Here is a 1,153,433-nt window from a genome sequence, read left to right on the forward strand (position 1 = left end):
TCCGAGCTTGTCATCCACATCTGGTGACCACGTCATCGATGGTACATTACACCGTAAATGCCCTTCTTTCCTTCCAATACTGAATATTCGCTTCCATGTTTTGTATTGTTTTGTTTCGTTTTGTTTTCTTGGGTACCTCTGTTTGCTCTTCGGTCACCGTCATTAGACGGAGAGGATTCAGTTCTGCACGTGTCACACAAGTCGCAACAAGGTGCGGGACTCGAAGACAATAAAGCATTAAACTCTGGGATGCTTGTGAAGCAAATAAAAATCTACCACAAAGCTGTTGCAGTACCATTAATTACACGAATAAAAAGAAGCGTCCTTCAGGCTTCTCGCTTTCAAAATAGGTGACGAATTTTCTGCGTCGTAGAACGGAAAGAGAGAGCTCTGCGCCACTGTCCCTTGGCCGACAGCAGAAGACAAAGGACTTTGCCGCGTGTCCGAGCGCAGCTAAGCCAATCTCCTCTCGGAAGCTCCGCAGCAGGAGTGACGATGGCCGGCGCTGGTGGTTGGTGGTGGTGTGTGTGAGCGGGCGGGCTGCAGTCGAGCCGCACGGCAAATTGTGGCTCATGCGACCGCCACCCTCCCGCTCACCACGCACCATCACACTTCCTTTTCACTCCGGGGCGCTGACGCGTTACACTCGCCGCCCCTATCGGCGCCCCTCCCCCTTTCAGGTTTCGCTCCAAAACACCGTCGGATACAGCGCGTGTCATTTTATTCTATGTCCTCCTCGAACTGCATCGATCAGCCTCGTCTTCTGTCACACCGCGTGTTGCAGAAAATCTTGACATCCTACGAGTCATCAACGAAAGTACTCCTGAAATCTATAATACGATCAGAGAACAACCAGTGTGACACAAAACTCCACCCCTTTATCGTAAGATATTTTTCATGTAGCCCCGTCAATTTTCTTCGTATTTAATATTGCCACTATGCCTGGTAGGTTATATAACGGACTTGATCTTCAGAGGCTGCAATCAATGTGAATGACACGGAGACGCCATGTGCCCTTGTGAGTTAGAGTTACGAGCACCTGGGAGTCTTTGAATGCGAAATCATCTGATCAGCTATTCAAATCAGCCTCGTCTTCTGTCACACCGCGTGTTGCAGAAAATCTTGACATTCTACGAGTCATCAACGAAAGTACTCCTGAAATCTATAATACGATCAGAGAACAACCAGTGTGAAACAAAACTCCACCTCTTTATCATAAGATATTTTTCATGTAGCCCTGTTTTAAAATTAGTGGAACTATCTGGGTAGAGGTCCACTACTTTCAGCTAATACCAGTAGTAGTTTTCATCAGATGCTTGATAATGATGTAGTTTTGTCTGTCAAAAATGTGTTTGGAATATGTAAGAAGACAGGCTACATTACGTACAGTTTGACGAAGTATAAAATTCTTAGACTTTTCATTTGCATGTGAGATGGACCTGAACAGTCATACGGCTACTTTAGGAGGCTCTCCAATTTCTTTCTATCCACTGTATTAGTAGTCTATTTTCAGTGGTTACTCATCCTAGCTGCATCCTCCCTGATGTTTTCCCCACACCCCTCTTGTTACAACTGTTGTCCTGTAGGTAGCTTGTACCCGGATATTCTTGACATACAAGGGCTATCCGGAAAGTAAGGAACGATAGGTCGCGAAACGGAAACAACAGTGAAAATCAAAGCTGTTTTATTTGCAGCGGTTAGCTACGCCTTGCAGCTACTTCTCTACACAGTCGAAACTCAGATTTAGACATCTGTCATAGCGTTGTACCAACTTTTGAACTCCCTCGTTATAGTAGACAGCCGCCAGTGAACTACATCTCGTCGTCTGGGTCAAAGTAATGTCTTCGTAGGCAGCGGTTCATTTGAGCAGAGATGAACCTGAGGGCTACTTAATTATGGGCTGTGTTGTAGGTGATAGAACACTTCCCATCGAAAACACTGCAGGAGCATCTTCTTTGCCGCTGCAGAGTGCGTCCGAGAATTGTCGTGTAGGACGAACCGCATGACAGTTATGTTATGTGGATTGCAGAGCTTCAGGCGAAATCTTTCGCCAGGCCCTCATACACTTTATGTTCTCATTGTGAGCTCAGAACTGGAAAAAGCAACATGATGCAATCGACAGGCGTACTAGACACAGTCCAAACGCATCTGTGCAAAACTTCATCATAATTTCACTGTATTTTCCATTTCGCGACCGATCGTTCCTTACATTCCGAATAACCCTCGTCAAATCGGTCCAGCTCATCTCCCATCTTTAGCACCTCGAGAATGTAACTACTCACTTACACCCTTTGTCGCGTTATTCCATCGATTACGGGCTCAAAATATTTTTTAATATTTTTCTTTCCAATATTAATAAGTCTTCATTTTCCTTTCTGTTCATTACAGCTACACATCTGTATAGTATTACTGGCTAGACAGATGTAGGGAAATTTGAGGTTAGTGATATTTATTCGTTTCCTTGAGATATTAATGCAGCTGTAAAGCGTTCTGTCTGCTGTTTCTTAATGGGTATCTACTTTTATATCTATTTTGCTGTCCCTCTTAAAATGTACAGACTGTTTACTTCAAGCGACCAAATGATTTGAAAGTAAATCCTACCGTACTAGATTTTCTTACCTATGCATTCAGTACTCTTCATTAAGGCACAACCAAGTTTTCTTAGCCGTACCGTAATGTTTTTGCATCATTCTGCTTCATTCTGTTTTGGAATTACATTGCCTGATAAAAAAAGTGAATCACTCAGAAGGGAAGGATGAAACGCAATGATTCTTAATGGGTAGGAAGCTAATATGTTTTTATTTTAGTGATTACAGAGTCGAGTCAGATTTATACAGAAATCGACAACATGAGCTCAGTAATCAGTATGGCTTTCCACCTCCTAATTCGGTTGGGAAAGGTGTCACAAAGACGTTCTACCTTCTCTTGGGTCAAAATGACCCACGACTGTATTGTGCTATAAGTCCTCGACACAGGCAGTGGAACGGAGTTGACGGTTGTGCTGATCGCACACATGTTCTTTGAGGACATATCTGCCAGTTGATAGGGGCCATGGGTGAACGAGAATGTCTTCTTGACACGAAACTGTCGTCTTGAGAGATAACACATGAGGGCGCGGAATGTCTGTGACGTACCGCTGTTCTGTAGAATTCCCAGCCGCGACCTGAAATAACGAATGATTCCACACATTACGCCGCAGAGCCTCTCCCATACAGTCGGTGTTGGGACCCCTCATCAAGCCGCTTCCGTACTCGATGGCCATCCTCGGTTGTGCAGAACCGCGATACATTGTTGAACACATTGTGACCCGGTCGTCAGGAGTACATGCTTCGCAGTTGTAGACCGCTCCAAATGCCACCGTTTCTGTTTCTGTGTTAACGGAACGCTGTGCGTAATTCTCTAGTCCAGCTGCTGCTAAGGTCAGATCTATGCTGTGCAGTTGCACAGAATACTGCATTGAGTCCATTAATTGTTCACAGACCTGGGCAAAGATAGAAAGGTGTTACTACGTGCTTGCTGTACAATATGGTAACTCTCCCTTGTGGTTTCCAGACGTGATCGAACCGATCTTTGATAACGAGTATGCCTGGCGTCATATTCCCATGCATTCCAGCATCGGGCAACTGACACCTCTGAATCAGGATACTGCGTGATTTGAATAGCTGATCAGATGATTTCGCTGTCAAAGACTCCCAGGTGCACGTAACTCTATCTCACAAGGGCACATGGCATCTCCGTGTCATTCACGTTGATCGCAGCCTCTGAAGATCAAGTCCGTTATATAACCTACCAGGCCTAGTGGCAATATTAAATACGAAGAAAATTGTGGCTGTTCTTCAAATTGGTTCAAATGGCTCTGAGCCCTATGGGACTTAACTTCTGAGGTCATCAGTTCCCTAGAACTTAGAACTACTTAAACCTAACTAACCTAAGGACGTCACACACATCTAGGCCCTAGGCAGAATTCGAACCTGCGACCTTAGCGGTCGCGCGGTTCCACACTCTAGCCCCTAGAACCGCTCGGCTCCCCGGCCGGCGGGCTGCTCTTCCTTTAAGTGAACTGCATGCTATGACCTCTGTGTTGTTCCTAATCTATAATGAAATACCTCCTCCGGTGGACACCTCTGCTGCCTCACAGTACCAGCATCCCAGTGGGAGGGATAGGACTCGTGTGTATCCTGTTTCACAAGGAGGAAGCGGCCCGGTTTCACGGGAAAATTTGCGAGAAACTTAGTTACCTGGCCGTAACAGCAACTACTAAGATGAGCATATATCATGGACGGTATGCGCCACAGTCGCACCAATCAATACGCTACTCACTTTACCGTTCGGGTGGGATACTTAACGAAAAAATGACGGATTACGAATGCTGTAGCGCTATGCGCTCATATTTTCCTGCTAATACTCAACGTGCAAATGTCGGAGCACTGTCAAGAGGACAGAGGTCTCTGGAGGACACGTAAACACGTGGAGAAGTAATCACAGAAGATAGGCCGTCACAAAAGTTTATGGGGCATAACGACAGACAGAGTTGGCACAATAACGGGCAATGGAGAGAAGAAGGTAACAGAGCGAGATACACACAGCGGTCCACGAGGGAGAACAAGGCAGACTGTGAGTGCCGGACCATGTTTTGGACGCCGCGTAAACTTCTTACACAATGAGAGGGGGAGAGAGTAATGGTGGTTGGTCACCAGTGGCCTCACTTCAGGTAGAGGTGCGGGATATCGCGCTGCTCAATCAGCAAATAAAAGCAGATATCGCAGTGATGCCAGAGTAGTGAAGGAAGAATCGCAGGGGTGTCTGAGTAGTGAAGGGATATTACATACACAATGTGCGGTACCGGCAATCACAAGCGCAAAGCAACACTGACCAGTACTGTGATGACCTAGAGTTGCCTGAAAATGTGAGTAGTCGGTGCCCCCTCAACGATATAACCATGGAAGGAATTAAGACCACTCGTGGTAGCCGCGCGGTCATAGGTGCCTTGCCACGGTCCGCATGGCTGTACCCGTCGGAGGTTCGAGTCCTCACTCAAGCGTGTGCGTGCGTGCGTGTGTGTGTGTGTGTGTGTGTGTGTGTGTGTGTGTGTGTGTGTGTGTGTGTGATTTTCTTAGCGTAAGCTAGTTTAAGTTACATCAAGTAGTATGTAAGCCTAGAGATCGATGAAAAATGGTTCAAATGGCTCTGAGCACTATGGGACAACTTCTGCGGTCATCAGTCCCCTAGAACTCAAACTACTTAAACCTAACTGACCTAAGGACATCACACACATCCATGCCCGAGGCAGGATTCGAACCTGCGACCGTAGCGCTCGCTCGGTTCCAGACTGTAGCGCATAGAACCGCACGGCCACTTCGGCCGGCTTCCTTTACCCAAAGGCAATGCGAAGTGGATAGTAAATTAGGTAGGAAATTAGGCGAGATACCCGTAAAAGCACTGAGTTTGAGACGAAAAGGAAGATGATAGAAAAGCCTGCTCCGGTGTCGCTAAGCGACAGAAGTCGCTTCCAGATGAACGTAATTGTCGTCATTGCGTTGCCAAAAGATCTATAGGCGATAATCAATTACTCTCGAGCAGAGCGGTGACCATGGACTGAATCACTAAAACTGTGGTCAATTTGTTCAAAGGGCACAATTAATTTAATAAAATGTAAGGAGCATAAGTAAATTTTCATTGATAGGCAACGGTACCTAAACGTGAGTTCCTAGAGGGAACGAAGGTACAATTTTATCGTACTCAGATTATCATTCGCAATTCGTATTCAGAGTTCCACGTACATAGCCGATACAAGAAAATCTGATGGCAATGATGCGACTGGTCGTAGGTTAGAGACCCTCGCACATGTACTTTTAGGATTTAGGGGACCAGAGGTCGTTACTGAATACGCACTCGTGACAAACCTCGCTATTCACGCGAGTATGGAAGACACGCTCCAAATATACTGTAACTTGCGGGGGACCACAGTCAAACGCCTTGACGACAAGCGCGTCGACATAATGACAAAGATTGAAGAGGACGCAATCATAGCAACAGAGAGGCTCATGTGCAGCGAAAAATTACGAAGTGGCTAACAAATACTGTAAGGTACAATACGAAAATGTAGTATGCGTCCACTCGCCAGCTGTAGAAGACCATGTTGTTCCGTCCTTGGCTGAAAAATGCAAAAGTATTTTTGTTGTGTGTTGTAACAAGTCTACATTACTCCAGGACGAGGCCGAGCAGATACTACAACAAACATACGAATTATTAGCAATTTATGAAAACCTTAGCTCGTTGTCCTCAAAGATGACATGCATTTGATTCTGTCGCTGGCAGTTATAGCATTTAGCACTACGTTCTTTGCTGAACGGTAATTTCACATCAGAGTATTATTTCAGATAACTCTACAAAGTTCTAAACAACCGTTCTCTGAGCATGAAGCCGGGTATCATATAAGATGATACTGTCGTCGTAAACGGTGTTTACAAGTGGACATTGATTAATTAGAGCCTGAGGTGAGCGGCACTGTGCTCAGACTTAACACTTCGGCTGTGGCCATGTAAACAAACACATGGCGGTGTGTCAACGCCGACGTCTCCGATTCATTGACACGTCTGCCAGGGACTGTATACACTTGTGGTGCCGTTGTAAGATACCACCTAACGCATGGGACCTCGTTCTGCGGACGAATCCAAATTTCTTCCCCCCACAACGGCACACTATTAGTGGACGTCAATGACAGAACACTCATCTCGTTCCGTCATTGCTTTTCATTGCATATTACACACTACGTTACTGAGATATCTGTATCGGTCATTACTTGCATCTTGTGAAATTTTTCATGCAAGCTGTACTTTGCATGATTCGAGTATTCATCCTAGAACAATGATGTCGTCGAACTGCCTAAACCAGTCGGACACGGGTCCCCACGATTAATTGAATTTGGTCTTAATATCTTATGTAAAACGCTTCTCAGTCGACACGCCAAGAATCGTTGGCTAAACTTGTTTTCTTTCTTTGCGCTGAGTCGTACGTATTGCGGACGACAATACGCCCGCCACCACCATCTAATCACTCCTCTTACTACAATTACCAACTACTTGTCAATTTGTATCAAATCTGACATGTTAGCTTTAAAATGTATCTACAGGATAGGCAAGATAATTTGTACTATACTGCTCTGTGCCTTGTTTTATGTTTCAAGTACCATATTCTGAGAGCGGAAAAATAGAAAAACTATTGTAATCACCAAGATCGGGATTGACGAAATAGATCTCGGGTGAGCAGCCTGGTATGAGTATGCACAGGACACAATATTTCGGCAATCGACCACGTTGCTATCATCAGGTGCGCTGATGTGCTGGCCGGCGGTGGGCCCGCGCCAGGTATATATAGGACAATCACCCTCTCGCTCCTCCCTCAGGCGCTCCCTATGAGTAGGTGTGGTCCGCGCCCCGCGCACTGTCCAGGTACAGCTTCCGTTCTCCGGCCGTCTGGGCGCTCCGTCCTAGGTCTTCTCGTTCAGGAGGATTTGCCAGCACCGCTCTCGTTATTCTTCCCTCCTCCCCCGAAGTCGGTACACTCTGGGAAATATCCTTTTTCTTAATACGGGTGATTGGGGGTTCCCACGCCTTGCTAAGGATGTAACCGCTGTCACGATGTAGTTGTGGTGCCTTACTCTGATCTCTACGGCTTCTTTGATGACACAGTCCGAGTGTTTGGAAATCTGTGTCAGGACTTTGGTTTGGTCATAATCCATGCTGTGGAGTTCCGACAGGCAATGCTCAGTGATTGCCGACTTAGTGGGATGTTGCGGTCTAGTGTGCCGTTGATGTTCTCGGCATCGGTCCTCAATGGTACGGAAAGTCTGACCTATGTATACACTATCGCATTGGCAAGATATCTGATAAAACCCTGATTTACGTAGACCAAGGTTGTCCTTGACACTACCAAGAAGGCTTTTGGTTTTGCTCGGAGGACGGATGATGGTTATCACTTGGTGTTTACGTAAAATGCGTCCAACTTTTCCGGATAAGGCCTACAAAACGGAATAACAGCCAAGGCTGCCTCCTCCTGAGGTTCATCCTCAGTTACCGCCGGTGCTGCAGGTGTGGGATGTAGAGCCTTCCGAATTTGCCCTACCCTGTAACCGTTCCTCCAAAACACGGTCTTCAGATGGTCCAATTCTTGTTGGTGACTGTCCCTGTCGGAGATGGTGTGAGCTCTGTGTACAAGAGTTTTGGGCACGCCGTTCTTCTGTGCCGTGTGGTGGCAGCTATCTGCATGTAGGTACAAATCGGTGTGCGTCTTCTTCCTATAAACGCTGTGGCCCAAAGTGCCGTCAGCTCGTTTTCTAATCAAAACATTTAGGAAAGGGAGCATCCCATCCGCTTCGATCTCCATGGTGAACATACTATTTCCCAGAGCGAACTGACTTCGGGGAAGGAGGGAAGAATATCGAGAGCGGTTCCGGCAAACCCTCCTGAATGAGATGACCTAGGACGCTGCGCCCAGCCGGCGGGAGAACGGACACTGTACCAGGACCGCGCGCGGGGCGTGGACCGCACCGACTCATAGAAAGCGCCTGAGGGAGGAGCGAGAAGGGGATTGACCTATATATACCTGGCGCGGGCCCACCGCCGGCTAGTACATCAGCGCACCTGGTGATGGCAACGTGGTCGATTGCCGAAATATTGTGTCCTGTGCACACTCATGCCAGCCTGTTCACCCGAGATTTATTTCGCCATAAAATATTCCTGAAGAGATTGAAGAATCACAAGATCGGGACTACTAAAGAGAAATAAGTTGGCTGACAAGAAAAATAAGTTTTAAAATTCTGGACGACATTGGGACAATCCCATTGGCCTGAAGGACGCTATTGGTATTCTTAAAGGAAAACTACTTGTCAACATACATGAAAAACTCATTCACGGTGCAGAAGATAACGTTAAGGGTCGTTTACCTGTCGTTGATGCGTTTGATCTATTCCAGGATGGTACGCGATACACTAACGATAATGGTGGCGCCCAGCACTGCATTCTACAACCACAACAACAGTGGAAGTAACACCGCTGCTAACAACGGAGCAGCCAAAACCCTTCAAGCTGTGCAGAGTGTAAATAGAAAGTGCATAACGACGCTGAATTCCAGCGCAGCAACCGGAACAGTAAATTCCACCCTGGTTATCGGCATGGTAGGCATACAGGGCAGTGGTGATCCTGACAGGGCGACGATAACCAGTGGCTACAGAATTTTCCACGCTCTAATAACCCTCTGGCGACTGAAATCGGTTGTTTTGGATCCTAGACCATTAAAGGATGGTCGCAGTCTCTGCGTAATGAGACAGTATAGGTAGGAAAGTGTGTGAAAGAGCGAGCTCCTAACAATACATCAAACTAAATGCGGTCACATCGTCCTCCCTGATTGTAGCCGCTAGAATTAATGGGGGAACGGACGAACATGCTTCGTTATTATGATAAAAGATATTCGTGAAAAATTTTACAGTGATCCGATATCATTCAAAGAAATTTGAGTAGATAAGGTACAAGTGGCAGAGCGTGGTGTAGTGTTCCGATCACTATAGGGACTGACACTGGTCGAGCATGAGTGTGATGAGCGAACACATCCTGAAAATTTATACGGCTATTGGTGCCCGTACAAAAATAGTAGAAAAGCAGGTTTAGGTTAATTGAATTTGAGAACTGAGCCGATAAGTGCAGGTTTCAGTAGTTAAGGGTGTAACTGTACCTTGCATGGTTGCGATGGAGTTCCTAAGACAAGGGATTGCGTGCTCAAACCTCCAACACGGAACATGCACCCTACTTGTTATTGAGAAGGAGGAATAAACAAAGTTGATTCGTAGAAAGGAAGCAGATGTTGCCAGGACCTGTCAATTAAATTATTTGCTGCAAATGTGCTGAGGGTAGACAGTCATTTTCCCAGCTTCGATTCAAAACCAGTGTCAGCTGATGTGAATGACCACCTACCTGATATAAATAAATATTCACGCAAAGGCTCAGGAGTCTGAGTACCTAGACGAAGAACAACCCAGTGATCTCATGAATTTACTGGTGACGTATGTACTAGGTTCCTCTAAGAAACGTGGCATCACATGAATTTTGCTTCCGATGACACTTACTGATCAGACTTAAGTCACCCCGTGGGCCAGAAGGGAAGTGGTGAAACAGGAATTACGCAGGATACTCTCTCGGAACATTATTGAGACCTCGTTCTCTCCCTGTTGTAGTCCGTTATTGGCTATAACAAGGGCAGGAGTTGGCATGCGTTCGAACCTGGACGCATGAAACATAAAAAAAACCGTCACCGTCCAAAACCGTCTTCAAGCTCTCGAAGGGTGGCTACGAAACATATTTGAGATGAAATTCCTAATGACACTCTCCTATGATCATACTGGCAGCTCCCGTTGTCAAAGGATTCTAAAATCTATACTTACTGCTTTTGTCTTCGCTGGACGGTCGTATCAGTTTAAGGTACTCTCGTTTGACCTGAATGTTAGTTCTGGCATGTTTATTATAGGCATTGACACAGCTCCAGGACCGGGTGTGTTGGGCAAAGTTACGGTCTGTGTTGACGATCTGTTAATAGCCACACTTTCATGGAATTAGCAAACACAACAGATGAGCAATTTTTGCAGTGGTTTCCAGATTCAGGAGTGTCCGATAGTTTCGAGAAGTCAAAATTTCGTGAACAAGATATCAAGCTTTCTGGACGCATCTTAATATCTCTGGCGGGTATTGAGACCAATCCGGACAAGTAAGCAACACCCAGAAAACAGTTGGAAGGCTTTCTGAGCATGACCTCATTCTCTAATACAGTTCATTTCAGATCAACAACCCAGATATACTGGTTTTGTTAAAGGAAAATGCTTCCTGGACCTGGTCTCGACTGTGCCAGGAAGTTTTTGACAGAATAAAAATGCAGTAATCCATGCTGAGGGTTTGTTGGGATGTTTGCGGGAAGAGACCAAACAGCGAGGTCATCGGTCTCATCGGATTAGGGACGGACGGGGAAGGAAGTCGGCCGTGCCCTTTGAAAGGACCCATCCCGGCATTTGCCTGGAGTGATTTACGGAAATCACCGAAAACCTAAATCAGGATGGCCGGATGCAGGATTGAACCGCCGTCCTCCGAATGCGAGTTCGGTGTGCTAACCACTGCGCAACCTTGCTCGGTCCATGCTGAGATTTTGCACCGATCTGTTATGAAGACAGATTTTTGTATCACCTCAGATGCGTCGTACACAGGACTTCATTGTATTTGTTTCAAACAGAAGACATTGATGGCAAAACGGAAGTTTGTGTCATCAGTTGCAGTCGTCATGTAACAGTTTTTTACTACCACAAAGCTTTAAGCTTTAAGATTAACACGATGGGTGTTGCTTCGCAAGGTAGCAACCTACAACATATGGGCTACGCTCTGGGATTGCAACGCCCACATCAGTAACCACTTTGAATTTTTAATAATTAAGGCAGTAATGACAAATAGCAACACTGGTCGAACAATTTTGCGGTTAATCTCGCTGTGCTAACAGAGATGGATAACGGATGAGCAATGAGAATGTGCTGCATTGCGTTAAGTACAAATAACTTTTGCGGATAGAATTCCGTGTGGTAATTTACTCGACTTACCGATGGCGTGAAGCCATCAGCGCGTTAACCCGAAGATCGAATTTTGCCTACTCCAGTACTCCAGGATGTGTTGGCATCGCCAGGGTGGTCTCCAACATCAGGGCTTTGAAGCCAACCTAAAGCAGGTGGTATTTCCGGCAGAACACTGCGAGGCAATCAGAATGTCACCCGAAAGTGAATAACGCAGGGAGACGCTGTTTCCCCTCAGCCCTGTCGTCCTGGGGTCACAAAAGTGCACTGCATATTTAGAGATTTTTTACCTAGTATTTTAAAAGAGATCGTACATTTTTTTTTAATTTTTCATGAAGTATATATGCAGACTGGAGCGATGAATGAGAATTTGTACGGAGGCCAATATTCAAACCTGGCTTTCCTGCTGACCAGGCAGGTAAGCTAACCAATAAGCCGCCCTACCCTAATACGCCTCCCGCCTCAATCCAGATTTCTATTCACGCCTCAGCACACTTGGTATTCCCCTCTAAACGCTAATTTTCTAGGGTAATCCGTACAGTTATGAGTAGTTACTCTGCGGGAATGGTGTAATGGTTAGCGTTTCTGTTTCGTAAGCACGAGGCCTGTGTTCGGAAGTTGGCACTGGTACAAATTTTTCATTCGTCACTTCACTCTGCATATAGTTATACATCATACGTGTTTGAGACTTGAAAAAGTCTGTGGAACCACAACGTTTCATTTAGTTCGTGAATTAATATGAACTGTTTTGTTTTACAGGCAAATATTGTTTTCAGCATTGAAAACTGAAAGCAATCATAAAGGATTACCAAGAAAATTAAATTGGTTACAGAGAATGGAAAATGTTAATAGCACTGGTAATTTACAAGAAAGTAACAGAAAAATAGCAAAGAATGTATCAGATAGTTTCTCCCCCACCATCAGTTATCGGAAGGGATAGGTTCTGATTTATGTCAACGGTACAAGTTTTATGTGTTAATGTACTAAACAAGGTGTGAAGGTATCAAGAAATAGTATGGCCAGCTTTAAGAAAACAAGTATAGAGGAATAAGACGTGTTACATTTCCATATCAGAGCTCTTTTTGTATTTATTTTCATAACCACGTTAATCATGCATCAAACATGGAAACAGAACGTACCACCAATTCCTGAAATGTTTTCTTATATGAAATGATCAAATAACCCTTTTCGTTACGTTTCCTTAGAATGGGTACAATCCTGACAAGTGACTCATTTCATTGATTGTGTTGATATGCCACTGACTTCATTGCTCTACCAACATCAAGATCGTACCATTAAGTGTTAAGTTTTCATCGCTTACTTGGTTTCCGGTACAGTGCAGTGATAGTGTACTGAAAAGATGGGTTAGCAGTTGCCCATTTGCAGTACATATTACCATATTGTAATGGCTGTGGCGCTAAACATTTGTATCGGGACAGATTTCGATAACGACAGTGCCCCAGCAGGACGATATTTGAAGCAACTGATCGTCGTCTCACGGAGCATGGGACGTTAAGTCTACTACTCACGAAGCGGTGACGACTACAAGAATGAGGACACCTCAAATGAAGAATGAACTTCTCGTTCAGCTAACGATAACCCTAGTGTCAGCGTATGAGAATTAGCTGTAACAAGTAATATTGACCACATGACTGGAGAGTGCTACATGAAAACCTGCAGTATCCGTACCATGTACAGCGTGAGCAGGCACTATCAGTAGTTGATTTTCCTGCATGGGTACGCTTCTGCGATTTGTTCATTCAACACTGTGTGAATCCTCACTTTAGTGGAACTGTGATCTTGACGGATGAGCCTTTCTTTCAAAGTAGATGATTAATGTGTTGAAGAGTTCTAGAAACTGAACTCTAACATGACATAAAGCTTTTCCTGATCCATGTCTATACAATACATTTCTTCCTCTTTGTGAGGAATGTTTCCCGAAAGTTTGGCATCACCTGTTTATTACATACAGTATATTAAGAGTTAGTGGTGTAAATTACCTGTTTCGTTACAGTTTTAGAATGACCGTTAGGAGACAACTTCTGGGCATTGTGTACAAACGATCAGGAAATACATTTTAAAAGCAATTATTATGTTAGTTACTGCTGTCGGCTCTTTACGAAGCCAGTGAATAACGCTGATTTCAGAATGGAGCCTTGGAGTCACGCATTTGCGAACAGCATCTTCGTCATTCGTAAGTTTCTATATAGCTATGTTCGTTTTATTGCTATCTCTAAAAAGTTTTAAGTTTTTATGTAGTTTTGGAGCTATGTTTCCGTTTAACGTATCCTACGGTATGTCTCTTTATCTTCGCTTTGTATATCACTACATGATGTTTCATATCCTCTTTCGTCATCTCCGTCATTACTGTAGTCATTTCGGTACATGATTACGTTAGCTTTGGAAGTGGATCTACACTTCCTCTCACTTGCGTATTTTTCATGTAACAGTCTTTAAGTAATACCCGGTGTTCTGCCTAGGCAATTATAAATGTTGTCGTTTGTCATCCTTTGTCGTCTACCCTATGTAACGATCCGCAGTGTAGTATTACACGTTCGGGGAGCCACCGAAGGCACATATTCGGGTCGAGTGGATGTTCATCCGATGTAAGTGTATGGGGTAACGAACTTGATCTACGTGTATTGTTTTTACTGTTAATCTCCCCATTATTGTCGAGAAAAAATCATAGACTTTCCTGTCGTTATAGCATGTGCCCCATCCTTTTGCCTTATAGCGAACGTCAATGTTTTAAGATGGCATTTATGAGTGAGGGCTTCTGTCATTGCTCTTAATAGAAGACGGTATGTTGTCCTCGACTGCAAGTGTTCATCTGGGACAAGGGTATCGTCGGGAGTGCCCCGGGGAAGTGTGATAGGACCGCTGTTACTTTGGCCGGCCGGAGTGGCCGAGCGGTTCTAGGCGCTTCAGTCTGGAACCGCGCGACCGCTACGGTGGCAGGTTCGAATCCTGCCTCGGGCATGGATGTGTGTGATGTCTTTAGGTTAGTTAGGTTTAAGTAGTTCTAAGTTCTAGGGCACTGATGACCTCAGATGTTAAGTCCCATAGTGCTCAGAGCCACTTGAACCATTTGAACCGCTATTATTTTCTGTATACACAAATGATCTGGCTGACGGGATGGGCAGAAACCTGTGGTCGTTTGCTAATGATACTGTGGTGTCTATGAGTGACTGTAAGATGATACAAGATGACTGAGCCAAAATTTCTAATTGGTGCGATTACTGGCAGATAACTCTAAACGTAGAACCACGTAAGCTAATGCGGATGAGTAGGAGAAACAAATGTTGGAACGCAGCACTAGTAGTGTGGTGCTTGATACAGTCACGTAGTTTAAATATCTGGAAATATCGTTGCAAAGAGATATGAAACGGAATGAGCAGGGTGAGGAATGTGGCAGGAAAGGTGAAATGTCGACGTCAGTTTGTTGGGAGAATTTTAGAGAAATGTGCTTCATTTGTAAAGGGGCCCGCATATACAGTAGGACACTAGAGCGATATATTATTGAGTACTGCTACAGTGCTTGGTATTCGCACCAGATCGGACTAAAGGATGACATCGAAGAACTGAGAGACTGGCTGCTCCATCTGTTTCACGGAAGTGCTGTGGAAACGCTCCGGGAAGTCGAATGGAAATCAGTGTAGGGAACACGACGTTCTTTTCGAGGAACACGTTCTTTTCTGTGGAACATTATTGGGAACGCGCAAAGAGGATAAGTGAAGAGCGATCCTACTTCCGTCAACTGATTTTTCGCCAAGGACCACGAAGATAAAATATGAGAATTTGCGGAGGCATACAGATAGTCGTGTTTCCCTAGCTCTGTGTACGGGTGGAATAGGAAAAGAAACGAGTAGTAATGGTACAGGCTACCTTACGCGACGCACCGTACGATGGCTTGCGGGGTATGTATGTGAATGTAGATGTAGATTTCATACCATTTTCGTTCAGCAAGTGCACAAGTTTCACGTGGTTTGAGACGCCTTACGTGCCTCCCCTGCCCTGTAGTTGTTCTTTGAGCAGAGGCAGCCGGTCGCCTGTGAGTGATTGGCGGGCGTGCGGCCGGCGACAGCGCCCACCTCTCCTCGGCTCGGCTCGGGACGTGCCGTATCTGCCGCCTCCATCTGCCGCCGCAGCACGGCCCACGCAGCGCGCCGCGCTCCGCACGCAAAGTGGTTCTCGCGCCGACACTGAGCGCCGCCTCACTGACTCCTCCCTCTCAGCTTATTCTCCTTTCGCGAGCTTAAATGAGAAGGCTCTCATTCCTCCAGTACCGTCGCGAAACGAGGCGACTGCTTTACTCGTCACGTAAGACCGCCTACATAGAGACGTGAGAATGAAGTTCGAAATATTGAAATACTTCCACTGTCAACGCCTCAAATGAAGTGTCTAAGCAAAGATTTTTGTAACGTATCTGCACCGATAATGTTTTGGTTGGCCGGAGAGCCAACACCGTGTTACTAGAGGAGGCCGAAAGGCACGCGTTTTAGCTCACGCAGGCTGGCGTGAGGTCTGGAACAGGACAAGGAAATTAGAATTTAGAAAAAAGGACGTAGCTGGTGGAATACTTAACTTTAATCCATTAATGGTGCACGACGGTCTGGACGGTGCATAATTCACAATATCAATAGTAACTGATAATGGCGCCTTGCTAGGTCGTAGCAAATGACGTAGCTGAAGGCTATTCTAAACTATCGTCTCGGCAAATGAGAGCGTATTTTGTCAGTGAACCATCGCTAGCAAAGTCAGTTGTACAACTGGGGCGAGTGCTAGGAAGTCTCTCTAGACCTGCCGTGTGGCGGCGCTCGGTCTGCAATCACTGATAGTGGCGACACGCGGGTCCGACGTATACTAACGGACCGCGGCCGATTTAAAGGCTACCACCTAGCAAGTGGGGTGTCTGGCGGTGACACCACAGATAGCAATACTTGAAAGAAGACAAACCTTTTTTGTGTTTTGTAATTATATCAGCCATCGTTATTTGGCCTCTTACTTCTTCAAGCCGACTGGCGATATATTTCGGTAGTTACCGATAAGACAAATCCAGTGAAAGAAGAGCACCACACTGTAACTTAATAACGCTCGCAAAAATTCTGGTATTTTCATGCAACACAGATTGTAAATGCTTCAGTACAGGAAGAGAATCTACACATTTCATTAAGGATATCCAGTTAAAGGCACTAATTGATGCTTAAAGGCAGAAAATGGTGCTCCTATCGGAGCACCAAAGAGTCGAATATGCTCCTGTTCAATTTAAAAATATCTGGCTGGAAAGGGGGACAGCAACTGCCTCAGCACCTTTAAACATTTTCCTGAAAGTTTTGGCATGCGGAAGTTGGTTCGAATGGCTCTGAGAACTATGGGACTTAACATCTATGGTCATCAGTCCCCTTGAACTTAGAACTACTTAAACCTAACAAACCTAAGGACATCACACAACGCCCAGTCATCACGAGGCAGAGCATGCGGAAGTAATGGAGCAATTTTTTGCATGCAACTCACCTCTCACTCCCACAAGGCCTCCTTACTGTAAGTCGCTCGCACCCTGTAGTCCATCGATGTAAGACGCTCTTAACCGTCCAGTCTCACTTTCCCATTCTCACAAACTCATACAGTCCAACTCATTGTCATCATCTCCTTGTGTCTCTCTAAATGTCACTGTCTCGCTCTTGCTCCCTCTCCTCCTCACTGCTGTTGTCTCTTCCACTGTCACTGTCACTCTCTTTCTCCTTGTCATTGTCATATACTGTTTCTCACTATCACTGGCTCTCACCTGCTTCCACCAGCTTCTCCCATGCCATCGTCTCCTTCACGCTTTTCCTAGCAATCTTCTCTCTCTGACAAGTATGGCCCATTACCACTGTGTTCCTGCCTTTCTCTCACACTGCCATTATCTCCTTCGCTCCTTAGCACAACCACTGTCTACTATCTCCCAGCTTATCTGTCTACTTTCCAGTGCCACTTTCTTTTCCTCCTCAGGATAAAAAACATTCGAGTGACATAATTTTTGGGAAAATTTTTGAAGATGGTGAGGCAGTTAGTTACCCACTTTTCAGTCACTCTTTTAAATAGTAGCATATTCTCCTTTTTTGTGTTCTAGTTGGAGCATATCTCCTTTGGTTCCCTTCATTTCCGTGCTACAGTATGGCATGCCACTCGTATGAAAGAAACTTTAGGAGTCACTAAAATTTTGATTGCTTACGTATGTGAAATAGGAATAATGTATAGCAATTTTACCCGTCATACTGGATTTTATATGCAGAAAAATTTGCATGTACATCAACGCTAGGACATGGGGTTCCCAGAACTCTTCTGATGATAGTAGAGACATTTTACAGTGCATTTTTCAGTGCTGTATCAATTTAGAAACTACGTTTTCGTCTCACACTGGGTTATACGTGTGCATTTTAGATGTTGAAGTGGGGTGATTTTGATCCTCCGTATCTCGGAAACGGGTAAAGATATCAACAAAATTTTCAACTTTGATAGAGATCGGGACATGTTGTAAAAATTCCAGCCATTTATTCTATATAGTCATCGTGTTATCCGCGGCTCGGTTTGGTAACCTAAATTAATGCTTTCCGTATATTTCTCCATAATGGGAAAGGATTTTGGAAAATGGGAAGATGGCACTTCTAGATATAAGCCAGGATATTATAACATTAAAACATGAGCAATTTGCTGCTGTTATTTAAATACCAGCGACGAACGGCGAAAAAATGGTGAAAAACACTTTTCATAGGTTTTCTCAGGAACTTCTCATGAACTCAGTGGTGTCTCCATAAATCTCTTAAGGCGCACCATAGACCACATCTAATGCAAAAGCGACCAACCGATTTGCTCCATTTGCCTGAACTGGAGGATGTGTGTAATATTTAATCTTTGACACCGTATTGTAGGATAGTTACAGGAAGGCGATCCTTCTGCTGAGTATAGAAATGGATCCTAGCCCAAGGACTATTCAGACCTCTTGCCCCTACATTTCTGTCCTCAACAGAACCTGAGGTATGAGCCCAGACAGAGTCCCATTTTTATGCGCGGCGTTTTGAAACATATTGGTAGTGCATGCAGTTGTATGCCCGCATCTCGTGGTCGTGCGGTAGCGTTCTCGCTTCCCACGCCCGAGTTCCCGGGTTCGATTCCCGGCGGGGTCAGGGATTTTCTCTGCCTCGTGATGGCTGGGTGTTGTGTGCTGTCCTTAGGTTAGTTAGGTTTAAGTAGTTCTAAGTTCTAGGGGACTGATGACCATAGATGTTAAGTCCCATAGTGCTCAGAGCCATTTGAACCATTTTTTTGCAGTTGTACGCAGAACAATAAAAACTTCGTTGAGCGACAAAACTGCAGGGATGTTGGTTGACGCGTTTCGTCCGCTCTTCCAAATACTCCCTGCGATTTTTTATGCTTTTCTTTATGGGTGGATGAGCTGCGACTGGGTAAATGAATGTTCAACAGAACAAAAACGTGCGAAAAACCTTGTTGTCATCGTTGAAGACAAGTGTCCACACCATACTTGTCATGCAGATGTAGAAGATGGTTTGAAACAACCATCCAGGAAACCTGAATGCGTAGCGCCAGATCAAGGTGCGAAAACCTTCACAAAACATCACCGAACTACCTCCCGGCTTTACACTCCCCTAATACAGCGTGCTAAACGCCTTAATGAACTGTCGGTACACTCGATGCACTGCTTCAGTCCGAAGGAAGCAAACTCGCGACTCGTCGAATCACACTAAAATTCAGATATTGACCATTTTGTGTATTTTTTTGGTCTGTGAAATTCCTGACACAATGAGAAATGACTTTTTGCAAGGTACCTGACTCCTAATGTCAGTTTCATCCTCTGTTAGCTTGAAAACTGGCAAGGATCTGCATTCATCGACAACAGAAGCGTGAAACAGATTGTCATTGCGACATCCGGGGGCTCGCCACCGGTTTCCGTCAGTTAGGATCTTTTTACGGCCACTGATCTAATATTGAGTAGTTCAACATTCCTTGTAGATATGCTGGAAATACACGATGATATAACAACAAAACGAGAAACGTCATATTCGTTGTGTTCATGGGCACGTACGGACTCACTGACTCTATTCTGGCACTCTGTCACTTCTCGACTTATCTTCCTGATCTGCTTCCGTAAATCCGACGGGCACGTATACATTACTTATCTTCAGCCCTGTCCTCTCATGTGGAATCACCAATACATCTCCTGTTCGGAAATACAAAAATACTGATGTAATAGAAATTCTGAATTTATTCTTCACAGTACGTGGAACAACGCACCAGTTGTGTAGGCGTATCGTCTTTGACCAGTGATCAATGTCATTATGCGTCCCACGTGGGAACCTCGCCACTGCTTAGACTCTAAAGAAAGATCTTCAGGTATGGCGACTGAAAACTTCTAGCTTAAGAAGACATTCTCCTTCTCCCAATGGCCTTGTCTAAGAGGGTGGAGGGGGGGTACACAATGCCATAGCATTCTCTTGCCCATGAGATAGGAAGCTGCTCCTGAAAGCGGAAGAATTAGCAATCCCTAGCTACATGACGCCGCAGAAGGCAATGGAAACTACAGCATGACAGACATATACACTGATGCTCATAAATTAAGGGTAATTGCAGAATGTGGTGCCACACAACGTGGCACTACACAAAACTAGCGCTAATAGCATAGGCACATAGGGAACACACACGGCATAGATCTGTTAGTCCACGGTATTGGTGATAAGTTGAGAAAACCGACCCGAAACACATGTGCTACAGAACGTTACTGTTTCCTGCGCATGTACCCCGACATCAATATGGGACTTGATCACCATGCACACATACACAGGCCGCACAACGGGTTGGCATATTCTGGACCAGGTGGTCGAGCAGCTGCTGGGGTATAGCCACCCATTCTTGCACCAGTGTCTTTCGGAGCTCCTGAAGTGTCGTAGGTGTTTGACGACTTGCAGCGATACGTCGACCGAGAACATCCCAGACGTGCTCGATGGTGTTTAGGTCTGGAGAATAGGCAGGCCACTCCATTCGCCTGATACCTTCTGTTTCTAGGTACTCCTCCACGATGGCAGCTCGGTTGGGCCGTGCGTTATCATCCATCAGGAGGAAGGTGGGACAGACTGCACCCCTTAAAAGGCGGACGTACTGGTGCAAAATGACGTTCCTATACACCTGGCCTGTTACAGTTCCCCTGCCAAAGACGTGCATGGGTGTACGTGCATCAGTCATGATCCCACTCCACAACATCAAACCACGACTTCCATACAGGTCCCTTTCAAGGACATTAAGGGTTTATATCTGGTTCCTGGTTCACGCCAGATGAAAACCCGCGGGAATCACTGTTCACACTATACCTGGACTCGTCCGTGAACGTAACCTGAGACCACTGTTTCAATGACCATGTACTGTGTTCTTGACACCAGGCTCTACGGGCTCTCCTGTGACCAGGGGTCAGTGGAATGCACCTTACAGGTCTCCGAGTGAATAAACCATGTCTGTTCAGTCGTCTGTAGACTGTGTGTCTGGAGACAACTGTTCCAGTGGCTGCGGTAAGGTCCCGAGCAAGGCTACCTGCAGTACTCCATGGCCGTCAGCGTGCACTGATGGTGAGATATCGGTCTTCTTGTGGTGCTGTACACTGTGGACGTCTCGTACTGTAGCACCTGGACACGTTTCATGTCTGCTGGAATCGCTGTTATAATGGTGAGATCACACTTTGTGACACACCGAGGGCCTGTGCTACGACCTGTTGTGTTTGACCAGCCTCCAGTCGCCCTAGTATTCTACCCCTCATAACGTCAGCAGTATGTGTTCTTTGAGCCACTTTTAACACAGTCACCATTAGCACGTCCGCACACTTACTCGCTGCATCATACTCTGACATCTACCAACACACCTCTGAGTATGTGGACTGCTGCCAGTGCCACCGTGAGACGACCACAGGTCAAACGCACCTCACACCCCGAGGTGATTTAAACCCGCAAAACACCGACCATAGCGTTGTTTCACTATGGATCAGCAATGTCAGCGTGAGTGTAGATTCCGGACTAGTCCCCCATTAGCATCTCCGGCAGTGGACTGCCAAGGGCCAGGTGAGCGTGAGAAAGAGACTGAACAACGAAAGAAAGAGTAACGTTCTACGAATCGGGGCGTGGAATATCAGGAGCTCGAACTTGGAACGGAAGCTAAAAACCCAAAGAGGGAAATGCAAAACCTCAATTTCGATATAGTGGGGCGGGGGGTTAAGTGAAATGGATATAAGATAAGGCTTTGTGTCCAGACGAGTATATGGTAACATCTACAAGAGCAGAATATTGTATAACCGGACTAGGACTCGTTATGAAGGAAGGGCAGCAACTGCGTTTGTATGAACAAACCGGATAAGACCTAAAGGTACGAGAAAATTCCAGTAAGATTACTTCATGGTCAGTGTCCAAAATGAGATATTGGATTTCAAGGCATGCCTACAATCAGATATGGACTCAGTTCACAGGTGCCCACGCCATTGGATCTTAGGGGGCCCAAGCCCCCTCAAATATTCGTTTGGGGAGGCAGAGCCCCACCTCCTAATAATTAATGAAAATAATTGGTTCCATTATGCTCTGTAAAATCACAAAATTGTGTTGGAGATTTTTATTTTCCTTGTTTAACGATAGCTACCTTTTAAAATACACTCAGTAATGAGTTAAAACCAATAATTATTACGGTAGTACGCAGGTTAACAGAAAACGAGTGGTGTGAAACATGTCAGTGTTACGGTGCAGTGGGCACACTTAGAATTTGTCCAGGTGTTCGAACCTTCGGGTAAAGTCTGGCGCCGGCAGGCCACTGCTGCGGCCGCGGGGACATCAAAAGGACTGGAGCAGAAGCGCCAGGAACCCTCCGCCTCGTGTTGCCTTGATGCTACGAGACAATACGACGCCGCGGCTATATAAAGCCCACCCTGCTGTCGCAGTCATTCAGTGTTCATAGTCTCGCTCAGTGCATACTGCAGACGTGTTTCGGGTTCCGACTTTAGTGTCTAGTGAATCATTTTATATGTCTATATTTTATTCGTTTACTTTAGTCTCATAGTGTATTGTGAATTAAGTTTACAGTGGATAAATTTGTTACCAAAAAGGCGCGCTTGGAAGATGATACCGCAAGTCAACATCCAACAACTATTGTGTCGTCAACTGCTTCGCCATCTTCATGCGAGAAGCGCCTTGATACACCAACGGGTCAGGCTGTTTCATGCTTTGTGTGATCACGGAAACATCCAAACACGGTAAGTCTTGGACACCATTCTGTCACTTACCAGCGTCGACACATGTAACTTCGCCGACGTCCCTCTATCATAATGGAAGCTATTCCTGACCCTTTAATAAACATCCTAAAAATCTGTACGTTCTTCTTTTCAGTGTTTCCCATCTATTCCTTTCCTCGCCGATTCTCGAGAGAACCTAATTTCCAGTCCACCTAATTTTCAACATTCTTCTGTAGCTCTACATCTCAAACACTTCGATTCTCCTCTGTTCCGATTTTCTCGCAGTCCATGTATTACTATCATACAATTCTGAGTTCCAAACGTATATTCTCAGAAATCTCTTCCTCAAATTGAGGTCTACGGTTGATAAAAATATACTTCCTTGGGCAAGGAATACCCTTTTTGCCAGTGCTAGTCTGCTTTTTGTGTTCTTGTTCCGTCCGTCAGGGCTTATTTCGCTGACTACGTAGCAGAATTCTTTAACTTCATCTGTTTCGTGGTCATCAGTTCTGATGTTAAGTTTCTCGTTCCTCTCGTTTTTGATACTATTGATTACTTTCATCTTTCTGCGGCTGACTCTCAGTCCATAATCTGCGTTCATTAGACTGCTCATTCCATTCAGATGATCCCGTAGTTCTTCTTCACTTCCACTGAGAATACCTATGTCATCTCCGAATATTATCACTGATATCCTTTCACCTTGAATTTTAAGTCCACCCTTGAATCTTATTTTTATTTCCATCATTGCCTCTTGGATGTATAGACTGAACAGTAGGGGCGATAGACTACGTCATTGTTTTACATCATTTTAAATCCGACCACTTCGTTCTTCAGTTTTTACTCTTATTGTTTCCTATTGGCTCTTGAACATATTGTATGTTCCCCGTCCTTCCCTATAGGTTGGTTACTCCTACATTTCTTAGAATCTGGAACACCTTGCACAGTTTTACACTGTTGAAGGCTCTTTCCAGAACAAGAAATGTTATGAACGTGTCTTGATCTTTCTTTAGTCTTGCATCCATTGTCAACAACAATGTCACAAATACCTCTCTGATGTCTTTACTTTCCCTAAAGCAAAACCGTTCCTCATCTAATACATCCCTAAATTCCTTTTCCATTCTTCTATATATTATTTTTATCGGCAATTTGGATGAACTAATAAGCTGATCGTGCGACAATTCTCTCACTTGTCGGCTCTTGAAATATTTGCAATTTTGTGGATGATGTTTCTCCGGAAGTCAGATGGTATTTCGACTGACTCATGTATTCTACACATCAACGTGAATAGTCGTTTTGTTCACTCTTCCCCGAATGATTTTAGAGATTCTGACATATTGTCTACGCCTCCTGCCTTATTCGATCTTAAGCCTCCCAAAGCTATGATTCTAGTACTGGATACCCTATCTCTTCCCTATCGCCTCACGTTTTTTTTTCTATCACATCATCAGACAAGTCCTCCCTTCATACACGCGTCAATGTATTCTTTCCAAATATCCGCTCCCTCCTATGCATTTAACATTCCACGCTTGCCTTTTATTTCATGGAATGTGGTTTTGTCTTTTCTAAATGGTGAGTCAGTCGTTCACAAGATTTATTCTTCCAGTTGCTCTGTAGTCGATGGAAAGAACACAACAGGGAAATTGGTATATATCAAAACGGTAGTATGACTCGCACAGATCTCCGTACTTTGTCAACGGTGTGATGCCTATTGTAGGGTAGAACCAAAGTGCAAAGCCAACTGTCATCTCCAAAGTCCAGCACCGTACCGATTTCTGAGTCCGCAAGACGAGAAGACGTTACTATACATCAAGACCCAGGATAAAGTTCAGGATTCATTTAAGGAAAACATGTGGAAGTGTGGCCCAACTTGATGCACCATTTACAATACTCAAAAGAAACTATTTTCATTTAATAGCAGTTCTATCACAAGCCAACTAACAGTTACAAAGTTTATTCCCAAATTCATATCAGTAGTCAAGGTTCTTAAACTAATATCACAATTCATAAAGACATTGCATTATACATAAAATTATAAAATGGTACTCTAAGAACACCTCAACTGGGCAGTATAATGGTGGCAGGAACACAAGCTGGTTCAAAAAATGGTTCAAATGGCTCTGAGCACTATGGGACTCAACTGCTGTGGTTATCAGTCCCCTAGAACTTAGAACTACTTAAACCTAACTAACCTAAGGACATCACACACATCCATGCCCGAGGCAGGATTCGAACCTGCGACCGTAGCAGTCCCACGGTTCCGGACTGCGCGCCTAGAACCGCGAGACCACCGCGGCCGGCAAGCTGGTAACTAATTAAATGAACCTACGTCGACCCTCTGCCCAGGCTACTAGAATCAGAGCTGTGGGCTAATTCCACGACAGGACTTGAATATAAGTTCAAAAATTCAACAAATATTAAATAAAAGACATTAAAACCGAAGGAAACAGTAATACTTTAGTGATTGGTCACGCGGCTGTTAATCATAAATCAAATGAAGTACTTAAATAGAATAACGGACTCCGGTACACTATTAATATGATTATGACAATTAAATCCGTATCTTTTTAATAAATCAAGAAACTCAGGTCTCAGTTTACCCAAAGGCTTGATGACACGCCCACAAGGGCCTTACATTAACAGAAACACTGAGTAAAATAAATATAAACATAGGCTTCTGTGGCCATTGTCACATTCACCCAAAATTTCTTTTGGTTTGTGACTGCATTGTCTGTATTACAAACTACCGACGTTTCGGTACCTGTGGCAAGGGACCATCTTCAGGGTGTTTTGGTTTACTGCTGAATGAGAAAACTGTGTTTCTTATATATCTGCAGACATGGCTATTATCAAATTCTGATAGGCTGCTTAGGATGAAGGGGAGGGTTGTTAGAAGTCTTTATTAGTGTTTTTATTATTTCTTTTCGTTGGTGGAACCCAGACGTTTCGATTGGTGTTTGCATTACAGCTTGTTATTGATGGAAATTGGCGAATAGAAAACCAGGTAAAGCTGTGACGTGGCGTTCTTTCCCTGCTTTCTAGCGCCGGCCGAGGCGCGCCAGTCCTGTGTTTACCTGCGGCCGCTGCGGCCTCCCGATCATCTGTATGTGTCGCTCCACGTGAGCTATCCTCCCGCAGCGCTGTTATTGCTGGAAGCCAAGACGTCGGAAGTCGGTAGCCGTCTTCTCTCTTCATCTTGGCCGCTCGCTTGGCTGTTTCTCTTGCCTCTCTAATCTTCCTTCTGAAAGTAAGAGACTGTTTCTCCAGTACGCGAGCTTCTCCAAAATCAATCTGTTACCCGCACTCATCCTGGTGTTCTGCCACCGCTGATTTGGTGTGCTGTCCTACACGGTTGTATCTTTTATGTTCAGATATTCGTCTGCTGATAGCTCGCCCCGTCTCGCCTACATACACTAATCCACATTCGCACCTGATTTTGCAAGCTCCAGCAGCTTGTAATTTGTCAGCTGTATCTTTCGTTCTGTGAAGAACATCTTTTATTCTGTTGCTGCTTCGGAATATTGGTTTGATGCCTGCTCAGCGAAGAATTTTGCCCACCCGTTCAGCGACGCCGTGCACATATGATAACATAGCGATTGATTTTTTTTGCTTCCTTTTGCTCTCCTCTGTTGCCTTCATTCGTTGTCGCCATAGTTTAATCTATTACTTTCATTCCATAACCTTTGACACAAAAAATGGACTGGAATTTTTGTAGTCCAATCGTTAGATGTTCCTCATCGCTGATCCTATAAGCCTTCTTGTTTAACGTGTGCAGGGTAGATTTCATGTGCGTAGGGTGATGTTTGTTGGGAGGTGGCATGCAGATACTTGTTAGTATTGGTTGGCTTCCTGTATATACTCAGGCTTTCTGTAAACTTCCACATCGAGAAAGGGGGCACCCTATTCTTTTCCATACTGGATTGGATTCTGCTCCTCTGCTGGTTTGAGGTGTTGTTGGAAATTTCGTAGCTCTCCCTCTCCATGTGGCCAGATAACGAAAGTGTCTTCAGCATATCGGAGCCAACATTCTGGACTTAATGGAGCGGACTGGAGCGCAGTTACTCCAAAAGCTTCCATGAAGATGTCTGTTGCAGTAGGTAAGAGATGGGTGCCCATAGCTGCACCATATATCTATTCATAAAATTTCCCTCTCCACCTGAAATAATAGGTCGTTAAGCAGTGGCGCACAACACCACAGATATCGGGTGCCATGCGTTCCTCTAAGATGTTCATGGTTTCATGTACGGGTACATTCGTGAATACAGACGTCACGTCGAAGCCAACCATCATGCATGTTTCCAAGTTACACCCACTACCACACAGTACCAGAGGGAATAAATAACCAAGAAAAGATGATTCGACAGCTGTGATAGAACACGCGCAGAAGTGGTGCCTGTAGGATTGCGCGCACGCCCACACAGATGTCACGGCCCATATCTAACATCGCGAGCAATGCACGCGGCGACCATCATGGGTTCTGCCAAATGTTAAAAATCTCCTGGAACTGTGTCTGTAAATAAATTTATGAACCGCTGAACTTTCTGAAATGGGGACTGGTGAAAGCCGACGGCCTTCATTATGCATATCCGTTGTACCTGCTTCTGCGACCGATCTCCTGCACATTGATGGAACTTACGTGCTTTACAAGGAGCAGGAGTAATGGTCTGACGGATCGGATCTCGAGAATGGAATGAATCCCTCTATATTCCGTCATTCCGAAATACGTTATGTGGCGACACCTTTGATCGATGATGAAGTGGCACATTAGTTATCAGACAACTACTGGGATACCAGCAGCAACACTTCTTATATACAGCTTACCCAGCTGATAGAGTTTATCCGACTGCCCTCTGTTTCCTAGCTGTTAGTCGAAGCGAGATAAATTCTTTAAAATGTTGAAATGTGTGTGAAATCTTATGGGACTTAACTGATAAGGTCATCAGTCCCTAAGCTTACACACTACTTAACCTAAATTATCCTATGGACAAACACACACACCCATGGCTTAGGGAGGACTCGAACCTCCGCCGGGATCAGCCGTACAGTCCATGACTGCAGCGCCTTAGACCGCTAGGCTAAATGGATTCTTCATACACTTATTTTTTTTTTTCTCGCCGTAAATCAGTCGAATAAGAGGGTTCTTCCAGCTAGCCCTCCTCAAAATGTGTTGTTCAATGATGAAAAACATAACACAATTGCTGAAAGTCTATAGAACAACTCGACCTATAGAGCAAGCATATAACTTCTCGTTCTCGGTGAAAAAGCTTTATTGAGTATTGTTTGCTGCACCTGACATATCCTTATATAACGATAGGCTCCATAACTGCTTTTTGTGGCGTCTCTGGATGTTAGGGTAATTACCCGAATCAGAGAGAAAGGCCATTTAATCCCCTAAAGAAACATGGGAGAAACTGCACGTGTACGAATAGTTACTACAGTGTTTTCCTCCGAGTGCGTGAGTAATACCTCGGCAAGAGTGGAAGCTCTCATCTTTTCTCGATTTATGCAGTCGCTTCCCTTGCAGATTTTTCGTGACGGGAAACGAGGGTTGTGACGATGGCAAAAAAAGTTACATCAACCACACACTACAAGGTAGCTTGATAGCACAGATACAAAATATAGAGAACTCCTTATTGGCTTTACTGTGAATGCACGCCAAATATCTTGTAGGGCACCCGTGAGCATGCAGAAGTCCAGCAACATGACGTGGAATTGACTCCACTAATGTCTAAAGTAATGCTGGGGTAAGTTGAGACCATGAGTCCTGTAGGGCTTTTCATAAACCCGTAAGAGTACGAGAGGGTGGAGGGTGAGGACCTCTTAACAACAGCACGTTGCAACGGATGCCAGATATGCTCAATATGTTCATGTCTGGGGAGTCTGGTGGTCGGGGGAAGTGATTAAACTCACAAGAGTGTTTCTGGAGATACTCTGTAGCAATTCTGAACTTGTGGGGTGAGGCATTGTCCTAGCTGAATCCCCAAGTCCGTCAGAATGCACAATGGACATGAATGGATGTAGGTGATCAGACAAAATGCTTAAGCACGTGTCACCTGTAACAGTTGTATCTAGACGTATGAGGAGTCCCATATCACTCCAATTGCACACGCCCCACACCATTACAGAGCCTCAACAGCTTGAGCAGTTTCCTGCTGACATGTAGGGTCCATGGATTCATGAGGCTGTCACCATATCCGTACTTACCCACCTGCTCGGTCCAATCTGAGACCAGACTCGTCCTACCAGAAAAGATGTTTCCAGTCATCAAGAGCCCAATTTCGGTGTTCATGGGCCCATTCGACGCGTAAATCTTTGTGTCGTGCAGTCGTCAAGCGTACACGCGGAAGCCCATATCGATGATGATTCATTGAATGGTTCGCACGCTGACATTTATTGATGGCTGAGCACTGAAAACTGCAGCAATTTGCGGAAGGGTTGCACTCCTGTTAGGTTGAACGATTATCTTCAGTCGTCGTTGGTCCTGTCGTGCAGGATCTTTTTATGGCCACAGCAAAGTAGGAGATTTGATGTTTTACAGAATCCCTGATATTCTCCGTACACTCGTGAAATGGTCATACGGAAAAATCCCCATTTCATCGCTACGTCGAGGATGCTGTGTACCATTGCCCGTAATCCGACTATAACACCCCGTTCAAACTCACTTAAATATCGATAAACTGCCATTTTAGCAGCAGTAACTGATCTAACAACTGCGCCAGGCACTTGCTGTCTTATACAGGGGGTTGCCGCCCGCTACGACATATTCTGCCTGTTTACATATCTCCGTATCTGAATACGCATTCCTGTACTAGTTTCTCTGGAGCTTCAGTGTAGTGCGGTGGCGGAGTGGGCGACCAAAAGAAACTTTAAATTTTCGAATGAGAAATCCTGAATCGTTCTTGCTATTTTAAATGCGCCTGAATTGAGGTTAAGGCACACGTAATGGAGCTTTAAATACATGGTGAGCTACCGGGGTACGATATGGACGAATAGCTTACTTGAATTGCCACAACTCAGATATTTGGATGCAAGGTGTCGGAATACACTAAATATTTATGAAAATTTTAGTTTCTATATTTGGGGATCAGATTGAATTTGTATGCTCCAGCTGTATTCAACCTTTGTAGCCCTCCAGCTCGTCTTTGGATACGCAAGGAACTTAAACCAAACCATCCTTGGTGAATGGTCCAACAAGAATAGATGTCGGAGAAAATGTATTAGAACTGAAAAGGCAGTCACGGATTATTGATCGTTTACTGGTTTTAATAGAGAATATACATAAAAATGTTGAAATTCAACGGCTATAAGATACCATGTCGTACAGTGATTAGATATTAAGTGTATGTGTAGTCAAAACAGAATATTTAACGTGAGAAAATCGGTCAATTTTAGTCTAAGAAACTTCTGTCTTAATTTCTAAAAACTTTCTGCGGTCACAGAATGAACACATATCCACATACTCATAAATATCAGCAGGATCCCTAAGAGCGCATAGCCTTAATACAGATATCGGGAATGAAATTTACGAAACTCGTGAATTTCCGTCAGAGTTTTAAAAAGAAGAATTACGCCTTCGAAGAAATAAAGAGCCAAAAGATAGAAAAATTACTACCAAATCGTCCTAACATCACATGAGTTTAAGGCAAAAGATTTTCATCAGAAAAGAAAGATATATGAAAGTGGAGAAGGACTAGTATGATATTAAGAGAAATAGGGGTATTCACTGACCATTTTAACCCTGTGGCTAAAAGTACAAGCTATTTTAAAGAAATGGTTAATAATTATAGGGATAAAAGAATGGCAAAATCTGTTCACATGAAGCAGAATGCACTATTTGACGTTGATGGATAGATGAAAACAGTCAAAATTAGGAAAGTAGTAATATGTCGTTTCTCACTGTCTTCATTATCATTTAATTTGTGTACCAGTCAGACAGTGGGGGAAGCAAGGGACTACGTTTACGTGAAAAGTATTTGTCATGGACATTAAATCCGCATGAGAGAAATCACATATGGCATGACTGAAAGTAACAGAAGTATTCTGTGCATTTACGCACAGTTAGTATGTAACGTGGAAGCGTCTGCCGAACGCGGTTTGGTATCGTAATACTTGATCCTTAATTTTCAAGCCCAACACACAGAGTTCGGTCTTCACTCAGCCGTTGACAACACTAATATGTCTACTAAATAAATTTTTCTCTCTATAAAAACATTTTGAACTTCATATCAACGATGGCTATGTCTATAATACATTCCTAGTGGCGCCGGCCGCTGTGGCCGAGCGGTTCTAGGCGCTTTAGTCCGGAACCGCGATGCTGCTACGGTTGCAGGTTCGAATCCTGCCTCGGGCATGGATGTGCGTGCTGTCCTTAGGTTAGTTAGGTTTAAGTAGTTCTAAGTCTAGTGGACTGATGACCTCAGATGTTAAGTCCCATAGCGCTTGGAGCCATTTGAACCATTCCTAGTGGCAGTCAGACTGATAACGATTCTGATGGCATGACTGACTGATAGTAAGGGAGGACATAACATAACTGAATACAATGAAACGTAAATATTACTCCCCACTAAAACATATACGAATTAACTCAGAAACACTCAGATAACACTTCGAAACAAAGTGAATCACAGTTTACACAAGTATTAAATCACTTAGCAGTCAAATTTTTATTACAGTGCACAGAAGCCACATTACCCAGAAGCAGCGATTGGAAAGATGATGTATAAATTCCTTCACAAAAACACTGTAGTACGCACATGCTACGTTCCGACGTTTACTCATAGATAGTTGCATAATTATATTGCCGAAACATCGTGACTCAGCCACAATTACGAACATTTCCTCCGCGTAGTGCTGCATAAACTAATGTACAGATACAGATGTATCTAAGGATAATAATCATCTGCAAACTCTCGTTTTTAATTTTCATGAGGTTTTGATTTCAATAGATGTTACAAAATTGCTCAGCACTGTTGTTGCACATCTGTCTATATCTGTCACGTAATTGTCACTTGTCATTTATTTCGTATAACATGTGCGTAGCATAATACGCACAGGTGTCATAGAATATTAGCGTCTACAAATCATTTGAAATACATTGTATCGAAAGCTGAATAAACTATTCCCATGGGCAGCTTCCAACACATGGAGACCTTAATAATTGCCGTTCATGCTGTCTATACAAAAGTACAAGTGAATATGATTTGGAAATCGATGTAAGTTTTGAGACTGGAGAAATACAAGACCCAATAAATGTATTAACTTACAGTTTGTTAAGTGTTTAAGTAAGTTTCTTATTTCTGTAGATGTTTGTCATTTGAACCGATTGTATTAGTTCTCATAGATTTTTAATTGATTCGTTCATACTAATAAACAAGGAGAGATATGCATCGAGTTGTTAGTGTATGATACTTTCGTTTAGGTAGATGATTTCCCTTTGTGATGAAATGTTATAAACAAAGCTAGCCTGAAACAGTACCAGAATCAGAATTTATAAAACGACATCACCCAAGTACTTTCAACAATATATCTAGTCTTGCAACATGTTGACATATTATTTTGTCGAACAGAATCCAAAAAATTCGGTGGGATGCCGAAACAGACTAGTAGTGAGCGCTCTAGGAGCCCTCAGTTTGCATTATTTGTGTCATTTATCAGTGATTCATTTAGTAAAAATACGATCACTTTTTATGTTAGTGCTAGATAGCTCACGTTCGTCACAAAATTAGGACTAGAAAATCTGGTAGGTTGGCTGATTTCGGGGAGGGAATCAAACAGCGATGTTCTCGGTCCCTTCGGATTAGGGAATGATAGGGAAGAAAGTCGGCCGAGCCCTTTCAGAGGAACCGGCCTGGCATCTGCCTGAAGCGATGCAGGGAAATCATGGGAAAGCTAAATCAGGTTGGCCGGTTGAAGGTTTGAACCGTCGTCCTCCCGAATGCCAGGCATATGTGCTAACCACTGCGCTACCTCGCTCGGTAGAAAATCTGAAAATGTGACGCAGTAGTGGAAAGAGCGTCTTCGTCTATGTGCTGTAAACAGAGGTGAACATTTCTAAGAGATCCATTAACTTGATTTAGTTGTTTATGTATAGTTTCAAACTTACTGCCGAAACTATAAGTAGTCATTTCAGCTCATTGTGAGTTCCATTGTTAGCGTTAACAGTATGATCGAATCTTCAGACCTCACTGAGACAATACCTGGGTGACAGGCACAATAGAGTCAGCGGCAGATGCAGCGGCTGGCATGCTTCAGCGGAAATACAACGAAGTAATTAAAGAACGATCCCAAGGGTCGTATCCATCGCGACCCATTCTGGTGTCTCGAATCACTGTCTACCTCGTCTCTCCCCTCTCCCCTCTCCCCCAACCCTCTCTCACATTTCATTCTCTTTCTTTCTCTCTCTATCTCCTGGAAAAGGAAACAATACGAAACGAAACGGCGACAGTCGCCTTGCCGCTTAATCCAATCTTGCCCGAGATTAACAACACCGCTATCCCAGGCACAAAACACAACACCTTGCACTAAGAGCTGTCCAGCCCCACGTCAAGTTTTCTCGGAAAATGGTGGCGTATCTCAGTTGCGGGGGACTGTTCTTGCCTTCCAACAGAGTTGAGGACTAATTTATACGTCGTGTGGTATTTCAGCTGTCATCTCTTGTCAGGAGCTACCCCTAAGTATTTTTGGAGAAATGTGCGTCCATATCTATTCTGATTATTTTAAATTGGTTTCTGTGGTGGTATAGTACACCAATTAATAGCTGAACGTAACTGTCTGCTCAAGGAGGCCGATAATCTATCTCCTGCTGCTGAAGTACTTCCAGCAACTTGAATAAGGTCTGTACAAGAAATTTCGAAAACATGATCATAAGAATTAAAAATTCCTCAGTTAGTAATATCCTTGGAAGTGGTTCGGTGATACCTCTGAGAGTGCTTTAACCACAGCCTTTACAGTACGTACTATGTCACGTGCATGCATACAGCTATGTATAAATTATAGATTAGGGCTACATAATTTGTTTAGGTAAAATATGAACTTTACTGCTCACCTATATCACTAACTACATAATTAATGTCAATTTGTTGCAAATTATGGAACAGGTGGCCCTGCATGATGGATATTTTGAAGGACAACTTTGTAACACTCAGCCCAGATTTTGCAGGCGTTGAAGATGAAAAGTAAAGCTCGCTCGTTTTGTTCAGTCAAGACTGCAAAAATGTAAAAAACACGCCCAATATTGATTAAGGTAAGCATTGGAAATGAAATTAGTTGTGCCACAGCCAAACTTAATGAAACTTTAATAAAGAACGTCGACTTACTGCCGGTATTTGAATGGAGTTCCAAATGCCATTATAAAACTATCGAATAGACTCAGATGTCAGTGGTACACGCTGGCTTGTTCAACTGCTAATAGAGTGCAAAGATGCTGCATTTATATTGTCAGACCAATGAGCGTACAACCGAACCCTCGAATGTCACAAGTCCTCATCCTATCACTTCTTCCTGCAACAAATCGATTATAATGGAATCTAATATTTCGGTAATATGTCTGTTTCACTATCACATAATGACCGAGTGTGAGTTAGTGTAAGCTCCTACCTTTCACGTAACGAAGTACCTTACTGCTACGTTTAACCAAATTCTTAGCGTACATTATTCACAGCTCTGCCTTGCAAGCCGTTACAATCAACAAACTGCCGCTTGTTCTACCGATCGTGTGACCTCGAAGCGTGACCTTGGGTCTGCAGCATAAGGTACTAGTCTGTTACCGCCACAAGCGATTTGCAAAATTGTCCAGTCTTATTTACCCAACTGGGTATAGCGATTTGTCGTACACTATACAAGCATATCATGATTTACAAATTTGAGTGTGTTTATCTGTATATAACTCATACTACATAAATAAATCATACTGTATCAATTTATTGTTTTTAAGGTGATCGACTATTTGTTTCCAAAGTGTAAAGTGGGTATGGGGTTCTATAGTAATCTACACCACGCGTGAATATTTTTAGTTCACTGCCCGCCTTCATTATTCTTCAGGTAATTTGTTTCTGTCCACGGTACTAATAAGTTGTTTCGGTAGAAGAACTGGTACCAACTTAACGTATAACTATCCCTCTGAAATAAATATTAAATAAGACAAAATGGTAGCCAACTCAGAAGAGAAAAATGTTCCTTAAACATTTGGAAATTTACTTATGGTTATGGAACCACAGATCTTCTACCGAAGTGAAGTTACCTGAAAAGAAGAAGTTTGCATACTCTATACTTCTAACGTAGCACTGTGGTCACCACGTTTTAGACCTTTGAGACTGAATAATCACTGATAGTAATTATTAAGGAGCTGTAAAAGCATTTCAAGCAAATTTACTATTCACAAGCAAAACTACTCGTACATATCAAATAGTAGCTTCTTGAGCTAGTGAACTCTGCGAAAATTTACAACCGTCCAATAACGTCATAACATACAGATAAGGTAGACGGAATCGTAAATATGACCCAAAACATTAGATATGTAGTGACATGGAAAGCAGGAACACGAAGTGTCTTACTAAATGAGCATTAGAAGCTCCTGGCAGTTTAAAAGACCATATTGTTGCAATTTCGAAAGTCAAACACAAGCTTGTATATCATTGAATTATAGGGTACACTTCTATGCGAACATTTGTTCCAGTAAAATTTTTGCTCTGAAAGTTGCTGATTTATCGAAAACTGTGGCGGAAAATTTATTTATATCTGTTCTTCAAGTTTCTGGCCATTTAATAACTTGGAATGGCTCGTACTGAAACTTTTATTCAAATACTTCAACAATGATTATGACCGTGAAATATTCCATTCTTCGACTCTTAAATATCAGAGACGATGTCGCATGTACACCCAATAGCCACAACACACTATATCCAAGTAGACACCTTTTAGGCACTTTTGTAAATTCACATCATGTGTGGACACCACGTCCACATTTGCACTCAATGATTCCATGTTCACAACATTGCCTGTAGATTAATATCGATACTTCGTTAATTATATTTTTATAATTTTTATGGTATTTAAGTGTCAAATAATGCTTTAATGTTACAAAGGGGAATATTGTGAATCATTTATTGTAGGGTGATTAGTCTACTGTTTGATTGCTGTCTCTTTTGACTTACATGTTTCCTCGCCAATTATAACTTCGAAAATTCAGTGGAGCTTCTGATGTTTCTACGAGTAAACACTTACATCCATCGATTTGTGAAGCTTGGTTTTGATTGAATCGTTTTCCTGGCAATTGCCAAATAGTGGAGGGGAGGGGATGGGGCATGGCGAGGGGTGTTGGGGAGGGGGGGAGGCCAGCAGCGTCATGGTGTTGTGGAATAGGTCAGTTGGTCTCTGAATTTCAAGGTGAACACACGAAATTTCATATTCCAGTCAGTAAATTTGGATTTCCTATCTTTTTTTTTAATTTCCCGCCAAAATTTCAGTTTCCAGTCATTTCCAGGGGTGGAGAGGGGGAGGTTATCGGAATGGGAAGAGACCCACGTGCCAGCTGGGGAAAACCCAGAACGCCGTCAGGTTGTGGGCGGGTTACCCCACAATGTCGGGTCACCCCTTCTGTGAGCAAACTACACTAGCTAACTATCCTCTTGTAAACTTTATCCCACTACACACATTGTCGACTTTATCCCACTATACACATTATCTTCTTCTGCCGAGAAAGACCATTAGAACGCTTGTTAAGGATTTAAAATCGTATCTGAAATCTGACAGTTTACCTTCTGTGAATCAGTGAAGTTTTAGGAAATGTGTAGGAAACCTCCAAAATCACTTTTTGTGCACTTTGAAATTATACAGGTATTCAGCAAATGGCATCACCTTACAGCTGCAGTTGTTGGAATGAAGAGTACTTATAAGAAAGTTTAAATCCAGATTCTGTTTGAAAATAATAAAACGCCGGCCGAGCGGTTCTAGGCGCTTCAGTCCGGAACCGCGCTGCTGCTACAGTTGCAGGTTCGAATTCTGCTTCGGGCATGGATGTGTGTGATATCCTTAGGTTAGTTAGGTTTAAGTAGTTCTAAGTCTAGGGGACTGATGACTTCAGATGTTAAGTTCCATAGTGCTTAGAGGCATTTGAACCAGAAGATTTTGGTGCGAGCCGCGCCCTAGAAGTGAGTTCTCATTGGTCATAAGTGCTGACAGCCAATGAGAAGCGAGACGGTTGGCCGCCTAGCGAGGAGATATAGTTATGAGTGTGGGAGAGTGAGAGGAGAGTCGCGGGCCAGCTTTGATTGGAGGCGGTTATGCTGGATGTGACTTTTCGCACTATGTGTAATATGAAGTCTTGGGATGACTTCCGCGTTATTGTCCAGTGTTAATGGTATCTGGTAGTGACCAGAAACTGTTTATGAAAACTTTAGAGTGTTGTGATAATTCGTTCCGACGAAAATCGCGAGTGAACTTTGAATTATATAGCGTGGCGGTACTGAGTATATTCTTACTGAGTATTTTATGGCAAGCATAAACTTTAACTAAAGACAATCACTGAATATCGTGTGCAGAAGTAATGGGCCGATCATTGACTGTGTTACAAGTAATTGCTTTCGGAATCTGGAAAGGTAAAAGTTCTGGCTCTTTTAGGTATGGTGATAAGCGTGAGCAGAAACTTTAATAATTTTCGTAAATGTGGGCTGATGATCTTGCTTAACGGCAATAAAGATCTATTGAAGGTTTACATTTGAGCTTCATGTTTAAAGTACGAGTGACATCCCCTTTCCGAATCTTTTCTTTAAAGTACATAGACAATTTTCAGCAAATTTTACTTATAGCCGCCTCCGGCGTGTAGCTATGAGGTTACAGTTTCCTCAACACTGCTTTTCTGTGATCTCGTAAGTAGCTGCAGTCAGGAGTTTACGTGTGGAGATCTACCGCTGTAAAGAGGTAGATGAACAAAAATTATAAAAAGAAATTGCATTGCAGCAGCAACGTACAATCCGTCGCAATTGGTGCATCGCACGCACGCACGTCGCAGTAAGTATGATATTGCAGCTTTGGTCACCATATCAACTGTTTCTCGATTCTGGAATATGACTGAATCAAATGAAATACGTAAGTACTAATATGGTGACCAAAGCTGCAATATCATACAATCTGATCTTAGTTTTACACAATGACATACGAACACTGTTTTTGGCTTGACTATTTCTGGTTTAATCCATAGGTAGTTCCTTCTCTAGATTGTCGCACAGATGACAAAGTGGTCGATATCGAAATAGACGACAGAGGGTTAGAGAAACCATTAAAATCGCTCAAAAGAGGAAAGGCTGCTGGACCTGATGGGTTACCAGTTCGTTTTTAGACAGAGTACGCGAAGGAAACGTGATGACTGGGTGTTGTGTGATGTTCTTAGATTAGTTAGGTTTAAGTAGTTCTAAGTTCTAGGGGACTGATGACCATAGCTGTTAAGTCCCATAGTGCTCAGAGCACACGCGAAGGAACTTGCCCACCTTCTTGCAGCGGTGTACCGTAGGGACGTCGAACAGATGTGCGGAACTATAGACATATATCTCTAACGTCGATCAGTTGTACAATTTTGGAACACATATTATGTTCGAGTATAATGACTTTTCTGGAAACTAGAAATCTACTCTGTAGGAATCAGCATGGGTTTCGAAAAAGACAATCGTGTGAAACCCAGCTCGCGCTATTCGTCCACGAGACTCAGAGGGCCATAGACCCGGGTTCCCAGGTAGGTGCCGTGTTTCTTGACTTCCGCAAGGCGTTCGATACAGTTCCCCCCAGTCGTTTAATGAACAAAGTAGAGCATATGGACTATCGGACCAATTGTGTGATTGGACTGAATAGTTCCTAGATAACAGAACGCACCACGTCATTCTCAACGGAGAGAAGTCTTCCGAAGTAAAAGTGATTTCAGGTGTTACGCAGGGGAGTGCCGTAGGACCGTTGCTATTCACAATATTCATAAATGACCTTGTGGATGACATCGGAAGTTCACTGAGCCGTTTTGCGGATGATGCTGTGGTATATCGAGACGTTGTGGCAATGGAAAATTGTACTGAAATGCAGGAGGATCCGCAGCAAATTGACGCACGGTGCAGGGAATGGCAATTGAATCTCAATGTAGACAAGTGTAAAGTGCTGCGAATACATAGAAAGAAAGATCCCTTATCATTTAGCTACAACATAGCAGGTCAGCAACTGGAAGCAGTTAACTCCATAAATTATCTTGGAGTAGGCATTAGGAGCGATTTAAAATGGAATGATCATATAAAGTGGATCGTCGGTAAAGCAGATGCCAGACAGATTCATTGGAAGAATCCTAAGGAAATTCAATCCGAAAACAAAGGAAATAGGTTATAGTACGCCTGCTCGCCCATTGCTTGAATAATGCTCAGCAGTGTGGGATCCGTACCAGATAGGGTTGATAGAAGAGATAGAGAAGATCCAACGGAGAGCAGCGCGCTTCGTTATAGGATCATTTAGTAATCGCGAAAGGGTTACGGAGATGATAGATAAACTCCAGTGGAAGACTCTGCTGGAGAGACGCTCAGTAGCTCGGTACGGGCTTTTGTTGAAGTTTCGCGAACATACCTTCACTGAGGAGTCAAGCAGTATATTTCTCCCTCCTACATATATCTCGCGAAGAGACCATGAGGATAAAATCAGAGAGATTAGAGCCCACACAGAGGCATACCGACAATCCTTTTTTCCACGAACAATACGAGACTGGAATAGATGGGAGAACCGATAGAGGTACACAAGGTACCCTCCGCCAGACACCGTCAGGTGGCTTGCGGAGTATGTATGTAGATGTAGATGTTGATGTAGATACACACAGTACACATTTCTTGTTGTTGGTAAATCAAGAAAACTGAATGGCAGTAGGTATACACTCCTGGAAATTGAAATAAGAACACCGTGAATTCATTGTCCCAGGAAGGGGAAACTTTATTGACACATTCCTGGGGTCAGATACATCACATGATCACACTGACAGAACCACAGGCACATAGACACAGGCAACAGAGCATGCACAATGTCGGCACTAGTACAGTGTATATCCACCTTTTGCAGCAATGCAGGCTGCTATTCTCCCATGGAGACGATCGTAGAGATGCTGGATGTAGTCCTGTGGAACGGCTTGCCATGCCATTTCCACCTGGCGCCTCAGTTGGACCAGCGTTCGTGCTGGACGTGCAGACCGCGTGAGACGACGCTTCATCCAGTCCCAAACATGCTCAATGGGGGACATATCCGGAGATCTTGCTGGCCAGGGTAGTTGATTTACACCTTCTAGAGCACGTTGGGTGGCACGGGATACATGCGGACGTGCATTGTCCTGTTGGAACAGCAAGTTCCCTTGCCGGTCTAGGAATGGTAGAACGATGGGTTCGATGACGGTTTGGATGTACCGTGCACTATTCAGTGTCCCCTCGACGATCACCAGTGGTGTACGGCCAGTGTAGGAGATCGCTCCCCACACCATGATGCCGGGTGTTGGCCCTGTGTGCCTCGGTCGTATGCAGTCCTGATTGTGGCGCTCACCTGCACGGTGCCAAACACGCATACGACCATCATTGGCACCAAGGCAGAAGCGACTCTCATCGCTGAAGACGACACGTCTCCATTCGTCCCTCCATTCACGCCTGTCGCGACACCACTGGAGGCGGGCTGCACGATGTTGGGGCGTGAGCGGAAGACGGCCTAACGGTGTGCGGGACCGTAGCCCAGCTTCATGGAGACGGTTGCGAATGGTCCTCGCCGATACCCCAGGAGCAACAGTGTCCCTAATTTGCTGGGAAGTGGCGGTGCGGTCCCCTACGGCACTGTGTAGGATCCTACGGTCTTGGCGTGCATCCGTGCGTCGCTGCGGTCCGGTCCCAGGTCGACGGGCACGTGCACCTTCCGCCGACCACTGGCGACAACATCGATGTACTGTGGAGACCTCACGCCCCACGTGTTGAGCAATTCGGCGGTACGTCCACCCGGCCTCCCGCATGCCCACTATACGCCCTCGCTCAAAGTCCGTCAACTGCACATACGGTTCACATCCACACTGTCGCGGCATGCTACCAGTGTTAAAGACTGCGATGGAGCTCCGTATGCCACGGCAAACTGGCTGACACTGACGGCGGCGGTGCACAAATGCTGCGCAGCTAGCGCCATTCGACGGCCAACACCGCGGGTCCTGGTGTGTCCGCTGTGCCGTGCGTGTGATCATTGCTTGTACAGCCCTCTCGCAGTGTCCGGAGCAAGTATGGTGGGTCTGACACACCGGTGTCAATGTGTTCTTTTTTCCATTTCCAGGAGTGTATATCCACCTTTCGCAGCAATGCAGGCTGCTATTCTCCCATGGAGACGATCGTAGAGATGCTGGATGTAGTCCTGTGGAACGGCTTCCATGCCATTTCCACCTGGCGCCTCAGTTGGACCAGCGTTCGTGCCGGACGTGCAGAGCGCGTGAGACGACGCTTCATCCAGTCCCAAACATGCTCAATGGGGGACAGATCCGGAGATCTTGCTGGCCAGGGTAGTTGACTTACACCTTCTAGAGCACGTTGGGTGGCACGGGATACATGCGGACGTGCATTGTCCTGTTGGAACAGCAAGTTCCCTTGCCGGTCTAGGAATGGTAGAACGATGGGTTCGATGACGGTTTGGATGTACCGTGCACTATTCAGTGTCCCCTCGACGATCACCAGTGGTGTACGGCCAGTGTAGGGGATCGTTCCCCACACCATGATGCCGGGTGTTGGCCCTGTGTGCCTCGGTCGTATGCAGTCCTGATTGTGGCGCTCACCTGCACGGCGCCAAACACGCTTACGACCATCATTGGCACCAAGGCAGAAGCGACTCTCATCGGTGAAGACGACACGTCTCCATTCGTCCCTCCATTCACGCCTGTCGCGACACCACTGGAGGCGGGCTGCACGATGTTTGGGCGTGAGCGGAAGACGGCCTAACGGTGTGCGGGACCGTAGCCCAGCTTCATGGAGACGGTTGCGAATGGTCCTCGCCGATACCCCAGGAGCAACAGTGTCCCTAATTTGCTGGGAAGTGGCGGTGCGGTCCCCTACGGCACTGCGTAGGATCCTACGGTCTTGGCGTGCATCCGTGCGTCGCTGCGGTCCGGTCCCAGGTCGACGGGCACGTGCACCTTCCGCCGACCACTGGCGACAACATCGATGTACTGTGGAGACCTCACGCCCCACGTGTTGAGCAATTCGGCGGTACGTCCACCCGGCCTCCCGCATGCCCACTATACGCCCTCGCTCAAAGTCCGTCAACTGCACATACGGTTTACGTCCACGCTGTCGCGGCATGCTACCAGTGTTAAAGACTGCGATGGACCTCCGTATGCCACGGCAAACTGGCTGACACTGACGGCGGCGGTGCACAAATGCTGCGCAGCTAGCGCCATTCGACGGATAACACCGCGGTTCCTGGTGTGTCCGCTGTGCCGTGCGTGTGATCATTGCTTGTACAGCCCTCTCGCAGTGTCCGGAGCAAGTATGGTGGGTCTGATACACCGGTGTCAATGTGTTCTTTTTTCCATTTCCAGGAGTGTAGATGGAACCTGCTGGAGTTTTTATATGTATAGCTAAGTGATGAGTATATTTGTGTACATCATACCATGGACAGGTTAGAACATATATCAGAATTTGACTGCATAGGCAAACAATGCGTCTCTACATAGATGGAAAATTTCATATCTCAAACATAAAGATGAGGAGTTAGAGATGTACTGCCACATTCTTTGGATGCTGATCTATGAGTTAGAAGCTAGGGTTAAGGAACTAGACACTCACACCTGCATCAACCTGAGCAAGAAAGTCGACGACTTGCTCTAAAGCTTGATGGAATTGAAAAGAAAATGTATGACGTAACTGTAAAGTTTGAGCAAAATGTATATAAGTTGCCTCCTGTGAAGCAGCCCACTTACCGTTAGTACATAGTAGGATATGAATTAAGCAGATCGAGAGCAGATTCTGTGAGAAACGTTTCAACCAGTACTGAATCTCCTAATGAACTCTCAGCGAAATTACAAAATTACGACATGATTCTATAACCAGTTTCATTAACTACCACAGCGACGCTAGGATAGACAAAACATCCGGTGTCAGTAATCAAAAACCATAAATGTTCACAAGCAGCCTATAACTTTAATTGAAAAAACTAAACAGATAGGGGGCAGCGAATTTCATCGAACACCAGGTCTACTGAACATTTTCCTAAAACCCTCAAATACAGTAAAATTTTCACCCAAAGATCTGGAGATGCAAGGTGAAATACTATAATTGACGAGTGTACATAAGAAAGCAGGAAATCACCGCAGTACGAAATACAGAGACATTGGTAAACCATTATAATTAGAAGGTCGGTACAGCAGTAATGTTTGTATTCACGTTCAGCATAAAAGAGTCAGCAATCAGCCACGTCAGTATATATACTACAACGATCCCAATGAGCTAATAAATCGACTACGACCGTTCATGGCATCAGCTGCTGTGGCCAACACTGCTAATTCAAATGAGATTGTCTCAGTAATTTCAGAGTTTAGAGGGAAAGGTATAATTCGTTGGGTGTGGAGATAGTAGTTAGAGAACGGAACAAACCAGCATAGAAAATATACCCCTGTAAGCATAATTAATTGTTTGGATGACTTATGACAGGCTGATCTTGTAGATATGAGGGAATATTTACATGAGAACAATGGATTCGAAAATATTTTATGGTTATTGACATCGCATTTGGCTGGGCATTAACTATTAAAACAAAAATAGTGAGGCCTATTGCGGATTTGTCTGAATGTCTGTTGCAGATATAGACGAATCGATGCCCTGACAACCTCCAAACCGATCACGGTGGAGAATTTTACAATAGGTATTTCAGCGGTTTGGAATGCGTCACTCTTCAACATTCACCCACCTGAGGGCGAGTGTTATGGAACATACGAAGAGAACAATAAAAGGCCAAGTATGGATGCGTTTTAGTCTTTGCTGCTCATACAAATGGAGAAATATCCTCCCCAAAATAACTGCAAAGTATAATCGAACCGTTCATAGCACAATAAAAATGGGACCAATCGATATTCATGATAATGAACTCGAAGATACGATGTACTGTCGTATTAAAAAACTGGATCCAAGGGAACAGAAATTTAATGTTTATGATTTGGTACATACCTCAAAACAAAAGACAGTATTTGAGAAGTCATACTTTCCAAACAGGTCGTGTGCGAAATTCACAGTTTCCAAAGTGCAGAGAACAAATCTCAGAACTTACATTTTTAAGGATGGAAGTGGTAGTGAAATTTCGGGATGCTTTTACACCGACTAAATGCAGAAGAACTCAGAACCAGACGTGATTGTCATAGAGCATGACGTAAGACGTCGAGGTAATAGAACACTAATGAAACGGCTTGGTTTTTCCGCGACACAAAACAGCTGAATTGACACTGACGATTTGATATATAATGGGAGGCACAGAACAGAACCAGCATAGTAGGATATGTGATAGGAAATGCATTTATAAGGTGGTGGTATTTTCTCTCTTATCTCTTACCTCTGAATTACCTCGGACCTGGTACAAAGCATCAAGAACGTTGGGATCGTGCTGAGGGCGCATACTTGGTACACTAAATTGCAAAAAAATGGTTGAAATGGCTCTGAGCACTATGGACTTAACTTCTGAGGTCATCAGTCGCGTAGAACTTAGAACTACTTAAACCTATCTAACCTAAGGATATCACACACATCCATGCCCAAGGTAGGATTCGAACCTGCGACCGTAGCGGTCGCGCGGTTCCAGACCTTAGCGCCTAGAACCGCTCGGCCACCCTGGCCGCCTACTAAATTGCATACGCAGAACATAACAGTCTCCCAGGACGTCACGCTGCACATCGAATTTTAGCTGATAATGCCAAGGCAATAAGTTCGAGAAACGATATTGGCACAGGCAAGCGCAATACAGCATTTGTGGTTGATAAATCTATGTGCAGTAAAATTAAATTGATCTTAGGGATGATGAATGCTGTACGTCGTACCCAGAAGAAGCAGAAGAAGATGAAGAAAACGATCAAGAAGAAGAAGTAGAAGTGCCTAAAAAACTGTATCTTAACAGCGATAGATGCAAGTAAGGGCATGCAGAAGAAACAAGGACGGGTTGAAGCAACCAGTGTTCTGCCGAGACCCAAGACATGATGTGGAACTATTCCATTCCTCATCCCTGCGCTCGCAGATCTCTCAGCAATCGGTTCACTGGCTGGTGGTAGTGTAGCTATTGCAGAACAATGAAGAACGCACAGAACTCCCAGGAGCAACTAGAGGAAGCAAGAAGAATGTAATGTTGTTGCATTAATTTGCTATGAAAGCGGTACTGATAGACAATAAAAGCGGGTTAAAAGCTGTCAGCTGTGTGGGGAAGTTAACCTTGCATTACTGCGCAACTGTTTCACCTGTGTATCCAGTCTAGCTTACCAAATTCCCAACCAGAGTAACATTAATTATAATCTTTTAATAGTCATACGACAACCGGATATATATATATATATATATATATATATATATATATATATAATTTAAATAAAAAGAAATAAATCAGTTTATATTCGGAAATTTATTTTAACATTGATCATTGAAATTTCAGCATATTAAACTCGATTAATAACTGAACTGGTGCCTTATTTAGGATTGCGAAAATGTGAATTTGTAATCTTACAGAACACATCAAATATGGAGCCAAGACTGGGAGACTGCATACAACACTGCATTCATAAAATAACACACAAAGAACGTTGAAACATATGCAATAGAAAATTAACCAAAACCAACCGATTCAATTTTCACCCAAAGAAGTTACGTTCGTAACGTAATCCTGTCCGTCATGAAATTACCACACACTGGTATATTAAATTCATACTAACTCTCTGTGAAATCTTCCCGAAAAGAATAGCTGAGGGCTACTTTGATGCTTTCACCACATGCTTCACGTGGTCAACTTGGTTTACACAAAGAGTGTAACTCCACAATAATTTTGATAATTAAAATAAATTACATCGAAACGCAATTTACTAAAGAAAAACCTCGAACTGGTTACTATCCTCTTACTATTAACCTGATGGGTCAAACAGTTGTATAAGCACGTGGTACTGGTCTCACAAAGTACACCCCTCGTGGGTTGAACATAAAGAAAAGTTGCTATATTGAAAAATATTGTCAAGACGAGACGTTATAATCACACGAGCATTCGCACTTAAGATTGATGATCTTAGAGTTACTGATCAACACGTGGTTCCACTTTACTCACAAAGTAGTGACAAAGCAACTACCGGAAGATATTCTGAACTTCACACGCGAATTACATTGCGTTGCAATTTAAGATAAGATTAGATATTTTAGAGCTAAACCTGAAATAAAGGTGATAAAATTTTCAGTTAGGCTCAAGAAATCCATTGTCCTGCGGACTTAGCAGACACGCGCTTAGCAGATCTTACCACTTCAGACGCCCGCCGCGGACCGACTGCCTGGGCTCCTACCTGAGGGGTGCCTCAAAAATACATACGGAAGTGACCAGAGAGGCAGCTTCCTATACCAACATGACAAGGGACGGACAGGACCATACTAAGAATAGAAACCTCTTTGCTTTTAGAAAGCGTAGCTACCTGTTCCGACGTTGGTCCTACTGTTCTCTAGCAGACAGGCTTGTCTGCTACCATCCAGCATGCAACTAGAAATACATTTGCTCATTCATTCTTTCACACAGAAGAGAAGGGGGATGACAGTATCTTATCATATACAGTATATAAAAGAAAGCGGATGTAGGTTCCGTATGAGACTGTGTGACATGAATTACATATAGAATGTGTTTTAAAGTGTAGTAGTGTGACAGATCGTTCTTGTTTATGTGTAAAAGTAACACGTTTCACTGCTCAGTCTTCTCCCAGATAGTCAGCAATACCACAGTAAATTTAGAAGAGGAATTTATGCCGTAAATGACAACAGATTTAAGAAATTAACATGAAAGGAATCCAACAGAGACCTTTCAAGATGTAACCGCTTGCAGGAGGCAGCAGCCATCGGAAAAGGTCTCTTCATAAATTAAAAAAAAATGCCTGTTAATTATTCTGCTAGACGGACAGCTTACATACAGAGATCTACTCAAGTTTGTCAGGAAAAAGTTCAGCATTCCAAGATTCGTGGTGTGTTTATGCAGGATACATTACCGAAGACTATGTGGAAAACTGGAGAAGATGGGATTGTGAATTTAGATGCGGCTGGAGGACTAGGAATTCACGGGGTCACCGGGTGGGGTATGTCAAGAAAAGTACAAATGTCTACTTTCTGTACTCCTTTGGAGACTTGCAGCTGCCAGAAGAGTTGCAACGATACTTCAAAGGCAAAAGACGTTTGCTCTACAATTTTTATCACCACTAAGACTTTAATACCAACTTAAGAGGACATCTGAGCATCATGTTCCTCCTAACGTTTACGATGAAGCATATATATATATGTATATATATATATATATATATATATATATATATATATATATATATATATATATATATATGAGGAGATGCATTAAACATCCAAGTGTCAGTCAAGGTTAAAATGGAATGTTGTATGCTCTGAAAAGAACGATCGTCAGTATTGCGCTCGAATTACTTCCCAGTGATAGATTTAAGAGGAGTATTAAGCTGATGGGACAGGAGACTTGCAATAGCACCCCAGATATCACAGAGGCTAACAATAAACTTCATCTGGAAGTAACTGGTGGAACAGAAATGGTGGAAACAAAACCTGATGCATATGAGGTTTTAAAACAGTCTGGAAAAGAGACTGAGCTACTTGCAAACATCGATATACTTAACTCTGAAATAAAGAAAAGACTGCAGCTATCGACTTTTACCAGAATGGTTCAATAGGACGGCTCCTGGGTTTCACTAGAGAACAGATTTTGAAGAAGAATCCTAATAAAATTACGGATACGACCAGTCAGTGGATGTACACTCTTTCAGTACAATCCTTGTCGAGTGTAACACTGTAACCAACTCTTATGTCAACAACAGACTGATTCATACAGTTTCCTTATTCTTCCCATCAGTGGGAACAGGGTATAAGATCGCCGAGACCCTTACCAACGCTATCTACCTCCCACTAACAGTTCAGGCCCTGGACTACCTGGAGCACGACGAGGATATCATTATATGGATACATCTAAAGCGGAACCCTCAGTGACTTTGCAGAGATCCGGAAGCGGTGACGGCCTTCAAACAGCTGGGACCTGTTGGAGGCAGAATCGAGAACTGGAAGAGTACGTGGCAAGCTTCAACCAGCCAGGGTTCGCAACAGCACTGTACCGTCTACAAGGAGAGGATGAGTTTAAGGTATAAAACCAAAGTGCACAACCTGCAGCCTAGCAGTTTACAACAGAACAGCAAGGTAGTAACACATGTAAACTACTTCTTAAATCATTGAGTCTGAAGCCACGTTCTTCGATATAGCTAGCCCAGAGAAATATGATGAAAGTGTTATACGCTAGGAATTCTTCTCGCATATACTTTATCCATCAACCATATTTAACAAGAGTAATAAAAGTAGAATCGCCATGCAACACCAGGACGCTTTAATCCTCCCATGCAAGAGCATTTTATATCTTGATGGATCAGTTACGAAAAGGGATGGTACTGCTACAGTGGCAGCGAACATTGCACGCAATTCTTTAGCGTTTCTGTTTCATGAGTTACAATATAAACTTGACGGGGTCCAAATTGACAATACATGCAGAGTAGACATAACGTCGATTCGTAAAAACTTATGTCTCTGTTCCTCCCTCCAATTTGAACGATTTGCAAAATGCTAGATGGTTTATTGACAAGCCAGCAGATAGAACAGTGGAAGAGAACGATACATTCATGGCGTGTATACTTTTAAAATTGCTTATGGGATATTTGGAAGACATGTAGCGAGTTGTTCTGAATCTTAAACAGGAACTTATTCTGGTACATAGTGCAACGGACAACAACTGGCCGGCCATTATGGCCGAGCAGTTCTAGGCGCTTCAGTCAGGAACCGCGCGACCGCTACGGTTGCAGGTTCGAATCCTGCCTCAAGCATGGATGTGTGTGATGTCCCTATGTTAGGTTTAAGTAGTTCTACGTTCTAGGGGACTGATGACCTCAGATGTTAAGTCCCATAGTGCTCAGAATCATTTGAACCATTTGATAACAACGCATACATTCAAGAGGAGGTCGAGATCACCATCAATATAAAAATATGGAAAATGCCGCACATCACAGTATCGGATGACCAGCGACTGAAGCTGATAAAGGTTCTGAATGTCAGTACATTTCTACTGTTATCTATCCGATCACGGGAGGCTTCCGAATACCCAATGCTACTAACTGCAAGCAGACAAACGTAATCTATTAAAACCCTGCCTCACCTGGAGACGCCCAGGTTCGTCATACTTGAGTTTCAGATCAACGTAAGAGGGAATATAGCCAGTGATACTACCAAATCTAATAACTGGAAGTCAATTAATGTCTGAATTCTACCCGTATGATAATTTTCACCTGCATTGGGATGAAAATGTTTGCAGTCTAGCATCTGACAAGTGTATGATGTTTCGTGCTTAGTACTATGAAATGGATCTGGCATCAATCGTTGTAATACATTGCTCAAAAGGGAATTGCTTAATTAAATCCAGACTTACAGATGTACCAATTGAATTTTAATCCTAAATGAAGAGGTGCTGCGCCATACCCGAAGCATTCCCCAATGGTTTTCCAAACTGTGAATATCATTGCTGACGCTAACTGTTTCTATGATGAGAGTAGACAGTTCACATTTGAACATGTTGCATTCGTAGAGTACACAAAAGGTATTGGAATAATAGGGACATTGCAGACATTCTCAGCAAACATTGCATCACCAAGGTCTTTCAGCGAAGGTGAAGTGCGCTGAAACAAGGAAGACTGCAAAGTGGTCAACACATTTCTACCATAAAATTCACTGAGATGATTCTGGCGTATCCTATAAAGATATGGTGACGTCGCTTCGTTTACTCGACCGCACGTATACCAACATCTATGTGAAGGGGAAGATTGCATGGATCTGTCGAATCTTCAAGGTTACTGCTAATTGAAGACCTGAAATTCTATGGTGCCTTGCTCTCCGTCGGCGCAAGAAGATGATGTATGAAAATATTCTTGCTGTGTCTCCTTATGAAAATGTAAATTTGTTTTTTAAGTTGGATGACCAGTAAATCGATTTCTACCTCACAACATGTGTATGAATTCTCTTCATTCTGTTCTCCCTTTGATAGAATCCAGTGTTGCTCAGATACTATGTCTGTGGTATTCTTCAAGCACAGGAGATGCAATTTTAGACATTTTTGCTATATATCTATGAAAGTGGACACGGTCACGTGCCTCCTGCTTCCATAAGCAAATTTGTTCTGCATGATAGGTGTAATTCCCTGTAACCATCATACATATTTTCTTATCTTCCATCTTAAACTTCACCTTCTTAATAGCACGAATCTTCAGTGAGACTAATGCCATTTGTGTCATGCACGTCCTGTATATACACATCAAATGGGAACAGGATTTTTGTAAATAACAATCACAAACATATATGGTAACGAATTTTTTCATTTATTCATTTAGCACAGATACAATTTGATTTTAGAAATACAGTTCGGATATCGAGATACAAGTCAGTTCTTCAGGTACAGTTCAGTTCCTGAGATACAATTTGTGTGATATTTAAATGCAGAGATACTTTTTACTTACACACTACAACAGTAACACTGGTAGTGAAAATTTTTACAATTATTTTCTAGTATCACCACATGTTTTGATGATGCCATTATGGCCTTATCACTTTAGGACATGGTGTAAAAAAGATCTGAGGATGGTCATTACGGACTGAAACCGGACATCGTCTGAAGAATTCATATTGTGCTCAAAGACTGGAGTAGAAAACATTCTATATGACAATATTTACAATTTTTTTTACAAATATGCGCCAAAAGCTATCGCAGAGATACTTTTTTTGCTAAAACTAAATTCCACAGCCCCAGTAGCTTAGGTTGAACAGTAATTCTGATGGCCTGTGAATACTTAGAAACAAATCACTCTTGGACAACTATTGTAAGGTGAAACTTAAAAACTAATTATGCCCATGGTGTTTACTTGTGTGAATAGATAAAAACATAGTTTTTTGTTTGTTTATGCTTTTGTTTACATTTTTATCTTTCTTTCTCAGATGGTGCGCACACACACACACACACACACACACACACACACACACACATATATATATATATATATATATATATATATATATATATATATATATATATATATATATATAAGCTTTTGCATCACGTCCTTTCCGAGGGTTCCGGAACCTGTAAAGAAAACCTCTAATACCCAGCAGCAAGTCCTTTTGCATTGATGCATGCCTATATACGTCGTGGCATACTATCCACAAGTTCATCAAGGCACTGTTGGTCCAGATTCTCCACTCCTCAGCGTAGATTCGGCATAGATCTCTGAGTCGTTGGTGGGTCACGTCGTTCATAAACAGCTCTTTTCATTCCATCCCAGGCACGTTCGACAGAGTTAATGTCCGGAGAACATGCTGGCCACTCTAGTCGAGCGGTGTCATTATCCTGAAGGAAGTAATTCACGAGATGTGCACGATGGGGGCGCGAATCGTCGTCCATGAAGACGAATGCCTCGCCAGTATGCTATCGATATGGTTGCGCTATCATTCGGAGGATGGCATTCACGATCGTACAACCGTTACGGCGCCTTCCATGACCACCAGCGGCGTACTTCGGCCCCACACAATGCGACCCCAGAACAGCAGGTAACATCCACCTTGCTCCACTCGCTGGACAGTGTGTCTAAGGTGTTCTGCCTGACCGGCATGTTGTTGGACCCATCTGAACCTCGCTGCATGATGTCGTGGTTGCAAAGATGGACCTCGCCACGGACGTTCGAAGTGAAGTTGCGCATCATGCAGTCTATTGCTCACAGTTTGAATCGTAACATGATGTCCTATGTCTGCACGAAAAGCATTATTCGACATGCTGGCATTGCTGTCAGGTTTCCTCCGAGCCATAATCCGTAGGTAGCGGTAATCCACTGCAGTAGTAGCCCTTGGGCGACCTGAGCGAGGCATATCATCGACAGTTCCTGTCTCTCTCTGTCTCCTCCATGTCAGAACAACATGGCTTTGCTTCCCTCCGAGACGCCTGGACATTTCCCTTGTTGAGGATCCTTCCTGGCACAAAGTAAGAATGCGGACGCGATCGAACCGCGGTATTGACAGTATAGGCATGGTTGAACAACAGACAACACAAACCGTGTACCTCCTTCCTGGTGGAATGACTGGAACTGATCGGCTGTCGGACCCCCTCCGTCAAATAGGCGCTGCTCATGTATGGTTGTTTAAATCTTAGGGTGGGTTTAGTGGCATCTCTAAACAGTGAAAAGGACTGTGTCTGTGATACAATATATATATATATATATATATATATATATATATATATATATATATATATATATATATTCGTCACCCGCCTAGCGAGCAACCAAGACTCGCACGGCCACCAACTTCTAACTGAATATTGTTTTTAATTAAAAAAAAAATCTCACGGGATGGATAAGGATGGTTCTCGGGTAGGACAAACTTTATTGTCTGTAATGTAACATACAGTCACCATTTATCTTTATTTTACAATTTCCATTACCAACTGTAGCCCATATAAATAGATACTCGTCGGCATTTAGTTTCTTCTTCCTTCTAGTGCTCAACACAAATGGCATACTGGGAACAAGTGTACCATATGGAACTTTTGCTAAGAGTCCTGTTGTCTCTGCTATACTCCATGTCTTCCATGTAAGAATATTTGCATCTGGGAAAGCTTCAAGGCCACCATAATCACAATGATTGCCCCATACTACAGCAAGTGTAAGCCATGTACTACCTCCAAACACGGCTTGTACATCACATGTAAAGTTCAAACGGAGTCCACGAAATACGTTTGGACCTCCAATTAATTTTTGTTTATTGAACTGTCCAGAAAGATCAATGTCTATCGCCTTCAAAGCACGATATACAGGAACGCTGCGCCGCCAGCGACGACGGTAACCACGTCGCCGAGGCATTGCTGTGGCACGTTAATACAGGTAAACGTACGGCCACCAACTTCTAAGTGAATATTGTTTTTAATTTAAAAAAAAATCTCACGGGATAGATATGGAAGGTTCTCGGGTAGGACAAACTTTAATGTCTGTAATATAACATACAGTCGTAGTCAGAAAATGTCTGAAACGCTTCTAAGGATGTTGCAGGGCAGGTTGTACTGAGGCACACATTTTTAGAAAAGAATTAGATATGTTGTGCTGTTTTCGAGTTATGTAGCAGTGAAAGTAGCCAATCGGGGATATGTGTGTGTGTGTGTGTGGGGGGGGGGGGACACTGTTTCTCTACTACACATAAATAAATATTTTCATCACACACACACACACACACACACAAACAAAAACACACAATTACTTACACTATAGCAGAGGTTGAAAATACCGCTTCAGTTGTAAATTACTTTGTTTTCACACGACCGGTTTCGGACTGTTATATGCCCATCCCCAGTGTCGTAGCTGTGCTGTGGTCACCGAGCGCCGCGTGTATCAGGCGCAGTGTGCTGCCTATGGGCGCAGGACAGGGACTCCCTGTTCTGTGCTCCTAGGGAGCCAATAAAGTTGTTAACTTATATGTTAATGACAGCATGAGTCTATTTTAACGCTCAGCTACAAAGTATGACAGTGGTCTCAAGTAGTAACTCTCTTCCTACAGAGGATGGTAGCTACAGCTCGTAAGACCTGTGGTATCATATGCTGTGGCGCACGCTCTTCAGCCTGTCTTTCTCGTCGTCCTCGGTTATCGGAAACCGACGTTGGGAAATTCGAGGCCGCGGCCGCAGTGGTCACAGCTGTGGCCCTTCACTAGGGGCTGCCCCGCCCTGCAGAGTGCAGACAGCGCATGCGCGTTTCTGTTGGGCCGCCTGACTCCTCTTCCGGAATAATGCGCTCTGTCCGGCGGTGCGAGCTCCTGCTGCGGATATTGTGCGGATTTCCTTCGTAAGGGCTAAGGCGAGGGAGGGCTGTCGCTGTAGGGCACACAGGCCTATCTCTCGGACGGCTGAACACATAATTCTAATTCTGCACCACACGAGCGTCTGTATCCTCCGACGTTCCTTACTACATCTGTGGCAAATGATTTCTCTAACTCTAGTTGAAGACAGTACGAGGCGATGTGTACGTTACAGTGATGTAAATCGAAAATAACAAATCAAATGAACCCAATATAAACGAGACAGTAGCCTTTTGGTACTGTATTAATACAAAAAAAACAGTGATAGTAGCAAAGAACAACTGTATCCGTTAGACATAGCCACGGACAAACAACGACTACGTTGTAATTACAAAGACGTGCTTTAGGATAACACTGGCAGACGAAAAATTCACGAGAAATTCCTCCATATGCAAGGCAAGGCTTTTTTTATTATTTTAGCTTTGCTCAAACATGTTTCATACATTTCTGTGACACGTTTTCTGATGCACCCGTAACACTACTAGTTACCTTGATTTGGCAGTTTTATATAATAATTTTCTATACAGCTTGCCATGTTTGTACAAGCTGTAGTCTCGGTTCCTGCTGTTTCTGGTGCTTGTGTGAAAGGGCCATTAACGTACAGTTCACACATTTGGAATGGTCTGTCTGCTTCAGGTAACCTTTGGAATGGGATATGCTAATGACTCATCTCGCTGCTTTGAGCATAAGGAACGCTTTCGCTGTTTTTGCCTTTAAAACAGGCTTTTTATTCATTTTAACATTAAACATAAGATTTATGCCATGAGTTCACATGTTACTGTGGTTCCAGTAATCCATGATGAGCTTTATAATGTACTGTAGACGTAAAACTACCAGAACAAAAAGCTGATACCTTTAAATGTGAACAACTAAAACCCACTGAAAATGAGGCAGAGTGAGCTGAAAGATGGTTGGGTGGGGCAAAATAGACTTGGTGTAAGGCTAAATTTCTCTGCAATAACCGACTGAAAGCAAAGAAAAGTAAGAAGAGCAACAACATTTAGAGGATGATTTCACTGCCAGTGAAATACACGAACCCACAAATTTTTCTTTGTACGACGTAATAAATTTATTTATGTGGGCACTGTTGAGAACATTGTACATCAGGAAAACCAAAACAAATTTCGGTGCGTGTAATGTGACAATGGAACAGAATTCCTGTAAGGCACTTGAAATAATTCTGGGTTTACAGCCATCATATTCATGTGCAAAAAGCTCTACTTAGAGCAGTTGCTAAGGCAGCAGTGGGAGGATGAGGTAATGTTCCGGTTACGAATGGTTTAACGGTTCGGGTATCGTGAGCAAGTCCACTTACAATTTGACTCTTCTCTGCACTTTGCTGCTGTGCTCGAAACTAGCGCGCCAAAATGATAAACTTCTGTTATTGATACTAGAAGAACTAAAAGGTGAAATTATTTGCTTTTCATATAAAAGCATCTCTCAACAGCCGGCTATCATTCCATTATTTTAAAAGTGTACTTACCAGCAGCATAACAAACAATTGCTAAACGGAAAGGTAGACTTCGGAGATCTTCGGATCGCGCCTAATATGGATGTCGGGTGAAGGGGCTTGGCTGTAAGGTTAGAGCTTGTTCGGCATGCTCGGAGGACAGATATGTTGTCTGCTTTGGTCAGTATCTGTTAAGAACTTAATTAGCAATCTCTGAATATTCGGACATGTACTACAGTACAGTCCGATTGTAATTACGCTAATACGCAGGTCATTATTTTGTATATTGTCTGTGAAAGTATGAAAAATGGAAATTATTTGTGATTCATGAAGTGGACTATAATAGTGCAATTTTTCTTATCCTACTAAAAAAACGAGTGGCATCCCGTTTAAATAAACCAGTAGCGGTGGTCTGTCCTGCATGCAATATAACATTTCGTTTCGGACAGCCCAGGATCCGTGATTTTTGCGAACAAAAAATCTTCATTTTGTAGGGCACATTTTTCTGAAGAGTTTGATATATAAAACATGTATGTTCAAGGAAATGTAAGACATGTTAATTGGTCTTAAGTGTGATAAAGTGCAATGCGATGCCTCTTCAGACAGCATTCGTCTATCACATGTCACTGTAGTTTGCTCTGTGGAATTGAAACGGGTATATTTTGTAACGGAAGACATCAAACCTATATTTAGGACAGTGGAATTTAAATGTTCCATTGTGCCTCCAGCTCCCAGTCGTCCTGTTTGACATCCAGCCCCCCTTAAAAAAAACTCACAATTAATACTGAGTGGGATTGTTGTAATTAGGAGAATAAGAACTCTCCACAGAGTTTGCACTCTTTGTTGCCTGTTAGCTAATAACTTTCTATTTGTTGATGTAAAATTAGATACAGGAAACATAAATCCAGTAAAGCTACAGCTTTTACACGGCTTGCTGTCCTTTCTGCGAAAGAATCTATTACCTCTTCAAAGTTCGTCGAACATTTTGCTACATAAAAAATAAAAATTTCGTTGTCTAATACTGAAAAAGATGTTAATCCGAACCGTACCCAGGACTGGTGTGATTTTGCCTACGTCAGTTTTGTCATTATCTGTTAGATAAAGAGAAATAGGTCTTTCTAATATACGGCAGTTGTAACACGCCCCAAATAAACGAGATTGGTCATTTTTGTGAACCTCATTTTCTTAAATAAATAACACAACAGAATATAATTCATGGAATACCCATATCAAATTCCTATGAGGCCCACAACAAGAAAAATGTTTTACCTCAGGAAATAGTTTCACATTTCATTTATACGCTCCGTCTCTCAAGCACGCGATTGAAAAGCAGTAGCACGAAATTTTTACATTAATTTGGAATCGTCATATTCTTTCACATAATTAGAGTGGTGTCCCCGTTTCTTCTCCTTCCTCGTTCTAACAAACAATCTTTTCATGACTGATTCAGGAACTATTGCTGCTATTGTAAAAACTTATTGTCCAGTTAAGTTCACTCACTAACTCTGCCAGAATCACTGGTTTCGTTACCCCACGTTTCTTGGCTACGTAGACTTTGTTACGTCTTCGTACAATTTGTTTACCATGCTATTCCAAGAACTGAACTTCTGCAGCTGCTAATCAGGGACAATACAATTGGCTTTTATTAATATAGCGATCTGGCAAAAATTTTCTAGCAAAATTTCATTTTCTCGGATACACTGGCAAGATACTTATCCATTATTTCTGTTAACAGTTTATCTTCATTCTATGGGTTTCACTAATAATTATAAAAACGCTGATCATTCGCACACCCAGTCATCCACACAAACAAGCGGTGAAAAACATTCACTCGTATCGGTTTCATACGGCTAAGCTTATATAGCCCCGTCCACTATTCTCTGCGGGAAATTTTTCCATTTATAAATGTTACGGGGATTAACATGGCAGAAACGTCACCTGCATTATACACGAATTTAAAAAACAACTTACTATTCTTTCAGAAAACGACTTAGAATGTGTTGAAAACCGCGCAAAGACCACAAGGATGCGTTTCAAAATCGTATGAATAATCGATAGGCCAGGTGCCCTGGATGCTAGGTGCTTTGTGAGACAAGGTTTTTTTTTCTTCAAGAATATGAATTTGGCGTCCCAGAAATATCGGTTTGCCCCCCCCCCCCCCCTCACCCACTAGATCGGAGCCTGGTTTTGGCTCCGCACCGTTGGAGTGACAACCGTCACATATGCTCATAAACCGTTTGCTGTATATACCAGGACTGCAGAGTGTGTCACTCTATTACGTGCCCCTTTGTCATTGCTTCCTCTTCTCCATTCCTCGTCCCACTTCAGTCACATCGTCCGTTTACGCCTTGTATAGGTACTAGCTTGGGCTTTTCATTGCCATGGATGACACCTTTGAAACAAATTGGTGTAACTCATTTTTCCTGCTTTTGTAACCTATTGACAATAACTTAAAATTTCTCCCATGGCTAAGTGTCGGTAGTCGTTATATGACACGATTGGGTGAGGATCTAGGAATTTAGTGCTGCCTTCATAACATAATCAGCGAGTATTTATATCTGTGCCACATTTTCATAGCTCTATTTTACCTGTATCTTTAACACAAACGCAAGATTAAAATCTAGTCTGTTTTGTTGCTTTCTGAAATCATCTGTCAATTGATACTCCATATGGTTTGATCGCTCCGGCTGTTTAATTATTATTAATGTTTAAAGTCCAGAAAAATGTTCATACTTTAAATCAGTTGTAACTTACTCTGTACTTACGTAGTGCATCAGGGCGTTGCTTCAGGAAGGTTTGGTGAGTGGTTCTCTGCTGAAGGTAGGTGGAGATGCAAACTATGTAGGCAGCCAGTCTTTTGACATAGCTCTTTTTTAGCAGTCATTAAAGTGTATCAGTGCATCTGCAGCAGGTAGACAGTAGTCAGTGGGCAGCGAGGAGGCAGGCGGTAGCCAGCCTTCGGTGATGAACACGGGTCTGTAGGCTGGAGGCCTGTGGGGTGCGGCGGCCGTTGATAGGCTGTCCGGAATTCAGCCTGGACCATAGATACGGCGGCAAGCAATGGTTTTCACAGACTCAGGCTAGGATGGCTGTTTCGTAAGTATGGCAACGACTGGCACTGGCTGTCACAGTATGGCTGAGCTGTCCTCGTAACGATGGGCTGGTTCTAGGGGTTTAAATACTGTGGCCCAGTACTCTGCGGAAGAGCTGTTTCTCTGTGTCTCCTGGAAACTTCTAGGCCAATGACCAGGGTCCAGCCGCTTTCCCAGTGGCGATCAGTCAAACTTTCGAAGCTTCCTGGAAGCTATTACACTCACAGATCATTGTCACGGAAGCGTGGCAGTATGAAAGTATTGGTGTCTGTTGAACTGCTATATCGGCAGGAGAGGCGGCTGGTGGGCTGACTATGGCGGCAACCTAGTTATGGTTCTGAGAGGTTTTTCCTCTTCTTTCGCAGCTTTACTCACTGAGATTGTAGCGCTATTTCGCTGGTGTCGTCGCAGTTAATACGGTCCCGCAGATCCGCAGATAGAGGGATGACAAGTGTGTAATATGTGCCATCCTACGCCTGAGATGACGGTGCATAACATACATTATTATAGGAATCATCTAGACATAAGACGTTTTAGTTCCTATAGTGATGGGTCAGTGACAGTGTTCTATCCGATATTTATTCACATATTTGGGCAAGTGTACAATCAACATTAGATTTTCTTTTTTTTTTACTGTTGTCATCCAGTCCAAGGTATAATGTGACATTCAAGTAAGTTAGGTTTTCCTTGAATAACGTCTCCAACATAAGATGATTAGTGGTGTTTAATGATGTGGTTCTGGTGTTGGTGCCAGGTAATCTGAAAGTGGGTCCTGTGACGTCACATCATATACCGTTTATGAGCATGTACGTAGGTCCAGACATACGTTGTATACCATTTTATCACCAGTCCTTGCCCCTCCAGTTCTATTTGTTTTGCACTGCCAAAATGATCTTGTTCGTAGCAGTTGTAAACGATAATTTCCGTTTTTTTACTCAGAATTCCAGTGGTCCACTCTCTTTTAAAGAAATTCTGTTTCATTTGTAATAACATACCTGGGACACTAGGTCCCAACCATCTTTGTGTGCTCGCAACACCCAGGGACTGTGTGTAGTTGCTTCGTGGGGCAGACGGTGATGTGCCTCGTTCTGTACTGCAGTAATTGCATCTTGTATTCAAGAAATGACTGCAGAAACTCTCTCCAACACTCAAATATCGATTTTATTTTGCTGAAAAACACATGCCATGGGCAACAGATGGGATAAAGTGATCTACGTCTCATATGTATCTACTTATTTCATAATAAATTCGATACATGTATGCTTCAAACATTGTACTCCTACTTTCCTTCAATCCCGCCTTTATACTGATTTAACTAAAGTGTCGAAACACAAAATTTTCCCCATAAGAGCCATACAATCATAGGCATAATCATAATAATTACAGACGAATGCGCCCACTGACTTATAGTAAAATACAAATTAGCTTACAAGGTCACCTTGTGGTGTTAAGGGGTATGGATGTGTTGGAAACAACAGTACGTAGTCTTGCTTCATTCGTCTAGTCCCAACTTCCTTTCTCCTACTTTCCACAACCTCTTCCTTTCTCCCTACTGAGAAAGAGCTGCTGGTAGTTTAGACAGTGCTTCCGCTTCACCCTCAAATGGATCAGTTCTTCCCACGTCGAAAGTTGTGCTTCGGGTCGGGAGTTGTAGTTTGACATTAAACTTCATTCATCTCGACTACCACGTGGAATGGGATATGTTAATGACTCATCTCGCTGCTTTGAGCATAAGGAACGCAGAATTTTAAGTTAAGCTCTACGTCTTGTTTCTAGTTTTGTCACTAGGTAGTATCTGCAACTAGGAATTTTGTAGTGAGTTTTCCACTACATATTGCTAATATTAAGTATTAGCCTGCCTCACTTCATTCACTATACTTCCACGGGTTTCCGGTTCGATTCCCGGCGGGGTCAGGGATTTTCTCTGCCTCGTGATGACTGGGTGCTGTGTGATGTCCTTAGGTTAGTTAGGTTTAAGTAGTTCAAAGTTCTAGGGGACTGATGACCATAGATTTTAAGTCCCATAGTGCTCAGAACCATTTGAACCATTTTTGAGCTAAACTTCCTGGCATGCCTATATATGAGCCACCACGTCAGAGCAGAATTCTGTTTATTTTGCAGACTAGTGGCAGACAGGGTTAAGGGCCTGGGCCCTATGCCATTCTTCTCCAGTTCGGACCTTTGGCCATTACCAAATACAACCATTGTATATAACCCTGACATAGTGAATAACAGGATGGAATCACAAGATACAAGGGCAGAAGGATACCACATGTGAAAATCCAGAATCTGAGCTACTACTTACATATGTTGCTGCCTCAGCTGAATCACAACTGAAATTTGCATCTCCTCCTTTCACCAAAAGGAAGCATATGTTTTCCTTTGTTTCCAAGCCATCCTATTTCTGAATCCAGACTATAGCAGGTTTGGGTAGGGTTACGTACAGAAGTTTGGTGCAGGAACGTCTAACTGTTGCTGGGGTTGCTGAGGCAGGCAGGTCGTTGACTGCAGCTGCTAGTGGTAGCTGGGCACTGGTTATGACTCTGGAGTGATGTATGTGTTCAATGCTGTACATACCAGAGGCACCACATCAACACAACAAGCAAGCATATTCTGCTACCAAAATGAGGCCCCGGAGCTCTTGACTAGCGGTTGTGTAAGAATGAATCCTTAACAATGTACTACCACAATAGTAATAAAATAACTGAAAATCAAAGGGATATCAAATAAAATAGAACAGAGTGCTTAAAGTAAGATTATGAATTCATGTTATTCTTAACAAAATTCGCTTTACTCTCCTGAGTTAACATTACAAAGGGAACATTGAAATAATTCTGCAACAGCGCTAGCTCACGATGTGGTATAATAAAACCAAGCTACATGCAACATCATAGCTATACATCTACAAGACAACATGAATGAAAAATGCTGTTTACACTGTCACAACAAGGATAAAATGAACTATGAACATTCATGGACAGGCAACAGACTCACTAGACCATATCACTAAGATATGAGGCGTGTCCAGTAAGTAAATCGACACTTGATTCACAGCCAATTTCAGTTGAAGAAATGCTGAAATTGTTGTCGGGTATCGTAGAATATGCCCGTTTCAGCTCCTGAAGTTCTGACATGTGGTGACGCTATACATAGCCTTCGGAATGGCGTTTGCAATAGAGGTGCGCTCCACGCAGAGAGCTGTCATTGAGTTTCGTTTGGAGGAAAACCAGATCACTGCAGATGTTCATGGGCGCTTGCAGAATGTCTTTGGACACTTAGTAGTGAACAAAATACCAGCGTCGGTGGACAATGAGACTATCATCACTGCATCAAGATCCTGCAAACATGTCCAATCTACGCAGCTCCATGCACCTGGAACTCCTGTAATGATGGAATTTGTGGACGCTCCCATTCGAGAATTCATGGTGATTGGACGTCTCTGTGGCTAGCTCTCACACACTCGTCCACCAGTTGGTGTACTCAAACGTGTGTGCCGGCTGTGCTCATTGCCACCTACGTAGGACCATAAGGAACAAAGAAGGAGCATCTGTTCGAACTGCTATCACGTTACGAGGCTTATCGCCACGACTTTTGTCAAACATCGTCAAAGGTGTTGATATATGAGTTCATCACTTCGAACCGGAGAAAAATGACAATCCATGAGGGGGCGCTACACCACTTCTCTTGTGAAGAAAAATTTCAAAGCTCACAATCAGACAGTAAAGTTATGGCGATGGTCATAGGGAACTCTCCTGTTGCAACGATCAGCTCTGAAGTGTATCATTCTACTCCCACTCTCAGGAAATTAAAGAAACTTCTTCAGCGTGTTCGTCGCCACAAAAATACAAACGACCTTCTCCTTCCCCACGACAATACAAGGCCTCACCCAAATCTGTGCTGAGACGAGCTCAATAAACTTCGTTGAACTGTTCTTCCTCACCCACCCTACAACTAGGATCGCACACCTGTCGACCTCCAGCTGTTAGGCGCAATGAAAGATACACTCCGCAGGTAGCAGTGTGTGGATGATAGGGAAATTATTGGTGCAGCAAGATGTTGGCTTTGACGTCGGGCAGTAGAGTGGTACTATGCGCTCAAATAGGCCCTCTTAGTAAGCTGGCGCAAGGCCGTCGTACTGGACGGAGATGTGATGAAAATTAGTGTTCTGTAGCCAAAAGGTTGGAAATAATATGGTTTTCTGGAATTCTGAGTAAAACCAACCATCTTGCTGAAAACAACCTGTTGCATTACTTTTTGATCGTCTCTCGTAAAATTAAATCACACCATGGCATTAGCGTCCTTTACCAAGTCAAGTACAATTATAACACAATCAATGAACACCACAACCTGAAAGTGCTTTTTCAATTACATTTATATAAGACTCTGTTCTACCAATGAATGCGCAACACAGGCCCCACTGTGTTCTGACAGTTCAACTCCTGTTGACACCCTGATGCGAGCAAAATTTCAATTCTGTTTACCATTAAATGGCACAAGTCACTGTTATGCCCCGCTTGTCAATAAAACCGTAATGTCTCTTCTACAGTTCCCTCCTGATATTCAGATGGTTTATTTAATTTTGTAACTGCGACCGGGACGGTCGCGGGGTTGAAATGGCAGAAAGCACGGCTGGACCCGCGGAGAGGTCCGCGAACAACAACACAACAGGAGAGGACGGACACGACCAACGACGGACAGAACGAACAACAAGGAAACCTAACAAACACGTCCACTCGTACACAGAACAAGAAAGCAAGTAAGCTGACTAACGCGAGGCGATGTGTCCACAGACGTACGCGAGATTAGACTGGCTGGCTGAGGGTTTTTTTTCCTTTATTGTGATTTAAACACCTTTACATAAGGTGGGCTGGCAGCAGCATACTACGCCGCTCTTCAGCCACAAGTTGAACAATTGAAAAAGCAATGGAGTTACAGAATAGACAGAACAAAATTATGGGGCAAAAAACAGTAGACACATAAACAAAGAACACGTAGCCATTCACACGCGAAGACACCCAAAGAAATTGTTGGCACTGCACACGGACACTGTTGAATTAGACAGTACAGATGAACGATGGAGCGTGACGGCGAAAAACACTAAAGCACAAAGACGATGGCACACACACGATAAACTGATAGCGATGATCTCCAGCGTGCAAATGTCCACTGAGCGTGTGCGAGTCCGGGGACCTGCAAAGAGGGGAGGAAGGTGGTGGGGGTGGGAGAGGGGAGAGGAGGGATGCCAATGGCAGGAGGTGACGGGGGGAGGAATGAAGGGAGGAGGGGGTAGGGAAAGCCCAGGGGAGAAGGGGGGAGGAAGGCAGGATGGAGGGAAGGAGAGAGATGGGAGGGAGGGTGCCCTAAGGATAAAACACAGGAGGGGAGGATCAAAGTTGACAGGAGGGGTAGATGGAGGGGAGGAGGGCATCATCATGGAGTGGGAGCTGGCGGAATCCGCCTTCGTAAGGAGGGTGGAGAGATGGGGAGCAGGTGGGACGTGGATATACAGGCGCGGCAGCAGATGGGAGTGGGAGAGGATGTGAGAGACAAGCGAGTGAGGGGGATCTAGTTTACGGGTGGCATATAGGATCTGCATCCATTCGAGGAAAAGGAGGAGGTGGGAGAACGGAATAAGATCGTACAGGATCCACGTGGCGGAGGGGAGACGGATACGATAGGTGAGGCAGAGAGCATGGCGTTCAAGGATTTGAAGAGATTTGTAAAAGGTAGGAGGGGCAGAGATCCAGGCAGTATGGATGTGGCAGAGGATAGGGCGGATGAGGGATTTATAGGTATGGAGGATGGTGAAGGAGTGCAGACCACAAGTACGGTCAGAAAGGAGCTTGAGGAGACGGAGCCGGGAGTGTGCCTTGGCTTGGATTGTCCGGAGATAGGGGGGTCCTGGAGAAGCGACGATCGAGGGTGACGCCAAGGTAATTAAGGGTGGGTGTGAGGGCGATAGGACGGCCATAGATGGTGATATAGAAATCGAGGAGGCGGAAGGAAGGGGTGGTTTTGCCTACAATGATCGCCTGGGTTTTGGAAGAATTGACCTTAAGCAACCACTGGTTGCACCAAGTGGTGAACCGTTCAAAATGGGATTGGAGAAGGTGTTGGGAGCGCTGCAGGGTGGTGGTATGGGCAAGGAAGGCGGTGTCATCAGCATACTGGAGAAGGTGGATGGGCGGTGAAGGCGGCGGCATGTCCGCCGTATACAGAAGGTACAGAAGAGGGGAGAGGACGGAACCTTGCGGCACACCAGCGGAGGGGGAAAAGTGTAGGAATCCGTGTTATGGATGGTGACGTATGAAGGACGTTGGGAAAGAAAGGAGCCGATCAGACGGACGTAGGTAATGAGAAGGCCGAAGGTTTGGAGCTTGAAGAGGAGACCGGAATGCCACACGCGGCCATAGGCTCGTTCAAGGTCAAGGGAGAGGAAGATAGCGGAGCGACGGGAATTAAGCTGTTCAGAGAGGAGATGAGTGAGGTGAAGAGGAAGGTCATCGGAAGAGAAGGACGGCTGAAAGCAACACTGGGTAACGGGAAGGGGGCGGTGCTGGCGGAGATGCTGGTGGATGCGTCGGGTTACGATGGATTCCTGGACCTTGCTGAAGACCAAGGTAAGGCTGATGGGACGGTAGGAGGAGACAGCGGACGGCGGTTTACCGGGTTTAAGGAACATCAGGATATGGGAGGTTTTCCACAGGTCGGGGTAGTAGCCGGTGGACAGGACTACATTATAGAGCCTTGCCATGGTGGAGAGGAAAGAGGCAGGAGCTTCACGAAGGTGGCAACAGGTGACACGATCGTGACCAGGAGCGGTATTGCATTCCGTGCGGAGTGTAGCGATGAGATCCTGTGTAGTGATAATGTTGTGCAAGTGCTGGAAACCCGATGCGAGTGGAGGGACAGAGGTGTCAGTTCGATCGCGGACATCCGGGAAGAGTGAGTAATCGAACTGTGGATCGTCAGGGATGGTAAAGACATCGAATTGGTAGGAGGAATAGTTATTGGCTTTACTAAGGTTGTCAGGGGAGGTTTGATTATCATGAAGGAGAGGATAGTTCAGATCCGGTATGCTGGCGGAAGGCTGACAAGAATTTGGACGAGTATATAGGAAGTGTAGCATTTAAACGGGTGCATATCTGTCGCACGTCCCGGCGTTTCTTAGCCGCGAGCAAGTTTCGGATGTGCTGGCTGAGCGACTGGCAGGCGCTTAAGTACTCTGTCGGGGTCGCCGCTATTGGCCGCAGGAACCACGTGTTCAACTGTGGCGCCATCACACTAAAAAGGCTAGGCGCAAATTGAGACGCGCATAGTGCGTGCGGCGCGACGCAGCGCAGCGCGCGTTTGTGTAACATCACAGGTTCAAATGGGACGGCGAAAATTGCGTCGCGACGCGACTGGGGCGCGATACACGCCTGCACCAGGTCGCGCGGCGTTGTGGTTCAGGCCAGGAGGCTCGCGCCGCCACAGCTTACCGCGCGATGATGCAGAGACCTCTAGGGGTCTTCGGCGTCCATGACGTAAGGCGCGGATTCAAATTCCACGGCGCGCGGTACCAGATTAATGACGTACAGAAGTAAACAACGTCTGTTCCTGCAGCTCGATGAAATCTTGTGCTATATCCAGCCACATCCCATGTTGACCCTTCAGAGTTCTATTCCTCTGCTGCTTTCACTCAGTTTCTCCCACTCCCCCATAATTTTCGGCTTGTCCAAGATTTGTATACCTTCTCCAGCGTATCCACACTTGTCAGCTTCCCGGCTGCTGTGATCGAGTGGTTCTAGGCGCTTCAGTCCAGAAGCGCACTGCTGCTAGGTCCCAGGTTCGAATCCTGCCTTGGGCATGGATGTCACTGATGTCCTTAGACTGTTTAAGTTTAAGTAGTTCTAATTTTAGGGGACTGATGACCTCAGATGTTAAGTCCCAAAGTGCTTAGAGCCATTTGAACCATCTGAACTGCCAGCTCACCTTACTTTACCTCTTGCCCGGCGGCAACAACCACACGCCCTCCGGTTTCTCTAGACCACACGCACACACCAGCACCTCAGCGGAACATTCATGCAAATGAAAAAAAAGCACCATGCCAGGAATCCAGCGCTGCATCAGACATATCCACTGCACATCACAGCTGCCATACGTTGGCTCCCCGATGCTGCAGGAAATGCCTTTTCTATTCTGATCTTCAAACTCTGGAGTCCGCGCCCACTGTTCCTCGACTGCATACAGTCTCTGGGCCAGCCACGCAGGAACATTGCAAGACTGACCTACGCGCAATCGTGGCCCTGTCGTCAAATCAAATCTTGCTCGCCACTGCCCACGGCGGACCGGTGCTGGCACCAGGTTGATATGATCGCTTCCGTCCTGTATCTCCCACAGACGTTTTCTCTGCCAGCGCGTCACCTTGCATTCCTTCTGACTCGTTGGAGCACATGAAAGGCGTTAGAGCCGATTGGCCGGAATAGGGAGGTGGGGGTTGGGGGGAGGGAGAGGGGAGAATCAAGTGTGCCATGATATGGCTGTTTATTGACTCGTGTTCGTTGCATGATCGTCAGCGAACCGTCTCATCCTAATCTTGTGTCTGTGTGCTGAATCGAGATATATCGTCCTTTCGCTCGCTGAAGCTTCATTCTAAAAATCTTCTATCAGTTCTGCAATGAAGAAATCACGTCTCACAAGTGCCCTATGCTTTTTTGCCAGTGATGCTTGCTTCACCCTTATTCACTTAACGAGGATGTCTCACTGTCCAACAAATAAAATTTTTATTTCACTCTGATTGTTTGAAGCCTTACTCATATCTAAAAGTGTACCATATGTTTCCTTACTGTGACGGCGTGTTTCCTTGTATTCCTCCTAAATCAGCCTCCTTTATTAATGACAGCGCTAAAATTGTTGTCGAACTCCCCTGTTTCTCCCTCTGGATGTTGCAGGTCCTGTACGGGCCTTTCTGGATACAGAAAGCGTTCGATTGCTGCCCTGGCCTGCACATTCTCATATCTCTCACCAATTGAAAACCTCTGGTCAATGGTGGCAGAGCAACTGGATCGTCGCAACGCTCTTGATGAACTGTGGTATCGTGTTGAAGGTTCATGGGCAGCTGTACCTGTACACGCCACCCAAGCTCTGTTTGACTCAAAGCCCAGGCGTATCAAGGCCGTTATTACGGCCATAGGTGGTTGTTATGGGTACTGATCTCTCCGGATCTATGCACCCAAATTGCGTGAAAATGTAATCACATGTCAGTTCTAGTATAATACATTTGTCAAATGAATACCCGTTTATCATCTGCATTTCTTGTTGATGTAGCAATTTTAGTGGCCAGTAGTGTATAAATAAGAAGGGTCTACATCATCAGCAAATTAACGTTTATATTCCTTATCGTAGCTTCTTGAGTCTATTATGTGAGGTCATTGGTCTTCTCCATTAGCACTTAAGATGAAATGTTTCATGTCGTTCCTTGTATTCTAGGTGAGAGGGGGTGACTGCTAAGAGGTCTTGTTTGATACTTTTGGACACAATTTTCTGTACTTTTTTCCAGCCGTAGACCTCGATGTTGTTCTCTGATATATAATATATTTAATTCTGAAAACGGTATTATGTGTAACGACACAAACGCAATGCCCCAATAACCAGATATGCTTGTTGCTTTTGGATTTGGAAAACAGTTTTCAACCTGATCGCAATATGTAATTTATATTAATCGTATGTCCCTCTGTTGTGTTTATTGTCGCCAGATTTTCTTCAGGTACAGTTCCATTTTTCTGTTTGATTTCTGCGTGTGAATAAGTGCTCCAAATTGTCCATCATTTGACAGTTTGTGCAGCCGGTATGGGTCTCACTTTAATTTTGTGTAGTTTTTCTCCAGTCGATATGTCGCCGTTTACATCGCACCAGCTGAAGCGAATTTTGTTGAGAGTATCAGGTTTAGACGTTTTGTCAGATACTTGGCCAGTTATTTGTGGGATTCTTTTGGTAACAGGATTCTGCAACCTCCACCCGTGATTGTGGTATATACATCTTTGTACTGTTGATGTTACGCAGGATCATTGGCTTGACTGAAAATGAGCTCAGTGTAATACCAAATGGTTCAAATGGCTCTGAGCACTATGGGACTTAACTTCTAAGGCCATCAGTCCCCTAGAACTTAGAACTGCTTAAACCTAACTAACCTAAGGACATCACACACATCCATGCCCGAGGCAGGATTCGAACCTGCGACCGTAGCGGTCTCGCGGTTCCAGACAGTAGCGCCTTTAACCGCTTGGCCACCACGGCCGGCAGTGTAATACCATCTCAAGCGCAATCGACGTTTGCATTTACTAGGACCACCTTTACTGAGACCTTTTTGTCTTTTGGTTCGCAGCAGGTGAATAATTCGCTCGAACTTCTGGAAAGCTATAATTCGGATTATAAATTGTTGTAATGAAAGTTGTTCGCCTTAAGGGGGATATCCAGTGACACCAAACTTTACTCTCCTGCCTCACCACCACGGGGCGCGAGAGGTGTATGTTTTCAATCTTAAATGTGTTTTTTTTTATTATTGCGGGATCTGATATTCTCCTGGAAAAGTACGTAATTGTTGTACTGAAAAAATTTTCAATGAGTGGTCTGTTGCGCAGTAATCGACAAACATCCAAATTGATTAAAAACCGTTGAGTAATGATCATATCTGAAAAAATACACCTCATATTAGAATCACATGTGGTTATAAGAGCAGTTATTCTAATATATTGAATCAGAAATCGCTTTTTATAGCAAATAAGTTTGTTCTCCAGAACATAATACATTATTTTGTTCATTATGTTTTTGTAGTTTCTTTCACATCCGAATCCTGACTTGCTTCAACCAATGGAGATTCTCCATTGACCATTAATGCATATTATTCCGATTCATTTGATTACTATTCCTAAAAGCTCATTCATCAGAGAAAAGTATGTACGAGACAAATCAATCATAGGCTACTAGTTGTTATTGTGTCTAATTGCGAAAGCTCAACCTGTTTTAAAAGCCATTCCAATGCAATTCTTTAAGCAATGATAATTGATGTGCATGAAATTTACGTTCATAAAATATACGCGGAAAACTACTTTCCGAAATTCCTGAACCTCATTCGATTTGAAGAGAACTGCTGTATCTTTTGCTACAAAACCGGTTGCTCATTAAACATCTCAGACTAACTGCCTTTCTAACTTCTGAGGGTCTAAGCTGATGAGTATATCTTAAGATATTATTTTTCAAATTTTTAACCCATTTTTAGCGATTACAGCACCATCTGTAACGCTATATAAAAATCTAAACACAAAAGTAACGTATTTTTCCATGAGACCTCAAACCCAATAAAAATGTGAGTTCCTGTCCCATTCCAGTGCACTGGATGTATGGCAGTGGGGTGGCGTTTATTATAATTGGATGATCCCCTCCGAGGCGTACAGGTTTTATTCAATGTGTTTTTAATCCATTCTGCCCTTTTCCAGATATTTCCAAAAACACAAATGCCTCAACCTGTATATTACCTGGCTCTTTCTGCCAATCTACGCACAGTCTCGTTGGTGATAGGTAGTGCTCTTACTACGTAGACTACGTAACTGTGTGTATTTAGAAGTGCAATTTGCTGCACTAAGTACATTTCTCTGTCATTGTGTAGCATAATTACTGTTTGTAGAGGCTGAGATTGCTCTGCTAGTTTCACAATACGTTGTTAATCGGATTAGTCATTATAAGTATGGTTGTTTCCTTCTCTGTGTTGTTTGTAATTATAGGTCCTACATGTAGTCCTAGTCCATATGTAATCCTGGTAGAGCAAGGTGAGTTTCATAATAACAGACGGTGCAGTGACTTTTTTTAAGTTATTGGCATTCAGTACGTTCTCATACAGTGATCTCAGTATGAAAATATGACTCTACTAATTGTTCTGGCAATACAGAGTACACGTTTGTTTAAGTCGTACCCCGGTGGTAAGTTATATAGGCATTCCCACATAAAACAAATTTTACATTCATAATATATTGAAACGAGCCGAAAATGTGGCACAGAATACAGACAGGTTGTAACTTGCGATGGTGTATCCTTGTATAGTTCGCCTTGTTGTATGCAGATCACCGTCGCTGCTGATGATAATACTGGTGTCATCAGCGTATGTGTGACACACGGGTTTGGTGTTGGTTGTTTGTAGGCCAATTGGACTTCGAAGTAACTGTTTCAGCAGTGGTTTCTACTTTGACTGCTCAAAGAGTTACAGGAAGTGGGATACTCAGTAGTACAGTTCTTTCGATCATTAATGGTCGAGTTATTAGGCCATTTACTTTGCGAACGACCTTATCCTGAAATCTCGTTCTGAGCATTACATTGAGCACAAAATATTGATGAGCTGTGTCGTAGCTCTGTCAAAAGATAAATGCTGTCCCTGCAGTGGCGGCCAGTGTTAGGTATGTTATATCCCGATATGCAGTAAAATATCCAAACTGGAGCTTCGTTTTGTCGCACTTGTTTAACATTGACCGAATATCTTGAGGAGACGTTCTTTTGTCCTTTTATTCATGAACCGTGACGTATTTTGAAATCATTATTGAGTAGCGTTGTAGATGGGTAATTACGGACGCAATCAGTCTTGTAAAGGATGAAGGTGGAAAGTCGCGAGACGTTATCTCGGTGTACATTCTTGATAATTGTGGGCCGATCAAATACGAGAAGTGTGAAAAAATGGTTCAAATGGCTCTGGGCACTATGGGACTCAACTGCTGAGGTCATTAGTCCCCTAGAACTTAGAACTAGTTAAACCTAACTAACCTAAGGACATCACAAACATCCATGCCCGAGGCAGGATTCGAACCTGCGACCGTAGCGGTCTTGCGGTTCCAGACTGCAGCGCCTTTAACCGCACGGCCACTTCGGCCGGCTACGAGAAGTGTGAGTAAAATTGGGCAGGTACTCCATGTAAACCTGCTTCCTTCTTTTCCTATGATTCCTTTTTCTTTTTTTGTAATTTTTAAGGTGCTCTCTCTTCTAATACAGTTTCATTGTCTTCCCGAGCGATGGTGGTTGTAATGTTTGTTACGGCTTTGGCGAACTTACCTATGAAATATTGTAAGACGCACTGTTTAATAGAAAATGTGTGTATGCATATTGGATCGATCGTCTCTTAACTTGCTATTTTTTGTTTGGCTCTTCTTACGTCCGTTATTATATGATGTATGCAAACATTTTCATTCTTTGCATCACTCTGGTTGCGTGACCAAGTTCTGCAGCTCTCTATAGATTCCCTGATGGGGTTGGTAAATTTTTATTTATTATGCTTAATTCTTGTTGTGTTATCTACTAAACCATCCATATTGTTATATAACTTCAGTAGATGCATGATGTAATATCTAATAGTTCTATTTCATCAATAAGCTCTTTCTTTCCCATTCTGAGTGAACATTTTTTGATTTGTGGTTTGGTGTTTTATTTCAACAGTTTTGTATAATTTGGTTGAAATGGTAGGCGCTTGCTGCAGATGTATTTACAGTTCGGATAGGAGGGCTGTGTTCATCTGCCCTGCTTCATGCACGAGGAATGTATTCTGCTGAATATGTCTGAGTACGATGTATTAAGCTGTGTGATCGGAGAAACTCAGTGTCCTTGTTCCACCGTCCATAGGTCTTTTATATACGTTGTTTGTCTAATCTGCTTTTAGCAGAGTTGGTAATGTGAGTGAAATAGGTGGTTGTCTACTAGGATGAATGAGTATCAAGGTAACAACTAAATTGAGACTGTCTTCTAAAATTACAGTCCATCACAAAAATTAAAACTGGGACTTTAATCAAAATTGTTTAATACAAAGTAGAAATCGCCGACGATGATAATAAAATTGTAACGTCGTATTATTAAATTTAGAATTTTTCTTCTGAAGACTTCGCTCCCATGCTTGCGACCGTCACTGCCCGTGTGGACATACGTTTATGACTAATAGGTCCTAAGATTTTGTTGCGATTCCTCCATCTGATTCGAGTACCATTTGTATATTTAATTCATTGTTTGCATAAAATAACTGTTGCGTTTCCACCATCTATTTCGGTACGTGCTCCCTATCAGATATTTTCAGTAATTCGTATGTGATTGCTTCAGCATGTAGCAGCATTTAGGTATTGCTTAAAAACTTGTATTTTCGTTTTCGATTGCATTCTGTTTATAATTACTGATGCTAATCTATAATCTTACGTCATATTATCTACACACTAGGGCACCCCTAAGTTCATCTGACCAGTAACAGGCTCCAACAATCTCGTTGTTCCCACTGGTTCTGGCTCTCCTATTTCATTTTCCACTACAATTCTGCGTCTCTCTGAAATGTCTCTCACTTTTTGCATCGCTGGTGAAGATATATATTTTGTTCCCCCTTTCCCATATCTTTGTTGATAACATTTAGTGGTTCTTCCAAGTCGTGTACCTGCTCTTCTGACTGCGCGTTTGGTTTCGCCGATTTTCTTTGCAAGTTTCTACGATTCTTTGTCAATCTGATTGCTTGATTCTAGGAAATTGGTGGTTTACTCGTAATGTTGATTCGTGAAGAAGTAGTTAACTGTGGCTGTTGTACGTTATGCAATCTCCGTTCTGTCGTTCCATGCGTTTTATTACGGTCTCGCTTTATCTGAACGCGTCCTTGTGATCTGTCGTGTTTGGTCGGTAGTTGATTTTCGTCGTTTGTCTCCATCTGATGGCCTCCAATAGCAGTCCGTTCTTGCTTAAGACTCTCTTCCTGGTTGGTGCCTCTGTCGTCTTCACCGGAAATTACCTGCTCTCGGCTGGTGTCACGGACTGGTGCTGCATCATCGTTCATTATTTCCGCGGTTCCTGCGTCTTTGTTGTCATCGACAATTTGACTGCCCATTATTTTTGCAACGTATGTTGTTGGATCCTTGTTTTCCTTGTTGTGTGCGTCTTTCGTTAGCAGTTCTGAACAGTAGACACTCAATTTCAACCTATTCTCAGGCGGCTACTTAGTCGCTGTCGCGACGGAATTGCCACATAAGACCTGGCCACACAGAAGCGGCGTGTTCGTGTGTCCTATGGCCAAACCGATGGCTAGGCCGTATTGATGAAATATTCGTTTTTATATTGTGTGAGTGAAAAATGCCTTGGTGCGGCGGTCGCCAGCTTGCCACCTCAGCACCGTATTCTCAGAATACATATTTGATGCAGCTGCTGGCGCCTGTGAACACCGGCTGGAACATTTTGACTACCGTGTTCTCATACTGACAGCTGACGCAGAGACAGCTGGCGCAGAACTAGCAGTCACTGCGGCGAGCCTCTCTTGCTCGTAAGGCATCCGTTTCCACTGGACGCTGCAGTCACCTGCCCTGACGTTGAGCCACACCGCCAGCCTGCATGTTCTCCTTAAAGCTAGAGTGCGGTACTCCCTCCGGTACGCTCTCCTTTCCATAGTATTGGATAAAACATATAGATTAGAGAGAGATTAGTTGTAATTTCTCTGTGGAACGTCAGATAATTTATTAGAAACGTCGTGAAAATATCAGTTGAATTTACCAGGATGAATCAGAATTACCTCAGGAAGTAAATCGGTAGTCATATTGTTGCCACACATATTCCAAAATTTAGCCAATTCTCAACTACACTAATGACAGGAATATCACTTTTGCTAATCCGATGTGTTTCCTGAGCTGCCTAGCATTTGGGAAGCTGGCACTTCGAAGACGTTGTCGCGGTAGCTGCCACCGTGTTGACAGGGAGTTGAAACACATAAACTGTAGGCCAATGAGCTTTATTCACAATTCTGTAACTACGGTTTGCGTCTAAAGCGTACTCACGAATAATATTCAAATGCACCAACTGCAACTCCAACATCACAAAAAGTTAAAGTCAATAAAAGCAGTCTTCATTGCGTTTTCAGGTTTTTTTATTTGTTGGTCCCGTCCTGGGCCATTATGTCTGCTGGTGGAGGCAAAAGGAGCCAGATCCGTAGATGTACGACTGTCACTGAAAACGCGATAGAGACTGTTTTTATTGGTTTTGAACATTTTATACCGATGGCTGTGTTCCAGACGGGAATACTTTCTAAAATTCCAACGTTATTAATGAAGAGGTGGGTGAATTATATGGCAGCACTCCTCTTCAGTAGCTGTCATAGCTATTTTTACTTTCCCGAACTGAATGTACAGGAAGGTAAGAAAGTGATTCACTTTCTAGCGTCACCAGAAGGTGTTAACATCATGAGTTTACACCATTCTATTGAACGGATTTTTTAAAATTGGGGCAACCACAGCTATAATACTTATACAAAATTATTGACAATTCATATAGTATACAGTTGTTTAAATAAAGCTGTTCAAACTATTAAATATAAAGCTGAAAGGTGAGTCCAATAATCAGCTGTAGCTGTATTTACTCAAGTCCATTACGGACCAACACCTTCAGAGTTCCCGATGACCGTCGCCGTAACTTTACTCTCTGATTGTGGGCTTTGAAATTTAATGTTCTTCCTCATGGTGCAACGATCAGCTGTGAAGTGTATTGTTGCACTTCTACTCTCAGGAAATTAAAGAAACATCTTCAGCGTGTTTGTCGCTACAAAAATACCAACGAACGTTTCCTTCTCCACGGCAATACAAGTAAACAGTTTACTATTCTTCACATCAAGCGCTGCACTTGCAAAGGTCACAGTGCCATTCACTAAGAAATTACATGAGATGACAGGGGTTTAACAGAACAAAGAGAAGAACGTGCTCGATGTACCGCCTATGCGTTTACAGTGCGTCAGATGTACCACGAGACCATGTAACCTCCCGCTTACTAATCACCCTATCCTCCTAGCGATATAAAATATGACCGAGGATCGCTTGTATGCCTAATGCATTTTTAATAAATTGATAAGTCTATCTTTCCCGAAGAAATAATACCGATAAGTAGGAGGAAGTGTACAAGAGAACCTTCTGATGGAAAACTCTACTAAAATTAAAAAATAATTAAAACGAACATGGTTATAATTTGGAAAGATGAAAGTCATTTTGTGCTTTCACTCACGAACAACACTGCACAGAAAAGGGGTACCACTGATTGTGAATCCTAAAGTTATACTGATGAACTGAAAGGAAACAATTAACGGTCGCCAGCCCACTAGGGCAATTTACATCCAAAATCCTATACAAGATAATGGAAAAGAAAATCATGAAGTTAAACACTGACGTTGCAACTGAAAGGTGTCACCCACTTTTTTTTTTTTTTTTTTTTTTTTTTGACACTAATCTTAAGTGCGTATGTAATGATAAAGAAAACTGAGAAGTCACTCTTACTTTATGTTTGTTATCAAATTTTGAAAAAAAAACAACCGAATAATGATTTGTAAATATGCAATTAAACTGTATGTTAGTATTGAACTACGCTACGTGAACAATGACTTTCAGTGACCTCAACGTAACGTCATCAAAGAAATTTAGAGAAAAGCAAGAATTTTTTTACTTTGCAGTTACTTATTTTGCAAATTGGATTTCAAATTATTGTCTGAACAACTGAGCCTTTTTTTTTTACTGACTTCAACAAAACTAAGTAATAGAATACGTACCAAATCAGACATGTACTCCAAGCTATATGTAAAATAAATAAAATTTCTGCACTCTTAATTTGTGCATTCCTTTAGATTTGGATTTTTTCCAGTGATTGATTCAAAACTTGAAAAATGAAATTGCTTTACTTTAGTCATATACTGAAACCTCTGTTGTACAATAGTTAATTGAAACTAAACTGAGGCTAAAATTCTTAAAAGTGAAATTGTTCATATATAAACTGGCTCTAACTATTCAGTTTGTTTCTTAGACACTCGGTTAGCATATAAGGAAAAAAAGGAACAAGAACCCTGCTTGGTAACAATGTCTGAGGACAATGACGACACAATCGCCCTGGGTTTAACTGATTGTTATTTAAATAAATTTTATTAATCATATCACATTGAGTTTTGCTGCTGGGTTAGCTGTTAATACTTTCTACCAATGAACAGTCTTACTTCAGTGCTGTGCATACGACGAAATTGTGTTGCTGGAACGGCTGCGGTTGTTGAAGACGGTAGCATCTTGCGGAGTACTGCTAACTACAGGAACAGGCAATCGTAATAAATACGGCCTCTTCCGCCCGTTCACTATCCTTACTCCTGCTACTCACATTTGGCGGGGAGCGTACATGATGCTGCTTAAATGGTACACTCTACTGCGAGAGCGTTAATACCACACTTCCGCACACTACATGCGCTGGAACCCGTCTCTCTCTCTCTCTCTCTGTGCGCTCTGCGCAACGACTCCCTAACGAAAGTTTTTACAACGCACAAGCACTGCTATTATTGTTGCTAGTCGTTGCAAATAAGAAATCCTTTGGCTTTTTCCCAGAACTAATAAGTTTCACAGTGAGACACAGATAAATATACAGAAATGCCAACAGACTTCTACCTAAATTTACGCATACAGTGAAGCATTTAAATTGCAAATATTTACCTACAATTCAGCAAAAATGTTTATATCGGTAGCAGGTGCCATGCATCCTGCATTTTCGGTGTTACAACCATACACTGATAAGTCTAAACATTTCGACTACCTGCTTAATAGCTTGTATGTCAGTCTTTGGAACGAAGTACATGACTGATTCTGCATATCAGGTATCCTTTACTTTGTTGATAGGTTTGCGGAGATGTGGTATTAGTTTTCGACGCACAGGTCATGTAATTCGCCCAAATAACTGGCCACCGATTTGCGTACGAGGTGATGGCGCCCTTTAGCGACCCAGATGGGTTCCATAGGTTTCGCAATGAGAGAATCTGATTGCCGAGACATCAACGAGAGTTCTCTAAAATGTTAGTAAGACAACTGCAGCATGGTTCTGGCTCCAAGACACTGACAATTATACTGCTGAAAGTGAAAGATGACATCGTCGTCGGGGAAGGCATCAAGTATGAAGGGACGCAAGTGGATCGCTGCTACCACCGTGTCTTCGATTACTATCACCTATCCCATGCAAGAGCAGGAAATATTTCCCCTCCCAACGCATAATACTACTCCCACCAGCCTGCTTCCATGACATTGCACGTTTCGAGCCGCCGTACACCCCGATGACAGCGTTTGTGGAGACGACAATCGACCTCGGGTAGCAAATATTGATCACCAGAAGAGCCTACACGTTTGCGTTGATCGACGGTCTAATACCGATGGTCCTGTTACCACTGGAATCGTAATTAACAATATGGTTGGGTTATCATGTGAACATGTAGAGGAGGTCTGTGCGGAGCTCCCTGTTCAAGAATGTGCGACGAACGGTGTGCTCCGAAACACTTGTGCGTGTTCCAGCATTTCGCTCTTTCGGCAGAGATGCCACAGATCACCATCTATATTACTTTACAGAGCAGACAAGCCTCCAAGTCACACGTTCTGTGAAGCGTCATGGACGTCCAACCATTTAGCGACTAGTATTAGTTTCACTGTCGCACCTCTTTCAGTGGTTACTCACGACGGTAGAACGTGATCTTAGATACTTGTTCACACGCTTTGCGTAGTAATCACCTTCATCAAAGTCGCTTACCTCAATGAATTTCTCCATTTAAGGCCCATAATTTCGGTAGGGTGACGCCCGTCCGTGTCTGCTGTGCTTACTAATGTTTTAGCTTATCATTGCATATACATACGACACCAGAGCAGCCGAAGTAGAAAGCAACACTTCCTGCAGAAATTTCGGCATACTACCTTGCAGAAGCCCAAGCAAACTGTTTTTGAGTGATATTATGTCAGTGATTACAAAATCAAGTCAGATGCACGCATTGGGGAGCCGAGGAAGGTGGTGTATGTCAGTACGGAAAACTAAGAAAGTAAATGGTTCTGTCAAGATGTAATCCATCTCCTAGGTTTCAGAATTCTCAAGCAGTATGGACCATCCACTGGTACGACAAAACCATTAACCATCCATACACGTATTATAGTGATATGTTGGAATGGTACTAGGTTCCTATCTCTGAGGTCTGGGCTCGATCCACATTACAGGCTACTAGTTTTAACAAACACAAACAGACCTTCTTTACCTCTGATAACGCCAAATAAGCAAACTGGTTTCACATCAACATTAAACATGATACCTGTTTGCTACCCACTGGAAAGGGTCGGCATATGTTGAGTCATGACACAGGCAAAAGACACGCTAAGTAGAAACTCTGTCACTGGTAAGCTTTCATATACCAAAATTTTATTTTAGTAATGAGCCAATCGTCATGTAAGTTCACAGGGCACTTGTTTCTGATGGTAATTGATACTGAGATGTTGAAAATATTGCTGCTGGACTGAGACTACAACTCATATTCTCCCTTTCACGGGATTTCACCTGTTCGCGACGATAAATTTCCACCATATCGTTGGCCCCCCAAGGTTCCACCTTCTTGAGATCTCCACGAAATACCGAGTGTAAGGGTTCTAATCACGGTGTGGCCCAAAAATTTTCAACATGTCATTAAAAGCTGTAGCATGTGCGCACCGTGACGATGGCGAAAGAAAAAGATATTTGACGCCTATAAGTAGCGAGGAAAGAACGATGATATCTGCCAGGAACCACACTTGGAGAGCCAAAAATATTTCGTTTCGTTCTTTCTCTTTCATTCATCTCACATGTAATTGTGTTTAGTCAACAAAAATGGCTCTGAGCACTATGGGACTTAACGTCTATGGTCATCAGTCCCCTAGAACTTGGAACTACTTAAACCTAACTAACCTAAGGGCATCACACAACACCTAGTCATCACGAGGCAGAGAAAATCCCTGACCACGCCGGGAATCGAACCCAGGAACCCGGGCGTGGTAAGCGAGAACGCTACCGCACGACCACGAGCTGCGGACTTTAGTTAACAACCATGTAAGGTGCTGGTCTGTACTCTCCTGGTAACCTCGTCCAAAACAGTATGAATGTCATACCATTTCACGTTTAAACATGTGCACACATTATTACCTCTCGATGGATCCATATATAAGGTATTTCGTGCTTAGTTAACCAGAAAAATTGTTTATGAACTGAAATCATGCGACCATGTCAGTTATCATCGTGTATGTTGAACTGAGACCTGGTTTTTTGAGATGTTATTTATTGTAATAAATTAAAGTGTGCAAGCTTTCAAAACTATGTCATCTCTAATTAATAGTTCCTGATGTTTGCTTTATCGGGGTATTAATTTATATTAGTCTATGGGTAGACAGATGTGAAAATTACCGAAAAATCAGTTTAATAAGCCACAGCTGCAAAATACTAACACGAATTCTTTACAGACGAATGGAAAAACTAGTAGAAGCCGACCTCATGGAAGATCAGTGTGGATTCCGTAGAAATACTGGAACACGTGAGGCAATACTGACCTTACGACTTATCTTGAAGAAAGATTAAGGAATGGCAAACCTACGTTTCTAGCATTTGTAGACTTAGAGAAAGCTTTTGACAATGTTGACTGGAATACTCTCTTTCAAATTCTAAAGGTGGCAGTGGTAAAATACAGGGAGCGAAAGGCTATTTACAATTTGTACAGAAACCAGATGGCAGTTATAAGAGTGGAGGGACACGAAAGGGAAGCAGTTGTTGGGAAGGGAGTAAGACAGGGTTGTAGCCTCTCCCCGGTGTTATTCAATCTGTATATTGAGCAAGCAGTAAAGGAAACAAAAGAAAAATTCGGAGTAGGTATTAAAATCCATGGAGAAGAAATAAAAACTTTGAGGTTCGCCGATGATATTGTAATTCTGTTAGAGACAGCAAATGACTTGGAAGAGCAGTTGAATAGAATGGATAGCGTCTTGAAAGGAGGATATAAGATGAACATCAACAAAAGCAAAACGAGGATAATGGAATGTAGTCGAATTAAGTCGGGTGATGCTGAGGGAATTAGATTAGGAAACGAGGCACTTAACGTAGTAAAGGAGTTTTGCTATTTGGGGAGCAAAGTAACTGATGATGGTCGAAGTAGAGAGGATATAAAATGTAGACTGACAATGGCAAGGAAAGCGTTTCTGAAGAAGAGAAATTTGTTAACATCGAGTATAGATTTAAGTGTCAGGAAGTCATTTCTGATAGTATTTGTATGGAGTGTAGCCATGTATGGAAGTGAAACATGGACAATAAATAGTTTGGACAAGAAGAGAATAGAAGCTTTCGAAATGTGTTGCTACAGAAGAATGCTGAAGATTAGATGGGTAGATCACATAACTAATGTGGAAGTATTGAATAGGATTGGGGAGAAGAGAAGTTTGTGGCACAACTTGACCAGAAGAAGGGATCGGTTGGTAGGACATGTTCTGAGGCATCAAGGGATCACCAATTTAGTATTGGAGGGCAGCGTGGAGGGTAAAATCGTAGAGGGAGACCAAGAGATGAATACACTAAGCAGATACAGAAGGATGTCGGTTGCAGTAGGTACTGGGAGATGAAGAAGCTTGCACATGATAGAGCAGCATGGAGAGCTGCATTAAACCAGTCTCAGGACTGAAGACCACAACAACAACAACAATGGGTAGCGTCTTAGATCAGTGATTAAAACGTCCTCGGTTCCTTATTATAAACCGGCCACGGCCTAAGTTTTGATTAATAATCAGCATTGGTATCCGAAGACTTTCGACATGAGAAGTCACCCTCATTCTGCCAAGAGCCTTGTCAAAGAAGAGAGAGGAGCGTACAGAGGTTCAGGGCACTCTCTTGTCCTTGGTGTGGGAAATTACCCCGAAGGGCGGAAGAATCAGCAATGGTCAACAGCATGAGTATGCAGAAGGCAACGGAAACCACTGCATTAAAGATACTTAACGTGTACCTATGGGACATGCGGGCTGTAATTGAAAAAGTGTCATGAGGAACCCTCCATTGGCAAAATATTCCGCAAAAATCTCCCATTCGGATCTCCGGGAGGGCACTGCCAAGAGGGAGGTGACCATGAGTAGAAGACTGAATAACCAATGAAAGGATAATGCTCTACGTGTCGGGGCGTGGAATGTCAGAAGCCTGAACATAGCAGAGGAGCTAGAAAGGTAAAAAGGGAAATGGAAAGGCTCAGTAGATTTATAGCACGAGTGTGTGAAGTGAAATGGAGGGAAGTAAAGTATTTTTGGTCAGATGAGAATAGGGTAATATCGACAGCAGCAGAAAATAGTATAACGGGAGTAGGTTTCGTTATGAATAGGAAGTTAGGGCAGAAAGTAGCTACTGTGAACAGCCCAGTGATAAGGTTCTTCGTACCAGAGTCGACAGCAAACCAAAACCGACAACGATGCTTCAGATATACATGCCGACGTCGCAAGCTGAAGATTAGGAGGTGCAAAAGGTATTTGAGGATGGTGAAAGGGTAATACGGTACGTAAAGGGAGATGACAATCTAATAGTCGTGGGTGACTGGAATGAAGTTGTAGAGGAAGGAGTAGAGGACAATGTTAGAGGAGAATATGGTTTGATACAAATAATCAGAGAGGAGAAAGACTGAGTGACTTCCGTAATAATTTTCAGAATGTATTAGCGAATACTCTGTTCATGAATCACAAGATGAGGAGGTATACTTGAAAAACGCCGGGCGATACTGGAAGATTTCAGTTATATTAAATCACGCTCAGGCAGAGATTCCGAAATCAAATGCTGGAATGTAAGGCGTACTCAGGAACAGATATAGACACAGATCTCAATGTGGTTGTGATGAAAAGTAGGCTGAAGTTTAAGAGATTAGTCAGGAAGAGTGAGTACGCATGGAAGAGGGATACGGAAGTACTAAGGAATGACGAGATACGAATGAAGTTCTCTAAGGCTATAGATATGGCAATAACGAATAGCTTCGTAGGCAGTATAGTTGAAGAGAAATAGACATCTCTAAAAAGGACAATCACGGCAGTTGGAAAGAAAAACATAGGTGCAAAGAAGGTAACTGCGAAGAAACCATGGGTAACAGACGAAATACTTAATTGATCTGTGAAAGAAGGAAGTACAGAAATGTTCAGGTAAATTCAGGAATACTGAAATACAAGAAGCAGAGGAATGAAATTAATAGGAAGTGCTGGGAAGTTAAGACGAAATGGCTGCAATAAAGATGTGAAGGAATCGAAAAAGAAATGAATATCGGAAGGACTGACACAGCATTTAGTAAAGTCAAAATAACGTTCGGGGAAATTAAAAGCAAGGGTGTTAACATTTAGAAAGCAACGCTAGTTCCACTGATGAATGCAAAAGGAGAGAGAATAGGTGGAAAGTGTACACTGAAGGCCTCTGTGAGGGGGGAAGTTTGCACGATGTGATAGAAGTAGAAACAGGAGTCGATATATAAGAGATATTGGGTGCAGTACTAGAATCAGAAGTTAAGATAGATTTGGAGGGCTTAAGATCAAATCAGGCACAAGGGATTGATAACATTCCAACAGAATTTCTGAAATAGTTGGGAGAAGTGGCAACGAGAGGACTATTTGCGTTGGTGTGTATTATGTATGAGTCTGCCGACATACCATCTGATTTTCTGAAAGATATCATGCATACAATTCTGAAAACGGCAGGAGCTGACAAGAGCGAGAATTATCGTAGAATCAGGTGAACAGCTCATGCATTAAAGTTGCTTTCAAACATAACATACAGAAGAATGGAAAATGAAATCGAGGAAGTGAGATGACGGTCAGTTTGTTTTTAGGAAAGGTAAAGGCATCATAGAGGAAATTCTGACGTTATAAATTATAGTGACAGTAAGACTAAAGATGAGTCAAGATACGTTAATAGGCTTTCGCAACCTGAAAAAATTGTTAGAACATTTAAAGTGGTGGAAGATGTTCCAAATTTTGAGAAAAATAGTTGCAAGCTATAGGGAGACACGGATAACATACATTATGTACAAGAGCCAAGCGGGAACAATATGAGTATACGACAAAAAAAGTGCTCGGTTTCAAAAGGGTATAAAATAGGGATGTAGCCTCTCGCCCGTACTGTTCAAGCTGTACGTATGAAGAAGCAGTCATGGAAATAAGAGAAAGGTTCAGGAGTAGGATTAAAATTCAAGTCGAAGTTATATCAGTGATACGATTCGCTGATGACATTGCTATTCTCAGTGAAAGTGAAGTGTGATTACAGGATGTCCTTAATGGAATGAACAGTGTACTGAGTACAGAGTATGGATTGAGAGTAAATCAGAGAAAGATGGACTTAATGAGGACTAGCAGAAGTGAGAACAGCGAGTAACTTAACATCAGGATTGATGGTCACGAAATAGATGAAGTTAATGAATTCTACTATCTAGGAAGCAAAATACCGAACGCCGCACGTAGCTAGGAGGACGTCAAGAGCAGACTAGCAGTCACAAAGAGGGTATCCCTGGCCAAAAGAAACCTACTAGATCAAACATATGCCTTATTTTATGAAAGCAATTTCTGAGAATTAATGAAGGATGATCCGTGGGAAAATCACAACAGCAGAGAATCGAAGCATTTGAGATGTAATGCTACAGACGAATGTTGAAAATTATGTGGACTGCTAAGGTAAGGAATGAGTTGGTTCTTCGCAGAATCGGGGAGGAAAAGTATATGTAAAAAACACTGACAAGAGGAAGGGACAGTATGACAGAGCTTCTGTTAAGACATCAGGGAATAACTTCCATGGTATCAGAGGGAGCTGTAGAGGGCAAAAACTATAGAGGAAGACAGATATTGGAATACATATATCAAATAATTCACGACGTAGATTGCAAGTGATAGGCTGAAATGAAGACGTTGGCACAGGAGAGGAATTCGTGGCAGGCTGCATCAAACCAGTCAGAAGGCGGATGACTCACAAAAGAAAAGAAAAAGGAAAAAAACGGTGTTTCCTAGTGGTCCCTTGTAGTAGCCATTTCATGTAGACAAACTACGGAAAGCGGAAGAGAGGGAAAGAGAGATTAGCGTGTATGATAAATCACTTGCCTCGAAAATTTCCTCTCTACATAACTCCTCCGTGTTACTGCAGATGGCCTACACTGAACTCATTTGTGCTAAGACTGCAAAGTTCACCAATCTGTAGTCTTCTATAACAATTGTCATATGTCATGAGTCCTTTATTTTGAGGCTGTAATCAACTGTTAGCAGGAAGTGGTACTGGAAAAAATAATTAAATTTTAAATTGGTTTATTTAAACTGCACGCCACTCGCTTTTTATTAGGAGAATACGAGAAACTGTACAATTATAGTCCACTTTACTAATCACAAGTGATTTCCACTGTTGTGGATTGGCAAGAGGGCCAACCCACTAATGTAAGAGGAAGCCGAATGGCACGCGTTTTAGCTCACGCAGGCTGGCGTGAGACTGGAACAAGACAAGGAATTTAGACTAGAAAAAAAGGGTGTAGCTGGTGGAATACTTAACTTTAATCCATTAATGTTGAACGTAGCTCTTGTCTGTACATTCTTTACAATATCAATAGCAACTGATAATGGCGCCTTGCTAGGTCGTAGCAAATGACGTAGCTGAAGGCTATGCTAACTATCGTCTCGGCAAATGAGAGCGTATTTTGTCAGTGAACCATCGCTAGCAAAGTCGGTTGTACAACTGGGGCGAGTGCTAGGAACTCTCTCTAGACCTTCCGTGTGGCGGCGCTCGGTCTGTAATTACTGATAGTGGCGACACGCGGGTCCGACGTATACTAACGGACCGCGGCCGATTTAAAGGCTACCACCTAGCAAGTGTGGTGTCTGGCGGTGACACCACATCCACTCTTCACATATCAAAGAGAATAAACAAAATAATGAACTGCGGATATGCGTAGTTACTATCAAACTGCTTCTCATGGCCAAAAACCTAGAGATAGCTGATTAAGATCTTACCAATACCGATCGCCGTAGATAACTTGTCTGTCCTCTGACACTGCCAATCGAGCTCTGATCTGACAGGCGAACCACTTCACATGCCATCTGAGCTGGGCGCGCCACGGATGTCTCCGATGTGCCTCGTCTGCTTCTTCGTTTAGCAATTGTTGAAAAATCTGCTGGTGATTAACGCTTCTGAATAATGGAACGATAGCCTGTTATTGAGAGACGCTTTTTTTCTGAAACGCAAATATATTAACTGTTTAGTATTTCTAATATTAAGAACAGAAGTTTATCGTTGTGGTGTGCTACTTTTTAACATAGTAGCCAATCGAGGAGAAGTGCCTCAATTTAGGCGGCCTATCTCACGATGTATACCGAATAAACCATCTATCACCGGTACCTCTAATCACATTGTTTCATCTCTGCAATGCTGCCTTCTGAACTGCTGTAAGGCGATCGTCTTATAGCTAAGTATGATGACTGTAAAGTCATAAATATTCACATCGACTTACCGAAAAGAGGGCCTGCAAGAAACTTACGTTATGTGAGTAACAAATCAGGTGGATACTTTTGTGCGTGATAGTGCTTTTATTTAATCAGGGACGCAATGCTTATTTGTGGCAGTAGTCAAAGATGGGCTACTGAATATCCTCTAGCTCAGAACTGAGGAACGTCAAATAAAATATACAGGGCTAGGGTAGAGTCAACGAATGCCTAATATACTCGTATCTTCTTTCTTCTAGCTGTTCAGATCTGACACGTAAAGGTCTCAGGGTGGGGCATAGAGGGCGTCAATGAAAGGACCCCTTCCACTGCGGCGTTTATTTCACAGTTGAGAACGAAGGTTTGCAGTATAATTAGCAACATAAAGACGTTCTTGACATCCTTAGTCACTGTTGACAAACTATTGACGATTCAAACCTCCTCTAAAGGCACTGTTGTGCTGCAAACTTACTGAACGTGGCGAGACTCTTTAAAGTGGGCCGCGACGTTTTTGTTCTGGTAAACACAGTGAACCACCAGGGACCGTTCGAAACCATACGACGAAATCTGAACGTGATCCGAAGGAAGCAAAGGATGTTTATGCTTTCTCAGACCTCTTGTTTTGCCCCATACTGTGGCATGATGTTGAGTGCGACTTTGACAAACACGTGAGTAGTAGAGCAAATAGTCCCGTTTTTGTTCTGGTAAACACAGTGAACCACCAGGGACCGTTCGAAACCATACGACGAAATCTGAACGTGATCCGAAGGAAGCAAAGGATGTTTATGCTTTCTCAGACCTCTTGTTTTGCCCCATACTGTGGCATGATGTTGAGTGCGACTTTGACAAACACGTGAGTAGTAGAGCAAATAGTCCCTCTACAGTCCTCCAGTTTGGCAACATACTCGGTCCACCCATACACCTTTCAAGAGCATTAGAAAAACGTTCCAGTTCAGAGATATGCTTCCACTAACGAATACGTGCCGGCGGCTTGGCAACACTATCGACACAATCTCGGTTAAATGTCACTATATAGCTGCATGAAAATGTGTCGAAACTGTTGCCTATCTTTCCGGAACGTAGTAATCACATTAAACACATATCTGTACAGGAAAACTTTTAAAGTTTCCAACAAAGGTTCACGGGTGAAACCGAAGTTTTTGGCAAAGGGTTGTGGAAAGGGTGGGAGGGGTTTGAAGGACATTTCCTCGCTTTGTGCATATCCGATTTTGATGTTTTGGACCACATTAATAATTAATCTAATGGGAATTAACTGTTCTTAGTGGTTCCATCCAATGTGTCAGATCAATAATTCTGGTCGCGATACAATTCGATACCTTTCAGCGGGATTGCAGCCCCACAGTAGCCTTAGAGAAGGGACGAATCTTGTGAAGAGGAGGTTTGGCAATGTCTGAGGCTGTTACGGACGTCGTTTTAACTGGTGCTCAACTGCGAGTTGATAAGCTCACTGTAAACTGTTCTTTTTCGTCCTTGAAATGAACGGCCCAGCGCTACGGGTGATTTCATTGGCTGCCTCTACGTCACCTCCCAAGTCCTTTTCGTGTCGATTGTGAGACGCGTTGTGTCTCAAATGTAGTCTTCGGCCAACCACGAGAAAACCGCATGGCTTCTACACTTGGGAGTCGCTATTTCGAGTTCAATCGAAGAAGCGTCAAGAGAATGGTCGAGGTTTGGTAGGGAGAGGTATGACGACCATTCCGTCGAGTGACACGTACACGGTGGCGTTAGGCTGAATTTTGGTGAAATTTAGTGCTAATGTGACATCATCAACCCACCTTTTACCTTGCGAGAACTTTTGAAGTCTGCCTTTTTTTCCGCATGTGTCGACCCATTGCTGCCTGAAGCGTCGCCGAATACGAGGGCACCACATTTTGTACCTTACAGAGAATTTTGGGAACCCACTTTGAGCCAAATTTCTGACTTCTACGTCGCCACTTCAGAAAATGACGGTTTCAAAAAATCGACCATTTTTGTTTGTTTTAGAGTGTATGTACAAGGGCATGCCGAAAAGTAGTGCCTCCACTTTCTTTCTGTGAAAAGTCCTAAAGATTTTTAAATGTGACAAACGTTATAAACGTCCTACATCTCCATTCTTCGTGACTACATATTTATTTTTCAACGTAATTACCCTGCCATCGAACACATATCTCCCAACGAGTGACCAGTTGGTTGATACAGGATGTTTCAAAAATGACCGGTATATATGAAACGGCAATAAAAACTAAACGAGCAGCGATAGAAATACACCGTTTGTTGCAATATGCTTGGGACAGCAGTACATTTTCAGGCAGACAAACTTTCGAAATTACAGTAGTTACAATTTTCAACAACAGATGGCGCTGCGGTCTGGGAAACTCTATAGTACGATATTTTCCACATATCCACCATGCGTAGCAATAATATGGCGTAGTCTCTGAATGAAATTACCCGAAACCTTTAACAACGTGTCTGGCGGAATGGCTTCACATGAAGATGAGATGTACTGCTTCAGCTGTTCAATTGTTTCTGGATTCTGGCGGTACACCTGTTCTTTCAAGTGTCCCCATAGAAAGAAGTCACAGGGGTTCATGTCTGGCGAATAGGGAGGCCAATCCACGCCGCCTCCTGTATGTTTCGGATAGCCCAAAGCAATCACACGATCATCGAAATATTCATTCAGGAAATTAAAGATGTCGGCCGTGCGATGTGGCCGGGCACCATCTTGCATAAACCACGAGGTGTTCGCAGTGTCGTCTAAGGCAGTTTGTACCGCCACAAATTCACAACGAATGTCCAGATAGCGTGATGCAGTAATCGTTTCGGATCTGAAAAATGGGCCAATGATTCCTTTGGACGAAATGGCGGCCCAGACCAGTACTTTTTGAGGATGCAGGGACGATGGGACTGCAACATGGGGCTTTTCGGTTCCCCATATGCGCCAGTTCTGTTTATTGACGAAGCCGTCCAGGTAAAAGTAAGCTTCGTCAGTAAACCAAAGGCTGCCCGCATGCATATCGCCGTCATCAATCCTGTGCACTATATCGTTAGCGAATGTCTCTCGTGCAGCAATGGTAGCGGCGCTGAGGGGTTGCCGCGTTTGAATTTTGTATGGATAGAGGTGTAAACTCTGGCGCATGAGACGATACGTGGACGTTGGCGTCATTTGGACCGCAGCTGCAACACGGCGAACGGAAACCCGAGGCCGCTGTTGGATCACCTGCTGCACTAGCTGTGCGTTGCCCTCTGTGGTTGCCATACGCGGTCGCCCTACCTTTCCAGCACGTTCATCCGTCACGTTCCCAGTCAGTTTAAATTTTTCAAACAGATCCTTTATTGTATCGCTTTTCGGTCCTTTGGTTACATTAAACCACCGTTGAAAACTTCGTCTTGTTGCAACAACACTGTGTTCTAGGCGGTGGAATTCCAACACCAGAAGAATCCTCTGTTCTAAGGAATAAACCATGTTGTCTACAGCACACTTGCACGTTGTGAACAGCACACGCTTACAGCAGAAAGACGACGTACAGAATGGCGCACCCACAGACTGCGTTGTCTTCTATATCTTTCACATCACTTGCAGCGCCATCTGTTGTTGAAAATTATTGCAACAAACGGTGTATTTGTATCGCTGCTCGTTTAGTTTTTATTGCCGTTTCAAATATACCGGTCATGTTTGAAACACCCTGTATCTTTACTGTAGAACGTTTGGCTCTGGTGACAAAGCACAACCTCACTTCTGCTTGCACAATTTTATCACATCAAATTGATATCCTCGAAGGTGTTCTTCAGGTTTAGGAAACAAATAAAAATCGGATGGCACCAAGTCGGACATATATGGAGGATGATCGATGGGAGTGAATTAAAAGCATCGGATTGCTTCAGATGTCACAGTGCTCGTGTGTGGACTGGCATTGTTATGCTGAAAGAGAGGGGGTGCTTCATGTGTGGACGAACTCCTCGAATTCAAAACTCGACTACAGCACGCTGTTTCTCACGTATGGACATAGTTTCGTTACACACCACCATGTTTCACGCTACAGTTTGGAACCCTCTACCGTCAGCTGCAAATACAGGAAGTATAAGGCTGTAGAGTGTAAATAACATTTGTTTTATTGGAAAAGGTTTAAGAGATTTTATATAAACAATTCGGAGACATTACTTTTTAGCACCTCCTCTTATGAAGCTTCCTTGTATGGTCAATTGATCAGCGGATGAGGATGGGCAGAAATGAAATTATAGAGCGAAAATCAATAACAGGTTATGAGCCGAACCCTTTTTTTTTGTTAATTTGACCCAAATAACAGAGCTACGTGTCGCTAGCAGCAGCTAGGAAAGCGAGATAAGCGCTACCATAATTTCTAGCACGGCGTATAAGGCCCGAAAGAAAGTGAAAGCTGCATATGTCGGCCCAGTAGTGAATCTAAAGTCATGTCCCAACAAGACTTTGTTATTTTTTGCGAGCATTGTCTGCGAAAATACAACGCACCCACCCTTTGTTTTTTGTATTGTGTTTTAACTTCAGGAAAGTAAATTCTGAAAACGATGGACTTACACAGTCACATGACCAGAAAAAGGAAGGAGGGAGAATCATTTCGCCATGATAGAGAGCGACTTCGTATTGATGCGAAACATTATGCGAAAGATGAAAACTTACTGGTAAAAGCAAAAACGGAGCCTACAGGTGTGGTGTGTACTAAACATTCATTAGTAGTAGCTAATGTTATTACGTGCTATTTGGAGGTTTTGTGGAATTTTTACAACGGAATGTCTTATCAGTTCAATTGTTAGTTTGTATTATGACTAAATAAATTTATATCTTGTCTTGTTTCAGTTCGGCAAAATAAAGTTCTGTTCCAATCCTTTTATGCCCTCGAAGATTATGTGAATCAAAACTCCTATTTGACCGGTTCTATGGTCATTAACGGTCTGAAGAGAAGCCGTCAGGGTCAGGATGATGATAACTTGTCAGCTGAAAAGAAAAAGGATCTTCAGTAGATGCTGCCGTATATTAAATTAGGCAACACAACACTTTTCGAACGGTTAATGAATTAAAATTGCTTTGTAGTTCATAAAATTAAAAGAATGGTTAAAAATAATTTAATTACAGGATAGAGTAAATGTAAAATGTATTGGTAAAATGTTTATTATTAAAAAGCTCATAAATGATCGACATTTCTTTCATTGGTACTTACCTCATTTTTGCGGTTCTAGGATGATCAGTCTGGAACCGCGTGACCGCTAGGTCGCAGGTTCGAATCCTGCCTCGGGCATGGATGTGTGTGACGTCCTTAGGTTAGTTAGGTTTAAGTAGTTCTAGGTTCTAGGGGACTGATGACCACAGAGCCATTTGAACCATTTTTTTACCTCATTTTTGCCGTTAACTATATGACATTTAGCATGTTCTGCTTTTTTCCGAATAAAATATTTATTTTCATTGCTAAAATGAAAGTAATTTAAAGAAATTGCAATAGTTGTATGAGTCTAATGGTAGACAGAAATTAAGAGTAGTGTTCAAGTTCATTCATTTGTCGAAACAAAAGGGAATTGAATAAGTCGGAATCAGCCTTTGGCACTTTGCCTGTTATTCATTTCTATTCTACAATTAGTGATATCCCTAACTCAATAGCTGAGACCACGTTGTAGGGGAAGTCAGAGAATCTGCTACTTTGGAAGCAAAATAATGGACGATGGAATAAGCAAGAATAACAAGTAAGAAGCAGCCTAACACAAGAAGAATTCCCCCTTCGCTAAGAGAAGCCTGGTAGAATCAACGTGCAATGAGGCTACAAAAGTCATAGGATACCTCGTAATACAATGTCACGTTTTCCTTTACCCCGGTATTGAGCAGTAACTCGGTATGTTACGGACTCATCAAAGCGCTGGAAGCCCCTGTAGAGATATTGAGCCATGCTGCATGTACTGCCATTCATAATTGCGAAAGTGTTACCGGTGCTAAATTTTATGCACGAACTGACATCTCGATTATGTCACATTCGTGTCCGGAAATCTATATGGTCACATCCTCCGTTCCAATTGTGCAGATTGTTCTTCAAACAAATCACGAGCAATTGTTGGCCGGTAAATTGGCGCATTTTCATACATAAAAGTTCCATCGTTGTTTGGGAACAAGAATTTCATGAATGACTGCAATTTCCCTACAAGTAGTAGAACATAACCATTTTTTGTCAATGATCGGTTCACTTGGTCCAGAGGATCTAGTCCATTCCATGTATATACAGCCTGAAACATTATGGAGCCACCACGAACTTGCACAGTGCTTTCTTGATAACCTGGGTCTAGGGTTCCACAGGGCCTGCGGCACACTTTGACACTACCATCGGGTCTCACGAGCTGAAATCGGGACTGATATGACCAGGTCACGGTTCTCCCGTCTTCTGCGGTCCAACAGATAGTGTCACAAGCCCAGGACAGGCGCTGCAGGCGATGTCGTGCTGTTAGCAAAGGCTATCGGGTCGGTCGTTTGCTGCCATAACCCGTTAACTCCCAATTTCGACGCACTGTCGTAAGGGATACTTTTGTCCTACGTCCCACATTGATTTCTGCTGTTGTTTCACGCTGTGTTGCTTGTCTGTTAGTATTCTGCTTGTCTGTTAGCACTGACAACTTTTCACAAACACTGTTGCTTTCTGTTGCAAAGTGGAAGGCGTGACACAGTGCTTTGTCCGTAGTGAGAGATAATGCATGAAATATGGTATTCTTGGCACACTCTTGATTCTGTCGATCTTGTTGTTGTGGTCTTCAGTCCTGAGACTGGTTTGATGCAGCTCTCCATGCTACTCTATCCTGTGCAAGCTTCTTCATCTCCCAGTACCTACTGCAACCTACATCCTTCTGAATCTGCTTAGTGTATTGATCTCTTGGTCTCCCTCTGTCGATCTTAGAATACTGAATTTCCTAACGATTTGCAATATGGAATGTCCCATACCTCTAGCTGAAAGTACCACTGCGAGTTAAAAAATTTTTAATACCTATCGTGCGGCCATAAGCATGTTGGAAACCTTTTTACTTGGTTCGCCTGAGTACAAACGGTACCTCCGCCAGTGCACTGCCGTTTATACCTTGTGCACGCGACACTGTATCAGCCAGAACATTTAGCAATCTACCTAGGAGCCGATTTGTCCGTCTCTGGTATGGGTAACAGCTGTGATGACTTGGTATATTTCTGGAGGATATTGGTACGATATAGGCACAAACAAAATTTCCGTAAATTCCGGGTAGGGGGTGATGAGCTGCGACATCAGATGTATTCGATGGGGTTGAGATCTATGGAGCTGGGGGGCCAGCACATTAGTTGGAACTCGCCACAGTGTTCCTGAAACCACTCCATCTCATTCCTGACCTTCTGACATGGTACATTATCTTGATGAAAAATGCAAGTGCCATCAGGTATCATGATCGTCATGAAGAGGTACACGTGGTGTTCAACAAGTGTACGATGCTCGTTGGTCGTAATGGTGTGTTGCAAGAGCTCTAGTGGACCCTTGGATGCCCTCGTGCATGTTTCCCAGAGCACAATAGAACCACCGCGAACTTCTGTTCGTCCTGCAGTACAGGTGTCATACAGCTGTTCCCCTGTAAAAGGACGGATTTTCTCCCTCCCATTGGCATGATAAAATATGTATCGTTAGCCATAAGACCATGCCGTCTGTGGACGCCCATTGTTAGGAACGTTCGGTGCACTTTGTGTTCAGACAACCTTGGATTGTTACAACGAAAAACCAGTCCAGAGTTGCCAATTTTACATTTTCATTCACTCGATGACTAGTTTCGGGCAGCAGCCCGTTTTCAAATCATCACAACATAGTCAAAAATAGTATTTCTGAACACGTGAGAAATAGATAGTTGTCTGGATGTCCTATAACTATTCACTGCACATTTTTGCACCATTTTCGCATTTCTGGAAAGACAATTTTTGACTGTCATGGTAATTTGACAATGGGTCTCAGCCCTAAACTGGTCCATATACTTGTGTTCCGCCACTGTACTCCAACTGTTGTGTCCTACCAGTCTGCCCAGTGTCCGACATCTGTAATGAGGGGTGGCTGCCCAACCACATGACATCTGGACATGGCTTCACCTTGGTTTCGCCACGGGTTGAAGACCCACATCATAGCACTCAACGAGCCCCCGCAAGTCATGAAGTTTCCGAAATGCTTGTGCCAATCCTACAAGTCATCACAATCAGTTAAACTGAGATAGATTATGCGCTCTCCCATTCTACATACTGACAGGACACTCACGGATACTACATGCACCATGTGTGTGCCTGACTAGCAGTAATTCCTTGCCAGGTTACACTGCTAACATCTGGATACGTTTATATCAATTATAGATTGGTGGTCATAATGTTTTGTGTTACCAGTGTATGTGCATATCGTTATCCCATGACTTCTGTTAAGTAAGTGTACACTTGAAACGGAGGAAGAAAACTGCACATGGATTTGTGTATTGAATGTAAGTGTATTATGAGCTGTGAGAAACGCCAAAAGAAGAGGTTTGTAACATTTGAGATATGATGATGCAAGTAGTATATTGATGACGGTTCTGGTACTTACAGTACATATTTTTTTAAATTTCTAGGGTTAAAAATAATATTTTAGTTGTGCTGTATCCCACAACCTAAAATTTATTTATTACAACAAATGATATTCCCATTTATGGAAATATAAAAAGCTAATAATTTTCTTTACTTATAAATTAACCAAAAAATGCATTATGTGTGGGATGAATTTAAATATGATGAAAACATTTTTAATATACCAAGAGAGGAAAATGTTCAATGTAAGGTGTGCAGAAAAATTTAAACCATCATTAACGATAGGACATATAAGAAATGAAGACCATACTGAAGCAACAGACTGTTTAAAAGCACTTTATTCTGAATCATGTCATTTTATGATTGTGAGGAAACTTACTATTTTGTACAAGTGAAAAAGAAATAGCTAACTATTGTTAGGATTAATATATATATTTTGAAAGAATTTAAAAATCAGACTCTCTTTTATTGATTACTGCATGAAATATACCAGAGTGTTACTATTATTATGAAACAGAAATAGAGGAGGGTTATGAACTTAAAAATTAACAAAATCATTATAAGATTGTATTTTCAGTTACGTATAATTTCTAAACATTTTCCAAGCAATAACGAAATTATAAATATTTTTGAAAAACTAAATTTTTCAGTTATCTTTCTGACAATATTTCAAAATCAGAAGTAAACATGAAGTTAACATTTGTATAACTTTCCCAATTATTTATTCATTTACATAATTAGAATTTTCAGTTAAAATTCTATTTTGGGGACTATAATTTAAATACATTTTCATCAAAATTCTGCATGGTTGCATTCTTGTTTCTTGTGTAGTTAAAAAAATCATTCCTTTTGACATATTTATTACATATTGAGGATCAGTTTCAATAAAATTGAATGGACTTACATTTACAAAATTATGTAATTGTGCTATACTTTTAAATCCCCTAAAAGTATTGTAACGTTTTGAAAAGCTATTCAGTAGATAGAGATCCCATAATTGTTCAGGAAGAAGTTAATTTTTTACAAAGATATTTAGTAATTTAAAGTGATATAAGAAAGAAGAATCATTCAGCTGTTTTCTTGTTTGGAAAACAACGAAAGTAAGGTAGGGCATAATAAATTCAACAGAATTATAATAATTAATAATACCTAGGCTTAAGTAACTTTTTCCATTTAAACAAGAGGTCTCAGTTGTCTGTATTTCGAAGAAAGCAAATTGAATTTTCGATTTTTCAGTATTTATTGTCCTACTTCAAGTGAATATTCTGGTTCATATCTGACAACAGTAAAACATATTTCCATGCATTTTTCAAAAAAGTACCTAGTTTTGGAAGTGTACTTTTATCAGTATTACGAGTTTATGGAAGAACATCAATCTACTTGATCTTTTCTTGAACTGTAATTGAAAATTACTTGGAATCACCTTCCCAAAGTATTTTTTAAAAGCCTTAAGTAATTAACCAGATAATTCTAATGGATAAAATACTTTGCTTGCTTGCTGCTTTTAATTTTGTTATTGTTATGAATATGTCGTTCCACAGTTAATTCATTTGATAGATATGAAGATAATCAAATAAAAGTTGATGAAGAATTAAATGGATGGCCTATTCCAGATAAAATATTACTTGTTTCTTAATTCTAATAAGATCAAACAATTTTAACATATAATTATTAATTAATTTAGATTAGATTTACCATAATATGTTGATAACCTGTTCCATATGTGTGAATAACATCAAGTATTATTCAAAATTGCGAAAATTAGAATTATTTCATCTATCACCATTACTAATATCAATATCTGTTTCTTTTCGTCTTGTTTTAAATTCTTTGTTTTCTCATTAACAGGAAATGAATAAAGGGTTGCTCTCGATTTTGTTAATGTATTATTAAGGCAAGAATTTATTAACACCTATATAAGATTACTGTTACAAAAGCACTATTGAAGTCAATTGAATTATCTTTTAATAAGTGATAGTAATTACTAAATTTTGTATAGTATCAATAATTGGAACATTCAGAGGATAATTTTGTTCATAAAAGTTTGATCCTCCAAATTCAGCATTTGATGTGAATGGAGAAATAATATTTGTATATCTATGAAAATGATAGTTGAGTTTAAGAAACATTCGATCAGCTAATTTAAATTTTATGGTTATTAAATCAAATGGAATAGTAACAGTAATATATTTATAAATTACTTTTGATAGAGCTTCAATAATTTGACTGTTAAATCCTAAAATTTGGACTACACAATCTTCCTTATCCATAATTAATTTAGCATCATTCTGAATAACATATCTATTTAAAAAAAATTTTTTGTGTTTGTATTAAGTGTTTGTGTGATCTGATTCAATAATCTTTTAGTGGGGCCTAGAAAGCTGTTTTTCCAAATAGCTAGACAACATACAAGCAAATCATTCTAATGTAGTTATTACAGTAACTGAATTGACAATACTTTGCTTTCATTTCTATATGATGAGTTGCAAGCAATTGGTGACATGTAAATAATCATTGTCATTTGATATGTAATCTAATCACACAATTTCATAAGTCACTGCCATCATGGCTGCCACTGTGGCTCTTCTAGTGCGATTTTTCTAGTGTGGGTCTACTAGTGTGGATGAGGCTAGGTGGAACAGCACTTTTATTCCATTCATGTAGATGCTGCTCCAGTCATTGTGACATTCTAGTCAGCATGCTATTAGATAATGTTGTCTCACAGCAGTCTCCACTGTATTATTTTTGATTTTCATGATGGTGCATGTCATTACACTGGAACAACATTGATGAAGAGAAATTTCTATCGTATCTTCATTAGTGTACAATTTATTACTTTCTAGTGCAATATTTGGATTTAAGACAATTGAATAAAAACCATTTGTCAAAACATTTTAAGTACCTTTTATTGGAACAGTAACCTATTCCTTTATATTAATAAAAATTATGTAAATAAATGACAGATTCGAAAGAAATAAACAAACATCAGATGTTAAAATTTGTGGTAAGTATACTGGTGCTAATATTTATGTTCAGTTCAACATCTAACAGCGTTTGTTTGGTTAATGTCTAACATTCATTTGATGTTTGATTGGTAGTTTTATTCTTTTATCATCGTTTCAAATTTAATTTATCTTTGTTCAACTGAGAAATGTTTGTTAATTTTAACTGCATTTCGAGTTAAATTAATTTATTTTCATTCCGAATTTAAATAATTTACCTGCATTTTTAAAACTGATAAATTTTGTCTCTAATCCAATAACAGAAATTTAGTGTTGATCACCTTTCTATGTTTTCAAAAGATTTGTGGCAGTAAATTTTCCTGACCACTGTAAAATAAATAACTTACTTATAAATTAGCAATAAACACAAATGAAGCAGGACATTTGCCTTTATAATACATCTAACTATCAGTTTTGCTTTCTTTGCTAGAATGTGAATCGGTTTCTTCCAAATAACGTTTATGAACTGCTATGTTTTTGATATTTGTTTTTACTATGTTTATTTAACTAAACAGTAGTACCTTTTTCTTAATCATAAACTGTATCTTTTATACAACATAATTAAGTCAAAGCATTTTGTCTAAGGAATTATTTAGCTTTCTTCTCATACATTGGTAATCATTTTATTCCTGTGGAATACATCTAAAATTTTGGCATCTGTATTCCTCCATATGTTACCAGAAAAATGAATATATATAATTAGAATTAAAATAAATGAATGAAGCTTTAACTCCTAAAGATATTGCAAATTCATGTATTTGTTTGTACAACTATGGAAATTACAGAAAAGGATTGGTTTCTGTTTCTATTTAATTATTTAGGATACAATATTTTGCAGAAGATGGAAATGTAAATGGTTATTGTTTAATTTTTGGAGATTATTATATTCTTAATAATGCAGAAAGTTTAGTGTGACTAAATTTTCAATGTCCTCATTTGATGTTAGATTTTTAAACTGAATACTATAGTTATTCTAAGGATATTCTGTACATTTAAAGTAGATAAAATTGAAAGCATATGTGTAAGCACTAATCTTTCTTTATTGTTACTTGGGGTTTTTTAATTTTGTGTAGTTTAACTTAAACTCCTAATTTAGACCTCCATTGTTACTTTTAATTCTCCCGTCCTCAGAAATGTTAAAAATATATTTATCTGTTCAATGATAATTTTCGACTGTAATATTGGAAATAAAAATTCTAATCAATCTTCTAGATAGTTTAGTCATTTGCAGTCATTTGCAGTTTATTATTAATATTTGACAAATTTTTATATTTTCTGTCATTTCTTTACTTTTTTTTGTACAGCAAACTCTTTTTCATACTAAAATAGTATGTTTACTGAGAAAGCTATTCTGATCAAATAATTTCCATTGTAAATTGAAACGCCATCTGTCCTCATTTCCAAAACTGATTCTTCCTTTGGATGGTAAAAATTTTCTGATTCTTGTGGTAGACTACTGTATGGAATTCAAATAAGTCATTATTTATTTGAAATACTTCTATTAATCTTCATTTCTATAAGTTTGCTTTTATTGGGGCATATAATAATTTATTTAGACATTTACCATTATTTTCACCCCATATGACAACATACATAAACTTTTTTATAGTTATCACAAAGCATAAATTTTACAAATTCCACTTGTAGGAAAACGTATCTATAATTGTTTAAAATAATTTTACATTTCTTCTTCTGTTTTTCATATTTGTTGTTCCTTCTCAAAAATATTTTTACATTCTTCTTTTAAAGATTGTGCATTATCCTAAAACCTTAGCTTCCCTTCATCTACATTTAATTTTTCTAGTTCTTTCTCTCTCTTTGCAGTTAGTAAATGCAGAAAGTTTATTGGTTATATTTAATATTCTTAAACACACTAATGAAATACTATTGTATGTTTTCACTAGGCCAATTATTAGATATTTACTTCTTCCACTACTGTAGAAAATGGAAACTTGGATCTAGAAAATTGTTTCTCCACAATTTATAAAACTTGTTTGTTCTACATAAATTATATTCTCTCTCTCTTTGAAGACTTCTATACATTTAATAGGCAATAAGATAAAACAAAAAGCAGATAAAATAAATTTAAATAATTTTCATTTTTTTCTATTACCTGTTTCATTATTTTTATTTGTATTCCAGTTAAGTTTTTTTGTAGTTTTATTTCCCAAATGTAAATGTTAATAGTTGAATAACTATTTTCTAGAGTCTCTATTAATTTTTTCCACATTTTATTTAGTTGAACAGAATAAAAAGTAGTCTTTTCGAAATATATGCCGTTATTACCTATTAATACAGAAGAATCTGTTAGTAAATCGAATTATTGTTCTCTTTGGAAATGTGGACTAATGTAAATATTAACTGTTACTTCTAATCTTGTAATTCCATCTTCGTCACATAATTGGTAGCAAACTTTCTTTTAATCTTTTATCTGGACAGTTTTTAAAAATATATAATTTGGTTATCTAACTTTTTACTTACTCCTGGTGTTGCTGTTTGACAATTTATTGTGTTATTTTTACTCTATAATTAAAATTAATCAAAGTTAAGCAATCTTTTGCAATAGAAGTGCTGTTGTTTACTGTTACATTGCGATCTTGTATACATTCTCCTTATTTCCAGAAATTACATTTACTTGTTAAATAGTCAAACACTTCTACTTTATTATACAATCCTGTAAGATCTTGTGCAACACCTAAATGAAGTAAATAACAGTATTCCTTCCTTAGTTCTTCTTAAATTTCTGCTAATCCTTTAAAAATTGTATTTAATTTAACATCATCTAATTGTTTTTTGTAAGGGATAGTGGTAGGATACTAATATTTCTGTTCAATGGTTTTTATATTTTTATTAATAATTTGTTTAGCACCTTTAAGTGTCTCTACATTAGAATCTAATAAACATGGAACACTTACATTATTTTTACATCTTGAAATTTTAAATTTACACTAAATCTTAAAATACCATTAAATGCATGATTCCTTTTTTACAAGAAATTTTCCATTTCTCATTTCTTGATCGCTATCTAGGAAATGTGTCAGTTTAAACAACCATAATATTATCCAAAAATGCTCCTGCAATAGCTTTAATTCGTGTAATTTTTGTTCTCTATTTGTGTAAATAACATTCCCAATTTTGTAATAAGACAATTATAATTTAAATTTTCAGTAAACAACCACAAACCAAAATATTCCTTTGCTTTTTTAGTTTGTTCCCCAAAAATTCACTTATTCAATATTTGTTTTATAGGCAGTGTATGTCTTATTTTCAAACTCAATTTATAGAGGAAAAAAACTTTGTGAAAGAGTAGGTGGAAATTAAAATTTAAAACTGGTCGAAAGTGTGTTCTCAAGAGTAAAGTGAAGTTATTGACTTACCTATACGTATATTTAGAATTTTTTTTAATTTAATTCATTGCACCTTCTATTTCCACTTCTTTGCAATTGTTTTCACAATTGTTTACTTTTTATTATGAATTAAAATAGCTTCAATATCTATTGCATTCATACTTTTTAATATATTAGTGTTTCTTAATGGATATACAACACGTAATGTTTGTCTTACACAAATTTACTGTGCAATATGTTGTTGAGCAATGGTGTGATTAATCACATTCATTGAAACCCAAGGAAACATTAAATAATTGAATCTGGAAAACCAGTCTGTAATGCCTAGAGTGACATCAGTCCCTCTGAAATATATCCAGTTCCGTGAGTACCGAGTTCTATGGCCCTGTGCTATAAACTGATAAAATTCCCTATTCAAATAAACAATGAAATACATTTTTTTGCCTCTTTAGTTTCAAAGGATGTAATCTTGGTATTCTACCATCCACACAGTAGTTATACAAAATATTCCCTCTTGACAAAGCGCTGTGCAATGCTGTCCACGCCAGTCAGAGTGGACGTGCGGTTCTAGGCGCTACATTCTGGAGCCGGGTGACCGCTACAGTCGCAGGTTCGAATCCGGCCTCGGGAATGGATGTGTGTGATGTCCTTAGGTTGGTTAGGTTTAATTAGTTCTAAGTTCAAGGCGGCTGATGACCTTAGAAGTTAAGTCACATAGTGCTCAGAGCCATTTGCACCATTTTTTGAATGCCGTTCACATTAAAGCTGTTACAAACGTTATTACTTTTCTGATTGTGGCAGATTAAGTTTTTCTGACTGTGATCATAATTTCTTTTTAAATATGCTCATTGGATTTAAATAAACATGATGTGGAAGAGGATGAGGTAGTGGTAAGTGATATGCTAAGACTGAATGGGTCAATTGGAATCTTGTATGCAAATTAAAGTTTCTGAACTGTTCTACAATTCTCATTTACTTATGTAAATGGATTGTTCCATGACAAATGTTCTGACATCGTTTGACAAAGTGGATCCTAAAATTTATCTTCATTGTAACAGGTTTTCAAAATACACAAAATATTACAAATTGGGTATACCTAATCAACCTATATAATAAATCTCATGGAAGATACTTGGTTCCTACACAAGGGTCAGTATCGTTAGAACTGGCAAAACCCACATAGTGTTATTGCATACTTAGAACTAAATATACAAAATTTCAATACCTTACAAATTGTATTATGCTGTGTCCATAGGCCAACAGCTAAATTCTCACAGCTAACCACAAGCTTTTAGTCCTACATCCTACCTTTAACAGAGCGAAATGGCCACTACTACTGCACTCTGTGTGCCCCACTTACAATCGATTCTGCCACTCAGGCAACATCTTTGGTTCAGTGGTGGCAGAGATATAATCTCTTCTACATATGAAACCATTTAATGTCATTTTGCATATAATATATTACAAAATCTGGCTCCACATTCTAGTAGACAGCTCACTTAACCCTCCAGTGAGGTTTGTTAAATTCGACTTCCGGTTTGGATCAACAATGGACACCAATTCCAGGGCAAAACTGTTAACACCAGTATTTACAATATGAATAATAGGTATTACATAATCGTTCAGAATACAATTCTAAAAACAGCAGAAATAAAACACTTTTTGATCAAGCTGGTGTTATTGTGCATGAATAATAAATCTAAAGCCTGTTCAACTCATATACAAAATCTTCTAACAAAGCAAGGCATATATAGCTACCTAAAATTGTAGTGTAAATTTGAAGGTCCTTACAAAAATGTAGTTGATAATTCATCAGAGAATAGCACAAATTTTAGGATAATATCATAAAAATACCATATTGCATGGTATCAGTAAAGGAAAAATTGCATCATAAGTAAATGAACATAAGATATATAGAGGCTGTATATAAGAAGAACCGAAATTCTTATTATATAAAACAAAAATTTGAGTAACAGTTTGCTGTGGTTAGACCACCTAAGGGATCTGCTAAGCTGCACACATGTCGAATAAATGGTGTCTCTTTCAGTTGTTTTCACGTACACCAGTATGAAAACAGAAAAATGTGTAAGGCATAAATTTACGGTAAGGGAACTGACCTTCAAGTTTCTCCCTGCCAGGCAAGTCGACACCTAATAAAATGCTGATTAATCAAGGAATCATGAAAACAACGTACCAATAGAATTTGTATCAGCATGGGAAATGCGTCAGGTAAATAGATCTGTGTTGTGCCATATTATTATGTATACTCATATGTAAATCAGAAAAAGCATATATAAAATCTGGCAATATAAATACAGAAATATGTAAAAATAATTGTAGTTAGCAGAGTTCCTGAAAAATAGGAAGAAAAATATTTATACAAATCTAAAAGCAGAAAGAATAAACATTTGTGGTATGTGATCATCAATATTTCATCTAGGTTCGTGAAATAAACAAAATCAAAACTTATTCTAAAAACATCTTCAACTTTTGTGGTGCTGTCCTCCTCAGTTGCGCGTAATACTACGGTATATTGATAATTTTCACTTATGGGCCGTCTGACAGCAACTGAATAAAACACAATTTTAGTGCCATACGCGTTTCGCCTTTATTTTCTGCAAGGCATCATCAGTGGCCTGGAATATGTACATATGTTAGCTATTTTATTTACATTTTTGTCACTGTGCCTATAGGTTATAAACAGTTCTAGTGGTTGGTATTTCCTATTAAGTAGTAATGTTTTGAACTGTACTTACAGGTTGCGTAGACAGTTTCTTACATATTACGCTCCTGTTGCATTTTTGGTGTTGTTCTTCTTCCTATGAGCGCCAATTTTCTGTTTTTTTCCGCATTCCACAGCACTAAGCACTGAGCGCTTGTTTTAATGCAATGTTTTGGTTTCTGTTGCCGACTGTCAAATGTTTTTGCCAAAGATCGAATATTACTGCCAAACTTATGAGTGTAACTATTGAAGTATCTGTGGTCTGTTCGTGTATGCATTTGTGTGTGTGTGTGTGTGTGTGTGTGTGTGTGTGAGTGAGTGTTTTTTGGTGTCGTATTAATTTAATTTTATTTTATTTTATTGTATTTATTTATTTATTTTTGTTTTTGTCCTGTGTATGTGTGTGTGTGTGTGTGCTTTGGTGTAATATATATTTTTTTGTGCTGTGTGTGTGTGTGTGTGTGTGTGTGTGTCTGTCTGTATTTTGGTGTTATGTAATTTTTTTTTTGGAGGGGGGCTTTGTGTGTGTTTGTGTGTGTGTGTGTGTGTGTGTTATATATATATATATATTATGTTATCATTTCCTTTATTAAGTGTAGTAGGGAGCCTGTGTTGATGTGTGTTTGTTCATTTATCACATGTTTGTTTTCTGCTATGGCTTTCTGGATGTGGAAGTTTTCTTGCATTTGTATAAGATGTTTGTCATGGTTGCTTATTCTCATTATTTTCATTTCTTGTTCCATGTTTGTAGGATGAAGGTTGTAGTGTTTTAAATGCTCTGCAAATGTGGAATGGTTTGTTTCATACTTCCAACATCTGATATGTTCTTTGTATCTTGTTTCAAAATTCCTGCATGTCATGCCTATGTATACTGCATCACAACTTTGACACTCAAGTTTATATATTCCTGATTGTTGGAATTTGTCCCTCTTGGTAGTTGGCTGGCTTAGGTGTGATTGAAGGGTTTGCCCAGGCTTATATGCTATTTTGAAGCCCTGTCTCTTCAGGATGTTTGCAACTCTGTGTGTTAGTTTATGTGTGTAGGTCATGCTGTACCATCTGGTTCTTTTCTGTGTGGTGTTGTCATTGTGTGTGTTTGTTGAGTGTGTTTGTAAGTTTTCAGCTTGTGAATTCTTTTGTATTGTGGAAATGTTGTGTTTGTTTTTTATTTGTGTTTTTATTTTTTGATTGAGCCTGTGTACCACATGTGTGTCATATCCGTTGTTCCTAGCTATTTGTATGATCGTGTTCATTTCTTGTTCATAGTTTCTCTTGCTGAGTGGGATTCTGTTTAATCTATGTAACATGTGTCTTAGTGCTGCAAGTTTCTGGCTTTGGGGGTGGTTGGATGTGGAGTGTATTATTGTGTCCGTGGCTGTTGGTTTTCTAAAGATGTTAAATGTATGTTTTCCATTTTCTTTTTTAATTGTAATGTCAAGAAAATTTATTTGATTTTCTTTTTCTTTTTCAAGTGTGAATTTTATGTTGTTATGAGCTTTGTTTATTTCTGAATGGAGTTTATCTATTTTTTTCACTTGGCTCGTCTACCAGACAAATAATGTCATCCACGTATCTGTACCAATATATGATTTTGAAACTTTCATTTGTGGTTATTTTATCAAATATCTGATTTTCAAGGTGACTGATGAAAATGTTTGCTAGTGTTCCTGATATTGGGGATCCCATGGGCAGTCCATCAGTTTCTAGATAATATTCTTCCTCAAACTGAAAGTAGTTTTGTTCAGTTGTCAGTCTGAGCATATCTGTTATTTCTTTTATTGCGTCTGTGGTGAGGTTGCTGTGGGATGAGAGATTTTGTTCTATGATTTCTATTGTTTCTGTGATAGGGATGGAGGTATACATATTTTCTATATCGAATGAAATCAGTGATGCTGTGTGTGGTACCTGTATGTTCTGTATGTTTTCTATTAGGTTTCCTGTGTTTATCACTGTTCTGTTGTTTTCTACTTTATAGTGTTTTGTAACTAACTTTTGGAGGTGTTTGGCTATGCGGTATGTTGGGGCTTTCTTGAAGTTGATAACAGGTCTCATTGGCATTCCGTCTTTATGTACTTTCGGTTGACTGCGGAGTGTTGGTGCTTGTGGGTTTTTCTGTGTTAAGTAGTATTTCTGTTTGTCTGTGAGTGTGTGTTCAGTGTTTTTCAGTGTTCGTTTCACATTTGCCTGGAATCGTGTAGTTGGATCTGACTTCAGTTTTTGTATTGTGTTGGTGTTTATGTATTCCTTGGTTTTTGTGATGTATTGCTCTTTATCCATGAGTACTGTTACATTTCCCTTGTCTGCTCTTGTTATTAATACGTTGTTGTTTGTTAACTTTTGTTTTAACCTTTTCATAGTAACTGCTTCTGTTTGGTTGTTCTTATTGTGTGTCTGCTGTGTTTGTTTTATTATGCCTTTTATTTCTTCTTTTACTAGTTCTCTTGTCAGTCCTATGTTTATTTCACAATTATTTTGTTGTTCTTCACGTGTAAGGATGTGTTCGGTTTCTACTATGAGATTTTCTATGTATTGATTGTTCACTTTGCTATTGGTGCAGTGTTTCAAACCTTTTTCCAAGACCATTTTTTCGTTTTCGTGTAGTTCTGTCTCTGTTAGGTTAACTAAGCGTAGATGGAATGTGTGTTGGTGTTCATGTGGTTTCACATTTAAAATGTAAATGTATTTTTGCGTCTTTTTCACTGTTAGTTTCATTATCTTGTGTTTATGTTTGTTTTGTAAATGTTTCATTGCTATGTATGTGTTGTGCTCAGTTTTTTCTACTAGTGCCACGAAAACTGCGGCGTTTCCTACGTTTTTTGCCAATTCTAGATGAGTCTCATAGAGCATCATGTTTAGGTGCCGTTTTTTCGAATAGAGCATCTTAATTTCATGTAGTAACCAATATCGTTCTGCAAATGATTTCGACTTTTGTGCCACTGTAGAACTGTTTTTAACCTTTACATTAATGTAACTTGGAATTAAATCGTTCTTTTTGCATGTTCTGTTGAATTTTATATGCTGTATCGTCTTATGGAGTCTCAGATGTATTTTCTTGAACCTGTTGTACACGTTGACAGGGAATGCTTGACATAGCTGTATTGACATCTTCAACTTTTGTGGTCCTGTCCTCCTCAGACCACAGATACTTCAATAGTTACACTCATAAGTTTGGCAGTAATATTCGATCTTTGGCAAAAACATTTGACAGTCGGCAACAGAAACCAAAACATTGCATTAAAACAAGCGCTCAGTGCTTAGTGCTGTGGAATGCGGAAAAAACAGAAAATTGGCGCTCATAGGAAGAAGAACAACACCAAAAATGCAACAGGAGCGTAATATGTAAGAAACTGTCTACGCAACCTGTAAGTACAGTTCAAAACATTACTACTTAATAGGAAATACCAACCACTAGAACTGTTTATAACCTATAGGCACAGTGACAAAAATGTAAATAAAATAGCTAACATATGTACATATTCCAGGCCACTGATGATGCCTTGCAGAAAATAAAGGCGAAACGCGTATGGCACTAAAATTGTGTTTTATTCAGTTGCTGTCAGACGGTCCATAAGTGAAAATTATCAATATACCGTAGTTATTCTATAAAGTGCTAGCCGTTGCTGATGTGACGATTGTCTCGCGATTTTCTCCTTCATAAAGTTTCAATGTGATCCACATTGGGATGGGGATGATTAGGTGTCGTAAAAGGTATAAAAGTTCAAATTTACTGCAACGACGCTTTCCTCTGTTCAGTAGGTAGTGCGCACCAATACTTTTTGTCCTATGCGAAATTACTGGAGGTTACTCTCCTGTTATTGGCGACGTTCGCGGCGCTGTGCTGCAAGCTTTATATTTTTAAGTGCGATGTCAATAATTTCATGATGACTTAATCTTCTTGTAGACGGAAAACAAACACTTTCATGAAATTTACTAGATCGATCTACACTTTTCAACACAAGATACTGCGAAAGCGTCCTGAAAATCTGAAATGAGCCTGTCCCAATCAGTATGTTTTGTGTGAAAGCAGATACGACAAAGTGTTCCAATCTCTTTCATGATGCGCTCTGGTGTGTTAGAAGAAACATGGTACCTGTGGATAATAAATTGGTATAATATTTCCAGCTTGCAGTACGGGTTATCATATTACTGATCGAAATTCCGGTCCATTGTCACAGGTTACCTTCTGAAGATGCCCATAGTAAGACAAAAAATGTTTCGTAAAAACGTTAGAAACAGTTGTAGTAGTAGCTTTTCGTAACCCAACAAAAGATAGAAATTTCGAAGTTAGTTCTACAGAAACGAATATTTAACGGAACATGTAGTAGTTCTTGGAATGGGTACAAATAGATCAGCAGCTGTCATGTGTATTAATTTCATGGGTACAATGGGGTACAGAGGGGCAATGTGAGACTGTAGAGGATTTAGCTCTTTGACAGATTTCGCAAGTCGCTTAGACTAATGGAATACGCTTTTCCACGTTTTTGAAATAATAGTTCCACGTTTTTGAAATAACAGTTCCACGTTTTTGAAATAATAATTCTGTCGTAATATCAAAAAACATTTTTGAGCATAATAATGGGCGTAACTGCCGGCCGCGGTGGTCTAGCGGTTCTAGGCGCTCAGTCAGGAACCGCGTGATCGCTACGGTCGCAGGTTCGAATCCGGCCTCGGGCATGGATGTGTGTGACGTCCTTAGGTTAGTTAGGTTTAAGTAGTTCTAAGTTCTAGGGGACTGATGACCTCAGATGTTAAGTCCCATAGTGCTCAGAGCCATTTTTTTTGGCGTAACTCAAATGTGTATACAAGATTAATTTATTGAGAACTTCTTCAGGTATGCAGAGAGCGGCGAAACAGAATATTACTGTGCGTGGTGTAGTAATTTCTGATTGTTGTCTGGCTCGTGTCACGCCACAGAAGTTTGATCTCTTTCATGACGTCGTCTTGGCTCTGCTCTCTGGCGACGTCTTTTAACGATGGTGAAATAAAATTTTCGGAAGCTAGTTGTTTAATGTAGAGAAGGCTGAAATTAGTTTGACAGAAATTAGCGGTGGTTTCTTATCGGTTACTGCATAGTGAACGAAAAAGCAGATCTGCTACAGTATTCTCGATTCCTGTGATATGAACAATGGTAAAATGAAATTCCTGCAAATAAAGTTTGAAGCGACCGAGTCTGTCGTGTGTGAATTCAGCTCATAAAAGAAACTGAATAGCTCTTTGATCTGTGTAAACTGTTGTGTGTCTGCCATACAGAAAGTGGCGAAATTTAGTGAAAGGCCAAACAACAAATACTGTTTCAAGTCCGGTGATCGAATAATTCCTTTCAGCCGATGTGAGGAGGCGTTTAGTAAGGGTGATGTTTTTTCTAACAGTTATACTACTTTTTTCTATTTCCTGAAATTCATGGACACCAAGAGCAGTCTTGGAACTGTCTATAGCAATCGAAAAATTCTTTGTCGGATCAGGATGTGACAGAAGTAGAGCGTTAAGTAAATTGAGACGCATAGCTGCATGAGCACAGATTGGCTATACGGGTCAGGCAGGTACTGGTTTGTTGAACCATATATTAAAAAAACTGGGTGATAGTGGGAAAACTGGAGTGTTCAGAATTGGATAAACCGATTAGTTGGTCTTTAATGCGTCGCTGAGTCGTTTCCGACCAATACGCAGATAGAAATGCATTTTGGAACTCTTCGACGGAGTGACATTGCCTTGCTATGGGTCTCATACTCATTCGAAGTTGTCCCCCTAAAAAGCTACATATAATTTTGAGCTTGTGTGTCACTGCCCAGTTTGGTAGCAGGGAAAATGAAAATTGCAGATCTGTGCAATTATTTCAAAATATCTTGAATTTGTTTACAGATAGGAAGTGTTTATAGTCGAATCCTTCGTGTTGTAGACTTTGAGAGTGTTCAGCGGGGTAAAAAAACTGATTGTGAGATGACTGGCTTGTATCAAAATCACGCACTCTTTGTAGTTCTCGCATATTATTGTGAGGTTGTTAAGTAGGTGACTGTTGTTGTTGCACGTTAGCTTGAAACCGATTACTTGCAGAAAATTTTCTGATATTGTCTACGTCCTGATGTAAACTGTTAACTTTCCTATGCAGCAAAATGTTATGTGCACAAAGCTGCTTTAATGTTTGTTGCAAGGACCGATGGTCTTGAGATTCAGTGAACAGAATGGGAGCTGTGTCGTCTGATTTAGTTTCTGATTGATTTTCAAGCGTTTCTAATCTTGCCGATACCTCATCACATCTTTCCGTGAGCATAAGAATGTGTGTGGAATCCTTCTGTAGTTTGCGTGCAGTTTTCACATGTTTTCAATTGTGCTATAATCGCGCCAGGGTCCTGCATCAGCTCTAATTGTTCAAGACAGGCGTTCAACGACTCAGTGTCATCTGTGGATTTTTCTTCAACTTTCTGTACTCGTGTGTCAACAGTGGTATTGAAATCAGTTACATCTGTCTGTATTTGGTTCTGTGATTGTTTTACTCTGTTAACCTCGCCTGTAACGGAATTTATGCTAGCGTCAAAATGGATGGTAAGACTAGTGAGAAACTGCTGTTATATTTCCTGTCTTTGTACTGCAACTGAGTGTTTTACTCTCTGTGTTTGCGGAGAAAGTCTATGTATTGCTTTCCTGAGGTCTCTGTGTGAACTTTAAGATGTGCATCTAATCGAGTGTGTTGTTGCTCTATTCCTTCATTAACTAATTGGATTTCATCTCTAAGCTTTTCGTAGGTTTCACTACATTGATATCGTAAAGCATTAATGTCATTCCTCAAAGGTTTGGTACTATCTCCGCATTGCCTGGCTATGGCTTAAATTTTAAAGCAAAGACGTTTTCCACTGACCTTAATGTCTGCATCTACCTGTTAGTAACGGTTATCAGTCGTTTCTGTGTACGATTGAGGCTCCTTACAAAGGGTGGAAAACTGTCTATTAAACTGAGTGGTGGTGTCAACTGGTTTTTCTCGCATTTCTCATGTACTGGAAAATTGTTCATTGAACTGAGCATTCAGATTAACCGTCATTTGCACGAGATTTTGAAGCGTCGCTTGTGTATTCTTCCCAACTGATGCGTCGGGCGTCTCTTTGTTGTGTGGAAACATAACTCAGCTTTGGAGAACATTTTCTTTCGCTTTTTTTTATAAAGAAAAATTTAGATTTTTAAAAAATAAAAACATTTATGGCTGAAATGTACCTTCTCAAGATTTCAGTTGCTCATATGGATAAAACTCGATTTTGGAGAATTTGTTTATAAAGGAAAACATTTATTAGGTTCTTTATTTTTGAAATAGAAAGAATTCATTTGTAGGAATAGAAAAATTTTTCAGTGTGGCAGAAAGCAAACCTAAAATCTTTCTTTTAAACCTAGAAATTTAAAAAAAAATACGCTTTTTTTACACCAGAATTGTCATAAATATTCTACTGATACAGAACAACACTGAGGTAAATCAACGAACAAAAGAGATGATGAATGGGGAAGTAATCCACAGCCCTGGAAAAGAAAGAAACACTTGGATAACAATGACCAAAGGAAAATGGGTAATGTATAAGATATCAGGAAATAACTTTCAAGGAATTAAATGCAGTTGTAATGTGGAAATATGTGTGGGAAAACATAGATTGGAAAATATTCGGCAGACATTGGGTGTAAGTGCCAATCCGATATGAAGAGATTGCCACAAGATAGAAACTCGTGGACGACCGCCTCAGACCAGTCTGAAGACAGATGAGCCTTTCCTTCCGAGAAAAAATAAAATTAAACTGAAAATAATTAATATCAGTGGACATTTAGAGAGGCAGAGCTGCTGAATGACGTATTTAACGTACGATGAACAGTTGCCAGGGATTTTTTTTATATCTCTGCACATATTATTTTAATTTGTTGTTCATTGAAGACTTCTCACATAGTTCTTAGCTGTACTTTTTGTATCGTACGAAACATTTGGTCTAATTTCATTTTCTTAAATTCTTGCTTAGCAATGGAGATCAGTTATGCAGTTATAGCAAAAAATGGTTCAAATGGCTCTGAGCACTATGGGACTCAACTGCTGAGGTCATTAGTCCCATAGAACTTAGAACTAGTTAAACCTAACTAACCTAAGGACATCACAAACATCCATGCCCGAGGCAGAATTCGAACCTGCGACCGTAGCGGTCTTGCGGTTCCAGAATGCAGCGCCTTTAACCGCACGGCCACTTCGGCCGGCGCAGTTATAGCCTTATGATTGCAGATTAATATGCACACGGTTACTGAACTTTGTTGCCAGCAGATTTAATATATTTTTCTCGCGAGGGGAATGTCTTATCAGCTGTTCAAGATATAATTCGAAAAGTATGTTTCTTGCAATTTCAGAAGAATACACTTCGTTGGCTCCCATTTTAAACTCATAGCTCCCTGAGTCTTCAGAAGGGAGACTGTGATCTGCTACCACTATAAAAAGATAGGAGAAAACATCTGCGACAATCCCTACGCTTTCTCTGAATCATTCCACCTCTTCGGTACTTAACATTGGTAGGACGTAGAAACCTTCGATTTATAACTTTTGCCCATATATGAGTGATAACTTCACCTATATTTTCTCACATTTCTGATTCCGTGTTTATGTTAGATCTCGCTTTTTCGCAGTAAAATATAAGCCATTGCCATTGGAGTAGGTCCTTTTGCACCATTGGATTTTTAGTCCGGAACTTAATTTTTTGCTGCTGCTAACTTAATAATTTCAATCAGATACGAGGGTCGGTCAAAAAGTAATGCCTCCCATTTTTTTTCTACTTAAAGAAATTAAGTTAAGTGAAAAATTTGAATTTGGCGCCATTCCTCAAACCTTCTTCTGCAATCCACTGCAGTAGTAACTTTCTGTGTCAACAGGTGGCAGCACAGCAGAAGTTTGTAAGATGGCCGACATCGATGTTCGTTTGAGACAGCGTTGTGTGATTGAATTCTTGAATGCAGAAGGTGAAACGCCCATACGCATTCATGAAAGACTGAAGAAGGTGTATGGTGTTGTGACAGTGGATGTCAGCACTGTTAGACGATGGGTTCGTCGTTGTAAGGAAGCTGAAGGGCAAACACCGTTGACTGACGAAAAGCGGAGTGGCAGGCCGGTGAGTGCAGTGACTCCACACAACATTCAGCAAGTTGATGACATCATTCATGGTGACCGTCGGGTGACTGCAGATGAAGTGTGTCGCATTATTTCTCTTAGTAAAGGCAGTGTGATCACGATTATTAAACAATTGGGGTACTCAAAAGTTTGTGCACGGTGGGTTCCAAGAATGTTAACCGATCAGAATAAAGAGGCAAGGAAAACAATAGCCTCCCAACACTTGCAGCGCTTCCGTTTGGAGGGAGATGAGTTTCTGAAAAAAATTGTGACCGGGGACGAAACATGGGTGCATTTTTTTGAACCCGAATCAAAGAGGCAGTCAATGGAGTGGCGTCACACAAGCTCGCCGAGGAAGAAAAAATTCAAAACTGTGCGATCGGCAGGGAAAGTTATGGCAACAGTTTTCTGGGATACAGAGGGTGTGATTCTGGTTGATTTTTTGGAGCAGGGATGCACAATAAATTCTGTTCAATACGTCACAACCCTCAAAAAACTTAAAGCACGTCTTCAGCGAGTTCGCCCAACAAAATCAATGGCAGATGTTCTTCTTTTGCATGACAATGCAAGACCACACACCAGTCGTCACACCTCTGACGAGATTGTCAAAATTGGATGGGAAGTTTTGCCTCATCCCCCATACAGCCCTGACCTGGCACCATCAGACTTCCATCTGTTCGGGCCACTAAAAGAAGCTCATCGTGGGATTCATTTTGAAGATGAGGAGGCCGTCAAAACATCCGTGCGTCAATGGCTTAGGAAGCAGAGCTGTGATTTTTACCGTGCTGGGATACATGCCCTTGTTCAAAGATGGACCAAAACTGTAGAGATGGGCGGAGATTACATTGAAAAATGACAAAATGATCCTCAATGTTGTGGTTTTCAACCTATGTAATTGCATTTAAATTTCCTGACAATTAAACGTAGAAAAAAAGATAGGAGGCATTACTTTTTGACTGACCCTCGTACATCTCCAAGCAGTATATGCATGTTTCTGCGGTTAATTAGTGACAATTGTCCGAGAATGTCATTTCTTTACGTAGTATGCTAATATTAGTTTATCCGTTTCCTTTTTGTCCACAGTTCCAAAATTGTAATTTCGTAAGGGCCTTATATTAGATTGCAATTTTTTTTCTTTTTTAACACGTCTAGGTATGCCGTGTCTCGGCCAACGACAGCAAAATCGTTTTATCTTCTCATTTTCTGCTACAGGTCTCCCACAGTTCCTTTCGATTGTTATTTTGTTCCTGTATAAACATCTTCTCAGCCAATCTAAGCGCCAATATGTAATTTAGTCTTCTAATCTCTCGTCCCAGGGGATTCAGATATAGCTTTGCGGCTTCCGAGATTGTCACAAATTCCATCACGGGTGGGATGGCTGCAGAGTGGACCGTTTGCGTACCCCAGCCGCCGTGCTGGAGCGATCCAGTCCAGCTCCAGCCCCGGCGCTGGCGGCCCGGCACGCCCGGCTGCCTAAGCTAATTACCCCATAGTTTCCCGTGTTAATTGTGTCTTGTCATAACGCTGTTACACGCTAGGGACCGCCTTGCGCAGGGCCCGTCTTGTTCGCCGCTCAGCACCTTATCCGGCGTGTCCTCTGCGGCCACCACGCCGCCGCCCGGCTGACTGGCTTTGTTAAGCAGCTTGAGCTGTGAACCGAGCCCTCCCGGCCGTCCAAGTTCGTCCGGGCGCGTGTCCTGAGGGGAAGGCTTGTTGGCCGCTGCGGGGCAGAGGGTAATTACTCGGGAGTCGTCTTCTGGGTTCTACCGTTACCCTCTCCACGGTGCTCAACTGCCTCATTACATCATAGCTTTATGCACGCACTGCTAATGTTAATTAATCGTAATCGCAACTCACAGTGCTATTCATCTGCCACTACTAGCGCTATATGTGGCAGGCCGTACTGAGTTCGCTCTACGCGACATGATTTTAGTTACTTCCTGTTAAAAAAGGAATCGTTATTTGCAATGTATGCAACAGCAGGAATACTGTGATGCACATATCACTTCGTAGCACGCATTTTCTCTCACAAACTACCAGCTTTTCAGCACTAGGTTCTTACGCTATGATTAAGTGTCGTTACGTCCAGTAGCACCAGTATTAGTTACCTCTTTTCTGCATCATGCACATGCATCAGAAGCAAATATGCATTTCGATTGTGAGGGGCTCGTTTCAAACCCCTACCACCATTTACAGTGAAATGATAACGCAAAGAAAAACATTTGTGGGATTTAGAGGAAACGTACATTCTGAGATCTGTGGACCATAAAGAAATTAGCATGTATCGTTTCTTTCTGTTCAAACGTTGAGTTTTCGAGTTAACAATTTCATATTAGCTGGAAACCAGTTGTCAAGCAGACCTTAGACTGTTGCTCGTGGCCTTTGCACAACTAAATGGATTATTTAATTAGGATGTACACACGCCATCATACCATCTGTAAATCACACCAGTAAAACATAACATGTATCTTACTAGGCTTGTTAACGTGTCAACACAAACTATTTTCAACAGGTAACATTAATACCTAGAAAGTCATGGCCTCATATAAGCATATTTTTGAAAAATGCTATATAAAGGTATTTTCAAAATCTGGAAGGACATTTTGTCCTCTCTCCCAAGTATATCATTATTCCTGTACTCTTTTTTTTTTCTTGCATGTGCGTAGCGGTACAACAAGGTGGACGGTCACTTGCGTATCACTGGTATCGAATGTGTCACACTGAGCCCAAAATATGGCGCTGCGATTTATGTCAAAACATAACTAGTTATGTTTGGACTTTGAATGCGGTAGTCAAGTCCTACCGACTTGTCAAACAAGCATATTTTATATCGACTAGTTACGTTATGCAACGATCCCCATTTTATATTTCATGATTGACTACTGTTTTGTCTACCAGGGTGTAGAACTATTTTCATTTTTTGTGCCCTTGCATAAACATTATATTGCTGAGCATACCATTCATGTGATTGCAAGTTAATGATTTATGTAATTTTTACTGAAATAACCAGTTTTTTCAAATTGCGTTTTGTACGAGTGTGGTGTGCCTCCTGTCATACTTTTGATGCTATTTTTATTGTTGTTATTCTTATTCATGTTGATTTCCACAAAAATGCAGATCACTGAAAGATGATTATAACTGGCATATCTAGCTTATGTTCAACATACATTTAATATCTGTATGATCTGAAAGTGGCTGTTACTTCTAACTGAAGCTATCTTGTAATCGTATTTTAAATGCCTTATGTAATGCGACCAAGGGATTGCAACATTCTTTGCAAATACGATGTTTTAAATTTTAATGTGGTGATTGAAAGAGAAATTAAAAGTTCTAAATTTGCTGTAGAATAGAATATTACTTTTTATTTTGCTGCACTAACACTGAGAGTTTACTAAGAATTGTGTCACGACGATAATAGAGCAATGACTACACTTGTCGAAGGACTGAATGATAAATACTTACAAATAATAATGATTTTGTTTGAATGAGACTGTGTTAGAGGTCACTTATAAACACGTTATAAAGAGCTGAGAAATCGGTATGCGAAAGCCAGTGTTAAATGGAAATCACTGACGAAATATAAGAACAAAGTTTCCTATATTCCAGTCTTATCAAGATGTACGTGAACTGAGGTTTTCCTTCAGTTGTCCGTAGTGTTTGACGAGAAAAGCCCTCACGTTGTCCTTGAAAACATACCGATTGTTGCATACTTTCTTTTTGCGGAATTCTTAGTGCAATGTTAAAGTGAACGAATCGCAAGGTCAGGAAATTGTTGCGAACTGTAGGAAGACATACAAACTTTCGACACTCAATGCAGAGCTGGCCGTTGTATGTCACTCAAGTAATATTTTGCTTTTAAATAAGAGGAAAAATCCCGTCACTGTTTCGTTATACGAGTGGTGATCAGTCAATGGAAATAGACATAACCGTTAAGTAGCTGCTGGATCTTATTAAAATGCAAAGAGAAACAAAAGTAAAAAAAGAAAACGCTTGTAAGAATGGAACATATCAGCTTTAAGTCAATTCGATATCTCTAACGAAATGTAATTTACCAACAGAGACGGCAGTCTGCGATACCTTTGTTCCATCGATTCCTCAGATTTCCTCTTCAGATCATCAGACCTTCAGATCTTCATCGTTTAAGACTACTGCTTTATGATTAACAGGTACATGACATGCAGACGTACAGGCATTCTATAAACATGGTAAATTATGCCTAAAATGGAAATTAAAAATGTGAAAAACAAAAATTGAAATTTATCATAAACACAGGTTACTGTTTTTCAGCCAGTGTCATAGAGACGAACAGGAAGTGTACAAACAAGGTAAAATATGGATAACAGAGACGTTAAAAATAAAAAATTGATAGCTCCGCTGAACGCTAATGAACAGCAACAACGATCTTCTAGACTAAGGAGCTCCCAGAGAACACAATGCGATGATAACCACGCGGTATTAACAGAAGAGATAGAAGTGACACAGAGAAGGGCATAGTGTTTCCTAAAGGAAGCTGATGGGGACGCTGCAAGGTAGGCCTCGCACGCCGCGAAAAGTTTGCTCCCAATATTCTGGGAGCCCACGTTCAAGGATTAACTAATATGTATCATGAAGTCACACTGACAGTAAAATCAGAGAAATTCAACTAAATCTACAGCCGTTCATCCACCGCAGCCTCAGTGGAATGCTAGAGACATGTATCAGTCTTAAGTCACAAAGAAAATGTTGTTATTGTTGTTGTGGACTTCAGTCGGAAGAGTGTTTTACCTCCCATAGTTCCCTCAAATACTGTTAGTGGTCTCTTCATGTCTCAGAATTTGTCCTATCAGCCGATCCCATCTTTTGTTCAAGTTGTTCCACAAATTTCTTGTCTCCCCAACTCTATTTAGTACTTCCTCATTAGTTATGTGATCGACACAAATAATCTTCAGCATTTTTCTGTAGCTCCACATTTCGAAAGCTTTTATTCTCTTTTTATCTAAACTGTTTACCATCTATGTTTTACTTCCATACATGGCTTCACTCCAGACAAATACCTTTAGATGTAAAGACACTTCTCCTCTTCACAAATGCTTTCGTTGCCGCTGCAAATCAACATTTTATGTCCTCCATACTTCCGACATTATCACCTATTTTGCTGCCCAAATAACAAAACTCATCCACTCCTTTAAGCGTATCGTTTCCTAATCTGATTCCCTTATCGTCACCTGATTTAATTCGTCTACATTCCATTATCCTTCTTTTGCTTTTGTTGATATTCTTCTTATATCATCCTTTAAAAAGCTGTGCTTTCCGTTCAACTGCTCTTCCATGTCGTTTGTGGTCTCTGACAGATTTATAATGTCGTTGGCAAACCGCAAAGTTATTATTTCTTCTGCAAATTTTTCTTTGGTTTCCTTTACTGCATTTTCAGTGTATAGATTAAATAATATCGGGATAGGCTACAACCCCGTCTCAACCACCGCTTCACTTTCACGTACTTCGACTATTATTTCTGCTGTCCGGTTTCTGTAGAACTTGTAAATAACCTATAGCCCCTATATTTTACCCCTGCTACCTGCTACCTTCAGAGTTTCTAAGAGAGTATTCCAATCAACATTGTCAAAGGCTTTCTTCAAGTCTATAAACGCTTTAAATTTAGGTTTACCTTTCCTTAACCTGGCTTCCCAGAAGATATAAAACGAGAAAGTGGGCGAGAAACAGTACCTGAAAGAGTGAAGAAAAGACTACTGGTTAGAAAATGAGTGATGGAATCAGGAACATATGAAGATCAGCGACAGAATACCTAAGAGAAACCCTTACCCTATATCTCGAGGAGGAAGAATTTTTGGCAGACCAAATAGTAACTGGGTCACATCCAAGAGACTTAATGCTTCAAAGAAGAAGACGAACATAGTGACACACACAGTAAGGCAGCTCGTCAAGACAATTCGAGGTCAAATCAGTAAGTACCAGTATTTTTGTCTGCTCCATAATATTGGGAATCCGCCAATGTTCATCGTACGTAGACAAGAAGAATAACATGAGGACAGTAATACGTTTCCTGCACTGTGAAGGGATCGAAGCTGCGTAGATTACTGTAAGAACCAAAGAATAGCGCGTGATTGTGTTTCAGTGTATGAAACTTAAGCAGTAGTAATAATACGGTATAACAGTTTACGTTCATCCGTCTGGGGCGAAGGAAGTTTGGACAGCCAAGTCACTTGGAAGAAGAACAAGAACGTTGAGACAGCTTAGCGAATTATCATCATGCCAGAACTGATTATGTTGCATGTGGGCAGAACAGTAGCTACTGATTAGAATCTGCATCATCCATTAATCCCTAAACTATCACACAATCGTGCATGTTGCGAGTCAGTCAGGTGGTAGACAGACACTAAATGGAATGTTTGTAAATGTGAACAAACGTTTAAGGTATTTAGAAGAGGAAGGAGAAGTAACTGTAGAAGACGTTAACACCAGGTTATCCTTTAAAAAATAAGCGGAAATTTCGATTTTTCTTTAATGTTTTGATAGATGTATGTGACTAGGATGTTGGGACAAAAGGGTTTCTTAATCTGTTCGTTAAAAAAGTTTCTAAAGCACATTGTTCGAAGTAGTGACATGGCACCAGTGGGACGCTGTCTGCCGGAGATCCCCGGCTCAAGTAGAAAACATGTCGTGCCATGACGCAAGTTCACAAAATGACTTATGCTGAAATATGCATGCAAACATATCAGCAGAAAAAGTTGACGAACATCGTGTGCAGGCCGCCGAGCGCAGCATATCAATCTAGGCCTCATCGAATTTTCTCGAAAAGATGAAAGAGGGACTTACCATCCAGGAACAATTCGAGTTAGAGGAAGGATTTATATACGGTTCTAGAATTGCAGACTGACCGTAAGTAATGAAAGCAGTTTATATTGGTCAAATTTCAGTCAAAATTGATCAAAACATAATTTCTTGCCCGCCATAATGGTTTTGTCCATTTTGAATTTCGAAAAGCTATCTTCAGAATTGTGTTCCGTGACATTGAAAATATATAATGATTTGTAACTTTTTATGCAAATTAAACTAATAATGTATATACACTGAAGAGCCAAAGAAACGTACACCTGCCTGATATAGTGTAGGATCCCAACACGACATGGCAATCACGAGACTAATGTGTATAGTAGTGCTGGAGGGAATCGACACCACGAATCCAGCAGGGGTTTCCGTAAATCTGTCAGAGTATTAGAGGGTGGATATATCTTCAGACAACGCGTCGCGAGGCATCCAAGATATGCTCAATAATGTTTATGTCTGGGGAGTGTGGCGGCCAGCGGAAGAGTGTTCCTGAGGCCAATCTGTAGCAACTCCGGACGTCTGGGGTGTCGCCTATCGTTCTGGAATTGTTCAAGACCGTCGGAATGCACAAGGGACACGAATGGATGCAGGTGATCAGACAGGTTGCTTACGTGTGTGTCACCGGTCAAGAGTCGTACCAAGACGTATCAAGGATCCCATATCACTCCAATAGCAAACGGCCCACACCACTACATATCCTCCACCAGCTTGAAAAGTCCCCTGCTGGCATACAGGATTCATGGATTCATGATGTTGTCTCCATATCTCTACACGTCCATCCGCACGATGCAATTTGAAACAAGACTCGTCCGACCAGGCAACACGTTTCCAATCACCAACAGTCCGATGTCGGTGTTGATGGGCGCAGGCCAGGCTTTGCGTCGTGCAGTCATCAAGCGAACACAAGTGGGCCTTCGGCTCCGAAAGTCCATATCGATGACGTTTCACTGAATGGTTTGCACGCTGACATGTTAATGGCCCATCACTGAAATCTGCAGCAATTTGTGGAAGGGCTGTATTGCTGTCACGTTGAACTATTCTTTTCAGTCATCTTTCATCCAGTTTTTGCAGGATCTTTTTCCAGCAGCAGTGATGTCGGAGACCTGATGTTTTGCAGGATTCTTAATAATCGCTATCTCGGAAATGCTGAGTCCCATCGCTCATGCGCCAACTATAACACCACGTTCAGACTTACTTAAATCTTTATGACCAGCCATTGTAGCAACAGTAACCGATTTAACAACTGCGCCAGGCACTTGTTGTCCTACATAGGCATAGCCGACCGCAGCGCCATATTCTGCCAGTTTGCATATCTCTATATTTGAATACGCATGCCTACACCAGTTCCTTTGGCGCTCCGGTGTAAACGTGTTCTCTAAAATTAAAACACGGTTTCCTCGAGAAACGATTTTTCAAAACTAAGTGCAGCATACAATAAAAACGGTTCAGCTCGTTAATTCTACCTCTGACTCCCGAAAAGTAGACACATTTCTTGGGCGCTTATACGTATAATATATGAAATTTATTAATATTAACAATTTTTAAAGCCTTTAATAGATGAAAAGCAGTACAAAAATCGAACTCAAACGTCTAGTTAACGCGATATCGTAAAATTTAAGATTAGGCCTATATCATTGTGATTTAGTATAAACTACCATAAATTTAATGTAGTATCGATTGATGTGAGACAGGCACTGCTTACGTTTATCCCATTTATTGTTGGTCATCTTCTATTACGGTACTGCCGCCTCGTTTTCTTATTCCATTTACTGGCGTCACTATCTTCCTGCCTTACTTGTCCGTGAGTAGCAGCAGCAGCGGGTATCGATAAGTGCGCTCTGGACCGACCAATAGTATCTCTGGACCGTCGTGTGTCTGGCAGACAGTTCGGGATGGTGTAGTCAGGACGCAGCAGTTGGGGGACGGAGCGCCAGTACTTGCTTAGGAAATCTCCGCAGCGCGTCGTTTGGCCAGACACGCTGGCGGCCTCTAGGCGGTGCCGGAGTGTGTGGTGCTGTTCCCATTGCTTCGATCCTGGACATGAATGTTGAGTATTGACGTAATCCACCAGCAAGTCACGACTGTTCACATTGTGTCGTTTGGAGCTCGTTGTCGGCTGTTGGGGTATTCCCGCGAGCAACAACGTGTGTTTTCAAGTTGGCAAATTTTAGACACCGTCCGGTGGAGTTTACTTGGTTATTTGAATTGAAGTGCACCAGCGGAATCTTCTGCGTTGTGGCCGTTAACGTTATGGTTACCTGCTCTGGTCGTTGAAGTAAATTCTGGCAATGTACACTCCTGGAAATGGAAAAAAGAACACATTGACACCGGTGTGTCAGACCCACCATACTTGCTCCGGCACAGCGGACACACCAGGAACCGCGGTGTTGGCCGTTGAATGGCTCTAGCTGCGCAGCATTTGTGCACCGCCGCCGTCAGTGTCAGCCAGTTTGCCGTGGCATACGGAGCTCCATCGCACTCTTTAACACTGGTAGCATGCCGCGACAGCGTGGACGTGAACCGTATGTGCAGTTGACGGACTTTGAGCGAGGGCGTATAGTGGGCATGCGGGAGGCCGAGTGGACGTACCGCCGAATTGCTCAACACGTGGGGCGTGAGGTCTCCACAGTACATCGATGTTGTCGCCAGTGGTCGGCGGAAGGTGCACGTGCCCGTCGACCTGGGACCGGACCGCAGCGACGCACGGATGCACGCCAAGACCGTAGGATCCTACGCAGTGCCGTAGGGGACCGCACCGCCACTTCCCAGCAAATTAGGGACACTGTTGCTCCTGGGGTATCGGCGAGGACCATTCGCAACCGTCTCCATGAAGCTGGGCTACGGTCCCGCACACCATTAGGCCGTCTTCCGCTCACGCACCAACATCGTGCAGCCCGCCTCCAGTGGTGTCGCGACAGGCGTGAATGGAGGGACGAATGGAGACGTGTCGTCTTCAGCGATGAGAGTCGCTTCTGCCTTGGTGCCAATGATGGTCGTATGCGTGTTTGGCGCCGTGCAGGTGAGCGCCACAATCAGGACTGCATACGACCGAGGCACACAGGGCCAACACCCGGCATCATGGTGTGGGGAGCGATCTCCTACACTGGCCGTACACCACTGGTGATCGTCGAGGGGACACTGAATAGTGCACGGTACATCCAAACCGTCATCGAACCCATCGTTCTACCATTCCTAGACCGGCAAGGGAACTTGCTGTTCCAACAGGACAATGCACGTCCGCATGTATCCCGTGCCACCCAACGTGCTCTAGAAGGTGTAAGTCAACTACCCTGGCCAGCAAGATCTCCGGATCTGTCCCCCACTGAGCATGTTTGGGACTGGATGAAGCGTCGTCTCACGCGGTCTGCACGTCCGGCACGAACGCTGGTCCAACTGAGGCGCCAGGTGGAAATGGCATGGCAAGCCGTTCCACAGGACTACATCCAGCATCTCTACGATCGTCTCCATGGGAGAATAGGAGCCTCCATTGCTGCGAAAGGTGGATATACACTGTACTAGTGCCGTCATTGTGCATGCTCTGTTGCCTGTGTCTATGTGCCTGTGGTTCTGTCAGTGTGATCATGTGATGTATCTGACCCCAGGAATGTGTCAATAAAGTTTCCCCTTCCTGGGACAATGAATTCACGGTGTTCTTATTTCAATTTCCAGGAGTGTATATCTCTCATCGTGTTTTCGCTGTCCAGAATGGTGTGTAGTTTGACAGCGCCAATACCATCTACGAAGATCCATTGAATTCCATGTTGCATGCTGGTCGGGTGAAGCGGAGTTCATCTTGTCGGTGGGTCCGTTGACTGTCTGTCGGTTGGGTCGTCGTCGGATCGAGAATGGTTGGGCCGGCTGCCTGTCTCACCTAAGCGAGCGTTAGTGTTTGAATTCCACGCAAACCCTTGGAACTTCTGAGCGCCCTTGCGTGTACTTCCTTTTCTTGTTGTTTATCCTTGTTTAGCTTCTAGCCGATTTTTTTATTGTTTCCTCTTCGGACCTTCAGTCTAATTAAGGAACTGTCTTATGATAAGGCTTTGCCTTTTAAATTTCTGATTTTGGTTGAGCTTTAAGTTATTGGCTTTCAGCCGTTGTTAAATTAAAGTGGTCTTTCCCTTAAGGCATGAGATTGTACGGCGCATTCAGCTGCTAATTAAGTTCCAAAACTAAAGCTGTGTTTTTGTTTTCTCATTTTTTTTAAATTTCTTGGCTTTTGTAATGTTTGATCAAATGAAAGGTTGAATGTTCAAGTGTAACTGACAACCGCTTATTTTGGCCCCTTTCCACAACCTAGACTACCTGTCCTGTCCTGCAGGTTTAGCAGGGCGTATCAGTATAACACAATTTTGATTTCAGATAACTCCTGAGAGGTTGCGCTGAACGCAGTCTACTTATTTCAAACTCAAAGGCGATTTATGAAACCGTAATTACGGGGTCTACTTGGTTTCTTGTGTCGAAAATCTAAAATAAAGTTCTAAGTATGATCAATCATAAACCCCACATAGATCCTTTGTATGTCTCTCCATTGTTAAAAAGAAATTACAAATTTGGCCTTTCTTCTGACCTGAGTGAGAACCTGGCACTAAACGGTACATAGTAACTGCTGCAGTGAGTTACTACGAGGCCTGTAACCCAAAATCAAAACAACGAGGAGAGAGAAGCTTGCAAGAAGTATGATTTTGCTTCAGTATAATGTCCGCCCTTACGTAGTCGGGTAAAAGTCCAAAGCATTCAGACACTCGGTTCTAAACTGTTGCAGCATCCACCATACAATACTGACCTGGCTCCACGCAATTTTCACCTATACGATAGGATGAAGGAGCACGTGTGCAATGTAGTAGTCGTCAAAGGCGAGGTCGTGGGGACAGCGCAAGACTGCACGTGGAAGATCCCTCAAAGCTCGCTCTTCTACGGAAATAGAAAGCTTGTCAAGCGGTTGAAAAATTTTATAGCGTTTGGAGGACATGTTACCTGCAGTGTTGTTTACCGAACATAAAAACATCTTGTCAAGAATTACCTTTACTTTTTGAGTCTTGCCTGGGAAATTGTAGATTGAAACTGTGGCGTGAATAAATGGTTTTTATTTTAAAAAAATAATTTTTCACTGCCAGTGACAAACGTTTATCAGAAATTGTTAAGAATTTGGTGGCCGTTTTTTGATTAACTGCCTTTTGGCTTCTGTCTCGGGTTCTTCGACCGACGTTTGTCCGATGATTCTTCTGACGGTTCGCCAGCATGAGTGGCTGGCATTTTCATAGCTTCTCCCTCCATTGCTGGTTGTGGAGTGTCCACCACCAACAATGGAGGGTGAATCTTTGGCAATGCCAGTCAGTCGTGCTGGAGAACCGTCAGATAAATCATGAGGCAAACGTCGTCCGAAGAACCCGAGACAGAAGCGAATAGGCAGTTCGTCAACAGACGTTTTTGTTGTTCTCTCTTTTATTTCTGTCGTAAGCTGCTGCAAGAGATTGAGGAAAGAAGTATAGAAATGCAATTCTGTTATCTGTTTAATGTTCACGGAATAAATCATACAGATTTATTTAAATAAATATGTATGGAGCAGTGTCACTATAATAAATGGAAAACTGTCGAGTTAACGTACAGGTATGCTTAACAGCAGTTATTTTTCAGTAGTTGGAGAGATTGCAACAATATCAGGCACTAAATGAACTGGAACGGGAGACCAACAGCCAGAAATGCTGATAACCGCGTAACAGTGCGAAAACGGCATGTGAATGAATTGCCAAGTAGTCGATCGATCGTTGTACATGGTACGCAAACTTCCGTTTTGTACGAGGAATGACGCTAACTAGTTGTTTGCATGTTCCAAGAACAGTAACTATTGTCTCTCATTATGAGAGCGACACACTTACCTGGTTTAATTAACGCAGGCACTGAGAGAAGGGAACAGAAATTACTTAATTATTTGTGAGCAATGTATAAGGTTCAAATGGCTCTGAGCACTATGGGACTTAACATCTATGGTCATCAGTCCCCTAGAACTTAGAACTACTTAAACCTAACTAACCTAAGGACATCACACTACATCCAGCCATCACGAGGCAGAGAAAATCCCTGACCCCGCCGGGAATCGAACCCGGGAACCCGGGCGTGGGAAGCGAGAACGCTACCGCACGACCACGAGATGCGGGCAATGTATAAGGCACAAGTCGAAAGGCTGCTAGGGGCCTGTGGGCTTTGAGTTTCAAAATATTCGTCGATATAAAGTCAGAAAGAGAACTATAACACAACTGTAGCGGCCAGCGCTTTCTAACGGCCAAGAGGCACGCGCCTGCGGGTGACATCAGCCACTCATACCACCCTTTGATAGAAATTCAGCTCCTGCCAGGAGCTCGAACGTTTGCGCGCCAACTTGTGCAAGAACCGCGATGCATCGTTATCAGAATTCAAACAACACCCTGAAACTGGCTTCGCTTTTGGTCAAAATCTCCCTCTTTGTACCACAACTAGACAACTGTAGCGATGATGCATAAATTGGGCAGTTCGTGATGAACCGAGCTGTGAGCTAGACGTGCTTCATTTGAGCTCCTGGTAGGATATGGGGTGGTATAAAGTGATTCAAGCAAGAATCGAAGCAAAGGAATTCTGCTCATAGTGCAGCATAGATTTAGGTAGGGAGTACGGTATGTTTTAAAAAAAGTCGAATATTTTTTTCTCGGTTGCAATTCATCATCTAAATGAGTTGGTGAAATAAAGTTAACTTCTGAAAATACTGAAGTGTTGTGAGCTATTTTTACAGACAACCGAATAGAGCAACGATACCCAATTGAAGTCTGGTGCCGATCCGGTACGGCTATCATGTGTTAGTGCTGTTGACTTTTCAGCCTGCTTTTGTGAGAACGGTTGGAGAAGACAGAGGCCAAAGGCAGATAAAGGCAATCTAACTGACGTGAAGTGAAGCGGCTTTCCTGGAGTCGCATTGAAGACAATTCACGGCGTCATCACACATACACATCTCATAATCCATCGCCAATGACGGCACCAGAGGTGCTGCACATGGCGACGACAGTCATGATGTTACTAATGTATCAGATAATAGGTACAGCAAATACGAAGAACTGAGGTAAATAGAAAGCCCAAAGCAGAACACACGGTAAAACACAACTAAGCCAGCAATATTTTTTAAATGCACTTCAATAATGTAGGGGGAAAATGCTTAATATAGTCACGAACATTCGCTGTACTGTGAATAAATATCATTAATCAGTAATTTAATGGTACAATTGTTTTCTAACGTGTTACAGATGTTGTACACAAGGGTACATGAAAAAAGTGTGGTTGTGTTAGTTTCGGGTGTAAGTGCAGGCAGTGAATTTTGAAAGGTAGTATGCTGTGTTGTGTATTATATGTAGTATTAATTTTGAAGGGGATGTGACTTTCCATTACTGTTTTGGGGGGATCAGAGTATTCTATTATTAGGTGGGTAGGTATTAGTGCTCGGTCGTGGCATAATGTAAGGAAAGCAAACATTGCCCGATAGGTCGTACGATGATGATGTTACTGATATTTTGTAATGGATAGAGTCGCTTGAAGCGGAAGGGTCTTGCCGACGGTAGTGTGGTTGGGGTGGGGGGGGGCATATGAGTTCAATTGAGGCAACAACCAACGATGGACCGAAGAGTGCCAGTAAAATCAGTATGGGACTTATTTCTATTAGTGAACTTTCACGGATGAAGCAGTTACATAAACTATTAGAAGCCAAAAATTTAGCATGCGGTCGTGCGATTGCGTAGCGTTTAGAAAACTTAGAAAGTTAAACACGTGCCTGTCAGAATGTGATGGAAGGCTGAATACACGAAGCAAACGAGCGTTTCGTACGACTTGAAGACAGTAAGAGACAGCAAGTACGCACGCTGTAGCCCGAGTGGGGAGTGTTGACAAAGGCGCGCCCGGCCATTTAGTTCAAAATGGTTCAAATGGCTCTGAGCACTATGGGACTCAACCGCTGTGGTTATCAGTCCCCTAGAACTTAGAACTACTTAAACCTAACTAACCTAAGGACATCACACACATCCATGCCCGAGGTAGGATTCGAACCTGCGACCGTAGCAGTCCCACGGTTCCGGACTGCGCGCCTAGAACCGCGAGACCCCCGCGGCCGGCGGCCATTTAGTGAAACAACTACGAGCTAATCGAGTACCACAGCACATTTGCGACTGGACTCAAGACCTACTTGCAGACAGAACCATCACTTCGCTCTTAACGGCACAAAACCATCATATATAAAGGTAATTCCCGGAGTACACCAAGGAAGAGTGATAGGACCGTTACTCTTTACTATATACATATATGATCTAGTAGAAAGCGTCGGATGCTTTCTAAGGCTGTTCGCATATGATGCAGTTGTCTGTAACAAAGTAGCCGCTAGAACATAGGAACGATTTGCAGAATGACCTCCAGAGAACTGATGAATGGTGGAGCCCCTGGTTGTTGACCCTGAACGTAAATAAATGTAACACATTGTGAATTCATATACTACACTATTGATGAGAAACCGCTGAAAACAGTATCTACCGTAAAATATCTAGTAGTAACTATCCAGAGCGACCTTAATTCGAACGACCACCCAAAACGAATACAGGGAAAAACAGATGCCAGACTGAGATTCACAGGAAGAATCTAAAGGAAATGTAAGTCATTCACGAATGAAGTAGCTTAAAAGGCGCTTGTTCGACCGATTCTTGAGTATTGTTTATCTACCTGGGATCACTGTCAGATAGGAGTGATAGAAGAGATGGAGAAAATCGGAACGAAGAGTGGGATGTTTCGTCACGGGATCGTTTATTCGACACAAAAGCCTAAAGGAGATGTTCACCAACCTCCATTGACAAAAGTTACTAGAGAGGCGTTGCGCAAACGGAGAGATTTACTATTGATATTTCGAGAGAGCACATTTCAGGAAGAGTCGCACAAAAATTACTTCCCGCCCTCCCCCCCCCCCCCCCCCACATACGTCTCGCGTAATAACCATGAAGAGTAAATTCGAGAAATTAGAGCCAATATAGACACTTACTGACACTCATTCTTCTCACGCGCTATTCACAACCGGAACAGGTTTGGAGGGTTCAGTTAATGATACAGAAAGCCTCATACCATTAGGTGGGTTGTGGGGGCATGATGTAAAAGTAATGAATATTGCGCAGGCCTTTTAGGACTTGGCACATGTAATGCAGAGCAAATTCTCGAAATTAGCTCTGGGTAATGAACTTACAAGGAATGGTTCAGCACTCTCCATAAGAGAGTAAATGCGCGTCGAAATATAAGTCAGCTTTTGAGCCTCTAGCTATTAAGTAAACCACGCTAGAAACCTTAGGAGAGCAACGATCACAGCGGCTCGGACGTCTAGTGGCTGAGGTTGAGGGAGTGCTAGAGGATAAAATGTAGTAGGGTTTAAACAGAGGTGCAGACGCTCTGTAAATCTCCCAGGAGATATGATGGCAGCGGAGAAACAAAAAATTCGAGTGCAGCGAGATACTGCGAAGTTACCACATAGTTCCCACCCAGAATGCTGAAGGATGCCTGACTCTGAGCACATTCCATGCATTTAAGCCCCGTGGACGCCATCACACGTTAGTATAAGTTCAACCGTTTCGTTTCATTATATTGAGAGGCAGAATCATGAATTGCAGAGTCATCTGCAGGACGAGGCATTAGAGTAGGGAAATCAAGCAGCCGATGTTTGCAGTTCGAATAACGAATTCATAGGAAGATTATTAGAAATTTATTGGTCCCCCTAGCACTGGGAATGGAACGAGACTTCAAACCCACTCGCCTGCTGGAGATCAGTCTAAAGAATTAAGCTGAGCGATTATGGAAAATGAGCCCATATTTGTTGAAGTCGATCCGCACAGTGACTGGAGACTAACTATTATTGTAAAATTTCCAGAAGAGGTCTGGCGGCATTTTTATAGCGATGTCGGGAGCAGATACTGAAGCTGTATTGCTGGGCTAGAGCAGATTCCTGGGGTGGATGAATGCTGCAAACCGCACAGCGAATGTCGAGTTCTGTGCGCTTTACAAGTAATCAGAATACACAGTCCAGCTTGAACAACGGCTCGAATAACAGTGGATATAGGTCACGGATGTGAAGTGGGAATGACAGGTCATAACCATACCCTGACGGTAATAACTTGGGCCCACAAAGAGCTGCAGAAGAGCCACTAAGAGGGTACATGCAGCATAAACCTATGGACAATAGGCAAATGCATGCAGTATAATTAGAGGGAGTTGTAGTAAACGAAATGGCTTCGCAAGCGGGAAACTAGAAGGCCCTTGTGTGGAGGCCTCACGGAATTTACGAACACTATTCGGCACTGGATGGTTAATAGCATTAAGCAGGTGAACGAAATTCGTGAGGCACACTTGCAAGTGCAAGCTATAAAGGAATGAGAGGTTTTCCAGCTTGTTATACCCTTCACCATACGGGGGAGAATACGTTCTGGAAGCGACATTTCCGCCGCTGGAGAAAACCGAAAAGAAGCAATTGAGCGTCAGAGGATATTACCAACATTGACGGTACAAGAAGTGCGTGTGATAGACGCGACAGGAAGGAAAAGCGACGTGGCTTAGAAGCAGGCATTGCTTGAGGTTAGCGTTGACAAGCGCCGCTGGAGAATCTTATGCTAGTAACCCAACTCATTACATATACACTCCTGGAAATGGAAAAAAGAACACATTGACACCGGTGTGTCAGACCCACCATACTTGCTCCAGACACTGCGAGAGGTCTGTACAAGCAATGATCACACGCACGGCACAGCGGACACACCAGGAACCGCGGTGTTGGCCGTCGAATGGTGCTAGCTGCGCAGCATTTGGGCACCGCCGCCGTCAGTGTCAGCCAGTTTGCCGTGGCATACGGAGTTCCATCGCAGTCTTTAACACTGGTAGCATGCCGCGACAGCGTGGACGTGAACCGTATGTGCAGTTGACGGACTTTGAGCGAGGGCGTATAGTGGGCATGCGGGAGGCCTGGTGGACGTACCGCCGAATTGCTCAACACGTGGGGCGTGAGGTCTCCACAGTACATCGATGTTGTCGCCAGTGGTCGGCGGAAGGTACACGTGCCCGTCGACCTGGGACCGGACCGCAGCGACGCACGGATGCACGCCAAGACCGTAGGATCCTACGCAGTGCCGTAGGGGACCGCACCGCCACTTCCCAGCAAATTAGGGACACTGTTGCTCCTGGGGTATCGGCGAGGACCATTCGCAACCGTCTCCATGAAGCTGGGCTACGGTCCCGCACACCGTTAGGCCGTCTTCCGCTCACGCCCCAACATCGTGCAGCCCGCCTCCAGTGGTGTCGCGACAGGCGTGAATGGAGGGACGAATGGTGACGTGTCGTCTTCAGCGATGAGAGTCGCTTCTGCCTTGGTGCCAATGATGGTCGTATGCGTGTTTGGCGCCGTGCAGGTGAGCGCCACAATCAGGACTGCATACGACCGAGGCACACAGGGCCAACACCCGGCATCAGGGTGTGGGGAGCGATCTCCTACACTGGCCGTACACCACTGGTGATCGTCGAGGGGAACTGAATAGTGCACGGTACATCCAAACCGTCATCGAACCCATCGTTCTACCATTCCTACACCGGCAAGGGAACTTGCTGTTCCAACAGGACAATGCACGTCCGCATGTATCCCGTGCCACCCAACGTGCTCTAGAAGGTGTAAGTCAACTACCCCGGCCAGCAAGATCTCCGGATCTGTCCCCCATTGAGCAAGTTTGGGACTGGATGAAGCGTCGTCTCACGCGGTCTGCACGTCCAGCACGAACGCTGGTCCAACTGAGGCGCCAGGTGGAAATGGCATGGCAAGCCGTTCCACAGGACTACATCCAGCATCCCTACGATCGTCTCCATGGGAGAATAGCTGCCTGCATTGCTGCGAAAGGTGGATATACACTGTACTAGTGCCGACATTGTGCATGCTCTGTTGCCTGTGTCTATGTGCCTGTGGTTCTGTCAGTGTGATCATGTGATGTATCTGACCCCAGGAATGTGTCAATAAAGTTTACCCTTCCTGGGACAATGAATTCACGGTGTTCTTATTTCAATTTCCAGGAGTGTATTTGCTGAGCTGATAGTTTATGCGTATAATGCACGACTCGATAAAACTCGGGGTTGACAAGGATCAAATAACTGCCACTTCTGAGAATGGGTTTTCTTGTGTGCCCTTGCAAACGCGGTCGCAGGAGCATAATGGTGAGGACCCAGGAATGCTGTACTGGAACGCATCGCCATGGCTTTGCGTAAATAGCATACAAAACGAAAGGGAAGCAAGGGGTCACAGAAACGATCTCACTAACACGGAACACGGTGGGCTCCTCGAATGGCAGATCGAGGATAAAATAGTGAAAGTAACACAAATAGCTTAACAGCCTTTCAGTTGCCATTTGAGGGCGTAGCTGCAGCGTAGTTGCAACATATCGCGATTCCGATGCGATACATCAGCACTGACATGTAGCAGGGGATTAGTGTGACATTCGTGTCTTTCCTCTCACAAAACACCCATCATCAAATCTATAGTTTCGAACCGAGTATACCTTTCTGGAAGCCTCAAAACCTAATTCCAGGAGAGTGGTAGTGAGACGGAACACATAACTGGTTTAATTAACATTGGTAGGGAGAAGGGATATTTTTCAGTCATCACTCTCTCGATTGTTTTGATACACCCCGCTACGTATTCCACTCCTACGACAACCTCTGCATCTCAGAGTAGCGTCCGTAGCCTACGTCCTCACTTACTTGTTGGGTGTAATCCAGTCTCTTTCTTCCTCTACAGGTTTTATTCTGCAACTCCCTGTACTACCACCGCAGTTATTCCCTGATGTTTCGCCTCATGTCTGTGACGGAACTAGCGTTTTTGCAGAGAAAAAGTTCCCACATTTCATCAGCATATTTATTTCATCAGCATATTTATTTCATCAGCTAGTCATAGCCGCCGTCACGAGCAATCTTAATGCCTCTTCCTAAAACGGCACTGACGCAAGAGACAAAATCAGTCGGCTCCCAGAACGCAGACGCCATGCGCGTCGTCGTAGCTCGTCACGGCCGTCCCCGCCCGAATGCCGTCTCAGAAGCAATATTATCAAGTCATTGACCACACACCGAGCAGGTAGCTCCCACCGATGCTGCCGCCGGTCGCGCCGCAGTTACGGCCGTCCAGGCGTTCGTTGCAATGGTATGCTCTTCAGACGTGGTGATCATGGGCGGGAATGTACGTGATAACGGGTTGTACCCTCACACTGTCCCTTCTTTCTGCAGTGATATTTACACGTTCCTTTAGTGGTTAATCCTACGGAAATCTTCCTCGTCCCTTGCCTCCTCAATTCACCAAAATTTTGAATATTGTTCAGACGTACCACTTTCCAAACTCTTCTGTTGTCTTCCGTTCCGGTTTCTCCGCCGTCTATGATTACCATGGCAGAATTTACCAATTTTGATGTTACGTTTTTCGCTGTTCTCATCTCTGCTACTTCACGATTTCTTTTGTCTTTACCAGTTTCTTCTCAATCTTTATTCTGTACTCATTAGACTGTAAATTCCAGTCAATAGATCCTGACGTTCTTTTTCCCTTTCACCAAGGACGATAATTTGATCAGCGAATATTATCATTGTTATACTTTCTCAGTCAGGAACCGCGCGACTGCTACGGTTGCAAGTTCTAATCCTGCCTCGGGCATGGATATGTGTTATGTCCTTAGGTTAGTTAGTTTTAATTATTTCTACCTTCTATGGGACTGATGATCTCAGATGATAAGTCCCATAGTGCTCAGAGCCACTGGAACCGTTTTGGACCATTGTTATTCTTTCACCCTGAAATTTAATCTCACTTATATTTCTGCCATTGTTTTTTCAATGTTTACTCGTAGATTGAACAGAAGGGGCAAGAGGCTGCGTCCCAGCTTTACCCCTTTTTTAATCCGATTACTTTATTTTTGGTCTTTCGAACATATAGTTCCCTCTTGGTTCTCATACATATAATTTCGTTCTTATTGTATCATTCTACTTTGTCGAATGCTTTTTCTATGCTGACGAATCCTAAGAGCACATTTTAATGTTCCTTCAGCCTTGCTTCCATTATCAAGTGTAATGTAAAAGCTGCCTCTTGCTGCCTTTAACTTTCCTAAAGCCAAAATGATCGTCATCTAACAGATCCTAATTTTTTCTTTTCAGTTCTTCTGCATATTATTCAGCTAGGTTGCACGAGCAGTTAAGCTAGTCAGCCAACAGTTCCGGCACTAATCTGCACTTGCTGTCTTCTGATTTGAATGATTTATATCTTTCTTAAAACCTGATGTTATGTCTCCAGTCTCATAGATTCTACACACCAAACTGAGTAATTTCTTGGTTGCCACTTCCTCCAGCGATGTTATAAATTCCGATGGGTTCTGGTTTATCCCATCTTGATCTTATACTTGATCTTATACCTTCCAAAGCTGTTTTTAAATTCTGACAGATTCTAGATCTCATACCTCTTCCACATCGACTTCTTTTTCTTCTTTTATCACGTCATTAAGCAATTCCCCAACCTCATAGAGGCCTACGATGTACTCGTTACATCGCTCTACTCGTTCATCCGTGTTTCACAGAGGAATTCCCTATATATTCATATTCTTGACTTCCGGAAGGCGTTCGATACAGTTCCGCACTGTCGCCTGATAAACAAAGTAAGAGCCTACGGAATATCAGACCAGCTGTGTGGCTGGATTGAAGAGTTTTTAGCAAACAGAACACAGCATGTTGTTATCAATGGAGAGACGTCTACAGACGTTAAGGTAACCTCTGGCGTGCCACAGGGGAGTGTTATGGGACCATTGCTTTTCACAATATATATAAATGACCTAGAAGATAGTGTCGGAAGTTGCATGCGGCTTTTCGCGGATGATGCTGTAGTATACAGAGAAGTTGCAGCATTAGAAAATTGTAGCGAAATGCAGGAAGATCTGCAGCGGATAGGCACTTGGTGCAGGGAGTGGCAACTGTCCCTTAACATAGACAAATGTAATGTATTGCGAATACATAGAAAGAAGGATCCTTTATTGTATGATTATATGACAGCGGAACAAACACTGGTAGCAGTTACTTCTGTAAAATATCTGGGAGTATGCGTGCGGAACGATTTGAAGTGGAATGATCATATAAAATTAATTGTTGGTAAGGCGGGTACCAGGTTGACATTCATAGGGAGAGTGCTTAGAAAATGTAGTCCATCAACAAAGGAGGTGGCTTACAAAACACTCGTTCGACCTATACTTGAGTATTGCTCATCAGTGTAGGATCCGTACCAGATCGGGTTGACGGAGGAGATAGAGAAGATCCAAAGAAGAGCGGCGCGTTTCGTCACAGGGTTATTTGGTAACCGTGATAGCGTTACGGAGATGTTTAATAAACTCAAGTGGCAGACTCTGCAAGAGAGGCGCTCTGCATCGCGGTGTAGCTTGCTCGTCGGGTTTCGAGAGGGTGCGTTTCTGGATGAGGTATCGAATATATTGCTTCCCCCTACTTATACCTCCCGAGGAGATCACGAATGTAAAATTAGAGAGATTAGAGCGCGCACGGAGGCTTTCAGACAGTCGTTCTTCCCGCGAACCATACGCGACTGGAACAGGAAAGCGAGGTAATGACAGTGGCATGTAAAGTTCCCTCCGCCAAACACCGTTGGGTGGCTTGCGGAGTATAAATGTAGATGTAGATGTAGATGAACAGTATCTCTTTTTGTATTAATTACACAGACAGTTGTTTTAATTTTCTGTGTGTTGAATCAGTCATACAGCAGATACTTTTTCTATTTCTTTACATTCTTTCTACAGCTATTCCGCCTGGACTTCACTTCACTTTCTGTTTATTGATGATTTATATTTTGGTATTTCTGTCTTTCCTTGAGTACTTTGTTCTCAATCAGTTGAATTATTCCTCCTGTTACCCAAGGTTTCTTCTCCATTACCTCCCTAGTTCTGTGTTTGTCTTTTCATCATCTGTGATTGCTCTTTTTAGAGATGGTAATCTCCTCTTCAACTGCATTGCTAACTGTTGTATTGCTTACCACAACATGGACACCTTTACCGGTCTGCAAACATGTCTGTTAGTTTCTCAGTACCTCAGTATTTCACTTCCTTCCACGCTGACTATTCTGTACCATTCTCTTGAACTACAGTCTACCATTTATTATTACTAAATTGTGAGCTGAGTCTATATCTGCTCCGAAGTATGCCGTAGAATTCAATATTTCATTTCAGAACCTCTGTCTGACTGTAATGAAGCAGAAACTTTCTCTGTTTCTGGGCCTTTTCCAATTGTGCATATTCCACCTGTGATTCTTGAATAGGGCCTTCGCTGTTAGTAGCCTAAATTTATTGCAGAACTCTATTAGTCTTTCGCCGCCATCATTCCTACTACCTAGCTTATAATATCCCGTAACTGTGTTTTTTACTGCTTCATCTACAACCGCATTTCAGTTCGACATTACAATTAGATTTTCACCTCCATTTACTTGTTGAATTACACGCTCAATATCGCCACAACCTTTCTATATCTCTTCGTCTTCTGCTAGCGACGTCAGCATATATACCTAATGTAATGCTGATAGCGTTGGTTTGCTGTAGATATTGAGAAGAACAACCACATCACTAGACTGTTCTAGTAACTCACTCTCTGCCCTACCATTCTATTCATAACCAATGCTACTCTAGTTATACCATTTGCAGTCGCTTTTATCCTTACCCTATATTCGTCACGACAGGAATCTAATCATCTTGACATTACCCTCCACTGGCCCTCCACTACATCTATATTGAGAACTACGTTGCCCTTTTCAGTTTTCCTAGCTTCTTTACCACTTTCGAAATTCTGTCTCTCCACGCTCCAATTCATAGAACGTTCCCCTATAGTTTGTTATTGCATCTTCGTCTACGATCAGGTTCCATTTGGCAGACCCATTCCGGAGACCTGAATGGGGAACTAATATGGAGTTATTTTCTAGTGGAGAGATCATCAAACTTTTTAATCGCAGGTGTCATGTCCCATGGATACACTTTGGAAAACGCCAACTGTGTGTCACACAATTAAATGCACGTGACCACTATGGGTAATTGTAAACAGTGGTTGTGATCTGTATCAAATGAAGCCTCCCGGTATACGCATGCTCCCCCCCCCCCCGGACACAGGTGTGAAGCGAAAATCTGTGCACAGCGAAAATCATTTAAGAGTTAGTGGCTCAAATATATGAGCCTAGGATGCCGTCATTTCCAAACTCAAAACAAATAAACAGAGCACTGAGGCACGTTTTTCTACTGGGGTCAAAGATGGGTATCCTTTGATCATAATTTATTTTTAAAAATGCCACAGGACAATACGAACATGACTGGGAAGACATATAGTAAATTCTCATAACAACACTAGGGACCATTGGAACACAGAATCCTTACAAAAAGTTCAATGAAATACAACCACTGGACTGGAAAGCCCGAGGGGCAAGATTAGCGATACAAATCTGGTACAGAATCAGCACTCCAAGGAAGTGGAGGCACGATGACCATATATATATATATATATATATATATATATACTCCTGGAAATGGAAAAAAGAACACATTGACACCGGTGTGTCAGACCCACCATACTTGCTCCGGACACTGCGAGAGGGCTGTACAAGCAATGATCACACGCACGGCACAGCGGACACACCAGGAACCGCGGTGTTGGCCGTCGAATGGCGCTAGCTGCGCAGCATTTGTGCACCGCCGCCGTCGGTGTCAGCCAGTTTGCCGTGGCATACGGAGCTCCATCGCAGTCTTTAACACTGGTAGCATGCCGCGACAGCGTGGACGTGAACCGTATGTGCAGTTGACGGACTTTGAGCGAGGGCGTATAGTGGGCATGCGGGAGGCCGGGTGGACGTACCGCCGAATTGCTCAACACGTGGGGCGTGAGGTCTCCACAGTACATCGATGTTGTCGCCAGTGGTCGGCGGAAGGTGCACGTGCCCGTCGACCTGGGACCGGACCGCAGCGACGCACGGATGCACGCCAAGACCGTAGGATCCTACGCAGTGCCGTAGGGGACCGCACCGCCACTTCCCAGCTAATTAGGGACACTGTTGCTCCTGGGGTATCGGCGAGGACCATTCGCAACCGTCTCCATGAAGCTGGGCTACGGTCCCGCAAACCGTTAGGCCGTCTTCCGCTCACGCCCCAACATCGTGCAGCCCGCCTCCAGTGGTGTCGCGACAGGCGTGAATGGAGGGACGAATGGAGACGTGTCGTCTTCAGCGATGAGAGTCGCTTCTGCCTTGGTGCCAATGATGGTCGTATGCGTGTTTGGCGCCGTGCAGGTGAGCGCCACAATCAGGACTGCATACGACCGAGGCACACAGGGCCAACACCCGGCATCATGGTGTGGGGAGCGATCTCCTACAGTGGCCGTACACCACTGGTGATCGTCGAGGGGACACTGAATAGTGCACGGTACATCCAAACCGTCATCGAACCCATCGTTCTACCATTCCTAGACCGGCAAGGGAACTTGCTGTTCCAACAGGACAATGCACGTCCGCATGTATCCCGTGCCACCCAACGTGCTCTAGAAGGTGTAAGTCAACTACCCTGGCCAGCAAGATCTCCGGATCTGTCCCCCATTGAGCATGTTTGGGACTGGATGAAGCGTCGTCTCACGCGGTCTGCACGTCCAGCACGAACGCTGGTCCAGCTGAGGCGCCAGGTGGAAATGGCATGGCAAGCCGTTCCACAAGACTACATCCAGCATCTCTACGATCGTCTCCATGGGAGAATAGCAGCCTGCATTGCTGCGAAAGGTGGATATACACTGTACTAGTGCCGACATTGTGCATGCTCTGTTGCCTGTGTCTATGTGCATGTGGTTCTGTCAGTGTGATCATGTGATGTATCTGACCCCAGGAATGTGTCAATAAAGTTTCCCCTTCCTGGGACAATGAATTCACGGTGTTCTTATTTCAATTTCCAGTAGTATATATATATATATATATATATATATATATATATATATATATATGCTGTGATGTAAGGGAAATTACAAGCAGGTATTCAAGGATAATGTATTAGGAATGATTCATCGAACAAAATTCCTAAGAACATCTCATGTTCAAGAAGAAACACACCTACCACTTTGTGATGTTTAAAGCTTTCCCGGCGTACTGATTGTTCCATAAAAACACGGGAGAACTGCCGGAAATCAGAACATGCCGCGATATTTCGGCGCAGTCTTCTGGCCATCTTCAGGTGAATGCCATTGTAGTAGTACTGGCGAGTACGCGCTGAGCTCCGCTATTTAAAGCCTTCTGAGGTGACATTGCGCATGCGCTGCAGAGCGTGCGCCTTCATAACGGCTCCGTGCGCTGCCTCTCGCGCCCTCCACTGTGAAAGCCTGGCGTATCGGTGTCAGGTCGATTTCCATCTTTATGCAGATAACTACGTCCACTACGAAGTTTCTCTATAACAGGATTCCAAGCAGAGTTTAGCTGATAACCGCTATCTCGATTGATGAGAGTCTCGTTGTCAGACAATCTTATTTCCACAGATTCATTGATAATCGAGCTCAAAAAGGTTGATGTATGGGCCAAAATTTTTGTATCGTTGTAATTCATGGAATGGTCTGTGGAAATACAATGTTCGGCGATTGCGGACTTGGTAGGTTGGAGAAGGCGAGTATGTCGTTGGTGTTCCACAATGCGTTCCTGCACAGTTCGTGTTGTTTGCCCTATATATGATTTGCCGCATTCACACGGAATTTTGTAAACACCTGGTTTACGCAGGCCCAGGTCGTCTTTAACGGAGCCCACCAGTGATGAAATTTTGGAAGGAGGGCGAAAGATTACTCTCACTTGATACTTTCCCAATATTCTGCCTATCGGTGAAGAAATATTCCCAATAAATGGTAGATAAACAGTCGACGTGAAGGCCTCTTCCTCTTCCTTGTTCCGTCGTTTGTAGGTCTTCATCACTCTGTTCACTTGCCTAGGTGAAAAGCCATTCTTCAAAAATACTTTTTGCAGGTGTTCCAGTTCCGCTTGAAGACTGTCGGCGTCAGTATGGGCACGGTGGACCAAGGTTTGGAGAACGACCATTGTTTGTGCTGGATGGTGGCAACTAGTAGCTTGTAGATACAGGTCTGTATGAGTGGGCTTTCTGTACACCGAGTGACCAAGTGTGCCATCACCAAGTTGTCTAAAAATGGCAGACAACCATCTTTCTCTATCTCCATGGTAAACTTTATGTTTTCGTGTATGGAGTTCATGTGAAGAAACCAAACAGTTCAGTTCCACCTAGGCTATATGGACTGCCTAAGATCCACAAGGAAAATTTGCCATTACGTCCAATTCTGAGTAACATTGGAGCAGCCACCTACGACCTAGCAAAATTCCTGGCATCTTTGCTCAAACCAATGATAGGCAAGTGTGCACTTCACATAAAGAATTCTGGTGATTTTATCAGTCGACTTCAGTCACTACAACTGCAAAGTAGTGACTTATTAGTCAGTCTTCATGTGGTTTCACTGTTCACAAAGGTGCCTCTGGTGGACCCACTACACCTAATTGGCAATATGTTTGGTGCAGACATTACAGCGTTGTTTGAGCACACTCTCCTCTACATATTTTATATTTAACAACGAATTTTACGAACAATCTGATATTGTCGCCATGGGGAGTCCTTTGTCTCCCCTGGTGGCCAATCTTTTATGGAGGATTTCGAGGAGAGAGCACTCGACTCTGCCACTTTTAAACCGACAGTATTTTGGCGGTACGTTGACGACACTTTTATAGTGTGGCCTCATGGTCTGGACCGTCTCCAAGAATTTTTACGTCACATGAACTCCATACATGAAAACATAAACTTTACCATGGAGATAGAGAAAGATGGTTGTCTGCCATTTTTAGATGTCTTGGTGCGACGGAAGAGTGATGGCACACTTGGTCACTCGGTGTACAGAAAGCCCACTCATACAGACCTGTATCTACAAGCTACTAGTTGCCACCATCCAGCACAAACAATGGTCGTTCTCCAAACCTTGGTCCACCGTGCCCATACTGACGCCGACAGTCTTCAAGCGGAACTGGAACACCTGCAAAAAGTATTTTTGAAGAATGGCTTTTCACCTAGGCAAGTGAACAGAGTGATGAAGACCTACAAACGACGGAACAAGGAAGAGGAAGAGGCCTTCACGTCGACTGTTTATCTACCATTTATTGGGAATATTTCTTCACCGATAGGCAGAATATTGGGAAAGTATCAAGTGAGAGTAATCTTTCGCCCTCCTTCCAAAATTTCATCACTGGTGGGCTCCGTTAAAGACGACCTGGGCCTGCGTAAACCAGGTGTTTACAAAATTCCGTGTGAATGCGGCAAATCATATATAGGGCAAACAACACGAACTGTGCAGGAACGCATTGTGGAACACCAACGACATACTCGCCTTCTCCAACCTACCAAGTCCGCAATCGCCGAACATTGTATTTCCACAGACCATTCCATGAATTACAACGACACAAAAATTTTGGCCCATACATCAAACTTTTGGAGCTCGATTATCAATGAATCTGTGGAAATAAGATTGTCTGACAACGAGACTCTCATCAATCGAGATAGCGGATATCAGCTAAACTCTGCTTGGAATCCTGTTATAGAGAAACTTCGTAGTGGACGTAGTTATCTGCATAAAGATGGAAATCGACCTGACACCGATACGCCAGGCTTTCACAGTGGAGGGCGCGAGGCGCAGCGCACGGAGCCGTTATGAAGGCGCACGCTCAGCAGCGCATGCGCAATGTCACCTCAGAAGGCTTTAAATAGCGGAGCTCAACGCGTACTCGCCATAGGCTGAAGAGCGGCGTAGTAAGCTGCTGCCAGCCCGCCCCCTTCGGGGGGAATTGAAATTCAATAAAGAAAAAAAAAAAAAAAAAAGCGTACTCGCCAGTACTACTACAGTGGCATTCACCTGAAGATGGCCAGAAGACTCTGCGCCGAAATATCGTGGCAGGAAGTTACTGATATCCGGCAGTTCTCCCGTGTTTTTATGGAACACACCTACCACTTTCTTTAATTCTACTTGGCCCATAGCGTGATATAGGGCTTGTAATGACATTATAAATATAGATCGAAGTCCGATGTTTAATTGAATTTCTTTATTGCGGAAGGCCTATTTCGGCTATAACTGGCATTTTCAAACTATACATATATTTGTATCACTATTTGCCAAATTAGTTTTAATTAACATGTTAAGGCTATGTGGCGTTACTTGAATTTCTGACAGCGCATTTAACAGTTGCACCATAGATACTATATGGTCGCAGGGCTGTTTTATATTGTCTACGATGTTAGTTGCTTAACAGTTTGATCTCTGCAGCTTATTCTGTCTTTGTCAATGAAGAATTTTGTTATATCACTATTTATCCGTTATCGTAATTTAAGAATTGTATAAAATTTCCTGTATATTTTTGATGTTGAAGGTCTGTTTGTTCGTTGTAAGACGTATGCTTTGCCGGTGATGGGCGAGGCATGACAGAATCTCTAACCAGAGAGTAGTATGTCGTTAGTTGTTGCTTGTCGCTAAGTCTGCGCTTGTCTGCGCGAGTCGACTGTAGTGAGTCAGCAGTAGTCTGGTGTAGTCTTATGTAAGACGTATGCTTTGCCGGCGATAGGCGGGGCATGACAGAATCTCTGACCAGAGAGTAGTATGTCGTTAGTTGTTGCTTGTCGCTAAGTCTGCGCTTGTCTGCGCGAGTGGACAGTAGTAGTCGAGTAGTAGTCTGGTGAGGCAGCGGGAGTCGGCATGCGTCGGCGGTGTGCTCTGCTCGCGACTCTGGTCAGGATTCTGGAGGATGAGCATTGTTGTAGAAGGCAAAGAAGCAGCCTTGTGCATATTTAATAATGTATGTTAATTGCAATTTAATTTGTTCTAAGAAATGCCCCAATAATAATCTTTATAATATAAAGCAACTCTTTCAAACAAAAGCATTCATTTCAATTTAAAGAATTTCCAAAGCATTATCATTGCTTCCAAGAATTATATATATATATATATATATATATATATATATATATATATATATATATATATATATATACGCCAGCAATGCACGAAGCTGTGTCGAAAAATGACTAATTAAGAGCAGATATAATTGCAGTTTTATTGAGGTAAGAATTTTTACTGTTTTTTATTCAGAATACAGGGCCGAAGGGCAGCGCTGCTGTCCTCATAAAATTCATCTGGTTACAAAACTTTTTTATTATTTTGGTGTTTAGGAATTTTTCTGTTTCGAACTTGACATTAAATGAGAATAGAATTTTTGTGGTAACATTAAATGTGAATGCATTTCTGCACACAGACTATAAATGGGAGCCAATTTTGTTCAGAGGTTACAATATTTAAATTTCATTTAATTATTATTCTGCTTTAGACACCCTCTAGATTATGTCAATTGACAGGTAAAAAACACTATTTGGTCCTGGGATAGGCAACCACACTCTGAATTTGTGAACCTGAAAGAAGCCTTGTTGAATGCACCACTTTTATCGCACCCAGATCTTACCAGAAATTTTTCCATTGCCACCGACAGTTCTAACACCGCTTTAGGCGTACACATTTTTCAGGAAATTGAAGAAGATGGTTGTACAGTAATTAAAAACATCGCTTTTGCAAGTCGCATTCTGTCACCTGCTGAACGAAATTATTCTGTTACAGAACTTGAAACATTATGTGTTGTATGGGCTTTTACCAGATTTAGGAATTTTCTTTATGGAAGACACACTACCGTTCACACAGATCATAGAGCGATACAATTTTTACTTTCGGCTAAATTTACACACGACAGTTTAAGCAGATGGAAACTTTATTTGCAGGAATTTAATTTTACAATTGTTCACATTCCCGGCACACAAAATATTGTAGCAGACGCACTATCCCGTTCTCTCAGCAACAATCAGCAAGACATCGCAACCAACTTCTGCAAAGCAAATTTCAGCGTCATGTACATTCAACAAGTTGCATTTGAAAATTTCACTTCGTCGTCATTACAAGACATAGCACAATAGCAGAGTAAAGACAACGTATGGAAAGAAATTAAACACCTTTGGCAAGAATGGAACAATGTTACCATTAGAAACCATTACAGTGTACGCAATGACATTCTGTTTCGCCGCTCTCATCCTGACAGCAACAGTTGGTTATTATGCATTCCTGAAGAACTTGTTAACAAATTAATCTGGTATACTCATTTAAGTTACGCACATTACGGAGCCAGAAAATGTTTTCTTATACTGACACAGAACTGTTGTTTTACCAACATGGAGAAACGTATTGGACGAGTTCTAGCGTCATGTAAAATCTGCCAGAAAGCTAAATCAGACATGACTTCACATATTCCTCCATTACATCCCATTGTACCTGTTAAATTGAGACATATGGCCGCTGTAGACATTTTTGGTCCGATTCCCAGAACTAATAGAGGTTTTTGCTACATCTTTGTCGCTGTTGAACTCACTTCAAAATTTGTTACCTTCACTCCGTTACGCAAAGCTACTGCTAAAACAGATTCGAAAGCATTTGTAAAAAATTTTCTATTTCATGTAGGGCATGTGTTGAAAGTAATTTCCGACAATGGATCACAGTTTTGATCTGCTATATGGACACGTATGTTACGAGCTAGGAACATTTCTCCGATCTATATATCCAGGTACCATTTTTCTTCGAACCCTTGTGAACGATTAATGAAAGAAATTGGTAAACTGTGTAGAATATACTGCCATAAAAAACATATTGATTGGGACACACACATACTCTCATTCCAAGATGTAATTAATTCCATACCAAATGAATCTACTATGCTATGTCCGTCTGTTATACTGAAAAATGTTGAACCACCTAACAAAATTAAAGAATTAGTAACCTTTCCTACATCTCGTCGACTACGACACCATGAAATAATTGACATTGCGCTGAATAACATCAAACATGCCGCAGAGCGCCGGTACACGCCGTGACTTTCACATTGGACAGAAGATATTAGTACGTACACACTATTTATCCAATAGAGGAAAAGGTAGGTGTAGTAAATTTGAGCTTCTATGTGCAGGTCCATATCGAATTCGCAGCATTCCTCACCCCAATGTAGTACACGTCGAAACTTTGAGAACCAGAAAAACCAAAGGGAACCACCACATGTCGAACATCAAACCTTTTATTGAATGAACATACTTTATGATTTATCACACTGTAATGCCATTTCCTAATTTTTTATGACCACTAATGCAATTATATCCACATGAACACATACTGATGATTATCGTATTTTTTTTCTTGACAAGTGCCCGGCAAGGTAAGGTTAGCAGGTCGCTTTTCTTGTCGTTACACATCAGACCGTGCATATTTTCCATTTTTTATGTATATATGATTGTTTCTCCTATTTTGTTTGTATGCACTATTAAATAGTTAAGATATAACAAACACCAGTTGACTTTAACATTTTTGCCATATGATATCTCAACATCGTGACTACTTTACTTTTTTTTTTTTTTGCTGCTACATTGTGATACACTGTGTACATTTTTCTTCTGAACACTGTCGATGTTTTTGACATATTAGGTTTTCTGTCATGCTATGCTGTATGCTCAATTATGTTACTATCAACCAGTTTTTATTTAATGGGTATATGATTTAAATGCAAGACATTAATCTTTGTTCATCACTTTCACAAAGAAATAACGTGTAAACGAAATAAGTTAAACAGAAATGGGAATTTCACCTTCGGAATGAACGAAAGAAGATGCAATACCTCGTGACGAAGAGTAAATGGATCAGAATTAACAAGCATTAACAAGAATATACTATACACATCGTAGAATAGCAGGCTTAACTAATTTTTTTTTCTTTCAGAATACGAGGCGATTGATGCAGGCTGTCTGACAGAACTACACATCTTAGTTTTAGTGATGAAATATGCTAGAAATAAGGAATAGTTGTATAATGAATAATGAAGTGACTTTTTTGAAGATGATAATGAATGGTGATGAATAATGATGAAGAATATGCTACTATGGATAATGAAGTTTTTCTTTACAGGTGATGATAATAATGGAGTTATGATAATATGGATAATGAAGTTTTTTCTTTGCAGATGAAAATATTGATGAAGTTTATATATTTACTGTTAGTTAAGAGATGCTATGTAGTTATTTAAGTATTTGTTGCATTTCGTTTTGACAGTATGCCTTATATCGCATGGTATGATGACTGAAGGTTTTGGAAAGGACAGCTAGAGAACACATATATTTTCTATACACATTTCACTACCTGTTAATTCGAAGTTCACTACTTTTCAGCATAATATGCGTTTCTTCTTTCAGTTAAATAATCCATTTTGTATATTTTGCAGGAGAAATTATTCATGAAATTAATGTGCTATAAGCAGTTGTTCATTAAACCTATGTCATTTATGAATGTGATCACATATACTCTACTTGAAACTTCCTGGCAGATTAAAACTGTGTGCCCGACCGAGACTCGAACTCGGGACCTTTGCCTTTCGCGGGCAAGTGCTCTACCATCTGAGCTACCGAAGCACGACTTACGCCCGGTCCTCACAGCTTTACTTCTACCAGTATCTCGTCTCCTACCTTCCAAACTTTACAGAAGCTCTCCTGCGAACCTTGCAGAACTAGCACTCCTGAAAGAAAGGATATTGCGGAGACACGGCTTAGCCACAGCCTGGGGGATGTTTCCAGAATGAGATTTTCACTCTGCAGCGGAGTGTGCGCTGATATGAAACTTCCTGGCAGATTAAAACTGCAAGGTTCGCAGGAGAGCTTCTGTAAAGTTTGGAAGGTAGGAGACGAGATACTGGCAGAAGTAAAGCTGTGAGGACCGGGCGTGAGTCGTGCTTCGGTAGCTCAGATGGTAGAGCACTTGCCCGCGAAAGGCAAAAGTCCCGAGTTCGAGTCTCGGTCGGGCACACAGTTTTAATCTGCCAGGAAGTTTCATATCAGCGCACACTCCGCTGCAGAGTGGAAATTCTCATTCTGGATATACTCTACTTGTTTCATAACCTTGCTACAGCTGACTCATGACGAATGACGTTACACATCTTTATTTGCAGCAATAACTCAAAAGCAAATATTGTTATCCCCCAGTAATTAATTATTGATCCCAATGCAATGCATTGCTAGCACAAAAAAATGCTTTGTAACTGGGCAATGAATGCCACTGATTACTGTAAAAAGATGACTTATGATGCCAATGATCACTATAATTAGATTAATTATGTATAAATGCTATGCCAATAATTAACTCATTTTGAATGATCACTTCTGAACAATGCATAAAAAAATGCATTGTAATTGGCCAATGAATGCCACTGATTACTGTAATAAGATAACCTATGATGCCAATGATTACTATAATTAGATTAATTATGTATAAATGCTATACCAATAATTAACGCTTGTTTTGAATGATCACTTCTGAATAATGCATAAAAAAATGCTTTGTAGCTGGCCAATGAATGCCACTGATTACTGTAATAAGATGACCTATGATGCCAATGATTACTATAATTAGATTAATTATCTATAAATGCTATGCCAATAACTAACTCTTGTTTTGAACGATCACTTCTGAATAATGCATAAAAAAATGCTTTGTAGCTGGCCAGTGAATGCCACTGATTACTGTAATAACATGACCTATGATGCCAATGATTACTATAATTAGATTAATTATCTATAAATGCTATGCCAATAACTAACTCTTGTTTTGAATGATCACTTCTGAATAATGTATAAAAAAATGCTTTGTAGCTGGCCAGTGAATGCCACTGATTACTGTAATAAGATGACATATGATGCCAATGATTACTATAATTAGATTAATTATGTATAAATGCTATGCCAATAATTAACTCTTGTTTTGAATGATCACTTCTGAATAATGCATAAAATAATGGTTTGTAAGTGGCCAATGAATGCCACTGATTACTGTAATAAGATGACCTATGATGCCAATGATTACTATAATTAGATTAATTATGTATAAATGCTATGCCAATAATTAACTCATTTTGAATGATCACTTATGAATAATGCATTAAAAAAATGCTTTGTAGCTGGCCAATGAATGCCACTGATTGCTGTAATAAGATGACCTATGATGCCAATGATTACTATAATTAGATTAATTATGTATAAATTCTATGCCAATAATTAACTCTTGTTTTGAATGATCACTTCTGAATAATGCATAAAATAATGGTTTGTAAGTGGCCAATGAATGCCACTGATTACTGTAATAAGATGACCTATGATGCCAATGATCACTATAATTAGATTAATTATGTATAAATGCTATGCCAATAATTAACTCATTTTGAATGATCACTTATGAATAATGCATTAAAAAAATGCTTTGTAGCTGGGCAATGAATGCCACTGATTACTGTAATAAGATGACCTATGATGCCAATGATTACTATAATTAGATTAATTATGTATAAATGCTATGCTAATAATTAACTCACTGTGAATGATCACTTCTGAATAATGCATAAAAAAATGCATTGTAGTTGGCCAATGAATGCCACTGATTACTGTAATAAGATGACCTATGATGCCAATGATTACTATAATAAGATTAATTATGTATAAATGCTATGCTAATAATTAACTCACTGTGAATGATCACTTCTGAATAATGCATAAAAAAATGCATTGTAGTTGGCCAATGAATGCCACTGATTACTGTAATAAGATGACCTATGATGCCAATGATTACTATAATTAGATGAATTATGTATAAATGCTATGCCAATAATTAACTCTCATTTTGAATTATGACTTCTGAATAATGCATAAAACAATGCTTTGTATCTGGCCAATGAGTGCCAATAATTACTATATTCAGATAATTTATGAACATTATTCTGTAATACTACATACATGGTACAGAAATGTTCAGTAACCGGGCGATGAGTGTCACCAATTACTCAAATCAGTGGTTAGACTAGTTCAAAATGGTTGAAATGGTTCTGAGCACTATGGGACTTAACTTCTGAGGTCATCAGTCCCCTAGAACTTAGAACTACTTAAACCTAACTAACCTAAGGACGTCACACACATCCATGCCCGAGGCAGAATTCGAACCTGCGACCGTAGCGGTCGCGCGGTTCCAGACTGTATGTTAGACTAGTGTAATTCTCAATGAAGACTACTATGTGACTTAATGTCCTTCACCTTCTGACCTAATTACCAGAAATTACTGCAATACCCGTTTCTCCTGTCTATCCTCATGATCGTGGAGCACTATATTTGGTTTTTGCACTAATTCTACGTTAGTGTACTTTACAAGAACGTGGTGTTGACACGACATGCTGTCCACCACCTTGAGCGGTGGAGAAGTTATTATGGTCCCACTGTTTGGTGTACGTAGTGTACTACCAAAATGATAGCATGGAATATTAGTACGACATTTCAGTGTCTTGGCTACACTGATTAATACTTCAAGGAAAAGAACTTCAGATTGTCTCACGTGGTGTTGTGCTTCTGTAGAAAGATATGGACTTTCAGTGCAGCTGCGTACAACCGAAAGTACTACAACCATGACGCAATCCTTTCCATTCCTTTCTTAATTCTTGTAAAATGATAAAGACTTCTACAGTGCGTGTGCACTTTATTTTACTCCATGATATGTAAAAATTCTAAAGACTTATACAGTGCGTGTGCACTTTATTTCACTCCATGATATGATATGTAAAATGCTAAAGACTTCTACAGTGCGTGTGCACTTTATTTCACTCCTTGATATGTTAATTTGTTGTTAAAATGCTAAAGCGTTTTACAGTGCGTGAGCCCTTTATGCAATTTGTACTCATTACATATACATTTTGTGATTCCCAGATATGTTCTGTACTACAGTGCGTGTGCACTTTCGTCATTTTGTTAACATGATTTGTATTCATTGCATATACATTTTTGTGATTGTTGATATGTTCTGAACTACAGTGCCTGTGCACTTTTCTCATTTGTCAATATGATTTGTACTCATTATGTTCATTTGTTGTAAAAATGCTAAAGAGTTTTACAGTGCGTGTGCACTTTTGCCATTTGTTAATATGTTTTGTACTCATTGTGTAGGCCGGCCGGATTGGCCGAGCGGTTAAAGGCGCTACAGTCTGGAACCGCACGACCGCTACGGTCGCAGGTTCGAATCCTGCCTCGGGCATGGATGTGCGTGATGTCCTTAGGTTAGTTAGGTTTAAGTAGTTCTAAGTTCTAGGGGACTTATGACCACAGCAGTTGAGTCCCATAGTGCTCAGAGCCATTTGAACTCATTGTGTATACATTTTGTCATTGCCTGATGTGTTCTGTACTCAGTGCATGTGCACTATATTTTATTTCATGTTCTGCACTTATATATACGTAAATATTCTGTGATTGTAAACTTAGTTAATTAAGAAAAACTTGTTGTTGATGCAAGTCCAATTGACTCACCATCGCTGCCAAATTTTTGCCCCCCCCCCCCCCCCCCCCCAATGGAGGGTTATGTAAGACGTTTGCTTTGCCGGCGATGGCGAGGCATGACAGAATCTCTGACCAGAGAGTAGTATGTCGTTAGTTGTTGCTTGTCGCTAAGTCTGCGCTTGTCTGCATGAGTGGACAGTAGCGAGTCTGCAGTAGTCTGGTGTAGTCTTATGTAAGACGTATGCTTTGCCGGCGATGGGCGGGGCATGACAGAATCTCTGACCAGAGAGTAGTATGTCGTTAGTTGTTGCTTGTCGCTAAGTCTGCGCTTGTCTGCGCGAGTCGACAGTAGCGAGTCTGCAGTAGTCTGGTGTAGTCTTATGTAAGACGTATGCTTTGCCGGCGATGGGCGGGGCATGACAGAATCTCTGACCAGAGAGTAGTATGTCGTTAGTTGTTGCTTGTCGCTAAGTCTGCGCTTGTCTGCGCGAGTGGACAGTAGTAGTCGAGTAGTAGTCTGGTGAGTCAGCGGGAGTCGGCATGCGTCGGCGGTGTGCTCTGCTCGCGACTCTGGTCAGGATTCTGGAGGATGAGCGTTGTTGTAGAAGGCAAAGAAGCAGCCTTGTGCATATTTAATAATGTATGTTAATTGCAATTTAATTTGTTCTAAGAAATGCCCCAATAATAATCTTTATAATAAAAAGCAACTCTTTTAAACAAAAGCATTCATTTCAATTTAAAGAATTTCCAATGTATTATCATTGCTTCCAAGAATATATATATATATATATATATATATATATATATATATATATATATATATATATATACGCCAGCAATACACGAAGCTGTGTCGAAAAATTACTAATTAAGAGCAGATATAATTGCAGTTTTATTGAGGTAAGAATTTTTGCTGTTTTTTATTCAGAATACAGGGCCGAAGGGCAGCGCAGCTGTCCTCATAAAATTCATCTGGTTACAAAACTTTTTTATTATTTTGGTGTTTAGGAATTTTTCTGTTTCGAACTTGACATTAAATGAGAATAGAATTTTTGTGGTAACATTAAATGTGAATGCATTTCTGCACACAGACTATAAATGGGAGACAATTTTGTTCAGAGGTTACAATATTTAAAATTCATTAAATATTATTCTTTGGGTAGGTTACACTCGGCACATTTTCATTGATATTTTGTGTGGGGAGTTTACACTTGGCTCACATTTTTCATTTAACATATTTTTGCTGGGGAGGTTACATCGTGTATTATGTTCTGTAGTTCCTCAACTTCCATTTCTTCTACAACATTCGTCTCTAGTCCGAAATATGTCATACATGCACCTTCAGATAGCACACACGTGAATGCAATGTGGTGAAGGGGTGATGGGAGAAGAGGAAATTTGCTAATATTCACCCGATCCCTGTTTAATTACTTGCCTAGACTTCTACATGCTCAGCATTTACGCCCTCAGACAGTGCTGCATAAGGCATTCGCACCCACATTCGCACCCACAATAGTTTCCTAGTGTCAGAAATAATGTAAAATACTCCGTTGTGTAAGTTTCAGAGGAGGCCAAATTTTCTCTCTGTTACCCGTTCTGAAATAATGCAAGTCCATGTGACGTAAATAAACAGAAAGTAATCGATAATTTTCGCTTAACTGACCTGTATACATCTCACTACAGCAATATTTACAAATGCTGTTTTCGTGGATACTAGACTTACAGTCTTAGCGTTGACTCAGTGACTGCATCTGTTTTCTTGAATGAGTCCGTTTTATTAATACACATTTCTCAACATGCGGAATATTCGTTTTGGCAGTTGCTTCATACTGTTAAAGGCATATTACAAGAAAATTATATGTAAGCCAACAGCTGGGAAGGATATTCTGTGTATTCTATTATATTGAGGTATCCGTCCGACACCCAAACACCAGCAAGATGAGGAAAATGAAAATCTTATGAATTCTAATTCTACTATGAAAATATATTACATAAGGAAGTATACACTCAGTCGGAAGAATCCTAAGAAACTTCAGCAAAAAATTATAGGCTAGGATGTTCGCTAAATGATACCGTGCTGTATACTGACATATTCGGATTAGAAAAAATGCCTTTGCTTTATGCAACAGGGAAGAGCAGCTAGATCGGTTAAACTGTTGTTCGGGATCGTTTACCCCTTGAACTATCGAATTCGGTTTTCGATGGGCATAATTTAAATTAAGGCTCACGTGATTCGTTCAACATATGTTTTAATTCTCAAAATATAACCAAAAACTACTCATGTAATGGTATTTTATAAGCAGGTAATGGCCCGCATCTCGTGGTCGTGCGGTAGCGTTCTCACTTCCCACGCCCGGGTTCCCGTGTTCGATTCCCGGCGGGGTCAGGGATTTTCTCTGCCTCGTGATGGCTGGGTGTTGTGTGCTGTCCTTAGGTTAGTTAGGTTTAAGTAGTTCTAAGTTCTAGGGGACTGATGACCATAGATGTTAAGTCCCATAGTGCTCAGAGCCATTTTTTTAAGCAGGTAATGAATATGACAAATAAAGAATAAGATAAAAATTTTAATGGGATGTGCTTTTTTTAGATAATGGTATGCCATATTGTAACCATCTTCGCAAGATCTTTACAACTGAATATGGGTTATTGACATTTTGGTGATGTTAAGTTGCCATGAATTAATGATACAGAGATAGGTGAGTACTATGGATTGTTCATTTGTGCAGCAACTGATGATGAAACGAGTTCTGTCTAGTTACATCCTTGCAGCTTTGCATTTGGCACCAGCAGCCGTTGCCCAAACTCAGGAAAAGCGGAACATTAATTTCCGCCGGAGCAGTGTCTCAAACATCGATACTTGCCTCTAGTTCTCTCTCAGTCCACCCCCTCCGATCCCTTCCCCCCCTCACTTTTACGCTTGCAAAGAGCTACTCTCGAACAGTTTCCAGAGTCCATCCCACTTCCTCACATTACCGGAGTTTTAAGGACGTCGTAAGACTCCATTCGCCAGAGTAATTTTTGGCAACGGTTGGTGACGTCTAGCCTATTAGCTTTAATCTTGGAGGGGCGGAAGTTGAGGTGATCGCATCCAGAGGAGGGAAATCGATGTGGCGGTGGTTAGCGAAATGAAGTTGCAAAAAGAGCACGGGCTCGTTTTCTGCCTCAGATACGCCGCCGTAACTAGAGCCGAAAGCCAGCCGCTGTCGCGCCGCCCGAATATCCGACGTCGCCGCTGCTCTCAGATTAGGCCAGGGCGGAAATTCTGATGACGGCCCAACTGCCGCAGGAAATTTACAGGATGGCGCTACTCTCTCAAGAACACTCCGCTGAACAAGAGCTTTTCCAGTCGTCTGAGTTATATTGATTTTCAGTGGAAGGTATGCAATTGCCATGATCTTTACCACTCAGAAATTAACACGGTCGATAAATTACCACGGTAATTAGAAACAAAAAAAAACCTAATGCAGTTACTGAAACTACTGATACATTTACCCTGTCAATTCCCTCTGCACTGGCAATGACACTATTAGCTGTCGTATCAGAAAAATTTTACATAATTTCTTTATTCTCAGATTTCCTTGGCAAAGTATGAGAGTTCTGTATATAGCCAATTCTTCATCACCGCTTGCCCTGAAATACTGAGAGTAAAAATTATCTTCCTCGAACGAAAGTCAAACTAGCTTCTTCCAAGTAGAGTGCCACCAATGACCTCGGCTACGGAGCAACGTGTTACTGGAAATGTTGTTGTTTTCCTCCAGAGTTCCACTATCTTTTAATATAAACAAACATGTTTAAGATTGTGTGTAATATGCTTCATCGTATCGGACAGTTTCAGGGTTGTTGAATGAGATACTGTTTAACCTGTATTAACACGGAAATCGAAAAAACAAAAAACATTTCGCATGATAATTGTATTAATTTTTGTTAGGTTATATAAATAATCGAATGTATAATTTAATTTTTGCAACACAGTACTACAAAAAAGTCCTGCAGGTTGCGTCTGCAAATCAAATAATAAATATGAAGGGTGATTCAAAAATGTACACGCTTCGAGGGTGGATGTATGCTTCAAAATAAGAGTAAAACGTTAAAAAAATTTGTCTAAAATTGCTTTTGCCCGAGGAATGATGCATACGGTCATTTGTGGTAGACATTACATTATGGATCAGTGGAGACTTTTCGCGTGTCGTATTCGCCAGCGTACCGACTGATGCTACTTTTTACAACCCTCGACCCTGCTTGTTTCATTCTGCCATGAAAAGCCTTTGGCTACTTGACTTCGGTGCCGTTGCAGAGTACCGCCATCCAATGTACTAACTGCATTCAGTCTGTCGGTAATTCATAGACGGCAGTCGTTCTGTACGTTACGGTGGTGCACTCAAACGTTGCATAGGCGGATGTGCGCCTCCTTTACGATGTAGCGGAAGACAATGCACGAGCAGTAAGACAAGGGTATTTCCTAACAGATGAGTACCAAACCACCAGGCTTTCAAAGCGGTAGACAGATGTTTAAGGAAATATGGCATTCGAGGTCCGCCACGTTTAGGTCGATGTCAGTTGGATGGAGCGAGTGTTGGAAACATCCTGGAGATGCGACATGAAGTTCAGACCGTAAGTAGCTGTCGTATAAGTGCGATTATTCAACTGTAGGACGCCTGCTTCGGTGACGGTAGTTCCACCCACTTCACCTGCAGAAGCTACAGGACCTGACACCTGTAGACTACCGTAGACGTCAGACTTTCTGACAGTGGTTACTCGAACGTCATGCTACTGATCCACAGTTCGGTCGTACTGTTTACGGATGGGACTATCTATACCTATGCGGTTACCGTGAACACTCATAACGCACTCGCTCGGGGGTGAGAATCCCCTCCTAACTACAATACGAGAATACCATATTCGTTTTCCAGTGAAACTTTTGTTTGCTATAGAGGAAAATCAGTTTCTCGTACCGCCTGTTATTCAACAGTGCTTGACGGGCGGCAGACTGGGTCGACAGTTTTTGGAACGTGACTTGGGTGATGTACCTTTTGATGTTCCATTCGCTATACGAAACAACTTATGGTTTATGCATGCGGTACCCCTGCAGATTTCAGTCGGGATGCAAGAGAGTATTTCAATTTTGCTTATCCCGACAAGTTGAGAGGTCGTGGCTTGGCTCGCCAAATCTCCGAATTTTAACCCCTTGACTTCTAACTCATGGATGGGGCTGCAATTGAGAATGTAGCACAACTACGGAAAAGAACTAAAATGGTTGCTCAACTGTGCAGAATGAGGTGAGCACAGCTTACGACATTCTTTTAGCCTCCAAGACGTCACTGTATTTGTCTACATGAACGCCATTTTGAACATGTCCTGGAGTACGTGTACAGTACGTAGCTGTGTTGAATTTCGGGTTCCTTCATAGCGTTGCTGCCTGAGAACTAATTCTATGTTGTTTGTGGAGTACTTGTCAGCCGGACGCTGTGACCGAGATTTTCTAGGCACTTCAGTCCGGAAACGCGCAGCTGCTACGGTCGCAGGTTCGAATCCTGCCTCGGGCGTGGATGTGAGTGATGTCCTTAGGTTAGTTACTTTTAAGTAGTTCTAAGTTATAGGGGACTGATGACCTCAGAAGTTTAGTCCATAGTGCTCAGGGCCATTTGAACCATTTTGAACTCTCTTTACTATACGTGTCATGCTGCAAAAGGTGGTTATTCTGACTCTTGATATGTGGTCACATAAATGTGACTGGACAGTGAAAATCGAAGATGATTAACCTTAAAAATACTTCAGATAGCTGATGTGTGGTAGTGGAGCGATATCTAAACTTTGGAAATGTTGCATGTGCCCGTAAGCTTGCGTACTATGCAAACTGATGCTGCAGTTTCCCTGAAAATAGCCGTGGCGAATCAACGTCTCTAAAGTAGGATAGCAAACACTCTGAAAGAGGTTCTGTGTCTGATGGCAATATTTGAGTACACTTACGAATTATTAAAGTATCAAAACAACGTAAGAGTCATCAAAGCACCCCAAGTACGTAAAAGACGTGACATGGAGTCTCTCAAGTAGTTTTTAAGAATCGGTTTACAAATACTGCCCATGACTGGCATCAGTGCCTGTCTTTAACTGTCATTTTTCTACCCATATTTCACCTACGACCGTTGCTCCATTAATGATTAATTAAATGAGTATTTTGGACGTAAGTGTTCATCAATTCAAACAAAAGAAACAACATATTAACCCAGTTCAAATAAACGGACATAACGTAATAACCTTTTTCATTTTCTTTAAAATATTCTTTCACAACTTAAAATGTTATATCACCTTTAAGTTTCACGCATTTTTATGAGTGGGCAAAGTGGAAATTTCTTAATTAACTACGGAAAACCTCTTAAGTCTAAACTTGTGATACATTGAAAGAAAGGATTAAGTTATGATTGTACAATTCTACATTCGTACTAGGTGTTTGTGTGGAGAATTCTCAGCTCTGGTACATTTGCATATAACTCACAATAAAAATGTGCAGTAAAATGGATCTTGTTTGTGATCGTCGTACATGTAACTGAGAGCTAACAACAGACATCTGTAGCTAACATTCAATACATTGTTTGCCATTGTGATTGTATCTAGGTACTATTGATGTGTGAAAGAATATTCACCAAGCAATGATGTATGGAAACTGCCGTTGCTTTTTTTTAAATGTTCATTGCACAGTTTATGATAAGCGACAATGAAATTGTTTCGTTGACGCGATCAGGCGTAATTGTATCGCGTGATGAATTTCAATTACGCATTGCCGAGAAAGGTTCCCGGTCACAGCTGGCTACAAGAACCACCATTACATTTCCGTGGCTTCATTAGTATGCTGCATAACCTCTTTGCCCATTCTATATGCACCAGGTGCCACGTGCCTTGCTGCCCGTAACTGCGCCGAGTTGGTCAATCCCCTCGCTACCCCTTACCTAGTCCTTTATGGCAGTCTGCAGTGGCCACGACCCGTGTCTTCAAAGCCATTGGGGGTACAGCCTCCTACTATTTGGTTCCAGGAGCTACCTTATTAGGCAGCTGTTACTTTAGACTCACAAGGTAAGGAATGAGGCGTTTCTCCGGAGACTCGGCGAGTGAAGGTATGCATGGGAAACACCGGCCTTATAAGGTAAAGAATAAGGAGGTTCTCCAGAGAATCAGCGAGGAAAGGAATGTGTGGAAAACACTGACAAGAGGAGGGGATAATATGGCAGGCCATCGCAGAATAACTTACATGCTACTAGAGGAGCAAACGGAGACTGGAATAATGCCAGCAAATAAGTGAGGACGTAGGCTGCAAGGGCTACTGTGAAAGGAATACTTTGGCATAGGGGTGGAATTTGTGGCGGGCCACTACAAAACAGTCAATAGACTGATGACTTCAAAAAGACTTAGATAATTGAACGCTTGAGACTGCAGAGCAGTGTGGGAACAAGAACAGGATGAGATATGCAGGTTCCCAAAATAGTAGCAACGGCGTGCGATCTGCCGAATTAATCATGCGTGTCAGTCAGCTCGTAGCGCAGTACAGTGGTGCCGAAGTCGCCATTGGGGATCGGGGGAGCAGTATGACGTCGATGTGTTCGTGAAAATTACCCGACAACAATAAAATTATAAGTTGCTATAAATAATCGATCTCATTCCGTTTTTCCTACTCCTGTATGTCAATAAGAATACGTGTTCTTGGCAATGTGGTAAACTAGAGTACAATTTAAAAGCGCCATAGTATAAGATCTGAACGTAGAACACATTCACTGTAGTACGCCAAACCCTTAAGAATATTCTTCACAAGCCTTAGTGCTAGATATGAGGGGCGTTAAATAAGTAATGCAACACATCTTTTCTCGACCAGTTCTGACTGAATAAATGCGAAATTTGTTGTGGGACATCGTGGAATATTCCTGCTTGAGCCCCTACTGTTTCATGAAGTTATGATAGGTGACGGCGCTAACGTAGCCTTCAAAATAACATGTGTAACGGAGGTGCGTTCCAAGCAAAGAGCTTCCATTGAGTTTCTATTCACAGCACCGCAGATATTTATACGTGCTTGCAGAATCTCTACGGAGATCTGGCAGTGAACAAAAATATCGTCAGTCGTTGTCCGTGGAGTCAGTCATTATCGCAACAAGGTATAGCAGACCTGTCCGATCTCCCGCGTGCCGGCAGGTCGCACACACCTGTGACTCCTACAATGTTGGACTCTGAAGGTGTTATTCTGTTTGGTGTCCTCCCTCACGAACAGCTCAGGAGTGTTCTGCGCTAGCATCAAGAAACTGAAGAAACGATTTCAGCCACAAAAATGCAAACGAAGTTGTCCATGTTCATGAGAGCAAACCAGTCTGTGCACCCGGAAGGAGCTCACTAAACTTTATTGGACTCTAATTCCGCATCGACTCTACAGCCCGGACCTCCCTCCTTCTGACTTCCATCTGTTTGGCCCAATGCAGAATGCACCCCGTAGGAAGGTTACAGATGCAGCCTTCGACGTTGGCAAGTGAGAAGGCGTAAGGTCATCACAATGAAACGAGTTATGTTGAACAATAGGGTTTTTGAGCGGAAAGTGTGTGAATAACGTGGTGTTTAGGAATCCAGAATAAAGCCAAACTGCTTTCACAGAAAAATGTGTTGCATTACTTATTGAACATCCATCGCACATTGAAAGACGCATGCTACACAGTACTTTTAATTTACACACATTTCTGTTTTCTTCAGAACGCAAAATAGTATATGCAAACTTTTCGCAAAAATATACTTTAATTCGTAATCGACAGGCTGCACAAGTGAGACACTGGTCCAATAACGTGTTTCAACCCTGGCAAGTTACGCCTGCTTCCAACCAATGAAGGTAACCCGCAGTGAAGTAGCTCATTTTTCCCACGTAGTTTGTACTCGAACTTCGTTCTAGACATGGAAATGAGAAAGCTGGAGGATTTCGGAGCTGGCAGCTACACTTCTTCAACTGTTGGTGAGAACATTTCAGTTAATTGTAATGGCTGTTAGCAGGCAAGGTTTGATACATATCTGTCGTGTGATATCTCTATGAATGCAAATTTATTTTTCTAGCATTTCAAGTGCTTCGGTTCTCATTTTTTCCGGTTTCCCCATGGTCTATGTGACACTACCATACGTTGATGTGCTCCAAACGAGAACTCTCAGAAATTTCTTCCTCTAATTAAGTCCTATGTTTGATACTAGTATTCTTCTCTTAGACAGTTACACACACTTGCTGGCCCTAGTCTGCTTTTGATGTACTCCTTACTCCATCCATCAGTGGTTGTTTTGCTGCCTACGTCGCGGAGTTCCTTAACTTTATCTATTACACGATCATCAGTCCTGATGTTAAGTTTCTTGCTGTTCTCATTTCTGCTATTTCTCTTATTTTCATCTTTCTTAGATTTACTCTGTACTCATTAGACACTTCATTTAATTCAGCAGGACACGTAATTCTTCCTCATTGTCACTCAGGATAGCATTGTCATCAGCGAATCGTATCATTGATATCCTTTCAACTGGCGTTTCAATTCCACTCCTGAACTTTGAGAGAGGACAAGTCACTCTCTCATCTATTTTTCGCATACGGAAAATTAGTAAAGATTTTATTACAACCTGATGCACTTAAAGCGAGACTCTAGAAAGTTAACAGCCTGAGCAGATATTGATGGATCCTGGTAGGGCCCAATAAGCGTGAGGTACTTATGCTATTCTCAGCTCATAGAAACGGCGTGTTGGGACTTGAAAGCAATCTGCGGCGAACCCATCCCTTAGTAAATCTTGCCAGAAGGTCCACAGCCGTACACAGCAGACAAGGCAGCCCCTTGTTGAGACAAGGTCTCCAGCAGAACTATGCCATGCTACCTGCCATAGTGCCAGCAGAAGCCTGGGCTGGGGCGACATTCAAAGGAACGTGTCTACACAGTGGAGTCATAAGCTGGGTATTGTGTGGGGAGCCACGTGTAATAAAAATTGACCTGTTTTCATGTTCGCCAATAGTGCAATTAGGCCAGTGAACCACTTCCCCTGGCCACCTCGGTTGTATAAAAAAAATCCAGTGTCTGAGAAACGTTTGGAGACAATATTTATTACACCTCACAGCTAGGACAAACAAGCACCAAGGCACAAGCGATTTAGATAAGATATTTGAGATAGTAACTGCTTCTTGTTGCAGTGGGAAGAAAGACAACTTCAGAAAATATCTTCCCTCTCTACGAAAACTTAAAAAAGCCAGTTATTGGCGGTTTCGTTTTTTTTTTTTTTTCAGAGATGCAGATGCCTTAGTTCGACATGAGTTAGTGCTGTTTTGTGGGAGGGGATATTTAGGCCCTCTAGAGCCTTGCGATTTGCTCAAGATTGGGTGACGGCTGTGTCGCTCGTGCACTTTGCGGGAAAACGGTTTTTCGTTTCTGGAGACATGCAAGGCACTCGGGTGTGGGACTTTGGTCTGGAAACACATCTGTTCGAAGCTCGGGCATGTGTGATTGGTGCTTGCGACCTGTCCTGAGACTGACTTCACTTGCGAGTAGTTTAGACTGGGGAGCCTGTGGTGATGTTCTTACTGTACCGACAGTATGACTTCAACCCTCCCGGACTACTCGTTTGCGAGGTGACACTCATTTTTGGTTTACCAGTCTTGATGTTTGGTATCCTTGTGCACTCTGTCGTATAAGTGAGCCTAATTGGTCCTTGGAACGACCAGCGGATGGGTGTGTCCCACCTGAAATCTACCGTAATTTCATGGCTGTGGTAGGGAGTAAGTGAAACTCCATTTGTCTGATGGCTAGACCGTGAGATTTATGCCTTTCTTTCGTGGCTGCGATCGATTCACATGTGCCGCCCCCACTTCTTACATCCGCCACACCCATCTTGCCAGATGCAAGTTAAATCGCTGCACGAAGCAAGCATTGTAACGTACTGCCACTCTGGTGTTGTCAGAGGGCACAGATCTCAATGGCCACTTGCTCTCAGCTGCACCTATGTAGAGAAACTGAAGTAGATTGGATCAGTTAAAGTCTTTTCAGTGTCAGATCAATCCAGATTGCGTTATCCACAATTTTTAGGGCCAGAATACTTGAGTCACTGATCACCTAGTTAAATTGTCTCTGCCACCCAGGATCCTCGTCCCGTGTAGTCTTAAATCACCTGTGAGTTGTTTACAGTATTCTAACAATAACTTGTTTAGCATAATTTATGTCCGCTTTGGGAAAATAATTGTTGTTAGTACACTAACTTTTGCCTACACTCTCAATCAGTGAAATAGTCCCATCTGTCATTACTCCCTCTTCTGTCTGGTACACATTATACATTACTCTTCCCTAACTAAAGCTTACCCCTATTTTTCTGTGAATTTCGAACATCTTCCACCATTTTACATTGTTGAACTTTTTTCCAGGTCGAAGATTCCTACGAACATGTCTTGATTTTTCTTTAGTCTTCCTTCTATTAACCACAGTGTCAGAATTGCCTCTCTGGTGCCTTTGTCTTTGATAGAGCCAAACTGATCGTCATTCATCACATCCAAATTTTTTTTTCGATTCTCCTGTGTGTTGTTCCTGTCAGCTGCTTGGATGCATGAGTTGTTAAGCTGACTGTGCGATAATTCTCGCACTTGTCGGCTCTTGCTAACGTCAAAATTATGTGGATGATACTTTTCCGAAAGTGAGATGGTATGTCTCAAGACTCATGCATTCTATGTAGCAAAGTCAATATCCATTTCTTTGCCACTTCCCGCAATGATTTTAGAAGTTCTGATGGAACATTATCCCTTCTGCATTCCTTAAGTCCTCCAAAACTCTCCTAAATTCTGATTCTAATACTGGATCCCCTATCTCTTCTAAATCGATTATTGTTTCTTCTCCTATCACATCAGCCAATCCCCCCCTCAGAGAGGCCTTCAGTGTACCCTTTCCGCCTATCCGCTTTCTCCTCTGCGTTTAGCAATGTAATTCCTGTTGCACTCTTAATGTTACCACCCTTGCTTTTCATTTCACCGAAGGTTGTTCTGACTTTCCTATATGCTGAGTCAGTCTTTCCCACAATCATTTCTTTATTTCTGTACCTATTTTTTCACATTTTTTACCTCGTTTTAGCTCCCCTGCACTTGCCGTTTTTTTCAGTCCTCAGTGACTTGTATTTCTGTATGCCTGCATTTCCCTGAATATGTTTGTACTTTCTTCTTTCTTCGGTCAACTTCAGTATTTACTCCCTTACTCACTGTTTCTTCACAGTTACCTTCTTTGTTCCTGTGTTTTTCTATCCAACTTCCTCGATAGCGCTTTTTAGGGGTAACTGCACTGCCTACTTAGATATTCCTTATTACTGAGTCTGTGGTCTTACAGAATTTCAGGCGTATCTCGTCATTCCTTAGCACTTCCGTATCCCACTTCTTTGCGTACTGATTCTACCTAATCTCGTAAACTTCAGTCCACTCTTCATCACTACTACATTGTGATCTGAGCGTATATCTGCTCCTGGGTACACCTACAATGCAGTATCTGATTTAGGAAACTCTGTCTGACCTTGATGTAATCTAACTGAAATATTTCCGTATCACCCGGAATTTTCCAAATATATCCTCCGCTTCTGATTCTTGAGCAGAGTATTCGCTATTTCTTGCCGAAATTTACTACAGACCTCACTTAGTCTTTCTCCTCTGTGATTATTTGTCTCAAGCCATATCCCCATGTAACGTTTTCTTCTACTTCTTTCCCTATAACTGCATTCTAGTCCTACATGAATATTAGAAGTTCATCTCCCTTTACGTAATGTACTACCAATTCAATATCTTCATACATTTTCTCCACCATTTCATTTTGAGCTTGCGAGTTTGGTATGCAAACGAAAACTACACCCCTAGGAACCAAAACGATCAGGCAGACGTAAGGCGATTTGGGTGGTCTAATGACGCCCTGGCGAAGCGTATGATTTATCTTGTCCCTAATATCAGCTATTTTGAGTGGGGAGAGGCGATAAGTCGCTTGTCGTACTGGTACATCATAAGTAAGATGGACCTTGTACCGGGTGAGATTAATAGCACAGAGTCTATTAGTCAAGACATCAGAAAATTCACACAATTCTCGACCCTCATTGCCTCCTAAATCCCTGACATCCTGCAGCTATAAAGAATTGATACCGCCTGCAGAACGACATGTTTCCTCTCGTCTTCCCAAATTGATGGTAGCGTTGAAGCCGTTGGCTCCTGCATATAATCTATACCCTCTGATTCACTGGGAATGGCTAGACCATTTCGGCAGTGTACATGTGTATAGCGCTGTGTCCCGCCTCCTGTACTGCGGTAGCCACTGGGGCAGCGCTGCCTCCTCCTTGCTAAGGCATCTCTCTATAAGTTCTTAATCTTTATGGTATTTGAATTAAGTTTCAATCAAGGTATCCACTACACTAAGCAATACAAGCCAAGCCTTGCTCCCCCACACTGGCTTTGTCATGATATTTTTGTCTTAAAATTTACCTGATTTGAAGATCCTTCAATCCTTTAATTGTGGATTACGTCAAAGAGGCTCTCCAGACTGGTGAAATGCTGAACATGTATATCTCAAAAATTCCGTTACCATTCCTGTTTGAGAAAGTGTTAATGTCAAAGCAGCTTCAGAGTGTCGAACTTCCTATGTCAGAGCTCCTCCAGTTTTGTGAAATTTTGAACCTGTACATTAAAAAAGGGTTAGGGTAGCGGTAACTTTGATATAAACTTAAACCCGAATATCGTAAAAGTATAAGAATCTGACTTATAGAGAAATTTCGTAGCAAGCGAGGATGTCGCGCTGTCGCAGTGGCTACCGCAGTACAGGCGGTGCAACTCCACGCTGCAAACACGTAGATTGCCGATATGGACTAGCCACGCCCGGTGAATCAGCGGGTGGTGGGTAACACGACGGGGACAACGGTTCCAACGCTACGAACGACTCGGGAAGCTGAGGTCCAATAAACAGGTGTATAATTCTTGTAGGAATGAGCATCTAAATAAGTAAATTCTCAAGGCCTGAAAAAGGAACACCAAATGCAAAGCCGGCCGCGGTGGTCTCGCGGTTCTAGGCGCGCAGTCCGGAACCGTGCGACTGCTACGGTCGCAGGTTCGAATCCTGCCTCGGGCATGGATGTGTGTGATGTCCTTAGGTTACTTAGGTTTAAGTAGTTCTAAGTTCTAGGGGACTAATGACCACAGCAGTTGAGTCCCATAGTGCTCAGAGCCATTTGAACCATTTGAACCAAATGCAAACACCACCCCAGATACCGACGAGATTCAAACTGATACAATGACTTCATAATTACAACAAAGGTGATTAACTGGTTAATCTTTTAGAAATGACGACCAAACATTAAAAATAATTTTATTAAGCAGTCAACTCTAAACAAGATCCCCCCAAAACGGTTAACTTAAGTAAACTTAAGAAGTAGCCAAAAATACTTGATCGGTAATACCTAAGCGTGAGATCACATTAGTAATTAAATATACAACAGTAAACAATAAATTAGTTCTTTTAAGAGAACTGTTGGTCTCACCAAGACTTTCAAACATGAGTGCCGAGAACAAGCCAACATTCATCTAGATGCTGGCGTTCGCTCACCAAGACCACGCCCATTGTTCGAAGCCATGTACAATACAGGCAAACGAACCATTGACAGCTTAAGTGTCAGGCTCGAGTTCCGACCTCAGTGATCACAAACAAATGTGATACCCCAGAACGTATGACAGCAAATTAATTTCACACCCTACTAAGAATGACAAAGATCACACAAACGCTGAACAAATTGCAATGAAAAGGAAAAGACACTTTAAATACACTGAAATATATCATCCATGAAGGGAGCTCAGATAGTGAAAAGGGGGGGGGGGGCAGAGCAGTTTTGAAACTTGAGTACGTAGTGATGGAGAACAGCTGGCAAACCAGCCTAAGGAGAGAAAGCTCAGCTTCTGAGCACATGTAACAATATCCATAAACAGAAATACCTTACCTAAAAACGTAGATTGGCAGGCGGTTACCAGAGTCAACGTCATCACGACACATAAATAGACAGTCATTCCCAAATGCAGGTGGTCAATCTGGTGCAACAGCATAGAGCCCAACTCTTCACACCGGCAGGGCCCTGTACGTATAGCCTCGCACTTAGACGAGCAACCGCCAATCAGGGCATGTATTCGCATGCTCACCGTTCGTCAAACTCTTCCCTCAGTCAGTACCCCAGCGTCCGTCAACAACCTGCCTCCAGGTCCCTCTGAACAAAGAGCCAGCTAAAGGAAGACCGAAGCTCCACCTGGTGGCGTAAAAGGAAAACGGATTACGGCAGGAAGCAAAGATATAGCAGCTCGGAAAACGAGCCGACACGGCTAACCAGGAAATATACGAGACCCTCCATATCAAGAAATTCTCACATTTCTGTTATCTCAACATATTAACGTACTTTCTATAGTAATCACAGGTGTGGTACTGAGTCATTATACTTCTCGGACGTCAAGGAACACTATACCCACCTGATTGTCTTCAACCATGCCTTTCAGTACATTATATGAGAAAAACACAAATTTTTCATTTTCTTGACCAATGTTTTCGAAATAAGTGTTGGTTGGTACGGAATTTGTCATCTGTTGGACACACCTCTTTACCTTTACATTCAAAATAACTTCTGAGACATCTGAAATTACTTGTATAAGAGGTGCTGGAGGGTAATCATATTGATCACTTCTGATTCCCATATCGTACAAGTGTACGCCCAGACCTTCTTCAATGAATGGGAAAAGTTTTGTATTCACACACTATCCGATCAAAATTTTTCTGACACCCTTATGTAATGCGAAATTTGCCGCTAGAATTTATGTTAGGGGGACCCGCCTGAGGCGATGGGGTATATTGTGTTGTCAGTAGAGAGGCGCAACTGGAGATTAGGGCGGATATCAGAACTGATTTGAGGCCACCTGAGAAAGAAATCTATCAGGGGCATTTCAATACTTCTCAAGGGGTCTTAGACGGCTGCTGGACGTGATTGTGAGCTGGAAGGTTAAGCAACATCACAGCATCCAAGATTAGGTAGATTTCATGTACTGATTACAGGAATTGTCGAGCAATGAGGTGAGTGGTTGTAAGCAATCGCATGAAAACAACGAAAGAAATAACTCGAGAGTTCCAAATACACTCCTGGAAATTGAAAAAAGAACACATTGACACCGGTGTGTCAGACCCACCATACTTGCTCCGGACACTGCGAGAGGGCTGTACAAGCAATGATCACACGCACGGCACAGCGGACACACCAGGAACCGCGGTGTTGGCCGTCGAATGGCGCTAGCTGCGCAGCATTTGTGCACCGCCGCCGTCAGTGTCAGCCAGTTTGCCGTGGCATACGGAGCTCCATCGCACTCTTTAACACTGGTAGCATGCCGCGACAGCGTGGACGGGAACCGTATGTGCAGTTGACGGACTTTGAGCGAGGGTGTATAGTGGGCATGCGGGAGGCCGGGTGGACGTACCGCCGAATTGCTCAACACGTGGGGCGTGAGGTCTCCACAGTACATCGATGTTGTCGCCAGTGGTCGGCGGAAGGTGCACGTGCCCGTCGACCTGGGACCGGACCGCAGCGACGCACGGATGCACGCCAAAACCGTAGGATCCTACGCAGTGCCGTAGGGGACCGCACCGCCACTTCCCAGCAAATTAGGGACACTGTTGCTCCTGGGGTATCGGCGAGGACCATTCGCAACCGTCTCCATGAAGCTGGGCTACGGTCCCGCACACCGTTAGGCCGTCTTCTGCTCACGCCCCAACATCGTGCAGCCCGCCTCCAGTGGTGTCGCGACAGGCGTGAATGGAGGGACGAATGGAGACGTGTCGTCTTCAGCGATGAGAGTCGCTTCTGCCTTGGTGCCAATGATGGTCGTATGCGTGTTTGGCGCCGTGCAGGTGAGCGCCACAATCAGCACTGCATACGACCGAGGCACACAGGGCCAACACCCGGCATCATGGTGTGGGGAGCGATCTCCTACACTGGCCGTACACCACTGGTGATCGTCGAGGGGACACTGAATAGTGCACGGTACATCGAAACCGTCATCGAACCCATCGTTCTACCATTCCTAGACCGGCAAGGGAACTTGCTGTTCCAACAGGACAACGCACGTCCGCATGTATCCCGTGCCACCCAACGTGCTCTAGAAGGTGTAAGTCAACTACCCTGGCCAGCAAGATCTCCGGATCTGTCCCCCATTGAGCATGTTTGGGACTGGATGAAGCGTCGTCTCACGCGGTCTGCACGTCCAGCACGAACGCTGGTCCAACTGAGGCGCCAGGTAGAAATGGCATGGCAAGCCGTTCCACAGGACTACATCCAGCATCTCTACGATCGTCTCCATGGGAGAATAGCAGCCTGCATTGCTGCGAAAGGTGGATATACACTGTACTAGTGCCGACATTGTGCATGCTCTGTTGCCTGTGTCTATGTGCCTGTGGTTCTGTCAGTGTGAACATGTGATGTACCTGACCCCAGGAATGTGTCAATAAAGTTTCCCCTTCCTGGGACAATGAATTCACGGTGTTCTTATTTCAATTTCCAGGAGTGTAGTTATTGTACTACAATGAATTTTTCGTAGAGAGTTAAAAAGAATGGGGTAGTACTACAGTCGAGGAGCTCCTGACAAGATACACTTTTCTGTGGGAAATCCTAAAGACATCTGAGGTTTTGTGAAGAGCGACACCACTGGATAATTGGTGACGAGATATGATTTGGTGTGATGAATCACGCTGTACTCTGGGGCAACCTGACTGAAGCGTTTGGGGTTGGCGAATGTCAGGAGAATATTACCTTACATCATGTGTAGCGCGAATAGTGAAATATAGGGGGGTGATATTAAGGAATCCTTTTTCATGCCTTGGGTGCGGTCCCCTTATTGCCCTTACGAAAATGCTAAATGCTGAAGGATTTGAATACATTTTGAGCGTTCTGTACTGCGTACAGTGGAGGAACGGTTAGGAGACGATGACTGTATCAGCGTGAAAGTCCACCCTGTCATAAAGCAGCATCTGTGAGCTGGTGGTTTGAGGACAATAACATTCCTGAAATGGACTGGCATGCTCATAATCTCGGCTAAAACCCAATGGAAAACCTCTTCCATTGACTGGAAAGTCGACTTCGTTTGTTACTACCTTTCCTGACAGGGTGATATATATACATTATATTTTATAAAATCACATATGATACAATTAGAAGTAATAAGATTTTATTAGTATTATAATTTTATCGTAGTCATAATTATATATGAATCAACGAAAATTTTCTGTTGTGTTTCATACAGAACATATCCATCATATCCCCAGTTTTCATCGATGACGTAATACTTTGATGGATGTGCACCAGTGACAGTCCATTTAAATGATCTTCTGGCATACGGCTGAGAAGTATATCTTCAGACAGTGTAAGGTTGAAAAAGATCTTTGCTTTTCCGAATTATCGTCCAATTTTTGGAAAATTCGTAGCTCCCTTCGAAGCTACAAAACAGATAGCAATTTTTCCAGATGTCCGGTCCTTAGCAGGTGAATTGTAAGGAGTCTTAAAATCTTTGGTAAAAGCTATGAATACTGACAGACGGTAATACTTTTGTACAGAAAGTGTCTGAAAATTGGGTCTGTCGATCTGTTGGTCTGTTGAGAGTATAGCTGTACGCTGCTAAGTAAACAGAATGCCACCTCTAAGCATTACTAGAGGTTTCACATTAATTAGTTATAGCTTACATTAATTTGAATCTTCAGTTAGATTTTACCTGCCCTTTCGTTCGCGTGTCAGTTGTATTGTCATAACGAGTAGGTACGGAGAAGTACACCTTAGGATGTGCACCGTCCATCATCTGCCCTGTCGCAGGCAGTCACGTGTAAAATGTCTTTGCATTTCTATGGCAGCACACCGTCGACACGAATACATCGACGTCAAAGCAGATTTTTTTTTTTAATTTATGTGAAGGCTAGTGTCATCAGAACTGTCGTGACGTATGCCTGATGAAAGTTTTTCAGATGTTTAAAGGCAATCTGCTATATAAAGTAAAGTTTATTGGTAGCAGCACGCTCTCTATTCTATACGTGGTACATAATATGATGGCATACTACAGTATAGATACAGAACCTTGAAGGTGGTAGGGAAACTAGAAAATCTGAAAAGGGAAATGCAAAGGCTCAATCTAGATATAGTAGAAGTCAGTGAAGTGAAGTGGAAGGAAGACAAGGATATCTGGTCAGATGAGTATCGGGTAATATCAACAGCAGCAGAAAATGGTATAACAGGTGTAGGATTCGTTATGAACAGGAAGGTAGGGCAGAGGGTGTGTTACTGTGAACAGTTCAGTGACCGAGTTGTTCTAATCAGAATCGACAGCAGACCAACACCGACAACGATAGTTCAGGTATACATGCCGACGTCGCAAGCTGAAGATGAACAGATAGAGAAAGTGTATGAGGATATTGAAAGGGTAATGCAGTATGTAAACGGGGACGAAAATCTAATAGTCATGGGCGACTGGAATGCAGTTGTAGGGGAAGGAGTAGAAGAAAAGGTTACAGGAGAATATGGGCTTGGGACAAGGAATGAAAGAGGAGAAAGACTTAATTGAGTTCTGTAACAAGTTTCAGCTAGTAATAGCGAATACCCTGTTCAAGAATCACAAGAGGAGGAGTTATACTTGGAAAAGGCCGGGAGATACGGGAAGATTTCAATTACATTACATCATGGTCAGACAGAGATTCCGAAATCAGATATTGGATTGTAAGGCGTACCCAGGAGCAGATATAGACTCAGATCACAATATAGTAGTGATGAAGAGTAGGCTGAAGTTCAAGACATTAGTCAGGAAGAATCAATACGCAAAGAAGTGGGATACGGAAGTACTAAGGAAGGAGGAATTACAAACATGTTCCGGGAAAATCAGGAATACAGAAATACAAGGCGCTGAGGAATGAAATAAAAAGGAAGTGCAGGGAAGCTAAGACGAAATGGCTGCAGGAAAAATGTGAAGACACCGAAAAAGATATGATTGTCGGAAGGACAGACTCAGCATACAGGAAAGTCAAAACAACCTTTGGTGACATTAAAAGCAACGGTGGTAACATTAAGAGTACAACGGGAATTTCACTGTTAAATGCAGAGGAGAGAGCAGATAGGTGGAAAGAATACATTGAAAGCCTCTATGAGGGTGAAGATTTGTCTGATGTGATAGAAGAAGAAACAGGAGTCGATTTAGAAGAGATAGGGGATCCAGTATTAGAGTCGGAATTTAAAAGAGCTTTGGAGGACTTACGGTCAAATAAGGCAGAAGGCATAGATAACATTCCATCAGAATTTCTAAAATCATTGGGGAAAGTGGCAACAAAACGACTATTCACGTTGGTGTGTAGAATATATGAGTCTGGCGATATACCATCTGACTTTCGGAAAAGCATCATCCACACAATTCCGAAGACGGCAAGAGCTCACAAGTGCGAGAATTATCGCACAATCAGCTTAACAGCTCATGCATCGAAGCTGCTTACAAGAATGATATTCAGAACAATGGAAAAGAAAACTGAGAATGCACTAGGTGACGATCAGTTGGGCTTTAGGAAAAGTAAAGGGACGAGAGAGGCAATTCTGACGTTACGGCTCATAATGGAGAAAAGGCTAAAGGAAAATCAAGACACGTTCATAGGATTTGTCGACCTGGAAATAGCGTTCGACAATATAAAATGGTGCAAGCTGTTCGAGATTCTGAAAAATGTAGGGGTAAGCTATAGGGAGAGACGGGTCATATACAATGTGTAAAACAACCAAGAGGGAATAATAAGAGTGGACGATCAAGAACGAAGTGCTCGTATTAAGAAGGGTGTAAGACAAGGCTGTAGCCTTTCGCCCCTACTCTTCAATCTGTACATCGAGCAAGCAATGATGGAAATAAAAGAAAGGTTCAGGAGTGGAATTAAAATACAAGGTGAAAGGATATCAATGATTCGATTCGCTGATGACATTGCTATCCTGAGTGAAAGTGAAGAATGAGTACACAGTATGGTTTGAGAGTAAATCGGAGAAAGACGAAGCTAATGAGAAATAGTAGAAATGAGAACAGCGAGAAACTTAACATCAGGATTGATGGTCACGAAGTCAATGAAGTTAAGGAATTCTGCTACCTAGGCAGTAAAATAACCAATGACGGACGGAGCAAGGAGGACATCAAAAGCAGACTCGCTATGGCCAAAAAGGCATTTATGGCCAAGAGAAGTCTACTAATATCAAATACCGGCCTTAATTTGAGGAAGAAATTTCTGAGGATGTACGTCTGGAGTACAGCATTGTATGGTAGTGAAACATGGACTGTGGGAAAACCGGAACATAAGAGTATCGAAGCATTTGAGATACGGTGCTATAGACGAATGTTGAAAATTAGGTGGACTGATAAGGTAAGGAATGAGGAGGTTCTATGCAGAATCGGAGAGGGAAGGAATATGTGTAAAACACTGATAAGGAGAAGGGACAGGATGATAGGATATCTGCTAAGACATGAGGGAATGACTTCCATGGTACTAGAGGGAGCTGTAGAGGATAAAAACTGTAGAGGAAGACAGAGATTGGAATACGTCAAGCAAATAATTGAGGACGTAGGTTGCAAGTGCTACTCTGAGATGAAGAGGTTAGCACAGGAAAGGAATTCGTGGCGGGCCGCATCAAACCAGTCAGTAGACTGATGACAAAAAAAAAAAAAAAAAAAAAAAAAAAAATGAAAAATCTCTACAAAAAATTTTCACGAGAAGATACGTTTATCTATTATGATTCAGCCACAATCACCATTTTTGAGCAAGGTGGAATCGAGAGGAAAAAATCCTTATGGGTGAACTGTAAATGCTAAGTACTCGTGTATGTCTTCGTTGACTTTTGTGTAGATCTTTTTGAGATCCACAGTTTCGTACTTCGTAATTTGACGTAGCTCGCGTCGCCTGCACAACGTCTTGTAAAGGAGTGCATTGCCAACCAAGATTTCTCTGCCTTGATTCACTATTATCTACTATTATCACCTCTGTCTGCTGATTCATTTATGTTATGTATTTTAAGTAGTCCACGTTCCTTCTAGTAGTTCAAGCTATCTCCATACCAAAGTTCATCAAATTCTATTCAGTTGCTGTGCCATGAAAGGTGACAGACAGACCGGTTACTCACACATTTATAATAATAGTACCGTACTGATTAATCACAGCATCTTTCTACAGACAGTGAATTGCTATATCATGACTGAAACATGCTGATTCCTGATAGAAACTGAAAAATGGACGAAAGGTATTATTCGCCAACAATAAGACGTCGGTGAAATATCAAGTTGCATAGAACAACAAATGTACTGACCGTAAGTCGACTGACAATGAGGAATCGAAACGTACTGCTTTAAACAAAGCTATTAACAGCAGTAGCTCGTGGCAATACTAGTTCTTACTACCTCGGAAAAGAGTGCAGGAACATCAAATATCTACCAAAAATTTATGAATGTGTCAGTCTGTAAGCAGCCCTAGAAATTTACAAATTTTCCGTAAAGTAGAGGATTTAACCTCAGTTGCATGGCGTATAGAGCTTACACGACAGCTCAATTATTTGCTACGCTATCACAAAATGATAAAAGACGTTATATTTCACTACAATTTTATCGTAAGTTCTGACAAAGAAAGAAACAATAAGGCATAACACAGCAAGTCACACCTTCCCGTAATTCCAGGTTTTCTGTATTTGCTTAAGTCACAATTTCATGCTGCACGTAAGTAAAAATTGCGATTATGCCTTGATTCCCTCTCTGTCTCTCTGTGTGTAGTTCTTGGAATGGGGGTCAGGCTGGGGGGTGGGGGGTTAGGGGTCGAGCAGGTGCTCCGGTGCCCCTCTCGTGAATCCCCCCTTGTATCCCTGGTTTTCACTCTTGAGGAAGAATGGGCTGCCACTCCCCAGTCGACAATGACACACCTCATAATAAGTGTCCCAGAAAAATTAAAGCTGTCATAAAGGCGATGGGGGCATGTACTAGTGTCCAATATTAGTTCCCCAGAAACTTTTGGTCAGTTTTTGTTTGTCAACTGCGTTCATCTACGATGATCATACGAACCGATTTGTACGCTATGTGTAAACAACTTTTCAAATATTTTTCTGATTTATTTCTCAAAGCCTAATTCTTTTCTTATGCTTCTGTGTGGTAATCCCTCGTATTGTTCTGAACAACAGACAGTCGGAATCCGTTATGCTGTCGTTCTGTTATGTCAGCTATTCAGAGCTACCTCTTGGTGCATTTAGTAGACATGACAGTACACTTATATCACTGGTTAACTTAAAGCAGTAAACATTTCTGTAAAACGTATAAAATATGTGATACTGACTAAAAGGAATTAAAGAGTTAAATAATCTTCGACCCCTTAATATTGGAACACATTTCTATTGAAGAAAACTTAAATAATATTTTGTAACCAACAACGATACGTTTTACCTTAAGGTGAAACACAAGATCTGTTACACTTGTTAGATATAATAGGGAATGCCGTACATTTGCGACAACAGGCATTTGAGTAATTGAACATTTACAGTGCTTGGCTTAGTAAAAGATCTTTATTTAACACTTTAACATGAAGAATATGTGGTGGAATACACTTTAAATAATTATATAAAATACAATACAGTCTAAATCATGGAATTATCGGACCAAATTTATGGTCTAGCTAGACACAGATGAAGGCCTGAGTCTCATTTTCTTTTCCTTGCTTGCAGAGTACCTCTGCTATTCTGGATTTCATTTCGAGAAGATCATTTTGTTTCTTACGGAATTTGAAAGTGTCACAACGTTCTGAAGTCTCCATTCTGATTTCGTTGAGCATAAAATCTCGGGGATGAACTGCCAAAAACATAAAAGGTCAAAGTACTAGCAGTTCAATAGAATTTCTACAGCGCAACAAAAGTGAAATGTAAGCAGTCAAAACAATGTTGAGGTCGGATGTTCATGTGACTTACTCGAAACTTTTACGTAAATAGTAAACACAATTCGTCAATGAAATATGCTGGTCCAACAAATCAAGGAAATATTTCCTCTCACAACACCTCATTCCATCTACTGCATGTCCAGATGCATGTTTAATACAAAGAGTACTTCCTAATTCACTTCCGCTTGAAACTAGTTCATTACATCAGAAGGTGATTTTCGTCACGTCATAGATACTAAGGAACAAACAAATAATTTTCAAAATTAAATTACAACTGGATCCAGCTGTGATGCCAGCCAGGGTGGCCGAGCGGTTCTAGGCGCTTCAGTCTGGAACCGCGCGACCGCTACGGTCGCAGGTACGAATCCTGCCTCGGGCATGGATGTGTGTGATGTCCTTAGGTTAGTTAGGTTTAAGTAGTTCTAAGTCCTAGGGGACTGATGACTTCATAATTTGAGTCCCATAGTGCTCAGAGCCATTTGAACCGTTTGAACCATTGACAACTTTTCGTGTATGTGTTGTGATCGAAGGCGTGAACTGCAAGTCGATGTAAAAGTGCCACAAACACTCAGGTGGCGGAATCACACGTCAGAGATATTGGTAGCTTCGCGTAGAATCCACACCTACAATCACTGTCACTCACAAACTCCCATTTACTAACGTCACTTTGGTGTTAAGCAAATTCGCAACACACGGCATTGAGGGATAACAAGAACGGAACTGCTACCAAGGTTAATGGTGAGATCGAACGTTTCCATAGAGACAGTGTCTCCAGATACAGTTCGGCAGGAATTACATTAATGAGGCATTAATGGTAGAACTGATTGGTCAAACTTACCATTAACAAGGCAAGAGCTAAGAAATGTACTATGAGCACGATCGAGACACATTGTAGTTCAACTCTCCATGAATGACGACTTCGATAAGGGTGGATTATTAGCTCGGAATGGATAAGACGGCAAAGCAATTAAACCCTGATCGTTGCAAAGTAACTATTCCGGATTTCGGCTTACAGGATATAGTAGGCCGTGAAAAAACAAAACATACATCGTCAGACAAGGACTGGAATATCACTACTCTTGGAAACGAGTCCAGTGCCCTGATTACTACTGCAACTCATTTGATCATAGGGCCCAAACTTCAAATAACTGCCGGTCTCTCTCTCGAGATATAACAATTTTATTTTATGCACTTTCCTGTGGAAAAGCCCAAGTAAGCGTGGAATGCAACTTACCAGCTTCGAATTGTGAATCGTCGTAATGCGTCTCAAGAATATTGTGTGGTCTTATGTTAGTTTGTAAGAATATCACATTGAACTCCAAGGTAGCACGAAAATACGAAAATAAGTCAAAGTTTATCGTACAAAAACTCATACGCTCAACAACATCGTTTAGTGTTGCAGACATTTTTCCCAGCAGAGCCGTCTAGCACGCATTCTTAAGAAGACGGACTAGTTCTGTTGCGATTAATATCGTGAGATATTAATCATTACTATTATGTACTTATCTTCGTACCACGCGGGTCACGTTATTTTGTAAATGAAGGTGGCCGTACATTGTACGCTCTAAGATGAAAAAAATAACCTAACACATCATGAAGAAATTATCCGAATCGAACGGATATCAGGTGTGATGACATGTATAGAAAACAAATGAAGACAATTTCAGAAACCTTGGTTGATTTGTTCAAGAGAAAGAGTTACACATACGGCCATTTTTTTAAAAAGTTTCCTGTATTCTTAGTGTTTTGAAGTGGCCCACTAGGAATTGCTCTCCTGTGCCAACATTTTCATCTGACAACACCAGTTGCACACTACATCCACAATCATTTCTATATGTATGCAGATCTGTGTATTCGTCTACAGATTTTATCCTCAACAATTCGCTCTAGCACCATGGAAGTAATTCCGTGATGTTTCAACACATGATCTGCCACTTTGTCCCTTCTTGTCTTCAGTGTTTTCCATACGTTCCTTTCCACGACGATTCTGGACGTCATTCCTTACCTTACCAGTCCACCGCCTCCAGTGCTTGGACTCTCTTCTGTTAAGCCGCACGGTAGTCGCTCGGTCTGGGGCGCTGTTGACATTTCTGTTACGTCTCATTACTTTCGTTTTTCTTCAGTTTATTCTCAGTTCATGCTCTGTACCCATTACATTGTTTATTCTAGTCAATACTTTCTGCATTTCTCTTTCTCTTTCACTGAGGATACAACTGTCATCAGCGAATCTTATAATTGATATTCTTTTACCTTGAATTTTAATTCCGCTCTTGAACCTCTCTTTTATTTCCGCCATTGTTTCATAGACGTATAGATTAAACAGCATGGGCCAAAGACTACGTCGGTGTCTTCCACCTTTTTTAATCCGAGCATTTCGTTCTTGGTCTTCCAGTCTTATTGTACCCTTTTGGTTCTCTTACGACTATATATAATCAGTCTGTCCCTATGCCTTACCGCTCTTTTTCTCAAAATTTTGAGCGTCTTGCACCATTTTACTTCGCGAATGTTTTTTCCAGGTCTACAAATTCAACGAACGTCTTGATTTTTCGTCAGTCTGACTTGTATTGTCAACCGTAACGTCGAAACTGCCTCTCTGGTGTTTTAACATTTCCTAAAGCCGAACTAGTCCTCATTCACCAGATCCTCAACATTCTTTTCCGTTCTTCGGTGTATTATTCTTATCGGCAACGTAATTAAATGAGCTGATAAGCTGACCGTACGATAATTCTCGCACTTTTCGGGTCTTTCTATCTTCGGAATTGTGGGGATAATGTTTTTCTGAAAGATTTACAATAAGTCAAGAGTCTCACACATTCTGCATACCAACGTGAGTAGTTATTCTGTTGCCACTTCCCCCACTGATTTTAGAGATTTAGAAAGTATGTCATCCAACCATGCTGCCTTACTTGATCTCGAATCGTTAAAAGCTCTTTTAAATTCTGGTATTGGTACTGGATCTCCAAACTCTCCCTGTCGTCTTCTTTCTCACCTTCTCTGACGTCATCAGCTAAGTCTTTCCCTTCATAGAGGCCTTCATTGTACACTTTCCACCTATCCGCTCTCTAATCTGTATACAACAGTGGAATTCCCATCGCACTCTTAATGTTACCGGCCTTGCCGTCAGTTTCACGGAAGGTTGTTTCGACTTTTCTATATGCTGAGTCCTACCTTTCTACAATCACTTCATTTCTGGTCTTCAAATTTTTCGTACAACAATTTCGCCTTGGCTTCGCTGCACTCCCTGTTTATAACGTTCCTAACTGACTTGTATTTCTCTATTCCTGAATTTCCCTGAACATCTTTTTATTTCCTTCTTTCGTCGACCATCTCAATTATTTTTTTCTGCGGTCATTGTTTCTTCGCAGTTACTACATTCGTACCTACGGTTTTCTTTACTACTTACGTGATTCCTCCTTTTAGAGATGTCTATTACTCTTCAGTTGAACTAGGTACTTAGCTGTTCGTTCATTATCGCAATTTCTATAGCCTCAGAGATCTCAAAATGTGTCTCTTCATTTCTCAGGACTTACGTATGAATTTCTTTGCGCATTGATTCCTCGTGACTAGTCTCTTAAATTGCTGCCTACTTTTCGTCATTACTAAACCGTGGACTGAACCTGTATATGCTTCTGTGTGCGAGTTACAGTTTTACATCTGATTTCGGAATCTCTGGCTGATTGTGACGTAATATACCTGAAACCTTTCCGTTCGTCCCAGCCTTTTCGAAGTATACCTCCTCCTCTTGTGCTTCTTGAAGAGTATTCGATATCATCAACTGATATTTATTGTGGAACTCACTTAACCTTTCTGCTCTCTCGTTCCTACAACCACACCCTTCTTCACCTTCAAGCCTTTGTTCTACTCCTTCCCCTACAAGCGCAGTCCAGTCCTTCATGATTGTGAGACTTTCATCTCCCTTTACCTTCGGAATTTCCCTTTTGATATTCTCATACATTTTCTCTGTCTCTTTATCATCTGTTTGCGACTTCGTCAAATCTTGAACTACTGTTATTGGTACTGGTTTTTGTCGATGGCCATTATACAAGCAGTTATTCAGCTTAGCACTGACTACCAGAGTTGTCGGTTGTCCTCCTAAGAATAACCTGCTCAACTGGTGTGTTAGATAGTCAATATCCCGAATTGTTTGGCGGACCTTGCCAGTAATACTCCGAATGTTCACATTTGGGGGAGAGATCGGGCGACCAAGGTGTCCAGGGTAAGGTACAGAAAACACGAAGACAGGTCACAGAAACTCTTGCTGTGTGCTGAGATGTAAGCCAAGGATGGCTTGCCTCTAAGGGCAACAAAACGAGGCTTACAATGTTGTCGATATACCGCTGTGCTGTGTCGCGAGTGACAACTAATGTTGGCCCGTATAGCGTGCGACAGCCATATTGGTATATCATCGCTGTCAGGGGCGTCTCCAAACGCCTCTGCGGCCTGGACTGTCACTCATTGTAATAGTCTTTGGTGATGAGTCCTAGTACGAACTGAGACTAGTGGAGACATGTCTAGAGACGCCCTGGACAGTGTCGGTATACCAACCTGACTGTCGCCAGCCATACTGTCCGATAACCAGGCAGCAGAAGACCTACAATTTGTTGCCTAATGCTTCTGCAACTTCAGGTTGCAGCCGTTGCTAAAACATAACACCAAGTTCCACCTTAATAACAAGCTCGCAAATAATGGAACAAAGATGAATTTTGAAGGGTAACAGCTGTGCCATAGCAAAACTACACGTTATCTAGAGGCTACTCTTGTCAGGACACTCAGCTTCAAACCGAACTTGCTGACAACTGCCACTAAACTGAAGTCAAGAAGTAACACCTTGTAGAAACTTTGTACCACGACATAGGGATCATAAGCTCCATCACTGAGGACATCTGCTCTTGAAGTGATGTATACTGTGGCAGAATATTGCTGAGCAGTCTGGATAAAGAGCCCACTCACCAAAACGATCAATAAGCATCTCTACCAGACTATGTGAATCATCACATAAGTTGGAGTATTTCCTATTGCCATTTCTCAGCCACATATATCCCCAATTCCCGCATCGTGAAGCTGCTGTCAAGCGTAGTTTACAAAAATAGATGGTGACCCTTACATCCTTAAACATGAGAACATTCCTGTACTCAGTAAAAAGGGACTTCGGGACCGATGGACCTAGCAATCTGGTCCCTTCTATCCCACAAACCAACCTACCAAAACGGACTTCTCTCGCGTCACCTACCTCTACAAGGTTCAATATCTATGGTGGACAACGGAGCAACAATAGCAAAGTAGATGGATAGAAGTACGGCAGAACAACATTACCCCATAAAAGCTGAAGATGCCCAGCATCTCGTCCACGCCAGCACGGTTTTTAAGAGCCTAGCAAGATGTGGTCTGCGCTCAATAACACAAGCACAAATAGTGGAAGATGACCTGATTCAGTGTACCAAGAGGAATGAACAACATAGCTGAGACTTGAACAGGATCGATAAGAACAAACTGTACAGCACATCACGCGTACGCCCCAAAAGCTATGCTTTCTTTACGGTCCGGAAAAGTTCATGTCAGCAACTAAGGCATCAATTGTGAAAGCTCAGCAGTCAGACATAAGCCTGTGACTTTCTGTGCTCTGTAAATATTGTAGATTAATTCAACCTTTAATCATGACTTTCTTTTCTATGTGTTAAATATCTGTAAACGTATTGTTAAAGGTAAGTGCTTCCTTGTGTTACCGATGCCACCCCTACACTAAGTAAAATACACCTCGTTTTGTGGCACTTCATGGAAAGCCAACCTGGGCTTACATTTCAACAAGATAATGCCCGCCCGTAAACGGCGAGAGTTTCTACGACTTGACTTCTTCTTTGCGAAACTCTAAGTTGGCCATGAAGATCACCGGATCTAACTGAGAGTGTTTGCAACATAATGGGCAGGGCCCTCCAACCAGCTCGGAATTCTGACGATGTTACGCGCCAACTGGACAGTAGGTTGCAATACGTTCCTCAGGAAGCTATTCAACAACTTTGTCAATGAAAACCAAGTCGAAAACTTCTTCTATAAGGGTCAGAGGTGGCCAACGCTTTATTAAATTGCTCAGTTTGTGAAGCTCTTTTTCTTGAATATGGCTTCCAATTGTTTTTGTAATCGCAGTCATTTGTTTGCCTGTACATGTACATCACATCTAGCTGATTTCCTTCCCATTCGGATAATTCCTTTGTGGTGTGTCGGTTTTATTCTTTTTTTCTTAGTGTGTGTACAGTGTACACTGATATTAATTTATCCATCACAGCGCGTACTGTTGAACGTAGGTCGTGAGACTTTCGATATTCTTTTCAGTAAGTATCAGATACTAATGGTCCTAGCAGTTCTGTTTGCTAGCTATTCGCCAGGGAACCGGAAAATGCATTTGAGATTTTACTGTACTGCAGCTGTGTTACTTGTTCATGCTGCATCCTATTTGCATTGTTCAGCATGCAACACCTTAGTGCGACCTACTATGGGCGACGCGAATGGGCATTATCATATGGCGAGAAAGCACGTGGCGCCTCCATCGTACGACGCCATTAATCTTGAGTGTCTCCGGAAAGTGCTAACGAGCATGTGTTGCTGAACCATAAAGTCGGGCGCGGCGGGTGCGGAGTAACTCCGCATAATTAATTACGAGCAGCTGGCGGACCGTCTCCCGGCGGCGTGATTCACCGCAGAGATACAGCGCCGCCGTAAAGGCCGGCCGCCATTTTTCCCCAGGTACAAGGCTTATCCAGGCTGCCACCGTGCGAGGCCGCTTGCCCCCAGGCCCTGATAATGTCGCCTCTGTGTCGCCCCAGGGACCGCCCTGACAGTGTCAACGTTGCCGTTGGACAGCACTGTTAACGAAGGTGTTCTATCCCAACTCTTATGTTACTTACACTGTACTGAAACATGAACATCTACTTTGGCTACAAGTACAATGGAACGTGTCGAATGATTCTTAAAATCGAAACTCAGTAAAATCCCAAATCAACGGCAGTATGTGATCCAGCAAGTACGCGATATCACATTCCATATCGCAGTATCGGGGCACGGGAATTACAACAGAAGAGAGTGGGTAATGGAGCTGGCTAGTGTGGAGTGGCAAATGTGTTTCGATGCACAACTTTCATTGAATTTTCTCTTGCTGACACAGTAGAATGAGCGATATATTTTTACTGGGTAAAAAATTTTCCTTAGCCAAATATCATAAATTCTTTTTTAATTCGTGCAAACCGGTTTCAACGGATATAACTGTCATCTTCCTGTCTTGAAAACGTAACAAAACGTGTTCACTGTGAGCTAGTACCTCATGCCATGTAGTCATAATGGTGAACATATGTAAGACATTATACAAAGGTATGCCCGAAATGAAACTTTTACAATTAAAGAACACCTTATGCCACATCAGTATATTTAGTGTTCAGAGACTTCCGAGACTTAATTGTTCTTGTCCTGCGGATATTATTATGAAATGACTGGTGGACCTTCCATCGATTGGCCTGTGGCACCAGCTGCAGCTAAGGTTTTTATGGAAGATTTTGAAGAACGAGCTTGAACAGTGCTCCTTTCCGGCCATCTTTCTCTCTCAGATACTTGAGCGACACATTTTGAATCTGCCCCCAAGGTAGTAGTTCGTCGATCATATGTAAAATGGTCATACGCACAATGAAGATCAAGAAGGACGGGAAGTTACGAGTCTTAGATGTGTTGGCCGAACGGAAATCAAACGGACGTCCAAGCCTTTCTGTGTAGAGAAAATCGACCCAAACACACCTGTATCTCAAATGTCGTAGCTTTCACCATTACCCTCAGAAGAGAGCTATGCTGAAGACCTCATTACACAGAACCAGAACTATTACGAACAAGGACCACGTCGGTTCCGAGATTAAGGAATTTTCCGCAAACATAACATTAAAAGCGTGTTCCATCCACCCAGCAAGATTAAGACTCTACTAGGGAGTGTGAAGGATGACCTGCGTCTAAAGGAATCTGGCGTTTACCACGTACCATGTGAATGTGGTATGGCATACTTCGGCCACACGACCAGTACCGTTGACATCAGCTGCAAAGAGCATCAAAGGCACTCCAGACTTAGACAGGCGACCAAGTCAGCGATTGCAGAGCATTGTTTGGAACTCAATTATTCTATGAAGTATAATATGCCAAGGTTTTAACACATAGAGATACTGGGACAGCGTCATCATAGAATCTAATCAGATTAAGGTTGCGGAGAATCTCATTAACCGGGGCAATGGTTTCAAGTTGAGCTCGCCTAGGAACCCAGCATTCGATCTTCTGAAGACGCAGCGTAGGCAACATCCAGACCTCAAGGAACACAAGTATAAGGATGGAATTAGAGATGACAGCCCAGTACATGTAACAAAGGACGTACGTAAAAGGGCACCACAGACACAGTATCTGAGGATGTTCTTCCGAGTCTCGAGAGACAATTTGAACCCAATCTGTCTGAAAATAACACCGCTCCTGGGGGCAAGATCTTCTGACGGAACGCCTAACACGAAACAGAACATACTAATTTATAGAAGGGCTCAAATGAGCACAGCTTCGACACCATTCAGAACTTAATTCAGCTATACTGTCAGCGCATAATAATAACCAGAAAGTACGCTCACTGCGTTCGGAACAGCCGCAGCTAGAAGGAAACGCTACAACCGTGACTATTGGTCGGTGCACACTACATACAGCGCGCCAGACGCGGCGCAGACCGCAGAGGAACCCCTAGCACAACTTAGACATAAATATCAGACTCGTTCCACACGGAATCAGTATCAGACAGCTTCTGAAGAAGACTGCGAGTCACGCAGTTGAAATATCATGCAGGAAAGCAGCAAATAACTGACAGAAACCCGATTTATCAACATGTCATTAAAAGATATTTATTGGTGGGTAGACAGCGGTTGTTATGGTACAAGATTTTGTAGTGGCGTCATATCAATGTAACAAAATCAACAGTGGTATGCGCGGGAGAAAACTAGGCAAGTTGGGTCCAGAGGAGGCGGACCTGGTTGAGGGAGTAGGGGGTTTGGGCGTTCAGAAGAAAGATGGAGAAAGCAACAAGTGGTATTTTTTTGAAGAATGTGTAGACATAGGAACATATAAATGTTTTGGAGAACTATTGTCTTGAAACGGATGACGTCTTCAGCAATTGGGTTTGGGCAGAGGACATAGTGGGGCTGAATTGGAGTATGAACGGGACGGATTCAGACGGTGAGTTCCGGTTTGCTGAGGCTTGGCTTTGCGTTTCATGGAATAGGTGGGGCGGGGGGTTCACTATAAGTGTTGCGGCTGGAGGGGAGGAAGCTAGGTTAGGTCACTGTTTAAGGAAATTGTAAGTGTTTCACTGTAGACAAGTACGTGGGTTTTACAATCTGTGATTATGTGATAAACAAAGACACTTTTGACAGCTGTAGAGCTGGGAATGGATTTGGAAGGTTTGACCATGTGGTAGTGGTGGTGGTGGTGGTGGTGGTGGTGGTGGTGATGGTGGTGATGGTGGTATATCAGGGCTCTCTCTTTAAGAAGATCTATCTTGGAGGTGGATTCAGTAAATACATGCATGAGGCGAGTGGGATCGTGATCTGCAGGACTTATTGAACTTCAAAATCTGGGTTGTATGGTGTGGATTCCAGTTCTTCATCTGTAATGTCAGGGTTGACTTTGGTGATCACTGCAGTGAGGGCGAGAGAACGGTTGGGAGGTTAGAGTTTTGTGCAGTTTGTTATTGCGGTAAACGCTGCTAAGGAGGCTTTAGGACCAAAGGTAACACAAGGTATTTTGGATGGATGGTGACTGTGGATTTTTGGGTTGAGGGCTCAAGTAACATAGAGTCTTTCGTAGGTATGAGGTTTTGGATGTGGAGCTACTTTCTGATTTAAGGGTGAGGGATGTCGGTTTGAAGAATTATTGATATGGTTTGGAGAGTACAAAAGTGTGGATGGTAGGGAAAGATGCTAGAGGGACAGGAGTTGTGTTCATATTATGGAAGTCATTGGGATCAGTTACAGGTTATTCTGGTGTGGGAGTAGGACTGGTGTCAGAATTTGGTTCTTTTGTAGGTTTTTTAATGGCTTTTGGAATGAAGAGTGGTTGGTGGCTGGGGAGGGGGAGGGGGAGGGGGGGGAGGATGTGACATTATTGAGGATCAACTTCGAGTCGCGCGTGTCTTACAGAGCGGTATGCATTGATTTGTGCGGTGAGTATTGAACAATTGGTGATAGTGATGTCATCTTGGAAAACTGTTGCTCAGTGGACAGTGATGCATGTGGCTGTGGTCGGTGAGGTGACTGATGATGGCTGAAAGTTGAAATGTAGACGGAGCTGGAGATGGAGAGAGATGCATTGGTTACTGCAGTGATGCGAGAGGATTGTGTAAGTAACTGCAGGCAGGTGTAGAGAATGGGTGAGAGTGCTCCATGTAGTGACAATGGGAGTAGGAGACATAGAGTTATAGATAATAATTGTTGTAGGATGATACATGACAGTGGACAGCGATGAGCAGCGTTGAGTGGATTGTGTGGATTCCGAAGTGGTGCTGAGATAACTGTGACGAACTGTGATGTAGTGCTTCCGATGTATGAGATAATTTTGCGTAGTATGTGGACAGTTGTAATATTTGTTTACTTATATCTCTCCCTTACCATTTGCTTCACTTCCAATGTATACCATAATATTTACATTATGTTACTGCAGTAACACTTTATAACAAACTTGCAGCTTCATTTGTTTAGGTGTTTCTTAGGACAGGGGTGGGAGCAGCGTCGGTGTTTGGGGGTCTTCCTGATGGGTGTATGTAAGGAGGGAGCGGTGGGCACAATTAGGTGTAATAGGTGACAGGATTGTTTGGAAATGGGTTTGGATGAAGAAAGTACAACAGTCAAGGAAACTGTTTCAGAGTTAGTAGCGGCAGTTTGGGTGTTGGTGCTGTACTTGATAATGCTGGTTCTTGACCTGGATCTGAAGACGATGCTTCTGAGGATGGCATGTCTGGAGAGGATAGGAGTGGGAGAGAGTGGCGTTATGGACGGTGGAAGTGCTCCAAGGCCGGCCGAAGTGGCCGTGCGGTTAAAGGCGCTGCAGTCTGGAACCGCAAGACCGCTACGGTCGCAGGTTCGAATCCTGCCTCGGGCATGGATGTTTGTGATGTCCTTAGGTTAGTTAGGTTTAACTAGTTCTAAGTTCTAGGGGACTAATGACCTCAGCAGTTGAGTCCCATAGTGCTCAGAGCCATTTGAACCATTTTTTTGAAGTGCTCCAAGGTATAATAGTTGGTGATTGGGAGGGGTAGGCGTAAACAGTGACAGTGGTAGGAAGGTATGGTGATAGTGAAGCTGACAGTTGATGGATCGGTGACGATGTCAATGTCGGCACCTTCGGCTATGGCGTTGGTGGCGGCGACTATGACACTGGTGGCGGCGAAAGCAGAAGCAACTATGGCGACAGCGATAGTGGAACAGTGACGAAAAGGCGGTGGGATGGTGGGATGGAATGGCGACAGTGATGAAGATGCATAAAACAGCTTGACGATGAACAGACACACACACACACACACACACACACAGAGAGAGAGAGAGAGAGAGAGAGAGAGAGAGAGAGAGAGAGAGGGAGACGTCTCCAAGGCAGAATAAACTGATGATGAGTAGGCACACATACAGAAGAAGTCTCAAATGCACAATGAAATATGCAGATGAACAGCCGCAAATCAGAGGGACGTAGCCCCTACCAGTCTGTCGTATAAGTAAAGTAGGAGCAAACCAACAAGTAGTAGTGTGAATGCTAGTGTAGTGGTTCTAGCCAAAGAATGTCAGTGATGGCAGAGTGCAGCCTGTTGAATAAGTGCAACATTTTGTTTGAGCAAACGAGAATCCTTGCTCATGCATCGACATATTGGGACTCTGTGATCCGGGAACGAATTGAAATAAGTGTTTGTGAAAACAACTTCAGTAGAGACACCGACTATGCTCTTATGAACGCATGGAAGCTTGCACATGACAAGGAAAAAACTTAGACGAATAGTTCTCGCAGTACAATAGATGATGCTGCAAGAAATGTTAGACAGAGAGTGTAAGCAGAATCTATGGATGTGAGGGGGTGTCTCCTCTGTACACACCATTACGATGTTATGCAGACAATTGGATGCCACCATGTGGGTATGAAAGAGGGAAGCTTTCCAGTTCTTGATCATTCAGCCAATGGTGGAACCCCACTTCCCCTCGGGAATAACAATCGCCAGGTCGGCTCTCAGGGTTGAAATTCCAAAGGGAAATGCTTCCAGCCAACGCTGTCCACGGTTTCACTGTTACTGGCAGCCCTCGTTGCCTGTCAGTGTCATCGAATCCACTGTCAGACGTCGCCATTACTGCCAGTCCTCCCCACCTGACATCACCTTCACTTCCAGATGTTACTGCCAGTCCTCATTGCTCATCATCACCTTTTCTACCAGTTCTCATTGTCAGTCATCACATTCACCTCCAGTTCTCTCCCTCTGTATTGAACTTTGCCATTGATCACTAGCCCACATCTTAGCTGCCAGTCTTACCCTTCATCAGTTAGTCACCACTGTTACTACTCGCACTCTACTACACTACTACACACTACTCTTCATCACTACTCGCACCTCCATTTACCCGACTTCGTACTCACTGTCCACTACTGCTTTTCCCTCGTTTCTCCCTCTTCTCCACTATTCGAATGACTCCAATTGGCGTGCCGCTCTCACACATTGCATCGTCAGACTAAATTAACTCCTCATTTGCAGACGTCAACACCCAAGCATGTACTGTAACTCCATTGTCACTGCCACCTAAGCCACCACTGCCACCTCATCACTAAGTGGTCAGAACTGCACCAGCCAGCTGTGACATCAGTCGCTACTGTTGTTCCATTGCCACTGCTATCATCATTACATCTGGATCCATAAGTAGATGTACCAGCAACACCTACTCCAGCAACGCAAAGAATGATACTTCATTGGTTTCCATCGAAAAAACAACGAACATCTGATTGACAATCATACTACGCTACACTATTTTCAATTCAGCTATTCAGAAACATTGCGAGAGGTAACGCTTTGCAATCAGTTACCAGCAATTTAAAGTGATTAAGGGTTACAACAATACACAGAGTACTACTAGCAGTTAATTTTAGTCGTAAGAATTTATATAGTCACATTGGAAATAGTTATGTAAGATAAGACCTAATTTGATTCTCAGCATTTATTAAAGCCGAAATTCTTCAAATGTTGTTGATAATATAACAATATTTGGAAACACAATCAATTGTTTTGTTGAATTTATTATGTAACCAATGATCTCATTTGTCGTAGAAAGCTAATTATTCGACAGTAGAGATTTAGTTCAGTTACTATTATTGAAGCAATAAATTATAAACAAGGCAAACATTCAAAGTTTCACACGCGAAATTTGCACTAACGAAATCAACAATCAGTGTTTTTGCTATTCATTATACTTAGTAAACTAGTAAATATCATTGTTATAATTTTAGCCGGCCGGAGTGGCCGTGCGGTTCTAGAACCGGGCGACCGCTACAGTCGCAGGTTCGAATCCTGCCTCGGGCATGGATGTTTGTGATGTCTTTAGGTTAGTTAGGTTTAATTAGTTCTAAGTTCTAGGCGACTGATAACCTCAGAAGTTAAGTCGCATAGTGCTCAGAACCTTTTCTTTTATAATTTTATGATTGTATCAGTATATGTCTGGGTAACAGTGTGAGTATGTTAACTCAGGTTTACTATTATATGCAAATGCACATGTGAGACATTGGCAGCTCATGGTAGGCTTTTGTTCAACAATGAATTCGTACAAAATAATAGTAGCGAGTATGCACATACTCTTGGTTAAAGAACTAGATGGAAAATTGCGATACCGTGGTTAAAAATAGTGAATAGTCCAACATTCGTACATATGTTGCGAAAGGCAGTCTCGATGGAAGATAGACACATTAACCGCTTCAGTGTAACGACAGCCTAAGCATGAGACGGTGGTTTCCTAGTTCGGCTACTACTCGACTCTGGCACGTAGTGCGGAATGACATAGAATGTTGCAGACCGTCCAGTACTTGTTCTCAAGTAGCAGGCACAGATGAGAAGGGGAGCGATGTCACTGGTGCTCCATACTGTGAACTTCTGTTGCGGTCAGACACGGCAGATACCAAACTCTGGGACGTTATGACTACCATCACGTTCCCACAAGCATTCCAACCTCGAGCCTGTGATCGGCAGATAAATCTGAATATTGCATGATTCGACCAGCCAGGCAAATGGAGACCCACAACGTGACGCCTTTCAGATGCTGATAAAGCTGCCTGACAGGAGTAAGCAGCAACTCCGTGTTCTTCACAGGGATCACTCAACGTATGACGCTGTTCGCGAAGCTTACATAACCCACCAAGCCTGGTAAGACCACTACCAACGAACAAAACTAATACACTGTTGTGACCGTTCAAACTGCCTCATAAAATTGCAGTTTTAATCATTTAAATATCCCAGATGATGTGTAACTATACGTAGTTAAACTGAAGAGCCAAGGAAACTTCTACACCTGCCTGATGCCATGTAGGCCACAGCGAGCATGCAGGAATGCCGCAGCACGACGTGGCATGGGCTCGACTAATGTCTGAAGGAGAGCTAGAGGTAGCTGATACCATGAATACTGATGGGCTGTGCACAAATCCGTAAGATTACGAGAGGGTGGAGAACAGCACGTTGCAATGCATCCCGGATATGCTCAATAATATTTACGTGTGGTGAGTTTGGTGGCCAGCGGAAGTATTTTAGAAAAGTGTTCCTGGAGCCACTCTGTAGCAATTCAGGATTTGTGGACTGTCGCATTGTCCTGCTGGAATTGGCCAAGGCCGTCGGAATGCACAGTGGACATGAATGGATGCAGGTGATCAGGCAGTATACTTACGTACGTGTCACCTGTTACAGTTGTATCTAGATGTACAAGGGGTCTCATGTTATTACTGCACACACCCTACACCATTACAGAGCCTCCACCAGCTTAAACAGTCCCTTGCTGACATACAGGGTCCGTGAATTCTTGGGTTTGTCTGCATACCCGTCCACCTCCATCCGCTCGATAAAATTTGAAACGAGACTCGTCGACGAGGCAACATGTTTCGAGTCATCAACAGTCCCATGTCAGTGTTGAAGGGCCCAGGCGAGGCGCAAAGCTTTGTGTCGTGCTGTCATGATGGGTACACGAGTGAGCTTTCGGCTCAAAAATCCCACATCGATGATGTTTCGTTGAATCATTCGGACGCTGGCACTTGTTGATGGCACAGAATTGAAATCTGCAGCAACTTGCGGATGGGTAGCACTTTTATCATGCTGAACGGTTCTCTTCAGTCGCCGTTGGTACAGTTCTTGTAGGAGCTTTTCCCTCCCGCAGCGATGTCGCAGATTTGATGTATACCGGATTCCTGATATTCACTGTATCTTATTTAAATGGTCGCACGGGAAAATCGCCACTTCATCGCTACCTCGGAGATGTGCCCCATCTCTCGTCCGCCAACGATAACACCACTTTCAGTCTCACTTAAATCTTGTTAACCAGCCATTGTAGCAGCAGTAAACTATCTAACAACTGCGCCAGATACTGTTTTCTTTAGCCACTGCCGACCGCAGCGACGTATTTTGCCTGTTTACATATCTCTGTAGTTGAATACGCATGCCTATACCAGTTTCTTTGGCGCTTTGGTGTATATTACCTTCCGACCACGTTTTCTGGGTGCTTTACTTTTTCTTAGGCATTGTACGCATATGGAACAATGACGGATAGAATAAACTCTACGATTAGAAGTAAGTATGCTGTGAGCAGGGTAGGAACTTAACTTTCAGCTGCCTGTAATAAGTCTATTCTAGTTTCTGAAAGAGTGGTTCACTGTTCCGTGTATCGCACTGCATTAGCAATAGGGATTGTGGCCAAAGCTTAAAGAACCGGTTTTCAGATATATCGATTTTTTTCGACGCCAGTTTAATCTGACTGTTAAAGCCGTTCAAAATTAGCTGTTTCTAAAGTACCGGTTTTATTTTTTTATTCCCGTTATTTCCTGTAATAAACGTCGAGATCGAACAAAGACTGAAAAGTTTAGACATTCTATGTTAAAGATACGTACGGTAAAAATATTAAATTAAACAGACCAGTCAAAGAAACTTAGTCCGTCTACCGTTCGCCGCTTTTGTCGAAAAGTGTTAAGTGGCTTCAATTTACATAAAATCGCCAGTACTCACCTGGTAATTCTAACATTTTGAACTCTCCTCAAAAAACAGTTTGTAATTGGGGCTCATACGACTATTTAAGGTTGAGAACAGATGTTGAACTCGATTTTTTCATGTTACATTGTCCGTTATCATGGGCTACAAGCAGATGAAAGCATATTATTTACACACAAGCAGCAGATCACCTACTTTCTGTTTTTATTGTAACTTATAGTCTGAGTGAATTATAACTGTTTTCGTAATTTCCTCCCTGTTCTATTATTTCGTAGAAATTGCAGACAAATCTTTAATCTCTTAAAGAAAATGAAGTGTTGTACATCATTCCTATCTCATTTCGTAAAAATATAGAATCATTCTGCAGTACAATCAATGTCCAGCGACGACAGCCAAACACTGCCGTTAGACCAGGTGGGGTGAAGTGTAGCACAATGCACGTATACGCGTGCCTTCAGTCAAGACACACGGCAACAGGAACATTATGCATTGTCTCAGCAAAGCTATACGAATTCTTATGTGTTTGTTGCTCATTTCTTCGACATTATTGTTAAAATACCACTGATCGCTTTTCCCATTTAGTATAATAACGCAATATTTTAAATTAATGCCAATTTTAAGAATAAAATCAATATTTTGTCTAAAAATATTAATTAAAAAACTAAACATTTTACGATGTTCGCTATGGATAATTGATATTTCGGTTGTTTAGTCGATTACTAGCAAAAAAATAAAAAAACCTGCTACGACCAAGACCAAATACCGAAAAATCAGTTATTCAGAATTAAGGTACCGTTATCGGTTTCTACCGGTCGGTATTTTCAGTCCCTAATTAGCGTAGTTTATAAAGGTATCAGTGCATTATCTACAGCCAAGTTAGATGAATTTCATAGAGATAGTGTTTGGGATCTGTGCGAAACTTAATCATTCCTCTCAAAATTGTTGTTAAAAAAATTGGACGTTCAATGTTAGCGAGGCATTATTGTCACTGTTGGTAGTCCAAGGACTGGGTACATCCTCATCTTTGTGGTTAACGACGCCAGCAGTATGCAGAATCGGTGTTGGACTGCGGCATAAGGCGCTTAGCTGTTCTGATTACACGCTGGCCTCCGTTTGAATCAAAATAAAGGTTATATTGACCGCCAGCAACAATTTAACGAGAACTGGGCTAATGGAGAATGCTCAGATTTTCATGCTTCCTCATACATGTTGTCACCGTACAGCTCGCCACTGGATGTATCGGTCTGATGAGATATGTTTGTCGATAAGAATGGATTCTGCCTTGATACCTGAGGGGGCGACAGATTAGGAGAGCACTTGGAATGATTGTTGTAGCGGTATACTCGGATCTTCTCGGGTCTTGGTGTAGGGTAAGACACCCCACAACGTTCCTACATCCTGGATGTTTTTCAACAGCTTTCTATACTGCGGGACAAATCTAAAACACAATATCGCTCAATGTGTTCAGATCCAATGTGGCTGAGAAGTGACATTCCATCGGGACTTTAGTGAACGAAATTTCCAAAGCTGTTCATTTATCTTGTTCAAAACGAGCACCAACCTGACCACCACACGGAATGAGTTCCGAATCACTGGGTTACACCTACTGTAGTCTCCGTTATCGGCAACATCCTTCGCCAGTAGCCAGAGTACGTGGGTACAGTTCGGTACGATGTCTTTGAAGATAGCATCCGACACATCTCACACCATTTCTAGACACGGCTGCTGCTCTATATCTTAGACGTATTTGTTTATAACGTCGTTCTGCAAAACAGCCTCCCCAATGGGCTGGACGTATGCGGTGTACCAGTAGGATAATAGGTCCATAAGTCTGTCGAAGCATTGTTTCAAGATGTTCACTTGCTGCTAACGTTATAAGAATCAGGATCAAAAAGCATATAACATCATATTTATTGCGAAAAGTAGGTTAATGGCTAAGTTTTTCCACAAATAATTCACTCTCGACAGATACACTTCGAAGCACTTATCTTACCTGAATCCTAGAACGTCGTATTAAATGCTTGTTAGTGTGCCACTGAGTTCAGCCATTTATACACAACACATGTAACACACTTGCGAAAAAAAGGGAACTGGTACACAGGGATCTTAGAGATGGAGAAACCTCGAACGACAGAGTGACAGCTCAGATGAGAATGCGTATAGACGGAATCGATCATGACGTTTTGACCGAATTCAAATCGTCCAAATGGCTCTAAGAACAATGGGACCTAACATCTGAGGTCATCAGTCCTATAGATTTAGAGCTACTTAAACGTAACTAAACTAAGGACATCACACACATCCACGCCCGAGGCAGGGCTCGAACCCAAGACCGTAGTAGCATCGTGGTTCCAGACTGAAGTGGCTAGAACTGCTCGGTCACAGCGGCCGGGGACGTTTTTACCGAACCACTGCCGATATTTAAGATTAAAAATGGAAAAGATACAATTTATCAAGTCAAATATTGATTTTAACCTCCATTTGTTTCGAGCAAGAATGGATTCTTTTAATCATGGTACTACCTCGTCATGGTATAGGGCTCAAAACGGTTGTGACAGGTGCGCTTCTAGTATAATGCAGAAGATGGTGGCGCTTCAATGTGTATCGCAAACATATTTCGTACCCTTAAATCCTGGACCACTTAGAGCAACTTGTTTTACAATAACGTTGCGAAGGTGGAGTACGTTAATATGAATAAAAAGCGAACGTAGTCTTATAAGTAAATGGAAGAGATCAGTACAAAACTGAGCTCGCTGGAAGACGAAACAGTAAAAAAAAATTACACCAACATCGTCAGTGCTTTTATGAACTGGTAGAATGAAGACGGAAGTAGCAGTAAGTGGTGTTTCTGCGAGTGTTGTTCAAGCTTAGTGCCTCAGTAAGCTCGTCGCACAGAATGAGAACGTTACGGGAGGTGTATAGAGGGCTGTGACTTCGCAGAGCGCACGTTCGCAGCCAACTACCTTGTAAGGGGTGGGGTTGCTGTTGCAGCCAGCCCCAGGGGAGCGGTGCGCACTCTCTGTCGCTCCCCAGAGGTCGAGCCGAAGGGGGTAGGAATTGGCTACCGCCTTATGATAATGCTCCCTGCTGGCATATATCAGATTATTTGGAATCTTGCTACACGTGAGAATGGGACGCTATGAGAAGCATAAAGTGGCAGTATTGAGGCCTGCCAGGACGGTTGAAAATATCTTTGGGATCGATCTTCACACAAACTTTTTTCTAATCGGACAATTTATCAACCCTGTAAGTTTCTTTTTCTGGTAATCATTTGAATGACACTAATCTCTGACGCTTTTTATATTTCTGCTAACGTTGCTATCGATGGGGCACTTAAACGAAAAGCTCTGCAAAATCGTCAAATTTGGCAGTTTTACAATGATGTTCATTTTAATTAAGGTATTAAGTTTCACTTTACACATATCTAAAGTAAGTGTTACAATTATAAAATATTAAGTAAAGTTTAGAAAAACCAAATTAAGTCCCATTAGCCGAATGAAGGAAACCGTTCGCCTTGATTGGGCCTGTTATTTTCTGTTACTGGTCAAATAGTTACTGTAGTGTGTAATACAGTAGGATATGAACACAAGTTCGTAAAACGTTCAAAACTATTTTCAGTGTGATTCGTAAATATAAATTGCTGATGCGAAATCAATGCAGGACACGGAAAATATAGTGAGGCATATATAATGACAGCTTCGCATTATTCACAAGCAATCATTAAATGCTATTTCAGAATTAGGAGTAGGATTCTTTTACCCCTTTGTACCCTTATAATAATGTGAGTAACTACGAAATAGTACTGAAATTAATGGATCAGAAAATGTGAGGGTAATGCATAATTAGGCTAGTATGAAAAGAACAATAACCAAGTCATTACACTTAAAATGGCACAAAGTAAAATGCGTACTATTATTAGTCTTACACAAATTAGCCTAATGCATCAATTACACGTTCTTGCTGAGCAAAGTTGCGTTTTTCGCAGTAAAACATTTTGATCCCCTTTCTAAGAGCAGAAAACTTCAGTACAATGTTTGCATGTCAGATACTGAATCTCGTCTTCGTTGACGTCATCACAAGAGATAGAACAGAACCATAAAACTTCGTTAGAACCGAGAAGTCTATTTACTGGAAGCAATGAAAGTTTAGCCATTGATGTCTGGTTTTCACAGCGGTTTCTCTTCTTTCATTTATTTATTTCGCAGCATACTCTAGGTTCTTGATTACTTGTTATTATAATTGTTTTTGAGCTTTTTTGTGTCTTTTCCAACTGACACATTACATCGAATCGAGAGATTTCTCCCAACGAAACCCGAACTTTACACACCAGTGTTGATGCATGAGTTTCAAGTGGTTCTGACTCTGTTCAACTGGTGGTTGCAAGAGATTTTCTCCCTGGAGCCTGCGTTTCATGTGACAGTTCACTATTAGAAGCTATTAGGCTAGTGTCGCAAACCTTAAAACAGGCAAGTCATCTGTTTCAAACTACACTGCTGCTACAAACTGACGGACCTGAAACACATCCCTTTTCGCTGGCCAAACTCCTGTTTTAGCAGAGCCGTTCATTGGTATCTCTACTATTACAACTTGTCCATATGCTTTCCTACACCATCTTCCTGCATAGAACTGGGTGACAACCTCGTGTTTCCCTTCGCTCCGTTTTTGTCTTAGGAACATTTCCATTTCATTCACGTAGTAACAATTCAGTGGCTTGAAGAACGAAAAATCAGTATTACTTATGTGATCCGAGACTGAGAGCATAATTACACTATTTCCTCAAGCAAGTTCTAACGCTTAATGACCAACTGGAACGAGCAAAACTATTTACCTTTTTCTTTCGAAGTGTAGCCTACTTCAATGACATGTTCAGCCACCGCAGAAATTTGTCTTTATTTATGAAACCACTTTCTCGATTATATGGAAAAGTTGTTCCAGTAGAATGCCATTTTGTAATCCGTCTGCAGATCAATTGCATTTCTGAATTATAAGTGGTGGGACGTAGTGTCCAGTGGCAGACACGCAGCAGTTGAAAATGGCATAATGAGAGGAGGATCCGCTACGAGTTAGAAAATAGGACGGGAGAGAGCTACTGAGTGGTTCTCATCAGATTACTGAGCAAATCAATGCTGAAAATGATAGTTGAGGTACACATGTCAACAACAGAAGCATAAGAGGAAGAAAGAGAGAAAGTACATGAGGATATCGAACTGGCAATTCAGCAAGGGAAGAAGGCTATGCTCCATCCGAACAGGCCACGAAGGCCCAACGGTACCGCTCGGTCGCCGCGTCATCCTCAGCCCACAGGCGTCACTGGATGAGGATATGGGGGGTGGCATGTAGTCAGCACACCGCGCTCCCGGCCATATGTCAGTTTACGAGACTGAATTCGATAAGAAAGGGTAGATAAAATTTTAATAATCATACGAGAATGCGGTTGTATGGGAAGGAACATAAGAAAGAGTTACAGGAGAACATGTACTTTGTAGTAAAAATGAGAGAGGAGAAAGACTACACCATTTCTGCAATTAATTAGTTAGTAATAGGAAATATATTGTTCAAAATTCGCAAGAAGAGCAGATCTGCTTGAAAAAGAAATGGAGATCCAGAAGGATTCTAGTCAGCTGCCATACTTCTCAGATTCCCAGGAACATATGTAGACCCATATTAAAATTTAGCAATTGTCATAAGTTAACTGAAGCTTAGAGAGAGTCGTACGGAAGAATTTTTAGCAGATGGCTGTCTTACTTACCTGTCGATTTTCAAGATGTTTTGACCATTATTGTCAATGATATTGGGAATTTGATAAATGTATTCAAGTAACCATATTCTTTGTCAGTCTGTTCCTGAGACCACAGATGTTGGTAAGAGAGGCTACTCCTTTTGAACAGAGTAGCAGGCAGTGTGTGTTAGATAGTCTGGCTATGTACTTCTTATGAAGAGGATCAAAGCAGGCCTGCAGTGTAATGGACACAACTTTATTTAAAAAGGACGTTGTAATAACATATTTGGAGGAAAAACTTTGAGGCAAAAAGAATATATGAATGCAAGAATGACGAAGCCAATTTTTGAAGGCAATCCAGTCTTTACGTATTTGTAGCTGTGTGGTTTCTTATTGCCAGAAAATTGTGTATGTTTAAAGTTCGATACAGAAATTTTGGAGTGAAGCACATGGACTTGTTTTAAATTTGAAACCAGTGTCAAAGAAGGCAACGCTACAAAAGACAGTTATTATGAAATATTTTTGCTAAATTGCTTACGTGTGAGAACTTTATAAAAATCTGTATTCTTGTGACGGCTTACTTAAGAGTCTTTGTGTTGATTTTTCAGTCGTTACCTTTAGTTGCTCATTTTTCATTCTTTACTTTCATGAGTTTGTTTGTATATTCGCACTGCACATAGCGATTTATGTGCTGAGAAGCGTTTTTGTGAAAACTGGTAAAAGTCCACCTTGCACTGTGCATAGATAAGTACGGCAAATGAAATCTGCCTCCACACAGTCATATCAACATTTCTAATAGTAACAGGATGCAGAGCAGACCAGCGTTCCGTGCGCACAGGTATGCCAACAAGTCTAATTGTCATCGAAACTCATCTCCATTGTAAGGCAGTTTTCGTGAAAATATCGGTATCAGTTCTAACCGCCATTACCAGTAAAAGATATCAGTAAAATGTTACCTAGCGAATTTTAGAGCAGTTTTATCAGAAAATCAAATGCGTTAATTTGTATGATCATTTGCTCTGTAATTAAAATAACAGTTTCAGTACAGCGATTGTTTGCAAGACTAAAGATAAAGATCAGCAATATTCAGGGCCAATATTTTTATATGAAACATTTGTTTTGAAGACAGATAATATAAGTAAATTTCATTGAAAATTGATTGCTTTCTTGCACACGAATTATTCAATGTACCGGCTAGGCTGGATTTCTCATGGTTTAGCGTGTACCTCACATATTTCAATTATAAAGTAAATTCTCACATAGTTCTGTTACTCTGCACCGAAGTTTACACACTTCGTTGACAAAATAACTTTTACACGTTTGCGATACCGCCCAGACACTTACAAACTGGAGTTTAGAATAATAACTTACAGTTTTCGTAATTTGGTAGGAACTAGGATGTAGAAGAACTGAGAAATAATGAGACGCATTTGAAGTTAGCTGAAGATACGGATTCTGCGATAAGAAGTACCATAGTGAGCATTTGAGTGGAAGAGTAGTGGACATATCTAAAAAGCAAAATTACAGATGTTCGAAAGACAACATAGGTAACTAGGAAGGTAATAGGGAAGAATCATTTCGTAACAGATTAGGTATTTCAAATGATCGACAGAACAAGGAAGGAAAAATATGTTCAGGGAAACCTGGGAGAAGTTCACTCAGGAACGATAAATAGTATGAGCAGGGCAGTCAAAGATAAATGGCTGCAGGAGAATCTGAAGAAACCTTAGAGAAATGGTAGTCAGAAGAATTGATTCATAAAAATCAAAAAAACCTTCGTTGAAATTAAAAGGAAGTGATGCAGCAGTAAGAATGAATTGGAATTCCCTATTAATCGCAGAGGAGAGAGTGGGTGGGTGGTGAGAGTACGTTAATGACCTCTATGAGAGGAGGAACGATCAGATGACGTGATAGAAGAAGAAACTGGAGTCGATATGTAAGAAACAGGGGTTTCTGTATTAGAGTTCGAATTTAAAAGAGCATTGGAAGGCTTGAGACAAAATAACGCAGAATGCATGGAAAATGTTGCACGAAATTTCTGAAATCGCTAGGGAAGCGGCAACCTAATGATCATTCAAGTTGAAATTTAGAAATGTGAAACCGAGATACCATCAGACTTTTGGAAAAATCCATTCAGTTCCGAAGATAGAAAATGCAAGAAAGAACGAATTCTATTGCTCATTGAGCTTAATAATTGATGCATACAAGTTGCTTACCAGAATTATGTACAGAAGTGTTGGAAACATAATTGAGACAGTTCTGACTTTGCTGCTGATAGTGGAAGCAAGGCTGAAGCAAGATTAAGACAGATTTAGTGGATCGGTAGATCTGGAAAAAGGCATTCGACATTGCAAATGGAGCAAGATGATCGAAATTCTAATAAAAATAGCAGTAGGCTTTAGGGATGGATGAGTAATATAGAATATGTACGAGATCAAAGAGGAAACATATGACTGGAAAACCGAAAAACAAGAGCTCGGATTAAAAAGTGGACAAGACTAGGGTACAGTCATTCGTCGCTGCTGTTCAATCTACACATCGAAGACGCAATGATGGCAATAAAAGTAGAGTTCAAGAGCATGTATAAAATTCAGGCTGAAATAATATCAGCGATAAGATTCGCTACTGACATTGCTACCCTCAGTAAATATGGAGAAGAATGGCAACATCGGTTTAATGGAACAAACTGTCAAGGGGTAGAGAATAAGGACTGATAGTAAACTGAAGAAGCAGTAATAAGACTATGGAGAAACTGAAATCAAATAGTTACAGCCCAAAGCATTAATTTGAGGAAGAAATTTCGAGAATATACTGCTGGGGCACAGCATAATATGACAGCGAATTATGTACAATTATAGGGAAACTGAAACAGGAGCTTGGAGCTTTAGAGGTGACGTGCTACAGAAGAATATTTGAAACTAGGTGGACTGATAAGGAAAGGAATGAGGAGGTTATCCTCAGATATGGTGAAGAAAATAACATATGGACGATACTGAGAAGAACAAAGAACAGGACACCTGTTACGACATCAGCGAATAACTCCCTTGGTAAAATACATTAAGCAAATAACCGAAGACGTAGATTACAGTTGCTACTTTGAGGTAAAATGGATGGCACTTGGCGGGGTGCATCAAACCAGTCAGAAGACTGATTAATAGAGAAAAGAAGACAAATTTTCGATATCGATGTGATTCTACGAAGTTAGTCAATACTCTACACTCAGTTTGCCTTAGCTACTGTTCAGCAGTGATACACTGTTGCCTTAACATCTCTAGTGGGGACTGGAATATATATGTTGTCAGGCACTGATCTTCGCTCTCATCATCAAAAATTGTCTTCTTCTTAGGAATATTACGATCTGCAGCCTGAGAACTCCGAAGATGATGATGACCAGGTGTAGATCAGAGTAGCAAAGTGGTGCAGAACTGAGCTGCCTCCCTGTCTGCACTCCGCCCCCGCGGGGTTTTGCAGCACAGACAGCCGGCCAGCCAGTGGCTTTGGGCTGACTCATCCCGCCACTGCCCACCACACTGGACGCGATGCGTCACCGCGTGAGGAACGCTAGGTGGACACACCGTAGAAATACTTCGCAAAAGTCGCTGTATAGGAGAAAGTTCGGTGTTTTATGTTCGCACACGCACTATACCACTCACTCAATATGACCACCATGCGTTGCTCGAGAAACGTCGAAACGGCGGTCCATTTCTTGCCACATGGGAATCAACAGGTCTCTGATTATTCAACTATCAGTTTCAACCCTTCGATTTTTCAGCTCTTGAAGAGTATCTCCAAGAGGTGGGTCAAAGACAGTGCCTTTTATGTATCCGCACCGAGAGAAATCACAAGGTGCAATGTCTGGTGAGCTGCGAGGCGAAAAACAAGGTATTGTTGGCCACCTCTTCCCATCCATGTCCGTGGGACGGTTTTGAAAGTGAGTAGGGGCGCCTTCATGGATGAAAATGAAATCATTGGAATCCTCGAGAAGTTGAGGAAACGACCAATTTTTTAGCATGTTCAGATATCACATTCCTGTCAAAGTTTCCTCTTAAAAAAAAAAAGAAAAAATCCATAAACCATGTGAAAAGAAACGGCACAACACACACTCAATTTCAGCGAGTCTCTTCAGGGTTCGACGACGACGCCAAGATTTTGTGATCCCAAAATTCTTACAATATGGTGGTTTACTTTACCAGATAGATGAAACGTCGATTCGTCTGAAATGATGAGCCGTTCGGTAAAAGTGTCCTCTGTCATATCCTGGGGAAATGAAATCCAAAATTCGAACCTTCACTTACGGTCGCCGGGACGGAATTGCTGCAGTAACTGCAACTTGTAAGGCTTCATACGCAGTCGCCCTTTCTGAATACGCTATACCATTGTTTGAGGAAGTTGACGTTCCTGGCTTGCACGTCTTGTGGACATGCGAAGCCTCTGTGTGAACGCATATCGGATGCGCTCGACATTTTCTTCAGATGTCGATGTCTGACCAGAGATCTTCCCTTTGCATATGCAATCAGCTTCCAAGAATTTTGTATGTCAGTCATAAATATGCTTGTGTAGAGGGGGCTTCTTGATGAATTGACGGTGGAATCCACGATGCACTTGAACAAAGAATTGACTCCGCGCAAATTCCAAAAATGATTTCTCTTGTGGTGCAGTCTCCTCGTTGCTACAAATAAAACTGTAGCTGTGCCAAACTTTGAACCTTCCTCATCCAGTGACGTGTACAATGCATTTCTATCACAGTTTGTCTCTATTACACAATGGAAATCTATTCTTTCTTTTTGAACCATCGGTAATATAGACAAACAGAGAGAGAGAGATGAGGGAGACGCTAGTCTTTTTCCGAACGCCTTTTGTAAATGAGATCTGTTGTAAATGTAGAAGTTACAAAATTATTGTCCTTATTGTTTTTCTCTACTTTTGACCCTTTTTTTGTTTACAAACTTTATTTAGCAAAGAACACGTTGGTCATTTGCTGGTATCGACTCAATTCGAAAGATTGTACTCACTTGTGAGGCAATACGCCACATTTTTGTTGTACTGTACTTAACAATAAAATATGAAATAACAAAAGGAGCCACAGTGACGTCAATACTTAGAGCGATGAGCAGCACTGCCCCCTACCGGCGAGAATAGATTCAAGAAGCACAACCACTGCACGTGCGGCGAGGTACGTCATCTTCTGACGTCACGTTTTCAACATTTGTCGTCAACTTTTCGGGGGTTTCCCGACATTTGCGACCGTTTATGTTTTATGTTAAAGTAATTGTCTCAAAGCCATCTATGTCGCTTCGGGGTTTTTTTAAACGTTAGTAAGACTCACCGACATACAGGGTGTAAGAAAAATGTACGGTACAAACTGCAGGACACATTCCTCACACGTAGACGAAGAAATAATGTTATCTAAACATTGGTCTGGAATCGCTTTCTTTCCGTGGTTAACTCATTTTCTTCAACTCATTTATCATGGAAAACACACCCGAACAGAACGCACCAGCATACCAGATGCAGCTCTTTCTCACAGGAGACGTTCAGTATGCCCTCCGTTTGTATTGACATATGCATCAAACCACCGTAGTAGTGAATGTAGGATACGCTGATCTTTCCTTGGAGTATTGCGTATGGCTTCGCAGCCTTCCATAATACGGGCACGGAGACGCTCAATATCTTGTACTGAGTTTCCATAAACAAGAGCTTTCAAATGCCTCCACAAATGAAATTCCAATGGGGTTTGGTTCAGAGAGCATGGAGGCCAGGCAATTGGTCCGTCTCTGCTTAGCCATCTGCCAGCGAGCAGACTGCTACCACCATGCTGTCAGCTAATCCATTCCTCAAATGGGCATCTCCCTTTCATTTATTTGTGTACACTGCGATTGCACGAGCCAAGTCTGTGATTAACTCTACGTAGTAACCTTTTGGCTTGCAACTGTCGTGCTGATAGTTGTAACAGTTGATTTTACCTGTAAAAAACCAATTATGTACGTCGCATGGCAACACGAGCATGTAAAACAAAGCACTGGCAGTGCGCAATGTAACAAGACTTACCAAGAGAGCATGTTTCCCACGATTCTAACGTTTTATTCTAGCGCATCTTCCATGATTACTGAGTTGGAGAAAATGACTCGTAACTTGGAAACGAAGCCTTTCCCGACCAATGTCCATAGAACATAATTACGTGTTAGAAATGTGTCTTGCAATTTGTGCCGTACAGTTTTGTTACACCCCGAAGATACTTGTGAATAAAATGATATATTTTTCTGAATACCAAATTTAAAAACTGATAAATTGAGGCTGAAACAGAGCTGCCAATATTGGCCCAGCTGCTCAGTCATAATTTGGAAGTAAAATGAGTTTCATTTCATTTAAAAATTTCAAAATTAATTAAGAAAACAGTGTACGTAAATCAAACGTATGCAACAAAATGTGCAATAAACGAAAACTTTTCCACCACTACATACAACGGTAATCGGAACTTAAGGTCCAAAAAGAGTTTCAGCATATTTGTTTACTTGTTTGTCTCGGACAGAGTTGCTGTGTATAAAAAGAGGAGCAGCAACATTGTCGGGATGTAAAATTGACTGTCTTGCCTAGATGCTTCTATACACAATATTTTCCTATTTCGTGATTAGGAAAATTTTGCCCGCTCGTTTTCTGGTAAGAAGCGACATTTTCTTCCATTTTGCAGATATAATTTAAATATCTTGAAACGTCCGCTTTGAACAATTATACATGACTGTGCTTAAGGGGCTCCGGAAAGGCTCAAAATCATGAAAAGTTCAATTTTTACTTTTTTGTGTTTTCTGAATCTGCAGACTATTACCTTTTAATAGATATATAATTTATTCAATTCCGAAGACTACAACTATTTTTAATTTTTTTTTGAAATGTGTTCAACATGGGCGTGACCCACTGTGGTGCTGTTAAACTGCTGTCAAATGGTGTTATTATTAACGTCCGTGTTCATCAGGTACATTTTAGTGATGTGAGATAAAGTATGTGTTGTGGCTAACCTGTGATGGTTCAATATATATCGCTGGTGTGATTGTCGATTGTTTCATGTTTATTTACACTGTCGTTATCTCGAAAATATTCGTAATTAATTCTGTTTCTTGAGTCTCTGTTTTGTTGAAGTATAATAATGAGTAAAAGTAAAGTTATTAGAAATCCTCTGAAGGCTTTTAAGAAAAGGAGAAATGTTGGAAAGCCAAAGGTATGTGTTATTACTGTAAACAATAACGACGATAACCAAGTGAGTGAACCTAACCTCTCAAATACACCTGCCCATAGCAGTCAAAGTGGGAAAGAAAATACTTCACATAAGAAGCTTGGTTCAATGAGTGAAAACTATGAATGTTTTATGGGCGAATCGGATGTGAATGAAATATTTGATATGTCGGTTCTCAAAGGAATTTTTTCAAACTGTGTAAGATGTATTCATTGTAGTGAAGTTGGTCTGGAACTCTCCATAATAAAGCACGTAGGACTTGCTAGTGATATACAACTGAAATGTGACAATGTGATAAGTGTTTATACATGACCACCTTTTGGAACAGTGTTGCAGTAACTGCAACTGAAGAAAATGGTAGCAAAATCTACGAACACAACATTAGATTTGTTTATTCCTTGCGTTCAGTTGGTAAGGGTGCTACTGCAGGTGCAATTTTCTGTGGCATCATGAATCTTCCAAATCCCCCAACCAAGTTTACGACTTATAATAAATTAATAGGGTCTAAAGTAGAAGATGTCTGTATAGAATCTATGAAGAACGCTGTGGAAGAGGCAGTAATGGAAAATAATGGTAACAGAGATTTGACTGCAGCGTTCGATGGTACCTGGCATAAACGGGGACACACATCTCTTCATGGTGTAGTATCTGCCACCAGTATGTATACAGGGAAAGTTTTAGATGTAGCAGTAATATCAAAGTATTGTAGATGTCCCCAAAAATATAAAGGTACACATGAAAATAATTGCAAAGCTAACTATAGTGGCAGTAGTGGAGGAATGGAAGTGGCTGGTGTTGCCAGTATATTCCAGCGTTCTGAGGCGTGTGATAAAGTGCGATATGTTAATTACCTTGGTGACGGTGATTCTAAAAGTTTCAAACATGTTCAAGGACTGAAGCCCTATGGTGATGATGTTGTAGTGCAGAAATTTGAGTGTATTGGACACGTACAGAAGCGAATGGGAACAAGACTTCGGCGACTGAAAGCTTCGTACAAAAAGCAAAAACTCAGTGATGGTAAAGGGTTGGATGGGAAGGGAAGGTTAACTGACAGTGTAATTGACAAAATACAGAACTACTATGGAATGGCTATTAGGCAAAATACACAAAGTGTGGACGAAATGAAGAAGGCTGTTTGGGCTCTTTTTTTTCATACTTCTTCACCCGATGAAAATCCCCAACATAGCTTGTGTCCCAAAGAAGAAGACAGTTGGTGTAAATATAACAAAGGATTGCTAACTGGTGAAGTGTACACCCACAAGCATAGTCTGCCTCATGCAATAATGGAGGTGATAAAACCTATTTTCAGAGACTTAGCAGCACCTGAACTGTTGAAAAAGTGTATTCACGGAAAAACTCAAAACCCCAATGAAAGTGTAAATAGTGTTATATGGTCGAGAATCCCCAAGACTGTATTTGTTGGAATAGAAACACTTCACTTTGGTGTGTATGATGCTGTTGCGACTTTCAATGATGGCAACATTGTAAGGTGCAAGGTATTTAGAAATATGGGAATGAAGATAGGTTCTAACATGGTACGAGCGATGCTTGCTTTAGACAAGGAACGCCTTCGGGCTGCAGACAGGGCTGTAAAGAGTCTAGAAATACAAGCAAGAGTAAACAGGAGGAGGAACAAGAGGAAGCTGGAGGAGGAGTTTGCAGAGGATGAAGATAATCCATCCTATGGACCTGGAATGCACCAAAAAGTTAATCCAATCTTTGTCGCTCGATTACCAAAACTTTTATTTTCTCATACTAATTATATGTTTTCTAAGGATCTTCCAAACATATTTGTTTCAAACTTTCAGTAAATGTTACACAGTACCTTCTGCATAATTTAACACAGCCTTTTTCCAAAAAACTGTATATTTTTGAATATATAAATAAAAAATTGCAAAAAAATGTTGTGAATTTTCATTACAATTGAAAAAAAATCATCTTTAATAACTGAACTAAAATTTTGTAAAATCCCTGTGTTAAGTTGTAGCCCATATTCCAATAAATAATCTGTAAAAAGTTCAACTTCCTACCTCAAATACTTTGTGAGGAAAGATGTAATTTATAAGCGTTATTTTAACATTGCAAGTATAGGGCGTTCCGGAGCCCCTTAAACTGACACACAATATTTTTAGCGCAACGCAATCTGACTTTCAAAAATTCCTACAAAAGAATGGCCCTGACTAACATTAACCTATACCTTTCACAAATCACTTACCTCACCAAAAATCTTCGTTACTCGAACTACTGCAATACAGCGAGCGCCACTACTGCCAGCTAAATAAAAGATTCAAACTACGGAAGGCACCAACTACTGATAGGCATAGTTATCAAATGAAAGATTTTAATAGAGAACAAACAATGTATTTACCTTAATATTCATAACTGACATCCAGTCTTACAAATTTCAAAACTCCGCCATCTCTCTCCCCACATCCACCACTACTGGCGGCTCACCTCCAACTGCGCAACGCTACGCGCTGTTCACATCCAGCTGCCGCTGCCCAACACTACAATGGCAGACAACAATGCAAACTATCCACAGACTGCACACAGCACAGCCAGTGATTTTTATACAGAGCGCTACGTAACGTTGCCAATAAGAAAACATAAACAGCCTACTTACAATCTGTCCAAATCGTGTATTGGAACCAGACTATCATCGATCTCGGCAAACGTTTTAACTTGGTCTGTTAGGGGAAATTTTGTGGAATTTGATGAAAGAATCCCTCTTCGTAGCGTGTACATGCCTCTTACACTATAATATTTTTACTTGACTGGGAAAGTACGAACGCTCTTTAATACATCATTTTGCAAATCTGCCCCAATATGACCCTTCTCCGAGTATGAAACCTTATCGAAAATAAAAATAAATATTCTCTTGCTAAACGTATTTGAACCATTTAATTCAATATCAGGGCTCCGTCAAGGTCGCCCATAAATTCGATGCGGCGATCTGATAAAGAATTCGCATATATTCGGCTATGCTGTAAGCAAAGGAACGTCGACTATAAACCTGTGAGGCTTATGCTCGATTCTGTGGGCGATCTCGTTTCCGATTGACAGTCGTTAGTTACCTTTGCAACTGGGCACTGGGGAGCTATTAACACAGCAATACAGGGATTCAATGTCCTACCAACCTTTCGTTAGTGGTTGACGTTGTCAGTTTACATAAGCTACAGGGATTTTCACATTACAGTTTTTACGTAACTAAAACGACTTAGTTAAAAAAATTACGGCAATTTGTTATGAATTACACACTAAACAACATTTTAGATTGATCTGTGGATGGTTTGGTAATGTTCCAAAACGGATAATCAGTATAGAAAATTTGCTAACTTGACGTAAGGTTTTAGTCAAAACAGGTTTTATGGCCCATTAACACATGGAGCTTTTTCATACAAATTTGTAACGTAACTGACTTATTATTTCAATAAAAGTACAGTGGGAGCAAGATACCCCTCCTATTCATAGTTATGTGTTGTAGATGAGCAGGTTGACGTAAATATTTTTGAGTAAGCCTTACGCCAAAATTATCTAGATGCAGTGGAGATATATAAATTGTACTAAACATGTGTGATACGTTAAATATATCCAACATTTGCAAGGCAAGCCGTTGGTAGAAGGCCATTCCGTTTATAAAGGTAAATCTCTTTAGTGAAGAGCCGGCCGAAGTGGCCGTGCGGTTAAAGGCGCTGCAGTCTGGAACCGCAAGACCACTACGGTCGCAGGTTCGAATCCTGCCTCGGGCATGGATGTTTGTGATGTCCTTAGGTTAGTTAGGTTTAACTTGTTCTAAGTTCTAGGGGACTAATGACCTCAGCAGTTGAGTCCCATAGTGCTCAGAGCCATTTGAACCAATCTTTAGTGAAGAAAACAATAGAAGCTGAATGATGGACGTGGAAACCCATAATTACCGATATCTTCAAAAATTGGGACGCGAAAAAATGATGTCGTTTACATCAAACAATGAAGGAGTCCGAAGAGTAATATGATGCGATCAAACGGCTGATAAGGTTTTAGCTTTTCTAAATGTGGAGCTCGGGGAGCATTCTCGTCCTTGGATCCCAGTGGTAATGAAATAAGGGACATGTTCAAAATGGTTCAAATGGCTCTGAGCACTATAGGACTTAACATCTAAGGTCATCAGTCCTCTAGAACTTAGGACTACTTAAATCTAACTAACCTAAGGACATCACACACATCCATGCCCGAGGCAGGATTCGAATCTGCGACAGTAGCGCTCGCGCTGTTCCTGACTGAAGCGCCTAGAACCGCTCGGCCACCCTAGCCAGCAAATAAGGGACATATGAAGAGAGGTAGAGCAAAAGTGTTAGTTACTGAGAAGCGGATCAGAAAACGTTGTAACTGCAGCCAATTCATCTTGCTATGAACTGAAAATCTAACGCAAGCCTACAAAAAACTATATTGTCACGAGTGAGTAGGGAAACGACCGGATGTTATTTTTACTTTAGCCATTATTTCGGTGGGAGGAAGGTAGTTTGGTTGGAGGCAACAGGCTGGAGCAAGACTCAGCAGACGTGAAGGCGAAGTTAGCGAGCGGGTAGTGGGTGGTGGGCTGAGCCGCGGGTTATCGGAGCCAGATATGCCACCGGAGCCCAGGGCCCGGCGTGTGTGCGGCAGAGGCAGACACGGCCGACGCGGCCCACCAGAGAGCAAACAGGGCCACAGCGCTGCAATCCCGGGCGTGCCTGAGTCAACAGGGCGCCGGCAGCTGGCAGTGGTGCTGGGCGGGGAGGGGAGGGCCGCGCCGCAAGACGCGGATCCACCGCAGCCTTGCGTTCCGCGCAGGAGGGCGCAGCCAGGCCCTCTGACGGATGCGGCGAGCGCAGCTCCCGTCGCCTCTATAAACATTCCGCAGCAGGTTCTACAATGAAGCAACCTCACAGCCATTTCTTCCATTCTACATTATTGGAGAGAAGCCCACGAGGTCTAGTCGGAAGAAAACAGGTTTTCTGCAAATAACACATCATAATTCCCTTTAAGCAACTCTGTCAGGAACAATGACAGTAAATCTACACTACTGAAAATAGCAATACCCACAAGTAGTGGCCTGAATAACTTAAAGATCGAAGGGAGTGTAGAACAGTGAAACCACGATAAACGTTTATGACTGTAGAGAGATGCACTACACGTATGCTTGGCAATGCCCTTCTTTATACGACGCTCAGTCGGTACAGTGCAGTCTAAAGAAGTGGAAAAACGCTAGGAAGAACCGATATGCCTCTTCGACGTCAAAGAGCGTTTATCTCCATGTCACTGGGTCTGAATGAGGCAGAATGATTGGTCTGCGGGAAAGTGGTTTGTCATACTATGATACGACACGTACGGTGCACGGGGCTATGACAGTGATGCGTATATGGAATCCGTGGATAGAAGAGGGCAGTATACGAACTACTCGTCTACACAACGTGACCGCAGCGAGCAATGACCGTTATCTTGTCCGCATAACCGTAAACGATATAATGGCTTCGTATACAGTGTTCGGTTAACAATGAAATACTGTAAATGGCGTGGATGTGTTTGCGTGGACGGTGTGACGTATGCTGCTGCGAGCTCGACTGGTGAGTCGATGTCCGTTAACAAGAAACCGCCAACTCCTTAGACTGCAATCGCACCTGAGCGCTGCCACTGGCTTGCTGAGTAGGTAGACGCATTCTTGCTAGACGCTATCGTGGTGAACACAGCCGTTAAAACTACACTGTTGTGTGGCGTAATGGACAAACGCACCAATGGTTAGGAGCGCCGTTGCCTGAAACATGTGATCTTGCCTCCTATATACTGAGAGCAACCTGAACAGATCCCACCATGTCAAGGAAGTTTTAGAGCGCGAGGCAATGCACCTCCTGCAGGCAGCTACACAAGGAGTACTGCAGCAGGACAACGCGCGGCCACTTCGGAAGGAGAGCGTTCAATTCTTCTTAGAATGATTAACATATTGCGACCATGCTCTGAACGTGCATTTGAAATGCCGCCTGTGTAACAAAAAAATGTTCAAATGTGTGTGAAATCTTGTGGAACTTAACTGCTAAGCTCATCAGTTCCTAAGCTTAGACACTAGTTAACCTAAATTTATCGTAAGGATAAACACACACACCCATGTCCGAGGGAGGACTCGAACCTGTGTGACATGTCTGGGATATGGTAGGTCGGCAACGTCTTTGTTCTGGTCCTCCTGCAACCACTGTCAGTGCTGTTTGGACCTGCCCACACACTGCGTGGCAGTGTGCTGTCCGGCAGCATATCCAAAACCTCTTTGATTCCACACACAACGTCTAGCGGATCTGCTTACTGCAGATCGCTGTTCCACATCGTACTGAATTCCCGCGACCGAGGTGCAAGTACTGTTATGTTATTCTAACTACTTGTGTTTTGTCATGCCTCTGTGAAATAAATTTCAATGCAGTCACGTTTCTACTCCTCGGTGTTGCAGTTTTCATGAATATTAGTGCACCTTAACGCAGCTTAGAAGATTAAACGCCTGGTAGAGACTTACCATAGCAAAGAATGTCTCACGTTTCGAAAACGGCGTAACTTGGACACACAGATACTTCACAATTAGGACTAAGTACCAAAACGATGTTGGCAGATGATGGCAAGGAGGGGGGAGGGGGGGGTTGATTTTGGGAAAAACTCATCCGTCTCATCGGTTTAGGGAAGGAAATGGGCCGCGCCCTGTCAAAGGAATCATGCCGACATGTGCCTGATGCGATTTAAGGAAATTACTGAAAACCTAATTCAGTATGGCCGGACGTCGGATTGAAGCGTCGTCCTCCCGGATGCGAGTCCATTGTACTAACCACTGCTCCACGTTCGATCGTTGATGGCAGGCAAAGGGCTACTAAACTGCTATATTGGTGTAGTGTATCTTTCTTATCTACTCAGATGTCAAAGCCACTATGATTAAAAAAAAATAGTATTCTATGTGTAAATAGGCGAAGAGGTACAGTCACGCTCAAAAGTATCCGAACGACCTGAATTGCATTTCGCCTGATTCGCATGCAACCCACATAACGCAGCTGATCTTACAGTGATCACACAAAGAGTTCTGTGTCTCACTGGGAGTCAAAAACGCCAGATATCGTTAGTGTTGACAACGTATGAAATACATTAAACATCGAAATTATTATCCACCAGCAGATAGGTGTTCCCATGATAGATCTTTAGTGCCGGGCCAGGATTCGAACCCATTCACGCGCAATATGTGGAGATGTTGTGGAATCTGCAGTTTTGAACAAACAACAATTTCCGCGTCAAGGGCGGTCTGAGTTGCATTCCCAGTTAAGAACCAATTTTTTCGACATAATGAAGCTCAGATAAAGGATGGAATATGTGTCTGTGATCCTACATAGCGTTTGTTTCGTCACTAGAAATAAATAACTAGTATAAGAAAGTTTACTTGTGATAGAGTTTCTACATGTCCGCCACCCCAGACTTTATTGTGGCTCAACCTAATGTCTACTTGATAGTGGAGGAATATCATTTTTAATGTGAATTTCAGACCGTAATGCCATTATATCTTCTTCACTTAGTGTAGCCAGAAGAGTACGGAATCTGTCTCTCCCTCTCTAAAATCACTGACCGAAGTTGGAATCGAACCCACACCATAATTATATGAACCTACAAGTGCCCGACACAATACCAAACCCTCTACCCAGTGGCTCATTTTTCTATCATAACGCCGTTGTGCCACACTGGCTGAGAATTCTGACACACAGGGTCGCTGTATCAATTTGCAGCATGTTCAGTAAATTCATTTACTTGGTTGAATTGTAACGCGGCGCGCTTGTGGGGCACACGATACTCCTTAAAGCCTGTACTATGGTAAGTTGAAGGGCTTCACCTTAAGAGAAAGGATTTTTGTATAGATATTGACCGCGTGTACCTGAATGGAGGCAAATCAGACTTACACTCTCTTTGTAATAACAATGGTAAGTCAAGCAAGTCCGAAATGCAACTACACGTCAGGACGGACAAGAAACAACACAGAAGATGCTACCAATTTGTTAATAATGCGGTCGCCAGCCTAATTAGGCGCTAACTGAGTTTCTTCCCTTTACAAGTTGATGTACGTGGATGCAAAACAAAAAGGAATAACACTGCATAATATGGTAAATTTTAGAACCAGAAAATCTACTGAACTCATGATTTCACTTTCTGTACTAATATGGATAAACCATAAATACATAAAAAGTAAAGCTGTGAGTACCGGTCGTGAGTCGTGCTTCGGTAGCTCAGTGGTAGAGCACTTGCCCGCGAAAGGCAAAGGTTCCGAGTTCGAGTCTCGGTCGGGCACACAGTTTTAATCTGCCAGGAAGTTTCATATCAGCGCACACTCCGCTGCAGAGTGAAAATCTCATTCTCATAAATACATAACATTACACTATAATGTTTACTACAAAACTTCGTACTGTTTATTGATCTGATTAAAATCGGGCATAGGTTACCCTAGAAATAGCACTTTCGAAACACACACACAATGTCAATTTTGATAAAGGTAAAACACTGATAAATTTAGGTTTTTATATTGACTTTAGCTTTGCTGGTCAAATCAGTTCAGTACACTTCCGAATTCAATGAATAAGAAAAAGGGGGGGGGGACCTTGAAACTGTTATGATCACTGTATTAAAACAATTAATTATTGAAATCATTATGCACTCAAGATTTCCAATATATGCGTTACTACTTTTTTTATCTTATTTCCTGCTCATTTAAATACCATTATATCTGCCTCAAAATAATTAAACTTCATTTCTAAATCGATATCAAAATTATCTTCCAACTTTGTCAGACCTTTGTTATTCGTCTATTAGTTCATTAACAAAAAAAGTTCTTTAAACATGATCCTAACATAGCTAGGTCTGCAGGTAATTATTATGAACACAAACTTTGATTTTTCATCTCGGGACATTCGGATTGCACAACATGTGGAAAGGACCCTGTCTAGGTTAGTTGTGAGGATAATTAAATGATAGGACAGTTCTGGTAATATTTAAGTTGTTATTGAACAGCATGGAACAAAAGTAACACTGGTCCACACGAATACAGTACTAAAAGATTCAACCTGTTCCTATCGATGCGGCGGTGGGCGGGCGGCGAGATGGCGAGCACAGAGCACACATACAACCACAGCAATGGCTCTTGATGTATCGGCACTTTACTTCTTCTTAGCGTCGCAATACTTTTCCATTTAGTGCCTATGGAATTTTGCCATGCTGTAAGGGCGTTGGGACGGCTTATCCGACGCTCAATGAAACTGCGTGTTCCAGGAGAGCCCCCTCGATCCAGAACGTGTTGCTCAGACCAATGGCCAACTCCGACTACTACTGCTGAGCCCGTTATGCCGTGCAGCGCCCGTGTGCATTTTCCCGCGCTCGCCTGCCATCCACCTTTTACCGCTCCCCTACAGACAGGGTATTCACCCGAGGTTTTGCATTCTACATATCCTAATACATTGCCTATGTGTGGACCAGACACACAATTACAATTTTAACATCTTACAATAGTTTCAACGTTTCTTACATTTCAATTCTGTTACAATATTGTTTGACATTTGACATTAACATTAATATTCACATCGAAATTTGTTTACACTTTTCTTAACACAATGACATAAAACCAAAAAGGAAATGAAATCAGAACATCGATTACACTAATTTATCGAAAATCAGAAGAAAAAAATTATTTATATGTACAATAGTATAACGTCGCTGTTGTTACACATGCCCCTGTTTCCAGTAAATTTCACTAAGTGCAAATTTGGTGGGAACACTGAACTTTATATTTATACAGGGGTTCTGAATCTTTGTATTAATGTGCCATTATAAAATTTTTGTATCACTAAACTTCCTTTCTCGCACATTATATAGGTCTATACTTTTTAATATATCGAGAACATTTACTTATCATTTACTTAATTGCTTTTAGCACAGTCCATCCTCCTATCACAACATTATTTAAGTAGCAAATTACTCATCATTATTATTAAATTTCTCAGATAAATAAAATCAAAATTTGGAACACAAACACTTATCTACAAAAGCAGATACAAATACCTATATACACTATAAGACAATTTGTCGCTGCTTGCATTGAATGGCAGTCCATTTCCTTATTTACTAATAAACACACAATAATATTTAGAAAATTACTACACATATTTGCTGCCTATTATTCACATTTAGGCAGTCCATTTCGCATCATTTTATCACATCTCCTGTACCACACTTACAATTCTCCTTTGACTATTTATCTGCCCTCTTTGATTTTTGGCAGTCCCATCTTTTATTTGTCTTGCAGCATTTGCTTTTTCTTTTCAGCCCTTTTCTCCATACATCTTTACATTTGTAGTACATTTGGTAATCTGAAACTCACATAAGTATATTAGCACACTGATATTGGTATACATATATTTACAAAGATTTGTTACATTTGGAATAAAATAGTTTCAGTATAAGATACATCACATTTACTGCAAATTGCTTTCTGATTGTACTTAGGTCACTCACTCCTAGGAAAATATAGTTTCAAGTCCACAACGTTTCTTACACCTAAAGGTCTCTTGGATATTGGGTATGTCAGGTAGTAAGCATTATCGTGTGGAATGTTCTGTATTATATACGGTCCATTATAAATATATTTAAATTTGGAAATTTCATGGTTCAGTTCACTAGATTTTTCGTGGGTTTTTAGAAGAACATAATCTCCAATTTTAAAATTTGACACTTTCAGATTTTTATCACGTCTTTTAGATCTAGATTTAGCTTTTTGCTTTGCCCTTTTTCTGACTAATTCTTTCTTTTGACTCAACCCCAAGCTTGTACAAGGTGGAAACTCTAGTTTTTCCTCAATTAAACTTTTACTTCTGCTGCTTAACAAAATTTCTTCCGGTGGGAACCCAGTAGTTTCATGATGTAATGTGTTCATGACATTCTCAAAATCCGATATAAATCTACCCCAGACTCTAAATCATGCCCCTTCCTGTTTTTATCCACAACGCACCTTGGTCGACTGTGACATCGTCCCAAGATACGTTCCTGACCTGTGAACCATTTATATCTGGCGGCTTTCTCGGTTTCTGGTGTTCAAAGTCTTTGCTTACTTGAACTCTTTGCAAAATAAACACTGAGTCGTCCGGTGGTTCCTTTTTTCTTTGTTCAGTCTCAACATCTGGGTTTTGTTTTGAAACTTCGTCATCAGTAGGTACAATATCGCAATTAGCTGTATTCCCTTAATTTCACTAGTACCGAAATACTCGTCATCTGAACTATCGTCCAAATCCGACCATTCTGGATCGCTTTCAGGTTCTAACATAAAAGCTTTTCTGAGACAGGCATTAAGTTCTTCCTCTGCATTTTCGTCAGGCTTTGATTTTAATTCAGTATCCTCTTTTGACAAAATGGCCTCATTATCAGCTTTACTCACATCCACTGTTACTTCATATTTAGTGTAATCCTCGTTGACTTAATTTACTTTTAGGTAATTACCTGCCCCTTCCTCACGGTGCCTTTCGGTAGCAGCTTGTACTGTTGGCGGATCGTTAACAGAAGTTACTTTCTCGTCAATGTTTAGGATTTCATCCTCCAATTCCTTCCTATCTTTAATCATTGTCCTATCGGCAGCACGCGTACTTTGCGCGGCGCTATTTACTCTCTCCTCTTTAAATTCGGGTCACGTCACCTTATCGACGTCCCTACTATCTCCTTTTTCACTTATTAACCTCCTTGCCTCATACTGCTTCTTAAACTCCTCCCACTCACATTGCTTGAGGCCCTTGTACAGGTCATCGATCTGCACAAGCCAATCAGTTACTTCTGCTAATTCATTCTCGCCATTTACTTCATTGCTAACACTGCTAACTGCACCTCTCTGTGTATCCACAGTTTCATCTATTATTTCCTTCGCCACGGAGTTACCACTCGTAATGTATTCACCAGCTCTTACAGCAATGTTCGTACCTAATGCTGTCGCATTGCTAGCGGCTTCACTTTCAACAGCTGTTCTGCTAGGCTGGGCCGTTGCCCTCTGATGCTCCACTCGCCTGTTAACATGTATTGCTCTGCGCGGCGAAGATGACTCACCAGCGCTCGCACCTGACGCTTGTTCCGCAACAACACGTTGCGTCGTTCCACGCCTGTCTCTAACCTGTCACATAACTTTACTGTCAGTCCGGTAAAATTTCTTAAATCGGGGCCGGTATGTTCTGTCCACTTACGTTTGGCCCGCAACGTTCGCGGAAATCAGTTTTCCGCGTCGTTATTATTTTGCGCGGTGTACCCTCTACAGCGACCTAGATAACTCCCTCTTCCTCTGCCTCTTCCTCTCTGTATCACGTTGACGCGAAACCATTCGCCGTCATTTCTCTCGTCATTATTGCGATTATTTCTGTTACTAAAATTCTGATAATTGGCACGACTTTCGCGCCAGTGGTCTTCGTCTTCAACCCTCTCGAGAAACGCTTGGAAGCTGCGATGATTGTTTCCTACGTATCTCTTCGAATCTTCTGGAAGCTTTTTATATAGCTCCCATATGATTTCAGAATCAGATCTTCTCCCTCTTAAATGTGTCAATTTTCGGTACCAATATTCGCAGAAATCTTTCAAAGAATTCCTGCCCCTGTTATCATGAAGCTTGGCCATGATAAACTCGCGCTACAAATGATCCTGTTTTTGTTCGGACCAATATTCTTCCGTAAACTTTTGTTTAAATTCTTCGAACGTCATTTGTTGGGTATTCAAGTTAATTCCCCAGCGCTTAGCGTCACCTGCTAAGGCGCTGATTACTACGTTTATCTTTTCCTGACCAGACAAGTGTTCAGGAAACATCCTCTCGCAATTTTTGATGAAATCTAACGGATGCCATCCGTTATGTTTCTTGGCGGGATCGAAGCGTTCCTCACCTTCCAACAGCTTCGTAAGTGGTGTGCCATTGCAGACAACACCAGGCCTATCTTTGATTTTACTCTCGAGATCGAAAATTTTGCCTTGAATTTTCGATGTATTTTGTTCACACTTTTGTACACATCCGGTAACTTTCTCGCATAAATCTCTTTCAGTGTCTGAAACTGCCTTTTTCAACTGTGAGATTCCGTGTTGACATTCGTTTACGATCTCAGTTTTAAGACCGAAAACTTTTTCATCTACTTTTGTCTCAACCAGAGGCTCTACTTTCTCTTGGATGTTGAGAATTTCAACATCAAACCTACTGTTAATGTTGTCAATTTCCCCCTGCATAGTGCCCACATTTTTGTTAATTGTGTCAATTTCAAATTTCATAGTATTTACTACAGAACTTCAACTACCCACTTTTTGTTCTACCTGTTCTATTTGTTTACTAATTTTAATTCCTTGTTCTTCTACCTGTGCTTTAAGCTGATCATTCTATGTTTTGAGCTGATTACTTTGTGTTTTGAGCTGCTGAACAATGTGTGTTTTAAGCTGATTAACCTGATCACTAACTTGTTTTTGAAGCTGATCATTCTGCGTTTTGATCTGCTCACTCTGTCCTGAAATTTGTTTGGTTAATTGTTCAAATAAATCGTTCATGCTTAAAATCTTCACACTGTTTTGTTCTACAGAATCGGTGTGTTCCGATCCTACCTAAAACTCTTTCCATTCTTTCTTTATCTGTGGTGAATCAAACATGTCAGTGGATTCGTTCACGTACCCACTATCATCTACAAAGTAATCCTCTGCTTCCTGTTTTATTCCTTGCTGTGTTCGAGGCAATCTAGACATTTCAATCTGTTCGTTAACATGTTCGTGATATTGTATGTACGCCAATTGTCTTCCGCTAACGCCATCTGTTATCTGGCCGCGTAAACTCCTGTTATTACCAGCCGCATTTTCCATTACGCTCGGCACATCAACTATTTCTACGTTCTTGACCATACTGAACACAAATTACACCACACAACCGTACTTGACGTTCACTGCTATTTACCTTACTAAATATTATTGCAATTCGTGCCACTGAACATCCACTGTTCGGTATTCACAATAATTTGTGACCGACAACAACTCCATGTCCTGTCACCGGAAGCCACTTGTAACGCGGCGCGCTTGGGGGGCACACGATACTCCTTAAAGCCTGTACTATGGTAAGTTGACGGGCTTCACCTTAAGAGAAAGGATTTTTGTATAGATATTGACCGTGTGTACCTGAATGGAGGCAAATCAGACTTACACTCTCTTTGTAATAACAGTGGTACGTCAAGCAAGTCCGAAATGCAACTACACGTCAGGACGGACAAGAAACAACACAGAAGATGCTACCAATTTGTTAATAATACGGTCGCCAGCCTAATTAGGCATTAACTGAGTTTCTTCCCTGTACAAGTTGATGTACGTGGATGCAAAACAAAAAGGAATAACACTGCAAAATATGGTAAATTTTAGAACCAGAAAATCTACTGAACTAATAATTTCACTTTCTGTACTAATATGGATAAATCATAAATACATAACATTACACTATAATGTTTACTACAAAACTTCGTACTGTCTATTGATCTGATTAAAATCAGGCATAGGTTACCCTAGAAATAGCACTTTCGAAACACACACACAATGTCAATTTTGATAAAGGTAAAACACTGATAAATTTAGGTTTTTATATTGACTTTAGCTTTGCTGGTCAAATCAGTTCAGTACACTTCAGAATTCAAATGAATAAGAAAAAGGGGGGGGGGGACCTTGAAACTGTTATGATCACTGTATTAAAACAATTAATTATTGAAATCATTATGCACTCAAGATTTCCAATATATGAGTTACTACTTTTTTTATCTTATTTCCTGCTCATTTAAATACCATTATATCTGCCTCAAAATAATTAAACTTCATTTCTAAATCGATATCAAAATTATCTTCCAACTTTGTCAGACCTTTGTTATTCGTCTATTAGTTCATTAAGAAAAAAGGTTCTTTAAACATGATCCTAACATAGCTAGGTCTGCAGGTAATTATTATGAACACAAACTTTGCTTTTTCATCTCGGGACATTCGGATTGCACAACATGTGGAAAGGACCCTGTCTAGGTTAGTTGTGAGGATAATTAAATGATAGGACAGTTCTGGTAATATTTAAGTTGTTATTGAACAGCATGGAACAAAAGTAACACTGGTCCACACGAATACAGTACTAAAAGATTCAACCTGTTCCTATCGATGCGGCGGTGGGCGGGCGGCAAGATGGCGAGCACAGAGCACACATACAACCACAGCAATGGCTCTTGATGTATCGGCACTTTACTTCTTCTTAGCGTCGCAATACTTTTCCATTTAGTGCCTATGGAATTTTGCCATGCTGTAAGGGCGTTGGGACGGCTTATCCGACGCTCAATGAAACTGCGTGTTCCAGGAGAGCCCCCTCGATCCAGAACGTGTTGCTCAGACCAATGGCCAACTCCGACTACTACTGCTGAGCCCGTTATACCGTGCAGCGCCCGTGTGCATTTTCCCGCGCTCGCCTGCCATCCACCTTTTACCGCTCCCCTACAGACAGGGTATTCACCCGAGGTTTTGCATTCTACATATCCTAATACATTGCCTATGTGTGGACCAGACACACAATTACAATTTTAACATCTTACAATAGTTTCAACGTTTCTTACATTTCAATTCTGTTACAATATTGTTTGACATTTGACATTAAAATCAGAACATCGATTTCACAAATTTATTGAAAATCAGAAGAAAAAAATTATTTATATGTACAATAGTATAACGTCGTTGTTGTTACAGACTGAATCACCATGAACTAGCTGCCTTGGCTACCCAGTGCATACATTCAACATTATTTCGTAATCACCAAAATAAAATCACGTAACTGCCACCTGCACAGTACTGCCAATAGTGTAGGATGCAGAAATGTAAATAGGAAGTGTTTCTTTCCACTTGAGCTACTCTATTGCGCTATCTGTTTGTTGAAAACGTCGTGCAGTGCAAAAGAAAAGGTCTAACTGTTTGCCTCTCATAAGTATTGACTTGGCCATAAGCATAATCCCACAGCGCTGTGGAATGCAGAAGTTCTGGAGGAATTGTTGTTGACTTCTGGATCTGTTATAGTTATGTGTCAGCTGCTAGCGTAATGCTCAGTGTCGTGACCTATAGATAAGATGTCAGGATTCGAGTGCATTCCCTGCTATATCTTTTAAAACACAATTCTGCTGTCTGCTAAAGTTATCCATCTATTGGAACTTTTAACATAATTCCCTTCACTTCTCAACCCAAAATAGTTGTATGTGGAAAAAGGGCTAACTTCTGCAACATTTTGTTCATTTCAGGTTTAACAGACAGCCAGACAGTAGATGCATCTCGAACCTTTTGTATTATGTGTGGGTAGAGCGCATCGTGCCAAAATACATCGGAAAAGTATTTTCTACATTATCTGTCGTCTGGTAGTGGCATTTTATTCTTCTTCAAACCTTGTTTGAGAGCTTTAACTCAGAACAAGTTTTCTACATGCATGTTATCAATAAACTGCATGTGCATTGTCAGACTGTTATAGATGACATCAGAGAATTCTTATATATTGTTGATGATTAATTTCTCTCTCATGTTTACTATTGTTTTAACAACATTAAAGGAACCCTTACGAAAATTGTGAACTGTATTATAAAAAATGAAATAAAACAACCCACGATAATCTTATGAGAAAAGTCTGTTTTAATAAAACTGAGTACCTGTACACAAGCGTGCCTCTATCGTTACGAATAGTTAAATACTACTCACTTAGATTATGATTGGGTCCGTGTTCAACTGGTATGCTGTGTCATATTCAAGAGGTGTGCAAATGTGGCATTTCATAAATAAAGTTATGTATTCCTAGGAACCCAAAATTAGCCTGTCAGCAGCGGAATGAGGCGTTACCTGCTGTGGAGCATTTTAAGTTTTTCACCATGAGCCGAAAGTATTTTCTTGAGATTTCCTTAGCGATGTTTGATCTATTTGTAGCTCTTTCACAGAAGGGATAAAAACGCTAAACTCAGTGAGACTGGAACTGCGAACCATAACAGACGCTTTTTCACAGGTCAGCACGTTACCACAGAGCTGGCGAAGAAGAATGTGTCTTAGCTCCCTCTTACGATATTAATAGTGGCTAGAACTCGTAAACCTCAATTTAAAAGACGAGATTAGTTGCGATTTCCACGTGCAACGACTTTCCTGGGCTGAAAACCATAAATTTACAAACTTTTGTTACATTTCAAGCGATAATAACTCAGATTATTACATGGAATTGACACGTAAAGTCAAGTGAACTTCGAGGCTTAACTGCGTGACCACCAGGAAGTAACTCGTCGATCACAGAGTTGCCAAACATTCATTGCCTTGTTACCAAATCTGAGTTACAATACCAGCAAGAAGAAGACGAACCGTAGAGATCTTACAGCGGGCTGGAAAGTGACCAAAGCTGGTGTCTCCAAGTCGCGGCTGCAACGGATTGGAATACGTAATGCGTCTGATTCGTATTTCTGTAACTAGGTTTAGGGACTGGAGCGTAGTTACTAATAATACTCAGAACTAACTGCAAACTAAGTGCCTCGCCGATAGTCGAGCAGAACAAACAAATAAAAATAAAAAAATTATGTGTGTCTGTGTGTGTGTGTGTGTGTGTGTGTGTGTGTGTGTGTGTGTGTGTGAGAGAGAGAGAGAGAGAGAGAGAGAGAGAGAGAGAGAGAGACAGAGAAAGAGAGAGATAAAAATCAAAACGGAAGAGAGAGAGAGACAGAGAGAGTAAAAAATTGTAAAGAAATTGAATCATGGTATGTAAAGAAATCTTTCATCTTTCATTAGTGATGTGAAGTTCTGTGACAGAGATAAGAATCATTTGATGCCTTTTGGTCACTATAGAAGTAGTTTTCCATGGACAGGTTCTTTCCCTGTCTACGGAATCCTATTCATGTTTATATAAAACATCAGTAATTACTCGTAAATTACATTAAAACTAAAGTAATTGATGAAGACGTTACTTGATAACAAAAAACGCGCTGCCTTTCTTCATTTCCTTGCGCCTAGAAATGGCTATCGAGTACTGCCAAACCAAAAGGCAAGAGATCTTACTGCCTTCCGATATACGTCGCTGTCAGTGCTTCCATATGATTTGGTCGACATGACCTGTTTCAACTTGTGTATGACGGACAATGTTTTAGAAGATCAATTGTTTTCCTTTGCATTAAACAGAAAGATTTTCATTCTAAGCTATCCAAGTACAAAATTTTCGCAATATTAGTTCAAATTTAGTATTCGCTTCTATAATGTAGGAAAGTATTTCACAGTTGCAAAAGTCGCATCCGACTCATTGACCTTACACTTAGTCGTTGACCATAAATTATAGGTCAGAGTGACACCAGTTTAAGTAACCTAATGTTACTAAAGACCGTTTGCCAGTGCTCTTTCTCACCGGAAAATACGCAATTCACTCATTGGGCTCCATAAGTACACTGTAACAGTAATTTCTGTGTGTATGCAATGCATACGGATTAGAATTTAGTGGTGCTCTCTCTTCCACTTCTGTATGCAATATGCCTGACCTAAACGGGCACTTTAGCAATACAGGCCCTGGGCAGTGCAACATCATACTGAAAACAGTAATGTGCTTATACTGACACCGTGACTGTTTGTTTTACCTGATTTTGTTATCATTTAAATAAAACAACATGATCTTCCAGTGGGAGACATTTCGTCCCTCTTTTCCTTCTGTGAAATTCGTCAGTAAGCTTTTTGCCTTCCAGCCAACGGCAGAGTACGGCCGGTAACCTCAGATGTTAAGTCCCATAATGCTTAGAACTATTTGAATCTTTATTCTTGACTGCGATCGTAGTGTAGTCGGCTCATAGCCGTGTTAGCGTGCGGAGCTGCTCCGCGCGATGTCCGACGCTCCGCTCTCGGTCCGCGTCGCGGTGTTTGTGTCTATATAGTCCAGTACTGACGTCCTCCATCGCGCACTCGTACCGCCGTGCAACGATCAAAGTAACGTTTCAGCCGAACATCCACGACCCAGTGCCTTCGAAGTCGAACAGTTCATACGAGAGGATCTACGTTTGAACCGCCAGGACGTAATCGGCGTATATTTTTCCATCACTGGAAGTGTTGTCTACATCAAGATGTCGACGGAGGAAATTTACACTGACATAATTCACCGTCATGCCACCGGACTAAAATTTAAACACTCTGATGGACATATGGGTGCTGTGACTGTCGCCCATTCTGGATTCGGTCTCCGTACAATTTGGGTGTTTGAGCTCTCGTTCGAGGTACCTCAGGATTTGGTCGTTGCCGCTTTCCAACCATATGGCACCGTCTTGGGTCACGTCGCGGATAAGTGGCCAACATTTCCGACCTACCCCGTATTAAATGGCGTCCGGCAAATAAAAATTGAGCCGACGAAACATGTCCCATCGTACCTGCTGATTGGCGGTGTGAAGGCCATCGTCATGTACGATGGACAGCCACGAACGTCCTCAGGATGTCGCCAGGAGGGACATGTACGTTCCGAATGCTTACACCGCCGTTTAATACAGACGCCGTTACGTTAAGGGAACCAGGCTTCGACGGGCGCCTCCTTACCCATCACCTACACCTACCCCGTCGTGCCACTCCCGATTGCGCCAACAGCATCGTCAACGCCACCCGCCCCAGCACAACGCGCCGATGACACAAGCACGGCGTCGCCTCCAGTGCTCGCTTCAGGACCGTCCGGGTTGCAGACCGAAACCGATGTTCCTGTTGGAACCATGGACGTCGACCTCGTGTCGTGCCGACGTCTGCCTTTCTTCAGACAGGTTCGGCGTCAGACGACGCGCGACCACATTCCGATTCAGAAGGCCATATCAGAAAACGGCGGTCGCCTCGCAAACACAGGAAACGATGACGAACGCCTTCCGATGACGCCCTTTCTCAGAGGGCCCCGCGAGATGGCGACCTGATGTCTGACGGTGATCTCCCACATTGCGTCCAGTAACGCGATGCGGCAGCAACAGGCGCCCCTCCTGTGACGCCTCCTCTCCCAGCCTGGACGTGTCCTCGACGTCGTCGACGAATGATGACGGCGGGCCCCCTGCCACTCATGTTGCGGAATCCACAACACCCGTTCCGGAAGTACGTGACCGTCACATGTCCACGTCGTCAGCTTCCTGGGCCGATGACGTTGAAGAAGAAGTGGAACAGACTGCCAGCGTGTCTGCACAGGAGTCCACCACGGCGACACTGGGGCTGGCGCCCCGCCAGTAATTATCACCACTGCGGCAGCACCGGCGGGTCTCCACCTGCCGGCTACTTCCACCGCACGTTCTGCAAATACTGAGGATGGCCGTACACAGCAATCGCCACGATGAATCTTGCCACCATTCGTGCCCCCCATAAACTGGCCATGTTCCGAGACACTATTTACTCTACGGATGTTGATATAGCACTCTTACAAGAGGTGTTTGTGGCTGACTTCCTAGTTCCCACCGGATACAAGGCCCATGTTTCCCCCGCATCCGACACCGATAGCGGCGTCGCCATCCTACTACGCGACGGACTCCCTGCAGAGGACGTCATCTACCTCCCCACTGCGCGAGGTATGGCCCTCACACTGTTCGGCGTGCGTATTATTAATATCTACGCTCCGTCCGGCACTGGCCGCCGTCATGCCCGACAAACTTTTTTTGCCGAAAGCGTCACACCCCTCTTCACAGGTCCGCAGAACGATTTGGTACTCGGTGGGGATTTTAACTCGACACAAGAGCCCGCGGACCAACTCCCGCGACATTCACCTTGTGCATCTCTCTCAGTGGTCATCGACCGTCTACGACTTGTTGACACTTGGAAGAAGCTTCACGGAATTCAACCGGACTATACATGCTACATCTCTCACTCGTCAAGCCGCATAGATCGCATCTACGTTACCCGCTCCCTTGCTGATGGCGCAAGTCATGCGGAAGTCTGGCCCTTGGCCTTTTCAGACCATGATGCATACCTCTGTGACGTCACTCTCGCCCGACAGTGAGTATGGCATAGTCGTGATCTGTGGAAACTCAATGTCGCTCACCTGACCTCCTCAGACTGTCGCCGTATGGTCGAAGAAGCGTGGGTACGCTGCCGCCATCGTCGAGAAGCCTATGACTCCACCTTATCATGGTGGCTCTCCTGTGCAAAGTCGACCCTCAGGAAGACACTGATGAGTTATGGGAAGGAATTTAAGGCGTGGCAAACTAATACCCTGCACTTCTACTACACCATACTACGTGACTGTGCGACGATGCCATTCTCGCCAGCCCGGCAGTCGATGGTCCATCGCACGAAGGCGCAGATCTCCTTGATCATGCGGTGTTACTTGGAAGGAACTGTAGTCCGTTCTCGAGGTTCTAATCGAATCCCTCAAGAACGTCCGTCAATGTACCACCTCCTTCAGGAACGACAACGACGACGACGAGCTCTGATCCAAGAACTCACTGACGTGGAAGGGCGCCGGCACGACACGCAACAAAGCATCGGTCGTGCTCTCCATGCTCATTTTGCAGGGCTATACGCAGCCGTACAGCATTCTGCAGCACTGATGACAGAAGTCGCTCAGCTTCCTACTAACTTCCGTAGGATGCAGTGCATGACCTGCAAGTTGACGTCACCACAGATGAAGTGGTAGACGCTATCAAGGCGGGTTCCGATAACAGATCTCCTGGACCTGAGTACCTGAGGAGGTATACCCATCGAATTTTATAAACGTTTTCACTATTTGTTGGCTTCCACGTGGACGGCAATCGCACAAGAGCTGACGTCACCGATGACAGTGGTCCCGAGCGCCTTTCTAGATAGCATTATTATCCCCGTACATAAACCGCACGGGTTATCGAGGGTCCAGCATTATCGACCAATCACTTTGCTCAATAGCGACATGAAAATATTCACACGGCTACTGGCATCGCGACTCAAGAAGGTCGCACGTTACGTCACATCGTGCGACCAGACTTCCCTAGGAGGCGACAACAACATCCGTACGGCCCTTTGCCGTTACAGAGACATGATAGCATTAGCGCATTATCAAAGTCTCCCTGGCGCCTTGACTTCACTGGACTATAGCCAGGCTTCCGACCGTGTTGACCACTTCTATTTACGGACAATTCTTCAGCATATGGGTTTTCCTGGCGGTATTGTCACAGTGGTTATGCGCCTGTTGAGTAGTGCAACCTCTAAAATCATGTACAATGGTCGCCTCGCACCGCCTCTGTTCATCGCACGATCTGTACGACAAGGCTGCCCTCTTTCCACGATTTTGTATGCTTTCGCCTTGGACCCCTGCTCCAGGGCATGCGCCAACGTTTGGTGGAAGGTATATCTGCGCACGGCCACCGTTTTTGTTGTACGGCCTACGCAGACGACATAGTACTATATCTGCGCAGTGAAGATGAAGTACGAGCAGCACTGACATGGGTGGTAACTTACGGCGAAGCGTCGGGGAGCTGCCTCAACGTGTCAAAAGCCAAGGCCCTGCTCATTGGTGAGGTCTTGCCCCCTTAGTGTCGCCGCCAACATACGATGTCTTGGACTTGATTTCGTAGCGGATCTGCGCCCGCTGCAGTCTGGAACCGCGCAACCGCTACGGTCGCAGGTTCGAATCCTGCTGTGGGCATGGATGTTTGTGACGTCCTTAGGTTAGTTAGGTTTAAGTAGTTCTAAGTTCTAGGGGACTGATGACCTCAGAAGTTAAGTCCCATAGTGCTCAGAATCATTTGAACCATTTGATCTGCGCCGCTCAGCGACTATCACCGGTAGAGGAGGAGGAGGAGGAGGTTAGTGTTTAACGTCCCGTCGACAACGAGGTCATTAGAGACGGAGCGCAAGCTCGGGTTAGGGAAGGATGGGGAAGGAAATCGGCCGTGCCCTTTCAAAGGAACCATCCCGGCATTTGCCTGAAACGATTTAGGGAAATCACGGAAAACCTAAATCGGGATGGCTGGAGACGGGATTGAACCGTCGTCCTTCCGAATGCGAGTCCAGTGTGCTAACCACTGCGCCACCTCGCTCGGTATCACCGGTAGACGATTGCTATAGACAATCAGAGTAAATCTCGCAGATCACCGGCTACGAGCTCTCGACGTTATCCAACGCGTGCAATACGTGAACATGAATGATGCTTCCCGTATACCACACGTGGATCAAGTACTACCAGTCCCAAATCTCCTGGCCCAACGACTGTTGGTGGCTTTCGGCTCCTTCGTCAGCTCGGGGATGTTATTCAAGGTGCAATATGAATCCCTTGTACTGCCACGAGATTGTGGCGGGGTGGGACTCATCCACGTGCCGACTAGTGTCAAGGTATTTTACACTAGCTCCCAACAAAAACTTTGGCATTGTTGCCCGCAAAGCCTTACTAGCCTCCTGCTTCACAACTTTGCGCCGGCCTCCTTGTCGGCCCCAGTATTGGTATCGACCATTCCAACCCCCTTTTATTACATCCAACGATTTTTCCTGGAGTTCAGTTACGTCTACCGGTCCTTACCACTTACACGTTTGTACCTCACGAAATCAGTCTCAGAATAGTTACAACGGTGCCGCCCGTCCAACCCTATCGAACGTAAGTATCCACAGTACGTGTGGCGACACATATGGAAGGCGATCCATGCGCGTTTTCTCGAATCAGACGTTCAATCAGCGTGTTACATCACCGTGAATGGCAAACAAGTTAACCGAGATCGTCTGTAACGCATCCATCTCGCCGATTCATCCCTCTGCCCCACTGTGGAGTGGATGACACGGATGTCCACCGGTTCCACTGTGGCACAGTGTTCGACGTCTGGACACTTGCGCGGCGAATTTTGGCGTTTATTACTCGACAGAGACCAGCTCACATCGACGTCCACATGCTTTTGTACCCCGATAAGACTTTTTACAACTCCGCCAAAACTCACTTTGTGAACTGGATCTGTGGCCACATGATCCGCCATCTTTTTACTTCTGGCGACAAGTCTACGCTAGGATATTGGACTTATCTCAACGAACGACACTGCGTCCTGATACGCAACCCACGTTATAAGCAATATTTTTCCAATTTCTTACGGAGCACCTTCGATGAACCACCAGCTGGCACGTCCAAGCCCTGAGAAGCTGAAAACTGTATTAACCGAACCGAACTGAATATATCTGCTACCCAGAACCCACGCCTACGCAATGAGAAGACACGTTTGGACGGGCTGGCCTGCTGTAGGCGGAGACACTTCAGGCGTCCTGTAAGAACTGGTCTTTAACTACAAGTCGCACGACGACTTTGTGTATACAGGGTGTTACAAAAAGGTACGGCCAAACTTTCAGGAAACATTCCTAGCACACAAAGAGAGAAAATATGTTATGTGGGCATGTGTCCGGAAACGCTTACTTTCCATGTTGGAGCTCATTTTATTACTTCTCTTCAAATCACATTAATCATTGAATGGAACACACAGCAACAGAACGTACCAGGTGACTTCAAACACTTTGTTACAGGAAATGTTCAAAATGTCCTCCGTTAGCGAGGATACAGGCATCCACCCTCTGTCGCATGGAATCCCTGATGCGCTGATGCAGCCCAGAAGAATGACGTATTGTATCACAGCCGTCCACAATACGAGCACGAAGAGTCTCTACATTTGGTACCGGGGCTGCGTAGACCAGAGCTTTCAAATGCCCCCATAAATGGCAGTCAAGAGGGTTGAGGTCAGGAGAGCGTGGAGGCCATGGAATTGGTCCGCATCTACCAATCCATCGGTCACCGAATCTGTTGTTGAGAAGCGTACGAACACTTCGACTGAAATGTGCAGGAGCTCCATCGTGCATGAACCACATGTTGTGTCGTACTTGTAAAGGCACATGTTCTAGCAGCACAGGTAGAGTATCCCGTATGAAATCATGATAACGTGCTCCATTGAGCGTAGGTGGAAGAACATGGGGCCCAATCAAGACATCACCAACAATGCCTGCCCAAACGTTCACAGAAAATCTGTGTTGATGACGTGATTGCATTATTGCGTGCGGATTCTCGTCAGCCCACACATGTTGATTGTGAAAATCTACAATTTGATCACGTTGGAATGAAGCTCATCCGTAAAGAGAACAATTGCACTGAAATGAGGATTGACAAATTGTTGGATGAACCATTCGCAGAAGTGTACCCGTGGAGACCAATCAGCTGCTGATAGTGCCTGCACACGCTGTACATGGTACGGAAACAACTGGTTCTCCCGTAGTACTCTCCATACAGTGACGTGGTCAACGTTACCTTGTACAGCAGGAACTTCTCTGACGCTGACATTAGGGTTATCGTCAACTGCACGAGGATTGCCTCGTTCATTGCAGGTGTCCTCGTCGTTCTAGGTCTTCCCCAGTCGCGAGTCATAGGCTGGAATATTCCGTGCTCCCTAAGACGCCGATCAATTGCTTCGAACGTCTTCCTGTCGGGAAACCTTCGTTCTGGAAATCTGTCTCGATACAAACGTACCGCGCCACGGCTATTGCCCCGTGCTAATCCATACATCAAATGGGCATCTGCCAACTCCGCATTTGTAAACATTGCACTGACTGCAAAACCACGTTCGTGATGAACACTAACCTGTTGATGCTACGTACTGATGTGCTTGATGCTAGTACTGTTGAGCAATGAGTCGCATGTCAACACAAGCACCGAAGTCAACATTACCTTCCTTCAATTGGGCCAACTGGCAGTGTATCGAGGAAGTGTAGTACATACTGACGAAACTAAAATGAGCTCTAACATGGAAATTAAGCGTTTCCAGACACATTTCTACATAACATCTTTTCTTTATTTGTGTGTGAGAAATGTTTCCTGAAACTTTGGCCGTACTTTTTTGTAAGACCCTGTATATAAAAAAAATAAAAAACTTTTCCTTATCTATTCCTCATAATTAGTTCTTTAAGGAAAAAGAAATTTGATTTTGGCTTTAAGAAACGTTTTTTTTTTGTTCCAAAAGATTGCTTCTTCGCCATCCAGACGAAGGAGACTTAAAAAAAATAAAAAAAGGTAGTAGTGTAACGGTAAGTGTAGTGCACCGTAGACCAAACGTCGCGAGTTTAAATACATTCTCTGCAACGTTTTTTAAAACGCAATTCTGCTGTCTACTGAAGTTATCAATCTAATGGAATTTTGAACATAATTCCCTACACTTCTCAACCCAAAATAGTCTCATGTGGGAAAAAGGGCCAACTACTGCGACATTTTGTTCTTTTCAGGTTTAATAGACGGCCAGGCAGAAAATGCATCTCGAAACGTTTGTATTATGTATGGGGAGAGCGCATCGTGCCAAAATACGTCAGAAAAGTATTTTCTGCATTAGCTGTCGTGTGGTAGTGTCATTTTATTCTTCTTCAAATCTTGTTTGACAGCTTTAACTCGGAACAACTTTTCTACATGCATGTAATCAGTAAACTGCATGTGCACTGTCAGACTGTTATAAAAAGACAAAAAAACGAAAAAAATAGTCTTGAGGTATAACGAGAGACTAGCTAATACGACGTCTGGTAACTAAAAGCACACGTCGACAAAGTATATCGCCCCTTTCCTCTCGGTGCTGAAGCTATGAGTGTAATTCAAGCGAATCTACAATAGATTTCGCTTTCTGTCACACTGGTAATAACAGTTTGGTCCAACAATGTTTTAGGGAAAGATTTCATTACCGACCATCTGCCTGCGTCTGAGTTCTCTGGGACCCGTTTACTGCCTACCGGCGGTGGCAGAGGCACTGCATTGTCTTGCCTTCTGCCGACAACGTCTCCTCCACTCCGCACTCTCGACCATTGTTGGTTGGTTGGTTTGGGGAAGGAGATAAGACAGCGAGGTCATCGGTCTCATCGGATTTGGGAAGGACGGGAAAGGAAGTCGGCCGTGCCCTTTTAAAGGAACCATCCCGGCATTTGCCTGGAGCGTTTTAGGGAAATCACGGAAAACCTAAATCAGGACGGCCGGACGCGGGATGCTCTCGACGATGTAAAATGCTTTAATGTTGTTGAGTGGTGACCCATAACATCTGCCTACGATTTGTGTTTCACTCTTGATAGCAAAGGAGACACAAAACCGTATTTATTTGATGATTATTTTATTACACTAGAATGCAATACGTCAATGGGCACAGAATTAATTTCATTGTTTCTGATCCAGTGCACTACAATTAAAGCGTCACATTCTGTTCTTTTTCCTTTCACGGGAGGTGCCTCAAATAATTTGTTATTGTCATGGATTCATATGTGTTAGTGAACAAACGGAGTGTAAATGCAATGTAATGCGTTTGATTTCTTTCTTTGATTCTCTAAGGTAAATGGATGCAAAAGATTATGTCAATACCTATCATAACCTGCTCTATAGCTACTCAGGCAAATAGCATGTTTTGAGGTCTATACCTTAATTAATAGAGAACGTAACGCTGTTCACAAGTGATATTTAAAATATTCAATTGGATTTAAGGCGACAGAATTGCCCATATTTGAAGCTACCAAGAGAAAAAGTAAGTTGCTAGAGCCGCTGTTAGCAAATGTCTGCAGGGAGTTCCTAATTGCTACTGTGGAAATTTAGCATAGAGGCCCTATAGTAATCAAGAGGTTAATTTTCTTCATACTTATCACCCTGGCATGTGAGTCTTAAGTGAAGAACAATATTGAAATTCGTATCGCTGATGGTCGATTCGAATTTCTTCAGAGACGCTGGTATGACCATTAACACAACTTACTGAGTCGAGCTACCAAGATGATTTGATGTGTAAAGGTTTTCTTCCGATTTCGATACAGAATTTTTTCTGGAAATTCGCAGCTCCATAAAGAATATCAGAAATAAAGCTCGCATACGCTGGCCCCTACCACGGTTAGAACTGACGACTGATTGAGCCGTTCTGAGACACGGGCGGTACCCCCGGGCTACGGACACACTGCTGCCCGTACGCGACTCTCATCATGGTATTTGTCGCTCAGCCTCAAAACGTATCGTGAAAGATAATAAAAGTTGTCACTTATGTGAGGAACAGCAATTCTTTAGGCAAAAAACTTCATTTTCTGTCTCAGTGTCTTAGTTTACATTACGATTATATAGCACGAGACATTCAAATGGAAAGGGAATGTAAAGTGAATTTAGCGAGTCAATTCAGTACCATATGCGAAAGTGATTGCTCTGTCACGGTGTTGCCAAATGTTTGTGACGATGTTGCCGATTCTCAGCTGTGCTAGGAACAGCTCTGTAGCGTTATGCAAGGAGAATCCTGTGCTCGTGTCATAGGAGGATACGGAGAGGAGGCGCGGGGTTTGGTTAATATGCAGCGTTTTCTCCTACCACTTGTGTCAAACATTCAGGTGTATAATCTTCCATCACGATTACAGTTTCCTACCAAATATATACGTATAAAACACTTACCTTGTTACTTTGTGACAAAAGATTATTTCAGTACAATAAAAAGTCTTTGGAAATCAGTTATGCCCACTTGTCACAAATGTAAGATAACAAACACTTTGCACCTCGAAAACGATTGCACCTAGCCGGCCGAAGTGGCCGTGCGGTTCTAGGCGCTGCAGTGTGGAACCTCGAGACCGCTACGGTCGCAGGTTCGAATCCTGCCTCGGGCATGGATGTGCGTGATGTCCTTAGGTTAGTTATGTTTAACTAGTTCTAAGTTCTAGGGGACTACTGACCTCAGAAGTTGAGTCCCATAGTGCTCAGAGCCATTTGAACCATTTTTTTTCGATTGCACCTATGTGCAGTCTTGTGACGTTTAAATACACTCCTGGAAATGGAAAAAAGAACACATTGACACCGGTGTGTCAGACCCACCATACTTGCTCCGGACACTGCGAGAGGGCTGTACAAGCAATGATCACACGCACGGCACAGCGGACACACCAGGAACCGCGGTGTTGGCCGTCGAATGGCGCTAGCTGCGCAGCATTTGTGCACCGCCGCCGTCAGTGTCAGCCAGTTTGCCGTGGCATACGGAGCTCCATCGCAGTCTTTAACACTGGTAGCATGCCGCGACAGCGTGGACGTGAACCGTATGTGCAGTTGACGGACTTTGAGCGAGGGCGTATAGTGGGCATGCGGGAGGCCGGGTGGACGTACCGCCGAATTGCTCAACACGTGGGGCGTGAGGTCTCCACAGTACATCGATGTTGTCGCCAGTGGTCGGCGGAAGGTGCACGTGCCCGTCGACCTGGGACCGGACCGCAGCGACGCACGGATGCACGCCAAGACCGTAGGATCCTACGCAGTGCCGTAGGGGACCGCACCGCCACTTCCCAGCTAATTAGGGACACTGTTGCTCCTGGGGTATCGGCGAGGACCATTCGCAACCGTCTCCATGAAGCTGGGCTACGGTCCCGCACACCGTTAGGCCGTCTTCCGCTCACGCCCCAACATCGTGCAGCCCGCCTCCAGTGGTGTCGCGACAGGCGTGAATGGAGGGACGAATGGAGACGTGTCGTCTTCAGCGATGAGAGTCGCTTCTGCCTTGGTGCCAATGATGGTCGTATGCGTGTTTGGCGCCGTGCAGGTGAGCGCCACAATCAGGACTGCATACGACCGAGGCACACAGGGCCAACACCCGGCATCATGGTGTGGGGAGCGATCTCCTACACTGGCCGTACACCACTGGTGATCGTCGAGGGGACACTCAATAGTGCACGGTACATCCAAACCGTCATCGAACCCATCGTTCTACCATTCCTAGACCGGCAAGGGAACTTGCTGTTCCAACAGGACAATGCACGTCCGCATGTATCCCGTGCCACCCAACGTGCTCTAGAAGGTGTAAGTCAACTACCCGGGCCAGCAAGATCTCCGGATCTGTCCCCCATTGAGCATGTTTGGGACTGGATGAAGCGTCGTCTCACGCGGTCTGCACGTCCAGCACGAACGCTGGTCCAACTGAGGCGCCAGGTGGAAATGGCATGGCAAGCCGTTCCACAGGACTACATCCAGCATCTCTACGATCGTCTCCATGGGAGAATAGCAGCCTGCATTGCTGCGAAAGGTGGATATACACTGTACTAGTGCCGACATTGTGCATGCTCTGTTGCCTGTGTCTATGTGCCTGTGGTTCTGTCAGTGTGATCATGTGATGTATCTGACCCCAGGAATGTGTCAATAAAGTTTCCCCTTCCTGGGACAATGAATTCACGGTGTTCTTATTTCAATTTCCAGGAGTGTAAATCGTCATAACGGCACTATATCGTGGTTTGTGAATCGTCTACCGGCCGTACTCCGCCGCATTTCGCTAGCTGGAAGGCAAAAAGCTTACTGACGAATTTCACAGAAGGAAAAGAGGGACGAAATGTCTCCCACTGGAAGATCATGTTGTTTTATTTAAATGATAACAAAATCAGGTAAAACAAACAGTCACGGTGTCAGTATAAGCACATTACTGTTTTCAGTATGATGTTGCACTGCCCAGGGCCTGTATTGCTAAAGTGCCCGTTTAGGTCAGGCATATTGCATACAGAAGTGGAAGAGAGAGCACCACTAAATTCTAATCCGTATGCATTGCATACACACAGAAATTACTGTTACAGTGTACTTATGGAGCCCAATGAGTGAATTGCGTATTTTCCGGTGAGAAAGAGCACTGGCAAACGGTCTTTAGTAACATTAGGTTACTTAAACTGGTGTCACTCTGACCTATAATTTATGGTCAACGACTAAGTGTAAGGTCAATGAGTCGGATGCGACTTTTGCAACTGTGAAATACTTTCCTACATTATAGAAGCGAATACTAAATTTGAACTAATATTGCGAAAATTTTGTACTTGGATAGCTTAGAATGAAAATCTTTCTGTTTATTGCAAAGGAAAACAATTGATTTTCTAAAACATTGTCTGTCATACACAAGTTGAAACAGGTCATGTCGACCAAATCATATGGAAGCACTGACAGCGACGTATATCGGAAGGCAGTAAGATCTCTTGCCTTTTGGTTTGGCAGTACTCGATAGCCATTTCTAGGCGCAAGGAAATGAAGAAAGGCAGCGCGTTTTTTGTTATCAAGTAACGTCTTCATCAATTACTTTAGTTTTAATTCAATTCACGAGTAATTACTGATGTTTGATATAAACATGAGTATGATTCCGTAGACAGGGAAAGAACCTGTCCATGGAAAACTACTTCTATAGTGACCAAAAGGCATCAAATGATTCTTATCTCTGTCACAGAACTTCACATCACTAATGAAAGATGAAAGATTTCTTTACATACCATGATTCAATTTCTTTACAATTTTTTACTCTCTCTGTCTCTCTCTCTCATCCGTTTTGATTATTATCTCTCTCTTTCTCTGTCTCTCTCTCTCTCTCTTTCTCTCTCTCACACACACACATAATTTTTTTACTTTTATTTGTTTGTTCTGCTCTACTATCGGCGAGGCACTTAGTTTGCAGTCAGTTCTGAGTATTATTAGTAACTACGCTCCAGTCGCTAAACCTAGTTACAGAAATACGAATCAGACGCATTACGTATTCCAATCCGTTGCAGCCGCGACTTGGAGACACCAGCTTTGGTCACTTTCCAGCCCGCTGTAAGATCTCTACGGTTGGTCTTCTTCTTGCTGGTATTGTAACTGAGATTTAGCAACAAGGCAATGTATGTTTGGCAACTCTGTGATCGACGAGTTACTTCCTGGTGGTCACGGAATTAAGCTTCGAAGTTCACTTGATTGTACGTGTCATTTCCATGTAATAATCTGAGTTATTATCGCTTGAGGTGTAACAAAAGATTGTAAATTTATGGTTTTCAGCCCAGGAAAGTCGTTGCGCGTGGAAATCGCAACTAAGCTCGTCTTTTAAATTGAGGTTTACGAGTTCTAGCCACTATTAATATCGTAAGAGGGAGCTAAGACACATTCTTCTTCGCCAGCTCTGTGGTAACGTGCTGACCTGTGGAAAAGCGTCTGTTATGGTTCGCAGTTCCAGTCTCACTGAGTTTAGCGTTTTTATCCCTTCTGTGAAAGAGCTACAAATAGATCAAACATCGCTAAGGAAATCTCAAGAAAATACTTTCGGCTCATGGTGAAAACTTACAATGCTGCACAGCAGGTAACGCCTCATTCTGCTGCTGACAAGCAAATTTTGGGTTTCTAGGAATACATATCTTTGTATGTGAAGACAGTAACTGTTCTCGAAAGAACAGAATACTGTTGATGACCGTGCAGCTTTTCCCTGGAGTAAATGATGACTAACTGAAACCCTCAGCTGCCGTCAGGTGTTGTTGATATACCTCGATGTGGACAGTTGAAAATGTGTGCCTCGACCGGGACTCGAACCCAGGATCCCCTATCCATCTGAGCCACCGAGGACACAGATGAATAGCGTGACTGCACACCTGTAGGCAGCTGAGGGTTACAGTTAGTCATCATTTATACATAACTTTATTTATGAAATCCTACAATTGCAGATCTCTTGAATATGACACAGCATACCAATTAAACACAGACCAAATCAAAATCTAAGTGAATAGTATTTTACCAATTCGTGACGATAGAGGCACACTTGTGTGCAGATACTCAGTTTTATTAAAACAGACTTTTGTTGTAAGATAATCGTTGGTAGTTTTCTTACATTTCTTATAATACAGTTTCATATTTAGTGTTGTTAAAACAATAGTAAACATGAGAGAGAAATTAAGCATCAACAATATATGCGAATTCTATGATGTTATCTATAACAGTCGCGACCGCTACGGTCGCAGGTTCGAATCCAGCTTCGGGCATGGATGTGTGTGATGTCCTTAGGTTAGTTAGGTTTAAGTAGTTCTAAGTTCTAGGGGACTGATGACCACGGATGTTGAGTCCCATATTGCTCAGAGCCATTTGGACCATTTGGACTATAACAGTCTGACAATGCTCATGCAGTTTATTGATTACATGCATGTAGAAAACTTGTTCTGAGTTAAAGCTCTCAAACAAGGTTTGAAGAAGAATAAAATGCCACTACCAGACGACAGCTAATGTAGAAAATACTTTTCCGATGTATTTTGGCACGATGCGCTCCACCCACACATAATACAAAAGGTTCGAGATGCATCTACTGTCTGTTAAACCTGAAGTGAACAAAATGTTGCAGAAGTTAGCCCTTTTTCCACATACAACTATTTTGGGTTGAGAAGTGAAGGGAATTATGTTAAAAGTTCCAATAGATGGATAACTTTAGCAGACGGCAGAATTGTGTTTTAAAAAATATAGCAGGGAATGCACTCGAATCCTGACATCTTATCTACAGGTCACGACACTGAGCATTACGCTAGCAGCTGACACATAACTACAACAGCTCCAGAAGTCAACAACAATTCCTCCAGAACGTCTGCATTCCACAGCGCTGTGGGAATATGCATATGGCCAAGTCAATACGTATGAGCGACAAACAGTTAGACCTTTTCTTTTGCACTGCACGACGTTTTCAAAAACAGATAGCGCAATAGAGTAGCTCAAGTGGAAAGGAACACTTCCTATTTAAATTTCTGCATCCTACACTATTGGCACTTCCGTGTAGGTGGCAGTTATGTGATTTTACTTTGGTGATTACAAAACAAAGTTGAATGTATGCACTGGGTAGCCAAGGCAGCTACTTCATGGTGATTCAGTCAACCAAGTAAATGAACTTACTGAACATGCTGCAAATTGATACAGCGACCCTGTGTGTCAGAATTCTCAGCCAGTGTGGCACAACGGCGTTATGATAGAAAAATGAGCCACTGAGAAGAGAGTTTGGTGGTCTGTTGGGCTGATGAGAGGTTTATGTATCTATGGTCTGGGTTCGATTCCAACTTTGGTCAGTGATTTTAGAGAGGAAGAGACAGATTCCATTCTCTTCTGGCTACACTAAGTGAAGAAGATATAATGGCATTACGGTCTGAAATTCACATTAACAATGATATCCCTTCCCTACCAAGTAGACGTTACGTTAAGCCACAATAAAATCTGGAGTGGCGACATGTAGAAACTCTATCACCAGTAACCTTTCTTATACTAATTATTTATTTCTAGTGACGAAACAAACGCTATGTAGGATCACAGGACACATATTCCATCTTTTATCTGAGCTTCTATATGTCGATAAAATTGGTTCTGAACTGGGAATGCAACTCAGACCGCCCTTAACGCCGAAATTGATCCCTTCGTGACAATAGAGCTCGGCTACAATTTGTTGTTTGTTTAAAACTGCAGATTCCTCAACATCTCCACATATTGCGCCTGAATGGGTTCGAATCCTGGCCCAGCACTAAAGATTTCATTATGTATTATCAAGATCTAGCATGAGAACACCTATCTGCTGGTGGATAATAATTTCGATGTTTAATGTATTTTCATTCATTGTCGACACTAACGATATTTGAAGTTTTTTACTCCCAGTGAGACACAGAACTATTTGCGTGATCATTGTGAGTTCAAGATGTTATTCCGAGCTGCTGGTGGAGAAAAATTCGGTAGCTTACGTCTCCTTGTGTTTAGTCAACAACGATATGTGTGGCGCTCTATTCCCAGTCAGCAATGAACTCTTCATCATATTATTTCTAGTTCAAACATGCTCACATGTCGCTGCTGGTCCAACAAACCCATATTTAACGTTCGTTTTCTCTAGAATAAAACTGCGATAGATGCCGGTTTCGAGTCTTGGGAAGGAAAAAATTAATGTTTCGTCTCGTCATTTCAGTTAAAACATCTAGCTACTGCCGGGAAAATGCGATATGTCACAGTTGATTGTGCTTCGATATCTATCTTATTAGGTTCTGGGTTCGAATCCATGTCCAATACAAAGCTTTACCTCACGGCATTTCAAGTTAGTTACTTGTTAAGAAGCAATATTTAACATCTCTCGTAGTTCGTTAACAGGGACAATAGGTGCTGGGTAGGAATTCGCGTCCGTTAAAAATGTTTGCGTTATGTAATTTAAAGTTGATATTTGCTAACAGATACTGTCTAAAATCGAGGTATACCACTCTCTGTATGAATAATCAGGAATGACTGTTAGTTTCCGTTAGTCACGAAATCTTTGCTTAGTCTGCATGACTTGGGTTTGAATCCATATGCAGAACGAGACGGTTCGTCGTGTCATTTGAAGTTCATACATATTCTCAAATAGCTGCTCGTGAATAAGTTCGACTTTTAATGTCATTTTGTGTTAAATAATAATTACGGTATGTTACTTTGAAGAGGAAATCATGAATACGACGAACTTACTACGTGCATTACCTATCTGACGTAATGATGAGAGTGGTAACATTTCATGTATGTCATTTATTGTAATAAATGTGAGCTTACAAGCCTTAAGGACAGTCTTATCGGTGATAATGTGTTTCCTGATTTGTGTAGTATCTTAGTATTACTTTACATCTTGAGTTATTGCGATACAGACTGGTGTTTTCTAGTGCTGACTTGTTGGAACCATTTTCAATAGTCAAACGACTGTACCAAGGAGTGATTAGAGGACCTGCTAGACAGTTGCGTTATGTGGGTTGGATGCGAATCAGGCGAAATGGAATTCAGATCGTTCGGATACTTTTGAGCACGACTGTACATGGTCCTGTCACATTAATGTGACAAATGCTTGTGCCCGACCTCCACGTGCAATAACCACTCACAGACGGCAGGTGCAGCACTAGCAGTGGTGTGTAAAGTGTGTCGGTCCGAGGCGGAAAACAGTGCAGTTGTTATCATACTGCGAAAACGCATTTATTTATCTGACGTCCAAAGCGACATTATCCTTGGCTTACGGACCAAGGTTGGAAGGATTTTCGGAACGGCTAAGTTCGCGGGCAGCCTGGTTTAAAGTATATCCTACTTGATAAAATGGCACTGTCCAAAACCGACGTCGAGGCAACTGCGGTGCACCTCAGGGGTGAACGACGGCTAAGGAAATGTTTACTGGTGAATAACGTGAAAATGTTGAGCAACTGATCGCCCAAATGAATCAAGGGGCCATTAACAGTGTTTCCTGGTAGAACATTCACTGACTGTTCTTACGTATGTGCCTCTGCACGAGGCACCCGATTCATGCAACCATGAAGATGCTGCGCATAGACAACGAATACAACTGGACGTTCAGTGAGTGCCAAGACATGGCCTCTTCAGGTTAATTACATTTTACACTCCATCATATGTCCAATGGCGTTTACGACGTGAAACGTCTAAAAGCGAACATCTGTAACACGGCATTAAAGTCGGCATGGCTCCACATCCATGTCGGTACCGCCCAGAACTTCACTGACTCCCTCCTTACACGACTCACAGGCGTCCACTGGGCAAAAGGTAGACAGTCAGGGTGTTGAAAAGTGATCACATTAATGTGGCAGGAGAGTGTACGAGTATGTTACGGTTCGATTACGTTGTATGAGAGAAATCACTGGATTCATTAACAGCTGCAAGAAACCAAGGAGTTACGATCCGGAGCGACCTAAAACGAAACGGCAACATGCAGCTGATGATAAGAAACATAGCTGGCAGATAGAGATTCTTTGGAAGAATTTTATGAAAATGAGATGCGTAAATGAAGCAATTGGCTCCAAAATAATCGTAAGGCTGGCTCCTGAGTATTTTTTGGCAGTCTGGGACACTTATTAGGTTGGATTAGAAAAAGAGATGACGAAGATTCAAGAGGAGGGAGGGGGGATGAAAGATTTCGTTACGGAATCATTCAGTAGGCACGTGAAGACAGTGGAGCTCATCAAGTTCCGGCGATAAGACACTGCAAGGCATGTAAACTACGAAAATTCTGAGAGCGTACCAGTTTCCCTCGGGTGGCTATGAAACATCTACGACCATAACAAACATTATAGTCCATACGAAGGTTCCTCGATAATCGATTCGTCCCACACAACATCCGCCAATGGAATAGAAAAGGCGTAATGAGGCTTGCGGACTATTGATGCAGACGTAGGCGGTATAATTTTTTTGTGAAAAGATAGGTCTGTAGCGAAATTATCGGAAAAATTGCTAGGCAATTATTACGAATTCGAGTTTGATGACGGGCGGTAAGACGCTATCTCTTCCTCACTTAAGGTGTAAACAGAGTTGATCACTACCCGTCTCTGTACTGGAAGCAGTGCACACCACTCATTACTGCTGTCTCTACATTTTCCTGTCTCTGCGTTTGTGATCGTGCTTGAAAGATGCGACTCAATAACAAAGGAAAGGTCGTTATTATTTTCGTTTATGGTGAACGTCGTCGAAATTTCGGAAACATATCCTAATCATAGGCTAGTAAAACGCAAAACAATAGAAAGAATTTGAGAAATTCTTAAGCTGAGTACTTTTATAAAGGCCCTCATGCCAGTTTACAAAATAGTGTGTCACTAGGTACAATAAGCCATACGACGAATCGTTACGTTACGGTGAGAGCTACAGAAGGATGATTTTCAGATACAGATCACATTTGGTAGATATGTGTTGATATACGTGTAAGAGCGACGGACCAGTTTTGAAGAAGAAATCTCTTACTCACGACGCTTAGTTTACCAGTAGTCGGCCCATAAATTTAAGCGTTATGCTTTAATGAATGTTACAAAAACTTCGCCAGCTACAAGTGGAATTCCAACGATGGTAAAGTGTTAATGTCTGGCGTGCAAACATAAGTGCCCTATGGTTTGTTGAGGAAACTCTAACCTTAGGGCCGGCCCGAGTGGCTGAGCGTTTCTAGGCCGTACAGTCGGGAACCGCGAGACCGCTACGGTCGCAGGTTCGAATCCTGCCTCGGGCATGGATGTGTGTGATGTCCTTAGGGTAGTTACGTTTAAGTAGTTCTATGTTCTAGGGGACTGATGACCACTGAGGTTAAGTCCCATAGTGCTCAGAGCCATTTGAAACAACTAACTTTATGCATTTTTCTCCACATTTTTTCGAACGCTCGTAAAAAATTAGCTTAATCACACGTCAGAATATGTGATTTCAGCATGTTAATAATCTTGCAAAATCTTTTTAAGTGGTCGAATTAAAAGATCTGAAAACAAGAGATAGCACGTTGTGCTGTTTTTGGTGGCTTTAATTCTGATCTCACAGTATTTGATAGTTCCCCGTGCGGAAATCTGAAGAAGAGAAAACAGTGTACCAGAGCAGCGTCATGGCCATGTGGCATGAAGAGAAAGTGGAAACCTGTAGATACAATTAGGCAAGAATGCGTCCTTCTATTCGTTTTCTTTGGCGCTCACTTTCACGTAAGTGCTTATCAGCTGGTTGAGATCATATTAACCAGTTTATTTACTTTAAAACATTAATTGTGTGCAAAATATTTGCAATTTTACTCACATTATTCTTTACTCTCAGTTTTTATTTTTATGCTGTTTGTGTCCTGCGCTACTTGATTCCTGATACCATTCATAAAATAATGCATTGTGTGAGGTTGTACCGTAATACAACCAACTTCCAGCGATTATATGTTCTGCCTTTGGGAAGAAACTAAAGAGCTTACTGCATTAATTAAAGTGATCTACAACAGTTTAATTGTTAAAACAGAACCTGTAATTAATTATAAAAGGAAAACTCGTCATTTATTTTATCAAATGTAATTAAAAATTCAGTTTAAGCGAATGCAAAGCGTATATCCGACTGTGATTATAAGTTTTCCACTTGTTTGCCAAGTGGTATTGCGTAGTATTAAAAACACTAATTTGACAACGATACATAACAGCGATCGGTGGCCATCACAAGAGTGATATCGTTTGATGCAAAACATATAAAAGTAAAAAAAAAGGACGTAACACAATAAATTCAGTTATACGATGTCACTTTCAGTTATGAAATTTACATCGATGAAGTTAGCTAATATTACTATCGTTTCTTGTAGTCTGTCGCTGAATGATAAAGGTGTGTTCCATCTGGAACGATACCTTAACTGACGGGTGAAGCCCTTAACGTAAATGCAGTATCGTATTTCAGTGTAATATTTGGTACCGCAAATGTAGTGTGCGTTTGTGCAGAGTGCCGTGGGATTCGCTCATCTGCAGGTCTCACAGCGATCAGAGTTTAGAATTTTGTATTAGCGCATTGTCGGGCAGGAAATGTGTGATGCCTCTACACCATCTCACTTCCCCATCTGAATCAAATTCGTGAAGACGAAGCACCTGACGAATTCAATACGCGCAGTGTGTTGCTGTACAGTTATTAACAAATTCGCCGATATTGCAAGGCATTTCAAATCAGAAACAAGGTGGACGAGGAGACGGCATTCTGAATGCTAACTACGTACCCTTTCAGTGTGTTCTCGCCACGATGCTACCTGGCTCCCCCCACCATCCACCACTAACGAGGTTCGAAACTAGGAATGCAGTACGCCGTAACCTGTATGTCACAAGCGCGTAACGTTTACAGTGTCTTCGCAACCGTTACTGGACATAAAATTTTTTAAGGAAAAAGCTAAGGCTACAAATATTTCTTACCAGCAACCCTTCGAGTCATTAGTAGAACTCCTACGTGCGACGAGGTGATATTTGTGATTCGTATTAGCATATATGATTTAAAATAATGCACGTTGTAAAGTAGGCCTTTCGATGTAGAATATTCGTTCTCGTGCACCAGTAAAGTTTCTTGTCATAGGAGAAATCTTTCCGTATCGTATATAACATGCTCACCATCGTGCATATTTTTACTATAACCACTCCAGCAGGGAACTAATAAAGTGGTGTAATATACATTATTACTTAGAGAGAGAACGTATTAGTGGATGCCAGAATGAATTCCCTCTGCTGTGGAGTGTGCATTGATTTGAAACTTCTTGGCGTATTAAAGCTGTGTGCTAAACACGAACCTATGACCTTTCTCTTTCACGGGCAAGTGCTCTTACGACGGACGTATCCAATCAAGAAATGGTAGGGCCGTCACATAGTTTTAAACTTCCAGTAAGTGGAGGCCTTTCTTGCGTACCAGCTGCCATACTCTTGAAAAGGCTCGCCAGTTTCGCGTAGTAAATATATGTACAATCTTGGTGTGGATATAAATACGCTACTCTTCTCTCGGAATAGAGACAGTCGTTCTCCTGACTCATTTAGTCACGTCGTGTTGCTACTGGCGCCTCAGATCATTGTGTTCCATGGGGAGAAGGGACGCCCAAGCCACTGAGGAGGAGTACGGGGCCGACTGCGATATCTCGCGTGGTTGGTCGTAATAGGGCGAGGTTCCTGGGTGGGGGGAAGAGGCCCGGGATGGGAGAAAGTGAGGCTGGTGCGCCTATCCATCACGGCAGCGAGCGATGGCATTATGAGTGCTGATGGATGAGAGAGAGCCGGCAAGAAAAGTTCCAGACACGAGCGCCTGAGTGATGCACCGTCTGGGCGCGCTCCTAAAAGGGCGACACGTCTTTGCACACAGACCTCCCTCCACTGAGTGTGCGCCTTTTACAAACTGGACCGTTCCTACTCGCAGAACATGTATTACCGATCAACAAAATTCCAGCATGAGAGAACTCTCCTACTGAAATAATAACTTCAGCCCATAGAGTCTACAGTCTGTGAAGAAGTAATTTAGTGTTATCAATATATTCCTCGGTATCTGAGACCATTAATTGTAAAAAGTGCTGTCACCTCAGCTTCACGGATAGTTTTCAATGTGACAAATATATGAAAAATATATGTATCGTAATTAAAATAATATTTTAATTCGTCCTACTGGTAACTATATGCCCATGTGGGCACTTTACCTTTTTTTATACATTATACAGTCACATTAATAAGTCAACTATCTATTTCGGCGTCAGCGCAATGGTTACCATACTGGACTCGCATTCTGGGGGACGATGGTTCGAACCCGCGACCGGCCATTCTGACTGAGGGTTTCCGTGATTTCCCTAAATCGCTTAAAGGAAATGCCGGAACGGTTCGTTCGAAACGTCACGACAACTTTCATTACCCCCTCATTCCCTAATCTGAGCCGGCCGGTGTGGCCGAGCGGTTCTAGGCGCTACAGTCTGAAAGCGCGCAACTGCTACGGCGCAGGTTCGAATCCGCTCTCGGCCATGGATGTGTGTGATGTCCTTAGGTTGGTTAGGTTTCAGTAGTTCTAAGTTCTAGGGAACTGATGACCTCAGACGTTAAGTCCCATAGTGCTCAGAGCCATTTGAACCTAATTTGAGTCTACGCTTTGTCTCTAATGATCTCTTTGTCGACGGGACGTTAAACACTAATCTCCTCTTCCTCCTACATTCGACTTCAACGTGCAATATCTAGTCACAGACAGATGGTGGCACCACTAGCAATGGACCGTATGTAAAGCTTGTCGAGGGGACGCGATAAACAGTGCAGAAGGGCATGATCATTGAATTTCGGGCCAAGGGGCAAGCATTTACGAAGCGACTAATTTTTTAAACTGTTCGCGACTCGCCGTGGTTAAAGGAAAAGTGGCGCAATGCAAAAAAGCTGCCGATGCAACTTTGGTGCGACACGAGCCGTAGATTACAGGGTAGAACGACGGAAGAGATCATTTCTGCGGGTGAACAGACGTACAACTATTCAGCGACCGACTGTCTAGGTGAACGAAGGGGAACCAACAGCGTTTCCTCAACGACAGGTCAGGGAACATTCCTGCGTATGGACCTCTGTAGACGCCTGACTCATGTACCCGTGCTGATTGCTGTTTGTCGGCGACGAAGGCTGGAATTTGCATGCAAACACCGAACCGAACGTTCACTGAGTGGCGACAGGTGGCATTCTCAGATGAATCATGTTTTGTGTTCTATGGGCTTGGACGTCTGAGAGCAAGCACTCTCCACTCGTTATGGTTTGCACCTATCCTTATAGACTATCTCCACCCTTAGATACAGTTTGTTTCTCCTCGGCAAAGATGACACCTAACAGCAGGACAATGCAATGAGTTGCCACAGCTCGCAGTGTACGTGCGTGTTTCGAAGAGCACCAGGGAGAATTTACCCTAATCTCCTGGCCAACGAACTTCACGCATTTAAACCGAATAGAGAATCCGCGTGACCACATCGATTGGCCTGCTTGTGCCTTGGAACCTCAGCCGAGAAACCTGGCACATCTGACCATTGTACTGTCGTGGGAATGGCTCCACATCCTTGTCAGTACCTCTCAGAACCTCACTGACTCTGATCCTGCGCGTCTTAGAGCGTCTACGCTGCAGCAGGTGGTTTTGTGGCTTTTGATTATTGGTCACATTAACGTGACTGGAGAATATATATAGGCATATTTTATTTGTGGTGATTCAATTTATGGTCGGTTTTTGTAATTAATCTTTTGCGGTAATTCATCAGGTGTAAATTAAAGAGTACCTTTACCTTTATACATTATTTCTATGTTCCTTTGTATAAACATTACGCATACGATAAAGTTTACTATTTACAAGTTTCAATTTGTGTAAATGGAAGCGCTATCACGTCACCCGTCGGGCTCCTTGACTTCTTCGATGGCCCCGCGTGGGCCCTTGCATTAGTAAGTTACTCTTCATTTTGACACGTCTTGCCATACTGGGTGTGTCAGTGGCATTTTACTTTTAATCTTCAAGCTGGGCACATAGTCGATGGCTATTTTGTACGTCATGACAGACAATTTCTTCTTTAACCATGGTATCGTATTTCTCTGTATGTCTACAACTGTCTCTCACATAGCTTCATTTATAAAGTTACTATGTACTGATTGGTTCATTATTTACAGGTATTTATTTTTCTCGTTGTAATACACTATTGGTCATTAAAATTGCTACATCACAAAGATGACGTGCTACAGTCGTGAAATTTAACCGACAGGAAGACGATGCTGTGATATGCTAATGATTAGCTTTTCAGAGCATTCACACAAGGTTGGCGCCGGTGGCGACACCTACAACGTGCTGACATGAGGAAAGTTTCCAACCGATTTCTCATACACAAACAGCAGTTGACCGGCGTTTACTGGTGAAACGTTGTTGTGATGACTCGTGTAAGGAGGAGAAATACGTACCATTACGTTTCCGACTTTGATAAAAGTCGGATTGTAGCCTATCGCGATTGCGGTTTATCTTATCGCGACATGGCTGCTCGCATTGGTCGATATTCAATGACTGTTAGCAGAATATGGTATCGGTGGGTCCAGGAGGGTAATATGGGACGCCGTGCTGGATCCAAACGGCCTCGTATCACTAGCAGTCGAGATGACAGGCATACCCGCATGGCTGTAACGGATCGTGCAGCCACGTCTCGATCCCTGAGTCAACAGATGGGGACGTTTGCAAAACAACAACCATCTGCACGAACAGTTCGACGACGTTTGCAGCCGCATGGACTATCAGCTCAGAGACCATGACTGCGGTTCCACTTGACGCTGCATCACAGACAGGAGCGCCTGCGATGATGTACTCAACGACGAACCTGGGTGCACGAATGGCAAAATGCCATTTTTTCGGATGAATCCAGGTTCTGTTTACAGCATCATGATGGTCGCATCCGTGTTTGGTGACATCGCGGTGAACTTACATTGGAAGCGTGTATTCGTCATCGCCATACTGGCGTATCACCCGGCGTGATGATATGGGGTGCCATTGGTTACACGTCTCAGTCAACTCTTATTCGCATTGATCACACTTTGAACAGTGGACGTTTCATTTCAGATGTGTTACGACCCGTGGCTCTACCCTTCATTCGATCCCTGCGAAACCCTACATTTCAGCACGATAATGCACGATCGCATGTGGCAGGTCCTGCACGGGGCTTTCTGGATACAGAAAATGTTCGACTGCTGCCCTGGCCAGCACATTCTCCAGATCCCTTACGAATTGAAAACGTCTGGTCAATTGTGTCCGAGCAACTGGCTCGTCACAATAAGCCAGTCACTACTCTTGATGAACTGTGGTATCGTGTTGAAGCTGCATGGGGAGCTGTACCTGTACACGCCATCCAAGCTCTGTTTGACTCAATGCCCAGGCGTATCAAGGCCGTTATTGCGGCCAGAGGTGGTTGTTTTGGGTACTGATTTCTCAGGATCTATGCACCCAAATTGCGTGAAAATGTAATCACATGTCAGTTCTAGTATAATATATTTGTCCGATGAATACCCGTTTATCATCTGAAATTCTTCTTGGTGTAGCAATTTTAATGGCCAGCAGTGTATCTGCTGTACTATCGCATGTAACGAGCTGTTGATGGAGTTTTTACTTTTGCAACTGGCCATTTTCCTTTTTTATTATTTGCATCTTGCGATATTACGGTACGTTGTTAATAATTTTAGCGTTGCACTGAAATTCGATGTATTTTATGCAACTTGATAGCTACCTATGAGCTGTGTTTAACATACTGTATGTTGCCATTTAACTACATAAGACAGCTTCCCTACATTAATTTTAACTTCATTCCCATGCTATTTGTATGGTTTTAAAATTACTTATGTATAGTCATTCTAAGATTTTTGAATTATCCCGGCAGGTTCAGAGCCCACTTTCCTCTCGATGATGTTTTTAACAGAAAACTGTTCAAGTCATGTTTACGATTGATATTTCCTAAACGCAACAATTTACTACCTGAGAAACACTAGTCATGATGTTTTAATTGTAAAATGTAAATTACGGTACAGACCGTAAAACATCTTTATATTAAAAAATTGTATTCACTAACTTCTGTTTCTGTTACAGCGCCGAATGCCCCATATTTCCATGAAATACAGCACCTGAGAGTTTAAGAATTAGGCTACTTATTTCAGCAGGAACCTAACCATTTCGTTAATCTTGTTCAGTACTTAGTGCGTGTAAACATGTATCCTTCGTCCAGTTTCACTGCTCGGACAGTTAGAAACAAGTTTTGAAGCAGCTTGGTCAAAACAAGAGAAAGTCACATTCTCCGTTTGCGTAGTTGTCAGTGCTAACAGAGATGGAGCAGTGCATGAAATAACCGCAGATATCGGTGTGGGTCGTACAACGAAAGTATCCTTTTGGACAATGCGGCGAAATTTGCCGTTAATGGGCTATGGCTGCAGGCTATCTATTCGATTGCAAGCTCACAGCATGACGTCACCTGCAGGTCCTCTTCAGGACTCGTAGCCTTATCGGTAGGACCCTAGACGACTAGAAAATCGTGGTCTGATCAGACGAGACCCGATTTCCGTTGGTAAGAGCTGGTGGTAGTGTTCGAGTGTGCTGCAGTCCTGACGAAGCCACGGACCCAATTTGTCAACAAGGCACTGTGCAAGCTGGTCTCGTGTTCTTAATGGTGTGGGCTGTGTTTACATGGAATGGACTGGATCCTCCGGTCCACGTGAACCGATCATTGAATGGAAATGTTAATGTCGGGCTACTTGGGGACAACTGCAGCCAAAAATAGACTTCAAGTTTCCAAACTAAGATGGAATTTTGATGGACGACAATGTGCCGCGTCATCGGGCCACTGCTGTTCGTATTTGGTTTGAAGAATGTTTTGGACAGTTCGAACGTAAGATTTGGAAACCCAGATCGCCCGACATAAATCCCATCCAATAGAAATGAGGTATAATGGACAGATAAGTCAGTGAATAAACTCCCCCACAGGCAACCCTTCCACAATTATGCGCGGTATGTAGGCAGCATGGCTCATTATTTCTGCAGATGAGTCCATGTAACGTAGAGTTGCTGCGCTACACCGGGCCAAATGAGGTCCGACACGGTATTAGCAGGTATTCCAAGACTTTTATCATCTCATTGTACAGCTATTAACTTCATTTTAGATCTCAGCAGAGAGTGTGTATGAATTTATGTTGTGATCTTGATTCGGCTCGTCTTTTTCCGTGTAGTTGCCAATGGTCTCTAATACTGTTGTCGAAAGTATCAGTCTCAGTGCTTAGGTTTATGTGGTATACTGGTATGAATGTGTGTTTATTTTACTTTGCTGTTCCAATGAGTCATTGTTATGCGCCATAGACACCCTAGAAAGTGGTGGTGTTCGAACCCCGACCTGTTACCACTGACAGTGAAGTTTTGTACCAGTCTTTACGACCCTGAGCACTCTGGGAACAAGGAGTGCTAGCTGTCTATGTAGAAGACACATTTCAACAGTGAGTTAATTTCCGATTTTTACAATTCAGACGTTGTTACCGAGTTCAGCTCAATTACATATCCAAACAGTTACCCTTGGTGAACTATTTTTTGCGACCACCAGAAGAATAAGAGAAATTACCAACATTTTAAGACAGAAAATTCATAATAGGAGTAGCTAATTCAGTTCATCACTCTTCCATAGTGCCACATCATTCGAGCGTAAGACAGCTAAATAACTACAAGCCATAGAAAATTTGTCAGCAGTTACCTTACTCACAACTGTATTCTTCTTTCCACTTTTGTCATTCCGTTTTAGAGCTATGAAACCATCCTTGAATAGCTGCTTATTGTGGTATGTGTTACGTCTCTACCCAAGAACGCATAAAGCTTGACATATGCATAACTATTCCTCAAAACTTCATTACCTCACTTCCTTCAACACTGATTCTTCTTAACGATCCTGTTAAGCTCCAGCGCTCACAGGTACACCTTAACAAGTTCGTAATATCTCTGTCAGCATATGTTGTCCAGCTTATGTAGACCGATTTTTCCAAGTGCCCCCTATCCTCTAGAGGTTTTTGAACAATGAACTGCTATTAGTTGCTGAAGTTTAGTATATAACTCTCAGGGGCCTCATCGTCCCTCATTCCTCACAGGGAGCTCGTACAGGAGAAGTAATTCTACATTTATTCTTTACCTTAGTATAGTATCTGAAACTCCCACCATTAGTATAATTTCATTTACCATTAGGTACATTTTTTATCCGTTCATTTACTATGTGTATTAGTTCAGCTTGTCCTAGTGAAGGTAGTATGTGTTTCTGAACTCTGTTGTGTCGTTATTCTAGAAAGTATCCGGATATAAGGAGAACTCCACGAAGCTTCACCACTGCAGCCCGATGACCTCGAGTTCTTCCAACGATATTTCGGCTTACACCCATTCAGCCAGCCTCAGTTGTCTGCTTTTTTTTTTTTTTTTTACATCTATACTCCGCGAGCCACCTTGCGGTGTGTGGCGGAGGGTACTTATTGTACCACTATCTGATCCCCCCCTTCCCTGTTCCATTCACGAATTGTGCGTGGGAAGAACGACTGCTTGTAAGTCTCCGTATTTGCTCTAATTTCTCGGATCTTTTCGTTGTGATCATTACGCGAGATATATGTGGGCGGTAGTAATATGTTGCCCATCTCTTCCCGGAATGTGCTCTCTCGTAATTTCGATAATAAACCTCTCCGTATTGCGTAACGCCTTTCTTGAAGTGTCCGCCATTGGAGCTTGTTCAGCATCTCCGTAACGCTCTCGCGCTGACTAAATGTCCCCATGACGAATCGCGCTGCTTTTCACTGGATCATGTCTATCTCTTCTATTAATCCAACCTGGTAAGGGTCCCATACTGATGAGCAATACTCAAGAATCGGACGAACAAGCGTTTTGTAAGCTACTTCTTTCGTCGATGAGTCACATTTTCTTAGAATTCTTCCTATGAATCTCAACCTGGCGCCTCGTACCAAAAATTGGCGTGGAAACGCATCCAGAAAGGCAGCCGCGACATGAGAATCATCTGTCGAGTTCAGCACCCTCTTCGATTATTGCTCAACCTGTACCGTACATGTAACACTGCGAATCTGATGGTGAAGTATAAGCAGCAAACCATAGGCAAGTGTTTAGTGCGGTCTTCTTAGGGACACTTTTTGTCACCCCTAGCACTTGCTTGATCCCTGTTTGAACTGAGGCTCTTATAGCTAAAATTCAGATGTCACGTTAACAAAATTAACCGTTGCTACACGTGTCATTAGGAGTAAAATGTTACATTTTTGAAGATGTTAAGGAAATCTCCGAGTCCCGTGCCCCATCCGTTGAAAGTTGCCATCACGATTAATAATATCTTCCACCAATCGTATTTCCACTGATTCCTTAATAAAACAATCTGGAAAGGGTATTGTCAAAGCTAAGAATTCTGTGGCAACTGCTGAAGGCAAGTGTGGTGATCAACGCATCTTTTCATGTTGTATGACCATTGTAGGCTTGGCCCCACGAGCAAGGTATTCCGTAGATTACTGCCAGCTGCAGACCCATTTAATTCATTACCAAACCGACAAAATAAAAAACCGCAATAGGTTGTCAGAAGATTACTTTGATATAATGTTTGGGAGAAAATCCTTGACTTGAACCACTCCTTCTCCTGTTGATCGTGTGGGTGGTCACGTTCCTTTCTCCTTACAGCCCCGCTGATCTGATGTGTAGGATATCCATTATCTTTGAGCACAGATTGTAGGTGTTCCCAGTCCTTGGCAAAGATGTCTTTAACGGACACAACATATACCAGGTGCCCTAATGTTCGAACGACGCACATACTTCGTGATGGCTGTTGGTAGCTTTTTTTTTTTTTGGTCATCAGTCTACTGACTGGTTTGATGCGGCCCGCCACGAATTCCTTTCCTGTGCTAACCTCTTCATCTCAGAGTAGCACTTGCAACCTACGTCCTCAATTATTTGCCTGACGTATTCCAATCTCTGTCTTTCTCTACAGGTTTTGCCCTCTACAGCTCCCTCTATTACCATGGAAGTCATTCCCTCATGTCTTAGCAGATGTCCTATCATCCTGACCCTTCTCCTTATCAGTGTTTTCCTCATATTCCTTTCCTCTCAGATTCTGCGTAGAACCTCCTCATTCCTTACCTTATCAGTCCACCTAATTTTCAACATTCGTCTATAGCACCACATCACAAATGCTTCGATTCTCTTCTGTTCCGGTTTTCCCACAGTCCATGTTTCACTACCATATAATGCTGTACTCCAGACGTACATCCTCAGAAATATCTTCCTCAAATTAAGGCCGGTATTTGATATTAGTAGACTTCTCTTGGCCAGAAATGCCTTTTTTGCCATAGCAAGTCTGCTTTTGAAGTCCTCCTTGCTCCGTCCGTCATTGGTTATTTTACTGCCTAGCTAGCAGAATTCCTTAATGTTGTGTCTAGCTCATAAAGCATAGACACAATGAGGTAGCTAGGTGCACGCTAAACTAACGCAGACGGGCTTGAAGTTCTTGAACATGAGACGTATTAACGAATAAGAAGAAAAGTACGTAGATGTTACTTAACTTTTATTCTCTTGTTGGAATACATCTCTTGAATAGTAGTAAGCTATAAGCACTGATACAATTGGCGCCTTGCTAGATAGTAACTATGGACTAAGCTGAAGGCTATTCAATCTGTCTCTCGGCAAATGAGAGGAAGACTTGGTAGGTCTAGTCGCAAGCAATGTCGTCCGTACAACTGGGGCGAGGTCTAGTCCGTGTCTTGTGACCTGCCATGTGGTGGCGCTAGGTTTGCGATCCCACAGTGGCGACACGCGGGTCCGACATGTACTACAGGACCGCGGCCGATTTAAGTTACCACCTAGCAAGTGTGGTGTCTAGCGGTGACACCACACTTAACTTCATTGACTTCGTGACCATCAATCCTGATGTTAAGTTTCTCGCTGTTCTCATTTCTACTACTTCTCATTACCTTCGTCTTCCTCCGATTTATTCTCAAACCATACTGTGTACTCATTAGACTGTTCATTCCGTTCAGCAGATCATTTAATTCTTCTTCCTCGATGTACAGATTGAAGAGTAGGGGCGAAAGGCTACAGCCTTATCTTACACCCTTCTTAATACGAGCACTTCGATCTTGATCGTCCACTCTTATTATTCCCTCTTGGTTGTTGTACGTATTGCATATGACCCGTCTCTCCCTATAACTTACCAGTACTTTTTTCAGAATCTCGAACAGCTTACACCATTTTCTATTGTCGAACGCTTTTTCCAGGTCGACAAATCCTATGAAAGTGTCCTGATTTTTCTTTAGTCTTGCTTCCATTATTAGCCGTAACGTCAGAATTGCCTCTCTCGTCCCTTTACTTTTCCTAAAGCCAAACTGATCGTCACCTAGCGCATTCTTAATTTTCTTTTCCATTCTTCTGTATATTATTCTTGTAAGCAGCTTCGATGCATGTCCTGTTAAGCTGATTGTGCGATAATTCTCGCACTTGTCAGCTCCTGCCGTCTTCGGAATTGTGTGGATGATGCTTTTCCGAAAGTCAGATGGTATGTCGCCAGACTCATATATTCTACACACCAACGTGAATAGTCGTTTTGTTGCCACTTCCCCCAATGCTTTTAGAAATTCTGATGGAATGTTATCTATCCCTTCTGACTTATTTGACCGTAAGTCCTCCAAAGCTCTTTTAAATTCCAATACTGGGTCCCCTATCTCTTCTAAATCGACTCCTGTTTCTTCTTCTATCACATCAGACAAATCTTCACCTTCATAGAGGCTTTCAATGTATTCTTTCCACCTATCTGCTCTCTCCTCTGCATTTAACAGTGGAATTCCCGCTGCACTCTTAATGTTACCACCGTTGCTTTCAATGTCACCAAAGGTTGTTTTGACTTTCCTGTATGCTGAGTCTGTCCTTCCGACAATCATATCTTTTTCGATGTCTTCAAATTTTTCCTGCAGCCATTTCTTCTTAGCTTCCCTGCACTTCCTATTTGTTTCATTCGTCAGCGACTTGTATTTCTGTATTCCTGATTTTCCCGGAACATGTTTGTACTTCCTTGTTTCATCAATCTACTGAAGTATTTCTTCTGTTACCCATGGTTTCTTCGCTGCTACCTTCTTCGTACCTACGTTTTCCTTCCCAACTTCTGTGATGGCCCGTTTTAGAGATGTCCATTCCTCTTCAACTGTACTGCCTACTGCGCTATTCCTTATTGCTGTATCTATAGCGTTAGAGAACTTCAAACGTATCTCGTCATTCCTTAGTACTTCCGTGTCCCACTTCATTGCGTATTGATTCTTCCTGACTAATGTCTTGAACTTCAGCCTACTGTTCATCACTACTATATTGTGATCTGAGTCTACATCTGCTCCTGGGTACGCCTTACAATCCCGTATCTGATTTCGGAATCTCTGTCTGACCATGATGTAATGTAATTGAAATCTTCCCGTATCGCCCGGCCTTTTCCCAGTCTACCTCCTCCTCTTGTGATTCTTGAACAGGGTATTCGCTATTACTAGCTGGAACTTGTTACAGAACTCAATTAGTCTTTCTCCTCTTTCATTCCTGGCCCCAAGCCCATATTCTCCTGTAACCTTTTCTTCTACTCCTTCCCCTACAACTGCATTCCAGTCGCCCATTACTATTAGAATTTCGTCCCCCTTTACATACTGCATTACCCTTTCAATATCCTCATACACATTCTCTATCTGTTCATCTTCAGCTTGCGACGTCGGCATGTATACCGAAACTATCGTTGTCGGTGTTGGTCTGCTGTCGATTCTGATTAGAACAACCCGGTCACTGAACTGTTAACAGTAACACACCCTCTGCCCTGACTTCCTATTCATAACGAATCCTACACCTGTTATACCATTTTCTGCTGCTGTTGATATTACCCGATACTCATCTGACCAGAAATCCTTGTCTTCCTTCCACTTCACTTCACTGACCCCTACTATATCTAGATTGAGCCTGTGCATTTCCCTTTTCAGATTTTCTAGTTTCCCTACCACGTTCAAGCTTCTGACATTCCACGCCCCGACTCGTAGAACGTTATCCTTTCGTTGATTATTCAATCTTTTTCTCATGGTAACCTCCCCCTTGCCAGTCCCCTCCCGGAGATCCGAATGGGAATCTTTTGCCAATGGAGAGATCATCATGATACTTCTTCAATTACGGGCCACATGTCCTGTGGATACACGTTACGTGTCTTTAATGCAGTGGTTTCAATTGCCTTCTGCATCCTCATGTCGTTGATCTTGCTGATTCTTCCGCCTCTAGGGGCAATTTCCCACCCCTAGGACAAGAGAGTGCCCTGAACCTCTATCCGCTCCTCCGCCCTCTTTGACAAGGCCGTTGGCAGAATGAGGCTGACTTCTTATGCCGGAAGTCTTCGGCCGCCAATGCTGATTATTTATCAAAATTTAGGCAGTGGCTGGGATCGAACCCGGAACCGAACACGTTTTGATGATGAATCAAAGACGCTACCCCCCTTTTTTTCTTTTTTTTTAGATCGTTGTGTATAGTCGTTGCGGACGTCACAATGACATCCGTTGAAGTTCGTTTGTTGATCGTTCCACTCAGTTTTTTTTATTACAGGGGCCAACCAGCTCTCTGACCGAACACGCTGAGCTACCGTGCCGGTTACCCCTAGACCACGGGTACCTGGCAGCTAGATGCCTCCAAATACAGATCTGTATATATGGACTTAAGATATGCGAAATGCCCCAGTGATTCATCCACTTTATGAATAACCAAATCGTCCACGTAGACAGCCACCCTTCTCCGTTTCCCTCTTTTTATCACGGACATGCTGTCCTTGTCAGTACGTTTCCTGTGATATGAATATGGGAATAATATGAAATATTTAGCCAATACGGATGCTATCATGAGAACTATTCTATAATGGGCCACATGTCTAACCGTTATCTATCTTGAATGCCTTGAGTGCTGATTAGTGCTGATTCTTCTGGCTTTGGGTGAAGCTTTCCGCCCAGAGCACCGAAGACCTTATATCCTAACATCTTCTTACTCGCTTTAGACGACACTGTTGCTAGAATGACATCTGACATTTTAAATAGCTTCAGCTGAAGTATCATATTTAGAGTGGCTGGTATCTCCGGCGGGAGGAGGCGTCTTTGGATGAGTATTAATAAACGCATGTCCTTTCTGCAATCAGCTCCTATCTGACAATATAATGCTAAATACATTTATCTCCAGAAGAATTATCTGTGCCTTCACTACTACGCCATTTCTCCTAATCCTCTAACAACAAACTCTTTTCGACAGTTCACTTGACAAGTATTATCATCCAATCTTCCACCCCCTACTCACTGTAATATTTCCCCCGACCTTTAAAACTAGAACTGGGCGTCGCCCTAGACGATCGCCTTCATTAGACACAAAATGCGCCAATGTCAATATCGGGCAAACCATCAACTCCGACAAGAAATCTTTAGTAGACCCATTTATCACAGATATCGATTCAGAGGTGCTTGCGCTGTTCGGTCGGCATGTTGCCGAGCGGCAGCTGTTTTCACTATATGCGACATCACCCACGAATCAAGATACATGGAGATGTGTTCCGGCTATGCAAATAATTTAAGGCAATTTGTTTATTGCCATATATGTTTTGCTTCTTTTATTTGTGTAACATATGCAGTAGTCTGTAATACATGTACACATAATAAATATACTATGTGGTAGTTACAATATGTTACTGTGTTACATTCTGGTCACGCGGAGTGGCCGCGCGGTTAGAGGCGCCATGTGAAGAATCGGGCGGCCACTCCAGCGAGAGGTTCGAGTCCTCCCTCGGGCATGGGTGTGTGTGTGTTGTCTTTAGCGTAAGTTAGTTTAAGTAGTGTGTAAGTGTAGGGACCGATGACCTCAGCAATTTGGTCCAATAGGAATTCACACATACATTTTTTATGTTACATTTTGTCATATTTTTTCTTGTTTTACAGGTTACAATCAGATTTGTAGCACAAATTTCCTGCTGTGAAATCAACGTTCCGTGTTACTTATGATTTCAAACGCTGTTAGCCCATGTGTGTGTTCCTGGAGATATGTTCATTAGTCTCCATATTCCAATTGTCAGATTTCCGGGGTTCTTTCACCCATATTTGTTTCGACACATCGCATACATCATTTGTACTTTACATTTTGTGTTGAACATGTTTATGTTTACGCTGTGTCGTGTTCTCAAGTGCAGCATGGTGACTAATGAACACATCTCAATGCCCACACACATGGGCTTACAGAGTTGAAAATCTGAAGTAACACCAAACGATAATTTCACTTCACGAAATTTGTATCACAAAAGTTGATTCTAACCTTAAAAACAAGAGAACAACATGACAAAATGTAACACTGTAACATACTGCAACCACCACATAGTACATTTTTTATGTGTGGATAGAAACATGTACAATATGACACTGAACATACTTCACAAATAAAAGAAGCGAAACACGTATGGTAGTAAATAAACTGCCTTCAATTATTTGCATTGACAGAACACACCTCCACAAATTTTGAAGCAACTAAGAAACGATGGAAAACAGAAAAAAATTACGAATCAAGATCATTACCTTATAAAACTATACTAGCCTTGTTCTTATACCTGAAATATTTTGAAACCTATATATTTTTCAGTAACCAAAATTCTGTGTGGATGTATTAAGTTTGTTGTTGTCATCCCACTACGAAACTCAAATTAAAAAATGATGAGGCCCATAATTATTAGTAAGGAGATTTAGATTTCAATCCGCTTCCTCAAATCTGAAGATCTACGTACTTCGACGCAAGCTTTCCACTGAAATCAGAGCATTGTCACGTTCACATTCTCTGAGCTTATTGGTTCACTGAGTTCAGTTACTTCCGAAAGAGGAACTGCAAACAGAATTCATAGTGGCTGTCGTGTTGCTGAGGACGTGAGGTACACAAAACGTTGGTCTATTAGTTGCTCAATACTGCTCTTTTTTCTAAGCTGGCGACTGCAAGACCGAGCTAATACTGGACAGTGATTATAATGTTTGACGTATTGATCAAAAGACAGTCCAGCATGTGTAAAGATGTTCGAGAAATGTGTGGAGTTAAAAAGAGTTCAATCTTAAAGTGATGTCAGTTTTAATTGAACAGTTCTCGATGCGGAGATAACTTCGAAGTCGTTTTAATAGCTCTTAAATGGATGGATGTCAAAAGTTCTATAGAAAACGATGGCAACTGAAAAATTCGATAACACCCAGTTATTAATGTAATGATACTCGAGTAACAACAGCCGTGTCAGTTTTACAAGCTTTTTTTACCTACATAAAATAATTTAACTTCTCTGACTACAGCCGGTCGTTGTGGCCGAGTGGTTCCAGGCGATCAGTCTGGAACAGCGCGACCGGTATGGTCGGAGGTTCGAATGCTGCCTCGGGGATGGATGTGTATGATGTCCTTAGGTTAGTTAGGTTTAAGTAGTTCTGAGTTCTAGGGGACTGATGATCTCAGATGTTAAGTCCCATAGTGCTCAGAGTCATTTGAACCATTTTTCTCTGACAACAGAAATGTCGCGTCTTCTTTCACTTTCTGAAGTTATTCGGTTCATGTGTCTTCAATTATTTCAGATATATATTTTTGTTCTGCGATAGGCATCAGTAACACAGACAAAATTCACAAATGGTACCTAGTCTTTGGAAAAAGCTAAACCAGCTGAAATGTACTGACTTTTTACTGACGAGAAATTAGCGTGCCTTACGTTGGTGCCCCCTCTCCCCGTTCCCTCTCCACACTCAAGCGTGGTGATATGACATATCAGTCTAGTTGTAATATACATTTATGTCATCCATACATTATTCACATAATGAGCGTAATTTCTGAAATAATGTTAAATTAATAGTTCGCAACATACACCCCGGAAAAACTTTCTGTAGTTCATTATTCAGTCGCTTAGGCGTTCCAGTGTTTGTAAATGCGTACTCGAATACTTTCGGGTGGTGCCAGCAGTGTGTCTGCGGAGGCCGAGCCTGCTGCCGGCGACACTTGGGATTCGCCCCACGGCCCACGGTCCGCTGCTCGGCGTCCAGGCACCATCAGTATTCGACGCGCGCCGGAATCTGTTCGTGATGGCGCTCGTCCACCACCCTGGAAACCACGCACCATCTGATATCCATCGGAGAATAACACCTCTGCCAGATACGTCTCCGCTGCCTCCCTATAATCCCTCCCCCATTTCTGCTCAAACATTCTGTGATTGTATTTTTCATTCCCTCGTGTTTCTTTCCGTCGGCTAACTGAATACTATTCTCCAACACCGTTTCTCTTAGGAGAGACAAGGTGAACTTCTGTAGTGCATGGTTATCACCCTTTCTATTCGGTTATTATTATATAACTTACAGCGAAACAGAAAAATGTGAATCATGTAAATACAACATAGCACACAAACGTATGAGAACACTCACAGTGTATGTGTAAAACTATGGCAAGAGATTATTTAAAGACGTTTTCCCACCACACCTCCACAGTATAGATCTTAACCGTGACATAGCTTCTGAAGTAGATACATCAAAAATATCATAGTATGGGGTAGGCTACTTTTATATCGATAGCAACACTTTTTCACACCACACTTTTCAATTAATAGTTTTATTCACATCAGTACTTTATAGAAGCTATCGGGTCGAATGAACCTACTGACGATTTATTATAAAAGGATTATTGGGAAAAGAATGAAATAAAAAAGGAAGCATATGTTCGTTTTATCGACTGGGAAAAGATATTAGATAGAGTCAATGATTGCGTGGTTTCCGTTGTTTGTTATACCAATTTCCTTTTGACTGTTTGCTTAAAGTCATTGCTTTATCTTTTTAAAGTTGCAGTATATTTTTGAGAATTTTAGGAGATCGAGTACATTTGAAGGACAGAAAGTTACACAACGCAAAAAGTGACGGTAACAGTGGGTAGAAAGAAGTGATGAGCATTGAAAGGTATATAAGGCATTGTTGATCACTGCTACAGAACCACATTGTAATTGGAAGAGAAGGTATGAAGACTATAACATATGCCGATGGTCAAGCAGTACTGGCGGAATCAGAAGAGAAGCTACAGCACATGTTGGAAAGTATTGTAATAAGGGGTGAGGACTATGGAATGAAGATAAATACAGGAATAACCCAAGCGATTAAAATAATCAAGAAGGAAGCGCCAGTTAACACATTCTTAAAGAAAAGGTAAAACAAGTAAAATCCTTTCTGTATATCTATATGACTACCGTCCAGTTAACACTTAAATCCGTGGGTGCACCCTTTCACTGTCGAGCAGCGCATGAGAAATAGGACACGTAAAGCTTGCCGAAAGAGCTCTGGTTGCTTTAAGTTTATTACGATAATAATTTCTCCGTATGTAAGTTGGTGTCAATAAAAACTTATCAGTTTCAGAGAAGAAATTTAGTGATTGTTTCGTGAAAAGGTCTCGCAGCAACGAAGAATTATTTTCCTTTAATGATTGCCACCACAACTAGCTTTTTATATCCGTGACGTTCTGTCCCCTGTTTTGCGATAGTAGAAAACGAATTGCACCATCCTGCGAATTTTTAAATTTCCGCGCCAATCCTATCTGGTAGGGGTCCCATATCTCACAGCAGTACTCTGGCGGTGGATGGACGAGCGTAGTATAGGCTGTCTCCTCAGTTGACTTGTAGCGTCTTCTATGTTTTCTGCCCATAAAACACATTCTTTGGTTTCACTTGAAGACAACATTATCTATGTGATCATTGCAGTTTAAGTAGTTCGTAACTTATAGGTATTTTGTTGAATTGACAACCTTTAGCTTTGTGTGATTTGTCGTGTAACCAAAATTTAATGCATCTTTTTTATTACTCTTTCGGATGATCTCACACTTGTCTTTAATTAGAGTCAACTTCCTCTTTTCGCACCATACAGATGATGTTTCAAAGTCATTTTGCATTATATTTTGATCTTCTGATGAATTTGCTAGGAGGTAAAGAAGACAGCATCATCTGCAAAATATTTAAGAGGGCTGCTCAGATTGTCTTCTAAATCGCTTATATAAATTAGTAATAGCTGGGGGCATACGACATTTCCTTGGTGAGTGTCAGGTATTATCATTTCTGCTTTACTCAATGACATTCCCTCGATTACTACAAAGTGTGGCGTCCCTGGTAGGATTCTACGAATCCAGTCTCACAAGTAAGATAATAAACTTTTTTTGTGTTCTTTTTTTGGGAGGGAGGGGGTCATCAGTCTTCTGACTGGTTAGATGTGGCCCACCAAAAATTCCTCTCCTGTGACAACCTCTTCTTCTTGCAGCCTACGTTTTCAATTATTTGCTGGATATATTCCCATCTCTGCCTTCCTCTACAGTTTTTGCCCTCTGAAGCTCCCTCTAGCACCGTGGAAGTCATATTGTGATGTCGTAACAGATGTCCTGTCATTCTGCCCATACTCCATGTCGGTGTTTTCCACATATTCCTTTCCTCTCCGGTTCTGCGCAGAATCTCCTCATTCCTTACCTTATCAGTCCATCTAATTTTCAGATTTCTTCTGTAGCAACCCAACTCAAATGCTTAGATTCGGTTCTGCTCCTGTTTAGCCACAGTCCACGTTTCACTGCCATACAATGCTGTGCTCCAAACGCATATTCTCAGAAATTTCTGCCTCAAATTAAGACCTATGTCTGATACTAGTAGACTTCTCTCTGTCAGGAATGCCTTTTTTACAAGTGCTTGTCTACTTTTGATGTCCTCCATGCTCCGTCCGTTATTGATTTTGCTTTCAAGGGAGCAGAATTCTTTAACTTCATCTACTTCTTGCCCATCAATCCTGGAGTTAAGTTTCTCGGTTTTTTCCTTTCTGGCCCTTCTCACAACTTTCGTCTTCCTTCCAGTTACTCTAAATTCATATTCTGTACTCATTAGATCGTTCATTCCATTCAGCAAGTTAAGTAATTCTTCTCCACTTTCACTTAGGATAGCAATCTCATCAGCGAATCGTATCATTGATATCCTTTCACCTTGAAATTTGCTTCCACTCCTGAAACTTTTTTTATTTCCATCACTACGTCTTCGATGTAGCGCCTGAACAGTAGGGGCCAAAGACCACATCCCTGCCTTATATCCGTTTTAATCCGAGCATTTCGTTCTTGTTCGTCCACTCTTACTCTTTTCTCTTGGCTCTTGTACATATTTTATAGAACTCGTCCTTCGCTACAAAAAAAAAAAAAAAAAAAAAAAAGGAATGGCTCTGAGCACAATGGGAATTAACTTCTGAGCCAAAGGTTGCGTTTTATTGGCAGGACACTTAGATGTAACAAGTCCACTAAAGAGATAGCTTACACTACACTCGTTCGTCCTCTGTTAGAATATTGCTGCGCGGTGTGGGATCCTTACCAGGTGGGATTGACGGAGGACATCGAAAGGGTGCAAAAAAGGGCAGCTCGTTTTGTATTATCAGGTAATAGGGGAGAGAGTGTGGCAGATACGATAATCGAATTGCGATGGAAGTCATTAAAGCAAAGGCGTTTTTCGTCGCGGCGAGATCTGTTTACGAAATTTCAGTCACCAACTTTTTCTTCCGAATGCGAAAATATTTTGTTGAGCCCAACCTACATAGGTAGTAATGATCATCAAAATAAAATAAGAGAAATCAGAGCTCGAACAGAAAGGTGTAGATGTTCGTTTTTCCCGCGCGCTGTTCGGGAGTGGAATGGTAGGGAGATAGTATGATTGTGGTTCGATGAACCCTCTGCCAAGCACTTAAATGTGAATTGCAGATAATCATGTAGATGTAGAGGTCATCAGTACCCTAGAACTTAGAACTACTTAAACCTAACTAACCTAAGGACATCACACACATCCATGCCCGAGGCAGTATTCGAACTTGCGACCACAGCGGTCGCGCGGTTCCAGACTGTAGCGCCTAGAACCGCTCGGTCACCAAGGCCGGCCCTTCGCTACAGCTTACCCATATTTTTCTCAAAACCTCGCACATTTTCCACCATTTAACGTTGTCGAATACTTTTTACAGTTCTACAGGTCCTTTGAAGGTGTCTTGATTTTTCTTTAGTCTTTATTCCACTATCAGCCGCGTCAGAATTACCTCCCTCGGGCCTTTACCTTTGCTAAAGCCAAACTGATCGTCATCTAGCACATCCTCCATTTTCTTTTCTATTCTTGTGTATATTATTCTTGTCAGTAACTTGGACGCGTGAGCTGTAAAGCTGACTGTGCGATAGTTCTCGCACTTGGCTTCTGTTGCAGTCTTCTGAGTTGTGTGGACGACATTTTTCCGAAAGTCAGATGGCATGTCGCCAGATTCAAACATTCTACACACCAAAGTGAATAGTCGTTTTGTTGCCACTTCCGCCATTGATATTAGAGATTCTGATGGAATTTTATTTATCCCTTCTGCCTTATTTGATCTTAAGTCCTCTAAAGTAGTTTTAAATTCTGTTTCTAATACTGGTACCCATACCTCTTCTAAATTGACTGCTGTTACTTCTTTTATCACATCAGGCAAATCTTCACCTTCAATGTATTCTTTCCACCTGTACCTCTCTCCTCCGCTTTTTACAGTGGAATTCCTGTTTCACTCTGAATGTTACCAACCCTGCTTTAAACTTCACCGAATGTTCGTTTGACTTTACAATATGCTGAGTCTGTCCTTCCGACAATAATTTCTTTTTCGATTTCTTCACATTTTTCATGCAGCCATTTCGTTTTAACTTCCCTGCACTTCCTATGTACTTCATTCCTCAGCTACTTGTATTTCTGTATTTCTCAGTTTCCTGGATCATTTTTGTACCTCCCCTTTCATCGATCAACTGTTACCCACGGTTTCTTCGCAGCTACCTTCTTTGTACCCATGTTTTCCTTTCCAAATTCTGTGATGGCCCTTTTTAGAGATGTCCATTCCTCTTCAACTGTACCACCTACTTAGCTTTTCTTTACTGCTGTATCTACAGCCTTAGAGAACTTCAAGCGTATGTCGTCATTCCTTAGTACTTCCGTGTCCCGCTTCTTTGTATTTTGATTCTTCCTGACTAACCAGCACAAGATGTGCACGATTTGGGGGAGGGGGGAGGGGGGGAGGGTGGGAGGCGGGCGAATTGCCGGCCATGAAGAGGAATGCGTCACCAAAATTCTGCTGATATGGTTGCACTATCTGTCGGCGAATGGCATTGACGTATCGCACAACCGTTACGGCGCCTTCCATGACCACCATAGTGGCCAACTTCAGCCTACGTTTCATCACTACTACATTGTGATATATGCTGCTGGGTAAGCCTTACTATCTAGTATCTGATTTCGGAATCTCTGTCTGACCATGCTGTAATCTAACTGAAATATTTCCATATCACTCGGCCTTTACCAAGTATACCTCCTCCTCTTGTGATTCTTGAACAGCGTATTCTCTATTACTAGCTGAGATTTACTACAGAAGTCAATTCGTCCTCTTGCTCTCTCATTCCTTGTGCCAAACTCATATTCTCCTCTAGCCTTTTCTTCTACTCCTTCCCCTACAACTGCATTCCAGTTCCCTATAACTATTAGATTTTCATTTCCCTTCACGTACTGTATTACCCTTTCAATATCCTCATATGATTTCTCTTTCTCTTCATCTTCATTTTGCGACGTCGGTATGTATACCTGAACTGTCTTTGTCGGTGTTGGTTTACTGTCGATTGTGATAAGGAAAAGCCTCTGATTTCACAGTGGCACACACTTTGCATACCTTCCTATTCATAACGGATCCTACTCGCGTTACAATATTTTTTGCTATAGTTGATATTATCCTATATTCATCTGACCAGAAATCCTTGTCTTTTTTTTTTCATTTCACTTCACCAGCCCCTACTATACCTATATTGAGCCCTTGCATTTCCCTACCACGTTAGACCAAGCAATTATTTTGATTAGAACTTTCTTATATGGTGTCAAAAGCCTTCTGAATATCTAGAAATACAGGACCATTTGAGATACCCCGTCCGTAACATTCATTATTTCGTGTAAATAAAGAGTTAGTAGTCTTTCGAAATGAAGGATGTTTTCCGAGACTATGTGCCAATACGCCGCTTTCTTCTGGGTAGTTCACAATGTTCGAACACAGTAAACGTTTCAGTATTTTACCGCAAATGGAAATGAGTGAGATAGGTCTGTAATTCATCGGATTACTCCTACTTCCTTTGCTGATTAGGCCAACTTGGAGATTTTACTTTCCTTTAGATGTGACATGCCTTTTTCATTCCATCTGAAATAGTGTTCTGACCTTTTTGTGTACCATAGTGGATCATTTCCACCTTTTGTTAGTGTACTCGGTGTTCTCTGTCACTTGCCACCGATAACATTTCTTTGAATTCAAGTCACATCTGGCCTTACTTCATTAGTTTGAGAGGAATGGAGATTGTCTATTAGGAAGGCTTCAAGCGAATTTTTATTTGCTTTTTCATTTCTATATTTTGCGTTGTAGCTCGGAAGTTAAAATACACGGACAGAAAGCTACACATATGAAATAAGGAGGATATCTACAGGAAGAGACCACTGAAAAAGTGAAGTACTTACTAGTAGCTACAAGATTTCCAATGGCGCTGAGGAAAAGATTTGGTAAGTGTTACATGTGGCTTTTAGTTTTGAAAGGCAGTGAATAATGGACAGTTAAGAAGAAAGGAGAAATATTTTCTGAGAAGCAGCAACAGAGAAGAACGCTTAAGGTGAGGTGGACTGCCAGACTCAAAAATGAAGACGTAATGATAAAAATGAGGAAAGAAGTAAGATTATTGGAAGTTGCTAGGAAGAGGGAGAAATCTGGACTGAGACATATACTTTGTATGAATTGTCCGCAACAGAGAGTTAAAGAGGAAAAGTTGGAAGGAATTAAAGAAAAACGGAGCAATGGATGCCATTGGAAGAGGACGAGCATACCGACAGATGAAGGAATGTGGCCAGAGCAGGACACTATGGAGAGCCTCAAGTTGGCATTCCTATACTAAGACAGACAAAGGAACATGCAACAGTTACAACAACTGAACGCTTCCTTACCAGCATACCAATGATGGGACGAGTGGTGTGCGTGCGATCGACAGAGAACGTGTAGGAAAACATCTGCGATACTTCTCGTTCATAGTTTTTCGAGAAGAAGCCGTTTATTTTCACAAATCCTCTTGCCTGTTCATTTTTGTACTGATGTTCAAAACGGCTTAAGTGCAAGAACTACTGAATCAGCAACATTAACCAAAATATTTGAAAATACACAAATAATTTTAGATATAAGGAATATTGTTAATATTCTACTTCATTATTCTTCATATGTGTACATATACTGTATTTCTCAACGCAGTCTTCCTAACGACGAACACATTTCTCACCCCTTCGTTGATACCATCACAGCAGAATGTTTCACCTTGTTGATGGAGCCTACAAATTATACACCCACAAAGCTTTTCCAACGCTCTAAAAGACAAGTGATGAGTAAAACTTTCCTTCCTATGTCATTCTATTTTCGCATGCATCCTTTCACAACGGCTAGTATAAAGTGGCTACATTCTACACACATCAAAAAATTTTCGCATCACCTCGCTTCGGAGAGTTCCGGAAACTGTACAGAAAATTGGAAGACAATCATTTCCTCCCCTTTTAATGCTCATGAAAACAACACATTGCATGTTGTACCACCATACAGTGAGACCTTCAGAGGTGGTGGTCCACATTTCTGTACCTAAAAGTACCTCTTACACCCAGTAGCAGCTCCTCTTCCAATGATGCATGCCTGTATTCGTCGTGGCATCCTATCCACAAGTTCATCAAGGCACTGTTGGTTCACATTGTCCCTTCTCCTCAACTGCGATTCGGCGTACATCCCTCAGAGTGGCTGGTGAGTCACGTAGTCCATAAACAACCCTTTTCAATCTATGCTAGGCATGTTTGATAGGTTTCTAGTCTGGAGAACATGCTACCCACTGTAGTCGAGCGATGTCGCTATCCTGAAGGAAGTCATTTATAAGATGTGCACGATGGGAGTGGGGGGAGGGGGGCAGGGAGAGCGAATTGCCGGCCATGAAGACGAATGCGTCACTAAAATGCTGCTGATATGGTTGCACTATCGGTCGGAGAATGGCATTCACGTATCGCACAGCCCTTACGGCGCCTTCCATAACCACCAACGGCGTACATCGGCCACACATAATGCCACCTCAAACCAACGGGGAACTCTCACCTTGCTGCACTCGTTGCACACTGTGTCCAATGCGTTCAGCCTGACAGGATTGTCTCCAAACACGTCTCCTACGATTGTCTGGTTGAAGGCATATGCGACACTCATCGGTGATGAGAACGTGATGCCAATTCTGAGCGGTCCGTTAGACATGTTGTTAGGCCCATCTGCACCGCGCTGCATGGTGTCATGGTTGCAAAGATAGACCTCGCCATAGACGTCGGGAGTGAGTATGCGCATCATGCAGCCTATTGCGCACAGTTACAGTCGTAACACAACGTCCTGTGGCTGCACGAAAAACATTACTCAATATGGCGGCGTTGCTGTGGGGGTTCCTCCGAGCCATAATCCGTAGGTAGCAGTCATCCGCTGCAGTAGTAGCCCTTGGACGGCCTGAGAGAGATATGTCATCGACAGTTCCTGTCGCTCTGTATCTTCTCCATGTCCGAACAACATCGTGTTGGTTCACTCCGAGACGCCTGTATATGTCCAGAATTGAGAGACGTTCCCCGCACAAAATAACAATGCGGACGCGATAGAACAGCGGTATACACCGTCTAGGCATGGTTGAACTAAAGACAACACGAGCCGTGTACCTCCTTGGTGGAATGACCGGAACTGATAGGCTGTCGGACCCCCTCTGTCTAACAGGTTCTGTTCATGCATGGTTATTTACATCTTTGGGCGGGTTTAGTGAAATCTCTGAACAGTCAATGAGACTGTGTCTGTGATACAATATCCACAGTCGACGTCTGTCTACAGGAGTTCTGGGGACCGGGGTGAGGCAAAACTTTTTTTGATGTGTGTAGTTTTTGTACTTCTTAGATTCATAAGACAATCTTGGGAGAGATGATGTCTTTATGTAATATTATCATGATTCCTTGCCCTAATATTGAAATACTTCTGCAGCATATTTTTGCCGGTGAGCAACGAGTTAAGCTGCGAGTTGCTAATAATGGTGATGCTATTAATCAGCCGCGATTGCAGCAGCATCAAATACGTGTCACATGGTCCAACTTAGAAGCTGCATTTATTCTAAAGGATCACACGAAATCCAATGCCTAATAGGGAATAATTAGATAAGCCCATACATGCATTAAAATAGTGATTCATGGTCAGGCGTCACCCTGTTATCAATGAATCAACGACCTTTCATGACAACGATAACTTTCTTATCCCCCGTCATTAAGATAATTCCGCTCTTTCTTCTTGCTATTAATCAAATAATTAACATTTAACCGTTTATTTGAAGTGAAAGAGGAAGTACAATGGCGACCATGACCGATATTTGACTCTTCCTGTTACATGTTTCACCTCCAACTCTTTCATGGAGACTAGACAGTATGGAGTAAATACTAAAGAATAAATGAAAGAGAGAATCAACAAAACATATTAATTTACAAAATTGTTACACCGAATCTGCATCGTGGTATTATTCAATGGAAGAACAACAATTTGTTTTCGTTTACCTCTCATGTGCTCACAGCGTTTAACATTAAGACGTTCGTCCATTACAAAGAAAAGTTTCTAACTTCGAATCGTATAATTATTTCTGCACAACAATATTTTAGCCACAATAGGGCTGTTCTTACAAATATACAGTGCGTAATGGCGAAGTTACGCGGCATTGTTGTAGCTACAACATTCATTTATGGATTCAGATACTTGGCAATTTTGAGCATTATTGGTGGATGAATGCTTTTGATATCGTAAGTTGTCATAAATACTTTCAAACATTTTACTTACATTTTGTGTCAGGGTGAAAATACGAAACCATACTAAATGGGTACAGAAGAAAATTGTAACACGGAACAAAGCGAATTCGCTAATACAGAAATTGAAAATTCACTCATTTCAAAATGTGATCTAAAATCGCGCCTAAAAGCGCAAAATGTTGTAACTGATGATCGTTTATGGGAAACTGATGTTTACACTGTCTTTCAAGCAATGACACTGTTCAGCCCCGTGATATTTCATGCGAAGCAAATGTTCCAATAGGCGATACTTTAAGTGAAGCGAACGTCCAAGCAATTAATCAGTCCATTGATCCAATAACACAGCTGTTATAAACTTTTCAAGTAGTGGAAGAAACTGTAAAAGGGGCTGAAGTATAACGCCCTTTGATGATCAGAGCAAACACTTTGTTGATTACTTTTGTAGTGGCTTTTGCACAAGGATGTATAAATTAGTTGTAGCCTAGAATCAGAATTAGAGCGTGTAGTAAATAAATCAGTCACAGCCACGATGTCCAAACGGGGCATTTCTGGTGAATCAATACAGTCGGGATTAGCCCAGATAAAATCTACATTGAGATAAAATTTACCGGTGTGGCGTGACCAAGTAACAATACAAATCACAACCATCCAAGGGGAATTTTCTGTTGTCAGAGGAATAGTATAGAGTACCCCACCAACTACTTACAGAATTTTTGGTAGTAACAATAGTCCTGTAGCGTATCATACGCGTACGATAACGAAATGAGTTACGATTATTTATCGTCAAACCGTATACAGTATGAACCGTCAGTTGGCTTGCGGAGTATGGATGTAGATGTAGATGTAGAGTTTCCACCTTCAAATATCCCCAATGTTACTGATGAAAGTTTGGTTAACCACAAATATTTCCATCTCTATACGCCGGAATGACGTGGGCAAATTACAGCGCAGAATCACAATCCAGACCAGCTGGTGGCTGTCGCGCCGCTCATATACTCAAGAGGCAAAGAAACAAGAAACTGGTCCACCTGCCATGAAGAGCCAAAGAAACTGGTACACCTGCCTTATATCGTATAAGGCCCCCACGAGCACGCGGAAGTCCCTCAACATGACGTTACATGGACTCACTACTGTCTGAAGTAGTGTTGGTGGGAATTGACACTTTGAATCCTGCAGGGCTGTCCATAAATCCGTGGGTGGGAATGTCTTCTAAACAGCACATTGCAAGGCATCTCAAATATGCTCAATAATGTTCATGTCAGTGGAGTTTGGAGACCAGTGGAAGTGTTTAAATTCAGGAGAGTGTTTCTGGAGACACTCTGCACCAATTCTAAACGTGTGGCGTATCGCATTGTCCTGCTGGAGTTGCTCAATATACATAGATATATGCAACTGATCAGACAGAATGCTTACGTATGTGTCACCCGTCAGAATCGTATACAGACGTATTATGGATCTTATATCATTCCAGCTTCACACGCCCCATTCTATTACAGTGTCTCCACCAGCTTGAACAGTCCCCTCGAGATATGCAGGTTCCGTGGGTTCATGGGGTTGTCTCCAAACCCGTATGCGAATATCCGCTCGATACAATCTGAAGAGAGAGTTTTCCGACCAGGCAACATGTTTCCAGTCATCAACAGTCCAATGTCAGTGTCGACGGGCCCAGGTGAGGCGTAAAGCTTTGTTTCGTGCAGTCATCAAGGGTACACGAGGGGACCTCCGGCTCCTAAAACTCATATCAATGATGTTTCGATGAATAGTTCACACGCTGACACTTTCAATCAGCAGAATTTTGCGAAATTGTTGCTCTTTTGTCACTTTGAACGATTCCTTTCAGTCGTCGTTGGTCCCGTTCTTGCAGGATCTTTTCCCGGTCACAGAGATGTTGGTGCTTCAATGTTTTACCGGTTTCCTGATATTTACTGTACACTCGTGAAATAGTCGTACCGAAAAATCCCCACTTCATCACAACCTAGGAGGTGCTGTATCCATCGCTCATGCGCAGACTATAACACCACTTTCAAACTCACTGAAATCTTGATAACCTGCAATTGTAGCCGCAGTAACCCATCTGACGATTGCGACAGACCCTTGTTGTCTTATGTAGGCGTAGCCGACTGCAGCGCCATATTCTGCCTGTTTACATATCTCTGTATTTTGGATACACCTCCCCATACTAGTTTCTTTGGTGCTTCAGTGTACAACGAGGTGACAAAAGTCATGCGATACCTTGTCGGACTTTGTTTTGCTCGGCGTAGTGCATAAAAATTCCCCGTGGCACTGTCTCAACAGGTCGTTAGAAGGCTCCTGCAATAAATATTGAACCATGCTCTCTCTATTACCGACCATAATTGCTTACCTTTGGCCTGCGTAGTAGTTTGTGCACGGGTAGACCTCCCGTTTACGTTCGATAAATGTTCGATGGTGTCCATGTCGAGCGATATGGGAGGGCAGATAATTCGCTCGAATTTCATAGTTTGTTTTTCAAACATAATGTGAATAATTTTGACCCAGTTACATGGCGCGTTGTCATCCAAATAAATTCCAACCATGAATGGCTGCGAATGGTCCCCAAGTATTCAGAAATAATCACTTCCACTCAATAGTCGGTTCAGTTCGACCAGAGGACCCAGTCCATGACATATATATATAGCGCATACCATTACATCTACATCTACATCTACATCCACACTCCGCAAGCCACCTGACGGTGTGTGGCGGAGGGTACCTTGAGTACCTCTATCGGTTCTCCCTTCTATTCCAGTCTCGTATTGTTCGTGGAAAGAAGGATTGTCGGTATGCCTCTGTGTGGGCTCTAATCTCTCTGATTTTATCCTCATGGTCTCTTCGCGAGATATACGTAGGAGGGAGCAATATACTGCTTGACTCTTTGGTGAAGGTATGTTCTCGAAACTTTAACAAATGCCCGTACTGAGCGTAGAGCGTCTCTCCTGCAGAGTCTTCCACTGGAGTTTATCTGTCATCTCCGTAACGCTTTCGCGATTACTAAATGATCCTGTAACGAAGCGCGCTGCTCTCCGTTGGATCTTCTCTATCAACCCTATCTGGTACGGATCCCACACTGCTGAGCAGTATTCAAGCAGCGGGCGAACAAGCGTACTGTACCCTACTTCCTTTGTTTTCGGATTGCATTTCCTTAGGATTCTTCCAATGAATCTCAGTCTGGCATCTGCTTTACCGACGATCAACTTTATATGATCATTCCATTTTAAATCACTCCTAATGCGTTCTCCCAGATAATTTATGGAATTAACGGCTTCCAGTTGCTGACCTGCTATTTTGTAGCTAAATGATAACGGATCTATCTTTCTATGTATTCGCAGAACTTTTCACTTTTCTACATTGAGATTCAATTGCCATTCCCTGCACCGTGCGTCAATTCGCATCGGATCCTCCTGCATTTCAGTACAATTTTCCATTGCTACAACCTCTCGATATACCACAGCATCATCCGCAAAAAGCCTCAGTGAACTTCCGATGTCATCCACAAGGTCATTTATGTATATTGTGAATAGCAACGGTCCTATGACACTCCCCTGCGGCACACCTGAAATCACTCTTACTTCGGAAGACTTCTCTCTGAGCCAAGACCAGCTTGTAAGTGCCTTGTTAACAACCTGGGTCCGTGGCTTCGTGGGATCTGCACTACACTCGTACCCTACCGACAGCTTTTGCACCTGAAATTAGGTTGCATGTGTCAGGCCACAGTTTCCCAACCGATGTGGTCACGAGCCCAAGAGATGCACTGCAGGCAACTTCGTGCTGTCAGCAAAGACACTCGCGTCTATCGTCTGCTGCCATAGCCCATTAACGCCAAATTTTGCCACATTGTCCTAACGCATACGTTCGTTCTAAGTCCCACATTGATTTCTGAGATTATTTCACATAGTGTTGCTTTTCTGTTATCACTGACAGTTCTAAGCAAACGCTGCTACTCTCGTTCTATAAACAAAGGCCGTTGGCCACTGAGTCGTCCGTGGTGAGAGGTATTGCCAGAAATGTGATATTCTCGACACACTCTGGACACTGTGGATTTCGGGATATCGAAGGGCCTAACGATATTAGAAATGGAGTGACCCATGCTTCTAGCTCCAACTACCATTCCTCGTTTTTCAGTGTTTGCTAATTCCCGTAGTGTGGCCATACTCACGTCGGAACCATTTCACATGAATCACCTAGTATAAAGGACAGCTCCGCCAATGCACTGCCCTTTTATGACATGTGTACGCCATACCACCGCCATCTGCATATATGCATATCGCTAATCAAAGACTTCTGTCGCCTTAGTGTAAGATGCTTACAATAAAATTGTTTACTTCTTAGATTAAAAACGTATTCTTGTGAGGCAAGATGTTTTTAACGCAATATTAGCATGATTATTTCTCCTAACATGGATTTTTATATGCTTTTGCTGCATTTTGTGATGGTAAGCCACGAGGTAAGCTAAACGTTGCTAACAATTGTGGTGCTATTGATCCACCATCATTACAGTAGCTACAAATACATATCGCATAGTCAGTCATAGAATCTGCATTTATACTGAATTTTTCACACGAAATCCGACACATTACAAGGAATCATCGGACTGCAATGGTCATACAGGCATTAAAATACCAATTCAAAGTGAAGCATCACTCTGTTAGCAACGAATCAGGGACCACAGATTACGCCGCTTTCTTCCTTATCTTCCGTCATTAAGACCCGCTTTCTCTGATTGCTAATAATCAAATAATTAATCTTTTATCTTTTATTAGAAGTGAAAGAGGAATGCTAATGCAGAAGCGTCCTTTTGCTTACACCTCTTCATCACTGACAAATTGAAATCTTCGAAAGTGTCCGCTAAGTTTAGGAAACAGATGGAACTCGGATGGAGCCACTGGGGCACTGTACGGGGGATGGTCGATGACGGTGAACTCAAGTTGTCGGATTGTTGGAGATGTCGCAACGTCTGTGATCTGGCATTGTCATGATGAAGGAAAGGGTACTCCATGTTAGGACGGCCTCTTCGAATTCGAAACTCTTTACATTGTTTCTCACACACAGATAAGATTATTTCCACACCGCCATGTTTCCACAGCATCGCTTTAACTAACTTGATTACTTTCTATTAATTTGTTTTGTCTTGGTAATGGTTCACCTGTGGTCTAAATGGCTCTGAGCACTATGGGACTTAACATCTATGGTCATCAGTCCCCTAGAACTTAGAACTACTTAAACCTAACTAACCTAAGGACAGCACACAACACCCAGTCATCACGAGGCAGAGAAAATCACTGACCCCGCCGGGAATCGAACCCGGGAACCCGGGCGTGGGAAGCGATAACGCTACCGCACGACCACGAGCTGCGGACACCTGTGGTCTAAGAGTAGCATCTGTGTCCAGTAACCAAACCATCTGGGTCCCGAACTTTGAATAAAAATCATCACCAATGGTGGCCGAAGAATTCCGCAATAAGAAATTACCCTTGTTCTCCCAAAGACATTGTTGAAGCGGGTGGAGGAGGGTATAGGGAAGAAGCTTCAGGCCACTTATTCTCCTTGCGAAGGAAACCTGTCCCTAAAGGGCCGAGGAATCAGCAATTATCGACGATATGAGAATGCACAAACCAATGGATACCACTGCATTAAAGACACATAATGTTTATCCGCAGGACATGTTGCCCGTAACTGAAAGCATATCATAATGGTCTCGCCATTCGCAAAGATTCCTGATTAGTCCAACATTCCGATCTCCGAAGGGGACGGACACTGGGAAGCGGAAGATGAGAAAAGGATAGAATATCCAGCTGCATGATAACAAACAGCTGCAGAGTGAAAATCTCATTCTGGAGCGGGATAACATTCTACGAGTCGGAACATGTAGTGCTAGAAGTTTGAGTCAAGCGGGAAGACAGAAGATCTGAAAACGGAAATGCAAAGGCAACATCTAGATAGGCCTATAGTGAGGGGGTGGATGATGTGAAATGCAAAGAAGACAACGATTTCTGGAGAGAAAAATATGGGATAATATTAACAGCAGCAGAAAATGGTATAGCGGGAATAGGATTCGTTATGAATAGGAAAATACTGCAGAAAGTGATCTATTGTAAACATCTCCGCGATAAATCTGTTCTTATCAGACTCAACAGCTAACCAAAGTCGACAACGATAGTTCAGGTATACACGCCAAAGTAGCAAGCAGACGATGATGAGTTTAAGTACATGAGGATACCGAGCGGATACGTCAGTATGTGAAGGGGATACTGAAGAACTGCGAAATGATGACACGCGTTCTAAAGTCCATTTCCGTAAGTCATAGTAGACAGCTTGGTTGAGAAGAAGACATATCTAAAATGGACAATCACAGAAGAAGGAAAAAAAACATAGGCACAAAAAAGGTAACTGCTAAGAATCCTTGGGTAACAGAACAAACACTTCATTTGATCGACGAAAGGAAAGTTCAGGGAAAGTCAGGAATGCAGCAGTATAAATCCCTTAGGAACGAAACAAATTTGAATGTCAGGGCAGCCAAGGAGAAATTACTGCAGCAATATCTATCAGAAGTAGTATGTTGGTGAAGATTGATGAAAATGGAAAGCTGTGTGTCGCTTTCAAGATCGTATGAGTCTGGCAACTTTCTGATAGAAGCGGACGGGTAAGCGTCAATTCAAATGGCGGCTGAAATCAATATCGCGTTAATCTTTGCTGGGAAAAGTATGGAAGGAGATGATTCATAAAATGAAAGATGAAGGCCCAAAAAATGTGTCATGTAGACTAAAGTCAAAAAAATCTGCCGAAACAAGAATGAATATTTGAGCAGGTTTGCTACGGATCACAATACAAGAATGGAAACTAGCACGAAACGATCTGATCGCTGACAGTGAAAGAGTGATAATACACAAAATAAGAGCTCGCATTATAAAAAATATTTAAAGTCCCAGAAGGTGTGCACGACCAGAGATACAGGAATGATATTCGGTTCACAGATACATACGTCTGTTATATTTCGTCTGCCACTAACGTTAAAGAGACCAACTAATCGTAGTTTTAGAATGGAGCAACCGGCTGCGAGGTTGTGTATAGATTACATCATATAAGTCGCCATATGTGTATTTTATCAGGTTGATGTATAGTTTCGTAGCGCTTTTGTTTTAAGTGATGGTACTCCGGTTGCTGTGGGTCTATTTATCGACTGTCATATTTATTTCTAATTCACTGTTGATATTTGAATTTACTTTGTTTTTATTATGTCATTTGAAGATAGTGAGTGGAGCTGTGGACGCTAGAAAATGGAGTGCCAAGCGAAAAAAGTGAGTCATTTCCGGTGTACTCTGCAGTTCGAGTTCAGTAGAGAGGTGACACCAACGGAGGGAGCCAGAAAAATGTATATGAGGATAATAAATTTTCACAGTACACGGTAAGAAAATTGTTTTCTCGTTTTATGAAGGCTCGTTTAGACATTAGTGACTCCCCACGCTCAGGAAGATCTTTTGGATTTGATGAAGATAATTTAAATGCATTTATCAACAATGATACACGTCAGTGCACTCGAGAGCTCACAGATGTGATGAACTGCGATCACTCTAAAATCTTGCAACATATGGTTCAATGAGGAAGGTTCAAAATCTGGCGTACGGGTACCCCATGCTCCAGGTCAAAATCACAAGAATCAGGCGGTGACCATTGTGCATAACCGACCATTCCTACGCTGTATCGTTACTAATGACGGTAAGTGGTGCCTTTATGCTAACAAGCCCAAACTAAGCAACATCTCTCCGTACAAAAACCTGTGCGCTTCTCTAAAAGATAATGTTATGCCTGTGGTAGAATATCAACGGCATGGTGTACTATCTACTGCTTCCCCTAGGTGCAACCATCAATGCTGATAATTATTATCAACAGACGCAGTCCAATAACAAGAACCATGAGTGCTGCGAGAGGTGACACTTCTACACGATAAAGCAACCCCGCATTCTGATTCATTGACAAAAAATAGTATACATGAGTTGGGTTGGGAAGTCATTCCGCACACGTCCTACTTACCTGTTTATGCGCCATCGGATTTTCTTCTTTTCCGCTCTCTATCTAACAACGCTCAAGGAACTTCCTTTCCGGATGAAAGTGCCCTCTGTACATAGCTTGACGTTTCTTTCTCCTCCAAACCACGCGGTTTCTATAGTCGCTGAATTGAAAAGTTACCCCAGCGTCGGAAGACTGTTGTAAACAATTTAACAGAATATATTATTGATGTCTCAGGTCTCTGCTATGTGTACCATCTGTTGTAACTTACGGCAAAACGCTACCAATTTATGCACCAACCCAGTATTAGTAGACCAAGGTTCGGAATGTAATCGTTAATTACAATAAGACAATACCCACCTTCACGGCCGGCCGAAGTGGCCGTGCGGTTAAAGGCGCTGCAGTCTGGAACCGCAAGACCGCTACGGTCGCAGGTTCGAATCCTGCCTCGGGAATGGATGTTTGTGATGTCCTTAGGTTAGTTAGGTTTAACTAGTTCTAAGTTCTAGGGGACTAATGACCTCTGCAGTTGAGTCCCATAGTGCTCAGAGCCATTTGAACCATTTGAACCCACCTTCACTTCCTCCACATAGGACTGTAAGACAAGATGTTTACCTATAAGTCTGGCATTAGCCGGATTCATTCAGTTTCTTGGAAGATATTTACACACCACTGAGGAAGAGGCAAAGAAATTCGCCAACCAAGTAAGTCAGGTTATAACGACTGAGTGAAGGACGTAGCCGAAAAAAGATATTTTAGAGAAAAGAGCCGTGCTGTAAAATATCGGCAAGGAATTGAGGAAGAAGTTATTCATTGTTTTCTCTAGAGAAAAATATTTAAAACTCCGCAATGAAATGACAGCACACACTTTTATTTCTTTTTGCGTAATTCCAACATTGCATTGGTGTAACCGACCAGCAACTATTATCATTAATTTAGTATATTCTCACAGCAGAGCATGTATTCCTTAGGGGTGACTAACTTCTGGAATTAGTTTCTATTTTTATGTATGCTGTTGTTAGGCTTGCCACATGGGTCGCGCTTACATGGTGTGTGGATGGGCAGAAATACTCTTATCACCACACCTACTGTATTAGGATGTAGGCTGCTGAGAACTATATTCCAGCATTTCACAAGCAAACCTCTTGTAGAGTTAGCCTGAATATTTCACAGTTCTCTACTGTTACAAAATGTTGAAACTGCAATTGCAATAAATATATTTAACAACCACACGCGGAGTTATTGCTTACAATAATTACATTACAGCTGTAGGCCCAGCTGTCACGAATACTCTGGAATATGGAACTGATGGGCTAAGCAGGCCACTACCCCTCATCATCAAAGGTCTCAACGGTCCCGCTAGGCGGTTTAACGACAGAGACTTATCGTCGGTTGTGAAGGACCGTACAGCTACTGACACTCAGAAAGGCGACTATCGTTGCTGCTTCACCTACTGCGAAAGTGGGATGAGGTGTGTCGACAGTACTGAGGCGAAAGATTGCACTGAATAAAAGAGTGGGACCAGATCCTCGTTTCAGACGAGCAACGATTCTATGCACATCATATCAATTAACGGTTTGTGGAGGAGATCAAATATAAACAAGAGCGAGCAGCGCCTATGGAGGGAGAAGTGGTCCTTCACAGAAGAATTATTAAACTGCTATACAGTACGACTAATAAGCAATGCCCGCCTACCAATCCAGTACTGCCTCCATTGTTGCTCATATATTCTGTGACTGCGCATGTCATACGTCAGTTATATGAGTTACTGATGTCTGTATTTAGTACAAAATGCATTTGATGAGAAGTAAACATTCTTAGGACGTTGTTTGGGCACTGCGTCGCCAGTGCCTCAAACAGCTGCTTCCGACGTAGTGGGTGACAGAGAGCGAGTTCTTCAGTTGACTGACGGAATAAGGTGAAAACTTGCATAGCAGGCGTTGTAGCTTTGATGTGTCGATTCCAGTATCTGTGCCATTTAATCGAGGTCTTTATGATATTACTTTTTGACAAGATAACACTAGGCCGCAAAAAGACCATGCTATGCTGAATTACCACGATACAGATGGTGTTCATTGGCCCCACCACAATTTTATCTAGATCTGTCTCCCACTGGAAACATTTGGCCATGGGTTGTGGAGATGCTGGTACGATTCCACTCACCACCTAGGACAAATCATGAAATTTGGCGTATAACTGAAGCCTCTTGGAATGACGAGCACGTAACTGTCATCCAGGCTCAGTTCGACTCCATGCCTAGCCTTGCACTGCAGCCAGCATTTGCACCCAGCATACTCCCAAATCACCTACAAATTTAATCGTGTGTTTATCCTTACGTACTGTATACACACAACAAAAAATCAGTACCTATTTTCTTTTCAGTTTACGTGGTTGTTCTCCTTCCCCGGCAATTTGGAACACGCATCATCGCGTCCTCTTCCGTAGTTCAGCCGTATTCCACGGAGCGTTTGACATCCTATGGGTGCGCCTTGCGGAGGGGTGGCGCTAGCGGCGAGTGCGGTGGCCTAAGATGTGGTACACGCTTGGGCGTTTACGAGCACAGCTATGAGTAAGGGCACTACGGCAACGAGGCAAAATTGGTGGTGGGCAGAGCTGTGGGTTTCGATAGCTCGATTATAGTCTGGTGATAAGGTCTGAGGTCTAGTGTTACTGAATACGTCGTTGTGTGTGGAGACCTAAAGTTGTTGCTCCTAATATTTGTTATTGCATAGGCCACAGTCAAGTTGTAGCCTCTATTGTATACAGCTTCACTTCTGTGAGCAAGGTGATTAATGGTGCCTTAAGGAGGCGAAAGACGACTTGAAAACTTTTGCTTCAAGTTGTAAGAAGGAAAAGCCGATATAGCAGCCCACCTTCAAGAACTTTTGTGGTGCTTCCGTTGTATATACTGTAAGGACTGTCTACGACGGCTGCGTGAGTTGTTTAAGTGTATTATTTGAAATGAGTGCGGGCCGCTGTGGCCGAGAGGTTCTAGGCTCTTCAGTCCGGAACAGCGCTGCTGCTACGGTCGCAGGTTCGAATCCTGCCTCGTACGTGGATGTGCGTGATGTCCTTAGGTTAGTTAGGTTTAAATAGTTCTAAGTTTAGGGGACTGAAGTCCCATAGTGCTTAGAGCCATTTGAACAATTTTTTTTTTTAATGAGTGTTATAAAGAGTAAATTGTTCAAATGTGTGTGAAATCTTATGGGACGTAACTGCTAAGGTCATCAGTCCCTAAGCTTACACACTACTTAACCTAAATAATCGTAAGGACAAATACACACACCCATGCCCGAGGGAGGACTCGAACTTCCGCCGGGACCAGCCGCACAGTCCATGACTGCAGCGCCTTAGATCGCTCGGTTAACCCCGCGCGGCTATAAAGAGTATCTGCCGTTGTAAAGTAACGGAAACGACCGTTAGTGACAAGGAAAAGTCCACATCTGACCTGCCATGGTTAGTGGTTATGTGGCTCAGTGGATAGCACGTCTAAAACTGAACTCAGATCAAGCATGAAATCAGGAAGATCGCGTACTGAACAGTCAAAAAAGAAGATAAATGAAAACAGAGAACAGTCAAAGCTAAAGATGCGCAACTTCATGCGAACTGAAACAGCCATGCAGTTAGGGTTGTGTTCACGGTATTGGACTACAAAACAAGAGGTCTGTAATCAAATTTCTCTCGTACGCCAGTTTTTTTTCACAAAATTAGAAACTATCCGTCCGGGTGTTGACGTGTCTCTTTCTAAAGCCTTGGCAATTGTCCTTCTATACATTGGTTATATAACATGAGTCATGTGGTATGAATATATTACCGTCGCAAGTAAATGTGAATTTAAGGATAAAACTTCCAAAATGGACTGCGGGAGTCATAACATGTAGTTCCTATGTAGAACAAACAAAAGGTACGTACTTCTGAAGACTCATCGGCTTGTAATCACGGGATCTCAGTGTCGACTACCGGTGAAAATACATGCGATCTTGGATATAAACGTGCTAGGACGCGGTGCGACGTAACCGCGCTGTGGTATTGAGGCGCCACAGTTATATAAACATCGAAACAAAACGAAACAAATACACGACGGTCGTCAGTTGACTACAGTGCACGGTGGAGAGTGGAGTCCTGTTGACGAAGCTGCCTGTCTGGCAGTGCATTGTTTGTGCCTTTGGACGTGGGCATGTTGAATACACGAGTGATATTCCGTAGCCAGTATGAAACCAACAAATAAACTCGCGCCTTGAGTAACAAGATCCGTGAACATTTTCCGAACTGTAAGGAAGCTACAAGTTTCTGAAGGTATCGGATAACTGTGAAATGTTTGTACCTGTTTTTCTTAGAGTTGTTGATAAATAGAAAGTCTGGTGATAAAGATACGTTGCTGAAGAATGCTCGGCTGTATGCACAAGATTATGAGACTCTTGACGAAGAAGAGATGCTGCACCGTCAAACTGAAGGCATTCCCTTGGGTTACTTGAAATAAATGTTCCAATATATAGTCCAAACCAATTAAAACGGGCAAACATAGATTTTAAGGTAAAGTTACAAATAAATTCAAGAATTTTAAAGGGCTTGAGGAAAAAAGCACAGTTAAATACTGTAAAGAAGTCGTGGAAAGACGTGGAACCCGAAGACCGACGTTCAGTGATTTAGAAAACCACGTATACCAACGATTTATTGAAGCCGGTTAAGACCTACAAATTTAGTAAATGCATTATAGTAAACGAATCAATCTGGATTTGATGGCTTCACATCGTTGACTATACAATTTCAAAAGGAAATACAAAATTACGAGCAGAAAGGTTACCAAATTCGTAAGCAAAAACTGTAGCAGTAAACTGCAACCAGCTGCATGTTGTTTCAAGAGGCTTGTTACAGCAAATAAACCTCGAATTCCAACAGTTTGAAGATGAATTTATCATTAACACAGATCAGTCCAGTTTTAACGGTATCGTTGGTTGGAGAAGACGACACCAAAGTAGTGCAGACCAGTTGCATGGCACTCCCCAAAGTTACACCATAAAGTATGTCGTTAAAAAAGGAGGATTTCCTTTACTTCCATTTTACTTACGTTTTCCGGAAAAAGTTACCTATTTGGACTGCAAGTTAACTAACGGGTGAGTAGGGTAGCTGCGCCAACCCCCAATGTCATTGCGATGTGTAGTGCGTCCGACAAAATGTAGAAAAGACTAGTGAAGACGTTAATGAATGTGTATTGGCTCCTTACGCGAATAAAGATTTTGCTTTATTCCTTGACATCTATGCACGACGGAAAGATGCACTACCCACGATGGCAGTAGACTTGATTATCATTCCTCCAAGTTATACACGTCTTGTGCAACCGTTAGATGTATTTGGCTTTAGAGAAGTCAAGTACTTTGTGAAAGGACTCTACGATTTTAAAAATATACACAGATGCACAGAATAGTATTGTTTACGTTATCATGTATCTGTTACCTAAATCGAAGTTCTCACATGTAATCATCTTCGCTCTCCAAAATTCCAGGGCGTTTGCTTGGACATATGCAGGATTTGACGGTGTACACGTGCGAAACTCCAAAAAACAATAATGGCGCATAATTTGATATAGCAGAGGGAAAATTCTGTGATTGCGAAACTGTTGCCTTCAGTTGTTGCAGCCTACGTGACAAACTATTATTGTTTTCATAATTTCATTGAGAGTGATCACATTCACATTCATACGAGCACCTAAATCCGGCAAGGACGCATGTCTCACTCACTAGGCATAGAAGCTACATGCATGATAAGAGATTCTTCTCATATGATACACATACTATCACCAATGTCGTATGTGACATACCTGACCTGTTTTGCGGCGGATGAATCGGTTGACTTTTCGCCTTGTCATCAAGCATTCTCGGTAGCTGTTCGAGAGATACTTCCTTTCGACTGCTAACGGAACAGTTGTGGGGAGTTAACTTTCATTATAAGTCCCGTTCTTCAACATAGCTATTGCAAACAAACGTTACACCACGATACAAATTTGAATACGACTATCAGACACGTCAGTGATCGGACGGACTGTTCATAATTTTATCAAAAGGAAATGGGGTACGAGGGACATTTGAACACGGATCTTTACCTTTGCAGTCCATAGCCGTTACCACATAACCCTGACACCGAGGCTGTAGGAGTTCGCCCGATGGTCCATATCTTGAGCTTGGACCGTTCGCCGTTTCTATTTTGTTTCGTTTCTTGCAGTTCAGTACGCCATCTACCATCTTTCTGCTTTCATGCTTCATATGTGTTCAGTTTTTGATGGGCTACCCTCTGAGCCATTTTAGCACTAAATCTGACGAAAATTCGATGGGGAGTTACTCCTGCGAGTAGTGGTCACCTCTCAAGACTGTGATACGGGTCGATTTTCTTTGTCTTGTTGATTTTATCGGGTTAATCAAAGGGGAAGGGCTGGTGAACTGCCGCCTTTGTATGGTTTCACCGAAAGATGAAACTTGAAGGGAGAAATACTGCCGCGTCCTTTTGATTTGTTGTCGCATGGTCGAATGTTCCCGACATTGCAGGGCGTTGTGAGATCATTTGTTTTGTTTGTCACTGGTATTGTTTTTTGTTGAGTTGGTTTTAAAGATATAAATGGTACTGTTTTGTCATCTTATGTGGAGGGTTTTATTTGCGGATAACGTCTCAATGAAGCAGGGCACTTCGCTTGCGGAGAGCAGTGAAGTGGTGCATCAGAGTAGTCAGTTAAATTAATTAAGGGTATCTGACCGTATGTACTGATCGGGATACGGTAGCGTTGTCGTACTTGACTTGTTCTGCGCGGCACCGTAGGGTCAGTTGCGCCAAAGTTTGTAAAGTGTCTGTCTTTGCTTGCGCGGCCAGGTCCACTTACGGTTAAGCATATCGGCATCTGTAGCTGATATTGTGATACTATGGGCAGCCTGAGTGCAGTAAATTGTTTGTAATTGGGCAGGGAAGTTACAAGCTTAGCCAGCCCTAAACGTTTTTGGAAGTGCAGTAATTTTTACAAGTTTTGTTGTTAAATATTTAGCTCTGCTTCTCCTGCAACTGAAGTTGTTCGATTGATAAAATTAAGCCCTGGCATTTAAGTTACCCGCCGCCCTTAAGGTCTGTGAGACGTATAGCTGTGTTCAATTGTCGGATTACTGGCGAAGGCGTCACAAACCAGAAGCCTTAAGGGTTTTTCTTTTTTTTTTTTTTCTTTTTTTTTTTTTTTTGAGTCATCAGTCTTCTGGCTTATTTGCTGCGTCTCGCCAGGAATTCCTCTCCGGTACCAACTGCCACTCTTACTCTCAGAGCAGCACTTGTAACCTAAGTCCTCAATGATTTGCTGGATGTATTCCAACCTCTGTCTTCCTCTACAGTTTTTTACCTTGTGCAGCTCCCTCTAGTACCATGGAAGTCATTCCCTAACGTCTTATCAGGTATCTTATCATCCTGCCCCTTCTTCTTGACAGTGTTTTCCATATATTCCTTTCCTCTCCGATTCTGCGCAGAACCTTCTCAAACCCTAAGTTACCAGTCCACCAAATTTTCTACATTTGTCTGTACCAATACGTCTCAAATGCTACGATCTTCTTCTGTTCCTGTTTCCAGGAGTGCATGTTTCAATACCGTACAACGCTGTGTTCCAAACGTACATTCTCAGAAATTTATTCTTCAAATTAATGCCTGTGAATGATACTAGTATACTTCTCTTGGCCAGGAATGCCCATTTTGCCAGTTTTAGGCTGCTTTTGATGTCCACCTTGCTCCGTCAATCATTGATTATTTTGCTTCTTAGGCAGAGTTCCTTGACTTCATGCAATTCGTGATCATCAATCCTGAAGTTATGTTTCTCGCTGTTCTCATTTCTGCTATTTCACATTACTTTCAGCATTCTTTGATATACTCTCAACCCATATTCTGTACTCATCAGACTGTTCTTCCAGATCAGCAGCTCTCGTAATTCTTTGTCACTTTCACTGGGGATGGTAATGTCCTCTGTGAATTGTATCATTTATATCCTTTCACATTGAAATTTTAATTCCACTCCTGAAGCTTCCTTTTACTTCCATCATTGCTTCTTCGATGTACGGATTCAAGAGTAGTGGCGAGGTGTCTTAAGCCCCATTCTAATCGAGCACTTCGTTCTTGGTCGTCCACTCTTATTATTTATTCCCACTAGGATCTTGTACATATCGTATATTACCCGTCTCTCCCTATACCTGACCCCTATTTTTCTCAGAATTTCTAACATCTTGTAGAACGATTTTTCCAGGTCGACAAACCCTATCAACGTGTCTTGATTTTTCTTTAGTCTTGCCTCCATTATCAACGGCACTGTCAGAATTGTCTCTCTCAACCCTTTACCTTCCCTAAAGCCAAACTGATCCTCATCTAATACATCCTCAAGATTCTTTCCCATTCTTCTGTGTATTATTCTTGTCAGCAGCTTGGATGCATGAGCTGTTAAGCTGACTGTGCCATAATTATCGCACTTAGCAGCTCTTCCAGTCTTCGGTATTATGTGGATGATATTTTTGCGAAAGTCAGATGGTATGTCGCCAGAGTCATACATCGTACCTTTCAACATAAATAGTCGTTTTGTTGCCACTTTCCCCAATGATATTAGAAATTCTGATGGAAAGTTACCCATCCCGTCTGCCTTTTTGAATCTTAAATCCTCCAAAGCACTCTTAAATTCTGACCGTGTTGCTATATCCCATATCTCTTCTAATTAGACCCCTTTAGACCCCTGTTTCTTGTTCTACCACATCAGACGAATCTTACCCTTCATAAAAGCCTTCAATGTATTCTTTCCACCTATGCGCTCTCTCCTCCGCTTTTAGCAATGGACTTTCTGTTTCATTCTTAATGTCACCACCCTTGCTGTTAATGCAACCAAATATTATTTTGCCTTTCCAATATGCTGAATCAGTCTTTCGGACAATTATTTTCTTCGGTTTGTCACATGTTTCATACAGCCGTTTTGTCTTAGCTCCCTTCTTTGTACCTACGTTTTTCTTTCCAAACTCTGTGATTGCCCTTTTTAGAGATGTCCTCTTCTCTTCATCTGTGCTGCCTACTGAGCTGTTCCTTATTGCTGTATCTATAACCTTAGACAACTTCAAGCGTATTTCCTCATTTCTTATTTCATCCAATTCTTTGTGTATTAATTCATCCTGGCTAATCTCTTAAGCATCTGCCTACTGCTTGTAACTACTAAAATGTGATCTGAGTCTATATCTGCGCCGCGGTACACCTTACGACCCAGAAACTGATTTCCGAATCTCTGTCTGACCATGTTGTAATCTAATGAAATATTCCCCTATCATTCGGCCTTTTCCAGGAATAGCTCCTCTACTTGTGATTCATGAACATGGTATTCGCTATTACTAGCTGAAATTCTTTACAGATATCAATTAGTCGTTCACCTTTCTCATTTCTTATCCCAAGCCCATATTCTCCTGTAACCTTTCCTTTTCCCCCTTTCCCTACAACTGCATTCCTGTCTCCCATGAGTATCAGATTTTCATCTCCATTTACGTACTGTATTACCTTTTGAATATCCTCATATGCTTACTCTATCCTCGCAATTTTCAACCTTCGACATCGGCATGTGTATCTGAATTATCGTTGTCGGTTTTGGTTCTGTCGATTCTGACACGATTTATCCTACCACTGAACTGTTCACAGTGACATACTCTATGTTCTTCCTTCGTATTCATAACGAATTCTCCTCCCATTATAAAATTTTCTGCTGCTGTTGGTATTACCATATATTCATTTGACCAGAAAACCTTGTCCTCTTTCCATTTCAGTTCAGTGACTCCTTTTATTTCTAGATTGAGCTTTTGTATTACTCTTTTCAGATATTCTAGCTTCCCTACCACGTACAAGCCCTTGACATTCCTCGTCTCGACTCGTAAGACGTTATTCTTTCGTTGGTTACTGAATGTTTCTCTCGTGATTAGCTCCCACTTGGCAGTCCCTTCCTGGAGAGCCGATCGGGGGACTGTTCCGCAAGCTTTTGCCAATGGATGGATCATCAAGTCAGTCTTTTAATCATAGGCCACACGGCCTTTGAATACACGTTATGTGTCTTTAATGCAGTGGTTTCCATTGCATTCTGCATCTTCATTCTGTTGATCATTGTTGATGTTCCGCCTTTATGAGCAGTTTCCCACCCCAAGGACAAGAGAGTGCCTCGAACCTCTGTTAGCTCCTCCGCTCTCTTTGACAAGGCGGTTGGCTGAATGAGGGTGGCTTCTTATATCGGAAGTCTTCGCCCGTCATTGATGATCTTCAATTAAAATTTGAGCGGTGGCGGGTTCGAAACTGACACCAAGGACGTTTTGATTATTAATGAAAGACGCTACGAGTTTTTTTCGTTATTTTTCGTTTTATGTGATCTTGGTGGACGTAGTGGACGTCACAGGACATCCGTTGAAGTTCGTTGGTGATCCTTTCACTCAATTTTTTTTATTACAGAGACCAGCCAGCTATCTGACCGGACACGGATACTCCTAGACCAGAGGCACACTCGTACTGTTTAGAGGAAGGCAGAGTGAATAACATATAACTGTTTATTGAATTTTAAGCCCTTAAGCTTACGTTAATGGAATTTTAAGTTTAGCCATTGTTGTAGTCGTGTTTGGAGCCAGACATTTAATCTCTGATAAGTGACTTGCTCGCCGAAAATAGTAATTGAGGTGATAGTTTCAGAGGTCCTGCCGTAGCATGTTGTAGTTTGGGCCCGGCTCATATCTTACCAGAAGGTCCTGAGGGATGCCTGAGATTCGACCGACATCCAAAATTGAGCCAATATGACCGGGAGGGAGCTTTCCATCTTCAAGCATCCGGCGGGTGCTGGCCATCTTGAAGACTCTAATCTTTTATTATTGGAACTTTGAAAGAAGTAAAGAGCTTTCATCTATTTCAAGTTCGAAAATTGATATCCAGTCCTCCACTTCCATCAAAATAGGGTTCAAGGTATTACAATTCTAATAGCCGCCAGTCTATGATACGGTGTATTATGTCGTTCTTATATCGCCAAATTCTGATAGCCTTCTTCTTTAGTAGAGTATAACGCTCTTATCATACAATTTGATAACATGTCTTTGTTTTAGAGGAAAACATTTACTTTTAATAATTGTTGGATTACCTTCCCACACAGTGGTCGATGGCCTGCACGTACTTTGTTACAAGAGATGTTTTAAAAATAAAGGTCCTTAGAAGATATCTCGACTTACAACATGAAAATAATACTGTATTTTACATAGATTTTATGTAGTAAGTTCAAAAATGGTTCAAATGTCTCTGAGCACTAAGGGACTTAACTTCTGAAGTTATCACTCACCTAGAACTTAGAACTACTTATACCTAACTAACCTAAGGACATCACACACATCCATGCCCGAGGCAGGATTCGAACCTGTGACCGTAGCGGTCACGCGGTTCCAAACTGTAGCGCCTAGAACCGCTCGGCCACCACGACAGGCATGTAGTACGTACTTTACTTTTGTTGCAACACATGTGTCAGGAAAAAGATGCGTACTGGTAAGAGAATTGATCACTGTAAGCTACAGTACGATTTGAGATGAGTTGTTTGGGTTGAGAATTTGTGTACTAAAGTTTCCGTAAAATCTCTTTAATATTTCAAGTATTGGATGGTTATAATTATTGCGCAATTACGGATGTCAAGTGTGGTCAGTAATTATCGTATGGCAGCGAAACATGGTAGGTAAGCCAAAGCTTTAGCGTGGAACCGATTTACGCTGGAAAAAATTAGTTCCGAATTTGGACTTCAGGTGAAAATCTGACGCTGTGCAGCTCCTCCTCGACGTCTCCGGTTCTCTTACTGAACAAACTGTGTAAGCGGTAGTTTATAACACCATAACCATTATGGCTTTCTAACTTGCTTGACTCTTTTTGCCTACGTCCATTTCTTAATCTGTTACATATAGAAACATGTCTATCTATATGTCTTCCTTGCATTCACAGTGCCAGATTGACATTTGGTGGCCAGAATTTGATCTAATGTCTTTTCTAGTGTAAATCAGTTCGTCATTAACGAATTAGAATATCTACCAACCTTCTATGCTAAGCGATGATTACAGAACGAACTGTATTTCTGTGACCAGCTGCCCTTTAATTATAACCCCCAGTACAGACATTGTGATTCTTTATTCAGATAAGCCATTGTTTTCAAATATTTCTGAAGTACGGATATATTTTTAAGTTCATAAATTGTATCCAATATATTACTCTTAAAAATAAATCGACGCGTACTTAACATTGTATGGTGCACTTAATATTGGCTAACATTGACGTATCACTCTTTGCTTGACGGGAAAGTTAACGATATACACTCTGGAAACTTCCACAAATACAAATTTAAATTGTCCAAGTTGTTTCAGTTTATGATACTAAAGTTGCATTACTAAATTTTGCAACAGTAAATTATAAGAACCTCAGAAATATAATCTACGATTCTTCAGAATGTAAAATTAATATTTACGTCATCTTACATCAACACGAACAGAACATTAAAAACGGCTTTTAACACCTCTGCCATCACACTGTTACGTAAATTCACCTAAGCTATGATAAGGGACACAACATCCTATATTTGCTTACATAATTATTCACAACTACTCGATTGGCTACAAATTTTGAAGTTCGTGTGCTTCCAGGATTATATTCAGGATACTTACCTGAACCGGCCGGAGTGGCCGAGCGGTTCTAGGCGCTACAGTCTGGAACCACGAGACCGCTACTGTCGCAGGTTCGAATCCTGCCTTGGGTTTGGATGTGTGTGATGCCCTTAGGTTGGTTAGGGTTAAGTAGTTCTAAGTTCTAGGGGCCTGATGACCTCAGAAGTTAAGTCCCATAGTGCTCAGAGCCATTTGAACCATTTGAACTTACCTGAATCATAGTTATTCACATCATTCTCAGCTTTGTACAAAGCATTTTCCTCCACACTTTGCTACAACCGGCAGCCAAGTCTTTGGCCCTTACTGTTGTTTACATGCTGACATCATGACATAGTTAACATAGTGACAATTGTAATTAGTGATAGAGCTGCCATTTAAGAGTAAAACGAAACTATTATGTTAATGTTTCTAAATATCTTTCAACTTCCTCTGTTGTCACTTTGAGCGTTCAAGTAAAGACATCGATAAAAGTGTTACGTTCGTAGAATATCTGCTCGCAAGCACTATACCAGCATTGGATCTGCTTCATTACTGATACTGGTGATCAAATTGAAAAGTGATAAAACTGCATTGAAGGTACTTCCAAACGAGACGTCATTTCTTCATGTGGCTAGTGCTGTAATTGGGGCTCTTTATTGTTGTGTGACTATATTTCGCTGCAAACTGCGAAGCAACTTAGGAATTTGTTGCTTTAATTTATCGTTTCCTTAGACTGCGTGACACGGTAAAGTCTTTCATGATGTTTAAAAAAATTAGCAGGTTGGCCACTTCAAATTGATTGATTGCTTCTAACGATAGCAAGACCGCAGAGCTCGCCTGCTTCATTTGTCATGCTTACTAACGCGCCGGCCGTAAATTTTAATACATCTGGCAGAGGCGGCCCGGAATACAAAGTTAATGACGAAGGGGCGTCGGCTGGCTCTTTAATAACTCTCACTCCATTTGTCACCAACGCCCCTGCACACCTACAAGTAAGGCCTGACATTAATTTCCTTGCTTGTTGTCTCTAGTTTGCCAGATATTTCTAACGCTCGACTTCTACATTAGGGCCATTATTGAGATGAAAGCAACCTTACCTCATCGTGGAGAGTAACAATTAATTAATTAAACGAGCAGTGCAAGTTACACACATGTCTTTAACAGACGGCAACTGAGGAGGTATAAATTTTTTTCCAGAAACGTAAGAAAAAAGTTACAACAATTTATTTCCCTAATCATAACACGAGTAAACTATTATTCAGTAAAAATTTGTCACCATAATTTGTAAATCATTTTACCACCCCTGAAGTTCTTTCAAAGAAAGTAGGATTCTAACCGTACGAAACGAAGTTGTTATTTTCTTTATGACTGGCATATTCTTCACGAAAGAACAGCAACTTTATTGCTGTTTACAATAATTCTCATTTATTCCTTAGTTTCAGTAGCATATTCTGAACCACTTTATATGTTTGACCTATCTCGATCATTATCAGAGATATATAGTTGTGTGAGAAACCTGTCGTGTAAGTGAGAGAACTTTACGTTAGAGTTCTGGTACAACCAAGATGCGTTGCAGGCCCATCTACATAGGTCTCAAGATGATTCAGAGACATTGGTGCATGTAACGTGTTTAAAATTGTCCAGCTGAGACAGACGAATAATTGTGAATTTTCCTGGCTGTTAGGCATTACTTAAATGAATATACAGAAAGAGAACCACTCTGTGTAGGTTTAGAAAAATTGATGATAACTGCATAAGCCAACTATGCTGAGGTACAGAATATATTTACGTATCAAACACTTATTTCTGATTTTCATTGCATACCTTAGCTTGTTACAAAACGAGTTTCGGCTCTTTACGTCACCATCAATTACGTGATTAGTCCTAAGTCAACTCAGACAACATACATAAATGGAAAGCTGTATCTTACAGTACTTAACGTACTGTTACACATTTTGAACTACAATAAAATTTTTAAAAAATCTTCTTGAACAGTTTTCTAACCATTTATCTCAGTTTCTAAAACGGGGTGTTTAAGAATGTCCCATATTATTACAAGATATACTATTAGTCAAATCAATAAACAGAATTTACCTAAATGAGTCGGGAACAATACTTTTTGAAATATTTGGCAATTTACTAATGTCGCTAACGGTCGGTACTAATTGGTACATGTTGCCTTGCCATCGTCGTTCACTGGTAATTTCTTATAGGTAGTGTACTACATCCTGTCATTGTGATTATGTTGTTAGGTATAGCGCTTACAACGGTCTCCTTATATCATCCAGTCCGTACGTATCACGTTGAGGTTGTGTTGGCGTCAAAACAGAGTCACTAATTCCTTCGAGTATGAGTTATGTGGGAGACTAGGTACTCTGCTTTAGTTTATTAAACGCTGTTAATCGATTGACAAGTGTGTATAACGTAAATCAAGAACATTCCTAGCGCTGCATTGTGTTAAAAATACCCAATAGGATGCTCCAGCGACAGACACAGTAACATTCGCACTACGTAGGCTATGGAGGGGTTACTTTTCTAACAAGTACAAATTGTTCCCAAAAAAACTGAATGTGCTGAAAGTGCAGGCGAATCTCTTGCATCGTCAATCATAAACGAGCAGTTACCTTAGCCATACCACTTATAACGCGTAAAGGCTCTCAGGGTAAAAGACAGCCACCTCAAATTACAGTATTTTGCCAGTGAACTCCAATACTACCTTCTGGCAAGACATAGTTCTTTGTTTACTGTTGTTTAGCAATGAGGCAGAATTATGCCTAAAATAATACATTAATTACTGTTATATTTATGTGTGGGCGGATTCAAATCCTTTGGAAACAAGGCATTATGTTCGCTGTAGTGTCTGTTTGTGGGCAGGAACTGTATGGGACTCGATGGGCCATACGTTTTATAACACAGGTGCCGTTTGTCACCAACTTTTGCGCCAACAATTACCTACGCTGTTCCAGAACGTTAACGTTGTTGGAAGACAACGTATATGGCTTATGTCGACAGGATAGAATCCCATTTTTAAGCATTCTCTGATGTCACACAAGTGTTTTGTAAGAAATCTTCTGAGTAGACAAGCAAGTTCCCTTTATTGTACCAATCGATCGAACTCTGCCACTTGCCGTATGTACAACAGAGTCGGCTGTGACCATTCCATTTCATATCGCCACATACTTACATACTTTTTTACTCGGGCATTTGTGTAGCTTGACTTATTACAGATACTGTAATAACTGAGTCGCAGTTTTCTGCATTTTGTGAATTACACAGTAAAACATTTCAGAAGATCTGAAGCAAGATGCCATTATTTTCTCCACTTTGAAACCTTATCAAGATGTGACGCGATATTTCTGCAGAGTGTTTCAGACAGTATATCGTCATAGATATCTGGTTCATTTCCAAACCTCAAGGGATTCTATTAAATTGGGCTGCCACGTCATTAAGGTACGAATATGTTAACCAGAATGGTCCCAACACAATTCCTTGGAGGAAACCTGAATTAACATCTATAACTATCGTTGAGTTTCCATTCAGTATAACATGCTGCAGCCTCCCAGTCAAGCTATCATGAGCCTGATATCGAATTTTGGTTTCTGTACACTATGATAGTACTGAGCCGTGCTGGGCTCGTGTTCATGCCTTTTATTTATTGTTTGTCATCTCTTATTACGGTACTGCCGCTTCGTTTTCTTATTCCATTTACTGGCGTCAATAACTTCCTCCCTTACTTGCCCGTGAGTGGCAGCAGCAGCGCGTATCGATAAGTGCACTGTCGTACAATATCTGGATCGACTGATAGTATTCCCGAGTCGTCGTGTGCCTGAAAGTCAGTTGGAGACGGACCAGCGGGGCAGTCGGGATGCAGCAGCAGAGAAGTCGGGGACGGAGCGCTGGTGAGGCGCGGACAGCCAATACTCGCCCAACCGCTGACGACACACATGCATTGTCCGACAGAAGGAGATTCGAGCGGGGACGACCGTTGGTTAGTCGTTCGGTCGGTTGTCTCATCGGGTGACGTGTAACTGGTTATCTGACCGCTTCTGGGCCCCTTCAGTTGGTCATCTCGCCGGACGTGTGTCGGTTCCTTGCCTGTGCAGAGATTTCGGAGAGATACCTTTGCATAGTTGAGTCCGAGCCAGTGTCTCCGCGTCATTATCTGTCCGAGTTGCGAATGGACCTGAAGGAACTCTGGCACGGAGCAGTCGGGGAAAGGACCAGCTGGGCATTCGGAGGCAGTCTGTCTGTCGGAGACGGACCGGCAGTCGGTCGGTTGGCACAGAGCAGCGAGGAGGTCTGCGTCGTGCAGAGTCGGGCCGGAGCCGCCGGCGGCGTGCACGCGCCGTTGGAGTTGGGAGGCGCTTCTTACGAGGTTTACGAAGTTCGTAGCCCACCGATCTTGAACTCTGAAGCTGAGTGCTCATTGAACCTACTATCAAGCCTCAACTGCTCTTGGTATGATCCCGGTTGTTTCTTTCTGCGATAATCCCGAGAGCAACAACGTGTGTGCATTGAAGTTAGCCAGAACTGCAGCCGTTTTCTTGGATGGGGTTTAAATTAATTTCATTCACTCCTTCGTTAATGAAGTGCTCTAGCGGTATCTTTTGCCTTGTGGCCGTTAACGTTCCGATTACCTGCCCTTGGCGTTGACGTAGTTTTGGGCAGTGTATTTTCCTTGTCGTGTTGTTGCTGTCTAGAACGGCGTGTAGTTCGACAGCTGAGGTGTATTGGTAGTTTTGGGTGTTTGTTAGGACTTGGTTGGATTGGGCACCAGTATCCAGAACGTTGTGCTATTGACGTGTTGTTGTCGTTTTTCTCGTCGGCTGGAGCAGAACTGATTTTGTTGGTTGGTTTGTCGGCTGGCCTTCTGTTGGGTTGCCTTCCGATTAAGAGGTTGTCGGTCTGGCTGCCTGTCTCACCTAAAAGTGCTTTAGTGTTACTTCCCAGGCCGATTCTTCAACCTTCTGAGCGCCGCTCCTTGTGGGTTACATAGTGATTTCCTTTTAGTCTTAAATACTCTGTGTGACCATCACCTGAGATTTAGCTTTTTAAAATTGTAAGCTTTTCTTTTCTCTTTAGTTCTTAAGCCGTTAAATTGTTTTCTCCATGGTGTGTGGCCTTCAGCCGAGTTTTAGCCTCTCTTAAACTGAAAATTCTAAATCTTCCTCTAGCCCTTAGGTCATTACATTGTTATTATTTTGTATATACGGCCTTCAGGCAAGTGTGCATGAACTGTTTTAAGCTAAGATCCTCAGCCTTATCACATTGAAAGCTCTTCTTCCTAGGCCTGAAACCGTAAAATTGTTTTGACATGGTGTGTGACTTTCAGCAGTGTTTTAATCTCTCTTAAATTAAAATCTGAAAATTTTTGTCTCTCCCTTAGGTCATAAGATTGGTGTTCCTTAGTATGTGCCTTCAGCCGAGTTTAATCTCTCTTAAGCCGTGCGGGATTAGCCGAGCAGTGAGGCGCTGCAGTCATGCACTGTGCGGCTGGTCCCTGCGAAGTTTCGAGTCCTCCCTCGGGCATGGGTGTGTGTGTTAGTCCTTAGGATAATTTAGGTTAATTAGTGTGTAAGCTTAGGGACTGATGACCTTAGCAGTTTCACACACATTTGAACATTCCAATCTCTCTTAAATAAAAAATTCAAAATTTTGCCTTGCCCGTAAATCATAATATTGTTAGTCTTTAGTATGTGGCCTTCAGCCGAATTTTCTGTCTTAAAGTAAATATTTTAAATCTTGGTCTTGCCTTAAGTCATAACACCGTTATTGTTTAGTATGAGGCCTTCAGCAGAGTTTGCATGAAATGTTTTGTGCTAAGGCCCTCATCCTGTTAAATTGAAAGCCCTTGTTCCTAGGCGTTTGATTGATACGCGGCTTTCAGATGGGTTTCAGCCTATTTAGAATTAACATTGAAAATATTTGTTTTGGCCAGAAGCCGTAACATTGTTCTTGCTTAATGTGTGGCCTTCAGCCTATTTTTATTGAAGTAAAAAAAATTTTTTTTGAAAGAAGTGAAACTTCCAGAAGAACTCCTGTACCTCAGTTACTTGCTTAGGCCTTGGGCCCTGTAGTTTCGTATGTGGGTTTCAGTCGATTTAAATCAAATGAAAGGAGCTCTTTTGTTAAAACCTTGAGAGTTTTGAATTCTTGCTTATGTTATTGTGTGTTTTAACGAATAAAATTTACATGTTAGCTGTAACTGACAGAAACTTATTTTGGCCCCTCTCCACAAACATAACCTCACTCTCTCTGTCCTGCTTGTCCAGGGATTCCCAGTACTTTAATTAGTAATTGTTGATGTGGTTCCCAGTCAGATTCCTTGCGGAAGACAAGACACTCTTCAGCAACCTAAGTGCCTTTATACTTAGCTCTCTGCGAAGAAAATGGATTTCAGGCGAAGAAAATGTGAGCTGAAGTTCTCATGAATGAAGTTTACAGAATATATGTTGGTTGGCACAGAGTAAGTCATTATCTTTGAGATACTTCATTACAGCTGAGTTTGAAATATGATATAATTTCGAAGGCATATCGTTTTAATGTTATTGGATGGTAGGTTTGTGAATCACTTCTGCTATCATTCTTGTAGAAGTGCATGATATGCTTTTTCTTCCAAATGCTAGCCATAACTTTTGTGTTGCAGAGGTATATTGTACTTGATGACTAAACACGGAGCTAACTTAGTAAGGAATATCATATGTAAACCAACATGGTCTCCACCAAGCTCTGGTGCTTTCTTCTAAATTAGCGATTACAGCTGTTCCTCGTGGACGCAGTCTCTATTACACATATTGCTCTTCTCTGGGATGATACGAGAGTGAAACTCAAGCAGTTTGTCGCGGGTTTCCTCTGCAAAAACAAAAACTGAACTGGAGATTAGTATTGGTTGTTTGACATTACTGCTCTCAAATTCATTTCCAAGGTAAACCGTGAGTGTCTGAATATTAAACATGATTGTGCTGATGTCTTTGACCTTTGTGAAAGGTCTTCCGCTAACATCGTGCTATGATATTCGTTGCAAACCATCAAGCATTGTAGTTCTGACATCCAAAAATGTTTCTGGTAGTATCTATGCATCTGTGGCCACAAAAGAAATTTTGCAGCTATTCAACAGCAGCAGCTTTTCTTTCAGAACTTTCGTTACTGAGACTCTGTAGCACTTATAGTCAATCCCAGAATGAACTCTTCCAATACGTATACACATTTGCTTCATGTTGTTATAAGATTTCACTAGTGGAGGAAATCCACATCACAACGGCCCATCGACAACTTTTCAAATGAATCAGGACAGTCTGACAGTTATTCGACGTACTTTACGTGCCTTATATACTACTGCACTTAACTTACTGGCGATGAAAACTTATCCCCTGCATGAAGAGCTGTGTGTGAGATTAGGCACGATGCTGCATGTTGTAAGTTTACCAGCAGGTATCGATATCTTCGTTTATTAAAAAACGTATGTATAAACTATGTTACATAAATTATTTCATGCTTAAATATGTATGTTTCACTTCCTTAGATCAATTTTGAATGTCCTACCATAATTTTTGCGTAATACCTACCGATGACAGTCTTTGACAGGGATTTAAACTCTTTGCTTTGTATAGTATTTTGTACTTATTCATTTAGTATAGTCTTGGCGGAAAGTTGTGGGGAATGGTTGTCAAGTCATTTGGTGAGGCTGCAGAAAGCAGACGAACTGTTTGAGTTATTCGATGAAGTTTTCGTTATAAGGTACGAGGGATTTCACAATAAATATGTTCAAAGGCTCATGAGAAACCAGTTAGACTCACAAAATGGTCCATGCGTTATATTTCTGTGGGAAATATGTGTGCAGGAGTAAATTCTGACACGAATTTTCCAGGCGGAGTGAAAAGTAATAAAGTGGAGAAGTATCACAGAAAGAAACATCGATGTTAGGTACATTAAATGGTCGCCACAGCATGTCTACAATCCATGAACTATTACAGAGGCTTGCACATTTTGAATAGGGACACAATAAATAAATGTTTATTTAAGTTCATTTTTACTTTGTTTCAGTTATTTCTTGAAAGGGAACGCATTATCTATGTGATTATAGCGCTGGATACTTGGCGAACACTGTTTAATTTTGTCTGCTCTAGATTTAAGATTTACAGGTCTTAAATTCTGACCGAGTTGTCTGTGATCTCATATTTTATCCTGACGAGTTAATTCTCAGACAACTAGATTAGATACAGAGCATGACATGACGATTGGAATGCGATTTCATAGTTTCTCTGAACGTAATAACTCACCATGAGGATCCTTGTCCGCAGGATTTACTACGTTACAAAGATATCTTTACACGTAACATCCTTGATGAAGATATTATAATATCCTCTTCCTAACAATTGAAATCTCTAACATCTGATTTTTATATTTTGATTCTCTGTAAGAGAATTTGTTACGAATGCACTATAGGTCCAACAAATAATCCGAAACCTCACTGTATCTATGCGGCTGGATATTATTCAAGAACATTCACGACAATACGACAGTGTTATAAAGGATGAGGCCATTGGCTGCTTCTTTGTAGAGAGAATCATCACTGACGGAAGTCTCCAAATGAGTATTTGCTTATTGAAATAAATATTATGCAGTTGGTTTATGCACACTAGACCTGGAGGTAGATTAACTGCCCGCAGATTGTAGATTCACCGCATTTAAATAGTTACCCAGTATTTGCAGCCATTCTACCTTCTGCTGATGCCGTCAACGCTTTCCGACTCAGGAACAGAGAACTGCGGCCATGAAACAAGGGGAAAGGGGTGAGTTTAATACATATCAGCTGCCAGCTTATAGGTGAAAACGCGATTCCCATACGACCTTGAATCTAACAAATATCAAGTAAAACCTCGCGTGTGAGATTCGTATCAGACGAACAATGGTGGGGCAACACTGCTATTTTGGGAAACACAATAAATGTGGATCATTTGGCAGTAGCAGATACCTGCCACTGGTGTAGAGGATTCATTCTTCAGGAGCGACTCACCTATTTCTAGGACGACTGAGGTCTTGATTATCTGACATGGATACTTCCCACAACAGAGAATTTAAACTCCAATATCGAACTAATACTGTTTCTCATTATTGGTTTGGGCTGAAAGAGGTTGGTGCCGTCGTTCTTTGTTCAAAACAGATAGCTGTTAATTCTGGACGAAACAATTAGTCCACTGTTTCCCGAAAAAAATATCGTGATTCGATGAGTTTAAAAGGATGGATGTAGGTTGAATCAGGGCATATACTAAGTGGCTGACGAATATGGCTGTCCATTGTCAATTGTTCCAAAGAAAGGGGGCACTATTCTATTTTGTGTATATGATACGGGGACTACATGACGGCAATGATTTCTGCGACGAATGTTCTTAAAAATGCGAACGACCTGCACCCTTTTGCAATGGCCTGGAACCTTTCATTGCTTCTGTGATCTACGATAATCTGTTATAAGACAGGAGGAGCGTTATTTTAGTTTCTACACTATCATATATACGAGAAATGAAGAAGAAAATTGACAATTAATTAGACAATGATTAATTTGGCTTAAGAGAAGGTAAAGGCACCTAAGTCGCAGTTCTCACGTTGCGCTTGACAATGAACGCACGGATGAAGAAAAATCAAGATTCGATCACAGCATTCGTCAACCAAGAGAAAGCATTCGACAATGTAAAATGGAACAATTTTCCCAGAAAAATAGAAGTAATCTATAGTAAGAGGCGGGTGATGTACAATACAAACAAGCCCGGCAATGTTTTGCAGTTGCTAAATATGTATCGGAAATAGACGAACACTCTAAACTCCTCCCCCTCCCCCCCCTCTCTGTCCGATTTCTCCTCCTCGCCTCCCTCACCCTCTATTCTTTGTTCATTACCTCCTCCTCCCCCTCTCTGTCGTTCTCCTCGACTCCGTTTAATCTGTTCATTTCCTCTCACATGTCTGTCCACCTCCTCTTCTCTCCCTCCCCCATCCCCCTCTCTGACGCCGAGCCTTGTTTATCGCTCTTGCAAAGCAAACATTTATTAAAAGTTGAAGTAAATCGGTTGATATCATTGGTATAGAGGGATAGAGGGTCGAAAGAGACTGCTCCAGCTGCTAGATCTCTGAGGATAGAAGCTACAACGACAATATTTAGCATATTTTAAATTAGCGAACGGGTAGGACTACAAATTTCCAGGCGATTCAGATTCCGTTGTAATACTGTGACCAAAAGCACATAAGCCATAAAGTTTGCTCTTGAAACTGGCTGCGAGGAATAAAATTAAACAACACATTGCTGTGTATGCAAATTTTGTTTAAATTTATATATAAGGATAAAGAATAAATAGAGTGGCCTATTTTAATCCATAATAGGGAATATCCAGTTTTCTGTTGAAATTGGCTGCGAGGAATAAAATGGCATAACACATTGCTGCGTATGCAAATTTTGTTTAAATTTGTATATAAGGAGAAAGAATAAATAGAGTGGACTCTTTTAATCCATATTAGGGAATATCTCGGGGTAGACATAAGGTACAGAAACATGTTTCAGATAAAAGTTATAGGTGGCAAAGAGGGTCACGCATTGCCACTAATGACTATGACCTTGAATTTGATTTTCAATGTGATTTGGAGGTTAAAATAATATTTTCATATGAAAACCCTAATATTCAGTTTAAGATTGGAAAAGAGCGGAAAATGTTAAGTATAAAGTGAGATGCCATTGAAGGTCATGGCAAGGTTCAATGAAGTTCAAATAAGCAAATATGTTTTTAGTTCTATTAGGAATTAACTCGTAATACAGGAGGGATACAGCAAAATACAACGTTAGAGACAAATTGGAAAGGGAACAAGGGGTCATGTATAATTACCAATAACCGTGATCTTAAAGTTAATTATAGCTCATTCGGAAGTTTAGTTTTCTTTCTTGGAATCCCCTATTCGTGACATCGGATTTGGGAAGAGCGAAGAGAGATTTCAACCATCAACAGAGAATAAACGTTAGTTAAACGTATATGATTGATTTAAAAGTTTGTGAGTGAGTCCCCTGCCTTTTTAAGTCTCACGGTACCTGATTTAAAGCGTTCCCGTGCACTTCAGTTTCTACCTGGAAATTAATCATAGAACATGTGCTGAAAGTGGTCATCATTTGCTTCAACGAACCAGTTCAAATAAATGGTTCAAATGGCTCTGAGTACTATGGGACTCAACATCTGTGGTCATAAGTCCCCTAGAACTTAAAACTACTTAAACGTAACTAACCTAAGGACATCACACACATCCATGCCCGAGGCAGGATTCGAACCTGCGACCGTAGCGGTCGCGCGGTTCCGGAACGAACCAGTTAATCCTCGCTAAGAAATGTCTGACAATAAAAAGATAGATATCTCTTGGAATGTCTGCGCAAATTCTCTGGATACGCTCCATTACGTTTTCTCTTGTCGATAGCTGCTTCTCATAACAAATATTTCAGAAATATCCCTAAAGGTGAAAATAAGAGGGAGTTAGATCTGGTGAACAAGTGGGCCATTCAATGGTATCACCACGTCCGATTCACTAGTACATACATTGTTCATTTAAAAATGTTGTTAGATGTGTAAGTAATGTACAGGTGCAGTATACTTTACGACTTCAGTTATATGAGTGTCAACAGTGCTATACCCACGTGAGTAGAGACATAAGGGGGATTCTGCGGCAGTTTCAGATTACTGAAGATGGCGGACCCTCCTCCAGTCCTACCACCTGAATCGAGGTGTAGAAGCAGCAATATCACCTGATGATATCACTGGGTGATATCATGTGTTCCCTCCCCCTCCCCCTACACCACCCTCCCTTACATCCCTTCTTTCTCCCATAATGTCCCCTCCCCACCCCTCCCCCATCTGGAAAAACGATTGGGAACGCTCAGTCTGTGCTGTTCTTTATATCATTTCATCATTTTTGGGTTTTTCGAGTGGTATCTTGCTGGAAAGTTTTCCTTGTGTGTACTCTCCTCGACATGCAGAGCGAGACTGATCTAGCATATAAAAATTATGAATAATGATTGCCTGTAAGACACGATACGAATACATCCCCCTCTCAAAGACCGCAAAAAAACACGTCGTCCTCTCAAGTTTGGCACACTCCTCTGCAATGGAGCCTTTATTCTGCATCCAGTATGGCAACCACTGTGAGGTTACTGGTGAATGCAGTAACATCAGGTAATCTGGTTTGGTTGAGGTTTCCCATACAATCCAGATGTGAGAAAAGCCCCTTCCTCATCACAACCTGAAACTTCGTGTAATTGGAATATGCACCCCAATTAATGCGCGTATCCTACTGAGGAAGAGCTTCAACAAGTTTCTGGAGCGATGACTACATAAAACGTAAGGAGTCCATTAATTCAATTATAATTCTTGGCATTGGGACAATGAAATAAGTCTCTCAACTCTCTCAGGAAGGACACTAACTGGATCACTTCCTATATCGATATCAGGCAAGTGCACGACGAGAAAGTGAGCATCATACAGGCTGAAAATGTGGAAAATGTCGGATACGTGTCATGGTAATCTGTATTGCAGTGTGCAGTTATGGGCCACATCACAGAAGTTCCCCGTTAGACAACAATGGCTCCTATGGAAATTTCCGGTTTCCAATCTCATGACTGCCCACAGATACGACAATCAACCACCTGCCTGTACAAATCATCTCCCCTTTGACTCGGTTATGGGAATGCTGGCACTATAAAGCTTATCAATCCCACGAATGTTTCTCGAACTCAGTGAGAAGCCAAATGGCAGTATTCTCCGTAACATATGATTTTTGATGCCTAAGACTGGTACAGTGGTGCATATGGTAGTGTTTTATTGTGAATATGGTATGGGTGGCTGCAAGGCTACCTCCACAGTGTGTCACATTTGTGAGGAGTCACACTCCTTATGGTAGGCATTCTTAAACGTTAAGATTTTGTTTTCCTCTGTGCGCATGACAACACATACCGGTTCCCTGGTAGAGCAATCCACAGTATACTTTGTTAGTAAGTCGCTTGTGGAAAACAAATTGAGGCACCCTAAACGAACGTACTCTGTATCCTTGTGTTTATTCATTTCGAATGAAAAGAATTGGGGTATATTTCTGATCCAAATGTAATGAGAACAGTCACGTTTGCAGAATGACACCAGAGTTACATGAGCTCACACTGACTGGCAAACTCAGAGAAATGAATGGGTTCGACAACTTTGTTTGTAACTTTAATATTTTTATCTCACTTCTTCACCTCCAAGTTACAAACATGAACTGAATTACCACTGTTCTGTGCCTCTAACTTGGAATACTATCACGTTTATAGCACCCACTAGGGTCAATATCTCTGTCACGTGCTGTAAATGTTCATTACAATTTCTTTCGCAAGCCAGGATTGATGATGCAAAACAACAGTGGTCCTTTTCATTTCATATGTTAATACATGCCTTCTTATCAGTAGGAAGCTTAATACAGCTGGACTCCCCATTAATGGGATCAAAGACATGGGTATGGGTGTTAAAGTGTAGTCATCAGCTGAGAGCTTTACCGGAGCGTCTAACTTTCATCTCAGTAAACTTAGACTGTACAGCACTCAAGGTGGAATCATGAAACCACTTAGCAATTCAGGTGCCCTGAGATACCACACCATTTCTCCCCAAAATATAAACGATATTCTTCACCTTAACAACCCAGTTTAGTTGCTGTGAGCTTACACCCCAACGTAGTAAATGGTGGGGTACCATGGATCATTAATTATTTTGAGGTGCTCTGTTTCTGGAACAGGAAGACAGGTTTTCAAAAAGCCGTTTGAGTCTCTGTGCCCTCCCGCAGGGTTTTCTATATGCGAAAACGAGATGGACTCCTCAAATCCATTCCCAATCACCTCACTGCTACGGTCGCAGGTTCGAATCCTGCCTCGGGTATGGATGTATGTGATGTCCTTAGGTTAGTTTGGTTTAAGTAGTTCTAAGTTCTATGGGACTGATGACCACAGCAGTTGAGTCCCATAGTGCTCAGAGCCATTTGAACCATTTGAACCCAATCACCTCATAGCTTAGCTATAATACAGGGCGAGTCAAAAGTCCTTGGATACCTTCATAAGTTTGAAGATGGAAAATTGAAATGTGATGATGAGAACATAGGTTTGACGTGGGGTCACAACTTGTGGAGTGAATGTCATTCATGGCCGCCATCTTGAATCCGCCATTTTGGATACAAGTAACTTTTTGTAAATGTGAAGGAGGGTGTGTGACACATCAAATAACACTCCCTCGAGCGCTGGAATTTAGTAGTGTCATTTGTTTTTGTCTATCTTGTACAGTTTAGAGGTTATTAATGTTCAAAGTTGGGAAATTACCTTCATACCGACTACTACAACACATGTTCTACATGTTGTCCATCCCGTGCTATGGGAAAATCTTGAGCAGGTAGTGTATGCTGAGAGCATCCGTGATTTGAGACACGTGGAGGAACGCATACAACACGCCTGTGACCAAATGGCAGGAGACACTGCCCACATCTCGTGGTCGTGCGGTAGCGTTCTCGCTTCCCACGCCCGGGTTCCCGGGTTCGATTCCCGGCGGGGTCAGTGATTTTCTCTGCCTCGTGATGGCTGGGTGTTGTGTGATGTCCTTAGGTTAGTTAGGTTTAAGTAGTTCTAAGTTCTAGGGGACTGATGACCATAGATGTTAAGTCCCATAGTGCTCAGAGCCATTTTTTTTGCAGGAGACACTCTCCTCTGTGTGCAGTCAGAGTGGTTGCGGCGACTACAGTTGTGCATTGTGGTAACAGTCTTGGTGCAGGCATGGCTCCCAGCAAGGAGTGCTGTCAGCACCCAGCCCTTATGAGGTAGTTGGAATACGGGAAGAGGGGGGGGGGGGTGGCATGGCCATCAGAGAATCAGAGACATCGAGCTGCTGCCATTGCAGAAACAGCAACCGAGGCACCAGGGGCGACCGTCTCGGTGATCGCTGAGGCAGCGGCCTGTCCAGCCATGAGTCTCGTTCTAGTGGGCGAGACATGTCTTATGTGACCGCGTGTTTAGAAAGCCTTCATTGCTCCAGGCACTCACGCTTCAGCGTAGTGCCGTAAAGAAGTAACAATAGACAGACAGAGAGAGAGAATAAGCACATACAGGTTTTAAACTCGATTTCCATTTCAAAGAAAGAGGGAACACAGGTTATATGCTACAAAAATAATAAAGATGGAGGTATAAGTTACCGAAATCTCCCCGCCTACATGAGGAAGTCATATCCAAAAGCTCTGTATCAGCTATCACTCCATCCATTGAGGCATGGCTGGTTTGGTATTATGTGACTGTAACTATCGCTCCCTCTCTTCCACCCATTGCGACATTGAAGTGACAGAGTTGGTATGGATCCAACTACAGTATGAAGGTCTTCACAGTTGTCTACCAATATAGAAACAACAGCCGGTAATTGTAAAAGATTACTAAGCAGTGGAGAGAAAGACATGCAAGTTTCTACGAAAAACCTTTCCTAAACAAGAATATGTATTTTCATGACTCTAGCGGAGATGGATAATTATTTATCACAGAAGGGTGTTCTGGGATGGCCTGCTGTTCCTGCTCCCTCTCGGCCTCCAACTACTGGTGAAGCAAGGCCGGCATCTGCGGTGTGTATGCTACAACAATAAGACGACGAATTGTCTTATACTACGAAATCTGACCACAGACTACGACAGTATACTACGAAATATGACCAAACACACACACACACACACACACACACACACACACATAAACTACCGCTAATTAGTAGAAAATGTCGCCTTCTATCAATTTACAAATAAATAGATCCTACAGAATTTGTACAGAAACATACGTTGAAACGTCCCCTTTTAATAATTTTACATGTCTGTGCTTATACTGACACACAATATTTTGTTAGCGCAACGCAATCTGACTTTCAAAATTCCCTACAAAAGAATGGCCCTGACTAACATTAAACTATACCTTTCACAAATCACTTACCTCACAAAAATCTTCGCTGCTCAAGCTACTGCAATACAGCGAGCGCCACTACTGCCAGCTAAATAAAAGATTCAAACTATGGAAGGCACTAACTACTGATAGGGATAGTTAGCAAATGAAAAAAATTAATAGAGAACAAAGAATGTATTTACCTTGATATCATCATATATATAGCAGTTCATGACAAATTACAAAACTCCGCCATCTCTCTCCCCACATCCACCACTGCTGGCGGCTCACCTCCAACTGCCCAACAATATGCGCTGTTCACAGCCAGCTGCCTAACACTACAATGGCGAGTATTACAACAATGCAAAGCAGCCACAGACTGCACACCGCACAGCCAGTGATTTTCTATACAGAGGTGGAGTTACCAATAAAAAAACCTAAACAGCCTACTTACATAGCCCCCATGCTCCCCACAAAAAATTTTACAAATTGGTTTGGGCAGTGCCCAATACAGATTTGAAAAATTTTTTCATAATTACAATAACAAAGAAATCAAATGCACACACTTATTGATACAATGTCGGTCAAAAGCTAAAATTTTCTCACAGTCCATAAAGACAGTCCTAATCGTTCATCACAGTAAAATATCAGTCTTTTTCTCAAAGTCTGAGCAGTAAAAGAAAATGCACACGGAAGTAGTGGATTTCCATGCAGTATTGAAGAAGTATTGTTGTCCTTCCAACGAAAAGACAGTGCTGACTCTACATGCAGACAGGTAATGGGCCACAACAGGGTAAACCCACAGCGGAGTCAGTCGAAATTTTGAAGAGTATTGGTGGGTAGGTCATAACAGAGCAGACCCACTGTAGTCCTGGTAGAGATTACGGTATTGGTGGGCCACCAGAGGTGCAGACCCATTGCAGTCCTTGTAGAAATAATGGTACTGGTGAGTCAGCAAAGACGCAGACCCACTGTAGTCCTTGTAGAGATTACGGTACTGGTGGGCCACCAGAGGTGCAGACCCACTGCAGTCCTTGTAGAGATGGCCAGCAGCCATCTGTTGTGACTGTGCAGGTGCACAATCACCATTGAAGAGTCTTGCGGATAATATAGCAAGTCCATAACCACCACTTGTGCACTCACAAAGTTTTTGGAATTGTCCTTAGAACCAGCAATGCTGTTATCCAGTCCCTTGCTGGATTATTAACACACGAGCAAACAGTATCAATCCCTACTTCTCACATATTGTCCATATACTATGACCAACAAAAACGTGTGCAGTGAAATGTAACTTACAAGTTGCTTAATTTGATGAACTGGTGTCAATTACAATTTTATAACATAAGAACACAATAACAAAGGTACAAAACACATCAGTAAAGAACATAACAATACAGATAACATTTGTGGTAATAGGGGCTTTACAAAAGAATAGAAATAGACATATGTCAGTGTTACAGGAATTATGACATGAGTACATACATAAAAGATCAGAATAACTTTCGAAACATCAACTTCACACATTAGCATTAAGATAAAACAAAATAAATAATGTCTAAGCATATTTACAAGGTAAATAACATATTATTAATGCCAATTATATTTGAGGATAACAGTATTCCTCATCATAGTGAATGTAGCTTAGTATTAGAAGAAGAAAAAATTCTATGAAACTACACAGAGACAGGAAGAAAACAAATACACAAGGGTACACAAACACATACTGGGATAACACAAAAGGAAAGGACAGGGTTTGTTTTACTGCAGTATTTTGCATGGAGATCTCCCTTCGTTCATCATTATTCCCAAAAGTCCTATCTAAGCCTGTTGTCTGCATTCTGTTCACATCCTCTGTCAAAAATAGTTTTTCTCCACTGTACAGTATCCTTTTTTTTTCCCAAACCATTTTCTGATAGCTTCTCAATGCATTTCTTATAAATTCATCATAGTTAGTTTCTTATATAGTCTACCCCCTCTTAAGCTAACTTAAATCTACTGAGCTCAGATATATATACCAAGGGATGAGGCAATGCAGCATCACATAAAACAATTAATATAAACAGCAATGAAAAAAAAACGCAGATTTGCGAAGCAAGCAGCATTAAGAAATTAGCAAAGCAATTGTAATATTACAACTAATCTAAGGCAATGTGCAGCAAACAATAAAAATAAATCATTAGTAAAACTGGCTTAACAGAATAATACAAAGTCAAATTCAATAACACTATGCCTGGCAAACAGCAGCAACTTATACCTAAACATGACATAGTTCAAGCAGAAAAAATATTACACTAAAAATGGCCATGTCTAATACCTATATCACATCTTAACACTAGAGTGATGCATCACGAGAACTTACACTAGCAGAAAAGTTACCAAATCGTAAAGAAATTGTTTATGCAATTCCAGTGAAGGGAAATGTCTTTTTATGCTCCCTCATTTTTTGGAAATATATCACAAAACTATTATTTACTGGATCTGGAGACAGAAAATATTTATATTAGTACATCTATAAAATTTTATTTTAACCAGTGCTGCAGTGCAGCTAGAAACTAGATATTAAACAAAATGAGTAAATAAATACGTAAAGCAAGCCATATGGCATTTCTCTCAATTCTCGTAGATAGACACTTGTCCTAATCAGGTGTGCAGATGTAAGAATGTATCCAAGCTATTATTAGCGTGTCGTATTTACGATGCTTTCTACAAACGAATGTCAATAGCGAGGATAATGGCCTCCCCCTTTTTTTTCTTTTTTTCTACCACCTGCGCCACACACTAATGGCTTTTTCTCAAGGCGGCTGACACACCTGGCCACTCACAACGCATTACGTGCAGGTGGTCACTTAACTTTCGTACGGAAATATTTACGACACCAGTTTCCGCTACAGTGACAGTCTCATATAAAAATATTTCACAGGTCAAGAATCTGGGTTACAAATCTGTAGAAACAAAATCCTATAAATATAACAGCATCCAAAAAATTTTCGCCAGCATTGTGATACATTCACGCATATACACACATTTCATAACTCTTAAAGTACGATTCTTAGTTTCCAACAACCTTTTTCACAAACCATAGTCCCTAACTTCTATTCATTATTCATATACATATAAACACGTAATCACATTCCTTATATAGCATCAGCTTATTGATCATAAACATACCGCACCAACATAATACACATTGTCGTCGTAAAAATAACATCATAACACCTCAGTCAACTCTCAAAATCGTCGTAGCTTCCTCCAATAATATCAAAACTTAAAAAAAATTCTCTGCTCGTGTCAAAAGTGTCATCTACCTCAAACGTACTTTAAAATCATGCTCCCTTACCAAATATATCATTCAAAGCTCTCATAGTATCACAATGGTTCTGAAAAAATATGAACAGTTCACAAAGTACAAACAACATACAATTTCGTAAGTGTGAAGTTATCCAACTGTGTAATTGCGTAAACATCTGTCACTGACGTAGTAAAAAGAATGTTTATTTCTCTGTCAAATAATCAGATAGCTGTGTAATTTATGTGTTGGAGAAATATGGTACCGATGTGTAAAGTTGTATAAGCAAATACCATATTAGCAAGGGTTCCTTGTGGTTGCCACACACATGGTACACAAAGTAAGCGTGTACCCCCCTAAGGATTAATGTAATTATACCCTCAGGTGTTACAGATTACAGCAATGGAATGAAATGTATCACAGAAAACTTTCTTTGCAATTTAAAAATCTTTAAAAATAAATGTTTTAAGTACAAAATTAATCACTCAAATACGTGTCCTGTAGCGCTAAACTGTGTGTCATGTCGCAACCTAATCTCTGTGGAAGTCTTGTAGTTATCGTCCTCCGAAAGCTAAGTTCTGCAGAAGTCAATGTACTTACCTCATGATAAACAAAAGTGAAATGCTTTGTGTATAGATATCGTAGTTATTACGCTTATTGTTGTGATGAAGAAAGTACTGTACTGTAATGTATTGTTGTGCCACGAAAAAGGCTGTCTCATTGTTGCTATACCACAAAAGTTAAATACTAAAACATGTTTCACTTTCCAGAAGAATTCAGAAAAATTGTGCAGATGTAAAACAGATACACTGCAAAAGCAACATTGTAAATTATCACTCATTAGTAGCGTCGTGATAAAATCGTGTAGTTGTCACATAAACTAACCACTATGTCATCTGGTATCTCACTGAAAGTACTTTAAATCCAGAACGTATTTTCAAATAAACCAAAATGTTGCACTAAAATCTCATTAACAGTACTGGTAAATGTTCTAAGTATGTGAGCCTTATAGTCGTTACGTAATCGTGCAACTAACAAGCAAGAATGTACAAATACAACACTGTGTCGTCTGTTCACTATAACAATACATTCGTAATTTCTGTTTAAAAATGTTCCTTAGGTTCTAGACTGGATGTTTAACTTCAAACATTGTTGCATGTTAACAGTTTCGTAAGTCTGACGAAGCATACTAGAAATGTAAAGTGAAAACTTATATGGCAAAGACAAAGTTAAAAAGCAGATCATCTCTCAATAAACGGTTTTACGTGTGAAATGTGGTGCAGAATGCGGTATAAGTCGGTAAAGAATACTGGAATTTTTCTCAAGGTTAACGTCTATGTTATTTTTCTCCCAGCCAGCTGGCGCACGCAGCTGCATGCGGAGCGCGTCATTGTCTGTCCCTTTGTTGGCGCGCGTCGTTATTGGGATTAGGAAACCGAACTTCTACAAATTCGCCTTGCCGAGAGGGCCCAGCTATGTTATAATCCCGCCAGTTCTGATGAAATTCAGGTCTGTCGTTACGATCATATCGTCTGTCGTCATGTCGGTAGATGCCATAGTTTCTTTCTTGTCGGTCATGTGGTGGAGAATTTCTCCCTGAATCGTAACTGCGCGCTGAACTGTTGCGTCTGAAGTTATTCTGTCTCCCCTGATAATAATTATTTTGGTTCCCATATTGTCTGTTTCTCTGGTAGTCTCTGTGATAGTCATTACTATGGAAATGCGATCTTTCTCTGTAATTATTTTTACTCTGCCAACGGTTGTCATACGGGTGGTGTCTGTTTCGGTCACGATTTACGTTAAAAGAATAGCCTTGTCGCGTCCAGTTATTATTTCTTTCATCGCGGAATTGCGACGGATATGATCTGTAATTGTTGTGTTCCTGTTTCCGCGTTCCGCGATTGTCAGTGTCAATTTCTAATTCTTGTAAGAGTCCCCGAAACGCTTCAATGTCGTCTTTGCAACGTCCTGCCAAAATAATGTGTCGTAAATGTTCAGGTAATTTGATTAAGCAAATGCGGATGAGTTCTGAGGGGCTGTATGGGTTTGACAGGTACTGATTCTTGTGCAACATGTCTTCAAAATATTTCACAAGACTGGAAAATTCAGATTGTTCGAAACGTTTCATCATTATGATGCTATGTTTTACTCGGTCTTGTGTGGCTTAAGACCAATATGCTGAGAGGAAGGCATGATAAAAATCTCCTTCACTGTGACAATCGTGAATGACCGATCGCATTCTTACAGCTGGTTCATTCTCCAAGTAGCCACACATAAATTCTAACCTGTGCTCCAATGACCAGTTGGGGGGAAAACAATGAGAGAATTGATGGAGCCACGCTTGTGGATGAATGTCGTTGGCAGAATTTTTAAACGTTTTGAATTTACGTGTAGTAATGAACAGCTTATAGTCAAAGTCATCATGTCGGCGAGTCGCATATCGGTCATTGTTACGTCGTTTCGTCGGTTCCACTTCAAAATTCGGTGCACCTTGCCAATTTCTTTCATAATTTCCGAAATGCGCTGTGTTATTATTTTGTGGCTGTCCCGTATTTCTATGTCCCACTTCCTGTACTGGAGCGCGAGTGTCCTCTGAAATATGTAATTCTTGTATTACCTGCGTCAACTGATCTTGTACTTCCCGGATTTCTCTTTTGTACTGTGTATTGATTTGATTTTGATTTTGTTTGAATTTTCTAATTTGTTCATACTCTCCAGTGGCAGTGAAGGCTACAGGTCTTGTGTCATTCAGATCATCATCTACCTTTGTAGATAAGTTAGTGACCTGATCCGAAAGTTCGGCTACTTTCTCCGATAGTGAACACATTTCCTCAGTGTGATTTTCTGAACCAAGTTTCAGAGTGTCCATTTGTGTTGAAATCGAATCTACTGTGTCCTTCAAGTTTTCCTGAGTTTTTGCAAGTTGCGTAACCGAATCGGTAGATGCAACTGAGTCAAATTTAGCTTGCAAGGTCTCATGATTTTCATGAACAGTAGTTTGCAGTTCTTTTATGGCTGCTTCGTGATTCTGTAGTGCATTTTCATGACGCGAAAAAATAGGTTGGAAATGCTCACAAATTTGTGTTTTTACGTCACTACAGACTTTTTGACATTTCGATTCAATGTGATGTAACTCAGTAGTTAAATCCTCGCGTGTTTGTTCAAGACTTTGCTCCAATGAGTCTAACTTTTGAAGATTTTGTTCCATTGCGTCTAACTTTTGAAGATTTTGTCGTATTTGTTTCTGATTTCGTTCAAGTGTTGTGTCTAACTTTTTAAGATTTTGTTCCACTGTGTCTAACTTTTGAAGATTTTGTTCCATTATGTCTAACTTTTGAAGCTTTTGTCCCATTTGTTGCATTAATTGTAATAACAGTGCACTGGTGTCTGAAACATGTTCCTCAGTGCTATTCGGCAGTGAAGTTGCACCGGCAACATTCACATTTTGACAAGCAGAAAATGTGTCTTGACTCATTTGAGAAAACGGTGAGGACCCAAAACCTGAGTCTACAATATTTGCGAGATTGTTTCCTGTCATTTCAGATTCCTGAGGCGAGCTGTTGCCGACCGATCGATCGATAATGCTTCCCTGTTCTCTAATTGTTTCACTGTCTACACCATTGTTTGCCGCCCGCTCCATTTCCATATGCGCAATCACGAAATTACTACTTTGAACATTAGTACATTAGTTAATTCATTACTCTGCGGCGCTAACACACTGCTTTCGTCTTCACTGTCATTTCTCAATTTAGTTTGGAGCCTAGTATTACGTTTTTCACACGCCATTATTGTCACAGTATTTCACACGACAACACAGAAAAGCACAATTTGAAGAGCAAAAATAAGAAAACACATTAACATAACACTGAAAATAATATCTAGTTAATTGCAGCTGCGAAATACTTGGTGCAAATCTACATGCGTGCCACACCTGTTTTACTGTACAACAATGAATGAAAGACTGCAACTACAAAGGAGATTCTCTCTACAGTTACGCGCTAGCAATAAACAAAATCTACACTAATTACACAAACTACAAGAAAAAATCAGAAGATTCCAATGAGGTATCCTAGGCTAAGGGTCGACATATGAAACGTCCCCTTTTAATAATTTTACATGTCTGTGCTTATACTGACACACAATATTTTGTTAGCGCAACGCAATCTGACTTTCAAAATTCCCTACAAAAGAATGGCCCTGACTAACATTAAACTATACCTTTCACAAATCACTTACCTCACAAAAATCTTCGCTGCTCAAGCTACTGCAATACAGCGAGCGCCACTACTGCCAGCTAAATAAAAGATTCAAACTATGGAAGGCACTAACTACTGATAGGGATAGTTAGCAAATGAAAGATATTAATAGAGAACAAAGAATGTATTTACCTTGATATCATCATATATATAGCAGTTCATGACAAATTACAAAACTCCGCCATCTCTCTCCCCACATCTACCACTGCTGGCGGCTCACCTCCAACTGCCCAACGCTATGCGCTGTTCACAGCCAGCTGCCTAACACTACAATGGCGAGTATTACAACAATGCAAAGCAGCCACAGACTGCACACCGCACAGCCAGTGATTTTCTATACAGAGGTGGCGTTACCAATAAAAAAACCTAAACAGCCTACTTACAACATATGTAGTGTGAAGTGATAGGACAGCAAAATAGGGGAAGATGCCTCCTGCGAATCTACAAGTGAAATAGCTGCTCACACACACACACACACACACACACACACACACACACACACACACACACACATAAACATACACTATTCAGGACATATGGTACGAAAATAATAATGGGCTTGGATGTTTGCCACTGGCGCCACTGCTGCTACTGCTCGCTGCTCATTTCAGTGCATGGATGAGGTCACTGACAGTGATAACATAACGTCAGCCTGGAGCTTATAAAGATGATTGCCGACGAGGTAGGGTTTCTATGTACTCAACCCCTGTCCACTAATTTGGTGGTGATCAACAACAATGCCTATGAAACTGAAAATTGAGGTCTGAATTTGTTGGGGGTTTGAGGTCGAGGAGGTGAGGGGTAGGTAAGAGCGAGGAGTGCTTCCATACCGAATGGAGTTTGGAAGACAGCAAATGACTTTTTCAGCATTCACAGAGAAAACTAGGTATCGGGTGCCCGACAGAGATCAGACGTTTCTGCCTTGTTGATAGCGTTTGAGAATAGCTAGGTTGTTCCAGTGATTCTGCACTGAATTTTTTATCTGGGTAGCGGCGGCCAATGGGCGCAGACAATAACAGCACTAGATAGCAGCTTTGACCAATACTAGGACAAAGGTGAAGTGTGTCCCATTAGCAGACACCAGCCGCTGTGACTCTGGGCAGCTCTCTAGTACCTTAAAGTATCACCAGGCGCATTGACATGTTTTTAGTGGCACCAGCTCAGTACGGTTGTGCACGTATTCATGCATCTTTACACCACATTCAAGGTATGTAGGAATGTTTTTATTGAGTCTTTATTGACATGCATAAAGTATATTTTCTCTACTTTACATGCTAAATGTGTGTGTTGCAGAGTACTTTTGTTTCGCAGTGACTTACGTGCTACATTTTTACGATCAGTAGTTCTACTGGGTGCAATTTTTGCAACGGTCTTGTGATGTGTTTGATAAGGTGACGTATGTTTTATCAGATCCATACATTACTTGTAGGCAATGATTTTTTATCATCCATGTGGAAGAGACTCAAAAAAAGACATTACAGTATAGAGTGTCATCTGATGATGGTGGTATTAACTAGGCGAGTCTGGCATTGCACTTCGAGGAGAGCACACACACAAGGAATTTTTCCAACTAAATACCACCCTGAAGATCCAAAAATGATGAAATAATAAAGAGAACTCCCTACATCCTTCCACACAATCTGCTCAGTACAGATTGAGCGTTACACACCGTTTCTCCTGATGAGGGAGGGGAGGGACAGGAAGGGGGGTGGGGAGGGAAATGGTTGCTGTGGTGGGGAGGGGAGGGCGGGGTAGGGGGGGTTGCCTACGGCAACATCCAGCGACATAATCATCTGATGCTGCAACATCTGCATCAGGGGCAGTAGGCAGGGATGAGGAAGGGTATGGCATTTTGAGTAAATTAAAACTGCGCAAAAATTTCCTTTATGCTAATGCTATCCGGCTACTAAAGAAAGTTGTGCCTGTTTTTGTAAATGTGACTTTACCCGTAAACATTATTTATGTGGACACCACTTAGTCCAGCGGAGAAAAGGCAATAGGTTCTTGGGGCTCCTGAAGCGTTAGTCCTTTGGCCAATGTGGTAAGGTAAACATGACTTCTGCGTGCTTTTAGGGCAATGAGAACCATCGATTTCGATAATCCTAGCTCCGTTTGGATTTACCGTGAACTAATATATGGATTTACCTGGATCACTGCAAGAACAAAAAGCGATAATCGTTTTACACATATTCACGATATAAATGTGCATACCGACTCTATCATTGGGGTCACGAATAGTGACTTTATTTGGGTGTCGTCTGTTGGAAAGACGTCTAGCATTAAGTGCTGGCGCGTGGATGTAAACATCTTGGCAGTCCCCTAAAATCGTACTCATATCTACAATTTCATTTGCAGTGCAGTCAGTCGTCGCAGCTTGTGATTCAACCAAATAAACGAAGCTTAGAGTCGCTGTTTTGCCCATTGATCGCCCCAAATTATCTCGGAAACATGAACACTGTTTCAGGAATCGGACGTGGGCGAAACCTCTCTATCATCGCACACTGAGCGAGAGTCGAGCGTTTTGGCACTACGCGATCCCCCTTTCGGTTACTCTGTCAGCGGCGCTGTACAAGAGCACGGGAATAGACAGTGCATCGATTCACAACAATATGACTATGTAGCAGTAATTAATAGTTACTTCATCTGACTCCTATATAGTAGGTATCTGAGCTTGACCTACAAGACCCTGTTTCCTTTCTTCAGTAAGAAACCTTATTTACGTAAAATATGCCCCTATTTTAATATTTTAAATCAAATATTAGGATTCCCACTTACAAGAATCACTTTAACCAGCACATCACCTTGAAAATCACGTTCAAGGGCACTACCACTGATAGCAATGTGTAGAACTTTTTACGTGAAACATTTTGCTGTATCTTATGCCTATTCCGAGTCATTACTCATTATGGCCTCAAATGATCTACCCAGTATACAGCAGAAACAATTTGTCTCAAGTTTGAATGCCCTAATATGGTAGTTAAAATTGACTATGAGAAAAAAACCTATACCACATGTTCACAGCACGGCATTCTTTTCCGCTGTCGGTTTTAAAAGACAGACCGTGCAGTGGTGTTTAAAATAATTTGTGGTCTGTCTCTGAAAATTATTATCTAGAAGTTAGAAGTTAAACGATCAAGAGCTTCTCGATATTTTTTCCAGCCATGTTTGAATATTATATCTTTCATATAATATATTTATTTACTACATATACACTCCTGGAAATGGAAAAAAGAACACATTGACACCGATGTGTCAGACCCACCATACTTGCTCCGGACACTGCGAGAGGGCTGTACAAGCAATGATCACACGCACGGCACAGCGGACACACCAGGAACCGCGGTGTTGGCCGTCGAATGGCGCTAGCTGCGCAGCATTTGTGCACCGCCGCCGTCAGTGTCAGCCAGTTTGCCGTGGCATACGGAGCTCCATCGCAGTCTTTAACACTGGTAGCATGCCGCGACAGCGTGGACGTGAACCGTATGTGCAGTTGACGGACTTTGAGCGATGGTGTATAGTGGGCATGCGGGAGGCCGGGTGGACGTACCGCCGAATTGCTCAACACGCGGGGCGTGAGGTCTCCACAGTACATCAATGTTGTCGCCAGTGGTCGGCGGAAGGTGCACGTGCCCGTCGACCTGGGACCGGGCCGCAGCGACGCACGGATGCACGCCAAGACCGTAGGATCCTACGCAGTGCCATAGGGGACCGCACCGCCACTTCCCAGCAAATTAGGGACACTGTTGCTCCTGGGGTATCGGCGAGGACCATTCGCAACCGTCTCCATGAAGCTGGGCTACGGTCCCGCACACCGTTAGGCCGTCTTCCGCTCACGCCCCAACATCGTGCAGCCCGCCTCCAGTGGCGTCGCGACAGGCGTAAATGGAGGGACGAATGGAGACGTGTCGTCTTCAGCGATGAGAGTCGCTTCTGCCTTGGTGCCAATGATGGTCGTATGCGTGTTTGGCGCCGTGCAGGTGAGCGCCACAATCAGGACTGCATACGACCGAGGCACACAGGGCCAACACCCGGCATCATGATGTGGGGAGCGATCTCCTACACTGGCCGTACACCACTGGTGATCGTCGAGGGGACACTGAATAGTGCACGGTACATCCAAACCGTCATCGAACCCATCGTTCTACCATTCCTAGACCGGCAAGGGAACTTGCTGTTCCAACAGGACAATGCACGTCCGCATGTATCCCGTGCCACCCAACGTGCTCTAGAAGGTGTAAGTCAACTGCCCTGGCCAGCAAGATCTCCGGATCTGTCCCCCATTGAGCATGTTTGGGACTGGATGAAGCGTCGTCTCACGCGGTCTGCACGTCCAGCACGAACGCTGGTCCAACTGGGGCGCCAGGTGGAAATGGCATGGCAAGCCGTTCCACAGGACTACATCCAGCATCTCTACGATCGTCTCCATGGGAGAATAGCAGCCTGCATTGCTGCGAAAGGTGGATATACACTGTACTAGTGCGACATTGTGCATGCTCTGTTGCCTGTGTCTATGTGCCTGTGGTTCTGTCAGTGTGATCATGTGATGTATCTGACCCCAGGAATGTGTCAATAAAGTTTCCCCTTCCTGGGACAATGAATTCACGGTGTTCTTATTTCAATTTCCAGGAGTGTATTTAAAAATCATACAATCTATGACCATTCAAATCTTATTAGAGTATCGTGTTAAGATTTTGAAGTAAATGTGTAAAAATCTCGTGAAGACTTTTTTCTAATAGCTTTTCAGTCGTATATATTAAATATGTATTTGTTTACAAGATATATTTAAGGGTATGTAGCCTCTGTCCATCAAATCATTTAGAAAAGAATTGTGTAAGGGGTTCAAGTAATTTGGTCGGGAACGTTTCGAGATTTTTGTAATAATTCTAAATAAAGCGTTATAATTGCTTATGTTGGCATGACTATTTATTAGATTATTGTGCAAGAATTTGAAGGAAAGCGATAGAGGAGTTTTCGAGAATCCTGCCAGTAACATATGTAGTTATTTGTATACCACTTACGTTAAAAATACGTAATCTAAATCGGCAGCAATGCTTTTTAGTTTATTATGCAAAAATTTGTAGGAAATCGGTCAAGAACTTTTAGAGATTTTTGGCAACAACATTAAATTACGACCTGTTTTCATAAATAAGCGTAGATTTTATACATTGTAAGTAGCCTGTTTGTATGTTGGCTGCGCTATAGACTGTGTTAATATCGCTGACAGCGCTCTGCGCCCTCGGCAAGAGACTCTGTTGTTGGACGGACTAGCAGTTAGCGGGTGGATAGGGAAGTGTATGGACATGATATTCTTAATGGAGATCTTGCTGTATGGGCTAGCAGTTAGGGAGTAGATAGGGAAGTGTATTGACAAGATATTCTTAATGTAGACTCTCTGATAATGTTTGGGTAGTGGAATTACTGACAACTGTATAACTTTCGGAACTTGGCGTCACAAGAATAAGGTAAAATTTTCTAAATAGATTGTTTGCTCTTCAACAAAATCTTTCGTTTGCTAACCACATGTCTCCTAGTAGTTAGAGTCTATGCTAGTTAGAATCTTTTTATTTAGGTGGCTGTTGTTGCTACTTGCTGTAATTGCTGCAGTTCGTTTTATGAAGATTTTTATGAGGTAAGTTACTTATGAAAAAGAATGGTGTTTCTGATATCGGGATTCGTGATTGAAATAAGTTTAGGTAATTAACAGAGTTGGAGGTACTTTCAGATTTCTTTAATTTCATATTTTTAGGAATTGTATTATTGTCAGTATTTGTTGCAATTAAGGGCTATTATTTTGTGTTAATTATTGGAAATCATGTTGTCACTGTGCAGCAGTCACATTCCGTTCGGCTTGTATATTGTGGACAATAAATGATTAGGTTAAGTTGCAATTGTCTTTGTCACGGAAAATTCTGGTGGTCAGTGATTAAAAAAATTCAAGAGTTAGTTTCAATATGTGTGTATTTAAAGACTGTACACATTAAAATATGTAGCCTATGTCTGTGTGAAGGTTATTGGAGTACCCCATAAAAATGTGAAGCAACTATCTCGAGAAGTTAACGAGATTATACTAAAAGCTTTTCATCTTTGTATAGTACTTTTACATTTATTTACTTTAAATATAAAATACGTGTTGCCTATGTCCGCCCTGACTTCGTGTTAGAATACCTTGTAAAAGTCTAATGTAAACCGTTGGAGAACTTTTCGAGGTTTTAGGTATCAACTTTAAACTATGGCTTGATTTTATATTGTAGTACACATATACCAGAACCAAGAGGGAATAGTAAGTTAGCAAGACGAAGAACGAAGTGCTCGGATTAGAAGGGTGAAGACAGTGATGGCGGCTTTCGCCCTCACTGTGCAATCTATACGTCGACGAAGCAATGACGAAAATAAAACGAAGATTCAAGAGTGGGATTAAAATTTACGTTGAAAGGAAATCAACGATGAACCTCGCTCATAATATTGCTATCCTCAGTGGAGGTGAAGAAGAATTTCAGGATCTATTGAAAGGGATCAGAAGTCTAATTTGTAACCAATGAATATTGAGAGAAAACCGGAAAAGGAAGCAAAGTAGTGAGAGGTAACAGAACTGAGGGTACCGAGAGGCTTAACATCAAAATTGTCCGTCAAGAAGTAGATGAAGTTAAGAAAAAGCAAGGCGGTCATAAAAACCAAACTGGTATAGGCAATGACGGCTTTTCTGACCAAGAGAAGTCTACAGGCATCAAATATAGGCTCTAATTTAAGGAGGAAATTTCTAAGAATCTACATTTGGGGAAGAACATGTATAGCAGTGAATCATACATAGTAGGAAAAGCGGAGCAGAGGGAAATCAAAGTATTTGAGACGTGGTGCTAGAGAAGAAAGTTGAAAATCAGGTGGGCGGACCACATAATGAATGAGGTGGTTCTCAGCATAATCGACCAAGGACGGAACGTAAGGGTATATAAAACATTCGAACTGAGAAGGTACAGGATGACAGGCATGTGTTAAGGCATTAGGGACTAAGTCCATGGTACTATAGGGAACTATTGAAGAAATCGGCTACATTTGCTACTCAGAAATGAAAAGGGTAGCTCATGAGACGTAGTCGTGGGAGGCCGCATCGAACAGAAGACTCGGGATTAAAATAAATAAATAAATAAAAATTTCGTAGAGGTTATAAGCTGTGTGTGTTTAGAAAGCATGGAGTAGACTCACAGGTAAGAAAAGAAGCCCTGATACTTTAACGACATGAAAAAAAGTAGTACACAATCCCCAAGAGAAGAAAGTTAGTAACGCTGACTCGAATATACCTGAAACGCAATCACACGCAATACACTTATATAAATTCGGAAGAATGGAGGGGAGGAGCCTCCGTACAGAACTGTTATATGCTGTAGAAGAACAAATGCGTTGATGGTATCAGGAAGTCACTTGGAACATGTGGAACTTCCTAGCAGATTAAAACTGTGTGCCGGACCGAGACTCGAACTCCCGAGTTTGAGTCTCGGTCCGGCACACAGTTTTAATCTGCAAGGAAGTTTCATATTAGCGCACACTCCGCTGCAGAGTGAAAATCTTATTCTGGACTTGGAATGATTTAACTTCCCATTTATAGCGTCCATCAATGCTATAGGGTAGTCTCACTGGTGTGTGCACATAAATTCGGACTACTAGCTGAAAGATCATTTAACCAAAACCTTAATTCCTATCTACGTGTTATTATAAATATACAGCGACGCATTGCTACCGCGTACCTTGAGTTCCATAGCAGCACAAGATAGCGGCTAACTGCCATGGCACATTTAAATAAGATAGTGTATGGAAGTTTCTGGTGAATAATCTCGTAACACTTGGTTTCAATAATTCATGTGTATTGACTTCAAATGATGAATGACACAGATGACCACTTCACAGAAAGAATCCAACCTACACCACCCGATATGAACCAAAACAATCTCATCGGATTCGTAATCCGGAATCATCAAAATATAAAGTAATTTTACACTCCATGAAGAGTTAATATCGAAGAATTTAACCCTTTACCTGCTCTTTCTACTCGCGGACACGTTCAGAGTACCAGGTAGAAGGACTTGTGGCGCGCGGAAACACGTTCACAGCACACAGGGACAGGTACAAAGGTACGCCCGTTAACACGTCCAGAGCAGTTAAAGGGTTAAGGTATTATGGATAAAGTGAAGCTGTAAATGACGCAGTAACCGGCTCCAAAGATCACAATCTCTTCGGACCTTTCCACTGTGCGGAAACACGTGACCAAAACTAGCGTGCGGATCAGTAATAGTGAATGGAAACCGCCAACTCACATGGAATACCAAACTTCACCACTGAATATAAACTAGAAAGAGCTTGTGTACTTAGTAAAGAGTGTTCAAAGTAACGGCTTTCAATCAAACAAAGATGACTTCATCAGAAAAGCATATAAACCTAGAATGTATCACTCCAACTTACGACGACCCAAACCATACATACTAGACAAGGAAGGCACATGCCTTGCAAAACTATTAACGAACACAAGTGACCGACAGCCAAATGACTAGCAAAAAGTGACTTGGAAAAGAATTTGGGAAAGTCTTTGTATCGATATGTGCTGGAATGGGTTAATGCAAGATCTCAGAGACACTAGTAAAGTAAATATTATCGTTCACAAAATAGCTAAAATATGTTATGAGGAAATGAGAGAGCCGACTAGCAGGCAGATTTCAAGACATTCAGTCAAATTACATTGCTTTTCCTCTGTAAGGCAATTTTAGATTTTTTCTATTTCCCATCTATTTAGTATAAATTGTGTCACCTTTTCGTCCGTGTAGCAATGGGAGAAAGTAAACGTGTTAATATCTTGCATTGTGGAATAATATGCAAGATATAGTTTAGTATTTTGGTCTTCACTCTTTAACTTTCACTCTAATTGATAGATCATCATGAAGTCTCGAAAGCTGACACTGGTATACAAGTATGTGCGGAATAAAGAGTAAATAGTTAAATCGTTTTGGGGTTTTTTGCTAGACTTGTACATACAGAAGTAGTATCGAATTAATGTAACGTTTACCCTTAGCGAATTTTTGCTTCTTTTAGATTAGTTCTCTAAGTAAAAATTTGCTCAAGTGTAATTCTGTTGTAAACTTCTCTTTGCTGCTGAAATCAGTTTCTAATATCACAGCTGAACCACAACGGATTAGTACAATTACTCGCAACCTTTTCGCTACAAACTGTCTAATACGTACAATTCGAATTTTGCTCACGAATATCCCAGATGTTCAATCCAGAAACGACTTTTCGATGTAGCCTACCCGGTTTTATACTTAAAGATGAAATTTGTATCGGTAATGCTCTACAGTCATTGTTGCTGTGATTTTTGCTAATGACTCAAGCGCATGTATATTCCCTTGGATCGTCTCTTTTTTTCTGTCTGCCTCCACGTAAGAATGCGTCTTCTAGTTAGTTACGCTATTACAAACAATAATAATGATAGTAATCACATGCATCTATGTGTTTATTTTATAGTCTCCTATAGATTGTCTGCTACGAATGATATGTCCACAGTTTTTATCTGTTTAAGTTTCTAGTTACGTTCGGAAGCGATCAGTTTGTTGACGTGTTGCTTTGATGGTCATCCGTGCGCCATTATAAGCAGATCTCTCTTCTATATAAGTCGAACCTTACTGTCTGAATTTGTTTTCACGAAGTCCGATCAATGTTTTTTGTAGAATTCAGGGAAAAATGTGTTTCATTATGCTTCCTATTTTCGCGGTCCTTCTCCACAAAGCATATCTGATCCCAATAAAGACCCTGAATTTGGCCACTTCAAAATCAATCAAAATAAGATTTCTCTTTAAAATACCGGTAGTTAATTATTACTGTAGTAATCAGTTTCTTTTTCCCATGCGAGGACGAGTTCTTCTCTCTGTACGTAACGTCACCAAGGAGATCGAATGAAATATTTAAAGTCAAACAAATGTACTAGCACGAAAAACAAATGACTACTGTTATTGTTGTAGTTGTTTATTATGAGATGATGATGTAACGTCTTTATTGAAGGAAAGGGGAAGGATGACACTGCTGCGTTGTCGAAGGGAGGTGATTGAGATCAGCTCAGGGAGTCATTGACTGGATGTGAATTACAACAAGAGTTATCCTCATTCGTGAAATTTCCTCGCGATCTTTTAAATTACTGCTTTCATGTTTTACAAGTTAAAGGAAATGTTAATTAGCTCCGTACGCAACTGAAATGTATGCATAGACTATTCAAGGAATATCATTTGCTTGGGAGTGAAGTTTTATAACTTGCTGAAATAAAGTTTTGCCCTTCGTGCATATCTGTAAGCGTTCGTGAGTTTGGACTGAACAGGAGGAGGAAATAAAGGTATAAGTCTTACAAAACTAAAAAGCTGCTTTACATTGAAAGGAAAACCACGGAACGACCAAGGATAAAGTCTGTGTACTAGAAAGAGTCTATCTGTAAAATAAATATCTGTTGTTGAAGTGCATTTTGCTTCAACGACAGAGTTCCAACATACAAGCATCCTCTAGTCTGCTTGCTACAACGCCATAAGTCACTGCTGCTCAAGCTGTCCCACTGTTGGATGACGATCAGTATACATGGAGGATTCCTGCGACGTCGCACTGAAAGTTTCAACTGGCCCAAGCACGCACATGTCCTTCAGTGCTGCCAGCTTGAGAATGTGGTACACTAGCTGGGTGTTGTGTGATAGTTCATTATGCCTTGAATCACTGTTTACTGTTGACCAGATCAGTATGTTGTAGGATACTGTTCCACTATCACATTGGCATCAAATAGCCCTCGATACTAATGAGAAAAGCCCGACAACCTTATATTGTACCGGGGTCTTGGGAATGACTGACCCTTTTTCATGCTGAGCCAGTGAGAGGGCTTGACTGAAATGTGCACTGGTTCCTTGTCGTCTGATAACTCATCTACGGCAATCATCTGGCGCCAGATAATTGCTACAGTAATCGGTGAAGAGAGCAAATGCCATCGGTCCACAATGCATTCCAATTGCATTCTTGTCCGCCTTCTTCGCGTACCACGGTACTGGATAACATGTTCTGTTGCTTTTAATAGTCAACTAGCGATTTGTATTGCGTGTCCTCGCGCCTACAAAAAGGCTGCGTGCAGATTGGTTGCATTCTTCTTCGGTTACCTATGAGGGGTAGTCTGTAGGCAGCGGTCATAAGCACCACTACAAGGTAGGTCTCCAACGTTAGGAACCTCATGATAGCGGCAGAATGATGGAATAAAGTGACTGTAGCATACACTGTTTCGGCGATCAGTTTTATGGACTGACAGTACTTCTTGTCGTAAAGCGGCAATACCTGCACCATTTAAGTTTGAAACTGCTCTGCAACGCTTGTTGACAGACTTAACACTGTGTGGCAAAGGATTTAGGTGGAGAGAGCGAGAGAAATAGACGTTGAACAAGCGCGGTTTATAATTGTGTACTTAAAAATACACTAAAATGCGAGCGCATAGGAAATTGTAACCTTCACTCTCAAAAATACAATAATGAGTTTGGGAAGGAGCTGATATCAGAAGGAATACAATATTCGACTTAGACAGGAATATAATAATCTAAACTAAAATCGCCCATAACAATGTATTGTAAGTAGGCTGTTTAGGTTTTTTTATTGGTAACGCCACCTCTGTATGAAAATCACTGGCTGTGCTGTGTGCAGTCTATGGCTGCTTTGCATTGTTGTAATACTCGCCATTGTAGTGTTAGGCAGCTGGCTGTGAACAGCGCGTAGCGTTGCGCAGTTGGAGGTGAGCCGCCAGCAGTGGTGGATGTGGGGAGAGAGATGGCGGAGTTTTGAAATTTGTCATGAACTGCTATATATATTATGACTATTGAGGTAAATACATTGGTTGTTCTCTATCAAAATCTTTCATTTTGCTAACTATGCCTATCAGTAGTTAGTGCCTTCCGTAGTTTGAATCTTTTATTTAGCTGGCAGTAGTGGCGCTCGCTGTATTGCAGTAGTTCGAGTAATGAAGATTTTTGTGAGGTAAGTGATTTGTGAAAGATATAGTTTAATGTTACTGAGGGCCATTCTTTTGCAGGGATCTTTGATAGTCAGATTGCGCTGCGCTAAAAATATTGTGTGTCAGTTTAAGCACAGTCATGTATAAATTGTTCAAAGGGGACGTTTCAGTATAACAGAACTTATTCCCTAATACATCATTCTTGCTGTTAGATAAAATATTCTTCTTTGGTCCAGATAAGCTATACAACTGGCAACTTAATATGACAACTTGTTTAAGCCATACGGCATTTTATAGACAGGTTCACTAAATAATCAGACAAACAACAGATCTACAGTAAAAGATCTACCGTGTACTACAATCAGCTTTCGCTAACTGCTATACCAGCCCTAAAAGTCGACGCAGAAGGGTCTACTACTTGGAACGTAAGAAAGTGAATTACAACGCACAATAACTTGTCAATAATGTACAATCATGTAACCGTGGTATTGCCTTGTATGTAATTTCAAAATCAAAATGTAAATTCTTCTTACAAAACGGGCCTGCCGTCGAGTTACCTAATTTACTTGATAGTGTTCTTCCCAGCCTTGTCGTGCTGTGCTACTGTACAATCGTAATATACACAGGTTGACTTCACCTATATATGAACACACATCCACACTGAAAACTAAGTTGCCAAATGCTCTCAATGCTTACTATTAACAGCTGTCACCCACGAAATACACATCACTTTCTCCTTACGCTGCCTTGCCGTCATCAACATCGCCACAGCTCTTCCACCTGCCGTCTTACCCTGGACACTGGCAAGAATACACTGTTCACTAACCACTCCACAGCGTTCGTAAAACGGTTAATCAAGTCCAGTATCGAGCATTGCAAACGTCTGCTGTATCACACAGCTAAGTTCTATGGTGGATTCTTCTCCAGTAACTCAGAGGTTGTCATCTAACTCACTACTATCACCAACTTAGGACTGCAACGACATGTTGGCCACCCATATCCAATATGAAACAATCACGGCTGACATGCCATCTAGACCTGGTGTCGAAACTATTGGGTGTCTGCCACTGCTCACCGTGGACCTCAGTGCTGGCACAAATATAAGTCACCCACCTGCAATGTCCTGCTGACTAGTATCCCCACCTGACTCAGGCTGGAGCAGTTTCTTGGGCCAGTCACACCGAAGCAAACATGTGGGACCAGCACACCATACCATTCACTGGCGGTGCACTGCAATTTGTCCATCACTGCCCCTAGCTAATATTTTTCTCACTGTTGGGCTGCTACAGTTCAGCTCGAATTTGCAGTGGATTCGCCGTTTGCAATTTGCAACACGTACATGGTCTGTGGTGCAAATTCAGCACATCACGCAAACAGATGTGACTGGCCGGGCGGAGGCGAGGATAAGGACGCCGCGAAATTGAAATTCCACTGCGGAATTGCAGATAAGAAGCATTGTCTCATTAAAAATCCGGAGAGTACCTTCTTATGATATTTACTGAGACTGCCAGCCGCGTTGGCCAAGCGGTTCTAGGCGCTTCAGTCCGGAACCATGCGACTGCTACGGTCGCAGGTCCGAAACCTGCCTCGGGCATTGTTACTTAGGTTTAAGTAGTTCTAAGTTCTAATGGACAGATGACCTCAGATGTCAAGTTCCAGTGTGTTCAGAGCCATTTTTGTACTGACAAGGGGAGGCCGCCAATTGTGAAATTCAGATTAGATTCATACTGCGCATAATAAAAGCTCATGGCCAGAGGTGTAATGTGGCAAAGCACCAAGATGCACTTCTCAGCCGTTGTCGAGAAAATCGACAGTGAAAAGAAACCGTTGCTGTGAAATACTCTCTACGATTAATAGTTTTCTATAGCGTCGTGGCGCAGCGGTAAGCGCTCGGGTTCGTAATCCGAAGGTCGCCGGATCGAAACTCGCGTCAAGCAACTTTTTTTATTATTTGTTTTTTGCAGTTCAAATGTATATACGCACACACACACACACATATATATTGTATCCACTTGGTGTTTTATTTCAAGTATTATTTTTCCACGACAAACGGCTTTCAACAACTTATTATATGCATAATTGTTGCAACTGATTGCGGGAATTATATATATATATATATATATATATATATATATATATATATATATATATATATATATATTGCATGGCGCGAGATTCGATCCGGTGACCTTCGTATTACGAACCCGAGCGCTTACCGCTGCGCCACGACGCTGTAGAAAATTATTAACTGTAGAGAGTATTTCACGGCAACGGTTTCTTTTTAACTGTCGATTTTCTCGACAACGGCTGGGAAGTGCATCTTGGTGCTTTGCCACATTACACCTCTGGCCATGAGCTTTTATTATGCGCAGTATGAATCGAATCTGAATTTCACAATTGGCGGCCTCCCCTTGTGAGACTGCAAGTTCTGTTTACGTCCACTACACAAGTAGCTGTTTGTAGCAATAGCGTCTGTTGGAAAGAGTATTGAGAAATAGGGTTTAAATTTGAAGCGACTTCAACATAAAATTAATCTTTTCATTTGTATTTGAGCTATATTTTATTTCTGTGAAAGATCTACAGAATATATTTCGGGGCACCTCAAAAACGGAGTGATACATGGACACATACCAACTGCTCCCATAGTTTCTCACTAATCAGCACCACAGAAGAAAAATACTGCAGCACACATCTTAAAATAGGGTAACGACAAACATGAACTTGCTATCTCACTCAGGAGAAGTCAGTGTAATATTACCAGAAATGGCAGACTTCACTGCAGTGCCTCAAAAAATCTTTTGGGTGGTAATGGTAGCTGTCCCCAATCAGCCAATGGCGATTAATTGCTTGCTGAAGGTCAGTGTCCCATAATCATTAATTACACGTCAGAGCACCAGTGTTGTATGGGAGTTCATAATCACTTGTGTCGTTTATTGCGGATTCTGCATTCAAATAGATGAAGAGAGAGTGTGAATTTCACATTAGGGAAGATTCTAAGCTACTATATGAACAGCTTTCTCAATGTAATTCCTTGTACGATGGCAAACGCTACACAAGCGAACGTTGTCGTCTCACCAGAAGACAAAATTGGAATGGCCGAATGTTAGACTCGTAAGCAGAAATGGCCGAGGGGTAGTGAGAACTAAAGCGCTTTCTTACATTACAACGTAGACCAGGTAATGACAATGTGGTCAGAAATGTTATATTGATTACGTTTACCTGCTCCCGAGTTCGGGCGTATATGAATGCCATTAGCCGTCAGGACTTTCCGCCGGGTGTAAATGTACGCCCGTAGCCGCGAAAGGGATAAAAAGCACACTGAAGACTTATAAGAATTGCTGCAGTCACTGTAGTAGTTCCTCAGTCGCTGGTCGCTCCGGGAGTAACAAAGAACGGGAGGAAGTAAACTTTCTCGCCAGACCATCCAGTTCTTTCAGCTCACCACCTCGACGGTGGAGTTATCAGGCGCGAGCCTCTCCGAAACTTAGGGAATGAAGCGTCGCTCGATCGCTGGAGCGCCTGACAGAAGTGTATCCGGTGGCTCCGAAAGGATGTATCAGAAGACAAACACGGCAGCTTTGGGGCTGACACGCAGCGAAATGGATTTCGGCGATCCTTCTTGCCGGGGCAGGCGGGGCCCGGGTCGATGGCGCCGCCAACTCTGGGCGTCGCGGCGCTACCCGGCGTCCCGGCCGGCCCGGGCGCCCGCTATCCATCACGCGTCTCTTCATCTCGCGCCACGGCTCTGCTGCCAGCCAAGCGACCCTCTTGCGTTGTCACCTCGCCAGAGGAGGGGCCGCCTTCTCTCCTCTCATACTGCCTACGCGTACTGGCCAGAGTTCCATCGGAAACCACAATTATTTGTCATTCAGTGTAGCTCATGCCTTCCATTACGATGTTGTTGTTGTGGTCTTCAGTCCGAAGACTGGTTTGACGCAGCTCTCCATGCTGCTCTACCCTGTGTAAGTTTCTTCATCTCCCACTACCTACTGCAACCTAAATCCTTCTGAATCTTATTACTGTATTCAACTCTTGGTCCTCCTCTACTATCCCCCCACCCCTCCACAACTTCCCACCAACACTAAATAGGCGACCCCTTGATCTCAGAATGTGTCCTATCAACCCATCCCTTCTTTTCGTCAAGTTCTGCCACAAATGTCTTGTCTCGCCAATTCTATTCAGTACCTCCTCGTTACTTACGAACATTCTTCTGTAGCACCACGCTTCGAAAGCTCATATTCCGTTTTTGCCTAAAGAGTTTATTGTTCACGTTTTACGTCCATAAAACGCAACACTCCATAAAAATATCTTCCGAAAATATTTCCTGACAGTTAAATCTATATTTGATGTTAATAAATTTCTCTTCCCCAGAAATGCTCTTCTTGCCATTGCCAGTCTACATTTTATGTCCTCTCTACTTCGACCATCAGCAGTTATTTTGCTGCCCAAACAGCAAAACTCACAAAACTCATCTAGTACTTTAAGCGACCATAATCTGGTACCTTTAGCATCCCCCGATTTAATTCGACTCGATCCCTTTATTTTTCCTTTGCTTTTGTTGATGTTCATCTTAAATTTTCCTTTCAAGAAAATGTCCATTACGTTTAACTGCTCTTGCGAGTCCTCTGCTGTCTCGGACAGAATAACATTGTCGTCGGCATACCTTAAGGCTTTTATTTCTTCTCCCTGAACTTCAGTTTCTGTTCCTAATATTTTTGTTGGTTTTTTAACTCCTTGTTCAATGTTCTCTGGTTCTCCCAAATTATCGACGTCCAAACTCAGTAATTTCCTATCTCTCTGGAATTTATTTAGTTTAATTCGGCATTTCATGATGTATCCGTCTGGTACTAGTTTCCTCCTCTCACCAGGCAGGCCACGGAGGCAGCCGCCCTTCCAGGAGAATGTGGGGAACGGCTTTCATCAACACTGAGATATTCATATTATACTAGGGGTGGCCAAGGTGTCGCATAGCGGACCATGCCAGGGCAAGAGTGCCAAAGCACTCACCCTCTCTTTACATTTTCCTCGCCGTCACGCTGCGCTGCATGAGGTGAAGATTGAATAACATCGGGGATAGGCTACAACCCTATCTCACTCGTTTTTCAACCACCGCTTTCCTTTCAAACCCGTCGGCTGACAACTGCTGTCTTGTTTCTGTAGAAACAGTAAATAGTAGTAGAACTTCAAAGATGGTATTCTAGTGAAGCTTCTCAAAAGCTTTCTCTAACTCTACAAATGCTGTAAATTCGGTTTGTCTTTCCTTAACCTGTTTTCTAAGATAAATAGGGTCAGTATTGCCTCTTGTGTTGCTACATTTCTCCGGAAACCAGTGGTACATGCTATGTCAGATCAAGATTTATTGGTCATGAACTGACGCATTCACGTACAGAGGAGTGATCAAATACACTTTGAAAGGATAACTGTTTGTTAACTAAACAAAACTCTAGTATAATATCCTTGGATGAATATCCAGACAACTACTTATGTCAGAAATGTCTCTCTAGTCAAGCTGTCTGTGCTGTCCCAGCACAATGAATCAAAGAGTCATGGTAGGCGGCGACATGAAGACCTGGGACCTCACTAGACCGATGCTGCTGAGGTATGACGGCTTAGGTACTGCTGGCGAAGACCACGACGAGCTGGGCTGTATCTGCCGGCATGGAGCGGTGAGACGAAACTGCTTGTACTGCCAACTTGTAGCGCAAAGACAGTATTCCATTTGGCCAGGTCATACTCGTGGTATTGATGACTTGAAGCGTAGACCGTAACTGACTCTTCATGGTCCGACGGTGGTCTAATGCCGACAGCCCTCTCTGCTAACAGGCACAATGCCTGTCGGCGAGCTTGGCTTCCCAGACGCTGTGGAGAGCACGTGTATCTCCGAGGTAAAAGCCCATACAAGGAATTATGTCGGTATTATGTAAACTGGAGATGGAAGGATGAGAAAGGAAAGAGAAGGGAGGAGCCAGTGGTATCACCTACATGGGGATTTTATGCGAAATCAGCACCAAGAGCGGAACTGTGTGCCGGAAGGATGAGAAAGGAAAGAGAAGGGAGGAGCCAATGGTATCATCTACATGGGGATTTTATGCGAAATCAACGCCAAGAGCGGGAGTGTGTGCCGGATGGGTACTCGAACCTGCATACTAGGCAGTTTCGTTAACCACTGCGCCACCCAGATACAGTGATTATCGCAAATGTGCGGACTATCTCGGCACACTCCCCGGCCGACTCACGTTCCCAGCCATCACCACCTATCTGCGCCCTCCATGCTCGCTAATATTCTAGTTCCCACTAGTGATCGAACGTAAATGTGCATCCGGATTGAAGGTTGTGGGTGCATTTTCCATCAAGGCGAATCACTTATATCAACGAGTCGTTTCCGTTCTTTTGGACATGGCCTAGAAAACAGACACCGCATATTCATATAATGCAGGACCGGCCTCGGCGTGCAGAGTTTCACACATGCAGCTTGTGCGGGCCGAGGGCTGGCCAAGCCCCCGGCCTGTAGCTCGGCTTTGCTCCGTTCTTCTCGGAGATGCCGAAACAGCGCGAGATGACACTGCTGTGCGGCGTTTTGCGGTTGGTACAACTCTCTGAGTTCGTCAGAATCGTGGTGTCAGCGCTGCTTACCCTTGGTAATTTGTTTGTGTAAAGAAGGATGTTCAAAGGTCCAGTAGCTATTTGTTCAAAAAGAGGCATTGTAGTGATCTGTCGTCACAATCCTTTAAAATGAATGGGAATGACGGAGGAGGGGAATGAAAATTCTCGATTTACATAAGCGACGGGTACTGCTTCTTTGGTACAAAATGACATTACGGTACTACGCAGAAACAATTAGACCTTTCAGATGACATCGAAAGAGGACAAAATTTACAACGATCGAGAGACAGGATTCATTATTCTGCACGTCAAGAAGCACTTGGTAGTAAATATTCAGGCGTGTATTACTTGAAGAAATTGGTGGTAGGAATAGTAAAATTACTGAAATTCCAGACATTATTCCGTTTTCAGTTGCAACAGTTTTCAATGGAGATGAACGAATACTATAGAGACTGCATGTGCAACTGCAAAGTGCGTTGATTAAGTCAGAGTGCATGCCTGAAACGATTTTTTGATTTAAATCTCGCAACAGTTGTACTTATGAAGAAAACAGAAGTGCAGAACGAAAATTAGGATATCCAGAATGGAGTACAGACTTCGCATTTTAAGCGGACATGAGTTCACACTACCCGCAGAAAACCAATGCTAGGTAACTTCTTTCTGATTTGAGGTGGATGCATTGTAGAAGGAATATATTCTGACGAAGAAAAACTAGTTCCCTAAGGTCACTGACGTTAAAGAAAGTGCCAAGGTTAAAGAATTGATTGTGGCCTTGCAAGAAACACAAGGTTTGCTATTTCACTTGAAAGCGCACTTGTGACGTGCACATGTAAGGACTGACCTGCAAGGACTTCTCAGATAGATTTTCTAAGCCTGGATGATGGGGCTGCAAAAGTGCTACAATATTTTGTTCAATGCATTTATGTAAAAGACCTTTTCTTGATTATGAAAGTAAATAAGTGACAACTACCTTGCAACTTGAGTCTGTGAAGTTGCTTGCGTCTGTGTGTATCCCGACAGTTTGTACCAGATAAAAATTACGATCTACCTCACAACACCGAAAATAATAAGTTAATACTGAAAACTTCTTTACTTGTGATCTATGTCGCTGACAATTGTGAAATACAAATCCAAGTCGTATGCAGTACGACTGTGCTGTCATTTAAATGCTGCCCGTTCGCTGTTTTCCGCTTTCGCCTCACCTCATGCAGCGCAGCTTGGCGGCGAGGAAAATGTAAAGAGTGGGTGAGTGCTTTGGCACTCTTGCCCTGGCATGGTCCGCTATCCGAAACCTTGGCCACCCCTAGTATAATATGAATATCTCAGTGTTGATGAAAGCCGTTCCCCACATTCTCCTGGAAGGGCGGCTGCCTCCGTGGCCTGGCTGGTGAGTGGAGGAAACTAGTAACAGACGGGTACATCATGAAATGCCGAATTAAACTAAATAAATTCCAGAGCGATAGGAAATTAGTAAGTTTGGACGTCGATAATTTAGGCAACAGTTAGTTGAAACAGCGGAGAGGACTGCAGTAGAAAACGAATAGATAACTTTGAGAGATGAAATAGGTTCAAATGGCTCTGACCACTATGGGACTTAACATATATGGTCATAAGTCCCCTAGAACTAAAAACTACTTAAACCTAACTAAACAAAGGACATCACACAACACCCAGTCATCACGAGGCAGAGAAAATCCCTGACCCCGCCGGGAATCGAACCCGGGAACCCTGGCGCGGGAAACGAGAACGCTACCGCACGACCACGAGCTGCGGATCGAGGAAATAGGCAGCATGGGTTGGGATAGGCAGAAAGGCAGGGTGTAGTACAATTACCTGATTAGATACGAGGTACTGAATTTAACTGATCAATGGAGGATGTGTGAAAACGTTCGACAGAAAGCGCAAAATAGCTAAGCTTTACGCAAATGACATAAGCAAGTATGTTGAAACATGACTATCTAAGGGAAAGACAGAGACAACGCCGGTGAAAAGAGAAGTACCAGCTTGAATATGAAGAACGAAAATGACAAGCCAGTACTATATAAGAAAGGAAAGCAGAAAGTTCTCAGGAATATGTACACGCAAGGAAACACAACTATTACTAACTTTTAGAGGTTTCCAGTTCACTGAAGATTTATTGTTGCAACAGTGCATATAGAGTACATGAAATAATTACGTTACAGATCAACAGCATAAGCGGTTCTGAAGTACCATGCATTGACCCATGCATAAACGCCCATCTTAGTACGTAGTGTAGTTTCCACGGACGGCAATGGAGGCGCTGACTTGGGCATCCTGTCTATCTTACAGATGGCGAATACTATCCAGGGATATGTTATGCCACACTTGCTCGAACTGTTCACGTAGTTCTGTAAAACATATTGGTGGACGATATATTGCTACAACAATAAAAAATAACATTACGATGATGTCAAACCTTATTTTCATGATTTAAAGAAGAATTGACGATATTAAAAATGTAATTATAATTTTATTATTTTAATTTTTGTGCTCAGTGAATCAAAGACTTTCTAGTGCACGGAACAAACTAGCATTGTTTGAACTACGAAACTATATATGTTTGTTAAGTGAGAACTGATTCTATCTAAGACATTTTGTTTTGGCTGATTTTGTTCTCGTAGTGGTCGGTAGAGAAAGAAAAGTTTCTTAATCGATGTATGTAATGTGAATGTACAAAGGCTATAAAAAGAAAAGAGAGAGAGATAATCCTTGCAGACAATCACCATAATGTATAAGAGAAGATAAATACAAGTTATTCAAAACAAATATCTCTAAAGAGTATCGTCTTGTGATTTCTAAAGACTGAAAATTGCGGTGCTTAATCTAAACCTGTCCTGAATAACAGCGAAAAACATTTATGTCATCATATATTTTCTTCGTTTGACCACGGTTGTGATTAGCATGTTACTTTTTGTAGTGCGACGTGTTAGGAATATTTTCATTATACGCGCTAAAGTGCACACAACTTTAATCGAACCTGCATCTTTCGGAAACGATAGCTCTTAATCAGTACAATTACGCGAATACCGCCTAAATCGCAACCATGATCACAAAAGTGTTTGCTGGGCCTGATTTTGATAAATGTGTAGACTTGAAAGCGAACAGAATTGCACCATCGCTGGCTCGCAACAATTGAAAGAAAACAAAACAGGGACTGAACAACTTTAAATTTTAATACCGTCAGCGTTACGAAATCTGAACGACGTAAGTCAATTAATTAAATACTAACAGGAAGAGAATTGTTGAATCTTAAAAATTAAATCATAGCAAGAATTTGAAGCATTTTAGCATCATTACGTTTCTTTGCATTAGTAGTTGAGTATCAGATACCATCATATCTATTTAAAAGACAGTTCGTAAATAAAATTGCCACCTTTTATAATTACTTTTATAACAATTCAACGAGTCGTCCCATCATATCCCACACGTGCTCGATTGGAGCAGAAGTTGCTGCACGTCTTGCAGAGCACATAGAGTTTCACGAGCAGTATGTGGGAGAGCATTATCTTGTTGGAACAACTCGTCATCTTCATGTTGCTAGAACGACAAGAGAACGGACCTAACAGCATTCTACACGTGACGATTGCTGGTTAGTGACCCCTCCAAAAACACCAAAGGTGAAAGAGTGTTATAGCCTACCGAATCCGAGATCGTATGACCTGGGATGATGCCGTATGCCTCGGAAGAATAAACTCTACGAGGAAGCGCTCATCAGGTGTACGTTATATGCGCAAACGACCATCACTTGGGTGCAGGCAGATGCTGCTTTCATCGCTGAAGTCCACGGTGCGCGATTCTATCTTACAAGTGATCCTCTGACGGCACCAGTCGAGCCGTACACGATGATGCTGTGGCGTGATTGGAAGGCGGGCTAGAGGTATGCGTGCCCGTAGTCCCATTGTTAATACCCAGTTTACATCCGTTCGTGTTGACACGTCCGGTCTCACAAGCCCTCTAATCTGTGCTGTTATAGCCGTACGATGTCCACTGCTGCCCTTATATTACGACGATCCTGGCGTCTGTGCTGCGTGAACGTGCAGTGAGAATGGTTCAAATGGCTCTGAGCACTGTTGTTGTTGTTGTTGTCTTCAGTCCTGAGACTGGTTTGATGCAGCTCTCCATGCTACTCTATCCTGTGCAAGCTTCTTCATCTCCCAGTACCTACTGCAACCTACATCCTTCTGAATCTGCTTAGTGTATTCATCTCTTGGTCTCCCTCTACGATTTTTACCCTCCACGCTACCCTCCAATGCTAAATTTGTGATCCCTTGATGCCTCAAAACATGTCCTACCAACCGATCCCTTCTTCTAGTCAAGTTGTGCCACAAACTTCTCTTCTCCCCAATCCTATTCAATACCTCTTCATTAGTTACGTGATCTACCCACCTTATCTTCAGCATTCTTCTGTAGCACCACATTTCGAAAGCTTCTATTCTCTTCTTATCCACACTAGTTATCGTCCATGTTTCACTTCCATTCATGGCTACACTCCATACAAATACTTTCAGAAACGACTTCCTGACACTTAAATCTATACTCGATGTTAATAAATTTCTCTTCTTCAGAAACGATTTCCTTGCCATTGCCAGTCTACATTTTATATCCTCTCTACTTCGACCATCATGAGTTATTTTACTCCATAAGTAGCAAAACTCGTTTACTACTTTAAGTGTCTCATTTCCTAATCTAATTTCCTCAGCATCCGCCGATTTAATTTGACTACATTCCATTATCCTCGTTTTGCTTTTGTCGATGTTCATCTTATATCCTCCTTTCAAGACACTGTCCATTCCGTTCAACTGCTCTTCCAAGTCCTTTGCTGTCTCCGACAGAATTACAATGTGATCGGCGAACCTCAAAGTTTTTACTTCTTCTCCATCAATTTTAATACCTACTCCGAATTTTTCTTTTGATTCCTTCACTGCTTGCTCAAAATACAGATTGAATAACATCGGGGAGAGGCTACAACCCTGTCTCACTCCTTTCCCAACCACTGCTTCCATTTCATGCTCCTCGACTCTTACAACTGCCATCTGGTTTCTGTACAAATTGTAAATAGCCTTTCGCTCCCTATATTTTACCCCTGCCACCTTCAGAATTTGAAAGAGAGTATTCCAGTTAACATTGTCAAAAGCTTTCTCTAAGTCTACAAATGCTCGAAACGTAGGTTTGCCTTTTCTTAATCTTTCTTCTAAGATAAGTCGTAAGGTTAGTATTGCCTCACGTGTTCCAACATTTCTACGGAATCCAAACTGACCTTCCCCCAGGTCCGCTTCTACCAGTTTTTCCATTCGTCTGTAAAGAATTCGCGTTAGTATTTTGAAGCTGTGACTTATTAAACTGATAGTTCGGTAATTTTCACATCTGTCAACACCTGCTTTCTTTGGGATTGGAATTATTATATTCTTCTTGAAGTCTGAGGGTATTTCGCCTGTCTCATACATCTTGCTCACCAGATGGTAGAGATTTGTCATGACTGGCTCTCCCATGGCCACCAGTAGTTCTAATGGAATGTTGTCCACTCCCGGGGCCTTTTTTCGACTCAGGTCTTTCAGTGCTCTGTCAAACACTTCACGCAGTATCTTATCTCCCATTTCGTCTTCATCTACATCCTCTTCCATTTCCATAATATTGTCCTCAAGTACTTCGCCCTTGTATAAACCCTCTATATACTCCTTCCACCTTTCTGCCTTCCCTTCTTTGCTTAGAACTGGGTTGCCATCTGAGCTCTTGATATTCATACAAGTGGTTCTCTTCTCTCCAAAGGTCTCTTTAATTTTCCTGTAGGCAGTATCTATCTTACCCCTAGTGAGACAAGCCTCTACATCCCTACATTTGTCCTCTAGCCATCCCTGCTTAGCCATTTTGCACTTACTGTCGATTTCATTTTTGAGACGTTTGTATTCCTTTTTGCCTGCTTCATTTACTGCATTTTTATATTTTCTCCTTTCATAAATTAAATTCAATATTTCTTCTGTTACCCAAGGATTTCCATTAGCCCTCGTCTTTTTACCTATTTGATCGTCTGCTGCCTTTACTACTTCATCCCTCAGAGCTACCCATTCTCCTTCTACTGTATTTCTTTCCCCCATTCCTGTCAATTGTTCCCTTATGCTCTCCCTGAAACTCTCTACAACCTCTCGTTCTCTCAGTTTATTCAGGTCCCATATTCTTAAATTCCCACCTTTTTGCAGTTTCTTCAGTTTCAATCTGCAGATCATAACCAATAGATTGTAGTCAGAATCCACATCTGCCCCTGGAAATGTCTTACAATTTAAAACCTGCATCCTAAATCTCTGTCTTACCATTATATAATCTATCTGATACCTTTTAGTATATCCAGGATTCTTCCAGGTATACAACCTTCTTTTATGATTCTTGAACCAAGTGTTAGCTATGATTGGGTTATGCTCTGTGCAAAATTCTACAAGGCGGCTTCCTCTTTCATTTCTTCCCCCCAATACATATTCACCTACTATGTTTCCTTCTCTCCCTTTTCCTACTGACGAATTCCAGTCACCCATGACTATTAAATTTTCGTCTCCCTTCACTACCTGAATAATTTCTTTTATCTCGTCATACATTTCACCAATTTCTTCATCATCTGTAGAGCTAGTTGGCATATAAACTTGTACTACTGTAGTAGGCATGGGCTTTGTTTGTATCTTGGCCACAATAATGCGTTCACTATGCTGTTTGTAGTAGCTAACCCGCACTCCTATTTTTTTATTCATTATTAAACCTACTCCTGCATTACCCCTATTTGATTTTGTATTTGTAACCCTGTAATCACCTGACCAAAAGTCTTGTTCCTCCTGCCACCGAACTTCACTAATTCCCACTATATATAACTTTAACCTATCCATTTCCCTTTTTAAATTTTCTAACCTACCTGCCCGATTAAGGGATCTGACATTCCACGCTCCGATCCATAGAACGGCAGTTTTCTTTCTCCTGATAACGACGTCCTCTTGAGTACTATTTGAGCACTATGGGATTTAATGAGATCATCAGTCCCCTAGGCTTAGAACTACTTAAACCTAACTAACCTATGAGCATCACACACATCCATGCCAGCGGCAGGATTGGAACCTGTGATCGTAGCAGCAGCGCGGTTCCGGACTTAAGCCCGTAGAACAGCTCGGCCACAGCGGCCGGCGCAGTGAGAATGTTTGTATGACTGCTGACACCAGCATCGTCGCACAACTGACACAGCACGTCCAGCTTGTGTGGCGGTTCTCCGAAAGCAGATCCTGATAACAGTGAGGTCACAATTTGACCTCTTTCAGATTTGTTCACATGGCTGTAGGAAGCACGAGTACGTATCCGTGGCACAGTTGTCTGCCTGCTTCACACATTTCCACGACACTGAGCATTCTGACTCTGAACATTCCCTGTAAAAGAGCAGACACAGGTAGCTATGCCACTACGCCATCTGTTGGTTGATGCGGGCTTTCCAGACTAACTACTCACCCTCCGTCTCAGAGTTGCAATATTAAAAGTTTTGGCTGGTTTCGTTGTCTAGGGGATGGGATACGTATTTGCCACATTACAAGCCAAATACTGCTGAGTCTACAGTATACAGTATGAATAGACATATGAATCGAATGGTCGAGGTTCCTATCACTCGGCAATTGGGAATTAATCTAGAAAGATTGCAATTAAATAAAATCTGCAGGTACTATCTTAACGACTTTAAATGATGAGTACGATAGTAGATGTACTTTTGAGAAAGCGGTATACTTCTGCAAAACACCTATTGGTGTCGATGGTCCAGCAATTAAATAAAATATAAGTTGAATAACAGGGAATCCATATTCCTACTTCACGTAATCAGTTATGAACAACAACATAACTCGCGAGATATTCACTTCCAAACAAGTACTTCGTCTCCACTAAAGAAGCCACGGAAATCTCGAAGGACACAAGTCGGCACTCCGAAGCATCTCTGTCTCTCGCGATCACGCACAAACTGCTCCACTCCAAGTCTTTCCCGCGACTCTCCGTCGCGCCGTACTCTCATGTATGCAGAGCCCGTTCCAAATGTTGAGACACTGGAGCAGCGTATTCATGCTGCCTTGGACACTGTTCGGATGCAGCCTGGTTCAAAAATGGTTCAAATGGCTCTGAGCACTATGGGACTTAACTTCTGAGGTCATCAGTCCCCTAGAACTTAGAACTACTTAAACCTAACTAACCTAAGGACATCACACACAACACCCAGCCATCACGAGGCAGAGAAAATCCCTGACCCCGCCGGGAATCGAACCTGGGAACCCGGGCGTGGGAAGCGAGAACGCTACCGCACGACCACGAGATGCGGGCATGCAGCCTGGCCGACGAGAACGTGTGAGATATAATATGCTACGGCGCGTACACGAATGCGTCGAGGCACATTGAAACTATTTGCGTCACATACTGTAACTGGGGCTGCACCGTACAGCGCGTATTAGACCTCGGTCTCTGTAGCAAAGTATGGTTGAATGTATGGTCTCTAGCATGGAAACCATGCATTTCCGGACGTAAGTTCATTAGACCATTTTTTTCCGTACATCCTGATCGATCAATACCTAGAGTTTGTACACTGTGGAAAAATAGCAAATAGGGAATGAAGTATTCGAATTCTGCTATCCTCCCTGTAGAAGAGATGGGGGATGCAGTACTAGAATCCTGCAAGTCACCTTAGAAGGTAACTAAAACCTACGTTTAGTACATTTGTAGATTTAGAGAAAGTTTTTGGCAATTTTGATTGGAATACACTCGTTAAAATTCTGATCGTAGCAGGGGTAAAATACAGGGAGCGAAACGTTATCTAAAGCTTGTATAGGAACCAGAGTTCAGTTCTAAGAGCCGAAGGACATAAAGAAAAACAGCAGTTGAGGAGAGCGTGCCACATACCCGATGTTATTCAATGTGTACACTGAGGATGTGGTGAAGGAAGTCAAGGAAATATTTGGAAGGGTATTGGAGCTCAGGCAGAAGAAATAGAGGTTTTACGGTTAGTCGGTGACTCTGTCTCAGAGAGGAAAGAAATGGATTCTTGAGAGTACTTCCTATATCACTGCAAAGTGCGTCACTTGAAATGAACCGGAACTAATTCAAGAAAGTCTGCGATCTTCTTTTGGGCGCAGCACATCTTCGTAATGTCAAACAAAATCGCCTTTATGCAAAGTATTGCCTCAGGTGGATAAGTCCTCGCCATCAAATTGGTGGAATTGTACACCGTTGACGTCATGCTTTGTTTGAAGGCAGTTTCCTTTCACATTCTGAAGATAGGCTGCTCCTGAACCACGTCAATAATATTTTCGAGTATTAAGTGTTCATTTCAAGCGACCTATTTAGCAGTAGCGTAAGAAGAGCTCTCAGTGTAGATCATGCTCGCAGGCTACATGTTAGCACATTCGTCTGTGATGTACTGTTGAGAAACATTGCCGCAATTATTTGTCGAGCGCTCTTTATGACATATTTCATCGCTATCTCAGGCAGAGAACGTCTCCACATCCACGTTTGATTCAAGAAAGGGAGAAAGCTGATAATTAAATCATCTTCTACGTTGCTGATAGAACTTACTGTACGTCGAGGAGGTACAGCTCCTAAAGCTTATGAAATACTTGTAGCATAAATAGTAAAACACCATATATTTTGGATTCGCATGGTTTTTCGGTGTACAGTTGTTCTTAAACGATTGCAAGGAAAATATTGATTATGAGCCTCATTATGAGATAGTTATCTTTTGGTTACTGGTCACAGAAATTTGAGTCGACCCCACGAACTTTCTGTTTCTAGCCACACATTATATCACTAGACTACCACATCAGATGCACATTTGGTGCTCCTTGCTGCGTTCTAGAGGCAGTGCTGCTTTGTCGAGCTATTGCGGAAGTCTTCCTCATGAATCAGTGTATCTATTAGTCAAAACCGCATCAAAATACCGATAGCACTTCCTGAGATTAGCCTGCACATACAGGAGAATGCGGACAAATGACATGTAGAAACTAAGAGAACTGGTAGCGAGCATCGAAACAATCATATTTCACATAGCAACCCACGTCCGCTTCTCTTAGGGTACCTCGCTAGGCGTAGTTGAACGACGTCGCGCTCCGACACACAACAGGGCATCCGATCCTTTGTTCTATCAGGTCTGCAGTGAAACAATTTCAGTTCACTCTTATTTGCGACGTCAAAGTGAAAGAGACGCCGAATTGAAGTTTTACGACGTTTATTTGCAAAAACTGAAGTCGACATAGTTGCGGATAGTCGAGGCGTTACAACACTACGGGTTTTCTGCCTCTCACTGGGACCTGAAATAGTTGCTTTTGGCTGTGCAAATGCCTATTTGATACTTGTTGCATAGAAGGCAGCACCTGTGCACGCTGAAGAGTCTGGTTCCCCCTACGCCGACTGTCATCAAACGGGGACACTCTGGTTTTGGTTACTGGGTGCAGTGGACAGGAAATGGAGTCTTATTCTTGGGAGGATAGGGCAGACATGAACTATGCTCTCGGGGAGGCGGATGGAAATGCACAAGCTGCCCAACGTTTGAATGTTTGGTAGTTCCAACGGTCGAGTGCCAGATCCATGTGGTTTTGGTGCCATTTTTAATTCCCTACAAGAGACAGGTTCACTTGAGGTAAGTTTCCCACTGGCACTTTCTCATAATGGAGCATGTTCATTTAAGGTCTACACCGAAACCCACTGTATTCATTTTGTGTTACAGGTGCGAAGGCCTGACGGAAGCAGTCGTCAACTCACAGTGAAGAGGAGGCGTTACCACTGCTGGGAACAGAACCTCAAGAAGCCCGTAGAGGGTTGCAAGTAAAATGGGTGTAAACCATTCCCCAAATTGGCGTGTGTGGCATGAAGATGACATGCGCCCCTATCGCCTTTGGAACGTTCAAGCTCTTAACCCAGAAAATTTTCCACGTCGAATAGGATTCTGGGAGTAGTTTTTGCAAAGGTGTGCCATTGAATCGGAGTTTCCGAATCGTTTACTTATTACGAATGAAGCATCCTTAACGCAAGAGGGTGTGTTCAACAGCCCCAATCAACACGTGTGGCCAGGGGACAATCTGCACGCCGCATTTTTTTGTGCTCACGAAGATCACTGCGCTGTCAACATTTTGGTAGGCTTGGTAGGCGATAATCTGGTCGGCGCATACATGTTCCCAAGGCCAGTGAACGGAAAAGATACTTCATCCTTTTTTACGAGGAACTCTGACAGAGTTGTGGGATCATTTTCCATTCAGCGTGCGACAGCGAATGTGGTAGCAATTTGATAGTGTACCTGTGCACTTGGCACATGCAGTGCGAAAACATTTGGTTGAAACTTTTGGTGAAAACTGGATAAGAACGCGGTGGGCCGGTGGCATCGCCTGCACGTTCCCCTACTTCACGCCCACTGATTTTTTCTTCTGTGGCCACTTGAAATCTATCGTCAGTTAAACACCCACTGAGAGTGATGAAGAGATGATAGCGCACATGGCAGCTTCAGATGCTACTTGCACATTTGCAGGAGTGTTTGAGTGCGGAAGTCACTTCAGCGTCATTCCACAACGTGCATTCAAAGAGGAAGGCGTAATATAGAGCACTTTTGTATCTGTTTTCAAATTAAAGCTGTAATACTTCACCTCGATTTCTAATTTAGCTTGATGTCATGAATATCCGGGAAACGTTGCCGTGCAGTCCCGCTATTATGACGGTTCGGTTGGCATGTTGTGTGCCTCACCTGTTGGCGACACGCGACGCTGTTCAACGACGCTAATGGCTGCAGACATGGGTTGCTATGTGAAATACTCTTGTTATGACCCACTCTACCATCCTTCCCATTTCCTACATTCATTTCAGCTACACTTTCTATATAAGTGGTTGCTTTCTTAATGATCACTATTTGCGGTTTTGCGTATTTGCGTATCTGCAAAATTTAACTGTGGGTTTATGACGAACCATGCCTATAGTTACAAGTGAATAAGGTGAGGCTGTGGTGTACATGGAAATTGAGAGTAACCGGCAACGTAATAGTACTTGACTGCCTCAAGGCAGAAAATTCCGAATGACCAATTAATGATTAATAATCACTGAGACATTGTGTGCACAATAAAGGTGATAAAACCAGCCACCATTGCCAATCTGTCCCAGTTGTGGTGTTCCTCAAGTACTTCTTAGCGCTTTATCCAATGTCTTAACAGGCTGTCCAATTTAACAGGATTTGAAAACATAGTGCTGACTCCAGGCGATTGCTGAACCATTGCTTGCAGTTATTCATAATTTTTGTGATCTTATCATACTTTACTTGCTTCAGTCGTGCCAAATTTTCTGGAAATAATTAAGCAATTTCATTGCATTTTTCCTATCTAACGTGTGTATCTTTAGAATTCACATATCTATCACGGACATAACGACTCTCTTGTCTTTAAATATTATGTGTATTTCAGAGTAAAATTATCTTTTCAGTAGGCTTAACCGCATCCACATCATTATGTCTAGCTTTTAATTACACGACAGGCCTCTTAGATTACTGATATTTCAGTACTTGAAAATATCAACCGTAATTCATCACCTCGTTCGTAACTCGAAATTGGCCCGTATATGGGAACAAATTCGAAACCACCATCGTTCGGTGACCTGATCATTCTCTATGCTGTAACACATATGGTTATAAGGAAGAATGTCATATTTTACGATTATTATTATTGTAGTTTCAACCTCACTCAACGATAATAAAATATACTGATAATTTTCGATGACAAGATAATGACCAAATAAATTTTTCCGAAGGTTATATGCTGGTTGATCATTGGACTTTTATGTTTAAAAATATTCCGTTTATGAAACATCGAGATAAATTTTTTCATGGGACAAACTCTTAATGTATTGTTACCTCGTAACAGAATTTAAATAGATCCCTCGCACTAAAACCCTAACTGCAATAAACTCTCGCACGGTAGCTTTCCCAATTTCCGCATTCATACGGCAAATAAGCCCGGACTGAATATGCTGATACATAGGAACAAAGGCGCGTGCTACGCAGTGGGTGGCGTTCCTTAGCCGCCCGTGGTCCCGTGTCCCGCGCTTACACGTCACAGGGGGTTATACACGTGACGTGACACTGATCCAGAGCTTCAGCGGGTGATAAATATGGGAGGACGTGCAGCCCGGCGAGTGGCCATTCATCCGGATAAAGTGGCGCGTGTTTTCACGCAGAGGGATGTTAGTGTGACATGTCGGGTGTAGACGCAAATACGCAAAATCACGCCCTGAAATTGCTGCGCGAGCACTGGCAGGACCACAGTGAATGTAGCGCGTGTGATGTTATATTGTTAGTGCGAGAAAATATTTCCTGAGATGATATTTGTTAATGATGAAGTGCGAAACTTTCACAGAAATTAGAAGTACAACTGGTCTGGTTGTTACTTAATATGTTCTATCAGCGAGTCTAATGAGACTATTGTTGACGGATAGAATATTTTTTCCTTTGGTACTAAATAAGCCTGTAATTAATGCCCGGCAGGAAGAGTACTTTAACCGGGGACAAATTGGAAGAGATATTAATCGTCATACGATGACGTTTGCGAGTAATAAACTGTGGGTAATTTTAATAGCATACAAACCAAATATATAATTTGCATTGGCGTATCTAAATAAAGATCTGATTTTTCCTCGTTACATTAAGATCTGCGGCGAAATTCTCTAGCTGTTCTGATGCATAGTGCATCACATGATTCTGAAGATTGTACAGTAATAGCTCTTTTGGGGCGACGAAATACAGTACGTTTTCATTCAGTGCTTACAGCTACCTCGGAATATAAATGGCTCTGAGCACTATGGGACTCAACATCTTAGGTCATAAGTCCCCTAGAACTTAGAACTACTTAAACCTAACTAACCTAAGGACATCACACACACCCATGCCCGAGGCAGGATTCGAACCTGCGACCGTAGCAGTCCCGCGGTTCCGGACTGCAGCGCCAGAACCGCTAGACCACGGCGGCCGGCCCTCGGAATATACCAAGGAGTATGAGAAAAAATATTTTATCTGGTGTACTTAGCAAGTGATTTGATGCTCTGTGCCCAATGATGTTAGAAACTGGGTGCAACATATTTTTTATCAAAAATATTCGAACTATTTTCCAAAAGATCACACATTATATTGGAGTAATGAAGTGCAGTGGAAGTAAGCGTGTGACGTAGTGGAAGAGTGGAGTAAATAACGAGAGAAGGTTTATTTTCGTAGATAAATAATAACAATCACTATGTACAAAATTACATTGGATGTCACAGTCAGTATAATGAAGAATAGGTCTTCACATAATCCAATGAATTCTAGTATATATTGCGTTTCTAGTGCAAAATAGTGGTACTTTCAATCTAATATTAGCTACTGACACTCTTTTCTCATCATTTTGCATACCTACTCTCCGAAGTCACTTCTAGGTCAGTGTGACGTACTTGTAGGTTCTACAAGGAAAATATAAAACAAAGGAGTGAAATTATCCTTTAATATTTATTTATAAAACCCTGTAAGGTGTACTACAATGAATAAAGAAATGTATACTATAGTGACAGTGGTCCAAATCAAATCGCTACTAACGTCCACGTCATACAAAGCGTATGAATTTATCACTATTTTATTTATGGCTCGTCATTACCATAGTTATCTGTAATTGTGAAATTGTAGTAAAATATCGTCGTAAATCTTCTCCAAAATTCATTTTGTTGAGCAAAGTGGTTAACAATGACTGAACAGAACTGGGCTTTTTCTGGTCAAGGGTGCAACGTAAACACGAAGTCCAAGCACTGATGATGGAAAAAAGCTCATGTTGGAATAGAATCGTACATTTAACCATCCGCGGCCTGAAAAGGCTGATTCAGCTTCAGTTACGTAGGATATCCACACAAACAAAAAGTAAGGATAGCTCAATCCAAATTCATATCAAGCATTTAATAACTTTGCAGCCTCCGTTGGTGCCTAAATAGAGAATTAATCCGGTAAAAACATAAATCATTTGCAGCTTATTGTCTTGCAGAATTACTCCCCTATGAGATGTTGTAAGAACCATTGATATTTCATTTTCGGATGATATCATTATTAAAAACTCTATTTCATTAAAAAGAAAATTTAACAACGTATTTGTACTCCATTCACCTTCATAGGCATATCACAGAAAGGAATTTGTTTCAAAATAAAATGTAGAATAGATATGTAAAAGATTTTTCAAGTCCTTCTCCGCTGCATGTTGTCCGTTTTTGGGCGCCGTAGTGTTCTGAAGTAGGCTTCAGTTGTGTTTAGTGGAGCGCTTTTTCTGCTGCGGAATGTCGCTTGTAACGGAAGTGTCAAGTGAAGTGTAAGTAAAAGTCTTCGTCGAGGAGAGAAATCTTGAGATGGAGTTTTGAAAAGAGTACAGCACACTTGACCCTCCTTGCATTTCGCAGTGGTTGAGTAATATATATATATATATATATATATATATATATATATATATATATATATATATATATATATATAAACTATGAATACTCAAATTAACAAAGTCTTTACATGTAAATAAGCTAAATGCAAAAGTATCGACGTTTGTGATCGAATAGCCAGTAAAACTGATAGTGATAATATAAGCATAATGATGGCTCTGTTACCACAGTGTTAAAAGCACAGGCAATTCTCGGCTTGCGATGTGTGAGAGTCTGCTACTTACAGAACAAAATACCTCTCTAAATAATTCGAGAAATGCTTAGCTTCAACGAGATAATTAATGGTATCAGAGAAGAAATGTGGTACGAAAACTTTTAGCGAGGCAGGTTTAATGTCAATCGAATAGCCACCTCAGAATTAGAGAACTAGATACCTCCCTGTTCAAATAACTTACGAGACTGTAGCCCGGTGACGGTGCCGACAACCGCTATTATTTCGACAAGTGACTAGCCTATCGTTTTCTAGGAAAACCTGCAGCACGAAAGCGCTGTGCAACGGAATTTAAAACCTCGGTGGTTTGCAGAGCTATTCCGGAAAAATAATACACACACACACACACACACACACACACAATCGCCTCCACACGACAGAAGATCACCGACGCCAGATAGTGAAACGCATATATAGATTGTGAGAAAGTATTTCATAAGGTATGACCACCTCTTTGGCCGAGAAACGGTGGTATATGAAGATACAAAAACGGTTATAATTACGGGTTCGAAAATCTCGACTGCAATTACAATAAATGAAGGTGCTCAACAAGGATGTAACCTACGACCCGTTTTATTTAATTTATATATTGATGACTTAGAAATGAAGTGGAAGATGACATACAGTTAGAAATAACACCTAGATCTAGGACACATTAAATACTCTGTTATATGCTCATAAACAGGTAATTATACAGAAAACAGGAGATAATCATAAGGAGCAATATATAGAACGATGCAAAACTTAATGCACTACGCAATATAAATTTGGTATATGATGGAGCAAGAAAAAGGATGTTGGTAGATCTACTAAATTCATATGATCTGATGCAGACGGTGTTTCTTTGCAAGTAGGGTGCAGAGGACAGTAGCACAGACATAGACAATATTTTTATTCATTTTCATTACTAGATGGGCATTCTATTAGTAAGAGGGTGTGTTGCCTTTCAGACCATGATGCACAAATTTAAACAATAAAAAGCTTTTGTACTCAAACAAATGTCACATATAATTACAAACTATTTATGAAAGTTAATACAATAGCAATAGAGAGTTTTTTAAACCTCGTCAAGGAACAAGAGTGGCAGGATGTTCATAGTGCCGATAACATAGATGATAAATATAGTGAGTTCCTTAACACATGTCCAATGCTCTTTAGGAGTTACTTCCCATTACAACGTTCTAAACGGGGTACTAGCAATAATAGGCAGCCCGGGTGGCTGACTGTTGGGATAAGGATATCATGTAGAACAGAGCGGAAATTATATCAAGCTACAGTAGCTCATTACAGGCAGTATTTCAAGATGCTTAAAAATGTTATTAAAAACGCAAAGAGTGTATGGCGTGCAAATAGAATAGCTAATTCACAGGTTAAAATTAAAACTATACGGTCAGTTGTGAAGGGAGTGTCTGGTCAGCAGCACAAGGTTGACAATATAACGTCAGTTTGTAGTAGAAACATTTCTGGTACTGATATATCAGACGTATGTACAGCATTTAACAATAATTTTCTGAGCATTGTTCGTGAATTAAATAAACATTAGTTTCAACAGGTAATCATATAACTTCCTTGGCAGATGCCTTTCCCAGATTGATGTCTGAAATACTCCTCTGTGATACAGATAAGGGGGAGAGTCAGTCAATAATTAAATCATTGAAGACTAAGGACTCTCATGGATGTGATGGAGTGCCAGGCAGAACATTAAAGTATTTAGCCGTTATTTGTAATTTTTCCTTTAAAAATGATCAGTTCCCTGAATGACTGCAGTACTCAATAGTAAATCCGCTATATAAAAAGGGAGAAAAAGATAATGTATACAATATTAGACCTATTTCTATGCCATCACTTGGAGCAAAGCAAGCGCTGTATCATGCGTGAGATGCAGAGGAGAGCGAGTGTGCTGGGACTTACCCATTCTCTGCTAGTAGCGGCATGTCAACGCCTAGAGCGCTAGTATTGCACCACAATTAAGTATGAAATTAAAAATCAAATTTTACGTTTCAAACTTTCTTAAAATATAGTTCACTATAATAATGTTCAGAATATAAAATTTTATGTACTTAGACTTAATAGTTTACGTAAAAATGTCGTTTTATGAGAAACATAAGTGGCGCTAAATAACAAAGCTAGAAAGCCAGAATATGGTTAGAATGTGCCTATAGAGATCACAAATACGTGGTGCAGGTTTCAAAGCTATAAAGCAATAATTACGACCGTAATCCACGTTTGTAGGAAAAATTAAAAGTGCTAAATATTCGACTTAGAAACGTAAAAATCGGTTTTATGCTTTAGTTAACCCTAAAAATAGTAACTGAGGGACCACGATAAGCTATGTCTTAGAGTTTTTGAGTAAATAAGTAAAAATCAATTTTGAAACTAAAATATACTCAACTGTAGTAAATGAAATGCCTGTAATTTTAGGAGTAGAGAATTTTGATTAAAGCACATGATAAAACATACTAAATGATAGAGATGTACCAAATTTGAGAATTGTGGTATGTAACAACCAATACAAGTTCTAGTAAAGGTATGGTTCAGAGGTAACAATCTACCGTTAGTTCCAGTGTAATAAATCTAGAACACTAAGTTTTCATTCAAGCGAGATGAAACGTTTTCTGTGATTTCAAACAACTTACATGAATACATGCAAAAATTAAGAAGTTTCTGAATCAGTTTATATGATATTAAAGAAGCAGTGAAGCAAGTGCTTTGTCTGGAGCATTGTTTGACTGTATTCCCAATAAAACTGAATTGATGGTCATGAATGTAAGTGGTTTAAATATAACAGGTGCTACTGGAAAAGTTTCTAGACGAGTTGAGCACGAAGCTTTGATACCCATTGGTATAACTGACGTAGTGATAGATCATCCTTGTTTAACAGTGCTAGGCTTAAGTGTTGGTGAATTAATTGGTACCGATTTCCTGTCAAAGCACAAGGGAAAGTTGATTTTGACCATAACAATCTAGTTTTAACTTTACCTGACTCTCAAGTGATAAGAGAGCCTTTCATAGGACGTCATATAGGCAGTAATAATGAACTTGGGAACTGCCTATTACAGTGATCAAGAATAAATGGTACTTACAGGAAAGTACTGAATTCACGAATAGTGGGAAAGATGCTAATGTTGGGGAGATATTTATCCTAGGAGAAATAGAGTAAAAGGTACAATGAACAATGCAAAATTCTGATGAACAAAGATCAGAATTAAAGAGTGTATTAACTAAGCGTGCTAATGTATTCTCAAACGCACCTGGTGAAGTAAAAGGGTAGGAATGTCATTTGAATGTAAAACCTGGGCGGGTATTTTTCAAGAAAGCATATCAGATACATGTTTCAAGAAAGCAAGCAGTTAGGAATGAAATTCAACGTCTGTTGGCATGGGGTGTCTTAGAGTAAGCAGTCAGTGAATATAATAGCCCTCTTGTTGTTGTGCCGAAGGGTGATGGAGGTGTTAGATTAGTACTGGATGCACGCTTGTTAAATGAATTTGTAGTCAGAGAATATGGACGACTGTTACAGAAATTCCAAGGTGTTAGGTACCTCACCTCGCTGGACATAACTTGTGGTTACTGGAATTTGCCCCTGGCAAAGGAAGCACGTAAATACTCAGTCTTTCTGTATGAAGGAGTGTGCTACCTCTTCCACGTGGTCCCATTCGAGTGAAATATATCTGTGTGTGCCTTTGTAAGAGTTATGGCTCATGTATTACGGCAGGAATGATTGGATCAAGTAACTATTTATGTAGATGAGATACTGTTGGCAACTCCTACATGGGAAGAACATATCAGTCTACTGAACAGGGTGCTAGAAGCTGTAGAAAAGGGAGGTACGAAATTGAAATTAGAGAAGACTAATGTGTAAAGGACAAGATAAAATTCCTGGGCCATGAAATTAGCAGGACGGTATATTGCCAGATCCATTCAAAGTATCAGCTATTGAGAGGTTTGAAGTACCCCAAAATAAAAAGCAACTCAGTTCAATGTTGGTTTGTTCTGATTCTATCGACGTTTTGTTAAAGATCGTCTGTTTGATGCTCCATGTTTATTCAACCTGTTGAAAAAGAATACACCATGGGTTTGGACTCAAGAGTGCCAGTCTGCTTTTGAAGCACTAAAAGACTGATTAATAGTGCGCTTTTTGCACCATCCAGATTTCACTAAACCCTTTTGCATGCCAGTTGATGCAAGAGGTTATGGATTGCAGTAGTTTCAGATGGAAACGGAAGGCGACCGAAAGGGTCATAAAACCATGGCTTTTGTGAGTCGTTCACTGCAATCTGCTGAGTGAAATTATGGGATTTCATAATTAGAGGCACTAGCAGTAGTGTTTTCTATGGAGAAATTTGAGCGCTATTTGTTAGGACATAAGGTGGTAATATAGAGTGATCACAAGTCCCTTACGTTTTTAAAGACATGCAAACTGAGGCATTCATGACTAACCACCTTCTACAGTTCGACCTTGAAATTAATTACATACAGGGAAAAACAATCTGGTAGCAGATGGGTTACGAAGATGTGCTGAGTTATGTAATAAATCAGAACTCCCATTGGCAGATACGAATAAAGTAAGTGTGTTCACCATACATGAGCCGAGGGAGTTTCCTAAAGAAAGTATTTAAAAACTTAAGAAGGGCGCAAAATGGTGACGATCAATTGAAGCTAGTCAAAAGCCATTCAGGACTCCCTAATTATCCAAAAGTAGCACAATATTACTGCTTACATAATGGAATTTTGTTCCATAGCAGGAAGCTAGATTCAGCAGAATGGAAGGTACGTTTTTCTTCACAGCATGTGGATCTGCTGATAGATTACGTACATCTAAGATATGGCCATTATGGGGCTAGGAATGCATTGCTAAATTAAGTGAGAAAGTTCAGCAGCAACTAAAATGTTTATGCATGTCTATCGTGGACCATTTTGGGTAGCAAGTAAATCTCATACAAACGCATACCACTTGGAATATCCAAAGAGTACAAAGGAATTAGGTCTACGGAATATTACAGATCTTAAGAGATTTAAAAATAACAGTAACTAGTTACTGTAGGGAGTGTGCCACTCTTTGGTGGACACATGGTTTGGCGTAACGTGCGGCCCCAGCAGGATGGAACTTTATTTCCGTTTCAAGTTTCATTCCCTTCTTCTGTTCTATCATAGTAAGTAAGAAACACATATCTCTTCATGTTGTATATATTCTATTAGTTTATAATGCCTTCTTAGTAAGTAATCTTCTTAGTGAATGGCATGAGTAAATTTGAGTACCAATAAGAAGACGAACATGACTAAAACTGAAAAGATGAAGGCCGGCCGCGGTGGTCTCGCGGTTCTAGGCGCGCAGTCCGGAACCGCGCGACTGCTACGGTCGCAGGTTCGAATCCTGCCTCGGGCATGGATGTGTGTTATGTCCTTAGGTTAGTTAGGTTTAACTAGTTCTAAGTTCTAGGGGACTGATGACCTAAGATGTTAAGTCCCATAGTGCTCAGAGCCATTTTTTTTTGAAATGATGAACATAAGGTCCATAAATAGGGTTAGTAACTAGAAAAGTAAAAAGACACTTTGCACTATAAGAAGTTATTAAAGCAAGGAATGCTTAAATCTAATTCATCAGAATCTGCATAAAGTAATAATTTTCGTGGGAGTAAGTTTATTCTGAAATGAAGAAAGGGTAGGAATGTAATACCCCTAGAGGCAAGCACTAGTGTTTTGACATTAATGAAAGTGAGATGTGTGGAAGTGGTCCGAGGATCGTACCATATGTATAGAGAAATATGGCGGTTACTAGGATGACAAAAAGAAAAAGAGGAAAAGGGAGTGGCGAAATATACATGTTGAAAATGGAGAAAATGGAAAAATGAGGTAAGTACTGTGATATATAATTAAATGGAGAATTGAGAATAATATCCCTCATGTCTCAACAAAATGGTGGAAAACGCTGAATATTGTAGGCAGATAGTAAGTTTAATTGGTAAAAATAGAAAACAGACTCCTACAAATGTTGGGAAATGTAGATCAATAAAAAATCGGTATGTTGAGAATGAAAACAGTTTTTCATAATGCATACAGCAAGGGAAAGTAAGTGCTGTAAAGCAAATGACTTCGTTAATAAGCTAATCCATATGATATCTGAAACCAGGGAAAGTAGAACTTGCAAAGGTTACTCAATCTTCTAAGCTAAAGCAACATCTCAAGCAATAAAAGACATTGCAAATTTGCCAACAATTCACTATAATTACACAAAGGTAAATTGATTGCATAAGAGCTATGATTTATGGAAGAAGCATGAACGCAAAGTTTGTGATTCAGGCCAAATTATGAAATAATACTACAAATTTTCTCTTATATAATTTATTGCTTATTGTCTTTCTGACAACATCTGAATTATTAGAACTATTGCCAAAATATAGATTGAAATTTATGCTTTGTCCTCCCTTAGATGTAAGTTGAGAACACAAGCTGAGGCTATCTTATCTGTTTCTCCGGGACATGAAGGCTGCATGAAAGCTTACACCAAGCTGTAGTCGAAATGGACGAAAGGACGACCCAAGCTCCAGTGAAACATTCCCTTTAATTTTTTAACAAACAAAATGAAAAAGAAAATTCTCCTCATACATTTTTAATCAGTAAGTGAAAAACTGTAGTAAGGGCACCCACCTTAGTGCTACGATTGTGGTGAAAAATGTGAGTACTCAAAAGTGAAACATTCTTGTGTGTTTCTCTTCAGGTAAAGACTAAAAATTTATAAATGAAAAACAAATAATAATAATTTTGTAACTATTAGAAAAATTATGCAGTGTTTCTATGTAAAGATTGTAAAGGGTTTTGTGAACGTTTTGTACATTACATTCTCTGTGTGTATATAGGCATGAATATTATGTATGTTTAGTAATACGTAATTTTCTAAATATAAATTTTATTTAAACGAGGTAAACTAAATAACCACATCGCTAGTTTTTTATATATTTAATTTTATTCAAAAATAGATTTGTTCACAAAAATAAATAGGGGGTGATGAAGCAGAGCAAGCGATGTATCACGTGTGAGATACAGAGGTGAGTGAGTGTGCTGGGACTTACCCCATTGTCTGCTAGTAGCGCCATGTCACCTTATTACACATCTGCGCATAGGGCGCTAGTATTGCACGCCAATTAAATATGAAATTAAAAATCAAAATTTACGTTTAAAACTTTGTTAAAACGTAGTTTAGTTTGATAATGTCCCAAATATCAAGTTTTATGTACCTACACTTAATAGTATACGTTTTATGAGAAACATAAGTGGCGCTAAATTACAAAGCTGGAAAGCAAGAATATGGTCAGAATGTGCCTATAAAGCTCACAAATACGTGGTGCAAGTTTCAAAGCTATAAAGCAATAATTAAGACCGCAATCCACGTTTATAGGAAAAATTAAAAGCGCTAAATATTGGACTTACAAACGTAAAAATGAGTTTTATGCTTTAGTTAACCCTAGAAATAATAACTGAGAAACCACGTTAAGCTACCTCTTATAGTTTTTGAGTAATCAAGTAAAACCCAATTTTGTAACTAAAATGTACCCTATCATAGTAGATTAAGTACCTGTAATTTTAAGAGTAGAGAATTTTGGTTCAAGAAGATGATAAAACATACCATATAATAGAGCTGTACTAAATTTGAGAATTGTAGTATTAATAACAGCCAATACAAGTTCTAGTAAAGGTTTGGTTCAGAGGTAACGATCTACCGTTAGTTCCTGTATAATAATTCTAGGAGGCAACGTTTTCATTCAAGCGAGCTGAAACGTTTTCTGTGAATACATGTAAAGCTAAAAAGTTTCCCAAGAATAAGCTACTTTCACTCAGTTAATACTCGGTGAAAATCAAACTTACATGTGAATCGGACTTCCTTAACTCTTGTTCAGATAGGTGTCCAGGACATTGCTGCATCCATTGTCAATAAGGTACCACTAGAATTCAAAAACCTTAACAGTAACCCACGTGCTTCCATATCGAACCTGGGTCACTCCTTCAATTCTGTCGAGGAGTTCCTTGAAAAATTAAGCCGAATCTTGTATTGTTGATTGTATTTACTTAAACTTATGGATTGACGTTTTTCAAGCTCATAGACATTTTATTTTTATCTGTTATTACCTTTATGTTGTAATTTCATGTACTAACACGGTCCATGACCTTGGAGATTTGCTCCTCAATTTGATCCTACGGAAATTGACGTATAAGTAAGAAATGAAATAAAATAAATTCAAACGGTAGAATTCAGTCATATCAAGGATAATGAAAGCGAGAAAATTTTATAAGAAGCACCCCACTTCCGTGATATAAGTTTTAACTATGACAAAGGCACTTAGTTGAGGTTAATAAAATGTAATCTATCTCCGGAACAGTTCGGTGGATTTTGAGAAGGACGACAAGAAAGGAAACCCAAGTGAAAATGTACAAAATTATGGCTGTACCAATGTTAAATGTGGTTCCAAATCGTGCTCTGTAACAAAATAGGAAATCGGGTATAAAGGCAGCATACGTGAAGTGTGTGAGATATTTAAAGTGCTGTAAGCAATGTAACAATCCTGCTTCCATTAATGAGAAGATTGAAGAGATCTGAATGAATTGAGTATAGGATAATGTCAACAGCACTAGAAAACGATATGATGGCAGCAGAAAATGACATTATGGGAGTAGGACTCGTTATAAATAGGAAGATAGAGCTGAGAGTGTGTTGCTGTCAACAGTTCAGTATCAAGATTTTTCTCGTCAGAACCAGCATGACGACAATAGTTCAGGTATACATGCCGACGTCGCAAGCCAAAGACAAAGAGGAAGTATATGAGGATACTGAACGGATACTACAGTACCTAAAGGGAGATGAAAATCTAATAGACATGGGAACTGGAACGCCGTTGTTGTTGAAAGAGTAGAAAAATGGTAATGGTTGAATATGGGATTGGTTCTAGAAATGAGAGAGACGAGAGAGTGACTGAATTGTGCAGTAAAATTCGGTTTGAAACAGCTAATTATCTATCCAACAATCACAAGAGAATTAGGTATACCTCGAAAAGGCTGGAAGATATGGGAACAGTTGTATTCCATCGTGATCAGACAGAGATACCAAAATCAAATACTGGACTGCAAGACGTACTCAGGAGCTGGTGTAAACTCAGATCAAACTTCAGTAGTGATGAAAGAGTAGGCTGAAGTTTAAGAGATTATTCAGGAAGAATCAATGCTCAAAGAAGTTGGATACGGAAGTTTTAAGAAATGAGGAGATATGCTCCAAGGTTTCTGAGGCTATAGGTACAGCGATAACGAATAACTCAGTAAGCAGTTCACTTGAAGAGGAAAGGATGTCACTAAAAAGGACAATCCCAGAAGTTAGAAAGAAAAACATATACGAAACCTTCCCGTCTCCTCTATATCTTTTTTGTTAATGATAACCTTCCCTTTTACAATAAACTATGAAATATTTCCTTAGGATTTCTATCTCTTGCTTAATAATAACAAATGAAATCTTCCCTTTGAAATTTATTCTCTTTCTCAATCTTCGCATACTAATTTAATTGCTGCTTATTAAAAGTGATTTTCTGATTATTTCGACGAAACATAGAATGTGTCGTGGCCGTGGCCCTCAATCGTTATTTGCAATAATCCAAGACTGGTATACCTTTTTTACTGTTACTGGATCGCCATCTGACAAATACATCGAACTGCGACATGAATATACTTACTCTGTTTTACTAAACTCTATTAGCTGCTGGTCGGCTTTCATAATAAGTGGCTGTAATTATTACCACAGCTGACGTTATTCGTTATTTAATTTGACTGAAACTGCGTATTTCAGAGTTAAATTTTTTCTTGATAACAATAAAATTTTGGAAAGTTTTACGTTGTTGGTTTTTGGGATGTATTATAATTAGAAATGCAATATTGCTGGCAAAAGTTAATTATATTCTGAATGAAATGATTTTACAAACGTTCAAATAGGACTTATTTTTAACAATAATCTTACAACTAGCAATGCGTACCTTCAGTAGTCTTGAGTTTCTCAAACAATCAATTCAATAATATTATTTCCTCTTATTATAATAGTTAGCTGATGTCTCTGTACATCCGTTTATAATCACTTGTAAATCATAGCTAGTGGCTGGCAGGCACACCGCTCCTCTCAACCTCTCGCTTCAGACCTGCTACCCACTCGCTTCACTTCTCGCTTACTACTGACTTCCTACGAACGGTAAAGTGCGGTCTTTCCTGCCAACAATGCTTTCTGGTGCAGACAATCCCTGCTACCATTACAAAATGTATCAATGCGCGGTCTTTCCAACTCTTTTCTTAAAATGTATCCATACACGGTCTCTCCCGCCCTTTTTAGCATTATGTCAATTTGCGGTTTGTCTTGTCAACAATACTTTGGTGCAGACATTCCCTGCTACCACAATTATTTCAAAGACGACAAATATTAATTAGTCCTACTTAGTCCTATTTAATGAAATATAAACATCTTTCATAAATTGTGATTTGACAATAAACAATAAAAATATACACGTCTTACATAACCCTCCACTGGCTTTCCTTAAAATTTTCCTACGTCGTTAAGTCATTTGGACTTGGCGTAAGGAGAAAATTTGACTACAGAAATATGCGTAGTAATAAGTAAGTTAATGATATAATATTTTTTACAACAAAACACATACATATACTGTCATAAGAATTCTAACAAAGAGAATATTCAAAAGAGTATACATCAAAATATACAAATAATATTAGTAAGTTGGAAGTGTACATCAGGTAGTAAAGTTATTTATATTTGTAATAGTAATGGATGGCAAAAATTAGAACGTAGTTTATGTTTCATTATAAATTGGCATCTATTTGTACCATATTCAATTAAGGGAAAAAAGGAGTTGGATAGCATGGTCAAAGAACTGGAAACTGTCTGTGAGTGCACTCTAAAGTCAGTTTCTTTCCCTCACATAGCACAACGCCAGGATTCGCCATGTGATTCCGTCGTCTCTTTGATACATAGTTTTAGTGTAACCAAACGCTAAGTTAACCATCGAATTGCCTGAGTTGCCGCAGCTACATCAGGTACAAGTTCCAACTCCAATTGTCCATTAGTTGTGATGGTCTGCATCTTGGTATGCAAGCACCTATTGACGTACATCATGATTGTGGTGTGCATCTTGGTATGCCGACACCTCATAGAAAACATCGTAGATTGAAGTAACGTGGTTCACTATTCACTTTGTTTGTGCTCGATAACCATGGGGATGCACAGGAATTAAGGTACAGGTGTAATCATTTTGTCAAAAGGTTCACGGATATGGTTGATACCGTTATTACCAAATTTTACATCATCTCTTTCCTCTGTGCTCATAAAATTATTTATTTTACGTTTAAAAGGAAAAAGTATTTCACCCTGTGTGACTGTAGATAAAGTTTATAGTTTTAAACAATTACGTAAAGAAACACATTTTCCATCTGTAGTGAATTCAGCCTACAATACATGTTACATTACGTGACAGTCAATAACATAATCAAATATTTCTGTAAGTGGAATTTAGTAGTACATTTAGGCATCAAAATTTTAACTAAAATAGGCAAGTACCTTTCTACAAACTACGTCACTTTCTGTGACTCTAAATAAATCATAACCTGGTGCTCATATAAATAATTATATGAAGACACTGTTATATTACTTCACAGGTTGTGAATTCACAATTTTTGACATATGAAAGTACATTTTGACAAAATATGTCACTTTCTGTGACTTCAGTATGTTCGATAATGTGTTCTTCAGTTACGAGTCATATTGTCAGTCGACTATATATTATGTTTGAGTTGTGTAACACACATCGTCATTGTTATTTAAGAGAAAACATTTGTGTTTTACGTAGAGTGCGAATCGGTATGCTGACATTTGGTGTGATCTGTTTTTCCTATGTATGTATCTAATGCAAAAGATATTACGTTCAATGCAGAAAAAATTTTTCGAATAGCAATGTACATATAGTAAGCAATTTAATGTGGTTTCTCCATCCGTAGTGCTGCGCTGCGCTGTCACCTGTTATCAAAATAAACCATTCCAAAATTTATTCCTTACATACTAACATTTTCATTCTCCTCTCTCCTTTGTACCTCGTGTCATCTCTCGGCATAGTCTATAATAAAACATTCATTGTTAATAATTATCAGCGCACAGCGTGACATCAATATCTCTCTGTATTACCTATAACAAAATATTCATGGTTAATAATCGTCAGCGCACGACATGACTTCAAAATCTCTCTGCATCTGGAAAATCGCGTCAACTCTCGGCATGACCAGTAAAGCCTTTATCTACATTTTTCCATATCCAATACTTATATTATAATTAAAACTACGTCTATCTTGGTGAACTATGACAACAGTGCTGCATGCACGCAGTAAGGAATACATCTAATAGCTACTACTGTATGAAAATTATTTGTACGTGTTATACATTTACTTTAAAGTAGCCCTGTTAATTGCTTCACTTACCTTACATAATGTGAAATAAATGTCCTGCGAGAACGCTTCTAAGATTGCTATTAATGTTCAGTGTATTTATCTGCGGTCGAGTCGAGGTCACCTGTTGTGCACGTAAATAACCCATTAGGAGCTCACTGTATTCGGCTTCCTGGAATTTGTCAAAAAGCTCATTGTTATACTCTGTCTATATGTATCTCTGCAAGAAGGTTTTCCTATTTTAAGAATTTCTTTATGTTTGACATATGATGGTTTCCTCTCGATTGAGTGTCTCAATGTGTACTTCATTAGCGTGCGGAATATTTCGATTTGCGTACGGTCCTGCGTATAGAAGTTCAAATTTTTTCCATTGTTTTTTCCCTTTGTGTGACAGATGATGGGTACGAACTAGTACCTTATCGCCAATCTCGTACTTGCGTAATCTACTTACCTGCTTCCGCTGTCTCTTCCGACGATCGGCAGCTCGTTTAATGTTCGCTAGTGCCATGTCTATTATCTCACAATGACGAAGTCTACGCTTCTTTGGAAAAGTAATCGTTTCAGTAAGTTTATTCGGTGGGTCTTTATACGTCAGTATTACAGTTGGTGAGAGCATCGTTGACTCATTAGGTATTGGTTTTATTACTTGCTGAAACTGTGAAATGTATTCGTCCCATGTTGTATGCTTTCTGTGGCAACAAATTCTACAGTTTCCCGATCTCTTTCATTATTCCTTCTGACGGGTTAGAAGAGCTGTGATATCTTGATATGTAAATTGGTGTTATGTTCTTACTCTCTAACATTTGTTTCCATATGTGTGACCTAAACTGCGGTTCGTTATTTGAAATAACCTTCTGTACATGCCCTACTATTGATAGAAAATCTCTTACAAAAGCTCTTGATACTGATCTAGCTGTTGGTTTCCTTAGTGGAGAAAATGTTACAAATTTGGATGTCAGTTCTACGGCTACTAGAATATAACTATAACCTTTACTTGTTCTGGGGATTTGACCGAAAAGATCTACTGCTGCCATGTGTCTTAACTTACCCGGTACGATGGGTTATAGTGGTGGAATATGTGATACTGTAGATGATTTAGCTTTCTGACATATCTTTCAGGATGCTATAACTTTGCGAATGTGTTTTTCCATATTGTTAAAGTGACAATTTTGTCAAAGAATTAGAAAGCATTTCCTAGCTCCGTAATGTGCATAGCTTAGGTGCGTATACCATATCAAATTGTTTCTGATCCATTCTGGAATGCATAAAAGCCAATTGTTGCCGTCTGGGTACGAGCGAATAAACAGAATATTTTGATTTAAAGTGTAATTATGTCTGATTTTTGCGTTGCTCTTGTCTCGTCAAAGCGTTAAAATCTCTTTTAGTGTTTCATCTTTCTGCTGTGTTCTCTCTATGTCCTGTAATGCTGATGATATAAAGTTTTCGAAATCTACTTGTTTGATATACGTAACACTATGGTTGTTGTAGCAGAAGGTATTTTCTTTCTCTAGTCGTTTATGCTGAATAGATCTCAATAGTGCGTCGGCAACAATATTCTGCGTGCCAGGAATGTGTACAATAGTAAAGTCGAACTCTTGTTGATATAATTTCCAACGGCTTAATCTATCATGCGTAAGTTTTGCTGATAATAAAAGCTGGATTGCTCGGTGATTGGTATATACTGAGATGTGTCTTCCATATAGATAATTACGGAATCTCTTAAATGCCCATACTAAACATAGCGTTTCTAATTCTGTTACAGAGTAATTGCGGTCTGCTGGAGAAAGTATCCTGCTTGCAAACGCAATATGTTTAAAGATTGTCTTACCGTCCTCCTCTACTTCCTGGAAAAAATGTACTCCTAGTGCTGTAGTTGAACTATCTGTTGCAATGGAAACGTTTTGTGTTGGGTCAGGATGCGATAACAAAGGTGCCCTTAGTAAAGCTTCTTTCAAATTCTCGAATTCAGCTTTAGCGTCTTCATTCCATGACCTAATAGTGATTTTACTTGTGAGATGGTATAGCAAGGGTGTGTCTAGTGCTTTATAATGAATGAATTTTCTACAATAATTAATAACGCCTAAAAGTCTCCGAAGTTCCTTCTTATCTGTTGGCACGTCGATATCTTTCAATGCTTGCAATTTGTCGGAGACTGGCGCAAAACCTGTTTGTGAAATGATATGACCTAGAAATTTTATTGAGGTTTTCACAAATCCAGATTTACGGAGGTTTATAGTTACACGGTTTTGCTCGAATGTATTCAGTAATTGTTGAAGGGTGTGGTTGTGCTGTTCCCAGTTTTCTGCTGCGATTACAATGTCATCTACATATGTAGTAATTTTGTTTTTAAGATCCTGTAGGATCGTTAGTCCAAACGGAAGTTTACAAAATTGGTAACATTCGCCGAAGCAAAAGAATGCCGCATACTTTCGCCAATTTGGATGCAACTGGATTAGGCCAAAATCCTGATTTGGGATCGAGGGTGGCATATATAGAGGTGCCATGGAACTTTTGCAGTAACTCTTCTAACGTCTGTGGTCGGTCAGTTTCTGTAATTATTATTTTATTAACCTCATGTGAATCTAAATCCAAACGGAGTGATCCATCCTTCTTTTCAACGATGTGTAATGGATTTATATATTGGCTTGCTGCTGGTTCAATTATACCCTGATCAGTCATTGCTCGTAACTCTTTCTTAACTGCTTCTGTGTATATATGTGAAATTGGGTAATGTTTTGCTTTGAAAGTCTCGTGTTGTTTCACCTGAAATTCATACATGAATCCGTCATCGATCCTGGAACATTGTTAGAAACTGTTTTATGTTGCACGAAAATATTTTCTAATTCTGTGCGTTCTGTGTCTACTTCTGCTCTACTGTCTCCAGCCTTGCGTGTAATTGTCTCTAATACATTATACTCCTATTCCTCTGCCATGTCGTTATTATGTGTATTCGTGTATAGTGTGAGATAACAATCGTTATCTTTCGAATCTGCAATAATCTCGATCCTGTGCATATTTTGTTCTTCTGTGGATACTGTGTTTTGAAATCTCACTACCACTTCATTGTCTTCCTTCTGTAATGTTAGGTATGACGATGTAAAGTCAATCTTTGCGTCGTATTGTATGAGAAAATTCATTCCTAATATTATATCAATTGTTAAATGTGGAACTATCCAACAATTGCTGTGGAAAGTTTGTCCTGCAAAAAAAAAAAAAAAAAAAAAAAAGTTAATTGAGTCTGTCTTTTGACTTCAATGATTTTTCCTGGAAATGCTCCCTGAACTTTAGTTTTGTGTAACGGGAATACTGGATAATCAGTATCGCTATTGTATCTGTTAAATGTGTCTCCGTTAATTGCGCACATTGGTGAGCCTGAATCAATTATTGCTAAAATATTTTGTGACTTATTTATCTGGATTGCCTCCTTAATCGTTTCGATTTCTTCCGAAATTGAGTGTATGTGATTGTCTACGTAAGTTTTTCACTGAGCAAACACTTCCTTTTTGTCGTCCTGTCGCTGTTTATTAATTGTTTGTGATAGTTCTTTTCGTTCTTTATTCTGCGATCGCACCAGTTTGCGGTGACGTATGAAACAGTTTTCTGTGTGATTGTTAAAACGTTTATTAATGTGAGCGTTTTGTTTAGAAAAGTTCTCTGTCATTATTTCTCGTATGCTTACCGCGAATGTGTGTAATTCTTGGTTTGATTTTTCAGCGACTGCTTGAATTTCTACTCTGATTTCGTATTTTAAATTTTGGTACATTTTCTCTAATTTCTGATCTGTGTGTGTGCGTTCTGCCTTGATTCTTGTGCCTTTCTGTTAAAGTTTTGATTGATGTCTTATCTCATTTGTAGCCCTTATTGGATCCGTTTCGGATTGACGTCTGTGTTTATTTGTATTCGTTGTTAAAGGTTGTACATCTGTGTTCATTTGTACATCCTCAGACGATTGTAATCGTGTCACCTCTTCCGTAGTTTTGGAATTTTTGTCAATAAAACTGTGGTATCTGTTACGCAGATTGTGTAGCTGTGTACCGTTTGAATCTGTTTCGGCACGTAATGGAGTCACACTGTTTGACTGCATTATAGTGGTTTCGTTATTGAAACTATTATGTCTGCTACGCGTAATTTGTGACAGTGTAGCGTCTGTTGTATTTAAAAACAAATTATTTTGCACTAATGTCTCATTATCAATTGGCGTTTCTGAAGTTGATTGTTCGTCAAGAGAATCCATATTTTTACGGCTCTCGAATGTCTGTTCACAGCGTTTTCCACACGCGTTATTTCTGTCTATTCCGGAAAAGAATTTCTCGTCACTATTTTCTACACTTTTATAGCTTTGAGAACGAGTAATTATTCTGCGGGACATTGTCTATAATTAACAAACGCAACAAAATATATCACTGATCAAAGAGGATTTAACACTGAACCAACACTTTTCAACGCACAATCAATAGAGCAAACAGAAATGCCGATGGGCTGTGTAGTAAAGGTATACAGTTTAGTGTAAGCGTTGCGCCACTTAACACTATCTTATTCATACAAGTGTCGGAGTCAGTATATTCATTTTCACAGTAGATTCACTAAAGAGTCTTACCGATTGGATGTCGCCAATTGAAACCTTCACGTCTCCTCTCTATCTTTTTTGTTGTTACGCAATAACCGTCTCCTCTATATTTCTTTTGTTACGCAACCTTCCCTTTTGCAACAAACTATGAAACCTTTCCTTAGCATTTCTACCTCTTGCTTAGTAATAATAAATGAAATCTTCCCTTTGAAATTTATTCTCTTTCCCTATCTTCGCAAAGAAATTTAATTGCTGCTTATTAAAAGTGATTTTCTGATTATTTCGACGAAACATAGAATGTGTCGTCGCCGTGGCCCTCAATCGTTATTTGCAATAACCCAAGACTGGTATACCTTTTTTACTGTTACTGGATCGCCATCTGACAGCTACATCGAACTGCAACATGAATATACTTAATCTGTTTTACTATACTATATTAGCTGCTGGTGGGCTTTCATAATAAGTGGCTATATTTATTACCAAAGCTGACGTTATTCTTTAATAGCAAAGCTGACGTTATTCTTTAATTAATTTGACTGAAATTACGTAATTCATAGGTAAACTTTTTCTTGACAACAATAAAATTTTGGAAAGTTTTACGTTGATGGTTTTTGGGATGGATTATAATTAGAAATGCAATATTGCTGGCTAAAGTTAATTATATTCTGAATGAAATGATTTTACAAACGTTCAAATGGGACATACATTTTACAATAATCTTACAACTAGCAATGCGCAAACATACCTTCAGTAGTCTTGAGTTTCTCAAACAATCAATTCAATAATATTATTTCCTCTTATTATAATAGTTAGCTGATGTCTCTGTACATCCGTTTATAATCACTTGTAAATCATAGCTAGTGGCTGGCAGGCACACCGCTCCTCTCAACCTCTCGCTTCAGACCTGCTACCCACTCGCTTCACTTCTCGCTTACTACTGACTTCCTACGAACGGTAAAGTGCGGTCTTTCCTGCCAACAATGCTTTCTGGTGCAGACATTTCCTGCTACCACAATTATTTCCAACACGACAAATATTAATTATTCCTACTTAATCCGATTAATAAAATATAAATATCTTTCATAAAATGTGATTTGACAATAAACAATAAAAATATACACGTTTTACATATATACAAATAAGGTAGCAGCTAAGACACCATTGGTAACAGAAGAACAGTTGATCGATGAAAGAAGTACAAAGATATTTAAGGAATTTCAGGCTTGAGAAATACAAGTGACTTAGGAATGAAATAGATAGAAAGTGCAGGGGAGCAAAGGCAAAATGTATATATGAAAAAAGTTAATAAATCGAAAAGAATGATTGTTGAAACAACTGACCCAGCATAAAGGAACATAAGTCAAAACAGCCTTCGGTGACATTAAATGCGAGGGTGGAAACATTAAAACAGCAATGAGAATTTAACTGTTAGATAAGAGGGCAGAGTGGGTAGGTGGAAAGAGTACACTGAAGGCCTCGATGAAGCGGAAGGCTTGTCTGATGACGTGACAGAAGAAGAAAGATGAGTCTACAGGGAAGGTATATGGTATCAAGTATTAGATTCCGAATTTAAAAGAGCTTGGGATGACTTTAGGTCAAATAAGGCAGGAGGGTTAGATAGCATTCCAAAAGACTTTCAGAAATCATTACTGAAGCGGCAACAAAACAACTATTCACGCTGGTGCGTAGAATATATGAGACTGGCAACATACTATCAAACTTTCAGCAAAACCACATCTACACAGTCCCGAAGATAGCAAGAGCCGACAGCTGCGAGAATTATTGCACAACCAGTTTAGTAGCTTATTCATCCAAGTTGGTGACAAGAATAACATACATGAGAACGGAGAATAAATTCGACGGTCTGTTATATGACGATCAGCTTGACTATAGGAAAGGTGATACGACCGGAGAGGCAAATATGACGCCGAATTTGACGATGAAAGTAAGAATAAGGAAAAATCAACACACGTTCATAGGATCAGTAGACCTGGAAGAAACGTTCGACAATGTGAACGGGTGTAAGACGTTTAAGATTCTAAGAAAAACAGGGGTAAGCGGTAGCTACACTGGGGCAAAAAGAGTGCATGGATTTCAGACTACTGGAATCGGATCTGTTTTCACCACACACAATATTTACTCGCATGACTTCCAATTTCAATTTATGAACTGTCCCGTTCTTTGCTCTTTAAGGGCAACGTCTGGAAGACAGCGGCCTTCTCCGTGAATATACATTAAAAACCTTTCTTTTAAGTTCGTCATCACTTTCGTTCACTTGAAACAGCAGCAATTTCTTACGTACTGCAACTTTTAGGTCATCGAGTATACGAGGTTGTTACAGTACAGTTTATTTTTTAGGTAGTCCCATAATAAGAAGTCAGCAACCGACCAGTCTGGCGAGCTTACTGACCGATGGACGTTGCCGAAACATGAGGTCACGTGTTATTGAAATATTTCTGGAAGAACTGGAATGGAATCATTAGCCTTGTTAGTTCTCTCTTGTTGGAGCTATATGTCTACCATGTTCATCCCTGAAGTGTAAAATTGTGGCCACACGAAATAGCGTAGCACAGAAACGTAATGAGCAGCATTGAATGTTACACTAGCACGGTCTTCTTAAATTGAGCAGGGCAAACGATTCCCACCTTGGACACTCCACACCATACCGTCACTTTTGCACTGTGCAGTGGTTTTTGATGCACTTTGTGTGCTTTGTTTGCTGCCGAATACGACAGTTTTGTTTATTTACATAACTGCCTAAAAGAAAGTGAATTTAATCGTTAGTCAGCCAACACATCAACAGCAGGAGGAATATTAAGCATTTTCTCACAAAACTATCTCTGTTCATTGTAGTCACGGTCGTTAATCTTCTGCACGATCATAGTTTCGTAAGGATGAAGATGTAACTCGCACTTCAGGATACGATGTAGCGAGATGACGAGACGAGCCTAGAGTTTGGCCGGCTGCCGCCCCCCCCCCCCCCCCCCCCGTCCCCGGCAGAGGTTCGAGTCCTCCCTGGGGCATTAGTGTGTGTGTTGTCCATAGTGTAAGTTAGTTTACGTTAGATTTAGTAATGTGTAGGCTTAGGGATCGATGACCTCTGCAGTTTGGTCCCAAAAGACCATACCTCAAATTTCGAAATTTCCAGAGTTTGACCACGTCTCCTAGTGGAGCGGCAAGGACTCTAAAGAAAATATGTTCGATTGAGATTTTTCTGCGATCGCACCGCGCTAGAACGTCTAGGTGACATCTACATCATGACTGATCCAGGTGTCCGAAACGAGGCAACCCAGCGGAATATTGCGTTGCGATCACGTATCGAACTTTTTCGCATAATATTGAAGTGTGTAAAGAAAAGTCATTGAACTTTGATCACAGAGTCATTACTTTCGAACAAATGTTTAACAGCGAAAACTCGGTGATTCACTGCCAACTGTGCCAATGTTAGTGAAATTGGACGCTCTAGCCTATAAAACAACTGGTCCCCAACCCCGCCATTTCACTCCCAACACTGTTACTACGCAAGTGAAATCAACGGGTTCTTTTTGCCCCACGCTGTACAAAACGAACACAAACCAAGAGGGAACACTAAGAGTGAATGAACAAGAACTATGTACTCGAATTAAAAGGGTAAGACAAGCGTGTAGTCTTTCGCCCCTGTTGTTGAAAGTATACATCGAAGTGGCAATAACGGCAATAAAGGCGGGGTACAGGAATGGAACTAAAATTCAAGATGAAAGGATATCACTCATAAGATTTTCTAATGACATTGCTATCCTCAGGGAAAGTAAAGAGGACTGAACGATCTAATGAGTACGGGCGGACTAAGAGAAGGCAAGTCAGACAGACATGAGAGTAATGAGAAGCATGAATGACAACAGCGAGAAACTGAACATCATGAATGGTGGGCACGAAGTACATGAAGTTACAGAATTCTGCTACAGAGCAGTATGATCAATGACGGGTAGAGCACGGGGCATCAAAATCTGACTAGCACTGGCAAATTGGGCATTCCTTGCCGAGAGAGGTCTACTTGTATCAAATATAGACCTTAACTTGAAGAAGAAATTTCTGAGAATGTACGTTTTTCAGTATTGAAACGTGGACTGTGGAAAATCCGAAAAGAAGGGAATTGAAGCATCTGAGATGTTGTGTTACAGAAGAATGCTGTAAATTAGGTGTACTTAAAAGGTAAGGAAGGTTCTCTGGAGAAATGGGGAGGAAAAGAATATATGAAACGAAATGATCGTATGGTACTGATGGCTGAGATTCCCCACGAGTGAAGGTTTGGCCATCGAGTTGCAAGTCTTTCCAGTTGAGGCTACATTGGACTACCTGCGTGTCGTTGATGACACATCTTGATGAGGACAGCTCAACACCAGTCACTGAGTGCAGAAAATTTCCGACCCGGCAAGTAATTGAACCAAAGCCAATTGCATGAATATCAGATGCGCTGACCACTTCTTTGTCTTTTAATCACGAGACTGACTTGGTACTTTCATGAACGTTCACATGACCATAGTCGAAATCACCATGCAATGTGACCTCCAAATTGAGAAAACAAGTAATTATTAGCAGCAAAACAAGAGGAAAAGATTCAATATAACCAGTAAACTAACTCACGACCTGTTGTAAACTTTTTAATTTTATTTATTGGTTGCTATAAGAAAGAAGAGTGAATAAAATAACGCTTCGCGTGACTTGGCACCAGAAACGGAGAAATCAAAAACCACAGGGAAGGCAACCAACACCCAGTCGATTAAAAACAAGAAAAAGCATTTCTGTGTAAACATGGGAACGGCAATATTTCCAATACGTGGTCCTCGGATACTGGTGAAAGACATTGGCATCATGTTAGTTTCCTCCTTCAACAATGTGGTGAACGTAGTGACACAGGAATCAGACGATTCGGGAAAGAAAAGTCAGCTGTCTACGAATCCAGAACCAATGATTTCGTCTAGAAGAGACCAGCCTCTGAAGTATTAGTCTGATGATATGCTTCACACTCATGCTATGCCCCACATGAAAAATCGATCACCAGCCGGTGTCAAACGATGAAGCGATCTCGATCGGCAGTTCAAGAATACTAGGATGAGCCCAGACAGTTTTCAAGGTTGTTCACGGAGAAGCTATTTCAACAGGGGAGACGCGAGATGGTTGATCACAAAGAATAAGTTCGATAGTAGCATGAAAGGGGCTATCAACACTTGAGAAACTGAAAATTTAAAATATTTGCTGACATATCGAAATTTAGGGTTAATCCGTAAAGTATCAGCATCAGGAGTTAGACTAACTGACTTGCTACGTTACCTAACGGTTCCTGCCGATAGAATCAGCTCTTCAAAACATCAGCCCATACGAGGAAACTAGCGGAGTTTTGGCCTGCCATTACTCGTACTTTAGGTACTAGGGCTATGGACAGCTCTAAAAGGAACAGCTCAGTTTAGTCATAGAGTCGCACTGAGCACATCTGCTAATTCGCTGCAAGAACGATACCTGTACCTGTGATCCTACAGTCAACTAGTCTGTGCATTGACTAGAATTGCGAGTTAATAAAAAACACAGAAATAGAAAATAAACGTTAAATGAATAATTTTATAATTGATGCAGATGACTGAGAATTATGTTGATTAATTTTTATTCACAAAATAGCATTGAAACGTCCCCTTAGAGTAATTTATACAAGACTGTGCTTAAACTGACACACAATATTTTGTTAGCGCAACGGAATCTGACTTTCAATAATCCCTACAAAAGAATGGGCCCTGACTAACATTAAACTATACCTTTCACAAATCACTTACCTCACAAAAATCTTCGCTACTCAAGCTACTGCAATACAGCAAGCGCCATTACTGCAAGCTAAATAAAAGATTCAAACTATGGAAGGCACTAACTACTGATAGGGATAGTTAGCAAATGAAAGATATTAATAGAGAACAAACACTGTATTTACCTTAATAGTCATAATATATATAGCAGTTCATGACAAATTACAAAACTCCGCCATCTCTGTCCCCACATCCACCACTGCTGGCGGCTCACCTCCAACTGCGCAACGCTACGCGCTGTTCACAAGCTGCCTAACACTACAACGGCGAGTATTACAACAATGCAAAGCAGCCACAGACTGCACACAGCACAGCCAGTGATTTTCATACAGAGGTGGCGTTACCAATAAAAAACCTAAACAGCCTACTTACAGCATGTCAAATAAACTGGGAGTGGTGTTAACATATTCATTTTAGGAACAGGCAGAAGACATACTCATCAAACGCAGTAAAGTTATGTTGAGAGCGTCACGTGAATGGTAGCAAAATACGCAAACTAGACATTCATCAACGACACGTGAAAATTTTGACCATTTCGGAATCACAATACACGAAATATTCATCAGCTCAAAATAATTCAGAGTTCAGGAGGATTTACAAACTGAAACACGCGATACCGCATTGAAAGGAATAGTAAATAATATTCTGCCTACCGTCAGTTTCGTAATACAGTCGGAGAAAGTTAAGAATCCTACATTGGAGCACATTCAGAATTCTCGAAATCTGAAATACCTTCAGAATTTAAAGTATGGTAGTGGTGTTCACTGCCGTATATCAACCGTGTACACCGTCAAATTCCACTCGTTACGACAGGGAGGTCTGCCTCTTTTCAGAACGAACATTAAAGTGTCCCCCTCAAGATCAAACTGTTCACCATTCAGAATGTTTCACCTATACATTATCATGAACGTTACCAATAGCACGTTTGCCGTTTTCAAGAATAGCTCCCTCGAGTTCTTCATTCGTGAAGTCCCAGTCTACACTTGACTCACATTGGGTTCCGTTAGTGTCTGCTTTTCCACTGGCTGAATACCGTCCCAGCAAAAACACATCGCTCTTAACACCTAGAAACATGATATGACTAAACGAGACCACTTTATCACGCTAACTGATGTATTACAACAATATTTAAAGCAAAAAATATGTAAACATTTGGTTACACTCAGACCATGTACAATGATTACCAATAAAGGTTTGTGCAGAAATCAGTAAGTTAGCGTTGAAGCACAAGTGTGCTCACGTTCAATTACAACGAATTGTGGTAAATTTTTGTTCAAACAATTATTTGTGCATTTCTAACAGAATCGTCTTTTGTTTTATTTCCAATTCTGGTGCCCGGTAACACATGCGACTGATCATTTTCAGAGCAGCACAATTTTAATAGTACATTTAATTAATATTTCAATAATGTTACTGGGAAAACAGTAAACTATTCGGTAAATAAATATGTAAGTAAGACAAAATATGAGGTACTCATGGTGCATTCTTTTGGATTTTTAACTGCCCAGAATAAGATATTCTGACAAACATTGCCCAAATCAAACAGTTATAAAAGACGTCGTAAATAAATAAATACATACACGTACGTAGCTCTCAGGGATGTTAGCTGTAGTGCAATGCTGTCATATGAGATATCGTTTGCTGAAATCGCATGAAGCGATTATAAAATTGTTAATTCAGAGATTCACTTTGTAAGTATTTATTCGCTGTGAAATATTAACTTACGTAGTAGATATTGAAATATTGTTGTGTCGTATAGAAGTATTGTTCTGTCACTTCACGCACCTCATTTTTCTGAGATCGCGGATGCATTCAGATCTCCATTAATATTCGACTATAAATTATTACAGATTCTCAAAGGGCTGTAAGACGCCTTTTTCCAGTTTGTCTTAGACTCGGCCATTTGTTGGAGCATAGTCTGTCCTCTTAAGCGTCCAAATTCCCTGTATCGGGATTTTCGCCATTTCGGCCGAGACTGTGTGCCGGCAACTGGGATCGCCAGCAATGGTCGCCGCCTCTGGACGGGTCGCGGCGCTTCGACGGCCCTGCGGCCGTCCACCACCGCTCAGCCGTACAAGCAGATTCATCTTACCTCGTGTACCAATGCTGCGTGGCCAATTAGCTCCCGTAAATAAGCGTAACATCACAGGCTGGAGGCAGGAAAGTAAGCAAAATGTAATGGAATACGGCGCCAGTGTACATGTCAAGACAATGCGCTCTACTAACACGCTGGATACCTTCATTTTAATATCGGGAAGACCTAATCCACCAGGCTTGCGGGGCCTGTCCTCCAGTTCATATTGAACTCGAAAGATGCGCCGTTGCCACAAGAATCAACCGGTAGCAGGAATATCTGTGCAATGTAATACAGTTCACTGAAAATATAGATGTTTACGATCCGCATTTGGTGAAGGAGGATAAGGGAATGGCGTTGCTGTTCAAGTTCGCTCCCTGAACACAAATCGTGACCTGTCGCCATTTAAGTGCCGCAATTGTGGTCGGGTTGCGGTCTAATATGATCCCTTGCTGCGATCGAACATGGTCGCCCTAGGAATTACGTTTGGTTAAAGTTCCGCAATGACAGGAATGTGACCTTTATATCATTAATGTGGGCACAAAAGGAATTCAAGGTATCCTTGAGCCCTGAAAGTCATCAGCATTTAGTAATAAAACCCTGACATCATCAGCAAAAGTGCGGACCAAAATCGTTCTCCCAGTATTGTCCAGCCACCCACTTACATGGCAATACGCCAAAGCAAGGGTTCTAAGAATAAAACAATCGAGAACTTGATATAATACGGAGTAATAAAATTCTTGGATCCACCGGACGTCCGCTGCCCGTACGGCAGCAAAACAGCAAAACGCGTGAGGGCCTTATGAGTTCGTGGCTTACCATGTAGTGTCCACCATTCCACATTACAACACTACCATTCTATAGCACGAGAACAATGGGCTCATACTACCTGAATGACAAAATCAAGGGAATGATCTAGTAAATATGCTATATTGATCGTCCAGGAAATAGGATACAATTTTACTAGTTTCTGCACTTAATAAATGTGACGGAAACAGTATAGTAAAGCAGGCGGTTATCACGACAACATCAAAGTCACCTAGCACAAGGATTCAGAAAGGGAAAAGCGATCAGGTTGACCGCTAGAGGTGACAGCAAAACGAGTGTGTCGGACATATGTAGGATACCGACAGACCTATGCTTCACATAGGTGCAAGCGACCAGAGCCGGAAGGGACACAGAGCAGAAGTAAAATCAGTCACAAAAGGTGCCTCCTATACCCTTACCATGAACGAGAACTTTGGAATTTCATTATGCAATTGATTCCCTGTAGATGAAGGCAGCACCCGTAGAAAATTCGGAATTCATGTAACAAAGGTCGAGAGCTCAGAAGTCGAAAACTGGTAAAATAATATTGCCTGTAAAATACTTACTCCTGTATCATTGTAATATGTAAACTGTCGCATAGCGGCGAGCTGGAGATCATAATCAATCCTGTTACTATTCGAAGTGAAGAATGTATATGCAAGCACAGACAGCTGATATGGAATAGAAACTACAAAATTAGAAATCATCATCGAACAGAGCTATGAACCAGTACCCTTGGCAAAATCAGTGGACGAGAAGAAGAGAGAAAAAGTGAGAAAGCCTGAACATCACTCCCCCCTCCTCATCTTGAAACTTATTATTCTTCTTCTTCCGTGATGCGACTCCTTCAGGCATCGTATGCTGTTTACTGTGGCTCCTCGAAACTGCCACTACCTGATTCGGTTGAGAAAACCGGATTCAGTCTGAGAGACTTCTGAAAATCACTTGTCTATTGACAGGGCTCATAAATGGAGATTTGCTTTGAAATGATGGGGGTTCTCTTGCCGTTGGGAATCAATCAAGCTACGCTCATCAATAGGTTGTGACGTGGAGGCCGCGACGAAAGTTGCAGAAGTAGTTTGGAAACGTGGGGTAACAGGAGAGGAATTCAATACAGCTGGGAGCAAGTGAGGACCTGAAACAGATTCCTCAAGAGACAGCGGCGACGAGGAGGCAAAGACGATGGTAGAATAGCCAGATGCCTTACCAGTAACCACCAGATCAGATGCAGAAGCACCCATGGCTTCCACGTTCACTAACGAGGGCCAGATAAGATAGTCCTTCGATGGAGGGCTATCCGAAGGGCAAGTCAAAGGAAAAGCCTCCTTCACTGCACGATCGTCGTGTGTTCTACGACTCTTCTTTTGAATAATCGGGACTGGCACCGCGAGAGTGATGGCGTAACGTCCCTGCGTGTGGGCAGCAGGGGAAAGTCAGTGGCATTATCTCTCAAAGATCCTCTTTGATCCTCAATAACCGGCGTTGGCTCAGTTGCAAAATCCTATTGGGGAAGATCCACTAGACAATTTTTATGTTAAAAGGAGTGCTAGATCTGCAAGGTTCGCAGGAGAGCTTCTGTAAAGTTTGGAAAGTAGGAGACGAGATACTGGCAGAAGTAAAGCTGTGAGGACCGGGCGTGAGTCGTGCTTCGGTAGCTCAGATGGTAGAGCACTTGCCCGCGAAAGGCAAAGGTCCCGAGTTCGAGTCTCGGTCGGGCACACAGTTTTAATCTGCCAGGAAGTTTCATATCAGCGCACACTCCGCTGCAGAGTGAAAATCTCATTCTGGAGTTTTTATGTTGTTCGAAAGCAGGTTTAAAACCACCATACAAGTAGGGCAATTGATACGGAGATGGTCGCTCTGATTACAAGTAAAGCAAGTTCCTTTCTGGACAGTATAAGCAACCCAATAACCACATACGTTCAAGTGAGAGGTATCTTTTCTTAATCAACATTTCTACAGACCGAACCCCACTACATACATATATGTGGTGCTAAGTAGACCAGTGTTCCCTTCAAACATGTTTATATTCCCAGAAGGGAGCAGGAAGGAACCTAGAAAACTCACATGCTGTCATCTACCTCGGGGGGAGAATCGAAAACCTGAACATATGTACAGAACTTCCGGGCTAAGAGGCCCTAATCGAACAGTACAAACTCTTCTTCATGACATCTCATTGACAATTGCGTTCAACAGCTTCCGACGTCGTTGGTTCATCGCGGAAGATGTTCTTTCTGCAGTTGACAACGAAATGTCAGGAAGAAGAGTTTCTACTGTTCGAGTGCGGCCTCATAGCCCGGTATGTTTTACTAACTAAAACGCCAGCCGTGACAGCCTACATGTTATGATATATATGTAAAAGACTTCAACTTTTGCCAAAAGAACCGTGCTACCGGGACCGTCATGATAATCAAAGAGGATTTGAGTAACGCGACGCTATAATATCCTGTCAACCCAGAGTGGGTTAAAAAGTTTAACAAACAAATATAATACATATTGAATGCATTTGATTAGTACTAACCTTGATCTGGTCCACCAACCAATCTGTAAAGACCCGGGCTGTGTATACCAGGTACATGTATCAAAACTGAAGCTGAGAGTATCTGTTCGTGGAATAGATGTGGGAAGCATGTTGGACATCACGGCGCTATAGAACGCCACATCAGCAAGGGTTGCACCAACAGCAGACACTAGATGACAAAATGGCTCTGAGCACTATGGGACATCAGTCCCCTAGAACTTAGAACTAATTTAACCTAACTAACCTAAGGTCATCACACACATCCATGCCCGAGGCAGGATTCGAACCTGCGACCGTAGCGGTCGCGCGGTTCCAGACTGTAGCGCGCAGAACCGCTCGGCCATTCCGGCCGGCACACTAGATGACAAACAGTAATGCAGTTCGCATGGGGACTCACTCGACACGCAACAGGAACAACATGCGGAGCTATCTGTAAGAGGCGGAACTAGGACGACCTACTACAACAGCGCGAAGCGGGAATGACCAGTCAGCTAAGGGGGCGGATAAGAAATGTATGGGAAAAACTGACAATAATGAGGGACAGAATGGTATGACATCTGTTAAGACATATCAGAATAACTTGCATGGTACAAGAGGGAGCAATATAGTGTAAAAACTGAAGAGGAAAAGAAAGATTGAAATACTTACAGAGATTGGAATACGTCCAGCTGATAATTGAGGATGTAGTTTGCGAGTGCTGATCTGGGATGAAGAGGTAGCATAGGAGAGGAATGCGAGGTCATCAGTCGCCTAGACTTAGAACTACTTAAACCTAACTAACCTGACATCATACACATCCATGCCCGAGGCAGGATTCGAACCTGCGACCGTAGCAGCAGCCCGGTTCCAGACTGAAGCGCCTAGGACCGCTCGGCCACAACTGCCGGCAACAGGATAAGGCCTGTGCCGTGCTGTCATACTTTTGTCTAATATGCATGACACGGCTACAGTTGATGAGGAAACATACAAACCTGCAATCATATCTGAGGACTATGAGACAAAAGGTGGCGTCGCCTCTGTAAATAAAATATGTGCCTATTACTCAATTTGAAAAATTACAAGGAGATGGGCACTAGATATTCCTTTTATTTTTTTTAACATTGATGGAATTACTTCAGAAATATCGTTTTAGTGTCAGCACTTGCAAATAATGCGGTAGGTGCAACGTATAAAGAAGGGCAGGGATTGCAGAAACCGGTAGAGAAATTAAATTTACTTTATGCAACTGGTTACTTATTATTTCATTAATTTTTGTTTTCCTTCACAAAAACAGAGATTACATCACGAGGATGTATTTATCTCAAGAAGTTAACACAAGGTTTTTTGAAAGAACGACTTGTATCTAGAGCTCAACTCAAGTTGTCGCCAACGGATCTCACAGTATTTCTTATGCAGCTTCGTGCTGAAGCATCGACTTCCGACGATCAGCACCCTGTGCCTCCAGCGAGAAAACGGGGGCATATATCCTCTGCGGACGTAAGAAAAATTCATCTCCATCAGTTAAATGTGATAGCTCCAATAACTTTGTTTACAAACAGCACCCTAACAGACAAAGTGTCTCAGAAAAATGTTACGAAAATGAACGTACAACAGATTAACTGGCAAAATTCTTGTTATGGGAACTAAAAGAACAAAAGCTTTTGTTGTGGGTGTTGACGTCATAAAATGTGGATTGCTTTCTTCAGTGAGTATGATAGTTTGTTCAGCACATGTTTCTTTAATTGATAAATGTCTGTGTTGAAAATTTGACAATTCGCACCTGTTAGTGTGACAACAATAGGTGCGCCTGCCGGAAGGCTAATTCACTGCAAATTCTAGGAGTTAGGAGTAATGAGACCAAAAGCTATAATCTCCGTCTTGACAGATAAACTCCAGGAACAATACCTAGATTTATTGTAGATGCGTCATCTTTAGCCGACGTATCTGGTGAATCAAGTTGTTCCATTGATATATGTACAGAGATATCAATAAGGCCTAAACAAATATTTTTTAGCTGGAACAGAGCTTCCATATTATTTGTGGATTAGTTGCTACTTTTACATCGACAGGCATTTTCGAGAATTCGAAGCATTTCTGTGCTAATTATTTCTTATATATGGTTTACACTGCTTACCACGGTGTGTGCCGGATAAAATAAGAAAAAAGCAGTTTTCGTTGCGATCTTAGTTTGGACTCGAGCACCAGGAAGGACTGCAAACAACAGAAGTTTCCGTTTGCGTGTAAGCAATTCGATGAGAAAAACACATCATGAATCTGAAGGTAACACGAGTGCGTACAAGATGCAGAATTCGGTAGACAGTCTCCATTTCTGCCACCAACAGTGGCTCTTATGCAGCTGAACATCGAGTCGAAATGAGATGGGATAACAGATATCGGTACTTCATCTCATACTGGTTCATCTCTCTGCTAGACGTCAACAATCGTTGACTTGTAACGGTGTGCCATTGTCTCAGGAACCCATATCCAGATGTTTTTAACGTATGTGACTCCAACAATTTTTGGAATACTAAGCGGTGATTGTGCAGCAGTGTAGTTGACGAAACGTTATTCGACATTTTGTACCACCTAGCCCGTTTCCAGTGCAGCTGGTTTTCTCACGAATCTACCATCTGAGATCAAATTAATTTAATGAAGAATGTGGAATCTCAGAAAGACCGTATGATGAGAGAAATATCACTAATAACGCAGCACTTTCGATGCAAATAATGCGAAATTTTCATAGTTTACTTTGTATCAGGTACTGTTATGTCCAGTCATAGTAAAGTAATCATTTTTCTTCAAATGGTTCAAATGGCTCTGAGCACTATGGGACTTAACATCTATGGTCATCAGTCCCCTAGAACTTAGAACTACTTAAACCTAACTAACCTAAGGACAGCACACAACACCCAGCCATCACGAGGCAGAGAAAATCCCTGACCCCGCCGGGAATCGAACCCGGGAACCCGGGCGTGGGAAGCGAGAACGCTACCGCACGACCACGAGATGCGGGACATTTTTCTTACACTGGACTTTGCTGTAAGTCACCACCACATGAAACAGCTCAAATCATATACAGGGTGTTACAAAAAGGTACTGCCAAACTTTCAGGAAATATTCCTCTCACACCAAGAAAGAAAATATATTATGTGGACATGTGTCCGGAAACGCTTGATTTTCACGTTAGAGCACATTTTATTACTTCTCTTCAAATCACATTAATCATGGAATGGAAACACACAGCAACAGAACGTACCACCGTGACTTAAAACACTTTGTTACAGGAAATGTTCAAAATGTCCTCCGTTAGCAAGGATACATGCATCCACCCTCCGTCGCATGGAATCCCTGATGCGCTGATGCAGCCCTGGAGAATGGCGTATTGTATCACAGCCGTCCACAATCCGAGCACAAAGAGTCTCTACATTTGGTACCGGGGTTGCGAGGACCAGAGCTTTCAAATGCCCCCATAAATGAAAGTCAAGAGGGTTGAGGTCAGGAGAGCGTGGAGGCTATGGAATTGGTCCGCCTCTACCAATCCATCGGTCACCGAATCTGTTGTTGAGAAGCGTACGAACACTTCGACTGAAATGTGCAGGAGCTCCGTCGTGCATGAACCACATGTTGTGTTGTACGTGTAAAGGCACATGTTCTAGTAGCACAGGTAGAGTATCCCGTATGAAATCATGATAACATGCTCCATTGAGCGTAGGTGGAAGAACATGGGGCCCAATCAAGACATCACCAACAATGCCTGCACAAACGTTCACAGAATATCCGTGTTGATGACGTTATTGCACAATTGCGTGCGGATTCTCGTCAGCCCACACATGTTGATTTGAAAATTTACAATTTGATCACGTTGGAATGAAGCCTCATCCGTAAAGAGAACATTTGCATTGAAATGAGGATTGACACATTGTTGGATGAACCATTCGCAGAAGTGTACCCGTGGAGGCCACTCAGCTGCTGATAGTGCCTGCACACGCTGTACATGGTACGGAAACAACTGGTTCTCCCGTAGCACTCTCCATACAGTGACGTGGTAAACGTTACCTTGTACAGCAGAAACCTCTCTGACGCTGATATTAGGGTTATCGTCAACTGCACGAAGAATTGCCTGTTCCATTGCAGGTGTCCTCGTCGTTTTAGGTCTTCCCCAGTCGCGAGTCATAGGCTGGAATGTTCCATGCTCCGTAAGACGCCGATCAATTGCTTCGAACGTCTTCCTGTCGGGACACCTTCGTTCTGGAAATCTGTCTCGATACAAACGTACCGCGCCACGCCTATTGCCCCGTGCTAATGCATACATCAAATGGGCATCTGCCAACTCCGCATTTGTAAACATTGCACTGACTGCAAAACCACGTTCGTGATGAACACTAACCTGTTGATGCTACGTACTGATGTGCTTGATGCTAGTACTGTAGAACAATGAGTCGCATGTCAACACAAGCACCGAAGTCAACCCTACCTTCCTTCAATTGGGCCAACTGGCGGTGAATCGAGGAAGTACAGTACATACGGACGAAACTAAAATGAGCTCTAACATGGAAATTAAGCGTTTCCGCACACATGTCCACATATCTTTCCTTTATTTGTGTGTGAGGAATGTTTCCTGAAAGTTTGGCCGCACCTTTTTGTAACACCCTGTATATAGCATAAACCTAATGATATCTTAAACATGAAAAGGTGTCTGATGGACAACTTGTCGTTTTGAAACCAGTAACGGCAACATTTGTTTTACTACGATATACCGATTCCTGTATTTACGTGTTTCTCGTAAGTTGTAAATTTTGCTTACATTATAACACAGTGAACACCCAAAATAATACTACATAGAAACACAATAGTAACTTGCAATGACTGGTTAAATTTGTAACCAGGACAACGTAATTCTCCAGGTAGGAGCACAGAGGTCACCAAGAGGGACCGGCGATCTTAGCAGACAGAGCCGCCTCCTGCGTGCAGAGCTAACGAGGCCCCCCGGCCGCTGCCCGGGGCCTGCAGACGCTAACAACGTAACTTGTTTCACGACCCTTACGGCCCCGCGGCGGACAAACATGGCACGCCTTCAGGTCGCTTCCACGCGTTGGCCATTTCTTCGCCACGCGGAACAGCAGGTCCTGACTCTTTACCTTTTACTGATGCGAAATGTAAAATTCTCAGCGTCACATGGATCAGGTTTTTCTTCATAGTCTTTATCATATACAGATAGACAACATCAACTGCCATCACATCATTCCGAAACTCCCCTCAACTGTTTCCTCGTAATTACTATATTATAAAATATATTACAAAAAATATTTTAAAAAATGTTCGCAGTATCCTAGCATGTGATGTGTGGCATCTCTAAATAATTTTTACGTTATTAAGGCCAGAAATGGCAACAATAGACGTGCGATCTTACATGGTCGGCGATTCATTTAAAAACAACCGACAAAAATTAGTCAACCATCTGACCATCGGAAAAATGCTCCTACTGGAGGACAAAAAAGGTCATGTGCTCCCGTTTTAAACGACTCGGTCTGAAAAGTGCAGTACCAGATGCCTCGTACTAAGTTCCTAAGGACCTTTAAAATTTTGTCACGCGAACATATTGGCGGTTTTTTAAATATGCAATAAAACATCTAACTCGCACAAGCTCTCCGAACTGTAACTCGCTCACAGCCATTAGTCTATGGCTGTAAGTGGTTCATACCCATTGTCACACACTCATTCAGCCCAAATCATTCTCATCATACGCATCTCTCTAGCTGTCCGTGTCTCTATCTCATTCATGCCTTCCCACTGCTTCTGTCTCTTCTCACATGTTTCTCTCTTCTTCGCTGTCACTATCAAAAATTCTGTCTATCATTATCAATGGCTCTCACCCACTTCCACTTTCTCATTTTCTATATTCCTCTTCCACTGGCAGTGTCTTCTTCGATCTTTTACTATCAATTTTCAGTCAAATGTGTTCCGCTGCCACTGTGTCGCTCTCTTTCTCTCACACTGCCACTGTCTCCTTCGCTCTTTTTATGCCACCACTGACTAATATCTCGAGTATTTATTACTTTTCGGTCTTTTTCCCATTGCTACGTGTCTTTCAGAATAAAACAGCGTAAATACATTCGCATGCCAATATTTATAGGAAAATTTTTAAAGGTGCTGAGGAAGGTTGCATGAAGCACTCAAAGTCGTTGAAAACAGGGGCATATTAGCCCAGTTTGTGGTCCGATAGGAGCACACTTCCTCTGGTTCCATTCTTTTCCCTGGCACACCAGAACATATTGCTCATATGAAAAGAAATTTATTGATCAGTAAAATTTTGATACTTTATGTGAATTAAAATTGACGCGGAACTCATTTTACATCTCTTGCCGCGTTTTGCTTCATTCCTACAACATGAATTTCCCAGAACCCTTCTGATGATAACGGCGACACTTCACAGCATATTTTTCCACGCTGCCTCACTTAACAAAGTACACTTCCGCCTCACAGCGGATATTACGTGGGTATTTTACATGTACAAGTAGGGTAACTTTGAACCTCTGTATCTCGGAAACGAATGAAGATATCATTAAAATTTCAAGATAGTTAGATATTGGTATCTTAGGAAAATATCGCACAAATTTCAGCCATTTTCTGTACATAGACGTCTTCGAATCCGCAGCTCGGTTTTGGCACCCAAACAACATGTTTCCTCAGAAACCTCCCATTAGTTTCAGGGTGCCTGCAGAGCCCTTTAAGACGGCTATCCAAACCACTTCTCCCTATTACCTATCGAACCCTAGGTATGAGCTCCGGACGGATTGCGCTTTCATGTGCGACATATTGGAACCGCATACGTAGCGATAATAACGTTCTAATAGCCTGTCACACGCACTCTGGTCTTCATAAAGGCCCCAGTTTCGCGAGAAATGTAAGCAAAAGTTTCTTCGATTATCCCAAATCCAAGTGACACCACTCACTGATGAACAGATTCCAAGGAGGTACCAAATTGTGGAGATTTCAAGCAGTGCTACAGATGGCATCAGATATATTCAATGGGATTAAGATCGGATAAATTTGAGAACAAATCGAGGTCCGAAACGGTGCATGAATGTGCATAAAATAAGGAATGTGTGCGTGCTGTCCTGTGAACTTGACCCTCTAATAAGCGAGTGTCCATGCCAGCTTAACGCAGATAAGTAGGCAAACATCCTGTAATGTTCGAATGCTGTATTAGTAATCTGCTGCTTGACATAGTTACGCCCATTAAATATATATGCACAACACTGCAAAGCTATTTGAAATATAAGGACCAGGTAAGGACGGCAGTAGGGAAGACGAATGGTCGACTTCGGTTTATGGGGAGAATTTTAGAAATGTGTAGCTCCTCTATAAAGGCGACCACACGTAGAAAACTGGTGCGACCCACTCTTGAGTACTGCTCGAGTGTTTGGAACCTTACCAGGTCAGATTAAAGAAGACGTAGAACCAATTCAGAAGCGAGCCGCTGCGTTAGCTACACGTTAAATAAACACGCGAGTATTACAGAGATGCTTCGTGAATTTAATTAGGAATCCATAGAGGGAAGTCGACGTTCTTTGCGCCAGACACTACAGAAAATTTAGAGAAATGGCTTTTGAAACTGATTGTAGAAACATTCTAATGTCGCAACGTGCATGTCGCGGAAGGGCCACAAAGAAAAGGTAAGAGGAATTAGGGCGGGTACGGAGGCATATATCAGTAGTTTTCCCCACTTTCGATTTTCGACTAGAAGTGGTAGGAATGAATAGTATGGGTAGAATGTTTCCTTGGCCATGTACCGTATGCTGGTTTCCACAGTATGTACACTCCTGGAAATGGAAAAAAGAACACATTGACACCGGTGTGTCAGACCCACCATACTTGCTCCGGACACTGCGAGAGGGCTGTACAAGCAATGATCACACGCACGGCACAGCGGACACACCAGGAACCGCGCTGTTGGCCGTCGAATGGCGCTAGCTGCGCAGCATTTGTGCACCGCCGCCGTCAGTGTCAGCCAGTTTGCCGTGGCATACGGAGCTCCATCGCAGTCTTTAACACTGGTAGCATGCCGCGACAGCGTGGACGTGAACCGTATGTGCAGTTGACGGACTTTGAGCGAGGGCGTATAGTGGGCATGCGGGAGGCCGGGTGGACGTACCGCCGAATTGCTCAACACGTGGGGCGTGAGGTCTCCACAGTACATCGATGTTGTCGCCAGTGGTCGGCGGAAGGTGCACGTGCCCGTCGACCTGGGACCGGACCGCAGCGACGCACGGATGCACGCCAAGACCGTAGGATCCTACGCAGTGCCGTAGGGGACCGCACCGCCACTTCCCAGCAAATTAGGGACACTGTTGCTCCTGGCGTATCGGCGAGGACCATTCGCAACCGTCTCCATGAAGCTGGGCTACGGTCCCGCACACCGTTAGGCCGTCTTCCGCTCACGCCCCAACATCGTGCAGCCCGCCTCCAGTGGTGTCGCGACAGGCGTGAATGGAGGGACGAATGGAGACGTGTCGTCTTCAGCGATGAGAGTCGCTTCTGCCTTGGTGCCAATGATGGTCGTATGCTTGTTTGGCGCTGTGCAGGTGAGCGCCACAATCAGGACTGCATACGACCGAGGCAGACAGGGCCAACACCCGGCATCATGGTGTGGGGAGCGATCTCCTACACTGGCCGTACACCACTGGTGATCGTCGAGGGGACACTGAATAGTGCACGGTACATCCAAACCGTCATCGAACCCATCGTTCTACCATTCCTAGACCGGCAAGGGAACTTGCTGTTCCAACAGGACAATGCACGTCCGCATGTATCCCGTGCCACCCAACGTGCTCTAGAAGGTGTAAGTCAACTACCCTGGCCAGCAAGATCTCCGGATCTGTCCCCCGTTGAGCATGTTTGGGACTGGATGAAGCGTCGTCTCACGCGGTCTGCACGTCCAGCACGAACGCTGGTCCAACTGCGGCGCCAGGTGGAAATGGCGTGGCAAGCCGTTCCACAGGACTACATCCAGCATCTCTACGATCGTCTCCATGGGAGAATAGCAGCCTGCATTGCTGCGAAAGGTGGATATACACTGTACTAGTGCCGACATTGTGCATGCTCTGTTGCCTGTGTCTATGTGCCTGTGGTTCTGTCAGTGTGATCATGTGATGTATCTGACCCCAGGAATGTGTCAATAAAGTTTCCCCTTCCTGGGACAATGAATTCACGGTGTTCTTATTTCAATTTCCAGGAGTGTATGTAGACGGAATACAGGTCATAAAGTTGTAGACGAAAGGACGACAGTTGTTAACCAGTCCATGAAATAACCGTCCAGGTATATTTCCACGGTTACCTAAATGAGTAGGCCCAATTCATTTTACGAAAAACACTCCCAAAACCTCGCAGATCACCTCTACGTCATCCAGACACATTTTGAGTCAAATATTAAATGCCACATTGGGCCATCGTTTCACATTACGGCTTGCGTCGTTTGGAAAGAGATCCGTTGGACTGCACCATACATTCCCAAGTTTGGGCCGTTGAAGACTTGCTGTTTGTTTCAAGTGTTGTGAGATTTGCATGGCACGTTCTTATCTTAGTAATTTTCCCACGGAAACTGGCTCACAGAGACTTGCATTCACCAACAGCAGTAATCTCTGTCAGATCTGAAACCGGTCGTTATTATTTGTTCAATTATTTATAGTATGGTTTTTAATATAATATGATATACACTCCTGGAAATTGAAATAAGAACACCGTGAATTCATTGTCCCAGGAAGGGGAAACTTTATGGACACATTCCTGGGGTCAGATACATCACATGATCACACTGACAGAACCACAGGCACATAGACACAGGCAACAGAGCATGCACAATGTCGGCACTAGTACAGTGTATATCCACCTTTCGCAGCAATGCAGGCTGCTATTCTCCCATGGAGACGATCGTAGAGATGCTGGATGTAGTCCTGTGGAACGGCTTGCCATGCCATTTCCACCTGGCGCCTCAGTTGGACCAGCGTTCGTGCTGGACGTGCAGACCGCGGGAGACGACGCTTCATCCAGTCCCAAACATGCTCAATGGGGGACAGATCCGGAGATCTTGCTGGCCAGGGTAGTTGACTTACACCTTCTAGAGCACGTTGGGTGGCACGGGATACATGCGGACGTGCATTGTCCTGTTGGAACAGCAAGTTCCCTTGCCGGTCTAGGAATGGTAGAACGATGGGTTAGATGACGGTTTGGATGTACCGTGCACTATTCAGTGTCCCCTCGACGATCACCAGTGGTGTACGGCCTGTGTAGGAGATCGCTCCCCACACCATGATGCCGGGTGTTGGCCCTGTGTGCCTCGGTCGTATGCAGTCCTGATTGTGGCGCTCACCTGCACGGCGCCAAACACGCATACGACTATCATTGGCACCAAGGCAGAAGCGACTCTCATCGCTGAAGACGACACGTCTCCATTCGTCCCTCCATTCACGCCTGTCGCGACACCACTGGAGGCGGGCTGCACGATGTTGGGGCGTGAGCGGAAGACGGCCTAACGGTGTGCGGGACCGTGGCCCAGCTTCATGGAGATGGTTGCGAATGGTCCTCGCCGATACCCCAGGAGCAACAGTGTCCCTAATTTGCTGGGAAGTGGCGGTGCGGTCCCCTACGGCACTGCGTAGGATCCTACGGTCTTGGCGTGCATCCGTGCGTCGCTGCGGTCCGGTCCCAGGTCGACGGGCACGTGCACCTTCCGCCGACCACTGGCGACAACATCGATGTACTGTGGAGACCTCACGCCCCGCGTGTTGAGCAATTCGGCGGTACGTCCACCCGGCCTCCCGCATGCCCACTATACGCCCTCGCTCAAAGTCCGTCAACTGCACATACGGTTCACGTCCACGCTGTCGCGGCATGCTACCAGTGTTAAAGACTGCGATGGAGCTCCGTATGCCACGGCAAACTGGCTGACACTGACGGCGGCGGTGCACAAATGCTGCGCAGCTAGCGCCATTCGACGGCCAACACCGCGGTTCCTGGTGTGTCCGCTGTGCCGTGCGTGTGATCATTGCTTGTACAGCCCTCTCGCAGTGTCCGGAGCAAGTATGGTGGGTCTGACACACCGGTCTCAATGTGTTCTTTTTTCCATTTCCAGGAGTGAATAATACAAACAACAATACACTTAATTTACAAACACATTTCTAAATTTTTAATATAATCAACTGCATCGTTCCTTGCAATCAAGAAATCGTTGAAAGTACCGCGATAGACCATTTTCGAGCATCTTATAAATATGCGACGAACAGTTTTCCTGCGTGCCCCACAAATGCGTTTTGGCGATGAAGCGTTACCCCGTCTACGCAGTGAGCCCATGCTTCTGGCATACTGGTTGTGAATTCTGTTAAACATTCTCCACGTCTGCGTGATTGGTCAAGGGCAGGGAGTTTCTTTCTCATGAAGGGCCTGTTCTGATATCGTGAGGGCAAGCCTCTGTGCAGTCTCGTTTCCACGTGTAAAATTGAAGTGAAAAGTATGCAGTTCTATGGTTGTTTTCGTATATAATTTTCTTGATAGAAGCCGATTTTCTTCTAGAATAAGTACATCTTGATGGATTGGGAGTTGTGGTCGCCTTGTATTCAATTAAACTCGCGGAACGCAGCTGCTTGTCGTCGAAGTCCTGGGGACGGAATGTTACGAATTCGGCGGGCGTCGACCTTAGGTGTACCACTGATAATTCTCATTACGTTGTTTGGCTGAGCGTCTAGAATTTTTATGTGTGTTCTTTTGAGCCATAGAGGATCACCATATTCCACAGTAGAGTGGACTAGTCCATGTTCTGAAGCGTGTAGATTTTCACTATCGGAGCCCCAGCTGGAACCACAGCTTATACAGGATCTTGTTCCTATCTCGTATCTCCGCATTCGTGTTTCCCAGATTCTTCTTGTAGAAAAGTGCGGCCCAGGTGACCTCTAGATATTTTTGGTGCTGTTTTTGTGAAATAGTCTGTCACCCAAATAGATTTGGAGCTGTCTCCTCGCTGCTATGTTGCTCAAATGAAAGCAAGCTGTCTCCGCCTTGGTGGGGTTTGCTTTCACTCTCCACCTCCGAATATACGTTCCCCCTATCACTAAGTCAGCTGTTAAGATGGCTTCCGTTTCTTGAAAGTTTCTATGCCTTACAGCCAGCACCCAGTCACCGCTCTGACGTAAGATACCTAGTTTCAGGCACTGTTACTGACACGCAGTGATGCTCGTCTCCATTCCCTGTCCACTGTTCTTAGGCCATGTTCTACTGGAATGAGTGGTACACCTTACCGCATAGACACTTTGTACATCCACGTCTACACATTTACAAATCGAGGAACTTTATTCATGGTGTGGCCGTGGACAAAACCAAACACGTGAATTGCTATCTCCCATTTCGTCGCGCCACGATGTCTACTCATCCTACTGAGCTGACGCAATAGAACCAACTGCTATATACATACGAACTCACTGGCGCGACCCACGACTGCAGTGGAGCGTCACGTGACCCCTGGTTCCAATATTCACCAACTACTGCGATCTGGTCCTCCTTTAAGGGCGTGACTCTGTTTTGTTCTATGAGCTTATTACGAACTTAACGCTGGTTATTTTACCCTACATGAACTGAAATTTTAAGTGAAATTGCACTAGGCGAGGTCAGTGATTTACCCAAAATATCTCGTGTGTTTAAAAAGAAAAAATACATGAACTGACCATACAACAACTGTTTTCGTTTTGCGTGCTGTGACAGAACACAACCATCAGTCGTTTTTACAGTACAGTTCAAAGTCCTTAAATTTCAGGCTATCACTTGCAGCTGTGTAGAGACGATCTGTAAAAGAGTAAAGTAGTGGGACAGGAATGATAACGCTAGGCGGGTAGTTGTGATACCTAAGAAACTGGGCCTCACATTTAAGAGAAACAGGATTCAACTGTCTGTTTCATCTCTGAGATTTACGTTCTCTGTAGCCTTTTTAAATAACTTAATATAAACTGGGTGGCTTCTTTAAGAAGGGCACTGCCATTTCCTTTACGCGTTATCGCGTTAAGCCAGATTGAGCGTGATAGCGTTACTGATATGTTCATCAAACTCTAGTGTCAGACGTTACGCAAGAGTCCTGCGCATCACGGAGAGGTTTACTACTTCAGTTTCAAGAGGAAGCTTTCCGGGAAGAGTCGGACAACATATTGCTTCCTCTGTCATACACCGTGCGAAATGACCAATACGAGGCAGATCAAGACGTTAGAGCTCATAGAGAAGATTACCGTCAATCGTTCAATTACTGGTACCAAAAGTTCTCTCCGCCACACAATGTTTTAGGCTGCTTGAGTAGTAGAATGTACATGTAGATATTGTTGTAATGAACTTGTCCTCGACGGGACGTTGTATTCCAATATTTCTTCCACTCCTATCGATGTAAATGTTATACAAGGTAGGGTTGGTAAAAACCAACCGGTTAATGCCGATACCGGTATCTTAGATCTGAATAACCGGTATTTATCGGCATTTGTTTCGTAATTTATTTATATTTTTTACTAATAAGTTATTAAAAAATTTGTGTAGCAGCGGTGCTACATTTTTTGGTTTTCGAAATACTACGGTTTTTAAAAGGCGAGTAAGATTTATGAGTAAAATTTCCATTGCTTTGATATGTTGGGTTAGAAAACTCACAGACACTAAGATAGGTGCAACAATCACACGGCATAAGAATGGGTACAGCATTGCTGAGAAAATAATGTGGCTCTTGCTGTATGGTGAGATCTATTAGGATGATATCCGTGCTCATGCGGTGTGCAAGACTTGCCACCACCTGATTTATACGGTAGTTTCTTGCTGTAGTCGCCGGAAATCAGTTGTATTGCAGTATTTCAGGTTGGTACCATCATTAGACTACAATTATTTCACAAAATGCGGTAGAGATCTAGTACAATGCTCCTTTGTTTTAAAAGATTAAAAATGGGAGGAGGCGCAACAAACTTGTGGCGTCATATAAGGATATAACATCAACAATGTCCCTTGGAAGAGTAGGTAAATTTGATTGAAGCAGCTGTAAGTTTATTGACACATTATAAACTGGAGATAATACCTCTACCCTTCATTTTGTGGTTGCTTCAAGGTGAAAATTTGCGTTGTCCAAAAGTGACGATGCAGGAAAGTCATCAACCTACCACATTTTGAAGGCGGAGTCTGTGTTTATGGAGAACCTGAGGATGGTTCAAGAACGGAAGGGCACAGCAGAGCGAAACGTAATAGTTTTGCTTCAGTCAGTACAAACAGTGTGTAATACTACCCACTTTACGTTGAGAAGATTTGTAAAACTGTCAGTAGTAATCTCTCAGTGGTAGATAATCACACCACAAAAAAAGTACTGGACATGATTACAGGTGTTTAATGCCCTTTGACGAGACCACAAAGGAGATTTCTGGAACCGAGTAGATTACAGAAAATCTTTTCATTACCCTAGTGATCATTCTCGTAAATGCATTAAGAAATGTCATCTCTAAACACAGTACTGAGCGAGGTGGACTCGCATTCGGAAGGACGACGGTTCAATCCCGCGTCCGGCCATCCTGATTTAGGTTTTACGTGATTTCCCTAAATCGCTCCAGGCAAAATGCCGGGATGGTTCCTTTCAATGGACACGGCCGACTTCCTTCTCCGTCCTTCCCTAATCCGATGAGACGGATGACCTCGCTGCTCGGTTTCCTCCCCAAACAACTCAACCCTCTAAACACAGTGTAGGAAAAATCCTATCTCAAAAGGTTCGGGGCTCCTTAAAGATAGAATTGCAAAAGTATTACGGTCCTCTCTGTTGTGCACTCTCTGCCAGGCACTTTATTGTGAATAGCAGAGTAATCAGTTAGATGTAGATCAGCTCATAGAAAAGTCTGCGAAGTCACGCATTGTTCACCTTTGCTTCAAATGGAGGAAGGTCAGAGCGACAACAAACCCTATTTTATCAGCACATGATCAGCACGTAGCCAAGAGTGGTCTAGTGGAGCTACAAAACTTGCTTCCGAACGTAACTGAAATTAAATTTCAGCATCCTTTAGTACCCAGAAGCAATTATCCTTTCGTCTTTTGGAAGCGAAGTAAATGGAGTATGCCAAGACTGTCATTTTTAATACGAAATTATTATCTTTGATAGTGAATTCTAAGCTCTATTAAAGATTGGTACCGTCTTTAAGTGCTATTTCTGATGGAAGGAGTCGACTTACAGCTTAAGTCGTTATAGAACGAGTATTTATGAACAGACTGGATCATAAGTACTGGTCAGTGGATTAATTCATTACTGAAATTTCAAATATTACCATGTAATTGTTCGTGGTAGACATTATATCATGCCTAGTATCTAAATTGTTCATTCGAATTTTTGAAACAACTAAAGAAAACGAACGCTAAGAATTCTAAACCAAAGCTTACTACTTTATTGCCATTTCTGTGAGATAATAAGCAAGAAAGGAGGTAATGGCAACAATAATGAATTAAAAACTTAGCAATTCAATCATACGTTGCAACAAAACTGACAGTAGCTTATCTGCTGCCTGTGTCTACATGATATGCCTTTATCTACATCTACATCTACATCTACATCCGTGCTCCGCAAGCCACCTGACGGTGTGTGGCGGAGGGTACCCTGAGTACCTCTATCCGTTCTACCTTCTATTCCAGTCTCGTATCGTTCGTGGAAAGAAGGATTGTCGGTATGCTTCTGTGTGGACTCTAATCTCTCTGATTTTATCCTCATGATCTCTTCGCGAGATATACGTAGGAGGGAGCAATATACTGCTTACCGGTTATTTTGAGCGGTTTTAGCTGGTAGTAGACCTTGGAAAGAAACAACTTGAAAGACTCAGTCCTCCAATGTAAGCGTTCAGCCGTTAGCACTGACTAATAGTATTGTCCAAGTAGTGTTATTATCCTCTATTACAACGTTATTTCTGAGCATAGATTTAAAAAATTAGAATCAACACAATAATATTGGTGATTTTTTAAAGTCTTTCATTTGATACTATGATTCTAAATACCTTAAAAAGTATAATGCAAAACTTGCTGAGGTCTTTGATTTTTCGTTATTTGTTGTGTGACTACTTTTGTTAATGGAAATAGTGCCACTAAAAAAACTAAAAATCGGTTATTTCAGAAACTGGTTATTTTGAGCGGTTTTAGCTGTTAGGTAACACTGGAGATGAAAAACCGGTATAACAGAAAACCAATAGTTACACCGATAACCGCCAGTCCTAATACACTGCTGATTAGATACGCTTTGCTCGTAGAGTTTCAGGATACGCAGAAGCCGGCCGCGGTGGTCTAGTGGTTCTAGGCGCTCAGTCCGGAACCGCGCGACTGCTACGGTCGCAGGTTCGAATCCTGCCTCGGGCATGGCTGTGTGTGATGTCCTTAGGTTAGTTAGGTTTAAGTAGTTCTAAGTTCTAGGGGACTGATGACCACAGATGTTAAGTCCCATAGTGCTCAGAGCCATTTGAACCATTTTTTTTTTTTTTTTTTTTGATACGCAGAAACACTTTCAGTGAGCTGTAGAGAGTGTACTGTACATTACTGCTGCGGGATGACAAAGATTTTCCTTGTCCTGGAAGCACGTAGACATCTTCTGCTCAGTGTAATAGGTACTAGATTCTGTTCGTGTTTCACTGTATTGGCATATACTTTCTTTGCGGAAAATGTAGAAGACAGAGGAGTGGTTGTAAGAAAATTCTGCAATCGAAAAGACAACTAATCACATTTTGGGTTAAAAATTATTGGTACATCGATATCTAATCCACCGTATCCATTGCGATGACCATAACTCAGAAAAATTAGTGGGCCGAGTTCCAGCAAAACTTCTATTGCATAAAAGATGAATTCAGTTTCAACAACACTATCACAGGATTCCTAAGGTGGCGAATTATCTGCAACAGATTTTGTCCTACATGTAGAGGGCGGACGTCTTTGGTGCTCAGTTTTCACATTAGACTCTCTGTAACACATAATGTCGAATGAATCTTCATTTGCAAGTTAAAAATTCCAAACCATCGCTATATCTGTGTTACCCTGGAATGCATATTGCGTCGTTGAGAAATGAATGCAGACACACACAAATAATAAATCGTACATTCACCGTTGATCTTTATTTTACTATGGCCATTGCCGACTTTCGCCCATAAAAAGAGATACTCATCAGCTTTTAACTTCTTCTTCCTTCTCGTAGTCAAAACAAATGGCATGCTTGGAACAAGAGTACCATAAGGCTGTTTAGCCAACACTGCTGTAGTCTCAGCAATACTCCATGTCTTCCAAGCCAAAATGTTAATATCTGGAAATGCTTCAAGGCCATCATAATCTGCTTGATTGCCCCACACAACAACAAGTGTCAACCAGGTACTACCTCCAAACACCGCTTGTACATCACAGGTAAAGTTCAGATGGAGTCCACGAAAAACATTTGGACCTCCAATAAATTTCTGTTTATTAAACTGCCCAGCCAAGTCAATATCAATCGCCTTCAAACTGCGAGACACTGGTACATTGCGCCGCCAGCGACGACGGTAACCACGTCGCTGAGGCATTGCTGTGGCACGTTAACACAAGTGGACGTAGCAAGCTAACGCCCAGCGAGACACCCAGAGCTATGCGTCCGCACTCCTCGACGTTCGCAGAGCGAATGACGCTCCGTGCTGCTGGTGAGTCAGGAGGAAGAGGTGATAGTATTAGTGACTCTGAACAAAATACTTCATACGGACGTATGTCCTATTCCGATTGGTTTCCGAGATAGAAGACATTTCATATCACTTTTGTACGTTTTTCTTGGATAGCTCGAAAACAGCACCCTCCAGCGGAAACGTGCCGCAATAAAAAATTAAACTATATTAAATTTCCTACGAAAAGGTTTTCCTCTAGAACTGAGGGTTCGTGCGAAGAGAGCGCGAGAATGTTGAAAAATTCACACGACACGCATGCGATGTAGCTTACGTAGTTTTTGTAGGGCAATTTGACTCAGCTTCCCGACTTAATAGACCACAAATGTCGTGTATCGAACTGTTCGTCTCAACTTGCTACCTCAATATGCTACCACAAATTGGCCTACAAAACTACATAATTTCCCGTGCATGCGCGTCGAGTGAGTTTTTCAACACACACGCGCTCTCTTCGCACAAACCCCATAGTTCTAGAGGGATAAAAATAAATAACACCCTTTTGTAGGAAATTTAATATACTTAAATTTTGCACTGCGATACCCTTTCTCTGGAGAGTGCGGTTTGCGATTTATCCAAGAAAAACGTACAACAGTGATATTAAATGTGTTCTATTTCGGAAACCATTTGGAATAGGGCGTACGTCCATCTGAAGTTTTTTGTTCAGAATCGCTAATACTGTCACCCCTTAAAAGCACGTATCGTTCCTCCTGGCTCACCTCGTATATGCAGGGTGAGTCACGGGGTTTTCCCACTGTTTCTGGAGTGTATTCCTTAGGTTAGTTGGAACAAAAAAGTGTAAAAAACGTAATGGGATCAGATCCATCATTAAGGAGCTACAGTAACTGAAAAACTCAGAAAAATGGCAGATAAAACTACTATTGTACGATTTCGCTATCAAAAATGCACATAATAATTAATTTAAACAACTTTGTAGAATTCAATATTTCCTTCTTGCATTTGAAAGCAAAGTTTCGCACGGGAGTGAACCACACTAGTAGCATTTCGAAATTTCACATGCTTGTCCCTTATTGGCGTTACGGCATCGAAAATGCGTTGTATCGATTCTTCTCGTGTTTCCACCTTAACATCATACACGATGTCATTCACTCCCCCCCCCCCCCCTCAGATGCAGTTATCTAGGGGTGTTAAATCTGGGGATCCGGCAGGCCTGTTGGTAGGGCCCTCGCGACCTATCCATCGATGTGGGAGTTGCTGATTACGATAAAATGTTACCATATGGTGTAAGTGTGCAGGTGCCCCGTCATGTTTGACGCACAAGTGGCGTCTTGTTTCCAGAGGAACATCTCCAAGACGTTGCGGTAAGTCTTCTCGTAAAACATTTCTGTACATCTGACCATTTAAATTTCCCGGGAGAATAAAGGGCCCCAGTAACTGGTCACATAAAACACCATACCACTGACACTGACACAGACACTGAATCTGCATTGAAATTGAGACACTACCGTGGCATGGGGATTTTCGTCTGCCCAGACATTTAAGTTTTGTCTGTTGTTGATGCCATCTCTAGCAAAGGTTGCTTCAACGTTGAACATTATGAAGCGATAGAGCTGTCGAATTCCAGCTAACCACTTACAAAAGTTCAAACGGTTGGCACAATCATGTGGCTGTAAATGGTGAACTTTCCGCACATGAAACGGATACAGTCCATTCTCATGAAGAATGCTACATACCTCAGATTGTGAAACGTTCAGTCGGGTAGCTAGATGTCTGCATTATACTGAATTAAGAACGTTTTCCTCTTCTTGAACGTCATGATGTCTTTCGGAATGAATACGACTACTGGGAAGAGTACCAGTTTCTAGCAACTTTAGATAGGTTCCACTAAATATTTTGACCCCCACGGTGATATTCGGCTATAGCAGCTTTCGCATTGCCATCACAGAAGCCCAAAGTGTACACCATCTCTCCATACCCCTGCGATGAAAACTTGTATGGTATCGAAAAGTGTACTGTAAACAGGAGACAATAACAATAAACAGTGACTGCTGTATCAACAACGTGGTTGTTATTCAAACGTACCACTCACTGCACTTGTCCACCTAAGACTGAACTTGTGTGCTGTGAACACAAGTGTAGCGCTCCATACGCCGTAGCATGTTTCGGAACTCTGTTGTAGCTCCTTAATTATGGGTCTGATCACATTACTGTATTTACGTTTTTTGTTCCAAATAACCTAATGAATAACCTCCACCAACCGGGGAAGACGTTGTCTTGAGAGAGAGAGAGAGAGAGGGGGGGGGGAGGAGGAGGGTAGGGGACAGAGAGAGAGAGAGAGAGATGTTGGAAAATGGAAAAACTGTCGGTAGACAGAGTCAGAAATAGTGCTGCAAAACTTTCTCTACCGCAATTTTAATTTGTTATGTTTGGTTACAACAATTCCTGATTGGGTCAAGAGTGCCTGTTGCTCCTTCTACACCTTATGAACAAGGGACAGAATACACATTTTGCCACTGCCATGGGGTCGTTCTCCGCCATAGATCTAGGTATTTTCTCTCAAGCCATCAAAGATATCGCTGTTTGATAGTTACAATCTAATTGCCATTTAAGTGGTAACCGAAAGTAACCCTGTTAATTAACTGGTCAGCAAGGCGAGATCGAAACTGCATAGTCAACAGGCCGCTTTCAGGGGCAGCGGTGGAGCTTGGATAGACGACGTAACACGTTCGATCCATTGTGCCCGTGATACATACAACCTAGAACCATCAAGGATAGCCGTGTTCAGTATGACGAATGTGGTCTTCAGTCGGAGACATGACTCCTAAAACATAGGTCAAGCGAAAACCAGCTTATATCTTTCACACAAGATATGTAAAGGACCTTCGACAGAAGAATTCAAGTGCATTTGATGTTTGAAGCCTCTCGGAACGCCCTTGATCCACATACCTTGAGTCAATATTACAATGATGCCTGCTACAGTAAAAGCATTAGAACAGGACAGGATCAAACTGAGTGCAGCGTATGAACCTGGTTGGAGAGTTGTCTGTAGGCACAGAGCTAATATCTGTGCGTGCTGCAGTACATTGTTCATACTGTTTGTTGTCGATTATCCTTTGCAGTACCAATTCGTTTTCAACGGTGTGTACTATAAAGCGCTAGGGGTGATAGTGGGACGACGACGATCGGGGTACTTTGTACCCACCACACAGAAAAATTAAGAAATAAACGAATTCTGTAACTTGTCGTCAACGTTTCTTAAGAACATCTTTTTTAAATAGATAATGAAATACAAGCATGGCCCAAAACCTGGAAATATCTTTTAGCACAATCTTAGCAACACCAATGACGTATACACAGAGAAGAAGGTTCTTTGTAAACACCACAAAAATATTTTCGTAACACAGAATTCATTAATTTCTGTTGAGCTTTATTCTCTACATTCTTATTAATGATATTTATGTGTGTATGAAGGGTCCTGAACTTGATAAGATGAATATAACATTGGTTGCAAAAGATCACATTCTCTGCTAACACTCAAGTTTCTGAGTTAGCTTTCACTGAGAAACCCAGAACAGTTACTTAATCTGGTATAAGAAAAGTTAAAAACCATAAATATTTTTTCAAAATTTTAAAATGTTAAGGTCATGACTAGACCACAATATTTTCAGAAGGTGGGCATAAAGTAATCCCAGCCTCCTCACTCCTCCTGGTATTGCGAGGGTTATACAGTATTATTGACTGAAAAGTCAGACTATTCATAAATGACGTTAGTTTCCGTTATTAAAACGTATCAGGCTAAAGTTGTAGACGGAATAACAGCGGACCAAAATACAGAAAGTAAATCGGAGCAAATAACCAAAGGCTAGGTTCTCTGGGATCGAAATTTATCAGGAAAATTGATAAAAATTTCAGACGACCGACCCTTGAGAAAAAGCCATGAATCCCGTGGAAATCTGGCCAGGAGATTCCATCAACATGCTTTAAAGTCGGTAACCACGTTCCGATACAAATCACAAAAAGAACGTAGTCCCATGCACCTTATAGTTAGTGTAGGAGACGATATGTAGATTTGCTATTGTGGTATGTGTTCCTTTTCTATAGGCAGTTTTGCACAGATTCAGTGTATATAAAGAATGATATCATAGTTCCATTAACAGTCGTTGTAATATATATTTACCCGCGGACAACAAGCTTCGGACAAGCGCTCATGTTAAAGTTGGAGATAATCAATGCATGAGGTTTAAGGCACTTTCTTTGGCGTCAAATTCGAAATTCCTTTTTTTTTTTTTTGTTTCAGTGTCGTTCATCCGTCTAACCGGTATCTTATAGAATTGTTATCAGTCACCAACGGGGTCTACTTTTGCGCTTGATAACTTGAAGAAGTTCGGCTTGACCTAAACAGGGTTACTGTGAATAGCCATACATTCCTGCAGCTTTTCGTGGTTTGATGTGCTGCTCTTTGAGTACTGCCTGATCCAGTGGGCTATAGTACGGGGAGTGCCCCAAATATGGCCACATCTGCTGTGGAGGACCCACGGGGGCCTCTGGGACGCAAGGAATCGTAGGCTGGTGCTCGTATCCCGGGCCGCATCTGCAGTCCGGGCCACACAGCTTCTATAGGCAGGCATTCCTGCGGTGATAGGGTCGGCGGCGGCTGCAGGCGCTTCTGATTGGATTGTTATCCCGCACCGGGAGGAAACCACCCGCCCTGGGCGCAAATGGCGAACACACCAACGAGAGATCGTATCTGCACCGCCAGCGGCCGAGGCCGACGTTCCTCAGGGCCACGCCGACGCGCACATATCACCCGCGGTTACCCTTATCTGTCCGACGCTCAAATGTCGAGCTCCACCAGTCACCCAGGCGTTTGGAATCGTTTCAACGGTGCGGGGGCACGATTACGGTATCTCCCTGACATGTTGGTAGAATTGATTGTTATCCTATCGACTACACCGTTCTCTGATAATGCATTTGCATCCTGATTGGGTGGCAATCTGTACGTAAACCTGATAAAATGCTGTGTTGTATTTGCGAAGCTAGTCCGATCTCTCTTGCCCTGTAGTAACTACTATGGTGGTATTACAGCGAAGTCAAAGCAGTTTCTTTCTGTATTCCATTTCACACCAGCATAAAAGTAGAGTGATGAATCAGTTACTACTTGCACCTCATTTATGTCGAAACGAGATTTTGCAGACGGCTACGTTATCTAATCTTACGGGTAATACAACACTGTAACGTATATTCTCTAACGGAAACTGAAAACTCCTGAATAAACGATTACAGTTTTTACGTATAACGTTAATGATAACGTAGCACAAATATCGGAGAAACGTGCTAAAATTGAAAGCTAAGGCAACCAGAATCGGCTGTTCTTTTCACAAAGGTTACAGCTTTCATAAGCTCCCTCCAATACGTTATACGTTATAGTACAGTTGAGTTACCATAGTAGTAGCTGACCCGGTACTCTGTTTTAAATTTTAAGGTACACATTTCTAACATAGCTACTCGCCCCGCATTAAGCACAGGCAATATAATGAAGTACCTCAGTTAATTGGACACTGTAGATAAAACATTACACCTTACGATTTTTTCGTTTCTCTGCGGGTCCTAGCATTCGTTTCATTGGATATATCTCAGGTATCTCCCACAGTACGTTGTGGCTCAGTGGCGCCATTATGAAGTTATACTCCGGAGAAGGCACTTAGGGTTTAAGTTCGCCCAGGCAGATAAATATTATCCGAGCCTTCCCCGACTCACTAAAAGCAACTGTCGGTATGATTTTTAAAAGAGCACGGCCGACGTCCTTCTGCATCCTTCAGAAACCCGAGAATGTGCTCTAATAACGAGATGCCCACTCCAATATTAACAGAGTAAATAGATCAATTTAACTTAAGAGCTACTGGTCAGGAAATGACCGACTGGAAAGCCATGAATGAGGATCGTTCTATTAGCTTTGACAGTGGACCTCTTCTACAGCAATTCCTTTACTTTCCATGTTTTGGGAAGAGGTAGTAAGGACCAAAACAAGAAAAATATGTCCAGTATACATAGGCTATAAAGCGCATAACTTAAGTGCTATGAGCACTTGTTCATCTTTGCCACTGTAAACACGTCTCTTCCAATGAAGCAGGTCACAGCTCTTAAGGTACGCATGTGGGAGCCCATAGTTAGTAGCCAATTTTTTCTTCTTCTGGCCTCTACTAACTCCTCCAAAAATGTGGAAAGCAAAGAGTTTGCAGTAGAAGAGGTCCACTGTCATGGGTATCCGAACACCAACACGCCGCAACCCGCCTAATACACACACACACAAATGGAAGACAGTGCTACACAACAACCGTTAAGTCTTCCTATGAGGCTTAAAAACAAAGACATGGCAAGTATCAAAGTTTTTTTACACGAACGTTTTATTTGCCAAGATCGCAGTTGTTCGTACATTGACGGCTAGTTTCGTCAAATTTGAGTTGCCGATTTCAGACCTGAAAATGCCTACAAAGTACACTGCAAGTAAATATTCGATTTGATTATGTGACATAAGTTAACAGAGGAACAAGTAAAAGAACTGCTCACCAAATTAGTACAAGTAGTAGCGTTTACAACGACCATTATTGGTAGACACTTTGTTGAAATTTACAATAATGTTACTGTAAGATAAAAAAATAGAAAGCGCTGACTACCGATGTTTCCCTACGAGCAGTGCCCAAACGCCAAATTAGGCATGTTGTTGTTGTTTGTTGTGGTCTTCAGTCCTGAGACTGGTTTGATGCAGCTCTCCATGCTACTCTATCCTGTGCAAGCTTCTTCATCTCCCAGTACCTACTGCAACCTACATCCTTCTAATCTGCTTAGTGTATTCATCTCTTGGTCTCCCTCTACGATTTTTACCCTCCACGGTGCCCTCCAATGCTAAATTTGTGATCCCTTGATGCCTCAAAACATGTCCTACCAACCGATCCCTTCTTCTAGGCAAGTTGTGCCACAAAATTCTCTTCTCCCAAATCCTATTCAATACCTCCTCATTAGTTACGTGATCTACCCACCTTATCTTCAGCATTCTTCTGTAGCAGCACATTTCGAAAGCTTCTATTCTCTTCTTGTCCAAACTAGTTATCGTCCATGTTTCACTTCCATACATGGCTACACTCCATACAAATACTTTCAGAAATGACTTCCTGACACTTAAGTCGATACTCGATGTTAACAAATTTCTCTTCTTCAGAAACGCTTTCCTTGCCATTGCCAGTCTACATTTTATATCCTCTCTACTTCGACCATCATCAGTTATTTTACTCCCTAAATAGCAAAACTCCTTTACTACTTTAAGTTTCTCATTTCCTAATCTAACTCCCTCAGCATCACCCGACTTAATTTGACTACATTCCATTATCCTCGTTTTGCTTTTGTTGATGTTCATCTTATATCCTCCTTTCAAGACACTGTCCATTCCGTTCAACTGCTCTTCAAGTCCTTTGCTGTCTCTGACAGAATTACAATGTCATCGGCGAACTTCAAAGTTTTTACTTCTTCTCCATGAATTTTAATACCTACTCCGAATTTTTCTTTTGTTTCCTTCACTGCTTGCTCAATATACAGATTGAATAACATCGGGGAGAGGCTACAACCCTGTCTCACTCCTTTCCCAACCACTGCTTCCCTTTCATGCCCCTCGACTCTTATAACTGCCATCTGGTTTCTGTACAAATTGTAAATAGCCTTTCGCTCCCTGTATTTTACCCCTGCCACCTTCAGAATTTGAAAGAGAGTATTCCAGTTAACATTATCAAAAGCTTTCTCTAAGTCTACAAATGCTAGAAACGTAGGTTTGCCTTTTCTTAATCTTTCTTCTAAGATAAGTCGTAAGGTTAGTATTGCCTCACGTGTTCCAACATTTCTACGGAATCCAAACTGATCTTCCCCGAGGTCCGCTTCTACCAGTTTTTCCATTCGTCTGTAAAGAATTCGCGTTAGTATTTTGCAGCTGTGACTTATTAAACTGATAGATCGGTAATTTTCACATCTGTCAACACCTGCTTTCTTTGGGATTGGAATTATTAAATTCTTCTTGAAGTCTGAGGGTATTTCGCCTGTCTCATATATCTTGCTCACCAGATGGTAGAGTTTTGTCGTGACGGTCTCTCCCAAGGCGATCAGTAGTTCTAATGGAATGTTGTCCACTCCCGGGGCCTTGTTTCGACTCAGGTCTTTCAGTGCTCTGTCAAACTCTTCACGCAGTATAATATCTCACATTTCGTCTTCATCTACATCCTCTTCCATTTCCATAATATTGTCCTCAAGTACATCGCCCTTGTATAAACCCTCTATATACTCCTTCCACCTTTCTGCCTTCCCTTCTTTGCTTAGAACTGGGTTGCCATCTGAGCTCTTGATATTCATACAAGTGGTTCTCTTCTCTCCAAAGGTCTCTTTAATTTTCCTGTAGGCAGTATCTATCTTACCCCTATTGAGATAAGCCTCTACATCCTTACATTTGTCCTCTAGCCATCCCTGCTTAACCATTTTGCACTTACTGTCAATCTCATTTTTGAGACGTTTGTATTCCTTTTTGCCTGCTTCATTTACTGCATTTTTATATTTTCTCCTTTCATCAATTAAATTCAATATTTCTTTTGTTACCCAAGGATTTCTATTAGCCCTCGTCGTTTTACCTACTTGATCGTCTGCTGCCTTCACTACTTCATCCCTCAGAGCAGCCCATTCTTCCTCTACTGTATTTCTTTCCCCCATTCCTGTTAATTGTTCCCTTATGCTCTCCCTGAAACTCTCTACAACCTCTCGTTCTTTCAGTTTATCCAGGTCCCATCTCCTTAAAATCCCACCTTTTTGCAGTTTCTTCAGTTTCAATCTGCAGTTCATAACCAATAGATTGTGGTCAGAATCCACATCTGCCCCTGCAAATGTCTTACAATTTAAAACCTGGTTCCTTAATCTCTGTCTTACCATTATATAATCTGATACCTTTTAGTATCTCCAGGATTCTTCCAGGTATACAACCTTCTTTTATGATTCTTGAACCAAGTGTTAGCTATGATTAAGTTATGCTCTGTGAAAAATTCTACAAGGCGGCTTCCTCTTTCATTTCTTCCCCCCAATCCATATTCACCTACTATGTTTCCTTCTCTCCCTTTTCCTACTGACGAATTCCATTCACCCATGACTATTAAATTTTCGTCTCCCTTCACTACCTGAACAATTTCTTTTATCTCGTCATACATTTCATCTATTTCTTCATCATCTGCAGAGCTAGTTGGCATATAAACTTGTACTACTGTAGTAGGCATGGGCTTTGTGTCTCTCTTGGCCACAATAATGCGTTCACTAGCTAACCCGCACTCCTATTTTTTTTATTCATTATTAAACCTACTCCTGCATTACCCCTATTTGATTTTGTATTTATAACTCTGTAATCACCTGACCAAAAGTCTTGTTCCTCCTGCCACCGAACTTCACTAATTCCCACTATATCTAACTTTAACCTATCCATTTCCCTTTTTAAATTTTCTAACCTACCTGCCCGATTAAGGGATCTGACATTCCACGCTCCGATCCGTAGAACGCCAGTTTTCTTTCTCCTGATAACGCGGTCCTCTTGAGTAGTCCCCGCCCGGAGATCCGAATGGGGGACTATTTTACCTCCGGAATATTTTACCCAAGAGGACGCCATCATCATTTAATCATACAGTAAAGCTGCATGTCCTCGGGAAAAATTACGGCTGTAGTTTCCCCTTGCTTTCAGCCGTTCGCAGTACCAGCACAGCAAGGCCGTTTTGGTTAATGTTACAAGGCCAGATCAGTCAATCATCCAGACTGTTGCCCCTGCAACTACTGAAAAGGCTGCTGCCCCTCTTCAGGAACCACATGTTTGTCTGGCCTCTCAACAGATACCCCTCCGTTGTGGTTGCACCTACGGTACGGGCATCTGCATCCTTGAGGCACGCAAGCCTCCCCACAAACGGCAAGGTCCATGGTTCATGGGGGAGGTTAGGCATGTTACGTGGCCTAATATCCAGTGTTTAACTGCTGTGAGGAGCCTGAGACTGATGCACCAATAATCTGATTGCAATTATTTCAAATGTCTTTGCTAAATGGTAAGTTGAACAGTTAACTAGAGAATTCCACTCATTACATAAACGTCCTAATAATTTATCAACATTTCGAATGAGTTAACATGATTATTGACTGAAGGCATGAATAGTTTGCTCAGAATGTCGAGCACTGTTTGCTTTGTAATTGTGACTGGAAGCAGAATACAAAGTGATAAGTCAACATCATTCAGACTATGGGACGAAGATATGGAGTTCCAATGAATAATTTTCAGAGTATTGTACAGTACGAAGTAGACATTGTACTGGACGATACAGGCCGTAGGCACTGGTCTCCCTTGTGGGAGGTAGGTAGACGCCGACAGGCCGAGACAGTCCTCCAGTCCATCTCAGACAAATCCATACTGCTGTACGACAGAACATTTTGCTGCGCTTTTAAGTAGAAGGGACACTTTATGAGAACAAGGGAGGCTAACGACAACTAAATTCAGCGTTGATGTCTTCTGTCTTGACGAGGTTGAGTGTGGGGAAACAAAGCACTGACATCGAAGGATATGTTATCAGAGGGACAGGAGGTGGTGACATACGGACAAAACACAGTTTATCTGTTTTTACCAGTTGACATAAGACTTGCACTCTGCAAGGAATGTATCGTCGATAAGAACTGATTATGGCCGTCTAACACGGGGAATTGTAGGTGGTACGAAACATACACTGATGAGCCAAAACATTATGACCACATAACTAACAGCTTCTTTGTCCGTCTTTGTCACGAAATACAACTCTGATTCTGCGTATCAGGGATCCGACAGTATGTTGGTAGGTTTGTGGAGATATGTGGCATTAGATATCTACGTGCAAGTCATGTAATTCGCGTAGATAGCGAGCCGCTGATATGCGTACGCCGTGATGACGCCCTATAGCGACCAAGATGGATTCTCTAGGATTTACATCAGGCTAATTTTGTCGCTGAGACATTACTTTAGGTCGCTATAAATCTCCTCAAACTACTGAGAACGATTCTGGCTCCGAGACACGTACAATTACACAGCTCAAAGGTGACACTGTGTAAGCTGTCAGGCAAATCCAACAACTTCCATGAAAACCCTGACATGATACGCAAATCCAGCAGTATGCCACATAGCTCCGAATAAATCGTGACATTAAATTAACCAAAGTAATAAGAGTAACGAGTGAGCAAATGGAATACCACAGACTAACACAAGAATGCCTAAATGCATGTCATACCTTTCCACCGTGAGACAGACGCAGTTCCGAGGGGAGAAACGAGAACAGAAGCCGAGAGCAGAACCGTGTTAAGCTAGAAGGTCCTACGATAAGGGACGGACACCCACGTCGCCAGCCAACCGCCAGGACCACCCCCAGCCTTTGTTAAGAGATAGAGCCCTCCAGAAGAACGGTATAGATCTTACGATAACAATAAAAGGGCCAACCCGGTGCAAGATTTAGCGTGAGACTTTTTAGCGTCTCTGTTACGTTGCAAACGTTAAAACATTGCCCCACCAAGAAAAGTATAACGTTTCTCATTGTATAGACAGAATTTTTGTAGGCGGAGCTTAAGGTTAACATTGAGACCCTGATTGGTCAGATTAAAACACAGCCAGATAGTTTTTTTTTAAACCAACTTCGGTAAATTGTAGTAAGGACAAGTTAGGAGAGAGTTGCTTCCGAGACGGCGAGCTGTATGGAGCTGCACCGCCCGCCGCCCCCTAACACTGCCTAACCAACGATATGGAAATGAACGCACGCGATGCCGCATAACAGCGCATAAAGTTTCACTCAGAACTGCAGAAGTTTCATCTGTTACACCCCCTTTTTGTCGATCGTCAATTAAAGCTCATGGTATTCACATTTGCTACGTAAGTTAAAATCTGAAACGCGATGATTTTTCTGTTATATAATTATTGAGAAGCCACATCAGCTACTGTAATTTACGACAAGTTAAATAAGGTAATTAAAGAAAATTGAGGCTTACTGTCGACCATTTTGATAGTTTTCTCTTTTATGAAACTTAACATAAATCTAGATTATAGATATGATATGGCATAGGTCATCCTTCGATCCATTATAGAACTTGGAAACCCATTCAGGGAATATTAGTTCACATTTTTGTTGAAAGCAGTTGGTTTTTATCATCCTGTATTAAAATATTTCCTTTTATCAATAGTGCAATTTATAAACAATGTTTTGTGAGTAGAATAAAATATCCAATGGTAAACTTAACTGCTTTTTCGACGTTATTTTACGAGCTAACTAAAAATAGGAAAGCCTTGAACCCCTTCCACTAAATTTAGTTAGCATTAAGATTCTTTTACAGGGAGTGCAGTGGAGCTGACTCTGAAATTATTAAGTATTTGATTATATCATCGCTAGTCTCACTGATGTCTTCTGAACTCTACATGTCACGTGTGTTCTGGCGTCTCCGCCTTTTATTACCGCGTCACGTGCCCCCAACGCAAACAGGCGGGAAGTTGTCGTAGCGTTTTCCGATGATCAATGTATAGCAGGGTTATGGTCAATAATTCCGATTGTCTGGAACAAGAATAAAAGTTACTAATCTGATATACGGTCACGAACAGAAACCATTTCTGGAGAATATCGTTCTGGTGACCACTTATGATCAAGCCGGAGAGAAGACATTCGTCGTCAAGACGGAAGATGGGTGACCACGTAGCGAGGGACGAGAATGATAGTTGTTCACTGTGTTCTGTCATGCTACTAGTTTGGTACACGCAGTTCCGGCCTCTGCCAGATATATCTCGCCTGCTAAATGCATGCTGCCTTTATACGCTGCCAGCATCCGCAGCACGCTATCCTTCATGCCGATATCAGCCTGATCACTGCATCAAATACAGTTCATCTGTCATCCAAGTCCACCTTCATTTCCGTTTGTCTCAAAGCAACCACAGTTTAAATAGCCTGGTAACGACTCTGAATCCTTGTAATTGATATTGGGCAAATGATGAATGACTGTGGCACACAGGCATTTTTGTTTCTTAAAATAAATATTTACGAGTAATCTCCTTACTTTCTTACGGCTGGCATGGATAATCCTTTTATAAGATTTTGCTATTGTTGCCTGAAGTGCAGATGAAGACGATGTCATTAATTTTTATTTAATATGAATGAGCCGTGCCGGATCATATGGATATTGTGTGTGATTATATGCTTTGGCTGTTAGCCAACAAAGGCTCCTCGTGTGGCGCCCGAGAGGGCAACCGCGGTGACTTTCCAGTCATTTCCATGTTTCTGTGTCTGCCAGACTCACGGAGAGGATTCTCCGTTTAGGTGTCAACAAGCAAGGTTCCAGATGGCAACAGGATCGTCGAGTTCATTTCGAGCGGACAAGCTGTGTGGGTGGCGCCAATGTAGCACGAGGTCGAGAACACGACACTGGCACGCTGCGTATGCCAGTGTGTGGCCGGCAGACGAAGGAGTTACCGGGTAGCGGAGCGCGGCCAAAGGAAGATTGGTGTAGCTGTTACCACTTGGAACAGTCCCTGTTCAACTGAAAAGAACTGAACTTGGCGATCACGTTTGTACCGCGGGGCAGATTTACACACGCATCTCAGACTGGTCTAGTGTTTGCCGGAGTGTCACTCTTTATTGGTCTGCAGTTGGTTCCTTACAAGATATTTGTTATTGGCACAGACAAACTTGAAAAGAACTGATTCTGTCAATTATTTTGTTCCTGTCATCACGAATCGAAATTCAATGTCATTTATCCTAAGTTTAAATTGGTCGTTCATTCCTTTGAGTACCTTGGTGTACGGTTAGAAGAGATTTGTGTGTTACAGCTGGTCTGAAATTGCTAAGTGAGTGCGTTCGTTTTAAAATAATTGAAATGATAGTATAGTAGCTTTTGCTCAGTTCTATTCGATTTGGCTTCCGTAATCAGCATTGTTCATTAGAGTCTCTAATAAAATATACCGTTACAGCTGTGTATTGCATACTGCAGTTCTTAACTTATATTGTGAGACTTTCAATCCTTACGTGAAATGGCGCCCAGCGTCGGAATTGTTTGTCATTGACGACCCATGGCACATTTGTTTTAAATGCCCACACTTTAATGTAGCTTTGAGACATCGCTTTTTTACATTCAGGACACTTCCGTTAATTATGAAATAAATTAACGGATAGGCATCACACGTAGTTAACAGTATGCTTACGAACAAAATACATAAACGTATGGTGTATGTTCTCTGAATACGGTTATCATTTCAAGTAAAGTTTCAGTTGTGAGCTCTTGTCTTTCTTGATCTAAGCCATAGGTTCGTCTCGGTTTTGCATATCAGTGTTACGTTGTTTATTTATTTTAACAGAAACTAGGATCAATGTGGTTTTACTCTATTTTAAGAGTGTAGCGGTACTAACGAGTGAATTTATTTGAAAGAAGATGAGTTCAGCAGAGGCAAGTGTTGAAATTAACTGCACAATGTGAAATTTGGAAATAAATCTAACACAAGACATAATGAGAGTGGAGAGGTAAATAGTGAGAAATCATGTATGTCAAAAAATGAGATACGGAACGGAATGTTGAAGCAGTTGTATGCAATATAGGACAATGCGGTTGGGACCTGGTTGACTACAGCTGGACTATACCATACGTAAGGATTTCCTCCTTCAAGTTTTTCTGTCATCCTCAGTACTTTAAATCAGTTCATCATTTCACAATATCATAAACATACTTTTTTATCTTGTCAAGCAGGATGGATTTTTTCAGACAGTCCCTATCTTTATTATAATGTACGTTCTTATTTTTATTCCTTTGGGAGATTTTCTGTACTCTTCGTTCTTTAATATTACAAGACTTCATATTAGAAAAATTCTCCCCTTCATTTTTGTTTGCATCAGTATCAAAAGGAGGATGTCAATAAAGCACTTTGTTCAAATATGAGTTGTGAGTTAGACAAAGGTAATTGTATTCTGGTGTGAACTGAGTTTCAGCTTCATCTTTATAAAAGTATTGCTCACCACTGGTGTGTCCCCAGGTCGTGGTCTAGTGGCTAGTGTCGTTGCCTCTGGGTCACGGGGTCCTGGGTACGATTCCCAGCCGGGTTGGGGAATTTTTCAGTTCGGGGACTGGGTGTTTGTGTTGTCCTCATCTTGTCATCATCATCATCATCATCATCATCATCATCATCATCATCATGTGACAGTGGTTCGATTGGACTGTGTAAAAAGTTTAACTGTGTAAAAATTGGGACTTTGTATGGGCGCTGATGATCGCGCAGTTGAGAGCCCCACAAACCTAACATCATCATCAGTGATGGCGGAAGTTTACTGGTGTGATTATTTACATATAAATTTACATATAAAGTCTGTAAGTGTGTAAGTGTTGCACTTGGAAATTTCCAAATCTACTGCTGCTATGCCGACAGAGATTAACGTTCGTGAAAAATCAGAAGTATGAACTGTTGAAATGAAGTGGAAAGAAAATCTTAGGAAAATTAGCGAAGGCAGAGACTGCAGCAACACTCGCCTCCTAGATACACTAGTTAGGAAAGACTCATTGAGTCACATTAAAGGATACACGCTGTAGTTACTTTGAAGCCAGTGCCGTTATGCCGGGTGCCCCAAAACATTAGGAGACTGCAGTTAACGATCGCTTAATTTTCATAATTGTTGTCAGGTACTCTCAACAAATGTTCTAAATAGTAGTTGGGAGCATCCTATTCATGAAGAACACTCTATCGAAAAGAGATTTCAGTTGTTTTTCTGGTTCTAAACGCGTATTTCATTGAGTAATACCACGCATTTAGCCTCGTATTTAGCAGCAGCGCGGTTCCGGACTGAAGCGCCTAGAACACCTCGGCCAGGTGAACGTCAGCTTCCTGTTTGTACGCCATAACAAATTCCTCTTAGTATACCTGCATGAAAAAAAAAACTGTAGAGAAGCAAACTCGCAGGCTATATTGACTGGATAGTCAACATATAGGGTATACAGCGCTTTTTACATAATATGATATAAATTTACAATTCCAAAATGTTGTTTTTGTAGAGGACATCAAATGATGCCACATTAGACTTCCCAAACCACCGCTTGTGCTGGTGGCAACTTTGAAATCTTCAGTGGGAGCCCTCTTATTTGTAGAAGATTGCCAATCTACGGCCGAATCTACATACCTTCTTTCTGAAAGTTTTTCTTCGTTTCGCCGTAGATGGCACTGCTATCAGAGGAATAGAAATGCATATAAAATCAAAATTTACGTCATGGATCATAGTGGCCCTTGAATGTACAACATGAGACCCCACCTCCATGCTGCAAGGGTAGGACTTGCCAGTATTTTATCTGTTGTAATTGGCTACACCCTAATAACATTCTATTCCTCCGACGTATTGAACAGGAGACAACTCGATGCGGCCGTGGTTCGAAGCCATCGCTACTCTACTTTTCCAATTAGTAAGTGTCCAGACGTAGCACTGCCAACTTCATGTCTTAGTGATCCGATTTTCAAATGACCGTACACAGGACAGAAGCATATTTGCGGAAATGTCAGTACACACGTTTTTCATGCCGTCCACCATGTCTTTATGTTATGTTGGTACACCTTATCTTTTAAATAACTCCACAGAATAAAATCCGACGATCTAGCGGGCCATTTAATTGGGCACCTCTGTCAATCCAACTACCACTGTAAACAGGGTCTAACACCTTCCGTGCTGCAACTGCGTAATGCGCTGGGCAGCATGGAGGTGAGGTCCCACACGCCATTGGATATCCAAGGGCCATCGAGTAGCAAGTCGTAAATTGCGATTGTGTGTACATTTCTAGTCCTCCGATCGTAGCGGCATCTTTGGCGAAACGAAGAAAATGCCTGAGATAGGATTTTGCCATAGAATCGTAATCTGCAATAAAATCGTGAGTTTCTGTTGAAGGTTTCAAACTTGTCCCCTCCCTCCCCCCCACCCCCCACTCACCCAAGTACGTGGTGATGTGGCGGGTCGAGTGTGGTTTCGTTTGTGGTATCGTTGGATGCCCCCTCCGATACAAACAAATTGGAATAATAGCTGTCTTTCATCCGATGTGTGGCTTCCTAGACATTTCAATGTTTTCAGTTAAAGCGAACTGGCAATCCCCTTCCCATTTATTTCCAATCGGGAACATCTCGGCCCCACTAACACTTCGCCTCCTATCGGACTGAAAAGAACGGCAACTCTATAATGAGCCAGAACTGCGTATCGCACTCTGATCCTTGGAATAGAAAATGAGAAGGGAACCTAAAATTCAAGCACAGTTCTTTAACACGAATCACTCACAATTTTAATAGTTCTCTTTGTACAAGGGTCCACAGCCTCCATCAATTTTCGAAAGAAATCATGTCCATGTAGAGCCGTAAAATTTTCAGTTTATTTGCTATTGGTCAGTTTCCAATATGTTATCAATCAGCACGCTGATTCTGCCGGATCATCTGCTACCTATAGACTGATCCATCAATCTACATGTTGAATCATATATAAACCTTAAAATGACCCGTATCGAAATCGAACAGAAATTTTGGAATGCGTGGGCTGGACAGCAATGTGGATACACAAGGTAAAATGCATGCTTGAACATAAATGCAAGTGCTAGTCAAACCTGCAGGTTATGCTGTTGTATTATTTGACCACAAACTGCACCTGTCCAGTATTCTGAATACGTGTCAAAAGGTGTCATTCGTGGTCATAATATCGTTGTGTTTTCTGAGTATATTATGTCGGAAGTAAGTGAACTCGAATGTTAGTGCTCATATGGTGGGTGCTTCCGCAACCTAGTGTGCCTCAATGTTTTGTGTTCCAAGAGGCATTCTGTCGTAGTTTTATACTGCATACAGGGAAAGAAGAGAAACACAGTCCGCTTCCTCACAACGCGGACGACATTGCGAATTGAGTGATCGTGGCAGACAGTCACTGGAGAGGATTGTAACGAAAATTTGGAGGAAAAAAGGTGGAAAAGTCATTGCCGAACTGAATGTCACACTCACGAACCCTGTCTCCACCAGAACAACACGAACGAATCTCCATAAGCAGCAATCCGAAATCTATCATCAGTGATGCAGTTTCCCTTAACAGGAAAACGTCGTGGAAAAAAACCATAAAATCCGGACTATAAATCACTTTTCAGAACGTCGTTCGGTCAGATGAGTCTTTTTTCACTCGGTTTGCAACTACTCGCCGAGTTTATAAGGCTGGGGTTCGGTGGTGATCCGGACAGCCATTTCGAGGTATTCCACGACCCCATACTTAGTCTGCAGATCGCTTTACTATCAAGGATTCTGTGACCATTATGGATAATGGGACTCATCTCATGGTTCTGCTTTTTCCCAATGTGGATATAGTCTTACAATGATGAGCTGGAATTCCAGAACCACCCAATAGTGATCAAAATTCCAATAACAGGAGAATGCGGTGTCGAAGCCGTAAAAGCTGGGTTGTGGAGTACTGGAAGAAAGGGATTTGGGCGGACTAACCCTATTTCACACTGTTTCCAACTCCTCACCGAGGCTACACCTCAGAAGTCAAACAATGCCGGGCTCGGTGATTACTTGCCATATCATTGAGATTTTGTGGTCTGCTTTGTAGATAATAGTGCGTTATCGCTATCAATCTCCGTCATACTTCCCACGTTTTACAGGAATATTGGGATATTATTACCTTGGAAATCATACAGGGCTGGTATTTGTCCACAATAAACCGACTGAAAGCTGTTTTGTAGGCCAAGTGGTTTCCTACACCATATTAGTCATGGTAATGTGCTGTGCTTTTGGTGTTCCCATATTTACTCTTGCACTTGTTGGAGAACCACATACAACACTGTTTAAGTAGGTATTTGACGTCCAACCACGGAAAAATCACAATATTCCATACATGAAACGCAGCTTATTAGCTCGGTACGTACATATGCAGGCTTATTCATAATATTCATGGTAACTCATGGATCTCTGTACGGAACTAGTAATAAAGAGATCAAAGATAAGAACGTATCTTGAAATGTGTGTTGTCTGTTTGGAATTAAATTGGATCGCTGATGTAAAGACAGGTGCAGAGATGACTAGGAAGGAACTGGTATGGAGTAAGGAATTCTAGAATGTTATATAGTTGACACACACACACACACACACACACACACACACACACAAAATGTATATGGCCATTCAGTTGGCCAGTTGGCTCAGTATTTTTGTTTGCAAAGAGACAAAGACATAGCTGCGATCCATAAAACATTCTCATCAATATTCGTATTATGGAGAAAGCCAAATATGACGTATATCTCCAGAAGCGGGAGGATATTTCAGATTCGTAGCGCCCATTGCTGGGAAAGGCTGGCCGGGCCGGCATTCGAGTTAATCGGGTCGGAGGTAATCGGCTCTGCTCGGCTCAGCGAGTCGCCGCTCAGAGCCGGCCACCGCTCGCCGCCTCCCACCGCCGTCTGCCTCCACCGCCTCCCACCGACGCCTCCTCTCGCCGCCGGCAGCGCATCGCACCGCACCCGAGCGCGTACAGCAGGAGCCTACAGCGAGGCCACGCCACTCCATGCGGCAATCTGCAACGGAAGGCGTCTGCGTTCTCAGACGCAACAGAGTGAAGCATCACTTGTTTCGCTATTAGCGTAGTAGCGTTCGTATAATCTGTATTGATTTCAGCAGAGTGATCTTTATTTCTATTTCAGCTTAACGAAATTGAGGCGTGTGATTACCTGACATCAAACCATGACTTCTGAGTGGAAGACGACTACCAAAGAAACAGCAATGCGATTTTGAACAACGGTAAGAGAGCTAAAACAGTTTAATGTTCTTGAGCTCCAACTGTTTAATAAAGATAAACAACAATTTTATGTGTCAGATCACGAGCCTTGGAGTGCACAGTGTTTCTGCCAGTTATGTTACTTATTCTGTAGAGTGTCCTTGAGATGCATATGTGAAAATCTGTTATACCTTCCTTGGCTGCAGTAAATGGTATTACCATACCGGAAGCTATGAATTACAACTACAAAACGGATTGTGTGTTTCACCCTGTGGAAAACAAAACATATTAAAAGCCAACAGGTAGTGTTTATAGTGCGCTACAGTATACTCTTTGTCAGTGTAGTGCAAGCTACCTGGAAGCTTACAGATAGCTGAAGTGATCAATTTAACAGTGTACTATAATACAGCAATCTGTCTACTGTGGCGGTGGTGAGGAGAGGAAGAGTGAGAAACTGTTACGTAGATGTTGATTGGTATACAAGTAAACTTCCCAAACTATCGAAAATGAGTTAAGTTTATAAATTACATCTTGTTTTCAGAATGAGATTTTCACTCTACAGCGGAGCGTGCGCTGATATGAAACTTCCTGGCAGATTAAAACTGTGTTTTTTACATCTTGTTTGCATACGCTTCTAGTTATTTATTTGTTATTTATATGGAAGTTATTCACACAGATTCCAACAAGGACAATGTAAGTGTTATACTGAAGATGTAGAACCGTTTTCATCACAATCCAGGACATTTCCTTCACAACGCCATCAAGTATAGATGACCCGTGCGTGGCTGGTGTTCGTGCCATCTCTCATTTGACATCCTGTTTTCACTCTACTGCTACCTCGTTATGTTAATTTCAATTTCTGGCGTCACTGAGTTGCCGCCTAGCCTGCCCGTGAGCGGCAGCAGCGCCGCTTATCGATATAAGCCCTGGCGCATTATCTTCGCAGACTGCTATTACTTCCCGGTTATCCTGTGTTCGGAGTTAGTTCGGATCTGCCAGTGAGTTGGGAGGCGCTAGCAGTTCATTTCGGACCTGGCAATGTTTGACTTAGGGCGCGGCTACAGTGACGTCCGGACAGCCATTACACGCCCGACGGTTGCCGATATATATCACTTGAGTGCGGACCACCTTGGTTGGTCGTCGGTCAGTCGACTTGTGGGACGACGTGTATGTTGGCGGGCGATCGCTTATGGGTTACCTGCGTGTGACGACTCGTGATTCTTCCTCGTTATTGCACAGTTGCTGCCGTTAGTATTGTCTAGTCCTTCGTGCAAGTGTTCGTGAAACTGTGTGTAGCTTGTGATGTCGACTTCTCTATTATTTTAGTGCTGTCCCCGAGTCGGTCGGTTGGCGTGGAGCAGTGAGGAATTCTCGGCGGGGGCTTAGTTAGGCCGGGGCCCCCTGGTGGTCTCTACGCGGTGTCGGAGAGTGTGGCACTGTTCCCATTGCTACGAGGTCCGTGGTTCACCGACCCTGGACACGAAAGTTGAGTTTTGGTGTAACCTACCAGCAAGTCAAGATTTTTCACACTGTGTTGTCGTTTGGAGTTCGTTGTCGGATGTTGGGATATTACCATGAGCAACAACGTGGTTTTCAAGCTGGAGAATTCTAGGCACCCTCCGGTGGAGTTTCACTGCATTTGGTTATTTGAATTAAAGTCCACCAGCGGAATCTTCTGCCATGTGGCCGTTAACGTTCCGGTTACCTGCCCTGGGCGTTGTCGTAAATTTCAGGCAGTGTAGTTTCCTCATCACTTTGTTGCTGTCCAGCACGTTGTGTACTTTGACAGATCCGTCTATGATTGGCTGTGGGCGCCAATATCTTCTACGTTGTTCCGTTTAACTCCCTGTTGTGCCCTGGTCGGGTGAAGTGGAAGTTTTCTTTTCGGTGGGTCCACTAACTGTCTGTCGGTTGGGTTGTCGTCTGATCGTGGATGGCTGGCCAGACTGCCTGTCTCACCTAAGCGAGAGTTAGTGTTTGAATTACAGGCCGACCCTCGAACATCTGAGCTCACTTTTGTCTACTGACTTACATTTTTTTTTCAATTTTTTCTTGTCGTTGGTGCTTGTATGGATTCTAGCCGGTTTTGTGTTTAAATTAGAGTTTTGTTACTCTTAAGGCCTTCATCCTAGTTTAAAGTACTGTTTGACGTAAGCCCTTTTGGCATTTAAAAAATTTTTTCAATTTTTAAGTCTTCGGCCTTCAGCTGATTTGAATGGAACTTGTTTACTTCAGTCTATTGAATTTTTAAGTTTGTTCTTAAGACCTTCAGCCTAAACTAAAGAAGTGTTTCATATAAGAACTGAAGGATTTTGGTTTTAAGTGTTCGGCTTTCGGCCGATTTGAATTTAAATTGCTTAATTCAGCCTAATTAAAGAACTGTTTTAAGATAAGGCTTTCCTATTAAATTTCTGATAACGCTTGAGTTTTAAGTTATTAGCCTTCAGCCATTTTTAAAGTAAAGTGGCTTTCAGCCGATAATTAAGTCCCAAAGATTAAAGCTGTGTGTTTTAAAAAAAATTTGGGCCCTTGTAATGTTTGATCAAATAATAAGGTTGTATGTTAGAAAGTAACTGACAGCCACTCATTTGGGCCCCTTTCCACAATTTATTCTATCTGTAATGTCCTGCGGGTTAAGCAGGGCATTTCAATAGATAATGACGAATTCGGACTGATTCCCATGAATAATGTTAATCCACAGTTCTTAAGGAAGAAGAAATATGTGTATCGAAAAGATTTAAGCCTTTCGCTGTTACGGATAATGTGTTACGTATACGAGAAACATAAACTGGAAATGGCAGAGTAAGAAACGCAGCCTACAGTATTGGGAAAACAGTTGACATGAATGAAGAATATAATCTGCTATTCGAAAAAGAAAAATCTATTGCATATGTTCAAAGGAAGGCCAGTAATTACTTTAAACACAGTATTTGGTAAAGTCTGAATACAACAAGAAGAACTGAAATATTTCGTAATTTACTGCAAACATCAGAGGAAAGTGGCTACATTCACAGAAAGTGGTGAACGCAAGGACGTTTCTAGACCTGCATCCTTAATTGGAACTGCTTAAAAAGATGATACATTGTATCTAAATGTGGCAGTCTCGACATTGTGCATCTATCAAAACATATTCCAACGAACAGATAAAACTAATAGAATAGCTATTTTTGATGACCGTTCACTTGAAACTTTGGTGAACACAAACTTCTGTACGCAAATCCCGTAAAAAAGGGGAATAGTTGCAGTCTCACACCAATAAGTATTTTGAATGTCATTGCAATATTACTCTGCAGGAAATAGAAGCTGAAATTAAAATTCCCTGATGTTGGTTAGAAGCGTACAGGATGTATGCAAGCGCACTGTCTGGCATTGTGCATGTTCCAGTTTTAGTGGGTGCAGGTTCTGGACACCGTATATACTTATCGTCAGACTCTGGCTGCGAGTGCTGTAAGGTTATACACATGCGCTGTGTCAGATGTGGTTCAGATTTAATTACTGGGGGAGGGAGGCTCCAGTTGCTTATTACGCTGGTCCCTGATTTCAGCTGTATAAGACGAGGTTTTGACTAGTAACACAGACAATTTAGACATTTGAAGTGTGACACTTCACTGGAGTGTCTATTCTGCCTTACACCAAGTGTGCACATAAAGCGGAGCTCAGTCTTCATGTTTTGGTTACTTGAGAGATCCATTGTGACTTGCACAAAGTGTGTACTGCGGTCGAACCACAACCTACAAAACTTGTACCTTAATATCTAAGTTAGATCAGTAGAGCCATTTAGTGAAGAACGTTTAGTTTCTGTTGCTATGGAAGGAATGCTTCCCTGAGAAATAATCCATACAACCTTTAATTTCTGTTAGGTACTATTCACATTTCGTACAAATATTGAGTCACACTCACAGAAAAGTGTACCTTAACCTATAAGCTAGAACTATACTTCCAAAATGTGAACCGTATGTATTTTTATTGTTTCAGAACAGACCATAATATATTTTGATAACTAAGACGGTCAGTTTTTGGATTCTTTAAAGTGATGTCATACTTTGGTAAAAGGACAGAGCTAGATTCGTTACCAAGTATACCTTAACATGTGAGTTACCCAGTAGTACAAACATCTTCATGTATTTTGAGAAATAGTGCAGACAATTTAGATGTAGAACAATATTGTGCCACTTAACTTGAGAGGGTTCATTTTGCTTTGCATCACGTGGGTACAAAGAACAAAATATAGTTGTATCTTGGCATAAATGTGGTACAAGGAGCAAGATTGGCAACTCGGACGTATGTACTGATTGATTCTCTCGTTTCAATAAAATACTGAGCCTTGATTGGAACAGGAAACAATGTGTATGTTGGCTTTAGCATATTACTGGTAAAGGAAGAGTGCATTAAGAAGGAGATACAATATGTGATTGGGAGAGGAAAATGACTATGTGTGTCTTTTGGCTCAGAATGTCTTTATTGACCGGTTTCCCAGTAAGTGGCAGGGCTTAGGAGAGGCGGAAGAAGAGGTGGGGTGGGAAAGGGGCACTACGATGTCATCCCGGGACCGCTGTCCATCTCTCTGCTGCAGCCCTGCTCATCATGTACGAGAAAGTGTTGAGAACGTACGCCTCTGAATTGTTTATGTGAAAACTCTTCATGCTTTTGAAATAAAAGCAACTTTATTAAATTCTGAATCTTTATTATTCGTTGAGGCGCGGCAAAATCTGCTGTTTTGAAGAGCGCGCCGCAGCGTGTAGTGTAAAGCAGTCGCCCTCCGTTCCTGGCGGTGGCGCCGCTGTGGCAATCACAGCTTTGGTGTCTCCCTCTGGTGGGAAAGGGGAAAAGTTGCCTGTTCACGTGCTACGAGCTCGGCAGTGGTCAGTCTGTCAGTCTCGCGAGTCTGGTCAGTTGGTCAGCCGCGTCAGTGTCATGCAGTCAGTGTCTGTCTGTCGTCAGGAGTGCTAGTATGTGTTAGGCCGCCAGTCTGCTCGAGTTTGTTCAGGCAATGGTCCTTGGCGGTTGGATCGATCGGTTGGTCGGTCGCACACTGAGACACAAGATGACTTGTCCGCCTTGAGCGTCGGCGCATGTGAGGTCGCCACGCCAGTCCAGTGGGCCGCGCCGTATAGCGAGGCGTAGTGGTTTCGCGGCCGACGCGAGAGCAACAGGAGCCCACCCACGACATCGGTCTCGCTGGTGCGAGCTGCGACGCCGTGACACGTGCGATCGGCGTGCCTTCCTGCGTCCGTTGTAGTGACTGGCAGCGGACGGTTCGGGAGAGCGTTTTGGGGGTGCTGCGCCAGGTCTTCGCTAGACATCGCAGTTTATTATAAGTTAAGTGGTTCGTGATATGTTGTTTCATTTACTCGTTAAATTCTACTTGTTTTCTTGGTCAGTCTCTCGTCCCCAGCTTGCTCGTCTGTTTCTCGTCCGTATTTGTTAGCCAGTTAGCGTGTGTCTGTTTGTCTGTCGATCTGCCATACGTTAATAGCTGCCTTTGTCATGTTTGTAGGATTCGGTGTTAACGAATTTATTGCTTAAGGTGTAAAGGCCGAATTCCTGAAATATGTTTTTATCTCGCCTATCATCTTGAGAGGCGGTATATGTGTAATGTAAAGCATGTTTATACATTTTATGTAAGACTGCATTTCATGGATTTTTATTTGAATGGTCATTTTAGTATATAAGTTGGCCACCATTACATCGTAAGAGTTTTCTTTTAAAAACAAGTTGCACTTTCGGTGGCAAGTATTTTTTTGTAATGGGAGTGTTTGTACCATTTCCATCCCTCCTACAGGATGCATAGTTTGTGTTTGTGTGAGTTGTTAAAATTTTTAGTGTAACGTATTCTGGTGTGTTGCAGATTTGCACCAGTGTGGTCTCTCAGAGGTTGTTGTGAGCGGTCGTGACTACGACCATGTTAAAAGAGGCGGCAAGGTTCTCAGCCCGAAAGCTCATACTTCAAAAAAAAAAAAAAAAAAAAAAAGAAAAGAAAGAAAGAAAAGAAAACATTGTTATTTTCTGGCTCTGAATAAATTGTAACTTGATTTTAGACGGTGATTCTGATTATAATTTTTAAATCTGTTTTTTTTGAAGAACGAAAGGGTTTTTAGGAATAAAATCTCCATTTGTTCTATTTTTATTGGTGTTCATCAGTTACCCACTGGCAACTGCCTCTACGCTCACATAGTGTGATTAAATGTGTTAATGTTGTGGATGAATCGTTAGTAAATAAAGTAAAATCTTTAAGAAAAGATTTTGAAAGTAAATTCACGGTTCAATCGTGTCTATGTACTGATTTCTCAGTTTGTTCACCCTAGGAATGAACACATTTCTCCCAACGATGGAACCACATCCCCATCTATCCATAAACTGCTTCATACTTTCAAAGTATGGAGCATGAAGGTGTTTTATATTTTGGAAACAAATGAAAATCGGATGGGGCCAATTCGGAATGTATAGTGGATGATTGATGACAGTGCATAAAAGTTGTCGGATTGGAGCAAATGTCTCTGCGCTCGTGTGTGGTCTGGCATTCTCATGCAGGAGGAGAGTGTGCTGCATGTATGGGCGAATTCTTTGAACTGTAAGCTCGATTACAGCACGCCGTTTATGATGTACCGACACAGGTAACACTGCCACGTTAGATGCTATAATCCGGAGCCCTCCAGTGACAAAGGGCTTCAAATATGTGGACATGAAGAATAAAAATGTAGAATGTTAATACACTTTTATTTGATCTAAAAAGCTTTAAGACTTTTTACTTGACAGCACGCCCTTTTATGTACTCTCAGGCGCTATGCACATCAATGTGACACTGAATTCCCATTGCATTTCCGCTGCTATCTTAGAAAATAACAAACATCCATGTGTAGATTGCTTATAAACTGACTAGTTCTCTATTTTGATACACATAATGAAAATTATCACTGATACAGTGTGACTTTAATCTGGAAGGAAACTGTGACCTTCCGTCAAGTTTCTGTCTTCATATATATATATATATATATATATATATATATATATATATATATATATATATATATATAAACAGGATAACTAAATAAGAAGATCACTAATACTGATACCAGCAGACGTGATAAGTAAACACAGTGCTGGCACCATAGATCCCAAATTTTTTTTAACTTTCGCTATAGGGAGGTTCACAGTATATGCTACGCAAGTTGACAAACACACACAAAATGTGTTCCAGACATGAGACTGAATACAAACGTTTGTAAAATACCAGTTAATCTGACATGTGTTAGGCAACAATAACGGTCGTAGTTCACAAGTGTCCACTTCTCATATGAAGCGTCGTGCAGAGATTTTGCTAAACTCTTTTGGAAGAAACATTGTTTTAGTATTCCAATACCTTTTCTGACGTCACCATAGGCCACTGGCGTGGACTATGTAGGTGTATAAGGGTATTTTTCTTTTTGTATCCTTTGATTTCTTAGCTTCTAGACAGCATTAAATAAAGTTGTATAAAATCATATTGTAATTGGCCATCCTTTGCTAACTTCAGACTTTAACTATCAGATTTGATAATTCAGTTTTCAGTCTTCAGTATTTGGAGGGTGCGGTGTCAAGAGCCGTATTTCCCGTAATATCGAACAGTATTAGCACTTCAGTACCTTCGACGGAACCGCTCGTGCTGGACGACGTGTGTAGTGCAAATGTGGTTCCGAGCATGTCATTCAGTTCGTCTCTGGCCCATAACCCGGCTTGACTGGCGGACATGACCCTGCAGCAGGTGTTAATGGTGTGCACGGCGGCGTGGGTCGCTGCTGGCCACCGCAATCAGAGCAGTGCGCGCCGTGCGGCGAGCACACGTCCTGCGGGTTGCGGCCGCGGCAGGCGTCAGACGCAACGCAGCGCAGCGCAGCGCACTGCTCGCTACTCTGCGACCCGCGCCGCCAGCCGACGCAATCAACGTTATTGACCGCCGCCACCGCCACCGTCGCCTCGTCACACACGGTCGCGCATCCCCAATCCATTAACTGCCAGTCGCTCGAACAGATCGCATCATGTCCGCGTTCGAGTGTGCGTGTTCGTTCTTCTCGCCTCCATTTCAAAGGGACCTGTGCAGAGAATTGCCTTCTGAGCATCTAGCTGCGTACCTGTTACTCTGGGTATGCGCTCTCACCTCTGGAGACGTACGCAGGCAACAGCGATCAAAATCATATTTCCTTTGAAAAGGGCTACTTTAATTTCAAGGCAGTAAATACGGAAACTTCAGTATTCTGTAATGAATAAATGTTTGTGAGGAGTATCCAGATAGCATCATGTAACTGTTTTCATGATGATACAATGCTTTTTCTGTAAAAATAGTTACTTTGAGAGAACACGCATGCGTAAAAACTGTTCTGTAAATGAAAAAATTTCTCTTTTATAGACTCAGTTCACTTATAAATAAAGTTTAGTGAACACAGTTTCTTCTTGAAAATAGCTTACCGTCGTGTAGATATTGTAGGGTTCTGTGGAAGTGTTTTGTTGTCGATGTATCTGTTCGAGATAACACCGTCAGTTAAAAATGTTTCGAGACTTGTTTCATAATAAACAGACAAACGCTAGGTTCACATGGCTCTGAGCACCATGGGACTTAACTTCTGAGGTCATCAGTCCCCTAGAACTTAGATCTACTTAAACCTAACTAACCTAAGGACATCACACACATCCATGCCCGAGGCAGGATTCGAACCTGTGACCGTAGCGGTCACAGCTACCTGTCATTTTTACATTCTTCGACTACATCGTAGAAATCGGCCTTTCTAATTCGTCGTTGAATGGTGCGGTCGGTTCCGAACGTTCACTGGTATCTTGCAGACCCTGACACTGTTGTCGACGACTCTGTTAGGGGTGCTTCAATTACCCAGTTATGACTCAGCAACACTGCTACATTATAAAAAGGAGATGAGCAACGCATGGCACATCACCACTTTAAGGGTTCTGCTTTCCATCGCTACACTGTATTTACAGTGAGGACTAACTGTGACGAAAATGTTGGGTAATGTCTAGTTGGTTGCTTGCTATCGAGTGCCATTGAAAGCGTAGTCTCCGTGATTGAGAGTCGGTACCAAGCGTCACGGCGTTGCGCACATCAGTAACTTAAAGTGTGTTTATGCTATTGACTTCTCGTTTCTGTTCGTTTCTACATTGGTTACGTGAGTACTTCTTGAAGAGTTTATTTCCTTTCTTGACGTTATCTTGGTTCTGTCGTTGCAACTACAAAAGTGCGAGATTTTTTTCACCAGACACGCTTCGCTTTATTGAGGTAAAACATCATCAGTTGTCTGTAATTAAGTTATTGATATTTTGATTTGCTATTACATTTTGAAATTCCGTCTGTTAGCACATCGATGTAAGCGAGAAATCAGCCGAGAAATCTCCATAATTACAAATCAACCTATTCTTTTCGAACTGTTTCTCGATCTAAAAGCAAATCAAAATATAAATAACTTAATTACAGATAACTGATGGTGCTTTATATCAATAAACCGAAAGGCGTCTGGTGAAAAAATTACGCATTTTTGTAGCTACAGTGACAAAACAAAAATACCCTCATGAATTCTAAAGCAACTGGGTTTGAGACGTGGTCCAGAAGATATCTTGGCTTGTCTCCTCTAATACCGCATAAAGTCGCGATGCACCTGATAACATTAGTCCCCTACCTTTCCTTTTTTACCCTCCTCCCCTTTCAGTTTCCATAACTAGAAATTACGAGGAAGAAGATAGCAATAGGAGGGACACGCCAATGAGGAAAGATACTCAAATGAGTTCGCGCACTTCACCAAATAGACGGATAGTAGCTAGAGACGAAAATCTATAGATGGTAGAATATTTAAGGAAAAATGATCCGGAAGCACAGGAAAGGGCAGATGAGCCAGACATGGAATTATAAAGGAAATATGAAAGGAAGTGATAGAGGAAGCAGAAAAGACTACACTAATAGTAGAGGACATAACACAGGCTAAAGTGTTCCCTGAAAACGCATGCGGTGAGCTTGTTCTTATACAGAAGGTTGTAACGGAAACTGAAGTTGCTGTCAATTACTGCTCAGCTGACTAATGAAGGTAAAGTACATCGCCAGACAGTCTCTGAGTTGATGGGTGTCACTGGCGGTCAAGAGAAGGCTGTAGCTCAATCTGATGGGCAATTCACGCGTGTAGAAACAGAGCTGGAAGTTGGATACAATATGAAATCATTAAAGATAAATGTTGAAGTTGATTTGGGTGCGGACCTGGCTATGGAGGAACTGAAAGCTGAATAGTAGATTGCACGTTTTACTCAAATCTGAATATTGGGGCTAGACATGAGTAACATAGAACAATGACACGCAGTTCTGAAGTCGGTAAGATATGCTGTGGAAGGCTCGCCTGGTTAGTTAGTTATATTTTCCAAGATTCCTTTTGCACGGTAGATAGTAGCAATACGGAAGGTGTAGTTTTACATTCACATCTGAATTTAATTTGTACTTAGGCTTACGTTCTGAACAGTTCTAAGGTTTTATAAGGTTTCTTTTCAAAAGGAGAAAAATTATATAACAGATACACAGGTTTTTCAGTTTCTTACCAAATTTTGTTTCACTCTCAGCCAGACTCATATCACTGTGATCAAGAATTTTTGGTGCAGCATTGTGCACCCCATTTGGTGCTGAAGACAACCTTAATGTGGAGTAGTGAATATCAAATTTTTCATCTGGTATTAGATCTGTGTACCTCATTGTTCTTTTGAGCTGTTGTGTATTATTTGCAACATGTTTCATGAGGAAATAAGCATATTGTGAAGTTATAGTCACAATGCTGAACTACTTGAATAGATATCTACAAGAAGATCGTGAGCGAGCATCACACGTTACTCTTAAACATGTTTTTGCGCAATCAAGACTCTTTTCATTAAAGATGAGTTAATCCAGAACATTATTACATAAAACATCAATTATTTATTTTTACTGTGGACAGGCCATTTGAGGACCACGTTCGAATTTCAGTTCTCCATTCTTTATTGTTTTCTTTTCTTCCAGCATGCCTTTAGCTATTGACTGCGTTTCTTCTTTCGGTCTTCAGTCGTTTTAGGTTCCCTGCCTTGGAATCCTTCCATTTTCAATACTTTTCCTCGAAAAGCTACTCGATTGTTAATATATTCTTTTTATTAGTTTTCCTTCTAAACCCCTTTTTTATTTCCTTGGCTCGGCTTGTTGTGGACTTCTTACCACACAAATATTTGAAAGTTTTATTAGTTAATCTACTCTCTTAAATTAGAAATAAAAATTCGAAGTACCTGAATATTCTTTTTTCATTATACTTGAAATAGTTTTTTATTTTAGTATGTTTCAAGATTACTTAGTTATCTCTAACCCTCTTCTCTATTTCGTACTCCTAATATTTTCCTTACAATTCGCCCCCCCCCCCCCCTAGAACTTATAATCTGTCTAAATCATAATTGCATTCGCTTGCACATTAGCATTCTGGCTTCACTACAGTGTTGTAATGCCTTAGTTTTGCATTTTTCGATGGGCACTACTTATTGTAGACGTCTTTGGTGATACCATACGTTTTATGCAACCTTTCCTTTAATGCAGAATTTTCCAAACAGATTTTTTGTTTTATCTCGCCCCGAAATTACGTTTATTTTCCCTTTATGTTTGGGAAATACCTTTTCGCAATAATTTTGGAGCATCCTCAACGTTCGTTGAAAATTTTGTTTTTCTGTAGAAATTCTTAAGCCAGTTCCACTGGCTATTTCTTCCACGAAGTTTATTTGTGCTATAGCAGTTGCAACACTTTCAGAAAGTACACTCCTGGAAATGGAAAAAAGAACACATTGACACCGGTGTGTCAGACCCACCATACTTGCTCCAGACACTGCGAGAGGGCTGTACAAGCAATGATCACACGCACGGCACAGCGGACACACCAGGAACCGCGGTGTTGGCCGTCGAATGGCGCTAGCTGCGCAGCATTTGTGCACCGCCGCTGTCAGTGTCAGCCAGTTTGCCGTGGCATACGGAGCTCCATAGCAGTCTTTAACACTGGTAGCATGCCGCGACAGCGTGGACGTGAACCGTATGTGCAGTTGACGGACTTTGAGCGAGGGCGTATAGTGGGCATGCGGGAGGCCGGGTGGACGTACCGCCGAATTGCTCAACACGTGGGGCGTGAGGTCTCCACAGTACATCGATGTTGTCGCCAGTGGTCGGCGGAAGGTGCACGTGCCCGTCGACCTGGGACCGGACCGCAGCGACGCACGGATGCACGCCAAGACCGTAGGATCCTACGCAGTGCCGTAGGGGACCGCACCGCCACTTCCCAGCAAATTAGGGACACTGTTGCTCCTGGGGTATCGGCGAGAACCATTCGCAACCGTCTCCATGAAGCTGGGCTACGGTCACGCACACCTATACGCCGTCTTCCGCTCACGCCCCAACATCGTGCAGCCCGCCTCCAGTGGTGTCGCGACAGGCGTGAATGGAGGGACGAATGGAGACGTGTCGTCTTTGCGATGAGAGTCGCTTCTGCCTTGGTGCCAATGATAGTCGTATGCGTGTTTGGCGCCGTGCAGGTGAGCGCCACAATCAGGACTGCATACGACCGAGGCACACAGGGCCAACACCCGGCATCATGGTGTGGGGAGCGATCTCCTACACTGGCCGTACACCACTGGTGATCGTCGAGGGGACACTGAATAGTGCACGGTACATCCAAACCGTCATCGAACCCATCGTTCTACCATTCCTAGACCGGCAAGGGAACTTGCTGTTCCAACAGGACAATGCACGTCCGCATGTATCCCGTGCCACCCAACGTGCTCTAGAAGGTGTAAGTCAACTACCCTGGCCAGCAAGATCTCCGGATCTGTCCCCCATTGAGCATGTTTGGGACTGGATGAAGCGTCGTCTCACGCGGTCTGCACGTCCAGCACGAACGCTGGTCCAACTGAGGCGCCAGGTGGAAATGGCATGGCAAGCCGTTCCACAGGACTACATCCAGCATCTCTACGATCGTCTCCATGGGAGAATAGCAGCCTGCATTGCTGCGAAAGGTGGATATACACTGTACTAGTGCCGACATTGTGCATGCTCTGTTGCCTGTGTCTATGTGCCTGTGGTTCTGTCAGTGTGATCATGTGATGTATCTGACCCCAGGAATGTGTCAATAAAGTTTCCCCTTCCTGGGACAATGAATTCACGGTGTTCTTATTTCAATTTCCAGGAGTGTATATTAAAATCATCTGCAAATACAAGAGAGTTGATTCTGATATTCCTGCTTTCCGTTCCTAACATTATCCGCGAAATGTTGAGTTCAATAAGTTTATTGTTCCAAATTCTCAATGTTTTCTGTAACACACTATTAAAAAGAATTGGAAATAGGACATCACCTTGCCGAACACCAGTCTTCATTTTGAAAGCCTTTGAAATTTCTTCTATAAATTTCACTTTAAAGACTGTGTTTCACGGATTAGGTTTGCCAGTTTCGACTTTACGTCAAATTCTCGAACAATGTTATCTATAGTTACTCCGTCAAAGGAATCAAAAGCCTTTTGAAATTCACAAACGAACTACAGTGTCCTCTGAATGGAGTAATCTGTGGTGAATTACTGACTTGAGAGTAAATATTTGTTATGAGAATGACCTCCCCTTCCTAAAACCTCTTTTATATTCACCTAAAAGACTGTCTAGTATGTTTGTATCCTGCTTAAAATATCTTGGAAAATACGCTACTGACAGTAAAGAGATTACTATGTAGTTTTTGCATCTCATTTAATAATGCTTTTGTGAACTGGATGTATCAAGGGAACTTCCCTTTCCTCTAGGATTTTTTCTGTTTTCCCCACATTTCTTCAAAGAGTAAAATTAGCTCATTTGCCATATTTGGCAAGAACCACTTCAAAATGTCAACTGTAATCGAATCTTCTCCATTACCTTCGTTGTTTTTCTGGGTTTTAATTAGATACTTCTACAGATGGTGGTAAATCTTCTATCAAAGGTTCATTAATGTCTGAGAATTCTAATTTATGACTTGGTTCACGGCAGCTCAAAATCTGATGAAAATATCTTACTAATATTTCACAATTTTCAGTATTGCTTAACCCAATTCTGCTTTTCTCATTTTTAAAACAGACATTTGGAGTTTGGTACCCCTTTGATATAGTCTTAAAGGTTTGATATAAGTCACAGGTATTATTTTTCTAGATTGTTTTTATCTGTTTCTAAGAGTTTCTCCCTTTCAAAGGCTTATTTGGTGTTTCTGATTAACCTATCTGTTTCCTTTCCTTGTTGTTTAAATTGTTCTTAACCTTCCTTTTCTTTGAGCTTTACCAATTTTCCCAATTTTTTAGCTTTCTTTGCTAGAGGTTCTTTGCATGCTTCATTCGAAGATATTTTCCTTTTTATTTTTTGTTGACCGAAATATTTTATGTGCAGCATTATTAATTGCTTCGGACATTGCTTGCCAGTAGCGTGTCTTGCCATTTTAGTTTCATCTTGGTAGTATTCAATCGATTCTTTTGTTATGGTGGGTTTATCTGCATTATAGTGTATTAAGCTTTATGACTTTATTTTTCCTTTAGTAGGTAGGAGTTTCACTTGAGAGGTAATAATCAGAATTAAATTCACCATTCCTTACTACTTTTGGATTCATAATTTACATTTTTCTTTCTTACGAAATAGCCACGCACTCTACTGTAATTCTCCTAACCCTGGGAGATATCCACGTTTTATCTTTTATTGGGTGTGTCGTACAAAAGATTGACGTTAGTTTTAGGTGAGAGCCTTGATACGAACTGTTTAGTCTAATACCAATTGCGCTGGTTCTTCTGTGAGATGGGTGTTGTCCTATTACATTTCTGAATTTGGTTTTTGTGCTTATTTATACACTGAAGTCGCCTAATGGTAATATGGTGGTGAACTTTGGAATTTTGGATTTTCAGTTTCTAAAAGATCCCAGAATTCATTTTTTGTGGATTTTTCCTGCTGTCTTCATTTATTGGCGCAATGCAATTAACAAGTGTATATATCTTGCTGTTGCAGTTAATTAATATGAAAGCTATTCTGTCAAAGATGGATTTAAATTCTGTTAAATTTCCTATTATACTTTTATGGTCATACAAAGCTGTACGCAATAGTGGCCTCAGATTCATAATTCTGACTGCTGGTTTGCATTGAGGATTATGTAGTTATACGTATCTACTACATTTTCTACATTTGAATTTTGTTTTCCTCTAAAAGTATTTGTAGTTCTTTTCCGTTACCAGTCTTGAGTACACAATTTACATTTGAAAGACTTATTTTAGGACAATTCTAAGGTTGCTTCGATTCAACCATTTGATTTGTAGTTGTTGGACTCCCAAGATTGCTTGATCCTAATGTACGGCATAACACAATGGTGGATTCCTCCCTACCACTAGAATAGAACATTCATTTTGAGGACTTAACATACTGCTATTGAACTTATATTACATAAGAAGAAAGGAAATAGATTCCAAAATAAAATAGGATTGTTCGTCCGAAATTTGTTCTTTTGTTCGTCGTTCATTTCAGTACCCTCCTAGGTTCGCTCGATAGTTTGGAATTAAACGGGACTTCCTCTTCCGCATTCGTGGCTTCTGGCCAGACTTCACATGTAACCTTAGGCCGGGGCCCTCACTGGTTATTACCATCTGGAGCCAGATGGTCCCAGTTTTAACGAAGTTGTTACTTCCCCCCTCCTCCTTCCCCATCACTTATTAGACGGGTTCTCAGGCTTGGGGACAGTAAAAGCATAGTTTCTTATGACGTTACTGAATGAAAATGTGCAAAATATGTCAACTTACTGATTCGTCTCTCCTCAAGATTTTGCCATGATTCTAAGCGCTGATATTTAATAACGAAGTGGTTATAGGAGTTCCAAAGTGTGTCATGACGGAGATCATGAAGCTGCAGGCGCCCTAGTACTTTGTACCAGCAATATGGGTAGCACACGAGTGTATAATGATCCTAAAAGTCTTCGTGAGACCCAAAGAACAAAGGTATATGTATGGAGACACAAATGAATTCTCTGCAAGGGGGGGGGGGGGGCGTTCCCACTCCCTCTCCACACGGAGGCAGCTCGGAAGGAGCCACTTCGTGAGCAGGAGAGATCCTGGAGATAAATTCTTCGCCACTCACCTTACCATGGACAGGAAGCATTGTATCATCGAGAGGAGCAGTGGACAAAATCGATACGGAGGAGTTTGAGGCAGAATAAGGCACAGCCAAACTCTCACCCTCACCATCGTAAGTGTGACGTCGCTTATTTTTCTCTTTTGCAGGTTCTATCCTGGGAGCTACAGGATTGTGGTCCTGTTGCGGAGATGAAGGCGGAAATTCATTTGCACGATTATCAGAACTGTTTTTTCTGTCATTATATTCCTAGGCAGAAGTATGTCCGACTTCGGGAGTGGAACGCACAAGATCAGCAACCATTCACTTGCGACGTTTCACTAATGATGGCTTTAAAACATACACCATCCACGGCCAAATAGACCGAACGTATTCACTTTCATTACGCAGGAAGCAGGCTCCCTCTTGACCAGATCACATGACAAGAACGTCGTGCCGCGCGGTGTAGCCACGCGGTCTGAAGCGCCTTGTCGCGTTTCGTGCGGCTCCCCCTTTGGAGGTTCGAGTCCTCCCTCGGGCATGGCACTACAACACGATGGACGTTTTTCACGTTACCACCAGGAGTCAATATGTCCTTCCTCTGGCGGGAGGTGAACACTCGATCATTGGTACTGTCAGTTTCAGCATCCGCGAAGTGACGCTATACACTTTGCTTGAACGTGACTTGAAAACCATGTCATGACAGTAATCTTTCAACGTGAAGAGGATCCATAAATTTCATGTCAAACACGTACACGTCCGCGTCGAAATAATCGATGTGGACCCGATCAGACTTCACATTAATTACATCGACAAGCCAATGTGAATTTTTAGAAGCCCAGCCTGTACGTGTCACGTTGTTTTATCGAAAGTAAAGTTCACAGTATCTTTTCGCGGAATTCACGTGGAAACGTTGGTAGCCACAGCAGAGCGGTCGACGCCGCTACAAGTAGCCGAACACAAACAAAGAGGAAGGCGGACCGGTTGCGCTACGACTCACTAGCCAAAAAGAACAACAGAAACGGGAAAACTTACAAGTGACGCTGTCACAAGAGAGATAGACAAGAACCTTCCCGGTAGGCGCTCGAAACGGAACAAGTTTGGCTGTTTGTAATTTTGTAATTCCCACAAAGGATGGGACATTTTAACTGAAAGTGGTACACCATTGTCGGTAGATAAATACGATATAGAAGTGCCCGCGCCTTTAAGAAGAAGAGCGCTATGTTCCTTCAGAGATGCACGAGGCAGCGCAAACTACGACGACGGCTAAAGATGGCAGCTTTATTCCTGTCGAAATTAGTAATCTAGATTAGCTACAAGAGATTTAGGCAGTTAAAAGTTCATATTTCAAGCTTTCTTTGCACTGAATTCATCGAACGCCCTCCAGCCAACGACGTCAGATATTTATAATTTTGATTTCCATGTTCTTAATGGGAAAGATTGATTTTTGGTTTTACACTTCGTATATTCGATAACATTTGAGGTTATCTAGTTACAGTTGTCGACCTCAGCAGATTAAGCTCATTTTGCCGGCCGCGGTGGCCATGCGGTTCTAGGCGCTGTAGTCCGGAACCGCGCGACTGCTACGGTCGCAGGTTCGAATCCTGCCTCGGGCATGGATGTGTGTGATGTCCTTAGGTTCGTTAGGTTTAAGTAGTTCTAAGTTCTAGTGGACTGATGACCTCAGATGTTAAGTCCCATAGTGCTCAGATCCATTTAAGCTCGTTTTAAACTTTGCATTTGAATCCCCAATACCTTTCTTTAGAGGGACACCAAAAACACAATATTTTTCTGCAAGTGGAATACGATAAAAAATGGCCTACTGTTCGGCTAATCTCTTTTCATTTATTTATGGTAAGTAATTTGACTGCATAGGAGTTCAGTTAGATACGCTCTCTCAAAATCTAACTTTAGACATATTAAGTAGGTTACATTGATTTTATGCGTCGACTTCATTTCCTCTTCTTTTACGTTATTTATGTTAACCTGGTGCTACCTATATTAATTGAATTTCTCATTGAGCTTTAAAGTACGGGATCGTTGCAGATATGGGGTAGAAGCCGCAAGTGGAACGGAAAAAGCTGTCTCCTGTGGGACGACAGAACATGGCTTTCCTAGAACTGCGAGTGGAGGAATGACAGGTATAGCTGCCCTCGCGTTGTCTTACTTCACCCACTATCGTACGAGCAACCGACCTGTTGTGCGGTTTATTGCACGTATCCAGTTGGCTGAAAGCATTTCTTCCAGACGACGAAACTCTGACGGAAGGAGATAGGCGTTCGGAACGTGTTAGAAGAAGTGCATTCAGATGATAAAAACCTCCCGGCTTTCCGAAATAGGGTGGGCAGACAGTTCTGACATATTACAGGTTCATAAGACACCGAAGAGTTTTCGAAAATCTTCGAGCGCAGTATTTTATCCTCTCCCAAAGCCTGCTGCTTTAGAGTGCACCGACTGATGAAATTATTTTGACGTTAGGAGGACGTAACATGTACCGAACATTTTCAGAAAAGTGATGAAAAGTCGAAATAATTAATTTTTTTAACGTGTCTCCTCTTCTTGGGTGGATAATTTTCTAAGAAAACAATCACACCATCGGCGAACCGATTTAACATTAATGAGTACTGACTGCAGAGTTTCTTTGCGGGAATAAGGGTGCAGTTTACCGACTAAAAGAAAAATAATTTTGTCTCTGGACTTGTTACTGAACACATCGGTACTGCATGTACTCTGAACTGGAACAGCTACAGTGTCACGATCCTGTTCATATCACACCAGCTATTGTGGTGGACATATCTAGAAATTCCAGCATGTTAGGACTATCACAAACTAAAAGTTCAGATTCTTGATAGGTTTCCTTTACCACTTTCATCACAACGTTTTCATTTACATGAGATTCTTTGGCTTTCGCGCAGACAACAACAAATGATGTGTATGCAGGTCGACATTAATCTCAAGAAAACAGATGCATCTTTGTTATACGAATTCTGACCGCCAACGAGTAACTTTGCCAACCGTTAGTTCATTTCTCTGATTCTCATAGTTAATATTGTAGACTTGTAATTCTCGTGATTTCATGATTTACTTAGATGCTTGTCCATTCTAATACTTTTTGTAATAAACTGAAGAGTTCGCTTAAATCTTGCCTTTTATTTTAGTAGGTGTTGCCTGCTCATCACGTTTGATATTTTTGAGGTAAAATGCAAATCACCTCATTAAGACCTACTGCTACGACTACGGTCTTTCACAACGTTAATCAGTCCATTGCGTATACTTATTCCAGCACTGGGTCTGTATCTCGACGACTTAGGATTCAGTTAAATTCGCTAGCACACTTTCTGTGTTCAACACATGCTGGGATTCGCCTAGTAGAATTTGATTGGGGAAGGAGAGAAGTTTGGCTCTAGCATAGCATCAACAAGACTTTGTTAGCCTATTAAGTTCCAGGAGGACAGAGCATTTGGAAGACAGTCATAGATGCGCAGATTCAAAATAGGAGATGGCATCTAAAATCTTGGGGCAGCCTGGCAACATTAATAGAGAGGACGGCCTCGGACTCTCGACTTCCTGGTTGCCAGCTATACCGGTACGCCGTACCGAGTGTGAACGCAGGGCAGCGGCCGCATCGGACGTTGTCGCGTCCGGCTAAACAAACACCGCGTGCAGAACAGGTGTCGTTTTGTCTCGACCGGCAGCAGGAAAATACAGCCTCCACGGGCTTTGCGCTGATTCGCTGTGGGCTACCAATTACCAGCAAGCCGCGTAATCCACGAGTAGTCTGCATTTTTACCCAAACTTTCCCCTACCTCTCACCGATCGTGTTTTAGCTAATTCCCGGTTAAACAGTTCGACTGCGCCCTAGGGAAGCAAACCAGCCGAAAGAAACTGACACTGGCAGCTGAATAATACGTATTTGTATTTGTTTATACTGTTTTTCCCCAGTATCCTACACAATGTACTGACGCTGACTCCAACTTATACTTTGTCGTTTTAACAGTCAATCCAACCTATGTTACGAAAGTAAGAGCGGCACATATACAGTCAAACACTAAAGTTTACATACACCCTAAAAATAACTCTTAACGTCAAAACCAATGATGAAAATATTATTTATTAACTTTCCATGATATAAACAGACATGTTACGAACTGAAAAGCAACATATACACAGCATAATTAATAATAATTCCATATACTGACATGTTGAGCATACAAATGAAACAGCAAACAGGTACTAAAGTAAACATTCACTGTGATGTTGTTCACTTTCAGGCCCAATTTAATATTTTGTATTGCCACCTTCTGCATCGATCACAGCTTCCAAACGGCGAGGTATTGATTCCACTAATTTCTTTTGTGTACGCAGGTGTAAAGTTATTCTACTATTTCACTAAGGTTGCTCTTAAATCATCTTTGCTTTTGATGTATTTTTAATCCTATGCTTTAGTTCTTGCCAAAGAAGTTCAATTTGGTTAATTTCTGGTGTCTGGGGAGGAGAATGCATCTGTTTCGGTACATTACAAAGTGGCCATTCTTTTACGACAATGGCCTTATGCTTGGGGTCATTGTCTTACTGAAAAACCCTGTTTATTCTTAGTCCCAGTTTCTACGCTGAATGCCACAGATTCTCCTTTAAGATGGTGATATACTTACATGCGACCCCGCACAAGCATATTTCCACCACTTCTCTTTCCCAACTTTCATTCCTTTTTCGCCACACCTTTTGCTGTTCATCACAACTGAAGATGTTAAACTTACTCTCATCCGTGAAAAGTATTGTATTAAAAAATGTGGAATCTTTATTTCGGTGCAGAGTGGCAAATCCTAGGCACTTCCGGTCATTTACCCTGCTTGTGAACGGTTTCTTCGTTGCTGTTCTACTTTCAAATCCATGATTGTGTAGCAGGGTTCGTAGTGTTATGGGCTGAACATTATTTCTTCTTTTATTTGCGATATCTAATGCCAACTCCGTATCTGTAATTTTGGGATCCGCATTAACTTTTATAATGATGTGCCGGTGCTCCCTGTCGTCCACATCTAGCTTTGTTTTTTACGCTTCCTGTATCCCTGTAATTTCTTACTGCGGTTTGGACACTTGCACAATTTCCCCAATTTTCCGCAGTGAAAAGCCCTTTTTCTGAACTCAATAAGATTTTTCCGCACCTCCACAGGTATTTAGTTTTTTATTTTGAGTCCATGTTACGCAATAGAATTATGTATTACAATACACGTCTATTATATCAACAAACCACACCACGTGCACTGTGTTCACTACATCATCTCCCTTGCAACTAACAACAGTTTCGTAGTGTATGTTGACTTCTGTTTAACAGTAAACACACTCTGTTGCATCTATCACACTTGCAGCACACGATACCGTTCTGAAGACCTAGGTTTATGTTATTGTGAACGTGGACGCAGGCACAGATTTGCACGTCCATCCCTGGGCATCCAGGCAGTATGCAACATGCTACAAAATGGGGGGTGTATGTGGAATTTAGTGTCCGACTGTAGTTATACAGAGTATAATAAGAACCGGGCGCAGGATTCTGTACTCAAGATAAATAGTACAAGAATAAACATGAAACTGGACGTCAGTCTGTACTACCCTCACAGAACAGCTACGATAGTGGCAGAAAAGTATGGGGCTGGAGTGCTGCCATTTTTTCTTTAACAAGCTCTCGAGTAATCCAGATTATATAATAAGTGACTATGAGCATTGAATTTTCTTTTTTTTTTTTAAAAAATAAAGGTGAGTTTTATAAATAAACTTGCTCTCTGCAGTAAAACTTGGTACCAGATGTTGATTCCCATTGTTGACTTACATAAGTTCTTCGTTTGGCAGTATTGAACCCCATCGCCGGCCACGGTGGTCTAGCGGTTCTAGGCGCGCAGTCCGGAACCGTGCGACTGCTACGGTCGCAGGTTCGAATCCTGCCTCGGGCATGGATGTGTGTGATGTCCTTAGGTTAGTTAGGTTTAAGTAGTTCTAAGTTCTAGGGGACTGATGACCACAGATGTTAAGTCCCATAGTGCTCAGAGCCATTTTTTGAACCCCATCGCTCTAAGTCAATGCGGTTGTTGTTTGGGCTCCATATTTAGACTTTTTCCAGGCCAGATTATAAATGTGGATGTGCAATTAAGTTTTCTTGCATTACAGAATAAGCACACGTGTTTGACACTTCCACGTGTACATCAAAATTGCAGCCTGCAGTTTTGGATACTAAAGCAATTTATCATATGTGTCATAAGAACTAGAGATGATGAGATACCATCCGGAATCTTTTATTATACTTTTTAACTTTTGCTCTGCTTTCACCACCCCTCACGAAGGCCATTTACACAGTATGTATCTAGAAAGAGGAAACGTTCAGAACTCTCTACTCTTATTTCAAATCACAACTACGTCCTGTTTCCTATCAAAGATAGGATGATGTGTCAGATGATGAAGCGTATCAGACCTGTTGTCTTCACAATGAATCTGTGAAACAGAGAAGCTTGAAGCGAGGAGAAAATCTGTGTCTAGAGAGTCTATTACGAGTACTTAATTCCGAAAGTAGGAACCAGAGGTTGTAGAGAGTTCCAGGCAGAGCATTAGGGAACGACTGACAAGAATAGGAGAAAGAAATACAGTAGAAGAAGAATGGGTAGCTTTGACAGATGAAACAGTGAAGACAGCAAAGGATCAAATAGGTAAAAAGACGAGGGCTGGTAGAAATCGTTGGGTAACGGAAGATATATTGAATTTAATCGATGAAAGGAGAAAATATAAAAATGCATTAAATAAGGCAGGCAGAAACGAATTCAAACGTCTCAAAAATGATATCGACAGGGAGTGCAAAATCGCTAAGCAGGGATGGATAGAGGACAAAAGTGTAGAGGCATATATCACTCGGGGTAAGATAGATACTGCCTACAAGAAAATGAAAGAGGCTTTGGGGGAAAAGAGAACCACTTGTATGAATATCAAAAGCTCAGATGGAAACCCAGTTCTAACGAAAGAAGGGAAAGCAGAAAGGTGGAAGGTGTATATAGAGGATCTATACAAGGGCTATGTTCTTGAGGACAGTACTATGGAAATGGGAGAGGATGTAGATGAAGATGAAATGGGAGATACGATACTGCGTGAAGAGTATGACAGAGCACTGAAAGACCTAAGTCGAAACAAGGCCTCGGGAGTAGACAACATTATATTAGATCTAATGATAGCCTTGGGAGAGTCAGCCCCGACAAAACTCTGTCATCTGGTGAGCAAGATGTATGAGACAGTGAAATACCCTCAGACTTCAAGAAGAATATAATAATTCCAATCCCAAAGAAAGAAGGTGTTGAGAGATGTGAAAATTACTGAACTATCTGTTTAATAAGTCACGGCTGCAAAATACTAACACGAATTCTTTACAGCCGAATGGAAAAACTGGTAGAAGCTGACCTCGGGGATGATTAGTTTGTATTCCGTAGAAATTTTGGAACTCGTGAGGCAATACTGACCCTACGACTTATCTTAGAAGACAGATTAAGGAAAGGCAAACGTACGTTTCTAGCATTTGTAGACATAGAGAAGGCTTTTGACAATGTTGAGTGCAAATACTCTCTTTCAAATTCTTAAGGTTGCAGGGCTAAAATACAGGGAACGGAAGGCTTTTTACAATTAGTACAGAAACCATATGGCAGTTACAAGAGTCGGGGGCATGAAAGGGAAGCAGTGGTTGGGAAGGGAGTGACACAGGGTTGTAGCCCCTCCCTGATGTTATTCAATCTGTGTATTGAGCAAGCAGTAAAGGAAGCAAAAGAAAAATTCGGAGTAGGAATTAAAATCCACGGAGAAATGATATAAACTTTGAGATTCGCCGATGATATTGTAATACTGTCAGAGACAGCAAAGTACCTGGAAGAGCAGATGAACGGAATGGACAATGTCTTGAAAGGAAGATATAAGATGAACATCGACAAAAGCAAAACGAGAATAATTGAATGTAGTTAAATTAAATCGGGTGGCGCTGAGAGAATTAGATTAGGAAATGAGACACTTAAAGTAGTAAATGGGTTTTGCTATTTGGAGAGCTAGATAACTGATGATGGTCGAAGCAGAGACGATATGAAATGTAGACTGTCAATAGTAAGGAATGCGCTTCTGAAGAAGAGAAGTTTGTTAACATAGAGTATAGATTTAAGTGTCAGGAAGTCGTTTCTGAAGGTATTTCTATGGAGTGTAGCCATGTATGGAAGTGAAACGTGGACGACAAGTAGTATAGACAAGAAGAGAATAGAAGCTTTCGAAATGTGGTGTTACACAAGAATGCTGAAGATTAGTGGGTGTATCACATAATTAATGAGGAGGTATTAAATAGAATTGGGGAGAAGAGAAATTTATGGCACAACTTGAAGAAGGGATCAGTTGTTTGGAAATGTTCTGAGGCTTCAACGGATTACCAATTTAGTACTGGAGGGCAGCATGGAGGGTAAAAATCGTAGAGGGAGACTGAGCACAGTAGGTACTGGGAGATGAAGAAGCTTGCACAGGACAGAGTAGCATGGAAAGCTGAATCAAAACAGTCTCTGGACTGAAGACCACAACAACAACAGCTTCCGAAAGCAGATGTGCCCTACAACCCTTTAATATAGAAATTTGCCTTTTAGACTCACTAAAATGTGCGACAAATGAAGATTCATGTATTTATGAGAAAGGTAACTGACAGGTAACAGAACAGTAAGTTTTAACTAGTTGCGTTTTGTACACTTACCAGTTGCATTAATGTGACCACCTGTAAAGAGCCTCAGTAACCTGATTTCACAGCGCGGACCATGCGACACGTGTACGAAGAGACTCAGTGAGGTTTTGAAAGGTACTGACAGGGATGTGGAGCCATACCGACTCAAACGCCACAGCCAGTTGTTCTATGTTTGTAGATTGAGAGTGCACGGCGCGAACATCCCGATAGATGTGATCCCACAAATTACAGAGTGGGCCTAAATCCGGGGAGTTTGGTGGCCAGGCAAATGCTTTAATCTCATCGTGATGCTTATCGAGCAACGCACGTGCATAGCGATCGTTGTGACATGTTGCAAGCTGGTAGACGCCAATGTGTCGATTAAGAACAAAGTGTATGTAGGGGTGGAAGTGATCCCCAAGGAAAAATATGTAATTTTGTTGATCCCTTGTTGCTCCCAGTATCACCGGACCGTAACGCTCGCACCTTGTTTACTTTCAATCGTTTATCGCCGTACACGCAACCTTACGTCTGTCCCAAGGATCATAAAATGTTTTTAATCTGAATAGGCTACCTGTAGACACTCAGTGAAAGTCCAGTTGCGCTACTGGAGTGCAAATACTAGCCTTCGTTGCCGACGAACAGCAGACGACATGTGTGTGTGAACTATGTACCTGCTGCAGAGGGTGTTCCGCAGAAACTTTCGCTGTCCCTTTGCTTATCTGTGGGGTCAGCTGATCAACAATTGCACGTCTATTCATCAGTACACGTCTCTACATCCGTCATTCATCCCTGTCATCTATAGCCCGTGGTGCACCACAGTTGACTAAGACCAGGTATTGAATACCGCCATTTTGCCTTGCGTCTTACACTTTAACCATGGTGGCACGCTAACAGTTTCAAACTTATACGTTTCGGAAATGATTCTACCTTTGGACAGAGATAAAATGATGAAGCACTTACGACAAAGACTGCACTGTTGTTCGCATCCCACTGACACAATTTTTATTTCCTCCACTACTAGTGTTACCACTTGCTGTCTCTCATAATTGCACATTGATGTCGAACATAGCTGATGGTTACGTTAAATACAGGGCCGTGTGTGTAGCTATGTAAGAAGCTCTAATTTTGACCAGTGGCTTGCTTTCTTAGTTGATCGCTGGATTGTTTTAGCAGAAATAAAAAGAAAACGAAGATTTTAGTGTGTCCTTCACGATCCTTTAACGTGGAAGATCATCCCTGATTACAATAGACACATTTTTTAGGCACTTTACTGCGTAGGTACCTGCTGTGCGGACGTGGTCAAGCGTATCTAGCACTCTCCATTAAATTTTATATGCTATACCGGCCAGAAAGTGTAATGTTCCATCATTCTTTACGAAGTGATACACTTGCAGATTGACGTAATTTCTGCACTAAAATCGCATACAGCCACTGAGGGTGAACAGTCAAGACTTCTCTGATTCCTTTCCGCGAAGTGTAGAGGTTCTGACTGTAGGATCTTAGAATCAGAGTTCTTCTAGATATCCATATTTGACGAAGATAAAGCTGAATAGGAAGAGACACAGAAATATATGAGGCTTTAGAAGGGATAATTTATTGTATAAAGGCACATGAAAATCTTATGAGGGACTCGAATGCAGCTGTAGGCGAAGGCGTAGAAGAAAGGGTTACGGGATAAAACGGGCTTACTAACAGGAATCATAGAGGAGGAAAACGAGTTCTGCAGTAATTTTCGGATACTAATAGCGAATACTTTGTTCAAGAATAGCAAGAGAAGGTGGTATACTTAAAAACGCCCAAGAGATAAAAGGAACTTTTCAGTTACTAACATGTCCTCTAGATGATTTTGCACGACAGATCGTAATGATGTGGAAGAAGTCATTATACATTCACATTTCAGATTAATTTCTACATACGGTTACATTCTGAACTTTTTTATACAAAGGAATGAAAGATAGAGAGATGTGAGTAACTGCTACGCACTACCTCTTACATTTCACAATAATAAAAGTTCTTCTACGGAATAGAAGGAGTTGTCAGAGAACCTTTCTACGTTTGTTATCAAAATTTACTTTGCCGTCTGTTAGATACTTTATATCACTGCGTAAATGATGAAAAATTTTTGTTGCATCATTGTGCTACTCCTTTGTGCAATAGACAACCTTAATGTGGGGGGGAATAAATGTCATTTTTTTTTCGGGTACTGTAATTATGTACCTCATTGTTATTGTTACTCTTGAGCTGTAGTGGATTACTTACGAACAGACTTCTTGACGGAATAAATACACTGTGAAGCAGTAGCCAAAATGCCCAACTCCTTAAACACATGGTTCCAAGTTGATCGCGGGCGAGCACCACATATTATTATCACAGCACGTTTTCGAGAACTGAAGACTTGCTTTCGTAAACATGAGTTACCCTAGAACATAATTCCATACGACATTATTGAGTGAAAATATGCAAAATATAACTTACTGATTTGTCGCTCCCCAAGATTTTCGACGATTCTAAGCGCAAATGTGGCTGCACTAGGTTGTTTTAGGAGTTCCAAAATATTTTTTTTTCAATTTAAATGCCGGACGCTGTGGCCGAGCGGTTCTAGGCGCTTCAGTCCGGAACCTCGCTGCTGCTACGGTTTCAGGTTCGAATCATACCTCGGGCATGGGTGTGTGTAATGTCTTTAGGTTTAAGTAGTTCTAAGTCTATTTGAGTGATGACCTCAGATGTTAAGTCCCCTAGTGCTCAGTGCCATTTGAACCATTTTAACCAATATAAATTTCCATCAATGTGGACCCCTAAATTATTGAAATTTCCACTTTTTTATTATTTCTTAGCCATGTGTTACACTTATCATTGGTGTAGCACCTCTAAATGTGTGTAACTCATTATGTTGAGTCTTTTTAAAAGTGGGGGTGACATCACTCGCAGAGAACCAGTCAGTGATACCTCTAAGGACTTTGTTTATCATTTCTTCTGTTCTTGTATGTATGCTTGGCTTGATTACGGTACTAGTGTCGTCAGTAAAATGAACTGATTCTGCTTGTTGTATACATGACAGAAGGTCATTTATATACATATGAGGAACAGTAGCAGACCTAAGACTGAACCTCGGGGAACGCCATATGTGATTTTTGCCTAGTCAGAATTATGTCTCTGGACTATTGCTTGAATTATGCAGTAGAACTATGTGCCATCTTTTGATATATGACATTATCCATTGATTAGCTATACCATCACACTCATAAAATGGTAATTTATCTGGAGAATACAGTGAGTCACTTTGTCAAAAGCATTAGAGAGGTCGCAGAGAATACCAACCGCATTTATTTTATTACTTAATGCTTGTAAAATCTGGTGAGTGAAGGTGTAAATGGCATTCTCAGTAAAGCAACACTTCGTAAACCGAAACTGTAATATTAAAAGGGCTGATGTAAGGTACTACTTTAGAACACATCACCTTCTCAAAAATTTTGGAAAATGATGTCAGCATTGAAACAGGTTGGTAATTATTGACATCTCTGTTATCACTTTTCTTAAAGAAGGGTTCAACAACGGCACATTTCAGTCTCTCTGGAAAACCACCTTGAATCAGTAATGCATTTGATATTTCAGGTAAGACTGTGCTTATTACATTTTATGAAAGTTACATTTTCAACATACTGCTGCGATTTTGCTCTTGAACTGTTTGTCCCTATCCTTTCTACTATATTTAAGAAATGATCATCACATCCATTTGACAACTGTGACTCATCATTTAAAGCCCTTCCATTCTTTTCAATAGGGCTGTTGTGTTGTTCTCTGGCTGGCTGCTCTGTCTCTCGCTTCAGTACATTTCATATTTCCTTACACCTCTTGTCGGAAGTGCTGATTTCTGACATTTTGTGCGTGTTCTTTTATTCTTTCATAGCCTCTCCTAGAATTATGAGTATTATTTCTAATGTGCAACTCCTGCAGAATCCCTACTTGTTCTTGCCATAACATACATTTCGTTTTTCCATTCTCAATGTACTTTAATCCCTCTAGTGATGGATGGTTTTTTACCTGGCTGTTTAGGTTTTTTTCTGACTAGCTTATGCGGAAAGCTATATCCAAATAATGATATGAATTTATCATGGAGCAGATTAAATTCTTTGTTAGCATTTGGTTCATTGTAAATTACATACCATGACATCTCCTGTAAACTATTCGTAAAAATATTTGGAGTCATTAACTATTGCAACTGATTTCTACTGTGGAGTATCCATACAGTAATGCACTATGTTATTTATCCTACATGGTCACGCAGAGATTCTGGAACCAGATGTTGGTTTTAAAGCGTATCCAGGGTCAGGTAAATACTAAGATCACACCTCGGTAATCATAAAAAGTAGGCTTAAGATCAAGAGATAATTAAGGAAGCATCAATGTGCAACGAAGTGGGATATGGAATACTAAGGAATGAAGACAAACGATAGAAGTTCTCAGAGTTTATAGATACTACGATAGTAAACAGCACATCAGGGGCTTCAGTTGAAAATGAATAGATACATCTAAAAAGTGCTATCACGGAAACTGGAGAGAAAAGCGTAGGTACAAGGAAAGCAAATGCGAAGAAACCATGGGTAACTTCAGTTGATCGAGGAAAGAAAGAAGTACAAAAATGTTCAGGGAGATTCAGGAATTCGTCATTTAGGACTGAAATAAGTAGGAAGTTCAGGAAAGCAAAGGCGGAGTGACTGCATGAAAAATGTGACGAAATTAACTAAGAAATGATAGTCGGAAGGCGGATTCATCGTACAGAACACTCAAAACTGCCTTCAGTGGAATTAAAATCAGGGGCATTAATAAACAGAGAGCAAATGGAACTCTGCCATAGTCAGTCACAAGCCCAGTTGAGGAAAGAGGAGGGAGAGGAGTAACACCACCTTAAGAAACCTTGGTTCACCTGGCCCAGGTGATAATACCTTAATGAGGGCCCCTTGCCAGGGATACAGTGAATACCTCAATGACAGCGACGGTGGAAAAGATGTACTTGGATCCAGTGGATCTGGTGGAGGGGGCAGCCTCTTGTCCAAGGCCAAAATGGACGAAGAGTACGACGGTTCCACATGTTAGTGGCAGCACCAGACAGCGTCTGTTCCACATGTTAGTAGAGGATCAATAAGTAATATTCCGGGCTAACTTCCTGGTCTTACTCTGGGAATTCATGGATGACTTTGGATTCCCTACTTTTTACAGTTTACAACTTCAAGTTGCAAAATGGAAAGTTCTCACGAAGGATGCTCTGCCCACGGTGGTAACTATGATGAGGAATCAACCATTACATCATGCGGTGAAGAAGAGATGCAGTATGTTGAAAAGCCTTCCAAGTTTCAGTTCAAGTAGAAGTTACACAGAACTTAGGAATATTAAATGTAAATTCTCTTCTGAAAATTGGGATACAAAAAGGATTAGAATTATTTCTGCGGAAAACGATATACAAATTATAGCAGTCCAGGAAACATAATTATTAGCTGAGTATGTAGTTGATACACAACATTATAGAATTTATAAAGGGAAACCAGCAGTGATAACAATGGAAAACATATGGAACAGTATTGTATGTTAACAAAAATTCGTAGACAGTGTAGCAGAATTTAGATCGAATTCAGAAAGAACACCCATGTTAACAATAAAGTACAAGAATAAAAGTTACACCTTCACAAATGTCATGTGCTGGCAACGGAGAAATCAGAAGAAAGTAAATCAATTCAGGGATCTTTTAGAACCTCAAATTTCTATCATACCTAAAAAGAACGTTAAAAGAATTCTTGGTGACTTCAGTGCGAAAATCAGGAGGGAAGAGGAATTTAGGACTACTGTAGATGAATTTACATACACTCAAGAACAATCAGAAATGGGGAAAGACTGATCAATATGTGTAAAACGTTCCAGTTAAAACTCATGTCCACACATTTTCGCAAACTACCATGAAAAGCCAAAACTTAGAGACATCCAAATCTAAACCTTGGAGAATTTCACTTGGATCACGTAGCCATATCTAAAATGTATAGCACGGAATTATGAATGTTAAAATACTCATAAATGAGGAATTCAATTCAGATCGTTATCTCTCTAACATTAAAATAAAATTTGTACCATCTAAAACAAAAAAGGCGACCAAGAAGGAGATCAGATGCAACACCACTACAGCTAGTATCACAAAAGGAAATGTAGAAAAAAATTAGAGAAGAAAGGGAGACAAGTAAGGAAGGTGATTGGCATGATTTCCAGATGCAAATAACTGAAACAGCATGGAAAACTTTAGGACTGGCCAAGAATAAAAAGACAAGGTGGAATGAGAAGTGTGAAGAAGCACTAATACATAGAGCTAAAAAATGGAGAAAATGGAGGTGTTCGAAAAAAGAGGAAGACCTTGAACAATTCAGACAACAAGGAAAAGAAACACCAAAAATAATCCAGAAAATCAAAAGAAACTTAGAAAATTCTCAGCTGATTGTTATGGAAGAAAATTTCACCAAAATAATACCAGAAATTTTTACCAAATTTTTAAACAGATACTTAAAGAATACAGGCACCAAGTATTTGTTTCAAAGACGAAAATGGCAAAATGGGATTAAATAACCAAGAAAGTTGTCAAATGTTAGCAAATTTTTTTGAAAAGCTGTTAAACTGTCTAGTTGCAACAGATAAATTAGAAATTCCAGTGACATCTCAAAATCTAGAGGAAGATTTCCCACTAACAGAGTTAAAAATTCATGAAGCCATCGTAACACCCAAAAACGATAAAGCAAGTGCTGAAGACTCCATTACCGCCGAATTGTTGAAGTTGTCAGAATCAAAAATCACAAAGGATCTACAGCTGCTTTATGAGAACGTTTGGAAAACTGAAAAGATTCTAGTTGAATGGAAAACAGAATTAATCCACCCACTACATAGAAAGGGAGACAAACAAAATGTCAATAATTGCAAAGGAGTGTCACTTCCGCCAGTGGCGTACAAAATATCAGCGAAAATTCTCCTCAACAGAGTGGTATATACCTTAGACAAACAATTGGAAGAATATCAAGGAGGTTTTCTAAAGGGAAGATCCTGTGCAGACAAATCTTTAACTTAAAGTCAATAATTCTGCATAGAATGTTAAGGAAGCAAACCAATAATAGTGTTATCTATTGATTTCAAGAAAGTATTTGATTGCATAGATAGAGAAACAAAAGAGAAATTCATTAGAGAATTTGGTGTTAAATCAAAATTAGCAAATATAATTTGTGAAACACTAACAGACAGAATACCTGAAGTCTGATTTATGGAAGAAGTACCTCAGTCATTTGGAATAAAAACTGGTGTTAGACAAGGTAATGGCTTATCACCCTTACTGTTTAACTGTGTTCTAAGAAAAATTGGTAAACGATCTGGAATTCAGAACTAAAAAGTCACAAAATTATACCAATAACTCTGGGAAGGAAAACAAATGGAATTAAGGTAAACTGCTTGGCTTAAGCAGATGATTTTGCAACACTTTCAGAAACCCTGACAGAAGCCTTATTCAAATAAGCCCTCTGGAAAAAATGTCAAACGGAACTGTCTCAAAATTACCGCTAAAAAAACAAAATTCATGAGAAATATCAGAAATGTGCCGAAAATCATAGAAACACAAATAGGTAAAATAGAGTGAATAAATAAATTGAAATATCTTGGAGAAACTAAACACCACAGTGAACTAGAAAAATCTGCAGTAGATGTAATAATTCACAAAATGAAAAGACCATATGGTTAAACCATAAATATTCACAACACGAAATGTATATCTATAAAAACAAAACTAAAACACTACACGACAGTGGTACGACCAGAATGTTTATAGGGATATGAATGCCTAACGATGAACTATAAGATGGACAAACTAGAGGTACTAGAAAGAAAGATTATTAGAAAAATTATATGTGCAATAAAAACTGCATATGGTTGAAAAATAAGTAATGAGATCTACAGAAATATAGAGAAAATATCTGAACCAATAGCCAAACGAAGATTAACCTTTTTCGGACACCTCCATGGAATGCATGGAAATAGACTGACAGAACAAATACTCCTATATTTCTAGAAGAAGAAATCGACAACTGCATGGATTACAGAATTAAGGAAAGATCTACAGAGGAACAGCACCAAAGAATCAGAAACAGCAGAAAGAAACTGTTTTAAAAATAAAATACTATATTTTGAAGGCTTTAAATGCAGAAGAAATAAAAAAAATCAGGAACAACAGGGACAGAAGAAAAGGAGAGAGTTTATGGGGAGAAAGTGATGGAATATGGCAAAAATAGGAAACAACAACAAAGAAAAAAGAGTAATTGAAGTTGTTAACGTGATTTTAATTGGTCAATACAACTGGAAAATAATGAGAGAGAGAGAGAGAGAGAGAGAGAGAGAGAGAGAGAGAGAGAGAAAGAGAGAGACAGAGAGAACTATGGGAGTGCCACTGTTTAAGAGGAGACAGTAGCCAGACGATCTCAGAAGATATCTCAGGCAGATGGCGACGAAACGTTAGGTGGAAATTTAAACATCGACCACAACCTCTCAGCTAGGAAGTTTCAACTGAAGACAGCGGGTAAGTTGGAAGACAACACTGACGGCCCCTAGAAGGGGAGCACTTATCTTAGGAGGTGATAGAAGAAGAAATAGGAATCGATAGGGAAGAGATACGGAAGAAAGTATTACAATCACAATTTAAAGGAACTTTCGAAGACTTAAAATTAAATAAGGAAAAGGTGTTGATAATATTACAGTGTTATTCCAAAAGCATTGGTGGAAGTGGCAACAAAACGATTATTCACGTTGGCGTGTAGAATGTATTATACTGGTGATATACCATCAGACTTTCGGAAAAAATATGACCCACACGATTCCCAAGTTTCCAAGAGCCGACAAGATGGTTCAAATGGCTCTAAGCACTAAGGGACTTAACAGCTGAGGTCATCAGTCCCCCAGAATTTAGAACTACTTAAACCTAACTAACCTAAGGACATCTCACACATCCATGCCCGAGGCAGGATTCGAACCTGCGACCGTAGGGATCGCGCAGTTCCAGACAGAAGCGCCTAGAACCGCTCGGCCACAAAGCCGGCAGCCGGCAAGAGCGAGAATTATCGCACAATCTGCTAAACAGCACATGCATACCAGTTGTTGACAAGAATGATATACGGAAATGTAAACAAAACCCAGAGTGTGTCAGATGAAGATGAGATTGGCTTTAGGAAAGGTAAAGGTACCAGATAGGCCGTTCTGGCGTCTCGGTTGATAATGAAAGCGAGACGGAAAACTAAATCAAGACTAGTTCATACTATCTGTCGACCTGAAAAAAGCGTTCGACATAGTTCAAGAACTCCAAATCATGAGGAAACTAGCAGTAACCTAAAGGGAAAGACGGGTAATATACAGTATATTAAATAATGAAGAGGAAACAATAAGACTGGAATACCAAGAACGAAGTGCTCGTATTAATTAGAAAGACTGTAAGACCAGTAGTCTTTCGCGTCTACTCTTCAATCTATAGATGGAAGAAGCAATGACGGAAATAAAAATGGAAAGTTTCAGGAATTGAATTAAAATTCAATGTGAACGGATATCAATAAGATTCACAAATTTTTTTGCTGTCCTCAGTGAAACTACAGAAAAAGCACAGGTCGAAAGAGCACAGAATATGAATTGAGATTAAATCAAATGAAGACAAAAGTAACGAGAAGTAGCAGAAATGAGAACAGTGAGTTCCTTAACATCCTTAATATCATAAATGGTGGTCACGAAGCATATGACGTTAACGAATTCTGCTACCTAACCAGCAAAGTAATCCATGTCGGACGGAGCAAGGAGGACGTAAAAAGCAGACTTGCATTTGCAAACACGGCGTTCCTGTCCTACAGAAGTCTACTATTATCAAATATAGGACTTTGAGAAATAAATTTCTGAGAAAGTAAGTTTGGAGCACAGTTTTGTGTGGTAGTGAAACGTGGACTATGGGAAACTAGAACCGAAGAGAATCAATACATTTGAGATGCGGTGCTACAGAAGAATGTTGGAAATTAGGTGAACTGATAAGGTAAGAAATGAGGAGGTCCTGTGCAGATACGGAGAGGAAAGGAATATGTGGAAAACACTGATTAGGGAAGGGACAGAACGACAGGACATCTGTTAAGAGGAGGAAATGAACCAAGACATGAAGTACATCTTCAAGCTAATCTGAATACATGCAGCTATCAGTCACTGTAGAGGAAGACAGAGATTGGGATTTACCCAGCAGATCATTGAGGACTTATGTTACAACAGTTTCTGCTCAGAGATGGAAAGTACAGCACAGGACAGGAATTCGCAGCGGGTCGTGTCATACCAGCCCGAAGATTGATGACTCATGAAGGAATAAAAATGAAAAAGAACTGACGAACGAAGGCTTACGGAAAATATGTGTGGGAGTAATGTTTATTAGTTATCAGCTGTCGTCAATCTAATCTACGAAATTCGTTCACTTACGTCACGTGTATCCTTCGTGATGCTACATTTCTTACTACTCAGCCGCTGTAAGGCTTAAATAATACTACTGTCTCACTTACAGTTCCCGTTCCAAACAGCCTGCGCCCTATACAATTTTAAATGACTGATATCAATTTCCCGGTGTTGAATGCATTAATAGTAAAGGAAACCATATATAGTGCCCAAACAGAGTTTACAGACAACAGTTCCAGATAACACTAAAATATGAAAAACCTTTCCCCTCACAAGTCCATACTGTGTTGCAAAGATATAGTACAAGATGAACGAAATACACCGACTCGGACACCAAGACGAGATTACTTAGCGTAGTAACAGGACATTAATGAAAATTTCGTCACGTGATATTTTAAGGGGAAAATCGACGTCAAAGAAAGACAGTTTGTCAACTCTGTAAGAATATGCATGATAAGTATCTTCGTTCAATATTACAGAGTTGCACTTACCATTTCGATCATGTTTTGGTGTCTCTTTCCTTAAACGCTCTACAGCAATTACAGCAAGTCTTGTACAAAATACTTTCCGTTCTGTAATACTAAAGCAGAAATCAAACAACAATAGTCTCTATTGTTCCACTGCTAAACGTTTTTCGCCTCTAATGTTTGCTCCGTTCTTATAACACGATTCATATGTTCCAGTCCGTGCTCACCATTTCTTCCTTTGCTTCATTTATACCCCTCACCCAAATCAGGAGTAAACCAACTCCACCCCTCTTCTTTCCTGGTCTATTCCTGCTTCATTTATTCTTATTGGTTCCCTTGCAAGCATGCAAACCACATAGTTACAGTGTCTAAGTGTATGCATACCCATGTGACATGTAATTTATTTCTAACATATCATTCTACGTCGTGAATATATCTTATATGTCAGACCTAGAACTGCTACATGGAACATTCAAATCAACTATGACTATAAAATATCTTCCATTTAAGAAAGAGAGTGTATTAAAGCTCTCATGGACGCAACAAATTTAAAAAAAAAAACTTATACCTAGACCCCCAAATCAAGCTTTCGTGCTTTGTAATCCAAAGCAAAGCTCTACCCTGTGCTGTTACTCGGCAGTGCAGGTTCACAGTAGAAATAAAGGTACTTACCGCATATAGTGTTCAAAAACTGCCCTCCTTCGACGGCGATTTTCTAAATTTCTCTGACTGTTTCGCAAATAATGCAGCACGTTTGACAAGAACATGTAATATGAGAGGAATTTCCTCTGTATGGAAGACGTCTGGGGAAGTGCTAAATTTTTGTCTTGGTTTGACCTCGAAAGACTGTAATCGGGTAGAGAGATTTGGCGAGATCTGCACATGAGATTGCGGTCACGCATCAACTTGGTACTTAGAATATACGTACAACACGAATTTTTGTTGCCCACTTTGCAGTGCTTTTAATACCCAAGTAAACCAGATATCCTCATTTGTGTAGTAAACACTACAAATTTGGAAAAACTCATATCATTGTTGTGATATTCAGTGGTAAATGTATTCCAAGTTAAATCATCCAGAGACTGACCAGACATGTTAATGACGCTTTAAAGAAAATCAGGTAACACATCTTGATTATTAATTGTAGTGCAACTTTCAGCATTCTGTTTGATGTTCGATTTGAAACTGAGGCTTCAATATGATAAATATAATTCAAGCCTACAGAGAGTGATATAAATTAGGAGAGAATCTCGAATCAGATTAAATAAAGGTAAGACAATAACAAAATGATGTCGAGTTGTATAGCTTCAATGTATACGAGAATGTCGAATACAATCTTTAGAACTGTGCTTTCCATTTTATTTCATCACTTAGAGCATTAAAATCTATTATACCTAACGAGCAGAAGTTGTTAACGAAAGGTAAATTGTAGGATCAGAAGAATATCTTTATGGACTAAATTAGTAACTTTCAGGGAACGGGATAAAGACAGCAAATAAAACAGTCGTAAATTTATTTAGAATTCACTCTTCGTAACAAAACTTTTTGAAATTTAGGCTTTTACCTGAGATTTTACGCAGCAGGACAACATAAATCATAGTTCTTATTCAAAGTACTGTTTTCACAGAACACACTTTTTTCAGTAATGCACATCATAGCTACGTGCACTGAGAAATAACGCTTTCGGTCACAGTCACTGATGTAGAAGGAGAAATTTAATTGTCCAAGTTTTCTCTGCTGCTGACAAGACGAATTCCATGTCGAACAAAGAACTTCTTCAAACGCTGCAACAGAAGTTGTTTCCCAGTTGCATCTCAAATTACATTTCTTCAAAATCTGGTCACAGAAACCCGTGGCGGGTTCGAAGAGTTGTCCTCACTGCAGCTTACGGAAATTATTGGTACCTAGCAGGAGAAACAGGTCAATAATTAATTTCATTGATTATAACATTAATTAGACTCAGTTGACTGTAAATTGAAACATTTAGATTACATTATTTATTATAAGATTAAAAAACATCAAAGACACTAACGCAGACAGTCATTCGGCATTAAATGGGAAAAGTAAGCAAAAGTGAGCAAGAGTGAATTTCAGCCATCTCAGCATTCGCTGTTGTTAGAATTTTCTTAATTTACTGTTCTGCTTCTCCCAATACATTAGGTGTCAGACATGAAAATACAGCCTTTAATATGTCATCTATCTCTGCTCCTTTAATTAATTTTCTTTCTTATACAGTTGAATATATTTCACCTTGTCACAACTAATGTATCATGTATGGCAAAGACGTGTAATATTAAGCAGCTCTCTAAATATTCCCAAGTTTTGAGACGTTCTTAATTTTTGTCTTAACTGGAGCTCAAAGAATGTAATCTACCTCTACATTCCTAATGAACACAGAAAACAGCAACAGGACGCTGAATATACCAGCCAAAGCATCTGCAGTTCAGCCACGTAAAGAGTGGAAAAGTGAGTAAGTACTACAACACATGCTGCGGACGAGAAACAGCGGAGAAGTAAAGTAAAATTTAAAACAATGACACCTGTAAGTTGTACAAATACATAAAGACTAGTATACGCCTATCGTATATTAGAGAAACGAAATTTACCTAGTACATACCATGTTCTTTCATATACCGGAAGCTATGTTCATCTTACTCATTTACAGACTTGTAACTTATGTAATGTACTCGCTAGATGTCACCAGAAAACGGCAGTTATCGATTTCTATCAAGAGTTCAAGGACTTTGCGGAAATATACGGTAATATAGTTTTGTTGACCGCCTCCAGATCGCATTTGAATGTTTTAACTCATAAAAAACACATGTAGGAACACTGGAATACTACAAATTATTTTTGTACATTACGCTTTGGTTGTTATCTAATCACGAAAGTTTTGCGAGGAATTGTGAATCAGTTGTTAGATGATTTCCGCAACAGAGACGGAGTATCCGTTCAATTTGTGTAGACGGAAAGAGGAACATAGACGGTGCCCAGTCTACCATAAACGCCACTGCTACTGCTTCTGCCAGCGATCACTTTAGAATTGCCTTCGATATGGGTCTTGCGCAAAATATGGTGAATATAGTACCGAGACTATGGGCGTGTTTGACACACGTAATCGAAGAGGGAGATCTATTGTCTAATGGATACTCCACGAACGTTGTTATGGTAAACGGCAGATCGATCATAGGCCTCAGTTTGTTACTGAATTACCTCAAAGAGCGCAGAGGAAAACGATGAAAACTGATATTTTTTCCAATTAGAGAGCTATATGAAGCACAACATAAAGACTTTATCAGAAATGCCAAGTACAGAATGCGGAGAACTTCAAGATATTAACGCTAAAGAGAAGGACAAAATCAACCCACTGGAATGCTAGAACACGAAATAATGGCAACACTAGTGGCAGCTTCTGAAACTCGATGTTTGTTGTCAACCCTACCCGCTGCTGTCGGCGAAACTCATAGTAACCATGGTGGTGATTACTCTCCAATATGGTAACGGTGCAGTGATGAAAAGATGGGGAGATTTTGTGGTCCCTCTTATCAGGAAGTTTCTGACGGAGGAGGCGCAATGATAATACCTGCATTCGTATCCGGAACGCCATGCGGTGCAGATCCTAATCCAGCCATCTACGAGTATATTTAGATTTTCTGTGGACTCCCAAAATCACTTGAGGTAAATGTTGGGATGATCCCTTCGAGAGGGCACAGTTGATTTCCTTTCCTTTATTATCTACTCTGAGCTGGTTTTTCGTCTCTAATGACCTCTCAGGCGATATAGAAACTTTATCTTGTTGAACTAGAATATCTCCTGGATAATGCTGTTGCTGAGGTTAGGAAAGAAGATGTGTAATGACTGGGGCGCTTTCGCCTAACGATAGTAAGACATCAACTGAGAATACCGATTCGCGTTCACTCTGAGTGGCTCCTGATACGTTATTTTACCCATAGACAAGAGCAGTGCGGTAGTGGGCAAGCACGATTACGCTCGAAACATATAGTACTTACTGTCTAATCCAGCGTAACACATACTCAGTGCTGACACGACAAAAAGGGTCGAGAAAAATACTAACGAATTACTGAAGAGTTATCACTTCTCGTATGAGGCTATTGGGAATTGTCGTTCTGACACCATGCCACCTTGCACAGATTAAACGGCCTTCCAAAGACCTACTCGGAAGAGGTGCTTCTTAAGCCTATCTTATCTGACTTTGGTGCTCCGATATATTGAGCAGCAAAACAGTTTGCTACTCTGTTGAGCCTAGTAGCAAAACGGCGTGTACATCACATTAAGAGCTCGGTGGACTTGCTATGCAGATTAGGAAAACTGCGTTTTAATTACTCCGATATTTACTAAGTTTTCATATTGTCTCACGCATTCCTCTGTGTGATTCGTCTCAATTACATAAGGTTCGGTTTAGAATTAGCAAACATTCGACAACAGGTAACTTCTGCTTAATTTTTATTCAATTAGCAGTTCTATAAGTACACGGATTTACTACGGGGAGCCCTTTGCCACCTGTTATGGTCAATCTATTAAAGATTTTGAGGAACATGCTCTGGAGTCGGTGGTAATGATAATTGCGTGCTTTTTCAGTTATGTAGACGGCAGACAGATAGGGTTGTGATGGGCAACCCTTTGTCACTTTTAACTGCAAATCTATTTACGGAATATTTCGAGGAACATGCCCTGTAGTGAGCGGTACTGAGAACTGCGTTGTTGTTCAGATATTTATACTATACATTTGTTGTTTTTCTTCATGGAACTGCGAATGTCAGAACTCAATCCACCTGAATATTCATTTCACGATGGAGATGGAGAACGATGGCTGTTTTCCGTTTCTATAGGCATTAGACACGAAGAACAGTGATGGAACGTTGGGACACGACTTTTATACTAACCCAACTCTCACTAACTTGCATATCGTGACTGATAGCTGCATGTATTCAGCTTAGCTTGAAGATGTACTTCATGTCTTCGTTCATAAGGCCCACGTCATGTCCACCCTTGATAGAGTGTCAGTTCAGTTCGCCCATCATGCAGTCTCTTTCCACCAGAATGGTTATAGTGAAAGACCGGCCAGTGAAAAATAGGGAGGTGGCAACTATATCTGCAGTCTTTTATCCTTAAGCATGTAGCATCACCAAAAGAAATACATGTATTCTGGAGATACTGGCTGTGAGGTGTGTTTTTCGACCACTGTGTAAGATTAGGGCCCTTTTAGCGTCTACAAAAAATGATCTAAATTTGTCTAAGATGGGTGGCTACTGAATATCTATTGGAGTTGGTACTTGGTATATACTGGTCAGACTACGAGGATCGTGGAGGACCACCATACTGAGCACAAGCTTACGACAGATGAGCAAATATGCGATATCAGAACATTTCATTGGCGCTAATCATCCTGTGGAACAGAACGACAGAGAGGTTCTGGTTGCACTTCCTGATGCAGGGACAAAATTTTTAAAGAATGAGTTGAGATTAAACCAGCCACTTCCATTACAAACAGAGATGGAGCTTTTTACTTAGATTCTGCCTGAGATCCTTCTCTCCCCTTTGTCATACAACAGAGGGTCAGAGTTCACGCTACTTTCCCACGCGAAGATAATTAATATTCGCTACCGACAACGTCTGTCGTTAATCTTCTTTAGCTGTGTGGTGACGCTAATTATTTACGGTGTATATGTTTTATTTCGATATGCCCCGCGTACTCAGGTTTTCAATTTCCTTGCACAGAGATCTGTCGCTAAAGCTAGAAGGCACCAGGTCCGGCTAACTTCTGCCCCGACGTTTTACAAAGGGTAGCCTGCGCTTTTTAACATACATAAACAGTGTACCGTTACAGTTCGGAAGGTTGCCGGTAATCTCGAAAGAAGTTAAGCCAGTAATCTTTAAGAAGGGATAGAGTTACATTCACGATAACCAACACACACAGACCAACTGCTTTGTTCAGGGCTGTGTGCCCAACAGCAAACACACAGTGAACTCATGGGGGGTTTCAGAAATGTAAGTGAGTTGATGACAGTAATAACTATGCTTTACGAACTATAGACGAAATGACTCGAGAATGACAGTGATATAGAGATCGCAGACGCCCTCAGTGATCTAAGCTGTCTGCGACGCTCACACTTCTGTAGGATTTACAGGTACATAAATGATTACATGATTACTCTGAAGACAATTCCAACGGGTGAACAGCTGAGTGGTGAGCTGGGCTTTGTAAGTTGAGCAAGAAAAACATCAGACTCTGTCCTAAGATGTCAATACGCTGCACGTAGTTTAAGGCCTAACGTCGTAACTAATCGTGAAATTATTAGACGGGACGAATGCAACGAAGCCAGCAATTGGGTACACTGATGATACGCTCGTTATGGTGCCTCCTGACGTTTACCTTTAGGATAAGTTCCCCGTAATCAGGTGGCTCACTGATGGCTTGCGTTAAATTTCGGTAAAATAGTTTTATGCATGTGTCGTGGTATGCCTGTTGATAATTAAAATTATTTTTCCTCATTCATATCCACAATTTCGCAGAAAGCAGTTAAAACTATACTTGCGACAGCACTTTCAGACCGTGCAATCGTATGATAATGTCATTTTCAATTGAATAGCTTTGTGACGCGTGGATAGGGATATCGACTGTAAATGTAGAGCTTTCGAGATTACGCAGACAAAAGCTTAGTTTGTATTTCTCGGAGTGTGTTCTGGCGATGGAACTGTGAGATACATGGTAGCGTCGTAATGGTCACGGCAGCGAGACCTAAAAATGAACTACGTACTTACAGGTACCAGAATCGCTGTAAAGGGTTCCTAATCCTCTGCAAAATAGAAGAGCATCAGCGCGGGTTAATCCCAGAACGACTGAAGACTGTCAAACGAGACCTTCACGAGCTTCCCTAGGAGTCCAACAAGTAATTTTAGCCTACCACCTTCTTTCACCTGCTTTCCAAGAGTAAGTGCTACTTCTCTACTCCACACTCTGTCGATGGTATATTACCAAATAACCTGCCGTCCCTTGTCGTAACAACATGTCTCCCTTCGACAGCACAAAGGGCCCATTCGAAAATGTTTTCATACTTCGCGAAACACTTGGCTGTGCCTCTATGAAGTGAGGAAGTTATCTGTTAAATGTAAAACTTTGGTACAGGAATTGTGTTTATTGCATTATGCTACAAGAACAATATCCCATAGGATCCACTGAATGAAGATTCTAGGACATAAAGAAATCAAACACCTCTATATTAATAGTGGTACGCCATATTAATGAATGGTTTATCACTATAAAGTACTGCAATACTAAAGTGATAATATTAAATGTATTTTAATAAAAAAATATTAATTTCGTGATCCAGTCTCCAGTGTAGTAAAGGGAATGACCACCAACAAGTTAATTATTTCACGTCTAAATTCACAATGTTCTTAGAGGACATGTGCCAGGTGCTGAGTAGATGTTGCATATGCGACATCTCTCTGTACTATCGTCCGCCACCGTAGCTGAAAAGTGGACAGCGCGCCGGCTTGTCATGCCATGGGGCCAGAGCTCGATTCCCGGCTGGGTTGGAATTTTCTCCGCTCAGGGACTGGGTGTTTGAGTCGTCGTCATCATCGTCATTTCATCCTCGAAGACGCGCAAGTCCCCGAAGTGGCGTCTCCTCAAAATAATTGCACCAGGTGATCAGGTCTATTCGCCGGGAGGCCCTCGCCACACAACACATTGGACTATTGTTAAATTATTAAAGATTGTTGAGATCATATTTCAACCTTGCTCAACTGTTACTATTCGCGCTATTTTTTAAAACAGGACAAGTTGTGGTAGCACAAATGACATTAATAGGTACATAGTGTGCAATAGAGCGATTTTTTTTTTTAAATGGAAGATTCCAGAGCACGAAATTCGGAACTTTTTGCTAATAATTAACTACAGGTAGAATGTGAAATAATTTTCGTAGCAGTAGGAGAACCTGTCATTCGGATAGACACAGTGTGAGATTCTCGGTAAACATTAGGGTTGGAATTGTTGTAGTTCTCCTTATTGGAACACGCATCATATCACTTGCTTGGATAATGCACGGTATTTGATCTTTCTGGGGAATCTCTTGCTTGAACGCCTGGAGGATATGTTCTTTCAATTGCGAGCTTTTTTGCGGTTTCAGCATGATGGTATTCCAGGGTGATATGATTGTCGGGTCACTGCATCACTCAAAAGACAACTTCAAGCTGAGAGCAATTGGAAGGACGAGCCCAGTCCCTCGGTCAGGGCGCTCCCATGACCTCTCCTCTATTGACTTTTTCATATGGTTCAAATTGCTCTAAGCACTATGCGACTTAACATCTCAAGTCATCAGTCCCCTAGACTTAAAACTACTGAAACCTAACTAACCTAAGGACATCACACACATCCATGTCTGAGGCAGGATTGGAACCTGCGACCGTTGCAGCAGCGCGGTTCCAGACTGAAGCGTCTATAACCGCTTGGCCACAGCGGCCGGCTATTGACTTTTTTCTCTGCGGTTATGTGAAGTCCCTAGTGTGCTCAGACCAATTAGGAACAGTACCAGAACTTTATGTGTGCATTTTCAAAGCGTTTTATTCGACGCGAGAGCAGCGTAGAATCTTACAGAACGTGAGACAAAACACGATTCGTCGTTGCACATTCTATAACGTAGTTGGCGGTCGTCGCATAGAATATTTACTCTAATAGTGTGAAGCTAGCCGGCCGAAGTGGCCGTGCGGTTAAAGGCGCTGCAGTCTGGAACCGCAAGACCGCTACGGTCGCAGGTTCGAATCCTGCCTCGGGCATGGATGTTTGTGATGTCCTTAGGTTAGTTAGGTTTAACTAGTTCTAAGTTCTAGGGGACTAATGACCTCAGCAGTTGAGTCCCATAGTGCTCAGAGCCATTTTTTTTGTGTGAAGCTACTGATTCGGTTCATATTATTAGAATGTAAGCTACCTTCTCTGGCAATAGCAGTTCTCCAGATTACAGTATTCTGTTGTTTAATTTAGCCTACCGAATGCATAAGAATTGCTTAGTGCTGCAGAAACTTCATTTCACTTCACCGGCTGTAGGTTCGTTGTTGTAAATATTGAGAATTTCATCGTCCACAATCTCCTAAATTCTTAAAACATCATTCATTTACACCCTGTTTATAAGATGTAACATTGTCCAGAACGACAGTCATTTTAAAGAGGCGAATACACGACGATCTACAAGCAAATCGATAACATATCTTTTTATCTCAGAATGTTATTTCTTTAGTCCGAAGTATCTCTAAATAAAAGTGTTCCTTAATCGATTAATGAACGAACAGACTTTTTCTTCATATTGATATCACCAGTAACTGTAATGACACTGACAGCGAATGTAGCTGAACTGTTAATTATGTCTGGAGCATGGGTTTCAAATCGGGCTATAATGTATCTGATGTTCCCATAACTGAACGGTGGCTCTTTGTGATTTCATTTCTTGAAAATATTTCATTACAAGGTCTGCTGTTACTTGTACATGGGAAGAAATGGGCCGCTATACGACTGAATCACGTCAAAACGTATAGCATTGGGCGACCCAAAAATTTCCGTGGGCTTTGCTGCAACGTATATGAAATGTAACGAAATTCAGATGCGGCTATATAAGTCACGGCAAGTAGGAATTGGCTTAATACGGCATTCCTATCTTCCTGATGTGTATGCGTTAAATGAAGAGACAAGAACTACAACGACGTTATTACCAAACAGGACCAACGTGCTGTTACTCTTTTCTTGGCTGCCGAAGAACTATCACCAGTAGACATCCATCAGAGAATAAAGAATGCTTTTGGGACAACATGTCTGTCGAAAACCACTGTCTTAAAATTGTGCGCCAAGTTCCGTGCTGCCCGCTATTCGACACAAGACGCCGCTGAACCTTGGAGCCCAGCCTCATCCATGAAGGACAAGTTCTAATCCGTCCCTGTGCGATTATCACACCTTCGGTCCCTTAAGAAAGGCCTTCGAAGGTCGACGATTCCTATTTGGAAAGGATGTGCAGCAAGCAGTTACGGTCTTTTTCACGCAGCAGGAAACGGTGTTTTACCAAACCTCTTTCTCCAACCTGGTGCAACTGTGGCGTGATTGCCTCAATGCTCACGAACTGGCAAACCGATTATTAGTATCACGGCATTCGGAAGGAAACATTCTGATCGCTACTGATACATACATTTAATCTACTTGCAATTAATTATAGATTTTTTTTAAAACATTTTTCGTATCAGTGGTCTTGCTGAGAATTCTCTTGCTGCTTAGGAGTAGCAAATTTAACAGTGCTCTGTACACGGTACTAATGCTTATCCGTATTTCACAGGCACATGACAAATATTATGCATCAACAGAGCGCAAAGTTTTCGCAGTTTCTGATACTGAAGGACTAATTCTTCAAACATTCACTGTCAAAAATTCTCGAAATGTCGAAAGCATGCTCTATCTGGTAAAACGTATCCACACACCCGTAGGTAATGCGGGAGGCGGACCCACCAGTATGAAAGAAGACGGGGAGTGTTGTTTCGCTAATAGAGAAGCAGTGACAGCACAGTCGTTCTGAAGGAGAGCTCATTGGTATCGAGAAAGGACTAACCATTGGATGTCACCCGAGAAACAAGTCCATCACACATACATCAAACCTCCTAAAGCTGTTCAAGTCGATTGTTGGTGGTGTGATTTTGAAGCAGGAAGGTGAAGTAATAACCACTACTGAACCAAGACCAGGCAAATCTCATGTACTGACGGGCAAGAACCGACGAGCATTACGTAGGTTGGTTGTAAAAAATTGCACGAAATCAGTGGGAGGAATCACTTGTGAGACTCAAGCTTCTGCCAACAGTCCAGCTAGTACAATGATTGTGCATATAGAGTTAAAAGTAAACTGGTACAGCGATCGAGCCACACATTTCTGAAGTCAGCGAGCCTGAACTGGTAGACAGTGCATGACTAGAAACGAGAAAAATGGAGTGAAGTATCACACTACACCCAACGACAGTTCGGTGGCAGATTTTTGTTGGTAAATGCCTGGAGAAGTGCCAACAGCGTAGTAGGTACGATCTAGTGTTACGGTATGAGGATGTTTCTTGTGGTTAAAGTGTGGTCTCCTTTGAGTACTTAACAACAAAGCATCATCTGTCAGGCAATGGTTTATGGAAAATAAGGATCCTGAAATGAACGGGCCTACCCAGAGTCCCGTGCTGAACCAAATGGAACATCTTTAGGATGAGACAGAACGAAGACGTTGCTCCCTATTCCATCGTCGAACATCACTACCTCCTCTGGATTCGGATCTTGAGGAAGAATTCCTCCACATACATTCAGATGCCTCACTGAAGCTGTCAAAAGGCGAAAGGTGGACACACCACATGTTTATATCACCAAGCAGGTGTCTGGATGCTTTTATCAGAGTTCATTATCACACATTACATCTGTTTCCACCTCACATTAACTGTCTGATGATACAGTATTCCTGGGGCAGAGATAGGTGCTGACTTCAAATATCGTAATTCTTTATGAGTAACACACAACTGTGTTCTGATTCGTTTGTTAAATATATATTTGATTATAACGCCGGAAACTTTTATTTCTCATTAATTTGCACTCTAGATTCCATATTCTTCTTATCCCCATTTTTTCGTTTTTTTGGGTATCCGCTGACCAGTACCTAGTTGGTATCATGTCATAAAACTATGTCATATACACACTCCAAATCACTGCAGTGGACTGTTTGTGAATTTGATAATATGTATGTATGCAGAAAATTGTAGGATCGCTTCAGCATTACGTAGTTAGTGGGAAATAAATTACTGAAAATCACCATACATCAGCTGCATGTCGCATTGTTATTCAGCGAAACCGAAGTACATTCGTTTTCTTGTGAGTGAGAGAGACTACTGGCAAAATCATCAACTGTAAATGGGAGACGATACTTCACCTGTTTTCCTGAAATTACGTTACTCCTCTTTTCAAATGCTTCATTGCTTTGTGTGTGGCAGTCTGTCGTTTCATTCATGTATAAAGCTCGTGAAAGACTTTCTTTCTCCATGATCTTGTCTCTTTCGATCCTCCTGTAGTCGTTTTCTGTAAAGAAAAGACACGATATTTTATTTTTATCTACAGTTTTGACCATTTCTATACACTTTTATTCTTGGTATAAGGAATATCATTCGCCTTATATGTGACGGTGATAATAACACAACAAAACTGATTCTTGTTACATATTAGCGACCAAAATGGTAATAACAACGTGCTCAGTTATTAATAGAATGTCGCAAGTCATTTATGGGACTTTTTGTAGCATATTAAAATTTTATATGGTTTCAGCAAAAAATTTAATTCAAAGGGACTGTAGATTTAAAATTATATCAGTGTATCACATTTATCAATGTCATATGACGTCCAAATTCTGTGCGCTGGGCAAGACTTATTTTATCCAACAGGAAAACAGTATACTATGTAACAACCGGAACATCAGGGTATTGCACTCCTAATCTATAGCTAGGCTACTAGGAAACAATTACGCTTGCAAGTTTTGTTGAGAAACAAAGACATCTACATCTAAATCTACATGATTACTCTGCTATTCACAATGAAGTGCCTGGAAGAGGCTTCAATGAACCATCTTCAAGCTGTCTCCCTACCGTTCCACTCTCGAACGGCGCTCGGTAAAAACGAGCACTTAAATTTTTCTGTGCGTGCGCTGGTTTTTTTTATTTTATCGTGATGATCATTTCTCCCTATGTAGGTGGGTGCCAACAGAATGTTTTCGCAATCGGAGGAGAAAACTGGTGATTTAAATTTCATGAGAAGATCCCGTCGCAACAAAAAACGCCTTTGTTTTAATGATTGCCACTCCAATTCACGAATCACGTCTGTGGCACTATCTCCCCTATTTTACGATAATACAAAACGAGCCCCCCTTCTTTGTAGTTTTCCGATGTCATCCGTCAGTCCCACCTGATTAGGGTCCCACACCGTACAGCAATACTCCAGAATAGGTCGGACAAGCGTGGTGTAAGCAGTCTCTTTAGTGGACCCGTTGCACCTTCTAAGTGTTCTGACAATGAATCGCAGTCTTTGGTTTGCTCTACCCACAACATTATCGATGTGATCGTACCAATTTAGGTTATTTGTAATTGTAATCCCTAAGTGTTTAGATGAACTTACTGCCTTCAGATTTTTGTGACTTATTGCGTAATCGAAATTTAGTGAATTTGCTTTAGTAGTCATATGAAAAACTTTACAATTTTCTTTATTCAGGGTCAATTGCCACTTTTCGCACCATACAGATATCTTATCTAAATCATTTTGCAATTGTTTTGGTCATCTGATGACTTTGCAAAACGGTAAATGACAGCATCATCTGCAAACAATCTAAGACCTCTACTAAGATTGTTTGCTCTGTCGTTAATATAGATCAGGAAAAACACAGATCCTATAACACTTCCTTGGGGAACGCCGGATATTACTTCTATTTTTCTCGATGACTTTCCGTCTATTACTACGAACTGTGACTTTTCTGACTGGAAATCACGAATCCAGTCGCACAACTGAGACGATATTCCATAGGCACGCAGTTTGGTTAGAAGACGACTGTGAGGAACGGTGTCGAGAGCCGTCTGGAAATCTAAAAAAATGGAATCAGTTTGACATCGCCTGTCTATAGCACTCATTACTTCATGAGTATAAAGAGCTAGCTGTGTTTCGCAGGAACGATATTTTCTGAATCCTTGCTGACTATGTGTCAATAAATAGTTTTATTCGAGGTACTTCATAATGTTCGAATGCAGTATATGTTCCAAAACCCTACTGCAAATCGGTAGGTCTGTAATTGAACGGATTACTCCTACTTGTCGTTTTGGGTATTGGTGTGACTAGAGCAAATTTCCAGTCTCTAGGTACTTTCTGATTCTCTAAGCTTAATAGATATTATTTACTTCTTATCCCTAAGAAGGGGATGGGACATAACTAATTTTAGACTGCTGAAATAGCTGTACATAACTGACTGACAGGTGTTAAAACTGATGAAATATAAAACTGAATGGAAAGTCCAACAGCCAACAATAGCTGTTTCTATTTAAGTCGATTAGAGACTCGAATCACAGTTTCCACAACTTTTAATTTGCATTTTCTGGTGCATATCTGTATAGAAGTTTTATAAATTAGTACTTTGATAAAGAGGAAGCAAAGTTTCCTCATATATATCTTAAAATACTGAGTTAAAAGACATAAACAAGGAAAAAGATGTTAGGTTTCTAGATAGGAAACTATGAGTCGATCACATACACCCCAAAAAGATAGAGCCTACTCGTGTCTAATAAATAAAAAATGGTTCAAATGGCTCTGAGCACTATGGGACTTAACATCTGAGGTCATCAGTCCCCTAGAACTTAGAACTACGTAAACCTAACTAAGGACATCACACACATCCATGCCCGAGGCAGGATTCGAACCTGCGACCGTAGCAGTCGCGCGATTCCGGACTGAAGCGCCTAGAACCGCTCGGCTACCAGCGGCCGGCATAATAAATAAGATTGACAATCTGATGACAAAAGATAGTTACTACAGTGCTATGCCATACGGCACAGAGAGCTATTGCAGAATGCCGCAGGGCAGCAGTTGGTGAGGCTAGACGATGTTTTCAGCCCTCAATTGGCAAAAACTGAATCAGTGATGAATCTCTACTGGATTTATTTAACTGTCTTGGTACACAGATGGAAGCCACCATACGCTCTCCAGCGACACACCGTGGACACCTCCTAGCTTGTGTTGTCAGCCGCTACGATTGTTATTATGCTGGTGACAAACACACATAAGCATGTTGACTTACAGTAAGTTTGACTTTCAGAACAGTCATTTTCCTTTCGGTCGTTCGTGGCTCCCAAAACATGTAAAAGCAATTTTTTGTCATATTTCTGTACACTAGTCTTATTAATTTTCATCATTAACTTTTTAACTCTTCAATCACTCCAGGTCCCACAATTTTCCTAGCATCGTATGTTGCTTGAGATAAACAAACACGAACACATTTTAATGGCTAAAGTGATGACAGTTGCCGGCCGGTGTGGCCGTGCGGTTCTAGGCGCTTCAGTCTGAAACCGCGTGACCGCTACGGTCGCAGGTTCGAATCCTGCCTCGGGTATGGATGTGTGTGGTGTCCTTAGGTTAGGTTTAAGTAGTTCTAAGTTCTAGGGGACTGATGACCACATAGTGCTCAGAGCCATTTGAACCATTTTTTTTATTACAGTTATCGATTTTAAAACAGGGCCGTCACGTTTTCGGCAGTTGTTCCGCGTTACTTGGGGACAGTCAACATCTCTTTTTCAATTTAATTACTGCTTCACTGTTGCTTCTTTTTCATTTTGTTTTTAAACTCAAGGACCAGTTTCTGGTTCGTAATTCCATTCCTTCTCTTTTACGCAGTGGACATGCATCATTGATGATGGTTTTACCAACTGAAGGCTGAGATATTTTCCTAGCCAACAAAACTATTACTCTGCGGCATTCTGACATTAAGCACTAGTGGAATTTTCTTTCAGATTTATATTTCAACGGTTTTAACACCTGTATATATACACCTGTATACGAGGAACTGCCGAATCACTGATGTATAATGATTATGACATTATAGCGTTTTTGATTAAAATATTCGTGATCGATAGCATCAGTATGCCATCTGCGCAGAATATTCCAGTCATAGTAACGCAAACCATAAAAGACAGGTAACAGACAACTATCAACAACTCACGAAAACGGTTGCTCTGCCAAATCGCTGGTGGTCGTCGTTTCGGAATGGAGAAAACCGTGCTCTGATTCAGAACAGATGAGCGGCTTATATGCAATACTTGTCTGTCATTATTTGTCAGCGGTGAAGGGCGGCACAAAACACCCATTTTTCTTCTTCCGATGGTGTATCTAATATTTTTATTCTGTGAGCTGATTAGGGAAGCACTCTGAAATCTCAGTGAACAAACAGTGGATAATTTGTTCCAGCATTGGGTGCAGAACGTACGCCTTTTCAACTGCATAAAGCTTTGTAGGATTAAAGATATGTCTAAAGAAAGAAGGAAAATCGAGAGTTGATCGTATTGTCGATTGTGGTCTTACGGATAGACAGTTAGATCTAATGGATATGCATAAGAAAATTATTCGGTCATGACCAATTCGCTAGTGCTTACCACAAAATTACGGAATTTGTTTCTGTAGACCACAAATTATGCTAGTGAAGGCCAACCAAGAAAACGATTTAGCAATCAGAAGAAGACTGAGTTGAGCATTTTTCAATACAGTGAACAATTTAACATAAAGTTAGCTTAATTTTTCCCTACGTATAAGAACCTACTGTCCAGAAACATTGTCAACCACATAGGCGAAAGCTCATAAATTACTGCGTTCGCCAAGAGTAACGAGAGGCGGGCAGAAACTTACATCCCTATTCAAAGAGCTGTCTATGGACCGAAAAATGAGGACATGCTGTTGCAGATGGAGCTGTAAGCTGGATGACGGAAGTGTCTATGGCAACGGATGGCACAGAATATGTCAAAAATGAGAATGTGGAAAGCCTTCATTCACAAGTTTGTTGATAATTGTAGTACTAGTAACTGTAGAAGAAGGAGAAAGTGAGTGTACATATAGTTATAAGATCCAGCTTTGTAACGGCAGGCTTTTACAGTGTATAGACAGATCATCAACGGATCTCTGCGATGTGGAAGTTTTAACAATGGAGAAGAAAAACATTTCCCACATAAATATCTCTTTTTAAATTTTACTTATTTTTAGAGATTCCAGACAAATGGAGTGTATTATATTTTGTTCATAGTAAGTTCAATCATAATGCAAACAAACGGCCGCTCAGCACTTTCAGCGATAGCTCGTTGGGAGCAGTGCACCTACTCCACATGGTATACGACAACTTACGTATCAGGTCTATCATTGTTAACCTATCGTGAGTCACACATTGAGGCACGCTAAAGATTTCATTAGTTTTAGCTTATCACGTGATGTATCTTCTCCTCATGTAGACCTGGTTTCAGATCTCATTGGACAGTCATTATCCTGTGATGAATTAGTCTCGCGTAATCAGTCGAGTGGTGGCGTCGTCTTATCGCAACGTTTCGATGGGTTTCGTACCCATCACCTTCTGGCGAAGTCTCGGAATGCTCACTCACTCTCATCTTATACTTTCCGCTCTTTGAGGAAATGTGTGGGGGAGTTTGTAGAGTCTCGGCTTTTACTTCTCTGTGTACTTGTGTGTGTGATTTTGTCTGTGATTTTTTTGGTATCTGTGAAATGTTATGAATGTTCTGTATGTGTCTGGTACTTGCCTGAGGTTGGTGTGATGATTGGTAGTATGTGGAAGGGAGCTGGATTAGGGACAGGGTACTGGGATTTTCTCTTCGACTTAGTCGTCGAAGATCTTCATTGACCGTTTTTGCTTATCGCAGGACATCTCATACCGACCTCGGGAGTGGATGAGAACGTTATCTCATCTGGAAGAGCCCTCAAAGAAGGCCCTTGCCAGATCTTGGAAAGGCTCTTTCCGGAGTGCGATTCCAGCTGCGGTCTGCAGATCATCAATAGGGAATCCGAGTGGTAGATCCAGTGCCCTCCTGAGGGCGCGGCTCTGCAGCCTCTGGAGTTTGTCCAGGTGCTGCTTTGCCGCTTAGCCTGATACACATTCACCCCTACAGAGAAGGGAACGGAGCTAGTTGAGGATTGGGTACAGGATGGGCATTCTGCAGCAGACTTTCGTGTGGACTAAGTGAAGTTTCCACGTAAGACGAGAGTCCAAGGTTAGTCCAAGGTACTTGGCAGTTCTGCGTTCTACGCCAGGGGAGTTGGGTTCCGTTTAGGTGAAGGTAAGGGGTGGGGGGGGGGGGAGGGGAGGAGGCGTAAAGGAGGTTCGCCCCTTCTGAGCCTCCGGATAATCAGCATAACCTGGATCTTTTCAGAGTTGATGGTGATGCTCCAGCGACGGGCCCAAGTTCCTGTATCATCTAAAACCCTTTGTAGCCTAGGGATGACCAGGTCCTTGTTCGCATTTCGTGTGTAGAACGCTGTGTCATATGCGTACTGTGCGGTTTGTACCATAGGGACCGTTTGTGTGTCTGCAGTGTACAGACTGTACAAAACGGGCCACAGGACGGATCCCTGTGGCATCCCAGCACAAATTCGCCTTTACGTGGAGGTAGCACTTTCTACTTTGGCAGAGAAAGTTCTTTTCGTGAGATAGCTTTTGATCAGCGTAACTGTGCTCCCGGGGAAACCTTGCGTGTGTAACTTGTAGAGTTGCCCTCTATGCCATACTGAGTCGAAGGCTTTGGCTACATCTAGAAGCACTATCCCGCTGCAGCCTCTGTGGTTGAAGCCCACTGTGGCTGCTTCAACCACTGTCATGATCTGTTGTGTGGCAGAGTGGTTCTGACGGAATCCGAATTGGAAATGCGGCAGAAGTTGCTCTCTAGGTAATATATTCCTGTATGGGTTTGAGCAGGAGGTGCACATAGATCTTGCCTGGAGTTGGCCAGTGGCTAATCGGCCTGTAGTGCTGCGGTAATAGAGGGCTTTTCCCTGGTTTGTGTATCGCGACTACTTCCACGTGTTTCCAGCAAGCTGGTAACTCGCGGGAACGAGTAATCTCGATGAAGACGTTCGTGTGGTGTGTGATAGCCGAGGGTGGGACGTTTTTCACTGAGTGATTGTTGACACTGTCATGTCATGGCGCCTTTTTTGTGGGGAGGTACCTAATTTCTTTTGCCACGTCTTCGGGGGCAAAATTCGTGGGTTCGTTTTCTGGACAGCCAGTTGCCGACGGACCACTATTTCATCCTCTTCATCATGGGGTTCCGCCACTTGAAACTGCTTTTCGAAGGAGTCGGCCACTGCGTTGGCCTTTTCAGCTTGGCTGTAGGTCAGTCCCCGCTCACCGTGAAGTGGTGGCATCCTAGCGCGTCTATTTGTGAATTGTTTGGTTGCTTGCTATAGTGTGTGATCGTCTACTTTGAGAGCTGTGAGGCGATTTTGCCATTGCTGATTTCTGTGATCATTTGGCGCTACCTTCAGCTCTCTCTGTAGACAATAGAGCAGCCTCCTGGTGGCTTGGTTTCTGGTGAACTTCCACTCTTTTTCCACCCTGTTCTTATGACGAATTTGAGATAGCAGATGTTCCGGTAGCTGTATTTGCGGCGGCGCGTCATCCCATTGTGGAGGGATGGCCTCATCTGCTGCCTGCAAGATGGTACCTGTTAGGTCCTGTAGCGCTTGTTGTACTGTTTCGGCAGCAAGTGGCGGAGTGCGAGTGATATCAGAGGCGACAGTTTCTCGGTATCGCTCTTACTCTGCACGTTTGTAAGACGTCTGGTACCGTGGCAGTGCTACCCATTCTCCCACATCGACCTCTAGAATCACTGGGTTGACGTCGGAGGACATTCTGTTGATTGTCCTTGCGGCCAAAAACCCTGCGATCCTCTTAGTGAAAGCTATGTCTAAAACCTGGAGCCTGCCTCCATTTTTTGGAAACTGTGTGGGCTCGACCGGACACCATGTTTCGAAGTGGTGGATGCGCGTTAGTTGTTGCAATTTGGCGCCTGATCTGGAAGTTACTCTAAAATTCCAGTCATGGTGTTTGGCACTGAAGTCGCCCCCTATTGTGAGTTTGCCTTCAATTTGCCCTAGAGCAGCTATATCTCCCTCATCTATCTTGTCTTGTGGGGGTCGGTAAATTGCAATAACTGTTAGGGGTCCGATGGTACTGGTTACTTCTACCGCCAATGCTTCGATTCTGTTGGTAGCTGGTGGTGTGGGATCCCTCTTTTTATGTATATGGCCACTCCTTCGCCTTGGGTTGGCCTGTCTTTACCGTACATAACGTAATTGGGAACTGTCGCTTTTACTACCGGTTTTCGTTGGGTTTCCCCCATCATGCATATTTCGATGGAGAACTCCTTCATGAGCTCTCTGAACTCGACCTCTTGATTAACAATGCCGTCTCCGTTAAAGACGCACATTGTGAGGCCTTGGATATTTGGACGTCTATCCATGATGGCGTTTCGAAACAAATGAGGAAGTCGCGGAGGGGGCGACTGCTGGACTGCTGCCTGAAGGGCAAAGAGAATCTGTGTGTTCTGCTTCTGGGCCTCCCTGAATTCCTTCATTTCCATGACGAGGTTTATGGTCTGCACCATAATGCCTAAGATGCCGTGTTCTGCATATTTATATAGCTGATTGGCCGTCGTCCGCATCTTTAGGTCGGCCAATCACGTTTCTCCGTAACGAGGTACCGCGTCGGTTTTGGTGGGCGTCGAGATCCAATGGCTATCCAATCTGTCTACGTACGCCGCTGCTTTCATATCGGAGCGTTGCAGACGTATTTTGTCAATTGCGGGATTCCACGCTTCACCGAGCTGAAAACCGCTATCCCTGTTTACTAAATTGTTGTGATGGGAGATACATCGTTGTGTCTGCCCGATATATTCCATCCGACATTCACGGCGTCTGCAACCGCAGCCGGTCTTTGGTTCAGCCAAGTATATCTTTAACTTCTTGCGGTGCACGAAAGATGGTCGTTAATATTCTTGCGATATTGGCTGTCGGCGGTCCAGCAAACGGCAGATACGCCACACGTTTTCCTTCGTCTTCTTATGGTTTCTCCACCCGCCTCTTGTCTGCATGCAAGGCGCGTCTTATTTGTGTCTCGGTGTAGCCGTTCTTTCAGAATGTTTCCGGCAGATCTGATAACTCACGCGGCAGACTCTCGCTCTCACAAATTGACCTGACTCTTTGTACTTAGGTGTTTAGTATCGAGTTACGTTGTGCTGGATGGTGGCAGCTCCGACCATTGAGATATAAGTCAGTGTGCGTCTTCATTTTGTAGACCGAGTGTCCCAATGTACTGTCCGTATTTTTCTTGATCAAAATATGCAAGAAAGGAAGGCATCCATTCTCTCCTACCACCATGGCGAATTTGATGCTGTCATGTATGCCACTGAGATGGCGTAGCATCTCCTGTAGTTTTTCCTTGCCATGGGGCCACACTACAAAAGTGTCGTCTACGTATCTGTAGACCACCTTTGGACTATGGCGGGCGTTATTCAGTGCCACATCTTCAAAGTGCTCCATGTAGAAGTTGACAATACCTGGGGCCAGGGGCGAACCCATGACAGCACCATCTGTTTGCTCATAGAATTTCCCACCAAATTTGAAATACGTTGCGGTTAACACGAGACGAAAGAGTCTGAGTGTGTCCTCACCGAAGTGATCTTCAAGTAGAACTAAGGAATCATCCAGCGGCAGCCGGGTGAAAAGACAAGTGACATCAAAGTAGACTAGTAGATCCTTCTCGTCCAGGCGTAACCCTTGCAGCACCTTAACAAATTCTGTCGAGTTCTTGACATGGTGAGGGCAGTGAACTACGAGTGATTTAACAGCTGTGCTTGGTGTTTGGCTACACGATACCTCGGAAAATTCAATATAGGACGTAGTGGGTCATTCTAAGGATCTTCGGGAGGCCATACAGTCGTGGTGTAGTCGGTGCCCGAGGGTAAAGCTTCCTGATGGTGTTTCTGTCAAGTCTTGAGCTGTTGAGATCATCGATGGTCTTGCGCGTGACAGAAGCAGTCGCGTCTTTCCCTACTTCTTTGTATGCTGGATCTTGTAGTAAGGTGTCGATCTTCTGCCAGTAATCTTCTGACTTCAGTAGGACTGTCGCATTCCCTTTGTCTTCTGCTAAGACCACTATATCCGTGTGATCGCTAAGGTTCGACAGTGCCTTGTGCTCTTCTGCCGTAACATTGTTCTTCGGCATTCTTGCTTTCCCGAATACCCTGCTGGTCTCCCTTCTCACTTACTCGACTGCTTTCGGCGGGAGTCCAAGTATAGCTTGCTCGACGTTGCTGATGATGTCACGTTTTGATAATGTTCTTGAAATCGGAGCAAAGTTCAGACCTTTCGACAGCACGGAGGTTGTTGGTTCATCCAGTGCTCTCTCTGTCAGTTTGATGACGGTCTTAATATTGTTGGCTTTCTCCTCCTGTTGACGTCCGCCCGGAATTCTGAGGAACTTCTCGCACTGTTTTTTGGTGGCTTTCTTCTTGTAGAGCTCACTGATGGCGTACGTGTTGTCGTCCAGCCACTCCCAGGTGTGTGCTGAGAGAGTGGAATCTAGGTACAGATGGTGAGTGACCATGTCCTGGCGTTCTTGTCGAGTTACTTTCTGCTAAAGGGTATGCATTCCTTTACCAAGGGTGAACCAGCCCGTCGTCATATGCGTTTTGTCCTCGCCATGTTGACAGGATACCGCAAGTTTGAAAACTGCGGCATCACTTCCATATCTCGACACCCTCACAAGAAGGCTAATTTGCTCAGCAGCTTCCCTTTCTTGATTCGTAGATTCTGCAGCATCTGGTAGCTGCTCTGGACATCCTCCCCGTAGAGGTGTGATGTATGCGATTGTAGTCTTTCTCGGCGTATTCCAATGATGAATTCTTCTCGGGTTATCAGCCGAGTGGTGGCATCGTCTTGTCGCCACGGAGGCAGTGGAGATACGTCTGCGCAACAATTTAGTAAACAGGGATAGTGGTTTTCAGTTCAGTGCAGCGTAGAATCCCGCAATTGACAAAATACGTCAAGAACGCTCAGATCTGAAGCCAGCGGCGCCAGCAGACAGATTGGATAGCCTCCGGGTCTCTACGCCGATACGCGCCGCGGCTCCCAACCACCACCGACGCAGTACTTATTTCCGTAGGAACGTGATTGGCCGGCCAACAGAAGCGGACGACGGCCAAGCAGCTATATAGATATGCAGAACACAGCATCGCGACACGTACAAATCAATCCTCTTATAAACAGAGAGAAAGAAGAAAAACAAAAGCATAAAAAGTTAGGTCCTTAACAATAAGTAGGAGCATGACACGCAAACGAACTTAAATCAAACGCACTTCTTCTGAAGGAAATGTCCATAGACAATACCCTTTCGCACAGACAATCTAAGAGATGGTTATAATATGCGACAAGCAAGCGAGAATCCCGACACTCGCTGAGTGGCAGTCAAGCGTCGAACATGTGTTCCGCTAACTCGCACACGTTTTAGCCATAGGCCCCCGCTTGTACGGGTGACAAAACAGGAGATTCATCCGGCTTTGCTTTCGTTAAAGCATCGGCCGGAGCTCATTTCGAGGTCTGCAGTAAGCAATTACGGCGGGCAGGATACATTGCTCGGGCACCGCCAGACAGCCGAATTGTTGTGTTTCTTGTCGTTCTGTCGGGATGTCGAGCTTGTATGGTGCCTTGGGGTCGCAGCGGTCTACCGCTGTTGACAGAAGGCGCGTCTTGTTGCCGCGGGCGGCGTTGCAAGCCGTTTCGATTATCCCAGGTGCCGCAGCTGCCCAGGTGCTCCCCCCAGGGTTAGGGAAATTGTGGGCCAGGAACTAGAACACGGCAGCGGAACAGACGAGATGGTTTCTGCCACCGCCGTCCAGAACTCCAGGTCCACCAGCGCAATAGGGACATAAATGCACCCAGAAAACCTAACCGTGACAACGATGGCTGTAACTGGCACTTCCCTGGCAGCAGCCCCCTTTTCCGCTCCGGACACTGTGGTAAAATAAATCAAACGCTGTAATACACAGAACACCAACGTATCGTAAGTAGTCAGTACTTGCGATCTCAACCCCCCCCCCCCCCATCCCTTGTCCTATTTCCGATCCTGTATGCAAATGCTACGAAAAACCTCCCAAACCACATAGCTTCCCTGAATAAAGGCAGGCAGTCCCGTCAGCCGACCGAAATTCTCCCCAAACCCACTGTCTCAACTCAGACGTCCACCCGATCCAAATATCTAGAATCCCCACCACATAAGTCCACTTCATCCAAACAGCGGCGTGCAAAGAAGGACCGCAAGGACAAGCACCCCAAGAGCAAGAAGAGCTCCACAACCACTACCCCAACCACTCCCTCACACTCTGAGGAGCCTGCGCCCCAGACAGCACCTGTAGTCGCCCTGGGAGGGAACCAGGGCAGGATTCGGATGGTTTCGTGTTGGCGAAGAAAGCCTTTCGTCAGTCGAGGCTTCCGGCGGCCTGTGGAGTAGAACCCACCCCGAACAGGTTTCAGGCGGTCGCTGATGAGCCAGAAACAATACAAAACAACACAATACACACAAAAACACGTCACCCACCATCTCCCTCCGATTGTCCCAGAGTTTCCTCGGAATTACGAGGAACTCTTCGAGCTGTTAAAATCAGAAATCGGGGGAGACGGTTTTAAGGCAAAACCTGCTGGTGGTGACGAGATAAAAATAACACTTCACACATTGGAAGACTACAATACAGTCAAAACACTTTTCACAAACAAAAACATACCCCACTACACGTTCCCTACATCAAAATCACGGAACAAAAACATAGTCATCAGGGACCTTCCGAGACTACTGCCCCCCAGGCAATCGAAACAGACCTGATTTCCCAGGGGTACGCCGTCAAGGCTGTCCAGCAGATGGGCAAAGTTGAAAGCAAGTGGCCCCTACTTCAGGTCACACAACCAGTTATCCCTCTAAACAAATAGGAGATAAACATGGTCCTGGCTGTGCCTTTCACCTCGAAGCCACTGCGCCGCAAAAACAAGACGGTGCAGTGCTTCAGGTGTCAGGGCCTAAACCAAATCGCCGCACACTGCACCATGGCGCTAAGATGCAGGAAGTGCGCCGAGGCCCATGACATGAAGTCTTGTACACTAAAACCCACGGACCCGCAAATAATTAGCGCGCTGCGTGGCACAAACCATACAGCGGGTTACATGGTTACGAGGTCCACAAAAGACACTCACAGCAGGTAAAGGGCGCAAACGCCCAAGGGGGAGGAGTGGCTATATACATAAAAAGAGGGATCCCCCACCACCAGGTATTCTTACTTGATACCAATGAAATCGTAGCAGTGGCGGTAGAAATAACCACTACCATCGGACGCATAACAGTTACCGACCCCCACATGACCAGATGGGTTATGGAGATATAGCTGCTCTAGGGCAAACTCACAATAGAGGGCGACTTCAGTGCCAAACACCCTGACTGGAATTCTAACCTCCAGAGCAGGCGCCAAATTGCAACAACTAGCGAGCATCCACCACTTCGAAACATGGTGTCCGGTGGAGCGCACATATTTTCCAAAAAATGGAGGTAGCCCCGACGTGTTAGACATAGCACTCACTAGGAGGACCACGGAGTTTGTGGCCGCAAGGACGATTAACAGAATGTCCTCCGACCACAACCCAGTGATTTTAGAGTTTGATGTAGGGGAATGGGTAGCACTCCCATGGTACCAGACGTCTTACAAACGTACATACTGGAAGCGATACCGACAAACTGGCGCCTCTGCTAAAGCTAGTGCTCCTCCCCTACTGCCGAAACTGTAAAACAAGCGCTACAAGACCTATCAGCTACCATCTTGCAGAGAGCGGAAGAGGCCACCCCTCCCCCACAAAGGGAAGGGCAGCCCCCGGAAAGACAGCTCCCGGAACACTTGTTAGTTCAAATTCGACATAAGATCAAGGTGGCAAAAAAGTGGAAGATCACCAGAAATGAGGCCATCAAGAGGCTGCTCAACCGTCTACAGAGAGAGCTGAAGGTAGCGCTCAATGAGCACAGAAACCAGCAATGGTAAAACCGCCTCACATCTCTCAAAGTAGACGATCACACACTACGGCAAGCAACCAAGCAATTCACAAAAAGACATTCTAGGATGCCACCACTACACGGTGAGCGGGCTCTGGCCTACAACCATGCTGAAAAGGCCAACGACCTCACCGACTCCTTCGAGAAGCAGTTTCAAGCGGCAGAACCTCAGGATGAAGATCATGAAAATGTAGTCCGTCATCAACTGGCTGTCTTCCTCAACGCTGAGGAAGACCCAGAGGACGAACCCACGCTTCTCGCCCCCGAAGACTTGGCAAAAGTAATTAGGTCCCCCCCCCCCCCCCCCACGAAAAAGGCGCCAGGACATGACTGTGTCACCAATCAGTTAGTTAAAACCTCCCACCCTCGGTGATCACACTCATTGCGAATATCTTCAACGAGGTAAATCGTTCCCGCGAGTTCCCGGCTTGCTGGAAGTATGTGGAAGTGGTCGCGATACACAAACCAGGAAAAGATCCTTTATTCCTGCAGCACCACTGGCCGATTAGCCTCTCGCCAACTCTAAGCAAGATTTATAGATTTATGTGCGCCTCCTGCTAATACCCATACAGGAAGATATTACCAGAGAGCAACTTCCGCCGGATTTCCAACTCGGGTTCCGGCTGAACCACTCTGGTGCACAATAGATCATGAGTGTGGTTGAAGCAGCCACAGAGGGCTTCAACCACAGAGCCTACTGCGGGATAGTGCTACTGTATGTAGCCAAGGCCTTCAAATGGTTCAAATGGCTCTGAGCACTATGGGACTCAACTGCTGAGGTCATTAGTCCCCTAGAACTTAGAACTAGTTAAACCTAACTAACCTAAGGACATCACAAACATCCATGCCCGAGGCAGGATTCGAACCTGCGACCGTAGCGGTCTTGCGGTTCTAGACTGCAGCAGCCAAGGCCTTCCACTCAGTCTGGCATAGAGGGATAATCTAGAAGCTGTACACACAAGAGTTCCCCTGGAGCGTAGTTAAGCAAATCAAAAGCTATCTCATGGATAGGACTTTCTCTGTCAAAGTAGAAACCACCACCTCCACCAAAAGGCTTATTCGTGCTGGGGTGCCACAGGGATCGGTCCTGAAGCCCATTTTGTACAGTCTATACACTGAGAACACACCAACGGCCCCTCTGGTGTACAACGCACAGTACGCAGATGACACAGCGTTGTACACACGAAATGCGAACAAGGACCTGGTCAACCCTTGACTACAAAGGGTTTCAGATGAAAGAGAAACTTGGTCCCATCGCTGGCGCATTACCATCAACTCTGAAAAGACACAGGCTATGCTGGTCACCCGGAGGCTCGTAAGGCGCAGACCTCCTCAACGCCTCCGCCACTCCCCCTGCACCGTCACCTAAACGGAGCCCAACTCTCCTGGCACAAAACCGCCAAGTACTTTGCATAACTTTGGATTCTCGTCTTACGTGGAAACCCCACATAGACGAGGTCCACAGGAAGGTCTGTGCCAGAATGTCCATCCTATACTCAGTCCTCATCTCAACCAGCTCCCTTCCCTGCTTTGTGAGTGTGAATGTATATCAGTCCCTGATACGGCCAGTAATGGAATATGCATGCCCTACGTGGGGATACGCGCCGAAGCAGCACCTGGAAAAACTCCAGAAGCTGCAGAACCGCGCCCTCAATAGGTCACTGCATCTACCCCTCAGACATCCTACCGATGATATGCAAGCCGCAGGCGAAATCCCACTCCTAAAAGTGCGTTTCGAAGATCTGGCAAGGGCCTTCTACGAAGGCTCTTTCAGATCAGGGAACGTCCTCATTCACTCCATAGGGTGGTATGACATGTCCCGCGACAAGCACAAACGCCAAATGACGATCTTCAACGATTAAGTTGAAGAGAAAATCCCTATGCCCAATCCCTTATCTTTAATCCTCCTAGTTCCCCCATAGTATCAGTCATCCCACCAACCTCAGGCAAGTACCAGACACACACAGAACATTCACTACATTACGCACACACCCAAAAATTACAGAAATAACCACACACACAAGTAAACACGTGGAGTAAATGCCGAAAGGCTGTAAACCCCCGCACACACTTCCCCAAAGAGGGGAAAGTATTAGATGGGAGTAACATGTTCAAACCTTTCTCATGAATCTATCTAATAGTGAAAAGTCTCAAAATCTCTGCAGTAGTTCCTGAGATTAGCCTCTATATATAGCCAGACAAATATTACGTGGAGCTATGGTAATATGCACAGATTACCGGAGTATGTATTAAAAGTGACTCAGGCGCGAAAACTGGATGCTTTCTGGCGACTACAGTTGACCATCTCCTCATCGGCGTAGGAGATGACGACTCCAGTTCTGAAGTGGACATCTCTACTCAGGTACGGGATGAGTTGAGAAGGTACTAGATGACTGACTATAGTTATTATCCTCTGTGTGTTCGATATTTCCTTCGACTGTGAAATCTTGATAATAACTTCTTTTACGTGAAATTTAAAATTTTCCCTGGGAATTAAACTTTCGAAGAGATTTCGAGATTGCAGCAGATCTTCCTAAAGTTCATTCCACGATATTTCAACTGGACACCTGCCAGTCATCTTCAGATGGGCTCACCTGAAGATGACTGGCAGGTGTCCGGGTGAAATATCGTGTAACGATGTTAACCACGACCGGCTGCATTCCCGAAATCTATTCGAACTTCTTTTTACTTTACTCATACCTCACGAAGGTGGAAGATCCCATGGATACGACAGGTTTTTCTCCAGCAATTTCTCTCTCGTAACTTTCGTCACCCACCTTGCTTATTGTTCATTATATCTAATAATCGCACATACAAGTAATCTGTCGTTTTGTCAGTTGAATGTTAACATACTTTAAGCGACAACAATACAGCTGTAGACTAACATGGGATCATTCATCTTTTGAGACTGTAATATAGTCTTAATAGGCTAGACGTATTCCATTTTTATGTAAAGCACGTTCAGTGGCCGCTGTAACAATTGCAGTTTTGCTTACAAATTGGTTGAACGACACAATAAACAATTCCCATATTTGAAATCACATTTACTACTCACCATTTTGGACACCTACGCTGTGTTCAAGCGTTATTCTACACACAGGCCTAAGATTATTATTATGTGGTAGTGTCTGCCATTCCTGTGTGTGCTGTGTATCCCCCACGCGCGCGCGCGCGCGTGTGTGTGTGTGTGTGTGTGTGTGTGTGTGTGTGTGTGTGTGTGTCTAGGGAGGGTATGAGCGTTTGAAAGTGGTTGGGTGGTAGGACGATATATTGTAACTTTTTTGGGCTAGTTAGTGAGTGTAGAGAGCACATGGAAATAGTGTGGTAGTCTAAATACGTGAATAACGAAAGTAATGTCAAATTGTGGGACTCTTTATGGTCTCGATAAACATATTACGGCGACCCCTAAATATGCTTTAATAAAAGTGAAACGCATCTAATCAAAATAGAACTTTATTACATTCGCAAAAGACGAATTACTCCCATATTACTCTTAAACCTGCGACTGCACGAAAGAGGCCTCTAAAGTGGGAACCATAAGTACCGTACGCACAAGAATGACCTCGACAGCGTTTGATTTAAATTCTGCGAGGAGCAGACTAAAATAAGATCGCAGCGGAATACGACAGCTATTTTTTCCCAGATCTAATCTGTCATGAAATGGAAACCATAGTAAAGATTTAAAATGTTTTAACAACACCTTCTAGCGATTCCCTACACAGTCGCCGTTCACACTTAGACATTGGTCGTAGCATTGTACCAATTTTCAAATACCTTCTTCTTAGAAAGCAGCCACCAGTTCTTTCCTGCAATTCTCGTTGTCTGTGTAAAAAATACTGTCCTCACAACTAGCGGTTCATATGACCTAAACGATGAAAATGAGAAAGTCCCTTGTCCGAACTGTATGGTGCGTGAGTAAACACTTCGTATCGAAATCGCTGCAGAAGCATCTTAGTTGCAACTCCAGTTTGTGGCTGAACATTTTCATGGAGACGGACGACGCCTAACGATAACATTCCTCTTCGCTTGCTCCGAATTGTCCTTCGCAGACGATATTTTCGCATCGCCTGATCGACTCGCTGAAATAGATAATCGGTTGACAATCGTCTCTATGCGTGATCGACTGAATCACGACCGTCTATACGACTTGTCTCAAAATTCCTGCACCACTGCCGCATCCTGCTGTAAAGCATGACAGTTACAGTACATGGGCTGCACGAAATCAGGCGGAACCCTTTGGTGTGAAGAAATCGAATGCCGGCGTCCACTTCATACTTGGCGGGAGACGCTATTGTTCAAGGCACCTTTTGGTGCTGATTGTGTACTCACATATCGAAACTACGAATGGGCGCGATTGAGGGCATGCTAGAGACCCTTTGCAACACAAATACGTGAAGCTTCATAGGTTTTAATTTGGCGTTCTATTGGACCTTCAAGTTATAGTACATAGCACAATTTTTACTTGTGTGAGGTCCGGATTCGATTCCCGGCCGGATCGGAGAATCCATCCTCTCAGGGACTGGTTTTGTTATTTCTCTGCCGGCCGAAGTGGCCGTGCGGTTAAAGGCGCTGCAGTCTGGAACCGCAAGACCGCTACGGTCGCAGGTTCGAATCCTGCCTCGGGCATGGATGTTTGTGATGTCCTTAGGTTACTTAGGTTTAACTAGTTCTAAGTTCTAGGGGACTAATGACCTCAGCCGTTGAGTCCCATAGTGCTCAGAGCCCTTTTGTTATTTCTCATCATAATTTCATCATCACCGACATGCGGGTCACCGAAGTGGAGTCAAAGAAAAAGATTTGCTCTGGGCGTCCGGACAACTCCAGATGGGATCCCACAACCCAATAATGCCATATGTTCATTCCAACAAAATCACGATGAACAGTGTATAAATTTACGAACTTGTGAATAGAAATAATGTCTCATGTCATCTTGAATAACTAGCACTTGGCTTCTCTTGAAAATTATTTATTTAATTTCCGGTTTCGTAGCCCAGGAGCCACATAATGAAATGAAGTATGGTAAATCAGGACATAACCTTTTCAAAATGAATAGGTCTGACATTCCTTGTCTATGAATAAATGACGCAGTAAGTGGTGCGTCGAGTAAGTGGAAAGTATGGATCCACAATTCCTCAGGCGTGCCATGAATCTAAAGTGACGAGTTAACAATGGCCATGCAGGCTGGTGTGGCCGTGCGGTTCTAGGCGCTTCAGTCCGGAACCGCGTTGCTGCTGCGGTCGCGGGTTCGAGTCCTGCCTCGGGCATGGATGTGTGTGATGTCCTTGGGTTGGTTAGGTTTAAGTAGTTCTAAGTTCTAGGGGACTGATGACCTCAGATGTTAAGTCCCATAGTGCTCAGAGCCATTTGAACCATTTTAACAAGCCATCCAAAATGCCATAAATACAGCAGACCACAATGCATGGACGTGCAGGTGGGAAAGTGGCCAGCTGTGGATTTGATAATTGCCGCTTACTAGACGATCCACTAATTGAGTCATTTATTCATAGACATGGAAAGTTCTGTCCCATTCACTTTGCAACTTAAATGTCAAGATTCACCGCATTTAACCTTCTAGGCTACGAAACCAGTTGTAAAATAAATTATTTAGAAGAGCAGCCAAGCCGTTTTATTCAAGATGATTACTTATGGCTGCGGTTGTCCTTCATACAAGACAGTGTGTACTCTCTGAAGCGTAGTAGCTCAGCGCAAAGAGAAAGCCGTTCAGTGCTCACCACAGATGTGGGGCACCACGTCAGGGTTGTTCTCGTCGTGCGGCGCAGCGGCGTCGGCCTTGGCTCGCTGCTTGTCGAGCGCACAGACGGCGACGGCGGTGACGGGCCCGTTGGCGGAGCCGCCGCCCCAGCCGCCCTCGTCGCTGTCCTTAGAGAGCGGCGTGGCCGGCGGCTGCTGCTGCTGCTGCTGCGCCGACGGTCTCTTGCGGCGGGCGCGGACCACCGCCACAGCCGCCCCCGCCCCCAGCAGCAGCGCCCCCAGCGCGCCGCCGCCCGCCACCGCCCCCACCACCGGCGTCACACCCGGCAGCAGCGGCGTTTCTGCTGGAAGCACGTGCCGTCAGTTCGGGAACTGCCGTCAACCACTACACAACTTATAGGACTATTACTCGAAGCAGTCTTATACACTGAGGTGAAAGAATTCATGGGATAGCGATATGCACATTTTCTGATGGTGGTGGTGTCGCGTCGACGAGGTAAAAGGGGTGTGATTGGTGGAGCTCCCATCGGTACTCACATAAAAACCTTTCCTACTTGATTATGGTGGTACGAAGAGAATTAACAGACTTTGTACGAGTGGTGGTACATTGTAGTTGGAGCTGGATGCATGAGATATTCCATTTCGGAAATCGTTGCATAATTCTGTTTTCCGAGAACCACAGTGCCAAGAGTGTGACGAGAATAGCAAGTTTCTGGCATTGCCTCCACTACGAACAACGCAATGGCCGGAGGCCTTAACGTAACGACCGAGAGCAGCGAAGTTTGCGTAGAGTTTTCAATGCAAGCCGATAAGCAACAAGAGCAAATTAACCGCAGATATCTATTTTTGGCGTATGAAGAACGTTCCTGTTAGGATAGTGCGGCAAAATTAGGCGTTAATGGGCTATGAAAACGGACAACCGACTCGGATGCCTTTGCTAACAGCACTACATTTCTTGCAGTGGCTCTCCTCGGCTCGTGATCATATCAGCTGGATCGTAGACGACTTGGAAACCGTGGACTGATCAGATGACTCTCGACTTTTGATGACAAGAGTGGATGATAGGGTTCAAATGTGGCGCAGGCCCCACGCAGCCGTGGACTCTAGTAGTCAACAAGGCAATGTGCAAACAGGTTCATGCCTTTTTAATGTGCATGCAATGGGCTGGTTCCTCTAGTCCAACTGAGCCGACTGTTGACTGTAAATGGTTATGTTTGGCTACTTGCTCTCAAACTACAATGTACTTTTTTAAGACAATTAGCGCACTCGTTCGCGATTGTTTTGAGGAACATTGTGGACAGTTCGAGCGATAATTTGGTCACCCAGATCGCTCGACATAAATGCATTGAACATTTATGAGGCATACTCGTCAGTTCGTGCTCAAAATCCTGCACAGGCAACACTTTCGCAATTATGGACAGCTGTATGGGCAGTAAGGACGGAGCGTGAGTCGTCCATGGGTAGCTCAGATGGTAGAGCACTTGCCCGCGAAAGGTAAAGGTCCCTAGTTCGAGTCTCGGTCCGGCACACAGTTTTAATCTGCCAGGAATGTTCATATCAGCGCACACTCCGTTGCAGAGTGAAAATATCATTCTGGAAATATCCCCCAGGCTGTGGCTAAGCCATGTCTTCGCAATATCCTTTCTTCCAGGGGTGCTAGTTCTGCAAGGTTCGCAGGAGACCTTCTGTGAAGTTTGGAAGCTAGGAGACGAGGTACCGAGGGGAGACGACGTACTGGCAGAAGTGAAGCTGTCAGGACGGGGCGTGAGTCGTGCTTGTGTATCTCAATTGGTAGAGCACATGCCCACGAAAGGCAAATGTCCCGAGTTCGAGTCTCGGTCCGGAAGACAGTTTTAATCTGCCAGGAAGTTTCAGCAAGTTCAATGTTTCTGCAGGGGATTTCCAACGACATTTTGAGTCCATATCACGTCAGGTTGCTGCATGACGCTTTGCAAAAGGAGGACCGACATAGTATTAGAAGGTATACCATGACTTTCGTCATGTCACTGTGCAACTGCAGCTACAAAGTGTGATGAGGAAACTTCCTTGCTTTATTGGGTTGTCGTGAGGTGGACGTAGTGTAAAGAGGGTGAGCGTAGTCTCATTCGAAACGCTGGCGTCACTAGTAACAATGCCATTGGCTGACGGAGGAGAGAGCGTTTTCATCGAGACGTGTTTTTCTAATGGCCGCACAATTGTTATCCCGCAGCGTGCATTTGGTGCACAACTAACCATTCCCACAAAAGGGAAAGCGGGAATGGGAATTTTCATGACGATCTGCAACTGCACGAAGGATATTACTCAAGCTATTATTTCTGAGAAACAAAATGTGTCGAGATCAGATTGTTCATCCAGAGACAGTGTGTTTTTAATTAAGAATATTACAGAGCAATACAAACAATTTAATATGGAAACCGGTTAAATCTTTCTAGACTTTGAGTCTTCCTCAGCCCACATTCGTCACTGTATGCGGATATGGAGGGGCATGTGGTCAGCACACAGCTCTTTCAGCTGTATGTCATTTTACGAGACCGGAGCCGCTAATTGTGAATCAAGTAGCTCCTCAATTTTCCTTACAAGGGCTAGGTGCATCCCGCTTGCCAACAGCGATCGGCAGGCCGGATGGTCGCCCATCCAAGCACTAGCCCAGCCCGACAGCTCTTAACTTCGGTGATCTGACGGAAAGCGTTGCTACGAAAGCGACGAGACCGTTTGCTCTACGGAAGATTAGGAACGCGGATCTCTTATTTAAGCTGTGCGATAATGTTTGATTTGGGTGATAATGACAGTAAAGAAAAAAAATCGAAGTTGCCTGTGGAAGCATGAGCAGAACATCGGACCATAAAGTACAAAAAGAGACCGCCATGAAATTCTACAGACTGATGGCGCTTCCTATGTTAGTTATCCTATGGAAGCGACAGCGGAGGGTAACCATAAAAAGAAAATAAATCCTAAGGAAGACGGGGACCTGAGCAAAAATTAGAAATGATTAGAAATGAAGATATCAGAATAGAATTCAATATATATTTAGCATGAATAACTATATTAGAAAGTATCGCGAAGACGGGGGACAACACCTCATGAGACAGCCACAGAAATTCTCAGAAGATCCTGAGCTACAAATTTTAAGAGAAAAGAGATATTGGAAGTCTCCAAAGAAGATAGAATTTTTTTTTTTGAGAGTTCGGAAAAGATAACAGCCTAATCTTTGAAACGATTATGATATGATGATGATGATGATGATGATGATGACTATTACCTTTCGCAACACTGCTTCTGGTAGACAATCAACTGTTATGTTGGTGGACGCTTTTGCGGCAGCTAGAATGTGCGAGGAAGAGGAACGGGGTTGCCGCGGCCCCTGAGATCACCATATAACGCATCAGCAATATGACACTCCCTTTTGGGATCTCCTCGACCCTCTGTACGCAACCATGTAGCAGCTCCACACTTTTCTGAAGTTTCCATAATGGCCTTTGTTGTATGATCACACGATTACAGAACAATAACTGAAAGCAGTTACTTCCAAAATATATCTAGGAGTGTACGTACGAAGTGATTTGAAGTGGGATCGGGCGGCCGTGGTGGCCGACCGGTTCTAGGCGCTTCAGTCCAGAACCGCGCGACTGCTACGATCGCAGGTTCCAATCCTGCCTTGGACATGGATGTGTGTAATGTCCTTAGGTTAGTTATGTTTAAGTAGTTCTAAGTTCTAGGGGACTGATGACCTCAGATGTTAAGTCCCATAGTGCTCAGAGCCATTTTGGGATGACTTCCTAAAATTAACTTCGGGTAAGGCAGGTGCCAGATTGTGACTGATTGGATGAATCTTCATCAAATATAATCCCTTAACAAGGGATGCAGATTATAAAACACTTGCTCGACCAACACCGTTACTTAAAATTTGCTCATTACTCTGGGATCCATACGAGGTGGGACTGACAGAGGAAACAGAGAGCAGCACTTTCCGTTACAGGTTCATTTATTAAGTGCGAAGGCATCACGAAGATGCTCAGCCACCTACAGCGTCAGACGCTAGAGGCGAGGTGATCCGCGTCATGCTGTGGTCTACTGTTACAGCAACGAGAGCGTACGTTTCTAGAAAAGCTAACCAGTATATTGGTTCCTCCCATGTACATCTCGTAAAGAGACCATGAAGATAAGATTAGTCAGATGCGAGCCAGCAAGCAATCATTCAGCCCTCGAACCATAACCGGCTGGAACAGGAGAAGGGTGAAGGGATACTCTTACACACAAAGTACGCTCCGCCACACTCCGAAACGTGATTTCGGAGTATAGGTGTAGATGTAGATGACCTATTCTGCAAGAACTCGGTGAACGCGCATTTGCTGCTTGACAGTGAATAATTGCTTCAAATGTTGCTTCACGACGCCCTGGTGTTCTTTAGTAACATGCCGCAGTGTCATCAGAGTAAAACATGAACGAAACATGAGGTACTGAGGTGCTGAAAATGCCGGAGAAGTACAAGAGGGGTTCCTTCATTTACAACAGTTAAATGTCTTGTGTTCCGTCCTCAAGAGTAGACAACAATATAAATATTTTTTAAGAAAACTAGCGTGTAAATACTGGATATTGAGCTGTTTCACAAGATTATAATGAAGTTTCTTTCCACACTCTTGAAGAAACTGATAATAAAGATGTGAGGTTTCAGGAAGGCGTCATGAAAGACAACAAAGCAGCGTTTTTTTTTTTTTTTTTTTTTTGTTTTATGAGGAAGTTCGGTTTCCTTGAGTGGTGACTTTCTGTGCCAGGAGCACTCGTCCAATTACATCCACAGCGTCCTCTTTATGGATACATCTGAAGTCAATTGTTTGCAGTACACATCCAAGGATAAGGACCGTTGCACATTTGCCGGAGAACATTCGCAACAATATTCCGCATGCTCGGGATATTGTCAGAATCTCAGCTGAAAGTTCACAGTTCGAGTAAGTCAGTTTATTGACACTTAGGATTAAATTTAGAATAATGCACAAACGAAATTGTACTTCTAAATCACCACACTTCGATGCCGCAACCTTTATATAGGGAGAAGCACTTAATGATAAATAGTCCACTGTGTACGAATACTACTTCCATCCTTGGCCAGATGCCCTTCTACTACATTCACTAATAGTTCGTTGGCTGAGCGAACGTATATAATTCTTTGTTAGAGAGTCACCTCGCACTTCCGAATTGAATTATTTGTGACATCCACAAAAAATCATTACCTTAAGGCGATATTTTGCAAACTAAACTAACGCAATGCAACACGGAATCATGTGTTAATGTCATGGAGCAGACTGGAGGAAGAGTGAAACTTTCAACGACGATAGCATGATACAAACTAGTGCCACAGTTGTGTTGTATAGTCATTCCGAGCGATTCTTTGTATGCTCCGTTACTGAACAGATGCTTTTCCATGTTGAGTGGTACTTAAGTAAATAAATTAGTGAAATTAAAGTGAACTAGAAATTAGAATATAAATGAAAAACTTGGTTTAGTTTAGAGAGTTACATACTCGCAAGCAGCGAGCCGTACAGCAGAACAGAAGAGACAATGACCCTGAAGTCAGCAACTTCCACATAAGCGGGCGCTGTCGATTCAGCCGTCAGGGCATCGCCCGACCGGCTCACGTGTTTCTCAGTTGTCGTATGTGAGCAAAGGCCCTCGCCTACATCCCAAGAGCCAATGACCGACGTAAAGAAGATTCTTCGAGAAGCTATTCAACGTGACAGAAGAGGCAATGACCGGCTCACGTGTTTCTCAGTCGTCACATGGGATCAAAAGCCCTCACCTACATTCCAAGAGCCAACGACCGACGTTAAGAAGATTCTTCGAGAAGCTTTTCAACGTGACAGACGAGGCAATGGCCGTGAAGTCGTTCACCTCCAGTAAACTGAAGTGAATAAATACGCGAGACGCAGTGGGCCAGAGGGATGAAGTCAGATGAAAGACGGAGACGGAGTCGAAGACGGAGACAGACGAAGACGGAGACGGGGGCGAAGACGGGGGCGAAGACGAAGACGAGAGACGAAGGAAGAAAAGAAGAGTAGCAGTAGCTTTCAGTCAGTTTCGGTGCTGAAGACCGTCATGTAAGAAGAGGAATAGCAAGCAGCCGCCGTAGCGCCAGAAGACAGAAGTTAAAAGGTATTTGAAGTCTGGTTTTTACATACCCGGGTGACTCGTGAGGACGGGAAGGAGACGGCCTCACATCAGCAGTCACCTGTGAGCTGGGATGAAGACCTGACAGCCGAAGACTGGCAAGCGGGAGTCCGTGGTTCGAGTCCGGGACACTGGCCTTCCCCCGCCGCGCCGCTCCGCTGGTCGACGCACAACACACGCGGCCGCTTAGAGAAGAGAAACACTGGGACGCGACACCCAAGGTATCATTCGATGCACGATTTCGCTCGCAATAATTAAACGGGCCACCTCGCGCTGCGCTTCTCCAGTCAACTGAGCGAGACAGCGACACGAGATACACACCGCTACGCGTAATCAGACGCCGCCGCCGCCGCCGCCGCCGCCGCCGCCGCCGCTGCCGCAGCAGAAGACTTCACAAACGACACAGCTGCCGCTCTCCGAGCCAGAACATCCCGTAAGATACAGTTGTACAAATCTTCAATAAAAGTTATCTTATGTAAAAATGATGTTTCATTCGACCTCATACCCGAGCCAAGGAAGAACCCACCCTGCCCACATGTTGTTAAGAGAGAAAAGTTAATTTATTTAATAGTTTCACCCTGACAGAATGCTTTAGAATGCTCATCCTGACAATTGACAGCATCAAAAGAGAAAACCCAGTTACATTTAGTGACAGAAGTGTCCCATTTAGTAACACAACTGTTACATTTGGTATCAGAAGCCGTTTATAGTTGTTACAATGGAGCAGACTGGAGGAAGAGTGAAACTTTCAACGACGATAGCATGATACAAACTAGTGCCACAGTTGTGTTGTATAGTCATTCCGAGCGATTCTTTGTATGCTCCGTTACTGAACAGATGCTTTTCCATGCGTTTTATGCATTAACTTATTTCCTGAATGATGTTTTGTCTTGCTCGTAGTCGGTAGGTCAAAGAAAGGAGAAATACAAGTCTTTTCAGGAATGAATTACCGTGTAACAGGGTTAGTAAATGCTGCTGTCTTCTTATTTGGGGCGTCCCTGGGATATCTAATAGTCCAACTGAAGTGGTGCACATCGCCAGTCAGATATGGAGGCGTTAGTCTGAGATCATCACGTTCGGCGCACGCAAACCCGGGTATATGATTCCCAATGGTGTTCTAACGACTTCAATTTATAAGGAAGCTGTCCATGAATTGTATGTCCACCTTTTCCACCGAGCATACTTTTAAATACTTGGGATGTTAAACCTCATCTGTTACATACAAGGATCAAGAATAAAAATTAGAAAAACATTCAACTGTTGATAAGTAGTATAAATCACACTCTCCTCAAAAAAGTTAGAGAGGAGTGTTACTGAAGTTTCATTATGTGACAGCAGTATCAATTCTAATCTGAAGGTCAGTGCCTTGGGATCCCGTCTCCACTCAACAGAAGAGGACTGAAGCATCGAATGTGAGACTTCTAAGACCAGTAACGTATTAGAAACTTATAGATCGGACAAAGAATAATGAATGAAATCGGAGTCAAAAGCATGCTTCGGAAAATAGAGGCGCACAGAAAAGAATGGAATTAACATATTCCAACACGATAGATAAACGAAAACCTGAATTATATGCAAACGTACATCTGAAAACGCACTCTGTTCGAACAAGCGTTGAGGGCCTAACTGCACCTACTGACCATTGTGTCATCTTCAGCCAGCAGGCATCACTGGATGCCGCTGTGGAGGGCATGTACTCAGCACACCTCTCGCCCGTCCGCTGTCTGTTTTCGTGGCCGGACATACTACTTCTCAGCCAATTGGTCTCATAAGGGCTGAGTGCTCCTCACTTGCCAACAGCTCTCGTCAGACCCGGACGGACAGCCATCCAGGTGCGAGCGAAGTTCGACAGAGCTTAACATCTGACGGAAATTAGTGTAACCACAGCGGCAAGGCGTTGGCAAATATCCAATTCATTGAAAATGAAATTTGGGTGACATTAGAAGAGATGGGAATATCAGTTGCTCTCTGATTGAAACGGGAACAGGCAAGAATGCGTAAACGAAACCTGAACACGATGATGAAGTAATAAGAGATATGGGATCGCCATATAGCTTCACAGACTCACAGTCGATTGAAAATGACTTGCACCCAGGAGGCCCAGGGATTACAAGTCTAACTCAGACATCATCGACCACTTCTGTTCTTCCTAGAATACTTATCCTGTACTGAGACAAATTGCCGTAAAGCATGTTGGACATCTAGATTTAGACTATGAGGAAACGTCAGGTATTCTGTTCTGAAAGCGAAGCCAAAACAAAATGAATTGAAGTCGTGTATTCAAACGATAAAGCGACACCACACCTAAGTGCCACTCACGGCCCGTATCCTGGGGGCTGATATACCTAATATCCCAACCACACTTCCACATGTCAGACTGTTACTATCGCTAGATGTTGGCTGCACAGTCGAAATTGAAATTGCGCGGTATTGGTGAATGGGTAGCAAAAGAATATTTTAAACCAGTGTCAATACCGCAGATTTTCCTCATTTAGTAACTTTATTTTGTGTGTGGCCTTACTACAACTAAGATATTGGTAGGATCCCTTTTAGTGACACGTTAACGCCACGCCTGCTGTGGCTTCATGGATAACGTTTATACCTCAGCTTATGAACATAAGTGTAATACACAGATTGCCGTTCGTGATAAACTCTTCCTATAGTATTGTGAAATAACTCAATGAAAGCTCAATTTTCAATTGTATCTAACGCAGCACGATCGTTTTTTGACTCTCGTTTTTTGGTGCAGTTTGATGATATTAGTTTTTTCCCAGATGTTATTACATTGTATAGCAGGCTGGTTTACAATAATAATTGAAAAATGGTTTCCGAAATAGATTCTTGATGGGCAATTCTCGAAAGGTTATTATTACTTTGTGACTCTGTATGTTACACTGTGTTGGCTGCATGTTTAATTTATTGCCACCGAGAAAGACGACCCAGTGATTAGCACACTGGACTCGTAATTTGGAGGACGATGATCAAATCCCCGTCCGGCCATCCTGGTTTTGGTTTTCCGTGATTTCCCTAATTGGCTTCAGGCAAATGCAGGGACGTTCCTTTGAAAGGGCATGATCGACTTCTTACCTGTCATTCCCTAATCCGATGGAATCGATGACATCGCTGTCTGGCCCTCTCCCCCTTACCAACCAAAATTTATTGCATATAAGAACGCACGATAAAGATCAATCTAGAATTACGCCTCTAAATATTCGATTTATTTACAAGGTGATGTGCTTCTCTCACTCGTTTCATATCGGCGTGCCTACCAACTCAAAAGTGTTCTAGTCTTCCTCTGCACCTACTCGTACACGTTTTCCCCTCCGCGTCTCCTTCCACTCCCAACCTACCTACTCCTAGATGTCATCCTACCTACTCCAAGGTGTCCTGTAGCCCTATCTTTTTATGATGAGGTCCCTCTATAGACTTCTACAATGACGTTAAAAAGTCATGCGAAAGCTCCTAATCTCGGAACGGACCTCATTTTGCCCTGCGTGCTGCAGCCATTCGACGTGGCATGGACTCAACAAGGCGCTGGTAGACCCGTGCAGAAATATTGAGCAATGCTGCCTCTATAGCCGTCTGTAATTGAGAAATTGTCGGTGCAGGAGGTTGGGCATGAAATGAGCTCTCGCTTGTGTCCCATAAACGTTCGATGAATTCATATCGGGCGATCTTGGAGGCCACCCCTTCACACCAACTGTCCAGAATATTCATCAAATCAATCGCCAACATTTGGGACACAGTGACATGATATTTTTGTTTGGGAGTATGAAATCCATGATTTCTACAAACGGCCTCTTAATAGCCAAACATAACCATTTCCAGTTAATGATCAGTTCAGTTGGACAAGAGGAACCAGTCAATTCCATGTAAACACTGCACGCGCTATTATTAAGCCACGACTAGTTTGCACAGTGTCTTGTTGACAACTTGGGTCAATGGCTTCGTGGAGCCAACACCACATTCGAACGCTACCATTCTCTCTTACCAACTGAAATCGGGACTCGTGTGATCAAGCCACGGTTTTGCACTATCTGTTGTCCAGCTGATATGGTCACGAGTCCAGCAGAGGCGCTGCAGGCGGTAACATGCTGTTAGCGAAGACACTCGCATCTGCTGCCGTAGCCCATTAATGCAGCATTTCATCGCACTGTCTTACCGGGTAAGTTTGTCATACGTCCCGTACTGATGTCTGGGGTTATTTCGCTCATTGTTGCTTGTCTGTTAGCACTGACTAATCTACGTAGTCGCCGCTGCTCTCGGTCGTTAAGAAAAGCCGTCGGTCGCTTCGTTGTCTGTAGTAAGAGGTAATAATACCTGAAATGTACTGTACTCGGCACAGTCTTGATAATGTGGATCTCGGAATACTGAATTCCCTGACGATTTCCGAAACGGAATATCCCTTGCGTCTAGCTCGAACTACCATTCCACGTTCAAAGTCAGTTAATTCCCGTAATGTGGCCATAAGCATGTCGGAAACCTTTTCACGTGGATCACCTGACACAAACGCCTATGCTCTGCTCTTTTCGACTTCGTGCACACGCCGCTACCGCCATCTGTCTATGGGTATATCGCTGTCCCTTGACCATGTCACTTTAGTGTACATCAACCTACTCGTTTTACTATTTCTTCATTCTGTAATTCACCTGTCGTCTTACCAAGTTTCAAATGTTTGCAGTTCCTTCTTCATTGTACACTCCTGGAAATGGAAAAAAGAACACATTGACACCGGTGTGTCAGACCCACCATACTTGCTCCGGACACTGCGAGAGGGCTGTACAAGCAATGATCACACGCACGGCACAGCGGACACAACAGGAACCGCGGTGTTGGCCGTCGAATGGCGCTAGCTGCGCAGCATTTGTGCACCGCCGCCGTCAGTGTCAACCAGTTTGCCGTGGCATACGGAGCTCCATCGCAGTCTTTAACACTGGTAGCATGCCGCGACAGCGTGGACGTGAACCGTATGTGCAGTTGACGGACTTTGAGCGAGGGCGTATAGTGGGCATGCGGGAGGCCGGGTGGACGTACCGCCGAATTGCTCAACACGTGGGGCGTGAGGTCTCCACAGTACATCGATGTTGTCGCCAGTGGTCGGCGGAAGGTGCACGTGCCCGTCGACCTGGGACCGGACCGCAGCGACGCACGGATGCACGCCAAGACCGTAGGATCCTACGCAGTGCCGTAGGGGACCGCACCGCCACTTCCCAGCAAATTAGGGACACTGTTGCTCCTGGGGTATCGGCGAGGACCATTCGCAACCGTCTCCGTGAAGCTGGGCTACGGTCCCGCACACCGTTAGGCCGTCTTCCGCTCACGCCCCAACATCGTGCAGCCCGCCTCCAGTGGTGTCGCGACAGGCGTGAATGGAGGGACGAATGGAGACGTGTCGTCTTCAGCGATGAGAGTCGCTTCTGCCTTGGTGCCAATGATGGTCGTATGCGTGTTTGGCGCCGTGCAGGTGAGCGCCACAATCAGGACTGCATACGACCGAGGCACACAGGGCCAACACCCGGCATCATGGTGTGGGGAGCGATCTCCTACACTGGCCGTACACCACTGGTGATCGTCGAGGGGACACTGAATAGTGCACGGTACATCCAAACCGACATCGAACCCATCGTTCTACCATTCCTAGACCGGCAAGGGAACTTGCTGTTCCAACAGGACAATGCACGTCCGCATGTATCCCGTGCCACCCAACGTGCTCTGGAAGGTGTAAGTCAACTACCCTGGCCAGCAAGATCTCCGGATCTGTCCCCCATTGAGCATGTTTGGGACTGGCTGAAGCGTCGTCTCACGCGGTCTGCACGTCCAGCACGAACGCTGGTCCAACTGAGACGCCAGGTGGAAATGGCATGGCAAGCCGTTCCACAGGACTACATCCAGCATCTCTACGATCGTCTCCATGGGAGAATAGCAGCCTGCATTGCTGCGAAAGGTGGATATACACTGTACTAGTGCCGACATTGTGCATGCTCTGTTGCCTGTGTCTATGTGCCTGTGGTTCTGTCAGTGTGATCATGTGATGTATCTGACCCCAGGAATGTGTCAATAAAGTTTCCCTTTCATGGGACAATGAATTCACGGTGTTCTTATTTCAATTTCCAGGAGTGTATTTTCGATGAACTACGTTTCATATTCATCTAATGTTGTGCTTAAGACGCACATTTCCAGGAAGTGATTCTGCACTTCATTTCAGTATCTAATATACTGAGTGCTGTTACTGAAAGAAACGCGTCTCTCTTTTGCAGATCTACTTCTTAATTATTACTTAATCTAGCTGACTAGAAAGGAGAATTCCCTCCCTCTTGTACACTGTGCTGTTTCCATTTTATTTTATTTATTTATTTATTTATTTATTTATTTTTTGCAGCAGCGCGGTTCACAGCCAAAACAAATGTATTTGACAAGGGTCCCCATTAACGGTTGTCTTTAGCAGGATTAAAATATCCTTTTATTTAGGATCCTACACTGTTGCACGATTTCGCTTGTGCAGCCATTTTATAGTGAGTCTGAATACATACCACATCTAACAAATAAAAAACTACTATTGGTTGCTCAGGGAGAAGACTGAGAAATTAAAAATTAATCGAGAGCTTACATTCCGTAAGTCGCACAATCGACATATTTTGGTTGTAGTCAAAGTGTTGTTCTAGCCATACAACGTTGTCAGTTGGTTTATTATGAAATAAAATTAAAGGCAAGTGTGATAAATTATTGATAAGAATACAGGAAAGGAGATGTCAGATAATAAAGCGTGTTATCGCGTCAGTCGAGTTAAAACGTGTAGACATCAAATTTTTCCTGGACTTCAGTGTCGTAAGTGGTGTATTGTGTCACGTATTTGTTATGCAGACGTCTGGTGTCACGTTGTTGATTTTAACGTGTTGGGCGAATGAGAATAAAAGTATAAAGATTCGTTTTTCTCAAGGCAGCGGGTCCAAAGTATTTCATAATGTTTTATTAATGCTAAAAAGCAACTATTTTTAGATACGACCCGGTGAATATTCGCAATTCTATCAAATTATGTTATTTACCGGAAGTTTGCCGAATAATGATCCAGTTAGAATCTGCCCAAAACAACGCTATCACTGAAATGCGAGGTTAACGTATTAGCAGACTCTCTGACAGCTACACGATGCACTATGATTGCTCTGCCCCTATGTCGTACACTATGACGCTCTTTTGCCTACCAAGCTCGGTATCCTGAGCATATTGGTAACGGCGGGCGGTACGTTTCCGAGGAAACAACAATATACGAGATGGCTGTGGCAGCGCGTTATGCAAACCTCGCCCACCAAGTGGAGAGTAGTGGAACCTCAAGCGTTACGAGGCCGTTACGCCAGTGCGACCTATAACGCCTTCGCAGCTCCGCCCACAAACTGCAGACACTTTGGAAGCAAATGGCCTTGCTGACGGCTTTTCTGCGGTAGTCGAGGTGAGGGACGTCACCGAGAGCAGAGGTAAGGAAGGAAAAAAAAAAAAAAAAAAGAGAGAGAGAGAGAGAGAGAGAGAAAGGGGCTGTCGCTAGGTCGCATCCTGTAAACTGCGATTATCTTCCTGCCTCCTGGGAACATCTTGAAAGGTTTAGGGCTCATCTTGCCAACCGGAGCGCTCCAGAAAGAAAAGAAAGAGCGGAAGCTCTCTGACGTTTTTGCCGTTTGGTCTGTAGACAAATGGCATCATTATGCTTGAAATCACTTTCCGTTACCACTTCAGAGGTCAAGGATCTATTTTGCTAATTTCTTCCTATTATTATTCATTAAACTGAAATAGAACTGCTATTATTCCAAAGATTTACACAATGGTCTATGATAAAGTCTTAATGAAGTTTGAGGAAATGTGTTCCAATAGAGAAAGCGCTTAACAAAATAAAAATTACGAAAATTACTTTTATAACAGTACGGGTTTATCCTCTAGTAGTTTCCTCCAGAAGCAATGACTTTTTTAAAATAAGAGGTGAACATTTAAGAGTGTTTTCTCATGTTACACTGCTTTTCTCTTTAGTGATAGTGAATAACCACGTTCTCTTTACTGTATTGTTTATAAGCGTAAGATATATGATTTTAGAAAGAACAGGAATGTATGGTGACGCAGAAAACCCAATGGAATAGGCAGGAATTCGATAAGCATCCTACAACAACTCTAAAGTGTGTGGCAGATGGTACTTTCCACTACATCGCATACTAAGGTTTCTTCCAGTGGCATTCGTTATTCATGGTACAAACTTTTATTTGTAGTATCATTGCATACTATATTTACGACAACAGATGTATAAACCGGCTTGTCTGTATCATTTCTTCAATACTATTCACTACAGTCACTAAGTTATTGCATGAACCTTGATATTATTCCCTATGACGGTATAAGTAGAAGAACATGGAAAAGCTGGAATACAGGAGGTACAAGCGGAAATAATTGCCTTACTGACCTGATAATGAGACAGCGATAATGGAATTAGATGTAGAATAATATTTAATTTCATGCTTGGTTACTGAGTCTTACCGGAAAACTATGTTAGTAGATAGTAATGAAGCGCTAGCATTGTCGCCTGTAATTGTCGCACGCATGCACACCCAAACCTATCAACCAAACACTCCCCTCCCCCCCCCCCCCCCCCTCACACACACGTATCAACGAAACCAAAGTGTAAGTGCGAGTTTCTTTCTATGTTTTGTCTTCTTATTCCATCAATGACGGTGTGGTAGACTATTACGTCCAATGACAAACTCTTTAAGTCAGTTCATCCCACAATAGCACATAAAGCAAAACCGTAAATTACACTATTTTATCAAATGTTCTTGGACACCTACTAGCGAACATTAAATTGGGGTGTGTCAAAGCTTCGCCTTTGTGACTGCTTCAACTCTACAGGAACTCTTTCAGGGAAGTGTCTGAATGTCTGGAATAATGACAGGCCATTCTTCGTGAACAGGCGAAACCAGAGAATATTTGATTTTGGAGTGTGGTGTCTGGAGCATACCAAAGTGTTGCCTTTTATTTTAGGTCTTGCCTAGGGGCAGGCCAGTTCATTTCTGGAATGTAAATTGCGCACAAACCGGTGCCTAACAGACAATGTTTTATTATAGGGTGAATGGACAGGCCGATACAAACAGTCATAATCTCCGCTTCTAGTCACCTACTTTTCAGTGGTTTCGCTCCCTGCTCCACCTCGATCATCGCTTTTATTCACGATGGAGGTGTATGGCCTATGAGTAACTGCTTGGCACCTGTATCCTATCCTTTTTAACTCTCTATGCAGAGTGATTGTGTAACACTTTGGAATTGATGAGCAATTCCTTCTGCTTATTTTCTACTATTTTATACAATCACCATCCTCAGAGCCCGACGGCCGCTATCCAATAGTTAAGGAATTTTACCTGCTTTTGATTTCGCTGTCGATGTTCCTTCGCGTTTATTCTTCAAAATCACTTCACCATCAGTCTGCTTCGGCTCCTTTGGAGGGGTTTAAGTGGCCCTGATGGGATTCTTACGTAGCTAATGTCCAATGACCAGCCCACGGTGGAAGTCACTGAACTCTCGTGACCGAACCATTCTACTGTTTCTGATCCTTTACTGACAATACAATACTTCCCTCCTCCTTCTACACTGGCGGTCGACCTCATGTGTCATCTAGTGGTCAACACCGCAATACATAAGTGTGTCCCGATACTTTTCACCAGATGGTGTATATATTTTCTATATTCCAGTCAGCGTCTTCTTCTATGGTTCTGTCCCATGAGACACCCTGAGGGTAACACAGAAGCAATTCCTGATGCCTCAACAAATGTCTTACGAAGCTGACCTTTCTTCAACTTAGTGCATTCCACATATTCGTTTTCTCGCCGATTTTGTGGAGAACTTCCGAGTGTATTATTTTATAAGTGGATTTAAGTTTCTGTATTTATGACACACGTCTCTGTCTGCTTCTTATGACCTCCTTGCTTCGACCACCAATTGCTATTTTGCTCCCAAGTTAGAAGAACTTGTCATTTCGTCTACTACGTTGCGCCCAAATTTGATAACTCTTTCCTGTTACTCCTCATTACTTTAGTCTCTTGTTAGTGTAATCTCTATGGTCAACAGACTGTACGATCCATTCATGAGGCCCTGCGTTTCTTCCTCGCATTGGCAGAGGGTAGCAACGCCATCAACGAATTTAATCAATTGTTTACTTCCACCCCCATCCATCCTACTTCACTATGTCTCCTTCATTGATTCTTCCCGTTGATATATAATCGTTCTGACAAACTAACCCCGTGTTAGGTATATACACAACCATGTATTTCGGAATTATTCTGAACACTATAGACCAGTTTTTCAGTTGTCACGAGAGATTAAGATCTTCTCCGAAGCGCGTTTTGGACGATATTCTAGCTTAGAATAATATTCAAGTCCTGATTAAGTATATATATAAGCCTAAATTATCATTAAAACATGAGACTGCTCAGTGCCAATTTTATCTTGAAGTAACTTCACAGATTACTTATAGATTCATGTATTCTGTACTTAAATTCGGAAGATTCACTGTCTTGTATAATTTTCATGTCTCCTTAGTGGAATGGATCTAGCAGAGTAAGCCTGATGCTTGCTACTCTTACCACAGCACAGATTCTGGAGACAGCCATATCATTGTTGAAGGCTACTGCCGATATATGATCTAATTGGATTGGAACGGACTGACGGGATGTATGATATCAATTCATTTATCCCCGAAACAACGTCATACCAAAAACAACAGTAGTGCGTACTCTTTAGTCATCACTTCAGCTCGTTGCAACACAGTAATAGGGTCATTAAAATTATGAAACTGTATTGCCCATAGAGGACCTCTCAAATATTCACTTACATTACGTGATTTCAGGAGAACTTAACTTTTCCGCTATAGTATGAGCCTACAAGCCAATAGACCAAATAATGCTGCTATTCGTTTAATTAACGGATAACTACAACTTCGTTTTGTTAAACGACCTTTGGCACCCTGTGATGGCTTTGTCTCACCGAAGAAGGTTCTACATCTTACTCCGATATGCCATTTGAAAATCTTGAAAGTTCCCACGAGAGATGATCAGCATCGCGTATTGATAACAAACTTGCTTTCTTTGCTGTAGGATGTGAAAATGGAACTTTAACAAAGCTCATGAGAAGCTTATACGGTGTGGAGAAAGATGGAATGGTCAATGTCCTATCCTACCTCGCTGGACGTATTGCATTTGTCTGTTTTATGGACTTGTTGGGAGAAGCGGCACTGCTCTTACTCCATAGAAAAAACATAACCCCCCGCAAACACCAACGTACAGTTTGGTTGAACGATGAACGTACTCGAGTTACGGTTTAAGAAGGAAAGCATTACCAGAGTTTCTATAAGTAATTCATGAATTAATGCAAAAGTTTCACTTGAAAGTCGTTCTATGTCTTGAGAAGGCAATGTACAAATATGATGCAACTACTAAAATACATCATGCCCTTCCATGCAAGGTAGAATACTTTACAGACACAATTTCCGTATCAACTGATTTAATTTAATCTCACTTCATAAGCATTCCCATTGCAATACGAGATCTTTAAACTTCAACTGCTTATCAAGCAGAACTGTAACACTGTCCCTGAAATAGACGATGTTGTTACCTGATGATGCCATCAAAAGCCTTTCAACTTGAGCTACATATTTTGCTTGAACTACATCATACACTATATGTAGTGGACTGTTAAGGCAGCCAGTCCACAGTGAAGTAGCCGAAAGGGCACGCGTCAACTCACGCCGTCTGGCGTTAAGTCTGGAACAGGATTCGTGATGAATGTGATAAAGAAAAGAACGTAGCTACTAGAACACTTAACTTTTATATTGTCCTTTGGTATACAGCATTCTTGATGATACAAGTGAGACTCTATGTTGAGGTACATGCAATGGTACAAATGGCGCCTTGCTAGGTCGTAGCCATTAACTTAGCTGAAGGCTATTCTAACTGTCTCTCGGCAAATGAGAGAAAGGCTTCGTCAGTGTAGTCGCTAGCAACGTCGTCGTACAACTGGGGCGAGTGCTAGTCAGTCTCTCTAGACCTGCCGTGTGGTGGCGCTCGGTCTACGATCACACAGTGGCGACACGCGGGTCCGACATGTACTAACGGACCGCGGCCGATTTAAGCTACCACCTAGCAAGTGTGGTGTCTGGCGGTGACACCACACTATAGTTTTGAATGGCGTGTCGCACAATGCTCAAGCAAGGAAAAAGAATCCGACCTTGCGAGATGCTATATCCCAATTGCGCTAAGCTTAGTGCGTCACCGAATCTGTCGAATGGACACTTAAAACGCGGCTGATATGGTGGCCGGTACACAATTACTGCAAAGAACCAAAACTGACTTCAGAATAGGAACATAAATACAGAAGACGCAAACAATATTACTGAGTGGCATTTTGGCCGCTTTCTTCCAGCGCAACTTCCTCACTGTCGTCTTCCTTGATATCTCATCTGCACACGATACTGAAAAGCCACTGCACGAACAAAGAGTCTTGCGATTTTCAAATTCCATACGCCTGTAACACAGGGCCCCACATTCGTTCAGAATGCAATAATAAGATGGTACTTCAAAGTAGAACATCGCAGGGCCAACTCACGACAATCGTTTCATTTTCGCCTTTTACGTTCACTTTACAACACGGCAACTTTCAGCTACTTAATATTTTCCACGTCAAACAGTTTAGCTAATGGAATGACGATCTTCGTCTCCTGATTGAAATTCCAACGAATTTTTTTGACCTGCTTCCGGAAGGTGTGTACTGGTTCGACGTCGTCATCCACAAGCCCTCACCAAACCAAAGGTAGTTTCAACAGAAGAATTACATTAAATTTATGAACATTTCCTAGACATCATGATTATTATAAAAGTTAGTACGAATAAAAATTCTGTATATTCACGCCACTATCGCTTTCCCAACTCGATAGTCACTTTTTATACATTTTAAACCTGTTGTTACCTGCAAAGTATATTTATTTTTCTCATGTGAACTATATTTTCATGTTTCATTTGTGGCCTGTACCTCTTTTTGCACCTTCGCTAAGTATAGTCTCTAGCTGCTTTACTCTAATGAGCCGAGTGGTTCTAGGTGCTTCAGTCCGGAACCACGCGGCTGCTACGGTCGCAGGTTCGAATCCTGCCCTGGACATGGGCGTGTGTGATGTCCTTAGGTTTAAGTAGTTCTAAGTCTATGGGACTGATGACCTCAGATGTTAAGTCCCATAGTGCCTAGAGCCATTTGAACCATTTACTCTAATGTAATTGTTTTTTTTTCTCGAAAATTTTCTTTTCTTTCAGTAGATACTGCGCGTGGTACACATCTGTGAAAAGTGCGTTCTCTGTTGACAGATGAAGAGAGACGTATTACGCATCCCACGTAATCCTGAGTAAATGTTTACCACACAATAAAACATCCACTAACCTTACTTTGGAAGCGAGATACATCGATCCACATAGCTTTCATAGTACGCCAACCGATCAGAATGTCTTGGTGTGTTTTACAGGACAAGAATTTAAATGCAAATACACTTCTCGGGGTTTGCCACCAAGTAACATAGTATCGGTATATGTCCCAGAATATTTCATAGAAGTAACTTATCTTCGTCTTCAGTCGGTTGTGATTATGGCGCTTATTGCTGTAAGGCGGGACAAGTGCAGGTGTTGGGGGGGGGGGGGGGGGGGTTTGGGGAAGGAGACCAGACAGCGAGGTCATCGGTCTCATCGGATTAGGGAAGGATGGGGAAGGACGTCGGCCGTGCCCTTTCAGAGGAACCATCCCAGCATTTGCCTGGAGTGATTTAGGGAAATCACGGAAAACCTAAATCAAGATGGCCGGACGCGGGATTGAACCGTCGTCCTCCCGAATGCGAGTCCAGTGTCTAACCACTGCGGTGCAGGTGTTACCTACCATAACAACCAGAAGGAATCGAACAGTTACTGTGATGAAATATTGTAGGGCTCACACAATGTTATCCAGGGACAAAACGGAGAAGTGTTTCTGTAACTGATCCTCCGGGAAAAGTTGAAAGAGCACAAAACTTTTAATTCTTCGTGCATTGCAGGGTTGTGTTTTCAAACCTATGCTATGCTCTATGTTCTGTGTCTCAAATGCATTGCTTTGGTGCTACTGAATGTTATTAAATTGGCTAATGATTTGCTGTATTTCAGCAGGAATAACCACCGTACAGTTAGTGATGCTTCACTTTGACTCCTGCCATCAAAAAGTCGAGGCTCAGAGCAGTTAATTGGTTCAAATGGTTCAAATGGCTCTGAGCACTATGGGACTCAACTGCTGAGGTCATAAGTCCCCTAAAACTTAGAACTACTTAAACCTAACTAACCTAAGGACAACACACACATCCATGCCCGAGGCAGGATTCGAACCTGCGACCGCAGCGGTCGCGCGGTTCCAGACTGTAGCGCCAGAACCGCTCGGCCACCAGCGGCCGGCTACAGTTAATTGTAGTGTAGGTAAAAGTTTCCTTTTAAAGGAGATACTCACAATAAATCTTTAACATGGTGTCACTAATAAAGCCCAGTGGTCGCTAGAAACTGTATATACAGGGCTTCCTCGGGGGTTGTCCACAATCTGCCCATGGTAAAATAATTTTTAATCTCTTGTCTTGGCCATAACATGCAGTAGTGAGAAATATTAATGACATCCCAATCCCGTATAAGGGAAAATACACTAATGGCCATTAAAATTGCTGCGCCAAGAAGAAATGCAGTGACAAACGGGTATTCATTGGAAAATATATTATATTAGAACTGACATGTGATTACATTTTCACGCAATTTGGGTGCATAGATCCTGAGAAATTGGTACCCAGAACAAACACCTCTGGCCGTAATAACGGCCTTGATACGCCTGGGCATTGAGTCAAACGGAGCTTGGATGGCCTGTACAGTTACTGCTGCCCATGCAGCTTCAACACGATACCACAGGTCATCAAGAGTAGTGACTGGCGTATTATTGACGAACCAGTTGCCCGACCACTATTGACCAGACATTTTCAGTTGCTGAGAGATCTGGAGAATGTGCTGGCTAGGGCAGCAGTCGAATATTTTCTGTATCCAGAAAGGTCCGTACAGGACCTTCAACATGCGGTCGAGCATTATCCTGCTGAAATGTAGGGTTTCGCAGGGATCGAATGAAGGTTAGAGCCACGGGTCGTAACACATCTGAAATGTATCGTCCACTGTTAAAAGTGCCGTCACTGCGAACAAGAGGTGACAGAGACGTGTAACCAATGGCACCCCAAACTATCACGCCGGGTAATACGCCTGTATGGTGATGACGAATACACGCTTCCAATGTATGTTCACCGAGATATCGCCAAACACTGATGCGACCTTCATGATGCTGTAAACAGAACCTGGATTCTCAAAATATGTCGTTTTGCCATTCGTGCACCAGGTTCGTCCTCGAGTACACCATCGCTGGCGCTCCTGTCTGTGATGCAGCGTCAAGGGTAACCGCAGCCATGGTCTCCGGGCTGATAGTCCATGCTGCTGCAAACGTAGTTGAACTGTTCGTGCAGATGGTTGTTGTCTTGCAAACGTGACAATCCGTTGACTCAGGGATCTAGACGTGGCTCCACGATACGTTACAGCCTGTCATCTCGACTGCTAGTGAGACGAGACCTTTGGGATCCAGTACGGCGTTCCGTATTACCCTCCTCAACCCACCGATTCCATATTCTGCTAACAGTCATTGGATCTCGACTAACGCGAGCAGCAGTGTCGTGATACGATAAACCGCAATCGCGATAGGCTACAATCCGACCTTTATCAAAGTCGGAAACGTGATGGTACGCATTTCTCCTCCTTACAAGAGGCATCACAACAACGTTTCACCAGGCAACGCCGGTCAACTTCTGTTTGTGTATGAGATATCGGTTAGAAACTTTCCTCATGTCAGCACATTGTAGGTGTCGCCAATGGCGCCAACCATGTGTGAATGGTCTGAAAAGCTAATCATTTGCATATCAGGGCATCTTCTTCCTGTCGGTTAAATTTCGCGTCTGTAGCACGTCATCTTCGTGGTGTAGCAATTTTAATGGCCAGTAGTGTATTTAAACTTGCGTACTGTCAGTACCGCTCTGCCTCCAAAACAGCAAATTCTCATTCAGCTGATCATGAGTGAATGTGGGCATCGTTGTTGATACAGACACGTCATTGAAATTCTCATACACAGAGAAAGCAGTATCAAAATAGCGAAGAGCGTACCTGATAAATCAGATGTCAGAAAAAAATCGGCATACTGTTACATAACCAACTCCGTTAGCGTTTGAAGATGCATCGCGCTATTGACCGTACAATCGTCTATGGAAAGCACATTCATCTTCAGCCTGTCTCCCAACATGTGTGACGTGCCTTGCGTTGTGGAGGAGATGTTTTCCACTTTCTAACTGTGGTGGAATGTTATATACAGTAATAGAAAGTAATAGTATAAGAAATAACAGCTCTACTCAATATTCAGTGCAATTCGGATGCCCTACAGAAGTATGATATAATTTTATAATATTGACTTGACACACTTGCTCCGTTACTGGTATCATCTGTAGGTAATGTACGTTCTCATTCACCTTATTTACTGTTCGAGGGCATTGCTTTGCAAACGCACCTGCTCGACGCTCTGCGGGTTGCAGCGTATAGGCGTGCAGGGTGATGATGCGGCTGCGTCCTTTAGCGTTGGCAGCAAAGAGAACGACGTCGAAGCCGAGCCCCGGCTGCAAGCCGCTGACGGTGAACGTGGCCGCGCGCGAGCTGACGTTGCCCACGAGCGCCTGGGACGCCGCGTCGTACACCTCCATCACGAACTCCTGTGGCAGCCCGCCGTCGAAGCCCTCCGTGCATTCCACGTGGAGTGAGTCCGCCGTCTGGTTCACAATACTGCAGTTCCGCAGGTCGTCTGGTTTCCCTGCGAAGGATGTGATCGTAATGGAGAGACGTAAGCACAGTGAAACACATGAGATACGAGGCGTAAAGTAATTTTAATTATCGCCTCGAGGAGATAAAATAATGTCATTAGTATTTTGTTTGATTTTAGGTGTATGTTCTAATAAATATCGAAATCAGAGTGCCAACGTACCATAACACTCCACGACACAGTCCAAAACTAAGTGGTTTAGTCCATTCGTAAAGCGGAATATTGAGTGGTAATTAGTTCCATGTATTTGAAAGGAAACAGCGCTAGAACCGTTCATGCGGGGTTGGTGGAAGTGTGTGGCAAGAATTCACCATCATAAGACAAATGATTAATTGGTGCAGACGCTTCCATTTTGGTCAGATTAATGTCAATGACTAGCAACGAAATGGTAGGCCATCTCTCTGCGAAGTCCTGAGAATAGCAACAGAAGTGGTAATTCTTGTGCTCGACGATTAGCGTGTAGTGGATAAAGTGGAAAGTAGTCATGGATCAGTCGTGCACGAAAATTTATACCTGATTAAAATCGCTTGTCACAGATTTCCATTATAGGATAGCGTTGAAGCTATTTCTGCATGGGAAAATGCATACCATGCAGTTTCTTTGGGACATTACATCTGGCCCTCCAGCGTTCTGCTCACAGGGAGACCAGTGGCTTCTTCATCTTTCCTGAGATGAAAACGACACTGTGCAGCAAATATTTCCGGAGTGACGAAGAGGTGCTTTTCGGGGAGCAAAGTTCCGTGAACAGCCAAAATTTAGACTCTCTACAACCGAGATCACTGTCATATAATCCGCTTTGGGATAAACACATGTTTCGTCTGAAAAGTTCGGTGAATGGTATCAGAAATGAAGAAAGCAACAGTTACAAACAAGATCTTTAACTGTCTTTGAAAATAATCGAACCATTAGCTACAACACACTTCTGGCATAGGTTGTAAAGCTGATGAAAGCTGTCAGAAAACGTTTATTGGGGACCCACTCACAGCATGGTGGTTACGCGTTGCTAGATATCGGCATCGTGACAGGAGATGACACCATATGCTAACAGCACGGTCCGGAGACCAAGCGACAGTGACTGACGTGGTGTTCATCGTTTGTCCCGCCTCCCAAAATAAAAAGCTGGCTGACAAAATCCAAGAGTAAGAGGATGTTGATCGACTTTCTCAACACCAACACCATGAATTTCTACAATATGGAAGCAAGAAAGACGATGAACACTATAGCACTGTCTGGTCGCGGGAACGTATTGGTAGCACCTGGTCCATCTCCTGTAATGAAGCGGGTATCCGAGAATGAGTGACAACAGTGATTCAAGTAATTCTACAAGAAGCGTTTGCTGACGGTTTCACACAGTTTTACAACCGATGTCAGACGTATGTTGTAGCTAATGGCGATTACTTTAAAGAGGCCAGTAAAGGTGTGCTATTTGTCACTCTTGTTCCCTCTATTTTCTCAATCACTGAAAGTTTCAGGCGCTCCTTGTATCTCGCACTGAAGGGCGATTATGCAGAGAAGGACCAATATCGTTACTAACTTTCTTGGTCGTACCATAATGTTTCTCACGTCATCATCGAAACCTTACTACTACCAGTCACAGTGATCGAAGAAAAAGCTCATCTGGAACACCGTCAATGACGTCTGTGAAATGAAGTAATAACCCGACTGCTGAATATTCGTACGAATAGGGTGAGCGGACAGGTTAGACTCACCGAAATAAATGATATGTAGTCTGCCGGCTGTAGTATACAAAACCAGAGTTACTGCTTAATACGAAATTAGCATTTATTGCTCGACATATCGAATGGAGAATTGGTTGAATGAGAACTTTCGTAATTACGCCAATCATCATTTCCTTGTGCGGATGTCCACCCCTGGCGGTAATTCGGCACAGTCATTAATGGCATGAATAATCTGAGGGGAGGGTGAAAGTCACTCCTCCTGCCATCCCTCCCCCCCCCCCACTCCCCTCGTCACCAGCCCCTGCAACGGAATATGTGTACCCCAGCCATCTGCACGTTGTGTTAGTAATGTCAAACTGAACGAAAAATTTCTAAATGTTTGCAGTTCGTGTAACTGAGGCTGGACTCGGACACCACTGGGATATTCACCGAGTGAGCAGCGCAGAACCATCGAGAAACCTAATCGATACTGGATGGAACACAGTCCCTCGTCCTTAAGCCGCCGGACAGATTCGCTCCGGGGCCGGGGCACCTTGCAGTGCAGGAAGCGAATATTCAACACGCACTGCAACTCGGTGGTTCTAGGTGTGAGGTGATTATGGATTCGTATTTCCTCTGTGCAAGCTTGAAAGCGATCGCACGAAATGGCTTGACTCCAAAGAGTGGCGGTTTATTATTTAAATCTTAAGATTTACTGACGGTATGAAGCAGAAGAGGGCAAAAACACTTCGGTAGCATCAGCCGACGCTGAATAAATCTCTAGAAAAGGGTCACCTACTGATGGGTGTGTGATCGTTGTATGAACGTCACGTTGTAGTGGCAATCTCCCAACCCATTTGTCATTGACACTATTCACAAATGTACTATTGTGCAGCAATTTCTCCCATATATATATATATATATATATATATATATATATATATATATATATATATATATATATATATATGTGTGTGTGTGTGTGTGTGTGTGTGTGTGTGACCAAAATTATTCCGTTTGAGGGAGTTGCTGAAGGGTACATGCTACGTGGCAACTTTGATGTGGGTGTGTAACAACTAATGTATAGATAAGGGGCTCTTGTCCCTTCCGTGTATTTCCGAAGTGCGTGCGGTAAATTTATCAAATAAGTCCAAACATGGAAAGCACGCTGTGATTCTCTTCTTGACTGCTGAAGGACAAACACCCACAGAAATCTATAGGAGAATGAAGGATATAAGTAGGAGGCAGCGTGTCTGTCGGAAACCACCGTTGTTGAATGGTGCGACAAGGGATACTGCTGCCTCGTGATATCGCAAATGCCGTAACACAGAAATTACGCCAACTCAATTAGAAGACACTTGAGCATCCTCCCCCTCTGCCTCCACCGCTATCCTAGTCATGGTATCACCTCACGCGGGTGTAAGGATCGACGATTTCTGTCGGACTAGTACGAGGTGTGGCTAGAAAAAAACCGGACTAGTACTGGTGAAACAATAAAACGAATGCAATAAGGCTGAAAGTCGCGTGGCCTGTCACGTGACTCTCGCTCCGCCTACTGCTCGAGTTTCATCTGCCTCCTGCACTCAGTCTGCCCGTGGCGTCTGTTTTAAGTAGTTGACGTTTTGTCTGTGCGTCGGAAAATGTTGAGTGTACAGAAAGAACAGCGTGTTAACATCAAATTTTGTTTCAAACTAGGAAAATCTGCAAGTTAAACGTTTCTAATGTTACAACAAGTGTACGGCGATGATTGTTTATCGCGAACACAAGTGTTTGAGTGGTTTAAACGATTTAAAGATGGCCGCGAAGACACCAGTGATGACACTCGCACTGGCAGACCATTGTCAGCAAAAACTAACATCAAAGGGATTGTGCACATTGATTGGGTACCAGAGGGACAAACAGTGAATCAGCATTACTACATTAGCGTCCTGGCTACCCTACGTGAGCGAGCACGGAGAAAACGGAACGATTTGTGGAGAAAAAAGTCATGGATCCTTCACCAAGACAATGCTCCAGCTCACAGTGCGTTGTCAGTGAAGACGTTTTTGGCAAAACACAACATTCCCATCTTAGATCACCCACCCTACTCACCTGATTTGGCCCCCTGTGACTTTTTTCTTTTCCCTAAAGTCAAGTCAGCTTTGAAAGGAACTAGATTTGAGACTGTTGAAGCAGTAAAAGAAAAAGCGACGGAAGTAATGTATGGACTTACCGAAAATGATCTGCAGCATTGCTATGAACAGTGGAAAATTCGTATGGAGCGGTGTAGAGGCCGAGGAGGAGAGTACATTGAAGGAGATAACATGAAATTGTAAATAATTGTAAATAAATGTTTTTTCCAGCATCAGTCCGGTTTTTTTCCAGCCGCACCTCGTATGTGCAGCTGAATTCTTCACGGAGCAGGACGCAGTGTTTCACCTAACGGATATCTTCAGCCCGGTGCGTCGGTGGGATCATTGCCTCAATGCTTACGGCGATTTTGCCTGATTGGTATACCGGATCCGGACGGCATTGCCTTCGAACAGAAATATATGCAAATACAGCATCTAACAGGAACTAGTGGGTGATGTTGTAGGAACACATCGCATCTTAGTTTAAATAGATTTTAACACAAGTATGTTTGATAAAATTTAAGCAAGGGAACAGAAAGGGGCAAATATTTATTTAGATGAGTAGTGGGATCACAGACTCTAAATTAGTAAATAACTTGTTTCATGGATAAGATGTACGAATAATATTATCGAATAAAGGCAAAAATATGACTTTAACTGTCGTTATACGTAAAAGAGCTCGATTTTAAAAGGATCCAGACCTTACGCCGTTGTCGATTCAGACTCTCTTTGTCTCCTGAACGTAAAAACGACTATTCTTAAACCTTGGCTGAGATTTAATTTCGGCTTTTCAGTAAGATCAACAAACATTTAATTAGAAAGAATTCATAACTAATAACTAATACTCTGATGTCATCGATATACATATAAACAGGGTGTCAATTATTACTCGAGATCAAGTGTATTTGCTGTACCACATCGATCGTGCTGTAACTACCTTAGGCGTCCTCACTGCTTAGTCACAAGTGCAAGTTCAGGTAAACAACAACTGCGGTCTGGAGGAGTACCGGACATATACGTTGCTGTGCTCAGTAATGTACTGCAAACGTAGAATCTCTTTCCTGACTGGAGATGCCAGTATTACGTGATGGTGTATCAAAGGAAGTCCACACAACCAAATGGCAATCTGAAGGTAACATGCAAAATACCTTGCGAGATCAAAGGGTGTTTCATTGTTGTGCTACTGACTCCTAATGACGCACAGTGTTACTGTAGCTCACCTGTAAACAACGTTGCTACACGCAGACGTATCGACTGGTTGAGGGCATGCTGTCACAAAACAGGTACAGTGATGTGTGCAAAACATTATAACCACCGGCTTAATAGAATACTGGTCGACATTTAGAGTGGAACACAGACACTATTCTGAATTACATGTATTCGGCAAGTCTTTCGTGGCTTTCCACGGGCATGTAATATCAAAGCGCAGGACCTACAGTTGAAGTAAATTAAGGTCAATCGGTTTGTTGGCGAGGAGCTAGCGTCAGACAGAATTGCATAATTGCTCCATTTGGTCCATAACAGGCGAATGAGTTGGCTCAGACATCAACGTGAGTCCACTATCCTGACCCTCAAAGCACACTAGTACGATTTTGCCTTCTCACGCAGTTTTACTGCCGGAAGACGCTATCGCAGTCGTGGAAAACATTAAGCTTGTAGTATGCAGATGGTCTACAGCTGTGATGGTATCTTGTATACAATTATATACAATTATTACACGTCCCATAGATGCCCAGGTAAATGTTTCGTATAGAACAATAATACATCCATCGGCTTACATCTATGTCTCGGTGTGTGTTTCGGCAGCAGTTCGTGTGGATGACCCTGTATACGAACACGACCGTTGACCTGGCGTAACAAGAAAAAGTATTAATTAGATCACTTGGTACGTGTCCAGTCATCCATTGTCCAAGTTCTATCTTAACTGACGGCGTCGTTGGGTCAATATACGAACGCGCAGGCGTCGTCTTCATCAGTGTATGTATGTATGTGTGCATGTATGTGTACAGCTAGTCGTTCACGTATAGCAGAACTTCGTTGATTAACTCTTACAGTTTCCTTCAGTTTATATACTACATGGATGTTTAACTGTTGTGGTGTTTTCAGGAGTCGCCAAATCCACGTCAAATTTCTGTGTGAGTTTGTTGTCTGGAACTGTACAGCACCTACTGGAATGTTATTTGTTGCCATTCAGTTTGTATTGTGCCCATTACATGGTGTAACGGAGAAATGTCCTGTACAGTTGTTAGAGACCGCTCCAGCTGTCCGCGAGAGGATGGTTCTTTCTTTAAGAAGCGTCATACTGTTCTGATGGTACGACAAATTTATTTTAATACTAATTTTATAGCTGGATGCAATTTTAGTAACAACAGTCCTTATTTAACCGAAGAAAAATTGGTGCACCCTTTATTTGGCACATCTTCATTTCGTGGAATATCTTATTCAACTGTCTGTTGGATACCATGCCAACTTTTGGCTCAACGAGTCTGGAAAATGAATAAAAACTACTCTGAGGCTGGAGAGAATTGTAGACGAACACGTGCTGATTTGATAGGAATTTTCGTCACCTCACACTCTCCCAAAATAGCGTGATACACCTTAAACGACAAGAGCAGGTGCTGGGATGTACAATCCAGCTTCAATACAAATGTCCGTGACCATCTGACCAACACATACTCTTATTGTTGCAGTGGAAGGCGACGGTCTATTATGTGATCAGTATTTGAGAGCTTTAGTTGTTAAACTAAATTATAAGTTTGGTAAGATGTTTATAAGAGTACAAAATTAATTCTCTTCGCCCGTTCATTAATTTCTTACCTCAATATACTCAGCTGAGGATACTCGACCATTTGTACAAATTTGCTGTATGGATTTAGAATACCTTTCTCTGTCACCTCCTCCTCTTCAAACACCAACAACGCGCAGTCGAACTGCTTACATTCAACATACTAATATCTATGCCATACGTGGAACTCAATCGCAGCGGTATTTGATATACCTGAAATGAGGCTAGTTCCTGAAGAGGAGAATCGGCGTTTTCAGCAGTTGCAAGTGTCTGGAAGGTTGACTGATCCAGCCTTGTAATGCTAGGCAATATATTCCTACTCTGTTGTTAGTGCAAACGAAGTGAAAGAGAAATTACTACCGTCATTTTACCCGAGGATGTGCTACCCTAGTGAACCGAATGTATATGGCACATATTGTCATCAAGCAACCGTCAATTTGTTAATTGGTCAAGCGCGGCGGCTTGAAGTCGTAGAAGAAAACCAAGACTTGAATAACGCAAGCACGTTCGATTTGATGTACGTTATAGTGGTAACGCAGCGTGGAGAGGTCCATCAGACCAGTCCTCGGATAGAATACAATGACTTTATTTTTTTGCGAAGACTGTCGAAGCCCACAAAGAGTTTGTAGGGTAGGCGAGAGACTGACCTGCGGGCACGATGTGGAAGACGCAGGGCACCTGCTGGTCGCCGACGTCGTTCTTGGCCCAGCAGAGCAGCGAGCCGTAGTCGAGCTCGCTGTGCGGCGTGTAGAGGGCGGCGCTGCGCACGCGCTCCACCGCCACCAGCGACGCCGGGATGTCCGCCGCCTCCACCGAGTTGTTGAAGCGCCAGCTGAAGCTCAGCCCGTCGCCGGGGTTCGACTCCACCTCGCAGGACACGCGCGCCGTCTCCTGGCGCGCCACGCCGTACGTCTGCGTCTGGCCGGGTGTGCACACGGGACGGACTGGGGACACACACACACACACGCACCGGTGCAAGACTAGCTGCGAGGATGTGCCACGCGCCAGTAACAGTAGTCTGCCTTGCCAGGCCCGAGCGCCTGTGCCCGCCGTGCTGCGGCGAGAGGGGACGCGCGACTGTGTTAGAGCCGCGCGACTGCGAGGCCTACGAAAAAGACAGGCCGTGGAAGTACGTCACAGCACGTGAGGACGTGACTATTTCAGACGAGTTTAGTAATTGTCGATTGCTCGTTTCAATACACGCAAGTTCCTAACACCACACGACAAAATTAAATCCTTCAGTGCGTACCTTTTCAATTAAATATTCATTTCCCGTGGGCCCTGTACACAGCCGGGCGTTCCCAAAGTGCGGTGGACAAGACTAGCCGCGTGGCGTGGACGCGCGGTTAGAGGCGCCATGTCAAGGATTGCTTCGCCACTCCCGCCGGAGGTTCAAGTCCTCCCTCTGGCATGGGTGTGTGTGTGTTGTTATTAGCATAAATTAATTTAAGTAGTGTGTAAGTCTAGGGGCCGATGACCAGAGCAGTTTGGTCCCTGAGGAATTCACACACATTTGAATATTTGACAAGCCTACTGGAGTGACGTCACAAGTTCGTTACAGGGTCATCGTTGGCGCCGGCGCGACTACTAGTGACTTCACAGTGCGAACGTAGCTCACAGTCACAGGTGCGACCTCGCTAGCAGATCACGGCACCGTTTCCAGAATAAAATCTGGTACGCACATGTAAACCGCCATGGAGTGAGCATTTCATTTAGATTAAATTACGCTATAGAGCATGTAACACCATAGCTCTAATGCTGTACGGATTTATTTTGCTTTTTTGCTTTGGTTCAATGTCTTAACATTGAGTATCTGTCAATGTGTTTGAATCGATAACATAAAATTGTATACTCCTTTCGTTGTTAAAACTTTGATGTCGTGGTTTGATTCTATGCAATGTAGTATATCTGTCATTTAAATTCTTTGTCCCAGTTGGAGGGAACAAAACTTATTACATATAATTGTAATTTCTATGTGAATAATTTTTTGTAGAAATGTCAATATGTGCAAATGTTCTGTTTTATTTAATGTGTTTGGTTGCTGTTATGTAAACTGCTGATCCTCACTTAGGGATCTTAGTTCTTTAGTATATAAAAGGTGTAGTGGTTCCCGTCGGGAACGGAACTGTGTAACGCGCGCAAATTGTGGTTGGCCTAGGTAGAAAATGTGGAACAAGAGTCAGTCGGGGACGAGCTACCGATCTCTGCACTGCCCATGTAAAAGTTGTATATTGTGCTGGTTCCGAGAGAGGCCTTTTCTGCCACTTTCCAATGCCTCGGATGGATGGATATATAGCTGGAACGATTCTGGAATTGGTATCCATCATCGCCACCAAGAAGGGACAGAGTCCAGCATTTCTGCCTGCAAATCCACCTACCAACATGCAGTTGCCACCATATTGCGCAATCATTATAATGAAGCACTATAGTAATGTACAGTGAAGGATCAGATCATTGGATGTTTACGTGTGCACAAATATAAGGTAACTTATAACTGAATTCATGTACCTATTTTGATTCTTTCCCTGTTACAACACCTCTCAGGTTCCTCTCCATTTGAACAATGATTACCGAGTGTCCTAGTTTGTGGAAAAAATGAAAGCCTCAAAACATTAAATGATGTTGTTTGATCTTTGGTGATAAGAGAGTATTCAATTTTACTGTGGATTTCATGAAATTGTAAGAGGTAGTAAATGTAGTTTTGTGAAAGCCTCCCAGCGATGGAAATAGTCCAATTTATAGTTTTGTGGAGTTTCAAAGTCACCTACTTAATCATTTACTTGCAAGTAGGAGACAGTGGTAATAAAGACAATTTGCTGTTTCTTTTAAAGATTAAAGTTTCTTAAAACTGAGGCTTATAGAGTTTTGTTTAGTTAATGATCATAGTGCTGCCTGCAGTAGAATTTAAAAAGATGAGTCAGTTTCTTGCAAATTGGTCAACATTGTGTCTCACTGCAGTAAAAGTCGTGAATTGCAGTTGTGGAAAGTTACATACTCGTTCTTGCTAAGCACTTGTTCTTTTGGGTATTGAAAGTGCATATTAATAGTGTAATAAGATCCACAGGTCATCCTTTACCACTATTTATGAAAACAATAACTTCTTTATTCAAATGACAGTGAGAAGTAACCTGTTAGTGAATTCCATTTAACTTTCATTCTAAATAGAACAGTATTTAGTTGAGAGCCACTTAACCGGTGACCAGATCATAAATTTGCAGTGAACTACATTTATAAATTTATGACTGTTAGGAAAATGTTTGAACAATAATACTGAACCTATGTACAATTAATGATTCAGCAGTGAAAATTAATAGTAATGTTATAAAGACCATTCAGTTTGAATAAGCCCTGACAGTAACAGTGTGTTTCATTATCTGTTATATTAATGCAAATAGTCTGTCCTGCTCTGTTCAAATGGCTCTGAGCACTATCGGACTCAACATCTCAGGTCATAAGTCCCCTAGAACTTAGAACTACTTAAACCTAACTAATCTAAGGACATCACACACACCCATGCCCGAGGCAGGATTCGAACCTGCGACTGTAGCAGTCCCGCGGTTCCGGACTGCAGCGCCAGAACCGCACGGCCACCGCGGCCGGCTGTCCTGCTCTGTCAGCTTCCAATCTGAACCGTAAACGTATGCAGCTGTCAGAGTTCATCGCACTCGCTTGTGGTAAAGTATAGGTTGAGTTTGTCCGTTAAAATTACTCATACCTACTTTCTTCAATAAGAACATTAATCTTTCTCTTGCCTAATTAGGCTGGCGACAGTTTTCATTATTCTTTAAACAGTGTAGCTATGTTTAACACTGCTCTGTTGCTCTATACCATAATTGCTTTAAGAAGATAATTTCATTTCACAACCTGCCTCCAACTTTAGGGTTATGGTATAGCAATAGCAGACAGGAGTGTTATACGTGGCTTTTCCGTCAAGGACTATTTGTTCTGTTGGGGCATAGTACGTAATAAACCAAATTTGGTATTTGATTACATAAGCTACGTAAATACCAGTTGCAGTGTTATAAGCAACTGGAAAGGATAATAAAAATCTGCTTCATTGTCGACTTCTGTGAAACGTACACCCTTGATCTTGATTCAGTGTAAAAAATTTATCTTTTATGTCGCGTAACGAGAGAGACAAAGGAGGGAAAAATAGAAAGCAAAGAGCTTATTTACCCAGAAATCAGATTTTTAACGCAATTTATTTCTGCAGTTTTTTTACAAGACAACTGTTTCTCACGTTCTCAACTGGGGAGAGATCCGGCTACCTTCCTAACCGGCGCAGGGTTTGGCAGGCAGGCAGGCAGGAATGTCTTCGGCAGGCAGGAAGATCTTCGGCCTGGAATCTTATTCGAAGTGAGCGCCGATGATCAGCGACGGCTTGTCAGGAGACGCCCGGATACGGGTGGGACACCAACCGGACTGTTGCCCGCCATATGCCCTCATAACCAGCAGTAATGATATGTGGAGCCGTTTAATTCCACAGCACGACCACTTTAGCTGTCGTCCGCGGCGCCCTTACACCACAGCGGTACGGCGACGACATTCTACGCCCCGCCCCGTTTTGTTTCCCTTCGTGGCAAGCCATCCAGAGCTTAAATTTCAGCAACACAAAGCCCGCCCGCCCATGGTGGGAGTTTCTGCAGCTGTCTTCACGCTTGCCTAACTCTACCCTCAACAGGAAGGTCGGCGGATCTTTCCCAAGCTGATGTCGATTATAATATTATTATAATATTATGGGCAGAGCTCTCCAACCAGTTTGGGATTTTGATGACTAACGCTCCAGTTGGATAGAACTTGTCACGATAATCCTCGGGAGGACGTCCAGACATCGAGCAACTCTCAATCAATGACAAGCCGAATAACAGCTTTAATAAGGGCCAGAGGTTGACCAACGCGTTAATGGCTTGCTCAGTTTGTGAAGTTATTTCTCTTAAATGACACATTTTTTTCTGAAATTCTAATCATTTTTTTGTCACATCCACTGATGTCAGTTCCATTCGGATAATTCCTTATTGGTGTGTCGTCTTTTTTTTGTCTTAAAGCGTATGTGTGTCACAAACGGAAGTTCAGACCACATTCAATTCCTAAAGCAGTTCCAGCACTTCTCAAGGATAAGCGCTGTTTCGGAACAATCTTTTAAAGGTACTAGGTATAAGTGTCTGAAAAATATTAAGTCAGATGTTTGTTTTAATCGTTTTTGCTCTTTTCTTCGGGGATTGCCTTTGCGTATAAATACGCAGAGACAAACAGGATAGTTATCTAGGATCGAAGAAGATAAGCCAGGTGTTACTTTCTAAACTGTAGTACGAACTGCTAATACAGAACCATATACTCTCATTTTATTCAGTAACAATGTGCTTCTCGGAGAAGTGATTAGTTAAAACTGCACTATGATTTCCAGGTGCGTAATCTGCATGATGAATCCAGAATGAAATTTTCACTCTGCAGCGGAGTGTGCGCTGATATGAAACTTCCTGGCAGATTAAAACTGTGTGCCCGACCGAGACTCGAACTCGGGACCTTTGCCTTTCGTGGGCAAGTGCTCTACCATCTGAGCTACCGAAGCACGACTCACGCCCGGTACTCACAGCTTTACTTCTGCCAGTACCTCGTCTCCTACCTTCCAAACTTTACAGAAGCTCTCCTGCGAACCTTGCAGAACTAGCACTCGCGAAAGAAAGGATATTGCGGAGACATGGCTTAGCCACAGCCTGGGGGATGTTTCCAGAATGAGATTTTCACTCTGCAGCGGAGCGTGCGCTGATATGAAACTTCCTGGCAGGTTAAAACTGTGTGCCCGACCGAGACTCGAACTCGGGACCTTTGCCTTTCGCGGGCAAGTGCTCTACCATCTGAGCTACCTAAGCACGACTCACGCCCGGTACTCACAGCTTTACTTCTGCCAATACCTCGTCTCCTACCTTCCAAAATTTACAGAAGCTTTACAGAAGGTTCGCAGGAGAGCTTCTGTAAAGTTTGGAAGGTAGGAGACGAGGTACTGGCAGAAGTAAAGCTGTGAGTACCGGGCGTGAGTCGTGCTTCGGTAGCTCAGATGGTAGAGCACTTGCCCGCGAAAGGCAAAGGTCCCGAGTTCGAGTCTGGGTCGGGCACGCAGTTTTACTCTGCCAGGAAGTTTCATTTGTTGTGAATTTTTTCATGTTTTGATAATGAAAACATTCAAACACTTCTTTCCTTTCTTGTCCTGTATTTTACTGTAAAACCTGGTACACAATGGATACGCCCTATTTCAAGTACCTACAAATAAATTAAAAAAACAGACCAATAAATCCTTTCTCGAAGCAAGAAAGACAAGGACTGCCTTATTTCAGAGAAAAAACGGTTGTAAGTACCGGATGTTTCAGGGAGCTTGGACAGTTTTGTTACACGATGACACACGAATCTAGAAACAAATTTATCCTACAACAATGAAATTAAGCCGATGGTCTCTGCATAAATTGCACAGGGAGGGCTCTTCCCGTCGTGGTACCGACTTCGTAACAACACGCAGGCTACGTGTAAGTTGTACCCCGTAAGTTATGGCTTGGGGCGTTACGGTGCAGCGCGCTGCAGCTTGTGCTGCACTCAGCTCTTATCATCGCAGCATTCTTAATATGTATTTATTTCACAAAAAATTTTTAAAACATTGCACAGTTCAGATGTTTTGTATCGTTATTATCTGTGGAAGAAGATAATGGCTAAGCGAGGGCTTAGAAATATTTCACAAAATATTAAATATAATTAGAAATATTCACTAGTGTAGCACAATATACACCATATTTGCGTTGGCGTATGCACTTTCCAAGGTTAAACAGCTGTAATTTTCTGTTTACATCTTATCTGTACATTTTCTGCGTTTCTCTGTTAGCGAAAGCGTAGAAGAGTTTGTTGACATGACTGTCGCGATTCTATTTCTTTCTTTTCATTTCTGTCATCAGTCCTCTGGTTTAGTGCGGCTACCCACGAGCTGGCAACCTACGTCCTCAATTATCTGCAGGACCCGCAAGTCGCCTAATATGGCGTCACCTGAAATAAGACGTGCACCAGATGGCCGAACTTCCCCGTATGGAGCCTCCCGGCCAACAATGCCACACGATTTTTTTTATACCGTCTGTATCTTCCTCTACTATCATGGAAGTTAATCCCTGATGATGTCTTAACACATGTCTTATCGTTCTGTCTTTTCTTGTTGTCGATGTTTCCCACATATTCCGTCCCTTGCCGATTATTTAGACAACCTGACTACCTTATCAGTCCACCTAATTTTTAACATACTTCTTTAGCACCACACTCAAATGCTTACATTCTCTTCTGTTCCGGGATCGCAAAATACATTTTCACTGTCATATAGTGCTGTGCTTCAAAGATACATTCACAGAAATTTCTTCCTCAAATTAAGACCAACATTTGATACTAGCAGACTTCTCTTGTTCTTTTTGCCAGGGTTCTCTGCTTTTTATGTCCTCCTCGCTCCGTCTTTCATAGATTATTTTCACGCCGCCTAGGTAGAAGAATTTCTCAACTTCATTTACTTCGTGATCACCAGGTTAAGAACATGAATACGGAAGCCACTGTAACTTTGCAACAGGGTGACGACGTCGCTGGGCTGGTAACCTGAGAACATTTCGTGGATGGACTATAATGTTCGATGAACAATGTAGTACGATAAAACTACAAATGACACGGGGAGGGTCATAATAGCACATATCACTGCTATTATCGTGTTATCAACGAGCTGAGTAATATTACTACGGTCGACAGACGTTCTGGGAAAATAGATATAACTCTGTTTCTTTCTTTGTAAGACCATCGATTGCTGGAAATGCCGCGACGAACGAAGTGTCTCGGAAAAGAGTACTATCACTTATAATATAGAAACCCTCTGACTGCATCAAAACATTACTGGTTTAGGCAATATTAAGTAAACAGGCAAGGAGAAGAATTTATAGTTTTTGAAGAGAACGTTAGATAAAACTGGAGCAAAAATATTTAGACTTAACTGTCACAATGGCTTTAAAAAAACAGGGACACAGAACTGAGTCGGTTAATGGAAAAGGAAACGGACATCGACAGATCGGTGACAGATTACGAAACAATTCTATGAACATTTCGTAAACAGGCGTTTACAACAATAACAACTTAAATATCCATTACATCTTGAGCCATGGACAGCCGAATTATCAGTCAAAAGGGGAAAGGTACTGTTGCAAGGTGATTGTTTCAAGGAACGAAGAACAGTGAAACTTTAAGGACTCAATGTGCAGAGGTGTATCTTAGGTAGAGGAAACAAAATGAAGACACAGTCATGGGAAGGATAGTGTAGTTTCACATCTGGTGACTATTGATGGAGTCCAGCTTACCTTATAACGTGAGAAACGGTAAGCAAGACACTCTGCTAGGCTACTCTTCAAAATCAAACCTGTACTATGACATTAAACCTCGAAGATATGGTGAACTACGTGTTAGTCTACCTCCTACCGGTCAATACAGAAGACGAATACAATAAATAGCATGAACAAGCTAGGCGCTTCATTACAACTTCTGGAACAAAGAAAATGATAATGATTTGACGCAAGAGAAGATTCGTGAAGTATTAGGACATATGGGTCTCAAAAAGACACCAGGATAAAGCGGCGTTCATGATATAATTATATTTAGAGTATTTACCATAGTCCCTCATTTTGTTGCAACCATTTGCAAACGTTGCCTTCAAAGAGGATGCTCTACAAAACTACGGAAGCCTGAAAAAGAATACAGCACAGAAATTACCTATTTTCGCCCAGTAAGTGTTTCATCCAAATAAGTAAACTTAAGATAAATTGAATCACGAATTTCATCTACTTCGGAAATCATCTACATAAAAATAAATACGGTGTTATCCTACGAATAGGCACGACTTGGTCGTCAATGACAATCACAAAAATTCGTAAATAGCAGTCTCACAGCCAAAATGGGTGTAATCATGATGAGTCTCGATATAGAAAGAGCTTTCGTAGCAGCTTGGCGTTCTGGGGTTACTGTATATAAAAGTTGCATGAGTTTAAATTTCTTGGGAATTTATACAAGTCTACAAGCCGCTACTTTAGCCACAGAACCGCAACGTTGACAGTCAACAACGTTCGAAAAGAGGAAGGCACCCAAAGCGTGTCGACCGAACTCTTGTTGCGGTCCACTTCTATTAAATGTATTACACATATTATTCATTATTTACAAGCTTGATTTACTCAGGGCATTCCCTCGTAATTCCTTTTGTGGATGAAGTAATTTCAGGAACTAAACGAAGGAACGCTCTTGAAATTGAGAATATCTGCAACCCAGAAAAGCAACAAGTCCGGAACTCGTCCAGTAACATTTAACTCTCATTGAACGAACAGAAATCAATGATCATGTTCATAGCAGGGAAAAGACCTTGTCATAAATTAACACTAAGAACATAGAAGTTCAGCAGATAGATCATTTAAAATATCTGGGTGATACAATAGACAGAAAGTTTACATTCAAAACACATGCAAGTAGGTGTAGGGCTTTACTCTCTAAATATCAGGTTTCCCCAACTGGGATTTGCGCACAGGGATACTAAGAACTATTTGTGAAGGACTGGTTTATCTACACAGGCGGACTAAAGTTTTCAGACAAAGGTCACACGCGTATCTCACGGTCAATTGTGACACGTAAAAAAACTCGCAACGAAGAAGATAAGTACTATTCTGCTGAAGCATCCACAAATGGAAGGAAATCAGATGATGAACTGTGTTCAGGGATAGAAATATGTATCAACAAGAAGCTCAAGCATCAGTTATAGCTCAAGTCGCTCAGTGCTCAAATAACCAAGTAAAATAATCTGCCATTATAAATGTGCTTATTTCAATTAATAATATAACGAATACTGAGAGTTGCGGTAATCCAAACTGGTAACTGGATAACCCTGCATTCAGCTTTGGTATGGGCATGAACGATGGGATCGGCACATTTATCTTATGTTTTGGTTGGTTGGTTGGTTTGGGGAAGGAGACCAGACAGCGTGGTCATCGGTCTCATCGGATTAGGGAAGGATGGGGAAGGAAATCGGCCGTGCCCTTTCAGAGAAACCATCCCGGCATTTACCTGGAGTGATTTAGGGAAATCACTCTTATGTTTTGTATATGGAGTTATTCTAATTGTGATATGCCACCATCCATTGTGTTCAGCTATTTTTACACATCCGTTTGTGGCGTTATGACAAGACAAAAAGAGCAGATGGCGAAGATTATATAAATTGTAAACCTGAAAATCAGAAGATGGTAACACAGTCTTTCGAAAACCGTCGCCTAAATGAATACAAGTGATATTAGCTGTCTGGATTTTTTTCAGAATTTCACAACACTGAATTCGTTACATAATCTGATAAACCATATCTTCTTAATTTCAGAAATACTATGCAAAATGGAAGGTAGATTAGGGAGGAATTAAAGCTCATATGGGGGCGTGAATCAATAAACTAGCTGATATTCTACCAAAGAGAGCATCCAAATCACGGAAAAGCAATAAGCTACTAGAAAATTTGTATAAGTACAATAAATTAAAATAAACGGATTTACAAGCCAATGGAGTTGTTACTTAAAATCCGTCTTGATTGCAAATTTTTTTATATTCACATGACCGGTTTCGGTTCATTCAGGACCATCTTCAGATCTGATATTTCAGTTACAGGAGTAACCCGTCCAAATCCAGCAACTTTCACATGCTACGTCACATATGTAACTGAAATATCAAATCTGAAGATGGTTCTGAATGAACCGAAACCGGTCATATGAATATAAAAAAATTTGCATATCAAGACGGATTTTAAGTAACATTATAAAATCACTGATTGCTGTTATCCCATAAGATATTATGTCTGTTTTTACAAAGCCAATGGAAGCCGGGTGATAACGAATCTAAAAAGGGGGAAAACAAAGTAAAGCGTATTATAGTACGACCACCTAACGTTTAACGATTAAGCATGAAAGATGTTTGTGTAAATTTAGGTAGGAATTTTTCTCATTTAGTATGTGTGGAATCGCACTCGTGAGGTTTGAAATGCTTAGACACGAGCGCGCATCCTCGGCAGTGAAGCTGTGCTACACAGTGATGAGTTAGAATTGATCGTTGCTCTGCGAAGATATCCACTAGATTTAACTGTTGATCTCGAGTACAGGAGAGGTGACAGGAAAAATTAGCTTAGATGTCAGCTGTGAAGAGTCGATTCTTTATTTAAAAGCAGTATGCAGCAAACAACGGAAATTTTTGAGAACTATTTTATGGATTAATCGGAAATTTATTACGGAGGGAAAAAAAATGATTTCTACAAGGGTACGATTATGCTCTTTATGAAGAATGTATTACGGGTAATGATCAAGTTTATTTCATTTGCGGCAGCGGTTTGGTAACGCGCCATTCTTGGTTCGTCAGTCTTTAAGATCAAGAATCTTCTTGATTTTCATTTCTCTTCTTAGGATTCATCGAGCTCTGTGTAAGAAACGGATTTAAGAATTAGATTCTGAAATTTTGTTTGGCGATAGATTATACATGTGAAGTTTAATTATTGTAATTCTTAGATTATATTTACGTGATCTCAGGGAAATCTTTACTGTTACTGAAGTTTCAGTAAATATTATTAATTCAAGCGATATGAGGCTGCTATTTAGTTCATTTAATCCAGAGTCATTGTGAGCATCCCAGGAGTCAATTAATTTTCAATTCATTTAAAAACTTTCTAAAAATTTTTGAACCAAGAACGATAACTATGTTTTTAGAGAACGCATCGCACTTTTGTGTATCTCAGTAGTAGGATTTTACAGATTTGTTATCGAGGCGTCCTGTAGCTAAGACTTCAGTCTGGAACCGCGTGACCGCTACGGTCGCAGGTTCGAATCCTGCCTCGGGCATGGATGTGTGTGATGTTCTTCGGTTGGTTAGGTTTACGTAGTTCTAAGTTCTAGGGGACTGATGACCTAAGATGCTAAGTCCCATAGTGCTCAGAGCCATTTGAACCATTTTTGTAGCTAAGAGAGCAGATTGCACCGCGTTATCCAGCGCGATCATCTAAGATAAACATTGTATTAAATTATTCTTTCGTTAATCAAATTTCACAGCGGCCTACTTTAGTTTCAGAACGTTCAGACGAGGCATGCTTTTCTTAGAATTCTCGCTGTTGGATTTCTCTGTGCATTCTCGCAATTGAATTTTGTCACCAACTGTTGGTGTAAACCAGCTATCACCTGTAGGGTCTGGTATGCGCACCATTCGAAACAAGAAACCCAAAGTTTGGCATCAAGCAGACAACGCAACATTAGAAACACAATTAATATTACAGATCCACTTCCACTAAATTAATTTATAGAGTTGAGTTTCAAGGTACCACTATCACTGAATTTTACAGTCATGTCACCAGGCCAAGGAAAACTGAAAGCCTATTATAAACATTTCAAAATATTCGGTGAGGCATTGCGAATATGTAATGAAGGAAACCATTTTTATCTACCACCAGCTATTAGTCTGTACTAATTTAACAAAGAGAAGGGCACTCTCAGGAAGCAAACGACTGAAAAATGAGGAAGATGGCCGTTCGGTAAATAAGTCCTAGTTCATACTTTTACAACATTTTTTTAAAAACAATTCTTGTAATTCAATAAAATTGTCAGCTGTATGACAATCCTCCGGTGTCAACTATGACTTCAAAAATACCCTGAAAATCTGTATGTATGATAGATGGCTAACTGATTTGTATCTCTAAGATAAAGATGTGTACACATAGTAGATAATGGGATACATCCGTAAATTGCTATGCCTTGATACATTCTAATTTTGTATCTGAAGGTAAATGTACCTGAGGTACCTGTATGATTTGCATTATCTTTATTAATCTAAAATTCCACAGATATCTCAGATTCATTTACGTAATTGTAAAATTACATTGTCATGTAGAACGTTCAATAAATAAATAAGAAGCTCATTACGAGAAGTGTTTTCTGTGCGATACAAAGTATATACACGATTTCCACCAAGAAATTTGGGTAGGTCGTCTAACTATATTTTCTGTTCACGTTTGATTTCACACCTCAATTTATTTTTTCTTGTAGCTGCATTGCAGTGAATTTTCTGCACAACATGGAAAATGTCGACGGTGTGCAATATGTGATACTTGCTACTGACAAAGGTAATAACCACTTTATTTGTAGTCCTCAGGCTTAAATTTGAAACTTTTCGGTTCTATCCTGGGTTTGTTTTGCAGGCTGTGTTAGTTGTTCGTTACAAATGACACACAGCAGCATGGATAAACTAACTGATGAAGAGCTGTCTGAGTCTCCTCACGTGTGGGGTCATTAGACGCTATGAAAGGGCGGTGCGAAAATGAAATCCTGCGTTGTTGTAGCACGGATAGCAACCACATCACAGAACGTACGTATTTGAGGATGTATGTATGTATGTTGTTGTTGTTGTTGTTGTTGTTGTTGTTGTGGTCTTCAGTCCTGAGACTGGTTTGATGCAGCTCTCCATGCTACTCTATCATGTGCAAGCTTCTTCATCTCCCAGTACCTACTGAAACCTACATCCTTCTGAATCTGCTTAGTGTATTCATCTCTTGGTCTCCCCCTACGATTTTTACCCTACATGCTGCCCTACAATACTAAATTGGTGATCCCTTGATGCCTCAGAACATGTCCTACCAACCGATCCCTTCTTCTGGTCAAATTGTGCCACAAACTCCTCTTCTCCCCAATCCTATTCAGTACCTCCTCTTTAGTTATGTGATCTACCCATCTAATCTTCAGCATTCTTCTATAGCACCACATTTCGAAAGCTTCTATTCTCTTCTTGTCCAAAGCATTTACCATCCATGTTTCACTTCCATACATGGCTACACTCCATACAAATACTTTCAGAAATGATTTCCTGACACTTAAATCTATACTCGATGTTAACAAACTTCTCTTCTTCAGAAACGCTTTCCTTGCCATTGCCAGTCTACATTTTATATCCTCTCTACTTCGACCATCATCAGTTATTTTGCTCCCCAAATAGCAAAACTCCTTTACTACTTTAAGTGTCTCATTTCCTAATCTAATACCCTCAACATCACCCGACTTAATTCGACTACATTCCATTATCCTCGTTTTGCTTTTGTTGATGTTCATCTTATATCCTCCCTTCAAGACACCATCCATTCCGTTCAACTGCTCTTCCAAGTCCTTTGCTGTCTCTGACAGAATTACAATTTCATCGGCGAACCTCAAAGTTTTTATTTCTTCTCCATGGATTTTAATACCTACTCCGAATTTTTCTTTTGTTTCCTTTACTGCTTGCTCAATATATAGATTGAATAACATCGGGGAGAGGCTAAAACCCTGTCTTACTCCCTTCCTAACCACTGCTTCCCTTTCATGTCCCTCGACTCTTATAACTGCCATCTGGTTTCTGTACAAATTGTAAATAGCCTTTCGCTCCCTGTATTTTACTCCTGCCACCTTTAGAATTTCAAAGGGAGTATTCCAGTCAACATTGTCAAAAGCTTTCTCTAAGTCTACAAATGCTAGAAACGTAGGTTTGCCTTTCCTTAATCTTTCTTCTAAGATAAGTCGCAAGGTCAGTATTGCCTCACGTGTTCCAGTGTTTCTACGGAATCCAAACTGATCTTCCCCGAGGTCGGCTTCTACTAGTTTTTCCATTCGTCTGTAAAGAATTCGTGTTAGTATTTTGCAGCTATGGCTTATTAAACTGATTGTTCGGTAATTCTCACATCTGTCATCACCTGCTTTCTTTGGGATTGGAATTATTATATTCTTCTTGACGTCTGAGGGTATTTCGCCTGTTTCATACATCTTGCTCACCAGATGGTAGAGTTTTGTCAGGACTGGCTCTCCCAAGGCCGTCAGTAGTTCTAATGGAATGTTGTCTACTCCCGGGGCCTTGCTTCGACTCAGGTCTTTCAGTGCTCTGTCAAACTCTTCACGCAGTATCGAATCTCCCATTTCATCTTCATCTACATCCTCTTCCATTTCCATAATATTGTCCTCAAGTACATCGCCCTTGTATAGACCCTCTATATACTCCTTCCACCTTTCTGCCTTCCCTTCTTTGCTTAGAACTGGGTTTCCATCTGAGCTCTTGATGTTCATACAAGTGGTTCTCTTATCTCCAAAGATCTCTTTAATTTTCCTGTAGGCAGTATCTATCTTACCCCTAGTGAGATAAGCCTCTACATCCTTACATTTGTCCTCTAGCCATCCCTGCTTAGCCATTTTGCACTTCCTGTCGATCTCATTTTTGAGACGTTTGTATCTCTTTTTGCCTGCTTCATTTACTGCATTTTTATATTTTCTCCTTTCATCAATTAAATTCAATATTTCTTCTGTTACCCAAGGATTTCTATTAGCCTTCGTCTTTTTACCTACTTGATCCTCTGCTGCCTTCACTACTTCATCCCTCAAAGCTACCCATTCTTCTTCTACTGTATTTCTTTCCCCCATTCCTGTCAATTGTTCCCTTATGCTCTGCCTGAAACTCTGAACAACCTCTGGTTCTTTCAGTTTATCCAGGTCCCATCTCCTTAAATTCCCACCTTTTTGCAGTTTCTTCAGTTTTAATCTACATGTCATAACCAATAGATTGTGGTCAGAGTCCACATCTGCCCCTGGAAATGTCTTACAATTTAAAACCTGGTTCCTAAATCTCTGTCTTACCATTATATAATCTATCTGATACCTTTTAGTATCTCCAGGGTTCTTCCATGTATACAACCTTCTGTCATGATTCTTAAACCAAGTGTTAGCTATGATTAAGTTGTGCTCTGTGCAAAATTCTACCAGGCGGCTTCCTCTTTCATTTCTTAGCCCCAGTCCATATTCACCTACTACGTTTCCTTCTCTCCCTTTTCCTACACTCGAATTCCAGTCACCCATGACTATTAAATTTTCGTCTCCCTTCACTATCTGAATAATTTCTTTTATTTCATCATACATTTCTTCAATTTCTTCGTCATCTGCAGAGCTAGTTGGCATATAAACTTGTACTACTGTAGTAGGTGTGGGCTTCGTATCTATCTTGGCCACAATAATGCGTTCACTAAGCTGTTTGTAGTAGCTTACCCGCGTTCCTATTTTCCTATTCATTATTAAACCTACTCCTGCATTACCCCTATTTGACTTTGTGTTTATAACCCTGTAGTCACCTGACCAGAAGTCTTTTTCCTCCTGCCACCGAACTTCACTAATTCCCACTACATCTAACTTTAACCTATCCATTTCCCTTTTCAAATTTTCTAACCTACCTGCCCGATTAAGGGATCTGACATTCCACGCTCCGATCCGTAGAACGCCAGTTTTCTTTCTCCTGATAACGACATCCTCTTGAGTAGTCCCCGCCCGGAGATCCGAATGGGGGACTATTTTACCTCCGGAATATTTTACCCAAGAGGACGCCATCATCATGTATGTATTTATAAAACCGGGGACCTAGAAACGAAGGAGAGGCTTCGTCCCGCCGTAACCCTCAGTGGTTTACCACCCCGCAACAGGCCACGGCAGTCCACCAGCCCCACCGCCACCCCGCACCGAACACAGGGTTATTGTGCGGTTCGGCCCCCAGTGGACCACCGCGGAACGTCTCGTACCAGAGGAGTGTAATCCCAGATGTTTGCATGGTAGAAAAATTATGGTGTACGTGAACGTGGAAACCTCGACACTAATCCGCCTGACGGATTCGTACCGGGAACCGGCACGCCTTCCCGCCCAGGAAGCAGCGAGTTTGACCGCGCGGCTAGCCGGGAGGGCTTATTTGAGGATTCTTGCTTTGCTCTGTGTTTTGGACGTTCTGGCGTTTGTAAATTGTCGGACCTCTTGTGGGTGGCGTAGTGCAGCAACTCGACGTGGCAAGGTTTCAACAATTCGTTGGGAGTCCGCTGCAGAAATATTGAGTCATGCTGCCTTCACAGCAGTCCATAATTGCTGAAATGTGGCAGTGCTGGATTTTGTACATAAACCGCACTGCGGATTATGTCCCGTAAATTTTTTATGGGATTCATGTCGGGTGATTTGGGAGGCTAAATCATTCGCTCGAACTGTCCAGACTGTTCTTCGAACCTATAGCGAACAATTGTGGTCCAATGAAACGTCATTGTTGCTTCGGAACATGAGGTCCATGAATAGTTGCAAATGGCCTCCAAGTTACCGAACGTAACCATTTACTGCCAATGAGCGGTTCAATTGAATCAGAGGACCCATTTCATTCCATATAAATAAGCCCTCACGATATGGAGCCACACTCGAACCCTACCATCAACTCTTACGAACTGAAATCTGGACTGATCTGATGAGGCCAGTCGCCTAGGGTCCAACCGAATGGTCATGAGCCCAGGAGATGTCCCACATTGATATTTGCAGTTATTTCATCCACTCTAAGCAAACGCCGCTGCTCTCAGTCGTTAAGTGAAGGCCATTGTCCTCTGTGTGTTTCAAGGTGACAGGTAATGCCTGAAATGTGGTATTCTCGGCGCACTCCGACGCCATGTGTCTCGGGAGACTGAAGTCTCTAACGATTTCCGTTCCGAAATGGAATATCTTACGCTGGTAGCTCCATCTATCATTTAGAATTGAAAGTGACTTCATAATCATGTCGGAAACCTATTCACAAGAATCAGGTGAGTAGAAATGACAGCTCCATTGCATCGTCATTTTATACGTTGTGTACGCGATCCAGCCGACATCTGTTTATGTGCATTTCGCTATTCCACGACTTCTGTCACCTCAGTGTAATATTACAGTATTTTCTATTCTGAAAACATTTTCGCAGAAACAAAGGTAACTGCGGTAACAAACCGAAAGATGATAATTGCATTATTACTTTCTAACAAGCTACTGGAGACCCCAGTTTCCTTATACCAAAATACTCAGAAACTACGCCTGAACAGTCTCCCAAATTTTGTCGGTGAAGCTCAGATTCACACAGTATTTCGGAACAAGGAACGACACACAGCCCATCATCATGTGTCTTACAGCGTTAACGCAGCTCCATTCACTTTCTATTGTTGCTTGTTGCAGGCCGTATTTATTTTATTGAATCTCAAACAGAACCTGGAAATTGCTTTTTCTCGAAACTTAAATATATTACCTCTGACTGATCGATGAGCTCCTGATGATTCCTTTCTTGGTGACACAATATCGCAGGAATAAGACTGAGATTAAATTCGAAGGCTGAGGCACTGTTTCCGTTACGAAAATAAACAACATTAGGGCACACGTCTAACGTAAGTAATGTGTAACATTTGTTCACTACACCCAATGGCTCGTTGTAATCCTTTATACACTTCTGTTTGAATTTTCTCCAAATTAGTTTGCTCGGATATTTTCAAAGATGATACATTTCGGGTGTATGCCGCGTAAAATACATACATATATCTCTTTCGTCATGCCACATCAAGATCATCATACTGTCTGTTGCTTCACTGTAGCTTGCTCTGATATTTTAGAACGTTTTTTATATTTCTGTTAACTGTACCTACTGTATTTGGTCTTGCAGTGTAAGGTAAAAGGACTTGTATGCCATCTGTGTTCATATAGTCTTGTCTTGATCACATGAATGGTTCCAAAAATTACGAAGTATTATTGTCTGTTTTCACCAAATGCTATTTAGTTTACAGCAGTACGAACTCAGAAAAGGTTTTTATCTTGATAAACGAAGAACAGCAACAACTGTTAAATGATAAATAATTGAAACGATAGATTTCGCAGCTTACGTCTGCGTCCTCAGGTATGCAACTCAGCAGGAACGTCGGAGGTAAAATAAACAATATTGTCTATACTCCAAGTTAGAAAAGGATACAGTAAATAACCGATAAGAGTACTCACAATTATTTCATATAAAATCCAGAGCAGGGTAATCCGGAACAGATTCAATTGGTAGTAGTGTACTGTGGCAAGCAGGCAGAAAAGCAGCACACATAAAAATCGCGATAAAACAGGAGGCCTAAAATAAAAATAGAACATTAATAGCCAATAACGACAGGTTGAGAGGAAAATAGCTGCAGCGAAACAGAATAACCAAAAGACGTAGAAAAATGTAATTAGGGCGATACTGAGTACTATGCCAAAATGTGAAACTCAGTAGTCATGTAGACGGAAGACACAGACAGAGACTGTGGAGCACTGAGCGCAAGAGGGCAAGTAATCGAGCGGAAATTCCAGCGCGCACAGGCTAATTAATAAGCGACACCACGTGACAGAAGCAATCAATGCAACGAATGAAAGGGACAGAGAAAGTTGAGTGGCGTCCTTACGTAGCTGGTTTCTACAAAGGGTGGCCAAATGTAATCACTCTTGGAGCATGAAATAATTTTGACAGAAAATAAAAATATTCAAATGCAGCAAATAGTCATCGGATTAATATAATAGTGAAAAATTTGTTTAGTTTAGGGTGTTTGAAAAGAACTCCCTAGTTTTAATGTGCCCTAGAATCTGTACAAAGTGACATGCGCTATTATAGTTTGGAGTGTCTGACTCATCAACTCTCCAAGAATGGCTCCGCTGCAGTTGGCAGGTCTGCTTGACCTTGAGACGGCGACAGTGGTGTTTTTCTCCTCTGTTCCCTCAGTTCAGTCCAGGTGTGCGTGCAGTGCATTGCAGAGCAACCCAGAAACAATGTGTACTACACGACGCCCATACTTAACCCCATTGGACTTTTTCTTTTGGGGCCACATAAAAAAATATTGTGTACATTGATAAGATGAGAGATATCAGTCATTTATCGGATAGAATCGTTGCGGCGGTTGGGACAGTTACACCTGAAATGTTGGTAAATACGTGGCGAGAAGTGGAATATCGTCCCGACATGTTCAGGGCAACAAATGGATCTCACGTTTACGTCTACTAACATTAAACAAAACTTGAAGGAATTCTCTTTCGCGATATATACTCATAGATGTAACTTTTCATTAATTTCCCCATTTCCCCATAGAGCAGTGGAGGCTCATAAATTTTGATATGTAAGATACTAATAATTAAGAGTTGATATGAAGCCACTTGTCTGAGTTATTATGCGGCTGTTAAAATGATTATTCAATGTGAAAGGGACTAACGACGAATAAAATGTAAATCTAAGCCATTACGAAGAAATTTTTCTACCTCACGAAAAGTAAAGGCCGACATCATTCATGAGATTCCTCGTCCTTGAGGGCCACGGTCATGCACAGGTTTTGTAAAGAAATTTCCGCGATTTGATTATAAATTACTATTAATTTATTTGCCACAATCATGATTCGGCTTATACCCGCTCTCAAGTGCAAGTGCAATATGAAACGTCACAAAAATTTATGACGACTGGTTTCCAAAGGAGATGTACGATATTACGACAATAACATATCAGGTAGGACATTTTGTGACACTTCGTCTTGCCATAGAGAATGGCTGTAAAGCCTGAATCGTGACTGTATGAAATAAATAACAATTTACAGTCAAAATTCGGAAATAACTTTTAAAAAATCATACATGATATCTTTTTAGAAAAAGTGTCCTACATCACCAGAAGTAACACTGATCAAAACAAGAAATAAATCTTATGTTCTACTGATTTTTAGCATGGGACTCGCTACTTCCCGCCATAGTCTCATTCCATGATTGTTCTGTTATTTTTCAGGTCCTCCTCCCGTCGATGGGAGGGAGGGGAGGTAAAGGGGGGCGGAAGACGATGAGTGACATCCGTCCTTTAAAACATACATCGTTACTGGTAAGTGCCTTTCTCTGGCTGGGCATCCTATTTCCCATTCTCTCCTCTCCCCCCTTCCCACATTCCATGCACCAGTCACAGCGACAGGCTTCATCCACTCGAAGAACAGCCCGAGACAGCAGTCTTCCATCAACTGTTACCATCTAGTTACCTTACAGTTTTCTTGTAGATCGTTGCCATCTCGTTATTTTGCTATGTCACTAGTACAATGTGTTTCAGAGATCAGTGTAGCAGCTATTAACAATTAGGAACGTAAGTCCTGAATCACTTCTACGATAGGACATCTTTTCAGTACTCCTTTGTTCACTATTCAGCATGAACAAAGTAAACTCAGTAACAATGTGGTCCCACCAAGTTTATACAAACGTGGTGTAAACCAGACATTTATGTCCTTATCTTTTAAAGGATATTTCCTACCTCACCAAAGTAAACGTATTTTCTTCATCCGTTCACAAACAAATATTTATAACATACTGGTGTCAGTTACACTTCGTCTTCAGTTACTTTCCTTTGATGTCATTTTTTTCCACACTCTGATGTGACCATATTTTTCCGTTTTATGTAAGTCTGCAGGCTTTCGTGGCCCTTGTCACTGAAGTTAAAATCTTCTGGGTTATTAGGCCGCGTCATGTTTCTTCTAAAATGATCGACGTTTCGACCCCTCTGCTGGGATTTTCCTCAGGATCTTCTGGTGTCCACTACTGCTAGAACACTGTCACAGACGAGTGTCGCGTCCTTATAAAGGGCGAGTACTGAGGCGTTCATGCTGGAGAAGTGATAGTACTGGTTAAATCTATCACTTCTCCAGCACGAATGCCTGAAAACTCCCACTTTATAAGGATGCGACACTCGTTGCGGACAGTGTCCTAGCAGTAGTGGACACCAGAAGATCCTGAGGAAGTTCCCAGCAGAGGTGTCGAAACATCGATCATTTTAGAAGAAACATGACGCAGCCTGATAACCCAGAAGATTTTAACTTCATATTTTTCCGGTTCCCGTAGACATGTGATTATCCTTTGCGCATTAGGTGGGAAACATTGGATGATTCAAAATATTTCCAAAGTAATTACGTAGAGTTTCGTCGTGTACTGTGGGATTTTCTTTTAGCACTTATAGAAAGTGAAAAATGATTTTTTTTCGCTATAGCCTTTTTCAAAAGACATTGCATGAACGTTTACAATTCTCATATTCCCAACGTAATCTAAAAGATAACTTCAAAAACATGTGTGGAAATGCCGCGTTCCTTTCGAGCAATGGATCCCTGACTGGACATTTCAGGTCGCCAAATCACTGTCTTAGTGCTCTAAAATCACAATCCTCGTCATCATCATTTTCATCAGTTGTCATTCTGAGAAAGACCATTGCTCTAGTCGGGACGGCATTGTACGCCTACTCTGAAATTTTCGTCAAGCTGTGCTGACAAAAGCATTTCCTCGGCGCGATAAAACACCAGTTGGGAACGGGAAAAAAGCAAAATAAATCCTCCATGTTTGAAGTATTTCGCTTATTTTACAAAGGAACGATTTTCTGGACGTAAATTACACTTGAAGTTCGGCTACAAACAGCATAGGATAGGAATGAGAGGTCAGCGACGCCCCCGGTTGTTTGCCGACGGTTGTTCAACCGTGTTTATTTTCAACGGGGCTCTGCGCTCTTTTAGGGCGCCCTCGTTGCTTGCGTGCCGGACCTCTCTTTACAGCTTAATGTTTGAAGGGTCTGACCACTTCGTGAAATAGTCACTGTGGCCGAGGACACGCTGGCCGCCGCAGCGTAATTTTAGATTCGTCGATAACAGGGAAAAATTAATAAGTCTTGCACTCAACACGCTTCCCGCAGATAGCTAAAACTGAAAAGCTGTAGGAATATTGGTAAGTAGAAGGTATTTCATTTCATCTTTAGGAAAGTTATAGAATACGTAGTGGGCAGAGTCATAAACGGAATCAGTATTCTCATCCAGTACATTGAATGCCTTGTAGGTGCTAATTCAAAGCATGTTGTATGAATTGAATGTGATTTTAAGTTGTTTTAAGTGACACCGATGACAGGGGGACATCATACGAAATGCGGTAGTATTTTACGTAACCATCAGAGATAACCGGTACCATAGCTCATAAATGGAAGTTTACAGAGAAGTCATGCTAGGCAAACACTAATATTACTTATAATTAACGCCTTGTGTAATGGCATTCTGGTTCATAAGGTAGTCATATTTGCATGTCCTGAGTCAAAGTGATGATAATTCATCAACTAAGTGTAGAATACATATACTGCTGGCCACCGTAAATGCAACACCCTGAAGGAAGCATCCGAATCAAGTGAAATTTACACCATGGGTTTGCAGCGATGAGATATGCAACTGATTAGAATTTTAGCGCAGACGCACATCACGCGCGCCTGTGGCGCCACCTCATAGCGCCATTTAAGGCTTGGCGATTTCGACGAGTGACGTTCGGCACGTGTGTTTACCTTGTGGTTGTTTCACAAGACGATCAGTTATGCCTCGTAGACAACAGCGAACATCGTTTGATCAAGTATCCGAGTTCGACAGAGGAAGGATAGTGGCTTACCGAGATTGTGGATTATCATACAGAGAAATCGCTAGTCGTGTTGGACGAAACCAAACAACTGTAATGCGGATATGTGACCGTTGGATGCAGGAGGGTACGACGGACCGACGTAGTCGATCGCATTCACCTCGGTGCACCACTGCACGTGCTGATAGGCAAATTGTGCGCATGGCAGTGACGGATCGCTCAGTGACATCCCGAACCATAGCACAGCACATTGCGTCTGTAACGGATCATCCAGTGTCTGCGCGTACCATTCGACGCCGTTTACAGCAGAGTGGTCTGTCCGCAAGACGTCCATTGCTTCGTCTACCATTGACGCAGAACCACAGACGTATCCGTCGCCAATGGTGTGATGACAGACGGATGTGGGTGACAGAATGGAATGACGTTGTCTTTACTGACGAGGCACGCTTCTGTCTGCAGCACCACGATGGTCGGATTCGAGTGTGGAGACACCGTGGAGAGAGGATGCTGGAACGCTGCATTATGCACCGCCACACTGGTCTTGCACCGGGTAATATGGTATGGGGCGGTATTGGATATTACTCTCGCACGCCTCTAGTACGCATTGCCGGTACTTTAAATAGCCGGCGCTACATATCCGAGGTGCTGGAGCCAGTTGTCCTTCCTTACCTTCAGGGCTCGGCCACAGACATATTTCAACAGGATAATGCGCGACCACACGTGGCACGCATTGTCCAAAGGTTCTTCGTCAATAACCAGATTGAAGTGCTTCCCTGGCCGGCTCGCTCCCGGATCTTTCGCCGATAGAAAACATGTGGTCCATGGTTGCTCAACGAGTGACCCAGATTACATCCACAGCTGCCACACAAGATGATCTGTATCAACGTGTGGAAGCTGCTTGGGCTGCTGTACCCCAGGAACACATCCAACGTCTCTTTGACTCAATGCCGAGACGTGTGGCAGCGGTGATCTCCAACAATGGCGGCTACTCTGGCAGGAACCACATGTCACAGACGTCTGTAAACGTAATCATTTGATACTTGGTCAACATGTTATCTACAAAATAAATTTTGTTGTGCTACCTCTTGTTTTTCTTGGTGTTGCATTTACGGTGGCCAGCAGTGTATTTCACGTGATGCTTGATATGATTTTGGGGTCTCGAACCTACATTCAATAGTGTTCGCTCTCATTCCAGTTCCTCCGTTTTGCGTGACTCACTAAACAAGAGACGTGGTATGGTAGATGCCCTGATCCAATACTAAATCATTTTCTTTTCAATAGATTGACACGACGTTTGTTACCCGTACCCAGCAACAACGTGATTTTCGTTTTATAATAACTCTTCATTGCGTGGATTAAATATTAGTCTACCACATTTCCTCAGTTTAATTTTCGACGTTTCGATGAATGTCACTCTGTCATTTACGGCATAATCACCTCGTCTACAATCGCTTCCGGCATGAATCCAAACAATGCTACTGCTTTGATTATTTGGGATATACATCGAGATCATTCTAATGTTTGTTGAATATAGAAGTACGTTATTGACTATAAATCACAAGAAAATGAAGCCCTATCAGCTGTAATATGTAATTCTTTTCCTGCTCAACTGCAAAACACATTAGATAAAAATAGGTATCTCTTGCGTATATAGTTGTCTAGAGAAGTTCACTTCACCCCCTTCACCCGCCTCCATGTCACATCTTTCACCTCGATTCAGAGAAATTCACAGACTCCAATCTCCGGCAAAGTCTTCATTATAGACACATTCTACTAAGGTTTGAAGCTCCTCTTGATGCTGTTACATTTTTGCGATTTAAAATTGAGTTGTTTTGAGAATTAACCTTATGCAAACACAATTAATAATTATTTTTTATTTTTGTATTTGACCAGACATGTTTCGGCACCTGTGTGTCATCTTCTGTGGGAAACAATTTTATTTCTGTAAAGTACAATATCAAATTTATAATAATTTATCTACTGTAAGCCTAAGAATTACAATATGTGCATTTTGCTTTGTTTTGTTTAGACGCTCACCTTAAAATTACATCGAAAAATGAACTGCATTATTATACGTCAGATTTTACGCCCTTCTTCATCGTGACATGCTGTCAAAAAAAGGCATAAAAAGCGATGTAATTTTAAGGTGACTGTCTAAACAAAACAAAGCAAAATGCACATATCGTAATTCTTTGGGCTACAATAGATAAATTATTATAAATTTGACATTGTACTTTACAGAAATAAAAATTTCACCCACAGAAGATGACACATAGGTGTCTAGACATGTATGGGTAAATACAATAATAAAAAATTTATTAATTGTGTTGACATAAGGCTGATTTTCAAAACAAACTAGTTCTTACTTATAGTGTTTGCAGTCGAATATCACAAATAGTAACTACAGACAGACGAATCAGTTTTAAAAAATAGCTCGACTTTAAATGTTAGTGAACAGCCAGTAGCCACAGCACCGTAATCCACAGCACGTGGGGCTAACCGAAGTCACGGCGATGGCAAGGTATGAGTACCTCGGAGACCCGTTGAGGTGAACTAACCTGCCTGAAAACAAGGCTCCGTGTTCGTGCTGGAGGGAGACCTGTAAATTTAGTAAGACAACGCACAACCCAATCGCTCACTGATGTGACAGAATGGTTAGAGTAACGCATAACCGTAATAGTATCAAAAATATTTCGGGCGCCATTTAGCATAATAGGCGAGCTTACTATACAGCAGCAGTCCATGCTATGAGTCTCGGTTTCTTGTAGAGCTCATACAACGACACGCTGCTCCATCCTCGGGATGCTATACGGTTATCCTTTTTTTTTGTCATCCGTCTTCTCACTGGTTTGATGCGGCCCGCTTCGAATTCCTCTCCTGTGCTAACCTCTTCATCTCAGAGTAGCACTTGTAACCTACGTCCTCAATTATTTGCTGGACGTATTCTAATCTCTGTCTTCCTCTACAGTTTTTGCTCTTTACAGCTCTCTATAGTACCATGGAAGGCAATTCCCTCATATCTTAACAGATGTCCTATCATCCTGTCCTTTCTCCTTATCAGTGTTTTCCACACGTTCCTTTCCTCTCCGATTCTTCGCTTGACCTCCTCACTCCTTACCTTGTCATTCCCCCTAATTTTCAACATTCATCTATAGCACCACATCTCAAATGATTGGATTCTCTTCTGTTCCAGTGTTCCCACAGTCCACGTTTCACTGCCATAGAATGCTGTACTCCAGACGTACCGTTATCTTATCAGATACCAAGTCTAGCTGGCAATGAAGAGGTTGCGTAAATCATGTAATACACGAAACTTAAAGGTTAAACAGCCTTTTATTTAAAGATTAATAAGACACTATCGGTAACAGCCACTTAGTATAAATAGCTGGGAAGAGAAATAGATCGAAATATAAAGTTGTGGTTCAAATGGCTCTGAGCACTATGGGACTCAACTGCTGTGGTCATAAGTCCCCTAGAACTAAGAACTACTTAAACCTAACTAACCTAAGGACAGCACACAACACCCAGCCATCACGAGGCAGAGAAAATCCCTGACCCCGCCGGGAATCGAACCCGGGAACCCGGGCGTGGGAAGCGAGAACGCTACCGCACGACCACGAGATGCGGGCTATAAAGTTGTGTAAGCTCACCTACAGGTGGAGCAAATGAAAAGGTTCGATTCGTTATCAGGATATTGAGGAAATCCAGTGTTTGTAGTTGTTTGCGTATGATGAAAAAAGAAATAGCGTATACACGAAATCCACATTAAATTGGGTGAACCAGAATGTGTAGCTACAAAAACAAGGAATTGGCTTATGGTAATAATAATAATAATGGCGTGTGACGGGTAGGCCGCCCTCCTGGTGCAAGTATTTCGATTTGACGCATCTTCGGCGACTTGCGCGTCGATGGGGATGAAATGATGATGATTAGGACAACGCAACACCCAGTCCCTGAGCGGAGAAAATCTCCGACCCAGACGGGAATCGAACCCGGGCCCTTAGGATTGACAGTCTGTCGCACTGACCACGTTTTTTTCTCTTTTTTATTTATTCATTTTTTCATTTTTTTCTTTTAGTTTCTGTACTTTTTATTTTTTGTCACGCTGACCACTTTTTAATTTCTTTTGTTTTTTTACTTTTTTTTATTTTGGGGTGGTAGTGGACCGGTGGGCGCTCGGGGGGGCGAAGTGGGCAGGGGTCGAAACACGAGGCCTGGCCACAGTGTCCCCCTCATCACCACCGAGCCTGTGGTGCTTAGGGAACTGGGAGACACAGGAATCAACAGTAGTGGAAGGCGTTGTTGTTATTTATTTATTTGCATGTGTTTTTGTAATATTGACTATTATAATGAAATTACGTGAACACATCGGCGAATGAGAAAAGAAATATAAATTCTGATTGAAGAAAAAGAAAGGAAAAAGAAAAAGCAAAAAGAAACAAAATACGCGAAATCTGCGACGCGCACTCCCATCCGCGGAGGTCAGAAGTAGAATAGATCGTAGGCGGTTGAAACTCAGACACCGCCGAGGGAGGAGGGGTGGGTGCCCTCTGAGCCAGGCACCCCTCCAAGATAGTTAGCAAATAGCGTTCAGTAACGTGGCGTGTTTTCGAAAGCTGCATGGGCTGTTCGTAAATAGGTCCAGAAGTCGAGGCGGGATTTAGGTCCCACATGAAAGAGATAAGCGACCGCCCACCTGTGACCCACGTAATAGCATGACATTTGGCGGCGGGAAAATGTCTGTCCTCCGGGTATAGAAACATTCGAGGTTCGATTGTGTCTGGTGGCACCCGGAGATAGCAGGCAATGAATTGCTGCACGAAGCGCCATACATCTTGCGATGAGGCGCATGTCAGACGGTGTTCATCAGTGTCCAGTTGCTGCTAAAGGAGAAAAAGAGGGGATTCTGACAAGCCAATGTTCTTCAGTCGCTGCTTCGTGGCAAATTTCCTGTTGACTATGTGATACCACAGTGCCCCGACGTTCGTAGGGAGGAAGGGCTGGTGGACGGTAGTCCATAATATGGGCCACTGGATGGAGGGATGTTTGGTCTCCATCACATTCCGGGGAACACAGCGCAGCAGCAGGCTGTAAAAATCCTTAGTCCTGGGTGGGCGCGTATCTGGGAGACTCGTATGTATGTAACTGTAGTCGACGAAAAAGGTCGAGATATGAGTCAAACGAGGCACGATATGGCCGAAAGACACCGGTTGTTAGGTGGAAGCAGGTAGAGGACCTCAAGCAAGCTGCGTGTTAGACATGTACAATGGCCCATCCACTGTTTTCTCATGATACTAATGTACAAGGCTGCAGCTCGCATATGGACGTTGACGAGCCCGAGGGCGGGGTAAGTGTCTCATAACGGACTTTAAACATGGAACCAGCCATGAGATAATAGCCGCCTGAGGGTTGCGCCCAATTGCAGTTGGCAGAGGAAGAACTTGCGCGATGTGAACCAATTTTGATGCCACATAAAGATTAAGAAACTCAACTCCCTGAAGTGTGTCCCGGCGGCGCAAGAGGTTCTGGCGGACGTCGTTGCGGATGACGTGTAACAGTCGACGGAAATTCGTTGCCGCTGTGCGTGTGACCGAGGGGGGAATGGTAATGCCCAGGTACCGGAAAGTCCGCACAAGCGGCAGGGGTGCCACTTCACCCTCCTGGAGGCCTCGTCCAATGTGCATTGCAGAAGATTTGGCGACATTTATGGCACTACCAGGGGCAGCCCCATCCCATAACGGGTAATCAGTTCGAGGACTTCTCGAATCTCAGAGCCGGAGCGAAAGAGGAGGAGGAGGTTATCAGCATATGCCCGACAGCGAAAGGTGTGTTGTCGTAGGGTGAGGCCAGAGAGCTTGGTCTTCAAGCCCCCAATAAGGGACTCAAGGGTAATGGCATACAGGAGGGCCGGTCGCTGTGGCCGTGCGGTTCTAGGCGCTTCAGTCTGGAACCGCGTGACCGCTACGGTCGCAGGATCGAATCCTGCCTCGGGCATGGACGTGTGTGATGTCCTTAGGTTAGTTAGGTTTAAGTAGTTCTAAGTTCTAGTGGACTGCTGACCACAGATGTTAAGTCCCATAGTGCTCAGAGCCATTTGAACCATTTGAACCATACAGGAGGGTAGAAAAAGGGCACCCCTGCCGTATCGAACGGCAGATAGGTACCGGCCCTGGTAAACTCCCACTGACTTGGACACGTGAACTGGCACTGTCGTAAAGACGCCGGATGACGTCGAGAAACAGAGGGGGGATGCCCATTCGGGCTGCCACCGAAAACAGGAAACGATGACGCACTTTATCAAAGGCGCTGTCGAAGTCTATAGCGACGACAGCTGCACGGAGCCTACAGGCCGCCGCCATCGCAATTAAGTCGCGGCATTCCCCTGTGGCAGTCTGTATGTTAACCTGTCCCCCAGGCGTCGTTTGCTCGGTCGAGAGGATATGAGAGAGTATTGTTCCGAGCCGCATTTCCAGTAAGCGTGCGAAAATCTTTTAATCGGCATTGAGTAGGGTGAGCGGTCTGTAACTCGTCACCATCGAACCACGGGCTGGTTTGTGGACTGGTATGATGATGCCCTCAGCAAAGGCGGGAGGAATTGCTTGGTCAGATATCAGTTTCTGATACATAGTCGTCCACCGTGGTGGCATGAGGTCCCGAAAGGTACGGTAAAACTCAATCGGTAAGCCGTCAATGCCGGGCGATCTGTTGACAGCTCCCTTGGCGATTGCGTTGTTGACTTCGTCTCGCGTGACCGCCACTGTCAAAGGATCCGCCTCCGTGTGGGGGAGGGTGCGTGTGACGTAATGCAAAATGGAGTCGTCTGCTGCAGTTTCAGCGTCTTCTTCACTATAAGTACGACGGTAGTGATCGACGAATGCGTGGACGATGTCATTCTGAGTCGTCACCTGCGTGCCATGAGGCGTGGTCAGAGTGCTGATGATCTGCCTACGACGCCGTCGTTCGTCGGACACTATATGATGCATGGATGGAATTTCTGAATCCGCGTGATCGTGGCGTCGCGTCCGCATCACGACCCCTTGCAGTTTCCGGCGTGCCAGCGCAATAATCTTCGCCTTAGTTCTTTGCCGTTCCAACTGGTTGTCCGGGGTTGGCGGTTGACCGTCCAGATCTCGGAGAATCGCATAATAGAAGTCAACAGTGTTGCGGTGCCAGTCGGCCATGTTCTTCCCGTATCTCATCAGTGTCCTCCGGATCGCCGGCTTGGCGCAGTCCAACCACCATGTCAATGTCGAGTGGTAGCGGGGAAGGCGTCGTTCGCAGGCTATCCACGTTTCAGTGACTTGTTGGCGACATGCCAGGTCATGCAAGTGTGAAGCATTGATTGTCCATGGCGCACGGCTGCGCCATACTGATTGCGGCGGAAGGAGGACCGTACAGATGTAAGCGCAATGGTCGGAAAAGGCCAGCGGCCAGCGTTCGGCGCCCCGTATCGCAGATCTAAGAGTTTGTGAGACATATATCCTGTCTAGTCGGCTTGCGGAATGACTGGTAAGATAGGTATGGCCAGAACGGTCGCCGTGTTGAACTTCCCAGGTATCGTGAAGCAGGAGGTCTCGCACCACTACACGTAGTTCCTGGCATGTAGTATAGTGGGGAATCTGATCTTTGGGATGCAGAACGCAGTTAAAATCACCTCCTGGTAGGCAGTGTTCATAACGCCCTAAAAACAGGGGAGCGATTTCCTCGGAATAAAACTGGGCTCTTTCATGCCGTCAGTCGGTGCCTGATGGAGCGTAGATATTAATGATGCGTGTCCCCATGGCAGTGAGTGCAATGCCCCGAGCTGATGGAAGGAAGGCGACATCGGTCACAGAAATCCCGTGGCGGACGTAGATGGCCACTCCGCGGCCCATAGGATCACTCGCGGAGGCGTGGGCGGTATAGTCATTGATATCCGGGAGACTAGCCAAGTGAACTTCCTGCAGTAGGGCGAAATCAATATCCGAAGTCCAGAACATCTCTACATAAGGCGGATTTTCACCCTGGAACGGATGTTGTTGGTGTTGATGGTTGCTATCCGGAAGGCCTGGTGTCGGTCTGCTGGAGGCTGGTCCACTCTGCTGTCCGCGAAAGGGCGTGGGCGTTGCAGCGGAACGTTATCCCGCTGGCCCGCAGGGGATTCTGGGGAGAGTATGATTAGTGGTGCAGCCGCGACGGCGCAGGGTCCCGTAACGGGTCCTGCTCCTCGACTTCCTCCTCGTGCCACGCCGTGGAAGCGGACACTGGTGTAGCTTCCATTTTGTCTGCAGAAGATGTAATGGTGCGTGGTCTAGTGTCGCCTGTGATACGTTCATGATTTAGTTCAGCGTCAGCACGGGGCGCAGGCACACCGATGGAGGTCTCCGCGCTCTTAACGTCTTCGTCAGCAGTAGCGGGTTATGAGGCCTCGTGCTGATCGACGGTTGCGTCCTCCTCGACTTGCAAAGTCTCCTCTTGGCCGGAAACTGTGCGACGTCTTCGTTTGCGACGTTTCGGAGAACGTTGATTCCTTGTGCGACCCTCCGTGTCCGACGACGGAAGGGAATCGCGTCGCTCTGGCAGAAAGGCCGCTGTAGGAACGATGAGCGAGTCGATCTCCATCGTGTTGCCGAGGTCAGGGTCAGCGTCAGGTTGCGTCGGCATCGTCGGAGCGGCGTCGATGGCCAACCGAGGCGGCGGGCATCGGAGGCGCTCTCCGTCGGTGTCTGGTCGGGCTCGTTGGTGGCGTCGTTTGTGGTGACCGGGCGACGTTGCAAAGCGGTAGAGGAAGCTAGAGCAGCGGCGTAGGTCACCGGTAGCACTGTAGGTTGCAATGTGGGTGGTTCTTCTGGATCTGGAAGTTGCGTATTACGCCGCTGTAGGCATTCGGATCTAAGGTGGCCTTCTTTGCCGCACCCGGAACAGGTCCGAAGCTGGCCGTTGTATATCATTATTGCACGGCATCCGCCGATCTGTAAGTAGGACGGGACGTGGCTTCGGAGATCTATGGTGACCTGTCGGACCCCGTTTAGAACAGGATACGTACGAAACTATGTCCACTTCTCCCTGGTGTGGCCGTGGACTGTGCCGTATGGGCGTAGTGCCGCGACGACTTCCTCAGCAGGAAGCTCGAATGGCAATTCGAAAATGCGTATCGTTCGCATACCTAAGCCTGCGTGGCGACGGTTACCTCCCCCACATTGCCATCAGCATGACAGAAGCGGAGTCCCTGGTTGGTCTCACGTAGTATGCGTTCGCACGCCGCGTCGTTAATGATTTTAACATAGACCGTGCTGCACACGATTGACAAATGTATGCCGATAATATCGGTCGCCGTGATCTTCACTTCCTCTCGCAGAAAACGCTCCACCTCGAGCGCTTTGGGTCGGGCATAATCGTTGCAGAAAGTAAATCGAAGTGTTGATTTACGGTAACGGTTCGCCATGGATCGTACACGGTAAGCCAGCACTTAAGCAACGGCCGTCAGAATGTAAACAAGGCGAGCTCGCGCTCCGCATGCAGTCATCACGGACGCGTCCGCTCTGTTGCCTCGCCGAATGCAGACTGACCACTCAGCTACCGGGGGTGGACTTTGGCTTATGGTAAAAGATGTTTATTATATTTTACTTGCAAAATATCACAGAGAATATGGTAAAAGATGTTTATTATATTTTACTTGCAAAATATCACAGAGAATATGAACAGATTTATCTTCAGAAATTACCCGTCAAAGATTGAGTTTCGTGGTAGAAGCACGGACGACCTTCAGCTTCTGTTGTCTCCTCTTTTAGGTAGCATTGAAGGTGTGATTCCACCTATGACATGTTATGAAACTGTCAACAATCATTATTCTCAGTTTTTGTAAATAAACAAATCTAATACAATTATTACTTGACTATGGAAGATAATGTACAGTTAACGATTTTAGTAAAAATTTTTTTTCGATTTTCGAATTATCGTGTCACATTAGCAAACGTTAACTCATGACTTGCAGCACTGGTAACATAACTTCTAGATTCTTTAAGGTAATTGAAGTCCGCCCCCTGTACTTGTGTGATCAGCGCGACAGAATGTTAATCGTAAGGGCCCGGGTTCGATTCCCGGCTGGTTCGGATATTTTCTCCTCTCACGGAATGGGTGTTGCGTTGTCCTAATCATCATCATTTCATCCCCATTGTCGATCAAGTCGCCGAAGTGGCGTCAAATCGAAATACTTGCAACCGGCGAACTGTCTACCCGACGGGAGGCCCTAGCCACACATTTTCATTTAACGTAATTTAATGTTCGCAGAATAGCTATGTAGAGATGTAAGCTGAGAGGACAAAATATTATTGACCACCTTAAATGAGCACTCTGGCCGCTTAGGAGCACTGTACATAGTGTAACAGTGGTACAAGGGGCCACCCTGCCACTGATGTAAGTCATGCCAGTGAAATAAGCGGTATGTGTAGGACGATTATATGCATTTGGCGCTGGGTAATGACTGACAAACAAGCGTTACGGAAAGACATGAAGATGCCCACGACAACATAGTTAATAAAGTTGGATATCGAGGCTATAAGAACTAGCGCGCCATTCGAAGCCATGTAACAAGATGCAAAAATTGTGGTCGTAACAAAATTACTTCCAGCAGAGACCAGAAGAAGAAGGTCACAATTTGTCAATGATAGTCCGTTTCAAACACGACAAGGTATGCCCCTGTCAGTAAATGAAGTTCGTTCTCAGCCAGTTTCCGAGTGTACACTTGGAATGTCGTAGCGTTTAATGTAAATTTTAAGTCAGGTACCTCATAAAAATCCATTGGTCATAATGGTACGTAAAGCTGACCGTTTTCAATGGACGGGACAACTCACAAATTGAACAGAAGCACAATGGAAGCGGTCAGCGTCGTCTGATGAGTCACCATAGCGGCTGTTGACCTCAAGTTGTGAAGGAGGATTTCATGCCAGAGGTTGTTCTGTGTTGTTCGTGTCATTCAAGTTACCGTGACCATGAACCAGGATATTTATCACAACATTCTCGGTGACAAAGTATTGGCCTTTCTTCTGCATTTCCACGATGAATATGACGCAGAGGTAATTACCAGGTTTGATGAACACTCACTCACGCAGTCACACTTTATCGCTGTCGCTAAATTGCCCTCTCTTAATATCACTTTCCATCAGAAGCAGCGGATGAAACGCAGCTATCGACATACGCAGAATTTGGCAACTGTACGGGACCTAACCGCCAATGACTAACTTCAACTGGATTTGGCGTACCTGGAGAAACTTGAGGACTTTATTCATCGACGAACCGGAGTCATCCTGAAGGTTACAAATGTTATTACAGAGTAGCACTGTGATGTCTCCAGGCGGTGAATATCTTCTTAATGGGATAATCATTATATCTATAACTTGAAGACACGATATGTACGTGGCGTGCTGGTAGTCATTGATAGTTCTGTTTCGTTGGAAGATAGCAGGTGACATACAGGTACATACATTTGACGTCCAGGTAGACGGGGTTGCTCTCGCCGTCGCCCTCCTGGTTGCTAGCGACGCACGTGTAGAAGCCGGTGCGCTCCCGGTTGACGGCCTGCAGCACCAGGCTCTGGTTGCTGACCAAGGTCCCGCCGCTGGCGTTGTTATACAGTAGCTGGCCCTGTGAAAAGAAACGGTGGCATGGCGTTCAGATACGCTGTTAAAAGCATACATGTTATGCGGTCTGCTGTTACAAAGTTCAGATCGATAAGAACAAAGTCGAAAGATATATAAAGCTTTCTTCATGTGGTTATCTAGAGCCGATAAATATTTGGAAAAAATCATGTTTTTTTTTTCCAACAGCTGCAGAATTTTCTTTATCCTCTACCGGTTCAGGTACTGACGACCATCTTCACAGAAGAAGATAATGTACTTACAAAATGGTTCAAATGGCTCTGAGCACTATGGGACTTAACATGTGAGGTCATCAGTCCCCTAGACTTAGATCTACTTAAACCTAACTAACCTAAGGACATCACACACATCCATGACCGACGCAAGATTCGAACCTGCGACCGTAGCAGCAGCGCGGTTCTGGACTAAAAGTCCTAGAACCGCTCGGCCACAGCGGCCGATTATGTACATCTGTTGGTCAAAAATACACTGCTGGCCACCGTAAATGCAACACCAAGAGAAACAAGAGGTAGCACAACAAAATTTATTTTGTAGATAACATGTTGACCAAGTATCAAATGATTACGTTTACAGACGTCTGTGACATGTGCTTCCTGCCAGAATCAGTAGCCAGACTAGCCACCATTGTTGGAGATCACCGCTGCCACACGTCTCGGCATTGAGTCAAAGAGACGTTGGGTGTGTTCCTGGGGTACAGCAGCCCAAGCAGCTTCCACACGTTGATACAGATCATCTTGTGTGGCAGCTGGGGATGTAATCTGGGTCACTCGTTGAGCATCCATGGACCACATGTTTTCTATAGGCGAAAGATCCGGAGAGCGAGCCGGCCAGGGAAGCAATTCAATCAAGTTATTGACGAAGAACCTTTGGACAATGCGTGCCACGTGTGGTCGCGCATTATCCTATTGAAATATGGCTGTGGCCGAGCCCTGAAGGTAAGGAATGACAACTGGCTCCAGCACCTCGGATATGTAGCGCCGGCTATTTAAAGTACCGGCAATGCGTACTAGAGGCGTGCGAGAGTAATATCCAATACCGCAGCATACCATAATACCCGGTGCAAGACCAGTGTGGCGGTGCATAATGCAGCTGTCCAGCATCCTCTCTCCACGGTGTCTCCACACTCGAATCCGACCATCGTGGTGCTGCAGACAGAAGCGTGCCTCGTCAGTAAAGACAACGTCATTCCATTCTGCCGTCCACATCCGTCTGTCATCACACCATTGGCGACGGAGACGTCTGTGGTTCTGCGTCAATGGTAGACGGAGCAATGGACGTCTTGCGGACAGACCACTCTGCTGTAAACTGCGTCGAATGGTACGCGGAGACACTGGATGATGCGTTACAGACGCAATGTGCTGTGCTATGGTTCGGGATGTCACTGAACGATCCGTCACTGCCATGCGCACAATTTGCCTATCAGCACGTGCAGTGGTGCACCGAGGTGAATGCGATCGACCACGTCGGTCCGTCGTACCCTCCTGCATCCAACGGTCACATATCCGCATTACAGTTGTTTGGTTTCGTCTAACACGACTAGCGATATCTCTGTATGATAATCCACAATCTCGGTAAGCCACTATCCTTCCTCTGTCGAACTGGTATACTTGATCAAAAGATGTTCGCTGTTGTCTACGAGGCATAACTGATCGTCTTGTGAAACAACCACAAGGTAAACACACGTGCCGAATGTACACTCGTCGAAATCGCCAAGCCTTAAATGGCGCTATGAGGTGGCGCCACAGGCGCGCGTGATGTGCGTCTGCGCTGAAATTCTAATCAGTTGCATATCTCATCGCTGCAAACTCATGGTGTAAATTTCACTTGATTCAGATGCTTCTTTCAGGGTGTTGCATTTACGGTGGCCAGCAGTGTATATCTGTGCTAAACATGGCAAAATCTAGTATGTATATGATGAGTTATCACATGATTGTTTCATTGAAATTTCACTGTAGCAGATGCAGACAATCGAAATATGGTAACACGAACACACGTTATATTAAAATCAAACAGCTACCACAAGCTCTGTCTCAACGGGACCTATATTGTGTACTATAGGTGTGATGCTCCGGGCTACATTCGATGTTTCTGTACGAAACCACAATGCCAGAGGTGCAAGCAGGTGGGGCACTCTGTTCAAAAATGTCCACAGCCGCATAGGCGGTAGAATCAGCGGAAAACTCGCGCCCCTACGTTAAAGGGTACAGGGGGCGGTGTGACCACTCTATGACGCTCCAAATAAGCTCAACTATCAAACGCCCAATGGTGTTGAGCATAAGGTTTCAAGTAAGTGCCAGGAGCACGTGTTTTAGTTTCGACCTGTCTGTTGTGTTTGTCCTTTCCTTTCTATTTTGGGTGTACTATACGCTTGTGGCGGTAGTTCTTGGTAAAATGGCTGTCCCTGAGCAAGCAGTCATCCAGGAAACACGACGGCATCTACTAAAGAACGTTACTAATGCTGGAGCTAGCCCCCCCGACTAGCGGCGCGATCTAACGTGCTGCTTCCCGCGCGGGAAGGCTTACCGGTCCTCGGCACGAATCCGGCCGGTGGATTAGTGTCGTGGTCGTGGTATGGAATGCCGGCCAGGCTGTGGATGTTTTTTAAGGCGGTTTTCCATCTACCTCTTCGAATGCGGGCTGTTTCCTCTTATTCCGCCTCATTTACTTTGTGTCGGCGATTGCTGTGCGAACAGTGCTTCCACGTCCGCTTACACCATAATTACTCTACCACGCAAACCGGAAACATTAGGGGTGACTCTCGTCTGTGAAAGAGGGGGGGGGGGGATCCACTGGGGGCTGAACCGCACAACAGCCCTGGGTTCGGTGTGGCGCGGTGGTGAGGTGTGTGGACTGCTGTGGCCTGATGTGAACCACTGAGGGGTACGGCGGGACGAAGATTCTCCGTCGTTTCTGGGTCCCCGGTTTAATACACCATACACAAAGTTGGAGCCGAAAATTGAGTTTTGTGTAGAGAAGTGAATCGCTTGAAGGTTGAAAGAAGGTAAGGGTCATCTTTTGGTAGGTCTTTGCTTATCCCTGATGCAAGTGTGGCCTGATTGATGGCACCGTATTCCAGCAAATCTGGGGGTGGTATTTTCGTAATCACGAATAGTTCGCACACGACCTCGACGTTGATAGATCGTATTCTGACTGAGGTTGTGGCAGTTATTTGGTGCTGAGATTAAGTGTGTACATGTTATCACATTTCGAGTGTGAAAATCCAGTACAAAGGAAATTCACTGAAACAACTATTGTGGCAATCCGTGACATTTTATAAGTAATCTTGTCGTGTTTAGCAGACATGTATTTTTGTCCAGTTGAGGTACAATGTTATCTACTGTGAAGATGATAACCAGTACCAAAACTGGTAGAGATAAGCAAAATTATACAGCAATCAGCACAAAATATGACTTTTTTCAAAAGAGAGAGTAATGTAACATATGTCACCGTCATCATAAAGCTTTGAACTGGAAATACGCTGTACAGAATATGCAGACGAAAATTTATAGCATGTTGTTGTTGTAGTCTTCAGTCCTGAGACTGGTCTGATGCAGCTCTCCATGCTACTCTATCCTGTGCAAGCTTCTTCATCTCCCAGTACCTACTGAAACCTACATCCCTCTGAATCTGCTTAGTGTATTCATCTCTTGGTCTCCCTCTACGATTTTTACCCTCCACGCTGCCCTCCAATGCTAAATTTGTGATCCCTTGATGCCTCAAAACATGTCCTACCAACCGATCCCTTCTTCTAGTCAAGTTGTGCCACAAACTTCTCTTCTCCCCAATCCTATTCAATACCTCCTCATTAGTTACGTGATCTACCCACCTTATCTTCAGCATTCTTCTGTAGCACCACATTTCGAAAGCTTCTATCCTCTTCTTGTCCAAACTGGTTATCGTCCATGTTTCACTTCCATACATGGCTACACTCCATACAAATATTTCAGAAACGACTTCCTGACACTTAAATCTATACTAGATGTTAACAAATTTCCCTTCTTCAGAAACGATTTCCTTGCCACTGCCAGTCTACATTTTATATCCTCTCTACCTCGACCATCATCAGTTATTTTACTCCCTAAATAGCAAAACTCCTTTACTACTTTAAGTGTCTCATTTCCTAATCTAATCCCCTCAGCATCACCCGATTTAATTTGACTACATTCCATTATCCTCGTTTTGCTTTTGTTGATGTTCATCTTATATCCTCCTTTCAAGACACTGTCCATTCCGTTCAACTGCTCTTCCAAGTCCTTTGCTGTCTCTGACAGAATTACAATGTCATCGGCGAACCTCAAAGTTTTTACTTCTTCTCCATGAATTTTAATACCTACTCCGAATTTTTCTTTTGTTTCCTTTACTGCTTGCTCAATATATAGATTGAATAACATTGGGGAGAGGCTACAACCCTGTCTCACTCCTTTCCCAACCACTGCTTCCCTTTCATGCCCCTCGACTCTTATAACTGCCATCTGGTTTCTGTACAAATTGTAAATAGCCTTTCGCTCCTTGTATTTTACCCCTGCCACCTTCATAATTTGAAAGAGGGTATTCCAGTTAACGTTGTCAAAACCTTTCTCTAAGTCTACAAATGCTAGAAACGTAGGTTTGCCTTTTCTTAATCTTTCTTCTAAGGTAAGTCGTAAGGTTAGTATTGCCTCACGTGTTCCATCATTTCTGCGGAATCCAAACTGATCTTCCCCGAGGTCCGCTTCTACCAGTTTTTCCATTCGTCTGTAAAGAATTCGTGTTAGTATTTTGCAGCTGTGACTTATTGAACTGATAGTTCGGTAATTTTCACATCTGTCAACACCTGCTTTCTTTGGGATTGGAATTATTATATTCTTCTTGAAGTCTGTGGGTATTTCGCCTGTCTCATACATCTTGCTCACCAGATGGTAGAGATTTGTCATGACTGGCTCTCCCAAGGCCATCAGTAGTTCTAATGGAATGTTGTTTACTCCCGGGGCCTTGTTTCGAGTCAGGTCTTTCAGTGCTCTGTCAAACTCTTCACGCAGTATCTTATCTCCCATTTCATCTTCATCTACATCCTATTCCATTTCCATAATATTGTCCTCAAGTACATAGCCCTTGTATAAACCCTCTATATACTCCTTCCACCTTTCTGCCTTCCCTTCTTGGCTTAGAACTGGGTTGCCATCTGAGCTCTTGATATTCATACAAGTGGTTCTCTTCTCTCCAAAGGTCTCTTTAATTTTCCTGTAGGCAGTATCTATCTTACCCCTAGTGAGACAAGCCTCTACATCCTTACATATGTCCTCTAGCCATCCCTGCTTAGCCATTTTGCACTTCCTGTCGATCTCATTTTTGAGACGTTTCTATTCCTTTTTGCCTGCTTCATTTACTGCATTTTTATATTTTCTCCTTTCATCAATTAAATTCAATATATTTGCTGTTACCCAAGGATTTCTATTAGCCCTCGTCTTTTTACCTACTTGATCCTCTGCTGCCTTCACTACTTCATCCCTCAGAGCTACCCATTCTTCTTCTACTGTATTTATTTCCCCCATTCCTGTCAATTGTTCCCTTATGCTCTCCCTGAAACTCTCTACAACCTCTGGTTCTTTCAGTTTATCCAGGTCCCATCTCCTTAAATTCCCACCTTTTTGCAGTATCTTCAGTTTCAATCTGCAGTTCATAACCAATAGATTGTGGTCAGAATCCACATCTGCCCCTGGAAATGTCTTACAATTTAAAACCTGGTTCCTAAATCTCTGTCTTACCATTATATAATCTATCAGATACCTTTTAGTATCTCCAGGACTCTTCCAGGTATACAACCTTCGTTTATGATTCTTGAACCAAGTGTTAGCTATGCTTAAGTTATGCTCTGTGCAAAATTCTACAAGGCGGCTTCCTCTTTCATTTCTTCCCTCCAATCCATTTTCACCTACTATGTTTCCTTCTCTCCCTTTTCCTACTGACGAATTCCAGTCACCCATGACTATTAAATTTTCGTCTCCCTTCACTACCTGAATAATTTCTTTTATCTCGTCATACGTTTCATCAATTTCTTCATCATCCGCAGAGCCAGTTGGCATATAAACTTCTACTACTGTAGTAGGCATGGGCTTTGTGTCTATCTTGGCCACAATAATGCGTTCACTATGCTGTTTGTAGTAGCTAACCCGCACTCCTATTTTTTTATTCATTATTAAACCTACTCCTGCATTACCCCTATTTGATTTTGTATTTATAACCCTGTAATCACCTGACCAAAAGTCTTGTTCCTCCTGCCACCGAACTTCACTAATTCCCACTATATCTAACTTTAACCTATCCATTTCCCTTTTTAAATTTTCTAACCTACCTGCCCGATTAAGGGATCTGACATTCCACGCTCCGATCCGTAGAATGCCAGTTTTATTTCTCCTGATAACGACGTCCTCTTGAGTAGTCCCCGCCCGGAGATCCGAATGGGGGACTATTTTACCTCCGGAATATTTTACCCAAGAGGACGCCATCATCATTTAATCATACAGTAAAGCTGCATGCCCTCGGGAAAAATTACGGTTGTAGTTTCCCCTTGCTTTCAGCCGTTCACAGTACCAGCACAGCAAGGCCGTTTTGGTTAATGTTACAAGGCCACATCAGTCAATCATCCAGACTGTTGCCCCTGCAACTACTGAAAAGGCTGCTGCCCCTCTTCAGGAACCACATGTTTGTCTGGCCTCTCAACAGATACCCCTCCGTTGTGGTTGCAGCTACGGTACGGCCATCTGTATCGCTGAGGCACGCAAGCCTCCCCACCAACGGCAAGGTCCATGGTTCATGGGGGAAGATTTATAGCATACTAGACTAATTTAGACTGTCTAACCCCCACCCACCTACACCTGGTCAACATCCGGTCTCTTGCCACGCTGTTTCCACTTAATCCACTTCAGCTAATCGTGCGACGAACATCAGTTTGCTAATTCGAGCGGTATTTGTCTCTGGAGAACACATTTCGCGGTACTATGTGTACTTTCATACGTCTTGGACATGAAAACGCACCTCTGTAGTCTGGATAAATAAAAAAAAACCTGAATCTGTTTATCAGCAGTAAGCTCTGGGAACTGTAGCCCTCCTAGCCTGCTGGCATCGCTAGATTTACTCGCGCAATAGTAACAACTCTTAGGCGACCACTGGCCTACAATGAGCACTTTTTTTTCCACGGGACCGTCACCAGTGTCTCAAAATAGTACCTCTAGTTATGCCGGAACTGCTACGCGTGTTCAAAGTGCCGAAGCATTTCGAAGATTTTACCTTCTAAAAAGAACTCAATTGACTTCCTTGTGGCATTACAATGAAGCCTACGCTAAGCTACAGTCTGATCATAACGAAAGTGTGAACCCCGTGATTCGCGTGTCTGTTTGAAGAATGAGAAACTTCGCTGGTATAATACTAGAATACGACTTGCTTTAGAAGCGTAGCGCGGATATTACGTCATAGTTAACGGCTGAAATTTGACGCCTGACTGCGCCCATAGGACGAGGATGTACTCCTGTCTTCTGCAATGTATCTAGTTCTTCGGTGTCAAATGAACAGTATTCGTTAGCTGCTGACGTTTTTTCGACTGGTCCGCGGCGTCCATGTAAGTCATTAAATCCGCACTGTCTTTGTGGAAGATCAGCTACGCCAAGTTGACGACTGTTAGAATGTCTTTCTACTTTTCCAGAAGTGGTCGTGCCAGAACCTGGCCGTTCCTCTGGTGGCGGCAGCTGGGTCAGGGTGAGTACTACAAATGACGTGAATGCCGTGGTCAGTAGCATAAAATGCCGTGGTCAGTAGCATTTTATCCGAATTTTATGTTCTGCGGATGGCTTATGTCCTTTGATACGCATTAGTCATCCCTCCTCTTTCTCCTTTCTTCAAGAAATAAAGCATAGGCAATACGTTCGGACCGAAGACGGATGTGTTTACGGGAAGGAGGTGCGAGCTGAACATTTGAAGCCTGTGAAATGTACTCACCAACTTAACCTCACTTTTAAGAAGACAAAAAACACAGACACAGAAATTAATCCCACGCAAAAATTTGGGCCATAATTCGGACAGCGAGCAGTTATGACAGTCTAAAAGTACTCCTCCTAAAGTTTCGCGTGTAGCTGGTATTTGTCTCTCCGTCCACCTCACTGTAGCCCCCTAATGCCCGAGCGCCCAGCACTACACACTGAAATGAGTGAGAGGTTTGTGAGTTACTCTATCCGCATTATTAACATGTTTCGTTCATTTTGTCAATGTGCGCGATTTTTAAACTGTGACAGTTGCCAAAGATCTCTTTGCACTGAACATTTTCATGTTGCGATCCACAAATGCGGTGTAGATAAATGAAAGCTATTTAACTACCTAACACCGTTGATTTGGGTTATTTTCTTTGGATTTTGAAGTTATCACTGTTAAAAGTAAAGTACATTTGAAGGAGACGCACTATTCTTAAATGTGCTTGGCATGATTAAATTCTAAATCGAAATTCATTAATTTTATTTAGTAATAGTTTTCACCATAGTTTTATTCGTTTTGATTTTTATGCTTTTGTATAGCTGTAGAATATCAGTACGAGAATACTGCTAAAATGATACTGAACGTATATGTGTGTGAGGTTGACGTATTACATTCACACAGTATTTTCTATGTTTCGTGTAGTGTAACTTGCTCTCGAACCAAATTTCGAAATACATTGGACAGATACACCCACCTCCAGCTTCCTCTTCCCTAATCTTCAACATCCCGCAAATAAGAGGACCCTGGTTGTCACACAACTGCTCAGTACTTCGCGCTGCGGCATTAGGAAGCTGTAATGCAGCGGAGCGAGACACAAAGTAGTGTCGCGTGCGAAATTTTATAAGCTGTATATTAGAAGAACAAAACTGTATACTATCACAATAGTGGCCCGAATTTTCACTATCGATCGATCGCTGGCGCTGATATCTTGAAAATGTGCTTCGTGCTTTCTTCTCCTTAAAATATGAGCTCAAGTTGGTGACGTTTCGTTATCAGGGTAAGCTGCCAGGTCATTTCATTCCGTGCTCTGAGTGCTTCGCTGCAGTTTGTTGGGCCTGTGGACGAAGAGGGCACTATGCTAGACATTGCCGGGAAAGTGCTTAGCTGAACTGTGGAAGGTTATACAGACCGAAAAACGGTAAGTCAGTGTGAAAGCCGGCCGCGGTGGTCTCGCGGTTCTAGGCGCGCAGTCCGGAACCGTGGGACTGCTACGGTCGCAGGTTCGAATCCTGCCTCGGGCATGGATGTGTGTGATGTCCTTAGGTTAGTTAGGTTTAAGTAGTTCTAAGTTCTAGGGGACTGATAACCACAGCAGTTGAGTCCCATAGTGCTCAGAGCCATTTGAACCATTCAGTGTGAAAACCGTGTTTTTATATTTAAAAGAGCAACTACCCAAAGAAGTGCAGTGTCGGCCGCAATTATTTTATGGCAGCGAAAGTTGGTAGATACGCTAGTGTGCTTATGCGGGACCGATATACGCTGTAAAAAACGAAAGTTAGATTCTGGCCAGCTGTACAAATTCTGGTACTGTACACAATCTTATCGACGTTTCCAGTGCTCATACTGAACAAGATGTGTAAGTGGAGATTTATAATTATTATTATGTATAATGATTATATCTTATTCGCGAGATGTTGAGGGTTAGAGAAGAGGAAGCGCAGCTGGAGGTGGGTGTATCTGCTGAATGTATTTTGAAATTTAGTTCGAGAGCAAGTTACACTACGTGAAAAATAGTAAATACTACGTGAATGTAATACGTTAATAATAATAATAATAATAATAATAATAATAATAATAATAATAATAATAATAGGCCAACGTATACCTTTCTCACTACCATTCCTACCCACGTCACATTCCCAATCCATTACGTATGAGAACGTTTCTATACGTCTTATCACTCTTGACGTTTTCTGCCCACGTCCCATTCCATTACCTGTGGGAATGTTTATCCTTCACGTTTGCAACTGGTGTCCAAAATTGGAAGTAATTGTTTTCCAGCGTAAATTCGTTCCGCAGTAACGCTACCGCACGATAAGTACATCCCACCCTGGACCTCTGTGTGTAGCTCCATTTAAATTACAAACACCCGTTAGTAGACGGGTGTGTATAGAGTAGTCGAGTGTACGTGTAATTTCGTAGAAGACATGTTGCTATGGACGTTATAAATTAGAGAGTCCTCCAGGAATATACGATTGTAGGTATGTGGACTGACATCCGGAGAGTGCCTGACCCGTAAGTAGAGGAATTGTCTTCGTTTTCATTTGGAACCGCACTCCTTCTGTTTATATATACATACATATATATATATATATATATATATATATATATATATATATATATATATATATGTGTGTGTGTGCGCGTGATTATTTCCTACAGTGAAGCAGGTGGAATCCGTGATACAACACTAAGAGAATCAAAACCAGACCAGTATGTCAAAAGGTAGTGCACAGTTGCAACGCGCCGTATGCTAAGATGTTTTTTCTATTCCTCAGACAAAGACTGACAAAAACGGCGCAATATGGCGCTCAGACAGAGCACAGATGCGAGATGAGTCCACATTGAGTCCATAGTCAATGACGCCATCGCTATATCGCTCCCGGTCCTGGGAACGCCAGCCTGCGTGACAGCAATGAATCTGCTGCGATAAGTGATGGAACCAGTAGAGAGGACTACTGATAAAAGTTCAGTTTCTTATTATGGGAGAACTTCGAATGTTTCAAGGGAAAAAAATGTGATGAGAAGAATGTGGTAAGTACGTAATAGAAGTTGAGATGAAGTACCACTGATTAGAGGTGGTAGAGCGCCTACCGCCAATTAAATACATCAGTGATTTCACAGAGCCCATGATGCACGATAGGTTATACTCACTGGGAGGAGAGGTCAAGCTGTAAGGATTTAGCGGTAGTTCTCCAAGCACTGTGATCGGTAATACTGAACTTATGTGATCCTATGACGGATACCACCTTCAAATAGTTCACATTTATACCTTTTACCAGGATTATTGTCTTTGTACTATTAGTATTAGATTTTACGAGGGCTAGTAGGCTGATGTATAATTTATGAATGTGTTAATGGTGAGTCATAATGATCATGAAGGTAAATAGGCATAATTTTAAAGAGAATATTTCGTAGATATGTGGGAGTATGTGTACAGGCTGGGTAATTGTAGAAAGGTCAAACAAGAGTATTACTGTGTAAAAGTTATATAACGGTAGAAATGACCCCGAGTTCCTAACTTCCAATCATTTAAGTTGCTGCAAAACGGACAAGTAAAACTTGTAGACTGTCAGCGTTGCATGTACTAGCTTCATCTGGAGACTTTGTGGGGTAGCGTGGGTAAGTATTAGGTAAAGCAGTGCGTGTGTTATGTAAAATCTTGCACATGAATGCCGGCCGCGGTGGTCTCGCGGTTCTAGGCGCGCAGTCCGGAACCGTGGGACTGCTACGGTCGCAGGTTCGAATCCTGCCTCGGGCATGGATGTGTGTGATGTCCTTAGGTTAGTTAGGTTTAAGTAGTTCTAAGTTCTAGGGGACTAATAACCACAGCAGTTGAGTCCCATAGTGCTCAGAACCATTTGAACCATTTTTTTTGCACATGAATGTGAAAAATGTGACAATGGTAACAGCGAATGTAAGCCTGCAAAAACCGAGAACATCGACAAATATGTAATGCCGCGACATTTTTCAAATGCGAAAGTGGACATTGAAGTCCCATGAACAGTGTTATAGCAATTTTGTGTGTAGATATTTCTGTTCACATTTCTAATGAAAATTCGGTAAATGGATTTTCCGAAAGAAGGAGGATTGTTTCGGCAGAAAATTAATGCATGTTTGCGGTGCCTTCATAGCTGACGAGGTCAAAAGAACAGCTCGGTGTCCACGACACGATGACCTTGCAGCAGTACGACTCACAAGATACTGTCAAGTAGTCACAGCGTCAACATCTTCATGTGACGCTAACACTGGTAGCAGTCAGGTAAACCGTCATCAAGGCACTATTTATACGTGCCCAGTTAGTCACCAAGCACGGTCGCGCCGGCGGCCGCAACCAGAGAGTTGGCATGCTGCTAGCTCCACGAACATCTACCTGCAGCCCACGTAACTCCTGACTGTGTCAGCATCCACAAGCAAGTAAACGGCCTCCCAGACAACACGCCTTCGTGCGGTCTCTTCTCGCGTGAACCAGAGTTTGACGACTAACTGCTCCTGTGCGTATGGGGCAGCAACTTTTCTCCGGCAGTGTATTTGGAAATTCTTTGTTAAATATAGAACATTCCACATCGGTAGGCGTCTTGATGGCTAGTTCACGATCCCTAAAACAGACATCAAACACACATGTCTCGATTGGGAGACTACCTACGACATCCTAACTTTTGGAATGATGACTCCCCACCCATCTGATTGCGGTTGTACCAGAACATGACAATAGTAATGACGAAAAATAAGCCTCAAAGAAAATAAGTAACGTCAACATATACGCACAGAATCGCGTAAAGTTGTAGAATAATGCGAGATGTTACTTTCAGGACAATTATAATAATTTATTTTCGTAGAAGTGGAATTGTTCAACTACAACAACGTGTAAAGTGACTGTGTGGTTACTACTGGTAAAGTAATATTTTTGGCAAGCACTTGACACTTACATTGTGCCTCCAGGTAACCCTGTAGATCCATGGATTGGATTTGATGTTGCACTCGAAGTAGACATCGGAGCCTTCTCGGACGTAGCTCGCGTTGACAGCTCCTCCCAACTCCAGGGTTACTATAGGCACATCTGTACAGACGACGGGATTACAACCACTTGTAAACAAGACATAAATAAATGCAGAATAGTGCATATGTTATTACCTCTTACACAGTTATCTCTCTGAAAAGACATATGGATTATACATTACTTCCATTATTAGATGCAGCGAATGCACTTTAAAAGTTATCTCTTGTCACAGTCAGCAGAGCAAGTGTACTTTACGCTCTCGGTAATAGAACTTGAGGTACAGGTCGGAAAGACTGTATGCTTGTGGTTATTTAAAACTAAATAATTTGATCATTTAAGTACATCAAATATTTCTGTCCAACATTTAGATCTATAAGATGTATAGGTCTTCGAAATTTCATTGCTGTAACCTTAATACAATCATTTAGTTTTAGAAATCATCTTAGTAGCAGGTTTATGGTTGCTAGTTTAGGTTACTAGATTGCTGTCTCAGATCTATTTAGATGAGTTACACAAGGATCAAACCAAAGGGAAGGCGTACTCAGGAGAAGACATAGACCGAGATTACAATTTAGTAGTCAAGAAAAATCGATGCCGTAAAAAGTGGGATACGAAATTATCGGAATTTCTAAAATCACCGAGGGAAGTGGCAACAAAATGACTATTCACATCGGTGTGTAGAATATATGAGCCTGGTGCTACTCATCAGACTTTCTGGAAAACATCATCCTGACAATTCTGAAGACTTCAGGAAACGACAAGTGCGAGAATTATCACATAATCAGCTTAACAATCTATGCTTCCAATCTGCTGACAAGAGAAATATGCTGAAGAATGGAAAACAAGATCGAAGATCTGTTATATGATGATCGGTTTGGCTTTAGGAAAGGTAAAGGCTCCAGAGTGGCAGTTCAGACGTTGGGGTTGGTAATGGAAGCAAGACTGAGGGAAAATCATAACACGTTCACAGAATTTGTCAACCTGGAGAAAGCGTTCAACAATGTAAACTGTTGCATGATGTTAGAAATCTTGAGAAACATAGAGGTAAACTATGGAGAAAGACAATATGTGCAAGAGACGAGAGGTAGGAATTAGGACCAGCGAGAAAGTTCTCGAAATAAAAGCTGTGAAACAGGGGTGTAGCCTTTCACCCCCACTGTTCAATTTATACATCAGAGAAACAGTGACAGAAATAAGACAAGGGTTCAAGAGTGGGGTTCAAATGAAGGATAAAATGATATGATTGATAAGATTCGATGATGACATTGCCATCCTCAGTAAAAGAGAAGAAGAATTACAGGATGTGTTGAATGGAGTGTACATTCTAAAGGATACGGAATATGAGTTGAGAGTAAATGAAATAAACACGAATTAGCAGAAATGAGAACAATAAGAAGATATAAACTGTGGATCATGAAGCTAATGGTTGACAATGCGCGACCGCATCGAACAGCGTTGAGTGAAGAAGCTCTTAGAACGAGAGGATATTGGGCATATGAACTGGCCTGCCCAGTCCCTTGAGTTAAAATCCAGCGAGCGCATGTGGGATGTTTTGGAAAGACGTAATGCAATAGCGACCGCCCAAGCAGTTGACAATCGCTCTGGTAGAGAAATAGAACGCCGTTACCAATCTTGTGGTCAGCATCGGAGCACGTTTCAGAGCAGGCTTTGCCGTCCTTCTTGAACACAAATCCTATAAAGAATCTAATCCAACGTTTTTCTAAGCCCAGACGACTAGAGGTATGTACAGTAAACGAGACAGGCCATTCTGATAGTATAGGGCCATCGATTACATCACGAAGCGGACAGCGGTGGCGCAGACTTCAGATCCCGCATATTGAGCGCACAATCTTCTCATTATTTACGCTCATATTTGTACAACTCTTACCGCAAAACACCAGTTATGGAAATGAAGTCCCATGCCTCTTGACAGAGCGTAGGGGAACGATGCGGGAGACCCGCACCGCTTTACTAGGCAAGGTCGTAGTGGAGGTGGTTTGCCATTGCCGTCCTCCGACTGTGATGGGGATAAATGATGATGATGGAGACGAGACAACAACACCGGAAAAATCCCTGACCCCGCCGGGAATCGAACCCGGGACTCCGTGCTCGGGGAGCGAGAACACAACCGCGAGACGACGATAACCATTTTGGATAACAGACGTGTATTAAGTAATCATAGGCGAACTGAAAATGCAAGGCTTTACACTGTGTTTTGCTCTTTAATTACGAACGTCATCTGTTCGAAGAAACTAGGTTTTCAAAATTAGTTTGCAACTACAAACTATATTCCATTACATAGACATTAGAAAACAAAATGTAATAATGATATAACCCTTAGCTTACAACGGTCTTTTCGCAAAAGTAATCTGTAATTGCTGATTGTGCAATTTTTCCGTCTATATTGAGAAACTTGGATTCTATTGTGGATATAACGTCTCCATTACTCTGCCCGCATACCTGAACAGATTTCGAAAAATTATTTCAGCGTCTCTTTCTCTACTTTCCAGACTGGGTCGCTAAGCACTTCTCAGAAGTGTCTATTCTTCCTTCAAGTATCTCGAGTTTTTCACATCGTATGTATCATTTTCTAATTCTATAAAATCAGCCTCGTAATCTTTCTTGAGGACAAATCTTACAGTTAGCGCAGTACGCCTTGAAAATTACAGAGCGTCCATTGTGACATTTTGGCGAATGCGTCCAGTAACATTCACATGTGCTTCCGATAGTTTATGTGCAATTGCAATATCACAAGCATCACGTTTCTAAAGACCAGTATTACATATTTATTCATAATTGTTACATCAGGCGGCGAAAATCCTTCGTTTTAAAATTCGTTTCGAATAGCTTCAAAAAGTATGGTACTTCATAGATCACCTACGTCTTTTGATGACTATCCACGGGATTTAAGAACACATGTTTTGTTTACTGTTATCTTTAGTTGTTAACATACGGTCAAATTTCTGTCTCCCATGTCGGAAGTAACGGCAACAGTGCGCAGTCTATCTTCTGCAAGGTATTTGATTATTGCTATCAGCTGCTCCTTTTCCATTGTGACGCGAAAATTGTAATATATAGACTGCTTCCATGTCAATACTAACGTACGAACCATCATGTAAGAATCAAGTATCACATCATCAGATGAACCGTAAATAATTCGTCCACGAAAGCTCATTTCGTCGAAACTGAGAACAGACATTGCTTCAGATGTTCTAAGCGGAACTGTTGTAGCTGTAATTAAATTTATCACGTCTTCTACTGTTCCTGGCGTACACCTAACTTGTTTGCCGGTATTTGCTTGTTGAACGGCAGAATAAAGGGTACCCCCAAACTTTTCAAATAATGATATGATTTCCGAGAAACGATCTTGGCTCTATGTAGCACTCTTTCCTTGTCTTATCAAAAATGGAATTTAGCGTGGAATGAAACACTGCGACAAAATTTAAACCAACTCTTTTTTCAAAAACACACAGCTGCTTGTCTTCAAACACGCATTTCCTTTTTCCAAGTGAGAATTCATTGATATCAGAAAACAATTCTGTCTTCAGGTCCTTAATTTCATAATCTTTGTATAGTATCTCTGAATGGACACTGGCTCTGTGGAGAGGGCCAGTCCTGTTTTCTCTTTTATGGAGAAATCGAATGTAATTGCCTGCTGTGCCCGCAGCGTGACGTCACTGTGGCAGGCAGATACTAGCAAGCAGCCAGAATACCCTCTCCTCCAGAAGACCATCACGAAGCGGCGTGACTTCAATGCAATTATTGTCTTTGAATAAATGAGTCATTTCCGTTCGTCTCATTGCGTATTACTCAATTTACCTTCTGAAATATACTACAACAGTTATATCTGTGTGTGGCACAAGTTTCGTTGGGGTCCGTTGGCAATTATACATGAGCGAAAGTTACTTTCGTTCTTACGTTTTGCACATCAGTGAATATATCAATCAGCAGAATTATAATATTTCAGTCGTCTGGTGCGTATACCAATAACGTAATTCGATCAAATTTTAATGATTTCAAAAATATATTGAATGAAATCAGATAACCTGGATGAGGTAAGTACAAAATACAAAATTATGCAGTTCTGTAAAATGCGGAACATAAGCACTGTAATGTGTTAGGACACCAATTGCATGTATTAAATGTTAGTAATTATGACTAAATGATGATCTTTCGGCGAATAGGAAGGTCAACTAATTCCGCAAAAGGTAAACCGTTTGACTTGCAATGACATCCCATCATTTGGGAAAGAATTCTTTACTAAGATAGGTCGAAAACTTTTGAAATGGGAAGGGATTAATTGCTCTAATTCTGTGATGAGAAAAGCACAGGAAGAATTCGTAAAGGATATGAAACAAAGAGAGCCAATGAGTATAACAGCAAATGACTGACTCTGTTTAGGAAAATAACAGAAGACAGTCTCAAGATAATGACTTACCCTGTAATCAGCCTACTCGAAAACTCAAAATCGCAACATTTCTTTGACATTCCAACGAGTTACCTAAAAGCAGTGAAAAATGACAAGAAGTAATCGATGCCGGAGCTGTCAGTTTAATTTCGCTTTACTGACTGACGAAAGACATTCAGCATTTTTTTATTAAAAATGGGTTAGAGTGTAAAAGAGGATATTGTAGTCAGATGTGTGAGTCAGTTGTGTGATAAGGTTTCAGACTTTTATCCATTACGTTCAGCTTGTAATTAGAATAGTTTACAATAAATGATTTACAAAATTGTTGTTCCATACTTTACAGCTGCTTGGATTACTAACGATTCTTAACACTTAATGCAGCTTTAGACCAAAGAATTTAAAATATGAAACATTATCACACTTATGCTTTCAGGATTCGGTGCCCCACAGCTCGTAAATATTTGGGAAACCTGTCATGTTACCGTCTTCGGCTGCTGATAAATTTCTTTGTTATTTAAATAACCAGTTTCGGGCGATTGAGCATCATTAGCTTCATAAAAGTATTCACAACTTCATTTTACAGTCAAGACAAATGGTGACCCCTAGAGGAAAGTTTTGTAGACGTTTTTTGAAATGCTTTATGTATGTTTTCCAGGGTGGTGAAACCGAATTTTCAGTCACACCAAAATTTGTACCCGGAATCGGGGAAAAAATGGAAAACAATCACGAGCAATGGGATTTTTTTTCGCATATTACTCGGAAACGACCCCTTTGTTTTGAAGTGTTGACTATTTGTAAAAATGAAGAAGATAAAATTTCCCAGTAAACAGATCTGAGTGACCTTTTCGTCAGACCAGCGCTATGGCGCGTAGCGCATGTTTAATTTAGGGTAAATCGTGCGCCGCCAGCAAAATCCAACTGCTCATTTCTTAGTATGCTATGATGTTCATTCAGATGGCAAAATGAAAGCTTTCATCACACCTGCTATCAAGAGGTGTTCAAATATATTATGTTAATTCCGTAATAATTATCTTTTGTTTTACTCTTGGCGTCAATAATAATAATTGTCTTAATTAATATTATCGGTATAACATATGTAAAGAAATTTGAGGGAAGTTTGTAAGCGTATTGTCATATCGCTTGCTTAGTTGTGGAGTATCTTTGCGGGCAGCCGCGTATGTAGAGAGTTGAGCACGGGACACGAAACTTATGTTGTGTAGTGTGTAGCTCTGCATGTAGAAGCATTGTTAGTATTCAGGTTGAAGTGTTGCTAGAAGTGCTATTACAGTAAAGTGATGACATATGGAAATGCTTCAGAGGAAAGTGCGTCAAGAAGTAATTGAAAATGAGCAGTGGCGTTAATATCGTATTTATTTATCCTCTCGTTTCGTGTCGCATAGCATCGCTCATCCGCGCCGTGTTCGGTCTCGAAGAATGAACAAATGTGAATCAGTAATACCATTTACCACAAAACAGTGCAATCAAGTGCCAGTGATTTGTAGCAAGCGTGAGAACATGCGTTCGATCATTGTGTTCCGCATCATCAACAATCAGCCGCGCCGCGCCGGTTTCGCGCACGCTCGTACAAGTGAGGACTGAGAACTGAAAAATTATTTTAACGAACAGTGTTATATCATTACTAGTGACAAGGAGGACTATTACCAAATATCTGTATGTGTGACGAGCGTAAGAACTTTCCTTCGATCATTCGGCTTCCGCATCATCAACAATCACCCGCGTCGTGTCGGTTACGCGTACGCTCGTCTGAATTATATTTTGGACTGTTAATCATCGAGATTGTTAATTGGAATAAACATTTACGATTTAGAGTGTAAACAGTGCAACCTGTGGTTTCCATATCGTCTCAGAATATAGATGTTTTTACCAGACATAGGACAGTGATGTGTTTAAACGTTGAGTGACTCCCCTAAACCCGCTTGAATTTTTTCGATAGATAATTTCAGGCAGGTCAACAGCCAGCAGCAGTGTGGAGCAGAACAGTACGACCGCCGCGGGATTACCAGGTACGTTGTGTGGATAGGACGCACGGTCAAGAAAAGCAACAGTCCGAAACGACGAAGACAGTTTATATGTACAACCCCCCACCCATTCGTACTCCCGGGCGTGTTACAAGTTCCATCCTCTTCGCACTTGGTGTACCACTGCCTTCGTCTTTACTTTATTCACCTGCAATACAAGAATAAATATAGATTTCATACAGCAAAGTAAAATAACATATATCTAAATTTAGTTCGTATCAGATAGTAGGTAAATAATTACAGTTGAAACCAGTGTACAGTGTTTGTTACCATAATGAGATCATGAAATCTCACTACGAGAACTTAATGGAATCTGTTGCTTCCGTCAAGAGTTTCGGTGTCGCAATCAGTATTGTCGAAAAGAAATTAAAATGACCCTCTGCCTCCATTGGTGGTACCTCAAAACGTACTGATTTTGTGTAGAAGGTACTGTATCCTGAAGCAGACAGTACATCAACTAATTTATGAGAGCCATACTTCTTACAGATGAATGCGGCCAGACCAACTTGCCATGGTGGCAAGGAAGAGTTGGGTCTGACAGATGTCGGCATGGTGTGTCCTCTATGGCCATATCTTTGGTCTTCCATTTATTCAAATTTCCTCACTTCCGCTTCATCACTAGTCGATTGATGAAATTTTGGACAGTATCTTGGATGAGGATGGCGATTTCTGTAAGAAACTGGCCTGGAGGGGAATATTTCTTTGTGCTCTAAACCTGCGATCGAATGTCTTCAGGGAGTAAGTTTGCTGCTAGAATGTGATTTTCACTATGCAGCGGAGTGTGCGCTGATATGAAACTTCCTTGCAGATTAAGACTGTGTGCCGGACCGAGACTCGAACTCGGGACCTTTCCTACCAGCGTTTTTGAAACAAACAACAGTTGATTTTATCACAGATGAGGCAATCATTATATCAGATCCACACTTCTTCAACAGTTGAGCTTTCACAGTCTTAACATCAGGGTGGTGGTCACTGTGGATCTGGTCTATTAACTACCAAAGGGAAAATTGAAACTCCTCTTCATTTTTACTGAAGTAGTTGAAAATTTGCTCCATGGCATCATGAGTTTCAGTAGCATATAGCTCTCGCAGTGTGTGGTTTTATTTTTCTACCTGCTTAGGAATGCCGTTCAGAATGTTTGTGCAATTCATGTTGTACTTAGGATCTGCTCCAACCTTGTCAACGACTTATCCAATCTTACGTATTATTGAGCATCCTAGTTCGTTGTTTTGTCTCTCAGCGCTGATGAGAACAGTCTCTTGCAGTCCCAGCTTTCGCACGTAACTCATTAGATTTCATTGACTGTCAGGGAGCTTGTTTTCTTGAGCCAGAAATTCTGGCTCAATAGGCAAATAACACAAAAATATTGGTTTTGAAATCAAAATCTTCTTGAGTAGACCAAATTTTTTTTCGGCTGCAACCAACTGCAAGACTCTTTCCTCCAAAGCAGTTAATTTTTCGTTAGTGCACTTTGCTCGACATGGTTCACGAAAATTAACCACAATTTTCCTCTTCAAGAGGGCAGCTATGCCGTCCTTCCTCTCCTTACTTGCTCCAAAGACACTCTTCAAGCGCACTTTTGCCCTATGTGATGACACTTTTCTCCCATCATGCAGTACACTATCATATGGAACACATCTCTCACTTGAACTTATTACGTATGACTATTTTATTAACTGAAACCAACGGCACATACGATCTAAGCAACCATTCGAGGGTGAACTCTTAAAATACCTCTAGAGACCAGGGCTAAGGACCGACTTTCTCCCTGTCAGGAGTAGGCAGGTAATTGACGTCTCACAAGCAACTCAGACCTCCACCGCGACAAGTGTCAAATACTAATCATTCGGATAACACCGTGACACTACTGGTAGAAGGAATTCGGCAAAGGTTGTGCAGCAAAATAAGGTTACAGTGCGGCAGATAGGTCATGAAGTTGCCTCAGCTAGGAAATCGCGCTGTCTTCAACACGCACTACACGTCGTAGGATTGGTCTAACGGAAAAGATCCCATATATCTGTTTTGTGGAAAATTTTACCCTATTTACTTTCATTAATTGTCAACCCTCCCAAAAATGGCATCTTCACGAGCTATAAGCAAAAAACTCAAAAAAGTACTTAGTTTCTTGTTTTTATTCCTGTTTTCAACCAGTTTCGGGCCATAAATTTTGTTGGAACTTCGAAAATTCGGTTTCAGCAACCTCAAAAACAGACAGGAAACTTTTTCAAAAAACTTCTACTAAACTCTCCGATATTCTGCATTTTTTAGCACTATTTGTCTGGGCTATTAGGCGAAATATAGAATCATGGATATCATATGACAAAACCTAGAATTGGACACTGTTATCATATCGTAATATAAACTACATCTTCAGTCTACGAGAACTGTACTAGATAGTGCACAATTTATATAGACTGAAGCGCCTAGAACCGCTCGGCCACACCAGCCGGCAATTTGTTGACACATCAAAAAAAGGTTTCCATCACCTCAGTTCAGAGAGATGCAGAACCTGTACAGAAAATTGGAATAAAAATAAACATCATTTCCGGCCTTTTTATTTGTCATGAAAACCACAGTCCATGTTGTACAACCATACAGCGAAACTTTCAGAGGTGGTGGTCCAGATTGCTGTGCACACTGGTACCTCTAATACCCAGTAGCACGTCCTCTTGCAATGATGCATGCCTGTCTTCGTAATGGTATACTGTACACAAGTTTATCAATGCACATTTGGTCCAGCTTGTCCCACTCATCAACGGCGATTTGGCATAGATCCCCCCCCCCAGTGGTTGGTTGGTCACTTCGTCCATAAACAGCCCTTTTCAATGCATCCCAAGCGTGTTCGATAACGTTCACGTTTGGAGAACATGCCGTGCACTCTACTCGAGCGATGCTGTTATCCCGAAGGAAGTTATTCACAAGATGTGCACGATGTGGCAGCGACTTGTCGTCCATGAAGACGAATGCCTCGCCAATATGCTGCCGATATTGTTGCACTATTAGTCGGAGGGTGGCATTCATGTGTCGTACAGCCGTTACGGCGCCTTCCATTCTACCACCGGCGTACGTCGGCCCCACATAACATCACCCCAAAACAGCAGGGAACCTCCACCTTGCTGTACTCGCTGGACAGTCTGTCTAAGACGTTCAGCCTGATCGGGTGGCCTCCAAACATGTCTCCGACGATTGTCTGGTTCAAGGCATATGCGACAATATGCCAATCGTGAGCGGTCTATTCGGCATGTCTTTGGGCCTATCTGTACCGCGTTGAATCGTGTCGTGGTTGCACAGATGGACCTCGCGATGGACGTCGGGAGTGAAGTTGGGCATTATGCAACCTATTCCGGACAGTTTGAGTCGTAACACGAGGTCCTGTGGCTGTTCGAAAAGCATTACTCAACAGGGTTCCTCCGAGCCATAATCCGTAGGTAGCGGTCATCCACTGCAATTCTTGTCTCTCATTATCTCGTCCATATCCGAACAAATTCGTTTTGGTTCACTACGAGACTCCTGGACAATTCATTGTTGAGAGCCCCTCCTGGCACAAAGTAATAAGACGGACGCTATAGAACCTAGGTATTGACCGTGTTGGCATGGTTGAACTACAAACAACACGAGCTAGTACATCCATCCTGGTGGAATGACTGGAACAGATCGGCTGTCGGACCCCCTCCGTCTAATAGGCGCTGCTCATGCAGGGCTGTTTATATCTTTGAGCGGGTTTATTGACAAATGGGTTCAAATGGCTCCGAGCCCTATGGGACTTAACTGCTGAGGTCATCAGTCCCCTAGAACTTAGAACTACGTATACCTAACTAAAATAAGGATATCACAGACATACATGCCCGAATCATGATTCGAACCTGTGACCGTGGCGGTCGCGCGGTTCCAGAGTGTAGTGCCTAGAACCGCTCGGCCACCTCGGCCGGACGTTTAGTGACATCTCTGAACAGTCAAATGGACTGTGTCTGTGATACAATATCCAAAGTCAACATCTATCTTCAGGAGTTATGATAACCGGGGTGATGGAAATCTTTTCGTTGATGTGTCTATTACGATATGCTATACATGACTAATTCATAGTTTTATATCCTGACGATAATGGTTTTAAACTTCTCCCAACATGATGTTGTGAATACTTTTATGAACCAGTCGAACGAAAAAAGTAAAAATTGAATTTTAGCAACAGGTAAAAGCGGTGACATGACATTTCTCAAATAGTCTCGCTTCCTTTACGTCATTTGGAAGAGAGTATGTCGCAGAACTTCTGATATACACTACTGGCCATTAAAATTCCTACACCAAGAAGAAATGCAGCTTATAAACGGGTGTTCATTGGACAAATATATTATACTATAACTGAAATATGATTACATTTTCAAGGAATTTGGTTGCATATATCCTGAGAAATCAGTACCTAGAAGAACCACCTCTGGCCGTAATAACGGCCTTGGTACGCCTGGGCATTGAGTCAAACAGAGCCTGGATGGCGTGTACAGGTACACCTGCCCATGCAGCTTCAACACGATACCACAGTTCATCAAGAGTAGTGACTGGCGTATTGTGACGAGCCAGTTGCTCGGACACCATTGACCAGACGTTTTCAGTTGGTGAGAGATCTGGGGAATGTGCTGGCCAGGGTAGCAGTGGAACATTTTCTGTAACCAGAAAGGTCCATACAGGACCTGCAACATGCGGTCGTGCATTATCCTGCTGAAATGTAGGGTTTCGAAGGGATCGAATGAAGGGTAGAGCCACGGGTCGTAACACATCTGAAATGTAACCTCCACTGTTCAAAGTGCCGTCAATGGGCACAAGAGGTGACCGTGACGTGTAAACAATGGCACCCCATACCATCACGCCGGGTGATACGCCAGTATGGCGATAACGAATTCATGCTTCCAATGTGCGTTCACCGCGTTGTCGCCAAACACGGATGCGACCATCAGATGCTGTAAACAGAACCTGGATTCATCCGAAAAAGATGACGTTTTTCCATTCGTGCACCCAGGGTTCGTCGTTGAGTACACCATCGCAGCCACGTTGATAGAATGCCTGTCATCTCGACTGCTAGTGATACGAGGCCGTTGGTATCCAGCACGGCGTTCCGTATTACTTTCCTGAACCCACCGATTCCGTTTTCTGCTAACAGTCATTGGATCCTGACCAACACGATCAGAAATGTCGCGATACGATAAACCGCAATTTCGATAGTCTGCAATCCGACTTTTATCAAGGTCGTAAATATGATGGTACGCATTCCTCCTTACACGAGGCATCACAACAACGTTTCACCAGGCAACGCCGGTCAACTGCTGTTTGTGTATGAGAAATCGGTTGGAAACTTTCCTCATGTCAGCACGTTGTAGGTGATGCCACCGGCGCCAACCTTGTGTGAATGCTCTGAAATTTAATCATTTGCATATCGCAGCATCTTCTTCCTGTCGGTTAAATTTCGCGTCTGTAGTACGTTATCTTCGTTGTGTAGCAATTTTAATGGCCAGTAGTGTTTATTGATGAGGGAGATACACTTTATAGTTCAACAGCTAGAGAGCTCTAGGTGGCTTCAAAACGTTTGGTCTTCGCATATACTTGCATGGATGTACAGGGTGATTCAAAAAGAATACCACAACTTTAGGAATTTAAAACTCTGCAACGACAAAAGGCAGAGCTAAGCACTATCTGTCGGCGAATTAAGGGAGCTATAAAGTTTCATTTAGTTGTACATTTGTTCGCTTGAGGCGCTGTTGACTAGGCGTCAGCGTCAGTTGATGCTAGGATGGCGACCGCTCAACAGAAAGCTTTTTGTGTTATTGAGTACGGCAGAAGTGAATCGACGACAGTTGTTCAGCGTGCATTTCGAACGAAGTATGGTGTTAAACCTCCTGATAGGTGGTGTATTAAACGTTGGTATAAACAGTTTATAGAGAATGGGTGTTTGTGCAAAGGGAAAAGTTCTGGACGGCCGAGAACGAGTGATGAAAATGTAGCACGCATCCAGCAAGCATTTGTTTGCAGCCCAGGAAAATCGACTCGCAGAGCTAGCAGAGAGCTGCAAATTCCACAATCAACTGTATGGAGAGTCCTACGAAAAAGGTTAGTTATGAAACCTTATCGTCTGAAATTGGTTCAAGCACTGTCTGCAGCTGATAAGATTAAAAGAATCGATTTCTGTGATTTTATCCTTGCTCAAATGGAAACAGATGAATCTTTCGTTTCAAAGATTGTGTTTAGTGATGAAGCAACTTTCCACACTAACGGGAAAGTCAACCATCACAATGTCTGTATATGGGGCACTGAGAATCCGCGGGAAACAACTCAGTATGAACGTGACTCGCCTAAGGTGAACGTTTTCTGTGCCATTTCAGCCAATAAAGTTTTTGGTCCCTTTTTCTTCGAAGGTGCTACTGTAACTGGACTACAGTATCTGGAGATGTTAGAGAATTGGCTGTTCCCTCAGCTCGAACAAGAAGCACAACAATTCATATTTCAGCAGGATGGAGCGCCACCACATTGGCACTTATCTGTCCGTAACTACCTGAACGTCAACTACCCAAGGCGATGGATCGGCCGCCAGGCAGCCCGTGACAGAGCACTTCATCACTGGCCTCCAAGAAGCCCTGATCTTACTCCCTGCGATTTTTTCTTATGGGGGTATGTTAAGGATATGGTGTTTCGGCCACCTCTCCCAGCCACCATTGATGATTTGAAACGAGAAATAACAGCAGCTATCCAAACTGTTACCCCTGATATGCTACAGAGAGTGTGGAACGAGTTGGAGTATCGGGTTGATATTGCTCGAGTGTCTGGAGGGGGCCATATTGAACATCTCTGAACTTGTTTTTGAGTGAAAAAAAAACCTTTTTAAATACTCTTTGTAATGATGTATAACAGAAGGTTATATTATGTTTCTTTCATTAAATACACATTTTTAAAGTTGTGGTATTCTTTTTGAATCACCCTGTATATTGCACTAAATGATCAAAAATATAAGAACACCCCTACATAATTCGGAACTAAGCAGTAGATGACACGAGAGGAGTCGGAGGGTATTGTATTCCCAGTAAAATATTGACAACAGAATAAGGTGGTCAGAGCAGCTCAGTGACTTCGGAAATGAGCTTGGCTGTAGATGTCATTTGGGTAACAGGTCCATCATGTAAACTTAAACCCTTTTAAAGCCGCTGATGTCGACTGTCGATGAAGTGACTGTGGAGTGGAGAAACGAAGGAACAACCACAGCTAAACCAAGACAAGAAAGACTCTTGTACTGTCGGACAGAGACCGTCGAACAATGCGGATCTTTGTTGTAAAAGACCGTACGAAATCAGCTAAAGGAATCTCTTTTCAGTTCGAAAAAGCCACCAACAGTCTCTCTACCTCCTTGACTGTGTGCACAGAGTTAGAAAGAATGGGGCAAAGTTGTTGAGCAGGTCCTCTGGAGTCACACATTTCTGTAGTCAGTGCCAGGTGGCGCTTGAGGAGGTGTTAAGAGCGATGGCACTGGACAGTGAAAGACTGGAAAGGAGTGATTCGGAAAGATGAATCATTCTACGCCTTATGGAAATCCGATAGAAGGGTTTAGGTTTGGCAAATGTTTGCAGAACGTCGCCTACCCTCAGGTGTGATACCAACAGTAATCTACGGAGAAAGCAGTGTTAGGGTACGTGGAAAATTTTCGTGATTGGGTGTCGTCCCCTTACTGCGCCTAAGAAAATGATAATGCGTAAGGATATTAATATATTATACAACATTGTGTACTACGTGTTGCAGAGTAAATACCCTAAGATGATGCTTGTTTGTATCAGCATCACCCAGCTTCACAATGCTCGTAAGACAGTAACTGTGGAGCAGAAGTTTATAGACAGTAACAATCTTGAAATGGACTGTGCAGAGTCCCGTCCTGAACCGACCGGAGAACGTTTTCGATAAGTTAGAATGTCATCTTCGCTCCAAACGCCAACGTCTTACATCCCTAACTCCTCTATTTCGGCTCTTGAGGAAGGGCTGCCTTCCTACACAGTCCTTCAAACACGTCATTGAACGTGTCCCCAGCAGAGTTCAAGGTGTCATAAGGACACAACACATATTACTGTCCGGTCTCATTCTGTAGTACATTTGTAGAATTTATATCTACAAAAAAAAAAAAAAAAAAAATCAAATAGTCCTGAATATGAGCAGCGTACAGTGAAGATTTGATAGTGCAAGCTGTGTTGATTTACCAACGAATAAAGAAATAGGAAGTGTTACAGACGGTAATGATGCCTTCACTTTTTATACATTTGATCTGAACAAATATAGTTTATTGCCATTTGTAACACAATGTTCTGACATGGCCGTTATAAACAAAGTTTCATAGATCTAGTCGAGCATAAAATTATGATCAGGAACAGTAAATGTGGCAGACAACTATTGGCTTTAATGATTGGGAAGAGTCCTTTACACTTATCATCATCTATAAAGACTGATAGATGAAGTACTTTGTTTAAAATAATCGGGATCTGGTGTCACATTCCTTTATTTTTTTCCGAGAGGAAATGCTCCTTCTTCCATTGCCGCAGAACTAATTTAACTCACGTCGAAGCCTATATACAGAGTATGCCAAGCATAAGCAAGAAGTAAGTACAATTTACGGGCCTCGGTTGACGAAGTTCCGCGCTGCGTAAATTCCAAGTGATGCTTATGCGTGTCGAGGGCAGACTGAAGCAGCTGTGGGCGCTAACAAGAGAGGAAGTCATCAATAAGTTATGAAGACTGGCGAGAATATCTGAGAAGTTCAGAATTTTCGTGAAAGAATGGAATGAAGAATAAAGATAGGCACAGGAGGAAAAGTGTACTGGGGTGAGAGAAAGAAGATAAGGCCAGATATAAAATTGGCGCAGAGCTGCGGGCGCGTCGCAGTCTGCGATACTGAAGGGGTGGAAGAGAGCGCAAACTTTCGGCACCCACTTCCTGCTCGTCGCTCGCCAAAAACTCGAGCGGAAATACTGCGACGAAAGCAGAGGGCAAAAAAAAAAGGTGATGTCTGGGGCGGGACGGTGCGAACGGGTTGGAACAAGAGCGCCGCTGGGAAGCAGCCGTTGGGGAAGCTGTGGGAAGGGTCGGGTTAGTAACAGTGAAAGCACTGCAAAAGGAAAAAAAGGGGGGGAGAAGAGGGGAAGGAATCCGGAGGGGGAGGCTGCGAGAGTGTCACGAACGGAAGAGGGGCGGAAAGGTGAAATTTATAGCGAAACTGCGACGCGGCCACACAAACCGTCACACCGTCTGAGGAGTGAAACAATGCCGGGTAGGAGACCGTTCCCTGAAGATATATCGCGAAATCTGTCGGCGAAATATCTCCGTAGATGTGGCAGCTAAAGAATTTATTGCGCAGTGGGCTACAGTTCTCAGTCTGCGAAGCCTGTCGGCAAGTTGCTGGCGGCGCCGATTGTGTGTCGGTGTGGTACGAGGGGTGTGGAGACGGGGGGGGGGAGATGGGGGAGAGGGTGGTTACACGTGGGGAGGGGTCAGAAACGGTTGGGGAAGAGGCGGCAGCTGTCAGTGCGGTGGGCTGGCAAGTTCATTTCACCCGATTGATAAATACGTTGGCTGAATATGTATCTTATTCTTTTCTTATTGCTTTTTGTTGGCTCGAATGTTTTCTGATATAAAATTTACAACAAACTGTAAATATGATATTCTGTGTGTTGTTTTCATCCGTACAGATTTCAGTTATGATTGTATGTTGCGTGTGATACAAAGAGATCTAATCTGTTTTTAATGTTACGCGATGGTCCAGTTATGAACGGTCGAGTTATATCAATTGAAGACGTCTGTAGGATTATTCTGAAGTGGAATATAACCTTGTTAAAACCAGAGACTGTGGATGGCCTAGGCAGTGCGTAAACCCGGAGTGAAATGGCGAGCGCTAATTTCGGGAAGTTTAATCCCACTGCGCGTAAATCTGAAGTGACATTCAGAACTGTGATAAAACAAAGGAATACGCAAATGATTGATGATTACGAATACAGCTACGGCAGACTGGCATCACAAATGAAATTCAAATGGTCCTTTGCACCATTTGTTCATAACGAATGACTGAATAAACGTGCCTGTGGCAAAAGAAATAAACTGCGAGCATTCGTGTACACATTGTGTGCACATCAACAGTGTATCACTTGTATTTGAACATTAAAACTCTTATTTGGATACATTCTGTATCTCAAAAAATTAGAGGCGTGACCGGAAGAATAAAATTAACGTTCTTACTCTAAGGTGAAAACCTGTAATTCATGCGTTATTTTATTATAATATATCAAGAATAAATACGCCATTATGGTCGACCGTCATCTGTCGTGTACCAGCACAAGACGCAGAGCTTACTGCAGCATCTTGGAGCTGATTCCCAACGCAGATGTTGCATGAAGGTACCTTTCTGCGTTTCAGTTCACCTGTGCAGAGGGTAATAACAACAGACCTACTGCATCTCACGAAATAACGAAATTCACGAAGTTTTCTCAGGATTGAAACCGAGAAGATTTGCGCTAGAATAGTAAAAGAGACTTTGATCCATGTAGGAAACGAAATATTTATGTACGAGTAAGGATTTGCAATAGATTGCGTGGTAATAGGTTCTTTTCTACGCTGGCTGTTTATTGACCATGTTATAACATGTAACAGTAGTAAAAACATATTACGACTGTTTTAACATTTGATGAAACTCTCCGATAGACGTTTATTAATTGAGTAAATTGATTGTTCACAGGAATTCACTTTCTTCTGATACCATATGATCAACAGGGTGAGGGTGGTAGAATTTTGTAAGACAGTAAAATTCTCTGAAAGGTGCATGGCTACTTTAGATGCATATAGACGGATAATTATTTTGGCTGAAAATAAAACTATTCTATTACACTATCTTGCGTATTGATAACTACTTCAACTGTGTTTTGTCCTTTATTATCTTCTCAACAACATCTTCAGGTGAGCACATGATTAAAACACTAAAGCGGAAATCTGCATGGCAGAACACGAGGCCGCGTCCCCTATACGCCGTTCCATATAGATCAGAGAAGAATAACTATGATACGATTTGTTTTGGACCCGTCCACTATATTGGAATCTGGTAGTTTAATCCATGGCATACCGTCTTTTAATGGTGTTTTGTTTTGACGGTAAACGAATGTTGGGAAAAAATATTCCGAGCTTTTCCGCTCTAATGCTGTAATCATATGTTCACCACAAGATTGACTTTTAGCGCCACGAAACCGGTTGTGATACTCTAATAGAGGACCAAATGCAGCTGAAGTGGTTATTAATTCCCAAGATAAATACTCATAGCCGTGGTTGCCCTTTTACAAGGTTCTGTATTATATGAGTGTCTAGCCGGACAATGGATGCTCCGTCTTCAGTGCGGTTGCACAAATACGTAAGACCTCCTGTGGGAATCTTAGAGAGCGAATGTGGAGGAAATGGACAGGGACTGCGGATAGGTGATGCTCGATGAGAGTGTGGTACGGCCATGAGGCGCCAGGAAACACTTTTTCACTCGTCGTCGCTGATTCCACGTAATGTCCCAGTCCAGCTGACAGTAGTGATCTCCTTCCTTTCCATTTTTCAATTTACATACAAAACAATTCTGCTCTGTTGCCGGCGCCTGACGGGAGACATCTCCCCGCACGCCACAAATCCACTATATGCCTAACTCTCAGGCGTGGCCAAGCAAGGCAGACGCCGTTGGCAGCATCCAGTGGACACTCCAGACGGGGAAAGCCATCCTTCCACACTCCCCTCAGACACCAATCAAATGTCGAATGACATCAACGCGATCGGCGAGCCAACTAGCGAACGACACGTCATCGCGACGGAGCCAATCACGCGAGATGAGGGGAACACACCGCGTAGAACTATCAGCTCTACCGGTCCTATACGGTAGTCTTCAGTGGACCTACAGCCGTAGTTATCATGAGCGCCACCGCAAGGATCTTCAGGATTTCTGCTCGGAAGTCTTTTCGGTAGCTACAGAATGGGACTATCTAATATTCCAGCCTGATAGAACTGAACTTAAAAACAAACCCCGGAATGCGAGGTCACAAGTTCACTCTTTAATAAGCTTATTTGAAAGTTTTGTGTTAATGTGTGTCTACCTGAAATTGGCGGTAGAGGTGTGCGAGCATTATTGTTAATATAACTGACTGGATTTTAGAAAAGCTGAGTAGTCGAAAGCAAACACTAATTGTTTTTTGGTGCATTTATTCCAAATGACGTGTTTCGGACCATAACCATCATTAGATTTCGATTTCATAACAAAAATGATTTTGACAGCTTGTTCGTTACTCACAGATTCAGGAAACAAAAGGAATTACATATAATTTAAACTTGGAGAATGAAAATGTTGGTCGTGAGAAGGTATTCTTTTTTTTTTTTTTTTTTTTTTGTTTGGTGGGAGGGAGGATTGGATTTTTGATTCCCTATCCGACGAGGTTGATGAACTACGCGGCTCAACACCTGTCTCAATATCACTTTAACTTGCTAAGCACGTATCTTCATCACTGTACTCCTCATCTACACCTTACACACAGTTGAGCGTATACGACACCACACATGCCACCGACTGATCATGCAGAAACACTAATATTTCACCTCCCACTTCTTTCTAATTCTGCGTAATTTCTTGGATTCCTTTATGAAGAAATGTCAACTTCGCCAACTGTTGCGATTGTTCTGCTCTATATCAACACGATTAGCACCGTAGCACTGGTGAAAGCTGCACGTCGACTAAGCAGTTCCATGACCCTCCGTAGCCTCATGCTGTGCTCACCATTGGAAACCTCCAGTCCCGCCCCCTGTTGCAACTATGAGCCAATATTGTGGCTGCGTGGCAGAAAATATGTAAGGTGTCGAATCCCGTAAACATCATTGGCCTTTTGGGACCTTGCACTCAAGGGATTCTCTGTTAGATGCTAGAAAGGACTTGTTGTAGGAAGCGTTCATTGTATTCTTTCTTACGAGAGTCTTGAGTGTTGGAATAAATACTTCTTGAACTTGGACTCTAACTTTGTGTAGTTGCTCCTGACGCTATGCTCACGGGGTTATGTTGAGGTGACGTGCTACTGGACACATACGGCCACGTAAAAAGAAATTCAAATGGACAGTATTTAATATACTATACTATGTCATTTTATCATTGTTACTGCCTTTCTGGTTTAAGTCGTATAAGAAAAAGAAAGTGTGACTGATAGTGGAGATTGTGTACGAGCCGTGTTTTCTTTCTACGATAGTCTCAACGTATCAAAAGTATTTGGAGAATAGAATGATAATTTAGTGTAGCTAAGGCGTTTGATTTGTGGAATAAAATCATGTGAGAGGTTATTGGTGCCCAAGATCATACACCCCTTAATATTGGAACTATCACGTTTTAACTATTTGATAACGAGATACCTCGTACCGCTGTAGCCTTTTCAGTTGTTAGTGAAGGGAATCACTGTTCAGATCAAGGCTAAAAGTCTTGAGCCATTTTTATCACAAAGTATTACTTCCTTTGCAAAAGCAGGTGTGTTAGCTCAGCAATCGGATACCAATATACTATTAACAACTTTTAACTAAATAACGATACTATAAAGGAACAGGAGGAGGAAGTATATTTTCTGAGTAAAATGTCGGAAGCTCTACATTACAACGTAAGCCTCAGTCACGAGACTTACATGTTCAACGGAGTTCAAGAAATATGTTTTGAAGACCACTCGTACCCAAGATACATTAACACAGCATGTGGTAAAAACGCTGAGGGGCGAGTCTTCGCAACGAAATATCGTACATCATCCATTGTAACTGAAGAACTCTACAGGTGGGTAATTACAGTCATGTGTGGTGCTCAGATATGCCTAACTCAGTTCAGTTTCGCTGACATCGATGGTCGGTTCATTAGATATTTTCATAAGACAAAAATTCATCAGCCAGAATAGTTACATGAGGAAAGACATCAAAATACGTGAATAGCAAATCGAATTGGGCTGCCACAAAGAACATTAGCTGTGGTTACAGTGTCTAATCACCTTAAAACTAGGCATTAATACAACTTATTCAGCGGCCTTCGAAGCTTTGAAGTTGTATGCACATACAGAATCATGCCATGTAGTAACCAACGTCACATTGATACATTTACATTACGTTCTTCTGAACATGACATCGACCACTTTTCCAGAAGAGGATTATGTAAAAAGAATGTTAGCAAATTTAATCTAGATTCATCTCTAAAGATCAGATTCCTCTATTCATTGAACGCCCAATGTCAATTTTCCTGACTCCAGAATACATCGCGACCTCATTGCCAGGATTAAGCCACACAAACCAAGCACTCTGTACCTCCTATTAACAGCAACTCCATTGGCGGCTGTGAGTCATTTTTTTAGTGCAGTTAAAGCCAGATATAGTCAAGTTGTGAAATGGTTGCTTTGGCCCACCTAGCAATGGCCTATCGTGAACATCACCGCTAAAGCTGTGGAACGATATTTTATGGTACATTCAACGCTGCAGAGAGATATGTCTTTTTCTGGAAAGTCCCTGATGCAAGAACATTCTACATAACACAAGGTTCCAATGACTATCGTACATTGCATTATAAACTTCCCAAGGAAGTAATAGCTCACGTCCAATATGCTACCTCACCTAAGACATAGTGTGTGTAATGCTCTGCTTTTAATTGTCTTCAAATCCCATATACTGTACAAATACTACGCAGTCTTTTACTACACAGGCACTACAACCGCATTTTGTGGGAAGATTCTGACAAGTCAATGACAGTTGCTACTGACCATTCGTGTTCCAGTGTATTTCTTATCCCGATGACATGTGATGCTTTAACATTAGTGTACATCAGAGACGAATTTTAACTTTCCGTCCATACATTTTCGCGTAGGGCAGTCCTGATATTTTTAGGGTGATTTTCATTTGTAAATTATATTTTCGTGCGAATTAATGTAATTAGTGTTCAGAAAATTGTTATCTGGCAGAGCGTACAATAAACCACAGAAATAAAATGAACTGTGGAAGTATCATCTGAAAAGAATCATATCTGCAGTTAGTTAACAAAGGCAATGGCCTATCTACAGACTATGGTATACAATTGATAAATCGTAAACTGCGGAGTAATATCCAGCTGGTGCTACAGGCATGTGGATGTAGCAAGATGCATAGAGTAACAACGGAAGTGAGAAGAAACGGTTGAGAACTAACAGCCAATTGGAAATGATGTAGTGCTGCTATTCGTGAAATAATATAATTTCTCTGCGTTGCAGGTGTGTTTAACATTTACTATATTTAAAAATGTTATTATAAGAACAGATTTTTATAAATTACACCGTGATTGACACCTGTAACTATTTGTAGTTTATAACTTTCAGTAGTTAACACTGTTCACGACATATCTTCTACAGCTACTCTTGCGATATTGACCCTATCGTAAATTTGACGCTAAACAAGGCACTACAAGGAAACAAGGCACTCTTCAAAGCGAGAAGGAGGTACGAACGGAAGAAATAATCATTAATTTCTCCTGGAACAACAACACTGAAACAGAAAAGTCCTCAAAATACATCTTACTACCTTCACAATCTGCAAATGATTTGAAACATATTGTCATACCATTCGACGGCGACGACGACGACGACGATGATGATAATGATAAAAGTGGTACTGAAACACTCCAAGGAGATTACTACCACTAGAAACAAAGAAATAGCACTTTTCGCAAATCTATTTTTTTCTGAAGGTTCTATAAGACAGTTTTGAGCAACTGGGTACACATGGAATACAGTGAGTACATTGGTGAAGGATGTAACGAATACTTCGTGAGATTTTTGCAAATAATGTATAAACTAAATGTTATCACTGCTTTTGCCATGTCCCAAACGTTTAGAAATTCATGCACAATTAACATACTTAACTTAAAAAAATTTAACATATGAGATAATATTCCATATATTTATATACATTCTATTGCCATAGACTATAAATGTGCGGGAAGTGTTTCCTGTCTCTTCTGACATTATTTGAACAGTTTGCTTCGTATTTGGAAATTATCTTTTATTTGTGTCATCCTTTCAATAATGGACAGTCTGTTTCTTCTTACGGAAAATAAAATCCATATTTTTTTTCCTCCTCTTTCATTACCATACCAATAAAATAACAAGTTCGAGACAAATTTTCTTAAAATAGGACTTCCAAATTTTGCCCAGGGCGCCACTGTGTTTGTTTTGGGAAAGTGGCTGTCACCTCTCTGGTTCTCTTTGACGCTGGGCAGAAATGATGTTTTATCCCTCTGGCAAAGACGGTGATATCTTACAGATCCGGGCGGTGACACGGGACTTTGCTGTGGGCTGTGCCGAGCATTGTTGACTGCGGATTGGGAGCGGCAGCTGAGGTCAGTAGTGGAGGCAGTCCCTGTCCTAAGGATCGGCGTGCAGACTTGTCTCGAAATGTATGGCTTGCTGTTGTTCCGCGGGCAGTTCTGGCTGTGAGACCTGACATGTTGGATAAGGCGACTTATTGCGATACCCGCCAGTAAATGTGATTAGCATGCGCCTAGACAGGAGTGCTTCGAACAGCTGGTGTACTGCTAAATCTGCCCTGTTTTGGTTCCGCGACAACTGGTGTAGTGGGCAGATTCCACACAGCTTTATGCCTTGTGTGCTAATAAGTGCAACACACCAGAATGATTTACCCTTTTAATCTATGGCAACTGTCGTTGTAACGTGTTGTTGTGTCTTACAGCTGATATTCAGTTGTTTAAGGCCAATTTTTGAGGGTTCATTATGCTGTTAGCCACACGTGTTGATGACAAATGATTGTTTACCACTCCACATGTGTAAAAGATCCCGGTTAATAAATCGAGGCAGGCAGTTTTTCAGGGACATTTTCCAGGATCCAAACTGAGAGCTACCCAAGTGCATTACGTAAGGAAAGGTTTCAAACGTATCATTTTAAATTCGTGGAGTTCTGTAAAATTTTGACTTTACTGCCATACAGGGAGCGAAAGGCTATTTACAATTTGTACAGAAACCAGATGGCAGTTATAAGAGTCGAGGGGCATGAAAGGGAAGCAGTGGTTGGGAAGGGAGTGAGACAGGGTTGTAGCCTCTCCCCGATGTTATTCAATCTATATATTGAGCAAGCAGTAAACGAAACAAAAGAAAAATTCGGAGTAGGTATTAAAATTCATGGAGAAGAAGTACAAACTTTGAGGTTCGCCGATGACATTATAATTCTGTCAGAGACAGCAAAGGACTTGGAAGAGCAGTTGAACGGAATGGATAGTGTCTTGAAAGGAGGATATAAGATGAATATCAACAAAAGCAAAACGAGGATAATGGAATGTAGTCAAATTAAATCGGGTGATGCTGAGGGGATTAGATTAGGAAATGAGACACTTAAAGTAGTAAAGGAGTTTTGCTATTTGGGGAGCAAAATAACTGATGATGGTCGAAGTAGAGAAGATATAAAATGTAGACTGCCAATTGCCAGGAAATCGTTTCTGAAGAAGAGAAATTTGTTAACATCGAGTATAGATTTAAGTGTCAGGAAGTCGCTTCTGAAAGTATTTGTATGGAGTGTAGCCATGTATGGAAGTGAAACATGGACGATAACCAGTTTGGACAAGAAGAGAATAGAAGCTTTCGAAATGTGGTGCTACAGAAGAATGCTGAAGATAAGGTGGGTAGATCACGTAACTAATGAGGAGGTATTGAATAGGATTGGGGAGAAGAGAAGTATGTGGCACAACTTGACTAGAAGAAGGGATCGGTTGGTAGGACATGTTCTGAGGCATCAAGGGATCACCAATATAGTATTGGAGGGCAGCGTGGAGGGTAAAAATCGTAGAGGGAGACAAAGAGATCAATACACTAAGCAGATTCAGAAGGATGTAGGTTGCAGTAGGTACTGGGAGATGAAGAAGCTTGCACAGGATAGAGTAGCATGGAGAGCTGCATCAAACCAGTCTCAGAACTGAAGACCACAACAACAACAACTGCCATTAAGCTCTTCTCTTTTTTTAACTATCTGTGAAACATAGTGTTCAGACGTAACTGTCTCTGGATACTTCGTATTGAGTGAATGGTGTTTATTATGATGATCTATCGAGTGATCTAAAGCGATTTTCGTGTATTTTTTTCTTCGTGACTTAAAACTGAAGAAAATTCTTCACTGACAGCTGTACTCAGTCGACCTTCCCCTTTCATCCTACTCCCTCTACCACAGGAACATGTTTCTTCAAAATTTGCTGTAGATCTGAAAACATAAATGGAAGCCAATATTCGGATCTTCTCGTCGTACGAAATGGTAATATTACACCTGCAGAGGTGTGAAAGTTACATACGGAGCACAATACACTCAGGTGGCAAAAGTAATGGGATACCTCCTAATATTGTGTCGGACCTCCCATTTCCCGACGTAGTCTAACAACTCGACATCGCGTGGACTTAACAAGTCGCTGGAAGTCCTCTGCAGAAATGTTGAGCCCATCTGCCTCTGTAGTCGTCCATAATTGCGAAGATGTCGTCGGTGCAAGGTTTTGTGCACGAAATGACATCTATCTATAGTTGTTGTTGTTGTGGTCTTCAGTCCAGAGCCTGGTTTCATGCAGCTCTCCATGCTACTCTATCCTGTGCAAGACCTCTTCATCTCCAAATAACCACTGCAACCTATATCCTTCTGAATCTGCTTCGTGTATTCATCTGTTGGTCTTCCTCTACGAATTTTACCCTCCACGCTTCCCTCCAGTCCTAAATTGGTGACTCCTTGATGGCTCAAAACGCGTGCTGCCAACCGATCCCTTCTTCTAGTCAAGTTGTACCACAAATTCCTCTTCTCCAAAATTCTATTCTGTACCTTCTTATCAGTTACCTGACATACTCATCTAATCTTCAGCACTCTTCTGTAACATTACAGTTCGAAAGTATCTCTTCTCTTCTTGTCTACTTTTTATCGTCCATGTTTCACCCCCATCCATGGCAACACGCCATACAAGTACTTTCAGAAAACACTTCCTGAAACTTAAATCTATACGCGACGTCAACAAATTTCTCTTCTTCAGAACGGCTTTCCTTGTCGTAGCCGTTCTACATTTTATATCCTCTCTACTTCGGCCATCATCAGTAATTTTCCTCCCCCAACAGCAAACCGTATTTACTACTTTACGTGTCTCATTTCGTAATCTAATTCCCTCAGCATCACCTGATTTAATTCGACTACATTTCATTATCCTCGTTTTGCTTTAGTTGATGTTCATCTTATATCCTCCTTTCAAGACACCTTGCATTCCGTTCAGCTGCTCTTCCAGGTCCTTTGCTGTCTCTGACAGAATGACACAATGTCGTCGGCAAACCTCAAAGTTTTCATTTCTTCTCCATGGATTTTAGTTTCTAATCCACATTTTTCCTTGGTTTCCTTTACTGCTTGCTGAATATACAGATTGAATAACATCGGGGATAGGCTACAACCCCGGCTCAGTCCTTTCTCAATCACTGCTTCCCTTTCATGCACCTCGACTCTTATAACTGCCACCTGGTTTATGTACAAATTGAAAATTGCCTTCTGCTACCTGTATTTTACACATGCCACTTTTTAAATTTGAAAGAAAGTATTCTAGCCAACATTGTCAAAAGTTTTTTCTAAGCTACAAATGCTAGAAACGTAAGCTTACCTTTCCTTAACCTATCTTCTAAGGTAAGTCGTAGGGGCAGTACTGCCTTGCGTGTTATAACTTTTCTACGGGATCCAAACTGATCTTCCCCAAAGTCGGCTTCTGCCAATTTCTCCATTAATTTGTAAAGGATTAGTGTTAGTATTTTGCAACCATGAGTTATTAAACTGATAGTCGGTAATTTTCACACTTGTCAACACCTGCTTTCCTCGGGATAGGATTAAGGCATTTCGCCTGTCTCATGCATCTTGCTCACCGGATGGAGGAGTTTTGTCATGGCTGGCTCTTTCAGGGCTATCAGTAGTCCTCATTTAATGTTGTCTACTCCCGGGGCCTTGTTTCGACTTAGGTCTTTCAGTTCTCTGTCAAATTCTTCACGCAGTATCATAGCTGCCATTTCATCTTCATTTAAGTCCTTTTCCATTTCCATAATAGTGCCCTCAAGTACGTCGTCCTTACATAGACCCTCTATATCCTCCTTCCACCTTCCTGCTTTCCCTTCTTTGCTTAGCACTGGTTTTCCATCTTAGCTCTTGATATTCATTTAGGTAGTTCTCTCTTCTCAAAAGGTCTCTTTAATTTTCCTGTAGGCTTTATCTATATTATTCCTACTGATTTATGCTTTTCAAACTTACAATTCTCCTCTAGCCAACCTTGCTTGGCCGTTTAGCACTTACTATCGTCTTCATCTCTGAGACTTTTGTATTCCTTTTCGCTTGCTTCATTTACTGCATTTCTATATATTGTTTACTTTCATCAATTAAATTCAATAACTCTTCTGTTACCCAAGGATTTCTACTAGCCCTCGGCTTTTTACCTACTTGATTCTCTTCTGCCTTCTCTATTTCATCTCTCAAAGCTACCCATTCTTCTTCTACTGTATTTCTTCCCCTGCTCTTGTCAACCGTTCCCTAATATCTTCTCTGGAACTTTCTACAACCTCTGGTTCTTTCGCTTTATCCAGGGCCTATCTGCTTACATTCCTACCTTTCTGCAGTTTCTTCAGTATTAATCTACGGTTCATAACCAATGAGATGTGGCCAGTGTCCACATCTGCCCCTGGAAATGTCTCACAATTTAATAACTCGTTCATAAATCTCTGTCATATCATTATATAATGTATCTGAAACCTTCCAGTGTCTCCAGACCTCCTCCACATGTATAAACTTCTTCCATGTTTCTTGAACCAAGTGTTAGCTGTGATTAAGTTATACTCTGTGCAAAATTCTACGAGGTGGCTTCCTCTTTCATTCCTTATCCCCAGTCCATATTCACCTATTACTTTTCCTTCTGTTCCCTTCCCTACAATCAAATTCCAGTCCCCGGTGACTATTAACTTTTCGTCTCCCCTAACTATCTGAATAATTTCTTTTATCGCATCATACACTTCTTCAATCTCTTGTCATCTGTGGAGCTAGTTGGCATATAAACTTGTACTACTGTGGTAGGCGTGGGCTTCGTGTCTATCTGGGCTACAATAATGCGTTCAGTATGCTGTTCATATTAGCTTACCCACGTTTTTTTTTTTTATTCATTACCAAACCTACTTCTGCATTACCATCACTTGATTTCGTGTTTATAACCCTGTATTCATCTGACCAGAAGTCTTGTTCCTCCTGCCACCGAACTTCACTTATTCCTACTATATGTAACTTTAAACTTTCCATTTTCCTTTTGAAATTTTCTAACCTACCTGCCCGATTAAGGGATCTGACATTCCACGCCCAGATCCGTAGAAAGCCAGTTTTTTTTTAAATTTCTTTTATCCTGATAACGACGTCCTCCTGGGTAGTCCCCGCTCGGAAATCCAAACGGGGAGTATTTTACCTCCACAGTATTGTACAAAAGAGGACGCCATCATCTTTTGACTATACAGTATAGCTGAATGGACTGGGAAAAAATTAAAGCTATTGTTTCCCCTTGCATTCAGCCGTTCACAGTTCCGTTTTGGTTGATGTTTCATGGCCAAATCAGTCAATCACCCAGACTGTGGCCCCTGCAAAGACTGGAAAGGCTCTTGCCTTCCTTCTGGAACCACACGTTTGTCTGGCCTCTCGACAGACACCCCTCCGTTGTGGTTGCACTTACGATACGGCTATCTGTATCACTGAGGCTCGAAAGCCTCCCCACCAACGACTATGTCTATGGCTCATGTGCCATAAATGTTCGATGGGACTCTGGGACTCATGCCAAGCGATCAGGATGGTCAGAGCATTTGCACGAATTATCCAGAAGGTTCTTGAAACAAATCGCGAACAATTATGGCACGGTGACGTGGCGCATTATCATGCATAAAAATTCCATCGATGTTTAGCTGCAAATAGTCTCCAAGTAGCTGAACGTAAACATTTCCAGTTAACCATTGCTTCATTTGCACCAGAGGGCCCAGCCCATTCGAAGTAAACACAGCCCATATCAGCACCAGCTTGCACAGTGCCTTGCGGACAACTTGCATCCATGAATTCGTGGTGCCTGTGCCATTTCCAAAACCACTATCAACTCTTGCCAACTGAAAACGGGACTCATATTATCTGGCTACGTTTTTCCAGCCGTCTACGGTCCAACCGACAAGATCACGATCCCAGGAGAGCCGCTACAGGCGATCTTGTACTGTTCGCGAAGGCATTCACGTCAGTCGTCTGCTGTCAGAGCCCATTAACGCCAAATGTCTTCCCACTATCCTAACGGATGCATTCGTCGTACGTCCCACATTGATTCCTGCGGTTATCTGATGCAGTGTTGCTTGTCTGTTAGCACTCACAACCCCAACCAAGCACTGCTGCTCCCGGTCGTTAAGTGAAGGTCGTCAGTTACTCCGTTATCTGTGGTGAGAGGTAATTACTGAAATTTTGTATTCTCGACACACTCTTGACACTGTGTATCTCGGAATATTCAATACTCTAGCGGTTTACGAAATGGAATGCGTGGAGCTCCAACTACCATTCTGTGTTTAAAACCTGTTAGCACCCCTAATGCGGCCATAATGACACCTCCGCCAGTACACTACCATGTTATACCTCGTGTGTCCGATACTACCGCCAGCTGTATACGTGCATATCGCTGTCTCGTGACGTATGTCACCTCAATGTATGATACTCGTTAAGAAAGACGCCAGAATTCAGCAATGTGATTTTTAAAGGGTATAACTCGGTCCTTGGGTTAATCGATTTCTCTGATTTTATGAAGGATTTGAGGATAGACATAGTATGAATTATTGTTCTTTGTAACGCGTTTGTTAATCTGTGAATAAACTGTAAATTTTGAATTTTTTGAGCTGATGAATATTTCGTGTATTGTGATTGCGAAATGGAATAATTTTTCACGTATCTTTGATGACTATTTAGTCTGGGGAATTCGCAACCATTCTCGTGATGTTCTCAAGGTAACTTTGCTGCATTTGATGCAAGTTCCTTCTGTCTGTATTCTTAGTGAATATTGTAGGACCACCTTCCGTTTATTTGAGACCTCCTTTCTCGAATAAACATCATTCAACATAATTCTTTGTCTTCTACATTTATTGCAGATTTTTCAAAGGATCTCTTGTTATTAAATTATTCATTTAACATTTACTTTGTATTTTCGTGCATTGTATTAATTCGCAATTCTAACCAATGCACAGCTGGAATAGTTTTACAATTGAAGAAGAAAGTATACACTTTAATTTAACAATGAGGGGGCAGGATATTTATATTCGCGTTACCAGCATTATTATTATGCTCCTGTGTCGAATCGAATTTTGAAAGCTCACTTTTGAAAAGGGCTAGCCCGCCTACTTCGGAGGACTGTAGAGCAGATTACGCAAGTTTTGCTAAGAGATATGACATTTACGAACATATGTTCCACTTGTTTGTCTCCGTTGCTGTTCGATATGAGTAGCACTGTCGATAATAAATAAAAGTGTTTGTATGCCGTTACTCTACCTCCACATCCGTTGCTTCTGTGGTTTCTTAGGACAATGGAGTCTACGTTTACAGGACTGGAGAGCATGCTTGGCTTGAACTAGGTGTCATGTTCGTTAGAAGTATTATATGCATGTCGATATTTTGAAATATATGACGGAGTTCATTGAAATGATTTGAAAGTGACTGAACATTTACATGAGCGACTCCGAGTATTGTACGTTAATTGCACAAGGAGCGAGGGTATCGCTGACAGACGCGACATGTGGATGCGGCTGCAGCTGAGAGTCATTCGTCCCCACCCCCCCCCCCCCCCTCCAACGATAAAAGAAGGTTCAAGGAATGTGCTGGAAGGACATGGGATGTGGAAGGATAGATCGGAACGGGTATGACGGAGCGGAAGCGAGGTAGTGCGGCCGAGGTTAGCTGGTCTTGCAGCGGTCGTGTGACAAGAGAAGTTGGAACAGGGAATCGAGCCTGGCTGAGTACAAAAGAAGCAATGAAACTCGTACACCTGCCTAATATCGTGCGGGTTTAGATGTCTTCTGAATAGCACGTATCAAGGCATCCCACGTATGCTGAGTAATGTTCATATATGGGGACTATGGTGGCCAGTGGAAGTGTTTAAGCTCAGAAGAGTGATCCTGGAGCCACTATGTAGTATTTCTGAACGTGTGCGGTGTCGCATTGTCCTTTGCTGGAATTGACAAATTCCCTCGGAATACACAATGGACATGAATTGATGAAGGAGGTCAGACAGGATGCTTACGTAATTGTACCTGTCAGAGTCGTATCTAGACGTATCAGCGGTCCCACATTACTCCATATAACTCCATTACAGAGCCTCCACCAGCTTCAACAGTCCCCTGCTGACATGCAGGGTGCATGGGTTCAAGAAGTTGTCTCCATACCCGTACACGTCCATCCACTGGATACTATTTGAAAGGAGACTCGTCTGACAAGGCAATATGTTTCCAGTCATCAACAGTCTAATGTCGGTGTTCACTGGCTCAGGGGAGGCATAAAGCTTTGTGTCGTGCAATCATCAAAGATACGAGAGTGGACCTTCTTCTTCGAAAGCCCATATCGATGATGTTTCGTCGAATAATTCGCACGCTGTCACTTGCTGATGGTCCGGCATTGAAATAAGCAGCAATTTGCGATGGTGTTACACTTCGGTCATGTTGAACGATTCTCTCCAGTTGTCGTCGGTCACGTTCTTGCAGGATCTTTTTCCGGCACCACTTCATAGATATCTCGGAGATGCTATGTCCCATCGCTCGCGCACCGACCTTGATGCCACGTTCGTTCGGACTCACTTAAATCTTGATAACTTGCCATTGTAGAGGCAGTAGTCGAACTGACAAGTGGTGCGGATACTTGTTGTGTTACATAGGCGTTGCCGACCGCAGCGTCGTATTCTGCCTGTTTACATATCTCTGTATTTGAATACGCATGCCGATACCAGTTTATTTGACGGTTCAGTGTAAATGAAAAGTAATATTAAGTGAATGTAAATCAATAATAATTTGATTAAATTGTGGTCATCTACATTGTACAGTAGCAATAGAGACACCTGTTAGAACTAGTTGCTGCATGCATAGACAAGTTTGTAGCACCTACAGTACAGGATTTAGAGTTCTTTTTTACTGCTTTCTTTCAGCCTTTATCTGCACTATTATTCTTCCATATCTTTTTCCCACCGTTATGTAACCCAGATTCAGATATCACACTATTCAAAATTTTAAATCTTTCGGAAGTGAAATCCTCCGCTATTATCAGGCGCCCGCATCTCGTCGTCGTGCGGTAGCGTTCTCGCTTCCCACGCCCGGGTTCCCGGGTTCGATTCCCGGCGGGGTCAGGGATTTTCTCTGCCTCGTGATGGCTGGGTGTTGTGTGCTGTCCTTAGGTTAGTTAGGTTTAAGTAGTTCTAAGTTCTAGGGGACTTATGACCACAGCAGTTGAGTCCCATAGTGCTCAGAGCCATTTGAACCATTTTCATTATCAGGCGTCCTTACAAGTTTCCTCATCGCTGTGACTGTTTCAGACCTTTCCGTGTATGATACAAACTTCACGATTGTGTGACTAGGTTTCCCAGATCACAGTGTGCTACAACACACTCTGGAACTTCTGACTATAGAATGTGCTGCACGTGTATTAGCTTTCACTTTAAGCTTTTACTATTTAAAAAGTCTATGTTGAAAGTTAACCAACGGCCTTGTCACCGCAGTGGAAACACCGGTTCCCATCAAGTCAGGCCCTGTTGGGGTTAGCTAACACATGGATGGGTCACCGTCCGGGTCTGCCGAGTGCTGTTGACAAGCGGGCTGCACTCAGCTCTTGTGGGGCCAATGGAGGAGATACAGGCTTGATGAGTAGCACCACCCGGCACGAAAACTCACAATGGACGGGAGAGCGGTGTGCTGACCACATGTCCCTCCAGATCGGCCTAATGGCTGAGAATGACACAGAACGGTCGGTACCCAGGGGCCTTCAAGTCCTGTTCGCACCGTGTCTATTTCGCTTTTATATTAATAGTAAATATTTTAATTTTTCCAGTGTACTTTACAATTGCGTAGAAAAATATGTCAACTACATTGCCTTCACCTAAAAGAATTACGACTAACGTGTGGTACCCTTTTACTAAAACTGGAGAAAAGCATCTTACAGCACCTCTGAAACGATATAGCTCAGGAAAGCGCTCAAGATCATCATCAAGAGACGCAGAAGTTCGAGAAATTATACCTCATGAACCGTCCTCGCTGACGTCTGCTTCCATCTCAGGCGATGGTATCCTCACAGAAAGGCAAACTGAGTGTCAAACTGTTTCCAGCCCATCAGTGTCGTGAGGCTCTGGACAGAGTCCTGATTTATTTTCTTTTGTGATCCCTCCACGCCCAACTGCTTTTCATTTTCCCACAGTCAGTAAGTAAATTTGTTAATGTTACAGATTCGCCTATATTAAATAAAAGCATGTCCTAAGATGCACAGTTTTTAAAAATGATTTGCAGAGAATACCATCCTTTCTCTGTAGTTGAAGATGCAGAATTTAAAAGAAATCATGTATATCCTTCATCCAGATCATAGTTTACTAAGTCGAACAACGTTGTCAAACTCTCTAACGCCCAGTTTGTGTCATGATCTATTCAATAGACTTAAAAAAGGGTTTAGCCACAGCAAAAGTAGATCATCTTGCGTCCGATGGGTGAACGAGTGAAAATAACATTAGTTTTCTATGCACTCATTACACATTTCATAGCTGAGAAGAGTGAACCATTGTCAATTGGTTTTCAGTGTTCATAATTCGAAGACAGACACACTCAGAGAACATCTAGAACTCGATAAAGTCTGTTATCAAATGGTTCAAATGGCTCTGAGCACTATGGGACTCAACTGCTGTGGTCATAAGTCCCCTAGAACTTAGAACTACTTAAACCTAACTAACCTAAGGACAGCACACAACAACCAGCCATCACGAGGCAGAGAAAATCCCTGACCCCGCCGGGAATCGAACCCGGGAACCCGGGCGTGGGAAGCGAAAACGCTACCGCACGACCACGAGATGCGGGCAAAGTCTGTTATTGCCAAATACAACATCAGTTTTAAAATTTCTACTGTGTTAACAAACAATGCGTTAAATACGAAATTAACTGTAAAGCTTTTGAAATTTGAAATAACCCATTCTTTACACATTTATTAAACCTGGCTGTGGGTACGCAATTCAGAAGTCTGAACAGAAAACCGTTGGCGAGGTCGAAAGTGTAGTTACGGCTTTCAAAACGCCCCTTTGCTTTAAGTAAACTTGCTGAAAAGCAAGAAAATTAAGAAAAAAGACAAATTAAACTGAACCAAGATGTCCCGACCAGATGGATCTATACTTACGAAATGTTGCAAAGATTTGCCTTAAATAAAATCCAATAATTTCTTGCCTTGCATTTTAGATCTATCTCCTTAAAATTAGTACTTATGGACCGTGAGATAATGCAACAGGTGTTGTAGAGATTTTTAATGTTTTCGCTGAGATAACCAAAGACGTGTTCTCAGAGGTCTAACTTTCAAAAATGAAAATTTGGTAAAAATTAATCGAATGGCAACCAAAATCTATTGAAGTCAAAAATAAAGAATTTCCTCAAGAAATAGAGTCATTGATTGATAATTATCTTAAAAGATGTTCAGAACGATCTGAGGTTTCTATAGCAAGGAATTGATTAGTCAGGTAAAGTTACGGAATCCCGATTCAAAAGGCCAGGATTTTCAGACGGCAAAACATTTGTGGACTGCTATGGGAAGTAGTTGCAGAAATGAAAGAGTTGGTTGTTCAACAAGAACGAACACAGCTCATTTCTTAACCAGTTACCACCGTAACGGGTGAGAGCTGTTCAATCTGGGAGAAGGTCCATGAAGATCCAACCAAACCGAGCGAGGTGGCGCAGTGGTTAGCACACTGGACTCGCATTCGGGAGGACGACGGTTCAATCCCGTCTGCGGCCATCCTGATTTAGGTTTTCCGTGATTTCCCCAAATCGTCTCAGGCAAATGCCGGGATGGTTCCTTTGAAAGGGCACGGCCGATTTCCTTCCCAATCCTTCGCTAACCCGAGCTTGCGCTCCGTCTCTAATGACCGCGTTGTCGACGGGACGTTAAACACTAACCACCACCACCAGATCCAAGCAAGTCTCGACCTGAAAAGTGCGGCAGTTGTCGAAATGCGCAAATATTTATCTGACGGATATTTGCTTAGAAACAGCAACCCGTTAAACTGTGGGAAACATGAAAATTGCTGTCCAAACGCAGTATTAATTGGCTCTAAAATAATTATATTTCACAGAAACATCAGTGCCTGAGAAATAATATTTTCGAAAGCAGGAAAAATATGCACTGAGAAGAAAAACGGACTGACAGCGACCAAATCTTGTCAAATCTTTTTTTATAAATCGTAATATTGATTAATTTTTCCTTTTTTGGTACATACATGGTAATACTGACTGTAAATGACGACTGCAGACATACTTCAATTACAGTCCTTTTATAGTTTTTATACTGTATTTTCCAATACGAGTATCAAAATGTACCGACAATCAGTCTTCATTTTTAAAGTTTTTGCAACTGATAAGATATATTTAGAGTTTTGTTGTAATAATTGTAACTTTTACAGCAGACTAAATTTAAAACTTTTGTATTTCAAAATTACTGGCGACATTACACACAATAGTTACTACTCTTTATAGGTTCTTTCAAAATTGGACCGAATCAGATAGACAGTGACCTGAATTAAAAAGACAGTGTGCCTCCTTTTTACTTTTTGTGAGTAAATAGTGAGTGGTGACTGATGAAAAAGAACTAATTCATTCCAGTGAGTAGCCAGTTCTGATCCAGTCTCTGGAAACAACATTTTACCCATCTCTACCAGACATTGCTGCGACGGCCAAGGTCGTTTGGACCTGGAGGATGGAGTCAGGAGAGCTGTCTGCTGTACTGAGAGGAAGCGACAACTTCAACTTGAGCCACCACCAGAAGTCACTGCAGATAGTGGCTGACAAGCTATGGCTGGCAGTCGAACGTTGTAGGGCACACGGGCTACATTTGTTTGACACCTGTGCGGTGAGACCAAAGAGTCGCCAAGGGAGCCGTTGGTTACCGGCGAGACACGAATGAGACGGGGCTGAGATTAGTCAAGTTCAAGGGACCTCACGGAGTTGGTGTGCAGCCTGCATCGACGTCTGTCGCGTGGAAGCAACCTGATCGAGCAGATGCATCAAGCGCACAATGGTGAAGGCGAGGAACGGCTTTAGCAGGCAAATAGGACCACAATCAGAGCACTTTTGGAGTTCACGCTGGTATCGTCGTAGTCTTAGGTTCAAGTCGAGTCAAAGCATTCTGTACAAGTGTGTGAAGCTGTATTCAGTGCGTCAGTTTTAATTCACTGTGCTACGGATATTTCCAAGTGTTCTGTAACGATCTGTTTGTGAGCTGAAAGCAAACGCTTTAACGCCGAATGCACGACTCTACTGGTTAAAGGACAGTTTGTGTTACTGCTATGGTCTTGTTCTATAAATAGTAACTTTGAACTGTACTACGATATCTTTTCATTTTCGAACCAATAGTTCACTTAAGTGTGCTGAAAATTATTATATTGTCTTACGTGATCGATTTATCATATGAATAACCGGGCTACTGATCATTTGAACATAAGCATGGGTGGTTGGTACTGTTGTAGGAGATAATATCTAGCATACTGGGTGTAATTAGTAATAATAGAACAAGGAATAGTTAGTGGTTGTATCACTTAGCGTCTATCCTAAGTAAGATGAGTGTTTTCAAGTATAATGCCTTGCGGGTGTTACAAGTACTGACACCCAAGGGCCATATACTGTTACTTGCAATGTTGTTCGTTTCTGGATGCCCTTTGCAGGGTCCTGTTATTTATTCTATATTGGATATTGTTATTTTAAGGAGACAGACCTTGTATCCAGTGAATCCACAGCCTGGATATAAGACCGATTCTGCGTGAGTCCTTTATTTGTAAGGACTACTGGTTTCGCAGCATTTTAACTGCATCGTTGGGTGTAATAAAATCATCTTCCGACAGAGAAAAGTGGATGGGATGACATAGCGTTCATATCATGACAGCTTCAAATGTTATTTTTTGCTATTATATATTTGACTTCAGCTTCCTAGCGAAAAATTGCGGACTGTGAGAGCTAGGTTATCCCAGTCCTTTTTCTCGATCGGAACATGTTTTCGTTTCACTTGACGATGCAGCTAAAGTTCTGTTGAATCGGTTATACTTGTAAATAAAGGACTTACAGCTGAAGCGCTCATGTCTTCTAAATTGTAAAGAGGATAATTTGTGTTAGTACGTGTCTCCTGTTAAGGGTTCTTCGAGCTACAAAGAATCAACTAATTTTTCACACTGATGTATGTTATATATATTAGTATTCTACATGTTAAATAAATGGCTACTAAAACTGAATTCACGTATAATTCTTGCAGCAGATTGTTGTTCTGTGTTGTATGGGAGGGAGTGTAGTCCGATAGATTTAAGTTCTACACATAAGGTATTGTGCCTCGTTTTCCTGTGAACCGTTTCAGTCATGGTCTCCAGGGACGTTATAGGTGCCACTTAGCAGAAGAAGGAGCAGCTCTCGTATAAGTGTTGGTATGTGGGTAGGTACCAGCAGGCACGAGGGCGGAGATGGTCCAGCTGCTGCCACAGGTCATGGGTGAGCGGGCGCAGTAGAATGAAGTGTAGCGCAAGAACGCGAACAGCGCCGTCAGTGTTGTAAGGTCAGAAATAACAGACACCACGCTTTCATATAACTGACTCACCTCGATGGGCAACAAATCTACCTTTTTCAGTGCGGATACATACTTACGTCTGACCTCCTGCGGGAAACTCACAGTAGCGACCGTGGAGGACATCGATAGGGACGGCGGATAGCTGGCTGTGGATGGGAATGTGCGTCTACCGAGAGGCCTGCAGAGACAGTTCACACCGCGTCGGCTTCTAATCCCAATCCGACACCCATTTTCGATGTCGCTGCTGATTCCGCCCAAAGTCCCGATGCAGCTGATATCATTAGTCCCTTCCATTTCCTTCCTCCCCCATCCACTTTTAATTTACATACTTGTGCAGTTGTTACAGTGTGAACGACCTTAGAGAGGCCAGAAGCTGCGGCTATACACTGTACGAACAGCAGAAATCTTTTAGAAATTGTACGGGACGAACAGAGTCGGTGTTAAGGGCTCTACAAGAGAGTCTGGCCCGCATCAAAGATATAACTGCGATTTAGTGTCTATGAATTCAGTGCAACTAGTCGTACCAACAATAAGGTACAAGAGGGGAAATGTCGTCAGGACACAGTTCGCTAGGATTCCCCACGTCATAGCATCAGTGTTTAATAGCAAGTATTTCTCTGTAAATTTCACACCTGATACGGTGAAATATCAGTAGGAAGTATTTAAATAGCTGGACATAGCTATGTTACAGTTACTGTATCCACACACTACTGGGAGTTTGGTTAGCAGCACACTCTGTATCTAGGTAGTTTAGGACAATATGGGCACTATGCGTCTTCCATTGTCTTGTCACAGAGACTTTGAAGATAGACAGACACCAGCCTTAACACGTCAACAATGTAATCCACCTTATCCAGTTGACCAGCTATATGAAGAGAGGTGATGGTGTATATTCAATGGCACGCCACACTAATACGGCAGGTGCTAATCTGAATGCAATACCACATCCGTTCCCCCGAAATTCTCCACATAGCGATGTGCCCATCGTCATGTCCATGAAGCCGGTTCTCGCCTGAGGAGACGACGTAATTCTAATCCTGTGCCTAGTGTTGTCGTTTATGAAAATGCCGCAATGTTCATTCGATTATTTGTCTTTAATGTGTCTAGCTCTGCTACATAAGGGAAGGTTTCTTGACAGACAATGGTGGAATATTTGGCACCAAACCCAACTGCTTGTTGGTAATGAAAAGCTTCAAGAGTCTTTTCATCAAAAGAAGAAAGCGACCAAGAGGTTTCCGACAGTACAAACATCCTTACTGCCTTCATTTATTATTGTCATATTCATCTTAAATTACCTCTTCGTGGATAGGTTGTTAAACCCTCTTTTCTTCTTACCTACTAGACAACTGGCAGTCAACCTACATTATGCCAGTTTATGAACATCCTGTAGCCATGAAAGTAGCCTTTGCGTGAAAGTGATAGAATGAATTGACTGTTCAGTCAGTTTTGTATGCAACGACTGAGAAAACACATGACACTGGTATAATGATACACACTACATATTATTTTGGCAAAACATATAGTGACTAAGTCACAAGAATAGCGTGAAGCAATGACTGCTCTCCTGCCTTGGTGGACTCTATACCGAAAAGAAAAGTGTATCCCCTCTTCTTTAACCTGTGCTCAGCCCTCCTCCTTAAGATCTTAAAAAATGGTGGACGGCTATATATTTAGGAAAAGTCTCGCTGAACGTGGTAGGAAAGCTTAAATGCAGAAATTTTAAAAGTTCATTTTATGTGCACACCACCACTGATCAAATTTGCTCCATTGATAAAGACAGCAACTCAGCTTTGGAAAGGAGTAGAATATACAAAATCAGTTGTAGCTGTTGCAAGTTCTATATAGGCACTATCCACCCATAAGAAGAAACGTTATAGAAGTTGGAGACTTAGAAAAAAAGACTGTATTTTCGCAGACAATCTGCTTAAAGAAGGCCACAGTTACAAGCTGCAATATGAAGTCTTACATAACATCCACAAAGGAAGGAAGTTTAATTACCTTGAAATATTGAGAATTTATAAGCATATGCCCACTTCCAAAACTTACTACTAAGCGATCACACATAGTTCTCTTACTCGCCACCACTAATTGTAGATACGGGTGATAATCCCATACAGACCATTTTGCAAATTACTTCTCCTCCTCACATGCCCCATTTTTCCTTCTGTTTCAGTTACTATAAAAGTTTCGTGAGCATTGTTAAAATTTTACTTTACATAATTGTTTAATTTACTTGTTTAATCTCACTTGTTATACTGAATTTGTCTGTCATAATGGATGTTTCAAGTCCAAGATTGTTTGTTCAGTCACACCCTTGGGACATGTCACCGAATTTTCCTATGTGTTGTTCAACTTATTTTTTCTCTCATAACAATTGCTGTAATTTGTCATGTAGTTAATTATATAACGGTAACATATTTTATGTAACAACTATTTTCAAATCTCACTCTTACTAGAATAACCCCTCTCACTTCAATTTTGAACATTAACATATTACATCTTTGGAAATTGTCTGAGGTACTCTGTAGTTGTCGTATTTTGAAGTCTTCGATCCCACAAAAGTTTCACAGTCTCACATATTTATCTTTGTATCTGACAATGGCATAAATATCGAAAATCGGTTTTATAAAAATTAGAGGTGTTGGAGAATATTACGGCAGCATCGTGCTTTCTTTCATTCATAATGAAACTAATTATTCACAAATTCACTTCTTATCAGTCTCACCTCTTGCTACGTAATATTAATAGATTTTCTGCAAGACTTTATACTACCTTACACATGCCAATCGTACATCGTTCTTGAAAAACTCTGTGAATACCTATTACGGATATGAATACGTGAATATAGATCATTAGACACGGCGCCGTAGCACACACATTGAAAACTCAGTGCAGCGTGCTTACGTACGGAAGATGTCGAGCTTCCAGGAGTCCTCTAGGGTGCTGTCCGGAATGAGCGGCGTCCCGGCGCGGCACGTGACCTTCTTGCCGCTGTCTTCCACGATAGGGACGAAAGTCAGCGTGCTGGTGGTGGTGTTCCCGTCTGCACTCGTCTGGAACAAACAACAAGCTGCAGACACTTGGTGGACACATGTAAACCAAAAGAAATTGTGGACTAATTTTGGTACCGTGCTTATTAACAATAGTGTAGAAACACAGCTCAAATGTAAATGATCTAATTCTGGAAGAAAATATCTGAAATAATTGATAGCTGAATGGAGACAAAGTCCTTAAAAATCACGGCATAAACCAGACATCAAGTCCATAAAAGCAACGGTGAAACTTGTTGTTAAGCATAAGGTCCGAGATAACGTTAGGAGGGAAAGTGAAAACAGTGTCTCCTTGTAGTTGAGTCAGCGTAAGGTCATCCCGGCAGCGGGCCGGGCGCGGCTGCTTCGCGAGCCGACCCCAATCACTCTTGTAACGTAATTTTGTTAACCGCTCTAGGACAACAGCTCAGTGCCGTTACAGCTTTGAAGACGGGTACTGTTTTCTCTTACAGCCGTTATCGCTTCGCAATTGAAAGCCGGCAACAGGGATGCGATCCGTCTGGCACCTTCTTATGCCGGCCGTTTCGATTATGCTACCCTACAAAATTTTGAGCCACTGTCCTCATCCAGGGTACAGAATGGTCGAGCTGTGTCTCCCATCATCTTAATCGCGTTCACCATTCAAAGTGGTTCATGAACGGTTTATCTATATCTTCGGTAACATGCTGGACATCAGACTAGTATGTGGTTCTATCAGTGAAATCAAGTCGCTCTTGAAACATCACTGGATGCACGAGATTCGTCCAAACATTCTCAGCCTGCCATTCGGTATTCCTACAGGTAATTTGTGTAATAATTGCGCTTTAAGAGGGTTAGTGAAGAAATAATAACTACCACTTCAAAAATAAATATATAAATAAATAAATAAACCTGTTCCAGTTTAGAGCGAATACCAGGTGGGCTGAGGCGTGGAAGGGAATTTGGACTGGGAAGGGCAGCCTGCTAGGCGGGCTCGTGAAATAGTGCACAGCAATTGTGCAAGGTGGTGTAGTGGTTAGCGCGTCTGTATAGAGAGCAGGAATCCCAGGTTTGAATCCAAGCCATGGTGCAAATTTTTAATCGTCGCTTCAGTCTGCACACAAACATAAAAGACATCTAGTTATGACCTTTCTACGCAGCCATGGCGTTACACTTTCTCTACACTTTAACCCAAGTACGCGACACAATTTTCCCAGTGGTGGGGGTGACTTGCCGGGAACCTTGGATGTAGAAGTCCAGGACACGTATCACCTCGTCGTCAATCTGCCCCGAAATTCCTGTCGGACTGGGTAACTCGTCAGGAGAATACTCAGGGTATGTTAAAGCCCTCTAACCCAGCCCTATGGAGAAGCAGCTGCGTCGTTAATGTATAACAAAATTACCCTCGTGACATCTACAAAGTACAGCCTCCCGCAACATCGTCGGAAATTTCGATATTAGTCCTGCGACGGTCTATACGAAAGTATGATCAATTACCACTGCACTGAGGCGGTCCCAAAAAGCACCATATATCAACCTACCTGATTATATTTGGAGTTTCACCATTTGAGGACGTGGTGAATTAACTACTTTGCTCCATGTCTTCATCACTTGGCCGTGGTAGTGAAGTCATCTTGATCGGCCTGATACAAATGCAGCATGTGCGCTGCTGTCTAGGTTCGGAGTGCTTTGCAACCCGGTGTGAACAGTCACGGAACACAGCTGGCGCCGACCTTGTTGTGAAAGAGCATGCAGAGTAATCCTTAATTAATTTTTATATTTTCACTTGCGCTTCTAATTTCATGTGGCAACCTTCCAGCATCAGGGTCTGCACTTCTCTGGCGGTTTAGACATCCATTCAGAGGGATGATCTGCACTGTGTTCATCGCCAGACTTGTCCGATCACACAGGAAGCATTCGCACCATCTACCCATTGCGTCAAATGATGGTGCATTTTTACCATAGACTCAGCATGGACTGTAGGTGCAATGCCCTTCTCAACGAGTTACTACACAGTGGTTCACATCATTAACGGTGAAAGGGAAGTTTGCTCCTCGTGGGGACCGTTATTTCAATGCCTGGCATGATTGAAGACGTATAACTGACAAAGTAACAAAAATTAAGTGCTTAAATTTCTTTTTCTTTTCTATGAAAAAATACTTAACCGGCGGTAAATCACTCCGAAATGTCGCTCCTAAGTATTTCAACGTTGTTTCTGATATAAAAGACTTATCGCTAATAGTGTAAAGAACTATTAACAGGTCTCTTCGCCTACTTACACGAGAGTGGTTACATTCATTTTTATGCTCGGGATCAAACGTCATTTCCTGTAGCAGTTGTGAAGCCTCTGAAGGGCTTCTTGGATTGCGCTTCGGTTTCGTCGTTGCAGCTTTCCTATAGACAGCAGCACCGTCCTTTGTCCTTGAACAGCCTCGCACTTTCCAACGTTGTCCAATAAATCGTTTATGTTTACAATAAACAGTAACTGCTCTATAACATTTTCTTTCGGTGCTCCAGAAATTGCCTTCACATCTCTCTGCTTCGTTCTTCCACTAATAACGACGTGTAGTAAATCCTGATTACACTCACATACCCAGTGCACTCGTATTTCTTTCATTTAACGACTCTGGCACGGAGTCGAAAGTCTTACGCAAGAAAAAGAACGTGGCCGAATCCAATTTGCCGTTTGCTACTGCGTTTTGGAGTTCATTAACGAACAAATAGAGCTAATTCGAGAATGAACATTCACACTGCAGCAGAGCTTGCTCTAATACGAAATACCCAGGAAGAAAGAAAGTTGTGTGCAGGATCGGGACTCTAACAAGGCACGTTAACCTTTCACTGGCAGGTGCTGTACCGAATGTGCCATGTTTATTTTGCTGAAAGGTACATCCATCATCGACACGGAAGCCTTTTCATCAGTGTCGATGGGTACTCTTGTCGACGTGGCTTCAAGTAGATAAAATCAAAGGAATATCCTGTTCCAACGGTATGAAATAACACTTACGTAACTTTATAAGTTCAGTCCCTACTTATTATAAAATGGGTGCATGTAAGTTCCACAATTCCTCCTAAACCACTGCATCGTTTTCAACTAATCTTGGTACATATATCGCTTGCTGTTTTGAAATAACCGCTGTAGTGATAAGAACCACCTTTCTATTAAAGGGTTTGAGGTGGCGGAGGAAAAGCAGTGCAGCCCGCGACACGTGAATTTACATACTTCAGTTATGCAGTATTTGAGAAAGTGAGCTCTTAGAGACTTGCAACAAATCTTACACGTACTTTCAAATTATTACAAAACTACTTCTCTCTTAAGACCCCACAAAATGGTGAAAGGAAAAGTGGAAAAATGTTTATCGATTACTACATTGTCACTGTTCACGCAGTAAAACTGTCGCATTATGCGTGACGTTTTAATTTATTTCGTATTTGCTGCTATCTATTTTCGACACAGTTCTCAGATAGTATTCACATATACCGCTAAATGAACCTGCCAAATTATATCACCGTTGACCCGTAGTTTAGGCTATATGGTGTCATAAATATCGGGATACGTAAAAACTGCCACATACTTTAAATTTTTTTTATTTGCAGCACTTCTCGCAGACTGTATCAATATTCCCGCTGACTGTATCTACAAAAAAATTTCATTGTGCGACACATAGTTTAAGGGATACGACGTCAGATACTGAGAGGAGTGAAAAACTGTCACACCATGCATGACGCTTTATTTTACTATTTTTTTAATACTGTCTCTATTCACAACCCATTTCGCAGACAGTATCCACATTAACACTGGATGTACCTGCAAAATGTCATTGCACATCACGTTGTTCAGGAGATACGACAGCATAAATATAGAGCTGTGTTAAAATTTAATTTCAGTGCGAAATTCTCTAAAAATACAGGTTAAATACGTGTACAAATATGTGTGAAACATGTTAAAAATGTGTGGAATATATCTGAAATGTGCATACGTGGGCTGAGTCACCGGTGAAATGCTCTCCATAAACACTGCAACGATTTCAGTCAAATTTCATACACATCAAGGGAAGGAGAGAGGGAATGAGTAAATGGACGCAGAGATGGGGGAGGAGGAGAGGGAAATAGAAAGGAAAGAGGAGATGGACAAAGACACGAGGAGGAAGAGATATCCAGAGAAACGGGGAAAACAAAATGAACAGCCGGAGGAGGAAGAATATACTGACAGAGAGAGGAAGTGGAGGAGATGGACAGATAGGGAGTGATGGAGGAGATGGACAGAGAAAGGGGGAGGAAGCGATGGACACAGGGAGGAGGAAGGAGGAGCTGTACTAATAGAAGATTGGGATAAATGCAAACCCAGGCAATATCTGGTACTCAGCTACTTCCTGAATCTGTGTAGCACTTCTATTGCTGTTTTAGTCACTGGCCTGACAGACTAAATGCATAATGTAAGGAAACTAATAAAATACAAAATGTAAAGCCGTTAATTCTTCTCTGTAATTTGCAGATTGGTGGTAGGAGACTGTTTGTAGTGAATGGGATGGAGACGGAACGGGATTGGTCGTTGATTAAAATGTGGGTATTACAATGCTTATTAATTTAGGACAGCTAGATTTATATACCAAAGAATGGAACAGAAAATGAGGATGATGATCAGCACCAGACAGCCTGTTCTGATGTAGCATTCGGTAACAGAATCAAAGCTTGAGAAAATCAAACACGTTCACGGACGTTTTCGATCTGTAAAAGAGTTTGACGATGTAAAACCCCGTAAGATGTTCCAAATTCTTAGAAGAAATAGGACTAAGCCCTGGGGAACGACCAAAAATACTGATTATGTGCAAGGAAATAGTAAAGGGAGAAGCTAAGATGGAAGACCAAGAAAGAAGTGCTCGGATTACGTAGGGTGTAAGATATGTCGCCCTTAGACCCCTACTGTTGTACCTCTCCATCAGAAAAGCAATGACGAAAATAAAGTTTTCAAGAATAGGATTAAAATTCAGAGTTAACGGTTATTAATGATAAGTCTCTGTGAGAGCACAGTGCAGTCGTCGGAGAAAGAGGAAAAGGATTGCAGGATGAGTTTACTAGACTTAACAGTCTAGTCAGTACAAGTTGTGGATCGAGTGTAAACAGAAGAAAGTAATGAGGAAAAGCTGAAATGATATTACCGGAAAAATTAAAATAAAAAACTGGTGACACGGAGGTAGACGAAGTAATTCTATTACCTTAGAAGCGAAATAGTACATCATCGACGAAACCAGACAGGCGTAAAAAGCAAATTGGTATAAGCAAGGAGGACACTGCTGCCCATGAAACATCTGCTAGCAACAAACACAATAGCGAATAATGGCAGTGAGAGAACTCGAAAAAGAGATAATAGAAGCGTTTGAGATGTGTTGCTACAGAAGGATGTTGAAAATTAGGAGGCCTAATAAGATAAGAAATCAGAACATTGCTCGAGGATTTCGCGAAGAAAGAAACATATCGAATGACCATAAAAAGGGGTAGAATTGTAGCACATATGTTACGGCACCAGGGACTATTTGCCATGGTTCTGGAGGTAGGTTATAAAATATAAATTGTACGGGAAGACAGGGACTGGGATACATCTAACCAATAAATGAAGACGTCGTGTGGAAGTGATCCTCTGAGATGAAGAGGTTGGCACAAGACAGGATTTCGTGGCGGCTGCATCAGGCCAGCCACAAAAAAGTGATTCATTACATATGAATTATAAGGTGGAGCCTTAAGTCTTGTAAATCGGGACATGTATTCGGTAAGGCACAGTACACGAAGTTTCCTTCAAGCCAAAGAGTGCTGTAATGTTTGGCGGACGGGAACAATTCACCGTCGGAGGGTAACAAATACGATGATGTGACTGTGTGACAAGCCGTCGTAGTAACGACAGCCATTTCCTTCGCACCAGTTCGACATCTCTGTCTCGTCCCGATAGATAAATTGCTGTTGGGTGGTATCAGAAATTAGACACTGGTTGCAGAGAAGATACTGTACAAGGTTGGCCCGGTTCAACTTCTTACGCGTAGGCACGCTGTTGTGATCACTTCATACCACCATACTCGAACTGAAATGGGTGTCATTCGAGGTAAATCGTTGGTGCATGCCCTGGCTAAGTGAGCTGTGGGGGCTTGGTTGCAATGTGTGCAGCGGTAGATGACAAAGCATTTGTTGTGTATGAATAACATGAAACTGTGAAGCACTCGCTCGCCCCTTTGTTTCAGGGCTTTACAGCAGACGCAACTTAGTGTGGTGCAAACATTAGTAAAAACATCTGGAGTCGCTATAGATCCACTTTATGCTAGAAAGATACGCAAAAGTTCTTTTTTGTGATGATGTTAGTATAACTGATGAGTTTGCACTCTCCTTTGAGAAGAATTACCGCGCAGTCGATTACTGGATTTTTAAGTCCAAGTCCACCGTAACTATTGAGGAGGGGTGGTGCTTCGGAAAGGTCCTTTGAATAAATTGTGTTGACAGACGTACCGGTTTTTGAGGCCAGGACTTGCTCTGCGACCACACTGGGCTGCAGTTCCGTAAGAATGTATTGATTAACGAAGAAGAATTTATGAAGGTGAATCGAGGTACCGAATCATTACCGAGCCGCGCGCGGTGGCCGGGTGGTCTGGGGCGCTTTGCCACGGTCCGTGCGGGTCTCCCCGTCGGAGGTTCGAGTTCTCCCTCGGGCATAGGTGTGTGTTGTCCATAGCGTAAGTTAGTTTAAGTTAGATTAAGTAGTGTGTAGGGTTAGGGACCGATGACCTCAGCAGTTTGCTCTCATAAGACCTTACCACAATCAAAAATCAATACCCACGTAAGACAGCTTAATGCGCCAGTTGATTATTATCATGTCGTTTGTGTATGCAGTATAGATCATCTGCAGATATTTAGGGATTGTGCCGTACGGTTGGGTGCAACTCTTCTGTTGGGCATCTTGTTCAAAAGGGCTCTGATCACTATGGGACTTAACTTCTGAGGCCATCAGTCCCCTAGAAGTTAGAACTATTGAAACCTAACTAAGCTTACGATATCACACACATCCATGCCCGAGGCAGGATTCGAACCTGCGACCGTAGCGGTCGCGCGGTTCCAGACTGTAGTGCCTAGATACGCTCGGCCACCCTGGCCGGCGGTATCTTATGGTTAGGGCTCTAAGCACCGGTAGAAACTATGGCAGTGAGAATTTGAACGACTTTATGCTACACTTAAATTCAATCAACTCGAATATTTGTTTCACGATGGAAGCAGAAAATGATAGCTGTCTTCCCTTACTTGATGTGTTGGACTGAAGGAAGCTAAATAGTACGTTAGGATGTACCGTTTATAAAAAGCCTACTCATACTGACTTGATAGTCGTCACCATCCGGCTCAACGTGAACGGTTACTTCATACCTTGGTTCACAGGGCCCATATCGTATCGGACCTTGAGCGTTTTTCAGACGAGTTTGCCCGTATCGAAGTCACTTCTCGTCAGAATAGTTATAGTGAAAGACAGATCGGTCTTTGTAAAACGTTGTCTTGCCACCGGTCATCCTAGGAATATAACAAACCGAAAATTCTGACATGCAATTCCAGCTATTGGGAGAGAGTTATTAAGGAAACTTTGAAAATAGTTGGGAAGTAACCTTATAAAGTCTCCATGGAATTCTACTCTGACACTTGTCAAAAACCAGAGGGTTAGAGTTTATGCGACGTGATCCATTGATTATTCATTTCACTATCGGTAACTTCTGACGTCGATCGTCTTTGGTTTGTAATGGCGCTAGTGCTTACAGTGCGTGTGCATGAGCATGCGCATGAGAGAGAGAGAGAGAGAGAGAGAGAGAGAGAGAGAGAGAGAGAGAGAGAGAGTTATCTTTACAGAGTTTCTCTGAAAGCTGAAGTTTTAAATTCACTTTCACAGCGATTACTTGCTGCAGTTATGTCTTGAAAATGGTAGGGCGTGCTCCTGACGAAACATCGGCGGCTGTCGGCGAATTCCCCCAGATGTTTTCTCGTAAGTTATTTGTGCACTCAGTATGTTCCTCGTTTTCATATAACAATGGAGGCATAGTAGTTGTTGTATTGAAGGCTTCAAACAAATAAGCTTTTAATTATAATACGTCATAAATACGAGGGTAATCCCAAAAGTAAGGTCTCCTATTTTTTTATAAGCACAGGACTCTGTTTGTGTGTCAGTTGGTCACACTTCTATGGAGTGTGCTTCACGCACTGTGTGTAAACATGCGCACGCCGGGCTGAGGCGCTCAATCTTGGCTTGACAGACGTTGAGAATGGAGCTCCCGTTGGATGTTACCACCAAGTGCGAATTGCGAGCAGTTATTCGGTTCCTGAACGCAAGGGCACTGCGCCGATTGAAATCCATCGCCAATTGACGGAAGTGTATGTTGAGTCGTGCATGGATGTCAAAAATGTTCGTAAGTGTAGAGAGCTTGCAGCTGGTCGGACCGAATTCACGACGAACAACGGAGCCAGAGACCGTCAATTTCTGAGGAGACAGTATTGAAGGTTGAGCAAAGCATGCGTGAAGGTCGCTGGATCGCCCTGGATGATCTCTGCACGTGAGTTCCTGTGGTTTCCCGAAGCACCGCTCACAGAATTTTAACGGAAACATTGAATTACCGGAAGGTGTGCGCAAGATGGGTGCCACGCATGCTGACTGAGGACCACATGCGGCAACGAGTTGATGCTTCCCGCGCATTTCTTCACCGCCTTGCAGCAGAACAGGACAACTTCTGGACTCAGTTGTCACGGATGGCGAAACCTGAGCATACCATACTGCACCTGAGGCCAAGCAACAATCACGCCAATAGCGGCATCCTTCTTCGCCAAAGCCGCGGATATTCAATCAAACACAGTCTGTCGGTAAAGTCATGACAACCGTTTTTTGGGATCGTAAAACGGTATTGTTGGTCGACTTTATGCCCACTGGGACCACAATTAACGCTGACAGGTACTGTGAGGCTATGAAAATACTCAAACAGGCAATTCAGAACCGGAGAAGAGGAATGTTGAGCAAGGGCATACACGTTCTCCATGACAACGCTCGACCACACATCGCTCGGCCAACCGTCACCCTCCTGTAACAGTTTCAGTGGGACAGTGGCAGGTGGCAGTTGACGCTAAATAACGAAAAGTGTGAGGTGATCCATACGAGTTCCAAAAGAAATCCGTTGGAATTCGATTACTCGATAAATAGTACAATTCTCAAGGCTGTCAATTCAACTAAGTACCTGGGTGTTAAAATTACGAACAACTTCAGTTGGTAAGACCACATAGATAATATTGTGGGGAAGGCGAGCCAAAGGTTGCGTTTCATTGGCAGGACGCTTAGAAGATGCAACAAGTCCACTAAAGAATCAGCTTACACTACACTCGTTCGTCCTCTGTTAGAATATTGCTGCGCGGTGTGGGATCCTTACCAGGTGGGATTGACGGAGGACATCGAAAGGGTGCAAAAAAGGGCAGCTCGTTTTTTATTATCACGTAATAGGGGAGAGAGTGTGGCAGATATGATACGCGAGTTGGGATGGAAGTCATTACAGCAAAGACGTTTTTCGTCGCGGCGAGATCTATTTACGAAATTTCAGTCACCAACTTTCTCTTCCGAATGCGAAAATATTTTGTTGAGCCCAGCCTACATAGGTAGGAATGATTATCAAAATAAAATAAGAGAAATCAAAGCTTGAACAGAAAGGTTTAGGTGTTTGTTTTTCCCGCGCGCTGTTCGGGAGTGGAATGGTAGAGAGATAGTATGATTGTGGTTCGATGAACCCTCTGCCAAGCACTTAAATGTGAATTGCAGAGTAGTCATGTAGATGTAGATGTAGACATAATCACCCACCCACCCTAGAGTCCAGACTTAGCGCCCAGTGAGTATCATCTGTTCCCTAGGTTAAAAGAACATTTGACCGGAAAGCGATTCAGCTCCGACGACGAAGTGCAAGAGGTGGTTCATAACTTTCTGAACAGCATGGCGGCGAGCTGGTATGACATGGACATACAAAAACTGCCACAGCCTCTACAAAAATTATTGACAGAAATGGTGATTATGTCGAAAAATAGCTAAATGTTCAAGCTGTAAACTGATGTAAACCATTGTAGAAATAAACAGGTCTATGTTCTCATAAAAAAGTAGGAGACCTTACTTTTAGGATTACCCTCGTACAATCCATTTAAATTCCTACATGAAAATTTACTGATCGTTAGTACTTGGCATAGGTACAGAGGCATTAGTGTTCTAGAATTAAAGACGTGTACAAGTTAAATAAAGTAGTGCAAGTAATCATTAAACGTTTTACCTCTGTCATCGTATTTCCCATCGTTGCTAACAATAGCCGCCAACCCTACGTTCAACGACAGACCCTGAAAGTTACAGCTTTATTTCATCAGATACAAATTCGATTGATGCTTACAGTGTCGAAGGGAATAAAGCCACCAAATCGTGAAGCCCTGGCGGGAGAGACTGCTTTTCTGGTGGCGGGACCCGCAGCAGCTAGCAGCGTCCGATACAGCCACCCCGCCGGCCTGCTGCTTCGTACTAGGGACGCAAGGTGGGCGGAAAGCCAGCCACAGGTCCTAACGAGATAAAGGCGCTGCTATGCCGCCGGCCAGGCGCTGGTAATTGAACCATAAAAGCTAACGAGCTGATTAGACGCCGCTTGGATCGCCAAGCGTTTACCCACTAGGACGCAAAAAGTGCGTCGCTGGAGCCAGATGCAGCAGCATTAGTGCCGTATGACCCGTGGCCAGAACTGTTGTCCCGACTGCAGCCTAACGCGGCGGATAATCGCTGCAGAATTGTCGCCTACCAACACCAACAACTTCCTATGGCTTCCTCGCTCTGCAAATCGCTCGGAGAGGATTTCTGAGATAGGCCCCATAGAATTTAGAATTACCGGTAGCTAATGAATTTGTTTCCAGTGAATTCACTGTAACATTCACTTAGGTGCGTTTCATAATTTAGGTAAGGGAGTTAACAGTTTTACATACGTATATTTATCAAAGGTTATATGATGTTATTAGCCTATATGTTGCAGGTATTCAATGTACTCTACTTACGCTAGACATCATCTTCTTTTACCGACATTGGCATCCCTCCACAAATACAAAGCTGGCCAGTAAAACTGCATCACCAAGAAGCATAGCAAATGAAATTTTGCTTACCGAAGTGTGTGTGTACAGCACAGTAATAAGAACTAGCGGGACGAATATACTCCACTTTAGAAGACTGACTGAAAAGTGGGGTAGCTGCTCCTTCATTCTAGCTTTCTCAGCAGTTTAAAATTTTTCAAAAAATTTTGGCATGCGAACATACTCGACATCGTTTTTTTAACATACACTACTGACCATTAAAATTGCTACACCACGAAGATGACGTGCTACAGACGCGTCCACAAATACACAGCTGGCCAGTAAAACTGCATCATCAAGAAGCATAGCAAATGAAATTTTGCTTACCGAAGTGTGTGTAGACAGCATAGTAATAAGAACCAGCGGGACGAATATACTCCTTTTTAAAAGACTGACTGAAAAGTGGGATAGCTGCTCTTTCATTCTAGCTTTATCAGCAGTTTAAAATTTGTCCAAAAATTTTGGCATGCGAACGAACATATTCGACATGGTTTTTTAACATATAACTTACTCCTCACTCCCACAAGCTTCCCTAACTGTAAATCACGAGCACCACTAGGTCCATCACTGTAAGTTGGTCATACCCATCCACTCCCACTTGCCCATTGCCATTCATTCACTCAGCTCATCTGATTTTCATTATCTCTAAGTGATTCTGTCATTGTGTTGTCCCACAGCCACAGTCTCCTTCGTTCTACCCTACTATTACTGTCTCTTCTCACTCTACCAGTGTTCCTTTCGCTCTCTCTTATTGCTGTTATCTATTCCTTCCCGCCAATGCTGTATCTTCTCACTGTCACTATCCTTCTATTCCTCGATGTCATAGACTCTGTCTCTCATTATCAATGGCTCCTACTAAATACCACACACATCCATGCCCGAGGCAGGATTCGAACCTGCGACCGTAGCAGTCGCGCGGTTCCGGACTGAGCGCCTAGAACCGCTAGACCACCGCGGCCGGCACTTTCTACGTCTCTCTATTCCACTCCTAATGACAATATCTCATTCACTCTTTTCCTAGCACTGTTCTGTCATTATCAACTATGTTACAATGTAACTGTCCTTTTTTCTCTTACTCTGCCATACATTGCGTTGCACTTTCTACATCATAACCGCTGTCTACTGCCTTCTTTCATGTATTACTTTTCTGTCTCTTTCTCACTGCCACTCTCTCCGCCTCTCTCTGCATAAAAGAGAGCAAATATGATCACATACCAGAATTTTCGGGATAAATTTTGAAGGTGCTGAGGAAGGTGGAACGAGGAAGGTGGTACCCAACGTTTTAGTCAGATTCTCTTAAACAGGAGCTTCTTCGCCGTATTGTGCTCTGATAGCAGAATTCCTCCGCTGGTTCTTTAGTTTTACCTGCTGCAACTTCCATTCATACGAAAAGCATTTTAGGGACAGTAAAATTTTGTTACTTTACTTACAAGAAATTGAAGTAACACAAAACCAATTTTACTTCTGAGAAAGTATTTTAAGATTACAAAAAGTTTGATGTGAGTACTGCAACATGAAGTTCTCAGAACCCTTATGATGGCAACAGAGACACTTTGCAGACGCTTTTACCTCACACTGCATTTTAAGTGCGTAATCTACGTTTACAACTAGCATAGCTTTGAAAATCTTCATCTCGCAAAGTGATAAAGACTACAAGAAAATTTTCTGAGCTATTCTAGATCAGGATCGTACATATATGGTAAAATTTTCAGCCGTTTTTTGTGCAAAAAGGTCTTGGAATTCACGGTTCGGCTTTGGTACGAATGTATTCGTACATTGATTCTGTAATGTAGGTTAGTGACACTAGGACGATCCTTCGGTATACAAGTGGTCCCTAACCCAAGGGCTATAAAAAACACTCGACTCTACCCTTTCATCACCAATAGTTCAGGTGGTATGAATCCCAAAATAGTACCGTTTTATGCACGGTGAGGCTAGACAATGAGGTGAGGAAAGTCATAGGACACCACTCAGTACTGTGTCCTACTTCCTTTTGGCCTGCGTAATGCTGCAGCTCGATGTGACATGGACTCAAAATCTAGTTGGAATTCCTCCGCAGAAATGTAGAGTCATTCTGCCGCTAAAGATCTCCATAACAGCGAAAGTGTTGTCGGTGCAGGAATAATTTGACGAAATCACCTCTCGATCAAGTGCCATAAATGTTGTTGAGGTAGGGTGATTTCGGTGACCAAATCGTACTCCCGAATTGTCCAGAATGTTCCTCAAACCACTCGTGAACAATTGTGTCCCGGTGACATGTTTCGGAACAGGAAGTTCACGAATGGCTGCAAATGGTCAACATGTAGCCGAACATTTCTGTTTACGGTGAATTATTGGGTAATTTGGATGAGAGGAACCACTCCATTCCACGTAAACACAGCCCACAACATTATAGAGCCAGCACCAGCTTGCCCAGTGCCTTGTTAACATCTCATGGCTTCGTGAGGTCTGCGCCACACTCATCGGCTCTGACTAACTGAAATCAGGACTCAACTGGCGAGGCTACGGTTTCCAGTCGTATAGGGTCCAATCGGCATGGTGAGGAGTCCAGGAGAGACGCTGTTGGCAATGTCGTGCTTTTAGCAAAGACATTCGCCTAGGTCATCTGCTGCCATAGCCCATTAACGGATAGGTCCGTCGTATATCTGGGGGTTTTTCATGCAGTGTCACTTGTCGGTTAGCACTGACGATCCTACGTAAACGCCGCTGCCCTCGGTCGTTAAGTGAAGGCCATCTGCCATTGCGTTGTCACGATGAGAGGTAATGCCTGAAGTTTGGTATTCTCGGTACTCTCTTGACACTGTGGATGTCCGACTATCGAATTCCCTAACGATTTCCGAAATTGAATGTATCATGCGTCTACCTCCAACTACTGTTCTGTGTTGTCCGGCCGTGTGGCCGAGCGATTCTAGGCGCTTCAGTCTGGAACCGCGTGACCGCTACCGTCGCATGTTCGAATCCTGCCTCGGGCATGTATGTGTGTGAAGTTAGGTTTAAATAGTTCTAAGTTCTAGGGGACTGATGATCTCCGATGTTAAGTCCCGTAGTGGTCAGAGCCATTTGAACCATTTTGATCTGCGTTATAAGTCTGTTAGTTCCCTTCGTGCGGCCATAATACGTCGAGAACCTCCTCACATAGATCACCCGAGTATAAATGACAGTCCCACAAATGCACTGCCTTTTTCTATTATGTGTACGTGTTACTACCGCTATCTGTACATTTGCGTACCGCTATTACATGATTCACGTCACCTCCAAGTACTGTGTACTAAATTTAGAATGCAGAGCTGCCACCTCTAGCAGCAATGGCTCTTACTTGGCTGGAAATGAATTCAAACTGAGCTTCTGAGCGAGATATGCGCAGGCATTGTATGCTGTGGGCAACAGTCGCACATCCTCTGAATCGAGGTAGGACAGAAGAGGACGAATCCGTGTGGTCTTGCGTTATACTGTTAAACATAACGTCTCGGAAACTTCATAAATAGGCCACAGCCTCCGGATTTGAGATGTCCAAAATATAACGGTTACTGTTCGCAAAACGAAGGGAAGGAGATCGTATCGTGCTCTCAAAGACACCCAGTATCATCACGCCTGGTGCTGGATCCAAAATTCGTTTGCGTCGAGCTACGCTACTATGGCGCAGGGATTTCAACGTGTCGCAGCAACACAGGTGTATATCAAATTTTTTGTATGATACTTATGAACTTTATGAGTTCTCCTCGTAGATGCGGAGAAGGACGCAAGGAGCCTGGGAGGGAAAGTGTATTTCCGCTCTTGAGGAACAATACAGGATTTCGTCTCAGGTGATTCAAGATAGCTGAAACTGGAATCTCCATTCTTCATGATACGAGTAGAGGATTCTCTGTAGAGGTCAACTGCTCATTTTTGAGGGTGGTGTTGCGTTAATGACACAGGTGTAATGGAGTTACCTACAATTTCGTTGAACGAACAGTTTAGGTGAAAATCTAAATCCGTGAGACGGTTTCTCGATAGTAAAATTAGACAGATAACAGTATTACACATTTTTTTAAAAGTTATGTATATGTTTTGACAGGATGTAGTCTGTCGCCCTCCTGTTCTACCTATGCATCGAAGAATCAATGATAAAAATAAAACAAAGGTTAAAAATATGGATCAAAATTCTAGGTGAAAGGATTCAATGATAAGATTTGCTGATAGCATTGCTGTCGTCAGTTAAAGTGAACGTGTATTACGGGATAGGTTGAATGAATTGAAGAGCCTAGTCAATACAGAATATGGATGGAGAGTAAATCGAAGAAAGACGAAAGTAACGAGAAGTAGCAGAAATGAGATGAGCGATAAAGTTAACATCGAGATTGGTGATTACGAAGTAACTGAAGTTACGGAATCCTGCAATCTAGGTAGCAAAATATCCGACGATGGACGGAACATGTAACACATAGAAAGCACATTAGGGCTGGCAAAAAGGGCATTCCTACCAAAGAGAATACTACTGATATCAAACATATGTCTTAATTTGATGAAGAAAGTTCTGGAAATGTATGTTTGGAACAGATCATTGTTTCGTAGTGAGGTATGAATTTTGGGAAAACTGTTACGGAAGAGAATCGAAGCATTTGAGATGTGGTGCTGAAGCAGAACGCTGAAAATTATATCGGCTTATAAGGTAAGGAATGATGAGGTTCTGTAAAGAATTGTTGAGGAAAGAAAGATGTGGAAAACAGTGACAAGAAGATGTGACAGGATGACGGGACACGATTGAGACATAAGGTATTAACATTCGTGCTAGCAGAGGCAGGTGTAAAGGGTAAAAGTTGTAGAGGGAGACATCAAGCAAAAAATTGAGGATATAGGCTGATGGGCCGCACCATACTACAAAAAAAGTATGTTTTGCAGTTAAAAGGAGATTTGAAATGTAAAATACAGAATTAATCTGTCCTGTACAGTCGAATCGCAGCTTGAGGAGAGGCGACTCACCGTCTCGCGCGAGTTGCGCAACTGGACGCCGGCCTTCCACCAGGAGAAGACTGGCTGTGGCCGCGTGCCCACCGCTTCGCACGACAGCTGGTATGTGTTGTCCGCAGACAGCGGCCGGTTCTCCCCCACCAGGCGCACCCAAAGAGGCCGCACTGTAACACACACCAAGCACTGTTGCATCGTCTCTCTAGGCGACTCCACCGGGCGAAGTCACGCTATCAGCTGGTGATTTCACAGTTAAACAATCCTCTTTCAAAGCTGCATCATCTGATCAAAAGTATCCAGAGACTAGTATCTAATGTGGAAATGACTCTTACGTGTCACGAGAGACGGACCCGCCAGTAAAAATGCAAACGGGGTGTATTTTTTATCCGTAGGGAAGCAGCAGTATCAGAATGGGTGTGTCAGAAGAACTCAGTGACTTTGAACGTGGCCTAGTCTTTGGATATTACGAGAGTAACAAACCCATCGAGAACATTTCAACTTTTCTAAAGTTGCCCAAGTCGCCTGATGGTGATGTGCCTGTGAAGTAGAAAAGCGAAGGTACCGCCACACCTAAAGCGAGACCAGGCAGACCCCACAAACCGTTTAGCAGTGATCACCGACCATAGCTCTGGATCGTTCTATAAAATCATATGAAATGTGTGGAAAGAACCACTTGTGGGTTCAAAATTACTAACAGCAGTCGAGCTACCACAATGACTATGCGTCGAGAGCAAAAAAAAAAAAAAAAAAAATTCGTGTGTAATGGTCGAGCAGCTCATCATCAGCCACATATTTCCGTAACCACTGCTAAGCGACACATGATGTGGTGTAAATGGAGCGGCAACACGGAACAGCGGAAGACCGAGGTTTGTATGCAAGTCCTATTGCCGGTAACGTCTAAAAAGTTTTCCATTTATTTCCTGCAATATTACTTTTACATTTCCTACACCTCATAGAGACACGTTGCATCAGTGATCAAAATTTCACCAGCTGAAAAATGGCATAAAAATTCTGTCACTTGAGACGTTGAACATCAGAACACAGGACGTCAGGACGTGCAGTTGTTCCTCAATAACTAACATCCGTGACCTGAAGTCATATCCGATATATTCCCACACCATGACGCCACGAGAACATCGCAGTGCAAGGAGCTGGGTGTCTTTCCATGTCGCAGCCATACTGGACAACGATGGTCATCCATTAAGACATTCTGAGAAAACAGAACTTAAAGAAGTACATTTCTGGCCACCGTAAATGCAACACCCTGAAGGAAGCATCCGAATCAAGTGAAATTTACACCATGAGTTTGCAGCGATGAGATATGCAACTGATTAGAATTTCAGCGGAGACGTACATCACGCGCGCCTGTGGCGCCACCTCATAGCGCCATTTAAGGCTTGGCGATTTCGACGAGTGTACGTTCGGCACGTGTGTTTACCTTGTGGCTGTTTCACAAGACGATCAGTTATGCCTCGTAGACAACAGCGAACATCTTTTGATCAAGTATCCGATTTCGACAGAGGAAGGATAGTGGCTTACCGAGATTGTGGATTATCATACAGAGAAATCGCTAGTCGTGTTGGACGAAACCAAACAACTGTAATGCGGATATGTGACCGTTGGATGCAGGAGGGTACGACGGACCGACGTGGTCGATCGCATTCACCTCGCTGCACCACTGCACGTGCTGATAAGCAAATTGCGCATGGCAGTGACGGATCGCTCAGTGACATCCCGAACCATAGCACAACACATTCCGTCTGTAACGCATCATCCAGTGTCTGCGCGTACCATTCGACGCCGTTTACAGCAGAGTGGTCTGTCCGCAAGACGTCCATTGCTTCGTCTACCATTGACGCAGAACCACAGACGTCTCCGTCGCCAATGACTTGATGACAGACGGATGTGGACGGCAGAATGGAATGACGTTGTCTTTACTGACGAGGCACGCTTCTGTCTGCAGCACCACGATGGTCGGATTCGAGTGTGGAGACACCGTGGAGAGACGATGCTGGACAGCTGCATTATGCACCGCCACACTGGTCTTGCACCGGGTATTATGGTATGGGGCGGTATTGGATATTACTCTCGCACGCCTCTAGTACGCATTGCCGGTACTTTAAATAGCCGGCGCTACATATCCAAGGTGCTGGAGCCAGTTGTCATTCCTTACCTTCAGGGCTCGGCCACAGCCATATTTCAACAGGATAATGCGCGACCACACGTGGCACGCATTGTCCAAAGGTTCTTCGTCAATAACCAGATTGAATTGCTTCCCTGGCCGGCTCGCTCTCCGGATCTTTCGCCGATAGAAAACATGTGGTCCATGGTTGCTGAACGAGTGACCTAGATTACATCCCCAGCTGCTACACCAGATGATCTTTGGCAACGTGTGGAAGCTGCTTGGGCTGCTGTACCCCAGGAACACATCCAACGTCTCTTTGACTCAATGCCGAGACGTGTGGCAGCGGTGATCTCCAACAATGGCGGCTAGTCTGGCTACTGATTCTGGCAGGAAGCACATGTCACAGACGTCTGTAAACGTAATCAGTTGATACTTGGTCAACATGTTATCTACAAAATAAATTGTGTTGTGCTACCTCTTGTCTTTCTTGGTGTTGCATTTACGGTGGCCAGCAGTGTACTTAGGAAACCTTCGTTTGACAGATTTCTTAGTTCCATTTCATTTTGTAAGCGCGAGGGCATCACAGGATGGTTAATAAACTCCAGTGTCAGACTAACAACAGTGTAATGCCCAGAGTGTTAAGCTTCATTGTAAAAAATCAGTGAAACTAAATACCAAAATCATTCATGCAACAAATTAAGTTATCTACCAATATGTGTGGTAGAGGAAACATCAGAAACCTTGGAGCTTAAGAAGTGTATCGCTTTGTACTTTCGTTGTACTGTGCTTGAAGTACAGGACAGGGAAAGCGAGCAATGACCACTGCTATGCTACACACGGTCGCTGTGGCCGCGTGGTTCTGGGCGACTGCTACGGTGCCAGGTTCGAATCCTGCCTCTGGCATGGATGTGTGTGATGTCCTTAGGTTAGTTAGGTTTAAGTAGTTCTAAGTTCTAGGGGACTGGTGACCCCAGATGTTAAGTCCCAAAGCGCTCAGAGCAATTTGAACCATTTTTTGAGCTACACTACATCTCATACTATGGTCTCGGAATCTGTCTGTACCTGCTATGACAACAGATTAGAAAAATAAGCCTTGAACCTAACATTTGTCAGCTACAGAACAATTAAGTATTAGATCCAATTTTTAGTCTCACTTGTTATTGGCAGTAACTCACACGTAATCTTTTATTAGTTAAATTGACGGAAATCAGAAATAAATAGAGGCAAAATTTTTAAATTCATACCGGAAATATAAACTGAAGAAAAACTAGAGTACTTTTATGTCATGAACGCCGTAAGATGTAAGAGAAAACTATACAGAGGTTTCCGCCCCGAAAGCTGAATGGTCAACGTGACGGACTGTTGCCCTAAGGTTCAAATGGCTCTGAGGACTATGGGACTTAAAACCTGAGGTCATCAGTCCCCTTGAACTTAGAACTACTTAAACCTAACTAACCTAAGGACATCACACACATCAATGCACGAGGCAGGATTCGAACCTGCGACCGTAGCCGTCGCGCGGTTCCAGACTGTAGCGCCTAGAACCGCTCTGCCACACCGGCCAGCTTGCTGCCCTAAGGGGCCCACGTTCGATTCCCGGCGGGGTCGGGGATTTTCTCCACTCAGGGACTGGGTGTTGTGTTATCTTCATCACCATTTCATCCCCATACGGAGCGCAGGTCGCCCCAATGTGGCGTCGAATGTAATAAGACCTGCACCATGGCGACTGGACCTGCCCCGTAAGGGGCCTTCCGGCCAATGACGCCATATTCTCATTTCTATTTCATTTCACTACACAGAGGTGGGCGTTGTAAATTCGTCGATTATCGTCTTCAAAGATGAGTCCATTTCAGATATGTTGGTTATGAAGATGAATATTAGATTGGAGTACCCTGACGCGATATTGCACAGCCTTCAAATAGCTCTCAAGTTAATTACATGTGTCCGAAATCAGTGTATCGTACAAGCCAAAACCTTGACTGAACAATGTTTCTACTTAATCCGTTGTAATGCTTGCATCAGAAGTACACTGCCACTTGGCAGGCACAAAACTCTTCCGTTGTTGTTATGGTCTTCAGTCCGAAGGCTCGTTTGATGCAGGCAGCTCTCCATCCTACTGTATCCTGTGCAAGCCTCTTCATCTCCGAATAACTACTGCCAATTACATACGTATGAATCTGCTTACTGTATTCTTCGCTTGATCTCCACCTACAATTTTTACCCCACACTTCCCTCCAAAACTAGATTGGTGATCCCATGATGTCTCAGCATATGTCCCATTAGCCGATCCCCTTCTTCTTGTCATGCTTTGTCACAAATTTCTTTTCTGTCCAGTCCTATTTAGTACATCCTTATTAGTTACCTGCTCTACTCGCCTAATCTTCAGCATGCTTCTATATGATCACGTTTGAACAGTTTCTATTCTCTTCATATATAATCTGTTTATCGTCCATGTTTCACTTCCATTCCTGGCTACATTGCGTACAAATACGTTCATAAAAGACTTCCTAAAACTTCAATCTTTATTCTACGTTAACAAATTCCTTTTCTTCAGAAACGCTTTTCTTCACATTGCAATCCTACATTTTATACACTTTCTACTTAGGCCATCATCAGTTACTCTGGTGTCCAAATAACAAAAGTAATTTACTGCTTTAAGTGCATTTAAGTGCATGGTTTCCTAATGTGATTCCTTCAGCATCAACTAATTTAATTTGACTACGTTCCATTATCCTTGCTTTGCTTTTGTTGATGTTCATTTTATATTCTCCTTTAAAGACACAGTCCGTTACGTTCCAATGCTCATCCAAATCTTTTGTTGTCTCAGAAAGAATTACAATGTCATCAGCAAGCATCAGTTTTTATTTTTCCTCCCTGAACTTTAATTCATATTCCAAACTTTTCTTTTGTTTCCTTTACTTCTAACCGAATGTACAGACTGAATAACACTGGCGACAGGTTACAAGCCTGCCTCACTCCGTCCTCAACCACTGCTTCCCCTTCATGACTCTCGACACTTATAAGCACAATGCGATTTCTGTACAAGTTACAAATACTCTTTCACTCCACGTATTTTACCCCTGCCTCATTCAGAGTTTCAAAAAGAGTATTCCAGTCAACATTCTCAAAATCTTTCTCTAACTCTTCAAACGCTATGAACGTAGGTTTATCTCCCCTTAACTTCTCCATAATCCACTCTGATCTTCCGTGAGGTCGGCTTCTACCAGTTTTTCGATTCTTCTGTAAGGAATTAGTGGTATTTTGTAACCATTATTTATGAAACTGATAGTTCGGTAGCCTGAAAACCTGTAAGCACCCTTCTACACATCAAAAACCATCTGACAAATTCCATCGTGAAGAGCAGCCAAACTAATTCCGTGGAGCCGGTTGTTAAATGTCTGCAATGACACACTCCTCGCACTGGCCTCCAAAATGGTAGGAGCTGTTGTATTCTCTTCGGGGAACCAACGAGCCACATTCTGTATACGGTCGTCATCTACTTATGTAGTCGTCTGCGCCCAAAAGCGAGGCAGATGTTCAATGATTTCTGTCACACGACAGCGGCTGAATCCTTGGATAACGTCAGTGTGATGAACCATTCTATGCTGGTTATAGTACTTGCCATAAAATGCAGACTGAACAGTGTACTCAAAACGAATTGTTCCATTCGAGATGATAGACAACGCTGTCTTCGTAACAGCACTGCGAATGCGTGCTTACTTCCAGTTTATTAAAAACGTCAACGTATAACAGGTTCCTGGTGATGGAAAGTTGCTCACTGGATTCGTTTGATCTAATAAACTTTGTTTACAATTTTTCGTAAATGTCACGTGACGAAGAATAGTATTAAGCGAAAACCATTCTAATTTGCACTTGCTTGAATGATAACCAGCAAAGCTTCGATCATAAAGACTAATGACTTTTCTCGTAAATTTTGTTTAGTCGAAGAAAACTAATATTTTCTGTTGCCCGTGGAATGAGAAATAGATGTCGAGTCCTTGATGGACAGCTTCAGCTTTCAATGATTTTTAGTATCAACAACAATTTGTGTTTTAAAATCAAGCACAAAACAAAAAAGCATATCAATGTGCGAATCTCTTGAATAACTAAGAAACTTTCCCCTTACACAGTTATTGGCACCAGAAGTAAAACTGCAACTTACAAAGGAAGAAAATTGTAGGAGGGGGAAGTTCTATATGCGAGGTAGAGGACAATACATGCTCGTGGCTTATGGATTCGGTGTGTTTTCTGATAACAGGACATCCCGTTGTTTTGTCTGTTCATTGTTCCAGCAGAAAAATGCTGCTCGGTTTTTAAAGTGTATTGCTGCATTATAGACATATAATGGATGAGGAACGTTTCAGTGAAATTTACTCTGAGTGACTCCCGCAACGAACGCTCTTACTCGAAACGTATTTCAAAGTTTTGGCAAGACTCCACGATACGGCGGCACACAATGCGGCAGTTTCGCAAACTGTGCCTCTGCAAACAATTCTTCGAATCTTTGTGCGTACTTGAAAAGCTGTTCCACAAAAAGTCATATGCAGCGCTCCAGGGACAACAGCTGCGTTTCATTTTAATGATAACCCGGCCAGCAGACGTTTCAGGAAATTCTAAGAGCGGGCTACTGTTTGTGGCAGGGCTTTGTCCATATGGTTATTTGTTACAAAAACGGTACAGTTTGTCGATTAATCCAGGCGCATATGTAAGCTGTATTTTCATACGCATTAGAGAAACATGACTTTTCTACGTAAATCATATCTTAGCTCTCCGCATACGATAGCAATAATTAACAATAGAGAATAACGTGGGCATAAGTCTCGTGTGACTCAGGAATACATTCATTTTCGGGTTTTGGAAAGAGTTGGCTCACGGAACAACAGAGAAAAATAGAGGACATGTGCACACACACACACACACACACACACACACACACACACACAAACATGTGCGCGCATTGCTTCATAAGACTACTTCAGGAACAGTACTGCATTAATGATGTGTACCAATGAAAAGCAACGTCTATGTGTCCTCTTCGCAAATAATCCTCTTCGCCCTCTGCTATCCTTTACTAAACGGTTTTGCATGATGCTCAAGTTACAGCTTTAGAGTATCGAAATTCTGACATAAGTTGAAAGCACACTTCAAAATACAATGATATACAATTCTTGGACCTCAATAAGTCATGAACAAATATTTTAATGTGCTTGAGCAAAGAGTAAACGCAGAAAGCAGACATGACTATAGCAAAATCGTAATATAGAATGAGATTGAGGTGCATTGAAGGCAATATGGATTGAACAGCGCTGCGGTGTCACACTGCCGTTTATAATTACAGTGAAATGTGCTGTGTTTAAATCTATTTGTAGTCTCTTCGAAGCGCCAATCTATAATCAGGTATTAATCGACGAGGTTCACGCAACTGTCGTATCACTCAGAACGTTATGGAACGTAGAGTGACATCGCAAACAACTGTGAAATGTGAAAATAACGAGCCCAAGACTAGGAAGACCGATTGGCGAGTCTACCACGGCCATTAGCGCGAAGGTATTAAAGCTGAGAAGCATCATAACCACAAATCCAGTCTGATTTCTAAACGTGCATCAAGACCGTAAAAGTATTTCGACTGTTAAACGCAGTTGATGTAGTGGATTGAAGGAAAGAGAACATGGACGACCTGTACGAGCTAGCTGAAATCCTTCCTAATATGACAAAGGTGTATGAAGGTATCAAGAAGACGGAATATCTGATGATAGTTTGACAAAGCTTTGGGGGACGATCAAACAAAGCAGAAAAGCAGATACCATCCCCAGACAATTTTTGAAATCATTGTGGAAAGAGGATGATTCCAGTTTATTTGTAGAATCTATGAGTCTGGTAATACACACAGGCCTTGTGGATTAATGTTAACCACAAAAGCACTTAGACAACAAAGACACAAAAAAGCGGGAACTAACGACCAATCAACTTGACAGAAAATGCATCCAGTTTCTGGAAAGAGTACAGACGAATAGAGTAGACAATCGAAAATCTGAGAGATGACAGACAGTTTGAATTTAGGAAAGGTAAGAGCACCAAAGAGCTATTTCCGACTTTGCGCTTTATACTGGAACCAACCCTTAAGAAAACTCATGAGTTTTTCGTTGGATTCGTCTACCAAGGAAAATCATTCGACAGTATAATGTGAAATGTATTTGAAACCTTACGAAAAGTAAGTGTACTCTATAAATAAAGACGATTAACACACAATGTATTGAAGAATCAAGAGCGAATAGTAAGAATATAAGAATAAGGATGAAATGTTTGAAATTAAAAGGCAGTATAGTAGACTTGTAACCTGTGTCCTCCGTCCAACTTGTGTATCGAAAAAGCAACGAAGAAAAGATAAAAGTTTAGACAGTGTGATTAGAAATGAAAGTGAAAGGATTTCAGTGATGACATTCGCCGTTGCTAGTTCTTTCCTATGTGAAAGTCAGGAAAAATTGCAGGATCTGCTGCATAAAATTAACAGTCTAGAGGGCTGAGTATGGTTCGAGAGTAAACTATAGAAAGGTGACTGCATGAGAAACAGTAAAGAAGAGTAGACAGAAGGAAACACCAAAACTGAGAAAAGGTATGAGACGTGGGACCTTTGAAGCAACACGGTTGTCAACGACGATGTCAATCACATTTTTTGGTTTTACTGACTAATATCACTCCTACAACTGCGCTGCAAATTTTTCCTTTTTAAAAATTTTGGTTGAAATAACAGGACACGTTTCAGAAATTTTTACGATTTTAAAGTCTCCTACATCAGAACCAAAAGACATGTGTTACACTACAGCAAACTTGTAGGTTTAACCTAAATACCTACGGCTACGTCGGCTAAAATCTTAGGATTCCGGAAGTAAAAATGTTTTTGTACTAATTTAATTCAGTCACCATTGTGCTTCCAATTTCTGCTTAGTAACCTCACTGCAACTGTATATGTACTCTTTGTCAGGCGCATTTAATCTTTAATTAAGTAGTTTTTCGTACTATTTGTAAACATTGGGGATACCGCCACTGCAAAGAGCGCACTGATTCTTGCCGCAGCTGTGAGAGAATTTAAAGAGGATGAGGCCAGGGAAAGTTTAAAGTTATGTCCCTTCGAGGTCTACTGCCGAAATGTCGTATTTTGTGCTGTCACATCAAAACATGTGTGTTGGCCGTTTAATGGAAGTTATCATAGTTTCTTTCATAATCACATGGCAACGAAGTGTAATGACCCGCCGTTGATGAGACAGAGGTGTCTCTGATCGAGGGAATGCTGAGAAAAGACATCGATTGTGTCCTTTTCAAAGAAACTGTTGCGGCAGATTGTTCAGGCGATTTACTGGCACCTGGTAAACCTAAATTTGTACAGCCATCCTTCCGACTGCGAGTCCAATATGCTAACCACAGCGCAATTTCACTTGGTTCTGCCACCATCATCCCAGCTTTTTGGCAGAAGGAAAGCATACCCAAACTTTTCTATTCTCGTCTGTTCTACGTTCAGTGTAGATGTTCAGATTTGTTTTTTTGCTGGTCTTTCAGATTAAATGGCTCTTTATGCAGTCCAGATAGCGATATCTATGGGAAATGCGAAAGGATAAGCGGAAGATTCAAAGATACGCCATCCCTGTCTCCCACATGTAAGAACATTAAAATCCTAGTTAACTACTGATTTCGCGACAAAACGCCAGGATTTCAAGCGCTTCTGAAAAGCTCGTGTAACACTAGGCACAGAATCTTGGCTAAAACCTCAAGCTGACAGCAGTGAGATTTTTGGAGAAAATTTGAGTATATACCGGAAGAATAGGCTAAGGGGTAATGGAGGTGGTGTATTTGTCGCACAAACAGGAAACACAATCACGCCGACACAATTGTAACTGAACGTGACATCATGGGAGCAAGACTCAGTATCGGGGACGGGAAGAAAATTACAATTGGAACCATCTAACAACCATCAGAGTCAGCTCCTGAAGTAACCGAAAACTCATTTCGCTACTTCGTAAGTTCGCTGATCATACTATAGTGTGTTCACAAAGTAACTAAGTAGTGACATGTTGTGGTGTGCTAAGTAATGACTGATATGACTGTCAATTATTAATACTACATCTTCCATTGTGTAATATATTTGAACCATATTTTCGCAGTGTGCCCAGGTATTTGTATTTGTTCGCAGGTCCGGTTTAAATGAAGACCAACTTTTTGTGTGATAACACTGTGATCCAGATCATCACGCCGACTACTGAACAAAGAGTGTTTCGTGGGGCATGTGTTCCGTAATGGAGACAAGTTTACCTCAGCAGTAGAAGCTGCATTTGCAGCAAAGTTCCCAGGAGTGAAGGTGCTGTACGGAACCTAATCACCAAGTTTCTAAAGACCGGAAGCGTTCATAATGCTCCAAAATCAGGCAGACCATCCACATCCATATCAGAGGAGAAGGTGCAAGACATGATGCTGCCACGTCCATAGAAATCGGATTGACGACTATCTCAGCAGCCCACGTGTCCGTGGGTTCCACCCACAAGATTCTCCGGATGTCACTATGCATGTATCCGTACAAAATGTCCGTCGCTCATGAACTGAGAGACACCGATCGCCCGGTGCGTGTGAACTTTGTCAACTGGTTTCTATCCTTGTTGCAGGACAATGGTGAGGCGATTCTTGACACAACTTTTTTCTCGGATGAGGCATGGTTCCACCTCTCCGGTTACGTGAATAGCCAGAATAGTCGTATGTGGACTACGGAGAACCCGCATGAATTTAAGGTGTCCCCAATGCAAGATCAAAAGGTTGGTGCTTGGTGCGGCGTGACTCGTAAACTCATCATTGGGCCGAACTTCTTTCAGGACACCATAAATGTTGAACGGAGCTGTACATGCATTCTGGAGCCCTTCCTAGGTGAATTGAATGAGGATGAAATTGAGAATGCCTGGTTCCAACAGACTGGGGCGACTGCACGTACTGCCCACAAGGCGATGAACGTTTTAAAGGACATCTTCGATGACCACTTCATCTGTCGAGGACTCTGACCTACACGTTCACCAGACTTGGCTCCTCCGGATTACTTTCTATGGGATACGTTGAAGGGAAAGTCCTATGAAGACAATCCGCACATCATATAAGAACTCCTAACTGCAGTGACACGTCGCATTCGGAACATCACTCCCAATGTTCAGCACAACGTCTTCGAGAACATGCAGGTATCTAAATCTACATACATACTCCGCAATCCACCATACTGTGCTTGGCGGAGGGTACCTCGTACCACAGCTAGCATCATCTCTTCATGTTCCACTCCCAAACAGAACGAGGGAACAATGACTGCCTATATGCCTCTGTACGAGCCCTATGAACCATGGACCTTGCCTTTGGTGGGGAGACTTGCGTGCTTCAACGATACAGATAGCCGTACCGTAGGTGCAACCACAACGGAGGGGTATCTGTTGAGAGGCCAGACAAACGTGTGGTTCCTGAATAGGGGCAGCAGCCTTTTCAGTAGTTGCAGGGGCAACAGTCTGGATGATTGACTGACCTGGCCTTGCAACATTAACCAAAATGGCCTTGCTGTGCTGGTACTGCGAACGGCTGAAAGCAAGGGGAACCTACGGCCGTAATTTTTCCCGAGGGCATGCAGCTTTACTGTATGGTTAAATGATGATGGCGTCCTCTTGGGTAAAATATTCCAGAGGTAAAATAGTCCCCCATTCGTATCTCCGGGCAGGGACTACTCAAGAGGACGTCGTTATCAGGAGAAAGAAAACTGGCATTCTACGGATCGGAGCGTGGAATGTCAGATCCCTTAATCGGGCAGGTAGGTTAGAAAATTTAAAAAGGGAAGTGGATAGGTTAAAGTTAGATATAGTGGGAATTAGTGAAGTTCGGTGGCAGGAGGAACAAGACTTCTGGTCAGGTGAATACAGGGTTATAAATACAAAATCAAATAGGGGTAATGCACTAGTAGGTTCAATAATGAATAAAAAAATTAGAGTGCGGGTAAGCTACTACAAACAGCATAGTGAACGTATTATAGTGGCCAAGATAGACACGAAGCCCACGCCTACTACAGCAGTACAAGTTTATATGCCAACTAGCTCTGCAGATGATGAAGAAATTGAAGAAATGTATGATGAGATAATAGAAAGTATTCAGCTAGTGAAGGGAGACGAAAATTTAATAGTCAAGGGGTGACTGGAATTCGACAGTAGGAAAAGGGAGAGAAGGAAACATAGTAGGTGAATATGGATTGGGGCTAAGAAATGAAAGAGGAAGCCGTCTGGTAGAATTTTGCACAGAGCATAACTTAATCATAGCTAACACTTGGTTCAAGAATCATAAAAGAAGGTTGTATACATGGAAGAATCCTGGAGATACTAAAAGGTATCAGATAGATTATATAATGGTAAGACAGAGATTTAGGAACCAGGTTTTAAATTGTAGGACATTTCCAGGGGCAGATGTGGACTCTGACCACAATCTATTGGTTATGAACTGTAGATTAAAACTAAAGAAATTGCAAAAAGGTGGGAATTTAAGGAGATGGGACCTGGATAAACTGACTAAACCAGAGGTTGTACAGAGTTTCAGGGACAGCATAAGGGAACAATTGACAGGAATGGGGGAAAGAAATACAGTAGAAGACGAATGGGTAGCTCTGAGGGATGAAGTAGTGAAGGCAGCAGAGGATCAAGTAGGTAAAAAGACGAGGGCTGCTAGAAATGCTTGGGTAACAGAAGAAATATTGAATTTAACTGATGAAAGGAGAAAATATAAAAATGCAATAAATGAAGCAGGCAAAAAGGAATACAAACGTCTCAAAAATGAGATCGACAGGAAGTGCAAAATGACTAAGCAGGGATGACTAGAGGTCAAATGTTAGGATGTAGAGGGTTCTCTCACTAGGGGTAAGATAGATACAGCCTACAGGAAAATTAAAGAGACCTTTGGACACAAGAGAGCCACATGTATGAATATCAAGAGCTCAGATGGAAACCCAGTTCTAAGCAAAGAGGGGAAAGCAGAAAGGTGGAAGGAGTATATAGAGGGTCTATACAAGGTCGATGTACTTGAGGACAATATTATGTAAATGGAAAAGGATGTAGATGAAGATGAAATGGGAGATACGATACTGCGTGAAGAGTTTGACAGAGCACTGAAAGACCTGAGTCGAAAGAAGTCCCCTGGAGCAGACAACATTCCATTACATCTACTGACGGCCTTGGGAGTGCCAGTCCTGACAAAACTCTACCATTTGGTGAGCAAGATGTATGAGACAGGCGAAATACCCTCAGACTTCAAGAAGAATATAATAATTCCAATCCCAAAGAAAGCAGGTGTTGACAGATTTGAAAATTACCGAACTATCAGTTTAATAAGTCAATGCTGGAAAATACTAACGCGAATTCTTTACAGACGATTGGAAAAACTAGTAGAAGCCGACCTCGGGGATGATCAGTTTGGGTTCCGTTGAAATGTTGGAACACGTGAGGCAATACTGACCTTACGACGTATCTTAGAAGAAAAATTAAGGAAAGGCAAACCTACGTTTCTAGCATCTGTAGACTTAGAGAAAGCTTTTGACAATGTTGACTGGAATACTCTCTTTCAAATTGTAAAGGTGGCAGGGGTAAAATACAGGGAGCGAAGGCTATTTACAATTTGTACAGAAACCAGATGGCAGTTATAAGAGTCGAGGGGCATGAAAGGGAGGCAGTGGTTGGGAAAGGAGTGAGACAGGGTTGTAGCCTCTCCCCGATGTTATTCAATCTGTATATTGAGCAAGCAGTAAAGGAAACAAAAGAAAAATTCGGAGTAGGTATTAAAATCCATGGAGAAGAAATAAAAACTTTGAGGTTCGCCGATGACATTGTAATACTGTCAGATACAGAGACTTGGAAGAGTTGTTGAACGGAATGGACAGTGTCTTGAAAGGAGGATATAAGATGAACATCAACAAAAGCAAAACGAGGATAATGGAATGTAGTCAAATTAAATCGGGTGAAGGTGAGGGGATTAGATTAGGAAATGAGACACTTAAATTAGTGAAGGAGTTTTGCTATTTAGGGAGCAAAATAACTGATGATGGTCGAAGTAGAGAATAGAAGCTTTCGAAATGTGGTGCTACAGAAGAATGCTGAAGATAAGGTGGGTAGATCACGTAACTAATGAGGAGGTATTGAATAGGATTGGGGAGAAGAGAAGTTTGTGGCACAACTTAACTAGAAGAAGGGATCGGTTGGTAGGACATGTTTTGAGGCATCAAGGGATCACAAATTTAGCATTGGAGGGCAGCGTGGAGGGTAAAAATCGTAGAGGGAGACCAAGAGATGAATACACTAACCAGATTCAGAAGGATGTAGGTTGCAGTAGGTACTGGGAGATGAAGGAGCTTGCACAGAATAGATTAGGATGGAGAGCTGCATCAAACCAGTCTCAGGACTGAAGACCACAACAACAACAGCAACGAGCCCTGATCTCTCTTATCTTATCTTTGCGGTCTTTAGCGAAATGTAAGTTGGCGGTAGTAAAATTGTAGTGCAGTCAGCCTCAAATGCTTGTTATCTAAATTTCCTCAGTAGCGATTCACGAAAAGAACGCCTCCTTTCCTCTAGAGACTCAAAAAAAGGTTCAAATGGCTCTGAGCACTATGGGACTTCTGTGGTCATCAGTCCCCTAGAACTTAGAACTACTTAAACCTAACTAACTTAAGGACATCACACAACACCCAGTCATCACGAGGCAGAGAAAATCCCTGACCCCGCCGGGAATCGAACCCGGGATCCCGGGCGCGGGAAGCGAGAACGCTACCGCACGACCACGAGCTGCAGACTATACTTTAATCATCAGACAGTCAACACAGATAATTATACCAGAGGCTGAAAATTCAGCTACAGTTGTAAAGTCCTTTTATTATCACACGACGGGTTTCTGGCTCCTATAAGCCCACTTTCAGGTGTTCTACGCTCTTAGATAGAACATCCCGCCTTGTACCCGCCCACCGCGGTTCTCGGGGGTCACAGCAACAAGTTACGACACCTCAAGATGGGCTTATAAGAGCCCGAAACCGTTCGTGTGATAATGACAGAACTTTACAACTGTAGCGAGATTAACAACTTTGGTATAATGCTTGGATACGGATGTTCCTCCTACTGAATTGTTTGGGATAATTATAGTTTTGTTAGCGGTGTGTGTGTGTGACAAGACATCCTGTGGAACGTCACCTGCTCTGAAAACTACCTGGAACAGATAGTTTGATACCCCGCTGATGATGAAGTGTATTAAAGCTGATGGCAACAAGTAAACCTGACCTCTTTGAGGATGTTCACATGGAAACTGCTGTCGGTGACCATGGAGGTATTTATAGCAACAAAGAATAGCTAATTACGAAGGGCAACTAAAAGAAGTAGAACGGCTTATATCTTCAGTAAACTAGATAAAGAAGCAGCTGTGTCGTCATTCAGTGACTAATTTGAAACTCTTAGCTCTGTTGAGGAGCGGGTAGAGGATCTATGGCTCAAGTATAAATCATAATTGGCCATGCAGTGGACAGATACGAAGCCAGTGGATCAGTTCAGGATTGGAGGGACCTTCCACCGCATACAGTCGCTATACAGACAGTAAAGAAACAGAGACTGTTGTGTCATAGGTTTAAGACTAAGAATAGGCCTATAGATGTAGAGATGTTGAGTGAAATACGTGTGACTATTAAGAAAGAAATACGTGAAGCCTTCATTGACTACAGTATCTGAGTATAGTAGTAAAATCTTCCAGAAAACCCAACATAGCTCTTGTGAAATTTAAAGGCTGCCAGCGGCCCGAAACATAGTGTCCAGTCATTGACAGACAGGGCAGGAAATAAAATTTATGTTATCAAAGAAAATGCAGATATGCTAAACTCTGTTTTCAAATGTTCCTTTGGAAAGGAAAACTCGGAAGTGTTGCCCAGTTTAATTCTCGCACCGCTGAATGTATGAGCGAAATGTATTGTAGTATCTGTGATGTTGAGAAAGAATGGAAGAAACTTCCACGGCCCGATGGAATCTCTCTCATATTCTATACTCGATTTACGCAGAGTTAGTCCTCCGTAATCTGTCGTAGAGACTTTGAACAATTATCAGTGCCCAGCAGTTAGGAGAAAGCACTGGTCACATCCGGTTACGAGAAGAGTCACAGAAGTGATCCACAAAACTACCATCAAATATCCTTGAGAAAACATTGGTTGTAGAATCTTTGCACCATTTCCGATCTCAAAGGTAATGAGGTATCTCGAAAGGAATGACCTCCTCCATGCCAACCAGCACCTATTCTGAATACATCGCTAGTGCAAAACCCAACTTACACTTTTCTCGCGTGCCGTACTGAAAGCCACTGATCAAGGCACTCAGGTATTTGGAGTATCTCTCACTTTCCGAAAAGCATTTGATTAGTATCACAGACAGGCATAGTATGAAAAGTAGGATCGCATGGGGAATTAAGCCATTTTTGTGACTGTATTGGGGATCATTTCTTAGGAAGGACACATTAAGTTATTTTGGCTGGCGAGTCAACGACAGTAGTAGAAGTAAGTCCGGGTGTTCCCATGGAAGTGCGTTAGTATCCTTGATGTTAAAGTCGTATATTAATAATCTTGCTGGCAATATTAGAAGTAACCTCATGCTCGCCGCAGATGATGTGCTCCATATTAAAGTAGTCACTGAAATAATGGGTCAGCTCTTCATAAGATTTCAAAATGGTCCAAATTTTGACAACTTTTAATGTTCAGAAAGAAGTATGGACGTCACAAAACGAAATAGTAGTATTCTACAACTGTAACGTCAATAAGTCACAATGGGAACCGGTAAACTCTACAAATATGTGTGTGCAACTCTTTGTATGGACATGTAATGGAACGATCACATTGGCTCAGTCATGGATGAAGCAGGTAGCAGCCTTGGTTTATTGGTAAAACCGTAGGGAAATGCACTCAATGTACAAAGGTGGCTGCTTAAAAGTCATTCTAGCGAACTGTCCTAGAATATTGGTCAGGTGTTTGGAACCCGTAACAAAAGGGACTAACAATGGATATTGAACGTAAACAGAGAAGGCCAGCACGAATGGTCACAGTTTGTTTGACTCGCGGACGAGTGCCACGATGTTGAAACAACTATACTGGAAGACTAAGTTGACGTAAACTACCTTGAGGAAGCCCACTTATAAAGCTTCTAGAACCAGCTTTGAATGATGACTCTAGGAATGCACTATAACATACTGGCTCCCGTGGGGATCATGAGGAGAAGATTATTTCAGTTATAGCAGGCGCAGAGGCATTCAACCGGCATTCTTTCCGCACTCCGTACGTGAATGAAAGTGGAAGAAGTCCAGTAACTGCGACAATGGAACACACTCTGTGTCATGAACTTCACAATGTTTTGCAGAGTATAGACTTACACGTAGATGTAGATGGGTGACAGAGTTAGAGAACGTCCTAACAAAGATGAACTCGAACACCCTCTGTTTCGAGGTGGGTTGGGGCAGAAAGGGCAACGTGTGGTCTTATGTTACGTTGTTGTAATATCACGAAGACCTCAAAGTTAGGGAACAGACACAGGCCCTGTGCACGTCATAAATGTATCTGCTGCTGTCGAAACTACTGATTATGTGGATCACAGGTTATCATGTTGTGCATGCAAGTCACCCCTCAGCATTAAACCAACTGCTGCACATGTATGCCGATTTTCATTCTATGTGGCAACGTTCGTTCAAGTTGGAATCTCTGCACACTATTATGTCCATCGTTATTACGCAGAGCTGCGACTCGCCTGAGATGGCGATCTGGGGCCCCTCCTGTGTCTAGTGTTGACGTTAGGAGAACCGGTTGTGTGGATACTCATTCTGTTGCAAACAAATTTGTTCCTCACTCTAAGTATGTGGTATGGCTTTCCGATCCCGACCGTCTGAACAAACATGTCTGTCGTCTACAGCAACCGTCTCAGACTCTTTTCGCCACGTTCCCCTTCTGAAACATAAACTGTTCCCCAACCCCAACCCTCTACTGCTATTTCTGTTTTCTTCCTAAGCACTTCTTCCACACAGCACAAAAAATGCTCACGGTATCTATTCACCTCTGTCGATTTACTGCAACTATCAGTTACAACAGTATCAGTAATAATAAGTATTCGAACACATGACAGTTAAGAAAATTTTAAATTATCACACATTTGCATTTTTCAAAGGTTTTGAAATTACACAATCACACCTACTTTATAAGTAACTACAGCTGCGTATGCAGTTATTGAAACTCATCTAGTATGTGTATTTCAGTACCTACAAAGTTCAGCAATTAGTTAGTTATAGTTTATCTGTTTGCATCTACATTGCTTATAATTCATTCAGAAGGCTTTAATATTTATAAGATCACGACATACCTATGCCGACTGAACAAATTTATACACTAATTTCAAAAATGTTATTTCCAATCCGATCATCCAAATGCAAAAAGGGTCATTTGTAAAGCAGGAAATTAAAGTTGGAGGAGCTTCCTTGGTTCATGGAACTGGGGAGTTTACGCAAGCGATATTTGTTCACACCAGTATTTCAATAAAAGCTGGCGACCCCTCTATCATTCTCTACTCCTACCCACCTCTCACCCCCAACCCCACCCCCAACCCACCCCTCCAGACGGCCGCACCCCCACTTTGAGGAAGTCTGCTGTGGAGTATTGATAGCGCAGAGATACTGAGAAGGTGCATGGTGTTGGGTATGGCATTTCTGAACCCATCGATTCTTTATTCGCATGACAGTCATGGGTCTCAACCAATGAAGGCAACAATATTACCGAAAGATAAGCCGCAGTCTCAATTAGCCACAATCCAGACGCTGTAGGATTCCGTCTGCTGTTGGTAGAGAATTCACCTTTTCAGATAACGCGCACAAGGAAGTTCATCCAACAATGAAATGCGACTTTGAATGAGAAACTCGCTGGGTAATCCTTACTTATAAGCGGAATTTACCTACAGCCTGTATGGGGATGTTTTGAAATGCTAATGACTTGCTATGCTAAGGATGTAATTAACTTCCAGCCTGTTTGATTATGTACGCTGCGTTCACTGTATTGCAATTTTAATGGTAAATAATGGTGAACATTCTACACCAAAAAATGCTGCTTACAACTTTCATATGTCAGTAACGTAATAAACATATTATTTCAGACGTATCCAGGTTCCAAATCTCGAAGTCCATTCTCTTCCTTTTCTCTTTTTGTTCTTTCTCCCCCTCCCCCCCTGCCCCAACTCTCTCTCTCTCTCTCTTACCATGCTTTTTTCGTACAGTTTCTGCACTACTACGAAATAAATGCAACTTGGCCTTAACGATCAGTAAATGTCCAGCAGAACTACTAGTACTTAAGCCATATGTGATACAAATTTAACGATAGGTCATTAGTCTACAGTTGGATAATAATAAACGGTTTATCAAATTTGTTCCCGTTAAAAACGCATCTGATTCGCATGAATGAGTTGTAAGAATTTGTCTTTGTGTTGACAGAACTTAGAGAGCGATTGTATGGGCTATCTCATTTCAGCATCCACACCTTCATTCACATGAATGTGACTGTCTGTCAAAAGCCAGGATGTGCAGGAAGACAGTCTTTGAGGTTCTGTAAGGTACCGACAGGGACGGCTTTACCAACACCGGTGCAGTGGCCAGCTGCGTTAAGGTTTCGCGGTTGACGTCCCACAAATTCTCGATTGTTTTTAAATCCGAGGGGGGGGGGGGGGGGGCAGTTGGGTTGGGGGAGGTGTCGGTGGCCATGGGAATACGGTTAACTAATCCTGGTGCTCTTCGAATCATGGAGGTACACTGCGAGTGGTATGACAAGTGGCATTGTCCTGCTTGTAGATGACACCGTGCCGAGGAAAGGCAAACGGCGTGTGTGGGTGGGCATTGTCCCAAAGTATAAATGCACATCTGTGTTGATCCATTGTGGCCTCCAGAATTGCATCACCCAGGACATGGCCGACTACGTTGCCCTGATCATAACGCTCCGTCCTCCGGCCTTGACTCTTACACGATTTTTGCTATCACGCCAGCGGCCATCTGTCCAATTGAAAATAAAACAAGATTGATATGAAAAGGCCTCCTGCCAGCACACAGTTGATGGACGACCAGTAGCGGTATAGTCGTACAAATTCCGGTCTCATAGTCGATATCAGCAGATGCGTGAACCAACCTGCTGCGGAGTCCCATTCGCAGCAACGTTTGGTGAAGGAGAAGCTGTAGGTCCGCCTTGGTTCAATTGGGCGGTAGTTTCTCGGCAGTTGCATGCCTATTAGCACGTACACATCTCCGTAGCCGTCAATCAGCCCTGTCACTTAAGACACTTGGTGCCGCACAGCTGCGTAGACGCCGGTTTTTGATAATGCCATTTTGCCATGCACGTTGTACTTTAATTTCGGAAATGCTTCCACCTTCGGCCCGAAAACCAATGCTCAAGCCCTTTTGGACGTGAGATAAGTCTCCTCGTTTCCGCATTCAGACAACGAATGCATTGTGTCCTCACCCCTTCTCCCTGACAAACTTTATACATCCTCATTACTTGTGTTGCTAACTGTGAGTGGTTACTGCAAGTTGACGTCGAACATAGTCGGTTACATCAATGTGATGGACGGAGTAGATGTCACCTGCATTTCAGCACAATCAGTATCTATGAGAAGTGTCGCTGTTGTCTAGCTGATCTATGACACGAACAGTAAATTTTACTAGTTGTATCGGTACTTGTAGGTTTAGCCGCACTTCCTTCGGATTAGTGGCTGCATATTCTGATTAGTGCTACTGGACAAAGTGTTGTGGAGCATTGGTGGAGCACTAGACTCGCATCTGGGAGGTCGGCAGTTCAGAAACTAACCACGTTAACGTTATGAGTGGTCTCCCAAAATCATTAAATTCCCTGGAAAATGGCACGTCCCTTTCCCTTCCCTGACCTGCGCAAACCAGAGCAAGGGCTCCGTCTCCAATGACCACGTAATCGACATGACACAGCCACATCCTCCTACCTTTTTTTCATATGAAAAAGCATTATTAAGTTCTGCAGCAAAGTGTGCAGTGTTTTGAAATTTCCTGGAAGAGTACAATCTGTTTTTCGAACGGAGACTAGAACTCGGTCTTGCCTTCAGAATTCCTGCCTCCAAATTTTCCTGCTCATACTGGAAATAAACGTCTGGGTAGCGTCACAGTCATTCCTCTGTAACATTCATGTTTCCAGGAGTGTCAGTCCAGTGGGCGTACTTTTTTGAAGTTTTGAAAGTACGAGAGTGCTACTGGTGGAAGTAGAGCTGTGTTGGTACGTTGTGAATCATGCCAGTATAGCTCAGTTGGCAAGAACATTACTCCCGAAAGGAAAGGCTCATATCTCGAGTCTCGGCCAGGCACACAGTCTAAATAACGCTAGGTAGTGTTTCATGAGCTAGTGTTTGAGGTCCGTTTAACTGCCGCGGTAGGTGTCAGGTCTGCTGCTGTAATTCTTTTTCGATTTATTTGCAAGCTCACTTGAGGATTGAAAACACCTGGGGCTAGTAGGTGGTTTGTCGTTAACACGACCTGCTGTCTCTTGTTAGGCAGAAACTATCTACTGACAGTATCAAAAATGGCCCTGAGCACTATGGGACTCAACTGCTGTGGTCATCAGTCCCCTAGAACTTAGAACTACTTAAACCTAACTAACCTAAGGACATCACACACATCCATGCCCGAAAAATGGTTCAAATGGCTCTGAGCACTATGGGACTTAACATCTATGGTCATCAGTCCCCTAGAACTTAGAACTACTTAAACCTAACTAACCTAAGGACAGCACACAACACCCAGCCATCACGAGGCAGAGAAAATCCCTGACCCCGCCGGGAATCGAACCCGGGAACCCGGGCGTGGGAAGCGAGAACGCTACCGCACGACCACGAGATGTGGGCTCCATGCCCGAGGCAGGATTCGAACCTGCGACCGTAGCACTGACAGTATCATTCGGAAAAAAGTCTAAAGTCGAATATTAAGGCTCTTACATTGGAAATAAATGAATGAGGAATGATATACCTGTTACTGGCACTGTTGTAGACGAAGTCTGTAACTAGTACGCGCAGTCATATCTGTTTACGCTCCTAGAAATGATGCTGCTGAGGTACTCACGGTTGAGGTCGAGGGTGACCGCTCCAGAGAGCGGAGCGGCCAGCGGGCTGGACGAGGCCTGGCAGGTGAGCACGGCGTGCAGCTGACGCCGCGACAGCTTCTCCAGGTGCAGCGTGTTGCGCACGCGCCGTCCGCCCAGGGACTCCCAGGAGTCGTCCAGCAGCGCGTTGTCCTGCCACCACGTGACGCGCGGCGACGGGCGCCCTGCAACACACGGAGGCCTGCAGGTAGGTGCGGGTGCTCGGAGAAGTACGTTTCGACAGTAGACCATCAAAGTAAAGAAACTAAACGTATAGCGTATAAATAGGAAGAGTCACTATTGTATAACTACACTGTTATAGAACAGTCCCTAGCAGCAATAAAGTCCATTAAATATCTACGAGTATGTGTACCTAACAATTGAAATTGGAATTATGACATAAAACTAATCGCAGGTGAGGCAGATACCTGACTGAAATTCAATGGAATATGTTGCTGCTGTTGTTGCTTTAAATCGGAGGTAGTGAACCTGGTACAGCTTTCATAGTGGATGGCAAACTGTAGGATTCTTAAAAACATCTTCATTGTGTTTTCATATAATTCTGACATAAGGTCTTTCGAAAGTACCTACTGTTATATGGTTTAACTTGTTCTCACTCCGCTTTATAAATTTTATAAGCTTATTTCTCAACTTTATAGATTACCATTACTGTGGAAATGGTGTGTAGTTAAAATTTTACTACTAACAGACATACAAAAGTTGGCGGCAGGCAAAAAAGGTTGACTACCCCTGCTTTAAATCATCACGAGGACGATAATGTGACAGATATGGAAGTAAGTGACCACGGGATAGAAGAGTCCTCCCTGGGGCATGGGTGTGTGTGTTTGTCCTTTGGATAATTTAGGTTAAGTTGTGTGTAAGCTTAGGGACTGTTGACCTTAGCAGTTAAGTCCCATAAGATTTCACACTCATTTGAACATCTTTGAACTTAAGTTGGATCGCTCAACGTAGTGAGGACCATCTAGACTAATGGAATAACTACGACATTCTGCAGAGTATGAGAAAGAACTCTGTCCTGTACTAACAGAAGTATACCGTAAGTCCCTGGACGAGCAAAGGCTTCATAGCCTTTGGAAAAGAGCACTGGTCTTTCTGGTTCCAAGAACGGTCGTATTGGAGAAGCACCAGACTATAAGCCTATATCGATGACGTAAATATGTTTCTGTATACTCAACAAATTTTATGCTCACGCATTATAACAAATCTGAATCCCGTCATTCTTTTCTAGGTTCAGCAGAAACGACGCTGTGTAATCCAGCTCGCCCTGTTCGTCCACGAACCCCAGGAGGTGCTAGATATCAGCGCCATGGTTAATGTCGTGTCTATTGACTTGCAGGACGTTTTCGACACAGTTCCGCACTGCCGCCAAGTGAACAAAATACACATCGTGTAATGCTTAAAGGAGAGACATATTCAGACGTACAAGCATCTTCCATCGTACTCTACGGAAGAGTTTTTATACCGTTACAGTTGTCTGTATACGAGTACATAAATGGCATAGTAGATAACGTCGGTAGCTCCATAAGGTCTTCCACGGATGATGCTGAGAAGCCGCAATGTTAGGAAATTTTAGCGAAATGCAGGATGACAAACAGAGGACCGTCGGAATTATGGAGGGGTTGGTAGTTCACACAAATCGTAAATCAATGTGGCTGATTCTCTATAAATATGCGGGAATATCCAGAATTGCATGATTACGCGATTGACGAACTAGCACAAGAAGCTGTCACATTTACGTTCTGGAAGAAGGTAACTAGTAACACAATACTGCCGTTAATCCTCGACCGGGAACTTTTTTGCAGAGGAGTTGAAGATAAACTAGTGCAGCGTAGCGGGAAGTGCGTAGAGGGGACAGAGATTCCTTGGAAGGTGAAGTCCGTTTGTAGGAAACTAAAACCACAAATAAAAACATTTTGTAATGAGTGTTTTTATGACTGACTGTCCATACATTTCCAATATGCATCACAGAACTATTGGAACTTACGTAGGCTTTTCTGTCATACAACACAATGTTACATAAATGTCTGTCATTGTTTTCTAAAGTCACGTTAAGGGCGCTTCCAATTAGTCAGCTTCATGGAAACTTATAATGCATCTCTACCGACTATTCAAAGAGGGCCCAACTGGTTTTGCTGTCAGTGGTGACACACTACACTGCAGCGGAAGACTGCGTATTTATTTTGTTAGGCTGGCCGGTGTGGCCGTGCGGTTAAAGGCGCTTCAGTGTGGAACCGCGTGACCGCTACGGTCGCAGGTTCGAATCCTGCCTCGGGCATGGATGTGTGTGATGTCCTTAGGTTAGTTAGGTTTAATTAGTTCTAAGTTCTAGGAGACTGATGACCTCAGCAGTTGAGTCGCATAGTGCTCAAAGCCATTTGAACCATTTTTTTATTTTGTTAGGCAAGACCCAAGCAATCATTATACGGGTTTGTAGCAAAGGAACGGCCAGCGAGCTTCAGCGCACAATTACGCTATGCAAAAGTTAACTCTTCTCTTCAGAAATCAGCATTGCAGCTGAAGCAGCTTCAGATGATGTGTTTGATTCCTTTTCCCACCAAACTCGTGATACTTTTTGAAAATACATTAGGTAGCCTTACTCGATATTCGTTATTAGCTCTGTGCATTTAACGGACTGTTTGTTGTCAATATGTAGCTGATGTGTTGCTGTTGCACGCAGTTTATCTAATATAGCAAAGAGGCTCAAGTTGAAGAGTACAGCGGGCCACCGCGCATTGTCAGTGACGACTTTTTATTTCAGTCTGCTCTCTTATGTCGTCCGCAGTAGTGGAAAGGTGAAAGCTGAGAGACAAAGTGGGGCTCTGAGGAAACTACAACTGGTCATTGGGATGAAGAGCGGTGAGATGACCTATGAACTCGTATGATTCTCGACAAAGCGTTTTCACACTCAGGAGAGGGCTCAGTACATCTGCAGCCAATATACTGTGATTTTTTTATGCTTACCCATCTGCTAGTATAACTGACCTTGTATTCATCGTTTATCAAATATTCATAAAACTAAAGAGATCTCTGCATGGCCTTTAAATTTTTAGAGAAGAAGAGTTGTAGTCATAAATACATACAAGACACAGCAACTAGTTGGTCCAGATAAATTACAACTGTTCTTCTTACTGCGCTGAAAATTTAGAGAACTATCTCATCTGCTATTGTGTCTATTTCTATAAGGTTACCCGCTAACTACAAGTATATTTTAGATTTTATTAACGTGAAGATACGATATTTTTTCTCTGTAACCAGATTGTTAGCTTTACGTGTATCATTTGTCGGACAGCGGTTACTTTATTTGCTGAGTTAACACCATTTATTAACTTTTCAATATGCTAAGAGATGAGACTGACTCAAGTCTGCAGTTATATTACAGGAGAGAGAGAAAAGTAAAACACAGGAGTAGCAATGTAAATGGAAATACTTCAGTATATTTGCACTGCTTCTACTAAGATTAACGTACCTCCAGTGGCAATACAGGTGATGTCGACATCGGAGCCCTCGTTGTACGGACCGAGGATATAATGCGGTATGTTCGATCCCTTGTCGTCCAGGATCATGAGCTGCTCTGGAGGAACTGCAAGGAGAAAAACGAAGTACATAAAGAGATAATGTAGAAACATTTGAGACTCTAGTGGCTGCCATTTAGTTAATATTGAAAGTGCGAAATAAATTGCATGAATTTAGGCTGTACAGTTTCATTTCAGTTTCTATACAGAAGTTAACGACGTAAGTTATATTAATAGCTAGTACTTTATTTGTGGAACAATAATAAATAGTAGGGTCTGAATCTTATTGTTTATTATCAGAGTATAAATATCCGAATAGTATACGGGTTTTCACTCAGATCGCTAACTCGCCTTTCTGTTTCACAGAGGGTGCAATTAATTTGGTGGAACTATAGAAAGTTTTGAGTTTAAATTTTACTAGTTCTGTGAAAAAATTTATGAGATACGCAAACAAAACTGTTGTTGTAGCCTTCAGTCTGAAGGCCTGTTTATCCAGAGAAAATCTGAATAACTACTCCAACGAACACGCTTTTTACGGTGCTTACTGTAACTAGCCTCGATCTCCCCCTACCACTGCTGTGACACTCACGCCAAACTGGCGATTCCTTGATGCCTTGATGCCTACGAAGCGATACCTTCTTTAAGTCAAAGTACGCAATAAATTTCTTTTTTATAAATTCTTTTCAGTACTCATTAGTTACTTGATCTAGTCGCCATATCTTGGTCATTCTTCTGTAGTGCGACTTTTCAAAAGAAGAAGAAAACTTTCCTGAAGTATGTTATGTCCACCGCAGGCTGTTTTGGGCGTGGTGCTTGCACACTAGCCATCTGGTTGACAGCCAGCTCTAACCCGGAAAGCAGCTCCTAACATAGATTAGTTGTGTACCTACGAAGAATCTGATGATGGGACTGGAATTTCGAAATCCATCACAAAATAAAAAAAAATTATCAAAACAATCTTACAGCCATAGATCATTTTGTTTATAACTGTAAATTACTGAAGTATTTTTCAAGTCAAAATAGAGTGATTCAACCAACCTGAATTTTAATAGCAATACACACAAACAAGAGACAATATTCTTCAAGCGCTTAAGCGTATTTAGTTTCCGAGTGTCACATGTAACCCTCCTGCGTCAATTATTGGGCGAAGATCCATCTCGTACTTATTGTGTTTGTATGTCAGAAATTCACAAACTTCATGAGTTTGTTGCTTTCGGGGTTCTTAAGCCTCGACATCGTATTTCAGCTAGTAAATTGTATCCTTGGACGGCGATTCTGGAATTTCTGGATATTACACATGAACGACTCAACTAATTTCATCACTGAGTTCAGCCGTTTGGAACAGGCATCCAGCAAGCATACCTCATCTGATCAAAGAGTAGTGCGGAAGTGACTTAAAGATGTAACGAAAAACAACCCTCCGTAGTCAGTGGAGGAGGATTTTGGTGTCTGTGGTGCCAAGCATAAACACAATAACTACGTAGTGTGTTTTATAAATACTACAATAATGTTAATGTGACCACAATACATGTTCGACGTCAACGTGCGATAACCACTCACACGCGACAGCTGGCAGCACTAACAGTGGAGGGTATTTAAAACGTGTCGCGTGAACTCAGGAACAGCGCTGTCGTTGTCGTAATGCGAAAGGTGAGGGATTTATCTGACGTCCGGAAGGGCATGATCCTTGCCATTTGCGCCATGGTAGAAGCAATTCCGGAACGGCTGATTTTGTAAACTTCCCGCGTACCGCCATGGCAAATGTACACCGTGCATGGCAAAATGCCGATATGCTAAACCGACGCCGAGGCGACTGCGGTGCATTACGGGCCACAGACGACAGGCTGCGAACGACGGCTGTGGAACTAAGGGTGGACAGATGTGCAGCTGCTGAACAACTGACCGCCCAGACGAACCAAGGGGCTACCAACAGAGTCGCCTGAACGACAGTTCAGTGAACGTTGCTGGGTATCGTTCTCCGCAGTTGGCACTTTGTTCCTGTACATATGCTGACTGCTGTTCACCGACGGCGAAAGTAGGAATCTGTACATCACTTTTACAACTGAGCATCCACTGAGTTGCAACACTTGTCCTTTAAATACTCCATCGGACAGATGGTAGGTACACTACAAGAATCATCAGAAGGGTCCAGGCCGGTTTAGGGAGCGTCTTAGTCTGGGTAATGTCCCTGGGTGATCTTGTCCCATTTGGAATGAACAATGGATCAACAACGTACGCATCTATCCTTTCGGAAAATGTCCATCCATTCATGCAGGATGTTTCTTCTCAGCACGCCAACATCTACACAACGTTTCACGCAGACCGCAGTGTACGTGCGTGGTGACCAAACTAACCAGATTGAATCGATTATCGCCGGCCGCGGTGGTCTAGCGGTTCTGGCGCTGCAGTCCGGAACCGCGGGACTGCTACGGTCGCAGGTTCGAATCATGCCTCGGGCATGGGTGTGTGTGATGTCCTTAGGTTAGTTAGGTTTAAGTAGTTCTAAGTTCTAGGGGACTTATGACCTAAGATGTTGAGTCCCATAGTGCTCAGAGCCATTTGAACCATTTTTGAATCGATTATCTGTGGGACAACGCCGATCGGGCTTCTCGAGCCGTGAATTATCAAGCGACAAACACAGCGCAGCTGCCCACGGTACTGGAGCCGGCGTCGTTCCACGTCCCTCTTGGTACCTTTCAGAACCTTACTGACTCTCTTCCTACACGTCTCACGACGGTCCGTGCTGCAAAACATGGTTACGTGGTTGTTCCGGCGTTTGACAGGCAATCACATTATTGTGAATGGACAGTGTAGATACTGCTTTTCTAAAAATATTGAGGTTCAAATGTTTCAGTTTAAAATCATTTGTGAATACATTAATTTCTGTAGTCAATACTATATCACTTACTGATATAACTGAATTACATTTTGAATTTTATGTGATATGCTAATCATTTCGCTCCCAGATCTGGCCTGTGTTTAAATAAAATGTTTCATATTCTTACAGCAGATATTTCTGGCCAAAAATGGAAAAGCGATTGCAAACCTACGTGTGGAAACAAATGCTTGATCAAATATGCGCTGCTTTTTATGAGGCAAGAACAGTCAGCACCCAATAATGTAGGTTGCCTGCCCGTCATCGCTCATTTCGCAATAGTTGTGTTTGCCTCTTTACTTGGGGATGTGTCTGCGACACCGTTAACAGACACTGCAGTTATGTGCCACTAGGCCGGCGTCACTTACTAATCGTTTAGAGGATATACTGACTTTCTAAAAAAAAAAAAGCGGTAATTCCGCGGTGTAAGAATGATGTAAACAGCGATATGATGTCCCACTGGCTCATCGAGAAATGGGAAACATGGAAGTTCTGCTATAACTTATCCAACGTCATTTATCAGTAATCTCATGTCATGCATGTCAGCTAGCAACATGATCGAATATTTCCATTAAAAAGGTCAGCATGTTGCAGGGACAAATGTGGGAACGTTCACAACACAGATAAGAGATCGCAATATGCCACGAACAACTCACGTGCAGGATAGTTTGTGACGAGTAAGGAAAAAAAAGAAAAAGAGCAAAGAACTGCAGCTCCTTAAGGCTTAAACCAATAAATTGCGTGGTCATTTCCACGAGAGCTGTTACATCATCCGTATCACTTACAGCCTGTGCAGGCTCTCATCCCACAAGATTTTAAGACTGAACTCTGAAGATTCGCAGCACAAAGATTGCTCTTTACTTATGGATAAGATGGTATTTACAGAGTTCGTAATAATAAACATACGCTATACTAACTTGTGGGTAGATGTAAATCCTCAAGAAATATGGGAAGTAGGGCATTAGTATTGTTTTAACAAAAATGTGTGAGCATAAAATGTGGGGGACAAACTCAAAAGGCCATACACTTCATCCGAGAAATTGACAGACGCTGTTTTTTAACCAGAGTCTGCACGACAGATTGCCACACTTGTAGGACAACTCGAACTTCGCACTGAGGTAACAGACGTGGTTTATTCATGACGTGGGAACGCCAAGATACTTGGCTATGGGGATATTTACAGCCACTGAAGCTCTTCAAACTTGTCGACAGCGTGCACGGGATATGGAGCGTGTGGTAGATGAACGTGATCAATCGTGACGGTAGCCATGTGTTTGCACTAGATTTCCTGATTCTCTGGGAAGGAACGAAGACCTATTTTAGCACACCAGACAAGAAATTACTCATCCTGGGAGACATCACTCCAGCGCCTTGCAAAGCTGCCTCGAGCCTTGTAAAGAGCCCCTGTTCGGTTGGAGAAGAGAATCCATAAGTTTCTCCAGTGATGGTAGCTCCCATTGAAGTCATATATTTACGAATGGGTCCCAGAGCTTTATAAAAGCGGATACGTTTATGGTGACGTTTTATTTGCTGTTCCACATAGCATCACACGTTTTCTCTGTGAATGAGACCAGGAGATTTAGCTGACCAATCAATGTGCGACAGAGCGGCTGCGTGCTCGTCTAAACAAGAACGTATGTGAGCACGTTTTATGTCAACCTGTAAGACTGGAATGTCCACAGCATTCTCATTGCGAAAATGCAGGAGAACGGGCAAGACTTGGTCACCGAGACTATTTAAATGAATATCAGGATCGTACTCACATGGATGAGTGATGACATATAAAAGTACCTACGACGTCTATCCAACCTATCATATTTCTTTGTGTACCAGGTAGACGACTGTCGTTGCACAGTAACACATCGAGAAAATGCATTATTGGTGTGTCCACTGGCGCCTCTAAACACGATAGTTCCTTTCCGTCATTTTATCACGTCGGCATGAAGATTCGTCTTACTGCGCTGACTCCATATAACCGATTCGCACACAGCCACCATTTCACTGCTAGACTTTGCAGGGAGACAAATGACCGCCTTCCATCAGCGCTTATTTGAATACTCAATAAAAATCAGAGTTCTCTTAAGAACAAGTGGTTCAAATGGCTCTGAGCACTATGGGATATAACATCTATGGTCATCAGTCCCCTAGAACTTAGAACTACTTAAACCTAACTTACCTAAGGACATCATACAACACCCAGTCATCACGAGGCAGATCTCTTAAGTCGGTGACAGCTATTTCTTTCCGTTAGTTTATGAGAATGAATGGTAGCCACATCGACCACTTCTTGTAAGGTTAAGAAACAGATGAATCTTGTAGGACAGATTGGCACGTGTCACAAGGAACTGTTACTAGACTTAGATAATAGGATACTTTTCACTTTATGATCAGTACAAGCTAATGAATTTTTTGCAAATATGGGTATCGGATTTGGACTTAAAATTTATGATAAACGAACTTGGGAAGGTACACCAGCCAGCCTGAGTTGGTTTTTGGGCTGTTTCCTACGCTTTCGTAAACAAATAATGATCTAAACCCCAAACTCAGCTTCATAGAATACGATACACAAAGACGTAAAATACGAGAAAACACACAACTTTCATCGCTTAGGCTACCTTGAAGACTATGGAATCAGCAAGGACATCAAGCCACAAAATTAAATCTAATATATAAAAATGATTATTTGTTTACAGGTTGTGACATAGCGATCCAACAAATATTCGCTGTATTTTATGTCCAGTCTTGGATTGGTCGGTAATGAGCAGCTTCAGCCCTGATTAGAAACGTGTTGCATTAACAATTCACACCATTACAAGTGATGGTGCAGTCAACCATTTCGACTTCGCCTAACAAATAAAATTATAGTATATAAAGAGCATCACTGAAGCGTACATACTACACATGAAGACAAACTCGCTTCCACTGATAACCTGATTACAAACAAACATTGCGATTGAAGACTTAAATTATAAAAAAGCTATTATTTGTCTGCCCGTCTTGATTGCTATCCTGTATCATTGGGTGCGCACCGGCGACGGTTTGTAAGGGTAGGGTGGGGGAGGTGGGTAGGAACTTACCAGCTATTAAGGTGAGAAGTGAGAAATGGAGAAATAGGAGATTAACTAAAGAGCTCAGGAGCAATTTAAATCGAATGTTGTCTATGCATGACTCATTATCTGTACAAAAATATTGAGGGGGTAATATACCCCAAGTACCTGTACGGGTTGGGGTGGAGTGAGATGAGTGACATTTAAAACTATTCTATAACAACTGATATTAGAACCAATTTCATAATTATCTTGATCACTGTATCTACTGTTGAGAGTCACGATGACGCTTCACCTCTAGACTTTGGGCGTGGAGGGGACGAGGCAGGGTGCAAAGACAGTAAAATATCAGCATATCTTTCTAACACCTGAAGTAATTCCCACTAAAACAGGCACATACAGTATTTGCTATCTGGAAAAATTCACTGTTCTAGCACCGCTACGGTTGAGAGTTTGGGATGAAAAAGCCTACACAGAAGCGTAACTCAAAAACGACTGGAGCGGTTTCAAATCAACGTTGAATATCCGTGACTCGTTATTTGTATACATGAATCATTGTTTGACATTAAAACCTGACATGTAGAATCGTTCAAATAAGACCGGTTGCTACTTCGTACCTCTAATTAAGTGTTTTGGAGTACTTTAAAAATATTAAGTATTCTTCAACGCATCAAACACATCGTGAATACGTACACTGCACTGAGTGAATAACTTTTCAAACCTGTTCCGGAACCAAACGACATGCCATACAGGTGAATACCACAGAGACATTTTGTGCCCTATCTAGAGTCGAATCACGGAAAACCTCGGAGGACTAACCACATGACTGCGACAGCTCTTTCTCGAAACGACAAACACCTTACTGGCAATTTCCTCGCAGTGCAAATGAAACTGCAGGACGAATTTCGTCAGAGACACCAAGAAATACTAGGGTTTTTTCATAACTCCGGTAAATTTCCGTGAAATAATGGAATATTTGTTGACCATTCATAGTTGGTAAGCCTGATTATTCCAAGGATGGTGTACAGTATCCAAAACTTTGTAGTGTACAGTGCATGATTGAAAGCCGTCTGAATTGGCCATTGTGTCGTCTGCGACTGAGAATACAGAAAACCGAGTCGTTTGCTGCTACTAAACATTTTCATTTGAAGCGTTCGACTGCCGCAGAAATCAAAACTGGATTGGTTGAAATTCTCGCCGACTCTAAGCTTTAAGTGAAGACCATTATGTTTTGGATTAATGAACTTAAATGTGGCTGGACAAGCACCAAAGGCGAAGCGCACTCCGGCCGTCCAAGTGAGGTCACCACAATGGAAACCACTGCCAGAATTGATGGTACGGTAATACAAGACCGCTGAATAATAAATAATTCGTGGGATTTGTGAGACTGTGGGCATCTCAGCTGAGTGAATGCGTAATATCCAGGACGGAGAATTGGCTATGATGAAGCTGTGTACGAAGTGGGTGCAGCGATTGCTTACAGTCGACTATAAGGGCATCCCTCACAGTTTGGCAACGAAATGTCTGCCGATGTTTAATCGAATCCGCAAGATTTTTTCGCCAGTCTGGAGCTGTTGAGGAAACCTGGATATATAGTTACACACCAAAGTCGACACGGCAGCTAAAACAATGGATGAAGACTGCTGGTAACGTGATGACCCTTGTTTCTTTAGGATTACCAAGGGATATTCCTCATAAATCAGTTGGAAGAGGGCGGAATCGTAGCTGGATCTATTATGCTTGATGTTGCATTGTCTGAATCTTACTTTGGCTGAAAGAAGGTTGAGGTTGGCACGTAAAAATGTGCTCTTTCACCACGGTAATGTACTATACCACACATCAGCGATAGCAATAGCGAAAAAGCATGATTTAGGCTTTGAATTGGTTCCTTATCCACCCTGTGCGCTGACCTTAGCCCCAGGTGAAATCTTTCTGTTCCCTAACTTGCAACTTTTTTTTTTTTTACAAGACTTATCAGACGACTATCATATGTCTAAAAATACGTGTGAAATATGAAATATGTTAAATGTATGTGTGATGTAGTTTCATGTGACATATGTGTAACATACGTGGACGCTGGTGAAGCTGCTTGCAGCGACCTTTATTTTTTGCAGAAGATGACCAAAAATATTTTATACCCCAGCACTTGAATAAACGTTCTCATATTTAATTTAACGCACAAAAAATCGTAGTCTTTCACTCATTTTGTCCATGTAATTGTGTCGCTAATTACATAGAAAATCCGTTTGGCAATGTGTGCACTGCACAGCTTGTAATATAATAAAATTTGGAAAAGCAGCCGGCAAGCGGTACGTACTGATGACGCTGAGGTTGACCTTGGAGTTGCGGGTGGGCGAGCGCCGGAAGTCGACGCGGCAGCGGTAGGTGCCGGAGTCGGCGTCGCGCACGCTCTCCAGCGTGAGGCGGGCCGGCCGCTCCTGGAAGCGGAAGTAGGCGCGCCCCGCCAGCGTCGCCTCCTCAGACCAGTGCTTCGCCTGCTCCACCGGCTTACCGCGCGCGTCCACGCTGCACACCAACAACCATTCTCTACCAGCTACTTCTGCTCACCATTAATTGACCACTTACTTACGAAATCACTATTTACACTGATACGCCAAAAAATTACCAGCGGAGAAATGCCCCTATCGCTGCACAAAGAAAAAAAAATAAATGCGAATATATTCCCGTTTATTTAAAAGACTCTCACTGAAAAGTCGGGTACCACTACCTCATTCTACATTCCTCAGCACCTTTAAAAATTTTCAAAGATTTTGGCATGCGAACATATTCGCCCATTTACTAACATACAACTCACCTCAAACTCCCATAACATCTTCTAAATTGTAACTCATTGACGTATACTAGCCCATCGCTGTAAGTCGCCCATACTAATCCATTCCTAGGCACATCTTCTCACTCACTCATACAGCCCAACTCACAGTTATTATCTGCCTGTGATTTACTGCCATTGTTTCTGCGTCACAACCATCTCTCACTGACACTGTCTCCCTATTGCTTTTCTGATAACATCTCACTACTACCTTCCTACTGCTGCTGTCTCTTCTCAATGTCACTATCTCTCTCTTCCTTGTGGTCATTGTCATATAGTCTATCTCCACTTATCACCGTTTCTCACCCAGTGTGTCTTTGTTCCTCACCCCTGGCAATGTCTCCTTCACACTCCTAGCACTGTTCCGGCACTTCAACTACATTCCACTGCAACAGTATCCCTCTCCTTCTCTCACTCTGTCATTGTCTTCTTTGCTCTTTCAGTAACACAACTGCTGCCTAATTCCAGTGTTTGTCACCTTTCTGTCTCTTTGTCAGTGGCCCTGTCTTTTTCTCTCTGAACACAAAAAAGCGTGACTATATTCGATCACCAGAATTTTGCGGGAAAATTTTGAAGTTGCTGACGAAGAATGAGACAGCGGCTATCCCACTTTTTCATTCAGAGTGTTTTATACAGGAGCGTATTTGCCTTTCTTGTGCTCCGCCTTCCTTTCTTTTCGGCAACAGGGCATGTAACTCATATGAACAGAAATGTATTGGACAGCCAAATTCCGACAGTTTAATTTTGTGAAATTGAAAGAAAACGAAATCTATTTTACACATCACACCGGATTTTACGAGCAAAATATTATTGCATGTGTTTCAGTACTACAAAAATGAGTTCCCAGGTGATAAAAATGAGGCCCTACAGCATATTTCTGCTACGTCACTTGATAAACGAAGTTTTAGCCTTACACCATACTTTAGAGTACAAATAGGGTAACTTTGAACCTCTGTACCTCGGAAACGGATAAAGATATGAACAAAGTTTTCAAGGTTATTCGAGGTCTAGATCTTAAGAACATATAACAATTTTAACCTCTTGATGTGCACAGCCGTTTTGGAATTCTCCACTGAGCTTTGTTTCGCTGGTGACGGAGAAAATGTAGTATAAAATCTTTTTTGGGGTTTACCGTCACACCACACACGAACTAATGATGTCTGTATTAGTCCCACCAGGACCCCCGTAGTCCACATAAAATGCAATAAGAACCAACCGCTTTCCTCCATTTGTGTAAGCAGGAAGGCGTGTATAATATTCGTCCTTGGTATACAAATGGTCCCTAGCCCAAGTACTATCCAAAACACTGGACCATACCTTTCTATCAGCAATATAACCCGAGATATGCGCCTAGGATTATTCCGTTCTTATGGGCAGTTTTTTAACTCACTAGGAACGCATGCTGTCGCATGCATACCGATTACCACTTATTAACAGCGCTTTGGTCTAAATTTGAAAAGCAATACAGCAACGATTCTGCATGAGATACATTCGACAACTCCTTGCAAAGTTCCCGACGTACTACACGCAGAAACTAAGTTGGCACTCGATGAAATTGCTGGTGGGAGCAACTAAAATGGCATCTCCCATTCACAGTCACATCAGCCACCGCGCAGGGTGACAACTAGGTTTGCGCATATAGTATGTGGCACTAGATATCTACGCACAGGTTACGCAGTTCCAGGATATTTCAGGTCAATGGCTTGTGAGGGCGGAGATTGCGCTCGACAGCGTCCCAGATACGTTCCAATATGTTCAGATCAGGTGAATTTGGTGGTTAAAATATCAACGTCAGTTGATTGTCATGCTCTTGCTCTTCAAAGCATTGCAAAAATCTATGTTAACCTTGTGAAAATAGCTGTTCATATCTTGCTGGAAGATGCCAACGCGGTGAAGTAGGTACAGAGTGTCTATTATTCAACTATATGAAAGAAGAGTAAATTAGTTACAAACTACGGCGTGCACAAACTTTATTCACCAGGTAAACGACACTAAATATATTCGGACGTATGTTATAGCATGTTGATCATTGAAGATGACGTGGCGCGGACGAATAGAGAAATTCTGCATGATCTGCTGAAGTGCCATAACACCAATGTTGGCGACAACCTTCTGAACGGCTGTTTTGAGCGCATCAATAGTTTTGGGGCTTATTTCTGTACACCTTGTCTTTAATATGACCCCAAAAAAGGAGTTCCATACGTTCAGATCAGGAGAATATGTTGGCCAATCAAGGCCCATGTCAGTGGCCTCTGGGTACACCAGGGCCAGAATGCGGTCCACAAAGTGCTCCTCCAGGACATCCATCATAGCTTCGAATTTTACCATTCTATTTCTCTTCCTCTAACCTATCTACCTCTTCTATATCTCTTTCACCCCATTCTATCGTCTTATGTCTCTGCTTGATGAGAATAACTCACAAGCTGCAAGAATATAACGAGAAAATTCCCAACTAGCAATAGGACTGACATTCATAAAAGAAAAATATGTTTACTTTCATATACATAGTCATTATTATTATTATTATTACTATTATTATTATTCTTGATTGTTATAATTAATTTTTGATTGTTATAATTATCATTGTACTACGTTTATAATCTCTATTTTTTTCTTAACATTAATACTGTATAACATGTAATATGTCCTTAATGTTCTGTAGAAACTGAAATTTGTTGAATCTGAGTATGCCTGGTTAGGTGTAAGAGAGGGCCTGAAGGCCCTAATCTTGCCAGGTAAAATAAATGCATAAATAAATAAATAAACACTATTCTGCTTCGAGCTAGTCGAGCTCTGTCTTGCATCTTGTCGAAATCAGAGTCACTTTGGATACTGGATGTGTACAGATCAGTAGTCACCGGGCCATCAAGGAACATCGCACTGATCATTCCGTGACTGGACATTGAACACCATGTAGTTACCCGATTAGGGTGAAGAGACTTCACGATCGCAAAATGCGGATTCTCAGTCCCCCAAATGCACCAATTTTCCTTGTTGAAGAACCCATCCGAATGAAAGTCGCAATCAAATTTACATGCGCCTGCTGATTCCATCATGCACCGCGCCTAACAATACAGACTGAACGTCAGAAGCTATGACGATTTATTGCAAATGGTTCAATGGTTGTCACCGTGTATCAATCATGAATGTATGGTCATGGTCCGCAGTAATGCTAGGGTAGGTGGAAGGTGTCATTGATCCCTCGACTACTACCACAGGTCTTACGGAAGCCAGGGGAATGTCCCCCAAAAGTACAATATAGCCGCCACCGGCTTACCTCCATGCCGCGGTACACTTTTTGAGAAGGCGTTCGTGTATGATAACGCATGCTGACACGACCATGTTCCTCGCGTAACAAGAAACGTGGTTCATCAAACGTGGCAACACGTTTACGTTGATCCAGAGAGATATCTTGATGATCCTTTGCTCGTAGAAATCGTAATTTACGATGTCAACATGAGAACATTAAGGGGTTGCCTGCTGCGGTACCACTTGCGTCTGCACCAGCTTTGTACTTGAGCTGCAAATCTGCGACAGATCACCAGCTATGCTGCTTTACAGAGCGGGAAGGCCTGAGTCCTCCACGTTCTTTAATGAGGCATGGGTGTCCAATAACTTCTCGCCTATTTGTGGATTTCACCGTTTTCCAACCACTTTCGACATGTGCTCACGATAGAAGCACTCGAACAGTGGAGGAGCTTCGCTACTTCCGAGATGATCGTTGCCAGGTGCCGGTCACAATCCTTTACCCTTTCACAAAGTAGCCCTTATTTGTGAATTCTCCATTTGCTGCTCGTGTCGTCATACAGTGATTGCTCCATTTGGCTCTGCTCCAATTAAGTACCTTTAATACAGCATAATGAGCCTCCATCGACATTCATTGACGGCATGGATCAAAACGTTTTCGGTTTTGTCTCATTAGTGTATAAAATTGTATCTGTGACAGTTTGTAACTTTAATAGCAGCGTTAGACGAGAGAGGACAATGTTTCCAGCTGTTAATCTTATGAGATGCTAAGTCCGTGTACACTCTTACGGTTTCCCAGATTCAACTTATGTCACTGAAACTCTGTCTTCTACTTTCAGGCACTCTTTTTCTGTCTGTACATCAGATTACGATAATTACCACAGTAACTGTATGCAGTATGGATATTCATACTACCAAAAAAAATACTAAAATCATTTATTCGGACACAAAAATGATTCTTCCACAAATTTTATATGCGTATAATGAGTGGACATAGGACAGCAGAACCATATACAGTAGAATGTTACCTAGAAGTGGTTAGAGGAGTGCATTTAACATACATCTCACGGAACAACAGTAACACGTCCGTTGTTATGAAGAAACAAGCTGTCTTGGTTTGCAGTGTTAATTTTTTGTCTGTTATTTTGCAATGACGTATTTCATCTTTATTTAGGTATCTTCGTATACGCCTACGGAAGAAATAAAAAATTTCAGAAAAGTCGTGTGATCCCATTTAGTGAAACTGGATTTCCAAAAATCAGTAGGTTCTTTTATATTTTCTTTATAATCCGTTCTCATTAAATGGGGGTCATTCCACTGTTATGAAAATTTGTATTTTTCTCTAGAAGGGGATCTGTCTCGTGCTTATGGCGTGGAGCATGCGAATGCTAATAGAGTGGAGTACGCGTCGGTGTGGAGTATATTGACGTCTCGGGTTTACCTTCATACGGAGATATGGTCCACATGTCATTGTTGTTGTTGTTGTGGATTTCCCGACTGGAATATGCTGTGTCCTAGTGTCCTTGAGATCGCAATGAAAGAAGCGCAGATACTGACGAATGTGAATGTGGATGACTGAATGCATACCACCGACAGCCGGCACTTAACTGAGAGAGCGCATGTAGCTAATATAAGCGACGGAGAGGGAACAAACGCTCGTCAGCCTCAGTTCAAAACCTGCTGTGGAATGGCTCTCCCACATGACCTCGATGACCAACCTACCTGAGTAAGTAGGACACAGTCACATCTTGCAATAGACTGTGCAAGTGACAGAGGTGGCACAGTCCTGACACCAGTCTGTTGGAGGAAGTGGTGTAAAGGCAAAGCCTAAATATCGAGGGTCTCATTCTTTTATTTTTTTAAAATTCTTATTCCTTCTAATATAACGACTTTGGCAACAGCTTTGAAACCACTAATAAAGCAACATGTGATGTGAATAATGATGGAGTACTTGTTCTACTATTTTGGGGAAGAAAATTACGTGCAAAATTCAGGTTGGTGTATAAACTCTTAAGATTCTGTTTGGCGTGTTGTCACGCAGGTGGTTTTCAGTACCTTTACTAATCTTCATTTGTATTTGACATCGTAGAATTGTTCTAGCGATGAGTATTGATTGTAGCATACTTGACTGTTATGAGGAATGCTGTTGAAGCGTGACATAGTAGCGTGAAACGGAAGTCCCACAATTGTGACCTTTTGCTTTTTAAGGATTTGATAGAGGAGTGCAGGCAGCGGATAGAGCTGGAAACTAATGTGCCTTGTGTGGAGTGTGTGCATCGAAGAAATCATCTCTAAAAATATTTTCCTCGTTTCATATAAGACTTACAAGTATTATTCGTCATCCTCAAGAAGATCAAGAAGATCAACAGATTATGGTGAATAACGTTTTATCTGTCTAGCAGTATGGTCTTCGTACCTGATCTTTGGCAAATGTGATGAACTGTGGCCGTTTAAACTTCGTGAGGCAGTTAAATTCAGTGAGAAGTATTGCGGAAAAAAAGAATGGAAGGGAGATTATAGTTAAAAATTCGATCGACGATGAGATCATTAGAGACGTAAAAGGTTTGGTACGGACGAATAAGGAAATCAGCCAAGATTTTCCGAAGGAAAGATTACGGAAGTTCCTTTAATCAATTTACGAAGGACACAGGAAGTTGGAAACAGGAAGTCCAGACGGGGATTTGAAAAAACTATATGCTAAATTCATAAAATAATGATTGAGCCCTAACAAAACAATCTGAAACAGAAGTCAGTGTGTAATGTTATACATCGGGTAGCTCAAGAAGGTGTTTTGTGTTACTAACTCTACCCCACTTGTGTGTCCACAGTAGTAGGCATCTGTTGCCAGCAACTAAGACCCCCTGCTGTCTCAATGTAAGAAAACCAACCAAGAAATGTGAGCCAAGTAATCCTACAATACGAGAACGTGCGCCGGCACTCTGCAGACTTCACAAAATAATCAATCCAGAGCGAGGTAAATCACTCCAGGCAAATGCTAGGATAATTTACTTGCAAGAGCAAAGCAGATTTCCTTCCCCATCCTTGAAATAATCCCACCGTGGACACCGTCTCTAATGTCCTCGTTTTCGATGGGACGACAAACCCAAATGTTCCTTCCTTCTTTCTCTATGAGCCTCTTTGGGAAGCCATCCCTACAGAACGTTTCTTCTTTGTCGGTCCTTATAGATCATCTACCGCGATAATTTCTTCGTGGAAAAATATAAGCCTTAAATTTATGTTAAAATCATATTTCTCACGGAAGCAGTACTTTTCTTAAAGCATGGAATTGAAAAACTGCCGGAGCACGGTCTGACTGCTATAGATAACACGAGAGAATATATTACTGATTATTAATAACTCTGTTATCTTCATCTACTTTGTTCAGTAAAGGGGAGCCGGAGGTGCCTATGCTGCCCATGTTAAAATCACTAAGTTTGAGGAACATTTATGAATAAACTACCAAATAGAAAAATTAGAATTTTTTTTTACATATAGAGTGGTTTAGTATTGCAGTTATGACAGAGGGATTTTGGAGTATCTTTTCTAGTTTCCTTCCAATTATTTTTTTATTAATTACCCAATTTTTTTTACAAATAATTGGTTTATAATTAAACTGAAATGAAACTACTGAACATATTGCCAAATGTCTGTGTTCAATGTACGTTTGACCACTAGGAGTGCTGTATAAAAATTTCATCTCTCTAGCTTGAGTGGATTTTGAGAAAATGTTCCTTATATTCGAAAAATTCTAATTTACGAGAATTGGTTATCAAAGTTTCTCAATACATTCCTGCACTATAGGATGTATTATCAGGGTCTTCTTCTTCATCCTCCAAAAGCTTCCTCTTCTGTCTTCTTTTCTGGCCTGTTGTTCCATCATACTTCATATGCCTTTCTCTTCTTTCTGCTCCTCTTATCCTTTCTCTGTCAATATTTCTTAGTGCTCGTACAGTGTTCACCCCAGCTGTAAATCCTAATGCCTTCAGGACTTCACACTTCACACTGTTCCCTTGGTTGTAGGTTGCTATTGCACCATAAATGCCAAAGTGCAGTGTTTTTATGCTTACAAACACCCTTTTAGGAATCACTTTCCAAATCAAATTGTTTACGCTCTCATTAGGATTCTGCATCTTTCCGTGTAAACATTTGTGTAACAATTCTGGCTGTGCTAAGTCATGAAAAATTGGTTTTATTGCATTTATCACAGCTGCTGACAAACCATGTTTGTGATCATAGTCCTTTTTTGCATTATATTTGCACCAGGAATCTTTTAGGCACAGGCTGTGTTGAGGGTATTCATTGGAAGAGGCAGTATGAAGGAACAATGCCCACACTGCTTTTCGCATGTCACTAACATTACTAGTATTTTGCCTTATAGCATACCCATAGTATCTCTGTAGACGTTCAATCACCTCATCAGTAAGCCTGCCTCTCCCTCCTATTGTCTTTCCATCACTGAGCTCACTTGAACCCAAACTTTGTTTGAGCCTTCGAAGCCGTGCACCCATACGCTTTTGCACATGCCCAATGCATTCCAACTTTTCAACTACAAATTCATTTCCATATGGTTTCAGTTCCTCTATAGTCTTGAAACCCTTGGAGTCACCATCCCCAAGGTAGTATTTGTACCTAACGTTGTATCTGGGAACTGAATGTTCAAAAATTTGTTTCACTCCATCCACTTCCATTGCTCCACTTGATCCACTAAAATTTGCCTCATAGGTTCCACTGTGCTCTCCTTTGATTTTATTTTTGCACCTACAATGTTTTGATAATATTGCAACATCTATCACTTTTGCACTATCACCACAAGTAGCACTTACAACCCCATTCAGGTATTTATGACCCCTCTTTTGCCAGGAACCATCTAATGCCACTACCAAATCCCTAGAACCACTGTTCATTTCTACAGATTCCTCCACTGTTTCCTTCATGGTTTTCAAAGCCACATCATCAACAGAGGATCCTACCAGTTCACAGTACTACCCAAATTCGCTTGGAGGCGATGGCAAGTTCATAATACCACAAAACAGTTTACCAGCAGCAGACCCTTTTCCAATGGACCAAAGACCATACACAAGTCGAGCATTCACATCAAACACTCTAGATCGTCCATTTTCACCAAAGAGACTGGCATGTGAATTGTAGAAAGTCACTTGATACTTGCAACATGCACAGATTATCTTCATCTCACAAGCTAAACCAAAGTGCTTTGTTATCTCTAGTCCCACTCCTACACTTGATCTCATTTTGCACAGAACACTTTCTTTCAGCACAGAAGATAATAATCCAATATTCAGTACTTCGCTAATATCATCACTGTCACTAACATATTCACGAAATCTGTCACTTCCACCAGTCAGCTTCTTGCTAGAAGATGTCACAGGGCTATGGCCGACCATGTGTTGCTTAGCAGAGGAACGCACTGTTTCAGTAATTGTAGTATCGCAACTTGGTATTAGTGTTAATTTTCTTTTCCCTACGTTCTTCCTCTTCTTATATACACGGTTAGTAAAACGTGGCATCGTAACCAGAACAACAGGCGCAACACTGAACTAATTCGAAACGGTAAACAGCGCTCTTAGCGCTTCATTTGTCACAGAAAACAATGTAGCCAACCCTTGCCCACTCGCTGTATGCGTAACATAAGGCGCTGTATGCGTAACAGACCGAGAAAATCCCAAGCAGTTCGCCAGGAAGTCACGAGAGGGTGTTAGATGCATTCAGCAGCCGCCCATTTCCTCTGCAGGCGTGGGGGAAAATGGTAATAACTCCACTTCTAGGGCGAGTAGAACAATAATTCAAAGTTTACATCAAAGAGGAATGTTCCAATTAATTTTCGGTAGCAAAAAAAAAAAAAAATCGTATTTTTTTTGGATTTGACCACCTCCGGCTCCCCGTAACTAACTAAAAAATGAGTTATCTTCAGATCAGTAGCCCTACAAACGGATCTTCGTTGAACGCGAGGTACATACCTTCTCTGGGGCAATAGTAAATCAACACTGGGATCACAAGTGTGTGGAGAACAATGTGGATGTTAAGTTCTCTACACTCTACACATTTTGTGAATTAAGTGTTGATGGAGCATTTTCATAAGTAGCTCCTTCTGCAACAGTAGCTAAGAAAAATAAGTTACTGTGGGTATTTGAAACTCCTCCCACACGTATTTCTCAGTTCTTTACAGAATCAGTACACTAATGCACAGTGCCTAGATTGAAAGCTCAGGCGTAATATAATGTACAGTACACTGCTGCTTGCTGCCAAAAATCGCTGAATGTCAATATTATATACAATACAGAAAATTAAGGTAAAGTATTGTTGGATGTTTCATACACTATGTGATCAAAAGTGCCTGGACACCTGGCTAAAAGTGACACAACTTCGTGGCGCCCTCCATCGATAATGCCGGAATTCAATATGGTGTTGGCCCACCCTTAGCCATGATGACAGCTTCCACTCTCGCAGGCACACGTTCAGTCGGGTGCTGGAAAGTTTCTTGAGGAATGGCAGTCAATTCGTCACAGAATGCTGCACTGACGAGAGGTATCGTTGTCGGTCGGTGCGGCCTGGCACGAAGTCGGCGTTTCAAAACATCGCCAAGGTTTTCTATAGGACAGGACTCTGTGCACGCCAGTCCATTACAGGGATGTTATTGTCGTGTAACAACGCGCCACAGGCCGAGTATTGAACAGGTGTTCGATCGTGTTGAAAGACGCAATCACCCTCTCCGAAATGCTCTTCAACAGTTGGAAGCAGGAAGTTGCTTAGAATATCAGTGTAGGCCTGTGTTGTGATAGTGCCACGCAAAACAACAAAGGGTGCAAGCCCCATGTATGAAAAACACGACCACACCATAACACCACTGCCTCCGACTTTTACTGTTGGCACTGCACACGGTGGCAGATGGAATTCACCGGGCATTCGCCGTACCCACACCCTGCTGTCGGATCGCCACATGGTTTACCGTGATCCGGCACTACACACAACGTTTTTGCACTGTTCAATCGTCCAATATTCACGCTCCTTACACAATGCTCGTTTGGCATTTACTGGCGTGATGTGTGGTTTATGAGCAGCCGCTCGACCATGACAGCCAAGTTTTCCCACCTCCCGCCGAACTGTCATTGTAGTGGCAGTGGATCTTGATGCAGTTTGGTATTTCTGCATGATGGTTTGGATAGATTTCTGCCTATTACACATTACGACCCTCTTCAACTGTCGGCCGTCTCTGACAGTCAACAGACGAGGTCGGCCTATACGCTTTTGTGCTGTACGTGTCTCTTCACGTTTCCACTTCACTATCACATCCGAAACAATGGATCTAAGGATGTTTTTGAGTGTCGAAATCTCGCATATGGAGTTCGAAGTCCGTGAGCTTCACGGTGCGCCCTATTCTGCTCTCTCACGATGTTTAATGACTATGGATGTCGCTGATTTGGAGTACATGGCAGTAGGCGGCAGCACAATACACAATACACAATAAACGTACGTTTTTGGGGTTGTCCGGATATGCCGGCCAGAGTGGCCGAGCGGTTTTAGGCGCTACAGTCTGGAACCGTGCGACCGCTACGGTCACAGGTTCTAATCCTGCCTCGGGCAGGGCTGTGTGTGATGTCCTTAGGTTAGTTAGGTTTAAGTAGTTCTACGTTGTAGGGGATTGATGCCCTCAGAAGTTAAGTCCCATAGTGCTCAGAGCCATTTTGGTTGTCTGGATACTTTTGATCACGTGTTGTAACAAGAAACTGAAGCTGGGTACACTGAAGAATGACATTCAATTTAAAGATGAGGGTAGACAATTGGCTCTGAGCACTATGCGACTTAACTTCTGAGGTCATCAGTCGCCTAGAACTTAGAACTAATTAAACCTAACTAACCTAAGGACATTACACACGTCCATGCCCGAGGCAGGATTCGAACCTGCGACCGAAGCGGTGACTCGGCTCCAGACTGTAGCGCCTAGAACCGCACGGCCACTCCGGCCGGCATGAGGGTAGAATGATAGAAAGTCCTCAGGGACTGAGGAGATTTGTAAATGGCTGTGCAGCAAAGTAGCTGTAACAAAATATTCTTATAACACCTGTAGCACCCTCACTGGCTTACGCAGCGAGCACAGAGACGTTGTTCCTTGTGGAAGAGTTTGAAGTAGAGATACAATAAAGAAATTAAAAGAATAAGACATCTGAAGGTATAAATTCTAGTCCATATTCTGAAGGCATACACAGAAAACATAGCAACGCCATTAGGTAATAGAATAAATGTTTGCTTTAGATGAGGTGTTTTCCTAGAATGCCTAAAGAGCTTTCTGCTTTCTTACTAAAGAAAGGTAGTGTGAGGTGCACTGTAGTCTACAGGCCAGTTTTACCACTGTCAGCGTTCTCAAAGGTAATTGAATCAGCCATGAACGATAGACTAATGAGTTACATGAATAAATGCAACCTTTTTAAGGAAGTACAATTTGATTCACAATGTGAGAGAAGTATAGTATCGAACATTACAGATTTCACAAAGTTGTACTTGAGGCTCTTAACAAAGATGACTATGTGAGAGACATATTCTTTGATTTGTCCATGGCTTATCACACTACCGACAAAAAAGAAAAAACGCTAAAGAATATAAAAGCACTAGGTATAAGGGATATAGCAGATGAATGGTTTCAGTCTCAACTGGAAAACAGGATGCAGAAGGAAGAGATATTACACACATCTGGTGATGATAAATATTTAGTTCACAAACGTCACACAAGATACATATAAACACATGTGTTTCTAAGGTGAGAGTAAGGGTCTAGTTCTGTTCTTAAAAGTATAAATTACTGACCGGACAGTATAAGACATGGAGGAAAACTTCTCTCTTGCTAAAGGAAGCAACATAATCGTCGCTGATAAAACAGAACTCTTATTCGAGAAAGCAAATGAAACTCAGAAGGGTGGTTATGTTGGGCAGTATGTAATAAATTTGTATTGAACATAAAAAACAAAGAGTATGTACTTCAGCATAAAGAGAGAAAACAACTCTGTCCCATTAAGCATTGTTGATTAATTCATAGATGGTCTAACAAACACGAGATTCTTGGCGACGGTTATTGATTGTCAGTTAACGTGAAATAAACACTCAAAGATTCTAGCGAAAAGAATGATCTTGGGGTTCTGTCATATGTTTGTAACAGGCAGTGTCTTGTGGTGACAGATTAATCTTAGATATATTTTACTCATTGCTAAGGGATTTTTCTGAGGACCGAAGATGCAAAACTTGAACAGAATTATTAAACTGCAAAAAGTGCCACAAGAATAATAAGTAGAAGTAGTAGTTGGTCTTACTGTAAAGAACTATTTGACAAACTGATGTCCTTACTGCACCAACGGCGTACATCTACCAGTCTGTTGTATATTTAACAGGGAAAATATTACGAAGAATTTCACTAATAGTTCTACACATAATCATGGAACGAGAGCCAGTTTGGACTTACATTTACAAGAGAGAAACAAATGCAACCTGAAACAACATTTTCTATCACGGAAAAAACTGAATAATAAGTTGCCGAGAGAGATGAACAGTATTTCTAAAATACGTCTGTCTAAAAAGCCCCATACGTTCTCTATAAATAATGCTACTAAACAGTCAAAGATTATCTAGATGATTCATGTTAGTGATTAATAACGAAAGGGGATAACTACATAACCTTGCCACAGTACGATACTGTAATGCTTTTGTAAGAAAATCATGTGCCAAGACCCCACAACACATGATAGCATTGTCTTGTCATTATCCTGAGATCCACATCTCATTCACGATGGAGAGCTCCGAACTCAGTGGTTCAGGTGCGCTGAAGGGAGGGCATGAAGAAGGACATGGAAATAGTGACACTTTTACTAGCCGGGAGCCAGTTTTCCTAATGGACTGGAGCTATGACAAAGAATAAAAAGGTACAACAGCAAGTTTACGGTTCCCGAATCGTCCGTGGGGGCCCTCTATGTGTACAGTGATGAAGAGTAAAACCGAATGTATTTTAAAGGACATTGTAGTCTAAGGACCAATAGTATCGGGCACTGCAGTTGTTAAGACGAGGACGTTAGCTTCGTCAGACCATCCTGTTTTGGGTTGTCCGTGGTTTTCCTAAGTGACTTCAGCAAATGGCAGGATGGTCCCTTCATTTAGGCCACGACCAACTATTTGTGCTACCCTCTTACAACATACTCATGTATTTTCTGTGTATATATACTTTTGGCCTATTTACTTTCTGTGCGCTATAATGACAGATCCTATTTCACTGGAAGGAGATACCGGGATGAATGAATGAATAAATAAATTAAATACTACATATCATGATAACCCTAGGACGAGGCATAATGATTGAATAACACGAGCAAATCCAAACTCTCACTTTGCTCTTGAGAACATACACTGGTGTCCAGATAATAGTGCTTATCATCTTTTGTCTAACTGAAAAATATGGGGTCGTACAAATGAAGCAAAACGTAAACTACCAAGGTCATCTCACAGCTGACATCACAATTAACGAACTTGAAAACGTCCCTAACACGTTGAAAAATGTTAAGGAAATTTCACAAGGCGTGACAAAGAAAGAAGTGAAGTACTTCGCGGCCACTAACACGTTGAAAAATGTTAAGGAACTTTCACATGACGTGACAAAGAAAGAAGCGAAATACTTCGCGGACAAATTGAAATTCATTGCCTCCACAAATTTATGTGTTATTTTAGGGTTCCGTGCCTCAATCTGCTAAAACGGAACCGTTATAGGATCGCTTTGTTGTCCATACGTTTGTCTGTCCGAACGACTGTTAAGAATCCCTTGTCTCAAGAACGTGCTCGTGTATTCCGTTCAAATTCATGTCAGTTATTAAGACTGCTTGTGTCTTCATATCATATATATTGGTTGCTGTATCAACTGTAAAATTTATTCAAATCTACGATACATAATGATGTCAAAAGATATGACTATTTACGCCAAATATTTTTAATAGTCGAAAACTCACTTATTAAAAACGATAGGGTACTTCTCTTTGAATCTGAATCATGAAAATTGGCAAAGGAATGTTTCAAAGTAAAGTTAAACGAAAATTTCTGAACTATATTAATTTATAATTGCGTACCACTAAAAAATAAGCTACTAAGTCATTGCAATCAAAAGATATGACTATTAATGTTAAACATATTGGTATTCGGAAACGCACTCATCAAAACCTAGGGGGTATTTGCCACTAACCTATATCAACAAAATTTGCAAAGACACAGTTTTACAGTACAAGTTAGGAAAATAGTCCGAAAATCGTTAATTTTTGGTTATATCACACAAAAGAATATTTAAATATCATTTTTTAATCCATCTATCTGTCTGTCTGTACGAGGATTAAGACCCCTTTTTTTCTGGAACAGTATCAAGTCCAAATTTATGATCCATACTAAAGTACATTATCCATTGGTGGTATAAAACATTTAAGCTTCAAATTCAGTTCAATCAAGTGATTCTGCCATTTATGACACATATTTTGAAACTTGGAAACTCACTCTTCCAAACCTCACTGTACATCCCGTTTACCTGGAATCGCGAAATTCGGCAAGATGCAAGATTCCACGGAACAGGTAAAGGAAAAAATTCGAAATTCGTTAATATGCAATCATATAACACGAACAAATATTTTTTGTCATTTTTTTATCCGTCTGTCTGTTTATCTGTCCGTCTGATGAGACGCCTTTATCTCGTGAACAGGCTGGCGTATCAAACTCAAATATATTACACTTACTAAGGTCTATGGTCCTCTAGCAGTGTAAAAACCTTAAGATTCTAAGTCGATGCGATCAAAAGATTCGGAGATTTATGTGACCTATTTTGATATTAGCAAACTCACCCATGAAAAGCCATAGGATATTTCCCCTTGATGTAAAATCATGAAATTTGGCAAGAAGCAAGGTGTAAGTAAAGCAAAAGATCCGAAAATTGTTAAATTTTAAGTATACAAGTATCACATAAATAAAAACTTTTGCTGTTAGAACATACACTGCATTCATCATCCGTCGAAGTCATAAAAGACGAATATTACCGGATGCAAACAAAAAGTGAAAGTTGTCCTGGGACTAGTATCTTGCCAGAATCTATATCAAAACAAGAGAAAAACAGCTGCGATTCTCGATTTTCTGTCTGCATGAAATATATGTGAATACATGCATAGTTAAGTTTGCGTGAAATCTCCACTGTGAAAGTCTATTCGCGCTAGCGAATTTAGGTAATTGACGAACATAACAGTGATATCTCTCAATGACAGGCCCTTATAAACTTATTGGAGAGTTGCTTTGACAGATGGAAGTCACTGTCGCGAGCGTCGACGGAGGCCAAATGGGTCGGAGTATGTATCGTCACTACAGCATTGTGTGGGGAGTATACAGGTGCTGCCTGCCCACGTTGTAAAGCATTCACAATATTTTGACAGTGCAGCATACTGATAGATCTCTGCACCAGTTCGCTTTGAAATTGCGCTAGTATCGCAGCCTGCAATAAGATAACCCATATCTCAAGAGCATGAGTTTTGCATGTAAATAACGATTCTTTTGTGGACTTTGCGTCATAATTAATAATTTTGCATGACAAACGACACAGCTGAATATTGCCTGCACTGGGAATTTTGATGTTGCTCCGCTAACAGCAAAATACCACACAAGTTGAATTTTTAATCAAAAACTCTTGTAGGTAGCATCGGATAGCTTGAGCTTATTTGACTAACGTACGTCTCAGTTTTTGGTCTGTAAATAAGACAACAATAATGACAACAGAGTTTTTTGGTATAGCAAATGTGTTAAATCTATTGATGTTTACAAAACATATCGGATAGTCTACTATCAACAGATATGAAAGGTACTTTTCGGGTTCTATATGTCACTATTAGTGTACAGGTCAGCCCACTGTAGTCACTCTTCCACTCTTCGGAGATTTTCTGACCAGTATTTGTTTGAATGAACAAGCGTTGCAATCTGATTCATGTGCATTTTACATGGCCATGCGCTGTAATAAAACGCTGACTCAGGACAGGATGGTGTCGATTTCCTATTATACAGATTTCAAAAATAATATTGACAAATCACTTATACTGTATCAAAGAACAAATATATGGAGCCTGTTGGTGCATCACGGTTCCACCTGTCATTACTTGGCTCAAATGGCTCTGAGCACTATGGGACTCAACTGCTGTGGTCATAAGTCCCCTAGAACTTATAACTACTTAAACCTAACTAACCTAAGGACAGCACACAACACCCAGCCATCACGAGGCAGAGAAAATCCCTGACCCCGCCGGGAATCGAACCCGGGAACCCGGGCGTGGGAAGCGAGAACGCGACCGCACGACCTCTCATTACTAAAATGTGGCGATATACCTGTGATGACTATTATCAAATTACAAATAAACCGTACCAATATATGGATTAAAATTCTATCTTTTACTAAAATTCGGTTACTACGATCTGCCGTAATAAGATGGCATTGAATATGGTGTCCCATATTTTTTTAGTACCAACATGTTTACAGCAACTGTTACGTTTGTACTTCATTTTAACCTTAGCTCATACTCTGAAAACTTTCCCAATGGTATAACGCAAATTTTCAGAGTCCTTTCAGTCTGTCCTTCTTATGAAAAAGCTGTCGAAAGCCACGGTGCTGGCCGCCATCGGTATTTTACAATCCTAGACAAATGTCTGTCGTTAGCATACGAATGACTCGTTCCTAATACTTTACGTAAGAGATTTCATCTTTACAAGTTCTCGTAACATAATTATATTTTTATTACAATACAACGCACATAAAAATTTAATAATCAACATAATTTAATTAATGGTTATTGTACCTATAGTTACATTGTTTCTATACTGTTATAGATATACAGATAAAAATAGTTACCAGTTAAAATCAATGTAAAACTCAATGGCGAGTACTATACGACGATCGAATTAAGTCTATCCTCAAAGGTGATGTCCGGTAGCCCACAGGCGTAGGAAGCCGAAGGTGGCAGATATCAGGTCTCGACAGACCTATAAATATATCTTTCTGCTACTGAAATGGCGGAGACTTGTAAACATGCTTACGTCAATAATTCTTCTGACCTCATCAGGTATTTCCTTCTAATTTTGGCTACATATTCTGTACAGTTCTTGTAATGAGTTAGAAAATTATATTTAACCACACCAAGAAGGTAATGTTGCTCCTAAATTTCTCATTCTTTCTGCCTCAGCTGCTGGTACAATATTGAAAAAATATTTACAACATTGGCGCCTCTCTGTCTGTATGATATTACTCTCGTTTGCTGACGCGAATCCAACTTAAGCCATAGAGGGGAAAATAGATGGAAAAAGCAAGTTTCACCTCCTCCTCTAATGCAACTGAAAACGACCAGAACGAGATTCAGTAAGAGAGTTCTATCACTATTATTGCTATTGTTATTTATTCGCTCTTATTAGCTTTTCTGTCTCTTATTTTCAATATTTTATGAATGGTAATATTGGAAAGATAGAAGTATAGGGAATGCTTCACATGAAGTGGCAACATTTGCTTAACTGTTCATTTAATCTTTTATCTTAAGAGTAATATGAGAACACCCAGTTAAAAAGCTGATAACATTAAAGCAGTAATGTACGATGAATCTGGAATCATGTCTGATGATGTGCCACTGTGACAACAAAGCAGTTCCCACAGAAACATTTACCAAACAACTGAGTGAGTAATATGTGCTACTAATACCGCGAAAAACGCTCGAGATGAGCGATGCGGACCATGAACCGTGATGCCCTCAAAATTACCATATGTCTATCTATCCTGTCACCATAGGGCTCGAAACCGTGGTCAGAGTCAAAAACGGAAACTGTAAGAGCTCTACAGTGTTACGATTTCACGACAATTACACAAGGGCGTGAAGCCCGAGAAATCAATAACGTTACGGCTCTAGAGATTTGCCCATTGTTTGCGAACTTCTCGTCACTTGCTATGCACTCTCGAATCACTCCAACTCGAGACCCATGAGGACTTCTCGTCTGCCAAAAATGCATCTGGCGGGGATAACAAATCCCTCTCTCCTTTAAGAGGCACTTAGGGCTGAAAATACCCAGACTTATAAGGGAGTCTCCTTGGAAAGTGTCGAGGAGTGACGGTGGTCTCCTCGAGCGGTTCGCCCATGGGGCGATGCAGTGGGATGTCATGGGCGACGCTTGATGCTTGGGGAGGCTACAGCACATGTTCCATCACATACTGGTAGTCGTTACCCGATGAAGCCTGGGGGGGGGGGGGGGGGACATGTGCTGGCCATGGCCATCAGATTCTCTTGGTCAAACACACCTACTGGGTGGACGGATTCTCTAGGTGAGGGAATGCATTATTTAGCGAGTGACTCACAGAAGTAGGGATCGTTTGCGGGTGTCACTGGTACGTGGGAGCGGTGGGTGGTTGGTCCCTCACGTACGTGTTCTCATCTCCTGGTTGTATAATATGTAAGACCCAATGCTTAGTTTCTATATACTGGTTTATGTGGTGTATCAGATACTGCTGACCTATTGCAACTACAAGGTGATTATAATTAAAGTTAAACATTTAAACCGCTGTAAAAATGACACCAATTGTCAGAATGACGTCAGATTGCAACGGAATATTATCGGAGAATGGGGGAAACGTATGGTAGACGAAAAATGAATAGTTACAAAATGTAGCAATAGATGGCACTGTAAGCATAATAATTTAATAGTGGTCGACTACAAATGACAAATGAATCATACAAAAATGCCTAAGGTGTACGTATGACGCTAAACAAGCTGTACTGTCCAGTGTGCATGGCTATACAGGTGTCATACTGTTAGTTACGTAAGCCCATCCACCACGGCAACGTCATGTCACATTGGATGGGAAAAATCGGTTTTTTTATTGTCCTGAGGCACAAAAACCGCATAAAAAGCGTCAATCAAAATCAAATCGGATTATTAATTTCCGTGTGACTGGCGCTAAACACGTTCAATATGCTGTCCACCGTTTTCTGCAACAAGTTGATATCGAGAAACAACATATTCCACAACTAATCGAAGTGTTCCCGGGGTCAAGTTCAGAATGTGTTGTGCAATGCGTGCCTTCAATGCACCTAAGTTTGCGGTCGGAACGCTCAACACATCTTTTAGAAAGCCCCACAGCCAGAAGTGACGCGGATTTAGATCAGGTGATCGGGACAGCCAAGCAGTAGCGAAATGGCGGCTGATAATTCTAGCAATTCCGAAATGGCGCTGCAGCAGCTGCTTATCTGAATTTGCAATGTGCGGCGTCGCACCATGTTGCATAAAAATGAGCCCTTCTACGCTCCCAAGCTACTGTAGAGCTGGAATGATGTGTTTGTCTCTTCGAAAAATTATGGCCCTATGTTAAATGATGCTATAAAACCGCACCTCACAGTGACCTTTTCAGGATGAAGTGGTACTGGTTAATTTGTGTGTGGATTTTCCGTTGCCCATATTTGACAATTCTGTGCATTGACATATCCTGTCAGATGGGAGTGGGCTTCGTCAGTCTACAAAATCTTCTACGGTCAGGCTTTGTCCACTTCCCTACGAGCAGGAAATTCTGATGCAAAGATTTCTCTTGCTGATAGGTCAATGGGAAGCAAATGGAGCACATGGGTAATTTTGAATGGATAGCAAAGGATGATGTTTCGTTGGATTTTACGCACCGTGCACATGGGTATGTTCAATGTTGGGGCAATTCTCCGTGCACCACACCTTTGCACACCACCACTCGTGTCCTCCTGCACTGCTGCGGCCACTGCTCCCACTGACGTCGAATCAATTATTTTCCTCCCTCTACCAGGTTGCACACCAAAAGAAACAGTCTTTTCGAATTTGTGAATCATTTTCTCCAGACCCACGGCAGTCATAGGACCAACGCCTTTCTTCAAACCCTTCAGTGTCCAGAACTTCTGCAAAGTGACGTGTGCACAGTCATCATTCTTGTAATACAGCTTTACAAGCAGAGCGCGATCCGCCATTGAGACAGTCATGGCGAACGTCGCAGATGCGAAAGGAGGAAAGGCCGTGTAACCGGCGTGTTTGTATCAACTTCAATGGGTTGTGCACATGACAGGTCTTTTCATTTACGTATTCTGAAGCACACAGTGCCATCTATTTATCGATTTTCAAACTATTTTTTTTTTCTGCCGTACGTTTTCTTCCTTCTCCGATAATATTCCGTTGCAATTTGACCACATTCTGACCAGTGGTTTGGTTTCTACAGCGTTTTGAATGTTTGACTTTAATTATAATCACCCTGTATACGAATTTGATGCCCCTTGTAAGCCTTGCGTCCGTCATGGTGTCCGTTCGATAGTGAATGCTGAAACGGAGGATCTTTCCTAATACCATGGAATGACACTCGTGACGGGGGAGCGGGCACTAGGGCGAAGAGACAGCATCGCTGATGGCCATGAAGCACCTGAGCCGGTGAACGTTCTCTCGTTCGGATTGCTAGGTAAGACGACAAAAATTAGACTTCGAATCCTCTCTAGGAACTGGAGAGACTTATGTAGGAGCGATAAGAATGTCCTGATCAACAGTTCGACAACTGTGATTGACGCAGGATGGAATGGTGTGGTGGTCAGGTGTTGAATTCAGTTTTGGTGTCAGAAAGATTCAGATTCCTCTGGCACAAACTGGCGGCCTTTGTCTGCCACCTGAATGAGCGATAATCCCTCAGTAGCACAAATGGTTAAACCCCTGTTTCTAGAATGCAACATCAACGAAAATAATCCTATTAATGTATGGAAAATGAGACAATGGATCTGTCACCACAGACACACGACAAGAATGGACTGGTGAAGTGCACGTGCACCTTGTCTCATGGCAACTCTGTCAAGACCGTGGAGAATCGGCCAAAGGTCAACACAGGGCGGTTACTGCTGATGGTAAATGACGCTGGCGTTGTCGTCCGGTGATGTCCCATACGTGCTCTATTCGAGACAGATCTGGTGATTCAGTATGCCAGGGATGTCGAAGCTCTGTATAGAGTATTAGGTTACAGCAACGGTATGAAGGCTAACAGTATACCATTGGAAAACACCTCCTGGAGTGCTGTTCACTTATGGTAGCACGACAGGTCGAATCACTGGTACAAATTTGCAGTCAGAGTGCGTTGATAACCACGGGAGTCCTCCTGCTACGATACGAAATCGCATCGTAGATCATAGCTCCAGTTGAAGGTCCATCACTGGCACCGAGGCAGAACCAGCTATCATTACCGAAGACAACATACCTACACCCCGTCATCCATTGCGCTCTTGCTTGTACCAGTGAAGTCGCAAATGGAATGTATGGGGTCAGTGGAATGCACGCAACTGTGCGTTTGGCTCGGAACTGTCCTCGAAGCAACCGGGTGGTAACAGTTCGCTCTGTCGCTTTGGTTCCAACTGCTGCTCAAACTGATGCTGCAGATGCAATACGATCCGTCAAAGCTATACGCCGAACACGATGATCCTCCCTCTGAGTAGAGCTACGTGGAAGACCGGGGCTCGGACTTCTCGCAACCGTACATTGTCGTGACCATCGCTACCAGCAATCATATACAGTGGCCACAACCCTGCCAAGTGTCTCCGCAGTATTGCATAAAGAGTATCCAGATTCTCGTTACGCTGTTACACGACCTCGTGCGAAGTCAGTGAGGTGTTTATGATGGCGTCTTTGTTGCTTGAAAGGCATTGCTGACTAAAATCAACTTACCACGTCCACTCTCAAAGGTTACTAACGCTCACCACAGTCACAACATGCATTTACAGCAAACCTGATTTGCATTCTCATAGTGGCGGTATCAGCGCGAAATGTGAAATACACCATGATGCAGAAACACTCCTACCAGCCTTTGTTTATGTCACACAGCTCGCCCTTGCTATTGCGATTTTTTTTTAGCGTCAGTGTAGTTGACGCGGCAGTGAATGTCTTTAATGATTTGTCCAGCACTGCGTTTCTTCTCTTAAAATTCATTTCTTTCCTAGAGATCTGAACTAACTGCTTTGTGTGTGCTGACTGTATCGCTATTTAACGTTGTATTGAAATGCTCCGTTATTAATATTTGTACCTGCAGTGTTTTATTTGGTGCCTAAATGTTTCTGAGGGTCTCCATATTAATTTCAAATAAAGCAGTAAGGAAAATCTTCATGTTCCATCGTGATCAGTTACATGACGTCCTCCCAAAGGAATAGTTACAGGATCTCTGCTACAGTCTGTTCGAATGCACTTGAAACTCAGTTGCAGGTCTACACAGAGATGAGAAATCCTTAGAGTGTGTTTCTGCCATTCAGAATATATTTTGCCCTTATGATAGTAGCGTTGGAGCAGCCCTTTCTGTGTTGCACCTGTTAGTTAAGGAACAGACACGTTTCGCTACACTCACACATTCGTCTTTTGCGGGTGAACAACTTTCGAACAACATAGACATACACGAACTTCCATTCAACGTTACTGACAGGCGTCTTAATATGCTTATTTGTAGGGGTGTCCCCCATTTGCCGCATAATGCATAACACGGTATAGAGAAAAACGGCAGTTTGTATATGATACACGTCACTAACCTGTAAATGGGTGACGTGACACCATCCTTGTACCATATGACGAGGTGCACCCTGTCCCCTGCGAGCGGCGGCACGACGTCACAGGGTAGTTTAGCAACACCGCCCTCCACAGCTTGGATATCCGAGGCCATCACTGTAGAGGAATAGCACATCAGCAATTAAGAAGACGACTTTCCTCTTATGCTTTACTACTTTATGTGTACCATTACAAATTGTGTTAATGTGCACCGAATGTGTTCCTCAATAAAAAATATGAATGAAGGTTAGGTAACGTAGTCCAACAAATATTTCACGAATAAATTCAGTGCATCAATAGTTTGATGATCTCTAGTGCACACATGAAGCACAGTCTAAATTTCACTTTTCGATCATAGAGATCCTGCTAGATACACCACAGAATAACAGCTGCATATACTTGTTTGACTAGTGTACGAACAAATGATTTCAATAGAATTAAATTAGAATATAAAGTGTTTCAACTGATGCTGTGCAAAATTAATTTTGCTGTTACATTCTGCAGCTTCTGCAACTCATACACTACACATGCAAATTGTATTTTACAGCAACCACATACAGGGAAAAAATAACCGACGAAGTGTTGCTATTGAATTCAAATCGCTTGTTAAAAAATGTCGCCAGTCATAAAGTCATATCTATTTACATGAACTGTGTCCATTTTTCATTGTTCGATCTGACGGAAGTCAATTTTAAAGTATGACTTGAAAGAATTATTTATTATTTGTTTGTATGAGAGCAAATGAATTAGCTAACTTACATTTTTATAGTGACATGCATAGCTTAAAAAGTATATAGAATGAAGATAAAGACGGAAGCGCCGAATGCGCTTACTCCAAGTTCATTACATTAAAGCTGTTGCTATTGAGTAAGCACACATATCCCGCCTAAAATCGTGTTTATCAATGAAATATTTCTAATGTTTTCCAAATCTTATGTTGATTTTCTTTTTTTATTTAATATGAAATAGGGTATACAAACGAAGCCAATATAACTTCATAAACCGAAATTTATGTGGAGAATATCAGATACGAATTTTATTGGAAATACTTCGTTACAAATAGTGAACACCCCTGCAAGATTCCTTCATTCGTTGCAATATGACCTCGGAATAGTTACTGTGGAATGTCAGAAAACCTGAGTAGACGAAGTACATACTCCAGAATTCGAATCAAGAATAACTGCCAATATCAGTAACTTAAAAGTAGGTATCCTCAGAAGAGTGAAGCAAATCACTTTACAAAAGCAAGTCTTCCGGCCCAGATTGTATACCAGCTATGTTTGTTCGCAGTATACTGATGCAATAGCTCCAAACTCAACAATCATATACAGTCATTCGCTCGTCGAAAGATCCTTACCCAAGACTGGTAAGTTGCACTGGTCACACCAGTATTCAATAAAGGCTACTGGAATTATACAGTACATTAGAGGCCCTTGTAATTAATGTCAATATGCAGAAATATTTTCGAACACATACTGTGTTCGAAAATTCTGTATTACCTCCAAGAGAATTATTTATTGAGACATGGTCAACAGGGATGTAGAAAACATCGTTCTTGTGAAACACCAACAGCTCTTTACTCACACGAAGTACTGTGTGCTACGGACAAGGGATTTCAAATTGATCCCGCATAACTAGATCACATTTCGTAGTAACTGACGGAAAGTCGTCGAACAAAACAAAAGTAATTTCTGTCGTTCCCAAAGGTAGCTTTATAGGCCCTTTTCTGCGCCTTATTTATGTAAACGGTTTAGGAGGCAATCTGAGCAGCCGTCTTAGGTTAAGATGCTGTCATTTATCGTCTATTAAAGTCACCAGAAGATCATAACCAATTCCAAAAAGATTTATAAAAGGCATATGTATGGTGCGAAAATTGGCAGTTGATCCTAAATAATGGAAAATTTGATATCATCCACATAAGTGTTAAAACGAATCCGCTAAACTTCGATTATACGATAAATAATTCAAATCTAAAAGCTGTAAATTTGTCTAAATACCTAAGAATTACATTTACGAAAGTCTTAAATAAAAAGAAAAAACACAAAAAAATGTTGTGGTTAAGGTAAACCGAAGACTGCAAATTATTGGCAGAACACTTGGAAGAAGCGACACATCGACTAAAGAGACTGCTTATACTACGCTTGTCCGTCGTCTTTTGGAGTACTGTTGCGCGGTCTAAGATCGTTACTGGATAGGATTAATGGAGTACATCGAGAAAGTTCAAAGAAGAGAAGCACGTTTTCTATAATCGCGAAATATGGGAGAGGGTGTCACTGACATGCTACAGGATTTGGGGTGGACAACATTAACACAAAGGCGTTTCTCGCTGCGGTGGGACCTCCTCGCGAAATTTCTGCTCTCTCCTTCGAATGCGAAAATATTTTGTTGACGCCGGCCTCCATAGGGAGAAACGATCGTCGTAATAAAATAAAGGAAATCAGAACTCGCACGAAAGATGTAGCTGTTCGATTTCTCCGCGCGCTCTTCGAGAGTCTGATACTAGAGAATTAGTGTGAAGGTTGTTGGATGAACCATCTGGCAGGCACTTAAGTTTGATTTACCGAGTAGCCAAGTAGATGTAGATAAGGAATTGAAATCTTAATACCTGGTATTTCCTTATTTCTATCAGATTTCTTGGTTTTGTAGAACCTAATTATTTGCAGTTTTGTTCAAAGGTCAAAAGCTAAATGAACAGTTTAGCTGAAAGTAGTACAGTTGCGCCTCTGTTTTAAAGCAATGATTAGTCAGAAGGTTTCGTCTTTTATTTCTTCTGATATAAGTTATTCAGGTATTCCAATTGAAATTGTTCGACTAATATATTTTCCGCGATGAAGAGTGCAACTGACATCTGTAAAACAGACCATGCGTTACACCTCGCCAATCTCTTCGAGTAATGATGTTCCACAATATGAAATACTGTTCGTTATGCATTCATTACAACAAAAGTGTATGCGGAGAGTAGTTTAAAGTACAGTGCCCTAAAACCTTGTTTAACATCTGAAATCAAAAGGATTTTAAATCTTGTGATTTGTTAATACAAGCATGTAATCACTAACACGTTAAATGAAGTTCCTAGGACAAAGAATGCTATCAAAAATGATGCAGTTTTTTCCTTCCTTTTTAAAATGAAACTTTTTCATATATTTGAGTGCTTTTATTGCTTATTATAAATCAAACACAGTTCTTCGTTTCAAATCCTGTCTACCGTATTAACATGCTCACTTGTTTATTTTACACTACTTGACATTCCCTGAGATTGTGTGAAAATGAAAAGAAAACCAAGGAAACCAGTTATGGTCGCCAATATTTTACGAGCTATTGGAACATTTAAGTTATCGAGATAGATTCCGTACTCAGAAACCACATCGATTATTATCTGCACTATCGCTTCCTTGGAACTATAAGAAAATAGCGTAAGAAGCTGTCACACCACAGAAACTACCAGCAGTCACCTATAACTGACATTCAAGAAATAAATTTCCTTGCGCTGTACGTACGCTCTACATCGAATAAGTTATGATGAAGTAATACACTAAGGCGTCTGAACTACTTCTTCTATATACCCCTTTTTTTCTTCCGTATACCGTTACTCATATTTTTATGTTTCATGGTCACGTTAACAGCTAAAACGTTTGAGCAAACTATTAGGTTGGTGCATTAATTCATAGCGTTATTTACTTATTTATTTTCCTTTTCGTATTGGTGTTCCCGTTGTTGTGGGTTTATTCATCGATTGTCATTTTTTATTTGAAGTTCATTGTCACTATTTCATTTTACGTACTGCCATTTTGTCATTTGGATACTGTGATTGTAACTGTGGACGCTAGAAAATGGGTTACCATGTGGAGGCATCTGAAGATTTTCGACATAGTCTATTATTTGGGTTCAGTAAAAGAGGACAGCAGTAAAGGCAGCCAGAAACATTTGCGCCTTATATGGAAGAGCACGACAAGAAAATATTTTTCTCGTTTCAAGGAGGATCGTTCAGGAAGATCTCTGGGGTTTATAAAGAACGGTTAAATGCCCTGATCCACAATGATCCTTGTCACTGTACTCGAGAACTGACAAATGGGATAAAATCTGATCATTCCGCCGTCGTGCGATATTTGAATAAAAAGGAGAAGGTTCAAAAATCGGGTGTGTGGGAACCGAATGCTGTAAGCCAAAATGGCGAAAGTCAGCGGGTGGCCATATGTGCTTGGTCGTCATCAATTGGCTCGTGAACAACACCGACCAGTCCTATCCTATATCGTTTCTTGTGTCGAGAAATGGTGTCTTTATGTTAACATCAGGAAAAGAAACGGATGGTTGAGCCCAAACAGAACAACAACTTCCCGTACAACGACCTGCGCGTGTCAGCAAAAGATCTGCATCTTCACGTGGTTGAACACTGACGATAGGGTGTTCTATGAATAGCTTTCGCGAAGTCTAACCGTCACTGCTGACATTTGTTGCCAACAACTCAGAGTCTTGCAGAAGCAACCCAAGAACAAAGACCAGGCAGACTGCGTGAATTCATGCCACTGCATGATGATGCCCGCCCACTTCCTGCTGGACTGACAAAAGTGCTATATAGGAACTGGTTTAGGAAGTTATTTTGAATCCGCTTTATTCACCTCATCTTGCACCATCAGATTTTCACCTTTTCCACTCCGTATCGGAGAACCTTCAAGGAATGTCATCACCGAATGCGGCTGGTCCCGGCGGAGGTTCGAGTCCTCCCTCGGGCATGAGTGTGTGTGTTTGTCCTTAGGATAATTTAGGTTAAGTACTGTGTAAGTTTAGGGACTGATGACCTTAGCGGTTAAGTCCCATAAGATTTCACACACATTTGAAATTTTATTTCTTAACCGAATTAAAATTTGCTCAGAACAGGGCTCGGAAGTGCTTCGCCTCAAAACCAAGTGATTTTAGCAGTCACGGAATCGAAATGTTACCCCAGCGTTGTGAGACTGTTGTAAATAGTGAAGGATGATATATTATTGATGACTTAAGTCTTTGTTATATGTGTCTGTTGTGTTTACTAATTTATGAAAAACGCTACCAGCAAAGAAATATATGATTTGTGGACTGACTAATAAATGATAAATACGGAAATAGTGGTCATAACTACAAGTTTTTTCTGCGCTAAATAGCTGTAAATAGCGGTCGACGTCCTCCCACTCTTTCCCGCAGAATTATCGGATATACGTGACTTTTACAGTTTAAAGCCACGCCAAATACAGCAGCTCACCACAATGGACGATTGTCGTTAAACAAGGTCTTTACAGCGTAAAGAAGGCGGAGTGCTTTACGCTTTATCACTAGAACAATGGGCTACTGTTTCTGTGTGTTCACTAAACAGGCTAGCGCGTAATATTCTGGCAAAGCCATTATCCTGAATTTAGTAGGGGTGCGCAGCTTGCGAAGCCTAAAAGCGGTGAGAAAGCGTTAGCTGCATATTTCCTTGCGGTTGTCGAATAAATCTCGCTCTCAGGTTAAGGTTCCATAAATCAGCGAAGAGTCTGACGCCAGGCTTAAGTGGCTGCTCCAGTATATATCTCCAGAGAGGATTTTGCGAAGCGAAAGGGCCAGACAGCACTTCCCATATTGAGGACACGGAAGCTGCGTTGTTACTCTGCGCTTGTATGAGTGATAGGCGATTACACATATCTGAATGTGTGGAGGCTGTAAACACACCAGCTACTCCCCAGGCTGCGTTTCACGACCCTTTTAAATTATCGCTTTTTATGTTTCATCGAGCCCTCGGGTGATCCTATGTGTATTGGTTATAAATCCTCAATCAGAATATAGATATTATACATCTTTGTCACCGATATATTACAGAAAGTCTGCAACATATGTCATCCAAACGATACCCAGAAAAAATTAGTGATCTCATGAAGGCATACCTCTACCTACATCCCAAGTTTGCCGTATACGTTAAGTTACTTCAGCAGTCAACCAGCATTAGATACGGTAACGTCTATTCCCACAATGTGATTCTAATAGAAACAGATCACTATTACATGCAACTGCCCACGTACTATTCTAGTCCAAGGTCTTTTGAACTCTAAGTGGAAGTAGTAGCGGAAATCTGTACAGGTAAATTAATGGAAGATTAAAAAGGATAAACTGATTTACATCTCAAGCAATAGAAATAAAGAGAAAATTGTGTACCCTTCACGCACCTTATAGCACGCTTTCATACGTATAAATGTCCATCCAGAGGCGGAGAAAAATTGCTACACAAAGGTTCTACTCTAATACTCTATAGCATACATACTTGTATGTTTACTATACGATGGACAACTAGAAATTTTCATTTGATGATTGTGATTCACTAATAGTTGTTAAAGGACCGAAGGTGTTCTTTGTTTCATGCTTTAAAAGCCTGAAACATTACATTTTCTAAACGAGAATTTAAGGTGGATTTGTGCAAAGTCATAGATATTTCGCACACTATCAAATGATATGAGGAAAACAATAATAATGTTTATATGCTATAGGTATGAATTAAAAACGAATGAAATAATTTGCAGAAAAATTGAGATCAATTGAACATATATCGTAACAGGTATGTTATTGCGTCAACTTACATCCTTTCTGCAGCTCTCGCGAAAGAAATACACCCTTAGTCAAGAAGGTAGCTACTTGTAAATGCTTTAACAAACGCTAGTAAATTCGGCAAAAGTTTTACGGGTACGAGTTCATAAGCTGATAAAACCGAACAACTGTTGCTGATTATGTTTTAATACTCGTACATAACGAATAATAAATACTATAACTGTAAATTACGGGAAATGCATCTGGAAATAAACTAATAGTTCGGTTATTAATCAACAGTACTGTATAATCAATAATAAGAAGCTACAGAACATCTTATTTAAGTACACTTACAGATAAAATCCCGTTTCATTTATAGATTGCTCTGAGACGGTTTGGTACGTAATTTAGAATTATGATATAGCTTCAATTTTGAAAATCCCAGTGCAAGAGAAAGAAGCAGAGTAGTAGCAGAGGAGTGTAGGTTAACATTTGTTTCATGACGTGTGGTAAGATTCCTCTCTAGAACACTGTTGACAGAAACTGAAGAGCTAAATTTCGAGATCCACACGTGTACGTGACTCTACAGAGAAGATGCAGTAAGATTTGCTGCTTGTGTGGGTAATGGGTAACATGCACAGAATTTGCAAGTACCTTGTGGTACAAGAGTGTTTTATTTTGTGTAGCTCTACGTTATTGTGTTTGTGATACAAGTGCCCGGAAATGTATCAGGGGTGCTAATGGGATGATGATGCGAATATACAGCCTCTCTCGCCTGTTAACCACAACTGCACTCTGCATGCCCTTAATTTCAGACGAAACTCTGACGACTCAGTATTGGCGGTATAGCCATAACAAAGTATGGAGGCAATACCGCAACACACTCACCTACGTGAACTACGATCTGTGGCTGGTGAAGCTCCGAGATGACAGTCCCATCACCAGCATTACCTGCAGTTGGCCAGTGCCCCATTTAGGGACTCTTAAAATGTACTTGCAGTACTCAATGAAGCCATGGAAACATGACAGATTACAGGGATACAACACACACAAGAAGTAGAATCAAAAGAAAATTGTTTAACGAACTTTGTAATGTTGCAGTCTGGAGTGTTGGGGAAACTGATCTTAAGGAAGTCGAAAAATCCGAACAATTGAAAAAAAAGGAAACAGATTTAGCTGCAATTACAGAAACAAAGAGGAAAATATTTGGAACCAAATATGTAGTGAATTATGACCCTTAGCGAAGTAAAGGTCTCGCCCTCTATACTCACAGAATAAGGGGAGATAAAACACTGGACTATGAATATGTAAATGAACGCGTAGTTCTAAAAGGAACTAGAGGCCCAAGAGGAATCCCAAGTATAGCAGCAACTTACGGCCCAGAAGAAAAAAAAATGTTGAGTTCAACCATAGGTAGAATAGATTTTCATCTCACTTAACATTCTGTATAACTCATTCAGTGTTCTCACACGTATTCTCTATTTCTTCATCTACTGCGTGTGATATCGGGATGCATATCTTAGCTACTATTGCTAGCATTAATTTTCTGTCGCTTCTGACGGAAATATCACTGTACTAAACTGTATACATTTTCTGCTCTTAACTTCCTATGCATTACAAATCCTAATCGTGCTGTACTACTTCTGCTGACGACGATATTATCTTATATTCGACATACCACAAATCCTTTTGATTTACCTTCTGACACTCCAGTCGACAACGACCTCATTAGAGAAAGAGAACAAGTTCGGGTTAGGGAAGGATTAAGAAGGAAACAGGCAATGCCCTTTCGAAGGAACCATCCAGCATTTTCCCTATGTTATTTAGGGAAATCACTTAAAACCTACATCAGGATGGCTGGACGCAGGTTTGAAACACGAGTTCAGTGTGCTAACCACTGCGGTACCACGCTCGGTCCTCTTTCAGAATTGTGTCATTCCTCGCTCATTTCATTGCGTATTTAATCCCTCATGGTCACCTCCTCACTGGTAACACCCTCCATATTTTTTCAATGGAGTGTTAATTTTGACACTTCTTTAGTTACAGACCACGTGTCATGTGGAGACTTTCTGTGCTTGTAACATTAACGGTGCTGGTCTTGTACATAGCAGCCATTGTCAGTTGACTGGCTAAATAATGTGGTTTCTTGAAAGTTATAACTCATGTGTACAAATATACAGTTAGAATTTCAAAAGTTTTTAGGTTTACTGAACCATCTATTTTACACAAACATATTTGGGTATTGCTAGTGTTAAATATGATTCCACACATGAGACATCCATCTATTAGTAATTATCACAGAGAAAACTGAAAGGAAGTTCTGGTATTCAAACACGTACTCCCGTAAACAAAGAAGTGATTTTTCTGTTTTAATTGATTTTACAGTCCATTTGAATCCAAAGAAACATACAAAATGCAAGAAAAAAAGCAAAATTTTGCTTCCTTAGTGGAGTACAGTGCAATACAATTTGAAACATGGAGACATATATTATCGAACATTAAACTCGCTAGAATTATACGATCGGACTGATTTCATTATTTACCGGCAGGAAAACCGTTAATAACAACACAATCTGCCAAAATAATAAGATAAACGTGTAGTCTAAATCTTCATCAAGTATTTCGTTCTCATCATCTGCAGACTCGTCATCGAATTTGTAAATCATTTGCTCCAGGTGTTCTCCACTTCAGTGCACATTTCGAACACAAAATCACAGGAAACTCACTAAACAGAGAGAACTGAACGCCATCTAACCCCTGCGAAACAAAAGACGATAGCAAAGGTTTCACAAGCGTCTAACAAGAACTGAGAAGCTCTCAGACTCGTAAATATACATTTGACACGTAATATTACGTCCGCCGGACATCCCCATTTCCCCGAAGTGCCGAAATACTACATCAACCTAATGCTGAATGTTAATGCAGGGGTTTCCATTGCCTTTTGCATACTCATGATGTTGTAATGAATAGCTAGGGTGGAACCCGAGACTCAATTTTTTATTTTTATTTTTTTGCAACCACAACAACATGATAGTTTTCGTTCAAACAAGTGAATTTAAGGAATGGATGGGATGGAATCCGGGACCCAATACGTATTGATTAAGAGTCATAGATGCTACCCCTAGGTTATATTTATTTATTGATTGTATCCACAAGAACGTGATATTGTTTCTAGTAACTGATATAATCTTTATGATGCGGTTTTATTTATTTTCGTATCTGTTTTTTCTCACTGTTAAGAAAATAAAACAGCACGAACACTACAAAGACATATATTCTACTTTGGCTGTCACATTTGTAGATCCCTTCCATTTACTTTTTTTCCATATCAGATACACTGGTCGGAGAATATGAAGCAACAAGTTGATCCTCTTTTTGACGGAATCCATCATTATGCTCCTAACGTATTGGGTTCATGAGGTAGGTGACAACGAAGCCACCATTTTTGCCAACAGAAAGGCGATTTCCAGTGACAGTTACCATGGGTGTACGTTACCAACTTTTGTGAGTGCAAGAGTGATGGCTACCAGAATGGTTTTAATGTTTTAAACACTTACTTACGTAATTTTTATTTTGTTAGTTTCTTTCGTCTCTTACAAAAAATTTAGTATTTTTCGTACCTCTACGTTAACTCGTTGCCTATGTTCGAGTTATTTTACAGTGAAACTTACTTTAAGTAGACGTTGTTAATTAATGAAATTCGACATAACATAAGATGTCTTTGAAATCCACAAAAGAACTATATTACCACGAAAAAGGTCTGATGAACAAAATGTGTCAGGATTACACAAGAACATACACCAACGAGAGAAACTTATAGCCGCCAGCTTTACAGTATGCTGGTCAACCTTCGAAATGCACTCCAATACCGATTTTATGTGACTTGGATTCGGGAAGTTCTTTGTAGTAGGTTTCCGCAATTTTGTGATCAAACGATTCCTGTAAATTAGGGGCCGTTGGTACGTGGATGCGGAACTGGCACTCATTAGCGACCTGATCCTGTGCCAGTTTGGTGGCGAATTTGGTGGAAAGGACATGAAAGTGAGATATCTGTTGTGCTTCTTAAACCAATTTATCCTGACATTGTTACTGCGACACGGAGAGTTAACCTGCTGGAAAACTCCGACCTGCGTCGGAGCGCGGCTCACGTTTCGAGCATCCGTTCTCCAGAAAGGCGGTGTATCTACGACTTAGCGTAAGACCAAGTGACATGATTCCATTGACCCACGATTCAATTTTGACGATGATGTGCCCACTGCAGGCGTGACTAATGGTCTTGATTCGACATGGGAACACGTAGTGGCCTGATGTGGAGCCGTCTGTCCGGCGAAGTGTATTGCACGGTGTACCACTAAACCAGGGCTATCCAGTGCAACGCCCACAGGCATCATGGTCTCCGTGATAAGTTCACTTGTCGCCCTTCATAACTAAATTTCCATTCCGACCACTTCCAGTAAAAGAAATCAAATTTCAGAACGAAACACCATTTTGGAAGTTAAAAATGAACTCCCAAACTGCGATTACGATTGCCACAGAATATTTCAGAACAAGCCAGTTCAGCACAAATAGTAATGAGACAAAGGCGTAGTTTGATATAACGTTTGCCAGTACCCAAGTGTACCGTTTGCAACAGGTACTTGTGATCTATTATATAGGATATCTTTGTGAAGTCAATAAGGACTGTTAGTTGTTTGCACCATTTTGGTGAAGTCAATGAAGGAAAATTATGCGGAAATATTCGCATAAACGCAAATTATTGTTCAGGCCGCAATGTCATGAATAAGTTCTAAAAATCCTGACTCGTGGAGTGTGAACGTCGGAGTGTAAGGTGGCGTTTAAAGGTCACATTTAGGTTTTTCCGGAATATATCGAAACCCAAAGACTCTGGTGTAAGTGATTTCCTGTGCAAAATTAACCTACATTAACTGTCCTACAAAAACTGTACAGCCAGCTGTGTGGCCGAGTGGTTCTAGGCGCTTCAGTCTGGAACCACGCTACCGCTACGGTCGCGGGTTAGAATCCTGCCTCGGGCATCGATGTGTTTGATGTCCTTAAGTTAGTTAGGTTTAAGTAGTTCTAAGTTCTAGGGGACTGATACACCTCAGATGTTAAGTCCCATAGTGCTCAGAGCCATTTGAACCAATTTAGAGCAAAAAATGTCCTATTTACTTTTTCCTTAGGACTAATAGTTTCCAAGAAGCAGGAAATGGAAAAATCGCAGAGTATCAAAAATAGTTTCTGAATGCTGTAAAATTAATGTTTATTGTTAAATCATGTGAGTTAAGAACAAATATTAAATATATGTACCACACCAACGGATAGAACATTATTAAGGGATAAACTGTGTTGTGATGGTGTACAAGTGAGGAAAGTCAGAAACGTGTAGGAGGGAGGTCTCTGGATTGTGGCCACACACGACCTCTTTCATAGGTCATCAAGCTGGAGAGCGCACAACGGGGTAACCACTCTCTATACTGCACTAGGTCACAAAAGGCAACTACAGTTGACAAAGTTATAACGATCCTCCTGCAGCTCGCCTTTTGCATCACCAGCAAAGCAGTGTGCAGACATGCCCGGTGGTGTTTCTTTCCCGCCAAGTGTGTTGGCACTACATGGAGTACAGACATGAATTACCAATAATACTAACGCAAGGAACACATATCGAGAGAAGCTATGTCAATCTCTGCCCACTGTTCTACAGTACTAGAGGGGAAACTGATTCCTGCTCATCCGCTACGGCCGCTGTAGCTTTCTTCCGGGAAGGACTGCTTCTCCCACCACAAACGCTGCTCTCTTTACAGTTTAGAGGCAGGCTATACCTCTCTAGAATTTCCTGTCAAGTTCACATGTGAGTAAACAAAATATTTTGGACCACGGTATTATTTCGCCTAGAAGTGAGGGCGATTTGGTCGGTTTATCTTGGATTAGCAAGTAATCACGATTGACAGCATATGCACAGCTGAGCTGAAAGCATTGACAGGCCGATGCGTTTACCTTAGTCATCATTGTTTACTGTAAAATCACCGCATTATTGCGATGAGAGCCAAGTGCAATAATATCGTGGTTGTGCATTAGCTTAATTGATTTCGTGATCACATAGTAAACTTATCTTCATTTTATTGAATACTTATTTTCATTTCATCATTTCTGTGGCCATATTGTACGCAGTTTCTTTACAGATTCTGATGGTATTTTTATTCCATGTCTTTCTCACCAGTCTCAACTCGCTTTATTGATGTAAAGCATCAGAAGTGGTGTGAAATTACAGATATTCACAATTTACTTTTTTGGACTGAAAAACAGTTCGTTATCAAATTGTTGTTTTCTACGTGCTCTAATTTCTTCTTGTTTTTTAGCCTAAATTTGGAAATGTCTGCTTGCTCGTATTGGTTCCTTTCTTAGTTAGCACTAATAATTGTGGTCTAATTGTACGCTGTTTTGCAGTGTGTTGCAGTTTTGACTTTTAACACAACACAGTTTCCTACCCTGTTCACTGTTTATTTGTAGACTTCTAAGTTTGTATCGTGTTTTGTAGTGTTGCTAACGTTATCACTAGTTTCTCTTTGATCTAAATTTTCTCTCTCTCTCTTTAGCTCATTGTATGTGTGTTATTTATCTGTGTGGGCTACTGCGTGTTGATGTACTGTGAAAGAGAAATTATGGAGCTTTTTCTTGTGGTGAGAAGGGGGGAGAGGGGAGAAGCAAAGGAAACTTCTGTGTACGAAAGGCATTTACACTAAACAAACAGTTGCTTGGTGACCAAATAAATATTGGAAATCAGACACCACGTAAGATAACTGAAGAAATCACATGAAAAGGGCCATTTCGATTCCTGGTCCTCTCTCACTCAACCTCTATCACCCCTCCTCCACCTCCCCCCTCCACAGTTTCATTTCGTTTCTTGCCCCTCACCTTTTTCCTCAAATTAACTCTCCATCCCCAGTATGCGCTTGCTATCCATTCATCTTTGCTCCTCCCCCCTTTCCACCGACTCACCATACAAAATTTGGACTCCATCGCTCTCCTTTTCTCTTACACAGTATATAAATGCAAAATAACATAATTAAATAAAAATAAATCACATACACAGAGAGAAAAAATATAGGAAGGAGAAGAACTAGTTGCAATGTTAGTAATATTACAAACACGATACATACTTAGAAATATAGAAGCAGTGAATAATGGTGTACGAGCTTTGCTGTGCTAAACGTTAAAAATGCATAATTCTGCGAAGCAGGGTATAAGTAAACCACAATTATAAGTTCCTAAAGAAGAAAGAAATCAAAAACTTGTTAAGAGACGACATTTTCTGATGTAGGTAAAAATGGCAAGCAGAAATTGCCCTAAATAAAAACCAATAATTTGTTAACGATATGTTTTGTGATGTAAAAAGCAAATAAAATTGTAAATATCTCCAATTACAAGTCAGTGATGAAACTTTAGTTCAATAAAGCGAAACGTGTTAGGTAAGAAACACACGTATTTTCATGTAGTTGTAACGACGGAAGAAAAATACCCTCACTTTTTTTCATTTGATAAGTGAGGTATGATGTCAAAAAGTTTAACAACTGCAGCCTTCGACAGTCCACACCACTGAACTGCCTGTTCCAGGTGTAAAATGCTGACAGTATGTATTCGCCAACGTCGATTTCGTTGTCTCCACTGTCAGTGACCAGAATATTTTTGCCAGCATGAAGGGGTATTAAATGCAACACCGTAGTCTCAGATCTTCTGGCTCTCAAGAAGAACAGAGGCTTAATTAGACTCCCTTTGTAACTGAAGCAGGTCTCTTATGTGTTATGAAACTTAAAATATCTCAAAATGATTTATGACTCTCCACACTGAAACAAGAAAAATAGACCAGCAATTTACTTTATTGAAACCATTATAGATTTGAACTTGATCAGCGCTGTTCCATCAGACATACACTGTGGGTGTGTAATGAGTGGCTCCATTCACTGTAGCCCTCTCTACAAGTGCCAGCAGTTCCGGAATGGGAGAGATATATGCAGTCTATCACTAACTCAGTCCACGGGAGGACAAGTGCAGCAACTTTCAGGTCATTCATTAACTCACCACCAAGCGTCTAATGAACGGTTACATATCTTTACAGTATGCTGTCAACAACAGACAGCAGCAGAATGCCATATGTAACAAACCAGTCCTTTTTCCTCTACGTCGATATAGATGACTGTCAATACCACACTTACAAATTAAGCATCATTCAACCATTTTTTATCAGGCTTCGACAGTCTATAGTGGACCGCAGGCCTGATTAATATACATATTCTAGCTGAAACGTCCCCTTAGAAAAATTATATAAGGCTGTGCATAAACTGACACACAATATTTTTTGCGCAACGCAGTCTGACTTTCAAAAATCCCTACAAAAGAATGGCCCTGACTAACGTTAACCTATACGTTTCACAAATCACCTACCTCACAAAAATCTTGGTTACTCGAACTACTGCAATACCGCGAGCGCCACTACTGCCGGCTAAATAAAAGATTCAAACTACGGAAGGCACTAACTACTGATAGGCATAGTTAGCAAATGAAAGATTTTAATAGAGAACAAACAATATATTTACCTTAATAGTCATCAAAAGTCATAATATATATAGCAGTTCATGACATCTAGACTTACAAATTTCAAAACTCCGCCATTTCTCTCCCCACATCCACCACTGCTGGCGGCTCACTTCCAACTGCGCAACGCTACGCGCTGTTAACATCCAGCTGCCCAACACTACAACGGCAGACAACAATGCAAACTAGCCACAGACAGCACACAGCACAGCCAGTGATTTTCATACAGTGCGCTAAGTGGCGTTACCAGTAAGAAAACTAAACAGCCTACTTACATTGCCGCCATGCTCACCACAAAAAATTTTACAAATTGTTTTGGGCACTGGCCAATACATAGTTGATAAAACTTTTTCACAATTACAATAACAATGAAATCAAATGCACACGCTTATTGATACAATGTTCGTCAAAAGATAAAATTTTCTCTCAGTCCATAGAGACAGTCCTGATCGTTCATCATAGTAAAATAGCAGTGATTTTCTCAAAGTCTGAGCAGTAAAAGAAAATGTACACAGAAGTAGAGGATTTCCGTGCAGTCTTGAAGTAGTAGTGTTGTCCTTCCAACGGAAAGACGGTGCTGACTCTCGACATGCAGACAGGTAATGGGCCACAACAGAGCAAACCCATAGCAGAGTCAGTCGAAGTTTTGAAGAATATTGGTAGGTAGGTCATCACAGAGTAGACGACTGTAGTCTTGTTAGAGATTACGGTTTTGTGGGCCACCAGAGGTGCAGACCCAGTGCGGTCCTTGTAGAAATAATGGTATTGGTGAGCCATCAAAGGTGTAGACCCACTTCAGTCCTTATAGAAACGACCTGCAGCCATCTGTTGCGACTGTGCAGGTGCACAATCACCATCGAAGAGTCTTGTGGACAATATAGCAAGTCCATGAACCACCACTTGTGCACTCACAAAATTTTTTTTTGAAATGTCCTTAGAACCAGCAATGCTGTTATCCAGTCCCTTGCTGAATTATTAACACACGTGCAAACACTAACAGTCCCAACTTCTCGCATATTGTGTATATAGTATTACCAACAGAAACGTGTGCAGTGAAATGTAACTTACAAGTTACTTAATTTGATGAACTGGTGTGAATTACAATTTTATAACATAAGAATACAATAACAAAGGTACGAAATACATCATTAAAGAACATAACAGTACAGATAACATTTGTAGTAACACAGACTTTTCCAAAGAATAGAAATAAGCAGATACATCGGTGTTACAGGAATTGTGATATAAGTAAATATATAAAATAATGAGAATAGTTTTCGAAATATTAATTTCACACATGAGAATTGAAACAGAACATAATTAATAATGTCTATAAACATCTTTACAAAGAAAATAACATATTATATTTGAGGATAACGGTAGTCCTCCTCATAGTGAATGTAGCTTAGTACTAGAAAAATTCTACAACATAAATCGTATTAGCTAAACACATAAAGACAGGAAAAACAAAAATACACAAGAGTACACAAACACATAGCAGAATAACATAGGAGGAAAAGGACAGGGTTTGTTTTCAGTGTAACATTTGGTACTGCAGTCCAACCCAAAACTTCATTCCATAGATCTTTCGTCTTATTTCAACATTTGTTTCCACCAAAAAAATGCTATCCAAGCATGCTTTCTGTATTTACATGTTCACATATTTCTTACCTCATTACTTATTTTCCATTATCTTACCTCATCATTTATTTCCAAGAAAATCCTACCTAAACCTGTTGTCCTTAAACCCTACTTTTTTGTTCATATCCTCTTTCAAAATACTTTTTGGCCAAACCATTTTCTTATAGCTTCTCAATGCATTTCTTCCAATTCATCACAACTTGTTCTCTTATATAGCCTACCCCATCTTAAGCTAACTTAAATCTACTGAGCTCAGATGCTAAACTAAGGGACGAGGCAATGCAGCTGCACAAAACATTTAACACAAACAGCAATGACAAACAATTCAAATTGGCAAAGCAAGCAGCAATATTAGAACTAATATAAGGCAATGAGCAGCAAACAAGAAAAAATAAATCAGTAGTAAAACTGGCTTAACAGAGTAATACAAAGTGAAATTTAGTAGCACTATGCCTGGCAAACAGCAGCAGCAAATGCTGTAACTTATACCTAAACATGACAAAGCTCAAGCAGAAAAAATAGTACACTAAAGACAACAACACAGATAAGGGAAATGTCTGTTCACATCTTAATATCTATGTCATTAAAGTGGTGCACCACAAAAACTAATTCTACAAAAAATTACCAAGCACTTGAAAAGAAAATTATATATGCAGTTACTTTTATCAGTCCCTTCTTATTGTTCTTTCCATTCCAAGAGATCCTTTTTCGAAGAATGAGGATCATAAAGCAATTATTTAATAGATCTGTTGACAGAAAGTGTCCACATTAGCAAATGCATTTAATTTAATTTTATAAAACCAATGCTGCAACACAGCTGGAAACCAGATATTAAACAAAATGAGTAATCTCTCAACTAGAAAGACAATAGATGTAAAATGTTTCTCATCATTTCATTAGGCATTTTAGTAAATATAAATTAAGAGCTTCACAGTGTAATCATATGTTTTCAAGTCTGAGCGTGTCGTATTTGTGATGCTTTCTACAAAGAAATGTCAATAGCGAGGATAATGGCCTCTCTTTTTTTTTCTCCACCTGTGCCTCTGAAAGGCACACACTAATGGCTTTTTTCCAGGCGATTGTGGCACAGCTGGGTGCCCACGACACATTACGTGAAGATGGTCACTTAACTTTCTTACCGAAATATTTACGACAGCAGTAACAGTCTCATATAAAAATTTCACAGGTCGAGAATTTGCGTTACAAATGTGTAGAAACAAAATCCTATCAATATAACAGAATCCAAAAAATTTTCGGCGGCATTGTGATACATTCACGCATGTACACACATTTCATAACTCTTTAAAGTACAATTCTCAGCTTATTGATCATAAACGTACCTCAACAACATAATACACATCGTCATCGCAATAATAACATCATAACAGATCAATCACATCTCAGAATTATCACAGCTTCTTTCAATAATTTCAAAACCTTCAATAAAGTCATCTACCTCAAATGTACTTCAAAAATCATGATCCCTTACCAAATACATCATTCTAAGCTCTCATAGTATCACAACAGTTCTGAACAAATATGAAGAGTTCACAAAGTGCAGACAAAATACAATTTCATGAGTGTGAAGTTATCCAAGTGTGTCGTTGCGTAAACATCTGTCACTGATGTAGTAAAAAAAAATGTTTATTTCTCTGTTAAATAATCAGATAGCTGTGTACGTCTGTTACAGAAATATGATACCGATGTGTAAAGTTGCATAAGCAAATACCATATTAGCTAGGGCTCCTTGTGCTTGCCAAACACATGGACACAAAGTAGGCGTGTACGCCCCTGAGGATTAATGTAATTATACCCTCAGGTGTTACAGATTACAGCAATGGAATGAAATGTATCACGGAAAACTTTCTTTGTAATTCAAAACCTTCAAAAATTAAATATTTTAAGACCAAAATCAATCACTGAAATACGTGTTCTGTAGCGCTAAACTGTGCGTCTTGTTGTAAGATAATCTCTGTGGAAGTGTCGTAGTTATCGTCGTCTGTAAGCAAAGCTCTGCTGAAATCAACGTACTTACCTCATCATAAACGAAAGTGAAATGCTTTGCGTATAGATATCGTAGTTATTACGTACCTCACCATGATCAAGAAAGTAGTATAATGTAACATATTGTTGTGCTACGAAAAAGGCTGTCTCATTGTAGCTATACCACAAAAGTTACTACTAAAACATGTTTTACTTTCCAGAAGAATTCAGAAAAACTGTGCAGATATAAAACAGAAACACCACAAAGCAACATTGTAAAGTGTCACTCATTGGTAGCGTCGTGATAAAATCGTGTAGCTGTCACATAAACTAACCACTGTGTCATCTGGTATCTCACTGAAAGTACTTTAAATCCAGAATGTATTTTCAAGTAAACCAAAATGTTGCATTAAAATCTCAACAGCAGAACCGGTACATGTTCTAAGTATGTCAGCCTTATAGTCGTTACGTAATCGTGCAACTAACAAGCAAGAATGTACACACACAATAACACTGTGTCGTCTGTTCACTATAACAATGCATTTGCAATTACTTTTCTAAGTTACCTATGTTCTTGACTGGATAGTTAGTTAGCTTTAAAACATAGTTGCATGTTAACAGTTTGTGTGACAAAGAGTACTAGTAACGTGAAGTGAAAAATTTTATAGCAAAGACTAAATTAAAAAGCTGATTATCTTTCAATAAACGGTTTTACATGTGAAATGTGGTGCAATCCTTTACTCTTCACACTACTCAGAGTTTCAACTTGAACGTAATTATCATGCGGTATACGTCGGTAAAGAATACTGGAATTTTTCTCAAGGTTACCTATGTTATTTTTCTCCCGGCCAGCCGGCGCACGTGGCTGCCTGCGGTGCGAGTCATTGTCTGTCTCTTTGTTGGCGCGCGTCGTTATTGTGATTTGGACACCTAACTTCTACAAATTCACCTGTTTGAATCCCCCCAGATCTGATGCAATTCAGGTCTGTCGTTACGATCATATCTTCAGTCGTCATGTCGATAGTTCCTGTAGTTTCTTTCTTGTCGGTTAAGTGGTGGAGAATTTCTCCCTGAATTATCACTACACGGTGGACCGTTGCCTCTGAAGCTATTTTGTCTCCCGTGATAATAATAGTTCTGGTTGCCGTATTGTCTGTTTCTATGATTGTCTCTGTTATATTAATTACTAGGGAAATGCGATCTTTCTCTGTAACTATTACTCTGCCAGTGGTTGTCATATGGGTGGTGTCTGTTTTGTTCACGATTTGCGTTGTAAAAATAGCCTTGTCGTGTCCAGTTATTATTTCTTTCATCGCGGAATTGCGACGGATGTGACCTGTAATTGTTGCGTTCCTGTTTTCGCGTTCCGCGATTGTCAGTGTCAATTTCTAATTCTTGTAAGAGTCCCTGAAAAGCTTCAATGTCGTCTTTGCAACGTCATGCCAAAATAATATGTCGTAAATGTTCAGGCAATTTGATTAAGCAAATGCTGATGAGTTCTGAGGTGCTATATGGGTTTGACAGGTACTGATTCTTGTGCAACATGTCTTCAAAATATTTCACAAGACTGGAAAATTCGGATTGGTCGAAATGTTTCATCATTATGATGCTATGTTTTACTTGGTCTTGTGTGGCTTGTGACCAATATGCTGAGAGGAAGGCATGATAAAATCCTCCCTCACTGTGACAATCGTGAATGACCATTCGCATTCTTTTAGCTGGTTCATTCTCTAAGTAGCCACACATAAATTCTAATCTGTGCTCTAATGACCAGTTGGGAGGAAAACAATGAGAGAATTGATGGTGCCACACTTGTGGATGAATGTCGTTGCCAGAATTCTTAAATGTTTTGAATTTACGTGTAGTAATGAACGGCTTATAGTCAAAATCATCGTGTCGTAGAGTCGCACGTCGGTCATTGTTACGTCGTTTCGGCGGTTCCATCTCAAAATTCGGTGTACCTTGCAAATTTCTTGCATAATTTCCGAAGTACCCCGTGTTATTACTTTGTGGCTTTTCCGTATTTCTAAGTTACTCTTCCTGTGTTGGAGCGTGAGTGTCCTCTGAAATATGTAATTTTTGTATTACTTGTGCCAACTGATCTTGTACTTCCCGGATTTCTCTTTTGTATTGCGTATTAATTTGATTTTGATTTTGTTTGAATTTTCTAATTTGTTCATACTCTTCAGTGTCAATGAAGACTACAGGTCTTGTGTCATTCAGATCATCATCTACCATTGGAGGTAAGTTAGTGAACTGATCTGAAAGTTCGGCTACTTTATGTGATAGTGAAATTATTTCCTCTGTGTGTTTTTCTGAACCAAGTTTCAGAGTGTCCATTTGTGTTGAAATCGTATCTACTGTGTCCTTTAAGTTTTCCTGAGTTTTTGCAAGTTGCGTAACCGAATCGGTAGATGCAAGTGAGTCAGTTTTAGCTTGCAAGGTGTCGTGATTTTCATGAAAAATAGTTTGCAGTTCTTTTATGGCTGCTTCGTGATTCTGTAATGCATTTTCATGTCGCAAAAAAATAGGATGGAAATGCTCACAAATTTGTGTTTTTACGTCATTACAGACTTTTGACATTTCGATTCGATTTTAAGTAACTCAGCAGTTAAACCTTCACGTGTTTTTTCAAGTGTGGTATCTAACTTTCGAAGATTTTCTTCCATCGTGTCTAACTTTTGAAGATTATGTTCCATTGTGTCTAACTGTTGCTGTGTTTGTCTCTGATTATGTTTAATTTGTTGCATTAATTGCAATAATAATGTATTTGTGTCTGGAATCTGTTCCTCTATGCTTTTCGGCAGTGAATTTGCACCGGCCACATTCACATTTTCACAAGCGAAAAATGTGTTTTGACTCATTTGAGAAAACGGTGAGAACCCAAAACCTGAGTCTACAGTATTTGCAATATTGTGTTCTGTCATTCCCGATTCCTGAGGCGAGCTGTTGCCGACCGATCGATCGATAATGCTTCCCTGTTCACTACCTGTTTCACTGTCTATACCATTATTTGACGCCCGCTACATTTCCCTATGCACAATTACCAAATTACTATGTTGAATGTCTGTTAATTCATTACACAGTGGTGCTGGTAAGCTACGCTCGTCGTCACTATTATTTCTCAGTTTACTTTGGAGCCTAGTGTTACGTTTTTCACACGCCATTTTTGTCACAATATTTCACACGTCAACACAGGAAAGCACAATTTGAAGAGCAAAATAAGAAAACACATTAACATAGAATTGAAAATAATATCTCGTTAATTGCAAGCGCAGCTGCGAAATACTTGGTGCAAATCTACATGCATGCCACAACTGTTTTACTGTACAAGAATGAAAACTAAAACTACAAAGGAAAGTCTCTCTATGATTACGTGCTAGCAATAAACAATAGCTACACTAATTACACAAACTACAAGAACAAAATCAGAAAATTCCAGTGAGGTATCCTCGGCTAAGGGTCGACATATGAAACGTCCCCTTTGAAAAATTATACAAGACTGTGCTTAAACTGACACACAGTATTTTTAGCGCAACGCAATCTGACTTTCAAAAATCCCTACAAAAGAATGGCCCTGACTAACATTAACCTATACGTTTCACAAATCACTTACCTCACAAAAATCTTGGTTACTCGAACCACTGCAATACCGCGAGCGCCACTACTGCCGGCTAAATAAAAGATTCAAACTACGGAAGGCACTAACTACTGATAGGCATAGTTAGCAAATGAAAGATTTTAATAGAGAATAAACAATATATTTACCTTAATAGTCATCAAAAGTCATAATATATATAGCAGTTCATGACATCTAGTCTTACAAATTTCAAAACTCCGCCATTTCTCTCCCCACATCCACCACTGCTGGCGGCTCACCTCCAACCGCGCAACGCTACGCGCTGTTAACATTCAGCTGCCCAACACTACAATGGCAGACAACAATGCAAACTAGTGTCAGTTTATGCACAGTCTTTTATAATTTTTCTAAGGGGACGTTTCAAAGCTTGCGTGCCGCCTAATCGCGTGACTCTACATCAGCGTTTCTAACGCAAAACATCGAAAACATAACATCCATTATGGTCATGAGGTAACGCACCAATACTAACGACATACGTTTCCCGACACGCCATCCAACAAATTGTGCCTCAAAGCACTCGTTTTTGACAGTAAAGTGACTTCATGGCCCAACCCCCCTTCCCCCCCCCCCCCCCCCCACGACCTCTTAATTACACTCATTCACTAACTTACCTATCGGGAAGATTGTATCTTTACTTACGACGTTTTACAACACCAGTCTTGAAACCTCTATTGCAAAATTCTGCCACAGCGTTAGTAAAGAAACAATGTTCAAAATACGTACATAAAGGTAAACATCTGAAGATGTGATACCCGGCATCTTCAAATGTCTTCGTGGAAAAATAAACTCCCAGAAAACCGGCTGCTCGCAGATAATTTATTGTAAGGTTCCTCAGTTTCAACAGTTGCAGTGTTATAATATTAATAATAGGCAATAATTGTTTACTACCGTTAATGCGAGAAAGAACAGAAACAAAATACAGCAATGAAATAAGCGATCCCAGTCGACAAACAATAGGAGTAACTAAGCGAATTTATTTCGCAGAACGAATTGAAACAAACAAAGGATCGGACGTGGCCCGCGGGCCATCGGTTGCCCAGCAGTGGTTTATAGGAACATATTGCCTTCCACCGCCTCCCCTTCAACCCCAACCAGCCCAACATACCAACAAAACTCAGATTTAGCCTTAAATCTTTCCACTACACTTATATATGTCACAGCCATTTAATCTTATATTTGTTCTTCATTTAACAGTAAGCATTAACTGTACACCATAAAACACTACTTTCATAATCCGCTGTTTTCCAATGGCCTGTAAGACAGGAACTGTTCGTTTTAGAGAACAAAATGAACACGGCCTTCTTAGCAGGACATCTGAGGCAGTTCAAATTTGTACAGGGAATTTTTGCTATAAGCCGCAGCTTCCGAGAAGAATGACCTCACCCACTCCTACCATCACACCCTTCAGCTCAGAATCTTTATTATGCTGTTCACGACACTTCCTCCTACCTCACTAGACAAAAATTAGCAACCAGATTAATTTTTTGCCCACGTCGCCTTTTTTCGGTCTTCGTTGACTGCGCTATTGCCCGTAAAAGAGCAGAAAAGGTACTTTAGGTCACACACGGCAATTATCACGCTGCGACAATGAGCGGGGCAGTGCTGATATGTCTCAGCAATATCTGTACCACAGGGTCCAAGGATATCTCCTGCGTTCATTACTATTTTGAAGTCTGCATTAAGGACAGTGATATGTAGTAAATTTTCAAACAGACGCTGTCTTTGTTTCTTCGTGATAAAGACTATTACTCCTTTGAATTCGAACGGCCAAGCCGATCCATCCTATATTTCATTCGGTATCCCCTGCAAAGTGTCTCTCAGACTGGGACAATAACTTTGATAGAACTTGGCGCTAATTACACCATGCCTGGTGATTTCCCTTTCGTTGCTTTGAAAGCTTCAGTTCTCAATACCTCGTCTCTTCCTGAACGTAGGGATTTCGGTCAATAAACAAACCTATACAGATCTGGACTGTAATTGGCCAGGCTTACAACGTTCACTCAAGTAGTCAAAATGGTTCAAATGCCTCTGAGCACTATGGGACTTAACATCTATGGTCAACAGTCCCCTAGAATTTACAACTACCTAAACCTAACTAAGGACATCACACAACACGCAGCCATCACGAGACAGAGAAAATCCCTGACCCCGCCGGGAATCGAACCCGGGAACCCGGGCGTGGAAAGCGAGAACGCTACCGCACGACCACAAGCTGCGGACACTCAAGTAGTCATCAATCACTGTAATTAGATTAGCCTGCCCGTTCCATCATGAAGTTCCTTGAGCATCATCACTTTTGAACGTCACAAAAGAGGTAAAAATGGAGGTGTGTTATATGCTCGCTTGTGACCACATCTATTGGTTTGCAGGTAGTAGGACGGCATTCAGCTGCTTCCTGAATCTCATAGCATTTTATTTTGGTGCTTGTTGCATTATCTGGAACGATATCCCTTTGATAGTATCTCTAAACCATTGATAATAAAACTCTTCCATACGGTGCGTCCAGACACAGGTATATCTTGAATAGCTATAATTATTTTCAATCGGGGTGGCCAAGCGGTTCTAGGCGCAACAGACTGGAACCGCGCGACCGCTACGGTCGCAGGCTCAATTCCTGCCTCGGTCATGGAAGTGTGTGATGTCCTTAGGTTAGTTAGGTTTAAGTAGTTCTAAGTTCTAGGGTACTGATGACCTCAGAAGTTATGTCTCATACTGCTCAGAGCCATTTTCGTACAGTAGCCACAAAATGTTCGTGTCGCAAGCTTGCCAGATGTCTTTGGTGTAAGCATACAAATGTTCTTCAGTGATATTTGTACGATTACAAAGGAAACAATCAAAAAAGTTTGTAGTGGGGTTGTTGTTATTGTTGTAGTCTTCAGTCCAGAGACTGGTTTGATGGGGCTCTCCATGCTACTCTATCCTGTAGAAGCTTCTTCATCTCCCAGTACCTACTGCAGCCTACATCCTTCTGAATCTGCTTAGTGTATTCATCTCTTGGTCTCCCTCTACGATTTTTACCCTCCACGCTGCCCTCCAGTACTAAATTGGTGATCCCTTGATGCCTCAGAAATGTCCTACCAACCGATCCCTTCTTCTAGTCAAATTGTGCCACAAACTCCTCTTCTCCCCAGTTCTATTCAATACCTCCTGATTAGTTATATGATCTACCCATCTAATCTTCAGCATTCTTCTGCAGCACCACGTGTCGAAAGCTTCTATTCTCTTCTTGTCTAAACTGTTTATCGTCCATGTTTCACTTCGATACATGGCTACACTCCATACAAATACTTTCGTAAACGACTTCCTGACACTTAAATCAATATTCAATGTTAACAAATTTCTCTTCTTCAGAAACGCTTTCCTTGCCATTGCCAGTCTACATTTTATATCCTCTCTACTTCAACCATCATCAGTTATTTTGCTTCCCAAAGAGCAAAACTCGTTTACTACTTTAAGTGTCTCATTTCCCAATCTAATTCCCTCAACATCACCCGCCTTAATTCGACTACATTCCATTCTCCTCGTTTTGCTATTGTTGATGTTCATCTTATACCCTCCTTTCAAAACACTATCCATTCCGTTCAACTGCTCTTGCAAGTCCTTTGCTGTCTCTGACAGAATTACAATGTCATTGGAAAACCTCAAAGTTTTTATTTCTTCTCCATGGATTTTAATGCCTACTCCGAACTTTTCTTTGGTTTCCTTTACTGCTTGCTCAATAAACAGATTGAATAGCATCGGGGAGAGGCTACAGCCCTGTCTCGCTCCCTTCCCAACCACTGCTTCCCTTTCATGTCCCTCGGCTCTTATAACTGCCATCTGGTTTCTGTAAAAATTGCAAATAGCCTTTCGCTCCCTGTATTTTACCCCTTCCACCTTTAGAATTTGAAAGAGAGTATTCCAGTCAACATTGTCAAAAGCTTTCTCTAAGTCAACAAATGCTAGAAACGTAGGTTTGCCTTTCCTTAATCTTTCTCCTAAGATAAGTCGTATTGTCAGTATGGCCTCACGTGTTCCAACCTTTCTGCGGAATCCAAACTGATCTTCCCCGAGGTCGGCTTCAACCAGTTTTTTCATTCGTCTGTAAATAATTCTCGTTAGTATTTTGCAGCTGTGACTTATTAAACTGATAGTTCGGTAATTTTCATATCTGTCAACACCGGCTTTCTTTGGGATTGGAATTTTTATATTCTTCTTGAAGTGTGAGGGAATTTCGCCTGTCTCATACATCTTGCTCACAAGATGGTAGAGTTTTGTCAGGATTGGCTCTCCCAAGGCTGTCAGTAGTTCTAATGGAATGTTGTCTACACACGGGCCTTGTTTCGACTCAGGTCTTTCAGTGCTCTGTCAAACTCTTCACGCAGTATCGTACCTCCCATTTCATCTTCCTCTACATCCTCTTCCATTTCTATGATATTGTCCTCAAGAACATCGCCCCTGTATAGGCCTTCTATATACTATTTCCACCTTTCCGTTTCCCTTCTTTGCTTAGAACCGGATTTCCAACTGAGTTCTTGATATTCATGCAAGTGGTTCTCTTTTCTCCAAAGGTCTCTTTAATTTTCCTGTAGGCCGTATCTATCTTACCCCTCGTGAGAAGAGCCTCTACATCCTTACGTTTGTCCGCTAGCCATCCCTGCTTAGCCATTTTGCACTTCCTGTCGATCTCATTTTTGAGACGTTTGTATTCCTTTTTGCCTGCTTCATTTACTGCATTTTTATATTTTCTCCTTCCATCAATTAAATTCAGTATCTCTTCTGTTACCCAAGGATTTCTACTAGCCCTTGTCTTTTTACCTACTTATTCCTCTGCTACCTTCACTATTTCATCCCTCAAAGATACCCATTTTTCTTCTACTTTCTTTCCCCAATTCCTGTCAATTGTTCCCTTATGCTCTTCCTGAAACTCTGTAGAACCTCTGATTCTTTCATTTTATCCTGGTCCCATATCCTTAAATTCCCACCTTTTTGCAGTTCCTTCAGTTTTAATCTACAGTTCATAACCAATAGATTGTGGTCAGAGTCCACATCTGCCCCTGGAAATGTCTTACAATTTAAAACCTGGTTCCTAAATCTCTGTCTTACCATTATATAATCTATCTGAAACCTTCTAGTATCTCCAGGCCTCTTCCACGTATACAACCTTCTTTTATGATTCTTGAACCAAGTGTTAGCTATTATTAAGCTATGATATGTGCAAAATTCTGCCAGACGACTTCCTCTTTCATTACTTACCCCCATTCCATATTCTCCTACTACGTTTCCTTCTCTTCCTTTTGCTACTATCGAACTTCAGTCATCCATTATTATTAAATTTTCGTCTCCCTTCACTATCTGAATAATTTCTTTTATCTCATCATACATTTCTTCAATCTCTTTGTCATCTGCGAAGCTAGGTGGCATATAAACTTTTACTACTGTGGTAGGCGTGGGCTTGATGTCTATCTTGGTCACAATAATACGTTCACTGTGCTGCTTGTGATAGCTTACCCCCACTCCTATTTTTTTTATTCATTATCATACCTACTCCTGCATTACCCCTATTTGATTTTGTATTTATAACCCTGTATTCACCTGGCCATGAAGTCTTATTCCTCTTGCCACCTAACTTCACTAATTCCCACTATAACTAACTTTAACCTATCCATTTCCCGTTTTAAATATTCTAACCTACCTGCCCGATTAAGGGATCTGACATTCAACGCTCCGATCCGTAGAACGCCAGTTTTCTTTCTCCTGATAATGATGTCCTCCTGAGCAGTCCACTCCCGGAGATCCGTATGGCGGACTATTTTACCTCCGGAAATTTTACCCAAGGGGACGCCATCATCATTTAATCATACAGTAAAACTGCATGTCCTTGGGAGAAATTACTGCTGTAGTTTCCCCTTGCTTTCAGCCGTTCGCCGTACCAGCCCCTCTTCAGGAACCACACGTTTCTTTGGCCTCTCAACAGATACCCCTCCGTTGTGGTTGCACCTACGGTACGGCTATCTGTATCGCTGAGGCACGCATGTCTCCCCACCAATGGCAAGGTCCATGGTTCATGGGGGGACACAAGAATTAAATTGTTGAAAAGGAAACAGCTGAATGACAGTAATTCTGATACACTCTAGTGGCACTAATCTAGATAATGACATAAATAATAAACAGCTTTCGGAGTACACAGCATAACATAAAAATTACCAAATAAATAAGTAAAGAAGCCCAATGAATGAAAACAGACTGCAGCAAATAATCAGCGATCTCTGGTGGCACTACCGCAAGGACGTCTCATAGGATAGAAGTGGTCAGAGGAACTCGACCGCCATACTGTTCCTTGTACCCTGCGGGACGCCGTTCCAAGAAAAGAATGATAAAACACCGTACCACGGCGTGAACAAGGTTATCTATTTATTGAAGTATATTATATAAATAGGGAAGAGACACAAAATCCACTTTAATCGCAGTTCTAGGGCATTTTTAATTTGAAAGGCACATGTAAGTTGAGGGAAACCATTTGTCTGAGGACCTACAAGTTTGTAACCATAGGCGCGAAATATCCTTGTATGGTGTGGACGATATTCTACGGTCAGTACACGATCCTGCAAAACGCTGGCGTTTAGTTTACTATATCCTCTTTCGCTTGTAGAGTGTTGTGGTTGTAGGCTGACACAGCAAGAATGTGCACAATAGTCAGAGATATCCACCGGAACGATGTCACAGTTGAATACGTAAGCACTAATAATATCGGAAAGAAATACTAGAACTATATTACGGGCAGTGCAGTGGAATGCGTCTTCGTTGGCGGCAGTATTTCCTTTTAGTAGTTTCCATGTATCATGAGTCAGCAGCTCGTGGTCTAGTGACCAGCGTTACTACCTCTGGAACACGGGGTCCTGGGTTCGATTCCGGGCCGGGTTGGAGATTTTCTCTGCCCTGCGACTGGGTGTTTGTGTTATCCTCATCATTTCACCATTATCTTCATCATCTTCATCATTAGTGACAGTGGCTAGATCGGCCGGTGAAATAAATTGGACTGTGAAAAAATTCAGCGCCCCACAAACCAAACATTGTCATCATCACGTGTCGTGAAGTTAGAGACAAGATAGCACGGTCATAAAGTCTGGGTGCGTAGTGAATTTCGGGGTCTGGTCCACAGAAAGCGCAGTTAAAGTCCGCCACCAACAATCGTAGTGCTAGTACTGTATTCCAATAACTTGAGGGTTTCGTTATTGAAGAAGAGAGATCCTTCTTGCCACATGATGGAATCAGAGGGGGCCGGTAAATTTCATATTTGAACATTATTGGCTGTGGAAGAGAAGGATATCCCAAATAGTGTGAGGTAAACTTTGGCAAAGGTTATACCATCACAGATCAATGAGGCTGTACCAGCGAAAGTGTTTCTGTCAACGTTATAAAGAGTGATATCGAGTTTATCAATGAGGACTTCTTGCAGAAGAGCTATATCAACTTGATTCTCTTACAATTAGTGAACTATAGAGTGAATATTGAGGACTGTTCTATATGGCTAGTTTTCAAGTCGAATACTGAGAGCTGTTCTAATGCGACTGATACTCGAACACGTTATGTTATAAGTTTATTGTTTGTTGAAGCGTCGTGTTTCTTTGTAGGCTTGTTTGACAGTCAGTGTCAATCACGTACAGAACTGTCGGATCTGCGTCTCATTCCTATCAACCTATCATGTAGGGATGTGTTACACTCATGTGTCTCATCTACTGTTTGTTCCATTACTTCTGCATGCATCCAACCATCCATGGATCGTCTTCAGTTTCTTCCACTCAATTATGTTGAGATATTTACCTTACGTCTCTTCTTGTTCGTACGTGTCGTTCAGATTTCCTTCAGTGCCTCTGGAGATGTCGTCCAGCATTCCATCGCGATTCTGCTGCATCTACGTACATATTCTGCAGGCCAGCTTACGGTGAGTGGCAGAGGATAGCCTGTACCACTGTTGGACACTTCTTTACCTGTTCCACTCGAAAATTCAGAGAGGAAAAGACGACTGTCTCCACAGAACTCTACATTCTAGTCCAGATATTAGCAGTGTGCGTGCTATGTGCTGGCGCAGGAGGAACTGGCCGCGGTTTGTGAGCAGCTTTGCGTGCTCTTGGGCATTGTCAGCCGCCTTCAGGCTGCTGCCTCGAGGTGCAGCGACGGCGGAGGGTCTGGCGCGTCGCTTGAGACACCCCAGGTGTCGCTTGCTGCGTCCGCTGACTCAGCCGCCGGGGCACCTTCTAGTGCACCCGGCGCGTTGGGGCCGCCCTCAGCTCAGGGTGAGTGGCGGACTGCCACTCGTACGCGTCCGGGAGAGGGTCAATGTGGAGGCTGGCCGGCTGGCCTCACCTGTTCATCCTGTCAGTGGGCAGGTGGCCGTTCCTTCAGCAGGGCCCGAGCAGGAACACGGGGGCAAAGGCTTGCTGGTTATTGGGAGCTCCAATGTTAGGTGGGTGATGGAGCCCCTTAGGGAAATAGCGTACAGGGCTGGAAAGAATTCCAAAGTGCACTCGGTTTGGCCGCCGAGGGCCTCATCCAAGATGTGGAGGCGGCCTTGCCTGCGGCTATCGAGCGTACGGGAGGCAGTCGTCTGCAAGTAGTTGCTCACGTCGGCACCAATGATGCCTGTCGTTTGGGTTCTGAGGCGATCCTCAGTTCGTACAGGCGGCTGGCGGATTTGGTGAAGACCGGTGGCCTCGCACGCGGGGTGCAAGCAGAGCTCTCTATTTGCAGCATCGTTCCCAGAGTGGATCGGGGTCCTTTGGTTTGGAGCCGAGTGGAGGCTCTCAACCAGATGCTTCGTCGACTCTGTGACGGCCTTGGATGCAGATTTCTAGACTTGCGCTATTGGGTGGGTAATTGTAGGACGCCCCTAGATAGGTCAGGGGTGCACTACACAAAGGAAGCGGCTACTCGGGTAGCAGAGTACTTGTGGCGTGCACATGGGTGTTTCTTAGGCTAGGCAGTAGCGCGAGGTGTCCTGATGAACACCCACCAGTCGACGCGTAGACAGGGAAATCAGGACGCGCTCAGTGTAAAGACACTTAAGCTATTAAAATATTAGCAGTAAATTTTCAGAGTTTTCGGAATAAATTTGCTGAATTTACTGCCCTCCAGGAACCGTGTGGTGCGCAAATTATTCTCGGGACTTAGACCTGGCTGAACCCTGAGATAGGAAGTTCTAAAATATTTACTGAGGGTTGGAACGTGAATCGGAAAGACAGGTTAGACACCTTATGAGGTGGTGTCTTCATTGCAGTTGACAAAAATATTGTGTTTACTGAGGTCGAAGTAGAATGTGATTGTGAAGTTATCTGAACTCGTTTAACAGAGCTAGGAGAAATAAAGTTAATTGTTGATAGTTATTACCGTCCAACAGATTCTCCCGTGACAGTTCTAGAATCATTCAAATGGAGTCTACACTCTGTATCGCAGAAGTACCCGGATCTTGCTATATTAGTAGGAGGCGACTTCAACGTACCTAGTATAGACTGGGATGTCTATGGATTCATTACAGGTGGTACAGACAAGCCGTCGTGTGAATTACTTTTGAACTCATTATCCGAAAACTGTCTTGAGCAGCTAAGTCGTCAGCAATGCGTAATGGAAATATTTTAGATCTGGTAGCCACGAACAGACCAGACCTCATCGACGGTGTCAGTGTTGAGACAGGGATTAATGATCATGATGTTGTCATTACGACTATGGTTACAAAAGTTAAAAAGTCGGTCAATAAGGCTAGGAGAGTATTCTTACTAGAACGAGCAGATAAGCAGTTGTTAGCACCCCACTTAGTAAATGAAACGACTTCATTTACTTCTGGTACGATGGACGTGGAAGAATTATGGGAAAATTTTGAACACATTGTAAATCACGAATTGAAGTATGTGCCGAAAAAGTGGGTTACGGACGGAAAAGACCCACCGTGGTTTAACAGCGCAATTCGGAGAATGCTAAGGAAGCAAAGACAGTTGCAGTCGCGGTGCAAGAAAGATCGGGAGAATGATGACAGGCAAAAGTTAGTAGAGATTCGTGCTGCTGTAAAAAGAGCGATGCGCGAAGCATACAACCACTACCACCGTCGTACCTTAGCAAAAGATCTTGCTGAAAACCCAAGGAAATTCTCGTCTTACGTAAAATCGGTAAGCGGGTCGAAGGCTTCTATCCAGTCACTCACTGATCAGTCTGGCCTGGCAACGGAAGACAGCAAAAAGAAAGCTGAAATTTTAAATTTAGCATTTGAGAAATCTTTCACGCAGGAGAATCGTACTATCATTCCGCCGTTTGAGTCTCGTACAGATTCCCGTATGGAGGACATAGTGATAGACATCCCTGGGGTTGTGAAGCAGCTGAATGGGTCGAAAATAAATAAATCGCCAGGTCCTGGTGGGATTCCTATTCGGTTTTACAGAGAGTACTCTACTGCACTGGCTCCTTACTCAGCACGCATTTATCGCGGATCTCTTTCCCAACGTAAAGTCCCGAGTGACTGGAAAAAAGCACAGGTGACTCCTATATATATAAGAAGGGTTGAAGGACGGGTCCTCAAAATTACAGACCAATATCCTTAACATCGGCTTGTTACAGGATTCTCGATCACATTCTCATTTCGAATATAATGAATTTCGTTGAGACAGAGAAGTTGCTGTCCATGCATCAGCACGGCTTTAGAAAGCATCGCTCCTGCGAAACGCAACTAGCCCTCTTTTCACATGATAACTTGCGAACCATGGATGAAGGGTATCAGACGGATGCCATATTCCTTGACTTCCGGAAAGCGTTTGATTCGGTGCCCCACTGCAGACTCCTAACTAAGGTACGAGCATATGGGGTTAGTTCCCACATATATGAGTGGCTCGAAGACTTCTTAAGTAACAGAACCCAGTACGTTGTCCTCGATGGTGGGTGTTCGTAGGAGCTGAGGGTATCATCTGGAGTGCCCCAGGGAAGTGTGGTAGGTCCGCTGTTGTTTTCTATCTACATAAATGATCTTTTGGATAGGGTGGATAGCAATGCGCGGCTGTTTGCTGATGATGCTTTGGTGTACGGGAAGGTGTCGTCATTGAGTGACTGTAGGAGGATACAAGATGACTTGGACAGGATTTGTGATTGGTGTAAAGAATGGCAGCTAACTCTAAATATAGATAAATGTAAATTAATGCAGATGAATAGGAAAAAGAATCCCGTAATATTTGAATACTCCATTAGTAGTGTAGCGCTTGACACAGTCACGTCGATTAAATATTTGGGCGTAACATTGCAGAGCGATATGAAGTGGGACAAGCATGTAATGGCAGTTGTAGGGGAAGGCGGATAGTCGTCTTCGGTTCATTAGTAGAATTTTGGAAGGATGTGGTTCATCTGTAAAGGAGACCGCTTATAAAACACTAATTCGACCTATTTTTGAGTACTGCTCGAGGGTTTGGGATCCCTATCAGGCCGGATTGAGGGAGGACATAGAAGCAATTCAGAGGCGGGCTGCTAGATTTGTTACTGGTAGGTTTGATCATCAAGCGAGTGTTATGGAAATGCTTCAGGAACTCGGGTGGGAGTCTCTTGAGGAAAGGAGGCGTTCTTTTCGTGAATCGCTACTGAGGTAATTTAGAGAATCAGCATTTGAGGCTGACTGCAGTATAATTTTACTGCCGCCAACTTATATTTCGCGGAAAGACCACAAAGATAAGAGAGATTAGGGCTCGTACAGAGGAATATAGGCAGTCATTTTTCCCTCGCTCTGTTTGGGAGTGGAACAGGGAGAGAATATGCTAGTTGTGGTACGAGGTACCCTCCACCACGCACCGTATGGTGAATTGTGGAGTATGTATGTAGATGTGGATGTAGTATCTTACTTTCATGGTACTTACGCGAAATGTATGTTGGTAGCAGCAGAATCGTTCAGCAGTCAGCTTCAAATGCTGGTTCTCTAAATTTTCTCAACAGTGTTCCTTGAAAAAAATGTCAGCTTCCCTCTAGGGAATCCCATTTGAGTTCCCGAAGAATTTCTGTAATACTTGCGCATTATTCGAACTTACCGATAACGAATCTAGCAGCCCACTTCTGAGTTGCTTCGTTGCTTTCCTTTAAGCAAACCTGGTCGGATCCCAATCACTCTAGCAGTACTCAAGAACAGGTCGCTATTGCGTCCTGTACGCGGTCTCCTTTACAGATGAACCGCACACTTCTCTAAATCTCCAGCAGTAAGACATCGGAGCAAGAACCGCGGCGTGAAGTAAGCGGCCACAGAGCGTTGTGGTGTTAGTTGGAGAAGCTTTGAGCCTGTTGGGGACAGCCGGTGTTCTAGATAGCCAGCAGGCTGAGCCGCGTCCTCTGTTTCTGCCTGCTAGGCTGTGTCTCGGGAGGTAGTCTTGTGGGGGACAACCTGGAGCGAGGATTTCCTGCCATCTGCTGCGATATGCGAACGGCAGGTTCTTTTTTTTTTTTTTTTTCCTATACTCCGCGAGCCACCTTACGGTGTGTGGCGGAGGGTACTTATTGTACCACTATCTGATCCCCCCTTCCCTGTTCCATTCACGAATTGTGCGTGGGAAGAACGACTGCTTGTAAGTCTCCGTATTTGCTCTAATTTCTCGGATCCTTTCGTTGTGATCATTACGCGAGATATATGTGGGCGGTAGTAATATGTTGCCCATCTCTTCCCGGAATGTGCTCTCTCGTAATTTCGATAATAAACCTCTCCGTATTGCGTAACGCCTTTCTTGAAGTGTCCGCCACTGGAGCTTGTTCAGCATCTCCGTAACGCTCTCGCGCTGACTAAATGTCCCCATGACGAATCGCGCTGCTTGTCGCTGGATCATGTCTATCTCTTCTATTAATCCAACCTGGGAAGGGTCCCATACTTATGAGCAATACTCAAGAATCGGATGAACAAGCGTTTTGTAAGCTACTTCTTTCGTCGATGAGTCACATTTTCTTAGAACTCTTCCTATGAATCTCAACCTGGCGCCTGCTTTTCCCACTATTTGTTTTATGTGATCATTCCACTTCAGATCGCTCCGGATAGTAACTCCTAAGTATTTTACGGTCGTTACCGCTTCCAATGATTTACCACCTATGGCATAATCGTACTGGAATGGATTTCTGCCCCTATGTATGCGCATTATATTACATTTATCTACGTTTAGGGAAAGCTGCCAGCTGTCGCACCATTCATTAATCCTCTGCAGGTCTTCCTGGAGTACGTACGAGTCTTCTGATGTTGCTACTTTCTTGTAGACAACCGTGTCATCTGCAAATAGCCTCACGGAGCTACCGATGTTGTCAACTAAGTCATTTATGTATATTGTAAACAATAAAGGTCCTATCACGCTTCCTTGCGGTACTCCCGAAATTACCTCTACATCTGCAGATTTTGAACCGTTAAGAATGACATGTTGTGTTCTTTCTTCTAGGAAATCCTGAATCCAATCACAAACCTGGTCCGATATTCCGTAAGCTCGTATTTTTTTTCACTAAACGTAAGTGCGGAACCGTATCAAATGCCTTCCTGAAGTCCAGGAATACGGCATCAATCTGCTCGCCAGTGTCTACGGCACTGTGAATTTCTTGGACAAATAGGGCGAGCTGAGTTTCACATGATGAAAAAAAAAAAAAAAAAGAATTGGAGACTGTTTTACGCTGTAGACTGTTGACTGAACCTTGACTCAGTGAATTAAAACTTTAACCTTTTATTGGAAACTTGCGGTCGTTAACATGTGTGCATTACTGTGCATTAGATCGCAAGGCATTCAACCAGAACCGTTCAAAGGCTGTTCCCTCTCTAAATTGTACTATTTCCGAGTGAATTCGTAAATTTAAATTACTATTCTGCGTATCTAACTGTTACTGCAGTACAAGCCGTAACGGAAGTCTTAGTGTGTGCTATTTTTTAAGAACCCTGAAGCCTAGAAATACGGGGTGTAGCAAAAAGAATCACCCGATTAAAAATACTTAGCTATTATGTTATTTGAGATATGTGCATGAACAACATATTGCTGTAAAGAGCGATCTCCCGAGTTTTACATGGTTCCCTCTAGGTAGCAGCAATGTCGAGATAACAGAAAGCGTTTTTTGTTTCCACGTTTTGCGCAGTGTGATCCAGTAATAACTGTTCAGTGTGTTAGGTATGGTGTGGATTCCCCTACAGCACAGAGAATTAGACGATCCATGAACACTTCCGAGAATCAGATTATCTGTGTAAAGGCATATCGCCGGGCCGCCCCGAGTGCCTGACATAAATGTCACAAGTAGTCCGCAGAAATCCTTTTGCCGTGCAGCTCCACAGCTCAACATGCCGCCCCCCCCCCCCCCCCCCCCCACGATGTCCGTCTGGCGTGTGTTGCGTCGACGTTTACTCGTGAAACCATACAAAATTCAGTTTGTGCAGTTTCTTTGCCGAGAATACTGTTACAAGGAGCACATATCTTCCCCACAGTTGAAGACCGATTTGAACGACTTCATTTACCAACAAGATGGGGCACGGCCACACTGCCATCTGGAAGTACGGGAATTTTAAAATCGAAGGATTACTGAACGATGGATCGTTCGCACTGGACCAAACGATTCAGGCTTACGTTACTGGCCTCCTAGGTCACCGGACCTGGCTGTATGAATTATTTCTTGTGGCCTTTATGAAAGGTTCTGTTTATGGGCTTTCGTTAACAACCACAATGAATGAACTGAGACATCGCATAACAGCTGTTGTGGAAGCTGTAACTCAAGACATGCTCGCTGCAGTGTGCGAACAATTTGAATGTCGCATTGACATATGCTATGCATCTCAAAGGAGGTAGCTTGAACACCAATGAAAAGATATGAAGAAACATTTTTGAGTTTCCCATTCATCAAGAAACAAAATTCATTGTATATGTTAATTAGTTTAAGAGATATAGACGTGCTAAATCGGATGATTCTTTTTGATACACCTTGTATTTGCTTGTTAACTGTGCAAGCAACTTTAAGTATGCATATTGACTAAGCTTCTAACCGCTTGTTATATCTTGTGTTCTTGGTTGCTGTAGTTAAAAGTTTGATGCTATTTCGCGAAATATTTAGGCTTCCTTTTTAAACTAATCACTGTCTGGAGTGATATGAAAAGATCTCTTGAATTTTTTGGTATTAACACTAAGGTAAATATTGTTGGTCTACTGACAAATCTTAAAATACTTTCAGTTGGATTAGGCCTTGAGAGTGGCTATTTTCTATCATTCCCATCTGTGGGCTTCTTTCGAACGATGTATTGCTTTGTATGCTTACTAGCCAGTATTTGTGTAGTCTGACTTTGGTTTCAGTTTTGTACGGTTTGCATTGTTACGCCCAGATATTTGAATGACGTGACTGTGTGAAGAATGACGCTACAAATCATGCAGCCGAAAATTAAGGGTTTGTTTTTTCTACTCATCCGGGTAGCGCAGATTTCTCTATATTTAGAACATTCATCATACCAACCATAATCTTTTTTAAGTAATCTTGTATCCTCCTGCAGTCACTGAACTTCGACAGTTTCTCGAACATCATAACATTATCACCCTACTAGCCGTATCATTGACGTTCGTTGTATATCACAGAGGTGCTGCCACACTTCACTGGGGAACTCCTGACGATCCACATGTCTCTGACGAACACTCGCTGTCGAGGACAGCATGCTGATTACTATATCTTAAGAAGTCTTCGAGCCACTCACATTCTGGGAACATTTTCCATGTGCTCACACCTTCGTTAAACAGTCTGCATTAGAGCACCGTGCCAAAATCTAGAAATTAGGGTTCCGCCTGTTGCCCTTTATCCCTAGTTCGCAGTGCGTCATGCGTGGGGAGAACTAACTGGTTTTCACACGAGTAGTGCTTTCGCAAACTGTGCTGATTCGTGGAAACAGGCTTCTCGGTCGCTAAGAAATTAATTATATTCGAACTCATGATATGTTCTATAATTTTGCACGAAACAAATGTTAAGAATAATGGTCAATAATTTTGCTGATGCGTTCTTTTACCCTTCTTATAGAAGGATATTGATCTGTAATTTTGCGGGTACGTACTTTCACGCTTCATACGAAAGGATTTTGGTCTGTAATTTTATGGGTCCGTTCTTTTACCCTTCCTACATACGGGAGTCACCTACGCCTTTCTCTAGTCGCTTGGGACTTTGTGCGGGCGTAATATTCGCGATAAATGCGAGCTAAGAGAGGTTTTAGCGCCATAAGGTACTCTTTGTGAAATTCCAAGGATGCCTATTCTATGTACTTCATAACGGTCTCTATACGATGGCCATAGGACGATATGTTTGTAGGAGTCTCCTTTATCAATAGTTTCTTAAAACTGAGATTTCCTGTCTTCTTCTGCCACACTAGGCTGGGCAGTGAGTGGATTGAAGCCTTGGACCTGCTTACCGATTTTACATGGCACCAGAATTTTCTCCTGCTCTTGGCCAGAACTTTTGGTAATTTGTGACAATGTTTGTTACTGTATACTTCGCCCATAGATCTTTTCATGTTTACATAAATCTCTGCTAACCTTTGCCTTCGTCATCTACGCGTTCTCTTTTCAACCCAGAGTGCAAAAGCCCTTTGCTTCCTCGGTAAGCCGGCCGCTGGTGGCCGAGCGGTTCTGGCGCTACAGTCTGGAACCGCGCGATCGCTACGGTCGCAGGTTCGAATCCTGCCTCGGGCATGGATGTGTGTGTTGTCCTTAGGTTAGTTAGGTTTAAGTAGTTCTAAGTTATAGGGGACTTATGACCTCAGCAGTTGAGTCCCATAGTGCTCAGAGCCATTTTTGAACCTCGGTAATTTCGAATTTCATTTTAAACCGAAGGGGGGGTCTCTCTCGTCCTTAGTTGACTGCCATTGAATCTGGTGTTCTCTAGTATGATTTCGGTTAGTTCTCCGGGAGTAGCGTCGCATTTTTAGTTTCATATGGTTTTTTCTTTATTCTGCTGCAGTGCGCTTAGCCTTCTCGCTTAAGCTTTACGCAAGCTGCCCTAAATCGTGATTGGCTGACCTCAACTTTTTCTTTCTCTTTGCTTAGGATCCTGCGGGGAATTCTGGCTGCTGTGGTATCTAAGCCTTCAGTGATGCTCTGTTCGTTAACCTCTGGAGCCTCTAAATAATACTAATTTTTTGCCGACACCTCTGCTGGAGCTTCTGATGTAGAATCTGTATTGGGATGTTGTTGTCGGCTTACTCATTTGGCCTGCTGACGTCCGTTAGTGTATCCTCCTCATCTACGTTGACACAGTTACAAGTAAAAATCGTGGAGGGAGACCAAGAAATGAATACACTAAGCAGATTCAGAAGGATGCAGGCTGCAATAGGTACTGGGAGATGAAGAAGCTTGCACAGGATAGAGTAGCATGGAGAGCTGCATCAAACCAGTCTCTGGACTGAAGACCACAACAACAACAACATACAAGTACGACGTCATAGCTTTATACCCACTATCAGGTACGTCATGAGCAGTGTTTTTTTCGTCGGTTGCGTAGCTTTGTCTACAGACACCTATGACACAAAGGCTCAATCATTTGGCGAGAACATCTCTGGTTGAGCTCATGCAGCGTCAAAGGTAACTGCAGCACGGAAACCACAAATATTTATTTAAGATAGTATACGTTTTGATCGTCAACCATCAACTGTCTTACTCTCTTCAGCACTTGGTGTCTATCTGAACTAGAACAATTCTCCCGAAAATTATTAGTCACCTTCTCATAAGGTGTACCTGCTGCACTGACCAGTTCAGCTCTAACTTCAAAGGGGAATTCACATACTTTGAAAGACCGACTACCAAAATATGCATGTTTTATACTAACTTCGACCACATTACCATCACAAGGAATGAACTTCAATTTGCGACTACAAGAGTCAAAACAATTCATTTGATTAATTCTGCATTTTGCAGTGCAAGTAATCGAAAGATGTACACCCATGATTCCTTGAAATGATATTTTTACAGTGTCCTGCAGCCACGTTTCTGTTCAAAATTTTTCGTTCGAGAGAAATTCACGCTAACCTTTCTATACAGTTAATTCATTATTAGGTTGTCATTCTGAAGTCTTGAGTACAGGTAAACACAATGATTAGACTGCCAAATGTCGCTGCCACTCAGTTCGTGGAAGTGATCTCAGTTACAGCGTGCAAAATACATCTGGTCATGACCACCACTGGAGGCACACTGGACTGAGTGGGCGTCGAAATATTGGGCATAAAACTCAAACAATGAGTCTGCATACGAGAAAGCACACCATTAATCAATCATGACGAGAAAATCTGAAAAATCACGTGAACAATATACAGAAGAATGGAAGGTGTCACTGAATATTTGTTACAAGACTATTAGTACAGCATTAAGGAACGTCAGTTTCCACAGCGGCTTTTCTGACTCTGAACTTGATCATAGAAGCAAAACATTTTTTTAAAACTAGAAAAAATGCTACCTGCATAGGATTTCCCAGCGTAGATAAAGTGTTCAGCACTAAACATGGCACAAAATGTTCGACATAATTGGCATAAACTATAGAAATGGCGTCTGATACACGATTTTTACTAGAGCCAACAGGGAGCGATAGGAGTAGAAGATTAAGAATGAAATGCTCGGATCAAGCAGAATAGAAAACAATGCTGCGGTCTTTCTCGCTTAGTGTTGAATGTATACATCGAAGACGTAGTGATGGAAACGTGAGAGATTCAAAGGTGAGATTAAAATTTAGGGTGGAATGTATGCTCATGTTAGTGATATTCTCAGTGAATATGAGGAATAATAATAGATCTGTTGATTGGGATGAACAAACGTGACATCAATATTAAGAATCACGAAGTAAATAAAGTGAAGGAAAATTGTATATGACATACCAAGTAAGGAGGACCTAAAGTGTAGAAAAGTGTGAGAGAATCGATAAAGAAATGCAAGCATTTGAAATGTTGTGACATAAAATATATTGAAAGTTAGATGGACTGATGTGAAGTGTGGAGTTCCTCCGCAAAATCTGCAAAGAGAGGAATGTCAGGAAAATACTTACAATAACAAGAATGTAAGACACATGTTAATACATCAAGGAATAACTCACATGCCACTGCAGTGAACTGTACAGAGTAGTAATCGTTGGAATATATCAGACAGGTAACTTAGCAGGTTGTGTGTGTTTTTTAGAGATGGAGACGCTGGAACAGTAGAGGAATAGTGGTGGCCCGCATCAAAGCAGTCATAAGACTGATGATCCAAGAAAAATGGAAACGGAAATAGTACTGGCGTCATTACGCCTGAGAAAAAATTTTGATCAAAGACAGGTTTTTTTGCAATTGCGTATTCTGAAACAGCACTCGGAGCAGTGATTTCGTTGATGTTCATCAAACGTCTCACAGTGGCATTAACTGACAAGAAATATAGGCAGACATGATTAGGGAGCACACAGATATTCTTCTATGGTTTCTAAGGAGCCTCGAAAAATGCATGAAGTGCACTCTAACGCTTATTGTCGTCATCTACAGTCGACCTATACGATTGATACATGAACCGACTAAATTAGCGACAGTAACATCTGCTCGCAATCTCCCATTACCTCCGTATGATTTGGGACTTCATGAAAACCTTTTCTTTTTATTTATCCAGTCGTAATTCCTACGACTACATCCCATGAAGTCAATGAATATGCTGTCGTTTTTGAATTTTTATGAGGTTATAGCACTGAATTGATTGACAGAGATGATTAAAGAACTTTGACAGAAACTATCAAGAGTTAGCAGAGGGGTACGTAGAAAAATGTATATTCGTGGATAGCACTGTCAATTTCTGAACAGTATCTTTTTTTGGTGTTTCCTACGCAATGACTCCTTACACCTGAGGCACATATCATTTATTTTCTGTAATACTGATTTAGCTTATCTAAATGTGGACTGGAGCACTGTATTGGTTCTGAACGTACTGCCTCGATGCTGTTGTAGTGATCCTGCTTCCAGTTTTGCTGCAGGCTTTGTTAGGAGTTATTGGATGAGACGATCTCGATATATCTGGAATGGGAGGGTGCATGGCTTCTCAATAACAAAGGATAATTGCCGCGCCCTTTGTCGGCGAAACGGCGGGTTATTGCAAAGACGCGCCGGCAGGGGTTTGGGAGGAACGGAGAGCACACTACCTGCAGGAGGACAAGGAAGATGATCGGTCGATTATCGAGACTTGTCATCTTCCTTTCGACCGTTTTGTTCTATTGGAAAGAAACTAGGAAGTTTGTTGTAAGCTCCTATGGGACGAAATTGCTGAGGTCATCGGTCCTAGGCTTGCACACTACTTAATCCAACATAAACTAACTTACGGTAAGGACAACACACACACCCATGCCTGAGGGAGAACCCGAACCTCCGACAGGGGCAGCGGCGCGAACAGTGGCAAGGTTCCCCAGACCGCACGTCAACCCCACGCGGCCCCGCCAGATGTAGAAACTAAACGGCACTCTGATACTGAAAGCAAATGCAGTAGTAATTTCATATATCCGTGAGTAATGACGTTATTACCACGTCCTCTACCGGATTAGGACTGAAGTTGTTACTATGTCATTCTGACTCACATTAAAGAATTCCTCAAACACCTTATGAAAGATTCTGGACGGGAAAGGTCGCCTTCTACACTTCCAATTTCGATAGATGGCACACTTGTAAAGAGAACAGCTACTTTTCGGGAAACGGATAAGCTGATATTTAGTCAGATTATCGTCTGTAGGTTGCTGTACAGTGTTCTTCTAAGACTTCAATTGATCACTGCGACGAACAACATTTAAGTGTGTCAGTTTCAGCCAAATCTCATAGTCCAACCAAGTTTGAACATATTTTTTAAAAATTTTTGGTTTTTATTTATTTATTTTTGTCACCACTTGTGCCCAGATCCTCAATATTGGGTTGCATGTATTCCAATCCACGGTTTTTAACCGTCTACAGTTCCCTCAAAGACAACGGTAGGAATTCCCTTACATCTTGACATATGTCTCACCATCGTGTACCATCTTGTTGTCAGTATTTTTACATGTTCGTTTCTTCGGCGATTCTGCGGACAATCCCCATATTTCTTATCTCATCAGTTCACCTGACTTTCAACATCCTTCTGTAGCAGGACATCTCAAACTCTTCGATCCATTTCTTTTGTGATTTCTTAACTGCCGATGAGTCGCTACCATTCAGTACTGAACGCCCAACGCATTTTTCAGAAATTTCTTCCTCAAATTAATGTCTTTGATACCAGTAGATCTACATCTAAATCTAAATGACTACGTACTATTCGCACTTAAGTGTCTGGTAGAGGGTCCATCGAACCAAAAAATGGTTCAAATGCCTCTGAGCACTATGGGACTTAACATCTATGGTCATCAGTCCCCTAGAACTTAGAACAAACCTAACTAACCTAAGGACAGCACACAACACCCAGCCATCACGAGGCAGAGAAAATCCCTGACCCCGCCGGGAATCGAACCCGGGAACCCGAGCGTGGGAAGCGAGAACGCTACCGCACGACCACGAGATGCGGGCTATGGGACTTAACTTCTGAGGTAATCGGTCCCCTACAACTTAGAACTACTTAAACCTAAGTAATCTAAAGGCATCACACACATCCAATCCCGAGGCAAGATTCGAACCAGCGACCATAGCGATCACGCGGTTCCAGATTGTAGCGCCTAGAACCGCTCGGGAACACCGGCCGGGCCATCGAACCAACTTCGCACTATTTATCTATTTTTCCACTTTCGAACAGCGCTCGGGTAAAAACGATGCATATTTACACTAACTGTCTTGGCTGGATTAGGTTGTAGATCCCATTTGATGTAGTATAGGTGCAACAGGTTTAGATCTTCGCTAAATTTATGCTCCATTTTTCAAAAGATTTGCTTTACAAGCTATTGTCATATCGTCCGCGTATATAAACTTACGGGACGTTGTTTCTCGGATATCAACAGTGTACTTCTTAAGCAATAAGGGGGCCAGTACCGAGCCTTGTGCGAGGCCGTTGTTGAGCACTTTGCACCTTTTGGTTTTGCCATTAAAAGTTACTCTAATTTTCCTTCCAGTTCAAATTTTCTTCTTAGGTTTATGGGTCCCACTGCTCTTTTTACTATCAGTTAATAAAGCAGGCCATCCCTCCACACGGTATCACATGCCGATGTTAGATCCAACAAGACAACGCCAGTTTTCTTCTTATCCTGATAGCCTTTTTCGATAAAGGTAGTAATTCCTGTGACTATTTCCTGCCCCACTATAGCATTCTAGTGACCAGTGATTATTAGATTAACATTCCCTTTACATATAAAATTGTAAGTTCAGTATCCTAGTTTACTTTCTCTCTCTCTTCACCTTCTTCTAGTCATTTCATCATGTATACCTCAGCTATTGCAGTTTTCCCTCTTCTGCTGTCGCTTTTGGTGAGAAAAATCCTTTCACTAAACAGTTTACAGTTACTCTATCCCTTACCTTCCTATGGGCGACATACGCTCCTACCTTTACATAACTTTCTGCTGCCCTTCGTAATACTCAGTGTTTACTGACCAGAAAATCCTATTTTTTTCAATTTCACTTAATTGAATCCTCATTATATCTAGGCTGGTCTTTTGAATTTTCCTTTTGAAATTTATGAGCTTCTCTTGACCGTTTTGACTTCTCTCGTTCCACGATTTGACTCGTAGAATGTCAGGCTATATTTCGTTATTCAACCCGGAAGTCCTCTCACCGGAATCCAAATTCGGGACCAATTTGGACTCATTTGCCAATGTAGTGATCATAAAGAACGTTTATTACAGGCTACCTGTAATCTGTATACACATTATGTGTCTGTGGTATCCACTGCTTTCTGCATCCTCATGCCATCGAACTACATTGTTTTTACTGGCATTTGGCTGGCGACTAATAAGTATATGAATATAGGGAATTCTCCCGCTATCGGATGATAATGATGTAAGGCGGACGGAGCAAAGAGGAAAGGAGAAGGAGACTAGCTCAGGCCAATATGGCATTTCTTGGGGAAAGAGCCCTACAAGTATCAAATATGTGTCTTACTTTGAGGAAGAAATTTACAAGAATGTATGTTTGAAGCACTGTATCCTGTTCTAGTGAAACTTGGACTGTAGGAAATACGGAAAAGAAGAGAACCGAAACGTTTTGAGATGTGATGCTACAGACGGAAGTTGAAAATTAGGTTGACTGAAAAGTTAGGGAACAGTAGTTTCTCCTCAGAATGAGTGCAGTAAAGAAATTTAGAAAACATCAACTAAAATGATTGGATCATAGGACTCATGTTAAGGAATTAGGAAATAACTCTTAGTATAGTAAAGGGAGTTGTAGATTGAAAAAATTGTAGGGGAAGACAGAGTTAGGAAAACATCCAACATATAGTCGTGGACGTAGAATACAAGCTCCACTCTGAGATGAAGAGGTTAGCACAAGAGGGGAAACCGTGACAAGACACACAAAAATAGTCAGAAGGCGGCTAACCAAAAAAACAGTAGTGTTTAACATCTCCAAGTCATTGTTCTCTGGCATCAGTTCGCGCATATTCCTTAATATGACTGTTGAACGTATGATCCATTTACTTCAATTGTTTAAAATAGAAGAGTTATTTTCACTGAAATGAAAGTGGTAAAATGGAAGGCGATAACTTCCAATACTATATCCCTTTCTTTCAGTGCAAACGAAGATGAGAACGTGGTATTTCATGTCAGTTGTCTTACTTTATGTTGGATAACTACAATTTTACAGTGGCTGTGACGTAAATTTGATGATAAATGTACTTATCTGGCATTCGCTGCAATATTCGAACTGACGTACCCGACAGAGTAAGCTGCCCCTATCTTGTGACTTGTGTATTCATCCAAGTTTACGCGCTATTTTAGAGGATAACTTGATCTGAGTTGAGTAGTGGTAGGGAAAGCAAGCTTACACAAAAGCGTAACAACGGGGTGTTCCTGAACGTTAAACGTGAATTGTGTACTCGAAGCCGTTAGTTTCTCTATCTCTAAGTGCAACAACAGATTCTGTAATCTCGGAAAACGTTACTCAACATCAGCTTCTCATTACTGTTCGACAGTCCGTTCAGTATTAATAAGTGAATTGTTCGTATATGCCACTTGGAGATCTCAGAATAAACACCACGAGTGTCAGTCTTAGTATCTAAAAATCTTTTACGAAACGTAACTTCAAAGGAAACAGGTTAGTGGACAGTGCGATTTGTATACCCATGGAAAATATGGGATGTAATATGACTGCCGAACCACATAGTATGTTTTTAAATCAGGGAACTGCGAAATTAATTAATGAATATCCGTAGGCAGATTGCGTTGACTGAAGCTATAATTAAAAAACGAAATGAAGTATGCAGTGTAGCTCTTGGGGGTTTGGTCAAACATTGAAATGAACTAACTTCAAATGTATTCTGCGCACTGTCTCACAACCACATTGTAATAAATAATGGTCCACATGGTATAAACATCTCAATTAAGGTAACTTAAGTGTAATTCACTTAAAATCTAAGGTACCTATCACTGCAACTGGTTTCGGTTCACACTTGCTAGAGAACAAGTGCTAAGTTGCACAAGGAGAAAATTTAGCACATGACTTTTTAAAGCATTTAATCCAGTAAATTTGACTTGGAAACAAGCTGAACGCGATGTGTGCAGTGACATGCATCTCACCATATTAATTTGAAGTGTGCCTAAAAGTTTCCCTCTTGTTCACTAGAGAAAGGTCTGAATAACAGCTAGATAAGGGCACTGTCAAACGGCGATGGGACAACAGTTCTATTCTATGCAGACTAGAAGACTTGTGTGATGAAATCCGCGTCGCCGGGACTACCTCCCCGCATTCTGCTTGGCTAACCAGGATTCCAATGCCTCAGCGTCTCACAAGGGAAACTTGCCACCGCACTGCCCGCAAATTTAGTGGTAAGATGCCCCAGTGAATCAGTGGATAGCCCGTCAAAAACTGAATGCAGATCAAGCCTTAAATTCGCAATTGCGAATAAGGACTACCATCAGCTGTAGAGAGGAATGACTACACTGAAAATTTCTGCCGGACCGGAACTCGAACGCGGATTTTCCGCTTATCGTAAGCGGTCGCCTAAAAGTCACGTAGGAAGCCAACGATCATTCTAGTTTATACACTACTGGCCATTAAAATTGCTACACCAAGAAGATGACGTGCAACAGACGCGAAATTTAACCGACATGAAGAAGATACTGTGATATGCAAATGATTAGCTTTTCAGAGCATTCACACAAGGTTGGCGCCGGTGGCGACACGTACAACGTGCTGACATGTGGAGAGTTTCCAACCGATTTCTCATACACAAACAGCAGTTGACCGGCGTTGCCTGGTGAAACGTTGTTGTGATGCCTCTTGTAAGGAGGAGAAATGCGTGCCGTTTCCGACTTTGATAAAGGTCGGATTGTAGCCTATCGCGACTTCAGTTTATCGTATCACCACATTGTTGCTCGCGTTCGTCGAGATCCAATGGCTGTTAGCAGAATATGGAATCGGTGGGTTCAGGAGGGTAATACGGAATGCCGTGCTGGATCCCAAAGGCCTCGTATCACTAGCAGTCGAGATGACAGGCATCTTATCCGCATGGCTGTAACGGATCGTGCAGCCACGTCTCGATCCCTGAGTCAAAAGATGGGGACGCTTGCAAGACAACAATCATCTGCACAGTTCGAGGACGTTTGCAGTAGCATGGAATATCAGCTCGGAGACCATGGCTGCGGTTACCCTTGACGCTGCATCACAGGTAGGAGCGCCTGCGATGGTGTATTCAATGACGAGACTTGGTGCATGAATGGGAAAACGTCATATTTTCGGATGAATCCATGTTCTGTTTACAGCATCATGATGGTCGCATCCGAGTTTGGCGACATCGCGGTGAACGCACATTGGAAGCGTGTATTCGTCATCGCCATACTGGCGTATCACCCGGCGTGATGGTATGGGGTGCCACTGGTTACACATCTCGGTCCCCTCTTGTTCGCATTGACAGCACTTTGAACAGTGGACTTTACATTTCAGATGTGTTACGACCGTGGCTCTACCTTTCATTCGGTCCCCGAGAAACCCTACATTTCGGCAGGATAATGCACGACCGCATGTTGCAGGTCCTGTACGGGATTTTCTGGATACAGAAAATGTTCGACTGGTGCCCTGGCCAGCGCGTTCTACAGATCTCCCACCAACTGAAAACGTTTGGTCGATGGTGACCGAGCAACTGGCTCGTCACAATACGCCGGTCACTACCCTTGATGGACTGTGGTATCTTGTTGAAGCTGCATGGGCAGCTGTACCAGTACACGCCATCCAAGCTGTATTTGACTCAATTCCCCGGCGTGTCCAGGCCGTTATTACGGCCAGAGGTGGTTGTTCTTGGTACTGATTTCTCAGGATCTATGCACCCAAATTGCGTGAAAATGTAATCACATGTCAGTTCCAGTATAATATATTTGTCCTATGAATACTCAATTATCATCTGCATTTCTTCTTGGTCTAGCAATTTTAATGGCCAGTAGTGTATATCTTTAGTTAAGCTGGCTATGTCGCATAAAAGACATACAGCGGATGAACAATGACATTCTTCACAAAGTATGCACGACGCAATCTGTCATCTCATGTTACATACACAACTGGTAATGCTCTTGTCCTTGTGCTACGTTTGCACATGTATATCTGAAGATGGAAATAATTCTGAAACGCGTCATACATGCATTGTGATCAAAAGTCATTCTTCGTCTGTTGTATGACTTGTTATACGACCTACCCAGCGTAACGTCAAATCTACGGGTATAGAAGTCAAGTATTATTCGCTTTTCAAAGTAAAGAATGTTAATACAGTAATTTTGTTTTTTTTCCATGGATGGAACTGCTTATCATTACGAATTATGAACGACCAACGTTTCTTTTTCGACTTTGATAAGTACGCAGCAACGGTGATGGTTTACATGGAAAGGTACCTGACGAAATTGTGGTTGTTCCCATAAAAAGTACTCGCTTTTGAAATCTTTTTCCTAAACCTCGTCTGATGCGCTAGAGGCTAGCATCTATCAAAATAATAGCTTATTTTGTCTCTGTCTCGCTCAGGAATCAATGTTTTATCTTAAGTAGCGTAGACTTTTCTTGATTCATGTAACGACAGAGCCTGCCATGGAAGCTCGGTTCCGCGAGTTTTATACCCCATTAGCCAACTCTGGCTGCATTGCTTTCCAATTTTTATGTTCTTATAAGATTCTTTTGCGGCAAGTTCCAACGTTAGTAACACCATATCACTGTATTTGTCTTTCCAAGAGTTTTTGAATGTGGTAATGAAACGTGCGCCATCCCAAAATAATACTTGTTTCAATATCTCTGTTGTTACCAGCGTTCAGAGCATTAACCACTACAAAATATTACGTGCACCTTGATGTACTATCAATCTTTCCCATATCTGTACTTTTCACAAAATAAAAGGGCTTACGTAATGTGTGACTCACCCTGTATTTATATGGTAGAACCGAATGAAAGTAATGGAGGTGAAGGAGCTTTAGAACCTTTAAAAAATCTGGACCCTATGTTTGCGTTAACGAGAGTTTCCAAAATGGTCCGAATTTACTTAAATCTCCTTTTTATTCGCGAAAATTAAGTCGGATTATGGTCTGACATACTCTAATTTTACCTGCAGAGTGTGTGCTAGGCGTAGATAATATGGAAGAAAACAGAGTAGAGAGCAGAGTGGAGCAGTAGTGGCAGTACGGATGGAAATGACGGCGAGATTGAGTGTTGTAGAAAGGAATACAGGCGGGAAATTGCTGAAGAAATGCGTATGGACCAAAACTCATTGGCCATCCAACAGCATCTTACATGGACAGTACGTGTGATGGCCTAACCATAGCCTTCTGGTCGTACTGAGGTACTCAGTTCGGAGACGGCAGTGTTACTGTTGGCCGGTTACTGCAGCGCAGGCCGCCGGCTGTGCTACTCACAGCTGGCGGAGCTGGCCGAAGAAGAACGCCGGCCGCGGTAATCGAATTACGACGATTGGCATTCAAGCAGCACGCGCCTGCGACCTAGTTAGTGAGGCCAGCTTCAGTAACACCCGTCTGTTCGGAGCCGCCTTTGTGTAGTTTCACTTTATAGCACTGGGCGAACGCAAGCGTACATATTCCGTCCTCCTCTAACGGAAATTGGGAGTGTCCCAGGGCGAATATCTTCACAGGATGCACCAACTTTATACCCGGATATTGCGACGGCCGTTTGAGGTTGGTTGAAAACCTTATCGTTACAGGAGACCATTTTCCGAACAGAAAAATTCATTTTTACAGATATGCAATGAGTTGATGGCTGTTGTGGGTGCCTAACATTACTGGCACTTTTGAGGTAGATATCGAAACACAGCATGCCCAGAAACCGTGCACGTGCAACCTATCAACATCGCATGGAATTTGGAAAAGTTATAATCTTTTCCATGAGCGACACTGAACCATCATATCGACAGACGCACTGACAGTTTGGAATGACTACAGAAGGTTTGTTCGCATGATGGACTCAGCGCAATACCACGGCCATAATGGACATGGAACCTTGAAGAAGGACTACATCATACATCCCAAGATCGACTGACTCTGATGAACGGATGGATGACTCCAGACGAAATCCAAACGGCAGTTACAGAAAGAGTCTTAACGAAACATCGCGACATATTTCTGGATGCTGAGTTGAAATATAGAGCTGTCATGCGCTGTTTAACACCAACGAAATGCCAAACAAAAAAGAGACTTGAGTTGCGTAGACCCACAATCAGCTACTACACTGAATCGCATAGTTTGATGTTCAGCTGTCAATCAGCTCATGTCCGGTCCATAAGAACACTGAATCTCGTGACGAAGGACACTTCAGCTCTTGGATTCATGGGGAGCAATTGTATATGACGACAGGGCTAATTTGGTAATTGCTGATCCAAATCTGAATGTTCATCAGTATATGGCCAATAGAGTAATTCCTATTACCTTATTCAGAAACCTCTCTAGCCTTACCCATCAAGACCAGGGCACCCAATGACAAAATCCAATAGGGTTAACCTTGTGTGGTGTTAGAAATATACTCCCACAACGAACATAAGTATAGAAAATAAACACTTTTTTCAGCCTTCAGTTGCAAGGTAATTTTTACTCGTTTACCTAGGTTTCGATTCCAGTAATGGAATCTTCTTCAGAACAAAAAATTAAATTATTTTGTGAGCCAAACACTCGCAATGTCACAGATTAAAAATTAAAACAATAAAGGCGCATAATAATAATCTGTTTATTGTTTTAATTTTTAATATGTGACATGGCCAGTGTTTGGCTCTCAAAATAATTTAATTTTTTGTTCTGAAGAAGATTCAATTACTGGAATCGAAACCTAGGTAAACGAGTAAAAATTACCTTGCAACTGAAGGCTAAAAAAATTGTTTATTTTCTATACATATACGGTTGCTGACGCGCTACATTATGTTAAAGATTTGTGAACATAAGTATCCCAATACCCCTACCTGAAGCTGAACTGTCCGACGGAAGCATCAAGAGACGGACCTGCCAGAATAAATAGGAGGCGTATGTGGTGGTAGTGAAAGAGTACCAGCAGAATGGGTCTGTCAGGAGAGCACAGTAACATCGAACGAGGTCTAGTCACTGCGTGTCACCTGAGTAACGAAAGCTTCAGCGATACTAATACCCTTGTAAAATTCTCAAATCGGCTTTTGATGTTATGATTTTGAACTGAAAAGATGAACGAACAACAACAGTTAAACCAGACGGAACACATGTACTGAGGAGGACTACCGAGAATTACGGAAACTGGTAGTAAAAAATTTCATGAAAAGAGTGGATGGAACCATTCGGGAGTTGCACAGTGCTACCAGCAGACCCGCAAACACAATGACTGTGCGTAGGGAGTTAAAAAGAATGGAGTAGAACAGTTGAGCAATTCCTCATAAGCCACACATCTTTTGGTCAGTGTTAACTGGCAGTTTGAGGTAATGTAATGACTGACACCACTGGACTGTGGATTACTAGAAACGAGCGCTTTGAAGCGATGAATCCAGATATACACTTTACTAGTTCTATAGAAGAGTTTGAGAAAGAGTAATGCCTGAATAACGTTACCTGCCATCATGTGTACGGCGAAACAGTCGAGGTGGTGGTACGATATGGAGGGGGGGGGGGGTGCTTAACGTGTGTGGTCCCCTGCAGAATGATATGAACACTTTTAACAGCACTGTGTACTGTGTACAATAGAGGAAATGTTCGGAGACGATGATTGTATCGACATGATATTTCACTCTGTCATAAAGCAGCACGTGTCAGCGTTGTGTTTACTGGACACCAACATTGCAGAAATAAACTGGTCTGAACAGTTTTCAGCCCTAAACCCATTGGAACACCTTTAGGATGAATTAGAACAATTCACAGCGTTCAACATCAAAACCTTCTCCAGTTTCGATTCTTGCGGAAGAATGGGCTGCCACTACCCCACAGGAAGAGATAACGGATCTCACATTATAATCACAATTTAAAAGAGCTTTAGGAGACATTAAATAAGACAGAAGGGACAGATAAGATACCTGTAGAATTTCTAAAGCCAATAGGGGAAGTGGCAATAAATGACTATTAAAATTTACCAAAGAAAAGTAACCAAACTGCAATTTGTCTTCGGAAGTTGTTATTTTATTTTGAAAACCAGTTTCGGCACTCATGAACTCCGTCTTCAAGCCTCTAGTAAGGAGAATCATATAAATCCACGCGTGCATGAGTGGGGCAGTAATTATGTGGCGTTTGTGAATTCTTTGTGGAGTGTGTAGTTCGAGGTTTTGACAACAACTGAACGCTCTTTGGTGTATAGAAAATATGCCATTTATGATATACCATCAGACTTTCGGAAAGACATCATCTATGCAATTCCAAAGAGTGCAATAACATTCAAGTGTGGGAATTATCGCAAAATTAGCTTAACAGCTCATGCATCCCAGCTGCTGACGATGAATGTAAAGAGTGTTCATTTTAATTGGAGACACTGAAATGTCTCGAAAACTACACACCGTCTCAAGTACAGTGACAATTCCCCCTCTTTTTTTTTGGCTCGGAGGGGGCATCCAACGATACCATCCCATCTCGTGCGTGGGTGGCAGGGGTCATCTTTCAAATCTTGAGTGGGAACCTCTGTTGTTTCATGGTTCTTCGGCAAAATGTGTACACGTTTTGTCTGAAGCAATTTCTTCGTTTCGCCACACATTGCCCTGTAATAGGAGGAATGTAAATGGGTAAGACGTGCTACTCAGCGGCCCTTGAAAATCCAACGGGACCCACCTCCATGCCACTAGGGAAGGACAGGTCAGTGTTTCACAACTTCTAATTACAAAACCCCATTAGCAACATTGTATTGCTCCGACACATCGAGCAAGGGACTAGAAAAGGCAGTACGCTGCGACCGGAACTCAGTTGTCAAGCATAGAACAGACAGGGCTCTAAACGTTGCAATACTTGCGCAGTGTTTATTACCTGCACGTCAACCTGTCATGTGGAGGGCAGACGTGCAAGTGGACGATGAATATTGCAAACACAAAACAAAAAACTGAAATGTTCTGATTTATGGAGAATGCAAGAGAAATGTTGAGGCTGCTGTTGCCTTGTATGCTGAGTGTTTTCCAGAATAAGCTCGTTCTTTCACAAGGTTGCGAACACCTGATGGCAGCACACAGACCCAAAAGGAAACAAAGCAAACGTGTTACTGGAGAGGCTAATGAAATAGCTGTACCAGCAGTTGTTCACCATTACTCAAAGATAAGCTCCCGGAAGTTACATTGCGCTTCCGGTATGTCCGTAGGTAGTACTGTCACAATACCGCATCTTCATAATTATCATCCATACCACGTGTCACTGCATCAGGAACTTGACGGCGCCGATCTTCACAACCGAGTAGTGTTTCGTTAATCGGCATGTCAACAAATGCAAATGATCCCCACCTTCTTCACTGAGATATTATTTTCCGATGAACCTACATCTACTAACCGTGGTACCGTTGACAGGCATAACGTGCATTAGCCACGGCTTCTTAACCATCAGAGTCTTTGGTCGATTAACGTATGGTGAGGCATCATGGGGAAAAACTCTCTGGTCCCAATTTTATCGCCGGTACGTTCAAAGGGTGTAAAAACTGAATGTTTTTGCAGCAGGAGCTACCAGTAAAACTGCGAGATATTGGCCTGGACGTTCCATAACGTATGCAGTTTCAGAATGACTGTGCCCAGTGCAGTATGCAATCGAAGCAAGTGACATACTAAACCGTGTCCCTATTAATTGACGCGCAAGGTCGCTCGACTTGATGACGACGGATTTCTTTCTGTAGGGATATTAAAAAGATAAGGCTTACGAGCAAGCACCAACAGGCTGTGAAGATATGGTCGACCGCGTGAGAGACGCCTGTCTTGATATTATCACAGAAATGCTTCTATCCTTTGTACTGTCAATAGTAAACCGGATCACTAAGTGTACTGATGTTGAACACTTACTCTAATTGGAATAGTAGAGTAGCGATCGCCCCGAGCCAAGGGTCCAGTGGTGTGTCAAGCAGTTCCGTGTTCAGTATGTTGGAGGAATACAACCTAGCGGATGGGGTTTCTAAGTTATGAAATATTATCGGTTATCCTTGCAGCATGGAGATGGGGGTCAAACGTTACATTGGATATTCAAGGGCCGCTGAGTTGCATTTCGTAAATTACGACTGTGTACCCCTTTCCATTGCTCAGATTACACCTCTGTCTGTGGCGAAAGGAAAAAATGGCTTCAAACAAAATGTGCAGGTTTTGTTGTAGAATCGTATTCTGCTATAAAAACAGGTGGTTCCCATGGAAGATTTCAAAGTTTCCCCCGCCACCCACACACGGGGTATGGAGTGGGTCGGCTGTGATACCCCCTCCGAGACAAAAAAATTGGATTTATAACTTTTCTGATCCGGTGTGTAGCTTTAGAGGTATTTCAAAGCCTTCAGTTAAACTGAGCACCCTGTATATAAATCATGGGAAAAGAAACTTGATGATGTTTTAGATGACGAGCACTTTGGCTTTTGAAGAGGTAAAACCACCAGTGGGGCAAATCTGATGATCCGGCTGGTAATGAAAATGAAAATCAAAACACGTTCACAGGATCTGTCGATCTGTGAAAAGCATTCGATGCCGTGAAATTGAGAAAGTCGTTCGAAATTCGGAAACAAATAAACTATCGTGAAAGACTGGTAGCGTACTATATGTACAAGAACCAATGGAGAAGAATACGAGTGAAAGATCATGAACAAAGAACTCAGATTAAAAGGGGCGTAACATAGGGATGTAGTCTTTCCCACCTACTCTTCAGTCTATATATCGAATAAGCAATGACGGAAACAAATGAGAGTTTCAAGAGCAGGATTAACAGCCTGGGTGAAAGGATATCGATGGTAAGATTCTCTGATGACATTGCCATCTTCAAAGCGAAGAGGAATAAGCGTCTGTTGATTGGAATGAATAGAACATGATTTGAGAGTATATCGAAAATAAACGAAAGTAATGAGAGGTAGCAGCATCCCACGAAACTTGACACGAGAACTGGTGATCAAGATAAGGACTTCTGCTAACTAGGCAGCAAAATAACCCAAGATGGACATAGCAAGGATGATACAAAGAGAAGACAAGCACTTGAAAAAAGTGCATTCCTGGCCAAGAGAAGGCTACTAGTATCAAAAATAAGAATTCTTTTCAGGAACAAATTTCTGAGAATATGTTTTGGGGCACAGCACTGTAAAGAAGTGAAACATTCACTGTGGGAAAACCGGAACAGAAGGGAATTGAAGCTTTTCTGATGTTGTGCTACAGAATAATGTTGAAGATCAGACTAATACAGTAAGGAATGAGGAGGTTCTCCACAGAATAGGCAAGGAAAGGAACATATAGAAACACTGACAAGAAAAAGTGACAGGATGACAGGACATCTGTATAGACAGCATGGAATAACTTTAGTGGTACTAGAGGAAGTTGTAGAGGATAAACTCTGTAGAGAGTGATAGAGATTGGAATAAATTGAGCTAACAATTGATGCTCTAGGTTGTCAGCGCAACTCTAAGATGGAAAGGTTGGCTCAGGAAATCAATTCTTGGCTGGCCTCATCACAACAGTCAGGAGACTAATGTCACACAGATATTCACACTTCTCATTGAAAATGTCCTCAGCAGAGTTCAAGGCAACACAGACGCGAAGCGTGGACACGTCCATTTTAATATCCACAACAGAAGTCTCTTTATTTTGATCAAATTTTCACACCTTGTACTGATGATGAAGGTGGACATCAATTTTTACTGGAATGAAATGTTAATCACATGTTATACATTGTACTGTAATTACTTAATGCATTATCCAAATCATCAAATATTTCGACGACTTCTTCGTCATGATTGTACAGTAGGATAAAAGATTTACAGTGATATCGATATAAACCTGTCCATGTGATAGCTGCGTCACTGACTAGGAACGAGTGCTAGTTAGATGCATGCACGGTGTATGTAGTATCAGTGAACGTGCTGTCCGTGTTTAGAATGGGGAAAGTGCACGACTATCTGAGTTTGACTGAGGACAGAACCTGGTGGCTCGACACGAGCATTTCGGAAACTGCGCGGCTTTCCAGTTGTTTGCTGTGCTGAGTCTCCTCAACGCGTGGTGAAACCAAGATGAAACCACGTCCATACGTCATGGGGCTGCGCAGCCAACACTCTTTACAAATGTCGGACGTCGTAGGCTGGGCATACTGGTAAAAAAGGCAGGCGAACTATGGCGGTACTATTATAAGACTTCGATGCTGGGCAGAGCGTGTGTCTGAACACACACTGCACCGAACTCTTCTAATTCTGGGCCTTCGCAGCCGACGACCCATGTTAACACATCTTCACCGGCAAATGCGACTGAAATCGGCACGTGACAATCGGCACCGTACGTCGGCGCAGTGGCAGAGCGTTCCATCGTCTGATGAATCCCGATAACTTCTTCAGCATGCCGATGGGAGGGCGCGAATATGTCTTCCAGTGGAAGAACTCCTTGTCACCTTTGCTGCGGGACAGAGAGAAAATGGCGGCGTCTCCATTACGCTCTTGGGGGACATTCACATGGGCATCCGTGGATTCAGTAGCGCACGTGCAAGGGACCAAGACGGTAGAACAGTACCGTACATTGATAGCAGATATGTACACACCTTCATGACGATCATGTTTCTCGACGGCAGTGGCATTTTTAAGCAACGCAATGTGCCACGTTACAAGGCCATTAGAGTGATGGAGTGGTTCCAATTGACGTGCTGGCCCTCAGCTCGCCAGATCTGAGCCCGATCGAACACATCTGGGATGTGATTGAACGTGGCGTCAGAGCTCAAAGACCCCCTCCCCGGAATATGTGACTTGCGTGTTCAGATGCGTTGCCAACTCCCCCTAGGGACCTACTAATGCATCATTGCTTCCATGCCACGACGCTTCGCCGCTGTTATCCGTTTCTAGTGGCCGTGCGGTTCTAGGCGCTTCAGTCTGGAACCGCGCGACCGCTACGGTCACAGGTTCGAATCCTGCCTCGGGCATGGATGTGTGTGATGTCCTTAGGTTAGTTGGCTTTAAGTAGTTATAAGTTCTAGGGGATGATGAACCCAGATGTTAAGTCCCATAGTGCTCAGAGCCATATGAAGCTTTTTTTTTTTTTTTTTTATCCGTGCCAAAGGTGGCCATACGGGCTATTAAGTAGGCGGTCATAATACTCTAGCTGATCAATGTATACGGTCAAATTGTAGACTATTCATTTAAAAAGTACTACATAACCTTGGCCCCAAACCGATGAAATTATCCAAGACCGTGGTTTCACATGAACAGACACGAACGTGTTGCCAACAGTACCATTATTTATTTCGTGTATGGTTAACATTGAAGATGATGAGTTAAGTATCTCCACTGGCGTGAGAGCCCCGCTACACCACACTGTCGGCGCAGGTACTTCATGGTCCGACGGTGGCTCTGTAATAACTGGTGAGAACCCGTGTGAGGCAATGAAAATTTGCTGTTGGAGTCAGTCTACGGGAAACATAAATTCAGTAATCACGTAGCGACGTGCACGGGGATAATCTCAAAGCGAAGTTGTCGCGGGCAGCACACGACTGAGCACTCGGCAACAATGTTCGGCTTGAAGCGCAAGGCGACGTTCGCGGTGGCTCAATTCAGCGTAAGCACTGGCCCGCCGGGTTACTGCGTCCACCGGTACACGCTTTCGTCAGTGGCGCCATCCACATTACGCGCCGCGTGCGCTCTCTGCGGCTCATATCCCGACTATTCCGATTAGCTACCCACGTCAGCTCATATCTGCTTCCATCGTGATGTGCGCTGGGGTAGGGGGAGGTTAAACAAATAAAAAAAAACGAACTTTTCACTGCGAAAATGTATTCCCGACGAGACCACTTGTGTTTAAATGTAAACTGTTGTCATTGAAGGAGTCTGTGCGAAAATCAGTGTCAAAGGAAAATATGATGCTGACAACTAATTAAATCTGTAAATTTGGAAGCCTCTACCTAAATGAAACATTTGAGACAGCTTTTTAGAACGATTACTTACTGAATTATCTTGTGTTTTTGAGCACGATATTCATATTAACATTTTCATATTCCATTTCAGATAAGGTGTCAAATCACTTATCTGGCTGTGCTCGAACCACAGCTGATGCACAATTGCTTACCACACGACAACAGAAACACAAGCAATGGCTCCGTTGCACAACTTAGATTTAATGCATATTAGACCAGCGACAAAATTAACTGCAGCATTCACCATGTTCACTGCTGGCTTTTAAATTTGTAACACCACGAAGACGACGTGCTATATACGTAAGATTGCCATGGAGCAAAGAATTACCATTCTAGCGCAGCCGCTAAATCAGGAAAGAGTAATTAATATACAGTATGTAGATCTGTAAACTGATTAGCCAGTACATACCAAATAGGCGGAATGTCCACCTTTGGCACGTATAACAGCAGGGACACGTCGTACCATGGGAGCAGTGAGACTGTGCTAGGTCCCTTGAGGCGGTTGGCACCACATCTGAATACACAAGTCACATAATTCCCCTATATTATGTGTAGGGGAGGAGGGGGCGACGACCTCTGATACTACGTTCAGTTATATCCAGATGTATGCGATCTGGTTCAGACCTAGTAAGTTGGCGGCCAGCACATCAATTCAGACTCGTTACAGTGTTCCTCGAACTACTCCATCACTCTCCTGGCCTTGTGACATGGTGTATTATGTCGCTGAGGAACGCCTCTGCCATCCGGACGCAAGGTCGTCATGAAGGGTGTACATGGTCTTTCACCACGGCACGATACTTGCACGAGCTCCACTGGACTCTTGGATGCCCATGAGAATGTTCCCCAGACCGTAATGGAGCCATCGACAGCAGCAGAGGTTTAAGCAGCTGTTCTCCGGAAGACGACGGATTCGCGTCCTCCCATCGGCACGGTGAAGACGTTATCGGGATCCATCAGAACACAAAACGCTCTACCATGGCGCCAACGTCCAGTGCCGATGGTCACGCGCCCATTTCACTCATAGTTGCCGATGTCGCGATGTTAGCATTGGAACTTGTTTTGTTCGCCGGCTGCACTGTGTGTTCAGACACACTTATGCTCCGCTCAACATTAAAGTCTGATGTAAGTTACGCCGCAGTTCGCCGGCTGTCCTGTTTTACCAGTCTGCCCAGCCTACGACGTACGACATCTGAAATGAGGAATTGCCGCCCAGCCCCCGACCTCTGGACGTGATTTCACCTTGGTTTCACATGTGAAATGAGGAATTGCCGCTCAACCCCCGATCTCTCGACGTGGTTTGATCTTGGTTTCGCCACGTGTTGAAGACACTCACCACGGCACTCACAGCACTCCTCGAACACCCGGCACTTCGTGCAATTTCCGAAATACCCATTCCCGAGCCTCGAAACCATCACAATATGCCCTTAGTCAGACACATGGCGCCGCTTCCTCATTCTACAAACGGGAAACACGCTACATGCACTGTGCACGTGTCTGACCAACCAGGTGACGCTGCTCTCGCCTGGAGGATTTTATGTCGATACTAGGTTGATGGTCATATTGTTCTGACTGATCAGCGTATAAGGAAATGTTGGGGGGGGGGGGGGCATTCGAAGTAAAATCTGAAAATTGATTGTTCGTTAGAAGATCGCTTTATGCCTCGTGTAATGCACGCCACCTCGCCGTCTGTATACGCTTCCCATCCCCCACGCGGATCCTCTACGACCTGATTCCTTTCCCCCATCTGCTCCTTTTCCTCAAGCATGTCCGTGTCCTCTACACCTCTCGCCGACTTGATTCCCCTCATCCCCTGGTTGCTCCTCTACTCTACAACCCCCATTCGCTGCCGCCCCTTCACCGTTTTATCCCCCCCTACCCTCCACCTCTACACCCTTCACCTCATTTCCCAAGGTGGATTAAGTCAACTCCCTCTCTCCCTCCATTTATCCCTCTTATCAATTATGTTCCTCACCACCCCTTTCCTCCCTCTGTCCTTTTCCTGGGCTCACTATTCTCCCCTTCCATCCTGTTTTTTCTCCACCTATCCACTCCTTGACTCAATTCTCACCCCCAAGTCCTTCTTCTTTCCCCTCCATTGTCTTCCCCATTCCTTTGTCACGTCTGCCTTTCTCCCTTCCTTTTTCTGTGCCCTCTCTCTCCATTGCCCCCCCCCCCCTTTCTTCTGGCTTTTGGTCTCTACTCCCCCCCCCCCCCCGTTTCCCCCTTATCTGTCCTGGTCCTCCCGCCACCCCAAATGCCTCTGTACTCTATAGTGCAGTGTTTCTGTGGGTGTTCAGTGTTGTGCGTCCCCATTTTAGTGTTGCGAACAGTCACGATACTGTCGCTAGGTGTGTTTTTATCTGTTGCGAACTGAAACCAGACTGTCGTCGTGTTTTTAATTATGCCTGTATATTTACTATGTGTTTTCATCAACATCACTGACCCTTTGTTTTCATACTTTCTTCGCAACTCTTTCGCCATGTTTCCGTTTTTAACAGTAGCCGTTTTTGTTGCCTGCTTTCATTGTTATGATATCTCCTCATTTCTGTTTTAAACTTTTCTGTAGGCTGCCGAGCGGCGTGTTGTGCTATTGACAGCCCCCCCCCCTCTTGGGGGGGGGGAATCGAAATGCAATAAAGAAAAGAAAATGCGTCATGTAAGAAGGAGAAGCATGCAGCAACACGTGGCGCAATCAGACAGTGGCTGAATGGTGGCCCGTCGTGACTGTCAAATCCCTCTGAGTATGCGTAATAGTCATAGCTATAATTCTGTGGAAAGATATCAATACAACAAGCTGTACATTAAATCTGTAGTTCATGGGTACGACTGGTTTCGAGCGTTGCTAATTCTCAAGTACTTCTACAACAGATGTGGTAGCATCATCCTCGTCAGAAGAAAACCGCTTGTCATGCGTAGTTGGGCATAGCAAAGCTGTGTATAGGGAGCTTTGTAGCCATTCAGCTTGGGAGAGTAGTTTGACGTCCGTAGTATGCACAAACACCCAGCGTCTCGATATTTTTGTTTGACGAGGACGCCCGCTCGTATTCGGGCATAATATTGAACAAGTATGTAATGCGGCACCTTATCTGTCATTAAGGCTCATTTAGACCTTACGTCCAGCCTGATTAGAGCTATTGTCGCCCACAAAGCTGGAAGTGTTTTGTACTAAATTGGCGCCCTAAGTACCACCGAATAACGCAGGCCTTCAATTATACACTCTTCCTACTATACAGGGTCATTTAGCTGCCCTATCGATGTCGTTTTACACAACCCGCAATGTTATATGTGGCCTTCAAAAACTATTTTCTCTCTCGCTAGGCGCCAGCTATTAGTTTTGCATAAATAATGAACAGAACCCTTTTGAAATACATTAAATATAGTTAAATTTAGAACTGGGATCCAGTTTTGATAGAGGCCGTAATATTCGATTTATCCACGAGACGTACAAATGTGACCTTCAAACGCATCTCCATTTACACTCTCAGGCCCCACCAGTCCGGATTTCTAATTTATTGTTCAAGGCACTCCTTCCTACCACTGTTGGCAAATTTGCGGCTCCACATTTCCCACATTCGACTTTTCCTTGTCCTTACAAGCCTTACTGTGGACACAGGCTTAGTCGACAACTTAAAAAATGTAAAATCGTCGTTTGTATAAACTCTTTTGCGAATTTTAACACAATAAAATAAACAATTACAGAACAAGTTCTTTTAATTTCCGCCCACGATTACAAAATTTTCGGTTCTTAGACTACCGGTTTCGGTCAGCATTGACTAACCTAAGATCTCGGTGCTGACTTGCTGCCTTAATCTACAGACCCTTTGGACTCTATCGTAAGACTGGCATAAAACAGTGATCCAGCAAGTGTAGAATAAATTTATATGACACCAATGTTAACAAAGTACGTCGTCGTAGTCGCCAGGCCTTCTGATTACGAAACTGCTATTTTTGTAAGGGTTAAATTTGAATCGAATTGTCACATGAATTAGTTTCAGCGTAACGTCTACATAAGTCGCATTTCCTTCGTTAACTTCAAAGGAACGTTTAAATTTCTGATATTATCGAAAAAGCCAAATACGCTGGTAGTCTAACAGACTAATCAGTAGAAACCAAGAAAAGATAAAATATCGCGAGTAATTCGTGTAGTCGGAAATTTCGGTACGCTGGTAGGGAGGGACTGGCACGAGCAACTTATTAGCAAACCGCAGAGGTAAGGGATGAGTGTGCGGGTGGACATCCATTTGAAGATCACTTTTGTACTATTTTCTTGAATAACTCCAAAACTTCCAGCGGAAACTGACTCCTATACAAAATTTCTTGCGAAAAGACACTCTTCAGCATTTCTGTAAGACTAATTGTTTGCGCGTTGCGAGAGAAAGCATATACATATCCTGCACGTGGTTCTTGAAGATCAGATACAACTTTCGTGACTAGAAATAACATCAACGGCAGGGGAAGCTCAATCACCCTTTATAGTATATCAACATTAGGAAAAAATGCATTAATTTAAGTGCTTCCTGGTGTTGTAATTATAATGGCGAATGATGTGGCAGCGGAAATGAATGGACGAAGTTGCCTTAGAAGCAAAACAATACATGGCGAACAAAGTTAGGATGACAGAAGAAGCACAGAGGTACAATTCTTCGCCAAAAGAGGCCTGATGACGTAACACTATGCAGCGATAAAATACGGCCAGTGAGTGGTAATCTACAATTCACAGTTACAGGAGTGTAAATGGAAACATCAGCTAAGCGAGAGGGAGACAGGTCTATAGCCCATCCCCGATATTATTCAGACTGTACATTGCGCATGCAGAGAGGGAAAATGAACGAAATTTGGAAGGAAATAGTAGGAAATAGAAACGTTTACAAGTGACAATGTAATTCTGTCGGAGACAGAAAGGAATTGTACCGTCAAAGCAATGGATAGTGTCTTAATAGGTTTGACATGAATATCAATGAAAATAAATTAGAGATAATGGGGTACAGTTGTACTATACTAAACGGCGATGTGCTAAGATAATTCGTCTATGAGACACTAAAGTTATCATTTGATTTTAGATTCCTGGCCAGAAAAACCACAGACGATAGTCCAAGTAGACAGGATATAAAACGAAGCCTGGCAATAACAATTGGTTAACCAAACAAGAGGTTCTGGATCGAACACTGCAGAGACAAGAAACTTGACGAAGGTTAGATACATCTTGAGACACTGAGGAACAATCTGTTATTTAGTGGAGGATTTTGTGTGTGTGTGTGTGTGTGTGTGTGTGTGTGTGTGTGTGTGTGTGTGTGTGTGTGTGTGTGGGCAAGAGGGCGGGAATATTTACAGGTTCTGAAGACAGACGAAATGTTAGCAATATTAAGCAGGTTCAAACTGACGTATTTTGCTTTACATAGCTGTAGGTGAAGAGGCTTACATAGGGTAGACTAGCATGGAAAGTTGCGTCGGATAACAATGTTAACACGCTGTTCCTCTCTTTGTTTGAGAATGTACCTGTGAAGCTTTGAAATGTATGTGGGTGAATGACGAAAACCGGAAACAAAGCAAACAAGGGAGCTGGTTAATAAAATAGTCGAGGCATTTTCCTTTTCAACAAACATAAATAATTTGAGAACTGGCTTCCTATACTTGTTTAAATCACTGTAAACAAGAATGGCGCAATTCTACAAGGTGTCGTGCCAAGTGTAACTGAAGTTTGAAACGAAAATTTAAATATTCGTTTCTTTCTTGGTTCTCGAATCGTGAAGAAATTTGCGAATTACGTTTATCGAAGTTAGTTAATATGACACATCCTGTGAAAGGTAACGCGATCTGCGCTTGCGGGAGTGGGAACATCGTATAAAACGACAACGCGCCACGTTAATAGTGGCTGGAGTTTTTTGCTAACAAGGTATAAGACCGACATTGTCTATCGTACCGTGTAATCTGACTTCTTTCTCTTACTGAACGATTGCTATCTGTTCTATGAGAGGATATCGATTTTGGATTCCTCCGTCCTACTGCTTGATCGAAAAAATTTCGGCATGATAAATTAATACATAAATTTTGTGTATATCTTCTTCCGCAACTGTTATTGAATTTATCCATGTATACAGAGTATTCATTTTATCTGAAGGCATAGAAATATCTCGGAAACTACACATTGATCAAAATTTGTAGCTTCAATTTGTTGGTTCGGAGGAGGAGGTCTAGTGATACCACAGACCTCCCACCCCCCCCCCCCCCCCACCCCAACCCCCATCCCCACGTAGAGCGTGGATGGCGGGTAGCAACTTTGAAATCTTCAGTCTTAATCCCCAGTTTTTTTGTTGCAATTTACGATTCTACGGTAAAATCTATATACGTTATGACTGAAGCATTTCATCGTTTCGTGACAGATGGTGCTGTAACCGGAGGAACAGAAATGGATGGGCCATCTTAATTTACGACAAGATACTCAATGGCCCCTGAATGTCCAAAGGCACATGGGACACTACCTACCTGCTGTGAGGGTAGGACGGACCAGGATTTCATAACTCCTAATAGTTCAAATGGCTCTGAGCACTATGCGACTTAAGTTCTGAGGTCATCAGTCGCCTAGAACTTAGAACCAATTAAACCTAACTAACCTTAGGACAGCACACACATCCATGCCCGTGGCAGGATTCGAACCTGCGACCGGAGCGGTCGCTCGGCTCCATACTGTAGCGCCTAGAACCGCACGGCCACATAGGCCGGCGAACTCCTAATAGGTAACCCCTTTCGCAACATCGCCTTTTCCCAACATGTCGAACACAGGGATACTCGACGCGTTACTGTGGCGGCAGCTCGAGGCGAACGATACCCTACTTTACCGATTACAGTAGGGGTTCAAATGTAATACCACCAACTTCAATACACTTATGTACACTACGTGATCAAAGATATCCGGAAACCTCAAAAACATAAGTTTTTCATATTAGGTGCATTGTGCTGCCACCTACTGCCAGGTACTCGATATCATCTACCTCAGTAGACATTAGACAGCGTGAGAGAGCAAACTGGGCCCGCATCTCGTGGTCGTGCGGTAGCGTTCTCGCTTCCCAGGCCCGGGTTCGATTCCCGGCGGGGTCAGGGATTTTCTCTGCCTCGTGATGGCTGGGTGTTGTGTGCTGTCCTTAGGTTAGTTAGGTTTAAGTAGTTCTAAGTTCTAGGGGACTTATGACCACAGCAGTTGAGTCCCATAGTGCTCAGAGCCATTTGAACCATTTGAAGAGCAAACTGGGGCGCTCCGCGGATCTCACGGACTTCCAACGTGGCCAGGTGACTGGTTGTCACGTGTGTCATACATTATGCGCGAGATTTCCACGCTCCTAAACTTCCCTAGGTCCACTGTTTCCGAAGTGACAGTGAAGTGGAAACGTGAAGGGACACGTACAGCACAAAAGCGTACCGTCCGACCTCGTCTGTTGACTGACAGAGACCGCCGACAGTTGAAGTGGGTCGCAATGTGTAATAGGCAGACATCTATTCATACCATCACACACGAATTCCAAACTGCATCAGAATCCACTGCAAGTACTATGACAGTTAGGCGGGAGGTGAGAAAACTTGGATTTCATGGTGGAACGGCTGCTCGAAAGCCACACTTCACGCCGGTAAATGCCAAACGACGCCTCGCTTAGTGTAAGGAGCGTAAACAATGGATGATTGAACGGTGGTAGTAGCAATGACAGCCCAAGGCCCTGAGATGCCTCACACAGAGAGCATCCAAGAGTGCCCCAGAGAGCTACAACACCAAGACTAATCGCTTCTCGGCTTTTGACAAGATCAATGTGTAGCTTGTTTTAATAGATAAGGATATGGAAAGGAAAATTATCTATTTTCTATAATAATGAGTTAGATCACCAACAACTTTAATCTTATACCAATTCAGTGCTCCTTTCTCCCAAACGCAGACAGACTCACACTCGTTTACTTTACGATGATTCCTCGTCTTAAGAAGCAAAGGCATGGTAGATGAAGTGTTGGCAGATGAGCCAACACCGTGTTGCTAGAGGAGGCCGAAATGCACGCGTTTAATTACACGCAGACTGGCGTGAGGTCTGGAACAGGACATTGTCTTGAGAATTGCAAATAAAGTACGTAGATGATGTAATACTTAACTTTAATCCACAATTGGAGTACATCGCTCTTGAGGGTACATGCTTCATATAATAAATATCAATTGAATACGGCGCCTTGCTAGGTCGTAGCAAATGACGTAGCTGAAGGCTATGCTAACTATCGTCTCGGCAAATGAGAGCGTGATTGTCAGTGAACCCTTCCTATGAACGTCGGCTGTACAACTGGGGCGAGTGCTAGTAAGTCTCTCTAGACCTTCCGTGTGGCGACGCTCGGTCTGCGATCACTGACAGTGGCGACACGCGTGTCCGACGTATACTAATGGACCGCGGCCGATTTAAAGGCTACCACCTAGCAAGTGTGGTGTCTGGCGGTGACACCACAGTAGACATATAATACGACCTTCCGACGTCTCTGTTGTACAGCTCACATACTTGAAAGGTGCGATACGCAATACTGACTCTATCATTGAAACTCTCAAGTCCTCTTACTTTGGACACTTTTTCTTCTTCAAGTCAGTGACAAATCACGGTACACAATGTGGCGATCCGATGGCAGGGTGTGGGTATGGCGATTGTCCGGTGAACGTCACCTGCCAGCGTCGGTGGTGTTATGGTGTGGTCGTGTTTTTCATGGAGGGGGTTTCCACACATTGTTGCTTAGCGTGGCACTAACACAGCACAGGCCTGCACTGATATTTTAAGCACCTTCTTGCTTCCCACTGTCGAAGAGCAATTCGGGGATGCCGATTGCGTCTTTCAACACGATCGAACACCTGTTCATAATGCACGGCCTATGGCGGAGTGGTTACACGACAATAACATCCCCGTAATGGAGTGGCCTGCACAGAGTCCTGACATGAATCCTACAGAACACCTTTGGAATGTTTTGGAACGCCGACTTCGTGCCAGGCCTCACCCACCGACATCGATAACTCTTCTCAGTGCAGCACTCCGAGAAGAATAGGCTGCCACGCCCAAAGAAACCTTCCAGCACCTGATTGAACCTGCTAGAGTGTCACCTGTCATCAAGGCTAAGGGTGGGCTAACACCATATTGAATTCCAGCATTACCGATGGAGGGTGCCACGAACTTGTAAGTCATTTTCAACCAGGTGTCCAGATACTTTTGATCACATAGTTCATGTATGTATGTCATGAGATACTCAAGGGCCATTGAGTAGCATGTCGTAAGTTAAGATGATATACCCGTTTCTACTGTTGCAATTACAGCATATCTTTGCCGTAGCGATGAAAAAGCCTCAGACAAAATGTATGTGAATTTTGCCGTAAAGTCGAAATCTGCAATAAAAACCAGGAATTCTCATTGAAGATTTCAAAGTTGCCTCCGCCTCACATGCACCCGTTTGGGTGGTGGGTCGAGTGTGATGTCGTTGGATGTTTCCCTCCGAGACGAAGAAACTGGAATAATTACATATTTCAATCCGATGTGTAGTTTTTGAGATATTTCAGTGTCTTCAGTTAAAATGAACACCGTGTGCATCCTCTTATCATCATTATTACAGCAGAATGTACAATAATACTCTAAATCAGATGTTGTCATTGAATTACTGCCGACACAATCGTCACGGGAAATTCAACAATATTGTTAGTATCCTTCCACTGTTTCTTACTTTTAGTACTGTAACGTTAATCTTAATTTACATAGCTTTCTCGCTTTATAATTTTAATGTAAGTCTCGCTCTTTCACACATGTTACATATTAATATAATTATGCAATGCGGTTAATTCCCTTACACACATGTAACTCCTCCCACTCTTTCCTCCCCCTTTTCTGCTCTACTTTACTTAGCCTTGAATCACCCTTTACTTCCATCTCAAATTTTTCCTCCTCCTCTCCACCAGGTATCTATTTAGGTACTACAGTTGAAAATGCCAATTCTGATGTGTAGTTTCATACAGTAGCTACGGCTAGTTTGCACAACAACATAGGTAAATGCAAAATGTATCTTTTATACCTATCGTAAAGGCATAGGAAGTAGATATTTACTTTTTTATTTTGTTTTACTTTTAGATCTTATGAAAACCATTCCAGCAAAGGTGTCACATGTGGCCGGTTAATCTATTCTAGTACTCGTGTAGTGTTTCTCATCTAGACGACATTGGATTCACTGTGGCAGCAAAGTAATAACGAGTAAACATCAGAGAAGGAACAGCATGATGAGGCGTAATACTGAAAATAAGCTCGAATAAGGATGACATCGAATAAGGATTACTTTGTAATCCAGCTCGAATAAGGATGACACTGTAATCAGCATATTCCACAGACAAGGAGTTGCTGGAGCATTTGGTTTATAGCATTCGTTCAAGGGGTTTCTGATGAAACGTATGGGTTTTTTCGCACAGTGTTCTTACTGATAAATTCTCTGATTCCAAAGGCATTAACAATATGAATGAATGTATTCTCCTCCTAAGCAGGCTGTCTTACCTTCGCCTGAGTGTCGGCCGCTGTGGCTGAGCGTTTCTAGCCGCTTCAGTCCGGGACCGCGCTGCTGCTACGATCGCAGGTTCGAATACTGCCTCGTTGATGGATGTGTGTGATGTCCTCAGGTTAGTTGCGTTTAGTTCTAAGTGTAGAGGACTGGTGACCTCAGATGTTAAGTCCTATTGTACTTAGAGCCATTTGAACCATTTTATCTGAGTGTAGTCTAGCATACAGTATTTCTAACGTTCATGCCACGATTCAGTTGCTTCTGTACATGGGGCCTGCACTGCAGAAATTCACAGCTGGCTACTTGGCTCAGCAGTACGTATCGAGAGCAATGGATATGTAATGCCACGCAAGTTAAAGAGACTGCAGAAGACAAGAATGTTACAAATGCCTGTCTTTAACGGGTTAGAACCATATCAAGCTTCAGCTGTTTCCCATTGTTGCAGTGGTCCTAGTTCCACCGTTTCCATCATCGAAGTGAAGCATAATGGCCACATCACGACATTATGGTGGGCAGGAATGACAACGTTTTTTTGCTGATAGTGTATCAAACGGTACTGAAAGCTGTGGCGCCTGCACAGTCCATCATAGACGAGTACTTCTGTAGCAGATCGTTTTCCTATGTAACACAGGGCATTCTCGATTTAAAAAAAAAATGAAAAATTTGATTTTAATTAAAATCATACGTATATTCCTCTCTTTGCGGCTTACCTTCAGTTACTTCCGTAATACAGATGTGATTACCGACTTTTATTAGCTCTTGATGGCAGATCGCTAATTAAAAATAACGTCATGACCCACAAACAGACATTAATTTCTTTCAGAGGCTGCATTTGATATATTTCAAAAGCCTGCCATTTGCAGTAAAGAAATTGTATAACACCGAAGTTTTACTGAGTCATAGAACGAAACTTTGCGGTAATTAAGAGTATTTAAAGTTTGTTATAATTAATTTTTATCATAAATGCGTGAACAGCTTTAAAGTATATTTCATTAATCCTTACGATGAAGCTGCTGTAAACATATGGCTTATAATGTGACATAAATCACGACTAGCCTACGGCGTTAACAACGAGCTCGCGAAGATAACTGTAATACTAAACGCAACGACACAGCTCCATTTTATACTAGTTTCCATCTTCAAACACCACTGACACCGCAAATGCAGCAAAAGTATTTATAAACCTCCATTGTAAAATTAATTGCCAGTAAATCCAGTAAGTTCTTTTCATCATTACAGCTAGGCATGGCCGTGAAGATAAATTCTGATTTTTGGGACCTGTCTACACCTGCCTACCATCGTTTCATAAAAGCAACTACTTGTAGAAACTCTTGACTATGGATCTTCTTAAGGAAAACAGAATACGGATACTCACCTGAATGTTGGTAACTTTTATATATGTGGCTTCTATGTCTCGCTAAGTGGACCTGCAATAGAGACAATATGCTTCCGATCAACTAACTTTCCATAGTTGATGCTGTTCGTATGGCTCATCACCTACACCTGACCCACTCCGTGGTATCATAGTCCATTTTTCAACCGCTGCTGTTAGTGGAAGCGGCGAGAAACCATTTTCTCTGAAAGAAGTCATTGATCAAATACCTATGCGCCGTAAGTTTAGCTTCCAAATAGCACACTACATGAAAATATACATAAGTCGCTTAATACCAAGACGTTTGTTTTAACTTCCTTCTTTACGCGTACATTAACACACATTTACTGGAGTTACTCACACAAATTTATCGTGAGGTCATAAATATAAAATCTGTAGGCCCTTACTCTTTTTGATCTATAAAACTGTGCGTATGGAGACATAGATAGCCGTACTCTGTTGATAATATTTTAGCGTTTAAGTGCTCCCGTTCACCTAACATACCAGTTGGGCATGCCAAGTGCCTATGAATACGCGGTAACTCAGTGTTGAAGAAATATGTCACAAGTGGCAGAGATATAAGCTATCGTGGCATCATCTTTACGAGTAATAAATTACTGAGGTTCATATTCCGACACTACAACAATGACTTCGCCCATATTTTTGCTTTGGATAGGTAGTTTTCAGCTAAATAAATGTTATACCTCCTCTATTTATCCAAAAAATTTGACTCTAGTCACTTTTTACTAATCTGTATTAACACCGCGTCTTTCGATAGCATGTTGCCATCGTCAGGTGTTTTACAGCTAAGTGTATATTAATTTTTAATTATTGTTTGTTTTAGAGTGTGAAGAGATTAATGCGTTGGATATGCCGTTGAAGCTATGCACGGAAAATTTTCGCTGTACAAGAAGATTAACTTATTACAGCGTGTACCTGAAGTGAGTTGTATTTTTGAAACATCTCACTGATGTTTTCACTTACATTTCTGGGTAATATGTACTTATCCGGAGCTCAAGACTGAACACGCCGCCACCACTTAACACTTTCACGTTCATTCGTTCACATTCCAAATATTTGTTAAAACTTATAAAAGCGAAATATTTTCTATAGGCATATTTATGTCATCACACACACTAAAAAGTGTAATATTTTGTAATCATTGGTTATACAATTTTTCTAAGGCTCTTTTTTTTTAGTTCACTTTATCTCTTCATATTAATGAAAGAAGCTATCCACATCGGAGGAAGTTTTGACGAAATTTGTGTCATTACTTTCTAGCTTCTCGTTTAGCAACCTGTTAGCATTCACTGCCGTGAAAGAAAGTCCCATGCTCTCCATGTCTAATTGGATCTTTTTATTTTATGTAATAAGTGAGGATAATTCGTAATATCTTGAAGTGGATGGAATATTTAGAAATATTAGTAATAACTGATTAAAGTAAAAGAATCATTTTATAGATACAGACTCCAAACAACATGGATAAATAATATAAGTGCATCTTATCTCAGTTTGCCGGCCGCGGTGGTCTCGCGGTTCTAGGCGCGCAGTCCGGAACCGTGCGACTGCTACGGTCGCAGGTTCGAATCCTGCCTCGGGCATGGATGTGTGTGATGTCCTCAGGTTAGTCAGGTTTACGTAGTTCTAAGTTCTAGGTGACTGATGACCACAGCAGTTGAGTCCCATAGTGCTCAGAGCCATTTGAACCATCTTATCTCAGTTTAAAATTACCATTTTATGACTGTCAACACTGACATGGTTAGCAAATATTCGTCACAAATCATTTACACATCTACATATATACCCCGCAAGCCACCTTAAAGTGCGTGGCGGAGGGTAATTGGTGTACCAGTGTCACATCCCTGTTTTCCTCTTCCAGTTGCATATGGCTGGTAGGAAGAACAATTAGTAAGCCTCCGTGTAAGCCCTAACCTCTCTAACTTCATCTTCATGGTCTTTCCGCGAGATATACTTCGTGGGAATCAATATGTTGGTTGAATCTTCTATGAATTTACACACTTGAAACTCTAACAGTAGACTTAACGTGACGCGGAGCGCCTCTCTGCAACACCTGACAGTGGAGATGGCTGAGCATCTCAGTGACTAAATGAACCAGTAACGATATGTGTGGCTCTTCTATGGATCTTCTCTATTTTGTCTTTAAGTCCCATCAAGTATTGGTAAAACAAGTGTTTTGTAAGCTACTTCTTTTGTTGATGGACTACATTTGCTGAGTGTTCTTCCACTGAATCTCACAAGAAGACTATCAGATTTATTTATCACGGATTTTGATGAGGCATAGCTACGTTGGAAAGGACTCTGCCGTAAGTATCCAGCTAACAGCTTTTCATGAGATGTCCCCATTTTCCAAGAAAATCTAGGTTGAAATTTTATCGAAATATCAATGTATGCAACGTTATTCGTATTTCGACCACAGAGAGTTAGCACTATGGCTAAGGATCAAGGCTATCACAGTGGAAGTACAGATTAAAATCCTGCCAGTGTTTTCCTTTCTTTCAACTTCATCGCACAGAATACCATTAAATAGTAAATTCCATGCAATATTATTCAAAAATAATCATTTTTACCGGCGTAATTTCTTTTGTAAGTGAAACATTACAGCAAACATTCTTCATTCGTGTATTCAGTTTCTGGTTTGTCTTTATAATTCCAAATATGACGACTACGTTCACTTTATTGGTGGGGATTGCAGATAACACAAACAAATCTTTTTTACATTAAATAAGAGCTTCAGCCAGCACCGTGAAGATTACCTCATCCAAACTTGCTACACATTGCCAACCCAGCGATGTTTAATTTTTACAGGCAGGCTAAAATTTTTACGAAAAATTTCAAAATGCTCCCAACTTGCTAAAGACTAACAGAGAAAACATTTCGAGAAAAGACTCCATTATACATCAGTTTAGTGCATCTGTTTGTACACGAATGACCAAATATGCACGGTTAGTATCGAAGTTAATGTAAGAAGGAACCATCTTCTTGAATTTCATGCCCTGTATTTTCCTGTATCGCATATGAAAAGTTCATGTGCATGCAAAGCAGTAGCTTTCATTAAATGAGCGTGGTGATCTACGAGTTTGTGTTTCGGTTGCACCTACGACAAATACCATCCAGAATTCTGACAGCACGGCAGGTTATGTAACTGGAAGCGAGAAAGTGGATTCTTTGAGCTATTCTGTACCAAAAGGAATACACAATTCAAGAACGTTTGCTGTTGATTTATTAATGAAATTGCTGTACCGAAATGACTATTCTCGAATAATTTTGCAGGACATATGCTATTTAATGATATTCTGTATAATGGAATTATAAACAGAAGAAAACACTGGGGTAGGATCTGAACCTGTACCGCAACTGCGATAGACGTGAACCTTAGACGGTACTCGAATTCCGCATAGTAAAAACAGGATTAGCGTTCCAGATACAGAAACTTCGCAGAAAATTTCAAAAGCGATCTTTTTTGAGACACTAGGGGCCGTCGTAACTAGCACATACTCAGGGCAGGTCCCTCTACACGGTGCCTAAGACTCATCAGAATCCCTGATTAACAGTCATAATAGCTCCCTTGTCAGTCCCGCATGTGCAGTAGTCGCGATAAATTTGATGAGGTCGTTCCACTTACAATCGCTCGGAACGCATTCCACTAGATATTTCGTAAGAGTAATTGCTTCCACTGGGTTCTCTGCAATTTTTAAATCATACAATAAGGGATCTTTCAGTCTACATATTCGCAATAAATTACATTTGTTTGTGTTGAGTATCAAGTCCCACTCCTGCACGAAGGGTCGATCTACTGCTTGTCCACCTGCATTTCTCTACACTTTCCTAGCGTAAGGCCTCTGCATTTACATCCACATCTTCCTGTACATCTACTCTGTAAAATCACACTTAAGTGCCTGGCATAGTGTTCATGGAACCACCTTAACAATGATTCTCTATTATTCCAATCTAGAACAGCGCACGGAAGAAAATTAACACACACATCTTTCCGTGCGAGCTCTGTTTTCCCTTATTTTATTATCATGATCATTTCTCCTCTCGTAGGTGGGCGTAAAGAAAATATTTTCTCGTTCGGAGGAGAATGTCGGTGATAGAAATTTCGTGAGGAGATTCCGCCGCTACGAAAAACGTCTTCGTTTTAATAAGTCCTCACCAAATCCTCTAGCATGTCAGTGACACTCCTCCTATTTCGCGACAGTACAAAACGTGCTGCTCTTCTTGAATTATCTCGAAGTACTCCGTTAATCCTATCCGGTAGGGATCCCACATTGCGCAGCAGTATTCCAAAAGAGAACGGACAGGCATAGTGTAGGCAGTCTCTTTATAGATGTGTTACATTTTCTAAGTGTTCTGCCAATAATACGATACAAAACGTGCTGCTCTTCTTGAACTAGCTCGAAGTACTCCGTTAATTCTATCCGGTAGGGGTTCCACATCGCGCAGCAGTATTCCAAAAGAGAACGGACAAGCACAGTATAGGCAGTCTCTTTATAGATCTGTTACATTTTCTAAGTGTTCTGCCAATAAAAGGCAGTCTATGGTTCGCCTTCCCCACAACTTTTGCTATGTGTTCATTCCAATTTACGTAATTCGTAATTGTAATTCCTAGGTATTTAGTTGAATTTACGACCTTTATATTTGACTGATTTTTCGTGTAACCGAAGTTTAGCGGATTCCTTGTAGCGCTCATGTGGATGACCTCACAGTTTTAACTATTATTTACGGTCAATTAACAATTTTCACAGCACAGATACCTTTTCTAAATCGTTTTATAATTTGTTTTGAACTTCTGATGTCCTTATTGAAAATAAACGACAGCACATCTGCAAACAACTTAATATGACTGTTCAGATTGCCTTCTAAATCGTTTATATAGATAAGGAAGCGTAGAGGACATATAACACTACCTTAGAGAACGCAAAAAATCATTTCTGTTTTAGTCGGTGGGTCTCGATCACTTACTACGAATTGTGACCTCTCTGACAAGAAATCACGGATCCTGTCACATAACGGATACGATATTCCTTAAGTGCGGTATTTCACTATAACACTTTTGTGTGGTACAGTGTCAAAGTCTTTTGAAAATTTAGAATAACAGAACCAATATGAAATTCCTTGGCAATAGCATTCAACACATCATGTGAGATAAAGAGCTAGTTTTGTTTCACAAGAACGATGTTTCCTAAATCCGTGTTGACTGTATGCCAATAGACCGTTCCCTTCGAGGTAATTGATAATGTTGGAACATAGTATATGTTCCAAAATACTGCTGCATATAGACATCTCTGTATGCAACAGCATCATCCGCGAAAAAGCCTCATGGAATTTCCCAGTTTATCTATTTCGTCTTTTTAATAATTTTATTGTGAAAAGTAATGGTGCTATAACACTGGCCTGGGACACACCCTTACATCCGAAGACATTTCCCCGTTGATAATGGCATGGTTTGTTAGGTTTTCTGGAAACTCTTCAGTCCGATCATACAGTTGGTCTGATGTTCTGTACACTCGTATTATCTTCATTAACCGGCAGTGCGAAGCTGTATCTAATGTCTTTCGAAATTCAAGGAACACGGCATCTACCTGGGCGCCTGTATCTACTGCTCTCTGTGCTTCGTGGAAAGAGAAGTATGAACTGGTCATCACACGACCGTTGTTTTTAGAACCCATTTTGGTGCCTACAGAGGTGATTTTCGGTCTCGAGAAATGTCACAATATGCGAGCACAAAACATTTTCCAAAGTTTGCAACAGACCGATGCCAGAGAATGATTAGGCCTAGATTTGTGCGTCAACTCGACGACCATTTCTTGAATACTGGAATGACGTGTGCTTTTTTCTAGTCATTAAGAACGTTTCGTTCCTCGAGACATATGTTACACTGCTTCTAGAAAAGGGGCAAGGGGCGTATAATCGAACTGCTTTACCGGCTGGTTCAGTGGACTTTCCTCTGTTGAGCGATATTAGCAGCTTCTCTATCCCTTCCTCACTTATTTCGATATCTGTCGTTTTGTTGTTAGTGCGACGGTTTAAATGAGAACCTACAGTGTGACCTTCTTCTGTAAAAGAGATTTGAAAAAGGAATGTTGTAGGTAAGAAAAGGATAGCAAATACATGTTGAAATTGGCATAGTTTGATTATCGGTTTGTAATCTGACTCACAAATCAAAATAATTCTCAGGAATAATAGCTACCAGCTTCCTTACACCAACAAATTTCCTAAGTGTGTCAGCACGACAATAATTGGTTTGGAAGTTGGTAGTAAATTAGTTGTTCTGTCTACTAATGGAGTTGTCCGTGGATTTGTTATTTCCTATTGGCTCCGTCTTCGACGTGTCTCAGTCACAGCCCCCACAATACTGTACCACTCTTTTCATAATTTAGCTCTACGGCTGATCGTTAATACAATTCCCCTTTATTGTAAGAAGGCAGGTCCATTATTGAGACAAATAAAATACACTGCTATGCAGTCGTGAAGATTTGCTTGCTCCTACACGTATACAGTGATATTAAGTGACAGTAAGCTTCACACGGTTCCCACGGTTCTCTCGATCTTTATATTCAAGGCAGTTAACGATTTTGTGGTAATAGTTACTATCCGATGAACGAAAACCGTTTCACACGATAAAAATTTATGCTGTAGTGTGTTCCAATGCTCACAGATTATTAGTTCAGCAAAGATGATGCTATTCGTAATAAGAAGTTTCCACCACGGTAGTGACTGTTGACATGATACCATTTTGACATTGAGAATACTAATATGGATATGAAATACACAGGATATTCATGATAGAGCTGCTATTTATAACTCTATAGGACGTCATGTAAATAAAAATGTCATTACTTTCATCAAGAGACTGAAACCTGGACTATCGGTCTAAGGCAGCAAGTAATATTAACCAACGAAATTATTTCCAATTATTCGTCTTTGAATGATTTATTTCCGTATGGAGAAAACCGGGTAATATACAGACCACATATATCTTCTGACTGTTAAGATTATAAGACGTTTTGAAGGTATTTGGACAGTCGCATCATTGGGTGGGTGCCATAGCAACGCTGAAAGAAGAGGCCACGACAACTTGAATAACGCCTTTTATGTGATTGTCCATCTATTTTTCCTAGTAGAGGATTGCATTTTATTAAGTAATATGGATGTTACGATGTAAAGAAGATATAAAATGTATTTCGGCTTTTATTGTCGTAAAACCCTGTAATCTGAAAGGGAAATAGGGCTCATTATCCACTTACAGCATTTTTCAAGGTATTACAACTGTTCCTTAACAAAGCATGTTGTTGTTGTGGTCTTCAGTCCTGAGACTGGTTTGATGCAGCTCTCCATGCTACTCTATCCTGTGCAAGCTTCTTCATCTCCCAGTACCTACTGCAACCTACATCCTTCTGAATCTGCTTAGTGTATTGATCTCTTGGTCTCCCTCTACGATTTTTACCCTCCACGCTGCCCTCCAATGCTAAATTTGTGATCCGTTGATGCCTCAAAACATGTCCTACCAACCGTTCCCTTCTTCTAGTCAAGTTAAGCCACAAACTCCTCTTCTCCCCAATCCTATTCAATACCTCCTCATTAGTTACGTGATCTACCCACCTTATCTTCAGCATTCTTCTGTAGCACCACATTTCAAAAGCTTCTATTCTCTTCTTGTCCAAACTATTTGTCGTCCATGTTTCACTTCGATACATGGCTACACTCCATACAAATACTTTCAGAAACGGCTTCCTGACACTTAAATCTGTACTCGATGTAAACAAATTTCTCTTCTTCAGAAGCAATTTCCTTACCATTGCCAGTCTACATTTTATATCCTCTCTACTTCGACCATCATCAGTTATTTGACTCCCCAAATAGCAAAACTCCTTTACTACTTTAAGTGTCTCATATCCTAATCTAATCTCCTCAGCATCACCCGATTTAATTTGACTACATTCCATTATCCTCGTTTTGCTTTTGTTGATGTTCATCTTATATCCCCCTTTCAAGACACTGTCCATTCCGTTCAACTGCTCTTCCAACTCCTTTGCTGTCTCTGACAGAATTACAATGTCATCGGCGAACCTCAAAGTTTTTACTTCTTCTCCATGAATTTTAATACCTACTCCGAATTTTTCCTTTGTTTCCTTTACTGCTTGCTCAATATACAGATTGAATAACATCGGGGAGAGGCTACAACCCTGTCTTACTCCCTTCCCAGCCACTGCCTCCCTTTCATGGCACTCGACTTTTATAACTGCCATCTGGTTTCTGTACAAATTGTAAATAGCCTTTCGCTCCCTGTATTTTACCCATGCCACCTTCAGAATTTGAAAGAGAGTATTCCAGTTAACGTTGTCATAAGCTTTCTCCAAGTCTACAAATGCTAGAAACGTAGATTTGCCTTTTCTTAATCTTTCTTCTGAGATAAGTCGTAAGGTTAGTATTGCCTCACGTGTTCCAACATTTCAACGGAATCCAAACTGATCTTCCCCGAGGTCCGCTTCTACCAGTTTTTCCATTCGTCTGTAAAGAATTCGCGTTAGTATTTTGCAGCTGTGACTTATTAAACTGATAGTTCGGTAATTTTCACATCTGTCGACACCTGCTTTCTTTGATATTGGAATTATTATATTCTTCTTGAAGTCTGTGGGTATTTCGCCTGTCTCATATATCTTGCTTACCAGATGGTAGAGTTTCGTCATGACTGGCTCTCCCAAGGCCATCTGTAGTTCTAATGGAATGTTGTCTACTCCCGGGGCCTTGTTTCGACTCAGGTCTTTCAGTGCTCTGTCAAACTCTTCATGCAGTATCTTATCTCCCATATCATCTTCATCTACATCCTCTTCCATTTCCATAATATTGTCCTCAAGTACATCGCCCTTGTATATACTCCTTCCACCTTTCTGCCTTCCCTTCTTTGCTTAGAACTGGGTTGCCATCTGAGCTCTTGATATTCATACAAGTGGTTTTCTTCTCTCCAAAGGTCTCTTCAATTTTCCTGTAGGCAGTATCTATCTTACCCCTAGTGAGACAAGCCTCTACATCCTTACATTTGGCCTCTAGCCATCCCTGCTTAGCCATTTTGCACTTCCTGTCGATCTCATTTTTGAGACGTTTGTATTCCTTTTTGCCTGCTTCATTTACTGCATTTTTATATTTTCTCCTTTCATCAATTAAATTCAATATTTCTTCTGTTACCCAAGGATTTCTATTAGCCCTCGTCTTTTTACCTACTTGATCCTCTGCTGCCTTCACTACTTCGTCACTCAGAGCTACCGATTCTTCTTCTTCTGTATTTCTTTCCCCCATTCCTGTCAATAGTTCCCTTATGCTCTCCCTGAAACTCTCTACAACCTCTGGTTCTTTCAGTTTATCCAGGTCCCATCTCCTTAAATTCCCACCTTTTTGCAGTTTCTTCAGTTTCAATCTGCAGTTCATAACCAATAGATTGTGGTCAGAATCCACATCTGCCCCTGGAAATGTCTTACAATTTAAAACCTGGTTCCTAAATCTCTGTCTTACCATTATATAATCTATATGATACCTTTTAGTATCTCCAGAAATCTTCCAGGTATACAACCTTCTTTTATGATTCTTGAACCAAGTGTTAGCTATGATTAAGTTCTGCTCTGTGCAAAATTCTACAAGGCGGCTTCCTCTTTCATTTCTTCCCCCCAATCCATATTCACCTACTATGTTTCCTTCTCTCCCTTTTCCTACTGACGAATTCGAGTCACTCATGACTATTAAATTTTCGTCTCGCTTCACTACCTGAATAATTTCTTTTATCTCGTCATACATTTCATCTATTTCTTCATCATCTGCAGAGCTAGTTGGCATATATATTTGTACTACTGTAGTAGGCATGGGCTTTGTGTCTATCCTGGCCATAGTAATGCGTTCGCTATGCTGTTTGTAGTAGCTAACCCGCACTCCTATTTTTTTATTCATTATTAAACCTACTCCTGCATTACCCCTATTTGATTTTGTATTTATAAATCTGTAATCACCTAACCAAAAATCTTGTTCCTCCTGCCACCGAACGTCATTAATTCCCACTATATCTAACTTTAACCTATCCATTTCCCTTTTTAAATTTTCTAACCTACCTGCCCGATTAAGGGATCTGACATTCCACGCTCCGATCCGTAGAATGCCAGATTTCTTTCTCCTGATACCGTCGTCCTCTTGAGTAGTCCCCGCACGGAGATCCGAATGGGGGACTATTTTACCTCCGGAATATTTTACCCATCATCATTTAATCATACAGTAAAGCTGCATGTCCTCGGGAAAAATTACGGCTGTAGTTTCCCCTTGCTTTCAGCCGTTCGCAGTATCAGCACAGCAAGGCCGGTTTGGTTAATGTTACAAGGCCAGATCAGTCAATCATCCAGACTGTTGCCCCTGCAACTACTGAAAAGGCTGCTGTCCCTCTTCAGGAACCACATGTTTGTCTGGCCTCTCAACAGATACCCCTCCGTTGTGGTTGCACCTATGGTACGGCCATCTGTATCGCTGAGGCACGCAAGCCTCCCCACCAACGGCAAGGTCCATGGTTCATGGAGGGGTAACAAAGCATATGTCTGTTAAATGCATCGATTGTGAGGAGAACGTCACCTCAATTAATAAAATCATGTATAGTGAATGTTGGTAAACATATATCACTATAAGCGCAGATAAATAATTACACAAAGCATTTCTGTGGAAATTTGATGCTCATGTACTTTTGTACATAAATCTTTTAGTTCGTTTGTACCATTTATCAAACCGTAATAACTTCAATAGCAGACAGGTTACTTGGACTCGTATGTAGGTAATGTAGTATACTGATCTTCAGAAGTTATCCATTTTTAGGATTTTTCTGGTCCCTGAAAGTCATTTCAGATGTATGCCGGATTACTCAGAGCTGACGTGATCAAGAAGAATTTCTTCCAAACCTCTAACTCACCAATACTCATCTCGAATTCTCCTCCCTTTAAATTTTCCGCTGTTTTGTAGACCGATGATGATGCCTGACAGAAATAAGAACAACCAAGTCGGCTACAAATAATAAATAAACATTCGACTACAAAAGATGGATAAAAGTTATTCTTTATATTCGTGACAAACTTAACAGAATGCATCGGAGGAAGAGTGAATGCAACTACGGAGAATATCACTTTAATCATTTCCCCTCTGCTTTCTACGGTGTTGAAGGTCTTTGGTAATCTGCCTCACGTATTTATTTGATATTTACTCGATTACTGTCAATTCCAGTTCCACAATACCTCTTCCGGGTCTCTCAGTCAGTCAGTCAGTCCCAATTAACCAATCCGTTACTTCAGTAATTGATTTTAAAACGGTTGTATTTCTCCCTATATCTCTGCAAGTGTATTTATATGATCACCTATTTTTTAACTCAACTATTTTTCACAAAACCTGGAATTCTTCCATTATTTATTTTAAGGCTTTCCATGTCTACGCTTCACTGATGTAAAATTCTTTGTATATTCGTGCAATTTTAAGAAGCTTTTATTTGTGTATCACGTTATGAAATCAACAGATTCTTTATTTCTACTTCTGATAAATTTTAAGCTAACCTACTGAGGTTTTCTAGACAGTAGTTTGAATACCTTCTCCTTTTCTCAGTCCACGTTGCCATTTTCAGCAGTTCTCTTATCCCGTCTCACTGCCGTATTCAATTTGTTTTGCATCTTTTATGTATTAGATTCATTCGCTCTAAAGGATTTTTCTTGCAAAAGTGATGTGTCCATGTGAATCAGCGGCTTTCCTGTTGTCCTTATGCTCCACCCAAAGGCACATTAAGTGACAGTATTAGACATTATATCAAAATTCCGAAAACTTAAGTATACAGACGTTCTTAATTCTACTAAAGCACCATTTCATGTTTGTCTTATCCCATTTACTACATTTTCTGTTCTTCACAGAAAATTCATATGTATTGCTTCATACAAAATTGCCCTGTAAGCAGTGATTTATTTAGACCTCTTACCTAGCCTACGTCTCTCGTGGTTGCTGATGCAGTAAAATCCTACTGCGAGGCAACCGCTTCATATCTTATTAATGGGAATAATTGTTATGGGGAGGTGTCCCACATAAAAGTTTCTCATCTCCCGACTGTACGACAACGTTGAAGCGTGCGTATCAAAACACTCTACATTGTCTTATATTGGCGTGAGGAAGTGTTCAAAATGGTTCAAATGGCTCTGAGCACTATGGGACTCAACTGCTGAGGTCATTAGTCCCCTAGAACTTAGAACTAGTTAAACCTAACTAACCTAAGGACAGCACAAACATCCATGCCCGAGGCAGGATTCGAACCTGCGACCGTAGCGGTCTTGCGGTTCCAGACTGCAGCGCCTTTAACCGCACGGCCACTTCGGCCGGCGGAGGAAGTGTAACAATACTGATACTCATCCCCATGTCGGATTGGAATCTGCCTATCTCATATTGGATCGTTATCCTTTAGTGTGAATCTAGGGCAGAGAACTACCTATTGTTAAAGCGTTCTCTCTCTTACTTCTCCTTGATCATTGTCAACAAAACAGGCCGTTCTATTTGACATGTAAAAATTACAATATGACCTGTAACAACTTTAACGGCTTCTGATACGAAATGTAACAGTTGTGTTACTAAATGTGACACTTCTGTCACTAAATGTAACTGGGTTTTCTCTTTTGATGCTGTCAATTGTCAGGATGAGCATTCTTAAGCATTCTGCCAGGGTGAAAATATTAAATAAATTAACTTTTCTCTCTTAACAACATGTGGGCAGGGTGGGTTCTTCCTTGGCTCGGGTATGAGGTCGAATGAAACATCATTTTTACATAAGATAACTTTTATTGAAGATTCGTACAACTGTATCTTACGGGATGTTCAGGTTCGGAGAGCGGCAGCTGTGTCGTTTGTGAAGTCGTCTGCTGCGGCGGCGGCGGCGGCGGCGGCGGCGTCTGATTACGCGTAGCGGTGTGTATCTCGTGTCGCTGTCTCGCCCAGCTGACGGGAGAAGCGCAGCGCGAGGTGGCCGGTTTAATTATTGCGAGCGAAGTCGTGCGTCGGATGATACCTTGGGAGTGGCGTCCCAGTGTTTCTCTTCTCTATGCGGCCGCGTGTGTTGTGCGTCGACTAGCGGAGCGGCGCGGCGGGGCAAGGCCAGTGTCCCGGACTCGAACCACGGACTCCCGCTTGCCAGTCTTCGGCTGTCAGGTCTTCAACCCAGCTCACAGGTGACTGCTGAGGTGAGGCCGTCTCCTTCCCGTCCTCACGAGTCACCCGGGTACGTAAAAATCAGACTTCAAATACCTTTTAACTTCTGTCTTCTGGCGCTACGGCTGCTGCTTGCTATTCCTCTTCTTACATGACGGTCTTCAGCACCGAAACTGACTGAAAACTACTGCTACGCTTCTTCGTCTTCTTCGTCTCTCGTCTCCGTCTCCGTCTTCGACTCCGTCTTCATCTGTCTTCATCTGACTTCATCTGTCTGGCCCACTGCGTCTCGCGTATTTATTCACTTCAGTTTACTGGAGGTGAACGACTTCACGGTCATTGCCTCGTCTGTCACGTTGAAAAGCTTCTCGAAGAATCTTCTTAACGTCGGTCGTTGGCTCTTGGAATGTAGGTGAGGGCCTTTGATCACATGTGACGACTGAGAAACACGTGAGCCGGTCATTGCCTCTTCTGTCACGTTGAAAAGCTTCTCGAAGAATCTTCTTAACGTCGGTCATTGGCTCTTGGGATGTAGGCGAGGGCCTTTGCTCACATACGACAACTGAGAAACACGTGAGCCGTTCGGGCGATGCCCTGACGGCTGAATCGACAGCGCCCGCTTATGTGGAATTTGCTGACTTCATGGTCATTGTCTCTTCTGTTCTGCTGTTCGGCCCGCTGTTTGCGAGTATGTAACTCTCTAAACTAAACCAAGTTTTTCATTTATATTCTAATTTATAGTTCACTTTGATTTCACTAATTTATTTACTTAAGTACCACTCAACATTCCTCCACCCTTCGGAGAAATTCGCCCTCGAATTTACCACTCAACATTCCTCCACTCTTCAAACGGCAAAAGCACTAACATAAGCAATGAAAACTCTCGACTTAGAAGATTACACACGCTTCACATTAAGTATGTTGAAAATACTTTATCACTTTACTAAAGCACTGTACGCTCATAAATCACATAGTTCACACATAAATGGTTGTAATAAGTGTAACAAATCTTTATGACAATGAATGAACAAAAATAGATTATTCACTTAGAAAGTTACCTAGCAACACCTGTTTAATCTACCCTATATGAATGCAAGAATATTTTTCTACAGTATTGTTTATTTTAACATGAAACTGTTTAATAAAGAATGAAGTACAATAAACAAAATTAATACACTAGTGCTGAAAAGTAACTACTGAAGTACACCAGTTAAGAGTGTGGTATCCAGTTAACAGGGATTTGATGAAGTGGTATATTATTATTTGGCTTCTTTTTTTCGTCTTAGATAAAAGAAAACTGTACAAAGTAGAAACACCAACACAAAGGTTCCAGATATACCCGTTCCTAGCATTATAATTTTAGTTTTGTGTTCACCTTTTAATTTTAAAACATGTTGCATCATAACATTGGCATCAATTTTGCCTTGCTGTGAGTTTATGAACATATCTAATGACTTCAGAAGGGAACTGTCAAGGGAGTCATTGAGGTAGGACAGGTTTTGTGTAGGAAATGTTTGCATGGCGTCTTCTGAAAAAAGCAAAGAACATGGTTATGAACCTACCAATCTCGTAAAAACAAAACAAAGAAAAGAAGGAATACATTGTTAACTACAAGATCTACATGTCTCTACGTTCAACGTTTCTTTCTTAGAAAATAAACCATTATCATGTATTAATTATTTACATTTGTATATTATCCACAGTCTACTAAGATTCAACTAGGACATTCGCACCCTTGATCGAAGATTGTATGGTGCCATGTCTGTATGTTGTGCTGGCGTGGCCACTCTTTTTCCTTTACGGGAACTTCCTCCACCCTTCGGAAAAGCAGACACTATTGTTGAAGGAATTACATCTGGAGCGCCCTTGAAAGGTTTTAAACGACTTGCATGCACAATGGTAGTTCGGGTGGGCAGTTGCAATTTAACGTTGACTGGTGATGTGATCTCAATAATTTGATAAGGACCTCTGTAGTTTGTTACAAATTTCTTCGTTTTTCCTTTAGCAATGTAAGGAGTCGAAAGCATAACCCACTGACCGATTTTGTAATTTGGATATTTAGCTTGGGTATTACCTAATCTTTCCTGTCGTTCCAAAGCCTTTGTATTAGATTTTTGAACCTTTTTCCATACATCCTTCATCATTCGACTGAAATCTCTTACTGTTTCTCCGACTTTTCCGTTTTTCTGCCTGATTACATCAAAAGGGGACGGCATTTTTCTCCCATAGACCACTTCATAAGGTGACATGCCAGTTGCTTCATGCGTTTTAGCGTTGTATACCGACACGATTATTGGTAAATACGTATCCCAATTAGAATGTTGTTCGTTAATATAATAACTAAGCATCTTGCCAATTGTCCGATGAACTCTTTCTGTGCGCCCGTTGCACTGAGGGTGTAACGGAGTTGTGCGTAATTTGCGTATTTTTAGTAAGTGGCATAGCTGTTTCATTAATTCCGACATAAAATTAGATCCCTGATCTGTGATAATAGCTTCAGGTACGCCAAATTTAAGTATCCAGTTGTTAACTAAAGCTTGGGCAACTGTATTTGCTTGCTGATCTGGGAGACTCACCATAGCTAGATAGCGTGAAAAGTGATCTATAATTGTAAGGACATACTTATTACCAGCAGGTGTTTTATGAAATGGCCCGTAGAGATCGATTCCGCAGATTTGAAATGGACATGAAGCTTCGGGGAGCCTCTGTAAGGGTATTTTTGAACGAGAAAGTTCAGCTCGTTGTGCGCACGCAATGCAATTACGAACGTACTGCGCAACATCCTGCTTTCTGGTTTGCCACCAAAATCGCTCTGCTACACGTCTTTCGGTTGTCCGCTGTCCACCGTGTCCTGCAAGGATATGGTCATGGGCCTCTGCCATTATTTCTTGTCTAAGGTGTTGGGGAACAACAATTCGCAGTCCAAGTTTTGTTTTACGGCATAATACACCATCTTCAAAGCAAAATTGTTTTTGAGTTGCGTATTTTTTGCATTCTGTATCCTCATCTTGTGCCTTTCTCCAGTCCTCAGTATCTCGGCCTGTTGCTTCCAAAAGTGCTATTTTCCGACTTAGGCAATCTGCATTCGTGTGTTTTTTGCCTGGTTTATGGATAACTTCGAAATCCATTTCGGAAAGACATAGGGCCCAACGGGTGAGACGACTAGATGGATCCTTTAATCCAAGCAACCATTTTAAAGCTGCGTGGTCTGTAATGACCTTGAATTTCCTACCGTACAAGTAGCATTTAAAGTATTTGATACCATAAATAACACTTAACAATTCTTTCTCCGTTGTGGAATAATTTCTTTCTGCTGTTGTTAGTTGTCTCGAAGCGTAGGCTATGGGGTGTTCCGCGCCATTAATATTCTGACTCAAAACAACTCCTACTGAATGACCACTTGCGTCACAGGATAAAATAAATTCTTTATTATAATCTGGGTAAGCTAATACTGGACTGTGTGTTAACTTATCTTTAAGGGTTTGAAATGCTGATTCACAATCTTCAGACCAATGAAATTTTGCACCCTTTTTCAATAATTGGGTTAAGGGTCGGGCAATCTCAGCAAAATTTTGAACATATTTCCGGTAGTACGATGCGAGACCAATGAAACTTTGTACTTCCTTAACGCGTTGTGGTGTTGGGAAGTCCTTAACTGCCGAAATTAATCGAGGATCTGTTTTAATTCCTTTTTCACTAATGACATGCCCTAGGTAAGTAACCTCTGTCAATGCAAAAGTACATTTTTCCATATTTAATGTTAATTTAGCTTTTCTAAGTCTCTGAAAAACGTTACGCAGACGCACAGCATGTTCATTAATGTCTTTGGAGAATACAATAATATCGTCTAGATATACACAACATTGCTGAGTTTTGAGTCCTCGCAATACTCCATCGAGTAGTCTTTGAAAAGTTGCTGGTGCATTTTTCAAACCGAAAGGCATTCTTTTAAATTGCCAATGGCCTCCAGGGGTAGAAAATGCTGTTTTATGCCTATCTTCAGGTGCAACTTCCAATTGATGATATCCGCTACGTAGATCGATTGTTGAAAAGTATTTACTGTTACCCAAACTGTCAATGATATCTGTAATGTTTGGAAGAGGATAAACATCTGAGATAGTTTGTTTGTTAAGGTGTCTGTAGTCACAACAAAATCTATATCGTTTCGTACCGTCGGGAGACTTCTTTGGAATAATTACAATATTTGAATTATAAGGCGAATCAGAATATTCTATAATTCCATCTTTTAGATGCTGTTCTATAAATTCATCCAGTACTGGCTGTAAGTGATGCGCAACTCTATAAGGCTTCCTATAAACTGGGGGGCTATTTCCTGTTGGGATCCTATGCTGTGTGATATCTGTTGCTGGCAGTGGACCTGCTGCATTAAATAAATCTTGAAACTCAACTAAAACTGCTTCTATCGTGTCTCTATCATTTCCCTTCAAATGCTCAATCTTCTGGCGTAATGCGGTTTTATAGGCGTCTGGTTTCTGACCATCGTTAATATCTGACCAAATGAAATCTTCTTCTTCAAAAGTACTGACTGTAGCTACTAATATTCCCTTATGCAAGTCTTTGTCCTCCACTCCGAAATTGTCAATATGTACCGGTACTTTTCTTTCTCCCTCAACGTCTTGAACCCCTACAACACTTCTACGTACAAAACAATGTGATACATCTAATTCCTCATTTTCCTCTAAAGGCTCTATTAGACATACTGTATCTGTAGGTACCTCGGGGTCAACTGTCATCCAGAAAAGTTTTCCTGAGCCAGATGGTATCTGATCCCGCGAATCAACCTTCAAGGACGTTGCACGCAGTATAGTTGATTTCGCCTTCCGGTTGGGGAAATCTTGCGGCAGCGGGCCCTTTGCAGCGGTGTCACCTAGCTGAAACACTATTCCGCTAAGTTCGACAGTTTGCTGTCTGAGGTCGATTTTAGCGTGATGTTTATTCAGGAAATCCAGTCCTAGGATCGCGTCGTACCCGTCAGTTACCTTTGTTACCACTTCTACATCTTCTTGAAATTGTACGCCCTGAATAGAGAAAATCAGTGATGTACATCCTAATGACTTCACTGTACCTCCTCCTACTCCACTCAATCTATACCTTGGAGGGTCATATTTCTTTTCTCCAATACATTCATTACTTACTATTGATACGTTTGCGCCTGTATCCACTAGTATCCTTGCCTCTTTATCCTGTATGGTAGCAGATAACCAGCATTCCGCCTTCACATTCGCCTTAATGGCATGAAATTTTATTGGGAACGCCTGGCGGCGGCTCCGGCATTCCCGTTGGAGTTTAACTGATTTCCATTTCCAAAAACTTTCTTAGACCTGCATTCCTTGAATGTGTGACCTATTCTTTGACAATTAGTGCATTGAGGTTGTCTGCAGTTTTTTGCTATATGTCCCTGTCGATCGCACCTAAAACATCGTACTCCTGCTGAAAATACATTTCGCTTCTCCTTGTATCTGGTGGCAATGTCTATTTCTTCGAAAGCTGTCGCCACAGATACAGCTTCTGCTAAATTTTTAGGAAACTCTGCCCTGACACGACGGGACGTTTCAGGACGTAACCCACGTAAAAATGTATCCAGAGCTCTATTTTCTGCCTCTTGTAAAATAACTTTATTTGCTTCATCACTAGTTGTCAACTGATAGGTGTTAATATTAACTTTTCTAATCCTATCTACAAAGCTTTCTAACGACTCGTTTTGCCTCTGAGTGATAGTGTTTAACTGTTCCCTATAAAATCTACAGCTATTCTGTTTTTGAAAACGTGTAAGCAATCCTTTCTTCAGTTCCTCAAATGTTAGAGCATTCCTTAATTTTTCATGGTATAAGACGTGTGCTTTAGCCTCTCCTGTCAATCGTAACTTTGTCATTTGTAAGAGCTGTTCATCTGACCATGATCCTAACTTTGCAGCTGCTACTAAATCATCAAAAAAGGCTGTTATGTCTTCGCCAGGTTTACCTGAAAAAGGAGTTACTAAGGCTGCTGCTGAGGAATTTAAGGTGGGAGGGATTGAACTGGTTTGCCTAACCTCATTCAACTGTTTAAATAATGCATTATTATCACTTTTAAGCTGTGCTATTTGATTAACTAAGCTCTGAATAGCTTCATCAGTAGAAACCGCTTGTGGTGCTGACTCTGACTTTGTACGATTTCGTGTCATCATTTTACAAACTATTAGTTACACAATATTACCACACTGAATGAAACAGATGTTTAAATATTTTCGACAAACTCTTAAAATTATGAGAGAGAACACACTTCTAAATAAAGAAAATATTACGACTGCTATGCAAACCTCTATCCTTTCACACATTAAACAATACTAACTGTGGAACTTTAGTGACTGTCATTCACACCTCATATTGAGCCAAGGGTTTTTTCTCTGACACCAAATGTAACATCTATAACGGCTTATGATACGAAATGTAACAGTTGTGTTACTAAATGTGACACTTCTGTCACTAAATGTAACTGGGTTTTCTCTTTTGATGCTGTCAATTGTCAGGATGAGCATTCTTAAGCATTCTGCCAGGGTGAAAATATTAAATAAATTAACTTTTCTCTCTTAACAACATGTGGGCAGGGTGGGTTCTTCCTTGGCTCGGGTATGAGGTCGAATGAAACATCATTTTTACATAAGATAACTTTTATTGAAGATTCGTACAACTGTATCTTACGGGATGTTCAGGTTCGGAGAGCGGCAGCTGTGTCGTTTGTGAAGTCGTCTGCTGCGGCGGCGGCGGCGGCGGCGGCGGCGGCGTCTGATTACGCGTAGCGGTGTGTATCTCGTGTCGCTGTCTCGCCCAGCTGACGGGAGAAGCGCAGCGCGAGGTGACCGGTTTAATTATTGCGAGCGAAGTCGTGCGTCGGATGATACCTTGGGAGTGGCGTCCCAGTGTTTCTCTTCTCTATGCGGCCGCGTGTGTTGTGCGTCGACCAGCGGAGCGGCGCGGCGGGGCAAGGCCAGTGTCCCGGACTCGAACCACGGACTCCCGCTTGCCAGTCTTCGGCTGTCAGGTCTTCAACCCAGCTCACAGGTGACTGCTGAGGTGAGGCCGTCTCCTTCCCGTCCTCACGAGTCACCCGGGTACGTAAAAGACTTCAAATACCTTTTAACTTCTGTCTTCTGGCGCTACGGCTGCTGCTTGCTATTCCTCTTCTTACATGACGGTCTTCAGCACCGAAACTGACTGAAAACTACTGCTACGCTTCTTCGTCTTCTTCGTCTCTCGTCTCCGTCTCCGTCTTCGACTCCGTCTTCATCTGTCTTCATCTGACTTCATCTGTCTGGCCCACTGCGTCTCGCGTATTTATTCACTTCAGTTTACTGGAGGTGAACGACTTCACGGTCATTGCCTCGTCTGTCACGTTGAAAAGCTTCTCGAAGAATCTTCTTAACGTCGGTCGTTGGCTCTTGGAATGTAGGTGAGGGCCTTTGATCACATGTGACGACTGAGAAACACGTGAGCCGGTCATTGCCTCTTCTGTCACGTTGAAAAGCTTCTCGAAGAATCTTCTTAACGTCGGTCATTGGCTCTTGGGATGTAGGCGAGGGCCTTTGCTCACATACGACAACTGAGAAACACGTGAGCCGTTCGGGCTATGCCCTGACGGCTGAATCGACAGCGCCCGCTAATGTGGAATTTGCTGACTTCATGGTCATTGTCTCTTCTGTTCTGCTGTTCGGCCCGCTGTTTGCGAGTATGTAACTCTCTAAACTAAACCAAGTTTTTCATTTATATTCTAATTTATAGTTCACTTTGATTTCACTAATTTATTTACTTAAGTACCACTCAACAGACCATATCTAAACCTTACAGACTAGTAAAACTAAGATAATGGAATTCCATGGTAAGGAGCATTTAAGATCAAAGTTAGTAATTGATGATAAACCACAAGAGCAAATAAATAATTTAAATACCTGGGATGTGGGGTCTCATACATCACACACATTGATCAAGAATACAAACTGCAAACATTCGAGCTTTTAGTATGCCCTATAAACAGAACGATCCTCAAAAAAGTTACTTAAGGGGCAGTACTACGATTTTGTAATGTGGTGGTAGTGTCAGTTCAATTGTATAGGTGGAAGGTTCGGACTGTAATCGTCAATCAAGCGAGGAGGATTGAGGCAGCACAGATTAGTCTCCTAAGATCTCTAGCTGGTTTTAAACTCATGGACAAGACAAAAAATAGTGAAATAAGGAATTACCGCATACATAAGAACATAGAGGAGTACCGAAAGAAATGGCATGAACGCATTCAAAGGATGCAAGAGAATGAATACTTAAAATAATATAGTAATATACACCACAGGGGAAAAGGATTGTTAGACGGCCTAAGAAGAGATGGTAGTATAAGCTACAATATGCCAGTAATTGGAATAGGCAACGATACTTAAGCCAGTACTGGATATCATGATGATGGTCATAGCAACGGTAGCGAAATTGTAAAGGCGACGAATTTTTCAGTTAGGGGAAACTACTTAATTCGTAGCCACATACGAACTACGCAGGTCCTTCTTGGCCTTCGATTATGGGTCTGTAAGGTTTCCCTGATCTCCACATACATAGCATTTTAATTGTGAAATTGCTTTTAAGACGCAGTTGGTGAATGAAGAATCTAGCGCCGATGTGCAGTGAATATCGGTATGAGAAACTGTTTCTTTAATCAAAACAGTAGGAGCGATATTTCTTACGATATCCTTAGAACAACTGTACCGAATTTAAGGCGTCCACATAAAAATACTCTGTCACTTAGCTCTGCGTTTGCAGGCAAAAGTACAATGAAATACCATTGCTTGTTGAAAGTAATGTTTTCACTCGTATTTAAATTAAACTTCTTTTAGAAGTGAACAATCCCCACCCGCCTTTTCATCAACAAAATGGAACATTACGCTTTATTACAATACTTCATAAAACGTACATAGCTGCAAATAGAAACATCATTTATTACAAAGTTGTTACAACACACCCCCAGGCCCTGTATTCTACCGACAGCGGCCACCTGCATTATCCTACGGAGTGTGGTTGCAGGTAGGTACAGGTAACTTCTAAGACAAGAAACGAGCAGACATATAACAACAAATAAAATTATTCTAAAAGCCCACAACCCTCCTTGAGCTAGGGTTTTACAAAACACGATTACATAAAATTGTTAAAAAAGTTATTTTCATGAATTACAAGACGCTTTAACGAAACCAGCTTCAAATACAGATACGTTGTGTCAACTAATGACGCCCTAAAATCACTCATAAGTTAATTTACTCCTACGAAATGAAACTCTAGCAGCAGCCGTCTGGTAGCAAAACATCAACGGCGCAATTAGTGCCGTACGCAAATGGGCAACTGATTGCGAATCAGATTACATGAGTAAAAGTGTCTTTCAATAAGCTCAGCATCGCTTAAAACAGCTCAGTAAAATCAAAATAAAATAAAAAACCAACTGTAACACAACATATCATAATAAAACCCACAAAATTACATAAAACTAATAAAAGTCTGTGCTGTTAGTTATAGGACGAAACCTAGTAAAACAATGAAAGCATGCTTAAGTTAAAATTAATAGTCAAGGTAGCAATAACATTTTTTTATTGACCGGTTTCAGCTATGTTCAAGCCATCTTGAGAATTTTTCGCCCCCTATGGCTGGTGCTGGCGGCTCCTAGAGTTTCCAAGTGTTACCACGATAGCACACTGAGCACAGTGTACGATCGTTGTAGTAGTATTAGTAGTAGCTTTATCCATCCGTAGATCTCTTTTTACAAGGATATAGGATATGTCAAAGTATTTACAAGTTTAGGCCAATTTAAAAAAAGCTAATTCGTTTACACAAATATTTACAGACTTCTAGTTAGAGACAATCATTAGATTTACTCCTGGTACACAATACTTTTTTTTCACAAATAACTTATTAAATAATGTAATGCCACACTGTTCACTCATATCTCACTATCAGACACTACACACACTATAGACACACTATTTCGTGACACTTCACTCACTCCATACACACACACACACACACACACACACACACACACACACACAAACACATACACACACACGCAAATACTGGTGATCTCTGGGTCATTTTCTGTACCGCAACTTCCCATTTGCTATCCTCAAAAACTGAGTCAGCATCTCTCCATAATGAGTGAGATGTTGAGCTCAGAAAGAGGAAGAGGTGTTAGTATTGTGCTATGCAGAGCTTGGGGATAAGTATTTCTAGAAAGGAAGAAAGAAGGAAAAAACAAAGTGAAGGTGTTATGTGGATTGTTGGATGATTTATAGTCATTATTATTATTATTATTATTATTATTTACTTGTATGACACTTTATAGAACTCCTACACTGTTTTATATAAGTAATCCTTCAATGTATTGCCTAAAAGGTACTTTTTAGCTGCCTTTTAAATAATTTCTTTAATCTCTTTTGGTAATTTATTGTACATATTTATTCCTTGATAGAAAATGCTGTTTTGAGTTTTATGTTTATTTGTTCTTGATAATTGTAAGTTTAATCTATCTGTTGTAGCATGGTCATGGACGGAAACGTTGGTGCAGTAATTACTAATGTTATTTTTGATGTGTAAGACTGACTGGTAAATGTATTCACATGGAGCTGTTAAAATCCCCAGTTTTTTGAACAGATCTTTACAATGAGCTCGACTAGTAATTTTGGTTATTATTCTTATGGATCTTTCCTGGAATTTGAAAATTCCTTTTATATTTGGTTCGTTTGTTCCCCAAAAAAGAGTGCCATAGCTAAGAATTGAGTGTACATATCAATAATATGTAAGTAACAGACACTCCCAGAAACTTTGCATTTTTCCGCAGTCTATACAGGTGCCATTTACATTTAATTTAACATTGACACTTTTCCTCTTCAAACCGAAATTCATGGCGTTAGTTCTCTTTATGTTCAAGGTTACGTTGTTGCTTATTGACCAATCATAAACTTCCTTGAGAGTTTCTTGTTTTCTCAATGACTGTAATATTGCTGACATCAGCGAAGAGAATTTTTTCACCATGAGTAAAACTATTGGGAAGGTCATTGGTGTATATCAGGAATAGTATCGGTCCTAATATGATATCTTGCAGAACCCCTACATTAGTGTAATTTGGTCCTGGTAAGTGTTTTAGTAAATGTTTGGATCTATTTGAAGTATGTGTTATCTCTACTCTTTGTACTGTATCTGCTAGGTATGATGGAAACCAGTCATTAGCTACCCCTCTTGTTTCTAATGCTTCTAATTTATTTAATACAATCTTGTGGTCGACTGTATCAAACGCCTTAGAAAGATCCAAAAATAGGCCTAAGACCACTCATCTTTATCAAGAGTATCATGTACATCAAGTACAACTTTTGTTAATTCTACTATGGCTGACTCCGTATTTTTGCCACTTCAGAAACCAAACTGTGATTCGCTTAAAAGATTGTATTTATTCTGGGTGAGACGGGTGTTACGATTAATCACGGAGGACACCCAGTTGGGAAACGGGGCTAAAATTAGTTGGTCACTGTCGAGTTGGAATTTGCAATTTCTTTATTGATTACTTCAACCATTAAAAGTCATTTCTTTACCACTTGACCAAGAACAGATACAAAAAGCTAGCAGGCATGAGGGCCTTTTCAAAACAATTTACTTTACAGTTAATGGCCAATTCATTTTACTTAAAACCGGCTTTGATAAAACATTTGATAACAAATCAAAATTTTCCAAGTCATGAAATTAAAAACTTTACTTTACCGTTCATAGCCAAGCCATTTTACCTAAAACACACTTTTATAAAGCATTTAATGACAAAAAAAAGCTTTCCAAGTAATGAAACAAAACACCAATTTGCATACAATTTCGGTAATGAACATGTAGGGAGCCCCTTCTTTTAAATTTTGGCACGACAAGGTATTAAATTACAAGGGCTCCGCCGGCCGGTGTGGCCGTGCGGTTCTAGGCGCTACAGTCTGGAACCGCGTGACCGCAACGCTCGCAGATTCGAATCCTGCCTCAGGCATGGGTGTGTATGATGTCCATTGGTTAGTTAGGTTTAAGTTTTTCTAAGTTCTAGGGGACTGATGACCATAGTGCTCAGAGCCGTTCGAACCATTTTACAAGGCCTCGCTAACAGGGAGGCAGAACTAGCATTTTCAAAGTAAAGATAAAGTCATACACCTTTTACAATAACTAACAATTTTAAAGTCACGTAGTTTAAAAGAAAAAAAACACCAATGAAAGGCAAACTTAACCTTTTGAACAGTGGCCAAAAACAATCAAAGTAAAATACAACATTTAACATTTTACAGGAACTAACAACTTTAATACCATATCCTGCCACCGAAATGTCCTGGGATAGAAATACTTGACCAACCGCATGTAAGGGCGGCCACAATTGTTCTCCTGAAGGATGCTCAGGCTAGAAGCGGACTAACAGACCCACAACGCCTCTCATTCAGCAATCAGATCGACCTCACGTGAGGCCAGGAGAGGAGGAGGAATCAAATCAGTTACCATAATCCCTGGCCAAAAATACACTTCCCCACCGACAGTACTAATAAGAAGTCAAAAGATCACTGTCTATAATTACACCGGCGACAGGGACAGGAAACGTGAACGCAGGAGGCCACAAGGCAGAAAAAAATGTAATCTAAAACAATAATCCCCGCCCAAAAATACACTTCCTACCGGGCAGTACTAATAAGAAGCGGAAAAGATCACTGTCTATAAATACACCGGCGACAGGGACAGGAAACCCAAACGCAGGAGGCCACAAGGCAGGAAAGACGCTGATTGAACAAACCAAAATTCTTCAATTAACATCTAAAACTTTAACTTAATTTGCAGTTTATCAGAGAAACAGCAGGTGAACTCCGATACAAAGGTTCCTCACACCCGACCGTGTCCACGTTGCCAGCGTACCCAACAGGCCACAGACACGCAGCCACGCGCTCTGTCAGCGAAGCCCTCGTCTTCTCTGCACCCATGGCGGCGAAATACCACTCCTCAGGTTAGGCGAGTTACTAGTCCATCATTCCCCCCTCCAGACGGAAAATTTAAAGACATCCGTTGCCGCTCCCACCAAGTAGTGACTCGGAAACACAGCCGTGGCCCCCGGGAGTTCACAGCAAGAGCTTACAGCCTTGTCCCATCAACTCCTACCACACGTCTCGCACCGCCATGATAGACCACGCGGCCTCTCGGGACAACAGCCAACTCTCCACCGCCACGCCACGCCGCGGTCTCCACTCGTCACCGCTAGGCAACCAACGGGCCATCCCCCCAAAGATGTCATTCGCTTACACAAGGCTAACAGGAAGCAACGACTCGAAGATCGATAAGACCAGACACGCCACCAGAGGGGAATCTCAACAGAATCGTACCCAGCATAACGACAAATATGAAAGAATCAATTAACGATGGAATGGAACACTCAGAACAATCTTAACAGCGCGATATACGTTGAGATCCGACACACGGCTCACAGGAAATTCATTAATCTGCCTTCCATAATTGCCTCTATCATTTTTGAGAATGCTGACAGCAGGGAAAGGGGCCGGTAATTTTCTATGTCTTCTGCATTACCTTTCTTAAGTGAAGGTACAACTCTTGCGTGTTTTAAATGCTCTGAAAATGTCCCTGATGTGAAGGATTCATTTATTACATTTGTTAAGGGGCCTTGTATAATACCTATGCATTGTTTCAGTGCACACATTGGTACTTCATCTAAACCTACTGATTTTTTATTTTTTAGTTTTTAACAGTTTTACTGACTTCATTCTCTTTGGTTGCAAGTAACATCATAGTATTTAGTGCAGTAGTATTTACAGGTGTTATACTTATTTTGGGGAATTTTCGCTGTAACTTATCTGCAATACTTGAAAAATGCTCGTTTACATAGTTTGCTCAGTGTTGTGGATCATTTATTAACTTATCCCCCTCCCTTAGCAGTATGTTATTTTGCATTTGTTTGCTTTTACCCGTTTCCTTTTTGTAACGTCGTAGACTGCTTTGCTTTTATTCTCTGCATTATATATTATTTTGTCAATAAATCACTTTTTGCTGTAATCAGTGCCTTCCTATGGACCTTTTTGTATCTACGATAGAAATTTAAGTATTATGGATCATTGCGAATTTCTTTCATGGAACTGAGGTGTTTAAGTCCGTGTTAATACCTACTGCTATCCATCTGTTTTTGTGAGATGTTGATACAGACATGAATACTTTTGTAACTGCCTTTTCAAAGTTCAATTTAAACAATGCGAAGAATTTAGGGAATTTCATAATCACATTAGTATCCATATACACTTCATCCCAATTTTGTTTTCCTACTAATTTTGAAAAATCTTTTACTTTGATTTCAGATAGATGTCAATTGCAGGCTTGTAGTTTAGGGAATGATTCGATGCCTGATTTTACTGTTGTTATTTGAAACAGATAGTCTGATAGTCCTAGATTTTTTGCAGCTATATTACATTTTTCCCTGTCCATATTTGTGGTCGCATGGTCCATTACTGATGCAGTCACTGTAGTAACCCTTGTTGCATTATTGACCAATAGGGATATGCCGAAACTTTGAAGGATGTTTATGAAGGTGCTGCTGGATTCATTTATGATATTAGTGTTGATGTGAAATTTAAAATTTTCCCAGTGAACTAAATATTCAAAAACATTTCGGGCTTGCAGCCGGTCGTCGTTAGCTTCCATTCACAACATTTCGACTGGACAACTGCCGGCCATCCTCAGGTGAGCCATCGAAGACTGACGAAGACGCCCTCCGTTCCGCAATATACAGCGTGCAGCGAGTATTCCGTACACCCGTCAAAATCATATTGACAGACGAACCACACCGCCCGCCAGCAGATAGTTTGCCAGAAGAGCTTGACCACCTGAAGAGGGTTTTCAAAGATAATCTACATCTACATCTACATTCATACTCCGCAAGCCACCCAACGGTGTGTGGCGGAGGGCACCTTACGTGCCACTGTCATTACCTCCCTTTCCTGTTCCAGTCGCGTATGGTTCGCGGGAAGAACGACTGTCTAAAAGCCTCCGTGCGCGCTCTAATCTCTCTAATTTTACATTCGTGATCTCCTCGGGAGGTATAAGTAGGGGGAAGCAATATACTCGATACCTCATCCAGAAACGCACCCTCTCGAAACCTGGCGAGCAAGCTACACCGCGATGCAGAGAGCCTCTCTTGCAGAGTCTGCCACTTGAGTTTATTAAACATCTCCGTAACGCTATCACGGTTACCAAATAACCCTGTGACGAAACCCGCCGCTCTTCTTTGGATCTTCTCTATCTCCTCCGTCAACCCGATCTGGAACGGATCCCACACTGATGAGCAATACTCAAGTATAGGTCGAACGAGTGTTTTGTAAGCCACCTCCTTTGTTGCTGGACTACATTTTCTAAGCACTCTCCCAATGAATCTCAACCTGGTACCCGCCTTACCAACAATTAATTTTATATGATCATTCCACTTCAAATCGTTCCGCACGCTTACTCCCAGATATTTTACAGAAGTAACTGCTACCAGTGTTTGTTCCGATATCATATAATCATACAATAAAGGATCCTTCTTTCTATGTATTCGCAATACATTACATTTGTCTATGTTAAGGGACAGTTGCCACTCCCTGCACCAAGTGCCTATCCGCTGCAGATCTTCCTGCATTTCGCTACAATTTTCTAATGCTGCAACTTCTCTGTATACTACAGCATCATCCGCGAAAAGCTGCATGGAACTTCCGACACTATCTACTAGGTCATTTATATATATTGTGAAAAGCAATGGTCCCATAACACTCCCCTGTGGCACGCCAGAGGTTACCTTAACGTCTGTAGACGTCTCTCCATTGATAACAACATGCTGTGTTCTGTTTGCTAAAAACTCTTCAATGCAGCCACACAGCTGGTCTGATATTCCGTAGGCTCTTACTTTGTTTATCAGTCGACAGTGCGGAACTGTATCGAACGCCTTCCGGAAGTCAAGAAAAGTAGCATCTACCTGGGAGCCTGTATCTAATATTTTCTGGGTCTCATGAACAAATAACGCGAGTTGGGTCTCACACGATCGCTGTTTCCAGAATCCATGTTGATTCCTACATAGTAGATTCTGGGTTTCCAAAAACGACATGATACTCGAGCAAAAAACATGTTCTAAAATTCTACAACAGATCGACGACAGAGATATAGGTCTATAGTTTTGCGCATCTGCTCGACGACCCTTCTTGAAGACTGGGACTACCTGTGCTCTTTTCCAATCATTTGGAACCCTCCGTTCCTCTAGAGACTTGCGGTACACGGCTGTTAGAAGGGGGGCAAGTTCTTTCGCATACTCTGTGTAGAATCGAATTGGTATCCCGTCAGGTCCAGTGGACTTTCCTCTGTTGAGTGATTCCAGTTGCTTTTCTATTCCTTGGACACTTATTTCGATTTCAGCCATTTTTTCGTTTGTGCGAGGATTTAGAGAAGGAACTGCAGTGCGGTCTTCCTCTGTGAAACAGCTTTGGAAAAAGGTGTTTAGTATTTCAGCTTTACGCGTGTCATCCTCTGTTTCAATGCCATCATCATCCCGGAGTGTCTGGATATGCTGTTTCGAGCCACTTACTGATTTAACGTAAGACCAGAACTTCCTAGGATTTTCTGTCAAGTCTGTACATAGAATTTTACTTTCGAATTCACTGAACGCTTCTCGCATAGCCCTCATAACGCTAACTTTGACATCGCTTAGCTTCTGTTTGTCTGAGAGGTTTTGGCTGCGTTTAAACTTGGAGTGAAGCTCTCTTTGCTTTCGCAGTAGTTTCCTAACTTTGTTGTTGTACCACGGTGGGTTTTTCCCGTCCCTCACAGTTTTACTCGCACGTACCTGTCTAAAACGCATTTTACGATTGCCTTGAACTTTTTCCATACACACTCAACATTGTCAGTGTCGGAACAGAAATTTTCGTTTTGATCTGTTAGATAGTCTGAAATCTGCCTTCTATTACTCTTGCTAAACAGATAAACCTTCCTCCCTTTTTTTATATTCCTATTAACTTCCATATTCAGGGATGCTACAACGGCCTTATGATCACTGATTCCCTGTTCTGCACTTACAGAGTCGAAAAGTTCGGGTCTGTTTGTTATCAGTAGGTCCAAGATGTTATCTCCACGAGTCGGTTCTCTGTTTAATTGCTCGAGGTAATTTTCGGATAGTGCACTCAGTATAATGTCACTCGATGCTCTGTCCCTACCACCCGTCCTAAACATCTGAGTGTCCCAGTCTATATCTGGTAAATTGAAATCTCCACCTAAGACTATAACATGCTGAGGAAATTTATGTGAAATGTATTCCAGATTTTCTCTCAGTTGTTCTGCCACTAACGCTGCTGAGTCGGGAGGTCGGTAAAAGGAGCCAATTATTAACCCAGCTCGGTTGTTGAGTGTAACCTCCACCCATAATAATTCACAGGAACTATCCACTTCTACTTCACTACAGGATAAACTACTACTAACAGCGACGAACACTCCACCACCGGTTGCATGCAATCTATCCTTCCTAAACACCGTCTGTACCTTTGTAAAAATTTCGGCAGAATTTATCTCTGGCTTAAGCCAGCTCTCTGTACCTATAACGATTTCAGCTTCGGTGCTTTCTATCAGCGCTTGGATGTTCTACCCGGCAAATTAGAAAGGTATTTGCAATTAAACCAAAGAAACAGGGAGTGGAGAAAGAAGAGAGCACGCCTACTAAATCTTTACCTTTTCTTCCCTCTGTTGGCAACATTTCTTTCAAAATTGCAAGAATCCTCCAGTGTTGGGAAGTGAAAGTGATTTTCCGTCCACCATCGAAGATTTCCTACCTGCTGGGATCAGTGAAAGACGACCCAGTATTGCGGAAGGCGGGAATTTATAAAATACCTTGTCAGTGTGGCATGTCATATATAGGACAAATATTGCGAACAGTAGAAGAACGTTGCACTGAACATCAACGCTGTACTCGTCTTTTGTAACCTAGCAAGTCTGCAATTGCTGAGCATTGCATTTCCACTGGACACTCAATGGACTTTGAAAAACCAACAATTTTGGCCACAGCAACATCCTTTTGGGACTCCGCCATAAAAGAATCAGTGGAAATTCGCATGACAGACAATCTTATCAACCGTGACAATGGCTACCAGCTAGATAATGCGTGGAACCCCGTCATCTCCACGATCTGCTCCAGACGAAGACGTCAGAGTACTCTAATGGCTGGGGCAATTGACAACGCCGCAGACAGCTGAGTTCTGCAGTTCCACCAGCGAGGGCGCTGCTGGCGGGCAGTGTGGTTCGCTGTCAATATGATTTTGACCCATATGCGGAATACTCGCTGCACACTATATATTGCGGATCGGAGGGCGTCTTCGTCAGTCTTCGATGGCTCACCTGAGGATAGGTGGCAGTTGTCTAGTCGAGATATCGTGAATGGAAGCTAACGACGACCGGCTGCAAGTCCGAAATCTTTTTGAATATTAGTGTTGATGGTGATGTCTCCGCACAGAATTATGTTGACCTTTGTACTTCAGACTTTATGTAGAACTTCTGTTAATTTATTGAAAAAAGTGTCCACAGTACCACTGGGAGATCTATACACAGAAAATGATTAATTCCTTGGTGATATCATGCCCGGTTAAATCAATAGCTGATATTTCAAAGTGTTTGTCTTCCTTTACTGTACTGAGGTCATGTCTTGAATTGACAGTGTTCCTTTTCTGATATAAATGCATGATACTCCACCCCTTGAAGTTGTTCTGCAGTAAGAGTTTGCCCTTTCATACAATGATATACAACATGTTGGATTTCTGTGTCTCTACACCAGTGCTCAGTAATACAAACTACTGTGCATTTCAAAGATTGGAGCTCAACTTCTAATAGTTGTATTTTATTTTTCATTGATTGCATGTTGTATTTTTTAAACTGCTGGAGATACTCTTTAGGAAGGGAACTTTTTGTATGGATTTACCCTAGAAAAAGATATAGTCTTCCTACATATGACAACAGATATTTGACCATGTATGGCCTGATATACACCAAATATACTTTCATCACGTTAGAAACCAAGTAGCCGCCAGCACCAGCCATATGGGGGCCAAAAATTCTGAGGATAGCTTTAACACAAACCGAAAAATGTCAATAAACAAATGTTATTGCGATCTCGACTGTTGATTTTAATCTAAGAATAACACCTGATCGCTGTGCTCCGCAATATTGTCTAAATTTGTGAATTAAAGCATGGGCAACGAAACTGAAGCATACAGTGTAAGTAGGCTGTTTAGGTTCTTATATTGGAAACGCCACCGCCACGTACCGCTCTGTATGAAAATCACTGGCTGTGCTGTGTGCCGTCTGTGGCTGGGTGGCACTGTTGGAATCTGCTATTGTAGTGTTGGGCAGTTGGCTGTGAACAGCAGCGTTGCGCTGCGCAGTTGGAGGTGAGCCGCCAGCAGTGGTGGATGTGGGGAGAGAGATGGCAGAGTTTTAAGAGCGGATGATCTGGACAGGGACAGTAAATTTGTAAGACTGGATGTCATGAACTGATAATATTTATTATGACTTTTGAACACTATTAAGGTAGATACATTTTTTGTTCTCTATCAAAATCTTTGATTTGCTAACCATGCCTATCAGTAGTTAGTGCCTTCAGTAGTTAGAATCTTTTATTGAGCTGGCACTAGTGGCGCTGGCTGTATTGCAGTAGTTCGAGTAACGAACATTTTTGTGAGGTAAGTGATTTGTGAAAGGTATAGGTTATTGTTAGTCAGGGCCATTCTTTTGAAGGGATTATTAAAAGTCAGATTGCGTTGCGCTAAAAATATTGTGTCTCAGTTTAGTGTTGATCAGAATAAGTAAAGAGAGTAATGTCTGAGTACGTTCAGTTTTGCTCAGCTGTTTGAAAAGCAAATAATGTAAGAGGTTTATCAGCACAGTAATTAAGTAATTTTTCTAAGGGGACGTTTCAACAGATACTCGCCCGTAAGACACCGAAGTGCAGTTCATCTTTATTTAACTTCGTTGAATATATGTCGACTAGCCAGAACGCCTTGCAATGTGACACCAACTAAAGACGCTTAGAATCTACCGTATACCATTTTTGAGAGCTACTGCCCAGTCCTGATACAACGTGTGACTGAACTTGCTGAAATGTAAAGTTTCCGTTATACCGAGCGCCGTATCTCCTTGCAAGTCTGTACATGGGGTGTTAATAACAATTCACGATAATGTTGGATCTCCACTGCTGTGTACAACAACTATTAAACTACAATACGACATCAAACCACGAAAGTTCCTGCCGTAAAATCAAATTCTATCGGATCACAACAAGCAGCTTGGTATGTATGAACTGTCACTTTCACCTGGCCGTTCTACGACCGTGAATTCATACTGATACTATATTCACATGCAGATAAAATTTATACTCGGTAGTCTGATTAATGTCCTCCAGTTAATTGTAGGTTGTAAAATCCTTGCGTGTGTCTCAATATTCTTGCATGAAACAGTTTCCTACACAGATTCACTGTAAAGTAATTAATAACAACAGATTCGACAATACGGATCATTGCAATAGAAAACCTAAAATAATACTATTGGTTGTCACTTCTTTTACTACTTCAAACTTCCAGCACTTGTCATGTAATGTTTTTGTGGATAGAATAAGGTCTTACTTTCTTGATGAGATGGCCAAAAAATTTTATATTTATTTTACTTGATTATAAAAAGCAGAAGGGAAAATATATAAAAATTAATATAACAATCGACAAGCAGTTTGTGCAAATTGCTTACCGTATTTACTGTACCAATTTCATACTCCCACATGCGTTGTTTCTTTGTGGTCGTCTGCATTGTAATTTTAACGTAACTAATTAGCACATAGATTTAACAAAGTGAGTAAGTGAAATAGATAACGTAAAAACAGGTTATTGGTTGTCACTTCTTACGCCGTTTCCGAAAAAAACGGAAGCTCAGGAGAGATATTGTCGCTATAAAGTATAATACCACTGCTCTTCACATCATTAAGCCCACTGGTATCAGATTGCTAAGATGTCTGTAAAACTCGTACAGAAAGATTCACGGTACTTCTGAAGGCGACATGTCTCTAGCAGCGAAGTAATAACATTCAAAATACACTAAGCACTCTACGAGCTAAAATGCCCCGTTCCACAATCACGTGACTCGAGCCGCAGCAGCTGTTGCGATCAGAATTCTCGTTCTGCGCATCCTAATGCTCACTGCACAGATATTTACACTCCATGGCGGAATGTAACACTCCCTGGAATCGCCTGCGGGCCGTCTCAAATAAAATAATCCTTACAATATATTTTGAAGAGAACAAACGGAATTTTGGGCTTATAGTGAGAAGTCTGGTTAATTAAACTCTAAATGGTTATTACATTCAATGAAATTAAGGAGACTAGTTTTAATCCATATTACAGGAAAGAGAGAACAGGCTAAGGAAACCGCATGTACGTAATACAGTATGGGTGTGAGATGTGGTGTACAGGTACGCCTGAATTTACGAGCTGGTATTCATGTATGTTATGATCTGACGATTCAGTAAGAACGTTTGTTTGGACGAATGTGCTAAATCCTTTCGTTTTTATCAAATAAAGTGGGGCTATCGGTAACTGCCACGGATGAATCTCTGAGGTTCCTCCTTTGCATGCGAAAACAGAGTGTGGCGCATAAAGCGCAGCCATATTGACAATCGGATATAACGCAGCGGGCCACGGCGAACTGGGCTGAGTTATGGCCGCAGGCAACAAGTTGCAGGTCAAGAGCTCACTGGGCGCGGCCACGCAGTGGCAAACAGGTGCGCCAAGCTCGGTCCCTCCGCACCACCGGTCGGCGCAGGTGGCGAACACGGCGGCAGAGGTCGGCCGAAGTAGCTGCGTACGTAGTCTACTGACAAACATCCTGAGTACCAGGCGAATAGTCTGACAAGTCGTGTTTGCGAACTGGTGACCAGCAGAAAAGAAAGAACAAAAACAAATACTCAACCAGGATTAGTTTTAAAAAAGGAACAGGTACTAGGAATGTGAATCTGGGCTGCGCTTTGTAAAGGCAGGCAGACTGAAGATCAATTTAGATTATTTTCTAGGACATGTGAACCCAGAAAACACTGTAGACATTGCCCGCGGCTCGTGGTCTTGCGGTAGCGTTCTCGCTTCCCGCGCACGGGGTCCCGGGTTCGATTCCCGGTGGGGTCAGGGATTTTCTCAGCCTCTAGATGACTGGGTGTTGTGTGTCTTTCATCATCATTTCATCCTCATTCACTCACAAGTCGCCGTGGTGGTGTTAAAGTACTTGTGGAGCAGCCGAACCGCCCTGCGAGGGGTCTCCCGGCCACCAATGCCATACGCTCATTACTGTAGACATTGTTCAAAACCGTTAGAACACTGACAATAAAGTGTTGAAACATACATAAAAACAGTTATACTTAATCTCGATGGTGCCTCCCCTGACTGTCGTCAGATACATATTCACGGGAGTTCCGCCAGATATTTGCAATTTCACTTTGGCGTTGTGTAGCTGGAGTCAGCCCAAACAATTACTGCTCATCACGACTTCCATGCGATGCGACGCCAACTGTCAAAGGAAAGCGTCAGTTTGTTTCACAGATACAAAAAAATTTTAAACCGGTACTTTATGTGCCCATTCGACAGAGCGCTTCCAAATTAGTCTATTCCGACATTCAATTTATCCATATACACTCCTGGAAATGGAAAAAAGAACACATTGACACCGGTGTGTCAGACCCACCATACTTGCTCCGCACACTGCGAGAGGGCTGTACAAGCAATGATCACACGCACGGCACAGCGGACACACCAGGAACCGCGGTGTTGGCCGTCGAATGGCGCTAGCTGCGCAGCATTTGTGCACTGCCGCCGTCAGTGTCAGCCAGTTTGCCGTGGCATACGGAGCTCCATCGCAGTCTTTAACACTGGTAGCATGCCGCGACAGTGTGGACGTGAACCGTATGTGCAGTTGACGGACTATGAGCGAGGGCGTATAGTGGGCATGCGGGAGGCCGGGTGGACGTACCGCCGAATTGGTCAACACGTGGGGCGTGAGGTCTCCACAGTACATCGATGTTGTCGCCAGTGGTCGGCGGAAGGTGCACGTGCCCGTCGACCTGGGACCGGACCGCAGTGACGCACGGATGCACGCCAAGACCGTAGGATCCTACGCAGTGCCGTAGGGGACCGCACCGCCACTTCCCAGCAAATTAGGGACACTGTTGCTCCTGGGGTATCGGCGAGGACCATTCGCAACCGTCTCCATGAAGCTGGGCTACGGTCCCGCACACCGTTAGGCCGTCTTCCGCTCACGCCCCAACATCGTGCAGCCCGCCTCCAGTGGTGTCGCGACAGGCGTGAATGGAGGGACGAATGGAGACGTGTCGTCTTCAGCGATGAGAGTCGCTTCTGCCTTGGTGCCAATGATGGTCGTATGCGTGTTTGGCGCCGTGCAGGTGAGCGCCACAATCAGGACTGCATACGACCGAGGCACACAGGGCCAACACCCGGCATCATGGTGTGGGGAGCGATCTCCTACACTGGCCGTACACCACTGGTGATCGTCGAGGGGACACTGAATAGTGCACGGTACATCCAAACCGTCATCGAACCCATCGTTCTACCATTGCTAGACCGGCAAGGGAACTTGCTGTTCCAACAGGACAATGCACGTCCGCATGTATCCCGTGCCACCCAACGTGCTCTAGAAGGTGTAAGTCAACTACCCTGACCAGCAAGATCTCCGGATCTGTCCCCCATTGAGCATGTTTGGGACTGGATGAAGCGTCGTCTCACGCGGTCTGCACGTCCAGCACGAACGCTGGTCCAACTGAGGTGCCAGGTGGAAATGGCATGGCAAGCCGTTCCACAGGACTACATCCAGCATCTCTACGATCGTCTCCATGGGAGAATAGCAGCCTGCATTGCTGCGAAAGGTGGATATACACTGTACTAGTGCCGACATTGTGCATGTTCTGTTGCCTGTGTCTATGTGCCTGTGGTTCTGTCAGTGTGATCATGTGATGTATCTGACCCCAGGAATGTGTCAATAAAGTTTCCCCTTCCTGGAACAATGAATTCACGGTGTTCTTATTTCAATTTCCAGGAGTGTATATTAACAGGGAGAGTAAATAGCATCCCAGCAGAGGCTCTGTAACGCCACAAGCTTGGCGGTAGCAATCAGAGCGGGCCAGGGTAGTGCAGTCACTGCTGTAGTAGTTGTTGGAGTTTTACTGTCCCTTTTAATACATATCGATAAAACGAATATCGGAGTTGACAGATCTGGGAAAGCTCTATGCGATGGGCACGTACAACTGCGCTTTAATTTTTCTTTTTTTATGTGAAACAAGTCGACGCTTTACGTCAACAATGGCCGCCTCACGAAAGAAGTGAAGAGCACTATTTGCTTGGGCTTACTCCAGCTACGCACTGCGAAAACGAATTGCAAATAGCTGCTGAACTGCCAGAGACAGTGCGCGTGACGACTCTTAGGAGAGACATCTGTATAAATATGTCGTAGTATGAGGCAAAACAACTCAAAAATGTCCATTTGACATGAACTCTACAATATATACCTTAACAGTTATGAGCACTTGTTGATATCCGCTATTGTGAAGTGTAAATGGCCGCGGGTGGATAGACCTATTCCCCTGAGAACACCGATCTTAAGCACTGTCAGTCGTGGCAACACTTGGATGGCTGACAGGCAGGCTATTCCACGTGGTGCTGACAATCTTCCCTTTGCATTTACGGCAGAGGGGACAGGACGGGTGGTCGTTAAAAATGTTTCAGAAGGCTCTGAGCTTTATGGGACTTAACTACTGAGGCCATCAGTCCCCTAAAACTTAGAACTACTTAAACCTAACTAACCTAAGGACATCACACACATCCATGCCCGAGTCAGGATTCGAACCTGCGACCGTAGCTGTCAAGCGGTTCCTGACTGTAGCGCCTAGAAGCGCTCGGCCACTCCGGCCGGCTATGGGTGGTGGCATTATGTCTGTAATCAGTAGTCCATATCAGTGTTCTGGACTGAATTCCAAACGTCTACGCAATGTCTCACGAAATGAGAGCATGCGAAACTGTTGATGGTGGTCCATGCATCGGATGGGGACGGTAAGTTCGGTGAGCCCTTGGTGCTCTCCGAGAGGAGTAGGCTCTGTGCCGGCTCCAGGTCTCATCGTTTTGTCATATCCAACAGACACGGCACCACACTACACACGCCCCATTACTGTCACCTACACTTAACAGCTACATTTACACACACAGCGCTCATACGTAGCGAAAGAAGATGCCTTCGGCGCTAAAGATTTGAAAAATCTTTGCAGTTAGGCGGCTGAACCTGCATTTAGGGGTCTCAAACACATCTCTGCTACTTCAAACTCCTTGTAGTTACGGACGACCTATAGATTGCCGTGAACAAACCATGAGACACTATTCAGTCATTGTCCATGGATATAGCACGCAGGAAACATCTCTTATTGTTTTTACTGCAAACTGTATACAGAGTTCTACGTATGTGCGGTGCATACGTTACTTCTAATGGAAACCCGTCTGGGATTTAGTAATATCGTGAGATACTTTTACGTTATAGTTTTATTTGCACTTACTAGCATAACTTTGCACACGAGAAACACCTGATCTTCCGTTACGGCCAGGCAAATTATTTCTTTTCTGCTACAACTCGCTGGGATGTGATTTTGTCTTTGGTACCGTGTTACAGGTTCTAGGTTGTACTCCTGATCGTATTGCTGTGGTGCCGAGCCCGTATCTTGTATGCTGAAAACTATCCAGAACGCAAGGTATCGTCCGCCCAATTTTTCAACAGTCTATTCCAGTGACTAGCAGACTATGGCTCCTCAGCTACCACAGCGGCGGATCGTGGCAGTCCTCTCACCATTTGTACTGCTGTTGTGAGTATTGCAAAAAGTGGAAAAAGATCCTGGAACTAGTGTGCGTCGAAATACCAGCATCTATCGCGGAAGTCATCCTCTTGTCTGGGAGATCCGGCATCGTTGCTACGTACATCCGTATCACGTACAACGTTTCCAACGCCTTTGGCCACAAAATTAGACCGCCAGAATGCAGTCCTACCAACCGTTGTTGCACAGGTATGGTGCAGAGCACTTTTCAGAACGAAGATTTTGTTCAGAGACAAGGGTGGTTTTATCCGAGATTGCCTGTTCTCGTGACCAACATGTGTGAGCTGCCGCAAATCTACAACCTGTTGGCATCAATTAATGCTTGGATAGGATCTACTGGCGACGGACTAGTAGGACCTTACATACTACCAAACAGGTTGAATAGAACTAGATACAGTTGGTTCCTATAAAGCGACATACCTTTCCTGTTAGAGGAGATACCATTCCAATAAAGGCTGGAGATGTGGTTTATTCATGATGGAGCATCTGCCCATTTTCTCCCAAACGTCCGACCATACTTCACACAGTAAGGTAATGGGCAATAGCCGTGGAGATCCAGAATGTTGGCCAGCTCATTCCCACGACCTTAATCCGTTGAAGTTTTTATTATGTGGACACTTGAAATCTTTGGTGAATGCGAGTTCCATTAACGATATAGAAATACTGCAGTTCCGCATCATCAGTGCATGTCAACGTATCCGTTGTCAAACTGGAGCTTTTTATGGTATGCATAATTTTGTAACATGTCGGACAGAAGCGTTCTTTCGTGTGAATGGACACTTTATTGATAACTAACATGTGCAGGTCGCATGTGGTAGCAAGCAGATTACATTAGAAGATCAGCTGCTTCACACTAATAGAATAAGGTATTCTCATTTGTTTACTCATTTCTCTGCTACGTTTTGTAGGTCGTTCGTGACAATAAGGAGTTTGCAGTAGAAGAGTAGTATTTAATAGCGTCGAAGGTGAAAAAGTGCTACCATTTTTTGCTATGGAACGCTTCTTTTAACGACAAGTATATATAAGACAACAGTGTGAAGGTGGGCCTCTTAGTCCAGAAATCGAAAATGCAGTAGAGAAATGGGAGACCATCATCACAGCTTGAGGTTATTTGTATATTCAAGTTATCACGCGACTGCTTTTCTAAAGTAAATTTAGATACGAGTTAATAGTTGCTGGGGTACTGAGTTGCGAAAGCTACGTTTTGCTAATCGGTGGTAGGCAATGAAAACTTCGTGACTGCATGTACTTACATTTTACAGGAGAAACAAAAACGATTTCTTAAAAATAACCTAAAGAGTTGCAGATGAAGTTGCTATTTGTGTAACTATATTTTAGATGCCTAGCTATTGAAAGGATAGAGAAATCGAGGAATTTTCAAATCTTTTCTTGATGATGAAGTTACTGGTTACTGTAGTTACGATGTTTCCACGGACATATAGGGTTGCGAAGTTTTCATTTCCTCTCATCTTACAAAGTCATGGATTAAATCTAAATATATATTTTATCCATCCAATTTTGCATGTTGCCCATGTAACTAAAATTTCTATCAAAAGTCTGCTCGCATCACAGCTACAGTAATTTCTCAAGATTTTGTTCTGATGCTGCTCTGATGTTCTTTAAATCGACGATACAAAATCAAACAAAGCGGTTGTGAATATATGTGTGGACTCTGTGTGAATTGGTATATAGTTTCCTTAGCTTTAGTTCTACTGATGTGATGTACTGGATGACATTTATTGAGCTACTTGAAATAAAATCGTCATAACTTCTGAACGATTTGCGATAGGACGTTCAAACTGCATGATTGGCCGCGGGGCATGATGGGAATTAGCATGCGCGTGCATGGTTTGGTTTAGCGACGAAGTCCACTCTCATTTGGATGGGTTCCTCAATAAGCAAAATTGGCTGCTTTGGGGAACTGAGAATCCGCATTTCGCAATCGAGAATCCCTTCACCTTCAGTGGGTGACTGTGTGGTATGCGGTGTGTAGTCACGGAATAATCGGTGCGATATTCATTGCTGGCACGGTGACTATCGAACGGTATATCAAGGTTTTAGAAGAGGATTTCATCCCCATTATCCAAAGTGACCCTAATTTCGACAATATGTGCTTCATGCAAGACGGAGCTCAACCCCATCGAAGCAGGAGAGTAATGTCGTGGAAGAACACTTTGGGACCGCATTCTGTCTCTTAGGTACCCAGAAGTGCCGGCCGGTGCGGCCGAGCTGTTCTAGGCGCGAAGTCTGGAACCGCGCGACCACTACGGTAACAGGTTCGAATCCTGCCTCGAACATAGAAGTGTGTGATGTTCTTAGGTTAGTTGGGTTTAAGTAGTTCTAAGTTCTAGGGGACTGATGACCTCAGCTGTTAAGTCCCTTAGTGCTCAAAGCCATTTTTGAACCCAGAAGTCACTGGCAAGGGGCCGCGATTGGCCGCCATATTCTCCGGATCTGAATACCTGTGACTCCTTTATGTGGGCTATATTACAAGGTTTACAGCTACAACCCCAAAACCATTGCTGAGCTGAAAACGGCCACTCAGGAGGTTATCGACAGCATCGTTGTTCCGACACTTCAGCGGGTCAAGCAGAATTTCGCTACTCGTCTGCGCCACATCATCGGCAATGATGGCAGGCATTACGAACTTGTCATAACCTGAATCCGAATATCTGTAGCGATGTTCACATGTTGAATAAAGTGTGTGCACTCCGTAGTTCGTAACTAATTTGCGTTGTTTTTTCTTCATGTAGTTCAATAGTTCTCACCCTGTAGATTCGCTCTTCTTAATCATAGATACGTCCTACTTCGCTTTCCTGCAATCTGGGGGTCGATTAATCTTGTTTTTCGTGTCAATAACATGGTATCAGTACTTATGAAAGGAAAAGTGGTAAGGAATGTGAAAACTTCTTGCCCATAGACAAACGTCACAAGGCTCTAAAAGACCAACAATAGTTTTCTAACTATACACTTTTTGAACTAGCAACAAATATTCAGCACTGAGGAAGTTAGTACCGAGCTTAGGAGTAAAATGTTTCTAGATGAATAAAGAGGCTGTTTATTTCGACTTCTCTGTGTTTTATTACTGTCACATAAATAAAGCTTTACTGTTTGACAATAGCGATTTCTGAGGGACCACTGTGCTTATTAGTCTGTCGTTCTCAAGCAAGTGTTACAATCAGCCAATGACAGATTGATTTTCTTGTTATATTCAGCATCTGTAATACAAAATTTTCGACAGTGTCTTGCTTTTTATTAACACTGTTTACGTATTCTTATGCAAGAAGCATGTGAAAGCTGTAGCATTTATGGCGGTCTGAGGAAACCAACTGGTAATGTTCGCTATGTTCATTTATCCAACATTTCTACAATCATCAACAGGCAGCTTATCCCAATTAAACAATGATCGTTGACCTGTTAGGTCTGTTCTTGATAGATTAAATACAAAACTGTAATTCATTCAATGGGAATCGATTTTCATACGCCGTATGGAAAAGGATTATACAGATGAAGCGTACTGAGGACTAGATCTATTTGGTGTTCCTGGGACAGTCGTTCGTTGATGAACAGGGGTAATAGATTGTAAATATATCTTAACATACGCCATAGTACTACTGGAAGTGACACTGAATCATTCGGTAGAAAAGATACGTGACAAGCCTAATTAGATTCCCGTGCAATTGGTTGTGACGAGTGCGGATAGCGAGAACCATGAGGATGGGTTACCAAAGCCTCGGCAGTAGTCCAGGATCGCTGACGATCCGGAAACAACACTTGAAAATGTCTTTGAGGTGCAGGATTTCCAGAAATTTCAATGTTTAAGATGGCAATAAGTAGGCGTAGACGAAATTATTAGGAAGCCGAAGCCGACTAAGTCGTTCGAAAAATTTAAGCGATTCATAAAAGATACACGTACCAGATATCGAAATTACATTAGCCACAGTAAGCAAGGATCGGACTGAAATTGTAAATATTAAAAGCTAGATTTAATGGCGTAATCCTCATTTTTCGCTAACGATTGCTAGACTGGGCTCCACCTTGGTTGGTTGGTACACCTAATGTGCCGCATATTTTACTTCACAAGAGTAAGTGGGGACTGGAGCTTTACCACTAGATAACATGAATACAGGTTAATAAAGTCTGAGTAGAGGTTGTAAATATTTTACGATGAATAGTCGCCATAAGCATCCACGATCACAAGTTCTACGTTTTACAAAATTCTCAACATCGTGATAGTCATCAATTTAAAAGATCATGTTCTGTATATTTGTCGTGTCCTCTGAGTGTTGCCTGCTGAGAATTTCTAGCAGCTGAAAGAATTTGATAGCTGCTAAACTTGACAGCTATTACAGTTTTAATGGCACATTTGTAATAAATCTCGATACATGCCTATGGAATTTCGAAACTTTATGACATTTTCCGTAGGGATCTGTGTTTCAAATCCATAGGTTTCCTATCTGATTCACGGTTAGCTAGGTTTTCTAAGTTTCGTTTGCTCTATTTCTTCGCCCATTTGATTTTATCTCAAACAAAGCATCCTACAAATATTAAATACAATTTCCAAAATGAATAACAAATTTTAATGTCATTACAGCTGTCACAACAACAACAAAAATTGGGAAATCATGGAAAACAGTAAAACGGAACTAAAATATACGTAAACAGTTTTTATCAAGGTAACTCATTGGTTTCGATTCCCATTGCCTCAAACATTTTATCCGAGAAAGCGCTAAGTAACGTAAAATATCTCTCAGGATGCAGAACACTGATTTAAACATGCGACGCTTCGACCATGTCCCGTATTATATAACTGAAGTCAACTTGACACGTGGCATTTTTCTTAAACACATTAGATGAGAAACTTGGCTTGCAAATTATGAATGTCTCACGAGAATATCGAGTTTTGAAGAAGATGTTTCTGGTATACAGCTATGTGAATCAGTCAGAATGTATATGACGACAACAATAGCAAAATTATAAATTTCATGAATATTAACGTTTGCTGACAACAAACTTCGGGTTATCAAGGAAACTACAGGTGTGTGGCCCTCCTCCATGCAAGCCTCCCGCAAAGAATCAATTGATCTCTGCCGGCTAAGCATTGGCCATACCTGGCTGACGCACAGGCATTTATTTATTGCGCCGTGAGGACCCGCCTCTGTGTCAGTGTGGATCAGCGTTGACAGTGGTCTACATTTTGGTGGACTGTCCGCTTTTCACTGTGCCCAGGCAGCAGTTTGGTCTGCCGGATACGGTCCCTGCACTTTTCACATATGACGCTGCCATGGCAGGCTTAGTTTTGAGTTTTATTTGCGCAGGGGGATTTTATCGCTCGATCTGAGGGTTTGTGTCTTTCTTTGTGTTGAGCCTGGCATTTGGCCTACGGTTTTAGATTGGGGTTTTTAGTGTGTCTCTTGGTGGTTGAGTTTTCCTTTTTTGTTACCATGCCGTGGTCGGCCAACCACTGTAACATTCTGTTTTTGTAATATCTCTTGTCTGGTCTTTGTCTATGTCTTTCTTTTTCTGTGTCGTCCCTTGTCGCGTGCGTTGCTTGTTCGTTTTCTTCTTCGTGGGTATTTTTGTAGTCTTGTCCATTCAACCCCCACAAACCAACCAACCACCCAACGTTTGCCGATAGAAATAGACGAGATCGTGATTACTGAATGTAACCCCCGGAATAGCACCAAGGACCTTTAAGTTCGATGACTAGCGGAACAGGAATGGCGAAAATATTTCTTAGCGAGAATTCTGATTAAGGGAATATGTAATAGAATTATTTGTTAGTTCATTTAATGAAAGTGTAGTATGAACAGTAGATGACTGAGTAAACATTTTATAACTGTAGATGAATAGTAATGGCGAAAATATTTCTACGCAATCATCTCTAGTATTTGGATAAGGGACGACGTGTCGTCATTATATTACGGCTTCACTTTATGAATATGGTGCATGAACAAAGTAATTAATGAATCGTTTTATAATGATAGCTGAATGTGATTTGTCATAAGAAATATGTTCTACGTAGGCATAAGGAAACAGCCGTAGGTGTAGAGGTATCGTTTCACTGACTGATTGATGTGGTCAGTAAGACGCAATTTTTGGTGAATTAATTTTCATTTTCATATCGGCATACGTCATGAACGTTGGGCTTACGAGCACTAAACCACTCCGTTATCTGTAATAATAAAGCAAAATCTATAGTTTACAAAACTAAAACATTAAGTAGAAGCTTCGATACTGAGAGCATTCAAACGACTGTGGAAAGGAGACATATGGTATGTAAGCATGTATATACTAAACCGGGGACCTAGAAACGAAAGAGAGGTTTCGTCTTGCTGTAGCCCTCAGTGGTACACAACTCCACCACAAGCCACAGCAATCCACCCACCCCACCACCGCCCCACACCGAACCAGGGGCTATTGTGTGGTGCGGCCCCCAATGGATCCCCCCCTGGGAACGTCTTATACCAGACGGGTGTAACACTGAATGTTTGCGTGGTAGAATAATTATGGTGTACGTGGAAACGGTGGTTGTGCAGCAATCCCCGACACGGTGTAACTGAGGTGGAATCAGAGGGACGAGCCCGCATTCGCCGAGACAGAGGAAAAACCCCTTAAAAATTATCCACAGGTTGGCCGACACACCGGACCTCGACACAAATCCACCGGGCGGATTCATGTCGGGGACCGCCATGCCTTCCCGCTCGGGAAGCAGCGCGGTAGGCCGCGCGGCTAGCCGGGCGGGCAGACATATGGCAACTATCAAACGAAATTCAAATGAACGAGTTATATTGTGTTTCGACAGAAACTTGCGATGGCCAGAGATGTCTACGTGGAAAACGTGCAGGATAGCTTTCAGAAAATGGATTATTTCACGAAGAAAGCAGAACATTTATTTACCATGCAGTCTAGAGTCATTGTATGGCAACTTACTTAATGGTCTTTCGTTATTATAACTCTCCTTACATTTCTGTAGATGTGACTAAGTGGAAACAACGTATGTGAACCTGATGGCAGTCCCTGGCAGCTCTATCAAAGTCACAGCACACAGACGCGCGATTTCGTTCGGCTGCGTCGGCGAGGGTACTGCAGGCAACGGAAAGAGAAATGCCCCTGTCACCCTTAATGGACTCTACAGGTGTGCCGAACGAGTCGTAGCAGTCCCCGCGTTGCAAACTCCAGATTCTTCAGGATAACGCTTAATGCCCCGCGGGAGTAGCCCAGTAGTGGGGAAAAACAGTTCTTTTCTGTTTTCTCACTTGACTTGATCACACCCCTAGAGAGAACACCCCTAGACAGCTGCCCCTCAGGGCCTGATGGCCTTTCAAGCGGCAGTGAGATAGCAGGGACTTACGTACGGGGACCGAAGGCGGACTGCGCGTCCCACCCCTGGCGAGGTCTCATGCTGACGTCACGCTAGGGCTCCAAACTCGTTATTCCCTTTCCGTTTCTTTTTAAAGTCATCATTTATATCTCATATTTGATTATACTTCCCGTTCTTTTTATCATAAGGTAGTTTCTCATAATCTTATTTTACTCATTGCACTCCTAGCAACCTAAACCTGTCACTAACAGATCAAGTCTTTTTCCACTAGCTTCCACATATTTCTTAGTCTGTTCAGTTTGATCCTCTTAGTTTCGTACGTTCTATGTTCCCATATTTCATCATTTTAAACATAAAAATGCTGTTTTATATTTAAAAAACTTTCAGCTTCTTCGTCATCGATAACAAAGCTCAACTTTTCTCTTCCGAACACGCTCCTTTCCAGGTAGATATATTTATGTAGAAAAGTGTTGTTACAGTTCGTCGACCAATGTATCCTTTCGTAATGTTCGCTTCTAAAAACTCGCGATTCTGTTTAAACTTTCTTTTTCACTTCCGTTTCAGCATAGACTATCATCATTCCTATGGGTTCTCATATTTGCAATAAACAGATGACCAAAACATGTGTACACTCTTAGTGTGTAAAGAAATGGTAAGCAAACAGTTACTTACTATTTGATTATATGCGAGTACACTTGCAAAATGTAGATGAAATTCTACACTCTTAGTGTCTCTTTCCGTTGCCTGCAGTACCCTCGCTGACGCAGCCGAACTAAATCGCGCCAGTCTGTGTGCTGTGACTTTGGTAGAGCTGCTAGGGACTGTCATCAGGTTCACATACGTTGTTTCCACCTACGCAGTCACATCTACAGAAATGTAAGGAGAGTTATAATAGCGAAAGACCATTAAGTAAGTTGCCATACAATGACTCTCGAATGCATGGTAAATAAATGCTCCGCTTTCTTAGCTACAAAGAAGGTGTCTGCGAAGAAACAATAGGGAACAGAAAAAAATACTTCATTTAATCGATGAAAGAAGGATGTACAAAAATGTTCGTGGAAACCCAGCAAGAAAGAAATACAAGTCGCTGAAAAATGAGATAAACAGGAAGTGCTAGGAAGCTTGAGGAAATGGCTGCATGAAAAATGCGAAAAAATCTAAAAAGAAATGATTGTCGGAAGGAGTGACTCAGCATACAGGAAAGTCAAAAAAAATTTCGGTGACACCAAAACAAATGTGGTAACATCAATAGCGCAACGGGAACACCAGTGTTAAATGTAGAGGAGCAAGCGGACAGGTGGAAATAATACATTGAAAGCATCTGATGTGATTCAAGAAGAAACATGAGTCGATTTAGAAGGGATAGGGGATCCAGTACTAAAATCAGAATTTAAAACAGCTTTGGAGGACTTAAAATCAAATAAGACAGTAGGGATGGATAACAATCCATCAGGATTTCTAAAATCTTTCGGGTACATCTAAAAAAAAAAAAAAAACGACTATTCAAGTTGGTGTGTAGAATGTACGAGTCTGGCGACATGCCATCATCCTCACAATTCCGAAGATGTCAAGAGCTGGTAATTGCGAGAATTATCTCTCAATCAGCTTAACAGCTCTGCTTCCAAGTTGCTGACAAGGATAATAAACAGAAGAATAGAAAAGAAAATTGAGGATATTTTAGCTGACGATCAGTTCGACTTTAGAAAAGGTAGAGACACGAGAGAGGCAATTCTGACGTTACGGTTGAGAATGAACGCAAAACTAAAGAAAAATCGAGACCCGTTCATAGGGTTTATCGACCTGGAGAAAGCGGTCGACAGGAAAGAAGTGTTCGGCTTAAAAAAATGTAAGAGCGGTATGTATTCTTTCACCCCTAATGTTTAATCTGTACATCGAATCAGCATCCTGACAAAGTGAAAAAGATTTACGTCATGTTCTGAATGGAATAAACAGTCTAATGAGTATAGAATATGGACTGACAGTAAACAAAAGAAAAACCGGAGTAATGAGGTAGTAGCAGAAATGAGAACAGCGAGAACTTAGCATCAGGATTAATGGACACGAAGTAGGTGAAGTTACGAAATTCGACTACCTAGGCAGCAAAATAACCAACTACGGACAGAGCAAGGAGGACATCAAAAGCAGACTAGCGCTGACAAAAAGGGCACTCCTGGCCAAGTGAAGTCTCCTATATCAAACACAGATCTTAATTTAAGAAAGAAATTTCGGAGAATGTACGTGTAGACCACAGCATTGTATGGTAGTGAAACATGACTGTCGGAAAACCGGAACAGAAGAGAAACGAAGGATCTGAGACGTGGTGTTACAGAAGGATGTTGAAAATTAGGTGGACTGATAAGGTAAGGAATGAGATGGTCCCGCGCAGAATCGGAGAGGAAAGGAATATGAGGAAAACACTAACAAGGAGTAGGATCAGGATGATAGGACATGTGGTTAGACATCAGGGAAGGCTTCCATGGTACTGAAGGTAGCTGTAGAGGGCAAAAACTCTAGAGGAATGCAGAGATGGGGGGTACATTCATCAAACTAATTAAGGATGTAGCTTGCAAATGTTACTCTGAAACGAAGAGGTTGGCACAGGAGAGGAATTCGTGGCATCAAACCAGTCAGAAGACTGAGGACTGAAACAAAAAAAAAAAGGGCGTGTAATCTGTGGGAAACAGTTTCATCTCGGTTGCGGTACCCTAGACAGAATTTTCATATCAAGCTTCAACTATCCTAACTTGAACCACGAGAACAGGCACAAATCTACACATTTACAGTGAACTTAAATGGCCTCAGCCAAATCCCATATCATATATCACTGTCGTGCCAGAAACGTTTTTCTAATCTCCATACAACATTGCCGTTGGTTACGCAGGAGTGAACAAATTCATATACTCTATTCTGTGATTTTTGGGCAACAACAAGACCCAGGAAAAATACAGTAGTTATATCGTCCTTTGGCGAATCGTTCTATCTATCAGTGATCGTTATATTTCATTAACCAATAAACGTTTGCAGAGTATGGTTTAATGTTTCTTAGCTTGTTTAGTTCGTTAGCAGCTTTCCGTTCTGCAGTAGAAGGTACCTGAGGTAAAACAATTACCTTTCCTTTATCGTGTTCCATTCGGAATGACGCGTGGAAAAATCTGGCTATCGGTAAGGTTCCATGTGCACTTGAACTTCTGTAACGTTTTGGTCATTAACATTTCGCCAGATAAATGTGGAAGAAAGTAACTTGTTGCCTCATTCATTTTATAACAAATACTCCCAGAATTTTAACTGTAATCTGCCGACCTTTGTGACCGAGCGGTTCTAGGCACTTCAGTCCAGAACCGCGCTGCTGCTGCTGTCGCAGGTTCGAATCCTGCCTCGGACATCGATGTGGGTGACGTCCTTAGGTTAGTTAGGTTTAAGTAGTTCTATGTCTAGGGGACTGATGACTTCATATGTTAAGTCCCATAGTGCTCAAAGCCATTTGAACTGTAATCCAGCTATGCAACACACGCATCTCTCTTAAGTCTGGTTCCTGAGTTGCTTCTGCATGTCCTTGAGGACCTTACAATTATGACAAACGATCTCGTATTTTATACACTGAAGCACCGAAGAAACTCGTATAGGCATGCGTATTCAAATACAGAGATGTAAACAGGCAGCGGTCGGCAACGCCTATGTAAGACAACATGTGTCCAGCGCTGTTGTTAGATCGGTTACTTCTGGAACAATTGCCGTTTATCAAGAGTTGAGTTTGAACGTGGTGTTATAGAAGGCTGTTGAGCGGTGGAACACTGTGTCTGAGTGGCAGCAATGAAGTGGGGATTTTCCCGTACGACCATTTCACGAGTGTACCATGAACATCAGGAATCCGGTAAAACATCAAATCTCCGAGATCTTCGGAAAAAGGTCCTGCAAGGACCTAACCAACAACGACTGAAGAGAATCGTTGAACATTACAGAAGTAAATGCTATATATCAGTGCTGAGCCATCAACAAATGTCAGCGTCCGAACCATTCAATGGACCGTCATCGATATGGGCTATGTCCTTGATGACAGCATGACACAAAGCCTTACGCCTCGCCTGGCCCCCTCAACACCTACAATGGAGTGTTGACGACTGGCCGCATGTTCCCGGGTCGGGCGAGTCTCGTTTCAAATTGTAGCCAGCGGATGGACGTGTACTGGTATGGAGACAACCTCATGACTCTATGGATCCTGCATGTCATCAGGGGACTGTTCAAGCTGATGGAGGCTCTTGTAGTCGTATGGGGCGTGTGCACCTGGAGTGATATGGGACTCTTGATACGTCTGGATACGACTCTGACAGTGACATGTACGTAAAGAAAATGTCTGATCACCTGCGTCCATTCATGTCCAATGTGCGTTCCGACGGACTTGGGCAATTTTATCAGAACAAAGCGACACTTCACACGTCCAGAATTCCTACAGAATGTCTCCAGAACAGTCTTCTGAGTTTAAACAATTCCGCTGGTCACAAAACTCCCCAGACATGAATATTATTGACCATGTATGAGATGCCTTGCAACGTGCTGTTCAGAAGAGTTTTCAACTCCCTCGTACTCTCATGGATTTATGGACACCCGTGCAGGGTTCATTATATCAGTTCCCTCCAGCACTACTTCAGACTTTAGTAACGTCCATGCAACGTCGTGTCGTGGCATTTCTGTGTGTGCACAGGGCCCTACACGAGATTAGGCAAGTGTACCAGTTTCCTACGCTCTTCAGTACATGGCGATGAAGTGGCGTTGTTCATTCACTCACGCGTTGTCTTTAGTAATAAGAAAAAAAAATAATCCTGATAATTTTCTCCATTCAGTGTCAGCAATAAGAAGACGACTTCATCCTTGTCCATTTATGCTATGCACATGGGCATATTAGTATCTATCTTTTATCACTTTTTAATTCTTCCCTGTGGAGAACATGCCCTTTCCCATGTCAAGGGTCCAAAAAATGTTCCTATGTGTCTTTTCGGGTCAAGCACGTTTTATCATATCTTATCTAAGTAACAATAGCAGTTAATATAAGAGGCGATAATTCTCTTTTGTAGCACGTAGTGAAATTTACCTCTGTCGGTCGACAGAGTATAAGGGCGATGAAAGGGCGTTGTAGTCCGTTACGCAATTACCATATTTTCTACATGTAAACATTGTTTGACCTATGCTGGTCAATTGCTACTACATGGCGATGAACAGGTGGTATTCGTTCACTCAAGCGTTATTTTTAGTAATAAGATAAAAATTAATCTTGAAAATATTCTTCATTCAGAGCAAGTCAGCAATAAGGAGTATATCTACATCAACTGATAAAAACACCTTCTCGACCATCTGCCTACAGATTATCCGAAATTATTGCATTTTGGCGTTTACATACCACAGTTTCACCGTTTTATGTCATATTTCATTGTTAACGATGCTTGGGTTATGCAACATTCGTCGTGAAATGGCCGATATATTCTAATAGTGTAAGTCGGGGTATTGTGTTGGCACTCATATAAATCCATGCATGGTTTGTTACATTTTAGTCAAAACCTGGTGCAGAGGCGTTATGTTTAAGCGTTTCGACCATGCTATACTTTATCTTCGACTGTCATGGTCTCAGCTAGACACGTGCATTGTTCCCCGCCATGTTAATATTCAGCGCGTCATCTAGGTCTATTAAGTTTCACTTGAGCTCCCGAGGCCCACCGCAAGGCGTCCATGGAGACGAGAGGGTCACTGGAGCTTAAGTCCTGGTGGTGACTTAGTACCTATCTCCGCATTTTTTAAATGTGACTACGCCTATTTAGGCTGTTGTAGTTTTGTTTCTAGACCATGTCCTCGTAGACATATTATAGAATCAGGTTTATCTTCTGAAGAATGCTCAATTACTTTGGCTGAAACATAGGTAAAGGTTTGTTTCATTACCGCAATCGAGGCTGATAATTTCCTATATGTTAGTTAACATTTCCACAGGTCTTACAATCACTCGTGCACTTCGTATTTCGTCTTTTGCTACATAGGCATATAATGAATGCGGTAATTCGCTCTTGAAAGTGTAACCAGATCTCAAAAGTAGCTATTCTAATTCAGTATGCAGAAACATTTGGTACCACAATTTACGTAAATTCAGATTTCTTGAAATTTAACGTTCGTGACTTATTAACTAACGCACAAATTCTCTTTTGATTTTTTGGTCATAGCTCTGTCGACTGCTTTAAAGTTTTCATACATTTTTCCCATATTTTCAGAATGTTTTGTTCCTATGTAACTATTAAATTCAACAGCCCATAAAGTCGTTTTTGTCTTCTTTAATGTTGTGCCGCCTCTATTGTTTTTCCTCTCTACAGCTCCGTCTTCTCCTTTGGGCCTTAAATATACTTCTTTTCATATTTTATCTGACCAATTGCTTTTTAATATTCTTCGTTTTCACATTTAAAATGCTTCCAAATTCATCTTCTTCGGGTATCCGACGTTCCATGTGTAGCTTCGATACAACAGCGTGGCACAAATTAACACTCAGCACTGCGTTGTCTAGGACTGATAGCAACAAAGCACTAATCTGGAAGAACACTAACTTCACTTACGTAGCTGCTTCTGATGTCGTTCTTACTTCTGCCATCCCGCAAAGTATTACTACTTCATCAGAGAATCCATTTCTTCCACTGTGGCATCGTTAAACGTTTAATAAAAATCAAGTCGATGCTCTCACTTTCTCATCACCGCCGTCTTTGTTTTGCTCACCCATACGTCTTCTTCTTATCGGATTTAGTGTATCTGTCATACAACAGATGTCAACTGGAGGCTCTCTGTTTTGTCCTCTTCTTGCTTCATTTGTTTTAAGTTCGCCCTCTTCTAAAGTCACTCCAGTACTCTTCCTAGCCCTTCCTCTCATTCCTTCCACATCTTCCTCTGTAATCCTCGTTGTAGACAATTTCTAGGCAGTACATTTCCTAACCCATATGTTTTCCTCTTTCTGATCGCTTACAAAAAAAATGGCTCTGAGCACTATGCGACTTAACTTCTGAGGTCATCAGTCGCCTAGAACTTAGAAATAATTAAACTAAACTAACCTAAGGACATCACACACATCCATGCCCGAGGCAGGATTCGAACCTGCGACGGTAGCGGTCGCTCGGTTCCAGACTGTAGCTCCCAGAATCGCACGGCCACTGCGGCCGGCTGATCGCTTACAACAATTGTCTTTCTTCAACTATTTTCCTCATTACTCCTTCATTACCAAGTCTGTCAGTCCACCTCGCCTAAAGCATTTGCTTTCATAGCCACATTTCAAAACTTTCTAAATTGTAACAATTCTGGTACTAAATGTGACACTTCTGTCACTAAATGTAACTGGGCTTTCTCTTTTGATGCAAGTCAATTGTCAGGATGAGCATTCTAAAGCATTCTGTCAGGGTGAAAATATTAAATAAATTAACTTTTCTCTCTTAACAACATGTGGGCAGGGTGGGTTCTTCCTTGGCTCGGGTATGAGGTCGAATGAAACATCATTTTTACATAACTTTTATTGAAGATTTGTACAACTGTATCTTACGGAATGTTCTGGTTCGGAGAGCGGCAGCTGTGTCGTTTGTGAAGTCTTCTGCTGCGGCAGCGGCGGCGGCGGCGGCGGCGGCGTCTGATTACGCGTAGCGGTGTGTATCTCGTGTCGCCGTCTCGCCCAGTTGACTGGAGACGCGCAGCGCGAGGTGGCCCGTTTAATTATTGCGAGCGAAATCGTGCATCGGATGATACCTTGGGTGTCGCGTCCCAGTGTTTCTCTTCTCTAAGCGGCCGCGTGTGTTCTGCGTCTGGCAGCGGAGCGGCGCGACGGGGGAAGGCCAGTGTGGCGGACTCGAACCACGGACTCCCGCTTGCCAGTCTTCGGCTGTCAGGTCTTCATCCCAGCTCACAGGTGACTGCTGATGTGAGGCCGTCTCCTTCCCGTCCTCACGAGTCACCCGGGTATGTAAAACCCAGACTTCAAATACCTTTTAACTTCTGTCTTCCGGCGCCGCGGCTGCTGCTTGCTATTCCATTACAGCGGCGGACTTGGTTCGTCTGTGCATGATGCAGTCTCTTCTTGCATGACGGTCTTCAGCACTGAAACTGACTGAAAACTACTGCTACTCTTCTTTTCTTCCTTCTTCGTCTCTCGTCTCGTCTCCGTCTCCGTCTCCCTCCGTCTTCATCTGTCTGGCCCACTGCGTCTCGCGTATTTATTCACTTAAATTTACTGGAGGTGAACAACTTTACGGTCATTGCCTCTTCTGTCACATTAAGAAGCTCCTGGAAGAATCTTCTTAACGTCGGTTATTTGCTCTTGGAATGTAGGCGAGGGCCTTTGATCCCATGTGACGACTGAGAAACACGTGAGCCGGTCATTGCCTCTTCTGTCACGTTGAGAAGCTTCTCGAAGAATCTTCTTAACGTCGGTCATTGGCTCTTGGGATATAGGCGAGGGCCTTTGCTCACATATGACAACTGAGAAACACGTGAGCCGGTTGGGCGATGCCCTGACGGCTGAATCGACAGCGCCCACTTATGTGGAACTTGCTGACTTCACGGTCATTGTCTCTTCTGTTCTGCTGTTCTGCCCGCTGTTTGCGAGTATGTAACTCTCTAAACTAAACCAAGTTTTTCATTTATATTCTAATTTCTAGTTCACTTTGATTTCACTAGTTTATTTACTTAAGTACCACTCAACAAAATATATCTCTCCGTTCTTTTTAACTGCCCATGTTTCACTGCTCTATAACATTACACTCCAAGCAGAACAGTTAGCGAATCTTTTCGTCTGCTCCAATAGAATAGTTCCAGATGGTAAGAACTACTTCAAGTTTTTAAATGCTCACTTTCCCGTAGATATCATCCTCCATTTTTGTTCTGTAGAGCTTCCGTTCCATGTCGTTAAACTTCCCAGGTACAGAAAATAATTCACTTGTCCTACATTTTTTCCGTATAACAATGAATTGAATAGACTGTCCATGTTGCTCTTTCTCATCCCTATTATTTTTTCTGTGTTTATCTTTATTCTATACTCTTTGCTCCTTCTTGCAGTACTCTTCAGTATCTGTTGTAGCTCCACTTCTGATTCTGCCAGCAGTGCTTGATCGTCTGCGTATTTATGTCTATCCTTTACCCTCCAATTACAATACCTCTTGCGTCCACTATGGCCTCATTTATCAGTTCTTCTTCATGTATGGAAGACCTTCGTTGACAATGAAGATCCCTCTCTTACATGCCTTCCAATGTTCACTTCCCCCATTCCTTCCTCTAAGTCATATTCTGCTACATATGCTATCCATTTACATTCGACAGTTATTATAAATCTTAATGACATCTGGTGAGAAGAGATATGGAATTTCAAAACCTTCGTAATGAAACATACTTCCAGTCCAGTTTTGTTGCTGTTTGGAAATTTTCATTCACTTCTTTCATTCGATCTTCGACGCAGAAGTTATGGTTATGAGTTCTTAACACAAACGTCTCTGTCTTTACCTACATTTCTTACTGCTACCTTAGTTTGAGGGATATGGCAGATTTAACGTTTGCCTCTGTACTTTTTTCCTGATCTTCTAATGGTTATGAACATGTCATTCTACCTTAACTCACCGATGGTTTTCTCAGGGTGCAATGATAATACAAAGCTTTTTCTACAATCTATGATCTACTGAGGGCAATTACAGAATAGTTTCCTCCTAAAACTTAACTTATATTTCTCCAGATCATCATCAAAGGTAATTTTTATTGTTCTGTATGTTATTATCAGAAACCTAGAAGTTTGAGTTATCAGCCTAGTCGTCCGACACTTTTCACAAACAGGAATATCTGCACCTGTCTTCTGTGGCAGATTGATAGTACTGTTTCTCAGCAAACCTGATGATTGGCATGGTCTAATGAACGGTAGAAAACTATAGATACGTCATCTAGACCCTTGCAGGTTAGAGGGAGGTTCTGCTACGTACTTTGGAATACTGCCCCCTCTTTATATACTGTTTTGTATATTACTTAATTGTGGGGATTTCTGCACCATACTTGAGGTACAAGTATTTATGAGTTCTTAACACAAACGTCTCTGTCTTTACCTACATTTCTTACTGCTACCTTAGTTTGAGGGATATGGCAGATTTAACGTTTGCCTCTGTACTTTTTTCCTGATCTTCTAATGGTTATGAACATGTCATTCTACCTTAACTCACCGATGGTTTTCTCAGGGTGCAATGATAATACAAAGCTTTTTCTACAATCTATGATCTACTGAGGGCAATTACAGAATAGTTTCCTCCTAAAACTTAACTTATATTTCTCCAGATCATCATCAAAGGTAATTTTTATTGTTCTGTATGTTATTATCAGAAACCTAGAAGTTTGAGTTATCAGCCTAGTCGTCCGACACTTTTCACAAACAGGAATATCTGCACCTGTCTTCTGTGGCAGATTGATAGTACTGTTTCTCAGCAAACCTGATGATTGGCATGGTCTAATGAACGGTAGAAAACTATAGATACGTCATCTAGACCCTTGCAGGTTAGAGGGAGGTTCTGCTACGTACTTTGGAATACTGCCCCCTCTTTATATACTGTTTTGTATATTACTTAATTGTGGGGATTTCTGCACCATACTTGAGGTACAATAAATGAAGGAATCGATGTTCAGTCTGCTTTCCATACACTTCTTCAGAGATACAACTGCAGGTTCCCTAAAGTGTTCTTCGCCTTCCTAGCTGTCGTGTGACAAACGGTGTCGCTGTCCTGGAACATCACTGGATTGTCCCAAATCGAGATGTAGTTTGTGGTGAGGATGAATGACGTTATAGATCCTACCCAGTTTCGCACAATAGTAAAGCTTAACACCAAAAACGTTTTTAAGCAAACTGCAGATGAGTAATGGAAATCAGCTCTACAACTCTTGGCTCCACCCAAAACTGACTTTCTGCAATTACTACGAACTTATTTTCAATTTACAAAAGAATCTAAACTGTTAAAATTTCTTAGCATCGCCTGTTCTGACGATGAGCAAACAATTAGAGCAGGGCTATGGATAATATCAAATTTGATTAACGGGAAACATAGCACACACGTTCAACTTTGTGTATTCTAATAAAGGCGAAAGGAATTATCGCGCTGGATTGGAAGTTATTTCCGTAGTACTGTTATGTCCTAATTGGGTTTCGCTGCTCCTGGTCGCTGATGTCGCATAGCGGACACAGAAATTTAATTGCGACAGTTCACACTGTTTGCACTACGTCGCCACGTATAATATTAGTTTATACACTTTTGCTGAAGCTACGAACGCTGTGCCGATGGACCAAATCTAATAGACAGTGTTCTAATAAACCAAATAGGCAAATTGTCGTACATTCTGTAACAGTGCTACGTCGCACACACAAATGTTGATACCGCTTCGACGATGGAATTTCCTACTCGATGTACATTGAGCTTAGTAATCCATGTTACGTGAAATCTATACCACTTCATTTCGATTAAAATGCTTTACACTTATGTAAAACGAGAGAACACGCTCTTGCTGTTATGTTTCAACCGATCGCATTTTAGACCGCAGAGATAAAATTACATTTACATTAAGTAGAAATTGGTAGAAACTGCTGCGTGATTCATGGATACAACTTGCTGTTATCTCAACCATGAAAACATTCCTGGACAATGTGGTACCTCATTTCGGACATAGTTACTGCAATGACTATTTTATTAAGGTATTAGATCAACGGAACGCATGCTTCCAATTATATAACCGGCTTAGCGAGTTGTAAAGAACTAAATGAAACGAATCTACATATTTGTAAAACTATAGGATTTCCAAGACAAATACGGAGATGAGTGTCATCTACAAATACTGACGAACCGAAAACAGTCTTTCATAAGGGCTAGAGATATACTAATCTGCTTTCTCCAAAGTAAAAATTTGTAGCTTAGCAAGGCATGGCAGTGATATTTATAAATCGTACCATCAAAAAATCTAAGGGACATGAAATATGGGGTTAAAGAAAAGTCAACGAAAGGAAAATGGAAAACAGTGTAAAATTTGCAAAAAAAAAAAAAAAAAAAAAGTCTTACGAGAACATTGAATGTTGTATTGATGACAGCTTGAAACATAACAAGGCACATTAGAGGTGAGTAAAATTTAAATGTTTTTCGAGGAAGATTGAAAATTACACAGGAGCTAATACAGACATTTATCACAATTTTTTAAAGATTAAGGTTGAGTTGAAGCTTCAGAGAATCGACAGGACAACTAAACGAGTATGAGGTGGGGTATCGAAGTACAGATGGAAAATAATTTTTTTCAGAAGATCTCTGAAGCTTTAGATACTTGAATACTGATTAGCACCGTTGATAATACAGTTGAGTAATTTCAGAAACTGTGGAAACAGATGTAAGTAGCTGCAGAGAAACTGAGCAAACAATGATAATACTTCGACTGATCCACCAAAGAATAAATTACAAAAAGTATATCATCCACGAGACTACGTCTGCAGTGAACTATCGTAAAAGTAGCTCGACAACTCATGTGTGGAAGTTACTGGCAATAATTATATAAAGAAGCAACTTTAAAACAAGTAAAGGATCTGTTAGACCACGACCGATTTCGTTTTATATTATGCGGATTTTGACTTTACACTGGATAACAAAGGCAAGACTTGAGAACAGTGAATATATTATCATAGGATATTTCACCTATGAGCTGCGTTAGACGACGTAAAGTAGTCCGTGGTATTCAAACCACACTGAGAATTGAGCACTGTAGGGAAAGACGGATAATGTACAGTATGCACATTAACTAAGAGGTAATCATATGAATGGGAGGTCAGAGTAGAGGCATTCCAGTTAAAAAACAGAGCAAGGTACGGATTCAGTCATTCATCTCTACTTTTCAACCCGTGTCTCGAAGAAACCATGAATTAAACAAAGAAAGATTGCGAAGTGGGATTGTAGTTTATAGGGAAAGATTATCGGTGATAACGTCCACTGAAGGTTTTGCTGTCCTCTGTGAAACTGATGAAATGCAATTTCCATCTATTGATTATAATTTCTACTGAGCACTAAATGTGGATTGAAGATAAATCAAAGGACAACCAGATTTTGAAAGAGTAGCAGACATGATATTTGCGAGAAATGTAACATCATAATTGCGGAGAGCGTAGTAGATATAAAGTAGGAGATCAGTAACATCGGAAGCAAATAAGGTATCATGGAGAAAGCGAACATAAGAAACAGGTTACAAGCGGCAACGTCAACATTCCTCTACTAGTACCACATATTCTCCATAGTTTGAGGATTATACTTCTGAACAGTACTAGTTGATATGAAAACTACCTCTTCAGATGATACAGAGAATAAAGAAAGTTATGATGAGAAAATAGAAATAACTCTGATGATCAAGTTTGACGTAAATTTAACTGTTATGGGAGACTGAAATACTACAGAAAGAAAGGAAGAGAAGGAAAAATAATAGAGGGATCTGGACTGGGGGACATGAAAGAAAGAGGAAGCTGCCTGGTAGGATGTTGCACAGAACATAAATTAATCATCTCTAACAGCTGGTTTAAGAATCATGAAAGAAGGGTACACAAGAACCCACCTGGAGACACTGGAATTTTCAGTTTGATTATATAGTGGCAAGCCAGAGACTTCGGAACCAGATATTAAATTGTACGACATATCTAGTGGCATATATTGACAATGTAGATTAAAACTGAAGACACTGCGAAACGGTAGGAATTTAAGGACTTGAGGTTATTGAGAGTTTCAGACGGAGCATTAGGCAACGATTCAATAGGACGGGGGAAGGAATTCAGTAGGAGGAGAAAGCCGTGACAGATAAAATGGTGAAGGCAGAAGAGAATCAAATAAGTCAAAAGACAATGCCTAGTAAAAATCCTGGGAAATCACAAGAAATACTGAATTCAACTGATGAAAACAGAACATATAAAAAAGTCAGATATGAAGAGGACGAAATGGAATACAAATGTCTAAAATATGAGGAAGCGCAAAATGGCTAAGCAGGGATTTCTTACGTACAAATGAAAGAACTTAGAAACCTATTTACTAGGTGAAAGGTAGATGCCACTTATAGGAAGACGAAAGAGGTCTTTGGAGAAACGAGAAGCAACAGTATGAAAATCAAAAGTTTAGATGGGAAACAGGTTCTATGAAAAGAAGGGAACGTTGATAGGAGGGAGGATTATAGAGGGTCTATATATAGGGGATATAATAAAAGAGAAGATGACGTAGATGAAGATAAGATGGAAGGTACGGTGCTGCGAGATGAATCTGATGTAGCACTGAAGTAAAGAAGTCGACCCAGGGCTCCTGGAGTAGACGACATTCCGTCAGAAGTACCTTGGGGGGGGGGTCCAGCCAAGACAAAATTGTTCTGTCTGTTATGCAAGATAATGAGAGAGGTGGAATACCATCAGACTTCAAGAATAATGCAAAAATTCCAATTACAAAGGAAAGAGGAGATGACAGGTGTGAATACTATAGAGCTATCAGTTTAATATATCATGGTTGCAAAATATTACCATGAATTCTTTGCAGAAGAATAGGAAAGTTGGTAGAAGTTGATCTCGGGGAAGATTGGTTTGGATTCCGGAAAGCTGTAGAAACACGCTAGGCGATACTAACCCAAAGACTTCCGTTAGATAATAGTATCAGAAATATGAAAACCCACGTATATAGCGTTTGGTGACTGAAGTGCTCTCTTTGAGCAGAGAAGGCAGTAACGCTAAAATACAGGGTGCGAGAGGCTATTTTAAACTTGCACAGAAACCAGACGGAAGTTGTAAGTGCCGAGGGACATGAAAGGGAAGTAGTGTTTGAGATGAGAATGATTAGTTTGTAGCCTATTCCCGATGTTATTCACTTCGTAAGTAAGCAGTAAAGAAAACGAAAGAAAAATTTGGAATTCAATCGAATTAAAGTTCAGGGAGAAGAAATAAAAACTTGGATATTCGACGATGACATTGTAATTCCGTCAGAGACGGTGAAGGACTTGGAAGAACAGCTGAATCGAATGGACAGTGTCTTGAATAGAGGATACGAGACGAACCTAAAAAAGAAAATAACGATAAAGGAATGCAGTAAAATTAGTTCAGGTTTTGCTGAGGGAATAAGAATAGGAAACTAGCCAAAGTAGTACATGAGTTTTGCTATTTGGGAAACAAAATAGCTGATGACGGGCCAAGTAGAGAGGATTTGGAAACGTAGGAAAGAGTTTGTGAAGAAAAGACATTTGTTGACATCGAATATAGAATGAAGTTTTCGGAAGCCTTTTCTGAAATTAATTTTGTGGAGTGTAGCCATGTATAGAAGTGACACACAGTCGATTAACAGTGTAGGCAAGAACAGAATAGAAGATTTTGAATTGTAGCGTTACAGAAGAATGCTGAAGATCAGGTGGGTAGATGGCGTAACTAATGAGGAGGTATTGCCCAGAATTTGAGAGATAAGAAATTTTTACACGACTTGACTGAAAGAGGGAATCGGTTGGTACAACACATTCTGAGAATGCAAAGGATCACCAGTTTAGTACTCGAGGGAATTGTGAAGAGCAAAAGTCGTAGAGGGAGACCAAGGGATGAGTGCATTAAAAAGATGCAGAAAGATGTCGGATGCAGTAGTTACTAAAGAGGTGAAGAGGCTTGCACAGAATAGAGTAGGTTGGAAGGCAGCATCAAACCAGCCTTCCGACTCAAGAACACAACAACAACAACTGAATATGTACCTCTAGAACACAAAATCGTTTATGAGCGGAACATGGACTTTCGTTAAAAATATGAAAAAGTATTCTAGGATTTAGACTTGTGGACGCTGGTTATTAAGTAGATTGGTAAAACAAGCGGAGGGTCTCGGTGTGGAAAACGCTAGTTATAAGAAGGGGCAAAATGACAGACTTTTTAAGACTTCAGTCAATGGTTTCCGTTGTACTAGAGGGAGACGACAGGGGCGAAAATAGTAGCGGAAGAAAAAGACTCGAATATTCAAGGTGATTCAGAACATTGCGCATAAATTGAAGGAAGTGACAGAGGAGTCGAATTGTTATAGCTTTGGAACAGGAACTTATGCTCTTGAATTTAATTCTGCTTCAGTGAAAGCGTTGAAATGTCTAGGACGGTCAATTGACACATTAATTTCAGCAAGAAATATTGAATGTTTATTTAAGAATGCAGTATAATAGAGAAGTAGTCCAAAATTACATTATCTTAAATATAGTCATAACACCTTCGTAGAAAATTCTGGCGGACTCAACCAATTACTCCAGGTATCGCACGAACCTCATCAACTGAAGCAAGTGTAATGGCGAGCGTATTGGTGTCACATACACGAAGATTTTGATACATTCCTTAAAAAAAAAAAAAAAAAAAAAAAAAAAAGAGGGTGAGAGAGAGGGTTAAGAAGACATGGCCATCCAATTGGACAACCATTTCCTATTCCACGGCTGACGTATGTGCTGAGGCTTCATTACGACTTTCTTTGACGATTCGCAATTCCCATGACAAGTTCAAGTTTTCTATTGTTTCAATATGGTCGTTTCATTTTATATTGCTTCACTGGTTTAAAGCAGGAATTTAAACTAAAGAGCTAACCGTGCTCCTGTTACTGTAATTTAATATTATTTTCATTTTGTGTGCATTATTTTACGTTTTACCTCATTTTAGACTGGCACATTTTAATATATTTTATTATCTGGAAATTCTAAATCATCCATAACTCACAGAATCGTTAGCTTCCTATTAACAAATTCGTCTTGTGACTTTCAGAGTGAATAACGACCCTATCAAATAATATTTTATACTTATAGCAAATGTTGGCCGCCATATGATGAAATCATTTAATAAATCTATGTTAACCTTATTTCAAATGATCATTCGTCGTGAAACGTAGAAACCGTGGGGTGGTTATTGGGCATCAAAAGGGAGGTAGTAAGTATCCGAGCCCAGAATTTCTGTTCTTGCAGTCGATCCGTATCTACAGAACGTTTCATTGATAAATACCTCCAGAAGAAGAAATTCTTGGAGAGCCAAATCCACTCAGTGGAAAAACATGGTGATTATCATATTGAATTTGGAGTGGTTCCTTACAAGTATTTTTAGCGATTAAGCCCAATTACAGTAAACTTCGGAGTGTAAGTATTTCATTTATCCTTTCGTGGTCAGTAACAGAGTGCATTAATGCTCGTTTTTCTATCTGCCCTGTAGTGATTGTATTTTGAACAGCTGTAGAGCTTACGCCGACGACGTTCTGCGCCCCGGTTTTTTTTTTTTCGCTTGATTGCAGTCCATACATGAGTTATACTTCAGCAATATTATTAACGCCCGCCCACAGTGAGAGTTTCTACTGATTGTCGTCATGCTTGCGAAACACTGCCTTGGCCAGCAACGTCTTGGGTCTCTCGGAAATTTTTGATGCTCTTCCTCTTGAATAAATCATCCAAATTTTCTGAGGTTGTGGCAATTTGTTGGTCTATACATGTACATCACATCTATCGAAATCTCTCCTATTCAGATAATTTCTTTTTGGTGAGTCTTTCTTTTTGTCTTTGAATATATATATATAGGTCTATTATTTTAAAGAGGATATTTCACCTTACAACTTAAGCGTTGCTAAGATTTCTTCGGGCTATAGGAAAATGACTGTTTCCCTGAAGTGTTTATTGTTTTGTGTATTGATATCCTGCATGTTAAATAAATTATTACGAAAATTGAGCCCACTCAGCACAACACACGGCTCTAAAACCACTGCATATAAATCTCACGCACTGTTAGTGTGTAAAGACGCATATTCATTGACCAAGAATGTAATACAATACCTCAGGGCACAATTCGCTGACGTCATGAGGCACAAATAACTGTAAAACCCTTTTACTTGATAGTTATTGACATGAACTTCCTCGTCATACATGCCATTCATTGCGTCAACTGGAACACACCGATAAAACCTCGGATCTTATTTGAGAGCTATTTTGTTAGTATTTTCATATGAAAAATTCATGGTCTCTCGTGCATCGTTACAGAGAAGGGGGTCTAATAGCATTTTCTTTGATTTCTGAACTCGTTTCTTTTTTGCAACTGCATCCACTGAAAGTTTCTGTAAAATCATATAAATTTCGACTGTGTATGCTGTGTGTCTTGTTTGAAACGAACTGGCCCCATTCAGTCGATAACTGAAATATCCGTTAAGTATTAAAATGTTCAAATGCGTGTGAAATCTTATGGGACTTAACTGCTAAGGTCAGCAGTCCCTAAGCTTCCACACTACTTAACCTAAACTGTCCTAAGGACAAACACACACACCCGTGCCCGATGGAGGACTCGAACCTCCGCCGGGACCAACCGCACCGTTAAGTATTCTACATGAACTGGCATTCAGTCCTGCTCGGTCATATCTCGGGTATTTCTTAGCAGCTATTTTAACGGTACGTTAACAGTGATAAGCAGCGGTATCTACATTTCTACTATAAAAGCGTTCCTCTTTTATGTATTCAATTCGCTGTGCTGTTCCTGCAGTGACAGCAAACAATGTGTACGTGTTTCGTCTGAGGATCTCTGCATTACTCTGTGATTCATGTTACTCATAGCATATTACAATTATTTTCTCTGTTTTGAAGTTATTACTGTAGCAAAGATAAATGGAATAAACTAAATAAATCGTAATTACATTATTATCAGTGGCGATCAAAAAGATTCCGTTCAAAGGTCGTATAATACAGAATCGGTATTCCAACCAAGCAAAATTACTGTAAGAATTGAGACAATCATCCCCCCGACGCTCCAGGTGGAAGATACTCATCTGGTAAAACGCTGTGTATCGCTGCGTGTTAGAGTATGTGACTGTCTACCAAGAGAAATCGTTGCCCTTCAAAGCCTCGTTTAAGGGATCGAAGGAATGGTAATCGTATGAGGAGAGATGACGTCTATAGGGCGGGTGCTCGAGTGTCTCCCACATACGCTGGCGTAACTTGTGCGTTACGATATTTGCGATGTGGGAACGTGCGTTGAAATGAAATAGCAGCACCCTTGGCGCACCATTCCACAACAGTGGCTTTCGACGGATATGCTGCCCAATACACATTCTTCATTCTCCGATGGATGTCTACCGGTGCTAGTCCTTCCGCAGCCACGAATAGGATAACACCATGCTGGTCGTGTTTTCACGTTTTCGCGTTTAGTACACACACGTCTGAAACACGCATGTGCCATCCTAGTCCTTTGCCTATGCGTCGGAGCTTACATATCCGTTTTGGAATCGCGCTACATTGAACACACGCTGCAGCATCGCGCTCAAACGGAAAATTTTTATTACCCCTCTTTTCTGTTATGATCTACCAGAGGGTATGGTTTACTTATGCCAGAAAACACCCATCATATTCTGAACAATGTCCGAAATTTTGTCAGTGAAGTCCGGGTTTATATCATGCACAGTATGATAGGCGAACACAGATACGGAAGATCTCATCTAGACACTGGTCTTCCCTAGACCATAAGAATGCAAATAACAACGAACAGAGCTATAGTCCTCCATTTGCAAGCGAGACACTACGCATGGATGTCTCGATGGTGAATTGAGACGAAAATCTTCGACTCTCTCCGCAGCTGCAAAGTGGTAAACTTATTCCTGGGTATCAGTGTGGGGTTCGACAGCAAGCGGAAGTTCCATTTTGTCACCGAATGGAGGCGTCTGAGGGGCGTGGAGGCCATAGAGTGAAAGCTGCCCGCCCGCCGACATCGATGCGGCGGTGTGGCGATGAGTTCCCTGATTCACTTGCGAATTCCAGACGAGTTTGGCGCGTGTGCCTGGCGGGCACAGCTGTATGCGGGGCGAGGGGGTTAGCACCGTGTGGTGGTGGAACTTATGCGGTAAGTTTAAAACGCGGGCGTTCAGCACCCGAGACACGTGTAAGCCGCCTTGTGGGGCGACTCTCTGCTCTTCACACACACTCCTCCCCACCCCATCCCACAGCCACCAAACACACACGCATATACAACGATATAGGGCGCCAGCCTCGCCGCTACCAGAGGCAGTCCATCTATGGGGAACGCCTTCCTTCGGCACGTGTCATTTCAAACAGGGACCTGTAAACGAAAGGGTTATCTTCCTGTGAAAATGGTTTAAACTGCCCTAATTATACAATAATAATTTCAATTTGGTCGACGGCAAGTGTTTACATGAAACACCATACCATCATTGAGAAAAACCAGTTAACACCCGATTTCTTAAAGAATCAAAGTTCCATATGTAAAACAGCATCGAATTCTGATTACTTTAAAATTAAGGCAATGCGTTGAACGTGTAAGAGAGAAAAAGGGTTTAGAAAAGGTTTCACATTATGTTTAAAAATTGTTGGAAGTTACTATGTGCTCCCTTATCGGACAACCGTGAGTATAATCTGGTAACAGGCCCTCCGTTTTAAGCAAAAGCCTAGTTGACTGTACTTCAAATCTTCTTGGTTGTTAGACCACGTCATATTTCTACAAACGATCGACTTTCCGATCTCTTTGCTAGAATTTACTTCAGGATCTTTTCGTGTCCACTGAGGATTGAACATTGTGTAACGTGCAAGAAGGTTTCAACTTCTGTGGCAGCAGTCACAAAAGTCTGCAGACTTGCTTGTTCACTCATCTGAATCCATATGACGTAGTATCTACTGAAACATGTGTCGTACACTGACGGGATTTTCCATGTGTACTGCTATACAGGTTGTCTCTACTAAGAGGCGTCCGGTGCATTTTCCCTCGTGTTTTGGCAGATATTCGTAGTTTCGTTTTCACAAATTTAGAGTACGGCCAAACTATTACTGCTCATCAAGTCTTTCATGCGAGCCCAGCGTCGATGGAAAGCGTCGATCTGTTTCCCTTTAGAAATAAAATGGTTTTAAAGGATAATTTTACGTCCCGTTTCCATAGACAGGCGTCTAGCGTGGTATACGTTTCAACGATGCGTATTAACAGGGACGATAAAATACAAAGGACAACCAGTATTTCTGATGAGACAGCAGCCCATGCCACACTATGACTGTTACTGCCCTGCAGAAGCCCTGCTCAGACCCTGCTGAAGGACTGGTTGTTCTTTGTGTTTTATTGTTCCTGTAAATAAGCGTTGGTAAAACAGTACACTAACTTGTGACCGCCTATCGAATGGGGACGTAAAATTTCGATTTAAAAATAATTTTGTTTCTAATGGGAAACGAACCGACACTGTCGTCTCTGGGCGTCTCAAGAGAGATATTACGAGCAGCATTTGTTTGATCTGACTCCAGCTACTTGTTTCAAGAACGAAACTACAAGTATCTGCCGAAAGACCAGAGAAAGTGGTCCTGACGACCCAAGGGAGAGACACCAAGTATATGGACTCTCTCTGTAAAGTGTACTGGGAACACAGTTGACAGGATAGAACAAATAAATTTAAACATCGTGCCGCATGCGGTACTTTTACTGCATGAGCAGCAAAAATGTTCTTGTATTGTATTGTATTGTATTGAACTGGGGACCTAGAAACGACGGAGAGGCTTCGTCCCCACCGTAGCCCACAGTGGTACACAACCTCACAACAGGCTACAGCAAACGACTCACCCCACTGCCGCCCCACACCGAACCCAGGGTTATTGTGCGGTTCGGCGCCCAGTGGAACCCCCATGGAATGTCTCACACCAGACGAGATTAACCCCAATGTTTGCGTGGTAGCGTAATTATGGTGTGGCGTACGTGCAGAAAGTGTTTGCACAGCAATCGCCAACATAGTGTAACTGAGACAGGTGTACCAGCTTCTTTGGGTCTTCAGTGTATGTCTATGCTGAGAAATCACTTGCAAATGCAAAATCGTCCGCTCATACGAATATGAATGCAGAGTCCATATAAATCACATACCAATTCAGTGAAACATAACTACGAATAAAGAAAGCGGTCTAACATAACACGTGTGTCACATGTGTATATGTATGACAGGTTATGGCTTTGCAGTTTTCTTACGTTACAGTTACTTCTTCACATTCTTTGAAGCAGAGAATTTCGTAAGCTGAATGTTTCTATAGATTATTAGTGCACCCCACCTAGGCTCGATCATTGTGATTTTAAAATTATGTTAATCCTCCTCAAAGCTGAAAAGCATCTGTATATCTCCATTAGCCTTACGTACTGCAGACAGAGTTTTTACATGTTGCTGAAAAGTTTGCTGGTATTTTTCATTTATGAATATAAAAACAGCGGACCTCATAAATCGGAAGTTTACCATCTGTAGATAACACTGAGTTCAGGTTGTAGACAATCTGTCTCTAAAATTGTGAACTGTTCTGCCAACGATTCTGGTTATCAATTCCAGAGAAATGTGACTGAAAAGTGCCGTTGTAACTGAGAGTTCTCTTTCTACGACGTAAAAGTAAACGTAGCGGAACGTCGGCAGTCAGTCAAACGGCGGACGATATCGACCGAGAAGTAACCTCGGAGCGTTGTCATTAAACAATAGCCATCCAGTGCTAGCCCCCCCCCCTCTCTCTCTCTCTCTCTCTCTCTCTCTCTCTCTCTCTCTCTCTCTCTCTGCCTCATGTTTTCTCTCTGCTGGACCGCTGGTGCAAGCTAAGTAAGTCTACTTCCGATTAGGCTATAAGTGGAAGAGCTATGCTAACACTTGTCAGTTATAGCAGCCAGTGCAATTAGCCTGCCAAAAGCGGAGTAGTGGAATTTGTGTAGTAGTAGGCGGTGCTCAATAGTATTTCTATTACCGGAAGGGCTATTCAATATGTTTATTGGCTCTAAGCATTGTGGGACTTAACATCTGAGGTCATCAGTCCCCTAGAACTTAGAACTAGTTAAACCTAAAGACATCACACACATCCATGCCCGAGGCAGGATTCGAACCTGCGACCGTAACAGCAGTGCGGTTCCGGACTTAAGCACCTAGAACCGCTCGGCCAGAGCGGCCGGCACTATGTTCATTATGTGGTGGGAACATAAGAGTGGCGTTCACTGAGTAGGGAATCACATTTTATCCTCTGCGAATTTCGGTTGACACGGGGGGAATTTGTTGTGGGACATCGTGAAATATTCCCACTTGGGTCCCTATAATTTTTAGGAACTCCGATAGGTGACGCCGCTATACATTGCCTGCAGAATGTTGTCTGTAACGGAGGTGCATACCAAGTAGAGAGCTGCACGTTGACTTCCTTCTGATGACGGGAGCTTGCGGAATATCTACAGAGACATGACAGTGAAAAAAAGCACGGTGAGCTGTAGGGCAAGAAGGTCGTGCAAATCTGTCTGATCTCCCGCGCGCCAGTGGCCGCAACCAGTTAAGAAATTGAAGAATCGACTTCAGCGCGTTTGTGGCTACAATACTGCGAACAAATTTCTCCTCCTTCATGAAAACGCAAGGCGTTACACGAATCTGCGCGCCCGAGAGGCGCACATAGAACTTCACTGGACTACTCTTCTTCTATCACTCTACAGCCCCGATCTCACTTATTCCTACTTCCAGCTATTTGGGCCAACGAAGAATGCACATACGTTCAAAAAATGTTCAAATGTTCAAATGGTTCAAATGGCTCTGAGCACTATGGGACTTAAAATCTGTGGTCATCAGTCCCCTAGAACTTAGAACTACTTAAACCTAACTAACCTAAGGATATCACACACATCCATGCCCGAGGCAGGATTCGAACCTGCGACCGTAGCGGTCACGGGGTTCCAGACTGTAGCGTCTAGAACCGCTCCGCCACTCCGGCCGGCTGGCCAAATGTGTATGAAATCTTATGCGACTTAACTGCTAAGGTCATCAGTCCCTAAGTTTACATACTACTTAAACTAAATTATCCTAAGGACAAACACACACCCATGCCCGAGGGAGGACTCGAACCTCCGCCGGTACCAGCCGCACAGTCCATGACTACAGTGCCCTAGACCGATCGGCTAATTCCGCGCGGCTGCACGTACGTGGATGACTGGTTCAAAATGGTTCAAATGGCTCTGAGCACTATGGGACTTAACATCTTAGGTCATCAGTCCCCCAGAACTTAGAACTAGTTAAACCGAACTAACCTAAGGACATCACACACATCCATGCCCGAGGCAGGATTCGAACCTGCGACCGTAGCAGTCGCGCGGTTCCGGACTGCGCACCTAGAACCGCGAGACCACCGCGGCCGGCTGGATGACTGGAAACAGAAAGATGTTGGCTCCGACCTCGACTGTTTGAGTGGCACGATGCGGGCATACAAGCCCTCTCGGGAAGGTGGCGTAAGGTCTTTGCATTAAACGAAGGTTATGTTGAAAAGCAGAGTTTTGTATGGAAAAGAGTGTAGAATAATAAGGTGTGTGGGTGGAAACCTGAATAAAAACAACTTGCTTTCAGAACAAAAATATGTTCCATAACATATTCGGCTCTCCTCTTAGTAGTTTGACTGGAGCGTTGTATTGACCAGCGGTTGGGCACCGTTGATCTTGAAGAATCTAGTTTCTTCAAAGTTGATTTTCTTAAATGTAGGGCCTGCCAGGATGGTATCGTCTGTTGGTGAGGTATGGGGCTGCTTCCATCAAGCTAAGCTGTTTACTCTGTTTGTGTTTACTGCAAGCTAGAAGTTTTCTAGCTTTCTATAAAAATTTGAGAATTCTGCCTCGTCCACCATGCTTGTGAATGAATTCGTATTAAAATTGGTGTATTTTTTTCTTACGTTGCTAATGTGTGCCTCGTAGGCAGCGTTAAAAGATTAAGAGACTAAAATTTTACCAAAATCGTTATTTATTTAAAGTGTTTTTAAATATTCAGCGAGCTTTTGGCTCCGTAATGAACAGTTTTTAAATATTTAGTGCTCTGACGGATTACACCAAAGCTGGCGGAAAACACATATACAAAGTGTGAACAAAAAAATGAAAACTCCAAAAATACAACACATCACCACGCTTTATACGTTGTAGGGAACCGTTGACGTTCAAATCGGCTTCCAGTCCTAACAGAACTGATAAATACGGATCCTGTAAGGATCTCAGAGGAAGCGTATACCATTCTGCCTGCAATATAAGTTCAGGTAAGGATGGTGGAGGTGGATAGCGATGAAGGATCACTCTCTCCAAAGCAGACCATAAAGACTCAACAATATCGAGATCTGGTCATTGTGGTGACCAAGGAAGATGAGACAATTCACCTTCGTGCTCGCAAAGCTAGTCCTGGACAATCCGAAATGTGTGAACAGGGGTCCTGTCGTCTTGGAACGCTGCATAATAAAAATAAATAATAAACATTGTACCATGGGATGGATCTCTACAACAACTCTTGCTCGCATGGACGCTATCCCGTCTTTATATCAAGTTCACGCGCGACTTGGAGAAAGTACACTACACGCCATTAAAACTGCTACACCAACTTGATGACGTGCTGCAGAAATGAAATTCAACCTACAGGAAGAAGATGCTGTGATATGCAAATGATTAGATTTTTAGAGCATTCACACAAGGATGAAACCGCTGGCGAAACCTACAACGTGTTGATATGAGGAAAGTTTCCAACCGATTTGTCATACATTAACAACAGTTGACCGGCGTTGCCTGGTGAAACGTTGTTGTGATGCCTCGTGTAAAAAATTGCTCTGAGCACTATGGGACTTAACATCTATGGTCATCAGTCCCCTAGAACTTAGAACTACTTAAACCTAACTAACCTAAGGACAGCACACAACACTCAGTCATCACGAGGCAAAGAAAGCCTCGTGTAAGGAGGAGAAATGCGTACCATCATGTTTCCGCCTTTGATAAAGGTCGGATTGTAGCCTATCGCGATTGCGGTTTATCGTATCGCGACATTGCTGCTCGCGTTGGTCGAGATCCAATGACTGTTAGCAGAATATGTAATTTGTCTGTTCAAGAGGGTAATAGGGAACACTGTGCTGGATCCAAACGGCCTCGTATCACTAGCAGTCGAGATCACAGGCATCTTATCCGCATGGCTGTAACGGATCGTGCAGCCACGTATCAATCCCTGAGTCAACACATGGGGAAGTTTACAAGACAACAACCATCTGCACGAACAGTTCGACGGCGTTTGCAGCAGCATGGACTATCAGCTCGGAGACCATGGCTGCGGTTACCTTTGACGCTGCATCACAGACAGGACCGCCTCCAATGGTGTACTCAACGACGAACCTGGGTGCACTAATGGCAAAACGTCATTTTTTCAGATGAATTCAGATGCTGTTTACAGCATCATGATGGTCGCATCCTTGTTTGGCGACATCGCGGTGAACGCACACTGGCGTATCAGCCAGCGTGATGGTATGGGGTGCCATTGGTTAATCGTCTCGGTCACCTCTTGTTCGCATTGATGGCATTTTGAACAGTGGACGCTACATTTCAGATGTGTTAAGACCCGTGGCTCTACCCTTCATTCGATCCCTGCGGAACCCTACATTTCAGCAGGATAATGCACGACCGCATGTTGCAGATCCTGTACTGGCCTTTCTGGATAGAGAAAATGTTCGACTGCAGCCCTGGCCAGCACATTCTCCAGATCTCTCAATAATTGAAACGTCTAGTCAATGGTGACCGAGCAACTGGTTCGTCACAATACGCCAGTCACTACTCTGAACTGTGGTATCGTGTTGAAGCCGCATGGACAGCTGTACCTATACACGTCATCCAAGCTCCGTTTCACTCAATGCCCAGGCGTATTAAGGCCGTTATTACGGCCAAAGGTGGTTGTTCGGGGTACTGATTTCTCAGGATCTATGCACCCAAATTGTGTGAAAATGTAATCACATGTCAGGCCTAGTATATTTGTCCAATGAATACCCGTTTATCATCTGCATTTCTTCTTGGTGTAGCAATTTTAATGGCCAGTAGAGCATATCTGTGGACAAAAATATGGAAACACGAGAACACAGATATCACCATTGCCAAGTTCAGGTAATGATGATACAAGTAGACTCCAAGGGTTAATTAATATTGAGAGCTGAGATCTGGCGACTGTGGTGGCCAGGGAAGATGCAACAATTAATATTCGTTCTCACAAAGCCAGTCCTGGGTGATGCAAGCTGAGTGAACAGGCCCCAGCATCACCATTGGCCGGCCCGGGTGGCCCAGCGGTTCTAGGCGCTACAGTCTGGAACTGCGCGACCGCCTCGAGCATGGGTTTCTGTGACGTCCTTAGGTTAGTTATGTTTAAGTAGTTCTAAGTTCTAGGGGACTGATGACCTTAGGAGATAAGTCCCGTAGTGCTCAGTGCCATTTGAATCATTAGCCATCAACACTGTTAATAAACATTAGACCTATTCAGTCAAAATACATAATCCTTGACAGTAACGCGGCCTTACAGTGTAGCCATGGGTCCACGGAGTACCACGTTCCCCCACATTTCATTCTTGGTACGTAAATTTTGCCAGAAGTTAGAAACAGTGTGAAACGAGACTGATCCGACAAGATGACATCCTCCCACACCTACATAGCCCAGTATTTTGGATGCAGCACTACGTTTCCCTGTAACAAGCATTTGCATCACTGATAAGTGGCTTTCGAATTTCACTGTTTTTGGAGCCCCTTCTTCTTGTTTTATGCTGACGGAATTCACGAGTCCGACAAGCAGTATGGAGCAGCTGTCGTCCTCTTATTCTTCGTCACAATCCTTTTCAGTGACCATCCGTCAAGATCACTTCCCACACACTTTCGTCCCCGTGATGGCAACAATTAGCGAATGTTTTTCCGCTCTCCTGGTATGCGGTATAAATCTTTTACGCAGCTCCTCTTGAAATACCAAAAACTCTGGCAACGTTGGTTACGGAAGCAACCACCACATGAGCACCAACAATCGGCCCTCATTCAGATGTCCTGAGCTCTGACATATGCGCTGATAACTACGCAGAACGCTGTTCTGGCCACGAATAGGACTTGCAACGTATTGAGAACATTGAACAAGTGCAACCGGCAGGCTTGCGTACCATCTGCATTTGTGATAAAGCATGCAATTCTCGGGGCGTTTCTTATTTTCGTGCACCCCTGTATATGTAACAGTATTTAGATATACTTATAATTTATGTACTTAAGGAGTTATTTTTTAAGTTAGCTGGTAAAAATTGGAACTAACAAATCTTCGATTGTAAACACTATACAGTACTTTTGAAGTGTGAGATTGTTAGTGTCACTAATTTCACCTCACTTCATCTGGCTGCTAAGCATTGGTTCTTTTAGGAGTGTTATTTAGTTCTTACAGCATCGTATAATTCTCATATTTTGAAAAATAAATAATTTTGATTTGTTATATTTCTATATTTAAAACTAGTACGTTCCGCTTCCCATAACCAGGTTCCCTACAGTTTCAAATTAGATATTTTTCTTGCTTGTACGATCCGTTGAACAAAAAATTATTTTCCATACTTCGTACAGCTCTGTCAATGACATTGTGGACCTAAAATTTAGAAATGGGTAATTTTTATTTGTAATTTCTTACGTCATATACTTCTTTTCCCCTTGAAGCTAAGCTGAAGAATGGTGTCCTTTCAGTTCTGAAATTTTAAGTGTAGCACCGGAAGATAGTGACACTAGGAAAACTTTCAAAATCGAAGAACAGTGGAAAATATCAAAAACAAGTACGTTATTAAAGTAATGTTAACTCACAAATTCTCGTTCGCCATCATTTCCGTTTCGAAGTGAAAGACATTGATGTATCAATATTTAAATTAATTTCATAGTCAGTAGCAACAATATGAGAAAAATTATTTCCCGGCATTTTGTTTCCCAGGGTGGGATGGTGTGGGACATACAAGATTTTATATAGGTCCTTTCCGAGTTTCAGAAGACAGTACATACGCAAAATAGGTACACATCAGGGGATAAAATATGTATAGAATTCACGACGGAACATGTAGTAGGATTAATCTTTTTATAACATACAACGAAAACGGCTGACATGAATTTCGAACAAATAGAAAACCGATTAGTATGGACGTGATTATCAGCGCCCATTCCAACCATCCTCTACTGCAGAAACATGTATACCTTTACCGTCGGATACACGGGGTAATGCGGCTTCCCTGTGCCAAGCAGAAGTGAAGCAGCAATTATATATATATATATATATATATATATATATATATATATATATATATATATATGTGTGTGTGTGTGTGTGTGTCGCCTTTGTAAAAAAAATCACCGATACGTAGTGAACACCATGTATAACACAATTTGAAGAAAATAAATAACAGAAATAAAAGGCATCTACAGGCGGTACCCGATAAGCTCAACATGGACACCATGAAATAAATAGACAGAACAACATACAAAGTTGAACACACACTCTGGAGATAGGGATGTGTAACTGCGTTCAGGGCAGCAGATAACATAACACTAGCGCGTCATAACTTGCCAAATAGGAGTAATGGGTTATGGAAAGTCAGGAGTCTACAAAATGTCAAGCCGTGAATGTGATAAAGCTATATCGTCCAAACAGATTATTAAATGAACACAACGCTAGAAGCAAAAGAGCATTAAGGTTACATATTCAAAAGAAGGGACATGATATTGGTAGCGGGCTATACATTTTACGTTAAGTTGAGAAAAGTAGACGGTTATACGGTTTACAATAACTTGAGAGTTACGTCACAAACGCAAATAACAGAATAAGCTTCTCAAAGATAAAATTTTGCTTGTAACTAATCTGCATTTTAATATTTATGACGATTAGCTGGGCTGAAGTAGTCGCTGCTTCCTGCATAGAAGCTCCAGCTGATTATGGGCCTTCCAGCGAACGTGTGCCACAGTGTGCCGTTCGGGCTGCGTCTGCGCCTTCTAACATCTAACCAGCAAACTTCAAAACCTCGCAGCCGGAAGAAGAGTGCCAGCCAGCTGCAACGAGAAACTTCCCAGGTTGTCCATTGCGTACTGTCTCTTCTAAGCTTACGTACAGTGGCGTAAACACGTAGCTGCCAGCAGTGCAGCGCCACTGGACACCGAAAAAGATACGAGGGTGAGTCAAATGAAAATTTAAATATATTTTTAAATATTATTTATTGTGGAGAAGTGGTACAAAACTGTATCACTTTTCAACATAATCCTCCCCACGCTCAATGCAAGTCCTCCGGCGCTTACGAAGTGCATAAATTCCTTTAGAAAAAAATTCTTTTGGCAGTCCGCGCAACCACTCATGCACCGCGTGGCGTACCTCTTCATCAGAACGGAATTTCTTTCCTCCCATTGCGTCTTCGAGTGGTCCAAACATATGGAATTCACTTGGGGCAAGGTCTGGTGTGTATAGTGGATGAGGAAGACACTCAAAATGCAGGTCTGTGATTGTTGCAGCTGTTGTACGGGCAGTGTGGGTCCTTGCAATGTCATGCTGAAAAAGGACACCTGCTGACAGCACTTTGCTTTGATTTGATTGCAGTTGCAGACGATTTTTTAGGAGATTTGTGTATGGTGAACTGGTGACATTGGTCCCTCTAGACATGTTATGCTCCAAAATGACGCCTTTTTCGTCCCAAAGAGAGCTCAACCTTCGCTGCTGATGGTTATGTTCGGAACTTCTTTGGTTTTGGTGATGAGGAATGGCGCCATTCCTTGCTCGCTCTCTTCGTTTCAGTTTGGTGGAAGTGGACCCAGGTTTCTTCCCCAGTAACGATTCTTGCAAGGAAGCCATCACCATCTCGTTCAAAAACGCCGAACAAGTTCTTCACAAGCATCAACAAGTCGTTCTCTCATTTCAAGAGTAAGCTGCCGAGTCACTCATCTTGCAGACACTTTGTGAAACTTGGAGCACATCATGCACAATGTGGTGTGCTGACCCACGACTAATCTGTAAACATGCTGCAGTGTCATTCATTCTCACTCGGCGTTTTTCCTTAAATATTGTTTCAACTGTTGTTCTGTGGAGTCACAACTTGTTGTGCCTAACCTGGACGAGGAGCATCTTCTACTGAAGTCACACCATTTGCGAACTTCCTACTCCAGTCGTCGACTTGCTGCTGTGACAAACATGCATCACCGAAGTGAACCTTCATTCGTCTATAATTTTCAATAGATTTCACACATTCACTACACAAAAACCGAATAAAAGAACTCTGTTCTTCCCTGGTGCAAGTAGCAAGTGGGGCGGCCATCTTTATACGGATACTGCGACGGTATATGTGCATCGGCACTACGTTGCCACCTACAGGCCATTCTGCACGCTCTTTGTAGCACGCTCACCAACTTGCAGGATAACGGCGCGAAATTTCGATTAGTTATTACAAAGTTATGGTTTTCACTTGACTCATCCTCGTATCATAAAGGTAGCTGCTCCGTCTCTTTAAAGACCTCACTTTGTTCTAAATAGGTTTCACAGTTTTAACAACGTGTATTTACTTTCAGATATGATGAATGATTGAAATACGGTGTTGGAAAAAATTTGTACACCTGCAAAGATGACGCATCCACGCCTCTCACAACCAACTGAGAGAGATTGAAAAGGGTCAAGTTGTGGTCTTCCGACTGCCGAGATGATCCTTTCAGAGAACTGCCACACGCATTGGACAGAACCACAGCTGTTGGACATTCTGGGTCAGTTATGCAGCGATGGTAGTATCAGTGGTCACGTGAACATTCTGAGACTCGTAGACGACGTTCTGGACGTCGAAGCAGCAGAGACGTCTGAGAGGGCGTGTTGTAAGGGCAGCAGTGGCAAATCGTAGAGCTCCGACAGCACAACTAAGAGGCCTGTGACCCCAGACGTGTCGACACGAACGTCGAGAACCGATTAGTATTGGGACTACGGGCACAGCCGGCCTGTGTGGCCGTGCGGTTCTAGGCGCTGCAGTCTGGAACCGCAGGACTGCTACGGTCGCAGGTTCGAATCCTGCCTCGGGCATGAATGTGTGTGATGTTCTTAGGTTGGTTAGGTTTAAGTAGTTCTAAGTTCTAGGGGACTGATGACCTAAGTTGTTAAGTCCCATAGTGCTCAGAGCCATTTGAACTACGGGCACACACACCTCTACTCCGTATTCCACCTCTCATGCCACAGCATGAAAGTGCAAAGTTCGACTGGTGACGACAGAGAATCATTAGAAGATGTAATGGTGCGCTGCGGTCTTCAGTGATGAAGGGAGATTCTGCCTGTACGCAGGTGATGATCGTTTGCGCACACGACGTAGATCTGGAGAGCGCTAACTCTTAAAAAGCTTTCATCCAAGACACAATGGCTCCACCCCAGGCCTAATGGTACGGGGTGCAGTAAGTTTCAACTCTTGTTAACCTTTGGTGTTTATGGTGGGGAAACTAGCTGGCGCTCTATACGTTCAGAATGTTGTTAGACCAGTTCTTTTCCCGTTGTTGTAACAGGTAGGAGATGAGTTTTACCTACAGCATAATGCTCGCCCGCACACTGCCGGTGCAACCCAACGTGCTATGGAAGACGCGCAGTGATTTTCCCGGCAAGCGTGAACTCCAGATTTGTCTCCAATCGAGGACATGTGCGATAGCACTTGTGTGGCTACCCGTGAAGCCTATACCACCTACTAATATCGGTGTTTCAGCATGGGTCGTTATCTGGTACATCAGAACCGCTTTTGCTGTTTAGCTGTAAATGTAATGATGTCATGTACTCCATATGCACGGTTGCAGTCATAAATCTTGAGTGAATTGGCAACCTCTTACTTGGTGTACTAATTTTTTTTGTCAGATTTTATGGTTTCTACGACTGAAGATTGACTTACAGAGGATGGGCGCAATCACCGCAAAAAGCAGGGACGAAAAGGTACTCTTGGTTCAATGTATATAAGTCACAGATGTCTGATTTTATGTTTAATTGACAATGTCTCATCAAAAGCAATCCGTAACTATGAACCATATGCATGCTAACAGTATTTAATTATTCTCAGAATTAGATCTATTGGAAAATAAATGTTCTTGTTTAGAACTTTATTTAAGCTATTCTGTTCTCTATTATAGCATGTGAAGATGACATTTGAAGGCCGAAACCGGTTATGATTGCATCATAAAAATGTGGTGGTGTAAAAAGTAAGAAAAATAACTTAGAATGTATCTAAGATGGTAGCTCATCTTACAGATGGTCAGTATATGCACTGTTTGTAACGCGGCAAACGACAGTTCTACAGGACATATCACTGACAAGAGTTGTCCAGGAAGGAGCCGCAGCAGGCCACGTTATAAATATGTTCCTTGGGTTGCCTATCTGCAGGTGGGAAGTAATTCGATGCCACTATTCGAGGCAGAGGGGTAACAATGAAAATATCGTACAGGTAGAAACTACAAATATAAGAATATTGCAAACCATTAGCAGGCTTCCCTTTAACACAGGGCAGCGAAGTCCCTCTAGTGCTCTGAGAACCTGTCGTAGGACACACACCTCCTAATGTAAGTAAAAGGGTTAAAATAGCTCGCTTGCTCTATAGCCAGATGACGACTACGGTGCGCATCTGGGGTTTTCCCCATGTAAGCTTCCTCCTCTGTTGTTCCAGTCCGTCTCAGACGACGTGTGTTCTTGAACTAACCTGAGAGTACATGTGAAGTTAGGTACCAGGAAAGACATCAGAATTTCTTATACTGTTTTCTAGTAGAAGTATGACGGCGTGTTAACATTCTGATTTTACAATGTTATATGCTGACGGAAAAGCTCGCCGCCCCGGGACGGAATTGTGTAACAACTGAAACATGATATCTATTAAAATTTCGTAACAGTCACATAAGAGAGGCACTATTAGCACCATTACGAATATCAGCTTTGCTTTAAATACTCGTTCGAATGGTCATGAGCAATAGTTAACACTGAGACTGGAGAAGTCAAGAATGCCTTCAATGTGAGAAAAGTTCTATTATCATAACATCACTAAGTCTGAACGACGCTGTGTAATAGGGCTACAAGAAGGTGGATGCGATATTGGAGAAGGATTTGTCAGGAATGCTGTCAGGGGTGCTGATGAGAACTTGCAGTCTCGGGAAGACTTGGCTCCGTACGGCTACGTGGCACTATGGAGAGGGAAGACCGTCGTCTTCGGCTATGGCCCTGGCGTATCGTACTCAGTCTGCAGCAACAATTTAAGCAGCAGTTGGCACCACAATAGCACAGCGGGCTGTTACAAATCGGCCATTTCAAGGAGAACTGCAAGCCAGGCGTCTGTAGCGTGCATTCCATTGACCATAAGCGGCCACCATTTGCGACTTCTGTAGTGTCAATATAGAGCTCAGTGGATGTGGGGTGGTGGTCTTTTATGTTTTCAGAAGGAAGCTGGTTTTGCCTCGGTACCAGTGATGGCTGTGTGTTGTTTAGAAGGAGGCTAGTTGAGAGCCTGCTACCAACTTGTCTACGTGCTAATTGCACTGGACCTACACCTGGAGTTATTGTCAGGGATGCGAATTCACATGACCGCAGGAGCACTCTCGTGGCTATTCTCACACTGTGCGACACATTAAGGCTATCTTCATATTATTCCAAAATCTATTTTTCTTCTTTAGCGCCAGCAGCATAATATATGTCTGATAACGAAATGATTATTATTAGAGCAGATGTACGAAGTAGCTGCTTATAATAAGTAAACTTTATTTACGATACATTGTTTCGGCTCTATCTCCCTTTTCAAGTACTTCCAATTACAAATTTGGTGAGGAGGTATGGATGAAAATGTCATTTATATTAAAGTATCTGTATTGTACTCATGTCTAGATTGATGACATCCATGTTACGTCGTTAGTGGATTGTTTTATTACTGTCACTGCTTTAATGAGATAGAAAATGATGTCAATATGTTGAAAATAAAACGTTAATTAGGACGTGACAGCAGTGTGACAGTTCCACTCTATATGTTTACAAAGATTCTGCAGACGAAACCGATATTATTTTATTAACTAATATTAGTTACGATTGTCTTTGGTTGATTCATTACCCATTTTCGTGTTCTGGGAGTTCAATCAAGTTTTTCAGTTAGTACTTGCATCTAAATTCCGTATGCTAGTTTAATATTTCTTGTGGATATTTGCTAGTGTACATACAGATTTCTGATGCTTCTAGAATGTTCATTTAAAACCTTTTGGTATTTTATGCAGTATCTGAAGTGCATTTTCGATCGTATCAGCATTATGAGTTTGATTTTTCAAATGTAGAAAAAAGTTCGGCTGATTATATTCGCTGTATTTAATGTGTTCTTTACATCTCACGTTAACCTGTCTTCCTGTTTGGCTCATGTAAAAGCTGTTACAGCTGACTCATGTGATTTTGCATATGCATGGGTTATTATATTTCGATTTTCTACTGGTGGTGGAACGTAATTTTATTGAAAGATTGTTATTGGTTCGAAAGGCTAGTTAAATATTTGTGGCTTTAAAAAGTGCATTAATGCTGTTGGAGATTTTACCAAGGTAGACTGATGGTACTTATCTCATTTTCTGTGTCGACTTAGGCGTATCTCGCTATGTATTGTGTTCTGCTTTGGTGTTTTGCATTTGTAGTGTAATTTTGTGATTTTGTTGGCGTGAATATCAGTTATCTAGGCTATATAACGAAGCGTATTAAGTTCTTTTTGAATTTCTGGCTTTTCTAACGGTAGTTTATGAGCCACTGGATGACAGGAATTGGCATTTATTATATTGTCAGAAGTGGTATTGTTTCTGTAGATATCAACTGTGTGGAGATTATTATTTTTGCCAATTTTGAGGTCTAGATGGTTAATGGTATTCTCTTCCTCAATTTCCATAGTGAATTTAATCTTAGGGTGCAGTTGGTTGGTTTCTGGTGGATATGTTCGATATCCGCGCGGCTGCCATCTACGAACATGAGGGTATCTTCTACATACCTAAAAGAGTATACAATTTGGTTGTGAATTAAAGAATTTCTATTGCAGAGAATTTAGAAAAATATCGGATAAAGTGTATGTCTACTCCAGCTGCTTGGGTATTAATTTTGTAGTTGTATTCTAAATAATTTTGTGGTAGTCTGTCGTAAATAAAGTTTACTTATTACAAGCAGCTACTTGGTGCATCTACTATAATAATTTCGTTATCAGACGTATCTTATGCTGCTGGCCCTAAAGAAGAAAAATTGATTTTGGAATAATATCAAGACCTTGGCTATGAAAAATGATAGCGGACAGTTTGCTTGTTTTGAGAAAATGTACAGATAAGTTAAAATACAATCTCATAAACGAGAAATTTGAAGCATTTCCATTGTAATTTCTTGCTTGGTAAGTCCTTGCTTCAGAATACTGCTAGAATAACGACATATTGTTAAAATATTCTATCTAAAATTTTATTCTCAAAAATACGTCAGTGGTTACTTATCATTGTGTATGCGCAAATTGAGTGGACTCAACATGTGTTAGCATTGACCTGTCACTGTTCACTTGTTGGGTGTGTTCACGATACCTTAATACGAAACCTCCCAAAAATAAGAATTTAATGGGTCCAAAAAGTTTCAGTTTATGGTACTAATATTTGCATTACCAGTTCTTGCAATCTATCTTCCACCATAAAGTAGCTTTTACGGTCGCCTTAGTACAGCACATAAACAACTTTAAGGATTTGTCTAAACCTTTCTACCATATCCTGTCATGTAAATTCACGTAAGCAATGGTAAGGGACACAGCGTGACATCGTTTCTTCCTTAAACAGCTTTTCATATTAGCCTCAATAGCAACATCTTTTCAGACGTATTTTTTTTCGGGAACTATTCAGGATATTTATCTGAGTCGTACTTATCCACAATATACTCGTATTTAAACAAATAGTGACGGAAAAGCTTTTTCCTGGCAGGAGCACGACACCCGTTACTATCATTGACATCTATGGTTTACCTCTGTTTACATACACATATCATTACGAGATTGTCATTAGTGAGAATTTGGAATTAGAGAAAGAGTGATCAATTCTTGGTATACTGTGTAACTATCAATTAGTAAGAACAAAGAACTTCACGTCTCATGTATTACATGCTTCAAATATTTCTCTCATTGACCGTCACTAACCACTGTTTACAGCCCGAGGTCTCCATTCATACAAGTAGTCAGTTTGAATCATATCTGCGAGTTGGCACGTTCTTCACGATAAACACCTCTGTTTGAAGATCTATTTTGTACGTGAGTGTATGAGTCCACAGAACTTTGTCTCGCACTGAGGCTGATCAGTCTACGATTGAAATCGATCTGCAATAATGATAAAAAAATTATACGACCGATTCTGGAGTTTGCTTGTTTGCAATATATGCAAGTGTTTTCCTCGAGTGACGTTTTTATCTGAATTTAGTGTCAACTCACAAATCCTGTAAATTATGCTATTAAATTCACATATTCTCTAATTTCACCAATCTTAAATCTAACCTTACGGATGACTCAGAGTGTTTCAGTGGTGAATGAGTTGTAATGAATAGCGCTGATAATTTAGTAAGAGGTAGAGCAGCATGTAGGCAGGTCAAATGCTGTTCTGTTTGGTACAACGGAAAGGAGGAAAGGTCTCACTGCGTTGTACCAGCATGGTGAAAAACTGTTTTCTTCGCATCCTACGGACTGCGGAGCTACATAGGTGGACAGGAATTTAAAAAAATAGCTTTAAGTCATAAAAGTAACTACTGTTACAAAGCACAACATTATAGGCCTAAGAGTTGAGTATGGTTGTATGACAAAATTTTTTGCTTCATTGTGATCAACTAACGAAGCTTGCCTTAAGTGCATATATATAACCAAAATAAATAAAACTGCAGCCCTCATAATCCACACAGTCTTTAACATCGCGGTGTCTTCTTCATTAAAGGGTAATTGCTCTCGGCATGAAAGCAGTTAATGAATAAGCCCCGTATGTTGAAAGCGACATACTTCTTATAACAAATATCCATCCTGTTATGATTCTAAATAACATTACTGCTATTACTGCTCATACATCTCAAAAGGCGAAGTCAGACATGACATTTTCATTGAGTCCTGCGCGAGTAATTGATCTTGGTGTTCGGCCTGATTCAGCACTTTTTCATAATTTCCACTAGTAGACAGTTCAGTTCTTCCATTAAATTAGGTCGGCATAATAACTACGTCCCTCTCGAATTTACAGAAATATTGCCCGTTACTGGACAACTTTAATAAATAAAATACATCCAATGGACTATGCTACAGAACAAACCAATCCATACAAACAGATCATTCATTGCCTGGAATGATTACTAAATCATCATTCGACGACGATCTCTAACATAACGGAAAAGAAAATACTCTTACTTATATTACAATGGTACAAATTAAAGCTGTTCTCGACGGTTTGACCCTGCAGTGCCCTTCTAGGAATAACTTTTGGTGTACGAGTACATGAGGGATGTGTAATATGAGTACAATACCTTCTACACGTATAAGAGGCAGGCACCTTTCAGCTGCAGATAGTACTTAATTGGTTTCGAAGCAAACACATTTCCCAATATTTTAATTAACTTATGAAATAATTTTCAAAGAATATTGAAGAAAGCTAAAGCTCAACTAAAATAGTGTGTTATGCTTACCAGTCTATCACGACTAATAACATTAAATATTGTAATTTATTTCCAGGAGCTGACAATAACTGATAAGAAAACGTCTGTAGTTTTGTGGACATGCTTCACAAATTTGCATACAAATCGAGGTTTCACTCTAAAATTTTGTACCCATTCCATTTCCCTGTGTCGCACGAGAGCAGATTCGATACCTGGCAAGAAACAGCAAGAACAAGTTTTATTTGGAGTCCGGGGGATACAGCGGGTGTAGCCATATCTAGAAATATGTCATGAGCAATATTTCCCTTACAAGTAGATCACAGAAACTTTCTTCTTGCTATTCGGAGCTAAATAAAATTTTGTATATAGATTACTAATGTGTAATAAAGCGTATGAATAAAAGACAACAAAATTATGTAGAATAGGACTACCAAATGGGAAATCATTAGTTCCCCAAAAATGTAGATATCGTAAAAAAGCCTCCATCGTTTTGACATAAGTAATTTCGTGATTTCTGACGAAGAAAATCTGTCGTATTACGTGGCTGTATAGAGATACGGAAGTATCGCTAAACAGCACATCTAGCAGTGGCTGTTTGTATAGTGCAGGTGTCCTATTTTCAGTCAGGCCTGGCACAAGATTTACACAACATATATCCTCCTAAGAACGGAACAATTTTATCTAGTGATTTGTTAGTTTGTATTTGTTTTAGCAACCGTCGTAAAAATAAAGTAAACACGAGTAATAAGTGGAATTATCTTAACGATGTTTAATAGGAGCAGAAATTGGTTCAAATGGCTCTGAGCACTATGGGACTCAACTCCTGAGGTCATTAGTCCCCTAGAACTTAGAACTAGTTAAACCTAACTAACCTAAGGACATCACAAACATCCATGACCGAGGCAGGATTCGAACCTGCGACCGTAGCGGTCTTGCGGTTCCAGACTGCAGCGCCTTTAACCGCACTGCCACTTCGGCCGGCGGAGCAGAAATTCCTTACTCTATCAGATAAGGTATCATTTCTGCTTACATGATTATCTTTCACTTTTAGGGATTTCTGTAAATTTTATAGTACTATATTGACGATTATTTCTGAAATGTTTTCAATTTATCTGCTGTAAAACATTCATATGTTATGAGAAATTTAAGGTTTCTACTGAATAGAATGATAAGGAGGAATGTAAAAATAGATGTAGGCCCTACCTCCATTCTTTTATAGTGGAAATGGGAAAATCTTACTCGCCACTTTCCAAATAGAAACAGTTCTTCTAAGAATTCTCGTGTAACTGAAAGTGTTAATATGTTTAGAACGGACAGACTCGACCAGTGCACGAGTATCTGAATTACTTCAGTTACAGAATGCTTAGTCAATATGCACACGCCTTTCTTGGAGTTTCTGCGTCCCAAAAGCATGAACACACTAACAAACAAGATTCATACTAACGAATGAAAGCTATTAGTAAATCTGTTCCTATTGAAAAGCTGAAGTTGTGTTGTAGACCGACAACCACGTTTAATAGATTTCATGTCTACCCACTCTCGTAGGTAATAAAATGGTGAATAGTTGAAGCAGCAGAGCATAAATAATCAGTCAGATTTCTCTGTATTAAACCGCTGTTATACCGGTTTACGCGTATAGTCCCGATCTCATTCCAACTGACTTTTCCTTTTAAGTGACACTGTAGCACAACGGCCATCTGAGAGGAACATTTGCATCTTCTATACATGTATTATTACGTGAAAATAACGTGTGCCGCATAATACCACGCTGCTGAAAAGTTTCCATAAGTTTTTCCCTTTGATTGGGTAAATTTATTTAATGGTGGTTATAACGAATCACCCCACGGTAAATATTAATTCAATATGCGAGCGTAACGTCTCTGATTTTCAGCGTTGCTAAAGAAGGGTAGGAGAGCTATGCTGAAAGAGGGAAGGGATACTGAATGCACTCTAAGTGCTGCGTTAACTTTACTCTGCAACGGAACACTGATGATGGCTTTGGAGAGAAGCAAAAGTTGATCACCAACCCGTTTATTAACCAACTCGACACCCCAACTATTTTCTGCCCGCAGAGGACTCAAAAGTCCTTCCTCCGTTGACAAAGTTTATTGCTCTAGTAACGAGCTGTTTCATATATTTTTAACTTGGAGGATCTGACGTGAAGAGTAATTCACTGAACTTACAAATCGATTCTTGGAGATCAGGCATTTGCACGTTAGCCGAATCAGGAATCTTTTAGCAAACAGAATGTGTTAATTTGGTGGGGGATTGAATGTTCATCAGAGCCTAAAATAGGTGTGTATACTAAGAAAGAAAGGATGGGCTTTTTAAACTCCAGATAAGGGATCTCAGTCTTAATCACTTGCCGAAAATAACTGATCAAATTTTGCGTGTAATTTCGAAGTCATTCTCATGAAAAATATCGAAGGAGGTCATGAGGAATATCCGATCTCATACTGGAATAATTTAGTCAACACAAGAGCGTTAGATGGATTATTAGTAAGTAAATCATTCTAAGACGTATCTTCACGAACCTGTCTGAAAACTTATGAATGTAGTTTGCCACTAATATAAATACGTGACAAATTTGTACCCAGACAGAACGTGCATAAATGGACACAATAAATTCTTGCGAACTTGAGGCGACAGTTAAATCGTAGAGGTCTTAGTATTTCTGAGGATGACCTTTGCAGCCTACTACGTTCTTGCGCGAGGACGACGACGTGTGATAAGGGCCTCGAAAGAGGGTGGCTAGTGCTCGGTGGTCGGCGAGGGTGGCGGTAGGGGGGCGGTGGGGAGGGGGTGCATTCCGAAGCGGGGACGACTGGACCGGCAGGGGCGCCGCGCAGCCGGGCCCGCCGTATCTGACAGCCATCTCCATTTGTGTCACATTTCCCACAGTCGTCTCCCTGCGTCTCGTGGGGCTCTACCGCGCCAGCGAGAAGCAAACATTTATCTTATTTCCGTCATCCACTTGAAAGGTTTTCTGGAACGTTCCACCCTCCAGATATCTCGGGTTCCGCAAATATATGAAATTCCGTCGTCATTGTATATTCTCTGTTCCGCAGCCAGTACCGTTCCTCCCAGGCATCTAATCATGGACTCGGATGGAATGATTTTAACGTGTTCAATCAACTGTATCATCGTGAAAGATTGAGCGCTAGACCTGAACGGGAAAGTTGTAGTAGTAACCACATGCCATGTTCTTTCGACTGTTTATCCGTTGAGAGCTTAACAAAACCGCGTAACACGATTTCGCCCATGTTATGGAAGTGTTACTTACTGAAAACAGCGCAGTTACACAACATGCAGTTAAGTTAGCAAATATGTATTGCAGAACACCCCTACAAATTAGTATCTTTCGTTCTTCTAAACTATGACACAGCTGGAAACATATTTAATGGCAATTCTGTTTAAGCTCATGTTCAGGAGGAACTGACGAGAGTTTCAGGAGTCATGTAACAAAATCTATATACTACAATAATTTAACATATATCATGGGGTTCTCTTATACTTGAATTTACTCAGTTATGGAGTAGAATAAAGATAATGATTTCTGTCAGGAAAAACTGGAATAGACGGAAAAATACAGGAATAAAATAATTTTGGTATTTCTAGAACTGGTGCTATGGAAGCAATAAAATACCTGTGGCTGCAGAAAGTTCGCAAAACCGTTTAATGAGATGTTCAGAGCGAAAACGTGGTAATCAATAAGATTCCATTTCTCTTGAGTTACATGAATCAATTCATGATAACACTATAGCGAAGTGCTCCATGTTCAGATGGTATTTGCAAAAACCTTCAATCAGAAAACAGTACAATAATAAGAGACCTATACTAGATGAGTAAAGAGTAAGCTATCCAATGTTAGAGGCGATGTGTACAAATTAAACCATAACTACCGAAATCATTCTTTTCCTGCGTTCTCATTCTCTGTTCACCATGAGATGTCACTACCCCACTTAGGAGACAGATTTAAAAACTAAACTTTTTTTATTTCTGGATAATACCTGAGAGCTTCGTACTTTTCTTCAGTGCAAGTGGGAAACTCGGGGAAACGGTTCATATTGCTATACTTTCAAAAACTAGACATTACGTTAACGGGACAGTCTCTCTAATTACGTGGTTGTGTGTTACCTGTCAGCATTTCATGGTGAGCCAAGGCTGATATACAAACTCGACACTTGAGCACGAGCTGTTACAACCTTCCAGACCATTGAAGCTAGTAGGATAGCAAGACTCATAACAGACAATCGCTGTTTCTAAACGAACCCACTGTGAGTCACTCACATTCACGCGTAGTGCCAAAAAAAAAAAAAAAAAAAAATTGTGTTCAATGACTTAACGAAAAAGCCCATGCTGCAAGTTGTAATGTTTATAAAGGTTTTATTCGAACTTCAACAACGACTGAGTAGTTATGGCAACAAACTAAAGCACAGATGTCACTGTAGCAGTTGATCATAGCTTTGGCATGTGAAATTCCAGTATCATTTGCTGTAGCATACCAAAACGGCGAAAGCATGAGAAACTCTTCAATGTATTTTATGGACATTTGACAGGGATAATTTTTCTTGCAAGTACACTACACGGCCTTTCTTTGTGTGCGGAACTGAATCATCTTGAACGGAGGGGACCCATTTTTTCTTTGTACGACTGTCATTAAAAAATCGTATGATCTGTCCAAAATCCGAACCTCACAGAGCAACACAATGCCTTCAGTGCCTAAACTGTAGAATACAAGATAAGATAATCACGTTATGAAAATGTAACTTTAATTTGTTAAAGTTCTTGCATCAAATATCGCTAAAGTTCTCGTGATCATCCATTGAATGGTGACCGACTGGCCTGCTATCAATGTTGGTGCCATACAAAGTCTTCAGTTACGCAAAATGAAAGGGTGTTCACTCATGTTAGGATACATCACACCCAACTTTAACCGTAAATAAGCACTCCGTCTTCAGGCCACAAGTGGCCCATCGGGATCATCCGACCGCCGTGTCATCCTCAGATGAGGATGGGGATAGGAGGGATGTGTGGTCAGCACACCGCTCTCCCGGTCGTTACGATGGTTTTCTTTGAACGGAGCCGCTACTGTTCGGTCGAGTAGCTCCTCAATTGCCATCACGAGCCTAAGTGCACCCCGAAAAATGGCAAGAGCGCGTGGCAGCCCCATCCAAGTGCCGGCCACGACCGACAGCGCCTAACTTCGGTGATCTGACGGAAACCGGTGTATCTCCTGAGGCAAGGCCGTTGCCAATCGTAAATAAAATCTATATGAAATAAGGTTCCATTTGAATAACGTAAAGCGATTCTCAGGATTATGTTAACTATTCAGAATACGAGCAGACCCTGCATATACGAAAACGGAATACAGTCAAAGAACTGAAAACGTGAGAGGTTTACTATTATAGAAAACAAGTACACTTGGAGATAAGAAAAAGATTACCAAATGAATGGTTATATCTGCGACGCGTTTATGATCTCTCTAAATCGCATGAGAGGTAGACTAATACTCTGTCGGGAAGGTATCGGTTCGGAATACAAGGTTTGGATTCCAGAATACGGGTGTCAAAAGAGGGCATCGCACCAGCGAACCTCTCATGAGTGGGAACGGGTGACCCAGTGGCTAAGACCAACCACAACGTTCCATGAAAATTAAAATGTTCAAGAATGTTATATAACATTCCAGAATATTGTAGAATCTTCCGGAAGGTTCGTGAATGTTCAAGAAAGTACGAGGACGTCCGAGAATGTTGTCGATTGTTCCCTTTGTTGTGATATCAGATGGTCAACTTGTCGTCATCTTCCACTTGTCTTTACTGCAGTACCTCTATGTCAAAGGCCACTGTGATCGCTTTAGCAAGGTTTTCGTCTTGTGCTGTCCCATTTCCTTGTGGTCTAGTCACTTCACTGAAAATCTGAATTTGCACTTGAATGAAGAATATGGGACGTATCATAATACAGCAACTTCTGTTTTGAGAAGTTTGACTCTGTTAGCAAATAAGTCGCTTTTTGCCCAAAATACTTCATACGCATCCCTTTTCAATCTACTACTTTTAACTGTCTGTTACGCAGTATTTCTCTTCAGCGACTTACTCTTCTGTCTGCCTTCAGACATTGATTGTACTCAAATCCAGAATTTCACACATGTTTGACGTCGGTAGTTGATAGAAGAGACACACTTCCCTATCCTAAGGTCACTTGTTCGGTTTTAGATGCTCTAGATGGGGTACATCCCTTGTAAGAGCAATCCCCTCAAATTCGAAGAAAGTTAAAGAAGGGAACGTTATGTTTTGAGGCGCATTCGACGAAAAGAACATCTGAGACGGGGAAGAAGATCAGATTTTTAAAATCGTACGGAAGGCAATTTCAATCATTCCATTATTCGTGTTACGAGGCTTGGCGAAACAAAAGGAAACCTGCAATTCGTACAATGTATGAGATTAAAGAGTCCCTCATGAGCGTATTTTCTTCCTGTTTTATGCGTTGGTTTAAAATCCGCGTAACTGGCCGGTCGGTGCCTGTAATCTGCTTTGAGGCACTATCGGCGCAGAAGGTCATCATCACCAGCTTCAAGTGGATGCCGTCAGCCTGTCTCAAGAACCGCGTAAGGAGCTAGACGGAGCCATACCGCAACGTAAATCACCATACGTGGAAGATGGTATTTTTTTCTACTGATGATTTTTTGCATTTTGGTCCGAATGTTGTGAAGAAACTGGCGACTTAATTTCTATAGAAATGTACTAATTTCAATAAAAATTAGAAAGTGTTTTCGCTAGCACTGTCTTGAACACTTTCAGCTACGCTCTGTTGCACTGCATAGTGAGTTGTTGTCGAGAGGCGAACGACTACATTAAACTTCATTGTGTTCTGTTTAGACATTTGTGAACAAGCAAATGCAGAACGAACATTTTATTCCGTAGCGCGCCATGTATGGTTTTAGACAGCGCTGCGTAGGCAGTACCGATATATCGTTAATTTGAAGATATACTTACATCTTTTAGTGTAAAACAGAGGCCTAGTTATTTACCTGTTGGGTCAACGCATGAATCTCTTGAGGCGGCATTGTTACTGTGTTCCATCAGTAGCGAAATTATTTGGGATTGAATTCACCTGTTTGAATATTAACGGTTTTAAAGGGCTTTATCGTCAAAACTACCTCACTGTTCTTTCAGGGAGTTAAACGTTTAATTTTGAATATGAAACACGACATGTCGTAGCATTTCCTAAAAAATACTGGCACATCACAGAGTCACATTAAATGTCAGATAAACATGCAGGTGACAAAAATCATGGGGTATCTTCTAGCAACGTGTCGGACCTGCTTTCGTCCTGCGTAGTGTAGCAACTCGACGTGCCATCGACTCAACAAGTCATTGGAAGTCCCCTGCAGAAATAATATTGAGCCAAGTTGTCTCTATAGCAGTCCGTAATTGAAGACCTCGGTGCGAAACCGGTATAACTCCACATTTTCCCATAAGATATTCCAGACCATGTAAGCTTTAGACCCTTATCCTATTATCACTTCCATGGGAGAAAGACATAAATACTGGCAATATCCCTATGTTATACTGAACGTACAAGGGTTAGTCACATTAATTATACCACCGTCTATCTTCGAAGTCGGATTTGTAAAATCTGAGTTATCCCCTTTCTTCCCCGAGGTCTTCAATTTCGGACGTGTTACCGCTGCGGACATTTGTCCATGAACTGACCTCTTAATTATGTCCTATAAATGGTCGATGGGATTTATGTCCTGTGGTCTGAGTGTCGGGATTATTCACTCGAATTGTCCAGAATGTTCTTCAAACCAATCGCGAACAATTGAGGTTCGGTGAGATGGCGCAATGTCAGCCACAAAAGGTCTGTCTATTTTTGGGAACAAAAATTCCATAAATGACTGCAAGGGATCTAATCTAGTCAATGATCGGTTCATTTGGGGCAGAAGACCCAACCAGTTACACGTAAACACAGCCCACACGATTGTGGAGGCACCACCAGCTTGCACCTTACTGGCAACTTGGGTCCAGAGTTTCGTGGGATCTGCACTACACTCGAACCCTACCATCAGCTCGTACGAAATTATCTGGTCTCGTCAGATCAGGTCATTGTTTTCTATTCGTCTAGGATTTAACCGATAAGGTCATGAGCCCAGGAGAGGCGCTGCAGGAGCTGACATGCTGTTATCAACGGCACTCGCATCTGTTGTATGCTGAGGTAGCCCATTAACGCCAAATTCCGCCTCACTGTCGTAACGGATACGTTCGTCGTAAGTCTCACGTTGATCTCTGTGGTTATTTCACACAGTGTTGCTTGTCTGTTAGCACTGACAACTCTACGCAAAGGCCGCGGCTCTCGGTCGTTAAGAGAAAGTCATCAACCAGAAGGTTGTTCGTGGTGAAAGATAATGTCTGAAGTTTGCTGTTCTTGGCACACTCTTGACGCTGTGGATCTCAGAATATTCAATTCCCTAACTATTTCCGAAATGGAATATCCCATGCTCCTGTCTCCATCTACCATTCCACGGTCGAAGTATGTTCATTCCTGTAGTGCGGCCATAATCACGTCGGAAACCTCCCCACATGAATCACCTGAGTAGAAATGCACTGTAATTTCATACCTTGTATACGCGATACTAGCGCCATCTGCATACGAGCATATCACTATCCCAAGACATTAGTTATCTTAGTGTAGTTTGATCAACTCTACGCTTAAACGTGAACGTTATGATATACCAGAGGTAAAATCGTACTCCATCCCGATCTACGGGCGGGGAATACACAGGAGGACGTCGTTATCAGGAGAAACAAACCTGGTGTTGAAACTTCCTGGCAGTTTGAAACGGTTTTAATGTGCCACGAAGTTTCATATCAGCGGACACTCCGCTGTAGAGTGGAAATTTCATTCAAGAAACATCCCCCAGGCTGTGGCTAGGCCATGTCTCCGCAATATCCTTTCTTTCAGGAGTGCTAGATCTGCAAGGTTCGCAGGAGAGCTTCTGTAAAGTTTGGAAGAAAGGAGACGAGGTACTGGTAGAAGTAAAGCTGTGAGGACGGGACGTGAGTCGTGCTTGGGTAGCTCAGTTGGTAGAGCACTTGCCCGCGAAAGGCAAAGGTCCGGAGTTCGAGTCTCGGCCCGGCACACAGTTTTAATCTGCCAGGGAGTTTCATATCAGCGCACACTCCGCTGTAGAGTGAAAATTTCATTCTAGAAACCTGGTGTTCTACGGATCGGAGTGTGGAATGTGAGATCCGTTAATCGGTCCGGTAGGTTAGAAAATTTAAAAAGGGAAATGGATAGGTTAAAGCTAGATAAGGAGAGAATTAGTGAAGCTCGGTGGCAGGAGGTAGAAGACCTTTGGTAAAGTGAATACAGGGTTATAAATACAAAATGAACTAGGGGTAATGCAGGAGTAGGGTTAATAATAAATAGAAAAATAGAAGCTCGTGTAAGCTATTACAGACAGCATAGCGAATGCATTATCGTAGCCAAGGTAGACAGGAAGCCCACGCCTTCCCCAATAATACAAGTTTTTATGCCAACTAGCTCCGCAGATGTCGAAGAGGTTGAAGAAATGTATGCTAAGATAATATAAATTATTCAGATAGTGAAGATAGACGAAAATTTAATAGTCATGGGGGACTGGCATTCAATACTAGGGAAAGGAAAAGGAGAAAAATGGTAGGTGAATATGGACAGGGGGTAAGGAACGAAAGAGGAAGGTGCTTGGTAGAATTTTGGGCAGAGTATAACTTAATCATAGCTAGCACTTAGTTTAAGAATCATGAAAGAAGGTTATATACGTGGAAGCGGCCTGGAGACACTGAAAGGATTCAGATGGACTATATAATGGTAACACAGAGATTTAGGGACCAGGTTTTAAATTGTAGGACATTTCCAGGGACGGATGTGCACTCTGACCGCAATTTATTGGTTCTGAAATGTAGACTAAAACTGAAGAAACTGCGAAAAGGCATGAATTTAAGGATGTGGAACCTGGATAAACTGAAAGAACTAGAGGCTGTAGAGAGTTACAGAGAGAGCATCAGGGAACACTTGACAAGAACGGGAAAACAATTACATTATACGACAAATAGGTAGCTTTGAGAGAGGAAATAGTGAAGGCAGCAGAGGATCAAGTAGGTAAAAAGACGAGGGCTAGCAGAAACCCTTTGGTAACAGAAGAGATATTGGATTTAATTGATGAAAGGAGAAAATATAAAAATATAGTAAATGAAGTAGGCATAAAGGAATACAAATGTCTCAAAAATGAGATTGACAGGAAGTGCAAAATGGCCAAACAGGGATAGCTAGAGGACAAATGTAAGGATGTAGAGGCATATATCACTAGCGGTAAAATAGATACTATCGACAGGATAATTAAAGAGACCTTTGGAGAAAAGAGAACCACTTGCATGAATATCAAGAGCTCAGATGGAAAACCAGTTCTAAGCAAAGAAGGGAAAGCATGAAGGTGGAAACAGTGCACAAAGAGTCTATACAAGGGCGATGTAATGCAGGGCAATATTGTGGAAATGGAAAAGAACTTAGATGAAGATGAAATGGGAGGTACGATACTGCGTGACGAGTTTGAGAGAGCACTGAAAGACCTGAGTCGAAACAATGCCCCGGAAGCAGACAACATTTAATTAGAACTACTGATAGCCTTGTGGAGCCAGCCCTGACTGGTGAGAAAAATGTATGAGGCAGGCGAAATACCCTCATAATTCGAGAAGAATATAATAATTCCAATCCCAAAGAAAGCAGGTGTTGACAGGTGTGAAAATTATCAAACGATCAGTTTAATAAGTCATGGCTGCAAAATACTATTACGATTTCTTGACAGACGAATGGAGAAACTGGTAGAAGCCAACCTATTGGAACATCAGTTTGGTTTGGTAGAAATGTTGGAACACGTGAGGCAATACTGATCCTAAGATATCTGAGAAGATAGATTAAGGAAAGGCAAACGTACATTCCAGCATTTGTAGACTTAGAGAGAGCTTTGAAGATGTTGACTGGAATATTCTCTTTCAAATTTTGAAGGTGGCAGGGGTGAAATACAGCGAACCACATGCTACTTACAATTTGTATAGAAACCAGATGGCAGTTACAAGAGGCGAAGGGCATGAATGGTAAGCAGTGGGCGGAAAGGGAATGAGACAGGTTCGTAGCATTTCCCCGATGTTATTCAAACTGTATGTTGTACAAGCAGTAAAGGAAACAAAAGAGTAGGAATTAAAATCCTTGGAGAAGAAATTAAGACTTTGCTGATGACAGTGTAATTCTGGAAGAGGCAGCAAACGACCTGGAAGAGCAGTTGAACGGAATGGACAGTGTCTTGAAAGGAGGATAATATGAACATCAAGAAAAGCATAACGAGGATAATGGAATGTAGTCAAATTAAATCAGGTGATGATGAGGGAATTGGATTAGGAAATGAGACATTTAAAGTAGTAGATGAGATTTGCTACTTGGGTAGAAAAATAACTGATGATGATCGAAGTAGAAAGGATATAAAATGTAGACTGTCACTGGCAAGGAAAGCGTTTCTGAAGAAGAGAAATTTATCATAGAGTTTAGATTTAAGTGTCAGGAAGACTTTTCTGAAAGTATTTTTTGTGGAGTCATGTATGAAAATGAAACACGGACGATAAATAGTTTCGACAAGAAGAGACTAGAAGCTTTCAAAATGTGGCGGTACAGAAGAATTGTCAAGATTTAATGGAAATATCACGTAACTAATGATGGGGTGCTGAATAGAATTGGGGAGAAGAGGAATTTGTGACACAAGTTGTCTAGACGTAGGGATCGGTTGGTAGGACATGTTCTGAGGCACCAACGGATCACCAGTTTAGTATTGGAGGGCAGCGTAGTGGGTAAAAATAGTAGAGGGAGACCAAGAGTTGAATACACGAAGCAGATTCAAAAGGATGTAGGTTGCAGTACATATTTCAAGGTGAGGCGGCTTGCACAGCATAGGGCAGCACGGAGAGCTGTAGCAAACCTGTGTCTGGACTGAAGACCATAGCAATGCATGATTTGTTGTTCATGGCAGTAACGATTCACCTCGATCCACACTTATTACCAGACTGCACAACACTGCAACAAAAACGTATACTCCACATGAACGAATATTGGTGTCGGTCGGTGCTGACGTTTGGAGATCCTTCGTTTCAGCTGACGATATGGTTTTCCGCACGCCACTCTAGCGACCGTGAGTGGGCTGTCAGAAGAAAAGCCGATACGGTCCGTGGCCACCACAGGGCGCTGTGCGGGCACACGGGCAGTGCCTGCCAGCTCTGACAGCCGACAGCTCGCTCAAGGATACGGCAGCGCAGTGCACCGCCCGCAGAGTGCCGGCTGGCCACGCACCCCTGCCATAGGTATCTGACTAACTTCATCGGTTCCGATAGACAGCGCGAGTAGATAACACAGCTTGATCTCTTTCTAATCGACCTGTCTTCTGCGGCACACGAAATTTCAGCTATTCGAATGAATTATCATAAACCAGAGTACCTCCTAAATTATCAAACAATGCCTACAAATTGGTCACAGTAACCACACATTATTTTGTGGAGATTCTCCCTGGAAACACAACGTTATATAACTACATTGGGGTCTCATGTGTTAAACCGACGCACTATTTCAATCAATATTAGTATTAATGCATCCAAAATTCGAAACAAAGTAAGAATTACTATGGAAATGTTTCAAGAAAAAAACTCGAAAGTGATCCGGATCAAAAGACTTTATTTCCAGTTTAATTAGTCGAAGATGCTATTTATTTAATGAAATGCACATACACTGATGGAAAAAAGTCGCATGTAGTGTTTGTGAGACATAAACGATAGTTGGTAAGCGTATTCCTACGTCGGAATGTTGGTGTCTATTCAAATTCCGCACCAGTTGCATAAGAGTGGCAAAAGAGTTGGTTTTGTTAGTGTCATGACTGTGACGATGCACATATAGTTTGCTTTAAATACACACTGTAACGACCGTGAACGTTAGTTAAATTTGAGACTGAACCTGACTTGACTTCAATTGACTTGGTCAAAAGTGTCGGTAAGACAACAAAGACGCTATCATAAACTCCTCAGTGAGTTTGAACGAGGTCGGGTAATAGGGCTACATTAATCTGTATGTTCATTCTGTGATACCGCAGAAGGATTTGGCAATAATGTAGCCACTGTCTGTGACTGCTGGCAGCGATGGTGACGAGAATGTGCAGTCGCAAGAAAACTGATCGCCAGACACTACCGAGAGGGAAGACCACCGTGTTCACCGTATGGCACTACCTCTCCGTACTGCATCTGCAGCAGCAATTTCAGCGCGATAGTGACACAGCGAGCTGTTACTTTCAGGGAAATCCGAGTCTGAGGCCCTGTACCGTGCAATCCACCGCCCGTAATCCAGCGCCTTTTGCAGTTTAGTGGCGTGAGAGCTCTTTGGAGGGCGGGATGGAGGTCTGTTGTGTTTCCTGACGAAAGCTGGTACTGTCTCGGTACCAATGATGGTCGCGTTTTGGTTAGGAGGAGGCCACCTTACTCGCAACCAAAGTCTGCGTGCTAGACACACTGGACCTGCACATAGTGTTATGGCCTGGGTACGATTTCTTTATTTATTTCTTTATTGTTCCGCGGGACCAAATTAAGGAGAAGTCTCCATGGTCATGGAACGAGTCAATACATGAAATTATAACACGATATTAGAAACAGATAAAATGAAATATAAAAAAACATATTCAGGTGACGAGTCGTAAGTTTAAATGAAGAAAATCAACAATGTAACACTGGAATTTGCTTAATTTTTTAGCTGTTCCAGGAGCTCCTCGACAGAATAGAAGGAGTGAGCCATGAGGAAACTCTTCAGTTTAGACTTAAAAGAGTTTGGGCTACTGCTAAGATTTTTGAGTTCTTGTGGTAGCTTATTGAAAATGGATGTAGCAGAATACTGCACTCCTTTCTGCACAAGAGTCAAGGAAGTGCATTCTACATGCAGATTTCATTTCTGCCTAGTATTAACTGAGTGAAAGCTGCTAACTCTTGGGAATAGGCTAATATTGCTAACAACAAACGACATTAAAGAAAATATATACTGTGAGGGCAATGTCAGAATTCCCAGATTTTGGAGTAGGGGTCGACAAGAGGTTCTCGAACTTACACCACATATAGCTCGAACAGCCCGTTTTTGAGCCAAAAATACCCTTTTTGAATCAGAAGAATTACACCAAAAAATACCATACGACATAAGCGTATGAAAATATGCGAAGTAGACTACTTTTCGTGTTGAAGTGTCACTTATTTCAGATACTTTTCTATTGGTAAATAAAGCAGCATTTAGCTTCTGAACAAGATCCTGGACATGGGCTTTCCACAACAGCTTACTATCCATCCGAACGCCTATGAACTTGAACTGTTCCGTCTCGCTTATAATATACCTATTCTGTCTGATCAAAATATCGGTTCTTGTTGAATTGTGAGTTAGAAACTGTAAAAACTGAGTCTTACTGTGATTTAGCATCAAATTAATTTCCACAAGCCATGAACTTATTTCATGAACTACATTATTTGCTACTGTTTCAATATTACACACAAGATCCTTCACTATCAAACTGGTGTCATCAGCAAACAGAAATATTTTTGAATCACCTGTAATACTAGAAGGCATATCATTTATATAAATAAGAAACAGCAGTGGCCCCAGCACCGACCCTTGGGGAACGCCCCACTTAACAGTGCCACATTGGGACTGAACATCACTACCACTCTCAATATTGCGGAGAATTACCCTCTGCTTTCTGTTCTTAAAGTAAGAGGCGAACCAATTGTAAGCTACTCCCTTTACTCCATAATGGTCCAACTTCTGCAGTAATATTTTGTGGTCAACAAAGTCAAGAGCCTTCGTTAAATCAAAGAAAACGCCTAGCGTTCGCAACCTTTTATTTAATCCGTCCAAAACTTCACAGAGAAAAGAGAATATAGCATTTTCAGTTGTTAAACCATTTCTAAAACCAAACTGAACATTTGACAGCAAATTACATGAATTTAAATGCTCCAGTAACCTTGTATATACAACCTTCTCGATAACTTTAGCAAACACCGATGGCATAGAAATAGGTCTAAAATTGTCAACATTATCAATGTCTCCCTTTTTATAAAGTGGCTTCACTACCGAGTACTTTAATCAGTCAGGTAACCGACCACTCCTAAAGGAAAAGTTACAGATATGGCTGAGAACTGGGCTAACATACATAGAACAATACTTCAGTATTCTGCTAGATACCCCGTCATATCCATGAGAGTTCTTGGTCTTTAGTGATTTAATTATTAACTCAATCTCCCTCTTGTCAGTATCATGGAGGAGCATTTCAGGTAAGTCTCGGAACACTTTTTTCTAAGAGCGCTATATGATTCCCTGTTGGGACTAGGTTTCTATTTAGTTCACCTGCTATATTCAGAAAGTGATTATTAAATACTGTACATATATGCGACTTATCAGTAACACGGACATTCCCACTACGCACTGATTCTACATCCTCGACCTGTCTCTGCAGACCAGCAACATCATTTACGACTGACTATATGGTTTTAATTTTATCCTGAGACAGCTATTCTATCTGCATACCACATACTTTGTGCCTTCCTAATAACATTTTTAAGCACCTTACAATACTGTTTGTAATGGGCTGCTGCATTTAGATTTTGACTGTTTCTAACATTTTGATATAATTGCCACTTTGTTCTACAAGATATTCTTATCCCTCTAGTCAGCCACCCAGGCTGCCTTTTTGTGCTAGTACCCTGTTTTAAACGTTCTAACGGAAAGCAACTTTCAAAGAGCATGAGAAAAGTCTTGAGCAAAGCATTATGTTTATCGTCTACTGTATCATCTTGCCACTCTTGTTCCTTTATAAGGTTTACAAAGGCCTCTACAGCAACTGTATCAGCTTTCCTGAACAGCTGATGACTATATTTAACACGTGTTGCAGCACAAAAATCTTTTAAAGATAAAATTTGTGCATCATGATCTGAAAGGCCATTCACCTTTCTGCTAACAGAATGCCCTTGTAGTAATGAAGAATGAACAAAAATGTTGTCTATGGTTGTTCTACTGTTCCCTTGCACTCTCGTTGGAAAGAATACGGTTTGCATAAGATAATATGAATTAAAGAGGTCTACCAGCATCCTCTTCCTTGCACAATCACTTATACAATTAATATTGAAGTCACCACATATAACTAACTTTTTGTATTTCCTATAAAGTGAATCAAGAACCTCCTCTAGATTCAGCATAAATGTTGTGAAATCGAAGTCTGGGGATCTATAAATAACGACTGTTAGAAGTTTAGCTCCGTTAAATTTAACCACACCTGCACAACATTCAAACACCTTTTCAGTGCAGTACTTTGAAACATCAATTGACTCAAATGGGATGCCGTTTTTCACATACATGGCTACTCCCCTACACCGCAAAGAGCTCCTCGAAAAGCTGCCAGCCAACCTGTATCCTGGTAAAGGAAGCCTCTGAATTATCTCCTTATTTAAGAAGTGTTCAGATATACCAATAATTTCCGAGTCAACATCTATAAGCAGTTCACTAACTTTACCTCTAATACCTTGTATATTTTGATGAAATATACTAATTCCCTCATTACTCGGATACCTAAGCTTTGTCAAAAGTGATTCCTTGTTAGAGAGACTTCTCTTAAGCAGGTATACCTGTCGACTTCAATCTAAAAAAGGTGCAGCTCTAACACCCACTACTGCAGGAATTTTCCCATGAGTGATCCCACCAACCCCACCTATGCTGTCACCTATAAGCTTTGCCAACCTCCCCTTCCCATACCTGTTGAGGTGCAGGCCATGTCTAATGAAACCGGTCCTGCTGATAGACCCCACCGACACCACTGAAATGTGACCCATGCTTTCTGTCATCAGCGCACCCCAAGTCTCATGTTATTACGCCTGACGGCTGTATTAAGATGAGGCCGATCGTGACGCTGAAACAGTTCCACGAAATGCACATTCGTGTTGCCAGTCTGGGTGACTATCTTTTCCAGGTCACCATCTATGTTATACTCCCCATCCCTATCAATACTGTTACCAGCCCCACCCACAATCACTACCTGATCCTCTTTAGTAAAATCCCTACATAACCCCCCTATGTTAACAGTCACCTGACCGAACCCTGCATTAGGCTTCACAATGCTGGTGACCTGGTACTCACTCCCCAGCACTTCCTGCAACTGCTGGCCTACACCTCTGACATGAGAACTACCTAACAGTAGAACTTTCTTCTTCCTCTTCGACTTTGCAACTGTTCTAGGCACAGTAACTACTGAGGTCTGCTTCATACTTCCAACATCTACAGCTACTAGAGATTCCTCTCCACTAGACTTTGACAGTTGGCCATATCTATTGTAAACACCAATAGTAAAACTATCTGAAAATCTTCTTCTCCTGGCAGATCTCTTGCCAACAGTCAGCTCCCATTCCCCAACCCCCTTCTCCCTCCTCATCCTATCTAGCTCCTCCTGTGCGTTTCTCAACTGCACTTGAAGGGCACAGATCTTACGCTCCTGCTCCTCTATCAACTTACTCTTGCTACATAACCTGCAGTTCCAGGAGAGAAACTCACCAGAATGCCCACTGGCTTCCCCACTGCATTCCCCCCAGTGAAAATACTTCGAACAAGTCTCACACCGCAATCCATTACTCACGAACCTACGGCAAAGCCCACACTTCTCACTCATGGTAAAATTTTACTTTTTCTAAGTTCCGCTACTACAATAAGAAAATGTTAAAAACCTGACTACAATAATCACAAACTTACTTTACAAGGGAAGTAACTACTATTATTAACAGTATTAATAAACAACAAATGCGAATATAACAAAAGACTAATACAGAAAGAGAATCAAACGTCTAATGACACAGTAACGAAGCTGAAAACAGTTCCCAAAAGGTTCTTCCGAAATTATTTCACCAGAAAACACCAAGAACACCGGTTGAAGACTACTAAAGTTCCTAAATAAACCACTGTACACAAGCAATTAATTAGTACTTAGCTTTCGATGCGCCGCTACAGCTGCAACTGGTCAGCGCGGAATGTAAACAGAGGCAAGAGGTTAAGTTGCTCGATACGAAACACTCACAAATATCAGGTCACAATACAGGAAAGGCAGAGGTGAATGAAGAGACCACTAATACGTCACTTATGTAGTAAATATTATCACAAAAACCGTTAAAATATGTATCTGAAACCTAAAAATATATGAAAACTTAAGAGAGCGATCTCACACGCAGTCACTCGCTTATGACGTCACACCAAAGATCTTATGACAGCAGGAGATATTCCATGCACCCTGACTGAAAATTTGTACGTCTGTCTGGTGATTCGACTTGCCGTGTTGCCGTTCATGAACAGCAGTCCAGGGGATGTTTTCCAATAGGATAACGCTATCCCATATACCGCTGTTGTCACCCCTCACGCTCTACGGTGTGTCGACATGTCGCATGTCATGGTAATTCTTGCCAACAATCTCTTGACTGGTTTGACGCGGCCGCCTACGACCTTCTATCGCCGGCCGTGGTGGCCAAGCGGTTCTAGGCGCTTCAGTCCGGAACCGCGCGACTGCTACTGTCGCAGGTTCGAATCCTGCCTCGGGCATGGATGTGTCTGATGTCCTTAGGTTAGTTAGGTTTAAATAGTTCTAAGTTCTAGGGGACTGATGACCTCAGATGTTAAGTTCTATGGTGCTCAGAGCCATTTGAACCTTCTATCTTGTGCTAACCACTTCCTTTCACTGGATCACGTACACCACATGTTCTCATTTCTCGGTCGGATAAATTCCAATATCTGTCATCCGCTACGGATTTTAGGCTCTACGGGGTCTCTCTAGTATTGTGGGAGTTACTACCTACGTTCAATGATTTAGTATTATGTCATTCCTAGGCAATGTTTTGTACATAATCCACAACTCGTTGGCTCACCGTTTCTTATCAGTCAACAAAATTTTCAATACCTTTGTGTAACACCATAACTCTATATAGCGTTTCTTTTCTTCATCCGCTTTCATTACAGTCCATGCTTCATTTTCACACAGTGAAGTGCTCTGGACGAACTCTTGGAATTGTTTTTGCTCAAATTAACAGTTATGAAAGTTGTGGTCTTTTTGCCTGTGCTTGGCTTATACCCTTCTTGCTTCTTCTGTTGCACCTTATTTGGTTTGCAAGGAGGCAAAAATTCCTTCACACCGTCTTCTGTGTGATACAGAAGCTCATACCAGCTACTAAAAATTACTTTTGTCTTTCTTGATTTGTCTAATTTCGGTGCTCAGAGGAAATCTCTTCTAATTCTTCCTCACTTTCAATGTGGCTATCCACGTCGTCATCGAATCTTATCTGCAACCTAGGTCTTTTTAATCTAAGAACTAATTTATTTATATCCTTTCCTTCTGAAATTTAATCTCAGTCCTGGACCTTTCTTTTATTTCTGTCAGCACTTCTTGAATACACAGATTCAACAGCGCAGGAGAAATAAACTGAAACCCATCCATTTTTAATCAGAGAACTTCGTTTTTCATCTTTTATTCTTAACGTTCTCTGTTGAATTGTCTATATTTTGTATGTTAGCCATCTACCCCTGCAGTTTATACCTATTTTCAGAGAATTTCATATATGTTGCACCTTTTAAAGTTACCGAACGCTTTCGCTAGGCAGACATATCTATTACAGTATTACGGTTTTCCTTAAATATTGCTTCGATTGTCACGTGAGGTTTCATAACTGCCTTTCTGGTGCCTTTGTCTTTCGTAAAGCTGAACTGATCGTCATGAATTAGATTCTCCGTTTTCCGTTACATTTTTCTGTGCGTATTTTCTAATCAGGCAAACAGATGCGTTAGTTTGCAAGCTGAGTGCGCGAGAGGTCACGCACTGAATTTGCACTCTTATCTTCGGAAGTTTGTGGATGATTTTTTTCCAGTCTTGGACCTCACAAATTGTACACCATAACTTGAATCTTCGATTTAGTACATTCTGAACAAATGTTATCCCTTCTGCATTATTTCACTGCAATTCTTCCGAAGCTATGCGTAACTCTAATGTTGGATTACCTACGTCTTCCGTATCGACAAACACTTCATCACCCATCTTATCTTGTAGCGGCCCTCAATATATTCATTCCATCTACTATTCTTTCCATCTATTGATACTTCTCTTTACACTGAAACTGTTTACAGTGTTAGGCAATGTACGTTCACAGGGTACTTTAAACGGAATCTTTAATCTGAACATTGACAAGATTTGGGGATGTAAAGAGAAATAGTTTTAGCGCTCACATGACCGGCTTCAGTGGCTATAATCCTCACTCTCCAACAGAAAATACATGTTGAGGTTCACGCCAACATTTCAGCTGTCTATGTTCATTACATTATGCAGTGCTCGCAGAAGGAACTGCGTAATTAAAGACGATCAGATCCTCCTGTTTTGTGTATTTTTCCCATACTTCGCTGAAAACGTCTAACACCACTTTTATATTTATCTTTAAATTATGGTGACTGTTTAAAAAATTTAAAGAAACTAGTGACTGCCACACAAACAAATTTTATTTTATGTCACCATCAGTGTGTTTGTGTAGCAACCATTATTGCAAACTTTTCAGGTGTAACTGAATCACATAACTGTGGCAGCTTCAGCTCATATTTAGAAACTCCTTACGGCAAATTTTGGAAATTTCCGGAATGAATTTTTCACTCTTCAACATATTACGAGCAGGGAAACGACTCTGTAAGTAACTGTATTACTCACCTTTGAGTTGATCTGAAGTAAACTTTCTTTGAGCAGTAGATACCACTGCTTTAATATTGACAGTTGGTGATTAACTTATCTGAATCGGATCTAATGAGAATTTAAAACAATGGTCCTTGCAAACCTGCAGGTAACACAGCGACCGTTCTAATTGACCCACACATTAATCTGCAGAGGTCGCTTATTGTTTTACTTAGACCTGTCTGATGTGAATGTAGATCAGTCCCCATCACCATTTGAAAACGACTACTCCTGTGGGAACACGCCAGAAATTTAAATACTGGTAGGATTCATCGTCAGTAGAAACTACATTATTCTCGATGATAGCGCCAAATAGTATGATGAGCGAAAGTATTCTAAATCTACAACTTCATCTACTTTTCTGCGCAAAACTTATGGGTCAAAGTTACTTTCGCATTTTGTGTCACTGCAAAATAACATACCCCGATCAAACCTGTAACATACGTAGACAGATGTGCTATATTGTAGTACAGAAGATAACTCAAAGGAATATGCAATTAGACGAAGAGAAGCGACACCTTTATTTAAACACAACAATTACACGGAAGCACCACGTTTTATGATCGTCTCCTAGATAGTACAAAAGGCTGAGTATGGTTCTTAACAACAGACGACAGTGCATGCTCTGCAACGTATTCCCTTAATGGCCTAAGGCATGGTAAAGAGTTTCTGAGGCAGGTCGATCCATTCTTCCATCAAATCGGTGGACAACTGTTGGATGGAAGTTGCTTCATATGGAGTGCAGCAGTACGTCTCCTCAACCCATCCGGCACGTACTCTGTGGGATTTAAGTCCATTAGCCGAATATCCACTCTTTCCAAGGACTCCTCCATGTGCACACAAATGATGTCAGGCCTGAATGCACCGTTGAAGATAGGAACTTGGGGAATAACTTTGACCAGTGAGTGTACCGTGTTCAATAATTTGTAGGTCAGTACGTCCTTGCAACATTACACCTCTCCACACCCTAGCACCTGGAACACAAAAACTATCATGTTCGACTGTGTTCCTGGGTGCATTACGTGTTCCCACCTCTCGCCATACGGGGGTAGGTCCAGACTCACAAGTCCTACTGAATCTGCTCTCATCCGAGAAGAGTATGCGATGACACTCCTCACAGATCCAGGCCGTAAGCTCTTGGTACCACCTTAAATGGTGCTGCAGATTAGAGGGTGTCAATGGAAGACAAAGTACTGGTCGTCAGGCCAAGAGACCCCCCCCCCCCCCCCCCCTGCTGTCGTCGTGCCACTGTGGAGAGTGAGATTACGTGCATTGTAGTCCAGTTAAATGTAGTTACAATTGCAACGGCTGTTTGACGTAGATCCCTTCTAGCCTGTTGACAATGTAGCAGTCATCTGCTGCTGTAGGTGCCCCTAGCATAAGGAACAAAGGTCACACTGCATAAATGAGGGACACGGCATGAAATTTGACGAAATTGTGATAAATGACAACGCTTCCACTTTTTGGAACAGTGTCTATAAAGAGGCAATTGAAGTTAGGCTGGCGGATAATTTAATTAGGAGGACGTAGAATTCTGTACTATCCAGCATTAAAAGAAAACGTTGTTCGGTGCGGTCAGTCCGAGTGTGCGAAAATCGTCTCTGAGTGCGATACATCGTGGCCGCTGGTGTTCTACTAATGGCGGTGCCACCTGCCCAATCTTGGAGGGCAGAAACCGTGGTGGGTGGCGCATGCGCCGTATACGATACGGGGGCCCATACAGGACGTCGATTTGCAGCCTGGCGTCAGTTCTCACAAGGGAACCTCCCCATCGCACCCCCCTCAGATTTAGTTATAAGTTGGCACAGTGGATAGGCCTTGAAAAACTGAACACAGATCAATCGAGAAAACAGGAAGAAGTTGTGTGGAACTATGAAAAAAATAAGCAAACTTAGCAAACTGAGTAGTCCATGCAAAGATAGGCAACATCAGGGATGATCTGAACTGAGGAGCGCCATGGTCCCGTGGTTAGCGTGAGCAGCTCCAGAACGAGAGAACCTTGGTTCAAATCTTCCTTCGAGCCTAAAATTTTATTTTCAGACAATTATCAAAGTTCAGGCACTCACACATGATCAACCTCGCTTTCCAAAATTCCAGGACATGTTCAGATTGTCTTGGACATATGCAGGATTTGACGGTCTACACGCGGAAAAATTTGAAAACGTTAAAAACATATGTTTTGACAGAGCACAGGGAAAACTGTGCCACTGTGAAACTGTTGCATTCATTTGTTGCAGTTTATGTGACAAACTCTTATGTTTTCATCACTTTTTTGGGAGTAATTCTCACATCGACAAGAAAACATAAATCGGGCAATGTAGAAGAATCTTTTTACCCATTCGCCAAGTGTACAAGTTAGGTGGGTCGACAACATATTCCTGTCATGTGACGCACATGCTGTCACCAGTGTCGTATAGAATATATGAGACGTGTTTTCCTGTGGAGGAATCGGTTGACCTATGACCTTGCGATCAGATGTTTTCGGTTCCCATTGGAGAGGCACGTCCTTTCGTCCACTAATGGCACGGTTTTGCGGTGCGGTCGCAAAACACAGACACTAAACTAGTTACAGTGAACAGAGACGTCAATGAACGAATGGGCAGATGATAACTTCGCGAAAATAAAAAATAAAAATTTTCACTTGAGGGGAGACTTGAACCAAAGCCCTTTCGTTCCACAACTGCTCACGTTAACCACGGGACCACGGCTGTCCTGAGTTCAGGTTATCCTTGATGTAGCATATCTTAGCATGGACTACTCAGTTTGTACATTTTGCTTATTTTTTCATAGTTTCACACAACTTCTTCCTGTTTTCTCGATTGATCTATGTTCAGTTTTTCAAGGCCTATCCACTGTGCCAACTTATAACTAAATCTGAGGGGGGTGCGATGGGGAGGTTCCCTTGTCAGCGGGACTCATCAGCAGAAGCAGCATACTCCTGAAGATGGCTAACAATTGGATCGCCGAAGTATCGAATCGAATTGATTTTAGAATCTGGCAGCAAACCCGAAGACACTTAAGTCAATATTCAGAGTTAGAGTTGTATAACGACTGTAGGCTACCGTAGACTGCCGTAGCAAAGCGTAGGCCACGGCAGTTTTCCTGATAGTTTTGGTCACTAAGGATTGCATCTGCATTACCTGTACGTCAGGGGTGTTGCATATCTATCGACAGTTAACGCATAATCCTCTCTTTCTTTACATATGCCATAAGTGTCTTACTAGATTCCTCTAAAAACCAGAAGTGTCGAACCCTGGAGTGAATGAGTAAGGCTGTATAAAGAGTCACGCAACCTACTGAGCACAGTTGTCCCACAACGTTAACCTCCAATCTGTTTCATAAAAATGAACAGTATTAACAGTAAAACAGAAAATGTCAAAGTTTAAATCAAGTTTTATTGCAAATTTGTTGATTTGTAACGTGAAACAGAGGAATGGTGCAGCAAAAATAAAGGAAACAATACGGACTTACCGCATCTCGCTTAAAACGCAATGTTCGCAACAAACAGATAAAATAAAAAATACCGCAAAACAACAATATATCAAACATAGCTTCAATACTTCATCGAAAATATATAAAAAACACGTATGTTATTCATAAATAAGTTTCTCATTTATGAATAATAACAGGAAACTCTTGCTATCGGTCCTCAAAACGGAACGTTGTATTGAGCACAGTCTAAACTTCCATCAAAAGTAATTGCTATGGTTATCAAAAGAGCCGAAATTACTCGATCAACTTATTTTTATTAAATATAAAATACAATTTTTTCGTAAGGCTGTAAAATTGAAATGGTGTAGCCGCAGCGGTAACACCGGTTCCCGACATTCAGCGCTGTTGGGCTGGGAAAGCACTTGGATGGGTGGCCATCCGGTCTATCGAGCGCTGTTGGCAAGTGGGGTGTACTCAGCCCTTGTGAGGCAAACTGAGGAGCTACTTGAATGAGAAGTAGCGGCTCTGGTCTCGTAAACTGACATACGGCTGGGAGAGCGGTGTGCTGACCACACGCCTCCTCCATATCCTCATCCAGTGACGCCTGTGGGCTGAGGAAGACACGGCGGATGGTCGGTACGTTGGGCCTTAGGTCTGTTCGGACGGAGTTTCGTTTTTAAAGGTGTAAAATGCACAGTGGACTAACACTAATGATGTGTAGTTCTAATTATGTGCAAAACAAATAAGTGAACATAGAAAAGTCGTCATATCTCAGTTTCTTTCTACATATTGATTTATATTTGTTTCCCTATCAATGCTACCAATACTACCGGTAAATCCCACCATTTACTACGTCATTTATGTTGTATACCAAAACGACCGAGACGAAGTTTTGATAGAGCGAAATTCTGCTCTCAGTCAATGTTTCTGTTCAGAGCGCATACTCTCGGCGGCAGTTCTCTCTTTGACGTCACCTGTTGCAAGTAACCTCGTTGTAGGTTTGTCTGTGGGCAGCTCTATACTGTGTTAATATCACTGACAGAGCTGTGCACGCTCTCTAACAGACTCTGTGGCTGGTCAGAAGTTAATAGTTAGCAATGTTCGAGGTTAGCAGTCTTGACGCGAGCGGACGGTTTGGACGTGTGTCCGTCATGAAGAATTATTGTTGGTTGGACATGGATTGTAAAACGATGATTAATGTATTCTCCAATTTTTGGGAAATGGAATTATTGATGATTATATAAATTTTTGAACTGGACATCACATGAACAAGGTAAAATCTGCGAAATACATTGTTTGCTCTGCAACAAAATCTTTCCTTTTTAAATAAAATGTCTATTACTCGTAGTAGTTAGAGCCTGTAGTAGTTAGAATCTTTTTATTTAGCTGGCTGTAGTTGCTGTTATTGCTGTGAACAGCTTCGAATGAGTGTCATGCAGTAGATTCATAATTTTGTTAGATAACTGTTGCGTCAGTACCGCTCGCTGATACTTGGTACATTCCTCTGTAGCTTTTGTTATTTCAGTCTCTGATCACAATATGCATTCTTTAGACGATGACCGGTTTCAGTCTGTAATGACCATCCTCAGGTCTAAAATAAATAAATGTATATGTCTAGTGAGCAGTGTGTCTTTTAAAATAAAACAGCGGCCGACCCAATGGAGGGCGCTGTTCATTGATCTGTCTCTTCCTCAGCTGTCATATAGACATTTTATCTTTCATAAGCAATTTATAGGTAGCCGCAGGCAATGTATTACGCTATATTAATTATTGACCGTAAATTTACCGTAAAAAAAAGGGTCGGACCTATACTCTTCGTATATTTCCTTTTAATAATTTTACATGGGTAACTGAATTCATCTTTTAATGCATCACAATTGCTTTCTATGATAGTCATCAATTTTAATAAGTCTGCTACATGCATTTTAACTAATGTGCTTTTATCATATTATGTTTTTGCATAAATGAATGGGTCTGAGCACTATGAGACTTAGCTTCCGAGGTCATCAGTCCCCTAGAACTTAGAACTACTTAAACCTAACTAACCTAAAGACACCACACACATCCATGCCCGAGGCAGGATTCAAATCTGTGACCGTAGCGGTCGCGCGGTTCCAGACTGTAGCGCCTAGAACCGATCGGTCACTCCGGCCGACTTTTTCGTAAATGATGACTACATATAAGCAACCCCACAGTAGCGACATGTAGGGAGGGTGTAGACAAACAGGTTTCTGGTTCAGTAGTTAGTTGGCAATAATCATTGTGTGGACGATGTGGCCTTTCCACACCATACCTTAAATCTATGTGACGATGCTATGCTGATTATGTTTATATGTTTTGACGATGCCATTATGGCCGTATCACTTTAGGACATGGTGTAGAAAAGGTACGTTATACCATATTTTATCTGTACATTTCGCTGGTTGCATGAAAATATATTGTGATAGATATTGTTGTTTTATGTTAAAAGACACACTGCTCAGTAGATGTATATATTTATTTATTTTAGATCTGAGGATGGTCATTACAGACTGAAAGCGGTCATCGTCTAAAGAATGGATATTGTGATCAGAGACTGAAATAAAAAAGCATTTTACAGTATTGGATCACTGTTTGTATGAGCGATTATGTCGCAGGTAGTGAAATTCCTCTGTAGGTTTGATGGATGCTGTATTAGTCAGTGCAGCATCCGCCAGCTGGCTAGTGCACGGTGCATCACGGAGAGACTGTAAAAGAGGCGTTAAAGAAAAACATCTTGGGAAGATATGCGAGGCATGTGGGCAAGAGAAGAGCCACTCAGGACCCCGCATTCCCACGTGGGAATGAGATGCGCGGGCCCCGGTGCTGGCGGGATGGCAGACAGGCAGCCGTTGCAGGCGCTGCCTCCATTACGCGGCAGACCGAAGAGCGAGCCAGCGCTGAATTATTGAAATGAATTCAATTAGCAGCGCGCGCCGCCGGCCGCAGCCATCTGGCCCGGGCGCGCTGATCCGCGCTGTCGCCGCGCCGGCCGCATCCTCGGAGTGCGGGACCGCCGGCTCACGTCGGCATCCGCCGCTGTCCATCGGAACGTCCGCCTCTCGCTCGTCGTTCTCAGCTGTTTCCTTTCCGGAAGACTGCCGTGAAACGCACTAAACGTATTACACACTCTGCTAACAACGTTGGGCCTAGAAACAGAATTAGGTAAATCTACGATCGTTTTCATACATCAAAGCAAGTCTTGTGATTTCAGTCATTTAAATGAATTTTTTATTTTCATGCGCGATATCTAGATTACCGAACCACTTCAGGTACTAGGAGCTATTCTGCCGTACGTCCTCGCTGCCTGGACGCCGACCAGGCTGTGTAAAAATTGTGAATTTTTACAGTTTGAACTGTGTAAAAATTATTTGCTTTACTCTACGCTAAGGTCCGAAAGTCCTGCCACACCGTTCCTTTTTCGCTCGAGATGTATATTTACAATCCAAATGTCTTCTTCATTCTTTCCATTTTCGATGGAAAGATGACAGGTCGACCATCAACACGGTAGCAAACATGTCCAGCAGTGAAACTTCCTGGCAGATTAAAACCGTGTGCCGGGCTGAGACTCGAACTCGGGACCTTTGCCGTTCGCGGGCAAGGTTGTGAGGACGGGGCGTGAGTCGTGCTTGGGTAGCTCAGTTAGTAGAGCACTTTCCAGCGAAAGTCAAAGGTCACGACTTCGAGTCTCGGCCCGACACACAGTTTTAATCTGCCAGGAAGTTTCATACAACATTTGAAATAAATAAATAACTACACATAATAACGAAAACAGAGGGCGATTGACAGGACTTTCGGACCACTTTCGTTTTTTCTGTCGACTACCGCTTTCGGTACCGAGTTCTATCATCAGGCCATCCTACGACCAGACAATGCTAGTTCATAGATAAAAGACACTTTTCTATGTCATAGCAAACGTTTGGTATGAAATTCAACAAAAGACAGCCAATTTTTTATCCCTGGCAGAGACTGTGAAACACTATCCCTAGTTTATTTTTTCCGGTCTTCCAGACGCGTCAAGTTATTAAAACGCGATGGGCTCTCGACCAAGTACTCTTTCGTCATTGTCATGTGGATGACTGCTGATGAGTTGCTCTTACCTCCTTACAGACTCTACCTGCTAGCTATGACGTCATCAGTGCTCACAGCCCGATTTTAGGGTATACATGTCCAGTCGTATTATATGGAAACCTTTTAAAAGCCTGAGCAACCGCTTTTTACAAAGCAGATCGCTGCGAGACGTGCAGGAAAATAGCCAGTTTTTTTGGGAAGGTAGGGACAATGATGTAGAGCCATGTCGAATTCAGTGCCGTATCAAACAGTGCAATGATTCCAGAATGAGATTTCCACTCTGCAGCGGAGTGTGCGCTGATATGAAACTTCCTGGCAGATTAAAATTGTGTGCCCGACCGAGACTCGAACTCGGGACCTTTGCCTTTCGCGGGCAAGTGCTCTACCATTTGAGCTACCGAAGCACGACTCACGCCCGGTACTCACAGTTTTACTTCTGCCAGTATCTCGTCTCCTACCTTACAAAATTGACAAAAGCTCTCCTGCGAACCTTGCAGAACTAGCAATAAAGAAAGGATACTGCGGAGACATGGCTTAGCCACAGCCTGGGGGTGTTTCCAGAATGAGAAAGCTGTGAGTACCGGGCGTGAGTCGTGCTTCGGTAGCTCAGATGGTAGAGCACTTGCACGCGAAAGGCAAAGATCCTGAGTTCGAGTCTCGGTCGGGCACACAGTTTTAATCTGCCAGGAAGTTTCATATCAGCGCACACTCCGCTGCAGAGTGGAAATCTCATTCTGGAAACATCCCCCAGGCTGTGGCTAAGCCATGTCTCCGCAGTATCCTTTCTTTCAGGAGTGCTAGTTCTGGAAGGTTCGCAGGAGAGCTTCTGTAAAGTTTGGAAGGTAGGAGACGAGATAGTGGCAGAAGTAAAGCTGTGAGTACCGGGCGTGAGTCGTGCTTCGGTAGCTCAGATGGTAGAGCACTTGCCCGCGAAAGGCAAAGGTCCCGAGTTCGAGTCTCAATCGGGCACACAGTTTTAATCTGCCAGGAAGTTTCATTGCTATGATTCTCGGTTGACGATTCATGGCCCAAACAACCTGATGGAGGTGGTCCCGAAGATTGTCGAATGGGTTAAATCCGAGGGGTTTGGTGGCCAGGGGAGTACGGTAACATCATCATCCTGTTGCTCTTCGAATCACACAGGTGAACTGCGAGGTGTGTGACACGTCGCACTATACTACTCGTAGACGCAAGGGTACCAAATAAATTCCAAACTGCATGTAGGGGTGTGGACATGATCCCCAAGTATTGGTAGACACTTTTGATCATTCGTTGTGCCACCCTGAATGACAACATCACCCAGAGAAAACGGCTAAAGCATTTCCCAGACCATAACATCTGTCCTCAAGCCTGGATCCTCTGTTTTCCGGATTTTTCTTCGATCTTCCAGCAGCATCATGTGATTAAAAGGCCATCGGCTTTCGACCAGATACTCTTTCGTGTTTTCCACGTGGAATGACTGCTGATGGTTTGCTGTAATACCTAACACTCACTCTGATCCAACGACCATGTGTCCGATGATCATTAAATGTTCCTCACCTGAAAAGGCAACTTATAACCTTTCAGTGTACGTCCACGAATGGTATTGGGGTGCAAATTCCAGCCTTCGTCGCTGGTGGACGCAAGTCACCATGGGTGCATGAACCAGGCACCTGTTACGGAAGCCAACAAGCAACAACATTCGCTGAAGTCTCATTGAGGGGAAACTGCTGCTAGCCCCTTGGTTCTTACAGGCGGACAGTTTCTCAACAGCTGCATCTCTATTCACCCGTAAATATCTCCGCATCCGTCGTTCATCCCATCATCTATGGCCTGTGGTGACAACAGTTGCCTCATCACCTGTTTTATACAGCACCATTTCTCCATGCACGGTACAGCCGACTTTAACCACGGCGAACAGTTAGCATACTTAGACGTTTCGGAATTGCTTCCGTCCTTGGAAGAAAAGCCAATGATGAAGCCCTTTTGGACGTCTTGGATGAATCACTACGATTCCGCATCACTATTCCCCTACTCCCCTCCCGACACCCTTTAGTCACCCAGGACTGCTAGCGCTACCATCTGCCCTCTGAGAGTGCTTATCGCACGTTAAAGTCGAACGTAAGTGATGGTCACATTAATGTGACTGGACCGTGCATAAGGCAGCCCATTAGTACTCATTTCACCTGACAATGCGCAAGGAGAACTCGGCCACAAATTCGTGGCATTTGACAGATATTCAATATTCTTTGAAATGTTAAAGGCGATACAAATTTTAGGGTGTCGGCTGCTCACCGCCTACCATGAAGATGTGGCGTATGTTGCGTGCAACAGAGCACTAGAACTGTTGAGGAGAGGACGGAGATTTAGATTAAAGAAGGCTTCGGATGCATCATTCAGTTAATTAAAATGTCACCAGCTATCTCATCCGTAAGACCGAGAAAACGGCGCGGGAAAACGTGGTTCAGGAAATAATTTTACGGATTCTATCAGCGGGCTCTGTCAGTAGAAATCGGAAATAAATAGCGCCACGCCATCAGCAATCGTTCACAGTCTGACTGGAGCCCAGGCTGCGATTACGTATAAGAGTTCGCATAACCTTAGGAAGACTAGGTCGCATGTCGAAATATCGTACATTAAAATGGGTTCATCTCTGCTGAACCCCTCAAAGCACACGATGAACCAGTCACGCTGAAAACTTGTGAAAATCATTCCGTGGAGAGAAACAAACATCCAGTACTTATTCCTTTCTTATTTTATATTTCTACTTCGCACGTTGGCAAACTATTTTTGGAAGCGACTTAACTGTGTACCACTAACATCCCCTCTCCTCCCCCCCCCCCCAACACCTCCCTTTTATACCCATTTTCAGTTTAGTGTACAGCATTGTCGGTGATCTAGAATTCCTCTGTTTTCACTGTCATGGTGAGACTCATGTTGGCGAAAGTAATATGTTGCTTCAGTCTTTTCTAAAAATGAACTCTTCTTAAACATTTTCAATCTCCGTCTTTCAAAGCTGTTTCTTTGTAGCGTTTTCCACAACAATGTGATAAACGTTCCCTTGACAGTTTCTGACAGACAATAATGATATCTGAAACAAACCGGGTAGCTCTTTTTTTCATCCTCCATATAGCATGTGCAAGAAAAGTACAAGATTATTGATGTAAGTTGATATCCATTACTCACAGAGGTAGGATGAAAGGAAGATTATGCTTCATCATAGCATCGACGATGAAGTTAACAGGTACGGAATCCAGTCTCAGGCAAGTTGTGGGCAAAGGCCGTTACGGATGAACCATTTCGGGAATAGCCTTCTCTAATTCAGGGAAACACAACTGAGATTTTGTGATTTGGAGACTGCGCCTCTTGATGGGAAATCAGAGACTTAATGACTGAGTCATCTCGTCTGGTGTGTAGTAGTTACTATTCAGTCAAACGATGTTTTTCATAAGACCCCACCTTCGCCGATGAGATGTTATTTCTTAGAAATATTTCAATAAATAGCAGATAACTGGCTTTATTATTTAAGTGATGAATTCGCGTTAAATTTCAGCGGAGGTATGTTCCTACATATAGAACAGTTGCTTTTTTCTCCACTGATTGACCGTAATTGATGTAATCAATCAGTACTTGGTTTTGTAGCTACTTCTGAGCAATAATTCGATTAGATTGTGCTAAGAGTCAGTTACACTTCTCCAGTAATCAGCTCTCTACTAATATTATTGCACTACACTTAAATTTACTGGCTTTGTGGCGTTAGTATCTGCAATATTGCCAACTGTGAACATCTTTGAATTTTCGGTGTTATTCATGATACAGTTTAGATAAGCCTTTAGTACTCCATGTTGATACACACAAAATGCATTCACATATGATGGTTCCCCCCATATCGAGAATGACACGGAGAGTTTTATTTGCTAGAAAGCCATTAGTCGAGTCACAAAACGGTTCTAAAATTAGTTATTACTTGACAGTGTAGATCTGTATTAAAGATCTGGCTGTCAAGAAACACAAGTATCACTTTTGTAAACGCTATCTACACCTCTCGCACGGGTTCAAGTAGCAAATCCTCCTACAACCCCACCTCATATCATGAACTAACGTAAGGATTAAAACTGAAACGGCTTATAGTTTTATTTGTCTCTGAATTCTTAAAGGCTGTCATCAGATTCATCAGTGTTACATCAAGACAGGCCTGAATACAGGGAAAATCATTTTGCTTGATAAAGATTTAGCAAGCGCTTTCCTAAAAGCTGCTGAATGATCCCTAGCTTATCGTTGCCCCACATGCACAACGGAAGCGCCGGTGTAAAGCGTGTAAACATTTTGTTTGATTGGAAGTGGTGTTTGTAAATTCCTGAGATATCGGCAAAAGGAATATTTTTTCAGGATGAAAAAATCTTGGCAAGTGTGTAGTCGACAGGCAGGCATTATACATCAATAAAAGTTGGTAACAAATGATTCGATTGATGAATTGAGAAAACTGAGCTGTCAGGTTTAATATAAGGACATGTAAAGCACTACATACTTTTGTTATATGTTTGAGCCAAGGTAGCCCCTGCGGGCCGCCAACCCATATAACACCACAGAGGACTAGGTTGTCTACGTCCAAGGCGTACCCAGAAGCACCATGGTATACACCGGCTACTTACAGGGTGTTTCAAAAATGACCGGTATATTTGAAACGGCAATAAAAACTAAACGAGCAGCGATAGAAATACACCGTTTGTTGCAATATGCTTGGGACAACAGTACATTTTCAGGCAGACAAACTTTCGAAATTACAGTAGTTACAATTTTCAACAACAGATGGCGCTGCGGTCTGGGAAACTCTGTAGTACGATATTTTACACATATCCACCATGCGTAGCAATAATATGGCGTAGTCTCTGAATGAAATTACCCGAAACCTTTGACAACGTGTCTGGCGGAATGGCTTCACATGCAGATGAGATGTACTGCTTCAGCTGTTCAATTGTTTCTGGATTCCGGCGGTACACCTGGTCTTTCAAGTGTCCCCACAGAAAGAAGTCACAGGGGTTCATGTCTGGCGAATAGGGAGGCCAATCCACGCCGCCTCCTGTATGTTTCGGATAGCCCAAAGGAATCACACGATCATCGAAATATTCATTCAGGAAATTAAAGACGTCGGCCGTACGATGTGGCCGGGCACCATCTTGCATAAACCACGAGGTGTTCGCAGTGTCGTCTAAGGCAGTTTGTACCGATACAAATTCACGAAAAATGTCCAGATAGCGTGATGCAGTAATCGTTTCGGATCTGAAAAATGGGCCAATGATTCCTTTGGAAGAAATGGCGGCCCAGACCAGTACTTTTTGAGGATGCAGGGACGATGGGACTGCAACATGGGGCTTTTCGGTTCCCCATATGCGCCAGTTCTGTTTATTGACGAAGCCGTCCAGGTAAAAATAAGCTTCGTCAGTAAACCAAATGCTGCCCACATGCATATCGCCGTCATCAATCCTGTGCACTATATCGTTAGCGAATGTCTCTCGTGCAGCAATGGTAGCGGCGCTGAGGGTTTGCCGCGTTTGAATTTTGTATGGATAGAGGTGTAAACTCTGGCGCATGAGACGATACGTGGACGTTGGCGTCATTTGGACCGCAGCTGCAACACGGCGAACGGAAACCCGAGGCCGCTGTTGGATCACCTGCTGCACTAGCTGCGCGTTGCCCTCTGTGGTTGCCGTACATGGTCGCCCTACCTTTCCAGCACGTTCATCCGTCACGTTCCCAGTCCGTTGAAATTTTTCAAACAGATCCTTTATTGTATCGCTTTTCGGTCCTTTGGTTACATTAAACCTCCGTTGAAAACTTCGTCTTGTTGCAACAACACTGTGTTCTAGGCGGTGGAATTCCAACACCAGAAAAATCCTCTGTTCTAAGGAATAAACCATGTTGTCTACAGCACACTTGCACGTTGTGAACAGCACACGCTTACAGCAGAAAGACGACGTACAGAATGGCGCACCCACAGACTGCGTTGTCTTCTATATCTTTCACATCACTTGCAGCGCCATCTGTTGTCGAAAATTGTAACTACTGTAATTTCGAAAGTTTGTCCGCCTGAAAATGTACTGTTGTCCCAAGCATATTGCAACAAACGGTGTATTTCTATCGCTGCTCGTTTAGTTTTTATTGCCGTTTCAAATATACCGGTCATTTTTGAAACACCCTGTACATACAGTCCTTTGAAGCCCGTTCTGTTGCATTCATACCGACTGCCCGTCTTTCGATATAACTTCCTGATTTTTCTGAGAGTTTCAAACATTTTGCATCATATCAAGTAGATGAACTTTTTTTCTAGGCTGAAGAATATTATGAAAGTGCCTGTAATATTCTTTACTCTCACTTCTATTAAAAAGGGCGACGTAAAACTACTTCTGGTGTCTTTACTTTCCCTAGAGAAACTGTTTGTCAATCAACATTTACACCGTTGTATTTTCCATTTTGTGTTTATAGTTTTTGTCAGCGTCTTGATGAACAGGATATTAAGCTGATTATTCGACACTTCTAGCATTTATCTGACATTGCTAACTTTGGTATTGTGTGAATGATATCCTTCCGAAAGCCACCATAAGACTGAATGTAAAGTAAGCAGTAAAAGAAACAAAAGAGAAATTAGGAAAAGTAATTACTGTTTAATGATGTTTGTACCAAACACGGAAAAGAATATGGAAAATTATCTGAATGGAATGCAAAGGTTTTGAAGGCAGATTAGAAGACGAACATTAACAGAACAGATACAAGAATAATATGGAAATTAGTCACTAAAAGTTGTAAATTAGTTTTGCTATTTGTGGAGCAAAACAACAATCGTGTGGTACTTTACTCATCTATGTTCGGCATAGTGACCTATAACTTTGTTACTGACACTGGGCGTCTATTACTATAGAAATGGATCTTCATCAGCATGTTGCAGTAATAAATTAAAAAAAATAGCTAGTACGTTATCAATCAAAAGAATGGTTCAAATGGCTCTGAGCACTATGGGACTCAACTGCTGTGGTCATCAGTCCCCTAGAACTTAGAACTACTTAAACCTAACTAACCTAAGGACATCACACACATCCATGCCCGAGGCAGGATTCGAACCTGCGACCGTAGCAGTCGCACGGTTCCGGACTGCGCGCCTAGAACCGCGAGACCACCGCGGCCGGCGAGTGCGTTATCAATCGATTGGGATGAACCACTCTAGCAGATCCAGAGGTTTAGGAGATTCAACGAGATTTTCATTTATAGGCTACCAGGCAAATGAAGCTGATTCTGGGATACACTCTTCCACATGATTCATATAGATAGTTACTTGTTTCCCTTTTGATCCAACCGTGTTTCTCAGTAAAAGCGACTATTTGAATGAGTAATCTAGACATATTTGTGTTATTATAAAGTTATGATGCACGAATCCAAGTTTGTACTCCTGAATACTTAAATTACCGAAAACTTATGCCCAGTTACGCACAACTGCTTTCATAAGACTGCTCGTATCTGGAGGTAGAAGAGTTCCATGATTTTTTTGTGAAAGTTTAATACAGTGGAAATTTCCTGGCAGATTAAAGCCGTTTATGGAATGTGAGCCGATCATAGTACCCCTGGTTCCCGAGGATATGTACTCCACCATTTCACAAGGGAAGGTCACGGTGGATGTCGCAGAGAATAGAAAAAAACTATCTTTGTTTGGTTACTGACTAGAAAGAAATACTCTTTATAAATTTTAGTTACTACGATGAAACGATATTCACAAGAAACGGAGGAAAATGTGGGGTAAAAACTGGTTTTCCCTCTCTACTTATGACCTCAACTTACGTATCTCTCTGTAAGCAGCACAATGGTCACGAAACGTGAGGTGGGTTTGTATTTGCTGTTGAGTAGATGAGATCATCTTAAAGTGTTGACATGTGTTTACAGAGGTAGCAAGCGTTTCGCCCTGGACAGTGAAACAGGCAGTAATTTGAAACAGTTCGTAGAGTACTTTGTACTGAAGAAGATGAACATACAGGGCAATAGCGTGTAATTTATGAACAAGTAAAGCAATAGTTGGATGCTCTAATAGCGGAGATTACAACACTTTAAACAGATGAAAGATGATGAGATTAAGAAAATGATAGTGCCATGGCAGTGAGAGATGATGCAATGTCACCAGTGGCGGATTTCCAGTGAAGTAGCTATTCATCTTATCAGCCATCTCCTCCAAGAAGAAGTACGAAGTTTCCAGGAGAATGTATGGCTGATGCGTACAAGTTACGGACAAAATAGCAAAGTGAAAGAGATGGAAATTTTGATCCTCCCCATCTGTGTCGTCTTGAATTAGCAACTGACATGAAATCGGGCAAGAAAATTACAATTCTGTTACCATAGGAAAGGAAAATAAAGACACGACTGTGTTACAAAACACTGAAAGCAGGTCAAAACGAAATAATTCGTCAAATCCAATAACTCTACAGGATATGACATATCGTGAACAAGTGATTATTTTACAGCAAAGAGAGCGCACATTGAGACTTTGGGCACTGAAAATAGAGAAGAGAATGGACCCTCACAATTGACTGATGCTCAAGGCTTCCAACGAGTTGGTAAAGAAATTTAGTGGTAAGTATAAAACTGTCTGTCTCAAAATAACCCACAAAGTTAGCAAGCGGTTGATTCAAGGGGATGCCGAATTTCAACAAAAAGTTGATCAGTTCGTGAGGGAAATCAGGTCTCTCATTGACGAAAAACATCTGTCACTAGATCAAATAATTAATGCTGACCAATCAAGATCTGATAAAATGTTGCAATCTGGATGGGCTCTCGCATTGAAGAGAGATACGCGTGTCGTTGGCGAGGCTGGATCCATAGCGGCAAACGCTCCTATATGATAATGCCTGCTACTGTGATGGATACTACGCTGCTACCCCGTTTGTACGTCCATGTACCGGAGCCCACTGGCATGTTCCTGCAAATATGAATATACATTTACCGAAAATCAAGGCGTTTGTTAGCAAATCTGCTGACATGACGAAGAGATATTCAAAAATCTTCCTAGAACGAGTAATGTAGTGAGATATACAAGGAAAAAGCAACGCCATTCTTTTGGTTGACCCCTGAAAATCTAATAATATGAACTGTACAAATCTACAGCGCTTGAAGGCGGTGAATTCATCAAGAAACTTGTTCCAGAAAAGAGCACAGGCATTGTGCAAATTGCTGACGTATTCTTCTTCCGCCGATACAAGTGTTTTGAGAAATTAATTGTAGATACAATTATGTTTTCTTCTACTAAATACATTAATATATAGCCTAGAGACCATTTCTTACGTCTTATAATTTTCAGTTCTTAGAGGCACGATTCCACAACATTCTCAAATTTGCGGTTTTTCAATGCAGTTACAACAAATACGTTCCTGATGTATTTCAAACACCCTTGGAGTACCGATCCTAAGTAAAATGTCTAAGCACTGCACATGCTGTTATTGGTGATTCGTATATTTTTTGCCTCCGATAGTGTAGTCAAGTAAGTAAACTTTGTTGTAACGTGTTTCATGTCATATTATTGATGCTTTGTCTCAAACAATCCATTTGTATTGTAAATCATTATCAGTATTCTCACCAAGATTGGGACCACTGATATCTCCTTTTGTAATAGTTAATATCAGCTACAATTTTGTTCGTTTGTATATACTTTGTTGCTGTATTAATTGGCCTGTGTATGAATGTATTCTGCGTGACAGCATATAGTGACCTTTACTTGTGAGCTGTCCAACTGCAATTCGTATTCTTTTCAGTAACTCAGGGAGCTGACAGACTATTGTAAAACAATAGTTCCTTGCCAACGGCCTTGCCGCAGTGGTAACACCGGTTCCAGTGAGATCACCGAAGTTAAACGCGTTGGCCTGCGCTAGGACTTGGATGGGTGACCATCCGGTCTGCCGAGCACTGAAGACAAGCGGGATGCACTCAGCCCTTGTAAGGCAAACTGAGAATTAGCGGCTCCGGGCTCGTAAACATACGAACGGGAGAGCGTTGTGCTGATCACATGCCCTGCCATATCCGTATCCAGTGACGATTGCTGACTGAGGCTGACAAGGCGGCGGGTCGGTACCGTTGGGCTTCCACGGCCTGTTTGTGATGAGATTTCTTAATAATATTTTATAATTATTGGCATATTTCAGAAATGATTATAATTTTCAAGCGTTATATAAGTAGCATAGGAGGAACGCGGCTAATCATGGTTCTCTCTTGTACTTGAATACGTTTTCTTCATGTAACGAACATCTTTGATTTCTCTGTAAAATCATGTTTCGTGGTATCCGGATTCTTTATTTGCTTTACTATGTTTGTTTGATACTCGATACAGTATATACGGTCTATAAAATAATGTATAAAACATAAACCACATTAAATGTAAAGACCAGTACTGGTCGACACTCCCGATATGATTCAAATTTTACCCATTATAATTTTTAGCACATTTTGTTCAAATAACGTCTATATACTACTACCATGGCATTGCTTCTATAAACTAAACGCTATTCAGTATAAAATTTACCAAATTCATTGTGTTATAAGAAATTTTTACTCCATTAGCCAACATCTAAAAAATGGCTCTGAGCACTATGGGACTCAATATCTGTGGTCATAAGTCCCCTAGAACTTAGAACTACTTAAACCTAACTAACCTAAGGACATCACACACATCCATGCCCGAGGCAGGATTCGAACCTGCGACCGTAGCAGTCGCGCGGTTCCTGACTGAGCGCCTAGAACCGCTAGACCACCGCGGCCGGCAGCCAACATCTCATCCAATGAGGAGCATATGAAACAATTCCTTTAGGATGGAAACGAGGTGTCTAAATTTGAAAAACCATCAAATTCGAAAATCAGAACAGGATGAAAAGTGAGCTGGTATTACCGATATTGAGAAACACTATGCACTTTCTAGAACAAAATGGTCAAGACACAACAAATGGTTCGAATGGCTCTGAGCACTATGGGACTTAACATCTATGGTCATCAGTCCCCAAGAACTTAGAACTACTTAAACCTAACTAACCTAAGGACATCACACACATCCATGCCCGAGGCAGGACTCGAACCTGCGACCGTAGCGGTCACGCGGTTCCAGACTGAAGCGCCTAGAACCGCACGGCCACACAGGCCGGCTCAAGAGACAACAGCAATATATGATTGCACAATATCTCTCCCATGTCGCACACACTGTCATACGTACGGTTGGTGCTTTTAGTTACGGGAGTATCAACCCACTGTTGGCTTACACGAGAAATAATGGTTGAATTGCGCTCATCTTGATGAAGTCTTATGTAGTTTATAGACCGTAATGATAAAATACGATTGATTAACTTGTACCTTGCGGTGTCTAATTCGATAAACTAAACCACTGAAATGTCTCGAACTATTCCTCTATCGGAAACTAACCTGCAACCACAGCTATTAGACATACTAAAAAACTAACATAATTTCTGAAACTATTAACTTTCCGCACATGGTGATGAGTTTCCTCCACCATAATCCACTCGCACAGAGCCTTAAGCCGACAATACTATTTTAAGGCAACATTATCCTCGCTCCAAATCCTCAAACGCATGCACTCTGTCTCGCCTTACGTAACCGTCTAGACTCACTCCATTCTCTCCTTCCCTTCCTCCCTCCCTCCCTCCCACCCTTCCTTCCTCCCTTTGCCCTCCTCCTTTCCACCTGTGTGAGCTTACTAATTCACTCTCTTATCCCATTGCCGAACATCTTCGGATTTCCTATTTCCCTCATATTTATCGTTATTCATCCTACCGTTTCACCATTTGTTAACCCTTATACTCTGCCACACGAAATAATTATTACTGTCTATATTCGCAATGAAGTTAGTACGGAACACTCAGAGCGTGGGACCTACTCGCACTTTCCCGGTTTTTGAGTAACCCACCATAAAATGAAATCGGAAATCTAAGAAACATTTGCGTATCAGTTAGCAATGTTTGCCTAATGCTTATGGAAGTGCAATATTCACTTTATCGTCTTTCAAAGTGAAAGAACGGCAGAACGAAATAGTGTCATTGTTCACGTTGAAGGTTCATCCCCCGAAAGAGTTATAAATCAGAGACAAACGAGGCAAGAAACGTCCTTTCAAAGATGATGTCTTTGAAGCTCGGATTTCGGTAGGATGGGGAAGGAATTTGGTTGTGTCCTTTTCAGAGGAACTATAGCAACACGTTCATTAGGTGACACACGAGAACAACAGAAATCCTACAACTAGATAGCTGGACTGTTATTTCAACATCCATCCTCTCCCAATGTGTGTCGACTGTCTTACACTGCGCCCCTTCTTTCGGTGTGATACTGCAAAAAGGAATGAAATCAGTACGGTATTGATCGTGGATATGAATATTTATTTGAGGCATTAAATGTCTGATGGACGAGACCGAGACCATAGGCAGAAAATGATGGGAAAAGGTGTCTTCTTGTGCGGGTCTGAACATGTGCTGTATGTGTAACTAAGTACATTGTAGGTAATATGACTTAGTGACTCATGGGACAAATATAGTAACATGGTGAAGTTTTAATATACGGTTATGTTTCCCCAGCCTGAAGTTACAATGAAATCGCTGGCGGAAGACAACGATATAAGGTAGACGCGGATTCAGACTGTGTGTGACGGCACTGGTGACTTCGGCGCATCTCCACCTTTCTCACGTCTGCTGAGTCTGCCCGCAAAAGTGATGGAGCAACAGTTGAGATATGAATAACTACGACCTCAGCGTGTATTCCAGCAAGAGCCCGCATAATTCGTTGGCGCTTCGCACGCTGTTGGAACAGCACTACGTGCTCGGAATCGTAACATGTCTGCCACACAGCGCTCTCAGCGGCTCCGTGACATCACAGCATCAACGTTTACACATCATTATGGGACGACAAGTAGTTTGTATTCTGAAACTAAACACTCTTGTAAAAAATATTTCATTCCGCATTTTTAATTACCGATACTCATTGGATACTTATTGTAATGCTGTGCTACTACTTTTCAAATTCGTAGAATAATTTCTACAGCTAAGTAAAATTATCGGTCTGGAAGTCGTACACGAAACTAGAGTTAGCTCTTCTCAATTATGGAGGCTACAAGTGCGAGATAAATAAAAAAAAAGGCTCTGAGCACTATGCGACTTAACTTCTGAGGTCATCAGTCGCCTAGAACTTATAACTAATTAAACCTAACTAACCTAAGAACACCACACACATCCATGCCAGTAGCGGTTTCTCGGCTCCCGACTGTAGCACCTAGAACCGCACGGCCACTCCGGCCGGCGTGCGGGATATATCGCACATTCAGCTTAACAGCTCATCATCCAAGCTGCTCACAACAGAAGAAAGCGAGGATCTGTTATATAACAATCAGTTTGACTTCTGAAAAGGTAAATTAACCAGAAAAGCAGTTCTGACATTGCAGCTGTCAATGGAAGGAAGACTGAAGAAGAAATCATGATAGGTTCAAAGTGACTGTCGACCTAGAAAAAACGTTGCTCAATGTAAAATGATGCAAGTCGTTCGAAATTTTGAGAAAAACAGGGTAAGCTATAGGGAAAGACGGGTAATGTACAATGCTTCCCTGAGCTGACAGAGAACAATAAGATTGGAGTCCTCCCTCGGGCATGGGTGTATGTGTTTGTCCTTAGGATTATTTAGGTTAAGTAGTGTGTAAGCTTAGGGACTGATGACCTTAGCAGTTAATTCCCTTAAGATTTCCCACACATTTGAACAGTTTTGAGTAAGATTGGAAGACCAAGAATGAAAAAGCTATAGAGAAAGACGGGTAATATACACACACCAGAGAATGTGTTGCGTCACCCCGATTCCCAAAACTCCTGAAGATAGACGTTGATTGTGGATGTTTTACCACAGACACAGTCCCTTTGACTGTATAGAGATGTCACTAAACCCGCCCAAAGATGTAAACAACCATGCATGAGGAGTGCCTATTAGACGGTCCGACAGCCGATCAGTTCCAGTCATTCCACCAGGAAGGAGGTACACGACTCGTGTTGTCTGTAGTTCAACCGTGCCTAGTCGGTCAATACCGCAGTTCGATCGCGTCCACATTATTACTTTGTGACAGAAAGGGGTCTCAACAAGGAAAGTGTCCAGGCGTCTCGGAGTCAACCAAAGCGATGTTGTTCGGAAACGGAGGAGATACAGAAACACAGGAACTGTCGATGTCATGCCTCGCTCAGGCCGCCAGAGGGCTACTACTGCAGTGGATGACCGCTACCCACGGATTATGACTCGGAGTAACCCTGACAGCAATGCCACCATGTTGAATAATGCTTTTCGTGCAGCCACAGGACATCGTGTTACGACTCATGCTGTGCGCAATAGGCTGCATGATGCGCAGCCTCACTCACGACGGCCATGGTGACGTAAGTCTTTGCAAACATGACACCATGCAGCGTGGTACAGATGGGTCCAACAACATGTCCAACGGACCGAACAGGATTGGCATCACGTTCTCTTCGCCGATGAGTGTCGCATATGCCTTCAACGAGACAATCGACGGAGACGTGTTTGGAGGCAACCCGGTCAGGCTGAACACCTTAGACACACTGTCCAGCGAGTGTAGCAAGGTGGAGGTTTCCTTCTATTTTGGGGTAGCATTATGTGGGGCAGATGTACGCCACTGGTGGTCATGGAAGGCGCAGTAACGGCTGTACTATACGTGAATTCCATCCTCCGACCGATAATGCACCAATAAAGGCAGCATATTGGAGAGACATTCGTCTTTATAGACAATTCGCACCCCAATTGTGCACATCTTGTGAATGACTTCCTTCAGGATAACGACATCGTCTCAACTAGTGTGGCCAGCATGTTCTCTTCGCATATCGAACATGCCTGGGATAATCGAAAAGGGCTGTTTAAGGACGACGCTGTTGAGGACTGTGACTATCTGGACCAACAGTGCCATGATGTATTTGTGGGTAGCATGCCACGACAATATAGGCATGCATTAATGCAAGATGACGTAGTACTGGGTATCAGATGTACCGGTGTCTACGGCAGTCTGGACCATCACCTGTGAAGGTCTCGCTGTATGGTGGCACAACATGCAATGTGCGGTTTTCATGAGCAATAAAAAGGGTTGAAGTGATGTTTATGTTGATGTCTATTCCAATTTTCGTTACATGTTCCGGAACTCTCGGAATCGAGGTGCTGCAAATTGTTTTTTAATGTGTGTACAGGACGTACCAGGACCGAGAGGTAACAGTAAGATTGGAAGAACAAGAACGAAATTCTCGGATTAAACAGGGTGTGAGATAGGAAAGTAGCCTTTCATCCCTCCTGTTTACTCTATACATCGAAGAAACAATGGCGGAAATGAAAGTAAGTCCCTACAGTTGCTTTAAAAAGCAGGCTGGAAAGGTACGAACGATTAGATTTCCTAATGTAACTACTATCTTCATGAAAGTGAAGAAGAATTACAGAATCTGCTGAATGGAATGAACTGTCCAATGAGTACAGAGTTTTGAAGAAGAGTAATTAGGAGAAACGAAATTAATGAAGAGTAGCAGAAATGTGAAGAGTGAGAAACTTAGCATCATAATTGGGGATCTCATGTTAGACAAAATTAAGAAAATCTGCTACATAGGCAGGAAAATAGCCCATGATGGACGGAGAGAGAAGGACAAAAAAGCACAACAGCATTGGAAAAAAGAACATTCCCGGCAAAGAGACGGCTACTAGGAGGCCTTAATGTGAGGAAGAAACGTCTGAGAATGTACGTTTTGAGCAAGACACTGTACGATATTAAACATGGGCTGTGGTAAAACAAAAAAAAAAAAAAAAATAGAATCGAAGTATTTGAGATGTGGTGCTACATAAAACATTGAGAATTAGGTGGAATGGTAAGATGAGAAATGAGGAGGATATCTTCTCCATGAACGAGAAGAGGAATATAAGTTAATCACTGACAAGAAAGCCGGCCGCGGTGGTCTCGCGGTTCTAGGCGTGCAGTCCGGAACCGCGCGACTGCTACGGTCGCAGGTTCGAATCCTGCCTCGGGCATGGATGTGTGTGATGTCCTTAGGTTTAAGTAGTTCTAAGTTCTAGGGGACTGATGACCACAGCTGTTAAGTCCCATAGTGCTCAGAGCCATTTTTGAACTGACAGGAAAAAGGAACGGGGTGATAGGTATCTGTCAAGATACCAGGGAATAACTTCTATGATACTAGAGGGTGTTGTAGAGAGTAAAAATTGTAGAGGAAGACTGATACTGGACTACATTCATCAAAGAATTAAAGACATACGTTGCAAGTGCTATTCTGAGACGAAGAGGTTGACAAGGGCCGCATCAAACCAGTCAGGAGACTAATGACTCGGGGAGAAAACTAAGGATACCGGTTTCCTTCCGTTTACGCTGTTTGGACATATTCTACGTCACAGTTTTGTTCGTTAACGTTAGTCGACATCAGCACTATTACACCTCTTGCTAAGGTTTTCCGGTGTGTTTCTGAGCTGGCAGTGATAAATTGCCGCTCTTCAGCCATTAGCAGTATTGAAATATGCAATCTTAATTTGTGACAAAGTTAAATATATAGAATACGTGCGTTATTGTTTAGAAATGATTAAAACAAGCTGTTGCACACTTACGATATCAAGTACAGTTCAGTTGTAATTTTAAAATACAGTGAACTAATGAGTGTATTTACTTAACGTACTGAACCAGTAGTTGACGAGATTGAAGGATGTAGTTAAAGATCGTTGGGGCTAGTTGTAGAGGGTGTAGGTGTAAGTTGGGGGACAAGTGTTAATACAACCGTGTCAACCTGCTGCAAGTCTTTCTGTTCTACTGGATGCCATTACGGCGACTTGCATGTCCCTGACCTACCCCATTTATCCCACCAGAGGAAGAGAACCTACATTTTATCATGTAATCCGAACGAAATGTTGATTCCACCAGCCCTCCACATTGTAGAGAGGTGAATCCTAGGTTAAAACAAAATCTGAAAAATCGCTGCTCCGTCCGAGATTCTACACTCCTGGAAATGGAAAAAAGAACACATTGACACCGGTGTGTCAGACACACCATACTTGCTCCGGACACTGCGAGAGGGCTGTACAAGCAATGATCACACGCACGGCACAGCGGACACACCAGGAACCGCGGTGTTGGCCGTCGAATGGCGCTAGCTGCGCAGCATTTGTGCACCGCCGCCGTCAGTGTCAGCCAGTTTGCCGTGGCATACGGAGCTCCATCGCAGTCTTTAACACTGGTAGCATGCCGCGACAGCGTGGACGTGAACCGTATGTGCAGTTGACGGACTTTGAGCGAGGGCGTATAGTGGGCATGCGGGAGGCCGGGTGGACGTACCGCCGAATTGCTCAACACGTGGGGCGTGAGGTCTCCACAGTACATCGATGTTGTCGCCAGTGGTCGGCGGAAGGTGCACGTGCCCGTCGACCTGGGACCGGACCGCAGCGACGCACGGATGCACGCCAAGACCGTAGGATCCTACGCAGTGCCGTAGGGGACCGCACCGCCACTTCCCAGCAAATTAGGGACACTGTTGCTCCTGGGGTATCGGCGAGGACCATTCGCAACCGTCTCCATGAAGCTGGGCTACGGTCCCGCACACCGTTAGGCCGTCTTCCGCTCACGCCCCAACATCGTGCAGCCCGCCTCCAGTGGTGTCGCGACAGGCGTGAATGGAGGGACGAATGGAGACGTGTCGTCTTCAGCGATGAGAGTCGCTTCTGCCTTGGTGCCAATGATGGTCGTATGCGTGTTTGGCGCCGTGCAGGTGTGCGCCACAATCAGGACTGCATACGACCGAGGCACACAGGGCCAACACATGGCATCATGGTGTGGGGAGCGATCTCCTACACTGGCCGTACACCACTGGTGATCGTCGAGGGGACACTGAATAGTGCACGGTACATCCAAACCGTCATCGAACCCATCGTTCTACCATTCCTAGACCGGCAAGGGAACTTGCTGTTCCATCAGGACAATGCACGTCCGCATGTATCCCGTGCCACCCAACGTGCTCTAGAATGTGTAAGTCAACTACCCTGGCCAGCAAGATCTCCGGATCTGTCCCCCATTGAGCATGTTTGGGACTGGATGAAGCGTCGTCTCACGCGGTCTGCACGTCCAGCACGAACGCTGGTCCAACTGAGGCGCCAGGTGGAAATGGCATGGCAAGCCGTTCCACAGGACTACATCCAGCATCTCTACGATCGTCTCCATGGGAGAATAGCAGCCTGCATTGCTGCGAAATGTGGATATACACTTTACTAGTGCCGACATTGTGCATGCTCTGTTGCCTGTGTCTATGTGCCTGTGGTTCTGTCAGTGTGATAATGTGATGTATCTGACCCCAGGAATGTGTCAATAAAGTTTCCCCTTCCTGGTACAATGAATTCACGGTGTTCTTATTTCAATTTCCAGGAGTGTATGATGCAATCTCTCGGCATCCAGGCATGCGCATATAAAAATATGCGATGTATATTGCCTTACCTTTTGACTGCATTGAATTAGAAGATTGAATTATTTACATCGTCAAAGGGCAGTAGACCTCAGTACTTGACATAAATTTCAATTTGGTATCTATAACCTGTGAAAAAGGAGTTTTCACAGGTGGTCAGACAGACAGTCGGAAAATATGTGGCAATAATGTAATACAAAAATGTGGAATGTATACACAAAATAAAAATTGTTTGGTATTTTTCCGTTACTGTACTGTGCAACCTAGCTTTTTCTCGAATTTCAAGATTCTAGGTCAACAGGAAGCACGCTACAGATTTTGGTAAGTGAGCTAGCGAGTACCGAAATATGTTCCATAAATGGCCTGATCTTTTGATTTCAGCGACTTACAGCGTTACATTTTTCACTCCACCAAGGGACCGTAGACATAAATACGTCACATAGATTTCAACTAGATACCTATACCCATTCCTGATAAACAGGGCTCTTCACAGTCGGAAAGAAAGACAGACGGACAGACACACACACCGGTTGAGGTGAGGAACTCTAAAAAGGAGCAGATTTCAAATTGTTATCTTCCAAACCCACAAAAAACAAAAACACAGCTCCAACTCTTATATCCTTACCACAGTTGAGAGTTTAATGTAGTTCACGCAGTAGTTCAATTCAAAGCCACAGTGTCGCTATTGCTCGTTAAAAAGAAAATGACGCACGACAGGTATAACACTTTTGAGTACTGGAATTAGCTAATGTACAACATGCGTTTCGTCTACAATTTAGCGATGAGCCGCCTCGTCATAAGTAAATTTACGAGTGCCATAGAAAATTCATAAAAGGTCGTTACAGTGACGAACGGAAAAGCACTAGTCGTCTACGCAGATCTAATGGAAACTTAGAGATTATCTCTGAAACTTATGAGAGGAAACAAACAGAACAAGCAAACAATGAACTTAAAAGCTCTCAACCAATGGTACTGAGGGTTCTGAAAGGGGACTCGCCGAAGTTTAACTCTTTTTGTGGCGTTTCTGTAAACAAAGTTTGTGGGTGATACTGTTTTATTGAGAACATTGTTACAGGAAACTCGTATCCAGAAGTCCTAGGAAACTGCTGTTCCCCAACTTCAAAGTGATTCGCGTAACTTCATTTTCATGGATGAAGGCGCCTCACCTAACTTTTCCAACAACGTCCGAATAACACTATTCCACCATTCTGTAAGAGGAGGGGCTGGACATCAGTTTCATCGTTGGTGGACTCTAAGCTACTGCCCTAAGCTTTGTCATCTAACCGGTAGTGCTCACATTTGAATGCACAACCATTTGAAGCTTAGAATCTAAAGCTATCTCTGTCCACGAAAGTTGGAATTGAGCTTCTAGCCTAGTTATTTGAGAAGTTTACTGTTCAGGTCGGCTCCTTCTCTTAAATAACCATGTATTTTGGTGCTGCTAAATGAAGTTCTCCAACTGCAGGGACTGCTGAAGTCGTTTTGAACATCACAACCTCGCAACCTACAGGCGTATTATAAAATATGGTTCCTGCAGCACAGCGAATTTTAACCTTTTTTACTCTTCTTGTGTACTGTTTTTAAACATTCGGTGGCCTAATGAAGTATTGCCTTAGTGTGTTGAGCTTTCTTCGTAATTACAGTGAAAATGAATACTGGGAATGACACACCAACGGTGTGATGGTACAAGGGTGAACCGTGGTTAATTCCTTTGCTTTAAAGGTAAAAACTCTGTAAAGAAGCCGTCAATTGTTTCACCTATTGTTCATGCCCGTCCTGAATACACAGTCACGCCATGCCATATTTGCGGAAGTTTGCGAGGGATTTTCGGGCCAGTAAAATCGAAGTGCAGTGGACTATAGTCATTCCGCAACAATATAGTAATGAGTAACTGCAAGGAAATGTCTTCCTCAGGTTCACGCACGCCATTCTCCTGCAAGTCTAGAAACACTGGACTTGGTAATCTGAGAGATGAGACAGCTGGACGCTAACAATTGCGGCGCAAATGTTTGCAATGGGACTCACCTGGTAAATTAACGAGGCCCCTTGTGTGAATTAAAAATATCCCATCAGTAAATGCTGTGACTTTCGGAAAATTGCAGACAGCACATACTGAGAGATATGAACCATCTCTCTTATCTCCTTCTCCCCCCCCCCCCTCTCTTTCTCGCCATCTCTCCCCATCCCCTACCTACGTCCATTTCCTCCACCCCTCTCTTCTTTTGGCCATCTCCTCCCCCTCTCTGTTATCTCCTTCTCCCTCCCCCTCTTTCCCGCCATCTCCCGCTTCCCTCTATCCACGACATTTCCTCCACCCCCCCCCCCCCCTCTCACTCACTCTCTCTCACTCTCTCCCTCTCTCTCTCTCTCTCACTCTCTTCTCTCTCTCTCTCTCTCTCTTTGCCCATCTTCTCTTGTACCCTCTCTCTGACATTGAGCCTTTTTTCACTGCTACTGCAAAGGAATCCATAATTGGGATTCTAAGTTTTTTGAATGAGTGGGTAAATCGATTCGTATCACTGGTATATGTCGCGTGAGAGAGAAATCCTTTGCTACTGGACCTGTGAGAACAACAGCTACAATGACAGTATCTCCCACAGTTTTAATCTGCAAAAGGGTAGGAATAAAACGTTTCGGACGATTCAGATTCTATAGTAGTAGTTTTACCATAGACCTGTACGCCATAAATGCTACTTTCTGTTTACTGTTGAAAGCAACTGCCAGGAAGAAAACACAATATATTGCCGTGTATAGATTTTGTGTTTAAACCATAAAGAGAAAGAATATATGTGGGAAAAACTAACTGTCTATAAAAATATGTTGTTACAAATTAAGTATGCTTATGTCCATCCAAATGTTTATTAAAGCATCGTTTAACAATCTGAAGAAAATAAATGAAGAGCGTTTCGAGAATTTTGGTAACAACGTTAAACAACGCATAGTCGGTATGTCGTAGCGAGTTCATTGTCTTACGAGGTCTATTGTCACGAACTAGGGTACAGAATAGTAATTAACTTAGAATAGTAGTTGAGTCTTCTTTTCACTCTTGCATTCAGTTTGGTCTATTAAACGTTTTATACAGCGTATAAAACTTTTCTTTCATATTAGCATATGGCGATTAGTTACCACGTGGCTTCATGTTGCTAAGACATTATGTATAATTTCACTCATGGGCATTCTGAATCAGCTATACAGCGTGTAAATCATATACTTCCTTTCATTTAAAGCTTCTTGATCATTCTGCTGACGCTACATGGTAGTATCTCACGAGGCCCTGCCTCTGTCTCTGACTCGTTCATTTGATAAATTTCGCCTACCATTTCTTATCACAGGTAATATTTCTCATTTTTAACATAACGTATTTTCGTTCTATGTGTGAATTTTACAGCTAATGAGGTAGGTTTTGACGCCTATACTATTCGGTGATTCTGTAGAAGTGTACGTTTCCAGTATTTCAAAAGCAATCGCAGGCAAATGATATTTAGTGCTGTTTTCTGACACATTTTGATAAACTTTGATAAAAATTATCATTCAGTCGGCCTTATGTCGTGCTGGTACTTAAGATTCACTTTCCTGAGGTCATATAATTGATTTAGCAGGTTCAATAACATTCAGCTTACTTGCACTGTGCCTCTCGTTCTTTTTACATTACATGGTGCATGTAAGTACGTTGTGCACAGTTATGCTTTATTTATCTTGCTAAAATTTGACAGCGATCACTAATTTCCTATACGGGTCAGAGCTATACTTATAATATGGCATAGTCTTTTCAATTCAGGTCATGTTGGGTTTACATTATACTGGGGAAACTAACTTGGAAAAGAACAGACCGATTAATATTTGTAAGTGTGACTGTTTTGGAACTGATTGACACATTTTCGATTAAGGGTTATTCAAACAGCAGAGTCCATTTAATTCATCTTGTACCTTCCCGATATCTATCATCGAAGATGATACTTTCTCCTTTAGTGATGATCGACTTGGGCGCTGCAAGTTTGTGAGGAAAGCGGATGTTTAGCTGTCTTCCGGCTCACTACGACGAACTGAATAAGTATTACCCCAAGATTGTCCAAAACGGGCATGAAAGGCAGAAAATTCTGTAAAATCGTAAATGATCTTCAAGAAGACAACTTGCATTCAAATCACTTTACATGAGAAAATTTTTTATTAGGCTTTACTTGATTGTTATGATATAGAATGAAACAACTAGTTTACGGTAGCCACTCACTTTTTAGTTCTACAACGCATTTAGAAGGTTAAAACCTTCATCATAGATAGGTTTATGTGTATTAATATGACATCTACTTCTTACGTTAGTATCAAATTTAAGAATAGCCCTTTGATTTTGTTTCCAGGAATAACAGGCGCCTTTCCCTGTCACGTTACAATACATACTCTGTCACACTTCGTAAATGATGGTGATGGTATGTGATGTGACAAGACAGTTAAAGGAGCCTGTGATCCCTGCAGAGTGTGTCACAGGTTGCTTCAATCTCGCACCACATAAATTGATATGCGCTGTGGAAGTAAATACAGAGGGACTGGCAACAGTGAACTTGTTGTTTGATTCGAAACCAGTTTCAGAGAATCAGCAGCTACAAATGTTCATAGCCCAAATGAAGCACAGTAAACATACGCTAGCCGGCCGCGGTGGCCGTGCGGTTCTAGCGCTGCAGTCCGGAACCGCGGGGCTGCTACGGTCGCAGGTTCGAATCCTGCCTCGGGCATGGATGTGTGTGATGTCCTTAGGTCAGTTAGGTTTAAGTAGTTCTAAGTTCTAGGGGACTGATGACCACAGCAGTTAAGTCCCATAGTGCTCAGAGCCATTTTTTGAAACATACGCTAGTTCAGATGCTGTTCGTCAAAGGAAGCCATAGACCAGTCCATTGTGAATACAATCTCCGCCTCTAGACAATGAGCCACCAGTGTTTATTCTAACATTAGGCCCTATATTGCAAGAAGCAGAAGAATAAAACAACTATCCCTGGTTTCTGGCGTAAAAATTGATCTCATCCATTATAAGCAAGTTCTAGAGGAAAAACAAATTTTTTACAAGGGCCAAACACCTACATTTTGCGTGATCGTTAGCATGATATACTTCAAAAACATTCACATCAATTATCTACGGTTAAATATAAGACTCGTGTGAAATTCTACGATCAATGGATATTCGAGTATCGAATATCTGAAAGTGTGGAAATTTTAAACGTAGTCATATAACTTTTGAAACCACTTTTACTTTCAGGTAACAATAATACGTCTCCGGATATCGTCTAGTATCGAGACGGGCATAATTTAGTCCCTTTGATGTTTATGTAACAACTCCGCCACTAATATGATATCCAGTAAGAAGCATTATGAAAATGAATACATTTTCTTTGTTTCATTTCCTCAAAATTCTCTTTCGCCATTATGTTGTGTTCTGCCCGAGAATGGGTGATAAGAAATTTTTATGTATCTTAATACTGTTATTTCGATCTCTGGTATTATTCTCGATCTAGCTCTTCGTATTGCCAAAGTGTTCCTGGAATCTTTGGTCCAGTACAGAATATGTTATGTGTGCAAAAGTCTTACGAACGCAAGAGAGACAGTTGATGAGCGAGTTAGCTCAGAGTTGGGCTCAGAAATGTCATGAAGGGCATTCGTAGTCAGTCGAATTGTTGGAAGGAAAGGCAGTTATATATTGTGAAGAGAATTTCTTATGGATATTGTTTTTCAGCAGTCGTTGTTTGGAATCACAGATCTGGCAGACTGGAAGAACTGTTCAAATCTGGATGGTGAAAGTGCTTTGTCGATCGCTCGCGATAGCTTTAGTAATCGGTGGAAAATTTCATTAATCTATGGTGAAAAGAATCGTTTGAGCAGTGCTGAAAAAAGTAGATGTTTGGAAGAAACTCGAAGTAGAAATTTTGAGACGCAGAACATAATCAATTACGAGGAAATACGAGTCAAACTTCAAACATCCTAGAACACGGCTGCTGCACTATTATTGCTACAGTTTGTTAATAACTTCAAAGGTAAAGGATTTACTTAGGAATTAGTGTGGAAGAGGGTGCTAAAAGTAGAAGACACCAGAACAAGAATGAATAAATTAGGTGCTAGAAGAATTAGAAGATCATCTCAGAAGGCGCCGGGGAGCAGACATTATAGAGTGATAGTACGCTCTGGAACCAGCGGACAGCAAGTGTGCTGTTGTATCATGAAGGTTTAAAGCAATAAAACTAACGAATAACATGAACTTCAAGACGAACTAGAGAATGTGTATTTTACCGTACTACGGATTTTCGAGTGAAATTTAACTTTTTGTGCCCTGTGCTCCGAACTGTGAATTGTTTTGTTCATATCTGTGTTGAATAGTGTGTGACAACCGAGCTTCCGATATATAGTTTGGAAACAGAAAAATAAAACAGCGATTGGTTCAAATACACAAATTAGCATTTTTCCTTTTTAGAAGTGCATTAGCCTGACTTACCGCATACCATCCTGTACCTTTTGGAAACAATTCAGAGCTTTTGCGAACTACAGAACGATGGGCGGGAGCAGTCGTGAAGTTAGATTTCAAATTTTGCTAACTTATTTTCCACATCAGTGAAACAGACATCACCATTTTGCTGCAGTTCTACTATAGTCACTAACAGCAAAAAGTCGTCTCCAGAGAACCACGCTGCATTCTTCCCGAGATAGGCTACCACGACTTCAATCCGCTGCAATCTGTCTTGCTGTATCCTACGAAAACATTCCGAACTGAACGGCTTCTCAAAATGCACCACGTATAAAGAACAGCAAATATTCCGTTAAGACGACAACTGAAACACAGTGTTTTAATTACATACGCAATATTTACATTTCAGAACTTCAGAAACGGTATACATAAAGTATCTGTGGTAGCATAGTACTCACTAAGTCGTGTGCTTCATTCACCATTACAATTCCGCTTACGCGCGAAGTTGGAGGTTACCGCCGTCGTGACGACCGAACCCCAATTGAGCCAAGTGGAGTCTCCCTGCGTAACGGTATGTCACTGTATGCCTGCAGAATGGGATGTCACTCACTGTGATCTTTAAAGGTGTGGTATCCTGCTACAATTCAAGATTGTTAAGCTCGTCCGATCGCAATCCAAATTTTACAGGAAATTCAAAGTGGATCATGAGTGTATTCAAATTTCAGCCTGCAGCATGGCATTAACTAACCTTAGTAGTGCCAACGCATTTTCGATAACGCGCGCTACAAGAGGATATTGACTTAATACCCATCTATAAAAAAGTGAAGAAAGAAACAAAAATCGTTAATTGTTTTTTTAAAGTGGTAGTGATGTGTAAGTAAAGTCCAGAATCTGAAAATACACAATAGTTTAGCGCCAGCTGCTTTACACTGTATTTTTTTTCTTACTCCAATTTGTATGATGTGACACAAATTCATACCTTTTCTAAACTTTTGGCACTAACTAAGGTCATAGAAGCATGGTATTTGCCGAATGTACTTCTGACCAAAAAGTGATTGTGGTAGCTGTAATCAAAGGTTTTTGTTAATCTTGCCTTTTAAGTACTTGCAGTGATATTTCCACAGAAACTTCATGTTTCTTTACAAGTAACTGCGAAGTTGCAACGGAAAATTTTCTTAAAAATTTTCATCACTTATCTCACTGCCATAGGTTTGAATGTCCAAATATGTTGAAATACCTTCTGTTTTTTTTTTTTTTGTTCTTTTTTCATTTCTGACTGAGAAGTCATACACCAATTTCAGTAGTTCTAGATTGAAAACTGCATTAATAGCAACAGAAAGCCTTTTATTCCCTGTTCCACTCCATGAGGAGTGTTATTTCGAACAATCGATTCTTAAACAATGCTTAAGGTATAAGATCCACACGATCTACAAATTTCAAGTTCTTATCCTTAGCGGTTTCGTCTGGGTGATGGTGAGTCAGTGAACCAGTCTGGCCCTATTCCATCCACTTAGCGGTTGAATTTCCAAAAACTCTAAAATAAGTAATTTTTTATTTATAACCGAGAAGTCAAATACTAATTTTGATAGATCTATCCTTAAAAATAGTTTAGTAGCTCTCTAATATTTATTTATTTGCAAAAAAAACTACCACCCACTATTTTACCCCTGTAGGAGCTAAATTTTAAAAAAAAGATGAGACACGTATTTTTTTTTTTATTTCTGACCGAGAAACCATATACCAATTTTCGTAAGTCTACCTTCAAAATTAATATATACATGTTTTCAAAACAAGCATTCATCCCCTGTCTCAGACTCTTAGGGGTGGAATTTCGCAAAGTTCCTTCTTAAATGACGCCTACGCTGTAAAATCAACACTCTCTGCAAATTCCAAGTTTCTAATCTTAGTGATTTGGGCTGGGCGATGAGGAGTTGTAATCCAGTGAGCCAGTCGGGACATTGCCTTTTATATAAATTGAGATCAGATCATTGTGGATGCAAACTTTCAACTCGATTAACTCTGCTTGGTGTAAAACTGAGTAGGCTAATCACTATTGAAGACTATATTAATTCACTAGAATTCATGTACTCTTCACTCTCCATTACAGCCCCGCACTACGTTTTAGGGGATGTATTAATTTGCAAACAACATTAAAGAATATATCAAATCTTTGGCACTTATGAATTTAAAACAGTCAGTTCCAGAAAAAAACAATAGGTTGCAAAGAGATGACTGCTACCTTCAGCTGAGACAGCATACAGTAGTGTTAGTACACTAAACACTACATTGAGTTAGTAGTCAGTCTTACACATCATGTAATTCCATTTATGGTTCACATATTTGCTAAGAGCCCAGTTAACATTTGGTGATTACGCCCGATCAGAACGTTTGCTATACTGATCTGTCACAACACGTCAGCAAGCTCATTCTGTTCACTAACTATAGGCATAATCACTTGTTCTTGAGAAACAGGCCCACAAATTTCAGTTTGTACCTTACACTTAACTCTCAGTAAGTATCACTATAGCACCACTTATAATACCTTGTGTATTTTCATCTGTTTGCGTGTTTCATTGTATTTATTGCATAGTAAGTGTGATTGGGAGTGTGAGCGTGAATCACATTGGTCATTTCAATCTGTTGTAAGGAGAAAAGGTAGCTGCAAGATATTTGCATAATTACATTAGTTCAGGTTGGAAGCTTTCTGCAATAGGTTGAATTTGACAGCATAGTCATGGCAGCTCAAGTTACGTTTAATCAGTAGGTTGTTGTGGTGGACACTTTGCATACGGTGTCATTAAGTATGTTGATGCACTAGCTTCATACTCAACAATCATATACAACCGTTCGCTCGACGAAAGATCCGTGTATCCAAAGACTGGAAAGTTGCACAGGTCACTCCAATATTCAAGAAAGGTAGTAGAAGTAATCCACTAAATTACAGGCCCATATCGTTAACGTCTACATGCAGCAAGATTTTAGAACATATATTGTGTTCGAACATTATGAATTATCTCGAAGGAAACGGTCTATTGACACCCAGTCAACATGGGTTTAGAAAACATCTTTCCTGTGGAACACAACTAGCTCTTCATTCTCATGAAGTGCTAAGTGCTATTGACAAGGGATTTCAGATCAATTCCGTATTCCTGGATTTCCGGAAGGCTTTTGACACTATAACACACAAGCGGCTCGTAGGGACATTGCATGATTATGGAATATCGTCTCAGTTATGTGGCTGGATTTGCCATATCCTGCCAGAGAGGTCACAGTTCGTAGTAATTGAATGAAAGTCATCGAGTAAAACAGAAGTGATTTCAGGCGTTCCCCAAGGTAGTGTTATAGGCCCTTTGCTGTTCCTTATCTATATCAACGATTTGGGAGACAATCTGAGCAGCCGTCTTAGATTGTTTGCAGAAGACCCTGTCGTTTATCGACTAATAAAATCATCAGAAGATCAAAACAAACTGCGAAACGATTTAGAAAAGATATCTGAATGGTGCGAAAAGTGGCAGTTGACCCTAAATAACGAAAAGTGCGAGGTCATTCATATGAGTGCTAAAAGGAGTTCGTTAAACTTCGGTTACACGATAAATCAGTCTAATCTAAAATCCGTAAATTCAACTAAATACCTAGGTATTACAATTACGGACAGCTTAAATTGGAAAGAAAACATAGAAAATGAGGTGGGGAAGGCTAACCAAAGGCTGCGTTTTATTGGCAGGACACTTAGAAAATGTAACAGACCTACTAAGGAGCCTGCCTACACTACGCTTGTCCGTCCTCTTTTAGAATACTGCTACGTCGTGTGGGATCCTTACCAGATACGTCTGACGGAATACATCGAAAAAGTTGAAAGGAATGCAGTACGTTTAGTATTATCGCGAAACATGGGAGAGAGTATCACAGAAAGATACAGAATTTGGGCTGGACATTATTAAAAGAAAGGCGGATTTCGCTGCAACAGAATCTTCTCACTAAATTGCAATCACCAACTCTCTCCTCCGAATGCGAAAATATTTTTTTGACACCGACCTACATAGGGCGGAACAATCACCACGATAAAATAAGGGAAATCAGAGCTCATACGGAAAGATATAGGTGTTCATTCTTTCCGCGTGCTATGCGAGATTGGAATAATAGACAATTTGAAGGTGGTTCGATGAACCCTCTACCACGCACTTAAATGTGATTTGCAGTGTATTCATGTAGATGTAGATGTGAATGTACGACAGCACACAATTTAAATATACAGCATGGGGAGGATACTGATTTTGCCCATACTTGTTAATTATAGTCGAAGCTACTGTTCACCACGTCAGGTAGTCACGACCTCCAACAAGTTTATAAAAATATGTTAACCTGTCTGGAAACAGTCGTGATGGTTAATCAGTCAGTAGGATCGATGAACACGCACAACAGACTTTGAATATTATCGAAAAGAAACTGCCTACAAAACTATCGTCATAACTATTGTCATACTGTCTTCATGAGAGGGTAACATCAGGAGTGCCCCGGGGAAAAGTGATAGGACCGTTGCTATCTTCCATATACATAAATGATGTGGCAGGCAGGGTGAGCACGAATCTGCGGTTGTTCGCTAATGACGCTGATGGTGTACAGTACGGTGTCGAAGATAAGTGATTGTAGGTTGATGCAAGGTAACCTACACAAAATTTCTAGTTGGTGTGATGGTTCTTAATGTATCAAAATGTAAGTTTATGCGGATGACCAGGAAAAATAAACTGCTAATGTTGTGACACAGCACCAGTAGCGTCTTACTTGACGCAGTCAAGTCGTTGAAAATCTGGGCTTAACGTTACGAAGTGATATGAAATGGAACGAGCATATGCGATATTGTGTCAGAGAAGGGGAATGGTCGACTTTGATTTATTGGGAGAATTTTAAGAAAGTGTAGTTCATCTGTAATGGAGACCGTATATAGGACGGTAGTGCGGCCTATTCTGAAAACTGCTCGAGTGTTTGGATCTGCACCAGGCCGGACTGGAAGGATATATCCAAGAAGTTCACAGGCGACCTCTAGATCTGCTACCACTAGGATCTATCAGCATGCATTGTAACGGATATACTTCGGGAGTTGAATTGGGAATCCCTTGAAGGAACAAAACATTCATTTCGAAGAACACTATTGAGAAAGTTTACAGAACCGACATCCTACTACCGCCAACATACATTTCGCACAGGGACAACGAAGATAGGGTACGAGCAACTGCGGTTCATACCGAGACATATGTACCGTCGTTTTTCCCTTGCTCTATCTGCGAGTGGGACAGTAAAGGAAACGACCAGCTGAAGTACGGAGTACCCTCCACCACGCACCATACAGTGGCTTGCAGAGTGTGTATGTATGTGTATATCTAGATGTAAATCAGTAATGGCTGGTTATATTAAATACGATTTTAGTGTCAGTAACGGCTGTATGTAGCAACTGACAATCAACGTAGTCCTTTCATCGTTTGGAAAATATGGAAGTAACGAAGTAGTAACCAAATACATTTGCGGTGGCATGTGATAAGTCACTCGTGTGTGTAAAATTCTAGGTACGCCACACCCTAAGGCGTCACCAACACATTCGAATCATTTGTACTATACTTTTTCAGGCAAAGCTGAGCCCTTTCATACTTCAGTTCTTAAACCCGGGTATTGCTATGAGTTGAATAAGTTCCATTGTGTTGAGTGATATAGTAATTAAAGGGTACTAGGCTTTTGAGTATTCTAAAGTGCAAATATGTAACATTTCTGAGGCCGGACGCTGTGGCTGAGCGGTTCTAGGCGCTTCATACCAGAACCACGAGGCTGCTACGGTCGCAGGTTCGAATCCTGCCTCGGGCATGGATGTGTGTGATGTCCTTAGATTAGTTAGGTTCAAGTAGTTCTAAGTCTAGGAGACTGACGACCTCAGATGTTACTCCCATAGTGTTTAGAGCCATAGTAGTAGTACACTTCTGAACTTTTAAAGCAAACAGCGAATCTTCCCACCACTTATTACGGACTGGTGACTTTAGTTCCAACTACTCGTCAAAAGATTTATTCAAGGCTTTGTGTTACATGAACGTCAAGAAGACGGACAAAGATAGACGCAAATTCTGTATGGTATCAGATGGAGATTCCATCCGGTGTATGTTCATACTGGGCAAAGAATGGGTAGTCAATTTCAAATGAATAATACGCAATTAGTCTTGACTGAGTTACAGATATAATGCAGAACTTAACTGTTGAAAACCAGACGGTGGTTGAGTTCAACCACAGCTAATACGAGATCAGTTCCTGAACCAGCCATTGTGCCGCCTCTCTTGATAGCTTGACTGCTAATCCAGTCCAATGGGTCACCTTAATAGGTGTTATGAAATACACCCATTTTTTCCGAAAATCTGTTTTAGTAGTTTCTCTAAGTTACATATAACACTCTCGTAAATGCGATATTTCTAGACCCAGTCCTTAAGCAGAACGCTGAAAATATGAAGGCACATAATTGGTATCTTCTAGTCACCTGAACAGAATAATTTACTGAAAGGCATTAAAAAACAAAAACAAAAAAACAAAAATGTTTCCCACAAATCTAACGGCAAAATCTTACTGAATATGGGTGTTCCAATGTATTCTATTCCACATTTTGTAGTGAAACACTTCCATGTTACGCAGATGGTAATTTGGTTCATTACTGCCGTATTAGCCTGTCAAAATTAGAGGATAGCGAATAAAATTTCTCGCCTGAATTACAATTAATTAACGACAAAACAGGATCGCGTTGCAGGCACCGGGTTTTAACATATTTATTATGGAGAATTAAACAGCTCTGATTTGGGTCCGCGTAAGAACTATGTGTATTGTAACAATTCTCCCGAATATTGGAACCAACCCCAGTGAAATATGGTCATTGTTCACATAGTTAAGCCTCGTCGCTCTTAAAAACTAAATCCCGGTATAAAGGTCCCTAATTTATTTATGTAATGTCACCAGAATATTAAAAGAAAGTTATCGGAGTTTTTGAAGCGTGAATAACACCAGATATTTTGGCAGTGTGGCAGCAACAGGTGAACGACACAAACTGATTATGCAGCAGAAACTCAGTCGGGAACAACGATTGCATACTGTGTAACAAGTAAACCTAAAGTGTGCGTAATAATGACAAATAACATTTCAGTGATAAAATCAAGAGTTTTCATGTGTTTTACATTTCTAAATTACTTCGCCTATTTGGTATCAGATTTCAGCCCGAGACTTTCACCATAAATTTATGTGGCTCGTAGCTGCGATAAAGCAAAAATATTTACAGTGTGCACTGAGCAATACTTTAAAAAAATTATCAGCCAGAAATACACATTATGAGTTGAATTTGAGTAGTTTATCTATTATTTCGGATGTTCGTGCAAATACAGTTTTTAGATCTTGTTGATGCAATCGTTTTATGTTGTAGCTTACTGATGTCAAATAAGAAAGAATCAAAAGAAAAGTACATATCACAACAAATAGGTGATCAGCTATCAAGCTTACTGTCATGCTTCATCCAGGACGAAGGATCTCTGGAGCTTCAGGTGGAAAAAAGGGGTGAAATAAAGACTAACTCCATCGTAAACTGTAAGTATTCTTTGTAATAAAGAGTTCGCTGATTCTATCCCAATGGACCTTTCTACTTCTGACATTGCAGTAAGTTCAAGTAGACTGTTTTCCAATTTCCAGTTTATTTGGCACTGTTTGCTATAGTTCATTGCTTCTGCTTCATAATGTCAAATACCAAACCTAAAAAAGAATCTGTTTAGTAGGTGGGGAACGTATTCTAAACACTACAGAAAATTTCTTTTTGCGGAGAATTGCGTTGATTCCTTCACTTCTATGAGACATGGTAGACAAATCACAACACGATTCAGGATCCTGATTTATTTCTCGAAGGGACTTTTTCTGCCCACAGTTGAATAAACACTCAACGGTGCTTACTGATGTTTTTTCCCCGGATTGGTTAGGCTTTCCTTTGTAACTACACAAGGTGACAGTACATGCAGTATTAACTTTTAAGTTAATAATATTTCGGTTACAGGTAACACTTTAAAGTGTCTGTTACAATAAAGTTTGCGCATTGTTTCCTGTCAGTCTTTACATGTGATAATATTACCAAATCACCAGTTCAGCACGTCACTGTTGCAATTTACAGAGAAGTGGAAAACTGGCGTGAGCAGATCATGGACAAGAAAATGTTGTGTTGCGGTGAAATGTAGGAACATATAAGGCCCAATTTATTTTAGAAGATAGACTGAAGAAAGGCAACCCTACATTTGCAACCTTTGTAGATGTAGCGAAATCTTTTGATAATGTTGATTGGACCACTCTCTTTTCAATTCTGAAGGTATCAGGAGTGACCTATCAGGGGCGGAAAGCATAACTCTGTAACAAGCCGCACCAGAACAACCCCTGAGGACCTGTCGGTGAAGTTTTGACTGACCCGGTACATTGCGCAGTGAACAGCTTATACTTAAAGGCCGCAGTTATTGACATCAGCCTTAACAATCACATTCCGCTGCAATGAAGTCGCTCACTAACAATATGTACAGTCTAATCTGTAAAACGATTTTTCATTGTACGCTTAGGGAGCTCCGTTTGAGCTTATTTGTGAAGTTTCATCACGTCCACATAACCATTTTACCGATAATGAGGTCACCCACCTTCAATGCTTAACCCTACTGGGCTCATGATACCCGCAGTGGCACGTGCAGACTGTATATGGGATCGTGTAGCGGTGATGAGGGATACCTGTACACAGGTGGTGTACAGGGCAGCTGCCCCCAGAGACCGCAGCCTGTTCGGAATAATTGAATCTGCGTAGCACTGCAATCCGGCGTCTCGGTGTCCATGCACTGGGACGTGCTGCCTATACTGACCTTCTGATTAACCCTCACGCTACGGCCTCGTAACACTGTTCGCGGGTAACTCTAGTATAGCACGCTGCTGGAATCCTAATCCAGTTGCTCCTTGGACATATATAGCCAGAGATTACCTCCTGATGTTCTCGAACTGTTACCCTCGTCATTCTCATTCCCTTTGTCTCCACACAGATCGCAAGAAAATTAACGAAACTGATACTATGATGACCGACATATGCCATGATGATGTAATGTGAAAGCCAAGACACGGAATATGTTGACAGGGAATATGTCATCGGCGGTGGAGGGGGCGCTATACAGCTAGCGATTACCTTTCGATCACACAGAGTAGACTATTGCTCATTAGCCTCTCAGTACCGGGCAGAATTTTCATATATTGCTGAAGGCACAATCACGATCATGGTTAAAGTGTTTGCGCAGAGACAGGACGTCTCCGGAGTTACCGGAGAGTGACTTGTACTCCAAGAAGACAAAAGAATGGCTTTGAAGTGTTATAGTAGAACGTTTATGGTAATGGTGAAAAAAACGTTTGTTATTGTTAGTTCTCGGTTTTTGATGACAAGGAAAAGAGTGAAATATCAAAAATTTACGTCTCAAAACTTGTGTAAATATGACCATAAAAGATAAAATAAAACCTTTTTATATGTTTATATAAAACATTCCTACTGATATTTTGTATACCATATAAGTCAAAATACTCTCCTGACCAAATTATGGAAACAATACTCTCTTTAGTGTTTCAAACTAATTGCCACTTATTCTGAGAATGTCTGAGTGTGTGCGAAAAAACTCTAAATACAGTAAAAACGATAAAACAATGTTTCTACTATTGCACACCACATGTTTAAAGTATTCCCAGTTAGTGAATACGTCCTGTCAATCTTCAGTTTCTGCAGATTTGCACAGGATCACAAGGTGCGTTTGGAGGTTTTTCATTTTGAAAGGACTAACGTTGTCACTGAGGATAGTTTTGTAACTCTGAAAGCTCACACGATGCATCACATGACGTTACAGGAATTTATTCGACGGTGGCGTTGTCACTGCAGGCTGACTCTTATTTACTGTCTTCAGATATTGTGGCATTCCCAGAAAAACGATCACTAATTTTTCACGCTGTAGAATATCCAAGATTCCACTGGAGAATGCTTCGCAATATCTCGTTAACATTGTCAGCCACGTGATCACGAGCTCGACGTAAGTAATTCTGCACATGCTACACAGTATCCAGGGTGTCACACAGTTAAGTATCAGCAGCTTCCAGCAGTGTGATGGCTTTCGATACCACTACAAAGTTGGCCTTGATGTATACCAAGTTTCCAGACAAGGTATCTGTAAAGACCTGTTTCGCAGTTTCGATAACACTTGATTCATCGCTGTCAAACTCACAAAATATTCTTTTTGTTTTGGAGTAGTTGGTGCGGTAATACTTAGGAGTATTAAGCCGATAACCTCAAAGTGTAATAACAGGCTGAGACGGGAGGGTTAGTGAAGGTGTTTATTCCTTTAATTTATGCACCGAAGCAGGGCTTTCATAAAGACTTCTTGCCACGGGAAATTAATTTATCAACATCATGGTAATTTTATCGCACATCTTTTGTAGCTCTGTGCAACGCATGTGCAAGGCAAAGGACGTACGTCGTACTCGGATAGAGAATCTTACGCCTTTTGGCTGCTTTAGTTATGTATGAGGCACCATCTGCTACTAACAGTAAAACGTTGCCTCTTTCACATTATCCGGCCAGTTGTCAAGTTTCTTAATCTCTCGATCGCTTCACACCTTAGGAGCAACCTTTCTCCAGGACAGTCAACTTTTAGAACACGAGCAACAACATTGCCACATGACGCCCATCCACGTCGTTGGTTTCATCGATTGATACTCAGGCCTTCTGCTCAGCAAGACTAACTCATATTTTGTCGAGTATCTCCTCGTAGCACACGGGTAAACAGTTTTTTCTTTTAGCGCATTCATCTGGAAATGTGTTGCGTACAACATTTGTCGCAAGGGTGGATTCTTCAGCTTCTCCAGTGGGATTTTGCAAGAAACCATAACCTCACACAAGTCCTAGAAGAATGGTTACACTTGAAAATTGACCCTTCTGCTCCAACAAAAGCATTCGTCAGCAATTGCGTGCCGCACGGCTCTTCACATAGCTACTCTGGCGATATTACAGTGTTGTTGTGCATAAAAGCGCTTTTCTGTGCAAATTTTAATTTCATAAAGTCCACAAAAAAGCATTTTACCATCAATGCTGATAATCTTGTCTCCAAATTAACGAACTAAACGTCGCAACTTAATGCTGTTGGAGCATTTTACCTCCGGCGTTTTGAACCAGACTGAGTTTATATTGAAACTGACTACTTTGACTATGTGTACGATGTTTATCACGTCGGAAATTTTGTATTAAGTGTTGTACTTCATTTAACAAAATCATCTGAAACACTCTAATGCGGGCGACATTTTAATGTTTTTCATTCTTATGTTCTTAAATATAAGACAAAGATACGCACATTTGGTAGAAGCTGACTGAAATGTTACCTATTCTGACAAAAGTTGACCAAAATAACATTTGCTCCTGAAAAAGGTGTAGATAAGACTTGATACCCACAATCAAAATACATTTTTCTGCACTACAATAACAGGATTCATGCATTAATTGTTATAAAATGCACCCTAATGTTCAGGAAAAAAAATTACTTGTTATTAAAGTCCATGCCGTGACTACTATAAAGTACGACTCAATCCCTCAGGAGAAACGTCAAAGATGTTTAAGAATTTGGGTATACTTGGTAATGTATTACAGAATCTAAGAATTGGAGTTTGTGCCTAAAGGCGACACTTTCAGAATCACCAGTTGTTACGTTACGTTTGGCGGAGGAGGAGGACGGCTTATCTTGTGTTTACGTCCGAACGTGAGGGTTCGTCTTGCAAAGAAGGAACTCACTTCGGCAAGTGCTAACGTGTGTAGATACCAAGAGTGCTACTGTAGTGTAACGGGAGAAGGACAGCATAATTAAGTGACAGTGCTATCCTGCCGCATTAGTTCCGATTTTACTTAGAACACGGCGTTTACCATGTGGAGTTCGGTGTGCTGTGGATGTACTGGACCAATCTGTGTTCCAAAAAACCTTGGTGCTTCTTTTAGACAGTAAATGAATTACCTAGAGACACCTATATGAGGAGAGATGCAGTTCACTGCAAATGGTAAGACTGAATTTTGTTGTCTCCTCTATTCAGCAATTGAACTTGCGACTGTGCCGAAACTATTAGGAAAGGAGATTACACCATGTTGGGACTGGAAACTCGGTAGCGATGTTTTGTGGCACGTACTAAACAGTTTTATGGATTTTGTTTAACGCAATCTCTAGATACGCAATGGGGTAAAACCATTTGTGTGACCCGACCGGGTTGTCCGGGATTTGGATCCCGACTGATTGTATTTACTTTTGCAAGTATTATCATAGAACGAAGCTGTCTGGCGGCAAGGCAGTGGATGAATAAGATCCCCGACGAATGACCACATTTTATTTTAAGGTTACCTGACGGTAATTTAGAACATTCATTGGGTGTCAGATTGCTGGTGCAAATCTTTGTCAGTGTATGTCGCGTGCTGCGCGTTGCTCATTTCTACGTAGCTTTGCTATATTGCATATGGGTTACGGCTACTGCTAATTATGTTAAAATTAGTTAAGTGCCTTACTTATAAGCGAGGGTAATGAATGTTAATGGGCTTCTCTGCATGCTCTCATTTTAACAAAGAATTTTGTTGTTGTTACACTGATTGTATATTAGATTTTACGGTCTTGGTGCTCAGCACTCTACGCGTTTTCATAATTTTATCATTTGGAACTTCATGAGAATCTAGTATTTCCATTATAAATTAATGTATTTTAAATATATCGTTAAAGAAAAGAAAAAGTTTAATCTGCACATCCTTCAGATTTAGCGATTTTCCTATCTTCACCCCATGCTAATGAGGTCTCGTTCTCAGATGAGAAAAATTATCAACTTCTCTATTGTACACTCCTGGAAATTGAAATAAGAACACCGTGAATTCATTGTCCCAGGAAGGGGAAACTTTATTGACACATTCCTGGGGTCAGATACATCACATTATCACACTGACAGAACCACAGGCACATAGGCACAGGCAACAGAGCATGCACAATGTCGGCACTAGTACAGTGTATATCCACCTTTCGCAGCAATGCAGGCTGCTATTCTCCCATGGAGACGATCGTAGAGATGCTGGATGTAGTCCTGTGGAACGGCTTGCCACGCCATTTCCACCTGGCGCCTCAGTTGGACCAGCGTTCGTGCTGGACGTGCAGACCGCGTGAGACGACGCTTCATCCAGTCCCAAACATGCTCAATGGGGGACAGATCCGGAGATCTTGCTGGCCAGGGTAGTTGACTTACACCTTCTAGAGCACGTTGGGTGGCACGGGATACATGCGGACGTGCATTGTCCTGTTGGAACAGCAAGTTCCCTTGCCGGTCTAGGAATGGTAGAACGATGGGTTCGATGACGGTTTGGATGTACCGTGCATTATTCAGTGTCCCCTCGACGATCACCAGTGGTGTACGGCCAGTGTAGGAGATCGCTCCCCACACCATGATGCCGGGTGTTGGCCCTGTGTGCCTCGGTCGTATGCAGTCCTGATTGTGGCGCTCACCTGCACGGCGCCAAACACGCATACGACCATCATTGGCACCAAGGCAGAAGCGACTCTCATCGCTGAAGACGACACGTCTCCATTCGTCCCTCCATTCACGCCTGTCGCGACACCACTGGAGGCGGGCTGCACGATGTTGGGGCGTGAGCGGAAGACGGCCTAACGGTGTGCGGGACCGTAGCCCAGCTTCATGGAGACGGTTGCGAATGGTCCTCGCCGATACCCCAGGAGCAACAGTGTCCCTAATTTGCTGGGAAGTGGCGGTGCGGTCCCCTACGGCACTGCGTAGGATCCTACGGTCTTGGCGTGCATCCGTGCGTCGCTGCGGTCCGGTCCCAGGTCGACGGGCACGTGCACCTTCCGCCGACCACTGGCGACAACATCGATGTGCTGTGGAGACCTCACGCCCCACGTGTTGAGCAATTCGGCGGTACGTCCACCCGGCCTCCCGCATGCCCACTATACGCCCTCGCTCAAAGTCCGTCAACTGCACATACGGTTCACGTCCACGCCGTCGCGGCATGCTACCAGTGTTAAAGACTGCGATGGAGCTCCGTATGCCACGGCAAACTGGCTGACACTGACGGCGGCGGTGCACAAATGCTGCGCAGCTAGCGCCATTCGACGGCCAACACCGCGGTTCCTGGTGTGTCCGCTGTGCCGTGCGTGTGATCATTGCTTGTACAGCCCTCTCGCAGTGTCCGGAGCAAGTATGGTGGGTCTGACACACCGGTGTCAATGTGTTCTTTTTTCCATTTCCAGGAGTGTATTTGGGTTGGTGGTGAAGAAGCTCCATATGTAAATGATGGACTGCAAGCTGCGTATGAGCACAGATCTATATTAATAAGGAGTAATAGTGGCTGCTATTGTTTAATGGAAACTATTGTATCAGGCGGTGTAACGTATTTCTGAATACTTTACTGTTGCGTGAAATTGTCAAATGCTGTTTCTTTCAGAATTTATAATAGTAAAATAATAAATGGTAACAAGTCGTTTTGCTGATTAATCAATCAGTTTTGTCCACAGTAAACACTACGACATGGCTTACTCCATAAGGAAAGCGTACAATTCATGTTAAAAGCACTTAGAAGTTGGTAGAACTTTGTGCTGACAGAATTTTCAGATCCGACGTGTCTGCCTTTCTTGATGCAACCTTCGTCCAAGATCTAAATTGTATGTTTAATTCCCGGAAGAAGGCCATTTGTTGTATCTCCAGATTGCACAAAAATGACATGGCTATAATACCAAAATGGAGCCACCCAGAGGATTTGGAAGATAATGTACTAGTTTTGGGGGTACAACGGTTCAAATACCCTTCTACTCACGCCGATTCACGTTTTCCGTCATTTCCCTAATTCACTCAAGCTGAATGCTAGAACGGTTCCTTTGAAATGGTGCAGCCACTTTCCTTCCCCTTCCTTATTCAAACTACGATTAAGGCACTTCTTTAATGACCACTTCTTCCACGGGAAGTTGAACCTTAATCTCCATTTTTGTCAACATTCAATAATTGTTAACATCATCGAGTATATCTGCTACATGCTGACAGAGTTGTTGAATCTCCCACATAAAGCCCTCGATTATATGCAAGTATTTCCTGTGGAGATTATCACGCTTTTCCCTGTCGAGACTTACCACGCTCCTTTGGCGTACGCTGGTTGACACGTACCTTTTTGACGGAAGTAAAATTCATGAAGTAACTGACTGAAACGAAACACGTTTTTCTTTGTCTGTAATTGTGATGATATACTTCGACAAACACGTTTGTCTGTTTCCCTTGTTCATAGTGCACCTCTCCTCATATTGACGTCATGTGCATGGTCTGGACAGATCTCTACAATAGTTCTTCGCTCGTGTGAACGCTATGCATTTAATCATCAATTTCAGAAGTGACACGGAGAGATTAAGTATATGGGGTGGACAAAAACATGGTAACGCCAAAAAAAAAAAAAAAAGAACCATCTAACGGTGTAGGAAAACATTGAATATTGTTTCCATTCGTCTGTGTGGTTTTAAAGAGCATCTCGAAGCATTGTTCCTGCAAAATAATGGCCAGTTAAGTGGATAGCGACCATGCACTCTTCTCTCCAAAACAGATCACAAAGGCCGTTGACTGCAGTGGTTAAGGGAGGTGCGATAATTAGCCTACGTATTCACAAATCCAGTCATGGGGGATGCGAGCTGTGTGGACAATACTCGGCAGTAACGCGGCGTTGCAGAGTAACCAAGGGGCCCATGGGATACTTCAATATGGCTATCCAGATCATCATTCTTATGATTTAAGTCCGGCCCCAAGTTAGAACCAGTGTGAAACAAGACTCATACGACCAAATGACGTTGTTCCATTGCTCCATAGTATAGACTTTAATGCTTCAGCACCACATTTTCCTGTTACGAGCATTTGGGTCCCTGATGGGTAGTTTTGGAAATCAAGCTCGCACTGCAGTTCCACGCTTCAGGCTTAGCTGCCGTCTGCATTCATATTCAAAAATTTATGTTTAGCAATGCTTTCATATTTTTGGCCAACCGCTGTAGATGTTTTAGTTCAACGTAAAATATATGAGGCTGTCAGACACCCAAAATACCGGAAGTCGACGCATACGGGCTTATTTCCCCGAATGCAGTGCGTTCATCGTTATGTCAAGAGGAGAGCGTAATACTGGTATAGAGAACTACAACAATTCCTTATTAGGTCACCTGGACATTATATGCGATATCTGAAGAAGATTTTCCGCAAGTGAGTTTTAATTAATAGATTCGTGAAAACGTTCAATGGTTCCCGTGTAATCTTCGTTTCGTTAGTTGCTGACAGGCTAAAGCGAGTCACACTGAGTTATTTAGTTGCCAGGCGTACCGTCGGAGTAACTTCCATCGCAGATATTAATACAATCTCCGGCAAGATGTAATGTATACACCTCAATTTCCGCGTAACGTCATTATGCCGAGCTTCGGGCAACAGATTTTTCAGATAGCGATTGTAAGCATGCCAGCCAATGAAGTTAACCTCCCTCAGGCGAAATCATACTAATATCGTGCAACATTACCCGTAGCCTTGAAAATTACGTCAGTTATGCGAGGAAGACAATGCTCAAGTTTCATTAGGTATTCAGATGCAGCTGAAGCTTCTCATTAATCCCGTAGAGGACCAGTTTGTGTAGATGTTGACTGATGGGATTCATTGGCTATTGCAGACAGACCAAAACAGTTCCTATGGGATTATGCTCGAGCTATTTAACGTACCAGTCGTAGTGAGTTTCAGTGCAGAATTTTCGCTAAACCAGGACGGTGAGTGTGTGGTCTTGTGAACACGATTTTTGTCATTCTGGAAAACTGGAATTGTTGAAACAGATTTTCTGGTTCTCGCTCACCGCGGCCTGAACGAATGTACCCAAGTCAAGGTTTGGAAAAAAGAAATGGCTCTGAGCACTATGGGACTCAACTGCTGAGGTCATTAGTCCCCTAGAACTTAGAACTAGTTAAACCTAACTAACCTAAGGACATCACAAACATCCATGCCCGAGGCAGGATTCGAACCTGCGACCGTAGCGGTCTTGCGGTTCCAGACTGCAGCGCCTTTAACCGCACGGCCACTTCGGCCGGCAAGGTTAGGAAAAAATCTTAAAACAGCAAAGAAGCATAATGCGTCTGCAAATTGAAGCTTAAATGCCTCTTTGGATCCTTGTTGCACTCTACGCCTTGCACAACAGGTGCAATGGCCAATCGCCGGTCCACGCTACACACATCCATTTTGCTACTGAGCAGTTTATGTATGGTTTGGTCCATTGAGGACGTGCAGTTATGTTCCAAGTGCGCAGTGGTCTTTTACGAGTGCAGCTTTAAGCTCATTGGACAGTTAGCTTTGATACACTAATAAATCGGCACAACTTCATTGATGGCATGGTAACGGACTTATCCAAATACGCCAATCTGTCACTTGCCATTATCAACCAATATTACTGCGTTGATTCCATGCAACCAATAGGCAAGTACACAAAACTTCATTACTATGAGTTGCGTCACCTGTGGAGTGTCATATGACCATGATGTACTACGGTCCCATTAAAATTGCTGGATAATTGACACTTAACCCGTTGGAGCTGGTTTCCTTCAATCAGAGCGCTTTTAGTCAGGACCGAACCGTTCGCCGTTGACAGACTGCTTAAACAATCGGTCAGTTCATTTCCAATTCCTTGTCCGGATTCTTCCTTGATGTGTTTGGTCCCGATTCTTAGGTCTTGCATTTCATTTCGTATTTCATCACACCTAAAACAACACACACACACAAAGGTGCTAACGAAATATGTACATTTCGTACACAACACTAATCTAACACTACTCGATCCTTCCGCACAACACGCGGTTCAGCATGATATATTCAGTTATTACAACCACAGAGATCAGCTTACACTAGAAAAGATTCAGACGATCTTGCGTGAAGCCGAATTTTTGATGGCTGCAATTCACCGTTACGAGTGAGACCCCAGGGTTATAAAAATAAGAACCTAGCGCAGTGTAGTGTCGAGGTGCAGTGTTTAGCATATAAAACTAATGTGTGAAAGGTAGTAGGTTCGAATCTCGTTAGTCACAGCGAACTTTTTCTTTAATTTCTAAACGTACTCAAAAAACTTTTGATAGTTATTTTTATTCAATTAATTGGTAGAAATGTATTTTACTTAATCTCCAATACATTGCCGCGTTATCTTTATTACCGTATTGACTTTTTTATTTGCTTTTATTCTTGTTCTTGTCATTCTTTATTTGTTCGGAATCTGGCTATATCTCCTATAATCGGCAATTGTGTGCCAAACTGGACTGCTCATCAGCTCGTAACGCGGCGACTCGTGTAGCCAGTGTGATGGTAGTTTCAGGTAACCAACGATAGCGAGAAATTACAGATTCTTATTAGCGCTGAAACTTAAATACTCGTGTCTTGGGTTTTCTTGTTGAAGTTAGCTTTAAGAATGAGGTTTTCAGTTTGCAGCGGAGTGTGCGCTGATATCCGCTGCAGAGTGAATATCTCATTCTGGAAACATCCCCCAGACTGTGGCTAAGCCATGTCTCCGCAATATCCTGTCTTTCAGGAGTGCTAGTTCTGCAAGGTTCGCAGGAGAGCTTCTGTAAAGTTTGGAAGGTAGGAGACGAGGTACTGGCAGAAGTAAAGCTGTGAGTACGGGGCGTGAGTCGTGCTTCGGTAGCTCAGGTGGTAGAGCACTTGCCCGCGAAAGGCAAAGGTCCCGAGTTCGAGTCTCGGTCGGGCACACAGTTTTAATCTGCCAGGAAGTTTCAAGTTAGCTTTAATCACTGTGAACAAAGAGATCATAATTTTAGTTCTGCTGCAGACTGCTGAGGGATGTTTTCTCGGATACATTGCACATCACCTAGTTGTGACTAGATTAGGACATGGGTCTACATTCAGGGCTACAAAGCGCGTCGTCTGCCGCAGTTCAGTTATCGGTCACTTAAAATCAGCTGACAACAGAGCGTCTCGCATTTCTGTCACACCTCATGGCGGCCGCTTCCAGCATTGTTCCGCGTTACATGTTAACAGCATATCAGATGTGACCCGCCATACTTTGTAGTAGCGCTCCAAACCTGCCAGTGCGCTCTGTTAAGATGGTGATTAAACAGCTTATTGGATGCGGACGTAGTTCGGTGAAAGCTTAAGTTCTCCCAAAAACCCAACGCAGCAAATAACACTAGAGAATTCTATCCAATTACAGATAACTTTCTCTGGTATAAGGAGTGCGGGTTATGTTCTATCATAACATAGTATAAAATTTGGTCGCACGCGTTTTCAACCAGTTACAAAACTGTTAGAATTTTCGTCTGTAGTTTGCAACACCTACACAGCGTAAGCGCTATGACTGAAGGAAGAGAGAGACAACTGGTGTCTGTATACGGTCAGATGGATACCGTCGCGAAACACCAGAGTGGTCTCGCGTCAGTCTCCTCTTCCATCGTCCGAATGATCACTAAGTGTGTCATACGCCTTCATCCCGTTTACTTGTGACGTGGCTTAATATCTGGTAACCAGCAAATTTACAACAGTACCTCTACACACGTCCACGATTAAACACTGGTGGTGAATTGTTTTGTTTCCACGAGGATTGAGATCGATTAAGAATGAGGCAAATTTCATTGCATAATTCAACTTTATTGCCATGTGTACAAAGATGGCTAATGCTTTTCGTGTTATGTCAGATTGAACTCCTAAATTGTCACATCAAGTATTTGACACTTTTTCTACTTCTATTCTACTTGTATATGCGTACCTATCGGCAGAAAGATAAACAGTTTTTGTTTCCTTTCATGGTTATATTACTGTGAATTTTATCAAAACCAGTCCTCTGGTCACCAACACAGACACAGATCTCAGCAAAAATTTCGTGTTATTTAAGATTCGGTGCACTGCACTCGATTGGATATAAAACGTGAATTTTGGAAGAACCATCCGAAAGCATCAGAAACTGACAGATAAAAATAGTATCAAGTATTTCTATAAAACGTATGTCAATGTATTACAGTGTCCTAGAGAAGAAGTCTATACAGAATCTCTCTCTACAAAACGCTTTTTCTTGGTCCCATTACTTATCAACTTCGCTTCAGTATGTAAGACGGAGATCAACAGAAACATTCTGAATGACGTTCAGTCGTGAAACCACGATCATGAAGTGGCTCTGCTTTTACATTCGATATTGATTCCTCATGTGAACATCAGGTTTTTTTTTCTTTTTTACAAGGTTTTATCCCTTTTTTGCGAATGCATGAACTTCCAACTTTTGAAATAGGTAGTACGTGTAGCCAATTCCCATATATCACATGAATAATGGATCAGGTTTCGGAAAAGAACACAGCATCCATTATCATATTGTATCAAAGACCATAAATACGTTCGAATAAACGACCTGTCTGTTTATTTGTTTCACTTTCTTGTAGATGCTTGACAAACGTTTCGTTATACATTCAGTAAGGAATAATCTTTGAGGTTTCCTAAGTAGGTGTTGAAAAGTAAAATTCTGATAAAGTTCCTCTTACTGAAACGTTTTCGGCAAGGCGCTTTAATATAATCTTTTACATCAGAACAAATGAGCACAATTATCCTTAGGATAAAAAAACCCGTACAGCAAATCACTGGATGCTGACTCAATAAATCTGTGCTTTCGGAAACAGCCAGTCATAAGGCTTCTTGGATATCTTACTGGTTCTATTTCTCTGTTATGCTGTATTCTAAATACGAAGACACTTTTTGAAGAAAAACCTAGCTAAACTGAAATACTATCTCCAAAACGACCCACCATTTGCAAATGTCTTTAGTAGTTCCATGTTCACATTTGTAAATTGTAGCTGTTGTGTCTTTGCTAGTGATGAATGCATATTTTGTGCTTCCAGGAGCGCTGAATTGCACTGTAAATGGATTTTTCCACGACTGTCATATATTTAGAGTGTATATTGGACATTTCCGATAGGTCACTGGATGGTTCAAGAAGTTTCAGACTGAATACGATTTTTTTTTAATATCAGAGGAAATTATAGGCATGTAGTACTGATCCTAATCCTGGCGTCATCGTCCATCTGTATCATTCCGCTACCAACTCGTTTCTAGGTATTGTGTTCTTACTTTACAAGGTAAGCAAGATATTCTTCTATTTTCTTCCGTAGCCAATTTAATACATTTCTGCACATTAGTTTAAAATCAAATAAGGATCCTCTCATGTGATGGAATCGAAGCTCATGTTACAAAAGAGGACGTGTAGTTGGACTGGGTTAACGCACTGATCCCACATGCACTGTCTGTCCCGATAAGTGCCGGCCGGTGTGTGGACGAGCGGTTCTAGGCACTTCAGTTTGGAACCGCGCTGCTGCGACGGTCGCAGGTTCGAATCCTGCCTCGAGCAGGATGTGTGTGATGTCCTTAGGTTAGGTTGGTTTAAGTAGTTCTAAGTTCAAGGGGACTGATGACCTCAGCTGTTAAGTCCCATTGTGCTCAGAGCCATCTAAACCATTTTTTGTCCCGGTAAGTGAAGCACCCTGAAGGGTAAAAGGAAACGAAATGAAACTTAATGCTTGGAAAGGGTATACGACGACGTAAATTTTGGTCAAATTTTCAAAGTACTTGGTAGTATGAGATCACAAACCAGTGTTGTCGTTGCACCGCCTCTGCCTGGATGTATGCAGTGATTCGGCCAGAAAGAATGTCATAGAATTGGTGTATCCCCTCCCGAGTCGAACTGAACGACCACTGTTGCTACAGGTCTTTTATATCCTTAACACTGGCGCTGGGATGGAGTTGGCGTCCGAGTTAGTCCCTCACATATTCTTTTGGGGGACAGATTCGGAGATTGTGGTTGCGACATGAGTACCTGAAAATGATCTAGACGGTTTTTAGAGGTGCCTTGTATGAATGAGCATTGTCATGTTGAATAACGCATAAGAGGCCACATGAGGACACAAAGTGTCCGTGACGTGCCGTAGAAATCAAGATGTGACGCACGACAAACGTATCCGTTAGGACAGTGCTGCGTAAATTGACGTAAATTGGCTACGACAGCAGTCGACCAATTCGAGCGCCTCTGCTAACAGCATGATATGACCTGCAGCACATCTCCTAGGCTTCTGACCATATCGGTTGGACCCGAGACGACTGGAAAACCGTGGCCTGATCAGATGACTCCCGGTTTCTATTAGCAAGTGATAATGGTAGGGTTCAAATGTCGCACAGACCCCACGAAGTCATGGATCCAAGTTGTCAAGAAGGCACTGTGCAAACTGGTGGTAGTTACATAATGGTGAGTGCTGTGATTACATAGAATGGACAGCATCCTCTGGTCCAACTGAACCGATCATTCACTGTAAATGGTTATGTTCGGCTACTTTTTCCAGAACCACAACGCAGGTTTTATGGGTAATAACGCGCCCATATCATTGGGCAACAGTTACTTGCGATTGGTTTAAAGAACATTCTGGACAGTTTGAGCCAATGGGTTGCCGACCCATATCGTCCAACATGAAACCCATCGAACATATAAGGGACGTAATCGAGATATCAGTTCGTGGAGGTTTATCTAAATTATAGAATGCAGCATGGCTCAGAATTTCTGCAGGGGTTCTCCAACTTCGTATTGAGTCCATGCCACGTGGGTCCGCAGCTCGTGGTCGTGCGGTAGCGTTCTCGCTTCCCACGCCCGGGTTCCCGGGTTCGATTCCCGGCGGGGTCAGGGATTTTCTCTGCCTCGTGATGACTGGGTGTTGTGTGATGTCCTTAGGTTAGTTAGGTTTAAGTAGTTCTAAGTTCTAGGGGACTGATGACCATAGATGTTAAGTCCCATAGAGCTCAGAGCCATTTGAACCATGCCAGGTGGAGTACCTGCACTAAGCCGGGCACGGTGTTAGGAGGTACCCACGACATTTGTCACAGTGTAAATTCATATTGTGTATGTGGGCATGCTTCAAATAAATTTAAAGCAGCGAGCCGCTCTTACTGTTTGTCCCGTCTTGTTCTGATTGCATTGTAGATTCTGAAATGTTTATGAATGTTACTGGCGCACACCAGAGGGGTACATTAGTAGAATGCATACATCACCGATGGACAACTCGACCATTGTGACCAACACTCTCCCCGTTTTTGTAATTTCCTTGATGTGTGTATTGTTTGACGGAATGACCTGTGGCAATCTGCATTCCGAATTTGTTAAATGCTTTTCAAGAGAAGCGTTGCTCAGAACCGGTAACCCACTAATGGAATAAGATAACTGAATGAATCCATATTATGCTGCTGTTCAACAGAATCTGCTGCTTCGAACCTGCAACCCACAAATGGATTCAGGTAACTGAATGAATCCATATTATGCATGGGAAAAACGCTACTGGCTGTTCACACATGTCAATTCCGTGCTAAGGGCAGTGTGCATAAATCTGATATATACCCATTCTCGTCCTGCCCGCATCTCGTGGTCGTGCGGTAGCGTTCTCGCTTCCCACGCCCGGGTTCCCGGGTTCGATTCCCGGCGGGGTCAGGGATTTTCTCTGCCTCGTGATGGCTGGGTGTTGTGTGCTGTCCTTAGGTTAGTTAGGTTTAAGTAGTTCTAAGTTCTAGGGGACTTATGACCACAGCAGTTGAGTCCCATAGTGCTCAGAGCCATTTGAACCATTTGCCATTCTCGTTCTGTAGAAGTCAATGAATGGCGGCCGAACCGCAAAATAACCCTTTGTTCGGTGATGGGCGGCGATGGAATGAGTGGACTGCTGTAGCCTGTTGTGGAGTTGTGTACCACTGCGGGCTACGGCGGGCACGACGCCTCTCCGTCGTTTCTAGGTCCCCAGTTTCATAGAATACAGTACAACGTGAAGCTCTCAGAAGGGTACAGACTTAGGAAATTTTTCGAGTTGAACGTCACACTGGCTTGAATGTCGGTTTTGCTGTCAAAGTATTGCTTCTTCGTGTGAATTGCTGCGCCACGAGTAAATACAGGGGTGGATTTGGAGAAATATTGTAAATCTCGCGCAGCTGTGACTGAAAGGCAGTAGTTAAGGGACCGATGACCACATCGGATGGCAGCCGCAGGCGGTGTTAACGTTCCGCAAGGGAGTCAGCGAGGCAGGTTTACTACACCGCTCGCAGGCTACAAGACACGGCCCAGTGGATACTGTACGCAAATGTGAAGTAATCAGGTCAGCACAGGGCACAGAAGTGCTTTTAAGAACCTATACATTGCAATTACAACAGCGTATAGTGACCTGTGTGTAGCTGCCGAAGTGGGCTGAGGAAATCTGTCATTGAAATTATCAAAGAGCACTCCACTTGTCCCCTCCAGAGGACCTTCGTCAGAGGCCTAGGGATAGGACGTATAAGTAAGCGAGCCCGGAGGCTCAAAGCAGGAAGTTGTGTCGCCATTCTCTCTGCGTCTATAACCGGAGAAAATGAAGACTGTTTAAATTGCAGGCCAGCCACGACGACCTTTTGGTGGTGGATATCGGCGACCAACTGGCCCGCTGAAGTTAACTGCAATCTCCGCTGCAGGGACGCGTCATTGTTGTGGCGGAGCGCGCCACGTATTGGAGCTACACCAACGCGAGAAGCGAGAGGGCTGCTAACCTCCGCTCTCTTGGTGGCATCGTCTGCCAAGCTGCCGTCGGCAGGGCCGGAGCCGGGGAGGAAGCTCACAGCCTTCCTGGTGCAGAGCTGCCCTGGGTGGACAGCCATAGTTGTAGCAGCTGTTTTTTTATGTATATAGGCGTACTGGTCATCTATCTAGTAGTTGTACTAAGTGTAGATGGGTGATGACTCTCTGAAGGGATTAATTTGTGTTTATATTTTTTCCTGTGTAGAGCTGAACGCGAGTTTGTGTTTTGTCTTGTTAAAAAATCGGTTGCAATATGTACGCAAAATGGTGGGAAAACGTACTACTACCGCAGATGCAGTTGCTGCTTTATCTCGGCAAGTGAAACCATTAACAGAGCAGTTTGAGAGTGTGAAGAAGAGAAATTTCGTACTTATTAGTGAGTTATGGGCTCGTAAAGAGAGTCATGATCAGTCGCAATGAGAGTCTCGGGAAAGTAAGTCTGAACTGAGAGTGCCTTCTATTCCGTATGAACCGGCACTGGTCGTATTGATTAATTTCTTCTCGGGGAAGGCAACGGGGGACTTTACAGTTTTCATTAAGGAGTTAGGTACACTGCTGAAGCACATGGGTGGTCAGACGAAGTAACAATGTATGTTGCTAATGTAGAGTTGGCGGGGAACAGACTCAGAATGCAGAAGCTACGGTACTGCTACAAGAGGTAGACAATAGAGCTTAGCTTGGTATGCATTCTGAAATATCGCGTGGGGCACGGATGGAGAACTCAGAGGACTTAGGTCTAAGCATCGCAAAACTTATAGAGGTGGTGGAAATCGCATCAAAGCAGAGAATGGACCATCGCGTGTTCGCTTCTGAAGTCAAGTGTTAGATGTGGTCTGGAGGGGCATGCAAGGAAGCAGTGTAAGCAACCAGAGTACTATGAGATTGGTATAATGGGTCACCGAGTATTTGAATGTAAAGATGGGAAGGGAGGAAAGCAGCGGCAAGGGAAGTAGACGTTAAATGCAAATGGGATTGTTTCAACCGTCGGAAGAGAGTCCCGGTGAACAATAACAAAAAAAAAATGGTTCAAATGGCTCTGAGCACTATGGGACTCAACTGCTGTGGTCATCAGTCCCCTAGAACTTAGAACTACTTAAACCTAACTAACCTAAGGACATCACACACATCCATGCCCGAGGCAGGATTCGAACCTGCGACCGTAGCAGTCGCACGGTTCCGGACTGCGCGCCTAGAACCGCGAGACCACCGCGGCCGGCCCAACAATAACACGACACAGATTAGTGTACAGACGGATTGCACCTTAGAGGGCTTAGTGGGTGGCAGAAAATAGAATGTGTTGGTAGGGAAGTGCAAATGTGTCCATCATCAGTCAGAACCTTCTGGGGAAGAGGAGACTGGGGCCACCACGGTGTTGGGTACGTGGGGTTGGCGTTAATACGGTGGAATCATTGGGTACGACAGTACTGGAGTTTTCAGTCGGGAAACTAAGTTTAGCGAACGCATGGAGGTGTTTCCATGCGTAGGCAAAGGTTATTCTCGGGCTACTCTTCCTCGAGAGATATCAGGCTATAACTGATCTTTAGCAACGCACAGTGAAACTCAGTGGAACTCTGTTTCAACTGGGGGAAACAGTTACAATTGAGAGAATAGCGCAAGGTTCACCTGTCATGGGGTTGAGACCAACTAAACTGCATACGTTTTCAGTAACAGCGCATGTGACTGACATTAATGTGGAACAAAGATTCTGATCAGTCTGTATAACTTCGGCAGAGGAGAGATGAGTCCATCAAAGGGTGCAATAATAGCCACTCTGAAAGTGTTCGAGGATGAAGACTTCGATAGGTCGAGAATAGAGGAAATCCACAAGCAAACCATAGATAAGGGAGTGTTACGTGGGAAAGTAGATCATCTGAAGGGCAGTGATCGAATAGCTATGGAGAACTTGTTGTTGAGGTTAAGGTATCAGCAAGCCTGCTTATGCAACATCACATACCCGTAGGAGATAGCGCACCAGTTTATAGTAACCTAAACCGAAAAGCAAAGCAGCTACAACTATTGGTTGAAAATTTATTGAATAACTACGGGAAGGAAACATAGGACCGAGTGATAGTCCCTCGAGTGCAAATATCGTCATCGTGCCGAAAATATCAGCAGAAATGAATATCTAAACGCTCGAGCCATTTCGGATGTTTACCAAATACAAACATCACACCAACTGTGGATAGTCTGGGTCAGTGTCGGTTCTTCACAACTATGGACCTCACAAACGGATATCATCAATAGAATGTGCTCCTGAAAATAGGCCGAAAAAGTATAAACCGTCCCAGCAGTACATTTTCCTTACAAACACATGCCATTTTTACTAAAGAACGCATCAGAAACTTTTCAGCGGTTGTTAGATGGGGTAGTGAGAGGATTAAAGCCAAAAACTTGTTTAGTCTATCTCAATAATTGTCTGTTCAGAGAACCACCAGAGCATGTGAGACGTTTCGAGGATTTTAGTAGAGGACTGCGATCGGCCGTTTGACATTAACTGTGGACAAGTGCCATTTTATACAGAGTCAGCTAAACTATTTGGGGCATGTGAATAGTGAGCATGGCATACAGACCCATTCTCGTCTTATAGACACAATTCAAAATTATCTGATACCACAAACAATTAAGCTGGTAAAGTCGTCATTGGCCTCTGTAATTTTTGTAGACAGTTCGTGAAAGACTTTGCGAAAATAGTTTCACGCTTAACGAGTTACTAAAGAAGGGGACGATATTCCGTTGGTCACAGGTGTGTAAGGAAGCTTTTGAAAATTCTAAAGAAATAGGTGTTTCAGATACAGTACTGGGTTTTCGATATTTCGAGAAAGAATGTATGCTTTCGTGTAAAGCTTCTAATGAGCAGTTACAACAGCACCTAGTGACCTGTGTCTAGGGTTCGAGCAGGTAGAGGAAAGCTAATGATGTAGTTTACAAAGGCAACTCCACTTGTCCCTTACACAGAAACATCAGAGGTGTAGGGATGTAAGGTGGCAGCTTGAATGAATGTTAATTTCGCACCTTCAATGAGATTTTATGCAGTGTAACAAGTAGATGAATAAGTCACCTAACATACTTCAGTGACAGTAAGCAGATTTGCCTATCAAAACGTACAGTATATAATGCAAAGAGATGACACTCGAGTAGACAGTATTGACACACTGAACCCAAATCCTACGTGTCAATGAGCAAAAGGTGAAACAGGCTTCTGGAAGAAACGTTCTAGTTTGGGGGCGGACGTGAGTTGGGCTGTCACAGCCGGTATACAACGGAAGGCTTCTAACAGGAGTTGGTGACCCACAGTGAGAGGGACAACGAACGCCCTGGGCGAAACATCGAAGGGAGCAGGTAGCGGACCAGCGCTGCTTGCGATGAAGAAATTCTTTAAAAAACTGCATTTGGTAATTTCCAGATGAATACAAACAGAAAAGCGATGCAGTTGATCACATGAAATGCCCGTGGTACGCTCGTGAAGTACACGTGTAACTTTTAGACGTCAGGAGCGGGCATAAAATGTACAATTGGCTGAAATAAACTAGGAAGGAGAAAGACATGCGATATTTTGATGCAGTTTCAAGGTAGGTCCTTTGCGATTGGAAAGAGTAGTTTCCACAAGACGAAAGGACTGCTCCCATTGGTCTGAAAAAGCTGTGAAGTGAATCACAAAAGGACACAGGTGGGGGACAGTTTGCTACGAAAGACACAATACTGAAAACTTCGGGAACTCTCCCCTTAACCAGCGTCTAGTGTAGAACAGGGCAGATCGCGCTCTGTATGACGTCAGAAATAGGAATTTTTGAGAGAACTCTGCATTCACTTTGGCTGACATTCAGCTACAAACCAGCTGAAGAGTCGTTGAGCTCTGATAGCGGAGAAACGAAACAACCGCAATTGTTCTTCTGGCAACTGAGAGGGCAGTGAAGTATACACACTGCTCCATCTATGCACGTGCATATCGCCATATTTTCCAGACTAGAAATATGAATATTTACAGAAGGCGTCATTTGAAAATTCTGGGGAAAAGAAGATAGCTAGATTTTTTGAAAAAATTACGAAAAAGAATCAGTGATTAGATGAGTCACACAGTGATTGGGAACTGATACATATATGCACAATGAAGTTACCCTTGCATTATCAACAATCGTTGGTTGGCAATGCTGGAGATAATATACAGGCATTTGAAGATATGTTAAGAGAACTTGAACTCATCTTTAGTGAAGAAGACGCAAAGAAACAATGAGCAGTTAGAGAAACCAATGGTAGGGAGAACAATAGCAACCATTTGGCCTTTTGTAATGCTTACAATGGCAGTAATAATGTTGCAAAAAGTAATCGTTTTGGGAAGAATAGTATTCGCCCACGGGACAATAATCCAAATGGTTTTGGCAACTCATCGGGGTCAAACAATAATTATGGTTTTGGTGAGCCTTGTAACTACAATAGTGGCTATGGTTTCAGAAATTATGGTGGTAACTATAATTTGCATTAGAATTACCATTAAAATAAAGCAGAAGACTTCTGCAGGACCACATACACAAAATGATCCAGTACAGGAAATCGAGTCGAGGCCACGAAACACTGGTAAAAAAATAATGGCGCTGGCAGTCAACTCAGAGGCCTCTGTCCATGCCGACACAGTGCCGCACGCTGGGAGCTGCAAGGTGACCATGGTGTGCTTCCTTGACGGCGTGGCTAAGATAGCGGCGGCAAACAAGCGCCCGCGATCCGGCGTCCGAATCTGCGGCCCTCGCTTCGGGATGCCTCCGGCATATGTTGGGGAGCCAACAAAACTGCCAACAGTAGCGTCTTCTTACCTTTCCACAGCCTTCACGTTCACCTTTTGTACCTGTTACCAAAAATCTTGAATTGTTCTCGCGAATTGATGTACAGGTTCACCGGTCGTATCTTTCTACAGCTTCACTAAATCAAACAGTGATGGCATTTTTCACCCGTACACTACCTGATACAGAGACAAACAGGTATTGGTATGGACTTTTGCATTGTATGCACATACAATATGCTTCAAATACTTGTGCCACTAACGTTGATGACAATCCACATAAAAACTCAGTATCTTCCTGATTGTTCTGTGTACAGATGCAATGCGTTCGTCCTCAACTTCTTAATATTTCACAATTTACACAGTTCCTTCATAAAATCTGACATGATGTTGGTCGCTTGGTCATTAATTATTGTCTCCAGTACACCAAACTTCAAAATCCAGTTATTTACTAACGCTTGCATGACCATTGCTGCCTGTTGATTTGGCATAGCCACCATCTCCACACACCTCGAAAAATGGTCTATATTATCAGAACGAATCTGTTCTCTGATGGCGTTCGACTGAAAGGTCCTAAGACATCAATTCCCAGCATAGAAAATGGACATGTCACTTCTGGCAATCGTTGTAGCTGTATCTGTTTCCGACTCAAATCTGATGTCTGTGTACATGATATACAATTCTTGGCATACTTATCCATACCAGTTTCCTACGTCTCCACCAATACCTCCCCGCCATTCTGCTACTCGTCGCTCTACTCTCACCATGTCCAGACAACACATGATCATGTGCTTCTTTTAAAACCTCATCTCTCAGCCTCGCTGGCACTACTACCCTTGGCCCTAGCTTCGTTTCCCAGCACAGAACACCATCGTACATATTAATCTGCGGCTGTGTCTGATAAAATTTACAATCGTTGTCAGCATCCTGCAATTCTTGCCATACTTCTAGGTCATAACCTATGACTTCTACTTTTTCCACCTTCCTACTTAGTGCATCCGCATTACCATGCTTCTTCCCAGGTTTGTGCACCACTTCATAGTCGAATTCACTAAGTCTCAGAGCCAACCTAGCGAGTCCAGTGGATGGATCCTTCAACCCCAACAACCACTTCAACGTAGCATGTTCTGTCACTACTCAAAATCTTCTCCCATATAAATAACATTTAAAATATGAGATTCCATAGATTACGCTAAGCATCTCCCTCTATGTTGTTGAGTAATTCCTCTCTGGTGCATTCAACTGCTTAGATGCATAGGCTACAGGATGTTCTTTCCAATCAATTTCCTGACTAAGAACACACCCTAACGCTTTATTCGTTGCATCGCATGCTAGAATAAATTCCTTTTCAAAATCTGGAAACACAAGAACCATACTTAATGTTAACACTTCTTTCAATTTGTCAAACGCTTTCTGACACTCCTCTGTCCACTCAAATTTCACAGCCTTCCGTAACAATCATGTTAATCGCTGTGCTAAATCTGCAAAACCCTTCACGAACTTTCAACATAACCTACAAATTCTGACGAATGATTGTACTTCCTTAACTGTTTTCGGCTCACGGAAATCCCTTACAGCATGTACCAACATTGGAGCTGTTAGCACTCCGTCCTTACTGATGATATGAGCTAAATTTTCACCTCTTCCAATGCAAAATAACACTTTTCCAGGCTCAACGTCAAACGAGCTGCTTTTAACTTCATAACGACTTCCCTTAAGAGCTGTCTATGCTGCTCCATACTACTTGAAAACACTATAATTTCATCCAAATAGACGACACTGCAATGGTTTCAAACCCCTCAAGACACTGTCTAGCAACCTCTGAAACGTTGCTGGAGCGTTTCTCAAACCGCATGGCATTCTGATGTACTGGTAATAGCCTCCAGGACTAGAGAAAGTAGTTTTTGGATGATCCTCTGAAGCCACCTCTAACTGATGATAACCACTTGTCAAATCCATCGTAGAAGTACTAGTACTGTCCTAAGTGATCCATAGTCTCCGATATGTTTCGCATGGGGTATGCGACTGTTGCTGTCTTATTACTGAGGTATCGGTAGTCACAACAGAAACTCTATTTTTAGTTCCATCCATAGATTTTTTCGGCACACCGACAATGCCCGCTCCAAAACAAATATTACTATGCTCTATAATACCACCTGCAATCTGTTGATTAATGAAATCCTCCGGAATTGGCTGCAAATACGTCGGTATTTTGTATGGTTTATAGTAAACAGGTGCTTCATTATCTGTTGGTATCCTATGTTGAACTAATGGATTTGCTGATAACGGCCCTTGCGGAAAAACCAAATTCTTAAATTCCCACAACAATTCTTCCATATTCTCTTTTTCTCCTCCTTTCTAATGCTTAACTTTGTTACGTAATGTAGTTCTATCGGCAGTTAGTGGTTGATCGCTATGCCTACATCTTCGTCATCTCATACATCCAAATTCGCTACTAATACTCCATTTCTCAAAATGGCGTCTACAGCGCTAAAATTATCCATGTTCATGGGGACTGATCGCCCATTCCTTCCCTCTTGTAAGTGTACAATACTACATAACACAAAACAACCTAGTGGATCGAGAAATTCATTATCCTCCAATGGTTCAATAACACATATTTGTACCCAGAGGTAGATTTTACTCTACACTTACCCAAAGCGACATCCCAGTGCCACTAGACACCCACTCATGCGAATTAAGCCTTAATGCTAATGTACGCGGTTCAGTTCGTTTGTTCATTATGTTGAATGCCCATCGCGCCAGATCTGCATTACAAAAGTTTGCCCAAGTTGAAATAACATTCCACCATGTTCCACAGTTCGTTGTCCGAGGTAAATTTTGGCATGATGTTAACGCACGAAATCTACGTCTAGGATCATTTCGTAGCCCTCGCGTACCTGTGGTACTACGTTCATGTATACATCAAACTGGACTTTCCCTATGCGAAAGTCAACTGTCACTGTCCCCAAAGGTGTGACCTCCTTATCCCCACTACACGCAACCTATAACATGGTGGGTCTAAGTTCCTTTGTCCCATTAAACTCTTAGTAGCCACTGACACTTGCGCCCTTGTGTCCAACAAAATCTAAAACTTTTTAGTTCCTACGGATCCTACCACTGAACATTCTTCCTCTGCATACGTATTTGTACCATTGAAATTAAACGGGAGCTCCCTTAGGTGGGTCTTGGGCCCCCTCTGCCGTTTAACGATTGTCCACCTTTACTAACTCCACTTCTCCATCCTCCATGTTGCTGATTTTTACCCCTTCCTCTATTCCTCGGTGTCTGGGTACAATGCCTCTGCACATGTCCCATACGACCACACTTATAACATTTTATACCCGTTGTAAACACTGCTCGTCTACCACATACCCCCATTGCCATCTCTGTTTCTTCACCTTGAATTGCCCGCTGAATGGCCGAATACAAATCTTTCAGGGTCCCTTCACGCACTTTCCGCGACATATGCGCCGGTAACCCCTCAAAAATCCATCAAGTGCTCTTTGCTCAGCCTCCTCAACATAACACCATTCGCCTCATCCTTATGACCCAACTGGTAAGTGTGCTCGTTAATTTCTCTTATCCTGTACGCAAATTTCTTACCGTCCCCCCCCCCCCCCCCCCTGCCATTTCGTCATTGTAATCAGCCTCTTACTGAAGTACCAGGCACTATTCTGTTTCTTGTACCTCTGTAAAAGCCCATCCTTCAACTGCTTGGATTGTCCTGCCTTCCTTAAGGTCTCAGAACACCTTACAGGGTTATTACAAATGATTGAAGCGATTTCACAGCTTTACAATAACTTTATTATTTGAGATATTTTCACAATGCTTTGCACACACATACAAAAACTCAAGAAGTTTTTTTGGGCATTCACAAATGTTCGATGTGTGCCCCTTTAGTGATTCGGCAGACATCAAGCCGATAATCAAGTTTCTCCCACACTCGGCGTAGCATGTCCCCATCAATGAGTTCGAAAGCATCGCGGATGCGAGCTCGCAGTTCTGGCACGTTTCTTGGTAGAGGAGGTTTAAACACTGAATCTTTCACATCATCACCCCACAGAAAGAAATCGCATGGGGTTAAGTCGGGAGAGCGTGGAGGCCATGACATGAATTCCTGATCATGATCTCCACCACGACCGATCCATCGGTTTTCCAATCTCCTGTTTAAGAAATGCCGAACATCATGATGGAAGTGAGGTGGAGCAACATCCTATTGTAAGATGAAGCCGGCACTGTCGGTCTCCAGTTGTGGCATGAGGAAGTTTTCCAGCATGTCCAGATACACGTGTCCTATAACGTTTTTTTCGCAGAAGAAAAAGGGGCCGTAAATTTTAAACCGTGAGATTGCACAAAACACGTTAACTTTTGGTGAATTGCGAATTTGCTGCACGAATGCGTGAGGATTCTCTACCGTCCAGATTCGCACATTGTGTCGGTTCACTTCACCATTAAGAAAAAATGTTGCTTCATCACTGAAAACAAGTTTCGCACTGAACGCATCCTCTTCCATGAGCTGTTGCAACCGCGCCGAAAATTCAAAGCGTTTGACTTTGTCATCGGGTGTCAGGGCTTGTGGCAATTGTAAACGGTAAGGCTTCTGCTTTAGCCTTTTCCGTAAGATTTTCCAAAACGTCGGCTGTGGTACGTTTAGCTCCCTGCTTGCTTTATTCGTCGACTTCCGCGGGCTACGCGTGAAACTTGCCCGCACGCGTTCAACCGTTTCTTCGCTCACTGCAGGCCGACCCGTTATTTCCCCTTACAGAGGCATGCAGAAGCTTTAAACTGCGCATACCATCGCCGAATGGAGTTAGCAGTTAGTGGATCTTTGTTGAACTTCGTCCTGAAGTGTCGTTGCACTGTTATGACTGACTGATGTGAGTGCATTTCAAGCACGACATACGCTTTCTCGGCTCCTGTCGCCATTTTGTCTCACTGCGCTCTCGAGCGCTCTGGGGACAGAAACCTGAAGTGCGGCTTCAGCCGAACAAAACTTTATGAGTTTTTCTACGTATCTGTAGTGTGTCGTGACCATATGTCAATGAATGGAGCTACAGTGAATTTATGAAATCGCTTCAATCATTTGTAATAGCCCTGTACATATATCTACACTTCACCCGTTAATCTAATCTTGGCTACATTTAAAACTGTTCATCAGACCAACCATTCATCACAGCTGAAGTTTCGAAGTCCTCCACAAACGGACGCACATCCTCAGATGCCTTGCCAGAGAACGGAATAACCAAACTCGCGGCAGCTGCATCAATATCCTGCTGTGGCACCCTAGGCAAAAACGACTGATCCGATGCGGTTTCCTGCCCACTTTTAGATGTTAATTCACTTTTCAACTGCATACTGTCCGCTGTCAATTGTGCTACCTTTTTCCAACAAAATCCATATTACTTCTGGTTCCGACACACCTTGCGTCCCTGACTTTTCCATTGTGTTGCTTTCATTTCCAATTAGCTCCAAAACAAAACACATAGGTACAAGAATAACCTGACTTCCTACAGCTCTGTATGATCATACTCAGTATCTTAATACACCAATACAAAAGTAATCAAATGCCTCGAAAAACCACATATTACTGCCCCTGGCACACTATCACTTAATTTGACAAAAACATAATATGCTTACGCAAAACATCTAAAATGGCCTGCTACAAGCCATATTCAAAACATAAACTAAAAAGAAAAAATTGTCCAGCACTTAAAAAGAAAAACTGATAAACACTGAACACGTTTTATGACTATAATGCAGGTGGTGGGCTTGAATACCGTACTGTACAGACGACGCCCGCTATTCTGACACCAAATATAGTGGCATGTTGGACGCGTATGGGCTGTCAGGATATGCAGTATTAAAACTCATCCGAGTTTCCCAAGTGATTTATTATTTCCAGCAGCATTTCCCCAATTTCTCTCGGTTTGTGTCACCGGGTCCCACAATGCTGAGAACACCACTTCGCTGCCTGCGAAATGGGTTGTTGCGGAATGGCTGCCTCAGAGAATCGTGCAACAGCCTGCTGTGTGTCGGCCTTGTATGGCCACGGGTGTTGTGATGGTCAGGATGCGCCGGTAGTCGACTCAGCCGTCTCTGTCCCTGACGCCTCAGTGCAGCCCACTGGGAGCTGCAAGGCAGCCAAGGTGTGCTTCCTCACCGGCGTGGCTAAGACTGCGGCGACAACAAGTGCTCACAATCTGGCATCCGAATCTGCGGCTCTCGCATCGGGATGCCTCCAGCGTATGTTGGGGAGCCAACAAGACTACTTGCAGTAGAAAACTGTGGCATGGCCCGATGCTGGCTGGCTGTGGACCACACGTTGGCCTCAGTAGGTCGAACAAGCGACCTGCTGTGAACTGGAATGCTGGCGCCCCATCTGCTGCAGCAGGTGTAGCTGGTGGCGCGACACGACCTTCCCACCAGGAGAGCTTTCACACTTGAACGCCTTGTTAGTGAACCGGTGCCTATTTATACATGGGTGTGCACCTCCGTTTTGCTAACGCGCCACTCCGCGTCATGTACTCATAACACCTGGGTTGGGCCAGTGGGCCCCTTCTGCCTGTAACTTGCGCCATGCAAACTGCTGCGTTCAGGAGGCTACAGCCCTGTGACCTCCAATCTACTTCGCAAACGCTGGTAACATAATGTCAACAGACCTGCATTTGGCTGTAACTTTGTGCTCCAAAATATTGCACTGAAGGTAACCATTTCCAATCTTAAACGGTGGTCCTGCTACATTATTCCCCCCTTTGGAAAGACCCGGTCCGAGGGTCGACGTATAACTACTCTTTAACTTGTTTGGGTCGGCAGGTTCTTACATATACTTGGTACTACTACTATAAGACGTAGATGTTGTCAAGTCCTCTTAGATCCCATGATATGAGACAAAACGCAAAAATTCTTTACCGGATGACCAGTCCACTTAATGCTCAATCAACCACTTACCTACCCATCTTATGCCTTTAGTATCTAATCCCCTGGGATTTGGACTACCGTCGGTTACCTCTTAGAACTGGCTCTCTGCCTGATCAGAATGAATGCAACACACATTGAGGTTAAGGCTGCGATGGCAATTGGCACAGTGGTGCTCAAAACGATCATTAGTTGTGGTTGTCTTTCCCTTTTATTGAGCGACATACGGCACAAGTTGTTCGGCTGATATGCACCCCTCTTGCTCTGAAATGAGCTGGTTTACGGATCTCAACAGACCTGCCTCCCGAGATTGATTTAACAAGGTCAGTCTACTACCTTCCGCCGCGGAAACGAACACGTGGCAGAACAAATGGACGTGGTCAGCCCATAGAGGGCTCCGCCTCCGCGGCGGCCATTCCCCGTAGCGGCTCTCGCGCAGTGAGGGCGCCACCGCTAAGTGCAGACAGCGACCAATAGCCGCTCCCTCCGGTTTCGTATATAGGGACCCGCTCTGCCCTAGTCCAGCTGGACCTCGAACGTGCTTATGACCGCGTATGGCATTCCGGTCTCCTCTTCAAGCTCCTTTCTCTCCCGCCGTCCTTCCTATGTGACCATCCATAACACAGATTCCTACACCTTTTTCCCCTCCGCCGGTGTGCCCCAAGGCTCCGTCCTCTCCCCCCTTCTGTACCTTTTGTACACGGCGGACATGCCGCCGCCGTCACCCCCTGTCCACCTTCTCCAGTTTGCCGATGACACCGCCTTCCTTGACCTTGCCCCCACCCTACAGCGCTCCCAACACATTCTCCAATCCCATCTTGACTGGTTCACCACTTGGTGCAACCAGTGGTTGCTCAAGGTCAATCCCTCCAAAACACAGGCGATCATTGTAGGCAAAACCACCCCTTCCTTCCGGCTCCTTGATTTCTATATCACCATCTATGGCCGTCCTATCGCCCTCACTCCCACCCTTAAGTACCTTGGCGTCACCCTCGACCGTCGCCTCCTAGACTCCCCACCTCCGGACAATCCAAGCCAAAGCACGCTCCCGACTCAGTCTCCTCAAGCTCCTCTCCGGCCGTACGTGGGGTCTGGACCCCTCCACCATCTTCCACACCTATAAATCCCTCATCCGCCCTATCCTTTGTTACGCCCATCCGGCTTGGATCTCCGCCCCCCCCCCTACCTTTTATAAATCCCTCCAAATCCTAGAACGCCATGCTCTCCACCTCGCCTGCCGCATCTGTCTCCCCTCCCCCATGCGGATCCTGTATGATCTCATCCCCTTCCCCCACCTCCTCCTTTTCCTTGAAAGGGTACAGATCCTGTACACCTCCTGTAAACTCGATCCTCCTCACCCACTAGTCTCCCTGATCCTCTCCCACCCCCGCCCACTGCCGCGCCTGTATTCCCACGTCCCACCCGGTCTCCATCACTCCACCCTCCTTACCCTGTCCCAAGGTGACTTCCGTCAGCTCCCCCTCCCTGATGATGTCCTCCTCCCCTCCATCTATCCTCCTATCAACTTTGACCCTGCCCCACCCCCACTTCCGGTGTCCTTTCCTTTAGGAACCCTCCCTCACTTCTCTTCCCTTCCCTTCTCTTTCCTTTTCCCCCATCCCCTCCCTCCACCCGTCTTCCCCCGGGATTCCCCTCCCCCTTCCTCCCTCCCCCTATCTCCCCTGCCCGTGGCATCTCTGCTCTACCCTATCGCTCTCCCACTCCCCTTCCTCCTCCTCCTCTCTTGGCAGGTCCCCGGACTCGCACACGCACAGTGAACATTCGCGCGCCGGAGCTCATCGCCATCAGTGTCTCATGTGTGTGCCTTCGTTTGTGTTTAGTGTTTGTTCGCCGCCACGCCGCCACTGTTCCCGTGTACCGTCGCCATCATCCATGTTACGTGCGCCGTGTCAACTAGTGTCAGTGATGTTTGCTCGTCCAGCGTGAACGGCTCCATGTGTTTTGTTTTTAGTGTCTACATTGTTTTGCCCGCCGTTTTGATTGTATTCTCTGTGCCCCCTCTATGTATTACTTATTGTAAAACTCAAGGCTGAAGAGCGGCGTACTCTGCTGCTGACAGCCCGCCTTGTGTAAGGTGATAAAAATCACAATAAAAAAAAACCTAGTCCAGCCAGTCTGGTACTCGCACTGGATTTCGTTTCTATCTCGGCGGTACTGCGTTCTGGTCGTTGCTCGTTGTTGACATTTGCCTGGCTCTGGTTCCGAGTGGATTTACGTTTGGTGTTTGGTGTTGTGGTTTCCAAAAGCCTCCGTTGTTTATCTCCTCCTTGTTGTGTCGCTCATAGCCGGTCGTGGTCGGTTGTTGTCAGTTGTCGTTGGTCTGTCGTCCGACATCCTGTGTTTACCCGGTGGTGCGTGCTCCACCGCCGGCGGCTTTTCCGCCTGGCGGCTCCGATCCGCAGCCCAAGGCGTTCGCGCTGTTGATTGTGGTTACTGCAGTCAGATTCTGCCTTGGCAAAAACTCTAAAGTTGCTTCTGGCCAGTACATCTGTGGCTGTGTAACATTTGATTGCATGACTCCTGAAATTGACGCTGGCAGATGGAAAGTTGGTCCTTTATGTTACACGCAGTTCCACTGATTAAAATTCCGCTCCCCTCGAGCTCTACAAGTTTCGCTTTGGCATATAGTCCCTGCTCATGACAGATTCCTGCTAGTATTAATTTCACGTAGGTGGAAAGGCTTCATTGCATTCCATCCCATTGCAAGCTCAATTTTAGCTCCATGATGTTCCTTGGACAGTCTATTGATTCCCTCCTGGCTAAGAATAACTGCGCTATGCACCTGTCCGGATTGGTGCTGATTTAATATTTACAAGGTAACTAGTAGGATGAGGAATTTAATATTTTTGTAAAAGTCAATAAATAATGTAATTCTTCAGTAAAGTTATAATTCATAAGTTTCAGATTTTTGGAGGATATAAATATGTTTGTCAATTGGGATAATGTTTTAGAAGATATAGGAAGGGTGCAGTTAAATGTAAGAAAAACTGAGAAATTATTGTATGAGATAAAACTTCCTTTAATTATAATTGCCATGGTATCTACTAAAATACAAAATAAGGTTGAGAATAGGACGTAAGTATAGAAAAAGGGGAGGATAATTTAAAATGAAGGTTTCCTCAACTTCAAAACATCTCCATCCTTCATTTAAAATAAGACTCGATTTTTTAAAAAAAGTTAGTCTCAAATTTAAAAATGTTATGAATAGTACAATTTTATACAGAATGTTTCATTTCATTAAATTTGAAATTAAAATACTGACCAACATAGAATAGAAAGAGAGGTCTTCATATTATTTATTAATTTTATTAAATCAGAAAACTAGCAAAAACATGTTAAATTCTGGAAAAAAATTACTTCAAGCTGAAATCAGAAATATACTCGCAGTGAAAAATCAAGGGAAACTGAAAGAACAACTGTTTGACTGTGCCATGTTATAATAGAGAGTTCGTCAACACTAATATATAACAATTCCTACATTCAGCAGTTGAGAACAATTTTGCACTGACTTCAATCAATTTATCAACCAAAATGGAAGGGGGTGAATATCTAAGGTTGCAGTATGAATGAATGTTAATTTCGCACCTAACATGAGATTTTATATGGTGTAACAAGTAGAGAGATATGTCACATGACATACTTCGGCGATAGTGAGCAGATTTGCCTGTCAAAATGTATAGTTATACTGCAAATCGATGACACTCCATTTGACAGTATTAACACACTGTACCCAAATTCTGCACATGAATCAGCAAAAGGTGGAAAAAGCTGCTGGACGAAACCTTTCAGTTTGGGGGGCAGATGCGAGTTGCGCCGAAAGGAGAAAAAAGCTGCTGGAAGAAACGTTTTAGTTTGGGGCAGACGCCAGTTGCGCTGTCATGGCCCGCGCTCAACAGAAGACTTCTAACAGGAGTTGGTTACCCGCAGCGAGAGGGACAAAGAGCGCGCCGGGCGATACATTGAAGGGAACAGGTAGTGGTCCAGCGCTACTTGCAGTGGGGAAATTCTTTAGAAAACTGCACTGGAGAATTTCCAGATGGATACAAACAGACCAGCGATGCAGTTGATTACATGAAACGCCCATGGTACGATCGTGATGTACGCGTGTAACTTTTAGGCATCAGGAGCGGGCACAAAATGTCCGATTGACTGAAATAAACTAGAAAGGTGAAAACGGAGCGATATTTCGACGCAGATTAAAGATAGGCCCTTTGAGATTGCCAGGAGTAGTTTGCACAAAATGAAAGGAACGTTCCCATTGGTCTGAAGAAGCTGTGAAGTGAAGCACGAAAGGACACGGGTGGGGGTCAGTTTGCTACAAAAGACACAATAGTGAAAACTTTGGGCACTCTCCCCTTAACCAGCATCAAGTGTAGAACAGGGTGCATCATTCTCTGTACGACGCCAAAAAGAGGTAATTTTGTGTGAACACTGCATTCACTTTGGCTAACGAGAAACATAGGACAGTTTCACCTGATAAAATTAGTTAAGATTTAGATTAGATTTTTACAGGATTTTCAGAGGGTGAGAGCAGCCATGCAGCCGAAAGCACGTCACAACTGAAGGTTAATGCCGCTGGCAGAATATTAAAATTGTAGAGTAACCAGCTTGCGTTCATTCTGAAAATGAGCAACCTTGGAGTAATCTTTTGCTCATCTTGTCACATAAACTAAACATCATCCGTAGACTTAATTGTCATCCTAAATACAAACGAACGGGGAACCGGATAGGTTGATCTGTCGTAATATTGGCCAACTTCGCTGTATAGAAGCAAGGAAAATCGTGTAGAGAACCTTCTATTTAAATCTGGTATTGATGTGTTCAGTATTTTTTCTGCTAAACAGGATGTAATGAGTTAACTGTCCTGAAGTTGTGATGTCACAATATATGCAAACCCATGTGCTTCTTTAACAAAATAGGAATAAAACAAATTTAGCACAGCTAAACACCGTTGTGCTCTGTCATAGTATAATGGTCCATTCCTAACCCCAAAGAGGTATTGTAGTGACGCTAATGCACTCACAGGGTGTTTTTGCTGACGTATGACAAAAGTGAAAAGGAGTGGAGTGTCAGACCTAAAAGACGTAAAAGTAAGTGAATCCGGAGGCTCAAAGCAGGCAGTCGTGTTGTCATTCTGTCTGCGCCTTGAACCGGAGAGAATGACCACTGTTTAAGTAGCAGGCCAACCGCGACGACCTTTTCGTGATGAATATTGGCATCCAACTGGCTCCCAGACCGAGCGAGGTGGCGCAGTGGTTAGACACACTGGACTCGCATTCGGGAGGACGACGGTTCAATCCCGCGTCCGGCCATCCTGATTTAGGTTTTCCGTGATTTCCCTAAATCACTCCAGGCAAATGCCGGGATGGTTCCTTTGAAAGGGCACGGCCGACTTCCTTCCCCATCCTTCCTTAGTCCGATGAGACCGATGACCTCGTTGTCTGGTCTCCTTCCCCAAAACAACCCCGCCCCCCCCCCCCCCCAACTGGCTCCCAAAAGTTACATTCAACCACCGCTGCAGGGACTCGTCATTGCTGTGGTGGGGCACACCTCGCCTTGAAGCTACACTAGCGCGAGGAGTGAGAGGGCTGCTAGTCTCCGATCTCTGGTGGGCGTCTTCTGGCGGACTGCAAACTGCTGTCCGCAGTGGCACGGCCGAGGCGCGAACTCGCTTCCTCCTGGTGGCCGAGCTGTCTGCGGGTACTCAACGAGCTGCCCTCTGTGGATGGCCGGAGCTGCTAGTGTTCACTACAACGACAGCAGTCGGCTGCTTCCCTTCGGCGCTCCACGTGGAGTCCACGAGTCGCGCTTGAGGGAGCAGTCAGTCGTGTTCCGGGCTATCGGGCGCAGATAACGCACGCGGCGCGAGTGGCGCGAGTGGACAGCTACGTCCGCAAAAGCCGGGCATCCGGGCACCAATGCTGCAGATTCCAGTATATCACTTTGGCGCTGACCCACGCAAGATGCAAGGCGCCATCGCCGAGTTCGGTAAAAGATCCACTGTGTACCTTCGATGTAATAAATTCAATGACACATTTGCCCATGTTTCTCTGCAACTTTCGACACGAGTCATCCCTCTCTGCCAAACGATACCTTTCGGTCGTTCTCACATATTGCAACCCCTGCGCTCGGGGGGCTGTAACGGAATCTAGCAGTTTTGCGTATACTCGTAGATTCTTATTGATAAAGCAAAGCCTCGTGACATGTGATGATTTTTTCCAGAAAAAAAAATTCATCGTTTTACATTTCAATCACCATGCATCGCTATTCTTGTTCAGAAGTTAACTTGTGCGTGACAAACGTGACATTCTTTTCTTCAAAATTGTCTGATAAATATCTTCAACACTTGATTTTGAAATGCTGGTCCCTTGATATCTGATACAAGTCTGACACACTACTGCTGCACGTCCACTATTTAACTCATGCTCGTTATTATTGACTGGCGGAATGCAAGGGCGTAATTTACAGTTGCTAGTTCAAGCCACCACCGTACTTGGGGCGTTGACACCACTTATATGACAGGAACAAGATCAGACTGGAAACGTCTTGCAGGGACAGTATCCAAATGCTATCGATCTATATCTAATACACCTGAAGACAAAGAATTTGCATTCAGTGAATTATTTTCCAATTATTTGTCACAGCTATGGATCGCCAACTGTGCGACATACGACGATAACAACATTGCTCTCGATTCCTTGTTGCCTCATTCTATTTTTAGCCGGGAACGCACTAATGTTACGAACATTAGGTGAGGCAGTCAGTGAACTACGCTATAAGGACGTAGATAGTGTTATATATGGATGTTTTGATCGGTCAGGGGAGCGTGCACGGATAGCGGTAGTGGTTAAGCGGCCGGCTTTTGATGAAGACGAAATCCAGGTTGCAGTCCCAGTATTGTAGAAGTTTACTTATGTCACCACTGGGTAGTAGATACCCAGTACTTTCACATTTCTTTCAGATTTTTGCACAGTACTCTAATAAACATTCAGGCGGACACAGATATATAACTTTTGAATATAAATAATATATAAATACAAACATGGTATCTGTGAAGATTTAACGTTGTTTCCAATAATCTCGAAAACTTCCTGAACGGCGTACTTCAAATATAAAAACGATGCTCTAACTCATATTCTGATGAATGTAGAGTATAAATTTTTAAAATATATGTACTGTCGAGAAATTGTTAGCAAATATCTAGAAAAGTTCTTGCCATTTTCCTTCAAATTTTTACATGATGCTCTATTAAGCATTTGGGCTGCCACAGGCTGTCTACACACACACACACACACACACACACACACACATATATATATATATATATATATATATATATATATATATATATATATATATATTGAAGACACAAAGAAACTGGTACACCTATCTAATATTGTGTAGGGCCCCCGGAAGCACGGAGAAGTGCCACAACACGACATGGAACGGACTCGACAAATGTCTGAATTAGTGCTGGAGAGACGTGACACCATGAATCCTGCAGGGATACTTATAAATCCGTATGAGTACAGGGAAATGGAGATCTCTTCTGAACAGTACGTTGAAAGGCATCCAAGATATGATCAATAATGTTGACGTCTGGGGAGTCTGGTCGCCAGCGGAAGCGTTTAAACTCAGAAGAGTGTTCCTGGGGCCACTCTGTATCAATTCTGGACGTGTGGGGTGTCCCATTGTCCTGATGGAATTGCCCAAGGTCGTCGGAATCAACAATGGACATGAATACATGCACGTGATCAGAAAGGATGCGTACCTGCCATCTGTCAGAGTCATATCTAGACGTATAAGAGGTCCCATATCACTCCAACTCCACACACCCCACATCATTGCAGAACCTCCACCAGCTTGAACATTCCGCTGCTGTCATTCAGGGTCCATGGATTCATGGGGCTGTCTCCATATCCGTACACGTCAGTGCTCTCTATACAATCAACAGTCCAAAGTCGGTGTTGACTGGCCCATGCAAGGCGTAAAGCTTTGTGTCGTGCAGTCATCAACTGAACACGAATGGGCCTTCGGCTTGTAATGCCCATGTCAGTCATGTTTCGTTGAATGGTTCACACGTTGACACTTGTTGATGACCCAGCACTGAAATCTGCAGGATTTTGTAGAAGTGATGCACTTCTGTCGCACTGAATTCTCTTCAGTCGTCGTTGGTCCCGTTCTTGGAGGATATATTTCCGGGCGCAGCGACATTGGAGATTTGATATTCCATCGGATTCCTGATATTCACGGTACACTCGTGAAATAGTCGTACGGGAAAATCCCCACTTCATCACTACCTCGGAGATGCTGTGATCCATCGCTCGTGTGCCTCCTATAACACCTCGAACCAACTCACTTAAATCGTGATAACCTGTGATTGTAGCACCAGCAACCGATCTAACAACTGCGCCAGACACTCGTCGACGTATATAGTCGTCGTCGACCGCTGCGCCGTACTCTGCCTCTTAGTATATCTCTGTATTCGAATACGCTTTCCTGTATCTGTTTCTTAGGAAACTTTGTTAGGGACAATCTCTAAAACTGCCTTCTCGATTTACTTCAAATTCTTTCACAATACCCTAAAAAACAATTGGACAAATTGGACTGACATGGGCTGTATATATTTCTAATATTCATGAAACATACGTATGTAAAAGGTAGTGGGGAAACTTTGTTAGCGAAAATCTTGAGATGTTCGTAACAAGTTTATATATACAAAATTTCAAACAGCTTTGTTTTCTTTCTCGACTAAGTTTTATTGAAAACATGAATGTCGTATTTACTGATTATATGCTTATGACTACATTTCTACTACGGATTCTAAAATTTTCCGAAACTCTGCTGTACTAAACTACGGGAAATGCTGTCATTGCAAGTACTATCCTCTCAGATCCAGCAGGTTGAGAGGTCTCTCTCATACCCCATTCACCAGTGACCCTAATCAATTTGCCCATTCATATTAAGCGACTTCAGTTTCCAATCAAGCTTTCGTTTGCAGTAGCGGTAAATAAAGCACAAGTTCAGAGAGATGGGTAAAGAAGAGATAGAGAGAGAGGAGGGGAAGAAATGAACATACAGGGGGGAAGGAGTAAAGGGACCGAGGAGGTGAGGATGGAACAGAGACGAATGATAGAAGAGATGTACAAATGTAGGGGGCTGAGGTCTTGTACTGATGTACTGTGAAAGGCAGGTGGGGGGGGGGGGGGGGCAGGAGCAAGAAACGGAAAAAAGAGCGAGAGGAGGAGATGGACAGAGACAGAGGGAAGAAATTTAGATTGTACATCCAACCACGATACCTTTAGGAATCGTCAAGCACTGCCGGTTTCGCTGGTTGCAAGTAATTTCGTAGAACTATGGATAGTCAACAATGTGTGTTCCTTCAGACATGTATAGAAATACTTATTTTAATCCCATTATCATTGTTCACGATGGCATATTAGAGGCACGCTGCCAAGGATGCCCACACTCGGGGGCAAGAGGGGGGCTCGCCAACCTTCGCCCTCACCAAACCTACCTCTCAGTGAAACAAAAATAAAGCTGTGTAATCAAGTGTCTTTTTGTCAAGAAATTGACTTAAAAGTCAGTATGATGCAGGTTTTCAACAGGGTCCGAACTGGTAATGGTACTTACAGGTCGCCAATCACGTTGCTCAATATTAAAATTACTCCATAGCCCCAGGTCTGTCCTCGCCCCTTCAAACTATCATATGGGAGCACTTGCTGGGACCTGCATTGTATTGTACTGTATGAAAGAGTAAGGACATCCTCTTGCTGTATTTTATTGATTACGACTGTCCATACATAGTGGACTTTGGAATACATAGTTTATCATTAGACGCTCCTAACAAACCAGTCGCGCTGACATTTATTGAATGAAATATTTCCTACCGTGGATAGCGGATGGTCACCGATATCCTGTCATAGCACATTAGCGAGTAGGTAAATCCATGTAATGTTGATTAACAAACAGTCTTGATTGTAGAGGATAGTATGACAACAGGTCACTGTCTCTTACATTATGACATTATTGTTCGTTAGCAAAATGTGTCGTGATATCCCTAAACCGTTCCAGGCAAATGCTCGGATGGTTCTTTTGAAAGGGCACGGCCAACTTCCTTCCCCGTCCTTCCCTAATCCGATGAGACCGATGAATTCGTAGTTTTGTCTCTTCCCCCAAAACAACCCCGACAAAATATGTCGTTCTCTACCCTCATTGACAGAAAACATGTCGAGTAGCAACTGCCTCTACGTCCTCAGATACTGGTTGTACGTATCGGATGTATTCAAGTATGTATCTTCCGCTACAGGTTCTACCTATCTCTCTAGTGCCATGAAAGTTATTCTCCGAGCTGTTAACACAAGTCATATCCCCTGATCATAGTACCTGTCAGTCTTTTCCAAGTTCTTATCTTCTTCTAGTGTGCGGAGATTCTACCATTCTTTATTTTCTCAGTCCACAAAATTTGCAAAACCCTTTTGTCCTACTACAAACGAATTGCTTCGACTCTCTTGTTTTACTTTCGTCCCAAATAGCATGAATCACTTCATACAGTTCTGTGCTCCAAACATATATTCTAATTAATTTCTTCCTCATATTAAGGCCGATATTTGATAGTACCTGAAGTGTAATTGTGGTTACAGAGATTTTACTGCTTGTGTGCGAGATCTGCCTCGCCGTCATGTGGCGTGGGTAGCGCGCACAGGCTTCAGGAGAGCAGACAGGGGCCGGCTCGTTGCCGTCGGTGTTCACACGGGCACGTGGGGTGATGGAACTTAGCTGGCACATTGCTCAGACACTATGCAACTCCTTGTGTGATGAAATATGTTAGCCGTTCTGCTACGGAACTGGCGTTGACTAGTGCAGTGTGGTCTGCACAGTCCGTGTTCCCCTGCCGGCTTTCGTGTATATGCTCGTGCGCTGCGCAGAAGTAACTATCTTATTCTGCCGAGTTAGCTCTGCTGTCTCATCGTGCTGCTCTGTACCAGTTTCAGCCAGAAGATAGATGCGACACCGGCGACGCTAAGCTTCTGTTTTAAATTCACCATGGCTTCAAGATGGGCGGAGAATAAAGTTGCTGGAGTCATATAAGCTATACTTCGTGGCTCGAGTATTCACGGCGAGCATCTGACATTGCAGTCTTCTAGAACTAAACGTGTGTTGTTAGCCCGTAGCAGGAACATTTTAGCGGCGTCTCTTGTGGTGGTTTTCTTTCTTTTTTTCATACTAACAAACTGTGTTAACTTCAGAGAGATTAATTTTGTATAAAGGATTTCGTCCCTTAATAGATATTTTATTAAATGTCTGTTTTCCTTTTTAATATCTACATCGTAAAATAGATACTTACTACTTAGACCAAGTTGAAAAATTGTGTGGTCTTGAGTAAGCTGGCTTTTACTGCACGGTTGGTCCTACAGGGGTTTCAAAAATGTTGCTATCTTTCCTGTGTCACTTTAGTTAAATCTTTTAAAACCGTATTTAAGGCTCTCTTCAGGGTTTAATCTTTTAGTTATTTCTTTAAGGGCTTTGAAAAAAGTTCTTCTGCTGTGGTGTTACAAGCTATCTCCTCTTTTTTAGAAAATCAATTCTTCTGAATGTGTCTTTCATGACGGCTTCTGTTGGCAATATGTTCGTATGGGGTCTGGTTGCGGCCTTTGATCTGAAATCAAGATGGGTCAGAATTTAATTCTGTTATATGCTTAAATGTGGCTTCATCGTTACTTGTGATCTAGCATTTGTAATAAACAGTAAATTTCTTAAACTTATGGCTCCTGATTTATGGTCCTAGTGCTACTGTTTTTGCACGTAAATTGCCTTCTCCTGTATTGATAATTTGATAAAATGCCTATTAACTGTGAGACTTTTTGTTAGTTTATCTTCCTTTGGTTCTTATAGACAGAAGTTGTTCAGAAACAAACTTCTCTTTACTAGGAATGTCCTATTGACATGTGTTAATCTGCTTTTTATGTCCTCCGCGTTTGACCATCGTGTGTTGCTTTGCTTCCAAGGTAAAAGTATTAATTTCCTCTACTTAATGGTTCCTAACTTTGATGGTAACGTTACAGACAATTTCATCTTTGCTACCCCTCCTTACCATCACCTATTTTCCTCCCAGTCCATATTCTATACTCAATAAGTTGTTCATTCCACTCAACGCGTCCTCAAATTTTTATTCACTTTCATTGCGGATAGCTGCGTCTCCAGCGAGTCTTATCAGTGTTATTCCCTCCCCTCGAATTCTAACCTGCATTTTCTTTTCTTTCCATTATCTTATTTTCTTTGTATGCATTGAATGTTTGGGGTGAAAGACTGCGTCCCTGATTTACACTCCATTTTAATCAAAGCATTTCGTTTTTGGTCTGCCTTTCTTATTCCTCTCTCTCGCGTTTTGTACATACTGCATAACACCTCTGTTTCCCTGCGGCTTCTAGTTTTCTCAGAATATCGAGCATCTTTCACTATTTTAGACTGTCGACGATCCTTCCAGGTCTAAAGAGCCTATGAACCTGTGTTGACTCTTATTATCTTCCTTCAGTTATCAGTCGCAACACCGAAACTGCTTTTCTTGTGTCCTTACTTGATTGAAAACCAAACTGATCCTCATTTAATACAGTCTCAAGTTGCTTTTCCATTCTTTTGTATATTATTATTTTCAGTAAATTGGTTGCATGAGTCCTCAGGCTGATTGTACGATAGTTCTCTCTCTTATCTGCCATTGATACCCTGTGGGACGTTTGCTGATATTTCTCCGAAACTCGAATGGTATGTTTCCAGACTCATCAACTAGTATAGTCGCATCGGTGAAGGAATGTTATATGTCACTTCTGACATATTTGGTAGGCAGTCTTCTAAACTCATTTATGCTATGACTCTAACACTGGATCACCTATGTCAACTCCCATTTTTTCTTAACTCGCTTCATCAGGTAAGTCTTCCGATCACCTGTGTCAACTCCCATTTCTTCTTAACTCACGTCGTCAGACAAATCATGCCCCTCGTGGAGGTCTCCAAAGTACTGCTTCTACACATCCACTGTGCCCTCTGCGCTTAACAGTGTTGAAACCGTTGCTTTCCTTGTCACTAAAAATAGTTTTGACTTTCAGCGTACAGAAAAGTCAAAGATATGTTCACATTTTTTCCCGCAGTCGTGTCGTTTAGGCTTCCATTTACCTCCTATTAAGAGATGTATAGTTTTGTATTCCTGAAATTGCCTATACACATTTGTACTTCCATATTTCATCGATCACATGAAATATTTCTTCAATTGCCCAAGATTTCGTTGCCATTATCTTTCTTGTACCTATTTTTATCTGTCTAGCATTTGAGGTTACCCTTTCAGAAATTTAACGTGCGCTTTATCTGAACTGCCTACGTTATCTCTCGATATATAGTTTATTCTTAAACATTACTATGTTATGATCCGTCGCTGTATTGTTCTATGGGGCACGCCTAAGAATCCAGTATCTGATTTCGGAATCCCTGTTTCACCATGGCATAATCCAGTTTGAATTTTCCCGTTTCTCCAGACTTTCTCCACTCATACACCGTCCTTTTGTGATTCATCCTGATGTACTTCCTCTATCTCCAGATCTTGTGCCTATGACATCGACATTTATATTTGAACTTCGTTGTTGGCGTGAGTTTGCTAAAGACCCTATTAGAGAACAAATGGTGTTATCTTACTCTCTGTTCATAAATATTTCGTTTTCCGTTGTACAGATATATACTACTCTCGATATTATCCTATATTTATCAGAGCAGATTTTCTTATTTTCTTTTCGCTTCTTTTCACTGACCCCACTACATCTAGATTGAGCCACTGCACTTCCCTTTTCAGATTACCTAGCTTCACTACCGCGTTTAAACCTCCGACATTCCAAGCTTTGACTCGTGGTGCGTTACACTTTCAACAATCTTATCTCTTGATTAGTTTGCTCTTGGCTGTGCCGTTCTGCAGATCCGAATGGGGGACTATTACGAAATCTTTTGCTAATGAAGGGCTCTTCAACGCGTTTCTCATTTACCAGACACATGTCCTGGGTGTACACGTTGAGTGTTTGTATTTTAGTCGTTTCCATTTAGTTCTGCATCCTCACACCACTGATCATTGCTGATTCTTCTGCTTTATAGGAGCAGTCCGCTCCTCCACCCTCGAATACAAAGCCGTTGGCAGAAAGATGGTGACTTCCTGTTCCTGTACTACGATAATGTTAGGCTGCCACTGCTTACGATTTTTTTCAAAATTTCACCAGTGACAAATGTCACTGGGTATTATCACATTTCAACTAACTTGTGAATCTGAAAACAGACGCGGAAGAAATAAGCAAATTTTCAATGACTGACCTAGGCTTCAAACTGCGCACGACGCCAGCAAATAACTTACCTTCCGATATATCTAATGAGGCCACACGACTGAGAACATTGCAAAATAGCCGCTTTGAAATGGGGATAGTAATGTGTACGCAGTTTGTATAAACATTTTAACACGCCTCGACCATTTTAAATAAACAACACACAAGATCCTGCAAATACGTAAGCTCCGACACGAGGATAAATGGTGTCGCGTGCACGAGTAAGCTGGACAGAAAATCCTGCCGCTTCGAAGTATAAGTCTTGAAATACGCTGATAGTATTGAAAACGGCACAATATGACAACTTTCGACGTATCGATACAAGAAAACAGTAGAAAGTGTGTAGACTTCTTAAATAGTCATCCACCGCTTTTGGAAGTTTTACAGGAGGACAAAAGGAAAGGGAGAGGGAACACAATGTCTGTTTACACAAGAAGCATAATTTCAAAGACTGTAGTATAGCCATGTGCTAGATGCGTAAATAACGCAACTATTCACCATGCAAGAGATATGACACATCTTCAGCAAGATACAGTGTGACACGGGAATGCATCTGATGGAACTCACAGCTGCAGTACCTGGCGCACCTACGCATTTATTATTTCTTTTCAATCAGTATCTGACTGGTTTGATGCGGCCCTTTACGAATTCCTCTCCTGTGCTAAGCTCTTCATCTCAGTGTAGTAATTGCAACCTCAATTATATGCTGGCATGTCTTCACAGATGTCCTATCATCCTGTCCCTTCTCCTTATCAGTGTTTTCCATATATTACTCTCCGAATCTGCGCATAACCTCCTCATTCCTTATCTTATCAGTCCACCTAATTTTCAACATTTGTCTGTAACACCATATCTCAAATGCTTCGATTCTCTTCTGTTCCGGTTTTCCCACAGTCCATGTTTCACTACCATACAGTGCTGTACTCCAGACGTACATTCTCAGAAATTTCATCCTCATATTAAGGCCGATATTTCGTATTAGTAGACCTTTCTTGGCCCGGAATGCCCTTTTTGCCGTTGCTAGTCTGCTTTTGTTGTCTTCCTTGCTCCGTCCGTCATTGGTTATTTTACTACCTACGTAGCAGAATTACTTAACTTCATCTACTTCGTGACCATCAATCCTGATGTTAAGTTTCTCCCTGTTCTCATTTCTACTACTTCTCATTACCTTCATATTTCTTCGATTTACTCTCAGTCCATACTGTTTACTTATTGGATTATTCATACCGATGCCAACGGCCTTACCGCAGTGGTAACACTAGTTCCAGTCAGATCACCCAAGTTAAGCACCGTTGGGCTGGGCTAGTACTTGGATGGGTGACCATCCGATCTGCCGGACGCTGTTGGCACCCGGGGTGCACGCAGCCCTTGTGAGGCAAACTGAGGAGCTACTTGATTGAGAAGTAGCGGCTACGGACTCGTAGATTGACATACGGCCGGGAGAGCGGTGTGCTGACCACATGCCCCTCCATTTCCGCATCCAGTAGCGCCTGTGGCCGAGGATGACACGGCGGTCGGTCGTTACCGTTGGGCCTTCCAAGGCCTGTTTCGACGGAGTTAGTTATTCATACCGACCAGCAGATCAACTAATTCTTCACTTCCATTCATTTTTTTTACGGACACTTCGTTTTTCGTCGTCCACTCTTATTATTCCCACTTGGCTGTTGTACATATTCTATATGACCCGTCTCTCCCTAGAGCTTACCCTAATTTTCTCAGAACTTCCAACATCTTATACCACTTTACATTGTCGAACGCTTTTTCCAGGTCGATAAATTATATGAACGTGTCTTGTTTTTTTCTTTAGTCTTGCTTCCATTATTAACCGCAACGTCAGAATTGCCTCTCTCGTGCCTTTACCTGTCCGAAAGTCGAACTGATCGTAATCTACCACATCCTCAATTTTCTTTTCAATTCTTCTGCATATTATTCTTGTAAGTAACTAGTATGCATGACCTGCGAAGCTGATTCTGCGGTAATTCTCGCACTTGTCAGCTTTTTCCGTCTTTGGAATTGTGTAGATGATGTTTTCCGAAATTCAGCTGGTATGTCGCCAGACTCTTACATTCTACACACCTACGTGAATAATCGGTTTGTTGCCACTTCCCCCCCCCCCCCCCCCATCGTTTTGGAAACTCTGATGGAATGTTATCTATCCCTTGTGCCTTATTTGATCTTAAGTCCTCCAAAGGTCTTTTAAATTCTGATTCTGCATCGCCTCCCGTTTCTTCTTGTATCACATCAGACAAATCTTGCCCCTCATAGAAGCTTTCAATGTATTCCTTCCATCTATGCGCTCTCTCCTCTGCATTTAAAAGTGGAATTTCCGATGCACTCTAAATGTTATCACCCTGCTTTTGTGTCCCCTAAAGTTGTTTTGACTTTCCTGTATACACAATCATTTCTTTTTTGATGTCTTCACATTTTCTCTGCAGCCATTTCGTCTTAGCTTCCCTGCACTTCTTATTTATTTCATTCTTCAGCGACTTATATTTCTGTATTCCTGAATTACCCATGCACGTTTTTGTACTTTCTTATTTCATCGATCAGCTGAAGTATTTCTTCTGTTCCCCATGGTTTCTTCGCAGTTAACTTCTTTTTACCTATGTTTTTCTTTAGAACTTATGTGATTGCCGTTTTTAGATATGTCCTTTCGTCTTCAACTATACTGCCTACTGTGCTATTCCTTATTGCTGTATCTATAGCCGTAGAGAATTTCAACCGTATCTCGTCATTCCTTAGTGCTTCCGTATCCGACTTCTTTGCGTATTGATTCTTCCTGATTAATGTCTTAAACTTCAGCCTACTCTTCGTAACTACTATTTTGTGATCTAAGTCTATGTCTGCTTCAGGGTACACCTTTCAATCCAGTATCCGATTTCGGAATCTCTGTCTGACCATGATGTATTCTAAATGAAATCTTCCCGTATCATCCGGCCTTTTCCAAGTACACCACCTCCTCTTGTGAATTTTGAACAGAGTATTCGCTATTACTAGCTGATACTTGTTACAGAACTCAATTAGCATTTCTCCTCTCTCATTTCTGGCCCCAAACCCATGTTCTCCCGTAACCTTTGCTTATGCTCCTTCCCCTACAACTGCATTTCAGTTTCCAATGACTATTAGATTTTCATGTCCCTTTACATACTGAATTACCCATTCAATACCCTCATATACTTTCTCTACCTCTTCATCTTCAGCTTGCGACGTTGGCACGTATACCTGAACTATCGTTGTCGGTGTTGGTTTGCCGTCGTCTCTGATAAGAACAATCCTATCACTGAACTGCCCACAGTAACACACTCTCTGCCCTACCTTCCTATTCATAAGGAATCCTACTCCTGCTATATAATTTTCTGCTGCTGTGGGTATTACCCTGTACTCATCTGACCAGAAATCCTTGTCTTCTTTACACTTCACTTCTCTGACACATACTATATCTAGACAGAGCCTTTGCATTTCCGTTTTCAGATTTTCTAGTTTCCCTACCACGTTTATGCTGCTGACATTCCACTGCCCGACTCGTAGAACATTGTCCTTCGGTTGATTATTAAATCTTTTTTTCATCGTAACCTTCCCCTTGGCAGTCCCGTCCCATAGATCAGGATGGACTATTTTGCAATCTTTTGTCGATGGAGGGATCATAATGCCACTTCTCCAATTACAGGCCACATTCATAGGGCGGGACAAATACGCACATAATCTCATACAGGTACTATCGATATTTTTGAAACATACCCCCAACAACGTCCGGGCACCTAACAGGAACCCTAAAGACCAATAAAGATTAGAAAACACGGATCGCGAACAATAATTATTACGCATCCAAATCGGAAAAAAACTGTAATCAGTAAACGACTAAAATACAGTAGTGCTAAAGATGACCTTCTTCAAATTCAAAATCAAAAGCGATTATTCCTATGATGCCAAACTGAGGCATTCACAATAACGCTGTATAATGTAGGTCTACAGTCGTATGCGTCGGGTCGTAGAGTTGCCTTCAACGTTATGGCAACACAAATAATCAACTTACCGTATCAAGTAGAATTTGAATTATTACAGTGATCTGAGAACCGTAATATACTAGATTCGCCTAGCAGACACATTGTTGCACAAACAATAAACAACAATGATTTACTCACCCACACCTTCCACAGCGGCAAAACGTATCAGAAATGTCCAGGAATGATTGATCCACTTATCTGACTGACGGAGGGTACTTCTGGTATCAACAACTGATCCGCTGCTCCTTGTTCCACTCGCGAATAGCGCATGTGAAGAATGATTCTCGGTAAGCCTCTGCATTAGCTGTAATGGGCTCTGAGCACTATGGGACTTAACATCTGAGGTCATCAGTCCCCTAGAACTTAGAACTACTTAAACCTAACTAATCTAAGGACCTCACACACATCCATGCCCGAGGCAGGATTCGAACCTGCGACCGTAGCGGTTGTGCGGTTCCGGACCGAAGCACCTAGAACAGCTCGGCCACCACGGCTGGCTTAGCTGTAATTCCTCGACTTTTCTCGTAGTGGACTTTTCGCGAGACGTATGTGGGAGAGGTTAATGTGCTGTTTGATTCTTCTCTGTCTTCTTCTGTCTCGAAATTTCAGTAGTAAATCTTCTGCAGATGCACAGTGCCTCTTGTAGCGTCTGTCACGAGTTTGTTAAAATCTCTACAAGACTCACACACCGACTAAACAGTCCCGTAATGAAAAACGTCCCTTTTCTTTCCATGTTATCTACCTCTTCTATCAGTCACACCTCGTGAGGAACCCAGACTGATGGATAACTCGCAAGAATCTATCGAACACATTGTGGCCGAGCGGTTCTAGGCGTTTCAGTCTGGAACCACGCTGCTGCTACGGTCGCAGGTTCGAATCCTGCCTCGGGCATGGCTGTGTGAGATGTATTTAGGTTAGTTAGGTTTAAGTTGTTCTAAGTATAGTGGACTGATGACCTCAGATGTTAAGTCCCATAGTGCGTAGACCCAAATCTATTGAACAAGTGGCTAGTAAGCTATTTACTTCGTGGATGAGTCACATTTCCGTAAGATTCTTCCTACGAATGTCTGTCTGGCATCTGCTTCTCTAACTGTTTATTTTTTATGGTTATTTCACTTGAGGCCGCTAGGGTAGTTACTCCAAGATATTCACAGGTCCATGTTACCAGGTCGACTTTTTGTAACATCTGCGTACCAGAAACGACATGTAAATATATCATGTCTCGTAGTACGCGCACTGAGCAGAAAAACAGTCACCCACAGAATACATTACGCAAATAACTTTTAATCCTTGATAATGGCTTCAGTTCGGTCAAGAAACCAATAGGTGTCCCGTTTGCAGTGGAAACCTCTAGTTCATGATAAGACGCTGTTCCTTTACCAATTAGCGCGAATGTTTATTGCTAAGTTTCCCCTTCGGTTCCAAATACTCTGAAACACCCTCTGTGGGAATAAGATCGGATGATTTAGCTAGGATATTTGAGGGGCGACGGTCTGCATGATAATTCATCAAACCGAGAACGTATGAGTGCAGCTCTGTGCTCACTTCTATTCTGTTCCTGGAAGACGGGAGTGTCCACAGCACACTCATCTACATCTACGTGACTACTCTGCTATTCACAATAAAGTGCCTGGCTGAGGGCCTGGCATCGTGAAAATGTAGAAGAAAGAGCTACACTTGACCACCTATAGTAATTATCGTAGTTCACGGCGCGGAATCTATTTCTGAACTTGCTAGTGGCGCCCTGAACCTCTCCTCGAGCGTTTCAGACAGGACACCAAAGATTTTTAAAAAAGTCAATTTTTCGAAAATGTTTCATATATAAAGCATATACACTCCTGGAAATGGAAAAAAGAACGCATTGACACCGGTGTGTCAGACCCACCATACTTGCTCCGGACACTGCGAGAGGGCTGTACAAGCAATGATCACACGCACGGCACAGCGGACACACCAGGAACCGCGGTGTTGGCCGTCGAATGGCGCTAGCTGCGCAGCATTTGTGCACCGCCGCCGTCAGTGTCAGCCAGTTTGCCGTGGCATACGGAGCTCCATCGCAGTCTTTAACACTGGTAGCATGCCGCGACAGCGTGGACGTGAACCGTATGTGCAGTTGACGGACTTTGAGCGAGGGCGTATAGTGGGCATGCGGGAGGCCGGGTGGACGTACCGCCGAATTGCTCAACACGTGGGGCGTGAGGTCTCCACAGTACATCGATGTTGTCGCCAGTGGTCGGCGGAAGGTGCACGTGCCCGTCGACCTGCGACCGGACCGCAGCGACGCACGGATGCACGCCAAGACCGTAGGATCCTACGCAGTGCCGTAGGGGACCGCACCGCCACTTCCCAGCAAATTAGGGACACTGTTGCTCCTGGGGTATCGGCGAGGACCATTCGCAACCGTCTCCATGAAGCTGGGCTACGGTCCCGCACAACGTTAGGCCGTCTTCCGCTCACGCCCCAACATCGTGCAGCCCGCCTCCAGTGGTGTCGCGACAGGCGTGAATGGAGGGACGAATGGAGACGTGTCGTCTTCAGCGATGAGAGTCGCTTCTGCCTTGGTGCCAATGATGGTCGTATGCGTGTTTGGCGCCGTGCAGGTGAGCGCCACAATCAGGACTGCATACGACCGAGGCACACAGGGCCAACACCCGGCCTCATGGTGTGGGGAGCGATGTCCTACACTGGCCGTACACCACTGGTGATCGTCGAGGGGACACTGAATAGTGCACGGTACATCCAAACCGTCATCGAACCCATCGTTCTACCATTCCTAGACCGGCAAGGGAACTTGCTGTTCCAACAGGACAATGCACGTCCGCATGTATCCCGTGCCACCCAACGTGCTCTAGAAGGTGTAAGTCAACTACCCTGGCCAGCAAGATCTCCGGATCTGTCCCCCATTGAGCATGTTTGGGACTGGATGAAGCGTCGTCTCACGCGGTCTGCACGTCCAGTACGAACGCTGGTCCAACTGAGGTGCCAGGTGGAAATGGCATGGCAAGCCGTTCCACAGGACTACATCTAGCATCTCTACGATCGTCTCCATGGGAGAATAGCAGCCTGCATTGCTGCGAATTGTGGATATACACTGTACTAGTGCCGACATTGTGCATGCTCTGTTGCCTTTGTCTATGTGCCTGTGGTTCTGTCAGTGTGATCATGTGATGTATCTGACCCCAGGAATGTGTCAATAAAGTTTCCCCTTCCTGGGACAATGAATTCACGGTGTTCTTATTTCAATTTCCAGGAGTGCATGTTCGATGACATGTAAGAGATGTTATTGGGTTTAAGTGTGCCAAAGTGCAGTGCCACACGTCTTCACACGGCATTCTTCTATCACGTTGCCGGCCGCGGTGGTCTCGCGGTTCTAGGCGCGCAGTCCGGAACCGTGCGACTGCTACGGTCGCAGGTTCGAATCCTGCCTCGGGCATGGATGTGTGTGATGTCCTTAGGTTTGTTAGGTTTAAGTAGTTCTAAGTTCTAGGGGACTAATGACCACAGCAGTTGAGTCCCATAATGCTCAGAGCCATTTTTCTATCACGTGTCACTGTATTTCGCTCTGTGGAATTCAAACGTGCATGTTTTGAAATGGAAGCCATCAAGCCTGTATTCAGGACAGCGGAAATTAAAGTGTCCCGTGGTGCCTCTCCTGCTCACAATCGGCCGGTTTCTCATCCGACTCCCCTTTAAAAAACTCACAATTAATACTGGACAGTATCATGTGTGACCGGAAGAATAACAAATCTTCACAAAATGTCCACTCTTTATTGCTTGTTAGCTAGTACCTCTCTTTTGTGTTACATAAAGTAACCAATAATGACAAGAGACAAGCGAAGCAATACACATTTGTTCAATCCTTAGGTCCCACAGTTTTTTTCTCTACAATTTTGCTACAGCTTCACACGGCGTGCTTCTTTTCTGCGACAGAATCTATTACCTCATCAATGTTCATCACACGTTTTGCTACATGAAAAATCCAAATGTCGTTGTCCAATACCGAAGAAACTGTTAATACGAATAGGACCTAAGACTGACGTGCTTTCTCAATTTCATGACGTCAGTTTTGTCACTGTTAACTAGATAAATCGAATTAGATCTTTCCAACATTGCAGCCATTTCAATACGCGTCACTAAATAGTACGACAGAATACAATTTACGAAGTACCAATATCAAATGCCTATCAGACCGACTATAAGCAAAAATTTATGTTAGGAAATAACTTCACATTTCATTCATATACTCCGGCTTCACAAGCTTGAGATCAGGAAGTGGTAGTACGAAATTTTTATGTAAATTGGGATTCGTCATATTCTTCCATATAAACTCTGTGATCAAAAGTATCCGGACAGCTCCAATAACATACGTTTCTCATATTAGGTGCATTGCGTTGTGACCTACCGCCAGGTACTCCATATCAGCGACCTCAGTAGTCATTAGACATCGTGGGAGAGCAGTAAGGGGCACTGCGAGGAACTCACGGACATCAAACGTGGTAAGGTGAATGGGAGTCATTTGCGTCATACGTCTGTACGCGAGATTTTCAAACTCCTAAACATCCCTAGGTCCACTGTGTCTGATGTGATAGTGGAGTGGAAACGTGAGGGGATACGTACAGCACAAAAGCGTACAGGCTGACCTCGTCTGTTGACTAACAGAGACCGCCGACAGTGGAAGAGGATCGTAATGTGTAATTGGCGGGTATCTATGCAGACCATCATACAGGAATTCCAAACTGCAGCAGGATCCACTGCAAGTACTATGACATTTAGGGGAGAGGTGAGAGAACTTGGACTTCATGGTGGAGTGGCTGCTCAAAAGCAACAAATCATGCCAGTAAATGCCAAACAACGCCTCGCTAGGTGTAAGGAGCATAAACATTGGACGATTGAACAGTTGAAAAAAAAACGTTGTGTAAAGTGACGAATGACGGTGCACAATGTGGCGATCCGATGGCAAAGTGTAGGTATGGGGAATGCCCGGTGAACGTCATCTGCCTGCGTGTGTAGTACCAACAGTAAAATTCGGAGGTGGCGCTGTTCTGGTGTGGTCGTGTTTTTCATGGAATGGAGCTTGTATCCCTTGTTGTTTTGCGTGGCATTGCCACAGCACAGGCCTACAATTTACGTTTTAAGCACCTTCTTGCTTCCCACTGTTGACGAGCAATTCGGGGACGACGATTTCATCCTTTAACACGATCGAGCACTTTTTCATAATGCACGGCCTGTGGCGCAGAGGTTACACGGCAATAAAATCCCTATAATGGAGTGGCCTGCACAAAGTCCTGACCTTAATCCTAAAGAACAGGGTTGGGGTGTTCTGGAACGCCAACTTCGTGCTAGGCCTCACCGGCCGACATCGATACCTCTCCTCAGTGCAGCACTCCGTGAAGAATGGGCTACCATTCAACAACAAACCTTCCAGCTCCAGATCGAACGTCTGCCTGCGAGAGTGGAAGCTGTCATCAATGCTAAGGGTGGGCCAATACCGATGGAGGGCGCCACGAACGTGTAAGTCATTTTCAGTCAGGGGTCCCCCCCCCCCCCCCCCACGCCTTTCCGATCGATCCGGGCCTGCTAGTTCATGTTCATGGTATCCTGAATAAGTGGACCCAACTGATGGTAAAAATAAATTACAAGGAATCAAAGAACCATCAAAGACCCAAACTATATTTTCCTCACTTATCACTGGGTTATCGACGCGCTCAACGCCTGGCATCATTCGGAAAGAGGCAAATTGCCATGTAAACTACACTATACGGCTCCGGACAGCTCCTGTCCACTGTATTTACTGACCAGAGAAAATGATGGGGGTGCAGTGATCAATGACCATATGTGAAGTGACATACTCTAAATGTCTGTTGTTCCATGGCATTGTGTTCCCTTCACAATATTCGGTCGGAAACTGGAAAAAAATGGACCTGAATTCACATACAGCTCAAATTCCAATCTAGTTTGAAACCGATTGTCAGTGAGAAGACGTGATACCCGCCTCCGGCCACTGTCTATTAGTAGGTTTTACGCGTGCTGCACTTCAGGCGAGTCACTTGGCTGTGAATGATACACCATCCCTTGTGGACACGTTGGACAGTCTACGTTGATGCACCAGCAGATTGGTCAATTTCAGCGATTGGGCGCGTCTGGATACGATCGCTTTTCCCATCTACATCTACATCTACATCTATATACTGCAAACCACCATCAAGTGCACAGCAGAAGGCACCAGGTATCAGGGTTTCTTTTGGTTCCCTTCACGTGTGGAGCGCAGGAAGAATATGGTTTGAAAGTCTCTGTGCGTATTGTAATTATTCTAACCTTATTCTCACGACCCCTATTGGAGCTATACGTAGGAGTTTGTAGCAAGTTCCTAGTCATCATTTAGAGCTGATTATTGAATCTTTATTAATATACTTTCTCAGAATAATTGACGTTGATCTTGAAGAGGCTTGCAGTTCAGTTCCTTCAGTACCTCTGCGACACTCTTCCACGCTTCGAATAAACCTGTGACTATTCGTGCTGCCATTCTCTGTATACATTCAATATCCCCTGTTAGCAATATATGGTACGGGTCCCACACACTTGAGCAGTATTCTAGAATTGGTCTCACGTGTGATTTTTAAGAAACCTTCTTTGTAGACCGACTGCACTTTACCATTGTTCTACCAATAAGCCGAAGTCTACCATGTGTTTTATCCACGCCTGAGTCTATGTGATCATTTCTATTCATATCGCTACAAATTGTTATACCCACGCATTTGTATGAGTAGGCCGATTCCAAAAGTGACTCACTGATATTAGAGTCACAGGAACTACGGTTTTTTTCGTTTTGTCAAGCGCACAATCTTACATTTCTGAACATTTTAAGCACGTTGACAATCATTGTACCACTTAAAAATCTTATCAAGATCTCAGTGAATATTTATACAGCTTCTTTCAGAGACAACTGTATCATCTACAAAAAGTTTCAGGTTACTATTAATATTATCTAGAAAGTCATTAATATATAACATGAACAGAAAATGTCCCAATACACTTCAGTGGGGCAAACCCATTTGTATTGCACACATGCACACCATTCACAGCCATGACTTGCATCAGCGTTGGAGGGTTACATGACTGCCTGCAGCCAGTTTGCATAGTGTACAGCGCTACAAAGTGGCCAGGATTTTTTTCCTGATGTGTGTGAGCTCAGTTAGTTAAAGAATGTAGTCTTAGAAGATAGTATAGAGCACCCAGGACGTCAAAAACTACCATGGCGAGCACAGTATCACAATATTGTATGGAGTGGTTGATCAGACACTGGAAATACAGAACCATGTCATGCCTGAATGTATATGATACAGAAAAAAACTTCATTCGCAATGTCGTTATTTGGAATTACTTTTTGCAGTGATGCGCCCATTGCACAATAATACTTCGAGCCAGACTGAAAACATTTGAGGTGCTAGGAACCATTAGGGCCTACAGCTCACCGTCATCAATCTTGAAATTTACGGAGATGTGCATGCTTCTGACATCTGTTGATCTTAAGATGAACCAGTTTTTTCTACAGGGTCGTATCCCCGTTCAATGTGAATTCACCTCTTCGCAGCCTAAAATAAGGAGCTACAACAAAGACAGTTTCATGCAATAATCGATTGTTAACATTCTTATGTCAGCATTCCAGCTTATTTCTTCAGAGAAGATAGACGTTTCTCTTAGCGATCTGCAAAATAACTTTCTTATTTAAAAAAGAGAGAGAGAGAGAGAGAGAGAGAGAGAGAGAGAGGGAGAGAGAGGGAGAGAGAAGAATTTAAATTGTGGGAGTATATGTGAAAACAGTTTCGATTAAGGAAATTCGCGAATATTTCGGATATTTCGGGGTCAAGTATCCGAATAGAGGTCTACCAGTAAGGAGTTTATACTGAGTCTCTACAAAAATTGGCGCACCTTCGGATCTGTGCAAAATGTAAAACAACGAAGAATTCCTTGAGTTCACACACCAGAACTTATTCCAGATATTCGCCGAGTAATTATTGAGAGCCCAAAGAAATTTACTTGTAACCTGGGCCAACAGGCTTATGTAAATAGGAGTTGCTGCCAGCGGATATTGATAAGTCTTAATTTGAAGTAATATCATGAGACGGATGTAGAGCAGTTGCGGCAGGATGAAGTCATAAGTGCGTGGATTACTGCAAGTCACTTCTGAATCATACAAACGGTGTTTTATTAGATCCTTTCCATTACATCATGAGTGATGAAGCATATTTTAATGTTTCACAGGCCAAGACGTACCGGACAACGGTGAACCCTAATCTTGTGTGGGAACAACCACCCCAAGATGAAAACATCGGCGTGTGATGCGGTGTAAGAGGAACGCACATAATTGGAGCGATGTTTTTTGACACTATAAAAAGTGGCTCTGAACGCTATGGGACTTAACTTCTGAGGTCATCTGTCCCCTAGAACTTAGAACCACTTAAACATAACTAACCTAAGGACACCACACACATCGATGCCCGAGGCAGGATTCGAACCTGCGACCGTAGCGGTCGCGCGGTTCCAGATTGTTGTGCCCAGAATCGCTCGGCCACTACGGCCGGCTTCACACTATCCTCATCAAGCTTGCACATATACAAATTTTCGACGTATTTTGCTCTTAGCTCACTGAATGTGAAAGACAGTACAGCTTCTTCCACTAAGTTGTGGCTTAGTTCCACACGTGTAAGGTATCCCTGGATCGAGACCATGATGTCTTCATTGAGGAACGAAGTGTCAGTACACATTTATGGGCACCACGTTAGACGGATCTAGCAACATTGGATTTTTTTTTCTGTAGGAGCACTTGAAGAGCAACGTCTATGAAACAGATCCACACAAAATAAAGGAGCTGAAAGACAACATCAGCCTTGAAACTGCCGTCATCAATGTTCGAACTTCACGCCAGTTGTACCTGACTAAGCTTAGATGTTCACAGCTGTGTACTGATGATGGAAGGGGCCACTTTCAGCACCTTTTGTTAATGTATTTCTCACTACATTTTTCATTGTAAATAAATAGTAAGTCCATTTCAGCTCTTCGTTTCTGTAATTTTACTCCAGTTCATTGTACTTATACAGGCTACTTTTATCTACGCCACCTCCTTTATGTGTGACCTCACAAAGTGTGTTTGAAAATTCGTGGAAAACATTCTCACCGATTTCGCTGATATTCATTTCCATACAGGCGCAAAGGTTGAAGCATCATTTGGTTGCTATGTTCTGCTCAAATTTTACTTGGCATTGGCAACTCAGTTTAGTTCCTACATCATGTAAGTAGCAGTAGTTCTTCGCAATCGGAGGTATATCGGCAGGTTTATCTGAACATCAAGCCACTGATGATAACAAGGACTTTGCAATGTTGGAAAAGCTCATAACTCTGTACTGGTGCATTTAACATCTGTTCGTTATGTTCTGATTCTAGTTTGACATTAATTACAAACTTCACAGATATCAAAAAACGCTATGTTACTAGTCGATATACCGATATTTTGTGTGTGAAAAACAAGAATCAAAATATTCCTAAATATTAGTTAATATGTCATAAGAGAAAGCGGGTACCTTATTTTTCATAGGAAATATACAATGTTGGGACTTGGTTAAAAACAAGTCAGAGCTATGAGACTGGTGGTTTGTCTACAAAATCTGATTCCTTCAATCATCTGCCATTCCCGGAAACTTTTCTCTATGTTTCAGTCACCTATGGTTCTCAGTGCCTCATTTTGTTAGTTCCGCACATCAGGATAAAAATCGTCAACATTATGATAAAAGCACAGCAGCATACATTACAGCTTACATTACCTACGCAAACACATTAAAGAATTGTATTTGGTGGGAGATCTATGCTCATTTTACCGAAAATTTACTTGTTTACTAATGTTGTCACTTGGTTTTCTAACTAATAAAGAGATATTATTATAAATTTTTTAATGCTACTCATTTCTAATTATCTTGACTTTTAATGAAATCAACTTGAATTACTAATTGAAATATTCTTTAGGATATCCTCCGTTAGAACATCAGGTACAGTTTTAGGTCAGTTCAGGGCTAAATTTGCACTGAAGGAACGTCAGTAAGGTAGACATTATTTTAGTCATTTTTCTTCCCAGCTCTGTTACTAAAATGAGATACATATTACAATACAATGTAAGCCTCAGTAAGAAAGCAATTTCGCATCGTAATAAATAGAAAACACAAAATCTTCTCAAACGGAACGTATTAAAAACTTTGATTCTCATCTCTTACAGGAAAACCTCTTTTCGTGAGAAATGTTTTGAAATGAAGATTCTTTCCATTAATAGCTAGAGTGTTTAGAAGTGAAATGAAGCAATCAAATCTTAAAAAACCGACGTGAAACTGTGTTACGGCGACATTAAGGAGAGGATGCTTAGGACTATTGAGTAGGTAACTTGTCTGCTGAAGTTACCATGGGAAGGTGAAGCGGAATATCAGAAAAATTTTCATGAAGAAAGAATATGAATCAATGGTTAAAAAAGCTCTCTGCAATGATTAAAAGTACAAAAAAGTGCTAGTTAACTGATCAGATATTACCAAAACGGATAAAAAAATAATGATATCTCTAAAATTCACTTGATTAACTTAAGGAAAAATATATAAAACCCAAGAATGATAAAAAATCTTAGCGTAGGTTCTCTGCAGTTTTCCACATCTAGAAAATGATTGTTATTCATAAAACATATCTCGAACAAGAAGGATAAAAAAGTCTTAGCTTAGGTTCTCCACAGTATTCCAGATCTAGAAAATGACTGTACTTCATAAAACATATCTGGAGGTATAACGCATGAAATATCAGTTTCGAACCTTTTATCCTGAAGAACACAACACCAGGCCTGTCATGGTTGTGTTCCCTGCGAGCTCCATACGAATGGCACTCATACTGTAAATGAGCTGTATGCTCTTAGGGCTGCAAAGGAAAAAGCGAGTGATTGTTATACGTCTAGTCGACGTCCGGTACTTCAAAGCCAGTGCACGGAGACTTAATAGACAGGATGAGCATTAAAGTTCAGTTTAATTAAGTATTTTGTCATTTAACTCAATGTTGCGTTCATTTCATATACAGTAAATGGAAGTATGTAGTCTGTGACAGAAAAATAAATTTCGAACTAGTTAGTACAGACAGTCCTCTCCGTTACGGACGATTACTTAAGTGTGCAATACTCTTTTTATCTTATCAAAAACATGTTTTGCGAAGAGTAACATTAACATACATGCGATGAGTTAACTGCTGTGGACGATGTGTGTGTCCGCAGTCGTCGTGTGGATGACAAGATCTTCACTGACACGTTGAAAGTTTGGGTTTCGGAAAAGATATAGGAAAAGTGACGCAGTCTTATCAGGTAAGATAGTTTGAAGATAGGTATATCTACAATAACAAAATTTACGTTTAGAAAGCATTTAACAAAGCTTAATTGAGCACATTCTTTAATATTCTCAAGACGGGAAAAGATAGTTTTTCTTCAATTTGTGTGTCGAAGGACATGACAGGGAGGCAATGGTTGAGATGCAGGGATGCAACTGTAGCGAAAGTCCCATATTGTTCGTTACGCATGCAGTGGAAGCAGTAAGGGAAACCACACAGAAATTTTTAAAGGAAATTATAGTTCAGGGAGAAGACAACAATAATTCCCTCATGACAAAAACTTCGTGAGATTAGTGTATGCATGTAAATTTTTTCAGTGTTGGCTGCACTTGACTTGAAACCTCTACTGGCTAGCCGTTGCAGAAGTGCTTTGTAACATAAAAAATAAATGTTTACTGTTGCTCAACAATTCTTTCATGGTATTCAGTTAAGAACTCCTTTTTGATAGGGCCTAATGTATTAGTGTGTTAACGTACACACTCTTTTCTGACGTTTGCATTTTTTCCAAAATTCCGATCAGTAAACAAAAGAGAGCAGTGGGCCAGATCATCTGAAATCGCTCATCGCCCTTGATTAACGTTCTATAAGAGAAACAGAATAAAGTAAACCAAAGTCGAAGGGAAGGGAGACAAGGCAAACATTATTTTCTAGAAGAGAAACATTTCGTTCTGCAGGAAGGAAATTGCTAAAAGCTCCTCAGAAACTGAATCCGAAAAATAATGCGTTGTCCAATGGCGTGTATATGATTTTGATGATGTGGTGAACGTAACGGATAGTGACTCGAATACTGCGGACTATGAAGGAGTAAGACGTTATATCTGTGACAAATGAATGCTCCAGAATTTCACGTTCATACTCTTGTCCGGCTCATGCGTTCTCTTACCACAGTTTTTACTTGTTGCTCAATATACATCCCCGAAGTTAAAAACTCCCTACTGAGGTATTAAATAAAGAAGTTTTAATAAAGGAAGTTAACAGAGAAAGTTATAAGCAAACCTGACAATCATAAAGGAAAGAGCACCAGTGCCGATAATTTTGACAACACAATGGTGGTGCCCGTGCAAACAGTACGGAAAATAACTAGCGTACCATTCGGTGACCGGTATTAGCTGACAGTTGCGTGCTCGACCGCAGAGCTTAGACGTGGTAGTTTACAGTGCGAAGGACGCAGGAAGGAATTGACAGATTCGAGGAAGGTAGCTTATTTCATTTCAGTACATTTCAATCCATTCATATAAAAACACCCATTATAAAAAATGTAAGCTATAGTACTGCACCGACACCGTTCGCCCTCTGCTACTATTCCCACATGCTTCGTGAGAGAACCTATGGTTCCAGCGCTCAAAAATCATAGGTTCAGACATCAGAAACCATGTAGGTTTGTGTCAGTTGGAGGCATATTCAGATAGTCTACAGTTTAACGCTACTGCTTTCCTTTCGAAGAACAGGAATTCGAGGTTAGAAACCTGGTGAGGCGCCGGATTTAGGCATAGCCCCGGTAGTCCGCAACCTCCCTCCCCGCCACCTCACTCTCTCTCTCTCTCTCTCTCTCTCTCTCTCTCACACACACACACACACACACACACACACACACACACACACATATATATATATATATATATATATATATATATATATATATATATATGAATTCCTGTTTTTTCCACGTTGAAGTCGGTTGGGGGAACATTCTAGGTATAGCTGTCAAGTTAACGTTCAAATAATTCGCATAGAGGTTTACATCTTTTTGGTTGTCCCTCGTCTTCATTGCCAGCGTTATTTACTTTCCTGTGTTAAAACAGCTTTCTATGTAACTCGATGAGCGGCTTGGAGAGGTAAGTTACGCACAAAATATGGAACGAGCGATTCAACGGCAAAAGGAAGATGACGTTGAAGCTAAAAGATTTGGTGAATAGTTTTCTAAATATGAAAATGCTAATCTGTATCACCCGATTAGTAGTAGTCGTATTAAAATCCGCGATAAAAGTTTTAGACAATTTAGTGGGAATGTTGATAGCAGTGAAATGTTTGCTGACAGTGGAGTAGAGTTTGAAGCGCAAATGTTACATTCGTTGGTGTTAATGCTGAAGAGGCATTGGAGGTAGTTTTTGTTTTCGGGTTTCATAAATTTTAGGGCAAGATAGACGGTTAGAAAACTAAAAGCGTTGAAAGTCAAAAAAAAATGGTTCAAATGGCTCTGAGCACTATGGGTCATCAGTCCCCTAGAACTTAGAACTATTTAAACCTAACTAACCTAAGGACATCACACACATCCATGCCCGAGGCAGGATTCGAACCTGCGACTGTAGCGGTCACGCGGTTCCAGACTGAAGCGCCTAGAACCGCACGGCCACAACGGCCGGCTCGTTGAAAGGCGATAGGAAACTGGAAGAGGACGCCAAAAAGTCTCTGGCCTCGTCGTGAAACCGGCTTTCGTTCGTATATGATTTTCACTTTCGTCAATGAATAGACTATCCGAGTGATCGATGACTTCAGTACCGCTTTAGATATTCACATAATTTCAGACCACGAAGCTCCGAATGGTACCACACGTGGTCATCACAACATGTTCCTATTATGAACTTGATGGCACGATGGAATAGGATCACGATGCCATTCAAATTACTTTTACCCTTGCTGCAGAAACGAGAGACGTGAGCTCATCGAGAACTGCCCGCATATTGATTAGGGAACGTTGTAAGTTCTCCACTGGAGGGAGTGTATCAGTGGCTACAGGAATACGTGCAATGTGATGCCAATCATGAATACGTTAGAGTGCAACCTGACTTGGAGAAGATCAATAATCAATTCTCATCCATCGACAGCTTCGATTTGTGGATTATATAGTATCGAAATGGATGCCATGGCAAGCAATCTTTCATTCCACTTTGCATGGATCTGTGTGTGACCAAGTTTGTAGTTGTGGATCTAGTTCAAAGACAAGTCTTACGCTGATCACAACTCTATCTTGTGCAAATATCCCCATCCGTGCATAACTACTGCAGCCTGTATTTTCATAGTACCCCTCACCCCGCCAACCAAGTTCCACTCCATTGTCGACGACGCATCAGCTTGTGTCCTATCAACCTGCACTTTCTTTCATTCAGGCTGTACCAAAAACTTCTTTTCTCTCCGATTCTGCCCAAAATCTCTCATTGTGTACTCTGTCAATCTATATTCGTTATTCCTTCAGCACACTTTTGCAGCATCACATTTCTCAAGCTTTTATTCACTTGTTATTTGTAGTGTTCATCGCCCACGTTTAAGTTTCATGTAAGACTACACTCTAAGCAAATATTTTAAGAAAATATGTTAATATATTTCTGTTTTTGAAGAAAAGGCTCTCCTTCCTATTGCCTGTTTGCATGTTATATCATCTTTAATTCTGACATCGTCAATTACTTTGGTGCAGAAATAGAAAAGCTCGTCTGTTACGTTTGGTGTCTCTTTTCCTACTCTATTTCCCTCTGTATCACCTTATTAATTCGATTACACTCCATTACCTTTGATTTATATTTGTTGATGTTCATCTTAAGAAAGATTCGGGTAAGAGTACCAGTCACGGAGAAAATGCCGGTATCTATTCAATTGTTTATTGGAATCTAATATTGTAACAGTTTATCATTTAAGTTTCTACCTAATAAACATTGTAGGATTAAATGTATTGGTCTTACGACAGTCACAGTAAGAAAGATAGTAAAAAGGTGTTACCCCTTATCCGCCAAATGAAAATTGCTATTTCAGTAGGTGTTAAGTCTTATGGCCAAATGAAAATTGCTATTTCAAGAGCAAACCCTTTCATTAAATATAAACAGATTGTGAGGAAAGACCATTCCATGTGAATTCCGGCAGGATGTGACCACTTGTTATTGGGATATTCACTCACAATAGCTAGACGTTTACATTTCGTGCGTACACTATTAATCCATCCATTCTTTGAAGAAAATAGTTAACATAATAAAGTTTTTGAGGCTCGCCAGGAATTATCAGAATCTATGACTAATCACAGAACTAGCTGGTAACATACTATTAAGAACACAAAATATCATAAATATTTCCTACGTTTTGAAACATCCACTACAAAACTAGAATAGATACATTTGTTCTGGCAGCTGATTATGGTTTACTGAAACAAACTTAATGTTAGAGTTTACTTAAAGCAATATTTTATTTATATACTATTCCTAAGAAAAAAAATTTAGTTTAGTGTCAACAAAACGATATTTCTTCAGTAGTCAGATACAAGTAATTGCATCTTTTGCAGAAATCTCTTTCGGTTTTACTTAAGTTTCCTGTTTACGGAATGATCGTTAGAAATGGATACATATCAAGAATAATTATTGGCATGTCACGCACTATCAGCCAAGATACCACTGACGCAACATAGACGTTATATTATGTACCCAAGTAAACGAAATTTCAGAGATATTATCCAGTTTGTAACAAAGAAGACCTTGATGAATAATTGTTAACATCTCATTTTAAGTTTCAGCAGCTCATGACATGGAAGGCAAAATATGTAGCAAATATGCAATCACTTCAGATTTAGCAGGTAATAACTATGCCAGACAAACTACGTGACATTTTTCCTGTTTCATGAAACTATCTCCATTGAATGAACTGTTTTCGTGAAGCTCAGGAGAAAACACTGAACAAAAGAGGAACAAACATCAGTATTTTCTCTGGATACATGTTACGGGCGTTTCGGTCTCTGACATTTCGAGACGCTCACAACAGAGTACGACAATATTTACATTTTTTTCAAATGATCATAACACAATTAACATAGCTCCTCATATGAATAAAAACCTGAAGTCTGATGTGATGTTTCCACAGATGTATTTATCTAGAAGATCAGTGACCTTTTGATAGTTACTGAAAGCGCAATAAACCACGTGACACGCTATGTTCAAGTACATGAATGTAACCTCTATAAATGCCACTCAAATAGTAAATTAAATGTTCACGACTTTATGCGACAATATAGACGCCGAAATTTCAGGACAAGGGAGGACATCAGTTTGTGTCAAACATTCTGTAAGTGATTGATGTGTCTCTTACGTGTTGTACACAGGGCAGGAAGAAAGATAGCCGTCACAGTACCGAATATCATGGTCCGGCTTACACGTTAGCAACTGACACACGTAAACGACGCAAAGAAATACGCTTTTGCAGGTTAACAGTTTTAATCTCAATGTAGCTTCTACCTAATTATTCTTCGCATCCACAGTAAATTCGTTTAAATGGATGAAAAATACCGTGGCATGGTTATAAACGAAAATTTTGCTACACTGTTGAAATAATTTGTAACCACCTCCTCCTTCTAAGAGATGAATAATTACATAGATATTTGGTGTCGTAGAACCAGAAATGAGATGAATGGTCGTCTGCATGATCTTAGGCCACAGAGAAATATTTCAGTTGAAAGTAAACAGACCCATTCCATCTCCTTAGTGCCGTGATGACAATCATTAATATTAATATGTATTCACTAATGATGAACTCGTAGCAGTGTTGGCATTCCACGCGAGAACTGTTCTGTAGTTCATTCAAAGTGTAAAAGTTGAAACATCATATTTTACGAGGCTGTTGCAACAGCCGAAGCTCGAGAGTAAAATTAAATGACATATTCATTTAGAAGTACAAATAACACAATAACATACCTGTTTCGTCGTCTAATATCTTTGAAGTGATACCGTTGGCAAGGATCACCAAAAGGACGTAAACTATTCTGTTGCAGAGACAACAACAGTTCAGGAGAGAAGTATACTTCTTCCGTGGTCTCATTGTGATTTCATCCGTTCCACGCAAAATTTAGACGTAATTAATTAACAGATAAATCAGCACGTCGATCATTACGACTTACTTTCAATCAAGATCACTTGAAAACTTATGCTCCATAATGAGACAGTTTTTGACTTTACGACGCTTTTGGTTAACTGTAGGTGTGATCGTGTTTGTGTTTTGAAAGTAGACTGGTACTAGTTTCCTTCTCACGCAATCTTTGCGGTCCATCGGAGCAGCGCTTTACGCGATCGTTCCCGAATAATTCATGAGCGGAGACTACGCAGTTTGCTATCGATTCGCAGAACGCGGCGCAGGTTTTGTATGAGAGAGGGAACGGTATACATTTTAATTAAAAGTCTTGTTACACTAAGCTGGTGCACCCCGCGGCATCCCCCACGAACTTAAGTGCGCGTCGACGACGGGAAGCCTTATAGCAAAAGCACCGAGGCTGTCTCAGGACAACAGCAACGTGCGCCGACCGCGGGCACGGCACGGAAGACACGCCGCACAGCGAGGAGGTCTAGTCGCCAGGGGCTCGGCGGCGGCCAGTGCAGTTCTGCTGCACGAGCGACCGGCACCTAGCGCAGCTGCTGGGCCGACTGCGACACGCCGGCCGAGGGCGGAGCCGCCCCCACCGTACCATCCCGAATCTTGGCGGAAACTGCCGAGCGACCGCTGCGAGGAGCTGCTCCCCAAACCATGCGAGCGCGGTCCGCGCGCTCTCGCCGCGCGTTTTAATGTGGCGCAGTTAACAACGCGCGCCCTCCCTCCAGCAGCTATAATTAGTCGCTGCTCGTTCCGCAAGTCTGAAAGCTTTCCGGGTCACGCGTGACGACATGAGGCTGAAAACCAAGACAGGAGGGTGGTAGGATGTCGCCAAGTACCGGAACTGACAGCTGCGAGAGAGACTTTCCGTAAATTAGAAATTTTCCACCTACCGATTGTGGACCGAGGCTGGTGATATACTGCTGCGCGTGGTCATAAAACTTTAGTTGGATTGTTGTAGTTATGTCGATTCACTACAGACACCCCGTTCTCCACATTTCAAGCAGAATTTCGGCTCTGCGTTGTAGGGAAATATTAGTTCATCTTTGTCAAAACGGAGAACCCAGTGCGGTGCACATGTCAAGAGAGCGCAGTTACACATTGCAGTCACAGTAATATGACCGCTGTCATTGTTGAACGTCAACGTGCAATAACCGCTCACAGATAGACGGCGGAAGCACAACCAGTGGAGGGGGACGCGGTAAAAAGTGATGTCATGATCTCAGACAATTTAAAAATTTAACTAACACTCAGATAAGAAACAGAGTTATCTGAAAATGTCGTAAGTGCCTCGCCTTGCAGGATTACATGACAAATACGATAGACAACACGACATTTGGAAAAGATAATGGCACTTTAAATTTGGGGCCAACCAGCACACATACAGTAACCAAATAGATGGAATTCTCCCAAGGAGAGAGTCCAACCAGGCAATGCAGCATCAAAGCAGCTTATGGAAAAGTTCTTAGTGGACAGAATTGAGGGAAAGCCGTATGCAACGAGATCAATTACGAAGGATGTAGAAGGAGCCGTTACCAGCGGAGATGGATTTCGCTAAATTAGTTGCAGTATGGAGCACTCTGCGTACGGAGTGGTGAAGCTGACGCAACAGCAGGTGAAGACTTAGTTTCTTCAGCCACGAGAAGCCGGTGGAAGGACTTTGGGGACACATAACAATTGCGAGATATTTAGTGATTGTTCTTTTCTTGGAATAGTTTTGAACAGAGAATGTTTGTCTCATTCTCAACGAATTTCAGTAACTGCCCGGACTAAGCTATAGCTACGACAAAGCCAAGTGGCCATATAGTACGGCGCGGTGTGCTACCCACGAGCGCAGCGCGTCCACCGCGGCGCTCGGGGGTCACAGCACCAAGTTACGACACCAGTAGATGGGCTTATATGAGTCCGAAACAGATCGTGTGAAAATAGAAGAAATCTACAACTGTAGCGGTATTTTCAAACACTTATACCGAAACAGTCTCAGGAGGCCAGAAGGTAGCAGTACGTGTGTGAGCAAGAGCACTTCTCTCAGACTCTTTTGGATAACTGACTGACTGTGTACCAAAGGAAGGTTGATCTGACCTAGTCTAATTCTCTGTAATCTGACTGGCATCTAATACCTCAATCAAACTGTCACATCAAAGTAATTAAACTACATCATCTGCAGAAACTATCTGCAACAGTACTCCTTTATAGTCGACAATACTGACACTACGAAAACATCAATTGATCAAAGAGATTCTTTCTTCCTTTCATCTTCGTTATAAAGGTTGTGAAGAGTGAATTCTGTTTCAGAAAAGCACCCCTATGTCACCAATGTCCTGATTGCACAACGCAGTTAAAACCGCCTCAAGGTTGGCGCAAGGCATCATCTGTGCCGGGATAAGTGTGATATACCTGGCTGTGGCCTCCAGTGTTTTATTTTGCAAGAAGCTCGTTTTGATGCAGCTTCATACACGTGATGTAGCACATGGTACAAAAGCGGAATGGGGTACAAGCGACAGATGGTACAGTATATACCAGTCCCGTGTGAGAGTCCGCCAATGTAATAAACTTGCTTCTGATTGATCGGCAAGTTCGGGTGCTAGGCACCAGAATGATTTGTATACTTTTCATTGTATTTAACCCAAATTTTAGTATGACAACCCTTTCATAGTTACCCTACGAATCTATCATTTTTGGGTATTAAATATCACTAGTTTTGAGAATAGTTTGCCGTCGCTAGTCACTCTGTTTCGGGCGTTCTGGAGGGTTGGACGCATATCTCTGTTTCAGGCGTTCGGAGGGCCGGCCATGTATGTCTTTAGGGTCGGACACGTATCTCAGTATTGTGCATTACTTGGATGTAAATATGTGATAGTCACTCTCTTGCTGATGTTCTTCAGACCCGGACATGTACTCTGTATCACGTCTAACTTAGTTTGTAATCTGGTAGTCAGGGAGAGGCAGGATAAGGTAAAGATTATGGATGGGGCCGTTATCATCTACCGTTTGCTACAGTAAACACATACACTTTATTTGAAGAAATTTCAACAATTATTTTAAAAGACTTTACTATACTGACGGCTGAAGGCCTTACTAAGAAAGAATTCAGTTTTTTTAATCGGCCAACGACCACAAGCAACTTCAGAATACGCAACAGTTGAAGGCCTGAATTACAAGTGAGGAAGGCAGTTAAACATTAACAAATGCTAAGACATTTTCTTCTTAAACAAGCTACAGTAACGGCTGAAGCCCTTATTAAGACAGAATTTGCAAAATATTTGTCGGCTGAAGGCCACAACCAATGTTACACACAGCAAACGGCTGAAAAAATTCAGGATTATCTGTTGGCTGAAGGCCACAAGCAATTTCGGATACACAATGGCTGACGGTTGAATTACAAATAAAGTAGACAATTACTCGTTAAAAAGTACTAAAACCTTTTTAAACAATCTTACAAACTGCAACAGGCTGTAGTGATTGCTGAAGGCCTTCTTAAAACAGATTTAAAATTATTTGTCGGCTTAAAGCCACAAGCAGTATCACAAACAATTAAGGGCTGAAGGCCTGAATTACAAGTGAGGAAGGCAATTACACGTTATAACATTAGTGTAAATTTTAAACAATTATAACAACTTGACCAAGTAAGACGGAGTGATTCACAGACAGTGCTCCCTGGATTGACCTGAGGAAGGTGACTACAGCCGTGTAAGGGTGAGACGGCAGCCAAGAGTATGTTCACCTATGGAGGGCAATTCAAACTCGAGACGGTTTAAATGCCGAACAACCTTCTTAACAGATCCACCTAACGCCAGCCAACCTGTACAATGATGGAATAATTCAGTTGAGGGCGAAGTGACAGACAGCGCTGCGTCTCCACAGAATCAGGTGTTTAAAACGCCAAAAGGCAGAAGGAACCACTATAACGCAGGTAGACCAGGAAAACAATTATCCAACCCCAATCAAGGAAGCTGTGAAATTACAGGCCATGCCAGACAGCATCGGCAAGGCGAGGAAAAGTACACTGCCGCAATATACTATAACCTCCAGGACAGGTATCTGGGGCGTTAGCGTCCACTAGGAAGTAACATACCGCTGGTGGCACTTCAGCAATAATAACACTAAATCCAAACTAACATCAAGCAATGAAGGCGGCTAAAGGCTTCCGCCAACCAGACAGACTCCACTTGTTGTTGTTGGTCTGACCGACCCTGGGAGCAGCAACACACAAATAACAGTGAGATCACAATCAGTAGAGGTTCCACTACCGGATAAGGTTCACTCAACTTCAAACATCCTGGGTTCGGATGGCGGCTACAGACCCTCGGTCCGACAGTGCCTGCACGCTGCCAGCGATCTCGGCCTACCCTTGCGCTGCGGACCTCCTCATTGCTCCGTAAGAAGCCGAACTGCCTGACACACAGGACGACCCGGAAATGCTAGCCATGGCACCAAAGATAGTACCACAGTACTGACTATCGATAACCGCTGCTGCTGCCACTCACGGAATAACAATACTAGCAAACTCAGTGGTGCCATTAACACAAGAAGGGAACAAGACACCACCACCGCTATTACGAGACGCCAAGTTATGAACGGCAAAAACGCGAACCGCTCAAGTACCACAGAACTGGACATGTGTATCACATTTCGTAAGTTAGGTGGAAAAGTTACCATACCATTAAGAAAGCTATGTCGAGCGTTGTAAAAGACAGTGTAAATGTGTAAATATTTGAATCATAACCAGAATGGAAACATTGATGAGAAGTGTGCCGCAGATACAGATACAGAGAGTAACCTGGACAAGTGGTATCCCCCATAAAGAACAATCACAGGTTTGAACTGACAGTGTACCAGCCTCCGCCGGAGAACATCCCACGACCGACGAGCTGTCTTCAGCGCTGCGGACACAACTTTAGAAGATGACAGGTTAGTGGGAAGAACGGTCAGAGACACTTACTCAGTGTCTCCAGATCTCTCCAGCTTCCAGGTCTGACTTCGGAAGGGACACATAACTCATGCAAAACAGTGCAGTCGTTGTCGTAACGCGGAAAAAGAGCGACTTATCTCACGCCCAAAATTGCACGATTATTGGTTTTCGGGCTACGAATGGAAGCAGATTCGAGACAGCTAAACTTCCAAATTGTTCGCATTCCGTCGTGGTTAAAGTACATCATAGTGGCGAAATGGCATTATCCAAAACCAGTGTCGAGGCAACCGTCAGATGACAAGACAGAGCGATGGCTGCGGACATGTATACGGGCTGCTGATTGCAAAGATGAACCAAGGTGCTACCAGATTTGTATCATCGAAAACCATTGAGAGAACGTTGCTGCGTATTGGCCTCCTTGGTTCATGCCCCCTTGCTATCTGCTGTTCATCGCCAAAAGAGATTGGAATTTGCTGGCCAATATTACAACAGGATGTCCACTGAGCGGCGAAGGGTATCGTTTACAGATGAAGTTAGTTTCATGCCACTTCGGACAGATGGCCGTTAGCGTATACGGTGTACAACGTCCGAAAGTAGGCACTGTGCAGCAATATTATGGTCTGATAAATGTTTTCGTGGCATTTCGTGAACGATCTCGTCATTCTGGAAGACATAATGAATCGACACAGGTATACATTTATCCCTTGGACCATGTTCACCTCTACATACGGTTTTTCCTCGGTACGATGGCATCTACGAGCAGGAAAAGGTAACGTCTGACACAGGTCGCAGTGTACGTCTGTGTTTCGAAGAGCACCAGCATTAGTTTATGGTTCTTGCCTGACCATCAAACTACCAGGGTTTAAGACCCATCGAGAATTTGGAGCTGTACTTGTCAAGGATCCTCGACCGAGAAACATTCCAGAACGTTACTGGCTTTCTTCCTGCACGTCTCGCATTGCTATGCGCTGCAAAATGTGGTTATTCAGCCTTTTAACAGGTGGTCACATTAGTGTGACTGGATAGTATATATTCGTTTCTGTTCTTAGTCATTCGACTCATCTGATGCTAGACGCGCCTTTCCATACATAGCGGTAATCTTTTGATCTTACAACATGTCATCGTCTTGTCGCGCCAGTATGCTCTTGGTGACTGGATGCAGGTTTTCTTGTGCTTGGAGCTGATGGGCTGGTCTTCCTCTGGTCCTCATAAATGGCGCCAAAACGATGGTGCTTCCTACACCTGTTATCCTCTGCAGTAAGAAGCACCTTACAGAAGCTCAGTCAGTGGGAGTAGGAATTGGTGAATGGAAATACCTGTATTCTGCTCCTGATTCTGTTTGGGAGAACGCTTGCTGTTATACAGTTCCGTGGAGCAGCTTGGTGTTCGTGAAACGAGAGAGCTGGCGGGCAGCCCTTAATGGCTGGAGAAGTAGTGCGCCCTTTGGTGGGGTGGGAGATGGATCTCAGAAGTCGCAAGAAATTGATCCTTCGTGATCAGCAGAGTTACAACTTGCTGCGTAGAAATCTGAGAGTTTCCGAAAGAGAGTTCCGTTTCCAGTTTCATGAGCCAGAGTACCGTTTCTCGATTGTGCAGACCGTCAGTAGGCTCACACTTAAATTACGTTGTGGAACCAAATAGCTAGATGTTCGATGGTGTATCTGGTTAGATTTTGACTGAAAGTGACGAATTACACTGAAGCGAAAAAAAATTAGTACAGGCATGCGTATCCAAATACAGAGATTTTTAAACACGTGGAGTACGGCGCTGTGGTCATCAATGCCTATATAAGCCAACAAGGGTCTGGCGCTGTTGTTAGATTGGTTACTGCTGCTACAATGGCAGCTTACGAAGACTTAAGTACGCTGGAAATTTGTGTTTCAGTCAGCGCATGAGCGATGAAACACAGCATCACCGAGATAGCGATTTTCCCGTAAAATCACTTCATGAGTGTACTCTGAGTATAAGGAATCATGGAAAACATCAAAGCTCCGACATCGCTGCGGCCACTGAAAGATTCTGCAAGAACGGGACCAACAGAGAACCGTTCAACGTGACAGAAGAGCCCTTCCGCAAATTACTAAGATTTCAATGTTGGGCCATTAACAAGTGTCAGCGTACGAACCATTCAACGAGACATCATCGATAAGGGTTTTCGGAGCCGAAGGTCACTCGTGTAATCTTGATGACTGCAGGACACAAAGCTTTACACTTCACATGGGCCCGTCAACACCGACATTGGACTGCTGACGACTGGAAACATGTTGCCTGGTCGGACGAGTCTCGTTTCAAATTGTATCGAGCGGATGGACGTGTACGGGTAGGGAGACAATCTCATGAATCTCATGAATCCATGGACCCCGCGTGCCAGCAGGGGACTATTCAAGCTGGTGAAGGCTCTGTAATGGTATGGGGAGTATGGAGTGATAGGTCTAGATACGACTGTGACACGTACGTAAGCATCCTGCCTGATCACCTACACCCATTCATGTCCAAAGACGGACCTGGGAATTTCCAGCATGACATTGCGATACCCCACACGTCCAGAATTGCTACAGTATGGCCAGAATTGCTACAGAAAGGCTGCAGGAATGCTCTTCTCAATTTAAACACTAGCGCTGGCCAGCATACTCCACAGACATTAACATTATTGAGCATATCTGGGATGCCTTGCAACGTGCTGTTCAAAAGAAATCTCCATCCCATCGTACTGCTACGGATTTATGGACGGCCCTGCATGATTCATGGTGTCAGTTCCCTCCAACACTATTTCAGACATTAGTCGAGTCCGTGCCACGTCGTTTTGTGGCACTTATGCCTGCTCGCGGTGCCCTACACGATATTAGGCAGGAGCACCAATTTCTTTGGCTCTTCAGTGTATACTCGTCTCCGTGGAAATTTGAGTGTGGTGTTATTAAGTCATTCCTTCCCTTTTTCCTTATATCTGTATTCCTGTTTTGTTGTATTGGAGATTATCGCCAGATGATGCTAGGAGCCAGTTGGAGGCAGTGCATTGAACTGTTAACGGTTACCATATTCCCGTCCAGTGCTGTAGTGTCGGAATTTTTCATTTGATGGCCTTTACTTTGTATTTCCTAGGCAAATACCAACATGGTTCATCTGAGAAAAATATCACCGATTATGTATCGATCCATCATAGAGTCGAGTTATTGTTCCGACCTTGATGTCGTTGATCATTGTGTTTCACATCGTAATATTCCCCTTTTCTGTCTGAAACCACTGAATAAGCGTTCATATGCTCCCTTCTCATGGTTTCTTTCAATCACGTCTATCGGCTGTAGTTCCCAGACCTCCTCCATCCTCACAGTGCCATAATTGAATTGGCCAGTCAGACATTTCTAAATCGTAACTTTCGAAAATGTCCCACCTGAAGAGAGATCCGGTTGAGGTACCTGTACAGATCTCTTTTAGTTTTTGTCTGTAATAGATTTCGCATCCGCACCATGTTTGTAGTTTGCTTGATGCGTGAGCAGTCTATAGCTATAGAGGTGACACTGTCGAACAACGATGGTCGGTAGTAGTAAAGGAAAAGACGGAGACAAAAAGCCACAGGTCGAAGTGTCTCTTGCATGCGATGGCTGCAGTTATAAACAAACGAAAAAATTAGGTGAATGTGAGATTTTCTAATGAGGCAAGGTTGCAAAACCATGCAGCCCATTAGCCTTTCTTGGGTCACTTTAGTGTTATAATGACTGGTTATACAGGGTGGTCCATTGATAGTGACCGGGCCAAATATCTCGCGAAATAATTATCAAACGAAAAAACTGCAAAGAACGAAACTTGTCTAGCTTGAAGGGGGAAACCAGATGGCGCTATGGTTGGCCCGCTAGATGGCACTGCCATAGGTCAAACGGATATCCACAACGTTTTTTTTAAATAGTAACCCCCATTTTTAATACGTATTCGTGTAGTACGTAAAGAAATATGAATGTTACAGTTGGACCACTTTTTTCGCTTTGTGATGGCTGGCGATGTAATAGTCACAAACGTATAAGCACGTGGTATCATGGAACATTCCACCAGTGTGGACGGTATGTGCTTCGTGATACATTACCCATTCGAGGGTTGCATTCCCTCACTTCCTCATCGAGGACTCGCACTGCCTGGGCTACTCTCAGGGTGTATCTTCGACGTGGAAGAGCCCCACCTTTTCCTTGCCGTGTTGTCTGCACGCCGTCACTACTGCTTGCAGTCCGGTCCTCCTCGCCGCCGCATGGTCGCCCCTGCCGGTGCTCGCCGCCGGTGCTCGCCGCCTGGTCATCGCCGCCGCCGTCGCCGCTCGGTCGCCGCCGCCGCCGCTCGGTCGCCGCCGCCGCCGCTCGGTCGCCGCCTGCCGGTGCTCGCCGCCGGTGCTCGCCGCCTGGTGGTCGTCGTCGCCGCCGCCGCCGCCGCCGCCGCTCGGTCGCCGCCGCCGCCGCCTGGTCGACGCCTGCCGGTGCTCGCCATCGCCGCCGCCGGCTCCGCCGCCGCCGCCACCGCCGCCTGGTCGCCGCCCTTCTCGCGCGTCGCCCCCATGTCACAACCCCAAACCACTATCATTTTCACCTCTCCCTCCGCTGCTCCAACCACCATCACATGGAGCTCATCCTCCACCCCCCTTCCTGGCCTTCCTTATCTCCCTGTCCACCCCACCCCTGAGCCATTTTCGGCTGTAACTACCCCCAACTCGCTCTCCCGTATCACTGTCGCCCCATCGACAGCTACTGACTTTCTTCCGCTTCCTGCACCGCCTCCGACAGGCTCCAAGCCGGCACGGATTTCGCTCGACGTTCCACAGTCTCTGTGGCACGCATGCCCCCTCCCTCTGCGTCATCCGCTGCTCAGGGTGGTACTGCCCCCCCGCCATCTCCCCCTGCAATCCATACCCCAGCACGCTCTCCATCCTGTCGTGACAACGAAACCTTCAAAGTGCCTGAATGTTGACCCTTCCCCCGAAATCTCCTCCAAGAAAACCCCCGATCCCCATGACCCACCCACCCCCATGGACGCGACCCCGATCCCTGCCCCTGCCACACCTGCCACCCACACCTTTGTCCTCTCCAATCCTGACCCTCAATTCCTTGATGCCTGCTCCCTCATCCTCGCCATCTGGAAATACTACCCCTATGCCCCCATCTCCCTTCTGAATCCTCGCAAGGACTCGGTCCTCATTAAATCTCCCAATGCTTCCTTCCACACCGATCTCCTCTCCCACATCCCCTGTATCCAATTTGGCCAATGCGCAACCCTCACCCCCTACCACACCCCATCCTCTCCCCATCAGCTTCAACCTCCCCGACGTCTGCCAACCTTCACCACTGTGATCACGAAGCTCAGCCCCTTGGTCACAGAGGCTGAAGTGTTGGCGGAACTCAACACCTGCCCGACATTCAAATCCACTCGGCCCGTCGCATCTTCAATGATGCCGGGCCAACTTTTCTCATGCAGATATTCACTGAATCCTCCTCCTCCATTGACTGCTTCCTCACCGAGGGAGCCCTCACTTACAATCGCTGTCACGAGGTGGACCCCTCCAATTCCCCAGTCCAATCCTACCGCTGCCAACGCTGCCTCACATACAAGGACAATGTTACCTCTGCCTGAAAGGACCCCCCTACTTGTCCCCACCGCAAAGCTTCACACTTCCTCAAGAATTGCCCCAACCTCACCTCTCCCCCTCCTGGAACACCTGTAATGAACCACATCCTACCTACTCCTCGAAGTGTAAAGCGAAACCTCCTCCAGTCACCCCTGAGCTCACCGTCCCTGACTGTCCTGTTGATGACCCCATCCACCCCAACAACTCGCTCCACCTTCCACCTACTGCAGAGGACATCATCCGTTTCATCACCATTGTGCTCCAAAACATCCACCCCTTCCAGGCTCCCACACACTTTCCCAAATCGGCCTTGCTGCCCGATCCATCTTCCATCTTACCACCTATGCCACATACTCCCACAACCAGGCCGACTTCACCTTCACCCCCTCACCACCCTCATCTAATTCTCCCCTCCCATGGTATAACAACCCTACTGTATCCTGTACCTCAATATTCACTCCCTGCCCACCCACAAACTCCTCTTCCTCCACACCATCAGTCAGCACAGCATGGATACCTTCGTCCTAAATAAAACCTTCCTTCAACTCCATATCTCCATCTCTCCTTACACCCTTCACCACACCGATAACCCATACCCTCTGGCGCATGGCCACCTCAAGCACCTCTCTGTCCGGCCCCAAATTCTCCTTAACAATCCTGCTGAGTATCTCACCCTCAGCCTCTTCTTCCCCACCCTTACCATCACCTGTGCCACCATTTATGTCCGCCCTCACTCCCCCATCCCGTACGATTTCCTGGCCTTCATTGACCGCACCTTCTCCACCTACGTGATTGCTGCGGACCTCAATATCCACAGCTGTCATCCTGCCGACCTCCAGCGGTGGCATCAGTTTCTCACCACCATCCAGGGAGACCTGGTTCCCCTGCCTCAGCACACCCGACCAGAATCCAACACCACTCCCGATGTGTTCCTTGCCTCTCCCAACCTCCTTGGGCGCATCGCCGCAGATGTCCTCGACCTCATTGGCAGTGCCTATGCCAATGTTCTCCTCACTATCTCTAATGGTCGCCATCCCCGCAACGCTCCTCACCCCGACATCCCTCCTAAACTTGTCCATGATTATTCCCGTGCCAACTGGGATGCCTACCAGGACTCCATTCACACCCAGGTTGACGGCCACGACCTTACCCTCCAATCTCCTGATGACATCTCTCGGACTGCTGCCTTCCTGCACCAGACTCCGTCTGACGCCGTCGCCACCCATATCCCCACCAAAGCCATCCACCCTCACCACCCCGCCCTGCGTCCACAGGCTGTCCTTCTCCTTCGAGAGTCCCGCCGCCTCTACCACTCTTTTCTCCGCACTCATCACCGGGATACACATACCCGCCACCGGCAGTTACAATGACACATCCGCAACCTGCTTACTGAGAAGAGACGCCATGCCTGGCGCGAGACATGTACACAACTCAACATCATGCTCCCCATAAACTCTTCCAAATATTGGTCTGCTTTCCACCACCTTACTGGGAACCACCCCAACCACAATACCCTTTCCTCCTTGATGACCGTCCTTTTCCTGACAACCTCAGTAAGGCCAACTACTTTGCCTCTCACCTCTCAGATGTTTTTTTCCATCCCAGATGATTCCCAATTTGATTATGGCCTCTTCCCTGACGTCATGGTCCATACGAATACCTCTGTTCCTCCCCTTGCTCCTAGCTTCCTGTACTTGGGCCACAAACCACCATCTGAACTCAACACTCCCATCACTACACAGGACATCAGCCTCACACTCCGCACTAAACGCAACACTGCTCCCGGCCCCGACTGCATTACCTACCACCACCTCAGACACTGCCATTCCTCCTTCCTTTCAGTACTTGCCACCCTCTACAATGTCATCCTTGCCACTGGCTTCTATTCCAACCTGTGGAACACCTTCCGTATCCTGATGTTCTCCACACCCAACAAGCCTCCTTCTGATGACTCTTCCTATCATCCTATCTGTCTCACATCAGCATTCAGCAAGCTCTTGGAATCCATCCTTTCCCAGTGCATCCATCACCACCTCCGCCAAAACCACCTCCTCCCCAACACCCAATGTGGCTTTCAACCTTCCTTCTCTGCCGATGACCAACTCCTCCACCTCACTCATCTCCTCTCCCTCCAGCTTTTTGTCTCCCTCGACCTCGAAAAGGCCTACAACTGTGTCTGGCATCCTGGTCTTCTGTTTAAACTCCAAACCTCAGCGTTTCCTATCAACTATATCCATCTGATGGCCTCCTTCCTCTCCCGCCGCCCCTCCTACGTTACCATCCATAATGCCAATTCCCACACCTTCTATCCCTCTGCAGGTGTGCCCCAGGGCTCTGTCCTCTCCCCTCTCCTGTACACAGCAGATATGCCCCAACCCCCCCCCCCCTCCAGTACACCTCATGCAATATGCCGATGACACCGCATTCCTCGCCCTCACTCCTACCCTGCAACGGTCCCAACGTCTTCTCCAGAATCCAATGGACCTTTTTGCTGCACGGTGCAACCAGTGGCTCCTGAAAATCAATCCTCCCAATACCCAGGCAATAATCATAGATCACACCACTCGCTCCTTCCAGCTCCTAGATTTCTCCCTTACTGTCTGCGCCCGTCCTGTCCGCCTCCCCCCCCCCCCACCATCACCTACCTTGGCCTCACCATTGACCGTCACCTCACCTGGATCCCCCATCTCCGCTCCATCCAATCCAAAGCCCACAACCACCTCCGACTCCTCAAACTCCTCTCTGGCCATACATGGGGGTTTCACCCCTCTACCATCCTCCACACATACAAATCCTTATTCCATCCCATCCTCTGCAATGCCAGTCCCGCCTGGATATCTGGCCCTCCAGATCCTTGAGCATCATGCACTCCAACTCGCCTTCCGTATATGCCTCCCATCCACCATGCGGATCCTCTATGACCTCATTCCTTTCCCCCATTCTGCTCCTGTTCCTCGAACATATTCGCATCCTCTACACCTCCCGCCGCCTTGATCCCCCCAACCCCCTGGTTGCTCCACTCCTCTCCCATCCCTGCCCCTGCCACGTCTTCACTGTTGTGTCCCCCCTACTCTCCATCTCTACACCCTTCCTCTCCTTTCCCAAGGTGGCTTCCATCAACTCCCCCTCCCGGATGGTGCCCCTCTCCCTCCATTTATCCCTCCTATCAACTCTGATCCTCATTCCCCATCCTTTCCTCTGTCCTTTTCCTAGGATCCCTCTCCCCCATCCTCTTTTTTCCCCACCTCCCCTCTTTCTGCCCACTTCCCTCCCCTGAGTCCTTTTGCATTTCTCTCCTCTGCCTTTTCTCATTCCCTCTCGTGTCTGCCCTGCCCCTCTCCCCCTTATGAGTCCTTTCCCTCCTTGGTTCCCCCCACCCCTTTTCGTTTTTTCCTCTCCTCCCTCCTTGTTTTTCCCCCTCCTCTAGGTCTCCCCCACCCCATCTGCCCTTGGCTCGGGAGGGTCATCTTTGTGCCGCCATTTTCGTGCAGTGTTTTACAGTGAGTGTTCCGTGTTGTGTGTCTTTTGGGAAGTGTTGCGAACGGCCACCATTCTGTCGCTGGGTGTGATTTTTTATCTCTTGCGAACAGAAACCAGACTGTCGACATGTTTTATTATTTGTGTGTCCACTATGTCACTTGTCTGATTCCTGTGTATTTTATTAACATTGCCAACCCCTTTCCTCTCTGTTTTAACTTTCCGCATTTTTCCGCCATTTTACACTTTAAGTCACCGTTTTATCGGCTGTTTGTCTTGTTTCTTTTCTTCTTCCGTTTTTAAAAAAAGTCTGTAGGATGTAGAGCAGCGTACTAAGCTGCAGCCAGCCTGCCCCCTTCGGGAGGAATTGAAAATCAATAAAGGAAAAAAAAAACAGAAAAAAGACCGTTTACCAATTGCGGAAAAGTTCGATATCGTGTTGATGTATGGCTATTGTCATCAAAATGCCCACGGGCGCGTGCTATGTGTGCTGCTCGGTATCCTGGACGACATCATCAAAGTGTCCGGACCTTTCGCCGGATAGTTACGTTATTTAAGAAATCTGGAAGTGTTCAGCCACATGTGAAACGTCAGACACAACCTTGAACAAATGATGATGCCCAGGTAGGTGTTTTAGCTGCTGTCGCGTCTAATCCGCACATCAGTAGCAGACAAATTCAGTGAGAATCTGGAATCTCAAAAACGTCGGTGCTGAGAATGCTACATCAACATCGATTGCACCTGTACCATATTTCTATGCTCCAGGAATTGCATGGCGACGACTTTGAACGTCGTGTATATTTCTGCCACTGTGCACAAGAGAAAGTACAGCACGATGACACATTTTCTGCACGCGATCTATTTAGCGACGAAGGGTTATTCATCAAAAGCGGTAACGTAAACCGGCATAATAAGCACTATTTGGCAACGGAAAATCCACGATGGCTGCGACAAGTGGAACATCAGCGACCTTGGAGGGTTAATGTATGGTGCGGTATTATGGGAGGAAGGACAATTGGCCCCCATTTTATTGATGGCAATCTAAATGGTGCAATGTATGCTGATTTCCTACGTAATGTTCTACCGATATTACTACAAGAGATTTTACTGCATGACAGGATGGCGATGTACTTCCAACATGATGGATGTCCGGCACATAGCTCGTGTGCGGTTAGAGCGGTAGTGAATAGCATATTTCATGACAGGTGTATTGGTCGTCGAAGCACCGATTTGGTCCGCACATTCACCGGATCTGACGTCCCCGGATTTCTTTCTGTGGCGAAAGCTGAAAGATATTTGCTATCGTGATCCACCGAGAAAGCCTGACAACATGCATCAGCGCGTTGTCGATGTATGTGCCAACATTACGGAAGGCGAACTACTCGCTGTTGAGAGGAATGTCGTTACACGTATTGCCAAATGCATTGAGCATTTATTGCGTTAAGTGGTATTTGCAGGTGGTATTTGCAGGTAATCATGCTGTAACAGCATGCGTTCTCAGAAATGTTAAGTCCGCAAAGGTACATGTAACACATTGGAACAACCGAAACAAAATGTTCAAACGTACATACGTTCTGTATATTAATTTAAAAAACCCATCCGTTACCAACTGTTCGTCTAAAATTATGAGCCATATGTTTGTGACTATTACAGCGCTATCTATCACTAAGCGAAATAAGTGGTCCAACTAAAACATTAATATTTCTTTGCGTACTACACTAATATGTATTAAAAATGGGGGTTCATATTTAAAAAAAACGCAGTTGATATCCGTTTGACCTATGGCAGCGCCATCTAGCGGGCCAAACATAGCCCCATCTGGTTTCGCCCTTCAAGCTAGACAAGTTTCGTTCTTTTCAGTTTTTTCGTTTGACGCTTATTTCGTGAGATATTTAGCCCAGTCACGATCAATGAACCACCCTGTATATCTTTAAATTCTTCTTGATGAATGACTACGCCATAGTTTAAATTGATAAAGCGTTTTATCCAGTGCAGCAAATGTCCTTTCTTAGGACATCTGTTCTGGTCTCTGTGAGTTGCTGTGACTTCCATGAAACGAGAAATTTAATTATGTGAACTGTGATGACATATGAAAAAAAATTCTACTTTTATAGGCCAGTTTTTGTGAATTACATAATGCCGTCACCATAGCTGCCTTGATATGTGGTGCTAACAAGATCGTGTTATTAATAAGAAAATGATGGAGCATGGGCGTTGTGCATAAATTTCCGTAATCAAATCCCCAGGTCAGCCTTGAGACAGCGAATCAAGCCTGTCCCTATCGGTAAGTCCATTCAGGGTTCCAGAAGAAAAAATGCTTGAAAATTACAACCCATACAGAAAAAGACACATATCAGAGGACAATTTATCTCTACAAGATTTAAACTCACGTTAGAGTATCCAATGTGAGCTTCGTTTGCTGCACAGCAAACAATAATATAAGTGGAATTGCATTAATTGAAGTCGCCAATGCTGCTCACTGGAAAGAAAAACTGTTCAACGCTTTCCTTATCTGCTCTCTCGAAATACTGCGATACAACACGGAACAGAGAATTTGAATCCATCTTCTCACGCATCAGCTCCCTAATGGGGGGCTCTGCTACTACGCCATAGCGCTTGTAACAAATCGAATCTTGGAGGGACCATCTGTCCAATAACAAGTTTAATTCTTTGGCATGTCTTCTAGTTTCTGTGCAATAGTCATCTGAAACCTATGCATGTGTAGATATTTGTTACACGCAGTAAGCTGTCCTATGTTGTGAGAAAGTGCACTAAATATGGTCATTTTCTAACGGTGCAGTGTGTGTTTTAAGTCGTGATAGTGTGTCAGTAACTTGAATCTTAGTTAAACCATGTCACTGAAAATAAGTGGACGCTCTTTCGACCATAAAGGGAAACCCACGTTTGAGTACACTACATCCAACACGAAAGTACCAAAGTATAAGCACAAAAATTACTTCAATTCACATGTGTCAGCTAGAAATTCTTCTGCTTTATTATTACTCGGAAAATAATTTTTAATGTACCAAACACTGTACTGAATCAAAGAAGTGAATCCGTCAATAATAATTATTAGCGCAACGTAACCCCTAAGTAACATAGTTCTGTGACATGTAGGCTCGGCCAGTGGCGAAACTTACCTAGGAGACTGAAAGGTTAGTCATTTATGTATCTATTCAATGGCCATGACGGAAGGGAAGTAAGGAAAATTGTACTCAGTTTTTAAAGCTATATCATCTACGGCTTTGGTTATTGCACGTACTATGTTACAATACAAATATAATGGGGGTAGAATGTACAACATTAGTTTTATTCCACATATGGGCAGCAGTTGAGACTTGCATAAAAAATACGTGCTTCTTAAGGTATATCAGATTAATACGTTATGCTCACAGTTTGTTTCCAAGCCACTGAAACTGCGTGAAATTTGACTGACAGAGTGTCGTACCACATGAAAAAGACAAAATCTTCGATGTCCGTACGACATGTATACTAACTCAGTTACCATTCAAACGCACATGAATTCATATGGTCGTTGTCTGTTCACAAAATCTAAATACGTAATTTGACCGGACTATGAGTTTCATGTTTCTCGATATATTGCAAACGAGGTTAACATAAATAGTAGAGTTAGTGGCACCATAAGGCACAGAATAAATTTTTGAATCAGCCCACGTGTTTGGCGGAAAGTGACGTCAACTGAGAAATAATAGTTGCAAGATAATACGAAAAATAATTACGGAATTCATAGTCTTGTCCTCTCAAACGAGGAACATGCCAAATGCTACTGATCCGTACTTATCCTGATACACTGATCACTAGATTCTGGCCCACATGGTGTAGCAGGGAGTATGGTGCCCTGGATGACAAAGCGCGGCAGCTCTTCCGGTTGCAGGCTCCGGCGGTGACTATGAGCTTGCACATAACCCTGTAAGTACGTAGTTGTCAGCTGACACTGGCATCGGGTCAGTGACGAAGCTACAGAAAAACCGATAAACTATGTGCAGATTTCTTGGCCCAGGCTCAAACAAATTCCTGCTTAGAAACTATCGATAGTGTATCAATTATCCATAAAAATGGGCTTTCCCTTTTCTCGCATAATACATTGCGAACCTGAGATTGAGATCAGCAGGCAGATTATATATTCCCAGGTTTCCAGAATGCGTTTGACAATGCATTACTGCGGACTTTAATGTATGCTCCCAACATACGGAATAGGTATCAGATTTAAGTGAGTGACTTTAAGACTTTTTAAGCAACGTAACTGAGTACTTTGACCTTGACGGTGAGTGTTCAGACAAAGATAACGTTTGGAGTACCGCTTGATGTGTGATATGATCGCTTTTGCTCGTTAAGTACGTAAATGATCTGAGGATAGCCTGAGTAAGAAACTGAGACTGTTTGCAGATGGCACTGTGGAGCTTGGGAAGCGTTGTTGTGTGACTGTTGGAGGGTACAGGACGACTTAGACAGAGCCTCTGTCAGTTTGGTCCAAATGTGGGGAAAATGGAAATTAATACAGACAGAGTTTACGAATACAGTATTAGTGGTGTTCCGCTTCACATAGGCACGTCGATTAAAATGCTAGGCGCAAGGTTACTAAGCGACATGGAATTGAACGAACACTTAAGGTCGGTTTTAGGGAAGGCGAATACCTGGCTTTGGTTTACTGTGAGAATTCTAGAAAAACGTAGGTCTTATATAGGGTAACGTGGTAGAGTTTCGACCATTTCGGACAAATGCTGTTGTAACTGGAAACATTTTGAGGAAATAAATAAATTATGGCACTTGTTCTTTGTTGTTTAATGAGTATGTAACAAAAACATTACTTCACTAAAAGTACTGATTTAAATACAAGAAAAAGTTTCAGAATCCGGTAAAATTGTTGGAAGATTGTACAGTTGTCATCATTTCTTGGTACAGTTCTGGTCATTGAAATCTTGCACATTAAAAGTACTTTTTCCCTTAGACATCGACGGAAACTCCGTGGTATCAAACATTACATTTTAGGCAACGAATCCACTCCCCCTTGGCCCATGATGGTGCACTATAATAATTCAAGAATGAAAATCCACAGTTGTTTTCATTATTTGCTAGCCATTTGAAGCTGTTAATATTTCTTTCATAATTTCTAATAGACCTACATTTCCGTTAATTGCATTTGTTCCTTTTGGTTATTTTTTTGTTTGGTCCTTGTGGAGAAAGATTCCTCTTGCTGGGGAGGTTTTTCAGGTTTTCATCTGAAGTGAGTCGACTTGATATCTGTGTTTTCCTTTTCTGAGGCGGTACTTCTTTCTATTTAGTTGGCAAAATGTCCTTGCCAGCATCGCGCTGAGAATTGTACTAGATTCTGGTGTTACGGATTTGCCGTATTCTTGAGTTACATCTTTTAAAGAATGTGTTGTTCTCCCATAGTGTTGGTAGTAGCTTGACTGGTGGGGCTTGAAGTAGCAGAAGCCTCGAATAGCGTTGAAGGCGCTAATTCCTCCACGAGAACAATGTCTTTGCAGAAAGTCATTATTCCTGTGCACTGGAACGTCTTGATTACACACCAATCATACGCAGTTTTGCTCCAGTCATCACAGAAAATACTGCAGAATCTTTGTTTTGTAATGCTTTTATTGGGGTTACGATGAATACACGCAGTTGCATTTCTGTGATATCGAGGATTTAAGGAATCGAGGATTTAAAGACTTGAAGAAAGTTCTGTCTAACGGCTGTAATATATGTGTACTGTGTGGAGGCGGTCCAAAACGCTCTATCCGATTTTCCCGGTAATACTCTGCAGCATCCAAGCTGGAATGGCTGTCATGGTTGTAATAGAACTGTAATACTACCAACTCTTTTGTATTTCTTGAGGGGTCGAAGCCAGATTCTAAAAACGTTCTTCACTAACGTACCCCATATCACTCACCTCCGTAATTCAAGCAGGAGGTAAGCCACCTTGGAATTCAGGGCGTTTCCTCGCTGCTTTGAATATTATCATTGGTGGTAAATACATACCAGATGCATTCTGGCGCGCACCAACAGTCACGTTTTGCCACCCTTTCACGTTTGCCAGTGAAACTACTTCTCGCTTGCCTTTACAACTATTTTTTGTGGTCTGTTGTTAAGAGGAAATCCGGGCTCATCCACATTATAATTACACTATGGTTTATGAGACAAATCATATTCCTTTAAGATATCTTCCAAATTATGGTAATATTTACTTATTCCCGTTTTACTTAAGCTTTCAGCTTTGGCTTGTGAATGACCCTCGGGTTTTCGCAGGCTAAGGTTAGTGTGTCTATATAGATGCTCTAAGTCAATAGTTTCCAGCAACTTTGTATGTTACAAATTTCTTAGGTGGAGTCCCTGCAGACCCAGTCCTCGCTGCCAGAAATAAAGCTCTCTGGACCAAAGCAACTTCCATTTCAGAACTGAGTACCGTTCGATGAAAAATTTTGTTTTGTATAGTAGGAGGTATTCCAACTTGCTTTTCCTTTTTAGTTTGAACTTTACAATGAAGAGTACTGAAAGCAATATCGTATAAGTCTGATGCAGATTGAAAGCTCAAATGTCCATCCATTGCACTTTTTATTGCCTCATGTAATGTAGATGGACTCACTTCCTGTCGGTTTCCTTTTCTGATAGTTTTCGGGGCTTCTAAGAGAAAGAAGGGGTTTGCTTTAAAAACTCGCCAGAGAAAATGTATCAAATGGCTCTAAGCACTATGGGACTTAACATCCGAGGTCATCAGTCCCCTAGACTTAGAACTACTTAAACCTAACTAACCTAAGGACATCACACACATCCATGCCCGAGGCAGGATTCGAACCTGCGACCGTAGGAGCAGCGCGGTTCCGAACTGAAGCGCCTAGAACCGCACGGTCACAACGGCTGGCCTCGCGAGAGAAAATATGTTTACACATACAGAACTTATTTGTAGTAATTGTGTATAATATGTATACAGGATCCCGTCTTGACGGACTAAACTAAAGAACTGCACTGATACAAATTGTACTACGGTACCAAAATTATGCCTTTTTTCTGATCGGAAATGTACTATTGGCGATAGAGAAATCACGAGTGTATAGTACTCAACTGTACCAAGAGATGGCAGTGCGTATCACACAGTCTTCGTCTATAGATACCTCCGAACACGTCGGAATGGTAAAAAAAAAAAAAAAAAAAAAAAAGCCTCTAACCTCACTAATTCAAAATTTACGAAAACATGGAAATTAGTCATTTTGTAAGAGGGCATAAAACTGAGTAGTGTCATTTACCTGTCAACACGAAGAAATTGGTATCTCTGTAGCAGAAACTGGTGTATTCAGGGAAAAGGCAGGAGGAGCTGCAGAAAACTTCGGCATTGCAATGCCACACAAATTAAGTGCTATCAGCACTACGAAACTGAAAAATGGATCGAAACCTTATGTTGATCGAAATTTACCTATATCGAAATTATTCCATCTTACCCTACAGGAAATCGCATATGGGACACTTAAGTGGTTCATTATTGAGTGCTCTTCCAGTGTTTGGGCTTCCCATCAGGTCGTAGTGATGGAAAACATTAAATCAATTCAGAATCGTGTTGCTACATGTGTTACCAGTAACTTCGATCAACGAGTATTATCGAGACGCTACGTGAACTCAACCGGGATTCCGTGCACGAAAGAAGACGTTGTTTCACGAAAAAACCCTTGAGAATGTTTAGATAATCGCCATTTGCCACACACTGCAGAACAATCCTGCTGCCTAAGACATACATCTCAAGCAAAAACAACGAAGACAAAAGAAGGGGTACGTACGGAAGAGTATAGATTACTGACATCGTTTACCCCTCATTCCATTCAGAGTGGAACAGGAAAAGGAATAAGTAGCAGTTTTATGAAGGATCCTTCGCCATGCTCCGCGAGGTCGCTTGCCGAGTGTACGGCGTGTTCCGAAACTATTCGTTCTAATCAATATCGGAGGTAAAGAAAGAGGTACGTTTTGTTATGATGCATATCTTACCGGACTGCGTTTCCTGATGTCTGAGACGGTTTATGCAGTAGGTACGTCAGTAAATTAATTACAGCAGTGGCTTTCACAGTGTCTGATCGAATGCGCAATCGTTGGCCTGTCACAGTACATCGTCGGACCATTTACTGTTGTCCCCGGCCGGCCGGAGTGGCCGTGCGGTTCTAGGCGCTACAGTCTGGAGCCGAGCGACCGCTACGGTCGCAGGTTCGAATCCTGCCACGGGCATTGATGTGTGTGATGTCCTTAGGTTAGTTAGGTTTAATCAGTTCTAAGTTCTGGGCGACTGATGACCTCAGAAGTTAAGTCGCATAGTGCTCAGATCCATTTGTTGTCCCCGTTCAAAGATTCCTGCCATGTGCGTAATAGTACCATGAGCGATAACAATTGTAGCTACCGGATTTTCTTCTGTTTCCACAACTGTTTCCTAAACCAGCTGCATCGTATGCTCCCGGATGAAGTAAACCGGACACGTGACATCTGATGATCTGGGTAGCCAGGTCACAGGGCCACGCCGCTCCTATCCATCGATTGTGTAAAGTAGCTCTAAGACGAATCATCACAGGAATGCTGAAATGGGCTGGCTCCCATCGTGCTGGATGTACATCCCCTGACTAACGCTCAGAGGAACATCCTCCAACAGATCAGGCAGAAAATGCTCGATACACAGAGCGGTTTTGAATGTGACTACACATCCCCAGTAGCCGGCCGGAGTGGCTGAGCGGTTCTAGGCGCTTCAGTCTGGAACCGCGCGACTGCTACGGTCGCGTGTTCGAGTCCTGCCTTGGGCATGGGTGTGTGTGATGTCCTTAGGTTAGTTAGGTTTAAGTAGATCTAAGTTCTAGGGCACTGATGACCTAAGATGTTAAGTCCGATAGTACCCAGAGCCATTTGAACCATTTGAACAATCACCAGTCAGCGGTACCGACACAGCACCTTATGTCAGCACCGCCAACAAAATGTCCCCTAACATTACAAGTTGACCTCAGAGACCATATGTTTCTCATCGAAATATATTTATTTTGATGTTTTCTACCATCTGTATTAAGGTGAACGAACAGTTTGGGATCACCATATACATCTACAGGGTCTTCGGGAATTTCCTTTACAAACTTCTAGGATTTGTAGAGAGGAGTGAGTACTTAATATTTTGAATAGGAACTGTTTCCGTTCTTCAATTCAGATGTGTAACACATCCATGTCCCGGTATGCAGTAGGGTAGTTGGGATGACGTGTACTACGTCAGACGGTCCACTGATGTCCCGTAATGTTTGGCTAGCTGCGAGACTTCTGTAGAGACAGAGGAAGATTTACTGGCACGAGTTCTGGCTGCTGCACCAGAAACTGAAGAGACACCACATGGGATGGAGAGTGTGTACCGGAACATGCTATGTAGGACCAACGTCTGTAACAACGTTGGTGATCGCCATATCAAGCAGCTGTTGTAACCCATCAGTACTGGTCTGTGCGTGCAGTATTCTGGATAATTTTTTGTTTTGTAATAGAGCAAACATGTGATGTTTAATTCTTAATACAAGCAATTGTCCTTAAGTGATGAATGGATGGACGTTTCGTTATGTATTCTTTCAAATTGTCGCCTAAAAATTGTATTGCGCCATTCTTAATTCAGTTCCTCAAGCAGAAGTGGATGAGTTAAATATCTAAACTGAAACCGTTGTAGAACAGAAACGGTACGTTTACGGATATGGCTTCTTGTCCAGAATATTATGTACCCACTCCCTTTTATAGGTCCTACAAGTTCGTAATGAGAATTTCCGGACACGTAGATCAAGATGTAGATGCTGCCTTGAAACAAAGGCAAATATTAGACCGACGAGAGATTGCGAACATACAGCCAACCTTACTAAAAACAGTATGTTTCAGCGGTCACTTGTCAGTATAGAACACAAATCGTCGACATGGCATCCTCTTTGAAGTCACGCTTCGGCGTTCCCAATAGGAGCGGCCGAGCCCACACGCAACGCCGAGCAATGCCTAGGAGCGCAATCACTGCCCGACGTGGCACCCTCCTGACTCATTTGTCAAATTCCAAACGTCCATCGCACGGTCACGGCGGGCGCTGAAAATTGTTTGGCGCGGAAGCTATCGCCACGCCACAGCCGGTCCATCCCATTGTGCTGCTGGGGGCGGGGGCGGACGTCTGCCCATTACACGGGCGGCGCGAATTTTGGGGGCCCCGCCGTCCCAGTTATTGTCGCAGCTCAGCGCAGCGCGGGCCACGCACCGCGTAACGAGCAGCGAGTCGCAGCGGCAGAGATACGGCGGCCGCCGCGCCGGCGCGGCGTATCGCCTGCCCAGCGGACCGTGCGGTGCAGATCAGCGGCTCCTGCGCATTCAGCCGCGATTTCTTTGTTCTTTTGTCGCGCTTCTGAGTGTAGCAGGACAGAAAGACCTGATACCTTCACGCTACTGGAAAGTCGATATTGTAGTTTTGTCGTTTTACGCTGAGATTCTCAATTAGGTTGCCAACTCGACGATGGCTGCAGCAGTAGAATGTGATTCAAAAAGAAAGAACAGATTTCAGTTGTATATTATTGACGAGCATTGAAATATAGAAGGACATTGCGCATGTCACTGGATAGAGGGAGGTGCAAAGTTTTATGTTCGCATAATACTATACCACGCACTCAAATGAGCACCATGGTTTATTCGAGTAACATTGAACATTCTGCACACGAATTAACAGGTCCTGGTTTCTTGGATAAACAGCTTCAAAGATTCGATTTCTCAGCGCTTTGAGGGCTGTAGGACGTCAAACGGGCCGACTTAGAGCAGGATAGGCATCACAGGACATTTTAATTTCCACTGTCTATACTTTTACAAATAAATTCATAAAACTTTGTCAGCATCACTAGGGAGGATTCAGGATTCACACTCATTGCAGTAGAAGATCTAAAACATAAGAAAATAATTTTTTTTACGTGTGAAATTACATCATTCTTTCACTTACTAATGGCTGCATTTATTGCTATAGGTACACTTTTCTTCATAAGTTAGATTCATCGATGAATTTTGTACAGCCTACAAACCATACTTACAGGTGTATGAAACTCTAGAATTTATTTAATTTATGAAAAAACAATGAGCTGCTATATTTTAAACTTCATGTTCAGAAATAACAAAAATTTTGTAGTTAATTACCTCAATTTTTACCACATTTTTAATAGATTTTTAAAATTCTAGAGTTTCATACACCTTTGAGTATGGTTTGAATGCTGTGCAAAATTAATCGTAGAATCTCTCTTAGTTATGAAGAAAAGTGTACCTATAGCAACAAATGCTGTCATTAGTAAGTGAAGAAACTGATGAAATTTCACATGTAAAAAAAAGTTATTTTGTTATATTTTCGAACTTCCACTGCTGTGAGTGTAAATTCTGAATCCTTCCTGGTCATTCTGACAAAGTTTTATGAATTTATTTGTAAAAGTATAGACAGTGGAAATTAAAATGTCCTGTGATGCCTATCCTGCTGCAAGTCGGCCCGTTTGACGTCCTACCCCCCTTAAGGGTAGATGGGATAAACACTATATCTTTTATGTATCCCTACAGAAAAAAAAATCGCAAGGTGTGACATCTGGTTACCTAGCACGCCAAAAGCAATGAAAAAGATTTTGCTGTTTACCTCTTCCCGTCCAGCAATGTCGGATGGTGTTGTTAAGGTAACAGTAACCTCAAGATGAGAGGCAGGGCGCTGTCAAGCACAAAAATGAAATAACTGGAACATTGGAAAGTTGAAGAAACAACTACTTTTAGGGTATGTCTAGTTGTGACGTTCTTGACACAGTTTCCTCGCCAAAAAAGAAAGGTCCATAACGTTTGAACAGAAACGGCGCAAAACACATTAATTTTCGGCAAGTCTCTTTCATGTTCAGCAACGATTCAAGATTTTGTGATCTTTAAATTCTTACATTATCGCGCTTTTACTTTACCAGTTGATTCGTCCGAAAGGATGAGTCATTCGGAAAATAAATCATCTGCCACATTCTAGGGCGTCATGCGTTGCTCGAGAAATGTCGAAACGGCTGTCCATTTCACTCTACAAACGAGTCAACAGACTTCTGCTGTGGTCGCAGGGACGCAATTGCTGTGGTAGCTGCAACCGAAGGCTTCGTATGCAGACGTGGTTTCATAATACGAAACACCATTGTTTGAGGGAGTTAAAATTCGTGGTCTGCCCGTGGTGTGACTTTCGATGGCTCCGTGTGAATGAAGCTCGGATAAGCTCGACACTTTCATCGTATGTGCGTGGCCGACCAGGACTCTAACCTTTGCATATGAAATCAACTTCCTATATTTCTGTATGTCAGTCATAAATCTAGTTGTGCAAAGGTGGCTTCTTTCTGAATCGACAGCGAAATGCACGTTGCACTTGTACATTGTATTGACTTCGAGCAAATTTCAACACACACACACATACAGCTGAGTCAAAACTTTGAACGTTCTCTATATAGCTATATGTGCAACGTGTTTCTCTCCTTTGTATTTTCTGTATAACAGACAGCTGAAATTTGTTCTTTCTTTTTGAATCACCCGGTGTTTTTAAGAACGGTACCAAGAGAGAGCTGGGAGTGATAAGGTGCTGTACCATTCCACGAAAAACGTAACAAGTCAACAAGAAAAGATAAACAGATTTTATTTAACAAGTTGTGGAAAGAGTTATTCCTCATTTTATTACACATGAAATCTCACAGCTTAAGATGAATGAAGTAATTTATAACAAACCAAGAATATCAGCCAGTAACATTTAGTATTTCAAATTTTAACAATATTAATTTGAGATTTGAAACGATGACATCGCGTAGAACTTCACCTCACTCAGTTGTTTCTCTCTCAAACTAAATTCAATAAAGCACAGTACGAATTTAGGTATTACTAAGATAGACAGAGATATACGTCAACTATCAAATGTTGCACAGCAACATATGAAGCATCAATAAACATTTAGTTAACACATCAGTTAACATGTGTGATGTCTGTTCCGTCATACATGAGCAACGGAACAGACCACACACTGTTGTTTGGTATAGTGACCGTAGATATCAAATTACGAAGAAGTGACAGACTCCACCCGAAATGGGCATTGAAATAATTCTTTGGCGAAAGTTGAAGATTTGTGCCAAACTAGGACTCGACCCCAGATCCCACGCTTAATTCCAGCGGTAGCATTAACGGGCTCGGCTATCCGGACATATTTCCTGTCCGACGCAAATTCTGAACATGACACACACTAAAAGTGTCCACTGTCCATTCACCTACTAGCTGGCAGCGAGTCCAATATTCTCGAAAGAGGTATAGACCCAGTTATGCATCTGCACTTAAGTTAGTAAGGTAGTCATACCTACAGATACCTTTGCTGCCTGTTCTGACGGACGTATAACAGCGGCCGTAAATATCAAATTGTGAAGTGACTGACTACCGTCGTAATTAAGCACCGAAATAATTCGACGGTGGAAGTTGAAAGTTTGAGCTGGATCGGCACTCGAACTCGAATCTCCCACTTAACGTGAGCGGTTGTCTTAACCATCCTGGCTATTCGGACACACTTCACAACTGGCTCAAATTCTCAACTTGTCACACGCTGATAACGTCCTCTATCCATTCAAGTACATGGTCGACTTGAGCATGTCCGGTAAAACAGACACTGCACCTTTAAATAGAACGTCTGTAGGTATGACTTTCTGTATAACTTCAGCGTGGATGCACAGCAGGTACCGTTGTAAGTGGCCTGCTTCTGTGTTGGCAGCGCTGTGTAACGCTTTGCATCTAGGTAAGTGGGCTGCTTCTGTGTTGGCAGTGCTGTGTAGCACTTTGCATTGGATCTCTGACTGCGCTTTCTTTGTAAGAGACTGTTCCTCGTAGGCCTCGTTGTTGGAAGTTAATCGCCAGTAGTGTTGTGCAGTTGGAAATTAGTGGCCAGCAGTGATGGAATTACTGTTACGCAGCTGGAGGTGAACAGCCAGCAGTGATGGATGTTAAAGGTGAGAAGTTAGCACTGATGGAGGGTAGAGGTCTGAAGTGTTAGCGTTGGCTAACGATCTGGAAGTACCCGACTTGGAGATTGAAAATTATTCATGATTATGTATCTTTGGACTAGATGTCAGTGACGATTTATATTCGTGTTTGAACTGGATGTCACATTATTAAGGTAAGAAATACGTTATTTGGTTTGCAACAAAATCTTTCCTTTGCTAACCACGTGCCTATTAGTATTTTATTTAGCTGAGAGTATTAACGTTCGCTGTATTGCAGTAGTTTGCGCAATGAAGATTTTTGGGAGGTAAGTGTTTAATGATATGTATAGGTTATTGTTAAGATTTATTCACATAATAAGAGAAAGTAAAGAGAAAGTAGCCTCAGTACGTTCAGTTTTACTCAACTGTTTCAGAATCAAATAACGTAGACGTTTCATCATCTTAATCATTCAGCAATTTCAGTACAGACATACTCATTTAAGTAAAGAAGTTTCACCGTCCCTGTATAGAAAATACAGGACTCGTTACGAACAAGTAGTCAAATGGACAGAGTAGGCTGGTAGCTTGTGACGAGTTGAGAATTTGCGACAGATCGTAAGCTTGTCCGGATGGATGACGCGACGGCACTTGAACAGACAGACGAAACAACGACAGCTGATGACGTGTGTCAGCCGATACGGCCGATCCTAATGTCTCTTATTGTTCGATGTCTTCCCCCACTACCGACGACGCAACGCATTGGGGGGATGAGGGAGATAACCGACTACGTCTGCCTCCCAGTGGCATCGACCTCCATGGGAGACGGAGCGCAAGTGATGGAGATGCAAGATGCATTTCAGGTCCATGACGACACATCGATGCCCATGGCCGTGTCTATGTGACGGCGATGGACGCCTAGGCCAGCCTGACCTACACCCGCCGCTTACTCTCTCTTCACCCTGAGGACGCTCCACATCGCGAATAATGCCAGTTTGTAATACCAAGGACAGCTGGTGGAACAGGAATACTGCCTTGCCCCGATTAATGTAAACTGCATTACTTCTCTGCTCAAAACGCGTTTCTACATCTACATGACTACTCTGCAATTCACATTTAAGTGCTTGGCAGAGGGTTCATCGAACCACAATATACTATCTCTGTACCATTACACTCCCGAACAGCGCGCGGGAAAAACGAACACCTAAACCTTTCTGTTCAAGCTCTGATTTCTCTTATTTTATTTTGATGCTCATTACTACCTATGTAGGTTGGGATCAACAAAATATTTTCGCATTCGGAATACAAAGTTGGTGACTGAAATTTCGTAAATAGATCTCACCGCGCCGAAAAACGTCTTTGCTTTAATGACTTCCATCCCAACTCGCGTATCATATCTGCCACACTCTCTCCCCTATTACGTGATAACACAAAACGAGCTGCCATTTTTTGCACCCTTACGATGTCGTCCGTCAATCCCACCTGGTAGGGATCCCACACCGCGCAGCAATATTCTAACGGAGGACGAATGAGAGTAGTGTAAGCTGTCTCTTTAGTGCACTTGTTGCATCTTCTAAAGGATATAGGTCTGTAGTTCGATGGATTACTCCTACTACCCTTCTTAAACACTGGTGCGATCTGCGCAATTTTCCAATCTGTGGGTACAGATCTATCGGTGAGCGAGCGGTTGTGTATAATTGCTAAGTAGGGAGCTATTGTATCAGCGTAATCTGAAAGGAACCTAATCGGTATATAATCTGGACCTGAAGACTTGCCCGTATCAAGCGATTTGAGTGGCTTCACAACCCCTAAGGTATCTACTTCTAAGAAACTCATGCTAGCAGCTGTTCGTGTTTCAAATTCTGGAATATTCCACTCGTCTTCCCTGGTGAAGGAATTTCCGAAAACTGCGTTCAATAACTCCGCTTTAGCGGCACAGTCGTCGGTAACAGTACCATTGGCACTGCGCAGCGAAGGTATTGACTGCGTCTTGCCGCTTGTGTACTTTACATACGACCAGAATTTCTTCGGATTTTCTACCAAATTTCGAGACAATGTTTCATTGTGGAACCTATTAAAGGCATCTCGCATTGAAGTCCATGCCAAATTTCGCGCGTCTGTAAATTTTAGCCAATCTTCGGGATTTCGTGTTTTTCTGAACTTCGCATGCTTTTTCCGTTGCCTCTGCAACAGCGTTCGGACCTGATTTGTGTACCACGGGGGATCAGTTCCATCTCTTACCAATTTATGAGGTATGAATCTCTCAATTGCTGTTGCTACTTTATCTTTGAATTTGAGCCACATCTCGTCTACATTTGCATAGTCAGTTCGGAAGGAATGGAGATTGTCTCTTAGGAAGGCTTCTAGTGACACTTTATCCGCTTTTTTAAATAAAATTATTTTGCGTTTGTTTTTGGTGGATTTGGAAGAAACGGTACTGAGGCTAGCTACAACGACCCTGTGATCACTAATCCCTGTATCAGTCATGATGCTCTCTATTAGCTCTTGATTGTTTGTGGCTAAGAGGTCAAGTGTTTTCGCAACCATTTACAGTTCGCGTGGGTTCGTGGAGTAACTGCTCGAAATTATTTTCGGAGAAAGCATTAACCGTATGAGTGGGGTATTTATTTGTTACGAGGCTCAAATTTTCTTTGAACTGTTCAGCAACTACATCATCGGAGTATGGGGGTCGGTAGAAGGAGCCAATTATTAGCTTAGTTCGGCTGTTACCAATTCGCACGGAGTATCTACTTCGACTTCACTTCAAGATAAACCACTACTGACAGACACAAACACTCCACCACCAATTCTGCCTAATCTATATTTCCTGAACACCGTCTGAGACTTCGTAAAAATTTCTGCAGAACTTATGTCAGGCTTTAGCCAGCTTTCTGTACCTATAACTATTTCAGCTTCTGTGCTTTCTATTAGCGCTTGTAGCTCAGGTGCTTTCGCAGCACAACTACAACGATTTACAACTACAATTCCGACTGTTCCTTGATCCAAGCACGTCCTATATTTGCCATGCACCCTTTGAGATTGCAGCCCGCCCCGTACTTTCCCGAGGCCTTCTAACCTAAAAAACCGCCTAGTCCACGCCACACAGCCTCCGCTACCCGTGTAGCCGCCAGCTGAGTGTAGTGAACTCCTGACCTATTCAGCGGAACCCGAAACCCCACCACCCTATGGCGCAAGTCAAGGAATGTGCAGCCAACACGGTCACTAAACCTCCTGAGCCTCTGAATCAGAACCTCCACCCGGCTCTGCACCAAAGGTCCGCAGTCGGTTCTGTCAACGATGCTGCAGATGGTGAGCTCTGCCTTCATCTCGTAAGCAAGACCGGCAGCCTTCACCAAATCAGATAGCCGCTGGAATCCAGAGAGAATTTCCTCAGATCCAAAGCGACACACGTCATTAGCACTGGCTGCACCCTGTGCTCCTCATGGAATCCGGAAGGATCCTTTCCACATTAGGAATGACTCCACCTGGAATGCACAAGGAGTGAACACTGGATTTCTCCCCCTCCTTAGCCGTCATATCCCTAAGGGGCCCCATTACGCGCCTAACATTGGAGCTCCCAACTACCAATAAGCCCACCCTCTGCGATTGCCCGGACCTTGAAGGCTGAGAATCATCCTCTGAAACGGAGCAGGCAGCTGCATCTGGCTCAGCCAGAGACAGTGCCTGAAACCTGTTTGTCAGGCGCAACGGGGAGGCTTTCTGATCAGCCTCCGGGGACGTCTTTCGCTGCCTGCCACGCCTTGGGACGACCTCCCAATCAACCACAGGCGAGGGCTCAGCCCCACTGCGGGCAGCAACCGGGGCAACCACAGCTGCAGACCGATCTGGGGACAGACGAGACGAGGTTGAAATCCCCGTGATACCCAAGTCCGGCTCCCCATAGTGGTGCCCATTGGCAAAAGCCTCAAGCTGCGCGACCGAAGTCAGCGCCGCTTGCAGTTGTGAGCGAAGCGATGCCAACTCAGCCCTCATCCGAACACAGCAATCACAGTCCCTGTCCATTCTAATCGATGTTGAACAATAGTTACCGAAAGACGAGTCCGTTTGCTGCAGGATTCAATACGAACTGCAGATCTCGACGCCATTTTTCTTCAAGAACGACCAAGATTCTGTCTCGATACCTAGGTATATGACGCCTACGGCCTGCCTCCAGATTTGGGCGGGAAAGGTACGGTTTTTCTGCTCAGGGAAGAAATCATGGCAATTGCTGATGCAGTTGTAATCTAGGGGTAGGGTCTTGATTAATAATCAAAACGTTCTCGTCCCAAATAGTTAGCATTCGCGGCCGAAGACTTCCACCATCAGAAGTCACCCTCATTGTTCCAGCTGCTTTGTCAAAGGGGACGGACGAGCGGACAGAGGCTTTGGGTACTCTTGTCCTTGGGGTGGGAAACTGGCCGGAAATTCGGAAGAATCGGCAATGATCAACGGCATGGGGATGCACAAGCCAAAAGAAACCACTGCATTAAAGGAACATAACATGTATCCTCAAGACAAAGTTTCAAGATCCCTAAATGGGAATAGATTCACGAATAGACCCCCATACGGATCTCCGGAATGAGACTCCCACGTTGAGGTGACCACGAGAAAATGTTGACTAACCTAAGAAAATATAACGGTATACTAGTCGGGCGTGGAATGTCAGAAGCTTGAACGTGATGGGGAGGCTAGAAAATTTGAAAAGGGGAATGCAAAGGCTCAATGTAGATATAGTACGAGTCAGTAAAGTGAAATAGAAAGAGGATGAGGATTTCTGTTCAGATCAGTATAGGGTAATATCAACAGCAGCAAAAAATGCTATAACGAGAGTAGGGCAGAGAGTGTGTTACTGAGAACGGTTCATAAATAGGGGTATTCTTTTCACAATCGCCAGCAAAGCAACACCGGAAACCGATGTTCAGGTATACTTGCGATGTCAGAATCTGAAGATGGAGAGCTACAGAAAGAGTACGAAGACTATCAAAAGGTAATACAGCACGTAAAGGGAGATGAAAATCTAATAGTCATGGATGACTGGAATCCAGTCGTAGAGGGAGAAGTAGAAGAAAAGGTTACAGGAGAATGTGAGATTGGGCCAAGGTATGACAGAGTACAAAGGCTAACTGAATTCTGTAATAAATTTCAGCTAGTAATAGAGAATACTCTATTCGAGAATCACAAGAGAAAGAGGTATACTTGGAAAAGGCCTGGTGATACGGAAAGATTTCAGTTAGATTACATCATGGTCAGACAGAGGTTTAGAAATCAGATACTGATCTGTAAAGCTTACCCAGGAGCAGATAAAGACTCAGGTCACTATGTAAGAGTGATGAACAGTAGTCAGGAAGAATCAATAGGCAAAGAAGTGGGATACAGACGTACTAAGGGATGAGTACTTACGCTTGAGCTTCTCTAAGGTTATCGATTCAGCAATAACAGATAGCTCAATAGGCATTACAGCTGAAGAGGAATGGACATCTCTAAAAACGGCAATCACACAAGTTCTAAAGGAAAACGTAGGTAAAAAGAACGTAACTGTGAAGAAACCATGGGTAACAAAAGAAATACTTCAGTTGGTCGATGAAAGAAGAAAGTACAAAAATGTACAGGGGTAATTCAGGAATAAAGAAATACAAGTCTACATCTACATCTACATCCATACTGCCCAAGCCACCTGACGTTGTGTGGCGGAGGGTACCTTGAGTACCTCTATCGGTTCCCCTTCTATTCCAGTCTCGTATCGTTCGTGGGAAGAAGGATTGTCGGTATGCCTCTGTGTGGGCTTTAATCTCTCTGATTTTATCCTCATGGTCTCTTCGCGAGATATATGTAGGAAGGAGCAATATACTGCTTGACTCTTCGGTGAAGGTATGTTCTAGAAACTTCAACAAAAGCCCGTACCGAGCTACTGAGCGTCTCTCCTGCAGAGTCTTCCACTGGAGTTTATCTATCATCTCCGTAACGCTTTCAAGATTACTAAATGATCATGTAACGAAGCGCGCTGCTCTCCGTTGGATCTTCTTTATCTCTTCTATCAACCCTATCTGATACGGATCCCACACTGCTGAGCAGTATTCAAGCAGTGGGCGAACAAGCGTACTGTAACCTACTTCCTTTGTTTTCGGATTGCATTTCCTTAGGATTCTTCCAATGAATCTCAGTCTGGCATCTGCATTACCAACGATCAACTTTATATGATCATTCCACTTTAAATCACTCCTAATGCGTACTCCCAGATAATTTATGGAATTAACTGCTTCCAGTTGCTGACCTGCTATTTTATAGCTAAATGATAAACGATCTATCTTTCTATGTATTCGCAGCACATTACACTTGTCTACATTGAGATTCAATTGCCATTCCGTGCACCATGCGTCAATTCGCTGCAGATCCTCCTGCATTTCAGTACAATTTTCCGTTGTTACAACCTCTCTATATACCACAGAATCATCCGCAAAAACCCTCAGTGAACTTCCAATGTCATCCACAAGGTCATTTATGTATATTGTGAATAGCAAAGGTCCTACGACACTCCCCTGCGGCACACCTGAAATCACTCTTACTTCGGAAGTCTTCACTCCATTGAGAATGGCATGCAGTGTTCTGTTATCTAGGAACTCTTCAATCCAATCACACAAATGGTCTGATAGTCCATATGCTCTTACTTTGTTCATTAAACGACTGTGGGGAACTGTATCGATCGTCTTGCGGAAGTCAAGAAACACGGCATCTACCTGGGAACCCGTGTCTATGGCCCTCTGAGTCTCGTGGACGAATAGCGCGAGCTGGGTTTCACACGACCGTCTTTTTCGTAACCCATGCTGATTCCTACAGAATGAAGAATGAAATAAATAAGAAGTGCAGGGAAGCTAAGATGAAATAGCTCCATGAAAAATGTGAAGAGATCGAGAAAGAAATGATTGTCGGAAGAACTGACTCACTATATAGGAAATGAAAACAACCTTCGTCGAAACAAAAAGCAAGAGTCGTAACATTATTAGTACAATGCGAGTTCCACAGTTAAATGCAGAGGAGAGAGAGGATAGGTGGAAAGAGTGCACTGAAGACCTCTGTGACGGGGATGATTTGTCTGACGTGATAGAGAAGAAACATTAGTCGATTTAGAAGAGATATTGGACCCAATATTAAAATTAGAATTTCACTAATCTTTGGAGGACTTAAGATCAAATGAGGCCGAAGGAATGGAAAACATCCATCAGAATTTCTAAAATCATTGGTGGAAGTGGAAAAAGAAACGCTTTTCACTTTGGGGTAAAGAATTTATGAGTCTAGTAACATAATATTTGACTTTCGCAAAAATATCACAGAATTCCGACGACTGCAAGAGCCCATAAGTTCGACAACTATCGCACAATCAGCTTATACATCAGTTGCTTACAAGAATATAATACAGAAGAATGGAAAAAGGAAACTGAGGACGTTTTAGATGACGATCGGTTTGGCCTTAGGAAAGGTAAAGATATCAGGTAGGCAATTCTGACATCTCGGTTCATAATAGAAGCAAGACTAAAGAAGAATTGAGACACTTTCATACGATTTTTCGACCTGTAGAAAGCGTTCGACAATGTAAAATGGTGCAAGATGTAGAAATTATGAGAAAAATAGAGGTTAGTTTGAGGAAGAGACGGGTAATACACAATATGTATTAGAGCCAAGAGGGAATATCAAGAGTGGACAGCAAAGAACGAAGTTTTCGGATTAAGAATAGTGTAACGCAGGGATGTAGTCTTTCGCCCCTACACTTGAATCTGTTCATCGAAGACGCAATGATGGAAATAAAGGAGATGTTCAACAGTGGAATTGAAATTCAAGGTGGAAGGATATGAACGATACGATTTGCTGATGACATAGCTATCCTGAGAGAAAGTGAATAAGAATTACATGATATGCTGAACGAAATAGACAGTCTAATGAGTGCGGTATATGGATTGAGAGTAAATCGAAGTTAGACGAAAGTAACACCAAGTAGCCGAAATGAGAACAGCGAGAAACTGAACATCAAGACTGATGGTCGCGAAGTAGATGAAATTAATGAATTCTGCTACTAAGGCAACAAAATAACCAATGATGGACGGAGCAAAGAGGACATCAAAAGCAGACTAGAACTGGCATAAAGCACATACTGTAAGAGAGAAGCCTACCAGAATCAAACATAGATCTTAATTTGAAGAAGAAATTTCTGAAAATGTACATTTGGAGAACAGCATCGTATGGTACTGAAACGTGGATTGTGGAAACCTGGAACCGGAGAGAATCGAAGCATTTCAGATGTGGTGCTAGAGACGAATATTAAAATTTTGGTGAATTGATGAGGTAAATAATGAGAAGTTTGGTGCAGCATCGGCGAGGAAAAGAATACATGGAAAACACTGTTAAGGAGAAGGGACAAGATGATAAGTTATCTGTTAAGACATGAGAGAAGAACTTCCACGGTACTAAAGGGGGCTGTAGATGGAAGAAACTTTAGAGGAAGACACAGATTGGAATATATCCAGCATATAAATGAGGAAGTAGGGTGGAAGTGCTCCAATGAGATGAAGACGTTGGCACAGAGGAGGAATTTGTGGCGGGCCACATCAAGCCAGTCAGAAAACTGCAGACTGAAAAGTATTCTTTTTACCATGGCCTGTGAGGTCGCCATTATGGTTGGTACAATTCGTATGGCAAACCTGTATCCTGTCACTTCCGAAGCGACAGACGGAGATGTAGGAATGCTCTGCCAGGACGACGCCGACCACTTGTTAGTAGGCGGAGTTTCAACTGCGTGCCTTTTAGACCATCCGTCCAGATTCCGCACTATACCATCTTCCCAGCAATTCAAGCGCTCGTAACGGACTTGGCTTTGTGCGACACATGCTCATGCAATACAGGTATACAATACAGGTATACTCCTACTTTGCTACTCATTCCGTGAGCCGTTTGCATAGAGTAAACGTCACAAGGGGCCTGTGATCAGCAGTTGTCGATGCTGCCAGCAGCGTTTACACATCACGCAGCTTATGTGTATACTCTCATTCTCGCCCGCCAAGGCATCCGACGCAGTAGGGTTCTGTGGCGACTCAACATAGCCTTTCTTGATGAGTTAAATTGTAGATGCGAAGTTTAGTCCACGTGGAGCAGTGGAGGAGATGCCAACGGCCCTTACCCGCCTAGGATCCACTCTTCCGTGATGGTTACGGTGTGACAAACCCGCCTTTCGTCGAACATTAGCCACCTATGGACGTGACAGAGCGCGCTGATGTACCGCGACGGCTGATTTATTCCACACAATGCTCCACGAACTTGCTGTGCAACCGCCGTCGCCGGAACGACTATCGAAAGAACAGAAATTGAAGGCGCTGTTGCTACGTACCATCTTAATACGACTTGTGGGTGTGCGGGTGCAGACGGGGACAACAGATGATATCAGTGAAGACCGACATCCCTCCCCCATATCGTTCAAGACAGATAACGAGGCAAAATGCAGCTCATTACAGAAGTAGAAACGGAAGATAGAGGACGAACTGAAACACAAATGGATATCGTACGAGCGTTCACAGTCATATACACTTTTATATAAGCGAGACCGCAATGTGGATACTGGAGTCAGGGAAGTCCTGTCTGGCCTACCTGTCTCTGGCCGTCCACCAGATGAAGCTGCTCTCTTGTCGGAGGTGACATTGAAAGAGCTACAAGAGTCTACCTTGCGCGGTGCTATCAACAAGACGCCTGGCCCCAACGGCTAGATTTGCCTTCAATACAGCCAGTCATGAGGCTTTGAAGGCTACTCCGGTTTCCTTGATCTTTGCTTATCCTGTTAATTCCCTCCTTTTGAACTTATGGGGAATTCAAGATCTAATCCCTGCGGATTTTACCTCTAAGATGGTCAACAAAAACAGGAATCGTGCCAGGCGCAATATTCTCAGGGTCCACACCAAAGAAGCTGACCACTACAAGTATAATCGACGAGTCTTTAGTGGTAAACCAGGATACCGGGTGTTACCCCCGGGTTCGTGTTTGAGGGGAAGGGGGGGGGGAGGTTGAGCCATGTAGCTTCTCGCGTTGGTGCCATTGGTAGGTTGGCATCATGTAACAGGAATAGTGGCTACGCATTTACTTCTTGTGGTTACTGGCGCCACTATGTTTGCTAGCATTGTCTGTCCGTGAGTGGCAGCAGCAGTGGTTATCGATATCTGGTACCGCGGTACTATCTTTGGAAGGACGTCAATTGTTTTCCAGTTTGGGTGTGTCGGGAGTTCGGTTGGGACGGAGAAGCAGTGAGATCCGGCAGCCTGAGGACATGCTGGGACCGCTGGCAGCACACTGGCACTGCTGGATCGAGGCGATATAGTTTCGAGGGCCACAACTTCGTTGTCCACCATACACAGGCCGTTTGAGTTGAACATTAACCCAGTAGTGAAATCTCCACTATTTTGAGGTCACGCAGTTTGTTCACGTGTTGCTGCTAGCAGGGTTGCTGAGATGAAGAGCAACGAGTGCAGTGTTTGGAGTTGACGAAATTAATTAGCCATCCTCCACTTCTTATTATTAATCATTGAATTCCTGGTGTTTATTGATGAAGTTCTACCAGCACTATTTTTCTGTCTAGTGGCTGCCAACGCCCCAGTTACCTGCCTTGGAGGTTAGCGTATTTTCGCGGCAGTGTACCTTTGCTTGCATTCCTGCTTTTGTCCGGTAAGCCTCATTGATTGGGGTTTGTACATGTTGTTTCTGTTGGACTCCTTTAGCCATAGTGGTTCCTTCTGCTTCTGGATGTTCTAAACGCCGGATTCTGAAGACACAGTCGTGTCCGCCAGTTCCGTCTTGCCTGGGTTATTCCATCACTGTATTGATTGTCAGACATTAGGTAGATTTTACAACGGTGTTGGTTTGCGTTTAAACTGTCACTAGTTTGAGTTGCCATCCGGTTAAGTGACTACAACTCTAGGCTGCCTGTGTCATCGGGTACGAAGTAGAGCGACTTCCCCAGGTTGATACTTGGAGCACTGTCTGAGGCCCACTACTCTCTTGGTTTCATCAGATTGTGATGATTGGTTTTGTTTTTAAAGAAATATATTATTTCAATTTTGTGTTATTAGTATTGGGGCCTTCAGCTAACAAGTAATTTGAATTTCTTGTCAGTAAGGGCTTCAGCCGTAAATGCAAATTGTCTCAAGAATTTTTAATTAATAGTGAAATTTTGATGATTGTGTGTTTTTTTAAAAGATAAGTATTTTAGTTGTTCCTGAAGAAGTTCAACTGTTCTTAAGAATTTGGTACCCAGGCCTTCAGCTGCCAAATTTTCTTTTGAGTTATTACTATTGGGGCCTTCGGCTGACAAATTATTTGAACTTCTGGTCAACAAGGGCTTCAGCCGTGAATGCCATTTTTTCTAAAGAATTTTTAATTAGATATTGTGTCTTAATAGTGAAATTTTGATGATTGTGCTTTTTTTAAAAAAATATTTTAGTATATCTTGGAGAAGTTTAACTGTTATTATGAATTTGGTATTCAGGCCTTCAGCTGTCAAATTGTTTTTTCCGTTATTACTATTGAGCCCTTCAGCCGACAAATAATTTGAATTTCTGGTTAATAAGCCCTTCAGCCGTGAGTGCATTTTTGCTTAAGAATTTTTTTAAGACATTGTGTCTTAACAGTCAAATCTGATAATTGTTCCTTATTGTCAAAGTTATTTGTAATTGGCTCGAAATAGAGTTTACGTGATTAAAAAAAAAGTGAGTGACCATCGGTAACTAAGTAAGGCTCCATCCACACCGAATCCTCCCTTTCCCTAATTACCCGCGTCTTAGACGTGTTGAGCCTCAGAGAGCAACGAACGTGATAAATTTACCTTTGCGATGGTTGTACGTGACAGCACTGCTTTGTACATGTGTATTGAAGGTACCTGATTTTGGGCTGACTCAACTCAAGTATGTCCATCATATCAAAATAACAGCCAACGTCATAGTTCTAACACTAGTTACAGCATTGAGCTGTTAACTGACTCACACATACTAATATCTAGCGTTAAGTCTCTTGAAGAAACATTATCTATACCTAGAAAGAAGTCTAGGGATTGCACTATCAGTGTTTTCTATGGATACCTTTCAAGGCCTATATTTTGTAATTTATCTCAGCTTAATCTATGTGTGCGTTTGTGTTTCTGTCCTTAAGCAGAAGAAAATTGAGGCCTTTCGTCAACTGACATAAAGTTATTTTTTAAAATCGTGAGAACTAATGGGATATTTAATTTGTTCTCACGATTTAAAGAAATAACTATACATCAGTTGAAGAAAGGCCTCAGTTTTCTTCTGCTGAAGGACAGAAACACGCACATACACGTAGACTAAAGTCAGAGAAATTACGAAGTATAGGCCTTGAATGGTATCCATAGAAAACACTGATCGTGCAATCCCTAGACTTCTTTCTAGGTATAGATAATGTTTCTTCAAGAGACTTAACGCCAGACTTTAATAAGTGTGAGTCAATTAACAGGTCATATAGATTAATCAACTCAAGTTAAATATAAAACTTTATCGTACACAATGCAACATTGAAAACCAAAACTATGCTGCTTTTATGGAAACATCACATTTTTACATTGCCACACGGCAAATTGAAACTTTCAGCAATCCATAAAATGCATCTAAATCATCACATTGTCCAAGAAGTGCGTCAAAATCAGCGTTTTGTATGCTACGTAAAAGGAAAAATATCTTGTGCACTGCAAGATATACCAGTAGAACGAGACGTAATATTACTGCGAAAACAGAAAATTTTCGTATATTCAACAGTAGCAACATAAAATTTCAGATCACAGTCTTCTGAACAGACATAAAGTATCTACCAAAGTCAACACCTTGGACTGAACTAAGTGAGCCACAGAGTGATCTGAAAATTAACGAACAGTTTTTGAAACAAACTTTGAGTAGAGCTACAGCGATAAGGAACGACAGAAGTTTACGTGCGTATATAAAAATTGTGACAAATGCCTGCAGGAGGAGTGTGGACAAACTCGAGTACAGAAATGATATTGCGTGCTTCTCCGGGTAGCCCCTCTCCTTAACACAGAACCGTCGTACGATCAAGGAGGTTAGTTTGTGATCAGTTCATGGCTGTACTGGCGGTAGCTTAGTCAGCTGTGTAGTCACAGGCATTCGAGGAGTCAGGCAAAGGTCTTCATCCATTCTTTCCGTATCCTTTTGTGGTTTATACCTTTCATTTCAACTAATTTTATTAGATATGTTCCTTTAAAATTGGGTTATTATTCGTCAAAGTCGTTTGATTATGGTTGAGGTGAATTATTTGGTGGTCAAGGTTTATATAGATTATTTATTTATTTAATTAGTTATATAACCTTCAGTTGCGTCTTGCCTTGTACGACAAAGAGCTATCAGCTATATGATAAGATTTATGTCAGCAGGATTCTTGAGCTGGATCATACCTCGTTATTCACAACTCTGAGCCGAAATGAATCCATATAATTTTCTATCGGACTCTTATGATTGTCTTCCGTTCATATATTTTCAATTTTTTACTTCGTTTCATAAAGAATAGAGCATTGATTTAGAAATTCTCATTTTTTTTTTCAGTCAAATACGAGGGTGGAAGGACTGGCGCAAAGGTGATCACAGTTGGGAAAATTAGTACCTAAACTTCAGTTCTTCGCAGTGTCATAATTAGACGTTTGTACTTTCTTTTACCGGTTCTTTTACTAAGTGGTATTGTATTTCTGTTTTCATTACCCCAACGTAATTCTGTAAATATTATAATTATTTTTACTACGTATTTCTGTGTTTTATCCGAAACATTATCAAAATGTAGAACACCATTATTTCAGGTCCCCAAATGCTGGGAAGTTATCTTGAAAATTTGATCTTCTTCCGTCGGGAAGCTACAAATAATGATTTATTTTTTGATATCTTTATTTAAACGTGTGCCCCTCTCTGAACTGACTTCTAACAGTTTCTCATTAATTTACATTATCCTTTTTCGGTCATAAGTTTGTAACTTCTGCAAATCGGTGGGAATCACATTGCATTTCCTTCTGTTTCTAGGATCGGTGTTAAATTTTTGGCATCGCGTTAAATTTTACTCACTTGTTTAAGGCTAGTTAATCAATCTTGAGTAATTTTCTGTATTCGTAACTTGACAGCTGATTTAATTCAATGGACTGTTTCTCTTTCTCTATCTATCACGTTTCTTAGCTCAAGATAATTCGAGAACTAAAAAATTTCGAAGTTTCTTTTTACAGTGATATTTTGTGTGTAGTTTGGTATCAGGAAACCAAGGAGACCGGCGAATCGTTGCACAGTAATCATCTTATAACTATTCACTCGATTTGTAACCGCAATTACCATTGTGTCTGTGCAAATATCTGTACAACAATTAAAATTCAAGTGCTACACAGACACCAAAACTTACTACACAAAACGCAGAGTAATCGGACAGTCCTCATACTAAACAGCGCTGCGAGAACATCTCAGAAAGTGACCTACTTAAAGTGCTGATTATTTCGTCTTGCTGCATAACTATGTCACCAGCTCCGCCTGGTGTCGCCTGTGGCTGTAATAGCGTGAAATGAAGAGAAAATTTAATTTGTTCGTCTTTTTCTATATTGTAACAATTGTCTTACTAAATGTAACACTTCTGTCACTAAATGTAACTGGGTTTTCTCTTTTGATGCTGTCAATTGTCAGGATGAGCATTCTAAAGCATTCTGTGAGGGTGAACATATTAAATAAATTAACTTTTCTCTCTTAACAACATGTGGACAGGGTAGGTTCTTCCTTGGCTCGGGTATGAGATCGAATGAAACATCATTTTTACGTAAGATGACTTTTATTGAAGATTTGTACAACTGTATCTTACGGGATGTTCTGGTTCGGAGAGCGGCAGCTGTGTCGTTTGTGAAGTCTTCTGCTGCGGCAGCGGCGGCGGCGGCGGCGGCGGCGGCGTCTGATTACGCGTAGCGGTGTGTATCTCGTGTCGCCGTCTCGCCCAGTTGACTGGAGACACGCAGCGTGAGGTGGTCCGTTTAATTATTGCGAGCGAAGTCGTGCATCGGCTGGTGATACCTTGGATGTGGCGTCCCAGTGTTTCTCTTCTCTAAGCGGCGGCGTGTGTTGTGCGTCGATCAGCGGAGCGGCGCGGCTGGGCAAGGCCAGTGTCCCGGACTCGAACCACGGACTCCCTCTTGCCAGTCTTCGGCTGTCAGGTCTTTATCCCAGCTCACAGATGACTGCTGAGGTGAGGCCGTCTCCTTCCCGTCCTCACGAGTCACCCAGGTACGTAAAAACCAGACTTCAAATACCTTTTAACTTCTGTCTTCTGGCGCCGCGGCTGCTGCTTGCTATTCCATTACAGCGGCGGACTTGGTTCGTCTGTGCATGATGCAAACTCTTCTTGAATGACGGTCTTCAGCACTGAAACTGACTGAAAACTACTGCTACTCTTCTTTTCTTCCCTCGTCTCTCGTCTTCGTCGCCGTCTGCGTCTCCGTCTCCGTCTCCCTCCGTCTTCATCTGTCTGGCCCACTGCGTCTCGCGTATTTATTCACTTCAGTTTACTGGAGGTGAACGACTTCACGGTCATTGCCTCTTCTGTCACGTTGAGAAGCTCCTCGAAGAATGTTCTTAACGTCGGTCACTGGCTCTCGGAATGTAGGCGAGGGCCTTTGATCACATATGACAACTGAGAAACACGTGAGCCGGTCATTGCCTCTTCTGTCATGTTGAAAAGCTTCTCGAAGAATCTTCTTAACGTCGGTCATTGGCTCTTGGGATGTAAGCAAGGGCCTTTGCTCACATACGACAACTGAGAAACACGTGAGCCGTCGGGCGATGCCCTGATGGCTGAATCGACAGTGCCCGCTTATGTGGAACTTGCTGACTTTACGGTCATTGTCTCTTCTGTTCTGCTGTTCTGCCCGCTGTTTGCGAGTATGTAACTCTCTAAACTAAACCAAGTTTTTCATTTATATTCTAATTTCTAGTTCACTTTGATTTCACTAATTTATTTACTTAAGTACCACTCAACATACCTCCATCCTTCGGAGAAATTCGCCCTCGAATTTACCACTCAACATTCCTCCACTCTTCACACGGCAAAAGCACTAACATAAGCAATGAAAACTCTCGACTTAGAAGATTACACACGCTTCACATTAAGTATGATGAAAATATTTTATCACTTTACTAAAGCACTGTACGGTCATGAATCACATAGTGTACACATAAATCGTTGTGATAAGTGTAACAAATCTTGATGACAATGAATAACAAAAATAGATTATTCACTTAGAAAGTTACATAGCAACACCTGTTTAATCAACCCTATATGAATGCAAGAATATCTTTTCTACAGTATTGTTTATTTTAACATGAGACTGTTTAGTATAACTGAAGTGCAACAAACAAAGTTAATACACTAATGCTGAAAAGTAACCATTGAAGTACACCAGTTAAGAGTGTGGTATCCAGTGAACAGGGATTTGATGAAGTGGTATATTATTATTTGGCTTATTTTTTCGTCTTAAATAAAAGAAAACTGTACAAAGCAGAAACACCAACACAAAGGTTCCAGATATACCCGTTCGTAGCATTATAATTTTAGTTTTGCGTTCACCTTTTAATTTTAAGACATGTTGCATCATAACATTGGCATCAATTTTGCCTTGCTGTGAGTTTATGAACATATCTAATGACTTCAGAAGGGAACTGTCAAGGGAGTAATTGAGGTAGGATAGGTTTTGTGTAGGAAATGCTTGCATGGCGTTTTCTGAAAAAACAAACAACATGGTTATGGACCTACCAATCTAGTAAAAACTAAAACAAAGGAAAGAAGGAATACATTGTTAACTACAAGATCTACATGTTTCTACGTTCAAATTTTCTTTCTTAAAAAATAAACCATTATAATTGATTAATTATTTACATATGTATACTACAGTCTACTAAGATTCAACTAGGACATTCGCACTCTTGGTCGAAGATTGTATGGTGCCATGTCTGTATGTTGTGCTGGCGTGGCCACTCTTTTTCCTTTATGGGAACTTCCTCCACCCTTCGGAAAAGCAGACACTATTGTTGAAGAAATTACATCTGGAGCGCCCTTAAAAGGTTTTAAACGACTTGCATGGACAACGGTAGTTCGGGTGGGCAGTTGCAATTTAACGTTGACTGGTGACGTGGTCTCAATAATTTGATAAGGACCTCTGTAGTTTGTTACAAATTTCTTCGTTTTTCCTTTCGCATTGTATGGAGTTGAAAGCATCACCCACTGACCGTTTTTGTAATTTGGATATTTAGCTTGGGCATTACCTAATCGTTCCTGTCGTTTCAAAGCCTTTGTATTAGATTTTTGAACATTTTTCCATACATCCTTCATCATTCGACTGAAATCTCTTACTGTTTCTCCGACTTTTCCGTTTTTCTGCCTGATTACATCAAAAGGGGACAGCATTTTTCTCCCATAGACCACTTCATAAGGTGACATGCCAGTTTCTTCATGCGTTTTGGCGTTGTATACCGACACGATTATTGGTATATACATATCACAATTAGAAGTTGTTCGTTAATATAATAACTAAGCATCTTGCCAATTGTCCGATGAACTCTTTCTGTGCGCACGTTGCACTGAGGGTGTAACGGAGTTGCGCGTAATTTGCGTATTTTTAGTAAGTGGCATAGCTGTTTCATTAATTCAGACATAAAATTAGATCCCTGATCTGTGATAATAGCTTCAGGTACGCCAAATTTAAGTGTCCAGTTTTTAACTAAAGCTTGGGCAACTGTATTTGCTTGCTGATCTGGGAGACTCACCATAGCTAGGTAGCGTGAAAAGTGATCTATAATTGTAAGAACATACTTATTACCAGCAGGTGTTTTATGAAATGGCCCGTAGAGATCCATTCCACAGATTTGAAATGGACATGATGCCTCGGGGAGCCTCTGTAAGGGTATTTTTGAACGAGAAAGTTCAGCTCGTTGTGCGCACGCAATGCAATTACGAACGTACTGCGCAACATCCTGCTTTCTGGTTTGCCACCAAAATCGTTCTGCTACACGTCTTTCGGTTGTCCGCTGTCCACCGTGTCCTGCAAGGATATGATCGTGGGCCTCTGCCATTATTTCTTGTCTAAGGTGTAGGGGAACAACAATTCGCGGTCCAAGTTTTGTTTTACGGCATAATACACCATCTTCAAAGCAAAATTGTTTTTGAGTTGCGTATTTTTCGCATTCTGTATCCACATCTTGTGCCTTTCTCCAGTCCTCAGTATCTCGGCCTGTTGCTTCCAAAAGTGCTATTTTCCGACTTAGGCAATCTGCATTCGTGTGTTTTTTCCCTGGTTTATGGATAACTTCGAAATCCATTTCGGAAAGACATAGGGCCCAACGGGTAAGACGACTAGATGGATCCTTTAATCCAAGCAACCATTTTAAAGCTGCGTAGTCTGTAATGACCTTGAATTTCCTACCATACAAGTAGCATTTAAAGTATTTGATGCCATAAATAACACTTAACAATTCCGTTTCCGTTGTGGAATAATTTCTTTCTGCCATTGTTAGTTGTCTCGAAGCGTAGGCCATGAGGTGTTCCACGCCATTAATATTCTGACTCAAAACAACTCCTACTGAATGACCACTTGCGTCACAGGATAAAATAAATTCTTTATTATAATCTGGGTAGGCTAATACAGGACTGTGTGTTAACTTATCTTTAAGGGTTTGAAATGCTGATTCACAATCTTCAGACCAATGAAATTTTGCACCCTTTTTCAATAATTGGGTTAAGGGTCGGGCAATATCAGCGAAATTTTGAACATATTTCCGGTAGTACGATGCGAGACCAATGAAACTTTGTACTTCCTTAACGCGTTGTGGTGTTGGGAAGTACTTAACTGCCGAAATTAATCGAGGATCTGTTTTAATTCCTTCCTCACTAATGACATGCCATAGTTATGTAACCTCTGTCAATGCAAAAGTATATTTTTCCATATTTAATGTTAATTTAGCTTTTCTAAGTCTCTGAAAAACATTACGCAAACGCACAGCATGTTCATTAATGTCTTTGGAGAATACAATAATATCGTCTAGATATACACAACATTGTTGAGTTTTGAGTCCTCGCAATACTCTATCGAGTAGTCTTTGAAAAGTTGCTGGTGCATTTTTCAAACCGAAAGGCATTCTTTTAAATTGCCAATGACCTCCAGGGGTAGAAAATGCTGTTTTATGCCTATCTTCAAGAGCAACTTCCAATTGATGATATCCGCTACGTAGATCGATTGTTGAAAAGTATTTACTGTTACCCAAACTGTCAATGTTATCTGTAATGTTTGGAAGAGGATAAACATCTGAGATAGTTTGTTTGTTAAGGTGTCTGTAGTCACAACAAAATCTATATCGTTTCGTACCGTCGGGAGACTTCTTTGGAATAATTACAATATTTGAATTATAAGTCGAATCAGAATATTCTATAATTCCATCTTTTAGATGCTGTTCTAAAAATTCATCCAGTACTGGCTGTAAGTGATGCGCAACTCTATAAGGCTTCCTATAAACTGGGGGGCTATTTCCTGTTGGGATCCTATGCTGTGTGATATCTGTTGCTGGCAGTGGACCTTCTGCATTAAATAAATCTTGGAACTCAACTAAAACTGCTTCTATCGTGTCTCTATCATTTCCTTTCAAATGCGGTTTTATAGGCGTCTGGTTTCTGACCAACGTTAATATCTGACCAAATGAAATCTTCTTCTTCAAAAGTACTGACTGTAGCTACTAATATTCCCTTATGCAACTCTTTGTCCTCTACTCCGAAATTGTCAATATGTACCGGTACTTTCCTTTCTCCCTCAACGTCTTGAACCCGTACAACACTTCTACGTACAAAACAATGTGATACATCTAATTCCTCATTTTCCTCTAAAGGCTCTATTAGACACACTGTATCTGTAGGTACTTCGGGGTCAACGGTCATCCAGAAAAGTTTTCCTGAGCCAGATGGTATGTGATCCCGCGAATCAACCTTCAAGGACGTTGCACGCAGTGTAGTTGATTTCGCCTTCCGGTTAGGGAAATCTTGCGGCAGAGGGCCCTTTGCAGCGGTGTCACCTAGCTGAAACACTATTCCGCTAAGTTCTACAGTTTGCTGTCTGAGGTCGATTTTAGCGTTATGTTTATTCAGGAAATCCAGTCCTAGGATCGCATCGTACCCGTCAGTTACTTTTGTTACCACTTCTACATCTTCCTTAAATTGTACACCGTGAATATAGAAAATCAATGATGTACATCCTAATGACTTCACTGTACCTCCTCCTACTCCACTCAATCTATACCTTGGAGGGTCATATTTCTTTTCTCCAATACATTCATTACTTACTATTGATACGTTTGCGCCTGTATCCACTAGTATCCTTGCCTCTTTATCCTGTATGGTAGCAGATAACCAGCATTCCGCCTTCACATTCGCCTTAATGGCATGAAATTTTATTGGGAACGCCTGGCGGCGGCTCCGGCATTCCCGTTTGAGTTTAACTGATTTCTATTCCCAAAAACTTTTTTAGACCTGCATTCCTTGAATGTGTGACTTTTCTTTCACAATTATTGCATTTAGGTTGTCTGCAATTTTTTGCTATTTGTCCCTGTCGATCACACCTAAAACATCGTACTCCTGCTGAAAATACATTTCGCTTCTCCTTGTATCTGATGGCAATGTCTATTTCTTCGAAAGCCGTCGCCACAGATACAGCTTCTGCTAAAATTTTAGGAAACTCTGCCCTGACACGACGGGACGTTTCAAGAGGTAACCCACGTAAAAATGTATCCAGAGCTCTATTTTCTGCCTCTTGTAAAATAACTTTATTTGCTTCATCAATAGTTGTCAACTGATAGGTGTTAATATTAACTTTTCTAATCCTATCTACAAAGCTTTCTAACGACTCGTTTTGCCTCTGAGTGATAGTGTTCAACTGTTCCCTATAAAATCTACAGCTGTTCTGTTTTTGAAAACGTTTAAGCAATCCTCTCTTCAATTCTTCAAATGTTGGAGCATTCCGTAATTCTCCATGGTATAATACGTGTGCTTTAGCCTCTCTTAGCAATCTTAACTTTGTCATCTGTAAGAGCTGTTCATCTGACCATGATCCTAACTTTGCAGCTGCTACTAAGTCATCAAAAAAGGCTGTTATGTCCTCGCCAGGTTTACCTGAAAAAGGAGTTACCAAGGCTGCTGCTGAGGAATCTAGGGTGGGAGGGATTGAACTGGTTTGCCTAACCTCACTCAACTGTTTAAATAATGCATTATTATCACTTTAAAGCTGTTCTATCTGATTAACTAAGATCTGAATAGCTTCCTCAGTAGAAACCGCTTGTGGTGCTGACTCTGACTTCGTACGATTTCGTGTCATCATTTTACAAACTAGTAGTTACACAATATTACCACACTGAATTCAAAAGATGTTTAAATATTTTCGACAAAACTCTTAAAATCATGAGAGAAAATACACTTCTAAATAAAGAAAATATTACGACTGCTATGCAAACCTCTATCCTTTCACACATTAAACAATACTAACTGCGGACCTTTAGTGACTGTCATTCACACCTCATATTGAGCCAAGGGTTTTTTCTCTGACACCAAATGTAACAATTGTCTTACTAAATGTAACACTTCTGTCACTAAATGTAACTGGGTTTTCTCTTTTGATGCTGTCAATTGTCAGGATGAGCATTCTAAAGCATTCTGTGAGGGTGAACATATTAAATAAATTAACTTTTCTCTCTTAACAACATGTGGACAGGGTGGGTTCTTCTTGGCTCGGGTATGAGGTCGAATGAAACATCATTTTTACGTAAGATGACTTTTATTGAAGATTTGTGCAACTGTATCTTACGGGATGTTCTGGTTCGGAGAGCGGCAGCTGTGTCGTTTGTGAAGTCTTCTGCTGCGGCAGCGGCGGCGGCGGCGGCGGCGGCGGCGGCGGCGTCTGATTACGCGTAGCGGTGTGTATCTCGTGTCGCCGTCTCGCCCAGTTGACTGGAGACGCGCAGCGCGAGGTGGCCCGTTTAATTATTGCGAGCGAAGTCGTGCATCGGCTGGTGATACCTTGGATGTGGCGTCCCAGTGTTTCTCTTCTCTAAGCGGCGGCGTGTGTTGTGCGTCGACCAGCGGAGCGGCGCGGCTGGGCAAGGCCAGTGTCCCGGACTCGAACCACGGACTCCCGATTGCCAGTCTTCGGCTGTCAGGTCTTCATCCCAGCTCACAGGTGACTGCTGAGGTGAGGCCGTCTCCTTCCTGTCCTCACGAGTCACCCGGGTACGTAAAAATCAGACTTCAAATACCTTTTAACTTCTGTCTTCTGGCGCCGCGGCTGCTGCTTGCTATTCCATTACAGCAGCGGACTTGGTTCGTCTGTGCATGATGCAGACTCTTCTTGAATGACGGTCTTCAGCACCGAAACTGACTGAAAACTACTGCTACTCTTCTTTTCTTCCCTCCTCTCTCGTCTTCGTCGCCGTCTGCGTCTCCGTCTCCGTCTCCCTCCGTCTTCATCTGTCTGGTCCACTGCGTCTCGCGTATTTATTCACTTCAGTTTACTGGAGGTGAACGACTTCACAGTCATTGCCTCTTCTGTCACGTTGAGAAGCTCCTCGAAGAATCTTCTTAACGTCGGTCAGTGGCTCTCGGAATGTAGGCGAGGGCCTTTGATCACATACGACAACTGAGAAACACGTGAGCCGGTCATTGCCTCTTCTGTCACGTTGAAAAGCTTCTCGAAGAATCTTCTTAACGTCGGTTATTGGCTCTTGAGATGTAAGCGAGAGCCTTTGCTCACATACGACAACTGAGAAACACGTGAGCCGTCGGGCGATGCCCTGACGGCTGAATCGCCAGCGCCCGCTTATGTGGAACTTGCTGACTTTACGGTCATTGTCTCTTCTGTTCTGCTGTTCTGCCCGCTGTTTGCGAGTATGTAACTCTCTAAACTAAACCAAGTTTTTCATTTATATTCTAATTTCTAGTTCACTTTGATTTCACTAATTTATTTACTTAAGTACCACCCAACAATATTTATACTCGGTGGCACAACACATGTTTGTCACAGTAACACTTGTTTCATCTGCAAAGAGAAAAGTTTTCGAGTGATCTATGAATTTTAGTGGCAGTTACTGATAATATGCAGAATATAGAAAATTATGCACAAAAAACTTTTAGAATATATAAGGGTGATAAAATAAAACAATTTTTCATGTAACTAAAACTAACAAGTGCACTGTTTGCGCTCTAGACGTCCGTGAGGGTTTTGATGCTAGTGATGTTTAAATAAGATGTTGAAACAGTTGTGTGAATAATATTGTTTTGTAAACACTACTGGAATCACTATCTGTTTAAAATAATGTATAAACAGCAGCTACTTGGTTATGACTGCCTTACATTCTCATAACCGCAATGGGCGCAACTTCATCCAAACGGCAAGTAGCCGTTCTTGAGTGTATGTCGGTGTCTCGAACACAAAATGTTTTCTCTGTCCTTGGAAAAAAGAAATCCACAGGCGATCAGCAACATCTCAAAAAATTATTTATCACTCTCTAGTTCTGAAAACCCTCTCTGAATATCATGGATCCCCAGCGGGGAAACGGTTCACCTGTGGCAAATTTGTCAGTTATATACATAATCTTTTACACCCTATGCGTCAAGTATAGCAGCTGTCCCAGAACAAAACCCTGTGGTACCCCACTTTACATGACTCCAGGTTCAAACTTCTTCCCTGATAATACCTCACAGACAAAAGAATAAATAGCATTTTTTGTAGATAAAATTTCCCGCAATCAGCTGGCAAGTGTGACACCTAGTTTACATCTACTCTGGTAAGTCACTACTCTCGTAAACATTGCTCTCTCAAAACCTGTTGGGAACACTGGAAGCAAAGACATCGGCAGGTAATTTTCAATATTATAATTTTCAATAATTTTATAAAGTGGTCTCAGTAACGAGTATTTCAATCTTTCAGGAAATTCACCATGCCTGAGAGCAACTTACACAGGTGACTGAGTGCAGAACTAGTGTATGGTGAACTGATCTCTCTGATGCTGCTTGGAACTACATCATACCCAAAGGATTTCTTACTCTTTGATGATGCAAGAAAGGATTAACTTTCATTTTTCATTGTCTTCTGTAGCTACATGTGATGTAGTTGTCTCGGAGCATTATCTTCCAAGGTTTATACGTAATTACTTGCACCATTTAAATTTTGATTTAACTTGCCTACTTTTGAAAAGATGTCGTTAGTTAGTATGTTACACAATTCTTACGGATCACTAACAGTTCGATTCTCACAAAAGAGAAGTTCGATAGTTGAATCCCCGGTTCTGCCCCGATACCTCCAGCACGACTGACCATACAGCCTAAATTTTGTTCTGAGAACATCCCATTCCCTTTGTGTAGTGCACTGTTTCAGCCTACACGATCACTTTCCTGAGCGCTTCACAGTATTTGTTGCAGTGAAATTCTGAGCGTCGTTCATATTCTGATATATCTCCCTTTTACCCCTCCATTGTATTGTAATGCCATGAGTACTCCAAATCTGTTGCTTCTTAACACTGAATGGGTGCCTGCGCTTTCTTGACCAGAAGAGGTTGTTGCAGAAAGTGATAAACATTTGGGCAAATATATCTGCTGTCAAAATCGTCTGTGTTGTAGACTCCTTGCCAAGTCGCTCTTCGAGATTAGTTTAAAATGTCTGCGTTTCAATTTCATTTATACCTCTAACTCTTTTGTTTACTATTTCGTAGTATATCTCTGATTCGATTCCTTTCTGTATTATTATTTGTGCATCATGATCTGACAGGCTATGACTAATATTTCTCACACTTTTCTTGTCAACTACAGAACAATCACTGAGGGTATTATCTACAATCGCGTTATTGTTTCCCTGAAATCTAATTGGAAATTATGCTGTCTGTACCAGGTTGCTAGAGTCAGTTAAATTGAAAACCCCGCACAAAATCGTCATTTCTTTATTGAGAACTGCGCTTAGAATAGCGTCAACCAAGGAGAAGAAAAACCTGCAGCCTGAACCGGGGATCTATAGAGGCCTGTGATGAAAAGATATTTCCTTTGAAAATTCGAACTCTCTTGCGATCTTCATACATTTAATCTTTAAAATATTTTGATATGTCGGATCTTACCAATAGAACATTAAATTTGTCATAAGTGGGCACTCCTACCTTCTGACGCCTTGCATAGGAATCAAATAAGATAACTCCGTTCTTACTATTTCTGCGATACATAACTGATGCTCTAAAACATGAATGTGAGAGATAACATAAATCCGCAGTTATGCTACTGCCTCTTCAATTTCTCCAACATTTTCAGGAATTAAGCTTTCTGTGTCTGATGATCTGCAGTCCCTATTTATTGCACAAACTTCTAGCATTAAAGAAACATTCCTCAAGCAAAGACACAGCCAAGTTTAATTTATGCTAAAAACGTGTAGCATCTCTACGTGTTACCATCGGAATTTAGCCTGAGTGGTCCCAAGTCCACCTCCTATAATGTCACTTGTAAGTTTTACCAACCGACCTTACTGAACAATTGTGCGTGATATTTTATGGGACTGATAAGGTCATCAGTCCCTAAGCTTACACACTACTTAATCTAAATTATTCTAAGGACAAACACAGCCACCCATGTCCAAGGGATGACTCGAACCTCCACCGGGACCAGCCGCACAGTCCATGACTGCAGCGCAATAGACCGCTCGGCTAATCCCTCACGGCCTTACTGAATCCTATCCAGATGTGGACCGACCTATGGGTGATCTCAACTTTAGACACCACCGAAAAGTGTGCCTGATCAGCAGTCATAAGCGTCCTCATAAGCCCTACATTAACTCGCCTCGCAGCATTGTGAAGATGGACTTTGTCGTAATAATGGAACAGCTGTATAGAGTGAACGTTAGTGGGCCGAGTTTCACCAGGTCTCGTGTCCAGGTTACTGCCTATATCATAAGCCTAGTCCCTACCAAGACTGTTCCAACCCAGTTTCTGCTATCAATAGCGAATCCTCTTTAATAGGCCGGCCGGAGTGGCCGAGCGGTTATAGGCAATTCAGTCTGGAACCGCGCGAACGCTAGGGTCGCAGGTTCGAATCCTCCCTCGGGCATGGATGTGTGTGTCGTCCTTAGGTTAGTTGGGTTTAAGTAGTTCTAAGTTCTAGGGGACTGATGACCTCAGATGTTAAGTCCCGTAGTGCTCAGAGCCATTTGAACCATTTTGAACCTCTTTAATAATATTATCACACAAAGCTCCCAGCTCTTAAATCATTTTATTGAACCTAGCTCCTGTTATTCATTACCTAATGTTTCCTGCAACAATGGACCTTCCCGTGGTCATGATTACTATCTGGAACCTGAACCCTCTTCTTAGTTACTCTACCTAACCTGGGCCTCCTGACATCGGTGGTAGTCTGATTGCCCTTACCCGCTCCTGCAACTACTTCAAACTGTTTCTAATGGCTTTACTGACAACAGCGAGTTCCCAGTTTCCCACCCTTCCCTCCGTAGCCTCACCAGTTCTCGTCTGCATCCTCAAACGTGCCTAAAGCGAGCATGTTTTCACTTCCTGCTTCAATAATAATTTAATACCGTTACATTTGATGCAGCTCTAGTATAGAGCCTTCTTAGGTTCTCCACTAGCTTCTCCACTACGTTCAGCCAGGTGGAGGCAGTGGATTCAAAATTCACACAATATGTCACAACTCACTACGCTACGACAATTCGCGTACTTCTCACTAAAGGTCAAATTTTACAACCTTTTTACACGGACACGATGAAATAGTAAGGAACGTCAAAAACCAAAAACTACGATATAAAATACGAATAAACTGGATATCTTATCTTATTAAATGATAAGTATAAGAGTATGTAGGTAATAGTTGCTTAGTAACAACACGAGAAAAGTAAACTACATGAGCATGTATGTAACAATTTCCATATTGTCTCGTTCTTCTCAGTTTACATCTTCCCACATAGTACCTATTTCTTCATACATTTTTAACTTACTGCCACACTTGAGGCTGAAACAAACTTTGACAAGAAGTATTTGTTTCCCATACTTTATGAGACTCTCTCTAAGTATCTAATGTACTTAATACTTAGGCTGTGTACAGTTACTGGGACAATCGAGTGTTCAGGCATTTATAGAACTCCGATTAGTCATAACAGTTTAGTTACGTAGTAAATTACGGTCTTTCTACTTCATTACATCAGCACTATTCTTTAGCCAAATGGTCACTAGCTCACATAATTTTCCCCGTTACTTATTCTTCTCATTTTTTCTGTTTCATGCTCGTATCTTTTTACAAAAATTAGTTTATTTTAAACCGACGAGTCAAACTGAAATCCAATATGATTAGTAAAGAGGTGATCATTCGTAAATTTTTATGAGGCCCTCTCTAGTAATAAGAAATACATCAAATAATCTTTGCACAGTTTATGGGTATAATCACATATTCAGACACATACAAATCTAAACAAACATGTTCTTAAACGATTTTTCAACCCTGATGAGAAAGGCTGATGTGCTACGCATGTTTTAACTAACAAGGTTTCACTATATCGTCTGCTGCCGGAGTTTCGCAGGCTGATGGAGCAACTGGATGGGGAAATTATGCGCGCCTGGTTCATCTAGCCCACACTATCTTGTTTGGGATCTTCTCCATCATCTCGACAAACTTGTAGTCACTGCCGCTAGTCTATCTTCCTCCGTCATCACGCATGGCAGCTTACGGCATGTCCATCCGCCTTGACTGTTATATACGACCCGACTACTCCCTGGAGCGTTCACAAACACAACAACTCGTCGTCCAATTGCTATAAGTTTTTGCGTACATTTTCGATGCTTTGCTACATGTGATTACAGAGATATGCACATTTTGAGACAGTAAACTTAAAATTCAAAACCATGCGAACCATACTTTGCCAGCAGGACGTAGTCTCTTTCTCCTTATATTTATGCTTCTGTTTTCCCTTTTCATTCTACTTCACCTCCTTCTCAAATGTTGATTCAGATTGAAGTTTACCTATTAGAGGTATGGCAACACAAGGAATGTAAGATGGTAGAAAGATGTATGATTAGGACACGGATGGGACAAATTTGTTAGAGATCTGAGATACCTATCTCAAAACAATTCCACTGGAGTAAACACCTCATCTAAGAACTACTAAGAACTTCGGGAGCACCAGACATGACAAAACTATTACGTCTCGTATGCAACACGTATCAGACAGCCAAAGTATCCTACCACTTCAAGAACAATGTAACAATTCCTATTTTGATAAATCAGTTGCTGACTGGCGTGAACACTGCCGAATCATCGGTTTATTCATTTCAAAGTAATGACTCGAATCATTTACTGAAGGAAAAAAAAAATAAAAATATTAGTATAAGCCATCCTCAGGGAATGCGATTTTAGGAGAAGCTTAGGAATATGCGAGGCCATAAAATCTCTATGACGCTTCTCAGAAGGACTGAAGAATGAAAAACTTATTTTAATAGAAGTTGTAGGTTTAGAGAAAAGTTTTGAAAATTCAGAACGGAAAACTTTCTAATTAATAAGATTTGGACGACTTGAGGTCAAATAAGGAAGAAAGCATAGATAATATTCCATCGTAATTTCTAATATCATTTGGGGAAGTGGCAACAGAACGACTATTCATATTGACGGGTAGAATGAATGAAAGTGCCAACAGCCGGCAAGTGCAATAATTATCACACAATCAGGTTAACGGTTCATGCATCCAACTTGCTAATAACAATAATACACAGAAGAAGGGAAAAGGAAACTGAAAGTCAGGTGAGTATCAGTTTGCCTTTAGGATATGTAAAGGCACTAGAGAGGCAGTGTTGACATTCCGGTTGGTAAAGGACGCAAGACTGAAGAAAAAGGTATAGGGGAAGACGGGTAATATACAATATGTACAAGAATTAAGAGCGAATAACAAAACTGGAAAACCAAGAACGAAGTGTTTGGATTCAAAGTGGTGTAGGATAGGAACATAGGCCGTTACCCCTAGTGTTCAATGTATACAAAAAAGAAGCACTGACGGAAAGAATCAAGAGTCGTATTAAAAATTAAAGAGGAAAGGATATCAATGATAACATTGCTGTCCTCTATTAACGTGAAGAGGAATGATAGAGTATGTCGAATGGTATGGACAACCTACTTAGAGCAGCACATGGACTGAGAGTAAATCGAATAAACGGGAAAGTAATGAGAAGCAGGAAAAATGAGGCCAAAGAGAAACTTAATATCAGAAATTGGGATCACAAAGTAGACAAAGTTTAGGAACACTATTACCTAGGCAACAAAGTGACCCATGATCGAAGAAGCACAGAGGACATAAGAAAGCGACTAGCACTGACGAAAATGGCATTCCTGGCCAAGAGAAATCTACTAATATCAAATATAGGTGGTAATATGAGGAAGAACTACTCGAGAATGTATGTTTGGACCACAGCATTGAATGATAGTGAAACTTGGACTGTCGGAAAATCGGAACAGAATAGACACGAAGAATTTGAGAAGTGGTGCTATAGAAGCATATTAAAAATTACTGGCACTGATAAGATAAGGAGTAAAGAGGTTCTCCACGGAATCGGTGAGAAATGGAATGTATGGAAAACTCCTACAGGAAGAAGAGGCAGGATTGTAGGGTATCTGTAAAGACAACAACAGGAAATAACTTCCATGTTACTAGAGGGAGAGACGGAAAAACTGAAGACAGAGATTGGAATACAACCAGAAAAAAATGAGGACGTGGGTTGCAACTGCTAATCTGAGACAAAACCGCTGGCAAAGGAGACTGCATCATGTTACCGTTAGAATTTCAGACTTTTTCATCAGGTCTGAAATTCTAAAGGTAACATGACTACAATACAGATAGCGGAAAGTTATCAACAACTTGTACAGAAACCAGTTTACAGCTATAAACGCAAGCCATATTTGAAAGGGAATGAGGCAGACTTGTAACTTCTCCTCGAACTCGTTAATTTCTCCCTGGCCTTGTTCTAAACCGACAGTGGCCAAGCGAAACCCAGGTTAAATTCGGAAGGGCATAAAGGTGACGATGACATTATAATGCTGTCAGAGATGCAAAAGAACATCTGAAAGGAATGACTAGTTTCTTGAGTTTACAAGATTATTAGAACAAGTATAATTCAGGATAATTTAGTTGACACTCAGATGATCCTCACAGAAACATATTAGGAAATGGGACACTAAAATTAGTCAGTGAGTGTTTGTATTTGGCAGCAAAATAAGTGACAACGACATGGCAGAGGGGATAAGGCTGGAAAAGCAAGAAAAGCGTTTCTGAGAAAGATGTTTTGATATCGAATTTAAATTTAATGGCCAGAACGTATTTCCCGAAGGTATATATTTGGATAGCCTTAACGAAAAATAAACGTAAATGATGAGCAGTTCAGACAAGACGGGAATAGAAACACTGGAAATGTGGCGCTACAGAAGAAGGTTTAAGTTAGAGGGGTAGATAAAATAACTAATGAAGTGGTACTGATACGAACCTGAGGAATAAAGGAATTTGTTGCATGACCTGGTTAAGAGAAGAAATCAATTGATAGGGCACATCATGTGGCATTAAAAAATCGTCAGTTTGGTAATGGAAGGAAGTGTTGGGGCTAGATATGTGTGTGTGGGTGTGTGTGTGTGTGTGTATATGTGTAGGTTGGTGTATGAGCGGGTTAAACTAATCAATGAGCAGTTGAACGTTTTCCTTTATCGTAGGTAACCGGATATCGGTTTGTAATTCTTCACTTTATCAAGGTAGCGGCCATATGTATCGCTGCAAGAAATTTCTGTCCTGTTTCTTTTTTAACATCTAAATCATTCATGGTCGTTGAAAGGTAAAAATTACAAAGTTAATTTACTGGCGATAAAGCCATGTGCATTTCTTCTGCAAGCTAAGTAGCTTCGAAGAAAATTAGGAATAAGAACCTCTCTCTTCTAATCCATAACTCTCCTAAGTTTTTAACTTGTAGGACATAATGAGTAATTTTGTTTCATTTATAACAACGTCTCTCTGACAGTCTTCTTCAAATTTATTTTTTTTTAAATCCTTAGAAATTAACTGTAAAATAAACACATCCCGCAAGTCTAAGTTTTTCAAATGCTTGAAGGGTTATGGCTAGACTACTCATCAAGCCCATTTTTGGCAACCTTCAACATATTTCGGAAGTATTATCTTTTCTGTTAAATGATATTTTTTATTATTTTCAATCTTTTGCAATAAATAAAAAGAAGTGATAGCCCTTTGTCAAGTCATTAAAGTTGATGTTTAATTTGCAAGTATTCGTTATTTTCAGGACTGAAAACCATTCAGCAAAGGAACTCATTCGATGCCTGAAATGTGTGTTAGATACGTAGTGCTGTGGACTGGCTCATCTCGCACTCGATAGTCAGATAATTTGGAGAAACCGTTAAATACTGTACAGTTTACTTACCACCACGTATGAAAGACGTTTGCTACCTAACAATGTATAAAACACTTAATATCTGACACAAAATTAGTGTTTCTTCTTAATATATCATGTTTGTACGGTAACTGAACTACATAATTTCAAATCTAAATATGAAAGGCTCTATATCTGAGGGAAAGATTCGTATCACGAAGTAGTAGAATTTATCTTCTGCAGTAGCAATTTCTTTACTGCACCTTACTGGAAACCTCAGACGTTGGCTCTCTATTTATTACGCATTACTAGGCACTTGCCCTTCTGCTGGGCCGTGTGGTACGGTGGTGTGAAACGGAGCAGATGAAATACTGCATAGGGAATGGCATCGTAGCTTTCGCGCGCAGTTGGACGCAAAATGCGCTCTCCCACCAACGCCATCCTTCCGCACCGCCTATCCATATCCCTCTCGGTGGATCGATTTCAAAATAGCCGACTGCGTTCGCGGGCGATGCGAGCAGTGCCGGAGTGTCGCTGGCGGGTATTTGTCACCTTGTAGCATTGTCTGCCGCAAGCGCCAAGAAGCATCACGGGGCGACGGGGTGGGGGCACCTGCGACACCGTGAATGCGAGCGACCACGGGCCGCTGTTTCCCACACTTGCGTCCCGGGACCATTGTCAACGCGCTTGACGTCACTGGTCATTGAATTTCACACTTCCTTCCTGTTGTTCGGGATATCACCGAGAAATAGTCTGACATCGTCAGGGAGGAGACCGCGGTCTTAAAGTAGTTAAGTAAGTAAAAAAGAGATAGTGAAAACCTTCTAATGCCTAGAAGAAATTCTCCTTTTGCAATTAGAGCACAATGACCGCTTTCGGTTTCTATCTGTAAGCATCTACAGATCGAAACGCAAAAAGAGAAAGATGAATAAGCTCTTGAAAACATCATTAACTGTAGTCAAGCAGTGACATGCATTCGTATCCCTTCGCTGTCCAGGACGTCTCCAGACACTTCTTCGACCTGGTAACTGACTGGCGTAGAATTGTCCTCACTGATTGGTCCCATTTAGAACTGAGCACCAACGACCAGCGAAGACGTGTCTGGAGGCGACCTGGACAGATGTGGGATACCAACCTAACTGTCGCCCTCATAACAAGTAATTCTGGCCTTAAATTTCGTCATCGTAATGCCCTTTCGCACACGGTGAGAGGCTCTACGGTTTGTCTTTGTGTTTGCCAAACCCTATCTTGGACAGCAAGGTCACGGAATATCTCGCCAGTGGAAAAAGTTTGTAGCATTAAGGGCAGGGCCCTCCAATAAGGTCGGGATATTAACGACATAACGCGTCAGTTGGACAGAACTTGGCACGATTTCCCTCAGCAGGATTTCTAACAACTACGTGAATCAATGGTAAGCGGAATAACTACTTGCATAATGTACAGAGCTAGACCAACGCGTTATTGACTCTCTTAATTTGTGAAGCTCTTTCTCTTGAATAAATCATCCAGTTTTTCTGAAGCTGTATTCATTTGTCTGTCTGTACATGAACATCAGATCTATCTATTTCCGTCCATTTAGGAGAATTCCATTTTTTCTTAGAGTGTATAAACACCGTAAATGCTTTTAACAACTCTTTGATCTGTGACAAGTGACTCTTCGCACAAATTGTACACGGCGACTTACTACTTGTATTACAACGTTACCACTGAGAGTAGGGTAAGGTCGGGTAGAAAAATAGAGATGGGGCCCCTCCACGCCCGCACCAACGTGGAGACCAAACCAAAAGTTCTACTGTCACCTCCGTAAACATGTTAGATATCTAGTAAGTGGATCACAGGATGCTGGGCTGTGATGTTGTCAGTGCGTCTGGGTAAGACTACGCATTAACACGGTCCATCAGGTGATAGATAGTGGACGAAACGCGAGTGAGGGTAGCTATTTGAAGAGCAGAGGGAAAAAAGTGCCATAGTTCATGCAAGGTTGGATTTGTTAGTATGGGTATCATGCATCATTACCGTGACAAGCGACGGCGATGTGTCCCAGTTACTGCAGCTGCTACATTCCTGGAACAATCAAGATCGTTATACAGTAGTGGGAGATCGGCCATAGATCATCTCACTGTGTGGGGGATGTGTGGAGCTTGTTTGCATGCAGTGTACGGTACGGCTTCCCTGTGTGGTGCCAGCTATTCGGCAGTGTATTTCAGCTGGATATCCAGTAATGGCGTCTGATTAACAGGGGCTCGCCTGTGCCGTTATGTTTGCGTATGCTTGGCGATACATGTTATGTCCCTACAAGTATGTCTTTTGGTCTTTTATGTTTCCATCTATGGTTGTGGTCGTAGTTCCCCAGATTCAGAATAAACGGGTTCTGCGAATGTCTGGAGTTTCTGTATAGTCTTGTGGTGAGTTTGTGGATTACCTCCGTGAGAGTCTCAAGTCGGTATTCCCGGTGAAGGTCCGCGATGCGTGTGTATCGTGGAGTATTGCTTATGATTTTGAGTACTTTGTTTTGTATGAGCTGCAGACGGCGCAGGCGAGTAGGCGCAGCGTATCCCCAGACAGGAGCTGCGTACGTCATCAGGGGTCGGATAAGTGTCATGTACATGGACCTCGACACCCTTCTGTTCAGTGTGCTACGCCTGTTGAGCATAGGATTGAGCTGTTTGAGCCTCGCGCTAGCTCGGTTGGTCATGTGTTGTATGTGGTCGCCCCAGAGTAATTTCCGGTCCAGCCAGACACCGAGGTATTAGACTTTCTCGCGGAAACGTATTGGACGTGCATGTAGAGTTATTGGTCTGCAGTAGCGGTGTTTGCGCAGTTGCTTCGGTCTTCTAGTGAACAGAACGGCTTCGTACTTGTCGACGTTTACTCTAACACGCCATTTCTCCAACCACGGCTCGGCCACTCTGAGTGCAGTCTGTAGGCGTGACGTAATGTTTGATGGTTTCCAATCTTGCGCAAGGATGGCTGTGTCATCCGCGTAGATTGCCATCATTGTGTTGTGTGTGGTTGGGAGATCGTTTATGTAGAAGTTAAGCAGTAGGGGCCCTAGGATGCTTCCCTGGGGTACTCCCGCGTATATACCGTGTCGTGTTGATTCTTTTCCCTGCGCGTCAGTGTTGAAACTCCTGTCTGTGAGGTATGAGTGTATTAGACGCAGCAGCCCGTCGGGGAATCCCGCGTCGCTGAGTTTGCGGATGAGGCCGTTGTGCCATAGAAGGTCGAAAGCCTTTTCGATGTCCAGGAACACTGCCCCTGTAGCTTTGTTTATGTTGAAGCCATGTGTTATATGTTCAACGACCCGTAGGAGTTGTTGTGTTGTGGAGTGGTGATTCCTGAAGCCGAATTGCTCCGGTCTCAGGATGTCATTTGTTATGCAGTGCTTAGTGATGCGTTTGAGAATCACCTTCTCAACAATCTTACTGAGTGAGCTCAGAACGCTGATGGGTCGGTAATTTTGTGGGAGGCTGAGGTCTTTCCCCGGCTTCCTGAACATCAGGACCTTGGCCGTCTTCTAAAAGGCGGGGAAGTGTTGGTGTTTTAGTATGGCATTCGTTATGTGTGTTAGGTACTCAGTTGCTTTATCCGTGAACTCCTGGAGGACACGGTTTTGAATGACAACATGACCAAGGGCTTTCCTAGCAGCGGAATGCATTATATCCCAGGAGACTTCGGCTGTGCTGGCATGTCGAATGTCCCCAGAATGAGAGTTTCAGGTCGAATGTCGTCGCGCTATGGTTGGGCTAGAATGCGTGTAACCTCTTGGTCAGTAGCAAGTGTGAACACTGGATCTGATGGTACCAGGTTCGGTGTGAATGACGCTGCGAGTGTTCGGGCCATTAGTTCTGCTTTCTCTTCCGCTGAGTATGCAGGTCCGTCAGGCCCTTGAAGCGTTGGGGTGTATATTTTCTCCCTGGTGAAGTGTCGGGCTAGTTGCCACACGCCAGGTCGTGCGGTGTCCAGCCCTTCGAGGTTTTGGTTCCACTGTTGTGTTCTATGTGTTTGTATTTTATCGTGTATAATGCCCTGTAGTCTGTTAATGTGCCGTTTGAAGTACGGACGCCTGGTGCGCTGCCATTGTCTCCTGAGGCGATTCCTCATTGAGATTAGGCCCAGGATTTCCTGGGGCAGGGCCGCACTACGTTGTTGTGAGGTGCGATCAGGTATGGTGCCTGCCATTGCGTCCTGGACGGCGTTAGTGAGGGTTTCTACTGCCTCGTCAATTTGTGCTGTTTCATTAATTTCGTGTATAGGTGGGATGTGGCTATCAAGCGTTTGCTTGAACAATGTCCAATTCGCACGCCCGTAGTCTAACATCTTGCGTTGTTCCGTGTGCTGCAGTGTTTCCTGAATGTATAGTATTACAGGTTGGTGGTTTGAGGGCAGATCGTTTTCAACGGCAACGTTAGGTGTCGCCGTAATGCCGTTGATGAGGGCCATGTCTATCACGTCTGGCCTGTGTCCGATAGGGAATGTGCGTCGGTTCAGTCGGCGCTAGTGTAATGTAGTTTCTGCCTAGTGAATGTTCGTACAGTTTTTTGACGTTGGGATTTCGTATGCGAGAATTCCATTCTGGGTGTTTTGCGTTCAGATCTCCAGCGACTATTACTCGCGGTGAAATGTTGAGTAATGTGCTGATATCGCGTGTTGAAATGCCTAAAGGGCTGTTGTATACAGATATCAGTGTGGTGTATGCTCCGTTGAACTTGACTCTGACGGCCGTAGCCTCGATTTTTTCCAGTTCAGGGAGCTCTATGTTTGTGTGCTCAATGTCTTTGTGTATGACGATTGCAGTTCCACCTACCACGGCGTCGCCCGGTCGGTCGGTACGATAGACACAGTAGCCAGGAAAGTTTAATTGTTTGTGTGGTTTAAGTTTAGTCTCGCTCAGTAGCGCGACAAGGATTCCCTTGCGCTCCATGAATGCGACAAATTCTGCCCTTTTGTTGTGGATCGAGTCTGCATTCCAGAACAGGATCTGTGATAGTGTGTGCGGGTCTGCGTTATGGGCCGGGTGTGGCATATTATTCATGTAAGAGTGTGAAAGAGTGTTGTGATGGCAGTGTGTATGACAGCCCAGTATTGCCAGGGTTCGGCGCTCATGAGCTGGGTGATGAGTGTAGTGACGGCACCTTGGTAAGGATTTGAACGGTCGTGTGTCGGGGGAATAGTGTTTCCAGTATTCCCCCAGGTGGTGTGTTGGTGTTGGGTGTGGCAGCCTGAGGTGCTGTTGTGGAGTTAGTGGCCGCTTGTGCGGGTATTGGTGTGTTGTTAGGAGCGGCATTTGTGCTTTGTGACAGAGGTTGTGGCGCCTGTGTTACTTCTGTGGTGAGGGGGATGGTAGTGTGAGTTACAGTCTCGGAGTCTTGTTGACTGTTTTCCTGTGTGTTGCTGTTCTGTTGTTGCTGCGTGGCCTGTTGTGGTGATTTCGTGTTCCCCGCCCTGTGTTTGCGTGTACGTCTATTCCTCCTCAGGGCTTTTCGGGGGTTCTTGTGTGGATGTGTTTTCCTGTATATGGTGCGTTTCTTCGCAGCACGTGATTTCCGAGAGTGGGGTCGTGTTGTTTGGGGGCATAGGTGTTGGTACCGATGCTTGTTGGGTTTCAGGTGTTGTCTGTGGCTGTTGTGTGGCTGTAGCAGCGGTTGTTTCACGTGTGTGTGTAGGGCGCTGAGGTTCCGCAGCCTGTGCCGTTCCGCCAGGGCGTGCAACCGTGGCAAACGTTACGCCGTTCCTTACTGGGTTCGGCGCTGGCCTTGGGCGTGGTATGTCGTACAGTACCCTGCTTTTGTCTTGTTTACGCTTCAGCGCCTGTTTAATGAGTTGCACTGTCTGAAGTTTGCCGCATGGGGCCCATCGCAGTTGGCACAGCGTCGCTGGTTTTGCTGTGTTTGTGTGCAAGTGTTGGATCTGTGATTGCCAGCGCATCCGCGGCAGCGAATTGCCAGGCCGCAGCGGAGGGCCGAGTGGCCGAACCGCTGGCAGTTGTATTGTTGGGGGACGTTTGGTGGTTCGTAAAGTTCTACACGTACGTCCATCAGCAGAAAGCTCTTTATCTGCAGGATGGCGCGGAATCAGCCGTGTCGGCTAACTCAACCATGTAGTGTGGTATCGGTGCGTATGTACGGAACCCTGTCATCCGGGAGGCACTTTTACAGTCGAATCCCAAATAACAGAGGGCCGCATGTACTGTCAGGTTGGGGGTACTGGGATCCACTCCCTTTTTCTGGGTTTGCGTTTTGGGCCTTCCACCTGCCAGGGCTCTGTGTAGTGGTTTTCTGTGTTCACATCCGCCGCCGCTGCCTCGATCTCTTGAGGCTGCGGCGTCGGTGGGAGAATGGTACATGACTGTCCAGTGACAGGTGAGTGTAAAGTGATGTTGAGTGTAGTTGTTTTGGTGGGAGAGACGTCCGCCCCGAAAAGTTCGGTGATTAGCCGGCGCGACTCGAGTTGCTTTTGCGCTTTCGCGCCAAGCTGTCGAGCGTCGCCAGCCGCTCCCTTGCCTTCGGTAGCGGGCGGGTCGCGAGTTTCGGCGGGTGCAGTCGATCCTCGCGCCTCTTGTGTTGCAGTCTTGCTGCGGGTGACAGCAGGGGAAGTGCTAGCAGCGTCCGCCATCTCGCACTTAGGATTATTTATTGGGTGGGAAGGGGGAAACGACAATTTTGGTCGGGTAAGAGTACGCGTCTAGTAAGCGTTCTCAATGGGATTTTCTCTTTATTGGCAACATTGGCCGACTGCGAAAAACTACATTCAGTTTTTGTTTCAGTAGCGACGCCATTACATGTAATCTTGAAGAGCTCCGTCAGATTTATTGGTTGTGGCAGGTAAATATAAGTTTTTGCTTCTAATTATGTAGTCCTGAAGCTATATATCACAAGTAATAAGCGCTATCTAGGTATGTACTAAAGAATAAAATTATTTCCCAAAAGAATCGCCGTTCTGTAAGGAACAAATCAAGGCACGACTAACAGTGACTGCCACTTGTGATATTTTTCTGAACTGCGTGGCAAATCGCTTAAGAATATTCTGTAAGATGGCGTGAAAGACTACGTCTGTGGTCTTAACACCCACGCCATTCTCATCTTCGTTCCCAACGGTTACTAACCCAGGAAGATTCACTAGGAAGAAAGATGTGAGTACTTTATTTCGAATTGCATATTCCAGAGCAGCCGCGATCCAAACAGCTGAGAAACCCTTCCGGTGAACGGATATATTCCCGTTCAGCCCGGATGTCTTCAAAGAAGAAGGCTTTTCTCCATCAGAAAGCACTGACAGAGTCGTCTCTCCAGCAACCGAAGAAGATAAAGGAGTTCAGCAGAAGCCCTCAGACAATTCTGCTCTCCTCAGTGACAGATGATACGTCTGTGCAGTCACTAGAAAAATCCAAAAATATGACACAAATAAGTTTCAACGTGCTGAGTTACGATCAAGTGTAGGCCTATCCAGTACTTACCCACTGCCAAAATATGATCGATTCACAACAATGAAGAAAATGACAAAAGAATCTGAGATTTAATCAGGATCTCCACACAGAAATGCGTTACTAGAAAAACGAAACAAAATACTAGTAACGAGCAACGCGGAATCTCTAGGGTTAAAGTGGACTTAACAGCACCATCATCATCAGGAACAACCAGGACTAAATCCAAGAGGGGATCTGTCATTTTGAATTGCCCAGGATATGGTGAAAACTAGAAAGAGCCTACTACGGAAGACAAAATTATGATAATTGCTCTCAATGGTGGCATAAAGGACTTGGTGAATTTTCTTGTGAATTGCGTTAGTACGTATTCTATGACTACATGTCGCGTAGTCTTACCAGACGAGCAGTGTCTTACATATGTTGAAATTTAAGGTTCGTGCTAAACGTTAGGCAGCTTGTAAGTGCCCAGGATATGGTGAAAACTAGAAAGAGCCTACTACGGAAGACAAAATTATGATAATTGCTCTCAATGGTGGCATAAAGGACTTGGTGAATTTTCTTGTGAATTGCGTTAGTACGTATTCTATGACTACATGTCGCGTAGTCTTACCAGACGAGCAGTGTCTTACATATGTTGAAATTTAAGGTTCGTGCTAAACGTCAGGCAGCTTGTAAGTGCACATGTTGTTCATAAATAAACCAGCAATAATTTGTTATAACAAAAGTTAGTTTTAACCTTCCCACCTACTAGAAGTGAGCGGTTAAATACTAAGTGCGTACTCTTCCCCTAGCGGATTTTCTTCTTAATTTTCCTTAATGCACATCCACATCAGCTAACTTTCTTGCGAGCAGGCCAGACTAAAAGTATTAGCCACCCACGCCAGTTTCTTCAGGTATTTCGTACTTGGCTGAAGCTTCATTCATCATTACATATAGTAGAGCTGTCATATTGCACCCACGTTGATTACTATTTTTATCCTCTCATCCCAAACAGTACTAGATCACTTTGGTGAGATTAAGATTGGGAAAATGAGCGAACTAGTCGAGATGTGATATGGTACCTACATCAAACTAACAACGTGGGCGTGCAGGCCTGTGAGAACGATGTTATTATGCTGAAGAAGTGCGCCTTTGCGTACGCTGCACCCCTCTCCAAAATGACCATTGAAAATAGTTCCATGCGGAATGTTCACACGGATATTTGCTAAAACTGATCTACATTCTTTGACAGCAACTAATCCCACAGATTATGAAACCGACTTCCGTTGATATAGCGTGACACTGATCACTGGTTCTTGTCCAATAGGATCTATTTAAGACCACTTTTCGTACGTCGTGTTATCGGCCTGTTAGTCGTACCAAATTCCTAGCAGACACGTCGGTACGCTCCGCTGAATTAAGAAAGAACTGACTGACATCTACAGACCACTTACGCTAGCGATTGATTGTCACGTGACCGGCAGGTACGAGTCCCCTACAATGCACAACGCTCATTAGCCACCAGTGACTTTGTCATATATTAATAATGATAACAATGCCTCGACTAGGCTTAGGTGTTTGACACTGATACTCAACCTGGTTTTTAAATTTCCAAGCTCTTTTGTATCTCATGATGAGAGTAGTGAAATGGCGTAATTAATAATTAAATTTTATGAAGTGTTCTAGACGGTTTAATTCATAAAATATTTACAGTAATCGTGGAGTCGTACAGGGTATTTATCAGTATTGAATAATAACTACTGAACCTAATCTTCTTCGGTTACATTGGTAACTGGTGTCGTTCCTCACAAATATCGCTTCTGGCTAATAAATGCCTAACGAATATTAGTTGATTGCTTCACTTCTCTAGTTTTCCCGTCTTAGTGTGCAATACATGCGAATTGCTCGAGGAAACAAGCGATTAACCCAAAAGTAAAAGCCGTAAATATCGTACGTAAGCTTCTAAGGCCTTCTCTCTTTCCACGTGTTCCAAGCGGGTGCGACATAGAGTGCACAAGTTGAGAAACCATGACGCTAAAGCCTCTACAACAACAACCAGCGTACTGCAGAGCTCGATCCTTTTATCCTAGTCGGATCGCTCCCTCCGTTCCTGTGACTCAGAAGCAGTTAGTTTTAGTCAGATGTGATCAAGTATTACGGATATAGTCTGCATAACAAATATTACTTGCATGTACAAATTATGCAGTAACAAGCAGTGTTAAGGTATACCTTCATATTATCGATGCTGCTGGGCAAACATATTATTAGTTCTGGTAGAACGATGCATTTCGTATACGCAGGGTGTATAAAACTACCCGTACATGATTTTGATGCTCGTTCTGTTCTGAAACGATGTCCAAATTACCGCGTGCTGAATGCTGTTTTAGGGATGTTGCTGAAAACATCGTCCGTTTACATTAATGCACACCTGGCATTTGCGTGTAAGTGTTTGTCTAACACGCTCAGAATAAGCAGATATTTCAGGAATAACGGTTGCTGTAACTTCAGAAAATGGGGCAACCATCATTTCTTAACTGATTACCTGTGCCTCGTCCACAAATCGATCCATCTGCTTCCACAAAAAGAAACAATATATTGTACACTGCGAAATGTTCAGTGACGTTAACGCCAAGTGTGACCCAGTGCTGTCGCCTTCCAACCATAGTCGTTGCCCGACAGCTAGAGGGTACCCTCCAACATTTCCGACAGTACTTCACGGTGGAAGATACGATAATTTCCTCCATACATCGTGTTAAACAGAAGATCCGGTCCAGTAACATGGTCGTGAACAATACCAACAAACACATTTATCGTATATCTCTGTATATGGCAGACACAGGCAGCGTTAGGACTTTCCAACTCAGCTTCATAGCTTTTGCATCTGTGAAATATAGCTTCCCTTGTGAAATCAGCCTGGTCAGTTAACAAATCGCAAGTTTAGAAGTCAGGGATGTTTACAATTTCGTGTATATAGAATTACAAGAATTCCATGAGTAAAGCAAAGACGTCAGCTGACACAACTTTTATCCCCTGATACGTGAATGGATGCATGCCTGTCTCGTGCTGAACGTCCCACACATTAGCTTTGGAGTTGTAAGTTCTTTGGCTATGGATCGTGAACTGGTCTTGAAGTTGTACTCCGTTTCCTGTAACACAGATTCCTCAGACAGAACGGTTTGCACACAGAGAGGTCTACCAGTTCCCCGTCGGTCTTGTGCAAGCGGTCTTCTTTCCCAAAACCGGCCATCAGATCTTTGAAATATGGAAATGTTTGTGTATCAACGAGCCCTGTTACTCCACTGTTCGACAGGCACCCCCTTAAATAAGATTCATGTCAGCTAAATCGGTTAGAGCGCTACCAGGTATCATGTATGTTTAACCAGCTGTTAAGATATTCATGTAAACATAACATAAAAAATAAAATCTAATCTTCTATCCAGGAACCTGGTACCTCAAAGCAGTAACGAAAACTTACTCTAATTAGGAGTAAGATATAATAGTGCTGCACATCAACTGAGCACGTGTTAATGTTGGTCTAAGGGAAGACCCACATCAAAACCTTGAAGGACACCTAATGGCGAAATGGTGCCTCTATGACGTTTCTGTCACATATCTGCTGTCATAACTTTACAGATCTGTATGCGTTGCTTTTTAAAACTTGTGTTCTGATGAACTCTTCTCTCAAGGTTCACCATTCATTATTAAAGTGGAACACTGACATAGCTCTGAATAAATGTGAATAATATATATGTTTTACTGCGGTGTTATTTTCAGTTCACACGACTACAATTAAGAGTGAAGTCCACCATTTATGGGAGTAGATCTGGTAGAACAAATACAGTGATTATTTTGGTACTTTCCTGTAAAACTTATTTGTTCACACAACAGTCATCTTGCAAGCTGCGCAGCTGCTATATTGATAAGTCATAGCATATAGATACTTGTAGACACACTTTGGCATCCATTGTACATTGACTTAAGCTCTCAAGCGAGTTATCTAATGACTATCTCTCATCACCTGGCTAGCAAGTTAAGCTGTACTAATTTTGAGGTATGTGCTAGCGTATCAGACAACTGTAAACTGTCAGATCCGTTTTTGTTATCATATCTGAATGTATTGGCTAAACTCTGACCCATTTCTAACGCCCTGGCCCCTGTATCGATTAACTTCTCCAAAATAGTGTAGCCTCGAAGTACCACCACTTTATTTCTTGTGTGTAGCAGGACATTCGATAGAGAAATACTTCCTAAGAAATTTCTCGTACATGTGGATGTTATGTTTCTACTGTGTCATATATTCACATTTTCTGCTGAATCTTAGTTGACATGTATTTCTTACGAAGAATGATATTGGCTTCATCAATGTTTTCATGTCATATTACTTGAAGAGTAAATGAAAAGATTTCTCCCGAAGCCACTATACAGTGCATGGTGAACAGCACATTCCATCGTGATGTTTCGTCACCGTTTCATACTTCATTCTGGCTTGTAGAGTGGTAAAAGGAGGAAAGCTGCTGTCATTGTCTTTTATTCGACCGAACATTTCAGTACTGACTTTTCGCGCTATAGGAGGTCCGTTCGAAAAATTCCGAAACTTCGTCCACAAAACTTTTCTACACTTACATTTTACTTATTGTGCATGGTTTTCTTCGAAATACTCTCATCCACAGTTGATACATCTCTCCCAACGGCGTTTCTTCATCTGCGAGCAGTCTTGTTACATCTCTTGTTGGATAGCGCGAGGCGCCGTTTCCGAATTTTCTTTTATATCTTCAATCGTTGCAAATCTTCGTCCTTTCATCTGGGTTTTCAACTTTGGAAATTAAGAAAAAGGTCCGCAGGGGTCAGGTCTGGAGAGTAGGGTGGATGAGGCAGCACGTCGATTTCGTGTTTTGTTCAATAGTCACGTACCAACAGGGATGAATCTGTAGTTCCGTTATCGTGATGCAAGAGCCATGATCTGTCTCGCCACATTGCAGGCCGTTTCCTTCTCACGTTTTCTCGCAGGCATCGCAATACGTCCCGATAGCACCATCGTTTGAAAGTTTGTCCTTGTGACACGATGTCACGATGAAGTAATCCTTCAAAGTTAAAGAAATATGTCAGCATGGCATTGCCTTTCGACGTGAAGAGCTTTCTTTGGCCTTGGAGAGGCTTTCCCGACACATTAAATAGAATGAACCTTTGTCTCATCGTCATAACGGTAGTCCCACGTCTCATCTCCAGTTATGATTCTCTTACGGAACATCTCGTTTTCATTTGCGTGATCCAAAAGCTGTTTACAGATTGCGAGGCGAAGGTCTTTCTGGTCTTCACTCATCAGCTGTGGGATGAACTTGACTTGGTGGCAACACGATGCATTCCAAGATGCTTTGTCAGGCTTACATGACATGATCCAGCTGAAATGTCACATTCTACTGCATCTCTGGGACTATTAGTCTTCGGTTGGTGCGCACAGTTTCGCTCATGTTCTTGGAATGAGCTTCGGCGGCAGAGGTCTAGGGGAGTGCTGAACTAGGGTCGTCTTTAACCTGCATCCGACCATTTTTAAACCTGTGTGAACCATTCGTAACACCGAGTACAGCTTCAGCACTCATCACCGTAGGATTCTTGCATCATTTGGTGTGTGTCTGTAAAGGTTTTCTCGAGTTTAATACAAAATTTATTGCAGACGCGTTGCTCCTCTAACTCTGCCATCTCAAAATTAGCGAAATGTGCGACACAGCGTTCTACTCAATACACCGCTGAACTATAACTAACTGACGTATGACAGTGAAACTTCCGGCAGTTCCTCACCAAATACAGGCGCTTGCTGGAATGCCAACTGAATTTCGCTCCCACACACCACAAGCGCGAAATTGCGCGTGTCCCGCAATTTTTTGAACCGACACAGTACAAGGAATAGTGAGTGTGGGGTGTCGGTTGTGTCATTAGGCATACTCCTAGATACTAGGGTATGGTGACCTACGGAGAAGAGAAACACCCCATACGACCATGCAAACTACTTTAAAGCTAATGATGATCTCACACAAACGATGTGTTGCCCAATCAGGCATGAAAATATAGGTACCACGCCACGCACATAAATATATGAATGAGAGGAGAGATCACGTATCTGTAACAGAAACAAGTGGTCCCTATTAATATCAGGTTTATTGTCGTAAACGTCAGCATATTAGTTACGCACTGGTATAAGTGAATGAACATTTAACAACTGAACAAGGGATTTAATCTGTAAAATCTAATCTGGCACAGGTTTGTAGCCTCGATGAAAACATAGTTACGAAAATAATTCGCGGATACGACCTATAACTGTAAGCGTCATCAGTTAATTAAAGAGAGAACACGGAAAAATAGGTATAGACACCAGAAAGCTCACCACAATTTATAATGAATGCTACCAACTGGCTGCCAGGCATTAAAATAGTGCAATTGATTGGCTCTGAGCACTATGGGACCCCACTGCTGACGTCATAAGTCCCCTAGAACTTAGAACTACCTAAACCTAACTAACTTAAGGACATCACACACATCCATGCCCGAGACAGGATTCAAACCTGCGACCGTAGCAGTCGCGCGGCTCCGGACTGAGCGCCTAGAACCGCTAGACCACGGCGGCCGGCAGTGCAATTGATTCCTGAAGGAGTTAACTAACTTTGCGTTTTCACCGCATCGGCGTTTGCGACGCTGACCCATCTCACCATACTCCTATCGCATGAATGCAGCAGCTGTATCGGCTGCAGACTCTGACAAGGGAACCTTACGAACTTACCCCAGCCGATTTCATTCACACTGACAGAGGGCATAGTGCACGACTAGTAGTTCAACAAACGTAAACAGGAAGACTTAACTCTCAATAGTATCTGAGGAAATCGAATATGCCGGCCGAAGTTGCCGTGCGGTTAAAGGCGCTGCAGTCTGGAACCGCGAGACCGCTACGGTCGCAGGTTCGAATCCTGCCTCGGGCATGCATGTTTGTGATGTCCTTAGGTTACTTAGATTTAACTAGTTCTAAGTTATAGGGGACTAATGACCTCAGCAGTTGAGTCCCATAGTGCTCAGAGCCATTTGAACCATTTTGAAATCGAATTTAGAAATGTTAGGCATGCTTGTGTACTTTCTATGGTCTCTAGTATTCACGATGTCTGCAGGCCAGCTAGTTTGCAGCGACAGTGATCTTTAGTTCTTGCGTTGCGCTTCGTGTCTAGGTAAGCTCTTGCAGTAGTATATATTCATTTGAGAGCGTAGAAGAGTGGAAGTGTCGTCCTTGTCCATCCTTTTGTGGAGTTTTGTTTCTAGATGAATTCGTCCACTTTCTTCGTGTCCATGCCATCCAGGATGATTCGGCGTAAAGGAACAGTCAATTTTACGTTTGTTAAGTCCATCCGTAACGTGCAGATTGTTAAGTCCACTCATAATGTGCAGCCAAATCCCCTCGAAATTCATGATTGGGTAGTGGAAATGTTAATTATTACTTCGTATCAGGTTCACACAGCATATTTTGACAATGAGCTGTATGTCTGCTTATAAAATTCATGAATCCGCTCTAAGTAGACAGGATGTCACTGAAATACTACATTCAGGTTTCTTTTCGCTACAAAGATGGTCCGCGTAGTGTTGTCCTCCTTGCCAGTGTTAATGTACCAATGCACAGATTTTCAGTTTGCCGCCGGAAGTAGATTATCGATATCCAAAGCATATATTGGTTAAATTTGGTGATGCTACAGGCATATTTGGGAAAGCTGATCGAGTCAACACCGCCTTCAATGCAACAGTGATGTACGTTCCATCGAGATGTACATTAGACCCAACAGCTCGCCGTATCTTCAGATTTGTTGTTATCTGGCCCATGCTATTTGTAGTGGACAGGTGTGAGAGTGATCACCAACGTCTGAGTTCTCCGATGTGGGTTTTGTTCTCAAAAATTCTCTTCAACACCAAAATAGATTGACGTAGCAGATCTAGTTCCGCCTAGTGCTAATAGTAGTGGCAATCCACAGCCAGGTTTGACTTTCTTCGTCGGCGATTTTGCCGCGTTAAAACCGAAGACGGATTGTCCTCGTGCGGGAGGTCAAGTGCTCCAAGATGAGCGACATCGCACCAAGGATGGAGATGTTTCCGATGTTGAAACCCTGTGATCACCCCCCCCCTCCTTCCCCCTGTGTCAAGTGTTTCTCTAAGTGATGCAGATTGTGTAGTAGCCTCCTGTCGTCCTGTGCAGGCTGTGATGGAGGCGGATTCTGGCGTTCGTTTGTCCTGTGGTGGGCATCTTATGCAGTCGCATCAGTGGTCGTGTGTGTATCTGATATGTCCCACTCGCTGACCATATCCCCCACCCAGAAATCTGCCAATGTGTCGACCGTCATCGACGGCTCTTCGGCTACACAACCTTCGAAGCTTCCGCCATTGACCCCTGCTGCGTCTCTCGTTCCGTCACGGTCAGGCCGGATGATCGTCCTGCCGAGCGGTATACTTTTCCTGGTGCGGCGCGGGAAGTTTCACATCTTGTCCCGGTCCACCTACTCTCCAGGTTGCTGCGGCGATTTTGCAGCAAGTCCGGCGTACGCATTGTGTCCAAACTGGTCGTTCCGTCTCGCGCAGGAAACCAAGCTGTAAGGATTCTGTATGGCTTGGGAATTATCCCACAACTTCGGACTCGTCTATAGACTAGACAATGTATTAATGGTCTGAATGTGGCGTAGGTGAACTTTATTTTTGTCCCACTTTGGAAGACGACTCAGGCACACACCCTTGTTACTTTTAATCTCTATCGCATTGAATCTGTTTTACATCTCGCTGCTTTCCGACAGTTTATTTACACTTCTACAGCAGATATTATGTACTTGATAGTTTGCCTTTTTCCTCACCGGGTTTCAGACCTTTCTTAATGTAGTGCCTGAAGATTCGTCGGGTATTGCTCTGTTTTTTCCGGAAGTATCCATTGGAGTTCTCGATTCTAGCCGCGGGATTGGTTGAAGTCTTTTTCCACCCCACCTTGTTTGTGCTTTATACGCAATCTGGCACAGATCAAACGGTACTAAGCTCGAAATTTTACAGAGAGGAGCTCCCTTATCTCTTGCTTACAAATTTTCGGAACCTTCTCTTGGGCGGTGGCTTCAACTGCGTATTGTGTCACTCTGACTAGTTCCCTCATCTTAATTTTAGTCACAGTCTCCATCAATTGGTTCGTACAATGAGTCTGAAGGATGCTTGGAATACAAATTTCCGACATTGGTGAAATCCATATGTTTTACTGCGATGTCTAGTAGGAGACTTGACTGGTTTTCTTTTGGCACCCATTTTTTGTCATTAGATTCCAAAAATCGGTTTATTCCTGCGCCTTTCGTTGATAACTGTGCTGTAACAGCGACTATTAAGCTCGCCCAACAATTCATTGTATACTGTCATGCTCAGATGATGCTCAACTTTTCCCATCTAGCTAATGGGTCTCTTCATGCCGGGATTGGTGATGAGTGGGAGTTTTGACTCTGTTCGGTAGAGAGTTACCTGTCATTGTTGGGATAGCGGTCTGAGTATGCAAAGCCGAGAACCCGTAAAACGCTGATATGTCATTGTTCTGCAGGGGCGAGGCACTTTCGGAACATCTACGAGTTTCATTACGACGTTCTTACTCAATTTATGCACGAACAGATGATGCCCTTCTCAGGATAGCTGAATTTCAGCGGATCAGGGCTAAGTTGCTGCTGATTAAGAAGTAGCGGGGTTGAGGGTGAAGGATAAGCCACGTCCTCTCGTTAGCTGGGAACTGACATCCTTGAACCGCTTGCTTCGCTATCACGCTCGTCATCGTCGTACTCTTATTACCATTCTCAACACACATGGTGACCATCAGCTGACTACTCAATGTGAGTTGGCTCAAGTTTCTCATCAGTACTATGAGCAGCTGTATGCAGCGGATGTCATCTTGGCAACCACTTCCGATGCTAGTTTTGCGACTATGGTGGATGATTACGCGTACCCAGAAAATTGAGTATTTAGCCAGTTTTCAAGAGGATGAACTGTTTGATTTTATGGCTAATCCCCCTTTCACAATCCCTTAGCCCGGATGGGTTAACGAAAAATTTATATTTACATTCTCTGTATTTCTTGGCTTCTGATTTTTCTTCCATTTTAACCAGATTTTGTGGGGTGAACTGTGCCTGTGAGCTTCAAATTCGGGAAAGCTGTTCTCATTCCGAAGCAGCTTCGCCTATTCACAGCTGCTGATTTTCGTCGTCTCACGCTACTCAGTTTTGACTAGAAAACTGGTGCACTGGCTGTAAGTCAAAGTTTGCTAGGTCATGTTACCCATAAACATCTGTGTGGCCTCCCTGGCCGTACAATGTTGACTCCAACGGCAGAACATAGGGATGTGGTTTCGGTGGCGCCTACTTCTTCTATTCATTGTGCTTTTTGCCTCCTTATATCTTTCTAAGGTTTTTGATCGTGTAAGTTACGCGTATCTCGAATGCCTGTTGGAGAGTGTTGGCTTTGCCACTCCTGCACGTGTCGTTCTTTCCAACTTTTACAAGAACATTACAGCGTAAGCAGTGGTCAATGGACGGCTGACGCTGCCGATTATTCTCTGTTCTCAGGGCAGTCCGCTCTCTGTGCCTTTCTCCTTTTTCTTGAACTGTTGTTGCGGAAGTCTCAGGTCGCCTGTCAGGTTTAAGGCTCCCAGGGGCGAACCTCACAGATAGGGTGTATATTAATAACACAGTCGTACTCCTTCTTTGAAGTGAGGAAGTCCTCATGTTGAAAGTGATAATTACCGGTTTTTGTCGTACTTCCGGCACGCGCTTACTTGAAGACGAATGAAAACTCTTCATTTCACGTGTGTCGCTGTCCTTTCTTGGGCACGTTTTGTGGATCGGTGTACATCTTTGGCGGCTGTCGTTGATCGTTGCCCACTGAAGATGGCGTCTTGGAATTTGAAATCTTTTACTGATAAAATTCAAGGTAGTTAAAATCTTCTGGGCCTAATAACCCAGAAGATTTTAACTTCAGTGACAACGGCCACAAAAGCCTGCAGACTTACATAAAACTCAAGGTACTGTAATGGAATATGAACGATGATCGCTTATATTTTGCAGGAAATACGGATACTGGATACCTATATTTCGTGAAAGGCATATTATATGGCGCAATGGTAACAGAAAAAAATGCGGCAACTTCTGGCCACTTTATATGAGGAAGAGAAATACATTTAGACAGTGCTACGAGATTCTTACATAACCGCGAACGGAAGGTCTCTCTCAGATATCAACGCAAGGCGTCTGCATTATATGTCCGACGCATGGTACTGTGCGTTATCCTGAACTACATAGTATCACGTCACGACTCTTCACTCTGGTACTGTCAGTGATTATTGCTTCGCCCGTTGAAGTAGGTCATATTTATTTAAAATTGCGCCACGCTGGAGAATTCTATATGCGGGACGACATCTTGAGGCGGTAACTGGTCACGACACAATTTCGGAATGCACGCTTGGACGATGTGGTCTGCCCAAATCCCGTTGAACTCTTACCAACGCGTGTTCGTTGAAAGGTTGAATAGACCAACATCAGTCTGTCCATTCACACAATCGAAGCGGCTGCCTCTTTGTACAGAGTCACTAATGAAGGTTTACACTGAACTGGACTTCGTCAAACGACTGCATGTTGCCGATGTGGTTTCTTGGACACACTTCTGCAGAGATCTACCTTCAGTAGTCACCTGCGAACTGGATTTGACTTTGGAGTCAAACTACTTTCCTTAACGGACCTCGTCACTGCTTACGCTACTGAGATAATCCTGCGGTCGGATTCCTCCTTTCCTTGATCGAAGACTTATTCCATGATGTGTTTAATCGCACATTTTTATGTTGCTAATGTGGGGGCAGGGATGACTTTCTGACGTTTCAGCAGTACATGCCCACTGCATATCAGGGCGTCTGGCAATTGCTCCGATAATGGTACAATTTTGTTAACATGCTAAATCTCCCTTTTACTAGCCAAGATGTTGATTAAGGTGGTCAACGGATGTGGCCCTCATCTGATAGAGATGTCGAGGGGCCCAGCTGAGGTGCATGACCCTTATCATCTCTAGTTTCTATCTTTGTCAATCGCTTTCTTTCATAAGCACGTGGTCTGTGGTTCGAATCTGGCTGCCCGTGACGTTTTCTTTAATTTGCATGTAAACTTTTTAGTACGGAGTTGGTCTGTCAACAAGTGGTATTAAAGTAATACCTATAAAATGTACTCAGCAGGTGTTGAAGTTAATTTTCACAAGCAGGCGAATAACCGTACAAAACGACTGCAAAATCGTACGTACATTATCGAACAGAATAGAGAGATGGCTTCTGGAGAATACTTTTAAAAGTTCTATCAGTCTCACGACTTCATTTATCTGCAATAATATTTGTTGATAGGCCACGATATGAGCGGTATGCCTTGATATTGTGTGATGACCGAGAAGTGTTTATGAATGTAAACCAATTTTTTGCAATGCATATGCTAAAACTTGTCGTTCATTAGATGCGCTGTATCTGACAATAATTTTTTTTTCCGCGTTTAAATCGTCAGTATCAACTTGATTCATGCAGTGCTCTGTAGGTTACACATTGTACTTGTCACAATACTGTAGATACAACAATATAAGTAACGCGAATATACTGACTTGATTAAAAGTTCTCAAGTATACTTCCTTATTTCCAGTCTGTTTTCTACTTACAACAGCTTTTTGGTTTTGCAGACTAAATACTATGAAAAGAATTATAAATAATTTATTAGGTATTGATAAGGTGTACAGTCATAGTAAAGCTGTTGTTTGATGTACCTGGGAACGAAAAACAAAAAACATTACCAGCAGCAACATTTGACCCACAGACGTAATGTTAGTGAAACTAAGCTCTTACTCACTTGGCTGCGGAGAACATGAATATGAGGAACCAAAGAAACTATATAAACAAGCCTATAGTTTTCTAACACTATTTTCTGGAAAACGTTTGAAAGTTACGTCTTCCCATTTACATGTGTTTAAGTGCCAGTCGTGCCCTATACACACTTCAGTATGAATAAAATCAGTGAGGGGAAATTTGAGAGATAGCAGGGCGCTTTCAGTTCTGATTCGGTGTTATGCCGCTTCATGTTCTTAGGGAAGATGATCTTTATTACTATTTGACATCATACATCATGATGAAATGGTGGGCAGTAGTTAATTCTCCTGCTTGTGTGCTCTAGGGAAGGAATAACGGTAAGCTTTGCCTGCATTCAAAGGAATAGGGTGCCGAGTTAAACGACTGCAGTAAAAATGCACTGCGTCTGTGGGCCGAAGGAAGCGCGTTTTTTCTGTGGAACCTGGGAGGAAACATTTCTGGAAGGCCGAGTTCCGTGGTCTCGTTGTGCAGACACGTTGGTTGGCGCTAGTTGGTCCTGCGTCCAGATAGACTGACTAGCGCCGAGAAGTCGCCGCTTCAATGGCCAGCACATTGTTGATCAGTAATAAATTAGAGGATGGGCCCTTGTTAGGCAGGAAGCCAATGAGGCAACTGTGAGCGTTCTGCGAATTTCCGTGGGAAAGGTCACTGGCGCCCAGACATCCAGACTCTGTTACAAAACATATTTGTGGAAGCACAAGGCTTTTAGCGAGTTTATGGCCTTTCTTAGGAAACTTCGAAATGGACACAACAGGGTAGATAGCGAGCTTTTTATGGCGGGGTTTGGTGCCATCCTTGTCACGCTGTTAGCAAAAGACACGGAGAAAATGCGTGGTAAAGAGGTCGCAAAGCTGAATCTTTTTTCCTTTTCTCACAATTAACTTTAAAGTCTCTGATTGGTCAAATCGGTGTATGCAGAGCAAGGGGCACTATCTGAGCTTCAAATGGAACGCTCCAGCTTGTGACTGCCTTGTGCTAAAGTGGGGAACGTCTAAGATGTAAATGGGCTTTTGCTACCGAGCTGAGGAGGAAAGTAGACAGAAAGAGAATATCACTCTTGTACTGGCTCTTCGCTACAAAATAACTGCAGGTCTCTACCTAAATGGTGAGTCTTGTGTACTTTCCTAGTGTGCCACATAGACCCTCTGCCAGTCACCTTCTGATCCGTCAGAGGTACTGCTTCTAGCATCATGCACACAACAAGGGATGCACGGCTATACTTACTTGTCTTGACTCGGCCGTCTAAGCATTTGACAATCCCATCACGCATAGTCGTGGCACAGAGTCAAACTGGTCCGGCAGATCAGCAAAATTGTTCAAATGGTTCAAATGGCTCTGAGCACTATGGGACTTAACATCTATGGTCATCAGTCCCCTAGAACTTAGAACTACTTAAACCTAACTAACCTAAGGACATCACACAACACCCAGCCATCACGAGGCAGAGAAAATCCCTGACCCCCCGGGAATCGAACCCGGGAACCCGGGCGTGGGAAGCGAGAACGCTCCCGCACGACCAGAAGATGCGGGCGATCAGCAAACGGGTCCACCGGAACACTGGAATCCACCGGGATTTCAGAGGCTCATAGGTAAGTACCTGCATTCCGAATTAACCGAACGCGAGACCGTGTACTTGCATTTTTCGGGCGCGTGCTATTAATAACAGATTGCGGCCATCAATGACTTCAGTCGCTGAACGCATCGTGGTGTGCCGCCCTGACCAGCAGGTGGGTAAAGTAATTGCTTTTAGGAAGCTTCAATTTTCGAGTATTGGCAATAGTGTTCCAAGGATTTCGTTTTTGTTTGGAATACAGTCCAGAGACAGGTAGTGCATATTTTGTTTCCTACAAGAAGTGTCTAGTAACCACAGTTTAGTCAGCTATCAGCCGCCTTTAGTGAAGTATCAGTCTATTTAAAAGTTGATTAACTCTCTACAGTAGATTGTTGATTTCTTAGGATGAATAGGATATGTGACTGCCGGGTACGGACGCAGGAGGAGCTGGCCACTGTTCGCGAACAGCTGAACATTCTGATGGCCGCGGTCAGCCGTCTTCAGGCTGCTGCCGCGGAGTGTAGTGGCAGTGGGGAGTGTGGTGCATCGCATGGTACACCCCAGGTGTTACGTGATTCACCCACGGTACCAGGCGCGGTTGGGCCACCCTCTCCCCAAGGGGAGTGGCGGGTTCAGCAGCGTTCGCGGCGCACGAGGCGGAGGGTCAATGTGGAGGCTGGCCGTGTGGCATCGCCTTCTCTGCCTATGAGTGGACATGTGGCCGCTCATTCAGCAAGGTCCAAGCAAGCACATGGGGGGAGGGGTTTATTAGTGATTGGGAGCTCCAACGTTAGCCGTGTGATGGAGCCCCTTAGGGAACTAGCGGAAAGGTCGGGGAAGAAGGCCAGTGATCACTCTGTCTGCTTGCCGGGGGCTGTCATCCGAAATGTAGAGAAGGCCCTGCCGGCGGCCATCGAGAGCACTGTTTGCACCCGACTGCTAATTGTTGCTCATGTCGGTACCAATAACTCCTGTAGTCTGGGTTATGAGGTCATCCTCAGGTCATACAGGCGGTTGGCGGAGTTGGTGATGGCGGAAAGCCTCGCCCGCGGGGTGGAATCTGAGCTATTTGTAGTATTGTTCCCAGAACCGATCGCGGTCCTCTGGTTTGGAGCCGAGTGGAAGGCTTACGCCGGAAGCTCAGACGATTCTGTGGAGTTCTAGGGCGCAAATTTCTCGACCTCCGCTATCGGGTGGAGAAATGTAGGGTCCCCCTGAATATGTCAGGGCTGCACTACACACAGGAAGCGGCTACAAGGGTAGCGGAGTACGTGTGGAGTGCACATGTGGGTTTTTTAGGTTCGAAAATTCCATCCCTAGGCCCGTCAAGACGCATCCTGAGGCGCGACAAGGTAGTAGTAGGCGAAACGCAACAGTAAATAACAATGTAAATGTGGTAATACTAAAGTGCAGGAGCGTCTATAGAAAGGTCCCAGAACTGCTCTCATTAATAAACGGTCACAATGCCCACACAGTACTAGCGACGGAAAGTTGGCTGAAACCAGATGTAAACAGTAATGAAATTCTAAACTCAGATTGGAATGTATACCGCAGACAAGCTGGACAGTGAAGGGGGAGACGTGTTTATAGTGATAAAAAGTGCAATAGTATCAAAGGAAATTGAAAGAGATCATAAATGTGATATAATGTGGATGAAGATCACGGTTAAAGTAGGCTGAAACATGGTAACTGGTTGTCTCTATAGGCCCCCTCGCTCAGCAGCGAGTGCCTATAGAATGCATTCAAAAATGGTTCAAATGGCTCTGAGCACTATGGGACTTAACAGCTATGGTTATCAGTCCCTAGAACTTAGAACTACTTAAAACTAACTAACCTAAGGACATCACACAACACCCAGTCATCACGATGCAGAGAAATTTCCTGACTCCGCCAGGAATCGAACCCGGGAACGTGGGCGCGGGATTTAAGTGCATTATCTGAAAACTACCTTCAGCAGTTAAACAGAGAACTGACTAGTATTGACAACATATTAGACCTTCTGGTGACAAACAGAGCCGAACTATTTGAAACAGATAACGCAGAACAGGGAATCAGCGATCATAAAGCGGTTACTGCATCGATTATTTCAGCTGTAAATAGAAATATTAAAAAACGTAAGGAGATTTTCCTGTTAAGTAAAAGTGATAAAAAGCTAATTTCAGAGTACATTACGGCTCAACACAAAAGTTTTGTCTCAAGTACAGATAGTGTTGAGGATCAGTGGACAAAATTCATAACCATCAACAATATACATTAGATGAATATGTGCGAAGCAGGATCGTAAGAGATGGAAAAGAGACACCGTCGTACAACAACCGAGTTTGAAAAGTGCTACGGAAGCAAAGGGAACTTTACAGCAAACATAAAACATAGCCAAAGCCTTGAAGACAAACAAAAATTACACGAAGCGAAATGTAGTGTGAGAAGGGCTATGCGACAGGCGTTGGATGAATTCGAAAGTAAAGTTCAGTGTACTGACTTGGCAGAAAATCATAAGAAATTTTGGTCTTATGTCAAAGCAGTAGGTGGATGAAAACAAAAATGTCCAGACACTCTGTGACCTAAATGGTATTGAAACAGAGGATGACAGACTAAAGGCCGAAATACTAAATGTCTTTTTCCAAAGCTGTTTCACAGAGGAACACTGCACTGTAGTCCCTTCTCTAGATAGTCGTAATAGATGACAGAGAGAAGGAAAAACAATTAAAATCGCTCAAAAGAGGAAGGGCTGCTGGACCCGATTGGATACCAGTTCGATTTTACATAGAGTACGCGAAGGAACTTGCGCCCCTTCTGGCAGTGGTGTACCGTAGGTCTCTAGAAGAGCGTAGCGTTCCAAAAGATTGGAAAAGGGCACAGGTCATCCCCGTTTTCAAGAAGGGACGTCGAACATGTTCAGAACTATAGACCTATACCTTTAACGTCGATCAGTTGTAGCATTTTGGAACACGTATTATGTTCGAGTATAGTGACTTTTATTGAGACTAGAAATCTACTCTGTAGGAATCAGCATGGGTTTCAAAGATGACGATGGTGTGAAACCCAGCTCGCGCTATTCGTCCACGAGACTCAGAGGGCCATTGACACGGGTTCCCAGGTAGATGCCGTGTTTATTGACTTCCACAATACGTTTGATACAGTTACCCACAGTCGTTTAATGAACAAAGTAAGAGCATATGGACTATCAGATCAATTATGTGATTGGATTGAAGATTTCCTAGCTAAGAGAACGCAGCATTTCATTCTCAATGGAGAGAAGTCTTTTTCCGAAGTAAGAGTGATTTCAGGTGTGCCGCAGGGGTGTAGTAGGACCGTTGCTGAGGATAGCATCGGAAGTTCACTGAGGCTCTCTGAGGATGATGCTGTAGTACATGGAGAGGTTGTAACAATTGAAAATGGTACTGAAATGCAGGAGGATCTGCATCGTATTGACGCATGGTGCAGGGAATGGCAATTGAATCTCAATGTAGACAAGTGTAACGTGCTGCGAATACATAGAAAGAACGATCCTTTATCATTTAGCTAGAACATAGCAGGTCAGCAATTGGAAGCAGATAATTCCATAAATTATCTGGGAGTAGGCATTAGTAGTGATTTAAAATGGAATGACCATATAAAGTTAATCGTTGGTAAAGCAGATGCCAGACTGAGATTCATTGGAAGAATCCTAAGGAAATGCAATCCTAAACGAAAGGAATTGATTACAGAAAGAAAGATCCTTTATCATTTAGCTACAATATTGCAGGTCAGCAATTGGAAGCAGATAATTCCATAAATTATCTGGGAGTAGACATTAGTAGTGATTTAAAATGGAATGATCATATAAAATTAATCGTTGGTAAAGCAGATGCCAGACTGAGATTCATTGGAAGAATCCTAAGGAAATGCTACCCAAAAACAAAGGAGGTGGTTACAGTACACTTGTTCGCCCACTGCTTGAATACTGCTCAACGGTGTGGGATCCGTGCCAGGTAGGGTTGATAGACGAGATAGAGAAGATCCAACGGTGAGCAGCGCGCTTCGTAATAGGATCATTTAGTAATCGCGAAAGCGTTACGGAGATGATAGATAAACTCCAGTGGACGACTCTGCAAAAGAGACGCTCAGTAGCTCGATACGGGCTTTTGTTGAAGTTTCGAGAACATACCTTCACCGAGGAGTCAAGCAGTATATTCCTTCCTCCTGCGCATATCTCGCGAAGAGACCATGAGGATAAAATAAGAGAGATTATCTTTGTAAAATGGTTCTTCAACGACTGCTGTTTTTTCGTGAGATAGCTATCCCTGTGGAACAACTGGAGTGCGCGTTATGAGATGCGATTGCTGTGTACACTACCTAAGGCCAAAACTCAGCTCTGAACTAAGAAGTTTACGATCCTCCATGCTCCTTTTTAAGAAATCTCTTACTTTTGGCCGCAAGCCGGAGGTTTTCAATTCTTTGGGACCCTCATAAGACAGGAGCCAGAACAAGGCAATATGAAGGCAGCCAGTTGTGGTATTGAATATGGTCTGCAATTGTGAAGTAGCGTAAGGTGTCAGCCAAAGTGATCGAGTGAATGAGGGTATAATAATCTGAAATATCTTGCGTTACACTTTCATGCATGCAACACCAGGAAGTTGTATCACCTCGAAAAAACAAAGTTCAGTTTTTAATATTTATTATCTGAAGGTATTTGTCAGCAACCCTGGTACACAATGTGAAGATTAATAAAACCGAAAATCCGCAGCAACGGGTTCCTGACTGGAAATGGAGGGAAATACGTCGTAAGAACATGTTTCCGGAATTGGGCGGCGTGCGTACAACAGGTCGTCCCGGAACACAGTACGAATGGTTCAAATGGCTCTGAGCACTATGGGACTTAACATCTATGGTCATCAGTCCCCTAGAACCTAGAACTACTTAAACCTAACTAACCTAAGGACATCACACAACACCCAGTCATCACGAGGCAGAGAAAATCCCTGACCCCGCCGGGAATCGAAACCGGGAATCCGGGCGCGGGAAGCGAGAACGCTACCGCACGACCACGAGCTGCGGACACGTCCACAACAGATGTTGTAAGTGGCGTTCATGGTAGCAGTAGTATGCAGGAGACTCATAACTGTACTTTCGCATACATCATATTGGCAGACCACTTACCTGGAGCTTGTACCAGGGTTCGTCTCAATATCCCGATGAACCCGGTCCTCGAAATCTGGTGTACATAGAGCCCGCCGCCTCCCTGCAAGTTTATTTCTCTGAAACGACCCATGATCACGTAAACGTTTAAAAAGGGCTTGAAATTTAGTGTGGTGTGGTTGGTGTCTGTGAGGGTACTCTCGACCGTTTCCATCCGCTAACGGCATACAAAAACACCGTCTCGGATTGTTCCTGACATGAATACCGGACCATTCTGCTGCTTTCGGTACCCTGTGTCAACTACACTGCCTGCAACAAAGAAGGAACACACATCAAGCGGTCAGAGAAACTTTTGTTCGTCAGTGCCAACTACAGTGGCAACGATGGATTTGCGGAAACATCTTCGATAGGACATTTTCTCCTGCATTTGCATCCGGGAATCGGTCCCTGCAAATTTTCCTTTTCATTAATTTTCACCCTGTATAATGATACGTAGCGCCACTGTACTGCAGCACACTGCTAGGGCCGGCCTTTGTGACCGAGCGGTTCTAGGTGCTTCAGTCTGGAACCGCGCGACCACTGCGGTCGCAGGTTCGATCCTCCATGGATGTGTTTGATGTCCTTAGATTAGTTATGGTTAAGTAGTTCTTAGATCTAGGGGACTCATAACCTCAGATGTTAAGTATCATAGTGCTCAGAGCCATTTGAACCATTTTTGAACGCTGCTAGAGGATCCAAAACTAAACTACGCAGCTCCCCTACAAACTGGCGGTATACCAAGATATTCTGGGGCAGTAACTTCAGTGTGTACCAGGACTGACGACATATGCCTGCATACAAAGTTTTAATTGCCTACTTTAATTTTTCCATGGGATAATTGGTACTTTACGACTGATCGTTGTACACGACGCGAATCGTAACATTGTAAATTAGTCTAAAAAAGTTATTTTTTTAACTTCGCTGTTAGCGTTCCGTCGCACGAGTATGGCCACTGGTCCTACGATAGCAAGGTATATAATTATTCAAATGATCATACGTTTACCTATGATGATGAAACTCTTTGTGAGGTGTACGGGACATTACGATGCAGAATATTCCGTACTAGCTGAATTTAAGTAGAAGAAAAAGATAGTATTGTAATTAGTACTTTTCTGATCACAAAGATTCAACATTTACGATTTCTAAATTCTGTGGGCCAAAATATACTTATAATACTACAGTGACCAGCCAATTTATATATCTGGTAGCAAAAGATCGCCCCTACTGGAAGAAAACGTAGAAAACATTTCGTTTCGTAGACTCCTGTTACTATCTTTTATCCTACCAAAAACCAGAAGTAGCTCACTTGAGCACTGAGATAATTCATAACAGAAGGAAATAGCATACATTCGTTATTCATGGGAAATCGTCCACTAGTTCAAAAGTTTTCCAAAAGAAATCATTTTTGTTTCTGATGTATATTAATTGTAATTCTTGTATATCTCAACACTGGTGTCGAACTTGAAACAGAGCAATTACGAGTAGTTTATAGTTGTTAATTGATATGTTTATACGCAGAATGTATTCCCATTCGCCTTTCTATTGAAGAAATAGCTGTTCAAGACTGTCTGTCGAGATGGCAGCACGGGCTGAATGTAAGAAAATGACCACCAAAACTCTATCACAAGAAAGTTAGAAAGTTTTAATGCATTTTGTAATAGTGGACTGATTTTATCGATATCGGTTCAGACACTTCTGTGCCTGAAGAGCCTACTTGTCCCTTGGAAATGAAATTTTCTCCGCGTGTTAGATACAAAGGAAATCATAAAACTGACGAAGCCTTTGGCCCAATTTTTGTTTTACTTTTTCGCTGCCTCGCCACTCGGCCCAGCAGCACTTTGGAAACACGCAATCTTGTTAGAGTCCTTTTCAGAGTCGCAGATTCAATTACGCCGTCATCCTTGGGGCTCTTCCGGCTGTCGAACTGGCGGCCACGCAATAGCCCGTGAAACCTTTCGTGCGTCCGCCTCAATACGTACACCCTGCCGCAATTGCCGTCCTAACTGGGATTCTTCATAATTCTCTTGGAAAACGTAAACAAGGGAAAGAACATGACTGCCTAGAGGCACTGAAAGAAAATTTGTATTGCCTCGTGCAAAGCGACTTTTTTTAAAAAAAAAGAACGCCTTTACAAACTGTACAGGTCCGCTCGGTAGCGCTTTCTTGCTGAGTAAGCGGCGTCTTTCTAACGCCTGCATTTTCCTACAAATACATTGCGATTAAATGGCGTCTCTAAAGGCATACAACAAACCCAAAATCAATACAAATCCTCGCCATGTAGCTCCTAATTTCCATTGTGGTCACTGGGCTCGTGCGCCTAGCTGATGTGTACTCATCAGACTAGCTGTGCTAGAGAAAAAAACGCCGTGTCAGCTGTATATATTTTAGTAGCCCCTACGTTACAGCCTATTGCTCTTCAGTTTGCGCTTTTAAGTGTCTTCCGCATGATATTTCAAGTATGAGTGACAAATCTTAGATTTTTTCATGTCTTTTTCGAGATTTTTCGAGAGACATACTCTTGAAGCTACCTCATAGTGTGTGGGGGAGGACATATTACGTTTCACCACTAGAACAGTAGGTAAGATTCTATATGAACTCAAATTTCAGTATCCTGCTGTGATAACTATGGTGATTCTTCAGTAGACGGGCGACAGTAAACCTCTCTCTAGCGCTTGTTTTTTGAGCATAAACGGAACGTTTACTTCAGTAAGGAATCCCACTCTTTTTTTATCTCCTCTGCCCCTTCTTTTAATACTAACTCGAAAGATGAATTAACTGTAACATAACGCCAGAAGTTCTGCTATTGCCAGGCAGTTTTAAATACAACTGTATAATTCTTTAACTTGACTGTGAGTTGAAAATGTTTAGGGATTATATTATTTGTGAAAATAATCACTGTTGTGGCCTCCATTGTTATGAAGGGGCACAACCCCGCGAGGCTACTACACTGCTTGACAACAGCTAAGGAACAATTGACACGTACTAAGAACAACAGACAATTGCTAAGGAACAACCGACGACTGCTGCGAACCACTCAACCAATGGAAGTAAAAGGAAATGTGGAGGGCAGGACGTGTTAACTGCAGCGAATGTTGTGCACGAACGCTCTGTATGTACAGGACGGTTCATGCAGTACGATGTTAGAAGAATTTTGTTTGGAGCAGGTTAGTGCGATGTCTCTGCAAGAAATCAGTTAAGTGTTTAGTATCGTGGAAGAGCAGTGGGATGTCCTGAACGCGGTAAAACTGTCACTGTTACGGTGACAATAGTGGATGTGTCCAAAAGTGTCATCTTGCTATTAAAAAATAGGGCGCTGAAGAAGAAATGCTACGAGAAGGCAATGCGGTGATCGCACACGGACAACCACATCGCAAACGTATCGATATGTAGCCCTAATGGTGAAAAGGGATAGACAACTCATTCCTAGGCAATCGCTGTAGACCCTGCAGCTGCTACCAGTACACGGGTCTGTACCAGAATCATTTAGCGACGATTACATCAGTCTGGTTTGTACGCTCGGAAGCCAGTTAAATGCATCGCTATAGTCGAGAAAGTGTTCATTGGTGTAGGGAGCGTGTTGGTTGGAGGAGGGCAAGGAGGGAAACACCCCAGGGAGGCATCTATCCAGGGAGGGCGTCACTCGAGGTGCGACGTCTTCCCAAAGTATCGTTATCCAAGATGGAGGACATGAGGCAAGTACGTGACGTCACGTGACGTCAGCTGATGATGCAAAAACAGTTATCCAAAGTGGCGGCTTTTGGCGGGAAGATAGGTCAATTGGGCTTCCTCTGCTAACGTAAGAAAATGGCGGGAAAGAAAGGGCACTTGGGCTACCTGCACTAACCTAAGTCACACTAGGAACTGAACATAAGTATTTGTTTAAACAATTAGAACCAGTACCACCATCAAGTGTGGTCGCCATCCTTTTGGAAAATGGGCGTGAATTTTGCTCTAAGAGCTTACTCCTGCAGCTGAGGCGAGTTAGTATGGTGACGCCCCCACTATAGACTGCTCATTCAATTAGAATACAATTTGCAAAAATTTTTGTAACTTTGTATTAATTTCCTTGTTGAAATGTTTATAAATTTGTTTATATTTCTATAAATTTGTTTCAATTTATTATGTACCTACAGAAATAGTTTCGTGTTACTGGTGAAGAGACTCAGATATAGATAGTCCGTGTTTTACTAGCTGCATTACATGCACTTATTCATCTCTGGACGTAAGTCTTTATTTAAACAATTAAAGGCAGTACCACCATTAAGTGTGTTCGCCATCCTCTTGCGAAATGGATGTTAATTTTGCTCTAAGAGCTTACTCCTGCAGCTGAGCGGAGTTAGTATTGTGTTTCGTCTACTAGACGTTGCTCATTCAATTCGAATATAGTCTGTTTAAATTTTTATCTACCTACAGCATTAGTTTCGTATCTCCGAACGAAGAACTGACCTAGTTCGCCGCTACTACAGCGCTTCGCGATATGTCACGTTGTCGTCTGGCTGTATGTGTGTTGCAGCCCCATCCCCGGCGACAGAGCGCGTTGTTATCTATTAATAATAAGAACGACAACCGACTAGCCTACTTTCAAACCCGTTGACGTCTGCCGGCCACAAAGAGTCGCTTTTTTTAAGAACACTCATTTAGGTAAGAAAAGGGGTTCGCTACGGCTTCAACTAGGTAGTTTCAACAATATTTTAAAGGTCATCCAACAACATTTCCTACATACATCGAGGGACGAATGTCACCTTGTTCTATTTATTACACCGATACAAAAAACCCACCCTGCCAGCGGTCTGGAGGGGTAAAATTGGTGTGAAAAATGAAGCAGCCTGTTCTGGGTTGCTGGAGAAAAGAAGGATTGTACTTTATTTACTTGTTTGAAAATTTTATGTAGTCACAGATTTTACCTAATTTATTTATTTATTACGCTGGTGAAAAACACACACCCTGACGTGCTTGCAGTCACAAGGTACTGATTACAGACCTCTAAACTACTCTTAAATAATTAAATGGGGATTTTGCGTCTGTTTAAATTTGGCATGTTTGTTTCGATGTTTCTGCAACAGGGTTCTGACTCGATTTGTGTACCAAGGAGGATCAGCTCCGTCGTTTGTTAATTTATTTGGTATAAATCTCTCATTTGATGCCCATACTATTTCTTTGAATTCAAGCCACATCTGTTCTACACTTATGTTATTAATTTGGGATGAGCGGACGTTGTCTCTCAGGGAGGAGTCAAGTGAATATTTATCGTCTTTTTCGTATATTTTCCGATTATTTTTGGAGGATTTGGGGATTACAGTATGCAGTCTCACTACGAAAACCCTGTGTTCACTGATCCCTGAATCGGTTTTGATGCTGGTTATTAACTCAGGATTATTTGTTGCTAAGAGGTCAAGTGTGTTTTCACAACCGTTTACTATTCGCGTGGGCTCATGACCTAAATGCTCGGAGTAATTGTCAGAGAATGCGTTTGGCACAATTTCGGATGATATTTTATGCGTATTCTGGAACTGAACATGTATTTTCGCCAACATATCGAAGGTAAATTAAAGTCACCACCAACTATTATCGTATGTGACGGGTACGTGTTGGAAATCAAATTCATGTTTTCTCTGAACCTTTCAGCAACTGTATCATCTGAATCAGGAGATCGGTAGAAGGATCTTAATATTATTTTATTTCGTCTGGCAACAATGACCCCAGCCCATACTCACTGGAAGTATCTCCTTCATTTTCGCGACAAGTTAAACTACTTCTACCAACAACAAACACGCCATCGCCAACCGTGTTTAGCCTATCCTTTCGAAACACCGTTAGGTTCTTCGGCTGAGCTTATATCCGGCTTTAGCCATCTTTCAGGACCTATAACGATTTGAGTATCAGTGCTTTCTATTCACGCTTGGAGCTCTGGTTCTTTCGCAACACAGCCACAATATACAACTGTTATACCAATGGTTCCTGTATCTACGTTCTTCCTGTGTTCGGTCTGCACCCTTTGTGACTGAAGCCCTTATTGTGGTTTCCCGAGACCCTCTGACAAAAAAAAAAAACAAAAAACAAAAAAAAAACTTCCCAGTCCACGCCACACAGCCCCTGCTACCCGTGTAGCCACCTACTGCCTATAGTGGACACCTGACCTATTCAGCGGAACCCGAAAACAAACCACCCTTTCGCGCAAGTCGAGGAATTTGCAGCCTACGTGGTTGGAGAGCTGATTCAGACCAAATTGGTCAAATGGCTCTAAGCACTCCCTAGAACTTAGAACTACTTAAACCTAACTAACCGAAGGACATCACAGACATCTATGCCTGAGGCAGGATTCGAACCTGCGACCGTAGCAGTTTCGCGGTTCCGGACTCAAGCGCCTAGAACCGCTCGGCCACCGCGGCCGTCTCAGACCCTCCACTAAGCTCTGTACCATATGTCCGCAATCGGTACTGTCGACTGTGCTGCAAATGGTCAGCTCTGCTTTCATCTTGCAAGGAAGACTGGCAGCCTTCACCACTTCTGTTAGCCGCTCGAAACCAGAGAGAATCTCTTCTGATCCAAAGTGACACACATCATTGGTACCCTACGTGAGCTACCACCTGCAGTTGGCTGCACCCTGTGAGCTTTCAAAATTGGTATAGCCAATGTTACTTTCAACTTCATCTGGATGAACTAACGAAAAGATTTGGTTGGACCATACATACGTCAGCTTGTACGAGTGTAAGTGTCGATCAAGAAGTTTCCATTTGAGGATTGGCTGTAGCCTACACGCCACCCAGCGCGGCTTTATAAGCGTGTTGTTTGGGCTACACGTCAGGGTAAAGTGCGACAGGGACGCTGCTGCCTCATGATAATGCACGTGCCCACCTGGCAAATGTCGGAACGGAAAAGTTTTGTTTACGACAGTGGGAGACGAGCAAACGCTCCGTAGTCCTGATCCCTCGCTCTACGATTATCACGCCTTTGGTCTCTTCAAAAATGCGGCCTTCTATGGCCAACGACTCCTGTCGGACGAAATGGTTCAAATGGCTCTGAGGACTATGGGACTTAACATCTGTGGTCATCAGTCCCCTAGAACTTAGAACTACTTAAACCTAACTAACCTAAGGACATTACACACATCCATGCCCGAGGCAGAATTCGAACCTGCGACCGTAGCGGTCACGCGGTTTCAGACTGAAGCGCCTAGAACCGCACGGCCACACCGGCCGGCTCCTGTCGGACGAGGATGCTCATTAAACAATTACGAACTTCCTTATGCAGCTGCACACTGTGTTTTACCAAACGTGTACTTTCTACCTGCTGCATTGGGGGGATGACTGCTCAATGATCACGGTGATTTTGCCTGATTGGAACACCGGTTCTGGACTGTGTTTTGACTATCCGTTACATCAATACCAGTGCCTTCCTTTCGAAAGTCCGTCAAATTATTTGGATGACATCAATGAGTTCTCAAAAATTGGGAATCACTGTTTCAAGTTTTACCCAGACCAATGCTTAAGTGTAATTTACAGAAGCTTTCATTTTTAGTAGTGAAACTACTGAAAATCTGGGACATCGTGCTTCGAGTAAGCATTCAGAGACCATTCGGAGAGTACATAACCCTAAAAGTTTGTGAGATCTACAGATAGTTCGGAGCATATTGACCTTCCATAACAGAATTTATTCCGAACGCAGTGCAAAATACTGCTCTTTTTCAGTGACTCCTGCACAAAAATGTCCTTTTCCAATGGACTGCAGCTTTCGAGAAATTATTTCAAACATTGAAAAATTCATTGCTTTGTCGCAGATCCCGCAGCGATACCAGTTGATGCGTCAACAAGTGGTCTAGGGCAGTTTTATCTCACAAGGTTGAAAACATTGAAAATTTCACAGCATTCGTGTTTACGCCGTTGAGAACGCCCCACGTCAACTGGAGTCCTCTGCGAAAAGAAGCCTTAGCCATTGTCTGTAGTGTCAAGAAATTTCATTAATATCACAATAGTAGAAAACTTTTTCCCGTGGAAGACCATAAGCCATTGACTGCTCTGTTTCATTCAGTGAAAGATATGCCTGACGATACAGCACAGAAGGTGCAACATGGTCACTACATCTTTCAGATTATCAGTATGATAATCTCTGTCATCTTATGGCACAATACGCAAACGCTAACACTTTGTCTCGCTTATCTATGAGAAATGATCAGGAATTCAATGAATCAGAAGCTTCTTGTCTTCGAATTCATCAGCGAATTTCCAAGCATTGAAAGGTTTGCCACCGTGTCTCTCAAACTATAAAACAGAATCGATGACTACGATTGCACAAGTATTACGTTCGGATTATCCGAAATGAAATTCATATACACTAGCACGCGAATAGTAAGCGCAACACAACAGCCTTCATTTCCAGAATAGTATAGCTTTATTCCATGCTCCAAATGAACAAATGCAAGTCATGATTCCCAAATCCCTGCAGCAAAGTGTTTAGAAACTATTACATGGAAGACAACGTGGAATCGTTAGAACCAAGCAGCTAGCACGCCATGATTGTACGTGGCTCGGAATTGGCAAGCATATGGAAACGATGATGGTCCACTGCTACACGTGTGCAGTGCCGCACAATGAATGTTTTTGTTGGTCATCACGTGAAGGTCCTTGGCAAAGCATCCTTATTGATTTTGTCGTCCTTTCTGGAACACATGGGTCACTGACTCTTGTTGATGCATACTGTAGGTAAACATTTGCCACTTCAATGAGTTCCGCAACTAGTGCTAGCACTATAAAAGCTATTGTTCTGTCCCTTGTTCAGCAAGTATGCCACGAAAAGTTGTTTCAGGCAGTGGACCGCAGTTTTCTGCGTTCGACTTTCAACAGTAATGCCAACAAAATGGAATTCATCATATTTCAACGACACTATTCTTCCCTCAATCGAACAGTGAAGTCGAGCATTCCGTTCGCAGTTTAAAGGATGGGATGTCCAGACATCGTGGTACATACTCGAAGCAAAATTCTTTGTTGTTCCTCAGCAGCTATCGTAAAGCCAACCGGTGTGACCGAGCGGTTCTACGGGCTACAGTCTGGAACCGCGTGACCGCTACGGTCGCAGGTTCGAATCCAGCCTCGTGCATGGATGTGTGTGATGTCCTTAGGTTATTTTGGTTTAAGTAGTTCTAAGTTCTAGGGGACTGATGACCTCAGAAGTTAAGTCCCATAGTGCTCAGAGCCATTTTTGAGTTATCGTACTCATCATTTTCACGGCGCTTTCCCAGCAGAATTATTACTCGGTCGTTGTCACCGGCTTTCTGTTGCATATATTTCGCCCTCTACAACCTGCTTCTGATGCCAATTTTGCAGCCAAGTTTTACACGAAGGACAATTTTTCATTGTAACTCTAACCGTCTCTCTAAGAAGCATCAAAACTGGGAATCTGCATCGACACCGAGGGGACTTGCCGATCTAAATATACCGTTCCCGGAGAAACAGGCACCCACCGGCGGCATCAAAAACCAATGACATTTCCTTGATTGTTGTAATTATGCCATACAATTCCGTGTTTCAGACACACTTCTTGCATCACACACTGCTGGTCCGGAGCAGCCCTTCCCGGTGAATCGTTCGGGCACATGGCTCCTCGGATGGTTCTGGCACGGAAGTCAATGCCGGCTCGCCTCCGCAGCCCCTCCCAGAGCTGCAGTATCCGTCGCCGTTCACAGCGACGTCAGCGCTCCCACACTGCGCGACGAATGCGATATCTACGGTGTCTTCGTCGACCGCACTCGGCGAGTAGCGCGCCGCTTACATCTTCGTGGAAGAGACATTTAAATTCGCGAACTCGACCCACTGCCAAAAAAGGCATACGCTACCAGAGGATGCCGAATTCACATCATCTTACCGCCTGCAAATATGATTGGACCGCTGGTGTTTTTTTAAGCTGCCGCACTCAAACTTCAGCCTCAGATTATCCACAGACGACTCTCAGGTCACGCCGAGGCTTCGGAGTACAGTTCTGTGCGACCTTACAAACCTAGCAGGATGGTATGACTACTTCGACTGCTAAAGATTGCTGTAATGCGGTACTAGTGCAACAGAGCGAGAAAGACTGCAAGTGGACTGTATGATACGAAGCTGTACATGTTTAATACTGTATATATTTTAAATGAATAAATTAACGTTCTAATGTTTGTCTAGTACTGGGTGTGATCTAGAGCTATTTTTACAGGACGTCGTATTTGTCCATGACTGTAGAAATTGTTTGTTTCACATCTGTAATTTTGTCCTTCGGACCATTTTCAAATGGTTCTGCAATAGATTTAGCTTCAGCATATGTCAACGCACGTCAGGCATTAAAATCCTTCGATATGTGTATATCTCATCCTGAAAGATAAGCCTTTTCACTGTAGATATTCAGTAATATTAGACCAGAGCGGATCTCTGCAATGATGTTATTTACGTGAAATTCACGCAAATCGCTAGACATCCGTCTTCTAACACACTGCTTGTATGTGAACTAAGACCGCATTCACGAGAATGGCCTTAGTTCATATGTAAACAGTGTGTTAGAACGTTGATTTGTAGCAATTTACGTGAATGATCTTAACACTGTTAACTTTTCACGTAATTCACATCATTTCAAGATGTACACAGCTTCGCCCTCCTCTGATGTTAATGTATTTCTACAATGAATAGGTTTATTTTTGAAAATGGCACCTACAAATGTAGTAGGATTCTAATGCCTGACATGTGCTGAAGCACAATCGTTTATCCAAATGCCGAAATCCTAGCAGTGAAATAAATACGATTTGTACAATTACCGGTGAAAATTATGTCCTTTAAAAAGTTATGTATGACTGTGAACCCCAAATACAGGAAATTAATCATTGCTCTAAACTGTTCAACCACCTCGTTACAACGACCGACACGATCATTTATCAGGTGTCCGCACGTTTTTTGTTGTTGTGAAGAGTGATCACAAAGTTTCCGTTTGAGTGTTTTGTTGCACGACTGCAATGCAATGCATTAACATATAAGCAAGGGGTCAGTGTGGTGTTCGTGTCTTTCGCGTTTGGAAAATGCGGAATCGTGACTGTGATGACATAACTGCCAAATGCGTCCTAACAGGACCAACGTGCCAGCTGTCGGAGGACAAACACCGATAGACACCCATCGGAGGATGGTGATCATGTAGTGCGCACGACGTCTATCGAAAACCAACGTTGTGGGATGGTGCTGCCGCTTCACGATAAGTCATAGTTCCAATTCGCAAATGTTGTGTAGCAGAAGTAACGCTAAGTCGAGTGTGAGATACTCGACAACATGCCCTATAGTCCCGATCTCTGTCCATGACATTATAACGCCTACGGTCTATTAAACAAGGCCCTTGGTGCTCGACTCTCTGACGAGGATGTGCAGCAGGCAGCTACGAACTTCTACACACAGTAGGAGACGGCGTTTTACCAAGAGGGTATCTTCAGAAAATGGTTCAAATGGCTCTAAGCACTATTGGACTTAACATCTGAGGTCATCAGTCCCCTAGACTTTAGAACTACTTAAACCTAACTAACCTAAGGACATCACACACATCCGTGCCCGAGGCAGGATTCGAACCTGCGAATTTAGCGGACGCTCGGTTCCAGATTAAGGCACAGTCGTGTATGTTCTCTGTAAACAGACTTCTCCCGTCGAACAATACTTAAACTATACAAACGTACTGTGGCCTGTGACTGCAAAGATCGCAACTCACCTAGAGGACACACTGTGCACCGATTTACCGGGCGTTTCGCCTGATCTTTCCACACGGCGTGTTTATGAGGACAACTGTAATGATCCGTTACGAATATCAGAGCCACAACAATGAGATTCAACCCTCCGAAAATCGATATCGCATTACTAGCCAGAGAATCCGATTATCCATGTTGCCGGGCGCTGCTATTGCTACGTTACGCACCACAGCGACGAGATCGCACGAATCCCTGCCCCGAACGGCAGAACAGACGGCGAGTCAGCATCGGCCTCTGGATTAGTGGACGACTTTTGCCACCAGGGGGCTGCGGAGGAGAGGGGCCGCCCTTAATGTAACGCCGGCTCTTGCCAGATTACGACTCACAGAGGCGGATGATTGCTAATGTAATTGCTACATACGGACGCGGCCCTTCCCGAAGCGACGCAGACACCATTTCAGTGTGCGCTTTCAAGCCTTTGCGTTGGCACAAACTACACACGCTTCCCCCCAACCCCGCTTCCTACCAGCCGGTGTTAACTTTGTAGTAATCGCCTGTCTTTGTAAGAGAGCACAATCGCCCCGGTAGGTGCATTAGTCTCACCCTTCCCCAAATGAATCCTAGGAAGAACTTCAGAGATTTGAGCTTGGTGAACTGAGTAAAGTTGTTGCTTCTCCCAAGTTACAGATAAATGAACATACTGTATTCCTAACTCCTTTCATTGCAGTAAAGCATATGTTTCCTTGAAGTTTTACACGACAGTACTTTGCCATCATTGAAGCTCCTAGCTAGAGAATATTCAAGTTCACAAGGTCACCACAACAAATGGCAGATCGACACAGACCTTACAGATTCAACATTTATTTCGAACTAATGCTTACAGTTTTTTGTGTTGATTTTGAATGTCCGTGCGTGAATATGCTGCTTTGGTAATAATGTTGAATATTTCTGCTACTGTAGGGTATAGTGTCGTATCTGGAGGTTATTATAGCGGGGAGCACCTGATGTTTCCTGGTCAGTGCTTCACACTATTGACAGATTTTCAAATCACATCAAGGAATGCGCACTACATACTGCCATAAGCAGTTCCGGCATTTTTCACAGTTTTTATTGTTCTGAGATATGAGGTTGCTTTTTGTAGCATTTGTAAAAATTAAGATTTCTACATACTTAAATACTGCATAATTCATGAAAGCGCTTTTTTTATGGGCACTATTAATTCTTCTGTTACAGGGTCTTACGGTGAATAAATTTCTGTACATTTTCTAATTAAGTCAGTTAACATGTGGACAGTTAAACAATACATCGTTACTAATACACTACCTTCCACTCTGAAACGGAAGGAAATCTACCACAGAACACGTGATATTAGAAAAGGAACTGAATTTCCTTAATAACAATAGTTCTCACTTTCTTAAGAATAGAAATATGTGGTAGTTGCCACTTGTTTCTACTTCAAAATATTTCTAACTTGTTACTGGTTCTTGGAAACACTTCTTCTTAAGGTGAAATCACAACCGATTATTGATGTTGTCTATTAAATGCAGTATTGACAACATTTTCTTGATCCCAGCAATTTTAAACATTAACAGAGTATTTGTTCCTAGATAAATGACTATGGTGCAACCTATAATATATTATTTTTCATGTAAAAAAATCTTATTTTCTGAAGTAATTTTTCAATTTCAGAAAACGACTGCGAGCACAAAAAGTTAATGCTATTATTCCAAAATGGCAAAAAAATAAAATAAAGTAAAAAATAAAACTTCTATTAAAGAGTTGGCTAGAGGCGAAAGTCTGAAACCATTCTGAAGTTAAATGTGTCCCCTACTGTTGATTTCGTTGTTATGCGGCAGATAGCCCCCTTAGGGCCAGACCTTCAAAACAGGCTCTAACAATGAAGTGAGAACAAAACGAAGATGTGTCAAAGAATTAATCACTTCTGAACAAACTGCTCCAACAGAAATTCGTTGGCGCTTGTTACAGTTGTATGGAGGAGTAATAGAACCAGTAGGTGTATTAAGGAACCTCGCGATAAAATCACCCGTGATCATCAGCTGATTACAGCTGGATAAAATGCTACCCAGCGTTCGTTATTGGGAAATTTGTGTGAGATGTCTCCCGGTTGCTGATGCAAGATCAAAAGAACTGTCCAAACGAAATGTTATCGGACTTCCAGGATCAATACGAAGCTGAAATGTCCGAACATCTTTAATCACCGGAGATCAGGCGTAACAGCGGTAGGCTTCAATCCGAAAAGGCAATGCAGGAAATAACGATGTAAGCGTTCTCCAACAGAGAAGAGGCCACAATTAGACGGAGGCAAAAGGATGTTTACATGGCTCTGATGTGTACAGGATATGGTCGTTTTGGATGTCTTGGGTCAGAAAGCAGCCGTCATTTCAAAACGCTGCAGCATGACAAAACTCTGAATTCCCCTTTTCGAGTAAGCTAGAGGAGGAAAGAAACATCCGTTTGTAACACGGTAACGCCAGCATTTACAAAGTTCTGCGACAGTTGAGAATATGGCTGAGTTAGGTTGGACAGTACTTCATATTCACCGCACTGTCCCGTTTTAGCACTTTTGCAGTTTAGTCCCTATAATCCAACGAAAGGTGGGATGTATGGCCAGCATCTGTCAAACGCGGGTGCTGTCGTCAGATCTGCAACACTGTGGTAGCCACATTCAGGCATGCGAGCTATTGTTCATCGTTGGCACATGTGTATAATGCTGACACCGACTACGTGAAAATACGGCAATAAGAAGCTGAAATCTTGCTGTATTTCATTGTTATTGTGTTGTCTATACCAATTGTAGTTTACACCAAAGTAACTAACACGTATTACTTCCGATTGATAATTGTAGTTTCACTGAATGATCCTGGTAGGTAAAGCATTGAGTTGCCACAAATTAACACAAACGTTTAATATGTATCATTCCAGAGCGTCTTTTTTATCACCTTAGAAGTATAGAAACATGTTCGCTTGCTTTTTCCTTTTGGTATGGCCACTGTATTGGTTTTCTGAACCACAGATATTCAAATGGTAAGTAGGGTTTAATATTGTTCTGTAATCACGTCAAATCCCACTCATTCCTAATAAGGACTGCTTGTTGGCAGATATGTCATGAGGGAGTAGTGAAACGATTCACAACCCTCATGAGAAGTTGAACACTGCCGAAGTCACTGCTGTATTCAAGACCACACGTCGGAATATACAAAGATATTCATCGTAGACCCACTGTTGTTAAGTTGTAGCAAAAGCAAATGAATTACGAAGTAGTTTTTGTTGATAAAAGGAATGAAAGTTCCGAGAAGCTTTTTTAAATTACTCCCGACTGAATAATGTGTTTATTCATGTGTGTCTTTTAGGTGGATATCCATACAAATAATGTAATATTCATCAGAAGAGGAGAAGCTCTCTTTGTAACACGTCAACCGAACCATGAGGATACCAACTGGAACTCATCAGGGCGAGACGGACTTGTCGAAATCATATGTTGGGTCGTAATGCGTACTCACAAGCATATTACTTGCAATTTAATGATTAGGCTGAAGTTTAAAGAGAAGGGCCAGATTGAGGTATTACCATGTGAGGAATTGTCTTCGAATTTACCTCTGCTATAGACTCTGCAGTATTAAATACCTAACTAGACGGTTTGGTTTAGGAATAGGCATCTCTAAACGTGCTATCCCAAAAATGAGAATGACCATCATACTTGGGGAAAACACTGAAGAAATTGTTCGTAACAGATGAAATATTGTTATATGCCTGTCTTCGGACTGATCGACCGGCCAAATTCTTCGCTGCAACTGAATTGCGTTAACATTCAATCCGAAGGGTGCAATCACAGACGTCACATAGTTGACAAACCTCATCGACCATCGGAGCACAATCATTTTACACCGCCTTGTGCCTCGCTGTCACCTATAGCCTTCCATCCTACCTGGCAGTGAATTAAAACTCTCTCTCTCTATTGTTAGTTTCAGCGAAGTTTCACCTGATAGTTGAAACGACAAGGTCGCATCTACAGACTTATTAGTGGATATTTGGGCTGGTTACCTACGACGTTTAAGACCGAAAGACATAGACTGGTTTTGCGAGTTACTAATTTTTATGGCATGTAAATATTATTAACCACAAGCTACAAATGTTTCAGCTGATCGACCTAAATAGGAAAAACAGAAAAGTTGAAGAATTATAGCGAATACAGCAATAGTATCCACTCACAAATGAAATCAGTAATTTAGTGCAAGGAAGCTAAGGGTTAGGCTACGAAAATAAATGTGGAAAAATCGAGACTGTCATTGAATACATTAATTAAGTACGTATAAAGGGAAAAAAAAACACTTGAGGAGGATAAAAGCAAAGGAATCAACGTTAAGGGTGGAAAAGGATTTCCACTGCCATCCTTAAAGAAGAGGCTGGACGAATAGTGCTAACGCGATAGTATAAAAAATACATCACCTATCGGATTAGAAAACTGACAGAATTTAAAGGATTTGTAGTGTAACACACCAGAAGTTGTTCACCACATTCCTCAGGAAATACAAACTTATTCTTGCGTTTTCGTCAGCTGTCTACAGTAGAGTTTCGTATCGTGTGTCGACAGATGTTGTTTGTCTATGTAGTGTAGTTTTACAATGTTTTTAGTATAGACAGGGACTGTGATTGCTGTGTACCGAGGCGAGCTCAGTTAGTGACACTTCCCTCTCAGCTCCGGGCAGTGTTGACCTTCGGTTACACAGCCTAGTGGACGGGCATCACGTTCTCTCACGATCGTGGGGATCCAACAGGCGTCCAGCACGACCCACGAGTCTGCCGCTATCTCAGCACTGTTAGCAGTCCAGCTACTGCTCGCATTGAGGTTGACACCCCACCCGTCGTCGAGTGGGAGGTCACCTCGGGGTGACCGGCTCTGAGAGACTTCCTAGGAGCGTGGCGCAAACAGCCTCCCAGTAGTCTGACAAACAGGTTCCAGATGCAAGTGCTATCTGTTCTGTAGCTGACACTGTCCATCAGGCAGTTGCAGTCGTTTGTCCTATTTCAGAGGAAACCGCTCAGTCTGCAAGTTCTGGGCAAAGTTAGGCGCTTTATGGTATCCCCTTCATGACATGACTGCTCAGCTCAGCGGGGGAAGGGGGGAGGGGGTGAAGAAAGGCAATTTGCACTTTGTGTTCATTTCTGGGTGGAGTCATTCCAGACATGGAACGGATTCCATAAAGAGCACAGAGTTTAGACAACTACAGGAGGTGGTTCATGTCATTACCAGCGAGGTGTGTCACTTTGGACTGGAAGAGGTTCTCTGTGGTTTGAAGCGGTTATTAGAAATAGTAAAGGCTGTCACTCTTGCTTGCGAGATGCAAGCAGAGCTCAGCGTTTGCAGCACAGTCGACAGGACCGATTCCAGATCTTTGGTACAGCGCCGAGTAAAGGATCTGAATGAGAGACTCAGATGGGACTGTGGACGTGTAGTCTGCAGATTCCTCGACTTGTGCCGTAGGATGATGGAGTTTTGGGACACGCTGAAAAGGTGAGGAGTCCATGACACACCTGCGGCGGCTGCATGGGTGGAGCCACTGCAGGCTGGGCGTGGGCTGGGCGCTTTTTTAAGTTAGAGGACCTCTGCGAAACACAGGAATCGCTTCAGTCTCAATGGGTGCAGGATGAACACAGATATAATGTATATCTAGGAACCATTGGTGTAATAGTTTTAAATTGTCGTAATTGTGTTCGGAAAGTAACAGAGCTCCAAACGCTAAGAGAAAGCACAGACGTTCAAATCGTTACAGGCACTGAAAGCTGGCTAAAACCGGAGATGGGTTTAACCGATATTTTTGCGAAGTACCTAACACTGTTCAGAAAAGGTAGGCTAAATACAGTTAACAGTGGCGTGCTGTTTGCTGTTTGAAGCAGTTTATCTCGTAGCAATATTGAAGTAGATAGTTCCTGTGAGTTAGTAAGGATAGATAAAATTCTTGTAACGGGAAGAATATAGTAAAAGGATCCTCTTACCGTCCTCCAAACTCAGATGGGACAACTGCTGAAAGGTTCAAAGAAAACTCCAGTCTAATTTCAAACACGTATCCTACTCATGCTGGTAACTTCAATTTACCCTGGATATGTTGGCGGAAATAGATTTTTAATTTGGGAGGTACGCATAAAACATCATCCGAAATAGTGCAAAACGAACTGTCTGAAAATTATTTCGAGCAGTTAGTTCGTGAGGCCACTCGACGAGTAAACGTCTGTGAAAGCTCACTTTACATCTTAGCAACAAATAATACTGAGCTAATAACGAAAATCAAAAGGGATTGGTGAACACAGGGTTGTGGTAGAGAGACTGAATTCCGTAACTCCCAAATCAACCAAAAATAAATGAAAAATATATCTATTCAAAAAAGCAGTTAAAAATTCGCTCGACGCCTTTCTGACAGATAATCTCCACTCGTTCCTAATAAACGGTTTAAGTGTAGAGCGGATGTGACTTGAACTCAGAGGAATAGTATCGACAGCAATTGAGAGATTTGTACCAAATAAATTAACAAATGACGGAGTTGGTCCCCCATGGTACACAAAACAGGTCAGAACACGGTAGCAGAAACATCGAATAAAGCATGTCGAATTTAAACGAATGCAAAACCCCCGAGATTGGCAATCTTTTAAAGAAGCTCGAAATTTAGCGCGGACTTCAATGCGAGAAACGTATAATAGTTTCAATAACGAAACTTTGTCTTAAAACGTGGCAGAAAATTCAAGGAGATTCTCTCAGTATTTAAAATATGCAAACGGCAAGACACAAAAAAATGGTTCAAATGGCTCTGAGCACTATGCGACTTAACTTCTAAGGTCATCAGTCGCCTTGAACTTAGAACTAATTAAACCTAACTAAGCTAGGGACATCACACACATCCATGCCCGAGGCAGGATTCGAACCTGCGACCGTAGCGGTCGCCCGGTTCCAGACTGTAGCGCTCAGAACCACACGGCCACTGTGGCCGGCAAACGGCAAGACACAATCTATGCCTTCTCTACATGACAGCAATGGAAACACTATCAATAACGGGGCCTTTAAGGCAGTTATTAAACACAATTTTGCCGGCCGGGGTGGCCGAGCGGTTCTAGGCGCTTCAGTCCGGAACCGCGCGACTGCTACGGTCGGAGGTTCGAAACCTGCGTCGGGCATGGATGTGTGTGATGTCCTTAGGTTAGTTAGGTTTAAGTAGTTCTAAGTCTTAGGGGACTGATGACCTCAGATATTAAGTCCCATAGTGCTAAAAGAAAAAAAAAAAAAAAAAAAACAATTTTCTGAAATTTCCTGGTCAAAGAAGATGGATTAAGTATTCGAGAACTCTAATAAAAAGAACTGCCCACATGAGTAACTTAGAAGTATATATCGTCATAGTAGTGACTAATACCTAACAAACATTTACAACCGTCCGCTCGACGAAATATCCGGACCCAAAGATTGGAAAGCTGCACAGCTCACAACATTCAAGTAAGGCAACAGGAGTAATTCACTAAATTACAGGCCAAAATCATTAACGTATACATACACGAGGATATTGGAAGATATATTTTGTTCGGACATTATCAATTACTTCAAAGAGGACTATCTGTTAACACATAGTCAACACGGATTTAGAAAACATCGTTCTTGTGAAGCACGGCAAGCTGTTTACTTACACAAGGTGTTGAATGCTATCTTCAAAGAATTTCTAACTGATTCGGTATTATTTGGTTTCTAGAAGGCTTTTGACACCATACTTCACAAGTAGTTGTAAGCAAAATGCGATTAGATTCGTGATTTCTGTTAGAGAAGGTACAGTTCGTAGTAACTGACGGAAAGTCAATGATTAAAATAGAAGTGATTCCTGGTGCCCCCAAGGTAGTGTTATAGGCCCTCTGTCATTAATTATCTATACAAACGATTTAGGAGACAATTTGAGCATCAATCTCAAGTTGTCTGCAGATAACAATGCCGTTTATCGCTAGTGAAGACATCAGAAAATCAAAAACGATTAAAAACGATTTAGATAAGGTATCTACATCGTACGAAAATTGGAAATTGACCCTAAATTATGAATGAAAAGTATGAGGTCGTCCATATGAGCACCAGAAGGAATTCTTTGAACTTTGCTCATATAATAAATAAGCCCTAGATGAAATTAAATATCTAGGAATCACAACTACAAACAATTTAATTCGGAAATAACTTATAAAAAATGGTTCAAATGGCTCTGAGCACTATGGGACTCAACTGCTGTGGTCATAAGTCCCCTAGAACTTAGAACTACTTAAACCTAACTAACCTAAGGACAGCACACAACACCCAGCCATCACGAGGCAGAGAAAATCCCTGACCCCGCCGGGAATCGAACCCGGGAACCCGGGCGTGGGAAGCGAGAACGCTACCGCACGACCACGAGATGCGGGCTAATAACTTATATATAATGTTGCGTCTACTTCGCATGACAGAAGACGCAACATATCCTCTAAAGAGACTGCGTATAGGTCGCCAGTCCATCCTCCTTTGGAGTACAGCTGCGCGATCTGGGATACTTGCCAGATAGGATGAATGGAATACATCGACAAATTCAAAGGACAGAGCGTTTTGTGTTATCGCAAAACAGGGAAGAGAGTGTCAGGGACATGATGCATCGCATGGGGTGGACTTCACTAAAACAAAGGCATTTTTATTTGTGGCGGGATCCTCACACGAAATTTCAGTCATCAACTTCCTCCTCCGAATGCAAAAAATACATTTTTGACACCGACCTACACGTAAGTGTGATTTGCAGAGTAGCCGTATAGATGTAGACTGGGAGTCGGGGTAAACATAACGATTACACAAATTGGTATGTAGAATTTATGAGAGCAGAGGGAAGCCAACGACCTTGCGTAACAGTGTAACCAAACTATTCCCGAAAATAGTCAAGCCAAATCTCCATCTCCATCTACATCTACATTCAGTTTAAATGTCTGGCAGAGGATTCTTCAAACCACATTAAGCTATTTCTCTACAGTTCCGCTTTTGTAGAACTTGCGGTAAATACGAACACTTTAATAATTCCATGCGATCTGTTATTTCTCTTATTTTACTGTGATGATCATTCCTCCCTATGTGGTGGGAGTCAACAAAATATTTTCGCACACTGAGTAGAAAGTTGAGCCGACCCGAGTGACCGAGCGGTTGTAGGCGCTATAGTCTGGAACCGCGCGACCGTTACGGCGGCACAATGTGACGTCCTTAGGTTAGTTAGGTTTAAGTACTTCTAAGTTCTAGGGGACTGATGACCTCAGAAGTGAAGTCCCATAGTGCTCAGAGCCATTTGAACCATTTCTAGAAATTTGATGGTTGAAATTTCATTAGAAGACCTGCCGCAAGAAGATTTTTTTTTCCAATTTACGTATCATGTACTTGGATCTGTCTTCCCCATTTCGTGATAGTACAAAATCTGGTGTCGTTAGTTTAACTTTTTCCATGTTCTCCATCGATCCTATCTGATGCGGATTCCTCACAGCACAACTCCAGAAGAGGGCGGACAAGTGTAGTGTAAGCAGTCTCTTTAGCAGTCCTCCTGTACTTCCTAAATTTTCTGCTAATAAATCGCAGCCTTCTGTTTGTTTCACGAAGCACATTATCTGTATCATCGTTCCAATTGAAGTTATTCATAATCGTAATACCCAGGTATTAAACTGATTTAGAGCCTTTAGGTGTGTGCAATTAATCTTGTAACCGAAATTTGGCAGATTCCTTTTACTACTCATGTGGAGGACTTCACACTTTCCAATATTTAGAGTCATTTGCACTTTTTGCACCAGGGAGATTTTTTACCTGAAGCGTTTTGCGAATTTTTTCGATGATGTAATAATATTATAAGACTTTAAATGACAGAATAAGCTGCAAAAAGTCTAAGAGGGTTACTCAGATTATCTCCTAAACAGTTTATGTAGACCAGGAACAGCACAGGGCCTACAACACTTCCTTGGGGAACGCAGATATTACTTCCGGTTTACTCGACGACTTTCTATCAATTGCTACGAACTGTGACCTCTCTGACATGAAATCACGATTACAGTTACACAACCCATTTCCATTAGACTTGGCTAGTAAGGTGCAGTGCCAAAAGCCTTCTGAAAATCTAAAAATGCGGAATGAATTTGACATTCTCTGTCGACAGCACTCATTATTTCATGAGAAGAAAGAGCTAGTTGTGTTTCACAACATTTGCTTATCCGCTTTGGCTATTTGTCAATTGATCGTTTGCGTCGATATAACTCAATGTGTTCGAACACAGTACAAGTTCCAAAATCCTACTGCAAATCGACGTTATCGATACGGGTCTGTAATTCAGTGGACTACTCCTATTTCCTTTCTTAGGTATTGGTGTGACTTGCCCAACTTTTCAGTCTTTAGATAAATACACTCCTGGAAATTGAAATAAGAACACCGTGAATTCATTGTCCCAGGAAGGGGAAACTTTATTGACACATTCCTGGGGTCAGATACATCACATGATCACACTGACAGAACCACAGGCACATAGACACAGGCAACAGAGCATACACAATGTCGGCACTAGTACAGTGTATATCCACCTTTCGCAGAAATGCAAGCTGCTATTTTCCCATGGAGACGATCGTAGAGATGCTGGATGTAGTCCTGTGGAACGGCTTGCCATGCCATTTCCACCTGGCGCCTCAGTTGGACCAGCGTTCGTGCTGGACGTGCAGACCGCGTGAGACGACGCTTCATCCAGTCCCAAACATGCTCAATGGGGGACAGATCCGGAGATCTTGCTGGCCAGGGTAGTTGACTTACACCTTCTAGAGCACGTTGGGTGGCACGGGATACATGCGGACGTGCATTGTCCTGTTGGAACAGCAAGTTCCCTTGCCGGTCTAGGAATGGTAGAACAATGGGTTCGATGACGGTTTGGATGTACCGTGCACTATTCAGTGTCCCCTCGACGATCACCAGTGGTGTACGGCCAGGGTAGGAGATCGCTCCCCACACCATGATGCCGGGTGTTGGCCCTGTGTGCCTCGGTCGTATGCAGTCCTGATTGTGGCGCTCACCTGCACGGCGCCAAACACGCATACGACCATCATTGGCACCAAGGCAGAAGCGACTCTCATCGCTGAAGACGACACGTCTCCATTCGTCCCTCCATTCACGCCTGTCGCGACACCACTGGAGGCGGGCTGCACGATGTTGGGGCGTGAGCGGAAGATGGCCTAACGGTGTGCGGGACCGTAGCCCAGCTTCATGGAGACGGTTGCGAATGGTCCTCGCCGATACCCCAGGAGCAACAGTGTCCCTAATTTGCTGGGAAGTGGCGGTGCGGTCCCCTACGGCACTGCGTAGGATCCTACGGTCTTGGCGTGCATCCGTGCGTCGCTGCGGTCCGGTCCCAGGTCGACGGGCACGTGCACCTTCCGCCGACCACTGGCGACAACATCGATGTACTGTGGAGACCTCACACCCCACGTGTTGAGCAATTCGGCGGTACGTCCACCCGGCCTCCCGCATGCCCACTATACGCCCTCGCTCAAAGTCCGTCAACTGCACATACGGTTCACGTCCACGCTGTCGCGGCATGCTACCAGTGTTAAAGACTGCGATGGAGCTCCGTATGCCACGGCAAACTGGCTGACACTGACGGCGGCGGTGCACAAATGCTGCGCAGCTAGCGCCATTCGACGGCGAACACCGCGGTTCCTGGTGTGTCCGCTGTGCCGTGCGTGTGATCATTGCTTGTACAGCCCTCTCGCAGTGTCCGGAGCAAGTATGGTGGGTCTGACACACCGGTGTCAATGTGTTCTTTTTTCCATTTCCAGGAGTGTATCTTTTGACGAGCGAATGGTTGTGTATCATTGTTAACTATGGAGATAGTCTATCAGCACACTCTGAAAGGAACTTGATTGATACACAGTCTGGACCGGAGGTCTTGCCTTTTTTAAGTGATTTAAGCTGCTTCGCAACACAGAGGGTACCACATGTCGGTAGGTGGTTTTCATTCGAATTCTGGAGTAGTTACTTCGTCTTCTTTGGTGAAGGAATTTCGGAAAAGTACGTTTAACAACTCTGCATTAGTGGTGCTGTCACTGGTCCTATAACCACCCATATCTCGCAGTGAAGGTATTCACTGTGTATTCCCGCTGGTACACTTTACAAACCGGCAGAATCTTTCTGGATTTTCTACCAGATTTAGAAGCAGTATTTCGTTGTGTAAACTATGAAAAGCATCTCACATTGAATGCAAAAGAGGCATAATATGTCATGAATCAAAGTGATTTACTTGAATAACTGTTTGCATGTGAGGGGTTTCTGCCATTGCACTTAATAACGGAAGTATGGGACATACATGACAATTGTTAATCGAGAAAGATCTTTCGACAATGTAAATAGCTACAACATGTCTGAAATCCACATAAAGGTAACATTAACAGAGCGTGGAGTAAGAATGTAAAGCGAAGAGAAGAAAGCTCGATTTCCAAAGGGAGCAAAGGGACTGCAGTCATTTTCTACTACTCAATCTCCATATTGGAGAAGCAATGAAGGTAAAAATTACAGCTTCTAGTTAATAAAACCAACTTGAAGAAACGGAAGACGAGCGAGTGCAATGTTCGTCACTTTCACAAAATAGTAATTACAATTTCCTTGTATTTGGCCGTTCAACACCGACTATATGAAGTGAAAGGATTGGGTGTGAAATAGATTATTTTCATTTTTAAAGTGTCGCCTAACCAAGGCAAGTTGTAGGAAAATCTAGGTCATTGCTGAGATTAACAATAATTTATTTGCTTCAACGATTTACATAAACCACAATGAAATCAACAAAGAGTGAAGTTCTGAACAACTGAAATCAAATTACAAAATTGCGCCAAGACAGTGGGATGGTAACAAAAAATGTCTTTCACTGTGTCGAATGAGTACAATAAGAATTACTTATTTTGGCAGTTCGCGAAATTAATCTTATCATTAGAACTCAGAGCCACAAATTATAACCAAACTAAACAACCGAGCTGAAATTGAAAGTAAGCAAGTAACGAGCTGCACAGAATACGGATCACGCTACTGCAACTGCAACGCACATTCCGCTTAATAGTTACCACGTGCGACCTTCACCAAGTGGCGTCCCTCGTAATAGCCCAAAACAGAATTCTCACAATCCATCTTCACAGTCCTCAACTCTCTGTGAGCCGCGCTGCAGCTCGCGTTGGACGTCTTTGTAAGTTTCCGCCCGCTATTGGAGGTCCGATGGTATCGTTTGGTTGGCATTATTGAGGTAATTTGTGCTCGTCTCGTGTTGATTGGTGCCACTCGGTTTCGGAAGCGTTGCCTGTCCGCTAGTGGCAGCAGCGGCGGTTATCGATATGTAGTAACCGTTGCCCTAGCTTCGGGGAGACGTCGTTGTTTTTCCAGGTCGTGTGAGGGAAAGTTCGGTTGGGGACTTAGGAGGAGCCATGTCCACGCAGTGCGAGAATACGCCAGGACCTCTGGCGGCGCGCATGGACTGCCGGATGGAAGGGCTGTGGTCACGAGGGTGCACGACCTCGTAGTAAACTGGATCCAGCAAGCTTTAAGATGAGTGCATTTCTATGCAAGTAGAGAAACCTCCACCATTGTGATATCTCGCGATTCTCCAGTGACTTGGGTTCGTGTTGCTGCTCGTAGTGTCGCCGAGGCGAAGAGCAGCGAGTGGAATGCTTGGGGAAGGCGGATCTGATTAGCGTTCCTCGACTTCTTCTTACTATATACTGCGTTCAACTTGTTGCAATTTGTTAAGTTCAACCAGCGGCAATTTTTCTTACCTGGTGGCCGCTAATGCCCCAGTTACCTGCCCTGGGGACTAGTGTATGTAACGGCAGTATACGTTTCCTCGCCTTGCCGCTGCTGTCTTGTAAGGCGTGTAATTTTGACAGCTTTCTTGATTGTAGGCCAATTGCTGATTCTTCTATTCTGGTGGTAGTGATTCCTTTCTCGTTCAGGGCACTCTAAACACAGTATTCTGGGGACATAGTGCAGACAGCCGGTTCCGGCTTTGGCGTATTGTTCAATTTTACATTTGGTTCAGTGGATGCCAAGGATTGTGTTACAAAGTTTACCATCATCTTATTTCACCCGTTTGGTGATCATATGCTTGTTTTTTAATTAAGCTATGCTATTGTATTTGCTGTTTTACAGCAGGTTTCAAAATTTTTTATATTATCGTCGATTCTGGCGTGTAAGGCCTTCACCCGTGATTGTAGTCATTTGCCTTAAAATTCTAATTTGGTATTTGTATTTTAGCAGTAAGCCTTAAAACCTTATTTACTGCCATTCCTGGGGTCTGACGCCTTCTGCTGTGTTTGTGGCGACTTACCTTCAAAATTTCAATACCTGTAAGTTGTAAATTGCAGAGAGTTTTTAAACAATTCTTAATTTATTGCCATTCCTGGCGTGTAAGGCCTTCTCCCAAGAACACAGTGGCTTGGTTTTTAAACATTATCTGCTGTATCTGTATTTAATGGTTATCTGCTACATTGTAACTCACTGAAAACACTATTATTAACACAGTTTTGTATGCCTTCATCAATAACCTGTTGTATTTTTTTATTTACTGTTGAGTCTGGAATTACTGGTTTAAATAAATTATGTGTAAATGTAAAAGGCGACCAACAGTAACTGATTACGGCCCCGTCTAGAATCGTAACAGAATCCTGCCTTTCCCTGACTAACAGGTTTCACACTGCTTTCAAAAAATTCTACATGCTGAAGATGACTCCTCCTGTTTCCAATGTAACGGGTGAGGATTATTGCTGAATTATTGAAAAAGCAGGGGAAAGCAGAAGTAACTTTCCTCCTATTGTGTACAACATGCATATTTTAAATAAGAAGTTGATAGTCAGCATCCTTATAAACACAGTACTACTGCCTGAAAAAAATTTTAGAGCGAACGCAACTGACTTTTCCACGCTGGGCGTATGATGCCACAGTGTCTGACTCTTCGAAGTACGCACATAAAGGCAAAAATATCGTGCCCAGAAAATCTCTGGCAGCTGTGGGGGCACCGGCAGCGTTCACTGATCACAAGATGTGCAGGCGCCTGCCAGGTGTTCAATAGCTGCAGCGTGGTTTGCTTCCCCACATCAGCGAAACATTCCTAATCCCCAGTGGGTCCTTTCGAGCTAATGAGATACACAGACTCCCTTCAGCCGATTAAAAAAGCTACAGACACCTTCACGACGTCACACCACTGCAGTATGGCGAGTGAGAGGCTGCCTTTCTAAACACACCGCTTCTAATGTAACCGCGGAATAGCAGCAGAAAACGAATTAGTTGTAATATCACATAGCGATGTCTGGCAACAGTGTCTCATTATGACAGTAAAGACGCAAAAGAGATTAAAATAAAAGAAGGATTCAGTAGTGTGGTTAAATTTCGAAGTACGAGAATATCAATCATAACTTTCACGTAAATACTTAATGTGTTAAACGGAATTTACATTCTCTTGAGCTCAGGAGATAAATTTCGACTGAACTATGACTATGAGTTCATATTAAATAGTAACGACTGCCGCGGTTTTACGCAGTAGATTGTGTGTACGCAGTATTACCCACATTCCCTGTAGTTATCTAAATCAAAATAAAACGAAGTACATTCGTAGATTAATTTAAAAAAGTTTATTATCTTTTGATGTACTCACTGTGTATATATATGTGCTTGTGTTTGTGTGTGTGTCACACATGCAGTGACACTTCAAGAAAATCGATGGTTACTTCAGTGGCTACGGTTTTGCTGACCCTGGTGCCAGTCAACACCTGTGAATCGCCAGTCTGTCCAGCAAGCAGACAGATGCCTGGCAGGCCCTCTGTGCGCCCCTGTGCGTGCCAGCCGCTGTTCCAGGCAGTGCACAGCGAAGGATACCGGACAAACAACCCCGTCCCTCCAGTTGGTAGACCAAACAGCTCTCAATAACATCTACAGTGACTCCTACAGCCATACAGCACAAGATATCCATCAATAGTCCTCATACCACAAACAAAAGGTCACCTATTGTGACATACCATTCGCTACATCCTTCAAAACTCAATGAACTGGCACTGCAACTAACAGTTTCTCCAAATGAAAACTTCACTATCTCATCACACAACATATGCACTAGACGTTTAGAAACAAAACAACAAGGTAAGACATGGTAACAAAAAAAAAGATTTAGAGAAAAAATATTACACTTCGTTACCTGATTTTCTTCGTACTTGTGAAAGAAAACTACAGTTATTTAGTCAGGATTCACCGATAATTCTCACTGATTGTGAGAACACTTCAGTCTGAAAGAACTGCGAAACAAGACCTATGCTTTTGCAGTAAGAAATTATCAAACCATGCGATTTTTAAAGGAACACAAGTGGCCTACAATAAATTTTAATAAAAAAATAATCTAACAAGCTGCATCTAACTTCGACGCCATACACATTTAGATATACATTGGGTCTGAACTAAAGAAAGACGAAAGTATTAAGCAACAACAGAAATGAGATTAGTCACATATTTTACATAAACTCTGAGGGACGACATAGTAGACGAAGTGGAGGAATTGTACTACCATGGAGGAAAAGTAACTTGCGATCACGAAAGCAAAGAGCTTGTAAGAATTCAAAGAAATAATGCCTGTCTAAAGACGTCCGCTAATAGCAAACATTGACATCAACAGCTGCAACAGACTTCTGAGAATGGTTCAAATGGCTCTGAGCACTATGGGACTTAACAGCTATGGTCATCAGTCCCCTAGAACTTAGAACTACTTTTTTTTTTTTTTTTTTTGTAAGAAAATAACCTCTTCCACTTCAGGCGTTGGCCCCTATCACCCATACTACCCCCAAAAACCTATCTAGCCCAAAAACAAAAACAAAGCTAGTGCCACCGCCACTTTCATCCTAAAGCTCTAGGACGGCCGTTCGCCGCCACTTCAGGTTCCGCCAACGAACAAAAATTAAATATGCCTCTGAACTTTGTATAAAAAATAAAAGAAGAAAGGAAAGGGTATAAGAGTTTATTAAATTATATTTGTTGTTCATTTTGTTCTTATTTTGTTCTTGTGTATTTATTTGGATTTGAACGCAGGTCTCCTGCCCACGTTTTTTTTTTTTTTAATCAATGTGCGAACAGTCACAGTTAACCAAGCCTGGAAAACTAAAACAGAATGAAGACGCCATCGAAGATATGAAACATAAATAGCATGAAAAGAAAGCTACCACGTCGTAGTGAGGCTTCCCAGCGACTGCGCCCACTGATAAGATTGTTCAATATATGGTCGTTTGCAGTTCGTTCTGACCTCATCTGCCACTGCCTGGAACATTCCAGCTACACGGAGGGCTGTAAAAGGCACTCCATAGGTAGTTTGCGAAGCACTGTCGATATCTGGTATGCCCGGAAATAGCATGATGTCTTTCTTGCAAATAGAACCAGAAGTCAAGGAAATCCTTGTGTCCGTCACGACAGAGGTAATGGACTGCATGTCCACGTATCCAGGTGACAGAGTTGGTTCGAGTCTTGGGGTAAAATGTCTCATCCGGAAACAATAACGTGCGTGCAGATATATGCTCCGGCCTAACTCGCAAGAGATAAGCCAGCATCTGCCGCACTAGGTGCCAAACCGGTTCCGCCTCTCCACAGCTGAGGCGGTGCTCGTCAGTATCTACTGTATTACAACCCACACAATTGGGAGATTCCGCCATGTGGATATTGTAGAGACGTTCTTGCGTCACGAGCTTCCCATTAACGACGACGTACCATTGAGAAACAACATCGGAATCAAGCATGGCATCGTGTACAGTCTTCCACACCACGCGCCACCGTACGTCAGGATATTTTAGTTCGACCACATTTAGGGGGCGGCGTTGCAGCATGTCATGATATAGGCGTCGAGTTGTGGCCATTTGTGGTGTCGTGAGCGCGACACTGCAATAACTTTGTTCTAAATAGAAACGTCCTATATAAAAGAGGGGCGCTGGGATGTCCTGTAGTGGCACCGGCGCTCTTAGTGAAGCAGGACGTAGCGCCGTCAGAAGCAGACTCGTGAGGCTCGTAGGACAATGGCGCAGGAGACATAACTGTGAGCTAACATAGAGGGCAATGGCCCTATCATGGACGTTAACTAGGCCGAGACCACCTTTTTCCTTGGGGAGGGTAAGAGATACGTATCTGATCTTCAGTAACATACCAGCGGTGACGAAGTATCCCAGCGCTGCCATAATGCTACGAGCCAAGGGCTTCGGAATGGGTAGCGTTTGGGCGACATGCGGTATGCGGGACGCAAGGTATACATTGGCATAATACGCCCGCTGAACGATGTTGAGGGATCGCAAGCGCTGATTTGCAATTCCGGCCCGAATTTGGTTAAGAAGGCGTCGATAATTGAGCGTCGTCGCGCGTCGCATGTCGTTCATGAAATCTAAGCCCAAGCAGCGTACAGTATCACTGAAGCGTAAGGGGGCAATGTGTTCCTGCGGTAGCCCAATCCCGATGCTCAAGGCGACGGACTTGTCAACGTTGATTTGGCTACCAGAAGCCGTACCGTAGGTTGCAATCCAGTCCAAAGCCGCGGCCATATCGTCAGCTCCTCGTATGACGATCATCAAATCATCCGCATATGCGGTGCAGCGATAGATGGAGCCGCCGTACTGTATCCCAGTGAGCCTGTCTCGGAGACCATACAACAAGGGTTCTAAGGCCAATGCAAATAACAATGTTGATAATGGACATCCCTGTCGTACTGATCGGCGGATCGGCATGGGTGCCGTCAGTCTTCCATTGACAAGAACTCGAGAAGTTGCACCATGTAGTAGGCGTGTCAACACTGTGATAAAGGGGTCGGGGTATTCCATGCGCCGTAGAACGGCCGTGAGGAAAGTGTGGCCCACACGGTCAAAAGCCTGGCTAAAGTCGATAGACGCGAGGGCAGCCGGCAAACGTCTTACCCGTGCAAGGGAGATTAGATCTCTGTAACGACATAACGCAGTTCTGATGTTGTTGGGTCCCCCCAAGGACGTCTGATCGCCGGACAAGACGTGCAATAGTGTGCCGCGAATACGTTCTGATAGCCGCCTCGAAAAGATCTTGAAGTCGCTGTTCAATAACGTTAAGGGACGATAGTCGCGGACATGATTCCGTCCCTTCGGCTTATGGATGGGGACAATCAGACCTTCCAAGAATGGTGCAGGCAATGTTATACCCGGGGACATCAATTCCTGGCAAATTTCAATCAAACACGGTAGCAACAGTTGTTTAAAGGCTCGATAGAACTCTAATGGTAACCCATCGATTCCTGGTGATTTATGTGGAGCACCTTTACCAATGGCGTCGAGCACTTCCTCTTCTGTCACTTCTCCCAGTAAAATCGGTACCATGTCCGGTGGAACTGTACCGTGGACATGTGCTGAAACGGTATCTACCGTCGCCATATCAGGGAGCACTGCTGAATAAAGTTGAGCGTAATGCCCATAGAAGGCTTCTGCTATATTTGCTTGTTCTACCACATGTCGACGGTCGTCGGTTATCATGTCGGTTACCAGTGCCCTACGTCGCCTCCTGCGTTCCATGAGCACGTGGTGCATAGATGGCCTTTCTGATTGTATCATGTCTGGAGCACGCGACCGTATAACAGCGCCTTGTAAATGATGGCGTGCTAAGGAGACGAGCTGCGCTTTCGCGCGATTGACTGTGATCTGCCTGTCAGGTGAGGGCTCCACAGCAAGACATTCCCGTAGGACGGTGTAATAAAAGTTTTCCGTGCTCCTCCTCCATGCCGCTGCTTCCCGGCCGTAAGCCATGAAGGTGCGTCTAAGAGCAGGCTTCGCACATTCAATCCACCAACTGAGGGTCGATCGGTAACGACCACGACGCCGTAAGGACGCGTTCCACGACTCTTCGACAGCACCTTTACATGCCGGCTCGTCCAGATGGGCGACGTTCAGTTTCCAGGGGGGCCTACTGCGCCACACACGTGCAGGTTTGAGGGCAATGGTGCAAATATAGGCTGTGTGGTCGGTGAATGCAGTGGGCCAGAGCTCTGCTCCTCTCGTCGCCGTCGAAAGGGTGCTTGTGACGTAAGTCCTGTCCAACCGACTTGATGAATGGCTTGTATAATGGGTGTAACCAGGAGCCGGGCCATGGATGTGGCGCCACGTGTCAATCAGGTGGAGGTCACGCACTAGCATTTCCAATTCCGCACACGGGACGTGATGTGGCTGCTGATCAGATGGAGATAATGTACAGTTAAAATCTCCTCCGATCACCATATCGTCTATGTGGCCCATAAATAGACGCGTAATATCTTCCGAAAAAAAGCGGGCCCGATCTCTCCGTCTCCCTGATCCTGAAGGGGCATATACATTGATGAGTCGTACACCGTTGACAGTTACTGCCATGGCTCTTGCACTCGGTAAGTACAGTACGTCCGTAGCCGCCAAACCGTCCCGTAGCAGAACAGCCACACCACAATCGGTAGAAAAGGCGTGGGAGATGTGGGCGGTATATCCGTAGAAGTCAGGGAAACTAGCGACACATACTTCCTGTAAGAGGGCCACGTCGATGTCCGCCGCATCAAGCATGCGTTGTAGCATTGTCAGTTTGTGTGGTGCCCTTATCGCGTTGATATTGATTGTGGCAAGGCGAAAGGTGTGATGCCTAGCCTCTTCACCTAGGGTAGACGCCGTGGCAATAAAAGCTAACCGCAAGAGATGCCGGACCCACCAAACCCGTTACAAATTACGAGTCGTTCACGCTAGTAGTGGCATCCCCAATGCCGCCCCCTCCCCTGTCACCCGTGCCCTCTTCAGGAAGTTCCTCAACATCGTCCGACCACAGTGCGTGCAACACGATGCTGTGTGGCTGATCGGCACCTAAATCTCTCTCACGTACGTCGTCTTTGGTAGAGGTAGACGGATCGCCATCCATCGACGCGACCTGCCGCGTTTGTGGTGCAAGAAGTAACTGGGCACTCGTAGTATGGGCAAGTGAACCGTCTACACCACTTAGATCCTCAGCAGGCGCAGCATCCATGCTGTCTGATGAGATGTCACCTTCTTGACCGGCCGTGTGTAGGAGGCAATCGTCAGAAGGGGTGCGCCGACGTCGCTTGCGTCGTCGGGGCGAACGTTGCTTTCGAACGTGGACATCCGTATCCGAATGTGGGAGGCAATCCAGCGTCGTATCACCTTCAGCTAGGAAAGCCGCGGTCGGGACAATATTCGCGTCCACGTCCATCGCGTTCTGAATGTTATGTTGCGTCTGGAGTCCGTGGGACTGTTGCTGCTGTTGTTGCTGTGGAGGGGGAGACATATGGGTTGGCACCGAGGGTCCTTCCTCTTCCTCCCTTGGTACTTCTGGCGTCGATGGATGTGTCTGATCGCCCGTTTCGTCCTCAACTATGGTGCGCATCGTCGTCTGAGCGTACGTGAGGGGCAGGATTGTCGTCCCCGTCGGGGAAACGGAGTCTCCCACTGGTATCTGCGTAATTCTACGTTGTAAGCAGCTCGATCGAACATGGCCTTCCTGCCCACATCCGGAACAGGTACGCGGTTGACCGTCGTACATGATGATTGCACGACAGCCACCGATGTTCAAATAGGACGGCACATGTTTCTTGAGCTCAAGTTTAATTTGGCGCACACCATTGTAGACCTTATACGTCGAGAAAGTTTGCCACTTTTCTGCAACGTGGCTGATAACATTGCCATATGGTCGGAAGGCGTCCTTGACAACTTCCTCTGGGACCTCGAAGGGGAGCTCAAAAACTCTTACAGTCCTTAGGCCCATGCCTGCATGATCCACCGTCACTGCACCGATATGCCCGTCAGAATGTTTGAATCGGAGAGAGTTCGAGTATTTAGAAACCACTGTCGCGCAGACCTCTGCACTGGTCATTTAAACATAAACCACGCTCGCCGTTATAGAAAAATGTATTCCGACGACAGTCGCCGGATCTAAACGTAGATCGTCGCGTATGAACTGTTCTATTTCATAGGCTCGAGGACGCGCGTGATCTGGTTGGAAAGTAATTCTGATCGTATCGTGGCGCCATGTGTGTGCCATAATCGCACTGAACTTGGAAGAAATACAACTCGCGCCGCGAGAAGGTAAACACAAGCAAGCGCTCACGGTCGCGCACGGCGGGGCGCAGCGGACGTCCTCGCCCCACCGCTGCCGAAAGCAGACTTTAAACCTAACTAACCTAAGGACAGCACACAACACCCAGCCATCACGAGGCAGAGAAAATCCCTGACCCCGCCGGGAATCGAACCCGGGAACCTGGGCGTGGGATGCGAGAACGCTACCGCACGACCACGAGATGCGGGCTTTGTTCCTTTCGAATACTGCAGTATACGGAAAGTGTTTCTTAGACTGTGGGAAAATCTAGGAGGAATAAAATCGATGAGTTTGGATATGATGTTAGAGAACAATGATAAAAATCACACAGAATGGTAATAGCGAAGAAAAAAATGGTTGAAATGGCTGTGAACACTATGGGACTTAACTTCTGAGGTCATCAGTCCCCTAAAACTTAGAACTACTTAAACTTAACTAATCTTAGGACATCACACACATCCATGCCCGATGCAGGATTCGGACCTGCGACCGTAGCGGTCGCGCGGTTCATGACTGAAGCGCCTAGAACCGCTCAGCCACTCCGGAGGGCGTAATAGGAAAGAAGTTCTTAGTAAAAAGGGGAGGGAAGTTACATAGGAAATACACTAACAGAAGGAATAGGGAGACTGGACGTGTCCTAAAGCATTAGAGAGTTGTTTTAGTAGTACTAGACGAAGCTGCAAAGAGCAAAGTTTATAGGGAAATTGTAGTATATACAGCAAAAACTGAGTGCCTAGAGGCTGTGGATGCTACCCTGAGATGAAGATATCCTCATAAGAGGAAACTGAAGTTGGTAGCATCGGACCAATCACAAGACTGCTAATAAAAACCTACACCTCTACACACTTCACACTCTCTCTCCTCAAACTTCAAAGGATTCCTTCTTGAAGGTTGCTGCCTTCTTGAAGAAGGCTGTCGTAATAACTGTCCATCTCACCTGGTCTCTTCTTTTTCTATCCTAACCTGCATCAGTGCTCCCACTCTTGCTTTCTCTATTCCTTTGCTTATACTATGGCCCTGCTCCACCCCATTCACCGGCTTAATTTGTTTCTTACCAGCTACTACCGTATTTTCACTTATTTTCACTCGACGACCCATGTGCGTCCTGTGAAGATAATGTAACCAGTCTGAACTGTGTTTGGATTTTTTATTTTATTTTTTATTTTTTTACAATATTCTCCCTTAATGTCCAAGTACAGCGGATTGTGGCCTAAGTGCCAAGTAGGATCATTGCTTCAGCAAAGGTTGTTTATTCCACTGTGACGTGATCTGCTGACAACGTACTCAACTTGTTCCCGTTGTTGGGAACCAACAGAGGGCGTTCAACTGCTAACGGCTGTCTGGAGGCTGTGCTCTCTCTCTTGTTTCGAGTTCCGTTTAGTAACGAATTGAATCCTTTCCTACAACATTTCTGTGGCCTTTGTTCTGACACCGAAATTAATATCTATCTAGGACTTACATTAATGGCTGACGATTTCGCAATCCAATCTGGGTGAGCCCATTTGTATTCCTTATAATTCACAGGCTTCTAAAGGATTCTCACATCATTCCTACCAATTACTAATATCTACGTCTACTTGACTGTCCCTCAATTTACTAGTAAGTGCCTGCCAGATGATTAGTCGAACAACCTTCAAAAAAATCTCTAGTGCTCGATTCTAGACAGCACGCAGGAAAAGCAATCACATAAATCTGTCCCTGGGAGTTCTGATATCTGTTATTTTATTACGACGTCATTTATCCCTATGTAGGTGGGTATCAACAAACATTTTTGCATTCGAGGAGAAAGCTGCTAACTGAAGATGGTGAAAAGATCTCGCCGAAACTATAAAAGCCGTTGCTTTGGTGAGTGCCATCTCAACTCGAGTATCATATCCGTGACACTATCTCTCCTGTTTGCGATAAATTGAGCTGCCTTTCTTTGAATTTATTTCGTGTCGTCTGTCAATCCCATTTCTAAAGGTGCCCATGTCACCTAGGAAAATTCCAGAAGAGAATGAACAAGCATAGCACAGTCATCTTCTAAATGTTCTGCCAGTCTCCGGCTCGCTTTCTCTACAATATTAGCTATGCGATGGTTCAAACTTGAGTCGTTCTCAGTTGTACTCCCTGGGTGTTTTGTTGAGTTAACAGTAACCGTAGGCTCATTTTACATGTTCGTACTCTATGACTCTACTGATCTCCTGTGCCCTTTTCCATATTGTATCCTGTGCTAGTATAAATCCTTATTTGCCAGTGCGTCGTTAGCTTTCAATAGACTCCCTCTTTCTGTACCACCTGTTCAGTGAGTTACGAAAAGCATATACAGTTCTATTTTTATTACCATCTGAACATTTCATTTTAATTTATTGAAAGGCATCAACATTTCTCGCATTGTAAATAACCTGATCGATTTGTGTATTTTAAGGACATTAGGTGGCGAAGAAGAGAACCGAAGCACTTGAGATGTGGTGTTATTGACGAATGTAGAAAATCAAATGAACTGATAAGAACTGAGGAGGTTCTCCGTAGAAACGGCGACGGCAGGAACATGTAGAAAACATCTGCAAGTAAATGTGACGGATGATAGGGCATCTGTTAAAACATCAAAAGTAGCTACCTTGGCCTTGTGGGAGATATAAACGGGTACTGGAGGTATCACAGAAATTATAAAATTTCTAACAAATGATTGAGCACGTTGAGTACAAGAGCTACTCTATGATGAATATAATGGCAGAGGAGAGGAATTCACATCACTCAGAAGACTACCCCTACCCATCCGGGGAGAGTGTGATGAAATACCAATAAGGGTTTCAGTTAATGTCAATACCCCTAACGTTCCCGGCAAAACACTACCATAACATTACCAAAAATATCATATTCATTAACTAAGAGATAAGCGGAACTGTCAGTTTCACAAGAGGCATTTACAAACTAAAAAATAATTAATACATAGAAGAATATAAAGATGGATTTATTAGGAACTAGAAGACATTCAGATGAAGACAACCAAAAACGTATTAGAGATGTGCCCAGTAAAAGAAAGAAGAAAGTTAGGAAAGATTTCTGCCTCTTGTAAAATTGTATCAAGTGGATGTGAGATGGAACGTGATATTCACAATCCTGAGGAGATCAGGAGAGAACCCTCCTAAACCAAGGCGAATTAGTGACAGCTGTAGGTGAAAGAAAGCAGGTTAATGATAAGGAAGAGCATAGCGCAGTGTAATAGTTTGACAACAGATTTTTCTGACTTGTAAGTCGAAAAAGCAACGAAGGAACAGGAACGAAAATTTTGAACTGGTATAAAGGTTTGAAAGAATAATGTTGTTGGTAACACACGGCTCAGATCTTTTCTATAATGTGAGACCAGGTAGAGTATATGAAGTAAGAACAGATACGTGTTAAACTTAGGGAATAACGCAGCAGTCTAATGTGCTAGAAAATCCTTTGGTCGGTAATAGTATTATAGTAGTTGGACAAATGAAGGAAGAAAGATACCTTCATTAAAGGGGGCTCTGTTGAAGCCATATCTTAAGACTGAACTGAGAAGCAAGTTCATTAATGAGTTAAGATATGAGCCCATATTGAATGTATTTCAAACGCCAACTTTGGAAAATATTAGGATAACGTTGGTGAAGTCTTAAATCTTGTTATATTCAATAATACTCAAGATTACGTGAGCACATAACGAGCGAAACAGAGTGTTATTATAAATAGTAAACGTCGAAATCACTCTCTGGAAAACTCTTTGCAAAAAACGTAGAATATTAGTGAGAGATGTGCTATGGTTTACAGACTAAATTTGTCAACGGAAAGAATAATGCACAGAAAACGTTGCAAAGCGTGACAAAATCCGGAAACTGAAACATGTTGTGTAATATATTCGACTCTTACATACAAGTGAAAAGATGAATAAGTTGCCTACTAAACCGTAGGCAAGACGTCCTTTCACTAAATTTTAGAATAGACAGTCTTTGTTGCGAAGTCACTTACTGTCAATGACGTTGGGTCATCGCTAGATTGTAGTATAAGTAGCTGGACACGTAACCCAACCGTCATACAGCAATATAAAACGTAAAATGGATGCAACAGTAACTGGACATATAATCCATCCATCATATGACTGCTGGGTGGCTGTATTACATACCCAGTTACTGTTTCGTCCATTTTCCTTTTTATATGACTTCAAGACGGATGGGTTACACATGCAACTACTTTTAAACAATGATGATGCCCCAAAAGAGTGAAACCAGTCATTGATATTAAATAATTTCGCAATAAAGACTGCTTTCATTCTGAAATAATTCGAAACTGGTTGTAGTAGCAGCCTGTAACACTGGAATGGAACAATCCTTTCATTTAAATTTGTAATTTCTTCGTCTTTTTGTTTTGAACGTTTGAAAGTCTGGTTTCTTGGCGTGAAAAGAAACTAACTGAAATGCTTACATATTGTATCCTCACGTGAATATTATATGAGTTCCAGTTATCTCATAATTCAATTCACATCAAACTAATATAGCCACTGACGAGAAACGTTTGTTAAGAGCTATCAGTATTTCCATCTAAATGCATAATTAAGTTATCATTCAGTTGCAGTTATGTTGGAATTTTATTTCGTAAAAGTCTGAATATTCTACTGAGCGTACGTAGAGGATAAAATTTATAAAACTGCCAATTTTCCCTAATATATATATATATATATATATATATATATATATATATATATATATATATATATATATATATATATAAAGCTGCCAATCTTCCCTTTAAGTATGTAATGCATTATTGCGTCTTCAGTAGCCTGGGCCAAATAACTTACACTCCGTTGGAGTTCATTCGACTTAGGCTCAGAACGTTTTTAAAGTTAAAAGTTCAGAGAGTACTTTCCCCAAACTCTGCAAAGCAATTTGTCGGGAATATTAACGGCAATTTTGTTCTCGAGCTTAATGAAAAAGGGAAGATATCATGCCCGCGTGCCATTTTCGCGAAAATGACTTTCTGGGATATAAGGGTACAGTCATTAAGGGAAATGCTTAGGCATTTTAGAAATGATTTCCCCACGGGCAGAGCAGGTGCCTTCAGTTCCGGCTTATCGTTACGAGCACACTAGAGTATAAATTGCTTTACTGCCCTTCCATTTCAATTTTAATTTTCCCTTAAAAATTTTGCTGTCGGCTTCGCTAATGTTAAAATATTTCCAACGTATTCCATAGCTGCACCTTTCTACACCTCAACACAGAATAATATTGAGTGTGACGTTTAGCATTCAGCACTGAATGGTGTGGAGGGCATCCATTTACAGTCTCAGTCTCTAAAATATCATGTGAACTTTGCCCAGCTGAATAGTGGTCTCCAAAGTGCAATTTACGTACTTGGAAAATGGCGTGAGAAAACGTTGTCTTGATTCTTGATTATTACGACTGGTTTCGGCCACTGAGCATCCTTACAGTACATAACAAACGACAAAACACAAGAAAAATGTAATGTAAATCCAAAACAGATCACAGCCAACTTCAAATACAACTTCAAATACTTATTAAAAATGACAGTCACAACATAGCTTGTCATACATGTCTTCTGATATGAAGAACAACTTGATCATGGTCAAAATACATTAAATAGTGTAACGTTTCCAGCACCAAAGCAATACAGCTTCATCAATGGAAAGCAGCACACTGGCTAATCAGATACGCAGGCACGATCTAAGAAGTCAACAAGATAAGAAGCCAAAGATCATACAGGCAAAGACGTGCACAACCGAAACATAAGGCATAAAGAGCCAACTGACGCCAAGTAACCTACTCGTATCATATACGAGAAAATGTGTTATGATACAACTTCAAGAAAAGTACTGTAAAAACTCTCAAGACATTGTCAGTTCATTAAAAAACGAATACCTGAATAAAAGAAGTGTAATGGAATTATATTTTGACTTAAGTTCAGCCTTGATCACACCATTTATGTTTCAATGACATAGGTAACCGGTTTCGGTTATTTTTACATAACCATCATCAGACCCATGGCTCCCTTAGGATGGTAGGTGGAGCCCTCCTCAGCTGCTACGAAGTCAGTTGACTTCGTAGCAGCTGAGGAGGGCTCCGCGTACCATCCTAAGGGAGCCATGGGTCTGATGATGATTATGTAAAAATAACCGAAACCGGTTACCTATTTCATTGAAAGATAAATGGTGTGATCAAGACTGAACTTTAGTCAAAATATAATAATCTATTGATCACTGAATTCCTAAAATGTTTACCAAAATTGTAATGGAATTAATTACAGAAATCCTCGTTCATTCTTGTAATAAAGTATAAGAAGTCAAGTCCAACGAAAATGTATTAAGAAATTACATACATAAGCCCACATTTGCACCTGTACTAAAATAAATTATGCCCTAAACCAAGCTTCTAGACACCGAAAGTAAATATCACGCCGACATATCTTAAGGTTCTCAAAGCTGAAACTGTTAATTACATGAAAGAATTATATTAAAGAATACAGCAACAAATTTGTGTACATTATGTATTAATTACATTCACATGTCATATAAATAAGCATTCAAAAGTACATGCAAAATCGTATTAATGTGCAAGAGAAGAACTGAAAATAATGTGGGGTGCTTCATAATGTAATCATTCATCAGCTGAGTAATAGTCTATTTAACACAGTGGAGAAAAGGGGGAGGGGAAACTGTGAACAGGAGATCAATATCTGAGGTATTACAGAGAATGAGTGTGATTGCCACATATAAAGATATATTTTCATCTGAACCTCACAGTCCTGTATACAAAAACACGTTTAGTGCAAATTATACTATGTAAATCCCATAGATTTGTGACAAACGCACTCCTACAGAGAAATAAAGCGGGAAGGGTTGAAAGGAAAAAGAGTAATACTATATTCCTATGTATGTACACATGAAGTTGAGATCACACTGAAACTATGGTTGAATTTCAATTCTCAGTTGTTATATCTTGTACTTAACTGAAACTTATTACCTAATATGACTACAGAAAAGCAGTCCTATAACATTATATTATGGATTTTCAAGACTTAGTAAGTTAATACGATTTACATTAAAGCCAAATATAATGAGAAGGCCAAAAGATACGAAAGCAGAAATGCGGTATCTTCATATAGCCCCATATAAAATACAGTTTAGGCCAGGTTAATATTTTGTGTACTAATCTGTGAGCAGAATGTCCCTATGTAAAATATGTAGGAGGTCAAATCCCTTGCGTGTGCCAACCAAGGGATGTCGTGACACATGAAACCACTCTCACGGCAAAATACGTTACTGAAGTAAGAGAATTCTGTGCTTGGACCTAGCTAATAGGTGAAGGGAGAAGGGGGGGGGGGAGGGTGGAATTAAATATCAGAAAAATAATTAATGTTAAAAACTACCAGATGACCAACATTTATCTTACAGCTGTACCTTAATATGCAGTTCATTTACCTTTGAAACATGAATGGAAATATTTATCAGTAACCCCTCTGTATTATAATACATCTTTTGATAAAGATGCGATGGTGAACTTTCGAGCCTCATTGAATGGTACTTAAGGGGCATGAAAACAATAGTGTCGAGTGATGTTCTGCTTATTCCAGTCAAAATGGTTTTGATACTACACCAGTCCCATTTGTGTACAGCAAAATGCTATTTCTTTTGGCTGTCCTGATGAAAAAGCGAAGTCTTGGACAATATTTTATTTGTAGCGATGTTACCATTCCTTGTTCTTCGAGAGGTGTAATTTTTCTGTCTGAGAAAAGTATGAAACTGGAGTGTTTTTTGTTCTTTTATCGGAATCGTAACGATGGAGATGTAAGTGTTCTTGACATAACAATTAATTTGCAAATTATAATTGCAGCACTTAATTTCAAGCTTTTTTTCATTTTGTAAGACGACAGACCTCTAAGTTGTCCTGTTTTAACTGGAATATGCTATAAATTGCTGACTGTTTAAATTAAGGTGAAAGAATTTACTTCATGACATAACGATAGACCACCATAAGTGTTCTCTTGTTAGTTGTTTTATTCTTAAAAAGTCAAATATTCCTTTTGGTTCGAATTCCGATTAAACATTCATAAAAGATTTCTTTATCGTGAACATTAACTTCACAGACAGTCATTCATCACCAAGTGCGTCATTAACCATCAGCGACTTATATCTATTCATTATATTTAAGTCAATGAATACAGTTATATTTCAAGTAAAAAACAACTTCTGTTAACATGAGAATAAGTGCACTTCCTCTCTTTAACGCCTTTGAAATGGATCCTTTTGTCTGAGATTTTATGATACTTCCAACCTTGCATGTTAATCAATTTATACTAAAGGAATCATTTCAGGTGACGACCATTTATCAGACTTAACTGTAATTTTGTCCAGTTTACTGTACATATGCACTTTGTCATGACATAACTGCCACTAGTATGTTTTCTTTGTTCTGTTTCACATACATTGGTAAGCGGAAACGTTATGACCACTGCCCACGGTGGATGTATCAGGTGGCGTTAAAGGCACGTGATGCGGTAACAAATGTATGGAAGAGGAACAGACACGGGCAGGGGATCAACCTAGAGAAGATATGCGCTCTAAATTGGGGAATCGATTGAGATAAGAGACTTTGACCAAGGGCAGATTATTAATACGCAGAGCCTGTGGTCGAATATTACGGTAACTCGAAAAAGGCGAAGCTGGTCGAATGTTTACCTGCTACTGCCATGAGCATCTATGGAAAGGGGTAGAAGGACGGTGAAACTACCATTAGGCGCTAAATTGTTGGATGTCCACGACTATTCACAAACGTGTGGTTCAGATTTTTGTCTGCTCTTTAGCAGTATGGATGGTGCTCTGTGGCATCTCTACCAAAAGGACACGATGCTTGTACACGAATAAGTGTTTCGGAGCATACCTTTCATCTCATATGTTTGAACATGGAGCTCAGCAAGAGACCACCCCTACGTGTTCACATGTTGACCCTACGGTATCATCAATTATGACTGCAGTGGACACGCGACCATACGGATTCTACCGTCGATCAATTGAAACGTATCGGCTCTTCGGGTGAATTACATATTTCCTACACTAGGTCGATGGTCGTCTCCACAAACGCTGTCGCCGTCGAGGTGAACGGCTGCTCAAAATTTGCAGCACGCCACGGACGCAGGCTGGAGGGAGAAGTATTATGCTATGGGAGACATTCTCCTGCACTTGCATGCAAGCTGTTGTAGTAATCGAAGACACGCTGACAACTACGAACCATCTACATCACTTCTTGATGTCTTCCCAGACTCCGATATCATCTTTCAGCAGTATAATTCTCAGTATCTCGGACCCAGAACCATGCTACAGTGGTTTGAGGAACGTTATAGTGACCTCACTTTGATGTCTTGGCGATCAAATACACCTCATGAGAAATCGTATGGAACTTCTCTGGGTCGCTATCGGGGACCATGACAGCGGACGCAAATCAGCGTACGGTATTTACGCCAGTTACGTGAACTGTGCGTAGACGTATAATACCACATACCTCCACAAACCTACCAACAAACTCGAATCTCTGACACGCAGAATAACTAACGTGTTTCGTCCCAAATACGGACAAGCAAGTTATTAAGTAGGAAATCATAATGTTTTGGCTCATCAGTGTGGATGTCCAGCAGTATGTGGAGGCGGGATAGAAATATGCAGTACACACGAAAGGAGGAAAGCTTCCAAATTTATGAAATTGTGTGAATAACATTTTCCGATAGAGATAGATCTACCAATATCCAGAATGTACCAAACGCATAATGTAAGGATATCGTTGTTTATTCCTCTGACTAAGTGTGTTACAAAATTTCAGCTAAGAACGCTGTTCATGAAATGTGTGTCAACTAGATGGCTGACTTTTTTGCACATCTTGTACAGTATGTAAAAACTTTTCTATCTTTCTTGTTCGGATCGATAATTTCTTGTTGAAAATTTGTGCTTTCAGTCAATAGTACTTACGTACCGTTATTTAAAACGGGCATACCAAATTTATTAACATAATTTTATCCATGTGTCACATTCTCAAAACAGATAAAATTATAGATATATAATATATAGAATATAGTAATAAAGAGTCATGTGCCAACGACAGCGAATCTCCTGATCCAGAAGTGGCTAATGTGAAGCCTTCAACTGGCGAGAGGGAGTCACATGCAGGAGATGAGGAATTTATTTCACACTTAGTCTCCACTGTGGGCCCTAAGACCTGACATTTCGGAATTAAAGTGTTCTCACCTCGGCATTCCTAATGTGATAAAAATCTTAACAGACAAAGTGCGTATTGGTCCCAACCGAAATGATACATTACGAATGAATAATGCGAAAGGCACTAGTGAGTGCCCTCCGCCTTGTAACCATTGCATTAATCACAGTAGTGCAAACGATTGCTGTAACAGCTGTGTAACACTGCCGGTAGTGTCTCTGATGAATAACAGTGTGCAAGGAACTCAGAGTCTGACAAACCCAAATAAAAAAGAAAACATAATATTGGAGACAATCCTGGATACTTAGTTAATGGGGAAACTAGTGGCTAATTCTTATCACAATCGCTTGGATCCTAATTAAAGAAATCATTATTTCAGATGTAAATGATACTCACCAGGGCAATATTCAGGTACAAAACTGTACTGCTGAAAGGAATTGGCACTGTCAGAATCCAACAGTTAGTGTCGTTGAGGTGGCAGATAATGGTCATCCTTTTATACAAAATTCAAGAAGCTAAAAGTAACGTCATTATGACCTCAAAAACTATTCATGGGTTGGAGTGAGGGCAATGACGGCAGTTCTGTTAATCTGATGTGATACAGTGATGGGAAAATATTGGACGCAAGTGGTGTAACAATGTTAATAGATGTAATGAACAACATGACTACGTAGTTGTATCTGCCGTGGACATTGTAATGGGAAACATACCAGCTACGATTGTGTTCGATACTGGAGCTATTGCGTGTGACATCCTCCAATTTATTCAACAAAATTAATGCAATTACTAAAGTGCCTACCTCGCCTATTCCGAGTTGTAAAATCAATACTGCCGTCTGCACTAGGTCGTTCAATGTGAAGGTATAAAGTGCCTGTAAAGCTATGAAACAGAGTCATTAGATACCCTTTCCTAATTCTAGATTATTTAACCGTGAATTACATCCTTAGTACTCAATTTTTACGAGGTAGGATTAAACGCTATCTATGTATTCATGGAAATACCATTATTATTGATTTATTAAAAACAAAAGCCAAGTGTGATCAAGGTGTAAGGATAAATTTATTAACACAAAAGTGCTTTATGTTAGCTGTCAGAAATTTCATTGCACGGATATGAACTCCAGTCACGATCATATTTGGGAGAAAGTGTAAGTATTGAAGCTATCTGGCCAAAACGAGAGCCTACCAATAAAGGAAAAAAATAACTAAAATTGCATCAATGTATTCAGGTCCATTTAAAACTGTTATAAAACCTTATGAAGGGACCTACCTATTAGCCTACCTTCGGTCTAACAAGATCAAAGGATTACATCCTCATCACCACATAAAGTACTAAATACAGTAATTTTAAGTTTTCTATTCTTGCAGGTTTGAGTAAGTGTGTAGACACTCTGAGTTATATATAAGTTATGGTCATTAACAAAAATAACTTAACAACATGGTGTATGCAAAAGAACGTGGGTACAAATAAGCTTTAGTGGTTAATATGATCTGCATTCATGTACAATTAATGTATAATATATCTCTATATTTCACAGTTATTTAGTATGTAGTTCAAATAATGTCCACGAACAGAAATTGCTTTCTGTTAATTCAATGACAAATACATAAATGTTGTTAAACTGTGAGACCATGTAAGTGAGTGGCTTGCTAACTTTCTCCACATCTGTTGTATTTGCATATATGTACATAGTTACGAGTAAGGACTTAGAATAAAATTATTTTCAAAGTATTTCTGGCAGGAGCAGGACCATGCTATTAAAGACCATGTCCAGTGCTATTGATAAATATGTCTGCATTGATAATTATCACTAATTCATTGAACTATGGACATTAATAGTGTTATGAAGGGATTATCAGTGGAACGCACTGATTAAAAATATGTTTCTGTGTTCACTTAGAAAAACTCAAATGAATGCTAAGGCAAAGGACATTATATTTTACTGTGATAATTTCCGTGTAGCGTCCGACTCAAACGTACTTTTAAGTAAGGTAGTGGTGACACCCTCGCCGATATCAGTGCAGTGAAAATGGGAGACTCACCATATATAGTGTACATTTTATAACTATTGTCCTGCATAAGCAACTGTCGGTATGGAGTTAAATAAATATTTTTACTGTCAGAATGGTCATAACTGGTGCAAAAGAATGTGTAAGAGTAATGTAGAAGAAGGACATACTTTAAAATTCTTCATGATTGTGTAAGTACATATGTACGGTAATTGAAGATGGCAGTCTAGATACAATTTCTATGGCCATACTTGTGGATGTTCATAGACCCAGAGTTAATTATATTAAATCTGTTATGCAACTGACGCCAGTTAGTAACTAAGAAAAGTTTATTTCATTTATTTTTGAGCCTACAGTTCCTTTTCTTTTCATACTAAATGAAGTATACTTCCTACTTACTGATGTAAGTATAGTATGTGGAGTGACTTACACTTTTGAAAATAAATAATCATGTCCTAATCATTCAATAAACATAATAAGTTTGTGATGCTGCTCAAATCTGTACAGCCCAGGCCAAAATGTCACACTCTATTTCCTATGAAATGTGTAAACTTAATCTAACTATTTTGTATATAGTTTGTAAGTTGAGAAATTAAAATCCATGGGGAAGATAATAAAATGTCCAATCATGTTGTAGGTGTACTGTCGGACTGTGGTACTACCAGCTTCATGTAGAAGTCATTGTATTTAAATTTTACAAAGTGAATGATTAAGACATTTCGAGTGATGCTACCAAGTGCTGACATGGACAACAAATCTATTGCACAAATAAATAAGCTCTGATTGGTCAATCACATTATTCAGCTTTGTAGTAAGATTTATGCCCGTCTTCATACAATGAGGAACCTCAATTCCACCCAAGTTTGATGAACTGTTTTTGGCACCAATTGTGCACGAGTTCACTGTGAGAGAGCAGTACATGGCCACTGCATCTGAGCTTGCTGTAAGCAACAGTACTGTCTGTGCTGTACCTGACTATCAGAGTGGAGCCTAGGTTCACCACCGTTATTGGCTTCAATTGTGCAGAGCCTATTTTAAAATGTAGCCCTCAAAGACACTCATCCAGTGCATGTATTGGACGTTGACATTTATAAAATGTGAAATTTGCTACTTGTCGTGAATAACAGACAATAATTTAAATCAATGTACAAAATACACTGGTCAATGGACAATAAAGTGACCAAGAAGCCTAAAAGAAAGACAAAAGCAAGTCACCAGTAAAACTACAGAACTATTTCATTAATTAAAATAATTGAATTTGTTTATATACTTAAGTAAATCTTATGTCTGTGTTAACCAGCCGAAAAATGGTCCTATTGGAGCACCAAATAAGAATCTGCTCTTGTTTAAAGGAATCTGACTGAAAAGCTGGGTAGCAGCTGCCTCGTTCTACCTTCCTCAAAGTACCTTATTCAGCACCTTTAAAAATTTTGCCCAGAATTTTGGACATACGAAAACATCCCCGATTTTTTTTTCTTTTAGCTGGAAGAGAAGTAGACAGTGAGGGTGCGAAAGAGATGGAACACTAAGAAATATTGGTAAATTGTAGACAGTAGTTACGGTATAAACTAGATTAATGTCGGCTACACACGCACATGGAAATTGTGTGTATCTTTGCATATGTGATGACTATTTAGTCAAATGTGACTTGAAGCTTGAAGCTTGTGATAAGTGCTTGAAAATGACTAACAGTCGAAATTAGCTACTGCCATGGACAATAAATCTATAACAGCCTGTCTGGACCATGTTTTCCTTCTCTTTTAGTTACCTGTTAGATTGTAAGATTTATTATTTTCAAGCAGGGTTACCCCCTCCCCAACCTCACATACACTAATTACTTCAATTTGTACTAACAGGTGTTTCTTACTTAGTAAGCTCTTTTGAAAGTGGTAAAATTTATGTGTACCTAGATATCTGGTTGGTATGTATAACTAATGTATCGTCCTACACACTGGACTTAGGAACACTCTGATCTCACATTGGAACTAAAGGATATGATATTAATCTGGTCCCGTGTACAATTTGTGTGAAGCTGCGTAAACGTGTTACACTCCTGATTTTGTGCCTCTTGGCGTTCTAACAGTAAAAACTTTCTTTCTATAACTAACATATTCATAATTTGACATTATATGACTCCTGATCCTTTGTCACGTTAGCTGATAAACTTTACTTAAGTATAAAACATAGCATATGAGCGTGGTATTTTGTTACGAATTTCAGTGATTTGAAATTGATGCATATTTACACGAGAATAAACTCTTACTATTGTACTTTTGAACTCTCCCAATTTTCCTCTCACAATGAGTGCATTCTTTATGCATTCTTCACGAATCTGTGGGCTTTATATATTATAATTTGTTCTAAATTTATTTTTGTGCACTTTGCTATGTCATAGCTATTTTTATGGTTAATCACTCTACATATAAAACAATCACATTCACTATCTGTATTACCTTTAGCACTGATTGCATATTTCTAATCCCTCCCCCCCTTCCCCCCTCTCCCTTATGTTAAGGGACTAGTGCTCTGATCGATGTATGATTACATTATGAGGCTCGTGCTGTAATATTCATTTGTTGTTTCGCAATTTAGTTGATCTTACATACACTTCTGTACATGACAATTATTGTACACATATGTGTTATAATATTCCTTTGAATAATTTCATTGCCTATTTAATAGGTTTACTTATTGTGTACCTTAAGACATACTGGTATGAGGTTTGTTTTCACTTTTGGCTTAGAAAAAGTTGTACTTCGTTACATGAGAACTCATGTTTTCAATCTTCTCACACACTCTGCTTGGTTTTGACTCCTTGTACCCCACTGCAAGGACGAATGAGGACTTACACTACTCAAAACAATTAGGGGATCAGGTGAGATACCATACACAATAGACATAAGGTAACGCATTTTTTCCAGTTATCGGTCACAATTGTAATTTGTGTGTGATACAGTACGACATTCTACTGTCTCATCTCTTTACTTGCGTTTTACATGGCGTTTAAGCAGAGGGAGGCACCATGGGGCTACCATAATAGTGAAACAGTCATCCTGTGGCCATGTAAAATGGTGCGTGATCACCTCGGATGGCCAGTACAGTTGCACACATCTGCATCTACATCTGCATCTACAAGCATACTCAGCAAATCACATTTACGTGCCTGGCAGAGGGTTCATAGAACCACCTTCACAATTCTCTATTATTACAAACTCATATTGCGCGCGGAAGGAATGAACACCTATAGCTTTCCGTACGAGGACTGATTTCCTTTATTTTATAGTGGTGATCGTTCCTCCCTATGTAGGTCGGTGTGAACAAAATATTTTCGCATTCGAGGGAGAAAACTGGTGATTGGAATTTCGTGAAAAGATTCCATCGAAACGAAAAACGCCTTTCTATTAATAATGTCCAGCCCCAGTCGTGTCATTTCTGTGACACTCTCTCCCATATTTTCCAATAATATAAAACATGCTGTGTTTCTTTGAACTTTTCCGATGTACTCCGTCAGTCCTACCTGGCAAGGAGCCCACACCGCGCAGAAGTATTCTAAAAGAGGACGGACAAGCGTAGTATAGGTAGTCTCCTTGGAAGGTCTGTTACATTTTCTAAGTGTCCTGCAAATAAAACGCAGTGTTTGGTTAGCCTTCCCCACAACATTTTCTATGTGTTCCTTCCAATATCAGTTGTCCGTAATTGTAATTTCTAGGTATTTAGTTGAATTTACCGCTTTTAAATTTGACTGATTTATCGTGTAACCGAAGTTTAACGAGTTCCTTTTACCACTCATGTGGATGACCTCATATTTTTCGTTTTTTACTGTCAACTGCCACTTTTCGCACCATTCAGATATCTTTTCTAAATCTTTACAAACTGCAAAACGATGTAGGAAAGTTACTTTTGAATACATTGTGGGAGTTGACAGTGATCAATGTTGTTACAAATATTTACAATCAGAAACAGTCTTGACCATAAATTATCTAATCCGCTGACCAGTTTCGACCATAACTGTGGTCATTATCAGACCAATGAGTAAGAACCTCCTTCTGGTGGAATATCACTACCACCAGAAGGAGGTTCTCACTGACTGGTCTGTACATGACCGCAGTTATGGTCGAAACGGGTCAGCGGAATAAATAATTTGTGATCAAGGTGTTTTTGATACTAAATATATGTAACAACATTGATCACTGTTCACTCCCACAATGTATCCAAAAGTAACTTTTCTAAATCGTTTTGCAGTTTGTTTTGATCTTCTGATGACTTTATCAGTTGATAAACGACAGCATCATCTGCAAAAAACCGAAGATGGCTGCTCAGAGTGTCTCCCAAATCGTATATACAGACAAGGAACACCAAAGGGGAACGCCAGAAATCACTTTTCTTTTACTCAATGACTTTCCATCAATTACTACGAACTGTGATCTCTCTGAGAGGAAATCACAGATCAAGTCACGAAACTGAGACGACATTCCATAAGCAAGCAATTCCACTGCGAGCCGCTTGTGTGGTACAATGTCAAAAGCCTTCCGAAAATCCAGAAATACGGAATTGATCTAAAAATCCCTTGTCAATAGCACTAAACACTTCATGTGCATATAGAGCTAGTTGTGTTTCACAGGAACGATGTTTTCTAAACCCATGTTGACTGTGTGTCAATAGACCATTCTCTTTGAAGTAATTCATAGTGTTCGAACACAATATATGTTCCAAAATTCTGCTGCATGTCGACATTAACGATACGGACCTGTTATTTAGTGAATTACTCCTACTACCTTTCTTGAATATTGATGTGACATGTGCCACTATCCAGTCTTTGGGTACGGATCTTTTGTCGAGTGAACAATTGTATATGATTGTTAAGTGTGGAGTTAAAGCATCAGCATACTCCGAAAGGAACGTAATTGTTATGCAGTCTGGACCAGAAGACTTGCTTTTATTAAGTGACTTAAGTTGCTCCACTACTCCGAGGATATTTACTTCTACGTTACTCATGTTGGCAGCTGTTCTTGATTCGAAATCTGGAATATTTACTTCGTCTTCTTTTGTGAAGGCATTTCGGAAGGCTGTGTTTAGTAACTCTGCTTTGATAGCACTGTCTTTGATAGTATCTCTATTGCTATCGAGCAGAGAAAGCATTTATTGTTTCTTGCCGCTAACATACTTCACGTACGACCTGAATCTCTTTGGGTTTCCTGCGGGGTTTCGAGACAAAATTTCGTTGTGGAAACTGTTATAATCATCTCGCATTGAAGTCCGTGCTAAATTTCGAGCTTCTGTAAATGGTGGCCAATCTTGGGGAGTTTGCGTCTGTTTAAATTTTACTCGTTTCTTTCGTTATTTCTGCAGCAGTGTTTTAACCAGTTTTGTGTACCAAGGAGGAGCAGCTCCGTCGTTTTTTAATTTATTTAGTATAAACCTTTCAAAAGCTGCCGATACTATTTCTTTGAATGTAAGCCACATCTGGTCTACACTTATATTATTAATTTAGAATGAGTGGAGACTGCTTTTCAGGAAGACGTCAAGTGAATATTTATATGCTTTCTTAAATAAGCATATTTTTCGCAAATTTTCCAAGTATTTATGGATTACAATATTCAATCTCGCTACGACAACCCTGTGTTCACTAATCTCTGAATCGGTTTTGATGCTCGTTATCAACTCAGGATTATTTGTTGTTGAGAGGTCAAGTGTGTTTTCACAACCATTTACTATTCGCGTGGGCTCATGAACTAACTGCTCAAAATAATTTTCAGAGAATGCGTTTAGCATAATTTTCGATGATATTTTATGCGTACCTCCCGAATTAAACATTCACCAACATATCGAGGGTAAAAGAAAGCGACCACCCACTATTATCCTACGAGTCGGGTACTTGTTTGAAATCAAACTCAAGTTTTCTTTGAATCTTTCATCAACTGTATCATGTGAATTGGGAGGTCAGTAAAAGTATCAAATTATAATTTTGTTATGGTTGCCTACAATGACCTCTGTCCATACTAACTCACAGGAGGTATCTACTTCAATTTGGCGACAAGTTAAACTACTTCTGACAACGACAAACACACCGCCGCCAACTGTGTTTAGCCTGTTTGAACATCGGTGCTTTCTGTTAGCGCTTTGGGCTCTGGTACTTTCCCAACACAGCTACGACAGTTTACAGCTGTTATACCAACGGTTCCTTTATCTATGTTCTTCCTTTGTTCAGCCTGCACCCTTTGTGACTGAAGACCTTCTTGTATTTTTCCGAGACCCTCTAACATAAAAAAAACACCCAGTCCACGCCATACAGCCCCTGCTACCCATGTAGCCGCCTCATCCGTATAGTAGCCACGTGACCTATTCAGCATAACCCGAAACCCAACCACCCTTTGGCGCAGAGTGTAGGAATCCGCAGCCTACAAGGTAGCATAAGCGTCTGAGCCTCTGATTCAGAACCTACACTCGGCTGTGTACCAGAGGTGAGTCTTGTCCACCATGCTGCAAATGGTCAGTTCCGCTTTCATCTTGCAAACAAGACAGGCATCCTTTACCACTACTGTTAGCCGCTTGAAACCAGAGAGAATCTCTTCTGATCCAAAGTGACAAACACCACTGGTACCGACGTGAGCAACCACCTGCAGATGTCAGCATCTTGTGCTATTCATACAAACCAGGAGGAGCCTTTTCACGTCTGGAATGACTTCATCCGGTATGCACTTGGAGTACACATTGGTTTTCTTACCCTCCTTGTGAGCCAAGTACCTAAGGCGCCCCATAACGCACCTAATGCCGGCCGCGGTGGCCGTGCGGTTCTGGCGCTGCAGTCCGGAACCGCGGGACTGCTACGATCGCAGGTTCGAAACCTGCCTCGGGCATGGGTGTGTGTGATGTCCTTAGGTTAGTTAGGTTTAAGTAGTTCTAAGTTCTGGTGGACTTATGACCTAAGATGTTGAGTCCCATAGTGCTCAGAGCCATTTTTTGAACGCACCTAATGTTGGAGCTTGCAACTACTAAATGTCCTACTCTCTGTGATTGCCCGGATATTGCAGGCTGAGTGGTTTCTTCTGAAACAGGACTGGCGAAAGCATCAGGCTCAGCGACAGTGTCAGCCACAGACAGCAACTGGAACATATATGTCAGACTAACTGGGAAGGCCTTAGGTGCGGCTGCCTGGGAAGTCTTTCGCCGCCTGCTTCGCCCTGGGGCGACCTCCCACTCGACTATAGGTAAGGGATCGGCCTCAGTTCGAGCAGTAACTGGGTTGACCACCGGCGAGGTCCGATCGGAGACCTCGGACGTGCTGGACGTCCGTTTGATCCCCACGGCCAGGCCACAACTGTGGTGCCTACCCTCTGCAGCCTCAAGCCATGTAATCGAAGCCATCACAGTCTGAAGCTGAGAGCGAAGTGTCACCAACTCGGCTCGAATCCATACACAACAATGACAGTCCCTGTCCATACTAAACCCCGCGGAAAACTTAACTATGCAGATAAACGGACTATCGGCACGTGCTGCGCAACTCTACTGTAGACCCTGACGAAAACACAGAAACTGTGTCTTATAATATTAAGATATTCAAAAACCTAACTACCGAAGCACTCAGGTGAAACTAAATAAATCGCCCCTGATTATTAACTTGTAATATGTCACAAAATCGGTTTACTTTACAACGTAAGCAAAACGCGAGAGCTGTGGGTATTAGATATTAAATTTACAGGCAGAAACTCAAGAAATTAAACTATTAAACTAAGCTATCAAAGCACATAGATGATATAATAAGATTCGCTTCTGGTTAGGAACTCGTCACGAAAGCGGTTACCTCCCTGTTGCTGCGCCTGTCTCGGTAGGCTACTACTTCCTGCGTGGCATGGACAGTATGAGGTTATCAGTCTGCTCTTGAGGGATATTTGGCCATTCTTCCATGAGTGCAATATCCAGCTCGGCAACCGTAATGGGAGGTGCTGGTCTGGCTGCAATGCGTCTGCAAAGTGCATCCCAAACATGCTCAACTGGGTTTAATTCCGGTGAACAAGCTGGCACTCCATTCGTTCAGTTCCCTCAGCTTCAAGCATGTTGTCCACGACTGCAGCTATGTGGGGGGGGGGGGGGGACATTATCGTCCACCAGAAGGAACCCATCTTCCATGGCAGCAGCGTAGGGCTCAACAAAAGATTTAACGATCTCGTCTCTATACCTCTGAACGGCATAGAGGCCCGTACATCCGCCAATACTGACTCCTGCCTACTGACTCCTGCCCACACCATTCGTCCACCATCATGATATGGTGATGTTTCCTGCACATAAGCAGGATTTTTCCGAGTTCCACGTTCTCTCCAGATGAAAGAATGACGATTATCCGGCTGATCACAAAATGTCGACTGATCTGTGAACAGCACCCGCCGCGTTACGACTCAAGTTTATGCGGGCTGAACGGTGTCGTGGTTTTATCAGGACACACACCATAGACCTCCATACGTAGAGGCCACATTTCCGAAGGCGACTTCGGTCTGTTTGTGTTGATGTTGTGCTTGCTGTTGCCTCCTGGAGGGTGCGTTGCAGCTGAGTTGCATTAGGCCTACTGTCTCGACGGACTGTTAACCAGAGATAACGGTCATCTATTGTTGATGTTACCTGTGGACAACCTTGGCCTAGCCATCTTTTAACGGTTCCTGTGGTCTAAATTCGCGTCCAGGTCCTGGAAATTAGACTTTGTGACAATCCAATAACTGCAGCCACCTCCCTCTGTGTGTGTCCTGCTTCCAAGCGTTCTATGGCCCTCCATGCCATAGCTTTGTTTAAGTCTGTTTGCTGTTGCATTGCACTATCTACTCACTACTCTATCTATTAGCAGGTTACTGGACCTCTGTTTGTGCCTGTGTGTGTTGTGCATAGCGCCTTTTGCTATTTTTATATGTAATGGATATGTATGCCTTCTGCATATTGTCTGTCAAAAACAAGGTATTTCGATAAACATAGGTGTTTCTGGGCTGTACTCTTATACTAACTTAACGAGATTTAAGGAAAAACTATGCCAGAAAGTTTCATATCAGCGCACACTCCGCTGCAGAGTGAAAATCTCATTCTGGAAACATCCCCTAGGCCCTAGGCTTTTCTTTCAGGAGTGCTAGTCTTGCATGGTTTGCAGGAGAGCTTCTGTAAAATTTGGAAGGTAGGAGACGAGGTCCTGGCGGAGGTACAGCTGTGGGGAGGGGTCGTTAGTAGTGCTTAGGTAGCTCAGTTGGTGGAACACTTGCACGCGAAAGGCAAAGGTCCCGAGTTCGAGTCTCGGTCCGTTACAAAGTTTTATTTTCTTTGTCTGTTAGATCATCGACTTCTTATCTTGATGACTTCTGGGATCGTACCTGTGTACCTGTCCAGCCAGTGTACTGCTTACCACTGATTTAGGTAGAATGCTTTGTAACCGGAAGTGTTTCACTATTTTACATATATTGACTATGATCAAGTAATTATTCGTACCTGAAGACGTGAATGATGTGCCGTGATTATAAATTTTTCGTAAATATTTGAAGTTGACTTTACTCTCATTGATCTTATATTCTCTTTCGATGTTACTTGCTTTTCGTATCTGTTTTGACGTTTGTACTGTTCTGTGAGATTAGTCATTGATTGAAACTTGTCCTAATAAATAAGAGTGACAAGACAGCTTTGTGTCATGCGTTTCTTGAAGTATGTATACAGAATTGTGTCACTAAATTTTAACCCTGGATAGCTGATGCCAGTAGGAACCAAAATTACTAATGTTGTGTAGGTCGACAACGCACAGTCTTTAAACTACGGAAACATGGTGGCACATGCTCCAAATGACAGCGGGATTTCCCTGTGGCAGGATATTCTGAACAACGATAACTGCGAATTCCGCACGCTCAATTGTAGCGCTCCATTCATTAATTCCTCTTCGTTTCTAGGTGGTTCGCGTCCGGGTGGGTGAACTAGAACCTTGAAGGATCCACAGAGGGAAAGTCCGGTGGTGTGAAGTCTGGTGATCGTGAGGCCCATGTCCTACGAACACCTCTGCCAATTACCCGGCCGTAGAAAAGTTCATTTAAATATCAGCGCACAGCATGACGGGTACTCCATCATGCAGCAACCCCATGCATAGCCGTATGTCCAGCAGAACATCTTCCAGCAGACCAGGTAGAGTTTCTTGCAAAATGTGAAGGTAATATGCCCCGATAAGTCGAGGGGGTACACGGATCGACCGAATCATATGGTTACCCACAATGCCTGCTCAAATGTTGAGTGAAAATCATTCCTTGTGTCCGTGGACGTACGTGACGTGAGGTTTTCCCCTTGCCCAGTAGTGAACGTTTCCAGTGCTGTAAAACAACACAATGGCGGGGAAGTCGGATCTCGTGCAATACGTCGCAGAAACCATCGGCAAAACCCTAGCCAGCGTTCATAGTCCGCCGAAGGATTTAGGTCGTTGACAGGGTGGAAACTAAAAGGATGTTGGCCGTCATCCCTCAAAACTTCCCAGACTAGCCTATGAGTGACCCACACGTCGTGTTCAAATGGCTCTAAGCACTATGGGACTTAAAATCTGAGGCCATGTGTCCCCCTACTTAAACCTAACTAACCTAAGGACATCACACACATCCGTGTCCGAGGCAGGATTCGAAAATTCGACAGTAGCAGCAGCGCGGTCCTGGACTGAAGCTCCTAGAACCGCTCGGGCACAGCGGCCGGCCGTCGTGTTCAACCGCTTCCTCGAAGCGCTGGAGAACAGTCTCTTCAAATGCCGCATCCCGTCGTTTTAGAGGTCTTCCAGTATCACTGTGATAACCTGCTAACGAGCCTGTTCCGCCAAGTTGCCGGTGAAGTGCTGTAAACGTTTGCGCGTGTGGGTTGCGTCTTGCTGGGTACCGTTACTCGTGTAAGCGTCGAGCTTCATGAAAATTACCATCGGCTGGTCCATAAACAAAAACCACATCTTCTTGTTCTTCAAATGATTAGTGTGCTGGCATACTTACAGTATGACTAAATCCCAGGTGACATGAGTGTGCTCCGATGCGAAACTTACCTGTGAATGCCTCAGACGTGAGGTGGAGACAAAGAGCAAGAACTATTCGACACGTGTGCGTATCATGTTGGGGTAGTGACGGGCGAGGGACGTTTGTGTTTGTGTATCGACAACCATAGCGCTGCCCGTCAACTGTTGCCTGAAAAGAACGGTTGAAATTTATATATTGTGTTCCATATTAAAACTAACTAGTTGTGATAGTCATATTTTTGTGCACTGTATATTGTCTAACTTTGTTTGATTCGTAACTTAAGGTTAAGTGCATTTCTTTCAGTTACATTCCCTACAATGCACTGTAAGAAGTTCATTACTGATTTGATTTCGTTAAGTGCTTATTCGTTAATGTGATGAATTACTTCATTTTATGCTCTTTAATTTACTGAACGACTTGTACCACTCATACCAGTAATAGTGTTTTACCATCATCTCTGAAAGCTTCGTCTTGTTCTTGATTTATTCACCACAACTGGTACTCTAAGAATATGATACTTATTCGTCTGGCTCCAAATTCTGTTTTGATGTGGGCGCACCTCCATATTTTCGTGAGCGCTCTGATATAGAAATTCTATAGCGTGAATTTCATATATATTTTTTCTAAATATAAACTATACAAGAATGGGAAGCTATGTCTTGTTTTTGTTTATTCATTTATTTATTTGTAGTAGAATCCGCTGCACATTGGCTCTTGATATACACAGTAAGAAGAACCACTCTGGTAGGCCTTTGAGATGTTCGTGTCAGTTCCTCTTGTTCGTAATTGATTGTAATTTGTATAATTTTACAGGTCTTATTTTAACATGTCCTTGAGAAATTACTACAATCTGAATTTTCGACTGTCTTTTCTGCTTTTTATTTTAAACATAGACACTTTATAACAAGGCAATAGTCAATTTTGTTCTGTTCTGTTTCATCATATGTTGTCAAATTATGTATCCATGATATGCTTTGACTATCATCACATTACTTTCAATTATGTTAATATCAGATTTGCTAAAAGCTGTAAGAAGCTAGTGATGAAATACAGGAGTTACACCGCATCAAGCGGATTGCTAATGGTTGTCTTGATCTTTGTATTCTATGAAATTGGTATTTTCTCCTGGAATCTGTCATGTGCCCAGACATGCAATAAATTTTCATATGTTTGCTTTAATTTCCCATACAGTCTATGAAATGAAATTCTACACATTTCCTGTTACATTGTCATCTCCTATCCATCCACAGCGTAGTCCATGTGATTCCTTATTTGATCTCGAAGATGTAGATTAGCTGCAAAGTACATGACACTGAAATTATTGATATATTTTTGGCTGATAATTTGTTAATAACTGCTACATGAAGTCATGAATGTGTTCTTTTACAACAGAGGAATGTGAAATTAAGTGTCCTAAAACTTCATAAAACGATAAACAAAATTAATTTAACTTTATTTCAAATCTATACTGTTATTTACTGCCATCCTCACTGTAAACTGAGATGGTGACAGACTTGGAAGCTACTTACACTGACACTCAAGAACTACTATCACATTGGAAAGACAAAATATACCCATCTGACAACTGGCTTAAACTGTTCAGTATGCTTTCTTATCCTACACGTTGCTACTACGAGCTAGGCTGACTATCAGGATTAACCCTTTACTTCGAATATATGGCGGAATTTGTAAGTTAATTATCAGTATTTCCGTAGCTATAGTGATACAAGATTCAGAATTTACCTTACAGAACTTACGAAAAAAATAATACACAAATTTTAAAGAAGCATTACGTCACTAGGTAAGTAGAAAGTTATTACTTGGAAAAAGAGACAAACTATCAGCCCTTCAGGTCCCACAATAAATATAGCAATATATTTATCAAGTAGCAAATAAGCAGTTTCAATTGTTCTTGCTCGACTGTAACTATGGGGTAAAGCTTTCGTGTTAACATTACATGCAGCATTGTTCATTCAGGGACAGAGAAAAAAATAGAAAAACGATAGTGACACCAAAATGCCAGAATAGGACAGGGGCAAATGTCCATCCATATGGTACATGTGTATTTACTCAGGATTACTAGGCAACAGGTCGCTCCACAAATGACACATCCATGTAAAAATATCTATTTAGAGTCAATAATTCACCATTTAAAAAATATCAACAGCAGGTTAGTTTTGTTTCTCAAGTCATTACAATACACGAAAAATGTTGGAAGACAGCTAAATAAAAGGAACGCTATAAAATGAGCTGCTTTGTTAAGACACACTGTGTAAAGTTACTGAGATGATTTACTTCTTTCAACTGCAACATATGCTAAAACAAGGAAAAATGAAAGCAGGCGCTGTTTGATACTGATCAGAGAAACAAATTGAAATCACTGACAATTTTTAAAATTTCTACAGCACATTCACAATTATTTTCCTCACCATGTTTCGATAAACTGCATAGAGAACTAGCTGCTTGCTAAGCTGCTGGATTTATTTTCATTAAATAGGACATACAACTGGTTTCTAAGGAAGCTCTATAAACTTTTTGTATCTAATGGATATGAAACTTAATCTTTTGGTAATGATGACAAATTTTATACATTATGAAAAGAATCATCAGATTTTGTCCAATGAGTGATAATGTTTGGCTGCCTGAGATGAAATGCTATTACACCACTATCGAATGGTACAGCAAATTCCGTTTTGAAAATAGATGTTTAAAGACTATGCAGTATACAAATTTAATGAAACGATTTTGGACTGAATTACGTAAAAGTGATATGTTAGTTAAAATGGTGGTATAAAATGTGAAGCTTTCTTCACTAAGGAAATTTTTAAGTTCACGATATTTTGTCTCTTTGCTGTAATTTATGTATATTTGCTCTTTTGTTGTCATACACTTGACCGTCCAGTAAATATTGGAATGTAATGAGGTAGGTTGCTTTGTTACACAACAGACAGCTTTATCAAAACTCTCCATAAATTTATTTCATTTTCCTATAACCTATAAGTTATAAATTTTTAATAAGAGTATTTTCATGTTGCTGCTATTTAATTTGCTATACTTTTGAACTTTACTACAAAGAATGTAAGTTCCTTCCACTTCTATTTTAAGAGAAATTTATGTTGATGTTGTTGTGGTCTTCAGTCCAGAGACTGGTTTGATGCAGCTCTCCATGCTACTCTATCCTGTGCAAGCTTCTTCATCTCCCAGTACCTACTGCAACCTACATCCTTATTAATCTGCTTAGCATATTCATCTCTTGGTCTTCCTCTACTATTTTTACCATCCACGCTGCCCACCAAAGATAATTTGGTGGTCCCCTTATGCCTCAGAACATGTCCTACAACCGATCCCTTCTTGTAGTCAAGTTGTGCCACAAATTGCTCTTATTCACAATTCCGTTCAATAAATCCTCCCCCCATCCCCATGAACCATTGACCTTGCCATTGGTGGGGAGGCTTGCGTGCCTCAACGATACAGATAGCCGTACCATAGGTGCAACCACAATGGAGGGTTATCTGTTGAGAGGCCAGGCAAACGTGTGGTTCCTGAAGTGGGGCAGCAGCCTTTTCAGTAGTTGCAGGGGCAACAGTCTGGATCATTGACTGATCTGGCCCTGTAACACTAACAAAAACGGCCTTGCCATTGCGTTACTGTGCATGGCTGAAAGCAAGGGGAAACTACAGCTGTAATTTTACTCGAGGGCATGCAGCTTTACTGTGTGATTAAATGATGATGGCGTCCCTTGGGTAAAATATTCCTGAGGTAAAATAGTCCCCAATTCGGGTCTCAGGAGCTGCATCAAACCAGTCTCAGGACTGAAGACCACAACAACAACAACTTCCTCATGAGTTATGTGACCTACCCATCTAATCTTCAGCATTTTCCTGTAGCAACACATTTCGAAAGCTTCTATTCTCTTCCTGTCCAAACTATTGTCTTCCATGTTTCACTTTCATATATGACCACACTCCAAACAAATCTTTCAAAAACGACTACCTTACATTTAAATCTATACTCGGTGTTAACAAATTTCTCTTCATCAAAAACTCTTTGTTGCCTTGCCAGTCTACATTTTATATCCTGTCTACTTCGACCATCATTTCTCCCCAAATAGCAAAACACTTCTACTACTTTAAGTGTCTCATTTCCTAATCTAATTACATCAGCATCACCCGACTTAATTCGACTACATTCCATTATCCTCGTTTTGCTTTTGTTAATGTTCATCAAATATAGTTCTTTCAAGCCACTATCCATTCCATTCAACTGTTCTTCCAGGTCCTTCGCTGTCTCTGACAGAATTACAATGTCATTGTTGAACCTTTAAGTTTTTATTTCTTCTCCATGGATTTTAATTCCTTCTCTGGATTTTTCTTTTTTTTTTCTTTACTGCTTGCTCAATATACAGACTGAAAAACATCGGGGAGAGGCTACAACCCCGTCTCAAACACTTCCCACCCACTGCTTCCCTTTCATGCCCCCTGATCCTTATAACTGCCAGCTGGTTCCTCTACAAATTGTAAATAGCCTTTCGCTCCCTGTATATTACCCCTGCCACCTTCAGAATTTGAAAGAGAGTCTTCCAATCAACATTGTCAAAAGCTTTCTCTGAGTCTACAAATGCTGGAAACCTAGGTTTGCCTTTCCTTCATCTATCTTCTAAGGTAAGTCTTAGTGTCAGTACTGCCTCACGTGTTCCAACATTTCTGCATAATCGAAACTGATCTTCCCCGAGATCAGCTTCTATCAGTTTCTCCATTCGTCTGTAAAGAATTCGCATTAGTATTTTGCAGCTGTGACATTAAATTGATAGTTCGGTAATTTTCACATCTCGCAACACGTCCTTTCTTTGGGATTGGAATTATTATGCTCTTCTTGAAGTCTTCCTCACCAGATAGTATTTTGTCAGGGCTGGCTCTCCAAAGGTTGTCAGTAGTTCTAATGGAATGTTGTCTGCTTCCGGGACAATGTTTCGACTTAGGTCTTTCAGTGCTCTTTCAAACTCTTCATGCAGTGTCATATCTCCCATTTCACCTTCGTCTGCGTCCTCTTCCACTTCCAAAATATCGTCCTCAGGTACTTCGCACTTGTATAGACCCTCTATATGCTGCTTCCACCTTTCCACTTACCCTTCTTTGCTTAGAACTGAGCTCATGTCTGAGCTTTTGATATTCATACAAGTGTTCCTAATTTCTCCTAAGGTCTCTTTAATTTTCCTATAGGCAGTATCGATCTTACCCCTAGTGAGATATGCCTCTACATTCTTACATTTGTCCTCTAGCCAACCCTGCTTAGCCACTTTGTTACTTCCTGTCGATCTCATTTTTTAGACTTTTTCATTCCGTTTTGCCTGCTTCATTTACTGCATTTTTATATTTTCTCCTTTCATAAATTGATTTCAAAATATCTTCTGTTTATAGAATAATAATAATAGTAATAATAAATAATCATTAACAAGTAATAATAGTTTATAGAATAATAATATGTCCCCTTTCTCTCTCCAGCCAAATACCCTGCTCATCCATCGAGGATCACTTTATTTCTGTATGTACACACTATATCTAACTATACTCACTCATTAATGGACACATGAAGATGGACGAATTTCTTGACTGAAACTACTGCATGTGTTAAAAGCGATTTTACGTTTTCCAAGTTGCAGCCAGAAATGATCTGTATTACATGCATTATTTTTAAAAATAGCTGGTCTAGGAATAATATGCAATGCTTACTTTGATATTTAGTTCGATTTTGTTCTGTCATATTACGATTTTTCGCACAATGAGGTCTCTTATTTTGAGGATTCAATTAACTGGGCACAAATATTAAAATTTGTATCACTAATTGTGTTTTATGACTATTCTTTATTGGTATATACTAAAAATTTAACAAATCGTTTTCTTAACAAGATGATTAGTAGTAGCGTTAAATATTCATTATTTTAAAATGTACTTGAGCAAACTTTTTTCTTTACGGTCTTCCTTCTGCATCCAACAACAGTTGGTCATCATACTTTTGTTCCAACTTTCCAACTACCTCTCCTCCATCAGTTTTTTGATGCATTGTGATTGCTCTTCTCTATAACGTCTTAGTATTCCCCAGAACATTATAAACGTAAATGCAGGAAGTAGACTTGTACACTGATGTTACAACCCAGCTTCTTGAAATGTTCCATCTTGGTCTTTGTATGCTACTGTAATTTACGTTTTGTTACCTCAGAGAAAGTATCCAGCAACACACCTTGAGACAGTCCATGTATCTTTATCTCTAACACCTATTGTACTATGATATCCGTGATCATTAATGAGCTTCCAGAATTTGACTAAAAACATTCCAGCTTTGAATTTTTCTTAACTGCTGAACGGAAATTTCACAGAAAGATGCTTACAGTTTGATCCATTTTTTGGAAGAGCCCATGCAAACGGCTATATGATGCACTGTTTGACATGTAATGAAGAATATTTGTGGGCTTGTAACTCAGATTTATTTTAGTCCCAGACACAAAAGTCTCCCGATTGGCTGTATCTCTCTACTGCACTCCATTTTCTTTGTCGCGATGCCTCACTTACGTAAAAGGTGGGAAATGTTGCATACGAGAGTCCTATAACTAAAATTAAAATTTTATTACATTATGAAAAATAATGAATATGACAGGAGAAAAGTAAGAAAAATTTTGAAATCAACATCAAAAATATTTGTTAAAGATAGATATTTATTTTCAGTTATCTGGCATCAGAAAGATCAGTGCTATCTCTTGCAAGAATCAAGACTGTAATTAGACATAATACACAGTGGGCAAACTTAGGGCTAAAGAACATGTGAGTACTGTTCAGCAGTTAGGATGAACTTTAATTTAAAAAATAAAAAAAATACACTTTACTCAGTACCTGAATAGACATAATACCAATATTAAATTTTCTGTCTTATCAGAGAATAGTATTCTAACAGAAATATTTAATCATATAAGACAACGTTCTTACAAATGATACTGCTGTTCATCTTATCGTCAGTGGCATTATGTTCATTACAGGCTGAATGTAAGTACAGATGGATAACTGATGGGAAAGGGAGAGTCATACTGTTCAACTGTGAGCCATCCTGCTATTCATTTTATCGAATTAAGCAATTTACATAATAACTAAGTTCCGGATAGTTGATGGGAAACTGAAGAGAATCTTGACCCCTGTCTATTGGATCTTTGTACAGATATCTTCAGAATGTAAACTCGTTATCGCTGACAAGGTTGTACAAGTACTTACTATGCAAAACGTGTTCTTGCAAGATCATGCCGAAAACGTCGACGTTTGTTGTTGTACTGTTAATCCCATAAAAATATGTGCTTCAATGAGGATAATTTTACTCTCTCCCATCCGTGTTCGATTTGTGGCTTGTCTGCATGAAGAAAGGCTATCGAAACCCATCTGTGTAACAGAAATTATTGTAAAATAACGGAATGCAAAAGAAAAGATGTGGAACTAAACACTCATATATGATATATGCCACAGCTAACAACTTTAAACATCTGCCCTGTAGGTGTGTGGAATTCTGTACAGCAGGATAATCAAGGTGTGCTGCGTGGAGATCAGGGCTTCACAACTTCTCTGTGAGAGCTCTGCCAATATAACATTAATCTAAGGAACAAAGTATATCAAGTATTGTCAAACTCTGAGAAAAACAACATTTAGAAATATCATATCAGTGTTAGTTTTATCAATGTTATTTTTTCTCTTAGTGTGTAATAGCCAAAAACGAGGTGATAAACAGAATAATTAATCTATAATAGGTATATAGTCAAAAACTGAAAACAAAAGAATTAACTTCTGCAAATAGTTGTGAGGCGTCTCGATGCTCATCACTACCTACAAACTGAAGCAGCAGTCGTGCTGGTGCTTTCTCCTTCTCTTTTATTCTCTCTCACTCTCTGTCTGTCTCTGGTAGTTACTACACAAGCAAGCAGCAGCTGTGCTGATATGCTATCTCCCAATCCCCCCCCCACCGACGTCTCTCTCTCACTCACTCTGAATCTCTAGCTATACACATGTCGTGAACATTCCACTACGCTCCCTCCATCTCTCTCTCATCCACAAACATCTCGAAGCGCTTCAGAGAATTTAGCACCTCGCTATCTATGCTTCGCCACCTGGGGATATCTAAACACCTGGCATTAACTACTCAGTACAGTTTCTGTTCGTCTTTGTGAGTCCAACGTGTAGTCGAATTCCGAATGGCGAAATCGAAAACCACTTTCGGTCAGCAGGACATTCGATTATTGTTTATTGCTGACTAGAGTTTCAAAATTCCATATCTTCTGATGATACTACTCTATGAGAGTCATAATATATAGTCAGTACGTTGATTTTAAAAGATCGAATGGCGCGTTTGGTTAAAGGTTGTGCCACAAAATCGTGCAAGAAGAATTCAAAGGTGGTTCACGCGGAAGATATGGAAGATTCAAGAAGTTGATGTAACGAGTGAAAGCACCATAGTTCAAGCAGCAGGATATCTAGCTCTTCATTAAAGGTGAACCAAAGTAGGACCAATGTTACTCCAATTTTTCGATTTGTTGATTCTAAACACTCTCTCTCTGAATGTTGTGAAGCAAGCTGCTTCTGAATAGTTCCATGGAGCGTAATAAGATATGTCAAAATTTTCACAAACTACACGCCCTGATTGCAATGACAACAATGAATTCAATTAAGAAGGCACGGAGGCACCATGTTTGGTCAGGTGCGAAGCGCACGCTATCGTTAAGAATTTAAAGAAACCATTTGTGACAGACATCGCGCAGTGTATGCTCCATGAGAAATAGGAAAATCATCTGTCAGCAGTGTCGTGGTCGACCGGCACAGTTCCACGTAGAAGTACCGATCTCGCTGGCTATATCAAACAACAACAAAAAGGTCGCCTCCACCATACGAAATTCGCCTGGCGAATGGCGTAGTCAACTGATGTTGCTAGAGTGTCCATCTTTCTGATAATTGTACGACATCACATAAACATTCACTCGAAGAAGACTTGCTTACGTACATATTGCTGCCAGGTAACACTGTCAGAAAGTAGTGACCGATAACACGAAAGGAACGGAATAACGAGTAAAAAGTAAAGCGTCAAACTGTAGTAACAGGCAATTTGATCCTTTATAGACAACGCTTAGAATAAAGACGATCCCCCCAAATCTAAAGCTAGTTCTTGATGAAGCAGTAAAATTTACTCTTCAGTGCCGATTGTTTCCAATATTGTGTGAGTAATGTGGGAGCAGACATCAAACATTACAGTTCGACACTGAGATTATATGGATGTCCAGGATAAGACCTTCAGAAGATTATTCGAACTAAGAGTTGAATTAGAAATTTAAATGACTGTCATCTCTTTTAAAATTTAAAGACAACGATTTGTTTGTTCAAGCAAGCTTTTTTGGCAGATCTATTGGCAAATATTAGTGAATTAAATTTATCTTTACAAGGAAAACAGACAACAGCTTTCAAAACTTATAAGAAAATAACATCCTTAAAAAATTATACTTTTGACTGTTTGTCTTTGATGGGCGAACTACAAAGCTTTCTAACTCGGAAAGTGTTATTTAGTGAGACTGCACAGTTTGCAAGTGAAATGTTAGTAGAATTTATTTAGTGTTTCCGTTATACCTTCTCATCTTTTGAGATGTAATTTCAGGAAGAGCATGCTACGAAACTCAAAGTGAAATTATGGATTCAGAATCATTTTGCACCGTATTTTCAGAAGTTAGTTAATACGTCAAAAGAATCCTATGAAAACATTATAGAAATGACATCACATCCTAATATGGAATCATTGTTCGAAACAGCGTCACCTGATGATTTTTGGTGCATGGTTCGTGATAAATATCCACGATTTGCCACTCAGGCTCTGTCTGTTATTCTCGTGATCCCAAGAAAATACATGTGTGAAAAGGGATTCGCAGCATACGCCGCTACGTAGATAAAACTCTGCAATAGACCTAATGCTATATCCGATACGCGTCTTCAACTGTGTTCTATCAAGCCTGATATAAAACAGTTGGATAGAAATAAAAAGCGGTTCTAAGTGCATTAATCAGGAACCTCGGGACCTATACGGTCGCAGGTTCGAATCCTGCCTCGGGCATGGATGTGTGTGATGTCCTTAGGTTAGTTAGGTTTAAGTACTTCTAAGTTCCAGGGAACTGGTGACCTCAGATGTTAAGTCCCATAGTGCTCAGAGCCATTTGAACCATTTTTTTTATTAATTTCGGACTCCATAAAATATTTTGTACTAGCTGACAAACCCGGCATTGCCTGGGTATTCGTTTTTTGCCATTTTCTATTAGAACGTAAAACAAAAAAGGCCTCTGTTCGTAGTGCAATATGGTAAAAATAACTACTTCCATGTAATGGTGGAAACAACTTCGAAATTATGAAACAGGCTTGATGAAAAATATTATTTTAGAGGCAAGAAAACATTTTATTAACTTTGTAATTACACCCTGGATACGAATAAAACACCACATTTACTGAAAGAAAACACAGAAATTACATACGAGCCAGGAATAAAGATATTGACAGCAGAGTCATGGAGCAGCACATATATATAGACGTCAAGGAAATTTTTTCCTTTAACACTTCCTCCAAAAGAAAAAAAAAACATGAGATTATTGATTTGCTTTCTGCAACTGACTTGTCCATGACACTGCACCACCTGAGTACTTTGCAAGGATTCCAGTTGTTGAGCGCGTTGTCCGGTTATCACCTGCGAAATCTTTAATTCTTTTTCGGTTTTGCAATACTTTGGCATTCTTCGGACGGTCAACGAGCACCCAGGTATTGTTTTTCTTTAGTGATTGAGGTTCTTCACTGATAGCTTGCATCCATTCTTCCTTCTCGTTTAACTGCAATATTTCTGAAACATAATTTGGATCTTTGTGTTAAAGTGCATCAACTTTTGCTGCCATACGATATTCACCACTTTCCATCCAGGTTGGTTTTCTTCGTTGTCGTTTATTCTTCTGTTTCTCTTCATTAGAATATTCAGCAGCTTCTGCTTTTAGAAATTCTGTTCATTCTTTATTTTCATCAGATTCATTCGACTCTTGACTTTCTCTAGAATCGAGAGTGCCAATTTTTTCTTGAGTTTGGCTTCCTCCAGAAGTGTACAGCCTAGGAGATTTACATTGGTCATCTTTAGATGAATTCGGATCATTAAATTCTTCCTGAGGGACTTCAAATTCAACATGATCACTATATTCAACATGATCACTATGTAAATCTCAAAGAATTTCTGGCTTATATTTCACATCGTGACTCAACACCACTTTTCTTTTAGATGGAATCCAAACTCTAAACCCATCTTTGTGATTAACATATCCAACAAGTCGTCCAAAAACTGCCTTATCATCAAACTTGGAACGGAATTGTTTGTTAATGTGAACATAGCAGCCTGTGCCAAAAATTCTGAGATGATCAAGTCGTCCTACTGGTCGATTAAACCATAGTTCATAATGGGTTTTATTTTCAACTGAAGATTTTCCAGTACGATTTATTAGGTAGACTGCTGTGTTACATGCCGCTGCCCACAACCCTTTAGGTAATTTACTCGGATTTAGCATTGACCGGGCAGCTTCAACAATGGTCCTATTTTCCTGTTCAGCAACACCATTTTGTTCAAGAGTGTAAGGAGGAATCAGTAGCTCTATTCCCCTGTCTGCAAGCAGTTCACTGACATTCTTATTGTTAAATTCTTTGCCACCATCACATCTTAATTGTTTGACAACATGTTCATTAGTTCGTGCTTCATTTAAAAACTGCTTAAGCACAGTACACACTTCACTTTTGTGTCTTAAAAAGAAAATTCGACGAAATTTACTAAAATCGTCTTTGAAACATACATAATAATGCTTACCTCCAAAAGATTTCGTGCTCATTGGTCCATTGACATCCGCGTGGATTAATTCCCCAGTACTTGTAGCGCGTATTGTTCGTGTTTTGAATGGCAGCCTATGCATCTTTCCAACCGCACAGCCGTCACAAAATTCACTCTTGACATCTTCCACATTAACGTTCATTCCTTTTAAAATATTCTTCACATGTTGTTTCTTTTGATGACCAAACCTTTCATGGTACACTTGTAATGTTTTGGATGAAGTCATCAAGTTCATACGATTCATTTTTGCGTATCTAACAACACGCATGTTCAACACATAAAGACCATTTTTCACATAACCTGTCATAACAATATTGCCACTGACTTGTTTTCGAACACAGACATTATTATAACTAAAATCAGTACTGTAGCCTCTGCAGGCAATGGCTCTCACAGAGAACAGATTAGCACTTGCATCAGGGACGTACAAAACATTGTCCATTCTAGCATTGTACCATTTATTGTTTCGTCAAATTTTGATGTAAACTGTTCCTTGACCGTAAGCACACATTTTGACATCTTGTTTTCCCAATGAAATGACTTGAGGAACATCAAATTCACTATACGAAACACAATACTGTTTCTTGGGAGTGATATGATTTGTAGCGCCACTGTCGCAATACCATTTATTTGGGTCACTGTGATTACTGGTACACACACCCTTTTATTGCTGTCACGAGTGTTCTGTGGACACTCTGCTGCCCAGTGACCTAATTGTTTGCACACGGAAACTTCTGTTTTAATTGTGACTTCGTCATCTTTACTTGCTGATTACTTGTTTGCCGTTTTCTTGTTTTAGAAACGACAAAAGCTGCACTTCCATTAATGTCTTGTTCACGCAGTTCAATAGTACAGAGTTTTTCAATCAATAAATTCTAGCTTTGCTTTTCTGTTGGTATCGTATCCCAGAGATCCTTAAAATTGTCGTAGTCTTTTCCCAGTGTAGACAAAATTCGACCATTTAAGATTCTTTCAGATAGCGTATTTTCTTCATGTTTTGCTAATTCATCGTTCAGGTCCACAAATAACTTTAGCAGTTTGGCCACATGTGCACTAATATCTTCCGTTTCATCACGTTTAACACGGAAAAATGTTTCAATCAACATATTCAAACGCTGAGTACTGCTACGTTCAAATCTGGCGCGTAATTTGTCCCAGATTTCTTTAGCATTCTTGCACGTTAAGACGAGTTCTGCAACAGGTTTACTTAGCGCACTTGCTATAAGACTTGCTGCCTTTGCGTCCTCCTTGTGCCATTCCACATACGCTTCTTTTTGTGCACTTGTCGCATCTTGCGGCAACTCTACACGTTCACGTGTACCATTAATAATATCTTCTAGTCCATATGAACGCAGCACCATAGAAATATGCCATTTCCATTTGGCGCAGTCTTCAGGTCCTTCAAGCTTATCAATGCTGACCTTATAATCGCCGCTCGCAGTCATGTTTCTTTACGGACATAAGCTCATTTCAAATATTGTTTTAACTAAACTATGTTGTTTGCCTTTACACGTGTACTGGGCCCATAACCTGATGAGAAATATTATTATAAAGGCAAGAAAACATTTAATTAACTTTGTAATTACACCCTGGATACGAATAAATTACCACATTTACTGAAAGAAAACACAGAAGTTACATACAAGCCAAGAATAAAGATATTGACAGCAGAGTCATGGAGCAGCACATATATATAGACGTCAAGGAATTTTTTTCTTTTCTTTTAACAAGGCTATTTAGTAGACGAGGAGAGCTGTATGTTGTGAGGTGGTTTCCATTCTGCGAGTCTTACGATTATTTACTCCTTGGAGTACTGCGGCTATCTTGATTCTTACATTAAGACTGCAGCTTAAATTCGAATACAATAGTAAATTAAGGTAAGAAACGTAGAGAAATATTGCACTACTTTTCTTTTGCATTGTTGTGAGATATGATGTTTGTTTTCATCCATATTTTCCATTCTTGCAGCCATTGCCCTCGGCAATATTGTTTGTGTAAAATCGAAAATCAGGAAGGGTCACATTTACATTCGCATGCTATAGTACAGCATGTCTACAGCAGAGAAACATGTTAGACCAGCGACCAAGACGAACCTGTTCCTTTCGTTTGCTCTTACATTATATGTACGCCTGCATCAGACTCGTTGTGAGATGATCCCGGGAAGTTTCTATTCACTGGGCGCAGCTTTTTCGTGTTTCTACAACGCGATTTTTTAAACTTCTCTCTGCAACACTCATAGCTTTATAATCGGCTATAGTTTCCGCCTGCAGCCACCAGCTCTTGACAATTGAAATCTGTCAAAGATTCTGCCAGGTGTCAGGGATTTCCTTATGTTGACTCGATTGTAGGAGTGCCTCAACGGTAAAGAATAAATGTGTTGAGACGTCATGATGATGCGACATTTTTTCACTCATCTCAGTGTTTACGCCGTCACATCTTTTGAGCTATGTGTGGTGCAGTAATGTACTTGGTTTGGTACACTCAGCAGCATATATGGATACTGTCAGCTTAATATGTTGTGAATAGTGTTAGTAGCGAAGGTGCAATAAATTTAAACGTAATGCAAAATGGGGCAGATTTTCACACATCTAAGTGTTTGTGACGTCATAACTCCTGAACTGTGTTTCGTACTATGATGCAATTTTGTAGGTGTAACTAACGACATATGCGGACAACGTCTGCGAAATTTATTCCGAATAGAGTTAGTAGCACAGAAGTAATAATTAAAATGTCATGCATGATGCGGCAGTTTTACATGAATCTCATTGTTTCTGACGTCATGTTTCCTGAACTACGATATCTAGGTGTCTGTTACCCCCATAGAAATTGTTGCCTGACACTAAAACAAATATTCATCAAGTGTGATTGAACTGATCCAGTGGCTTATCAGAAAATGTGGAATACAAAATTACACGCTTCCGTAAATCCATTTTTACTATATGTAATGATTACAAAAGGGTGCTAACGTGACGCATTCCTTACCTCTCCTTTATCACGCATACATACATCCATTTTTATAATATGTATGGATTTGAAAAGGGCGCTGATGTGACGCATTCGTTACCTCTCCAAAAATGTTCAAATGTTCAAATGTGTGTGAAATCTTATGGGACTTAACTGCTAAGGTCATCAGTCCCTAAGCTTACACACTACGTAACCTAAATTATCCTAAGGACAAACACACACACCCATGCCCGAGGGGAACTCGAACCTCCGCTGGGAGCAGCCGCACAGTCCATGACTGCAGCGCCTCAGACCGCTCGGCTAATCCCGCGCGGCGTTACCTCGCCTTTCACTTTAATTTCACTTGACCTCACCGGGTATAACACGTAATTTTAAGATGATTTACGACCTAATAATCAGAACTGGAGCTGGCGCCCGACATGGATAAATACTGGCAGCATCATCGTTCACAGAATAATGACCGAATCATTTGTAACATCTCTTTGATGAAATGGATGAGAGATACACAGAAACGATCTCTATTTAATCTTATGGCCAGTGACTTCTATGAGGAAAGACAAAGAAATGACTGAACGCAATACGCGTTCGATCATTACTTCTTTTCACAATGACTGACCGACTTCACTGATTCCATTAGCAAAAGTCATACAGTTATCCGCACTGGGAGTAGGTAGATTTGCAAGTACTTACGATAGTTGTAAATTGATACCATGTTAAATTACTTTAAGTCAGCAAATGATATATCTTAAACATAGCTTACGTAGCATGTAGGTTCACTGTGACAGACCACCGGAGGAAGACAAAACGAAAGCGATTCTGTATGTCAATCCGTGTGATCGGAGGCCGGGGAAGCTCGGCAGTTAAGTTATGTAAGAAAATGAAACACCTACAATGGTCCTCACGACGTCATTTATTGTATGGCTACCAGTTTCTGTGCTTCAGAGTTCCTTCTTCAGGTCTTAGCAGATACGGAAGGAGTCGCGCACTTATGCTAAAACAAGGGAAAATTTGAGAAAGTATCCTAGCACGACTCACGACCAGACGCAAACTTCCATATGACAACTACGCTTCTAGAATCTCCACTGGTACATCCATTATGAATATTCCCCTAAACGGGGGACATATTAATTGAAAGCCACTTACACGGCGTCGATCGATAAATACGACATTGCAGTGCATGTGTTGTGCAGAAATACGATGTAAAGGTGCTTCGGACATGCATCCATTCCCTTCTACAGCTGATGGTTGTCCGTATTCGCAACTGCTAATTCATTTCAGGTGTTTCAGAACGACTCTAGTCACCGCAGTGCTTGTTCATTTCGACATGCATGCATGTCAGAAGGACCATTCCATCGTAGTTCTGAACAACACAGGCCCTGCTGCGCCGTTCCTATTCGCCGACACAGGGAAAGCGACTTCAATTACGTAAGTCTCCCCTGAACAAGAATAATCATAACGAATGTACCAATGCTAGTTATAGACACGTGAATGACGACATATGGAAGTTTAGTCTGGGCGCTGATAGTGGTTGGATAGCCTATTCGTTCGAGGAGACAGCAGCCCCGCTCTATCGCATTATCGGACTCTCCATTTTGTCCCGACTATCGCCTCGTGGACAGTGATAAACATCGCTTCACGATCCCATCATTGTCCGGCGCTTGGTGATTGACACAGAAGATCTTAGCTTACTACCTCTGCATCACACCTGACGTGACTGAAACTCGGTCCCTTCTGTGCATGGATAATTATTACCTTACCCTTGTGAAATATCGTACGGTTACAATGTTCAAAGGAATGATAATCGACTACTTCACCGGCGAAGGGGAGAGAGAGAGAGAGAGAGAGAGAGGAGCTTGACTGCAGGTGGTATCCGCAAAAAACGCTTACAACTCTGTTGAAAAAACACCGAGGTATCGTACGCTCTTCGCTAGCTATTTACACAGTGCTTTCGTAAAACCCCCGCTAGCTAGGAGTGCCATGCTCTGTGTAACGTACAACGAAGAATCACGCCGAAGACAGAATGATCTGAATTGCAACAAGTGAGAAAGAAAAACGGTTAGCTGATTAGACGAAAGCGGCATTCACTGGAGCACTGGCAATTCAACATCAGTTTATTGTAGGTATCTTGGACGGCATAGTTGGAAATAGGAAACGCCTGTGGCATTCGACAACGAAACTACAGGTTCTTTCAGCTGAAGCAGCGCAAGCAATACTAAAAGTTATTTTAGTTTACCCTTTGAATTATATTTTTATAGTAACAATATGCTTTATATCAGTTTCATTTGCACGCTCTTACTATTTATAATCATGTAATTAAAAAATAAATACATAGAGTTAAAGACCCGTGGGGAAATAGTCCTGGGAGAATTTTTGAGGACAGTGAGGTGCAACACCTGAAGGTAGGATTTTATTTCTTTTTTGTGGTAGGGTTAAACTGGCGGAGATATTTTACACTCGTTTCCTTTATTTTTTGGAGATCTAACATAATTTGACGAGAGGATAGGTCGACGACTTCCACCACCAAAAAGCAGATTCTATTTTTTAAAAATAATAAAAACAGTGGTAAGGCGACCGTTCATGAAAAGCGGGAAATAGCAGTGAGGAACTAATTTTCACTGTCGTCGTTCCATTATAAACCTAATGGTTGTCCATAATCGCCACTGCAAATACATTTCCTGTAATTTTGTGACTTGTAGGAAAGTCACATAATTAACGTATCTTGATACTTAAATAGTTAGCAAAGTCTGACACTACACATTTCTGATAATGTTTACATATATACTCATCAAAAAAGTTTTGCATCACCCCGGTTCCCGGAATTCTTGAACATTGACGTTGACTGTGGGTATTGTATCACAGTCCCTTTGACTGTTCAGCGGTGTCACTAAACCCGCCGAAAGCTGTAAACAACAATGCCTGAGCAGCGCCTATTAGACGGAGAGGGTCCGACAGCCGATCAGTTTCACACATTCCACAAGAAAGGCGATACGACGCGCGGGTTTAGCCGAGCGGTCTGGGGCGCTGCAGTCATAGACTGTGCGGCTGGTCCCGGCGGAGGTTCAAGTCCTCCCCCGGGATGGGTGTGTGTGTTTGTCCTTAGGATAATTTAGGTTAAGTAGTGTGTAAGCTTAGGGACTGATGAACTTAGCAGTTAAGTCCCATAAGATTTCACACACATTTGAACAAAGGCGATAAACGCCTCGTGATGTCTGTAGCTAAACCATGCCTAGACGGTGAGTACTGCGGTTCGATAGCGAACGCATTGTTACTTTGCGCCAGGAAGGGCTCTCAACAAGAGAAGTGTCCAGGCATCTCGGAGTGAACCAAAGCGATGTTACTTCCTGGCAGATTAAAACTGTGTGCCGGAACGAGACTCGAACTCGGGACCTTTGCCTTTCGCGGGCAAGTGCTCTACCGACTGAGCTAACCAAGCACGACTCATGCCCCGTCCTCACAGCTTTACTTCTGCCAGTACCTCGTCTCCTACCTCCCAAACTTTACAGAAGCTCTCCTGCGAACCTTGCAGAACTAGCACTTCTGAAAGAAAGGATATTGCGGAGACATGGCTTAGCCACAGCCTGCCTTTCTTTCAGGAGTGATAGTTCTGCAAGTTTCGCATGACAGCTTCTGTAAAGTTTCGAAGGTAGGAGATGAGGTACTGGCAGAAGTAAAGTTGTGAGGACGGGGCGTGAGTCGTGCTTGGGTAGCTCAGTCGGTAGAGCACTTGCCCGCGAAAAGCAAAGGTCCCGAGTTCGAGTCTCGGTCCGGCACACAGTTTTAATCTGCCAGGAAGTTTCATATCAGCGCACACTCCGCTGCAGAGTGAAAATCTCATTATGGAAACATCCTCCAAGCTCTGGCTAAGCCATGTCTCCGCAATATCCTTTCTTTCAGGAGTGCTAGTTCTACAAGGTTCGCAGGAGAGCTTCTGTAAAGTTTGGAAGGTAGGAGACGAGGTACTGGCCGAAGTAAAGCTGTGAGGACGGGGCGTGAGTCGTGCTTGGGTAGCTCAGTCGGTAGAGCACTTGACCGCGAAAGGCAAAGTTCCCGAGTTCAAGTCTCGGTCCGGCACACAGTTTTAATCTGCCAGGAATTTTCATATCAGCGCACACTCCGCTGCAGAGTGAAAAATCTCATTCTCAAAGCGATGTTGTTCGGACATGGAGGAGATACAGAGAGACAGAAACTGTCGATGAGGTGCCTCGCTCATGTCACCTAAGGGCTACTACTTCAGTGGATGACCGCTCGGAGGAACCCTGACAACAACGCCACTAAGTTTAATAATGCTTTTTGTGCAGCCACAGGACGTCGTGTTACGACTAAAACTGTGTGAAATGGGCTGCATGACCCGCAATGTCACTCCCAATGTCTATGGCGTGGTCCATCTTTGCAACCACGACAATATGCAGCGTGGTACAGGCGGGCTCAACAAGATGCCGAATGGACCTCTCAGGGTTGACATCACGTTCTCTTCACCGACAACTGTCGCATATGCCTTCAAACCAGACAATCGACGGAGACGTATTTGGAGACAACCCAGTCAGGCTTAGACACACTCTCCAGTTAGTGCAGCAAGGTGGAGATTCTCTGCTGTTTTGAGGTGGCATTATGTGAGCCGACGTACGCCACTGGTGGTCATAGAACGCGCCGTAACTTCTTTATGATACGTGAATGCCACCCTCCGACCGATAGCGCAACCATATCGGCATCGTATTTCCTAGGCATTTGTCTTCATGGACGACAATTCGCGCCCCCATCGTGCACATCTTTCGAATGATTTCCTTCAGGATAACGAGATCGCTCGACTAGAGTGGTCAGCATGTGCTCGAGACGTGAACCCTATCGAACATACCTGGGTCAGAGCCGGCCGAAGTGGCCGTGCGATTAAAGGCGCTGCAGTCTGGAACCGCAAGACCGCTACGGTCGCAGGTTCGAATCCTGCCTCGGGCATGAATGTTTGTGATGTCCTTAGGTTAGTCAGGTTTAACTAGTTCTAAGTTCTAGGGGACTAATGACCTCAGCAGTTGAGTCCCATAGTGCTCAGAGCCATTTGGACCATTTGCACGTGGGTCAGATTGAAAATGGCTGTTTATGAACGACGTGGCCCACCAAATACTCTGAGGGATTTACGCCGAATCACCGTTGAGGAGTGGGACAGTCTTGACCAACAGTGCCTTGATGAACTTGTAGATAGTATACCACGATGAATACAGGCATACATCAATCCAAGAGGATGTGCTACTGGGTATTAGAGGTACCGGTGTGTACAGCAATCTGGACTACAACCTCTGAAGGTCTCGCTGTATGGTGGTACAACATGCCGCGTGTGGTTTTTATGAGCAATAAACAGGTCGGAAATGATGTTTATGTTGATCTCTATTCCAGTTTTCTGTACAGGTTCCGGAACTTTATTTGATGTATGTATTACAGCCTTCATGTGAATCTGTCATCGTCGTGTTACCTAATGATTCTAAGAAAATGGGGATGGCTTACTTGCATTTATAAAATATAGTTAACAGTATTTAACTGTTTCTCGTTAGTAAGACATATCAGTTACATGATTTAGTTTGCATCAACGCAAAACCATGGCGTATTACGAGTGACAGCTAAAAAGTTGACGAAAAGGATAACTTAAGAAACCCGAAGGTAACTTAGATCATTAACATGAAGCAGTATGAGGCCTATACTACTGTTTCGGAGATTCAGCTATATTGTTAGGTTTAAGTTATTCACATATATATATATATATATATATATTTATATATATATATATATATATATATATATATATATATATATATATACAGGGTGAGTTACCTAACATTACCGATGGATATATTTAGTAAACCACATCAAATACTGACGAATCGATTCCACAGACCGAACGTGAGGAGAGGGGCCAGTGTAATTGTTTAATAAAAACCATAAAAAAATGCACGGAAATATTTTTTTAACACAAACCTACGTTTTTTTAAAATGGAACCCCGTTAGATTTGTTAGCACATCTGAACATATAAACAAATACGTAATCAATGGCGTCTGTTGCATTGTAAAATGTTAATTACATCCGCAGATATTGTAACCTAAAGTTGACGCTTGAGTACCACTCCTATGCTGTTCAATCGTGTGTATCGGAAAGCACCTAATTACGTAGGGATCCAAAGGGAACGGTGATGGACCTTAGGTACAGAACAGACTGGAACAGCACATTACGTCCACATGCTAACTGTGGTGTCACCGCCAGACACCACACTTGCTAGGTGGTAGCCTTTAAATCGGCCGCGGTCCGTTAGTATACGTCGGACCTGCGTGTCGCCACTGTCAGTGATTGCAGACCGAGCGCCGCCACACGGCAGGTCTAGAGAGACTTCCTAGCACTCGCCCCAGTTGTACAGCCGACTTTGCTAGCAATGGATCACTGACAAATACGCTCTCATTTGCCGAGACGATAGTTAGCATAGCCTTCAGCTACGTCATTTGCTACGACCTAGCAAGGCGCCATTACCGGTTTATATAGAGATTATTATTGATGTATCAACAAGAGCAATGTTCTCCAATTATGGATTAAAGTTAAGTATTACATCAACTACGTACTTTATTTGCTACTATTAATCCCTTAACTGTTCCAGACCTCAGGCCGGTCTGCGTGAGCTAAACGCATGCCTTTCGGCTACCTCCGAGTGGCTTGGCTGTCTTGCCAAGTCACAACAGTTTGGCGACGAGTGTAAACACGGTCTTCTTCTTTATATTGCACTTATTTACTTGTGTCATGGCTTCGCCACAATCTCCAGATGTACTGTCCGAATTTTATCGCTTGCAGATTCAGCAGACGCAGGCCTTATTGGATGCCCTTGGACAGCTCGTCCAGGTTCAACGTGCGATGCAAAACGATGCGGCCGCCGCCGCTCCACCGCTACCGCAGCCACAACATGCAGTTGCACCACCTTTTCGTCCTTTTGATGCGGCACTGGAAAGCTGGATGGAGTGGTCACGCCAATTTGGATTCCATCTCGCCGCCTACAGAATTCAAGGTATTGAGCGGCAGCCCTTTTTTGCTTTCGTGTGTAGGCATCCAGACGTATCGAGTGATAGTGAAATTGTTTTCCCGACGCGACGTAGCAACCCTGTCTTACGACGAAATTTTCTCTGCATTAGATGCATATTTCAAGGAATCAGTCAATGTAGTTGCCAAACGGTATACGTTCTTTTGTACAAAACGTACGGCCGGTCAAACTAATCGGGAGTGGGTTGCAACATTGCAAGGCCTTACTAGGGATTGTGCTTTTGAGTGTGAATGTGGACTCCCTTATTCAGATACTATGGTGCGTGATGCAATTGCACAGAACATTTCTGATGTTCGTATACGGGAACAGATTTTGAAACTAGTCAATCCCTCCCTTCAACAAGAGATGGACATACTGGATCGGCAGGACACACTTGCCTTTGCTCAGGACTCATTTGAAACTTCGCCAGCTGTGTGTCACATTAACCGGCCCACCGGGCGCGCCGCACAGAACAGTAAACAGCCCTTGCGCCCGTCCGCACAGCTGCCACCAAGCTCTCCGCTACATGTGCCGTGCAAGCAAGCATATGCAGTGCTAAAATCATGCCCGCGGTGTGCGGCTAGACATTCGCGTGAGAATTGCCCGTCACGCCAAGCTATTTGCTTTTTCTGAATAAAAAAGGACATGTTCAGAGTGTTTGCCTGAAAAAGCTCAGAACGGACACTCAGAACCATTCCAGGCCCTTTGCTTCGCGCCGGAATCGAACCAAGAATACTCAGGCTCGTGAACCTTCACCCATGGACATTCATGCAGTTCATTCCACTCTGCCCAGAGCTACTCTTTCTAACAGTGACTGTGTTCGTCCCACAAATAGTGTGCGTCGACATCGCCGGAAATCGCGTCAAGTCGCAAGTGCTTCTGTACCAGTGTCTGTTCACATTGCACGAGACAGTCGCTCTTGTCGTCAGCAGGACAATAAACGTTTTGTAGATTTGGACATTCATGGCACTGTGATACCATTCCAGCTCGACACCGGAGCTGCAGAGTCTCTAATCAATAAAGACACGTACAAACAGCTGGGCACACCTCCGTTGCGTGCCGCACTTGCTAAGTGGTAGCCTTTAAATCGGCCGCGGTCCATTAGTATACGTCGGACCCGCGTGTCACCGCTGTCAGTGATTGCAGACCGAGCGCCGCCACACGGCAGGTCTAGAGAGACTTTCTAGCACTCGCCCCAGTTGTACAGCCGACTTTGCTAGCAATGGATCACTGACAAATACGCTCTCATTTGCCGAGACGATAGTTAGCATAGCCTTCAGCTACGTCATTTGCTACGACCTAGCAAGGCGCCATTACCAGTTTATATAGAGATTATTATTGATGTATCAACAAGAGCAATGTTCTCCAATTATGGATTAAAGTTAAGTATTACATCAACTACGTACTTTATTTGCTACTATTAATTCCCTTAACTGTTCCAGACCTCAGGCCAGTCTGCGTGATCTAAATGCGTGCCTATCGGCTACCTCCGAGTGGCTTGGCTGTCTTGCCAAGTCACTACACTAACACCTTTTTATTGGTCTTTTTCACTGACTCATATGTACATTACCATGAGGGGTGAGGTATACGTACACACGTGGTTTCCGTTTTCAATTACGGAGTGGAGTAGAGTGTGTTCCGACATGTCAGGCCAACCGATGTTCAGTGTGGTGGCCATCATATGCTGCACACAATTGCAATCTCTGGCGTAATGAATGTCGTACACGCCGCAGTATATATGTTTCAATGTCGCCGCAGGCTGCCACAATACGTTGTTTCATATCCTCTGGGGTTGTAGGCACATCATGGTACACATTCTTATTTAACGTACCCCACAGAAAGAAGTACAGAGGTGTAAGGTCAGGAGAACGGGCTGGCCAATTTATGCGTCCTCCACGTACTATGAAACGCCTGTCGAACATCCTGTCAAGGGTGGGCCTAGTGTTAATTGAGGAATGTGCACGTGCACCATCATGCTGATACCACATACGTCGACGCGTTCCCAGTGGGACATTTTCGAGCAACGTTGGCAGTTCTTTCTGTAGAAACACGATGTATGTTGCAGCTCTTTGGGCCCCTGCATTGAAGTGAGGACCAATGAGGTGGTCGCCAATTATTCCGCACCATACATTTACAGTCCACGGTCGCTGTCGCACTACCTGTCTGAGCCAGTGAGGATTGTCCACGTACCAGTAATGCATGTTCCGTAGATTCACTGCCCCGTGGTTTGTGAAACCCGCTTCATCGGTAAACAGGTACAACTGCAACGCATTCTCTGTTAATGCCCATTGACAGAATTGCACTCGATGATTAAAGTCATCACCATGTAATTGCTGATGTAGCGACACATGGAACGGGTGAAAGCTGTGACGACGCAGTATGCGCATGACACTACTTTGACTCAGTCCATCGGCTCTCTCAATGTCCCGTGTACTCATGTGTGGGTTCATGGCAACAGCAGCTAACACACCAACTGCACCCGCTTCTCCTGTGACGGGCCTGTTACGGACCTGTTTGCGTGCTACGCCCATACCTGTTGCATACAGTTGGCGGTAGATGTTTTGCAATGTGCGGCACGTTGGATGCTCTCTGTCCGGGTACCGTTCTGCATACACCCTGCAGGATTGAGCTGCACTTCGTCGACACTCGCCATAGATGAGTATCATCTCCGACGTTTCAGAGTTCGAATACACCATGGTCACAGTTCCTACAACACTACAGTATCACAGACATCTGATAACACGGTGTACTACAGTTGTTCTGCGTGCGGAGACGAATGCAGAGTAACAATGGCAGCAAGCGCTACATGCGGACACGGCAATAGCTAGACCAAACCACAACAGTGCACTACAGCCACACTCGTAAACACGGTCGTCATCGTAAACATGTCCCTGCAGATGCTGCTCGCCGACCATGGCCCGTGTTTGTTACAACACACAACTGAACGTCGGAGGTTTCAAGCGTCAAATTTAGGTTACAATATCTCCGGATGTAATTGACATTTTACAATGCAACAAACGGCACTGATTACGTATTTGTTTATATGTTCAGATGTGCAAACAAAACTAACGTAGTTCCATTAAAAAAACATAGGTTTTTGTTAAAAAACATACTTCCGTGCATTTTTTTATGGTTTATATTAAACAATTACACTAGCCCCTCTCCTCACGTTCGGTCTGTGGAATCGTTTCGTCAGTATTTGATGTGGTTTACGAACTATATCCAGCGGTAACGTTAGGTGACTCACCATATATATATATATATATATATATATATATATATATATATATATATATATATATATATATATATATATATTACGGTAACCCCAAATTAAAGTTACAAGCAATGAATGGAGGCGTGTAAGGAAATATAACTCTCATTTCGCCACAACTCTGGCACTGTAACAAAACAGCTGTGAGATATAGCTATGTGGTGCAGTTGTTGACGTGCCGCACATATTTTATATCTATATGTACATCTAAATAGGTACTCTGCAAGCATACTAATGGAGAGCGGGCATCAGGGCATGCACATTTAGGCATCCTTTGGGACGAGTCTTCGAAAAGGACAAGGAGTATTTATCTGCATTACTGAGAACTAAAAAGAACAACGTGTAGTGCGTAGTTACCGGTCTATACTAATCGACAACAACAACTAAATAAATTTTTGTTTAAAAGATTAAGTGCCTCGAGACCCATCTCTGTAGCTCAAAGAGAAGAGTTGTGTTGAGAATTACGACGCTGATATTCAGTCTAAGTCCCTAAAATTTCGACGTATGACAGCGTATGACAAGTACGTTTTCAGTTATTATCCGCTAACAGCCTCATCTCATTGACAAACTTTTTTGTTTAGTTTTCAGCTATGAGCGAATGCTCTGTATAGAGTGCATTAAAACAGGTAATCAATATGATGAAAGGCTGTAGTACCTTAAATTAGTCGTAACTTAGGAAGCGCCCGTAAAGCGCGTAATGTGGGTTCTTGAGATGTTATGGACAATTTTACGCCGTAACTGCCTAACAACAATCCACTACCCTCAGAGAAGTTACTGCTATTGTATAGGGATCGTAACATACACTCGATGATTATGTAAATAATTATGTTTTAGTTTAAAGCCATCATTGCTAATTTAGGCTCTCATTCGCTTCCTTTAACAGCTACGTTGATTCCATTTCACTGCGTATCCTACGGTACAACATTTTTATTTGCACCTGTTCACTATTAGGTGTGGCCATCGTTACTCTAAATTTATATCTGTTGCTCTGCCCTGTGTTTTGCAGCTAATTTTCAGAATTCGTATGATTACCATTAATACTATTAAGTCCTAAGTTTAGGATTCAGCATTAAGTTATAGTCGACTAGGACTGATCTCTTTAAAGGTCGAGAGGTTTTGCCAGATGCTTTCTTCTATTTCATGACAGACTTCAAGGTATACACCTGTAACTCATACAGAGACATAGCATTTCATCTATTTTATCTCGTTTTTCTCTCTCTATTGAGTCAGAGCCTTCTCAATGCATCTGTCAATTTTGTATCTCCTGTCAGTTTATATAATTTAATTGATTATTAATTTCTTTCCGTAACAAAGGTACTATTTATTTGGAAGTGACAGTCTGTAAGGTGTCAGGCAAATCCAACACCTTCCATGAAAACCCTGACATGATAAGCAAATCCAGTAGTATGTCACATAGCTCCGAATAAATCGTGACATTAAATTAACCAAAGTAATACGAGTAACTGGTGAGCAAATGGAATACCACAGACTAACACAAGAATGCCTAAATGCATGTCATACCTTCCGACCGTGAGACAGACGCAGTTTCGCGGGGAAAAACGAGAACAGAAGCCGAGAGCAGAACCGTGTTAAGCTGGAAGGCCCTAGGATAAGGGATGGACACCTACGTCGCCAGCTAACCACTAGTACCACCACCCAGCCCATGTTAAAAGCTAGAGCCCTCCAGAAGAACAGTATAGATCTTACGATAACACAAAAAGGGCTACCCCAGCCGCAAGTTTTAGCGTGAGACGTTTTCGCGTCTCTGTTACGTCAGGACCACCCCCCAGTCCATGTTAAAAGATAGAGCCCTCCAGAAGAACAGTATAGATCTTACGATAACACTAAAAGAACCACACCAGCTGCAAGTTTTAGCGTGAGACTTTTTCGCGTCTGTGTTCTGTTGCAAACTTCGAAAACATTGCCCCACCACGAAAAGTATAACATTTCTCATTGGATAAACAGAATTTTTGTAGGCGGAGCTTAAGGTTAACATTGAAACCCTGATTTATCAGATGAAAACACAGCCAGATAGTTTTTTTAAACCAACTTCGGTAAATTGTAGTAAGGAGAAGTTAGGAGAGAGTTGCTTCTGAGACGGCGAGGTGAGCGGAGCTAAGCTGCCCGCCACCCACTGATGAACACCGACAATGTAATGAACGCACGCGATGCCGCATAACAGCGCATAAAGCTTCACTCAGAACTGCAGAAGTCTCATCTGTTACACCCCCTTTTTGCGTAATACTAGTGTCGATCGTCAATTAAAGCTCATGGTGTTCACATTTGCCACTTGAAGTAAAAATCTGAAACGCGATGATTTTTCTGTTATATAGTTATTGAGAAGCCACATCAGCCACTGTAATTTACGACAAGTTAGATAAGTAATTAAAGATAATTGAGGGTCACTGTAGACCATTTTGATAGTTTTCTCTTTTGTGAAACTCAATTTAAACCTAGTTTATAGATGTGATATGGCATAGGTCATCCTCGATCCATTGTAGAACTTGGAAACCCATTCAGGAAATATTCGTTCACATTTTTTGTTGAACGCAGTTGGTTTTTACCATCCTGTATTAAAACATTTCCTTTTATCAATAGTGCAATTTGTAAACAATGTTTTGTGAGTTGAATAAAATTTCCAGTGGTAAACTTAACTGCTTTTTCGACGTTATTTTACCAGCTAACTAAAAATAGGAAAGCCTTGAACGCCTTCCACTAAATGTGGTTAGTATTAAGATTCTTGTACAGGGAGTGCAGTGGAGCTGACGCTGAAATCATTAAGTATTTGTTATATCATCGCTATTCTCACTGAACTCTTCTGAACTCTACATGTCATGTGTGGTCTGACGTCTCCTTACCAGCAACAGGTCCCAGGTTCAAACCAGTCAATTCCCTAAAAAACACGCTCAGAGCGTCGTTGCGCGAAAGTGGTAGGCAGACACGATATAGAACAAACAGACATCACGCAGAATGTTAGAGTGACAGTCGTAATACATATGATGTGTAGTAGATGACAGGTATAATATGATAGTAACTGTAACAGACAATGTAGGAGGTGTCCGGCAAAACAGCAGACTTGGTCGTGGTAGTGGAACAATGGCTTTGGCTTCCGGAGAAAGGGTAAGATTGCACTTGTAGTGTCGTAGTAGGAGACACTTCTAGATTTTGATCACTGCTGAGTTTTAAGCAGGCTCGAGAAGAGATTAATAAGAGGAACCATGAATGAACATCTGAAGGTCCGACTAGAGCCAAGTGAATAAGAATTGACGAAGAACAATTTGAAGGAACTAATGACGTTTTTATGTCAGGTCAGAGGCGAGCCAGCACAGAGTAAACGAACTATGAGACAGACATAATTAATTTCCTTCCCATGAGAACACGGCACACCGTGAATTTATGTCATTAAAAGAGTATGCTGTCTTTGCCGACACGTAACTGATTCACATCCAGTTACGTGGCTCATGCAATTCGATAGTGCATTACAAATATCTTGGATCCATCTTCTTATTGAATTTTGTGTTCAATTACTGAGGAGACGATCTGGAATGAGGACGTGTGTTCTCATGTATGATTTTCAGACATATCAGGACTTTAAATGAATATTTTTGTCCCAGTTCTCGTCAAGAGTTGCGCAAGCCTGTGTACATTAATATCCAAATTTCGAAGTAGTAGAAGGATTCCAACTTCGTAAACCCATTACAATATTTCAACGAAATGGTTAAGAGCAATTGATACCTCGGTGTGCCATAATATCCATCCAAACTCAACCTGATATGACTGAAAACTCTACCTCAACGTCTTCAATGGGAAATAGTGATTTCTACATGGACAACGCGTACACGTGCAAGTATTTGTTCCAGGATAGTCGGTGCTAATGCGGTAATAAGGCGAGAGTGTCTGGTATACCACAGGTTAGTGTTGTATATTCCAATCATTGTTCTGATGAACGAGAGGAGCCGGCCGGAGTGGCCGAGCGGTTCTATGCGCTTCAGTCTGGAACAGCGTGACCGCTACGGTCGCAGATTCGAATCCTGCCTCGGGCATGGATGTGTGTGATGCCCTTAGTTTAGTTAGGTTTAAGTAGTTTTAAATTCTAGGGGACTGATGACCTCAACAGTTAAATTCTATAGTGCTCATAGCCATTTTTTTTTTTTTTTTGAACGAGTGGAATGGCAACCAACTCACTGACATCAAAGAAATGGGAGTTGGTGGCAATGTAACAACTAGAGTGGACGTTCGTCCCCTCACAACTGTAAAAATAGGAGACCAGAAACTTCGCAGTATGTGAAAGGGGAGACGTGCATGCACCAGTAAATATTGTGGAGGTCAGTACTGTGGACTAAAGGAGTAACAGTCCAAGAATGAGTGAATCAAACGGTGGAGACTAATTAGGAGGTTTTGGGCCAGATAGTACTGTATATAGTGACGGGGTCTGTAACATCTGATTTTTCGCTTTTAAATCATTAATTATCTGTTTCAGGTAACAATTACATGTAATGTGGGAGAATTTTTTGATTGTACTACTCCTCAGAATGGTATTGATTCTTTGCTTTTATTTCATTAATTATTATAAGATGTTTATTGCCTTTGAATTAAGAGCGATCGTGGGTAGAACCGATAACGGGACTCAACTTGCAATTTGAAGTCTGTGTTGAAAATTTCGTGTTGAAGAAAGAATGTTCTACTGGATTCATAAATGTGTAAGCCACAGGAAGTGTTAAACATCAAACATAGCATGCGGAAACAGATTTTAAGTTGATTAATAATGAGCTATTACACCTTTTGCTGTTCAGAGAGATAGGGCAGCCTCGTGAAATTTTAAAATCACGTCGTGAAGTATTCTTCGACGAGCCCAAAGCAGCTGAATATTTTGTGTGCTGCTTCAGTTAAAATATCCAAGCACCTCTTTGTGTATCTGTTTTCAATCTCATTAAATTATAAGTAGCAAGTGGAAGAGTGGTAGCGACATTCGGTTGTGGAAGGGATTATTGAAACCCCAAACAGTTCATAAAACCATGGTTCAGTATAACTGGTGTCCGACTCGCTCTAAATTAATACTATTGACAAGTCTGAGAACTATCATCCTGAGTCTCTGGAAGAGTACTTGCAGCGCTTCGTTGAGCTGTTGACCTGTAGGCGAGTTACTAGGAGGTAATTACGTTCTGAGTGCCACGAATATAGCCCCTTCCTATGTTTTAGACGCTGTTTCCAGTCCAGGAAGCTGCCATTAAAACTTAACGAGTCATTGGACTAGTTCATTAGCGGCTTCAGCAACGTCATCCTGCAATATCTGAACAAAAACATAACACTGCACATCGATGACATGCTAATTCCAGAGAATACTTGGGACGATGAGAGCACGACTTTAGGGCAATTCGGTATTCAGTGCGAAACAAACCTGAGAAGGGATTGTAAAAGGCAATGATAATGAATTTCTGTATCGATATGTGTCACTGGAAACAAAACTTTGAAATAAGAAAGTAGTTTGGCTTTTGGTATTCATAGTGATGTACGTGCTGTAGCGTTTGGGTATTTTGATAGAAGTAACTGTAGCAGTTTAGCAATGGAGCTCCGACTGACAATGATACCTAGCAAATCACTCACCGGAGCATCTTCTGTTCCAGGGGTCGGACTTCGTCTCTTTTGCAAGTGTTTCGTAGGCTAGTAAGAAACTGGTTTACAGAAAGGACAGTAAGGAAGCAACAGATAATGAAAACCGGGCTAATCTGGCGAAACATGTATTCAGAAATGAACCCACAATTTCAGCCGTAGCCCCGTCACAAGTATTCATAAATTGTTATACACGGACTGTAACCACTGGGCGAGCTACTTGCTGTAGGACAAGTTGAAAGTACACAAGATCACTCACAAATCCGTCTTCAGCAAGAAAACCAGTGCCCAGAGAGAGTACAGAAATGAAATAGCGGGTGTCACTGCATCCACAGAAACTATCCATGGGTCACAAGGGTCGGCCAAAACAACTTACTACGCTACATTACGCTACATACCGGTCTGCAGTGCTTTGTATCTTGCGGTACAGACGTAACATCAACGCAGCCACAACCATTGTAATTGCGGAGTGCTTCAGAAACAGCACGAGTGATTCTCGGATGACTAAACTTATGCAGTTTCCAAGGCAATGGGAAGCACTAGCCGTTAAATGGCGGTAACTGCCGTACAGTGAACTTTGCGATGTTGACTCCTCTAGAAACAGCAACGGAACGGGCGAAGAGCTGCTCTCCAGGTCATTTAAGGGCTTGTCGATGAGCTAGAGTGTGCCTCCGCGGTACTCGGAAAGGTTATCGTAGCAAACCTAATAGGGGTGAGAGGTCGAACCGTTCCTGCTATTCTGGCCTCTTGGAGTGGTAGAGTTCTGCCTCTCAGGTTGGGTGCCCTGAACTGGCGAGAGTTCTCAGAAAGCAGGGGAACCGTGTGTGGCTCCACCGCCGCGTGACTCCTACGACGATTTGAAATAATGGCAAGAACAGCAAGCTAGATTTCATCATCTTGGGCGTTTCCTATGTTAATTAAACGGGGAGAGGTGAAATTGTCCTGCTCCCTCTAACCGAAGGTCCTCTATGTAAACAACACCTCGGTAGAGTGTGGACTTCGGAAAATTAATTTCGTGGTATTAATCTAGTGATCAAGTTTGATGAATTGCTAATTAATTATTCGACTGGTTAGAGTTAGGTATCAGCTTACTCGGAATTTTAAATGGCGTTCGAATCTGTGATCCGCATTAATTGAATAATTTCATTTCTTTCTCCTCCTTTGGTGTGAGAATTGGTCTGGACAGAGGCTGTGACCTTGCCACTTGCTTCAGAAAGTAACTGCGTTAAAATGTAAGTTAATAATGAAGTGTAGGTCTTGTAAAAACTTCAGTAAAGCAACCACCTACTTCAAGAGAGGTCTTCCCTTTTCTTTGCGTGACGTTTATTTTATTTTTACAAAGTAAGTTTGTTCGTCACTAGATACGTCATGTGCTATAAATATCCATTTGTATACAAGGGGCATTCAGTTGTGAATTACAGTGTTTCTGTCAATCATTCTGAAATTTCAGTTTCATGTTAAGTCAGATCAACATTTATTCAATTACTTAAGTTTCTGTTTAATACCGCTGTAAAGTTGTTTTCTGTTCATGTTTTGGAAATTTGTGGTAAGGTCTTACGGGATTAAACTGCTGAGGTCATCGGTCTCTAAGCTTATGCACTACTTAATCTAACTTTAACTAACTTACGCTAAGAACAACACACAGACCCATTCCCGAAGGAAGACTCGGACGTCCGACAGGGGGAGCAGTACGGGCCGTGACAAGGCGCCCCAGACCGCGCGACTACCCCGCGCGTCTCTATTTATATATTCATGCACTTAGATGGGCTAGTAACTTTATTTTCGAAAATTATGAGGTTCTTTTGCGACATTGGATAACTTTGGGGCACTTCGGGCGGATATCATGAGGTGCAGTTGGGTGCGAGGCTAGCAAATTGAGCCTGGGCCATCGAATTCCTTGCTCTCTGGGAGACAGCAGCCACCTACAATGTGTTACCCATGAGTGCCCCTTGTACTTGCATTCGGCTGATGGCCGAACTAGCGCCGCGGAGACAAGGCCTCTACTAAGCGGGGGATGATGGGAAGCGGGAGGGCTTCCCATTGCTGAAGCCAGCTGATCTCCGGGCTGCCTTGACTGGTGGCTGGACAGCCGCCACCAGAAGTAACCAGAGGGAACTGTGTCGCTTGTTGCTTCCTGCCCTGCTCCCATTGTCTGTAACTGAAAGACTTCCATCTAAATGTGTCACTCATCAGCTGGTCCTCCAACATAGGCGCTCTGTCTGCAGAAGGAATCATCTCAATGGAAAGCAGCCACTTGAAGAACGAGGACTGGGTCTGCAGTACTTAGTAGTAGCGGAAAATTTTCCTTTCTTACTATCCCGTTCATTGAACTGAGTGAACACTGAGTGAGCCAGAGACTTCTGATAGTGTGTAATGACATGTAATTGTGCACTTTAAGTAATCTCAAGACTAAAATGTGAAGCACGAGCTAGTTCTCTGTTAATACTGTTGCTCTCCATCTGGTACAAAAGGAAGGGCAAGGTTGAGCAGAGCTGGGACATTAATGATTGTGATACTATGGGCACTGTTAATGAAGGGTAATCTCTAATGAATGAATGATCATTCTGGTAGAGGTAGCGGACTGGTTTGCAAAGACCAGTAGTTGTGTTGAGTCCCATTCCGAGACACATTTTCTTTGGAGGAGACAGGGAATGGTCTTCTCAGACTAAAGGATCAAAGAACTGTTGAATAATAATTGTAGAACTAGGGTCTTCAATAGAGAAATGGACTTGTTAAGTGACAGTGGATGCCTACTACATGAGGTGACCCTGCTGTTACATGTTGGTGGAAGGAAAGGGACACACCGTATATGGGTCACGACTTAGAGATGTCCTCTTCTCATTGCCTCCATCATCGAATATATGTTCAAAGTATGACGTCATGAGAACAACAAAGAAGTATATGCTATCTCACATGTGAAGGTGTATTTTCTCTCTGTTTTGTTTCTTTTTTCTATGTAAATATTGCTCGGAAATTTATCTGGATGAGGACCATTCTTGATTTATAAATTCATTTCCATTGTGTTTTTCTTATTTTAAGGAAACTAAACTAATCTAGCAATAATTTAAATATATACTTCTCTCACATCGCGTCCGGATATTTTGACGTGATTTACTTTTGTCGGCAATATTTGTTTGAGTTTATAGTTGTTGTTAACTGAATTTCCCCTTGTCTTTAGTAATTTCATTTCATGATAACATTTCGATCGCGTTTGTGCTTCAGAAAGTAGGCGAATAGATATTTCAACTGTGAGTTGTGTGTCGCCCAAGTATGAGCTCAAGTTGGAATTTTGTGGAGTAATTCAGTAAATAATGTTGAACAATGACATAATCACTAAAGAAAATTTACATTTCTTGATAGACGTTGCATAGTGCAGAAAGTAATTTAGAAAATTTTCCAAGGCCTCTAGTGTCTTCATCACTTAATTTGACGCCGATGGACAGCACCCAGTAATGAGCGAACTTATCATACGACACTTCTCTTTAGCCTTCAGGTAATAGCTACCCAATTACTAACAGATTTTTAACTGCCAACATATGCTAAAACGGCTATGAGAACAGCCCATGTATTCATAAGCATAAATAGTAAACACATAGAAGTCAATTAGCAAAGACATGCTTGTAAGCCAAAACATTAGTGAAGTAATATCTCACTGAGTTTTTGGTTGTGTGATCAACTACGGTTTCTAATGTCTGGGGCTGGAAACAATACCGATCTTAGTTTTGGTGACATTCCATCTTCCACCTCTGATAATGTTTCTGTCGTCTACCAAGCTTGAGGTGTATAACAAACAGCCTGAGAAGCTACCACCCCTCAGGCACACACCACTTACGCGTTGTGTGTCCAGTTTGTGCAGCACCCTCCATATACCGCTCCCAAAGATAGACCTCATTCTTCTTCTGTCCTATTTCCATAGTCCCATCGTGAATGTCTACCAATAGAGTGGACTGTCAATATGGAACACTACCGACCACTGATTACTTCGCATCTATGTTGTACTGGAGTACACGGAAATTCTTCTACCGAGAGAGGGCAAAAGACGATGAACTGCAGAAATTCACACATTTCGACACGAGCAATTACAGCGTTAATTCCAGTTCCTTTACTTATTTCAAATGCCGGCCGAAGTGGCCGTGCGGTTAAAGGCGCTGCAGTCTGGAACCGCAAGACCGCTACGGTCGCAGGTTCGAATCCTGCCTCGGGCATGGATGTTTGTGATGTCCTTAGGTTAGTTAGGTTTAATTAGTTCTAAGTTCTAGGCGACTGATGACCTCAGAAGTTAAGTCGCATAGTGTTCAGAGCCATTTTTTATTTCAAATAGTACGCTGACGTAGGAGTCACTCTTTATGGAGAACTACGACCAGCACAAGAGTGTCTGTAGGCATTGCTACTAGTGATGCTTAGGGTATGAAGGATGAAGGACTACCAATAGAGCCCAAACTTTGATGTAAATTTAATAAAATTGGGACTTCAAGGACCACAGATCAAATTGCCACAGATCAAATTGCACCAAAGTTAGTTACCATTATGTTGTATGCTCTTAATAAGTATTATTTTTGATTTATTACTGTGCTGCCACAACTTTGTTATACCACGCCCTGTCACAGATCAAATTGTACCAAAGTTAGGTACCATTATATTGTATACTCTTAATGAATGTTATCTGTGATTTATTACTGTGCTGCCACATCTTTGTTATAGCACTCCCTGCCACAGCAAATGTTTCCTTCATTAACTTAGCGTGAAACAGCAACCATTCAGGAACAACTCACTTAATACATTCAGAGAATACTTGGCGACAAGGCAAAAAGAATTAATATCAATTCTCGACACGGATATTTGGCGTCGCGATGAACCTTTAAGATGTAACAATAATTTTCATCAGTCAACATTCTCAAGACGACATCAACTACAAATTGTTAATAACAAGATCAGTGCGAACGCACAGCATGCCCGTCAACATTATGCAAGGAGAAATACAAAACTGTATAAGAGCAAAAAGAGAACAAGTTAGAATTTATAAGCAGAATTTTTTTATGTTTACGTAACCTTTGAGCGCATGATCATTTCAGTAATTTTTGTGGGAACATAGCGTGGGTTTAATCTGCGTTTCTACAAGCGAATCTAGGACTCCCAACCCTTTTTTTGTTTTTCACGATTATTTTTGTGAACTGCATAAACTGCTTTCAACATTTTTGAGATATGGCCCAACCAGTCCAAACCTTACGGCAACAACTATCTGCAGGCGAAATGCTTTTGGTTGCGCGCGTGGCCCAGCGTCGAGAACACAAGGACGAAGCCAACCTCCCCTACCCCCCACCACCACCCCCCACCCCCGACACCCCTCAGAAAAAACTGCATTTCATGAGACCTCCGCCACCCTAGATGGCATCTGATTGCAAACTGGAGTCCTGGAACAACTACATCCAGTAACTCGAACAGCATTAGCTCATGCATCAGACAACAGGTGATGTGGAACGAAAATCATTTTTATTGGTGTATGTAGACCCCACAGCATCAACTTTCAAAATTGACACAGACTTGTGAACAAGTGACTCTCTTCCACGTTCTCACATTAAAGAAATGCTTTCGACATATTTCTTGTATGTTGTGTCGCTGCAACCAAAAATAGCTTTTCAATTTGTCAGGAATTCAGATCAAAGCTACGAAGAGTGTATTACTCAATTACAGGGCCTGGCTCGGCAATGTAAATTGATTGTCAAAATGATCAACATAAGAAATGTTACACATTACTAGTGGATATGCATACCATCCTCTCCCCTGAGAATAAATTAAAGAAGGACCTGATTAGCATAACCAGGTTTGGGCTTACGAACAGACGCATGTATGGGCTGAAGCGACAGAGAGTGTCGATGTTGACGTATTCACTATGCGTAAACAGCCTCTGTGGGCTAGCGCACAGCAAGGTCAGACCCTGAATCAACAGTGCGCGAACTATACTCGACGGCCATAGTTAGGAAACAAGTCTAAAAATTCTGAACTACAATCTTGTTCACACTGTGGTGTAAAGAACACAAGAAACCATTGTTTCCATGGCAGCGCGCGTTGTAACTGCTGTAAAAAGACTGGCAAGAGGGCTGAAGTTTGCAAAGCGAAGCTCAACCGACAAAAGTAGCAGACACTCAAGTATACGGCAATTATCAGACGTAAAATGTTAAGCACCTTTGATAACGAACTTGTGACTATTCAGAAAGTTTCACGAAAGAGACGTAACGTGAATGTCATCTTTGCTGGAAATAACAAGAAATAACCGTAACTCTTCGAGATAACACAACGTCATCAATTTTAATCGTTATCTGCAGGGATACCAAAATTCAGGAACATTAATGACAACAGACTTTAAAAGTTTGCTGTTCAGTTTCAGCTATCTGGAGTATTCAGTAAAACTCAATATTTGTGGCAAATAAAAAACTAACGAAATAGGCTACATTCGTAGTTTACATTCTAGTAAAACAAGGATTTCATTAAGACTTTATTTCATAATCGCTTTTGGCTTCACCATTCACGATGGGGCCAACCAAATTCAAACCGACATTCTCAAGGAGAAGTTACAATAGCAGTTGCAAAAATATAATGATATTTTTTCCGAAGGAGCATGCGGTGTCAAAGGTCACAAGGCAATCATTATGCTGGAGCCGAATGCGGTGCCGAAATTTTGCCAAGTATACAACATTCCTTTAGCCTTAACGGATAGCGTAAAGCAGTAACTCGACCTTGTTGTTGTTGTGGTCTTCAGTCCTGAGACTGGTTTGATGCAGCTCTCCATGCTACTCTATCCTGTGCAAGCTTCTTCATCTCCCAGTACCCACTGCAACCTACATCCTTCTGCATCTGCTTAGCGTATTCATCTCTTGGTCTCCCTCTACGATTTTTACCCTCCACGCTGCCCTCCAATGCTAAATTTGCGATCCCTTGATACCTCAAAACATGTCCTACCAACCGATCCCTTCTCCTAGTCAAGTTGTGCCACAAACTTCTCTTCTCCCCAATCCTATTCAATACTTCCTCATTAGTTACGTGATCTACCCACCTTATCTTCAGCATTCTTCTGTAGCACCACATTTCGAAAGCTTCTATTCTCTTCTAGTCCAAACTAGTTATCGTCCATGTTTCACTTCCATACATGGCTACACTCCATACAAATACTTTCAGAAACGACTTCCTGACACTTAAATCTATACTCGATGTTAACAAATTTCTCTTCTTCAGAAACAATTTCCTTGCCATTGCCAGTCTACATTTTATATCCTCTCTACTTCGACCATCATCAGTTATTTTACTCCATAAATAGCAAAACTCGTTTACTACTTTAAGTGTCTCATTTCCTAATCTAATTCCCTCAGCATCACCCGATTTAATTTGACTACATTCCATTATCCTCGTTTTGCTTTTGTTGATGTTCATCTTATATCCTCCTTTCAAGACACTGTTCATTCCGTTCAACTGCTCTTCCAAGTCCTTTGCTTTGCTGTCATCGGCGAACCTCAAAGTTTTTACTTCTTCTCCATGAATTTTAATTCCTGTTCCGAATTTTTCTTTTGTTTCCTTTACTGCTTGCTCAATATACAGATTGAATAACATCGGGGAGAGGCTAGAACCCTGTCTCACTCCTTTTCCAACCACTATTTCCCTTTCATGCCCCTCGACTCTTATAACTGCCATCTGGTTTCAGTACAAATTGTATATAGCCTTTCGCTCCCTGTATTTTACCCCTGCCACCTTCAGAATTTGAAAGAGAGTATTCCAGTTAACATTGTCAAACGCTTTCTCTAAGTCTACAAATGCTAGAAACGTAGGTTTGCCTTTTCTTAATCTTTCTTCTAAGATAAGTCGTAAGGTTAGTATTGCCTCACGTGTTCCAAAATTTCTACGGAATCCAAACTGATCTTCCCCGAGGTCCGCTTCTACCAGTTTTTCTATTGGTCTGTAAAGAATTCGCGTTAGTATTTTGCAGCTGTGACTTACTAAACTGATAGTTCGGTAATTTTCACATCTGTCAACACCTGCTTTGTTTGGGATTGGAATTATTATATTCTTCTTGAAGTCTGAGGGTATTTCATCTGTCTCATACATCTTGCTCACCAGATGGTAGAGTTTTGTCATGTCTGGCTCCCCCAAGGCCATCTGTAGTTCTAATGGAATGTTGTCTATTCCCGGGGACTTGTTTCGACTCAGGTCTTTCAGTGCTCTGTCAAACTCTTCACGCAGTATCGTATCTCCCATTTCGTCATCATCTACATCCTCTTCCATTTCCATAATATTGTCCTCAAGTACATCGCCCTTGTATAAACCCTCTATATACTGCTTCCACCTTTCTGCCTTCCCTTCTTTGCTTAGAACTGGGTTGCCATCTGAGCTCTTGATATTCATACAAGTGGTTCTCTTCTCTCCAAAGGTCTCTTTAATTTTCCTGTAGGCAGTATCTATCTTACCTATAGTGAGACAAGCCTCTACATACTTACATTTCTCCTCTAGCCTTCCCTGCTTAGCCATTTTGCACTTCCTGTCGATCTCATTTTTGAGACGTTTTTATTCCTCTATGCCTGCTTCATTTACTGCATTTTTGTATTTTCTCCTTTCATCAATTAAATTCAATATTTCTTCTGTTACCCAAGGATTTCTATTAGCCCTCGTCTTTTTACCTACTTGATCCTCTGCTGCCTTCACTACTTCATCCCTCAGAGCTACCCATTCTTCTTCTACTGTATTTCTTTCCCCCATTCCTGTCAATTGTTCCCATATGCTCTCCCTCAAACTCTCTACAACCTCTGGTTCTTTCAGTTTATCCAGGTCCCATCTCCTTAAATTCCAACCTTTTTGCAGTTTCTTCAGTTTCAATCTGCAGTTCATAACCAATAGATTGTGGTCAGAATCCACATGTGCCCCTGGAAATGTCTTACAATTTAAAACCTGTTTCCTAAATCTCCCTCTTACCATTATATAATCTATCTGATACCTTTTAGTATCTCCAGGATTCTTCCAGGTGTACAACCTTCTTTTATGATTCTTGACCAAGTGTTAGCTATGATTAAGTTATGCTCTGTGCAAAATTCTATCAGGCGGCTTCCTCTTTCATTTCTTCCCCCCAAACCATATTCACCTACTATGTTTCCTTCTCTCCCTTTTCCTACTGACGAATTCCAGTCACCCATGACTATTAAATTTTCGTCTCCCTTCACTACCTGAATAATTTCTTTTATCTCGTCATACATTTCATCAATTTCTTCATCATCTGCAGAGCTAGTTGGCATATAAACTTGTACTACTGTAGTAGGCATGGGCTTTGTGTCTATCTTGGCCACAATAATGCGTTCACTATGCTGTTTGTAATAGCTTACCCGCACTCCTATTTTTTTTATTCATTATTAAACCTACTCCTGCATTACCCCTATTTGATTCTGTATTTATATCCCTGTAATCACCTGACCAAAAGTCTTGTTCCTCCTGCCACCGAACTTCACTAATTCCCACTATATCTAACTTTAACCTATCCATTTCCCTTTTTAAATTTTCTAACCTACCTGCCCGATTAAGGGATCTGACATTCCACGCTCCGATCCGTAGAACGCCAGTTTTCTTTCTCCTGATAACGACGTCCTCTTGAGTAGTCCCCGCCCGGAGATCCGAATGGGGGACTATTTTACCTCCGGAATACTTTACCCAAGAGGACGCCATCATCATTTAATCATACAGGAAAGCTGCATGTCCTCGGGAAAAATTACAGCTGTAGTTTCCCCTTGCTTTCAGCCGTTCGCAGTACCAGCATAGCAAGGCCGATTTGGTTAATGTTACAAGGCCAGATCAGTCAATCATCCAGACTGTTGCCCATGCAACTACTGAAAAGGCTGCTGCCCCTCTTCAGGAACCACACGTTTGTCTGCCCTCTCAACAGATACCCCTCCGTTGTGGTTGCACCTACGGTACGGCCATCTGTATCGCTGAGGCACGCAAGCCTCCCCACCAACGGCAAGGTCCATGGTTCATGGGGGGCGGAACTCGACCTTACTGAACAGAATGAGTTTATGAAGCCCATTACAAGTAGCCGATGGGCAACGCCGATAGTAGGTGTACGAAAACCGAACGGCTCACTTCGCATCTGCTGATATCTCAAAGAGACAGGTAATTCTCAGCCCATTATTGATTCATATGCTATACCAAAGCTGGAAGAATTGATGCCAAAATTAGTAGATGGTATGTACTTTGCCAAACTTTACCTCAAAAAAGTATATCTGCCAATTTCTTCTGATAAAAACACATAGGGTTTTCTGTTGACAAATACTGTGTTTGGTCTGAGTAGTTACATGTAGTTACCTTTCGGACTACCCATACCATCGAGCTTGTTCCAACGGTATTTATAACAATTAATTCGGAAATCTTAGACCCAGCTTAAGGACAAAATTTTCTCAAGCAATACTCCACAGCAACTCTTTCGGAATTGGGAATCGGTTTTCCAAACTTTGAGCGGGAAATTTGAAATGCAACTAAGTCAAGTGCATATTAAGGCAACGCTAACTGCAGTACCTACGACACATACGTTCTGCACACGGCATCAGCCAGACACCGCAATATATTGACTCTATTAAGAGCTTCCTGCTCCCAAGGACGTCAATGAACTACGTTCCAGACTGGAAGAAATAAATCGCTATCGGAGATTTCTAACTCATGCAGCTTTCATGAATGAACCACTACACCAGTTTTTATGTAAAGGCAGCAAAATGAACTGGAACAATAATGCCAACACGCATTTAACAAACTTAAACGATGTTCTCTTGAAGCCATTAAACTTACTACCTATGATACGCGCAAAATACTTGCATTTGCAGCAGATGCCTCAGATTGTGGCATAGGCGCTGTCCTGTCGCCTCGGTGTATGGTTCTGAACAATCTACAGCTCTCCCTTCAAGCACAGTGGTACAAAGAAATTACCGTCAGCCCGGGAAGGAAGCTCTCGCAATAATATTTGCATTCAAAAATTCCAGGACGGAGAGATCTACTGATATGCAATTACTTAAAAAGCCAGAGATTATATCTTATTGTTATATGAGGCATGTACTTAAGAGTGTAGAAAGACGTAAATTTGTCCTCTTCACTAACCGCAAACCTTTAGTGGCTCTATTCGGACCAACCAGTACTGTTACTGAACGGAAGGTTCAATGATTCCAGCGTTGGGCTCTTCTTCTGACGAATTACGACTACGAAATTATATATTCAACTTCATAGTACAACAAAAGAATGCGGATTGGCTATCACGTTTGCCAAGATGGCAAGAAGAATGTCTGACTCATCAACCGATATTTATTTTGCTACACATGGCAGTAGCGAAAACGCTCTGTAAAATTTTCCAGTAAACTCACATTTGGTAGGCACACTTGTGCCTAAAGTTCCTGATTTGTCTAAGATGAAGCATTATATACAGACGGAGTGGTCTAATGATAAGCAATTACTTAAAAAGCCAGATATTAAATCTTATTGCTATATGAGGGATGTACTTAGAGTGTAGAAAGACGTCATTCAGGTATTATCTTAGTGCATAAGTTCATAGTGTTTTTTCATAAGTTTACTAAACCCAACAGATAAGACATAACACAGACATTAGTATTCAATAATATAGTGTCCTTCGCTATTTACCATAGTGTGCCAACGCTGGGGTAACTTAGGTTTGAGGTGAAGAATTCTTCGAGCCATTTTCGGAGCGCAGTTAATTCCGGAAAGGAAATTCCTTGCAGGTTGTTCGGAAAAGGCGAAAATCTGAGGGTGCAATATCAGATTAATGGGGTGGTTCCAGGATGACTTCCCCACCCCACTCCTGTATAGTGGTTTTATTCTAGCAAAATGCAGTCGGTACTTACAGTGGAGTAGCATCACTTCAGGCAGTCATCTTGGTCGTTATTCTTGGATTGCGTCTGCAAGACATCTCAGTTGTTTACAATAACTGTCAGCAGTAGTTGTTACCCCACGAGTAAGCAATTCGTTGTGCACCACACCGTCGCTGTTCCACCAGATGTATAACATTGTCATTTGTAGATACGCGCAGGTCTTTGTGCAAGGAACTCCCGCTTTGTTTGGGCTGAATCATTCTTTCCTTTTCCTTATTTAGCATAAAGACGCCGTTATTTCTTGTCACTAGTGACGCTACAGGATAAGAATGGTCGATGTTGTTGACGAGCTAATTGATGACACGGCCACTCACTGATGCGGTACACATAAACCCAATTTTTGAATCTTCCTTATTGCGTGGAAATGTCGAACGATGTTGGAATCATCATAGTTCACCACATTTGCCATTTCTCGACTACACTGACGTGGATCACTGTGGATTATTGCGTTTAAACGATCTTTATCAAGCCCGACGGTCTTCCTGAACGTAGAGGGTCACTAACGTCAAAACGATCTTCCTTCAAACGAGAAAAAAATTTTCTTTCTGCGCTCTGTCCAATGCCATTATCCTCATACACAGCGCTAATCTTTGTGGCTGCCCCCGCTGCTGTCAATAGAAGAATATGTCGGAAATGTTCCGATTTCTCTATTTGGCACTCCGTTTTCTAGTGTCCTCAGCTTCAAATACGAAACAGAAACCTCTATATTTAAATAACAACAACGGACGACAAATAAAATAACGACACTCGACAAATGAACCTATAGCAACCGGAATACCTACATGCGAAACAAAAACGCTAAGAAACTTATGCGCCAACCTAACATATTCCGAATCAGGCAAGACACCCGTGGTCACTCCTGCAGTGCTTAACTTAAGATACTACAGATGCTAATTCAGTGTCAGCCGGCCGCGGTGGCCGTGCGGTTCTGGCGCTGCAGTCCGGAACCGCGGGACTGCTACGGTCGCAGGTTCGAATCCTGTCTCGGGCATGGGTGTGTGTGATGTCCTTAGGTTAGTTAGGTTTAAGTAGTTCGAAGTTCTAGGGGACTTATGACCTAAGATGTTGAGTCCCATAGTGCTCAGAGCAATTTGAACCATTTTTTTACTTCAGTGTCGTTGACTTCATACAAACACACTGCTAGAGATCATTGGTACTGGATGTTGGCTAAATATCACTCGTGTCAAACTTACCAATCAATGCCGCCTCGACAATACTTTCCGTTCCACCGGCATCAAAACACTGATCGCGGCTAGCGTACTGATTATGCACGAACGTTTCTGGGAAACTACTGGCTCATTAACGTCTATTCTTTCTCCAAATTTTGATTTGTGGTAGAGATATCATCGATATCTTCAGCAGAGTTCAGGCTTTGTCTGTGGTCTTCTCTACTGAGGGCTGCCGAAAGCTATTGTCTCTGACAAGGGCACATGGCAGTACCTCCGCCAAGAGGCATCAAAATATGACGCGCCGCATAACAATCACACAGTTCAGTACCAGCAATGAGACCAGTTCACTGCCAGCAATTAGCTAACACATTGCTGTGACGACTACCTTCCGATGTAGCAGTCACTATTTATGGAGTACTATAACTAGCACCAGAGGGTCTGCAAAACGTTACTACCAGTGATACTTAATATATCATAGACTGCCAAGATGCAGCAGAGTTAGTTACATATGATTTATTAGGGTTAGATCAAGATCCAAGCTTCAAATTGTACCTAATTTAAGTACCAGTTTGTAATACGTTCTTACTAAGTGTTATTTGTTATTTCTTAATGTGCTGGCACATCTTAGTAGCAGCGTGCAATGTAATAGCGAATGTTTTCTTAACTGTCTTACCTTGCGACGGTTACCATTCAGAAAGAATGCAAGGAAAGATTTTTCTCCTACCGTTGATGTTGGGCTGAATTAACATTGTTCCTAACATTTGTGTATCACATTCATAAGTGTTTCTTATGTGCAGAATGCTGAAGTATATGGTAATTATGAATACACTTTAAACTGTATATCCACCTATTTCTAAATGGGTAAGAAATTTAAAAGGGCTAAGCAAAGCAAAGGCGTATTGGGCGTATTTGCATCCAAATGGACTATACCCAGTAAAATAACGCGGTGGTCAAACCAAATTTATATCTGATTGTAGATGTGCCTAAGCATACAATGCAAACATATGTAAGTCAATATTCTTTACTCAGTTGGCTATTCATTCAGTTTCGTGATTTCGAAAATTTTCTTAACTTTCACTGAGGGTAGAAAAGTCATAAGCGGGTCTTACGGGTCTTGCATCGACATCTTTTCGCCTTGACTCTTAACCCCACTCTTGAACCTTTTTTTCTAAATTTCCATCATTGCTTCTTCGACGTACAGGTTGAACAGTAGGGACGAAAGACTACATCCCTGTCTTACACCCTTAATCTCAGCACTGCGTTCTTGATCTTCCACTCTTATTATTGCCTCTTTTCCCTCTTGCCTTTTGTGCATGTTGTATTACCCTCTCTCCCTATAGCTTACGCATATTTTTCTCAGAATTTCGTAAATCTAGCACCATTCGACACTGTCAATCGCTTCTTCCAGCTCGACAGATGCTATGAACGTGTCTTAATTTTTCTTTAGTCTTGCTTCCGCTTTAAGCGTAACGTCAGAATTGACTCTCTGGTACCTTTACTTTTTGTAAAGCCAAAGTGATCGTCATCTAGGTCATACATATTTTTCTTTTCCATTCTCTTGCACATTATTCTTGTCAGCAACTTGGATGCATGAGTTGTTAAGCTGACTGTTCGATAATTCTAGCATTTTCCAGCTCTTGCACTCTTCGGAATTGTGCAAAAGATATTTTTCCGAAAGTCGGATGGTATTTTGCATACTCATATATTCTACACACCCACGGGAATGATCGTTTTGTGGCCACTTCCCCTAATGAGTTTAGAAATTCAGATGGAATGTTATCTTCTTTTCACCCATATTCGACATTATGTCTTCCAGTACTGTTTCAAATTTTGATTCTAATACTGCATCCCGCTATCTCTTACTTATCAACCCACTTTTCTTCTTCAGTCACATCATGCAAGTCTTCCCCTCACAAAGGCCCTCAATGTACTCTTTACATCCATCCGCTCTCTCCTGTGCGTATTACAGTGGAATTACCGTTCTTTATTAATGTTACCACCCTTACTTGTAATGTCACGGGAGATTGTTTTGACTTTTCTGTATGCTGAGACTCTCCTTCCGACACTAATTTCTTTTTCGATTTCTTCATATTTTTCATGCAGCCATTTCGCCTTAGCTTCCTTGCACCACCATCTTTTCCACTCCTAAGCGACTTGGATTTCAGTATTCCTGAATTTCTCTGAACTTTTTTATGCTTCCTTCCTTCATCGAACTACTGAAGGATCTCTTGTGTTACCCTTGGTTTCTTCATACTTACCTTCTCTGTACCTATGTTTCTCTTTTTAACTTCTGTGATTACCCTTTTTGAAATGTCTATTCCTCTTCAACTGAACTGGCTACTGAACCATTCCTTATCACTTTTTCTGTAGCCTTAGAGAACTTCAGGCGTACCTCTTCATTTTTTAGCACTTCCGTACCTATCTTCTTTGTATATTTATTCTTCCTGACTAGTCCCTCAAAATTCAGCTTACTCTTCATCACTACTAAATTCTGCCGGCCGGTGTGGCCGAGTGGTTCTAGGCGCTTCAGTCCGGAACCGCGCTGCTGCTACGGTTGCAGGTTCGAACCCTGCCTCGGGCATGGATGAGTGTGATGTCCTTAGGTTAGTTGGGTTTAAGTAGTTCTAAGTTCTAGGGGACTGATGACCTCAGATGTTAAGTCCCATAGTGCTCAGAGCCATTTGAACCATTTTTGAACTAAATTATGATCTGAGTCTACATCTGCTCTCGGGTACGGCTTAGAGTCCAGTATCTGATTTTGGAATCTCTGCCTGACCGTGATGTAATGTAACTGAAATCTCCCCATATCTCCCGGCCTTTTCCAAGTAGATCTCCTCCCCTTGCGACTCTTCAACAAGGTATTCGCTATTACTAGCTGACATTTATTGCAGAACTCAATTAATCTTTCACCTCTATAATTCCTAACACAAACCCATATTCTCCTGTAATCTTTTCCTCTACCCTTGCCCTGCAGCCGAATTGTAGTACCCCAGGAATATTAAAGTTTCATATCGCTTTACGTACTAAATTATCATGTCAATATCCTCATGTAATTTCCCTGTCTTTTCATCTTCAGCTTGCGATGTCGGCATGTATACCTGAACTCCAGTTGTCGATGTTGATTTGCTGTCGAGTAGGATGAGAACCACCCTATCACTGAACTGTTCACAGTAACACAGTCTGTTCTACCTTCCTATTCGTAACGAATCTTTCTACACTGCTGCTGATATTATCATATACTCATCTGACCAGAATTCCATGTCTTCTCCCATTTCAATACACTGACAGCCACTATATCCAGATCGGGCCTTTGCATTTTCTTTTTCAGGTTTTCTAGCTTCTCCACCAAGTTCAAACTCCTGACATTCCGTGCCCCGACTCATAGTACATTATCGTTTCATTGGTTATTCTGTCTTTTGATAATGGCTTCCCTTTTGGCAGTCCCCTCCCGGAGTTCGGAATGCGGGACAGTTCCGGAGTCTTTTTCCAATGGAGAGTTCATTATGGCACTTTTTCAGTTACAGATCACATGTCCTGTGGATACTTTTTGTATGTATTTAATGCAATGGTTTCCATTGATTTCTGTGTCCTCATGCCGTTGATCATTGCTGGTTCTTTCCCCTTGAGAGACAATTTCCCACCTCAAGGAAAAGAGAGTGCCTGAACCTCTGCCCACTCCTCCGCCCTGTTTGACAAGGCCGCCGCGAGCGTTGGCCGCGCGGTCTAGGACGCCTTGCCACGGTTCGGAGTCCTCTCTAGGGCATGGGTGTGAGTGTTGTCCTCAGCGTAAGTTAGTTTCAGTTAAAGTAGTATGTAAGCCTAGGGAACAATGACCTCAGCGGTTTTGGTTCCATATAAACCAATCACAAAAAATTTTACAAGGCTGTTGGTAGAATGAGGATGACCCCTTTTTCCGGAAGTCTTCACTCCCCAAAGCCGAGGATTTTCAGTTAAAATGTAAGCCCCGGCGTCGTTCGAACCCTGCACCGACGACGTTCTGATTAATAATCAGAGATGCTTCATCTATACCACTCGTGCAATATCGGTGCTAGGCAGTGAAAAAATACTCATTGACGCTATACACGTTGCTGAAGCTGTCAAAGACCAATGAAAAGCACCCAGGATCACATCATGATTAATTCTTTCCACCTTGTTTTCGACACCTGTTGAATATTTGAGCTCTTTTTGCGTGAACGACTGAGGATATAATAATGTTTTGCTATGTAATTAATTCGTAAAAGATAAAGCTATAAAGTAGTAACATAACTAGTTCTCAATTATTGCTCAGTGAAGTAAAGCAGACACCCAAAATCACGTTCCTCCAGTTCTTTTAAATAGTGTAATTTTTGTGCTAGTATTTGAATCAATAAGAATGGACGCAGCTGAAATAAAATTTACACCACAGATCAGGTAAGCTCATCGGAAAAAGTATTAAGCACCTTTAGAAGAACGCACTGGTCATTTAAAAGCACTGCAGATGATGTCGAACTGGTACCAGCTAGTTACGTGACTCTTCAAAGCAGTAGTAGGCCATGGCACTAAAATGGTGAATACGATCCAGTCGGTTGTATGAAGTCAGCCCAATAAAATGGACCAAAGTGGCCAAGTCTAACTATAGTGTTCTGATGTGCCCATGAACTCACCGTGAATGAAGTTGCCAGCTTAGATATATAATGTGCTTTTGTGGCAGTATGGATTTAAGCGGTTAGGATTTCAAAAGCGCCAATGATGCATGAGGGCGGAGTCTCTAGTATGGTGTGAAGATGCGAAACACCAGAAGCAAAGGTCCAAGAACACGCAGGAAAACATCTAAAAGCTACCTTCTATGTTCTTATGTTATCTTCCGGCATGCGTCATTAACACATTTCTGTAAAACATCGACAGAGTTTGTTTAAAAACAGTTGTGAACCTGTCAACCCTATCCCAAATAAGTATGATGAGCGACGAATCACACGAGTACTTTTACATTTGGTGCTTGATAATGCCGGGCCGGTATTTACCTACGTGCCCATTTCTGCCAGGAATCAAATAAACAGTCTGCAAGACTGGCTTTACGAGACATGTTGTTGAAACGAATGCTGACCAACCACAGGAACGTCCACAGACTGGCTTGTGCCATTTTATTTTACGAGGTTTCAATGTTATGATGAACTCCGTTTTTTTCTGATTAAGAAAGAGCGATCTCCTTTTAGAAACGCCAAAACTGTACTATGCCGCATACAATAATAGGTTGACATCATAGAAAATTTCAAAAACCATATTAGTCAGCATACATGCGAAGCCCAGCAAAGCTGTTTGCGACTGGAGCCTGAGTTTACGAACCAAATCTGGTGGTTCTCGCTTATTTCTTCTTGCTCCCGTAATAACCGTTGAGAGACAATTTTCCTGTGTAGAATGACTTCCAAGTAGGCACAGATGTAGTGTATACTTTTGCATACGATCGAAATCTTCGTCTGTAGCGATCCATGATTTGCAATCAGATGCTACTGTTGAAAATATTGTGTGAGAGGTTATTTTCCTTATGGTGTGCTTTTTATAAAGTGTTGCTCGTGTATGTATGAATCTTTGTTCTCAGCGTTACGAGAACGAGAAATGTTCGATTATAATGCAACATAAGAAATTATATATATGCCGCGGTCTTATGTGATGTACAGTGTAACTCTCTGGGAATATTTAAGAGTTGCTGACCATTGCACATTGAAGACTTTCACTAGGCTGATAGTTTTCTTCAGATGATGGAAATTGTGTTTTTATCTGATGACTAACCGATTCTCATGTGGAGACCAAGCATGTTAGTAACGTATTATCCAAAGTATTCCATACAGACATGGAATCACTTACCCAGACCTCTGAGACACCGTCCCTGCGTCCCTAGACCAAAGCCTCTGCCGAAACTGGCTGGTGCGCCATCTCTGTGGAATGTACTGCTGTTATGAGGGGGCGGCGGTTGAGCGATGACCGAGATAAGTCGCCAGCCGAGGAGTGTTCCGCCCCGTTTCAGCTTATCTGCAGTCTGGGGTGGGGGAACCGAGGAACGCAAGTAGGAGCGAGCACTTGCGCTGTGTGTGTGTGTGTGTGTGTGTGTTGTGCCTGTCTCTGGTTGGTTGCATTGCATTTGCAGGCTAGCCAACAGGCTGGGAACCAAAGGCGACGAAGGAGAGGAAGGGAGGTTGGGACACCAGGGGGAATCCCTAGCGCCAACACTGCCGCCAACAGTTAAGATAAACTCCAGGAGACGCAGACTTTACGTGCGCCCATGCGGGTCTGCGGAAAAGTGCTCGCCGGTTTGACACAGATTTTTTTTCCGAGCAGTTCCATATTTCTTCCCTTAAAGTCGTCTCGACTCTATTTTTATGTACGCTTTGGCACTGCAAAAACATTATTCGCTTTGACAGAGGTTTTGAGCACACATCTCTTTATCCCTTTTTCCCTGTCCTAGATTAATTCATCAAATACCACAATGTTAAAATATGTTATCTGGCATGCACAAACTCGATTCGGATTAACTGACAGTAAGATCACTTCCAACAAGAATATGAGAACTGCTCCTAAATCGTTGCAGTATTATGTGTTATGCAATACGAAAGGGAACAAGACAATTACCCCATACATTGGCCGGCCTCTATAACTAAAATATCGTTCTCCCTGTTAATAATTTTCGTTACATATCGTTATTGGTTTTCTACTCGCCAACAACAGTTTCACCAAATATCGAAGTCAGGAAACATTAACGTAGATAGTGGAACATATTAACTTTTAATAGTAAATGTTGTAGTGCCTCTAAAAATACTCGGAAGAAAATGTTCTGGAATTGCTTTGTTTTGCTTTGACGGAATTGTGCTTACTCTGAATCGACAATGCCAGTGAGAAAGTTGAAGGATTACGAAAATAATTGAAAATCTTAGCAGATTACATGACTCGAATCCGGGAAAGCTTACAGGGCTGTTTTCAGACTGAATTTTCGTTTTGCAACGAAGCATGTGACCACATAAAACTTTCTGGCAGATTAAAATTGTGTATTGTACAGGGACTGGAGTGTGGACCCTTTGTCTTTCGCATTCAAGGAAGTTTCAAATGCGCAAAAACTTAGCACCAGAGTGTTAATTAAATAGTGATGCGACACTTAGAAACGTGTGTCTGTAGATATGATTCGATCAGAATTAAAACAGTTCCTGTTAGACGCCTTAGGTAAAACTTCATTACAAAATACGAAACTGATGGATTCCATTTGCAAAAGAGACTATATTTCGATCGCTTCGATATGGCCTCTTGGACTTTCTCTGTAATCCTCTTCAGTAGAAACATCAACAATTTTTGACCTTCGGCATAAGATATAATAAAGAGCGGGTATAACAGCACTTAAGCTACACTTCATTCCTCAAAGCAAAACACACTAAATTATCACAAGAGGGAGGTCAATGCCAGCTACAAAGCTTTCGGTAAGCTGTACTTCGGACTCTCTCCTTTATATTTGTCTAGTGTGATCAATTAATTTTTCTATCAGAAAGCCACACCTAAGAACGCAGTCCCAACAGAGAACAGCAGATTATTAAGATGAGTTCTTTCGTCACTGACAGTTTGTCTACAATCGGAGGGTTGCAGTTAGGCCTAAAGCGTATTGAACTGTCTGATTCCTTTAGGATGTCCCACTTTACATTATTAACACTCATCCTCTTTATAAGTACTTCATCCTGCTTTGCAACAGCTTCCTTCTGTGGTACATGTGATAAGCTTCCGTTCATTTGCCAGGATTATCTATTTTATTAGCTCCTCAACCACTGTGCTATACGAGAAACCACAAATAATCTCTCCTGGCACATAAAATCTTTCATTAATCAAAAAAGAAAAAAGGAGATGCTTACTGTAAGCCTCTACGACTTCTTCAGTGGATCCTCTTATTCTCTTCAGCCTCTGTTGCAACCAAGATGTTTTGGAAACATCGCATCTGTTCTCAAAATCTCACCAATGATAAAAGCACAAGGAGCTACAATTTTTAAATGGATGGCGAATTACATCATAACTCAGTCTTCTTACTGCCCTATGTATTGTTCCAGTATCACCCATATTATAATTTGTCGCTTTGTGGAAACATTTTGTGTGATCTTTGAAGTAGTGAAGTGCGTTCTGTGACAATGTTATTCATGCACTGTAACTACCACCAAGTTTCTTAGTTTGTAGCAGAGTCAGCAGTTGAAACACCGTCTGATAAATATGACAGTCACTCTTTGATTGTGTAGTCTTTCATATAATACTAGAGAGATCCATGTGTGGTCTTTACAGAGCCAAAACACTAAGAATTCTTCATCAGTATTAACGGTGTAAACAGGTTTAGAAAAATGTAGACCTATCTATCGCTCTTTCCATCTTTTAATTATCTGTTTTCTTGTCTAGTCTTACGCTGGTTCATTTGGGCTGGGCCAAAATTTACATTTTGTAACTGTAGGAGATGTGTAGTTCCTTATTATCCACAATCATCGCAAAGATTTATCTACAGACGTGAATGGTACTTCATACGAACCTCCCTGACAAATCTGCCATTCAGAATAAGCGATAATTCTGTCACTCATATCTATAAACAGGAATTTCATCAAGGTGAGGTTTTGACTGTGTGCTGTGAACTTTCTCCCTCGGAACTCACAAATTATTAGAAATACAGGTTGCTAATCAATATTTTGTCCAATAAGACCCCTTTCGGTAGAGTTTTTTGTAAATATATAGGCAGAACTCAAGAACATTTAAGTAGTGATACTTTATTATGGATTTAATTATTTAGTTCAGTGAGCCAAAGCTATTTCTATTCCCCTATTCTATGTGGCCCTGTCACGAGACAGAGGAAATCAGATTCATTTATTATTGGGAATCTACGTTTGGATAATATTTGTTTCGATATAAGTCCCGTACGTTTTAATTATTAATTTTTTTCGACGATGGTAGTGCGTTTCGCTTGTGTGAAGGAAGACGCCATCGGTGCACGAATATCCTGTTTCTTTAATGAAACTTTGACTTCAAGCATTGTAAAAGCCTATTGTGATCCATGATGCAAGAATCATACAGTACGATCTGAAGCGCTAGGAGAAATAAAGTAGTAAGACGCCTAAAGTAGATCGTGACATCTAAATTATATGAGGCGCAACTTGCCACCGTAACTTACGTACCCGGAAGACCAGCCTCCGGGCAAAAGTTTTGCTGTTACGAGAGACTACCGGCTACAGGACAGCAAGCACGCCGTAATTGTCCACTGTCGCCTCCCATTGCCCAGGTTTCTCCGTTTGTACGTGTCCCTGTCCTATAGTCTTCCTCTGTTTTGTATCCTTTACACCGTATCTTCACGGGTTCACCATGCTACTTATTGGGTTTGCCAATGTTAATAGTAGAGGTATGCCGGATGCCCTATCTGTCGTCTATCCTTCCATCCCAGCAATGTAATTTTGTCACCCACACTGTCAGCGTCCAGCATAATCTCATGAAAAAAAATGACCTTACGTTTTCTAAAAGTCGGCGAATCGTGTAACTGAGGCGGGACGTGAGTACCAGCGTGGTATTCACTTCGTCCGATGTGGGAAATCACCTAAAAACCACATCCAGGCTGCCCAGCATACCTCTACTCTTCGTTAATCCTCTGGGAACATTTGATCAGGGGCGGCCCAGCCTCCCGGAATTCCGCATTCGGCGTGCTAACGCGTGATGCTATTCGGACGGATCATTACTGACACAAAGTAACATTATCAATATCAGACGGTACCCATTCTGACACGTTTTTGTTAACTGGGCACCCATTCCCTTTAGTCTCTGTGGAAAATATCTTCCTGGTTAATGATGTAAACAAGTGCACTATAGAACCAGTACTTCTACACTATTCAGCATCTTTCAGAAGCACTCTAAGTAGATGTATATATTATTATGAATAAAATAAGGCAAGTGTTAATTATCAGCCGGCCGGAGTGGCCGAGCGGTTAAAGGCGCTACAGTCTGGAACCGCACGACCGCTACGGTCGTAGGTTCGAATCCTGCCTCGGGCATGGATGTGTGTGATGTCCTTAGGTTAGTTAGGTTTAAGTAGTTCTAAGTTCTAGGGGACTTATGACCACAGCAGTTGAGTCCCATAGTGCTCAGAGCCATTGGAACCATTTTTTTTTTGTGTTAATTATCTCACGGCATACTGATTCGTAGAACTTCCAGGACCGAGCAAAATTGGAGTAAAACATGAAAATCATTACCTCCAGTTATATGAAGTCAGTCACCTCCTTGTGCATTATTATTCATTTAGATGTCAACGCCATGGTTCATTTTAATGTTAGAATTCCTTTACAAGAAACGTATACAAACTTCCAAGGGTAACGTACGTGTTGCAACTTGCATTAACAGTTTGACATGACAGCCACTATTAGCTGGTAATGACATTATTGTTGGCGGGATCGTTATTAAAACGTAATATTGTTTACCGTTTAACAAACTTATTGAGTAATTTGGAAGCCATTACCTAGAGTAATCCGCTTATAATTCACGAAGATCCTTCCGCGCGTATTTCGATAAACCGCTTACAAACTGTAAGCTCTGCGAAATGAGGCTTTCGTGAAATCGGTTGTGCAAATACGTGAGACGAAGGACCAATGTGATACCTGGTTAAAATGTCACATGTGCTTTTTTCAGGCGATATGGTTAAAATGTACCGTTAGCTATTATTATTAGACTTCGTACTCTGCAATACACTTTATAAAACAGAAAACATGGATTCACATTACTCACATGATACTTTACAATTCCAGGCCGCGCCAGGTCGTCGTATACAATAGAATACACCAAGGGAATAATCCATGAAGTGCAGTATCAGGTAAAATCACCAGTAATCCGGAGAACAGCAGTGCAAAATGTAATCCAGCTGAAATGTAGCAAACAGTGAGTTCTCGAAAGTACAATGACAAGGAGACAGAGTCTTTAACAAATTTCGCAAAGTCCTGTAACCTGTCAGCAGCTAGATTATATATGTGATTCGACGTCAGTGGCCACGACCAAGTGGGATTCTGTCTCCTAAGGGATAAAACTTTACAATTAATGAAATACGCTCCTACATGTCCCCTGAAAAATAGTGTGTCATCTGATAATACTGTCAATATAGTCTCTAAAGGATATGTTTAACAACGTATAACCCAGTGACTCAGAGCTGAATACCAACTGTAGGTGGAAAACGATGATTAAGGAACCAAACGATCCAGATTAGAACTACTACTTTTTGTGCTTTACATGTACATTAATTTACAGCACACGAATTTCATACTCATTCGAATCTGTGTTGTTAATGTTGATCTAGAGATCTTCCACTATTGCCAGTGAGGAACAGTTGTATTTGTCTAAAGGCTCCAAAGAGAAGGAAACTATTCTTGTCAACTTGTAGCTGACAACTTTGAAGGAGCGTAACCTGGACAGCATGAACGCCACTTGCGAAAAGAGAAACTGAGGAACTGTTATATAAGGTGGAAGCAATATTTCATTGTCGAAAGAAGAATTCAAAAACATTATTTATCCAATATTGAAATAACTCGTAGTATTTCGGTGCGTAGGGCAGAAGACTTTTAAAAAGCAAACAGTAGACCGTGGCATCTGCTCCTCAATATTTTCATTCTTCCGTGAACATCAATCGATTATTTTGCAAAGAAGAAAAGAAGAGGTATTGGCAGCACATGTGTGTGTGTGTGTGTGTGTGTGTGTGTGTGGACTGAAGTATCTGGTCGATGGGCGTCAATTTCTGTCTCAGGCTTAAGTCATGCTGTACGGAACTTTATATTGGTTCATGGCAGTACATTTTGCGGTATTTGAGAGCTCTGATGTGAAAGGCCGGAAACGCTGGGTGTCGCTTTGCTGCAATGGCCCACTGAATAAACTGTTTAAAATTGTGTGGTCCCGAGTGGCAAAGTTTTTGCAACCTCAAGATGTATTTTTGTGGTGAGGGATTCTGTTTTTGTTTATTTTTCTCACTTAATTTTCGACCTGTTTTCCTGCTGCAGAAGCAAGTATGATTAATGTACTCACCTGAAAGAATTTTAATGTCTGCAGCCCGCTACAGTATTCGGCTGATGACATTTAACGTAGAATTCACGAACAGCGAAACTTTCGCACATCACTTGTGATAGCAGCCGTTAGATAACAGAAATATTTCCTCGTGAATAGTTATATTAAACCACCTGTAAGTCAAATGCATTTTTCTAGTGGCAATAATTTCCACATAATTATTTGCTGCGGCAGAAGTGTAACGAAGTACTCAGACTGTTAATGGCGTTAGCTAATAAAACTCATCTCTTATTACAAAAAGCATTCTACACCATTAAAATACTAACACTTGAGGTTGTTTAAACACTCTTTAACTGCAAAAGTGGAAGAGAAAAGTTCATTACACATAGTTTCATAGTAGCAATTCGCGATAAAATATTGGTTCCAATTACTGCCTGATTATGGGCAACAGCGATGAAAGTAAGTACAAAGAACAGCAGCCTTCACTGCTTCTTCAGTACAGAAAAAATATTTGCTTTATATAACCCTTTATATTATACTTTCAGATCAATGTTACTGAGAAGTTCCAATGATGTATGGAACCGTCGAGAAGCAATGCTAGAGCAAATTCCTGTGTTTGTGTCATGTTACTCTATTCAGTATACACCTATGTCTTTCCTGTATTAGTTTTTGTTTATTTTTCCGTCTGAGTCGCACTAAAATTGTAGGTTGTTCGTGATTAATTTCCGCTCGTTATCGGGCTATTACCTGAGTAGCTGCGAAATAATTAAAGAAATAATATTTGTAGAGTTTGAGCAATTTACTGGTTATTAAATAAATTAATAAAATTTATTTCAAATTTTCGACTTTTGTATGTTAACATCAATAAAAAGTGGCGGGTGTTTGCCACAGTTTAATGAAATTACTGATTTCTTTATTATGCTACCTTTAATGAGCTAGTTTTCTCCAAAGCATATATCGAAACGGCCGTGACTCACTCAACAAGAAATTCTTTGTCTTGCTGCTTAATCTCACGATGCACCTGACCAGAGAGTTGACGTTTACTGTACGTAACGAGCTTAGTTCGTTTCACGTATGATAGCGATTTATCCGCTAAGAGATGTATTTAGCTTGTAAGCCTTGGCAAATGGTACTTAACGTAAGTTATCATGATGTAAGCCGAATCTGTGATTTTATTACACTCTGTGGTGGTGTAGCACAATGTTTTACCACAGTTCTGATGGTGCTCGCGTCTGTCGAGTGACACCTGTCAATAAACGATATTTACACGCGACTTCAGTCTGCGCTAATTTTAGATGTATGGATTTTACTGTAAGTCACGAGCAGCACTGACCTACAGTTAAATAAGATAGTTTTTTTTTTGTTATTGAGGTGTTATTGGCAACTTCCACTCCCATATCCTTATTTTCTACGTTTCCGATAAGCATTTTGTTTTTTTTTTTTCGGTTTTATTTAAAGCCCGTAACAACTCTTTCATTCGTAGAAAACATCACCACATCCGCGTCAATAATATAGCAGCTATACGTATGATATATCTTACACACTAGCGTTAGCTACATCATGTTCTATTGTATCAATGCAAGCAAAGAAGAAGGACACACTGTATTTCTCCGTGCATGCCCATTTCCCTGTCTTACTGATACTTAATATACAAGAGATATACGACGGTGGAAGTAGAGTAACTACAAAGTTTTCTAAAAAACTAGTCACCAGGATATTGAGAGAAAGGTACGCTGAAAACGCTGTACTTAATACAAGCAACCCACCTTTGCAAAACCTCTATTAGTCTTCTCTACTACTGACATCCCGTGTTCCTTGTTTTCACAACGTTCGCATTATTATCCCAGGGTATTTAAAGACTTATAGTGCTATCCTATTCTCAATTTGAGTCCGTGGAAGATACAAAAAAGCCTGCTTTTGTAATTAGTTTTAGTTATGTTATCAATCATTTAGATTTCTCTAAGACTCATGTACCGTTAGTGGTATTTTTATCGACCTGTAGCGCTCCAAATGTGTCCCCCAATCAAGTAACTCCTGGTAGCAAGTTTCTTTTATAACACTCAGCGGTAT

At 42.3% G+C, this 1,153,433-nt stretch overlaps 1 protein-coding gene across 1 annotated transcript; it reads right to left on the minus strand.

Moving 5' to 3' along the window:
* Positions 1 to 449,960: 449,960 nt before the first annotated feature.
* LOC126260601 (nephrin-like) lies at positions 449,961 to 952,490 on the minus strand. Its single transcript, XM_049957937.1, has 14 exons — positions 951,821 to 952,490; positions 670,925 to 671,057; positions 647,577 to 647,785; positions 639,292 to 639,405; positions 635,786 to 635,989; positions 613,516 to 613,667; positions 597,318 to 597,462; positions 557,016 to 557,146; positions 544,192 to 544,351; positions 510,107 to 510,403; positions 502,600 to 502,896; positions 479,808 to 480,128; positions 460,348 to 460,493; positions 449,961 to 450,303 (listed from the first exon to the last, which is right to left on the minus strand). The coding sequence occupies exons 1-14, from the start codon at positions 951,942 to 951,944 to the stop codon at positions 450,229 to 450,231; spliced, it is 2,508 nt and encodes an 835-aa protein (XP_049813894.1). The 5' UTR covers positions 951,945 to 952,490; the 3' UTR covers positions 449,961 to 450,228.
* Between the last annotated feature and the right edge of the window lie 200,943 nt (positions 952,491 to 1,153,433).

Source organism: Schistocerca nitens, chromosome 5 (genome assembly GCF_023898315.1).
Source record: "Schistocerca nitens isolate TAMUIC-IGC-003100 chromosome 5, iqSchNite1.1, whole genome shotgun sequence".
Taxonomy (NCBI): Eukaryota; Metazoa; Arthropoda; class Insecta; order Orthoptera; family Acrididae; genus Schistocerca; species Schistocerca nitens.

Excerpts from the sequence above, each read along its gene's own strand:
- LOC126260601 (XM_049957937.1), bottom strand. The coding sequence starts at position 951,944 with ATGAGACCACGGAAGAAGTATACTTCTCTCCTGAACTGTTGTTGTCTC. Across the intron at positions 671,058-951,820 it reads GATATTAGACGACGAAACAG|TGATGGCCTCGGATATCCAA; the intron begins GTATGTTATTGT and ends ATTCCTCTACAG. Across the intron at positions 557,147-597,317 it reads CTGGAAGCTCGACATCTTCC|ATGTGCCTATAGTAACCCTG; the intron begins GTACGTAAGCAC and ends TCGTCTGTACAG.